Here is a 1,153,433-nt window from a genome sequence, read left to right as displayed (position 1 = left end):
GTATAAAAAAAATAGGTAACTTTACTAAAAAAGCAAAAATTAAAAATACAAATAAATAAAATGAATAATCTTGAATTAAATTCTCTACAGAAAAAATATAATTTAAATTGTTAAATTCATAAAATAAATAAATAATTCTTAATAATAAAGGTGAAGAAGCCAATAAAGTGTTAAATAATAAATGAATACCTGCTTGAACCCGATCCAATTGACTACCTCATCCTAAAATTGAACAAAAAGTAGGAATTAAACTACATTCAAAAAAAAGATAGAACAAAAATAAATTATTTACAGTAAATGTCAAAAATAAAAATAAAATTAAAAAAAATATTAATCAAATAAAATAATTCAAATAAATTTTCAATTCATACATAAAATACCTTGATATAATTATTAATGCTCCAATTCATAAAGTTGATAAAACTGACCCAAAAGATAAATTATCACATCCCAAAAAAATATTTATACTCTTAAATTCAAATCTATAATTTCCAGAAAATATAAAAAGAAATCTTAAAAAAAAACAAATTAACCTGAAAAAATCAAAAATTATTCTTAGAAACTATAATTAAAAATAATAAATAAAAATTGAACTTTATCATTAAAAAAATTTTAAAACTTGAAAATAATCATTACCATGTAATCGAATTATATAAATCAAAATAGATAAACCCATAACCCCCTCACAAACCCTGAAAATTCAAAAAATTATAATAAAATACATCTCTCATATATACATATTTAAAAATAAAATTAATATTGAATATAATATCAAAATGATAAATTATATATATATATATATATATATATATATATATATATTATATACAGGGTGTCCCTAAATTGCCTCTCACGGACTAGCCAGCATGATACCTCGTTAAAATCCAACCGAGAATTTCTTTACCGGAAGCTCGTCCGACGCATAGTTTTTGAATTATAAGCGATAGCGTTAGGCCAATCAGAGCGCACCATTTCATCTGGATTTGCCGCCACGGAAATTGCTGTTTTGTTCGCCTGGGTGAATTATTATTATTCGGTTACAAAGTAAATATCGGCACCTCCCCTCACTCGCTGTTGTACCCCTACTCGAGCGCTGACCTCGGTATTGTTGCCGCGGCACACGCTGCCGGCCGCACATCCACGGACGCACCATCGTGTGTGTGAAACAAGCGAATGCCCAGCTACGCAATACTACGAAACACACATCTACGAGTGAAAATAAAAATAAATCTCGAAATAAATCAGCGGATTTAAGATTTTATGTTATAAAATACTCCGAATCATCGTACCGTGATAACGGAGGTACGTGAATATCACTGTCAACGAATTGACGCGCTCGTCACATCTTCCATAATTACTCACCCAATCAAGCTGGCTCAAAATCGTCAAAATAATGTTGAATTGAATTATTTAATTTAGTTTCACAGAAAAATCGGAAAAAAATTGACGAAATTTTTAGGTATTGACGTGAATTGGGGTAAGTTATCGAGAATTCTCGCGAAAAAAACTAATTCAATCGAATTGAATGAATTAATTTGAACTAACAGAAGAAACAAAAAGGAATTAATTGAAATTATTCAGATATTCACTAGAATCAAAGTGTATTACCGAGAATTGATGGTAAAAGTACTGCATTGATTGAATTGAAAGAATTCACTTGAATAAAGTTGAATTTAGTTGAATTAATCTAAATTAACAGAATTGTGTTGAATCAAATGAATTATTCTGATTTGTTTCAACCTGCGGAATTAATGTGGCAAACAAATGTTAAGTTATTTCCCCCTCGACTTATACCTTGCCTGAGCTTATTCGTGGATTGTTGACTGTCGATAAAAGATCTTATGAAATCACCGTATCGATACGAACGACAAATCAGCTAAACTTCGGGTGACGATTGATTTCTTATTTAGATGCAATGATTAAGTTTGCGAGGATTCGTCGTTACGTACGTATAGCAGGTATTCCGTATACCCACCAAATTACAGACTCCACGAGCTTGACCATTTTACATTTCATCAGTTAAATTGTTGTGACAATCGTCACATGAAAGAAAGGCTGATTTTCATTCAATAATTTATCAGCCCAATTCAACTGTCCTTTGTTAATTTTTCAAGCTACTTCGTGAACGTGAACTTTCGTATCGTAAGAAAAACTCATACAAACTCAGTGATGTGAAATTATTATTTCAACGATTTTGTATAGTATTTATCTGTTTTTCGTCTTTCGTTTTTTCTCACGGTGGTTTTATCAAATCTAAATAATTTTATCGTAATCACGATAGAATATCGTTGGTCCGGCCCTTGATTAGCCGAGGCTCCGGGGTATAAATAATGCCATAAAATAAGGCACCGACTCGTTAGATTGGTCCGCATCAGTCGAGTAGTCCAGTCGGAACCTACATGACTTCATTCGACAAGGAACTAAGACTCGGCAATTTTTTGACTGGTTAACTAGATCTGTAAGTTTGCCCTACAAAATGATTCCAAATATGCCGACAATTTTTTCTAGATATTTCAAAATTCCGTAATTCAGCGTGGTTTTTTTTTTTTTTTTTGCTCATTTTAGAGAAAAACGGTTCCCACACGGTTGTCCATCGTATTGCCCTCAAATTAGACTTATACGAAAATCACAAATCATTGTTAGTTTACTTGTGAATTGCCGCTAGGCACAGACATCGATCATGTTGTTTAATTGCTGTCATAAATTCAGTGAATTTTCAATGCCATATCCTGAAACTCATCCGACGTGTAGAACAATCTTTTCATGATATTCTAGTTCTGATTCGATGTTTTAATGTAGGTAGCAACGAGAAAATAATAATGGTATTATGAGCGTTTGTTCTTTACAATCTAGTTTGTTATTGCAAATTTGTTGAACGCATTTTTTTTTAATTCCAGCTTATTTTTTATTCCAGAACGTAACGCAGTACGCAAATTATTACGTGTGAGTGCACGTTCAAACCACGCGTTCGACTTTACCCTTATCTTGCGGTCATGCCAATAAAATACTGAAAAATGACAGTTACCAATTTTTTTTACCACTGACACACCATTGCGAAAAAACTAAAAAAATTACGGAAAATCACATCACAGCAAATATTTATACCGTAAAAAAAAGAAACTGATGCCTATCTAAAATCCACCGGAAACCGGCGATCTGAATGTTCAAAAATTTTTAGAAGATGGAATTTCTTAAAGGAAAATCCAAATAAAATTCTCGATATGTACACATGGCTGGTGGGTCTGTGTTTTTATTCCAAATATTCTGAGTAGCAATATCGGAGTCATCGTGAAAAAACTGAAAATCACGTTTTATGCGCTAACTTCAAGCTAAATGGAGCTAGCAGGGTAAAATTTCGTATGGGTCAGTCACTTACCACACTGAGAGAAATTTTTAGCTCCGATTACCGCTCAGTTTTCAACTATTTTCATTTTTTACCACAATCGAAAAATATTATAGTTTTGGGTAGAAAATGAAAATTACTTTTCTAGCTGTTACCAGAAAGTTTAGTATCCGTTACTATTCTTTTTCATTGCGATCACTGTTACTACATTTTCTTGTAACTGTTGTCAAAATTTAATGCTTTGTGCAACAATAAATTGACTCTAAAGCCTTGTTCAACTAAAAAAGTACAGTAAACCGAAGAAATTCATTTTGCGTTGCGATTACCAAAAAAAGGATCGACAATAGCGCAAAAGGATTACGTGTACCTCGTTCTTCGTAATTCCAACAATATTCAAACAGTTTTTTTTTTAACGATACCTGTTTCACTGATTTCATCTAGTTACTATAACAAATTACATTTTTGTCAGTGCACCACAAATTCGCAGAATTCGTTTCGAGAGAGGGCACTTTCGCATGCTTAATCAACTATGCCGTTCACAATACATTACCCACGCGAAAGTGTGGCCGAATAAAAAGTTTGTTAGTCTTAACAGAATATTTCAGCATTTTTTTTTTTTTTTCTTAATTTGCAATCAAATTTTCATAACTCTTCACTCTTCTTAACTTGGTTGGAAGAACGCAAAAGCATTTTTCGAGTCCATTAAATTATGTAGTATTGTATAAAATTCGGTAGGCATTTGTTATACTGTATTTGGAATTCACTGAACATACTGCTGAATTTACCTGACAAGTTTACAAAGGAATTCGATTACAGTCCGTTAAAATAAAAAATCTCTAGTGGCAAAAGTAATCGGTATTTATCTCTATTAATTTCACTGTACAATTTAGAAGAAAATACTGTACGTGGCCCGTCCGTGAAATGTTTTTGACTCGTACGATGATTTCAATACGAACTAAAGGTGCGAGCCGTTTAACTCGTTCTGGCGCGTACGGAAATCTTCGTTCTAGCCCTAAAAACACCTACTTTACGGGCATGCCTCTAAAAGTACTATTGAAGGTAAGATCGTCGGCTACCTGGCTCCACTGGTCGCCGATAAATGACAATAGACTGAAGCTGTAAAAACAATTGCCATACACGAAACATCGGGATTCGTAAGAGTCATCCTCGGGTAAAAGAGAAGCTTGATTCTGTGTCAGAGTCACATAATGATTATTTTTTAGGTGTTGAATTCTCGTCCACCGATGACGTGATGTATAAAAAACGGACTATTGCTTCTCTCCGAAACAGCTACTATTGTGTTATTGTAGTTCGAGAACCGAGAAAAAAATTTAAAAAAAACCCTATTACCGTTTTACAAATTCTATCTTTGAAGCAAATTAAGATATCATCAAACCCTCAGATGTTTATTTTTCATGTGCGTCATGAAATCAAGAGCCCTGGGAAATAATGATCGGCCACGGTGTTTCGATTTTTCACCGAAAAGATCATTTTCGTGGTCGTACCGAGCTGTGCTTTTTCATACATAATTTCGCATGAAAAAAGGGTGCCGCAGTAAAAGCGAACAAAAAAAATTAAAAATTTCGAAATATCTGCTGGATGACTTACAATTAATTTTTTATTTTCATTAAAAATATCGTCAAAGTAGTACCCCACAGTCGGAAAGAGAAACATCGCGAAATTTTTGGCAGATTATTAATAATTCATTCACTTAACACGTATTTTTCATTGGACAACGCGTTAGGAATTTATATTAGATAACCCACCAAAACCTTCATAACATTTTTTTCAACTGTAGAGTACGTCTTTGATGATAAATTATGAATGGGAAAAGAAACGTAACTCGATGTGACAATCAAACACGATATTCGATGAACAAATCTCATTTTTCTCCCACTCCTAATCACGAAAAAACGCTGTACCTTAATTCTGGAAACGTAAGTTCTATTAAGTTCGATGAATCGATGATATCACAGTTACGAAATGAAAAATATCGGATGGCACTCTCGTTCATCTTCCTTACTGATGATGACCAATCCGTGTTTGCAAAATTATTTTGTGGCTCTGAAAAGTGCCGTTTTGTATTTGGCTCTAAAAAGTGCCGATTTTGATGACTCCTCACCGGTGCAGAAATTGTTCAAAATGTCCCCCGTTTTCTCGGAGGCAAAGCCTACAACGTTGGACCAGCTGGCCAATTGCTGCGCGAACGATTTCCGGCGTCACCGTCGCCGTTGCCTCAACGATTTTTACCTCCAGGGCTTCCAAAGAATTCGGTGGATCCTTATAGACGAATTCCTTGATCAGACCCCAAAGGCAATAATCTAGAGGATTCAGATCGGGTGATCTCGGTGGCCAAGCGATGGGACCCCCACGGCCTATCCACCTATCCGGAAATCGTTCGTTCAGAAATTGACGAGTCCGGGCACTGAAATTTGCCGGAGCACCGTCATGTTGAAACAACATTTCCGCTCGCCGTTCAAGCGGACGGTCTTCGAGAAGATCTGGAATCCGATCTTCCAAAAACTGTCGATAGGTTTCACCGTCTAGTCTTGCGGGTAAAACGCAGAGACCGATCTGTAACAAGAATTACCCTCTAGTAAATCGTTGCATAATAAATCCATAATGCTCGTCGAATCATTGATTAATTTTGACTAATATTTAATATGAATCATACATATGTCATGATTTTACTGATTTACCGAGGTTGTTTGTCTCAACATCAGTAAAACGGATCTTCACTGAATTTTTTAAAATCAAGCCAACGAGACGATAGAAATTTATAATATCTGTATTCGAGCATTATCGAGTAAGCTTACCAACTCGTCGTCGATCATGCCACCCCACACGTTCAGGCTCCAACGAACCTGGTTTCTCCACTCCCGAATATCGTGCGGGTTTTCTTCGGCCCAATTGTGAATGTTATGGCAGTTAAATACTTCATCCCGATCAAAATTTGACTCGTCCGTAAATAAAATATTAAATACGAATAACGGGTCCGCTTCGGTTTGTTCCAAAACCCATGTGCAAAACATCCGTCTCGCGGCACGGTCGGGCCCGTGCAAGGCTTGCACCTTCTGCGTATGGTAAGGACGCAAATCGTTTGATCTTAATACTCGATGGACGGTCGAGTTATCCGTTTGGTACTCCGCTGCCAAACCACGTGTACTTTTATCGGGCGTCCTTGCCACATCCTCCAGAATTCGTTCTTCAAACTGTACCGTCCGTCTTGATCTCGGACGTCCTGCGTTTGATCGGTTGGGGACAAAGGTGCCAGTTTCTAATAAACTCCTTTCCAATCGCCTGAAAGTTTTCGCATCCGGATGTCGTCTTACTGGATATCGAACTGCGTACTCACGAGCTGCTGCCCCCGCGACGTTGTTGCACGCTCCCATCGTCAGTACCATATCATACATTTCACGATTAGAATACTCGATTGTTTAATAAAGAAGTTATTGGCTCTGAAAAGTGCCGGTTTTCAAGAGTTTATTGTTACTTGTATACGCGAGCGAGGCTAATTTAATATGACCCAATTTCGCAGTTGGAAGCGCGTTGTTTATAACAACTGACTTCCGAGTTACTATGCAGTCGCATGAGATTTTCTACACAAAGGGTGTGAAATAAATACGAGTTCGATAAAATACGAAATACTTTGAACTTATTTCAGCGGTATTAAATGACATATTTCTTGAAATCATCAATCGATGATCTAAATAATCAGTAAATACTGATCATTTGAATTCTTGTTAAATCATGTTCCTGCTAGATTTTTGTCTGTTCAAAAAGTTACACTCAATAAATTATTCCTAAATAATCTAGGTTTGTTCAGTCTCTCTTCTCTTACCAGTTTAGCAAGCGAATGATGTACCAGCAAATCAGGAAACTAAACGGGTCTGCTAGTATTTCGTATTTTATCGAACTCGTATTTATTTCACACCCTTTGTGTAGAAAATCTCATGCGACTGCATAGTAACTCGGAAGTCAGTTGTTATAAACAACGCGCTTCAACTGCGAAATTGGGTCATATTAAATTAGCCTCGCTCGCGTATACAAGTAACAATAAACTCTTGAAAACCGGCACTTTTCAGAGCCAATAACTTCTTTATTAAACAATCGAGTATTCTAATCGTGAAATGTATGATATGGTACTGACGATGGGAGCGTGCAACAACGTCGCGGGGGCAGCAGCTCGTGAGTACGCAGTTCGATATCCAGTAAGACGACATCCGGATGCGAAAACTTTCAGGCGATTGGAAAGGAGTTTATTAGAAACTGGCACCTTTGTCCCCAACCGATCAAACGCAGGACGTCCGAGATCAAGACGGACGGTACAGTTTGAAGAACGAATTCTGGAGGATGTGGCAAGGACGCCCGATAAAAGTACACGTGGTTTGGCAGCGGAGTACCAAACGGATAACTCGACCGTCCATCGAGTATTAAGATCAAACGATTTGCGTCCTTACCATACGCAGAAGGTGCAAGCCTTGCACGGGCCCGACCGTGCCGCGAGACGGATGTTTTGCACATGGGTTTTGGAACAAACCGAAGCGGACCCGTTATTCGTATTTAATATTTTATTTACGGACGAGTCAAATTTTGATCGGGATGAAGTATTTAACTGCCATAACATTCACAATTGGGCCGAAGAAAACCCGCACGATATTCGGGAGTGGAGAAACCAGGTTCGTTGGAGCCTGAACGTGTGGGGTGGCATGATCGACGACGAGTTGGTAAGCTTACTCGATAATGCTCGAATACAGATATTATAAATTTCTATCGTCTCGTTGGCTTGATTTTAAAAAATTCAGTGAAGATCCGTTTTACTGATGTTGAGACAAACAACCTCGGTAAATCAGTAAAATCATGACATATGTATGATTCATATTAAATATTAGTCAAAATTAATCAATGATTCGACGAGCATTATGGATTTATTATGCAACGATTTACTAGAGGGTAATTCTTGTTACAGATCGGTCTCTGCGTTTTACCCGCAAGACTAGACGGTGAAACCTATCGACAGTTTTTGGAAGATCGGATTCCAGATCTTCTCGAAGACCGTCCGCTTGAACGGCGAGCGGAAATGTTGTTTCAACATGACGGTGCTCCGGCAGATTTCAGTGCCCGGACTCGTCAATTTCTGAACGAACGATTTCCGGATAGGTGGATAGGCCGTGGGGGTCCCATCGCTTGGCCACCGAGATCACCCGATCTGAATCCTCTAGGTTATTGCCTTTGGGGTCTGATCAAGGAATTCGTCTATAAGGATCCACCGAATTCTTTGGAAGCCCTGGAGGTAAAAATCGTTGAGGCAACGGCGACGGTGACGCCGGAAATCGTTCGCGCAGCAATTGGCCAGCTGGTCCAACGTTGTAGGCTTTGCCTCCGAGAAAACGGGGGACATTTTGAACAATTTCTGCACCGGTGAGGAGTCATCAAAATCGGCACTTTTTAGAGCCAAATACAAAACGGCACTTTTCAGAGCCACAAAATAATTTTGCAAACACGGATTGGTCATCATCAGTAAGGAAGATGAACGAGAGTGCCATCCGATATTTTTCATTTCGTAACTGTGATATCATCGATTCATCGAACTTAATAGAACTTACGTTTCCAGAATTAAGGTACAGCGTTTTTTCGTGATTAGGAGTGGGAGAAAAATGAGATTTGTTCATCGAATATCGTGTTTGATTGTCACATCGAGTTACGTTTCTTTTCCCATTCATAATTTATCATCAAAGACGTACTCTACAGTTGAAAAAAATGTTATGAAGGTTTTGGTGGGTTATCTAATATAAATTCCGAACGCGTTGTCCAATGAAAAATACGTGTTAAGTGAATGAATTATTAATAATCTGCCAAAAATTTCGCGATGTTTCTCTTTCCGACTGTGGGGTACTACTTTGACGATATTTTTAATGAAAATAAAAAATTAATTGTAAGTCATCCAGCAGATATTTCGAAATTTTTAATTTTTTTTGTTCGCTTTTACTGCGGCACCCTTTTTTCATGCGAAATTATGTATGAAAAAGCACAGCTCGGTACGACCACGAAAATGATCTTTTCGGTGAAAAATCGAAACACCGTGGCCGATCATTATTTCCCAGGGCTCTTGATTTCATGACGCACATGAAAAATAAACATCTGAGGGTTTGATGATATCTTAATTTGCTTCAAAGATAGAATTTGTAAAACGGTAATAGGGTTTTTTTTAAATTTTTTTCTCGGTTCTCGAACTACAATAACACAATAGTAGCTGTTTCGGAGAGAAGCAATAGTCCGTTTTTTATACATCACGTCATCGGTGGACGAGAATTCAACACCTAAAAAATAATCATTATGTGACTCTGACACAGAATCAAGCTTCTCTTTTACCTGAGGATGACTCTTACGAATCCCGATGTTTCGTGTATGGCAATTGTTTTTACAGCTTCAGTCTATTGTCATTTATCGGCGACCAGTGGAGCCAGGTAGCCGACGATCTTACCTTCAATAGTACTTTTAGAGGCATGCCCGTAAAGTAGGTGTTTTTAGGGCTAGAACGAAGATTTCCGTACGCGCCAGAACGAGTTAAACGGCTCGCACCTTTAGTTCGTATTGAAATCATCGTACGAGTCAAAAACATTTCACGGACGGGCCACGTACAGTATTTTCTTCTAAATTGTACAGTGAAATTAATAGAGATAAATACCGATTACTTTTGCCACTAGAGATTTTTTATTTTAACGGACTGTAATCGAATTCCTTTGTAAACTTGTCAGGTAAATTCAGCAGTATGTTCAGTGAATTCCAAATACAGTATAACAAATGCCTACCGAATTTTATACAATACTACATAATTTAATGGACTCGAAAAATGCTTTTGCGTTCTTCCAACCAAGTTAAGAAGAGTGAAGAGTTATGAAAATTTGATTGCAAATTAAGAAAAAAAAAAAAAAATGCTGAAATATTCTGTTAAGACTAACAAACTTTTTATTCGGCCACACTTTCGCGTGGGTAATGTATTGTGAACGGCATAGTTGATTAAGCATGCGAAAGTGCCCTCTCTCGAAACGAATTCTGCGAATTTGTGGTGCACTGACAAAAATGTAATTTGTTATAGTAACTAGATGAAATCAGTGAAACAGGTATCGTTAAAAAAAAAACTGTTTGAATATTGTTGGAATTACGAAGAACGAGGTACACGTAATCCTTTTGCGCTATTGTCGATCCTTTTTTTGGTAATCGCAACGCAAAATGAATTTCTTCGGTTTACTGTACTTTTTTAGTTGAACAAGGCTTTAGAGTCAATTTATTGTTGCACAAAGCATTAAATTTTGACAACAGTTACAAGAAAATGTAGTAACAGTGATCGCAATGAAAAAGAATAGTAACGGATACTAAACTTTCTGGTAACAGCTAGAAAAGTAATTTTCATTTTCTACCCAAAACTATAATATTTTTCGATTGTGGTAAAAAATGAAAATAGTTGAAAACTGAGCGGTAATCGGAGCTAAAAATTTCTCTCAGTGTGGTAAGTGACTGACCCATACGAAATTTTACCCTGCTAGCTCCATTTAGCTTGAAGTTAGCGCATAAAACGTGATTTTCAGTTTTTTCACGATGACTCCGATATTGCTACTCAGAATATTTGGAATAAAAACACAGACCCACCAGCCATGTGTACATATCGAGAATTTTATTTGGATTTTCCTTTAAGAAATTCCATCTTCTAAAAATTTTTGAACATTCAGATCGCCGGTTTCCGGTGGATTTTAGATAGGCATCAGTTTCTTTTTTTTACGGTATAAATATTTGCTGTGATGTGATTTTCCGTAATTTTTTTAGTTTTTTCGCAATGGTGTGTCAGTGGTAAAAAAAATTGGTAACTGTCATTTTTCAGTATTTTATTGGCATGACCGCAAGATAAGGGTAAAGTCGAACGCGTGGTTTGAACGTGCACTCACACGTAATAATTTGCGTACTGCGTTACGTTCTGGAATAAAAAATAAGCTGGAATTAAAAAAAAATGCGTTCAACAAATTTGCAATAACAAACTAGATTGTAAAGAACAAACGCTCATAATACCATTATTATTTTCTCGTTGCTACCTACATTAAAACATCGAATCAGAACTAGAATATCATGAAAAGATTGTTCTACACGTCGGATGAGTTTCAGGATATGGCATTGAAAATTCACTGAATTTATGACAGCAATTAAACAACATGATCGATGTCTGTGCCTAGCGGCAATTCACAAGTAAACTAACAATGATTTGTGATTTTCGTATAAGTCTAATTTGAGGGCAATACGATGGACAACCGTGTGGGAACCGTTTTTCTCTAAAATGAGCAAAAAAAAAAAAAAAAACCACGCTGAATTACGGAATTTTGAAATATCTAGAAAAAATTGTCGGCATATTTGGAATCATTTTGTAGGGCAAACTTACAGATCTAGTTAACCAGTCAAAAAATTGCCGAGTCTTAGTTCCTTGTCGAATGAAGTCATGTAGGTTCCGACTGGACTACTCGACTGATGCGGACCAATCTAACGAGTCGGTGCCTTATTTTATGGCATTATTTATACCCCGGAGCCTCGGCTAATCAAGGGCCGGACCAACGATATTCTATCGTGATTACGATAAAATTATTTAGATTTGATAAAACCACCGTGAGAAAAAACGAAAGACGAAAAACAGATAAATACTATACAAAATCGTTGAAATAATAATTTCACATCACTGAGTTTGTATGAGTTTTTCTTACGATACGAAAGTTCACGTTCACGAAGTAGCTTGAAAAATTAACAAAGGACAGTTGAATTGGGCTGATAAATTATTGAATGAAAATCAGCCTTTCTTTCATGTGACGATTGTCACAACAATTTAACTGATGAAATGTAAAATGGTCAAGCTCGTGGAGTCTGTAATTTGGTGGGTATACGGAATACCTGCTATACGTACGTAACGACGAATCCTCGCAAACTTAATCATTGCATCTAAATAAGAAATCAATCGTCACCCGAAGTTTAGCTGATTTGTCGTTCGTATCGATACGGTGATTTCATAAGATCTTTTATCGACAGTCAACAATCCACGAATAAGCTCAGGCAAGGTATAAGTCGAGGGGGAAATAACTTAACATTTGTTTGCCACATTAATTCCGCAGGTTGAAACAAATCAGAATAATTCATTTGATTCAACACAATTCTGTTAATTTAGATTAATTCAACTAAATTCAACTTTATTCAAGTGAATTCTTTCAATTCAATCAATGCAGTACTTTTACCATCAATTCTCGGTAATACACTTTGATTCTAGTGAATATCTGAATAATTTCAATTAATTCCTTTTTGTTTCTTCTGTTAGTTCAAATTAATTCATTCAATTCGATTGAATTAGTTTTTTTCGCGAGAATTCTCGATAACTTACCCCAATTCACGTCAATACCTAAAAATTTCGTCAATTTTTTTCCGATTTTTCTGTGAAACTAAATTAAATAATTCAATTCAACATTATTTTGACGATTTTGAGCCAGCTTGATTGGGTGAGTAATTATGGAAGATGTGACGAGCGCGTCAATTCGTTGACAGTGATATTCACGTACCTCCGTTATCACGGTACGATGATTCGGAGTATTTTATAACATAAAATCTTAAATCCGCTGATTTATTTCGAGATTTATTTTTATTTTCACTCGTAGATGTGTGTTTCGTAGTATTGCGTAGCTGGGCATTCGCTTGTTTCACACACACGATGGTGCGTCCGTGGATGTGCGGCCGGCAGCGTGTGCCGCGGCAACAATACCGAGGTCAGCGCTCGAGTAGGGGTACAACAGCGAGTGAGGGGAGGTGCCGATATTTACTTTGTAACCGAATAATAATAATTCACCCAGGCGAACAAAACAGCAATTTCCGTGGCGGCAAATCCAGATGAAATGGTGCGCTCTGATTGGCCTAACGCTATCGCTTATAATTCAAAAACTATGCGTCGGACGAGCTTCCGGTAAAGAAATTCTCGGTTGGATTTTAACGAGGTATCATGCTGGCTAGTCCGTGAGAGGCAATTTAGGGACACCCTGTATATAATATATATATATATATATATATATATATATAATTTATCATTTTGATATTATATTCAATATTAATTTTATTTTTAAATATGTATATATGAGAGATGTATTTTATTATAATTTTTTGAATTTTTAGGGTTTGTGAGGGGGTTATGGGTTTATCTATTTTGATTTATATAATTCGATTACATGGTAATGATTATTTTCAAGTTTTAAAATTTTTTTAATGATAAAGTTCAATTTTTATTTATTATTTTTAATTATAGTTTCTAAGAATAATTTTTGATTTTTTCAGGTTAATTTGTTTTTTTTTAAGATTTCTTTTTATATTTTCTGGAAATTATAGATTTGAATTTAAGAGTATAAATATTTTTTTGGGATGTGATAATTTATCTTTTGGGTCAGTTTTATCAACTTTATGAATTGGAGCATTAATAATTATATCAAGGTATTTTATGTATGAATTGAAAATTTATTTGAATTATTTTATTTGATTAATATTTTTTTTAATTTTATTTTTATTTTTGACATTTACTGTAAATAATTTATTTTTGTTCTATCTTTTTTTTGAATGTAGTTTAATTCCTACTTTTTGTTCAATTTTAGGATGAGGTAGTCAATTGGATCGGGTTCAAGCAGGTATTCATTTATTATTTAACACTTTATTGGCTTCTTCACCTTTATTATTAAGAATTATTTATTTATTTTATGAATTTAACAATTTAAATTATATTTTTTCTGTAGAGAATTTAATTCAAGATTATTCATTTTATTTATTTGTATTTTTAATTTTTGCTTTTTTAGTAAAGTTACCTATTTTTTTTATACATTTATGGTTGCCTAAAGCTCATGTAGAAGCTCCTGTTTGTGGTTCAATGATTTTAGCTGCTATTATATTAAAGTTAGGGGGGTATGGTTTATTGCGAGTTTATTTATATTTAATTAATATGGGGATTTTTTTAAATGTTTATTTAATTGTTTTGAGAATGATAGAAGGAATTTATATTAGTTTGATTAGAATATTTAGAGTTGATTTGAAATCCTTAATTGCTTATTCTTCAATTGCTCATATAATAATAATATTATCTGGCTTATTAACTTTGATAAGATGAGGAATTTATGGTTCTCATTTATTATTGATATCTGATGGTTGATGTTCTTCAGGTTTATTTTGTTTAGTGAATATTATTTATGAGCGTTTGAGAAGTCGAAGATTATTTATTAATGAAGGTTTAATGAATTATATGCCTAGAATATGTTTATGATGATTTTTATTATGTTCTTCAAATATAGCAGCTCCTCCTTCTTCGAATTTAAGCAAATAATTGAAAAATATATAGGATTTTTGTAATAATTATATTTATTTTTAATGAAATTAATTAATGTAGAAAATTTTTTTTTTTTAATTTCTCTTTTTTTGAAAGTGAATTAAAAATTATACATTAATATAATTGAATCTAAATGGAGGTAACTAAGTTGAACAATTTAATGAAATGAGAAAATAAATAATTTAAATAAATCATTTTTCTTAAATTGAAGAATAATTAATTTTTGAAAATTAAAGATATGAAATTAAATGAATAATCATTTATCTATCTGTATGTTTTCTTGAAACCTTAAAATAAGTTCTATTCCATTGTATGAATGTTCCAAACTACAATTCATGAAGTGAATTGAATGGCATTTTCTTAATGAATAATATTTTCATTTTAATTAATATGTGAGCAAATAATTAAAAAATATATAGGATTTGTTAAATAATCACATTTATTTTTAATGAATTTGATTATTGTTAATGAAATTTTTTTTTTGGAATTTCTCTGTTTTTAAAAGTAAATTAAAAATTATAATATATATATATATATATATATAAATATGTATATATATATATATATACTGTGACGTGGCGTTTCAGAGTCGCCCGTCACAAGGGCACACAACCGCTATTATTTTTAGTTTACGCGTCCTCAGCAGGGTACTCCAACCGAGCTCGATACAAAATAGGCAATAACTACTTTTAACTAATTCTTTTTTGTAAATTCTTTATTTCGCGCTTCGGCGCAAGCTAACAAGGTACTTGGACGACAACGATCCCGATCAACAAGGGACCACTAGCTACCGTTTGCAGCTCTCGACGGCTTCGCCTACTGACGGTCTCATCAGACTACACTGGCTACCTTGGTGCACCTTTATATACACCTGGGGTAGCATCCACCCGAACCTTCCGTATCGCCTCGACTACCGGTGAACAGGAAGATAAAAATCCTCCCGGCGGTCGAGGGCACCGTTTCTCGAAGAGGAACCAGCTGCCAGCTCTATCGGATGCCGTAAGGATGGCGTGAAGGGCAGACCGTAGCCTGCCATCCTCCGACTTACCGGCCTGGCGCCGGACCGACCCCAAACCACTACGTTCAGGTTGATAAAGCCATCATTCTGAGGATCGACGCTGCCTTCCTATCGGTAGGGACTAATTGTGTGGGTCGTGGTTCACGGTTTGGCCAACCGTCTGACTGCAGGACCTCAGGTACAGGCAGCTAGCTACTGCCTGTACAAAAGCCGGTGGAGGTGAACAATGAGGCGTCACTCTCCACCCGGTAACTTTGGCCGAGAGGCACCCTGTGTATGCCTCTGCCAAAGAAGTCCCCGATGATAGGCAGCCTGGACCGTAAGCCGAAGCAGCTACTAAATCGTACTAGTTGGTGTCAACGACGACATCGCGAGCAGCACATTACACCACATCTAGCGGTATTTTTGGAAAACGTATGACCACGCAGTAACCAATATTCGCTACAGGGGGATGGCCTATTTGCGGTGGGGGTCAACCAACCAATCAAAGAAGAAGAATCACCTCACGACACCGCGAGATCGGTGAGCCGAACTACGACCTGCTATTCTACGCTTGACCTGCTGAGAGACAGCTTTGCTTTCCGCATCATTCTCCCGATTTAAGCTACCGATACCTTTCCTTATACCGCTATCGTTCTATCGTTTATTCTACCGAAAATTTATCCTATAAACTCTTTTCATTCTTTTTCCCTTCCTTCTCAGTTTTGCTAGTATTACGTATAATTTAAATGAGAGTCAGTTTGTATGCCTGAAGTCAACCGCCAAGGTAAGGCTTCTGCCTTTGAATAGTATCATTACGAAGTTGCTCATAATTTCTATTCTTTCTTGTGGTATTTATCGACTTTGTGTGAATCATGGTCCACGACTTAAAGTTGCAGTAAGCCGCCGTGTGACTGCATGATTTCAGTAATTTGTTATTTTCGTATCCGAGCGACCTCGTAACTGCCAAATAATTATTTCTCTGTGTTTATGATTTTTCTGATTATTTGTGAATCTCTATTAGCCTGCTTCTGCACTTTCTATCGTATTTTGAGCCCTATTGGCTTCATATTTTATTACATACTCTTTTTGTAATAGTAGTGTGCTTTATATTTTATTTCTGTTATCGCTTATTATAATTTTATTTATTTTTGTGCCTATTGTATCATATATCGAGTTCCTTGGAGTACAAGCGAGCGTAGAATCATCCCTAGATATTACCGCACTTCTTCTTTATTGCTATTGGCAATTTCATATTATTTTTGCGTGTTATTTATTTCTCTGTATTTTGTTAAATTAAGTTCTGTGAATCATTCTTTTGTATTGCGGTGTATTTTAGTGTATTTCTTTATTTTGTAAACACTCCGAAATTCTCACTCTCTCATAACTTTGTATTTTGGTATTCTCTCAAGAGTTATGTTTAGGAATTCATCATTTAATTCCTCAAGTACGTAATAATTATAAATTATCGAATCTACCGTTTATGAATAATTCTACCGAAGGCTATCTAGTCGATCGTTTGCCGACGTGGTAAATTTTTACTGAATGTCAATCTCTCATACTGGTTATAATTTATGGTAAAATTGTCGTATCATCTACCGAACTATCGTTACGTTGTTTTCTACCGATCGCAGTAAAGTTCTCTTGTTCTAATTGACAGAATAATAATTCTCGTAGCGTCATTTGCAACTTGGGTAAGATCACGTCGCCCAGTGACGTGTAGTTTTAAGTCAACTCTTGCATTATATCACATCTCCCGACCTACGTCCATTTTTCTCTGTTAACTACCGTCTCTCGTTTTAAAGCTACCGTTTACTGCTATTCTACCGAACTTTTTGTGAACAACGATTATTTATTTTATTAACTACCGCTGTCAATACCATCTTATTTGCCTGTCTCACTCATGTAACCTTCTCGACAATATATGATCGATTGACCTGTTCATTTTCCCTTTCGACTGGAGTTTATTCTTTATTTTGTTATTTTCTTTAATTCTGGAATCACTGTTAGCTGCCTTGAATTCCGCCACTCTACCGGGATGTACGCGATCGTACCTGTCCCTAGCCAGCCATACAACGGGTTCTCTATTTATCTCTTTTGTACGGTTTTGTGTTAATTTTATTGATTTGCATTATTGTTTGAAAATCGACGCTAACGCGTCTGGCGCCCAACGTAATTATTTTGTTATAGTTTGATATTGCGGATGAGTAGAGAATCGCGCCAAAGTGTCAAAGGTAAGTCCTCATCCGAGGGTAACAGAATTTAGCGTTACAATATATATATATATATATATATATATATATATATATATATATTAGGGTGCTTTTTTTTTGGACTATATTTTTCTTTTTTCGGTCCCATCGTGAAATTTTGTTGGAAATACAACAAAAAAAATTCCCTGAAAGATTGAGCCCTCAATAATAATATTAAGTGCTCGCCCAAGGCATGTAAAGATTTCCCGCTTAAAATGCACGTAAACTTCAATTTTTTTCTTTAAAACATCTACAGTTCAGAGGCATTCTATGGTGTAGTCTAGGACGTCAGCAGGTTTTCTTCGGAGTGAAATGCTCTACAAAAGTGCTCATTGCGGTGAAGTCGTACGGGCCACCCAAACCCAATTTTTTCATGAAATTCTTGTCTTTTTGCCCGTATCTTGTGAATAACAGGAGCTACAAAAAAACTATTCAACAAATTTGTAGGAAATTTTGGTAGAGCATTTCATTCCGAAGAAAACCTACTGACGTCCTAGACTACACCATAGAATGCCTCTGAACTGTAGATGTTTTGAAGAAAAAAATTGAAGTTTACGTGCATTTTAAGCGGGAAATCTTTACATGCCTTGGGCGAGCACTTAATATTAATATTAAGGGCTCAATCTTTCAGGGAATTTTTTTTGTTGTATTTCTAACAAAATTTCACGATGGGACCGAAAGAAAAAAAATGGTCCAAAAAAAAGCACCCTTATATATATATATATATATATATATATATATATATATATATATATATATATATATATATATATATATATATATATATATATATACATATATATACATATATATATAAATATATACATACATATTATATATATTATATATGTATATTATACATATATATATTGTAACGTGGCAGTTCGGTTAGGCCTGCCCGTTACAAGAGACTCCCTGAACCCTGGGCGAGATCCAGGAATAAGGGTCTAGAAAATCGAGTCGCGAAATAATCTCAGAGAGCGCCAGAACTGGAGTCACGCACCCGAGCTTCGACAGGGACGAAATAGAGCATTGCGAACAAGATATTTCAGGTTTTTGTTTTTTTTTATTTTTTTTTGAGTGCACCGGCTACCCTCCAGTGACCAACTCCGACACCGAACATCTTCCGAGGCAAGGCGAAATCACGACGATCTCGCGGGAAGGATACCGAGGCTGCGGAGGGGGAGGCAACGCAGATCCCTGCAGCGCGGGAATCCAAGGCGGACGCGATTCCCGCTGGCGGCCGGCGCGCCGCAGCCTCCCCGCTCACCCCGCTTACGCCCAACCAAGGCAACCGCGAGGCACCAGCGAGCGACGAGGGAGCACCACCCCGCCCAACCCCAAGACTACGTAGAGCTGCGCGGGAGACGACATCGCGATCTAGCCTTAAGTTCTGCGCCGCGTAGAGACGACAGGTGCGCGGCAAGTTGCGCAATCCCCAAAATCGATGACCGATCGATTGTTGCGCATTCTTAGGGTGATGACGTCACGAAAAATTCGCGCGATGAGATCGGCGTTGCGACCATCCTAGATCACTCGAGTTCTGGCGGTTCACGAGAGCGAGTGAACGGAGCGATTGTGCGTTTGTTTTGTTATTTTGAGTTTTGAGTGATTGCGAGGAAAATGAGCCAACACGAGGGAGTTGGTCCCTTTGTCAATTGGATGTGGAGCGGTAAGCGTTGCTAACATTCTCGCGATCGAATTTCGAGGGTAAATTGAGTACAGGCTGATCAGATAAAGGATCGCCGTTTGGTAGTTTGCGTGTCGAAAAGTACTCGAAATTCGTTTGCCGATTCTTTTGCTTGGTGACCGTAGCCTGAGTTGCGCGTAAGAGAGTAACGTTAACTTCGGGGAATCCAGAAAATCGAGTCGAGCCACGGGTCGAGCCGAGACGTTATTGTCTCGAGCTTGAGTGTGACCGAAGTCCGTTACACGGGGTCAATTCACGTCATCCGGCACATCTTCGATTATCGTACAGGTCGCGAGCAATCACGGGGAGCATTCGAATTCGCGACTGCGGCCCGCCGTCGCCGAGGAAGTGAAGCTCGGGTGCGTGCTGATAAGCGTATGCGTTTTTAGAGGAGGATCGCGGGTGTCGCGACGAGCCTCGCATCACTTTAGTTATTTAATATTCTTTTTAGTTATTTAATATTCTTTTTTTTTCTTCTTCTCTTTTTTTTTTGTTTGCATTATCAGTTAGTATTAAGTTGGCGACCAGCGCCATTGTGTAGAGGACGTTCGCGGGCAGCGCATCGCGTCCGATTTTGTTTTTGGTTTTTAGGAAGTAGGATATTGTTAAGACGGCGACTAGCGCACGTAGGCCGTAGAGGTCTCCTAGATTTATTCACTTTTTTTTGTTGTTATTATTTTTCTATTTTTATTTTTATTTGGAGTATTTCTACCTTTCTTATTTAGTTTAGATAATAGTAACATTGTGTTTGGAATCGCGAAAGACGACTTGCGTGGTCGTATTATCATTCTTTTTTTTTCTTTATTATTTTTCTTTCTTTTTATTTTGTACTATCGCTGATGAAAAATATACCATCGGAATTTTATAGTAATTTGGCCACAGCACGTGTTGGCTTACTGGTTGCAATTCTCTCTACCCGAAAATCACCCCTCCCCTCTCCGCGGTACTGAGCTACCGAGCACATGGTCGCGGTATATCGTATGACCGATTTCGAGGCGTGTTGACCACGCCAGGCGCCCAACAAATTTCGCGATATCGTTTTAGATCCAGGGTACATCGTGGACGCCAAATTATTGTGCACGCGGTAAGTTCCCGGTTATTTGCTCCGAGTAACCGAGGTGCAGAAAAATCCACGTCACAATATATATATATATATATATATATATATATATATATATATTGTGACGTGGTATTTCGTACCCCGTGACTTTGTTTAATTATCGCTTTCCCGTAGGTGCAGATATCGCTAAAAATAACGAAAGCACGTCTGAGGCCAATACTCCAAAAATGAACGACTAATTATCTTTAAGTTGAATTCTCTTTACTAAGCTAATTGTATGCTATTTTCTAATTCTGTAATGCTCTTCGAGAACCATCCGCGAGACCTTCGCGCCAAGATACCAGGACACTGCCTGACAGGGGTCCCGTACCAGCTCAACATCAACACCACCGACGACAGACGAACGAATACCGCTGAAACCACTCCCGATGGATGCCTATCTAGTTGTCGAACAGGGTCGTGCGTGATGCACAAACAGCACCTCCAACTATTTGAGACTTATCGGCCAGGAGCCGAACCACGAACGAATGCTTCTACCGCTCGGATGCATCGTCAGGCGGCGTACAGGGCTGTGCGTCAAAAACACAACAAAGCCTCCCGTCGACGATACTTATCAGCCTGGAGCTGAACCGACCCTAACATCTACTAAGTCGTTGACTATTCAATAGAAGACGGTTTTCTCGTCACGAACCGTCTTATCGAAGGACTGTGGCGTGGAATAGGCTAATGATATGCTGACCACGTGGATCTGGTGGATCTAGTGTGGGGATCCGGGTTGAGGGCCATCACCACCAGATCGTTCCGGCATGAGGGCTTCGATGAGCGAGGGCCGGGATGCAGCGCCGACGAAATAGCTACAACGGGGAGTACCAGTAAAGCAAGGAGTGAGTTACAGTCTGTCGCAAGTCCAGGAGACCGGTGACGTAACATTGCCGCACACCTCAATATCGCAATACCTGAGCAGTACGACCCCCCCCCCCCCCCCCCCTCTCACCAACGATACCGCATAGCTGAAGGAAAACATCTCTAACCACCTTCCGACGTCCCGATACCTCGATACCTGTCGTCGAGGGAGAAGAAAAACAAGCGGCGAGGGATTATCGCCGCCTATCCGCGGACCAGGCCACGCGACCTGCTGGTCCAATTAAAATACCGCCAATTTTAGGAAGAATCACGTGACAGCAGCTTGACGAAAATCAGGATCGTCGCTCATCTCGTCACTCTACGTTCAGTTCCTGAATCGCAACGACGTGTTATTGTCATATTTAGTGCCATTACTGCTATCACTGTATTTAATTTCTCGCAATTGTACCGCATTCTCTCGCACCTGTTATATCTTCTTTTACGTAAGTGAGGTTCCTTTTCTATTTTGTGAAGCCACGAGATTACTTGCAATATATCGTACCTTTACCTTTACCTCTTTCTCTCTTTACCTTGCAGTTGGTCTGCTTGAGCCAATTGGGCTCGTATCTTTTCTATTTATCTTGCAGTTGGTCTGCTTGAGCCACCTGGGCTCGTACCTTATTCTCTCTTATCTCTTATCTTGTCCCTTTTTCTGTCTTATTGCAAGTAACTTCGCGACTGGTTGATTATTACTTACGCATTGTAGTGACTATCGCTTTATCTTATTATCTTTCTCTTCTAGAATATTTGAATGTCTAATATCGCTGTCTAGCAGCGCGTTCCGTTGAAGAATCAATTTTTATCTTAGCTACTGAGCATTGCTATTTTGTTATATTTTCTCTGATTAGTTTCTATCTGTCTCTTTACCTATTATCGTTGATTATCGTATCTTAGTGAGAGTACCGCGGGAGCGATCTTATATCGCTGCGCGGTCCCGCTCGTCGTTCGTTTGACATTGGAGTATTGTGCCGTATCGCATAACATCTTTTTCACTATTTTCTTCGCTAATATCGCTGATCGTAGTTGTCCGTAGTCTATTTGGTTTGCCGTACGTTGCATATTAATTATCTTGAATATGGTTTGTCTTATCTTGAATTTCCTTTTATCGTACCGAATATTATCTCTCTTTCTCTCGCACTTACCGCAAACTATAGACTACGTATTATCTGTTATTCTCTATATTTTATGATAATTTTCTATTTGACCTGTCGCTTGCATTTACCTTGTAATTCATAATTCCCTGTCTGCCTATTTCTGATCATTCTGGTAATGTGATAACTATTATAATTGTTGTATTTCGCATGTGTTTATAATCGCTTCTCCTATTTTATGATTTATTTGCTTACCGCCTAATTTAAGTACAGTATATCTTTTCTGTTCTGCCTATCTATCTTAAAACCGTGTTACTCATTACCTTTAATACCGCGAGCTTGCGCATATTTCCCGCTTATTCGGAAAACGTTCCGTTAATTGTCAACTCTCTCGCTTAACCTTTCTCTGGCTGTAACTATTGTTAATTATCGCATTCATCGTACTCGTATCGCAAAATCTTTCGCTACTTGCTTGTCAGTAAACTTATCGCTTCTTGTTTAATATATTTGATATTATTCCTGCTTCACCTGTTTCTTATTTTATCTATTGGATTCGACTCCGCCCCTCTACCATTATCTTGTCTCTCTGAGCGAACTGTGCAAAACCGTCGTAGAACCTGACCACACCATTACCTATTACCTCTACCTTTACCTTTGTCTTTCTCTCTAATTATCTAATTTTGACGCATGTGCGTCTGGCGCCCAACAATCGTATCTTTCTCCCTTAGTATCTCTCTCTATCTACTTATTCAGGTTAGTGACTGCGCCGTAGGGTAACCAATTATCGTTCTATCGTTTTACCCTCAACTGTATGAAAAATATTGGTTACAGTATATATATATATATATAATATGTATTGTAACGTGGCACTTTTGATGCCCGTTACAAGGGGCTCCTTGAACCCTGGGCCGAACCAAAAATTTAGGAATTTCCGAAATTGCGTCGCGAAGTTTTTGAAAAAGAGCGCCAGGACTGGAGTCACGCATCCGAAACTACGAGAGGGGACACTTCAGCGACCAGCGTAAGATATTTCAGTTTTTTTTGTTTTTTTATTTTTGGAGCTACAACGGCATCAGGCAAGAAGTCGATACCGAATTCGAGGAAATTGCGAAGTGGCGGACTAGCAACAATTGCGAAGGAAGGATGTCGAGGCTGCGGAGGGGGGGCCGACGCAGATCCGCGCATCGCGGGAATCCAAGGTGGACGCGATTCCCGCTGGCGGCCGGCGCGCCGCAGCCTCTTCCCCTTTACCCCGCCAACAATTGACCGGCGGACTTGCGACGGACCGACTAGCGACGAGGGAGCACCACGCTCACCGCCAAGACGTCATGGAGCTGCGCGGAGGACGAGATTGCGAGCTAGCTTTAAGTTCCGCGCAGCGATGCGATCGAAGGTGCGCGTCGAGTTGCGCGATCGACGAAATCGATGACGTATCGATTATTGCGTATTCTTGGGGGTATGACGTCACGTGTGGGATGGCGTATCGAGATCCGTGTTGCGGCAGGTGGTAGGTTTTTGAAACCACTCTAGTTCTGGCGGTCGTGATTAGTAGTCACGTTTTGGGGGAGTTTCGCGAAGCAATGGAGTCACCCAAAAATCGCAAGGGGAATGGAAAGGGGGTTGCAAGGATGTAGAAGGTAAGCGCTGCTTCTATCCCCGCGAGTGAATTTCGAGCATAATTGCGAAAAGGCTTGCCGAGTAACGGATAGCCGTTTTGGATTTGCGTTGTAGAGAAGTACTCGAAATTCTTTTGCCGATTCTTTTGCTTGATGACCGTAGCCTGAGTACGCGGGTTAGAGTAAAGTAAATTTTGAGTTTCTGAAAAAGTTGAGTAGAGTCACGGGTTTTAGTCGAATCTTTCTCGTTAGTGAAACCAAGTATAGCTGAATTTCGCCGTACCGGGTCGAGCCGCGTTATCGTTTTTTTTTTGTGTCACCTCTCGAGTAGGTCGGGAAGTACCGAATTGGAGTGCTCGGATTAGCGGGTAACGTTTTGGGGGATTTTGAAAAGAATTAAGTTCGGATGCGTTGCGATTGCGTATAGTTTAGGTTACGTTTAGTTGCGCCTGCATTGAGTTCTGTACCCGTTAGTTAAGATAATGTAGATTGAGTTGCGTTACTCTGAACTTGTGTTTAGTTGAAGTTAAATGTAGTGGTGTTTGCGCTCAGTTAAGTTTACGTTTAGTTAAGATAGTGTTTAGTCGAGGTTAGGTGATGTATAGTCGAAATTGCCGTTGCGTTGAGCAGCAGTTGAGACGAGAAGTTTGAGCATTGAGTTTTAGTTGCGTTTAAAATATAGTAGCGTTTACGGATTCGTTTAGATTTAGGACAGCTCGCGGTAGCGTCGAAGCTCCGAGTCGGGTGAGATCTCAAGTGAGATTGAGGACGCCGTCTGTTCGGTAGCCCGACGGCGCACCGTCGAATAATTAGTTTTAGTTTCGTTTCGAGCAATAATCGCCATGGAGATCAAATGGCGAATTTGCAAATTGAGAATTGCGTATCAGGATTTTGCGATCGTTGAGTGACGTTTTAGTTAGGGAGCCGCGAGCTCATTAGAGTAAGAAATAGAGTAGGTTACGTGTAATTTTCTGTTTAATTTTAGACTCGCGATGAGCGATTTTTGGATTATATTTTTTTTGTTTTGTATCACCGCTATTGTGAAATATAAGATTTTATTTTACTTTTGTCAAATAGCGTGTGTATTTCGAGTGTCTCTCTCTCTCTCCAAAAATTACCCCTCCCCTCTCCGCGGTACTGAGCTATCGAGCATATGCCCGAGGAATAGCGTATCAATGATTTCGAGGCGTATTAATCACGCCAGGCGCCCAACAAAAACTTTGCGATATTGTTTTAGATCCAGGGTACATCGTGGACGCCAAATTATTGTGCACGCGGTAGGTTCTCGGTCATTTTCTCTGAGTGACCGAGGAGCGGGAAAAATCCACGTCACAGTATATATATCAATTTCAAAAAAAAGAAAAAAAATTTCTATCATTCATCTCCAAAATTAATATTTTAATGAACTATTTTTTGAAATTTAATATTAAATATAAGTTTTAATAGTTTATTAAAAATATTGATTTTGTAAATCAGAGAAAAATTTTTTTTTTAAAACTGATTAATATAAATTCATTCAAATTAAGTCATTATAAAAATTTTCATACTATTTATGTTAATCAACACTATAATAATATATTCAACAAAAACTCCATTTACAATAGGATTAATCTTACTCATCCAAACATCTTTAATCTCTGTAACATCAGGAATGTTAAATATAAGATTTTGATACTCCTATATAATTTTTTTAAGTTTTTTAGGAAGATTATTAATTATTTTTATTTATGTATCAAGATTAATCTCAAATGTGAAATTTCTTTTCAACAAATGAATAAATATAAATATTATCATAATTGTTTTAATATTTATATTGATAATTAATTATAATAAAATAAATTTTTTATTTGAAGATACAATAAAATTCCCTTATATTGAACTAAATAAAAGAATATTAATTAAAATATCATTAAATAAATTATTTAATCAACCAAATTTCATTATTTCATTTACAATAATAAACTATTTATTTATTACACTAATTATTGTTGTAAAAATTTCTAACATCAGTTTAGGACCTTTACGAAAAACTTTCCAATGTTACCTTTACGTTTAAAAAATAGTTTATTAAAAATTATAAATAGATCTTTAGTAGATTTACCAACACCATCGAATATTAATTCAATATGAAATTTTTGTTCATTGGTAGGATTATGTTTAGTAACCCAACTAATTACAGGTATTTTTTCAGCTATACATTATACACCTAATATTCAAATAGCATTTGATAGAATTATTCATATTTACCCAGATATTAATAATGGTTGAATAATCAAAAATTTACATGCAAATGGTGCTTCTATATTTTTCATCTGTATAGACTGTATATATTTACATATCGGACGAGGAATATTTTTTGGATCATTCAACTTTAAACCAACTTGAATGACAGGAACAATAATGTTATTATTAACTATAGTAGCTGCATTTTTAGGATACGTCTCACCTTGAGGGCAAATATCTTTTTGAGGAGCCACTGTAATCACAAACCTCCTTTCACCTATCCCGTATTTAGGAGAATTCTTAGTACAATGATTATGAGGAGGATTTTCTATTAATAACGCTACACTAACACGATTTTTTACTCTTCATTTCATTATTCCTTTTATTATTATTATAATAACAATTATTCATTTAATATTTCTCCATTATACAGGATCAAGAAATTCTTTAGGAACTAATAGTGATATTGACAAAATACCATTTCAACCATACTTTTTATTAAAAGACATTGTAGGATTTATTTTAATATACTTTATTTTAATTTACATTATTTTAATAAATCCCAATATATTAGGAGACCCAGACAATTTTGCCCCTGCTAATCTTATAATTACCCCACCTCATATTAAACCTGAATGATATTTTTTATTTGCATATGCAATCCTACGATCTATCCCTAATAAATTAGGAGGAGTAATTCTTCTTTTAATATCTATTTTAGTCTTATTAATTATATCTTTTTATAAGATAATAAATTTTAAAGGATTAAATTTTTATCCATTCAGACAATTTCTATTTTGAATATTTATTAGAATTGTATCAATACTAACACGAATTGGAATAAGACCTGTAGAAAATCCATTTATTATTTTTGGACAAATTTTAACATTAGTATACTTCTTTTATTTTTTAATATATCCTATATTAACAAAAATATAAGACTATTTATAAAATTAAATTAACCCTACAAATCAATGAACTTGAATAAGTTTATGTCTTGAAAACACAATATAAAAGTTTTAAATCTTTTATTGATTTAAACTCAAATAATTAAATTTTTAATATAATTTTTGATAAAAAACTATAAAATATAAATTTTGAACCCATAAATAAAATTAAATAATTTAATGAAACAGGTAAAATTTTTTTTCAAGCCATTATCATTAATTTATCATAACGTAAACGAGGCAAAGTTTCTCGAATTAAAATAAATAAAAATCTAATAAAAATCATTATTAAATAAAAAATAAAACTATATAAATCGCCTCCTAAAAACATTAAAACAAGTAATATACTTATAAATAAAACTCTTGAATATTTAGATGAAAAAATTAATGAAAATCCTACACCTCTGTACTCAATATTAAACCCAGAAACCAACTCTGATTCCCCCTCAGAAAAATCAAAAGGTGTTCGATTTGTTTCAGCTAAACAAATAACGAATCAAACAAAATTTAAAGGAAAAGTTAAAAAAATAAATCGAATAAATTCCTAATATAAACTAAATAAATTTATTGAATAACCTTCAATTAAAAATAAAATTGATAAAATTACTATAACTAAACTAACTTTATAAGAAATTGTCTGAGCTACAGTACGTAATATGCCTAAAAAAGAATACTTGGAATTTAAAGATCATGCAGAAATCATAACAGGATAAATTCCAATACCTAAACAACATAAAAAAAACACCAAACTTAAATCAAATGAATAAAAATTAGTAACATAAGGTATTGTTATTCAACAAATCAATATTAATATTAATATAATTAAAGGAGATAAAAAATAAGGAAAAAAATTTGATATTAAAGGAACAGAAAACTCTTTAGAAAATAACTTAATAGCATCAGAAAATGGCTGTAAAATACCTACAATTCTAACTTTATTAGGCCCTTTACGAATCTGAATTAAACCTAAGACTTTACGCTCTAAAAGAGTTAAAAAAGCCACTCTAACTAATACCATAATAAGTAAAATTAATCTTCTTAAAAAAAGTATTATCAATTCATCGATATAAATTACTAATTGTATAATAAAATATACATAAATGAATTCTAAATTTATTACATTAATCTGCCAAAATAGTTAACAAATTTAATAGAATTCATTTTAAATAAAATTATAATAATTTAAAATTATGGTCCTCTCGTACTAAAAATTTTTAATAAAATCAAGGATTGAAACCAACCTGGTTTAAACCGGTTTGAACTCAGATCATGTGAAATTTTAAAGGTCGAACAGACCTAAATTTTTAAGCTTCTACACCCAAAATAAATTTTAATCCAACATCGAGGTCGCAATTTTTTATGTCAATAAGAACTTTAAAAAAAGTAACGCTGTTATCCCTAAGGTAATTTAATCTAATAATCTAAAATATAGTATCAAAAATTCATTAATTAATGTAACACAAAATGAAAAGTTTATTAAATTTAATTATCACCCCAACAAAATAATTATATTTATTTCATGAAAATAAATTAATTAATAAAATAAATATAATTATAAAACTCTATAGGGTCTTCTCGTCCTCCAATAAAATTTAATCTTTTTAACTCAAAAATTAAATTCAATAACTAATAATTATAAGACAGCCTTAATCTCGTAAAATCATTCATTCCAGTCCTAAGTTAAAGAACAAATTATTATGCTACCTTTGCACAGTTAGAATACTGCGGCTATTTAAAATTTTCACTGAGCAAATTAGACCTTTTATATTTTATCAAAAAGACATGTTTTTGTTAAACAGGCGAATAAAATTTTTGCCGAATTCCTTATGATTAAGTCTCATATAAATTTATATTTATAAATCATATAATATTTACTAATTTAATCATTATTTAAATTAAATAATTATTAATTAAATTATTTTGATAAAAAAAATTAAATTAAAACTAAAATTCATAAATAATATGTGTATATATATATATATATATATATATATATATATATATATATATATATATATATATATATATATATATATATATATATATATATAATTTTATAAAATTATTACAATTTTCAAATTAAAACTAATTCTAAGCCTAAAATATAATTATATAATTTAAAATCAATTATAAAATTTAGAATTAAAGCAAATCCCTTAAAACTTTTATATCAAAATAATTATTAAACATCAAAAATAATTTAAAATTAAATAGATCTTTTCAATTCGAGAAAAATATTAATTTATATTATTTTTTCAATTAACCCTGATACACAAGGTACAATAAATAAAATATACTTTTTTAAAAATTTTATTTTTCAAAACATTTCAAATTTCCATCAATATACAATTAAACTGTAATTTAAATTGTTTTTTCTTTTAACAATACTGAAATTATAAATTTAATTAAAATATTAATTTGTATAAAACGTTTAACCGCTACTGCTAGCACAATTTTTGTGTCTAAACTATTTATATTATTCATAATTCTAAATTTCTTCGATTATTAAAATTAAATGCTGCAAAAAAATATTTTCAATCGATTAAAAAAATTCATGCAAAAAAAATAATAAAACTTATATAAAAACCAAAATCAAACTTCAATAAAAAATAAATAAGAATTATAATATATATATACATATTATTTAGTGTCATAAGCACAAAGATTTTTGAAATCTTTAGAAATAGTTTAATTCTATTATTAATAAAATGAGATTTAAAAACAAATTTTTATTTGAAACTTTGTAGGTTATTAGTTTAATTAACTTAAATTCTTGATTTTATAGTGAAATATATGTAACATTAAATGGCAAATTTGAAATTATAAAAATTATTAAAATTATTGCAAACTAATTATCAAAATATAATGAAATAAAATAAATTATTATTATAATAAAAACATTGAATAAAATAATCATAAAAAAATGAAAATTAAATATGAAATTATTAAAATTTAATTGAAATATCAATTTTAAATATAATATAGTAGGTAAAATTAAATTTATATAATAAAATAAAACAATTAATGTAAAAATAATAAATATCAAACATTCAATAAAAAATTTATCATTTACTATTGAAATGAAAACAAAAAACTTTGGGATAAACCCAAATATAGGTGGAATACCAGCTATTGATATAAATATTATTATAACTAAAAACTATATAAAATACCTTATATTATTAAACTTATAAACTTGATTCAAATAATTTATAATAAAACAAATAAAAAAAATACAAATTATTAAATTATTTAAAGAATAAATTATTAAATAAATTACTAAAATATAAAAATCAATTAATATTGACATAAACATCCAAGATATATGATTAATAGGAGAGTGAATTGTAATCAATTGTAATGATGTTTGACTTAATCCTAACAATGAACCTATAAATCCAGATAAAATTATTGATATACAAATAATTAATTTATTATTAATATTAATTAAAATGAATAACGGAGCAATTTTTTGAATAGTTAAAATGAAAAAAAAATTCACTTATCTAATATTATTAATAATCTTTACCAATCAACAATGATATGGACTAGCCCCTAACTTTAAAATCAATCTAATTTGTAATAAAATCATAAAAAAATTTATATTCATGAAAATTAAATTTATTTTCATTATTAAAATTCTTATAAATAAAAGAGAAGAAGCCCCAACTTAAATAATATAATATAACATTAAAGAATTAAAAAATTTGGATAATTTATTACTACTATTAATAAACGAATAAATGACAATAAATTCACTTCCATTCCTATTCAAGCATCAATTCATAATGAAGAATTGATAGTAATTTAAATACCGAAAATTAATATTAAATAAAAATATTAATTCAAACTAACTAATTGCATGAATTTTGAAAAAAAAATTGAATTTATCATTAAAAATTATAATAATTTATATCAACTATAAAAGTAATTATCATATTACATAATTCATTCTATCAGAATAACCCTTTTTTCAGGCATTTTATATAAAAAGAAAAAAATTAAAATCTTTATCTATGAGATATGAACACATTAGCTTCATTAGCTTATCTTTTTATATAATATAAATTATTAAATTATACATTATTATATTATAGATTAATATAATTAAATAAAAATACGTTCATTTATATATATATATATATATATATATGTATTTTACATAAATATAATTGAATATAAATGGAGGTAATTAAGTTATAAAATTTAATAAAATGAGAAAATAATGAATTTGAATAAATTATTCTTCTTGAATTGAGGAATAATGATTTTTGAAAATTAAAAATATGTAATTAAATAAATAGTCATTTATCTATCTGTATGTTTTCTTTAAACCTCATAATAAGTTCTAATCCATTGTATTAATGTTCCAAATTACAATTCATTAAGTAAATTGAATGGCATTTTCTGAATGAATGATATTTTTATTCATATAATATATATAATAATATATATATATATATATATGTTATACATCAATATAATTAAATATAAATACATTTATTTATATATATTATACATTATAATAATTGAATATAAATGGAGGTAATTAGGTTAAATAATTTAATGAAATAACAAAATAATTAATTTAAATAAATTATTTTTCCTCAATAGAAGAATAATCAATTTTTAAAAATTCAAAATATGAAATTAAATAAATAATCATTGATCTATCTGTATGTTTTCTTTAAACCTTATAATAAGTTCTAATCCATTGTGTAAATGTTCCAAATTACAATTCATAAAGTAAATTAAATGGCATTTTCTTAATGAATAATATTTTTATTTTAATTAATGTGTGAGCAAATAATTAGAAGAGATATAGGATTTTTTTAATGATTATATTCATTTTCAATGAATTTAATCAATGTGAAAAAAATTTTTTTTTCAAATTATCTCTTTTTTCAAAAGTAAATTGAAAATTATAATATATATATATATGTATATATATTATACATTAATATAATTAAATATAAATCTAGGTAATTGAGTTAAATAATTTAATAAAAAAAGAAAATAATCAATTTAAATGAATTATTTTTCCTCAATTGAAGAATAATTAATTTTTAAAAATTAAAAATATGAAATTAAATGAATAATTATTTATCTATCTGTATGTCTACTTTAAGGGAGCTTTCCAGTGTGGAGTTTTCAAAGAATCGATTTTTTTTTTTTTTGCTTTATCGAATAGTATACACTCTTCCGAATATTCCCTAGAATTTTCATGCCGAAATTCAGATTATTTCGGTTACTGTACAGCATTTCTTGGAAGAAGGCAACGGAGCGCTACAGCTGCCGCGTCGGCCGTCTGCCTGTGCGACCGTTATTTCTATTGTCTCGTTCCTACCTGCACGTACATGAACTTGGCTCGCCAATTGTCGAAAATGTGAATTCGGAATATTGCATAATTTGCCGTTAATTAACCGTAAATTAGTCGCTCGACTTATTTCTTTGTCGCACTCAATTTTCAAAAAAAAAGCGGATGGCGTGCTAAATTCTTGAAAATCAATCAATCACTGTGTGTGGCAACTAGCCCCAAAGCACGTATTCTGCGGCAAGCAGATAGTAGAAATCGCTACGCAGTGTGCTGTGTGCACCTTTAACGAAGGTTACGACCCAATTTTGAAAATTTTGGAGACGATGGGATGCACGATAGGGCTGAGCGCCGCAGATTTCGCCGCTAAGTACAAGAATGCGCGCATCACCCAAGCAAACCGCCAGGCGTCCCTGGATAGCAAAGAGGCGAGGACAGCTCGTCAGACTGAACAATCCATTGAGCACGATCTTTTCGAAGAAGCAGAAGGGATATTGTATGGACCTGGCATCGCTGATTGACCGTAAGTAAACGATTTACTTATAATTCCCTCACTTGAAACTTTGAACGCGTTTTTCTCGAAACAGCATTTTTCAAAACGGTGTCCAACTTGGAGGGCAGAGTTTTAAAGCTATCGAGTTGAATTTTTTACACAATATTCTTGACGTCATTGTTTATCGTGCTATGGAAGCTTTTTTTTTTTCGACATCTTCCTATTTTTTTGTAAAAAAAACTGCCAAAAAAAATGCTAAAATCGATACTTTTTGTTCAAACCGGCGTCATTTTTGCAAAAAAAAAAAAAAAAAAAAATAAAGAAAAAAGCCTCCATAGCACGAAAGCCAATTATATACCGATCAATAATCTTTTTGTGTTTTTTGTTTCAGATCAAAATTGTGACCCCCAACGTGGACACCACATCCAAGTGCATTTTCTGCAACAATTGTTTCATCATTTTTATAGATATTAATTAATGAATAAATCGATCTTTAAAAATTGTTTCGTATTTTTCAATACCCAATTAATATACAAAAAAAAACCAGACCGATTAGATTATTTTTTCTTGAAAAAAAAAATCGCGAAAAACAGTGATTTTTCGGGCTGTCACACTGGAAAGCTCCCTTAAACCTTATAATAAGTTCTAATCCATTGTATAAATGTTCCAAATTACAATTCATAAAGTAAATCAAACGGCTTTCTCTTAATGAATAACATTTTCATTCCAATAATATGTGGGCAAGTAATTAAAAAATATATAGGGTTTTTTGAATAATATTTATTTTTAATGAATTTAATTGATGTGAATGTTACGTCCTTCAGACTTCCTATTCCTTTCCCACGCTCTTAGTTACCTTACGCTCTGTAGTCAACTCTTATCGTTCGCGAGTCAGCAGGTTCTCCTGTAACTCGCGGCTAGCTTGCCTGCTACATCCGGCAAAGCCAGGCAGATCCATCCCAGCACTCAAGCAAGACACCTATCCCTCTAAACCAAGACCAAACCTTTTTTCCCTTGACCGACTCCGTTGCATTGACCACTAATAAACCACCATATACTTTAAATCGTTCACCTTCCCTTAATACCGATCCCTTTCTATTCCATTCACTTTCTGCATTGGGAGTAGTAGCACGCGAGTGCATAGTCGACGTGAACGGACCCTACAATAGCCAAATAACACCTTGGCTGGGCGTGGAGTAAGCTCCGATTACCGCTCATCGGAGCCTACGCAATCTACCCCGTAACATTTTGGTGGCAGTGGTTTTGCCCGTCGACCTACTCGTCAGTGCAGTGCTGCATGTTTTCTACGAAAGTGTTCAGTGCTCAAAATTTCTAACGCCGTACCAATCAGTGATAGCCGTGTTACGAACGAACTCTGGGCCACAAAGTACTGTGACAGGCACGCAGAACCTATTCAACTCGCCACGGACACAGGCTCTGCAAAGAGTCCCTAATTTCAATAACTCCGTCACATCTTGGTACTATTGAAATTCATCGATTAATACGACGTCGAATAACTGTGTAGCGAGTGGAAATTTTGTGCGATAGCCAAGTTAAGCCGCACACCGCATCTAAACACATCACCTTTCGAACCGACAAATATCGAATGGACCCTTCCCGCTCATTCGGACTCCTGCAACCCTGTTAAGAAGAGAATCTGGACCCGGAAGTGGCATCGCCCTAAGACCTGGATTACCACACTTATTTATCAACACGCCACGGAGTACCTCATCTATACCCTCCTCGTGCCGACGCATGACGTGTATCGCCTCTTCAACTTTCACCTGCGTCCAGCTGCCTACAACCATGCTGTTCTCTGTTTTTGCGTTCACCTTCGCCCTGTACGTCTATTCTAAGTCTTAGTGCTAAGTTGATATTTTTATTCCTATACTTGCAATACCCTGCTTAAATCGACATGGCACCAATTAACGAAACCGGTTCAAATTTTTGGTCAGTAAAAGATGTCTTGCCGACAATCCCCCCTTTTGACGGCCACAACATGCCCTTTGACTCATTTGTAGAACGATTACGTCACGTAGAGACTCTTATGAAAGCTTCGGATAAAATGACCTTCGCCAAATTTGTGCAATCAAAGGTTACAGGCCCCGCTTCCCAATATTTAAAAGGCATTAACTGTAATGACGTCGAGGACCTCATGACTGCCCTTAGCCGAGCATACCGCCCGGATATCCCCATACGCCAGTTATCTGCTCAATTAGATAGAATTACACAACAACCATATGAGCGCATTATAGATTACTCGTGCAGAATAAGAGCAATATCAAAAGAAATAAGCACAGCGATCATAGCCAAACACCCACCAGACTTAGCAACGCTTCGACTGAACGATCTAAAGAAGGATACCTCTAGATCGTTTATTAGAGGGCTTCGGCTAGAATTGGAGTGGAGAATCGCTACTATAAGACCATTACCAATCTTCGAAACTGCCGTCAGTATCGCCGAAGGTGAAGAAGCCGAGCTAATTAACCGTCAGATATAATTCTCTGCACATTATTTTACCCCCTCTACACCCATGTGTCTGCCGTTACCCCCCCATACTGCTCCTCCGTCTCAGGTGCCCACCGTGGCCTTCTCTATCCCCCCCCTGATGTCATTGCCCACACGTGGTTACGTTTATCAACCAGCGCCTCGTACCGAACCCGGAACCTACGCCCAAGCGCTCCATCCGAATACCAGTTCTGCTGACCACGTTAATGCTCTGCCCAGCACTTGTCAATTTTGTAACCACCAGGGTCACTCCATGACGGAATGTCACCGTTTGCAAAGTAAAAGATATTGTACTAAATGTCGCAGAATGGGCCACTTCCACGATGAATGCAACAGGACCAACAGAAATCAAGAACTATACTGCGACAATTGTAATCGCAGAGGCCACACAGTAGTCCGATGTAGATCCTATTCGCGTAATAACCAAGGCAATGCAGGCTCAAATAAACATTTAAACGGGAACATCGCCCGCGGGAAGAACGCGCCCGCGAGCAATGCAAACAACTAGCGTTCCGATCTTCAAGTCATGTCCTCATAACAGCTTCAGCTGACCCTCCACTAATTTCGATCGACACCCCCGAGCTAATAAAAATATCTACATTTATTATTGACACCGGTGCAGACGTCAACTTGGTCAAAGAAAGTTCCGTTAGGCCACTCGTACGACGAACAACCGACGAACGTTTGATGTTGACTGGTATAACCGACAAAAAGACGCAAACTATCGCAAAAACGGAAATACGTTTTAATAATAAATCCCATACCTTTCACTTGGTCCCTGACTCGTTTCCGATTCCGCACGACGGCATCTTAGGCCAGCCCTTCTTACGAAAAGAGAAAGCAACTATTTCTTCCAACTCGAACTCGGTGATGCTTGGATCCTCATTGCCAATCCACTTTGATAAATTCGATGAACCCTCGTCCGCGCCCGAAAAAACGCGCGTAATTACAATACAGGCCCGTACCGTGAAAGCCATCCCACTAATAGTTGCAAACCCAGACACTAAAGTAGGTTACCTTAAACGCATCGATTTAGGCAACAATGTTCTATGTGGTGAAGCGTTAGTTGAAAACCAGAACGGCATCGCTTACTCGTACGCGTTCAATTGTAACGAATCTGCCGTAGAGATAAGACCCCCAACAGTAACCCTAGACGAGTTCGACGAGCCACTGAGTACAGTCATGCCCAACGCTACGCCTACTGCATCGAGTAACCACCACAGCGATGCCCGCGCCAAAACCCTCGTTTCGCATCCAGGCCCTCTCCTCAGCAACTCATTAATTCTTTCTGCCGCCAAGCGTACATCGCGACCGACTGATAATCCCCCCTCTTGCCCCATCCAGTCCACTGACCTCGCGCAACTGCAATCCGATCCTCCTATCCCTGACGACAGTACACCCTGTCCCGGTGCCGCAACAGTGCTCTTGACTGACAGTAGGTCAGAAAGATTGGACGTCCTAAAGAGCAGCTTACATCTTGATCATTTGAATGAGACCGAAAAACAATCTATATTTAACCTCGTAACAGAATTTAACCATCTCTTTTATCTCCCAGGTGATAAATTAGGCCACACCAATTTATCTCATCACACTATCCCCACGACGGACAATACGCCTATTCATACCAAACAATACCGTTTTCCCAAAATTTACAAAGACGAAATTGAATCCCAAGTTGAGAAACTACTCAAACAAAATCTTATTAAACATTCCTCATCTCCGTATAATTCCCCGGTGTGGATCGTTCCAAAAAAACCGGATAGTGACGGCAATAAACGATGGCGTATGGTAATCGACTACAGAAAACTTAACGAAAAAACAGTCGGCGACGCCTACCCCATTCACGATATCACGGAAATCCTTGACCAGCTTGGCTCAGCTGAATACTTTTCCACATTCGACCTTGCTTCCGGATTCCACCAAATTCCCATGCATCCGAATCATCAGCACGTTGCATAAATTTCGTTTATAACATACACAATATCTATCATATATACCACCACATTTATAAGATGTCATTTAGAATTTTTTTTCATTCAAATGTAAACTAACCCACTTAAACGTGCACTAACATCTAGGCGCTATATTTTAAGACTCTTCTTTGTAATATTCTGTAAGTGATTCAGTACGATAAGATGTCATTTATAAATTATTATTTTTTTTTAATCAAATGTACACTAACCCACTTGAACGCGCACTAACATCTAGGCGCCAGATTTTAAGACCTTTCTTCGTAATATTCTGTAAGTGAGTCACTACGTTTCATGGCATTCCGCTTCCTTCCGAAGATCCTATTTCGTACTCTTACCGAATGTTCTTCCCCAAGGGGGGGCGTGTTACGTCCTCCAGACTTCATATTCCCTTCCCACGCTCTTAGTTACTTTACGCTCTGTAGTCTACCCTTATCGTTCGCGAGTCAGCAGGTTCTCCTGTAACTCGCGGCTAGCTTGCCTGCTACATCCGGCAAAACTAGGCAGATCCATCCCAGCGCTCAAGCAAGACAACTATCTCTCTAAACCAAGACCAAACCTTTTTTCCCTTGACCGACTCCGTTGCATTGACCACTAATAAACCACCATATACTTTAAATCGTTCACCTTCCCTTAATACCGATCCCTTTCTATTCCACTCACTTTCTGCATTGGGAGTTGTAGCACGCGAGTGCATAGTCGACGTGAACGGACCCTACAATGGCCAAATAACACCTTGGCTGGGCGTGGAGTGAGCTCCGATTACCGCTCATCGGAGCCTACGCAATCTACCCCGTAACAATTTGCTTACATATTATTTAAAATCAAAATATTATTCATTGAAAAAATGCTATCCAATGTCCTATATGGATTGTAATTTAGAAAATTCACACAATGGATTAGAACTTATTGAAACGTCTCAAGAAAACATACAGACAGATGAATAATCAGTTATTCTAGTTCACATTTTTATCTTTGAAAAACAAATCATTTGTTAATTTGAGAAATATGATTTATCAAAAATTCATTATTTTTTATATCATCAAAGTATTCAATTCAATTGCCACCATTCATATTGAATTATCTTAATGTAAAATTTGTATACACATATAGTTGATTAAATAATAGAAAATGATGAATAAATTTATTATTTATATTTCATCTATATATATATTATAATTTTCAATTCAATTTCAAAGAAAGGAAAATTTCATAGAATAAAAAAATTCTCGAATTAATCAAATTTTTTGAAAATAAATACATAAAAGAATAAAATCCTACATATTTTTCGATTACTCGCTTACATATTAATTAAGATAAAACTATCATTCATTAAAAAAATGCCATACAATGTCCTTTATGGATTGCAATTCGGAACATTTATACAATGGATTGGAACTTATTGAAACGTCTAAAGAAAATATACAGACAGATGAATAATCAGTTATTTTATCCGATATTTTGAATTTTCAAAATCTGATTATTTTTTAATTCAGGTAATATGATTTATTTTAATTATTTCTTTTTATATCATTAAATCATTCAATTTGTTCGCCTACATTTCTAATCGATAATATTATTGTATAATTTGTGTATACATAATTGATTAAATAAATTGAATGATAAATAAATTCATCATTCACATTTTATTTATATAGTGTTACAAAGGGTGAAATCACCCCTTTGCCCCTCTTTAATGATCTAGTAGTCAGCATAGATAAAAGACGTTTATAAACCTCTTATGTCTTTAAAAAAGAATAAGGTTGCTGCGCCAACCGATATTATTGTAAAAACAGTCTTGTTTCAGACTTTAAACAAGAAACACGTATATTGCATTAAAAGCATTTATCACGATATTTTTGTTCACGCCTTTGATTCGATAATAAGTAAACTCGCGGATCCATATTTTATTAACGTAACGCCTAAATCGTTACAATTGGTGTCAGAAGCGGGATCTTGAGTTCTTATTAATTGAATCAACTCAGTGCGCGAACTTTAAATATGAGTAGCAGTCGTTTGACGCGCTCACGAAGAAGAGAAAGTAGCGGAGAAGAACCTTTTGTTATGGAGAATCCGCGGGTCCCTGAAACAATTTCATCGCCTTCAGTGGACCCTCTTCCAATTCCTTCAACAATCTCTCAAATTGATCTGCTGAAGATCATGTCTCAACAGCAAGAGGCTGCTGAGCGCCAACAACAGCAACTTCTTCAGCTGCTTCTTGATCAACAAGAGCAGCGAAAAAGAGAACAAGAACAACAGTTGGAACAGCGAAAAAGAGAACAAGAACAACAGCTGGAACAGCGCAGGCTTGATAGAGAGGCACAAGAACGATCCGAAACTAGTCTACACGAACTGTTCCGGACGACTGTGGCAGCTCTTCAGGCTGTTCATCAGGTGAATGGCTCAGGAGAACCGGCTGTCACCCCACGAGGTTCCAGAGTTGTTACGCCACTTCCCTCTCCTGTTCCTTCTCCTGTTCCCGTTCCCACTGTTCGACAGATTCAACATCCAGGTCGATTCCAGGATGTTCCTGAATCAAGGTCTGTGCCTTTTATTAGGAGAGTAGATGAATCTCCAATTAGTAGAATGAGAGTAAATAATGAGGCTGGTTTTTCCGAGTCTTTGACTCAAGTTCGGCCTCAATGTTCTCATTTTAATCAATTAAATAATTCGAGATTTCCTGAGGTTGCTTCTCAGATTAATGAGAAACCTCTTTATCCTTTAAAACCGCCAATTTTTGACGGAAAAGTTCCATGGGCAGATTACGAACGCCAGTTTAATACAATTGCTAAACATAATCAGTGGGACTTCGCCATGAGGGCCCACAGTCTTGCCTCCTGTCTTCGAACGCCGGCTTTGAACGTTTTAACGGCGTTGTCTGAGGAAGAAATCTCTGATTATGAAAAACTTAGTTCTGCATTAAAGTTGAGGTACGGAAATGACCACTTAACAAAACTGTACACAGCACAATTACAGACGAGAAGACAAGGACGAGACGAAGACCTTGCGTCTCTTAGTCAGGACATTGAACGGCTTTCTCGTATAGCTTTGCCGGATCACGAGCCGTCTCGTAACTTATTGGCAACGCAAGCTTTTTTGAATGCGATTAATGATCCGGAAATTAAAATGGCCGTTGGAACGTCGGGCCTCACTTCTCTGCGGGAGGCAACCGCCAAAGCCCTCGAGGTGGAGGCAATGAGAAAGCAATATTTTGGGTTAAGCAAACTTCGTCGGATTGAGGTGTCTGGAAACACCTCAGGAAGACAGAGTTTTGAATACTCGGAGGAGCCAAAACCTCAAAATTATAAAAATAGAAATAACGGTAACAATTTTAAATCAAGAAATCGAGGTTCTTTTCAAAACCGTCGAAACGAGCGTATAAATAAAAACGTGGTCGTGACAAGTCAAACTAGCTTGACTTGTATATTTTGTAAAAAAACAGGCCACGACGCCAATCATTGTTTTCTAATTAAAAAAATTAGTGGAAAACCGATGCAAGGCTCGAATCCAAATTCTTATAATTGGCGTAAGAAAAATATAGAAAAAGGGGAAGCAGATCCTCAATCGAGTTCTTCAACAGGAACTCACTCGAAAAACTAGTTTCAGATGATTTGTCAGGGCGAAAATCATCGCAGATTGTTAATAGTGAAAGCCCTCTTAGAGAACAGTTTTTAATTAGAAGTCTACGACAGTCTGGTCTTTACGCGCGCGGTACTGTGAATGGCGTCGATTGTCTGTGGGTAATAGACACGGGCGCAGAAGTAACCGTAGTTCGATCGGATCTCTTTAAATCCGATGACCGGATTGTTCCCTCTTTTTCTCTGCGAACAGCCATTGGAGAGACGACCCCGGTTTTGAGACAGGCTACTGTCCAAATTAACCTTTTTGGGTGTATCGACTCTCCACATAAGGTTTTTATAGCAGATATAGAGGATGAAGGTATTTTGGGAATAGACTTTCTTACAGCTCATAACTGTGTTATCTCGACTAAGAGAAATTCACTAGCTTCAAACAATCGCGAAATAACTCTTTGTACAAATAGGAATGGAATTTATTGGACTCCTCCTAGAATTCGAGAAATAGAACTGTCGGAAGATGATTTGCAACAACATTTTCCTCTTCATTTACGGAGCCTTGTTGAGAAATCTTCGATCTCGTTAAATTTAGCTCAGGAAGAATCGTTTAAATCTCTTTTACTAGAATTTAAAGATTCTTTTGCGAAAGATAGTAGTGATAAGGGCCGATGTACTTCTGTCAAGCACAAGATCGACGTCGGAGAGAGTTCGCCAATTAAACAAGCTCCTCGAAGACTCGCTCTCAACGCCCGAGAAGAGGTGAAGAAGCTGGTCGAAGACATGTTAAAGAACGATGTTATTGAACCATCGTCTAGTCCCTGGGCCTCACCAATCGTCCTTGTTAACAAAAAGGACGGATCCAAACGATTTTGTATCGATTACAGGAAGCTGAACGATATAACGAAGAAAGATTCTTACCCTCTACCCAGAATCGACGAGACACTCGACCTGATAGCTGGTGCAACTTGGTTCAGCACCATAGATCTTCAGAGCGGATACTGGCAGGTCGAAATGGATCCTCTAGATAAAGAAAAAACAGCTTCTGTTACGGGTTTAGGAGGATTATGGCAGTTCAAGGTTATGCCGTTTGGTTTGAGTAATGCCCCGGCTACCTTTGAACGGATGATGGAGGCTGTTCTCCATAGGCTCACGGGCAAAATATGCCTCGTTTATTTAGACGATATAATCGTTTTTGGCAAGAACTTTGAAGAAGAAGTTCAAAATCTCAGACAAGTTTTCGCTAGGCTGAAGCAAGCAGGTCTGAAAATGAGCCCGAAAAAATGCCATCTGTTCCAGAAAGAAGTAGGCTTCCTCGGACATATCGTTTCAGCACAAGGTGTGAAGACCGACCCATCCAAAATAGAGAAGGTTTCTTCTTGGCCGACACCTAAGAATAAAGAACAAATTCAAAGCTTTTTAGGCCTTTGTACATATTACAGAAGATTTGTAAAAGGTTTCGCTAGTATAGCTAAACCTCTCCATCATTTGACCGGAATCAAGATTCCTTTTGACTGGACCCCGGAATGCGAAGAGGCTTTTAAGAAATTAAAAGAAAATCTTATTTCTTCGCCGATTTTAGCTCATCCAGAGGTCGAAATTCCTTTTATTTTAGATACGGATGCATCTCTTTCAGGAATAGGCGGGGTTCTGTCACAAATTCAGGGAGGTCAGGAGAGAGTGATAAGCTATTTCAGCAGAGTTTTGAGTAAAACCGAGAGGAATTATTGTGTCACTCGTAGAGAGCTTTTAGCTGTTGTTAAGACCGTAGTACATTTTCACCATTATTTGTACGGCAGGAAATTTTTGATACGTACAGATCATGCTTCTCTCAGGTGGCTACTTTCGTTTAAATCTCCCGAAGGTCAGGTAGCTAGATGGTTAGAAAGGCTCGGTCAGTACGATTTTGATATTCGTCATCGAGCAGGAATTCATCATGGAAACGCCGATGCTCTCTCTCGAAGACCCTGCGAGGAAATGCCAGAGTGTAAACAGTGTGCACGATTAGAGAAAAATCGTGACCCCTCTGTTATAATACGGAAGATTTCTTTCAAAAATAACCAGGAGGAATGGAGAAAATCGCAACAAGAGGACGATACTTTGAATCAAGTGAAGTCTTGGAAAGAAGCAGAAACTCGCCCGGACTGGCAGGATATATCTTTAGCCGAGCCAGATTTGAAAATTTATTGGGCTCAATGGGACTCTATTCTTTTAATTGATGGAATTTCATACCGAAAATAGGAATCTGCAGACTTGAAAGAAATCAGGTGGCAACTTTTGGTTCCCAGGTCACGAGTTCCAGAGATTCTTGCTCTTTATCATGATTCTCCTGCAGGCGGACACTTCGCTTCGAATAAAACTCTGGGCAGAATTCGCAACTTCTACTTTTGGCCCCGTTGCCGGATGGACGTTGAAGATTGGTGTCGACGATGTCGAATCTGCACGGCAAAGAAAGGACCTCGAGCGAAGGGACAAAGCTCTCTTCAGATTTACAACGTGGGAGCTCCATTTGAAAGGATAGCAATGGATATTCTCGGACCTCTTCCGATAACCCATTCTGGAAATAAATATGCTTTGGTTATTGCTGATTATTTTACTAAGTGGCCTGAAGTGGTTCCTCTCGCTGATCAACAAGCCTCTACTGTAGCGCAGGCATTCGTTAAAGAATTTATTTGTAGACACGGAGTTCCTCTAGAACTTCATACTGATCAAGGCCGAAATTTTGAGTCAACCTTAATGAAAGAGGTTACTCAGATTTTAGGGGTTAGAAAAACTCGTACAACTCCTTTGCATCCGCAGTCTGACGGCATGATAGAGCGTCTGAATCGGACTTTGCTACAATATTTGTCGTCCTTCGTAGAACAGAATCAGAGAGACTGGGACTCCTGGATCCCTTTCTTCCTCTTATCTTACAGATCTGCGATTCACGAGACGACGAAACAGACGCCAGCCCTCATGCTTACTGGAAGAAATCTTCGACTTCCGTCAGATTTAGAGAAAGGCCCTGTTCCTGTGCAAAGACAGCATCAAACAGATTATGCCTTTTCATTACAACAACGTTTAGAAGAAATTCATCACTTTGCTAGGAATAGAATTTCTATGGCTTCAGATAAATTGAAAACTCGTTATGATATTCGAGCCAGAGATTTAAAATTTAATCCTGGAGATTCTGTTCGGCTCTTTCAACCTCGAAGACAGAAAGGACGATGTCCAAAGCTACAAAGAAATTGGGAAGGCCCTTACTTAGTGGTTAACCGGATAAATGATGTTGTTTATAGAATCCGAAGATCTCCTCATTCGCGTCAGAAAGTGGTTCACTTGGATCGTCTTGCTCCTTTTGAAGAGGATCAACCTGGAACAGTCTCTCCAAGACCAGGGACATCCTTCGAGGTTAGATCTTCAAACGAACACCCTTGACGACTGTGATCGACTTGACCTTCTTTACAGTCGGTCATCGATTGGGAGAAGAATTTACCTTTCGGAATTCGTTTGAGTAAAACTCGACCGCTTACGATTATTATAGAAGGAAATATCGGATGCGGAAAAACAACTTTCACTAAGAGGTTTTTAGCAGATCGCCAGGTCTGTACACTTTTAGAACCTCTTGAAGAATATCGAAATGTAGCTGGAATTAATCTTTCAGATTTGATGTATCAGAACCCAGATCGTTATTGCTATTATTTTCAGCATTTCGCTCAAATGGTTATGTTAGATAGACATCTGCAGACGACTTCATTGCCTGTAAAGGTGATGGAAAGATCGATATTCAGTAGCAATTGTTTTGTAGAAGCTCGTCGAAGATTAGGTAATTTTCGCGACTTCGAATCTCATTTATTGACAAAAAATTTTGATCTTCTCATTCGCTCGTCTGAGCTCAGAGTAGATTTGATTGTTTATTTGCGAGTTTCCCCAGAAACTTCTTTTGCTCGTGTTAGTTCCCGTTCTCGTGAGGAAGAATCGAGTATTTCTTTAGAGCTACTCAGAACTATTCATGAGGTTCATGAAGATTGGCTAGTAAAACAAACCTTTTCTTCTTTATCGGCTCCTGTTTTGGTTATCAATGCAGAATCCACAGCCGACCAAGTTTATTCTAGTTTTTGTTTTGCAATGACACACGGACAAGGCTAGAGAAATTTCTCGTTTGAAGAAGGGATTTATTCAATAGGAAATTTTATTCAAATTTCAACAAACAATATAATTAAAAAAGAAAATAACGAGAAACGTTTTTGATTTTTTTAATCTCCTCTTTCATTTTTTCGCATTCATTGCACCCACTCGTCTCTTTTTTTGCGATGAATAGACTTCGGCCACAGATCCAGCATTTAGCCTTTTCCTCGTGGAATGTGAGGTGGAAGGAAATTATATATTCCAGTAATTTGGATTCTGAGCTGTTTTTAAAAAAAAAAATATTTTTATGTTTATAATTTATTTGTGTTATTCGATATGATGAACTTACTGGAGGATGAAGCAAGTTTCGCAAGAATAATCCGTTCTGTCTTTTTCTTGATAGCCTTCTAGCTTGCCGCATGACATCTCTTTCCATTTTAAATCAAGAAAATCACAGATTTCTTTTTCTGAGAGATTTTCGATATTACTTGGGAGACATTTACGCGATAATGCTCCCGCATTTAGGGAAATATGCTCTTTCGAATTAGGGTTCATGATATGACTTCAATGACTACTTTTCTGATAATGATTTGTTATTTCTGGGTTGCTAATCAATTTGAAATTTGTTTTCTTCGGTTGTTTCTTTCTAGAAACTTCTTCTTCAGAATCGAGTTTGGTGTCGGATAGGCTTTGGTTTAAGGAATAATGTGAAAAGAGCCACGATTATTTTTCGAGGTCAATGAGCGATTGCTTGATTTTCACATTTTATTAACCTTAAGTGTCAGTTTTTGTGAGCACTTTTTCAGGTTATTTGACACAGCCCTTTCCTTCCAATCTTCCCCGATTCCTGAGGATGACTGGTGGTTTTATTTTGAAGAAGGACACAGAAATAATTCAGATAAGATCGTTTCTTTTCTTTTGAATACATATTCAATTTATTTTATTGAAGTATTCTCCCAAATTCACTTGGTGAATTTGAATTGTTATACCATCACTCACATTTGTCCTTCCAAAACTCTAGGGTAAACTATTTCTAAAGAAGTCACCCCACGATTTCCTTATTTTATATGAAGAGAAGTCTGTTTTCGTCTTATTTGGACCTGGAATTGTCGGTTCCCGTTTCGGTGTTTTCATCCGAACCTGTTTCGGACGGATCCTTCATGAAGAAAATCGAATTTCTTCCCGACGTCAATCTGGGCCGTTGCGGAAAACTTTGTATTCATGAAGCCACATAACACTTAATAACACTAACCTTTATAAAACATGGCACATAAATTTTTGAAATTATTTAACGCTCAACTATCTGCTCAAGGTTTTCTGTGGTTTACCTTGAGACTGTGGGCAAATGCCAGATAGTAAAAAAGGGAGTTCTTAAATTTTTAGAGCCACAGCTCCAACTCACCTTTGAGCACTGACTACTAGAATACTTTTATAATTGTTTTATCTTTCCCGAGTCGGGACGACTCTTTTCCTCGGGGGGGAGTAGTGTTACAAAGGGTGAAATCACCCCTTTGCCCCTCTTTAATGATCTAGTAGTCAGCATAGATAAAAGACGTTTATAAACCTCTTATGTCTTTAAAAAAGAATAAGGTTGCTGCGCCAACCGATATTATTGTAAAAACAGTCTTGTTTCAGACTTTAAACAAGAAACACGTATATTGCATTAAAAGCATTTATCACGATATTTTTGTTCACGCCTTTGATTCGATAATAAGTAAACTCGCGGATCCATATTTTATCAACGTAACGCCTAAATCGTTACAATATATTATGATTTTCAATTCACTTGTGAAAGGAGGGAAATTGAATATAATAATTAGAAGAATTCTTTGTATTTTTCAATTATTCGCTCACATATGAATTCGAATAAAAATAGTATTAATTGAAAAAATGCCATTCAATGTCCCTTATGGGTTGTAATTTGGAACATTAGTACAATGGATTAGAACTTATTGAAAAGTCTGAAGAAAACTTACGGATAGATATGTGATTAGTTATTTAATTTTATATTTTCAATTTTTCAAAATTAATTATTCTTGAATTCAAGAAAAATGATCTATTGAAATGAATTATTTTTAATATAATTGAATTATTTGATTTAATTGCCCCCATTTATATTTAATTATATCAGTGGGTAATTTATATATATATATACAAAATTGTTGAATAAAAAAAATGAGAAAATTAATTTATCATTTATATTTTATCTATATATATTATAATTTTTAATTCACTTTTGAAAAAAAAAGAATTTCTAAAAAAAAAAAAAATTTCTCACACTAATCAAATTAATTAGAAATAAATATGATTATTGGAAAATTTCGATATATTTGTTGATTACTCGCTCACATTTTAATTGAAATAGAAATGTTATCCATTGAAAAAATGCCATTTAATGTCCTTTATGGATTGCAATTTGGAACATTCATACAATGGATTAAAACTTGTTGAAAAGTGTAAAGAAAACATACAGACAGATAAATGATAAGTTATTTAATTTCATATTTTTAAATTTCGAAAACCTATTATTTTTTAATTTAAGAAATATGATTCATTTGGATTATTTTATTTTGTATCATTGAATTATTAAATTCATCCGCTTACATTTATAATCAATTATATTCATTTATAATTTGTGAATATATATGATTGATTGAGTGAATGAAATGATAGATAAATTTATCATTTATACTATATTTGTATATATTATAATTTTCAATTAACTTTTAGAAAAAAAAGAATTGAAAAAAAAATTATCACATTAATGAAATTTTTTGAAAATGAATATCATCACTAGAAAAATTTTATATATTTTTCAATTTTTCGCTCACATATTAATTATAATGAAGATAGTATCCAATCGAAAAATGCCATTTAATGTACTTTATGGATCGTGATTTCGAACATTTCCACATTGGATTATAACTTATTGAAAAGTTTGATGAAAACATACGGATGGATGAATGATCAGTTATACAATTTCATATTTTTAATTGTTGAAAATGAATTATTCTTCAATTCCAGAAAAAAGATTATTTCGGATTAATTATTTTCATTATCATCAAATTATTCAATTCAATTGCCCCTATTTATATTCAATTATGATAATGTATAATTTGTAAATATATATTATTAATTAAATGGAAAAAATGATGAATAAATTTATTATATCTATTTTATTTGAATATATTATAATTTTCAATTTACTTCTAAAAAAAGAAAAATTTTAATCGAAATATATCTTTACAATAATTGAATTTTTTAGAGAAAAATATAATTATGAAAAGAATCCTATATATTTATTGATTATTTGTTACATATTAATTGAAATGAAAATATAATTCTTGAAAAAAATGCTATTTGATGTAATTCATGGATTGTACTTTGAAACATTCATACAATGAATCACAACTGATTAAAAAGTTCAAAGAGAACACACAGATAGATATATGATTAGTTATCTGATTTCGGATTTTTAATTTTTGAGAATTAATTATTCATGAATACAAGAAAAATGATTAATCCAGATTAATTATTTTATATACCATCACATTATTCAATTCAATTGCCTTCATTTATATTCAATTACAACAATGTATAATTTGTATACATATATATATATATAATTAATTGGAAGAAAAAAAAATGATAAATAAATTTATTATGTATATTTCATTTATGTATATTATAATTTTTAATTTTCTTTCGAAAAATAAATTTTGGAAAAAAAACATTGAGCATTAATTAAATTTTCAAAAACAAATATCATTGTTAAGAAAATTCTATATATTTTTCAATTGTTTGCTCCACATATTAAGCAAAATAAAAGTAACATTCATTAAAAAAATGCCATCCAATGTCGCATATAGATTGTAATTTGGAACAATTATGCAATGGATTAGAACCGATTGAAATGTTCAAAGAAAACTCAGTGATGGATATGTAATTAAATATTTAATTTCATATTTTTGATTTTTCAAAGCTAATTATTCTTCAATTTCGGGAAAATTAATTATTGAAGTAAATTATTTTTCATATCATTAAATTATTTAATTCAGTTTCCTCGATTCATATTCAATTATATCAATGTATCATACGTATAAATATATAATTAATTTAATAAAAAAATGACAAATCAATTTATCATTTATATTACATTCATATATATGATATATTTGAATTTACCTCCAAAAAAATGAAAATGTTGAAAACAAAATTTTCACAGTAATTAAATTTCTCACAAATGACTATAATTGTTAAGAAATTCCGTCACATTTTTTCATTATTCGCTCACACATTAATTATAATAATAATATAATTCAATCAAAAAATGCCATTTGATGTACTTTATGGATTATAATTTGGAACATTTATACAATGGGTTGTAACTTATTGAAAAGTTTGAAGAAAACATAAAGATAGATACAAGATTAGTTATTTAATTTTATAGTTTCAATTTTCGAAAATTAATTATTCTTTAATTCAAGGAAAATAATTGATTCAAATCGATTATTTTTTATATCATCAAATTATTTAATTTACTTGCCTCCATTTATATTCAATTATAATAATGTATAATCCGTATATATATAATTAATTAAATGAAAAAAATGATAAATAAATTTATTATTTATATTTTATTCATATATATTATAATTTTCAATCTTTTTTTGGAGGAGGAAGAATCTTTCTGGAAAAAAATTCTCACAACAATTAAAATTTTTAGAGAAAAATATAATTATTAGAAAAATCCTGTGTTTTTCGATTATTCGTTCACATATAAATTGAAATAAAAATATAATTCATTAAAAAAATTCCATTTGATGTACTTTATGGATTGTAATTTGGAACATTCATACAATGGACTTATTGAAAAGTTCAAAGGAGACATACAGATAGATGAATGATTAGTTATTTAATTTTACAATTTACATTTTTCAAAGTAATTAATTTTTAATTTAAGAAAAATGAATTATGTAGGTCAATTATTTTCCATAACATTGAATTATTTAATTCAGTTGCCTCCATTTATATCGAATTGTATTAATGTATCATTTGTATATTTATATATAATTAATTTAATAAAAAAAAATCATTAATCAATTGATTATTTGTATTTTTTCTATATATATAATAATTTTTAGTTTACTTCTAAAATGAGGAAAATGTTAAAATAAAAATTTTCAGTTTACTCGAATTTCTCACAAATAACTATAATTATTAAAAAAATCCTATATATTTTTTCATCATTCGCTCACACATCAATTATGATAAAAATATTATTTAATCAGAAAATGCCAAATAATGTACTTTAGTGATTGTAATTGGTAACATTCATACAACGTATTATAACTTATTGAAATGTTCAACGAAAACATACAGATAGGTGAATGATTAGTCATTTAATTTCATATTTTCAAGTATTGGAAATTGATTATTCATCAATTCAAGAAAAATGATTAATTTGAATTTATTATTTTTTGTATCATCAAATTATTAAATTTAATTGCCTCCATTTATATTCTATTCTAATAATCTATAATTCGTTTCTATATATAATTAATTGAATAAAACAAATAATCGATAAATTTATTATTCATAGTTTACTTATATATATATTGTAATGTTGAATTCAGTTTCGAAAAAAAAAAAATTTTTCTGAAAAAAATTCTTGCAACAAATAAATTTTTCAGAGTTAATATAGTTATCAAAAAAATTCTATGTAGTTTTTGATTATTTGATCACATATCAATTGAAATGAAAAAATGATTCATTAAAAAAATGCCATTTGATGTACTTCATGGATTGGAGTTTGGAACATTTATACAATGCATTGGAACTTATCGAAAAGTCTGAAGAAAACGTACAGATAGATAAATGATTAGTCACTTAATTTCATATTTTTAATTTCGAAAAACGAATAATTTTTTAATTTGAGAAATATGATTTATTTGAATTTATAATTTTTTATATCGTTAAATTATTCAATTTAATTTCCACCATTCATATTGAATCATCTTAATGTAAAGTTTGTATATATATATAATTGATTAAATGAAAGAAAATGATAAATAAATTCATCATTCAGATTCTATTTATATATATTCTAATTTCCAATTCAATTTCATAAAAAGGAAAATTTCATAACATGAAAAAATTCTCAAATTTATAAATTTTTTTGAAAATAAATGCAAATATGAAAAAAATCTTATATATATTTTGATTAGTTGCTTACATATTAATTAAAATGAAAATATTATTCATTGAAAAAATGCTATCCAATGTCCTTTATGGACTGTAATTTGAAACATTCACACAATGGATTGGAACTTTTTGAAACGTCTCAAGAAAACACACAGACAGATGAATAATCAGTTAATCTAGTTCATATTTTTAATTTTGAAAAACAAATTATTTGTGAATTTGAGAAATATAATTCATTCAAATTCATTATTTTTTATATCATTGAATTATTCAATTTAATTACCACCATTCATATTGAATTATCTTAATGCAAAGTTTGTATATATATATAATTGATTATATAAAAGAAAATGATAAATAAATTTTTCATTTACATTCTATTCATATATATTTTAATTTTCAATTTGATTTAAAAAAAAGGAAAATTTCATAATATAAAAAAATTCTCAAATTAATAAATTTTTTTGAAAATAAATACAAATATGAAAAAAATCTTGAATATTTTTTGATTATTTGTGTACATATTATTTAAAATGAAACTATTATTCATTGAAAAATTGCTATCCAATGTCCTTTATGGATTGTAATTTGGAACATTCGTACAATGGATTGGAACTTATTGAAACGACTCAAGAAAACACACAGACAGATGAATAATCAGTTATTCTAGTTCATGTTTTTAATTTTGAAAAACAAATCATTTGTTAATTTGAGAAATATGATTTATTAAAAATTCATTATTTTTTATATCATCAAAGTATTCAATTCAATTGCCACCATTCAGATTGAATTATCTTAATGCAACATTTGTATATATATATAATTGATTAAATAAAAGAAAATGATAAACAAATTTGTTTTTTATATTTTATTTATATATATTATAATTTTCAATTCAATTTCAAAAAAAGGAAAATTTCATAAAATAAAAAAATTCTCAAATTCATTAAATTTTTTGAAAATAAACACATTCATGAATAAAATTCCATATATTTTTTGATGACTCGTTTACGTATTAATTAGGATAAAAATATTATTCATTGAAAAAATGCAATCCAATGTCCTTTATGGATTGCAATTCGGAACATTTATACAATGGATCAGAACGTATTGAAACGTCTAAAGGAAACACACAGACAGATGAATAATCAGTTATTCTATCCGATAATTTTAATTTTCAAAATCTGATTATTTTTTAATTTAGGAAATATGATTCATTTTAATTATTTCTTTTTATATCATTGAATCATTAAATTTATTCGCATACATTTCTAATCGACAATATTATTGTATAATTTGTATATATGTAATTGATCAAATAAATTGAATGATAAATAAATTCATTATTCATATTTTATTCATATGTATTATGATTTCCAATTCACTTTTAAAAGGAGGGAAATTAAAGAAGAAAAAAACTTTCACATGAATTAAATTTTTTGAAAATGAATACAATAATTAGAAGAGTTCTTTGTATTTTTCAATTATTCGCTCACATATGAATTTGAATAAAAATAGTATTTATTGAAAAAATGCCATTCAATGTCCCTTATGGATTGTAATTTGGAACATTTGTACAATGGATTAGAACTTATTGAAAAGTCTGTAGAAAACTTACGGATAGATATATGATTAGTTATTTAATTTCATATGTTCAATTTTTCAAAATTAATTATTCTTGAATTCAAGAAAAATGATTTATTGAAATGAATTCTTCTGATTATCACTGATTTATTTGATTCAATTGCCCCCATTTGTATTTAATTATATCAGTGGATAATTCATATATATACAAAATTGTTGAAAGAAAAAAATGGTTAAATAAATTTATCATTCATATTGTTCATATATGCGAAGATCATGAGAAATATACAAATGTACAATGCGTGTGAACGTATAGATGTCACTTATACATGGGTAATAAACGACTGTAAGCGAACGATAGAGGTAGTCTGTCGAGTGAGTCAAAACTGACCGGGTCGTCTTGGATTAGACGGGACTCAGTAACTGAGTTTATTGTATTGAGCACGTGTATATTTATTCCACGCACCTATTGTATTACAACGTTTTATTTTGTACCTTTATCTTTACTTGATTACTCTGTAATACACGTTAATTGTTACAACGAACAGTTTATCCGTTCCTACTCTCACCAAACACCAGTATTAAATATCACATATTTTATCCATATATATTATAATTTTTAATTCACTTTTGAAAAAAAAAAGAATTTCAAAAAAAAAAAAAAATTTTTCACACTAATCAAATTTTTTAGAAATAAATATCATTATTGGAAAATTTCTATATATTTGTTGATTACTCGCTCACATAATGATTGAAATAGAAATGTTATCCATTAAAAAAATGCCATTCAATGTCCTTTATGGATTGTAATTTGGAACATTTATACAATGGATTAGAACTTGTTGAAAAGTGTGAAGAAAACATACAGACAGATAAATGATTAGTTATTCAATTTCATATTTTTCAATTTCGAAAACCTATCATTTTTTAATTTAAGAAATATGATAGTAGTATAGGGGCACTTTGGGGCGTCACAACAAACCCCCCTCGCACCCCTCTCCGGCGCCAGCCCCTCGCCAAGGAGTGACTTTGGGGCGCCTTCCCCTTCCCCCGCCGCCCCTCGCCACGGAGCGAATTTTGGGACGCCATCCCCTTCCCCAGCCGCCCCTCGCCACGGAGCGAATTCTGGGACGCCATCCCCTTCCCCCGCCGCCCCTCGCCGAGGAGCGAATTTTGGGACGCCATCCCCTTCCCCCGCCGCCCCTCGCCGAGGAGTGACTTTGGGACGCCATCCTCTTCCCCCGCTGCCCCTCGCCGCGGAGCGAATTTTGGGATGCCATCCCCTTCCCCCGCCGCCCCTCGCCACGGAACGAATTTTGGGGCCCCTTCCCCCTTCCCCCGCAGCCCCTCGTCTAGGAGGTATTTTATTCTAGAAGCTTCTCCGGACGACCACCCCTTTCCCGCAACCCCTTACCAAGGAGCGGTTTTTCCGCCTCGAAGTTCCGCGGCTCGTCAGCCCTTCGCCCGCGACCCCCTCGCCACGTGGTGAATATCGTGTAACGACCCCTTACCCCGGGTACCGTTGACCGCGAATCAGATTCCGGACTCTACGGGATGGCCTCTGGGCCTGTGCACCCTGACCATGGGACGATCCCCTTACCCTGGGGCCCCTGGCCGTGCGGCCGATTCTGGGGCCACCTACCCATCTGGCTCCGCTACCTCCGTTCACGAAGCGAACTCTGCGACTTGGACGTTTGGGGTTACAGGTCCTCCACCCTGGCTCTCGTTCTTTCTCCATCCCTGCTCTCTGTGTCGGGTGCTCGTGTCACTGACCTTACCCAGCCGTCAGTGTTTATCCTAAGGTTTACGTGCGCTTGGAAAATATAGACCTGGTCACTCTCTCTCTCTCTTTCTTAATGCAAGACTATAGGCATACTTAGATGTACGAGGATCAGGGTGGGTGGGTGAGGAAACAGAACTCAATGGTGGATTGCGTAGAAAAATCAAATCCCATCCTCGCAGGTTTATTCGGTTAACACAGGTGCAAATACGTACATGGTTATTACTATTTGTTTGCTTGTTGTTGGAACAGGATGTTTTTATTTGTTATAGTTACAGCGCCCCACATCACCACTGTACTTATAATAATTATGGCAATCACGAGTATAGACAGTACCACCCATGGATAAGGCTGTTCTTCGGGCACGTACAATGGTTCATCTACAGCATCTGCGTTCGCTTGGCGGGGTGTAGCCGTGTTGATCCGAGTCTCTTCGCACGAAAAAATTCTCAGGGTAACACATACGTCTGATATTTCCTCTTGATTAATTTCGAGTTGTACGGTGCCTTTGGTCTTCATTGCGAAATAGCGGACAGGAGGTTATCCCGATGCTTAATGATGGTAGTGTCGAAATAGTTTGTTCAGAGGCTGGCTAAGGCTTTGTCCTCAGTTTCGATGGCCTGCTTGATTTCAGCAGCGAGGTATGATGGAAACAGCCGGGTAATTTCAAGGAGAACAATACTGAGGTAATTCTCGGCAAAGGCAGGATTCGCTGACGACGCGATGTCTTCTAGGACAGCGCCGTATTCCTTCTCCGCTATTTGCCTGATGCGATGAAGACTCGGTTCCTTGAGCTGCGTCAGATTCACTTTCTCGGCTATGTATGCGACGTATGATTTCTTGCACTCGTTTACCGAATGGGCTAAACGCTGAAGCCTTCGTAGCCGTTCGTCGACACACACAAATATAACTTTAAGTCCGTTGAATGTGGATTTCTGCATTACAATGGTGGGTTGATACACTTTCTGGCATTTGGCGGGTGACTGAAAGTTCTCATCCTGGGTGGCCGTGTCTGGGCAGTCTGATTCCTTATCTTCTGATTCGGTGACTTCGGATTCCGTAGGTATTTCAAATCTGACGGCTCGCTCACCGTGTGCTGTTGACAATTCGACGTTGCAGCCACCAAGCTCAATCCGATTAAAATACCATTGGGCATCGGTGTATCCTTCTATGTCAAGGTATTCGGAGATATTGTCCAACTCATCTGCGAGTCGCGACTAGGCCGCTGGTGTCAGACGCACGCCTCCGGAGAAGTCGTTGACGAGTTTGATGACCGGTTCAAACTGATCGTCGAGCCGTAGACCGAGACCGATGACTATTTTCTTAGTAAAAGAATTATTTAGACTATACGTTGTCGACAATAGCAGATTTTTCTCAGTCTTTTTCAAAGCCTTCGTAAATGTTTTATACATTTTATTCACGTTGCCCATTGGTGCAGAAGATTTGGATGTAGCCATAGTTCACGTGAGGATTCTTCCGTAGTTGTCGCAAGACTGACGCTCTTCTGTATCTCACTTGAATATAGAGGGTGTAACCCCCACTCTACAAAACGGCGTTTGCAGCGTGACTAAAAAGAATTAACGAAATTCTAATGCCTCGTATGATTCAGGCGTTCCTTACCAGACTATATCAAGCTTACGCCGTTGATTATATTTCGTTTCCACGATGGGGAGTAAGACAAATGTAAATATATCGCCAGAAAACCCAACGATCTCGATAGGCCTGTATCAAACTTGCATCAGGTTTACAGCTCGAATTCGGTGCTATGGTCGGTGCAAACAGTTGCAGTCTATCGAGGTATGTATACGTAGATATTGCAAGAGAAGAAAATAATGGGAAGGGTTACGGGCGTATACAGCATGGTTCATGTTATACACGTAATATTTGGGACTTGTGACGGCTCGTAGGCTGGCCCGCGCTTTTCCGACGTACAGCCTTAGGGTATGTTGTTTGTTATGGCTTAGTGGTCGACGAGGAAATACAAAGGGGCCTCACCGGCTGTATCATTTCGTTGTCGCAAGATGAGTCTACAATCTCCGTAGGTCTGCATTAGGGTTATATCTCGTTTCCGTTTCTGAGGCTGGTGCAAACAGTTGCAGTCTATCAAGGGATGTATATGTAATCATTGTAACAGAAAAGATGATGAGAAGAGTTGTGGTTGTGTACAGCATGGACCGTATTATACCCGTAATGCTTGGGCCTTGCGCCGGACGGTAGCCTCGTCCCCGCTTTTCCAACGTACAGCCATAGGATATGTTGTTTGTTATGCCTTAGTGGTCGTCGCGGGAATACGAAGGGGGCCTCACCGGGTGTATCATTTCGTATTCGCAAGATGAGTCTACAATCTCCGTAGGCCTGCATTAGGTTTATATCTCGTTTCCGTTTCTGAGGCTGGTGCAAACAGTTGCAGTCTATCGAGGGACGTATACGTAATCATTGTAACAGAAGAAAGATGATGGGAAGAGCTGTGGGTGTATACAGCATGGACCGTGTTATACTTGCAATGTTTGGGCCTTGCGTCGGACGGTAGGCTGGTCCCGGCTTTTCCAACGTACGCTCTTACGGTATGTTGATTGTTATGCCTCAGTGGACGAAGGAATACAAAAGGGGGTCTCATCGGCTGTATCATTTTGATGTCTCAAGATGAGTCTACAATCTCCATAGGTCCAGTATGCATTAGGTTTATAACTCGTTTCCTATTCTGAGGGTGGTACAAACAGTTGCAGTTTATCGATGGCGGTATACATAGACGTCGCATGAGAAGAGTATTAACATTATTCTCAAATACACTTGTTTCTATCCGTTACCAACCGTCGAATCAGCTCCACGATTTGAGGTAGGAATTGCGAGTGAATCCATCGGATCGTTTTCTATTTTATCTCTAAATTTCATATGTCTGGATGAATACCCGTTCTCCCGTTAATCAAAGTAGACTTTAGGGCATGCAAGTTTTTCAACAGGATAAATGACGTCAGCTGTACAACTTTGTTTAATTATGAGAAAACCATGATTATCGCTGTCAATAGATTTGTTTTGCCATATGTAGCAGGCAGCCTCCGCGTTGGGTCCGGATGGCTTTGGTTTATTTTCACCCTGGCTGTAGGTGTCTTACCGCGAACCGCCGCGGAAGGTTTACGCTAGTGGACCATAGTAAAATTTCGTATACTTAGCTCAAGAAGCGGCGTGGCAACGTATTGTAATAGCATTTGGCCTAAACAAAACCCAACCTGTTGAACTTATAAATAGTTGTGGGCCCGGAGATCTTCTCAGTTAGAAAATCGCAGTGTTGGCGAAAACAACGATTCTGTTTCAATTATTGCCATATTTTTAAAATCTTTAAAATAATGCAATCAATTAACGATCTCCGTTACGCGGTGGTGAAGGCAGCTAGCCAGGCTAGGAGGGCTAACGCGTGTGCCCTGTTTTCCGTCGGGAGCTGTTGTTCCGCATGTCACATGCGGAATTGCTTCGGCATTTGCGAGAGCTTCTGGCGGTCTGCGGGGCACGGGCCCTGGCGCACCTCCACAGCACCAGTGCGTTGCGGGGTTACGAGTGCCTCAGTGTAGCCGCGAGTGTAATTCGTCAGTGGGGTGCCACCCGCTTCGCCGTTGTTCGGGCGCTGATGGCTGAGTACAACGAGCGAAATGGTAAGTTGTTATTTGTGTTGTGCGCAGTGTACGTTTGTGTGGAGTTTGAATTACCGGATCTTCAGAGTGGGGTAAAAAGATGAAAGAAAATATGTAATATGGAAAAATTTAGATCAAGTTTTCCAACCGTTAGAATTCCGCGCGATGCTGGAGGACTCCGCGGAGAATGAGGCGGCTCTATGCGATATCGTCGTCGACGTCGCCGATGAGACGATTGCGTCGCAAGGAGTAGCACTGAGGAGGCCCACCGAGGAGCCGGTTTCTACCGCTCGTGACGGTAAGTCCGGATGATTGTCCGTACGCTGTGACTAGCAGGGAGTTGTCGCGTATAAATACGTTGTGCGCGAGTGGTATATCAAAATTTCCTTGTGTTAGAATTCATGATGGATGATACCAGCGAGAACGAGGCAGCTCTTCTCGAGGGCTGTGTTGCCTGCGAGGAGTTGGCGATTGCGGGAGAGACAGGGGTGAATGAGACGATGGTGAACGATAGGACCGCCGAGGAGTCGATTTCTGTCGGAGCTCGTGACGGTAAGTCCAGATGATTTGTCTGTACGATATGCCGTATATCATGGAGTACCCGTGTGTAAATACATTGTGCGTGAGCGGTGTTCCAAGAGTTCTAGAATTCTTCTTTCACGCGTGTACTGAAGGTTATTGTGTCCGTTGCAGAAATCGATTCATCACAGGCGTCAACCTTAGTGTTGTCACGTCCAGGTCCGTCAGGAGTGTTGGAAATTCAAGGTATATAGGAAAAGTTTGAAAACAAAAAATGCAGACTAGGTATTTTGATATGAACTCACGAGCAATTTCTTCTCTGGTGGGGGCGGGTAATTAGATCCGGTCGATGCTCATGAGCCGGCGGTAGCAGAAGAAGAAGGAGACAATTATTCCATATCCCCAATGGATGAGGCGATAATATTCTCATGGCCGGGGACACCCGAGAGTGGAATATTCACTCAGATGAGTTATACTCCGCCGGCGATGGACGAGGATATTTTTTAGGGGAGCTAATCACGCGGGTACTCTAGGGTGTGCGTTTCTAGTAAATCCGCGAAATTCAACTATACTTGCGAATTAACGACGCTTTACCATGGGGTTTAGTCTTATTTTTGTTTTATATGTACAACAGGGGGTCTTATGCAAACTGTTGGACCGTTTCGCGTGAACGAGGGCGCCAGTACCTCGGGCATACAGATCGGCGGGGGTAGGGCCCGGAGGGCTCCGAATTACGATTCTGACGTGACATTAGAGTCAGACGATGACGATGCCGATGACGATGACGAGACACAGACAGCTTCCGACGTGACGTTTGAATTCGACGACGATGCTGACGACGACGAGACAGAGGGTGCATACTCTGGAAACATGGGGAGAGAATCGGGGCTGGAGAGTGAAGCCGCGAGCGAGAAGGAGTCAAATCAGGCACCCGATGACGGGGCTGATTCACTGGGTAACCGTTTCACGGTTATCGGTGAATCAACGAAATTCATTCGTAAATTCGCGGTCACAGGGCGTGAGTTGCGAATGAAGATCGCGGCCCCTGAATCGGGTGTTAATCTAGTGAAGTGGCTGGAGGACGCGTTCAGAGACCTGCATGCTTATGCCGTAGCAACGTGTCGGAGTAGCGACTACATAGGTTTCACTTTTAGCGCGGAGAGTTTTAATCATGGTCCTGCGTGGTTATCGTTCCGGCCGGTGAGGGATTCGCGGTACAGTGACGTCTGGAAGTTAGTTTTCAGCGTAGCCCAGAGCGCATCAGAGTTTGGCGTCGACAGCGTCTTCACCGTGACGGTACACAGTGTTGGAGTACCGGAGGGTCGCGGAAAGCCGAAGCCGATCACGCACGCGGGGGTACTCAAAAAATCCGTCGTGCAGATTGTCAACAGTGACGGGTTGTGTTTACCTCGTGCCCTCGTTGTAGCCAAGGCTAACGCCGAGAGAGGTCCGAACCGCAGTGGCGCTCTGCACGAGCATTACGAGATGGTGAGATTCGCTAGGTCCAGTTTCCAGCGTGCAGAAGCGCGTAATTTTGTTGCGAACGCTGGTGTCGAGATTCCGCCAACATGGTGCACAGTGCATGAAATCGCACAGTTCCAGAACTATCTGGCACGCGAAGGATTCCTCATCACAGTGTACGAGTTGGGGAGGCTAGGTACCGGCGAAGCGGCATTTCACGACGGTACTGCCGTGGTGAGAGCAAACGGAACAGGCGATGTCAGGCACCGATTGAATCTGCTGTATTATCCCGAAGAACAGCATTATTGCCCAATTGTAAATTTAACCGCGGTGGCAGCAGGGGCCTTTTTCTGTCAACCCTGCAATAGGAAATTTAACAACGGGTACGAACACCGATGTTCCGTAAAGTGCCCACAGTGCCTCGCATCGCCACCGTGCAACAGCCAGTCTCGCGAAATCGAGTGTCCCGATTGCAGACGCGTGTTCCGCGGTAACGCTTGTCTGGAGTACCACCGCAGGATCGGCTCCTTCAGTCCGCGTCGTTCCGTTTGTGCAACGCTGCGTATATGCGGGAATTGCGAGCGATTCGTAAATCTTTCGCGGAGGGCACACATTTGTGAAACTCGTTTTTGCGCAACGTGCCGCTGCAACAGACCGTACAATCACTACTGCTTCATGACGCCGCTGAAAGACGCGACAAGACCGAAACGTTACATCTTCATTTTTTATGATTTCGAAACGCAGCAATGCGAGACGGTAGACGGTGACGCGACGACAAACATACATGTGCCGAACTTGTGCGTAGCGCAACAAGTGTGTACGCAATGTATCCACGATCCCGATATATCGAACGGCTGTTCCGCTTGCGGGCTCGTACGTGAGTTCGTTTTCAGGAGGGAACCGGTGAAGGAGTTGGTAGACTTTGCTACTCGGCCCGTTCAGGACTTTGCCCGCATCGTATGCATTGCGCACAATGCAAAAGGTTTTGACGCGCAATTCATACTGCGGCATATGGTTGAGCGGGATGGAAACCCGCCGCAGGTCATCCTAAGCGGCAGTAAGATCATTATGCTCGAAACGGGTCACACCCGATTTCTGGATTCCTTAGCATATATGCCTATGGCATTATCGGCGCTACCGAAGGCTTTTGGACTACCGACTACTTCCGTGAAAGGTGTATTTCCCCACCTTTTCAATACCCCTGAAAACGTGGGTTACGTGGGACCGCTCTCCGCAGCGAAGTTTTACTCTCCGGATACCATGAGTAGCGATGCGCGAACAGAGTTTTACTCATGGTACAACGAGGCTGTAGCGAACGACCATCTGTTCGACTTTGACGCGGAATTGTTGTCGTACTGTCGGTCGGACGTGGATATTCTGCGACGTGCGTGCGTAGCATTTAGGGACATATTTCTGGAGTGCGGCAGAGTGTGTCGCTTTACCGAGAGCACGACAATTGCCTCGGCTTGTTCGGTGCTGTTCCGTAAAAATTTTTCACAACCGGAGCGAATAGGTATCCTGCCACCGGGCGGCTATCGTCTTGCCGATGCCCAGTCTCGTAAGCCTCTGGAGTGGTTGGTCGAGAAAGAGCGCGAGCTAAGTATTGACATCAGGCATGCCGGAAACGGACGCGAGTTTCGGATTCCGGAGACGGGTCGCAAGGTGGACGGATACCATGTCGCGGGCGACGGTACGCGACACGTCTACGAGTTTCACGGTTGTTTCTGGCACGGCTGTCGTAAATGTTTACGAATCAACCGCGATAGGCGTAGCGTCAACGGCGAGACGTTGGATAGGCGTTACGAGGAAACTCATGCAAAGATCAGCCGTATGCGCGAATTGGGTTACCGCGTGACGGAACAGTGGGAATGCGAGTTTGATCGGAGCTTGAGGGAGAACGAGGAGATGAGGGAGTACGTGGCAACACACCCGCTGATCGCTGGCACTGCCACGAGCGAAGCACTCAATCCGCGTGATGCGTTCTACGGCGGTCGAACGGGGAACGCTTCCCGATACTACGAGGTGAAAACAGATGCAACGGGCAACGCGTACGAGGAAATACGATACGTCGATGTTTGCTCGTTGTATCCGTTCATCTGTAAGAATGGAAGGTTCCCTGTTGGCCACCCGACGGTCTACGTTGGAGAGGAGTGTAAGCTCTTGACAGGGTCAAGCGGTTGCGACATCACGCGAGTTGAGGGCCTCATCAAGGGCCGAGTTTTACCGCCTCGCAATTTTTATCACCCTGTTTTGCCGGTGCGCATGCATGACAAACTCATGTTTGCCTTGTGTCGCTCATGTTGTCAGAGTTTGAACCAGGACGAGTGTAGACATGATGACGAGGCTGCGCGAGAATTCGAGGGCGTGTGGGTGTCGATCGAATTAAAAAAAGCCGTGGAAATGGGATACAAGATCAGGAGCATAAGGGAGATCTGGTCGTATACGGTGACATCGTTTGACCCGACTACTCGTCAAGGTGGGCATTTCGCCGGCTATATCGACACCTTCCTCAAGATTAAGCAAGAGGCAAGCGGCTGGCCTGCTGAATGCGAGGATGAGCCAGCTCGAATGCGCTACCCTGATGAGTATGAGCGGGTCGAGGGTATACGGCTAGATCGCGACCGTATTGCTAAGAATCCCGGCATGCGATCAGTTTCCAAATTATGCTTAAATTCGTTTTGGGGCAAGTTCGGGCAACGCGAGAATCTGGTAAAAACAGAGGTTATAAAGTCGCGTCAGCAGCTGCTCGAGCTTTTGACCAACCCTGAAGTCGAGGTGTCCGGTTTGCTGCTCGTGAACGACGAAGTGTTGTACGTGCGTTGGTCGCACGCGCAACACAGCGTTGAACCATCAGCGCTGGCAAACGTCGTGATTGCCTCGTACACCACTGCCCAGGCTCGGCTGCAGCTCTTCTCGTTCCTTGAGAAGCTCGATCGGCGCGTGCTCTATTACGACACCGATTCAGTAATTTATACCCGAAACCTCCGAAGGCCAAACGAGTATGAACCTCCAACGGGTAACTTTCTTGGCGACCTGACGGACGAGTTGGCGTCTTACGGCCGTGGGAGTTTTATACGCGCTTTCGTCTCGGGCGGGCCAAATTCTATGCTTTCATCATTAAACGTCCGAATGGTGAAGAGGTGGAAATGTGCAAGGTGAAAGGCATATCACTGAATCACGCAACGAGCTCGAAAATCAACTTCGAGGCCATCAAGCGGATGGCGGTAGAAGCCGCTGCACCCATTCCCTTGGAGTTTCGCGCCATTCGCCGAACGGAACTGCACGCAGTCGTGACGCGCTCCGAGCACAAAACGTGTAAACCGGTGTACGTGAAAAGGCGTTGTTGCGTCACGAGTTTTGATACGCTGCCCTACGGTTATCGCACTGGATGATGACGAAGATCCCAGACTCCGAGCAGTTGCACACCACAGCTTCCGTCTTTTCACCCTGCGGTAGTACAGACACCCGGACGGCAAGCCACGCGCGCGTTTGAGCGACAGATATATAGACAGACAAACAAATAGACGGACAGACAGAGGACACCGAAGGGATTCTTACCTCAACCGCCTGTTATTTCAACCGGCGGGACGCCAGGCCAACCCATCAGATACTCTCTTGTATGTGTCCCGCCAAACTGTATAAAGGTTGGTACCACGCTTAAACCCTACGCATGAAAAATTGTGAAAAAATCTCGCATTGCTCGTAAAAATTCATCTCGTAAACCGCGGCGGGGCGCGCTGTTTTCAAGCTGATATCACTGCATTGCATTGAACACCTTGGAGGGTAACGTACCACTGTCCAGAATTCAGAAAAATCGTCTGGCACGTCATAAACAGACATTACGGGGGTTGGCCAGCAACCGGGGTACCTGGAAGTCCAAAAAACGTTTTCTTGTTCAACGTGGGAACGGATTTCTCACCCTCTTGCTTGCTCCGTTGCTCGGGACTTTAGGTTCCAGCCTCTTCTCCAAGTAGCAAAATGGAACGCACAAAGAAGATGGTTTTAATTCCTATGGAGAGTATGGAGAGATTCCAACAACGCGTCAGCGAGGGTACAGCCACTACGCTTTCACCTGGAAATACAACTACCACACGCACCGATCCCGCTTCAAGACTCGACAACGAGATGAAGGACATCTTGAACAAACCGTCGAAAGACGACGCAGAAAAATGGAAACTCTATCAGCAGGTACTTCAACGATATTTATTTTTTGCAAACGACGCACGCAAACCCATGAAATTAGACGTTCTCGAGGAAAAGGAGAAGGAGGAAGAGGAGGAGGAGGAAGAAGAAGAAGACGGAAACACAGCCGAAGAATCAATGATATCTCCCACCGTAGCTGCGAGTCCTGGCAACGTTCAAGCGCGCGCAAAGAAAATCGCGTCAGCGGTATGTATCGTACCAAGGAAGTATCGCGCAAAGGCCGAAATGCTGATGCGCGAACTCGGCAGCGTACCGGAACGATTTTCTTGGGATGCAGCAGGAACCGTCTCGTTAGACGGCGTTACAGTTCCCGGCGCAAACATCGTCGACCTGGTCAATCATGCCATGCGATCTAGGAAGACTTTTACTCCTACAGGGGCTGGTCAGTTTGCACGGTTTCTTCAGACGATCAACGTACCCCGAGAATACGTGGGGAACGATACGCTTTGGAAAGACATACGCACATTCGACGCTCCGGGTCTACCGACGGTAACATCGCAACAACTATCGACACACACCAGTAGTTCCCCGACGAAGCGACGAAGTTCCGCAAACGTTACACCCGTAACCAGCCGTTTTCACGACGCAGGATACGCTCTACGCAAACGCGCCACCGGAGCAAAATCCGGTTGGAAAACACCTCGGCTGAAGAAAAATGACGACTCTTCTTGAAGAAACGTATTACAATCCCTCGCAAACTGCCGGTTACGCGGGAGCACGAATTCTGGAAGATGTTGCACGCGAAAACAACTCTCGCGATTCGGTGAGAAAATGGCTGGCAGCTCAGGATGCCTACACCTTACACAAGCCCGTGCACAGGAAATTTCCGAGAGCAAGGTACAACGTTTCCAACATAGACGACGTATGGGAAGCTGACCTGGCTGACCTGAGTTCCATGAAGAGCCGCAACAACGGTTTTCGCTATCTCCTGGTGGTCATCGATGTATTGAGCAAGTACGCATGGGTGGTCCCGCTGAAACGAAAGACAGCCGCAACCGTTGCTGAAGGTTTCGAGCAAGTGTTACACACTACGCCGCGCAGACCCGACCTACTGCAAACGGACAAAGGTAAAGAATTTGTCGGGAGTACTTTTCAGAAGATACTTCGCGACAATGAAATACGATATCGTGTTACTCGTAATCCCGACGTGAAAGCAGCTATCGTGGAGCGATTTAATCGTCCACTCAAAGAACGCCTGTGGCGTTACTTCACGCATAAAAAGACGCAACGCTACGTCGATGTTTTGCCACAAATCGTGCAAGCCTACAACAATACAGTTCACTCGAGCATCGGCATGGCGCCGTCGGAAGTGACGCTTCGCAATGCTGCTACAGCACGTGCCCATATGGAAAAGCGTTATCCTCCGCGTCCAAATGGCAAACCGAGATTCCATAAGAATGATTTTGTACGAATTAGTAAAACCAAGGGAACATTTGAAAAAGGCTACGCGGCAAACTGGAGCGAAGAATTATTCAAGATCCGACGAGTGCTTGCACGTTCACCGATAGTGTACGTCTTGGAAGATCTCAACGGCAAAGTAATCGACGGCTTGTTCTACGACCCTGAACTTCAGCGTGTGGAGGGGGAAACACGGGGATGATAAAATAGCGTGTTATTGCAGTATGTCTCGCAGTCGTTGAGTGTTCACCGTTCGACTCGTGCATCAAAGAAAATGTCACGGGATCAGTTTTACCTAACTTTACCGAGCAACAGCTCGATGCAGTTTTTTCCGGAGAATCGGACGTGCTGTTACATTACCCAGTTACCGCGTCAGATTCAACTAACGGGAGACTGGGAAGTCGGGCTGGCCGAAATTCATTATCCACTCACGTTCAAACACCCTCGGGGATATGCGCCAGTGAAGAATGAAACGATACCCTGTGTCACGCATTACAATACTCCTGGGGAAGGTGCAGTTGAGGTATCAGATTGCAAGCTATCCGAAACCAACAAATCATCAAGGATCCCCGGCTGCCAGATGTTTATTTATTGCGATCTGGTGGAGCCACATATCGTTGGAGATGTTTACGCCCCGCTGTTACGAGTCATTCAAACATGCGGCAAAGACAATATCTTACAAGGCGAATCAGAGATGAAAACACTATCGCCACTGTACTACGTACCACTGATGCTCACGAACTTTCAAACCATCGAGATCGATATAAGAGATCAATTCGGTAGTCCAGCACCATTCACGAGCGGGACACTGACGGTAACGCTGCATTTTAGACGCGTTCAGTAATTGACTGGAATCACAGGAGTCGCTCAGCAAAAGAGAGAGGGAAAACATACCAGGTACGACATGGCTCATTATATACAACATTACGAAAATCAGCTCGGCGGTGGAGGCATTGAGACGGTTTACCGAGGAGCACCGCATCAACGCGTGCACGGAATCGGCAGCTTCTTGGGAGGCCTGTTTCGTCGAATACTACCTCTGCTGTCCAGTGGTGCTCGCGCGGTCGGAAGAGAAGCACTACGTGCAGGGATGAACGTCATGACAGACGTAAGAAACGACACTCCGTTCAAACAGGCAGTCAAGAGTCGATTCATAGAATCAGGACACAAATTGAAAAGAGCTGCTGAAGAAAAAATTGATAAACTCATGAAGGGTAGCGGTTATAAAAGCCGAGCCGGCGGATTAGCGCGTCAGTCAAACATTGCCCGGGTCAACAGACTTGTCGGCGCGCACCGAGCAGCTGGTACTACGAGAAAAATTAGACGAAGGTCGAAAAAGAAAACATCGGCCAAGATACCCAAGCGTGCCGGAACCGTCAAGAAAACTAAGTGGAAAAAGTGTTGTAAAAAACGGGACCTTACAGACATATTCGGACCCCGGTAAGCCCACGCGCCGCTCGTCTTCAATCTAAACATCAACAATGGCCTTCCTGCACGCGCACTCGGGTGAGTGTATGAAGTCGGAACTGGATTTGTTTTCTCTACCACCAACGCAGACGTCTATTGAGGCTGGTCAATGGGTACACTACAAGCCCGTATCATCTCTAACCGACGATTCCCCGATTGAATTTGTTGTACCTGGAAACGGTGATGAGTACATCGATTTGGCACACACTATGCTTAGCGTACGAGTGAAGCTACAACCGTCTGCTCCTACCCCACCGGCAGGCGAAAGCAACGCGGCTACTCCGCATGCCACTCCGGTAAACAATCTGCTTCACTCGATGTTCAATCAAGTCGATATATTCTTCAATCAAAAACTAGTCTCACCAGCCAATAACTCTTACGCCTATCGAGCATATATAGAGACTCTACTGAATTACGCACCCCCCGCCAAAAAATCCCATCATTCTTCGGCTCTATGGTACGACAGCGAAGATGGAGTATCGGATGTATACGACGCCGACGCCGTCGGTGCTGACCGAGGTTTCATCGAACGCAAACAGATCATGAGCAATGCACGTACCGTTGATTTGATTGGAGATCTGCACTGTGACGTATTTAATCAAGACAAATTTTTAATCAACGGTGTGGAACTGCGTCTTCGACTTGTGAGATCAAGAGACAGTTTTAGCATCATGGAAGCCGAAAATCGCCACAAGCTGCACATACTGGAAACTTCGCTGCTCGTTCGCCGAATGAAGATCAGCCCTGGAATCTTGCTGGCGCACGCACGGACGCTAGCCAAAGGTACGGCAAAATATCCCGTAACCAGAGTCAAGGTGAAGTCTTTCACCATACACACAGGAGTACAGGCAGAAACACTGGACAATGTCATACTCGGACAACTACCGAAACGAGTGATAATCGGTTTTGTCAGCAATAAAGCCTTCAACGGCGACAGACAGCGCAATCCGTTTAATTTTCAAAACTACTCTTTGAATTTCCTGTCGTTGTACGTCAACGGGGTGCAAGTCCCATTGAAGCCGCTACAGATGAGTTTTGGCAGAGACGATCTCTACGTGGACGCTTATCACACCCTCTTCTCCGGTACGGGGATTCATTTTCTGAACGAAGGAAACGGTATCGGCCGGCAGCAGTTCGCTAAAGGAAATTGTCTATTGGCTTTCGACCTAACCCCCGATCTCTCAGCCAACTGTACATCGCACTGGTCGCTCATCAAACATGGAACTCTCAGGGTCGTAGTGCGGTTCGACGATGCTCTCAAAGAAACTGTGAATTGCCTAGTGTACGCTGAATTTGATAATCTTATTGAAGTTGATGCTGCACGTCAGTTCATTACAGATTTTTCGGGCTAAGAAAGAGAGGGAGATCACGCCCCTCCTATCACGACCGCTTCTATGACATACCAGGTGGTGATTTCCGTTAGAGAGAACACTGTGACTACACCACGCCAACGTCTTCAAGGGGAGCAACAGACCGGCTGGAGACACCCGATAAACAAAAATTGAGACGGGGATTGTAACACAAGGCTGTATATAAACACCCGTAACTACGGTGCCGAGCCAGTCAGCATTCAAACTACGTCACTGCAGGTTCACTCTACCAGCTCTCTATTCATTCGACTACATTCTTTCAAGTTCAAGTATGGATTACGTGATAGATATTCAAGGATTTCGAAATATCTATGGTAAATTTATACCGAAAGAGGTGGCAGTCGTCACCATCGATCACCGCTACTCGGCGCATTGGTTAATAGAACCGCCATATCCCTTCACGGATCTGCCGCTCAAAGAACGTGGCGTAAACAATTACGTAACCTGCTACCTTCATGGCATCGAGTGGTTTGAAGGTGATATCTCGCTGGTTCAATTAGACGTTAACTTCCGAGAAATCGCACGTAACGCTCATCGAATCTTTGCCCGTGGACACGATAAATGTAAATATATTGAAAGTAGTACCGCGCGTCAAGTATCCAACTTGGAGGACATCGATTGCCCGGCGTTCGACAAACTGGAACGGTCTTCGGTATGGTGCTTCTTCCACGGCGTTAAGAAGGAGGAATTTTTCAAATGTGCGATGAACAACGCACTCAAGCTGAAGAAATGGATCAACAATAACGATATTCTAACTAAATACGATTATACAGAAGCATTGTCAGCCAGTAAGCCCAAAATCACCGGAGAGGAGAGTTCGACTAGTAATCAGCCACTGCAGGTACCGAAGAGAAATTTCACGCTACAACCAGTAATACCAGAGTCAGTTGCTTCACTGAAAATCTCTTCGGATCCGTCTGCGCCTACGTCAGACGGCGAAGTTACCGTTCCCTACGAAATACTTACTACTGCGATTGACTCACATACCTCCTCACAATCTTCTACGAGTGGTATGATTATCTCTGATAACGAGGGCGAAGAAGAAGAAGAAGAAGAAGAAGAAGGAGAAGAAGACGAGGTACAAAATGGACTGTCTACAGATATGGAGCGCGATGCCGGCGATTCCGAACGGGAAGACCGGGGTTTTTGCAGCGGATCAGATACCCCTCATCTGGACACGCCCGACAGCCTTTGTGTCAAACACGGATGATCACACACGCCCCGGTAGCTACTGGGTGGCATTTTTCGTCAGTTTCTCCGGACACGGTACATACTTCGACAGCTTCGGATTACCACCATTCGTCCCTCACCATAAGCGGACTTTACGAAGAAATTGCAGACGATACAACTGGAACGACAGACAACTTCAAAGCCTCACTTCTGATGTATGTGGACAATTTTGTATTATGTTTATGCACTTTATGGCTGCTGGTTTTTCTCTGCGGGATTTTCTCAATATATTTACTCCTGACCTCGAAAGAAACGATCGTATCGCAGAATTATTCCACAACCGAATAGCCCATGTCACAAAACGCAAAACTAACACCATTAATTCAAATCACATTTATCCTATAAGTTGTCTTCAATGTTGTACCTCTGAGAATTGTAATGTTGCTGATTATAAGGCTGGTAAATAAAAAACCTTGATAACATATCTTGTGTAATTATAAGAACATTGTAATTATCACTTAGTCGTTATCTGTAATAACCATGTATGTATTTGCACCTGTGTTAACCGAATAAACCTGCGAGGATGAGATTTGATTTTTCTATGCAATCCACAATTGACTTCTGTTTCCTCACCCACCCACCGTGATCCTCGTACATCTAAGTATGCCTATAGTCTTGCATTCTATATTTTCCAAGCGCACGTAAACCTTAGGATAAACACTGACGGCTGGGTAAGGTCAGTGACACGAGCACCCGACACAGAGAGCAGGGATGGAGAAAGAACAAGAGCCGGGGTGGAGGACCTGTAACCCCAAACGTCCAAGTCGCAGAGTTCGCTTCGTGAACGGAGGTAGCGGGACCAGATGGGTAGATGGCCCCAGAATCGGCCGCACAGCACCAGGGTAAGGGAAAGGAGATCGTCCCGTGGTCAGGGTGCACAGGCCCAGAGGCCATCCCGTAGAGTCCGGAATCTGATTCGCGGTCAACGGTACCCGGGGTAAGGGGTCGTTACACGATATTCACCACGTGGCGAGGGGGTCGCGGGCGAAGGGCTGACGAGCCGCGGAACTTCGAGGCGGAAAAACCGCTCCTTGGTAAGGGGTTGCGGGAAAGGGGTGGTCGTCCGGAGAAGCTTCTAGAATAAAATACCTCCTAGACAAGGGGCTGCGGGGGAAGGGGCCCCAAAATTCGTTTCGTGGCGAGGGGCGGCGGGGGAAGGGGATGGCATCCCAAAATTCGCTCCGCGGCGAGGGGCAGCGGGGGAAGAGGATGGCGTCCCAAAGTCACTCCTCGGCGAGGGGCGGCGGGGGAAGGGGATGGCGTCCCAAAATTCGCTCCTCGGCGAGGGGCGGCGGGGGAAGGGAATGGCGTCCCAGAATTCGCTCCGTGGCAAGGGGCGGCTGGGGAAGGGGATGGCGTCCCAAAATTCGCTCCGTGGCGAGGGGCGGCGGGGGAAGGGGATGGCGTCCCAAAGTCACTTCTAGGCGAGGGGCGGCGGGGGAAGGGGATGGCGTCCCAAAGTCACTCCTCGGCGAGGGGCGGCGGGGGAAGGGGATGGCGTCCCAAAGTCACTCCTCGGCGAGGGGCGGCGGGGGAAGGGGATGGCGTCCCAAAGTCACTCCTAGGCGAGGGGCTGGCGCCGGAGAGGGGTGCGAGGGGGGTTTGTTGTGACGCCCCAAAGTTCCCCTATACTACTTATGATTCGTTTGGATTATTTTTTTCATATCATTAAATTATTTAATTCAGTTGCCTCCATTCATATTCAATTATATTAATCTATAATTTGTGAATATATATGATTGATTGAGTGAATGAAATGATAAATTTATCATTTATACTATATTTGTATATATTATATTTTTTAATTTACTTTTAGAAAAAAAAGAATTAAAAAAAAATTTTCACATGAATGAAATTTTTTGAAAATGAATATAATCATTAGAAGAATTCTACATATTTTTCAATTTTCGCTCGCATATTAATTATAATAAAGATGGTATCCAATCGAAAAATGCCATTTAATGTACTTTATGGATACCATTTGGAACATTTCCACAATGGATTATAAGTTAGTGAAAAGTTTGATGAAAACATACAGATAGATGAATGATGAGTTATTCAATTTCATATTTTTAATTGTTGAAAATGTATTATTCTTCAATTCAATAAAAAAGATTAATTCGGATTAATTATTTTCAATATCATCAAATTATTCAATTTTATTGCCCCCGTTTATATTCAATTATGATAATGTATAATTTGTAGATATATATTATTATTCAAATGGAAAAAATGATGAATAAATTTATTATATGTATTTCATTTAAATATATTATAATTTTCAATTCACTTTTGAAGAAAGAAGAATTTTCATCGAAAAATATCTTCACAATAATTGAAATTTTTCGAGAAAAATATAATTATGAAAAGAATCCTATATATTTTTTGATTATTTGTTCACATATTAATGAAAATGAAAACATAATTCATTAAAAAAATGCCATTTGATGTACTTCATGGATTGTACTTTGAAACATTCATACGATGGGTCACAACTTATTAAAAAGTTCAAAGAAAATACACAAAAAGATATATGATTAGTTATTTGATTTCAGATTTTTAATTTTTGAGAATCAATTATTCTTGAATACAAGAAAAATGGTAAACCCCGATTAATTATTTTTTATACCATCATATTATTCAATTCAATTGCCTTCATTTTTATATTCAATCACAATAATGTATGATTTGTATATATACATATATAATTAATTGAAAGAAAAAAAAAATTAAAAATAAATTTATTATGTATATTATAATTTTTAATTTACTTTTGAAAAAAAAATTTCGGAAAAAAAACAATAACCATTAATTAAATTTTCAAAAATAAATATCATTTTCAAAAAAATTCTATATATTTTTCAATTGTTTGCTCACATATTAATCAGAATAAAAGTAATATTTATTAAAAAAATGCCATTCAATGTCGCTTATGGATTGCAATTTGAAACAATTATGCAATGGATTAGAACTTATTGGAATGTTTGAAGAAAACACAGAGATAGATATATAATTAAATATCTTATTTCATATTTTTGATTTTTCAAAGCTAATTATTCTTTAAATTTAGAAAAATTAATTATTGAGGTAAATTATTTTTCATATCATTAAATTATTTAATTCAGTTGCCTCCATTCATATTCAATTATATTAATGTATCATTCGTATAAATATATAATTTATTCAATAATATAATGACAAATAAATTTATTATGTATATCACATTCATATATATTATATATTTGAATTTACCCCCAAAAAAAGGAAAATGTTGAAAAAAAAATTTTCACAGTAATTAAATTTCTCAAAAATGATTGTAATTTTTTAAAAAATCCGTCGCATTTTTTCATTATTCGCTCACACATTAATTATGATAATAATATAATTCAATCAAAAAATGCCATTACGTGTACTTTATGGATTATAATTAGGAACATTTATACAATAGATTGTAACTTATTAAAAAGTTTGAAGAAAACATACAGATAGATATATGATTAGTTATTTGATTTCATATTTTCAATTTTTGAACATGAATTATATCAATGTAACATCTGTTTATATACATAATTGATTAAAATAAAAAAATGATGAATAAATTTATGATTCATATTCTATTCAAACATTTCAAAATTTTCGGTTTACTTCTGAAAAAAAAAATGTTGAATAAAATTTTTACAATAATCAAATTTCTCAGAAATAACTGTACTTATTAAAAAAATCCTTTACATTTTTTTCATTTTTCGCACACATTAATGATAATGGAAATATTATTCCCTCAAAAAATGCCATTCGATGTACTTTATGGATTGTAATTCGGAACATTTATACTATGGATTGGAACTTATCAGGAAGTTTTAAGGAAACACACAGATCGATAAAAAATTAATCATTTGATTTCATATTTTTAATACTCGAAAATTAATCACCCATGAATTTAGAAAAACGGGATCGACTTCCGGGCGACACGCATTACCTCGTGCGCATCTTTGACCGTGCTTGTCACATGTCCTCACGGCCTGAAATCGACTGCCGGACGCCCTGCATTGCCTCCTCCTCCACTCTGACGCTGCTCGTGTCAAGTCCCCACTGCCACGGATCGACTCTGGGACGACGCGCATTGCCTTTTGCTCGACTTTGACCGTGATAGACTCATGTCCTCGCGGCCTGTGATCGACTGCCAGACGCCCCACATTGGGTCCCGCTCGACTCTCATCGTGCTCGTGTCAAGTCGAAGCCATCGCTAATCGATTGTGGAACGACGCGCATTGCCTTTTGCTTGAACTCGACCGTGCTTGTGTCAATTACCCTCAGCCACGGATCGATTTGGGGACGACGCGCATTGCCTCTTGCTCAATCTCAACCGTGCTCGTGTCAAGTACCCTATGCAACGGATCGACTTAGAGACGCCGCGCATTGCCTTTTACTCGACTTTGACCGTGTTTGACGCGTGGCCCCACGGTTGCTGATCGATTGCCGGACGCCCCTCATTGCATCCTGCTCGACTCTCATCGTGCTTGCGTCGAGTCGACGCCGTCACTGATCACCTCCGGTACGACGCGCATTGCCTTTTGCTCGACCTCGACCGTTCTCGTGTCATGTACCCTCTTTCACCGATCGCCTCCGGGACGACGCGCATTGCCTTTCGCTCGACCTCGAACGTGCTCGTGTCAATTCCCCTCTGCCACTGGTCATATCTGGGACGACGCGCATTGTTTCTTACTCGATCTCAACCGTGCTCGTGTCAAATACCCTTTGCAACGGATCGACTTAGAGACGACGCGCATTGCCTTTTGCACGACTTTGACCGTGATAGACTCATGTCCTCATGGCCTGTGATCGACTGCCGGACGCCCGGCATTGTGTCCTGCCTGACTCTCTTCGTGCTCGTGTCAAGTCGACTCTGGAACGACGCGCATTGCCTTTTGCTCGACCTCGTCCGTTCTTGTGTCATGTACCCTCTTCCACCGATCGACTCAGGGACGACGCGCATTGCATTTTGCTCGACCTCGACCGTGCTCGTGTCAATTCCCCTCTGTCACGGATCGTATCAGGGACGACGCGCATTGCCTTTTGCTCGACTTTGAACGGACTTGACACGTGTCCCCACGGCCTCTGATCGACTGCGGGACGCCCATCATTGCCGTCTGCTCAACTCTGACGCTGCTCGTGTCGAGTCCCCACTGCCACAGATCGACTCTGGGACGACGCGTATTGCCTTTTGCACGAATTTGACCGTAATAGACCCATGTCCTCGCGGCCTGTGATCGACTGTCGGACGCAATGCGGGGCGTCCCCGCGCATTTTTATATAATTATTCAAATAATCATTTTCGCATTTTATTAAATTGTTTAACTTATTTACCTCCATTCATATTCAATTATATTAATGTATAATATATATGTATATAGATAAATGTATTTATATTTAATGATATTAATGTATGATATATATTGTAACGTGGCATTTTTGATGCCCGTTACAAGGGGCTCTTTGCACCCTGGGCGAAACCAAAATTTAGGAATTTCGGAAATTGAGTCGCGAAGTTTTTGCAAAAGAGCGCCAGGACTAGAGTCGCGCATCCGAAACTACAAGAGGGGACACCTTAGCGAATAGCGTAAGATATTTCAGGTTTGTTTTGTTTTTTTTTATTTTTCGAGCTACAACGGCATCAGGCAAGAAGTCGACACCGAATTCGAGGAAATTGCGAAGTGACGAACTAGTGACAATTGCGAAGGAAGGATGTCGAGGCTGCGGAGGGGGAGCCGACGCAAATCCCCGCATCGCGGGAATCCAAGGTGGATGCGATTCTCGCTGGCGGCCGGCGCGCCGCAGCCTCTCCCCTTCGCCCCGCCAACAATTGATCGGCGAACTTGCGACGGACCGACTAGCGACGAGGGAGCACCACGCTCACCGCCAAGACGTCATGGAGCTGCGCGGAGGACGAGATTGCGATCTAGCTTTAAGTTCTGCGCAGCGATGCTATCGAAGGTGCGCGTCGAGTTGCGCGATCGACAAAATCGATGATGGATCGATTATTGCGTATTCTTGTGGGTATGACGTCACGTGTGGGATGGCGTATCGAGATCCGTGTTGCGGCAGGTAGTAGGTTTTTGAAACCACTCCAGTTCTGGCGGTCGTGACAAGTAGTCGCGTTTTGGGGAGTTTCGCGAAGTAATGGAGTCACCCAAAAATCGCGAGGGGAATGAAAAAGGAGTTGCAAGGATGTAGAAGGTAAGCGCTGCTTCTATCCCCGCGATTGAATTTCGAGCATGATTACGAAAAGGCTTGCCGAGTACCGGATAGCCGTTTTGGATTTGCGTTGTAGAGAGGTACTCGAAATTCTTTTGCCGATTCTTTTGCTTGATGACCGTAGCCTGAGAACACGTGTTAGAGTAGAGTAAATTTTGAGTTCCTGAGAAAGTTGAGTAGAGTCACGGGTATTAGTTGAGTCTTTCTCGTGAGTGAAATCAAGTATAGTCGAATTTCGCTGTACCGGGTCGAGCCGCGTTATCGGGTTTTTTAAGTGTCACCTCTCGAGTAGGTCGGGAAGTGCCGAATTGGAGTGCTCGGATTAGCGGGCAACGTTTCGGAGGATTTTGAAAAGATTTGATTTCGGATGCGTTGCGATTGTGTATAGTTTAGGTTACGTTTAGTTGCGCCTGCATTGAGTTCCGTACCCGTTAGTTAAGATAATGTAGATTGAGTTGCGTTACCTTGAGCTTGAGTTTAGTTGAAGTTAAATGTAGTGGTCCTTGCGCTTAGTTAAGTTGCCGTTTAGTTAAGATAGTTTTTGGTCGAGTTGAGGTGATGTATAGTCGAAATTGCCGTTGCGTTGAGCAGCAGTTGAGACGAGAAGTTTGAGCATTGAGTTTTGCTTGCGTTTAAAATACAGTAACGTTTGCGGATTCATTTAGATTTAGGGCAGCTCGCGGTAGCGTCGAAGCTCCGAGTCGGATGAGATCTCGGGTGAGATTGAGGACGCCGTCTGTTCGGTAGCCCGACGGCGCACCGTCGAATAATTAGTTTTCGTTTCGTTTCGAGCAATAATCGCCATGGAGAACAAATAGCGAATTTGCAAATAAAGAATTGCGTATGAGGATTTTGTGATCTTTGAGTGTCGTTTTAGTTTGGGAGCCGCGAGCTCATTAGAGTAAGAAATAGAGTAGGTTACGTGTAATTTTCTGTTTAATTTTAGACTCGCGATGAGCGACTTTTGGATTATCTTTTTTTTTTTGTTTGTATTACCGCTATTGGGAAATATGAGATATTATTTTACTTCTGTTAAGTAGCGTGTGTATTTCGAGTGTCTCTCTCTTTCCAAAAATTACCCCTCCCCTCTCCGCGGTACTGAGCTATCGAGCATATGCCCGAGGAATAGCGCATTAATGATTTCGAGGCGTGTTAATCACGCCAGGCGCCCAACAAAAACTTTGCGATATTGTTTTAGATCCAGGGTACATCGTGGACGCCAAATTATTGTGCACGCGGTAAGTTCTCGGTCATTTCCTCCGAGTGACCGAGGAACGGGAAAAATCCACGTCACAATATATATATATATATGAATAAATGTATTTATATTTGATTATAATAATGTATAATATATACAGGGTGTCCCTAAATTGCCTCCCACGGACTAGCCAGCATAATACCTCGTTAAAATCCAACCGAGAATTTCTTTTCCGGAAGCTCGTCCGACGCATAGTTTTTGAATTATAAGCGATGGCGCTAGGCCAATCAGAGTGCACCATTTCATCTAGATTTGCCGCCACGGAAATTGCTGTTTTTTTCGTCTGGGTGAATTATTATTATTCGCATACGAATTAAATATCGTCACCTCCCCTTTCTCGCTGCTGTATCCCTTATTCTTGAGGATGCGCTTCTGTTTACACACACAAGTGTGCGCCCATGGATGTGCGGCCGGCAGCGTGTGCCGCGGCAACAATACCGAGGTCAGCGCTCGAGAAGGGGTACAACAGCGAGTGAGGGGAGGTGCTGATATTTACTTTGTAACCGAATAATAATAATTCACCCAGACGAACAAAACAGCAATTTCCGTGGCGGCAAATCTAGATGAAATGGTGCACTCTGATTGGCCTAGCGCTATCGCTCATAATTCAAAAACTATGCGTCGGACGAGCTTCCGGAAAAGAAATTCTCGGTTGGATTTGAACAAGGTATCATGCTGGCTAGTCCGTGGGAGGCAATTTAGGGACACCCTGTATATATATATATATTATAATTTTTCATCTACTTTTAAAAAAAGAGAAATTTTTGACGAAAAATTTTTTTTTACATTTATTAAATTCATTAAAAACAAATAAAATTATTGAAAAAATCCTATATATTTTTCAGTCATTTGCTCACATAATAATTAAAATAAAAATATTATTCATTAAGAAAATGCCATTTAATTTACTTCATGAATTGTAATTTGGAACATTTATACAATGGATTAGAACTTCTTATAAGGTTTAAAGAAGACATACAGATAGATAAATGATTATTCATTTGATTTTATATTTTCAATTTTCAAATATTAATTATTCTTCAATTTAAGAAAAATAATTTATTCAAATTAATTATTTTCTTATTTTATTAAATTGTTAAACTTAATTAGCTCCATTTATATTCAATTATATTGATGTATAATATATTAATGTATAATATATAATATATATATATATATATACATATATATACCGGGACAATCTCTTGAAACTATACATATAATGCGCATGCGCGAGTTTTATCGGCTGCTCGGACAGGCTGGCGACTCCGAGTTTCAGCTGTCAAACTCTGCTTCTGGCGGTGATGTAGTTCATACGAATTTTTGAGGTCAGAATCTCAAACAGTCGAGGTAGTGACTCGGAAAGTTGATGCTAATGCTCTTTGAAAATTGGCTTTATTCGACTGAAATGAGAAATCTGTTTAAATGTTGGGTGCTTGGAAGAAACGCAGCAGGTAGGTGGGAACATTTTATTTGATCACTTTTATTATTTCGTACATTAGCAATAACAATGAAGTTTTTTTCTATCAACAGGTGATACGGCCAAAATAATTACATCTCTAATATTTACTGTTATCTGCCTATTCAATTTATCACACGTACAAAGATCATCGCCACTTTCCAGTAACTAAGCAACTTTCTCACTCTCTTGTGATTTCAGGTGGTAATATTGAATTTTATCACTTTTGAAAATGAGACATTAAGCCGAGCGTTCAAGAAATTTAAATATCTCACTATCTGTAACAGAATGGTGAATCTTTTTTTTTCTCGAAAATAGTTCAACAAAATTTACAAATAGTCGATAGTCAATGTATTTTTTCCGATCAGTAAATTATTGCTACTACTATTAAAAATTTTCTAATGATTATCAGAGTTCATTTCGCAAATTTTCAATGATGTTCGATCAAATTAATGACGGGAACCTAATACTCAAATTGAAAATTCAAGTAATATTAGATTTATTAAAATGATTTCTGTATTTCATGTTAGTGCGGTTTGCAACAAAGAAAATCTAATCGGAAGCGTAGAAACCAGGAACGTAGATCACATCCTATGACACAAGTTGAAAATCAACTTTCTCAAAATGCGCCTTAACGTCACAATTAGCTTCAAGGACAATCATGTTTTAGAGTAATGTCAGAAAATTATTACGAGGATATTGACTTATCGGATTCAAGATTGTGTCCCTTATTCCATCAGAATGAATTAATGTCTAATTTTTAAGGAAGTTCATGAAGAATTTTTTTCAAATAATGTAATCCGATACAATATCTTGTTCATAGTCCTCCGAACATCATCTTCTAACAAGGATATTTGGAAAGAGTCCCTTTGTTGCAGAAACCATTATAAAATTCTTGGTTTTCAATTCGTGCTACTGAATAACTTCTACGTTTCAGGTTCCGTTTCCAATCTTAAAATAAGATTTTTTTTGCTCCAGACAATGCTAACATGAAATGCAGAAATAATTGCGGTAAATTGAGATTCACAAGCTTCCAGTCTTAGCGTAGGACCCTATAAAGAGTGTAAAATTGAATTTGGTTTAAAGTTATCGTGCAACTAGCTAGCCTGATGACACCGTCAACTAAGAATGAATTTAAATACATTTTTAACCGAAGTCATTTAACAATTCTGGATTTAGATTGATTCAGTTTGCTTGGAAAAATTCAACCCTAGAATCTAATTGAGGACTTGAAAAACTATTTATCTGAATTGAATGCCAAAGAGAGTAAAAGTAAGCTTCAAAATAAGATACCAAATTAAATGGTATAAAGTTTGAAAAACAATGCTTGTCAATAATAATGCTTGAATTGCAATGGTGCACAGAATGAATCCTCGGTAGAATGAATTGGCAGCAACGGTTAAGTAACAAACTCATCGCTATTGGCTCGATCAAAGCAAAATGATGGGATATTCAGCCATTATGATCTGTAGTATATCCCGCTCTTCAATTTTGCCTCAACTGATGTTAAGAAGGTGGCGATGGCCTGATGAAATTCACTCTGGCACCTGATGTCTGGCGGAACAACCAGGTTCGATGGTCATAATGATTGCACCGCTTGAGAAACCAGGATCCTTGCCACCTAAACGTTTTGACCATCAGGTAAGGCATAATTTTCCTCGTGTTAATCAAAGTTCAAACTTTGAGCATGCTGAAAAAAAAACTAATTTTATCATTGAATCCATGTTAAAATATTTTAATAGTCAAAGATCACGTGATTAGAAATGTACCTACATGCTTCCATGCCTGACAAATTTAGTCCCGCTTTGACAATGAATTATTCCGTATTTGGAAATATTAGAAGCTATTATTATCAGACAGGATCTTTTGGTGTTTTTTGATACAACTAATTTCCAATAAAATGCACAAAACATAAATCGTTAATGAGACGCATTTTTAATTTTATGTAAATGAAGAATCTGTTCACAATAAACTTTGTTTTTACTTACCTACCTCTGTTTGTCCAGACTCCCACTTGTTAATGACATTTCACATTGAATTTCAAATTTCTTCTTTCAATAAATAACACCCAATTTCTGTATCATTCGATATTTGCTTTTCCGTTAAATTCTTTATTGCGTAGGTTGGATATCTTCCGAGATCGACCGCGGTATTGCTGAACGATACTGTTCTTCTTAAACAATTCACGTTACGTAAAAATAAACAACAGCATAACCTCAATGCATGGCTTTACGCGCGAGAGATTTAAAGCTTTAGTTTCATTTTGTGTACGTTGGCGCTCTGCTCAGCAAACGAAAACATCGCCACAGAGCGATTTCACCGACCAATGAGATTGAATTATTTGGCGCATACACATTGTACGTATAGTTTCAAGAGATTGTCCCGGTATATGTCGCATCGCCGTCAAGGACGAAGTCTGGACGACGCACTCGACCTTCTTATGACATTTATGGAGGGTCATAAGTCGAACATCGAGTGATCAGATGTCGTCAGGATGCTTAAGAAATACTTAGCCTATTGGGGGTGCGTGGTGCAGGTACCACGAGTGTGTTGTATCGCGTAGAGGCCTGGGTCATAAAGAATAAAGAAGGACGAAGAGGTCTCAGGCTTTTGGGGAATGCATTCTGGGCACTCTCGCTCGAGTCATCGAGTCAGAAAGAACATAATTTGAAAAGGCTGTGCGCAATACACTCCGCTAGCACCACCATCGAGAAATCTCTTTATAACGATTATTCTGCATCTTTTAATCTTTGTATCAAATCATTTAATAAATTCTGTACGCTGTGTCACTGCGGCCGTCAGTGAGATATTTATTGTGTCTTGAGAGCACACTCTTGCTGTCTCTATTTTATTTTTAACACACGTTATTTGTGTGTTTCTGACATATATATATTATAATTTTTAATTTACTTTAGAAAGAAAGAGAAATTTAGAAAAAAAAAATTTTTTTTCACAATAATTGAATTCATTAAAAATGAATATAATTATAAGAAAAATCCTATATATCTTATAATCACATATTAATGGAAATAAAAATATTACTTATTAGGAAAATGCCATTTGATTTACTTTATGAATTGTAATTTGGAACATTTATACAATGGATTAGAACTTATTATAAGGTTTAAATAAAACATACAGATAGATGAATAATTATTTATTTAATTTCATATTTTCAATTTTTGAACATTAATTATTCTTCAATTTGAGAAAAATAATTTATTTAAATTAATTATGTTCTTACTTTATTAAATCATTCAACTTAATTACCTCCATTTATATTTAATCATCTTAATGTATAATATATATACAGGGTGTCCCTAAATTGAGGGACACGGACCAGCCAGCGTGATACCTGACTGAAATGAAACCGAGAATTTCTTCACCGGAAGGTGGTCCGACGCATAGTTTTTGAATTATAAGCGATAGCGTTAAGCCAATCAGAGTGCACCATTTCATCTGGATTTGCCGCCACGGAAATTGCTGTTTTGTTCGTCTGGGTGAATTATTATTATTCGGTTACAAAGTAAATATCGGCACCTCCCCTCACTCGCTGTTGTACCCCTTCTCGAGCGCTGACCTCGGTATTGTTGCCGCGGCACACGCTGCCGGCCGCACACCCACGGACGCACACTCGTGTGTGTGAAAATAAGCGAATGCCCAGCTACACAATACTACGAAACACACATACACGAGTGAAAATAAAAATAAATCTCGAAATAAATCAGCGGATTTAAGATTTAATGTTATAAAACACTTCCAATTATCGATGTATGCATAAAACTAGAGATTTTAGATGATTGATATGCCGTTAGGGTTCATAATTAGTCATTCAATCAATCTGAATTATGCTTTCCGAACATTTTCTGTGTCTTTGCAGCATAACTTTTCCACTAGTTTGAAATTCATCATTGACATACGATTCTTCAATAATGCGAGGAAACAACAACTCGCTGAATTGACGTGTCAATAGGTTTGTAAATCAATTACAATTCACCTGAGTTAACACAAAATAACTGAACAAATGAGAATTCACTGAATCACTAAAAATGATAACTGAAATCATGAGAATTATTTGAGATATAACTGAATTAGGAAGAGTTGTGATAAGTCAAGTTACTTTGAAAAACATTAGATTCGTGCCAAAATTTTATGTTCAGAGAGAAAAATAATTAAATTCAAATAAAAAAGTAATTTTAAATCAAGAAGAAGGAAATTTCCAAATACCTGAATTCAAATGAAGCAATTTGAATTTAATAAATCTATCCGAATTTGAGGAAAAATAATAATCATTATTTGGACCAGAAAACTGAAGTCGAATAACATGAATAAATTCAATTAATTCAACTCAAAAAAATATGGTGTCATTCAAATTCCCAGTTATTTCCTCGTCGATTCAATGTGGGTCTGGAGTGGCAAGTAACGTTCAAATTGTTGAGATCAATGCTAGTGATGGCCACTTATCTGAGAATCGATGTATCGATTAATCGATTTCAACAAAATAATCGGACACGGCTCGATTGAATTGGTAAAAATTAATCGATTTGGTAAATTTCTGCGTGTAGTCTTGATATCAGAAGAGATATTTTGATAATTCATAGTCTTATTCAAAATATTTTGGTCCGAATAATAATTATTATTTTTCCTCAAATTCGGATAGATTTATTAAATTCAAATTGCTTCATTTGAATTCAGGTATTTGGAAATTTTCTTCTTCTTGATTTAAAATTACTTTTTTATTTGAATTTAATTATTTTTCTCTCTGAACATAAAATTTTGGCACGAATCTAATGTTTTTCAAAGTAACTTGACTTATCACAACTCTTCCTAATTCAGTTATATCTCAAATAATTCTCATGATTTCAGTTATCATTTTTAGTGATTCAGTGAATTCTCATTTGTTCAGTTATTTTGTGTTAACTCAGGTGAATTGTAATTGATTTACAAACCTATTGACACGTCAATTCAGCGAGTTGTTGTTTCCTCGCATTATTGAAGAATCGTATGTCAATGATGAATTTCAAACTAGTGGAAAAGTTATGCTGCAAAGACACAGAAAATGTTCGGAAAGCATAATTCAGATTGATTGAATGACTAATTATGAACCCTAACGGCATATCAATCATCTAAAATCTCTAGTTTTATGCATACATCGATAATTGGAAGTGTTTTATAACATTAAATCTTAAATCCGCTGATTTATTTCGAGATTTATTTTTATTTTCACTCGTGTATGTGTGTTTCGTAGTATTGTGTAGCTGGGCATTCGCTTATTTTCACACACACGAGTGTGCGTCCGTGGGTGTGCGGCCGGCAGCGTGTGCCGCGGCAACAATACCGAGGTCAGCGCTCGAGAAGGGGTACAACAGCGAGTGAGGGGAGGTGCCGATATTTACTTTGTAACCGAATAATAATAATTCACCCAGACGAACAAAACAGCAATTTCCGTGGCGGCAAATCCAGATGAAATGGTGCACTCTGATTGGCTTAACGCTATCGCTTATAATTCAAAAACTATGCGTCGGACGACCTTCCGGTAAAGAAATTCTCGGTTGCATTTCAGTCAGGTATCACGCTGGCTGGTCCGTGTCCCTCAATTTAGGGACACCCTGTATATAAATAAATGTATTTATATTAATTAAATTATTGTATAATATATTATTGTATAATATATTGATGTATAATATATGTATAATATATATATATACATATATACATATATATATATATATATACATATATGTATTATAATTTTGATTTTACTTTTAAAAAAAGAGAAATTTGAAGAAACAAAATTTTTTTTTACAATAATTGAATTCATTAAAACTGAATATAATTATCAAAAAAATCCGGACTTCCGTTTCCGTTTTGAATGTGAGTGACAGGTGTGCAAAAAAGTGCGAGAGAAAAGGCGAGAATTCAGCAGGATAGCAAAGGTGAGGAGAAAAGGAAATAGGGCAGAGAAGGAGCGGGGAAGACATAGACGGGAGGTCGGGTGAAGGGAATAGGGAGGCAGGAATAGAAGGGAAGGGCGGGTGAAAAAAAAAAGAAGGGGGGGAGTTTTTGAGGTTAGGCAAAAAGAGCCGGCAGACGGCAACGATTCAGATGAGATAGGAATAGGCAGTGACACCTAGGGAGTAAGAAGGGGGATAGAGTAGACAGGTAGGCGGCGGATAGATAAGGTAGGGAGCGGTGAAGGAGAGAAAGAATATGAGTAACGCGGGTGGCCAAAAAGAAGGGGCGAACAGGGAAGAGGAGGAGAAAAAGAAAGGTAGGCCGGGGGCAGTAGCAGCGTTAGGGAGGGATAGGAGGCATAGCCTGGGATCGACGGCGACGGTGCTAGACTTATGGAAGAGAAAGCGGGAGGAGGAAGGGAAAAAAGGGGAGGAGGAGGTAGACGAGTTGCAGGAAAGAGAAAGAGTATTTGGGAAAAGCAGGAAAGTGCAATGATCGCCGGAGGGTAAGACAGGGGCGGAAGGGAAGGCGGAGAGAGGGGGTATACAAGATATCTTAAGGTTGATTAGGGAAGAGCTAAAGATAGGTCTAGAGGAGGTTAAAGGGCAGGGAAGGGGGATCAGGGAAGAAATGGAAAAGATTAAAGGCGAAATGACTAGAAGGGAAGAGCAGTGGGAAGTAGAGAGGGGGAGATGAAGGAAATGATAAGGGATCTAGGTAAAAGACTAGAAGAGGTAGAAGAGCGCAGAGGGGGGGAGATGGAAAGGGTAAAGGAGAGGCTGATAGAATTAGAAAAGAAGAGTGCAGAAGGAGGGGGAGAAAGGCAGGTACAGGGGAATGCGGAAGTGGCGCAGGTAACAATAGATAGATTAAACGAGATGGAGTGGGCCATAGAGAGGAAAGAAAGGGATGAAAGAAGGGGAAATATAGTAGTGAGAGGAGCGAGACTTGAGAAGGGAAGAGAAAAGGAAGAGTTGAAAAAGACTTTGCAGCTGATAGGGGTAGAGGTCGAGGTGAAGGATATGTGGGAGGTAGGCGCGAAAAAGGGGGGAGAAAAGGGGATATGGATAGCAAGACTAGGAAATAGGGAGCAAAAGAGGCAGGTAATGGGAAGAAAAAGCCTCCTTAAAGGGAGGGAGGAGAGAATAGACGAGGATCTCACCTGGGCAGAGAGAAGAATGAAATGGAAGTTGAGGGCGGTAGCAGCAATTGAGGAGCGAAGGGAAAACAGAGTGAGAATAGGGTATGCAAAGATTTGGATAGAAGGGAAAATGTGAAAGTGGGATGAGATAGGAGAGGTGCTTAGGGACGGTACAGGGAGAGCGAGGGAAGAGGGGCAAAGGGAGGGGAGGGGAAAATTAGGGGAAAGCGATAGGGAAAGGTCAGCAAGCGAGGAAAGACAAGAGGGAAGTATAGAAGCACAGGAAAGGGTACGTAGGGAAAGGCAGTCGGGGGAATGGGTAGTGAGGGGGGGGGGGGGGGACAGAGGCAGGTGGGGAGGGAGATAAGGAGGAGAGAGAGGGGAGTAGGCGAGACAAAAAGGGAGGGGTGGAAAGTAGCTTTTTGGAATGTGGCGGGGCTCGCGAGAAAGGATGAAGATTTCTGGAGGGGGCCAGGGGAGTGGGATGTAATATTTCTAATGGAGCCATGGATAGAAAAGAAGGGATGGGAAAGGATTAGAAATAAGTTACCAGTAGGGTATAAATGGGAAGTGCAGTATGCGGTTCGAAAAAATAGGAAGGAAAGAGCAATAGGCGGAATGTTGTCAGGGGTGAAAAGGGAGAAAGTGAGTGGGGAGAGAGGGAGGGAAGAGGTAAAAGAGGGCATGATAGCAAGGAATATAAGTGTAGGGGGGGAAAAATGGGTAGTAGTAGGAATATACGTGAATAGGGACCTAAAAGATAAGATAGGGGAATTGAAGGAGCGGGAAGAAAAGATAGAGGGAGGGGTAAAAGTGCTAGTTGGGGGTCATTTTAATGCCAGGACAGGGCAGGAGGGGGGAGGATGCTGGGGTGAAGGAGAGGAGGAAAGTAGGAGTAGGAAATCAAAGGACAGGAAAATAAACTCGGAAGGTAGGCAGCTGGTGCAATTTTTAGAGGAGACAGGATGGGCAATAATGAACAGCAACATGGAGGGGGATGAGGAGGGGGAATTTACGTATGTAGGAGGGGCAGGGGTGACAGTCATAGACTACGCTATAGGAGACATCGAGGTAAGGGATAATGTCAAAAGGATAGAGATTGGGGATAGGGTTGACTCGGATCATCAGCCGGTAATAGTGTGGTTGAGGGGGGCAGTGGCTAGGACAAGGAAGGGAAAAAGAGTAGGGGGAACTAGTAGAGGAGACTGGACGGAGTAGGGTAGGATGAGGTTTAGAACAGAAGTCAAATGAGAGGGGATAGGAGAAGTGGATGTAGGTAAAGAGATAGAGAAAAGAATAAGGGAGTTTAGACCAGCCTTGGATGTAGGAGGAAGGGGGAGGGAAGCGAAAAAAGGATGGTGGGATGAGGAATGTAGGCGAAAAAAAGCGGAAGTTTGGCAGAGTCTAAGGAAATGGAAAAAGGGGGAGGGGGAAGGGGACGCGTATAGAAAGAGAAGAAGGGAATATAATAGGCTATGCGAGGAGAGAAAAAAGAAAGAAAATGAGGGATTCATAAAAGAAGCAGCGAAAGCAAGGACAGAAAGCAAGGTATGGGAGATAGTTAATAGGGAAAGAAAGAAGTGGAAGAGGGTGAATGAAGAAATAGGAGATCAGGAGTGGAGGGAGTATTCCATGGGATTATTAGGCGGGGTTGAAAGCAAGGTAACAGAAGGCGGGGAGTCGGTAACTAGGAAGGGGGACGGGGAAGGGGAGCTGCAGAGAGAAGAGATTAAAAAGGTGATAGGAAAGCTGAGGGATGGAAAGGCACCAGGGGGGGATGGAATAGTTAGCGAGGTATGGAGGTATGGGGGGGAAGAAATGGAGCAGAGGATATGGAAAACATGTAACAGAGTTTGGGTGGGGGAGGGCTGGCCAGAGGATTGGAGGGAGGGATTGATAGCGCCGATAGTTAAGAAGGGGGAGGGGAAAAGGGTAGAAGAGTATAGGGGGGTGACTTTGATGCCAACTCTATATAAGGTGTATGGGATGGCATTAGCGGATAGGTTAGAAAGAGAGGTAGAAGAAAAGGGCTTGATACCGCAAAACCAAACGGGTTTCAGAAAAGGCATGGGCACCATTGACAATATATATGTACTTGTTTATTTAATCAATAGGCAGGTGGGAAAGGATAAGGGAAAGATGGTGACGTTTTTTGTGGACCTGAAAGCTGCTTTTGATTCAGTGAACAGGAAGGTGCTGTGGGAGACTATGGAAAGGAGAGGGGTGAGGGAAGGGCTAAGGGTAAGGATAGAGGAAATTTACAAGGAAACAAAGAGTCGGGTAAGGAGCGGGGGAAAGCTAGGAGAGGCGTTTTGGACAGCGAGGGGGGTAAGGCAGGGATGTCCGCTCAGTCCGCATGTGTTCAACCTGCTGCTGGCAGACTCAGAAGAGGAAATGGGGAGAGGGAGAAGGGTTGGGGGGGTAGAGTTAGCCGGCGGCAGGGTATGCACGTTAGCTTATGAGGATGATACAGTGTTACTAGCGGAAAGTGAAGAGGAAATGGAGGTAATGATTAGGAAGTTAGAAAGGTATATGGATAGGAAAAGGCTGACGGTAAATGTAGGGAAATCAAAGATTATGAGATTTAGGAAAGGAGGCGGTAGAAGAAAAAACATAGATTGGAGATGGAAAGGGAAAAGGATAGAGGAGGTGAAAAAGTTCAGCTATTTAGGGTATAGAGTAAAGTGCAATGGGGGACAGGAAGCACAGGTGAAAGAGAGAGTACGGAAGGCAGGGGTAGTAATGAGGCAGGTATGGGGAATAGAAAAAAGAAGGTTTGGTAGGGATTGGGAAAAAAGGATTTGGTTATTTGACAGGCTAGTATGGACGGTAAAAGAGTATGCATCGGAGATATGGGGGTGGAGCGAGTGGAGGGCGGTCGAGGCGGTACAGGATAGACTTTTGAGATGAACATTAGGAGTGGATGGGAGAACACCGGGATATCTAGTAAGGGAGGAACTACAGAGGGAGAAACTAAGGATTAGTGCAGGGAGAAGGGCATGGAATTTTGAAAGGAAGCTAGAGAGAGGGGAGGGTAGCGAGTTAGCTAGGAGATGCTGGGAAGAGATAAGGGACAAGGCAGGAGCTGGGAGGCAGGGATCGAGGTGGAAAAGGAAAAGGGAAAGTTTCTTTGCGGAAAGGGGAGCAGAGAGCAGAGAGGTAGTCGCGAGAAGGGAGAGAAGCGAGATGGAGTTTAGGGAAATAGAGGAGAGAGAGAGGGAAGAACAGAGAAAAGAGAGGTGGGAGAAAATAAGGGAATCGAGGTACAACAGATGGTACAGGCTAGTGAAAAGAGAAGGCATACCAGGATATCTGGGCAAGGGATGGGGAGAAATCAGGTGGATAAGGGTGGCAAGATTTAGATTAGGAAGCGAGATGAAGGTGGCAAGGTACTGGGAAGAAGAGGAAAAGAGAAGGTGTAGGGTGTGCGGGGGGGAGGAGGAAACTTGGGAGCACGTATGAAAAAGGTGCGTAGGCTGGGATAGAAGGGAGGAAAGTTGGCAGGAGGTGGTGAGGGAGATGTTAGGTGAGGAGGGGGGGGGGGGGGGAAGAAGTCTGGATGAGAGAATTGGAAAGGATTAGGGATGTACAAGAGAATGAAAGAGTGAGAGATGAATGGGAAATGGAAGTCAATTAGGATAAGGACGAATTAGGGAATAGAATAAGGTAAAATAGGATAAGGTTAAGTAAAGATAAGGATAAAAAGTAAGAAAAGGATAAGAGGGAAAGTAAGGGAATGGCAAGGCAGTGGCACAGGACACAGGCAATTAGAAATTAAGTAAGGATAAGGTAGGAAGTAAGAATTAGGCTAAGAATAGGTTAAGAAAACATGTAAAAAAATATTGTAAAGGAAGAGGAAAAGGGAAGTCCTTGTAACCCCAAGGGGAACAATAAATATTACATACATATTGAAAAAATCCTATACATTTTTCAATTATTTGCTCACACATTAATTAAAATAAAAACATCATTCATTAAGAAAATGCCATTTAATTCACTTTATGAATTGTAATTTGGAACATTTATATAATGGATTAGAACTTATAGGGGTTAAAGAAAACATACAGATAGATCAATGATTACTCATTTAATTTCATATTTTGAATTTTTAAAAATTGATTATTCTTCTGTTACGGGGTAGATTGCGTAGGCTCCGATGAGCGGTAATCGGAGCTTACTCCACGCCCAGCCAAGGTGTTATTTGGCTATTGTAGGGTCCGTTCACGTCGACTATGCACTCGCGTGCTACTACTCCCAATGCAGGAAGGAAATGGAATAGAAAGGGATCGGTATTAAGGGAAGGTAAACGATTTAAAGTATATGATTGTTTATTAGTGGTCAATGCAACGGAGTCGGTCAAGGGAAAAAGGGTATGGTCTTGGTTTAGAGGGATAGGTGTCTTGCTTGAGTGCTGGGATGGATCTGCCTGCTTCTGCCGGATGTAGCAGGCGAGCTAGCCGCGAGTTACAGGAGAACCTGCTGACTCGCGAACGATAAGGGTAGACTACAGAGCGTAAGGTAACTAAGAGCGTGGGAAAGGAATATGAAGTCTGGAGGACGTAACACTTCTATTGAGGAAAAATAATTTATTTAAATTGATTATTTTGTTATCTTATTAAATTTTTCAACCTAATTACCTCCATTTATATTCAATTATATTAATGTGTATTATATATATATATGTATATTGCAATGCTAAATTCTGTTACCCTCGGATAAGGACCTACCGTTGACACTTTGGCGCGATTCTCTACTTATCCGCAATATCAAACTATAACAAAATAATTACGTTGGGCGCCAGACGCGTTAGCGTCGATTTTCAAACAATAATGCAAATCAATAAAATTAACACAAAACCGTACAAAAGAAATAAATAGAGAACCCGTTGTATGGCTGGCTAGGCACAGGTACGATCGCGTACATCCCGGTTGGGTGGCGGAATTCAAGCCAGCTAACAGTAATTCCAGAATTAAAGAAAATAACAAAATAAAGAATAAACTCCAGTCAAAAGGGAAAATGAACAGGTCAATCAATCATATATTGTCGAGAAGGTTACATGAGTGAGACAGGCAAATGAGATGGTATCGACAGCGGTACCTAATAAAATAAATAATCGTTGTTTACAAAAAGTTCGGTAGAATAGCAGTAAACGGTAGCTTTAGAACGAGAGACAGTAGTTGACAGAGAAAAATGCACGTAGGTCGAGAGATGCGATATAATGCAAGCGTTGACTCAAAACTACACGTCACTGGGCGACGTGATCTTACCCAAGTTGCAAATGACGCTACGAAAATTATTATTCTGTCAATTAGAACGAGAGGACTTTACTGCGATCGGTATAAAACAACGTAACGATAGTTCGGTAGATGATACGACAAATTTACCATAAATTATAACCAGTGTGAGAGATTGACATTCAGTAACAATTTACCAATTCGGCAAACGATCGACTAGGTAGCCTTCGGTAGAATTATTCGAGAACGGTAGATTCGATAATTTATAATCATTACATACTTGAGGAATTAAATAGTGAATTCCTAAACATAACTTTTGAGAGAATACCAAAATACAAAATTATGAGAGAGTGAGAATTTCGGAGAGTTTACAAAATAGAGGAATATACTAAAATACACCGCAATACAGAAGAATGATTCACAGAACTTAATTTAACAAAATAAAGAGGAATAAATAACACCCAAAAATGATATGAAATTGCCAATAGCAATAAAGAAAAAGTACGGTAATATCTAGGGTTGATTCTACGCTCGCTTGTACTCCAAGGAACTCGATATATGATACAATAGGCACAAAAATAAATAAAAATATAATAAGCGATAACAGAAATAAAATATAAAGCACACTACTATTAAAAAAAGAGTATGGAATGAAATATGAAGCCAATAGGGCTCAAAATACGATAGAAAGTGCAGAAGCAGGCTAATAGAGATTCACAAATAAGCAGAAAAATCATAAATACAGAGAAATAATTATTTGGCAGCTACGAGGTCGCTCCGATACGAAAATGATAAATTACTGAAATCATGCAGTCACACGGCGGCTCACTGCAACTTTAAGTCGTGGACCATGATTCACACAAAGTCGATAAATACCATAAGAAAGAATAGAGATTATGAGCAACTTCGTAACGATACTATTCAAAGGCAGAAGCCTTACCTTGGCGGTTGACTTCAGGCACACAAACTGACTCTAATTTGAATTATACGCCATATTAACAAAACTGAGAAGGAAGGGAAAAAGAATGAAAAGAGTTTAGAAGGATAAAGTTTTCGGTAGGATGAACGATAGAACGATAGCGGTAGAAGGAAAAGGTATCAGTAGCTTAAATCGGGAGAATAATCGGCAGGATGCGAAAGCAAAGCTGTCTCCCAGCAGGTCAAGCGTGGAATAGCAGGTCGAAGTTCTGCTCGCCGATCTCGCGGTTGTCGTGAGGTGATTCTTCTTCTTTGATTGGTGGGTTGACCCCCACCGCAAATAGGCCATCCCCCTGTGGCGAATATCGGTTACTGCGTGGTCTTACGTTTTCCAAAATTACCGCTAGATGTGGTGTAATGTGCTGCCCGCGATTTCGTCGTTGACACCAACTCGTACGATTTTGTAGCCGCTTCGGTTTACGGTCCAGGCTGCCTATCATCGGGGACTTCTTTGGCAGAGGCATACACAGGGTGCCTCTCGGCCAAAGTTACCGGATGGAGAGTGACGCCTCATTGTTCACCTCCACCGGCTTTTGTACAGGCAGTAGCTAGCTGCCTGTACCTGAGGTCGTGCAGTCAGACGTTTGGCCAAACCGTGGACCACGACCCACACAATTAGTCCCTGCCGATAGGAAGGCAGCGTCGATCCTCAGAATGATGGCTTTATCAACCTGGACGTAGTGGTTTGGGGTCGGTCCGGCACCAGGCCGGTAAGTCGGAGGATGGCAGGCTACGGTCTGCCCTTCACGCTATCCTTACGGCATCCGATAGAGCTGGCAGCTGGTTCCTCTTCGAGAAACGGTGCCCTCGGCCGCCGGGAGGATTTTTATCTCCCTGTTCACCGGCAGTCGAGGCGATACGGAAGGTTCGGGTGGATGCTACCCCAGGTGTATATAAAGGTGCACCAAGGTAGCCAGTGTAGTCTGATGAGACCGTCAGTAGGCGAAGTCGTCGAGAGCTGCAAACGGTAGCTAGTGGTCCCTTGTTGATCGGGATCGTTGTCGTCCAAGTACCTTGTTAGCTTGCGCCGAAGCGCGAAATAAAGAATTTACAAAAAAGAATAAGTTAAAAGTAGTTATTGCCTATTTTGTATCGAGTGTGGTTGGAGTACCCTGCTGAGGACGCGTAAACTAAAAATAATAGCGGTTGTGTGCCCTTGTGACGGGCGACTCTGAAACGCCACGTTACAATATATATACATATATATATGTATGAATAAATGTATTTATATTAACTATATTAATGTATAATATATGTATATATATATATATATATATATATATATTATAATTTTCAATTTACTTTAAAAAAAAAAAAAATTTTTGATAAAAAATTTGTTTTTCATATTACGGGGTAGATTGCGTTGGCTCCGATGAGCGGTAATCGGAGCTTACTCCACGCCCAGCTAAGGTGTTATTTGGCTATTGTAGGGTCCGTTTACGTCGACTATGCACTCGCGTGCTACTACTCCCAATGCAGGAAGGGAATGGGATAGAAAGGGATCGTTATTAAGAGAAGGTAAACGATTTAAAGTATATGATTGTTTATGAGTGGTCAATGCAACGGAGTCGGTCAAGGGAAAAGAGTATGGTCTTGGTTTAGAGGGATAGGTGTCTTGCTTGAGTGCTGGGATGGATCTGCCTGGTTTTGCCTGATGTAGCAGGCAAGCTAGCCGCGAGTTACAGGAGAACCTGCTGACTCGCGAACGATAAGAGTAGACTACAGAGCGTAAGGTAACTAAGAGCGTGGGGAAGGAATAGGAAGTCTGGAGGACGTAACACGCCCCCCCTTAGGGAAGAACAGTCGGTGAGGGTACGCAATAGGATGTTCGGAAGGAAGCGGAATGCCATGAAACGTAGTGACTCACTTACAGAATATTACAAAGGAAGGTCTTAAAATCTAGCGCCTAGATATTAGTGCGCGTTCAAGTGGGTAAGTATACATTTGAATAAAAAAAAAATTTATAAATGACATTATATCGTACTGAATCACTTACAGAATATTATAAAGAGGAGTCTTAAAATACAGCGCCTAGATGTTACTGCGCATTTAAGTGGGTTAGTATACATTTGAATGAGATTTTCCAAATGACATCTTATAAATGTAGTGGTATATATGATAGATTTGCATATATGATAGATATTTTGTATATTATAAACGAAACTTATGCAACGTGCTGATGATTATATTACAGCTGCAGATTATTACGGGGAGAGTAAGGCAATGAAAGAATATGATTGCTAATAGCGGAGGGCTTAGCGCCAGACTTCGAGTGATTCGGAGCTCTTGTTAAGGGTCTGCTCGGGGAGCAATTTACGCGGCCTAGATATTCTTAGTTCCGTCATTTCAATTTGAGATTGGGTCCGGAGTAGCGACGAAGAGCGAGGAGGCAGGTCATCGGGAAATGGTATTATTTCTAGGTGCGGGTGGTGGATGGCATGGCGCATAGGAATTTGGGGTTTTGTACGACGCGGGTGAGGGATATGTCGTGTCCTTCCCAATTTGCAGCAAGAGCACAGCCTTGAGATTTTGCTAAATAACGAGATTTTGTAGCAGAAGAAAGCTACTGAGAGGGACGCGAGGCCGATGCCGCTCTAACCAAGGCTGGTAGTGAAGCGCTGCATGTTATTTCGCGTGCGATAATGTGTGCTTAGGTCAGCTGAGCGTTCCAGTATATCATTCAGGGAAACGCTGGTGACTGCAAGATCGTGGGGGTTAATATGCGATGGTTCGCGAACGGGTGGGATGGCAACAAGGGATAAGTCGGTGGAAATATTAAAATCAAGACTGAGGGATACTTGACTTAGATCCAAGGTAACTTTGGGGACGTAGGAGAGGGTCTTGATAGATTGTGAGCGTTTCGAAGTTTTGAGAGTGACTTCAGAAGTACTAGCCGTACACAGGTCGTCTAGGGTGATAATGCCTGAACCTGAAAGTGTGACACGAGAGGTCTTGTCATTTGGGCAGAGAGTATGAAGAGTCTCAGGAGTGGAAGATGAGAAAATCCAAGAATTAGATGTTGATAATTCCGTCCAGTAGGTTCCATCGAATGCGGTCAATCTGATATCACATTGTTTTGGAATTTTTCTAGACGGGTTCAGAAAAAGGTCTACCTCGCAGAGTTTGTGAGTCGACGGTCGGAAAAGCGGTTGTGTAAACTTACATATGAATTTTCCTAAGGATAAAATGCATTCACTGAATTTGGATTCCGAGATTTGAAAGTACGACGCTCGGTTAAGTGCTATAGCTATGTAGTCGCTGCCAGGTTGAATGTAAGCAAATTTGTTATCTGCAGAGTCGTATGTCTGTCTAACGGGGACGGGAAGCAGTCGGTACAGGTCAAAAGCCTCGGAGTTGAGCAACGGAATAGATATCACATAAAGCAGTCTGGGTTCGTAATACGCTATGTCGATTTTAGAGATTCGAATCAGTTCTTCAGCGTAATTTGGATCCATTGGAATAGGAAACTCTATTGGTGGTCTGAGTGACTGGATAAGTTTAAGACTGGAAATAATTTGTTCTGATGATAGAATTTTAGGGTGGACGATACCTTTTTGAGCGAAGAGGATAGCGTTTACTGAGCTGGACAGGTCAAGTTCGTATTCGTTCATGTGTCGCTCCAGGTCAATTAGTCGGTTAAGTAAAGTCGTTCTGAAGGTATTCTTGGCGATTAAGGCTTTTGAAATAGCTGCATCAGTCGAGAGGGCCGTGAGTAATTTATGTTGTTCGCGGTCGTGGCTTATCATGCTATTGATTTCTTTCCCGTAGACGCCCAACGTTGACTGTACAATATTTGTCTGTTTGTTAAGCAGGGATGCTAAGTGTTTACTGTCGTTGTACAAGTTGTCAATTTGTTGGTTGAAATATTCTCCGTCTTTTACGTCTAGGGTGCCGAATAAGGATTTTGATACGCTACCAATGAAATTAATCGCGCCTCGTGTTCCGCGATGGTGGGCTAATTTAGCAAGTTCGGAGTGAGTGGATTCGCCTGTGCGATGGCCAACTAAATATTCCATTCGGTTTTGGTATAGTTTCATGGTTTTTTTTGTATCAGCCAATATTTGAATATGGTCGCCCGTGTAACAGTAGTTTTTGGCGACAGAGCATTTACCTTCTATTATGGTCAAGAATTCTGGTGTTTGGTCAAGTCGGTCGAATAAATATTGGAGGTCTACGTAGTTCAGCAAAGTCCATTCTTTGTTATATGTACGTAGGTCTTGCAATTGTTCGAAGAAGATTCCCGGGTTCTGATTCAGTTGTTTAATCGCGACGTTAGTCGAATCGTCTGTCTTGCTGTCGAGATCACTGCACCTGCAACGACATGCAAGAGTATGAGACGTAATGTAACGCGATCGCAGGCAATTTGGTAGCATATGGCTGTTGATTTTTTTTTTTTAAATTTTAATTGCTTTCTTCTTGTGCCAATTTCAATGTATTGAAATGAACGATTTTACTTTTTCGGGGGTAATCCAAATTTCAGCGTTGATATTGTTAATTATACGCTTAACCGTATACACTCCTTCATAATGGTCGTCGAATTAGGATGGGGTTTCATTTAGTAGATAGACCTTTTGGCCTGCTTCGAAAGTTTGGCTGTTGACGTTACGGTCGTGATACGTGTTGGAACAATGCTTTGCTTGTTGTAGGTTGGACGCGGCGTGTTTTCGTATGCTGGATAGATTAGCGATTAAATCTAGAAGGAAGGAATCGTAGGAACGAGTATACGCGCTGGCAGGGTTCGCGTCTGTTGGGAGTCTGGCTTGAGAGCCAAAAATTAGTTGATGGGGGGTGAAGTTAGTACCTTCGTGCTTTGCGGTGTTGTAACAAAAAATTGCAAAGCGGATGTAATCGTCGCAGTCTTTACCAGCATCCGTGTAGTGTTTGATGTGCTCAGTGAGAACAAGGTGACTGCGTTCTAGAGATCCGTTCGACTGTGGGCGGTAATCTGTGGTTCGTATTTGCTTAATTTTGGAAAGTTTACAAAGTTGTTTGATGACTGTGCTCATAAAATTCTGTCCTTGGTCTGTAAGTAGTGCTCGAGGAGCACCATAACGTGTGATGTATTCTTTTGCGAATGCTGCGCCTATAGTTTTGGCGGTGGCATCAGGTAAAGGGATGGCGTCCAGGAATTTCGTCATATTGCATTGTATCGTCAAGAGATATTTGTTGTTCGATTTAGTGAGGGGTAGAGGTCCAACAATATCTAATGCCACTTTGTCGAATGCATCGGCGGGCGTGTCCGTTATCATCATTGGCAATTTGGTTTTTACTCTGACCAATTTTTTTCTTTGGCAACTCTCGCAAGTTCTTATGGAATCTTGGATTTGTTCTTTCATACGGAGCCAAAAATACTTTTGTCTAATGCGGTTATATATTTTAGTGACACCTTGATGACCGCCGACTGACGATTCGTGGCATTCTCTGATTATTTCTTTTCGTAAACATTCGTCTGGGATGACAGTCGTGTTTCGACAAAGGATGATTTGAATTCCGAAGTCTGCGAAAATATAGGATAGAAGTTTTTGGATAACGCGAGGATTGAGAGCGTCTAAACTGTCATCGGTTATCGGGAGGGCAAGAGACTTTAGGTTTGAATCGACTAAAGCCGTTTTCAGTTTGGACAATAGCTTGAAGATATCGTATAGGTTGCTTTTATCCGAGCTTTTTGTTTTCAATACTAGGGTGAAAATACGTCGACTATTGTGCTTAGATTCAATGATATCAAATTTTCGCGGACGAGGCTTCATTACTATCTTTGGGTCAACGATATTCTCGCCGGCAAGTTGGGCTGGTATACCCTTGATCCAAGCGCAGTCTGTCGATATGAAGTGCGCATAGTTGGTTTTGAGCATCAAAAGTCCATCATTGGTATCTTTGACATTGTCCGATACTGGTATGTCGTCCAAGTTGTCAATAAAATATGCGAAACCGTAAGGGTCATTAATTTGATCATCGTTAGTGTTGAGAGCACTGTCATGGTTATGGTCAGTAATTTCCATATTATTCCATAGTATTCAGCGTCCGTGAGCAAGTCGGAACTGTCGTCATGATCAGCGGCGGGCGGAAGGGGCGAGGGGGGAGGGGAACAGGAGTGTAAGGAAGGGTTCGTCGGCCTGGAAGTAGCGGGGGGGTATCTCCTAGCGGGACGCGGAGGCCCGACAAGGGGGGGGCATGATGACGTCAGTGGGTGGGGGTGGAGGTGGAATCGGACGAGGTGCTGCAGGTTTAGTCGGACGTTCCGATTCCTTTCGGAGATGGCGGCGGGGGGGTAATCCAGATGTGTAAGGGACAGGGTCGGGGAGGTTAGTATAAACGGGTGGGGGTGTAATGCAGGGGCGCGCGGTGGCAGGAAGCGGAGGGTCGAGGCGGCAAACGGTGATTCTTATTTTCGAATTTTTAAAAACGTAATGGATCATTCTGCGTACCGCGCTCCATTCTAATTTGTCGAGTCCGCAACCTATCAATGGTATCGAGACGGATGTTACGCCATCTTCTTGCAAGATTTTCCTAAAGTTGACCAAGGTATCAAAAACAACGTGGGGCAAAGGTTTGTCACTGTATTTGGACTTTGTAACTAGGTTATAGATTTTCCGGTTTCCATGTACCACAGAAATAACGTCAGTCACAGTCGGGTCGAATTCTCTAAGTTGATCGCGGCTTATGAATTTACGTTCTGTCAGTTCTGAAGCGATTCCTTTTGACATTTGGCAGTCGGCCGATTTGCAATGAGCCAAGTTATCCTTTTGTTGCAAAAGGTCAGCTTTTATTTCTTTGATACGTCTATTACGCATGATAGGAAAAGTTTCGCTTTCTATGAGGAAATCGCTATAAGAAGGGCCCGGTAAATCGGTGGCTGGACAAAAGTCATCGGTTCCTAATTTAGTTTCTGGGGTCTGTAAGTCATCCGAGCTAAGGGAAGAATCTGAAAAATAGCTCAGGTATGGTCTTTCATGAGGCCCAGGATTTGTTGAGGAATTTGTTTCGCGATGGCGTTTAGGTTGGCGATGTACTGGGATCGGTGCCGGGGTAACGATGGGGGGTTTGAGCAACGGAGTTTCTTTATCGCTGAACTCATCGTCGGAGAGATCAGAGGAATCAGAGGAATCAGAGGAGTATATCATCTTACAGGGTTGTGAGATTTTAGGGTGTTTCAGCGGAGCTGGGTTGGTGGACTCGTCTGTGGTCTGTCCAGGGCGTCTGGGGTACTAATGAGTCTTTTTAGTGCGTTTTTTTGGTTTATCGCTAGAGGTTTCAGTCGTTGGACGGGGGCGTTTTGCATCTATGGGAAGAATTTGAGCGGTGTCGGGCGGTGCGTTCCTGGACAGAGCATCAGCGTTGGTATTAGATTTTCCGGACTTGTGTTTCGTATCGAAGTCGTACTCTGCCAGTTCTAAGCTCCATCGTAATGAACGGGAATTAGGCTTCTTGACGCTTTTTACCCATTTGAGTGGCTCGTGGTCTGTTATTAAAGTGAACTTCTGACCATAGATGTGGGGCGGAAGTGATTCATACTCCAGTAGGCGGCTAAGAATTCTTTATCAGGTACCGAGTAGTTTAATTCAGCGGGCTTGAGGGCTCGGAATGCGTATGCTACCGGTAGGTCGGCATCGTCTTCATCTTGACTGAGAACTGCACCTATCGCGAATTTTGACGCGTCTGTAGTGAGCGTGAATGGTTTGTTGAAGTCCGGGTGTTGTAGAATTGGTTCTTTGCATAAACAATCGCGTAAGGTTTCAAAGGCAGACTGGTGTTCGGACGTCCAGATACAAAGGGTATCCTTCTTCGTTAAATTGTTGAGGCATTTAGCAATTTTTCCAAAATTTGGAACTAATCTTCGGTAATAACACAAAAGGCCAAGGAACTGTCTAACATTTTTGGGACTTTTGGGGACAGGATACTCTTTTACATCTATCAATTCACCAGGGTCAGGTTTTACTCCTGACTCAGTTATGAGGTGTCCGAGGTAAACGACTTCCTTGGGCGTGAATTCGCACTTGTCTAGCTGTAGAGTTAAACCAGCAGCGGTTAGTCGCTTCATTAATTTCCGAAATTTAATTTTATGTTCTTGCAAGTTTCGAGCGTAAATAACTATGTCATCTAAAAATACGAACATCTCGTTACCTTGTAGGCCTAGAAGGACTTGGTCCATGAGCCTTTGAAACGTGGCGGGTGCGTTCTTTAGTCCGAAGGGCATACGAGAGAATTCATAATGGCCTCTAGGTGTCGAAAATGCAGTTTTCGTGCTGTGATCCGGATGCATGGGAATTTGGTGGAACCCGGAAGCAAGGTCGAATGTGGAAAAGTATTCAGCTGAGCCAAGCTGGTCAAGGATTTCCGTGATATCGGGCATGGGGTTTGCGTCGCCGACTGTTTTTTCGTTAAGTTTTCTGTAGTCGATTACCATACGCCATCGTTTATTGCCGTCGCTATCCGGTTTTTTTGGGACGATCCACACCGGGGAATTATACGGAGATGAGGAATGTTTAATAAGATTTTGTTCGAGTAGTTTATCAACTTGGGATTCGATTTCGGCTTTGTGAATTTTGGGAAAACGGTATTGTTTGGTATGAATCGGCGTTTTGTCCGTCGTGGGGATAGTGTGATGAGATAAATTGGTGTGGCCTAATTTATCACCTGGGAGATAAAAGAGATGGTTAAATTCTGTTACGAGGTTAAATATAGATTGTTTTTCGGTCTCATTTAAATGATCAAGATGTACGCTGCTCTTCAGAACGTCCAATCTTTCTGACCTACTGTCAGTCAAGAGCACTGTTGCGGCACCGGGACAGGGTGTACTGTCGTCAGGGATAGGAGGATCGGATTGCAGTTACGCGAGGTCAGTGGACTGGATGGGGCAAGAGGGGGGATTATTAGTCGGTCGCGATGTACGCTTGGCGGCAGGAAGAATTAATGAGTTGCTGAGGAGAGGGCCTGGGTGCGAAACGAGGGTTTTGGCGCGGGCATCGCTGTGGTGGTTACTTGATGCAGTATGCGTAACGTTGGGCATGACTGTACTCAGTGGCTCGTCGAACTCGTCTAGCGTTACTGTTGGGGGTCTTATCTCTACGGCAGATTCGTTACAATTGAACGCGTACGAGTAAGCGATGCCGTCCTGGTTTTCAACTAACGCTTCACCACATAGAACATTGTTGCCTAAATCGATGCGTTTAAGGTAACCTACTTTAGTGTCTGGGTTTGCAACTATTAGTGGGATGGCTTTCACGGTACGGGCCTGTATTGTAATTACGCGCGTTTTTTCGGGCGCGGACGAGGGTTCATCGAATTTATCAAAGTGGATTGGCAATGAGGATCCAAGCATCACCGAGTTCGAGTTGAAAGAAATAGTTGCTTTCTTTTTTCGTAAGAAGGGCTGGCCTAAGATGCCGTCGTGCGGAATCGGAAACGAGTCAGGGACCAAGTGAAAGGTATGGGATTTATTATTAAAACGTATTTCCGTTTTTGCGATAGTTTGCGTCTTTTTGTCGGTTATACCAGTCAACGTCAAACGTTCGTCGGTTGTTCGTCGTACGAGGGGCCTAACGGAACTTTCTTTGACCAAGTTGACGTCTGCACCGGTGTCAATAATAAATGTAGATATTTTTATTAGCTCGGGGGTGTCGATCGAAATTAGTGGAGGGTCAGCTGAAGCTGTTATGAGGATATGACTTGAAGATCGGAACGCTAGTTGTTTGCATTGCTCGCGGGCGCGTTCTCCCCGCGGGCGATGTTCCCGTTTAAATGTTTATTTGAGCCTGTATTGCCTTGGTTATTACGCGGATAGGATCTACATCGGTCTACTGTGTGGCCTCTGCTATTACAATTGTCGCAGTATAGTTCTTGATTTCTGTTGGTCCTGTTGCATTCATCGTGGAAGTGGCCCATTCTGCGACATTTAGTACAATATCTTTTACTTTGCAAACGGTGACATTCCGTCATGGAGTGACCCTGGTGGTTACAAAATTGACAAGTGCTGGGCAGAGCATTAACGTCGTCAGCAGAACTGATGTTCGGATGGAGCGCTTGGGCGTAGGTTCCGGGTTCGGTACGAGGCGCTGGTTGATAAACGTAACCACGTGTGGGCAATGACATCAGGGGGGGGATAGAGGAGGCCACGGTGGGCACCTGAGACGGAGGAGCAGTATGGGGGGGTAACGGCAGACACATGGGTGTAGAGGGGGTAAAATAATGTGCAGAGAATTATATCTGACGGTTAATTAGCTCGGCTTCTTCACCTTCGGCGATGCTGACGGCAGTTTCGAAGATTGGTAATGGTCTTATAGTAGCGATTCTCCACTCCAATTCTGGCCGAAGCCCTCTAATAAACGATCTAGAGGTATCCTTCTTTAGATTGTTCAGTCGAAGCGTTGCTAAGTCTGGTGGGTGTTTGGCTATGATCGCTGTGCTTATTTCTTTTGATATTGCTCTTATTCTGCACGAGTAATCTATAATGCGCTCATATGGTTGTTGTGTAATTCTATCTAATTGAGCAGATAACTGGCGTATGGGGATATCCGGGCGGTATGCTCGGCTAAGGGCAGTCATGAGGTCCTCGACGTCATTACAGTTAATGCCTTTTAAATATTGGGAAGCGGGGCCTGTAACCTTTGATTGCGCAAATTTGGCGAAGGTCATTTTATCCGAAGCTTTCATAAGAGTCTCTACGTGACGTAATCGTTCTACAAATGAGTCAAAGGGCATGTTGTGGCCGTCAAAAGGGGGGATTGTCGGCAAGACATCTTTTACTGACCAAAAGTTTGAACCGGTTTCGTTAATTGGTGCCATGTCGATTTAAGCAGGGTATTGCAAGTATAGGAATAAAAATATTAACTTAGCACTAAGACTTAGAATAGACGTACAGGGCGAAGGTGAACGCAAAAACAGAGAACAGCATGGTTGTAGGGAGCTGGACGCAGGTGAAACTTGAAGAGGCGATACCCGTCATGCGTTGGCACGAGGAGGGTATAGATGAGGTACTCCGTGGCGTGTTGATAAATGAGTGTGGTAATCCAGGTCTTAGGGCGATGCCACTTTCGGGTCCAGATTCTCTTCTTAACAGGGTTGCAGGAGTCCGAATGAGCGGGAAGGGTCCATTCGATATTTGTCGGTTCGAAAAGTGATGTGTTCAGATGCAGTGTGCGGCTTAACTTGGCTATCGCACTAAATTTTCACTCGCTACACAGTTATTCGACGTCGTATCAATCGATGAATTTCAATAGTACCAAGATGTGACGGAGTTATTGAAATTAGGGACTCTTTGCAGAGCCTGTGTCCGTGGCGAGTTGAATAGGTTCTGCGTGCCTGTCACAGTACTTTGTGGCCCAGAGTTCGTTCGTAACACGGCTATCACTGATTGGTACGGCGTTAGAAATTTTGAGCACTGAACACTTCCGTAGAAAACATGCAGCACTGCACTGACAAGTAGGTCAACGGGCAAAACCACTGCCATCAAAATGTTACGGGGTAGATTGCGTAGGCTCCGATGAGCGGTAATCGGAGCTTACTTCACGCCCAGCCAAGGTGTTATTTGGCTATTGTAGGGTCCGTTCACGTCGACTATGCACTCGTGTGCTACTACTCCCAATGCAGGAAGGGAATGGAATAGAAAGGGATCGGTATTAAGGGAAGGTAAACGATTTAAAGTGTATGATTGTTTATTAGTGGTCAATGCAACGGAGTCGGTCAAGGGAAAAAGGGTATGGTCTTGGTTTAGAGGGATAGCTGTCTTGCTTGAGTGCTGGGATGGATCTGCCTGGTTTCGCCGGATGTAGCAGGCAAGCTAGCCGTGAGTAACAGGACAACCTGCTGACTCGCGAACGATGAGGGTAGACCTCAGAGCGTAAGGTAACTAAGAGCGTGAGAAAGGAATATGAAGTCTGGAGGACGTAACAAAATAATCAAAAAACATATAAGATTTTTATCATATTTGTATTTATTTTCAAAAAAATTTATTAATTTGAGAATTTTCATATATTATAAATCTTTCCTTTTTCTGAAATTAAATTGAAAATTATAATATATATGAATAGAATGTAAATGATAAATTGATTTATCATTTTCCTTCATTTAATCAATTATATATATATACAAACTTTACATTAAGATAATTCAATACGAATGGTGGCAATTAAATTGAATAATTTAATGATATAAAAAATAATGAATTTAAATGAATCATATTTCTCAAATTAACAAATAATTTGTTTCTCAAAATTAAAAATATGAACTAGAATAACTGATTATTCATCTGTCTGTGTGTTTTCTTCAGACGTTTTAATGAGTTCTAATCCATTGTATAAATGTTTCAAACTACAATCCATGAAGTACATCAAATGGCATTTTTTTAATGGATAATGTTTTCATTTCGATTGATATGTGATCAAATAATCAAAAACGACATAGAATTTTTTGAATAACTATGTTACCTCTGAAAAATTTATTTGTTGTGAGAATTTTATTTTAGAAAAATTTTTTTTCATTCTAAAATGAATTCAAAATTATAATATATATAAGTAAAATATGAATAATAGATTTATTCGTCATTTGTTCTATTCAATTAATTATATATATAAACGAATTATAGATCATAACAATTGAATATAAATGGAGGCAATTGAATTCAGTAATTCGATGATATGAAAAATGATGAATTTAAATTATTCATTTTTCTAGAATTAGTAAATAATCAATTTCCAAAAATTGAAAATATGAAATTGAATAACTCATCATTCACCTATCTGTATGTTTTCGTTAAACATTTTAATAAGTTATAAAACGTAGTATTAATATTACAAATTACAATCCATAAAGTACATTAATTGGCATTTTTCAATCAAATAATATTTTCATCATAATTATTGTGTGAGTGAATAATGAAAAAACATATGGGATTTTTTTAATAATTATAGTTATTTGTGAGAAACTTGATCAATCTGAAAATTTTTTCTTCCACATTTTCTTTATTTCAGAAGTCAACTGAAAATAATGATATATATATAAAATAAATATAAATAAAAAATTTATTAACAATTTGTTTTATATAATTGATTATGTATATATACAAATGATACGTTAATATAATTCAATACAAATGAAGGCAACTGAATCAAATTATTCAATGTTATGGAAAATAATTAACCTACATAATTCATTTCTCCTAAATCAAAAATCAATTACTTTGAAAAATGTAAATTGCGAAATTAAATAACTAATCATTTATCTATCTGTATGTCTCCTTTGAACTTTCCAACAAGTCCATTGTATGAATGTTCCAAATCACAATCCATAAAGTACATCAAATGGAATTTTTTTAATGAATTATATTTTTATTTCAATTAACATGTGAACGAATAATCGAAAAACACATAGGATTTTTCTAATAATTATATTTTTTTCTAAAAATTTCAATTGTTGTAAGAATTTTTTACCTGAAAAATTCTTCCTTCTCCAAAAAAGAATCGAAAATTATAATATATATGAATGAAATATAAATAATAACTTTATGTATCATTTTTTTCATTTAATTATTTATATATATACGGATTATACATTATTATGATTGAATATAAATGAAGGCAAGTGAATTAAATAATTTGATGATATAAAAAATAATCAATTTGAATCAATTTTTTTCCTTGAATTAAAGAATAATTAATTTTCGAAAATTAAAAATATAAAATTAAATAACTAATCTTGTATCTATCTGTACGTTTTCTTCAAACTTTTCAATAAGTTACAACCCATTGTATAAATGTTCCAAATTATAATCCATAAAGTACATTAAATGGCATTTTTTGATTGAATGATATTATCATTATAATTAATGTGTGAGCGAATAATGAAAAAATGTGACGGAATTTCTCAACAATTATAGTCATTTTTGAGAAATTTAATTACTGTGAAAATTTTGTTTTCAACATTTTAATTTTTTTGGATGTAAATTCAAATATATAATATATATGAATATAATAAAATGATAAGTTTATTTTTTATTTTTTTATTAAATTAATTATATATTTATACGCATGATACATTTATATAATTGAATATAAATGAAGGCAACTGAATTAAATAATTCGATGATATGAAAAATAATTTACTTCAATAATTAATTTTCCCGAAATTGAAGAATAATTAGCTTTGAAAAATCAAAAATATGAAATTAAATATTTAATTACATATCCATCACTGTGTTTTCTTTAAACATTCCAATCGGTTCTAATCCATTGCATAATTGTTCCAAATTACAATCTACAAGTGACATTGGATGGCATTTTTTTAACGAATGTTACTTCTATTTTGCTTAATATGTGGAGCACACAATTGAAAAATATATAGAATATTTTTAACCATGATATTTGTTTTTGAAAATTTAATTAATGCTCAATGTTTTTTTTCCAAAATTTTTTTTTCAAAAGTAAATTAAAAATTATAACACACATAAATTATATATACATAATAAATTTATTCATAATTTTTTTTTTCCAATTAATTATATATATACACAAAATTATACATTGTTGTAATTGAATATAAATGAAGGCAGTTGAATTAAATAATATGATGGTATATAAAATAATTAATCTGGATTAATCATTTTTCTTGTATTCATGAATAATTAATTCTCAAAAATTAAAAATCCGAAATCAGATAACTAATCATATATCTATCTGTGTGTTCTCTTTGAACTTTTTACTCAGTTGTGATTCATTGTATGAGTGTTTCAAAGTACAATCCATGAAGTACATCAAATGGCATTTTTTTGATGAATTATATTTTCATTTCAATTAATATGCAACAAATAATCAAAAAATATATAGGATTCTTTTCATAATTATATTTTTCTCTAAAAAATTTAATTATTGTAAAAATATTTTTCGATGAAAATTCTTCTTTTTTTAAAATTGAATTGAAAATTATAATATATTCAAATAAAATAGATATAATAAATTTATTCATCATGTTTTCCATTTAATTAATAACATATTGTTACATAGGGTGAAATCACCCCTTTTGCCCCCTCTTTAATGATCTAGTAGTCGGCATAGATAAAAGACGTTTATAAACCTCTTATGTCTTTAAAAAGAATAAGGCTGCTGCGCCAACCAACATTATTGTAAAAACAGTCTTGTTTCAGACTTTAAACTAGAAACACGTATCTTGCATTAGAAGCATTTTTCACGATATATATTGTTCACGCTCTTGATTTCTTTTGATTCGATAATAAGTAAACTCACGGATCCATATTTTATTAACGTAACGCCCAAAACGTTACAATATTATGGAATCGGCGTTCAAGATTTTATCGGAAAAATCGTCGCCGGCAGAAATTGCAAAATGGATTCGACTCGGAACCCAAAATATCAGGCTTTTGAATAAAATCTTACGCAACAACGCCTCAACGATCGGGGAGAAGACAAGAATGTTGACTACAATTGGAATTCTGAAATCGTTGACAGTCAAATTTCAACAATTGCAGAAAGTGGGTGACGGATTACGAAGCCGACGAAGAAGCGATCCAGTACGGTGGAAAGATTTGGAATCAGCTTTCGAGAGGAGAATTCGAACTGGATCCATCGTCAATTTGAAGCATAAAGATGTGGAGAGATTTCTAGAAGACGCAAAGGTACTAGCTGTGACGAGACTGAAAAACGCTCTGAAGAAAGACAGGAGCTTGAAAGCCAACGTTATCCTGGCTTGTAAATTTGAACTCAGAAAAGTTGATCGCACGGTGGAAGAGATCAAATTTTTTAATACGAGAAATGAAATCATCCTCCAGACAACGGATATCAGCGAATGGTTCATCGAAAACGCGACGGAGCGTTTGTTGAAAAAGGTGGAAGATTTTCAAGAGAGAGACTCTGGTTGGTCGCTGACCGGAATAATCAATTTGACTGTGAATATCAACAAGTATGTGCCACTACGAGGCGGTGTCTTCACATACACCCCGTTACCTAAGCATATCAGTGATAAGAAGGCTGTAGTAAACATCAGAAACGACGACTCTTACTGCTTTCTTTGGTCGGTCACCGCAGCTCTGTTCCCAGCCGACAACAACCATCCTAACGCGACCAGCTCGTACCCACATTTCAGCTCAGTGCTACGGTATGATGGTATAACGTTTCCTATGTCTCTAGACAAAAACACCATTTCATAATTTGAGAAGCTTAACGACCTTTCAATTAACATTTACGGTATAGACCAAGGTGATCGGAAAAAAAGTGAAATAGTACCGATTCACCTGAGTCAGAATGAGTCTGATGAACCTACAATTCATCTTCCGGCGATAGAAACTGAAACCACTGACGATGCACGATGATGATGATGATGATATGGTAAATTATGAAAAAAATTGAATCTTTCATTTTGCTTGTATTCGAAATCTGTCTCGATTAACAAGTTCTCAAATTTCCAAGCATAAACGTCAAACTTGGTTGGGCGATAGGTGTCTGTCTCATTTTAATTTCGAAAGATGTTAGTTGAAGCACCGAGCTGATTGCATGAATTTAAACATAACCAAAGTTATTCTACCTACAAATGAGGAAAAAATACTGAAATTCAAAAATTTCAAGGACAAAGAAACCGTTCCATTCTGCATCTACGCGGATCTCGAATGTTTACTGCAACCCACACATGAAAGTTTTGGGGAAAATGGAATAATTTATCAGAAGCATCTTCCGTGTAGTATAGCTTACTATCTACATTGCGCGTTTGACGATTCGGTTTCAAAATTCAAAATTAATCGTGGAGAGACTTGCGTTCAATGGTTTGTGAACGAGTTAGCGGAATTGGCACATTCGTTGGAAGTTTATTTCAAGACTGTTGTACCGATGGAACCACTAAATTTCAATCAAATCAACGAATTTTATTCAACGACAGTGTGTCACATTTGTGAAAAACCGTTTACTCTCGCAGACGTGAAACATCGTGATCACTGCCATTTCACGGGAAAGTACCGTGGTGCTGCTCACCAAGGTTGCAATCTAAATTACCAAAATTCGCACATTATCCCAGTGATATTCCACAATCTGTCGGGTTACGATTCACATTTCCTGATCAAAGCACTGGCTACATCGTTCGAGGGCACAACTGAGCTTCTACCCGTGAACAAAGAAAAGTACATTTCATTTACAAAATACGTCGAGGGGACAGATATAAAGTTTAGATTCGTAGATTCGTACCGTTTCATGCCCAGTAGTCTTGAGAAATTAGCAACGTATCTCGGTGATGATCAGAAATCAATCACACGAAAATTTTATCATAGCTCAGATAAATTTCAGTTATTGACCAGAAAAGGAGTGTTCCCGTACGAATACATAGACAGTTGGGAGAAGCTCGAGGACACACGGTTACCATCCAAACAACAATTTTACTCAAAATTAAATGATCGGGATATATCAGACGACGACTATGCATATGCATGTAAAGTTTGGCAAACTTTTAACGTTCAAACCTTGGGAGAGTATTCGGACTTGTATTTACAGACGGACGTGTTTTTACTGGCCCACGTTTTTCAAAATTTTCGACAGAGGTGTTGGACGACGTACAAACTGGACCCGTTACATTACTACACAGCGCCCGGTCTGTCGTTTGATGCAATGTTAAAATGTATAGGCATCGAACTCGAGCTTCTCACCGACATAGACATGGTTATGTTTATCGAAAAGGGTATTCGTGGTGGTGTGTCACAGTGTTCGAACAGATACGCAAAGGCCAACAATAGATATGTGGGAGAGGAATTCGATCCTGAGGTCGAAGAATCTTATCTCATGTACTTTGACGTTAATAATTTGTACGGTGCTGCTATGAGCTTTGCTCTGCCATACAGTTCCTTCGAATGGTTATCAGACTTCGGACAATGCGACGTTCTTACCATCTCGGACGACGCGGAGTTTGGTTACATACTGGAGGTTGATTTGGAATATCCTGAGGAACTGCATGAAATTCATAAGGATTTACCACTGTGTCCGGAGCACTACATACCTCCGATCTCGAATAGTAAGCAACCGAAATTGACACCCACGCTATTTTCCAAGAAAAACTACGTTGTTCACTACCACGTTTTTAAACAATGCTTACAATTAGGCTTAAAATTACTCAAAATTCATAGAGTTCTCAAATTCAGGCAAACCCGGTGGCTGAAAAAATATATAGATTTAAATACCGATTTGCGAAAAAAATCTGACAACGAATTTGAGAAAAATTTTTACAAGCTAATGAACAACGCAGTTTTTGGCAAAACTATGGAAAATGTTAGGAAGTATAGAGATGTCAGGCTGATCACGAAATGGGATGGAAGATACGGTGCTAGAGCTACCATAGCCGAACCCAATTTTCACAGCTGCACCGTTTTCGACAAAGATATAATTATCGTTGAAATGAGTAAGACGAAAGTCAAGTTGAATAAACCATTGTACGCAGGTTTCTCCATCATGGATCTGGCTAAAACATGTATCTACGATTTTCATTACAATTACATTAAGCAGAAATTCGGCAACCGAGCAAAATTAATGTACACGGATACCGACAGTTTGATTTACAATTTTACCGTCCCCGAGATATACGAACACATTAAGGAGGACTTGCACAAATTCGATACTTCTGATTATCCGCTCGACAACGTTTACGGAATACCTCGAGCAAACAAAAAAGTTCTCGGCTTGATGAAAGACGGGAATAACGGGAAAATCATGCTCGAATTTGTAGGATTAAGAGCTAAGTTGTATGCATTCCGAGTCTTGGGAGATGAAAAAGACAGCAAACGTGCCAAAGGTGTTAGAGGATCAGCGTTGAGAAAAATAACCTTCAACGATTATTTGGACTGTGCGTTGAAACGTGAAACCCTATCCTCAAATCAACATTTGACATTGAGTCGAAAGCACGAGGTATACACCGTAGAACAGCAGAAAGTAGCACTGAGCTGGAATGACGACAAGCGGATCGTGTTTCAACATACAACCGACACGCTTCCGTGGAGCTACAAGCCTACACCTTAGCTTTGTAATTTATAACTGTACCATGTCTGTCTATTGTCTAAAAAAAAGACGCATACTTGTTGTGTGTCGGATATAAAATAAAGAGGGACATACGTTTTTACAAAAAATTCATTCATTCGTTTATCCAACTGTTGTGTGTATTGTCAAAACCTAACTATTTAACGTATATTTTTCTTCCGCGCTTCTTTAGCACCTTCTCCACCAGATAGATATCCGGATGCTTAAGCTTGAGGAGCTCTTGTTCGTAGAAACCACCAGCGATGGGTTGATCTCGGTAGTCTTTGAGCTTGTACGTCACAGGATGAGTATTTTCCACTCGACTTATCGTGAATATTTCAGTCGTCCAATTGGGAGTGTAACCTTTCTCGAAGACATTTTTGAATTTGCTGATTCGAACTTTGTCGCCGGATTTGAATTTTGCCGATACGGTAGGTATCGCTCAAAGCCCTCCGTACGCCTGACGTAATAACAGCCTCTCGTTTGCAACGGTGACATCCGACGGTTTCATTCTTATGGTTCGGTGTTTGACGTTGTTGTAAGCCGAAACCAAATCGGATAAGATATCGAGCCGCTTGTAGATTCCTTGCATGCTGAACCGTGTCCACATTTTACCTTTTAGCGTGCGATTGAAACGTTCACAGATCGAAGCCTTCAAATTACTGTACGTGGAGTAAAGTTTGATTCCGTAGCGTGTCATAAGCGATTCGAATTTCGAATTGTAAAATTCCGTTCCTCTGTCGACGTGTAAATTTTTCGGTACCCGTCCTTGGACAAGCACAGATTCCATTGCCTTCGTAACATCATCTCCAGACTTGCTCTTTATCGGTATAGCCCACGCATACTTTGAAAAAATATCAATGACTGTGAGCATGTACTTGTAACCTTTGTTTTGTCCAGCGAACGACGTCATATCAACAAGATCCGCCTGCCAGGTCTCGTCGATGCCGCGCACGTCTACACGTCGACGCGGGTAATTCCGGCGTGCAGGCTTATGCAGTTCCGTCACCAGTGCTTGCTTTTTCTCGTTTGTATTCCAACGCTATTAGTCTGGTGTCCAATTTGGAAATGATTTCCGCGTTTCGAATCGACAAGTCTCTGTCTGTTTTAAAGTCTGTGTAGAAGGTATCCAAGGCTTTCTTCGCGGTGATCTCCAAAGCTTTGATCATTTGATCGAGGTTGTCGATTTGTTTTTGCAGCACGCTGAATTTTCGTCTCAAGGTTTTTATAGTTACAGCATTGTTCGGCTGTGCGGGATCTGCGACGTTGCACAGTCTCTTGTTCCGTATATCGTAATGCCCGTCCGCTGTTATTTGAAACCCGACACCCGGAGGACCGCGAGTGCTCGCGGTCGTGTTTTTATTCAGCTGACGTCCAAACACGTCGACGCTCATCTCGGTAATGAATGCAAAAATGACGGGAGCTGCTTAATAAATGATTCCTGCTTCGCGTAGCTCTTCGATAATGGAGATTATTTCGTTATTGTGACTCGGATTTCCCGCTGCCTGAGATGCCAGGAGTAAACGAAGACGCTCCACCAACTCGTTTGGATCATCCCAGAAGACGTATTCCGTTTCAACACCTTGTCGAGTGATCATAGCTTGCGGAAATAGACCTTTACCTTTTCGGCGAGGTGATGGGGAATAATCCATCAATTCGGCAATGATATTTCTAAATTTGTAACTGTTATAACAGAAGAACCGTCGGGCTTCTTTTTGAACAAAAGTTCCAGCAAACCCTTCGTTTTCGGGTAACGCGTGTCGCCAATACGAACGTAGTCACTCTCAAGAGATATCAACGAATCACCGATCTGTAGTCAGTTTGAGAGGTTGCGTACACCGTACACGTTGTCCAATTCGCCTTTTGTCTTCGCATCTCTCATCAGTGCAAAATACTCGTCCTCGACCGTTGTTACTACGACTGTTTCATCCCCCGCCGAAGCAAAGGAATCGTCCATTTCCGAGACAGTTTCATTTTTCGTTTCATTTTTCATCTCCTTTATTTCTTCTTTAATTTCTTCCATCTCTTGTTTGACAGGTTTGGTATCTTTCGTAACATTCACCAGTTCTTGCAACGGAGTCACTACTGGTTTGAAAACGTCACTCAATTTCTGAGTCTTAGATTCCCTGCCCGACTTGAGCAATCTGTGTGTTCGACGGATCGCAGCACTTGCTTGAGCGATCTGATGTAGGACATCTTTTTGCTTGGAAATCTCAGAGCTCTGCATGTTGACGCAAATGAGTCTGCAACGCTACTGCGTCTCTCGCTCGAAAACGGTAGATTTTATTCCTTTTCCAGGCTAACAAAAGAATCGAATCCCCTCCCGTATCGTCCTACGTTGAGCTCACTGTCTTTGTCGATCACCAGAAACCCGTACTTCTCACCGTTCCAGCATGCAGAACACACACTTTTAAACTTTGTGTAAGATATATCGGTGTTCACATGGTCGTTGTATACGTGTCTCAGGTTCATATCGTCTTGTTTGAATAACACGAGTAAGTTTACGTTGTCGCGCACGAGATGTTTGGGAATACGCGCGTACGTCTGACAGAGATAGAAACAGTCAACGTCGTGATGTCTACCCATGCAAAAGTAGGCTCTAATATTGTCCTGCTTCTCGCACGCTACATCGTCAAATATGATTATTGAGTTGGGCCGTGCTTCTTCCGGTGGAATCACTTGCTCACGCTCGGTAAACGCAAAATACTCCGTACTCTCAACATGGTCCAGCAATTGCTTCAACAATTGGTATTTAGGTTGGTTGAGAGATTTCGAGTAGATGTAGATATTTTCAAATCTGAGTCCATTGGGATGGGTTATAAGTGTGAGCAACGCATCAGTTTTACCACAATTCGACGGTCCACAGAATATCGCACGTACACTGTTCGAGAGTAATTCACCGTGCCGTTTATGCTTTTCGACATTTTGCTCCGAAAGTTTGTCAAAATTCATCACGGGAAGCTTGGTAGGTTGTTTTGCAAACCGCATCTCGGACATGACTGATCGGATTTGCTATAAATACCCCGTTTTAAAGCACTTTTCTTCAGTCAACGCACGAACATGATCGCGTACAGAGGTAAACGAAGCAGCAGCAGGCGGCAACATCGTGGCAAGGGTCTGGTGAATAGAATCATCAACAAACTTCCGATCGAGTTGCATTTTCCCGGTTACCAATACTGCGGTCCTGGTACGAAGTTGACGAAAAGACTCGCGAAAGGCGATTCCGGTATCAATCCTCTCGATGCAGTGTGTAAGGAACATGATATAGCGTATTCGAAAAATCGTGAGAACCTTGAAGTTCGAAACGAGGCTGATAGGGTGTTGGCTGAGAAAGCTTGGAAACGGGTTCTCGCAAAGGACGCAAATTTGGGTGAGAAGGCAGCCGCTTGGGCAGTAGCTAATACAATGAAAGTAAAATCAAAACTCGGAATGGGAATGCGAAAGTCAAAAAATGTGGCCTTGAGAAAAATTGTAAATGCTGCAAAACGTTCTATGGTTCCAAGCAACGATGCAAAAGTAGCTATCGAATCTGCGCTGAAGGGAGCTGAGAACGCCGTTAAAAAAGCGGGTGGTAAATGTAAAGTGTGAACACCTCGCGTCCTACCGGTACCTTCGAAAGTCGGTGGTTTTCTACCGTTTCTGATTCCTATTTTTGCCGGTCCCAGCGCTACGGGTGCGTTGGCCGGTGGTGCGGCAGGTATAGCAAAAGCTATGAACGATGCGAGCGCGGCTAAACGAGAATTGGAGGAAAGCAAACGACACAACAAAACTATGGAAGCTATCGCGTTGGGCAAAGGGCTTCATATAAAACCGTACAAAACAGGTCTTGGTCTCCATCTTTAAAAATACTAGATGCGATGCTACCACGTCGAGCGTTGACTGATTGGGACTTGTTGAAATATGCAAAAATCTTGAGGGTTCTGCATTTCCGCGGTGTTTTCATGCGAAACGAAATGCCCAAAAACGGTCCACGAAAAATCGAGTCAGCTATAATCAACCTTGACGACAAAGACGGTCCGGGAACACACTGGGTTGCGTACAAGAAACGTGACAATAATATCGATTACTTTGACAGTTTCGGCAACCTTCAACTACCCTCGGACCTCATAAAATACCTCTGCGTTGGTAGCGTCAAATACAATCATGAGAGCTACCAGGATTATGATACATTTGAATGCGGACACTTGTGTCTGAAATTTCTAAGTGGTGAGCTATATAAACATGGTGCGTGATTCGTCAAAGTCAGTCTACCACTCGCAGTCATGGATGATTCGTTAACGTTAACGATTTCGGGAACCTCTTCGATACTCGAGGCACAATATTTCCCACCGATCGAACTTGCTCGTGATACAAGTTATGCTCTTGGCTTGGTAGAATTGTTAACCTTTAATTCGATTCCCAACGTTGATGTCGGTCACAATAAAATTTACGTAGCTGACAAAGTGATCACCATACCTACCGGCAGCTACGAGATCGAGGACATAGAGAAGTATCTTCAAAACGTGCTAAGAAATACAGATATCAGGCTCGCCATTAAACCCAACAATAATACATTACGCAGCGAAATCACATGCAACCACACGATTAACTTTGAGCCGAATGATTCCATTGCTCAACTTTTGGGATTTACATCACGTGTATTGGAGGTTGATAAAACTCACGAATCGGACGTGCCTGTAACTATACTCAAGGTCAACGCGTTGCGAGTAGAGTGTAGCATTACAACGGGCGTTTACGTCAGAGGAGGAATTCAAAATCACGATCAATGCAGTGGAATGGCTAATACCGTATTTGAAACTCGCGGATCAGAAAAAAGTTGACCTACTAAATTTCATTCAGAGAGATCCGCCTGTTTCGATGAGCTTCCGCAGTTGGGAATTGTACGAATATCCCTTACTTCCCACAACATCGAAATACATTTGGACTGTGAAAACTTCCACTCAGCTTGAAAAACCTCGGTACGTCATTTTGAGTTTCCAAACAAGTAGAAAGAACAAGACCGGCAAGAACGCAAGTCATTTCGATCATTGCAATATCACGGACGTCAAGCTATTTTTAAACTCTCAATCTTATCCGTACGGTAACCTGAACCTCAACATGAGTCGTAATCTCTACGCGCTCCTGTACGAGATGTACGCAAACTTCCAAGCTACCTACTACGACAAGAACCCCGAGCCGTTGCTGACAAAGAGTGAATTCCTTCGAGACGTCCCCTTATTCGTTATCGACTGTTCGAAACAAAACGAATCTTTGAAGTACGGACCTGTCGACATCCGTCTTGAATTTGAAGCTAAAGCCAACTTTTCCGCTGAAACATCGGCGTACTGCTTGATCGTTCACGATCGTATTGTCGAATACAACCCGCTCAGTAGTGGGGTGAAAAAGTTGGTATAAAAGCTCACCCGTTCCCACCATCTCGCACAGTTTCAAAGATGGAGCTTATCGTTGACATACAAGGCTTTCGTAGACCTTTCAACAACACCTTCACATTAAAAGAATTGGCTATAATTTCAATCTACTCGGAAGCATCTCCGTCAGTGTTTTTCTTCAAGCCACCTCACAAATGGAATTTACTGGACGTCAAATACAAAAGCCAAAATTCTTGGTTAGAACGCGATTTTCACGGCTTACGTTGGAGCTGTGGAACCATACCTTTTGAGGAAGTTGAGCGGACCATTCGAGACAGGCTGTGCAAAGCTTAAACCGTGTACGTAAAAGGAGAAGAAAAACGAGATTGGTTGCTCAAAATCGTTCCGAAAATTCAAATCATCGATATGTTGGACTTTGACTGCCCGTCGCTTGAAACCCTGCAAAAAACTTCAGCTCTGAGATGCGACCTTCACACAATACCCAACGCAATCTGTGCAGCACGAAACGTTTGCATACTACAGAATTGGCTACAAAATCATCGTACTGTCCGGATGGCGAGGCTGTACGATTTGTGTTACTGCGCAGAAGCGTCTACAAGAACGGTCCCGCATTCCTGGCAAATATATCACCCTGGTCATGATACTGTTGAATAGAATTATTGTACTATTTTTGTGAAGTAATTGTCAACCGTACTCTAAAAATTGTACTCAATAAAACTGTTTTTTCAAAGAATATTCATGAAATAATTTTATACCTTCACCTTAGCTCTTAAGAGAAAGAATTTTTTTCAATACGAAGCTTATGTAAGATTCGACCTCGCTCTCCATCCTTGACCGAGCTGTACTCAAACCGAGTTATGTTTTGCATTCCTAGAGCGATAGTAACCCAACACCGCAGATCCTTGGCTCTGTATTGCGGCTATCGGCCGACCTTGAACTCCGGTCTGAACCCGTCCAAATACTCATCGTAGAGTTCACATTACATGACGCAGCTCGAAACCCACTATCGTTGCTTAGTGGTGTTCGGAGTAGCATTTTCTTAGATTTTGAGACTTAATTCTAGATACAATTACAAGGTACGTAGGATTAAAGGTATACAAGATGGATAAATGAAAAAATTTTCATAATTTAAATCTTTTTCATTGAACGTAAGACTTACACAGAACATTGGATATTTGAATATTATACGTATACAAATTCAAGTTGACCGTACGGTCCGCCAAGATAACGTAGATGCAGCCGTATCTCCTTACTGGCTGTCGTCACCTTCTGGAACAAATCTTCATTTTCGTGGAGGGCTTTGTTCAGTCGGTTGGGCAGAAAAATCGTGAAAGCGTCATCCAAGTCCAGAACGATTTTGTCTCCAAATTTCGTTTTTACCCGACGTACGCCACTGACCCGGTATTCGAAGTAGACTTCGAGGTTCGAGAGCTTTTTCAACGGCAGAAATGTCTCCAGACGAGCGACTTCGTTCAATTTTGAAAAGTCCATTGTCGTTACGGTCCAGTTGTAGGTGCTCGAAATCTCTTGTGAGTTGATTGAGGTCGGATCTGATTTTCAGCAGATGTTTTACTTCTCCAATATTCTTGAGGAGCAGTTCTAGTCGTTTCTTCAACTGACGTTGTTCCAGAGCACTTCTCAATTGCAAGAACAGCTTCAGACTGGCGATGAAGTTTTCACTTTTCGCTTATATAACGTTCCCCCACCACATAATTTGATGGAGGGTAAGGAATGTCACGGGGCTGATATCAAAGTTTGTGTATGCGCGCGCACCTTTTGGCATTCCAAGAGCGATAGTAACCTGACACCGCAGATCCATGGCTTTGAATGTACCGCGACTATCGGTCGACCTTGGATATCAAACCGACATCCGAGTAAGTGAAAAACAATTTTCGGAACCATTAATTTTGGAATGTCACGTGGTTGATAAGGTGGGAAAGGAATGTGAGGTGGTTGATATCAAACCGACATTCGAATAAGTGAAACACGATTCTCGGAACCATTAATTTTGGAATGTCACGTGGTTGATAAGGTGGTCAGACAAAACAATGCGTTCGACAAGTTTCGACTTGACGGCGAGTGGCATGCGGTCAAAGGATTCCGGTGCGACGTTGAATTTGAGACAAACAATTCTCGGAACTATTAATTTTGGAATGTCACGTGGTTGATAAGGTGGGAAAGGAATGTGAGGTGGTTGACGTTACACGTCAGCAGTCCTACCGTGGGAAAGGAATTCGGAGTGGTTCATGTTACACATCAGCAGTCCTATCGTGGGAGAAGAATGCGGGACGGTAAAAAAGTTCTCGCCCCTGCTGCGCCCTCTACCGTTGGCAGGCGAGCACTACAGACCTTCGGTCGGTAAGATTGTCGGTAAAACAGCACGATTTTGACCGCCGATCGATACAACTGTCGGTAAGGTTGCACGGGGTCGGTAAGATTGTTGCTAAAACAGCACGATTTTGACCCTCGATCGATACAACTGTCAGTAAGGTTGCACGTTCTTGACCTCAAGCCGGTACGGCAGACTGTGACGTCATCGCGGAAAAGGGTTTGAGTCTGGGCTGCGCGGAGCGGCTCGGTCGGTAAGTGTCGGTAACAGGAATCTGCGTGTAGAACCCGCCTTGCTGTACTACTACCGTATTGGCCAGCTCAGGTTTGGTTCCCCGTCTACACTGCCATGTTGGATTGCGAACCAATTCATTTCAAACCGAACGTCAACCCTTTGCGCTCTCTCGATAGACAACCGCACCCGATCTGGAGGAGATTTACCCTGGTTGCAGGACGGCTGTCCGGGAAGCGCTGAAGAGGAGAAGCGTGCCGGAGGAAGCACTTTCTATTATGCTCTCCTCGTTGTCGGATTCATCACTCAGACAATATGACAGCTGTCTAAAAAAGTGGTGGTCATTTTGCCATGGAGAGGGCATAGATCCGTACAAATGTGACACATCACAAATAATAAGATTTTTGTCTGCCGAATTTGAGAAGGGCGCTTCTTATGGCACACTGAACAGCTGCCGATCCGCGATTGCGCTGTTGCGGGGGCCCAAGTTGGGAGAAGACGCCAGAGTACGGAGAATTTTACCCTCAAGCTGGTTACATTGTTGGCACTAGTCACAGCGCAGCGTATGCAGACACTCGCGTCAATCGATTTTCTGAATATAGAAAAATCAACGGGGTTGATCGAAATTAAAATTCCGGCGCGGTTAAAGACGTATTTGATGCTTACAGCACTCGTCATGCATCGACTTCGTCCGCGAAAAAGAGTGGCGTCAATATAGACGCTATTAGAAAAGCCGCCAGCTAGACAGAACGTTCGGGGACCCTCGCTAGGTTCTACGACCGTCGTGTTGTAGGGAGTAAAGGCATGTTTGCGAAAGCGATTTATGATAGAAGCATTGTACAACACGTTTGAAAAATAAATATATAAGGATATCGAATTTCTGAGTCATGGAATATCTGCCGTAACGAACTTTAAATAACTACATTCTGATCATGAGGAAAAGGCGCAAAATACAATTATAGGATCAAACGAACTTACCTGTAAGTGAAGTTCGATCTTAATTGCATGAAGCGCCTCTTCCGAAGAGATCAGTCCCACCCAACAAGTTTTCCCTTTTTTTCTAATTATATATTAGAAACCCTGAGGGTTACGGCAGCACTTTGAATAAATGAGTTGCGTACCGGAATATACATGGAATAGGACCGGACCAAAAAACTTGAACTATAAAGATTGTGGCGACATCGGTGCATAGTAGGGGCACTACATTCTGATCTTGAGGAAGAGACGCAAAATACAATTAAGATTGAACTTCACTTAGAGGTAAGTTCGTTTGATCCTATAATAAGCACCGTATTCAAAGCGAATGAAATTAGATGTCAATTGAACAAGCAGTACTGTTGAATCTACAAATTCGTAATTTCAATTTAACTAGTCACAAATGTAACATTAACTCCACATAAAATCTATTATTACGGACTTACGTTTATTCAGAGTCAATATAACATGAAAAACTATGTCGATTTGACTGGTAAAATTCGTAGTTATAACACAATTTTAAATTCAATTAAAAAAAAAAAATAGATTTTTCAGCTTACAAATCTCCATGCAAAAGGAAAGTTTTGGAAATGGGTTTCTGGTGTTGTATTTAATGACAGAGGTTTAAGCAGAGTATTTATATTTCATTTATTATTCAGATTCTAAGTGAGAGTTGCTGGAGAACTGACCAATTGAACGGTTGAATTGAGTGCGTCGAGCTCTGGTAGTTTTTAGCCGTTTGTACCTATATCTTATTTTTCGCAAACAAAGATAAGCCTCTCGTAAAAGGTCCTAACGCCTTTTCGTTCTTCCAGCCATACACACTAGTCATGACGTAATACAAAATATATTCTTACTTTACAAGATTATTTATGCTCATATTCCAACAGAAAGTAATGGTAATAACAAAATGGATGAGTTCACAGGAATACTGCATTTATTGAATATCAAATGTGGAAGACAGTTATCTGTGTAACGTATAATGTGCAAATGAATACTTTCCAAATAAGAATTTAATTGCATAGGAAATTTGTTGATCACAAAATAAAATGCTCCAATTTTATGAAAAAAGCGTGTGTAAGCTTCGGGATTGGGAGATCGTTCTGTGAGGAACTCCTTTGGAACAATTTCGTTTTCAAATAATAATTTTAGCGTTTGTAATATTGGTATGTATGAAAATGTGCATGTCACTGGTACTTGTTTGTATCTTCTAACAGTCGAGTCATAGACTTGGTCAATTATTATCCCGTGAGACTTTTTAACCGGTTCCAACATACAATTCTCTTCAAATGTTTACAAATCTCTGAATTATTAGGTGTCGCAAAGTCGCATTTGAAACAGGAAATAAACATTTTCCGACGGAGCCTATACAACACTAGCCTTCAAATGTAAAAATGTGGCTGAAAATCGATCGAAAATATCAAATACTGAAATATACTACGGTGCATGTTACACTAGTTTCATGTCTCTGGCTTATTATATAATTTACGATTAGACGAACTTACCTGAGTGAAGTTCAATCGTGATTGTATGAGCGCCTCTTCCGAAGAGATCAGACTATATAGTACCCCCACTTCACCCCAGTGTCGCCACAATTTTAAAGAAAGAAGACGAAAAACAGCCTCTTTTTCCCCTATGGGGCCTTCCGAACGCACCAAAGGAGGCGCGGTCGGTGATCCTCATTCTTGAAAGACTTTCTTCAGTAACCGTAGCTTGAAAATTTTGGGTATTTCGCACAAGAAAAAAGAGAGGGAGGGACTGATCTCTTCGGAAGAGGCGCTCATACAATCAAGATTGAACTTCACTTAGGTAAGTTTGTTCAATCGTAAATTGTATTTCGCGCCTCTTCCTTCAGAGATCAGACTATGTAGTTGTTTAGAGCATGCTACGGCTGAAATAAAAACTATCACAAGTATAGGTATTGGTAAGTATTTATTTAATTCTTCTTTTTTGAAGAAAGTATTGAATAAATGAACAAAACGCAAGAAAATAATGGTTCGATATAACTTATTAGTCGTATATTTTTAACAGACGCTAATAAGTGAACTTAATGCCTAGCATCAAGAATGCCCTCCGTAAAATGCATTTCATCCGATGCAATTTCCCGGTCGTAGATTCGACCAAAGGTCGCGGAATCTTTCGTCCAACCGGCGGTTTTTCTAATCAAATCTGTTTACACCCGCTCGTTTGGCTGCTGACGTAGCAGCATGACGTCTGCTATATGCGGTGAAAATGTTTACGAACCAACTGTCTCGCATGCGATTTACATAGGCTATCGCCGTTGTATTGTCGATTTGAAGCAGTATACAACATCGTGTCTTGTTGTTTACAAAACATTTTAGACCAAAAAAGGCAGCTAATAATTCAAGATGATTGATGTGAAATTTTCAATCCTCGACGCTCCAATGACCATTTGCTCGGTAACCCTTACAAGCAGCCCACCAGCCTGTACGAGAAGCGTCAGTAAAAATCTCATAATCTAAAGAAGGTTCTTTAAAAGGAGCGTTGGCTGTAGCTATGTTAGAAATCCACCATTGAAAATCTTCTTTCAATCTACTTGAAATCTTCATAACCGCGTCATAATTATTCCCATTAGTTTCAAGTGCGAACAATCTTTCTTTTTCAAATCGCCTCATGTATATCATCCCATATTTTAAGGCTGAACAACGAGAGCCGAGTGTACCGACGAAGGACGTCAATTCTCTAATCGAGCATTTCGACATTTTACTGAATTTTTGTATTAATTCAAGAGAGCTCAGAGTCTTAACTTCCCGCAACTTCTCTTTATTGATTACGAAACCCATATCCTCCACAGCGCCCAAAGTCGCTTGGAAGTTGGACGCGCAATTTTCATACGATTTACCCGAAACTAAAATGTCATCTAAGTAGAAAACAGATATAAGTCCCTGTTTTCTCAAGAATATTGCCACCGGTTTAAGTAACTTCGTAAATGTATACGGAGCAGCGCTCAAACCAAAAGGTAAACAAGTAAATTCATAGGATTCTCCTTGAAAAAGAAATCGTAAAAATTTTTGGTGTGTCTGATCTATGAATACGTGATAATACGCATCTTTAATATCAATTTTTGTCATAAAATCGTTTCGACCGATTAAAGACTTCACGACTCGCCAACCCTCTATTTTAAAATGTTCCAAGACAACAAACTCATTAAGGTAGTAGTCTGATAACTTAAGCCGATTTTCATATCTTTTTTGGAGGGCGTTTTTTTGTAGGAAAATGTAAATGAATCGTTTCGGATATTTAGGATGTTTTTATTTACATATTAAACATAGAAAAAAAAATTGTTTTGAAAAAATTTAATAGGTCATTATTATTATTCTTGATCGAAGTTGGCACCTCGAAAAAAAAGCGAGTGGGTGGCCCCGGTGATTTTGGCTCTTCATGTTATCTGAAATCAAAAATTCTTGATAATTCTTGATCTACAAACAAGTCATTCTTATCGGAACTACCGAAAAATTTTTTCACCCCTAACTTTTTATTTCACAACCCCTTCTTTGCTAAAATAAAAGGACTTTTTTTCTCAAAGTCCGCCATTTTGTTATTTAACCATGAAATTTAACTTAAGTTAGAATTTTTGATTTCAGATAACACCAAGAGACAAAATCACCGAGGCCACCCACGCGCTTTTTTTTTCGAAGTGCCAACTTCGATCAATAATAATAATAATAATAATAATAATAATTAACTATTAGATTAAAAAAAAAAATTTTTCTATCTTCAATATGTGAATAAAAACATCCCAAATATCCGAAACGATATATTTTTATTTTCCTACAAAAAGACGCCCTCCAAAAAAGACATGAAAATCGGCCTAAGTTACCCGACTACTACCTTAAGCTTTTTAAGGTTTAGAATAAACCTCTGAGAGCCATTAGGTTTGGGGATCAAGAAAATATTTGATGAATATTTATCAGGAAGCTCTGAAACCTTTTAGATCGCCCCCTTCTTAATCAATTTTTCTATCTCAAACCGATTAGAAATTATTTCACTGTTTGACCAAACTGATCTCTCGGAAAACGTGCATTGTATCGGAACCGAGGAAAAAGGAATTCTAAAACCCTTAATCCAATCGCGAATCATAGGATTTGTTGTCAAATTAGACCAAGGACGAAGAAACAATCGCAATCGACCTGCAATCTTACCTGCATTATTTAACGGCGCCTGTATGGCTGCTGCTGCTTCCGAGGATACGACGTTCTTGGCTTTGAGATCGGATTGTTGGTTGTTCTTCTCTTCGGCCCGCTCGGTGTCTGTGGGTTTCTCGTAAACATCGACTGACGTTGCGCCGGCGGGCCCTTCTGGTTTTTTGGATTATTTGGTCTCAGAGTTTTGCTCAACGGTTTGAGATCTTTTGAGGTTCGTTCAAGAGTCCTTGCCGTTTTAATCTTTGCCTCCAAATCTGCGCCAAATAAGAAGCCGTCAACTGCTGAACTCTTCAGAACCTCCTTCAAGGAAGAGTCTAAGTTTGCGAGGACTAAATTTTTGCGAATCTCCGATTCTTCTCTCTGAAGAAAGAAGAGTCTTCCCTTGTCATTCAAAATCTCGAGTAATTCAAGCTTCAGTGAGCTGTCGGTTTTTAAAATAATCGAAATCGCCTTCCCCGTAGCAGCGAGACAAGAAGCAATACGTTCTTGCTTTTCAGCAATGCGTTTGTCTCTTGTTTTTACATTTTCTTGAACCGCTGATACAATCTTAGGATTCAACTTCGAGGCCGTAATAAAAACCCAGTTTTCAGAAATTTTGTGTTTTTCCACCAACTTTTTATCCTCCTCCTTTGGGAGACCCTGTTTGAAAATTTCAGTCCAGCGAATTACGACGTCTTTGTGCAAAGCACCGGCCTTTTGCTTGTCCGCTTCCAAACGGGGACCAATTACACTCAAAATTTCTTTACAATTTCAATCTCATGCTCAGGTTGTTGCTGAGTTTCGGAGACTGAAGCGCTCTTCGGAACGTTGTTGCTTGACACGCATGGAGAGATAAATTCCAGAATTGTTGGCTCCGACGACGCAGCTGGTTCCTCTCCTCTCTTGCCAGGTACAATATCATCACTAACCTGAAGAGTTTCGACTTGACGTTCAACTCTTCTCGACTCTTGTGATGAGTATCTTGAACGACTTATCGAATGATGCGAGCGATCTGAAGCATAGTTCAGACGACTACCTGAACGATGCGAAACGACATAACGAAGAGAAGGAGGGCTGCCGGATCGACGAGACCGACTGGCTGACCGGTTACGATCTACAGGGCATTGGACTCTGTCATCGTATCCTCGTCTCTGCTCACTAAGACCTCGTCGACTATGACGATCTCGAGAAAAATCTCGATGTTCGCTAGAGACTGATCTTTGCCCTGGAAAGCAGGACAGTCGCGATACAAACAAAAATGTCCTATTTCCATCAAATGAAAATTTGTTATTCTTGGAGTCAAACTCCCAGAAAAAAGGAACAAAATGAACTTCAATCCTTTGTCAAACAAAGGCGTGTATCTTGGTCAAACCAAAAACACGGTGTCCAGCAATCAAATCGCTGGCACAACTAACCATTAGACGTGTTAAAGAGCGATGTCAATACTTATAATTAGTATACGCCTATACGGTCTACAACTTGAGCCTTCAGATACAAACATATGTAACTTACAAACTAAAATATCAAATTATCCAAATTATTGAGACCCTCCTATTCTTATAATACCTATATACTTTACTACGAACGATTTTACGTCATTTCGGTTCCTCATTGATTTCAGTTGCATTCTCCACATTCGAGCTGTTGTTTGATAGAACAAATTTCCGTGTGTGTATCGATAACTTTTGGTGTTATTTTACATTCAATGCTATAAAAATAATGATGAATGTACAACCAAGAACTGGACAGGTTGCTATCACATTGCGTATTAGAAGCAAAGCTTGCTTTGAAAAGGGAATCAGTCGCAGCAATGATCATCAGTAGCTCGGAGTAAAATACAGAGTTTGTCGACTGCGAGGAAATACTTATGAATTGCCGATTTATTTGGATCAACAGAAATTAACTTCGGTTGCTTGGTCTTTTCTTCATTGCTCAGCTGTAATGGAGTTCCAGCCTGAAACCATATGTCATAAAAATTTTGATACGTACATTGCAAACAAATTTTTAAATTAGGTGTCGGACTGTAGTATTGATGAAACTTCCCTTTTTGAAAATTACAGACTTCTCGATGTATTTTGCTAATTTCTTTCTCGCCGTTTTGTTTTTACCTCGTGATACTGGGGGTAGTAGTTATGTTAAGGCAAGGAGTGAATTGGTTAATCGATCCCTACCGGGGGATTCTCTTACTTTTTGATAACTTATTCATTACCGCAATACTAGTTCAGCGTAATCGTCTTGTGGCGTAGCATTGGTCAAATCTGCATCAGCCATATCGTAACTTACCTATATTTCACACCATCAAGGTCTACCTTACATCAAAATTTTTTACTTTTTTATTACTTTTTGAGGGATATCAACCAAACATAAGGAATAATCACTCATGAGTGAGTAAACAGCTCTTCTTCAACATTCTATGAATAAATCATCTTTCAGGCTAAATACTGACCGAAATTGATTGCATTCGACGTCTGTTCGCACCTGCAGGCATACAGTTATGTGCCCTGAAGCATTTCCAGACATTAGGGGTGCAGTGGGTTGTGGTAATAAAATGAGTCACCCCAAAAACGTCCGCTCCCACCCAAATCCGTTGTATCGCAGACTATTTCACTTAGCCAATATTTTTATATTCCGCATAAAGTGGGTCGATTTGACTCTAGGTTTTTTTTCTACGGCTGTCCTTACTGCATTGGCAGGATCTAGGATGGGGGCCAAGTGCCTACGCATAGAGTAGAAGTGGGGGAACATTTGGGCGTCGCACTACGGCTGAATAGATTCCCCCGTTTTGCGATACAATCAATTGGAAAAAGGGCGGGGGAGGGGGGGTCAAAATGTACCCCGCGTGCAGCTGAAGGATTAAGACATTCAGTAGAAACACCCGCATGTGCACAAGGGGCAAGGAAAACTGCAGAAAACCTTGCCCAGGTGTAGCTGGACCGAGTTCAAACCTCAGCTCGCTGATATGAACGTTGTGCCCTGTTTTAAATTTTTGCAAGCTGTGCTTAGGTTCTGCTTGACCGGCTAGAGGCTTTAACTCAGGTCCTCCCGCTCCGCAGTCTCGCATGCTATACGCTTCACTAGTACAGTAGGTTACTACGTTTAGATTTTCATCCGTAATTACATTGTAGAACAACAAATAGATTCTACCAAATATGCTCGATAAATAATCGTCATAGAAAAAAAAATTAACCAATGAACAAGTGAAGAAAACTCATGTCATTGAATATTCCATATGCCGCTGAAATAAGTGAGTAACAGCTGGCAGGCAATACGTGTAAAAAGCTTTGAGGAGGTGAGCAAATGATAAAACATGGTAGGATTATTCACGGAATTCACCTGAATAATTGGTGAATACTTAGTCGTTTGTTCACAGCTTGGTAGTTTTGTGCGTAGCTTACTTGTCCCCTATCACCTGCTATTTTCAGCGTCATATATTATATATTAGGTGACATTAGAAAAATTAAAAGAAAACAGCTAGTTTCTCACAATTCATTCCTCAATTCCGCTGATTTGTCTGAAATTAGTTTCGCTCCTCCGGACTTCCGTTTCCGTTTTGAATGTGAGTGGCAGGTGTGCGAAAGAGTGCGAGTGAAAAGGCGAGAATTTAGCAGGAAAGCAAAGGTGAGGAGAAAAGGAAATAGGGCAGAGAAGGAGCGGGGAAGACATAGACGGGAGGTCGGGTGAAGGGAATAGGGAGGCAGGAATAGAAGGGAAGGGCAGGTGAAAAAGAAAGAAGGGGGAGAGTTTTGAGGTTAGGCAGAAAGAGCCGGCGGACGGCAACGATTCGGATAAGATAAGAAAAGGCGGTGACATCTAGGAAGTAAGAAGGGGGATAGAGTAGAGACAGATAGACGGCGGATAGATAAGGTAGGGAGCGGTGAAGGAGAGAAAGAATATGAGTAACGCGGGTGGCCAAAAAGAAGGGGCGAACAGGGAAGAGGAGGAGAAAAAGAAAGGTAGGCCGGGGGCAGTAGCAGCGTTAGGGAGGGATAGGAGGCATAGCCTGGGATCGACGGCGACGGTGCTAGACTTATGGAAGAGAAAGCGGGAGGAGAAAGGGGAAAAAAGGGAGGAGGATGTAGACGAGATGCAGGAAAGAGAAAGAGTATTTGGGAAAAGCAGGAAAGTGCACCGGTCGCCGGAGGGTCAGACAGGGAAGGAAAGGAAGGCAGAGGAAGGGGGTATACAGGATATGATAAGGTTGATTAGGGCAGAACTAAAGATAGGTCTAGAGGAGGTCAAAGGGCAGGGAAGGGGGATCAGGGAAGAAATGGGAAAGATTAAAGGCGAAATGACTAGAAAGGAAGAGCAGTGGAAAGTAGAGAGGGGGGAGATGAAGGAAATGATAAGGGATCTAGGTAAGAGACTAGAAGAGGTAGAAGAGCGGAGAGGGGGGGGGATGGAAAGGGTAAAGGAGAGGCTGATAGAATTAGAAAATAAGAGTGCAAAAGGAGGGGGGGAAAGGCAAGTACAGGGGAATGCGGAAGTGGCGCAGGTAACAATAGATAGATTAAAAGAGATGGAGTGGGCCATAGAGAGGAAAGAAGGGGAAATATAGTAGTGAGAGGAGCGAGACTAGAGAAGGGAAGAGAAAAGGAAGGGTTGAAAAAGATTTTGCAGCTGATAGGGGTAGAGGTCGAGGTGAAGGATATGTGGGAGGTAGGCGCGAAAAAGGGGGGAGAAAAGGGGATATGGATTGCAGGACTAGGAAATGGGGAGCAAAAGAGGCAGGTAATGGGAAGAAAGAGCCTCCTCAAAGGAAGGGAGGAGAGAATAGACGAGGATCTCACCTGGGCAGAGAGGAAAATGAAATGGAAGTTGAAGGAGATAGCAGCTATTGAGGAGAGAAGGGGAAACAGAGTAAGAATAGGGTATGCACAGATTTGGATAGAAGGGAAAATGTAAAAGTGGGATGTGATAGGAGAGGTGCTTAGGGACGGTACAGGGAGAGCAAGCGAAGAGGGGCAAAGGGAGGGGAGGGGAAAAGTAGGGGAAAGCGATAGGGAAAGGTCAGCAAGCGATGAAAGACAAGAGGGAAGTATAGAAGCACAGGGAAGGGTACGTAGGGAAAGGCAGTCGGGGGAATGGGCAGTGAGGGGGGGGGGGGGGGGGGGGGGGACAGAGGCAGGTGGGGAGGGAGATAAGGAAGAGAGAGAGGGGAGTAGGCGAGACAAAAAGGGAGGGGTGGAAAGTAGCTTTTTGGAATGTGGCGGGGCTCGCGAAAAAGGATTAAGATTTCTGAAGGGGGCTAGGGAAGTGGGATGTAATATTTCTAATGGAGACATGGATAGAAAAGAAGGGGTGGGAAAGGATTAGAAATGAGTTGCCAGTAGGGTATAAATGGGAAGTGCAGTATGCGGTTCGAAAAAATAGGAAGGGAAGAGCAATAGGCGGAATGCTGTCAGGGGTAAGAAGGGAGATAGTAAGTGGGGAGGGAGGGAGGGAAGAGATAAACGAGGGCATGATAGCAAGGAAAATAAGTGTAGGGGGCGAAAAATGGGTAGTAGTAAGAATATACGTAAATGGGGACCTAAAAGAGAAGATAGGGGAATTGAAGGAGCGGGCAGAAGAGATAGAGGGAGGGGTAAAAGTGCTAGTGGGAGTGATTTTAATGCCAGGACAGGGCAGGAGGGGGGAGGACCCTGGGGAAAAGGAGAGGAGGAGAGTAGGAGTAGGAAATCAAAGGACAGGAAAATAAACTCGGAAAGTACGCAGCTGGTGCAATTTTTAGATGAGACAGGATGGGCAATAATGAACGGGAACATAGAGGGGGATGAGGAGGGGGAATTTACGTATGTGGGAGGGGCAGGGGTGACAGTAATAGACTACGCTATAGGAGACATCGAGGTAAGGGATAATGTCAAAAGGATAGAGATTGGGGATAGGGTTGACTCGGATCATCAGCCGGTAATAGTGTGGTTGAGGGGGGCAGTGGCTAGGACAAGGAAGGGAAAAAGAGTAGGGGGAAATAGTAGAGGAGACTGGATGGAGGAGGGTAGGATGAGGTTTAGAACAGAAGTCCAATGGGAGGGGATAGGAGAAGTGGATGTAGGTAAAGAGATAGAGAAAAGAATAAGGGAGTTTAGACGAGCTTTAGATGTAGGAGGGAGGGGGAGGGAAGCGAAAAAGGGATGGTGGGATGAGGAATGTAGGCGAAAAAAAGCGGAAGTTAGGCAGAGTCTAAGGAAATGGAGAAAGGGGGAGGGGGAAGGGGACGCGTATAGAAAGGAAAGAAGGGAATATAATAGGCTATGCGAGGAGAGGAAAAAGAAAGAAAATGAGGGATTCATAAAAGATGCAGCGGAAGCAAGGACAGAAAGCAAGGTATGGGAGATAGTTAACAGGGAAAGAAAGAAGTGGAAGAGGGTGAATGAAGAAATAGGAGATCAGGAGTGGAGGGAGTATTTCATGGGATTATTAGGCGGGGTTAAAAGCAAGGTAACAGAAGGCGGGGAGTCGGTAACTAGGAAGGGGGACGGGGAAGGGGAGCTGCAGAGGGAAGAGATTAAAAAGGTGATAGGAAAGCTGAGGGATGGAAATGCACCAAGGGGGGATGGAATAGTTAGCGAGGTATGGAGGTATGGGGGGGGAAGAAATGGAGCAGTGGATATGGAAAACATGTAACAGAGTTTGGGTGGGAGAGGGCTGGCCAGAGGATTGGAGGGAGGGATTGATAGCGCCGATAGTTAAGAAGGGGGAGGGGAAAAGGGTAGAAGAGTATAGGGGGGTGACTTTGATGCCAACTCTATATAAGGTGTATGCGATGGCATTAGCGGATAGGTTAGGAAGAGAGGTAGAAGAAAAGGGCTTGATACCGCAAAACCAAACGGGTTTCAGAAAAGGCATGGGGACAATTGACAATATATACGTACTCAATTATTTAATCAATAGGCAGGTGGGAAAGGATAAGAGAAAGATGGTGGCGTTTTTTGTGGACCTGAAAGCGGCTTTCGATTCAGTGAACAGGAAGGTGCTGTGGGAGACTATGGAAAGGAGAGGGGTGAGGGAAGGGCTAAGGGTAAGGATAGAGGAAATTTACAAGGAAACAAAGAGTCGAGTAAGGAGCGGAAGAAAGGTAGGAGAGGCGTTTTGGACAGCGAGGGGGGTAAGGCAGGGATGTCCGCTCAGTCCGCATGTGTTCAACCTGCTGCTGGTGGACTTAGAAGAGGAAATGGGGAGAGAGAGAAGGGTTGGGGGGGGTGGAGTTAGCCGGTGGCAGGGTATGCACGTTAGCTTATGTGGATGATATAGTGTTACTAGCGGAAAGTGACGAGGAAATGGAGGTAATGATTAGGAAGTTAGAAAGGTGTATGGATAGGAAAACGCTGACGGTAAATGTAGGGAAATCAAAGATGATGATATTTAGGAAAGGAGGCGGTAGAAGGAAAAACATAGATTGGAGATGGAAAGGGAAAAGGATAGAGGAGGTGAAAGAGTTCAGCTATCTAGGGTATAGAGTGAAGTGCAATGGGGGACAGGAAGCACAGGTGAAAGAGAGAGTACGGAAGGCAGGGGTAGTAATGAGGCAGGTATGGGGAATAGGAAAAAGAAGGTTTGGGAGGGATTGGGAAAAAAGGATTTGGTTATTTGACAGGCTAGTATGGACGGTAATAGAGCATGCATCGGAGATATGGGGGTGGAGGGAGTGGAGGGCGGTCAAGGCGGTACAGGATAGATTTCTGAGATGGACATTAGGAGTGGATGGGGGAACACCGGGATATCTAGTAAGGGAGGAACTACAGAGGGAGAAGCTAAGGATTAGGGCAGGGAGAAGGGCATGGAATTTTGAAAGGAAGCTGGAGAGAGGGGAGGGTAGCGAGTTAGCTAGGAGATGCTGGGAAGAGATAAGGGACAAGAAAGAAGCTGGGAGGCAGGGATCGAGGTGGGAAAGAGAAAGGGAAAGTTTCTTTGCGGAAAGGGGAGCAGAGAGTAGAGAGGTAGTCGCGAGAAGGGAGAGGGGCGAGATGGAGTTAAGGGAAATAGAGGAGAGAGAGGTGGGAGAAAATAAGGGAATCGAGGTACAACAGATGGTACAGGCTAGTGAAAGGAGAAGGGATACCAGGGTATCTGGGAAAGGGATGGGGAGAAAGCAGGTGGATAAGGGTGGCAAGATTTAGATTAGGAAGCGAGATTAAGGAGGCAAGGTACTGGGAAGAAGAGGAAAAGAGATGGTGTAGGGTGTGCGGGGGGGAGGAGGAAACATGGGAGCACGTATGGGAAAGGTGCGTAGGCTGGGATAGAAGGGAGGAAAGCTGGCAGGAGGTGGTGAGGGAGATGTTAGGTGAGGAGGGGGTGGGAGAAGTCTGGATGAGAGAATTGGAAAGGATCAGGGATGTACAAGAGAACGGAAGAGTAAGAGATGAATGGGAAATGGAAGTCGATTAGGGTAAGGACGATTTAGGGAATAGAATAAGGTAAAATAGGATGAGGTTAAGGATAGGATAGGATAAGGATAAAAAAAAAAATAAAAATAAGAAAAGGATAAGAGGGAAAGTAAGGGAATGGCAAGGCAATGGCACAGGGCACAGGCAATTAGAAATTAGGTAAGGATAAGGTAGGAAGTAAGAATAGGGTAAGAATAGGTTAAGAAAACATGTAAAAAATATTGTAAAGGAAGAGGAAAAGGGAAATCCTTGTAACCCCAAGGGGAACAATAAATATTACATACATACATACATAGTTTCGCTCCTCCATTGCAGCCTTATCACAGCTTGATTCTGCACATTTTTCAATCATAAGCCCAATCTCTCACTCGTGTCTTCTAAACAGCTTATGTGGAAGAATTGGCAGATCTAAACAAGCGAAAGTTTATTTATCTGCGAACATCCTACTCCAGCGTGATAAACTCCTGGAAAGAAATACGTAGAAATTCATTATTACAACTGCCTTGCGTCGGATTAATGGAATACAGAGATACGTTGTTTTCAATTTCGAAAAAGAGACACGCAGATTTTGAAGTTCAAGAAAGTGACACGTCGGTTTTGAGCTTCGAAAACGTGACACCTCGGGCTTGAAGTGAAAAACAGGACAACTGGCTTTAAAAGTTGAGAAAAGGGAACTCGTCGTTTTGATATTCAAAAACAGGACGCGTCGTAGATTTTTCTAATAAATTCATTTTTTATTTCGTATAATATTTTCTTTGTTTGCTGAATTGTTTTTTAAAGTGAGAAATTTTTGTTTTTTAAAAATCACATTTCAGCTATACTATCATATCTCTTTATCTAATAAAAAAGTTTCAAACAAATGAACAGGTAGAAAAAGATTACGATAACAATAGTAAAAAATGACTATAATAACAATAATATAAAAAAAATTATAATAACAATAGTATACGCATGAAGTTGGCGATGGGGTGAGATCCCGAAAACAAAAAGAAAAAGCATCTAGCAAACCCTTTGACAGCTGTCATCGGCTGTTATTGACAGTCTTTGATAAATATCTTTATAGGTGTCTGCTTCTGACGCACAAAAAATGAACATGCAAACGAAAATTATCAAGATGATTCCCGACGGGGAGTGTCTTTTTCGCGCGTTGGCGTATTGTGTATACGGCACTCAAGATCGACACGCAGAGGTGAGACTGAGTATCGTTTCAAATATGATGGATAATTGGTCTACATTTGCGGGTTTTATTACAGGTAATAAATCAAACGGTGCTGTGATTAGGTCACCTGGTGATTACAAATCACATATGAATAAAAATGGAATATACGGGGGAGAAGCAGAATTAGCTGCAGCTGCGGACATTTTTAAGATATGTTTAATCGTGTATCACGAAGAACAAATTCATCCACACCGGATCGGATCACAAAATGAAACACAATTCTTGCTACTCTTCACCGGCGACGGAGACAGTAGACACTTTGATGTCTTGCAGAACCAAAATAAAATTCAGATAGTGAGTAATGAGTATGAAAAGTAACAATCAAATAATAGTAAATCTAAAAATATCACCAAACAGTCAAAAGGACAGCCAGGATTTACGATGACAACGGAGAAAGGAGGAGTTTCAAGCAGCAGACAAGGCGATGAAGATGGTGGATGGTCGAAAGTATCACAAAAGAAAGAGGAAAATAAAATTGTAAGTGCAAAGAACCAAATAAGCCATAGAATAATGTCCATCAAATATTCGTAAAATCCAGGCAAGAGGACAACCAGGATCTATGTTAACCACAAGAGAAAGAGGTGTTTTGCGGAGTGAACAGCAACGCAAATATAGAGAAAAATATAATATGAAGAAGGTGATTTTGGAGAATAACAGGCAAAGCGGTAGCAAAAATAATTCAGCAAGTCAGGGAGATAGATCGATATCAATAGAGAAGAAACACCAATTTTCAACCGACGAATGGAAGCTTAGATTGATGAAAAAAAAAAAGTAAGCACAGAAGGAATTGAAGTGGACAGTAAGTGCATACCTGTCATCAAATCAACATGAAGGAATTCGCCTGTCTACTAGACAATGCGTAAGGAAATAGTTAGGCGCGAAGCGCCGAACAACGAGGCGCGCAAAGCGCGCAGGGGCGAAGCCCCTAGTGTAATAAAAGATTTTGAATTGCGGAAATAACCTCACACATATTTTCATCATTCACACAATAATAGTGATAATAGTTAAACATTCTATCTCAAAATTGCCCTATACCAATTTTTCCACAGTACCACTAATCGGATTATATTTAACAATGCGGTCATGCAAGATCATGCAGTAGGCAGAAGTGTGTCGGGGGAACGCAATGCTAGAATCAAATTCCAATCGAATGTCCACAGGTCCAGTTTTCAATGTTTCGTTCTGCTTGGAGCAATTGATGGCGATGAGGGGGGTTCGGTTTATAAATTCACGGATCGATAGCAAAGGCTCAGCTTCTTTTTTGTAGCAGGTCATTTAAAACCGAACATACGTATCATAGAGAATGGCGTATTGATTATTGTATATATCAAGATTCATATTTCCGTAGCGATAGCACTATGAGTTGAGGAAGAGTTTTACATCTCTGATCCGACAATGATCAAATACGCTGGCATTTCTCAGCGGCTCGTTTCTCCTTGCAGTTTGAAATCCTAGAACGACATATCTCGGCTTCTCAAGCTGCATCGATGTCTTAACTGACCATATATGCCGCGCTGTTGATTGGAGCATCGGATACAGGTACGTTTCCCAAGAACGAAAACTCGTGAAAATGGCCGGATCCTTGGCGATGTAGTTGAGTAGCTGGATTTTCGGTTTATCTGCCAGTTTGATGTAGGGCAACAACCACTCGATTTTATTTAGGGTGATTTCAGAGTTTTCCATGATCGAGGCCTGAATCACAGCATTCAAATCAGTGTTGGAACGGGTGAGAATTAACTAATTTTTAGCATCACCAACAACTCGGTAACAATCCTCGGCGAAGCCTAGCACATAATTGAACGGTAAAACAACATCGAAAGGCCCTAGGGGTGTACACATAGTGAATTTGCCCTTGAAAGATATAAGCACGATACTGAGAGGATTCTTAGGTACTAATAAGATAATAAGATCCTGAAAGTTTCAGATCTTTAACCCAATTGGTTATTGGAAAAAGCAAAATGTATGAAAATCGGAAAAAATGAATATTCTCAGGAATGCGACAATCGATTGATTCGAATTTTTGATATGTTTTGGGGGCTGATGATAGCTTTGAGGAAAAAAAATATAAACGATATCGGTTAATAAGAACCTCAAAAATAATGGCACTTTTGTTTTAATTTTAATTTTTCATTATGATGCGATTCTGGTACAATTACGAAACCATTTTTTTCGAATTCCTCATCCATTTTACTACGAGTATACGAACTTTTAAGATCTTAAAAAAAGGTACGCCATGTTACAAAAAAATAAAAATCATTTTTTATGCAAATATTTACTTTATTTATGTATTTTAAGCTTGAATCTTTATTTTCCTCGCTAACATAAGTATGTTCATAAATATTAAATAATTATATTGAAGACATTTAGAAAAAAAGAACTTTTGTTGTAATATTCAATGATAAATATAATCAACTCTGATTTAATTCGCGATGATATTTGAAAATATTTTTAAAATTGCCGCTATAAGTCGTGGCATATGATACGTTACCAACTCAGTCCTCTTACGTCAAAAATGAACGGTGTGACCGACGCGCCCACTTGCATATTTGGCCGCATACGTAATAGCTGATAGATGTGTTGTTTATGTACAGAGAAATAGTGTGTTTATGTTTTATTCATTAAGCTATTGAAATGTCTTTAAATAAAACAGTTAACGATAAGTGTTGCATTTGCTCAAAACTATTAAAGAAAGTTCCTGGAACTCCTAAAATCCTATCAATAGAACAAGACATTGATGAGTTTTCTACAGTATTTCATATTGACTTTTTCACTGGTGATATTGCTTGTGGCAAATGTCGTTTTGTTTTGTATAAAAAAAAAAAAATTGATACGGGTGCAAATGGCTCTGTGGATGAATCTGAATTTATTGTTAGTGAAATGTTATAACGAACGGAGTCTGGTTTATCATATATGACATTGTCTCAGTCAAGTTCAGATGATCCTTCTTTCAGAGCTAACATCACTTCTACCGATAACGGTACAGAGTATATTGAGGTTTCTATCAAAAGAACTATTTCAACCCATGGATACTGTTGTCTTTGCAATAATACTATTTATTTAACCATCATTCCTCAAAAAGCCCAAATGCAGTCATGGAGTTAGTGTCAAAGTATTGTGAGCAAGTCATCCAATCTTTTGAAAAAGACGTTTTACCTTCGCGCTTTGGTTTAAAGGCAGTATCCAGAAATAATCTTATTCAAAATCATACATCTACAGTTGCTAAAAAACTTCATGACGATCTGAATGACAAACTCATTTCGATTTGTGATGGAACCTATGCTCGTCATGAGAAAAGTTCTAATAATGAGTATCAGAGAAAGTCATATTCTGGTCAAAAAAAAGTACCACTGTGTAAACCATTTACGATTTGCACAACTGATGGATACATAGTTGATATGTTGGGACCGTATTATGCTAACCAAAATGATGCTACTATAATGCGGGATATTATAGATAATCCTGATGGCATATGTCATTTATTGAAACCTGGCGATGCATTTGTGGTTGATCGTGAATTCCGTGATGTTAAAGAATACTTAGAAAGTGAAAATTATAAAGTATTAATGCCAGCACTTAAGGGAAAACGAAATCAATTAACAACAGCTGAGTCCATCGCTTCAAGATATGTTACTAAAATTCGTTGGCCCGTAGAAGCAACTCATGGGATGTTAGAACAAAAATATCATTTACTCGATCAAAGAATTGACAACAAAATGCTTCCCAGAATTGGAAGTTTTTTCAAAATTGCCTCATTTCTACATAATACGTACAGTAAGCGTCTTACTTCCGACTCAGAGTTTTTGGATGAAGTCGTTGAGACAATGAAATCACAAAATAATGAAGAAAATACGTTAGCTAACCAAGTTCAACAAAATGGCTGGCAACGTAAAAAACTGCCGTTTCAAACGATTTCATCTGAAGTTCTAGAAGATTTTCCAGAAATGACTGAAAGAGATCTGCGAATTTTTTTTACCGGTTCCTACCAATTGAAGCAGGCTGTGTCGTATTTATCAGAAATGCTTGATGAAACAGGTAATCTTACTATTCAATACGTAAAAGACCAGTCAAACATACTCAAAGCTCAAGTTCAATCCCGTCATATCAATAAGAAGGTTTATAGATGTTTTATTGAGTATAAAAAAAATGCTATTGGTCCCAAAAGTATATTGAGGCATAGTTGTGAGTGTGCAAATGGTCTTAGAACAATTGGATGTTGCTCTCACGTTGCTGCTATTGTTTATTATTTGTCACACGGAAGATATTTGACAAAAATTCTGAGGCCTGCTGAAACACTAAGCAAATTATATGATACAGACAATGTTTCACCTGTGATTAGAGATGATAGTAATGAAGACTGATAAAATAAGATATAACATTTTTTTTTATATATTACAGATATATCTTTCAAACATTTATTGTTATTTATTTATGATTTACGAACTAAATTCTGTTTCTTATGTTATAAGTGTGAAATGTTTATCATATTTTCGTTTATGTTCATTCATATTTTATGATTTAATTCTTCATTTGGAAATGACAATTTCAAATGAGTTACAAAAATATATGTTAGCGAGGAAAATAAAGATTCAAGCTTAAAATACATAAATAAAGTAAATATTTGCATAAAAAATGATTTTTATTTTTTTGTAATACGGCGTACCTCTTTTTAAGATCTTAGAAGTTCGTATACTCGTAGAAAAATGGATGAGGAATTCGAAAAAAATGGTTTCGTAATTGTACCAGAATCGCATCATAATGAAAAATTAAAATTAAAACAAAAGTGCCATTATTTTTGAGGTTCTTATTAACCGATATAGTTTATATTTTTTTTCCTCAAAGCTACCATCAGCCCCCAAAACATATCAAAAATTCAAATCAATCGATTCTCGCATTCCTGAGCATATTCATTTTTTCCGATTTTCATACATTTTGCTTTTTCCAATAACCAATTGGGTTAGAGATCTGAAACTTTCAGGATCTTATTATCTTATTAGTACCTAAGAATCCTCTCAGTATCGTGCTTATATCTTTCAAGGGCAAATTCACTATGTGTATACCCCTAGGGCCTTTCCAGCGGCATCGGTTGGTTCCTTATTCCCACTCAACCATCCGGTATTCTCCAGACTGTATTGTTGGCCTGAAGTCAAGGATACGTAACCCTTCATAGTGCTGGTGATGCCATAATTTTTATTCCGATCAATCTCTACACCGTTCAACTCATAGCGAACTTCCTCAAACAAATGACAAACGGCCATATTGACCGATTTCGTAATCGTCACCGCAGCCACACCATCATCCTTTGTGATTTTTCCATTAATATGTAGAGAGCTTTTACCGGGCAGTAGACACAAGTCTTGATGTTGGACAACAATATGGATTTCATCGTTGTTCTCGAAGGTGGATGATGCAAACGGCTGATGAGCATGAATCTCAGAGTGCGCAATCGAATCGTCGAGTACCACAGGTTTCTGTATTCTTATTATTTCTTTCATGGTAACACACATGCGGAATAGAGCGAACACGAATTATTATTTTCTAAAATTTCTACGTAATCGAAGACCCAGGCTCTGGAGAAACCGAACGTTCAGAGGTGTCAGTCTCGTGGGCGGTGTGAACGTTGTCAGAGGTGTCGGGCGACTGATGATTTGTGCCCATGACGTCTGACTTTTATAACTCTTACCCAACTTTCTCGTCTCAAACACGATCCCCATTATTTCAGTATCTTCACGTGTAAACGCACAGTAATCGTTTCACCGCGAAAATTAATCAGCTCGTCGTCTTGATCAACTATTCTCAGCTGTGAATGCTGTATCGACAGTACGGCGATTGGCAGGTAAATGATGCTGACAGGCACTTCGACAATCTTATATCCTGATGGACCAGTTGGGAAAAATTCATAAATCGTGTGAGCTCGACGCTCGTTTATGTACGCCCCAATGGTTATGTTACACTCAACGTGTAAAGTATTAACCTTCAGTATAGCCACTGGTAATTCAGATTTATGAGTAACGTCTCGTGCTAGCTCAACCGCCTTAAATTCCAATAATCTGCCGATCGAATCTTTGGGTTTGAAGTCTACCACATGATTGCACGTGACTTCACTGTTCAGCTCGTTGTCGTTAGCTCTCAGACTGACGGTGATGTCGGAGAGTAGCTCCTTACGCAGAAATTTTTCAATATTCTCAATTTCACAGCTTCGCGTGGGTATTGTGATTCTCTCTCTGCTGTTGTCCGCCCGTTTTAGGTAAAATTTATCACACGCCTCATAAATATTGGGTATGGAATTGAATGTAAGGAACTCGACGAGTCCGAGAACATAGTTTTTCTCCGGTGATAACTTGATTAGGGGGAAATATTGAGCCTCCAGCACGGAGGATGTGCCTGACAGTGTTAACGTCGACGATTCCGACATGACTGATGCTTGCTCCTGCGGCACTTGTCTTTTCTTAACTGTTCGCTGAGAAATTTAAGGCATAAGTGCCCGCAAATCACAGTATCATATTTCTGATACCTGTTATGATTTTATTTAACGCTACCAACGCCGAGATATCTCATCAGGTCTTTAGGGGGTTTCAAATCACCGAAACTATCGAAATAGGCAACATGACCACCATTTTTCTTGTACGCAACCCAATGTGTCCCTGAGCTGTTTTTATCGTCAAGATTAATAATTGCGAATTCTCGCATTTTTGCTCCCGATTAAGCCATTCCGCATGAAAACACCGCGAAAATGAGAAATCTTCATATTTTCAGCATATTTGCGTAAATCCATGTTGGTGAGAGCTCAGTATGGTAGCTTCATCAGTTTTTTGCCGGACAAAAGTACATGCCTATTCCGCTGCGGTGGGGTGGCAGGTATAATCCCTTGCCCAAAGCAATCGCCTCCATTCTTGCATTGCGCCGTTTGGTCTTGTTCAACCGATGTTTGTTGACAGCTTAAGCTATACCCGCAGCACCACCCGCAGAGCCCCAGTAGCGCTCAGACCGACCAGAATTGGAATAAGGAACGGCAGGAAGTCGCCAATTTTATCAGGGACAGGTATAACGCGAGGCATACGAGCATTCTTCCCAGTCCCACGCGCAGCCGCACGGTTACCCGCCAACGCTGATTCGACGGCTTTATAACCCGGTCGCATGGCGACCTTTGCTGCTGTGATGATGTATTTAAGATTCACCGTTCTCTATTGCTGTTTACTCTTCCCACCTGTTCTAGATTTCTTCTTCGCAGCCACTCCAAGGTTCGACCGCTTCGCAGCTGAGCCCATTCCGAGTTGAGATTTAGCTTTCATGGTGTTGTTGATTCCCCAGGCTACCGTCTTTTGACCCACACTAGCGTCCTTGGCCAAGACGCGATTAGAAGCCTTCTCAGCGAGCGCTTTGTCAGCAAGATTTCTCGCTGCGATATCGCGATTCTTCGCGTATGCAATGTCGTGGTCTTTGCACGCAGCATCCAGCGGATTGATCCCCAAATTGCCACGAGTCAACCTCTTGGTTAATTTTGTTCCAGGTCCGCTGTACTGATACCTCGGTACGTGAAATTCAACTGAGAGATGATTGATGATTTCATTCAACAAACCACCACCGCGTTTCTTCCGTGTGCACGTCCTCATAGTCGGGCAACAACTAACGTGACTTGTATCAAAGGGGGAATTCATATACCGTCATTTTAGTTCTCGTTGTCATGCTAAGGAAGCATCATGAGATTTCAAGATCAGCCCGATAAACTATCTATCGTGAATTTCGATAAAATAGTTCGACGCGGAAACGGAAAGATAGAAAAACGATATGGAAAATTGCTAACAAATACCGTGAGAGCAATTTTTTTGTGGGCCATCGAATTGTGGTGAAACTAGCGCTCTTCTCTCACTCATCACGCACGGCAATGAATTGCGATTCGAAAATGTCTACGTCTATTCAAAATCTCTCATCCAGCCAAAGTATCAATTTTTGCAAAAGTTACTAGAACCCGTGCAGGGTGTGGGTTATTTCCCGTTTCATGAGAACGACGAGGTTGTAAAACCGGAAGATGCTCACCCGAACCCTGTTATGATTTCCGACGATGTGGCCTGTGAAAAGCAAGGTGATATCAGGGCATACTTCAGCATGGGCAGTATTGGGCAGGCATCGCGATATCGATGGCTTTTATCCACGTCAAACGTATGCGCGCATTCCAAAACACCTAGTGCGTGTCAACGCAAACTTATTGGTGCTATTTTAACACGATGATATGAATCTGAAACATATCTTCAACGATCATGTGAACACAGACATGACGAATCAGCAATTTAAAGACTCGTGCTCGGCATGCTGGAATGATGACAAATACAGTTTTATCGTAATTGACAAGGATAGCGAAATCAATAGGGGACGATATAGGAAGGGGTTTGACTGCTTCATAAGCCTGAACTAACGTGAACTTGCACAGTTTTATTGCAACAATCGGCCCGGCAACATGGAGAGTGCCAAGATTCGTAAACATAGCGATACACTGAGTCAAATATCGAAAGCTTGCGATATCATACGTCGGAAGCACAAGATGCTCAAGTTGGACAAGGACACGACCGAACAGGTTGTGGGAGAGGTATTAATTAATAACGCCTTCAATAACGCCGTTGCAAGAATTGGTGGATACCTCAAAGCTGCAGGAGCAGCAGCAGCATATTAAACAAGGATTTGAAACGGAACTACCGGATGATACAATGAAAAAAGAAGAAGAAAAAAATGGCGAGAGTACCGGGGATGATGATGATAAGGAGGATGAGGATATGGACAATGGGAATTTCATGGATGCAAATGACAAAACACTGAAGTTTGGTGAAATTTCTACTACAAGTACGCCGGTGAAGAAAACAACGGATTTCATGGCGCTGTATTTGAAAATGTTCAGCACAAGCGAAAAGACGGATCTGGATACCACATACGGTGTTCGAAAGTTGACGATCGGTATGATGATTGGTGATACGCCGATCAATTTCATTGATAATCTGGTCAATGTGGGAGATAAAATTTATAAGAGAACACCAGGATTACTTGAATTATTGTTTAAAAAATCACCCGATGCATCGGTTGTAAATGACGCGGACAAGAATAATTACATGAAAATTGTAACGACGACAAATGCGCATTGAAAACTTCACAAAGCCGATGTATGCCTTCGAGATGATTTAAAAAGCGCGAAGGATAGAAATTTCATTGCAAAACACGTCAGCTCGCCGAAGAAATCGGGTAAAGGCTTACCCGACTATGAGATTGCGCGAAAGGCCGGCCGAGATGTTGATTACGTCTACTGGGATGATCCGAATGAAATTGTAGATCGTCTCCGGCTGCTTATGGCGTCACAGGCTGCAGGCAATACCAGCCATTCCAGCGAAATTGTCTCCATTATGGAGGAGTTGCGCGAGGCTGGAATCGTTTATTAGCGGCGGATGAACATAGAATCACCATTTGTTCAGCAACCGTCCAGTGATGAGTATAGACATATTTGGACGACACTCGGCGCGTGGTGGGGGTAAAAAATGTATTCGGGGGCCTTCGGATGTTGGATTCAAAACCACCGCCGATAATCAACACGATGTAGACAGCAAACGATTGTGTAATATAGCCGATCCGCAGATGGAAAACGATGCCGTTTCTATGAGAGTACTTAACCACAGTGTACAACGAGCGAATGATGGGCTCCAGAACGACATCGAGGAGGGAATTCATATAATTGAGATGAAGATTGCAAATAATGCCGGAGAAATTCACGCGGTTATAAGATCCATGCTTGAAAGTATCAACAGTTCAAGGAGCGATTTGAATTTGTTGCGGAAAACCGTTGAAGGCATGGCGTAGTTGATAATTGAACTAAATGAAAAAGTCCCAACCATTCCAACGTAATTGTCGCCATCGTTGAAGAGTTGCGCAAGGCTAATATCGTTCGTTAGTGACGTGTAAAAATAAAATCATCATTTGTCCAATGACCGTCCAGTGATGACCAGAGACATATTCGGGCGACACTCGAAGCGTGATGCGAGTAAAAAATTTATTCGAGGGCCTTCGGATGTTGGATTCAAAACCACCGCCGATAATCAACACGATGTAGACAGCAAACGATTGTGTAATATAGCCGATCCGCTGATGGAAAACAATGCCGTTTCTATGAGAGTACTTAACCACAGTGTACAACGAGCGAATGATGGGCTCCAGAACGACATCGAGGAGGGAATTCATATAATTAAGATGAAGATTGCAAATAATGCCGGAGAAATTCACGCGGTTATAAGATCCATGCTTGAAAGTATCAACAGTTCAAGGAGCGATTTGAATTTGTTGCGGAAAACCGTTGAAGGCATGGCATAGTTGATAATTGAACTAAATGAAAAAGTCCCAACCATTCCAACGTAATTGTCGCCATCGTTGAAGAGTTGCGCAAGGCTAATATCGTTCGTTAGTGACGTGTAAAAATAAAATCATCGTTTGTCCAATGACCGTCCAGTGATGACCAGAGACATATTCGGGCGACACTCGAAGCGTGATGCGAGTAAAAAATTTATTCGAGGGCCTTCGGGTGTTGGATTCAAAACCAGCAACGACAATCAGTATGATTTGGATGTTAAACGATTGTGTAACATAGCTGATCCGCAGCATTCCACCGATGCTGTTTCCTCAAAAGTTCTCAATACTGCTTTACAGTCTATGGCTGTGGATATTGTGGATACTTTTCAATCGAATTTTGAGAGTTTCGCGCATAATCACAACGAGGAGTTAAAACAGCTAAGCATAAATAACAAAATTGTAGAAAACGCGTTAAGTCGCATCAAACATATTGGGGATAGAGCAACACCGGTGCTGGAACGAGCCAGCGAGGAATTAGTATCGATCGAGGAACCAGAGTGGATGAGCGCCAATTCGAAAAATTGAGAAGTGAAGAGTGGGAACAATGAAGACTGTAATAGCTGCTGAACTTCACATACAGGCTCGACGCAACTATCCGCGCCGATTCGTAGATGTACGCGGATTGGATAAGACCTAGCAAGCTGATCTCGTCGATATGATCGCATACAGCTCGCACAACAAGCGATCAAAATACCTACTGACAATCATCGCCATATTTTCAAAGTACACGTGGGCGGTGCCGATCAAGTCCAAGAGTGGGAAAGATGATACTGCTTGTTTCGTGGAGCGCGTCCTCTTTAGTGAAAACGAGGCTGCGTATTTTTTAATTTGGTCACGATTTCCAAATCTAGAAAACAAGGATCTAGGGGATAGGAATTGATGAAATAAACTTCATTCTATGTTTTATTATGGCTCAGAGAGGAAAATCTTTAAGGTATAGATCTCAGAGAAAAAACCCCTCGCAAATGTTGATTTGACAATGTGTATAGAATATTCATCATATCAGATACCGGGACAATCTCTTGAAACTATACATATAATGCGCATGCGCGAGTTTTATCGGCTTCTCGGGCAGGCTGGCCACTCCGAGTTTCAGCTGTCAAACTCTGTTTCTGGCAGCGTTGCAGTTCATACGAATTTTTGAGGTTAGAATCTCAAACAGTCGAGGTAGTGACTCGGAAAGTTGATGCTGATGCTCTTTGAAACTTGGCTTTATTCGACTGAAATGAGAAATCTGTTTAAATGTTGGGTGCTTGGAAGAAACGCAGCAGGTAGGTGGGAACATTTTATTTGATCACTTTTATTATTTCGTACATCAGAAATAACAATGAAGTTTTTTCTATCAACAGGTGATACGGCCAAAATAATTACATCTCCAATATTCACTGTTATCTGCCTATTCAATTTATCACACGTACAACGATCATCGCCACTTTCAAGCAACTAAGGAACTTTTTCACTCTCTTGTAATTTCAGGTGGTAATATTGAATTTTATCACTTTTGAAAATGAGACATTAAACCGAGCGTTCAAGAAATTTAAATATCTTACTATCTGTAACAGAATGGTAAATCTTTTTTTTTCTCGAAATTAGTTCAACAAAATTCACAAATAGTCGATAGTCAATGTATTTTTTCCGATCAATAAATTATTGCTACTACTATTAAAAATTTTCTAATAATTATCAGAGTTCATTTCGCAAATTTTCGATGATGTTTGATTGAATAAATAAAAGGAACCCGATACTCAAATTGAAAATTCAAGTCGTATTAGATTTATTAAAGCGATTTCTGTATTTCATGTTAGTGCGGTTCAAAACAAAAAAAATCTAATCGAAAGCGTAGAACTCAGGAACGTGAATCACATCCTGTGATGCAAGTTGAAAATCAAAATTCTGAAAATGCGCCTCAATGTCACAATTAGCTTCAAGGACAATCATGTATTAGAGTAATGTCTGAACATTATTACGAGGATCTTGACTTATCGGATTCAAGATTGTGTCCCTTGTTCCATCAAAATTAATAAATATCTAATTCTTAACAAAGTTGATAAAGATTTTTTTCCAAATAATGTAATCCAATACAATATCTTGTTCATAGTCCTCCGAACATCACCTTCTAACAAGAATATTTGGAAAGAGTCCCTTTGTTGCAGAAACCACTATAAAATTCTCGGTTTACAATTCGTGCTACTGAATAACTCTGTGTTTCAGGTTCCATTTTCAATCTCGAAATGGGATTTTTTTTGCTCCCGATGATGCTAACATGAAATTCAGAAATAATTGCGGTACATGGAGATTCACAAGCTTTCAGTCTTAGCGTAGGACCGTATAAAAAGTGTAAAATTGAATTTGGTTTCAAGTTATCGTGCAACTAGCTAGCCAGATGACACAGTCAACTAAGATTAAATTTGAAGATATTTTTAACCGAACTTATTTAACAGTTCGAGATTTAGATTGATTCAGTTTGCCTAGCAAAATTAAACCCTACAATCTAATTGATGACTTGAAAAACTATTTATCTGAATTCAATGCCAAAGAGAGTAGTATAGCAAGGAGAGTTCTGTGTAGAAACACCTTCTTTACCGACCGAGCCGACCAGTCCGCCTATACATTCTCCCCAGACTCAAGCCCTTTTCCGCTCCGCGCAGCCCAGACGCAAGCCCTTGAAAGTTACTCCCACTCTCACAAGATCAAATGTGCTCTGCCGACCGTTCGTCGGTAAGAAAATCTCCCAAATGACCATGATCGTCGGTAAAAACACCTCCAAATGACCATGATTGTCGGTAAGAATGGTAAAAAATCCTCCAAATGACCATGATCGTCGGTGAAAAATGCCTGAAATTGTCGTGGTGTTACCCCCTGTAGGATAAGTTGTATTCTTTGTTGGTAAAGAAAATCATCTTCACCGAGCGGGATCGATAACTGCATGACCGAGCGCACTCCGTGAATCCACAGGCGTTCGAGCGGTCCCCGTAGATGCTTGAACGTACGACCGGGAATCCTGGCGTGTATCGGGTTTCGAGAGTTTCCAGAAGGTTCGGGAAGATTCTCACGGCATTGAACGAATCTTAGACAAACAATGCGTTCGGTAAGTTTCGACTTGACGGCGAGCGGCCTGCGGACAACGGATTGCAGTGCGACGTTGAGTTCGTGAGCCCTGTGAAGAAGCCGCCTGTGTGTGTGTGTGTGTGAGTCACGTCGGTGTTCACCCATAAAAGGGACCATGTCAGCGTAGAGCGATTATTCTAGAGCAAGCTTCGCAACTCTATCTTTGTCAAGTGTGTGATCGAAAGAAGAAGAAACATGGATTCCGAAAAGTGTTGGAAATTAATACAAATCATGGAAACGGCGTTCAAGATTTTATTTGAAAAATCGTCACCGGCAGAGATTGCAAAATGGATTCGACTCGGAACCCAAAATATCAGGCTTTTGAATCAAATCTTACGCAACAACGCCTCAACGATCGGGGAGAAGACAAGAATTTTGACAACAATTGGAATTCTGAAATCGTTGGCAGTCAAATTTCAACAATTTCAAAAAGTGGGTGACGGATTACGACGCCGACGAAGAAGCGATCGAGTACGGTGGGAGGATTTGGAGACAGCTTTCGAGAGTCGAATTCGAAAGGGAGCCATTATCAATCTGCGGCATAAAGATTTGAACAGGTTTTTGGAAGATGCGAAACACCTCGTCGTTGCAAGACTGAAGCAAATGCTACGAAAAGTGGGAAGTTTAAAAGCAAACTGTGTCTTGTGTTGTAAATTCAATATAACGAAAAACGCTGAACTTGTTGAGGAAATGAAATATTTTAACACCAGAAACCAGATCATCCTCCAGCCAGCTGACATACACGGGTGGTTCGAAGAGAACGTGAAGCAAAAAGTGTTGGCCAAGGTGGAAGATTTTTAAGAGAGAGACTCTGGTTGGTCGCTGACCGAAATAATCAATTTGACTGTGAATATCAACAAGTACGTGCCACTGCGAGGCGGTGTGTTCACATACACACCACTACCGAAAGATATTCAAGATAAGAAGGCTGTCGTCAACATCCGCAACAGAGACGCATATTGCTTCCTCTGGTCGGTCACCGCAGCCCTCTTTCCAGCCAACAACAAAAATCCCAATGAAATTACTTCGTATCCACATTTCAGCTCAGTGCTACAATACGACGGTTTGCATTTTCCAATGACTTTAGACCAGATTCGAAAATTTGAGAAACTTAACAAACTCTCAATTAACGTTTATGGTATAGATAGTGCGGAAAAACAAAAGCGCAGTGAAATTGTACCCATTTATTTAAGCCGAAACAAGTTTGATAAACCTACAATTCATCTTTTAGTAATAGAGTCTGAAAACGACGATGACGATGATAGTATGGAAAATATTGAAAAGAATGTAACACATCATTTTGCATGGATTCGAAATTTATCGCGGTTGACAAGTTCCCAAATTTCTAAACGTAATGGTCGTACTTGGTTGTGCGATAGGTGTCTATCACACTTCCAATCTGAAAGGCGTTTGTTCAAGCACAATGTAGATTGCATGAATTTAAACAAACCAAAGTTATTCCACCTACAGAGGCGGAAAAAATTCTAAAATTTAAAAATTTCAAGCACAAAGAAACCGTTCCGTTCTGCGTTTGCGCAGATCTAGAATGTTTACTGCAACCGACACATGAAAGTTTTGGGGAAAATAGAACAATTTATCAGAAGCATCTCCCGTATAGTATAGCTTACTATCTGCATTGTGCGTTTGACGATTCGCTTTCAAAATTCAAAATTAATCGCGGAGAGACTTGCGTTCAATGGTTTGTGAACGAGTTAGCGGAATTGGCACATTAGTTAGAGGGATACTACAAGACTGTTGTACCGATGGAACCACTAAATTTCAATCAAATCAACGAATTTCACTGAATAACAGTGTGTCATATTTGTGAAAAACCGTTTACACTCGCAGACGTGAAACATCGTGATCACTGCCATTTCACGGGAAAGTACCGTGGTGCTGCTCACCGAGGTTGCAATCTAAATTACCAAAATTCGCACATTATCCCAGTGATATTCGACAATCTGTCGGGGTACGATTCACATTTTCTGATCAAAGCACTGGCTTTGGGAGAGTATTCGGACTCGTATTTACAGACGGACGTGTTTTTACTAACCGACGTTTTTCAAAACTTTCGACAGAGCTGTTGGACAACGTACAAACTGGACCCGTTACATTACTACACAGCGCCCGGTCTGTCGTTTGATGCAATGTTAAAATGTACAGGCATCGAACTCGAGCTTCTCACCGACATAGACATGGTTATGTTTATCGAAAAGGGTATTCGTGGTGGTGTGTCACAGTGTTCGAACAGATACGCAAAGGCCAACAATAGATATGTGGGAGAGGAATTCGATCCTGAGGTCGAAGAATCTTATCTCATGTACTTTGACGTTAATAATTTGTACGGTGCTGCTATGAGCTTTGCTCTGCCATACAGTTCCTTCGAATGGTTATCAGACTACGGACAATGCGACGTTCTTACCATCTCGGACAATGCGGAGTTTGGTTACATACTGGAGGTGGATTTGGAATATCCTGAGGAACTGCATGAAATTCATAAGGATGTACCACTGTGTCCGGAGCACTACATACCTCCGATCTCGAATAGTAAGCAACCGAAATTGACGCCCACGCTACTTTCCAAGAAGAACTACGTTGTTCATTATAGCGTTTTGAAACAATGCTTACAATTAGGCTTAAAATTACTCAAAATTCACAGAGCTCTTAAATTCAGACAAACCCCGTGGCTCAAAAAATACATAGATTTGAATACCGATTTGCGCAAAAAATCTCAGAACGACTTCGAGAAAAATTTTTACAAACTGATGAACAATGCAGTTTTTGGCAAAACAATGGAAAATGTTAGGAAGTGTAGAGATGTCAGACTGATCACGAAATGGGATGGAAGATACGGTGCTAGAGCTACCATAGCCAAACCCAATTTTCACAGCCGCACCGTTTTCGGCAAAGATATAATCATCGTTGAAATGAGTAAGACGAAAGTCAAGTCGAATCAACCATTGTACGCAGGTTTCTCCATCATGGATCTGGCTAAAACATATATCTACGATTTTCATTACAATTACATTAAGCAGAAATTCGGCAACCGAGCAAAATTAATGTACACGGATACCGACAGTTTGATTTACAATTTTACCGTCCCCGACATATACGAACACATGAAGGAGGACTTGCACAAATTCGATACGTCTGATTATCCGCTTGACAACGTTTACGGAATACCTCGAGCAAACAAAAAAGTTCTCGGCTTGATGAAAGATGAGAATAATGGAAAAATAATGCTGGAATTTGTAGGATTAAGAGCTAAACTGCACGCATTCCGAGTCTTGGGAGATGAGAAAGACAATAAACGTGCCAAAGGTGTCAAAGGATCAGCGTTGAGAAAAATAACTTTGAACGATTATTTGGAATGTGTTTTGAACCGTGAAAATCTATCCTCAAATCAGCATTTGATATTGAGTCGAAAGCACGAGGTATACACCGTAGAACAGCAGAAAGTAGCACTGAGCTGGAATGACGACAAGCGGATCGTGTTTCAAAATACAACCGACACGCTTCCGTGGGGCTACAAGCCTACACCTCAGCTTTTTAATTTATAACTGTACCATGATGTATAAAATATTATTATGTAGGATAGTGAATAAGAACGCTCCGAAATATAAGAAATTGTACAACGATGCATATGTCTGTCGATTTTCTAAAAAATAAAGACGCATACTTGTTGTGTGTCGGATATAAAATAAAGAGGGACGTACGTTTTTACAAAAAAAAATTCATTTATTAAAATGTGACATACCCGATTCGTTCATCCAACTGTTGTGTGTATTGTCAAAACCTGACCATTCAACGTATATTTTTTTTCCGCGCTTTTTGAGCACCTTCTCCACCAGATAGATATCCGGATGCTTAACCTTGAGGAGCTCTTGTTCGTAGAAACCACCAGCGATGGGTTGATCTCGGTAGTCTTTGACGTCATTTTTTTTTCTTACATGAATTTCATTATCTCTACAGAGCCGGGAGAGCAATAAAACTCAGAAATTTAGGGATGGCGGGTCATACGAAGGGAGGACCCAGTCGTCTCTGACGTCATTTTTTCACTCCGATATGCGCAGAACGCAGTGCGCATTGTTTCCAAATTCTTGCGATCTATCGGCTTATATATATATATATATATAAGCTCAACGCATCCGATGCAGACTCGTCAGTCTTACATGATACTTGCAAGTCAAAAAAGTTATACAAAGTTCAGCTAATATCTACGTCAAAGTCATGGCAGTCAAAGCGTAATATACGGAACAAGAGACTGTGCAATGTCGCAGATCCCGCAGAGCCGAACAATGCTGTAACTTTAAAAATCTTGAGACGAAAATTCAACGTGCTGCAAAAACAAATCGACAACCTCGATCAAATGATCAAAGCTTTAGAGCTCATCACGGAGAAAGCCTTGGATACCTTTCACACAGACTTTGAAACAGGCAGAGACCTGTCGATTCTAAACGCTGATAACATTTCTCAATTGGACACCCGACTAAGAGCGTTGGAATATAAACGAGGAAAAGCAAGCACTGGTGACGGAACTGCATAAGCCTGCACGCCGGAATTACCCGCGTCGACGTGTAGACGTGCGCGGCATCGACGAGACCTGGCAGGCGGATCTTGTTGATATGACGTCATACGCTGGACAAAACAAAGGCTACAAGTACATGCTCACAGTCATTGATATTTTTTCAAAGTATGCGTGGGCTGTACCGATGAAGAGCAAGTCTGGAGATGATGTTATGAAGGCAATGGAATCTGTGCTTGTTCAAGGACGGGTGCCGAAAAATTTACACGTCGACAGAGGAACGGAATTTCACAACTCGAAAGGGCATAGCCGGATAAGCAGGTCGAATCGGCCCCCGCTGAATTTTTTGTCGGTACTTCAGGGATCAATTTAGACCCAAATGAAAATAATTCAGTGAAAATTTCAGCTATTAATCTTAAACGGTTTCCGAGTAATTGAAAAAAAACCTATTTTTTAGTATTTATTTTTTTTTTAATAGTAAAATTGAAAATTTTTTTTTGCTGATTTTTTTTCAAATACTTACGAGCAAAAGCTGTGAAAATTTTTTTTTTTTATGATTTCTAGACTAATAGACGATTTTTAAACTAAAACACAAAATTACAATTATTTTTTTTTATGCCTATTTTAAAACATGCAATCACCAAATTTGGACAGAATACGTCTTTTATACCCCTCTGTACTCAGGAATTTTTTCAATTTTTTTGGTTTGGTGCAACGTCATGAAAAAAATTAAAAACCAATTTTTTGTTAATTATTTATATTTCAACTGCTTAGAACACTACTTACAACTAATTATAAAATGTATTTATTCATAAAAATATTCATCAAAAACGTAAGTGGTCATCAAAACATTTGTTAATATTTTCGTCAATCTTCATCACTGTCTTCATTAATAACTACACAGCGCCCGGTATTATTGAAAATGCGACTTAAAATCTCTGCTGGTCTTACAATTCTCGATAAATATCTAGCATGTTATAGGTAATTAATAATAGCTGCTACATGCGAACAACAACCAACTGTACGCCGACTGTTGACACAATCACAGCAATATCAAGAAATTCCGTTAACTCCATTTTTGCCACGATGATACTTAATGAAGCAGCGATATGTTTTTGCATTAATATGCCGAGATCTTACTTGAAATCTAAGTATGGTTTCAGCCGATCTTACGTACTGAAGGCTTATATTATTATCTTCATCCATCATCTCAGCTAAGTATGACACTGCTTGAGAAAGCTGGTATGATCCTTTTAAGTCGCATTTTCAATAATACCGGGCGCTGTGTAGTTATTAATGAAGACAGTGATGAAAATTGACGAAAATATTAACAAATATTTTGATGACCACTTACGTTTTTGATGAATATTTTTATGAATAAATACATTTTATAATTAGTTGTAAGTAGTGTTCTAAGCAGTTGAAATATAAATAATTGACAAAAAATTGGTTTTTAATTTTTTTCATGACGTTGCACCAAACCAAAAAAATTGAAAAAAATTTCTGAGTACAGAGGGGTATGAAAGACGTGTTCTGTCCAAATTTGGTGATTGCATGTTTTGAAATAGGCATAAAAAAAAATGATTGTAATTTTGTTTTTCAGTTTAAAAATCGGCTATTAGTCTAGAAATAATAAAAAGAAATTTTTTTCACAGCTTTTACTCGTAAGTATTTAAAAAAAAATCAGCAAAAAAAAATTTTCAATTTTACTATTAAAAAAAAAAAAATACTAAAAAATAGGTTTTTTTTCAATTACTCGGAAACCGTTTAAGATTAATAGCTGAAATTTTCACTGAATTATTTTCATTTGGGTCCAAATTGATCCCTTAAGTACCGACAAAAAATTCAGCGGGGGCAGATTCGACCTGCTTATCCGGCTATGCCCTTTGAATCGCTTGTGACACGTTACGGAATCAAACTTTACTCCACGTACAGTAATTTGAAGGCTTCGATCTGTGAACGTTTCAGTCGCACGCTGAACAGTAAAATGTGGACACGGTTCAGCATGCAAGGAAGCTACAAGTGGCTCGATATCTTATCCGATTTGGTTTCGGCTTACAACAACACCAGACACCGAACCATAAGAATGAAACCGTCGGATGTCACCGTTGCAAACGAGAGGCTGTTGTTACGTCAGGCGTACGGAGGGCTTCGAGCGATACCTAACATATCGGCAAAATTCAAATCTGGCGACAAAGTTCGAATCAGCAAATTCAAAAATGTCTTCGAGAAAGGTTACACTCCCAATTGGACGACTGAAATATTCACGATAAGTCAAGTGGAAAATACTCATCCTGTGACGTACAAGCTCAAAGACTACCGAGATCAACCCATCGCTGGTGGTTTCTACGAACAAGAGCTCCTCAAGGTTAAGCATCCGGATATCTATCTGGTGGAGAAGGTGCTCAAAAAGCGCGGAAAAAAAATATACGTTGAATGGTCAGGTTTTGACAATACACACAACAGTTGGATGAACGAATCGGGTATGTCACATTTTAATAAATGAATTTTTTTTTGTAAAAACGTACGTCCCTCTTTATTTTATATCCGACACACAACAAGTATGCGTCTTTATTTTTTAGAAAATCGACAGACATATGCATCGTTGTACAATTTCTTATATTTCGGAGCGTTCTTATTCACTATCCTACATAATAATATTTTATACATCATGGTACAGTTATAAATTAAAAAGCTGAGGTGTAGGCTTGTAGCCCCACGGAAGCGTGTCGGTTGTATTTTGAAACACGATCCGCTTGTCGTCATTCCAGCTCAGTGCTACTTTCTGCTGTTCTACGGTGTATACCTCGTGCTTTCGACTCAATATCAAATGCTGATTTGAGGATAGATTTTCACGGTTCAAAACACATTCCAAATAATCGTTCAAAGTTATTTTTCTCAACGCTGATCCTTTGACACCTTTGGCACGTTTATTGTCTTTCTCATCTCCCAAGACTCGGAATGCGTGCAGTTTAGCTCTTAATCCTACAAATTCCAGCATTATTTTTCCATTATTCTCATCTTTCATCAAGCCGAGAACTTTTTTGTTTGCTCGAGGTATTCCGTAAACGTTGTCAAGCGGATAATCAGACGTATCGAATTTGTGCAAGTCCTCCTTCATGTGTTCGTATATGTCGGGGACGGTAAAATTGTAAATCAAACTGTCGGTATCCGTGTACATTAATTTTGCTCGGTTGCCGAATTTCTGCTTAATGTAATTGTAATGAAAATCGTAGATATATGTTTTAGCCAGATCCATGATGGAGAAACCTGCGTACAATGGTTGATTCGACTTGACTTTCGTCTTACTCATTTCAACGATGATTATATCTTTGCCGAAAACGGTGCGGCTGTGAAAATTGGGTTTGGCTATGGTAGCTCTAGCACCGTATCTTCCATCCCATTTCGTGATCAGTCTGACATCTCTACACTTCCTAACATTTTCCATTGTTTTGCCAAAAACTGCATTGTTCATCAGTTTGTAAAAATTTTTCTCGAAGTCGTTCTGAGATTTTTTGCGCAAATCGGTATTCAAATCTATGTATTTTTTGAGCCACGGGGTTTGTCTGAATTTAAGAGCTCTGTGAATTTTGAGTAATTTTAAGCCTAATTGTAAGCATTGTTTCAAAACGCTATAATGAACAACGTAGTTCTTCTTGGAAAGTAGCGTGGGCGTCAATTTCGGTTGCTTACTATTCGAGATCGGAGGTATGTAGTGCTCCGGACACAGTGGTACATCCTTATGAATTTCATGCAGTTCCTCAGGATATTCCAAATCCACCTCCAGTATGTAACCAAACTCCGCATTGTCCGAGATGGTAAGAACGTCGCATTGTCCGTAGTCTGATAACCATTCGAAGGAACTGTATGGCAGAGCAAAGCTCATAGCAGCACCGTACAAATTATTAACGTCAAAGTACATGAGATAAGATTCTTCGACCTCAGGATCGAATTCCTCTCCCACATATCTATTGTTGGCCTTTGCGTATCTGTTCGAACACTGTGACACACCACCACGAATACCCTTTTCGATAAACATAACCATGTCTATGTCGGTGAGAAGCTCGAGTTCGATGCCTGTACATTTTAACATTGCATCAAACGACAGACCGGGCGCTGTGTAGTAATGTAACGGGTCCAGTTTGTACGTTGTCCAACAGCTCTGTCGAAAGTTTTGAAAAACGTCGGTTAGTAAAAACACGTCCGTCTGTAAATACGAGTCCGAATACTCTCCCAAAGCCAGTGCTTTGATCAGAAAATGTGAATCGTACCCCGACAGATTGTCGAATATCACTGGGATAATGTGCGAATTTTGGTAATTTAGATTGCAACCTCGGTGAGCAGCACCACGGTACTTTCCCGTGAAATGGCAGTGATCACGATGTTTCACGTCTGCGAGTGTAAACGGTTTTTCACAAATATGACACACTGTTATTCAGTGAAATTCGTTGATTTGATTGAAATTTAGTGGTTCCATCGGTACAACAGTCTTGTAGTATCCCTCTAACTAATGTGCCAATTCCGCTAACTCGTTCACAAACCATTGAACGCAAGTCTCTCCGCGATTAATTTTGAATTTTGAAAGCGAATCGTCAAACGCACAATGCAGATAGTAAGCTATACTATACGGGAGATGCTTCTGATAAATTGTTCTATTTTCCCCAAAACTTTCATGTGTCGGTTGCAGTAAACATTCTAGATCTGCGCAAACGCAGAACGGAACGGTTTCTTTGTGCTTGAAATTTTTAAATTTTAGAATTTTTTCCGCCTCTGTAGGTGGAATAACTTTGGTTTGTTTAAATTCATGCAATCTACATTGTGCTTGAACAAACGCCTTTCAGATTGGAAGTGTGATAGACACCTATCGCACAACCAAGTACGACCATTACGTTTAGAAATTTGGGAACTTGTCAACCGCGATAAATTTCGAATCCATGCAAAATGATGTGTTACATTCTTTTCAATATTTTCCATACTATCATCGTCATCGTCGTTTTCAGACTCTATTACTAAAAGATGAATTGTAGGTTTATCAAACTTGTTTCGGCTTAAATAAATGGGTACAATTTCACTGCGCTTTTGTTTTTCCGCACTATCTATACCATAAACGTTAATTGAGAGTTTGTTAAGTTTCTCAAATTTTCGAATCTGGTCTAAAGTCATTGGAAAATGCAAACCGTCGTATTGTAGCACTGAGCTGAAATGTGGATACGAAGTAATTTCATTGGGATTTTTGTTGTTGGCTGGAAAGAGGGCTGCGGTGACCGACCAGAGGAAGCAATACGCGTCTCTGTTGCGGATGTTGACGACAGCCTTCTTATCTTGAATATCTTTCGGTAGTGGTGTGTATGTGAACACACCGCCTCGCAGTGGCACGTACTTGTTGATATTCACAGTCAAATTGATTATTTCGGTCAGCGACCAACCAGAGTCTCTCTCTTAAAAATCTTCCACCTTGGCCAACACTTTTTGCTTCACGTTCTCTTCGAACCACCCGTGTATGTCAGCTGGCTGGAGGATGATCTGGTTTCTGGTGTTAAAATATTTCATTTCCTCAACAAGTTCAGCGTTTTTCGTTATATTGAATTTACAACACAAGACACAGTTTGCTTTTAAACTTCCCACTTTTCGTAGCATTTGCTTCAGTCTTGCAACGACGAGGTGTTTCGCATCTTCCAAAAACCTGTTCAAATCTTTATGCCGCAGATTGATAATGGCTCCCTTTCGAATTCGACTCTCGAAAGCTGTCTCCAAATCCTCCCACCGTACTCGATCGCTTCTTCGTCGGCGTCGTAATCCGTCACCCACTTTTTGAAATTGTTGAAATTTGACTGCCAACGATTTCAGAATTCCAATTGTTGTCAAAATTCTTGTCTTCTCCCCGATCGTTGAGGCGTTGTTGCGTAAGATTTGATTCAAAAGCCTGATATTTTGGGTTCCGAGTCGAATCCATTTTGCAATCTCTGCCGGTGACGATTTTTCAAATAAAATCTTGAACGCCGTTTCCATGATTTGTATTAATTTCCAACACTTTTCGGAATCCATGTTTCTTCTTCTTTCGATCACACACTTGACAAAGATAGAGTTGCGAAGCTTGCTCTAGAATAATCGCTCTACGCTGACATGGTCCCTTTTATGGGTGAACACCGACGTGACTCACACACACACACACACAGGCGGCTTCTTCACAGGGCTCACGAACTCAACGTCGCACTGCAATCCGTTGTCCGCAGGCCGCTCGCCGTCAAGTCGAAACTTACCGAACGCATTGTTTGTCTAAGATTCGTTCAATGCCGTGAGAATCTTCCCGAACCTTCTGGAAACTCTCGAAACCCGATACACGCCAGGATTCCCGGTCGTACGTTCAAGCATCTACGGGGACCGCTCGAACGCCTGTGGATTCACGGAGTGCGCTCGGTCATGCAGTTATCGATCCCGCTCGGTGAAGATGATTTTCTTTACCAACAAAGAATACAACTTATCCTACAGGGGGTAACACCACGACAATTTCAGGCATTTTTCACCGACGATCATGGTCATTTGGAGGATTTTTTACCATTCTTACCGACAATCATGGTCATTTGGAGGTGTTTTTACCGACGATCATGGTCATTTGGGAGATTTTCTTACCGACGAACGGTCGGCAGAGCACATTTGATCTTGTGAGAGTGGGAGTAACTTTCAAGGGCTTGCGTCTGGGCTGCGCGGAGCGGAAAAGGGCTTGAGTCTGAGGAGAATGTATAGGGGGACTGGTCGGCTCGGTCGGTAAAGAAGGTGTTTTTACGCAGAACTCCTCTTGCTATACTACTGAAGAGAGTAAAAGTAAGCTCTGAAATAAGATACCAAATCAAATGGTATAATGTTTAAAAACAATGCAGGTTAATAATAATGCCTAAATTACAATGGTGCACAGAATGATTCCTCGGTAGAATGAATTGGCAGCAACGGTTAAGTAACAAACTTATCGCTATTGGCTCGATCAAAGTGAAATGATGGGATATTCAGCCATTATGATCTGTAGTATATCCCCCTCTTTAATTTTGCCTCAACTGATGTTAAGAACGTGGCGATGGCCTGATAAAATTTACTCTGGCACCTGATGTCTGACGAAACAACCAGGTTCGATGGTTCTAATGATTGCACCGCTCGAGAAACCAGGATTCTTGCCACCTAAACGTTTTGACCACAAGGTAAGGCATAATTTTCCTCGTGTTAATCAAAGTTCAAACTTCGAGCCTGCTGAAAAAAAAGGAATTTTATCATTGAATCCATGTTAAAATATTGTCATTGTCAAAGATCACGTAATTGGAAATTTACTTACATGCTTCCATGCCTGGCAAATTTATTCCCGCTTTGACAATGAATTATTTTGTACCTGAAAATATTAGAAGCTATTATTATCAAACAGGATCTTTCGGTATTCTTGAAGGCAAAAAAAAAGGCAGCACTTTTTGAAAGGCAATGGCCAGACGAGGGGTGATCAGAAGAGTGGAGATTGGCCTGCCAGTGTTATCGGACGATTGTCTTGTAAGTTATTGTTTTTTTTTCCTAATTTTTCATTAGAAGCATGATTTACACTGTAATATTAACTGTTGTTCTTCTTCTCTTTTTATTCTTGGATATCTGTTGAACCCTCTTTGTTAACGGAACATTGATTGTTGTACAATGGAGCTGCAAAAACTTTGTCAACTAATCGATGATGTCGGCGAGGGTTTTTGTGAGTATTGCGTCGGGTACGTTTTCTGTTAATTGCTACTCTTTATCCTCCTCAGCTTCGTGTTTAAGATGAATAATTTCTTTATTTCTTGTTACTCATTTCTTTTATTTATTTCATGTTCATCGGCACTAATTACTGACTTCTGGAGCACTGCACTGTAACGAATCTACCCTGGAAATACCTTCTACTGAGTCTCAACCATTCATTTATTTTTAATTTTATGTAAATGAAGAATCATTGTTTTTACATTGTTTTTACTTACCTACCTCTGTTTGTCCAGACTCCCACTTAATAATGACATTTCACGTTGAATTTCAGATTTCTTCTTTCAATAAATAACACCCAATTTCTGTATCATTTGATATTTGCTTTTCCGTTAAATTCTTTATTGCGTCGGTTGAATATCTTGCGAAATCAACCACGGTATTGCGGAATGATACTATTCTTCTTAGACAATTCACGCTACGTAAAAATAAACAGCAGCATATTCCTAATTCACGGCTTTACGCGCGAGAGAATTACAGCTTTTGTTTTATTCTGTGTACGTTGGCGCCTTGCTCAGCAGAAGAAAACATCACCGCGGCGCGATTTTACCGATCAATGAGATTAAATTATTTGGCGCATGCGCGTTATATGTATAGTTTCAAGAGATTGTCCCGGTATATTTCGCACAATGAATTATTTCGGGAGTGAAATCTACGATGAGGAGACATTCTTGTATGTGGTTGTATTGATTGTTGGTTTCGTTTGAAACATCCGAATTAAATCTATATTTATATATAATTGCGCTGGGCGTCTTGACTGTTTCGTGCAGTGTAATTGTGGTAAATTAAGTCGCTGGCGACTTCGTATAAGCATTGCGCTTGTGGTCGGGTATCACCGCTTGATTCGGTGTACCTGTAGGATTACCTTGTGTGAATCCAAGTATGTACACGCTGTCGGTAGATTACTTGCATCAAGCATTGCGCTTGCTGATTGGTACAACCGGGCTGCGCCGGTGTGCCTGGCGGGACGTACCGCGCTAGTGTTAGTGTACTTACGAAGTTATTCCGGCTCCCTTGAATGCAACAATCAGGAAGGATTTGAAGATATAAGACACCACAAAATCCAAGTATCGATCGAATTGCAATCAAACCCTTCAGATTTATCCTTCTCTCCGGAAACGCACACAGAACAGAAAAAGGCAAAAGGAGTGAACAACAAACCCCGAGTCGCTCGAGTACTTGACTGACGCGGCCCTGGCCCGCGCTATCTCCTCCACCTTCATGCTCATCTGAATAAAACACATGCAAAGACAAGACAGAGAGAGTCGGCCGCGCGACGCATGTGTTCGTATACACGCGTGAGCGACCGTTCGTGCCTGGAGACCTCTGACTATTTGTTCAACCGAACACTGCTGCCATGGAATCTGTACTGACCCAGAGCCGTATACTTACACATCTACACGTTGATCAAGGCGAAGAATTTTACAACAGCAAATTCAAAGCCCTCGTGAAGCATCACAATATCAACATGTATTCAACATTTAGCAACTTCAAGGCGTCGATATGCGAACGTTATAATCGAACATTGAAAAATAAAATGTGGAAGCGGTTCACTCTCCAAGGATCGTACGAGTGGATTAATATTGTGGATGATTTAATTAAGTCCTACAGCAACACCAGACATCACACGGTTCGAATGAAACCGGTGAATGTTAGCACGGAGAATGAAAAATAGCTGTATCGTAGCGTGTACAAGCCTCGGCAAATCAAACGAAGTGATCGGGCGCGGAAATTCAGTGTAGGCGAGCGAGTTCGAATCAGCAAATACAGGAATGTATTCGAAAAATGCTTTACACCTAATTGGACGACTAAAATATTCACCGTGAGTGAGATGAAAAATACCAAGCCACCGACGTACAAACTTACCGATTATCATGATCATCTCATCGAGGAAGGCTTCTACAAGGAGGAGTTCGGCAAAGTAAAATATCTTGACGGCCACCTTGTGGAGGAAGTATTACGCAAACGGGGAAATCTGTTCTGTGTGTAGTGGTTGGGTTTTGATAGTTCGCACAATAGTTAGATAAATAAAACAGACATGTAACATAATTTGTATGTATTTTCCGAATTACAATAAAAGATTTTGAATATACAAACATTTCCAAATTTTATCTCCTTGCATGCACATATGCCATACTCGGTACTATAAAAATAATAATAATAATAATAATAATGACGATAAAAATAATAATGATGATAATAATAATAATAATCTGCAATTTTTTTATACGATTATTACGCATTTTATTTTTCGAAAACCTTTTTTTCATTCTCAGAAAACTTGTTTTCATTGTTACGTCCAGCATACCACTTCTCTCTATTTTTCCTACTCGCTAACTCTCCCACAGTTCTTACATTATTCTCACGGTCTCTGTCCTGTCCTCTTATCTCTACGTAGTCTCACGCTATTCACTATAACGCTTACTCATCAAATTCTATTCCGTGCTTCTAGCATTGTCACACCTTTTCCGCACTCCTACGTTTCAAGTCTTGAGCGACAATCCTATTCTAACTCTCGACAACTCCACATCTAGACTTCTCATACATCTTTCGCACCACACAATTCATTCCTACCGGTATCTTAAGTTTTACGCAATAAACTGTAACGTGGCATTTTTACTGCGCGTTCCACACGGCTCCCCGAACTCTCGACGGACCACAGACTTAGGGAGCACGCGGAGCAGACCGCGGCTCATTTCAAAAAAAAGCGCCAGGACAACAGTCACGCATCCGAGACTCTAAGAGGGGACTATCGCCGGTTTAGCGAATAAGACTTTTCAGGATTTTTGTTTATTTTTTTTTGGGTGGCGTGTGAATGCGGCTTCAGACAGGGGATCGGCAGCAAATCCGAACGACGTTACTGGATGGCAATCGCGGCGGATCGCGACGAAAGGAGGGCCTCGCACGAGGCTACGGAGAGAGCGTCAACGGAGAGCTCTGCCGCGAGGGAATCCAAGGCGGACGAGATTCCCGTTGGTGGCTGGCGAGCCGTAGCCCCCCCCCCCCCTCCGTCGCCCAACTGACGACAGGTGCCCTCGCGAAGTCATCACCACGCCACTGCCAAGCTACGGGGTACCCGAGACTGGCCAGCCAATCGACACCCCGCGACAGCGGAATTCAACGATAGCGATACGCTAGATTGTAAGAATTGCGTAACGAGACCGCCAATTCGATCGGGAAAATTTTGACTATGGATGGCGCCTATGTTCGGGGCATGTTCGAATTGCGGCTCCGATTTGCAGGACTCGTCACTTGAGTCCTGGCGACAGTTCGCGACTGTTGAGTAGAGCAAAAATTAAAAAAAAAAAAGAAATAGAGACTTGTGTGTGACATGGCAGAAACTGGAGTAGGAGAGTTCCTCGGGTGGCTGCGGAGCGGTAAGCGCTTATAATTCTTTGCGGGCATATTTCGAGCGCAAGTTAAATTGGCACACTGATAAACGGTCGGCCCACGTAATCTTAGAGTTAGAGTAGCGCTCGAAATCTGTTTGCCGATCTCCTTGAGGATGACCGTAGCCTGAGTTTTCGCGATAACGCATAGAGTCAAGAGGATCCCGGTAAAGTCTCGCGTCGAGTCACGGTTTCAAGTGGGAAACAATTTCGGAGTGAAATTGAGTGTGGCCAAATTCCGCTGCACAGGGTCTCGTCGAGTCTGCGCACGTAAAAAGGGTGGTGAACTTTGGGGAAATAGGGACTACGACTGGAGCTCGGATGCGTCATGATACGCTATACACTCGCACGATCAAAAAAGCTTCCTAGAGTGATTAATTTGGTCGCGATTAGCGCGTCGAGTCACGTCTTTTTGATTTAGTTTACGAATGCTTGTGCATCAGTAAGGTGGCGACTAGCGCCCGTAGAAATAAGATATTAGCTAGATTCAATCACGATTGCGATTAGCGCGTCGAGTATGATCTAGATCACGTTTTTGTTTAGCGGTGTATAATTAAGTGACGAGTAGCGTCGTAGTCGAGGACGATCGCGGGCAGCGCATCGAGTCCGATTTTGGTTTTTGGTTTTTTTTTGCGAATCAGGGTATTATTAAGACGGCGACTAGCGCACGTAGGCCGTAGAGGTCTCCTAGATTTCTTCACCTTTGTTTTTTTTTTGTTTTTTTATTTGTTTTGTCTTTCCCTTTCTTATTTCTTTTGGATTAAATTAAAAATTGTATTTGGGATCGCGAAGGACGACTTGCGCAGTCGTATTATTATTATTATTGTTTTTATTTTTTTTTTTGTAATATCGCTGACAAGAAATATATCATTGGAATTTTATAGTGATTTGGCCACATCACGCGTAGGCTTAATTGTGTTGCATTTCTCTCTACCCCAAAAATTACCCCTCCCCTCTCTGCTGTACTGAGCTACCGAGCATATGGTCGCGGTATATCGTATTACCGATTTCGAGGCGTGTTGACCACGCCAGGCGCCCAACAAATTTCGCGGTCTTATTGCAGGTTCAGGGGACATCGTGGACGCCAAATTATTGTTCACGCGGTAAGTTCCCGGTCATTTTTTCCGAGTAACCGAGGTGCGGAAAAATCCACGTCACAAAACATATAATCGATATATCAAACATACTCAAGTTTATTCAATCCTCTTCCTGATTTCCGGTTGACCTGGAACGTTAAAGCGAAGCCAACCAGATTACTCCTACCGCTCAGGAGTGAACTCTACTCATGGACGTTATATTGGTGGGCGGCGGCCTTCGCTTTACGGAAATCCAGTGACACAATTTTACGTGTGTGCTACGCATTAAGTGCCATCTGATAGACCGGTTCCAAAGTGTGCAAGCTCAGCGATGTTAATACAAAAGTAATACCACTGTGTGATAGTATTGAAGACACTCGGAAAGCCATATTCTACGTTTAACGCAATCAACGTTCTCTCATTCACACGAACGTCACAGACAAATCCGTATCTCCAAATCGATATTGCTGAAAAACTATCTCTTGCTGCTACTACGACGACATCTTCATTCTTCACGACTTCTAGTACAACACAACGCACACCGACGTCATCACCGCCTACAGACACGAAATCGCTGGACCAACATCCTCACGGAAGAATGCAACATTTTCTTTCATTCCTTCTCTTCATCTTCACTTTGTAAGTCGACAAATCCTAGATTAAAATTTACAACATGGCTACCGAAAGCACTGTGCCGCACTTGCCGCTTAAAGATGCATTGGCTCTGATTCCCACGTTCAATGGCACTAATATGCCCGTATCCGAATTCATAACTAAAGTAGAATGCGCAAAACAAGCTATCTTAGCCAGAGAACAGAATTCATTCTCCACACTTATTCGCACGAAAATAGAAGGCGACACGAGTAAATATATAGAGTCAGATAATCCGGATACTCTTCGAGATTTGCTAGACTGCCTAGAACAGGCCTACGCGTCTAAACAACGCCTCCCAGATATTCAGCTAGACCTCTCACAATCGGCACAGAGGCGAAACGAGAGTGTTCTAGATTACGCTGCTAGAATAAAACATCTCTTAAGACAAGCGTGCGAATCAATAGATGCCTCAGAATCTATCAGTGATGCTCAAGTGCTAAAGAAAAATATCAAATAGACCGCAAAACTAAGATTTATCAAAGGATTACTGGACGAATTAAAATAAGAGTAGCTCATGAGAATCCACAAACCCTACAAATGGCTATAGACACGGCCACCAAGACTGAAAAACTGTTATCAGATAGACTTAAACTAGCCTCATACCGTGATACTAACTACGAAACACAAAACCATATGAAATGTAGTATATGTAGATTAACCGATCACATCGATAAATATTGTCCTGAACAACCTTTCGTATTAGTAGTGTGTAGATACTGCAAGAAGGCAGGTCATAGTATAGAAGAGTGCAGAACGAGGCAGCGCAACAACACAACTTGCTCGCAGTGTGGTCGCAAAGGCCACTCAAACGATAAGTGCCGCTCAAATCGGTCCCAATATCCCCAGAATCCAAAAATCCACCAAAATTCAAGAGTTTTCCAAAATAACACTAATCGTCAACAACAGAACAATCCCAATACCCAATATCGAGCAAGAGACCCGACAAACCAACCTTTAGACCAAATGCGAAATGACAGCCAACGCTCACAACAGTATGACACACCAAATTCTTCACGATCAAACTTTAGGGTTGATTACGTAACACAAGACTACTCGAACGAGAATTGCGATGCAGGCGTCCACCCGGAAGTTTCATACGAAGCAAAGCAACATCGCGAATATTCAGGCAACGCGAGCCATTTAAACGAGTTCAGGGACGGCCGCGCGGAGGCATCGACCTCCCTCAAACCGGACAAGCGTCCAAACCAAACGTCAGCTCCGTACAAATAGAATCTGGCCCTCCACAGATTCTAACACAATGCCCGTAGTCTTTCAATGGGTACGTGACACTAATAATAGAGACTAGGGCTAGTATTAATTTGTTAAAAATCGATAAAATCGACCCAAGAGTCCACGTCACAAAGACGGACATTAGGCAGATTTCAGGGATAACGGAAAAATCCATCAGAACAATAGGAAGTCTCTACATCGAATCAGCTAATACACGCAACAAATTTCATCTTGTCAATAACTCCTTCCCTGTCATCGAAGACGGTATACTGAGTGCAGACTTTTTGCGTTCGGAAAAGGCGGTTATCTGTTTCAAAAACAACTACCTTATCTCTCGCGAAACCGGCGTTATTCCCTTTAACAGGCATAGAACCAACACAAAAACACCACCGCGTATCCTTATAACATCTGTCACACAAACACCGAAGGTTCGAATAACCACCGGTGAACTCACACGACAACCCAGCACATTTATAGTTGACACCGGTGCTGATGTAAACATAATTAAACTCGGAGCAATACATCCGCATGTTCCGTGTAAATTACTCGAAGGTCAGATCCACGTTACCAGTGCTATACATGAGCCAATAAAAGTAACAGAAACAACTAGCATTCGAATCGGTGACAACCTTCGTATATTCCATATAGTCGAAGATCTGTTTCCGATACAAGAAGACGGAATCTTAGGATCGATATTTTTACGGAACGAAAATGCAACGATATCTTTCGATACAGAAAAAGTAATACCAAACAATACTACCAAACCATTCAAACTTCTAAGCGAAGACTACATATTGATACCACCACGAACGGCTCAGGTGATTGCGCTAAAAATTTCGAATCCCTCGGTAAAAACGGGATTCATAGAACAGTTGGAAGTCGGCGCTAACATATTCCTGGGACAGGCCCTGGTTACCAACCAACAAGGGTTTGCTTACGTTTATGCAATAAATTCCAACGAATCAGCTGTGGAAATAAGAAGACCAGTCGTAACACTAGAAGAAGTCGATGAACTCGCGAGCACCGCCACGCTCAGTGCAAAAACACACCTAACGCAAACAAGTACCGCAAGTAGCGGACAGGTCTTACTAGCACAGGTCTTACGTGAAAAAAAAAACGAATCGAGAATCGCGTTCTTCCTACATCCACAAATTACGATTCGAGACGCCTTGAGATTCTAAAAGAAAACGTACGATTGGACCATCTGAACGACGAAGAAAAACAATTAATCGTTAATCTTGCTATCGAATTCAACCATTTATCTCCTCTCAGGTGACACCCTGAGACATACAAACTTAGTCTGCCATACGATCCCTACTACCAGTGACGCACCAATTCATACCAAACAATCAGACACCCAAGAGTACACAAAGACGAAATACAAAAACAAGTGACCAAACTCCTTGATCAGAACATTATCACACATTCTTCATCTGCTTACAATTCTCCGGTCTGGATCATGCCCAAAAAATCAGATGCTAGCGGCGAAAAGAAGTGGCGAATGGTCATTGACTTCCCGAAACTGAACGAAAAAACCATTGGCGACGCTTACCCGCTACCAAATATCGTCGATATCCTAGATCAGATAGGCTCCGCAAAATGTTTCTCAACGTTTGACCTGGCTTCCGGGTTTCACCAAATTCCAATGCATCCCGATCACAGCACAAAGACCGCTTTTTCGACTTCTCACGGCCGTTTCGAGTATACTAGAATGCCATTTGGCTTGAAAAATGTCCCATCCACCTTTCAACGTCTAATAGATCAGGTTCTATCGGGATTACAGGGTACTGATATGTTTGTCTGTTTGGATGACATAGTCATTAACTCTTGATCCTTGAAGGAGAACGAAACCAAATTTCGAAAACTCATAAACAGATTGTCTGATGCAGGACTAACCCTCCAGCCAGATAAATGTAAATTTCTGCGTGAAGAAGTAGCACACCAAGGTCACATTATCACTCAAAATGGATTGAAACCTAATCCGGAGAAGACATGAGCAATTAAAAACTACCCACTTCTCAAGAATCCTAAACAGATTGAACAATTTTTAGGCTTGATAGGCTACTACCGAAGATTCATTCCTAACCATTCAAAAATTGCTAGACCTATCAATAATTTGCTAAAGAAGAATAGCCCTTTTCTGTGGACAGCAGAACATCAATTTGCGTCCGAAAAACTACGCGATAGTCTGTGTCGAGAATCGATACTGCAGTATCCAGACTTCGAAAAACCCTTCGTCCTAACAACCGACACTTCAAAGTATGCGATATGAGCAATACTTAGTCAAGACAAAGATGGCGAGGATTTACCAATCGCGTATGCATCTAGGGTGTTACAAAAGGCCGAAATCAATTACTCGGTGTCCGAAAAAGAATTCTTAGCAGTCGTTTATGCCGTCAAACATTTTCGTCCTTACCTTTACGGTAGAACCTTCACCCTGGTAACAGACCACGAACCACTAAAGTGGATCAAAAACGTACGGGATCCGACTTCTCGTTTAATGCGCCGGAGACTGAAGTTGGAAGAATATTCGTACGTCACAAAACATAAAAATGGAATAGCGTACTCTAACGCAGACGGGCTTTCCAGAAATCCACCTATCGACTCTCTCCGAATTCTACCTATTACCTCAAAACGGCTACGACCCGATGCAGAATGCTCATCTGCTGACGCCCATAAGCGCGCCAAAGTAGCTCACCAAAACCCAACACGTGCTCGAGAACCAGATACGCTATCTTCGTCTACCAGCGCTCACAAACTCACCAAAATAGCTCACCAACACCCAACACGTGCTCGCGAACCGGATACGCTATTTTCATCTACCGGCGCTCACAAGCGAATAAAACATGTAGACGAGCACCCAATACGAGCGCATGGATCTGCACATGAATCCACCAGCCCTTCCCCACGAAGACGAAACAAAGCATTACAAGACACTTCGACTTCTACTGTTACCTTTGACTCAAGTGTCAGTATGACTGACAATAGCAGTGCAACGGAGGCACCTATCGTAGTCGATAAAACGATCAAGCGAACTACGGAACGAGTTCAACCACTCACCTCATCTAAATCAAACCAAAACTCCGGTAAGCCCCAGGGTCTTAGTGTTGAAATACGTGAAGAACAGTCCGTCACACTGACTAAGCTGACACCCGAAGCAACTACCAGTGAGGGACGAAATTACGCCCCTCGATTCACGGAATTCGTAACAGATCTTAACCACCTACCATTAACGCATAGTAAATTTATTCAAGAGATACGCGCCAATCTCCTCGACAGACAAGATAACCTAGCCTACTGCGTCTCGGCAGACTGCAAGACATCACGAGGAGTCGCGGGACAACTAATTAATAGGAAAATAATCACCCGAGATCAACTACGACAACTAGGCCCTGAAGTAACGAACGTATTGACACTGCCACGTGGTAACCGCCTCATTTACAATCTAGTAACCAAAAAATACCACTACCAGAAACCAACTGAAGAAATGCTGTTCAACGCCCTAGTAAATCTAAAGAATTGCTTAGAACAAGACAAAGTCAAATCGCTCTCGATTCCAAGACTAGGCTGCGGCTCAGATAAATTGGACTAGAACCTTGTTAATCAGATGATCCATTACATATTTAAAGACTCCGACATAATGATCACCATTTGTAATTATCAATACCCGACCTATGACTCGACATCTTCTGAATCTGAAGCAGAAGCATCAACACCCAGAATCCCTGCTTCCCCTTCAACTCGTCGGCCAATGCGTCAGACCGGCACTAGGTCAGCTCCAAGACATGCTCCGGTTTCCACTCCCTTGCGCTACCCAACTGATATCTCGGAGAGTGACTCCGTGACACATGATCCGGAGTCAGCTGTTAAAGACACGGATAGCGAGGCCTCCATTGTACCTACGGCAACGCTACCACCTTTAGGCTCACAACGTCGCGACAATCCCGAAGAGCGAAAACCGGACCGCCCCCATATTGACAATGACAACTTTTGTTGCTTAGATTACTTCATACAAAATCAAAATGACATATTACCAACACCCAACGTAACCGAAACTAATGATGGACTCCTCATGTTGTGCGACAATTACGCTCATTTCGTATCAGCTAATTGTGGTTGGACAGAAGGACCAGAAAAAAAGTTGATAGACGGAAATCTGATAAGCATGGAATCCTTTCAAAACCAGAATCCAGAAATATCCGACGTAATTAAAACTCGGTTGAAAAACAACAAATACATTTTTACCCTCGTAGTGAAACCACGTCAATCAGACCCGAGCAGACTTGACGACATTTTCTACACGATAATTAACTTGAGGATCATCTTGTCCGGACTAGACGTTCGGTCCATATCATTCCCGATGTCAGGACCAGGAGTTGATGATATTCTACGATCTATCTTCAAAAAACTCATTCATCACATTTTTGCGGATTCAGACATTCGAGTAACACTTTGTAGAAATACTACAATTATACCAGAAGAACGATTACGCGAAGACATGATCAAAGAGTACCACGAGTTGCTGATCGGAGGACACCTAGGCGTTACAAAAATTTTCAATAAAATAAGAGAAAAATATTTTTGGCCAAATATGAAAAAGCAAATTCAAAATATCATCAGATCTTGCGGCAGTTGCCAGAGGACAAAACTAGTCAGGATCAAAACAAAATTACCCATGGCAATCACTGACACGCCCGCAGAGGCCTTTGACAAAGTAGCCTCAGATTTACTTGGTCCACTCCCTGTTACGAAATCGAACAACCGCTACCTTTTGACAATCCAGTGCCATCTGACCTAGTTCTTAGACGCCATTCCAATTCCCGATGCTACGGCAAAGACGATAGGGACAGTATTTGCTAAAGAATACATCACGCGCTATTGATGTCCGCGAACTAAACTCACTGACCAGGGACGAAAATTCATGAGTACCGCTTTCAAAAAAATATGCAGGCTCTTCAAGATCAGACATCCACGAACAACCGCCTATAGACCGCAATCAAACGGCTCATTAGAAAGAAGTCACCTTTTAATTACCGAATACATCAAACATTACACTAACGAAGGTAAAGATTGGGATAAATTCATACGTTTCGCCATTTTCTGCTATAATACAGCAAAACACGACAGTACACATTATTCACCTCACCAGCTGATCTTCGGCTCGGAAGCTAAACTACCGACAGATGCGATACTAAGCAACACATCCACGCATACATACGATACATTCCTCCTCGATCTAATAGCGAATCTCACAGACATCCGTAAACGCGCCACGTTGAACCTGAAACAAGCTAAACAGAAAAGTAAAGAACACTACGACAGAACGATTAACCCACAACGATTTGAAGTAGGACAAACTGTCTACCTATTAAACGAAACAAGGTCAAAATTCCAAGATCATTATAAAGGCCCGTATGTAATCAAACAAATAATAGATGACGTTAACGCCGAAATATACCTCACCCTAAACAAAACTAAAATAGTTCATCTCAATAAACTGAAAATCGCACATGCATAATAAAATCCCACATTAACCCCTTCAATAGCAAACACAGTACAACCAACAAACAGGGTATGACAATCCAATCGAGCTAAATATTATCCACCCACCTACTTCTTCTGTCCTACCCATTCCCAACGAAGTAGAAACCCATGATGCAGTTCCTTACACAACACGTCCGCTTCCTTTAAACCCACCAGTACTTAAAACCTTACGGAAACCTTATCACAAATAGGCAACTACTATATTGCTACCAAGATCTGCTGTTGCGCTACCAAACAGACGTAAGTAAAATATATGCTTGTGTACACTACTGCATTAAAATGATTGTAATGCCGATCTTATACCCTTATTTTACAATTAGTCCAAAATATATCTACACTCATAACCGATATCATTGTACGAATAGGTCAAACTCGACATATCAAAAAAAAAAAAAAATAGTTTTCCTTAAGACCTAGCGAATCAAAAAAAAAAAAAAATCATTGTTGTTTAATCTTAAGTGTACTAACCCGGTTCCACGCGCATTAACCCTAGGCGCCTAGCTTCAAACGACATCATGTAACCATAGTATTATAACTATATGCCTCACGCTCATACGCAATCCAGAATGTAAACCATACTATCTTAAACATAAACTTAGTATTACAAACACTTATCCTCAAATATCGAACTAATGTTGCTAAACGTATCAATCAATATTCAATCTACATTCATACTGCGACTACATACTTGTAAACACACATTAATTATCATTTTCATACAGACGGACAACATATTATATTCAGAGTATAAATACCATACACTACCTATAATAAGAAAAATTGTCAAACTAATTTCAAGCACATACTTAGAAATCATGTTTCACTACTGTATATGACATTTCCACCTTCTTGCTTTCTATATTCGGGAGCATATCTACCGCTATGCTCCCTCTGACGGGGGGGGGGGGGGGGTGGTGTGTTACGTCGAGCATACCACTTCTCTCTGTTTTCGCCACTCGCTAACTCTCCCACAGTTCTTACATTAATCTCATGGTCTCTGTCCTGTCCTCTTATCTCTACGTAGTCTCACGCTATTCACTATCGCGCTTACTCATACAATTCCATTTCATACTTCTAGCATTGTCACACTTTTTCTGCACCCGTAGATTTCACGTCTCGACGGATACTCCTATTCTGACTCTCAACAACTCCACATCCAGACTTCTTATATATCTTTTCGTAACACACAATTCATTCCTACCGGTGTCTCAAGTTCTACGCAATAAACATATAACCGACATATCAACATACTCAAGTTTATTCAATCCTCATCCTGATTTCCGCTTGACCTGAAACGTAAAAGCGAAGCCGAACAGGTTACTCCTTCCGCTCAGGAGTGAACTCTTCTCACGGACGTAACACCATTTTCTGAAAACTTTTTGCATTTTCTGAAAACTTTTTTTTATTCTTTGAAATATTTTCTCGTGGTAAACGAATAGGAATGAATAATTTCTCAATACATTGATAATGAATGAATGAATAATTGTTAAGTATACGAATTCACATGTTCAAATCCAGTCAATATTGTTTCCGCCTGATGGTGGATCGCCCGAGGTGTGAAACGCAAATATTCACAATAATTCTACGTCTACAGTTTTATCCTATAGCTATTGGAGGGCTGGGACAAACCCCAAAGGTAAGGTGTCGGTCTGTCCAGGTATCAATTGCCGCTTGTCATCCTGCCAACTCAGAGCCCATTTTTTTCGTACGATCGTGCTTACTTCATGTTTTTTACTTCGTATTGAACACTGGGGGAGGGTCAACTCTTGCCAAGCAATTAGACAGTGCTGATAATCATCAAACGTGATGCTATTCATCGATGAATTTTTTACACCCTTGGCACGCTTACTCACTTTTTTCCCAGTCTCGCCCATCGTAGTGAATATGTACAGCTTTTCCATTCTTTATCAGCCCTAGTCGTTTCTTGTTTTCAAGCGAAATGCCATACACATTGTCGCGCGGATAGTCTGAGGTATCAAACATAGTATCCACATCACGTTTGATGATATCGTAGATGTTCGATACGTTAAATTGATAAATAAGGCTGTCTGTGTCGGTGTACAACAATTTGACCTCGCTGTTCGAAAATTCGGATTTGACATAATTATAGTGAAAATCGTAAAGAATAATTTTTGACTGATCTAGAATCGATGCACCGACGTAAATAGGTTTAGCGAAGTGAACTTTGACACGATTCATTTTAATAATGACCATATCAGCGCCAAATACGGTGCAGCTGTGAAAGTTTGCCCGGGCAATAAGCGCTCTCGCACCACCTTTTCCCCCCATTTTGTGACCAATTTTACATCTTTATGATTTCGCACATTCTCCATAGTCTTGCCGAACACCGCGTTATTCATAAGTTTGTGAAAGTTTTTCTCGAATTTGTTCCTAGACCGCTTGCGCATGTCCGTGTTGAGCTTGATGTAAGGCTCGAGCCATGGAGATTGTGCAAACTTTAAAACTCTGTGCACTTTCGTTACTTTCAATCCTAAACTAAAACACTGGTTCAAATTTTTATAGTGCAATATATACTTTGTTTTGACGTGAAGGGTGGTCGCGAGTTTGGCATTTTTACCACCTGGAGGAGTAAAAAGTTCGGGGCAAAGAGGTAAGTCTTTGTGATCCTCGTGGAGTTCCACAGGATAGTCCAAATCTTCCTCCAGAAAGTAACCGATCGGCAAATCGTCCGGATGGTTTGTCATATCAATGTGCTGACACTCCCACTCGAACGAGCCGATTGGTAAATGCACGCTCATAGCTGCACCGTACAGGTTATTCACGTCAAAATACGTGAGATACGATTCCGCTTTATTTGGATCAAAATCTTTTCCCATGAATCTATTATTGGCTCGAACGTGTCGATTAGAACATTAAGCTACGCCGCCTCGAATGGTTCTTTCAATGAATAAAATTATTTCAGGGTTGTCTAAAGGTTTCAAATTTACATTGGTATGCTTGAGCATCGCGTCAAAAGTAAGTCCCGGTGCAGAGTAGTAGTGCAACGGATCTAAATCGTATGCTTTGAAGCAGCTAGTACGGAAATTTTTGAAAATATCGGCAAGCAAAAGAACATCGGTCTTTAAATATAAATCTGAATAGTCCCCCAATAACTCTGAATGGAATTCCCCCCAAACAGTTCTTGTGTGCTCGTAATCAGCGTCCCTAATATTTGAATTGGTGAGATGAGAGTAGAAATGCGTCTTTGCAGGTAATCGCGTTTCATTGAGTTTTCTCCAACAATCGACGTATTCGTAGGGAAAAACGCCTTTGCGGGTCATCAAACTGAACTGAGTCGGGTTATTATAAAATCTACGTGTTATGGGCTTGTCTGCATCATTTAAATATTTCGATAGTTTGTCGATGCTTGTTTGGAAGAGAACGCGAATTCTGGTGAAGAGTGATCGTGAGGAAAATTGAGGATGGAAAAGATGAAGAGGCCGGAAATAAATCGAAGAGTCCGCACACAGAAATTAACAAAGAAATATAATCGAGATTTATTCTCCCGTGGTTTCGGATTAATTTTGAATATATAAAATTGGGTAACTGAGGTCCCGCGAACGATGGCGGAGCCTTTCGCGCACCGCGTTTTTTTTTGTCCGGAAGAGCTTAACGAATATTTATAAACTGAAGAGACCGAAAAACGAAACAATATCGCGGAACGAATCGCGGGCGTAAATCGCAAGAGTTCGTTGATTTAATTTGACGAAGTGAGCCAGGGATGTTTTAGTAAAAGAAAACTGTTGGAAAAGTGAAGAGCACGAGTTGAACGTATCGAGGCTTTTTGAAGAATACAGGTCGAAGAAGATGGCGGCGGAGCCTTATGTCGAAAAGTCAAAAAAAGGGGGGGGGGGGTTGTTCGGCGACGGCCAGTATGTGCCGCCATCTCGAGTGAACGCCGAACGCTAAGAAGAATCCTGAACAATGCTGCTAGCCATAAATCGAAACGAATCGATGAATCTCAAGTGCATCATCGTCCCATCAACGCATTTCGTGAAGGATATATATTTTTCCTCATTATTGGGTAACAGGGTAATTTCACCTGGAAAAGTTGACGCGAGGAATTTCATTGAAAAGTGAGAATCGTAACCGGACAAGTTGTGAAAGACTATTGAAATTGTGTACGTCTCTCTGAAATTTAAATCACACCGATTATGAGCAGGACCACGATATTTACCCGTGTTACGCCCCGACGTACTGCCTTAGCGATACTTTTTAAAATTCCATCTCATTTCATTTCTTTGATTACTTATTATGCGTATATATCATTTCATCAAATCTCATATTCGAATAACAGCGAGTTCCACCCCTCCTGGCGAAAGTCACGTAGAGACCGACAACGATCCCCAGTATAAGGTTCAACTTTCGTTTATTTAGCTGGTACCAAGAACTGAAATAAGGAACTGCTGAGCTAGCATCAGTAGCGCTCAGCCTGGAAGTATCCCTCTTTTTGAATTAAAATTATAATCAACAACTAGGATAAACCACTATCTTTAGAACTATCAAATTTAAATAGATCACTCATTGGAATGTATGAATGAATGTGTGAAAATTGCATGCGAATATCTTTTGTTCATATTTTTAAGGTGTTACCGAGGAGATTGAGAATCGTCGGAACACCGTTGGAGAGCGTGAGGTGACGCTGACCATGTGGACTTGGGCGCCAGAAGGTCGCCTCGCTCCTCATTGGCTAATTACCGTTGTGACCAACTACAATTGCAGCCTCTTGGACCCTCGGGCCCAAGAAGCAGCGTCTTTCGTCTTTCAAGTCGCGAAGTGCGTGGACGTCAACCCGTATTAGCCCTTCTCGAGCAAGAGTAGCGTTTGGAAAATCTTAATTGTGACCGGCCTAAGGTCTCGCGCTAATTCGTTAAATTCGAGCTTCAGTTAATCTGTTAATTGCAAAAGACTCACTATCTTCTACATTTCCATCTTTTCTGTTCTTTACTAAATCTCGTCATTTCGCGAACAGACATTTTTATGCAGTTCCATTTTCCTTAATTAAATCCAAGTTCGGCCCTGATTCAAACCGAATCAGGTAATCTTAAGTAATAATAATAATAATTACACTATCATTTTCAATAAATAAATCGTTCCAATTAATTTCATCATACATTAAAATCAGAAAACAGACACTTTCAATTATAACTCTCGGTAACAAGATATCATTCTAAATTTACAAAGACTTAGTGACCAACGTTCTGCATCACTCGATTCATCAACTATTCCAAATTTGAGGTGAGGCCCCTGGTCCAACATTCTACCGACGCAGACCGACACGATCCGACGGCTCTCAATCTCGCCGACCGATTCACCCAAAAGCTAAGTCAATCCGAGTGTAAATCTTCTAAATTAGACGAATTCTTGTTCACCTTGATAATCAAAACTACCTCAGTAAATTCACAAAAACCAAGCATAGAATTGGTGGCTAGCTTCACTACCCCCAATTAAATTCCACTTATTGTTTCCAAGAATTCACAAATAAGACTAAACGATTAAATATATATATATTAAATATATATATATATATATATATATATATATATATATATATTATTAAACGATTTAAGATAATCTAAAAAGAGAGATACAATACAATACAATATTCACGACCAGCTAGTTATAACCATCGTTCAGGGTAGATGTTCCTGGTACCAAATAATATTATCTTCTAGAATAGTATAACACGCGATTTTTATTCAATTTGAAAACTTTATAAATTGTTATTTTTGGCTTATATATATATTTTTATCACCATCGATTGTTACCAGATATTTCGATAACTAAATTGAACCAGAATATACTACATCTTTTACCAGTTAAATCTATTTAAACATTTATTTTGAGCGACCTTCTTCCCATTTTTTTTATTATAAAATAGCCTCAACCATTTAAACAAACCTCACAGACCTGTACAGGTCTATAGCAACACGATCCTACAAATTACCGGCTTATCGGAAGGTAAGTCTTTCTCTTAGTTTTAATTATTATTCATTGTCGTTACGTGGGAGCTAGATTATTGAATTAATCATTAACTACCACCGCTCAGTTCCACCCTCACTCCCACGTAACACCCGTGAAGTGACAGTGGTCGTGACACTTTTTCTCCTCAGGGGTGAACGGCTTTTCGCAAATATAACAATTCTTGGCGCGCATGAGTCGATCGTGTTGCACTTGGGTTAGAGACTCCATCTGAATTATGTTTTTCACGCGTGACTACCTCGAGCGATGAATCTTTCAGCTGCTGAATGAACCAATCTATGCAATCAACGCCGCGTTTACTGTGGAACTTTGATAAAGTCTCATTGTACACGCAATGTACATAGTACGCTACACTGTGCGGGATATGCTTTTGAAATTCACGTGTTTTACGGATTGAAACGTGATTTTGGAATTGATGAACCGATAAAGACTCTGATATACATTCGAGACCGGCGTGAACGACAAACGGGACGGTACCCTTGTTCTGAAAATTTGGAAATGCTAAATCTTTCGACTCGGGAAATTTCATGCGTACTTCATTTAGCATAATACAATCTTGCCGATGATTGTCGTAGGCATGTTCCACACTAAAGTGACTCAAACATCTGTCGCATAAAAACGTTTTGTGTTCATGATCAGACAATTGCTTGCTCACCAATCGTGAAAGATCTTCAATCCAAGCAAAGTGGAATCTTGGTGTTAACTCGCGAGCCATATCATTTTCTGGATTACTCTCAACCATCAGAAGATGAATCGTGTCAGAGTTCGCGGTACTCAAATGATCGCTCAAATAAATTGACACGGTGACGCTGTTTTTCGGTTTTGCATGATCTGAAAAAGTTTGAGATTCTATCCCGTATACATTGATTCGCGAATTATTCAATCTCTCAAGCTTTTTCACATCATGTAAAGTAGCGGGGAATTTGATACCTGTCCAGTCCAACTCTGAGATTTAGCGGCGATAACGGCGACTCCTGTTGGTGTTGGTGTTGATTGGGTGGCGGGCTGCAGTGATGGACCAGAGAAGACATCATTCATCTTTATTTTTCACGTTTACCATCACCCTTCTTCGCTGAATGTACCTTGGGCAGCTCAACGATTGTCGAAAGCCCCGCAGAGAGAAGCAGGTACCGATTGATATTGTAACGTGGCAGTTTTACTCCGCGTTCCACACGGCTCCCCGAACTCTGGACGGACCACCGACTTAGGGAACACGCGAAGTAGACCGCGGCTGATTTCGAAAAAGAGCGCCAGGACAATAGTCACGCATCCGAGACTCTAAGAGGGGACTATCGCCGGTTTAGCGAATAAGACTTTTCAGGATTTTTGTTTATTTTTTTTTTGGGTGGCGAGTAAATGCGGCTTCGGACAGGGGATCGGCAGCAAATTCGAACGATGTTACTGGATGGCAATCGCGGCGGATCGCGACGAAAGGAGGGCCTCGCACGAGGCTACGGAGAGAGCGTCAACGGAGAGCTCTGCCGCGAGGGAATCCAAGGCGGACGAGATTCCCGTTGGTGGCCGGCGAGCCGTAGCCCCCCCCCCCCCCCCTCCGTCGCCCAACTGACGACAGGTGCCCTCGCGAAGTCATCACCCCGCCACTGTCAAGCTACGGGGTACACGAGACTGGTCAGCCAATCAACACCCCGCGACAGCGGAATCCAACGATAGCGATACGCTAGATTGTAAGAATTGCGTAACGAGAACCCCAATGCGAGCGGGAAAATTTTGACTAGGGATGACGCCTATGTTCGGGGCATGTTCGAATTGCGGCTCCGATTTGCAGGACCCGGCACTTGAGTCCTGGCGACAGTTGAGATAGTTGCGTGGCGAGGAAATTTAAATTAAAAAGAAAAAAAAGCAAAGATATTGTGTGATTGTTATGGCGGAGACGGACGTAGGAGGATTTTTGGTGTGGCTGAGAAGCGGTAAGCGCTTATAATTCTTTGCGGGCATATTTCGAGCGCAAGTTAAATTGGCACACCGATAAACGGTCGGCCCACGCAATTTTAGAGTTAGAGTAGCGCTCGAAATCTGTTTGCCGACCTCCTTGAGGATGACTGTAGCCTGAGTTTTCGCGATAACGCGTAGAGTCACGGTTTCGCGTGGGGAACAATTTCGGAGTGAAATTGAGTGTGGCCAAATTCCGCTGCACAGGGTCTTGTCGAGTCTGCGTACGTAAAAAGGGTGGTGAACTTAGAGGGAATAGAGACTTCGACTTGAGCTCGGATGCGTCATAATACGCTATACACTCGCGCGATTAGAAAACCTTTCTAGAGCGATTAATTTGGTCGCGATTAGCGCGTCGAGGCACGTCCTTTTTGATTTAGTTTATGGATTATTGTGCATCAGCAAAGTGGCGACTAGCGCCCGTAGAAATAAGATACCAGCTAGATTTAATCAGAACTGCGATTAGCGCGTCGAGTACGATTTAGATTACGTTTTTGTTTAGCAGTTTATAATTAAGTGACGATTAGCGTCGTAGTTGAGGCCGATCGCGGGCAGGGCGTCGAGTCCGATTTTGTTTTTGGTTTTTGCGAGTTAAGGTATTGTTAAGACGGCGACTAGCGCAAGAAGGCCGTAGAGGTCTCCTAGATTTATTCATATTTTTTTCTTTTTTAATTTTTTTTTATTTTGTTTGTTTCTCCCTTTCTTATTTCTTTTGGATTAAATTCAACCCGTTGTACTTGGAATCGCGAAGGACGACTTGCGCAGTCGTATGATTATTTTTATTTTCAATTTTTTTTGGAACATCGCTAACGAGAAATATATTATTGGAATTTTATAGTGATTTGGCCAAACCACGCATTGGCTTACTTGTGTTACATCTCTCTTTACCCAAAATTTACCCCTCCCCTCTCCGCGGTACTGAGCTATCGAGTATATGGTCGCGATATTTCGCATTACCGATTTCGAGGCGTGTTTATCACGCCAGGCGCCCAACAAATCTCGCGGTATTGTTTTAGGTCCAGGGTACATCGTGGACGCCGATTTATTGTGTACGAGGTAAGTTCTCGGTCATTTTCTCCGAGTGATCAAGGTGCAGAAAAATCCACGTCACAATATTTACGGCAGTATTGAGGATCTCGATCATGCTCCACTCAGAATCGAGTTGCTCAAAATCCTCAACCTTTACAAGTAGATCGGCCCTTGCGTGTGTAAACCAACCGTTGATATCGCTCGAAGGAAGGATCGCGATGTTGGAAATGTTGAAGCTTTTAACTTCTTCCGCAATCGCCTCGTGCTTTATGTTTTCAAATTTGCACGATATTGTGAGATTAACCTTCACATTACCTTCCTCGCGCAGTACTAGCCTCAATGGCTCAACGATGGTCCGTTGCGCGTCGTCGAAAAAGGCTTGAAAATTCTTATGCCCGAGATTCGTTACAACTCCCGTTCGGATCCGGTTGACGAAAGCACTATCGACTTCGTTCCACTGCACGCTCGCACGGCTGCCGATGTTAGCATCTATCACCACGGTGTGCAACTGCTGCTGCCGCTGCTACTGTTGCTGTCTCAGCTGTTGCCGAATCTTTGCTATCCAGGATTGTACGAGCGTGATTGTATGCTGAATTTGCAGTTCCGTACCCATGCTCGTTTTCGGACGCTTGGAAACATCACGCAGCAGTTGGAGACTTTCCATTCTAACGTCAATCCAGTACTGGAAGATGTCGTCATTCTCCTGCTCGGGATGCAGCTTGCCCAACAAATCGTGCGCGTTCTCCATCGCTTTGACGATCTATGAGTATGTTTCAGCGGCCATGACTTCAACGTTGATATATGCAGAACTTTGATGAACTTTTGACTTGCACGTATCGTCTAAGACTGATGAGACTGCATTGGATGAGTTGAGTCAATATATGCAGATAGATCGCAAGAATTTTGGGGAGTGGTAGTGAGAGGTCCAAGCTTGGTACCCGCCCTCGTCATCCGGCCCATCAACACAAAAGAATGTATTCAAAGTATGTTGAAAATCTTATTTTCGCCCCGAGGGCAAACACTGCTGCAGTCGTTGAATGTTTTCCACCGCACAATCATACGTCGGGACGTACCTAATCCCTCGTTGATCTGATGAGACTGGATCCAATCGGCTTCGCGTTCATCGTCATCTGGTTCGATATCCGAAAAGATTGCGATCGCCTCATTTTCCCATTTTTGAAAAGTCAGGATTAACGTTTCGTCCTGAAAATGTATCCTGTGTAGTCTCCGCGGTTGCACACGAGCTCGCCGGACACACTCAATGAGCCACCGAAGATTGAATCTAGTTTTTTAGGAACAATTCACAAAGGAGAGTTATACGGTGATACTGATGGTTTGATCACGTTATTTTCTTGTATTTCTTGTACTTGTCGCGCTATTTCCTCTTTATACATAGGAGGAAGCCTATACTGCTGAGTGTGAATCAGCCCATTATCTGTGGTAACTATCTGGTGTTCGATCGCGTTTGTCATGCCTTATAGTTCTTTCAGAATATAAAATGTATCAGAAAAATATGTTTTACTGTTCTTGTAATGCTTTCCCCATCTGTCAAATGAGGATGGTCTAACGTCGAAAGTTTAATTACAGTTTCGAATCTATCTTAAACGTTACATGCTGATATATTCATGGCATCTTATATCAAAATTTCATTAGTTGGCTGTAATGATATTGCATCGCGTGCATCCCATAATTCGAACATGGGTATCATGATTTCTTTGTCCTGGTCAGTCATATTGACTGTCCTTATAACTGCTTGACCATTAATACTTTCAACTAGCGCGTTCCCCTCATACTCGTATACGCCTTTACAGCCTGTCACGAGGGGAATGTGTCCCTCTCTTAGCCCTCTATCTTTGATTTTTATTGGAAAAGCCATGCTAGTTTTCTTGGAAATCACTATCGTTTCACTATCGGTGGAGTATATTATTTTATCTAGGACTTCTAGACATTGTTCTGCATAGTCTCGTGTGGAATGATATTGAGTGGAAAAACTGGAACCTAAGATACCGTCACATTCTACTGTGAAATCATTTTCGACTACATGAAAATCTGTTTCAAGTCCAAAAACTTCTAGTTTAATTGTTCCAAGACTATGTTGGGGAACTATTCTGATTCCGATAATGGCTAACTATTTTTTCAAATTAACTTTGCATGGGTTTTTGAGATTGATCACTTTGATTACGTTCGCTTCTGCACCTGTATCAATCATAATTGGTACAAATTGCTCAATATCCTTGGATTTCAACATTACCATAGGTATTTCGACTGTTAAGTGGAGAAAGATTGATTGTTTGTTTCCCTGGATTCCGTTTCCAGAGTATTTTCCCGCGTTTCTCGTGAGCTGCTCCTTGCTCCCGAAGGTCCTGCTCCGTTTGCCTGATTCGTTTTTCGACTTGAGTAGTATAACAAGGGGAGTTCTGGATACAGATTCCAGTTACCGACACTTACCGACATTCTCCCCAGACTCAAAGCCTTTTCCGGTATGACGTCACAGTCTGTCGTACTGACTTGTGGTCGAAACCGTGCAACCTTACCTACTGTTGTATCGGTCGACGGTAAAAATCGTACTGCTTTACCAACAATTCTTATCGGTCGAAGGTCAAAATCGTACTGTTTCACCGACAATCTTACCGACCGGTGGTGAAAGTCTTTATGTACTGCTCGTCTGCCAACCGTACAGGGTGCAGCGGGGGCGACAACTTTTTCACCGTCCCGCATTTTTTTCCCACAATAGGACTGCTGATGTGTAACATTTACCACTCCAAATTTCTTTCCCACGGTAGGACTGCTGATGTGTAACATTAACCACTCCAAATTTCTTTCTCATGGTAGGACTGCTGATGTGTAACATCAAACACCCCCACATTCTTTTCCCACGTTATGAACCACGTGACATTCCAAAATTATTAGTCTTGAGAATTGTTTTTAATCCACTCGAATATCGCTGATGTGTAACATCAACCACCTCACATTCCTTTCCCACGTTATCAACCACGCGACATTTCAAAATTGATGGTTCTGAGAATTGTTTTTCACTTACTCGGATGTCGATTTAATATCAACCACGTGACATTTTTTTGGCTTGTAACTGTCATGTAAACTCAACGATGAATTTTACATGGGTTGGGTCAAGACCAGAATGCAAGGTCGACAGATGGCCGCAGTACATTCAGAGCCATGGATCTGCGGTGTTGGGTTACTATCGCTCTAAGAATGCTGAAAGGTGCGCGCGCATACACAAACATACGTATTTGATATCAACCACATGACATTCCTTACCCCCCACCAAATTGCAAATTATCTGGTGGGGGAACGTTATATAAGTCAAAAGTGAAAACTTTATCGTCAGTCTAAAGCTGTTCTTCTTCTTGCAAATGAGAAATGCTTTAGAACAACAACGTGAATTAGAGAAACAACAAGAACTGCTCATCAAGAATATTGAAGAAGTAAAACATCTGCTGAAAATCAGATCTGTCCTCAATCAACTCTAAATAGATTTTAAGCACATACAACTCGACAGTAACGATCATGGACTTTTCAAATTTGAACAAAGTCGCTCGCCTAGAGACACTTCTGCCCTCGAAAAAGCTTTCGGACCTCGAAGTATACTTCGAATACCCAGTCAGTGGCGTTCGTCGAGTTAAAACGAAATTTGGTGATAAAATCGTTCTGGACTCAAAAGACTCTTTCACGACTTTTCTGCCAAACCGACTGACCAAGGCCCTCCAAGAAGATGAAGATTTGTTCCAGAAAGTGACGACAGCCAGTAAGAAGATACGGTTGCATCTACGCTATCTTGGCGGACCGCACGGTCAACTTGAATTCGTATACGTATAATCTGAGTATCACATTCGAATATCCAGTGTCCTTTGAAAGTCTTACGTTCAATAAACAAGGAAAAAAAGATTGAAATTATGAATATTTTTTCATTTATCGCCTAACCATCTTGTATACCTCGAATCCTACGTACGTTTTGTACCTTGTGATTGTATCTAGGATTGAGTCTTAAAATCTAAGAAAATGCTACTTCGGACAACACTAAGCAACGATGGAGGGATTCGAGCTGCGTTTACGTCTTGTGACTGTAATGTGAACTCTACGTTGAATTTTGGATGGGTTCAGTCAAGACCAGAGTGCAAGGTCGACCGATAGCCACGGTAGTATACATTCGAAGCCAAGGATCTGCGGTGTTGGGTGACTATCGCTCTAGGAATGCAAAACATAACTCGGTTTGAGTACAGCTCGATCAAGGATGGAGAGCAAGGTTGAATCCTCCATAAGCTTTGTATTGAAAAAAATTAGCTCTCAAGAGCTAAGGTGAAGGTAAAGGTCTGAAATTATTTCATAAATATTCTTCAAAAAACAGTTTTATTGTGTACAATTCTTAAGGTACAGTTGACAATTACTTCACAGCGTGAGTACAATAACTCTATTCAACAGTATCATAACCAGAATGATATATTCGCCAGGAATGCGGAGCCGTTCTTGTGGACGCTGCTGCGCAGTAACACAAATCGTACACCATAGCCATCCGAACAGTATGATGATTTTGTAGCCAATTTTGAAGTACCAAAACGTTTTGCGCTGCACAGATTGCGTTGGGTATTGCATGAACATCGCATCTTAGAGACACAGCTGAAGTTTTTTGCAAGGTTTGAAGCGACGGACAGTCAAAGTCCAGCATATCGATGATTTGAACTTTCGGGACAATTTTAGGCAAACAATCTCGTTTTTCTTCTTCTTTTACGTACACGATTTCAGCTTTGCACAGCCTGTCTTCAATGGTCCACTCAACTTCCTCAAACGATATGGTTCCACAGCTCCAAAGTCAACCGTGAAAATCGCGTTCTAACCAAGAATTTTGGCTTTTGTATTTGACGTCCAGACAATCCCATTCGTGAAGTGGCTTCAAGAAAAACATTGATGGAGATGTTTCCGACTGGATTGAAATTATAGCCTATATTTTCAATTTGAAGGTATTGTCGAAAGGTCTACGAAAGCCTTGTATGTCAACGATGAGCTACATCTCCGAACTGCGCGAGACGGTGGGAACGGGTCAGCTTTTATACCAACTTTTTGACTCCACCACTAAGCAGGTTGTATTCGACAATACGATCGTGAACGATCAAGCAGTACCCCGATGTTTCAGCGGAAATATTGACTTGAGCTTCAAATTCAAGACGGATGTCGACAGGTCCGTACTTCAAAGATTCGTTTTGTTTTGAACAGTCGATAACAAATGAGGGGACGTTTCGAAGGAATTCACTCTTTATCAGCAAAGGCTCGCGGTTCTTGTCGTAGTAGGTGGCTTGAAAGTTTGCGTATATCTCGTACAAGAGCGCGTACAGATAACGAATCATGTTGAGGTTCAGGTTACCGTACGGATAAGATTGAGAGTTTGAAAATAGCTTGACGTCCGTGATATTGCAATGATCGAAATGACTTGCGTTCTTGCCGGACTTGTTTTTCCTACTTGTTTTGATCTCATGTTTAGCGTTGACAACGATCTTGCGGTAGTCTTCAGCGAAACTCAATATCATGCTGATCGGTATCAGTACGTCGAAATTACCCTCGGCATAAGTTGATTTTTTCTTCTCTTCTACATCATGCCATCCAGCGTTCTTTATAAGCCAAGTCCGACCAGGGTGCTGGGAAGCGTAATCCTTCATGCGACTTGTTAAGCCAACGTTCTTGCTTCTATCAATCTCAACTGCATCAATTTCGTAGCAAATATCTTCAAAAATATGACAGATCGCGTTGTTTACGGGCTGTGTGTTCACAGTAGCTGTACCATCAGGTTTGAGGAGTCGTCCATGGACATGTACCGAACTTTTGCCGGGTGATATGCATGAATCCTGATACTCAACAGTGATTCGAATTTCATCGCTGTTGTTAAAAGTTGACGAAGCGTAAGGTTTGTGAGCGTGAATCTCGTAATGCGCAACGGATTCGTCAAAGACGACTGGTGTCTGAACGTTCAAAATTTCTTCCTCCATAGTACGTAGCAGATGATAAAACAGCAAAATCGGATTTTTAGTTGTCGAAAATTCCTCTTCCAAAAGTGGTCAGTTTCAGATCCAAAGCTATCAGGAACCCCACGTTTCAAGGTGTTCACGGTTCTAGAATCGATCCATCACTGACTTGATCCGGGCATGCCGATTTACTGATATACCTACTCTTTGGGAGTCTGTTATATACAATTCCCATCGTTTATTGCGATATGATATGTAGTCTCACAGTAATAACTTCCCCACGAGAATGAACCAGGTCTCCGTCTTGATCCACTAACCGGAGCTGAATGTGATCTATGGTCCTGACGGAGATAAGAGGGTGAATGACGTGCGACGGTAGTGCCACGATCTTATATCCTGGTGGGATGATCTGGAAAAACTCGTGAATAGTGTGTACTTTGTGTCTATTGACGTAGGTGCCCGTTGTAATGCTACACTCGTCTCGCAATGCGTTGACCTTGAGTTTAGTTACAGGCACGTTTGATTCGAGAGTTTCATCAACCTCCAATACACGTGGTGTGAATCCCAAAAGTTGAGCGATAGAATCATTCGGCTCAAAGTTAATCGTGTGGCTGCATGCGAGTTCGCTGCGGAATGTATTATTGTTGGGTTTATGGCGAGCCTGATATCTGTGATTCTTGGCACGTTTTGAAGTTACTTCTCTGTGTCCTTGTACTTGTAGCTGCCGGTAGGTATGGTGATGGCTTCGTCAGCTACGTAAATTTTATTGTTACCAACATCCACGTTGGGAATCGAATTGAAGGCTAATAATTCTACCAAGCCAAAAGCTTAACTTCTATTACGAGCAAGTTCGATCGGTGGAAAATATTGTGCCTCGAGAATCGAAGAGGTTCTCAACAACGTTATCGTGAACGAATCATCCATGACTGCGAGTGGTAGACTGACATTGATGAATCATGCTCCATGTTTATATAGCTCACTAGGTAGAAAATTTTAGACACAAGTGTACGCATTCAAATGTATCATAATCCTGGTACCTTTCATGATTGTAATTAACACTACCAACGCCGAGGTATTTTATGAGGTCTGAGGGTGGGTGAAGGATGCCTAAACTGTCAAAGTAATCGATATTATTGTCGCGTTTCTTATATGCAACCCAGTGTGTTCGCGGACCGTTTTTGTCGTCAAGATTGATTATAGCTGACTCGTTTTTTCGTGGACAGTTTCCGGGCATTTAGTTTCGCATGAAAACACCGCGGAAATGCGGAACCTCAAAGATTTTCGCATATTTCAACAAGTCTTGATCAGTCAACGATCGCCGTGGTAGCATCGCATCTAGTGTACTGAAAGATAGAGATCAAGACCTGTTTTGTACGGTTTTATATGAAGCCCTTTGCCCAACGCACTAGCTTCTATAGTTTTGTTGTGTCGTTTGCTCTCCCCCAGTTCTCGTCCAGCAGAACTTGCATCGTTCACAGCTTTTGCTATACCTGCCGCACCACCGGCTAACGCGACTGTAGCACTAAGTCCAGCGAAAATAGGAATCAGAAACGGTATAAAACCACCGACTTTTAAAGGTACTGGTAGGACGCAAGGTGTTCGCACTTTACATTCACCACCTTCTTTTTTAACGGCGTTCTCAGCTCCCTTCAGCGCAGATTCGATAGGTACTTTTGCATCGTTGCTTGGAACCATAGAACATTCTGCAGCATTTATAATTTTTCTCAAGGTCGCATTTTTTGATTTTTGAATTCCCGTTCTGAATTTTGATTTCACTTTCATTGTATCAGCTATTGCCCGAGCGGCTGCCTTCTCACCCAAATTTGCGACGTTTGCGAGAACCCGTTTCCAAACTTGCTCAGCCAACACCCTGTCAGCCTCGCTTGTAACTTCAAGATGTTCACGATTCTGCTGGTGAGCAATGTCGTGGTCTTGACAAGCTGCATCGAGAAGATTGATTACCGGATCACCACGCGCGAGTTTTTGTTAATTTTGTACCAGGCTCACAGTACTGATAACCAGGTACATGCAATTCGACTCGAAGGCTGTTGATGATTTTATTTACCAGACTCTGCCACGATGTTGCCGCCTGCTGCTTCGTTTACCTCTGTACGCGATTATGTTCGTCTGTTGACTAAAGAAAAGTGCTTCAAAACGGGATAATTATAGCAAATCCGATCAGTCATGTCCGAGATGCGGTTTGAGAAACAACCTACTAAGCTTACCCTGATGAATTTCGACAAACTTCCAGAGCGAAATGGCAAATGGCACAAACGGCACGGTGAATTACTCCCGAGTGGTGTACGTGCAATATTTTGTGGATCGTCAAATTGTGGTAAAACTAATGCGTTGCTCACACTTATAACCCATCCCAACGGACTCATATTGGAAAATATCCACATCTACTCGAAATCTCTCAACCAACCTGAATACCAATTGTTGAAGCAATAGTTGGACTATGTTGAGAATACGGAGTATTGTGCGTTTACCAAGCGTGAGCAAGTGTTTACACCTGAAGATGCACGGCCCCACTCAATAATCATATTTGACGATGTAGCGTGCGGAAAGCAGGACAATATTAGAGCCCCACTTCTGCATGGGTAGACATTACGTCGTTGACCGTTTCTATCTCTGTCAGACGTACGCGCGTATTCCCAAACATCTCGTGCGCGACAACGTAAACTTACTGGGGTTATTCAAACAAGACGATATGAGACACTTATACAACGACCATGTGAACATCGACATGTCTTACACAGAGTTTAGAAGTGTGTGCTCTGCATGCTGGAACGGTGAGAAGTACGGATGTCTGGTGATCGACAAAGACAGTGAGCTCAACGAAGGACGATACAGGAGGGGATTCGATTTTTTTGTTAGCATGGAAAAGAATTAAATCCAACGTTTTCGAGCAAGAGACGCAGTAGCGTTGCAGACTCAGTTGCGTTAACATGCAGAGCTCTAAAATTTCTAAGCTAAGAAATGTCCGACATCAGATCGCTCAAGCAAGTGCTGCGATCCGTCGAAAACACAGATTGCTCAAGTCAGGTAAGGAATCCACGACCCAGAAATTGAGTGACGTTTTCAAACCAGTAGTGACTCCGTTGCCAAAACTGGTTAATGTCACAAAAGATACTAAACCTGTAAGACAAGATGTGTAAGAAATTAAAGAAGATATGAAGCAGATGAAAAATGAAACGAAAAATGAAACGGTCTCGGAAATGGACGATTCCTTTGCTTTGGCATAAGATAAAACAATCGTAGAAACATCTGTCGAGAAAATCGAGGGTGAGTATTTTGCACTGATGAGAGATGCGAAGACAAAAGGTGAATTGGACAACGTGTACGGTGTACGCAACCTCTCAAACGGACTACTGGTTGGTGATCCGTTGATATCTTTTGAGGGTGACTACATTTGTATTGGCGATACGCTTTACCCGCAAACGAAGGGTTTGCTGGAACTTTTGTCCAAAAAGAAGCCTGACGGTACTTCCGTAAGCGCCTGAGATAGGGAAAATTTTAAAAACATAATCCTCGCAGCAAACGCGCATAAACAGTATTACTCATCCGATGGGGCTGTTCGAAACAATAACAGTTACAAATTCGAAAATGTCATTGCCGAATTGATGGATTATTTCCCATCACCTCGCCGAAAGAGTGAAGGTCTACTTCCGCAAGCTATGATCATTCGACAAGGTGTTGAAACGGAATACGTTTTCTGGGATGATCCAAACGAGTTGGTGAAGCGTCTTCGTTTACTCTTGGCATCTCAGGCAGCGGGAAATCCGAGTCACAATAAAGGAATAATCTCCATTATCGAAAAGCTGGGCGCAGCAGGAATCATTCATTGAGCAGCTCCCATCGTTTTTGCATTCATTGCCGAGATGAGCGTCGACGTGTTTGGACAGCTTGTGGATGCAAATACGGCCGCGAGCACTCGCGGTCCTCCGGGTGTCGGATTTCAAATAACAGCGGACGAGCATTACAATATGCGGAACAAGAGACTGTGTAATGTCACAGATCCCGCAGAGCCGAGCAATGCTGTAACTTTAAAAATCTTGAGACGAAAATTGAACGTGCTGCAAAAACAAATCGACAACCTCGATCAAATGATCGAAGCTTTAGAGCTCACCACGGAGAAAGCCTTGGATACCTTTTACACAGACTTTGAAACAGGCAGAGACCTGTCGATTCTAAACGCTGATAACATTTCTCAATTGGACACTTGACTAAGAGCGTTGGAATATGAACGAGGAAAAGCAAGCACTGGTGACGGAACTGCATAAGCCTGCACACCGGAATCACCCGCGTCGACGTGTAGACGTGGGCGGCATCGACGAAACCTGGCAGGCGGATCTTGTTGATATGACGTCATACGCTGGACAAAACACAGGCTACAAGAACATGCTCACAGTCATTGATATTTTTCTAAAGTATGCGTGGGCTGTACCGATGAAGAGCAAGTCTGAAAATGATGTTACGATGACAATGGAATCTGTGCTTGTTGAAGGACGGATGCCGAAAAATTCACACGTCGACAGAGGAACGGAGTTTTACAACTTGAAATTTGAATTGCTTATGACACGTTACGGAATTAAACTTTACTCCACGTACAGTAATTTAAAGGCTTCGACCTGTGAACGTTTTAATCGCACGCTCACGGCGTACGGAGGGCTTCAAGCGATACCTACTATTTCGGCAAAATGAAAATCCGGCGACAAAGTTTGAATCAGTAAATTCAAAAATGTCTTCGAGAAAGGTTACACTCCCAATTGGACGACTGAAATATTCACAATAAGTCGAGTGGAAAATACTCATCCTGTGACGTACAGACTCAAAGCCTACCGAGATCAACCTATCGCTGGTGGTTTCTACGAAGAAGAGCTCCTCAAGGTTCAACATCCGGATATCTATCTGGTGAAGAAGGTGCTCAAGAAGCGTGCCAGAAAAATGTACGTTAAATGGTTAGGTTTTGACAATACACACAACAGTTGGATCAACGAATCGGACATGTAACATTGAATAAATGAATTTTTTGTAAAAACGTATGTGCCTCTTCATTTTATATCCGACACATCACAGGTATGCATCTTTATTTTTTATAAAATCGACAGACACATGTATAGTTATACAATTTCTTACATTTCGAAGCGTTCTCATTCACCATCCCACATAATAATATTTTCCTATTATCCTGCGCAAATTTCGATTTTGCGCATGCATTTGCGTTCGCAAACAACCACTTCTCCACTCGTTGACAAGAGCGTGCGGAAATGCAACTGAGCGAACGGGGATGTAGCTGATCGTGCGGGAATGTGGTGAGCGTGCGGGAATGTATAAGAGTATACGAGCGATTCCAAGGTGTATACGCGCGCGCCATCTCTGCGGCACTCTCTTTGCATTAACACGTGCCAGCGATACTTTGACGTTTGTTGTCCGTATTAAGAAAACGGCAAAATATAAAACACAGAACGCACGTTTTAAAGATGTAAACAAACCGGCGCTCAGCTCTCAGCTCAGCGCGCCGGTTTGTTTACATCTTTGTCGTCTGAAATGGACCTGTTAAAACGGGCGTACTGTGTTTTGTATTCTGCCGTTTTCTTAATACGGACAACGAACGTCAAAGTATCAGTCGCTTTGCATCAGCTCTTTAAAAAGAACAAGTAAAGTGAGAGTGAATAACTATGATTGATGTACAAAGTGATACGGATAGCAAGGCACCAAAAACCATTAGAAATGTATCTATAACCACATCAGAGTCATCAAAAAATATACCGTTTCATTTTGTGAATTGTGACGTTACGATAAATTCTAATAAGAAATGAAAATAATAGATAAATCACATTTTTCTTAATTTAATAAACTTATAACAGTTCTATAATTTGTTTTTTTGGGCTTCGCCCCCCGAATCACCCCGTCCCAGCGCCCCAACGCCTCCGTTCTATAAGTTTAAATTGTTCAAAATAATTGTAGTGGTCGAACTTTGTGCAACTCAATAGAAAAAATAGTATACGATTTCTCAATGCTGATTCTCTAACACCTTTGGCACGTTTATAGTCTTTTTTATCTCCCAAGACTCGGAATGCGTACAATTTTGCTCTGAATCCTACAAATTCCAACATGATTTTCCCGTTATTTTCGTCTTTCATCAAGCCGAGAACTTTTTTGTTCGCTCGAGGAATTTCATGAGCGTTGTCAAACGGATAATCAGACGTGTCGAATTTATGCAAGTCCTCCTTTATCTGTTCGTATAAGTCGGGGACGGTAAAATTGTAAATCAAACTGTCGGTATCCGTACACATAAATTTTGCTCGGTTGCCAAATTTCTGCTGAATATAATTATAATGAAAATCATAAATATATGTTTTAGACAGATCCAGGATAGAGAAACCTGCATACAATGGTTTCTTCAACTTGACTTTCGTCTTACTCATTTCGACGATAATCATCTCTTTGTCGAAAACGGTGCAGCTGTGAAAATTAGGCTTAGCTATGGTAGATCTAGCACCGTATCTTTCATCCCATTTTGTAATCAGCCTGACATCTCTATACCTCCTAACATTTTCCATTGTTTTGCCGAAAACTGCGTTGTTCATCAGTTTATAAAAATTTTTCTCGAATTCGTTGTGAGATTTTTTCCGCAAATCGGTATTCTAATCTATGTATTTTTTGAGCTACGGGGTTTGCCTGAATTTGGGAACTCTGTGAATTTTGAGTAATTTCAAGCCTAATTGTAAGCATCGTTTCAAAACGCTATAGTAAACAACGTAGTTTTTCTTGGAAAGTAGCGTGGGCGTCAATTTCGGTTGTTCATTGTTCGAGATCGGAGGTACATAGTGCTCTGGACACAGTGGTAAATTTTTATGAATTTCATGCAGTTCCTCAAGATATTCCAAATCCACCTCCAGCATGTAACTAAACTCCGCATCGTCCGAGATGGTAAGAACGTCGCATTGTCTGAAGTCTGATACCCATTCGAAGGAACTGTATGGCAAAGCAAAGCTCATAGCAGCACCGTACAAATTATTAACGTCAAAGTACATGAGATAAGATTCTTCGACCTCAGGATCGAATTCCTTTCCCATATATCTATTGTTGGCCTTTGCGTATCTATTCGAACACTGTGACACACCACCTCGAATACCCTTTTTGATAAACATAACCATGCCTATGTCGGTGAGAAGCTCGAGCTCGATGCCTGTACATTTTAACATTGCATCAAACGACAGACCGGGCGCTGTGTAGTAATTTAATGGGTCCAGTTTGTACGTCGTCTAACAATTCTATCGAAAATTCTGGAAAACGTCAGCCAGTGAAAACACATCTGTCTGTAAATACAACTCCGAATACTCTCCCAAAGTTTAAACGTTAAAAGTTCGCCATACGTCGCACGCGTGTGCGCAATCCTCGTCTGATATATTCTGGTCATCCAATTTTGAGTAAAACTGTTTTATGGCTGATAAATGTTTCTCCTTGAGCTTCTCCCAACTGTCTATGTATTCGTACGGGAAGACACCTTTCCTAGTCAATAACCGAAATTTGTTCAAGCTACTGCAGAATTTACGTGTGATTGTTTTTTGACAATCGTCCAGATACAATGATAATTTATCGAGGCTGCTAGGCATGAAACGGTACGAATCGATAAAACGGAACATTACATCCATTTCCTTAACGGATTTAGTGAAGGAAATGTACTTTTCTTTATTAACTGGTAATAGTTTAACAGTACCTTCGGATGACATCGCCAGGGCTTTGATCAGAAAATGCGAATCGTAACCTGACAGATTGAGGAATGTCGCTGGGATAGTGCGCGAATTTTGGTGATTTAGATTACAGCTGCGGTGAGCAGCACCACGGTACTTTCCCGTGAAATGACAGTGATCCCGATGTTTCACGTCCGTGGGTGTAAACGGTTTTTCACAAATTTGACAGACCGCAGATAAATCAAATTCGTTGATCTGATTGAAATTTAGTGGTTCCATCGGTACAACAGTCTTGTAGTATCCCTCTAACGAATGTGCAAATTACTTTAACTCATTCACAAATCATTGGATGCAAGTTTCTCTGCGATTAATTTCGAATTTTGGAAGTGAATCGTCAAACGCACAATGCAGATAGTCAGCTTTGCTATACGGAAGATGCTTCTGATAAATTGTTCTATATTTCCCAAAACTTTCATGTGTGGGCTGCAGTAATTATTCTAAATCCGCGTAAACGCAGAACGGAACGGTTTCTTTGTGTTGAACAATTTTTAAATTTGAGAATCTTGTCCTCTTTTGCTGGTAAGATGAATTTAGTTTCATTCAAATTCATGCAATCTACATTGTGCTTGAACAAACACCTTTCAGATTAAAAGTGAGTCAAACATCTATCACATAATCATGTACCACATTCATGTTCAGAAATTTGAGAACGTGTCAGCCGCGATAAATTCCGAATCCATGTAAAATGACGTATTGAACTCTTTTCAATATTTTTCATACCATCATCATCATTATCATCGTCGTTTTCAGACTCTATCACTAAAAGATGGATTGTAGACTTATCAGACCCTTTTCGGCTTAAATAAATAGGTACAATTTCACTGCGCTTTTGTTCTTCCGCACTATCTATACCATAAACGTTAATTGAAAGTTTGTTAAGTTTCTCAAACTTTTAAATCTGGTCTAAAGACATTGGGAAATGCAAGCCGTCGTGTTGTACCACTGAGCTGAAATGTGGATATAAATTGATTTCGCTCGGATCGTTGTTCGCTGGACAGAGGGCTGCGGTGACCGACCATAGAAAGCAATATGAGTCGCTGTTACGGATGTTGACGACACCCTTCTTATCTTGAATATCTTTGGGTAGTGATGTGTATGTGAATATACCGCCTTGCAGTGGCACGTACTTGTTGATATTCACAGTCAAATTGATTATTTCAGTTAGCGACCAGCCGGAATCGTTTTCCCGGAAATCTTCCACCTTTTTCAACAAACGGTCCGTCGCATTTTCGATGAAATATTCGTTGATATTCGTCGTCTGGAGGATGATTTCATTTCTCGTATAAAAAATTTGATCTCTTCCACCGTGTGATCATCTTATGTAATTTCAAATTTACAAGCCAGGATAACGTTGGCTTTCGAGCTCCCGTATTTCTTCAAAACAATTTTTAGTCTCGTCACAGCTAGTACTTTTATGTCTTCTAGAAATCTCTCCACACCTTTATACTTCAAATTGACGATGGATCCAGTTCGAATTCCCTCCTCAAAAGCGGATTCCAAATCTTCCCAGTGAACTCGATCGCTTCTTCCAACTTTCCGCGTATCTCCACCCGTTTTCTGAAGACGTTTGAACTTTTCCGCGAGCGCTTTCACGAGTCCGATCGTTGTGATAATTCTCATCTTTTCTCCAATCGATGAAGCCTTCCGCAAAATTTTGTTCAGAAGCCGAATATTTCGACTTTCAAATTTCATACGTTTCTGAATATCTGCTGTTGATGATGATTTGTCCAAGATTTTGTACGCCGATTCCATATTATCGATCAATCTCAAACACTTCGCGGATTCCATCTTGAGCTTTTTCCTTACGTATACTTCACAAGTTGTGACTTAATGATTGTTCGCAGTGATGAGCGTCCTTTTTATAGGGCAGCTGTACGTATGTTTGTGTATGCGCGCGCACCTTTCAGCATTCTTAGAGCGATAGTAACCCAAAACCGCAGATCCGCAGGAAAAGGGTTTGAGTCCGGGGAGAATGTCGGTAAGTGTCAGTAACAGGAATCTGTATCTAGAACCCCCTCGTTATACTACTGACTCTCGTAATATTTTCGTTTCCTGCACTTATTTAGGATGAGTCCCACTTTTCTGCAATAATTAGAAATGGCAACATACATGGGGCTAGTTCACCTCCTCAACTTGATTTGCGAGAAAAACGCGAAAACCCATATGTATTTTTTTTTCGCTCTTTAAAGTGCAATTGAATCCATCGAGCTAAGTGCGATGAACGATTTTATGAATCTTGCCCCCTATAACTCTTTTCCTATGAAACCCTCCGATATGAAACCAGTTGCATTTTTTATCGTTTATCATCAAGGTAATTATCCATTCGGGTGCATTCGATTACCTTAAGTGAAAATAGGTGAAACTTGTAAGGTACCCCGCGGAGGTCTCAACTTTGAAGGATAATTTCACCTTGTAGAAACGTTTTTCCGCCGATAAAAAGAAATACGTGTCTCTTAGATTTTTATGTAGACTAACATATATAAATTTCATCAAAATCTAAAGATGTCAGCGGAAAGACTTTCCTTGTTAGCATGGAATGCCCCATATTCTTCGACACATAACTTTGAGTGAAAACTTGTATGAAATGTAAAGTACTCTGTTTTACGTAATCTGTTTTTCTGACTATCCTGAATAATAACACATTCTTTCTATATCTTAGACACTGAAAGCTTAGACTGAAGCAGAATTGGTGCGGGAGATCCATACAACATTTTAATATGTGTATTGTGACGGGACGCCCGGCTGGCGTACCGACACCTGGGGTTCGGCGCGTGCTCCCTAATATTGTGCTTGGTAAACCCAAGCCCAAACCTCACTGTCCACTCGATAACCCCACCACATACCGGGAACCCAATCAAATCGCACGATTTACCGTACCCCTTCTTTAGGGGACGCGACCAATCTCTATCCCCGAAAACGGCGTAACCAGACAGTGAGTGTATAAAAGACGAGCGCAAATGTGGATGTAGCTATCTATCACCTATTGAGCAACCGCCCGGATAGATCTACGTACTCTTCTACGCGAAGACCCATCCGTGATTATACTCACGGAACTTCCCATATCTACGAGGAGCCGGATACCAAGGACCCACGATCAGGAGACGTGGAGTACCCATTCAATGAATCCTCAACACCACTTCCCATCACAGGAGGGTATTCAGCGTACTAATATTTTCATTTGTTTTCAATAAAAAACTCCTTAGGTACTAGGGAGCCGTGTCTGCGTGAAGGACAGCATCGCGTCTGACCTCACAGCTCAGATACGGTGATCGTCTCACAATCTCCTGACCGATAGGTAGGACACCTGAACCCGTAGAGAGTCACGGTCATTGCGACTGAATGTCTTAATACAGGTGGAGGTACGTTTGCGTAGAATTCCCTTTCCTTTGACTACCACGCTAGTAATATTCAGTCTTGCTTTACGCAAACTGAACTACTATCAAAGTCCTTCTGACTACTATGCTATCAGACAAGTAATATTCTGTTTCAGTACTATCTAAACGAATAATTATTAATATTGAAATCAACTGTCAGCGACGATTCCTCATTCCTGTCTCTTATCCCGTCTCACGGGAACAAAACATTCACGTATAATTGCAATATTTCCTTTCCGGAAATAAATATTTCGCATCACGAGTCAACCTCTCAGAGCGATTGATCTGTGCGTGCTTCACACACGCAGACTAAGTTTGACCCTCAACCGTTTACACGGCCTATGATGATGGGTTTATTCCACTCGTGCCTTTGCACATGAGAGTGAGGAAACAATTTCTGAGCCTATCTCGAAAACCAAGTTGAAGTGGTCAAACAGTTCAAGCTTTTCCAGGAGTTGATCACACGATCGACAAGTAATCATTCTCCACCTTCCTTCCGGGTCCAGAGACCGAATCCTGCAGCTCTATCCCAGAGACAGGAGACTCTTAAAAATAATATATCATTCGAGCTTGCGCTAAATATCACACATCACGTATGAAGTTTTGACGAACTAAAGCCCGCGAACAAACTCGAAACGTTTCAGTATATATGATTTACTGATTTTATGCCTTGTTGTAGATATTGAGACACATGCCCATTTATTTATCTAAAATAAAAGCATATTTTGTCAGACCCAAAGCGGATTTGCCGGATTCAAATCCGCGATTATCTGACCTCTATTATTTATAACAAAGGAACCCAATCTGAGTGTCATGGTCCTCCAGCTGAGGAATATCTGCACCCCGGTACAAATTACACAGTTGCTTTCATCAAATTGGCTTACTTCCTAACGGGTGTATTGGCGAAATTTTTAACCAAGGTGCGAGCCCGGCCAATTGAATATTCTTTCGTTACTCACAATCTTTGCAGCAGTTAACCCTTTATAAAGAGTTTGATGTGATTAGGTTGATCACAGTTGGTCCTTCTGGACGGGTATCTGGCTCTTGACAGGCAACGTAGGGTCAATGACAATAGATTTTTGTCATTTACAAATAAAATAAACTATTTAACAACACACCTAATTTTATTAAACGTAATGTTCTACACTATCGGCTCACTCCAGACATACTTTTACAAGAATTAATACAATAAAATAAATGGTTATCACTACAAGGAATTAGTATTTTTAGAATATAATATGGTGCTTATCGAATGGCGAGTGAATCGCAGCAACCTCGTAGTAATGATATGTCCCCCGCGTGTCGACGTTTCATCATTTATATACCCCGATTTCGTGTTGTGCAACGGGAAGTCCTAATCGTCAGTGACCGTCGATACCCAAAAGGTCATAGCGCTTAGTTCCGCTGACCTACCGCTTTTCAAGGACTCTTGACCGATAGAAGAGTTGGGGATAACACGACCAGGGCGTGCAATTTCTTATTACGGCTGATGGTGATATGGGTTTTTTTTTGGGTAGAAGTTCTGAGGCTGGAAACGACTGGACAATTTGTATCGCCTTGATACAAGTAGAGTGAGATAATGTGACGGGGCGTGAGCCTCACACTAAAGAATGTGGGGGAAATGAGGATGAGGGAGACGAGAGACGGGGTCGTGAACGAGAGAGAGTCTCGAGGGTGGAGGAGGGGGGGTGGGGGGGGGGGGGTAAAACTTTGTGAATGTATTCTATCGTATGCAAGCTCAAGTCCAAGGTAACAAAGATCTGATCCCGCGTGGCGACCAGTCACGCCCTGGTCGATTAGCGTTCCATTTTTAAACCTAATTATATCTCAATCTATCGGGGAGAGTGTGTGTGAGGGTACGTGAGTGTAGAAAACAGTACGATTAGGGAAGCAGAGGGTTGACTGGATCTGTAGATCGGCTTTTGGGAGGCGGCGTCTGATCATTTCCTGGTTTGTGGGGGGCACTCGGAGTTGCGTCGTCGTCCTACGTCACAGTTCTCCTGGGGTCCGTGATCTCTCTCTCTCTCTTTCTCTCGCTATCTCGGTAGGGGTCGTCCGTGCTCCCGCGTCACCAGTACTAGACAGCCCGCCCGCCTGGTTGAGCCGCGTGGGTTCTGGTTGTTTCGCGGGAGCTCGGCTCTGCTCGGCCCCTCTTGGCGGGTTTGGAGCTTATTGTGACGTGCATTTGGTAGTGCAACGTCACAATAAGTTACTTTTTACTAGCAAACACCGCTCTACCTAAGAGCGAGAGACGAAAGTTACTTGTCAGTTGTATGGGAGTTTCATAATAGTTTTCAATCTCTGTATTGATTTATCAATTCTATCGCCTGGTAGAAATAATAAGAATTAAATAAGTTTTCGCTTATAATTGATTTCGATACCATTTCTTCTTCAAAAAAGTGTAATTTTTACTGATGAAATCGAAGTTTGATTTCTAGTCAATTCGACATTCGTCGAATTCGCATATTCATGTACGCAAATAATTTCCGACGCAATCGGTTCATGATTTTATACAATTAATTGTATACGTTGCGATGCTTATGAGCATTGTTGCAAAAGATTCAAGAATTTTTATACTGCAGTGAGCATCGTCTATACAGGTTTCTACTATTGAACCTGATCAGAAGATGCGCGCTGCGTCACCTAGTGGTGTGCAGAAGTACCTTGGTACTGTGACGCCCCGACGTACCGCCTTGGCGTACCTTTTTCAAAATTCCATTCCATTTCATTTCTTTGATTTCTTGAATGCACAGATATTATTTCATCAAAATCTCATATTCTAATAACGGCGAGTTCCACCTCTCCCGGCAAAAGTCACGTTGAGACCAACAATGATCCCTAGTATAAGGTTCGACTTTCTTCTATTTTACTGGTACCAAGAACGGAGATAAGGGACTGCTGAATTAGCATCAGTAGCACTCAGTCTGGAAATATCCCTCTTTTTAAGTTAAAACTATAACCAATAACTAGGATAAACCACTACCTTTGGAACCACCAAATTAAAATAGATTACTTATTAGGATGTATGAATGAATGTGTGAACATTGCATGTGAATGTCTCTAGTTCATATTTTTAATGTGTTACCGATGAGATTGAGAATCGTCCGAACACCGTCGAAGAGCATGAAGTAACGCTGACTATGTGGATTTGGGCACCAGGAGGTCGCCCACGCACCTCATTGGCTAATTACCGTTGTAACTTGGACCCTCGGGCCCGAGAAGCCGCGTCTTTCGTCTGTCAAGTCGCGAGGTGCGTGGACGTCAACCCTTATTAGCCCTTCTTGAGGAATAGTAGCGTTCCGAAAATCTTAGTTGTGACCGGCCTAAAGTCTCGCGCTAATTCGTCAAATTCGAGCATTCAGTTATTCTGTTAGCTGCAAAAGACTCACTATCTTCTACGTTTCCATCTTTTCTGTGCTTTACTAAATCTCATCATTTCGAGAATAGACATTTTTATGCCATTCCACTTTCCGTAATTAAATTGAGTTCGGCCCTAATTCAACCGAATCAGGTAATTTTAAGTGCTAATAATAATAACTACACTAGCGTTTTTAATAAATAATCTTTGGAATCATCTTCAACATATATCAAAATCAGCAAATTGATACTTTCAACTATAGCTTTTGATAGTAAGATATCATTCTAAATCCACAAAGACTAAGTGCCCGACGTTCAACATCGTTCGATTCATCAACTCTTCCGAACTTGAGGTCAGGCCCTGGTCCAGAATTCTACTAACGCAGACCGACACGATCCGACGGCTCTCAATCTCGTCGACCGATTCACCTTAATATAAATCAATCCGAGTGTTAATCTTTGAAATTGAACGAATTCTTGTTTCACCTTTATAATCAAAATTCACTTGAGTAATATTCATTTGAAAGCAATTCTAGAATTGGTGGCTAGATTCACTACCCCTAATTAAATCATACTTATTGTTTCCAAGATTTAACTGTCACGTGCGGAGCGGTCTCGCACGTGACGACTTAACCCTCTAGGTATTTGTAGAGGTTTATTCTTATTATTTTGGTGGGTCGGGAGGTGATCGTCCTCTACAGGGCGATCCCGGGAATAGGGTTGGAGGATTTAATGATTTTAATGAAATAGAATGTTTACTATGGGATCAAGTTTTAATAAATCAAATGCAACTGAAAATAGCAAGCGAAAGCAGCGGGTGAAATATCTGAGACGAGGAAGCTCACATAAATGTTCTTAACCTAGTTGTTCTCGTTCATACATCTACTCACTCTTTTGGTGGTTTTTACTCCAAATTCTCTCTCAATTATCACTATTCTTATTACTACACAGCTCGATTGAGTTCGTGGCTCGAGGTTCAACACTTATTACTACTTCAAGGACTAACGCCGCGACGCGAGATGCTTTGGAATACCGCTTGTAGAATTAGAGGGAGTCCCGCTCTAATCGTCGGTGATTCTAAGTCTGATACTCTTCACACAACAGCTTTGAAGGAGCCGGGTTCCGTAGATATCGTTTTTAGTTGTCTCTAACGGGACTGACTTCGCTCGCTCGTCCGACACCCCTTGGAACGTCGGGCGGCGAGCGAGGTTTTCGCTGAATTCACAATTCGAGGTTTTCGCTAAATTCACAATTTTGGAACAAAGGCTCGCCTCGCGACAGTCATCCTTGAACCACGTGATCTCGCGACCGCCTCATCCCGGTGTTGATTACATCCGGGATCTGGCGGCTGCGGAGACGCTGACGTTGCTGCCCGTCAACTACGCCGTTGCGCTTTGGTTATGCCACGAACTGTTTTGTAAGAAATATTTTATATGGATTAACTAATATATTTAAGCTATGCTTCCTCGTCTCTAAAGCGATATTAATAATTGACATGATTATGATTATTTGGTGTAAATATGCGGCGCTCGTGACATAACCAACAAGGATTAACATCAGGATATACATATAATTGATTTGAGATAATCTAAAAAGAGAGATACAATATCGAATAATCACGACCAGTTAGTTATAACCATCGTTCAGAGTAGATGTTCTTGGTACCAAATAATAATATCCTTTAGAATAGAATAACAGATAATTTGCCAAAACCCGCAAACGGTCAAATTTAGTGATTCTGCAGCTTCTCTGCATTTGAATATAAATTCGTCCGGGGGCGTGGATCGTTATATAAACTCAAACGCTTTATAAATTGTTATTTTCGGCTTTTATGTCATTATCACCATTCATTGTTATCAGACATTTCAATCACCAAATCATTCAGAATATACTTCATCTTTCACCAGTTAAATCATATTAAACCATTCATTTTGAACGACCATTTTCCCATTTTCATTATTATAAAATTGCCTTAACAATTTAAACAAACCTCACAGACCTGCACAGAACTATAGCAACACAATCCTACAAATTAGCGGCTTATCGAAAGGTAGGTCTTTTCTTAGTTTTCATATTTATTTATTGTCGTTACGTGGGAGCTTGATTATTCAATTAATCATTAACTACCCAGTATTAGTAGTACAGAGCAGTACACTCTCACCCCCACGTAACAGTACTAAACTCCACATTACCACGGCGGAAGGGATCGGAGTTTCAAGCGACTTTATAAACACCTTAACGTGATATTTTTAAATGCTAACAGTGTTAGATGAGATACTCGCACAAAACTTGGATACTTTATAAAATGGAGACCCTGCATCAGAAACGATAGGTCAAAGCGCTACGTTGGTTTTGTGTATCCTAGGTAAAAAGTACATCCTAGGTGGTAAAGAGTTATATGATTTAAGAGAATTTCCCATGGCGTTAGAAATGTATCCCTTTTTCACCATTCGATTCACTACATCATTGGTTTTTTTTCACTGTTGTTCGTTAAGTCTTTGCATTCAATATAGGTAAGGTTGGCGTTTGAAATGTTGTTGGATTTTTGTACATATTCAGTTTTATCAGTGACCGTGGCATTGCCTTTATTAGCCCTAGTTACCAGCAGATCCGGACTTGATTTGAGAAACACCTAGCATTGTTTAAATTGTCGGTTATCTATGTTGGACGACGAAGAGTTATTTTGTGAATATTGTAAGGAATTGGAGATATATGTAGCAACTTTAGAACGACTTTTATATTCGTTATTGTTTGTCAAGCCAAATATAACTGATTCGACTAAACGAATAATGTAATTTATCGGTAATTCATTATCAGATATCTCTAAATTCAAAAGTGTACGTCGAAATTGATTTAATGATTTCTTAAACGATTCTACATTGCGAAGGTGAGCGATGTTGGTAAAATTAAAATTCATCAACGAACGGAAAAGGTTCTTTTGTTTGCGTTTCAATAGAAATATGTATTTCATACCTTCCAGTTTATGTCCTGTTTTCGAATCCTGTTGGTGTTGATCGCAGGAAACGAGCAAGGTGGATGGCGTTGTCCATTATGTAGCGCTGGCATGCTGGAATTGACGCCTAGTGTTGTTTCCGAGGTCTTACAGTAGATCCATTGTATTAGTGACCCGCTTATTATAACCAATATTGTGTTTCGTCGGGTTGTGTTCTTTTATCTTTGGATGTATCGTCTCTCTACACTAACATTCCTATCGACTTAGCTTTAAATTCAATTAACGATAAATGGACTGATATCGCGAGGCACACCTAAATCCCAAAAAATTAATTCATTTAATCCATCGAAATTTGCTTGAATTCTAATTACTTTCTTCTCGATAAAAAATTCTTTAAACAGATTTTTGAAGTTCCGATAGGCTCACCAATCAGTCCGGCAGTGGCCAACATGTTCATGGAAACTCTAGAACAGACAGTCCTGAATTCTCTTAACTTTGAATTCCCTTTTTGTAAAAGATACGTCGATGACATTATCACATGTGTATACAAAAATAAAATCACAGAATTTCTTTTAGCTTTAACAACTTTCACCCAATATTAAATTGCACTCATAAAATGAAAAATTATAATAAAATCATTTTTTTGGACACATATGAAATTAATGACAAGGGACGTAGTATCGCAGACAGGTACCTTAAGGACACCTGGTCTGGCAGGTATAACAATTTCAATTCACACCATCCTTTACAATTTGAAAACGCATAGCCATTGGTTTTTTTGTGACAGGTGTATCGCTTTATCGAATCCCAAATTTAGAATAAGAAATCCGAAATTAGTCGAAGACACGCTCGTTCAGAATGAATATCCAACAAACCTAATTTTGGACGTCCAATCTAAACGAGTGAATAAATATTATAACAACATTGATTGGAATAATGAGAATAGTAACAATAACAACAATAGAGGTTTGATTCCTTTTGTCAATGACTTAATATAAAACATGAAGCGTACTCTTGCAAAATATAACATAGACGTAGCTTATCGTCTCTCACACAACTAATAGGATTTTCAGCACACTAAAATCCAAAACTTCAACTTCTGATCAGATTGACACAATTTATATACTTAATTGCTACGACTGTTTCAAATGCTACGTTGGATAGATATCTCAATACTTAAAAAAGAGAATCACTAATCATAAATATGACATCAAATAACGTGATCCAGAAAAGTCTACTATAGCTTTCTATGCACTCAATGAAGGCCATAGTTTTAATTTTGATGAAATTCAGTTTATAGATAAAGAGGATAACTGGCACAAGCGTCATCTAAAAAAAAGATACGGATTTCTAAAAGCAACACAGTAAACGATCTCATTGACATTCAGAACCTTGGCCACTTGTACTCAAATATTCTTCGATTTAGATTTCAATCAGTTTTAAATTTTCGCGCCATATAACCCAATCAGTTGCAGATCTATAATCATTACCACCGTACTCAAACATCAAACATAGGCCAGCCATATTGATTTTGTAGAATTTAAGCCAATCGCTCTCAAAATCTTGAACAATGAACACCTAAGCACGAAGGACAGGCAAAAAAAAACTGTAAGTTTTCTCTGTAATTCACATCTCCATGTTTATAATGGTACTTGCCATGTACTTTCCATTCAATCTTTCCATTACAATTAAAATTTTCTGTAATTTATACATAGCTTAGTATACAAGATATCGAGTCACACATGTGCTTCACTTAAAAGTAATACGTTACTGCATGTGACTCATACACTATCTAATCACGTAGTTGTCTCTCTTGTAAATATTTGATAACCACACATGCCTCAACAAATTTTATCCTGAAGATGACAGGCAGAGCCTTGTCGAAACGTTAGAAAAAAGTTAAAAAAAATTTTTGAGTTTATTACTAACCTTTCCCGACGAACCACAACATTTGTTTATCATTAAGCTCCCCTTCATCGGCGATTTCGCGTTGAAATCTCCATCGATGATTATAAATGGATTGTCAAATCTGTTCCTGAAAGTAACTAAAAGATCGATTATGTCATTGAAGACCATTTTTGTCCAACCTGCAACGGAAGTATGCCTTTCCGTGCATGCAAGTGCGCGCAAAGTGGCTTTTTCCCGACCGGTGACAAATAAGCGGGTGCAAAAACATATTTTTGCGCCCGCTTCGACGAATGTCGGAGTCAAAATGACATAGTATACCGCGCGATCAAATACGAACTAGCACCGCCACGCGTCGGATTCTTTGTGCACTTAAGGGGCTATTAAAGAAGCGCTGTACACCTCGAAAACGCGGAGAGGCAAAATTCTGACACCGCTGAAGCGATCGCAACGAAACGTGGCCAACTGATAACTTATTTTGGCAAAAAGTGGAACGATTTTTTATTTCTTCGAAATTTTGAAAAATAAATTACTGATGGGTTACCACTCACACAAATTGAGAAAATTTTCACAATTGCATTGAATGGATCGAACTATTTGGTATGATGCCACTCAGCGCTGATGTAACACACATTTTGAACCCAGTTCCGTAGGATTTGATGGTGAAATGAGAAAATGGTACTTGATCTGGTTTGCGATTACGAAAAGCACTGACGTCTCATTTTTTGTGATATTTTTTACAAACGTTACACGCCGGAATCATGCTCCTACATCCTCTATCGCAGATACAGGGTTGCGGCGCTGGTGATATCTTTCGCTGCTGGACGATATTGCTCGTGCTACCACAAACAAATCACGTGGCAACTCTGTGAACTACACCTACGACTAGAAAGTTTCGAGCAATGATTGTTGCTGTGTCACGTTCTGTAGCTCATACCGATTGCCTGTAGTTTTTTAAAACTTTGGAAAGACCCAAACTAAACGAGAATCATAATTGATATGAAAAGAAGTCATTTGCGTTGCTTTTGTTCATTCCATAAAAACGGGAAAAGAAATAATAAGAATAATTACTCGCAGGTCTCAAAACGGCATAACCTTGCCACACTGACAACCTGAAATATGAATGTGCACAGGAGGTACCGATTCAATTTTGGGATATAAATTCCGACCAGCTTATGTTTCTACTCGTTTTATTTGTGAATTTAAACTTTTCTGAAATTGACTCGAACAAATGAGGGTGAATCCTAGTCCATCCTGTCCGTCTCAGCTGACTGCTAGCAGAAGGAAAGTATAACCTGATCCAGCTGACAATGCGGCAGATTTAAATATAATCAGGATAAATAAAATTTACATTGGGGTTGAAATTCCGACAAGCCTGTAATTTCTATTTTATTAATTAAACGATTTTCACTTTTTCAAAAACGATAATTTATTCGACCAATCGACGGTGAATCGCAGTCCATTCAGCTGGTCTCAATTGACAGATAGCAGAACGTATAATCTAACCCGGCTAACAGCTAGCAAAACATAAAAATTACGTCGCGGGCGGCATAACCTGACCTCTCCGACTCAACCTCAGATTTGAATATGAGTGGGACGAATAAAATTGTCTTTGACATCGAAATAACGCCAAGCTCGTTATTAATACTCGTTTCATTTATTGCCTCTGATTTTTCAAAAAAAGAAGAATTTGGTCTGAATAATCGGTGGTAGATTAAAAGAAAGTAAGAGCTGGTTTGGAGCACGCAAGGTATAAGAAATGGAGTTTGTGGGCCAACGAGAAGGGGGAACTCAGTGAGTCCCGGTTGCCTTTGTTTAACACGCGTTATTAAATAAAGGCAACATTGACACACTAGTACTTTTCTCTTCTTCCATTTCGATATTACACTTTCGGCTGATTCTTACCATAGAAATATTAAGATAGAGGCGGCGTGGCAGCACTCATAAGCGTCTAGGAAATAAAAGGAGATGACAAGTCCCACAGCCGTGTCTGTCCCTGTCGCGCTGTTGTCATTAAAGAGAGACAAAAACGGGCTGTCTGATCTTTCTTCCTTCTCGATTCAGCGGACGTTTCCACTTACAGAAGGACCTACCTATGCCTTGCCGCCGATATTTTCATATCTTTTTGGTTCTTACATCTGTACGAAGGCATCACTCACGGCACTCTATTTAGTCCTAATTGGTCAGATGAATTTCATGCCAATCTAAGCACTATCGGGACTTCGAATTTTTCGGAAAAGATCATTTACAGATACTGTATATGCTCTAAGATTTCAGTGCAGAATTTACCTATTAATTCTTCCCTAGGCTATGAATCGTTCGGAAATTAACGTAAATTACATGATATCAATATTGAAATCTGCGTGATATGTTGCCAATGCCATGTACAAACATACGTGTGATCCTCATTTTCAATTTAGTGATGCATTCTCATACTTTGACTATTTTGTATTGATTCGACCCCCCTGTTATGATCCAAACCACTCAGCTGTTATCTCATCATTATTTTTATACTATGTGTGTCCCGATATTTTTAATGTAAAATCTGTTGTTCTTTCAGATCCTGCGAGAAAAACAATACCATTTCGTTTATGAAAACCCAAGTTGACCTTCACTGCAGCTCGGCCCGCATACCTACAAAAAATATAACTGCACCGTATTCTTCCCCCCTCGATATCAAAAAGTTTCTCTTCGGTCTTTTCCCATATTTTGTTCAGTTTCGAAGATATTAGCCTGGGGCGATTTAAAATCACCCTATTTACTCCCGCAACAATTGCCACGACTGCTACCGCACCTCACCTTTAATATTTCGTCAAATGTGAAATGTTATGACTAATCATATTTTATTACGATCGTGTCATTTCACGTCAATAAATTTTTGATTTTTTCATCTCGACCTAAATATTTTTTTACTCGTCGTGAAAAGCCGATTGGTCAGACTGTTATCATGTTGAGTTACACGACTATGATAGCACCGCAACTCAGAAGTTCCAGCGGCATCAGTTCGCGGCTCGCGGAGCAAGTAGCAATACTGGTAGAGTTCTACTTGTAGATTCTTCTTACCGACACTTATCGACATCCTTCCCAGACGCAAACCCTTCTCCGCGATGACGTCACAATCTGCCATTCCGACTTGAAGTCAAAAACGCGCAACCTTACCGACAATTGCATCGGTCGACGATCAGAATCGCACTGCTTTGCCGACAATTCTTATCGGTCAAAGGTCGAAATCGTGCTGCTTTACCAACAATCTTACCAACCGAAGTTCAAAGTCTCTATGTTGTGCTGGCCTGCCAACGGTAGAGGGTGCAGCGAGGGGCATTAACGTTTTTACCGACCTGGATGTCAGTTACCGTCCAGCATTCTTTTCCTACGATGGAACTGTTGATGTATAACATCAACCACCTCAAATTCTTTTCCAACGGTAGGACTGCTGATGTGTAACATTAACCACCTCACATTCTTTTCCTACGTTATGAACCACGCCACATTCCAAAATTATTGATTCTGACAGTTGCTTTTTACCCACTCGGATGACGCTGATGTGTAACATAAACCACCGCAAATTCTTTTTACACCGTTGGACTGCCGATGTGTAACAGCAACCACCTCACATTCTTTTTTCACGTTACCAACCACGCGACATTCCAAAATTATTGGTTCTGAGAATTGTATTTTACCAACTTGGATGTCGATACATTATCATCCACGTGACATTCTTTCTGGCTTGTAACTGTAATGCGAACTCTACGATGAATTTTAAACGGGTTCAGTCACGGCCAGAGTGCAAGGTCGACCGGTAGCTGCGGTAGCACGTTGAAAATAAATATTGAGTATTAGTTGGGTGGACATGCCACCAGAGCGCGCGTCTCACTTGAGACACGGAAGAATGACTGATGGATGAAACTCTACTGTGATTACGTGACACACGCTGATTTTGATGTACGTGTGTACGCTCTAGTCTTAATCTTTATTTTGTACTCCATGCCCCCTTCCGGTTCTTTTTGTTACACGCGTAAGCGTCTATATTTCATTGTTGAGCGAATAATCCGCTGTAATATTCGTCATCACAAATGTTAATTTGAATAAAACCAGTCATAGCAATGAAGTATAAATTCAGAGCTATGAATCTGCGGTGTTGGGTTACTATCGCTCTAGGAATGCAGAACATAACTCGGTTTGAGTACAGCTCGATCAAGGATCGAGAGCAAGGTTGAATCTTACATGAGCTTTGTATTGAAAAAACAATTCCCTCTTGACAGCTAGGGTATCGGTGTGAAATTATTTCATAAATATCCTTCAAAAAACAGTTTTATTGAGTACAATTTTCAGGGTACAGTTGGAAATCACTTCACAACGATAGTATAGCAATTTTATTCGACAGTATCGTAACCAGGATGATATATTTGCCAGGAATGCGGGACCCTTCTTGTAGATGCTTCTACGCAGTAACACAAATCGTACACCTTCGCTATCCGAACCGTATGACAATTTTGTAGCCACTTCTGAAGTAACAAAACGTTTTATGCTGGACAGATTGCGTTGGATATTGTATGGACGTCATACCTCAGAGACACAGCTGAAGTTTTTTGTAAGGTTCAAAGCGACAGACAGCCGAAGTCTAGCAAATCGATTATTTGAACTTCGGGGACAATTTTAGGTCGTTTTTCTTCTGCTTTTACGTACACCGTTTCAGCTTTGCACAGTCAGTCTTTAAGGGTGCATTTAACTTTCTCAAACGGTATATCTCCACATCTTCAAGGTAAACCGTGAAAATCGCGTTCCGAACTAGAATTTTCACTTTTCTATTTGATGACCAGACAATTCTATTCGCAAGGTGGCTTGAAGAAAAACATTGATGGAGATGCTTCCCAGTAGATGAGGATTATAGCCAATTCTTTCAATGTGAAGGTATTGTTGTAAGGTCTACGAAGGCCTTGTATGTCAACGATAAGCACGATCTTTAAATTGTGCAAGATGGTGGGATCAGATCAGCTTTTATACCAACTTTTTCCCCTCACTACTGAGTGGGTTGTATTCGACAATAGTATCGTGGACAATCAAGCAATACGCCGATGTTCCAGTGGGAAAGTTGGCTTTAGCTTCAAATTCAAGACGGGCATCGACAGGTCCGTACTTCAATGATTCGTTTTGTTTTGAACAATCGAAAACAAACAAGCGGACATCTCGAAGGAACTCACTCTTTGTCAGCAACGGCTCGGGGTTCTTGTCGTGGTAGGTAGCTTGGAAGTTTGCGTACATCTCGTACAGGAGCGCATACAGATTGTGACTCATGTTGAGGTTCAGGTTACCGTATGGATGAGATTGAGAGTTTGAAAATAGCTTGACGTCCGTGATATTGCAATGATGGAAATGACAGGCGTTCTTGCCCGTCTTGTTCTTTCGACTTCTTTGGCAACCCAAAATAACGTATCGAGGTTTCTTATACTGAGTGAAAGTTTTTACAGTCTAAACATATTTCGATGCTGTGAGAAGTGAGGGATATTCGTATAATTCCCAACTGCGGAAGCTCATCGAAATAAGCGGATCTCTCTGAATGAAATTTAGTAGGTCAACTTTTTTTTTATCAGCAAGTTTCAAATACGGTATGAGCCACTCAACTAGATTGAACATGATTTTGAATACCTCCTCTTGAGTCTGTATGATTGCGTTGATGTCAGTTTTTGATCTCGTCCAGATTAACTCATGTTTAGCGTTGACAATGATCTTGTAGTAGTCTTCAGCGAAACCCAATATCATGCTGAGCGGTATCAATAAGTCGAAATTACCCTAGGCATCAGATAATTTATTCTTCTCTTCTACATCAAGCCATCCAGCGTTCTCCATCAGCCAAGTCTGACCAGGGTGCAGGGAAGCGTAACCCTTCATGAGCCGTGTCAAGCCAACGTTCTTGCTATCAATCTCAACCGCAATAATTTCATAGCAAATATCTTCAAACAAATGACAAATGGCGTTGTTTACGAGCTGTGTGTTCGCAGTAGCCGTACCATCAGGTTTGAGGCGTCGTCCATGGATATGAACCGAACTTTTGTTGAGTAATATCCACAAATCCTGATGCTGAACGGTGATTCGAATTTCATCGCTGTTGAAAGTTGGCGAGGCGTAAGGTTTGTAAGCGTGAATTTCGTAATGCGCAACCGATTCGTCGAAGACGACTGGTGTTTGAATGTTCGACAATTCTGCCTCCATAGTACGTAGCAGATGATGAAACACCAAAATCGGATTTTTAGTTGTCACAAATTCCTCTTCCAAAAGGTATGAGTTTCACACCCAGAGATATCAGGAACTCCACGTTTCGAGGTGTTAACGGTTCGAGAATCGATCGATGACTGACTTGATCGAGAAATTGCCGATTCACTGATATACCCACTCTTTGACAGTCTGTTATATACAATTTTCATCGTTTATTGCGATTTGGTATGTAGTCTCACAGTAATAACTTCTTCACGAAAATTAATAAGGTTTCCGTCTTGATCCACTAACCGGAGCTGAACGTGATCTATGATTCTGACGGTGATCGGAAGATAAATGACGTGCGACGGTACTTCCACGATCTTATATCCTGGTGGGACAGTCGAGAAAAACTCGTGAATAGTGTGTACTTCATGTCCAGTGACGTAGGCGCCCTTTGTGATTCTGCGCTCAAGTCGCAACGCGTTGACCTTGAGTATAGTTATAGGCACGTCTGATTCGTGAGTTTTATCAACTTCCAATACACGTGACGTGAATCCCAAAAGTTGAGCAACGGAATCACTCGGATCAAAGTTATTCGCGTGGTTGCATGTGATTTCGCTGCGTGATGTGTCATTGTTGGGTTCGATGCTGAGCCTCATATCTGTATTTCTAAGCACGTTTTGAAGATACTTCTCTATGTCTTCGATCTCGCAGCTGCCGGTAGGTATGATGATGACTTTATCAGCTACGTCAATTTCATCGTGATCAACATCAACACTGGGAATCGAATTGAAGGTTAACAATTCTACGAAGCCAATCGCATATCTTCTTTTACGATCAAGTCCGATCGGTAGGGAGTATTGTGCCTTAAGAATCGAAGAGGTTCCCGAAATTGTTAACGTTGGTGAATTATCCATAGCTGCGAGTGATCGACTGGTTTTGTTGAATCATACACTATTTCCATATAACTCACCACTCAGAAATTTCAGACACACGTGTCCGCATTCCAATGCTGGTACCTTGCAATCCTGGTACCTTTCATGATTGTATCTAACACCACCACGCCGAGGTATGTTATGAGCTCTGAGGGTGATTAAAGGAGCCATATCAAGCTGGAACCGCTGCTCTATTAACTTGGAACCCGCCGATGACCAAATGAGATCAAAATTTGCTCAACATATTGTGCTCGTTTTGTGCTGTTTTGTACCGCAAAAAAAAAGTTTTGTCCTATTAGTATTCTCAAAATATGCAAGAAATTAGGAGCGGGTTCCAACTTAATGTTAAGTTAGAACCCGCAAGGTTGGAAGACACTCAACATTATGTACTTGTTTTGTGCTATTTTGTGCCACCCAAATAACGTTTTGTACCCTCGTCATTACCGAGATATATGCCTCCGACGAGGTATGCAAACGGCCCAACGAGTTCGGGTGGTACGGAACTTGAAGCATTCGTTTTGTGCTATTTTGTGCCACCCAAATGACGTTTTGTACCCTCGTCATTAACGAGATATATGCCTCCGACGAGGTATGCAAACGGCCCAACGAGTTCGGGTGGTACGGAACTTGAGGCATTTGTTTTGTGCTACTTTGTGCCTCCCAAATAACGTTTTGTACCCTCGTCATTACCGAGATATATGCCTCCGACGAGGTATGCAAACGGCCCAACGAGTTCGGTTGGTACGGAACTTGAGGCATTCGTTTTGTTCTACTTTGTGCCACCCAAATAACGCTTTGTATCCTCGTCATTAGCGAGACATATGATGTAATTACTTCACGCCAATGCATAAACGGAGCCCGCAGACCTGTATGAATTGTTTCATTTTTCTTCGGGTATGTGTCGCAAAGATCAAGCTTTGTGCTAAAAAAGGCGGAAAAAGACGAAAAGAGGCGAGATGTCAACCCCCAGAATCGAACTGTCACAACTCAGAAAGACCTCGTTTCTTCAAAACTGCTATAAATATATCCACCATCAAATGAAACCGACCAATGAATACCGCAGATTGATCATGACAATGTCTGTTGATGGTAACAGTATAATGATGAATGTTGCCAACCATATTTTGTTCACTCGATAAATCTGAGTTTAGGCCTCTACACCGACGGCAAGGTAATGGTTATCGTAGAGGTTTTTTTTTGTTTTTACTTAATTTTTTTTTTGTTTTTTTTTTGTTTTTTTTTTGCAATTTAAAATTTTTTTTTATTTTTTTTATGTATTTTTTCAATTTGTTTTTCATCATTTTTTTATTATTATTTTCTCTGATAATTTTTTATTATTGTTTTTTTTCTAATCTGTTTTTCAATCTTTTTTCTTATTTATTTTAATTATAATTTTTTTTTTTAAGTTCCGAATTTTCCCAAAATTATATTCATTTTTTTTTACGGTATCGTAATTTTTTTAAGATATTTTTTTTTTCTTGCAACAAAAATGTACTTTCAGTTTGTGTCCTTTAGAAAATATTTTTTTAGTATTCTATATGTAATATAATGTGGAAGGTGATACGTACTTTACCTGATCAATTCAGTCGGTACATGTATATGTATGTATAATGTTGAATACGAGGTCGAATACTGATAATATTAATATAGTTGAAATAATAATAATATTAAAATACAGTGAATCTGTTACCTTTTATGGTGTTGAGTTTTTTGCAGTTCGATTTCTCTCGAACTCTTACATCTATTACTTTATGCTCACCATCGGGTCTGTGTGCATTTTTCATGTTATTGTTTGTACGTTGTCGCATTTATTTCGGTACGTTGTATTGTGCATAACGTATTTATTGACTCATAAACATTGTTCAAGGCCTCGTGTGGTGTGAAGATTTTACGTGTCTTGGATGTGTCCTCACACTCGTATTCATCAGATTTTTAGTTCAATCACTTTAGGCATTCCTTCAGTGTTGAATTTAAATCTCCATTTTTTTTTCACTGTCTCGTTTCGCTTTTGATATAACAGCTCAGTGTAGATTTTAGCTCCTCATATGGTGTAGACGATTGCATGACAAAGGACGTCTGCATTTTGATTACAAGAAGATTTTTTAGTCTCCAGGTCGTTGTATCTTTCCCAAGTACCGTCATGACGTCTGCAAAGGGCGATGTAATGCCCGACAGCCCCGAGAGGCATAGAAGCCTCATCTTCGTTTTGATGGCCTGGTAGAAACTGTATCACACCTCTCAAAAAGAATAACGTGCTTTGAATTTCTATGTGATGCGGTATGCTAGACAATTGCAGCACGCCTTCTACAAGTAGATGTTTTTTCTTTGGATCGGACGTTAAAATCTTTACAAACAAATGTTTGCCGTTAATGACAGTTTTACTTGTTCGGAAACCATCACAGACTGACCTATTTTCGGTGCCCCTCAAACCGCAGCTGGTACATCTATCAGCGATCTGTTCCGATATTAATCTCTGAAGTTCATCGATGGATCCATCCTTGGCAGAGACTGTGATGATAGGTCTTTCGTACACTCTAACCGCATTGGGACATTTTGTGTCAGAGCACTGGTTTGTTTCCTTGGCGCTAGAATGACCTTTCATTACATGTTACAACAATTTTGACACTGGCATATCGCACTTCATTTGCATCAGTCCACTTGGTAGCCTAACGGAACGACAAAGCGGGAATAGTATTTCCGCTCGAAGCTTGTATGTAGTAGCAGATATACCTTTTTGTACGATATCAGCGGCAAGTTTTCCAATGGCATCGTTCGATGCGCTATCGACGTATTTTTTGTACGGATCACTGTCACAATACGCGGTACAAAAGATCTGTGTGGATGAATCGAATGAACATATATTTGATAACAGAGTTTTCTTCCCGCCCCGCATAACTGGCTGCAGAGTACGGTCGTGGCCAATTTTCAAAATTCCAATTGGAACAACGGGTTTAACTTGAGAGAGATCGACGTGAAGCCATTCAGAATTCGGCTCGAGATACGATTTACGCTTCCGCTTTGTCTTTTCTTCGCCTAAATTGCGCCAGTTTTCAATTTCGGACATCTCTAATCTACGATCAACTAACGGGTCTAGCTTGTTTCGAATGAGTTTTGACGCTACAACCGTACCGTTTACGAGAGGAGAGATTTCAACCGATTTATCACACGGAGGAAAATCGTCTGTATTATCGAACTCATCATTGGACTTAAGCGTTGAAGTTGCATCTATTTCGATGTCGGAATTTGTATATTCCTCATTGCTAATAGAATCTTCTTCAACATCTGTGCCATATCGTGGTGCGTCGTCCTCTTCCTGCACGAAATTTGCTGCAGCAAGTTTCATGGAGCCTTCGATTGATTTGATATGATGAAGCATGAAATCATCAACGCGTTAGGGCAGAGTCATATGTTGGAAAACTCTGTTTTTGATATCGTTGAAATTCGATTCTACCGAAGCGCTGGAGGCCGTTGGGTTTCCGTAATCATAATAGGGTACCATAATGGCAGTAAATACGGGAATCAAATGTGCTACTTGCAAAATATCGTCAACAAGTTTGGGTAATGCTTGTTGGTTCCCCCTTGTCCCAGTGTCACTTTTACTCTTAACATTTCTGACGATTTCCTGTACCCGAGCGGTGAATGGATTCCCCGCGCACATTCCAATGTCCGAGATATCACAGATTTGAGTTTCTTCTTCTTTAAAATTCTCATTATCTGCCGAATTAATCCCACCTATCCTTTTAAGAAGGGCATTCTTGCTAACTTCGCAAGGTGTGGGCAGACCTGTGTTTTCGTCATCTCCCTCGGTAGCATTGCAAGCAACAGTAATAATATCTGACAATATTCTAAAAAGGTCATTAACGTCTTCCGATTGTATAACTTGACCCAAACTTCTTAAGTAAAATTGTCGGGTTCGTCGAAGCTGCCCACGCAAACTTGACCACATTGTCATCATTTTAACAACGTGAGCTACATCATTTCTAAGAAAACACGCTGGTAGATTAGGAGCCATACAATCCTCGCGACGAAGGATTTTAGCACATTCGTGTAAATAAGCATTCAGCGATGGAAATGTTGTGAACGCTTGAATACAAGCTGACATCAAAGCTTTAGACATGTCGACTACGATCTCACGAGGTGTCGGAACCCCGTCACGTTGCCACATAGACAACCAGTGCCGGATAGATTCTGTATCATGTCGCTCTGAGAGCATGGAACACACGGGGTAAATTTTGCGCGATGTGGCGTCTCGCACGACGGCACTGTATAAAAAAATATTTCCGGACTTTGTGCCATCAGGTCTTACAAGCCTCTTAACCACTCCACCAGTCGCATCGATCATTAGCCTATGAATTGGAGTGGTTTTACAATAATTGCGGTATACATGCAATTGCGCTGTACTGTGGTACTGTACGTAAAATTTATCATACGCGACATCTCAGATAACTCCCTGATATGGTGCAATGTACATTGCTTTGGCTATCGCTATTATCGGATCAGCATGCAAGCGCGATTTCTTCAAAGCTTGACATTTAGCGACTCTGAGTATGTTGGTCGAAGGTAAGTGACTTGGTACCGGGTCTCCAAATGTCATAAGATCATTCGCGAGTTGCTTCTGCAATGCACTCGCTGCCACATTCTCGCACGTCATTTTCTTCACCGCTGTCTTCCTTGCGGCACCAGCTAATTTCCTTTTTAAGTTCGCGGGATGGGCTCTTGTGAATACTCTTTTATAAGTACATTTCATGAGGACTTTGTCGTTTGAGTTGGGCTTGTGATCCACGTATGCTACGAATTTCGCTTTGCAAAAAGTACAAGTACCATTTATCGACAAGTATTTACTTTTCGAGGATTTATTTGCCTTGCCCCCTTTGAAGCTAATCTTGCACGGCAATTTCAATTGTTTCCAAAGTCGGTTGGTTACAATATGCGTCCACTTCCGACGTTTTAAGACACTGTATTTTCGGAAACCATTCCTGCGATTGTCTCTATAAGTGACTACTTCGGGAGCAATACCTTTCCACGCCTTTGACGAAAATTTGATGGTGAATTTTCTTTCTTGGTAATCTTTAGATGTTGTTTGCGGGTCGTGTTGCTCCTTTAAACTTTCACTGTAAGGTGCATCTGACGATGAGCTAGTATCTCTTGAAGTACTTATGGTAGTGTTAGGCATATTCGTGCTCGCATCAGTAGTATTCGCTGTATTATTCAACGATACATCTTCTTCTTCTTCTTCTATCACCGTTGTAGGCAACTTATTGAGCTTAAAATATTCTCGCAAGCCGTATCGGTCCTCCTTCACGATGGTATAGCAGTAAACAGGAGAAACGTTTTTTGTTTTCATTCCTTCGCTCAATCGCTTCCATACTTCAGAACTCTTTCCTGCTACACTACCGTTGCCTAAATATACCGCATCGATTTCGTTAGCGAGTAAAGAACGAAACTCGTCATCAGGAAATGTGCGCGGCTTCGGCATAGTTTCACCATAGATATAAGGTAGTTCACAATACTTAGTGCGAATATGCCTAGAAATCTATGGAATTTCTGCAGACTTGATCGTACGAAAAAGGTTTCGTTTTGTTTATCCGAATACGAATATACCACAGAACAATACGCGGGACTTAGATATGGCAATGTAGGTAAAGGATGGTATATCGTAACAATGAAGGTAGGGAAGGTGGTAAATATGTACGGTATATGCAGAAAGTAAAAGAAACCTGTATCATGTATGGAATTGTCATCAGCTGAGGGAGTGACGAGGTAGGGAAGGAAAATCTGGATAGATGAGCTGCAAAAAGAACGAAATCCGGTTATGAGTCTGGAAATGGAAGTGAAGAAAATAATCGAGGGTGATTTCAATAAAGAGCCGTGCGCATATAGATTTTGGTTCGAAATGAAAGGGAGAAAAGTTTAAAAATCCGTTTTCATTCTAGAAAGCATAAGGTAGAACGTAAGGAAGAAAAGATGATATATGTATATAACCGAAATAAAAAATACGCCTCGTATAAAAACAAACTTTGTATTCAATATATATTTCAATGTATTATAATTACTGATAGTAAAAATACGCCAGCGTATACTACAGAAACCAAAACTTTTGTAAGTATAATAAGAATAAAGCTAGTATAGCAATCAAAACTTTTGTGAGTTTAATAAGAATAAATATTTGTATTGTTTTCACTTATATATGTATATGATTATATAGTTATACATATACATATACGCGTAGATCCGTCTCGTGAAACTGTAATCTGTTTTTTCTGAGAACCCTGTGGGCTATCAAACCCGAAAGCATTGCACAAAAAGATCGCTGCGTATTGGACACAGAGATACTCGTGACAGCAAATATCATTCCCCGAATATCTCTACTGCTCGGGCTACGACACCTTACGAAGAGAAACGTGCGGACGAACTGACTCACACGTATGCGCAGTGGGGCGCCTCCGCCAAGCAGCTAGATACGAACTAATAATACTCGACTACAACCGTAGCGCCACGCGTGGTCAGCAAAGGCGATAAAGTCGAGAGAGAGAGAGAGAGAGAGAGAAGATCAGCTGTTACAATGTATGTACGTGTTACGTCGCGTTTTTAAGCGAATGTTCGAAGTAAATACAGTAGTAATTGCTTTCATATATTTGATATGGTTACCTACAACAATTTTTTGAAGTATAAGCTTGAATAATTATATCGCTTCGAATATACGCTAGCCCTAATAATAAGGTTTGAAGATACGAATAATATTCTTTGGAGAATAATAGAGTTCTTTTCTCTGAAAAAACTGCTACAGTTTCTAAAATTTTATTGCTTTTCGAGTGGTTACAGGAATGTTCTGGAGGCCATGTGTTAGAAAACTGCACGGAGAAAAAGGCATACCCCTACGGTCGAACGCCTAGCCCAGCAGCCTTTATCTACAAAATAATATAAACACCTTCGACTTCGAAATATTCAAAGCGCCAAGAAATACTATCTATCCTAAAAATATCTACAGGAAATGATTAAAAACATACTTTTTCGAATTAAATGATTATTGAACTACCCAAATAAGGGAGGGATTATGACATATAAATAATGCATATTACTAACAATTGAGAATTTGCCAATTTCCGAACGACAATAGACATAAATCATTCATTTAATCAACATTTCGATGAATAAAACGATCATTTAACAAGAATATTTAATTCAAAGATACATTTTATTCAATTTCAGTAACTTATATGTGGGACATTCCACGTCAACTTTGCACTCCATGTACCTCACCCCTTCGATTTTGATCATTTTTTAGTATGACGTTGTTACAGACCAAAAACGGTCTTAGAATTATTTTCAGATTTTTCCAACCACCAGTGAAATTGAAAAAAAATCGAAAAACCTATTTCGAAAATGCCATTTTCAAAAATCTGAAAAAATTCACACCAATTCTACGACTTGAAACATGATTTTTGAGCACCACACGATAATGGGATCTCTATATTTACTATTTTTTTCGCACTTTTTTAGTTTTTTCATGTCGGAATTGGAATTTGTATTTTTGTGATCGGTTATAATTTTTATTCTTATATGCATATTTATTTATAATAATTTTCTCAAATATTGAAGAAATTGCAAAAAAGTAAAAAAATTAAATTAAAATGAAAAAAAACGTCTACGATATTTATGAGTTATGAGTCAATAAATACGTTATACACGATACAACGTACCGAAATAAATGCGACAACGTACAAACAATAACATGAAAAATGCACACAGACCCGATGGTGAGCATAAAGTAATAGATGTAAGAGTTCGAGAGAAATCGAACTGCAAAAAACTCAACACCATAAAAGGTAACAGATTCACTGTATTTTAATATTATTATTATTTCAACTATATTAATATTATCAGTATTCGACCTCGTATTCAACATTATACATACATATACATGTACCGACTGAATTGATCAGGTAAAGTACGTATCACCTTCCACATTATATTACATATAGAATACTAAAAAAATATTTTCTAAAGGACACAAACTGAAAGTACATTTTTGTTGCAAGAAAAAAAAAATATCTTAAAAAAATTACGATACCGTAAAAAAAAATGAATATAATTTTGGGAAAATTCGGAACTTAAAAAAAAAAATTATAATTAAAATAAATAAGAAAAAAGATTGAAAAACAGATTAGAAAAAAAACAATAATAAAAAATTATCAGAGAAAATAATAATAAAAAAATGATGAAAAACAAATTGAAAAAATACATAAAAAAAATAAAAAAAAATTTTAAATTGCAAAAAAAAAACAAAAAAAAAACAAAAAAAAAATTAAGTAAAAACAAAAAAAAACCTCTACGATAACCATTACCTTGCCGTCGGTGTAGAGGCCTAAACTCAGATTTATCGAGTGAACAAAATATGGTTGGCAACATTCATCATTATACTGTTACCATCAACAGACATTGTCATGATCAATCTGCGGTATTCATTGGTCGGTTTCATTTGATGGTGGATATATTTATAGCAGTTTTGAAGAAACGAGGTCTTTCTGAGTTGTGACAGTTCGATTCTGGGGGTTGACATCTCGCCTCTTTTCGTCTTTTTCCGCCTTTTTTAGCACAAAGCTTGATCTTTGCGACACATACCCGAAGAAAAATGAAACAATTCATACAGGTCTGCGGGCTCCGTTTATGCATTGGCGTGAAGTAATTACATCATATGTCTCGCTAATGACGAGGATACAAAGCGTTATTTGGGTGGCACAAAGTAGAACAAAACGAATGCCTCAAGTTCCGTACCAACCGAACTCGTTGGGCCGTTTGCATACCTCGTCGGAGGCATATATCTCGGTAATGACGAGGGTACAAAACGTTATTTGGGAGGCACAAAGTAGCACAAAACAAATGCCTCAAGTTCCGTACCACCCGAACTCGTTGGGCCGTTTGCATACCTCGTCGGAGGCATATATCTCGTTAATGACGAGGGTACAAAACGTCATTTGGGTGGCACAAAATAGCACAAAACGAATGCTTCAAGTTCCGTACCACCCGAACTCGTTGGGCCGTTTGCATACCTCGTCGGAGGCATATATCTCGGTAATGACGAGGGTACAAAACGTTATTTGGGTGGCACAAAATAGCACAAAACAAGTACATAATGTTGAGTGTCTTCCAACCTTGCGGGTTCTAACTTAACATTAAGTTGGAACCCGCTCCTAATTTCTTGCATATTTTGAGAATACTAATAGGACAAAACTTTTTTTTTGCGGTACAAAACAGCACAAAACGAGCACAATATGTTGAGCAAATTTTGATCTCATTTGGTCATCGGCGGGTTCCAAGTTAATAGAGCATGGAACCGCCACATTCGAAAATCGAAAAATCTCCTATGAAATAATTGAAAGCTAATTGGAAGCTGAGTAAATGCTCTATTTTTGAATTAAATGCTCCCCGTTTTTCAAAAGAAACCTGTGGCGGTGCCAGCTCGACATAAACCTGGAACCGCCACATCGAAAAAAACGGCAAACACGTAAAATTTCGGAGAACTGTGAGGGTCATAATTAAAGGCTAATTAAAGGCTCTTGGAGTTCCTCATCTCTGAATTATTTGCTCGGCGTTTTTCAAAAAACACCTGTGGCGGTGCCAGCTCGATATAAGCCAGACGTGAAAAAAAACGGGAAAGAGGTTAAGGGATCGTCTCAGTGTGAAATTTTCAAAAAATTGTTTTTTTTTTTTTTTGCATTATCGTATAGTATACACTGTTCTAAACATTCTCTCAAATTTTTAAATCGAAATTCAAATTATTACGGTCGCTACAGCGTTTCTTGTAGAAAGGGAACGGGTTTTCTACCTGCGCGAGTACTAAGGTGCTTAGGTTCTATAACCTTGCAGACTAAACTGTCCAGGCATTTCAGTTCGTTTTTGACATCCACCACGGATAGACGTACGAGAGAAACCGCCAAGAAAAAAATCGAGACCTGGCATCGCCGATTGATCGTAAGTAAACGATTTATATAAACTTTTCCAACTTCAATCTTTGAACGCGTTTTTCTCAGAATGGTGTTTTTCAAAACGGTTTCCACTCTCAAAGAAAGAGTTTTGAAGATATCTAGTTCCAATTTCGGGAGAACATTTTAAACGTCATTCTTTATCGCGCTATGGAAGCTTTTTTTTTTTTTTTTGAAAACTTCCTATTTTTTTTTACGAAAAACTGTCGAAAAAAAGGGCCACATTCGACACTTTTTGTTCAAACCGCCGCCATTTTGTCAAATTAGAAAAAAAAAAAAAAAACCCTCCATAGCGCGATAGCGACTTTCCTACAGATCAATAATCTTTTTGAAATTTTTTTTTCAGATCAAAATTGCGGCCGTCATCGTGGAAACCGTGCAGCACCTTTTTTTTTCACGTGAAATTACAACAATTTATACAACAATGATGCACTCAATAAATAAACTTAAAAAAAATCATTTTGTATTCTTCATAAACGTATTTATTTATGAAAAAAAAACCGGACCGATTAGTTTATGTGAACATTAAAAAAAAAATTCGCGAAAATCAGTGATTTTTCGGAGTGTCACACTGAGACGATCCCTTAAATTTCAAAGAAGTGTGACGGTCATAATTGAAGACTAATTAAAGGCTCCCGGAATATCACTTGCTCGAGTTAATTGCTTCACCCCCGAGGCGTGGAAGCCACCTCAAAACTCGATAGCTCGTTGAGTGTGTCCGGAGAGCTCGTGTGCAACCGCACAGACTACACAAGATATATTTTCAGGACAAAACATCAATCCGTACTTTTCAAAAATGGCAAAACGAAGTGATTGCAATATTATCGGACATCGAACCAGATGACGATGAACGCGAAGCCGATTTGATCGAGTGTCGTCACATTGACGAGGAGTAAGAAAGAAACCGAACCGTACACATCTAATGTTATCCACACAATCGAAGACACATCATTTCGGTGGCTTCTAGAAGTTTTTCAAGGATTCTGTGTTGGAGGAATATGGCTGTAAAAGTTTGAATTTCAGGTCAGAAAGATAGTCTTGCATCTTCAGCTCTCATGATGAGAACTTCAAACAAAGCAGAATTCAAACAGCGAATCGATCTGTTCTTAAAAAATATTCACGACTTGAAAACCGTTATTAACCAGAAGTCAGAATTCAAAAAAGTGACAAAAAAGTTCGCTAATCTAAATTTATTAAGAAACACATAACTATTAAACATTAAAAAAAAAAAATGGATTTCGCAAAACTCAACAAAGTTGCAAGCATGAACGAATTTCTGCGACGAAGAAATTGACGGAGCTGGAAATTTTTCAAAATCTACAAAGTCACCAACATTCGACAAGTCCAAACGAGGTTTGGGCAGCGTGTCGTCACAGACCTGAACAACGAATTCAGCGTATTCTTACCGGCGCGGATTGTGCGACTGCTGAACGAGGACGAGACCCAATATCAGAAATGCGTGCAAACGATGGAGGAGGAGCGGTTGCTCTTGCAGTATCTGGACGGTCAGTACGGTCAAATTGAATTCAAAGATGCGTCGACTCTCGCCTAATTTGTACACTGCACTTGGACAACGTGTGCAGCGTCTCCAATTATTCTACGTTGCACAACCTTTAAGAAAATTGTATACATTCTTTAACAAGGCTTAGTATTTTATACCTTTTAATAGTACGACGTTCAATATTGTATAAAAAAATATCAAAAAAAAATATATGTATTTGTCACTCAGCGCTAAACCATCCTGCCCACCTTAAACCCAACAAATTGTTGGTAACAGCAATTCGAATCGACTTTTACAATCTAAGAAAGTGCTATTTTGAACACCGATGAGCAAAGACGAAGGTTTTATAAGCTACGTTTTGAACCTCATAACTGTAACGTGAACTGTACGATGAGATTTCAGCGGACTCAGTCAAGGATAGAGTGCAAGGTCGACCAACATCTGAGTAAGCGTACCTTCAAAGCCGCAAGTCCTACGGAGTTGGGTTACTATCGCTCTACAATGCAAAACATGATGACGTTGGTGTACAGATTAGTCCAGAATGAGATGAAAGGTTGATACGCAGTTGAGATTTCGTTTGTCAAGTTTTTATTAATTTTATAAAAAAACTATTAAATATAATATATAGATTTATATGGTTTCTCAACAAAATTTTGCGAAAGGTTTCAACGATTGGAGAAAAGACGAGAATTATCACAACGATCCGACTCTTGAAAGTGCAGAAAAATTCAAACTTCTTCAGAAAACGGATGGAGGTACGCGGTCGACGAAAATAATACCGGGAGTCGTCAAGTTTCGACTTGACGTTGAGCGGCCTGCGGTCAAAGGATTTCGGTGCGACGTCAAATTCTGGAAGTTTCTGAAATTCTGAATTATAAACGGTGGGTATTGATGATAAAAAAAAAATATATATTTTATTGGAAAAACTTAAATTAGTGAGTACGAGAGAGAATCAAAATACGATTTCGTTCAAGAATCTGTTCTATGCGACGTTGAATTCTGGAAGTTTCTGAAATAAAGTCTTCACTGATAGCATAGAGGTTGTGAATCAAAAACTGGTCGTGAAACAATGACTATAAGATCTGGTATTTATTTATTTAAGGAAATTGAACATCGGTTTCGTGCAGCCAGATATCCCCTGACTCGTCATAACTTTAATATATCAAAGTGGCGTTAAAGGTAAAAAAGGTTTCAACACCATGAACCACGATGTCCAGTCGTGAAACAAGGTTGACAAGCTCCGTTATTTGTCCATCGTCGGGCCGTCTCTCGCTGTTGTGATGAATAGATATCCGGCGTATATTTGGTAAATCCGGTTCCGGAAACACCACATCGTGTGGCGACGGCTCCGGACTTGGCGGCAAGTTGAATACGTTGGGTACCATGGTCTGGGGAAAAACAAATTTGAATTTAAAAGACGAGTACGTTGAAACATGACGTTCATCAAAAAAGTAAAAGGGTATATTCAAAAAATTTGAAGATGTTTCTGTAGTTGAAAAATGTTAAGGTGAGAAACGAATTCGAAAGCTATCAACCTGAGTTCGGAGTTTGTAAGTAGTTGTAAATGTTTTTCAAATCTCCTGAAGTTTCCTGAATAGTTCGAAATATATCTAATATTTTCGAACAAAAGAAGTAAAGGAGTGTGATAAATTGAATAAATTTACGTCAGGTAGCAATTGGTGTAAGGACTTACCGTTTTCTCTTTTATTCGGAGGCACAATGAATATCACCGGAGTTTGACTGCCAATTTTCTCTTCTATTCAGAAACACAATGAATATCACTGGAGTTTGACTGTTAATTTTCTCTTCCATTCGGAGACACAATGAATATTACCGGAGTTTGACTGCCAATTTTCTCTTATATTCGGAAACACAATGAATATCACCGGAGTTTGACTGCCAATTTTCTCTTTCATTCGGAGGCACAATGAATATCACCGGAGTTTGATTGTGAATGAGCTGGTCCAGGACTTGCAGTCTTATATAGTGAACCCTTGTGTTTATATTTTGCAAACGTGAAAATGCGATATCGTAGGGTGGTCCCCATGTTCACCGAATGTCGTTATCTCGATTCATGTGATTGTTCTGGTGCATACCGCTCCACGCAAACGGCCAGCCTCGCACGTTGGGCAAATCATCATCATCAACAGCAGAAATTCAAAAATGGATAATAGTCGGAAGTCAAAATACTCGGCTTCTCAACAAAATTTTCCGTATGGTCGTACTTGGTTATATGATAGATGTTGGACTCACTTACAGATCAGAACTCACATACTATCCTGGTGATGTTCCATAATCTGTCAGGTTACAAATCGCATTTTCTGATTAAAGCATTGGAACCTAAATTCACGGTCAAATTACTTACCAAGCAAAACTACGTTATTCATTATCGCGTTTTAAAACAATGTTTAGAGTTGGGTTTAAGATTAGTCAAAATTCATCGAGTTCTTAAGTTCAGAAAAACAGCGTGGTTTGAAAAATACATAGATTCAGATACAAATTTGAGAAAAAAAACAAACATTGAATTCGAGAAAATTTTTTATAAATCAATGAACAACGCTGTTTTTTGGTAAGACAATGGAGAACGTTCGGAAATACAGAGATGTTAGATTGATTACGGAATGGGGTGGAAGGTACGGTGCTAGAGATACTATAGCCAAACCAAATTTCCACAGCTGTACAATCTTCAATGAAAATATGATAATAGTTGAAACGCGTGAAAACGAGAGTCAAACTGAACAAACCAATGTACGGAGGCTTCTTCATTTTAGATCTTTTAAAATCCTTTATGCACAATTTCCATTATAATTTCGTTGAAACGAAATTTGGACATTAGGTAAAATTAATGTATACCGACATGGATAGTTTAATATACCACTTCACCGCCCCCGATATTTACGAATTTTGACCTAGAGACATAGGAAACTTTATACCATCATACCATAGGACTAGGTTGAAATGTGGGTACGAGCTGGTCGCGTTGGGGTAGTTGTTGTCGGCTGGGAACGGAGCTGCATTGACCGACCAAAGAAAGCAATATGAGTCGCTGTTACGAATGTTGACGACATCCTTCTTATCACGAATATCCTTAGGGAATGGTATGTATGTGAACACACCTCCTGGTACTAGTACGTACTTGTTAATATTCACAATCAAATTCATTATTTCAATTAACGGTCAGCCAGAGTCATTTTCTTGGAAATTTACTACTTTAGTCAACACGTCTGGTATTTTGAGTTCCAAATCGAAACCACTTTTGAATTTCTGTCGGTGAAGATTTCTCAGATAAAATTTTAAGCGCCGTGTTCATGATTCTTATCAATTTTCAAGCACTTTTCAGAATCCTTGTTTGTTTCTTCTTCTTTCAATCGCACATACTTGTCAAAGCTATAGTTGCAAGACTTGCTTCAGAAGGACCGCTCTAGGCTGGCACGGTCCCTTTTGTGGGCAAGCAACAACAGCCTGACTCACGCATTGTCGAAAATTCGCGGACAACCGTATGCGATATTCTTTGATGAAAATTTCTAGATATTTCACGAACGAAAGTGCAGCGCGTAAGATGGTGAGACAGTTCTTGAAGAAGAATTTTCACACGTCTCACATACGAGGAACTGTGGTAGTGAGCTAATCGCAAGAAACTCGAGTGGATAGCGTTCTCCAAGAGCGTTAGGGGGGATGGTTTACTTTGCCTATGGTGTTGAGTTCAAGTGGACTAAACATAGGAAGATGCTTATCGAAAAGTGGTGCCCAGAAAAAATCAGTTGCTCTAGATCCAGCGAGGAGTGCAGGTGGGTGACAAAAATCAGTGCAGTTGAAAAGTTCTTTTTCATACAACTTATAGATTATACTTTCATGGTTCAAACAATTGTCTAACTTGTCTGTGTGTTTTCCGTTTTTTTATTAGCAGAACACCAATTTTACGTACCAACTTTACGTACCAACTCTAAAACACAGAAACATCGTAATGGCGTAACAATTGGACAAAAGTAAGATTGTTTATTTTTTGAAAAAACTATATATGTATATATCAGATCATTTAGCTCAGAAAATAATTTTTTTTCAGCTTGCATGGCTCGTTTGTTCGATAACACCGCCAGCAATTTTTGACATCGTACGGATTGCTGGATCGGTTGTTCCGCTACGGATCCGCTGGGCGGATCGTGAACGCGACATCCGAAATCGGTTCTATACCACCACTGTCTGCCGTAGGGTCTTGTATTCGAGGGGGTCACAGGGTGTGTATTGCGTGAACTGTGCGCGGGAGGAGGGATAAGAGTCTCGATGAGAGAGCACCGTTTCCGAAACACGAAAAAATACCGTTCTCTTGCATCGAGAATCTACGGTCCTGCGTGCGATGTCGTCGTGTCCAAGAAAAGCTGCAAACGCATCGATGTGGCCTCTGCAAACATCTTCTGGAATTGTACTGTCAGAAGGAAAAGATAGTCTACTACCCAGAAGATGTCTTACGCAACTCGCATACATGAGAGCGTGTAAATATGCAATTTGTAAATTTTCATAATTCTAGGTTTCCTAAATTTATTAGAAAGTATTTTAAATATGTTTTTTTTTTATTTCGGATCTCTTTAATGCTCAACCAACGGCAGACAGTGGTGGTCTATTACCCAGACGATATCTTACGTAACTCGCATTCATGACAACATCTAAAAATGCAATTTGTCAATTTTCATAATTATAGGTTTCTTAACTTTTTCAGACATTACATTCAATATGTGTTTTCTTTGGCAGAGACCTGTCGATTCGAAACGCTAAATTCATTTCTAAATTGGACACCAGACTAAGAGCGTTGGAATATGAACGAGGAAAAGCAAACACTGGTGACGGAACTACATAAGCCTGCATCCCGGAATTACCCGACCTAGCAGGCGGACCTTGTTGTTATGATGTCATACGCTGGACAAAACAAAGGCTACAAGTACGTGCTCCAGTCATTGATATCTTTTCAAAGTACGCGTGGGCTATACCGATAAAGAGCAATTCTGGAGATGAACCCAACGGCAGACAGTGGTGTTCTATTACCCAGAAGATATTTTACGTACCTCGCATCCATGAGAGCATGTAAATATGCAATATGTAAATTTTCGTAGTTCTAGGTTTTCTGATTTTTTTTAGAAAATACATTAAATATGTGTTTTCTTTGTTTCAGATCTCTTTAATGATCAACCAACGACAGACAGTTTAATAGTGGTAGTATTAGTAGTAGTGTATCATATGGTAATATACGAATAATTTCACAGTAGTGGAATCAATAGGGTTTTTGAAAAAAAATTCCACCATCGAACGCGTGTCGCTGCGTGATACTTCAACAGTAAGCGTAAAAAGTTTAGAAAATTCTTGGTGAAAAACTTGAAGTCTTTGATTTGATGGATTTCGATTGTCCATCGTTGCAGAAATTGAACAAAATGTCAGAAATCAATTCGAACTGTGCGCATCATGCTATATTACATCCAAAAGCGCTGTTCAGATAGCCGATATCTTAACAAAAATCTTTGTCTAGTACGATTTTTAAACAATTACGAATATACGAATAATTTCACAGTAGTGGAATGAACAGGGTTTTTTGGAAGAAAATTTCATCGTCGAACGCGTGTCGTTGCGTGATGCTACAACAGTTGACGTTGCAAGTTTAGAAAATTCTGAGTGAAAAAGTTGAAGTCGTTGATTTGATGGATTTCGATTGTCCATCGTTGCAGAAATTGAACAAAATGTCAGATAGTAATTTAAAATGTGCGCATCGTGCTATTTTACATCCAAAAGCGCTGAACAGATGGCCAATATCTTTAAACGATTGCGAGGGAAAGTATTTGAGGAGGAGTGTTAAGATTAATTACTTTAAAAACGATTCAGGTAATTTAGGTTTAAGGATTTATAAAACGTGTCGTTAGGTTTTGACAATACACACAACAGTTGGATAAACGAATCGGACTTTTAACCCTTCGTACCAGGTGTCTTTCGTATGACAGTCGTGATCCTTGTGATGAGAGAAAATCTCACGCTATTGCGCAAGCGCCAAGAGCGAAATTTAGAATTTGCGCAGGCGCGAAGTGCGAAATTTTAAATTTGATAAACTAATGTGAAGTTATAATTCTAGTATATTTCATTGTAGTATTTTGTTTTTCTTAATAAAAAATGATTATTTCTAATGTTACTAAATAAAAAACTATATCATTCCGGGTTAGAAAATGAGAATCACAAAATTTGTTATTCATGCAATAAATTTATTGTATTCAAACAAATTGATAGTAACATACTTTCAAAACACTAGTGATGATTAATTTGGAAGCATTCGCCGTAAGTTAGTTTTTTAATAAATAAATAATTTATTTATTCAAAATAATAATTATTAATGTTTATTAGTTTAAAATTACGCTGAATATTATCAATAATAAATAAATAAATTTTAGTCAGAAGATAAACACAATGTTTCAAACATTGTAACGTTTTAAGTATCAAGCAATATATTTTTAAAATTAACCATAGCTCTTCAGTAAAAATGACGAAGTTTATGTAATATCACATTTCCATTTACGTACTTAGTTCTAAGTCATCTTTAGAAAAAAAAAATTCCGATGACATAAACAAACAAATAATTTGTTAAAGAAAATTGCGCTCCATAAATAGAAATTGAGTTGACGTACAAGTTTTTCTTTATAAATTGAAATTAAATTATAATTTTTTATCTATAACTGTAATAATATCAGGTTTAAAGTCATATAATTAAAATTTAATTCCAACAGTTTGTCAGAAAATAACCACAATGTTTTAAACATTGTGACATTTCAAGTACTTAGCAATATTCTGTGGTAATTACGTATAATTTTTTGGTGAAAGTGACCAGATTTAAACAATATTGCATTTTTACCTAAAATATAAATTATAAGTCATCCTTGGAAATCAGATTTGAATCACAATCGGTACAATATCTCACTGTATGTTGATTGCAAAGTGGTGTATTGCAAGATGAGCAACTTTTAGTTGTGTAACTGTTAGCTCTGCGTGGACAATAACAGCACAAACGACGACTGGAGTCATGAGTTGGTTTTTCAGGTTTAATATTACCAATTTTTAAAATCAGCAATCGTAATTCTAACTTTAAATTAGGCAACTGACTACGAAGGATCAACTATGGTTCCACTAGTTGAAAAAATAGCTGTCGTAAATAGTTTCCTCGAACAATTTTCTCACCCACATTTTCTTCGTAAATAATTCGTGAGTTAATCCCGGCAATATTCAAAATTGCGTAAAATACAACCATTGGCCATCGACGCGTGTCACGAGCAACGTCGTAATCTCCTTGAAGCTGATCAACAACATCTACGCCAGCTTTTGTCTTATTATAAAAGGTGATTATCTCCGGCTTCATTTTTTCTCCAGTACTCTTGTCAATACCAGCAGAATTATGCATAGTGGAATACATCAAAACATTTTTTGATTTTTTCGGAATGTACGAAACTAATACGCTACTGTCTGTAAATACAAATTTACTGCTACAAATACTTCGATTTTTAATTTCTAACAATTCCCGTGGGAGTTCACGCTTGTTGCGTCGAATCGTTCCAACTATAGTTGTTTTGTTTTTCAACAAATAATTAGCCAGAGGTACAGAGGTAAAGTAATTATTACATGTGATATTTCTTCCGGTATTAAGTACAGGAGCAGTTAGTCTTTTGACAACATCAATTGCTGAGTTAGATCTTACATATGGACCTGGTGGCTGTTGCCGCAATAAATTTCCATAATGTACGTGTAAAATCGTTTAGAGTCAGCCATGGAATAAATTTTTATTCCATATCGTGCAGGCTTATTCGCGATATATTGGCGAAATTTACAACTACCACGGAAAGCTTGAAGCATTTCATCAATGGTCAAATAAGCATCTGAAGTATAATTTTGCTGGCAACGCTTGATGAAACTATCCGAGAATTCTCTAATTGGTGCTAAATTGTCCAACTTTTTGCGTAGCTCGCGGTCATTAATATCATCAAATTTTAATGCTGATAACAAGTTACAGAATCGAGACCTAGACATTACAGCACGATAACAATCAGGAGCTGTCCCATCAGTAGACTAAAGCTCTTTCAAATTAACACGAGAATCCTTGTGAACACCAAGCATATATAACAATCCGATCATAGCATTAATTTCTACACAAGACGTTGGTTGAATATCAACTTTCTTTTTCTTCGACAAGCGCAATTTTTCCAAAAAAATGTTGGTATAAACAACAATTTGTTCGATAGTTTCAGCCGGTAAAAGTGAATCCCAACAATCTTTTGGTGTTTTTGCATTTTTTGCTAGTTTTGTAGGCCCAGATAAACCAGTAACAATATTTTGTCGTTGAGTCCGAATCTTTGAATTGGGTGAATCACGAAACCACCTAGTACTTTTATCTTTGCCGAGAACATATTCAGTATTGACAGCTTGATTTTTTGCCGAGTAATTGTTGTTGTCATCTGTATCACTGTCATTATCGGAGTCTGCTGCTGATTGTTCTGTATCTGAATTATGCTCACTATGTTCTGAGCCATCATCAGACATAATATCCAGATCGGAAAGACTTTCCTCCTCGGTTAGTTCATCGTTGGATAATCGACTCATGTTTCTTAACCCTGTACCTGTCGATACAAAAAAATTAATTTTTTTAATTTAATGCATGAACTGTATCAATAAATATGAGTACAGAAAATACAAAAATTTTTTATTTGATTTCGATAAAAAGCGAAAACAACTTAATGAATTATGTTTTTATATTCCTATAATTGCAGTATTCAATATTTTTTGTACAATAGAGTATTTAAAAATTCTTATTATTCATAAAAAATCATAAACATATCTTTGTAGGTTACATATGGTTACATGTTTACAAAATAATTCATTCAGATGAAAAAATAAATTTAAAAATTTACTTACTTATTTAATACTTAAAGAAGATATTGGTATTCAAAATCAATTTATAATAATACTTAGTTATCACATTTTTTTAATTTCAAAATAATAAAACAATAACTACAACAGCATAGAAAATACGGAGTGACATGGAATATTTATATATCTATATATAATTTCAAATATGGCCACTGGAAACTACGGAAATAACTGGAGTATAACGAAGCCATCCGAATCGAGGTTTTTCTTATCAACGACTTGACTGAAGTGATGAGAGAAATTCTCACAGCTGTCAATAAATATTTTTTTTTGCTTTATACTTTTGAGTTTTTAAAAAAGTTTTATTGACTATCATGTAAAGCATAAAATTCAGTAAAGGTACAAAAATTTTCAAATGGTCATTCCATTTGAAATTATAGAGAAAAAAAAGTTTTAAAATGAGCGTGAGAGATTCTCTCTACGTGACGGGTACAAAGGGTTAACATTAAATAAATGAATTTTTGTAGAAAACGTATATGCCTCTTTATTTTATACCCGATACATCACAAGTATGCATCTTCATTTTTTAGACAATCAACAGACATATGCATCGTTGTACAATTTTTTGTATTTCTGAGCGTTCTTATACACTATCCTATATGATAATATTTTATACATCATAGTACAGTTATAAATTACAAAGCTGAGGTGCAGGCTTGTAGCCCCACGGAAGCGTGTCGGTTGTGTTTTGAAACACGATCCGCTTGTCGTCATTCCAGCTTAGTGCCACTTTCTGATGTTCTACGGTGTATACCTCGTGCTTTCGACTCAATATCAAATGCTGATTTGTAGACAAATTTTCACGGTTCAAAACACATTCCAAATAATCGTTAGAAGTTATTTTTCTCAACGCTGATCCTCTTACACTTTTGGCACGTTTGTTGTCTTCCTCATCCCCCAAGAATCGGAATGCGTACATTTTTGCTCTGAATGCTACAAATTCCAACATGATTAACCCGTTATTCTCGTCTCTCATCAAGCCGAGAACGTTTTTGTTCGCTCGAGGCATTCCATAAGCGTTGTTAGGCGAATAATCAGACGTATCGAATTTATGCAAGTCCTCCTTCATATGTTCGTACATGTCGGGGACGGTGAAGTTGTAAATCAAACTGTCGGTATTCGTATACATGAATTATGTTCGGTCGACAAATTTCCGTTCAATATATTTGTAATGAAAATCGTAGATATATGTTTTAGACAGATCCAGGATGGAGAAACCTGCATACAATAGTTTATTCAACTTGACTTTCGTCTTACACATTTCGAGGATAATTATCTCTTTGTCGAAAACGATGCAGCTGTGAAAATTAGGTTTGGGTATTGTAGCTCTAGCACCGTATCTTCTATCCCATTTCGTGATCAGCCTGACACCGCTGTACTTCCTAACATTTTCCATTGTGTCGCCAAAAAACTGCGTTGTTCATCAGTTTGTAAAAATTTTTCTCGAATTCGTTGTGAGATTTTTTCCGCAAATCGGTATTCTAATCCATGTATTTTTTGAGCTACGGGGTTTGCCTGAATTTGAGAACTCTGTGAATTTTGAGTAATTTTAAGCCTAATTGTAAGCATTGTTCCAAAAAATAGCTATAGTGAACAACGTAGTTTTTCTTGAAAAGTAACTTGGTCGTCAATTTCGGCTGTTTATTGTTCGAAATCGGAGGTACACAGTGCTCCGGACACAATGATAAATCTTTACGAGTTTTATGCAGTTCCGCAGGATATTCCAAATCTACCTCCAGCATGTAACTCAACTCCGTAACGTCCGAGATGGTAGGAACGTCGCACTCTCTGAAACCTGACACCCATTCAAAGGAATTACACGGCTGAGCAATAGGGGTGTGCGAATATCGTTCGAATCGAATCGAATCGAATATTACTATTCGAATAACTCGAATTTTCGAATTATTCGAAATTCGACGAATAATTCGAAAAATTTCGAATAAATTTCAGATAGTGGAAATCAGTATTCGGGATTTTGGAGTTTCATGAAACGACCAACAATTAACGCACGAGAAAAAAATTTAGAGACTTTGCGTAATGAAATATTGCAGGAAATGGTGGTGTATCTAAACTGTGGTTTGATAAATCCTCAGCAAGATCCACTTATTTGGTGGCGACAAGAAAAAAATGAATATCCCCGATTATCACTTACGGCAAGAGGATATTTAGGAGTACCTTGTACTTCTGCTGAAAGTGAAAGATTATTTTCCACTGCTGGTGATATTGTATCTGATAAACGAACTTCATTATCACCAGATTCAGTATCGTATTTATTATTTTTGAACAAAAATTTGTAGCAACTTTTCATACTAATTGTTCTATTTGTGTAATTATATTTAATAGTTTAAATAAAATGTATATTAATTGTTAATTTCTTATTTGAATATTGAACATAACAAACTCCGAATTCAAAATATTCGAAAATTTGCTAATTATATAATAATTCGCGAATAATTCGGAAAAAATTCGAATTATTCGAATTATTCGGGAACTTTCGAATAATTCGAATTTTCGAATTGTTCGATTCGAGTTTCGAATCGAATATAAATATTCGATTCGGAACGAATAATTCGTAAGTTCGAATTATTCGCACACCCCTACTGAGCAAAGCTCATAGCCGCACCGTACAAATTATTAACGTCAAAGTATATGACATAAGATTCTTCGACTTGTGGATCGAATGCCTCCCCCATGTAACTGTTGTTAGCCTTTTCGTATCTGCTCGAGCACTGTGCATACCACCTTGAATACCTTTTTCGATAAACATAATCATTAGGGGTGTGCGAATATCGTTCGAATCGAATCGAATCGAATATGACTATTCGATTCGAAATTCGAATCGAATAACTCGAATTTTTCGAATTATTCGAAACTTTTCGAATTATTCGAAATTTTTCGGGAACTTTCGAATAATTCGAATTTTCGAATTATTCGATTCGAGTTTCGAATCGAATATTAATATTCGATTCGGAACGAATAATTCGTAAGTTCGAATTATTCGCACACCCCTAGTGGCGACAAGAAAAAAATAAATATCCCCGATTATCACTTATGGCGAGAAGATATTTAGGAGTACCTTGTACTTCTGCTGAAAGTGAAAGATTATTTTCCACTGCTGGTGATATTGTATCTGATAAACGAACTTCATTATCACCAGATTCAGTATCGTATTTATTATTTTTGAACAAAAATTTGTAGCAAATTTTCATACTAATTGTTCTATTTGTGTGATTATGTTTAATGGTTTAAATAAAATGTATATTAATTGTTAATTTCTTATTTGAATATTGAACATAACAAACTCCGAATTCAAAATATTCGAAAATTTGCTAATTATATAATAATTCGCGAATAATTCGGAAAAAATTCGAATTATTCGAAATTTTTCGAATTATTCGGGAACTTTCGAATAATTCGAATTTTCGAATTATTCGATTCGAGTTTCGAATCGAATATTAATATTCGATTCGGAACGAATAATTCGTAAGTTCGAATTATTCGCACACCCCTAATAATCATATCAATGTCGGTGGGAAGCTCGAGCTCGATCCCTGTACAATTTAACATCGCATCGAACGACAGACCGAATGTTGTGTATTAATATAACGGGTCCGGTTTATTTCAATTTGCCGCCAAGTCCGGAGCCGTCGCCACACGATGTGGTGTTTCCGGAACCGGATTTACCAAATATACGCCGGATATCTATTCATCACAACAGCGAGAGACGGCCCGACGATGGACAAATAACGGAGCTTGTCAACCTTGTTTCACGACTGGACATCGTGGTTCATGGTGTTGAAACCTTTTTTACCTTTAACGCCACTTTGATATATTAAAGTTATGACGAGTCAGGGGATATCTGGCTGCACGAAACCGATGTTCAATTTCCTTAAATAAATAAATACCAGATCTTATAGTCATTGTTTCACGACCAGTTTTTGATTCACAACCTCTATGCTATCAGTGAAGACTTTATTTCAGAAACTTCCAGAATTCAACGTCGCATAGAACAGATTCTTGAACGAAATCGTATTTTGATTCTCTCTCGTACTCACTAATTTAAGTTTTTCCAATAAAATATATATTTTTTTTTTATCATCAATACCCACCGTTTATAATTCAGAATTTCAGAAACTTCCAGAATTTGACGTCGCACCGAAATCCTTTGACCGCAGGCCGCTCAACGTCAAGTCGAAACTTGACGACTCCCGGTATTATTTTCGTCGACCGCGTACCTCCATCCGTTTTCTGAAGAAGTTTGAATTTTTCTGCACTTTCAAGAGTCGGATCGTTGTGATAATTCTCGTCTTTTCTCCAATCGTTGAAACCTTTCGCAAAATTTTGTTGAGAAACCATATAAATCTATATATTATATTTAATAGTTTTTTTATAAAATTAATAAAAACTTGACAAACGAAATCTCAACTGCGTATCAACCTTTCATCTCATTCTGGACTAATCTGTACACCAACGTCATCATGTTTTGCATTGTAGAGCGATAGTAACCCAACTCCGTAGGACTTGCGGCTTTGAAGGTACGCTTACTCAGATGTTGGTCGACCTTGCACTCTATCCTTGACTGAGTCCGCTGAAATCTCATCGTACAGTTCACGTTACAGTTATGAGGTTCAAAACGTAGCTTATAAAACCTTCGTCTTTGCTCATCGGTGTTCAAAATAGCACTTTCTTAGATTGTAAAAGTCGATTCGAATTGCTGTTACCAACAATTTGTTGGGTTTAAGGTGGGCAGGATGGTTTAGCGCTGAGTGACAAATACATATATTTTTTTTTGATATTTTTTTATACAATATTGAACGTCGTACTATTAAAAGGTATAAAATACTAAGCCTTGTTAAAGAATGTATACAATTTTCTTAAAGGTTGTGCAACGTAGAATAATTGGAGACGCTGCACACGTTGTCCAAGTGCAGTGTACAAATTAGGCGAGAGTCGACGCATCTTTGAATTCAATTTGACCGTACTGACCGTCCAGATACTGCAAGAGCAACCGCTCCTCCTCCATCGTTTGCACGCATTTCTGATATTGGGTCTCGTCCTCGTTCAGCAGTCGCACAATCCGCGCCGGTAAGAATACGCTGAATTCGTTGTTCAGGTCTGTGACGACACGCTGCCCAAACCTCGTTTGGACTTGTCGAATGTTGGTGACTTTGTAGATTTTGAAAAATTTCCAGCTCCGTCAATTTCTTCGTCGCAGAAATTCGTTCATGCTTGCAACTTTGTTGAGTTTTGCGAAATCCATTTTTTTTTTTTAATGTTTAATAGTTATGTGTTTCTTAATAAATTTAGATTAGCGAACTTTTTTGTCACTTTTTTGAATTCTGACTTCTGGTTAATAACGGTTTTCAAGTCGTGAATATTTTTTAAGAACAGATCGATTCGCTGTTTGAATTCTGCTTTGTTTGAAGTTCTCATCATGAGAGCTGAAGATGCAAGACTATCTTTCTGACCTGAAATTCAAACTTTTACAGCCATATTCCTCCAACACAGAATCCTTGAAAAACTTCTAGAAGCCACCGAAATGATGTGTCTTCGATTGTGTGGATAACATTAGATGTGTACGGTTCGGTTTCTTTCTTACTCCTCGTCAATGTGACGACACTCGATCAAATCGGCTTCGCGTTCATCGTCATCTGGTTCGATGTCCGATAATATTGCAATCACTTCGTTTTGCCATTTTTGAAAAGTACGGATTGATGTTTCGTCCTAAAAATATATCTTGTGTAGTCTGTGCGGTTGCACACGAGCTTTCCGGACACACTCAACGAGCTATCGAAGATCTTGTAGCGAAAACCCTGACATCGCGTTGCTAAATCCAATAATTATTTCTTCGCCGGTGAATTTGTTATCACGTATTATTACGATTCTGAGGCTTTCGTCTGATAAGAATAGTAGTCTGACTGATGTACAAGTTTGATGTACTAACCCATTTCATACAGACGGTGGACCTGGTTAGATGTTACAGATTTACGTTTGTGTATGCGCGCGCACCTTTTAGCATTTGTATAGCGATAGTAACTCAACAGCGCAGATTCTTGTCTCTGAATGTACCGCAGCTATCGGTCGACCTTGCACTCTGGCCTTGACTGATCCGTTAAAAATTCATCGTAGAGTTCACATGACAGTTACAAGCCAAGAAGAATGTCACGTGGTTGATATCAAACCGGCATCAGAGTAAGTAAAAAACAATTCTTAGAACCATTAATTTTGGAATGTCACGTGATTGATAACGTGAGAAAGGAATGTGAGGTGGTTGATGTTACACATCAGCGATATCCGAGTGGATAAAAAACAATTCTCAGAACTATCAATTTCGGAATGTCTTGTGGTTGATAACGTGGGAAAGGAATGTGGGGTGGTTGATGTTACACATTATAAATCCTACCGTGGGAAAGGAATTTGAAGTGGGTAATGTTACACATTAGCAGTGCTATTGTGGGAAGAGAATGCGCGACGGTAAAAAAGTTCTCGCCCCCGCTGCACCCTTTACCGTTGGCAGACGAGCACTACATAAAGACTTTGACCTACGGTCGGTAAGACTGTCCGTAAAACAGCACGATTTTGACCTCCGACATATAAGAATTGTTGGTAAAACAGTGAGATTTTTACCGTCGACCGGTACAAGTGTTGGTAAGGTCGCACCTTTTTAACCTCAAGTCGGTAAGGCAGAGCACGTTTCATCTCACGAGATTAGGGGTAACCTTCAAGGGTTTGCGTCTGGGATGCGATAGGCGGCTTGGTCGGTAAAGAAGGTGTTTCTATCGATAACTCCCCTCGTACATCTACTTTCATCACCCTCCTTCTATTCCGCCGTTCTATCATTACGTATAAATAGAATAGAACTTAGTGCCGCGTGCCTGAAGACACCAGCTAAGGCAAGGGTTCTGCCTTTGTATTGTGTCGTTACGGAGTTACTCACAATTTCTAATTTTTTTTTGTACGGTATTCATATTTCTTGGTTGCATCGTGTGATGGCATTACTGCCTGAATCATGGTTCACGGCTTACAGTTGCATTAAGCCGTCGTGTGACTGCATGGTTTCAATAATCAGGTCATTCCGTGTCCAAGCGACCTCATCACTACCGAATAATCAATTTTTTCGTATTCGTGAATTACTTTGCTCATTTGTAATTCTCTATCAGTCTGCTTTCGTAATTTCCACCGTATCTTGAGCCATATTGGCCTTATCTTCCTTTTCTCAATTTTCTCTAATATCAGTGCTTAAAATATCTTATTTCTTGTATTGAATATTATATTCCATTCATATTGTGCCTGTTGTATCGTAAACCGATTTCCTCGTAGTATAATCGACCGTAGAATTAGCCGCTCAATACTACCGAACCTGTCCTATCGCTATTGGCAATTTTATATTATTTTTGCTTATTATTATTTTCTTTTTATCTTTCCACATTACCGTATTTCTGTGTTAATTTAAGTTCTGCGTATTATTCCTGATTTCATTATATTGTGGTGTATTTAGTATATTCCGTTACTTTGCAAACTCTGATTTTCTCACTCTTTTGTAATTTTGTATTTCTCGAAAGCTATATTGTAAGATCTCTGTGTAATTTTTCGAATCTCTGAATATTGTGGATTATTATTTCTCTCGTCTAAACTGCCGATTTTGAAAATTATCAACAAATGTCAATCTTTCATACTATATCGTCGTTTATTTATGGAGATGATGATAGTTTATGCACTGTGTCACGAAATAAGGACGAGATGTCTTGCAGAAATTACCGTTTATTGATACAACAATTGAAGATGCACAGTGGCCGAGTTAATGCAATTCGCACAGTTCCACAATTCGGAACGATCTGCTCATGCTTTTTTCGCTAGAAGCTCACCTTTCCGGTAAACAGCCACATACACTCGTGCACACTCACACACGCTTGAGGATTATTATAGCGCGTGAGACAGATACAACGCGCGATGTGCGAACACACTGCCCACCTTGCACACACGTGCAACAATAACTCTTCTACCATTGAGATAAAGTTTCAACATAAACCAGTTTTGCTTCGGACACAACAGAAAGAGTTCATTGTAATCATATGATAATTTCATTCTTAACATCTAGGCTGAAAGAAGGGCAATAAATATATCTATTTTTTTTTTTTTACATATACCCATCGGAATCGCGCCCTTTCGGTTCAACAAGATTTTTATTAATATGCGCATTGCTCAAGTCATTCGAGTGAGTTAGAGCAGGTCAGGAAAGAGTGGTAAACCCCCTCAGCCTACTGATCTGTTGGTGAGTAAATCAGCTCATGTACAGGTCTGGTAAACGTTTTCGATTCAGTTTTAACTGTATCTACTTTCACTAGCCCTGATCTGCTGGCATGGACCGATTCGACCCTACTCAGCGGCCAATACTTTGGGAGGGTTGATTCCTCCTTCAGGATAACAATATCACCCATTTTTAGGTTCCTCCGAGAAAAATGCCACTTGTTTGTTTGCATTAATTGGTGGAGCACTTCCTTTTTCCATGTAGCCCAGAAGCTATTTCTCATGGCTACAATTAACAACCACCTATTTGTATGGGTTTTATTGATGTCAGAGTTATCCGAAGGTGGTGGTAGCGTTCTCAAGGGACGTCCGACCAGAAAGTGACTCGGTGTCAATGGTACCGGATCACGGCTGTCAACGCTGATTGTGCACAAGGAGCGTGAATTTAAACATCCCTATATCTGTGCTGCGAGAGTTGAAAGTTCCTCATAGGCGAGAGCCGATTGACCCACCTCCCTTTCAAAATGGTGCTCAAAGGATTTTACGGCCACTTCCCAAATGCCACCAAAATGTGGGCCATATGGAGGGGAGAATGACCATGAAATGCCAAGATTGCCTATAAATTCCCTAATTTTAGTGAATTGAGGAGAGGATTCTGAAAAAATTTCTTCAATCTCCCTTTTAGCTCTATAAAACGTAAGTCCATTGTCACTGTAGATTGCGCGGGGAAAATTACGTCTGTTATGAAACCTGTCAAACGCAGCGAGAAAGGTTTCAGCGTGCATATCGGAAACTATCTTCACATGGATGGCTGTTGTAACCAGACATATGAAAATGCTGATGTACCCTTTGCTGGCTGATACTCCTCTCCTTTTTGAAGGGGTAACTTTGATTGGTCCTACGTAGTCCAAGCCTGTGGTGGCAAATGGATATTCGAAGTTCAAGCGATCTGATGGAAGGGGTGCCATTAGCTGTGACAAGCAGTGACCTGAATATCAAAGGCATTTGTAAAGAACAGATTCAACTTCCCTCTTCCCACAGAGAATTTGATACTTACGACTAATAGCCGATAAGATGAGTTGTGGTCCACCGTGTAAATACATTAGGTGATAATCTCTAACCAACATCTTTGAAACATTACTATATCTGTCCAAGATTATTGGGAATTTTCCATCATAAGTAAGAAATGAACAACCCTCTAGCCTATTGTTCACTCTAAGGATACCTTGCGTGTCTAAAAACGGATTCAGGCAAGCTATTTTGCTTTTCTTTGGTATCGAGGTATTGTTCTTTGAATTTTCGATTTCTTTTAAGAAGAAGAAAGATTGTTCCACTCGGTTTATCTTATCATGATCAAGTTTCAATTCCTCAGCGGATAGTGGACGTAACATCTCATTGGATTTGCTTAACCTTTTATATAAAATCCACCGCCTAGCCGTAGCTATAACCCTCACCAATCTACTAAAGCTTTGGAAGACCTCCAACCATCCCTTTGTAAGCTCTTTGTGAGCATTTAGAATAATTGACATAATACACGAGCAGTTACTAGAAGAGGGTTTAGACGCACAAGAAACGCATAACGAGGAACTGGAATCTGTGGAGGACGATTATCACGCGGCACTAAGCTAATGGCGTAAATTAATTCAAAAGGCAGATGAGGGTCAGACAGCAGTCGCGAATTCAAATTCTAGTCACTCTGTCACGCCAGATTCTAGTTCACCCCAGGTCACGGGAACGGTGCCGCATCATAGGCTAGTAGTGTATATATGACAGTTCTGGACCACACAATGGCGCGCTTCCCCCTAGCTCCCCGCTAGCTCCCGCATGGCTTCCCCCTACCCCCCCCCCCCAAATCCGCGGCGTTACCCCCCCTTCCCTGCCCCCTAAATCCGCGGCGCTACCCCCCCTCCCCCTCCCCACGTTGATAATTTTTGCGGTTTGCCGCAAGATGGCTATTTTCATAGGATTTGACACACACACACACGTTCACACACACACACATAGAATAATTCCTGTCCAGACTTGTTTGGCGCCGGAAAGCCGCATATAAATCGGATAGGGTGAAAACCCGCTCGATCTATTGAAAAAGTTCCAGGAAATGAACCCTGAAGTGAGGTTTAAAATGGCGTTTTGAATGCTTTTAACAATTTTTTTATTTCACATCAGTTACATTTAGTTTTCTGATTTTATTCTAAATTATCTTATTCTAAATTTTAACGAGTAAAATTATACATATTATTTTCAATATCCATATTGATTGAACATATTATTATTCCAAAATTGACTTATACGAATTTTTTTACAGTACCACTAATCGGATTGTATTCAACAATGCGGTCATGCAAGATCATGCAGTAGGCAGAAGTGTGTGGGGGGAACGCGATGCTAGAGTCAAATTCGAATCGAATGTCGACAGGTCCAGTTTTTAATGTTTCGTTCTGCTTGGAGCAATCAATGGCGATAAGGGGGGCGCGGTTTATAAATTCACGCTTCGATAGCAAAGGCTCAGCTTCTTTGTTGTAGTAGGCCATTTGAAACCGAACATACATGTCATAGAAAATGGCGTATTGATTATTGGATATATCAAGATTTATATTTCCGTAGGGATAGCACTGTGAGTTGAGGAAGAGTTTTACACCTCTGATCCGACAATGATCAAATACGCTGACATTTCTAAGCGGCTCGTTTCTCCTTGCAGTTCGAAATCCTAGAACGACATATCTCGGCTTCTCAAGCTGCGTCGATGTCTTGACTGACCATATATGCCACGTTGTTGATGGGAGCATCGGATAGACGTACGTTTCTCAAGAACGAGAACTCATGGATATGGCTGGATCCTTGGCGATGTAGTTGAGTAGCTAGATTTTCGGTTTATCTGCCAGTTTGATGTAGGGCAACAACCACTCGATTTTATTCAGAGTGATTTTAAAGTTTTTCGTCGCCGAGGTCTGAATCACGGCATTCAAATCAGTGTTGAAACGTGTGAGAATTAACTGATGTTCAGCATTGACGATGACTCGACGATAATCTTCGGCGAAGCCTAGCACATAATTTAACGGTAAAAAAACATCAAAATTTCCAGCGGCATCGGTTAGTTCCTTATCCCCACTCAACCATCCGGTATTTTCCAGACTATATTGCTGGCCTAGACTCCAGGATACGTAACCCTTCATAGTGCTGGTGATGTTAACATTTTTATTCCGATCAATCTCTACACCGTTCAACTCATAGCGAACTTCCTCAAACAAATGACAGACGGCCATATTGATCAATTTTGTAACCGTCACCGCAGCCACACCATCATGTTCTGTGATTTTTCCATGAATGTGTAGAGCTTTTACTGGGCAGTAGACACAAGTCTTGATGTTCAACAACAATATGGATTTAATCGTTGTTCTGGAAAGTGGACGATGCAAACGGCTAATGAATCTCAGAGTGCGCGATCGATTCGTCGAATACCACAGGTTTCTGTATTCTTATCATTTCTTCCATGGTAACACACACAGGATGCAGCGAATACGAATTCTTATTTTCCAAAATTTTCACGTAATCGAAGACCCAGGCTCTAGAGAAACCGAACGTTCAGATATGTCAGTCTCGTAGGCGGTGTAAACGTTGTCAGAGGTGTCGGGCAACTGATGATTTTTGACCATGACGTTTGACTTTTATATTTTTTGCTTAATTTTCTCGTTTCAAACACGATTCCCATTATTTGAGTGATTTCATTTGTGAACGCATAGTAATCGTTTCGCCGCGAAAATTAATCAGCTCGTCATCGTGATTGACTATTCTCAGCTGTAAATGATGTATCGACTGTACGGCGATTGGCAGGCAAATGACGCTGGTAGGCACTTCGACAATCTTATATCCCGATGAAACGGTTGGGAAAAATTCGTGAATCGTGTGAGCTCGATGCTCGTTTATGTACGCCCCTGTGGTTATGCTACACTCAACGCGTAAAGTATTGACCTTCAGTATGGCTACGGGTAATTCAGATTTATGAGTGACGTTTCGTGATAGCTTAACCGCCTCAAGTCCCAATAATCGGCCGATGGAATCTTTGGGCTTGAAGTCGACCAGATGATTGCACGTGACTTTTCTGTTCAGCTCGTTGTCGTTAGCTTCCAGACTGAGGGTGATGTCGGAGGGCAGCTCCTTACGCAGAAAATTTTCAATCCTCAAATTTCCTCAATTTCATAGCTTCCCGTGGGTATCGTGATGCTCTCTCTGCTGTTGTTCACTCGTTTCAGGTAAAATTTATTACACGTCTGGTGAATATTGGGAATAGAATTACATGTCAGGAACGCGACGAGACCGAGAACATAGTTCCTCTCCGGTGATAACTCGATTGGGGGGAAATATTGAGTTTCCAGCACGGAGGATGTGCCTGACGGTGTTAACGTCGACGATTCCGACATGACTAATGCTTGCTCATGTAACACTTGTCTTTTGATAGTTGTTCGCTGGGAAATTTAAGACACAAGTCGCCGCAAATCACAGTATCTTATTCCTGATACCTCTTGTAATTGTATTCAACGCTACCAACACCTAGATACCTCATCAAGTCTTGCGGCGGTTTCAAATCACCAAAACCATCGAAATACACAACATGGTCACCATTTTTCTTGTATGCAACCCAATGTGTCCCTGGACCGTTTTCATCGTCAAGGTTAATGATCCGCAAGGATTCCAGCATTTTTAGTCCTGATTTCGGCAGATCATTCCGCATGAAAACACCACGAAAATGTGAAATTTTCATATTTTCAGCATGGTTGCATGAATCAATGTTGGTGAGAGCTCGGTGTGGAAACTTTATCAGTTTTTTGCCGGACGTAAGTACAGGCCCATTCCGCTGCGGTAGGGTCGCAGGTATAATCCCTTGCCCAAAGCAATCGCCTCTATTGTTGCATTGTGCCGTTTGGTTTCGTTCAACCGATGTTTGTTGACACTAGCTTCGTTGACAGCTTTAGCTATACCCGCAGCACCACCCGCAAGGGCCCAGTAGCGCTTGGGCCGGCGAGAATTAGAATGAGAAACGGCAGGATGCCGCCAATTTTATGAGGCACAGGTATGACGCGAGGCGTACGAACATTCTTCCCAGTCCCACGCGCGGCCGCACGTGCACCCGCCATCGCCGACTCAACGGCTTCATAACCCGGTCGCATGTCGATCTTTGCTGCTGTGATGATGGATTTAAGATTCACAGTTCTCTTCCGCTGTTTACTCTTCCCGCCAGTTCAAGATTTCTTCTTCGCAGCCGCTTCAAGTTTCGACCACTTCGCAGCTAAGCCCATTCCGAGTTTAGATTCAGCTTCCATGGTGTTTGTGACTCCCCAGGCTACAGCCTCTTTACCCACACTAGCGTCCTTGGCCAAGACGTGATTCCACGCCTTTTCAGCGAACGCTTTGTCGGCAAGATTTCTCGCGGCGATATCGCGATTCTTCACATATGCAATGTCGTGGTCTTTACACGCGGCATTTAGCGGATTGATCCCCAAATCTCCACGCGCCAACCTCATGGCCATTGTTTGCCGTTTCGCGAGAACGATGAGGTTTTAAAACCGGAAGATGCTCGCCCCAACTCTGTTATGATTTTTGACGATGTGGCCTGTGAAGAGCAGGATAATATCAGAGCATACTTCACCATGGGCAGGCATCGCGATATCGATAGCTTTCATCTAAGTCAAACGTATTAGCGCATTCCAAAACACCTAGTGCGTGACAATGCAAGCTTATTGGTGCTATTTCGGCAGGATGATATGAATCTGAAACATATCTACAACGATCATGTGGACACGGACATGACGTATCAGCAATTTGAAGACTTGTGCTCGGCATGATGGAATGATGACAATAACAGTTTGACCGTAATTGCCAAGGATAGCGAGATCAATGGCAGGCGATGTAAGACAGGGGTTTGACTGCTTTATAAGCATAAACTAACATAAACTTGCACAGTTTCGTTGCAACAATCGAGCCTGCAACATGGAGAATGCAAAGATTCGTAAACATAGCGATACATTGAGTGGAATATCGAAAGTATCCGATGTCATACGGCGGAAGCATAAGATGCTCAAGCTGGACAAGGACACGGCCGAACAGGTTATTGGAGAGGTATTCAAGCATTTAGTAACACCGTTGCAAGAATTGGTTGATACCTCAAGACAACAGCAGCAGCATATTAAACATGAAATTGAAACGGAACTACCGGATGTGATAATGAAAAAAGCAGAAGAAAAAGATGACGAGAGTACCGAGGATGATGATGATGATGAAGATGAGGAGGATGAGGATATGGATGAGGGGAATTTCATAGATGCAAATAATAAAACACTGAAGTTTGGTGAAATTTCTACCACAAGTACGCCGGTAAAGAAAACAACGGATTCCACGGCGCAATATTTAAAAATGTTCAGCACAAGCAAAAAGAGGGATTTGGATGCCGCATACGGTGTTCGAAAGTTGACAAACGGTATGATGATTTGTGATATGCCAATCAATTCCACTGATAATCTGGTCAATTTGGGGGATGAAAGTTATAAGAGAATACCTAAATTACTCGAATAACTGTTTGAAAAATCATCCAAAGCATCGATTGTAAATGATGCGGATAAGAATAATTATATAAAAATTGTAACGGTGACAAATGCGTATCGAAAACGTTATCAGGCCGATGGAAGCCTTCAAGATGATTGAGGAAGCACAAAGTATAGAAATTTCATTGCACAACACGTCGGCTCGCCGAAAAAATCAGGTGAAGGCTTACCTGACTTTAAGATTGCGCTAAAGAAGGGGCAAGATGTTGATTACGTCTACGGGGATGATCCAAATGAAATTGTAGATTTCCTCTGACTGCTTATGGCGTCACAGGCTGCAGGCAATACCAACCATTCCAACGAAATAGTTTTCATTATTGGCGAGATGCGCGAGGCCGGAATCGTTTATTAGCGACGTGTCAACATGAAATCATCATTTGTTCAGCGACCGTCCAGTGATGAGCATAGACATATTCGGACGACACGCGGAGCGTGGTGGTGGTAAGAAATTTATTCGAGGGCCTACGGGTGTCGGATTCAAAACCACCAACGACAATCAGTACGATATAGACAACTAACGATAGCGTAATATCGCTGATCCGCAGATGGAAGTCGATGCCGTTTCCCTAAAAGTTCTCAATACTGCTTTACGATCTATGGCTGTGGATATTGTGGATGCTTTCCAATCAAATTTTGAGGGTTTCGGGGATAATCACAACAAGGAGTTTAAACAGCTATGCATAAATAACAAAATCATAGAAAACGCGTTAAGTCGCATCAAACATATTGGGGAGCAGGCAACACCGACGCTAGGACAGACCAGCAGGGAATCAGTATCGATTGAGGAACCAGAGTGGTCGGACGACAATTTGAAAAATTGAAAGGTGAAGAGTTATGAACAATGAAGACTGCAATAGCTGCCGAAACTCACAGACAGGCTCGACGCAACTATCCGCGTCGATTCATAGATGTACGCGGACTGGATGAGACCTGGCAAGCTGATCTCGTCGATATGACTGCATACAGATTGTGCAACAAAGGATACAAATACCTACCAACAATCATCGATATATTTTCCAAGTACGCGTGGATGGTACCGATGAAGTCCTAGAGAGGGAAGAATGTTACTGCTGCAATGGAATCTGTACTGATCCGGAGCCGTATACCTACACATCTGCACATTGATCAAGGCAAATAATTTCACAACAGCGAATTCTTAACCCTTGTGATGCATCACAACATCAACATGTATTCAACATTCAGCAGCTTGAAGGCGTCGATATGCAAACGTTTCAATCAAACATTGACAAATAAAATGTGGACGCGGTTTACTCTCCAAGGATCCTACGAGTGGATCAATATTTTGATTGATTCAATGAAGACCTACAACAACACCAAACATCGCACGATTCAGATGAAACCGGTGAATGTTAGCACGGAGAATAACAAACAGCTATATCATAGCATGCACAAGCTTTGGCAAATCAAACGGAGTGATCTAGAGCGGACATTCAGTGTAGGCGATCGAGTTTGAATTAGCAAGTACAAGAATGGATTCAAAAAGGCTACACACCCAATTAGAGGACAAAAATATTCACCGTGAGTAGGGTAAAAAATACCAATCCACCCAACTAGGAACTTACCGATTATCAAGATCATCCCGTCGAGGGGGGTTACTACGAGGAAGAGCTCAGCAAAGTGAAATATCCCGACGGCTACCTTGTGGAGAAAGTATGATGCAAACGGGGGAATCTGTTCTATGTGGGGTGGTTGGGTTTTGATAATTCGCACAATAGTAGGATAGATAAGACAGACATGTAACATCATTTTCATGTATTTTCCGAATTACGATAGAAGATTTCAAATATACAAATATTACCACATTTTTTTTCCTTTGTACGCACATGTGCCATACTCTGTACTATAAAAATAATAATCATGATAATGATGATAATAGTTATGATGATAATAATAATAATAATAAGAACAGCAACAATGATAATAATAATAATAACAATAACAATAACGATAACGATAACAATAATAATAATAATGATAATAATAATAATTGGCGACTGGAACCACTCCGGAATCCTCTCGGAAGAGGGCAACCGTTGCGGAACCGGTCGTTGACTGGCAGACAGTGACAAGGACGAGAAAGGAAAGAAAGAAACAGAAGACGCGGACGGACGGGACGAACGCGACGACGGACACGACGGCCGGGGCTGAGGGGCGCAGAGCGGCTCCCAAATATTAGGGGACGGCGGTGCTCGTCAAACCCGGGAACGACACGACGGACTCCGACATCGTAAGGAAGATACGGATTACGGTCGAACGTGTGAAGAGTCACGTTAAAGTGACGACTCTCAGGAAGACGAAGAATGGTCTGTGTCTTCTGAAGATAAAGACAGACGCCAACGGACGAGACGACTTCCGACGCGTCCTGCAGGACGCAGTCGGCGACGTAGGCAACGTCAGGACCGGGACTTCCAGGGTGCAACTGGAGATCATGGATCTTGACTGCGTCACGACCAGAAACGACGCGATACAGGCACTGCGACGAGAGACGGGACGAGACGCGAACTTTGGGGTCCATATCTTGGCCCGTACCGGGCGAAGCAGTTTATGGCGGTATGCGACCTAGAGTCGCAGGAAGCCAGAGCGCTACTCGGCCGGGGACGGATCGGGATTGGATGGTGGGGTGCCGCGTCCGACCACAACTGACGGTGACGAAATGCCACAAGTGCCTGGGATACGGGCACACGAAGGCGAAATGTAAAAATACAGACCGGACGAAGTGCTGCAGGAAATGTGGCGAGACAGAACATTACGCCATGGACTGTAAGAACAGACCGGCCTGCCCACTGTGCGCCGAGGCGGGCCACGGCGATGCGGCGCATCTCCCGGGCTCCGGGAGGTGCGCGATGTACCGGGTTGCGCTGGGGGAGTGCAAGAAGTGGGCCGGAAGACGGACAGGATAGTTCAGGGCAACCTGAACCGCAGTAGGACAGCAGACATGCTACTACCATAGATAGCAGATGAACACGACGCCGACATTCTGATCCTGTGCGAGCCGTACAGGGTGCGACAAACGCAGGATTGGATTACGAACGAGACCAAGACAGCGGCTATCTGAGTAAGGGGCGCTGACCGAGCCCGGATAACCGCTCGTGGCGTCGGGGAAGACTACGTCTGGGCTAGGGTGGGCACCATCACTCACGTCAGCGTCTACCTGACCCCAAACTGCGCAGCAGCGGAGTTCCGGGCGACGGTTACGCTCCCCGAGGACGGACTCAGGGACCTGCCCGGGGACCTCTTGGTCGTGGGGGACCTAAACGCGAGGGCGGTCGAGTGGGGCATGACGGTAACGAACAGACGCGGACGGCTGCTGCTGAAGATGGCCGCAAGGCTGGACCTAGTGGTGGCAAACACAGAAGACGTACCGACGTACAGACGGCCGGGATTTGGAGACTCCATCCCGGACGTAACGATGACGACGGACAGAACTCTGCTACGGATGGGGCGGTGGCGGGTGCTCGAGGGCTACACGGTCAGCGATCATCAGTACACCGCCTTCGAAGTGGCAGGAGAGACAAGGACGACACGGACGAGGACCCAGCACCCCCTGCGGTGGACCGTAGACAAACTCGACTTACCGAAGTTCTCGGCGGAGCTGGCGGCAACGCCGGCCCCAATTACCGCCGTCCTCCCAGAGCTGACTGGCCGGCGAAGGGCGGAAAGACTAGCAGACGAGACGGCCAAACTGACGACGCGGCTGTACAACAGCACAATGCCAAAACGACAGTATGGACGTAACAGACCACCACAATACTGGTGAAAACACGAGATAGCCGAGCTGCGGAAGAGTTGCCTGGCAAAACGACGACGGGTTACGAGGGCTGGAGGAAGACCCGAGAGGGAAACCCTTCAGGCCGAGTACAAGACTGAACGGAAACGACTGACGTACGCCATCAGAGACAGCAAGACGCGATACTGGAAGAAGCTCTGCGAGGAGGTGGATCGCGACCCCTGGGGTGCCGGTTATGAAATTGTGACCGGAAGGCTGGGGGCCCGGATCCCGCCAGAACTCAAGGATGCTAAAACCGAACGACGGATCGTCGACGGACTGTTCCCGACGCACCCGACGCGTACGGACGCGACGAGCGACGACGAGACGGCGGTGCTCCCCGTCTTTACCCCCGAGGAGCTCGTCGGAGCGACCAAAGCGATGAAGAGGGGTAAGGCGCCAGGACCGGACAGGGTATCGGCGGAGGTTCTTCGGCTGATGGCGAGCCTGAGGCTGGAGATACTTCTCGACCTCTACAACACGTGCCTCACGACAGGGACATTCAGCGACCGGTGGAAGGTGGCAAAGTTGGTTCTTTTCCCAAAGGGTAAGGATGACCCCAGCACGCCGTCGGCCTACCGGCCGCTGAGCTTACTGGACACGACAGGGAAACTGTACGAACAGCTTCTGCGACCACAACTTACGGACGCGATACAGGACGGCGGAGGCCTCTCGGACCAGCAGTTCGGCTTTCAGAGGGGTCGATCAACGATTGGAGCGATCCAAGAGGTGGTTGACTCCTTCCGGTCGACAGACGGACATTGCCACGCTATGCGACCCGTCGCGCTGCTGGTGACACTTTGTGACGTTGCACCTAGAGTGCAAGTCACAACAAACCCCAAACCCGCGGGGAAGAGCCGAACGGGTGAGCCCTGTCCCGTCGGGAAAGACCCGAACATCATCGAAGCCCCCCGACGCTCGGCAGAGCCGAGCGCGAGATCCAGTACGAGCCCGGCCGTAGCAGCAGCCACACCAGCGTAAACCAAAACCTAAGAGCGAAAGTGAGAGAGGGAGAGAGAAAGAAAGAGAGAGGGTCACCGACACACACACACACACACACACCGACCACCCAGCTATCCTCCACTGCACCACGAGACCTCCACACACACACGTCGACGTCACCAGGTTAGCCTGCCTTCTATCGCCGATCTGCTCCTCCCCTCGCAATACCAACCCTGTCTACCACACACTCCCCGTCACTCTACACCACCCTCCCCCCGCCATATCAACCCTTCCGACTCCACATTCCCCGTCACCTCCCACACTCCTCCCCCCCCCCTGCGCGCGTATCTATAAGTTAGTATTAAGCAACGCTAAGGGCTGAGGCGTGATCAGCCATCGCTTACGTCTACAACCCTTTTGTACCTTCCTTAGTTTAAGTCGACTCAGTCCCCCGATCGCTGCACCTGTACACCCCGTCACAAATATACACATCAAGTTTTACCGATTACCTCCGCCCCGTCTCTAATGGTCTTCCCCACCCATATTATTCGTGCGGACTCAAAACCCGTCACAAATTGGCGCCCAACGTAAATTACCCACATTTTTACCCCAAATCCAAACAATTAAGAGACAAAACACAGGAATAAACGCTAACAAAATACACATAGACTCACGAAACAAAACTACACAGTCACGAAAATTCAAATAACGACAGTTGAACACACACACTACCAAACACGATACACACAATGGCAGACCAAGGACACAGTGAACCGCAAGGCCTAGCGCGCGAACACATGGACATACACACACCCGAACGCAACCAAAACAACTCGACACAGAGCGGGCCGCGCGCGACACGAGATCAACAAACGCCGACCCAACCGCAGGAAATAAATAGACGAGGCACGATAAATTCACCAAACACAATAAATAGAATCGATGCAGCTATCATAGAGAATACACACAATTTACACAGTACACAAATTCAACACCAAGAAAGCCCAGAACCAACAAATCACACACAAACATACAATACAATCCCAACACCTACACACACGCAAACTAACACGGTAACAACCAATCAAACGAACCGACACTTCACAGGAACAGACACATTTTTAGCCACCAACACACGTAACACACGACTTATACAAAACCTAATAGACCTCGGAGCATCACCAAGCGACAGAAACGTATACGAAGATCCACACATATACAGCACACAGTCAATACATCCCACAAACACAAACCACACATCAAACCGAAACAGTACATACTGGAATCAGCCAGCAATGGCAATGAAAACAATACAAACATGGAACATAAAATACTCAGGAGACACAAACGAAGACATAGACGAATTTTTACAAAATCTCCGCGACTACCAAACGGGTTATGAAATACACGATACACAATTAATCAACAACCTCAGCCCGATACTCGAAGGTGACGCAAAAAACTGGTACAGATTAAATAGAGGCAAATGGCGAACACTGGAAGAATTCGAGAGAGATATTACACACGCATTTCAAGACATACAACATAGGGACAGACTAGAACAAAAAATCAGAAACTACGTACAAGGACCAACACAAAAAATCACACAATTCCTAATACAATTTAGAACACTACTATCACAACTAAAACCACCATACCACCCACGAACACAATTAGACCTGGCATACAGAAACATGAAAATAGAATACAAGGCATACATAAAACCATACGATTTCGCGAACTTCGACCAACTGGAAATAGCCGCAAAAGAATGGGAAGCAAATATCGAATGGGAAAACACGAGACAAACAATATTAAACAACTACACACAACCGCGAGAAACCTACACACACCAAACACACCACACACAATACATCCCATTAAAGTACACACAAACACAACCCCGCCCAGCAATACTCCCAACACCAAATATACCACCGACACTCACATACAACATACGACGAAACCAAACAAACCAAAACACACAACAGACTCGATACCCCGCAATCACGTATAACTCACCACACTACACTCAGCAACAAACACAAACGAACCCAAACACAGGCACAACACCACGCAGATGCTTTAACTGCAACCAACCCGGACACTTCAGATGGCAATGCACACAAAATACAGAACCAGGGAAACGAGTAAGGGTTGACCCAGCAAGGGTGGAGGGCAACCCCACAAACAGCACAAACACACCCGAAACAGTAGCACCTACGACAGACAACAACATAACGGAAAGTAGATTCCACATCAGAATCGAAATACACGGTCACGAATTTAACGCACTAATAGACACAGGCGCAACACACTCATACCTAGGCGCAGAAGTAATACAAATACTACACAACACAGACACACAAATAAACAACACACCCGACAGAACAGCTACAATGGGAAACGGAACACAGGTGACGATAGAAGGAGCAGTAACACTCCCAATACGCCTCGGCAACATAACAAAAGAAATTAAGTTCGGATTAATATCAAACTTAGGCTCGCAATGTATCATAGGTAACAGCGACTTAATAAGATTTGGAATATTAATAAATTATGGAAAAAACACATGGTCACTGATAGACGAGCCACAGACACACTACCACATGCAAACTAGACCACAAGAACTACCAACACCACTCAAAGAATACACACAAATACATCAAACACGAGAATCACGACACCAATCAACACAAACACACACAAAACAAGCAAAAGCAGCAGAAAAATTAGAAGCAACGAAACAACAAACAAACCCGAAAACAACAGAAAGACATGAAAACACAAAAAAAAAAAAACAACCATAAAACAAAAACCACTAACACCAACACTACCCAACACAAAGACACCACCGGAAAACACCCCCCAAAAAGACAACCCACAGAACACACAAATCACAAATCAAAAAATCATACCCACAAACGCACAAACAACAGACGACACACAAACCGACAAAGAAACCGAACCACAGATATGCGCAGGAATACAAGAACTCACACAATCACAACACACACAACTACAGACGACAATACAGCAGAAAATCTCAACACTACCAGGCCAACTCGGGCTAACACACCTAATTAAACACAAAATAGACACACAAGGACACGCACCCATAAAACAAAGATACTATATGGTATCACCAAAAATTAGAGAAGCCATCCACACAGAAATACACAAAATGCTGAGAGAAGACGTGATAGAACCATCAGAAAGCGAATGGTCGAGCCCAATTGTCATGATAAGAAAACCAAATAACACATATCGCTTCTGTCTAGACTTTAGGAAGGTTAACTCAGTATGAAAAAAAGACGCATACCCACTACCATACATGACAGCAATATTAGACAAACTACGGACAGCACAGTACATATCAAAAATCGACTTAAGCCAAGCATACTTCCAAATACCACTCGACAAAGACAGCAAACACATAACAGCCTTTACAGTCCCGGGAATGGGCTTATTTCAATTTAAAAGAATGCCATACGGACTGACAGGCGCACCAGCGACATTCCAAAGACTACTAGACAGACTCATAGGCCCAGAATGCGAACCATATGCATTCGCATACCTAGACGACATCATAATAGTAACACAAACATTCGACGAACACTTACAAAGACTAGAGCAAATACTAAAAAGAATTACAGACGCAGGACTGACAATAAACCCAGAGAAGTGCGAGTTCGGATGCGCACAAGTAAAATATCTCGGATACATAGTAGACAGACACGGACTACACATAGACCCCGACAAAACACAACCCATAGAAAACTACCCAAGCCCAAAAACAATAAAACAATTACGGAGACTAATTGGCATGGCATCATGGTACAGACGCTTCATACCTAACTTCGCACACATTACAGAACCACTAACACGACTACTGAAAAAAGACCAGAAATGGCACTGGGGGGAAGAACAAGAAAACGCAATGAACACAATCAAACACGCACTCACATCACCACCCACACTCGCATGCCCAGACTACACACAAACATTCACACTACAAACAGACGCTAGCGGAACAGGGATAGGTGCCGTACTAACACAATCTCTCGATGACGAAGAGCATGTCATAGCCTACGCTAGCCGTGCGCCAAGCGAGGCAGAACGTCAATACTCAACAACTGAGAGAGAGTGTTTGGCGGTACTCTGGTCCATCAAAAAATTCAGACCTTACGTGGAAGGTTACCACTTCAAAGTCATTACAGATCACCACGCACTAAAGTGGCTTAGGCAATTAAAAAACCCCACAGGCCGACTTGCACGATGGGCACTAGAACTATTAGAATACGACTTTGACATTACACACAGAAAAGGTACAATGCACGACGTGCCAGACGCACTTTCAAGACGACACGAAGACGAAGAACACATAGACACAATAGTAGACACGACAGACAAGTGGTACACATACAAAAAAACACAAGTACAAACACGCCCAGAGAAAAACGAGTCGTGGCGAATCAGAAACAATCAACTATACTTCCACCGCCCGAACCCCCTACACTCAAACCTCCTACCAGACACAAACCCATGGAAACTAGTCATACCCAAAGACAAAATAACACACATACTACACGAAAACCACGACGTAACACAAGCAGGACACTTAGGGATCGAAAAAACATACCAACGAGTAGCAAAAACATATTATTGGCCAGGGATGTACAGAGACACAGTAAACTACATAAAAAAATGTGACACATGCCAAAGAACAAAAACAATACAAGCGCGACCAGCAGGACTAATGGGCATGAGAATTATTGAAGAACCATGGACAGTAGTAGCCTCCGACATCATGGGCCCACTCCCACGATCAAAAAAGGGAAACCAATACATCATAGTGTTCGAAGACCTATACACTAAATGGGTGGAAATCATACCAACACGCAAAGCAAACGCCAAAACAGTAGAACAGACATTCCACTCACACGTAATATCACGATGGGGTACACCACGCATACTACTGACAGACAACGGCACACCATACATAAACAAACTCATACGCGAACTAACACAAAAATTCAACATAAGACACGCAACAATCCCCCCATACCACGCACAAGCCAACCCCGTAGAGCGAGTCAACAGAACCGCTAAAACAATGATCCAAGCCTACGCAAACAACGACCACACAGAATGGGACATACACTTACAAGACTTACAATTCGCAATCAACACATGTACACACACATCAACTAAACACACACCAGCCTTTTTAAACCTAGGAAGGGAATTAAATCCCACACAATGTCTAAGAAATCAGTTAGAGAACCACGACGAAGTAGAATTACAAGACACAGACAGATGGACAGACCACTTAAGACGACTACAAATACTTAGAGACGAAGTACAGAGGCACTTGATAGAAGCAAACGAAAAACAAGCACACTACTACAACCTACGAAGACGAGACATTCAATTCAAGGAAGGAGACAGGGTACTAAAAAAGAACCACGCACTCTCATCCGGACCAGAACGAACGACAGCTAAGTTAAATAAAAAATTCATAGGCCCATACATAATCACTAGAAAAATCTCACCCACAATATACGAATTAACAACAGAGAGCGGTAGAAATATAGGAAAATGTCACATAGAAGACCTAAAATTATATACATAATCAAATAACACACCCCGAAAATAAACTAACATGTGTATTCACTCCACAGAAACACAACATGGAAAATAAACAACAAAGAATACCGGCCCTAATGACACTACGACTGACGAGACCGACGACAATAACAACAAACACAGAGAGAACACCACTACTACAAACACCAGGACAGGCCCCACACCCACACAGATACGGACGCGACGGCACACACCGGACAGAGACCCGACGAACTCTACTACCGACACCCACTACACACACACAGGTAACAAAGACCGCCACTACAGTAACACACACAACAACCACTGCACCCACAACCGCACAGAGACACTCACAAACAAACACAACGATGACCACACACACAATTACACCCTCCGGACCAAGGCAATGCCCGAAGTGCAACGGGCTGGTCCGGGGCACCAAATACACAGAACACATACAAACATGCACACAAACTAACACAGACACACCACACCCACCACAAACTATCAAACACCCACCAACAGTTATCCACACCATACGAACCACGGCCACACACACGACTGCACACCCACCCACCAAGAAACAAACACCCCATACAACCACACGCCCCACACCCACACCAACACCACGGTACACACCACCCCCCACACCGACCCCCCAATGGACACACACCAGATTCGCGAGACCACCACAGAAGACAGAGGACAGGATCTTACAGACATTCGCTAACATGGACAGACACACAGAATCGACACAGACAAAACAAACATGCAAACAATACACAGGACCACCCCCCGAGATAATAGCCATAATCGCAAGTTTAGTACCAGCAAGCACCCTACACGACGAATTACGAGCACATAAAGAAAGATACATGACTATACGAGCACACGAACGCACAGACACTGACGAAACAGAAGCCAGCACCTCAACACACCAACCACACACCACACATCAAACAGCACCACACAAAACACAACCCCACAACACACCAGACACCGACAGCGACACAGATTCCACCACCTCCACCGCAGAGACAGTCATACACATCGAAACCACACACACAGGCACACTACAAACACAAACGACGGACAACGACACAGACAGTAACACCGACACCACCTTACTCACGGACACAGTCGAACATACACAAACACCCCAACTAGCCACACACACCACACGGGACTCAAAACGATACAAAAAACGAAAATCAATACGGAAACAGAAAAAAGAACAAAACAGGAAACACTAGACAAACTGACAACACCAAACCGACGGACGAACAACGACAGACGGAGGCCAAAGAAACAGAACACAACCCAAAAAGAGAGAAGAGAAGGGAGAAGAAACCACGAGCCACGAGGTACAAAGAACAACGCAAAAACTCACCAAGACCCACACCGACGAGAGCCACCGTACCAAAACCAAAAATTCGAGTACAAAATAATATAAGAATAGAATAAGTGTATATAAGAAAAAAAAAGAAAAAAAAAAAAAAAAGAGAGACTAAGTAGAATAAGTAGATATAAGACGACCCACAACTCACACCAAACACACACCCCGCAAATACAACCCAACCTCCATCCCTTAACCCCGACAGATCGGAGCAGACAACACAAAAACAACAAAAATAACAAAAGGAGAATACACAGACGAAAGGACCACAAAATCCGTCACCGAAACCGGCTCACCCTATAGGCCTCGCCCCGCGTGGGGAGGGGGGAGTTGTGACGTTGCACCTAGAGTGCAAGTCACAACAAACCCCAAACCCGCGGGGAAGAGCCGAACGGGTGAGCCCTGTCCCGTCGGGAAAGACCCGAACATCATCGAAGCCCCCCGACGCTCGGCAGAGCCGAGCGCGAGATCCAGTACGAGCCCGGCCGTAGCAGCAGCCACACCAGCGTAAACCAAAACCTAAGAGCGAAAGTGAGAGAGGGAGAGAGAAAGAAAGAGAGAGGGTCACCGACACACACACACACACACACACCGACCACCCAGCTATCCTCCACTGCACCACGAGACCTCCACACACACACGTCGACGTCACCAGGTTAGCCTGCCTTCTATCGCCGATCTGCTCCTCCCCTCGCAATACCAACCCTGTCTACCACACACTCCCCGTCACTCTACACCACCCTCCCCCCGCCATATCAACCCTTCCGACTCCACATTCCCCGTCACCTCCCACACTCCTCCCCCCCCCCTGCGCGCGTATCTATAAGTTAGTATTAAGCAACGCTAAGGGCTGAGGCGTGATCAGCCATCGCTTACGTCTACAACCCTTTTGTACCTTCCTTAGTTTAAGTCGACTCAGTCCCCCGATCGCTGCACCTGTACACCCCGTCACAAATATACACATCAAGTTTTACCGATTACCTCCGCCCCGTCTCTAATGGTCTTCCCCACCCATATTATTCGTGCGGACTCAAAACCCGTCACAACTTGACGTTAAGAACGCCTTCAACTCGGCCAGGTGGGTGGATATCCTAGGGTCGCTGAGAGGCGACTTCGGGGTCCCGCCTTACTTGCTCCGAGTTGTTGAAGACTAGCTTCGGAACAGACGACTGACGTACGAAACGACCGAAGGCCAAGTGACGCGACGAATTACCGCGGGGGTCGCTCAAGGTTCCATACTAGGACCCGACTTTTGGAACGGGATGTACGACGGCCTGCTCAGACTGGAGCTCCCACTCGGCGTTCGCCTGGTCGCTTACGCTGACGACGTGGCGGCAGTGATAGTCGAGCGAACTCCAGATCTGGCACAATACGCACTGAACCAGACGATGAGACGAGTCGGACGGTGGATGACTGACCACGCACTGCAACTCGCGACGGAAAAGACAGAACTGGTGCTTCTCACCAGAAGACGAATACCGATCACTTCACGCAGGACGGTCAGGACGGACGAGATCGAGACCAGAGCGGAAGTCAAGTACCTGGGGGTGACCCTGGATACGAAGATGACCTCCTGGCCTCACGTAGGACGAACGGCTCAGAAGACGGTTGAAAGGATAGCATCCCTAAGCCGCCTGATGGCAAACACAAACGGACCGAGACCGGCGAAACGGAGACTTTAGATGTCGACGGTGAACTCGATCCTCCTCTACGGTGCGGAGATCTAGGCAGACTTCCTGAAGACTGAGAAGTACTGTCACGCAATGACGACGGTACAGAGACGAAGCGCGGCGAGGATCGCTTATTCCTATCGGATGGTCTCAGCACAGGCCGTTCTGGTGGTGGCAGGCGTGATTTCCATAGATCTCCTCGCGTTTCAATGCAAGAGGGTCGATGGAAGAGACGCGGACGTGACCCGACGGAACGCGGCAACGACGGAAAGAGACGCGACGATACAGACGTGGCAGGAACGGTGGACGAAAGACACGACGGGAAACTGGACGAGACGACTTATTAAGGACCTGAGACCGTGAATTCAGAGGGGTCTTGGGGATGTGAATTTTCATGTCACCCAGCTTCTGACGGGCCACGGTTACTTTAGACGGTACTTACACAACTTAAACCGAGTACGGACGCCCAACTGTACGTCTACGGACACGAACGAGACGACGCAAAACACACGTTTTTCGGATGTGACCGCTGGACAGAACTGAGACAGAGACTAAAGACAGTCGTGGGAGGCATCACTCCCGACAACATTGTCGGGGTGGTGCTCCATAGTACAGAAAGGTACACAGAGACAATCCTACGACGTAAGACCGAGGACGGTTGCCTGACGTCACGGAGCAAACGGACTGCCTGCACGGGACTGACGGACGGACAGACTGACGAGACACACCGACAGAGCTCCCAGCTAGAAGTAATATCACCATAGTCCCTGGCTGGGGGCGTTGCACAGGAGGTGGCGGTTTAGTGAGTAGGCCACCGTGGAGTCCCACATCCGCGCTAGCCCGTATGAATGGCGTGAATACGTAACTTCGATTCCACAACTCCTCGGAAAAGAAAAAATAAAAAATAATAATAATAATAATAATAATGATAATAATAATAATAATAATAGCAACAACAACGACAACGACAACGACAACGACAACGACAACGATAATGATAATGAAAATGATAATAATGAAAATAATAATAATTCGCAATTTTTCCATGAGTTTATTGCACATTTCATTATTTGGAAAACTTTTTTCTATTTTCAGGAAACTTTATTTCGTTTTCAGAAAACTTTTTTTCATTTTCTCAGAACTTTTTTCCGTGTTGATCATGTTACGGGGTAGAATGCGTAGGCTCCGATGAGCGGTAATCGGAGCTTACTCCACGCCCCGCCAAGGCGTTATTTAGCTATTATACGGTCCGTTCACGTCGACTATGCACTCGCGTGCTACTACTCCTAATGCAGAAAGTGAAAGGAATAAAAAGGGATCGGTATTAAGGGAAGGTAAACTATTTAAGGTATATGATTGTTTATTAGTAGTCAATGCAACGGAGTCGGTCGAGGGAAAAGGGTATGGTCTTGGTTTAGAGGGATAGGTGTCTTGCTTCAGCGCTAGGATGGATCTGACTGGTTTTGCGGGATGTAGGAGGCAAGCTGGCCGCGAGTTACAGGAGAATCTGCTGACTCGAGAACGATAACAGTAGACTACAGAGCGTAAGGTCACTAAGAGCGTGGGAAAGGAATATGAAGTCTGGAGGACGTAACAATCAAGTGGGAAAAAAGTTTTCGGAAAACTTATTCCAATTTTTTGAAAACTTTTTTTGGTTCTCTGAAAACGTTTTCTCATTTTTTGAAAACTTTTCTTGTGGTAAACGAATAAATATGAATAATTTCTCGATATATTAATAATAAATAAATAATTGTTAGTATTAGGTCCTATCATAAGTCGGTGGTCACTTTTATTTTTCAACAAATCTTTTATTTTTTATCTAATAATAGGGGAGCCACTGTAGCACTGCTTGAGTAACCTCGTGTTTATTTATGTTGTGAATAAAATAAAAGTTTTAAAAACAAGTAAAAATCCTACTAGTGCCGAACTGCTTTTTATTGAATTGTAACGCAGCAAAAAGTGTCTTAAACACAAAAGTACAAAAGTTCGCTTCAAATTAACTAGAATTTTAAATAAAGTCCGAGAGGCCAACTCTTTAAGGTTAGGTTTCCAATCAGCGCATATAAATAGACTCTAATATAAACTATCTGCTTTTAAATTTTAACCTGCAAATTAGTGTGATCGAGATTCAGGCTCCTCAACTAATCCAGATAAATAAATGCCAGTCCCGGGTTGGTCCTCGTGCGGCTAGGCGGTAGTCTTTAACCTACAAATATGGTAAACAGCCCCTCGAAACCAGACGGTGTTGTTCACAATCCCACCAACTCACCTGCCAGCTCCAAGAAACCCGGGGCTCCAATCAAAGCATTCACTTTTACTCGAGAAAGAGCCGCCTCACTTGGTGACATTAAAGATTATCTGAACAGGAAAAGGACCATTGATGATAGAGACCCCGACGACTCACCATCCGATTCAGAAGAAACAACACAAGCTGCCAAAAAGATGTTTAACCAAGCTTCCAACTCCGCTTCTCTTGTGTCAAATCCTGACGCGATGATGTCCGATTTGAGCAACACTGGTGAAGCTCACCCCATCTCAGCCCTTCTAGGGAGGCTAACAGACCAAATTGCGCAGATGCAGTCACAGGCTAACAACAATACTGAAGCTCTCAAAGAGCAGATCAAGAACAGTCAGCGCGGAAATCAAAATGCTATCCAAGCCATCAGAGACGACTTCCTGAAGAGTGAAAAAGCATTGTTGGGCCGGATTGATAACATCTCAAAAAGGCAAGACAAACTCGAAAAGGAGCTTGAAGCACTCAAGTCCGGGAACATCTCGCTGTCCACCACAAATCCTTTCTCAGAAGCTGAAGTCAATAAGGCCAGACTCCAAAAGCTGGAGGACTTGGTTAGCCAACAAGAAAAAGCTACAAAGCGACTCAATATTATAGCCAAGAATCACAACTGGCGTGAACCTAACCTCATACACCAGATGAATGAATTCATGGAGCAAAAATTCAGCTTATCTAATGCAGTTATTGATGTTATACCAATGCGTCAAGACAGAAAAGTCTTAAAAATCAAACTCAGCAATGAGAAAGCCAAAGACACAGTAATGAATGCCTAGCGTACGGTTCTAAAGGACTCGACCCTGTCACTAAACAATGAATACACTAAGAGAGAACTTTACTGCCTGAAGAAGATTGAAGAAACCGCAGCCGACATGAGAAAAGATGGCAAAAACCCGAAGGTAAAAGGTACCAGGTTGGAAATGAATAATGAAATGTTCGTTTGGGACTTTTGGGAAGACCAGCTCAAATCGTCGATGAACCGCTCCCTAAACAGCCAAAACAGTTCCATTCCCACTCCTTCACCATCCACAGATACAAAAAACTGCTAATCTTATCGTGGAATGCAAGAGGCATGCAGAATTTGTTCGGACACACATTCTCTCCGCGTCCTGATATAATCTGTCTATGCGAGACCTGGGCAACAACAGCTTTCACCCTTCCAGCAAGCCTCCAAGATTATACACTTCATATAGCTCCTGCCATTAAAGAAAAAAGCTTAGGACATGCCAGCGGCGGCATTGCTATTATTGCCAGAAAATCTCTAAACATCACCATCCTGGATTCGTCAGACAGCTGGCTCATAGCAAAGGCCTCTTTCAGTCCTACCAGTATCATCATTGGGAGTATCTATTTTCGCCCTCAACGCGACATAGTATCTTCCTTGGAATTATTACAACTCGCGATTGATGAGATCACACAATCACATGAGCATCACGCATGCTTCCTCACGGGCGACTTCAATGCACACGTTGGTCCTTTGGGCCAAATCTCCGAGGAGATCATTCTTGGAACCAACCTGACCGAGCAGAGAATCTCCAATGATCTGAGAACAGACACAAAGGGCCGCTTACTAACTAACTTTATGCTTGATAACTCTTTTATACTCCTGAATGGAAGGTCGCCCAGCGACTCACCTGGCAAATTCACCTACTTTGGCAATGGACTCAGTACTATTGATTTTGTTTGGGCCAACATCCAAAGCATGCCACTGATCAACGACATGGAGGTTTTACATGCCGAAAACCCCTCCGATCACTTTCCCCTACTTCTGACGATACTTAATCCCCACTGCACGGCCTCAGCCGAGCACGGCACAGCTACAAAAAAAGTTGTCAAAACTACCTATCACTGGTTGCCGGCAAGTCGCTCGGACTTCAAACTTCAAATGCTACAATCAGCCAAAATTGCTGTGGATTTCAATAACACCCCGATAGACGCTGTTAACGAAAATTTATATAATGCCATCATCGAAAGTGCCCAACATGCAGGTATGTCTAAGAAATCATCCTCCAAGAGTTACTACAGAGAGTCACAGGAGTGGTTTGATGAAGAATGCAAATACAAAAAACACGAGCTAAGAAACCTATTTGCGCGATTCAAACAAGCAAGCTTCAAGGACCCAGAAAAGTCAGCTTACATTAGTGCCAAAAAGAATTTCAAAGCGTTGGTCGAAAGCAAAAAGCGTCAGTCGCACAAGAGAGCACTGGAAACCTTGGCAAACATCAAAAACTCTGCCGACTTCTCGGCTACCATCAAGAAGCATAGAAAGAAGCATAATTCCAATGCTACTCCTATAGACATAGAAACCTGGAACTCTTTCTATGAACTGGTAACTCCGCCGAAGGAACCGGACGGAACACTATTCTACGGGGTGCTAGACCCATCACTGGACCTAGAATTTACTATCGAGGAATTAAATTCGATATTAAAATACTCTAAATCAAACAAAGCAGCTGGTCCCGACAAGGTCAAAAGCGAGTTCTACAAATCGCTGCCATCTAACTGGAAATATTACACGCTCTGTCTATTTAATAAAATATTAGACAATGAAACTATACCTAGCAACTGGTTCTCTACTTCGATAACGATGCTTCATGAAAAAGGCGACCGTGGCGACCCCTCAAACTACAGAGGTATCGCACTCGTCAACCATATTACCAAGGTTTTCCCATACATGCTAAACAAACGACTGGAAAAATGGGCATGTGACACTGGAGCCATCCCTGAGTCGCAAGCTGGCTTCCAAGCCAAAAAAGGCTGCACAGATAATCTGTTTAACTTATTCTCGGCAATAAACTTCCGATTGCGTCAACCTACGGCCAAACTCTACATTCTGTTTGTGGATTTCAGGAGAGCCTTCGACTCCGTCAATCATAAGCTCCTTTGGTTAAAGCTACACAAACTGGGTGTTAGTGCAAAACTGGTCAGACTGCTTCGCAAAATGTACAGCTCTGCAACCTTCAAAATTCAAACCAACGGCAGAACAACAAAGAACTTCAACGTCGCAGAGGGTGTCCTGCAGGGCGAAATATTGAGCCCGCTATTGTTTATCCTATTTATTGCCGACCTCGAGGATTTCTTCAGAGACAACGGAAGCATCGGTATCAATATTGATGGTAAATGCGATATACTGTCTTTGCTATACGCGGATGATCTCGCGTTACTCGCTCATTCCAAGTCCGATCTCCAGAAGAAGCTAAATCTGCTCACGCAATACTGTCAATCAAACAAACTAGCAGTCAACGTTGGCAAAACCAAAATAATTCACTGCCGCTGCGCTGGTCGTCTACCAAGAGACCTGAACTTCCGCTTTGGTGATCAAAAAATCGAAATCACCGACAATTATGAGTATCTGGGCCTAACTGTCTCGGCCAGTGGATTCAGCCGCCCCACTGCAATCAATGCCATCAACAAGGCTCGTTCAGCTCTCAGCTCAGTCACCGGAATCATCTTCTCAACCAAAACCGACTCTGTGCCGTGCATTATGAAACTCTTTGACAGCATCGTTCAAGCTACTCTCCTATATGCCTCACCCACATGGGCACTATCGAACCTTGATCTCATAGAGAAGATTCAATGTGAGTTCTTCAAACGAGTTTTCGGCCTGCTAAAGACCACTGCCGGTGCTCTCTCAAGAGTGGAACTAGGACGACCTAGACTAGCGTACTTCGTACTGAAGGCAACCTGGGACTGGATCTGCAAGATTCTGGCAATGGATGATAAGCGGCTACCAAAGATCTGCCTTAAACGTATGAGCAGTCTCTCCCAGGCTGCACAATCCAAGGCTAAATTCAACTGGCTTTGTCATTTTCTCGAGATCATCAAAAAATACTATCCAGATATAGTACCACGTCTCGAAAATTTGGACTTACCCACATGGTGCTCTTACAGGGATACGTTCCTACGCAGATACCAGAATCAAACCTGGTGGGAAGATATGCGGCTGGCCAGTAATGCCCATTACCGACAAACACCTTACACAAATGATAATCCAAGAGGCTGCTGCAAATATCTCTCCAAAAGGATGAAGCTCAACGCCACCAGACTGTTTATGCAACTAAGACTTGCCAGCAAATTTTACTTTGCATTTAAAATCTCTGGATGCTGCTATGAACTGCACTACCACTCAAAATACCCAAGCTGCAATACCAAGGAAAATGACACCATCGAATACTTCATGACTGACTGCCCAGTCCTGGCTCATCTCCGTCAGCAGTACCTGATTATTACTGGTTCTGCACCTCCTGCAATCCACGATGTTCTGAAAAAACCTGATATGCAAACTATAAAAGCTCTCAGCCTGTTCATACCTCAGGCTTGTCGTCTGAGAGCATTTATTTTAAACGAATAAATTGTCGCGTACTCTTCAGTATCACTTCGCATTCTGTCGATAACAAAAGTATATTTGTTTTGCCGTTATCTTGATTGTAATAGTCTCGTTTATTACTTTATTCCTTTATTTTGTTTTATTCTATTTTGCTCTGTTTTTTAAGAATTATAATTAAATGTATCAATTAATTGTATAAGTGCCCCCTGGGCTATGGATTAAGTAATTGTCCTAGAAGCTCAATAAATTAAACTTAAACTTAAACTTTATTTAATAATAAATGATATTCTTGTTCAATAATTAGTAGTCCCCTCCGCTATCAATAACACGCTGCCAGACTGACGGGAGGTCATTGACCCCATTAAATGTTCCATCTTCATTAAGGCTGGTAACTGCGGTGTTAATGGCGGAATCCAATTCTGGTTTGTTGCCATATCGATAGCCAGACAACTGACGCTTCAAATGGCCAAAGCAGTTGAAATCGCACGGATTCATATCAGGTGATTATGGTGGATGCGGCAACTCAATCCAACTCCTGTCTTCGATCAACTCCTGAACTACGTAGGCTTTGTGGGGTCTAGCGTTGTCATGCAGTAGAACTGGTGCTCTGATGTTGCGATGTATCGCCCATTTTGGGATATATTCCTCTAAAAACGATTTATAGCGCTCGGCTGTCATTGTGATATTTTCCTCATAAGTTTTCCAAAACGCCACGCCATGAACATCCATGCCTACTATCGGCAAGACCTTTCTCTCGTGCAACTCTGCGCGTGGTATGGGCTCGGCTGATGTGCCTGGTCCAACCCAGGAGCGTGTTTGATGTCTTTGAAGGAGGGTGAAAAATTCGACCCAAATTTCGTCCAGGCAAATGAATCTTCTTAAGTCATCTTTGCGATGACTAAGCCACGACAAGTTCATATGTGCAATATTAACTCGCTTCTCCTTCTGGGAAGGCGACGACGAATGAGGAACATTTTCGCCGAGCTTGGACACCAGACATAAATCGTCTCTTAATATTCTTCCTACCGATGCGAAAGGTATGTTCAGTTGTGCGGAGATGTCATTAATGCTCACTCTACTGGGGCATTGCAACAGTTCCTGAATTCGTTCTTGCCTTTCTTGTCTGGAAGGCGATCTCGGTCGACCCGACCTGGGTGCATCCTCAGTATTTGTCCGTCCTTGAACGATTTCATCCAATTAATCACTGCACTTTTCTTGAGCGCGTTCTTGCCTACTGCTTTTTGCAAAAGATTTCCCGATAGTCCAGTTGAATAATTCAGTAGAGTACAAATTTTCAAAAATGCGCGTTGTTCTTGCACAGTTATAGACTTTCTCAATTCTGCCATTGTCAAAACGGCGCGTAAAAACAAATTGCGTATGTTTTCTGAAATTTAAACGTCAACACTACATAACAATAACTTAACCTCAAACTTATCACAAACAGGTGAACAACTGTGAAAAAATAAAAGTGACCACCGAATTATAATAAGACCTAATATATGAATTCACATTTTCTAATTCAGTCAATAACTAGAATAATTCTACGTCTACAGTTTTATCCTATAGTTATTAGGGGGCTGGGACAAATCCCCAACGTAAGGTGTTGGTCTGTCCAGGTACAATTGCCGCTGGTCATCTTGCCAACTCAGAGCCCATTTTTTTTGTACGATCGTGCTTACTTCATGTTTTTTACTTCGTATTCAACACGAGGGGAGGGTCAACTCTTGGTAAGCTATCTGACAGCGCTTATATTCATCAAACGTGATGCTATTTATCGAAGAATTTTTTACACCCTTGGCACGCTTACTCACTTTTGCCCCATCTCGCCCATCGTAGTAAATGTGTACAGCTTTGCTCGCAGTCTCACAAACTTTGTCATAATTTCAACATTATTTTCATTCTTCATTAGCCCTAGTCATTTCTATTTTATGAGCAGAATGCCATACACATTGTCGGGCGGATGGTCAGAGGTATCAAACATTATATCCACATGACGTTTGATGATATCGTAGATGTTTGATACGTTAAATTGATCAATAAGGCTGTCTGTGTCGGTATACAACAATTTGACCTCGCTGTTCGAAAAGTTGGATTTCACATAATTATAGTGAAATTCCTAAAGAATGATTTTTGACAGATATAAAATTGATGCGCTGACGTAAATAGGTTTGGCGAAGTGAACTTTGACTCAATTCATTCCAATGATGACCATATCAGCGCCAAATACGGTGCAGCTGCGAACGTTTGATCGAGCCATAAGCGCTCTCGCACCACCTTTTCCCCCCATTTTGTGACCAATTCTACATCTTTATGATTTCGCACATTTTCCATAGTCTTGCCAAATACCACGTTATTCATGAGTTAGTAAAAGTTTTTCTCACAAGGGGAACGCCAAGGTTGGGAAATGAAGTTTGGGGTGGGGCGGTGCGTGGTTGCAGTACTACCCCATAGTGTTACAATGCCCAAGCCATAGGGCTAGATGGCCAGTCATTTACGAGAAAAACGCTCCAAAAGTTTCGCTCCTACCGTATGTACCCGAAAGTATTAACTAGTAACCAAGCGGCCCGGTGGCCGAGGTGGTAGCTGGCAAGCGTAGCACGCCGAAGGTATCGTGTTCAAACCTTCCGTTCCTGATTTATTTTTTTTTATTTTTTTCTTCAAATTATTGTTCATTTGACTTATCGATAAGTTAATTTATCATAATCATAATTATATAATTATTATTTCCAAAAAAAATTCTTGCTACGTGCTTTCAACGTATCCATTTGCTTTTCTTTATTGAAAAATAACTATACAATGAAGTTTAAATTGAAAACAGGTTTCTTTAAGAATATTCATTATATAATTATGATTTTAATAAATTAACTTATTGATAAGTCAAATGGACAATAATTTGAAGAAAAAATTTATAAAAAAAAAAATAAATAAATCAAGAACGGAGGGTTCGTACACGGAACCTTCGGCGTGCTACGCTTGCCAGCTACCACCTCGGTCACCGGGCCGCTTGGTTAACAGCGAATACTTTCGGGTACATACGATAGCAACGAAACTTTTGAAGCGTTTTTCTCATAAATGGCTGGCCATCTAGCCCTACGGCTTGGGCATTGTAACACTATGGGGTAGTACTGCAACCACGCACCGCCCCACCCCAAACTTCATTAACCAACCTTGGCGTTCCCCTGATCAAATTCGTTCCTACCCTACAAACGAAATTCAACAGAGATCTGGCTGTCAGACTGTGTACGGCTTTTGAGGCTGAATCCTATTCCTCGCAGACAACCTTTTATGTACGATCCGTGTCGTACCGGTCTTACCGCCGTGAACGGTTCTGTTCGGAGTTTCTCTGCAACATTTTTCATTTTTGGCTTCTGTCGGACTGTGTTCGAAATACGCCAGGAATTTCTTTTGGCCGTGGTCGTGTCGGATTCTATTCGCGAAAGTCACGCATCGGGATCGTGTACCGCGAATCCTGTCGGACCGTATACGGAATTAAGGCAGGAATTTTACTAGCGCGGGATCGTCTCGGATTCTGTTCGGTAAGATGACGCATCCGGATCGTCCTGGTCGTGAACCGCGATACCTGTCGGATCGTGTACGTAATTTGCCAGCGAATTATTAACCGCGGGATCGTGTCGGATTCTGTTCGGTATAATGACGCATCCGGATCGTGTGCCGGCCATTCCTGTCGGATCGTTTACGGGATACGGCGGTATACTTACCTGGTCGTATCCCATCAGGTTCTCTCTGATACGTTACCGTCCCGCAGTCGGATTGTATCCGGTGCGAATCTGGAAATGGGGTGAGATATGGTACCCAAGTAGGTTATAATATTGCGGGTATACATAATATTTAATCAAATTACAGATTCTTCTAATGTCGATATAGCTGCACAATAATCTTTGCACATATCAGTCTTAATGACAACAGTACTATATCAGTATAATTATTGCAAACACCGAAGGTCCGTAATATTACGACTCAAAATAGCTTATTACAGTATGATCACATATACGAAGTCACGTATATATCTAACAAAACACCATAAACCTCACTCCGAACCGTTACAAAGAAATGTGAAATATTTATCTTTCAACACTTAGGTAAAAATATTGATATATGAAACGTCATATGAGGTTAATTTGTACGGATATTAATACTGAACGTAATTATAAAGTTCTGATTAGAAGTACAATAACATAATATATTTCTCCAATATCATTATCAGCTGTTTTTCGATGACCATATGATTTGCAACATTTCACATTAAACTAAAAGTATCGCCGTACATCCGTGTGAAAAAAATCCGACACAATCTGTCGGATCTCTGTCGGATACGACATTTTGTTGCGGATCTGTGTCGTATTGTGTCGTATCCGACAGAGATCCGACAGATTGTGTCGGATTTTTTTTACTCTATGCAGGCATTTCAAACAACAAACAACTTGAAGTTACGAATAATGAAATAAACTATGCTGAACTTCAATTATTGAACGCGTATTAAAATTATCACTTGAAAAAGTCTCAAACACGCACATTGTTTATAATCTTCGGCGACACTTTCACGTATTTTCTGTACCGATGCGTCCAACATTGTTCTGAATAACGCCACAACGCCTGTAACGGCACGCTCGACCGCCTTTGTACCATCCTTGTTGACTGATCATCGTCGGCTATCTTGTGATGTACCCACGCCGCGCGTACCCGAAAACGGATCCTAATTTATCTTGGCAATCCTTGTGAAATTGCTGATATACTTTATCGTATTGCGCGCATACACCTCTTAGCTTGTTAACAATCCGAACCGTTTTCTTTTATGTTCGATCACAAATCACACCAAAACGAAGATAATAACTGCTGCGTTTCCCACGCGCTATACCACGCCACGCCGCACCGTACAAATCTCGATAATAAGCCTTTGCAACGGCCGGCGTGCTGCCAGCATGACAAATACACCGTAAATAATCCACCCGCACCTGTTAAAAGAGCGATTGATCAAGTTTTTCTACAAACACTCGCAATTTTCTGCAAAATCACCGCTATACCGGGACAATCTCTTGAAACTATACATATAACGCGCATGCGCCAAATAATTTAATCTGATTGGTCAGTGATATCGCGCCGCGGTGATGTTTTCATCTGCTGAGCAAGGCGCCAACGTACACAAAATGTAAGAAAAGCTGTAATTTTCTCGCGCGTGAAGCCGCGGATTGAGGTTATGCTGCTGTTTATTTTTACGTAGCGTGAATTGTCTAAGAAGAATAGTATCGTTCAGCAATACCGTGGTTGATTTCGGAGGATATTCAACCGACGCAATAAAGAATTTAACGGAAAAGCAAATATCAAATGATACAGAAATTGGGTGTTATTTATTGAAAGAAGAAATCTGAAATTCAACGTGAAATGTCATTAACAAGTGGGAGTCTGGACAAACAGAAGTAGGTAAGTAAAAACAATGTTTATTGTGAACAGATTCTTTATTTACATAAAATTAAAAATAAATGAATGGTTGAGACCCAGTATACGGTATTTCCAGAGTAGATTCGTTACGGTGCAGTGCTCCAGAAGTCAGTAATTAGTGCCGATGAACATGAAATAAATAAAAGAAATTAGTAACAAGGAATAAAGCAATTATTCATCTTAAACACGAAGCTTAGGAGGACAAAGAGTAGCAATTAACAGAAAACGTACCCGACGCAATACTCACAAAAACCCTCGCCGACATCATTGATTAGTTGACAAAGTTTTTACAGCTCCATTGTACAATAATCAATGTTCCGCTAACAAAGAGGGTTCACCAGATATCCAAGAATAAAAAGAGAAAAAGAACAACAGTTAATATTACAGTGTGAATCATGCTATTAATGAAAAATTGAGAAACAAAACAATAACTTACAAGACAATCGTCCGATAACACTGGGAGACCAATCTTCACTCTTCTGATCACCCCTCGTCTGGCCATTGGTTGCCTTTCAAAAAGTGCTGCCTTTTTTTTTGCCTGCAAAAATACCGAAAGATCCTGTTTGATAATAATAGCTTCTAATATTCTCAGGTACGAAATAATTCATTGTCAAAGCGGGACTAAATTTGTCAGGCATGGAAGCATGTAAGTAAATTTCCAATTACGTGATCTTTGACAATGACAATATTTTAACATGGATTCAACGACAAAATTCGTTTTTTTTTAAGCAGGCTCGAAGTTTAAACTTTAATTAACACGAGGAAAATTATGCCTTACCTGATGGTCAAAACGTTTAGGTGACAAGGATCCTGGTTTCTCGAGCGGTGCAATCATTAGGACCATCGAACCTGGTTGTTTCGTCAGATATCAGGTGCCAGAGTGAATTTTATCAGGCCATCGCCACCTTCTTAACATCAGTTGAGGCAAAATTGAAGAGCGGGATATACTACAGATCATAATGGCTGAATACCCCATCATTTTACTTTGTTCGAGCCAATAGCAATAAGTTTGTTACTTAACCGTTGCTGCCAATCCATTCTACCAAGGAATCATTCTGTGCACCATTGTAATTTAAGCATTATTATTGACCAGCATTGTTTTTCAAACTTTATGCCATTTGATTTGGTATCTTATTTTGAAACTTACTTTCACTCTCTTTGGCATTGAATTCAGATAAATAGTTTTGAAAGTCCTCAATTAGATTGTAGGGTTGAATTTTGCTAGGCAAACTGAATCAATCTAAATCTAGGACTGTTGAATAAGTTCAGTTGAAAATGTCTTTGAATTTAATCTTTGTTGACGGTGTCATCTGGCTAGCTAGTTGCACGATAACTTGAAACCAAATTCAATTTTACACTCTTTCTAGGGTCCTACGCTAAGACTGAAAGCTTGTGAATCTCCATGTACCGCAATTATTTCTGCATTTCATGTTAGCATTTTCTGGAGCAAAATAAATCCCATTTTTAGATTGAAAATGGAACCTGAAACACAGAGTTATTCAATAGCACGAATTGAAAACCAAGAATTTTATAATGATTCCGGCAACAAAGGGACTCTTTCCAAATATCCTTGTTAGAAGGTGATATTCGGAGGACTATGAACAAGATATTGTATCGGATTACATTATTTGGAAAAAAATCTTCATAAGCTTTGTTAAAAATTAGATATTCATTTATTTTGATGGACCAAGGGACACAATCTTTACATTACTTTAAAATTGACATTACTCTAAAACATGATTGTCCTTGAAGCTGATTGTGACATTGAGGCGCATTTTGAGAAACTTGATTTTCAACTTGTGTCACAGGATGTGATTTACTTTTCTGAGTTCTACGCTTTCGATTAGATTTTCTTTGTTTCGAACCGCACTGACATGAAATACAGAAATCATTTTAATAAATCTAATATTACTTGAATTTTCAATTTGAGTATTAGGTTCCCTTCAGTTATTTAATCAAACATCATCGAAAATTTGCGAAATAAATTCTGATAATTATTCGGAAATTTTAAATAGTAGTAGCAATAATTTGTTAATCGGAAAAAATACATTGACTATCGACTATTCGTAAATTTTGTTGAACTATTTTAAAGAAAAAAAAGATTCACAGTTCCGTTACAGATGGTGAGATACTTAAATTTCTTGAACGCTCGGTTTAATGTCTCATTTTCGAAAGTGATAAAATTCAATATTACCGCCTGAAATCACAAAAGAGTGAGAAAGTTGCTTAGTTGCTTCAAAGTGGCGATGATCTTTGTACGTCTGACAAATTGAATGGGCAGATAACAGTGAATACAGAGATGTAATTAATTCAGCCGTATCACCTGTTGATAGATAAAACTTCCATTGTTATTTCTAATGTACGAAATAATAAAAATGATTAAATAAAGTGTTCGCACCTACCTGCTGCCTTTCTTCCAAGCACCCAACATTTAAACAGATTTCTCATTTTAGTCGAATAAAGCCAATTTTCAAAGAGCATTAGCATTAACTTTCCGAGTCACTACCTCGACTGTTTAAGATTCTAACCTCAAAAATTCGTATGTACTGCAACGCCGCCAGAAACAGAGTTTGACAGCTGAAACTCGGAGTGGTCAACCTGCCCGAGCAGCCGATAAAACTCGCGCATGCGCATTATATGTATAGTTTCAAGAGATTGTCCCGGTATGTAACCGGCCACTGCCGCCGACGCATGACGCGAAGTATGTCTAGATGCAGCCGCTCGTGTTTCGATCGCCACGCCTCAAACGGGCTACTTGCGTACCGTGGCCAGAGAGCCTGCAGCGCGTATGTACCGCTCCCGGTAAGGGCACAAAATGGCGGTTGAGCGGTACGTCGGCGTGTCCATACAGCGTAAACACAGCAAAGTGGAAGTGAAAATTCGTACGGACGGTTACAATTGATTCGAAGGAGGCAGCTGCTGACGAAGGCATTCACACAGACGATTCCAGCGTGTTCCAGCGTTTACGTTTGGTATTGGCGACAAGAGTGTGTGCGGTGTCGTTATTATATATACATATATTGACTGTTGTTTATTGTTTCTTAAAACATTATTATATACCACTTTGTTTTTGTGCATAGACATATGTAGATTTAATTAATAACACCGATACTTGTTGTGACAAGCCTTGTGTAGCGATAATAAACGTATGATCTGATTTGTTTGATTATGATGTGCGTTAATAAACCTCCTATTCCCTTAATCCACCTTGCACCCACCCGACACGTTCCGACAGACTCGATGATTCGGACATTGAAAATTGTAGTCGTCAATGCGTGGAGACTGAAACCAGACACGTTCCGACAGACTCGATCATTTGGACTTTGAAAATTTTCGAGCGTCGAGCCGCGTGCCGACTTCGTTTACGACAGGTCCGACTAAGATCCGTACACGATCTTCTGTCCTTGTCTGGCGTATTCCGCACAGCATCGGAAATTGTGTCTAAAATGTATCAATTCAGACACTGATCCGACACATCTCTGTCGGAAAACGTCAGCAGGGTGGACCGCTTGCGCATGTCTGTATTGAGCGTGATCTGAAGCTTGAGCCATGAAGATTGTGCAAAATTTAAAACTCTGTGCGCTTTCGTTACTTTTAATCCTAAACTCGAACACTGTTTCAAATTTTTATAGTGCAATATATACTTTGTTTTGGAGTGGAGGGTGCTTGCGAATTTGGCGTTTTTACTACCTGGAGGAGTAAAATGCTCGGGACAAAGAGGCAAGTCTTTGTGATCCTCGTGGAGTTCTATAGGGTAGTCCAAATTTACCTCCAGAAAGTAAGCGATCGGTGAATCGTCCGGATGGTTTGTTATATTGTTACAAAGGGTGAAATCACCCGTTTTGTCCCCTTTTAAATGATCTAGTAGTCATCATAGATAGAAGACGTTTATAAACCTCTTATGTCTTTAAAAAGAATAAGGTTGCTGCGTCAACCGATATTATTGTAAAAACAGTCAGTCTCTAGACTTTAAAAAGAGAGCTTGTGTCCAAATACATCTATTTTCTTTCTTAATATTCCTTGTTCGTGAGACTTCTTTGGCTCGGCGTTCGCTTAAATCGCACAGAGAACTCTTTGATTCTCTTAGATCTTTCGTAATTTCCCCCCGTTTTAACATTGGTGTCAGAAGTGGGATCTCTTCTGTGCCATTTGAGTGAATTTTGAGTGTAAAGAAGTATTTAAAATAATGCAACAAACTCCTACGTCGAGAGCATCACGCGCGGAGCGACGAGCTGCCGAACGCGTTTCGTCGTGCCAGCGTTCTTCTGAACCAGCGTTTCCGCCCATTTCTCGTCGTTCGGAAGCTGAGGTTCAGCCCCAGCTAGCTCTCTTGGCGGAGCTAATCCAGGGAAACCAAGATTTGCTGATGCGTCAGATTCAGCAGCAAGAACAACATCAACAACAGCAACAACAACATCAACAACAGCAACAACAACATCAACAACTGCTACAACAGCAGCAACAGGAACAGCAGAATCTTCTGCACGAACTCCTCTTGCAACAGCGTCAACAACAAGAAATCGTGTCTCAGGCGTTGATCGGGATCCTGCAAGGTGTGCAGAAGCTTCAGGAGCGGCCGCTGGAATTCCCGATACGCCCAGTCCCATCTCCAGGTGGAAGGACTTCTCTTCCTTCAGTCCCGGTTCCGGCAAGGAGAACCTCCATTCATTCAATTCCGGATCAATCAAGGTCTGACGCTATTTATGGGGGAGGCGAAATTCCCCCTGTTGCTAAAAATTTTCCACCTGTTCATGTCTCGCGACAAGCTCAGGTTAGCTCTTTTCCGCGATGCCACGATGTTCCGTCACGTGATATTTCGGAAGTAGTTGAGCCTCCTGTCGCGTCGTCTCATCCTAGCGTGGATATTTAGTCGGAGTTCCTGGCCTTTTTAAAATCACGCGGAACTGTCAATGTTCTCCCTCCGCAGACTCAGAGCTCGTTCGGACTCAATCAGGTTTCTGTACCTCCCGCGAGTATTGTAGAGTTGCCCTCGAAACAGACGAATTTGAAGCCCGGTTCGTATGACGGTTCGTCTGCTTGGAGTCTATACGAACGTCAGTTTAACATGATTAGTAAGGTTAATGGTTGGAATCCGTCCCAGAAAGCAGCTAATTTGACAGCGTCTTTGTCTGGTCCGGCTTTGGTAGTTCTTGGATCGCTTTCAGATTCGGATTCTGAAAATTTTGACAGCATTTGTGCGGCTCTTAAACTCCGGTTTGGCGAAGAACATCTTTCCAAACTTTATTTTACTCAGTTCGAAAATAGACGTCAAGGGCCCAAGGAAGATTTAGCCTCTTTCGGAAATGACATTGAACGTCTCGCTCGACATTCTCTTACTGATTGTGCAGAAAAAGCTAGAGATCAGATAGCTCGAGCGAAATTCATTAATGCGATTCGGAATCCGGAGCTTCGGTATCATCTGAGGCTCGCAGCTCCAACTTCTCTACATAAAGCTATTATTAAGGCCTTAGAATTAGAAGCCATAAACGAGGCGGATTTAGGTTCGCGTCAACTTCACCGATTGAGCCAAGTTGAACCTTCAGAAAATTCTTCGTCCCGTCCTTCAGTCAATCAGCCTAGCTCAGATTCTCTTCCAGGAAGGAAAAATAGTGGTTTCTCTCGTTACAATAGATCAAACTCCAATCGGCCTGTCTCAGAGTGCCAGTTTTGCGGCGTAAGAGGACATATCGCAAAGAATTGTTTTAAACTCGACCGTCAGTTGAAGACTGCGGAAGATTCGTGGCGCAAAAATGCCTCCAAGAGGGCTCCCTCTAATCCGGTTTGGTCAGCGCAACCTTCTGTTCCTCAGAATTCGGGAAACTAGCTACCGATGTTTCGAAAGGGCGGATATCATCGGTTTCTTCCAAGTTCCTTAGCCCTATTGCTTCACAGTTCGTGCATAGAGGCCTGCGTCGTACCGGCCTATATGCTAAAGGTTCCGTTAACGGACTAAGTTGTTTGTGGGTGATAGATACTGGAGCCGAAATTTCCGTTGTTCGTCCAGATATGATTTCGTCTCTTGCTTCAATTAATCCTTCTGCGTCTATTCGCACTGCTACCGGAGCAATTACCCCTGTCGTAGGTAAGATGGTCGTGCAGGTAACAGTAGCGGATTGTGTTCAATCCCCACATGAAGTTCTAGTAGCTGATATAGAAGATGAAGGCATTTTAGGCGTAGATTTTCTTTCCGCTCACAACTGCGTCATTTCTACCGGCGATTCGACTCTCTGTTCTGGTTATCGTAAAATCAACCTCGAAACGTCTAGGTTTATTAACTCTTCTGAACAGAAAGAAACCCTCTCGTCTTTGCGCGTTTTAGAACATGTTTCAGACTCTTTAGTCGTTCCTTCTTATCTCACGGAACTCTTTACTAGGTCTTCTAAAGATTAAGATACCGCTCAGACTAACAGTCTCGTTTGCCTTTTTAACGATTTTAAAGAGACTTTTGCTAAAGACTCTGCCGACATCGGGAGATGTACCATAGCTAAGCATTCGATAGATGTAGGGAATAACGCTCCGATTAAACAGGCAGCTAGACGGCTTCCTTTAAACGGTCGCAGGGAAGTTGAAAAATTAGTAGAGGATATGAGAACAGCAGATGTTATTGAGCCGTCTTCTAGTCCGTGGGCTTCTCCCATCGTCTTGGTCAATAAAAAAGATGGTTCCAAGAGGTTTTGTATAGATTATAGGAAGTTGAACGAGATCACCAAGAAAGATGCATATCCGCTTCCTCAGATAGGAGATACCCTTGATTTAATTTCTGGTGCTCGTTGGTTCTCTACGATTGATTTACAGAGTGGTTATTGGCAAGTTGAAATGAATCCGTTAGACAAAGCGAAAACAGCTTTTGTTACAGGTTTAGGTGGACTTTGGCAATTTAAAGTTATGCCTTTTGGCCTTTGTAATGCACCAGCTACCTTCGAAAGGGCGATGGAATTCGCCCTTCAAGGTCTGACTAGCAAGATTTGTTTAGTTTATCTCGATGACATCGTTGTGTTTGGTAAGACTTTTGATGAGGAATTGGAAAATCTTAAGCAGGTTTTTAGTCGTTTATTCCAAGCTGGTCTAAAAATGAGTCCCAAAAAATGTCATTTTTTCAAAAAGGAAGTATCTTTTCTCGGACACGTCGTTTCAGCGGAAGGTGTTAAGACAGATCCTTCTGAAATAGAAAAGGTTTTGAATTGGCCTCGTCCCGATTCAAAAGCAAAGGTTCAAAGTTTCTTAGGACTTTGTACTTATTACAGACGTTTCGTTAAGGGCTTTGCTTCTATAGCGAGACCTCTCCATGCTCTTACAGGAATTAAAGTTGTTTTCGATTGGACTCCCGAATGCGAAGGAGCCTTTGTTCTCCTTAAAAAATTATTAACTTCGTCACCGATATTAGCTTATCCCATCACCGATTCTCAATTCATCGTAGATTCTGACGCTTCTCTCTGTGGTATAGGTGGGGTTTTGTCTCAAATTCAGGATACTCAAGAGCGCGTTATTAGTTATTTCAGTCGAGTCTTGTCTAAACCAGAACGCAATTATTGTGTTACCCGTAGGGAATTATTAGCGATGGTAAAATCTATTTGCCATGTCCATCATTATCTTTATGGAAGGAAATTTTTGATTCGGACAGACAATGCTTCCTTAACTTGGCTTCTTTCGTTCAAAGCACCTGAAGGCCAAGTAGCTCCATAGTTGGAGAGGTTAAGTCAATATGACTTCGAAATTAAACACCGTCCCGGAGTTCTGCATGGTAATGCTGATGCACTTTCTCGTCGTCCGTGCGGGGACGATTGCAAACAGTGCTCTCGTTTAAATAAACAGCTAGATCCCTCGCTTAACGTTCGTCAAATTTCTCTCGTTGAAAATAAAGAAGACTGGATCATCGCCCAGGGAAAAGATTCAGATCTCCTCCTGGTTCGGAATTGGAAATCCACAGGAGTTAGGCCTCAGTGGGAAGAAATATCTTCTATGAGTCAGTCTTTGAAAATTTACTGGGCGCAGTGAGACTCCTTGTTTCTCCTCGATCAATTGCTTTATAGGAAATGGGAATCACCTGACTCCAGGTCGGTACGTTGGCAGCTTCTGGTTCCTAGAGAATAGATAACTGAGATTTCATCAAGCTTTCATGATTCACCTGTTGGTGGCCATTTCGCTTCTAATAAGACTTTAGGTAGGATCAGAGAAAGGTATTTTTGGGCTCACTGCCGAGCTGACGTTGAAAATTGGTGCAGAACTTGCACGGTTTGTTTAGCCAAGAAGGGACCTCGTGAAAAAGGGAAGAGCTCTCTTCAAATATATAACGTAGGAGCTCCATTTGAAAGAGTGGCAATGGATATCCTAGGCCCTCTTCCTCTTTCTAGGTCAGGAAATCGGTATGCCCTGGTGATAGCAGATTATTTTACAAAGTGGTTAAAAGCAGTCCCAATTTCGAATCAAGAAGCTAGCACCGTTGCTCGAGCTTTCATTCGAGAATTTGTCTGTCGTTACGGAGCTCCTCTTGAATTACACACAGATCAGGGTCGAAATTTTGAGTCGAATTTGATGAAGGAGTTCCTTCAAATTTTAGGGATTAGAAAAACTCGTACTACCGCTTTGCATCCGCAGTCTAATGGAATGGTAGAAAGATTGAATAGGACGCTTCTTCGTTATCTTTCTTCTCTCGTTGATCAGGATCAGAAAGATTTGGATGAGTGGATTCCCTTATTTCTTTTATCGTATCGCTCTGCAATTCACGATACTACCGGTTTTTCTCCAGCTATGATGTTGACGGGTCGGGATCTTCGACTTCCGTCAGATTTAGAAAAGGGCGTCAATCCTTCCGTGACTTTGTCCCAGGTGTATTTTAATTCCGTTTTCCGTCAAAAATTGGACGAGGTTCATGAATTTGCTAGGGAAAGAATTCGTATGGTCTCCGATAAGACTAAGGATCGTTATGATATTAGAGCTAGAAATTTACAATTTGAGAAGGGAGATTCCGTTTGGTTATTTCAACCTCGGCGGCAACAAGGGCGTTGTCCCAAACTCCAAAGTAATTGGGAAGGTCCTTATTTTATTGTTGACCGGATTAACGACGTTGTTTTTAGAATTAGACGTTCCCCTCGTTCGAAATCTAAAGTCGTTCATCTGGATCGTTTAGTTCCTTATCAGTCAAGAGCATCGTTTCAGTAGCTCTCTGAAGGTTAGAAAGTTCGTTGACAGGTCGGGATCTTCGACTTCCGTCGATTCGAGAAATTTTGATACATCGATTTCTTTGGCTTGAAGAGTGTTTCGGTTCCGCGCTTGAATGAAGTAGTGAGCGATTGGTCGATCCACTCTTATTTTTCTAACCCATATGTCAGTTTCTTTGAGTTTTTATAGATTTATTCCCGACGAATCTGTCGTCTTTGGCTGTTCTCGATGTTACCTCCAGCTGTACTGTTTGTCCGGTCTTAGCCTGGGTTCGCCGGATATTCGGATAAGATCGTTCCTTTTCTTTTGACTACATATTTAATTTATTTTATTCGTGTATTCTCCCAAATTCACTTGGTGAATTTGAATTGTTATACCACCACTCACATTTGTCCTCCAAACTCTAGGGTGTGCTGTTTTTTGAAGAAGTTTTGAATTCAGTCACCCGTTCCTTTTTCCTGTTTCCTGTGCCGGTTCTCGGAGGGAATCAACCTTTCCGTTGTCTAGGACTCAGAGTTTTCCCAGTTATGGTTTCCCGCCTCGTTGTACGAAGAGGAATGAATTTTCTTTTCGGCGACGATCCGGATGATTTTGATGTCTTCAAATTCATGAAGAACTCACCAACTCACCTTCGAGCACTGACTGCTAGATCACATTTTTTGTAATTGTTTATCTTTTCCGAGTCGGGTCGACCCTTTTTCTCGAGGGGGAGTAATGTTACAAAGAATGAAATCACCCGTTTTGTCCCCTCTTAAATGATCTAGTAGTCATCATAGATAAAAGACGTTTATAAACCTCTTATGTCTTTAAAAAGAATAAGTTTGCTGCGTCAACCGATATTATTGTAAAAACAGTCAGTCTCTAGACTTTAAAAAGAGAGCTTGTGTCCAAATACATCTATTTTCTTTCTTAATATTCCTTGTTCGTGAGACTTCTTTGGCTCGGCGTTCGCTTAAATCGCACAGAGAACTCTTTGATTCTCTTAGATCTTTCGTAATTTCCCCCCGTTGTAACAATATTAACGTGCTGATACTCCCACTCGGAAGAGCCGACCGGTGAATGCACGCTCATAGCTGCACCCTACAGGTTATCACGTCAAAATACGTGAGATACGATTCCGCTTTGTTTGGATCAAAATCTTTTTCCATGAATCTGTTATTGGCCCAAGCGTGTCAGTCAGAACATTGTGCTATGCCGCCTCGAATGGTTCTTTCAATAAATAACACCATTTCAGGGTTGTCTGAAAGTTACAAATTGACATTGGTATGCTTGAGCATGGCGTCAAAAGCAAATCCCGGTGCAGTGTAGTAGTGCAACAGATCTAAATCGTATGTTCTGAATATAAATCTGATTAGCTCCCCAATGACTCTCAATGAGATTCCCCCTGAACATTTCTAGCGTGATAGTAATCGGTGTCTGAAATATTTGCATCGCAGAGGTGCGAGTAGAAATGCTTCTTTGCAGGTAATCGCGTTTCATCGAGTTTCCCCCAACAATCGACGTATTCATAGGGAAAACCGCCTTTGCGGGTCATTAAACTAAACTGAGTCGGATTATTATAAAATTTAAGTGTTATGTGCTTGTCGGAATGTTTCAAATATTTGGGAAGTTTATCGATGCTGTTAGCCATAAATCGAAACGAATCGATGAATCTCAAGTGCATCATTGTCCCATCGACGCGTTTCGTAAAGGATATATATTTTTCCTTATACCGGGACAATCTCTTGAAACTATACATATAATGCGCATGCGCGAGTTTTATCGGCTGCTCGGGCAGGCTGGCCACTCTGAGTTTCAGCTGTCAAACCCTGTTTCTGGCGGCGTTGTAGGTCATACGAATTTTTGAGGTTAGAATCTTAAACAGTCGAGGTAGTGACTCGGAAAGTTGATGCTAATGCTCTTTGAAAATTGGCTTTATTCGACTAGAATGAGAAATCTGTTTAAATGTTGGGTGCTTGGAAGAAACGCAGCAGGTAGGTGCGAACACTTTATTTAATCATTTTTATTATTTCGTACATTAGAAATAACAATGGAATTTTTATCTATCAACAGGTGATATGGCCAAAATAATTACATCTCTGATATTCACTGTTATCTGCCCATTCAATTTGTCAGACGTACAAAGATCATCGCCACTTTCAAGCAACTAAGCAACTTTCTCACTCTTTTGTGATTTCAGGCGGTAATATTGAATTTTATCACTTTCGAAAATGAGACATTAAACCGAGCGTTCAAGAAATTTAAATATCTCACCATCTGTAACGGAACTGTGAATCTTTTTTTTCTTGAAAATAGTTCAACAAAATTTACGAATAGTCGATAGTCAATGTATTTTTTCCGATTAACAAATTATTGCTACTACTATTTAAAATTTCCGAATGATTCTCAGAATTTATTTCGCAAATTTTCAATCATGTTCGATTAGATAAATGAAGGGAACCTAATACTCAAATTGAAAATTCAAGTAATATTAGATTTATTAAAATGATTTCTGTATTTCATGTCAGTGCGGTTCGAAACAAAGAAAATCTAATCGAAAGCGTAGAACTCAGAAGAGTAAATCACATCCTGTGACACAAGTTGAAAATCAAGTTTCTCAAAATGCGCCTCAATGTCACAATCAGCTTCAAGGACAATCATGTTTTAGAGTAATGTCAATTTTAAAGTAATGTAAAGATTGTGTCCCTTGGTCCATCAAAATGAATGAATATCTAATTTTTAACAAAGCTTATGAAGATTTTTTTCCAAATAATGTAATCCGATACAATATCTTGTTCATAGTCCTCCGAATATCACCTTCTAACAAGGATATTTGGAAAGAGTCCCTTTGTTGCCGGAACCATTATAAAATTCTTGGTTTTCAATTCGTGCTATTGAATAACTCTGTGTTTCAGGTTCCATTTTCAATCTAAAAATGGGATTTATTTTGCTCCAGAAAATGCTAACATGAAATGCAGAAATAATTGCGGTACATGGAGATTCACAAGCTTTCAGTCTTAGCGTAGGACCCTAGAAAGAGTGTAAAATTGAATTTGGTTTCAAGTTATCGTGCAACTAGCTAGCCAGATGACACCGTCAACAAAGATTAAATTCAAAGACATTTTCAACTGAACTTATTCAACAGTCCTAGATTTAGATTGATTCAGTTTGCCTAGCAAAATTCAACCCTACAATCTAATTGAGGACTTTCAAAACTATTTATCTGAATTCAATGCCAAAGAGAGTAAAAGTAAGCTTCAAAATAAGATACCAAATCAAATGGTATAAAGTTTGAAAATCAATGCTGGTCAATAATAATGCTTAAATTACAATGGTGCACAGAATGAATCCTCGGTAGAATGAATTGGCAGCAACGGTTAAGTAACAAACTTATCGCTATCGGCTCGATCAAAGTGAAATGATGGGATATTCAGCCATTATCATCTGTAGTATATCCCGCTCTTCAATTTTGCCTCAACTGATGTTAAGAAGGTGGCGATGGCCTGATAAAATTCACTCTGGCACCTGATGTCTGACGAAACAACCAGGTTCGATGGTTCTAATGATTGCACCGCTCGAGAAACTAGGATCCTTGACACCTAAACGTTTTGACTATCAGGTAAGGCATAATTTTCCTCGTGGTAATTAAAGTTTTAACTTCGAGCCTGCTGAAAAAAAAACGAATTTCATCATTGAATCCATGTTAAAATATTGTCATTGTCAAAGATCACGTAATTGGAAATTTACTTACATGCTTCCATGCCTGACAAATTTAGTCCCGCTTTGACAATGAATTATTTCGTACCTGAAAATATTAGAAGCTATTATTATCAAACAGGATCTTTCGGTATTTTTGAAGGCAAAAAAAAGGCAGCACTTTTTGAAAGGCAACCAATGGCCAGACGAGGGTTGATCAGAAGAGTGGAGATTGATCCCCCAGTGTTATCGCACAATTGTCTTGTAAGTTATTGTTTTGTTTCCTAATTTTTCATTAATAGCATGATTTACACTGTAATATTAACTGTTGTACTTTTTCTCTTTTTATTCTTGGATATCTGGTGAACCCTCTTTGTTAACGGAACATTGATTGCTGTACAATGGAGCTGCAAAAACTTTGTCAACTAATCAATGATGTCGGCGAGGGTTGTTGTGAGTATTGCGTCAGGTACGTTTTCTGTTAATTGCTACTCTTTGTCCTCCCAAGCTTCGTGTTTAAGATGAATAATTTCTTTATTCCTTGTTACTCATTTTTTTTATTTATTTCATGTTCATCGGCACTAGTTACTGACCTCTGGAGCACTGCACCGTAACGAATCTACTCTGGAAATACCTTCTACTGGGTCTCAACCATTCATTGATTTTTAATTTTATGTAAATAAAGAATCTGTTCACAATAAACACTGTTTTTACTTACCTACTTCTGTTTGTCCAGACTCCCACTTGTTAATGACATTTCACGTTGAATTTCAGATTTCTTCTTTCAATAAATAACACCCAATTTCTGTATCATTTGATATTTGCTTTTCCGTTAAATTCTTTATTGCGTCTCTGAATATCTTCCGAAATCAACAACGGTATTGCTGAACGATACTATTCTTCTTAGACAATTCACGCTACGTAAAAATAAACAGCAGCATAACCTCAATCCACGGCTTTACGCGCGAGAGAACTACAGCTTTTGTTTCATTCTGTGTACGTTGGCGCCTTGCTCAGCAGATGAAAACATCACCGCGGCGCGATTTCACCGACCAATGAGATTAAATTATTTGGCGCATGCGCGTTATATGTATAGTTTCAAGAGATTGTCCCGGTATGTATATGGGTAGCAGGGTAATTTCACCGGGAAAAGTTGACGCGAGGAATTTTCTTAAAAAGTGAGAATCGTAAACGGACAAATTGTGGAAAACTATTGGAATTGTATGCGTCTCTCTGAAATTCAAATTACACCGGTTATGAGCAGGACCACGATATTTACCCGTGAAGTGACAGTGGTCGTGAAACTTTTTCTCCTCAGGGGTAAACGGCTTTTCGCAAATATAGCAATTCGTCGCGCGCATGTGACGATCGCGTTGCACTTGGGTAAGAGACTCCATCGGAATTATGTTTTTGACGCGTGACTTCACTTTAATCGATGAATCTTCGAGCTGCCGCATGAACCAATCGATGCAATCGAAGCCGCGGTTACTGTGGAACTCCGATAAAGTCTCATCGTACGAGCAATGTACATAGTACGCTACACTGTGCGGGATATGCTTTTGAAATTCGCGTGTTTTACGGGTTGAAACGTGATTTTGGAATTGATCATCCGGTACAAACTCTAACATACATTCGAGCTCGGCGTAAACGACAAACGGGACGGTACCTTTGTATTGAAAATTTGGAAATGCTAAATCTTTAGACTCGGAAAATTGCATGCGCACTTTATCTAGCATAATGCAATCTTGTCCATGATTGTCGCAGGCATGTTTCACGGTAAAATAACACAAACATCTGTCACATAAAAACGTTTTGTCTACATGTTCAGACAATTGCTTGTTCACCAATCGTGAAAGATCTTTAATCCAAGCATAGTGGAATCTTGATGTTAACTCGTAAACCATATCATTTTCTGGATTACTCTCAACCATCAGAAGATGAATCGTGTCGATGTACGCGGTACTCAAATGATCGCTCAAATAAATTGGCACGATAACGCTTTTATTCGGTTTTGCATGATGTGAAAAAGTTTCGGATTCTATCCCGTTTACATTGATTCGCAAATTATTTAATCTCTCAAGCTTTTTTACATCATGTAGAGTAGCAGGGAATTTGATACCTGTACAGTCCAACTCGGAAATAAAGCGACGATAATGGCGAGTCCTATTGGTGTTGGTGTTGACCGGGTGAAGGGCTGCCGTGACGCATCAGAGAAGGCATTTTACTTCGTCGTTTTTCACGTTCACCACCGCTCTCCTCCACTGGATATCCTTGCGCAACTCAACGAACGTCGAAAGCCTCGCAGCGAGAGGCTGGTACCGGTTGATCTTTACGGCAGTATTGAGGATCTCGATCATGCTTCACCCAGAATCGCGTTGTTCAAAATCCTCAACCTTCACAAACAGATCGGCCCTTGTGTGTGTAAACCAACGGTCTATATCGCTCGAGGGGAGCATCGCGATTTTGGCGGTGTTGAAGCTTTTAACTTCTTCCGCAATCCCCTCGTGCTTCATGTTTTCAAATATGCATGATAATGTGAAATTAATCTTCACATTTCCCTCCTCGTGCAGTACCAGCCTCAATCACCTAACGATGATCCGCTGCGCGTCATCTAAAAAGGCTTCCAAATTCTTGTGCCCGAGATTTGTGACAACTCCCGTTCGGATCCGGTTGGCGAAAACACCATCGACGTTGTCCCACTGTACGCTCATAGGACTGCCGATATTAGCACCCATCACAACGGCGTGCTGCTGCTGCTGCTGCTGCTGTCGCTGTCGCAGTTGTTGCCGAATCTTTGGTATCAGGGATTGTACGAGCGTGATTGTATGCTGAATTCGTGGTTTCGCACGTATGCTCGTTCTCGGGCGCTTGGAAATATCACGCGGCAATTGGAGATTTCCCATTCCAACGCCAATCCAGTGCTCGAAGATGTTGTCATTCTCATGCTCGGGATGCAGCTCGCCCAACAAATCGTGCGCGTTCTGCATCGTTTCGATGAGATTTGGGTATGTTTGAGCGGCCATGACTTCAACGTTGATACAAGCAGAACTTTGTATAACTTTTGACTTGCACGTATTGTGTAAGACTGATGAGTCTGCATCGGATGCGCTGAGTTAATGTACATCGATAGATCGCAAGAATTTTGGGGCGTGGTAGTGAGAGGTCCAAACTTTGTACCTCTCTCGCCATCCGCCAATTAACACAAAAGAATGTATTCGAAGGATGTGGAAAATATTATTTTCGCACCATGCGCAAACTATTAGCGTGAAAGTTGTCCGATCATAAATAACATCCCCAGCCTATCTAATTGCGGTGTCGCCATCCGGTCAACTAACGCAAAAGAATGTATTCGAAGTATGTGGAAAATATTAATTTCGCCCTGAGGGCAAACAAGTAGCGTTAAAGTTCGAGAATGACGGTAAAGAAATCAAAATGGCTGCTCATCCGATTAAGCCGAAATCAAAATAGCTGCTCGTCTGATGGCAGACTCGGGCGAAAATACTAGTAACGTCATGCATTTTAACAGCCGCTAACGATATCATGGGCAAGGCTTACCATCGTGGGGATAACATACCGACTGTCGGTAAGGTGGAGAGGAAGGAGGAAGTTGACACGCCGCAATTTTTTCTGATTGAGAACCGGCGTATTTATTCTACTCTCCCCATTACAAATAACTTCTTTTTTTATCTGTAATGGATTACTTATCAATTGCGGATTACTTTTTTAAATTTGTAATAATGCACTTATCTATTACACATTGCTTCTGTGATTTGTTATGGAGAACTTATCCAATACGCATTGTTCAAAGTAATGGGTCAGTAGTAAAGCAATGGGGGTTCTGAGTACAAACACCATCCTTACCGACCGAGCCGCTCCGCGCACCCCAGACACAAACCCTTGAAGAGTACCCCCTCTCTCGTCAGATGGAACGTGCTCTGTCGTACCGACCTTAGGTTGAAAACGTGAAACCTTACCGATAGATGTGTTGGTCGACGGTGGAAGGTCGCACTGCCTTACCGACCATTTTTATCGGTCAAGGGTCAAAATCGTGCTGTTTCACCGACCGAAGGTCAGAGTTTCTATGTAGTGCTCGCCTGCCAACGGTAAAGGGCGCAGCGGAGGGCGTGTACTTTTGCACCGACCTGGATGTCGGTTACCCGTCACGCATTCTTTTCCCACGATGGGACTGCTGATGTGTACAATTAACCACTTCAAATTCCTTTTCCACGGTAGGACTGCTAATGTGTAACATCAATCACCCCCACATTCCTTTCCCACATTATCAACCACGTGACATTCCAAAATTATTAGTCTTGAGAATTGTTTTTAATTCACTCGGGTATCGCTGATGTGTAACATCAACCACCTCACATTCCTTTCCCACGTTATCAACCACGCGACATTCCAAAATTAATGGTTCTGAGAATTATTTTTCACTTACTCGGATGCCGGTTTGATATCAACTACGTGACATTCTTTTTGGCTTGTAACTGACACGTGAACTCAACGGGGAATTTTGAACGTGTTCAGTCAAGACCAGAGTGCAAGGTCGACCGATAGCTGCCGTACATTCAGAGCCATGGATCTGCGGTGTTGAGTTACCATCGCTCTAGAAATGCAAAACATAACTCGGTTTGAGTACAACTCGGTCGAACATGGAGAGCATGGTTGAATCTTACATAGGCTTTGGATTGAAAAAAATTCTCTCTTAAGAGCTAAGGTGAAGGTGAAGGTGCAAAATTATTTCATGAATATTTTTTAAAGCTCAGTTTCATTCAATTACTTTGCAACGATAGTACAATAATTCTATTCAACAGTATCATAACCAGGATGATATATTCGCCAGGAATGCGGGACCGTTCTTGTAGACGCTTCTGCGCAGTAGCACAAATCGTACACCCTCGCCATCCGAACAGTATGATGATTTTGTAGCCAATTTTGACGTATCAAAACGTTTTGTGCTGCACAGATTGCGTTGGGTATCGTAAGCACGTCCCATCTTAGAGACACAGCTGAAGTTTTTTGCCGGGTTTGAAGCGACGGACAGTCAAAGTCCAGCATATCAATGATTTAAATTTTCGGGACAATTTTAGGCAACCAATCTCGTTTTTCTTCTCCTTTTACGTACACGGTTTCAGCTTTGCACAGCCTGTCTTCAATGGTCCACTAAACTTGTTCAAACGGTATGGTTCCACAGCTCCAAGGTCAACCGTGAAAATCGCGTTCCAACCAAGAATTTTGGCTGCTGTATTTGACGTCCAGTAAATCCCATTCGTAAGGTGGCTTGAAGAAAAACATTGATGAAGATGCTTCCGAGTAGATTGAAATTATAGTCAATTCTTTCAATGTGAAGGTATTGTTAGAAGGTCTACGAAAGCCTTGTATGCCAACGATAAGCTCGATCTTTGAACTGTGCGAGATGGTGAAAACAGGTCAGCTTTTATACCAACTTTTTCACTTCACCACTCAGCGGGTTGTATTCGACAATACGACCGTGAACAATTAAGCAGTACGCCAATGTTTCAGCGGGCAAGTAGGCCTTAGCTTCAAATTCGAAACGGATGTCGACAGGTCTGTACTTCAAAGATTTGTTCTGTTTTGAACAGTCGATAACGAATAAGGGGACGTCTCGAAGGAATTCACTCCTTGTCAGCAACGGCTCGGGGTTCTTGTCGTAATAGGTAGCTCAGAAGTTTGCGTACATCTCGTACAGGAGCGCGTACAGATTACGACTCATGTTGAGGTTCAGGTTACCGTACGGATAAGATAAGGAGTTTAAAAATAGCTTAACATCCGTGATATTTCAATGATTGAAATGACTTGCGTTCTTGCCGGTCTTGTTCTTTCTACTTGTTTGGAAACCCAAAATGACGTACCGAGGTTTTTCAATCTGAGTGGGAGTTTTCACAGTCCAAACGTGTTAAGATGTTGTGGGAAGTAAGGGATATTCGTACAATTCCCAACTGCGGAAGCTCGTCGGAATAGGCAGATCTCTCTGAATAAGATTTAGTCGGTCAACTTTTTTCTGATCTACGAGTTTCAAATACGGTATTAGCCTTTCCACTGCATTGATCGTGATTTTGAATTCCTCCTCTTGAGTCTGCATGATTGTGTTGACGTCAGTTTTTGATCCCGTCAATGTTAACTCATGTTTAGCGTTGACAACGATCTTGCGGTAGTCTTCAGCGAAACCCAATATCATGCTAAGCGGTATCACTACGTCAAAATTACCCTCGGCATCGGTTAATTTTTTCTTCTCGTCTACATCAAGCCATCCAGCGTTCTCAATCAGCTAAGTCTTACCAGGGTGCAGGGAAGCGTAACCCTTCATGAGACTTGTCAAGCCAACGTTCTTGCTTCTATCACTCTTAACTGCATTAATTTCGTTGCAAATATCTTCAAACAAATGACAAATCGCGTTGTTTACGAGCTGTGTATTCACAGTAGCTGTGCCATCAGGTTTCACAAGTCGTCCATGGATATGTACCGAACTTTTGCTGGGTAATATGCATAAATCCTGGACCTAGACGGTGATTTGAATTTCATCGCTGTTGTTGAAAGTTGATGAGGCGTGAGGTTTGTGAGCGTGAATCTCGTAATGCGCAACGGATTCGTCAAAGACGACTGGTGTTTGAATGTTTAAGATTTCTTTCTCCATGGTACGTAGCAGATGATAGAACAGGAAAATCGGATTTTTAGCTGTCGGAAATTCCTCTTCCGAAAGCGGTCAGTTTCAGAGCCAGACCAATCAGAAACTCCACGTTTCAAGGGGTTAACGGTTCAAGAATTGATCGAAGACTGACTTGATCGGGGCATGCCGACTCACTGATATACCTACTCTTTGGGAGTCTGTTATAAACAATTCCCATCGTTTATCGAGATTTGATATGTAGTCTCACAGTCATAACTTCCCCACGAGAATGAACCAGGTCTCCGTCTTGATCCACTAACCAGAGCTGAATGTGATTTATGGTCCTGACGGAGATCAAAAGGTAAATGACGTGCGACGGTAATGCCACGATCTTATATCCTGGTGGGACAATCAGGAAAAACTCGTAAATAGTGTGTACTTTGTGTCTATTGACGTAGGCGCCCGTTGTAATGCTACACTCGACTCGAAATGCGTTGACCTTGAGTTTAGTTACAGGCACGTTTAATTCGTGAGTTTCATCAACCTCCAATCCACGTGGTGTGAATCCCAAAAGTTGAGCGATGGAATCATTCGGCTCAAAGTTAATCGTGTGGGTGCATGCGAGTTCGCTGCGTAATGTATTATTGTTGGGTTTGATGGCGAGCCTGATATTTGTAATTCTTAGCACGTTTTAAAGTTACTTCTCTATGTCCTTGTACTTATAGCTGCCGGTAGGTATGGTGATGGCTTCATCAGCTACGTAAATTTTATTGTTACCAACATTAACGTTGGAAATCGAATTGAAGGCTAACAATTCTACCCAGCCAAGAGCATAACTTTTATCACGAGCAAGTTCGATCAGTGGGAAAAATTGTGCCTCGAGAATTAAAGAGGTTCCCGAAATCGTCAACGTTAACGAATCATTTATGACTGCAAGTGGTGGACTGACTTTGATGAATCACGCTCATGTTTATATAGCTCATCACTTAGAAATATCAGACACAAGTGTCCGCACTCAAATGTATCATAATCCTGGTACCTTTCATGATTGTATTTAACACTACCAACGCCGAAGTATTTCATGAGGTCTGAGGGTGGTTGAAGGTTGTCGAAACTGTCTTAGTAATGGATATTATTCTCGCGTTTCTTGTATGCAACCCAGTGTGTTCCCGGACCATCCTTGTCGTCAAGGTTGATTATAGCTGACTCGTTTTTTCGTGGACCCTTTTTGGGGCATTCCGTTTCGCATGAAAACACCGCGGGAATGTGGAAACTTGAAGTTTTTTGCATATTTCAGCAAGTCCCGATCAGTCAACGCTCGATGTGGTAGCATCGCGTCTAGTTTTTTGAAAGGTGGAGACCAAGATCTGTTTTGAACGGTTTCATATGAAGCCCTTTGCCCAACGCGACAGCTTCCATAGTTTTGTTGTCTCGTTTGCTCTCTTTTAGTTCTCATTCAGCAGCACTTGCATAGTTCACAGCTTCTGCGTAACCTGCCGCCTTACCGGCTAACGCGCCTGTAGCACCAAATCCAGCGGAAATAGGAATCAGAAACGGTAAAAAACCACCGACTTTCAAAAGTATCGGTAGGACGCGAGGTATTCGCACTATACATTTACCACCCGCTTTTTGAACGGCGTTTTCAGCTTCCTTCAGCGCAGATTCGATGGCTACTTTTGCATCGTTGCTTGGAACCATAGAACGTTTTGCAGCCTTTATAATTTTCCTCAAGGTCACATTTTTTGATTTTCGATTTCCTATTCCTAGTTTTGATTTCACTTCCATTGTATCAGCTATTGCCCAAGCGGCTGCCTTCTCACCCAAATTTGCGTCCTTTGCCAGAACCCGTTTTCAATCTTTGTCAGCCAACACCCTATCAGCCTTGCTTTTAACTTAAAGATTTTCACGATTCTCCGAGTAAGCAATGTCGTGGTCCTTGAAAGCTGCGTCAAGAAGATCTATTTCCGGATCAGCCCGCGCGAGTATCTTGTTTAATTTTGTACCAGACCCACAGAATTGATGACCAGGTACATGCGATTCAACTAGAAGGCTGTTGATGATTTTATTCACTAGACCCTTGGCACGATGTTGCCGCCTGCTGCTACGTTTACCTCTGTACCAATGATATTCGTGCGTTGACTGAAGAATAGTGCTTCCATTCCAGAATATTCTGTGGACCGTCAAATTGTGGTAAAACTAATGTGTTGCTAACACTCATAACTTATCCCAACGGATTCAGATTTGAAAACATCTACATCTACTCGAAATCTCTCAACCATCCTGAATACCAATTGTTGAAGTAATTGTTGGATTATGTTGAGAATAGAGACATTGCGTCCACCAAGCGTAAGCAAGTAATTACACCGGAAGAAGCAAGGCCCAACTCAATAATCATATTTGACGATGTAGCGTGCGAGAAGCGGGACAACACTGGAGCCTACTTTTGCATGAGTAGACATCACGACGTTGACTGTTTCTATCTCTGTCAAACGTACGCGCGTATTCTCGAACATCTCGTGCGCGACAACGTAAACTCACTCGTGTTATTCAAACAAGACGATATGAACCTGAGACACGTACACAACGACCATGTAGAGACCGTTATGTCTGACACAGAGTTTAAAAGTGTGTGCTCTGCATGCTGGAACAGTGACAAGTACGGGTTTCTGGTGATCCAAAAGACAGTGAGCTCAACGGAGGATGATACGGGAGGGGATTCGATTCTCTTGTTAGCTTGGAAGAGAAATAAAATCTAACGTTCTCGAGCGAGAGACGCAGTAGCTTAGCTAACTCAGTTGCGTCAACATACAGAGCTCTGAAATTTCCAAGCAAAACCATGTCTTACATCAGATCGCTCAAGCAAGCTGCTGCGATCCGTCGAAAACACAGATTGCTCAAGTCAGGCAAGGAATCTACGACTCAGAAATTGAGTGACGTTTTCAAACCAGTAGTGACTCCGCTGCAAGAACTGGTAAATGTTACAAAAGATACTAAACCTGTAAAACAAAAGGTGGAAAAAATTAAAGAAGAAATAGAGTAGATGAAAAATGAAACAAAAAATGAAACTGTCTCGGAAATGGACGATTCCTTTGCTTCGGCTGGAGATGAAACTATTATATATCAATGGTGTAACGTAAGGGTATAAATGATTACTCACAACACAGCGGGATGATATTGACCGTATGGATTTATTATGTATAAAGATACGGCTATGCAACGAGCATGCCGGAGTACATATGTGCTTGTCGGAGCCATGCACACAACTGACTCGCTCTCTGAACGTGAGAGTAGAGGCGCTACGGTATCACACATACATATGCAACTAGGAATGTATATCAATACATTACAACTTTCCCTCTTGTTTAATAAGAAGCCTCGGAGAGCGTCGTGGCATTGGTTTTATTAATTGATCTGAGTGTCGTTTATGCATCTCACCCGAGTCTGCTTGTACGGTATAGGTTTGCGGCGCAGTTTGCTTAACTATTTTACCATGAACTCTCTTCTCGTCTCTTACCCCGTGCGCATCCATATAAACATTATCGCCAACCTCGAGTATAACATTGCGATTACCGGCTCTCGCTAATATTTGACGCCTTTGTTGGCATTCCACATAATCAGATGCACTTGGCTTTAAGGTATCGCATTTGTTTCTTATCTCGCGGTTGTACATTATACTCGCCGGGCTTCTACCTGTAGTTATGTGTGGGTAATTTCTGTAATCAAATAAGAATAGATTTGTGGCATATTCTACACTCTTACCCCCTTTTACTATTTTTTTTACCTTATCTTTGAAGGTTTGTATAAAGTTTTCTGCCGCACCGTTTGTGGCTGGGTGGTACGGAGGCGAAAAGGAGTGTCGAACATTATTTAGTTTTAAAAATGTTAAGAATTCTAGACTTCTGAATGGAGGCCCTCCGTCTGTTACAACGTGCATAGGCAATCCAAATCTAACAAAAAGATTTTGAATTCTTTTATGACTCTTTTCGCATCCGTATTGTTTTTACAATTTATTATTTCTGGCCATTTGCTACTCGCATCTATTACAATCAAATACGTATCATTTCCAAATTTGGCAAAGTCACAGTGTATTCGTCCCCACACTTTGGTAGGCCACGGCCAAGGTGTGAGTGGCATTTTATTTGGTGCTTTACGTTCGATTAAACACGTTTTACAATTATTTGCAATATTCTCTGTTTCGGCATCTATACCTGGCCAGTACACATACGAGCGGGCAAACATTTTCATTTTCACCATTCCAAAATGTGTGGCGTGAAGCTCGTTTAAGATAGTAGAACGCATTGACTCAGGAATGCACGCGCGTATTCCCCAAAACAGACAACCCTTTTCTACTGTAAGTTCAAATCTAATTTTATAATATTGTTTTTCTCTATCCAATAAGTCATCAAAATAAGGCCATTCTCTTGTTACATATCGTATTACATTTTTTAGAACCTCATCTTTTTTGCTTTCAGATTCTAGCATCTTGCTATCAAAAGCTGTTGCTGAATCTTCAAAAAAGTTTATATACAGTGGATCTTGATTACACATAATTGAAATATCTATAGGGTCCTCAATCGGTAGACGCGATAGCGCATCTGCATTTGCATTATTTTCAGACTTTACGTGCTCAATTCGATACTTAAATCCGGAAAGGAAATACGCGTACCTTTGTAATCTATTGTCTGCCGTTTGAGGTAATCCCTTCCTAGGCCCTAATATTAGCTCTAAAGGTTTATTGTCAGTGCGGAGAGTTATCACTCTGCCAAATATAAATTGGTAGAATTTTTTAAAACCGAAGACAATAGCCATCGCTTCTTTGTCAATTATGTTACGTTTTAGTTCCTTGATTGCAATTCTTTTAGAAGCGTAAGCTATTGGCCTTTCTGACTTATCTTTATAACGGTGCGATAAAATCGCGGATAACCCATAGTCTGACGCGTCGCATGCTAATATTATCTCTTCAGATGGGTCATAGTGTGCTAAAAAACTTTGTGCACTTAATTCAGTTTTTAGCCATATGAATGCATTTTCACATGCATCATCCCATTCTAGCTTTTTCTTACTCAGTAAGTCATACAAGGGAGCTAATTTTGTCGATCTATTCTCTAAGAATCGAGCGTAAAAATTTACAAGACCTAAAAAGGAAACTAGTTGCTTATCATTTTTAGGGCGCGGGGCTTCAACCATTGCTTTTACTTTTGAATCGGATTTGTGTAATCCATCTTTGTCTATTGTAAAACCCAAAACCTCTATTTTATTTTTTAAAATGTTACATTTGAATTTATTTAATCGTAAGTTACAATCGTCTAATCTTTCACATGTTTTTAAAAGACTATCATCATGCTCTTCTCTATTTTTGCCTGATATGTAAATATTATCTAGGTAAGCGATAACCCCTTTTATACCGCGTAGAATTTCGTCCATTTTGCGTTGCACATCTGCTGGTGCTTGTGAGACCCCCTCTGGTATTTTTGTATATCTAAATAACCCTTTATGTGTTGTAATAGTTAATAATTCCGCGGAGCTAGCATCTACAGGAAATTGCATGTACTGATGTTTCATATCAAGTTCCGAGTAAAATTTGCCACCTTGCAATTCTGCAAAAATTTCATCTATGGTATGCAGCGGATATTTATCAATTACTATGTGAGGGTTTAGTGTAAGTTCAAAGTCACCGCATATACGGATAACATCTCTCGATTTTGGTACCGGAACAATTGGTGTAGCCCACTCTGAAAATTCTACTGGAACAATATGTCCTAAACTTTCTAGTCTTTTCAATTCAATTTCAATAAGATGTTTTAAGGCATATGCTACGTGCCTACATTTTAGCGCAATAGGTTTTGTGTTTTCTTTTATGTGAATCTTTATAAAACTTTTGTTATATACACCCGGCGTGTCGCTAAATAATCTTTCAAATTTTGTTGTTATATAATCATACAAGTTATCTATTTTATATAATTGGCATTTGTCTGAAGTTGGTAAAGTAAGAGGCCACACTCCAAATTCTTTTAGCCACAATCGACCTATTAATGCCGGTCCCGGCCCAGGTAAAACAAAACAATTTAAAGTTTTCTCTACGTTATTAAATACTATTTTTACATCGATTAATTCGCCTAGTGGCTTTTGTGGTTGACCGCAATACGCTTTCAATTCACTTGTTGTATTATGTAATTTCAAGTTTGAAAAATATTGATCATAAATTCTTTTTGAAATAACAGTAGCGTAAGTGCCCGAATCAACTTCAAAATAAACATTGATGCCGTTTACATTTAATAATATAAACATAGGAGTTGCTTCAACATTTTGTTTACTTGTATGTTTATACAATGCATTACTCTCATTACTCTTAACCTTAGCACAATTGTAAGCGTCATTTACAATATTTGTTTTACAATCTACTATAGTTTCATATTCGTTATATTCAGTAAGATTCAATTTGAAAAAATCATATTCGCTTGACTCTTCGACTCGTTCATCATTTTCCGATTGCAGTAAGTTAACATTTGTATTTGTCGGAAATTTATTTCCCGTAAAACTACATACTTGGGCTAAATGCCCTTTTACATTACACTGATGGCACACCAAATCACGATATCTGCACTCCTCACGCGTGTGATTTCCCTTGCCGCAACAAGAGCACTTCACTACACTTGTTTTCTGCGTTGATCGTTGATTTCTGTGTTGTTGCTGCTGTCTTCCGTTGTAGTTATTTTTATATCCTTGGTTTCTTCCTTGATAACTGCTGCCTCGATGCTGCTGCCATGGTTGTCTAGCACCGCGTAATGCAAATACATCTGCTTTTGCATTTCTTGTATCTAATGCATTTTCTGAAGATGCGGCGTCTTTTTCTGCTGACTCTCGAGTGGTAGCAATTTCACATGCTATTTTAAATGTCAGAGATTTTTCTTCAAACAGTTTCACTCGGGTATTTCTATCTTTTATTCCGCAAACAAACTGGTCCTTCAGTGCATCATCCAGGTTACTAAAATTGCAATATAGCGATAGTTTTTTTAGGCGCGCTACGAAATCAGCAATAGTTTCGTTTTCTTTTTGACTGGCTTTGTGAAAAGTGCAGCGCTCCATTGTCTCTGATGGTTTTGGTTTAAGGTGGTCAGATATGAGTTTTATATTTTCGGCGAACGAAGTATCTTTTATTTTCTTTGGAGCCGCGAGCTGTTTCAATAGTGCGTGTGCGTCGTCGCTTAAATGCGTAACCAAGTTTGCTATTTTAATCGACTCGTCCGTGATCTTTTTTGCGGTGAAAAAGAAATCTAATTTATCTTCAAACAGCTCCCAATCGTCGTCTAAGTTAAATTGAAAATGTGGATCGCCCATATCGCTATCTTTGTCTGAATCGACGTTGCTAGTGTCGTCGCTGCTGGACTTATCGTTTGCTACCTTTTCTTGTGTAGGTAACGTAGTTTTCTTAATTGGTTTTTTTGATTCCGACCCGTCTACTTGCGTTTGTGAGCTCGCTGCTTGCTCTGATGTTTCTTTCTTTTCACTTTTTTTTATTTCTGATCTAAGTAATTCACGCAACGTGTTATAATTTTCACCCTCTTCAAATGCTACACCTCTGTTTTGTAATTCTTGTATTATCTCTCCTTTGTTTAGATTTTGTATCCAGCCTGTTTTATTCGACATTAATTTGCAACGTTGCTCCTTTGAATTTAATGAATGTAATTTTATGAACTATTAGCCCCTTCCGACTAAATATAGTGACCGATTTATTTTCTTTTTTTTAGAACAATTTTCACTGCGTAATACGCCTTTCCGTATTACGCTTAACTGCAAATCTTCAATTGCTTCCCGAACACGTGTTTGCCACTAACCTCAAAATAGTTTTTGAGCGCGTGGTAAAGGTTTATCTGTAATAGTACGCGGGATTCTTTTTCTCGTCGCCAGTTATTATATATCAATGGTGTAACGTAAGGGTATAAATGATTACTCACAACACAGCGGGATGATATTTAACGTATGGATTTATTATGTATAAAGATACGGCTATGCAACGAGCATGCCGGAGTACATATGTGCTTGTCGGAGCCATGCACACAACTGACTCGCTCTCTGAACGTGAGAGTAGAGGCGCTACGGTATCACACATACATATGCAACTAGGAATGTATATCAATACATTACAGAAACAATCGTAGAAACACCGGTCGAGAAAATCGAGGATGAGTATTTTGCACTGATGGGAGATGCGAAGACGAAAGGTGAATTGGACACCGTGAACAGTGTACGCAACCTCCTAAACGGACTAATGTGATGTGAGGTGATTCGTTGATATCTTTTGAGAGTGACTACATTTGTATTGGCGATACGCTTCACCCGAAAACGAAGAGTTTGCTGGAACTTTTGTTCAAACAGAAGCCTGACGGTTCTTCTGTAAGCGCCGCAGATCAGGAAAATTTTAAAAACGTAATCCTGGCAATGAACGCGCCTAAAAAGTATTACTCATCCGATGGGGCTGTTTGAAACGATAACAGTTACAAATTCAAAAATGTCATTGCCGAATTGATGGATTATTCCCCATCGGCTCGCCGAAAGGGTAAAGGTCTACTTCCTCAAGCTATGATCTCTCGACAAGGTGTTGAAACGGAATATGTTTTCCGGGATGATCCAAACGAGTTAGTGGAGCGTCTCTGTTTACTCCTGGCATCTCAGGCAGCGGGAAATCTGAGTCACAATACCGAAATAATCTCCATTATCGAAGAGCTACGCGAAGCAGGAATCGTTCACTCAGCAGCTTCCATCGTTTTTGCATTCATCACCGAGATTAGCGTCGACGTCTTTGGAGGTCATCTAGATAAAAACACGGCCGCGAGCACTCGCGGTGTCGGATTTCAAATGACAGCGGACGGGCATTACGATGTACGGAAAAAAAGACTGTGCAATGTCGCAGATCGCACAGAGCCGAACAATGCTGTAACTTTGAAAATCTCAAGACGGAAATTCAAGGTGCTCCAAAAACAAACCGACAACCTCGATCAAATGATCAAAGCTTCAGAACTCAGCACGGAAAAAGCCTCAGATACCTTTTACACAGACTTTGAAGCAGGCAGAGACCTGTCGATTCAAAACGCTGATAACATTTCTCAATGGGACACCCGACTAGGAGCGTTGAAATATAAATGAGGAAAAGCAAGCACTGGTGACGGTACTGCATGAGCCTGCACGCCAAAATTACCCGCGTCGACGTGTAAACGTGCGCGGCGTCGACGAGACCTGGCAGGCGGATCTTGTTGATATGACGTCGTACGCTGGACAAAACAAAGGCTACAAGTACGTGCTCACAGTCATTGACATTTCTTCAAAGTATGCGTGGGCTCTACTGATAAAGAGCAAGTCCAGAGATGATGTTACGAAGGCAATGGAATCTGTGCTTGTTGTGGGACGGGTGACGAAAAAATTTATATGTCGACAGAGGAACGGAATTTGACAACTTGGAATTTGAATCGTTCATGATACGTTACGGAATGAAACTTTGCTCCACGTACAGTAATTTGAAGGCTTCGATCTGTGAACGTTCCAGTCGCCCGCTGAAAGGTAAAATGTGGACACGGTTTAGCATGCAAGAAAGCTACGAGTGGCTCGATATCTTATCTGATTTGGTTTCCGCTTACAACAACGCCAAACACCGAACCATAAGAATGAAACCGTCGGATGTCACCGTTGCAAACGAGAGGCTGTTATCACGTTAGGCGTACGGAGGGCTTCGAACAATACCCACCATATCGGCAAAATTCAGATTCGGCGACAAAGTTCGAATCAGCAAATTCAAAAATGTCTTCGAGAAAGGTTACACTCCCAATTGGACGACTGGGATATTCACAATGAGTCGAGTGGAAAATACTCATCCTGTGACGTACAAGCTCAAAGACTACCGAGATCAACCTATCGCTGGTGGTTTTTACGAATAAGAGCTCCTCAAGGTCAAACATCCGGATATTTATCTGGTGAAGAAGGTGCTCAAGAAGTGTGGAAGAAAAACATACGTCAAATGGTTAGGTTTTGACAATACACACAACAGTTGGATAAACGAATCGGACATGTAACATTGAATAAATGAATTTTTGGTAAAAACCTATGTGCCTCTTCATTTTATATCCGACACATCACAAGTATGCATCTTTATTTTCTATACAATCGACAGACATATGCATCGTCGTACAATTTTCTATATTTCGGAGCGTTCTCATTCACTATCCTATATAATAATATTTCATACATCATGGTACAGTTATAAATTACAAAGCTCAGGTTAAGGCTTGTAGCCCCACGGAAGCGTGTCGGTTGTGTTCTGAAACACGATCCGCTTGTCGTCATTCCAGCTCAGTGCCACTTTCCGCTGTTCTACAGTGTATACTAGACTAGGCCAAAAAAATTGCCTTTTTTTGTTTCGAAAAACATATTGAGAATATCATTCAGTACGGCGAAAAAAAAAATTTCATGAAATCGTAAGTCCTGAATATTAACTTTAAGAGGTCTCTCATCGCTATTTTTGATTTTTAGTAATCATTTGATGTTTTACGTCAGAACTGTCGAAATATTGGAGGGAAAAAATTTATATTCACTTTTCCCTTTATAAAATTAAATTCCCTACAAAAAAGGTCGGATTATAGATTTTTGTCAGACAAGCGGTTTCCGAGTAATTAAGCTTAATGAATTGATATAATTTCTCGATTAATTCTCGATTAATTCTGGATTAATTCTGACGTAAAACATCAAATTATTACTAAAAATCAAAAATAGCGATGACAGACCTCTTAAAGTTAATATTGAGGGCTTAAAATTTCATGAAATTTTTTTTTTGCCATACTGAATGATATTCTCAATATATTTTTCAAAAAAAAAATAGTCGATTTTTTTGGCCCAGTCTAGTGTATACCTTGTGCTTTCGACCTAATATCAAATTCTGATTTGTAGACAAATTTTCACGGTTCAAAACACATTCCAAATAATCGTTGAAAGTTATTTTTCTCGACGCTGATCCTTTGACAATTTCAGCACGTCTATTGTCTTTCTCCCAAGACTCGGAATGCGTACAATTTAGCTCTTAATCCTACAAATTCCAGCATTAGTTTTCCGTTATTCTCATATTTCATCAAGCCGAGAACTTTTTTGTTTGCTAGAGGCAATCGATAAACGTTGTCAAGCCGATAATCAGACGTATCGAATTTATGCAAGTCCTCCGTCATATGGTCGTATATGTCGGGGACGGTCAAATTGTAAATCAAACTGTCGGTATCCCTATATTAATTTTGCTCGGTTACCAAATTTCTGCCTAATATAATTATAATGAAAATCGTAAATATATGTTTTAGCCAGATCGATGATGGACAAACCTGCATACGATGGTTTATTTAACTTGACTTTCGTCTTACTTATTTCGACGATAATTATATCTTCGTCGAAAATGGTGCAGCTGTGAAAATTGGGTTCGGCTATGGTAGCTCCAGCACCGTATCTTCCATCCCATTTCGTGATCAGCCTGACATTTCTATACTTCCTAACATTTTGCATTGTTTTGCCAAAAACTGCGTTGTTCATCAGTTTGTAAGAGTTTTTTCTCGAATTCGATGTGAGATTTTTTACGCAAATCCGTGTTCAAATCTATGTATTTTTTGAGCCACGAGGTCTGTCTGAATTTGAGAACTCTGTGAATTTAGAGTACTTTTAAGCCTAATTGTAAGCGTTTTTTCAAAACGCTATAGTGAACAACGTAGTTTTTCTTGGAAAGTAGCGTGGGCGTCAATTTCGGATGCTTACTATTCGAGATCGGAGGTATGTAGTGCTCCGGACACAGTGGTAAATCCTTATGAATTTCATGCAGATCCTCAGGATATTCCAAATCCACCTCCAGTATGTAACCAAACTCCGCATCGTCCGACGACCTCAAGATCGAATTTCTCTTCCATGTACCTGTTGTTAGCCTTTGCGTATCTGTTCGAGCACTGTGACACACCACCACTAATACATTTTTGGATAAACATAACCATATCTATGTTGTTGAGAAGCTCGAGCTCGATGTCGGTACACTTTAACATCGCATCAAACGACAGACCGCGCGCGGTGTAATAATGTAACGGGTCCAGGTTGTACGTTGTCAAACAGCTTTGTTTAAAGTTTTGAAAAACGTCGGCTAGTAAAAATACGTCCGTCTGTAAATACAAGTCTAAATACTCTCCCAAAGTTTGAACGTTATGAGTGTGCCAAACTTTACATGCATATGCATAGTCGTCGTCTGATATGTCCCGATCATTTATTTTTTAGTATAATTGTTGATTGGATGGTAGCCGTCTGTCCTCGAGCTTCTTCCAACTGTCTATGTATTCGTACGGGAACACTTCTTTTGTAGTCAATAACTGAAATTTATCTGAACTGCGATAAAATTCTGGTGTGATTGATTTCTGATCATCACGGAGATACGTTGCTAATTTCTCAAGACTACTGGGCATGAAACGGTACGAATCTACGAATCTGAACTTTACATCTGTCCCCTTGACATATTTTGTAAAAGAAATGTACTATTCTTTGTTTACGGGTAGAAGCTCAATTGTGCCCTCGAACGATGTAGCCAGTGCTTTGATCAGAAAATGTGAATCGTAACCCGACAGATTGTGGAATATCACTGAGATAGTGTCCGAATTTTGGTAATTTAGATTGCAACCATGACGAGCAGCACCACGGTACTTTCCTGTGAAATAGCAGTGATCACGATGTTTCACGTCTGTGGGTGTATACAGTTTTTCACAAATGTGACACACTGTTGATGAATGAAATTCGTTGATTTAATTGAAATTGAGCGGTTCCATCAGTACAACAGTTTTGAAATAAACTTCTAACGAATGTGTCAATTCCGCTAACTCATTCACAAACCATTAAATGCAAGTCTCCCCACGATTACTTTTGAATTTTAAAAGCGAATCATCAAACGCACAATGTAGATAGTAAGCTATACTATACGGAAGATGCTTCTGATGAATTGTTCGTGTACCCATCTTTCTGAGCGTAGGTTCCAGTGAACATTCGAGATCCGCGTAAATGCAGAATCGAACGGTTTTTTTGTGCACGAAATTTTCGAATTTCAGTCTTTTTTTTTTCATCTGTAGGTGAAATAACTTTGGTTTTGTTTGAATTCATGCAATCTACATTGTGCCTCGTCAAACACTTCTCAGAATGAAAGTGAGTCAAAAATCTATCACATAACCAAGTACGACATTTATGCTCAGAAATTTGAGATCTTGTTAATCGAGACAGATTTCGAACACAAGTAAAATGAAGGATTTTATTTTTTTCATAATTTTCCATATCAACATCATCATCGTCATCGTCAGTGATTTCAGTTTCTATCGCTAAAAGATGAATTACAGGTTTGTCGGACTTGTTTTGACTCAAATAAATGGGTACGATTTCACTGCGCTTTTGTTTTCCCGTACTATCTATACCATAAATGTTGATTGAAAGTTTGTTGAGTTTCTCAAATTTTGGAATCTGGTACAAAGACATTGGAAAAGGCAAACCTTTGTATTGTAGCACCGAGCTGAAGTACGGATATGAAGTAATTTTACTGGGATTGTTGTTGTCGGCTGGGAACAGAACTGCGGTGACCGACCAAAGAAACCAATACGAGTCGCTGTTACGGATGTTAACGACAGCCTTTTTGTCTTGAATATATTTGGGTAGTGGTGTGTATGTAAAGACACTGCCTCGTAGTGGCACGTACTTGTTAATGTTGACGGTAAGATTTATAATTTCAAGTAACGACCAGCCGGAATCCTTTTCCTGGAAATCTTCCACCTTTTTCAACAAACGCTCCGTCGCGTTTTCGATGAACTATTGGTTGATATCCGTTGTCTGGAGGATGATTTCATCTCTCGTATTGAAAAATTTGATCTCTTTCACCGTGCTAGCATCTTTTCTAACTTCAAATATACAAGCCAAGATAATGTTGGCTTTCAAGCTCCTATTTTTCTTCAAAGCGTTTTTTAGTCTTGTCACAACTAGTACCTTTGCGTCTTCTAGAAATCTCACCACATCTTTATGCTTCAAATTGACGATGGATCCAGTTCGAATTCTCCCCTCGAAAGCTGGTTCCAAATCTTTCCAGTGAACTCGATCGCTTCTTCTTACTTTTCGAGTACCTCCACCCGTTTTCTGAAGATCTTCGAATTTTTCCGCGAGCGTTTCCAAGAGTCCGATTGTTGTAATGATTCTCATCTTTTGTCCAATCGATGAAGCCTTTTGCAAAATTTTCTACCGAAGCTGAATATTTTGACTTCCAAATTTTATCCATTTCTGGATCTCTGCTGTTGATGATGATTTGTCCCAGATTTTGTACGCCGATTTCATAATATCGATCAATCTCATACACTTCACGGATTTCATCTAGAGCTTTTTCCTTACGTATACTTGACAAGTTAAGACTTAATGATCGTTTGCAGTGATGAGCGTCCTTCTTATAGGGCGGCTGTACATATGTTTGTGTATGCACGCGCACCTCTTAGCATTCTTAGAGTGATAGTGACACGACACCGCAGATCCATGGCTCCGAATGTACCGCGGCTATTTGCCGACCTTGCACTCTGGTCTTGACTCAACTCGTTCAAAATTCTTCGTTGAGTTTACATGACAGCTACAAGCCAAAAAGAATGTCACGTGGTTGATATCAAACCGGCATCCGAGTAAGTGAAAAACAATTCTCAGAACCATTAATTTTGGAATGTCGCGTGGTTGATAACGTGGGAAAGGAATGTGGGGTGGTTAATGTTACACATCAGCGATATCCGAGTGGTTGAAAAACAATTCTTGGAACTATTAATTTTGAAATGTCACGTGGTTGATAACGTGGGAAAAGAATGTGGGGTAGATTGATGTTACACATCAGCAGTCCTACCGTGGAAAACGATTTTGAAGTGGTTAATGTTATACATCAACAGTCCTATCGTGGGAAAAGAATACGGGACGGGTAACCGACATCCAGGTCGGTAAAAAAGTTCACGCCCTCCGCTGCGCCCTCTACCGTTGGCAGGCGAGCGCCACATAGAGACTCCGACCTTCGGTTGGTAAAACAGCATGATTTTGACCGTTGACCGATAAAAATTGTCGGTAATGCAGTGCGATTTTTCACCGTCGACCGATACAACTGTTCGTAAGGTTGCACATTATTGACCTCAAGTCGGTACGGCCGCGCACGTTTGATCTGACGAGAGTGGGGATAACCTTGGAGGGTTTGCGTCTGGGGTGCGCGGAGCGGCTCGGCCGGTAAAGAAGGTGTTTGTCCTCAGAACCCCCATTGCTATACTACCTGGGTAATGCATTAAGTTGACATTACTATTTTCACAACTGTGATCATCTGTTAAAAAGACAACTATATTTCAGGCATCTGAAAATAACTTTGCGACCTATTGCCACAATTTTCGATACAGTGTTTCACCCAACCCTGAATGCAAATAAGATTGGCACTATAGTATTGCCTGATGCAAGATCACGCAGTACAATCTGCAGTCTGGTATGAGCTGGTGTCGGGGAGCATGCCGCTCTTTTTTTATCAATGTGGGGTCCTGATTAGCCATTAGCTTTTCGAAAAGTTTCCGGCTGAACTGCAGGTAATTATCATACTTGTGATCCCATAATTCTATCTCTCAAACTAGCTTATCGCCTGGACCCTGGCGTAAACGGCTTTCTGTGGTAAATATTGGGCGTGCCCAAAATCTGCTTGATTGTTTCGTTTCTACAGAATCCAACAATTCATACGCAGTTTCTAATTTTGTAAATTCATACTTTAATACGTAGTCTCTCTGTGTAAGGGCTGTCTCACTTTTTTTTGACTTCAGTCACAATACGGATATAAGAATTAACATCGTTTCAGTATGCATTATTTTCACGTAGGACATACACGAACGCTTCAACAAGAATATCAGTAGCTGCCAATCGGGTGTTCATTTATAGTAGATTCCTCGATATCATGTCAAACTGAACACACACAAGCACACCCACAAACCAATACTATTGTATTAGCTGGTTCCGTGGAAGAAGTAATGCAAGCCCGCAGTGTACATGGAGCTATTCGTCTGGAAGGTCTCCGATTGGCTCTCCAGAAATCTGTAGATCATCACCTCTTATCCCCTCATCCCCTCCCTCCTCCTGTCCCTTTTTTAGAAACGGACCCTGGTTTACTTAGAGCATCCGGTAGTAAGAGAGGCGAGCCCATCCCCCCAAGTTACCCCGTACCAACTAAGCTGATCATGCCGGAATTACCATTATACCTTTACTTGTAATGTCTACGTATACCATCCCTTGATGAAATACACCTGTTTTCACCGCCCCATGGAAAGGGAAACAAGATATAAATAATAGCCCAGGCTTGTACAAACTGGTAAAGATTCATCCCCCACCCTCGAACATTCTAAGAAAAGTTTGGCGTCTTTGGAGTATGGCTAATGTAAGACTGAATCCAAAACTCCCCTTGAATATCTACTGTGACTACAGTTAAGTCGGGAATGAAGGTGATTATTCCCTCGCGTGATTACTGCCCCCACTTCGCTGATGTAGTAAATCTGCCTCCGGGAATAATCTTCGACTATATTTTCTTGTTGCATAATGTACTATTTTTTTACGACTCAACTGTTAACTGGCTACTTTATTGGCTAGAAAAGTGGTTATCCCATTGGCGTGACAAAAGTATAAGAGCGAATCACAAAAAGTGAAATCATCAGTTTCACCCCCCTTTTCTGATCTATTAGTCATCGGAGATAAAAGACGCTTTAGAACTTTTACATCTTACCAAATGAATAAGGTTTCTGCATCAACTCATATTATATGAAAACAGACTTGTTTCGGACCTTGACCTTCAGAGGGCCGTCCTAGTTCTTTTAGGAGTCAGCAGATAACTTGGAAACTCCACCGGACGTGTTAACTATTTATATACATAAATCATACCTTTAAAAAATATAGAATTTCAAGGGAAAAATGCCGACGCTCTGAAGGCCAAACTGTAAATACGCATTGCTCATTGAGGCATTTTCCGTCATCTTTCAATTTTACTGCCTGTTTATTCACTTGATTAGTCATTTTATTTACATATCAAAAGTAACTAAAACGGTCTGGATCATAATAGCTGGGTCATTTAGATCGGAATGCTGATATGCATACATTAACTCACATGCAAGATTTTTATACATTATAGATGTAAGCTCGAGGCTTCACGTATTGTATTTATTTCAACATTCAACTCACTACAATGTATAGTCACAATTTTATGCTTAGGCAACGTAATTCTATTGTATTATTATTAGTAATAAACATTTCATTATACAGTTGGTGCTTTCAATAGGTCCGCTCCAAATAGGGCCGCTTTTCCTAATCCGTCTGTGAACGTTACCCCCACTACACTCACTCTAGACTTGTCAAAATGCTGGTTGAATAACAAACTCGACGTTCTTACAATGAAAGTTGCGCGTAGAGAGGGTAACGCACAGAGCATGAATATCTTCCCTTACAATCCTAAGAGCGGCCCTACTGAGAGCGCCGACTGTATTATAATTCAAACTGTAATATCGATGATAACTTTTCAATATTTTGTAACGTACAATTATTATTATAATTCTTCAGTAATTGTACGGTAGCTTAATATCAACTGTGACTAGCACCAAATGGGTTTTTCTCTATGTATATTAATATTTTTCATCGCACTAATATTTGCTTGGCGGCAACGAATTTCGTAAACGGTATTAAAGATAAAAACTTGTTATCACTCGATTTTTGATTATGCATGCTACAATAATCGATGGACGTGATGAACGATCCTTGATGAATGTTAACAATAGAATATATAACAATTAACAATCTGACTTCATATGTACGCTAGTATATATGATGCGTACATGTGATATGTGTGTATAGCAATTGACTTAATAATAGAAATCAATGTTGTACTATTCAGTAAATAGGAAACACCACTATTAAGTCGTATTTATTATTACAGATGAGTTTATTGTCTTTAGTATTAGTGTCTCATATTTTTCCACGTAAATGTATAGATACCATTTGTATAAATCGATTAGCTTGTTGCTGGTATATTCGAAAATTTGATCATAATATTGTACGTATATGTATTACCTGATTAGCCCCTGGTGATTTCAATTCGATTAATTGAGTTTTACGAAAATGAATTTAATTTTATTTTATCAGGTTTATCTTTTCACAGTTTTGAAGAAACTGATTTCATTTTTTGGGTGAAGTTCCGAAAAGCCTTTACCATTTAATTTGAAATTTCGAATACCTATGTATTTTGAATCGCGGATCACGAATGCGGTAGTGAAAATACCCGCAAATTTTTATTTCAAGGTCAAAACTCACAAATCCTGATTTTTAAAAAGTTTTTCTATATTATTTTGATAAGCGTTGATCTTAGACAAAAATTTTTCTATTAAAGTTGTAGCATATAAAAAAATTCATCTTTTATACTCTGTACAGACTTTTTTTCTAAAACTACTCTGTTCCGAGAAAAATGGGAAAATGCTTCAATACGTACACTTTGCCAAAACTTCATTAGTTCTGATATTATATAGGTCCGGACGTTACGGTTTCGATAAAAAAATGGGAGATTGGGAATTTTTCAAGTTAGTTCACTTTAATTGGGGAGCAGGACTTTTCGCAAGGCTGCTTCGGCGCGAACCTCTTCAGCTCAGAGATAATTCGTCGCCGACCCAGCAGAATATTTTTCTACAAAATGAATTTTCTTGGAACATTTTCTTACAGTATGGTTTTGGAAGAGGCTGGAGCAAGAAAAAGAAGAGGCGGTGGGAGGGGTAAAAGAGCTCGCTTAGAAGTTATGATTTTTCAAAAATTCCACCATGCGGATGGTGACTATTGCAGCCCAAAGGTTAGAATAGGGGCATAATCGAAACCAGAATACATCATCCTGCTCAAAAAAACTCGGAAGACGACTGTTGTAGCTCAAAGGTTAGAATAAATTCGGCCATCGTATGAGAGGGGCATAACCAGAACCACAACGCACGATTAAAAAAAAAAAAAAATTGAAAAAAAAATACCTGAACTTTAAGGACCAAACTTCAACCTTCCTGCGGTAATGTGTGTAAGTAGACAATATCGCAACTAATGAAATTTTGACAAAACTTGCTTGGTGGAGCATTATTCCATTTTTCGCGAAAAAAATTATTTTAGAGAAAAACTGTATGAAACATAAAAGATGAGTCGTTTCATAGACTATAACTTTTGTGAAAAACATTTTCCTCCAAGATCAGCACTTATCAAAATAAAATAGAAAAACTTTTAACACATCAGTTTTCATGAGTTTTGAGGTCAAAAATCAAATTTATGGATATTTTCACTATTACATTTGTGATCAGCGAGTGAAAATATATATACATACGAAATTTCAAATTATTCAGCGGTAGGGGATTTTCGGAACTTCATCCGATTTTTGTTTCATATGATTCAAAACCATGCAATTCAACATGAACCCCAAAAAATAGGAGAAATACAAGAAAAAATTACATACTAAACTTATGGGGTTTTGAGAGCAAAAGATGATGCTGATATAGGTCGACTTGCGGGGTGTTCCATTTTCAAGATTTTTAAGTAACGCCAGACTTGAGATATGGAACCCGTATTTCGTACATAAAAAAGCTTATGGTGAATTCGAAAGAGATTTCAGAGTGGTGTTAACATTTTTTCTCATGATTTTCTTTGTTACATTCTTATTTTCGTTTTTTTCTTTCTTACCCAAACTTCCGCATTTATTTGTTGCCCCGCAACCCTCGCTAAAAAGTTTTGATTCAAATTCATGATATAAACCAAAATTATAAAGAATATTATATCGGTTTAAGCTCGCTAATTCCGTTTCTCTTTTCAGTAAGGGTAAGGAAAATTCGAAACGTTTAGAAGCTATAGTGAGATAAAAATGAATCTGAAGAGAATAATTGAAAATGTTTTTTTTTTTCACTTCTCTGAATTTTTCTTTTGTCTCGCTATCAGCTGCTCAGATCTAAAATGTGTGTTCCGTATCGAAAATCAAGCTCACAAAATCTTGAACATGATACAATCCACCAGTCTATCTATTTCAACATCATTTCTCACTCATTAAACCCTACAGGGTTTGTATAACACTATTTCTTGTATCTCTTTGAGTTCTGAAATGTTCGCCTACAACAATTAAAACCGACCACCCTGTATTTGAAACTGGTTTGAAATATATTTCGATAGCACAGCGCTGCCTTTTCGTTAAGTACATAAATTAATTCTAGTACATTTCTTACAACAACTTTCTGACAAATATTCAGTAATCTTTTAATACATGAATGCTTCAACCTATTTTATCGAAATACATATATGTATACTTTACCTATACATATGTGGCATTATTGATTTAAATGACACCATGTGTGGATATGAAATTGATATGGACCACACCTCTAATTTTCGCCCAGCAATCCTATATTAAAGAAATGTATTCATCTGCTCTGCTGATATGTTATTTTAGGCCATGAGATGTTATAATTTGAATAATATTAGCCCCGTAAGTCGATCGCCCTTTGAGTGAATAGTATAAACGGTGGTCAATTTTGTCGGCCCAAGGCGAATATTTCAGCAACGGAACGAGATACTAGTAAAAGTTTCATACACAACTGGAGGGTTTTTTTCGAGAAGAAAAGATGATCAAATGGGTCGACTTGTGGATTTTGCCAGTTTGAGATGTTGAATACACATACATAAAAGAAATGATACGTATTAAGAAGAACGACACTGTCAATAACGAAATGGATATTCAATATCTGAGTCAGTTATACACTGACATCATCTAGACGACTCGAAAATTCCGCGCGTAACAGATCAAGATTGCGTCCAAAACAAACTCAACACTCGCTTGACCATTACATCAATATGTTTGAATACAATCTCAATTATCACAAATTTAAAATTGCATTGTAACTTAAAAAATTTGCTTCATTTTAGACCATTTGCATATTTTTTAACAAACTGATTTTTCTAGAACAGAATTTTTTTTATGATACTTTTTGGTAACATGTGATTCTATATCCTACATGTAGACCCTTGGATTAATTCAGACACATTCAAGGCCGTTGGCTGATATGCGAAACAAACCCGAACGGTGGCCTGGAACGTGTTAAAATCAAAGAGTTTCTACGAAAGTATTGTGCGAGAAAGAAGCTTAGCTGTAAAGAATTTAACTTTTGAGGCACCAAAACACAGTTTTACTTGCACAATGGAGAAATCTCAAGGCAATACAACGCACTTTACGTGAAATGTGTGTATATCGGATTGTAAATCTGTCACCTAAGCACCGTTGGATTATACTCGAGAAATATAGGAGAAGCAGTGGGCCATGGTGGCTCACGTTCTCCTGCATGTCTCGAATTTTACGCATATGCACATGCAGTGAAATTACCATTTATAATCATCTCAGTACAGATCAATGTATTTTGTTTCACATTCAAAAACCCTGATTATAACCTCTTATTACGTGTGTACTAAGTAAGAACATATGCATCACGTATTAGTTCATTCGGTTATATAATAAGTGAACAAACATATTATCAGGTTTTATTGGACAAAAAATATGCGAGCGATACGCTATACTTCTAATCAGCACATAATAAATCTACCTATTGACTACCTAATGTTTTATGAGCCTTCATCGTATTTGCGAATAACTGTGTATACTTCATGTATGGACTCATACCAAGGATGGAATCGACACTAGTTCTCTCCGTAAGGACATGTGTAATATTTATAGGGGACACCGGATCAAGGCCCGGCACTCAAGTACAGAATGCATATTTATATTACGTTAACATATGTTATATACACATTTCACATGAATAACATGCGGGCAATTGCATTCTCTGGCATTCAGGTTCCATGAATACTGCTATAAAGGTGCTATAAAAGTAATACGCATTCACTTTGAATGAAACTTAAAAATTATATACCATCGAAACTTCAACGGTTGGATGGATAACAGAATAATATCGAGTAGTTAATATTGTCAAAACGTGTTTGATTCATTGTGAATATTTATTATTATGTAAGTTCTTGAGATTTAATTGAGAGAGGATATTCCTTGTATAATAAATAATATTAATGAGAAGTGATTTCAAAATCAAGAACCTTATTTCAAACCACCTTTATATGTAATAGGTATACGTATTGGACACTTCAAAAAACGCCAACCAGTTTCCGACCTTTTGGTAGCTGGTGATTGTTTCCCCAGGGCTATTGATTTTTTCACATATATGAGAACTAAATATGGGAAAAATTACACATGTGTTCGATCATATCTTCATTCACTCGAAAGATAGAATTTTCAGAATGGTTGGAGATTTTTTTTCAATTCTTGGACATCATAGATGGTTCTGTGCGATCGCAAATAAAAGCCAACAAAAATATGAACCCTCTAGGACCGGTATTTCCCATAGCTAGAAAGGGTACCGTATCTGCCCCTTAAACGGAACATTCAATCAAATTACGAAAAAGTATCACAGTAGAGTAGAGAAGGGGCGGGGGTCGAAACTTCGAAAGATCAAAAACCGACCAGTCGAAGACTTGAAATTTTCCAGATCCGAATTTCAAAACAAATAAGGTTCAGCGTACCGAAGTTGGGATTTTCGATAAGTTACCCAGTAGAATAATAGTTTTCCCGAAAGTTCATTTAATCGAACGCTCTCCTATCTGAAAAAGTATTTTCAGAACAGTCGGCATTCCCATAAGACCAAATCATAGAATGTGGAGATACAAAAGGTGAAAGTTGTGAAATAAAAAATTTAGAACGGCTAATACTTCGAACAGCCGCAAAACCGAAAAAATTAGTTGTCGACAATCAAAGTTCAGATGGAGCAAAATTAAAATCCGCAAAACGCCGGAGGGCTAGAAAGTCGAAAAGCCGCTATACGGTTGTCATATTTATGTAGACTTATGCTAGATGGCGCTAGACACGCGCCATCGGATGCGTGTGGTGCTGCGAAGAATATCTGTGTTTCTAACATGATCAACAAATCTTGATCCATTAGAGTGTATATGAGTATGCGAGGGATTAGCGCGCGATCGGATGTCAAATAAGGATTATACGCAGTGTTCCATGGAATTAGTATCCGCAGTTTTGTATTTGGTAATAAACAGTAAGTGTTTAACAAATATTTAAATTCTCTTTATATCAAATATAACACATTTCGGTAAAATTGAGGCTTACATTCTTTCGAACAACAGAAATAATTATCTTCTGAAAGATTCTTTACGACTGGCCAGAATTTGTCTTATACTTTTTTCCAGGGTACGTGTTGATTACGAATTATAATAACTTAAAAAACAAGCGCCTTTCCAGACCATAGAACTTGACACAGTCATCATTACTTGCAGAACCAAACCTTGAAAAAAACCCACAATAATTCATTAGTATTTTCTAGCACAGGAACTTCAATGTAAAATTCGATTGTAAAATCAGAATGGGTGATGGATGGGAGACTGGCCGGTATTTCTTGGACTACCCTATACGCATATATCTTACTTATCAAATTATTGTCTTGTTTATTTTTTATTATATTAGCATATTATAGAGATAAATTCAGTTGCGGCATTTTGTAAGCCACTTGTGAGCGTACGAAAAGTGCAGTGCAACATCAATATTATTGTCTCGTTGACCATATGTGGCCGATTTCACATGATATATTCTAAATTTATGAAACTTTCTCACGCAGCTGTCAGCCCAATTTTTTCCATTCATGTCCGTCGATCTTTAGTGACACTTGAGTATAACCTATCAATATCTTGTGCAGATTATCCACAAGAGTTCGAGAGCACATTTGTGACGTGTACCGTCGATATCACAGTGATAACTTATATTTACATGCTTATTTGTTTTGAGATATACTATTTGACTCAAAATTGTTCAAACAGGAACTGATTGAAAATTTTGTTTGTATCAATTTTTTTTACTCCATTAAGAAAGAATTCATTTTGTGCTAAAAATTCACTCTTAAGTAAAATTTTTTTAACACATTGATATGCAGTTTCCCGCAAAGTAAAATATTCGTTGTCCAACGATATTTCCTTTTTTTGGAATTGCCAGTGTGACTTACTCAGGGTAGGTTAGTCGCTCGAATTAATTATTACAATGGATTCGATTGCGACCAGGTAGCTTGAAAGATAAAGGTGCAGAAAGTGGTACTGTTGTAACAATAAGTGGGTAGAATCCCTAAACACTTCGCTGACTATTAATATATAGATGATGAAAATATTCGTGTTTCTGTTCCCAGTGGAAATTCATGGTACTTATGATTCATCCAACGCAAGTATGTTTTACGGGTCTTCCTTTGCGGGCATTCCGTACGTAAAGTAATCATATCTGCGACTGTGCAAAAAAGATTCCAAATAGTACAGAAAAGAGTATGTTCACGTCCTAGTACTAAAAAGTGTTCTCGTGATAAAAAATGGGTGAGGCCGTCGCGGGGCATCGTGCAGAAGGAACTTGTCAGGCGTTTTTACATTGAATTCATTTTAACTGTAATGTATGGTTGAATGGAATATATTCATAGATGTTACTGCTTAATATATAGTCGTGTATTACGTTACCATAGCCCCTCTATAGGCGGATCGCATAATAAGTCTGCTATAAGAATAATACAGAAATACCGCGTGGTGATATAAAATATAGGTACAAGCAGCCCGTGTTCTGGTGCAAATTTGTACGATTGCGAATTCTTACATAAATCGAAACATTTCCTATTATATCGTACAAACTATTAAATGTACATAGATTTTATGAAGAATTCTTCATTTTCTTTCGAATCGCAGTGTCTTCTAGATTTTTTATGTAAGAAAAAGTTTTTGTGAAAATTGATAAGTTTTTATTAAAATTTATGCATATTCACAATTTCATAAAAAAAATAATTTTTCGTAAAAAATGTTACAAAATATCCCAATTTCTATAAAAATTCGTAAAAAATCGTATAAATTATTTGCACCAGGGTCATGGCTACGATCGCACGGAGGGATTTGTAGTATGAGTATTTTTTTATTGCGTATGAAAAATTGACGTCAAAAATAAGAATATAAGGATAATCGAGTCACTGTTATAATCCTTCCTACAATAATTTGATATCATAATATTTTTCTATGCATTATCCCTATATTTATGAGCAAGAATTGGTATAGTACGTTTAGAAACAGTACTATCTGTTGTTAGGGATTTAAAAGTGTTAAAAAGTGATAACAATAAATCAGAAGTTATGTGAAAATAATTCCGAATATAACTATTCAAAGTAACAGAATTCGTAAGCAATATACTAAACCTTGGTATTCTTTATAAAACAAGTGCAACGGAATGATTAACACTTACACTCTCTGCTACTGGGGTCAAGAGAAATTTTAAAACTTCATACAAAAAACGTTCAAATATTTCCGAGCTGTTCCAAATTTAGCCGAAGGACTAGACCGCCCTTACATCGTGGATGCGCGTATTCATGTTTTGAAGACATTTGTGGTAGTTGGCTAACCGAATTTATTCCCAATTATTTTGATGAAAAAAGTTTAAGTATTAATGGATTACGAAAGTATGTGATTTGAAAGCAAATACCCCTACGATAACACGTGTAGTTTTTGAGTTTAGGAACGTCACATCAAATACCGGCTTTTTGAAATGTAAAGCAAATTCTAAAGATTGTGATATCGAATGTTGAAAGTATTATTGGTTTTTAAATATGGAAAAGTACATCGTCCTTTTAATAATTTATATGTATGTAGAAAATGTTCGACGATCTGGTCGGTGACTTCAAACCTGAGGCCCAGGTAAGCCTCATTACAGCGTTTTACAGTTTGAACGTATAGTAAGTCGCAAATATCGTCGATTGGAAGAAGTAAACTTTAATATTAAGATTACAACCTTTTCGGTAGGGATTAAGAATAAAGTGTATTTAATGACTTAGCGTTCTACCAAAAATGTTATAGTATAGGATTGTGTACTTCAAAGCTTAGATTCGGGGAAAACAATGAATCTGAGTAAACAACCACGGCTTTTTCCGAAGTTGTCTCAGTCCCCACTAAAACTTAGTGAGTTACAAAATTGAAAATCATGTTGAAAATACTTAGTCCAGTACTTTTGTATTTTGAAATTCATCGTTTCAAATACTGTGATTATCAGATAGGATAAATAATTTCCGACATTTGAAATTTGAAGAGGGGGCGTCGGTGAAATGTTTTAGAAAATTCAATTTTCTACATTTTGTTTTTTCATTTACAAAAAAAAAAGGTGTTTTTCCATAAATTTCACTATCATGAACAGTGAACACACTAGGTCGTACAAAATATACGATACTCAGAGTTTTAATTTTTTTGACATTTTTTTTTCGGAAACAGCTTGAAAGCAGTGAGAAGAGAAAATCGGCCTACTCCGGGTCCGAGCTTAAAAGTTTTGATACTTGACGCAGGATGTTTCAGAATTTGTTCAAATTTTTAATTTTGGACGGTCGATAAAATCGTTTCTCAAAATTATAGAAAATTCAAATCATGTAGTAAAAAAAAAAAAAACAGTACCTTTTAAAGTGTGAACAATCATAGAAAAAATCGCGCGCCAAATCTGAGAGATCAAGGGTAACACCCAGGTCAAATTGGCGTGGAATGCCCTATATTGTAACGGGTGCGGTTTATCTTGGGCCACAGTATATGTGATAAACCCGTTATTAGTTTATTTTTCGGCAAATTTAATAGATTTATAAGGAACCCCCTCCGATGGGTAAAAGCTGGATCAGCTTATCAGACCCAAAAACCCTTGATATTCGAACTATGCGGACTTAGGTATCGCCAAAGCCGCCTAGGAATGTGAACAAGCACCTCCCCCGTTGCTCCCTCTGGAAAGAAAAGGGCTTCTTTGGCCGTTGCTTTCAGCTAGAGACAAGTGAGACAGGCGTATGTCACCTAGTCGAAGATACGGGTTTCCCAGTACTCCTAATTGCGAACTCGGAGTAAACAGAGTCGCCTGCCTATATTTTGTTATGGGTTATTGACCCAAAACACCGCTAACCTTTCAGACCAGGGAAATCCTTGGCTGACTGTTGATTTTGTTTCCCTCCCTTTTTCAAGATAAAGTTATATATTCGAGGAATGCGTTGACAGTGAGACAGACGAGTGCATGTTTAACTATAACATAAGTTTAATAGTGATTAATCCAAGTACAAAGGTGTTTGTCTAAAGATAAATTATAGGTTTTACAAAATATAACCGCGGCGAACTAAAATAAAAAAATAAAATCAAAGAAATAATAAATCTAACAGAATTAGTCGGTTCTGCTCCTAAATCTCCCTACAGCTCAAACGTTAAATACGCGGCTCTACTCAATATTTCCTCTAGAGGTCCCGGGCTATCGTGGTATCTAATTTTGATACTCTTCGCTATAATTTGGAATAAGCTCTATGCTTAAATTTCTTTTCTAAACCTCGTGAACCTAAATTCGATAACGCTCTCTAGATGAGAAACGCCTCGTTACAAACTGACGCAGCTCGGCGCTGTGCCGGACAACTAGTCTAATAACTTTGACGCAGTTCGGCGCTTTGCCGGACAACTGGTAACCGCTCTTCGTGGTGCGCCCGTTTTATACTCTTCCGGAGCTGTTGTTGGATGATCCTGTCGACGTCATTTCCCTATTTGTGTGTCCCGTTATGGCTCGTCGTCCTGGTATGCGTTAGTCAGCGTCCGTCGTCTTTATTTATCATTTTGGATGCTAGCAGATCACGGTCGCTATTGATGGTCGTCTTGATCAGCTGTCTGTGTCAGTTGTTGACATGTTATGCGTATGTCACGGGCACCGTTGATATTGATGCGATTTTGAACAGCTGTCCGTATTGTATTCTATTTGTATTCTATGATTGTTCTCACTTTAAAAGGTACTGTTTTTTTTTTGTATATATATGAGGTATTCCACACCATTTCACCTAATCGGTGAAGGTCACCGACGCCGATCTTGGTGTAAATTTTTTTCTCAATTCGTCTATCGAAAAAAAAGAACACGTGTTCGGCCGTTTTTCTATTAGTCCACCTGTGTCGATTTTATGAATTTTCCGATTTTTCAACTTTTTCGAAACAGACTTATTTCAACTGGCTCTATCTTCAAGAGCTTTCATTCTTTTCAAAAAATGATGCAAGTATAAAATGTGTCAATAAGTCCGAGCTTTCTGAAAAAAATTTTTGAAGATTTTTCCAACCACACAATTCTAAAATTTTTTGTATTGCGACACCTTCGATTTTCCTGAAACTTTTTACTTGCATTCGACCAGTTACAATCAAGTTTTCCTCCAAAGGGAATTATGGACTTCCGATTCGTTCGGGAGTTACACCATCATGCGTATCGAAAAATCAAAAAAATAACGGATATCAATCTTAGTGTTTTTTAATGATTCTTGAATCCCTCAAGAATCCATTGAGGGATTCTTGTGAAATTCAATCTCAATCATCCTTGTCCCCTAATCTATTTGTGTAAATAAATTCAGCTCGATAGCTTCAAATTTACGTAACTTTTAGAGCGATTAACTCGATTTTTCGAAATTTTGTAAAATCTAAACACCTCAAGGGATTCCTGTCAAATTAAATACCAATCGACCACGTACGCTACCCAATTTGTGCGAAAAAAATTATAACCATAGGTTGAAATTTACAGAAGTAAGAGAGCGTACAACCATTTTTGTTACATAAACACAGACACACACAGGCACTCATAGTAGATTGGTTATGAGAGTTCTAGATCCAAACATGGCGGCGTGCCCCCCATGCCCCCATGCCCCCCCCCCCTGCCCCACTGCCCCCCCCCCATTTTCGATGGCCATTTTGATTTTTTTGATGACGGCCATTTTGATTTTTTTGATGGCGGCCATTTTGATTTTTTGGATGGCGGTCATTTTGATTTTTTGATGGCGGCCATTTTGATTCATTGGATAGCGGCCATTTTGATTTATTTGATGGCGGCCATCTTGATTTTTTGGTTGGCGGCCATTTTGATTTTTTTATGACGACCATTTTGATTTTTTGATGGCGGCCATTTTGACGGCGGCCATGATTTTTTGATGGCGGCCATTTTGATGTTCATCGTCCGACAGTTTGATAATATGACTTTCGCTATGACGTCACCAGTATAATCGACCGATTTTACCGTCTGACGGTGGCCATTTTGAATTTTGCTCAGTCGGATGGGCGGCCATTTTGATTTTTATCGTCGGACAGTTTGATAACGTGATTTATTTCTTGGTCGGACGAATAGCCATTTTGATTTTTCGCCGTTACCCGTAAACTTTCGCTCCAATAGTTTGCCCCAGGCGAAAAATAATATTTTCCACGTACTTCGAATACATTCTTTTGCGTTAATCGACCGGATGGTGGCATCGCGATTAGATTTCGCGCTAATAGTTTGCCCCAGGCGAAAAATAATATTTTCCACGTACTTCGAATACATTCTTTTACGTTAATCGACCGGATGGTGGCATCGCAATTAGATAGACAGGGAATGCCGATGACGATCCGTAAACTTTCACGCTAATAGTTTACCCCCAGAGCGAAAATTTTACACTCGAAAAATATTAATAGAATTTATTGTAGTTATATATATATATTTCGAATTACAGTTGCACTTAATTTTAAGTAAAGCTGGGGATGTTCGCCACAATTAGATAGGTCGGGAAATGTTGATGGCGATTCGTAAACTTTCACGCTAATAGTTTTACTCCCCAGAGCGAAAAATAGTATTTTTCATGTACTTCGAATACACTCTTTTGTGTTAATTGACCGGATGGTGATGTCGCAATTAGATAGGCCGAGAATGTTCACTACAATTAGATAGGTCGGGGAATGTTGACGACAATCCGTAAACTTTCACTCGCGCTAATAGTTTGCTTTGACTATCACTCTCCCAAATTCTTACCATACCCAAGTGCAACACGATTGTCATATGCGCGCAAAGAATTGCCACATTTGCGAAAAGCCGTTTACCCCTGAGGAGAAAAAGTGCCACGACCACTGTCACTTCACGGGTAAATATCGTGCTCCTGCTCATAATCGGTGTAATTTGAATTTCAGAGAGACGCACACAATTCCAATAGTTTTCCACAATTTGTCCGGTTACGATTCTCACTTGTAATAAAATCCCTCGCGTCAACTTTTCCCCGTGAAATTACCCTTCTATAATTCTTGTGAGACGAAAGCGCTAAAATCATCATGATACGTAATAACCAGTTTACCGGCGAAGAAATAATTATAGGATTCAGCGACGCGACTTCGGAGTTTTCGCTCCAAGATCTTCGGCGACTCGTTGAATGTGTCCGGAGAGCTCGTGCGCAACCGCGCAGGCAGCACGGGGTATATGTTCAGGACATAACATTAATCCGGCATTTTCAAAAATGGGGGAAATGAGGTGATCGCGATCTTTTCGGACATCGAACCAGATGACGATGAACGCGAAGCCAATTGGATCGAGCGTCGTCAGATCAGCGAGGAATAAGATACGTCCCGACGTATGATTGTGCGCCGGAAAACGTTCAACGACTGCAGCAGTGTTCGCCCTCAGAGCGAAAATAATATTTTCACCATACTTCGAATACATTCTTTTGTGCTAATCGACCGGGTGGCGACACCGCAATTAGATAGGCTGGGAATGTTGATGATGATCCCTAAACTTTTACGCTAATAGTTTACCTCCTTATTTCCCACTCGATGGGGTATATAAAACGTGGGCCTATTCCGATGATGACGCTGGTCTCATCGTCTCTTCGCGTCGTGAACTGCTGTTACTAGTGAAAAACAAGAAACCGATTGAAACGCGATGGATCTAACAAAAGTTAGCCACGTCGGCCGTCTGGAGAATCCGCCAACCAAGAAGATGTCGGAACTTGAAATTGGAGCGGCGTACAACATCACAGACTTACGGCTGGTCAAAACGAAATTTGGGGTATGTGTTCTGGCGACGATCGATGAAGATTACAACGTCTTCTTGCCACCGAGAATCGCAAGGGTCCTGCAAGAAGATTCAAATCAGCTGGCTGAAATGTGCAACATGGCTGGGCAAAATCGCCTGCAAATGAAATATCTTGGTGGGGAATTCAACAAGCTCGAATTTCCATGCGGTTATGTGCCATAAATAAACTATGCGATCACCAACCACCCACCTCTGCAAAAATTCATCCGCGAGGGGATGAAAGCAGGCGTGCTGGAGATCGAACTTTCGCCAACCGAATCCGAACGGGAATTGTAACGAATCTCGGAAATATCAACCGGTACCAGCCTCTCGCTGCGGGGTTTTCGACATTCGTTGAGCTGTCCAAGGATATTCAGCGGAAGAGGGCGGTGGTGAACGTGAAAAACAACGATGAAAGATGCCTTCTCTGGTCCATCACTGCAGCCCGCCACCCGGCCAACACCCCCACCGATAGAACTAACCATTATCGCCGCTTTATCTCCGAGTTGAACTGTACAGGCATCAAATTCCCTGCCACTCTACATGATGTGAAAAAGCTTGAGATTCCATATTGATACCTGGACAGACCGAGACCCTACCTTGGGGGTTTGTCCCAGCCCCTTGATAGCTATAGGATAAAACTGTAGACGTTTAATTATTGCGAATATTCACGCTTGACGCCTCGGGCGATCCGCCATCATGCGGAAACGATTTAGACTGGATTTGACAATGTGAATTCATATACTCAACATTTATTTATTTATTTGTTCATTTATTTATTTATCTATTCATTTATTTATTTATTTATTCATTATCAATATATTGAGAAATTATTCATTTTTATTCGTTCACCACGTGAAAAGTTTTCTGAAAATGAAAAAAAGTTTTCAGAAAACGAAAAAAAGTTTTCAGAAAATGAAAAAAACTTTTCCGAAAACTTTTTTCCCATTTGATTAACACGTAAAAAAAGTTTTCAGGAAATGAAAATAAGTTTTCTGAAAACGAAAAAAAGTTTTCTGAAAATGAAAATAAGTTTTCTGAAAATGAAAAAAAGTTTTCTGAAAATGAAAAAAAATGTGTAATAATCGTATGGAAAAATTGCAGATTATTATTATTATTATTATTATTATCATGGCATCGAGTACGGCACATGTGCATGCAAAGGAGATAAGTGTGGAAATATTTGTATATTCAAATCTTTTATTGTAATTCGGAAAATACATACAAATTATGTTACATGGCTGTTTTATTTATCCTGCTATTGTGCGAACTATCAAAACCCAACCACTTCACATAGATCCGATTCCCCCGTTTGCGTAATACTTTCTCCACAAGATAGCGGTCGGGGTATTTTACTTTGCCGAGCTCCTCCTCGTAGAAGCCCCCCTCGATGGGATGATCTTGATAATCGATAAGTTTGTACGTCGGCGGATTGGTATCTTTCACCTCACTCGCGGTGAATATTTCATTCGTCCAATTGGGCGTGAAGCCTTTTTCGAATACATTCTTGTACTTGCTGATTCAAACTCGATCGCCCGCACTGAAGGTACCAGGATGTCCCTAATTTGGGGGACACGGACCAGCCGGCGTGATACGCGACTCAAATCCAGCCGAGAATTTCTTTGCCGCAAGCTCGTCCGACGCATAATTTTTTAATTATAAGCGATAGCGTTAGGCCAATCAGAGTGCATCATTTCATCTGGATTTGCCGCCACGGAAATTGCTGTTTTGTTTGCTGGGTGAATTTGTGCCGCCTCGGCCCGGCCTTACCACACCAGCGCCAGGAGGCGACACCATCCAGGCGCCAACTCGACGGCGCAAGCAGCAACTGGTGCCCCGCGCGGATTTCACGGACACATCACTCCCGGGCTAACCTCGTGCCTACCAGCATCGCCTAGTTGATGCCCTCTATCAATAACAAAATCCATAATAATCTGAAACTCACTCGTGTGCACCGCCACAGTTGTGGAGTGCACACACTTGTAAATATTGTAAATATTGTAAAATACACAACCCAATTAACTATAATCCTGTGTGTTAAGTTGTTTCGTTACCTAACTCTCGGAAAGCGTAGCGCGTGTCCACGGCGTGTGACGACCTCGAACATAGCGCGGTTTAGCATCATAAACTCTACAAATTATTATTATTCGTTCACGAATTAAATATCGGCACCTCCCCTCTCTCCCTGTTGTACCCCTTCTCGAGCGCTGACCCCGGTATTGTTGCCGCGGCACACGCTGCCGGCCGCACACACACGGACGCACATTAATGTGTGTGAAACATAAGCGAATGCCCAGCTATACAATACTACGAAACACACATCTACGAGTGAAAATAAAAATAAATCCCCAAATAAATTAGCGGATTTTAGATTCAATGTTATAAAACACTTCCAATCATCGATGTATGCATCAAACTAGAGATTTTAGATGATTGATATGCCGTTAGGGTTCATAATGAGTCATTCAATCAATCTGAATTATGGTTTCCGAACATTTTTTGTATCTTTGCAACATAATTTTTCCACTAGTTTGAAATTCATCAAGACGAGCGTGGTAGATGTGCGCTACGAGCCGTCAGGCGAGTTGCGACAATCACATGAGTCTTCATACGAATGCCCCATAAACCTTACGCTCATGTCGCAAAGGCAGAGTTTTGAGGACTGTGGGTGAGTGAATTTTGCGGATTTTTTGTGTGACGATAGTCTTTTAGACAGAAAATGAGGTCCTTCAACCTTGCGCGAGATGCTATAATGAGTCCTTCACAGCTGTGGGCATATGAAATTGTTTTGAACGGCAGTCTGATTGAAAATGACGTGTACGTTACGTCGACAAACCCTCAGAGGCATATCTCAAATAATTCTCTTGATTTTGGTTATCATTTTTAGTGATTCAGTGAATTTTCATTTATTCAGTTATTTTGTGTTAACTCAGGTGAATCGTAATTGATTTACAAACCTATTGACATGCCAATTCAGCGAGTTATTTTTCCCTCGCATTATTGAAAAATCGGATGACAATGATGAATTTCAAACTAGTGGAAAAATTATGTTGCAAAGACACAAAAAATGTTCGGAAACCATAATTCAGATTGATTGAATGACTAATTATGAACCCTAACGGCATATCAATCATCTAAAATCTCTAGTTTGATGCATACATCGATGATTGGAAGTGTTTTATAACATTCAATCTTAAATCCGCTGATTTATTTAGGGATTTATTTTTATTTTCACTCGTAGATGTGTGTTTCGTAGTATTCTGTAGCTGGGCATTCGCTTATGTTTCACACACATGAGTGTGCGTCCGTGTGTGTGCGGCCGGCAGCGTGTGCCGCGGCAACAATACCGGGGTCAGCGCTCGAGAAGGGGTACAACAGGGAGAGAGGGGAGGTGCCGATATTTAATTCGTGAACGAATAATAATAATTCACCCAGACGAACAAATCAGCAATTTCCGTGGCGGCAAATCCAGATGAAATGATGCACTCTGATTGGCCTAACGCTATCGCTTATAATTAAAAAATTATGCGTCGGACGAGCTTGCGGCAAAGAAATTCTCGGCTGGATTTGAGTCGCGTATCACGCCGGCTGGTCCGTGTCCCCCAAATTAGGGACATCCTGGTACCTTCAGTGCGGGCGATCGAGTTTGAATCAGCAAGTACAAGAATGTATTCGAAAAAGGCTTCACGCCCAATTGGACGAATGAAATATTCACCGCGAGTGAGGTGAAAGATACCAATCCGCCGACGTACAAACTTATCGATTATCAAGATCATCCCATCGAGGGGGGCTTCTACGAGGAGGAGCTCGGCAAAGTAAAATACCCCGACCGCTATCTTGTGGAGAAAGTATTACGCAAACGGGGGAATCGGATCTATGTGAAGTGGTTGGGTTTTGATAGTTCGCACAATAGCAGGATAAATAAAACAGCCATGTAACATAATTTGTATGTATTTTCCGAATTACAATAAAAGATTTGAATATACAAATATTTCCACACTTATCTCCTTTGCATGCACATGTGCCGTACTCGATGCCATGATAATAATAATAATAATAATAATAATCTGCAATTTTTCCATACGATTATTACACATTTTTTTTCATTTTCAGAAAACTTTTTTTCATTTTCAGAAAACTTATTTTCATTTTCAGAAAACTTTTTTTCGTTTTCAGAAAACTTATTTTCATTTCCTGAAAACTTTTTTTACGTGTTAATCAAATGGGAAAAAAGTTTTCGGAAAAGTTTTTTTCATTTTCTGAAAACTTTTTTTCGTTTTCTGAAAACTTTTTTTCATTTTCAGAAAACTTTTCACGTGGTGAACGAATAAAAATGAATAATTTCTCAATATATTGATAATGAATAAATAAATAAATAAATGAATAGATAAATAAATAAATGAACAAATAAATAAATAAATGTTGAGTATATGAATTCACATTGTCAAATCCAGTCTAAATCGTTTCCGCATGATGGCGGATCGCCCGAGGCGTCAAGCGTGAATATTCGCAATAATTAAACGTCTACAGTTTTATCCTATAGCTATCAAGGGGCTGGGACAAACCCCCAAGGTAGGGTCTCGGTCTGTCCAGGTATCAATATGGAATCTCAAGCTTTTTCACATCATGTAGAGTGGCAGGGAATTTGATGCCTGTACAGTTCAACTCGGAGATAAAGCGGCGATAATGGTTAGTTCTATCGGTGGGGGTGTTGGCCGGGTGGCGGGCTGCAGTGATGGACCAGAGAAGGCATCTTTCATCGTTGTTTTTCACGTTCACCACCGCCCTCTTCCGCTGAATATCCTTGGACAGCTCAACGAATGTCGAAAACCCCGCAGCGAGAGGCTGGTACCGGTTGATATTTCCGAGATTCGTTACAATTCCCGTTCGGATTCGGTTGGCGAAAGTTCGATCTCCAGCACGCCTGCTTTCATCCCCTCGCGGATGAATTTTTGCAGAGGTGGGTGGTTGGTGATCGCATAGTTTATTTATGGCACATAACCGCATGGAAATTCGAGCTTGTTGAATTCCCCACCAAGATATTTCATTTGCAGGCGATTTTGCCCAGCCATGTTGCACATTTCAGCCAGCTGATTTGAATCTTCTTGCAGGACCCTTGCGATTCTCGGTGGCAAGAAGACGTTGTAATCTTCATCGATCGTCGCCAGAACACATACCCCAAATTTCGTTTTGACCAGCCGTAAGTCTGTGATGTTGTACGCCGCTCCAATTTCAAGTTCCGACATCTTCTTGGTTGGCGGATTCTCCAGACGGCCGACGTGGCTAACTTTTGTTAGATCCATCGCGTTTCAATCGGTTTCTTGTTTTTCACTAGTAACAGCAGTTCACGACGCGAAGAGACGATGAGACCAGCGTCATCATCGGAATAGGCCCACGTTTTATATACCCCATCGAGTGGGAAATAAGGAGGTAAACTATTAGCGTAAAAGTTTAGGGATCATCATCAACATTCCCAGCCTATCTAATTGCGGTGTCGCCACCCGGTCGATTAGCACAAAAGAATGTATTCGAAGTATGGTGAAAATATTATTTTCGCTCTGAGGGCGAACACTGCTGCAGTCGTTGAACGTTTTCCGGCGCACAATCATACGTCGGGACGTATCTTATTCCTCGCTGATCTGACGACGCTCGATCCAATTGGCTTCGCGTTCATCGTCATCTGGTTCGATGTCCGAAAAGATCGCGATCACCTCATTTCCCCCATTTTTGAAAATGCCGGATTAATGTTATGTCCTGAACATATACCCCGTGCTGCCTGCGCGGTTGCGCACGAGCTCTCCGGACACATTCAACGAGTCGCCGAAGATCTTGGAGCGAAAACTCCGAAGTCGCGTCGCTGAATCCTATAATTATTTCTTCGCCGGTAAACTGGTTATTACGTATCATGATGATTTTAGCGCTTTCGTCTCACAAGAATTATAGAAGGGTAATTTCACGGGGAAAAGTTGACGCGAGGGATTTTATTACAAGTGAGAATCGTAACCGGACAAATTGTGGAAAACTATTGGAATTGTGTGCGTCTCTCTGAAATTCAAATTACACCGATTATGAGCAGGAGCACGATATTTACCCGTGAAGTGACAGTGGTCGTGGCACTTTTTCTCCTCAGGGGTAAACGGCTTTTCGCAAATGTGGCAATTCTTTGCGCGCATATGACAATCGTGTTGCACTTGGGTATGGTAAGAATTTGGGAGAGTGATAGTCAAAGCAAACTATTAGCGCGAGTGAAAGTTTACGGATTGTCGTCAACATTCCCCGACCTATCTAATTGTAGTGAACATTCTCGGCCTATCTAATTGCGACATCACCATCCGGTCAATTAACACAAAAGAGTGTATTCGAAGTACATGAAAAATACTATTTTTCGCTCTGGGGAGTAAAACTATTAGCGTGAAAGTTTACGAATCGCCATCAACATTTCCCGACCTATCTAATTGTGGCGAACATCCCCAGCTTTACTTAAAATTAAGTGCAACTGTAATTCGAAATATATATATATAACTACAATAAATTCTATTAATATTTTTCGAGTGTAAAATTTTCGCTCTGGGGGTAAACTATTAGCGTGAAAGTTTACGGATCGTCATCGGCATTCCCTGTCTATCTAATTGCGATGCCACCATCCGGTCGATTAACGTAAAAGAATGTATTCGAAGTACGTGGAAAATATTATTTTTCGCCTGGGGCAAACTATTAGCGCGAAATCTAATCGCGATGCCACCATCCGGTCGATTAACGCAAAAGAATGTATTCGAAGTACGTGGAAAATATTATTTTTCGCCTGGGGCAAACTATTGGAGCGAAAGTTTACGGGTAACGGCGAAAAATCAAAATGGCTATTCGTCCGACCAAGAAATAAATCACGTTATCAAACTGTCCGACGATAAAAATCAAAATGGCCGCCCATCCGACTGAGCAAAATTCAAAATGGCCACCGTCAGACGGTAAAATCGGTCGATTATACTGGTGACGTCATAGCGAAAGTCATATTATCAAACTGTCGGACGATGAACATCAAAATGGCCGCCATCAAAAAATCATGGCCGCCGTCAAAATGGCCGCCATCAAAAAATCAAAATGGTCGTCATAAAAAAATCAAAATGGCCGCCAACCAAAAAATCAAGATGGCCGCCATCAAATAAATCAAAATGGCCGCTATCCAATGAATCAAAATGGCCGCCATCAAAAAATCAAAATGACCGCCATCCAAAAAATCAAAATGGCCGCCATCAAAAAAATCAAAATGGCCGTCATCAAAAAAATCAAAATGGCCATCGAAAATGGGGGGGGGCAGTGGGGCAGGGGGGGGGGGGGGGGGCATGGGGGCATGGGGGGCACGCCGCCATGTTTGGATCTAGAACTCTCATAACCAATCTACTACTCATACTCACGGAAATTTAAAAAAAATGCGTTTTTTCGACGTTTGAAGACATTTTGAACAGATTGACATGAAAATCTCAAAAAAAAAAAATTTTACGGAAGCAAAGCTTCCTTTATGAGAAAGCGAAACAAAAAAAAAAAAACAGCTATATTCAGAAATTTTCTACCTGAAAATATATTTAGCATAGAAAAGAAAAATTGTGATCTCATTTTTATTTATATTGTTTGCGATATTCCGAAAAGTTTTTATTTTTCAGCAAACATGTATTTCTATAACATGAAAGGGCATAGCCGGATAAGCAGGTCGAATCGGCCTCCGCTGAATTTTTTGTCGGTACTTCAGGGATAAATTTAGACCCAAATGAAAATAATTCAGTGAAAATTTCAGCTATTAATCTTAAACGGTTTCCGAGTAATTGAAAAAAAACCTATTTTTTAGTATTTATTTTTTTTTTAATAGTAAAACTAAAAATTTTTTTTTGCTGATTTTTTTTTTGAATACTTACAAGTAAAAGCTGTGAAAATTTTTTTTTATGATTTCTAGACTCATAGCCGATTTTTAAACTAATAAACAAAATTACAATTATTTTTTTTTATGCCTATTTTAAAACATGCAATTACCAAATTTGGACAGAATACGTCTTTTATACCCCTCTGTACTCGGGAATTTTTTCAATTTTTTTGGTTTGGTGCAACGTCATGAAAAAAATTAAAAACCAATTTTTTGTTAATTATTTATATTTCAACTGCTTAGAACACTACTTACAACTAATTATAAAATGTATTTATTCATAAAAATATTCATTAAAAACGTAAGTGGTCATCAAAACATTTGTTAATATTTTCGTCAATCTTCATCACTGTCTTCATTAATAACTACACAGCGCCCGGTATTATTGAAAATGCGACTTAAAATCTCTGCTGGTCTTACAATTCTCGATAAATATCTAGCATGTTATAGGTAATAAATAATAGCTGCCACATGCGAACAACAACCAACTGTACGCCGACTGTTGGCACAATCACAGCAATATCGAGAAATTCCGTAAACTCCATTTTCGCCACGATGATACTTAATGAAGCAGCGATATGTTTTTGCATTAATATGCCGAGATCTTACTTGAAATCTAAGTATGTTTTCAGCCGATCTTACGTACTGAAGGCTTATATTATTATCTTCATCCATCATCTCAGCTAAGTATGACACTGCTTGAGAAAGCTGGTATGATCCTTTTAAGTCGCATTTTCAATAATACCGGGCGCTGTGTAGTTATTAATGAAGACAGTGATGAAGATTGACGAAAATATTAACAAATATTTTGATGACCACTTACGTTTTTGATGAATATTTTTATGAATAAATACATTTTATAATTAGTTGTAAGTAGTGTTCTAAGCAGTTGAAATATAAAATAATTAACAAAAAATTGGTTTTTAATTTTTTTCATGACGTTGCACCAAACCAAAACAATCGAAAAAATTTCTGAGTACAGAGGGGTATAAAAGACGTATTCTGTCCAAATTTGGTGATTGCATGTTTTAAAATAGGCATAAAAAAAAATAATTGTAATTTTGTTTTTTAGTTTAAAAATCGGCTATTAGTCTAGAAATCATAAAAAAAAATTTTTTTCACAGCTTTTACTCGTAAGTATCTAAAAAAAAATCAGCAAAAAAAAATTTTTAATTTTACTATTAAAAAAAAAAAAGTACTAAAAAATAGGTTTTTTTTCAATTACTCGGAAACCGTTTAAGATTAATAGCTGAAATTTTCACTGAATTATTTTCATTTGGGTCCAAATTGATCTCTGAAGTACCGACAAAAAATTCAGCGGGGGCCGATTCGACCTGCTTATCCGGCTATGCCCTTTGTCTGATCGAAGTTAAGATTGATTTCCGTAAGATATTTCCAATTTTTCCGCACTCATGACGGTGTAACTCCCGAACGGATCGGAAGTCCATAATTTCCTTTGGAGGAAAACTTGATTGTAACTGGTCGAATGCAAGTAAAAAGTTTCAGGAAAATCGAAGGTATCGCAAATCAAAAAATTTAGATTTTTTTTTTTCGAAAAAATTTCAGAATTGTGTGGTTGGAAAAATTTTCAAAAATTTTTTTCAGTAAGCTCGGACTTATTGACACATTTTATACTTGTATCATTTTTTGAAAAGAATGAAAGCTCTTGAAGATAGAACCAGTTGAAAAAAGTCTGTTTCGAAAAAGTTGAAAAATCGGAAAATTCATAAAATCGACACAGGTGGCCTAATCGAAAAACGGCCGAACACGTGCTATTTTTTTTCCGATAGACGAATTGAGAAAAAAATTGATACCAAGATCGGCGTCGGTGACCTTCACCAATTAGGTAAAATGGTGTGGAATACCTCATATATATATATATGGGTACGTCCAATACTTTTCGACCGCAGCCTGCGGGCTTGGGTCAGCGATTCCGCTGCTGATTTTTTTTAAGAAAGTAGGTTATAAAAAATACGACTTTCCAAATTTGAGCTTAATGAAAGAAAATCTTGTGGCTATAGAAATTTTTGAAGTTTTTAATAATTCAATTTTTTAGTTTTGTTGACGATTTTTTCATGGGAGCTCTGTCGGACTTAGAAACTTAAATCAGAATTTTCAAATTGTTCAAGTTTCCCACATAATATTTCGCATTTCGTGGTATATATATATATATGGATATATTGTGATGTGGCATTTTTATGCGCGTTCCAAACGGCTCCCCAGACCCTAGGCGGAACCCAAAATTAGGGATTTCGGGATTGCAATCGCTAATAATTTCGAAAAAGAGCACCAGGACGAGGGTCACGCATCTGAAACTCTGAGAGGGGACACTTTACACGCTGGCATATAAGACTTTTCAGGATTTTTGTTTATTTATTTTTTTCTTTGTTTCGACAAAATGCAACACCACACACGGTATCGAGAGCAGATTCAACAACGTTATCGGACCACAGTCGCGGAGTTCACACGAGGCTAAGGAGAGAGCGCCAACGTAGAGCTCTGCCGCGAGGGAAACCAAGGCGGACGAGATTTCCGTGGTTGGTCAGTGAGCCGTAGTCGCCCCTCAACACGGTGACATCGTGTAGCCTCGCGAGCCGACACCACGCCACTGCCAAACGATGGAACTCCGGAAAACCAGACAGCCAATCAGCGTTCCACGACAGCGGAAGTCAACGATAGCTACAAGTTAGGCTACAAGACTTTCGTGAAACGAAAACCAATTAGATCGGGAGAACTTTTCATGATTGATAGCGCCTATGTTCGAAGCATGTTCGGTTCTCAACTCCGATTGGCGAGGCCCCTCACTTGAGTCCTGGCGACAGTGCGAGCTAACCGCGTCAAGATATAAAAGAAAAAAAAAAAGTAGAGAACAATTTTTGTGTGAGTGCATGCACACCATTATGCATAATGGCGGAAACCGGCGTATGCAGTTTTCTGGTGTGGCTGCGAAGCGATAAGCACTATTAATTCTTCGCGAAGATATTTCAAGAACGATTTAGGTTGGCACACCGATCAACGGTTAGCTAGTTTATAATTGAGTTAGTAGAGCACTCGAAATTTGTTTGCCGATCTTGTTTGATGGCCGTAGCCTAAGTTCTCGCGATAACGCGTAGAGTGAATTTTGTTCATGTAAAGTCTAGAATAGAGTCACGGTTTTGAGTTGAGTCATTTTTGTTTTCAAATTGAGTGCAGCCAAATTCCGTTGCATGAGATCTCGTCGAGTTTACGTATGCGAAATGTCACCTCTCGTGTAAGTCGCGTATCGTCGTGCGTGACCGCTCGGTTTAGCGGCGCGACTTGTTAACTTTGGGTAATCGCGGATACGGATCAACAAGCAAATGCGTTGCGATAAGCGTCATCAGATTAACGTTAAGAAAAGTGTAATGACAGATAATAATTAGAGTTGCGATTAGCGCTGTAGTGGAATTGAGGAGGATGGCGGTTAGCGCATCAAGCCATAGGTTGCTTTGTATTTCTGCCCTCTAGCTTATTGTTAAATTTGGCGATTAGCGCTGTATTTAGTAGAGGACAATTGCAGTTAGCACGTCGAGTAAGATTTTGTTTTTAGTTTTTGTCCTATCGTTTATCATTAAGTATGCTACTAGCGCAAGTAGGCTTAAGGTTTCTTATATAGTTGGTTTTTCTCAGTTCTGTTTGTTTGATTTTGCATCGCGAAAAGCGAATTTTGAATTATTCTTTTTTTTATTTTTTATTATCGCTGTCGTAAAATATATTGTTTTATTTTATTTTTGTTAAATAGCGTGTTGTTGTCGAGTGTCTCTCTTCCCGAAAATTATTCCTCCCTTCTCCGCAGTACAGAGCTACCGAGTAGATTCCCGAGGTCTAGCGCAATAACGATTTCGGGGCCTATTAATCACGTCAGGCGCCCAACAGAATCTCGCGATATCTTTTGCAAGATTTAATTTTTTTCAGCCTACATCGTGGGCCGCCAAATTATTGTGTACGCGATAAGTTCTCGGTCATTTCTCCGAGTGGCCGAGGTACAATAAAAATCCACGTCACAATATACATATACATGTAATACTTACATACACTGTAATTCTTTTAATGTAAGATTCTAATATTCTTATGAGTTATTCTGAAAAGATATATGAACTCGGCATTTTCGTAGTCACTATGCGAATTTTCGTAACAATACCTCGATTATCCTGAAATTCCTATATCTTACGTCGATTTTGCATAAGCAATACAACAAATATTCATACTTAAAATTCTCTCCATGCCTAAATATTGTGGAATTATGAAAGAAGTCTTGACCACGAAATTAAATTCTGAAGAAAATTTTGGATATGCAGATTATGAATAAAACGCAGCTATTCTTTCCAACGTTTCGGCCGCAGGTACAGGCCCTCCTCAGAGAAGAATTTGTTTCAAAACAAATAGAGAGAATATTTTTTCTTCACTCAAGCATGCAAAATCCTCGTTTGCCCACCGTTTACAGGCGTACAATATGGCCGATTGCCGCACTGTGCGCGAAGACGGTGCGCAACATCCTTTAACCAGTGCGCAAAATAAATTCACCAGTAAGCAAAATGTTACCACCGGTTTGCAAAATACTTTGCGCACTGCTGTAATTACTAAGCGGTTTGGTTTGCGGACTGCTGTCATTGTGAGTATACCGAGTTATACAGGTTAGATCAGCCGTTGTGAGTAATTTACGAATGAATTTCACAGATCTCGGATTGTGCATTACATTCATAAAGAAAAATAGTGTTCGATACGCGAGGCCAAACTCGTAGTGCGCAAAACGCTCGTTTGACCTCATGTGTCGAAATATACTATTCCCATCAAGTTCATGTTAAAATAACCAGCATATAATCCAGAGACATGTCTTGAAGAAAGAAAATAACCAAACTAACCGTATATGGCAACGTGTGTGGTTCTCTCGAAGCCTTTGGCTTATAAAGGCACCACGTTATTTTGAATGTCTACCTTCTGACTCATATCCGAAAGAATTAATTAAGTATAAGGACTTCCTGTAATGAGTAAAAAGAAAGATCAATCAATCAAGAAGACACGGAGTTTCCCCAGTGCTTGCTTCTATTTCATGGACTCGGGTATGCTCCATAGTCGCATTTCTCCTATGGTTGCAAAAAATCGTAACTGATGTTCCTCTTCAATTTGCGTACTACAATCTAAAACTACCAACCAGGGCCTTAACCGTGACTGCCTGTTAGACTTAAGATCACCAGGGATCGTTCCCGGATATGGCTCATTGTCAGTGTTGTACAACTACTCCAGGTCTCACTCTTGCCGATAACGTGCGTCTGATTTATTTTACTTCGAATCAGCTCCGAATCGACGAACTGTTTTTCGTTACAACACCGACAGCAGTTGCCTACGAGTAACGGTGAGATCCTCGGGACATTTCTGACAGTCGCAATTGGTATTGCGTCAGCTGTTTAATCAGGCGGTAATTGTCAGCCAATACAATTCTAACGACGTGACGCACGCGCATAAGGTGCGCACTTTCCTCATGGACACACGGTACAAGGTCATCTGTAGACCATACATAATCACTTCCCAGCGTCGAATACCAAGTAAAACAGATTATCACAAAGGTGCACGTAGCACACGTACAGAGGAAAATAAAGATTGGAGTTTATTACTTATTTCAACCAAACCCTATAAGCAGAGCTAAAACAATTTGTGAACAAATAATAAGCATCAGCCAAATGCAGGAGAAACCTGAGTGGCTGGAGAAACCTTGAACATTTTTTCCATGAAAATTTCTTGTTATAAACGGAAGAAAAAAATGGAAGCAAATCAAGAAAAAAGTATTCAGTAGAAATTTTTGTACCACGACGGAGAACCGAGTTATAGCAAAAACACGATGATCTCCTTTTTCAAGATGGCGACGAAAACATATCGGAAATCCTGGCAAAAAAATTCGGGATTTTTTCTTTTCTAAGCCCCTCCGATACAATGTGTAAAAATTACCCCGTTCGATTTACTTGCGCTTTCAGATGCATATAATGACTGGACCAGCAAATGGGCTCAACGTGCGACCCGCGTAAGATACCACTATATTTACCGGTAGCATCCATAAATGTATTCTTCTGAAATCTACATTCCACTCAAAATGAATTCAATGTGAGAACGTCTAAGAATTTACTTTTGACCAGTATCCTGCGATGGCTACACCCGTTTTTTCCGAATTACTCAATACAAAACTAATTTGTTATTGGATGTGTAATCAAATTAAATATGTATTTAAAATGTCATAATATTGTGCACAGATTCGCAACATTCCATGAATATGTGTGAATTTTAACGTCAAAAGCGAAAGTTGACGGCTGTCTCGAAACAACGTTATTATTAGTAGACAGCATTTTTATTTTTAGGTTCATTTAGCACCGACACTTACGGAGGTGGGGTTTGACCGAATTAACGCCACCATTATCGTCTGGCACAATCTGTGTAACTCTAGTGGCAGATTACACGGGTAGCCCAAAATTCGTCAAAATCCACCTCTGTAGATCTACCTCAATAACATTTTGAAAAATCACTTCTATATTCAGCATTCACATGCTAAAACCACCGTACAAAGTGACGATGGTTAAGACATAATGAAGACGGTGCTCAATAAAGGATTAATAACTTGGTGACAGAGAAGTATACTTTGAACGTGATTTATGGATATAACAATATAATGATTACTGTCATACTGATAAAAACTGTTCGACTAGTTCGACTACTGTGTGATTTCATTAAAATAATAAGTAAGTATCTAACTCTACGATAGTAATCCTTCATTAATTTTGAGTGTTTTACTAGGAATCTGTAATGAATTTTAATCAACTAGTTTGATATTGTAGTTTTCATGAAAAGACATGGTTTCTATTGCTAGAGTACCACTGAATACAGCAAATATGTGGAGATATCATGTGATCAACGTTCTTTGATTCACTTCACAGATAATCTTAACACATTTTTCTGTAGGTGCGTGAATCTTAATTCGAATATTCAAGTAACTATTAGAATAGTGGACACCCCCGTTCAACCGAATTGAGGTGAAAGATCGAGTAGAATGAGTGATAATTGCAATTACGAGTTAATATAACAGATACAGTACATGCAGTACGTTTACAACTGATAATCATGCACTTCATATTTTGTCGTATTTACATCGATAAATAATTTGTTTCGATTCATGCACTATATAGATATTCTACTAATACTCAATGTGATAATGACGTTAATGAGACAATAGCATGAAAATGATTATATGTATGAAAACACATCGCGTGATCTATTTTATCATGAAATCTGTAAAATACCCTACCACATCAGTGAAGGTCATCTGTATAATTAAAATGGTACCTCCAAATGGAGATGGTTGCTGTTAAAAGTTGAGCACAATCACGATGACAACTCAATCACACCGAGAATGTCTACTGAAGAATTCATGAAACTTCGTTTTTTGTTGAGTTTCTATTTTAAACATTCAATACAAAGATTCTTGAAAGACGATAGTAAAATTATGCTAAACTTGTAAGAAACGCCAAAAGAGTGATCCTATCTGAGAACAAAAGTAGGTAGAATTTTTTTCAAGCAACTTTGGAAATCTGTTTGATATTTCAGTTTTAATCTAAACTCAGATTATTTTTAGATTTCCACGAAAAACTGGTCAAATGAACTCAAAAAGATTAGAAAAGAATTCCAAATTCGATTGTGGACAGTTTTGTCATACGTTTAACTAATTGAATAATTCCCAACATGTTTTTACCGGAATCCTCCGAAACGTTTTCAAGGATTTGAAAAAGTATTAGAATTTTTTTCAAAAACTTTACAGGATTTAATTTTATTTCTATTCGTCTTATTAATGAATTTTTCCACGTATGATACTGGAAATTGAAACGTAACAAAACTTTTCCCTTTCACATATCTGTATCACCCGTATTATCCGGATCGTGTATATCGTCTAGACACATCTCTGCCTCTCTCTCTCTTTCTCTCTTTCACCCCGATCTTCTCCATCTTCCCCTCTCAAGATATTGATTTCAGTCACTTGGTAGGCACGAGTAGTCTGTACGAGAGCAGTTCTCCCAGAACTTATGTAAGATCATCATCATCATCGTGTGAGCCTCCTGTCGGGCAGCAAAGACCTTCACTTCCGTCACTCCGAATGCAGAAAAGCAGCGTCTCTGATGCAGTGACTTCATGGGGTACGATTCCGTGAAATTCTTTCAAATCTGCGGCAGGAAACCAGGCCTTCTCATTGTCGTCTATTATCAGGATACCAAAGTATCTGCGGAGAGTGAAGATTTGTTCAAATTAGTTTGGTTCTTTATTTCAGACAGGGAGTACAACACATTCGTTGAAAGATGAAAAATGAAATGTAGGTAAAATTCAAGTATAAGAAGTAAAAGTAAAATTTATTAAAAACAAAAATTTAGGTATTCCAGGATTCCTTCTGAGTTAACGGTACGAACGGCGTTTCGCCGGCAGCTAGGTAATTGCCCACACGGAAAACTTCAAGATAAGAAACACATACCGATTGTGTTACGTGTCAAGTACGTATGGAGCTACATATATAAATATGAACTACATATAAATTATCCCAGGATAATTACGTCAATCGAATATAAAAGATAAACGTTGCAGTTACACATTTAAATAGTATATTATAGAGCTCTCGTTCAGATATTTCAGAAGAGGTAAATTATACTAAGACAAGGTCTTGCAAGGTATCGTATTTTGACGACTAGGGATTACGTAGTTGAAATGTAGAACATAAGTGCTGAACGGGATGAGTCTCGAAACATAGCATCAGCAATGTACACATGCCTGCAGTGATACTAGGACTCCTAATGTTTTGGACACGTGGATTACATTGGCAATTTGATGCCGGCAATACACTCTTGGTGAGAGCTCTCGTCGAATGTCTGCGAGATATAAGTTGTTCGCCGATCTTCGGTATCTGATGTTTGATTACGGAAGCAGGAACCTCCGTACCTTCTTTCTGCAAGAGAGTCGTTGCCCAAGAATTGCTTCTTCTGAATATATTCGAAATTGGTCAAGACACACACCACGTGTCCCACTCTATTTGTCAACTGTCACCCGCTTTCGCTGTGCTCATTTGACGGGTATATTCGAATTATTACATTATTAAATAAAATCCCACCAGTTATTTCAAATGAGAATACTCATTTCAGAAAAGCAATACCAGCCATGATACGCCTCACAATCACTTTGAGGTATTCAGCTATTGGTGACGGTTATGAAAGTCTCCACCACGTATTTAAAGTTTTCAGTGAAATAATTTCAAAAATTGTACTTGAAGTCTGTGTGGCATTGAATGAAGCTTTAAAGGGTGAAATAAAGGTTTAAAAAAATCATTTGTACATTTAAGTAGTGTAATGTCCGTTTCTTTTTTTTGTTCATTTAAAATCAATAATTTGAAAATGCATATAAAATAGATACAACTTTACTTTCACGGTTTATCGTTTTCTGAAAAGGCCATTACAAATGCTTCATTTACCAAATCTCTTCTCTCGTATTGTCTTTCATTATGAAGTATATTTAGACTTTCAAGTTATACGTAGTGTCGATATGCATTTATATTATAAACGCTTTCTCCGTGTGGTACTTACAATGAGTACAATGACACTGAATATGATGATAAACTATATGGAGGTCTGTTGAAGTTTGACTTGTTTGATGATAGAATATAACAAGATGTACGTGGATTCAGGTGTTCAATTGTTGATACATTGGTAATAGCAGTTGTAGAATTATTGAAACGCATTCTTCTAATAAATATCCTGTTGATTTCATACATAAATACTCCACGTACGTATCCTGGTAACGTTTTTGATTTTTACTTCAACATTGTGCCAAACAAGTCACACTCATCTTCTCTATCAACTGTCCTTTCACTTCTAGCATTATTAAGCAAATTAAATGCCTCCTTCAGTTGAACACCAGCTTGTTGTAGCTCACAAGGAACATCCGCGAAGTGTCCACCTCCGATTTTGATGAAACTTGGTAGGAATGTTAAGTATGCTAAAATAAAAGAACTACTAGAAAAATTAATTTCAGCCGATATAAAAAAATACATATCTTTTATTTTAGCGTACTTAACATTCCTACCAAGTTTTATCAAAATCGGAGGCAGACACTTCGCGGATGTTCTTTGTCAGTGCGCTGGGAACGTTGTACAATTCAACATACCAGAGTCATACTCAAAGTTGAGTGCTACGATGGAAAAGAATCCGACTACCAAATTTCAACTGCAAGCAATTTTCTTAATTATGAAATTACAGTCAGATTACAATTTATTTGCATACTTTATATGTTTTTACTAGAAAATGTTATGCACTACGTAATATTACACTAGCGCATAACAGCCGTGCTTCTTCGGAAACGTAATGCAGATTTTTTTTTTGATTTTCTAGATACCGTACCTTGATCTTCAAGACTGCTGTGCCAAGTATATACTGAACATAATTGAGATCTGCAGCTTATTTGCTTGATGGCTTTAACGCAGCCTCGAAGATCGATGGGCACAGAATCAATCCAGCCAGGGCTCCAAGAAAGCACTGAGTTGAAAATGTACAAAATTGTACTAAGCGAATACTACAAGCCAACTTTGAGGGAGTCTAGAATGTGTACGGTAACAGCTCAAAAATGGTGTCATGTGGAAATATTACAACCCTTAAGGTGATACTCTGCAGTATGGAAATGCGACGAAGATGATATGGAGTGAATGTACACATCTTAGTAACCATACTGGATGATAGGTAGACATAGCTCAACATACCACATAACTTGCACATGATTTTTTGTATCTCATTTTCTCAAATTACAACCGATACGAGATATTGGGAAGCAATTTTCGAAATAATCGTTTTTTATTTTACAGGAACTCTGACGTTGAAGGTTGATTGCTGCGTCGGGTACGCGCTTGATTTTGAGAGGGCCATCAGCTTGACAATACAAGAAGCAACGCATGTGGCATTGTTCAGTATAATTATTAAACTGATCCTTAAAAAAGTCATTTTTTTATTTGAACCGGCTCAGAACCTCCTAGATAGGTTAAAAAGAAATTAGAAAAAATTTGTCAGAAATTTTAACATTCTATTTCAACTAAAACGGGTGCCTGTGAGCATATATGCATTTTGAGTTTCGAATTTGGATAGGAACCGCTAATAATCACTAATGATGAAAAATCTATGTGAAAAATGAACTATTACATCAGCTATTTGAACACTATTTCCATTGTAACGGGGAAATGAGGAAAAAATCATAGCTTTGTACGTTGACACTCCTGAAACAATTCAAACCATGGCAGAAAAATGCTTGGAATATTGAAGATAAAAATGTTAAATTACATGGCTGGGATGGACGAAATAAATGTTCAACACACTTCGTTTATTTATCATGCAGAGTATTCATTTTATTTATTACGTATTAAACTTATGATGATGAAGATTTGCACGGATTTGCTTCCGCTTTTGTTTGCCTTACTCTCTTGTCTTTCCCCGTTTTTCTCCTTTCCCTTCTCTGTCCTTTTACACACCTTATTTTATGAAATGGCGCTGTGTACGCATGCTCCCCACCGATACATATTTCTCTCTTCTCCCAGGGAGCTATTGTACCGTAGCATACAAAATTACTCACATTTCCACAAAAAAAAGATGAAACATTTATAATTTAATCACAAATCAATCAGTCATCATTCCCAATTCGCACTCATCATTCATTGCTTGAAGTTGGCGATCAATCATCGTCATCGAGTGTTTTTGTTGATCTCCAATATTCGAAGAATTTTCCAATTTTTTTTTCATTTTGTAGCCAATCTTCAGATCTTTTCCAAATAAGCTTTCTAAGGACCACTCTAATGATATATGATATTTGTGTTGAACTGTTTTTGAAAACATTTTTTGCAAATTTTTGTAACCAACAGTAAGTGAAATAAAAAAATTGACAAGTAATTATCCTGTATACTTCTATAGTAACATAAATGCGTACTTCTGTTCTATTTCGACATATTGATGGATCTATTTGGTAATCCTATTCTTTTTAAAGCCCAGTGTAAGGCTACGTTATTATGTCGAATAATGATGAAATGACATATCTCAGTGTATGCAATTATTACCATGAATCATCAACAAGTTTGTTGTAATACAGAAATAAAAGCAAAAAAACTATACATCGTTACAACAGAATCAGTCTTTGATACCCAAGAATTAATGTTCTCCCTCATGGAAAAAAACCCCAACTTGAATGTAAATTCGTACCCCTAACTCATAGATGATGCTAATTTCCGATAAGACAAACGTTAGGGGTACGAATTCACAACCAAGTTGGGGATTTTTCCGTGAGGGCTGCACATGTTCTCGTCAAAGAAAATTTCAGAAATATGGGACCCGGAAGGCACCATAAATGATTTTGCATATGTCTATGCTCCTGACCGCGGAAATTCCTACGTTGATCACTAATCAACTCTGCCGTTGACTACAAAGATGGCGGGCACGATGGTTCGCTCTTAACAAGTCTTCTGAAAAACGGTAATAACGTCTGATTACGTGTTCTGATTCACATCAAAATCAATAGGCTTCAAGATTTTAATGGCTTTCACTATTTTCAAATTCAAAGTTCAATATGCATAGCAGTTTAAGGGGTTAGGTGGGTTTCAAAAGCTCAAAATAGGTACATTTTTATGAATTTTTTTTTACTCAATCAACAGAATATTTCATTCCATCAATTTAACACATAAAAGATACATATTTTATAAATAGTTTGTGAAATTTTCATTGAAAAATATTGAAAATTAAGGCGTGGACACGTCGTCTGCTATGACCCCTCAAAAAAAAGTTCTCTCGGCGTAGTCAGGATAACTCATGACAGATTCATCTGAAATGCAAAAACTAAAAATTTTCTGTTAGTAGATGTTTAAAACTCGTACTTGGACGAAGGAAAAAAAAAAAAAACAAAAATTACATTTTTGGCGGCGTTGAAAACAAAAAACCCTTATTTTGAGTAAGATTTGCACCCTTCATGGCCTTGAAAAATTACTTGGAATAGAAAAAAAAAAAATTCCTTCGTTCAAGTACGAGATAATGTTATTTTGAAGAAGTGTGCAAAATTTGAAAGAGATCGGTTCGTAAGTTTTCGAGAAATCGTGACTACCGATTTCAAAAATGTAGTTTCGAGAAAAACGCGATTGAAGATTCACATTCAAATAACATGTAAATAATCGTACTTACACCGTATAATGATGCAAACCTACGTTTTTTCCACGTGCCATCACCTGACACGGTAACATCTGTCGTATCTTCAACATTATTTTCATCACACGTTAATTTTTTTTCTTGATTTGCAGCAGACAACAAAATTGATTCGGCAACAGTTATGACGCACTCATGTATTTTATCAACATAAAAATTGTACGTTGATGCATTCAAGAATGAGGAACTTATATCCATCAAACCACAGAATTTTTTACATCCGGCAAGTCCTAAGCCTAGTATTCGCATCACAAAAATAAACGAACAATAGCTAAGCAGCTGCCTCGATATATCTGCCTCCATATACCTGCGTCACGCCCGGTTATAGCCTGATGGGTGAAACATCCAAAGGCTATATCTCGTAGAATATGACTCGGATCGTTTTGAAATTTTAAAGGAATATTCTCAACATATTCAATTATAAGATGAGCAAAAAAAAAAAAATTCGATTTTTTGAAATTTTGAAACCCACCTAACCCCTTAATACATAATGAGGTCCCAAGCAGCGTTCTGTGCCTCAAGATTTCAACAATTTTTTTCGTTTAAGTGCATGTTCGGATTTACTTTCAAATCAATAGGGGGCGAGACTTCAATGGCAGTGACTTCTTGTTTAAATTTGAACTCAATCCGTGTAGCCGTTCGTCACTTATTGAGGTCCCAAGCCTAGGGGCGGAGAAGAAGAAGAAGATTTTTCGTTGAGAATATGTAAATTTGAACAACTGGTGAATTTGAAAAATTAACGACGGAGCCAGGAATCGAACCTGGAATCTAGCGATGCTTTACCGGAGACTTACTCCACTAGACCACCTAGCCGCCCTGACTCTGTTGTCTTTAATTTCTCTCATAACCAGTGAGTTCAAATTTGTTTTCATGTGCCCGATTTGTATGAGTAAGAATTTCTTCTCTGCATGCACGATGTAAGGAGACTGTAGTGTGTAGATGTTTATGTTTACCCCTTTCAATCCTTTGCTTCCGATGAGAAGCCCGTAAGACAGCAATGCCGTCTATTAAATGAGATGCAGGTGTGCAAATCATTAATCTACGAGAGAATTTTTGTTGTAACAACAAACCAACAAAAATTCTCTCGTAGATTAATGATTTGCACACCCGCATCTCATTTAATAGACGGCATTGCTGTCTTACGGGCTTCTCATCGGAAGCAAAGGATTAAAAGGGGTAAACATAAACATCTACACACTACAGTCTCCTTACATCGTGCATGCAGAGAAGAAATTCTTACTCAAGAAGATTTTTCATTTTACATCAACTTTGACTGTTAATTCGCTGCAGCGAACCTTGATACACTAAAATCACTGGTAAGCAAAGATAACGAGTCGATTGTGGAATCTTCTTAAACGTTGAACTAACTCTTGTAGCGAACGACTTTTGTGATATTATATCATTTTGCAATATTTAGTTGAAACTTTCTCCACCAACTCATTTCTATGGTTATTTATAATTAATGAGAAAGAAATAAACTATGCGGAAGTAATCGTTCAGCATCAGAGCTGGGCAAAGTACCAGAAAGTACTTCAAGTCAAAGTACAAAGTACTGTGAGTACTTGAAGTACTCTCGTATTACAAGTAACAAGTACCCTAAATACTTGAAGTACCGAGTATTTGAAGTACAATGTACTGGAAGAACCGTGTAATTGAAGTACCGAGTACTTGAAGTACCATGTACTTGAAATAGTCAAGTATCAAGTTTCAAATACTTTTCAAGTTCAAATTTGATTTCTTACGCACTCTTTAAACTTTTGATTTTGATTCGAGTACTATTTGCATAAAAATATATTTTCAGATTGTATGATTTACTCAGGTTAGGTAGATTAGAACAAAAATATTTAAACGAAGAATTGGAAATAATTTAAAAATAGCATTGTCGATTGTAACTAAGATTTATTGATCTGAAAATTTCAAAAATAAGAAATACAATACACTGATTGTTAAAAACTACTTCAACTTCGTGTTCGTCTTCGAAAAACTTTTCAACAGCACGAGTCTTTCGAAGTTCTTGTCCGACAGAGCCTGTCGTTTCGGAGTATTCGTGATACTTGCGAATGAAAACAATCTTTCCACTGGAGCTGAAGATGTGAGCGGAGTATTATACCGAAAGAACATTTTTTTTACAATGGGGTAATCGTTTAACATCACGAATTTTGATCTCTCGTCCTCCAAGTATTTCAACAGCTCACATTGGACGTTATCTGTGATCGGTAATTCGTCGTCGCCACTGCTTCGACTACCCGATTCGTGTTGCAAAACTCAGTTGTTCGAAAGTTTTAGGAACGAAGAAATTGAACCTGAGTTGTATTCGTCGGGAGAGTCGGTGATCATCACGTCTCTGAACGTGTTTAAGCTACGCATAAACATTTCTCTCATTTTAGTAAGAGGAAAATTAAATTTATACGCGTTTTTGACTGTGTGAAACCACTTCAATTTGAAAGCAGTATGAGATATTGGCGCTAGAATTGCATCAGTGGCCGTGTCGTCAAACGAAAAAATTGATCCAAACCCTTCGTCAAAGCTCGTTGGACAAGTATTTGCCAGAAATCGATTGCATCTTGAGCTGCTTCCGCAGAGTTTCTCAAAGCTTACGTTTGAGCGTTAGTAGAGTCGATAGAAGGATTCCATGATAAACTATTTTCGCCTTGTAGTATGTCCAAAGCTTGGACGATCGGTTTCATGACAAGGCTTCCATGTACGCAATTTCGTTTGGGGTGAGAGACTCTCCCAATCCTAACAGCTCGAATAATAATGGTAACTCTGACTTAGAATTCAAAATTTGCGTCAAAGAATCATAGAACGAGTTCCATCGAGTTACCGTTGGGTAACTGAATGTATGATGGACAGTGGCAACGATGATCTCCGCAGATTTTGGTAATGCGGCTTTATGCCAGAGCTTCGAGCATTTCGCGACTACCCTTAAGTGACGACTGCATAATCGATCGTTAGACCTTAGCGCACTCATATAATCGCTCGTTGCGACCAAATTAAGAGTATGCGAACTGCATCTCAGATGCTGTGGCAAATATCGCGTGATATTCACAGAATCTATTTCGGATAAATCCGATTCTTCCGCGTCCGAATTAGATGAATCATTATGCTCATTTTCAAGTGGGCCATCATGCTCGTGAGATTTTTTATATATCGTGAAATTTGCTTGGATACCGAATTCCTTGAACGCTTTTACAAAGTTCCTAGCGTTATCGGTAATCGTTGCTACGATCTTTGAATTACTCAATCCATACTGTGAATGAATATCGCATAATATTTCAGCGATACGATCGTACGTATGAGGTCCATTGAATCGCCTACAAACTAGCGGAAATGATTGACGGGAGTAATTATCGTCAATAAAGTGGCATGTTACGCCTATAAAGCTTCTACCTTTTGCAGACCAAATATTCGCGGTCGTACAGACGTAACTGGGTTTGTCAAGAAGCTGTTTTGTTACTTCGAATCGTTGCTTGTCCATTTCAGCTATTCGTCACGTGATGGTGCGCCTACTTACAAGGTTGACGTGGAAACCTTCGAAAAGTTCTCTGAATCTCGGTTGATCGATGATTGATAACGGTGACATTGTTTCGATTATAAATTTTGGTCGATTTTCGAAAGCGTTTTGAGCCTCAACGTGGGTCTGTGTTTTTTTCCGCTGCTTTTTAGTTGACTCCTTCTCGCATTATGTGAACTTTGCCTCCCTCTTTAAGCTCCTTTTTTTCCTTTTTGTATGAAGAGTATTTGCCGTAGACGTCGGGAGCACACGTTTTAAGTGCTTTAATAGATTTGTCGTCACCGATAAAGATCCTACAAGCACTTTCCTGTAAGGACACGCCTGGCAGATTACCTTTATGTGCTCGGTATCGCAGACTTTTTAGCAGATTTTGAAGAACGTTCCGTCGAACATTGCGCTACTGTTAATCTTTTCTTGTATATCTCTCGTGGCATATAGATCGGTAGCAGACATAGATGGCTCTGTCTGAGTGTCTTTTTCGGGTGTTGAGTCGCACCGATCCCGATTGACACATGATCGAGTTTTATTACGTGACGCAGACTCTGCTGATATGCCTGTACTTGTCGAAGGCCTGGAAGATTCTTCGGTACTTATAATTTCTGCAATGGATCTCATATTGCTCCGTGATTGTGCTTTCAGTCAATCTTTCGATCGTCGAGTTGGGACAATTTCGCCTCCAAAATCACTCGAATACGCTTGAGTTGGAATCAACAATCCTGCTCTTTCGGTTCGTAACGTGAGCGATTTGTGAAAGTGGCTCTCCTAGAATTTTTAATCGGACTATTTAATTTTTGAAGCTTCATACCTATCGTAAGGTCTTACTTTCTCACAATTATATTTTCAAAAAGACCGAGTCAAGTTAATTTTAAGACAAGAAAGGACGGTCTTGGTAATTTTGTAACAACAAATAGGTGTTCAACACGAATTTAATGCAGATATATGATACGTAAAAGATTACGGAGTTTACAATTTTGGTCCAAGAACATTTTTCCATATTTAATTATTTTTTATAGCTTACGTGGAGAATAAGGGCTCTGAGATGAGTCTGCCGATGCTATAGTTGGTAAACCGGAATCACGAGTGGATACTCTGAAATTTTGAGATGGAGCGTCGTTTTCTTTGTCAGGATATATCTCGTCATTTCCGTGGCAGAAAGTTCCTCTATGATAAGATACAAAATACCAACGTCATTAATTAACTTTGTTGCACGCTTCGAATGAATAATATAAAAAAAAAAAATTATTCGATGGAAAGCTATATAGATGGGGAATAGCAACGAAAAACCAGGAAAAATACAGAAAAAAAAGTAGTAAATATTGAAAATTTTTTTTGAAAAAATCACCTAAAATCCAAACAAGCTTAGAAAAAAAATTTGGAATAATTTGTACTTTTTTCAAGCTTGTTAAGAGTTATCGAGCGCACGTAACCAACTCCGAATTGAGGCGCGTCCTCCGTGCGGCGCAAATTTTTAATAAATTTATAGTAAAATCATTTTGTTAGTCGGTGAAAATGTTAGCGTCAGTCACCTACGATTTTTGATAACTTACTGTGCTACAAAAACAAATTTGACACGGTGAATTGGATCAAAGAGTATTCTGACTAGTCAAACTAATCTATTTTATATATTTAATCGTGCATTATGAGCGTATTTTCGACGAAATTTGGCCAGTTTTGACCATTGGGCACTTCCGATTTCATATAATTTTTTCCAAGTTCTAACTCCATTTTTTTGAAGTTTTATAACCTGTATTTGTAATTTTCTCTCAGAAAATTTTGCTATTTACTCGTGCATTTTGACTAGGCACCGGCCCGTTTCCCCCGGATGTCTAGTTTGCCCCACTCTTCCCTATTCAATAGTATTCTGTTAACTTACCTGGAGACCGTGAATGTTCGTGAGAATCTGTCAGTGATGCACTTAGCAGAGAGGAATGAAGCGAAGACATACTGAAATTTTCAGATGGATCCTCTTCTTCGTTATTTGGATGTCGGGCGTGATTTTCTTGATGCGGAACATTTCGTCGATCGGGAACAGACACAGACCCGATCTCCTCAGTTTTTTTCTTATTCTTTAAACGTAGCGTCAAAATCCTTTTCTTCGGCTTTTTAGCCCCTGGACTTCCAATATTCTCCGTCAAAAGGAACTCGGGCTTTTGAGGTTAATCCAGTACGTAAAAGGAGCGATGTATTGACCACGGTCTTATATACACGTCTTTAAACAACGATGACGGGGGTTTGGACAACTGTCGACAACACAGCACCGCCTTAGATACGAAGCGTATTTTCCCCCACCACTGGAATTCGCCTTTGTTTCCAGACCTGTATATGTTGTAACGTGGCATTTTTGATGCCCGTTACAAGAGGCTCCTTGAACCCTGGGCGGAACCAAAAATTTAGGAATTTCCGAAATTGAGTCGCGAAGTTTTTGGAAAAGAGCGCCAGGACTAGAGTCACGCATCCGAAACTACGAGAGGGGACACTTTAGCGACCAGCGTAAGATATTTCAGTTTTTTTTGTTTTTTTTATTTTTCGAGCTACAACGGCATCAGGCAAGAAGTCGACACCGAATTCGAAGAAATGGCGAAATGGCGGACTAGCAACAATTGCGAAGGAAGGATGTCGAGGCTGCGGAGGGGGAGCCGACGCAGATCCCCGCATCGCGGGAATCCAAGGTGGACGCGATTCCCGCTGGCGGCCGGCGCGCCGCAGCCTCTTCCCCTTCACCCCGCCAACAATTGACCAGCGAACTTGCGACGGACCGACTAGCGACGAGGGAGCATCACGCTCACCGCCAAGACGTCATGGAGCTGCGCGGAGGACGAGATTGCGAGCTAGCTTCAAGTTCTGCGCAGCGATGCGATCGAAGGTGCGCGTCGAGTTGCGCGATCGACGAAATCGATGACGGATCGATTATTGCGTATTCTTGTGGGTGTGACGTCACGTGTGGGATGGCGTATCGAGATCAGTGTTGCGGCAGGTAGTAGGTTTTTGAAACCACTCTAGTTCTGGCGGTCGTGACTAGTAGTCACGTTTTGGGGGAGTTTCGCGAAACAATGGAGTCGGCCAAAAATCGCGAGGGGAATGGAAAGGGGGTTGCAAGGATGTAGAAGGTAAGCGCTGCTTCTATCCCCGCGATTGAATTTCGAGCATAATTGTGAAAAGGCTTGCCGAGTAACGGATAGCCGTTTTGGATTTGCGTTGTAGAAAAGTACTCAAAATTCTTTTGCCGATTCTCTTGCTTGATGACCGTAGCCTGAGTCCGCGAGTTAGAGTAAAGTAAATTTTGAGTTTCTGAAAAAGTTGAGTAGCGTCACGGGTTTTAGTTGAATCTTTCTCGTTAGTGAAATCAAGTATAGCCGAATTTTGCTGTATCGGGTCGAGCCGCGTTATCGTATTCTTTTTGTGTCACCTCTCGAGTAGGTCGAGAAGCACCGAATTGGAGTGCTCGGATTAGCGGGTAACGTTTTGGGGAATTTTGAAAAGAATTAAGTTCGAATGCGTTGCGATTGCGTATAGTTTAGATTACGTTTAGTTGCGCCTGCATGGAGTTCCGTACCCGTTAGTTAAGATAATGTAGGTTGCGTTGAGTTACTTTGAACTTGTGTTTAGTTGAAGTTGAATGTAGTGGTGTTTGCGTTGAGTTAAGTTTACGTCTAGTTAAGATAGTGTTTAGTCGAGGTTAGGCGATGTATAGTCGAAACTGCCGTTGCGTTGCGCAGCAGTTAAGACGAGAAGTTTGAGCATGGTGTTTTAAGTTGCGAGACCTGACGGCGCACCGTCGAATAATTAGTTTAAGTTTCGTTTCGAGCAATCATCGCCATGGAGAACAAATGTCGAATTTGCGAATTGAGAATTGCGTATGAGGATGTTGCGATCGTCGAGTGGGGTTTTGAGAATTGCGTATGAGGATGTTGCGATCGTCGAGTGACGTTTCGAGAATTGCGTATGAGGATGTTTGTGATCGTCGAGTGACGTTTTAGTAAGGGAGCCGCGAGCTCATTAGAGTAAGAAATAGAGTAGGTTACGTGTAATTTTCTATTTAGTTTTAGACTTGCGATGAGCGATTTTTGAATTATATTTTTCTTTTGTTTCGTATCACCGCTATTATGAAATATAAGATTTTCTTTTACTTTTGTTAAATAGCGTGTGTATTTCGAGTGTCTCTCTCTCTCTCCAAAAATTACCCCTCCCCTCTCCGCGGTACTGAGCTATCGAGCATATGCCCGAGGAATAGCGTATCAATGATTTCGAGGCGTGTTAATCACGCCAGGCGCCCGACAAAAACTTTGCGATATTGTTTTAGATCCAGGGTACATCGTGGACGCCGATTTATTGTGTACGAGGTCAGTTCTCGGTCATTTTTCTCCGAGTGATCAAGGTGCAGAAAAATCCACGTCACAAATTGGCGCCCGACGTGGGGCGCCAATTTGTGACGTGGATTTTTCCCACTCTTCGGTCACTCGGAGAAAATGACCGAGAACTTACTGCGTGCACAATAATTTGGCGTCCACGATGTACCCTGGATCTAAAACAATATCGCAAAGTTTTTGTTGGGCGCCTGGCGTGATTAACACGCCTCGAAATCATTAATACGCTATTCCTCGGGCATATGCTCGATAGCTCAGTACCGCGGAGAGGGGAGGGGTAATTTTTGGAGAGAGAGAGAGACACTCGAAATACACACGCTATTTAACAAAAGTAGAAGAAAATCTTATATTTCATAATAGCGGTGATACAAAACAAAAGAAAAATATAATTCAAAAATCGCTCATCGCGAGTCTAAAACTAAATAGAAAATTACACGTAACCTACTCTATTTCTTACTCTAATGAGCTCGCGGCTTCCTAACTAAAACGTCACTCGACGATCACAAACATCCTCATACGCAATTCTCAAAACGTCACTCGACGATCGCAACATCCTCATACGCAATTCTCAATTCGCAAATTCGCCATTTGTTCTCCATGGCGATGATTGTTGGAAACGAAACTAAAACTAATTATTCGACGGTGCGCCGTCAGGTCTCGCAACTTAAAACACCATGCTCAAACTTCTCGTCTCAACTGCTGCGCAACGCAACGGCAGTTTCGACTATACATCGCCTAACCTCGACTAAACACTATCTTAACTAGACGTAAACTTAACTAAACGCAAACACCACTACATTCAACTTCAACTAAACACAAGTTCAAAGTAACTCAACGCAACCTACATTATCTTAACTAACGGGTACGGAACTCCATGCAGGCGCAACTAAACGTAATCTAAACTATACGCAATCGCAACGCATCCGAACTTAATTCTTTTCAAAATTCCCTAAAACGTTACCCGCTAATCCGAGCACTCCAATTCGGTGCTTCTCGACCTACTTGAGAGGTGACACAAAAAGAAAACGATAACGCGGCTCGACCCGATACAGCGAAATTCGGCTATACTTGATTTCACTAACGAGAAAGATTCAACTAAAACCCGTGACGCTACTCAACTTTTTCAGAAACTCAAAATTTCCTTTACTCTAACTCGCGGACTCAGGCTACGGTCATCAAGCAAGAGAATCGGCAAAAGAATTTCGAGTACTTTTCTACAACGCAAATCCAAAACGGCTATCCGTTACTCGGCAAGCCTTTTCACAATTATGCTCGAAATTCAATCGCGGGGATAGAAGCAGCGCTTACCTTCTACATCCTTGCAACCCCCTTTCCATTCCCTTTGCGATTTTTGGGCGACTCCATTGCTTTGCGAAACTCCCCCAAAAACGCGACTACTAATCACGACCGCCAGAACTATAGTGGTTTCAAAAACCTACCACCTGCCGCAACACGGATCTCGATACGCTATCCCATACGTGACGTCATACCCCCAAGAATACGCAATAATCGATCCATCATCGATTTCGTCGATCGCGCAACTCGACGCGCACCTTCGATCGCATCGCTGCGCAGAACTTGAAGCTAGCTCGCAATCTCGTCCTCCGCGCAGCTCCATGACGTCTTGGCGGTGAGCGTGGTGCTCCCTCGTCGCTAGTCGGTCCGTCGCAAGTTCGCCGGTCAATTGTTGGCGGGGTGAAGGGGAAGAGGCTGCCGCGCGCCGGCCGCCAGCGGGAATCGCGTCCACCTTGGATTCCCGCGATGCGGGGATCTGCGTCGGCTCCCCCTCCGCAGCCTCGACATCCTTCCGTCGCAATTGTTGCTAGTCCGCCATTTCGCCATTTCTTCGAATTCGGTGTCGACTTCTTGCCTGATGCCGTTGTAGCTCGAAAAATAAAAAAAACAAAAAAAACTGAAATATCTTACGCTGGTCGCTAAAGTGTCCCCTCTCGTAGTTTCGGATGCGTGACTCTACTCCTGGCGCTCTTTTCCAAAAACTTCGCGGCTCAATTTCGGAAATTCCTAAATTTTTGGTTCCGCCCAGGGTTCAAGGAGCCTCTTGTAACGGGCATCAAAAATGCCACGTTACAATGTATACGGACCGTGTAGGTGGGTGGAATCTAGCAAATTCGACGCGAGCGTTTGCGGTGGACAAATTGTAAGTTTCTGTGCCGTCAATTTTCCATATGCGCGTGTATGCGCGCGCATTGTTCTAAAAGTTGGTGTTGGAACTGAAACCACATATTTCAATAGAGTTTTTGTTTTATCATCTTTATTATTTCAAATTTAAAAATGAAATAAATAGTTCAAATAGATCATTTTCACATACCTTTCATAATCTGATATATGTTTGACATAAATATAACATTATAAATAAATGTACGATTATTTTTTATTTGTCTGATATGCAATGACACGAATCGAGGCACAAATTGTTCTGCTATTGCCCACGAGCGGCGCTAGTAGAACATCTGCACGGTCCCTATATGAGACCCGCGAACACGGCCTCGAATTATTCGCTGCGCAGTAGTGCGTTGCGCACGGTAATAGCGACTAGTAGCGACGCCTAGGTGACGATCACACACGGGTCCATCCCCACGCCACGAGTTGAGTCTCCTGTCTCTAGTCTTCTTGGGCATCATACATGCACTCGTTATCAAAACGTATTGGAAAGTTCTTCATACTTAGTACTTGAAAAAGTACTTGAAGTACAAGAAAGTACTTGAAATTTTAAGTACAGGTACTTGAAGTACATATCACGTACTTGAAAATTCAATTACAAGTAGTTAAAGTACAAGCCAAATACTTGCAAATTTAAGTACAATACTTGAAGTACTTTCGAAGTACTTCAAGTATGTCACAAATACCAGGTACTTGAAGTACTGCCCACCTCTGTTTAGAATCAATGACTAGTTTTGGTAGTACATTCTCCAGAGTAAGAATGTTATTTGGACTCCTCTATATTACCCTTTCAGCAGTCTTGCAAATTATGACGACGTCATCACTGGGATTAAGTAAGCCACCTCTATTTTTCCCTTTCAGAAGCAGCGAAGATGCATTGTCCGATTCTAATGCTTGTAGACATAATGGGCATTCAATTGTTCTTTTTAAGCTTTGACTATTGCACCAGCGATGTAACTAACTACTTGGCTGCAATACTCATTCCAAACCCACCCATTAGAGGCCTCGTAATCATGGTCGGAGGCAATTGCATCCAATAATGTATCGTCACCTTCGTCCTGTGTTGAACTTACTTGTAGCAAGTCTGTCGCATCTTGCAATGAACAATTTGCCTCTTGAGGAACAATGCAGTTTACGTGCAAGCACAATTTCATGTAGGCGGATCTGAATTGTCGACAACTTGGATCGTTATTGAAACCTCCCATTTTCCTGCAGCAAGAGAAAATGTTTCGTGGCTGTCTTGTGACAATTTGTATGTCAGCAAGTATGACATTAATTGATTGTCAAATGTATAATGTGCCAGTTTTAAGACGCTTTTCATTCCCACCATGAATCCCTAGAATCCGGTTCTTCTGTGACTTTTGAAACAGAAACTTCTTCACCTCTGAATTATTTTCAGCCCATTAATGTATTTAATAAATTAATCCACCTTTGATTTAAAATTATTCATATTTTCTGCAGTGATGCATTCTTCGGACCGGTTTTTTCCAAATTTTCTTCTAGAGTTCAAAAGAGCGAAGATATCATGCATTGTCCTACAGAAGTTGGCTGTAGAATCAGCGCCCTGGAACTTCGAAATCTTCTTCAAGGAACTTCAGTGCATCAGCTGCTCTCGTACTCAAAACTTTGATGGCTGATTTAACTTTTGTCTAAGCTTTTTCGCACAATGTAATCCTTGTTAATCTTGATATTTCACAAGTTCGACAGTATAATTCTAATCTACTCGGCCACCACCATCATCGATTGTAACGAAATCAGCAAAGGTCGTTCTCACTGATTCCCCATATGACAAACATCAAGTACAGCAAATATTGGCTTTCCAGTAGCAGGATGCTCGAAAAAGCTACTTTCCTCGTTATTCCGGATGTTGCATCCAAGTTGATCCACTGTTGAAATATTGGTAGATGCTCCACTGAATATGACGGAGCATATATCACTAATTCCGTACTCGTGTAGAAAGAGTAAAATTTGTTTGGCAATATTAGCTCTCTCTTGATTTGATAAACAATGGATGGAATAATGAGCTATCGGGGTTTTAAAATGTCCGTTGAGAGCGACCAGCATGAAGACCAACGCATAATTCGCTTCTACAGCATGATGACAGTCATCACCAGTGGTTCCTAGATCGACTAGCCCATGAAATTTTTTGCCATTCCACTTATTGTCAGTAAGTCTTTTTGTAGACATTCCATCCACTTGCATTCCGAATTGTAATTTCTTGCCATTCGAGAGGTTTTCTTGAACTATTTTTCTCAAATTATCTGAAATTAGTGTGTTTATACCTGGAAAAAAGTCTACGATTCAAACACATTTTCGGACTGTTTGTCGGTAAGGTGAGGCTTTCAGGAAAGTTCTTCTGACATACCCATATTTCGGCGTTGAATAATATAATGAACTGCTCGCATATCCTTGTAATGCAGGAAAATAAACGTTCGTATTTTTCTCCGACAGCAGGTTTTTGTATATTTCATTCAAAGCTGAACTCATTGAAGTCTAAAGAGATAAAATAAATGAAAATGAAATACATAAGATATGAATTGGATTTTTTATTTTGTTTCCACTTTTGTTAAGTATCATTTCAACTGACAATGATTGCAATTGTAATAATATTCAATCATGTAATTTTTGAATCGTTCAGTCCTGTGTTTATTATCTACCGTAAACAATTTTGAGTATAATTTATAGTATACTATGATGCGAGTATGGTAAAACTTTTTCTTATGAGTGTGAGTCTGGAGCACGAGTCGAAGGCGAGTGATCTAATCATAAAACATCAGAAAAAGTTTTTCCGTCGAGCATTGTACAAAATTTTATTTTGCGAGGTGTGAAAATAGGGATTGTGTGCGCGTTTCGCGTACGTAAAACGTTCATTATTGTACCAAGCGACATAAGATATATTACATTTATAATTGAAACCATCTTAAATATTTCGCAGTTCAATCATACGAATTTTTATATGTGTATACGGGGCATCGATCCCACACCGAAAAAAAATATATTTTAATATATATTTCAGAATATAATTATAAAAATATATCTGAAAATATATGTAAAACACATAAAAATATATAAAAAATATAACAGAATTTGCCCAAAAATATATGCCAGAAATATATGTGTGAATATATTTCGAAATATATGCGAAAATATATATCGAATTCATACGCAACAATATATATGTTCCCATATATGTATTCATATATGCAGAAATATATGCAGGCATGTAAACTAAAATATATGGTCAAATATATGCAAAGTTCACTTCGATGTGCGTGCAAAAATATATTGAAATATATTTAAGAATATATACAGAAATAAAGGGAGAAAAGGACCTTGACATGAACTGGATTAACAAATTATAGGTAGGTTTATATTTTTGTGTATTTGATTGCAATGTACGTTTTCAAGATATTTCGTATAATTTAATTATATTTAGTTTATTCTAAATGTTTTTTCGAAAATCATTTCTTAATTTTTGTCTCAAGTTTAAAATTATAAAAATTTATCAATACCGGTTATATTGGTGATTATAAAAAAGTATGTAAGTATTAATTAGTATTAAGTAAAAGTTAAACAAGCAAGTGTAAAATAAAAAACTCAAAAGCATTTCAAATTTCATCTTGTTCTTCGACTTATTTTTCCTCTCTCTCTTTCTGATTTGCGTCTGCTGCTTTTGCCTATAAAAATGAATAAATAAAATAAAATACATAAAAAAATGTGTTTTAGCGAGTAACAATAGAGGAGACTCGAGATCTGGTTTGGTACAGGTCGTCACAATAAAAACACTGCGCGCACTAAATTTAGCAAAAAAAAATTATAACGAGATTTATTGGACACACTATATACAGTTAGCGAATTACCCGATATATACAATGCCAAGAGCAACACGTGGTAGCGAATGCACCCAAGATCACAATTAGTTTAATAATTGCTTTAAAGCGAATTCTCACACAGTAATTGTTGTTATCAGTAGCTAAAGAATTAGAAGAATTAGCGGCAAGAAAAAGAACACGAGGTGAACTAGAGGTAGCCGAAAGTAATAATGGCGGAAACCGTTAGAAATCGAGTCTTCTTCCCTGTGAGGAAGACTAAGCATGTCCCATAGCTAAGAGCCAATAAGAAAATTCGTAGCGAGTGACGTCAGAGAATAGCGAAATGCGCAAGTGTCAGTGAATTTGAACTAGAAATTCATTGATTGGCTATCGATTGTCGGGTGATCTATGCTCTGCTTAGTGCTGCCTTCTTGCTGCGGGTAAGCCGAACTTCGCCTCGCCCGGGCAATTTGGGTGTTGACTGAACAAAATGAATACAGCATTCGTGTATCTTAAAATTTTTGGTGATAGCAATTATAGAATAGTAATTTATTTAAACTTACGTTTTTCAGCTTATGGTCTCTCCTCAATGCAGTTAATTTGTTATTTATTGCAGAACCAAATTTAGAATCGTTAAATGTACTCTTGAAACGGCTTTTAACAGTGTCTGTAATACAATTTTCAATTCAAATATTAGTATGGCTTACTAAACAAATAGCTATAATTATTTTATATTTACCTTTAATCGCAGCAATTATATTTTGATCCAGTGCACTGTACACGACATTGTCATCATCAGGTTTTTTTATTTTTGACTTACCACCTTTGTAATTACTACGCAACAGCGTTGTCATATCAAATGTAGCCGTAACAAGAGCAATACCCATAGACGTGAACGTGGATTTGGATTTAATAGCACTCCATTGCTCTCCAGTTATGAAAATTTTACTACCTTTCTGTCCAAGTTCTTTCTAAAAAATGAAATCAATATTTAATGCTAGAGAAAGTATAAAATTTGCGGATGTGAATAATTAAAAATTAACATACAAAATCAGGATTAGAATTCTCATCTTTTTGACTGCTATCTGACGCACAGGGTTTTGAGATTGATTTTGGTTTGTTTTCGTAGAGAATTTTTATTGCATTCAGTACTAAAACATACAAACATTGAGATGAATTTATATTCATGTATGAAATATTAACAATCTTTATGGAACAATACCTTCTCTTAACTGCCCTGCTGTCACATATTGATTTGGTGAGCATGGAGTTGATGGACAATCATTTTGGTAGCTTGTTTTTACACCATCAATATTGCTAAGGTTCTTATTTTGGGAAACCGAAGTTGAACTTCCAGTGGTGTTACTTGATTCACTTGCAACGTTCTTTTCTTTATCTTCAGCTTGAACGACTTCAGAAACAATAGTGATATCTGTTTCTTCAACGGGCTGAAAATTCATTTACTATCATTATCATCCATTGAATGCCATAAGATTGAATCTCTAAAATCCTTAAATAATTCGAGTAATTAATGCAATCATACTTCGTCTTTTTCCAAATCAATTTCGCTAAAATTAATTTTTTTGGCTGCCGTAGCTTCTGAATCCTGAGAATAAAAATAAAAATTATTAGTTTTATAAATGATTTATTTAAATTTAGTATTTTTTAAAATTTTAGTTATTTCGAGAAGAAGTTTACCAACTATACCTCATCCTCATCAGCTTTACGTTTTAGGTTCCCAGTCAAATCATCAGTCTCATTCTCGTTATCATCATTAGTTAAAACTTTCCTTGGGGATGTTATTCCATCAAGAGCATTAATTTTTTTTTCTAGTACAGCAATTGAATCTAAATTGAGAAAAAAAGTCGATATTAACCCTTTCGGCCCGATCGGTGACTGTAGTCACCCAACGCCCGACGCTCGCTCTGTCCGAGCGGTGACTATAGTCACCCAACGCCCGACGCTCGCTCTGTACGAGCGGTGACTATAGTCACCCAACGCCTGACGCTCGCTCTGTACGAGCGGTGACCGTGGTAACCCTACATTTGACGCTAGTTATGTACGAACGGTGACCATGGTAACCCAACATTATGTTATAATTTTTTAAGCATTTTTTTTACGAGCGACTGCACTCGCTCTGCGTAAGATAGCGTGGTATTGTGCGTCTGACGGGCGCTTGCAGTTGTTCCGCAAGTACGGACGCCTGCCGCGACTGCTGGGTCAGCGGGGACGGCGCGACGTAAAATGCGTCCGTACCGAAAGGGTTAATACTATTTATATGTTGTAAAACTTAAAATATGTTTACGGATCCTTTATGTCACTTTAACAGAGAACCCATTGGCAATATTTTTATAATTATTACATGAAACATTAATAATAACAAAGTACAACTAAACTCAATAATAATTTCATTGTGTAAAAATAATTAAAATTATTACCAGATACCGCAATAATCATTGCGTTAAATGTTGTCCATCCACCCAGTGGTCTTTTTTTAGTATCACGCTACTCGACTACATAAATTTTGGTTGGATCTGCCTCTAAGTCTTGGTGATATTTTTCGTCATCAAACTTTCTAATCCACTTGACATCAATTCCAACTGTATATTTCTTGTCGTCAGGACCATCTACCTACTTCAGCAGCGCAAAGAGTTTTTTTGCCATCCTGTTGACATGTGTATGTATTAATATAATATACACGCTATTGTTTTAGGTTAATTTCGGTTTTTTTTTAATTTTCGAATGTACCCAGGATTTTAATCAGCATTAATTTTGGTGTGCTTTGGTTTTTTATAATACTACATTTCTTTGTTTTAAACCAATCTATGTAAAAGCAAAACACCAGTAACTTACATTTTTTATTCAGATTATTATTTTTTCATAACATTCATTTTGCCGTAATTTGTTGTGGCCGAGAAAAATAATGATTTTAAAAAATAATAATTACTTACTTTTTTATTCTACGATGCAATCAACATTTTGTAATAACGTTTTAGATTCTTAATACTGTCAAAAGCTTCCAGTAATTTAAAGTGCTTGCCGTGTCGTTGTAAATGATTCTCAAACGCATCTAGTTCACCAAGTCACAGTGCTGCCAACTCCACTTTTTATACTTTTTGGCGGGATGGTAATAAATATTATTAAAAATACTTCAACTTAAATAATACACATATAATGTAAAATATTTTATAAAATCCAACTGAAAAATATTTATCTTATTGTTTTTATTTCACATACTTTTTATCTAATTATACGAGTTCACGGCTGCTCTGCTGCTCTAATGGTAACTGTTACCGATTGAAATATTCCACTAGTTGACATTGAAAACAATTTGGTTAGTTTACGTAGACCAAGAGCTACTTTCAATTATTTTATTATGCTAACATCAGATATGGATAATTCATCAAAAAACCGTAAACGAGGTCCAAATAAAAAATATCTAAATCACGGCTGTACTGAGAAAATTCCCAAACGGACATTGAATTACTGGAAGAGAAAACAATATGCTGCTCAATGTTCTACGACGTAAGCTTTTTCAATTCATGATATATTTATACCAAATTAAATTCATCATATCTTTCACATTTTAGAACTGCGATGTCAAATACAAACTCACGTTCTGATCACGACTCTTCATCCGAGGTATGCCAATATAATAAATTATATTTCAATTGAAATCTTCTATTACTTGCACATTTTCATTACTTGTTTTTCGTAATCATATAATTAGATCGATGAAGGTGATGATAATGTTATTCTACCCGATGAATTGGAGAATGCAGAATTATTTGAGGAAATATCTGTAACTGATACAGTTAGTGAAATTGAATTGGACTCAAATCAACCATCTCCTGCAACGTTTGTTCGTCTTTTCAAGAATTTTACAATGACAGAGAGAATAATAATTTTTGAAATATTTTATTACATTATTTATTATTTTCATAAAAATTATAATTAATTTCAGGAAAATAACTCCTATCAGTCTGATGAGGAAGACGTTGCTTTCTCCAGCTGTGATGAATCAAGTGAATGCTCAATGGAATGCCATATGGACGACAAAAGTAGTGTGTCTTCTGATGACTTTGTTAATGAGAGAACTGAATTTAGTCGGGCTTATGTCAATCCACTATGCGATCAATTTTTCGGAGTATCCTCTGCAGAATATGATGAGCAGGACGAGAATCCATCTACAGAAGATGAAGAAGTGGTTGATAAATTTCCAGAAGAAGTGATAATTAGATCATTACTGGTAATTTCTTATAAAGTAAGGTTTAATGTTTCAAATGAAGCGGCTGAAAATATTATAAAACTAACTGAAGCAATGAGTGGTGAGTCTTTTGGGTTTGCAACGCTGTATCATTTAAAACAAATAATCAATAATTATTCAATCCCAATTGATATTCACCACTTCTGTCCAAGCTGTTCTGCATACCTTGGAAAAGAAGTAAATACGAGGAAATCTAGGAACAATCACGATAATGCAGAATAAATATTCACATGTCCAAAATGTGGCGAAAATGTCAATGTGAACGACAACCACCGATCTGGACATATATTCTTGTATTTGCCGTTAACTCACCAGCTGACAGATTTTTTTGAACGCTTCCATGATGCTTTAATGGACGAAAATTCTCGAAAGAAAGAAATTTCTTATGCAATTGAGGACATTCATGACGGGGAACTGTATAAAGCTTCGATTCCCGAAGAAAATTTTGAAACTACCATCATTCTTAATTTCAGTGTAGATGGAGCTCCACTATTCAAAAGCTCTAATACTCCTATAACACCTATAGTTTGCACAATTAATGAATTAGAAATTAAATCTCGTAAAAAATACTTTTTTCTTTGTAGCTTGTATATAGGATCGAAAAAACCAGATATGAATGAGTATATTAGGCCATTTGTTTCTGAAGCAACAGCTTTAAATAATAATGGTTTCGAATATATCTTTAATGGAAAGAAGTACCAAAGAAAATGTCGAATATTAATGGGAATATGTGATTCAGTGGAGCGCCCAGAACTTCGAAGTTCTTCATTGTTTCGTGCTTCATATGGATGCGGTCCTTGTGAACGTCCTGGAAAAATGAAAAAAAAAAGGCAACGGGCATGTTCGAGTTTACACAATCGATGATGACGGTAATGCTTTTGGTGAGAGTCTTAGATCTCATGATGAAACGTTACAACATGCAGAAACGGAGTCAAAAGGCATCAAAAAACGTTCTAATTTATGTGATATTCCAAATTTTGATATCATTAAAAACTTAGACGTTGATTGGATGCACTGTATTGCGCTTGGACTGTGCCGACAATTTGCTAAATTATGGTTTGACACCAGTAATCATGACAAAGACTTTTATTTTAACCAATTTATAACAGAAATTGATAATTATTGACTATCTTTAAAACCGTCGAAATTTATTTCCAGAACACCAAGAAAAATGTCTGACAGATCGCATTAGAAGGCACACGAGTGGGTTGCATGGCTTCTTTATTATAGTTTGCCTATAATTAACTCATTATATTCACGAAAATATGCAGACCATTGGAGCTTAATAGTTGATGCTGTGTCCATCTTGTTAAAATCATCAATATTAGAAGTTGACGTTGACTATGCTCGACAGTGTACATTTAAATTTGTAAAAGACACGGAAATATTGTACGGAAGTGAGCATATATCGTTCAACTTACACTTGCTTACACATTTGCCCGAAAGTGTATTAAATTGAGGCCCGCTTTGGACTCACAGCGCCTTCATTTATAAAGATTATTACCAGCTGTTACTGAAATTTGTAAAAAGTTCAAACGCCGCAAATCTCCAAATCTTAGAATGTTTTCGAACCAAACTAGCTTTTGAAAAACTTCTTGCATTATTTAAACATAAATTATCTTCAGATCAATTGGAATACATAGATAATACTCTCAATTCCAAAAAAATATCAAAACCATCTTTAATAATTGGTAATGCACACTTTTTAGGAAGAGGTGTTACGAAATATGATTTACCAGCAGCATATCATTTGGCTTTACAACGGATACATGTCGAGGCCGATGAAAACTGTGCAAAAACAATGTTTAGTCGTGTTATTATCAACAGCGAAGTTTTTCACAGTATTAAATATACAAGAGTGACAAAGAGAAATAGCTACACAGTCATACTAACCGATAGTCAAATTTTCGAGGTCCTGGCTTATGTAGTATTAGAAGTGAATAAAATTTTAAAATGTTATGCAATAGGACAATATTACGAAAAATGCTCATCGAAAATAATTCCCAGCAGGAGATTAAATCATTTGATTTTAATGAAGAAGTCAACAACGGGTCTAACAGCAATCGACCTGGTGATGATTAAGGAAAAAATTACAGTAATTAAAATACCAAACAAGGAATTATATGTCGGATGTATACACCCCAATCGGTACGAATTGCTATCTTAAATACGATGAAAAACTGGATGGTAGAAAAAATATAAATAATATTAATAAGTTCAGAGGTAATGTCCAATAACTTGTAAACTTATAAATATTTATTAGAGATGGATGTTAGCACTAATGATTTTAATATAAATAATCAACGCCGTAAAAAAAACATCAGAAGTTGCGATTGATTCAATGTTATTTTTTCAACGTTACATATTGAAGTCAAGAAAAACAATGAAAGAAACAATAAATAATATTATAAACAAACATGTAAGATTGAAAAAAAATTGCCTAATCCAAAGTGAGATCAAACAATGAGAGACAAAATTAATTTTCCGGATTAGTAAAATATTTCAGTCGGTAACAGTTACCATTAGAGCAGCAGAGCAGCCGTGAACTCGTATAATTAGATAAAAAGTATGTGAAATAAAAACAATAAGATAAATATTTTTCAGTTGGATTTTATAAAATATTTTACATTATATGTGTATTATTTAAGTTGAAGTATTTTTAATAATATTTATTACCATCCCGCCAAAAAGTATAAAAAGTGGAGTTGGCAGCACTGTGACTTGGTGAACTAGATGCGTTTGAGAATCATTTACAACGACACGGCAAGCACTTTAAATTACTGGAAGCTTTTGACAGTATTAAGAATCTAAAACGTTATTACAAAATGTTGATTGCATCGTAGAATAAAAAAGTAAGTAATTATTATTTTTTAAAATCATTATTTTTCTCGGCCACAACAAATTACGGCAAAATGAATGTTATGAAAAAATAATAATCTGAATAAAAAATGTAAGTTACTGGTGTTTTGCTTTTACATAGATTGGTTTAAAACAAAGAAATGTAGTATTATAAAAAACCAAAGCACACCAAAATTAATGCTGATTAAAATCCTGGGTACATTCGAAAATTAAAAAAAAACCGAAATTAACCTAAAACAATAGCGTGTATATTATATTAATACATACACATGTCAACAGGATGGCAAAAAAACTCTTTGCGCTGCTGAAGTAGGTAGATGGTCCTGACGACAAGAAATATACAGTTGGAATTGATGTCAAGTGGATTAGAAAGTTTGATGACGAAAAATATCACCAAGACTTAGAGGCAGATCCAACCAAAATTTATGTAGTCGAGTAGCGTGATACTAAAAAAAGACCACTGGGTGGATGGACAACATTTAACGCAATGATTATTGCGGTATCTGGTAATAATTTTAATTATTTTTACACAATGAAATTATTATTGAGTTTAGTTGTACTTTGTTATTATTAATGTTTCATGTAATAATTATAAAAATATTGCCAATGGGTTCTCTGTTAAAGTGACATAAAGGATCCGTAAACATATTTTAAGTTTTACAACATATAAATAGTATTAACCCTTTCGGTACGGACGCATTTTACGTCGCGCCGTCCCCGCTGACCCAGCAGTCGCGGCAGGCGTCCGTACTTGCGGAACAACTGCAAGCGCCCGTCAGACGCACAATACCACGCTATCTTACGCAGAGCGAGTGCAGTCGCTCGTAAAAAAAATGCTTAAAAAATTATAACATAATGTTGGGTTACCATGGTCACCGTTCGTACATAACTAGCGTCAAATGTAGGGTTACCACGGTCACCGCTCGTACAGAGCGAGCGTCAGGCGTTGGGTGACTATAGTCACCGCTCGTACAGAGCGAGCGTCGGGCGTTGGGTGACTATAGTCACCGCTCGGACAGAGCGAGCGTCGGGCGTTGGGTGACTACAGTCACCGATCGGGCCGAAAGGGTTAATATCGACTTTTTTTCTCAATTTAGATTCAATTGCTGTACTAGAAAAAAAAATTAATGCTCTTGATGGAATAACATCCCCAAGGAAAGTTTTAACTAATGATGATAACGAGAATGAGACTGATGATTTGACTGGGAACCTAAAACGTAAAGCTGATGAGGATGAGGTATAGTTGGTAAACTTCTTCTCGAAATAACTAAAATTTTAAAAAATACTAAATTTAAATAAATCATTTATAAAACTAATAATTTTTATTTTTATTCTCAGGATTCAGAAGCTACGGCAGCCAAAAAAATTAATTTTAGCGAAATTGATTTGGAAAAAGACGAAGTATGATTGCATTAATTACTCGAATTATTTAAGGATTTTAGAGATTCAATCTTATGGCATTCAATGGATGATAATGATAGTAAATGAATTTTCAGCCCGTTGAAGAAACAGATATCACTATTGTTTCTGAAGTCGTTCAAGCTGAAGATAAAGAAAAGAACGTTGCAAGTGAATCAAGTAACACCACTGGAAGTTCAACTTCGGTTTCCCAAAATAAGAACCTTAGCAATATTGATGGTGTAAAAACAAGCTACCAAAATGATTGTCCATCAACTCCATGCTCACCAAATCAATATGTGACAGCAGGGCAGTTAAGAGAAGGTATTGTTCCATAAAGATTGTTAATATTTCATACATGAATATAAATTCATCTCAATGTTTGTATGTTTTAGTACTGAATGCAATAAAAATTCTCTACGAAAACAAACCAAAATCAATCTCAAAACCCTGTGCGTCAGATAGCAGTCAAAAAGATGAGAATTCTAATCCTGATTTTGTATGTTAATTTTTAATTATTCACATCCGCAAATTTTATACTTTCTCTAGCATTAAATATTGATTTCATTTTTTAGAAAGAACTTGGACAGAAAGGTAGTAAAATTTTCATAACTGGAGAGCAATGGAGTGCTATTAAATCCAAATCCACGTTCACGTCTATGGGTATTGCTCTTGTTACGGCTACATTTGATATGACAACGCTGTTGCGTAGTAATTACAAAGGTGGTAAGTCAAAAATAAAAAAACCTGATGATGACAATGTCGTGTACAGTGCACTGGATCAAAATATAATTGCTGCGATTAAAGGTAAATATAAAATAATTATAGCTATTTGTTTAGTAAGCCATACTAATATTTGAATTGAAAATTGTATTACAGACACTGTTAAAAGCCGTTTCAAGAGTACATTTAACGATTCTAAATTTGGTTCTGCAATAAATAACAAATTAACTGCATTGAGGAGAGACCATAAGCTGAAAAACGTAAGTTTAAATAAATTACTATTCTATAATTGCTATCACCAAAAATTTTAAGATACACGAATGCTGTATTCATTTTGTTCAGTCAACACCCAAATTGCCCGGGCGAGGCGAAGTTCGGCTTACCCGCAGCAAGAAGGCAGCACTAAGCAGAGCATAGATCACCCGACAATCGATAGCCAATCAATGAATTTCTAGTTCAAATTCACTGACACTTGCGCATTTCGCTATTCTCTGACGTCACTCGCTACGAATTTTCTTATTGGCTCTTAGCTATGGGACATGCTTAGTCTTCCTCACAGGGAAGAAGACTCGATTTCTAACGGTTTCCGCCATTATTACTTTCGGCTACCTCTAGTTCACCTCGTGTTCTTTTTCTTGCCGCTAATTCTTCTAATTCTTTAGCTACTGATAACAACAATTACTGTGTGAGAATTCGCTTTAAAGCAATTATTAAACTAATTGTGATCTTGGGTGCATTCGCTACCACGTGTTGCTCTTGGCATTGTATATATCGGGTAATTCGCTAACTGTATATAGTGTGTCCAATAAATCTCGTTATAATTTTTTTTTGCTAAATTTAGTGCGCGCAGTGTTTTTATTGTGACGACCTGTACCAAACCAGATCTCGAGTCTCCTCTATTGTTACTCGCTAAAACACATTTTTTTATGTATTTTATTTTATTTATTCATTTTTATAGGCAAAAGCAGCAGACGCAAATCAGAAAGAGAGAGAGGAAAAATAAGTCGAAGAACAAGATGAAATTTGAAATGCTTTTGAGTTTTTTATTTTACACTTGCTTGTTTAACTTTTACTTAATACTAATTAATACTTACATACTTTTTTATAATCACCAATATAACCGGTATTGATAAATTTTTATAATTTTAAACTTGAGACAAAAATTAAGAAATGATTTTCGAAAAAACATTTAGAATAAACTAAATATAATTAAATTATACGAAATATCTTGAAAACGTACATTGCAATCAAATACACAAAAATATAAACCTACCTATAATTTGTTAATCCAGTTCATGTCAAGGTCCTTTTCTCCCTTTATTTCTGTATATATTCTTAAATATATTTCAATATATTTTTGCACGCACATCGAAGTGAACTTTGCATATATTTGACCATATATTTTAGTTTACATGCCTGCATATATTTCTGCATATATGAATACATATATGGGAACATATATATTGTTGCGTATGAATTCGATATATATTTTCGCATATATTTCGAAATATATTCACACATATATTTCTGGCATATATTTTTGGGCAAATTCTGTTATATTTTTTATATATTTTTATGTGTTTTACATATATTTTCAGATATATTTTTATAATTATATTCTGAAATATATATTAAAATATATTTTTTTTCGGTGTGGGATCTCAATGGTACGTTTTTCATCAGATTTGATGATTTACTGGTTGAAGTACAGTAGAACGTCGATTATCCGAACGTCGGTCAACCGAACGACCGCTTAAAGAATAGGGTATCAGAATAATCCAAAAAAGTACTGTAGGTTGATGTTAGTAGTAACTGAAATTATATTCACACTATGTACAAGATATTACCGGTAATTACAGAGTAATGCGTAGATACAAAAGCAAGCCTACCTGAATCAACTACAAGTACGCTTTTAGTAATAATAATTAATTTGCACACTCAAATATTCCTGTGTTACAATTATCACTTTTAATAATCAGCTAAAGCTGTGAGTGTGTTCACTGTATATCAGCGTGCTTTCTACCAGCTCGCGCAGTGGCAACTACTCTCGTGTTCAACGGCTGCTCGTCTCGAGCCGCTCCCCATTGCTCGGCACGACATCTAACCGTCGTGTATAAGTTTGAGTCGTCTCACACTTGCATATCTCTCTATCTAATAAAAAAGTTTCAAACAAATGAACGTAGAAAAAGATTATAATAACAATAGTAAAAAAAGACTATAATAACAATAGTATACGCATGAAGTTGGCGGTGGGGTGAGATCCCGAAAACAAAACAAAAAGCATCTAGCAAACCCTTTGACAGCTGTCATCGACTGTTTATGACAGTCTTTGACAAATATCTTTATAGGTATCTGTTTCTGACGCGCAAAAAAAGAACATGCAAACGAAAATTATCAAGGTAATTCTCGACGGGAATTGTCTTTTTCGCGCGTTGGCGTATCGTGTATACGGCACTCAAGATCGACACGCAGAGGTGAGACTGAGTATCGTTTCAAATATAGTAGATAATTGGTCTACATTTGCGGGTTTTATTACAGGTAATGAGTCAAACGGTGCTGTGATTAGGTCACCTGGTGATTACAAATCACATATAAATAATAATGGAATATACGGGGGAGAAGCAGAATTAGTTGCAGCTGCGGACATTTTTAAGATATGTTTAATCGTGTATCGCGAAGAACAAATTCATCCACACTGGATCGGATCACAAAATGAAACACAATTCTCGCTACTCTTCACCGGCGACGGTGACAGTGGACACTTTGATGTCTTGCAGAACCAAAATAAAATTCAGATAGTGAGTAAAAAGTATGAAAAGTAACAATCAAATAATAGTAAATCTAAATACTTCACCAAACAGTCAAAAGGATAGCCAGGATTTACGATGAAAATGGAGAAAGGAGGAGTTTCAAGCAGCAGACAAGGCGATGAAGATGGTGGAAGGTCGGAAGTATCACAAAAGAAAGAGGAAAATAAAATTGTAAGTGCGAAGAACCAAATAAGCCATAGAATAATATCCATCAAATATTCGTATAACCAGGTAAGAGGACGACCAGGATCGATGTTGACCACAAGAGAAAGAGGTGTTTTGCGGAATGAACAGCAACGCAAATATAGAGAGAAAAAAAATATAAAGAAGGTGATTTTGGAGAATAACCGGCAGAGCGGTAGTAAAAATAATTTAACGAAGGGTGTCGAAGAATTAGAAGAATCGATTGCGATTATTGATTTGGAAAATAAATCAAGAGGACGACCAACCAATGTGATGGACATAGAAGAGCGGAAAATTAGACGACGAGAACAACAGCGAAAATATAGGGAAGCGAACAAAAAATATCATACTGGCTTTTCAACCAACGAACAGAAAGGAGGAGTTTCAACCAGCAGACAAGGCGATGGAGACGAGGTGATTTTGGAGAATAACGGGCAGAGCGGTAGCAAAAATAATTCAGCAAGTCAAGGAGATAGATCCATATCAATAGAGAAGGAACACCAATTTTCAATCAACGAATGGAAGCTTAGATTGATGAAAAAAAGAAAAGTAAGCACAGAAGGAATTGAAGTGGACAGCAAGTGCAGACCTGTCATCAAATCAACATGACGGAATTCGCCTGTCTACTAGACAATGCGTAAGGAAATAGTGAGGCGCGTAGCGCCGAGATGGGGTTGGCGCGCGAAGCGCGCAGGGGCGAAGCCCCTAGTATATAATATATTTCAGTTATAAGCGTGACTCTTATAACTCAAAAGGGTTGCGGAAATAATAATTCCTGAGTCTCAACGACTTGGGTTGATGTAGAAACGATACTAAAACATTATATTAACACCGATCACAAATAATTACGTAAATAATAACAAAAATAATTATAACACTTATAGTCACCTAAATCAACAACAATGTCGGTTTTGACGATCGGGAACGCAGGCTTAGTTGATAGTAATGACAAAGAATAATTTGTAATAAACAATATATTTTACGGAGCATTCACTATGACGCTAGTGGATGTCCCGAGCGCCTGTCAATCACTCGCCTCTCTCCCGAGGCGATGGCTCCGCGGTGTTCACTCTTAGTTATCCTTTCCGTAACCCGTTCAGCGTGTTTATTGTTTTTCATGGATAAGTTTGGGTGAACAGGCCACAAACTTACACATATATATACATATATCCGTATTGCTTTGGTTACCACACTTTCATTGAATATCAAAAGGAATTACAGTGGACTCCCGGTAATCCGACAAACGTTTTGCAGGGCAGTGTCGAACTATCGAATTTGTCGGATTATAGAGTACTACCTAAGACTCCCTATAGTCCGGATTTTTTTTCAAAAAGAGTACCTTGTAATCCAACAAATTACAGATCCAATGATAAGATTCTATATGTTATACCCTGAAGTACAAATCATACTTCATTATGTATGTCGAATTTAGTAAATTAAACAACACAATAGAGAGCTTACGTTTTATTATAAAATTAACGTCATTAATGCTATAAAACTTATAAAAAATAATAACTTTACATTAGGATATAATTGTGTACAAACAAATGTACATATTTACTAATATGATCAAAAACTATGAATAAAAATCATAATATGAATCAATCAATTTATGAAGCATGAAAATATTCATCAATTTATTTGTTCAACATTGTTGAAGCGCGAGACCAAAGCTCTGTCCCTCAGTCTTCTCAAAAGTAAATGTTCGTTGTAGGATGCACCATTCTCTTCAGCCCATTGCAAACCCAGCTCAAAGGCGTTAATTGCATATTGTGCTGTCACTTGCGGAATAGTTGCAATTACGTCATCGTCATCTTCCTGATTTAATGTTGTAGAGCTAGAAATCTCTTTTATAATCTCTTTCATAATCCAGGCACCAGATTTTCAAATCTTCCGTACTTATCTGTGTTTCAGCAGCAACTTGCTCTATTACTTCCGAAGTTACACTGATTTATGGATCGTTGCTAGGAATGGTGACTATATCTGGCCAAAACTTTTTCCAAAACGATGTAATAGTTGATGGAGGTAATGCATTCCACGATTCACAAAGAGCAAAAACCAAGTCTTTCATATTAAGTTCTTTTAACGTTTTTTCTATTGGCTGGTCTTTTGATACGGCTCTCGTACGTAGGTTTTTTTATAATCTTGCTTGACAAACTGAATGATATGCTGATCCATTGGTTGAATCAGTGCAGTGCAGTTTGGCGGAAGAAACATCGCAGTGATGCATTTATCCTCAGTTGTCAGTTCCTCTTCAGACGGATGACCAGGAGCGTTATCGAGAAGCAATAACGCTTTTTGAGGAAAATTATAATCTTTCAACCATTTTCTAACTTCTGGTATGAAGCATTCATCAAACCACTTTTTGAAAAGGTCTTTTGTCATTCACGCACTTTTTTGTCCATAATAGTGTACAGGTAAATCAATGTTTTTGAATGCACGTGGTTTATTAGATTTTCCAACGACCACCATCTTTAGCGAGTGTGCACCCGCAGCGTTAGCACATGGTCATATGGTTACACGTTCTTTACTTACTTCTCGTCGAGGTACGAATTTTGCGTTATAGGCAACGAACATTTTGTTAGGTATCACACGCCAAAAAACCCTGATTCGTCTGCATTGTACACCTGTGACAGGTTAAGGTTTACATCCTTCACCTTTTGCAAAAATCTTAATTTACATGGCTCTATGCAGGTCGCATCATTAGAAAGTTTCCCTCCTGTAATAGTCATTAAACGTATGCCATGACGACTTTTGAAACGTTTTAACCATCTCTTGCTAGCCACAAAATCATCTTTTTTTATTATTTCCTTATAAAAAAACTTAGCTTTCATGGCCAACATGGGTCGCGAAATGGGCGCATGCCTATTTCTTTCCTGAAGAAACCTCATGTACAAAGCTTCTTCCACTTCTGGATGTTCAGCTTTCTTGAGTGTCTGTCTCTTGCCTGGCCCACAGTCAGTAGTTGACACGAAGTTCTTTATCTTCTCGTGATTTTTTTTAATATTATAATTTGTAGATCGGCCGATGCCGTATTCACTTGCTAAACTACTGAAAGATTCATTATGATCTAAGCGGTCAAAAATATCACATTTTTCTTCAATTGTCAGTGTTTTGTGCTTTCGCTTCTGGGCTTGTGACGACATTACTAGGTACGTATACGTAATACACAATGAATAAACAGTAAATAATAAACGCACGCTAGGCAACACCGCTATCACATGTAGTCAAATTCAAACTAAGCAATCAGAATCAAAACAATACCTACGCGTCGAGTACAATAGTTGTGGCGCGTACAAGTTGCAACCTGTTCAATCATGTCGGATTACAGGGGGTGTCGGATTAGACAGGGGCCGGATTACCGGGGGTCCACTGTATATACATACACAGAGGTGGAATTAAAAAGAACGAATAATTAAGTTTCCATGGCCAAAAAGTTTTCCATGAAACCTCAGATCCAAAAAGTGCGTCACGTCGTCATGTAGATAATGACATGTTGTTAACCTTCACGTCATATCCATCATCATCGATCATTAGTTAAAAGAAAAAAATTCACCAGTATCGGAGGATGTTTCACATTTATTTGGCCGGATTTTTGGGTGACATCATTTTTTATTTTTTTTTAACGTTGGAACAATTTATTTAAATGTTCAATGTAACTGACTGAATACATCGTGACGTCAGCACGAATGACGGAGAGAGGAGAGCCTAGAATAGAAACAAATAGAATCTTATCGGCAGTGCTCTGAGGTGGAGACAAGTTATCCTGCAATCAGCACCACTTACCTTGCCGTGGTTGCAATTAGTACCGAAGGGGCTAAGAAGGAAATGGTAGCGCGAAATTAGGATTTAGAATAGGGAACACTTTTGCACGTAGTATAAAATTATTACTAAAAGAAGGGTAATTGAATAGATGATTCAATTAGACTAGTATGTAGTTGATGTCTTATACATAATCTGTTTGCCGCTAATTTCGCTAAATCTCGGGTGTTGAGCTCGATGTTTTCATGTAAGAAATACATCTTTTTCATTTTTTGGAAACCTGTGCCACCACAGATGTTACGTCGGAACAATTTAAAACACAGCACTTTGCTTTTCTAGGCATATTTACTTACAAATGCTTCAAAAAATTTTTTATATCAGAGCTATTAGAGCGAACGCTTTCAATCAACAAGTAGTTGTGAAATGTAACAAAATGTAAGATTGCGGCAGCGTCGCTAATTTACTGCAAATTGGCCGCGAGTGAAGAGTTGAAAGGTGTGCCCGTTAATAAAAGCAGTATTAAACAGGGAACGCGTCAGCCTATGGCAGATTCGAGGCTGTGAAGCAGTCAAGCCACCGACGCCGCACGGCACAGTCGTACACCGCTTTTAGGCAGTGCCGGATTAAGACAGCGTGGGGCCCGTAGCAAATTCCATTAAGGGGCCCTTGAATGAACTGTGAACTGAATGAAGTGAACTTTTCTGGATTTAATGTGGGCAAATTCAGAGATTACACTATTGATATCGATTTCTCTGAACAAAGCAGTTTCTATATTCATCAAGCTGAGGTGATTTAGACGTTCTTGGCCCATCGTGTTTCTCAACTAATTTTTCATACGCTTTACCGTTGAGAAAGAACGTTCACCACTGCAGTTGGTGATCATGAGAGACAAGTAAATGCGCAAGGCAATTTCTACATTTGGGAAACACGATTGAAAAGAATTATTCATTAAAAGATTATAGAATCGCAGTTCCAGAGCCTCGTCCTTTTTGCGGTCAATAGCCACATCTATTTTGAGCAGCTCAGCGAACTGCACTAATTCATCGCCTGGGTTATCCTCCAAATCATTTGCGTAAGCACTGACGATAACTGAAGATTTTTTAAAAATCTCCTCTGTTGTAAGAAATTGTAACTGACGAAATACTCAAAAAGCACTAGTCACTTTATGGTATACTTTGATACGCTTAGCTAAAGCAGACAGTACGTTATCAATAATGACAACGAACACCTGAATTTCAAAACGTTGTCCAGGTGTTTGATTTTCAACAAATTCGTCAAGTCAAATTCGACGCTTCATAAAGGAAGTAACCTATTGTTACAAAGGGTGAAATCACCCGTTTTGTCCCCTTTTAAATGATCTAGTAGTCATCATAGATTAAAGACGTTTATAAACCTCTTATGTCTTTAAAAAGAATAAGGTTGCTGCGTCAACCGACATTATTGTAAAAACAGTCAGTCTCTAGACTTTAAAAAGAAAGCTTGTCTCCAAATACATCTATTTTCTTTCTTAAATATTCCTTGTTCGTGAGACTTCTTTGGCTCGGCGTTCGCTTAAATCGCACAGAGAACTCTTTGATTCTCTTAGACCTTTCTTAATCCCCCCCCCCCCCCCCCGTTGTTACATTGGTGTCAAAAGCGGGATCTCTTCTGTGCCATTTGAGTGGATTTTGAGTGTGAAGAAGTATACAAAACAATAGTGCAACGAACTCCTATGTCGAGAGCATCACGCGCGGAGCGACGAGCTGCCGGACGCGTTTCGTCGTGCCAGCGTTCTCCTGAACCGGCGTTTCCTCCCGTTTCTCGTTGTTCGGAAGCTGAGGTTCAGCCCCAGCCCCAACTAGCTCTCTTGGCAGAGCTCATCCAGGGAAACCAAGATTTAGTGATGCGTCAGATTCAGCAGCAAGAACAACATCAACAACAGCAACAACAACATCGACAACAGCAACAACAACATCAACAACTGCTACAACAGCAGCAACAAGAACAGCAGAATCTTCTGCACGAACTCCTCTTGCAACAGCGTCAACAACAAGCAATCGTGTCCCAGGCGTTGATCGGGATCCTGCAAGGTGTGCAGAAGCTTCAGGAGCGGCCGCAGGAATTCCCGATACGCCCAGTTCCATCCCCAGGTAGAAGGACTTCTCTTCCTTCAGTCCCGGTCCCGGCAAGGAGGACCTCCATTCATTCAATTCCGGATCAATCAAGGTCTGACGCTATTTATGGGGGAGGCGAAATTCCCCCTGTTGCTAAAAATTTTCCACCTGTTCATGTCTCGCGACAAGCTCAGGTTAGCTCTTTTCCGCGATGCCACGATGTTCCGTCACGTGATATTTCGGAAGTAGTTGAGCCTTCTGTCACGTCATCGCATCCTAGCGTAGATATTCAGTCAGAGTTCCTGGCCTTTTTAAAATCACGCGGAACTGTCAATGTTCTCCCTCCGCAAACTCAGAGCTCGTTCGGACTCAATCAGGTTTCTGTACCTCCCGCGAGTATTGTAGAGTTGCCCTCGAAACAATCGAATTTGAAGCCCGGTTCGTATGACGGTTCATCTGCTTGGAGTCTATACGAACGTCAGTTTAACATGATTAGTAAGGTTAATGGTTGGAATCCGTCCCAGAAAGCAGGTAATTTGACAGCGTCTTTGTCTGGTCCAGCTTTGGTAGTTCTTGGATCGCTTTCAGATTCGGATTCTGAAAATTTTGACAGCATTTGTGCGGCTCTTAAACTCCGGTTTGGCGAAGAACATCTTTCCAAACTTTATTTTACTCAGTTTGAAAATAGACGTCAAGGGCCCAAGGAAGATTTAGCCTTTCTCGGAAATGACATCGAACGTCTCGCTCGACATTCCCTTACTGATTGTGCAGAAAAGGCTAGAGATCAGATAGCTCGGGCGAAATTCATTAATGCGATTCGGAATCCGGAGCTTCGGTATCATCTAAGGCTCGCAGCTCCAACTTCTCTACATGAAGCAATTATTAAAGGCTTAGAATTAGAAGCCATAAACGAGGCGGATTTAGGTTCGCGTCAACTTCATCGATTGAACCAAGCTGAACCTTCAGAAAATTCTTCGTCCCGTCCTTCAGTCAATCAGCCTAGCTCAGATTCTCTTCCAAGAAGGAAAAATAGTGGTGTCTCTCGTTACAATAGATCAAACTCCAATCGGCCTGTCTCAGAGTGTCAGTTTTGCGGCGTAAGAGGACATATCGCGAAGAATTGTTTTAAACTCGACCGTCAGTTGAAGACTGCGGAAGATTCGTGGCGCAAAAATGTCTCCAAGAGGGCTCCCTCTAATCCGGTTTGGGCAGCACAACCTTCTGTTCCTCAGAATTCGGGAAACTAGCTACCGATGTTTCGAAAGGGCGGATATCATCGGTTTCTTCCAAGTTCCTTAGCCCTATTGCTTCACAGTTCGTGGTTAGAGGCCTGCGTCGTACCGGCCTATATGCTAAAGGTTCCGTTAACGGACTAAGTTGTTTGTGGGTGATAGATACTGGAGCCGAAATTTCCGTTGTTCGTCCAGATATGATTTCGTCTCTTGCTTCAATTAATCCTTCTGCGTCTATTCGCACTGCTACCGGAGCAATTACCCCTGTCGTAGGTAAGATGGTCGTGCAGGTAACAGTAGCGGATTGTGTTCAATCCCCACATGAAGTTCTAGTAGCTGATATAGAAGATGAAGGCATTTTAGGCGTAGATTTTCTTTCCGCTCACAACTGCGTCATTTCTACCGGCGATTCGACTCTCTGTTCTGGTTACCGTAAAATCAACCTCGAAACGTCTAGATTTATTAACTCTTCTGAACAGAAAGAAACCCTCTCGTCTTTGCGCGTTTAAGAACATGTTTCAGACTCTTTAGTCGTTCCTTCTTATCTCACCGAATTCTTTACTAGGTCTTCTAAAGATGTAGATATCGCTCAGACTAATAGTCTCGTTTGTCTTTTTAACGATTTTAAAGAGACTTTTGCTAAAGACTCTGCCTACATCGGGAGATGTACCATAGCTAAGCATTCGATAGATGTAGGGAATAACGCTCCGATTAAACAGGCAGCTAGACGGCTTCCTTTAAACGGTCGCAGGGAAGTTGAAAAATTAGTAGAGGATATGAGAACAGCAGATGTTATTGAGCCGTCTTCTAGTCCGTGGGCTTCTCCCATTGTCTTGGTCAATAAAAAAGATGGTTCTAAGAGGTTTTGTATAGATTATAGGAAGTTGAACGAGATCACCAAGAAAGATGCATATCCGCTTCGTCAGATAGGAGATACCCTTGATTTAATTTCTGGTGCCCGTTGGTTCTCTACGATTGATTTACAGAGTGGTTATTGGCAAGTTGAAATGAATCCGTTAGACAAAGCGAAAACAGCTTTTGTCACAGGTTTAGGTGGACCTTGGCAATTTAAAGTTATGCCTTTTGGCCTTTGTAATGCACCAGCTACCTTCGAAAGAGCGATGGAATTCGCCCTTCAAGGTCTGACTGGCAAGATTTGTTTAGTTTATGTCGATGACATCATTGTGTTTGGTAAGACTTTTGATGAGGAATTGGAAAATCTTAAGCAGGTTTTTAGTCGTTTATTCCAAGCTGGTCTAAAAATGAGTCCTAAAAAATGTCATTTTTTCAAACAGGAAGTAACTTTTCTCGGACACGTCGTTTCAGCGGAAGGTGTTGAGACAGATCCTTCTAAAATAGAAAAGGTCTTGATTTGGCCTCGTCCCGATTCAAAAGCAAAGGTTCAAAGTTTCTTAGGACTTTGTACTTATTACAGACGTTTCGTTAAGGGCTTTGCCTCTATAGCGAGACCCCTCCATGCTCTTACAGGAATTAAAGTTGTTTTTGATTGGACTTCTGAATGCGAAGGAGCCTTTGTTCTCCCCAAAAAATTATTAACTTCGTCACCGATATTAGCTTATCCCATCTCCGATTCTCAATTCATCGTAGATTCTGACGCTTCTCTCTGTGGTATAGGTGGGGTTTTGTCTTAAATTTAGGATAATCAAGAGCGCGTTATTAGTTATTTCAGTTGGGTCTTGTCTAAACCGGAACGCAATTATTGTGTTACCCGTAGGGAATTATTAGCGATGGTAAAATCTATTTGCCATGTCCATCATTATCTTTATGGAAGGAAATTTTTGATTCGGACAGACAATGCTTCCTTAACTTGGCTTCTTTCGTTCAAAGCACCTGAAGGCCAAGTAGCTCCATGGTTGGAGAGGTTAAGTCAATATGACTTCGAAATTAAACACCGTCCCGGAGTTCTGCATGGTAATGCTGATGCACTTTCTCGTCGTCCGTGCGGGGACGATTGCAAACAGTGCTCTCGTTTAAATAAACAGCTAGATCCCTCGCTTAACGTTCGTCAAATTTCTCACGTTGAAAATAAAGAAGACTGGATCATCGCCCAGGGAAAAGATTCAGATCTCCTCCTTGTTCGGAATTGGAAATCCACAGGAGTTAGGCCTTAGTGGGAAGAAATATCTTCTATGAGTCAGTCTTTGAAAATTCACTGGGCGCAGTGGGACTCCTTGTTTCTCCTCGATCAGTTGCTTTATAGGAAATGGGAATTACCTGACTCCAGGTCGGTTCGTTGGCAGCTTCTGGTTCCTAGAGAAAAGATAGCTGAGATTTTGTCAAGCTTTCATGATTCACCTATCGGTGGCCATTTCGCTTCTAATAAGACTTTAGGTAGGATCAGAGAAAGGTATTTTTGGGCTCACTGCCGAGCTGATGTTGAAAATTGGTGCAGAACTTGCACGGTTTGTTTAGCCAAGAAGGGACCTCGTGAAAAAGGGAAGAGCTCTCTTCAAATATATAACGTAGGAGCTCCATTTGAAAGAGTCGCAATGGATATCCTAGGCCCTCTTTCTCTTTCTAGGTCAGGAAATCGGTATGCCCTGGTGATAGCAGATTATTTTACAAAGTGGTTAGAAGTAGTCCCAATTCCGAATCAAGAAGCTAGCACCGTTGCTCGAACTTTCATTCGAGAATTCGTCTGTCGTTACGGAGCTCCTCTTGAATTACACACAGATCAGGGTCGAAATTTTCAGTCGAATTTGATGAAGGAGTTCCTTCAAATTTTAGGGATTAGAAAAACTCGTACTACCGCTTTGCATTCGCAGTCTAATAGAATGGTAGAAAGATTGAATAGGACGCTTCTTCGTTATCTTTCTTCTTTCGTTGATCAGGATCAGAAAGATTGGGATGAGTGGATTCCCTTATTTCTTTTATCGCATCGCTCTGCAATTCACGATACTACCGGTTTTTCTCCAGCTATGATGTTGACGGGTCGGGATCTTCGACTTCCGTCAGATTTAGAAAAGGGCGTCAATCCTTCCGTGACTTTGTCCCAGGTGTATTTTAATTCCGTTTTCCGTCAAAAATTGGACGAGCTTCATGAATTTGCTAGGGAAAGAATTCGTATGGTCTCTGATAAGACTAAGGATCGTTATGATATTAGAGCTAGAAATTTAAAATTTGAGAAGAGAGATTCCGTTTGGTTATTTCAACCTCGTCGGCAACAAGGGCGTTGTCCTAAACTCCAAAGTAATTGGGAAGGTCCTTATTTTATTGTTGACCGGATTAACGACGTTGTTTTTAGAATTAGACGTTCCCCTCGTTCGAAATCTAAAGTTGTTCATCTGGATCGCTTAGCTCCTTATTAGTCAAGAGCATCGTTTCAGTAGCTCTCTGAAGGTTAGAAAGTTCGTTGACAGGTTAAGGTTAGTTCGATGTTATTCGATTCGAGAAATTTTGATACATCGATTTTGTAACAGATCCGTTTGTTACTATAAAATAAATACTTAGGAACTTATCTTTCTTTCTTTATTTGTCGTAGTACAGTGTTGAGTCGGCCCCGGGTTCCTTTATACTTGATACTTCCCTTACAGGGTTCGTCGCTTTTATGGTAAACGTAAAATATGCTCGTTCGAAGGGATACACGACGATATACATGAAATCAGACAATGTTGCGTTACCAAACTTATACGTGTTATTCCTGGACCGGCGGGTGACCGACTGACTCTTACCACGGCTCTCTACTAAGCCGTCACAATTTCTTTGGCTTGAAGAGTGTTTCGGTTCTGCGCTTGAATGAAGTAGTGAGCGTTTGGTCGATCCTCTCTTATTTTTCTAACCCATATGTCAGTTTCTTTGAGTTTTTTATAGATTTTCCCCGACGAATCTGCCGTCTTTGGCTGTTCCCGATGTTACCTCCAGCTGTACTGTTTGTCCGGTCTTAGCCTGGGTTCTCCGGATATTCAGATAAGATCGTTCCTTTTCTTTTGAATACATATTTACTTTATTTCATTCGTGTATTCTCCCAAATTCACTTAGTGAATTTGAATTGTTTTACCACCACTCACGTTTGTCCTCCAAACTCTAGGGTGTGCTGTTTTTGAAGAAGTCTTGGATCCAGTCACCCATTCCTTTTTCCTGTTTCCTGTGCCGGTTCTCAGAGGGAATCAGCCTTTACGTTGTTTAGGACTCAGAGTTTTCCCAGTTATGGTTTCGGCTGCCCAGAACGGCTGTCTCTTCGGCTGCAGTATCACTAGAAGACGTGGCTACATCAGAAGCAATTATAGTACAACTATTATGGGGACCCGGTGGCCTATCGGCCTAAAATTTAAGCTATTTAAAAAAAAAAATATTCTACATGAAGGTAATGACTAATGCTTTCAAATTTTCTTCACACTTATTTTATTACTTATCAACTACACAAAAATTAAAATTAAGACAAAGAAATTTTTTTTTTCAATTAGAAAAATGGCGCTCTCTCTCCAAGAAAATGGACCTGACTGGTGGGTGGTGATCTATCTCTCCCTCTGATCTGAAATGAACAAAAATGACGGATTTCTAATTAGTATAAGTATAGTTATCGCAGGAACTAGAATGAAAAACGGAAATTTGACAAAATGGCGCGTAGTTAAAAGTACGAGTCTGAAAACGACCCGTTTTTTTCAATGTTTTGTTAATAAAAAAAAAAAAAATATTTCACGGAAACTATTTCTTTTAGTTCTAACGAAATCCAGTACTGTACAGAATAACATATTAAAATTTCAGACAAATCGGTCGAGTAGTCGTTGTTTTTTGCCCCCCACCAGACGAAAAAAAGGAGTTTCGAGATAAACGCGTTTGAAGTTTCAAGTAAGTATATTCTCAAGAAATTGGATTGAAACATGCACTTACAATCAATCGGCGATCCCAGCACCATAAAAAACTCTCTGTCTTCTCAAAATCTTCACTTTCTTTACTCTTGGATTTTTTACGAGCAGTTTTTGCCTCTTTGGAGTCACTTGTGCTTTGACGATCAACCTTGTAGATTCGTCGCTCGTCACGATCTTGGGCTAGTTGATCGGCGTATGAACCGATTTTAATACCCATTACGCCCATAATCTTCAAAATAGCTCTAAAACCTTCGTTAAATGTACAAGCAGCACAATATGCAGCGATGTCCACAATTTTTTTTTCAGAAAATTGATGCTGCGGTGCAAGTTGCCAGACGCAAGAGTTGAAACTCTGATTGTTATTTTGAGTATTATTGCCGAGACATCTTTTTAACAGACTTTCATCCGTTAAACCCTCGTAAACTGCCTGCAAAATGGCTTAAGCCATCATCCAGAGCAGGTGAACGCTCATAGGTGTCCAAAGTACCCGTAGCTTCACTTTTACGCCGCTTACACCAAGAGTCAGGACCTATTGGACAATAGGAGTGTTGCGGAATTTCATTTGTCGAAATGTTGTGATAATACCTCGCCAAAATTTCGTTCTTCATATCTTCTATAGAATCACGGGGTCGACGAATTGCTAAACCGTGAAATATAGAAAGTTCCTTTGATAATTTATTGGGTAATTTTGTTGTTTTGACAGTATCTTTTCCTACAGATTTTTTTCTAGTTTTCTTAGGTTCTTCATCTTCACCAGTGTTCTCATCTTTACCAGTTGCTTTCGATATTTCTGATATCGCTTTTTTCAACTGTTCATATTCTTTTTTAGCTTCGAGTCCACGTTTATATACAAGTTTTTTAACATGTAAAACAGACTTTTTTTTCGAACAATAAAATCATCACCGTAGGGCTTTACTTCCAATGAAGATTTGAATTTCGTGGTGTCGCCATCTCCAATATAATTAGCATACTTGACTCTATATCATTTTTCGGACCTTTCAAATATTTCTATTATATCGTCGACTTCCATTTTTTCTGAACTTCCCTCATGATTAACATCACAATCATTTTTATGTTCTTCATACCACAGCGCATATTCATCGGTTTTTGTTTTTCCGACCCAGCTCGAACATCCTTGACAAATTTTGCTTTTAACAGCAACGTCCAGAACTTTATTAGTATATTTTCCAATAATTGACACTAACCCGAGAAGAGAAGAAAAACCACGTTTCGTCCATGAACCATCGCCAGATATACAAAGTTCATTAGCTGGATGTCCTTGCTCTTCATTCATTTCCATTTCTTCTGAGACAGCTTTTTTAAAACCAATTTTGGTAACTGTCTCTGCAGCAATTTTAATGTTATTTACTATACTACAATAAGTGATGTTACAGAGACCGTGTCCTAAATCCATCAACCCGCAAAAATTGTTAATCCCTTGAAAACCAACTCCAAGCATCCTCATGACAAAAACAAGTCTGCGCTTGATTTCAAATGCCTTGTCTATAAAAGGAGAAGACGGAATTAAGCTTTCTTTGCACTGACATTGGACAGAAAGCGTACACCCTAAACCACGTTGAGAATTTTTACTAAAATTAACATCACCATTGCAGTCTTTACACTTCACTAACTGCTGTAATATTGGAAAAACAGTGGTGAATTGAATGATACAATGATTCATACTTGGATTCATATTATATTCTAATTCCTCACTGTTTTTGATTTTTCCATCCGAAATACTTGTGTATCCAGTACTATTTTTACTCGTGTAACGATTACCTTGAAAAGATCTTTTTTTGCACTTTTGACCATGTCTTCTACTACTGTTTCGGCTCAGCTTACGATCCATATTTTTCAATAAAATGATTACACTCGATGTTACTATTGCTGAGGAACACGTTAAACTAACCAATATAACTCTTCAAACTAAAATATTTCTCCTTCAATTTATACATTAGTCTGAGTCAGATACACGAACCCGAGCAGCTGCAACTAAAGAACAATACAATAGAGCCCGACCCACCGATTCTTCTACCTACCTGACTTTATAATGGGCTGTAAATCCAGAAACACTCGGAATTTCGTCACCAAATTTTAACAGTATATTTTTAAGATACTATACTTTCAAAATATAGAAAAAAAAAGAATCGATTTTTCGAAAATTCTAGACCACCGGGTCCCCTTATATGTACAATGAGATGCAACCTCTGTATTTTCTGCGTCAATTTCTGTAGATTTAGCAACATGACTCTGAAAATTAAAAAACTTGGACAGTTTACTTGTTTTCGAAAGAACAGCTTCGTCCTTTTTTTTCTTTTCATCTTTTGCTTTACACTTAGCACTTCCGGACGCGTAGTAGGCTATTGATTATGTCTCAAAAACAGGGCAATAAGGAACTAAGACGTTCACGGGGTACTAGAGGGATATAATGCGAAAAAAAGCCAGGTTCAAATGGCCACATCTCAGTCAGTTTTAATTCAAAAAAATATTTCAGCCAAGCATTTTGAAGGAAATTTAATCTGCTTTTTTTAATCTGCAGCAATGCCTATACCTATCTTAGCCCAAATAAAAGATACAGGCGGAAAAGCAAAAAAACTCAAAAAATCGAAATTTCGGCTTGTTTTTCAAGTTTGTTTCGGCTGTTTTGGCATGGAAATTTTTTTTTTAATATTTGAAAAAACTAATCCGATAGAAAATTTAATTTTGTGCAAAAAGTTTTATATACAATGTATCAAAATTTCACATTGTTTACGAGATATATTGAAAAAACCAAAAGGGGTGCCTTTTCACCCCTATCATCAATTTCCACCCTTTAATTTAATAGTGCTCTGCGGTTTTTTCTTCTTTTATAACCCATTGAACAATTCCTGCAATAAAAACCCGTAAACGTCTTAGTTCCTTTCTATATGACATAATCAATAGCCTATGGTGCCGACCCGTATCTCTAGGACTGCTGCTCATGTTACTGCTACGGTTAGGCGAATTTTGTCTCAGCTTTAGCAAAATTTCTGTTGATGGAATTATTTTTCACTCTAAATATTAATTATAGATTGGAATTATGAACGATAATGGTATACGGTATACTATTATCATGTATACTGTATACCTGATAAACATTATTCATAAATTACTATTTGTAAGATTATGTTTCCTTAACGGTGCACTCGCTGTGTTGTTCAATTATTAACACCCCAACAAAATTTCTGTAACAAAAGCAATGCAACGGATGAATAAAATGTTAATTTGATTTAATAAAAGTAGTAAAGCAATGGGGGTTCTACTTACATATTCCTGTTACCGACACTTACTGACATTCTCCCCAGACTCAAACCCTTTACCGCGATGACGTCACAGTCTGCCGTACCGTCTTGAGGTCAAAACCGTGCAACTTTACCGAAAGTTGTATCGGTCGATGGTTAAAATCGCACTCCGTTACCAACAATTCTTATCGGTCGAAGGTAAATATCGTGCTGTTTTACCGACAATCTTACCGACCGAAGGTCAAAGTCTTTATGTACTGCTCGCCTGCCAACGGTAGAGGGTGTAGCGGGGGCGAGAATTTTTTGACCGCCCCGCATTCTTTTCCCACGATAGGGCTGCTGATGTGTAACATTAACCACTCCAAATTCCTTTCCCACGGTAGGACTGCTGATGTGTAACATCAACAACCCCCACATTCTTTTCCCACGTGATCAACCACGTGACATTCCAAAATTAATATTTCCGAGAATTGTTTTTTATCCACTCGGATATCGCTGATGTGTAACATCAACCACCTCACATTCGTTTCCCACGCTATCAACCATGCGACATTCCAAAATTAATGGTTCTGAGAATTGTTTTTCACTGACTCGGATGCTGGTTTGATATCCACCACGTGACATTCTTTTCGGCTTGTAACTGTCATGTGAACTCAACGGGGAATTTTGAACAGGTTCAGTCAAGATCAGAGTGCAAGGTCGACCGATGGCCGCGGTAAATTCAGAGCCATGGATCAGCGGTGTTAGGTGACTATCGCAGTAAGAATGCTGAAAGGTGTGCGCGCTTACACAAACATACGTACAGCTGCCCTATAAGAAGGACGCTCATCACTGCAAACGATTATTAAGTCTCAACTTGTCAAGTATGCGTGAGGGAAAAGCTCAAGATAGAATCGGCGAAGTGTTTGAGATTTATCGATATTATGGAAACGGCGTACAAAATCTTGGATAAATCATCATCAACAGCAGAGATTCAGAAATAGATGAAATTTGGAAGTCAAAATATTCGGCTTTTGAACAATATTTTGCGAAAGGCTTTATCGATTGGAAAAAAGATGAGAATTGTCACAACGATCGGACTCTTGAAAGAGCACGCAAAAAAATTCAAACGTCTTCAGAAAACGGGTGGAGGTACGCGGAAAGTAAAAAGAAGCGATCGAGTTCACTGGGAAGATTTGGAATCAGCTTTCGAGGGGAGAATTCGAACTGGATCCATCGTCAATTTGAAGCATAAAGATGAAGAGAGATTTCTGAAAGACGCAAAGGTACTAGCTGTGACGAGACTGAAAAATGCTCTGACGATAGACAGGAGCTTGAAAGCCAACGTTATCCTGGCTTGTAAATTTGAAGTTAGAAAAGATGATCACACGGTGGAACAGATCAAATTTTTTAATACGAGAAATGGAATCATCCTCCAGACAACGGATATCAACTAATGGTTCATCGAAAACGCGACGAAGCGTTTGTTGAAAAAGGTGGAAGATTTCCAGGAAAAGGATTCAGGCTGGTCGCTGACTGATATAATCAATTTGACTGTCAATATCAACAAGTACGTGCCACGACGAGGCGGTGTGTTCACATACACCCCGTTACCTAAGCATATCGGTGACAAGAAGGCTGTGGTAAACATCAAAAACAACGGCTCTTACTGCTTTCAATGGTCGGTCAGCGCAGCTCTGTTCCCAGCCGACAACAACAATCCTAACGCGACCAGCTCGTACCCGCATTTCAGCTCAGTGCTACGGTATGATGGTATAAAGTTTCCTGTGTCTCTAGACAAAAACACCATTTCAAAATTTGAGAAGCTTGACGGTCTTTCAATTAACGTTTAGGGTATAGACCAAGGTGATCAGAAAAAAAGTAAAATATTACCGATTCACCTGAGTCATAATAAGTCTGATAAACCTGTAATTCATCCTTTGGCGATAGAAACTGAAATCACTGACGATGACAATGATGATGTTGGTACGGAAAATTATGAAAAAAATAGAATCTTTCATTTTACTTGTGTTCGGAATATGTCTCGATTAACAAGATCTCAAATTTCTGAGCATAAATGTCGTACTTGGTTATGTGATAGATGTTTGACTCATTTTCATTCTGAAGAGTGTTTGACAAAGCACTATGTAGATTGCATAAATATAAACAAAACCAAAGTTATTCTAGCTACAGATAAGGAAAAAATACTGAAATTTAAAAATTTCAAGCACGAAGAAACGGTTCCGTTCTGCATTTACGCGAATCTCGAATGCTTACTGAAACCTACGCTCAAAAAATGGGTACAAGAACAATTTATCAAAAGCATCTTCTGTATAGTATAGATTACTATCTACATTGTGCGTTGGACAATTCGCTTTCAAAATTCAAAACTGATCGTGGAGAGACTTGCAATCGATGGTTTGTGAATGAGTTCGCGGAATTGACACATTGGTTGGAAGTTTATTACAAAACTGTTGTACCGATGGAACCGCGTAATTTCAATAAAATCAACGAATTTCATTCATCAACAGTGTGTCACATTTGTGAAAAACCGTTTACACTCACGGACGTGAAACATCGTGATCACTGCCAATTCACAGGGAAGTACCGTGGTGCTGCTCATCGTGGTTGCAATCTAAATTACCAAAATTCGCACACTATTCCAGTGATATTCCACAATCTGTCCGGTTACGATTCACATTTTCTGATTAAAGCACTGGCTACATCGTTCGAGGGCACAATTGAGCTTCTACCCGTGAACAAAGAAAAGTCCATTTCTTTTACAAAATATGTTAAGGGGACAGATGTGAAGTGTAGAGTCGTAGATTCGTACCGTTTCATGCCCAGTAGTCTTGAGAAAGTAGCAATGTATCTCAGTGATGTTCAGAAATCAATCACACGAATATTTTATCGTAGCCCAGATAAATTTCAGTTATTGACCAGAAAAGGAGTGTTCCCGTACAAATACTTGGACAGTTGGGAGAAGCTCGAGGACAGACGGCTACAATCCGAACAAGAATTTCACTTAAAATTGAATGATCGGGATATATCAGACGACGACTATGCACATGCTTGTGAAGTCTGGCAAACTATTGACGTTCAAACTTTGGGAGAGTATTCGGACTTGTATTTACAGACGGACGTGTTTTAAGTAGCGGACGTTTTTCCAAACTTTCGACAGAGCTGTTGGACAACGTACAACCTGGACCCGTTACATTATTACACCGCGCCCAGTCTGTCGTATGATGCAATGTTGAGGTGTACCGACATCGAGCTCCAGCTTCTCACCGACATAGATACGGTTATGTTTATCGAAGAAGGTATTCGTGGTGGTGTGTAAAAGTGCTCGAACAGATACGCAAAGGCTAGCAACAGGTACATGGAAAAGGAATTCGGTCCTGAGGTCGAAGAATCTTATCTCATGTACTTTGACGTTAATAATTTGTACGGTGCTGCTATGAGCTTTGCTCTGCCATACAGTTCCTTCGAATGGTTATCAGACTTCGGACAATGCGACGTTCTTAACATCTCGGACGATGCGGGGTTTTGTTACATACTGAAGGTGGATTTGGAATATCCTAAGCAACTGCATGAAATTCATAAGGATTCACCACTGTGTCCGGAGCACTATATACCTCCGATCTCGAATATTGAGCAACCGTAATTCAAGCCCACGCTACTTTTCAAGAAAACCTACGTTGTTCACTATAGCGTTTTGAAACAATGCTTAAAATTAGGCTGAAAATAACTCAAAATTCACAATGTTCTCAAATTCAGACAAACCGCGTGGCTCAAAAAATACATAGATTTGAATACTGATTTGCGCAAAAAATCTCACAACAAATTCGAGGAAAATTTTTACAAAATGATGAACAACGCAGTTTTTGGCAAAGCTATGAAAAATGTTAGAAAGTATAGAGTTGTCAGGCTGATCACGAAATGAGATGAAAGATACGGTGCTAGAGCTACCATAGCCAAACCTAATTTTCACAGCTGCACCGTTTTCGACAGAGATACAATTATCGTCGGAATTAGTGAGATGAAAGTCAAGTTGAATAAACCATTGTATGCAGGTTTTTCCATCATGGATCTGGCTGAAACATATATCTACGATTTTCATTATAATTATATTATGCAGAAATTTGGCAACCGAGCAAAATTAATGTTTACGGATACCGACAGTTTGATTCACAATTTCACCGTGCCCGACATATACGAACATATGAAGGAGGACTTGCATAAATTCGATCCGTCTGATTATCCGCTTGACAACGTTTATGGAATGCCTCCAGCGAACAAAAAAGTTCTCGGCTTGACGAAAGATGAGAATAACGGAAAAATACTGGTGGGATTTGTAGGATCAAGAGCTTAATTGTACGCATTGCGAGTCTTAGGACATGAGAAAAACAATAGACGTGCTAAAGGTGTCAAAGGATCAGCGTTGAGAAAAATAACTTTCAACGATTATTTGGAATGTGTTTTGAACTCTGAAAATTTGTCTACAAATCAGCATATGATATTGAGTCGGAAGCACGCGGTATACACCTTAGAACAGCAGAAAGTGGGACTGAGCTGCAATGACGACAAGCGGATCGTATTTCGAACACAACCAACACGCTTCCGTCGGGCTACAAGCTTGCACCTTAGCTTTGTGATTTATAACTGTACCATGATGTATGAAATATTATTATGTAGGATAGTGGATGAGAACGTTTTGAAATATGAAAAATTGTACAACGATGCAAATCTCTGTCGATTGTACAAAAAATGAAGATGCATACTCGGTATGTGTCGGGTATAAAATAAAGTAGTACATACGTTTGTACAAAAAATTCATTCATTCGAATGTTACATGTCCGATTCGTTTATCCAACTGTTGTGTGTATTGTCAAAACCTAACTATTCAACGTATATTTTTCCCCCACGCTTCTTGAGCACCTTCTCTACCAGATAAATATCCGGATGTTTGACCTTGAGGAGCTCTTGTTCGTAAAAACCACCAGCGATAGGTTGATCTTGGTAGTCTTTGAGCTTGCACGTCACAGGATGAGTATTTTCCACTCGACTCATCGTGAATACATCAGTCGTCCAATTGGGAGTGTAACCTTTCTCGGAGACATTTTTGAATTTGCCGATTCGGACTTTGTCGCCGGATCTAAATTTTGCCGATATGGTAGGTATCGCTCAAAGCGCTCCGTACGCCTGATGTAATAACAGCCTTTCGTTTGCAACGGTGACATCCGACGGTTTTATTCCTATGGTTCGGTGTTTGACGTTGTTGTAAGCCTAAACCTAATCAGACAAGATATCGAGCCACTTGAAGCTTCCTTGCATGTTGAACCGTTTCCACATTTCACGTTTCAGCGTGCGATAGATACGTTCACAGATCGAAGCCTTCAAATTACTGTACTTGGAGTAAAGTTTGATTCCGTAACGTGTCATAAGCGATTCAAATTTCGAGTTGTGAAATTCCGTTACTTTGTCGACGTGTAGATTTTTCGGCACCCGTCCTTGAACTAGAACAGATTCCATTGCCTTCGTAACATCATCTCCAGACTTGCTTTCTATCGGTACAGCCCACGCATACTTTGAAAAAATATCAAAGACTGTGAGCATGTACTTGTAGCCTGTGTTTTGTGCAGCGTACGACGTCATATCAGCAAGATTCGCCTGCCAGGTCTTGTCGATGTCGCGCACGTTTACACGTCGACGCGGGTGATTCCGGCGTGCAGGCTTATAGCAGTTCCGTGAGCAGTGTTTGCTTCTCCTCGTTCATATTCCAACGCTTTCAGTCGGGTGTCCAATTGAGAAATGTGATCAGCGTTTCGAATCGACAGGTCTCTGCCTGTTTTAAAGTCTGTGTAAAAGGTATCCAAGGCTTTCTCCGTGGTGTGCTCCTAGGCTTTGATCATTTGATCGAGGTTGTCGATTTTTTTTTGCAGCACGTTCAATTTTCGTCTCAAGATTTTCAAAGTTACAGCATTGTTCGGCTCTGCGGGATCTGCGACATTGCACAGTCTCTTGTTCCGTATATCGTAACGCCCGTCCGCTGTTATTTGAAATCCGACACCCGGAGGACCACGAGTGCTTGCGGCCGTGTTTGCATCCAGATGCGGGTCCGAACACGTCGACGCTCATCTGGGTAATAAATGCAAAAATGACGGGAGCTGCTTAATAAATGATTCCTGCTTCGCGTAGCTCTTCGATAATGGAGATTATTTCGTCATTGTGACTCGGATTTCCCGCTGCCTGAAATGCCAGGAGTAAACGAAGACGCTCCACTAACTCGTTTGGATCATCCCAGAAGACGTATTCCGTTTCAACACCTTGTCGAGTGATCATAGCTTGCGGAAGTAGACCTTTACCCTTTCGGCGAGGTGATGGAAAATAATCCATTAATTCTGCAACGACATTTCTAAATTTGTAACTGTTATCGTTTCGAACAGCCTCATCGGATAAATAATATTTCTCATGCGCGTTCGTTGCAAGGATTATGTTTTTTAAATTTTTCCGATCTTCGGCGCTCACAGAAGAACCGTCAGGCTTCTTTTTCCACAAAAGTTCCAGCAAACCCTTCGTTTTCGGGTAACGCGTGTCGCCAATACGAACGTAGTCACTCTCAAAAGATATCAACGAATCACCAATCATTAGTCCGTTTGAGAGGTTGCGCACACCGTACACGTTGTCCAATTCGCCTTTTGTCTTCGCATCTCTCATTAGTGCAAAATACTCGTCCTCGATTTTCTCGAACGGTGTTTCTACGATTGTTTCATTCCCCGCCGAAGCAAAGGAATCGTCCATTTCCGAGACAGTTTTATTTTTCGTTTCATTTTTCATCTGCTTTATTTCTTCTTCAATTTCTTCCACCTCTTGTTTGACAGGTTTGGTATCTTTTGTAACATTCACCAGTTCTTGCAACGGAGTCACTACTGGTTTGAAAACGTCACTCAATTTCTGAGTCGTAGATTTCCTGCCCGACTTGAGCAATCTGTGTTTTCGACGGATCGCAGCACTTGCTTGAGCGATCTGATGTAGGACATCTTTTTGCTTGGAAATTTCAGAGCTCTGCATGTTAACGCAACTGAGTCTGCAACGCTACTGCGTCTCTCGCTCGAAAACGCTAGATTTTATTGCTTTTTCAGGCTAACAAAAGAATCAAATCTCCTCCTGTATCGTCCTTTGTTGAGCTCACTGTCTTTGTCGATCACCGGAAACCCGTATTTGTCACCGTTCCAGCATGCCGCACACAAATCTTCAAACTCTGTGTAAGACATATCGGTGTTCACATGGTCGTTGTATACGTGTCTCAGGTTCATATCGTTTTGTTTGAATAACACGAGTAAGTTTACGTTGTCGCGCACAAGACGTTTGAGGATACGCACGTATGTCTGACAGAGATAGAAACACTTAACGTCGTGATGTTCACCCATGCAAAAGTAGGTTCGAATATTGTCCTGCTTCTCGCACGCTACATCGTCAAATATGATTATTGAGTTAGGCCGTGCTTCTTACGGTGTAATCACTTGCTTACGCTCGATAAACGCAAAATTGCTTTCAACAATTGCTTAAACAATTGGTATTCAGGTTGATTCCTGAGATTCTGAGTAGATATGGATACTTTCAAATCTAAGTCCGTTGGAATGGGTTATAAGTGTGAGAGACGCATTAGTTTTACCACAATTTGACGGTTCACAGAATATTGCACGTACACTATTCGGGAGTAATTCACCGTGCCGTTTGTGCCTTTTGACATTTTGCTCCCAAAGCTTGTCAAAATTCATTACGGAAAGCTTAGTAGGTTGTTTCTCAAACAGCATCCCGGACATGACTGATCGAATCTGCTATAAATATCCCGTTTTGAAGCACTTTTCGTTGGTCAACGCTCAAACATGATCGCGTACAGAGGTGATCGAAGGAGCAGGCGGCAACATCGTAGCAAGGGTTTGGTGAATAAAATCATCAACAGCTTTCGAGTCGAACTGCATGTACCTGGTTATCAGTACTGTGGGCCTGGTACAAAATTGACGAAGAGACTCGCGCGAGGTCATCCGGGAATCAATCTTCTCGACGCAGCTTGCAAGGACTACGACATTGCTTACTCGCAGAATCGTGAAAATCTTCAAGTTAAAAACGAGGCCGATAGGGTGTCGGCTGAGAAAGCTTGGTAACGGGTTCTCGCGACGGACGCAAATTTAGGTGAAAAAGAAGCGGCTTGGGCAATAACTAATACAATGACAGTAAAATCAAAACTCGCAATGGGAATTCAAAAATAAAAAAATGCGATCTTGAGAAAAACTATAAATGCTGCAAAACGTTCTATGGTTCCAAGCAACGATGCAAAAGTAGCTATCAAATCTGCGCTGAAGGGAGCTGAGAACGCCATTAAAAAAGCGGGCGGAAAATGTGAAGTGCGAACACCTCGCGTCCTACCGGTACCTTCAAAAGTCGTTGGTTTTCTACCGTTTCTGATTCCTATTTTCGCTGGACTCAGTGGTACAGGCGCGTGAGCCGGTGGTGCGGCAGGTACAGCAAAAGCTGTGAACGATGCAAGTGCTGCTAGACGAAAACTGGAGGAGAGCAAACGACACAACAAAACTATGGAAGCTATCGCTTTGGGCTAAGGGCTTCATATAAAACCGTACAAAACAGGTCTTGGTCTCCATCTTCCAAAAAACTAGATGCGATGCTACAAAGTCAAGCGTTGACTGATTGGGACTTGTTGAAATATGCAAAAGACTTGAAGGTTCCGCATTTTCGCGGTGTTTTCATGCGAAACGAAATGCCCGAAAACGGTCCACGAGAAAACGAGTCAGCTATGATTAACTTTGACGACAAAGACGGTCCGAGAACACACTGGGTTGCATACAAAAAACGCGACATTAATATCGATTTGACAGTTTCGGCAACCTTCAACCACCCTCGGATCTCATCAAATACCTCGGCGTTGGTAGTGTCAAATACAATCATGAAAGGTACCAGGATTATGATACATTTAAGTGCGGACACTTGTGTCTGATATTTCTAAGTGGAAAACTATAAACATGGTGCATGATTCATCAAAGTCAGTCTACCACTCGCAGTAATAGATGATTCGTCGACGTTTACGATTTCGGGAACTTCTTCGCTTCTCGAGGCACAATATTCCTCACTGATCAAACTTGCTCGTGATAAAAGTTATGCCCTTGGCTTGGTAAAATTGTCGACCTTTAATTCGATTCCCAACGTTGATGTTGGTCACAGTAAAATTTTACGTAGCTGATAAGGTGATCACCATACCTACCGGCAGCTACGAGATCGAGGACATAGAGAAGTGTCCTCAAAACGTGCTAAGAAATGAAGATATCAGGCCCGCATCAAACCCAACAATAACACATTACGCAGCGAAATCACATGCAACCACACGATTAACTTTGAGCCGAATGATACCATTGCTCAACTTTTGGGATTCACACCACGTGTATCGGAGGTTGATAAAACTCACGAACCACACGTGCCCGTAACTATACTCAAGGTCAACGCGTTGCGAGTCAAGTGCAGCATTATAACGGGCGCCTACGTCAATGGACACAAAGTACACACTATTCACGAGTTTTTCCCGACTGTCCCACCAGGATATAAGATCCTGGCACTACCGTCGCACGTCATTTATCTTCCGATCACCGTCAGGACCATAGATCACGTTCAGCTCCGGTTAGTGTATTGAGACGGAGACCTGGTTAATTTTCGTGGAGAAGTTATTACTGTGAGACTACATATCATAGTGCAATAAACGATAGGAATTGTGTATAACAGACTGTCAAAGAGTAGGTATATCAGTAAGTCGGCATGCCCCGGTCAAGTCAGTCATCGATCGATTCTAGAACCGTAAACACCTCAAAAAGTGGAGTTCCTGATAGTTCTGGGTCTGAAACTGACCACTTTTGGAAGAGGAATTTCCGACAGATAAAAGTGCGATTTTGCTTTTTTATCATCTGCTACATACCACGGAGGAAGAAATTTTAAACATTCAAACACCAGTCGTCTTAGACGAATCCGTTGCGTATTACGAGATTCACGCTCACAAACCTTACTCCTCGTCAACTTTCAACAACAGCGATGAAATTCAAATCACCGTCCAGGTCCAGGATTTATGCATATTACCCAGCAAAAGTTCGGTACATATCCACGGACGACTTCTCAAACCTGATGGTACGGCTATTGTGAACACACAGCTCGTAAACAACGCGATCTGTCATTTGTTTGAAGATATTCGCAACGAAATCAATGCAGTTGAGATTGATGGAAGCAAGAACGTTGGCTTGACAAGTCTCATGAAGGGTTACGCTTCCCTGCACCCTGGTAAGACTGAACTGATTGAGAACGCTGGATGGCCTGATGTAGAAGAGAAAAAAAAATTAACCGATGCCGAGGGTGATTTTGACGTACTGATACCGCTCAGCATGATATTGGGTTTCGCTGAAGACTACCGCAAGATCGTTGTCAACGCCAAACATGAATTAATATTGACGGGATCAAAAACTGACATCAACGCAATCGTGCAGACTCATAAGGAGGAATCCGAAATCACGATTAATGCAGTGGAATGGTTGATACCTTATTCAAAACTCGCGGATCAGAAAAAAGGTGACGTACTAAATTTCATTCAGAGATATCCGCCTATTTCGATGAGCTTTCGCAGTTGGGAATTGTACGAATACCCCTTACTTCCCACAACATCGAAACACGTTTGGACTGTAAAAACTCTCACTTAGATTGAAAAACCTCGGTACGTCATTTTGGGTTTCCAAACAAGTAGAAAGAACAAGACCGGCAAGAACGCAAGTCATTTCAATCATTGAAATATCACGGATGTTAAGCTATTTTTAAACTCCTTATCTTATCCGTACGGTAACCTGAACCTCAACATGAGTCGTAATCTGTACGCGCTCCTGTACGAGATGTACGCAAACTTCTGAGCTACCTATTACGACAAGAACCCCGAGCCGTTGCTGACAAGGAGTGAATTCCTTCGAGACGTCCCCTTATTCGTTATCGACTGTTCAAAACAGAACAAATCTTTGAAGTACAGACCTGTCGACATCCGTTTCGAATTTGAAGCTAAGGCCTACTTGCCCGCTGAAACATTGGCGTACTGCTTGATTGTTCACGGTCGTATTGTCGAATACAACCCGCTGAGTGGTGAAGTGAAAAAGTTGGTATAAAAGCTGACCTGTTTTCACCATCTCGCAGAGTTCAATGATCGAGCTTATCGTTGACATACAAGGCTTTCGTAGACCTTTCAACAATACCTTCACATCGAAAGAATTGGCTATAATTTCAGTCGACTCGGAAGCATCTCCATCAATGTTTTTCTATAAGCCACCTTACGAGTAGGATTGTCTAAAGGTCAAATACGGAAGCTAAAATTCTTGGTCAGCACGCGATTTTCACGGTTGACCTTGGAGCTGTGGAACTGTACCGATTGAGGAAGTTGAGTGGACCATTGAAGACAGGCTGTGCAAAGCTGAAACCGTGTACGTAAAAGGAGAAGAAAAACAAGATTGAGTGCTTAAAATTGTCTCGACAGTTCGAATTATCGGTACGCTTGATTTTGACTGTCCGTCGCCTCAAACCTCGCAAAAAACTTCAGCTGTTTCTCGGAAATGCGACGTTCATAAAATACCCAACGAAATCTGTGCAGCACAAAACGTTTTGATACTTTAAAATTGGCTACAAAATCATCATACTGTTCGGATGGCGAGGGTGTACTATTTGTGTTACTGCGCAGAAGCGTCTACAAGAACGGTCCCGCATTCCTGGCGAATATATCATCCTGGTTATGATACTGTTGAATAGAATTATTGTACTGTCGTTGTGAAGTAATTGTCAACTGTAACCCAAAAATTGTACTGAATAAAACTGTTTTTCAAAGAATATTTATGAAATAGTTTTACACCTTCACCTTCACCCTAGCTCCTGAGAGAGAATTTTTTTCAATACAAAGCTTATGTAAGATTCAACCTTGCTCTCCATCCTTGATTGAGCTGTACTCAAACCGAGTTATGTTTTACATTTCTAGAGCGATAGTAACCCAACACCGTACATCCTTGGCCCTGAATGTATACTACTGCAGCTATCGGTCGATTTTGCACTCTGGTCTTGACTAAACCCGTCCAAAATTCATTTTAGAGTAAACATTACAATTACAAGCCAAAAAAATGTCACGTGGTTGATATCAAACCGGCATCCGAGTAAGTAAAAAACAATTTTCAGAGCCATTAATTTTCGAATGTCGCATGGTTGATAACGTGGGAAAAGAATGTGGGGGTTGTTGATGTTACACATCAGCAGTCCTCTCGTGGGAAAGGAATTTGGAGTGGTTAATGTTACACATCAGCAGTCCTATCGTGGGAAAAGAATGTGGGACGGTAAAAAACTTCTCGCCCCCGCTGCACCCTCTACCGTTGGCAGACCAGCACTACATAAAGACTTTAACCTTCGGTCGGTAAGATTGTCGGTGAGATAGCCTGATTTTGACCTTTGACCGATAAGAATTGTTGGTAAAGCAGTACGATATTTACCGTGGACCGATACAACGGTCGGTAAGGTTGCACGGTTTTGACCTCAAGTCGTTACGGCAGACTGTCACGTCTACGCGGTAAAGGGTTTGAGTCTGGGGACAATGTCGGTAAGTGTCAGTAACAGGAATTTGTAAGTAGAACCCCCATTGCTATACTACTGATAAATGACAATCGTATCTGTGAAGCAGATGCTTTGATTAATTCAAATTTGAATTTGAATATGTTGTTACGTCCGTGAGTAGAGATTACTCCTGAACGGAAGGAGTAACCTAGTTGGCTTCGCTTTGACGTTTTCGGTCAACCGGAAATCTGGATGAGGATTAAATAAACTTGAGTATGTTTGATATTTCGATTATATGTTTATTGCGTAGAACTTGACATACCGGTAGGAATGAATTGTGTGGTACGAAAGATATATAAGAAGTCTAGATGTGGAGTTGTCGAGAGTTAAAATAGGAGTGTCCCTCGAGACGTGAAACGTATGGGTGCAGAAAAGGTGTGACAATGCTAGGAGTAGGGAATGGAATGTGATGAGTAAGTGCGATAGTGAATAGCGTGAGACTACGTAGAGATAAGAGGACAGGACAGAGACCATGAGATTATTGTAAGAACTGTGAGAGAGTCAGCGAGTAGGAAAAATAGAGAGAAGTGGTATGCTGGACGGAACACCCCCCCCCCCCCCCCCGCCAGAGGGATCATAGCGGTAGATATGGTCCTGAACATGGAAAGCAAGAAGGAGGAAATGTCATGTATAGTAGTGAAAGATGATTTCAAAGTATGTGCTTAAAATTAGTTTTACAATTTTTCTTATTATAGGTAGTGTATGGTATTTATAATCTGAATATAATATGTTATCGGTATACATGAAAATGATAATTGGTGTGTGTTTACAAGTATGTAGTCGCAGTATGAATGTAGATTGAATATTGATTGATGCGTTTAGCAACATTAGTTGGATATTTGAAGATGAGTGTTTGTAATAGTAAGTTTATGTTTGAGATAGTATGGTTCATATTCTGGATCGCGTATGAGCGTAAGGCATATAGTTATAGTACTATGGTTACGTAATGTTGTTCAAAGCTAGGCGCCTAAGATTAATGCGCGTGGAAGCGGGTTAGTACACTTAAGATTAATCAACAATGATTTCTTTCATTTGCTCGGCCCTATGTAAAACTATTTTTTTTTTTTTTCTCTTCAGATACAGAGTTTGACCTATTCGTACAGTGATATCGGTTATGAGTGTAGATATATTTCGGACTAATTTTAAACTAAGGGTATAAGATCGTCATTACAATCATTTTAATGAAGTAGTGTACACAAGCATATATTATACTTATGTCTGTTTGGCAGCGCAACAGCAGATCTTGGTAGCAATATAGTAGTTGCCTATTTGTAACAAGGTTTTCGTCATGTTTTAAGTACTGGTGGGTTCGAAGGAAGCGGAGGTGGTGTGTAAGGAACTGCATCATGGGTTTCTACTTCGTTGGGAATGGGTAGGACAGAAGAAGTAGGTGGGTGGATAATATTTAGCTCGATTGGATTGTCATACCCTGTTTGTCTGGCTCTAAATGTCTGGTTCGTTTTTTTAGCTTTACAATGTGTGCACAGAGTAATGACTTTGCCGAGGCATGAGTGACGGTAAAATGAGTATAGGATTGCGAGAGATAGTAAGTCTACACCGCTGTAAGTAAGAGCGTGTTTGATGTGAAACATATAGCGCTGTGTGCGGTGGTGTGTGCTGATATCAGTAGCTTTTTTTACGATATCATTCAGCGATATTTCGATATTGGCCAAGGCATTTACATTTATGTGCGAGATTTCGCGCAGTGGGGGGATTGCAATTAAGGATAAATTTGTGGTTTCATTTAAATTGAGGTTTTGGTATATCCGGTCCAGATCGAGGGTAAAGTTCGGGATGTATGAGTGGGTTTTAGATGAGGTCGAATACCTAGTTGTGGAGAGTGTTACCTCTCCTGTGTGACCGGTGCACTTGTTATTTAGTCGTGATATTCCGGCTCCAGAAATGGCGATTCCGGAGGTGTGGTCGTTCGGACATAATACGTGTACGGTTTCTGGTTTTGCTGACGAAAATATCCAAGCGTTGGTGACGGAAAGTTCCGTCCAATATGTGCCTTCGAAAGATGTTGGTCCAACGTCGCAATTTTTTGTTACTGATTGTAAGGAGTGGAGAAACAAGTCGACTTCGCATGGCTTGTGGATTCCGCTGTGGAATAGCGGTTGACTTTGCAAATGTATCTGTTTTGCGTTAGAATACATTTGTTGATTTTCGGTTCGGATAGCTGGAAGTATGACGCTCTATTTAGTGTTATTGCTATATAGTCAGCACTGGGTTGAATGTATGCGAAATTGTTGGAAATCGTGTCGTAGGATTGCCTAACTGGTATGGGTAGCAAGTGGTATAAATTGAAAGTATCTCTATTTAATAAGGGTATTGAGATGACGTTAATCAATCGCGGCTCAAAATATGCGATTTTTACTTTCGATATTGGGACTAACTCTTCAGCGTATGCGGCGTCTATGGGAACGGGAAATTCTAGAAGAGGTTTCAGCAATTGAATGTGTTGGATGCTCGAAATCATTTGTTTTGGAGATAAAATTTTTAAATGTATTATTCCTTAATGTGCAAAGAGGATAGCGTCAATTAGGTTGTTAAGATCAAGTTCGTAATTATTCATGTATCTGTCTAGGTCAATGAGGTGTCTAATAAGTGAGATTGCAGTCTTGCTTGTGGACATGAATCTTCCCGAGATAATCACTTGGTTGCTTAGGGTTGCTAATAAGCGGTCTTGTAATTCGTTGTGGAATGCAACGTTATCTAGTTCGTTACGATATGCGCCCAGTGTCGATTGCACTGTATTTGTTTGTTTGTTTAGCAGGATTGCTAGATGGTTTGTATCGTTGTGCAGATTATCTGTCTGTTGATTCAAATATTCACCGTCTTCTACATCTAGTGTTCCAAAAAGTGATTTGGAGAGGCTTTCCACAAAGTTTAAGGCTCCTCTTTTGTCGCGTTGCGTTGCTAACTTGGACAGCTCCCGGTGCGCTTTGTTAACTGTGCGATGACCAATTAATGATTTTATTTGCTTCTGGTATTCTTTGATTATACTTATTCTGTTGGCTAACAATTCTATGTGGTCACTCGTATTGCATCTATTTGCTAAGGTAGTACATTTTTTGCGTATTTTGTTCAGATAGTCTGTAATTTTTAATAACTGGGATAACATGTTACTAAAATCCACATATTTGTTTAGCGTCCATTCTTCATTGAATGTCCGTAGATTGTTTATTTGTTCAAAGTGGATGCCGGGATTAACGTCAAGTTGTTGTATTGTGTACGGTATTTCATCGTGGTCGGTGATTTCCGCACTGGCCCTGTAATGATATACGTATTCTACTGATTTTGCAAAAGCTTGATTACTAAGCAAATCGCGTCTTGTTATTGTCGGTTGTACTGTGTTTGCTATTGAAGGGGTTAATGTGGGATTTTACTATGTATGTGCGATTTTCAGTTTATTGAGATAAACTATTTTAGTTTTGTTTAGCGTAAGGTATATTTCGGCGTAAACGTCATCTATTATTCGTTTGATTACATATGGACCTTTATAATGATCTTGGAATTTCGACCTTGTTTCGTTCAATAGGTGGACAGTTTGTCCTACTTCAAATCGTTGTGGGTAAATCGATCTGTCGTAGTGTTCTGTACTTTTCTGTTTAGCTTGTTTCAGGTTCAACGCGGCGCGTTTACGGATGTCTGTGAGATTCGCTATTAGATCGAGGAGGAATGTATCGTATGTATGCGTGGACGTGTTGCTTAGTATCGCATCTGTCGGTAATTTAGCTTCCGAGCCGAAGATCAGCTGGTGAGGTGAATAATGTGTACTGTCGTGTTTCGCTGTATTCTAGTAGAAAATGGCGAAACGTATGAATTCATCCCAATCTTCACCTGCGTTGGTGTAATGTTTGATGTATTCTGTAATTACAAAGTGACTTCTTTCCAATGAGCCGTTTGATTGCGGTCTATAGGCGGTTGTTCGTAGATGTCTGATCTTGAAGAGCCTGCATATTTTTTTGAAAGCGGTGCTCATGAAGTTTCGTCTCTGGTGAGTGAGTATAGTTCGCGGAGATCCATAGCCCGTGATGTATTCTTTAACGAATACTGTCCCTATCGTATTTGCCGTGGCATCGGGAATTGGAATGGCGTCTAAAAACTTGGTAAGATTGCACTGGATCGTCAAAGGGTAGCGGTTATTCGATTTCGTAACAGGAAGTGGACCAAGTAAATCCAGAGCTACTTTGTCAAAGGCCTCTGCGGGCGTGTCAGTGATTGCCATGGGTAATTTTGTTTTGATCCTGACTAGTTTTTTCCTCTGGCAACTGCCACAAGATCTAATGATATTTTAAATTTGCTTTTTCATAATTGGCCAATGATATTTTCCTCTTATTTTATTGAAAAATTTTGTAACGCCTTGATGTCCTCCGATCAGCGACTCGTGGGACTCTTTGATCATGTCTTCGCGTAATCGATCGTCTGGTATAATTGTAGTATTTCTACAAAGTGTTACTCGAATGTCTGAATCCGCAAAAATATGATAAATGAGTTTTTTGAGGATAGATCGTAGAATATCATCTGCTCCTAGTCCTGACATGGGGAATGATATGAACCGAATGTCTGGTCTGGACAAGATAATCCTCAAGTTAACTAACGTGTAGAAAATGTCGTCAAGTCTGCCCGGGTCTGATTGACGTGGTTTCACTACGAGGGTAAAATATATTTGTTGTCTTTCAACCGAGTTTTAATTACGTCGGATATTTCTGGATTCTGGTTTTGAAAGGTTTCCATGCTCATCAGATTTCCGTCTATCAACTGTTTTTCTAGTCCTTTTGTCCAACGACAATTAGCTGATACGAAATGCGCCCAATTGTGGCACAACATGAGGAGTCCATCATTAGTTTCGATTACGATGGGTGTTGGTAATATGTCATTTTGATTTTGTATGAAGTAATCCAAGCAACAAAAGTCGTCATTGTCAATATCGGAGCGGTCCGGTTTTCGCTCTTCGGGATTGTCGCGACGTTGTGAGCATGAAGGTGGTAGCGTTGCCGTAGGTACAACGGAGGCATCACTATCCGTGTCTTCAACAGCTGACTCCTGATCATGTGTCACGGAGTCACTCTCAGAGATATCAGTTGGGTAGCGCGAGGGAGTGGAAACCGGAGCATGTCTTGGAGCTGACCTAGTGCCGGTCCGACGCGTCGGCCGACGAGTTCAAGGGAGAGCAGGGATTCTGGGTGTTGATGGGTCTGCTTCAGATTCAGAAGATGTCGAGTCATGAGTCGGGTTTCGATAATTACAAATTGTGATCGTTATGTTGGAGTCTTTAAATATGTAATGGATCATCCGATTAAAAAGATTCAGTCTAACTTATCTAAGCCGCAGCCTAGTCTTGGATTCGAGAGCGATTTGACTTTGTCTTGTTCTAAGCAATTCTTTAGATTTACTAGAGCGTTGAACAGTGTTTCTACAGTTGGTTTCTGTTAGTAGTATTTTTTGGTTACTAGATTGTAAATGAGGCGGTTACCATGTGGCAGTGTCAATATGTTCGTTACTTCAGGGTTTAGTTGTTGTAGTTGATCTCGGGTGATTATTTTCCTATTGATTAGTTGTCCCGCGACTCCTCGTGATGTCTTGCAGTCTGCCGAGATACAGTAGGCTAGGTTATCTTGTCTGTCGAGGAAATTGGCGCGTATCTCTTGAATAAATTTACTATGCGTTAATGGTAGGTGGTTGAGATCTGTTACGAATTCCGTGAATCGAGGGGCGTAATTTCGTCCTTTACTGGTAGTGGCTTCGGGTGTCGGCTTATTCAGTGTGTCGTACTGTTCTTGACGTATTTTACTACTACGACCCTGGGGCTTACCGGAGTTCTAGTTTGATTTAGATGAGATGAGCGGTTGAACTCGTTCCGTAGTTTGCTTGATCGTTTTATCGACTACGATCAGTGCCTCCGTTGCGCTGCTATTGTCAATTATACTGGCACTTGAGTCAGAGGTAACAGTAGGAGTCGAAGTGTCTTGTAATGCTTTGTTTCGTCTTCGTGGGGAAGGGCTGATGGATTCGTGTGCAGATCCACACGCTCGTATTGGGTGCTGGTCTACATGTTTCATTCGCTTGTGAGCGCCGGTAGATGAAGATGGCGTATCCGGTTTGCGAGTACGTGTTGCGTGATGGTAAGCAATTTTGGTGAGTTTGTAAGCGCTGGTAGACGGAGATGGCGTATCTGGTTCGCGAGCACGTGTTGGGTGTTGGTGAGCTACTTTGGCGGGCTTGTGGGCATCAGTGGATAAGCATTCTGTATAGGGTCGTGGCCGTTTTGAAGTAATAGGTAGAATTCGGAAAGAGTCGACGGGTGGTTTTCTGGAAAGCGCGTCTGCGTTGGAGTTCGCTATTCCGTTTTCATGTTTTGTGACGTACGAATATTCTTCCAACTTCAGTCTCCAGTGCATTAAACGAGAAGATGGGTCTCGTACGTTTTTGATCCACTTTAGTGGTTCGTGGTCTGTTACCAGAGTGAAGGTTTTACCGTAAAGGTAAGGACGAAAATATTTGACGGCATAAACGACTGCTCAGAATTCTTCTTCGGACACCGAGTAATTGATTTCGGCCTTTTGTAACACCCTCGATGCATACGCGATTGGTAAATCCTCGCCACCTTTGTCTTGACTAAGTGTTGCTCCTATTGCATACTTTGAAGCATCGGTTGTTAGGACAAAGGGTTTTTCGAAGTCTGGATACTGCAGTATCGGTTCTCGACGCAGACTATCGCGTAGAGTTTCGAACGCAAGTTGATGTTCTGCTGTCCATAGGAAAGGGCTATTCTTCTTTAGCAAATTATGAATAGGTCTAGCAATTTTTGGAAGGTTAGGAATGAATCTTTGGTAGTAGCCTATCATGCCTGAGAATTGTTTAATCTGTTTAGGATTCTTGGAAACTTGGTAGTTTTTTATTGCTGATATCTTCTCCGGATTAGGTTTCACTCCACTTTTAGTGACGATGTGACCTAGGTATGCTACTTCTTTGCGGAGAAATTCACATCTATCTGGCTGCAGGGTTAGTCCCACATCAGACAATCTCTTTATGAGTTTCCGAAATTTGGTTTCGTGCTCCTCCAAGGATCGGGAGTGAATGACTATGTCATTCAAATGGACAAACATATCTGTACCCTCTAATCCTGATAAAACCTGATCTATCAGACGTTGAAAGGTGGATGGGGCATTTTTTAAGTCAAATGGCATTCCAGTATACTCAAAACGGCCGTAAGGAGTCGAAAAAGCGGTATTTGTGCTGTGATCGGGATGCATTGGAATTTGGTGAAACCCGGAAGCCAGGTCAAACGTTGAGAAACATTTTGCGGAGCCTATCTGATCTAGGATATCGACGATATTTGGTAGCGGGTAAGCGTCGCCAATGGTTTTTTCGTTCAGTTTCCGGAAGTCAATGACCATTCGCCACTTTCTTTCGCCGCTAGCATCTGATTTTTTGGGGATGATCCAGACCAGAGAATTGTAAGGAGATGAAGAATGTGTGATAATGTTCTGATCAAGGAGTTTGGTCACTTGTTTTTGTATTTCGTCTTTGTGTACTCTTGGGTGTCTGTATTGTTCGGTATAAATTGGTGCGTCATTGGAAGTAGAGATCGTATGGCTGACTAGGTTTATATGTCTCAGGGTGTCACCTGGGAGGAAAAATAAATGGTTGAATTCGATAGCAAGATTAACTATCAATTGTTTTTCTTCGTCGTTCAAATGGTCGAATCGTAAGTTTTCTTTCGAAATGTCAAGGCGTCTTGAATCGTAATTTGTGGATGTGGGAAGAACGCGATTCCCGATTCGTTTTTTTTTTCACGTAAGACCTGTGCTAGTAAGACCTGTCCGCTGCTTGCAGTACTTGTATGCGTTAGGTGTGTTTTTGCACTGATCGTGGCGGTGCTCGCGAGTTCATCGACTTTTTCTAGTGTTACGATTGGTCTTCTTATTTCCACAGCTCATTCGTTAGAATTTATTGCATACACGTAAGCTAACCCTTGTTGGTTGGTAACCAGGGCCTGTCCCAGGAATATGTTAGCGCCGACTTCCAACTGTTCTATGAATCCCGTTTTTACCGAGGGATTCGAAATTTTTAGCGCAATCACCTGAGCCGTTCGTGGTGGTATCAATATGTAGTCTTCGTTTAGGAGTTTGAATGGTTTGCTAGTATTGTTCCGTATTATTTTTCCAGTATCGTAAGATATCGTTGCATTTTCGTTCCGTAAAAATATCGATCCTAAGATTCCGTCTTCTTGTATTGGGAACAGATCGTCGACTATATGGAATATATGAAGGTTGTCACCGATTCGAATGCTAGTTGTTCCTAATACTGTAATTGGCTCATGTATAGCACTGGTAACGTGAATCTGACCTTCGAGTAATTTACACGGAACATGCGGATGTATTGCTCCGAGATTAATTATGTTTACATCAGCACTGGTGTCAACTATAAATATGCTGGGTTGTCGTGTGAGTTCACCGGTGGTTATTCGAACCTTCGGTGTTTGTGTGACATATGTTATGAGGATACGCGGTGGTGTTTTTGTGTTGGTTCTATGTCTGTTAAAGGGAATAACGCCGATTTCGCGAGAGATAAGGTAGTTGTTTTGAAACACATAGTCGCGTTTCACGAACGTAAATAGTCTGAACTTAGTATACCGTCTTCGATGATAGGGAATGAGTTATAGACAAGATGTAATTCGTGGCGTGTATTAGCTAACTCGATGTAGAGACTTCCTATTGTTCTGATGGATTCTTCCGTTATCCCTGAAATCTGCCTAATGTCTGTCTTTGTGACGTGGACTCTTGGATCGATTTCATCGATTTTTAACGAACTAATATTAGCGCCAGTATCTATTATTAGTGTCACGTACCCATTCAAAGACTGCGGGCATTGTGTTCGAATTCGTGGAGGTCCAGATTCTATTTGTACGGAGCTGACGTTTGGTCTGGACGCTGCTCCGGTTTGAGGAAGGTCGATGCGTCCGCGCGGCCGTCCCTGAACTCGTTTAAATGGCTCGCGTTGCCTGAATATTCACAATGTTGCTCCGCTTCGCATGAAACATCCGGGAGGACACCTGCATCGCAATTCTCCTTCGAATAATCTTGTGTTACGTAATTAACCCTAAAGTTCGATTGTGAAGGATTTGGTGTGTTATATTGTTGTGAGCGTTGACTTTCATTTCGCGTCTGGTCTAAAGGTTGGTTTGTCGGGTCTCTTGCTCGATATTGGGTGTTGGGATTGTTCTGTGTTTGACGATTGGTGTTATTTTGGAAAACTCTTGAATCTTGGTGGATTTTTGGATTCTGGGGATATTGGGACTGATTTGAGCGGCACTTATTGTTTGAGTGGCCTTTGCGACCACACTGCGTGTTGTTGTTGTTGCGCTGACTCGTTCTGCACTCTTCTATACTATGACCTGCCTTCTTGCAGTATCTACTCGCTACTAATACGAAAGGTTGTTCAGGACAATATTTATCGATGTGATGGGTTAATTTACATATACTACATTTTATATGGTTTTGTGTTTCGTAGTTAGTATCACGGTATGAGGCTTGTTTAAGTCTATCTGATATAATAGTTTTTCAGTCTTGGTGGCCGTGTCTATAGCCATTTGTAGGGTTTGTGGATTCTCATGAGCCACTCTTATTTCTTATTCGTCCAGTAATCCTTTGATAAATCTTAGTCTTGCGGTCTATTTGATATTTTTCTTTAGCACTTGAGCATCACTGATAGATTCTGAGGCATCTATTGATTCGCACGCTTGTCTTAAGAGATGTTTTATTCTAGCAGCGTAATCTAGAACACTCTCGTTTCGCCTCTGTGCCGATTGTGAGAGGTCTAGCTGAATATCTGGGAGGCGTTGTTTAGACGCGTAGGCCTGTTCTAGGCAGTCTAGCAAATTTCGAAGAGTATCCGGATTATCTGACTTTATATATTTACTCGTGTCGCCTTCTATTTTCGTGCGAATAAGTGTGGAGAATGAATTCTGTTCTCTGGCTAAGATAGCTTGTTTTGCGCATTCTACTTTAGTTATGAATTCGGATACGGGTATATTAGTGCCATTGAATGTGGGAATCAGAGCCAATGCATCTTCAAGATGCAGGTGCGGAAAAGTGCTTTCGGTAGCCATGTTGTAAATTTTAATCTAGGATTTGTCGACTTACAAAGTGAAGATGAAGAGAAGGAATGGAAGAAAATGTTGCATTCTTCCCTGAGGATGTTGGTCCAGCGATTTCGTGTCTGTAGGCGGTGATGACGTCGGTGTGCATTGTGTTGTACTAGAAGCCGTGAAGAATGAAGATGTCGTTGTAGTAGCAGCAGGAGATAGTTTTCCAGCAATATCGATTCGCAGCTACGGATTTGTAACATTCGTCTGAATCAGAGATCGTTGATTGCGTTAAACGTAGAATATGGCTTTCAGAGTGTCTTCAACACCATCACACAGTGGTATTACGTTTGTATTAACATCACTGAGCTTGCACACTTCGGAACCGGTCTATCAGATGGCACTTCATGCGTAGCACACACGTAAAATTGTATCACTGGATTTCCGGAAAGCGAAGGCCACCGCTGCCATCAATATTACGTCCGTGAGTAGAGTTTACTTCTAAGCGGAAGAAATAACCTGGTTGGCTTCGCTTTTACGTTTCAGGTCAACCGGAAATCAGGATGAGGATTGAATAAACTTGAGCATGTTGATATGTCGATTATATGTTTATTGCGTAGAACTTGAGATACCGGTAGGAATGAATTGTGTGGTACGAAAAGATATATAAGAAGTCTAGATGTGGGGTTGTCGAGAGTCAGAATAGGAGTGTCCCTTGAGACGTGAAACGTACGGGTGCAGAAAAGGTGTGGCAATGCTAGGAGTAGGGAATGGAATTTGATGAGTAAGCGCGATAGTGAATAGCGTGAGACTACGTAGAGATAAGAGGACAGGACAGAGACCATGAGATTAATGTAAGAACTGTGGGAGAGTTAGCGAGTAGCAAGAATAGAGACAAGTGGTATGCTGGACGTAACAATGTCAAACTGAACCTAGGAAAGTTCTTACCTTGGCCATAGTTATTTTCGTTTTTTTTTCATTCACTACATAAAACACTCTTTCATTTTCTAGTATTTGAAGAGGATTCTAATTGGTCGGGTTGTTACGACTAGCTCGGTGACAACATTGGGGAATTCCCTTTGAGCGGTCCTCTATTCCTGTCAGTCAGCTTCGGTACTTTATTTAGGGACGCGTTGACAAAACAATGAGCTTCGGAGCAGAAAACGAGGGATCAGACGGTCATACAGTACACAATGTAGTACGGAGGCTGACTGTCAGGCTAGGCGTCGCAATGTCAAATCTCAGCTTCTATTGAGTACAGCCGTTGGCGCATCACTCCGTACGCAAACTCGTATCTAGTTAGAATAGTGTATACATATCAATGAATGCAACACACAATTCGTGGTGTGGCAGCGCTCGCTTTTAGTAATGTGTTAATTTCAAAATATTTAGTTATTTCCTTTTAAAAAAAATAGAACATCAGTGACTTGTCATTTCTTTAAATATGTTTTTTTTACGCTCAGACAGGCGTAGGTGCACGGGGCCCTCCAATGCGCGGCACTGCTCTGAGGCCAGCGATTTGAGCCAAGTTTCATGCAGCATTGTCACAGATGGATCGAATTTCACGTGTTATCGACTTTACGAAGGCGCATGGCGCCTTTCGGTTCTTGGCGTTTTGAGCCGGCCGTATTTCAGGTTGATTGGGAAAAGCTATTTATATTTCTGTTTATATAGGCAAAGACGTCATTTGAATTTCCGTTTAGACAGGAGCCTTTTATATTCCCGCATGTTGGAGACATTTTAGCTTAGTATGTTTCCGGTAATCACGATGCATTGAGCCACCCGTTATTTCTGCTTTGCAAATCATACTGCACTGGTGACCTCACGGGCAGGGGCGAGTTCTCACCATTACAAAAACCGAGGCCCACAATTTCCATTTTGCGCGCTTCACAGTGAGGTGAGATATAAGCCAATCTTTTATCAGCCACACGCCATTCGAGGTGCAACCGAGCTGAAATCCCAAGCTCTTTGTTTCGGCAAAGTACCAAATAGTTAAATGTGTGTCTCGCGACACTCAAAATCGTCCTCACGCATAGACGCACACTCGCGTGCAATGTTTACTTGTCGTCTCTGCCTGAAATCTCGCCGCTTGCCCGTATCGCGACTCAAGACCTATCAGCTGTATCTTATGTATTGTCTACTGTCTCGAAATCATGTATGTGTGTAATCTATGTGTTCTCTCGCTCTGTAAATCTTCACTCTCTGTAACGTTCTCTTGCGATACGGTCTGTATCGCCACATCGAAACCAATAAAAGTTTCGTTTATCGGTAATCGTTATCTCTCTCCATCTCAACATCATTTTCGTTTCATTTACACTCGTCCTCATCACTAATTCGCGGATCCCACGTCGATGATCCATATCTTTTTTGCCTTCTCTCTAAACACTCTTGTACTAAGCCATTTGTATCTGGTGTGGTGTCCTGAATCAGTCACAGACACCACTCGCAGTAGTAAGGCAGGTGCACTCAGCAATACGAAAACGTGCTACGCTGAATAAGGAATTGCCAGCTTATTTATTATATCACTTTACGCCAAGTAAAAGGCACCATTTCGTTTACATGATACTAATCGTATCGTTTTCACAAACACGGTATTCATCGAATACAAGGCACTGTATCATAAACCCATCACCAACGACTGGCACTGCATTCATCCCCAAAGGTAACAGAGGTTGTATGCCAAGCACCTTACCAAATCCACCAACTCGAGTTGCAACATCGAACCCTGGTCAACTCCTGAGCATTCGCAAGACTGTACAACTCCAGACCAAACAAACACCGTGTCCCATCCGGCGGAACATCGATGGTCACAAGTGAATACGATTTTGTGTGATTGGGAACTATAAGCGGAAAGAAACTTGCACGTAACGTTGAGGAATTGGACGTCGATGTGAAAAACAGTGACATTTTTTGCGTCAGCTCGAAACAACTTTCGAACACAACTCTCAGTAATTCGATGCATTGTCAACCTGGTGCTTACGATGATTGTACCAGATGACATTTCTTTTACCAAAATATAATGCAACTTCTTTCCGTGGGTGTAAATTGCTAAAACCATTGTAATAATTTACATTATTTTCAGTTTTTTTATAGGCTACCCTGTGTGTCCTCGCTCTGTCAATACTGTCTAACGAGGGGACGCTCAGGGAGGTTCATCGAGTTATGGGTAGTGACGTCGCGTGGTTATAGTGTTGGTAGGTACTAATTCAACCCCTAAAGCATAGGTGCCAACTCGGCCCCGTTCTCGAGAAATCGCGGGTTGAAGTTTTCGAGACTATTTATTAGTCGTAACGCGCAGCCACTGAAATAACGGATCAAGCAGCCGAGCGGTTAGAGTTCGAGACTGTCGTCCGGGCGTCTCTTGTTCAAATCTCTCGGTCGACTTTTTTCTTAAATTTCTGATTTAGTATTACTTCTAATTCTTTTACTATTATTGTAATTAAAAAATGACTACAGTAATTTTTTATTATAATATAATTAAATTTATATAATATAATAAATTTATATTATATAATATAAATATAATTATAATTATAATAAAAAAATTAATCTAGAAATTTTTTAATTGGAATAATACTAATAGAATTAAAAGCAATATTAAATTAGAAATTCGGAGACCTACACTATAACCACGCGAAGTCACTACCCATAACTCGATAAACCTCACTCAGCGTCCCCTCGTAAATCCATTATATCGCTTTAGTTGACGAGAATTTTTCTTGGATAATTACTACTCATGAAAATACTTCTAACATCTAATATTTTGATCATTCTACCAAACTTTCCGAGGTCGTGGTGTGTAGTTATCCTATGCAGAAGATCCATTGATTTTTTGATTTTTGTGTTTTCATTTCCGTCAGACTTCAAGAACAGTCGCCATTCTTTCTTGTACGGGGCTAAATGAAGGTCCCTTCCACGTCCGCCTAATGCTATAGTCTCCATTGTCTGATAATGATGTTCACTTCCTCTTCATGTTCCAGCTGCGCTCTATGCATCGTTGGCCGCTTCAGCATGTCAGCCACTGCACCAACCAACACACCAGCAACTGACAGTTCGGCAAATATAACAATTATTAAAGGCAAGAAGCCATCATTTTTAGTAACATTCAACACACTCAGACACGTTTTCTTAAATTTTTCCTCATTGTCTGTTTGGCTGCTTAAAGTGCTATGCTTATTACACTACCTTTATCATTTGGTTTCAACTTTTTCACAGCCTTGTCAGCTGATTTGATAGGTACTCGTGCCCAAGGTTTTGGAATACCCATATCAAGTTTAACTTGAGCACGCATCGTTTTGTTAACAGTCCAACTTGCAACACGTTCTGCCTACTTTGCGTCCTTGTCACGGCTGCGTTTTGAAGCCTCCTGAGCGAACCTTTTATCAGCTGCGTGTCGAATATTCAGATCATAAGTTTTAGAATAGGCAATGTCGTGTTCTCTGTACGCCGTTTCTAATAAATTTACACCAGTTTGACCATTGACCCGAAATTGCTGCAAACGTGTGCCAAAACCACAAAACTAATATCCCAGCAGATGTAATTCTATCGGTAAATCGTTGATCACTGACTTCAACAGACCTCGTCACTTGGGCATTGTATACGCGTACACCACTTCATCAAAAGTACTGATACATTTTCAACAAAGAACTGATTTTATACTAGTACATATTTTGTTAAATCACAAAGGAGAATGTTGTAGAAGGAACATGAATTTTTTGCAACATTCCTCCAATTCACCAAAAAAAATTGAGACCACGACGTGCAATAGAGTGAAAATTCAAACGACATGGTAAATTGTAACCGCGATCGATCAGATGAACATATAATTTGTGGACTATCGAATTGTGGAAAAACTAACCTAGTCACCAGTTTTTTAATCGATTCTGAAGTATTGCGTTTTCAAAATGTATACATTGTAACGCGAGGTTGATTTTTTTTATTGTTATCGAGGGTTATAAAATAGTGTACTCGGTTACCCTACGGCGCAGTTACTAACCTGAATAATTAGACATAGAGAGATAATAATAGAGAAAGATATGATTGTTGGGCGCCAGACGCACATGCGTCAGAAAATAGATAATTAGAGAAAAAGGTATAGATAAAGGTAAGGTCAGGTTCTACGACGGTTTTGCACAGCTTGCTCAGTATAGACAAGATAATGGTAGAGGGGAGGGGTTGAATCCAATAGATAAAATAAGAAACAGGTGAAGCAGAAATAGTATCAAATATATTGGTTGAGAAGCGATAAAGTTTAATAACAAGTAAACAGCTGAGGAGATTTAGATACAATTAGGATAGGTGCGATAATTAATTTACAGCCAGAGAAAAGTTAAGCGAGAAATTTAACAAATAACAGAACGTTTTCAGAATAAACGAGAAATATGCGTAGGCTCGCGATACTACGATTCGAGGTAATAATTAATACGGTTTTATAATAAATATGCAGAACAGAAAAGATATGCGGTGCTCAAATTAAGCATTGATCAAACAAACCATAAAATGTGAGAAGCGATTATAAGGAACATGCGAAATACAAGAAATGTAATAGTTATCACATTACCAGAATTATCAGAAATATACAGAGGGAGGGAATTATGAATTACGAGGTAAATTCAAGGAAACAGGTCAAGTAGAGAATTATTATAAGATATAGAGAATAACAGATAATACGTAGTCTTTAGTTTGCGGTAAGTGCGAGAAGAAAGAGCGATAATGTTCGGTACGGTAAAAGGTAATTTCGGGATTAGGACCAATAATATTCAAGAGAATTAATATGCCACGTACGACAAACCAAAGAGACCACGGACAACTACAATCAGCGATATTAGCGAAGAAAATAACGAAAAAGATGTTATGCGATACGGCGCAATACTCCAATGTCAAATGAACGACGAGCGGGACCCCGCAGCGATGTAAGATCGCTCACGCGGTACACTCACTAAGATAAATCAATCAAAGGTAATAGGTAAAGAGACAGTTATGAATTAATCAAAGAAAGTATAGCGAAACAGTAATGCTCAATAACTAAGATAAGAATTGATCATTCAACAGAACACGCTGCTATACAGCGATATTAGACATTTAGGTACTCTAGAAGAGAGAGATAACAAAATAAAGCAATAGTCACTAACAATGCGTAAGTAAGAGTCAACCAGTCGCGAAGTTACTTGCAATAAGAAATAGAAAGGGACAAGATAAGAAATGGTAGAGAATAAGATACGAGCCCAGGTGGCTCATGCAGACCAACTGCAAAATAAAGAGAAAGAGAGAGATAAAGATACGATACATTGAAAGTAATCTCGTGGCTTCACAAAATAGAAAAGAAACCTCACTTACGTGAAAAAAAAGATAGAGAAGGCACCGAAGATGCGGTCACAAAAGCGAGAAACTGATTGTACGATACGAGAGATACAAGAGATAGTAATAGCGGTACGATATAGGGATAGCACGTCTTCTTAGAGTGAAAACTGAACGTAGAGTGTCGAGACGAGCGATGATCCTGATTTTCGTCGTGCTGCTGTCACGAGATTCTTCCTCGAATTTGCGTTATTCTAATTGGACCAGCAGGTCGCGTAGGTCTGGTCTACGGGTACGCGGCGATAATCCCTCGCCGCTTGTTTTTCTTCTTCCTCGACGACAGGTATCGAGGTATCGGGACGTCGAAAGGTGGTCGGAGATGTTTACCCTCAGCCGTGCTGCATCGTTGGTGAGAGGGGAGGTTGTACTGCTCATGTGTTGCGATATTGAGGTGTGCGATAATATTACGTCACCGATCTCTTGGACTTGCGACCGACTGTACTTCACTTCTTGCTTTACTGGTACTCCCCGTTGTAGCTATTTTGTTGGCGCTGCATCCCGGCCCTCGCTCATTAAAGTCCTCATGCCGGAACGATCTGGTGGTGATGGCCCTCGACCCGGATCCCCACACTGTATCCACTAGATCCACGTGGTCAGCATAGTCTAGCCTATTCCACGCCACAGCCCTTCGATAGGACGGTTCATTAAGAGAAAACCGCCCTCTATTTGATAGACAACGACTTAGTAGGTGTCATGGTCGGTTCAGCTCCAGACTGATAAGTATCGTCGACGGGAGGCTTTGTTGTATTTTTGACGCACAGCCCTGTACGCTGTCTGGCGATGCATCCGAGCGGTAGAAGCATTAATTCGTGGTTCGGCTCCTGGCCGATAAGTCTTAAATAGTTGGAGGTACTGTTTGTGCATCACGCACGACCCTGTTTAACAACTCAGATAGGCATCCATCGGGAGTGGTTTCAGCGGTATTCGTTCGTCTGTAGTCGGTGGTGGTTGGTGTTAAGCTGGTACGTGACCCCTGTCAGACAGTGTCCTGGTATCTCGAAGCGAAAGTCTCGTAGATGGTTCTCGTAGCGCGTTACAAAATTAGAAAATAGAATAAAATTTGCTTAATAGAGAGAATTTTATTCAAAGATAACTAGTCGTTTACTTTTGGAGTATTGGCCTCAGACGTGCTTCCGTTATTTTTAGCGATATTTGTACGTAGGGAAGTGCGATAATTAAACAATGTGACGGGGTACGAAATACCACGTCAAAACATATATTTAAAGTCCCTAGCACAGCCAAAGTATGAGTAGGTATTTGCGTGTGTCTTACAATTAGTTTACATACTCAAATAATTATGATGTAATTCCGGTCAACCGGGCCTAAACCTCGCTCAAGTTTTATTTTCGATGACATTGCGTATCGTAAGCAGTATGCAACAATGCGAATTTCATAATTTTACTCAAACAAGACGGTAAAAACGTGTAACACATATTCGATAATCACGTTAAAACTGATATGACGTTCTGACAATTTCAACAGATGTGCTGAGTCTATTGACATTTTCAGTATGGTTTTGTAACCATTGATAAAGACAGTCCTATGAATTATGGTCGCTGTCGTAAAGGTTTTGATAAGTGCATCGCATTATAAAAAATTATGTAAACTTCTTGAAGCAACCAGTAACAGTGTCCTACCTGAATCTGTAACGACAACATCAACAATATGGTGAAAACCTCAAAATCTGGTAAGGATATGAAACGTAAGATGGTTGACACAGGTGTTGCCGTCAGAAAGAAATACCAAGCTCTAAAATCCGATCCTGTCATGGTTGCTGATGCTGGAAAGAACTTTAAAACCGAATGTTGAACCACTGAATTCAATTGCGAAGGTATCTGAGAGTATATGTAGAACTAATCTTGACCTCGTGGTTTGAATTTTGTAGAAGGATCTTGGATATGTGAATCTTGTATTAACAAAAAATATATGATGTCAACGTTCCGACTCTCGGATTAAAGTCATCCTCAGGACGAATCATTAGTACATCTATTAAAAAAACAAATTTGTACAAATATCTTGCTGATGGTGGCAAGAATATGTGATAGAAAAACTAACCTTGGCTTTCAATTCAGGCTCATTCATAATACGTAGAGTGGCCTCACATTAAAAACATAGAAACAGAGTAACGAGATGGACATGCCCATCACGTGCTAAAAAACAGAATTAGAACGGACCTTAATACTACACATACTGAAAATATGGATATCGAGTAAGAGAAACTAACCTTATATTGCAGAATCAATTAATAGACAAAGTGGAAAAATTTGAATCTATAAAACAGTGCCTTATTATATCAGTTGTCTCTTCTTCCCTATTTTCCATCGCTCCATTGAAGTTATTGTTAACTAAAACGGCGAAACAAATAAGATTAAAAATTCGGAGCACACAAGTTCTGTGTCCAAAGGTCGTTACGGAAGGAGAGTTGGAGAGATACGAGTAAATCGAAACACATTTCTTGTAGAGAATGTTGCGTGAGGGTGTGAGTGTACTGGCGGTGGTAGTTAATGATGAATGAATAATCAAAGATGCTTCCACGTAACGACAATGAATAAAAATTAAAACTAAGAAAGACCTACCTCTCGATAAGCCGGTAATTTGTAGGATCGTGTTACTATCGACCTGTACAGGTCTGTGAGGTTTGTTCAAATTGTTGACGCTAATTTATAATAATGAAAATGGGAAAAGGTTGTCGTTCAAAATAAGTGGTTTGAAATGATTTAACTGGTGAAAGATAAGGTATATTCTCTAACGATTTGGTGATTGAAATATCTGGTAACAATCAATGATGATAATGACATAAAAGGCCGAAAGTAACAATTTATCAAGTGTTTGAGTTTATACAACAATCCACGCCGACGGCCGAATTTATATTCGAATGCAGAGAAGCTGCAGAATCACTAAATTTGACCGTTTGCGTGTTTGAGCAAATCGTATGTTATTCTATTCTACGTGATATTATTATTTGATACCAAGAATATCTATCCTGAACGATGGTTATAGCTAGCTGGTCGTGATTATTCGATATTTTATCTCTCTTTTCAGATTATCTTAGATTAATCATAAAGTGGGGGCCGAGCGGATGACTGAAGAATAACTCTCTGAATTCCCAAGGGAATTGTATATAGCTGGACACCAATTTTTGTTGCTGTTATATCATATTGTACTTAAATCTTGGAAACAATACCTTTGATCTAATTGGGGGTAGTGAAGCTAGCCACCAGCACTAATCTTACTTTTGAATGGACACTATAATAGTAAATTTTGATTGGAAAGGTGAAAACAAGAATTCGTTCAACATTGGAGATTAGCACTCGGATTGACTTATTTTTAAATGTGTAGTTCGGCGAGATTAAGAGCCTCACCTTGAGATCGGAAGGGTTGATGGATGATATTGAAAACCCGGTTCATCACCCTCTCGGGCGCTGACCTCGGTATAGTTGCCGCGGCACACGCTGCCGGCCGCACATCCATGGGCGCACACTTGTGTGTGTAAACAGAAGCGCATCCTCAAGCATAAAGGGTACAGCAGCGAGAGAGGGGAGGTGCCGATATTTAATTCGTGAACGAATAATAATAATTCACCCAGACGAACAAATCAGCAATTTCCGTGGCGGCAAATCTAAACGAAATGGTGCACTCTGATTGGCCTAGCGTTATCGCTTATGATTCAAGAACTATGCATCGGACGAGCTTCCGGAAAAGAAATTCTCGGTTGGATTTTAACGAGGTATCATGCTGGTTAGTCCGTGGGAGGCAATTTAGAGACACCCTGTATAGAAGATAGGAGATAGTGAGGCTTTTCAAAGCACAAGATAATATGAATTCTCGAGTTGACGGATTAGCAAGAGACTCTAGGCCGGTCACAACTCAGATTTTCCGAACGCTATTATTACTCAAGAAGGGCTAATACGGGTTGACGTCCAGGTACCTCGCGACTTGACAGATGAAAGACGTGGCTGCTTGGGCCTGAGGGTCCAAAAAGCTGCAATTGTATGAAGTTACAACGTTAATTAGCCAATGAGGTGCAAGGGCGACCTCCCGGTGCCCAAATCCACACGGTCAGCGTTACTTCACTCTCTTCGACGATGTTCCGACGATTCTTAATCTCGACGGTGACATATTAAAAATATGAATATGAGATATTTACGTACAACGTTCACTTATTCATCCATACATCTTAACAGGTAATCTATTTTAATTTAGTTCACAATGGATGAATAGTTTATGCTAAATATTAATGATAATTCTTTCTTAAAAAGAGAGGTATTATTAGGCTAAGCTTCTCTGTTACTAGCTCAGCAGTCTCTTATCTCAGTTCTAGGTACCAGTTATAAGAAACAAATTTGAACCTTATACTAGGGATCATTGTTGGTCTCTACGTGACTTTTGCCAGGAGGGGTGGACTCGCCGTTATTAGAATATGAGATTTTGATAAAATAAAATCTGTGCATTGAAGAAATTGAAGAAATGAAATGAAATGGAATTTTGAAAAAGGTACGCCAAGTCCGTATTTCGGGGTGTTACAAGAGTGAATACAGATAAGAAGGAAAAAAGGAAATAGAGACATAGATAAAATGTGAGACAAGGTAAACCAGTCTGTAACATAACAACGAATTCATATTAGTGATTAATTTGATGTAGGTTTCACTTAGGTTTTTCTATATTTTACCCAATATTGACTGAATTAGTATGAGTAGCAATATTGCACATTTCTAAAATTGAACGATTATAATAAAGAGGTTCTTTATGTACCCGGGCAGCACACTTGCTTCGTTTACGTGGCTGCTGGATTACAATGAAAAAATCAATGATATATGTGGTCAGGTACATAACTGACATGTCGTAGATGCCCTTTCAGGTACGTTGACGTTAGTGTAACGTAACCGCTACGTGAAAATTTTATGTTAACTTCACAGAACAGATGTTACGTAACATTTGGGTCTCAAAGCATTCGTCTTTGTGTTGTCCAAAGAATTGATATATCTGTGTCATAATGATGGATACATAAATAAAATATATCGCCGTTAACATCACAGATATGTGTCAAGGGATCCATTCTAGTGTGTTTCAAAGTATTCGTATTCTCGTTACATAATTATTTTTATGTAAGAATTATAGACTATTGCTAACGTACTTCATACATTCGAGCGGTTCGTTTTTTGTGTGTTCCAAGAAATTGATACCCTCATCAAATAATTATGTTTCCGTGAGAAAAATTTGCAATCTAATTTATACATGTATATATACAAGAAAACAGATATTAGTCATTCGAACGAACTCTAAAAATTTTTTTTGATAGGTACTTACAGCCATCAAACCCAATTGAAAAAGGAATTATCAATTTTATTTGCATCACCCGCTCAGGCCCCGCGACGTTGAGGGTTCCCGGCCGCGTGGCGCCGGTTGCTGTGCTTAGTGGGGGTATCGCGTCAGTTAGTTAGGATCGCGCACTCGAATAGGTAGGACGTGTTGTGACGGTTTTTTTTCTGTTCGTGCGTTGTGATTGCATCATCTTTTTCCTTCCGCGTAGCTTCAAGGTTCGCGCGTGTCTAGGTTTGGTTTGTGGGGACGCGATCCATTCTCCGGTGATTGGAGGTGCCCGTTCCCGGGGCGAGCGTCGCCGCGGCGAATGATCTGTTGCCCAAACATCTCAGCGTTGGATCCTCGAGACGTCGACGGCGCTCGACACGCTCACGGCGAAGGGGGAGTTGCGGACATGATTCTTCTACCACGGAAAATCCGCGAGTCCCTGAAATAGTATCTGAACCTTCACTGGACCCTCTTCCAGTACCTTCGACGATCTCTCTTACTCAGATTGATCTGCTAAGAATCATGAATCAACAACAAGAAGCCGCCGAACGTCACCAACAACACCTGGTTCAACTGCTTCAAGATCAGCAAAAACAGCGAGGAAGAAAACTTACCATTCAACAGGAACAGCGAGAAAGAGAACTTATCATTTAACAGGAATGTCGAGAAAGAGAACTTGCCAATCAACAGGAACGGCGGAGACTAGATAGAGAGGCTTAGGAACGTTCGGAGACCAAGTTCACATGACTTGTTCCGGACGACTGTTGCGGCTCTTCAGTCTGTACATCAGACGAGAGGCTCTGGAGAACCGACCGTCACTGCTCGAGTTTCCGAAGCTGCTACTCCACTTCCTTCTCCTGTGACTTCTCCTGCTGTTCAGGAAATCTAATATCCAGGACGTTCCCAAGATGTTCACAACACAAGGTCTATTCCTTTTATTAGGAAAGTAGACAATTCCTTCATTTGTAGAACAAGGGTAGAACACGAGGTTGGCTTTTCCGAGCCTCCGTCTCACGTCCAGCCATATTATTCTCGTTTGAGTCAATTAAATAATGCAAGAATTCCTGGGGTTTCTTCTCAAATATTCGAGAAACCTTTTAGTTCTCTAAAACCACCTGTTTTTGATAGAAAAATTCCATGGGCTGAGTAAGACTGAGAAAGACGATTCAATACTATTGCAAAGCATAATTAGTGGGACTTCGCCATGAAAGCCCACTGCCTTGCCTCTTGTCTTCGAACTCCTGCTTTGAAGGTTTGACAGCATTGTCAGAGGATGATATATTCGATTATGATAAACTTAGCTCCGCGCTTAAATTGAGATACGGAAATAACCATCTGACGAGACTGTATACAGCTCAATTACAGATTAGGAGACAAGGACGATACGAGGACCTCGCGTCACTTAGCCGAGACATTGAACGGCTTTCTCAAGTAGCTTTACCAGATTACGAACCATCCCGTAATCTATTAGCGACTTAGGCTTATCTTAATGCAATTAGTGATCCAGAAATTAAAATTGCTGTTGGAACATTCGGGTCTAACTTCCTTGCGAAAGGCAACGGCCAAAGCTCTCGAGGTGGTGGCCATGCGAAAGCAATATTTCGGGTCAGGCAAACTTCGTCAGATTGAGATGACTAAAGAAACCTCAGAAGGACGAGATCAAGGACGCTGAGGAAAGACTAAGCCACAAAATCCAAGAAATGAAAATAATAATCATAATTATGATCGGGAAAATCGTGGTTCTCTTCATAATCAGAGTATCAAACGCAAAATTGAAAGCGCAGTTACGACAGATCAAACTATCTTGTTTGTTTTGTAACAAAATTAGACACGATGCCAATCATTGCTTTTTACTCAAAAAAAATAGTAGAGAAATGATGTAAAACTCGAATTGAAATTACCAAAATTGGCGAAGAAGAGAGATAGAAATTAGGGACGGTAATCCTCCATCTAGCTCTTCAGCTGAAACTGGTACAAAAAATTAGTTTTGGGTGATTTGCCAGGTCGGAAATCATCGGAAATTGTCATAAGTGAAAGCCCTCTCAATGAACAGTTTTTAATGAGAAGTCCAAGACAGTCTGGTCTTTACGCACGCGGTACCATGAATGGTGTCGATTGTCTCTGGGTAATGGACACCGGCGCGGAAGTGACCGTGGTTCGATCGGATCTCTTTAAATCCGATGATCAGATTGTTTCCTCTGTATCCCTGCGAACAGCCACTGGGGAGACGACCCCAGTTTCAAAACAGGTTACTGTCCAAATTAATCTTTTTGTATGTACCGACTCTCCACATAAGGTTTTTATAGCAGATATAGAGGATGAAGGTATTCTGGGAATAGACTATCTTACAGCTCATAACTGTGTTATCTTGACTGGGAGAAATTCACTAGCTTTAACTAATCGCGAAATAACTCTCTGTACGAATAGGAATGTAATTTATTGGACTCCTCCTAGAATTCGAGGAATAGAACTTCCTGAAGACGATTTTCAACACCACTTTCCTTTACATTTACAGAGACTTGTTGAAAAATCTTCGATTTCGTTAGAACCAGCTCAGATAAAATCATTTAGATCTCTTTTGCTGGAGTTTACAGATTCTTTTGCCAAAAATAGTGGAGATGAGGGCCGATGTACTTCCGTCAAGCACAAGATCGACGTTGGAGAGAATTCCCCGATAAAACAGGCTCCTCGGAGACTCGCTCTCAACGCCCGGGAAGAGGTGAAGAAGCTCGTGGAAGACATGCTAGCGGATGACGTAATCGAACCATCGTCTAGCACCTGGGCCTCACAAATCGTCCTTGTTAACAAGAAAGACGGATCCAAACGTTTTTGTATCGATTACAGGAAGCTAAATCATATAACAAACAAAGATTCTCACCCTCTATCCAGAATAGACGAGACACTTGACCTGACAGCTGGAGCAACTTGGTTGAGCACCATAGATCTACAGAGTGGATACTGGCAGGTCGAAATGGACCCTCTAGATGAAGAAAAAACAGCTTTTGTCACGGGTTTAGGAGGATTATGGCAGTTCAAGGTTATGCCGCTTGGTTTAAGTAATGCCCCGGCTACCTTTGAACGAATGATGGAGGCCGTTCTCAATGGACTCACTAGCAAAATATGCCTCCTCAATTCAGACGATATAATCGTCTTTGGCAAAAACTTTGAGGAGAAAGTTCATAATCTTAAACGAGTTTTTACCAGGCTGAAGCAAGCAGGTTTAAAAATTAGCCCGAAAAAATGCCATTTATTTCAAAGAGAAGTAGGCATCCTCGGACACATCGTCTCAGCTCAAGGTGTGAAGACGGACCCGTCTTAAATCGAGAAGGTTTCTTCGTGGCCGACACCTAAGGATAAAGCGCAGGTACGAAACTTTTTAGGTCTATGTACATATTACACAAGATTTGTGAAAGGTTTCGCTAGCATAGCAAAACCTCTCCACCACTTAACCGAAATCAAAATTCCTTTTGACTGGACCCCGGAATGCGAAGAAGCTTTTAAGAAATTGAAAAATAATCTCATTTCTTCGCCGATTTTAGCCTATCCAGAGGTCAAACTTCCTTTTATTTTGTATACAGATGCCTCTCTTTCAGGAATAGATACGGTTCAGTCACACATTCAGTCAGGTCAGGGAGAGTGATTGGTTATTTCAGTAGAGTTCTGAGTAGAACCGAAAGAAATTACTGTGTCACTCGTAGAGAACTATTAGCTGTTGCAAGGTTCTTGGTTCATTTTCATCATCATCTGTACGGTAGGAGATTTTTGATAAGAACAGATCATGCTTCCCTTAGTTGGTTACTTTCGTTTATATCTCCTGAAGGTCAGGTAGCTAGATGGATAGAGAGGCTCGGACAGTACGATTTTGATATTCGTCATCGAGCAGGAATTCATCACGAAAACGTCGATGCTCTCTCCCGAAGACCTAGTGAAGAAATGTCAGAATGTAGACAATGTGCACGTCTGGACAAGAACCGAAACCTCTTCCTTTATTAGGGAAGGTTTCCCTTAAAAAAGACCTGGAAAAATGCAGAAAATCTCAACAAGAAGACAACACTCCTACTCCAATTAGATCTTGGAAGGAAACAGAGACCCGCCTGGACTGGCAAGATATATCTTCAGCTGAGCCAGACTTAAAATTTTATTGGGACTCTATCCTTTTGATTGATGGAATCTTATACCGTCAATGGGAATCTGCAGACTTGAAGAAAATCAGGTGGCAACTTTTGGTTCGTAGGACTCGAGTTCCAGAGATTCTTGCTCTTCACCATGATTCTCCAACAAGCAGACACTTCGTCTCGAACAAAACTCTAGGCGGGATACGCAACTTCTACTTTTGGCCGCGTTGCCGGACAGACGTTAAAGATTGGTCTCGAAGATATCGAATCTGCACGGCAAAGAAAGGGCCTCGAGCTGAAGGACATTCAAATTTACAACATGGGAGCTCTTTTCGAGAGAATAGCAATGGACATCCTCGGACCTCTCCCTACAACCTATTCTGGAGATAAATATGCTTGAGTCATTGCCGATTATTTCATCAAGAGGCCCAAAGTGGCCCCACTTGCCAATCAAGAAGCCTCTACTGTAGCTCAAGTGTTTGTTGGAGAGTTTATCTGTAGACACAGAGTTCCTCTAGAACTGCATACCTATCAGGGCCGAAATTTTAAGTCAACCTGAGTGAAAAAGATTATCCAGATTTTGGTAGTTAGAAAGACTCGTACATCTCCTTTGCATCCTCAATCTGACGGCATGATAGAGCGTCTGAATCGAACCTTACTACAATATTTGTCGTCCTTCGTAAAGCAGAATCAAAGAGACTGGAGTAGTATAACAAGGCCGGTTCTGGATAAAAACACCTTCTTTACCGACCAAGCCGCCAATCCGCCTACACGTGCATCCCAGATGCAAACCCTAGAAGGTCACCCCCACTCTAGTCAGGTCAAATGTGCTCTGCCGACCACTCGTCGGTAAGAAAATCTCCCAAATGAACATGATCGTCGGTAAACAATCCTCCGAATGACCATGATTGTCGGTAAAAAATCCTCCAAATGATCATGATCGTCGGTAAAAAATGCCTAAAATTGCCGTAGTGTTACCCCTTGTGGGATAAATTGTGCTCTTTGTCGGTGAAGAAAATCATGCTCATAGAGCGGGATCGATAACTGCATTACCAAGCGCACTCCGTGAATCCTCAGGCGTTCGAGCGGACCCCGTGAATCCTCGAACGTTCAACCGAGAATCCTGGCATGTGTCAGGTTTTGAGAGCTTCCAGAGGGTTCGAGAAGATTCTCACGGCCTTGAACGAATCTAGACTAACAAACAATTCGTCCGACGTGTTTCGATTCGACGGTGAGCGGCATGCGGTCAAAGGATTTCGGTGCAACGTTGAATTCTGAGAGACCCACTCTGGCCTTGAACGACTTTTAGACAAACAATTCTGGGAATCATCCGACGAAAACAATACTCGGAATCGTCCGACGAGTTTCGACTTGACGGCAAGCGGCCTGCCGACAACGGATTGCGGTGCGACGTTGAATTCTGGAAGGTTCTAAAATAAACTGTTAAATAGCAGGACAGAGGTTTTGAATTAACGGTTGATATTGACGATGAAAAATATTTTATTGAGAAGAACAACTTAAGATTACTGTTTCACATGAAATTTATAATACTGATATATGAGTGTGATCACATGTTTCTTACTCAACGGTATCGTACCCATGCTTTACGCAATGAGAATGAATAACTGTTCGAGTGGATACCGATTGTCTTTTGTGTTTGAGTGAAAAATTTTGTAGTCACAATACGTTTTGAGCTGCACAGTTTGGAGGCAGTATAGGATGATGCGTACAGTTTGAATTCGTGTCTGACATTTTATTGAATTTCTGCAATGACGGACAATCCAAATCCATCAAATCAACGACTTCAACTTTTTCACCCAGAAGTTTCTGCAGCCAACTTTTCTTCTCCAAACCTTTCACGTAAACTGTTGTAGCATTACGCAGCGACATACATTTAATAGTGAAGTCGAGCTTCTCGAAAGGTAAATCACCACCTTCCCAGGATAGTCCATGATAATTCCGTGACGGCCACAAATTTTCGCCTTTGAATGGAGCGAGTAAATAATTCCAATCGCACGGAGGTTCGAAAAATTGAGGGTTTGGTATCTTCGTCGAGTGACGCAACTGCCAACTCTTTGGGTATAAAATCGGGACCGGGTCTTCTGAAGGCTTGTACGTCGACTATAAACTCTATCGTGAAAAATACCGAATCGATTGTCACAACGTTCAAGGTTTTTATACCAATTTCCTCATCCCACCTCTCAGCGGGTTATATTCAATTATACGATCATGTAGAATCAAGCAGTAGGCAGATGTATCAGTAGGAAAGTTATTTTTAGCCTCAAATTCGATATGAATATCGACCGGTCCAGATTTCAGAGCCTCGTTTTGTTTCGAACAGTCAATGAAAATCAAATGTTCGTACCGTAGAATTTCACTCTTCGTCAACAGAGGCTCAGGTTCTTTGCCGTAATAGGTGGCTTGAAAGTTTGCGTACGTCTCGTACAGTAATGCAATGCTATTGTGACTCATGTCCAAGTTCAGGTTACCGTACGGATAATACTCGGAATTCAAGAAGAGCTTGACGTCAGTAATGTTGCAGTGATCAAGATGACTGGCATTTTTGCCGGCTTTGTTTTTTCGATTCATTTGGAAACCGAGCATGACAAATCGCGGTTTTTCCGAATGGGTCGACGTTTTCACAGTTCAAACGTGTTTCGTTGTTGCCGGTAGCAAAGGATATTCGTACACCTCCCAACTGCGGAAGCTCATGGGGACTGGTGTATCTTTCTCAATGAATTTCAACAGTGCGATTTTTCGTTGATCCGAGAGCTTCACATAGGGTACTAACCATGCCCCCTGATCGATAACGATTCTCAAGTCTTCGTCTTGATTTTGAACGATGGCATTTGAATCACTTTGTGATCTTGTAAGAATCAGCTCGTGTTTCGTGCCAACGATGACCTTGCGATAGTCTTCAGCAAAGCCCGATATCATGCTCAAGGGAATAACTACGTCAAAGTTGCCATCGGCATCAGTCAATTTTTTCGTTTCCTGAACATCGAGCCATCCAGCATTTTCCATAAGCCAACTTTGACCAGGATTGAGCGAAGCGTAACCTTTCAGCAGGCTGGTCAGACCAACGTTGTTACATTGAACAATCTCTACAGCGTTTAGTTCGGACCGTACATCTTCGGACAAATAGCAAATGGCGTTATTGACTAAAGTTGTAATCGCTGCTGCAGTGCTGTCCGATTTGAGCAATTCTCCAGAGATATGCAGCGAACACTTGCTCGGTAATACGCATAAACGGTGATTCGAATCTCATCGCTGTTGTTGAAAAATGACGATGCGTACAGTTTGTGTGCGTGTATTTCTTGGTGGGCGATTGATTCGTCAAAGACGACAGGTGTTTGAATGCTCAAGATTTTCTCCTTCATGGTACTTAGCATACAACGAAACAGCAGAATCGCAGTTTTATTTGTCGAAAATTTCTTTTCCAAAAGGTGTCAGCTTTATACCCAAAGCTAACAGGAATTCCACGTTTTGACGTGTTAGCGGTTCGGGAATCAATCGATGACTGACTTTCTCGGGACATGCCGACTTACTGATATACCTACTCTCTGACAGTCTGTTATATACAACACCCATCTTTTATTGCGATTTGATGTGTAGTCTCACAGTTATAACTTCTCCGCGAAAATTAACCAGATCTCCGTCTTAATCGACTAACCGAAGCTGTACGTGATCTATGGTCTTGACGGTGATCGGAAGGTAAATGAAGTGCGACGGCACTTCCACGATCTCATATCCCAGTGCAAAGATAGGGAAAAATTCGTGAATAGTATGCACTTCATGTCCATTGACGTAGGCGCCCGTTGTAATGCTGCATTCGACTCGCAACGTGTTGACCTTCAGAATAGTTACAGGCATGTCCGAATAGTGAGTTTGGTGAGTTGCCAATACGTGCGGTGTGATTCCGAGAAGCTGACCAATAGAATCGTCAGGTTCTAAATTTACGATATGGTTACATTTGATTTCACTGCATAACGTATTATTGTTAGGCTTTATGCTGATGTTAATGTTGGTATTTTTTAACGCGTCTTGAACATACTTTTCAATATCCCTAATTTCGTAGCTGCCAGTGAATATAGTGACTACCTTATGGGCTACGTATATTTTATTATGACCGACATCAACGTTGGGAATGGAATTGAAGGTTAACAGTTCAACGAGACCGAGAACATAATTTTTGTTCAGAGCAAGTTCGATCGGAGGAAAATATTGCGCTCCGAGAGTAAAAGACGTTCCTGATATCGTTAATGTAAACGAATCATCCATGACTGCAAGTGCTCGACTGACGTTATTAAATCACGTGTCATGTTTAAATAGCTCATCGCTTAGAAATTTCAGACACAAATGTCCGCAATCGAATGTACCGTAATCCTGATACCTTTTGTCGTTGTACTTGACGCTACCAACACCAAGATATTTCACGAGGTCTAACGGAGGTTGAAGATGACCGAAATTGTCGAAGTAAACTACATCTCTGCCGCGTTTCTTATATGCAACCCAGTGTGTCCCAGGGCCATCTTTATCATCGAGATTGACTGCAGCTGTTTCGTTTTTACGCGGTCTGGTTTTGGGCATTTCGTTGCGCATGAAGACACCTCGGAAGTATGGAATGTTCATGATTTTTGCATACTTCGGCAAATCCCAGTTGGTCAACGCTCGGTGTGCTAGCTTCACATTCATTTTTTTGAAAGCTGAAGACCGGAACCCCTTTTATAAGGTTTGAGATAGAGACCTTTACCTAAGGCGATCGCTTCCATCGTTTTGTTATGCCGTTTGCTTCCCTCTAATTCTCGTTTAGCCGCGCTTGCATCGTTTACAGCCTTTGCTATACCCGCAGCACCTCCCGCTAACGCAATTGTAGCGCTGAGACCGGCAAAAATATGTATGAGAAAAGGTAGAAATCCGCCAACTTTTGAGGGTACCGGTAGAACGCGTGGTGATCGCACATTATGTTTACCACCCTCTTTTTCCACAGCTTCTTGAGCACCTTTGAGTGCAGACTTGATGCTCGTTTTCGCGTCGTAGCTCCGAATCATAGACTGTTCCGCAGCTCGTATGATTTTGTTCAAGGAAACTTTCTTTGGTTATCGACACCCTATGCCTGACTTGGTTTTCACCTTTATCGTGTTAGTTACAGCCCAAGCGGCTGCCTTCTCACCCAAATTTGCGTCCTTTGCGAGAACCCGTTTCCAGGCTTTTTTGGCTAATATTTCATCCGCAATACTTCTAGCTTCAAGGTTCTTACGATTTTTCGAGTACGCTATATCGTGTTTTTTACACGCTGCATCGAGAGGCTCAATACCGGAATCGCCTCTCGCGAGTCTTTTCATCAAGAACATGCAACTCGATCGGGAGTTTGTTGATAATACTATTTACCAAACCTTTCCCACTTGATCGCTTTCTTGAGAATCGCTCACGATCGCGGGTGTGCACAATCATGTCCGCTCTGCGACTGAGAGAAAGTTGTAATAAACGATGCATTTACGTAAAATCCAGCCAGTTACGTTTGAGATGAGGTTCCAGACACAATCGACCAAGGTGCCCGTGATGAATTTTGACAAATATACGCGGCAGAGTACAAAACGGAAAGAACGTCATAGCGAATTGTTGACTGTGACAAAACCAACGCATTATTTGCGCTTATAACACATCCGAACTTTAAGGTTTGAGGTTCGAAAACCTGTACGTTTACTCAAAATCTCTCAATCGACCAAAATGCAAGTTTCTGAATCAAGTGCTCGAAAATGTCGACGATGTTGGGTATTACCCTTTTAACGAGCATGAGCACGTCATTGCACCGAACGAGGCGCAACATTACTCGATCATAATATTCGATGACGTAGCGTGCGAGAAGCAGGTTAACATACGCGCGTACTTTTGTATGGGTAGACATCACGATGCAGTATGTTTTCATCTTTGTCAGACGTACGCTCGAATCCCTGAGCATCTCGTGCGCGACAATACCAACTTGCTGGTCCTATTCAAACAAAACGAGATGAATCTGAGACATGTGTACAACGATCATGTAAACACCGATATGTCCTACGTAGAATTTGAAGACATGGGTGCGGCATGCTGGAACGGTCACAAATATGAGTTCGTAGTGATCGACAAGGATAGAGAGCTCGGTAATCGTGGGTGTAGGAGGGAATTTGGAAATTTTATAAACATGACAATAGCATAAAATACATGATCTTCGAAAGCAACGAAACAGTAGCTTCCCAGAACTAGTCATGTCAACATGCAGGAAATTCGTGTGGTAAAAGAAGTCTTGCATCGTATCGCTCAAGCGAGTGATGCGATTCGTTGTAAGCACAGAATCCTCAAGACGGGAAAAGAGTCGCTGCAGGAAACAATGAAGGATGTCTTTGAACCTGTGGTAACCCCGCTGCAGGAATTAATCAATGTTTCTCGAGGCACGAAACTTGTCAAGGAAGAGTTGAAAGAAGAACTCAAGACTGAAACGAAGGATGAGCCGAAGAACAAAATGGAAGCAGAATATTCTTCTGCAACTGCAGAGGAAGAGGATCAAACTGCCACGGAATCGTCGGTGAAATCAGAAAATGAATATCTTGAGATGCTCAACGATAAACAAAGACAGCACGAGTTGGAAGCCGTGTACGGGGTACGGAGTCGTTCTACTGCCGGGCTGATGGTTGGTGACTCACCGATAAGCTTCGAGCGCAGTTCCGTTCGCGTAGACGGTACGCTCTGTCGAAAAACTCAGGGACTGCTGGAGCTGCTGTTTAAAAAGATGCCCAACAGCGCTCACGTTACCCGCAACGACAAGGAGAATTACAGAAATATCCTCCTTGCAACAAATTCTCACAGAAAGTACTGTAGCGCCACCGAGCCTATCCGGAACGCTCAAAGCGCCAAATTCAAGCATTTCATTGCTGAGCAGCTCAATATTTCTACGTCGGGCGAAGGGGTATCACTATCGTCACGGATGTCGAAGCGTACGGGCAAAGGTGTTATGCTACCTCAGGCTTGGGTTACTCGACAAGGTGTGAAAACAGATCATATTTTTTGGGACGACGCAAACGAGCTGGTGGAACGTCTCCGTTTGCTTATGGCATCTCAAGAGGCCGGGAATACAAGTCACAACAATGAAATCATGTCGATTCTCGAAGAATCACGGTAAGCCGGAATGATTTATTAGCCAATTCTCGTCGACTCTGCAATCATTGACGAGATAAGCGTCGACGTATTTGGATGTCAGCTGAATAAAAACACAGCTGCGAGCACTCGCGGTCCTCTGGGTGTCGGGTTTCAAATAACAGCGGATGGACATTACGATATACGGAACAAGAGACTGTGCAATGTCACAGATCCCGCAGAGCCCAACAATGCTGTAACTTTAAAAATCTTGAGAAGAAAATTCAACGTGCTGCAAAAAAAAATCGACAACCTTGATTAAATGATCAAGTCTTTGGAGCTCACCACGGAGAAAGCCTTGGATACCTTTTACAAAGACTTTGAAACAGGCAGAGACCTATCGATTCGAAACGCAGAAATCATTTTCAAATTGGACACTAGACTCAGAGCGTTGGAATATGAAGGAGGACAAGCAAGCACTGGTGACGGAATTGCATGAGCCTGCACGCCGGAATTACCCGCTTCGACGTGTGGACGTGCGCGGCATCGACGAGACCTGGCAGGCGGATCTTATTGATATGACGTCGTACGCTGGATGAAACAAAGGATACAAGTGCATGCTCACAGTCATTGATATTTTTTCAAAGTATGCGTGGGCTATACCGATAAAGAGCAAGTCTGAAGATGATGTTACGAAGGCAATGAAATCTGTGCTTGTCCAAGGACGGGTACAGGGTCACAACTCGAAATTTGAATCGCTTATGACACGTTACGGAATCAAACTTCACTCCACGTACATTAATTTAAAGGCTTCGATGTCTGAACGTTTCAATCGGACGCTGAAAGGTAAAATGTGGACACGGTTCAGCATCCAAGGAAGCTACAAGTAGCTCGACATCTTATCTGATTTGGTTTTGGACAACAACACCAAACACCGAACCATGAGAATGAACCCGTCGGATGTCACCGTTGCAAACGAAAGGCGGTTATGATGTTAAGCGTACGGGGGGCTTCGAGCGATACCTACCACATCGGCAAAATTCAAATCCGTAGACAATGTTAGATTCAGCAAATTCAAAAATATCTTCGAGAAAGGTCACACCCCCAATTGGACGACTGAAATATTCACGATAAGTAGAGTGAAAAATACTCATCCTCTGACGTACAAGCTCAAAGAGTACCGAGATCAACCTATCGCTGGTGGTTTCTACGAACATGAGCTCCTCAAAGTTATACATACGGATATCTATCTGATGGAGATGGTGCTTAAGAAGCGTGGAAGAAGAATGTATGTTGAATGGTGAGGTTTTCACAATACACACAACAGTTGGATAAATGAATCGGACATGTAACATTTGAATAAATGAATTTTTCGTAAAAACGTGTGTGTCTCTTTATTTTATACACGACACGTGACAAGTATGCATCTTTATTTTTTAGACAATCGACAGACATATGCATCGTTGTACAACTTTTGATATTTCGGAGCGTTTTTATTCACCATCCTACATAATAATATTTTATACATCATGGTACAGTTATAAATTGAGTCCTACATGGATTACGTTATGGTAATTACAAAGCTGAAGTGCAAGCTTGTCACCCCACGGAAGCGTGTCGGTTGTGTTTTGAAACACGATCCACTTGTCGTCATTCCAGCTCAGTGCCTTTTTCTGCTGTTTTACAGTGTATACCTCGTGCTTTCGACTTGATATCAAATGCCGATTTGTGGACAAATGTTTACGTTTCAACGCACATTCCAAATAATCGTTGAAAGTTATTTTTCTCAACGCTGATCCTCTTACACCTTTGGCACGTTTGTTCTCTTCCTCATCTTCCAAGACTTGGAATGCGTACAATTTAGCTCTCATTCCTACAAATTATAGCATTATTTTTCGGTTGTTCTCATCTTTCATCAAGCCGAGAACATTTTTGTTCGCTAAAGGCATTCCATAAACGTTGTCAAGCGGATAATCAGACGGATCGAATTTATGCAAGTCCTCCTTCATATGTTCATATATGTCGGGGACGGTAAAGTTGTAAATCAAACTGGCGGTATCCGTATACATTAATTTTGCTCGGTTGCCAAATTTCTGCTCAATATAATTATGATGAAAATCACAGATATATGTTTCAGACAGATCCAGGATGGAGAAACCTGCATACAATGGTTTATTCAACTTGACTTTCGTCTTACTCATTTTGACGACAATCATCTCTTTGTCGAAAACGGTGCAGCTGTGAAAATTAGGCTTGGCTATGGTAGCTCCAGCTACATACCGTCTATCCCATTCGGTAATCAATCGAACATCTCTGTACTTTCGTGGGTTTTCCATTGTTTCGCCAAAAACTGCGTTGTTCATCAGTTTGTAAAAATCTTTCTCGAATTCGTTGTGAGATTTTGTTCGCAAATAGGTATCCAAATCTATATATTTTAAGAGTCATGGGGTTTGCCTGAATTTAAGAACTCCGTGAATTTTGAGTAATTTTAAGCCTAATTGTGAGCATTGTTTCAAAACACTGTAGTAAACAACGTAGTTCTTCTTGGAAAATAGCGTGGGTGTCAATTTTGACTGTTGATTATCCAAAATCGGAGGTACATAGTGCTCCGAACACAATGGTAAATCTTTACGAGTTTTATGCAGTTCCGCAGGATATTTCAAATACCTCCAGCATGTAACAAAACTCCGCATCGTCCGAGATGGTATGAACGTCGCTTTGTCTAAAGTCTGATACCCATTCGAAGAAACTGTATGGCAGAGCAAAGCTCATAGCAGCACCGTACAAATTATTAACGTCATAGTACATGAGATAAGATTCTTCGACCTCAGGATGGAATTCCTCTCCCATATATCTATTAATGGCCTTTGCGTATCTGTTCGACAATGTGACACACCACCTCGAAAACCTTTTTCGATGAAGATAATCATGTCTATGTCGGTGAGAAGCTCGAGTTAGATGCTTGAACATTTTAACATTGCATCAAACGACCGACCGAGCGCTGTGTAGTAATGTAATGGGTCCAGTATGTACGTCGTCCAACAATTCTGTCGAAAATTTTGAAAAACGTCAGCCAGTAAAAACACGTCCGTCTGTAAATACAATTTCGAATACTCTCCCAAAGATTAAACGTTAAAAGTTTGCCATACGTTGCACGCGTGTGCGTAATCGTCGTCTGATATATTCCGGTCATTCAATTTTGAATAAAACTGTCCTTTGGCTGGTAAATGTTTCTCCTCGAGCTTCTCCCAACTGTCTATGTATTCGTACGAAAAGACACCTTTCCTAGTCAATAACCGAAATTTGTTTAAGTCACTGCAGAATTTACGTCTTATTGTTGTTTGACAATCGTCCAGATACGATGATAATTTATCGAGGCTGCTAGGCATGAAACGGTACGAATCTTTGAAACGGAACGTTACATCCGTTCCCTTAACGAATTTTGTGAAGGAAATGTACTTTTCTTCATTAACAGGTAATAGTTCAACAGTACCTTCGAATGACGTTGCCAGGGCTTTGATCAGAAAATGCAAATCGTAACCCGACATATTGTGGAATATCACTGGGATAGTGTGCGAATTTTGGTAATTTAGATTACAGCTGCGGTGAGCAGCACCACGGTACTTTCCCGTAAAATGACAGTGATGCCGATGCTTTACGTCTGTGGGCGTAAACGGTTTCCCACAAATATGACAAACTGCCGATAAATCAAATTCGTTGATCTGATTGAAATTAAGTGGTTCCATCGGTACAACAGTCTTGTAGTATCCCTCTCACAAATGTGCCAATTCCTTTAACTCATTCACAAACCATTGGATGCAAGTATCTCCGCGATTAATTTCGAATTTTGAAAGCGAATCGTCAAACGCACAATGCAGATAGTAAGCCACACTATGCGGAAGATGCTTTTGATAAAATGTTCTATTTTTCCCAAAACTTTCATGTGTGGGCTGCAGTAAACATTCTAGATCAGCGTAAACGCAGAACGGAACGGTTTTTTTGTGTTGAAAATTTAAAAATTTTAGAATCTTGTCCTTTTCTGCGGGTGAGATAACTTTGGTTTTCTTCAAATTCATGCAATCAACTCAGTGCTCCAACAAACATCTTTCGAAATCAAAATGAGACAGACACCTATCACACAACCACGTCTGATATGAGCGTTTGGAAATTTGGGAACTTGTAAATCTCGACAAATTTCGAATCCATGCAAAATGATGTGTTACTTTCTTTTCAATATTTTCCATACCATCGTCGTCATCGTCGTTTTCAGACTCTATTACTAAAAGATGGATCTTAGGTTTATCAGACTTGTTTCGGCTTAAATAAATGGGCACAATTTCACTGCGCTTTTGATTTTACGTACTATCTATCCCATAAACGTTAATTGAAAGTTTGTTAAGTTCCTTAGATTTTGGAATCTGGTCTGAAGTCATTGGAAAATGCAAACCGTTGTATTGTAGCACTCAGCTGAAATGTGGATATAAAGTGATTTCGGTAGGATTGTTGTTTGCTGGAAAGAAGGCTGCGGTGACCGAACATATAAAGCAATATGAGTCGCTGTCACGGATGTGACGACAGCTTTCTTATCTTGACTATCCTTGGGTAGTGGTGAGTATGTGAACACACCGCCTCGCAGTGGCACGTACTTGTTGATATTCACAGTCAAATTGATTATTTCAGTTAGCGACCAACCAGAGTCTCTCTCTCGAAAATCTCCCACCTTGGCCAACACTTTTTGCTCCACGTTCTCTTTGAACCACCCGTGTATTTCAGCTGGCTGGAGGATGATGTGGTTTCTGGTGTTAGAATATTTCATTTTTTCAACGAGTTCAGCGTTTTTCGTGATATTGAATTTACAACACAAGACACAGTTTGCTTTTGAACATCCGACTTTTCGTAGCATTTCCTTTAGTCTTGCATCGACGAGGTGTTTCGCATCTTCCAAAAACCTGTTCAAATATTCATGCCGCAGATTGATAATGGCTCCCGTTCGAATTCGGCTCTCGAAAGTTGTCTTCAAATCTTCCCATCGTACTCGATCGCTTCTTCGTCGGCTTTGTAATCCGTCACTCACTTTTCAAAATTGTTAAAATTTGACCGTCAACGATTTCAGAATTTCAATTGTAGTCAAAATTCCTGTCTTCTCCCCGATCGTTAAGGCGTTGTTGCGTAAGATTTTATTCAAAAGCTTGGTATTTTGGGTTCCGAATCGAATTCATCTTGCAATCTCCGCTGGTGACGATTTCTCAGATAAAATCTTGAACGCCGTTTCCATGATTTGTATTGATTTCCAACACTTTTCAGAATTCATGTTTTTTCTTCTTCCGGTCACGCACTTGACAAAGATAGAGTTGCGAAGCTTGCTCTAGAATGACCGCTCTACGCTGACACGGTCCCTTTTATGGGTGAACACCGACGTGACTCACGAAGTGCCGAAAATCCGTGAACAACCGTATGCAATATTCTTCAGCGAAAAAAATTTGATGATATCACTCGAACGAACCTGCAGCGCGTGGAAGATGGCAAGGCAGTTCTTGGAACTTGGCGAAGAAGTTTTGCACGCCTCATGCACGAAAGAGAGCTGTGAGAGTGAACTAATCGCTCGAGTTATACATGGAACTGTGATAGGCTTAGTAGATATCGTCCACCAAGAGCGTTACGGGGATGTTTTACTTTGCCCCACGGTGTCAGTTTTACGATTTCGAGATCTACGCACTAGTGCAGTAGGACAGAGTGAGAAGGATATATCCTGCAAACGTAACCGACAAGTGTCAACCACTTTATGATTTGGTATCAGTTCAATCGTGAACCGAAAACATATGAAGAAGCTGTATAAAGAGTGGGGTGTTACGTCCGTCTGATGAATTTATTATCAGTCGAGCTTGCGGACTGTCAAGGTGGGCCATTGAAATCAGTGCACTCATACAGCTTTTTTTTTTACCTTGAGTGTACAACAACAATTTTTCGATTTTACTTGAGTGAATCGAAATAATTTCACTTGTGTGCGTTTTTTTCAGATTATTTTTAATAAAAAAAATGTAGTACGTAAACATTTTACAACATGTGCGGGTTCCTATAGAGTGGATATTCGAAATACCTGACGATTTTCTGGTACAATCAGTAAGGTTGGCAATGAGCGTGCACATGGCGAACGGTGACCGTAATGACGAAAACAACCCTCGAAATGACGTTATCGTTTACCAGGTGGGTGTGGCAGCCCGCCTGGTACGTGATGAAGAGTGGGATTGTTTGTTTCAAGAAATGTAAGAAAATTTTTTATTTAATTTCACAACTTTTAGAACAAATTTATTTTCTTTTTGTTTCTTTCTAACAACGAAAACCTTGAACCTTTTGTGATACATACATGTCTTAGGTTTTGAAAATATCATTTCACAATTTTTGGAACAACTTCGTTAAATACTTTTGTGTGCGTGAATGATACATCATATCCTAAATATCTAAAATTATTATATGTTTCAGAGAGCTGTAGACGACAGTATGCAACGTAGTAGTAGTAGTAGTATATCTAGTAAATGTACAGCAAAAAAAAAAAAATAAAAGCTTTGTGGAAATATTTATACAATTTTCTTGAACGTTATGAAACGTAGAATACTTCGAAACTTCTTGGAAAGTTTTTTTTTTGTTAAGTTTTTGAAATTGGTTCTTGATCACGTTCAGTTGTCGCACGCTCCATGCTGGTAAGAAGAAGACGCTGCCTACGTTGTTCAGGTACGGTCTGCAAATTAGGCGAGAGTCGACGCATCTTTGAATTCAATTTCACCGTACTGGCCGCCCAGATACTGCAAAAGCAACCGCTCCGCCTCCATCGTCTGCACCAATTTCTGGTATTGGCTCTGGTCCTCGTTCAGCAGTCGCACAATCCGTGCCGGTAAGAATACGCTGAATTCGTCGTTCAGATCTGTGACGACACGCTGTCCAAACCTCATTTGGATTCGTCTAATGTTGGTGACTGTAGATTTCGAAAATTTCCAGCTCCGTCAATTTCTTCGTCGGTAGAAATTCATTCATGCTTACAACTTCGTTCAGTTTTGCGAAATCCATTTTTTTTTTTTAATGTTCAATAGTTATGTGGTTCTTGATGAATTTAGATTTGCTAACTTTTTTGTCACTTTGTTGAGTTCTGACTTCTGGTTAACAACGTTTTTCAAGTCGTGAATATTTTTCAAGATCCGATCGATTTGCTGTTTTAGTTCGGCTTCATTTGGAGTTCTCCTCATTGGAGCTGAAGATGCAAGACTGTCTTCCTGACCTGAAATTCAGCCTCTTATAGCCGTATTCCTCCCACTAGGCACACAGAATCCTTAAAACACTTCTAGAAGCTACCGAAATGATGTGTCTGCGATTGTACGTTAGGACCTTTCAGAATTCGACGTTGCACCGCAATCCATTGTCCGCAGGCCGCTCACTGCCGAGTCGAAACTCGTCGGACGATTCCGAGTATTGTTTTCGTCAGACGATTCCGAAAATCTTTCAGGGTCAAAGAAACTCTTTCTCACGGTCCCGGACCGCTCGCCATCAAGTCGAAACTTGTCGAACGCATTGTTTGTCAGCCTGCATTCGTTCAGGGTCGAAGCAGCCGCATACAAATTTCCGAACCCTCCGGAATTCGACGTCGCACCGCAATCCGTTGTCGGCAGACCGCTCGCCGTCAAGTCGAAACTCGTCGGAAGATTCCGAGTATTGTTTTCGTCGGACTATTCCGAGAATTGTTTGTCTAAAGTTCGTTCAAGGCCAGAGCAGGTCTGTCAGAATTCAACGTCGCACCGAAATCCTTTGACCGCATGCCGCTCATCGTCGAGTCAAAACACGTCGGACGATTCCGAGTATTGTTTTCGTCGGACGATTCTGAGAATTGTTCGTCTCAAATTCGTTCAAGGTCAGAGCAGGTCTTTCAGAATTCAACGTCACACCGAAGTCCTTTGACCGCATGCCGCTCACCGTCGAGTCGAAGCACGTCGGACGAATTGTTTGTTAGTCTAGATTCGTTCAAGGCCGTGAGAATCTTCTCGAACCTTCTGGAAGCTCTCAAAACCTAACGCATGCCAGGATTCTCGGTCGAAACGTTCGATCATGGTCATTTCGACGATTTTTACCGACAATCATGGTCATTCGGAGGATTTTTTACCGACGATCATCGTCATTTGGGAGATTTTCTTACCGACGAGCGGTCGGCAGAGCACATTTTATCTCACGAGCGTGGGGGTAACCTTCTAGGGTTTGCGTCTGGGATGCACGTATAGGCGGATTGGTCGGCTTGGTCGGTAAAGAAAGTGTTTCTATCCAGAACCGGCCTTGTTATACTACTGACTGGGACTCCTGGATCCCCTTTTTCCTCTTATCCTACAGGTCTACGATTCGTGGACGACAAAACAGACGCCAGCCATCATGCTTACAGGAAGAAATCCTCGACGTCAGTCAGATTTGGGAAAAGGCCCTGTGTTTAGAGAGATGGCAAAAGGATATGGATCATCGACGTGGGATCCGCGAATTAGCGATGAGAACGAGTGTAAATGAAACGAAGATGATGTTGAGATGGAGAGAGATGATGATTAATAGTAACTGAGAATTTTACTGATTCTGATGCGGCGATACAAACCGTATCGCAAGAGAACGTTAAAGAGAGTGATGATTTACAGAGCGAGAGAACACATGGATTACACACATACATGATTTCGAGACAGTAGACAATACATGAGATACAGCTGATAGGTTCTGAGTCGCGCACGGGCAAGCGGTGAGATTTGACGCAGAGACGACAAGTTAACATTGCACGCGAGTGTGCGTACATGCGTGAGGACGATTTTGAGTGCCGCGAGATACACATTTAACTAAACCGATACTTTGCCGAAACAGCCTGTTCCTGTGCAAAAATAGCACCAAACAGATTATGCCTCTCTTTTACAACGACGATTAGAAGAAATTCATCGTTTTGCTAGAAATAAAATTTCTATGGTTTCGGATGAATTAAAAACTCGTTACTATCATCGAGCCAGGGATTTAAAGTTTAATCCCGGAGATTCTGTCTGACTCTTTCAACCTCGAAGACAGAAAGGACGATGTCCGAAACTACAAAGAAATTAGGAAAGCCCTTACTTTAACTGGTTAACTGGATCAATGATGTCGTTTACAGGATCCGAAAAAACCTTTACTCCAAGGCAAAAGTAGTACACCTGGATCGACATGCTTCATTTGAAGAAGATCAACCAGAGACTGATTCTCCATGACTTGGAACGTCCTTCGAGGTTACATCTGCAGAAGTACACTCTCGTCAACCATGATCGACTCAACCTGCTTTACAGTCAGTCATTGATTGGAAGAAGAATCTTCGTTTAGGAATTCGATTAAATGAAATTGGACCACTTACAATTACTATTGAACGAAATATCGGTTGCGGAAAATCAACTTTTACTAAGATGTTTTCAGTCGACCACCAGGTCTGTTCACTTTTAGAATCTCTTGAAGAATATCGAGACGTCGCTGGTAATAATCTCTCAGATTCAATGTATTAGTACCCTGATCGGTATTGCTATCATTCTCAGCATTACGCTCGAATGGTTATATTTGACAGGCATCTTCAGACAATTTCGTTACCTATAAAGGTAATCGATATTTAATGGCAATTGTTTCATAGAAGCTCGCCGAAGATTGGGAAATTTTCGCGACTTCGAATCTCATTTATCGATGGAAAATATCTCTCTTCTCATTGGCTTGTCTGAGTTCAGAGTAGATTCAATTGTTTATTTGTGAGTTTCCCAAGAAACTTGTTTCGCTCGGGTCTGTTCCCGTTCTCGCGAGGAAAAATCGAGCGTTTCTTAAGAGTTAATCAGAACTATTCATGAAGTTCATGAAGATTGGTTAATAAAACAAACCTTTTCTTCTTTGTGGGCGCCTGTTTTAGTTATCACTGCAGAATCCACAGTTGATCAAGTTTTTAAAGATTTTTGTTTTTCCTTGTCGTGCGGAGATTAACCTTATACTGGACAAAAAAAAAAGTGTGTGTCAGCTCCGACGCACTACTGGAGTTTACTCCTTACGAACGCTAATTATGATATCTATCGAATAGAAAAAGAGGGTAAATGAACGCATCTTCCAAAATGATAAGAGAAAACATATATCTGTAATTATTCGGATTATTTATATTACTTCAAAACTTTCCAAATTTTGAGTGCATATTCGTCATAAGTGACCGTCAAAAACCCCTGAGTACCAATTTTCGTACCCGTCAAACGACTTTTTACATTTTTAGTCCGCCATATTGGATCCGCCATCATGAATTTCTAACTTTTGAGTGCGGATTCGTAATGAGTGACCCCGAAAACCCCCGAGTACCAACTTTCGCTTTCATCAAACGAGTTTTTGCACGTTTTGTCCGCCATATTGAATCCGCCATCTTGAATTTTCAAATTTTGAGTGCAGATTCGTAATCAGCGACCCCAAAAACCCTCGAGTACAAAATTCGAGTCGATAGTATGTAAGGAAAAATGTTTGCCGCTAAGGGTTAATATAAGTAATGAAAATAATATGTAAATATAAAATATACAGGGTGTCCCTAAATTGCCTCCCACGGACTAGCCAGCATGATACCTCGTTAAAATCCACCCGAGAATTTCTTTTCCGGAAGCTCGTCCGACGCATAGTTTTTGAATTATAAGCGATAGCGCTAGGCCAATCAGAGTGCACCATTTCATCTAGATTTGCCGCCACGGAAATTGCTGTTTTGTTCGTCTAGGTGAATTATTATTATTTGTTTACGAATTAAATATCGGCACCTCCCCTCTCTCGCTGCTGTACCCCTTCTCGGGCGCTGACCTCGGTATTGTTGCCGCGGCACACGCTGCCGGCCGCACATCCATGGGCGCACACTTGTGTGTGTAAACAGAAGCGCATCCTCAAGAATAAGGGATACAGCAGCGAGAGAGGGGAGGTGCCGATATTCAATTCGTAAACGAATAATAATAATTCACCTAGACGAACAAAACAGCAATTTCCGTGGCGGCAAATCTAGATGAAATGGTGCACTCTGATTGGCCTAGCGCCATCGCTTATAATTCAAAAACTATGCGTCGGACGAGCTTCCGGAAAAGAAATTCTCGGCTGGATTTTAACGAGGTATTATGCTGGCTAGTCCGTGGGAGGCAATTTAGGGACACCCTGTATTGAATCAATCAATCAAAAATAATAAAAACACTAAATAAAAGGTCTAGTTGTTCGTATTTGAAATGTATATCATTCATAAATGTAAACGATAAGCTTACCAATTAACCGCATCCATCTGTTTTTCGGATTCTTCTTCATTATCATCTAAATCAATAGCTTCCATGTTTTCAAATATCTTGACGTAATAACGTCACGTCTTATAAATTCATACGCAGGCACACAACACACACGTACAATCATACGCACACATTCAGCTCTCAGACCAGAAGTAGTGAACTATACAGTGAGACTACGAAGCACCGCACAAAGAGGAGACCCCGAGTATAGGATACGCTGTGTGATGTATTCCATCTCATTCTTTTGCACGTTCAATATATATGTTTGTCTCTTTCTATAACGCCTCAAGTTTTCGTGTTACACTTGATTTTACTCCTCATATAATTTCCGTACCGGGCCCTATAACTCAAATCGTTTCTTAAGGAGTAAACTCCAAAAAGTGTAGGTTAATATTCTTCATTGGAACATCATAAACACAGAAACATAAGATAATATAAAAGGTATGTTTCAAAAATTTTCTCTGCAATAATTTTGAAGGCTGTCTTTACTTCCTCGCATTCCTTCTATTCTTCGGTGGTTCGTGTTGTAAATAAGGGTTTCTTGCTTTCGCGGCAGACTGGTCCTTCTACCGCGAAGGTTGAATGTGTTTTTTTTTCATGTTGAAAAAAATTTTCCATGTTCGCGCTGAAACATATGAGACACAGAGAATTTATATTAATCTTATATAAAAGAACTCGAATAAAGAGAAAAGAGAGTTAAGTTAAGAATTCTTACAAATAGAATTCAATTACAAAAAAAGAGAATTTTTAATTTTCAAATAAAGAACTTACCGGGTAATCCAACAATTGATACATAATTGTCCCATTTTATGCTTTTGTCGTATGTTCTCTCCACGGCCACATTTTAGATTTTTCTATTGTTCTTCAAAATGATGTTTAAACTCTTGCTTAAGTCATTTGTTTGGTTTTCTCCCACGAACATTTTGAGATCAGTACTCCCGCATTTATTAAATCAAGCGCGGAGGGTGTTTTTACAATAGACATCTTTTCAAACGTAGAGCTATCTTCGATGAAATTCGTCTTGCAATGATTTGTTATTTTTTAGTTGCTAAATAACTCGAAATTTGTTTCCTTTCTTTGTTTCCTTCCAGAAGTTTTCTTCTTCTAAATCGGATTTTGTGTCGGATAGGCTTTGGTTTCTTTTATGATGTGAATAGAGCCACGATTATTTTTCGATGTCGATGAGCGATTGCTTGAATTTTTACAATTTACTAACCTCAAGTGTCATTTTTGTGAGCACTTTTTCAGGTTGTTTGACACACAGCCTTTTCCTTCCGACCTTTCCCGATTCCTGAGGATGACTGGTGGCCTTGTTTTGAAGACTTACATGGAAATGATTCAGATAAGACCGTTTCTTTTCTCTCTTAAACGAATATTTAATCCATCTTATTCATGCTTTTCCCAAATTCGCTTAGCGAATTTGGATTGATCTGCCACCACTCACATTTGTCCTCCCAAACTCTAGGGTGTGCTGTTCCTGGAAGAAGTCTTAGATCCAATCACCCATTCTTTTTCCTGTTTCCTGTGCCAATTCTCACAAGAAATCAGCCTTTACCTTGCCTGATTCCAGAAATTTCCCGGTTACGGTTTCCCGCTTCAACGTACTTGTCCGTGTCTGTTTCTACCGGTCCATCTTCCCTAAAGAGGAATGGATTTCCATTCCGACGTCGATCCGGATGATCTTTGATTTCTTCAAATTCATGACGATATATAACACTAACAATATTTACCTTTATAAAACAAGGTGCGCAAATTTTTCAAAATTCAATTTAATGTTCAACTCTCTGTTCAAGGTTTTCCGTGTTTTACCTTGAGACTGTGGGCAAATTCTAAATAGTAAAAAGAGAATCGTTAAATTTTTAGAACCACAGCTCCAACTCACCTTTGAGCACTAACTGCTAGATCACTTCTACAATTGCTTTATCTTTCCTGAGTCGGCACGACTCTTTTCCTCGGTGGTGGGAAGAATGGGGGGAGTAGTGTTTCGAAGGGTGAAATCACCCGTCTTGCCCCTTTTAACGATCTAGTAGTCATCGTACATAAAAGAAGTTTATAAACCTCTCATGTCTTTAAAAAGAATAAGGTTGCTGCGTCAACCAACATTATTGTAAAACAGTCTTGTTTCAGACTTTAAGCTGCCATTAAAGCTTTTTCGCATTTTATTTGCGCCTTTAATTTGTCTCATTAAATAAGCTCACAAATCCTTATTAATTTTTGCAACGTCATAGAACGTTACAATATATATTATCAAGGTCCGTTCTAATTTTGTTTTTTAGGACGCGATCGACATCTCTATTTCTTTTCTCTTTTTCGATGTTTTTAGTGTAGGGCCACTCTTCGTATTATGGATAAGCCTAAATTGAAATCTGCCAATATTATTTTTTCTATCACACATTCTTGCCATCATCAGCAAGATATTGAAACGTTTTTTTTTTTTTTTTTTTAATAGATATATTAAAGATTTGTACTGAGCCGAATGTAACAGGTACGGTTTATCTTGGGGCCGGAGCCTATGAGATAAACCCATTATTTTGTGTTCTTTTTTAAATTCTGATGAAACAATAGATTTATAAGGAACCCCCTCTGATGGGTAAGAGCTGGATCAGCTTATCAGACCCAATAACCCAGGGTAGTCGAATTGTACGGACTTAGGTATCACCAAAGCCGCTTGGATATGTACTTGATGACTCCAACCGAGAGTCAAAACTTTGACATCATATATTTGTTGTTAATACAAAACCTATACGAGTAATATTATTCTTGGATATCAAGGTAGTGAACAAAAAAACACTTTTTTTGTGTTAACCTTTCAGCCCGGATGGGGGCCCTCCTCAGAACAATTTATTTCAGAACATCTGTCACGAACGAAAATTTTAGAATAATTCACAACTTAGTTATAACCAAATTAAATGTAAAAGGTTTAGGTTATGAGCAGGAATGTTTGTGCTAATACAAATGAGAGGAATTACCTGATGATGAACTGACGCTTTCAAATGACGAAGAGAAGGAACCAACTAGTTTGTGGTGAATGCGTGTTAGAATAGCCGAGTAAAACACAAATGTTCATTTTTGACAAACACGACGACAGCGATACAAAACTCCCAAGCATTCATCCTGGTTGTTAATTGAATAAAAACACACAACGACCGTTTGAGGTTTTGAGTCTGGAGCACTTTTAAACGTGTGGAACGTCCGGAGTGTAGTGGGAAAAAACCGATATCAGTCATAATCAGAGCAAGCACAGAGTCAAAGGGTTAAATAGAAATCAGAAATTGTTAAGAAGGTGAAATCGAGAGCAAGCTCAACCGGTAATAGATAGTTACGATGGGTGTATCACAGAGGTGTAAATAGTACTCAGATGTTCAATATCTTGTCTTCGATTGACAGAATTGGGATGTGCAACAATATTGCACATTTCTAACAATAACCTATTCTAGTACAATGGTTCAACGTCTATAATGCTGGCTTGAGAATAATTGAATGAATGATCAAATTCGATGGCATGCCTAGTCAGTGCAGTATAAACATCCTCAAAAAAAAAAAATTTTTTTTTTACACACAACACCTAAAATTATGATCGGCTTTCAATGCTCACAAGGCTTCTCACATCAACAAGCTAGCTGATCTTATTAAGAACAAAAAAAGACCTTCTTCTAATCCAATTGACTCGACCTTTGAAAATTAGATTGTGAACCTCAGTAATACGGAAATTCCTATCAATGTTGCTGACGTTCTAAAAATGGGACCCAAATATGGCATTCCTTTTGAGCCCTATCGCATTCCAACCATCAAACTTATCTCTGATTTTGAATCCAAGATCTCCTTTATTTCCTCTGACCGCCGCAATATGGCTTGGCTAGATTTTACAAACGCCTTGAAAAAGTTTAATAACACCCCTTCTCTTATTCACGTTGACAGGAATATCCTTGACAAGATCAAAGAAACTAAGATCTTTCATAAACATAACCAGGATAAACTTTTCTTAAAGGCAGACAAGGGCAATGCGACTGTTATGAACAATCAAACGTATGAGGAAGAAATGTTACATCAACTCTCCAACAACAACACCTAAAAAGTTGTTAGATTTGACCTTACTTGTACCCTGCAACAGGAAGTTAAAAAATTGAGGATGAATTGGTCTAAAAGTAAACTCATTTCTGACCAACTTAGACGGCAAATTTCAAAAACTGATTGTTTACCACCTAGAGCCTACAGGCTGCCTAAAATTCATAAGCCGGATACACCGGTAAGAATTATAGTTTCTTTCACTGACAGTCCTACCATCAATCTCGCTCGCTTCCTTAGTAAATGGATTGGTGACAACCTTGTCCCTCCTCTGTCACGAGTCAGAGACAGTTTTGCTCTGGTTAAAGCTATCATGAACTTTCGCCTCCCACCTGATCATGTGTTGGTTTCGCTGGATGTTGTGTCATTGTTCACCGATGTTCCACAAGATCTAGCAATCAACGCGGTGAAGCAGCAATTTTTAAATTTAATCAGAACAACTATGCTCAAACTTATGGTTTACCGATGGGCTCGCCTCTCTCTCCAATTTTGTCGGATTTGGTTTTGGATAATCTTGAACAATATTGTCTTAACCAACTGGACTTCAAGCCTCCTTTCTATTTCAGATATATAGATGACATAATCACAGCGGTCCCTTCTGATAAAGTTGACGAAATTCTATCTGTCTTCAACTAATTCCATCCGAGATTACAATTCACCTCTGAAATAGAGTGTAATTATTGAATTAGCTTTTTGGATGTTCTGATCATTAATGATAACCAGCTCATCCAAACTGACTGGTACCATAAGGTTACCTGGTCACAAAGGTACTTCAATTTTCATTCTCACCATCCCCTATCTTACAAAATTGGAACGATTTATTTTTTGGTTGATAGAGCGATTCGACATTCAAGTATGGAATTTCATAACAAAAATATATCCTTGATTCATCAGGTTCTACGTGAAAACGACTATCCAACTCGTCTGCTCAACAAACATATACAGGTTAAATACGATTCCATTTCGTCATCGATCAGTTCTGACAACAACAATGATGCATCTGGTGCACAAGTTAATCAAAAAAATGTTGTTTTCATCCCATACATTGCGGGTTTGTTTGAGTCACTCAACAGAATATTCTCTAAGTATAAAATCCAATTTGTGGGAAAAAGTGTACATGATCTATCCTCCATGTTTGACTCTGGTAAGGATCCTTTACCCCCGTGTATGCGTTCTTGTGTAGTCTATAAAACTCCCTGCAACCAATGCAACATGTCCTACATGGGTCAAACAAGTAAGCAACTACACACCAGGATAACTGAATATAAACGCAATATCCATGAACACGAGGATGTTTATACTGCACTGACTAGGCATGCCATCGAATTTGATCATTCATTCAATTATTCTCAAGCCAGCATTATAGACGTTGAACCATTGTATTAGAATAGGTTATTGTTAGAAATGTGCAATATTGTTGCACAACCCAATTCTGTCAATCGAAGACAAGATATTGAACATCTGAGTACTATTTACACCTCTGTGATACACCCATCGTAACTATCTATTACCGGTTGAGCTTGCTCTCGATTTCACCTTCTTAACAATTTCTGATTTCTATTTAACCCTTTGACTCTGTGCTTGCTCTGATTATGACTGATATCGGTTTTTTCCCACTACACTCCGGACGTTCCACACGTTTAAAAGTGCTCCAGACTCAAAACCTCAAACGGTCGTTGTGTGTTTTTATTCAATTAACAACCAGGATGAATGCTTGGGAGTTTTGTATCGCTGTCGTCGTGTTTGTCAAAAATGAACATTTGTGTTTTACTCGGCTATTCTAACACGCATTGACCACAAACTAGTTGGTTCCTTCTCTTCGTCATTTGAAAGTGTCAGTTCATCATTAGGTAATTCCTCTCATTTGTATTAGCACAAACATTCCTGCTCATAACCTAAACCTTTTACATTTAATTTGGTTATAACTAAGTTGTGAATTATTCTAAAATTTTCGTTCGTGACAGATGTTCTGAAATAAATTGTTCTGAGAAGGGCCCCTATCCGGGCTGAAACGTTAACAAAAAAAAAGCGTTTTTTTGTTCACGACCTTGATATCCAAGAATAATATTACTCAACAATTCACCAAGGTCAAGAAAACTTGTCTTTACAAAACCTATATATCCAAGATCTTTCTACAAAAAATCTGAGAGTAAAGTAAGCGTTGAACCTGCAAAAATGTATGCCAAGACTGATGAATTAACACACAGGTGGTCAAAATATGACTTGGAATTATGACATAAGCACTAAATCGTCAAAATTCTACGTATCTTATACTGAAATCATGTCAATCGTTGTTTTAAAAAATTAATTATCGTAGAAAACTGTGGGAATCTACATCGCATATATTTGACGTTCAACCATCTAGTGGAAGCAGTGAAAATGATGATTATGAAAGCGAAACAAACATGATGGATGACTAGCTTATGCGCGTTTTATCTAAAATTTTTTACGCATTATGGTGGGCCTTATTTTTCCGATGTTCGATTTTCAATTATGCAACCCCCTCATTTGTTTCTAAATGAAAATCAAAAATTTTGAGCGCAATACGAATGTCCTAACTTGATTTTCACTATCGCTGTACCGGGTAAAGTTTTCTATTTAAAATACATGTGATTATCATCTCCTACTGTTATTATTTTACTAAAACATTTAATCTTTGACGAAAAAAAGCAATTATTCAATTGATGGGGATCGATAGTACTTTCAAGGAAAAAAAAATGAAAAATTTACTGCCCATTCTATAGCATTTTTACCCTACATGTATGAATATTTATTTTTTGTTTTATTTGAAAATAGTAGGGAAAAAGCAAGATATCAGTTATATCTGACGTTTTGTACGTATTCAGGTTACCTATAAATATAACATGAACAATTATAGGTTCTAACTAATTGTAAGTCATCAAAAAGATATTTAGGTAACAATCATCAGCTTTTAATTGAAAAAAAAGAAATACATTCAAATAAGCATGGTGAAGATTCCTTAGAATAAGATCTATATATTTTATTTTTTTCGCCTCGAAAGTACTATCGATACCCGTCAATACTGTATAAAATAATTTTTTTCGTCAAAGATTAAACGTTTCAATAAAATAATAACATTAAAAGATAAAAATCACTTGTATTTTAAATGGAAAACTTTGCATGAAAATTGGGCTCAAAATTTTTGTTACATTATTTTGAAAAAGCTTAGAGGGCAGCACAATTGAAATTCGAACATCAAGCAAGTAATAACCACCTTAAGGGAGCTTTCCAGTGTGACAGCCCGAAAAATCGCTGTTTTTCGCGATTTTTTTTTTTAAAGAAAAAATAATCTAATCGGTCTGGTTTTTTTTTTGTATATTAATTGGGTATTGAAGAATACTAAACAATTTTTTAAAGATCGATTTATTCATTAATTAATATCTATAAAAATGATGAAACAATTGTTGTAGAAAATGCACTTGGATGTGGTGTCCACGTTGGGGGTCACAATTTTGATCTGAAACAAAAAACACAAAAAGATTATTGATCGGTATATAATTGGCTTTCGTGCTATGGAGGCTTTTTTCTTTTTTTTTTTTTTTTTTTGCAAAAATGGCGCCGGTTTGAACAAAAAGTATCGATTTTAGCATTTTTTTTGGCAGTTTTTTTTACAAAAAAATAGGAAGATGTCAAAAAAAAAAAAAAAAGCTTCCATAGCACGATAAACAATGACGTTAAGAATATTGTGTAAAAAATTCAACTCGATAGCTTTAAAACTCTGCCCTCCAAGTTGGACACCGTTTTGAAAAATGCTGTTTCGAGAAAAACGCGTTCAAAGTTTCAAGTGAGGAAATTTTAGGTAAATCGTTTACTTACGGTCAATCAGCGATGGCAGGTCCGTACAATATCCCTTCTGCTTCTTCGAAAAATCGTGCTCAATGGATTGTTCAGTCCGACGAGCTGTCCTCGCCTCTTTGCTATCCAGGGACGCCTGGCGGTTTGCTTGGATGATGCGCGCATTCTTGTACTTAGCGGCGAAATCTGCGGCGCTCGGCCCTATCGTGCATCCCATCGTCTTCAAAATTTTTAAAATTGGGTCGTAACCTTCATTGAAGGTGCACACAGCACACTGCGTAGCGATTTCTACTATCTGCTTGCCGCAGAATACGTGCTTTGGGGCTAGTTGCCACACACAGTGATTGATTGATTTTCAAGAATTTAGCACGCCATCCGCTTTTTTTTTTGAAAATTGAGTGCGACAAAAAAATAAGTCGCGCGACTAATTTACGGCTAATTAACGGCAAATTATGCAATAGTCCGAATTCACATTTTCGACAATTGGCGAGCCAAGTTCATGTACGTGCAGGTAGGAACGAGACAATAGAAATAACAGTCGCACGGGCAGACGGCCGACGCGGCAGCTGTAGCGCTCCGTTGCCTTCTTCCAAAAAATGCTGTACAGTAACCGAAATAATCTGAATTTCGGCATGAAAATTTCAGGGAATATTCGGAAGAGTGTATACTATTCGATAAAGCAAAAAAAAAAAAAAATCGATTTTTTGAAAATTTCACACTGGAAAGCACCCTTAATACTTATCATCGACTTGAATTCCTCAGGTCAGCGCTCGTTGAAATGATGAAATAGCCTAAGCCTTTGAAAAATATGGAACGAGTATTCGAAACTAATTTCGATACTTTACCCAAGAATTATACGTACCTATAGACTGTGTATCTGATATACCGTAAGATTACGTAGATGCGCACCATGAGGTCTCCTAATTATAGACAATTCAGGATACACGAACTCTGAGTAAAACTACGAGTTTCAGATGTTGAGATCAAAGCCGCTACATCGCGGCTGATGTCACTTCAGTGAAACTTGGAGTTACTCAGAGTGGACTTCTACCCTTAGTTGCCTATAATTAGCTGCCCTTGTGGTGCGCATCCCACGTTATCTCGTGGCATACGTAGAATAACCAAATTGTTAAAAAGAACTCATTTGTGACTCGTGTTGTTTTCAGCTTACCTGCACAGGGCAACACCAGGTATCCACAATACTGAGGCTGAGATGAGGAATGCGATTAATAACAACGCCCATAATGGCCACTCGTGAATTTCGGTAATACCCTTGCTGGCTATCCAAGCGGGATAACCGCTTCCGTCGACGGCAATCTCTACGAACGATGCCACCAGAATGCTCAACATTGCTAAGGGGCTGAGATACTTCCAGCAGATAAGCCAGTATAGACCTGGACGATTGCCCGTCATAAGTTCAATGTCGTCAGCAAATCTGCGGGTAAGAAAATGTCAATCATGGCATCACCAAAATCGATTGATTACATTTGTATAGTGATTATCGTAAGTATTTGGGATGCCCTCATATTTCACCTTTTCAAACCGTAGACATATGAAACGCCAATACATTCAAAAAATGCAATGATCAGGAGAGGAAAATTTCCGCTAAAGTTGTCGAAGAGGACGAATACATAACTGCCCGCACCGTGAGCAAAGCCCATTGAAATAATGCAACAGGCCAGACAGATCACTCCTGAAAACAGAAAAAATTACCCATTATACGTGCATTATTCTTGAATGGAATCAACAATAGATCATGGATTGGGTTTCACTTAGACATTTTTGATCTTGCCAACACTTTCTGTTTGTTGAGAAAAACAATTGATCGCTCCTAAAAATGGCGTCAACTGAACTTCAGAACACCAAGTATTTTGATAGATTATCTACGAAAGTCACAAAATCTCGTGATTTCCTAATAATACACTGTGATCCGCAAACCAATCGCCGCTCTCCGGAGATTGTGCAGGCAACAAGGATGCACACAGACAAGTTCCAACAAGAGATTAGGTACACAAAAAGACAGATCACGTCATTAGGTACTCGATAAAACTAAAATTAAAGATAGCTATTGGGCGCCAGGTACAACGTACCACGGTAATACAAAATAATACGAGACCCAGATAAAAAATAAAACGTTAGAGAAAAAAAGACATTACGTGAAGGACCTGTAAACTCGCAACTTGGTATTGGTGGAGGAAAATGTAGACCGGAAAAGGAAAATCAACCACCCTCTTATGACAGATTATATTTTATTGAAAGTTCCATCTCCGCATACTTGTCGACTGCGACAACGCTCTTCTGATCATGGGCCCTTTTCAGCTCTCGAAGATCCTCGTCCTCGTAGATGTCGACTGGCAAGACTGCAGTAAACTTAAAGGGACCTTTGGCCTTCATCACCAATCTCCCGCTTTTCTTCGTTGCTACTAGCATAGCTACCACCATGACTACTTCCACCACGGTGTAGTATGACGGATTGAATAAGCGAGCATCCAACTTGGCCTGCTGTTCCTGTTCTGCGTCGGTATTACGTTGCGCCTTCCTACGTAACTCTTTCAAATTCCCGTGATCCATGGACCTACATGAACCAGGCACGCGAGTTTGGAAAAAAAAATTTCGAAAACTGATATTGGTTGTACTTCGTTTGTACTCCTTTGTAACATTTTTGTCTCGTTTGTACCTCGACTTGAAAAGAAATATAGTATTTTCAAAAAATGACCTGCACCCTACTTTTGAAAATTTGTTTTTTTTTCCAACGGGAGCTGCTTCAGAATAGTTTATACCCGTTTGTACCACCTTTCTTCACGTTTGTACCTCGACGCAAAAAAGAGAGATTGTCGATTTTTAGAAAAGCCAACTTGTTTGTTCTCAAAGATAATCGGATTCTGCTGACGGGGATCACTTCAGAATCGTCTATACCCGTTTGTAACATCTTTCTTTTAGTTTGTACTTCGACACGAAAAAAGATATAAGTGATTTTTAGAGTTTTTTGAAAACCCAACTTCATTTTTTCGTAGATAGATGTATGAACAATGTTTGAACAACCGCCTGTAAAAAAAAAAAAATTTTGTAACTTCACCCGGATCAAATTACGTTAATACAAAAAAAAATTTCAAATCATTGCTGAAAATATCGATAAAAGACTTTTCATTCGTTTACTCGCAAATATAGGTGTAGCGGTAAATGCACTACGAAAAATCGAAGAATCAATTTTTATGCAACATACAATGAGCAAAAGATCGCAATTTGCCTCACCTGGCTTCGATATCCCTGTCACAAGTTATTCCTCATTCGGAAAATTTGGAAAGGGCCTAGCCGGGGTTGCATATGGAGAATGTGCACTTGAACCTATGTAGATTTGCTACACGCCACATTTTAGAGTAACCTCAGAAGCCTGGTTCGCCAAAATGTAAAACCTCTATCTTCATTACTATGCTGGAAACTCAAAATAACGTGGATTTCGGTTTTTTCGCGACTCCTACGCCATTTTTACTTCGAAAAATATGAAAAACATTTGAGATTTAGCGATTATCGATATACATACTCGACATTTTTTTCGTATTCTTCCGTGCTAAACTCGAGCTGTTGTTACGTCCTCCAGACTTCATATTCCTCTCCCACACTCTTACAAGGAAACGTTTTTAGGCGTCCCCCTCCGATTTCGATGAAACTCTGGTATGTTAGAGAGGGACAAAATCGATGACACACGTATTTTTTTTTATCGGCCCAAACTCATTTTGAAGGGGTGAAACACCCCTCCAAAGTTGACCACCTCCCAAGATGATTTTTCTGTTTTGCATACAAGGAGGGGATTTTGATGACTAATAATGATAGTAATAAATACCTTGTCAAAAGTGATGAAAAACACACTTCGAATATTCTCAAGAACTCTTTATTTTGGGGGTTAACTTGTACATACAAAGTTCATTTTTTACATTAGAAACTAGATGTTCATCAGAGCTCAATGAATTCAACAGCACTGCGAAAAGCATTCAAGGATACAGAATACGTGCTTTCGATTTTTTCCCGAAAATTGAATTCTTATCGACTTTTTTCCCAATATTGCGGATTATGTCTAGTATTTAGCCATGAATCATTGAATAACATTGTTTGAGGCTCGCATTCATTCTGGCATCGCTCTCTTATCATTTTACTGTTTTATCATTTTTTTCAAGAAACGTAAATATTTTTCATTTCAAGCAGACTGTCAACTACTTGAAAATTCGATGTGTGTCATATGTAAACAAGTCATATCTCTACTTGAATTATTCTATGGCACAGATATTTTTTTTAACGATTACGCGTATCTTTCGGATATTTTCAATATGAAAAGTCGTGAGACCGTTCAGTGCTCGTTAATACGTTATTAACAGAACTTCGAGCAGTTATTGAATTTCTTCTCACGTTTACAATGTAAGTGTATCCAATAAACGTTATTAAACTTCTGTGGGCAGCATTTGAAGTAATGAATATACCCGAGTCCCCGTTAACAAATGATCAACGTGAAATAGTATCAAACTTCGAAAATATTTTATTACAAAGCATGACAGAATATAATAGTGTGGAAATGATTGAGGAAAATTCTCTTGACTTTGAAGAGCCCTACAAAAATCTTGAAACGTTCGCAGTGGAAGATGCAGATTTTCAGGTACCTTCCGAAGGGCCTGAAGATAACTGTTCCGGAGATGACGTACCTTTAAATTTCGATTATAAAAGAAGAGCTTTTGAATATTGGAGAAGTGCAAAGACGAAAAAAAATTGCTCAATTGATACGGGTCGTCATACAGATAAAAAAGTCAAATCAGTACGACAATTGCGTCGTTGGGCACACCAAATCAACCAGGGAAGGACATAGATGGAAAAATTGGCTCGCATATCAGAGTATACATTGCAGAATATGAAAAATGCCATTGACGCAGGCTTGATTGTTCATGATACGGATCTGCGAAGATGGGCTTTACAGGCCCAAGAACTTATCAGTCATAAGGATTTTCGATTTAAAGCATCGCCAACGTGGTTACTTCACTTTAAGAAGATCCATCGCATTACTAGCAGAAAAATCAATAAATTTGTCATGCGAAAATCAGTGGAAAATAGTGAATATTTACACAAGAGTGCTGAAAAATTTTTGAAAACAGTTGAACCTTACATTTTCGAAAATGGATTACAAAATATATATAATTCTGATTAGAGTGGTTTCCAAATAGAGATCCATTCTGGACGAACGTTAACGGAAGAAGGAACTGAACAAGTGTCGTGCATAGTACGATCAGTAACTTCAACAACGCACAGTTATACTATACAGCCTACAATTTCAGCGGACGGAAAATTATTATCTCCTTCATTTATTGTTTTGAAATAACCATCCGGAAAGTTCGGACCTAAAGTTGAACAACATTTATTCAGACGCCAAATGTTTTTATCACAGCTTCCAAATCAGGAAAACTTACTTCAGGTATAATAATTCTTGTTTCGCGCTGCATATATTCAAACGGTTTTAATCACAATGATTCATAACAGAGCATTTCAAGATGTGGTTAGAAGAAGTGTTTATCCCAAAAGTGGGACCGAAGAGTCTACCTCTAATTGATTCTTGGAGTGGGCACTGTTTTAGAGTTGTGCAAGAGACAACACCCCCAGACAAAAAGTTGACGACTTTATTGATACCGAAAGGAACCACTGGAAAAATTCAACCTCTCGATGTTTTCGGGTTCCGCATATGGAAAAAGTATATTCGTCATTTTTCAGACACCCTAGTTCTTCTTGATTATGATTTGAATTTAGATTCAAGGAATAATACTAGAAAATTACAGTCTTTAATTCCCAATCATGTGTCATCTCCGCGATATCATAATTTGCTTCGTTATGCGTGGCATAAAAGCGAGTTCATTGCAAAGAAACTTGATGAATTTGATAACCCCGTCATTTTGCATTTGGACAGTCATCTCATCCGAATTGTGAAATTGAAGGTTGCACGAATGTCGTAGTAATCAGATGTTCTTGGTGTAAAAAATCACTTTGCCTACAGCATTTTTGTGATAAATATCATTATTGTACCGACTATCATCCATAAAGCGATTTATAGATAAACTTGGAACTTGTTTTTGTTTAAAGGGTGTGGCCACGGTAGAGGAAGTAGAATCATGTGCATATTCAACAATTTCATATCATATAAAAACGTAATTTATTTACAAAACTATTTACAGGTGTATTTAGTGTATCAATCAAAGTAACAAAAAAAATTTCTTCAATAATTTTTTCAATGCAAAATGGCTAATAATCACTACTTGTTTTTTGTTTATCTTTTTCCCAGCCTTTACCCCTCAAATATCTGTGCCATAGAATTAATTCAAGTAGAGATATGACTTGTTTACATATGACACACATCGAATTTTCGAGTAGTTGATAGTGTGCTTGAAATGAAAAATATTTACGTTTCCTGAAAAAAAATGATGAAACAGTGAAATGATAAGAAAGCGATGCCAGAATGATTGCGAGCCTCAAACAATGTTATTCAATGATTCACGGCTAAATACTAAACATAATCCGCTATATTGGGAAAAAAGTCGATAAGAATTCAGTTTTCGAGAAAAAATCGAAAGCATGTATTCTGTATTCTTGCATGCTCTTCACAGTGCTGTGGGATTCATTGAGCTCTGATGAACAACCTGTTTCTAATTTAAAAAATGAACTTTGCATATACAAGTTAACCCCTAAAATAAAGAGTTCTTGAGAATATTCGAATTGTGTTTTTCATCACTTTTGACAAGGTATTTATTACTATCATTATTAGTTATCAAAATCCCCTCCTTGTATGCAAGACAGAAAAATCATCTTTGGAGGTGGTCAACTTTGGAGGGGTGTTTTACCCCTTTAAAATGAGTTCGGGCCGATAAAAAAAAATACGCGTGTCATCGATTTTGACCCTCTACAACATATCAGAGTTTAATCGAAATCGGAGGGGGACACCTGAAAACGTTTTCTTGTCAGTATTCCGGTGTTCTTGCGTTGGCTCTTCACGAATGGTCCTAAGGTTAGTGTACCAGTTATTGACCCTGTTCCAATCATTGACCTATTTTGGTTGTATCTGGTTGATCCTTAGTTCCAAGATTACAAGAAAATAAATTTGTAGTGTCTAACCTTCTAGCAATTGGTTTTAGTCATCGAGAAATTCACAATTTGTGCTGTAAATTTATTATTTTGTAAAATCAAAGGGTCAATAATTGGGTTTGAAGTTGTGAATAACTAGTACACTTACCTTACATGAAATAAATGTATGGTATGAAACGGTGGTGCAACCTTCTCTATTGGGTGCACGAAGCCTATTTTTTCCGATGCGGATTTATAGTATAAACAATTTAGACACACTTTTGCGTATTTGAAAATAGACCTATACATGCCCTTAAACCAGTAGTTCTCTCTGATTTTTTTCAGGATATTATCTAACGCAAATTGATCCTGATGTTCGTGACACAGTTTTACGACATTGAAACACGAGGCTTGCGGCACCAACTCTCTAGTATTCTTCTCTTATTCTCTCCTTCAGTACGTCTAAAAACTACACCGCCCGTGAGGTCGAATTTCTTAAACTATCGTTTCATATCTGACTGTACTTGCCCAACTTCAAGTATTTTCCGCGTGACTTCCCTATCGGGGTCTTTTGCATTTGTACTACTTTGATTCATTCATCCTCAGTAACGTCTATCGACAGATAGACGACAGGATATCGTCTCAAGCAGTCTACATGCGCGGCTTGAGACCTTGGCCTATATACGATGTCAAATCCGTAGTCTTGCATATACACTCACCATCTGACAATTTGGAACTGGATATCCCTTTTGATGGAGATCACCCGCATTGCAATACAGTCAGTGACCACTGTGATGTGGATCCCTAGTGGGTGGATTCAGTACAGCTTATGCGCCTTGATCACCGCCAGGGCTTCTAGATCAAATTAATGGTAGTTTGTTTCCTCTACCGTGTTTTGTACAACTGTGATACGCAATGACCCGTTTTTCGTCCTCTTTTTTTCGTATAAGCATTGCACGTAGTCTTATCGAACTAATATCAATATGTACTTCTGTGTGAAGCGTAGGGTCGACAATTGCTAAGATTGGTCTTCTTGTAAGAACCTGTTTTAACTCATGCATAACGTTCGACTGTTTTGGGCTCCAAATCCATCATACGAGTACATCTTTCCACAACAAATCTGTTGATGGCACAACCAGTCGGGCGAAATTCCTAATGAATTTCCTAAAAAAACTTGCAAGCCTTAAGAACGATCTTACACCTGTTATCTCAGTCAGTTCTACTGCCTTTATCACTGTTGCAGTTTTATATGCTCCTGGTCGCACCTACTCTGCTGATATTTTCCTGTCTAGATAATATAATTGATCGTTGTTTGGAGGAATGTACATTTCTTAGGGTTGAGCGTGAAATTGTATTTCTTCAGAGCTTCCAAGACTAACTTGAGATTCTGAAGTGCTTCGCCAGTATTGAAATTTCATCAACGTAAACTAAAGCGATGGTAAATCGCAGATCACCCAGACGCATATTTATGGCCTTTTGAAATACAGCGAGTGACTGTCGCGTATTATATCATAGGCCTCTAACTTTTCAACGATCTCTTTGATTTTCTTTCGTTATTTATGAGATAACTAGGGGGTCCGTAGTGTTTTGGTTCATCAACCAATAGCCTTATTTTCATTTTTACCGTTGACGATAAGTAGCACTGTTTCCGTTTATTGTCCACTTACACCACACGTACTTGATAGTATATCCCAATTTCGATCTATGAGAGACTATATTTTATTCAAAGTTAATTACACATGTTTTATTATTATCAATGAGAAAAAATAGCAGATTTGGCAGTTTCAATGCGCTTCACGTCTTCCTTCTAGGATAGTCTACTTTCAAGCCCGCGTCCTAAGGCCTGGCAAGGGTATCCTCTTTTGCTTGTGTTCGCTGACACGTCACTCTGGGCATTCACAGCAGTTGAGAATGACCACATGGCCCTTGACATCTTGGAGATGAGGTCTAGAGACATTGGGAAATAGCAGGTAAAATCTCCTTACACTCCTCTGATTGCCAAATTATGTACAATAGAATATTCAATATAGCTTTAGGAATAGCGGCGACGGCAACCCTCTTCTGGATGAGACTCCGCAAGCTCATGAACTGGTTACCGCACCGTCAGCGGCCTCTATCACTCAACTTCATCATCCAAAAACAACAAAAGGCTGCCACCGTTCACGAACTGCAGCTTTTGGAAGCAGCTGAACAGCAGCGCGAGGCGGCCGAATGTCAACACCAAGAGCTTTTCCAACTGTTAAAGGTACAAAAATCGGATGCGTGACCTGCTGTAGGCCACGTTGATTGTTCTACAAGCCGATAGAAGAAGGGATGAATGTGTGAACGAACCTCGAACCCCGTATTCCTCTCCTGGTTCCTCTCCCGCTGTTCAGATAGTACACGATCCAGGTCACGCTCAAGATAATTCAAGGTCTATTCTTTTGATTATGAAAGTGGATAATTAACCTATTTGTAGAGCTAGAATTAGAGAAGAGGTTGTCGGTACGGGCAGTATTCAGTGCTGCCATCATGTCAATTTTCTATATCTAGCCATACGATGGCTTTCAATGAAATCGCATAATTTGTCTACGAGGCCATGCGGCGGAAATTGATGCATTTAATCTAGGTAAATTTGCCTTTCGGTTTTCAAAGAATACACCCCACGTCGAATACGTCCCAGCAAGTGGGATTCCATTTTTGAACTGAGTCTGGGAGCTGAAATGCACTTTTTTTCTCAAAAACATTATCCTTCACTATTCGAAACCAGCTTTCTATGGTAGCATTAACGTCGACGCGCATTGTACCGCAGCGAATGGTAGCGAACCGCACTGAAGGGCAGCGAGCTTATCAAATTGTGCGCGCACTTTGCCGCGCCGAACAGCGGCGATCCCCGCTTAAGAGGCCAGAAACCATGCCAGATTGTATAATATAGGGACGACGCGCGAAAAAATTTCAACTCCGCTATTTCAACAGGCCGTAGCCGGATTAGTATGTGAAAACGACCTTAAAAGGGATTCGACCGGGGCTTGCACTGACATTTCTGTCACGGAAAAAAAATTTTACCTATGTTAAAAACTCGTAATTCAGATCTTACGTAAAAAAATCTCTTCCGTGTTCCTAAAACTAATTCAAAAACCGTCGAATATGAGCAAAAGTTTCTGCACGGGTAGCTTTCGATCATGACGCTGCGAAAACGGCTAATCATTGCCCAAAAATGTATGTGACTGTTACGTGGGGGTGAGAGTGTACTGAGCGGTGGTAGTTGATGATCAATGAATAATCAAAAATGCTCCCACGTAACGACAATGAATAAGAATTAAAACTAAGAAAGACTCACCTTTCGATAAGCCGGTAATTTGTAGGATCGTGTTGCTATAGTCCTGTACAGGTCTGTGAGGTTTGTTCAAATGATTGAGGCTAAGTTATAATAGAAATAATGGGAAAATGTCGTCCTTCAAAATAAATGGTTTGAAATGATTTAGCTGGTAAAAGACAAGATAGATTCTGTAACAATTTGGTAATTGAAATGTTGGTAACAATGAATGATGATAATGTCGTAGTGGCCGAAAGTAAAAATTTATAAAGTGTTTGAATTTATACTACAATTCACGCCGACGGACGAATCTATATTTAAATGCAGAGAAGCTGCGGAATCACTAAATTTGACCGTTTGCGTGTTTGAGCAAATTGTGTGTTATTCTATTCTAGGTGATATTATTATTTGATACGAAGAACGTCTACTCTGAACGATGGTGATAACTAGCTGGTCGTGATTATTGTATCTCTCTTTTTAGATTAATGCGTTTGATGTAATTGTGGGTAGTGAAGCTAGCCGCCAACTCTAGTCTTACTTTTGAATGGGTATTACAGTAGTTTTGATCAAAAAGGCGAAAACAAGAATTCGTTAAATGTCGAAGATTAGCAATCTCATTGACTCATCTTCAGATGTGTAGTTCGAGCGAGATTGAGAGCCGTCGGATCGTGTCGGTCTGCGTCAGTAGAATTCTGGACCAGGGCCTCACCTCAAGTTCGGAAGAGTTGATGAATCAACTAATGTTGAACGTCGGGCACTGAATCTTTATGGATTTAGAATGATACCTTGCTATCAAAAGCTATGGTTGAAAGTGTCAATTTGTTGACTTTGATATATGTTAAAAGTGATTCCAAAGATTATTTATTTAAAATGATAATGTAGTTATTATTATTAGCACTTAAAATTACCTGATTCGGTTGAATCAGGGCCGAACTCAATTTAATTACGAAAAACGGAATGGCATAAAAATGTATATTCTCGAAATCATATGATTTAGTAAAGCACAGAAAAGATGGAAACGTAAAAGATAGTGAGTCTTTAGCACATAACAGAATAACTGAATGCGCCAATTTGACGAATTAGCGCGAGACTTTAGGCCGGTCACAACTAAGATTTTCCGAACGCTACTATTGCTCAAGAAGGGCTAATACGGGTTGACTTCCACGGACTTCGCGACTCAACAGACGAAAGACGCGGCTTCTTGGACCTGAAGGTCCAAGGAGCTGCAGTTGTAATAAGTTACAACGGTAATTAGCCAATGAGGTGCGAGGGCGACCTCCCGGTGCCCGAATCTACACGGTCAGCGTTACTTCACGCTCTTCGACGGTGTTCCGACGATTCTCAATCTCGTCGGTGACATACTAAAAATATGAACAAGAGATATTTACGTACAACGTTCACATATTCATCCATACATCTTAATAGGTAATCTATTTTAATTTAGTTCACAATGGATGAATAGTTTATGCTGAATGTTAATGATAATTTTGGCTCAAAAAGAGAGGTATTATTAGGCTGAGCTCCGCTGTTACTAGCTCAGCAGTCTCCTATGTTAGTTCTTGGTACCAGCTATAAGAAAAAAATTTGAACCTTATACTGGGGATCATTGTTGGTCTCTACGTGACTTTTGCCAGGAGGGGTGGAACTCGCCGTTATTAGAATATGAGATTTTGATAAAATAATATCTGTGCAATGAAGAAATTAAAGAAATAAAATGAAATGGAATTTTGAAAAAGGTACGCCAAGGTGGTACGTCGGGGCGTAACATGACTAAATTTGTACAGCACGAAAACATAGTGAGAATATCGAAATATGCTGCGTATTGAAGCCGGGTAGTACACGCACAAATTGTCGCAGCGGTTCGGCGCGGTTCGCTGCTATTTGCTGCCGTTCGTTGCGGTTTAATGCGCGCACTTTCATAAGAAACCATGTCTAGATAAAAATTCGCTGCCGTTCGCTGCGGTGCAGTGCGCGTCGAACTTTACTGTTTCTATACAGACCGAACTTGCTAATAACAACGGCTGACCAGAGAGCATAGTAGAGTTGAATAAACTCTATTGAATGAACTATAAATTCATAGTAGTAATATTCGTTTTCATAAATATACCCCTTATCATCATTCACGTTAGCGTCGTTTTTTTACCGTATCGTATATATTTTTGAAGGAAGAATAAAATGGGGATGTGTGTTGCGAACCGCGAGATTCTTTGATGTCAGAAAGAATTTCATCTTTGTCGCAACCAGGATCAGGATTTTCGTCAAGATTTTTGTCAAAATTAATGAATTCTGTTGAACTTGCTATGATATCGGTCATTGCGTTGGATTTTTTGTCGATACCAAATACCAGAACGGCTAGTCGAAAAATATCTCCCGCACTTTTAATATCACAACAATGGATCAATTTGGCAATCAGCTTCAAAGCTACGAAGTGCTGATTGTTTCGTGTCAGCAAAGTCTTAACCTTCTTCATCACTGTACGCAAAAGGTGTGAAGAGCATATGTGGACTATTGTCAGATAGGGACTTGTATCGCAGTTGCTGTTTACCCATTCGTACATAATATCCAGATAGCGGAACAGTGGAATAACGTTGAATGCTATGATTGCGGATTGAATCAGTGCAAGGCTGAACTTGGTTTCGATTTTGTGGATGACGATGTTGCGATCAGTCACTACTTTCATTGCGTGAATTAGAAGCGACAGAAAACGCGTAATATATGGTACGTTGTGGGCGCTAGAAATGAACTCCGCTACAGGTAATGTACCACTATCGTCATTGCTTGGTATCACTAGCGCGTAGTAGTACACCGTCTTCGATGTGTCAAATGGTCATGCCACAATGTAGCCCGTTGCGTTCAAGTTACAGAATACCTGCTTTTTTATCGACAATAAGTACTTAAGTTGTTGTTCGGTGAAAAGACCAACATGTAAGGAATGAATTGAATGTGCCTGTATATAACCTTTGCAATGATTTCTAAGCCATAATGCTTTGAATTGTATGATCAATTTCCTCAAATGCTCGGTCACATCCGGGTCTAGATCACCCTCAACATCATTCGCGCTTGAAATTTTTTGCATAGTTACCAGACTAGGTGTATCGTTCAAATTTCCTGCTACCAACACATCTTCCCCGGCCTCAGACAGCATACTATACATTAAGCAGCTTGGCGTCTGGCTTCTTAATTCGTTCGCTATTTTCTTCCTTCGTTCTGATCTAATAAAGCGACGATATCTTTCTTTGCCATCGTGAAATATATCTTTGCTCTTGTATACGTGAACTTCGATCTGGGTAAATTGTTGTAAAATCACAGACATCGCTTCAAATATAAATGACGTAAAAGAACTGTTTTCACATTAAGTAACAGCATTAAAGGATGGCAGTCGTCGATTTGAGGTATGACATTTGTGCCACTGAATCGCTAAAACACGGTGGGGGTATTGCTGCTTGAAATATTCGTTTAAGGCATCAGACCATTCGCGGTTAAGACGAATCTCACCAGTCCAAAAATTTTCCCAGAACTCGCGTGGAATGATCATACTTCCATCGCAAATTTTTCCCGTTACAGTTTTGGCAACAGGGTCGATAGCGTTCTCCTTGACGGCGACCATAGCATCGTGCGACGCTCGCGAGGAAATCTCTTGCGATAAGGAATCAGTTGAAGATTGATCGAAATCATAATCAATATCGTTCCCGTTCATATCATCATTTGAGAGATTCTCAGATGAATATTCACGGTTGAAATGAACTACGTTTCCGATCGGTGAAGCAATCTCATTGTTCCCGTTAGATTCGTTATTACAAGTATTCTCAATTGACAATAGACGTTCGTTTTTAAATTCAGTAATATCAGCCATGATAACATCATCGTCGATACCTGGACGTACAGGCTCCTGAAGTACACTTGGTAACATTTCAGACTTCACGGTTCTCGTGAAATTATATGATAGCGTATATTTTACCTTGTCAAAAAAAAATCGACAGACAGCCAAGGTTGTCCCTGGTCTGCAGGATGGGCGTTGTGTTTGGGTCATCAACCCAAGATGAGAAGTAGGAAGGCGACTCTGTTTACTTCGAGTTCGTAGTCAGAAGGGAGCACCGGGAAACCCGTGTCTTCAAACGGGTGACATACATCTCACTCTCTTGTCTCCGATCAGTAGCAAAAGCGACACAGCTTTTGTCTTACGTAAGGGAGCATAAGGAGGAGGTGCTTGTTCATAATCCAAGGCAGCTTTGGTATCGCCCAAGTCCGTATAGCTAATTGATTCAGGGTGTTTTTGGGTCGGAAAAACCGACCTTCCTTATGCCCATCAGAGGGGGTCCTTTATATTATCGATATTCACCTTAATTTCAGGGGTTGAGACAAAAGAACTTCACAAAAACGAGGTTTTCTCATAGGTAAAAACCTCAAGAAAACCGCACACGTTACAACCTAGTGGATACCGCACTACTTTTGGCCGCGTTGACGGAGTGACGAGGAAGACTAGTGTTGGAGACGTCAAGCTTGCGTAGCGAAAAAAGGCCGTCTAAGCAAAGTACGCAGTTCCATACAAGTTTACAATGTTGGAGATCCTTTCGAGAGGGTAGCGATGGACATCCTCAAACCTCTTCTGGCAAACTAATGAGGACAAAGGTATGCCTTGGTGGTCGCCGACTATTTTACTAAGTGGCTCGAGGTGATTCCCTTCACCAACCAAGAGGCTTTGACTAACTCAAACGATCGTAAAAGAGTTTTTCTACCAGTACGGAGTACCTTCGCAACTGGATACCGATAGGAGCCAAAATTTCGAATCGAGCTCAATGAAAGAGGTTGCCCGGATCTCAGTGGGTAAGAAGATTCGAACGACACCTCTTTATCTTCAATTCGACGGTATGGTTGAGCGCCTTAACAGAACTCTGCATTAGAGTTTGTCATTCTTCGTAGACAGAAACCAAAGAAACTGAGACGACTGGATTTCCCTTTTCTTTTTGAGTTATAGGGCCGCAATACCCAAGAGGACGAAGCTTATGCCCACTGCCATGCTCACTGGATAGAATCTTTGGCTTCAGTCAGATTTCAAGAAAGACCCTCCTTTGACACAAATTAGGTTGCAAACAGATTACGCCGACCTTTTACAACAACGCCTGAAGAAATTCATATATTTTCAAGACATAAGATTTCCTCAGCTTCACACATTCGAAGCTCGCTATGATTCAAGAGCCAGAAATTCAACTCTTAATCCGGGAGATTCTGTTTGGTCGATTCAACCATGAAGGCAGAGAGGGCGATATCCGAAACTGGAAAGTAACTGAGAGGGCGCTTATTTGGTAATAACCTGGGTCAATGATGTCTTGTATAGGATCTGGAGGACTACTCACTCGCGCCAGAAGTTCGTTAACCTTGATCGACTGGCTTCGTTTGAAGATAAAGAAAATGTAGAGGTAGCTCTCAAAAACCTAACGCATATTTTCAAGTGAGATCGGTTCTGCTGTCAACTTCAGAGGAAATTAACCCCCCCTACAGTTGTCAGCGATTGGAAACGTAACCTCCCTTATGGAATCTGCCCTGGTGAATCGAGACCTCTGACGATTATCATTAAAGGAAACATCAGCTGTGGCAAGACGACTTTCACCTAACGATTATTGGCTGATAACCGAGATTGTACGTTGTTAGAAAATCTCGAGGAGTATTGAAACGTCGCTGGCGTTAACCGTTTAGATTTGATGCACAAGGATCCGGATCGTTTGTGTTTCCAGTTCCAGCACCATATTCAAATGGTTATGCTCGATAGACATCTTCAGATGACCTCCTAACCCGTCAAAGTATTAGAGAGATCTATTTTCGGTAGCGATTGTTTCATTGAGACACATCACAGAATAGGAAATTTCCGCAACTTTGGATCTCAATTGCTTAGGAAAAATTCCGCTCTTCTCATTCAAACATTTGAGCTTAGAGTAGACTTAATTGTCTACTTGCATGGTTTTCCCAAAACCTCTTTCGCTTGGGTATGTACCCACTCTTGTGAGGAAGAATGTGGAGTTACCATGAAACTGCTTGGAGCTATTCATGATGTTCATGAAGATTGGCTGGTTAGCCATGTCTTTTTCCTCACCTGCTTCCGTTTTGGTTATTGATATCGAATCTACGGCCAACTGAGTTTATTCGGATTTTTGTCATACCATGACGCAACGAGCTCAACCTTCATTGGATTACGCTGAACAAATTGAACTTAATTGAATGACGAGAAACACGATTTAGGCAATTTTCATATTGATGCAAGCACAAAGAATGTCGAGAAAATAAAATAGCTAGAATCCAAATAAGAAACACAGTTGTTCTGCAATTCACTTCAGCGAGTGTTTAACTTTGACACAGTCGTCGCAGAGTTCTGTTTGACGGCGGGCCACTCGAGACTTTTTGCATAAGCGGCAGTTGTATCTGGTTAGTGCACATAAAATGTACATTTTGGCGTCGCTAGATGAGCCAAAAGAGAAATAGTTCTGAGTGACTTTTTTTTGCACCACGTCTTCAGTCAAAGAAGAGGAGTTGAACTTATTGAATTATGAAGCACGGTACATAAAGATATGGCTTGCCTTTATCTACGATTTTGGAAACTTTAGTACATTGAATGAGAGCCCGTTCAATTCATTGAACATTAAACAACGTTTCAAACGCCGGTTGGGGCATATGTTGTGCTTTCTCCCAATTAAAGCGCGTTGCCAAAATAACCGCTTCCAAGAAGGAATGCTCGACCGCCAGATCAGCCATACTCGTTGAGGGAACTCTTTAAAATGACTTGTTTTTTTTTTAGTTGTTATGCGGTTCCGTTTTGATTTTGTTTCTCACTTCGAGATTGCTTCTTTCTAAAATCTTCTCGCCTTGGGACGAATTTTGAGGCGCATAAGCTTCGATTTTGAATAACTTAAACGGAGGCGCGATTATTTTTTGAGCTAACGAAAGATGAATTGATTTTCTTTTTTTTCTACTCCATCTGTCAGTTTTCGCAAGTTTTCCAGATTATCGTGTTGTCAGAACTCCGTCTTTTTCTTTCCTGTACCGACGATGTCTGCTGGTCCCCGATTTTGGCCAAGACCCGGATATGCTTCCGATGAGATCGTTTCTTTTCTTTTTTTCTAATACAAGCATCCAGATCTGAAGACTTAGGAATTAGACCATCACCATTCACATTTGTCCTCCCAAAATCTACAGTGTACTAGTCCTAGAAGAAGTCCTGCGTCCATTCCACCTTATCTTCACCTGCTCCCAAGGATTTTGTTGCTCCTGGAGGAAATGCCCCGACCAAACTATCTCTGTCCTCTCTCTCAGGTTGATCTCTTAAGACAACCGCTGCCGAGCGGCCGCTCTATATTCTGTGATTTTCAAGCAGTTTTTGAGTAATGAGCTCTTCTCAAGTTGTCCTATACTATTCCCAAGAAGACTCTCTTTATTTGAACTTTTGTGCAACCGCGTCTATATCGCAGTTTGTGTTTTATCCCAGAGCTAGTACTCGAGCCACAGCTGGAGGTTGACGATTGCGCTCAAACTTTCGAGGCAGACCTGAAATGGCTGTCCCCGTCGGCTGTTTGTGTTACGTTTACCTAAATCTAAATGTATGTGCTCAGTTGTATCTGTGGCATATTCGGCAGTGTTGAGAGCATACGTGATACCAAATCGGTACGTCCGCTGCTTGACACAGACTTTAGACCTTTAAACTGTCGTGTAATTGATTATGTCGGCCGCAACTGCTCGGCCGCGTGTGTGTCTCAGCTGCTCCAAGGCGATCGCTCAAGAAGCCGTGCGCTGTGCTGATTGTTTGATATACATCCGGGCTGCAAAAACCGTACAGTCTGCTGTGCTGCACCCAAATTGAGGTAGGTGGCACCGGATACAACGCTTGACTACCTACCTGCCACCGGTCAAGCGACTCCGTGCGGGGCTCACGCGTCCACCTCTGGCAACTCCATCTCGTTCGGTAGTCATCTTCATGGAGAACTCCTGGATTTGATAGATCCGGTGCCTACTCCGGCTGCGGCTGCGCCAATCTGGTCTGAGGCCCCGGGAACGATTGTGGAGTTGTACAGGCTCGTAAGTGCGCGCTTTGACGGACTTAGTGCGTAGATAGGTGACCTGCTGGTGCTGCAAAAGCAGCTCGATTCCAACTCCGCAAGAATCGGTCAGCTAGAGTAGAAAAATCAAACACTCCGCAATGATATCACTGCGATGCAACAGGCTCAGGCCAGCGGTCAGGCTGAATTTCATCGCGCTTTATCACTAGTACATGGAGCCGAACTCAACATCTCGGGTGTGTCGTGTGACTCTGAGTAGGCCCAGTGTGCCGTTATTGGGCGAATACAGATGGTGATCAACACTACTATTGTCGATAGTGATATCATGTCAATTCGCTTTCTCATCGCTTTGGCCAGGCTTCATAAAGACACCCCGTTACCACTGGTGGTCAAACTGCGTTCGTCGCAACTACGGACGCGTGTGCTCACTGCCAAGAAAACTAAGGAGCGCCTTCGCACCACCGATCGAGCTTAGCCGCTGGTTGGCTCTGTTCACACCATTGTTATGAATGAAGCGTTTCCCTCTAGACTTCACAAGCTTCTAGTCGCGGCAAAAGCTGAGGCGAGGGCCAATGGGCTCTCTCTCTCTCTCTCTCTCTCTCTTTCTCTCTCTCTCTGCTGACTCCTGGCTTGATCTCTGTATTGTTAAGAACCGTGACCTCGTATTGGCGCACTCGCAGTCCCCGATAACGTTAATTCCGGGGAATAATTTGATTGCAGTTAGGTACTCTCCGCACTTACATGCCGCTAAGGCCCAGACAAACCCTCAAGGCTCGCTGTTACAAAGAGTTCTCGCCTGAAAACCTTATCTCGGAGCTGGATACGCGCGATTGGGCTACCTTTGCGGACGATGTGCCTGTGTACGGCTAGCTCCGATACCTCATCGGCAACATTGTGGCAGGATTAAACAACTGCTGTTCGTACCGCACTACGACCAAGGGCAGTTGGAGGCCTCCTTAGATTGAGGTGAGCCTGCAGCAGCTGCTGCGTGAGCGCGATAATCTTCACAGGACCCTTGGGCGCACCAAAACGGAGGTCGATCTTCAATGCTACCAAGATGCTAGGAATACTCTTTACAAAGAAATGTCGACTGCCGCTCATCTTACTACCTTAAGCATTTCTCGGGCATCGCCGGGTCACGATGGAGAGAGCTACGCCACCCGGGCTTTGCTCCAACACCTCAAAATGCGCCTGTAGACCTCTCTGTCAAAAAACTTGACCTGGACTTTGCTATGGTGTTGTGCTGCCAAAACTTTCCGTTCTGATAAATGAGCGTCAGTACAGTTAGTACATTTGTTCAAACGACTTGAACGTTCAGAGCCAATAAAAGCGCTGCATATCAAGGCTCTAAGGAGCTGCAGATAAACGCTCTCTCTCACATTCATTCTTGTCCGCAGCCTTTCTCACTCTAGCCTATGGAACGTTTTTCATTGCGTCTGGCAGTTTTTTATCACCACTCGAACGGTCTGGCTTTTTGGAATTATTATCAAAAAATTTTACTCAACACGCTATTAAAATTTTAGCGTGCATCAAAAATTTTCTTTTCATATTGTGAAAATACTCATTGGGGTAGTCTGGTTCCACGTCACCCCACTCTTGGGTGAATATATTACGTTTACTTATTGGTCATAAATTATAATTTTTATAATTTCATTTTGAATGAATAATATTTTTTAAGACACATTCTTTACCTAACTCTCACCTTGCGCAGTACCTGGTCCACCTACTACAGCCAGCCAGACTGGCCATACCCTATACAACTATCATAGGCGGTACTATTACGCACTATTACTAGTTGTATCAAATCTGTAGTCAAAATTTGTCACCAGCTCTTCAACCATTGCCATATTCTTTGAGTCCGTGCCTCCTCCGAAGTATTATGACAGACTCTTCTACTTCACTGATGTATTGCTGACTGCACTGATCGAAGCCTTTCAGTACTTCCGATCTATCGGATGCTCCTCCGGCGATTTTTCCGTTAATACTGTGTCTTTTCAATAGATCCCTCACTACCGCCGTTTAACTCCCGGCAGTCTAAGTTTCAACAGAGTTACAGCAAACGGACAGCCCTACTCAAAGTTGTGGAAGATGTGCGTCACGGTACAGACCAGCGCAAACTCACAGTGCTCGTACTTTTCGACTTTAGCAAGGCCTTCGATACGGTGCCTCATCCATCCTTCCCTACTCCGTAAGCTTGTAACACTTGGCTTCTCTCAGCATTCCCTACGATGGAAAGCCAGCTATTTTGTAGGCCGCGAGCAGGCTATAGTAGCTAGCCATAGTGAGAGATCCTCGTGGGCACCGCTTGGGCTTGGCGTTCCGCAAGGCTCCGTACTAAGACCCATACTGTTTCCGCTTTTCATCCACCATCTGGGCACTCAACTTCGTCACTCTGAGTATTTGGCTTATGTGGACGATTTCCAAATTTACTGTCAATGTACTCCTGCCGAATTATCTAATACTCTAATGAACCTCCAAAGAGATGTAGAAACGATCTCCAACTGGACCGAGGTCTGTTCTCTTCGACTGAATGTAGGCAAAACGAAAGCGGTAATTTTAGGCAGCAATGCGTTTATCACGCGACTCGACCTCGACGCGGTGCCCAGGCTAAAGCTCAACTGACTGTGAGCCCATTCTTCATGCTCAGACAGTGCGCATTCTGGGATTGATTCTAAACTATAAACTCACTTGGTCTGAGTGGGTGTCGTCGATTTCGAAGCGCATGCACGCCGTTCTTCGTCAGCTGTCAGCCTCTCGCGGACTCTCATCTAAGTGGCTACGTAAGATACTCATTACTGCTCTAGCATTTCCCATCTTTGACTATTGTTGCATGGGTTACATCGATATCGTCGGCGTATTAGATACTAAGTTATCGCAGTCCTTAAATTCCTGCGTGCGCTTCGTCTGTGAGATCCGCAGGGATGTGCACATCTCGCCTTTTCGGCGCGAGCTAGGCTGGCTAACTATTCGCGATCGACGACTCTATTTCCTGGGCACACTTATTTTTCCGGTGCTGCGTACTAACCGGCCGCTATATCTGCGCGAGCTGCTAGCCTGTAGAGTGCGGGTCACGCCCGATAGTGAGAGGATTGATAGGTGGGACGTTCTTGTACCGCGCTTCCACACGGAGAGCTACAGGCGCTTATTTGCAGTCTCGGGCACCTACTCGTTGAATTTTCTTCCAGCACGAGTCAGGGAGGCTTTGACTGCCAATGCTCTTGGGATTCAGCTGCGGCGCTACTAGCTAGAGACGGAGGAGCAGCGCGTTTAAGCCCCCTTTCTCGTATATCCTGTTGCCATATCACGTATTTTCTAACCTTTATTCTGTCGCAGTTTTATTTTTATATTTATCTGTTATTGTTACTTTTATTATTTTTTCTATCTTTATCGTTATTTTTATTCTTATTTAATTTTTATTGTATTTTATAATTTTATATTACATTCATATTTATCAATTGATTTTATTTTCATTTATTTACTAATACACTATGAATTTGTTTTTCTGTTTCTTATTGTTAATCTTGCTCTGTACCTCTTACTTCGATTGCCCAACATTGCCATGGCCATGATAAAGTCTATTTATCTGTTGCGTCTTGTACTTCAGAAGGCCTGTTGAAGTCTGCTGTTCCTGACTTCCCCGGTACAGGGTCCATTCTGCTGCCTACTTACCTGAAGCGCCCTCAACGGTATCACTCCAACTCTCGTTCTATAGATTTTTTTCCCGGCGTATTTCCTGTTCCGTCAATAGATACACGAAGAGAACACAATGCAAAACATCTTTTACACGAATATAGTCTGAGAGCCAGTGGACGGCTACCTGCATGTATTTGACCAAACCTGGGATTTTGTACAGTGAGGCCCCTATACCTACCATATATGAGATGGGGGTTCACTAAGCCACAACTGGTGGACGCGGCGCGCGCTCAGGTAAGACAGGTATCGATTTTTGGTGAATTTTAAATGCATTTGACCACGTCTGCCGTTTTGATATTTGAAAATATATTATTATTATTATCTAAAAATAACAATGGCAGACCATTACCACGCGTTTAGCATAGTGGCAGACAGTTTTGAAAATGCTGAAAAAAATTTAATTTTGAAATTAATTGACCAAATCTGCCATTGATATATTTTGTTTATTAGGGTCTTAAAAACTTATATTCATCACGGCAGACGGCTTCATGGCGTACACACTTTAGCAGACAACAAAACCTTAGCTACTATCCGGTCATATGTATATACATATATGTATTAAGTTACCTATTTCACATCAATATGATTTACTTTATCATGCATCCATATTAATTTAAAATTTAATTTTGTAAACTATGTGCTAAAAGTGATGAGTTTGACGATAAGAAAGCAAATATATTTCGGAAGAATCTCAAATATTAGGGTATATTGCAGATAACAAATAATCATTCAAATATTTATTTAGTTTTCTTCTTTTTATTTATTAAGGACAAAATTTGAAAAAATGAATAAAAAAATATGAATCTTGCATGCTTTACAAAACATTTATTTTTTCCGACTAATTTCAATCTTCATTCACCGTCATCGGAGTCAAGTCTGTCGTGGTGTGACTCGTCTTCATCATCCGTAGAATTGGAATGTGTAAAAATTAAACATTGATTATAAAATAAAAATAATTGGAAAAGTGATCCGAACATATTCGATAAAAAATTGATTATTATAAACTTACCAGGGACTTCGGTGATTAAGTTACTCACAGAAGTTGGCAGCTGATCACCATCAAAACATTTGAATACAAATTTGTCGTCCTGCTCAATCCAACCATACTCTAATGGGTCCAATGTGGTAGGTTGCTTCTTATAAGCATTTCTCCAAACACTTGAAATGTAATGAGCTCTTAGAAGTTGCTGGTAAAGCTCACTCTTACACGGTGGTAGTGAGCTTGCATCAAAATTCAGTATTTTGTTAGTGAAATTTTCATAGACTAAAAGCTTCTGACGTGAATGAAAATTTCACTAAAAAATACTGAATTTTGATGCAAGCTCAATACCACCGTGTAAGAGTGAGCTTTACCAGCAACTTCTAAGAGCTCATTACATTTCAAGTGTTTGGAGAAATGCTTATAAGAAGCAACCTACCACATTGGACCCATTAGAGTATGGTTGGATTGAGCAGGACGACAAATTTGTATTCAAATGTTTTGATGGTGATCAGCCGCCAACTTCTGTGAGTAACTTGATCACCGAAGTCCCTGGTAAGTTTATAATAATCAATTTTTTATCGAATATGTTCGGATCACTTTTCCAATTATTTTTATTTTATAATCAATGTTTAATTTTTACACATTCCAATTCTACGGATGATGAAGACGAGTCACACCACGACAGACTTGACTCCGATGACGGTGAATGAAGATTGAAATTAGTCGGAAAAAATAAATGTTTTGTAAAGCATGCAAGATTCATATTTTTTTATTCATTTTTTCAAATTTTGTCCTTAATAAATAAAAAGAAGAAAACTAAATAAATATTTGAATGATTATTTGTTATCTGCAATATACCCTAATATTTGAGATTCTTCCGAAATATATTTGCTTTCTTATCGTCAAACTCATCACTTTTAGCACATAGTTTACAAAATTAAATTTTAAATTAATATGGATGCATGATAAAGTAAATCATATTGATGTGAAATAGGTAACTTAATACATATATGTATATACATATGACCGGATAGTAGCTAAGGTTTTGTTGTCTGCTAAAGTGTGTACGCCATGAAGCCGTCTGCCGTGATGAATATAAGTTTTTAAGACCCTAATAAACAAAATATATCAATGGCAGATTTGGTCAATTAATTTCAAAATTTAATTTTTTTCAGCATTTTCAAAACTGTCTGCCACTATGCTAAACGCGTGGTAATGGTCTGCCATTGTTATTTTTAGATAATAATAATAATATATTTTCAAATATCAAAACGGCAGACGTGGTCAAATGCATTTAAAATTCACCAAAAATCGATACCTGTCTTACCTGAGCGCGCGCCGCGTCCACCAGTTGTGGCTTAGTGAACCCCCATCTCATATATGGTAGGTATAGGGGCCTCACTGTACAAAATCCCAGGTTTGGTCAAATACATGCAGGTAGCCGTCCACTGGCTCTTAGACTAATACGTTTATAAACAATTTTCATTACGGATATTTACACGAAGAATTTCACCCGACCATTTTCGTCACCCTTACTTTTGTGAAAACCCTAAATTTTGGAATTGTATTTAAAATGCTCGGCTATCCGTTCAAGGTTTTCTATGGTTTATATTGAGATTATGAGCAGCTCGCTCGCACTTACCCCAAAATCTTGTCCAGTTAACGTCGCCAGCCACTACGTGGCGCTGGCAGTATTCCGCGCTACTGCCGGTACGGCTATCGCGGCCTAACCCCACTCCCCCAAGTGACCAAAACTTTAACAGAGAATTTATTGTTTGAACATGAAGCAATTATCATTAAAATCTCAGCTCAGATAATATATTCCGTGATAAATAATCCGAGCGTACAACACGTTGCGACGATTGCGTTAGACGGTGTTTTTTTTTTCGTGGGCTGGCTTCGGTCGGTGCGGGGTATTGTGGCGCGAGAGGGGGGGAGCGCGGAATACTGCTAGCACCACGCAGTACGAACTTGATGGGGAGATCATAAGCGGACTCAGCTCCCTATATGAAATACATAGGAGCGCCAGGGGGCTGATTATGAGCGAATGCCAGATAGTAGAGAACAAGATGATCTTTGAATTTTTAGAAGCATAGCTCCGACTCACCTTCGAGCACTGACAGCTATATCACTCACGCAATTTTTCACACTTACCCGAGTAGGGACGACTCTTCTCCTCGGGGAGGAGTAATGTTACAACAGGTGAAATCACCCGTTTTGCCCCCTTTTTAACGATGTGGTAGTTACCATCGATAAAAAATATGTAAGCCCTCACGGACAAAAAATCCCAAATTGGGTGTAAATTCGGACCCCTAACTTTTTTATTATAGGAAATTAGCATTATCTATGAGTTGGGGTTACGAATTTATACCCAAGTGGTGTTTTTTTCCGTGAGGGAGGGCTCTCACATGTTATGAAACGAACGAAAGTTGCCGCGTCAACCAACATTATTGTAAAAAACAGTCCTGTTTCGAACTATAAACTGTAAGCACGCATTTTTCCATGAAAGCATTTCTCCAAAAGTTTTATTTAGCTGCGTGATAATTCGCTGAATAAACTCATGAACCTCATTATTTATTCTGTGACGCCCAGTCCGTTACAATATATTACATCTTCTCTTCATTCAAATGTTACTCTCAGCTATTTTAGCTTTTGCATGAAATTGAGCAAGATTACGCGATGGTATATTTTGTATACTACTTGTCTTTTCGCTTGCTTGAACATTGTCAACTTTTTCGCGTATAGCAACTTGATCAACGTGCTGTTTATCTGTAACATCAGAAAGCCTTTCAATGAAATACATGACAGGTGCGATTCTTTTCTTTATTTTATTTTCCGATCAGGGTGCAGCATTTTAAATTTTTCGCCCGTACTGATTCTCCATCTTTGAATTCAGACATTCTCTTCCCCTTTTATTTGGAATTTGACTCTCTTGTTTGTCTGACACTTTCTGTTTGTCCTCCGAAGTAATAATGTGAATTGAGTTCTTTCTCTAATATTAATTTTGCAAGCGTTTCTACTACTGTGTCAAAGCTTTGATTACCTTGAGAACTTTTGCAGTACTTCGCAAGGTGGCCTTCTTCTTCCCACAATAAACAAGTTTTTCATCCGAGAAGTGTATCTAATATTCGGTTGTATCATACGGAATTTTTATATTATTCGGAATTTTTTCAACGTCTATGAGTTGCGCATAACTTCGTCGTCTGTAGCTTAGAATATACGTGTATCCTGGTGTGTTTATCCCTGCTTCAATGGAATTCATTTGTCATACGGGAACGATGTTCATTTTTTTCAGTTCTGTTTCTATTGTAGAATGAGGTATTACGAGACACTTATTTGATATAAAAATTCTTTTAGCTTCGGATACAAGTGTGCATATTATTAAAATAACTTCACCAACTTCAATTTGAGTACTTGCGTCGGTGAGTTTATTAGCGAGCTCATTGCCGGCTGGATAAAAACAAATTCTGCTGTGTGAAATTTGAGTGACATAAAGAATGTTAGCCGGACTTATCAAGCTGCCCAAAAAAACAACAGCGTATTCTTGAGCAGTTTAACCGTCGATAGCGTCTACAATTACAGCTTCTTGTTTTGTCAGAAAAGCACATTGAATGACTTTTCTTGAAAAAAAACCGTTTTGGTTATTGTTCAGTTGGGATGTCATTTCGATCTAGTGGTGTTCGGACGTCTCGTGTTCAGCGAATTGCATAAAAAAGGATAATTTTTTATATATATCTACTATGATAGCAGTCCACCGACTGTTGAACGGGAGCAGCTTTCGGGCGCGACACTACTGGCATAGCCGTGGCAAACGAGGCGCTGGTTGTCTATCGACCGATATCTTTGTTGTTTACCTTTTATCTTACACTCCCATGTAATATTCTCTGAATATATGTTGTTTAGAAAAGTAAAAATGAATATGCATTTATTAGATATAACAATTGTATCAGAATTGGTGGAGATTCACTAGCGCACTGAAACAGTCACTTTATATTTCACTTTATTCGCCTTTCACAAGTACGACTAAAATAAACTACGAATCAGTAAGTTTTACGTACTCGTGTGTACAAACATCACGAGAATTTTTAGTGCCGCAAAGATTTTGATAGAAAATGTCTGATTTTTTTTTGTGAAAGGTTCCAAACAGATAAAAGCAGAGCTTTCGGCAGAGTCTTTAAAGAAATTTACATAGAGTCACGGAGATTTTTGAAGAAATTTTCAGATTTTCGTAGAGAATTTTCTTGACCAGGATTTGTTTGTCACTAAACAACTATGTGAAGCAGTGTGCTTGGCTTGTATTGAAAATCTGGGAATATGAAGGGCTGAGCCTTAATGAGCAGTTAACAGTAATTGCTAGATTTGTGGCAAATCTGTTGTAATTTGCTGGATCTGGTGAACACGACTGTCGAGCGATAATATTCCAAGCTGCTTTTCAATTCACTCATAGTCATATACTCTTTTGAAAGAACGGTATATTCTCTGTTTTGCCCGATGAGACGAACTCAAACCGCTTTTTGAAACTTACTAATTTTGTGACATTATTCATATATGATCGATCGTAACAAAACCATGATTTTACACATTGAAATCGTGAACTACTTTAGGACTACTACATTATGTGGAGAAGCATTCGGCCAAATATCCTTGGTAAAGATCAGAACCCGCAAGTCGTTACTCATGTGAGTAGTATAGGGAGGCCGGTTCTGAGTACAAACCACCTTCTTTATCGACCGAGCCGCTCCGCGCAGCCCACCGAGGCGCTCCGTGCAGCCCAGACTCAAACCCTTTTCCGCTCAGCGTAGCCCAGACTCAAACCCTTTTTCGCGATGACGTCACAGTCTGCCGTACCGAACGTCAAAACCGTGCAACCTTACCGACAGTTGTATCGGTTGTAACGAACCATGTTGATCGCGTGGATCAACATCGAGTGTCACGCATCGATTTCTCGAAATAAGTCCGTCGAATCGATATTTCGACCCGCCAATCCCCACCCTCTCAATTTATTAGCGAGATCGACAGGTGAGACCGGAGCTCTGCCTCTTTCGTTCCGAGGTCGTCAACCGAGCAGGGTCTAATCAACAGCGTGTTCGTGGGTCATCCGTGAGGTCCCAACTCGTCCTGGCCAGGCAAATACAGAGACCCGAATCTCCTTCTAGTTCAAGGGCAAGGAACGTGACGAGATCGCCCAATTCGCCGATCAGCAGACCTCGGAACAAGGGAAAGAGCCAACGTGGGAAAGGCCGCCGATATCAGATAAGCACTCCTCATTCTTGTATGAACGAAATGGTTCCTGAGTGTTTGAATGCGAACGGGAAGGGTCATCTATCTCATGTATAAAAATCTTTAGTGTGTGAAGGAGTGTGTATGACGTTAGGGAATGCATGCGTGAATGGTTTATGTACAAAAAACAAGATATTTGTTCCTCATTCCAAAATAAATATATAAAACTTATAATTTTGTTGAATGCATGCGTGAATGGTTTATGTACAAAAAGTGTGTGACGCGAGGGAATGTATGCGTGAATGGTTTATGTACAAAGAACAAGATATTTGTTCCTCATTCCAAAATCAATATATAAAACTTATAATTTTGTTGAATGTATGTGTGAATGGTTTATGTACAAAAAACAAGATATTTGTTCCTCATTCCAAAATAAATATATAAAACTTATACGGTCGAAGGTCAAAATCCCGCGATGATGACACAGTCTGCCGTACCGAAGGTCTGTAGTGCTCGCCTGCCAACGGTAGAGGGCGCAACGAGGGGCGAGAACTTTTTTACCGTCCGCATTCTTCTCCCACGATAGAACTGCTGATGTGTAACATTAACCACTCCGAATTCCTTTCCCACGGTAGGACTGCTGATGTGTAACATCAACCACCTCACATTCCTTTCCCACGTTATCAACCACGCGACATTCCAAAATTAATGGTTCCGAGAATTGTTTTTCACTTACTCGGATGTCGGTTTGATATCCAAGGTCGACCGATAGTCGCGGTACATTCAAAGCCATGGATCTGCGGTGTTGGGTTACTATCGCTCTTGGAATGCTAAAAGGTGCGCGCGCATACACAAACATACGTATTTGATATCAGCCCCGTGACATTCCTTACCCTCCATCAAATTTCAAATTATGTGGTGGGGGAACGTTATATGAGCGAAAAGTGAAAACTTCATCGCCAGTCTGAAGCTGTTCTTCTTGCAAATGAGAAGTGCTCTGGAACAACAACGTGAATTGAAGAAACGACTAGAACTGCTCCTCAAGAATATTGGAGAAGTAAAACATCTGCTGAAAATCAGATCTGACCTCAATCAACTCACAAGAGATTTCGAGCACCTACAACTGGACCGTAACGATCATGGAGTTTTCAAAATTGAACGAAGTCGCTCGCCTGGAGACATTTCTGCCGTTGAAAAAGCTCTCGGACCTCGAAGTCTACTTCGAATACCGGGTCGGTGGCGTTCGTTCGGGTTAAAACGAAATTTGAAGACAAAATCGTTCTGGACTTGGATGACACTTTCACGATTTTTCTGCCCAACCGACTGACCAAGGCCCTCCACGAAAATAAAGATCTGTTCCAGAAGGTGACGACAGCCAGTAAGGAGATACGGTTGCATCTACGCTATCTTGGCGGACCGTACGGTCAACTTGAATTTGTATACGTATATTCTGAGTATCGCATTCAAATATCCAACGTTCTGTGTGAGTCTTACGTTCAATAAACAAAAAAAAAGATTGAAATTATGAATATTTTTTCATTTATCCATCTTGTATACCTTTAATCCTACGTACGTTTTGTACCTTGTAATTGTATCTAGAATTAAGTCTCAAAATCTAAGAAAATGCTACTCCGAACACCACTAAGCAACGACGGAGGGTTTCGAGCTGCGTCATGTAATGTGAACTCTACGAAGAGTATTTGGACGGGTTCAGACAAGACCAGAGTGCAAAGTCGGCCGATAGCTGCGGTACATTCAGAGCCAAGGATCTGCGGTGTTGGGTTACTATCGCTCTAGGAATGCAAAACATAACTCGGTTTGAGTGAGGAAGGTCGAATCTTACATAAGCTTCGTATTGAAAAAAAATTCTCTCTTAAGAGCTGAGGTAAAGGTATAAAATTATTTCATGAATATTCAAAAAAAAAAACAGTTTTATTGATTATAATTTTCAGAGTACGGTTGACAATTACTTCACAAAAATAGTACAACAATTCTATTCAACAGTATCATGACCAGGGTGATATATTCGCCAGGAATGCGGGACCGTTCTTGTAGACGCTTCTGCGCAGTAACACAAATCGTATACCCTCGCCATCCGGACAGTACGATGATTTTGTAGCCAATTCTGAAGTATGCAAATGTTTTGTGCCGCACAAATTGCATTGGGTATTGTGTGAAGGTCGCATCTTAGAGACACAGCTGAAGTTTCTTGCAAGGTTTGGAGCGACGGGCAGTCAAAGTCCAGCATATCGATGATTTGAACTTTCGGAACGATTTTGAGCAACCAATCTCGTTTTTCTTCTCCTTTTACGTGCACGGTTTGAGCTTTGTACAGCCTGTCTTGAATGGTCCACTCAACTTCCTCAAAAGGTATGGTTCCACAGCTCCCAGGTAAGCCGTGAAAATCGCGTTCTAACCAAGAATTTTGGCTTTTGTACTTGACGTCCAGTAAATTCCATTTGTAAGGTGGCTTGAAGAAAATCACTGATGGAGATGCTTCCGAGTAGATTGAAATTATAGTCAATTCTTTTAATGTGAAGTTATTGTTAAAAGGTCTACGAAAGCCTTGTATGTCAACGATAAGCTCCATCTTTGAACTGTGCGAGATGGTGGGAACGGGTCAGCTTTTATACCAACTTCTTCACCCCACCACTGAGCGGGTTGTATTCGACAATACGATCGTAAACAATTAAGCAGTACGCCGATGTTTCAGCGGGAAAGTTGGCTTTAGCTTCAAATTCAAGACGGATGTCGACAGGTCCGTACTTCAAAGATTCGTTTTGTGTTGAACAGTCGATAACGAATAAGGGTACGTCTCGAAGAAATTCACTTTTTGTCAGCTACGGCTCAGGGTTCTTGTCGTAGTAGGTAGCTTGGAAGTTTGCGTACATCTCGTACAGGAGCGCGTACAGATTACGACTCATGTTGAGGTTCAGGTTACCGTACGGATAAGATTGAGAGTTTAAAAATAGCTTGACGTGCGTGATATTGCAATGATCGAAATGACTTGCGTTCTTGTCGGTCTTGTTCTTTCTACTTGTTTGGAAACTCAAAATGACGTACCGAGGTTTTTCAAGCTGAGTGGAAGTTTTCACAGTCCAAACGTGTTTCGATGTTGTGGGAAGTAAGGGATATTCGTACAATTCCCAACTGCGGAAGCTCATCGAAATGGGCGGATCTCTCTGAATGAAATTTAGTAGGTCAACTTTTTTCTGATCCGTGAGTTTAAAATACGGTATTAGCCATTCCACTGCATTGATCGTGATTTTGAATTCCTCCTCCTGAGTCTGCATGATTGCGTTGACGTCAGTTTTTGATCTCGTCAAAATTAACTCATGTTTAGCGTTGACAACGATCTTGCGGTAGTCTTCAGCGAAACCTAATATCATGCTGAGCGGTATCGGTACGTCAAAGTTACCATCGGCATCGGTTAATTTTTTTTTCTCTTCTACATCGAGCCATCCAGCGTTCTCCATCAGCCAAGTCTGACCAGGGTGCGGGGAAGCGTAACCCTTCATGAGACTTGTCAAGCCAACGTTCTTGCTTCCATCAACCTCAACTGCGTTAAATTCGTAGCGAATTTCTTCAAACAGATCACAGATGGCGTTGTTTACGAGCTGTGTGTTCATAGTAGCTGTACCATCAGGTTTGAGGAGTCGTCCGTGGATATGTACTGAACTTTTGCTGGGTAATATGCATAAATCCTGATGCTGAACGTTAATTCGAATTTCATCGCTGTTGTTGAAAGTTGACGAGGCGTAAGGTTTGTGAGCGTGAATCTCGTGATGCGCAACGGATTCGTCAAAGACGACTGGTGTTTGAATGCTCAAGATTTCCTCCTCTGTGGTACGTAGCAGATGATGAAAAAGCAAAATCGGATTCTTATTTGTCAGAAATTCCTCTTCCAAAAGGTGTCAGTTTCAGACCCAGAGCTATCAGGAACTCCACGTTTCGAGGTGTTAGCGGTTCGGGAATTGATCGACGACTGACTTGATCGGGGCATGTCGACTTACTGATATACCCACTCTTTGGCAGTCTGTTATATACAATTCCCATCGTTTATTGCGATTTGATGTGTAGTCTTACAGTAATAACTTCTCCACGAAAATTAACCAGGTCTCCGTCTTGATTCACTAACCGGAGCTGAACGTGATCTATGGTCTTGACGGTGATCGGAAGGTAAACGACGTGCGACGGTACTTCCACGATCTTATATCCTGGTGAGACGGTCGGGAAAAACTCGTGAATAGTGTGTACTTTGTGTCCATTGACGTAGGCGCCCGTTGTAATGCTACACTCGACTCGCAACGCGTTGACCTTGAGTATAGTTACAGGCACGTCTGATTCGTGAGTTTTATCAACCTCCAATACACGTGGTGTAAATCCCAAAAGTTGAGCAATGGAATCATTCGGCTCAATGTTAATCGTGTGGTTGCATGTGATTTCGCTGCGTAATGTATTATTGTTGGGTTTGATGGCGAGCCTGATATCTGTATTTCTCAGCACGTTTTGAAGATACTTCTCTATGTCCTCGATCTCGTAGCTGCCGGTAGGTATGGTGATCACTTTGTCAGCTACGTAAATTTCATTGTGACCGACATCAACGTTGGGAATCGAATTGAAGGTTAACAATTCTACCAAGCCAAGAGCATAATTTTTATCACGAGCAAGTTCGATCGGTGGGAAATATTGTGCCTCGAGTATCGAAGAGGTTTCCGAAATCGTTAACGTTAACGAATCATCCATGACTGCGAGTGGTAGACTGACTTTGACGAATCACGTACAATGTTTACATAGCTCACCACTTAGAAATTTCAGACACAAGTGTCCGCATTCGCATGTATCATAATCCTGGTACCTCTCATGATTGTATTTGACGCTACCAACGCCGAGGTATTTTATGAGGTCTGAGGGTGGTTAAAGGTGGCCGAAACTGTCAAAGTAATCGATATTATTGTCGCGTTTCTTGTATGCAACCCAGTGTGTTCCCGGACCGTCTTTGTCGTCAAGGTTGATTATAGCTGACTCGTTTTTTCGTGGGCCGTTTTCGGGCATTTCGTTTCGCACGAAAACACCGCGGAAATGCGGAACCCTGAAGATTTTTGCATATTTCAACAAGTCCCAATCAGTCAAGGCTCGACGTGGTAGCATCGCATCTAGTTTTCTGAAAGATGGAGACCAAGACCTGTTTTGTACGGTTTCATATGAAGCCCTTTGCCCAACGCGATAGCTTCCATAGTTTTGTTGCGTCGTTTGCTTTCCTCCAATTCTCGTTTAGCCGCGCTCGCATCGTTCGCAGCTTTTGGTATACCTGCCGCACCACCGGCTAACGCACCCGCAGCGTTGATACCGGCAAAAATAAGAATCAGAAACGGTAGATAACCACCGACTTCCGAAGGTACTGGTAGGACGCGAGGTGTTCGCACTTTACATTGACCACCCGCTTTTTTAACGTTGTTCTCAGCTCCCTTCAGCGCAGATTCGATAGCTACTCCTGCATCGTTGCTTGGAACCATAGAACGTTTTGCAGCATTTACAATTTTTCTCAAGGTCACATTTTTTGACTTTCGAATTCCCATTTCGAGTTTTGATTTTACTTTCATTGTATTAGCTATTGCCCAAGCGGCTGCCTTTTCACCTATATTTGCGTCCTTTGCGAGAACCCGTTTCCAAGCTTTCTCAGCCAACACCCTATCAGCCTCGTTTCTAACTTCAAGGTTCTCACGATTTTTCGAATACGCTATATCGTGTTCCTTACACACTCCATCGAGAGGATTGATACCGGAATCGCTTCTCGCGAGTCTTTTTGTCAACTTGGTGCCAGGACCGCAGTGCTGGTAACCGGGAACATGCAACTCGATCGGAAGTTTGTTGATGATTTTATTCACCAGACCCTTGCCACGATGTTGCCGCCTGCTGCTGCTTCGTTTACCTCTGTACGCTATTATGTTCGTGCGTTGACTGAAGAAAAGTGCTTTAAAACGGGGTATTCATTGCAAATCCGATCAGTCATGTCCGAGATGCGGTTTGAAAAACAACCTACCAAGCTGCCCGTGATGAATTATGACAAACTTTCGGAGCAAAATGTCAAAAGGCACAAACGGCACGGTGAATTACTCCCGAATAGTGTACGTGCAATATTCTGTGGACCGTCGAATTGTGGTAAAACTAATGCGTTGCTCACACTTATAACCCATCCCAATGGACTCAGATTTGAAAATATTTACATCTACTCGAAATCTCTCAACCAACCTAAATACCAATTGTTGAAACAATTGTTGGACCATGTTGAGAATACGGAGTATTTTGCGTTTACCTAGCGTGAGCAAGTGATTCCACCGAAAGAAGCACGGCCCAACCCAATAATCATATTTGACGATGTAGCGTGCGAGAAGCAGGACAATATTAGAGCCTACTTTTGCATGAGTAGACATCACGACGTTGACTGTTTCTATCTCTGTCAGACGTACGCGCATATTCCCAAACATCTCGTGCGCGACAACGTAAACTTACTCGTGTTATTCAAACAAAACGATATGAACCTGAGACACGTATACAACGACCATGTGAACACCGATATGTCTTACACAGAGTTTGAAGATTTGTGTGCGGCATGCTGGAACGGTGACAAATACGGGTTTCCGGTGATCGACAAAGACAGTGAGCTCAACAAAGGACGATACAGGAGGAGATTTGATTCTTTTGTTAGCCTGAAAAAGCAATAAAATCTAGCGTTTTCGAGCGAGAGACGCAGTAGCGTTGCAGACTCAGTTGCGTTAACATGCAGAGCTCTGAAATTTCCAAGCAAAAAGATGTCCTACATCAGATCGCTCAAGCAAGTGCTGCGATCCGTCGAAAACACAGATTGCTCAAGTCGGGCAGGAAATCTACGACTCAGAAATTGAGTGACGTTTTCAAACCAGTAGTGACTCCGTTGCAAGAACTGGTGAATGTTACAAAAGATACCAAACCTGTCAAACAAGAGGTGGAAGAAATTGAAGAAGAAATAAAGCAGATGAAAAATGAAACGAAAAATAAAACTGTCTCGGAAATGGACGATTCCTTTGCTTCGGCGGGGAATGAAACAATCGTAGAAACACCGTTCGAGAAAATCGAGGACGAGTATTTTGCACTAATGAGAGATGCGAAGACAAAAGGCGAATTGGACAACGTGTACGGTGTGCGCAACCTCTCAAACGGACTAATGATTGGTGATTCGTTGATATCTTTTGAGAGTGACTACGTTCGTATTGGCGACACGCGTTACCCGAAAACGAAGGGTTTGCTGGAACTTTTGTGGAAAAAGAAGCCTGACGGTTCTTCTGTGAGCGCCGAAGATCGGAAAAATTTAAAAAACATAATCCTTGCAACGAACGCGCATGAGAAATATTATTTATCCGATGAGGCTGTTCGAAACGATAACAGTTACAAATTTAGAAATGTCGTTGCAGAATTAATGGATTATTTTCCATCACCTCGCCGAAAGGGTAAAGGTCTACTTCCGCAAGCTATGATCACTCGACAAGGTGTTGAAACGGAATACGTCTTCTGGGATGATCCAAACGAGTTAGTGGAGCGTCTTCGTTTGCTCCTGGCATCTCAGGCAGCAAAAAATCCGAGTCACAATAACGAAATAATCTCCATTATCGAAGAGCTACGCAAAGCAGGAATCATTTATTAAGCAGCTCCCGTCATTTTTGCATTCATTACCGAGATGAGCGTCGATGTGTTTGGACGTCAGCTGAATAAAAACACGACCACGAGCACTCGCGGTCCTCCGGGTGTCGGGTTTCAAATGACAGCGGATGGGCATGACCATATACGGAACAAGAGACTGTGCAACGTCGCAGATCCCGCAGAGCCGAACAATGCTGTAACTTTAAAAACCTTGAGACGAAAATTCAACGTGCTGCAAAAACAAATCGACAACCTCGATCAAATGATCAAAGCTTCGGAGATCACCACAAAGAAAGCCTTGGATACCTTCTACACAGACTTTAAAACAGACGGAGACTTGTCGATTCGAAACGCGGAAATCATTTCCAAATTGGACACCAAACTAATAGCGTTTGAATATGAACGAGAAAAAGGAAGCACTGGTGACGGAACTGCAAAAGCCTGCACACCGAAATCACCCGCGTCGACGTGTAGACGTGCGCGGCATCGACGAGACCTGGCAGGCGGATCTTGTTGATATGACGTCGTACGCTGGACAAAACAAAGGTGACAAGTATATGCTCACAGTCATTGATATCTTTTCAAGGTATGCGTGGGCTATACCGATAAAGAGCAAGTCTGGAGATGATGTTACGAAGGCAATGAAATCTGTGCTTGTCCAAGGACGGGTACCGAAAAATTTACACTTTGACAGAGGAACGGAATTTTACAACTCGAAATTCGAATCGCTTATGACACGCTACGGAATCAAACTTCACTCCACGTACAGTAATTTGAAGGCTCCGATCTGTGAACGTTTCAATCGCACGCTGAAAGGTGAAATGTGGACACGGTTCAGCACGCAAGGAAGCTACAAGTGGCTCGATATCTTATCCGATTTGGTTTCGGCTTACAACAACACCAAACACCGAACCATAAGAATGGAACCGTTGGATGTCACCGTTGCAAACGAGAGGCTGTTATTACGTCAGGCGTACGGAGGGCTTCGAGCGATACCTACCGTATCGGCAAAATTCAAATCTGGCGACAAAGTTCAAATCAGCAAATTCAAAAATGTCTTCGAGAAAGGTTACACTTCCAATTGGACGACTGAAATATTCACGATAAGTCGAGTGGAAAATACTCATCCTGTGACGTACAAGCTCAAAGACTACGGAGATCAACCCATTGCTGGTGGTTTCTACGAACAACAGCTCCTTAAGGTTAAACATCCGGATGTCTATCTGGTGGAGAAGGTGCTCAAGAAGCGTGGAAGGAGAATATACGTTAAATGGTTAGGTTTTGACAATACACGCAACAGTTGGATAAACGAATCGGATACGTAACATTTGAATAAATGAATTCTTTGTTAAAACGTATGTCCCTCTTTATTTCATATCCGACACACAACAAGTATGCGTCTTTATTTTTTAGACAATCGACAGACATGGTACAGTTATAAATTACAAAGCTATGGTGTAGGCTTGTAGCCCCACGGAAGCGTGTCGGTTGTATTTTGAAACACGATCCGCTTGTCGTCATTCCAGCTCTGTGCTACTTTCTGCTGTTCTACGGTGTATACCTCGTGCTTTCGACTCAATATCAAATGCTGATTTAGGGATAGATTTTCACGGTTCAAAACACATTCCAAATTATCGTTGAAAGTTATTTTTCTCAACGCTGATCCTTTGACACCTTTGGCACGTTTATTGTCTCTCTCATCTCCCAAGACTCGGAATGCGTACAACTTAGCTCTTAATCCTACAAATTCCAGCATTACTTTTCCATTGTTCTCATCTTTCATCAAGCCGAGAACTTTTTTGTTTGCTCGAGGTATTCCGTAAACGTTGTCAAGCGGATAATCAGACGTAACGAATTTGTGCAAGTCCTCCTTCACGTGTTCGTATATGTCCGGGACGGTAAAATTGTAAATCAAACTGTCGGTATCCGTGTACATTAATTTTGCTCGGTTGCCGAATTTCTGCTCAATGTAATTGTAATGAAATTCGTAGATATATGTTTTAGCCAGATCCATGATGGAGAAACCTGCATACAATGGTTGATTTAACTTGACTTTCGTCTTACTCATTTCAACGACAATTATATCTTTGCCGAAAACGGTGCAGCTGTGAAAATTGGGTTTGGCTATGGTAGCTCTAGCACCGTATCTTCCATCCCATTTCGTGATCAGCCTGACATCTCTATACTTCCTAACATTTTCCATTGTTTTGCCAAAAACTGCGTTGTTCATCAGTTTGTAAAAATTTTTCTCGAATTCGTTCTGAGATTTTTTGCGCATATCGGTATTCAAATCTATGTATTTTTTGAGCCACGGGATTTGTCTGAATTTGAGAACTCTGTGTATTTTGAGTAATTTTGAGCTTAATTGTTAGCCTTGTTTCAAAACCCTAGAGTGAACAACGTCGTTTTTCTTGGAAAGTAGCGTGGGCGTCAATTTCGGTTTCTTACTATTCGAGATCGGAGGTATGTAGTGCTCCGGACACAGTGGTAAATCCTTATGAATTTCATGCAGTTCCTCAGGATATTCCAAATCCACCTCCAGTATGTAACCAAACTCCGCATCGTCTGAGATGGTAAGAACGTCGCATTGTCCGAAGTCTGATGACCATTTGAAGGAACTGTATGGCAAAGCAAAGCTCATAGCAGCACCGTACAAATTATTAACGTCAAAGTACATGAGATAAGATTCTTCGACCTCAGGATCGAATTCCTCTCCCATATATCTATTGTTGGCCTTTGCGTATTTATTCGAACACTGTGACTCACCACCTCGAATACCCTTTTCGATAAACATAACCATGTCTATGTCGGTGAGAAGCTCGAGTTCGATGCCTGTACATTTTAACATTGCATCAAACGACAGACCGGGCGCTGTGTAGTAATGTAACGGGTCCAGTTTGTACGTCGTCCAACAGCTCTGTCGAAAGTTTTGAAAAACGTCGGCTAGTGAAAAATCGTCCGTCTGTAAATACAAGTCCAAATACTCTCCCAAAGTTCGAACGTTAAAAGTTTGCCAAACTTTACATGCATGTGCATAGTCGTCGTCTGATATATCCCGATCGTCTAATTTTGAGTAAAATTGTTGTTTGGATGGTAGCCGTATGTCCTCGAGCTTCTCCCAACTGTCTATGTATTCGTACGGGAACACTCCTTTTCTGGTCAATAACTGAAATCTATTTGAGCTACGATAACATTTTCGTGTGATTGATTTCTAATCATCACCGAGATACGTTGCTAATTTCTCAAGACTACTGGGCATGAAACGGTACGAATCTACGAATCTGAACTTTATATCCGTTCCCTTAACGAATTTTGTAAAAGAAATGTACTTTTCTTTGTTTACGGGGAGAAGCTCAATTCTGCCCTCAAACGATATAGCCAGTGCTTTGATCAGAAAATGTGAATCGTAACCCGACAGATTATGGAATATCACTGAGATAGCGTACGAATTTTGGCAATTTAGATTGCAACCTCGGTGAGCAGCACCACGGTACTTTCCCGTGAAATGGCAGTGAACACGATGTTTCACATCTGCGAGTGTAAACGGTTTTTCACAAATGTGACACACTGTTGCTGAGTGAAATTCGTTGATTTGATTGAAATTTAGTGGTTCCATCGGTACAACAGTCTTGTAGTATTCCTCTAACGAATGTGCCTATTCCGCTAACTCTTTCACAAACCATTGAACGCAAGTCTCTCCACGATTAATTCAGAATTTTGAAAGTGAATCGTCAAACGCGCAATGCAGATAGTAAGCTATACTATACGGAAGATGCTTCTGATAAATTGTTCTATTTTCCCCAAAACTTTCATGTGTGGGTTGTAGTAAACATTTGAGATCCGCGTAAATGCAGAATGGAACGGTTTCTTTGTGCTTGAAATTTTTGAATTTGAGTATTTTTTCCTCATCTGTAGGTAGAATAACTTTGGTTTTGTTTTAATTCATGCAATCAACTCGGTGCTTCGACAAACATCTTTCGAAATTAAAATGAGACAGACACCTATCGCACAACCACGTCTGATGTGAGCGTTTGGAAATTCGAGAACTCGTTAATCGAGACAGATTTCGAATCCATGCAAAATGATGTGTCACATTGTTTTCAACATTTTCCATACTATCATCGTCATCGTCGTTTTCAGACTCTATTACTAAAAGATGGATTGTAGGCTTATCAGACTTGTTTCGACTCAAATAAATGAGTACGATTTCACTACGCTTTCATTTTTACGCACTATCTATACCATACACGTTAATTGAGAGTTTGTTAAGTTTCTCAAATTTTGGAATCTGGTCTCAAGACATTGAAAAATGCAAACCGTCGTATTTTAGCACTGAGCTGAAATGCGGATATGAAGTAATTTTACTGGGATTGTAGTTGTCGGCTGGGAACAGAGCTGCGGTGACCGACCAGAGGAAGCAATACGCGTCTCTGTTGCGGATGTTGACGACAGGCTTCTTATCTTGAATATCTTTGGGTAGTGGTGTGTATGTGAACACACCGCCTCGTAGTGGTACGTACTTCTTGATATTTACAGTCAAATTGATTATTTCAGTCAGCGACCAGCCTGAATCCTTTTCCTGGAAATCTTTTACCTTTTTCAACAAACGCTCCGTCGCGTTCTCGATGAACCATTCGTTGATATCCGTTGTCTGGAGGATGATTTCATTTCTCGTATTAAAAAATTTGATCTCTTCCAACGTGCGATCATCTTTTCTAAGTTCAAATTTACAAGCCAGGATAACGTTGGCTTTCAAGCTCCTGTCTTTCTTTAGAGCTTTTTTCAGTCTCGTCACAGCTAGTACCTTTGCGTCTTCTAGAAATCTCTCCACATCTTTATGCTTCAAATTGGCGATGAATCCAGTTCGAATTCTCCGCTCGAAAGGTGATTCCAAATCTTCCCACCGTACTCGATCGCTTCTTCGTCGGCTTTGTAATCCGTCACCCACTTTTTGCAATTGTTGAAATTTGACTGCCAACGATTTCAGAATTCTGATTGTGGTCAAAATTTTTGTCTTCTTCCCGATCGTTGATGCGTTGTTGCGTAAGATTTTGTTCAAAAGCCTGATATTTTGGGTTCCGAATCGAATCCATTTTGCAATCTCTGCCGGTGACGATTTATCAGATAAAATCTCGAACGCCGATTCCATAATATCGATTAATCTCAAACACTTCGCGGATTCCATTTTGAGCTTCTCCCTTACGTATACTTGACAGGTTGTGACTTAATGATCGTTTGCTGTGATGAGCGTCCTTTTTATAGGGCAGCTGTGCGTATGCGCGCGCACCTTATGGCATTCCCAGGGTGATAGTAACCCTACACCGCAGATCCATGGCTTTGAATGTACCGCGACTATCGGTCGACCTTGGATATCAAACCGACATCCGAGTAAATGAAAAACAATTCTCGGAATCGTCCGACGAGTTTTGACGGTGAGCGGCATGCGGTCAAAGGATTTCAGACAGAACAATGCGTTCGACAAGTTTCGACTTGACGGCGAGCGGCATGCGGTCAAAGAATTTCAGACAAAACAATGCGTTCGACAAGTTCCGACTTGACAGTGAGCGGCATGTGGTCAAAGGATTTCGGTGCGACGTTGAATTTAGAACAAACAATTCTCGGAACTATTAATTTTGGAATGTCACTTGGTTGATAACGTGGGAAAGGAATGTGGGGTGGTTGATATTACACATCAGCAGTCCTACCGTGGGAAAGGAATTCGGAGTGGTTAATGTTACACATCAGCAGTCATATCGTGGGAAAAGAATGCGGACGGTAAAAAAGTTCTCGCCCGTCGTTGCGCCCTCTAACGTCGGTAGGCGAGCACTACAGACCTTCGGTACGGCAGACTGTGACTTCATCGCGGGATTTTGACCTTCGACCGATACAACTGTCGGTAAGGTTGCACGGTTTTGACCTTCGGTACGGCAGACTCTGACGTCATCGCGAAAAAGGGTTTGAGTCTGGGCTACGCGGAGCGGAAAAAGGTTTGAGTCTGGGCTGCGCGGAGCGTCTCGGTGGGCTGCGCGGAGCGGCTCGGTCGGTAAAGAAGGTGGTTAATACTCAGAACCGGCCTATACTACTCATGTGGTATTAAGTGCCTCCGAATCGGCTTTCCGGTGCATGATTGTGTGTGTGTTTCGCCGCGATAGGAAGAGCGAATGCATGCTCTATTTATACTTCCATCAGAATCTGATGATACCAGCAAGGATTAGGAAACAGGGAAGGTAAGATATTGTTTATTGACTTGCGCCTATTAGGTTCGCTCGTATTAGTGCATTTAGGCCATATTGGATATGGCGACGTGCAATGTATAATAGAAAGTTAATTGACTTCGTTTCAGGTCGTCAATACAAGTAGCGAGTATAGTATTAACGCAAATATACATGATCAAGTGAGTCTATGTTATTAGAATGCACGATCTCAAAATGGAACACACTTTCCAATACGTAATTTGGAAAATAAACATATTGATATACAATATTTCAATTACTCGAATTATACTGAAAAATAATATGCACAAAATACATGAGAACGAATTATAGAGGGAAAAAAACAATAGCTCGAATCGTGCTATCAGTTTCATCGTGTAAAGTCAATCCTTCTGAAATGGCATGCAGAAAAAACAACTCAGAGAAGGAAACATCATTTGTAAGTTCTCAGCTAATGAAATCATATACTGAACTTCGGAAAAAAGTGTGTATTCCTGCGTGCGCGCAAGTGTATGTCGAAAGCTTTTCAGAAGCCTTCCATCAGAATATTGCGAATACTTTAAATGGGTTTAATGTGCCCAATGCGCTCGATATCGTTACATTACACAGCTGCAAACGTGCAATCATCTCTTTTACCGGCCGTCAATATGTTCGTTTCTGTGCATGCATATTCTCAGCCTTATTGCAATATTTCGCGCTGATGTCACCGAGGTGTAAGACCGTTCTGTTGGCGCGAAATTACCAAGGAGATTTAGGACGCTCTTTTCGCGTAAAAAAAATTGATATTTTGAAGATTCTGCTGTTACTCCTTTCAAAAATGTTAGAAAATTTAAAAATGCATAATTATATTTGATAAAAAATAACTGAATATTTTACGAGAATTCCATGAATACATGAAGAGTACAGAATTAAATTCCATGGGATCTCACGGACTTTGTCAGGCTCAAAAAAAATCTTAGAACCCTGCGGAATGTTGTATGATTCAAGAAAACTCAAACACTCATGTATACCGGACTTACAGATCAAAATCCTCAAAAAGTCTGTCACAACCTTGTACAATTTTAATAACTTCTTTTAAAAATTTTTGTGTGAATTTTATGTTGCCTTAGTGTCTCTTGATTCTGACGGGAGTGACATTATTGTCTCGGTCATAGTGAAAACTTCATACACCATAATACTATTGTGTAACGTTAATCATTTTCAATTATTCTTTTAATTTTTGAAACCCGTTTATGTGCGGTTGTTTTGGATGGTTAGTCAAAGCATAGAGAGTTTGCTCATCCTATCAAAAATCGAAGAATTCAACTATAATTCGCTTGTTATGTAGATAATCAATACATACATAGATTGATTTGCTATTGGTGTACTGGTACTTACCGGTCAGAATTTCTTTTCGCAAGTTTGGAAATATCTTCATATCCACTATGCTGGTGACAACACCTTCTAGGGTTCCAAACTGGGAATCGATACCTAAGGTAAAGAGCATCAGAAAGAACAACACGGACCAGAACTGAGCTCCAGGAAACTGGTTTATCGCTTCGGTGAAGATGATGAATGCCAATCCGGTTCCTGATGCAGACTGTTCCCGAGAAGTCGAACAAAAATTATTATGTAAGATATTCATTTATATCTATGAGTTGAATTTATTAACTTATTTTTTTCTAAATGTTTTCGTGTATACGCACATTATCCAACTCCTTCTCTAAATCACACACAGGTAATTCGGGCATTATGATGTTATCAAGAGATCCGTGTCCGCTCGGAACATTAATAAATGCCCCAGGTGGTGGGATATTATTGACGTCAACTTGGTTCCCAAAAATACCGACCAGAGTAGCGTTTCTGTCAACTAAGCATTGTTCGTAGACCATCGTGGCCTTAAAACCTGAGGAATTACATTCAGTTTATTGTTCGATAAAACAAACGAGGCAAATCTTCTGACAAACATATGATCTCCTTAATACTATCAGTGCAACTTTAATAGAATCTACTAAAAAGTGACGAAAAAAAGCCATTAATGTTCTTCAGATTGATTGATAACAGCATTACAGACTCTAAATTGCTGTGTAAATCGTAGTCAAAGATATTATTATCATAAAATAGCAAAAAATTTAATTCAGAGTTCATGAAACTATTCGGAAATGTTGGGGTTTGAAGACAAAAAAATCATTCTGTTCAACTTTGGCAAATTTACCTATAATTGAGAAAACTACGATGCCGGCAAACATGGAGGTAAAACAGTTAGTGAGGCTGACCGTTATTGCATCACGGTAACAGTTGTTGTTTACTGGATTGTACGAGGAAAAAGCGATGAGTCCACCGAATGCTAAGCCCAGGGAAAAAAATATTTGGGTCCCCGCCTCCAACCAGACAACCGGATCGGTAAGCGTCCACCACTGAAAATAATTCAATTGTGTTAAAGTGATTCAAAATATTCATCAATCTTGCTTACCTTGGGCGTGAAGAGGTGACGTAACCCATCTGACATTCCTGGTAATGTTACTCCACGAAAGAAGAATATTATCAGGACCATGTAGGGGAAAGTTGCTGTTACATAGACTACCTAAAGATGAGAGAATCGGGATGTCAATAAACTTGCAATGTCAAAAGGACATTTTTGTCACGAATATATCAGTTTTTAGAATGAGTGATACTCATAAAGTAATTATTAATTTTATTTCGCGCTTCTTCCTCGAGATCACAGTTGTACTACCCCCACTTGCCCCAGTGTCACCACAAAGTTTAAAGATAGGAAACAAAACATTTCCTGCTACGATCGTCTTCCTGCGCGACATACGCACGCCTATCTTCATTCTTTCGCTTTGTGTCAATGTCTTAACACATAAAAAATAAGATTATTATTCTTCTTGTTTAAAATTTTCAAACAAGGCATATTCAGTCGTTGGCGAGATGGAGGAGGAAAAAATTCAACGGAAAATTCATCATTTGGAGAGGAAATTAGAACGAAAAAAGAGAAAGCTTCGTAAGTAGCGGGGTAACTCTACTTCTTCTGTCCACAAAAAAAAAAAAAAAATATCACGTTGTGTTATTTGAGTCTTTTTTAAAGACCAATTACCGTGTACTGAAGTAATGCAGTTCGTTGTGTCTACGATTTTTTTGTTTGGCACAGTGCTTTCGGCTCTTACCGAAATGCATGCCTTTGTTTGACAAAGGATAGTACGCAGCGGCGAGTTTGGGTTTGACCCTCATGGCTGGGGCGGTAATTTTATCATAAACCCCATTTGATGGCGGAACTGATTGTGGAATGAGACAAATATTGCACACGTACCATTGAATTTTAGGTCTCAGAGCTTCGTCGATCGGACGACCAGAATATAGTTCACCGATAAACTGCCGATCGAGGCATTCAAGGCATTATTCGATGAGAAGATATCGTTCGCCTAGAAGATCTAGTTCAAGGTATTCCAAGCATCGGTCGCTGCGAAGATCTCATTCTTCGAGAAGATCTCGTTCGAGGTTTTCGAGACATCGCTCGCCAAAGAGATCGCGGTCACAATTGTCAAGACGCCATTTATTGAGTAGATCGACGAGTAGTTCAAGCCGCGGTTCGTCGAAAGAATCCTCGTCTAACCGATGGCCGATTATTGATCAAAGAATCGACAATCAGGTTCTGCCTCAATATAACGATGACGCCTCTGCGGCCGGTAATGCCACCGTCGGTAACGTAACTTTGCAAGTTACCAGGACTACAGAAGTGTCGCCTCCGATTATGCCTCCTGCGATCATTACGCCTGATCGTTAGGTGGACCTTGAACCTGATGTCTTGGAAGTCATAGGCACACGGCTCGAAACGGTCAAGAAATTCCAACTTGCCATTCATAAGGATGTAGTACTTCGTTGGGCAGAAATTCTCAGGAACGGATTTCATACTGAGAAAGTCAAGAATCTTTTACAGAAACATCCGGTTCCGGAAAATTGCGCTTTTATTTCCGTCCCAAAATTAGATGCATGAATCATCGCTGCCGTACAGGAATCACCGATAAAACGAGACAAGTGCATTGTCGAAAAACAAGAGCGCATAGCAGCCTGTCTAGGGGCTTTGGGAAAAAGCATTTCGGGTGTCATGAAGATGGAAGAAACTCAAAAAATCGAGTTACTCGAAAATCTGAGCGATATGGGTAGGCTTCTAGCTTCAGTCCATCGAGAAGAGTCGTTGGTTCGAAAGAGTTTGGTTTTGGCGAATCTTAACGCAGCTTTGAAGCAAACGTTATCGAACACGACGATCGATTAATGGCTGTTTGGCGAAGATTTGGAAAATATAATTAAAACAGCATAAAATCTCGAACGAGCTTCAAAGGATCTCAAGCCACCGAGCAAACAGCCTCAACAACGATATACAAAAAACTTGGGAGGCCCGGCCCGTCAGTCGTCATTCAGGAATCGGCCAACGGCGTCGGGCGAGAATCGACGAACATTGTCGAACACTTCGGGCCCAAAGAAACAGTCGTTTCGCAGGGAGAATCATGGCTACAAGAGACGTTAATAAACTCACCGATAAATGCAGGTAAACCAGCCGGTAGGCTGAGATTTTTCGATAGTGCTCGGTCAAAAGTAACCCACGATTCTGTTGTACGGAAGTAGGCTAAGGGATATGAGATCCCTTTTATATCAAAACCGTGGCAGAAAAGTTTTTCGAACGAGACACTGTGGTCTTCTCAAGAGCAGACGTTAATCAAAGGACAAATTGATAAGCTGCTTTCTGAAGGAGCGATCGATATTTGCTCCCCCTTGGGAGACAAATTTTTATCAAAATTTGTTTTGGTTTCTAAACCAAATGGGACGTCTAGATTGATACTTAACTTCAAAAAACTTAACGAAGTTATCGAGGCGGAGCATTTTAAGAACGAAGATTGGAAAGTAGCAAGACAATTAACTGGTCCCGATGATTTTATTGCCACTATGGACCTAAAAGATGCGTACTATCTAGTCCCTATAGCGAAGAGCAATAGGACATATTTACGTTTTTTTGTATAAGGGAGGAATCTACGAATTCACTTGTTTACCCTTCGGCTTGAACGTGGCTCGTACGTTTTTACAAAAATTTTGAAACCGGTCGCGGCGTACTTGAGAAAACGGAGGTTCCGTTCCGTTTTCTATCTAAATGACATGTTCATTATCGGAAGCTCTTATGAAGAATGCGCAAGGAATGTTCAAAGAACGCGAGCAATCTTAGAACAGCTGGGATTTGTTATAAACGAACAAAAAAGTTCTAAGGCACCAACTCAGCGCTGCAAATTTCTAGGTTTGGTTTTTGATTCGAGAAAGATGATGATTGAATTGCCAGAGGACAAGTTCAACATACCGTCAAGCTTTTGAATCGATTCAGTAATATCGCAAGTTGCACAATAGGAGAATTTGGAGTTTTTGTTGGTATTCTAGTTTCTCGTTGTCCAGCTTTAAAATACGGGATGATATATGTACGTAGTTTCGAGAAAGAACGAACTCATGCGTTAGAAGCCAGCATGGACAATTTTAACGCAACGATGAGTTTTCTAGGTAAATTTGAGGAAGAATTTAGGTGGTGGAAAACGCATATCCTCTCCGCTAGCGCGCCAATAAACGAACCGGTTTACCGTCTTGAAATCCTTACGGATGCGTCGCGCTCAGGCTGTGGGGTTTTTTGTGAAGGATGCCGTAGTAATGGTGTCTGGAATGTCAAAGATCTTTAATTGCACATTAACGTTCTAGAATTGATGGCGGTATTCTTCGGTCTAAAATGTTTCGCAAAGGATAAACAGCGCTATGATATTTTACTTCGGATTGATAATACAACGGTAATATCCTACATTAATAAAATGAGAGACAGTCGTTTCGAGAGATTGAGCTTATTGGCCAGAGAAATCTCGCAGTGGTGCGAACAGAGTGACATTTGGATCTCAACGGCATACATTCGTTGTAGCGAAAACATCGAGGCTGATCCAGGCGATTACAGCCTGAAACGGAATTCGAGCTCTTCGATGGCGCTTTCGGAAAGATTATTCAGATCTTTGGTTCTCCGCAGATTAATTTTATTTGCTTCCTATTTGCTTCCAAAGCAAATAGGAAATGTAAACCTTACGTATCGTGGCAACGCGATCCCCAATCATTTGCTATAGACGCCTTTACCTTTCAATTAAATAATGGTTTTTTTATGCATTTCCTCCATTCTCGATTATCGTCAGAGTCTTACGGAAAATCAAACGCGCTGATTCGAGTGGCATAGTTTTCGTTCCCTACTGGGCAGCACAGCTGTGGCTTGCGTTGTTTTTGTCTTTAATTGATACGGAACCTATCGTTTTCCGTCGAGATATTAACTCGTTAGGCTCTTCCAGCAGGGAACCACATGTCATGTGGCATCAACTTACCCTGTTTGCCGCGAAGTTATCAGAGAGGCCTACGCGCAGAGGAAAGTTCCGGTGGAATCGCTGAATATCTTGATCGCCTGTCTATCGGAGGCTACGCTTCGTCAGTACGACAGTGGCCTCAAAAAGTGGTGGAACTTCTGCATTCGAAAAATTGTTGATCCATTTACTGGTTCGACAAATGACGTTTGAACGTTTCTCACTCAGGAGTTCAAGCGTAAAGCCTCTTATAGCTCGCTTCACTGCTCCAGATCTGCGGTATCACTGATTTCAGGACCAGAGTTTGGACAGGACCAAAAAATTAATCGATTTTTTAAGGGAGTTTATGAATTGAGACCAATAACACCGAGATACGACTCGACGTGGGACCCAAAGACCGTTTTAAACTACTTGTCTCAGTGTTATCCAAATGAAGAAACTACTTTGGAACGTCTCTCTAATAAGTTGGGCCCGTTACTAGCCTTAGCTACTGGGCATCGCATGCGAACGCTATCCGTGATAGATATTCGGAACTTTTATCAAGTAAACAGGCTTTTGTTAGAGATTAAGATCCCTGATGGAATCAAGACTTCCGGCCCTAAGAAAAAATAGGTTTTTTTTGAAGTTATACTTCTTTAGGCGCGTTGTGAAAAACTGATGAGAGTGAAATTTCAAGATGCGCGCGCATCACTGTAACACAAAATTAACAGGATGAAGTTGCCCACTCAACCGAATTCATTAAGTCTCGAAAAAAAGCTAAATATTTATCCACATGGTTTTAGTTTTTACAGTCACAACACGTGTTTTATTTTCATACAAGTGCGAATTATATAATAAAATATATTCAGTAGTGATTCAAATTGAATATTTGGATTAATATTATTTACTATTTGTGAATATTAGTGAAAAAATTGTGCTAAAATACTTTTTCAAGTGCTCCAATATAATTGAGGTTAGTTATCCGTATATATTATTTATTGATATAAATCAAAATATCATTATTTAATATAATTAATACTAAATATTATTAAATTATCAATGTTGAATATTTATTATTGGTTTTTTAATATTTATAAAATAAAGAAATAAATTTAATAGAACATTTGATAAAAAGTTCGTGACAAAAATTTAATAGATTATTTAAATATAATTTAAGACATCCGTTATTTGTTTTATTGTTTTTTATTACATACTTCTTTTCTTTATCATAGTGTGACAGAAGATTTTGACATGTTGTGTATTTTTTAATGATACCAAAGAAGTTGAACTTCTCACGCGCGTACATAAGTACACGCACCCATTTTTTAATTTTTCGGTTACCCGTTTTTAGCCACGATAAATCTATATGTGCGTCAACAGCTTTAATGTTCTATATAGAAAGAACTAGAGAGATTCGCGGGTCAACTGTGAAGTTGTTAATTTCGTTTGGAAAACCATATAGAGCAGTCTCGGCACAAACTTTTAGCCGATGGATTAAGTCCGTAATGTCTGAGAATGGGATCAATGTCGATATATTTTCGGCTTACAGCACGCGTCACGCGGAAACATCGGCGGCTAAACGATATAGCGTCAATATCGATATTATAAGAAAAACAGCCGGATGGACTAAGGACTCCGAAACATTCGCGCGTTTTTATGATCGGCATGTAGTCGCGGAAGCAGTTTTCGATATCGCCTGACTTAAGTATAGGTCATTACAATAGGCTGTTATGTATTGTAATCAATTTTTTTGAGGGTTCATTGACTCTGAGATTGATTACCCTACGGCACAGTTACTAACCTGAATAATTAGATATTGATAATAAGAGAGAAAGATATGATTGTTGGGCGCCAGACGCACATGCGTCAGAAGATAGATAATTAGAGAAAAAGATATAGATGAAGATCAGGTTCTACGACGGTTTTGCACAGCTTTCTCAGTATAGACAAGATAAGGGTAGAGGGGAGGGGTTGAATACAATAGATAGAATAGGAAACAGGTGAAGCAGAAATAGTATCAAATATATTGGCCAAGAAGCGATAAAACTTAATAACAAGCAAACAACTAACGAGATTGAGATACAATTGAGATAGGTGAGATAATTAATTTACAGTCAGAAAAAAGTTAAGCGAGAGATTTAACAAGTAACAGAATGTTTTCAGAATAAACGAGAGATATGCGTAGGCTCGCGATACTATGATTCGAGATAATAATTAACACGGTTTTATAATGAATAGGCAGAACAGAGTAACATATACGGTACTTGGATTGAGCATTGATCAAGCAAGCCATAAAATATGAGAAGCGATTATAAGAAACATGCGGAATACAAAAATTGTAATAGTTATCACATTACCAGAATTATCAGAGATATAACAGAGGCAGGGAATTATTAATTACGAGGTAAATTCAAAGAAACAGGTCGAGTAAAGAATTATCATAAAATATAGAAACAGACAGATAATACGTAGTCTCTAGTTTGCGGTAAGTGCGAGAAGAGACATAATATTTGGTACGGTAAAAGATAATTTCGGGATGAAGACAAATAATACTCAAGAGAATTAATACGCAACATACGACAAACCAAAGAGACTACGGACGACTACGATCAGCGGTGTTGGCGGAGAAAATAATAAAAAAGATGTTATTCGATACGGCGCAATACTCCAAAGTCGAAAGAACGACGAGCGAAACCGCGCGGCGATGTAAGATCGCTCACGCAGTACACTCACTAAGATCAATTGATCAAAGATAATAGGTAGAGAAACAGTTATGAATGAATCAGAAAAAGTATAACGAAATAGTAATGCTCAATAGCTAAAGGAGGAATTGATAACTTAACAGAACACGCTGCTACACAGCGATATTAGATATTTAGGTATTCTAGAAGAGAGAGATAATAAAATAAAGCAATACACTAACAATGCGTAAGTGAGAGTCAACCAGTCGCGAAGTTACTTGCGATAAGAAATAGAAAGTGATAAGATAAAAAATAGTAGAGAATAAGGTACGAGCCCAGGTGGCTCACGCAGACCAACTGCAAGAGAGAAAGAGAGATAAAGATACGATATATTGCAAGTAATTTCGTGGCTTCACAAAATAGAAAAGGAACCTCACTTACGTGAAAAAGAGATATGACAGCTACAGAAGATGCGATAACGGTACGATAAACTTTGTTAACGGTAACAAGAACACGTCTGTTGTTAGAGAAAACTGAACGTAGAGTGTCGAGACGAGTGGTGATCTTGATTTTCGTCGTGCTGCTGTCACGTGAATCTTCCTCAAATTTGCGTTATCCTAATTGGGCCAGCAGGTCGCGTGGGTCTGGTCTACAGGTAGGCGGCGATAATCTCTCGCCGCTTGTTTTTCTTCTTCCTCGCTGACAGGTATCGAGGTATCGGGACGTGGGAAGGTGGTCGGAGATGTTTTCCTTCAGCTGTGCTGTGTCGTTGGTGAGAGGGGAGGTCGTACCGCTCATGTGTTGCGATATTGAGGTGTGCGATAATATTGCGTCACCGATCTCTTGGACTTGCGACCGATGGTACTTCACTCCTTGCGTTACTGGTACTTCCCGTTGTAGCTATTTTGTTGGCGCTGCATCCCGGCCCTCGCTCATCGGAGCCCTCATGCCGGAACGATCTGGTGGTGATGGCCCTCGACCCGGATCCCCACGCTATTTTCACCAGATCCACGTGTTCAGCATAGTCTAGCCTATTCCACGCCACAGCCCTTCGATAGGACGGTTGATTAAGAGAAAACCATCCTCTATTTGATAGATAACGACTTAGTAGATGTTAGGGTCGGTTCAGCTCCAGGCTGATAAGTATCGTCGACGGGAGGCTTTGTTGTGTTTTTGACGCACAGCCCTGTACGCCGTCTGGCGATGCATCTGAGCGGTAGAAGCATTGATTCGTGGTTCGGCTCCTGGCCGATAAGTCTTAAATAGTTGGAGGTACTGTTTGTGCATCACGCACGACCCTGTTCACAACTTAGATAGGCATCCATCGGGAGTGGTTTCAGCGGTATTCGTTTATCTGTAGTCGGTGGTGGTCGGTGTTGAGCTGGTACGTGACCCCTGTCAGGCAGTGTCCTGGTATCTTGAAGCGGAAGTCTCGTAGATGGTTCTCATGGAGCGTTACAAAATTAGAAAATAGAATAGAATTAGCTTAATAAAGAGAATTACTTAAAGATAACTAGTCGTTCGTTTTGGAGTATTGGCCTCAGACGTGCTTTCGTTATTTTTAGCGATATTCCGTACGCAGGGAAGTGCGATAATTAAGCCATGTGACGGGGTACGAAATACCACGTCACAGTATATTACTGGTTAAACGTTGCTACTTAGTTAGCTTATTTCTTTCCCGTTTATTACAATTATTGTATTTTCGACATTTCAATAAAGTTCATCAAGATTGTCGGAAAACTTGTGCCGTAACAAACTTCAAAGAACTACAATTGTGATCTCGAGAAAGAGGCGCGAAATACAATTAATAATTGTGGACGTTGCCTAATCCCGGCGGAACTGCTGCTTGCAGACGTTCACGCGATGCAAGTTTTCTCTGTCATTTATAAAGATATCGAACTTCCATTAGAATAATTTTGAAGGCGAAGGAGCAATCTGTGTCGTATATTTTTTTGAAATTCAAATTTTCTTTTCAGAGTCATAGAAAACAGCACTGAAATTGAGCACATTCCCCTTGTGATAAATCAAGAACGAATTTTTTTTCACTACTCTACGGAATACACGACACAGATACATCCTTTACCTTTAATTTAGGACTAGGAGCAATAAAATCGAACTTAAGAGTTGCGAGAAAACTTGCACGAGCTGAAGCATGAAACAGCGGATTTTCGCCGCGAAAAGCGATTGCTTGCTAGCGCCATCTCTGGCTTAAGCCGCCCGTCGTACGAATTAACGGCCGTAGCAGCAGTCTGCATTTAAGGGATCGTCTCAGTGTGACCCTCCGAAAAATCACTGATTTTTGCGATTTTTTTTTTTGATGTTGTAATAAACTGATCGGTCTGGTTTCATTTTCATAAACAAATACGGATACGGAAGGATTTTTGTTACGTTCATTTATTTAGTATATGATAATCAAATAAATTGTTCAAATGACAACTTGAAAAAAAAGGTCCTGTACGGTGTCCACGATTGCGGCCGCAATTTTGATCTGAAACAAAAATTTCAAGAAGATTATTCATCTGTAGGAAAGCCGCTGTCGCACTATGGAGGTTTTTTTTGCAATTTGACAAAATGGTGGCGGTTTGAACAAAAAGTATCGCATTTGGCCCTTATTTTCAAACAGTTTTCCGTAGAAAAAAATTGGAAGATTTCAAACAAAAAAAAAGCTCCCATAGCGCGATAGAGAATGACGTTAAGAATGTTCTCTCTAAATTGGAAATAGATATCTCCAAAACTTTTCCTTTCAGAGTGCACATCGTTTTGAAAAACACCATTCCGAGAAAAACGCGTGTAAATATTGAAGTTAGAAAATTTTAGATAAATCGTTTACTTACGATCAATCGGGGGCATCGGCGGTCTTGATTTTTTTCTTGGAGGTTTCACTCGTATGTCTATCCGTGGTGGATGTCAAGAACGAACTGAAATGCTTGGACAGTTTATTCTGCAAGGTTATAGAACCAAGCACCTTATTACACGCACAGATAGAAAAACCGTTCCCTTTCTACAAGAAACGCTGTAGCGGCCGTGATAATTTGAATTTCGGTTTAGAAACTAGAGAAAATGTTAAGAACAGTGTATACTATACGATAATGCAAAAAAAAAACGATTTTTCGAAAATTTCACACTGAGACGATCCCTTAACATGTGCAAACTCGTCATTCAAACCGCGAGCCGTGAGCGTTATTCAGTGTGTTCTTCGTGAATAAATATTAGTGAAGTATCTGAAACTCCTTAATAAGTGTTCATCAGTCATTCGGTATGACAAACAAGGAAATGTTTTCAGGCATCCCCCTCCGATTTTGATGAAACTCTGGTATGTTATAGAGGGTCAAAATCGATGACATACATATTTTTTTTTAACGACCAAAACTCATTTTAAAGGGGTGAAACACCCCTCCAAAATTGACCACCACCAAAGATGATTTTTCTGTTTTGCATACAAGGAGGGGATTTTGATAACTAATAATGATAGTAATAAATACCTTGTCAAAAGTGATGAAAAACACAATTCGAATATTCTCAAGAACTCTTTATTTTAGGGGTTAACTTGTATATACAAAGTTCATTTTCTACATTAGAAACAAGATGTTCATCAGAGCTCAATAAATCCAACAGCACTGTAAAGAGCATGCAAGAATACAGAATACGTGCTTTCGATTTTTTCCCAAAAACTGAATTCTTATCGATTTTTTTCCCAATATTGCGGATTATGTCTAGTATTCGGCCATGAATCATTGAATAACATTGTTTGAGGCTCGCATTCATTCTGGCATCGCTCTCTTATCATTTTACTGTTATATCATTTTTTTTCAAGAAACGTTGATATTTTTCATTTCAAGCAGACTATCGACTGCTCGAAAATTCGATGTGTGTCATATGTAAACAAGTCATATCTCTACTTGAATTAATTCTATGGCACAAATATTTGAGGGGTAAGGGCTGGGAAAACGATCAACAAAAAACAAGTAGTGATCATTAATTATTTTGCGTTGAAAAAATAAATAAAGAAATTTTTTTTGTTACTTTGATTCATACACTAAATACACCTGTAAATAGTATTGTAAATAAATTACGTTTTTATATAATACAAAATTGTTGAATATGTACACGATTCTACTTCCTCTACCGTGGCCACACCCTTTAAACAAAAACAAGTTCCAAGTTTATCTATAAATCGCTTTATGGATGATACTCGGTACAATAATGATATTTATCACAAAAATGCTGTAGGCAAAGTGATTTTTTACACCAAGTGCAACCTTCGATTTCACAATTCGAATGAGATGACTGTCCAAATGCAAAATTGACGGGGTTATCAAATTCATCAAGTTTCTTTGCAATGAACCCGCTTTTATGCCACGCATAATGAAACAAATTATGATATCGCGGAGATGACAGTTGGTTGTGAACTAAAGACTGTAATTTTCTAGTATTATTCCTTGAATCTAAATTCAAATCATAATCAAGAAGAACTAGGGTGTCTGAAAAATGACGAATATGCTTTTTCCATATGCGGAACCCGAAAATATCGAGAGGTTGAATTTTTCCAGTGGTTCCTTTCGGTATCAATAAAGTCGTCAACTTTTTGTCTGGGGGTGTTGTCTCTTGCACAACTCTAAAACAGTGCCCACTCCAAGAATCAATTAGAAGTAGACTCTTCGGTCCCACTTTTGGGATAAACACTTCTTCTAACCACATCTTGAAATGCTCTGTTATGAATCATTGTGATTAAAACCGTTTGAATACATGCAGCACGAAACAAGAATTATTATACCTGAAGTAAGTTTTCCTGATTTGGAAGCTGTGATAAAAACATTTGGCGTCTGAATAAATGTTGTTCAACTATAGGTCCGAACTTTCCGGATGGTTATTTCAAAACAATAAATGAAGGAGATAATAATTTTCCGTCCGCTGAAATTGTAGGCTGTATAGTATAATTGTGCGTTGTTGAAGTTACTGATCGTACTATGCACGACACTTGTTCAGTTCCTTCTTCCGTTAACGTTCGTCCAGAATGGATCTCTATTTGGAAACCACTCTAATCAGAATTATATATATTTTGTAATCCATATTCGGAAATATAAGGTTCAACTCTTTTCAAAAATTTTTCAGCAATCGTGTGTAAATATTCACTATTTTCCACTGATTTTCACGTGACGAATTTATTGATTTTTCTGCTAGTAATGCGATGGATCTTCTTAAAGTGAAGTAACCACGTTGGCGATGCTTTAAATCAAAAATCCTTATGACTGATAAGTCCTTGGGCCTGTAAAGCCCATCTTCGCAGATCCGTATCATGAACAATCAAGCCTGCGTCAATGGCATTTTTCATATTCTGCAATGTATACTCTGATATGCGAGCCAATTTTTCCATCTATGTCCTTCCCTGGTTAATTTGGTGTGCCCAACGACGCAATTGTCGTACTGATTTGACTTTTTTATCTCTATGACGACCCGTATCAATTGAGCGATTTTTTTTCGTCTTTGCACTTCTCCAATATTCAACAGCTCTTCTTTTATAATCGAAACTTCAAGGTTCGTCATCTTCGGAACAGCTATCTTCAGGCCCTTCGGAAGGCACCTGAAAATCTGCATCTTCCACTGCGAACGTTTCAAGATTTTTGTAGGGCTCTTCAAAGTCAAGAGAATTTTCCTCAATCATTTCCACACTATTATATTCTGTCATGCTTTGTAATAAAATATTTACGAAGTTTGATACTATTTCACGTTGATCATTTGTTAACGGGGACTCGGGTATATTCATTACTTCAAATGCTGCCCACAGAAGTTTAATAACGTTTATTGGATACACTTACATTGTAAACGTGAGAAGAAATTCAATAACTGCTCGAAGTTCTGTTAATAACGTATTAACGAGCACTGAACGGTCTCACGACTTTTCATATTGAAAATATCCGAAAGATACTCGTAATCGTTAAAAAAAATATCTGTGCCATAGAATAATTCAAGTAGAGATATGACTTGTTTACATATGACACACATCGAATTTTCGAGTAGTTGACAGTCTGCTTGAAATGAAAAATATTTAAGTTTCTTGAAAAAAATAATAGAACAGTAAAATGATGAGAGAGCGATGCCAGAATGAATGCGAGCCTCAAACAATGTTATTCAATGATTCATGGCTAAATACTAGACATAATTGAGCCTATGGGTCAAATAACGACTTAAGTCGACTTAAGTCACTTTTTCAAAGAAGCTGATCTCGGTGTTCTGTATAATCTTCGCTATAAACCCTGTGAATCTTGGATGTTTTCGTCAACTTTTAATGCTGTAGTAACCATAACAAGCGGTGCGCGCACCGCCATTGAGTTAGCCGGCAGTAGCAGCGAAGCGAAGTAGGCTAATCCACGCGCCTCCGCTAAACAGACGCACGTGTTTATCTGCCTGTCTGTTAGATTTCGTGTAAAGCTGCAATATTTTCTGCGCGAAATAATGAACGAATCTACAACAACTACAACAGCATCGACTAGCCCTACTGCTACAGTTACGGGGAAAAAGAGAAAAATTCGACAAGATAGATGGGAACAAAATAGAAAGAAGCTTAAGCGTAACAGTGGTAAAAGTTACGCTTCTCAAAGTGGGAATAAAATACCTCGAAAAAAATTCAGGCACACTACCGACTGCTGCAAGAAAAACTGTTCGTCTTCTTTCGATTATAAACGTCAGCGTGAAATTTCCAAGACTTTCTGGGCAATGGCTGAGAAACCGAGTCAGGACACTTCTTTAATCAGTTGTATACAACGTGAAGAAATCAAATACGTCAAAACCGTAACAAAACGGAAGAACAGATCTTGGTCTTGGAAATATTCTTTCAAAGTAGATGGCCAGGATAAAACTGTCTGTAAAGGATTTTTTCTGTCTCTTCTCCAAATAACTGAATCCAGAATGAAAACGGTGCTCCGATTTTGTAAATCAGGTAAATGTTTATATTATTTTCTTTCTAAATAAATCAATATTTACGAATGCTTGACTCGTTTATTGGCGTCTTATAACAAAACAAGTCAGGTCTGGATTAAAATATGAAAATACTGATTGTTTCAGGTACGACAGTTGCTACAGAAAAAAGGGGTAAGCAACCCAACCCTGCCAAAATTTCGAACGTGGTATGGAGTTTAGTGAAGGAGCATTGGTCGACTTTCCCGAACAAAAAATCGCATTATGGAAGCTCCAAAACTGAAAGAAAGTACTTCGAGAATCCAGACTTAAACGTAAAAAAAATGTTTCACGCATTCCAAGAATATTACTTTGATAAAACAGGGAAGCAGCTCTCACTAAAGTACCCAACGTACCATAGATATTTTCGGGAAAATAGTGATTACTCGTTTAGGCAACGTAAAACAGACGTCTGTGATTTTTGCACCGAATGTAAAATCAAACTATCGGCAAATTCATCAGATCCGTGTAAGGAATCGTTCCGTCTACATGAAGTAAAAGTTGCGGAATACAAGGTTTTGCGGCAACAGTGCACAAAGAATATTAACGATGATACTCTAACTGTTGAGTTCGACTACGCACAAAATCTTCCGCTTCCAAAACTGAACGTTAGCGCACAATTTTACAAGCGATTATTGTGGCTGTATGTTTTCAACACACACTGTTTTAATGACGGTGACAGCAAATTTTTTTGCTTCTTAGAATGTGATGGTGGCAAGAACGGTAACTCTGTGTGTAGTTTTTTGAACGATTTTCTGGTAAAAAAATTGACTGAAAATCCAGAATTAAAAAAAGTAGTTCTTTTGTCTGACTCCTGTGGGGGGCAAAATAAAAACAAGACTCTCGTACGATATTGTGCTTGGTTGTCGGTCAAAATGGAAGTTGAAATAAATCACATCTTTCCGGTGCGAGGTCATTCATACTGCCAATGCGATAGAAATTTCGGTGTTTACGGAACTGTTTTAAAAAAAGTAGAGACCGTCGAAAATCCTATCGAGTATCTCGAAATAATGAGGACCGTAAGGCACAAACCAAAAGCTTTCGAAGCAGAGATGAGTGCCCACTTATTAAAAGAATGGGATAAAACTTTGGATTCATTTTTTCTAAAGGTTCCAAAAGCTAAGGGAAAGAAATTCACGATCCAAAAGTATGTGAAGTTATCATACAAGCCAACAGGCACCATGTCCGTTTACGCGGACTATAATGGCGCTCCGCAAAATTTCAACCTGTTCAAATTAAACGCTTTTGTAAGTAAAGATACCGAACTAGCATTAGCAAACCCGGCTCCTGTTGGAATTAAGACAGCTAAAAAAAATGACGTGCTATCTTTAATGCCTTTTGTAAAACCGGTTAATAGGGAATGGTATAAAAATGTGCTGCGGGGTACCTGCAACGACAATGATTCGGCTGAAACAGACGAAATGGACTCTGATTGAACCTGATACATGCCGTTTTTTAAATGTCAATTCCTAGTTTAGCTTTTTTTATATGTGTTCACCGCGACCATGAAACACCCATTACAGTAGAAACTGGTTTGACTATTATCGTCATTATATTATTTTAATCCAAAAACGTGTTTGTACAGATTAAAAGTCGTTCTACAAAAAAACGACTTAAGTCTTACTCCGAATTTCCGTGATAGCACTGTATTGGACAATATTTAATAATTGTTATTACGTTTGTATATCATTTTTGGGTACCCCACCTATGTAAAAAAATAAAAGTTCCTTGTAAAATGCCTTGTCAAAATTGAAATATCGACTGTTGAATCTTTACTTGCCTTTTTTATGCCAAAACTTAAGTCGACTTAAGCCGTTATTTGACCCATAGGCTCAATTCGCAATATTGGGAAAAAAGTCGATAAGAATTCAGTTTTCGGGAAAAAATCGAAAGCACGTATTCTGTATTCTTGAATGCTTTTCGCAGTGCTGTTGAATTCATTGAGCTCTGATGAACATCTTGTTTCTAATGTAAAAAATGAACTTTGTATGTACAAGTTAACCCCTAAAATAAAGAGTTCTTGAGAATATTCGAAGTGTGTTTTTCATCACTTTTGACAAGGTATTTATTACTATCATTATGAGTTATCAAAATCCCCTCTTTGTATGCCAAACAGAAAAATCATCTTCGGAGGTGGTCAACTATGGAGGGGTGTTTCACCCCTTTGAAATGAGTTTTGGCCGATAAAAAGAATACGTATGTCATCGATTTTGACCCTCTATAACATACCAGAGTTTCATCGAAATCGGAGGGGGACACCTGAAAACGTTTCCTTGTAAGATAAGGAAAGTGTAAGGGAAAAGTGAGAAAACGGACCTGGGATGGGAATATTTGGCGGCTTATCAGAGGGAGAGGTTGGGATGAACAGAATGACAATAAGTTGGCTTACATAGACATGATTGTTTTCATTTTCAGACCGACCAACTAACATGCACGTTTGAATAATTCAGAACACCGTATTTTCGTAACAATCTCTTCGAATTATTATTTACCGTCCTTTTCTTAATGTGTATTTTGTTAACCTATTTTTCCAAAAATCATTTTCCATTTTTCGTTCACTCACGATTACAAACTTACCGATGACTTATACCGCACACTGATCTACCTAACTGACTATTTGATTGTGATATTTGACATCCACTAGCCTAGGTCAATGCATGATACACTAATAAATAGAAAACATGACGTGCTATCGAAGACATTGTTGCAGCGTGAAGTTTCAAAGCCAGCCTCGTCCGGTACGCTACATACACGTTTCGAAATGAGCCAATCATTCAGCTCCATGAAACTTGAGACGTGAGTCCAGCACTGATTCAGCTCTATCAATTTTGTGGATTGGAAAAATAAAAATCAGTGAGCTATCGCTGTCCTTTTCGAACAGACGTGATAATGTTTTATTCTGCAATAGCAATATATTCCCGCCTGAAATATGGTAAATTTGAATCGCAAGTGGTGGACGAAAAAAAATTAATTATTCTTATCTATACTCCAATTACGAGAGAAAATTAAACATCTTCTATTGAGGAATATTACTATCATATGCCCCGCGATTACCTAAAAAATGGGTTTTAAGAGGTTAAAATAACCTACATTTTTCGACCATTTCTGAAGAAAAATTTGTAAATAGAAGTCAAACATTTATCTGAAACGACACCCACCAGGGGGTCAGGACTCAAATCAGACCGGCTCCAACATTTTGTACATACTTGTTAATCGGTTACATAATATATGGTCAATGTAGAATTAATGTGAGCCAAATAATCAACGAGGAATTGGTCGCGGAAGACACGCCAACCAAATACACGATGACAGATAATGTTATCAGTAGTATTACAAGGAGAGTTCTGCGTGGAAACACCTTCTTTACCGACCAAGCCGACCAATCCGCCTATACGTGCATCCCAGACGCAAACCCTTGAAGGTCACCCCCACTTTCGTAAGATAAAATGTGCTCTGCCGACCGCTCGTCGGTAAGAAAATCTCCCAAATGACCATGATCTTCGGTAAAAAATCCTCCAAATGACCATGATTGTCGTTAAAAAATCCTCCAAATGACCATAGTCGTCGGTATAAAATGCCTGAAATTGCCATGGTGTCACCCCTTGTGGGATGAATTGTGCTCTTTGTCAGTAAAGAAAATCATGTCATCGAGCGGAATCGATAACTGCATTACCGAGCGCACTCCGTGGATCCTCAAACGTTTGACCGAGAATCCTGGCATGCGTCAGGTTTTGAGAGCTTCCAGAAGGTTCGAGAAGATTCTCACGGCCTTGAACGAATCTAGACTGACAAACAATTCGTCCGACGTGTTTCGACTTGACGGTGAGCGGCATGCGGTCAAAGGATTTCGGTGCAACGTTGAATTCTGAGAGACCCACTCTGGCCTTGAACGAATTTTAGACAAACAATTCTCGGAATCGTCCGACGAAAACAATACTCGGAATCGTCCGACGAGTTTCGACTTGACGGTGAGCGGCCTGCGGACAACGGATTGCGGTGCGACGTCGAATTCTGGAAGGTTCTAACGTACAATCGAAGACACATCATTTCGGTAGCTTCTAGAAGTTTTTCAAGGATTCTGTGTGCCTAGTGGGAGGAATACGGCTATAAGAGGCTGAATTTCATGTCAGGAAGACAGTCTTGCATTTTTAGCTCTATTAAGGAGAACTCCAAATAAAGCCTAACTAAAACAGCGAATCGATCTATTCTTAAAAAATATTCACGACTTGAAATCCTTTATTAACCAGAAGTCAGAACTCAATATAGTGACAAAAACGTTAGCAAATCTAAATCTATCAAGAAACACGTAACTGCTGAACATTAAAAAAAAAATGGATTTCACAAAACTGAACAAAGTTGCAAGCATGAACGAATTTCTACCGACGAAGAAATTGACGGAGCTGGAAATTTTCGAAATCTACAAAGTCACCAACATTAGACGAGTCCAAACGAGGTTTCGACAGCGTGGCGTCACAGATCTGAACGACGAATTCAGCGTATTTTTACCGGCACGAATTGTGCGTCTGCTGAACGAGGACGAGACCCAATACCAGAAATTGGTGCAGACGATGGAGAAGGAGCGGTTGCTCTTGCAGTATGTGGGCGGCCAGTACGGTCAAATTCAATTCAAAGATGCGTCGACTCTCGCTTAATTTATACACCGTACCTGAACTACGTGTGCAGCGTCTCTTTCTTACCAGCATGGAGCGTGCGACTACTAAACGTGATCAAGAACCAATTTCAAAAACTTAACAAACAAAAACTTTCGAAGAAGTTTCCAAGTATTCTACGTTTCATAACGTTTAAGAAAATTGTATGAACATTTCCACAAAGGTTTTATTTTTTTATTTGCTGTACATCAACTAGATATACTACTACTACTACTACTACGTTGCATGCTGTCGTTTGCAGCTCTCTGAAACATACAATAATTTTTGAAATTTGAGATATGATGTATCACTCACGCACACAAAAGTATTTATCGAAGTTGTTCCAAAAGTTGTGAAATGATGAAAATATGTAAATTTGACAAACTGGTGAATTTGAAAAATTAACGACGGAGCCAGGAATCGAACCTGGTATCTAGAGATGCTTTACCGGAGACTTACTCCACTAGACCACCTAGCCGCCCTGACTCTGTTGTCGTTAATTTCTCTCATCACCAGTGAATTCAAATTTGTTTTCCTGGGCCCGATTTATGTATGAGTAAGAATTTCTCCTCTGCATGCACGATGTAAGGAGACTGTAGTGTGTAGATGTTATGTTTACCCTTTTTGAATCCTTCGCTTCCGATGAGAAGCCCGTAAGACGGCAATGCCGTCTAATAAATGAGATGGTGGTGTGCAAATCATTAATCTACGAGAGAATTTCGTTGAAAATATGTAAATTTGACAACCTGGTGAATTTGAAAAATTATCGACGGACGGATTTGTCAAATTTACATATTTTCAACAAAATTCTCTCGTAGATTAATGATTTGCACATCAGCATCTTATTTATTAGACGGCATTGCCGTCTTACGGGCTTCTCATCGGAAGCAAAGGATTCAAAAAGGGTAAACATAACATCTACACACTACAGTCTCCTTACATCGTGCATGCAGAGAAGAAATTTGTACTCGTTGTGAAATGATATTCAAGAAACGTAAGACATGTATATATCACAAAAGTTTCAAGGTTTTCGTTGTTAAAAAGAAAAAAAAGGAAAATAAATTTGTTCTAAAAGTTGTGAAATTAAATAAAAATTTTTCTTACATTTTTTGAAACAGACAATCCTCCTCTTCATCACGTACCAGGCGGGCCGCCACACCCGCCTGGTGAACGATAACGTCATTTCAAGGGTTGTTATCGTCATTACGGTCACCGTTCGCCATGTGCACGCTCATTGCCAACCTTACTGATTGTACCAGAAAATCGTCAGGTATGTCGAATATCCACTCTATAGAAACCCGCACATGATGTAAAATGTTTACGTAATACATTTTTTTTTTTTGAAAATAATCTGAAAAAAACGCACACAAGTGAAATTATTTCAATTCACTCAAGTAAAATCAAAAAAATTGTTGTTGTACACTCAAGGTAAAAAAAAAAAGCTGTATGAGTGCACTGATTTCAATGGCCCACCTTGACAGTCTGCAAGCTCAACTGTTAATGAATTCATCAGACGAACGTAACACCCCACTCTTCATACAGCTTCTTCATATGTTTTCGGTTCACGATTGAACTGATACCAAATCATAAAGTGGTTGACACTTGTCGGTTACGTTTGCAGGATATATCCTTCTCACTCTGTCCTACTGCACTAGTGCGTAGACCTCGGAATCGTAAAAATGACACTGTGGGGCAAAGTAAAACATCCCCGTAACGCTCTCGGTGAACGATATCTACTAAGCCTATTACAGTTCCATGTATAACTCGAGCGATGAGTTCACTCTCACAGCTCTCTCTCGTGCATGAGGCGGGCGAAACTTGTTCGCCAAGTTCCAAGAACTGCCTTGCCATCTTCCACGCGCTGCAGGTTCATTCGAATATCATCAAATTTTTTTCGCTGAAGAATTTTACATACGGTTGTTCACGGATTTTCGGCAATGTGTGAGTCACGTCGGTGTTCACCCATAAAAGGGACCGTGTCAGCGTAGAGCGGTCATTCTAGAGCAAGCTTCGCAACTCTATCTTTGTCAAGTGCGTGACCGGAAGAAGAAGAAACATGGATTCTGAAAAGTGTTGGAAATCAATACAAATCATGGAAACGGCGTTCAAGATTTTATCTGAGAAATCGTCACCGGCGGAGATTGCAAAATGGATTCGATTCGGAACCTAAAATACCAAGCTTTTGAATAAAATCTTACGCAACAACGCCTTAACGATCGGGGAGAAGACAAGAATTTTGACTACAATTGGAATTCAGAAATCGTTGACGGTCAGATTTCAACAATTTTGAAAAGTGGGTGACGGATTACAAAGCCGACGAAGAGGCGATCGAGTACGGTGGGAAGATTTGGAGACAGCTTTCGAGAGCCGAATTCGAACGGGAGCCATTATCAATGTGTGGCATAAAGATTTGAACAGGCTTTTGGAAGATGCGAAACACCTCGTCGTTGCAAGACTGAAGAAAATGCTACGAAAAGTGGGAAGTTTAAAAGCAAACTGGGTCTTGTGTTGTAAATTCAATATAACGAGAAACGCTGAACTTGTTGAAGAAATGAAATATTTTAACACCAGAAACCAGATCATCCTCCAGCCAGCTGACATCCCCGGGTGGTTCGAAGAGAATGTAAAGCAAAAAGTGTTGGCCAAGGTGGAAGATTTTCGGGAGAGAAACTCTGTTTGGTCACTGACTGAGATGATCAATTTGACTGTGAATATCAAGAAGTACGTGCCACTGCGAGGCGGTGTGTTCACATACACACCACTACCCAAAGGTATTCAAGATAAGAAGGGTGTTGTCAACATCCGTAACAGCGATTCCTATTGCTTTCTATGGTCGGTCACTGCAGCCCTCTTTCCAGCCAACAACAATCCCAGCGAAATCACTACATATCCACATTTCAGCTCAGTGCTACAATACGACGGTTTGCATTTTCCAATGTCTTTAGACCAGATTCCAAAATTTGAGAAACTTGACAAACTTTCAATTCACGTTTATTGGTATAGATAGTACGGGAAAACAAAAGCGTAGTAAAATTGTACCCATTCATTTAAGTCGAAACAAGTCTGATGGACCTACAATCCATGTCTTAGTAATAGAGTTTGGAAACGAAAATGACGATGATGGTATGGAAAATATTGAAAAGAATGTAACACATCATTTTGCATGGATTCGGAATTTATCGCGGTTGACAAGTTCCTAAATTTCTGAATGTAATGGTCGTACGTGGTTGTGCGATTGGTGTCTATCATACTTTCAGTCTGAAAGGTGTTTGTTCAAGCACAATGTAGATTGCATGAATTTGAATAAAACCAAAGTTATCTTATCAGTAGAAGAGGACAAGATTCCTAAATTGGAAAATTTTCAACACTAAGAAACCGTTCCGTTTTGCGTTTACGCCGATCTAGAATGTTTACTGCAGCCCACACATGAAAGTTTTGGGAAATATAGAACAATTTATCAGAAGCATCTTCCGCATAGTGCAGCTTACTATCTGCATTGTGCGTTTGACGATTCGCTTCCAAAATTCAAAATTAATCGCGGAGAAACTTGCATCCAATGGTTTGTGAATGAGTTAAAGGAATTGGCACATTCGTTAGAGGGATACTACAAGACTGTTGTACCGATGGAACCACTAAATTTCAATCAGATCAACGAATTTGATTGATCGGCAGTTTGTCTTATTTGTGAAAAACCGTTTACGCCCACAGACGTGAAACATCGGGATCACTGTCATTTCACGGGAAAGTACCGTGGCGCTGCTTACCGCAGCTGTAATCTAAATTACCAAAATTCGCACACTATCCCAGTGATATTCCACAATATGTCGGGTTACGATTCGCATTTTCTGATCAAAGCCCTAGCAACGTCATTCGAAGGTACTGTTGAACCATTACCTGTTAATGAAGAACAGGACATTTTCTTCACAAAATTCGTTAAGGGATTGTATGTAATGTTCCGTTTCATAGATTCGTACCGTTTTATGCCTAGCAGCCTCGATAAATTATCATCGTATCTGGACGATTGTCAAAAAACAATGAGACGTAAATTCTGCAGTAGCTTGAACAAATTTCGGTTATTGTCTAGGAAAGGTTGTGACTGGTTTTGAGTCCGCACTAATACTGTGAAAGGGGGGGAACAATTAGAGACGGGGCGAGAAAGTCGGGGCCGATAAAATAGGTGAAACTTGGTGTGTATATTTGTAAAGGGGGGGGTACATGTGTTGCGATCGGGGGGGTGAGTCGACTCAAACTACGAAAGGTACAAAAGGGTTGTAGACTTTAACGGGGGCTGATCAGCCCTTAGCGTCACTTAATCCTAACTTATAGATACGCGCGCGGAGGGGGGGGGGGGGGTAGGGTGACGGGGAGTGTGAGGTAGGAAGGGTCAATATTGCGGGGGGGGGGGGGGGGGGTGGTGTAGTGTGACTAACCTGGTGTCGTCGGCCTGTGCGGGTAATGGTGTACGTGTAACTGTGTGAGTGTCGGTGTCTCTCTCGTTTTCTTGCTCTCTCGCTCTCTCTCTCTCTCTCTCTCTCTCTCTCTCTCTCTCTCTCTCTCTCTCTCTCTCTCTCGCCCTCTTCGCTTCTCGGGGATTCCTTTCCTTTTTACTTGTTGCTGCTTCGCAGGCCGTGGTCGTACTGCTCGCTGGCGCTCGGCTCAGCCGAGCGTCGGTGGGCTTCGGTTACCTTCGGGTGTTTCCCGATGGGACGGGACTCACCCGTTCGGCTCTTCCCCGCGGGTTTGGGGTTTGTTGTGACTTGCACTCTAGGTGCAACGTCGCAAGGTGTCTTCCCGTACAAATACATAGACAGTTGGGAAAAGCTCGAGGTGAAACATTCACCAGCTAAAGAACAGTTTTATTCAAAATTGAATGACTGGAATTTGTCAGACGACGATTACGCACACGCGTGTCACGAATGGCAAATTTTAACGTTCAAACTTTGGGAGAGTATTTGGACTTGTATTTACAGACGGACGTGTTTTCACTGGCTGACGATTTTCAAAATTCTTGACAGAATTGTTGGACGACGTACAAACTAAACCCATTACATTATTACACAGCGCCCGGTCTGTCGTTTGATGCAATGTTAAAATGTATAGGCATCAAACTCGAGCTTGTCACCGACATAGACATGGTTATGTTCATCAAAAAGGGTATTCGAGGTGGTGTATCACAGTGTTCGAACAGATACGCAAAGGCCAACAATAAATATGTGAGAGAGGAATTCGATCCTGGGGTCGAAGAATCTTATCTCATCTACTTTGACGTTAAGAATTTGTACGGTGCTGCTATGAGCTTTGCCCTGCCATACAGTTCCTTTGAATAGGTATCAGACTTCAGACAATGCGACGTTTTTACTATCTCGGACGATGTGGAGTTTGGTTACATGCTGGAGGTAGATTTGGAATATCCAGCGGAACTGCATGAAATTCATAAAGATTTACCATTGTGTCCGAAGCACTTATGTACCTCCGATTTCGAACGATAAACAGCCAAAATTAACGCCCACGCTATTTTCGGTGGAAAACTACGTTGTTCACTATACCGTTTGGAAACAATGCTAACAATGAGGTATAAGGTTGGTTAAAATTCACAGAGTTCTCAAACTCAGACAAACCCTGTGGCTCGAAAAATACATAGATTTGAATACCAATTCGCGGAAAAAATCTCACAACGAATTCGAGAAAAATTTTTACAAACTGATAAACAACGCAATTTTTGGCAAAACAATGGAAAATGTGGGGAAGTATAGAGATGTCAGGCTGATCGCAAAATGGAATGAAAAATAGGCTGCTAGAGCCACCATAGCCAAGCCTAATTTTCACAGCTGCACCGTTTTCGACAGAAAGATGATTATCGCCGAAATGACTAAGACGAAAGTCAAGTTAAGTAAACCATTGTATGCAGGTTTCTCCAACCTGGATCTGTCTGAGACATATATCTGTGATTTTCATTATTTTATATTGAACAGAAATTTTGCAACCGAGCAAAATTAATGTATACGGATACCGACAGTTTGATTTACAACTTTACCGTCTCTGACATATACGAACATATGAAGGAGGACTTGCATGAATTCGATACGTCTGATTATCTTGTTGACAACGCTTATGGAATGCCTCAAGCGAACAAAAAAGTTCTCGGCTTGATGAAGGACAAGAATAACGGAAAAATAATGTTGAAATTTGTAGGATTAAGAGCAAAAGTGTACGCATTCCGAGTCTTCAGAGACGAGAAAGTCAATGAACGTGCCAAAGGTGTGAGAGGAACAGCGTTTAGAAAAATAACTTCCAACGATTATTTGGAATGTGCGTTGAGACGTGAAAACTTGCCCACAAATCAGCATTTGATATTAAGTCGAAAGCACGAGGTATACACCGTAGAACAGCAGCAAGTGGCTCTGAGCTGGAATAACGACAAGCGGATCGTGTTTCAAAACACAACCGACACGCTTCCGTGGAGTTACACGCCTGCACCTTAGCTTTATAATTATCGTATAGTAATCTATGTAGGACTCAATTCATAACCGCACCATGATGTATGAAATATCATTATGTAGGATGGTAAATAAGAACGCTCCGAAATATAAAAAATTGTACAACGATGCATATGTCTGTCGATTGTCCAAAAAATAAAGACGCATACTTGTTATGTGTCGGGTATAAAATGAAGAGGCACATACGTTTTTTACAAAAAAAATCATTTATTCAAATGTTACATGTCCGATTCGTTTATCCAACTTTTTTGGTCACTGTCAAAACCTAACCATTTAACATATATTTTTCTTTCACGCTTCTTAAGCACCTTCTCTACTAGATAGATATCCGGATGTTTAACCTTGAGGAGCTCTTGTTCGTAGAAACCATCAGCGATGGGTTGATCTCGGTAGTCTTTGAGCTTGTACGTCACAGGATGAGTATTTTCCACTCGACTTATCGTGAATATTTGAGTCGTATAATTGAAAGTGCAACCTTCCTCGAAGACATTTTTGAATTTGCTGATTCGAACTTTGTCGACAGATTCGAATTTTGCCGATATCGTAGGTATCGGTTGAAGCCCTCCGTACGCCTGACGTAATAACAGCCTTTCGTTCGCAACAGTGACATCAGACGGTTTTATTCCTATAGTTCGGGGTTTGGCGTTGTTGTAAGCCGAAACCAAATCAGATTAGATGTCGAGCTACTTGTAACTTTCTTGCATGCTGAACCGTGTCCACATTTTACCTTTCAGCGTCCGATTAAAACGTTCACAGATCGAAGCCTTCAAATAACTGTACGTGGAGTAAAGTTTGATTCCGTAGCGTAGCATAAGCGATTCGAATTTCGAGTTGTAAAATTCCGTTCCTCTGTCAGCGTGTAAATTTTCCGGCACCCGTCCTTGGACAAGCACAGATTCCATTGCCTTCGTAACATTATCTCCAGACTCGCTCTTCATCGGTATACCCCACGCATACTCTGAAAAGATTTCAAAAACCGTAAGCATGTACTTGTAGCCTTTGTTTTGTCCAGCGTACGACGTCATATCAGCAAGATCCGCCTGCCAGGTCTCGTCGATGCCGCGCACGTCTACACGTCGACGCAGGTAATTCCGGCGTGCAGGCTTATGCAGTTCCGTCACCAGTGCTTGCTTCTTCTCGTTCGTATTCCAACGCTCTTAGTCTGATGCCTAATTTGGAAGTGATTTCTGCGTTTCGAATCGACAAGTCTCCACAGTAGTACAGCAAGGCTGGTTCTGGATACAAACACCTTCTTTACCGACCGAGCCGCTCCGCGCAGCCCAGACTCAAACCCTTTTCTGCGATGACGTCACAGTCTGCCGTACCAAAGGTCGAAACCGTGCAACCTTACCGACAGTTGTATCGATCAAGGGTCAAAATCATGCTGTTTTACCGACAATCTTACCGACCCCGTGCAACCTTACCGACAGTTGTATCGATCGAGGGTCAAAATCGTGCTGTTTTACCGACAATCCTACCGACCGAAGGTCTGTAGTGCTCGCCTGCCAACGGTAGAGGGCGCAGCAGGGGCGAGAACTTTTTTACCGTCCCGCATTCTTTTCACACGATAGGACTGCTGATGTGTAACACGAACCACTCCGAATTCCTTTCCCACAGTAGGACTGCTGACGTGTAACGTCAACCACCTCACGTTCCTTTCCCACCTTATCAATCACGTGACATTCCAAAATTAATGGTTCCGAGAATTGTTTGTCTCAAATTCAACGTCGCACCCAACCCCTTTGACCACATGCCGCTCGCCGTCAAGTCGAAGCTTGTCGAACGCATTGTTTTGTCTAACCACCTTATCAACCACGTGACATTCCAAAATTAATAGTTACGAGAATTAGTCGCGGTACAGAGCCAAGGATCTGCGGTGTTGGGTTACTATCGCTCTAGGAATGCAAAACATAACTCGGTTTGAGTACAGCTCGGTCAAGGATGGAGAGCAAGGTCGAATCTTACATAAGCTTCTGAAAAAAATTCTCTCCTAAGAGCTTAGGTGAAGGTATAAAATTATTTCATGAATATTCTTTGAAAAAACAGTTTTATTGAGTACAATTTTTAGAGTACGGTTGACAATTACTTCACAAAAAATAGTACAATAATTCAATTCAACAGTGTCATGACCAGGGTGATATATTCGCCAGGTATGCGGGACCGTTCTTGTAGACGCTTCTGCGCAGTAACACAAATCGTCCAGCCTCGCCATCCGGACAGTAGGATGATTTTGTAGCCAATTCTGAAGTATGCAAACGTTTCGTGCTGCACAGATTGCGTTGGGTATTAAGTGAAGGTCGCATCCCAGAGACACAGCTGAAGTTTTTTGCAGGGTTTCAAGCGACGGGCAGTCAAAGTCCAACATATCGATGATTTGAACTTTCGGAACGATTTTGAGCAACCAATCTCGTTTTTCTTCTCCTTTTACGTACACGCTTTGAGCTTTGCACAGCCTGTCTTGAATGGTCCGCTCAACTTCCTCAAAAGGTATGGTTCCACAGCTCCAACGTAAGCCGTGAAAATCGCGTTCTAGCCAAGAATTTTGGCATTTGTATATGACGTCCAGTGAATTCCATTTGTAAGGTGGCTTGAAGAAAAACACTGATGGAAATGCTTCCGAGTTGATTGAAATTATAGCCAATTCTTTTAATGTAAAGGTGTTGTTGAAAGGTCTACGAAAGCCTTGTAGGTCAACGATGAGCTCCATCTTTGAACTGTGCGAGATGGTGGGAACGGGTCAGCTTTTATACCAACTTTTTCACCCCACCACTGAGCGGGTTGTATTCGACAATACGATCGTGAACGATCAAGCAGTACGCCGATGTTTCAGCGGGAAGGTTGGCTTTAGCTTCAAATTCAAGACGGATGTCGACAGGTCCGTACTTCAAAGATTCGTTTTGTTTCGAACAGTCGATAACGAATAAGGGGACGTCTCGAAGGAATTCACTCTTTGTCAGCAACGGCTCGGGGTTCTTGTCGTAGTAGGTAGCTTGGAAGTTTGCGTACATCTCGTACAGGAGCGCGTAGAGATTACGACTCATGTTGAGGTTCAGGTTACCGTACGGATAAGATTGAGAGTTTAAAAATAGCTTGACGTCCGTGATATTGCAATCATCGAAATGACTTGCGTTCTTGCCGGTCTTGTTCTTTCTACTTGTTTGGAAACTCAAAATGACGTACCGAGGTTTTTCAAGCTGAGTGGAAGTTTTCACAGTCCAAACGTGTTTCGATGTTGTGGGAAGTAAGGGATATTCGTACAATTCCCAGCTGCGGAAGCTCATCGAAACAGGCGGATCTCTCTGAATGAAATTTAGTAGGTCAACTTTTTTCTGATCCGCGAGTTTCAAATACGGTATTAGCTATTCCACTGCATTGATCGTGATTTTGAATTCCTCCTCCTGAGTCTGCATGATTGCGTTGACGTCAGTTTTTGATCTCGTCAAAATTAACTCATGTTTAGCGTTGACAACGATCTTGCGGTAGTCTTCGGCGAAACCCAATATCATGCTGAGCGGTATCAGTACGTCAAAGTTACCATCGGCATCGGTTAATTTTTTCTTCTCTCCCACATCGAGCCATCCAGCGTTCTCCATCAGCCAAGTCTGACCAGGGTGCAGGGAAGCGTAACCCTTCATGAGACTTGTCAAGCCAACTTTCTTGCTTCTATCAACCTCAACTGCGTCAATTTCGGAGCGAATTTTTTCAAACAGATGACAGATGGCGTTGTTTACGAGCTGTGTGTTTACAGTAGCTGTACCATCAGGTTTGAGGAGTCGTCCGTGGATATATTACCGAACTTTTGCTGGGTACTATGCATAAATCCTGATGCTGAACGGTGATTCGAATTTCATCGCTGTTGTTGAAAGTCGACGAGGCGTAAGGTTTGTGAGCGTGAATCTCGTAATGCGCAACGGATTCGTCAAAGACGACTGGTGTTTGAATGCTCAAGATTTCCTCCTCCATGGTACGTAGCAGATGATAAAAAAGCAAAATCGGATTTTTATTTGTCGGAAATTCCTCTTGCAAAAGGTGTCAGTTTTAGACCCAGAGCTATCAGGAACTCCACGTTTTAAGGTGTTAGCGGTTCGGGAATCGATCGACGACTGACTTGATCCGGGCATGTCGACTTACTGATATACCTACTCTCTGACAGTCTGTTATATACAATTCCCATCGTTTATTGCGATTTGATGTGTAGTCTCACAGTAATAACTTCTCCACGAAAATTAACCAGGTCTCCGTCTTGATCCACTAACCGGAGCTGAACGTGATCTATGGTCTTGACGGTGATCGCAAGGTGAATGACGGGCGACGGTACTTCCACGATCTTATATCCTAGTGGGACGGTCGGGAAAAACTCGTGAATAGTGTGTACTTTGTGTCCATTGACGTAGGCGCCAGTTGTAATGCTACACTCGACTCGCAACGCGTTGACCTTGAGTATAGTTACAGGCACGTCCGGTTCGTTAGTTTTATTAACCTCCAATACACGAGGTGTAAATCCCAAAAGTTGAGCAATGGAATCATTCGGCTCAAAGTTAATCGTGTGGTTGCATGTGATTTCGCTGCGTAATGTATTATTGTTGGGTTTGATGGCGAGCCTGATATCTGTATTTTTTAGCACGTTTTGAAGATACTTCTCTATGTCCTCGATCTCGTAGCTGCCGGTAAGTATGGTGATCACTTTGTCCGCTACGTAAATTTTATTGTGACCGACATCAACGTTGGGAATCGAATTAAAGGTTAACAATTCTACCAAGCCAAGAGCATAACTTTTATCACGAGCAAGTTCGATCGGTGGGAAATATTGTGCCTCGAGTATCGAAGAGGTTCCCGAAATCGTTAACGTTAACGAATCATCCATGACTGCGAGTGGTAGACTGACTTTGACGAATCACGCACCATGTTTATATAGCTCACCACTTAGAAATTTCAGACACAAGTGTCCGCATTCGAATGTATCATAATCCTGGTACCTCTCATGATTGTATTTGACGCTACCAACGCCGAGGTATTTTATGAGGTCCAAGGGTGGTTGAAGGTTGCCGAAACTGTTAAAGTAATCAATATTATTGTCGCGTTTCTTGTACGCAACCCAGTGTGTTCCCGGACCGTCTTTGTCGTCAAGGTTGATTATAGCTGACTCGTTTTTTCGTGGACCGTTTTCGGGCATTTCGTTTTGCATGAAAACACCGCGGAAATGCGGAACACTCAAATTTTTGCATATTTCAACAAGTCCAAATCAGTCAACGCTCAACGTGGTACCGTCGCATCTAGTTTTTTGAAAGATGGAGACCAAGACCTGTTTTGTACGGTTTCATATGAAGCCCTTTGCCCAACGCGATAGCTTCCATAATTTTGTTGTGTCGTTTGCTTTCCTCCAATTCTCGTTTAGCCGCGCTCGCATCGTTCACAGCTTTTGCTATACCTGCCGCACCACCGGCTAACGCACCCGCAGCGCTGAGACCGGCAAAAATAGGAATCAGAAACGGTAGAAAACCACTGACTTTCGAAGGTACCGGTAGGACGCGAGGTGTTCGCACTTTACATTTACCACCCGCTTTTTTCACGGCGTTCTCAGCTCCCTTCAGCGCAGATTCGATAGCTACTTTCGCATCGTTGTTCGGAACCATAGAACGTTTTGCAGCATTTACAATTTTTCTCAAGGTCACATTTTTTGACTTTCGCATTCCCATTCCGAGTTTTGATTTCACTTTCATTGTATTAACTACTGCCCAAGCGGCTGCCTTCTCACCCAAATTTGCGTCCTTTGCGAGAACCCGTTTCCAAGCTTTCTCAGCCAACACCCTACCAGCCTCGTTTCTAACCTCAAGGTTCTCACGATTTTTCGAATACGCTATATCGTGTTCCTCACACGCTGCATCGAGGGGATTGATACCGGAATCGCCTGTCGCGAGTCTTTTCGTCAACTCCGTACCAGGACCGTAGTATTGGTAACCGGGAACGTGCAACTCGATCGGAAGTTTGTTGATGATTCTATTCACCAGACCCTTGCCACGATGTTGACGCCTGCTGCTGCTTCGTTCACCTCTGAACGCGATTATGTTTGTGCGTTGACTGAGGAAAAGTGCTTTAAAACGGGGTATTTATAGCAAATCCGATCAGTTATGTTCGAGATGCGGTTTGAGAAACAACCTACCAAGCTTCCCGTGATGAATTTTGACAAACGTCCGGAGCAAAATGTCGAAAAGCACGAACGGCACGGTGAATTACTTCCGAACAGTGTACGTGCGATATTTTATGGACCGTCGAATTGTAGTAAAACTAATGCGTTGCTCACACTTATAACCCATCCCAACGGACTCAGATTTAAAAATATCTACATCTACTCGAAATCTCTCAACCAACCTAAATACCGGTTGTTGAAGCAATTGCTGGACCATGATGAGAATACGGAGTATTCTGCGTTTACCGAGCGTGAGCAAGTGATTCCACCGGAAGAAGCACGGCCCAACTCAATAATCATATTTGACGATGTAGCGTTTGAGAAGCAGGACAATATTAGAGCCTACTTTTGCATGGGTAGACATCACGACGTTGACTGTTTCTATCTCTCTCAGACGTACGCGCGTATTCCCAAACATCTCGTGCGCGACAACGTGAACTTACTCGTGTTATTCAAACAAGACGATATGAACCTGGGACACGTATACAACGACCATGTGAACACCGATATGTCTTACACAGAGTTTAAAAGTGAGTGCTCTGCATGCTGGAACGGTGAGAAGTACGGGTTTCTGGTGATCGACAAAGACAGTGAGCTCAACGGAGGACGATACAGGAGGGGATTTGATTCTTTTGTTAGCCTGGAAAAGGGATAAAATTTACCGTTTTCGAGCGAGAGACGCAGAAGCGTCGCAGACTCAGTTGCGCCAACATGCAGATCTCTGAAATTCCCAAGCAAAAAGATGTCCTACATCAGATTGCTCAAGCAAGTGCTGCGATCCGTCGAAAAAACAGATTGCTCAAGTCGGGCAGGGAATCTACGACTCAGAAATTGAGTGACGTTTTCAAACCGGTAGTGACTCCGTTGCAAGAACTGGTGAATGTTACGAAAGATACCAAACCTGTCAAACAAAAGGTGGAAGAAATTAAAGAAGAAATAAAGGAGATGAAAAATGAACCGAAAAATGAAACTTTCTCGAAAATGGACGATTCCTTTGCTTCGGCGGGGGATGAAACAGTCGTAGAAACACCGGTCGAGGACGAGTATTTTACACTGATGAGAGATGCGAAGACAAAAGGCGAATTGGACAACGTGTACGGTGTACGCAACCTCTCAAACGAACTAATGATCGGTGATTCGTTAATATCTTTCGAGAGTGACTACGTTCGTATTGGCGACACGCGTTACCCGAAAACGAAGGGTTTGCTGGAACTTTTGTTCAAAAAGAAGCCCGACGGTTCTTCTGTGAGCGCCGGAGATCGGGAAAATTTTGAAAACATAATCCTTGCAACGAACGCGCATAAGAAGTATTACTCATCCGACGGGGCTGTTCGAAACGATAACAGTTACAAATTTAGAAATGTCATTGCCGAATTAATGAATTATTCTCCGTCACCTCGCCGAAAGGGTAAAGGTCTACTTCCGCAAGCTATGATCACTCGACTAGGTGTTGAAACGGAATACGTCTTCTGGGATGGTCCAAACGAGTTGGTGGAGCGTCTTCGTTTACTCCTGGCATCCCAGGCAGCGGGAAATCCGAGTCACAATAACGAAATAATCTCCATTATCGAAGAGCTACGCGAAGCAGGAATCATTTATTAAGCAGCTCCCGTCATTTTTGCATTCATTACCGAGATGAGCGTCGACGTGTTTGGACGTCAGCTGAATAAAAACACGACCGCGAGCACTCGCGGTCCTCCGGGTGTCGGGTTTCAAATAACAGCGGACGGGCATTACGATATACGGAACCAGAGACTGTGCAACGTCGCAGATCCTGCAGCGCCGAACAATGCTGTAACTTTAAAAACCTTGAGACGAAAATTCAGCGTGCTGCAAAAACAAATCGACAACCTCGATCAAATGATCAAAGCTTTAGAGATCACCGCAAGGAAAGCCTTGGATACCTTCAACACAGACTTTAAAACAGACAGAGACTTGTCGATTCGAAACGCGGAAATCATTTCCAAATTGGACACCAGACTAATAGCGTTGGAATATGAACGAGGAAAAGCAAGCACTGGTGACGGAACTGCATAAGCCTGCACACCGGAATTACCCGCGTCGACGTGTAGACGTGCGCGGCATCGACGAGACCTGGCAGGCGGATCTTGTTGATATGACGTCGTACGCTGGACAAAACAAAGGCTACAAGTACATGCTCACAGTCATTGATATCTTTTTAAAGTATGCGTGGGCTGTACCGATAAAGAGCAAGTCTGGAGATGATGTTACGAACGCAATGGAATCTGTGCTTGTCCAAGGACGGGTACCGAAAAATTTAAAAGAAAAATAAAAAAAGGAACGGAATTTTACAACTCGAAATTCGAATCGCTTATGACACGCTACGGAATCAAACTTTACTCCACGTACAGTAATTTGAAGGCTTCGATCTGTGAACGTATCAATCGCACGCTGAAAGGTAAAATGTGGACACGGTTCAGCATGCAAGGAAGCTACAAGTGACTCGATATCTGATCCGATTTGGTTTCGGCTTACAACAACACCAAACACCGAACCATAAGAATGAACCCGTCGGATGTCACCGTTGCAAACGAGAGGCTGTTATTACGACAGGCGTACGGAGGGCTTCGAGCGATACCTACCGTATCCGCAAAATCCAAATTCGGCGACAAAGTATGAATCAGCAAATTCAAAAACGTCTTCGAGAAAGGTTACACTCCCAATTGGACGACTGAAATATTCACGATAAGTCGAGTGGAAAATACTCATCCTGTGACGTACAAGCTCAAAGACTACCGAGATCAACCCATCGCTGGTGGTTTCTACGAACAAGAGCTTCTCAAGGTTAAGCATCTGGATATCTATCTGGTGGAGAAGGTGCTCAAGAAGCGTGGAAGAAAAATATACGTTAAATGGTTAGGTTTTGACAATACACACAACAGTCGGATAAACGAATAAATGAATTTTTTGTAAAAACGTATATCCCTCTTTATTTTATATCCGATACACAACAAGTATGCGTCTTTTTCTTTAGACAATCGACAGACTTGGTACAGTTATAAATTACAAAGCTTAGGCTTGTAGCCCCACGGAAGCGTATCGGTTGTATGTTGAAACATGATCCGCTTGTCGTCATTCCAGCTCAGTGCTACTTTCTGCTGTTCTACGGTGTATACCTCGTGCTTTCGACTCATTGTCAAATGCTGATTTGAGGATAGATTTTCACGTTTCAACGCACAGTCCAAATGATCGTTAAAGGTTATTTTCCTCAACGCTGATCCTCTAACACCTTTGGCACGTTTGTTGTCTTTTTCATCTCCCAAGACTCGGAATGCGTACAAGTTAGCTCCTAATCCTACAAATTCAAGCATGATTTTTCCGTTATTCTCGTCTTTCATCAAGCCGAGAACTTTTTTGTTTGCTCGAGGTATTCCGTAAACGTCGTCGAGCGGATAATCAGAAGTATCGAATTTGTGCAAGTCCTCCTTAATGTGTTCGTATATGTCGGGGACGGTAAAATTGTGAATCAAACTGTCGGTATCCGTGTACATTAAGTTTGCTCGGTTGCCGAATTTCTGCTCAATGTAATTGTAATGAGAATCGTAGATATATGTTTTAGCCAGATCCATGATGGAGAAACCTGCGTACAATGGTTTATTCAACTTGACTTTCGTCTTACACATTTCAACGATAATTATATCTTTAACGAAAACGGTGCAGCTGTGAAAATTGAGTCTGGCTATGGTAGCTCTAGCACCGTATCTTTCATCCCATTCCGTGATCAGCCTGACATCTCTCTTCTTCCTAACATTTTCCATAGTTTTGCCAAAAACTGCGTTGTTCATTAGCTTGTAAAAATTTTTCTTAAATTAGTTGTCAGATTTTTTTGGCAAGTCGGTATTTGAATCTATATATTTTTACAGCCACGGTGTTTGCCTGAATTTGAGAACTCTATGAATTTTAAGTAATTTTAAGCCTAATTGTAAGCATTGTTTCAAATCGCGGTAGTGAAAAACGTAGTTTTTCTTGGAAAATAGCGTTGGCGTCAATTTCGGTTGCTTACTATTCGAGATCGGAGGTATGTAGTGCTCCGGACACAGTGGTAAATCCTTATGAATTTCATGCAGTTCCTCAGGATATTCCAAATCAACCTCCAGTATGTAACCAAACTCCGCGTCGTCCAAGATTGTAAGAACGTCGCATTGTCCGAAGTCTGATAACCATTCGAAGGAACTGTATGGCAGAGCAAAGCTCATAGCAGCACCGTACAAATTATTAACGTCAAAGTACATGAGATAAGATTCTTCGACCTCAGGATCGAATTCCTCTCCCACACATCTATTGTTGGCCTTTGCGTATCTGTTCGAACACTGTGACACACCACCACGAATACCCTTTTCGATAGACATTACCATGTCTATGTTGGTGAGAAGCTCGAGTTCGATGTCTGTACATTTTAACATTGCGTCAAACGACAGACCCGGCGCTGTGTAGTAATGTAACGGGTCCAGTTTGTACGTCGTCCAACAGCTCTGTCGAAAGTTTTGAAAAACGTCGGCCAGTAAAAACACGTCTGTCTGTAAATACAAGTCCGAATACTCTCCCAAAGTTTGAACGTTAAAAGTTTGCCAAACTTTACATGCATGTGCATAGTCGTCGTCTGATATATCCCGATTATTCAATTTTGAGTAAAATTGTTGTTTGGATGGTAACCGTGTGTCCTCGAGCTTCTCCCAACTGTCTATGTATTCGTACGGGAACACTTCTTTTCTGGTCAATAACTGAAATTTATCTGAGCTATGATAAAATTTTCGTGTGATTGATTTCTGATCATCACCGAGATACGTTGCTAATTTCTCAAGACTACTGGGCATGAAGCGGTACGAATCTACGAATCTAAACTTTATATCTGTCCCCTCGACGTATTTTGCAAATGAAATGTACTTTTCTTTGTTCACGGGTAGAAGCTCAGTTGTGCCCTCGAACGATGTAGCCAGTGCTTTGATCAGGAAATGTGAATCGTAACCCGACAGATTGTGGAATATCACTGGGATAATGTGCGAATTTTGGTAATTTAGATTGCAACCTTGGTGAGCAGCACCACGGTACTTTCCCGTGAAATGGCAGTGATCACGATGTTTCACGTCTGCGAGTGTAAACGGTTTTTCACAAATGTGACACACTGTCGTTGAATAAAATTCGTTGATTTGATTGAAATTTAGTGGTTCCATCGGTACAACAGTCTTGAAATAAACTTCCAAGGAATGTGCCAATTCCGCTAACTCGTTCACAAACCATTGAACGCAAGTCTCTCCACGATTAATTTTGAATCTTGAAAGCGAATCGTCAAACGCGCAATGCAGATAGTAAGCTATACTATACGGAAGATGCTTCTGATAAATTATTCTATTTTTCCCAAAACTTTCATGTGTGGGTTGCAGTAAACATTCGAGATCCGCGTAAACGCGGAATGGAACGGTTTCTTTGTGCTTCAAATTTTTGAATTTCAGTATTTTTTCCTCATCTGTAGGTAGAATTACTTTGGTTTTGTTTAAATTCATGCAATCAGCTCGGTGCTTCAACAAACATCTTTCGAAATTACAATGAGACAGACACCTATCGCACAACCAAGTTTGACGTTTATGCTTGGAAATTTGAGAACTTGTCAACCGCGATAAATTCCGAATACAAGTAAAATAAAAGATTCTATTTTTTTCATAATTTACCATATCATCATTATCATCATCGTCATCGTCAGTGGTTTCAGTTTCGATCGCCAAAAGATGAATTACAGGTTTGTCAGACTCATTCTGACTCGGGTGAATCCGTACTATTTTACTTTTTTTCCGATCACCTTGGTCTATACCATAAACGTTAATTGAATGACCGTCAAGCTTCTCAAATTTTGAAATGGTGTTTTTGTCTAGAGACATAGGAAACGTTATACCATCATACCGTAGCACTGAGCTGAAATGTGGATACGAAGTAGTTTTACTGGGATTGTTGTCGGCTGGGAACAGAGCTGCGGTGACCGACCAGAGGAAGCAATACGAGTCGCTGTTACGGATGTTGACGACAGCCTTCTTATCTTGAATATCTTTGGGTAGTGGTGTGTATGTGAAGACACTGCCTCGTAGTGGCACGTACTTGTTGATATTCACAGTCAAATTGATTATTTCGGTCAGCGACCAGCCCGAATCCTTTTCCTGGAAATCTTACACCTTTTTCAACAAACGCTCCGTCGCGTTTTCGATGAACCATTCGTTGATATCCGTTGTCCGGAGGATGATTTCATTTCTCGTATTAAAAAATTTCATCTCTTCCACCGTGCGATCAACTTTTCTGAGTTCAAATTTACAAGACAGGATAACGTTGGCTTTCAAGCTTCTGTCTTTCTTCAGAGCGTTTTTCAGTCTCGTCACAGCTAGTACCTTTGCGTCTTCTAGAAATCTCTCCACATCTTCATGCTTCAAATTGACGATGGATCCAGTTCGAATTCTCCTCTCGAAAGCTGATTCCAAATCTTCTCAACGTACTCGATCGCTTCTTCGCCGGCTTCGTAATCCGTCACCCACTTTCTGCAATTGTTGAAATTTGACTGTCAACGATTTCAGAATTCCGATTGTAGTCAAAATTCTTGTCTTCTCCCCGATCGTCGAGGCGTTGTTGCGTAAGATTTTGTTCAAAAGCCTGATATTTTGGGTTCCGTGTCGAATCCATTTTGCAATTTCTGCCGACGACGATTTTTCCGATAAAATCTTGAACGCCGATTCCATAATATCGATCAATCTCAAACACTTCGCGGATTCCATCTTGAGCTCTTTCCTCACGTATGCTTGACAGGTTGTGACGTAATGATCGTTTGCAGTGATGAGCCTCCTTTTCATAGGGCAGCTGTACGGATGCGCGCGCACCTTTTGGCATTCAAAGAGCGATAGTAACCCGACACTGCAGATCCATGGCTCTGTACCGCGACGATCGGTCGACCTTGGATATCGAACCGACATCCGAGTAAGTGAAAAACAATTCTCGGAACCATTAATTTTGGAATGTCACGTGGTTGATAAGGTGGGAAAGGAATGTGAGGTGGTTGACGTTACACGTCAGCAGTCCTACCGTGGGAAAGGAATTCGGAGTGGTTCGTGTTACACATCAGCAGTCCTATCGTGGGAGAAGAATGCGGGACGGTAAAAAAGTTCTCGCTTCCGCTGCGCCCTCTACCGTTGGCAGGCGAGCACTACAGACCTTCGGTCGGTAAGATTGTCGGTAAAACAGCACGATTTTGACCCTCGATCGATACAACTGTCGGTAAGGTTGCACGGGGTCGATAAGATTGTCGGTAAAACAGCATGATTTTGACCCTCGATCGATACAACTGTCGGTAAGGTTGCACGGTTTCGACCTTCGGTACGGCAGACTGTGACGTCAATGCGGAAAAGGGTTTGAGTCTGGGCTGCGCGGAGCGGCTCGGTCGGTAAAGAAGGTGTTTGTATCCAGAACCCGCCTTGCTGTACTACTCTCCACCTGTTTCAAAGCCTGTGTAGAAGGTATCCGAGGCTTTTTCCATGGTGATCTCCAAAGCTTTGATCATTTGATCAAGGTTGTCGATTTGTTTTTGCAGCACATCGAATTTTTGTCCTTAGGTTTTCAAAGTTACAGCATTGTTCGGCTTTACGGGATCGGCGACATTGCACAGTCTCTTGTTCCGTATATCGTAATGCCCATCCGTTGTTATGTGAAACCCGACACCCGGAGGACCGCGAGTGCTCGCAGCTGTGTTTTTATCCAGCTGACGTCCAAACTCGTCGACGCTTATCTCGTAAATGATCGCAGAGTCGACGAGAATTGGCTAATAATTGATTCCGGCTTCCCGCAATTTTTCCAAAACTGACATAATTTCATTGTTATGTCTTGTATTCCCAGCCGCTTGAGATGCCATAAGCAAACGAAGACGTTCCACCAGCTCGTTAGCGTCGTCCCAGAAAACATAATCTGTTTCAACACCTTGTCGAGTAACCCAAGCCTGAGGTAGCAGAATACCCTTGCCTGTACGCTTCGACATCTGTGACGATGGTAATAAGCATTTGCCTGACGTAGGCCTTTCGGATAGGCTTGGTGGCGCTATAGTACTTTTTGTGAGCATTTGTTGCGAGGAGGATATTTCTGTAATTCTCCTTGTCGTCGCGGGTAACGTGAGCGCTGTTGGGCATCTTTTTGTACAGCAGCACCAGCAGTCCCTGAGTTTTCGGATAGAGCGTGCCGCCTTTGCGAACGGAATTGCGCTTAAAGCTCATCGTTGAGTCACCAACCATCAGTCCGGCAGTAGAAAGACTCCCTACCCCGTACACGGTATCCAACTCGTGCTGTCTTCGTTTATCGTTGAGCATCTCAAGATATTCATTTTCTGATCTCACCGACGATTTCGTGACAGTTTGATCCTCTTCCTCTGCAGTTGCAAAAGAATCTTCTGTTTCCATTTCGTTCTTCGGCTCATCCTTCGTTTCAGTTTCAAGTTCTTTCTTCACCTCTTCGTTGACAAGTTTCGTGCCTCGAGAAACATTGATTAATTCCTGCAGCGGGGTTACCACAGGTTTGAAGACATTCTTCATTGTTTCCTGCAGCGACTATTTTCCCGTCTTGAGGATTCTGTGCTTACGACGAATCGCATTACTCGCTTGAGCGATACGATGTAAGACTTTTTTTTTCTTACGAATTTTCTGCATGTTGACACAACTAGTTCTGGAAAGCTACTGTTTCGTTGCCTTTGAAGATCGTGTATTTTATTCTTCTGTCATGTTTATAAAATTTTCAAATCCCCCCCTATACCGGCAATTACCGAGCTCTCTATCCTTGTTGATCACTACGAACCCATATTTGTGACCGTTCCAGCATGCCGCACACAATTCTTCAAATTCTACGTACGACATATCGGTGTTGACATGATCGTTGTACACAGGTCTCAGATTCATCTCGTCTGGTTTGAATAGGACCAGCCAGTTGGTATTGTCGCGCACGAGATGCTCAGGGATTCGAGCGTACGTCTGACAAAATAAGAACAGTCTACATCATGATGTCTACCCATACAAAAGTATGCGCGTATGTTAACCTGCATCTCGCACGCTACGTCATCGAATATTACTGTAGTATAATTATAATAATAGGTTTGATGCTATTAATTTTACTAAAGAAGGATTTGCAGTGTGACGGCAGGTTTGAATTTTACAGAAGTATTTCTTTATTATGGCAAAGTGACGAGTACATCTTTCCAGCAGTCCCGATGGTCTTAGACTGACTTTTTTGGCTCTTAGGTGGATGCAGGGCCTCTTGGCCTTTTTCACCCCCACCCTCATACCCTAACTTATACTTTAGTGACCGAGACTCACCAACTAGCCACGTTTCCTCATCTGGCAACAGCATGTTGGACAGCCTTTGTCACAACACAATCCTTAAATTCACGACACTTAAAAACATACACAGTCTTATCTTTACTCCTACATTCGGCTATCCTGCAGTGACATCTGCCCTCAGATGTCGTCGATGAACTCCAACTCGTCGTCGCTATTATTTTCTTCAGGTTCCATGGCCCAACACTTCATGTGGTCGGCAGAAGTGGATGTATTCTGCGGTCCTTCGTGCTCTCCGACTTTCTCCACCACATAACGATCGTTCCTCAGGACCTGGGTTATGCGATATGGGCCTAAGAATTTACCCTTTAGCTTTAATCCTGGACCAAATTGGGTTCGCTGGATAGCTACCAAGTCCCCAATTTGATAACTTCTTGCTGCTTTCCGGTTCTTGTTGAATCCTCGGCGATTTTCCTCTTGAGCCTTCGCAATTTGTTGTTCTGCTTCTCGACGTAATTCTTCACGGTCTTCCACAAACTGAGTGGTCCATTCTTCTTCTAATAGTTCAGGTAAACGCCAGTCATCTTTGAGTCTTATATTGACACCGAACATCAGCTGACTCGGTGTTTTACCTGTACCGCGACTCGGGGTAGCATTCATGTAATGTTGTACTGTGTCGACATGTCGATACCATTTTTCAGGTGTCGGAGACGTCAGCTTTGTCAACAAAGGTATAATAGTTCGATTAATTCTCTCAACTTGACCGTTTCCTCGTGGCACTCCAGTTACTATCAATGAGTGTTGGATTCCTTCTTCTTCACAATATCGCTTGAAATCATTGAATGTAAACGCCGTTCCTCTGTCTGAAATAATTCTTCTTGGATTCCCAAAAATAGCTGATTGGCTTCGAAGTCGGTTAAGTACATCCGCTGTATCAGTCGACTTCGTTGGATATTACCACACAAATTTTGTAAATGCATCTACTACAATCAAAATGTGTTTGTAGTTTTTACCTGTATTCGTCATCGGACCCACGTGGTCTATGTGGTAGGGATCCATAGGGACGTCAACTTTGCCAATGGGATTTAACAGTCCCTCTTGCTTACCGTGTTCTTTCTCAGCTAAGATACAAGGAACACAACTTTCGACTACCTGCTCAACTTTTGGCCTCATCCCTTCAAACCAGAAGTCCTTTTTGAGAATTTCTTCTGTCTTATTTACACCAAAATGTCCCTTTTCATGCACTCGTCTTATCGCTTGATATTGCATACTTTTCGGCACCACAATTAACAATTGATTGTTTACATCTTCATAAACTAACTTATTGCGCACAACATACCCGTTCGTATCATCACACTCTTGATTACTCAATACAATTTTTAAATCATCATCCTTCTCTTGCGCACTTCTCACACGCGCCAAAATTCCATCATCATTCTCGCGTACAATTAAAACGGTCGGTAATGGATTTCTACTTAAGGCATCCACATGAATCATACTTTTACCAGGCCTATGTTGAATGTCGTAATTGAAATGTTCCAATAGTAAAGCCCATCTGGCTACTCGTAAACACAACTTTTCCTTTTTCATTGTGGCCGTAAAGGCCTGACAATCCGTGATAATCTTAAAAGGTATAGCCCATAAATAAACCCTAAATTTTTCCAAGGCCTTTACTATTGCCAACACTTCAAGTTCGTAACTACAATATTTAGACTCGGCCTCGGTAGTTTTACCGCTCGCATAATATACTGGATGGAATTTCCCATCGTTACAATCCTTTAGCATCAGAATCATGCCATACCCTAAGCGTGACGCATCAGTGTGCAACTCCGTCTCAGCCCCTGTTCTATTTAAATTCAAAACAGGCCCGCATGCTAATGCGGCCTTTAATGCGTTGAATGCTTCTATTTCTCTTGCACCAAAGTGAAACGGAATGTCCTTCTTTAACAAATCAGTCAGGGGTCTAGCAATAAAGGAGTACCTGGGTATGAATTTTCTAAAGTACCCTGTTAAACCCAAAAAACTCTGTACTTTCTTAATCGTATTTGCAACCGGAAAATTGTTTGCAGCTAAAGTTTTATGCTCTGAGGGTCTTACTGTACCTCCGGATACAATGTGCCCCAGAAACTCAACTGTAGTCTTTACAAACTGGCATTTTGACCATTTGATTTTCAACCCATGTTTAGCTGCAACTTCAAAAACTATCTTCATTCTTTCTAAAGCCTCTTCCAAGGTCTTCGCAATGATAATTAAGTCGTCTAGGTAAACGACCAATATTCCCGCACGTATTAAATCTCTAAAAATAGCATTTATGTATTGTTGAAAATATGTAGGAGAGAGAGACATTCCAAATGGAAGTACTCGAAACTCATTTGCCCATCGGGCGTTACAAAAGCTGTGAATTTTTGACATTTTTCCGCGACCTCGACATGAAAAAATCCATTCTCTAAATCAGCAATCGTAAAACATATCCCTCCTGCTAGCCTATCTATTTGAACTTCAATCAACGGCAAAGGCGAAAGCGGTCTCAAAATAAGTTTATTTAATTTTCTGTAATCTACGCAAAGACGGGCTGATCCGTCTTTTTTCCTTACCAAAACAATCGGATTCGCATACTCTGAATTTGAAGGACGGATGATGCCTTCCTCCAACCACATGTTTATAATATCGTCAACTTCCCGACGTTCAGACGGAGACAGTCTTCGCGGTCTAGAAGCAACCGGCTCATCAGATTTTAAAACTATCCTGGCTTTTATTCCAACATCTTCTGTTTTAACTGGCTTATAATTTGTTATAATATTACGAATCTCTTCCCGATAACGTTCGTCCGTCGTATGAGATGAATCTACATCGTCAGCTTTACTAATAACATTAATCCGGTGAATATAAGATTCGTCAGATTCATTTAATTCAACATGATCGTCTTTTTTGATCTTTAGAAATGTAACGTCACCGTGACGGACTCGGAGTTCAACTTGGTCTAGAAAATCAGTACCCAGGAGGATAGGATGTTTTAACATAGTATCAGGTACAACATGATAATTAACAGTATAGACATCATTCTCTACAGTCATGTTAGCAGCAAACTCACCCAAAGTTACATTCATTCCAGACGCCAGGCCTTCATAACATACCTGTGTTTCTTGAAGGGTCGGTGCCCCCAACCTCTCGTACTCACTCTTACAAATAAGCGTCAAATCGCTACCTGTGTCAACTAAAGCTAAGGTCTTACAGTCATTAACAGAAACAATCTTCTGATATTTTTCTTTCTTGGGTCTTGAAATGACGTAGACATCCTTGGGCTTATCTTTATCTGGACACTCTGCAGCAATATGCCCAAACCCATTGCACTTAAAACACTTCTTGCCCCTTTGCGCATCAGGACACGCGGAACTCATATGTTTATCACTTCCACAATTAAAACAACGTTTCACTGCTACTGTGTTCGTTTTCGCGTCACCGTTCTTCCTTTTATTTCTATCATCGGGTGTTCAGTGCCTGAGCGTCGTTTTGTGCCCGTGTCATTGCGATCTCTGTGAGAGTCGCGCTCGAACGACTCGTCTCCGCAGGGATGCCAAATCTCGCGTAGATGAGGAGGCGAGCGCGCATCACGCATTTTTTAAAACAGTCGAGTTAAGTCGTCCGTCTAGTGACGATCGTGAGTGACGCCGTGCGTTCTCTCGTACCACAACCAAAAGACGAAAGGCCCAAATATACTCTCGTATACGTTCGCTCTACGGAGTGAGGTAGATGAGTACGGCCCGAGTGTCTCTCATTCTACACGGGACCGAGTGCCCATACACGCATACCAAGGGTCTTGCACCCTTCCATCATACAACGAGCCCGAGCGCTCTTGGTGTACTACCAACACCAATCATACTCTCATACACGTTCGCTCCTCGGAGTAAGGCAAAATGCAAATCATACGAAATTCGATCGAATCGAATAAAACAAAAATCGCAATACGAAACGCACTCGAGATCGCGGTGGCATGAGCCAAACGGGCTGTAACCGGCACATACACATTCATATACACAATCGACACATGCTTTTATACGTTTACAAATACACGTTCATACTTCGTGGGTTTTTATGCCGCAAGGCTTTTCCCACAAGAGCCAATAAACATTCATAATTCGATGGCTCAAACGCGAGAGTTTTTTTATTCAAGAAACCTCAACCTCTATCCTTCATACTAATAAAAAAGGTTCTATTCAAAACCACGAGGCAACTTCGCCTATGAAGAAGCTTCGACTATACATCGGGTTTTCCAGATTTATCGTTCCGTTCCGTTGTTTTTGGCTTCGTTTTCGTGGCTTCATGCTTCATACTCTCGTATTGGCTGAATCGATTTTTCAATTCCTTAATTGTTTGAGCTCCATACAAAATAGATTTGTTTACCGCTTCATCCAGTATACCCTCAATGATGTACTTAATAACTACACTTACTTCAAGGTTAACTTAAGCAGCGATCTCAAGCATCTTGTAGGCGTAAGTCTGTAATGTTTCATCTGGTTTTTTCTTTCGTTTCACAAGTTCTCGATGCACTTGTGAACTATCAACGGTTTTCTCGAACTCTTCCTTCAGTGCCTTCTTCAGCTTCGCCCATGTTTTACAGCAGCCCTCATACTCCACGAACAATTCCGCGGAACCGTCTAGAAGTCGTTTGGCGTACGCGACCTTTTGAACGTCGTTCCATTCACACAGCTCGGCCATCTCCTCGAACTTTTGGAGCCATCGTCGTACATCAGTATGGTCGTCCCCACTGAACTTCTTTAATGCACCCTCAACGTCCTTGAACGTCAAAAGCACGCGTTGCCGGTTAGCTCGAGGCCGGCCGATAAGCGGTGTTCCTTGAGCACCTTCTTCGTCGTTGGTTTCCTGAACCTGGGGTCGGTTCTGGGGATTGTTCCCTTCGGGATCAACCACTTCTTCTTCATCTTCTTCGTCGTCGTCGTCGTCGTCGTCGTTTGCTTCTTCCTCTTCTCGAACTCGTTCCCGTTCAACCAAAAGTGCCGCTCGCAGACGTTCGAGTAGCTCATGCTTACGACCAACGGTTCGCAGGTGCCGTTGTCTGAGCTCCGCTTTGAGCTCAGGGACCCTCATTCGCGCGAGCTGATCCTCGCCCAGCTCCATCGCGTTAACACCCCGCGCAACATTGTCAATAACTTCGTCAGCCATTGTCTCCACGCAACTCACTTAACTATTTGAACAGAAACAACACTCCAAGTCTTTAATTAAATGTCACTTACCGTTCGTCTTACGTCGTGGCTTATTGAACTTTTGTAAAATAATTGCCGTACTGCAATCCCGGTTGAGCCCCCAAATGAAGTATAATTATAAGAATAGGTTTGATGCTATTAATTTTACTAAAGAAGGATTTGCAGTGTGACGGCAGGTTTGAATTTTACAGAAGTATTTCTTTATTATGGCAAAGTGACAAGTACATCTTTCGTGCAGTCCCGATGGTCTTGGACTGACTTTTTTGGCTCTTAGGTAGATGCAGGGCCTCTTGGCCTTTTTCACCCCCACCCTCATACCCTTACTTATCCTTTAGTGACCAAGACTCACCAACTAGCCACGTTTCCTTATCTGGCAACAGCATGTTGGATAGCCTTTGTCACAACACAATCCTTAAATTTACGACACTTAAAAACACACACAGTCTTATCTTTACTCCTACATTACGATCGAGTTAGGTTGCGTCTCGTTCGGTACAATGACGTGCTCATGCTCGTTAAAAGGGTAATATCCAACACCGTCGACATTTTCAAGCACTTGGTTCAGAAACTTGCATTTTGGTCGATTGAGAGATTTTGAGTAAACGTACAGGTTTTCGAACCTCGAACCGTTCAGATGTGTTATAAGCGCAAATAATGCGTTGGTTTTGCCACAGTTAGATGGTCCGCAGAATACCGCACGTACACTACTCGGCAACAATTCGCCATGACGTTCTTTCCGTTTTGTACTCTGCCGCGTAAATTTGTCAAAATTCATCACGGGCAGCTTGTTCGATTCTGTCTCGAACCTCATCTCGAACGTAACTGGCTGAATTTTCCGTGAATGCATCGTTTATTACAACTTTCTCTCAGTCGCAGAGCGGACATGATTGTGCACACACGCGATCGTGAGCGATTCTCAAGAAAGCGATCAAGTGGGAAAGGTTTGGTAAATAGTATTATCAACAAACTCCCGATCGAGTTGCATGTTCCCGGTTACCAATACTGCGGTCCTGGTACGAAGTTGATGAAAAGACTCACGAGAGGCGATTCCGGTATTGAGCCTCTCGATGCAGCGTGTAAAAAACCCGATATAGCGTACTCGAAAAATCGTAAGAACCTTGAAGCTAGAAGCATTGCGGATGAAATATTAGCCAAAAAAGCCTGGAAACGGGTTCTCGCAAAGGACGCAAATTTGGGTGAGAAGGCAGCCGCTTGGGCTGTAGCTAACACGATAAAGATGAAAACCAAGTCAGGCATAGGGTGTCGATAACCAAAGAACGTTTCCTTGAACAAAATCATACGTGCTGCGGAACAGTCTATGATTCGGAGCTACGAAGCGAAAACGAGCATTAAGTCTGCACTCAAAGGTGCTCAAGAAGCTGTGGAAAAAGAGGGTGGTAAACATAATGTGCGATCACCGCGCGTTCTACCGGTACCCTCAAAAGTTGGCGGATTTCTACCTTTTCTCATACATATTTTTGCCGGTCTCAGCGCTACGGTTGCGTTAGCGGGAGGTGCTGCGGGTATAGCAAAGGCTGTAAACGATGCAAGCGCGGCTAAACGAGAATTAGAGGGAAGCAAACGGCATAACAAAACGATGGAAGCGATCGCCTTAGGTAAAGGTCTCTATCTCAAACCTTATAAAAGGGGTTCCGGTCTTCAGCTTTCAAAAAAATAAATGTGAAGCTAGCACGCCGAGCGTTGACCAACTGGGATTTGCCTAAGTATGCAAAAATCATGAACATTCCATACTTCCGAGGTGTCTTCATGCGCAACGAAATGCCCAAAAGCAGACCGCGTAAAAACGAAACAGCTGCAGTCAATCTCGATGATAAAGATGGCCCTGGGACACACTGGGTTGCATATAAGAAACGCGGCAGAGATATAGTTTACTTCGACAATTTCGGTCATCTTCAACCTCCGTTAGACCTCGTGAAATATCTTGGTGTTGGTAGCATCAAGTACAACGACAAAAGGTATCAGGATTACGGTACATTCGATTGCGGACATTTGTGTCTGAAATTTCTAAGCGATGAGCTATTTAAAGATGACACGTGATTTAATAACGTCAGTCGAGCACTCGCGGTCATGGATGATTCGTTTACATTAACGATATCGGGAACGTCTTCTATTCTCGGAGCGCAATATTTTCCTCCGATCGAACTTGCTCTGAACAAAAATTATGTTCTCGGTCTCGTTGAACTGTTAACCTTCAATTCCATTCCCAACGTTGATGTCGGTCATAATAAAATATACGTAGCCCATAAGGTAGTCACTATATTCACTGGCAGCTACGAAATTAGGGATATTGAAAAGTATGTTCAAGACGCGTTAAAAAATACCAACATTAACATCAGCATAAAGCCTAACAATAATACGTTATGCAGTGAAATCAAATGTAACCATATCGTAAATTTAGAACCTGACGATTCTATTGGTCAGCTTCTCGGAATCACACCGCACGTATTGGCAACTCACCAAACTCACTATTCGGACATGCCTGTAACTATTCTGAAGGTCAACACGTTGCGAGTCGAATGCAGCATTACAACGGGCGCCTACGTCAATGGACATGAAGTGCATACTATTCACGAATTTTTCCCTATCTTTGCACTGGGATATGAGTTCGTGGAAGTGCCGTCGCACGTCATTTACCTTCCGATCACCGTCAAGACCATAGATCACGTACAGCTTCGGTTAGTCGATCAAGACGGAGATCTGGTTAATTTTCGCGGAGAAGTTATAACTGTGAGACTACACATCAAATCGCAATAAAAGATGGGTGTTGTATATAACAGACTGTCAAAGAGTAGGTATATCAGTAAGTCGGCATGTCCCGATAAAGTCAGTCATCGATTGATTCCCGAACCGCTAACACGTCGAAACGTGGAATTCCTGTTAGCTTTGAGTATAAAGCTGACACCTTTTGGAAAAGAAATTTCCGACAAATAAAACTGCGATTCTGCTGTTTCGTTATATGCTAAGTACCATGAAGGAGAAAATCTTGAGCATTCAAACACCTGTCGTTTTTGACGAATCAATCGCCCACCAAGAAATACACGAACACAAACTGTACGCATCGTCAACTTTCAACAAAAGCGATGAGATTCAAATCACCGTTCAGCATCAGGATTTATGCGTATTACCGAGCAAGATTTCGCTGCATATCTCGGGAGAATTGCTCAAATTGGACGGCACCGCAGTAGCGATCACAACTTTAGTCAATAACGCCATTTGCTATTTGTCCGAAGATGTACGGTACGAACTTAACGCTGTAGAGAATGATCAATGTAACGAGGTTGGTCCGACCAGCCTGCTGAAAGGTTTCGCTTCGCTCAATCCTGGTCAAAGTTGGGTTATGGAAAATGCTGGATGGCTCGATGTTCAGGAAACGAAAAAATTGATCAATGCCGATGGCAACTTTGACGTAGTTATTCCCTTGAGCATGATATTGCGCTTCTCTGAAGACTATCGCAAGATCATCGTTAACGCGAAACACGAGCCGATTCTTACAAGATCAAAAAGTGATTCATATGCCATCGTTCAAAATCAAGACGAAGACTTGAAAATCGTGATCGATCAGGTGGAATGGTTAGTACCCTATGTGAAGCTCTCGGACCAACGAAAAATCGCACTGTTGAATTTCATTGAGAAAGATACACCAGTCTCCATGAGCTTCCGCATTTGGGATTTGTACGAATATCCTTTGCTACAGGCAACAACGAAACACGTTAGAACTGTGAAAACGTCAACCCATTTGGAAAAACCGCGGTTTGTCATGCTCGGTTTTCAAACGAATCGAAAAAACACAGCCGGCAAAAATGCCAGTCATCTCCATCACTGTAACATAACTGACGTCAAGCTCTTCTCGAATTCCGAGTAGTATAGGAAGGGGGGTTCTACACGCAGATTCCTGTCAACGACACTTACCGACCAAGCCGACCAGTCCGTCTAAACATTCTCCCCAGACTCAAACCCTGTTCCGCTCCGCGCAGCCCAGACTCAAACCCTTTTTCGCGATGACGTCACAGTCTGCCGTACCGAAGGTCTGTAGTGCTCGCCTGCCAACGGTAGAGGGCGCAGCGGGGGCGAGAACTTTTTTACCGTCCCGCATTCTTCTCCCACGATAGGACTGCTGATGTGTAACATGAACCACTCCGAATTCCTTTCCCACGGTAGGACTGCTGATGTGTAACATCAACCACCTCACATTCCTTTCCCACGTTATCAACCACGTGACATTCCAAAATTAATGGTTCCGAGAATTGTTTTTCACTTACTCGGATGTCGGTTTGATACCCAAGGTCGACCGATAGTCGCGGTACATTCAAGGCCATAGATCTGCGGTGTCGGGTTACTATCGCTCTTAGAATGCCAAAAGGTGCGCGCGCATACACAAACATACGTAATTGATATCAGCCCCGTAACATTCCTTACCCTCCATCAAATTTCAAATTATGTGGTGGGGGAACGTTATATAAGCGAAAAGTGAAAACTTCATCGCCAGTCTGGAGCTGTTCTTCTTGCAAATGAGAAGTGCTCTGGAACAACAACGTGAATTGAAGAAACGACTAGAACTGCTCCTCAAGAATATTGGAGAAGTGAAACATCTGCTGAAAATCAGATCTGACCTCAATCAACTCACAAGAGATTTCGAGCACCTACAACTGGACCGTAACGATCATGGAGTTTTCAAAATTGAACGAAGTCGCTCGCCTGGAGACATTTCTGCCGTTGAAAAAGCTCTCGGACCTCGAAGTCTACTTCGAATACCGGGTCAGTGGCGTTCGTTCGGGTTAAAACGAAATTTGAAGACAAAATCGTTCTGGACTTGTATGACACTTTCACGATTTTTCCGCCCAACCGACTGACCAAGGCCCTCCACGAATATAAAGATCTGTTCCAAAAGGTGACGACAGCCAGTAAGGAGATACGGTTGCATCTACGCTATCTTGGCGGACCGTACGGTCAACTTGAATTTGTATACGTATATTCTGAGTATCGCATTCAAATATCCAACGTTCTGTGTAAGTCTTACGTTCAATAAACCAAAAAAAAAAAGATTTAAATTATGAATATTTTTTCATTTATCCATCTTGTATACCTTTGATCCTACGTAGTTTTTATACCTTGTAATTGTATCTAGAATCAAGTCTCATAATCTAAGAAAATGCTACTCCGAACACCACTAAGCAACGACGGAGGGTTTCGAGCTGCGTTATGTAATGTGAACTCTACGATGAGTATTTGGACGGGTTCAGACCAGAGTGCAAGGTCGGCCGATAGCCGCGGTACATTCAGAGCCAAGGATCCGCGGTGTTGGGTGACTATCGCTCTAGGAATGCAAAACATAACTCGGTTTGAGTACAGCTCGGTCAAGGATGGAAAGCAAGGTCGAATCTTACATAAGCTTCGTATAGAAAAAAATTCTCTCTTAAGAGCTAAGGTAAAGGTATAAAATTATTTCATGAATATTCTTTAAAAAAACAGTTTTATTGAGTACAATTTTTAGAGTACGGTTGACAATTACTTCACAAAAATAGTACAATAATTCTATTCAACAGTATCATGACCAGGGTGATATATTCGCCAGGAATGCGGGACCGTTCTTGTAGACGCTTCTGCGCAGTAACACAAATCGTACAGCCTCGCCATCCGGACAGTACGATGATTTTGTAGCCAATTCTGAAGTATGCAAACGTTTCGTGCTGCACAGATTGCGTTGGGTATTGTGTGAAGGTCGCATCTCCGAGACACAGCTGAAGTTTTTTGCAGTGTTCCAAGCGACGGGCAGTCGAAGTCCAGCATATCGATGATTTGAACTTTTGGAACGATTTTGAGCAACCAATCTCGTTTTTCTTCTCCTTTTACGTACACGGTTCGAGCTTTGCACAGCCTGTCTTGAATGGTCCGCTCATCTTCCTCAAAAGGTATGATTCCACAGCTCCAACGTAAGCCGTGAAAATCGCGTTCTAACCAAGAATTTTGGCTTTTGTATTTGACGCCCAGTAAATTCCATTTGTAAGGTGGCTTGAAGAAAAACACTGATGGAGATGCTTCCGAGTAGATTGAAATTATAGCCAATTCTTTTGATGTGAAGGTGTTGTTGAAAGGTCTACGAAAGCCTTGTGGGTCAACGATGAGCTCCATCTTTGAACTGTGCGAGATGGTGGGTACGGGCTAGCTTTTATACCAACTTTTCCACCCCACCACTGAGCGGGTTGTATTCGACAATACGATCGTGAACGATCAAGCAGTACGCCGATGTTTCAGCGGAAAAGTTGGCTTTAGCTTCAAATTCAAGGAGGATGTCGACAGGTCCGTACGATGAAGATTCGTTTTGTTTTGGACAGTCGATAACGAATAAGGAGACGTCTCGAAGGAATTCACTCTTTGTCAGCAACGGCTCGGGGTTCTTGTCGTAGTAGGTAGCTTGGAAGTTTGCGTACATCTCGTACAGGAGCGCGTAGAGATTACGACTCATGTTGAGGTTCAGGTTACCGTACGGATAAGATTGAGAGTTTAAAAATAGCTTGACGTCCGTGATATTGCAATGATCGGAATGACTTGCGTTCTTGTCGGTCTTGTTCTTTCTACTAGTTTGGAAACTCAAAATGAAGTACCAAGGTTTTTCAAGCTGAGTGGGAGTTTTCACAGTCCAAACGTGTTTCGATGTTGTGGGAAGTAAGGGATATTCGTACAATTCCCAACTGCGGAAGCTCATCGGAATAGGCGGATCTCTCTGAATGAAATTTAGTAGGTCAACTTTTTTCTGATCCGCGAGTTTCAAATACGGTATTAGCCATTCCACTGCATTGATCGTGATTCTGAATTCCTCCTCCTGAGTCTGCATGATTGCGTTGACGTCAGTTTTTGATCTTGTCAAAATTAACTCATGTTTAGCGTTGACAACGATCTTGCGGTAGTCTTCAGCAAAACCCAATATCATGCTGAGCGGTATCGGTACGTCAAAGTTACCATCGGCATCGGTTTATTTTTTTTTCTCTTCTACATCGAGCCATCCAGCGTTCTCCATCAGCCAAGTCTGACCAGGGTGCAGGGAAGCGTAACCCTTCATGAGACTTGTCAAGCCAACGTTCTTGCTTCCATCAACCTCAACTGCGTTAAATTCGTAGCGCATTTCTTCAAACAGATGACAGATGGCGTTGTTTACGAGCTGCGTGCTTATAGTGGCTGTACCATCAGGTTTGAGGAGTCGTCCGTGGATATGTACAGAACTTTTGCTGGGTAATATGCATAAATCCTGATGCTGAACGGTAATTCGAATTTCATCGCTGTTGTTGACAGTTGACGAGGCGTAAGGTTTGTGAGCGTGAATCTCGTGATGCGCAACGGATTCGTCAAAGACGACTGGTGTTTGAATGCTCAAGATTTCCTCCTCTATGGTACGTAGCAGATGATGAAAAAGCAAAATCGGATTCTTATTTGTCGGAAATTCCTCTTCCAAAAGGTGTCAGTTTCAGAACCAGAGCTATCAGAAACTCCACGTTTCGAGGTGTTAGCGGTTCGGGTATCGAACGACGACTGACTTGATCGGGGCATGTCGACTTACTGATATACCCACTCTTTGGCAGTCTGTTATATACAATTCCCACCGTTTATTGCGATTTGATGTGTAGTCTCACAGTAATAACTTCTCCACGAAAATTGACCAGGTCTCCGTCTTGATCCACTAACCGGAGCTGAACGTGATCTATGGTCTTGACGGTGATCGGAAGGTAAATAACGTGCGACGGTACTTCCACGATCTTATATCCTGGTGGGACGGTCGGGAAAAACTCGTGAATAGTGTGTACTTTGTGTCCATTATCGTAGGCACCCGTTGTAATGCTACACTCGACTCCCAACGCGTTGACCTTGAGTATAGTTACAGGCACGTCTGATTCGTGAGTTTTATCAACCTCCAATACACGTGGTGTAAATCCCAAAAGTTGAGCGATGGAATCATTCGGCTCAATGTTAATCGTGTGGTTGCATGTGATTTCGCTGCATAATGTATTATTGTTGCGTTTGATGGCGAGCCTGATATCTGTATTTCTTAGCACGTTTTGAAGATACTTTTCTATGTCCTCGATCTTGTAGCTGCCGGTAGGTATAGTGATCACTTTGTCAGCTACGTAAATTTTATTGTGACCGACATCAACGTTGGGAATCGAATTAAAGGTTAACAATTCTACCAAGCCAAGAGCATAATTTTTATCACGAGCAAGTTCGATCGGTGCGAAATATTGTGCCTCGAGTATCGAAGAGGTTCCCGAAATCGTTAACGTTAACGAATCATCCATGACTGCGAGTGGTAGACTAACTTTGACGAATCACGCACCATGTTTATATAGCTCACCACTTGGAAATTTCAGACACAAGTGTCCGCATTCAAATGTATCATGATCCTGGTACCTCTCATGATTGTATTTGACGCTACCAACGCCGAGGTATTTTATGAGGTCTGAGGGTGGTTGAAGGTTGCCGAAACTGTCAAAGTGAACGATTTTATTGTCGCGTTTCTTGTATGCAACCTAGTGTGTTCCCGGACCGTCTTTGTCGTCAAGGTTGATTATAGCTGACTCGTTTTTTCGTGGGCCGTTTTCGGGCATTTCGTTTCGCATGAAAACACCGCGGAAATGCGGAACCTTCAAGATTTTTGCATATTTCAACAAGTCCCAATCAGTCAACGCTCGACGTGGTAGCATCGCATCTAGTTTTCTGAAAGATGGAGACCAAGACCTGTTTTGTACGGATTCATATGAAGCCCTTTGCCCAACGCGATAGCTTCCATAGTTTTGTTGTGTCGTTTGCTTCCCTCCAATTCTCGTTTAGCCGCGCTCGCATCGTTCGCAGCTTTTGGTATACCTGCCGCACCACCGGCTCACGCACCCGCAGCGCTGAGACCGGCAAAAATAGGAATCAGAAACGGTAGAAAACCACTGACTTCCGAAGGTACCGGTAGGACGCGAGGTGTTCGCACTTTACATCGACCACCCGCTTTTTTGACGGCGTTCTCAGCTCCCTTCAGCGCAGATTCGATAGCTACTCCTGCATCGTTGCTTGGAACCATAGAACGTTTTGCAGCATTTACAATTTTTCTCAAGGTCACATTTTTTGACTTTCGAATTCCCATTCCGAGTTTTGATTTTACTTTCATTGTATTAGCTATTGCCCAAGCGGCTGCCTTTTCACCTAAATTTGCGTCTTTTGCGAGAACCCGTTTCCAAGCTTTCTCAGCCAACACCCTATCAGCCTCGTTTCTAACTTCAAGGTTCTCACGATTTTTCGAATACGCTATATCGTGTTCCTTACACGCTGCATCAAGAGGATTGATACCGGAATCGCCTCTCGCGAGTCTTTTCGTCAACTTAGTGCCAGGAGCGCAGTGCTGGTAACCGGGAACATGCAACTCGATCGGAAGTTTGTTGATGATATTATTCACCAGACCCTTGCCACGATGTTGCCGCCTGCTGCTGCTTCGTTTACCTCTGTATGCGATCATGTTCGTGCGTTGACTGAAGAAAAGTGCTTTAAAACGGGGTATTCATAGCTAATCCGATCAGTCATGTCCGAGATGCGGTTTGAAAAACAACCTACCAAGCTTTCCGTGATGATTTATGACAAACTTTCGGAGCAAAATGTCAAAAGGCACAAACAACACGGTGAATCACTCCCGAACAGTGTACGTGCAATATTCTGTGGACCGTCGAATTGTGGTAAAACTAATGCGTTGCTCTCACTTATAACCCATCCCAATGGACTCAGATTTGAAAATATTTACATCTACTCGAAATCTCTCAACCAACCTAAATACCAATTGCTGAAACAATTGTTGGACCATGTTGAGAATACGGAGTATTTTGCGTTTACCGAGCGTGAGCAAGTGATTTCACCGGAAGAAGCACGGCCCAACTCAATAATCATATTTGACGATGTAGCGTGCGAGAAGCAGGACAATATTAGAGCCTACTTTTGCATGGGTAGACATCACGTCGTTGACTGTTTCTATCTCTGTCAGACGTACGCGCGTATTCCCAAACATCTCGTGCGCGACAACGTAAACTTACTCGTGTTATTCAAACAAGACGATATGAACCTGAGACACGTATACAACGACCATGTGAACACCGATATGTCTTACACAGAGTTTGACGACTTGTGTGCGGCATGCTGAAACGGTGACAAATACGGGTTTCCGGTGATCGACAAAGACAGTGAGCTCAACGAAGGACGATACAGGAGGAGATTCGATTCTTTTGTTAGCCTGAAAAAGAAATAAAATCTATCGTTTTCGAGCGAGAGACGCAGTAGCGTTGCAGACTCAGTTGCGTTAACATGCAGAGCTCTGAGATTTCCAAGCAAAAAGATGTCTCACATCAGATCGCTCAAGCAAGTGCTGCGATCCGTCGGAAACACAGATTGCTCAAGTCGGGCAGGGAATCTACGACTCAGAAATTGAGTGACGTTTTCAAACCAGTAGTGACTCCGTTGCAAGAACTAGTGAATGTTACAAAAGATACCAAACGTGTCAAACAAGAGGTGGAAGAAATTAAAGAAGAAATAAAGCAGATGAAAAATGAAACGAAAAATGAAACGAAAAATGAAACTGTCTCGGAAATGGACGATTCCTTTGCTTCGGCAGGGGATGAAACAATCTTAGAGACACCGGTCGAGAAAATCGAGGACGAGTATTTTGCACTAATGAGAGATGCGAAGACAAAAGGCGAATTGGACAACGTGTACGGTGTGCGCAACCTCTTAAACGGACTAATGATTGGTGATTCGTTGATATCTTTTGAAAGTGACTACGTTATTATTAGCGACACGCGTTACCCGAAAACGAAGGGTTTGCTGGAACTTTTGTTCAAAAAGAAGCCTGACGGTTCTTCTGTGAGCGCCGGAGATCGGGAAAATTTTAAAAACATAATCCTTGCAACGAACGCGCATGAGAAGTATTACTCATCCAATGGGACTGTTCGAAACGATAACAGTTACAAATTTAGAAATGTCATCGCCGAATTAATGGATTATTCCCCATCACCTCGCCGTAAGGGTAAAGGTCTACTTCCGCAAGCTATGATCACTCGACAAGGTGTTGAAACGGAATACGTCTTCTGGGATGATCCAAACGAGTTGGTGGAGCGTCTTCGTTCACTCCTAGCATCTCAGGCAGCGGGAAATCCGAGTCACAATAACGAAATAATCTCCATTATCGAAGAGCTACGCGAAGCAGGAATCATTTATTAAGCAGCTCCCGTCATTTTTGCATTCATTACCGAGATAAGCGTCGACGTGTTTGGACGTCAGCTAAATAAAAACACGACCGCGAGCACTCGCGGTCCTCCGGGTGTCGGGTTTCAAATAACAGCGGACGGGCATTACGATATACGGAACAAGAGACTGTGCAACGTCGCAGATCCCGCAGCGCCGAACAATGCTGTAACTTTAAAAACCTTGAGACGAAAATTCAGCGTGCTGCAAAAACAAATCGACAACCTCGATCAAAAGATCAAAGCTTTGGAGATCACCGCAAAGAAAGCCTTGGATACCTTCTACACAGACTTTAAAACAGACAGAGACTTGTCGATTCGAAACGCGGAAATCATTTCCAAATTGGACACCAGACTAATAGCGTTGGAATATGAACGAGAAAAAGCAAGCACTGGTGACGGAACTGCATAAGCCTGCACGCCGGAATTACCCGCGCCGACGTGTAGACGTGCGCGGCATCGACGAGACCTGGCAGGCGGATCTTGTTGATATGACGTCGTACGCTGGACAAAACAAAGGTGACAAGTACATGCTCACAGTCATTCATATCTTTTCAAAGTATGCGTGGGCTATACCGATGAAGAGCAAGTCTGGAGATGATGTTACGAACGCAATGGAATCTGTGCTTGTCCAAGGACGGGTACCGAAAAATTTAAAAGAAAAATAAAAAAAGGAACGGAATTTTACAACTCGAAATTCGAATCGCTTATGACACGCTACGGAATCAAACTTTACTCCACGTACAGTAATTTGAAGGCTTCGATCTGTGAACGTTTCAGTCGCACGCTGAAAGGTACAATGTGGACACGGTTCAGCATGCAAGGAAGCTACAAGTGGCTCGATATCTTATCCGATTCGGTTTCGGCTTACAACAACGTCAAACACTGAACCATAAGAACGAAACCGTCGGATGTCACCGTTGCAAACGAGAGGCTTTTATTACGTTAGGCGTACGGAGGGCTTCGAGCGATACCTACCGTATTGGCAAAGTTCAAATCCTGCGACAAAGTTCGAATCAGCAAATTCAAAAATGTCTCCGAGAAAAGTTACACTCAAAATTGGACGACTGAAATATTTACGATAAGTCGAGTGGAAAATACTCATCCTGTGACGTACAAGCTCAAAGACTACCGAGCTCAACCCATCGCTGGTGGTTTCTACGAACAAGAGCTCCTCAAGGTTAAGCATACGGATATCTATCTGGTGGAGAAGGTGCTCAAGAAGCGTGGACGAAAAATATACGTTAAATGGTTAAGTTTTGACAATACACACAACAGTTGGATAAACGAATCGGACATGTAACTTTTGAATAAATGAATTTTTTGTAAAAACGTATGTCCCTTTTTATTTTATATCCGACACACAACAAGTATGCGTCTTTATTTTTTTTAGACAATCGACAGACATGGTACAGTTATAAATTACAAAGCTAAGGTGCAGGCTTGTAGCCCCACGGAAGCGTGTCGGTTGTATTTTGTAACACGATCCGCTTGTCGTCATTCCAGCTCAGTGCTACTTTCTGCTGTTCTACGGTGTATACCTCGTGCTTTCGACTCAATATCAAATGCTGATTTGAGGATAGATTTTCACGGTTCAAAACACATTACAAATAACCGTTGAAAGTTATTTTTCTCAACGCTGATGCTTTGACACCTTTGGCACGCTTGTCGTCTTTTTCATCTCCCAAGACGCGGAATGCGTACAATTTAGCTCTTAATCCTACAAATTCGAGCATGATTTTCCCGTTGTTCTCGTCTTTTATCAAGCCGAGAACTTTGTTGTTTGCTCGAGGTATTCCGTATACGTTGTCGAGCGGATAATCAGAAGTATCGAATTTGTGCAAGTCCTCCTTAATGTGTTCGTATATGTCGGGGACGGTAAAATTGTAAATCAAACTGTCGGTATCCGTGTACATTAATTCTGCTCGGTTGCCGAATTTCTGCTTAATGTAATTGTAATGAAAATCGTAGATGCATGTTTTAGCCAGATCCATGATGGAGAAACCTGCGTACAATGGTTTATTTAACTTGACTCTTGTCTCACTCATTTCAACGATAATTATATCTTTGTCGAAAACGGTGCAGCTGTGAAAATTGGTTTTGGCTATGGTAGCTCTAGCACCGTATCTTCCATCCCATTTCGTGATCAGTCTGACATCTCTATACTTCCTAACATTTTCCATTGTTTTGCCAAAAACTGCGTTGTTCATTAGCTTGTAAAAATTTTTCTCAAATTCGTTGTCAGATTTTTTTCGCAAATCGGTATTTAAATCTATACATTTTTTGAGCCACCGGGTTTGCTTGAATTTGAGATCTCGATGAATTTTGAGTAATTTTAAGCCTAATTGTAAGCATTGTTTCAACACGCGGTAGCGAACAACGTAGTTTTTCTTGGAAAATAGCGTGGGCGTCAATTTCGGTTGCTTAGTATTCGAGATCGGAAGTATGTAATGCTCCGGACACAGTGGTAAATCCTTATGAATTTCGTGCAGTTTCTCAGGATATTTCAAATCAACCTCCAGTATGTCACCAAACTCCGCATCGTCCGAGATGGTAAGAACGTCGCATTGTCCGAAGTCTGATAACCATTCGAAGGAACTGTATGGCAGAGCAAAGCTCATAGCAGCACCGTACAAATTATTAACGTCAAAGTACATGAGATAAGATTCTTCGACCTCAGGATCGAATTCCTCTCCCATATATCTATTGTTGGCCTTTGCGTATCTGTTCGAACACTGTGACACACCAACACGAATACCCTTTTCGATAAACATAACCATGTCTATGTCGGTGAGAAGCTCGAGTTCGATGCCTGTACATTTTAACATTGCATCAAACGACAGACCGGGCGCTGTGTAGTAATGTAACGGGTCCAGTTTGTACGTCGTCCAACAGCTCTGTCGAAAATTTTGAAAAACGTCGGCCAGTAAAAACACGTCCGTCTGTAAATACAAGTCCGAATACTCTCCCAAAGTTTGAACGTTAAAAATTTGCCAAACTTTACATGCATGTGCATAGTCGTTGTCTGATATATCCTGATTATTCAATTTTGAGTAAAATTGTTGTTTGGATGGTAACCGTGTGTCCTCGAGCTTCTCCCAACTGTCTATATATTTGTACGGGAACACTCCTTTTCTGGTCAATAACTGAAATTTATCAGAGCTACGATAAAATTTTCGTGTGATTGGTTTCTGATCATCACCGAGATACGTTGCTAATTTCTCAAGACTACTGGGCATGAAGCGGTACGAATCTACGAATCTAAACTTTATATCTGTCCCCTCGACGTATTTTGTAAATGAAATGTACTTTTCTTTGTTTACGGGTAGAAGCTCAGTTGTGCCCTCGAACGATGTAGCCAGTGCTTTGATCAGGAAATGTGAATCGTAACCCGACAGATTGTGGAATATCACTGGGATACTGTGCGAATTTTGGTAATTCAGATTGCAACTTAGGTGAGCAGCACCACGGTACTTTCCCGTGAAATGGCAGTGATCACGATGTTTCACGTCTGCGAGTGTAAACAGTTTTTCACAAATGTGACACACTGTTGTTGAGTGAAATTCGTTGATTTGATTGAAATTGAGCGGTTCCATCGGTACAACAGTTTTGAAATAAACTTCTAACGAATGTGCCAATTCCGCTAACTCGTTCACAAATCATTGAACGCAAGTCTCTCCGCGATTAATCTTGAAATTTAAAAGCGAATCGTCAAACGCACAATGTAGATAGTAAGCTATACTATACGGAAGATGCTTCTGATAAATTGTTCTTGTACCCATCTTTTTGAGCGTAGGTTCCAGTAAACATTCGAGATCCGCGTAAATACAGAATGGAACGGTTTCTTTGTGCTTGAGATTTTTGAATTTGAGTATTTTTTCCTCATCTGTAGGTAGAATAACTTTGGTTTCGTTTAAATACATGCAATCAGCTCGGTGCTTCAACAAACATCTTCCGAAATTAAAATGAGACAGACACCTATCGCACAACCAAGTATGACATTGATGCTTGGAAATTTGAGATCTTGTCAACCGAGATAGATTTCGAATCCTCGCAAAATGAAAGATTCTAGTCTACTCATAATTTTCCATATCTACATCGTCATTGTCGTTTTCAGACTCTATTACTAAAAGATAGACTGTAGGTTTATCAGACATGTTTCGGCTTAAATAAATGGGTACAATTTCACTGCGCTTTTTTTCTTCCGCACTATCCATACGATGAACGTTAATTGAAAGGCCGTTAAGCTTCTCAAATTTTGAAATGGTGTTTTTGTCTAGAGACATAGGAAAATTCATACCATCATACCGTAGCACTGAGCTGAAATGTGGGTACGAGCTGGTCGCGTTAGGATGGTTGTTGTCGGCTGGGAACAGAGCTGCGGTGACCGACCAGAGGAAGCAATACGAGTCGCTGTTACGGATGTTGACGACAGCCTTCTTATCACTGATATGCTTAGGTAACGAGGTGTATGTGAAGACACCGCCTCGTAGTGGTCCGTACTTGTTGATATTCACAGTCAAATTGATTATTTCAGTCAGCGACCAGCCTGAATCCTTTTCCTGGAAATCTTCCACCTTTTTCAACAAACGCTCCGTCGCGTTTTCGATGAACCATTCGTTGATATCCGTTGTCTGGAGGATGATTTTATTTCTCGTATTAAAAAATTTGATCTCTTCCACCGTGCGATCAACTTTTCTAAGTTGAAATTTACAAGCCAGGATAACGTTGGCTTTCAAGCTCCTGTCTTTCTTCAGAGCGTTTTTCAGCCTCGTCACAGCTAGTACCTTTGCGTATTCTAGAAATCTCTTAACATCTTTATGCTTCAAGTTGACGATGGATCCAGTTCGAATTCTACTCTCGAAAGCTGATTTCAAATCTTCCCACCGTACTCGATCGCTTCTTCGTCGGCTTCGTAATCCGTCACCCACTTTCTGCAATTGTTGAAATTTGACTGTCAACGATTTCAGAATTCCAATTGTAGTCAAAATTCTTGTCTTCTTCCCGATCGTTGAGGCGTTGTTGCGTAAGATTCTATTCAAAAGCCTGATATTCTGGGTTCCGAGTCGAATCTATTTTGCAATCTCTGCCGGTGACGATTTCTCCGATAAAATCTTGAACGCCGATTCCATAACATCGATTAATCTCAATCACTTCGCGGATTCCATCTTGAGCTTTTTCCTCACGTATACTTGACAGCTTGTGACGTAATGATCGTTTGCTGTGATGAGCGTCTTTTTTATAGGGCAGCTGTACGGATGCGCGCGCACCTTTTGGCATTCCAAGAGCGATAGTAACCCGACACCGCAGATCCATGGCTTTGAATGTACCGCGACTATCGGTCGACCTTGGATATCAAACCGACATCCGAGTAAGTGAAAAACAATTCTCGGAACCATTAATTTCGGAATGTCACGTGGTTGATAACGTGGGAAAGGAATGTGAGGTGGTTGATGTTACACATCAGCAGTCCTACCGTGGGAAAGGAATCCGGAGTGGTTCATGTTACACATCAGCAGTCCTATCGTCGGAGAAGAATGCGGGACGGTAAAAAAGTTCTCGCCCCCGCTGCGCCCTCTACCGTTGGCAGGCGAGCACTACAGACCTTCGGTCGGTAAGATTGTCGGTAAAAGAGCACGATTTTGACCCTCGATCGATACAACTGTCGGTAAGGTTGTACGGCTTTGACCTTCGGTACGGCAGACTGTGACGTCATCGCGAAAAAGGGTTTGAGTCTGGGCTGCGCGGAGCGGAAAAGGGTTTGAGTCTGGGGAGAATGTATAGACGGACTGGTCGGCTTGGTCGGTGAGTGTCGGTAACAGGAATCTGCGTGTAGAACCCCCCTTCCTATATCACTATTCCGAGTATTATCCGTACGATAACCTGAACTTGGACATGAGTCACAATCGCTTTGCATGACTGTACGACATGTACGCAAACTTTCAAGCCACCTATTACGGCAAAGAACCTGAGCCTCTGTTGACGAAGAGCGAATTTCTACAGTACGAACTTTTGATTTTCATTGACTGTTCGAAACAAAACGAGGCTCTGAAATCTAGACCGGTCGATATTCGTATCGAATTTGAGGCTAAAAATAACTTTCCTACTGGTACATCTGCCTACTGCTTGATTTCACATAATCGTTTAATTGAATATAACCCGCTGAGTGGTGGTGTGAGGAAATTGGTATAAAAACCTTGAACTTTGTGACAATTCATTTGGTATTTTTCACGATAGAGTTCATAGTCGACGTACAAGCATTCAGAAGACCCGGTCCCGATTTTTCACCCAAAGAGTTGGCAGTTGTGTCACTCGACGAAGATACCAACCCGTTAATTTTTCTCTTCGAACCTCCGTACGATTGGAATTATTCACTCTCTCCATTCAAAAGCGAAAATTTGTGGCTGTCACGGAATTATCATGGACTTTCCTGGGAATGTGGTGATTTGCCTTTCGAGAAGCTCGACTTCACCACTGAATGTATATCGCTGCGTAATGCTACAACAGTTCACGTAGAAGGTTTGGAGAAGAAAAGTTGGCTGCAGAAAATTCTGGGTCAAAAAGTTGAAGTCGTTGATTTGGTGGATTTAGGTTGTCCGTCATTGCAGAAATTCAATAAAATGACAGACGCGATTTCAAACTGTACGCATCGTGCTATATTGCGTCCAAACTGTGCACCTCAAAACATATTGTTACTGCGAAATTGTTCACTCAAACACAAAAGACAATCGGTATCTACTCGAACAGTTATTCATTCTCATTGCGTAAAGAATGGGTACGATACCGTTGAGTAAGAAACATGTAATTACACTTATATATCAGTATTATGAATTTCATGTAAAACTGTAATCTGGAGTTTTTTTTTACCAATAAAATATTTTGCATCGTCAATATCAACCGTTAATTCAGAACCTCTGTCCTGGTGGTTAAGAGTCTATTCCAGAACCTTCCAGAATTCAACGTCGCACCGCATTTCGTTGTCCGCAGGCCGCTCACCGTCAAGTCGAAACTCGTCGGACGATTCCGAGTATTGTTTTCGTCGGACGATTGCGAGAATCTTTCAGGGTCAAAGAAGCTCTTTCTCACGGTCCCGGACCGCTCGTCGTCAAGTCAAAACTTGTCGAACGCATTTTTTGTCAGCCTGCATTCGTTCAGGGTCGAAGCAGACGCATACAAATTTCAGAACCTTCCGGAATTCGACGTCGCACCGCAATCCGTCGTCGGCAGACCACTCGCCGTCAAGTCGAAACTCGTCGGACGATTCCGAGTATTGTTTTCGTCGGACGATTCCGAGAATTGTTTGTCTCAAATTCGTTCAAGGCCAGAGCGGGTCTTTCACAATTCAACGTCGCACCGAAATCTTTTTACCACATACCGCTTACCGTCGAGTCGAATCACGTCGGACGAATTGTTAGTCGGTTTAGATTCGTTCAAGGCCGTGAGAATCTCCTCGAATCATCTGGAAGCTCTCAAAACCTTACACATGCCAGGATTCTCGGTCAAACGTTTGAGGATCCACGGGGTCCGCTCGAACGCCCGAGGATTCACGCAGTGCGCTCGGTAATGCAGTTATCGATCCCGCTCGATGACATGATTTTCTTGACCGACAAAGAGCACAATTTATCTCACAAGGGGTAACACCACGGCAATTTCAGGCATTTTTCACCGACAATTATGATCATTTGGAGGATTTTTCACCGACAATCATGGTCATTAGGAGGATTTTTTCCGACGATCATGGGCATTTGGGAGATTTTCTCACCGACGAACGGTCGGCAGAGCACATTTTATCTCACGAGAGTAGGGGTAACTTTCAAGGGTCTGCGTCTGGGATGCACGTATGGGCGGATTGGTCGGCTTGGTCGATAAAGAAGGTGTCTCTATCCAGAACTCTCCTTGTTATACTACTGTTCTCGAGTTTAACGAGGTCAGATCTCCAATAGAATTCGTCGAAGTCAATCTGTTTTGCTCGGAGGTAACACCCAACTCTCCGATTTCTACAACGGCAGACAATAAGGACACGACAGTTGTAGGTACAAGCATAATTGGAAGTGTTTTGCACACAACCGACAGTAATGTGGTGGAAGACCATGAGTTTCAATTTAAAAGAATAGTGAATCAATCCTAAGTCAAATCAAATCCCCCATTCGCGTTGGCCGGCAAAAGGATAGTGGATATAAATCACTTCCTGAGCAGTATCAAAAAATTAGCTTTTCATTCACCTTATGATTGTACGTTTGCTAACATGGAACCTATATCCGAAAGCCGGACAGGAATTATTTCAACGATCACCTTCAAATGTAAATCTTGTAATAAGATCGAATCAATAGCCTCAGAAGACCAAAAATCAGATTCGTCATCTTCAAACTCAGCCATAGTATCAGGAATTGGATCCACAGGTGGTGATTTTTCTCAATTCAAAGAAATTAGCGCTGCTATGGATATTCTTTGCATGACTAAGAAAACATGGAATAAATTTTATAAAATTGTCAGTGATGCCTATCATGATTTTGCTCGGGAAGAGATGATCAAGGTTGGAAACGAAGAGGCGAGGTTGGCTCGTGAGGCAGGTGACGTTGACGAAGACGAGTACCCTTGCGTAGCAGTTGTTGCGGACGGATCTTTGGTCAAACGATCATACCGTCAAAAATATGATTCTCTTTTGGGTGTAGCAGCAATTGTAGGGTAGAGGAGGAAAAAAGTTTTGTTTATCTGGGTTCGAAACAAGTATTGTTCCATTTGTAATGGGTTGAAACAAGATGAGTCAAAATCAGTCGTGGATCATAAGTGCGCCAAAAACTGGGGGGGGGGGTTATAGTACCGCGATGGAATCTGACGTAATAGTAGAGGGATTCAAATGTAGCTTAGAAATGCAGGGCCTAAAATATATCAAATTGATAGGAGATGAAGATAGAGCGTTTACCGGAAACTTATCGATGCAATGCCGTATGGACAGGAGGCACTAGTCGTGAAAATTGGATGCCGCAACCATGTGCTCCGAAACTATGTTACTTGACTGCGAGATCTATGTGTCAACCGTAAGATCGGTACAGCAATTCTGCAAGATTTTTTGCTTAAATGCTTGAAACGCCTACTTTATGCAGTAACTTCTGCTATTCGTCATCGAAAAGCAGAAATTCGTTAGCCGCGATACGTTCGGGTGGAGGAATCGCGTAAAGATATAAAAAACGGTCCGAATCATGGTTTCGGGGACCATCGGTTGTGTAAAGACCGTGGTTATTTCTGCGACGGTAATCCAAAGCCAGGTGAAACAAACCATGTGCAGGATATGAATGCGATTGGTATCTTCCAAGAGATCCTTTTGGCAATGAATCGACTCACTGAGCATGTCTCTAGCCTGATATGGGACGTTGACAACAACGTGGCCGAGTTGTACAACGCACATTTTTCTAAGGCTATAGGAGGCAAGCGTGTCAATTTTATCCTTCGAGGATCACATCAAGCAAGATGCGAATCTGCCATAGTGAGGATGAATGTCGGTGGACAGTTCCATGCGTTAGTCAGACAGCAATTAGGGATGGGTGGGCAGGGAAAATTCACCATCAAGTATTGTATAAATAAATCGTGATCTCGTCACTGTCGAAAACCGGCTTTCAAATCGAAATCAAAATCTTTTGTCGCCCAGTCCGCTGACACCGACTACGGCGCGGACGCTGCATGTCCGTCACAACCAGACATGTCCGAAGAGAAATTGGCTGCCGCTAAGAAGGATTTCGTGCAAGACTTGTATTCGGTGGATACACTAGTAATCGAACGGCAAACTAGAGGGCAAAGCACGTCTGACGAATGGTACGATGAGCGTAGAAAGCGGTTGACTGCCTTGATATTTGGTGAAATTTGTAAACGACAGCCACAAACATCTTGCGCCAACTTAGTTGAACGAATTCGCTATACCGATTTCCATGGTAACGCGAGTACAAGGTGGGTATCGGAAAGGAGCCTTCGGCGATCAGTCAGTTTGCTCCGGAATATGGAGTTACGGTGGAATCCAGTGGTCTAGTGATAGACAAGGAGTTACCGTTTCTCGCGGCCTCACCTGATGGATTGGTGGACGAGGACGCCATTATCGAGGTGAAATGCCCCGCTTCTGCCAGAGAGCTGACTCTAATGGAGGGCGTAGAGTAAAAAAAAAAAAAAATTTATGTCCATTACGAATAGTGAAGTCAAGTTGATAACGGCACACAATTATTTTTATCAGGTGCAGGGTCTTCTCCACAGTACGAAAAGGAAGTGGTGCTATTCCGTAGTTTGAACGCCGGAAGGACTGATCTTTGACAAAATTATTCACGACGACAATTTTTGGAAATTGAAAATGGTGTTACGTCCGTGAGTGGAGTTTACTCCTGAGCGGTAGGAGTAACTGGTTGGCTTCGCTTTTACGTTCCAGGTCAACCGGAAATCAGGATGAGGATTGAATAAACTTTAGTATGTTTGATATATCGATTATATGTTTATTGCGTAGAAGTTGAGATACCGGTAGGAATGAATTGTGCTGTGCGAAAGATATATAAGAAGTCCAGATGTGGAGTTGTCGAGAGTTAGAATAGGACTGTCGCTAGAGACTTCAAACGTACGGGTGCAAAAAGGGTGTGAAGATGCTAAAGGTAGGGAATAGAATTTGACGGGTAAGCGCGATAGTGAATAGTGTGAGACTACGTAGAGATAAGAGGACAGGACAGAGCCATGAGATTCATGTAAGAACTGTGGGAGAGTTAGCGAGTAGGAAAAATAAAGAAAAGTGGTATGCTGGACGTAACAATGGAAAATGAATTAGCGGACTTTTCTCATTTCGGCTTTTTGCCAGAAATAGTAGACTCCAGACGCGCTCGACAACTTCCGATTGCGACCCTCTTGAAATAATTGAAGCTTGAAATTCTGCAGTCCAATCAAAAAACTCAACGTCTCATGTTTCCACCCGTAAGAAAAAGAAAACTACAACTGACAGTACTAACGAGTAACTATACAGACATTCTTACATATTTGTATATTTTTCTTTCCATTTATAACTATTTTACAATAATGTCTCACACAGAAAACTATTACTAATTCAAGAATATTTCATTTCTCAGATCAAGAGTACGCTGTTTTTTTAATAAAAATATCACATATTCTTGAATGGATAATACTCAGCACTTGATTCAAGAATATTTTAATTCTTGATTCAAGGATTGTTTTCTTTGTGTGTAGACCATTTTTTTATTTTTTGTATTACTAGGGGCTTCGCCCCTGCGCGCTTCGCGCGGCAACCCCATCTCGACGCTACGCGCCTCACTATTTCCTTACGCATTGTCTAGTAGACAGGCAAATTCCTTCATGTTGATTTGATGACAGGTCTGCAACTGTTGATCGGTTGTTTTCGATCAACCCGACATTGCTAGTGGCTTCCTATGCCGGTCTGCTCAGATTATTTTCGTAAACGAATCCACTCACATGTACAAAACTCCCGATGCCACGCAACCCCAATTGCATTCGGGAACTTATTTTGCTATAGTTATTATTTTCAGATTTTTTTACGTATATCTACGTTGTGACGTGGTATTTCGTACTCCGTCACTTTGTTTAACTATCGCACTCCCCTAGGTACAAATATCGCTAAAAATAACAAAAGCACGTCTGAGGCCAATACTCCAAAAATGAACGACTACTTATCTTTAAGTTGAATTCTCTTTACTCAGCTAATTGTGTGCTATTTTCTGATTCTGTAATGATCTACGAGAACCATCTACGAGACCTTCGCGTCAAGATACCAGGACACTATCTGACAGGGGTCACGTACCAGCTCAACATCGACCACCACCGACTAAAGACGAACGAATACTGCTGAAACCACTCCCGATGGATGCCTTTCCAGTTGTGGAACAGGGTCGTGCGTGATGCACAAGCAGTACCTCCGACTATTTAAGACTGATCGGCCAGGAGCCGAACCACGAATGAATGCTTCTACTGCTCGGATGCATCGTTAGGCGGCGTACAGGGCTGTGCGTCAAAAACACAACAAAGCCTCCCGTCGACGATACTTATCAGCCTGAAGCTGGACCGACCCTAACATCTACTAAGTCGTTGTCTATCAAATAGAGGACGGTTTTCTCTTCACGAACCGTCCTATCAAAGGACTGCGGCGTGGAATAGGCTAAGGATATGCTGACCACGTGGATCTGGTGGATATAGTGTGGGGATCCGGGTTGACGGCCATCACCACCAGATCGTTCCGGCATGAGGGCTTCAATGAGCGAGGGCCGGGATGCAGCGCCGACGAAATAGCTACAACAGGGAGTACCAGTAAAGCGAGGAGTGAGACACAGTCGGTCGCAAGTCCAGGAGACCGGTGACGTAATATTGCCACACACCTCAATATCGCAATACGTGAGCAGTACGACCTCCCCTCTCACCAACGATACCGCACAGCTGAGGGAAAACATCTCCGACCACCTTCCGACGTCCCGATACCTCGATACCTGTCGTCGAGGGAGAAGAAAAACAAGCGGCGAGGGATTATCGCCGCCTATCCGTAGACCAGACCTACGCGACCTGCTGGTCCAATTAGAATACCGCAAATTTAAGGAAGAATCACGTGACAGCAGCTCGACGAAAATCAGGATCATCGCTCATCTCGTCACTCTACGTTTAGTTTTTGATTAATCACGACGTGCTATCGCCATATTTAGTGTCATTACCGCTACCTGCAAATCTAGTTCTCGCTATCGTACCGCATTCTCTAGTACATGTTATATCTTCTTTTACGTAAGTGAGGTTCCTTTTCTATTTTGTGAAGCGACGAAAATACTTGCAATATATCTTATCTTTATCTCTCTCTCTTTATCTCTATCTTGCAGTTGGTCTGCTTGAGCCACCTGGGCTCGTACCTTATTCTCTATCATCTCTTATCTTGTCCCTTTCTCTTTCTTATTGCAAGTAACTTCGCGACTGGTTGACTATTACTTACGCATTGTTAGTGACTATCGCTTTATTTTATTATGTTTCGCTTCTAGAATATCTGAATGTCTTATATCGCTGTATAGCAGCGTGTTCTCTTAAACGATCAATTCTTATCTTCATTATTGAGCAGTACTATTTTGCTATACTTTCTCTGATTAATTCGTATCTGTTTCTGTACCTATTACCTTTGATTGATTTATCTTAGTGAGTGTACCGCGTGAGCGATCTTACATCACCGCGCGGTCCCGCTCGTCGTTCACTTGACATTGGAGTATTGCGCCGTATCGCCTCACATCTTTTTCATTATTTTCTTCGCTAATATCGCTGATCGTAGCTGTCCGTAGTCTCTTTGGTTTGTCGTATGTTGCATATTAATTCCCTTGAATATCATCTGCCTTATCTTAAATTATCTTTTATCGTACCAAATATTATCTCTCTTTCTCTCGCACTTACCGCAAACTAGAGACTACGTATTATCTGTTATTCTCAATATCTTCTAGTAATTCTCTACTTGGCCTGTTTCCTTGAACTTACCTCTTAATTAATAATTCCCTGCCTCTGTTATATCGCTGATAATTCTGGTAATGTGATAACTATTAGAATTTCTGTATCTCGCATGTTTCTTGTTATCGCTTTTCATATTTTATGATTTATTCGATCAATGCTTAGTTTAAGTACCGTATATCTTTTTCTGTTCTGTTTATTCATTATAATACCGTGTTAATCATTACCTCGAATCATAGTATCGCGAGCCGACGCATATGTCCCGCTTATTCGGAAAACGTTCCGTTATTTGTTAAATCTCTCGCTTACTTTATCTCTGGCTGTAAATATTGTTAATTATCGCATTTATCGTAATTGTATCTCAATCTCTGCAGTTGTTTGCTTGTTATTAAAATTTATCGCTTCTTAATCAATATATTCGATACTATTTCTGCTTCACCTGTTTCTTATTTTATCTATTGGATTCGACTCCGCCCCTCTACCATTATCTTGTCTATGCTGAGCAAGCTGTGCAAAACCGTCGTAGAACCTGACCTTACCTTTACCTATTACCTTTACCTTTACCTTTACCTTTACCTTTACCTTTACCTTTACCTTTACCTTTACCTTTATCTTTTTCTCTAATTACCTATTCTCTTTGACGCACGTGCGTCTGGCGCCCAACAATCATATCTTTCTCTTTTCTTATCTCTCTATATCTAATTATTAAGGTTAGTGACTGCGCCGTAGGGTAACCAATTATCTCATTTCTTCGTTTTACCCTCAAACACCAAAAATTGGTTACAACGTATAGAGATATAGAGTCTACTGCGTCTGGTTTATAAGTACAAATAATTGAGATCAATCCTTTGTTTTTTCAAATAAATTTATTTGACATTTTTCACTTTAAATTTAGTTCGAAGTTGACCTCTTTCGTTTTTGGGACTTCGGGATGTTTTTGCTGTGGAATGATGAATTTTTTATCATTTTCTTTACATTTCCTTGTATAATTTCATTTACGATACGTAGACGGACCACTCTTCGTCTTCCGTCTCAAGCAACAGCTCCTCCTCTGCTGCAGATCATCTAATCCGTCATCTTGTTTTGGTAAAATAGGCATTAAATTATTTGCTTAGGAATTCATACGTGTTTGACTGTATTTTCAAATGTCAATATTTTTTTCTTTTTTTGACAAATGATTGTATATAAGTAATTATTTTTCCATTTTTTATGGGTAGATGTAGAATTCACTGGTAATGATTCTTAAAAAGCGTCCGGCTCTTTGGTTTGCCGAGTTGAATTTGGATTTACATACTATCATATTATATCGATGTGCTTCACCTGGTATTTTCTCGCCCGACCGCTGCAAAACCTCGTCGCTGTCCTGTTTCAAGAATGTTCATTAATTTTATCATACTGCTTACTTTGCTATTTATTCATTCATATTTCCAATGATATACTTACTTTGTTCGGCATGTTTGATTTAATTTATCTCTTTACATTACAAAATATCACCAAACTGGGCAGTGCTCACCTATTCTTATTTTTTTGCTTCTTTTTATTAGCTACGGTGTTTCATTTGAACTGTCAAATGTCGGAATATAATTATTTGTAATTAATTTTGTTGTTGCATGTATAGGTATAATAGATATGTACTTATGTATTTCTTTTATTTATCTAGTAATTTAATATGGTATGAATATCGTAGAAATATTTGCAATTTTACATCAACAAATTTTACTTTTATCATTTTTTTATTTCTGATAATTTACATTTTTTTCTCACCTTCAACTCACAATCAGTCAATACATCCTTATATCTTCTTTCTAATCTTACTACTTGTTTCCTAATTTCGTAGGCTAACTTTTATTTTCTCACAAGTTTCTATTTTATTGCATGCGTTTCGGCTTGTTCAGCAAATGACCGACACGTGTGAATTTACATATGAATAATCACAAAATAAGAAAATATTTAGTGGAAGTGATTTATGTATTTAAACATCCAATTACAAATCGCGATTGTGTAAATTTCCATACGTTATGCTTTATTTCCTCTTTATCGTTTTATGCTGCTACCTATTTTTGCATCTTCTTGCTCCTCTTGGCTTTTCTTTCTCTTTTCTCTGTTGTCCATTTTTTCAGTGATTTTTATATTCTTGCTGGTTTTCCTTTCATTGCTGATTCTGTATTCCTTTCATTTGTATTCTCTCCTCCTTTTTCTTCCACTTTCGCTTCTTTTCTCCTTTATACAGGACGTTTTTTCCTTCTTCGTATGTGGTCCCGGTGGAGTCAGTAGAGGGGGTCAACCCCTCGGCCTCTCGAACTCCTATCACCTCCTGTGCATTTTTCTTTTAAGTACATCCATGTTTATTTGTTCGTTTGTGGCCTTGATGTACATACATTATGCAGTATTTATTCGATAATTTCCTTGTACACAATGTTCTTTATTGCATTTTCATTTTTTTTCAGTTGAATTTTTATACCTTTCTTCGACCTGCATCGTGACAATGCAACGTAGAGTTGACCATGTCCAAAGATTGGTCGGTCAATGAATATTCCCACGTGGTCAAAACTTTGTCCTTCTGATTCATTTATAGTCATTGCAAATGCCAACCTGACAGGAAACTGCCGCCTTTGGAGGATAAATGGCATATCTGTGTCTCCCCGCGTATCTAATTTAATTCTTGGTATTTCTACTATTTGCCCTTTTCGCTCTCCGATTAGAAGTTCACCAATCAAAATTCTAGAGTGAATTTCTCTTACAACTAACCGTGTTCCATTGCATAAACCATCTGATATTGATAAATTTCGCAATGACATCACAATTGCTCCGACTTTCAGCTGTAGATTGTGTGGTGGTAAACCTGATGGCGTTAATCCATCTAAATACTCTATCGGATATCAAAGAGTAGCTTCTTCGTCAAGTGCTGCATCCGCAGTATCAATTCCTTGTAATGTTGCATAATCTATGCTTCTTGATTCGAATATATTGCCATCCATTCTGCGTAGTATCTCTGTATTTAAGTGATTAAATTCGACATTCAATGGAGCTAAGATGACTCTGTTTGTTGATTCATCAAGTGGCAAATTTCTTGGATACAAATCGTCTATTAAATTGTTGCTTTGTATTTCTTTCTCTGGTACAAACAACTCCACTTCTCCACTACCTATATTAAGTAACCACTCTGAAAACTTTGCGGCATCCTCCTTTGCTCGCATATTTTTTTCAAGCTTAATTTTTCGATTATACTCCAAAGTGTAGAGTATTTGATTGTTTCCTCTATTATTTGTTGTTTACCTCCTCGTCTCACAATGGGTAAAACTTGTCTGAAGTCTCCACCTAGTATTATAGTGTTTCCACCAAACGGTGATGCGTCTTCCATTATATCTTTTAACGTTCCGTCAATCAATTCTAAAGCATTTTTCAGTATCATCGAACATTCATCCCATATAAATACATCTATACTTTAAATTTTTTTCTTCATCGTTGCATTTGTAAAAATAAGTATTGAAACAGCTTCGTCGAATATTTTGAAAGCTTCGTCATTTGTCGCAGTTGAACCCATATCCACTGCGGCATCTCTAAATGTATTCCATTCTTTCCCGTTTACAGTACGGAAATCTATAAAACTCCTTGCATTTGTCGCATGTCGAAGGATTAGTTTGATACCCTTCTCAAACGTTGCGTATTGCTGCCCGGGTAGGTGTACAGGTAAGCGTGTGACTGTATGACTTCGTCCATGCATTGGCAGTTCTAGTATACGCCAAGCTGCTTCCATCGGTCCTACGTAACGCGAATCTACCTAATCCTGTATTTCGTTGATTATTGGCTGACCATCACTCTCGCTGTTTGAATCAGTTATCTGTACTCTTGCACGATCATTTCCCTTGTGGATGTACTTGAAGACATACTTAATAGCCATTGTTGACGCACAATATTCTACGTTCTTGTGACAGTCGTACTTTGCAAGTAGGTATGGATTGTGAGGCACAACCATGCTGTTGTCTACTTGGATATTTCTTCCTTCCACGCGGTCGCGGTAATAGTTTATGCCTGTATTTTTTCGTCTGCGATACTTTGGAAAACCGCCACCGTTTATATCAGTGTTTTCCACTAAGTCTTTCGGAAATTTCTTTGAGCATGACTTCGTTACCGAATTCCAGCATGGTATTTTGGATGTGTGAGGGCCGTGTAGCATGTGTGATGTGACAGATTGATACAGTTGTTGACGTATTTGTTTGTCTGGTATTTCTGCATATATAAAACTGTCAATTGCTTCTGGAGTCAAAAGTTTGTCATTGTTATTTAAGATAAATAGTATGTGAGCATGCGGTAAGCCTCTCTTCTGAAATTCAACTATGTATACGTATCCTTCAATCTTTCCAAATACTGAACCACTTTCGATTTCCTTTAGTGCCTGTTGTAGCCGCATGTTGAATATTCGACAAGCTATTGTTGGAATGTCGTTTGCAGTGGTACCTGTAGGAAAATCTTTTAATACCGTACATATTTCGGCCACTTAGGATTACATGTCATTGTGATGAATCAATCCGGTCGTCCAACTTTCCTTGTTATTGCCATTGCATCTTGGTACTGCTGTTGCATATGTCGCATGCTGCCGGAAAATAATGATGGTAAAATCATTTGGTTCCCAAGTCTTGTTCGATCCGACGTATTCGCTTCACTATTTTATATGTGATCAGTCATTCCCTTGTAACATTCTACACGCAGTTGCTTCTGATTATTTCTTAAGGGGTTAGGTGGGTTTCAAAAGCTCAAAATAGGTACATTTTTATGAATTTTTTTTACTTAATCAACAGAATATTTCATTCCATCAATTTAACACATAAAAAATACATATTTTATAAGTAGTTTGTGAAATTTTCATTGAAAAATATTGAAAATTAAGGCGTGGACACGTCGTCTGCTATGACCCCACAAAAAAAAGTTCTCTCGGCGTAGTCAGGATAACTCATGACAGATTCATCTGAAATGCAAAAACCAAAAATTTTCTGTTAGTAGATGTTTAAAACTCGTACTTGGACGAAGGAAAAAAAAAAAAAATTTTTGGCAGCGTTGAAAACAAAAAACCCTTATTTTGAGTAAAATTTGCACCCTTCATGGCCTTGAAAAATAACTTGGAATAGAAAAAAAAAAAAATTCCTTCGTTCAAGTACGAGATAATGTTATTTTGAAGAAGTGTGCAAAATTTGAAAGAGATCGGTTCATAAGTTTTCGAGAAATCGTGACTACCGATTTCAAAAATGTAGTTTCGAGAAAAACGCGATTGAAGATGTACATTCAAATAACATGTAAATAATCGTACTTACACCGTATAATGATGCAAACCCACGTTTTTTCCACGTGCCATCACCTGACACGGTAACATCTGTCGTATCTTCAACATTATTTTCATCACACGTTAATTTTTTATCTTGATTTGCAGCAGACAACAAAATTGATTCGGCAACAGTTATGACGCACTCATGTATTTTATCAACATAAAAATTGTACGTTGATGCATTCAAGAATGAGGAACTTATATCCATCAAACCACAGAATTTTTTACATCCGGCAAGTCCTAAGCCTAGTATTCGCATCACAAAAATAAACGAACAATAGTTAAGCAGCTGCCTCGATATATCTGCCTCCATATACCTGCGTCACGCTCGGTTATAGCCTGATGGGTGAAACATCCAAAGGCTATATCTCTTAGAATATGACTCGGATCGTTTCAAAATTTTGAAGGAATATTCTCAACATATTCAATTATAAGATAAGCAAAAAAAAAAAAATTCGATTTTTTGAAATTTTGAAACCCACCTAACCCCTTAAAAACAATAAACGCTGCGATTCGATTGTGAGATATGCGTGAATCACATAGTGTTGTGTCAATCGTCCGCTCCGCAACAACTGATTCTGTGCTTCACCTCAACGAAAGGCCAATCGATGCCCATAGTATTGAACTCGTTGTCTCTTGCTGTCCACTTCAATTCCTTCTGTGCTTACTTTTATTTTTTTCATCAATCTAAGCGTCCATTCGGGGGTTGAAAATTGGTGTTCCTTCTCTATTGATCTTTCTCCTTGACTTGCTGAATTATTTTTACTACCGCACTACCCGTTATTCTCCAAAATCACCTTCTTTATATTATTTTTTTCTCTATATTTGTGTTGCTGTTCACTCCGCAAAACACCTCTTTCTCTTGTGGTTAACATAGATCCTGGTCGTCCTCTTGCCTGGTTATAGGAATATTTGTTTATTATTATTCTCTGGCTTATTTGGTTATTCGCACTTACAATTTTATTTTTCTTTTTCTTTTGTGATACGTCCGACCATCCACCGTCTCCATCGCCTTGTCTGCTGGTTGAGACTCCTCCTTTCTTTTCGTTGGTTGAAAAGCCAGTATGATATTTTTTGTTCAATTCCCTATATTTTCGCTGCTGTTCTCGTCTTCTAATTTTTCGCTCTTCTATGTCCATCACATTGGTTGGTCGTCCTCTTGATTTATTTTCCAAATCAATAATCACAATCGATTCTTCTAATTCTTCGACACCCTTCGTTGAATTATTTTTACTACCGCTCTGCCGGTTATTCTCCAAAATCACCTTCTTTATATTATTTTTTTCCCTATATTTGTGTTGCTGTTCATTCCGCAAAACACCCCTTTCTCTTGTGGTCAACATCAATCCTGGTCGTCCTCTTACCTGGTTATACGTGTCACGAGCGCCGCACATTTACCCAAAACTGTAATATATTACCGATCATAACAATTATCATTTTTCATTATTATTATCTTTAGAGACAGGGTAGCATAGTTTTAGTTAGTCCATATAAAATATTTTATTATGATCAGTTCGTGGTATAGCCAAGCGCAACGGCGTAGTTGGACAGCCAGCAACGTCAGCGTCTTCGCGCCCGCCAGATCCCGGGTGTAATCAACACCGGGATGAGGCGAGCGCGAAATCACGCGCTTCGAGGATGACCGTTGCGAGGCGAGCCTTTGTTCGAAACTGCAAAGTCAGCGAAAAACTCGCTCGCCGCCCGACGTTCCAAGGGGTGTCGGACGAGCGAGCGAAGACAGTCCCGTTAGAGACAGGATCAAACCAACATCAACGGAATCAGGCTCCTTCAGAGCTGTCGAGTATAGAGTTATAAGTCTTGGGTTTCCGACGATTAGAGAGAGCATTTCTTTAAATCTACACGCGGTCGTCCAAGCATCTCGGGTCGCGGCATCAGTCTGTGAAGTTAGAATTAAGCGCAATACGCAAAGCCACGAACTTAATCCAGCCGAGTAGCACGTTAGTGAGTGAGTGAAGGTGTAAACTTCGGCACCTTCGAGGCCGAAGCAGAATCCGCGAGAGAGAGTGCGAAAGAGCGAGAACGTGAGTAGCATAAGAACGTACTGTAAGCTTCCTTGTCTATAACCTTGCTGCTTCTAGTTGTTTCATTAAACATTTCTACTTGCTTCCATTCAAAATATTGGTACAACATAATTGAAATCCTCCAAACCATTTTCCACGGAATGCCCTGTAGAGGACGTTCACCTCCGAATCCACCAAAAATTAAATATAAACCTCTGAGAGATCAAGAGGGTTGAAGTCGTCGCGTGCGAGACCGCTCCGCACGTGACAGACTAAACTGGTGTCAGAAGTGGGATAGAGGTGATTTTCCTTGGGAATTGGAATCGAGGATTCAATTTTTGTGAAATTTAAAACCAAAAATTTTTTCGAATTTTTCTTATCTTTAACAAAAGAGGGAGTCGAACTATACGTAATAGAATCGATTATCCTCTCGATATCCTTCCCTACCCCCGGACTTACCAGCATGCCAAATCACGCTTAGGCCAGAGACGCCGCCGATGTGACGGCCGACCTGGTCGCCAGTGTCTCCACTATGGTGGAAAATTTGACTATTCAAAATAATTTCGCGAACATTCCCGAATTTGACGGGAAGAATATGCCGTTACGGGATTTTTTGCAAGACATCCAAAACGCGTCCATGTTCGTGCCAGCCGCGGCAGAACCGCAGTACCTCGGCGCAGTAATATCGCGATTACGCGGGGACGCGCGAAACTGCATCCACGGCGAGAAAATCGAGAGCATGGCCGGGTTAGTGAAACTGTTGAAGAATCGGCTCGCCCGCGGACACACCTACGATTACTATACAGAGGCGCTGATGACGGTCCGGATGAAACGCGATCAAACCATCGGGCAATTTTGCGACAAAATCCGAATTTTGCTAAGCGGGGGAAGAAGCGCGTACAAGTCATATTTTGGCGTCGATCCGCCAGAATTGAACCGGGACCCGCTACATCGAATTGCGCTAGGTTCATTCATAAAAGGGTTGCCTACCCATATCGGAGCCGCGGTAGATTTGCGAGAGCCGGAAAGTCTCGAAGTAACCTTCCAAATCGCCGAAAGGCTAGCGCTTCGGAGCAGTCAATGGAAAGGAATTGAGTCGAACCAGGAGGAAATGGCGCGTGTTCTTTACGCTCGCTATAACTCCCGAACTCCGTCGCCGACGGCTCGGGAAGGTAGACCGATGTCTACTTATCGAAGCCAGTCACCACAACCGGCTACCGGATTTTTTTCTAAACCCGCGCAAACGTCTGATAACCGCGAGACTGCTACGGGAGGGTCATATACTAGTCCGTTAACACCTTGCGGATATACACATTGCTGCAAACAAACCAGGTGTTGCCCGTGCTGCCCGTTAATGCAACGGTCATCTCAGGGACGTTCCCCGCAAAGGGAGCCTTTAAACTGCCCTGGGGCTCGCCGGGCAAATTCCCCTGCGGGCCCGAGCGGAGTGAGCGAATCGAGTCGACCCCGAGAACACCAACAGTCAGTGAGGTTCCTGGAGAACGATGTCTCGTTCTCTGGATCCCCACCGACCAGGAGAGCCCAGTAGTCGAACTAAGTGCTCCCGAACTTCGTAACAAGAAGGGAAAATTCTTTCTTGACACGGGTTCATCAGCCAGCTTAATTAAACCAAATGCCCTCGATCCAGACTTAATTGTAAACACTGACGATAAAATATGGGTAACAGGATTAGAGGAATCGGATATTCCGACACTCGGCTCAGTTGTCCTCCACATCTCTGAAAAACCAGCTAAGTTTTATGTGTTACGAAACCTGCCGCCGAGAAGCGACGCGCTAATCGGTAAACCTTATTTTTTTGCGGAAAAAGCCGAAATTTCGTTTCACCATAATACTGTAACGATTTAGGCGTTACGTTAATAAAATATGGATCCGCGAGTTTACTTATTATCGAATCAAAGGCGTGAACAAAAATATCGTGATAAATGCTTTTAATGCAATATACGTGTTTCTTGTTTAAAGTCTGAAACAAGACTGTTTTTACAATAATATCGGTTGGCGCAGCAACCTTATTCTTTTTAAAGACATAAGAGGTTTATAAACGTCTTTTATCTATGCCGACTACTAGATCATTAAAGAGGGGACAAAAGGGGTGATTTCACCCTTTGTAACACTACTCCCCCCCGAGGAAAAGAGTCGTCCCGACTCGGGAAAGTTAAAACAATTATAAGGGTGATCCAGTAGTCAGTGCTCAAAGGTGAGTTGGAGCTGTGGCTCTAAAAATTTAAGAACTCCCTTTTTTACTATCTGGCATTTGCCCACAGTCTCAAGGTAAACCACAGAAAACCTTGAGCAGATAGTTGAGCGTTAAATAATCTCAAAAATTTATGTGCCGTGTTTTATAAAGGTTAGTGTTATTAAGTGTTATGTGGCTTCATGAATACAAAGTTTTCCGCAACGGCCCAGATTGACGTCGGGAAGAAATTCGATTTTCTTCATGAAGGATCCCTTCGAAACAGGTTCGGATGAAAACACCGAAACGGGAACCGACAATTCCAGGTCCAAATAAGACGAAAACAGACTTCTCTTCATATAAAATAAGGAAATCGTGGGGTGACTTCTTTAGAAATAGTTCACCCTAGAGTTTTGGAAGGACAAATGTGAGTGATGGTAAAACAATTCAAATTCACTAAGTGAATTTGAGAGAATACTTCAATAAAATAAATTGAATATGTATTCAAAAGAAAAGAAACGATCTTATCTGAATTATTTCTGCGTCCTTCTTCAAAATAAAACCACCAGTCATCCTCAGGAATCGGGAAAGATTGGAAGGAGAAGGCTGTGTCAAATCACCTGAAAAAGTGCTCACAAAAACTGACACTTAAGGTTAATAAAATGTGAAAATCAAGCAATCGCTCATCGACCTCGAAAAATAATCGTGGCTCATTTCACATTATTCCTTAAACCAAAGCCTATCCGACACAAAACTCGATTCCAGAGAAGAAGTTTCTAGAAAGAAACAACCGAAGAAAACAAATTTCAAATTGATTAGCAACCCAGAAATAACAACCCATTATCAAGCTTCCGTAGTAAGAAGAACCATGTCAAAAATTCATAATTTAATAAACGCGGGAATATTAGCCCAAACCTTTGACTTTATTAGTTTAAAAAACTTGTCAGAAGAAGAATTAGAAAACGTATTCCAGAACTCATGGAAAAAGTTTTCTTGTGGGTTTTTCGATTTTCGCATCGAAGAAGGGAAAATTGGTCTTCTGTGCACGTCATGCTGTACCCGCAGGTAAATGGAAAAACAAACACAAGAAACAACCCCTTATTTAAATAGAAATTTAAATTGAATTTTTTTTTTTTTTTTTTTTTTTTTTTTTTTATTATTGTGAAAATTCCAGTCCTGAACATCCGCGAGGTGAAGTTGACCTACACGTAACCTTTCTGAAGGACAATACGACCTGCAACGTTTGCAAAGATAGTCTCATTTTCATTGCAAAACCGACGGAAGGCTGCTCCGAATGTGAAGCCGTAAAAATTGAATTAAAAACAATTATTAAAACCGCATACCACTTTCAAATTATTTAGTTTTTCTGTTCTGTTCAAATATTCAAAAAAATTCTGTTCAAACTGTTCAAATATTCTTGAAAATGTAAATAAAATAAAATTAAATTGAAAGGTTTAACTTTATCCGTGTGTCATTGCAAAACAGAAGCTAGAATAAACTTGATCGGCTGCAGATTCTGCATTGATAACCAAAACAGGAGCCGATAAAGAAGAAAAGGTTTGTTTTACTAGCCAATCTTCATGAACCTCATGGATAGTTCTGAGTAGCTCTAAAGAAATACTCGATTCTTCCTCACGAGAACGGGAACTGACTCGAGCGAAAGAAGTTTCTGGGGAAACTCGCAAATAAACAATCAAATCTACTCTGAGCTCAGGCGAGCGAATGAGAAGATCAAAATTTTTTGTCAATAAATGAGATTCGAAGTCGCGAAAATTACCTAACCTTCGACGAGCTTCTACAAAACAATTGCTACTGAATATCGATCTTTCCATCACCTTTACAGGCAATGAAGTCGTCTGCAGATGTCTATCTAACATAACCATTTGAGCGAAATGTTGAAAATAATAGCAATAACGATCTGGGTTCTGATACATCAAATCTAAAAGATTAATTCCGGCTACATTTCGATATTCTTCAAGAGGTTCTAAAAGTGTACAGACCTGGCGATCTGCTAAAAACCTCTTAGTGAAAGTTGTTTTTCCGCATCCGATATTTCCTTCAATAATAATCGTAAGCGGTCGAGTTTTACTCAAACGAATTCCGAAAGGTAAATTCTTCTCCCAATCGATGACCGACTCGAAGGATGTCCCTGGTCGTGGAGAAATTGTTCCAGGTTGATCCTCTTCAAAAGGAGCAAGACGATCAAAGTGAACCACTTTCTGACGCGAATGAGGAGATCTTCGGATTCTTGATTCAGGAACATCCTGGAATCGACCTGGATGTTGAACCTCCTGAACAGTAGGAACGGGAACAGGAGAGGGAACAGGAGAGGGAAGCGGAGTAACAACTCTGGAACCCTGCGGTGTTACAGCTGGTCCTCCAGTGCCGCTCATCTGATGAACGGACTGAAGAGCCACCACAGTCGTCCGGAGCAGTTCATGAAGACTAGTCTCGGAACGCTCTCGAGCCTCCCCTTCTCGCTTCCGTTGTTCTTGTTGTTCTTGAAGCAGCTGGATTAGTTGTTGTTGATGTTGAGTAGCTGCTTCTTGTTGTTGTCTTGCCGCTTCTTGTTGTTGTGTTAAGATATTTAACAGATCAAGTTGCGAAATTGACGAAGGAATTGGAAGAGGGTCCACTGAAGGTGATGGAATTGTTTCAGGGACCCGCGGATTCTCCGTAACGAAAGGTTCTTCTCCGCTTCTTTCTCTTCGTCGTGAGCGCGTCAAACGACTGCTACTCATAATTAAAGTTCGTGCACTGAATTGACTCAATTAATAAGAACTCAAGATCCCGCTTCTGACACCAATTGTAACGATTTAGGCGTTACGTTAATAAAATATGGATCCGCGAGTTTACTTATTATCGAATCAAAGGCGTGAACAAAAATATCGTGATAAATGCTTTTAATGCAATATACGTGTTTCTTGTTTAAAGTCTGAAACAAGACTGTTTTTACAATAATATCGGTTGGCGCAGCAACCTTATTCTTTTTAAAGACATAAGAGGTTTATAAACGTCTTTTATCTATGCCGACTACTAGATCATTAAAGAGGGGACAAAAGGGGTGATTTCACCCTTTGTAACAATACTTTAGTTACCTCAAGCGATCCCATCCGACCTAAGCCTTTCATAGGTCTACCTCTTTCCGACGCAGAACCCACAAAGCGCGTGTTAGCGGCGAAAATCGCTTCGGAGAAACGAAGTTATAAACTGCGCGCGCGTACGAGTGAGCAAATAAGCATCCCTTTAAAGAACGCGAATCTAAAGGAGGGATACTTACCGCGAATCGAAACTCAACCGGGTGTGTTTATCGGAGAAAGTATCGTTGCTCCTACGGGAGGATCGTGCTATGTCTTAGCAATAAACACGCTATTCGACGACATCGAATTAGAAATCGAGCCTCAGGAACTCGAAGATTTCGAGCACTATCGGGAGAACGGCTATTGGAGCGGCGAAAGCTCCGACGGTAGCGGTGTAGAAACTACTCCGCCGACGGATCGAGTAGATGCCATAATTAAATCATTGCGGTTAGATATGCTCAACGAGGTAGAGCGCGCACATGTTATAAGTCTCATCGAGGAATACCCTCACATGTATAAGCTACCAGGCGATAGATTGCGATGCACGGATCAAGTTCGCCATCGGATCCCGACGGTGGACGAGCTCCCGGTAAACGCAAAACAATACAGATTTCCTGTAGTATATCGGTCGGAACTGGAGCGGCAAGTTGAGAAAAAGCTAAGCGAGGGAATAATTGTTCATTCACGCTCCCCGTATAACTCGCCGGTCTGGATAGTTCCCAAAAAACCCGACTCTCAAGGGAATTCGCGGATGCGCATGGTCATCGATTTCCGTAAATTGAACGAGAAGACGATTTCCGACGCGTACCCCCTCCCGAATATGATAGAAATACTCGAACAGCTGGGAAAAGCCACGTACTTTTCGACATTCGATCTAGCGAGCGGCTTCCAGCAGATCCCGATGGATCGGAGAGACGGTCCAAAGACGGCGTTTTCCACAATAAACGGGCACTACGAGTACGCTTGCATGCCCGAAGGTCTTAAAAACGCGCCTGCCACCTTTCAGCGCCTGATGGATCGGGTGCTGATCGGGTTGCAAGGGACAGAACTGTTCGTATATCTCGACGATATTGTAGTATTTGCGGAAACTCTCGAAGAGCATAAGACTAAAATCCGGCGTCTCATGCAACGTCTCGAGGAAGCTAATCTCGTCCTCGAACCGGATAAATGTGAGTTCTTGCGTAGCGAAGTCGCGTATCTCGGGCATATCGTTAGCCGCGACGGGTTGCGAATGGACCCGAAGAAGTTAGAGGCAGTGCGTAAATTCCCGCACCCAAGGACGCAGAAAAACGTGCGGCAATTTCTGGGACTCGCCGGTTATTACCGTCGGTTTATTCCGGATTTCGCAGCCATATCCAAGCCCTTATCAGACTTACTCAAAAAGGGAAAATCATTCGTATGGGAGCGAGAGCAGAAACACAGCTTTCGCAGGCTTCGCAAGGCCTTCTGTCAAGAACCGATCTTACAATATCCCGATCCATCTAAACAATTTATTTTGACGACCGACGCCTCGGAATTTGCACTCGGAGCAGTATTGTCGCAAATTCACGATGGCCACGATCTACCGGTCGCGTACCACTCTAGAATCTTCACTCACGCCGAAAGGAACTACGGAACTACGGAAAAAGAGTGTCTGGCCATAATCGATTCAATTGAACATTTTTCCACGTATCTCTATGGAAGAAAATTTAAGCTCGTAAGCGACCACGAGCCTCTCAAATGGATGCGTTCTACGCTCGATCCAGGCAAGAGGCTCAACAGATGGAAAATTAGGTTGTGTAAATACGATTACGAATTTCAACATAAGCCAGGGCGTGAAAATCTAAATGCCGATGCACTCTCCCGTAATCCTGTAGACCTAGAGAAATTCTCGTCTACAAGTGATTCGGAAGTAGAGACGAATGTCCCTCAGAAGGCTCAGATCTTGCCTTTATCTTCGAAACCTTCCGGTAACAGACACGACACCTGAGACATCAGCTGGCCCGTCCAAGGCCGAAGCATCAGTCATAGCGGCGCGCACACGTTCGCGCCTACGCAGCGTGTCCACGGTCCCCACAGTACACGAAATAAGAGAGGGGAGCTCGGAGAGCTCAGGCCCGGTGGCGACACGAACGCGCGGGAAGGTCGTTACAAGACCCGCCAGGCGCCCACCTCCCGCCGATGCGAAACCCTCCGGATCTGAACCCGAGAGCTCAGGGCCACCCATACAGCGCTTACACCGCAGTATGTTGCCCGCACAGTTACTTCCTCCGAAAAGACCGAAGTCTCCACCCCCCGTAGAGGTCAAGCCCCTCGGAGGTCCCCAAGAGACAGTGTTTTCATCGGAAACCGCAAGCGCGACGTCTGACCAGAGGCCTGCCACTATCACGGTCCCGCTCACCGCACCCAGCAACGATTCAGATGGAAGCACGGAGGAATCGGAAGCAGATAATACAAAGACGGTTACGGCAACTCTTGAAGATTCAATTAACAAATTCAACGAATCATTAAGGCGTTTGGAAGAGCGGCATCACACCAATTCCTCCCGTGACCCCAAAAAAGGGCCTGATAAAGCAGATTTTGACTGGCCTGATCATCTGTCGGAGGGGGATGAGGTAGAAGAGGAGGCCCAGATGATTCTCCAAGAACAAGACCCTTTCGATGACATCGCCGGAGATGCCGAGCTTGCCAGCCGCTTGAAAGCATTAGAAGATAGGTTCAAGTCACCATCGGACCAGGAATTAGTACGGCGGCTGAGTGCGAGGGAGAAGATATCATCACGCACGGAAGAAGAAGGAACGGAGGCGGACGACGAAAACGACGAGCAACCAGCTGAGAGAGATAGCATGCCGCGAGAAAACGCGAGAGTGAGACCCGAGACAAGTATGGCCGCGGGACTCGAGCGCGAACCCGACACCTCGCAGCCCGCTCGGACCTCTCTACTGCCCGCTCCCCGCCTCACGGTGAGATGGTCATTGCCCAGCAACGATGCGGCCCCGGCTGCAAAGTCTACACCATACCGAGCACGTGCGCTACCACGTGCTACACCTTCCGAAAAGTCCACCGGTAATAAAAGCAAATTCATATCTTTCTCTGATGACCCCATCATAATAGGATCGAAAGACACGAATTCGTCTCCGATCATGTCGTCCTCACTGAACTTGTCCAGTGAAGAGGAACCTGACCAAGAAAAACCTATAGCAAAAACAAGTACGATAATTAGCTCGCGAGAATGTCTAACGTACAAACCAGATAATTTAGTCCACTTCATCTCTGCGGATGGGGAACTATCAACCTCGGTGGGAAAACTATTCGCTGACCTAGGTAGATTAGATGGACAAACAATTAAAGACCGGGATTTATCGATCGGACAAATAGCGGTGACCCCGTATGGGTCCAATAAAATTTATAGTATTGTTATTAAAAAACGGTACTACGCCGAAACAAACACCGAGCACATATACAAGGGACTCGAGAATCTTAAATTCGCCCTTCAACAAGCGGCCGTGAAGTCGGTTCGTATTTCACGCTCGGGCGACTATACGGACGAACTACCGCGCTCAAAACTGCTCGATTGGTTAAACAAGATACTCGGTAAAACAAACATAGTCACCACGATATGCTACGGTACCATTCGACGACCACCGGATGAACAACACCCGCAAATAATTGAGGAATTTCATGCGAGTCTTGTCGGAGGCCATCGAGGGGTAACCAAGACCTATCGTAAAATCCGTGAACGTTTTTATTGGCCCTCGCTGAGAAACGAAGTGCAAAATTATATTCGTCGCTGCAAAGGCTGTCAGGAACGTAAATTGGTTCGAGCGAAGACGCGCGAGCCGATGCTCATTACTCATACGCCGGCCGACGTTTTTGATAAGGTGTCACTCGATACGGTGGGTCCGTTGCCGACAACACCACATGGCAATAAACACATACTAACCATGCAAGACCACCTATCGAAATATTGTTTAGCAGAACCGATACCCGATTTAAAAGCGACTACGATCGCCGAAGCTATGGCGAGGCGATTAATTGCGCAATTCGGAGCTCCCCGCGCGATCCTTACTGATCGCGGAGCAGCCTTTACCGGAAATTTACTACGCGAAATATCCAAAATCTTTCACATGAATCATATAACGACTTCCGGCTATCGACCACAGACGAACGGAGCGCTCGAACGAAGTCACATACTGTTAGCGGAATACATAAAGCAGTATGCAGGTACGTACGACGATTGGGACCGTTTGTTGCCTTACGCGGAATTACCATATAACACTAGCGTGCACGAGGCGACGAATTTCACCCCTTACGAAATCGTGTACGGGAGGCTGCCTCGGCTACCGAGTCAGTTTCCCGTGGACGAAAAACTATCCACGTATAATTCGTATATTATCGAGCTAATAAAACGCCTCTCCGAAATACGCGAAATAGCCGGTGAAAATCAAAATCGCGCGAAGGAAACGACCAAAAAATACTACGACAAGAAAGTCCGTCCTTTCCCAGGTAAATTGAGCGACCTTGCCTATATCCTTAAGGAACCTCGTAAGGGTAAGTTCGACTCCCAATATTATGGCCCATATAAAATTGTCCAAATAACTGACCATAGTAATATAATACTGGAGGCAGAAAATGGAAAAAGGATAAGGAAGCATGCCGACAAGGTAAAACTGGCAGTGGTATAAGCCGCTAGCCAGATTGCTGAAATTGTACCATAAAAAAATATATCGGAATGTACAGCGGAGCTACGCAGTAATTGCCGTAAGCGAAGCAAACATGTGTATGAGGGTGCGCAAGTATGAGTGTGAGAGAACAAGAGTGTGGGAGTGAGAAAGCGAGACGCGTGAACAACCAGTGTAGGAGTACGAGCCACCGTCCACCAATTCAACGATGTTCTGCGTGTGGGTGCTTCTAGCTTCGACGGCCCTGGCCGCCGAAGAGCTTCGCAGCAACAACACGTATCACATAACACCCATGGAAGATCGGCCACCGGTACAAGTACCAGCGCCAGTACGAGAGCTACCACCGGCAAGAGCAACAGCGCCCGAACCAGCACCGGCTGAGGCGGCGGTTTCGACCGTTTCGCCGAAGCTGGTGGTGACAGCGCTACCTCCGAGGGCGAAGGCGACGACGGCAGCGATGACCAAGGCGGTGGAAAAGCTGAGGAGCGGCACCTGTCCAACCTGCGGAAAGAGCGGAGACAACGAGCATTGGGAGGAATGCTATCTGAAGCGTTTCCTCTCCCAACGGAGATCGGCAAACTCGACCTGCACACTCTGCGGCGAGAGTGTCGGAAACAGGCCGGGCTTACACGCGGGCCACTGCGTGGAAGCTTTCGGTCGCCTCCTTGTCGAGAAGAAAGCCTCCGCCGCACAAGCAGCTCCGAAGGCCACCCAAGAGGAAAGACCAGCGCCAAGGACCAACGCGCCAGTGCAGGCGACGACGTCACGGCGCCATACCCCCGCAACCAAGGAAAAGGCAATACAAACCGGGCGGGACACCAAGGAAAAGGGAATCCAAACCGACCACCTGGTCATCTTGGGGGGAGAAGAGGCTCCCTTCTTGATAGACTACAGGAGGTTGACCAGGGCGATGGTTCCCGCCGTCCGTACGCGGATCCTGGGTCGCTGGATCGCCCTGGAAAGGGAGATAGAGCAACTCCTGGGACCCGCAGAGGAAGAAGAACCGGCAGAGGGTAATCTCATCCAGTGGGAGGAACCACAAGGCGAGATTCCACCTGCAACGCCAGGATCTCCGGCGAACCTCGCGGACGTCCTGGAGGACGAACCGGAGGTCGTCGAGGACCTCATCCAGTGGGAGACTCCACCCGCAACCCTCCAGGCCGAGCCAGCACAGACGGAAGGAGACAAGGACACCAAGGCCGTCTGAGGACGCCCGAGGACGCCCGAGGACGCCGAGGACCAAGCTCACGAGGGCAACGCAGCTGGCGAGACGCAAGGACGACCGAGCGACGAGCCAGCAGTGTGGTGACGAGTGAGTGACAAAACCAAAAAGTGTTGTGTGTGTGTGTGTGCGGGTCATGAAAGAGCGTATGTGCAACACACAAGCAATGTAAATACCGAATGTATGAAATATGCGGTTAGCGGTGAGCCAACCCTCCAGTGTCCGTGTCACCGTCGGCCCGGCGCACCGAGTCGATGAGGGCATCGCACCTAAGGGGGGAGGGATGTCACGAGCGCCGCACATTTACCCAAAACTGTAATATATCACCGATCATAACAATTATCATTTTTCATTATTATTATCTTTAGAGACAGGGAAGCATAGTTTTAGTTAGTCCATATAAAATATTTTATTATAATCAGTTCGTGGTATAGCCAAGCGCAACGGCGTAGTTGGACAGCCAGCAACGTCAGCGTCTTCGCGCCCGCCAGAACCCGGGTGTAATCAACACCGGGATGAGGCGAGCACGAAATCACGCGCTTCGAGGATGACCGTTGCGAGGCGAGCCTTTGTTCGAAATTGCAAAGTCAGCGAAAAACTCGCTCGCCGCCCGACGTTCCAAGGGGTGTCGGACGAGCGAGCGAAGACAGTCCCGTTAGAGACAGGATCAAACCAACATCAACGGAATCAGGCTCCTTCAGAGCTGTCGAGTATAGAGTTATAAGTCTTGGGTCTCCGACGATTAGAGAGAGCATTTCTTTAAATCTACACGCGGTCGTCCAAGCATCTCGCGTCGCGGCATCAGTCTGTGAAGTTAGAATTAAGCGCAATACGCAAAGCCACGAACTTAATCCAGCCGAGTAGCACGTAAGTGAGTGAGTGAAGGTGTAAACTTCGGCACCTTCGAGGCCGAAGCAGAATCCGCGAGAGAGAGTGCGAAAGAGCGAGAACGTGAGTAGCATAAGAACGTACTGTAAGCTTCCTTGTCTATAACCTTGCTGCTTCTAGTTGTTTCATTAAACATTTCTACTTGCTTCCATTCAAAATATTGGTACAATATAATTGAAATCCTCCAAACCATTTTCCACGGAACGCCCTGTAGAGGACGTTCACCTCCGAATCCACCAAAAATTGAATATAAACCTCTGAGAGATCAAGAGGGTTGAAGTCGTCGTGTGCGAGACCGCTCCGCACGTGACATACGAATAATTGATGGATATTATTCTATGGCTTATTTGGTTCTTCGCACTCACAATTTTATTTTCCTCTATCTTTTGTGATACTTCCGACCATCCACCATCTTCAGCGCCTTGTCTGCTGCTTGAAACTCTTCCTATCTCCATTGTCATCGTAAATCCTGTCTGTCCTTTCGACTGTTTGGTGATATATTTAGATTTACTATTATTTGATTGTTACTATTCATACTTATTACTCACTATCTGAATTTTATTTTGGTTCTGCAAGACATCAAAGTGTCCACTGTCTCCGTCGCCGGTAAAGAGTAGCAAGAATTGTGTTTCATTTTGTGATTCGATCCGATGTTGATGAATTTGTTCTTCGCGATACACGATTAAACATATCTTAAAAATGTCCGCAGCTGCAGCTAATTCTGCTTCTCCCCCGTATATTCCATTTTTATTCATATGTGATTTGTAATCACCAGGTGACCTAATCACAGCACCGTTTGACTCATTACCTGTAATAAAACCCGCAAATGTAGACCAATTATCCACTATATTTGAAACGATACTCAGTCTCACCTCTGCGTGTCGATCTTGAGTGCCGTATATACAATACGCCAACGCGCGAAAAAGACAATTCCCGTCGGGAATCATCTTGATAATTTTCGTTCGCATGTTCATTTTTCGCGCGCCAGAAACAGATACCTATAAAGATATTCGTCAAAGACTGTCATAAACAGCCGATGACAGGTGTCAAAGGAAGTTTTGTTTGCTAGATGATTTTTGTTTTGTTTTCGGGATCTCACCCCACCGCTAACTTCATGCGTATACAATTGTTGTTATTATAATCTTTTTTATACTATTGTTATTATAGTCTTTTTTTACTATTGTTATTATAATATTTTTCTACCTGTTCATTTGTTTGAAACTTTTTTATTAGATAGAGAGACAAATCAACCCTCGCATGTACATCCTGCTTGTTAAATTTTTCGTTTTTCAGTCAAAGCCCGTTCGAAATTTTGCACGGATACAACGTGTTTTTACATTATGGTTTCAAGTTCAGAAATGAATGAATTTCTGAATTATGATCTTTCGTATTCGTTTGCTGAATGTTTGCATGTTTCATTCCATAATATTCATTGGAACAGTTTATTTTAAAGATTCGTTTTATTTCCATAATAATTATTTGTGATACTAAAGTAACGTCATAACGGAAAGCGAAAAGTATGGTATTCCACGCGATCGAATGTTTATATTTTATTTATTGACGCGCCATTACTTTTTATCATGTTTTGTACCATAGATTTTGCTGATTTTTCAATACGCCTTATCTATCAATCTCTAATATACTCTGCATATCTAACTCAATTTCTTTGATTTACTAATTTTCTTTCAATATCTATTGATGTATGTAACACTTTTAATTTTTCCTGGCATGGCTGGGAGGTTGAGATGGGATAGGATGGGTCGCTTCATCGCAGTAACCTCCACGTGGTGAGACCTAGGTAATTGATGACAATGTATTTACTCATAGGGATGCGCGATTCCAGATCGATTCACTCAAGAATCGATGTCTTGGGTCGAGAAAATAGATCTTCTGTATTGATACTTTACTAATCGATTTTTTCTAGAATCGATTCCAAGTCTGCAAGGATCGGATGAGGTTCTTAAATCTTCAATTAAATAAAGTTTTGAAAGATCATTTTGGCGTTCTGTATTTTATCGATGATATAGGTTTGAGAATACAAAAGAATCGACCAATTTTTAGCGCTGAATAAATCTAATATTACCACCCATAAAAAAATCTTCCCACCCAAAGTGCTGGGTTTGTGTAATATGTATATGAGAAATATCGCTGTGATAAACAAATATGACCCAAAGCAAACTATTGTTGAATATAAAAACTGTTGAATAAGTACTACATTTGTGTGACACGATTTTGAATCTCCAATTTAGCTACCGGTTTCCAGTTAAACTATAAAGTGAAAATAACGATCAATCTTCTGAAGATCAATCTTTTGTATCCAATTTTTCGGACGAAGCGATTTTTCCAAAATGAATTCGAATCGATTCTGAGAATCGATCGTTTGCTTTAGATCACCCATCCCTAGTATTTAGTCATGAATTAGCTAACTGCTGTTTCGGGTAATTTCTCTTGTAATATTTTTCACTTTACTGCAACGAGTTATGCAATAGATCTTTTGAAAACACGGATATTATTCAATGATTTCTGTAACTTATTATTATTTGCACAAGCAATAAATATTTGAAATAATATGTATACGTGCCAACCTCTCCTTGGATGAACGTATCCTAATCTTGTCAACCACGCGAAACTCATACGGACTTCCAGTTATATTCCTCGCATGTCAGAACTACCAAACGTTCAAGTGGCCTGGTCCCAACGGAGTGCAGAGTGGGGGGCCATAGCACGTGACGGGCATAGACTCAAGTCCCGCCCACTCTTTCCCTTGGCCCCCGGCTTAAGGTAGTAGTCCGGTGTGGCGACCGAAATTTAGACGTTTTTTCATGATTTTTTTTTACAAAGTAAATAAAATGCTATCGTTTTAAAATTTTTACATGTTTTTATTGGTGTTTTGAAGTATATAAAAAAATTTTTTTAAAGTTAATTTTACATCAATTTGTTTAAAATTTTTGACGTCAATATGGAGTCCTCAAAGAAAAGATGAGTTGGTTCGGGGAAACACACAGCCTTCCAAAGTCATCTGAAATAAAAAATTCAAAGAGATTATTATTCTGTAGACTTCATTCTAGGTCCCGAACCTAAAATATACATAAAAATAAAAAAACAGAAACAAAATGGCGGACTTGTGAAAAAAGTTCTCAAAATCTAATTTTTTTTCTTCATAAATTGTTTAAATAAAATAGTTTATAATTAAAAAATTAAATGTTTTAAAGGTTCGGCATCTAGATATGTGTGTCCAGAATAACGGGTTAAATTTTTAGCTAAATCGGTAGAATAGTTTTGAGTCAATGATTCCCCGAACTTTCGAAAACATGGTTTTGAGAAAAACGCTTTTAAAGTTTTGACAACAGATTTTTTTCAATAAAATTACACTTACATTAATCAGCTATGCCTGGTGCATAGAGCAGTCCTTCCGTTTCCTCAAAGTTGTCATTTTCAGCAGCTTTTAGAGCTCTACGTAAAGTTCTGGTTTCTTTGGAGTTGGCTTCTGCAGTTTTCTCTGCCCTCAAAATCCGTGCATCGTCAACATCGTCAGCGTAGTCTCCAGCTGTTTGTCCTAATGTAACGCCCATTGTCTCCATAATTTTGAGTACAGGTAGAAAACCCTCATTAAAGATGCAAGCGGCGGTATAGGTAGCAATTTCCAGAACGTTTTTCCCAGTAAAAGTATGCTTCGGAGCAAAATTCCATACACAGTGATTAAAACTTTCGTTGTTATTTTGCGTGTTCCCGCACAAGCATCTTTTCAATAAATCGTCGGACGCCAAAGTCTCGTACACAGGTTTTATCAGATTTGTAACTTGTTCGTCAAACGTTACTGGGTGCTCATAAGTGCTCTCTTGATTTTCCGCTTTGAGCTGTTGATACTTGCACCAAGAATCTGAGCAGTAAGAGTGCTGAGGGTTTTCGTCTGTTGATGTCATGTGGTAGAATGTAGCCCACACGGCTTTCTTCATTTCTTCGAGAGAATGACAGTTTCTGGTGATTGCCAAACCGTAGTACATAGACATTTTTAACATAATCTTGTTAGTTAATTGCAACGGTTTAGGTTGTGGTGGCTTAGCGCTGGTCGACGAGTCTCTCTTTATCCTACGCTTTTTCGGAGCACTTTCCTCGGTACTCTTCACTTTTACGGCCATCTTCGTGTTCTTAGCTGCATCCAATTGTTTTTTCACTTTTGCGTACTCGGTAAGAGTTTTTTTTACACCTTGAAGTGCTCGGTACATTCTTTTCTTCACATGCAATACGCATTCTTGCTTCTCAACTTCTGGGTCGCCACCGTAAGGTTTATCGTCTATCAAATTTTTATGGGTTTTACTGTCTCCATCTCCAATGTACCTCACATACTTAACATCATAACGCTGCAGAGAACGCTTGAACATTTCCGAAATCCCGTTGACCTCCATTTTACCACTACTGCCCTCGTGGTTTGCTGTGCATTCATCTTTGTGATCATCGTATAAACTCTCGGCTTCGATAGGATCTTTCGTTGCTAAATACTGGCATTATACGTAATTTTTTGGCATTATACGTAAATTTTTGGCATTATACGTATACCTGGGTATACCTGGGTTATACCGGGGGTATACCTGGGTATACGTATTGTATACCGGACAATAAAAGAGGTGACGGTCAGAGCAGCTGCTGCTGGCGTGTCACAGCTTTCATACACACTACGGCGCGCTCTCTTATTTTAGCTATAACTTTAAGAATAATTGAAATTTATGTCTGAAATTTTTACAGCATATTTTTAAGATGTTTTTCTTCCGAAAAATGTAAAAAAAAAAAAATCGATTTTTTGAACCCGTCACACCGGGTTACTACCTTAAGTTGTGCGGGAAGCCAAAGTTCACTCGCGAGCTCGGTAGGCAACGTCCTTAAACGAACTTACCTAAGTGAAGTTCAATCATAATTGTATGAGTGCCTTTTCCGAAGAGATCAGTCCCTCCCTCCTCTTTTATCTTGGAAAGATACCCGATTCGCAGTTACGGCAACACTGAAGAATGAAGATAGGCGCGCGTTTGTCGCGCAGGAAGATGATCGTAGTAGGAAATCTTTTGTTTCCTAGCTTTAAACTTTGTGATGACACTGGGGCAAGTGGGGGTACTACAACTGTGATCTCCTCGGAAGAGGCGCTCATAAAATCATGATTGAACTTTACTTATGTAAGTTCGTTTAACCAATAAATATAAAAGGTAACAGAGTCTATTGTGCTGTTCTTTATTGTGTAACGTGGCATTTTTGATGCCTGTTACATACGCCTCCGTGAACCCTAGGCGGAACCAAAGGTAGGGGTTTCTCGATATCGAGTAGCAAAGTATTGAAAAAAGAGCGCCAGAACTGGAGTCTCGCATCTGATATTCTGAGAAGGGACACTGTAGCGAGTAGCGAATAAGATATTTCATGCTCCTTGTTTTGATTTGCGATTTTTAACGGCATTAGATGGGAAGTCAGCATCGAATTCGAGGAAATTGCGGAATGGCCAAATAGCGACAATCTCGACGGAAGGATGGAGATGCTGCGGAGGGGGAGCCAAAAAATATTTCTTCATCGCGGGAATCCAAGGCGGACGCGATTCCCGCTGTTGGTTGGAGCGCCGCAGCCTCCCCCGCTCACCCTGTTAACATAGAGCTACGTGGAGGACGAAATTGCGATCTAGCGTTAAGCATCGATTTGCGCAAACAACGAGATTGATGACAGATCAATTGTTGCGTATTCTTGCGGGTATAACGTCACATAGAAAGTAGCGTACCGAGATCATTGTAGACAGGTCGTTGATTTTGGAACTCTAGTTTTGGCGATCGTGCAAGATGGTCGCGGAATCATAAAGTTTCGATAGCGAGTTCGCTTTTTGGAGTCTTGAAAATGGCATCACCGAATATCACGAAGGGGGTAGAGAATTTGTTGCGTGGATGTGGAACGGTAAGCGCTGCTGATAATCTTGCGATCGAATTTCGAGAGGAATTGAATCGAAACTTGCCGGATAACGGATAGCCATTTTGGATTTGCGTTGTTGGAAAGGACTCGAAATTCGTTTGCCGATTCTTTTTCTTGGTGACTGCGACTGCTGGTGAATTGCGTATTTTTCGTATGAAATTTACGTACAGCCCTAATTTCGCTGTACAGAGTCGAGTCGCAGTATCGTGTTTTTGACTGTCACCTCTCATATAGGTTGGGATTTGCCGAAAATGGAATGTTCGAATTGGCAAATAGCGTCTTTGAGGACTTTGAGAAAGTTTCAACTTTGGATGCATTGTGATTACGTTTAGTTGAGATTGCGTTTGTGATCTTTTATTAAGTAATGATTAAGGATGGCGTTTTCGTTGTGTCTGTTTAGGTAGAGATTGCGATCCAAAGTTTGTGTTATTAAGTTTCGGTCGCATCTGAATTACAATTGAGGAATTTGTTTCGTTGAGTTTTGCGTAATATTGAGCTCTGTAGATTTTGTTTAGTTGATCTAATTGTAAGTTAAGATTAGGATTACTTTAAGGTACTTTGAATTGGGTTATCGAGCAATTAATTATAGTTACGTTAAGTTTCAGTTACGATTTAGTTTATGTTGTGTCGAGTTGCGTATCGTTTAAATGTTATTTAAGTTGAGTTGAGTACAATTGAAATTGTATTGAATATAATTGCGGTTTCGTGATGTCGAGGCGAGTGTAGGATAATATTTGGGACAGCTTAGGTTGGGTTGCGTTTAGGTTGTGTATAGAATCAGGTGATTTTGAGATTGAGCTAGTTGAAATATTTTGCAACTAGAAAGAAAAAAAATCACCGTCGGTGCTCTTCCATCCGTACGCCGCATGCGTGCCTTGATAATTGAAAATTCGTCTTAGTGCCAATAGGAGAGCACCGAAGTATATTTTCTGCTTTCTAGTTGCACAATATTTCAACTTAATCAATTTCAAAAACCCGTATTAAATAAAACTAAAGGAGAGTGTTATTTTATTTGTTTTTTCTACTTTCATTTGTAAGTGGGAAAAAGAGAGTAATAGCGTTGTCTTATCTCTTTGTTACCGTGTACACAGGTGTACCTACAAGTAGTTTGCCATAAATCAAAGAAATCATTTATGGACAAAACGTTATAGTTATCGCAAATCTACTAATACTCATTTGATCGTACGTACACGTAGATTCAAGGGATGAAACTTGATCGTAAACAAATAATATTGCTCTAAATTTCTACACACATCCAGCATCGCTAGCTGTAAGTCTATTACTATACACATCTCTTACGATTTCTTCCTCCTTTCGCCTTTTCCTCTTTCTGATACTTTCTTTCATTCTCTCTCTACATTCTTGCCTCCTTTACTACTAATTTCCACTTACTTTGCAAGTGTTTCTAATATTATAGTTGCCATATTGGATCCGCCATTTTGAAACATTCGAAATCTGAAGACAGATTTATAATATGTGCCCGAAAAACTTCTGAGTATCAAATTTCAGGCCGTTTCGTCATCTTTATAGACAGTTTTGTTCAAGTTTTATCACATAGCAAAATACACTTCATCGTGGTAACCTCAAAAAAAAAAAGAAAGTCAAGTTATTGCAACTTTTTGTAGTTGCAATTTATCTAATTTGATAGCTGACACTTTTATCTATAACCTTCCAAAGGTGAGTGTATGGAACTCTGTGGAAGTTTTTACTTTTCGAACAAAGAAATTGAATTTTCATCTGGTATCGCAGAGCGTATACAAGCAATAGGACTGTATGAAGAAAAGAACAAGTATTTTTGAGGTCCTTGTAGCCAACCCAGCGGTAAGAAAATCTACAACCAAAAAGTTTTTTCCACTTTTGGCAAGAGTTCTGGGATCCGGCCCCACTGTGGGTGGTAAGAACACGTATTGCGAATTTCGTTCTAATAAGTTTTAAGTTTGTAGCGTTGTATATTCCACCAAATCCAGGTGGGAAATCATCGTCAGCTGGCTTTCCAAAGGACTGACGAGGTTGATTTCACCGAATTCACTTTACTTTCTACACTGGTCACTTACAATGCCACCAACCGAGCTTATTCTCACCACTCCCTCAAAGCCAACATTTCCGTATTTTAGGACATCCCTACATTTCAGACTGATGCCATCCATCATCGGCACTACCTCAAAGGCTGTATGTCCAGAAAATTCTGCTTTTCTACGAATCCAACATCTTACATCAACTGATTTATAGATAATACCACTTCCTACACCATAATTGCCTACCAAATAAGACTCGACAGAAATTTTATGGGAAAAGTGGAGGAAAAAACAACTGAAAAAATACAGCTATGTTAGGTAAAAAACATCTATCTAAAGTATTCGATTATTATTTTGAAACGTGATATTTCCACCCACTTCCTAAACCACCATCCAATAAAAGTGTAGCTGTTTTGCGGTGAACATTGGAAATTAAGCAGACCCGATCGATTGACGCTGATGAAATGGAACAAAGATTGATCAATAAAGGTGGCACCACCTATGGTAATCCCACCACTGAGATCTCTACTTATCCGAAAGAAAAAAGTCTCATCATCGAACTCAGCCGACAGCAAAAAACTGATGATAAGTCTTCTCATCAGTAAAAACTGACGGTAAATATAAACAATGGGACTCCCTATGGATAGAAATTCTACTTGTCAGAAAGCAAAAATCTCGCAATCGAACATCTTATCGGTCAAAATCGACCGTCAACAGGGGTGATTTCTCACCCCTCGTCGGTAACCTACCAACTGTCGGTAAAGTTGGTATCGTAACCGGTTCGACCGGTGTGCTGCCATATTGATTTAGAACTGTCGTATCTCGCCTACTGGTGTTCTACTTGCCACGAGTGCTGATTCACTCTGCAAGTTGTGACTTTCACAATTTTTCGAATTTCTTTACAGAAAAGGTCCTGAAAGGTTCTTGAAAGATGAGGCTATTCGAAAATACGAAAAAAAAATTGATTTTCTCAGGAGTTATGAGTGCATATATCCTTTTGTTACTCACAGGGATTCTTGAAGCAATGGTCTTTATGTGAATTTCCAATTAGAAGTATATTTTGGGTGGCAAAGGTTAGCGTGTCTTAAGATTTTCGTAAGAAAAGAAAGAAAAAATCCTTCAATTACTGAACACGAGATTCATATATCAATATCGAAGCTCCGTGAATTCCAGCAACTGCATTATTTGATATAATTCAAATTCAATATGACTTCAACGTACGTGGACTGATGGTAAGTGACTTGAAACAATTTCTAAAGTTTTAGTATCAAAATTGAAAATAGTCATGTTACATTTCTCATAAGTACAACTGTAAATGGTAGTTTCACTGCAATTTGATATACCTATGTTTACCAGAATATCAAACTTTTTTTCTTGCGGTTGGATTACAACAAATTTGAATGTTCCTCTTAATTTTTTATAGACTAATAGATCATGGGAACCGTTAAATTAAGATATAACTCAAATCCACTGACATCAATCAATCTTACTACCAACTCACCTTTCCAGATGATGCGATGCCCTTGATCATACACATGTAGACTAGAATCCAGGCAACCACAAGTGCTAGTGCTATTTTCCAGTTGAAAACTTCTGGCGAATTTATATCCTCCGATATCATCAGCGTGGTACGGTACCAAAAATACTGCGTTGGCCCACTCATCTAAACAATATAGAAATTGCTACATAGTACATAGTACATAGTTTTTAATGCGGTGACATTAAACTAGTGGTATGTTTACAATGGTGTTATGAAACTCTCCGTTTGACTGTTTTCCAATATTGTAGCAAAAGTGATATTATTCAAACACTGAGGCCTGTAAAAGAATTTTACAACACATTCGGTCTTACAAAGGTTTGCAACATTTTATTGTATTGTGGAAACACTTATTCAAGGGAAGAGGAGAGATATTCATTTTTTTGGGTTACAAAAACTGATTTTCGTTTACAGAATATATTTCATGCTCTCAAGAATACGTGTTACAGTTTTCAACTTTAAATTCGTGGAACTAATATAATCATAGGGCAAGAACCAACTCAGGGCTTATAGGTGTAGGGTAAGTTAGGGTAATATGAACATGTAGGACATGTTGGCAGTCCTAGGGATTCATATTTTTTATGGAAACAAAATAGGTAACATTGCCCCAGACTTTCGTGTTAGAAAATATTTGTTGTGTTCCTGGGCTGCCGTCTGTGTCAAGAGCTTAAGGACGCCAAGAAACATGAGTGTGCATTCTTGATGGGAAATTTGATAACTAGTTCTACTGAACTTTATTTATGAGTGCTGTCCATTGATGACTTATAGATATATAATTACATCATTTTACTCCGGTGGTCATCGGGTAATTATTGACATGAAATAATTCTTTTGGATCATATATCGGTTAGGTTTAATCTATAATATTCTATTCCATATTTTCGAATACAAGTTGCGAAAGTTTTCAACACTATATGACAAAAGTGTGTTCGTCAACGACTTAAGTAACTCCTACGCGTTTCCTAACCCTTTAATGTATCATTTGAATGCTTTGAGAAGAGCAAAAATTCATCGTCGTAACGTCAGTATTTTCCCAGTGAATAGGATATGAGAGTTCTGAGACATAAAATGGCTGCGTACCGAACAGGTCGCCCTGATTCCTGCCATACCGACGGTCGGTATGTTACCCGTTAGGGGGTTGGCTTAACCTACGATAGTGTTACTGACGGGAACGTTATCATATATGGCGCCACCTGTGTTCTACTCGATTTAACTGACAGACTGTTTAATAATGAGATTTATGTGTTATCAGATAAGCATCCATTTTAAATTTTTTGTAGTCGGATAAGCAGACATTTTAAATTCTTACCGTTAGATGGCAGATAATTTACCGAAGAAATTATTACCGATAAGAGCAATAACATTGTTGGCGCCACCAGTCGCTGTTTTACCAATCGGGTCTGTTGTGCGCCCAATATCCACCGCAAGGTGATGTTACCTCCGGCCTTATCGACAGCTGGTGTGACTAGGCAGAAGTGTTGCCGTAGATTTGTCACATGTGGCGCCCCCCAACCTTTTATCGATCAATCGATGTTATATCGATCGACTCTGCATTGTTTCAAATGCTTGCCGTGTTACGTCGGTGAATGTGGTTGGAATTTTTTTATTTTTAATTAGAATTACTCCTGAGCGATAGAAGAAACCTGGTTTGGCTTCACTTTTATGTACTAAGACAATTGGAATTGGGATTGAGGATTGAATAACGTTGAGTTTATTAGTGATGTCAAGTATATATTAATTGCAAGAAGTCGAGATAGAGGTAAGAATGAAGTGTGTTGTACGAAACTATTTGGGAGCTTTAGCTCTGAGGTTCTTGAGAGTTAGAATACGAATGAATCTCGAGACAAAAAACGTACGGATGCAGGAGAAATGTGAAGATGCTGAAGGAAGGGAATAGAATTAGATGAGCAAGCGCGATAGTGAATGGAGTGAGACTAGATAGAGATAAGACGACAGGACAGAGACCACGATATTTATATGAGAACTGTGGGAGAGTAAGCGGGTATGAAAAATAGAGAGAGCTGGTATGCTGGACGTAACTGCGGCAAGATGGCTATTTTTTTCATGTGGTGGGTGAAGTAGAACGTTTCAAAAAATAACGGTTGGATGTTTGGAGTAAATGTTTTTTTATTTATGAGCAATTACATTCTGTTTTCAGCTTGTAGGCAATGATAAAGATAGATCATCTTATTTCAAATTGAACAAAACATCTTACATATATTTTCTTTATTTACGTGATAATAATTAAACATCTTATTCCAAAATTGACCGTGCCACTGAATGGGCTGTACTCGACAATAAGATCGTGCAAGATCATTCAACAGACTGCTGTATTTGCAAGAAATTCCACGCTTGCTTCAAATTTTAATCGAATATGCAACGGTCCGGTTTTCAACGATTCATTCTATTTCGAGCAATCGATAACGATGAGAAGAGCTTGATTTATAAATTCACGCTTCGATAGCAAAGGTTCAGCTCCTTTGCTATAGGAGGCCATTTGAAACCGGATATACATATCATAGAGAATGGCGTACCGATTATTGGATATATGAAAATTCGAATTGCTGTAGGAATAACACTGCGGGTTGAGGAAGAGTTCTACATCTCTGATTCGGCAATGATCAAATTCACTGGCATTTTTTTGTGGACCATTTCTCCTTGCAGTTTGAAATCCCACAACAACATATCTCGTATTCTCCAGCTGTGTCAATGTCTTGACCGCTCATACATGTCGCGTCGTTGACGGGAGCATCGGATATACGTACGTTTTCCAAGAACAAAAACTCATAGATATAGCCGGATCCTTGGCAATGTAGTTAAGTAGCTGGATTTACAGTTTATTGGCCAGTTTGATATAAGGCAGCAACCGGCAATCGGTATTCTCCATACTATATTGCTGGCCCGGACTCAAGGATGAGAAACCCTTTATAACGCTGGTGATACTAACATTTTTATACCTATCAATCTCCACACTGTACAACTCGTAGCTAACTTCCTCAAATAAATTACAAACAGCCATACTGATCGATTTTGTAGTCACCAATGCAGTCACATCATCATCCATTGTAATTTTTCCATGAATGTGCAGAGAGCTTTTACCAGGCAGTAGGCACAAGTCTTGATGTTGAAGAACAAGACGGATTTCATCGTTGTCCTGGAAGGTAGACGATGCAAACAGCTGATGAGCATGAGTCTCAGAGTGTGCGATCGATTCGTCGGATGCCACCGGTTTCTGTATCGTTATTATTTCTTCCATGGTGACACGCACCAGATGTAGCGAACACGAATTCTTATTTTCCAAAATTTCCACGTAATCGAAGACCTGGGCTCTCGAGAAACCGAATGCTCAGAGGTGTCAGTTTCGTAGGCGGTGTGAAACGTTGTCAGAGGTGTCGGGCGACTGATGATTTTTGACCATGACGTTTCAGTTTTATAAGTTTTGCCCGACATTTTTGTATCAAGGTCGTTGCCTAGCTGGAAAGCGCGGGCTACTCCGCTTCCCGTGTTAACCGTGGCGAGAGAGAGAGAGTAAAGAAGCAAGTGAAACGGAGCAGCCGAGCTGTCGCCGGAGTGGGGCGGGTGACACGGGCTAGCCTCTTCCGCCCCTCACGGGCATTCGGTTTCAAATATTTTCAAACAGCCCAGTGTGTTGCGCTCGGCACGACGCAGCACCTGATGAATAATAGAAAAAAAATAGACTCCTTTCAGATTCCACTTGAAAAATTTACTAGTAATGCAGAATTCAATAAGGAACCCGAAATTAATTTTTTATAATTCAAAAACTTGTCATTAATGAGGTAAAAATCGTCAAAGATTTGAATTGTTTATAAAAATTAGGATTTTCAATAATGTTCAACATTACATTTTTTTTATGAAAGCTTATTCGTTCACCTTCCGAACGCACTGTAAATGATGTCTTCACGTCGAATAGAACCGGATATATGCGCGCTCCTTTTACATCAACATTGAATGATTGTCTTGTAACTTTCGAAAACAAACATAATTCGGACGAATACCAAAATGCGTATTGATTCTTTTTACCTTTATTTCACGTGAAAAAAAGTATGAAAAGTTTGACAAAATACGAGGTCATTTTTTGATTGACGTGACGTAGAATTCCCCGTACGTATGTTGATATAGATATACATTCTTAATATTTCAACGAAAATTATATTCACCGGCGTCCGTATTTCTACACAATGCGATCACGTCACTGGTAATAGTCTAATAGCCGGTATTCATAGTCAGGTTCGATTTGCAGGACTGTCTTGAGTCAGCTCAAAGCATAGCTTGATCGGCAGAGAGCTGCTCCTAATACAGTCTCGAAAATAATACGTAACTATGAATACCGGCCACACGGGGTCACAGGTCATTTTAAATTGAAAATTGCAACGAATAGCTGTTAGCAAATTCATGATATAACAACGAAAATGTCATCAATCTCCCAGGTCCCAGCACGTGGTGGTCGCTATCAAACAGAGATCCACCTAACCCGTCCCTACCTCCCAACCATGATCGGGTTTGCACCAAACAAATACAGAATGATAAAAAATAATATAAAATGATAAAAGTGAAATAGAACTCGTCGAAACTTGATAAACATAATCACGAAATCTGTATGAGAAGGATTTCATAGAAATTAAATTGAAACAGTATAAGTGAAACATGACAGTAATCTTGATAGAGAAAATTAATGTCATAACAAGGCATCGAGCATTGTATACATTATATGGCTAAATAAATTCTACAGAAAGCGCAAACTATAGAAAGTGGTACGTCACGAGTGCAGGTCACAGATAGTAATGAAAAAATAGGCTATAGAATATTTACATAAAATATAGGTATACACGCAGTTTGCTCAGACTGCAGAAAGTATTCCTGGAATGAATAATCAGATATATAATTATAACGATATGACTAGCAAATTCTTGGCATAGTAATACACAAAACTAACTAAACATAAATCACAGAAGTATTGCACGTAAGCTATATACTGTAACCATTTAAAACGATTTTTCGCGAGGGTTAAACGAAGAAATGAGATAATTGGTTACCCTACGGCGCAGTCACTAACCTGAATAATTAGATATAGTGAGATGAGAAAAGGGAAAGATATGATTGTTGGGCGCCAGACGCACATGCGTCAGAAAATAGATAATTAGAGAAAAAGATAAAGGTGAAGGTAAAGGTAATAGGTAAAGGTAAGGTCAGGTTCTACGACGGTTTTGCACAGGTTGCTCAGTATAGACAAGATGATGGTAGAGGGAAGGGGTTGAATCCAATAGATAAAATAAGAAACAGGTGAAGCAGAAATATTATCGAATATATTGATTAAGAAGCGATAAATTTTGATAACAAGCAAATAACTAAAGAGATTGAGATACTATTAAGACAAATGCGATAATTAACAATATTTACAGCCAGAGAAAAGTTGAGCGAGAGATTTAACAAATAACAGAGCAGTTTCAGAATAAGCGGGAAATATGCGTCGGCTCGCGATACTATGATTTGAGGTAATGATTAACACGGTATTATAATGAATAGGCCGAACAGAAAAAGGTATACGGTACTTAAATTAAGCATTGATCACGTCAACCATAAAATATGAAAAGCGATTATAAGAACCACGCGGAATACAGAAATTGTAATAGTTATCACATTACCAGAATTGTCAGAAATGTAACAGAGACAGGGAATTACGAATTACGAGGTAAATTCAAGGAAACAGGTCAAGTAGAAAATTATTATAAAATATGGATACAAACAGATAATACGTAGTCTCTAGTTTGCGGTAAGTGCGAGAAAAAAGAACGGTAATATTCGGTACGATAAAAGATAACTTCGGGATTAAGACAAATAGTATTCAAGAGAATTAATATGCGACATGCGACAAACCAAAGAGACTACAGACAACTACGATCAGCGATATTAGCGAAGAAAATAATGAAAAAGATGTTATGCGATACGGCACAATACTCCAATGTCAAATGAACGACGAGCGGGACCCCGCGGCGATGTAACATTGCTCACGCGGTACACTCACTAAGATAAATCAATCAAAGGTAATAGGTAAAGAGACAGTTATGAAATAATCAAAGAAAGTATAGCGAAACAGTAATGCTCAATAACTAAGATAAGAATTGATCATTTAACAGAACACGCTGCTATACAGCGATATTAGACATTTAGATATTCTAGAAGAGAACGATAAAAAAATAACGCGATAGTCAATAACATTGCGTAAGTAATAGTTAACCAGTCGCGAAGTTACTTGCTATAAGAAACAGAAAGGGACAAGATAAGAGATAATAGAGAATAAGGTAGGAGCCCAGGTGGCTCACGCAGAACAACTGCAAGATAAAGAGAAAGAGAGAGATAAAGATACGATATATTGCAAGTAATCTCGTGGCTTCACAAAATAGAAAAGGAACCTCACTTTCGTAAAAAGAAGATAGAGACGGCACCGAAGATGCGGTAACAAAAGCGAGAAACTGAATCTACGATATAAGAGATACAAAAGATACAAGAGATAGTAATAGCGGTACGATATAGCGATAGCACGTCTTCTTAGAGTGAAAGCTGAACGTGGAGTGTCGAGACGAGCGATGATCCTGATTTTCACCGTGCTGCTGTCACGTGATTTTTCCCCAAATTTGCGATATTCTAATTGGACTAGCAGGTCGCGTAGGTCTGGTCTACGGATAGGCGGCGATAATCCCTCGCCGCTTGTTTTTCTTCTCCCTCGACGACAGGTATCGAGGTATCGGGACGTCGGAAGGTGGTCAGAGATGTTTTTCCTCAGCTGTGCGGTATCGTTGGTGAGAGGGGAGGTCGTACCGCTCATGTGTTGCGATATTGAGGTGTGCGACAATATTCCGTCACCGATATCTTGGACTTACGACCGACTGTACCCCACTCCTTGCTTTACTGGTACTCCCCGTTGTAGCTATTTCGTCGACGCCGCATCCCGGCCCTCGGTCATTGAAGCCGTCATGCCGGAACGATCTGGTGGTGATGGCCCTCAACCCGGATCTCCACACTATATCCACCAGATCCACGTGGTCAGCATAGTCTAGCCTATTCCACGCCGCAGTCCTTCGATAGGGCGGTTCGTGAAGAGAAAACCGTCCTCTATTTGATAGACAACGACTTAGTAGGTGTCATGGTCGGTTCAGCTCCAGGCTGATACGTATCGTCGACGGGAGGCTTTGTTGTGTGTTTGACGCACAGCCCTGTACGCCGTCTGGCGATGCATCCGAGCGGTAGAAGCATTAATTCGCGGTTCGGCTCCCGGCCGATAAGTCTCAAATAGTTGTAGGTACTGTTTGTGCATCACGCACGACCCTGTTCGACAACTAGATAGGCATCTATCGGGAGTGGTTTCAGCGGTATTAGTTCGTCTGTAGTCGGTGGTGGTCGGTGTCAAGCTGGTACGTGACTCCTGTCAGACAGTGTCCTGGTGTCTCGAAGCGGAGGTCTCGTAGATGGTTCTCGTAGAGCGTTACAGAATTAGAAAATAGAATAAAATTAGCTTAATAGAGAGAATTCAACTTAAAGATAATTAGTCGTTCATTTTTGGAGTATTGGCCTCAGACGTGCTTTTGTTATTTTCAGCGATATTCGTACCTAGGGAAGTGCGATAGTTAAACAAAGTGACGGGGTATGAAATACCACGTCACAATACATACAAAGCTATTGTATTTATGTACATATGTACATATATTCATATTACAGTTTTTTGTCGTCTGTCGGTCGTGAATTTACTGTTTCTTATGCGCGGCCTTCTGGGCTTCGATAATATGAGCGTGTTCGCGGATTGAGAGTTGTCGGGCGCGTCTAGAATCTACGATCTCGGGCAACAAACAAAAGTGAAAGAAATCTGCTAACTTGTTCTCTATTTTTTCGGTCCAAAATTCATCGTCACGTTTTATTTTATCAAAAATCAATCCCTTCGGCGTCCAAACTATAAAATAGCACCATTTCTTATTCGTAATGTGTAGAAGACCTTGGACCTGATACATGTAATTATGAGAAAGCTCTAACTTGGCTTTTCCACCGATTATTTTTGTCTAAAATATTTATTCTGTATCCCAAAAATCTATTGAGCGAGCGTAGCAAGCGAGCAAAATTTTCAAATGTTCAAGCGAAATCCCGCAAAAAGTACTGATATCCCCAAAAAGCACCTCTGGTGCAAAAACCTTTCGCCAATTATATTAATGTGACAGCCACCCACAAAACAGCCACCTACAAAACTGTCATCAAGTCAGATACTACTCCCAAGTATAAGTTATTTAGAAACTAATGATTACAAAAAAAAAACCTGAAATGAAAATTTTACTGAGAGAAAAAAAATTTTTACTGATAAAAAAAAAATTGGAGGTAGTGGTACTTAGCGGGCCTTTTTAAAACGAGCACAAGAAAATACAAGTCGAGCTATACAAATGTTATGATGGCAATATAAACATGGGCCTGCCAAGTACCGCGTGCTCCAATTTTTTTTTTTTCAACAAATTTTTTTTTTTTTTTTTCTTCAATTTCAAATTTGATTTCGATTTTTTTTTGTCGTCATTAGTTATAGTATATTAAAATCATCATTAGTATATTTAGTATATTTAAACCAGCAATTTACATCGTATACATACTTGACTTAAGACTAATAGTCCCAAGGACAATAATATATACCCTGCAGAGACATTTGGCATGTCTGTGCGCAGGACTGGCGAAAGTAGATAAAGAAAAAAATTACAAAATAGTTATTTAAGATATAACTAAGAAGGTTTATCAATAATAATAATAATAATATAATAAAATATAATGCGAATATAAAATAAAATGATCATTTTTGTTGTAGTTTTTCGGTGCTTGAGTAGTTTCTTTGTGATATTTGGTAGCTTTTTATTTGCCTCTTTATATTTTTTCTACTACATTCTAATATTTTCAGCTCATGCGTGAGTCCGTTATAGCTCTTTATTCCCTGAATCACATGATTTTTAAAGCCTATGGTTTTGGAGGTCTTTGGTATAGCAATGGTTTTGTTTCTAGTATTGCTCCCCGATTGGGTGTATTTGGTTTTCAAGTCGTCATAATGATATAGCAGTGACTCCAATGTGTAAGTCTCGCGGATGTTTAGAGGTTCCGTCAAATCAGCATTATTTCGTGCAATTATCTTCCATAGTCTGTGCTGGACCCTCTCAAGAGAGTCCATTACATTTCCGTATGCTCCACCCCATGCTATTATACCGTAGTGAGCTACACTTCCAAAAAGTTCATGGTACATCATTACCAGAATTTTTTTTATGAGCGAAATGCGATAGTCTCCAGAAAACGTAGAGCAAATATCTGGTTTTTTTAATAATGTGCTCTATTTGAAAATTCCACCTGAGATGACTATCAAAGATAACCCCTAAGTACTTTGTACTCTGTACTCTCCTTATTTCCATACCGTTAATGGTAATTGTGAACTCTGTCGGAATGCTGACTTGATAAGCCCCAAAAGGGATGAACACAGTTTTTTCTACATTTCAAGTTAATTTGTTATGTTTGAGCCAGTCTCCAATTTTATCTAAATAATTCACCATTTTGAGTCTTGCTTGCTCCCAAGTTGAGTCGGTGCTAATTATCGAAGTATCATCAGCAAAAGAAACAATACATCCTTGTGGCAATTCATCGAAAATATCATTTATGTATATAACAAAAAGCAGTGGCCCTAAAATTGAACCTTGCGGCACTCCCATTTCAACCTTTGTTTCTTTGCTTTTGGTGCTATTTAAATTTACAACCTGCGTTCTATCTGTCAGATAGCTTTTGATAATGTCTAATGCCTTTCTCCTAATACCGTATCTGTATAATTTCCTAAACAAAATTTCAAAGTTTACGGTGTCGAAAGCCTTTGCCAAATCCAGGAAAGTGACAATGGTGGCATTCGTTTTGTCTATATTTTGTTAGAGTGTATTAGTGACGAAAGCCAGCGCATCTTTTGTGCCCTTGCCTTGTCTAAAACCGTATTGCATGCTAGCGATCAATTCATTTTCCTTGATGAAGTTGGAAAGTCTTTTGTGCAACAACTTTTCGAAAACCTTGGCAATATTAGACAGAAGTGAGATTGGTCTATAGTTTTGCACAAGATGTTTATCCCCAGCCTTATGTATGGGGATGATTTCAGCTTTTTTGAGTGCTTTCGGCCAGACAGAATGCAGGATACACAAGTTAAAAATGTGCTCCAGCGGTTGGCTTATGAACCAGGATATGTGTTGCAAAACAGTAATTTTTATGCAATCTACGCCCCCTGCCTTAGGCTTCAGGGCATGGATGGTGTTGAAAATTTCTCCACAACTTGTGGGTTTTATATAAGCTGTTTTCGAGTTGTATTTAGGCATTCTGATCTGATTTTCTGGTGCTACTATTTTTTTTGCAAGGGATGTTCCCACCGTACTGAAAAAATTGTTGAAACTATTTGCCATTTCTTTTTCTGACCCTACTTTTACCCCATTTACATTCAAAAAATCAAAATTATTCTTTCGTTTCTTACTACCATTTATTTTTGCATTGATGAATTTCCATAGTTTTTTATTGTCCCCCAATTTAGCGTACAGCTCTTGGTTGTCGTGAGAGTTCTTAGCAGTTTGTATAATTTTTTTCAACCTTTTTTCATAATTTGTATATTGCAATTTCAAATCTATATTCTCTGGTTCGTCTTTCCATAATTTATATAGTTTCATTTTGTTTTGAGTAGATTGTATTATTGCTGGAGTGATCCAACTTATTCTAGGTTTTAGTTTATTTCTCTTTTTTTTGAAACTAGATTCTCGAATGACTGTTTGAATTAACGAAATCAAATGGTAAGTAGCCGTATTTGGATCAGGGATGTTCATTATTTCACGCCAATCTGTCTTTTCACAAGTGAGCTTCAACTTTTTATAGTTAATATATTCGGTTTCCCTGCTTTCTTCCTGAACTTCCTCGTTCCCGAGTTGCAAGAGCAGAGGATAGTGGTCTGGGTATGGGGTAGTTAGTTTTAGAGATCTCATGAACGTCTTTTCGGTTTTGACGAAAATATTATCAATACATGACCCCTTATTTGGATCACAGCTACTGGGCTTTGTTATTTTGTTGAAGCATGGCGTATACCCATTTTCTAAATAATTGTTCAGGTAATTTTCTGTGTCTATGTCATCCAATTTTAGAATGTCAATATTAAAATCACCTAGGATTATGTGATTTTTATTTTTTGCATGCATTTTTGAAAATTGTTTCATTACATTAACAAAAAAACTTTTGTCACAGTCGTGACATCTATATATACCCGATACCTTGAGCTTTCTTTTGTTCACTACTATTGTAGTTGTTATTATTTTTAAATTTCCAAACACTTCTACCATACTTTCCTGCTGTAGCTCTGTTTTTACGTACATAACCACTCCATCTGAATTGTTTATCAGACCATAGTTATAGTACAAGTTATACCCTTTCAGGTTATTACTATCAACATGTGGTAAATTCCAAGACTCCGTGCAAACTATTATATCAGGCTTGGTCTTGACACTCTCAACAAAAGTCTCTAATAGTTCTAAATTGCATTTCAAGCTTCTTATGTTCAATAATAAAAATATGATGTTATTTTTATTTCTAAGGCATTTGTTGAGTGTGTATAAATCAGGAATTTCTTCTTCTAATGTTGTGCCTGTGTATTCTTCACCATTCGTTTCATCTTCTGTTGTGTGATAGTCCCCGCCGGGGACAAAATTTCCTTCTGCTACGCTACTTTTGATATTTACGTTGCCCGCGCCTTCTGGTGACGTATCACTGCTAGTGAAGCTGCTCGGCTCGCCCTCTTGTGTTTGTCTGGTCCTATGTTGTCAATATATCTCGGAATATCGGGTTTAGTTGGGTAATCTGTGGTTCCAATATACTTCGAGATCTTATATCTCAAATATTCGCATTTACTGGTGTCTGTCGCCATGTGGTTGACGTCACAATGTTTTGAGTATTTAGAGTTCCCGTAAACACAGTTCGTACACTTCACAGTTTCCTGGTCACATGCGCTAAATGTATGGTTTCCTGCACATTTCAAGCAAACTTCAAGTTCGCATTTTCTCCAGCTATGTCCGTACCTTCCGCCTTTTATGCACGGTTTCATGTTGAGATCATCATAAGCCCTACAGCACTGGTGTCCCACATAGATCTTATAATTGTTCTTCCTGATGAGAGTGTAGATTTCAGCCGTAACCTCAATTATTGCCGTTTTCTGTGTGTTTTTTGTTTTGTATGTGTCCAGAACAGTGAATTTTGTTTCAAGCGTACTAAAATTCCTCTCGTTGATGTCAAATTCTAGATCTTCCTTGTTCATGCAATTTTCGATACCCACCAGTTTCATTCTTGGGTTTTTTAGCTTGTCTTGTTCAATTTCGAAGTTTGTTCCAATTTTTTCTATCAAAATATCTTGCATTTCTTGTGTATGCTTTTTAAATTGGCATTTAATAATGGTAGTGCCGTCTTTTTTATTGAAAACTCGTTTCACTGGTAAGGCTGTTTCTTCACAAATAGTTTGAACAACTGTGTCGTAGGTTTGTCCATTCTTGTCTGATTGTATGGCTTTTATTATGATGTCAGGTACTTGTTGATTTATACTTGTTTTTTCAGTGAGTATGCTTGCGTATGATTTTCCTGCTTTTTCTGTGTTTATTTCTTTCAATTCTTTCAGGAGTTTGCATTTTTCCTGTAACTCACAGTTCAACTGTTTCAGGAGAGCATTTTCATTTTTGAGAGCATATATCACGCCCTCGTCTTCTCCGAGGAGAGTTTTGTCTTGCTTGCTAGTCTCACCTTTTGAAAGGTCACTGGAGATGTTTTCAAGCATTTCATCCTGTAGTTTCTTTTTCTCATGTAGTTTTACTTGCGCGATAATTGTTTTTGCATTTTCATTCAATGTTTTCTCACTCACTTCTGAGGTTAGATTCACATGTGCATGTTTCGAGCAGATTATTAAAAACTTCCCGACATGTCTTGTTTTTTCATCGTATTCAGAAATGTGATATGCATCTTCACAAATCACACAGATCACGATTTGATTTTTAACGCGTGGGTGGCAAATTAAATAATCCGATTTATCAGGCGGTTTCTTACTTTGATGCGCCATGAGCGCCATGTTGTTTATCCAGTTTATAAATAAATTATACTTGGCAGTAGTATCTGATTTGATGACAGTTTTGTAGGTGGCTGTTTTATAGGTAATGTATGCACACTGTAAAAAATTTGGTGTGAAAATCAACACCATTTTAACACCACGCGTAGTCCCGAAAAGTCCACTCCGTTGGTGTGCATGCTTGGTGTTGTGAGATTATACAAATAAACAAATATATATTTAATTCTGGGAATCTTGCTTCACGAGTCCGACGTCCGATTTTCCTTTTTTACAACAATTAAATAATAGAATATCGGTTCACTAGCCGTACAATCCCTATGGGGCGAAATTACAATGGTCTGAGCAACTTATCTTCTCTAGATGCCTCGTCGATCGTTGGCTCTTTCCTTTAACTCCGGGGACTCTCGGATGGTGATTTGGTGAAGAATTAATTTGTGGAATTTTCCGGTGTTCAACGCGATCGGGATGGGCCGCCGGTATCCACTCCACGTTACCCTCCCTTCCTCCTTCTCCAGTTATTATAAATTGGCACGCGACTGATCTCTTCAATGTCCCCGGAGAGAAAGAGAAAGAGATCCCGTGGTCCCCGAAAATCTTACCCCTTTCGCTGGCCGAGCGAATACCGCGAACTTATCGGCTATTAACGCTACTCGGCGCCGCGTCACCGATCTCCTCTAATTTAACATCTAAGTGGCCTAATAAGGCCGCGAATATTTGAACTTTGCATCGGCACTTACAGTGTTAACGGCCGGTGTTAAAAGTTTGGTGTTCCGAAGTAACACCGATTGCAGTAACACCCGAAACCTGACACCTTCAGAATAACACCAGAGTATTGACGCCCAGACAATTATGACACCATAAAAATCAGCACCAAGGAATTTGAACCCTGCGAAATAACAACATCGAAATGGACACCATAAGAATCCGCACCGCTGAATAAGCACCTTGCGAATGAACACCAGCGGATTAACACCCTGGCAATAACACCAAAAAACTGAGACCCAGTTGATAACACCAGAAAATTGACATCCGCCATATAGCACTATAGAACTTACACCCTAAGAACAACTCCAAAAAATTGACACCATGGTAATAACACCAGAGAATTGGCAAACCGACTATTTTTTCTTATATAAATATAGGTATATGCATATATGACACATGAGATAGGGTTTAAAAATAAAATACAGTGATTCATAAGATAATCCAAGTCAATATATGTATAATTTCTGTTATGTAGGTAAACACCATACATGTGCTTTCAAATATATACATATATGAATTTATTTTTGCTTATACATATATATATAAATAAGGTTCATGTGATTATATATATATATTAGGCTGATTCAAAAAAAACGGCTAATTTTTTTTTTCAAAATCCTCACATAAAAACTTCCGAGAAGGTGTAAAAAGACGCCTGTAAAAAGCGGAGCCCTTTATATTATTATTAAGAGGTCGCGCATCGGGAATTTCTATTTCCCGTTTAAATAACACAGGAATAAATTTTTTTAAATTTTGCAATTTCGTATTTGTGCAACGGCTCATTGAATTAGCGGACCAAAGCACATTTTTGTAGGAAATTTTACGCTCTACAAAAAAAGTCCTTACAAAGTTTTCGATAGTCACACTCCTTCAAAGGTTATTCGAGGTCAAAGTTGAACTTACAAAAAAATTCAATGTTTTCTTTTTTTCGATGACACTATGAATCTTTTCTCATTATTTTGTTATCACATCTCTACATACTAGGTTCGATTCCTGGCTCCGTTGTTAATTTTTCAACTCACCTGAAAATTTCTAAATTGTACTCTTCTTTATATATATATATATATATATATATATATATATATTGTAACGTGGCGTTTCAGAATCGCCCGTCACAAGGGCACACAACCGCTATTATTTTTAACTTACGCGTCCTCAGCAGGGTACTCCAAACGAACTCGATACAAAATAGGCAATATCTACTTTTAACTAATTCTTTTCTGTAAATTCTTTATTTCGCGCTTCGGCGCAAGCTAACAAGGTACTTGGACGACTACGATCCCGATCAACAAGGGACCACTATCTACCGTTTGCAGCTCTCGACGACTTCGCCTACTGACGGTCTCACCAGACTACACTGGCTACCTTGGTGCACCTTTATATACACCTGGGGTAGCATCCATCCGAACCTTCCGTATCGCCTCCACTGCCGGTGAACAGGGAGATAAAAATCCTCCCGGCGGCCGGGGGCATCGTTCTTCAAAGAGGAACTAGCCGCCTCCCTATCGACGAGGACCGATTGTGTGGGTCGTGGTCCACGGTTTGGCCAACCGTCTGACTGCACGGCCTCAGGTACAGGCAGCTACCTACTGCCTGTACAAAAGCCGGTGGAGGTGAACAATGAGGCGTCACTCTCCACCCGCTAACTTTGACCGAGAGGCACCCTGTGCGTGCCTCTGCCAAAGAAGTCCCCGAGGATAGGCAGCCTGGACTGCAAACTGGAGCGACTATGAAACCGTACGAGTTGGTGTCAACGACGAAATCGCGAGCAGCACATTGCACAACATTTGGCGGTAATTTTTGGAAAACGTACGACCACGCAGTAACCGATATTCGCCACAGGGGGATGGCCTATTTGCGGTGGGGGTCAAGCGACCAATCAAAGAAGAAGAATCACCTCACGACAACCGCGAGATCGGCGAGCTGAACTACGAACTGCTATTCTACGCTCGACCTGTTGAGGAACAGCTTCAATTTTCCAATTGCTCTCCCGACCTCTCTACCGTTTTAAGCTACCGTTCTACCGTCTATCCTATTGCTATCGTTCTACCGTCTATCCTACCGAGTACCTTTATCTTTCTAAATTCTTTTTCTTCTCTTTTCCTTTCCTTCCCAGTTTTGTTATTCTATAGTATAATTTAAATTAGAATCAGTTTGTGTGCCTGAGATCGACCGTTAAGGTAAGGCTTCTGCCTTTGAATTGTACTGTTACGAAGTTGCTCACAATTTCTATTCTTTCTCGTAATATTTATCGATTTTGCGTGAATCATGGTCCACGGTTAAAGTTGCTGTAAGCCGCCGTGTGGCTGCATGATTCCGGTCATTAATATTATATTTATTGTTTCTTGATTGCATCGTGTGATGCCATTTTGTGTGAATCATGGTCCACGACTTCCGTGTGACTTCATGATTTCAGTAATTCATTATTTTCGTATCTGAGCGACCTCGTAACTGCCAAATAATTATCTCTTGTATCTATGACTTTTCTAATTATTTGTGAATCTCTATTATTTTGCTTCCGTATTTTCTATCGTATTTTGAGCCCTATTGGCTTCATATTTTATTCCATACTCTTCTTGTAATAGTAGTGTGTTTTATATTTTATTTCCGTTATTGCTTATTATATTTTTATTTATTTTTGTGCCTATTGTATCGTAAATCGAGTTCCTTGGAGTACAAGCGAGCGTAGAATCACCCTTATAGATTACCGCATTTTTCCTTATTATTATTGACAATTTTATACTATCTCTGCCTGTTATTTATTTGCCTGTATTTTGTTAAATTAAGTTCTGTGACTTATTCTTTTGTATTGCGGTGTATTTTTGTATATTTCTCTATTTGGTAAATCCTCCGAAATTCTCTCACTCTCATAACTTTGTATTTTGGTATTCTCTCAAAGGTTATGTTTAGGAATTCACTATTTAATTCCTCAATTATGTAATGATTATAAGTTATCGAATCTACCGTATGAATAACTCTACCGAAGGCTACCGAGTCGATCGTTTGCCAACTTAGTAAATTGTTACTAACTGTCAATCTCTCATCTTGGTTATGATTTATGGTAAATTTGTCGTACCTCTACCGAACTACCGTTTCGTTGTTTTCTACCGATCGCAGTAAAATTCTCTCGTTCTAATTAATAGAATAATAATTTTCGTAGTGTCATTTGCAACTTGGGTAAGATCACGTCGCCCAGTGACGTGTAGTTTTAAGTCAACTCTTGCATTATATCGCATCTCTCGGCCTACGTCTATTTTTCTCTGTTAACTACCGTCTCTCGTGTTAAAGCTACCGTTTACTGCTATTCTACCGATAATTTTCTATGAACAACGACAATTTATTTTATTAACTACCGCTATCGATACCATCTCATTTGCCTGTCTCACCTATGTAACCTTTTCGACAATACATGATCGATTGACTTATTCATTTTCCTTTTAACTGGAGTTCATTCTTTATTTTTGTCATTCTCTTCAGTTCTGGAATTACTGCTAGCTGCCTTGAACTCCGCCACTCTACCGGGATGTACGCGATCGTACCTGTGCCTAGCCAGCCATACAACGGGTTCTCTATTTATCCCTTTTGCACGGTCTTGTGTTAATTTTATTGATTTATATTATTCTTTGAGAATCGACGCTACGCGTCTGGCGCCCAACTTAATTATTTTGTTGTAGTTTAATATTGCGGATAAGTAGAGAATCGCGCCAAAGTGTCAACGGTAAGTCCTCATCCGAAAGTAACAACATTTAGCGTTACAAATTAGCGCTCGACGAGGGACAGAAAAGACTTACTGTTACAATATATATATATATATATATATATATATATATATATATATATATATATTGTATTACAATATATATATATATATATATATATATATATATATATATTGTAACCAATATTTTCATAAGTTTGAGGGTAATAACGATATAACGATAATTGGTTACCCTACGGCGCAGTCCCTAACCTAAATAATTAGATAGAGAGAGATACTAAGGGAGAAAGATACGATTGTTGGGCGCCAGACGCACATGCGTCAAAAATAGATAATTAAAGAAAAAGACAAAGGTGAAGGTAAAGGTTATAGATAAAGGTAAGGTCAGGTCCTACGACGGTTTTGCACAGTTCGCTCAGAGAGACAAGATAATGGTAGAGGGGCGGAGTCGAATCCAATAGATAAAATAAGAAACAGGTGAAGCAGGAATAATATCAAATATATTAAACAAGAAGCGATAAGTTTACTGACAAGCAAGTAGCTGAAGAGTTTGCGATACAAGTACGATAAATGCGATAATTAACAATAGTTACAGCCAGAGAAAGGTTAAGCGAGAGAGTTAACAATTAACGGAACGTTTTCCGAATAAGCGGGAAATATGCGCAAGCTCGCGATACTAAAAGGTAATGATTAACACGGTTTTACGATAGATAGGCAGAACAGAAAAAGGTATACTGTACTTAAATTAAGCGGTAAGCAAATAAATCATAAAATCAGAGAAGCAATTATAAACACATGCGAAATACAATAATTGTAATAGTTATCACATTACCAGAATACTCAGAAATAGGCAGACAGGGAATTATGAGTTACAAGGTAGATTCAAGCGACAGGCCAAATAGAAAATTATTATAAAATATAGAGAATAAAAGATAATACGTAGTCTATAGTTTGCGGTAAGTGCGAGAGAAAGATAGGTAATATTCGGTACGATAAAAGGCAATTCAAGATAAGGCAAACAATATTCAAGGTAATTAATATGCAACGTACGGCAAACCCAATAGACTACGGACAACTACGATCAGCGATATTAGCGAAGAAAATAGTGAAAAAGATGTTATGCGATACGGCACAATACTCCAATGTCAAATGAACGACGAGCGGGACCGCGCAGCGATATAAGACCACTCCCGCGGTACTCTCACTAAGATACGATAATCAACGATAATAGGTGAAGAGACAGATAGAAACTAATCAGAGAAAATATAACAAAATAGCAATGCTCAATAGCTAAGATAAAAATTGATCCTTTAACGGAACGCGCTGCTAGACAGCGATATTAGACATTCAAATATTCTAAAAGAGAGAGATAATAAGATAAAGCGATAGTCACTACAATGCGTAAGTAATAATCAACCAGTCGCGAAGTTACTTGCAATAAGACAGAGAAAGGGACAAGATAAGAGATAATAAGGTACGAGCCCAGGTGGCTCAAGCAGACCAACTGCAAGGTAAAGAGAAAAGATACGAGCCCAATTGGCTCAAGCAGACCAACTGCAAGGTAAAGAGAGAAAGAGATAAAGGTAAAGGTACGATATATTGCAAGTAATCTCGTGGCTTCACAAAATAGAAAAGGAACCTCACTTACGTAAAAGAAGATCTAACAGGTGCGAGAGAAAGCGATGCGATAGCGGTAATCAAAGCGATAATGGGAACACTGGTACAATTAACAAAGCTGAAGGTCGGATTAATAAAGGCGCTATTACGAAACTGGAAATCGAGTTACAAAAGGCACGTCTGCTATGATTGGTAACTGAACGTAGAGTGACGAGATGAGCGATGATCCTGATTTTCGTCGAGCTGCTGTCACGTGATTCTTCCCAAAATTTGCGGTATTTTAATTGGACCAACAGGTCGCGTGGCCTGGTCCACGGATAGGCGGCGATAATCCCTCGCCGCTTGTTTTTCTTCTCCCTCGACGACAGGTATCGAGGTATCGGGACGTCGGAAGGTGGTCAGAGATGTTTTCCTTCAGCTGTGCGGTATCGTTGGTGAGAGGGGGGGGGGGTCGTACTGCTCGTGTGTTGCGATAATGAGGTGTGCGGCAATGTTACGTCACCGGTCCTTTGGACTTGCGACCGACTGTAACTCACTCCTTGCTTTACTGGTACTCCCCGTTGTAGCTATTTCGTCGGCGCTGCATCCCGGCCCTCGCTCATCGGAGCCCTTATGCCGGAACGATCTGGTGGTGATGGCCCTCAACCCGGATCCCCACACTAGATCCACCAGATCCACGTGGTCAGCATATCATTAGCCTATTCCACGCCGCAGTCCTTCGATAAGACGGTCCGTGAAGAGAAAACCGTCTTCTATTGGATAGTCAACGACTTAGTAGATGTTAGGGTCGGTTCAGCTCCAGGCTGATAAGTATCGTCGACGGGAGGCTTCGTTGTGTTTTTGACGCACAGCCCTGTACGCCGCCTGATGATGCATCCGAGCGGTAGAAGCATTCGTTCGTGGTTCGGCTCCTGGCCGATAAGTCTCAAATAGTTGGAGGTGCTGTTGTGCATCACGCACGACCCTTTTCGACAACTAGATAGGCATCCATCGGGAGTGGTTTCAGCGGTATTCGTTCGTCTGTAGTCGGTGGTGTTGATGTTGAGCTGGTACGTGATCCCTGTCAGGCAGTGTCCTGGTATCTTGACGTGAAGGTCTCGCGGATGGTTCTCGAAGAGCATTACAGAATTAGAAAATAGCATACAATTAGCTTAGTAAAGAGAAATCAACTTAAAGATAATTAGTCGTTCATTTTTGGAGTATTGGCCTCAGACGTGCTTTCGTTATTTTTAGCGATATCTGTACCTAGGAGAATGCGATAATTAAACACAGTGACGGGGTACGAAATACCACGTCACAATATATATATATATATATATATATATATATATATATATATATATATATATATATATATATATATATAATCACATAAACCTTAGAATAATCTTACATATTATATATTTGATATCAAAAGTACAAAACTTTTACTACAAAGAAAAGACTTAACGTTACAATATATATATATATATATATATATATATATATATAATCACATAAACCTTAGAATAATCTTACATATTATATATTTGATATCAAAAGTACAAAACTTATTTTCTCTTTGACAACAAATTGGCTAAATAATAATTAATCATTATTGTTTGTACTTTACGTTCTGCGGGATAGGAGCTTTTCAATACCGTATGCATTTATGTGAACATATGAATTGAGTGACATAAAAAGGCGTAAAAACTAATAGTACAATATATAGATTATAATTATGATAATGATGAAAATAGTAGCATATAGGTACGTTTAAAAAATGTGACATTTCGGCACTACGAACGTAGTAGTTTTGTGATAACTTTGATGAGATTCATAGGCATACTTATGACCCAACAGATTGAGATCGATTAAACTATAGGTCTTTATAATTTTGGGTTCGACTACAAAAGCATGGTACTCGTCACTAAAATATTTTGTTTTACATTTGGTACAAATAATGAATGGTACATTGCGATGTACAAAGATATGAGTGATGACCTGAAATACGGGTAGATCCGTCTGTTCATGAATATGGGTTGCAACTGAAAATCCGACTTTATAAAGAAATCCAGAAACTACTTTTTTCACCACGAATATTCTATCGGATGGATTAAATTGAAAATCGCTCCTCGCTAACAAAAATTCAGATATAAAATTGTCATACCTATCAAATTTGCCTCCGCCTGTGCCAATAAAATTTCTTTCTTTTGTGTCTTAGGACAGGAATTGCGGAGGAAGATCAACTGTCCTTGCGCACTTTCCTCATTGTGAGGGTACACATTTTTGGGGATTGAACGTTTTCTTTCTGCTCAATTTTAACTTCTTTACTTGGCACCTGACGACGTCTATTGAGGGTGCGCAGTCTCCCGGAGATGTAACCTGACCGGCCTTCAGAATCATAGAATATTTCCTGAAATTTAAATCAGTAAATGCTAGATAGTTTTATTAACACATAAACAATTCGCTACTGTACATGATCCTGTAAAAAATATCGGGCTAAAGTTTTACTTATATATAGATAAAATATGTTAATTCAAAATTTTTTTCATAGCCAATGCCGACTAGAATGTGGCAGTATTTTATTCCAATTTAATAATTTATTTCCAATAAATTCACCAAATGGAGATAGGTTAGTGTACACCGAGCGTTTTGGTAATTCAGTACGCGGAATGAAATGATAATGCTTGGTTGGTACTCAATTATACAAGTCAGCACCAAATGGTTTAAAATAACACCATATAGAGTTGAAAGAACCCTAGATACTATTCAAGGAACACCAAATAGTGTTAGATGAACAGAAAATAGCATTTAACGATTTATTGGAAAATATTATTTATCAACACTTACCTGCAATAATAAAATCATTCCATTCCAAGGGCTTGCCATTGGGAGTGAGCACTTTTATTCATTTAGTCTCCCCGTTGTATCGTCCCTATCGCAACTGGAAAGATGTCCCGGTAACAATATCACCACTATCCGGTGCATCCTGCACATTTGCTGCTTGCTGCGCACTAATAATCAATACATTTTCCATTTCAGGGCCATCCATATTAAGCAAAGTCACGGTAAAAATATTAACAAAATCTGTTTCCGACATAATTAGAACCATACACGAGGCAGACAACACGTTTTACCTGAAATGCTACGCGACTGCTTGTAAGCGCGCGTGGAAGAAACTGAGCTTTTTTGACTGCGGGCTAAGGACTTGCGGCATGTTCAAACTTGTACGCGTAAGAGCTTTCGACATCAGATTGACACCATCGGTGTCAATTCAACATTAGATCGGTGTCAATGCAACACTGTGTCGGTGTACACGTAATTCTGTGACAGACTTGGATTTTGAGGTTGACACCATCCCCGTCAAACCAACACATTGTAAACAATCGACGGTGTGAATTTCTATAAAACTTCTATAGACTGCATTTCGGTTTGGAAGCAGCACTATTTGGTGCTTTTTAACTTCCCGTTTCTCCGTTTTCGGAGAAAAAAGGAAATCATTGTAATCACCCCGAAAATGAAAAGTAAAGTGTTCACTAAATCTTGACGTTTCAAGATCTAGAGAATCATCTCCGACCGCTTTCGGATGGACGACTGTGTGTGTGTATGTGTGTATGTATATATTGTATATACGTATGTGATCAATTTTTTTGTCCGACGATACCTCAAAAACGAGGCACTGCATTTCAATGATTTTGGTCTCAATCAACGCGGCTTTTCAAAACTTAGAACTGATTAGATTTTTGCTTTGATCGGTTCGGTACTTTTTGAATTATTCGAACAACAAATCTCCGAAAAATAAAATAAAAATATCTTGAGAATGGATCAACGGATTTGAATGAAAATTGGTACCATGAGATTTCTGGGGTCGTTGATCACGAATATGGGATCAGATTTGCAAAATCTAGAATGGCGAATCCAATATGGTGGAATAAAATCTGAAAATATTCGGATTTTGGTAGAAATTAGTAGTCGGAGGTTTTTTAGGTCACCGATAACAAATCCGAAGTCAGAATTCCCAAATTTATAATGGTGGATCCATTATAGTGGTTCAAAATAAAAGAAAATCATATTATCTTCATGCAATATGGTATCCAAGGTCTTTCGACACATCAATCACGAATCTGAATTTGTAGTTCAAAATTCGAATTGGATATTAATATTTTTTTATTCCGTCAAATTGGAACCTGCATTGTGATAACGGGAAGATCAAGGGCTGGCCCACGGTCAGCCTAAAGCCGCTTGTTAAACACACGCAACTCGTCATTTTCGACACCATATAGTGATAAATTTTGAATTAACGAATAAATGTTGCCCATATAATATATACTAATTTATACATACATGCGTATAATCTGATATAATCTTATTGGATCAAATCCGAATTGTAATTTGTTTGTTTTTATTTAATTTTATCGTGTTAGGGCGGACTATTTTTTTCCCGAGTAATCTCGCGCACAGTGAGATATAATCACTGAATATAATTCTCAAGTTATGTACGAAGATTTCCGACATCTAGACAGTGAATATACCTCATACTACAGACGAGGCTCATTGTGACTATGGGAATTTTTATTTTGAAGATATACTAACTTCTGAGGAGGGTAAATGAACACCTTGATTATTCAAATTGCACCGAAAGGTGTCTGTTTGAGTAAGAAACTGCAGATGGTGTTGATTCACGTAAGATGACATCATTTTTAATCCCAACAAAATTGCCGGAGTATTTCATAAACTTTATTGGTGTTATTCGTGACACTGAAATTCCCAGCCAATAACACCGATCTTGTTTACTAACTTCTTAAGAGGCTGAATCAACACCTTAGTCATTCAAATTGCACCTTAAAGTGTCAGTATGAGTTAAACACTGCAGATGGTGTTGATTTAGTTAAGATAACACCATTTTTAATTACAACAACATCGCCGGAGTCTTTCATACACTTTATTGGTGTTGTTTGTGACACCGATATTCCTAAACAACAACTCCGAGCTTGTTTACACCGCAAATTTTTTACAGTGCATGTATGATTACCCCAGAATTACGTCAAGTTTATTTCTAAGAAAAAAACGCGCGTATTTGAGTGGCCTAATACGTACGCGCCGTATTTACTTTGTATGGAAAATTTTGCCAGATACCTTGTAATTTGACCTTGGATACTTAGGTAGTCACAATAAGTGATAAGAATATTCCTTATGATCGACAAAGTGTAAACACTAATGTAAATTGCCGAATAGTGATTTCGATCATTTAACCTGAACACGTAACAAATTCATGATATATTTTAGCGACTAATACAAACCGGGCTAGTACCACACGTCACAATGCATTCTAGTTTATATTTTCGTATGTATAAAAAAATTGAGAATGAATTTATAGTGCTATTATGAACAGCAATATCGGCTTTTGAAAGTACCTTCTTACAATCAGATTAAAGCCCTGCGATTGTTCGTACTCAAGTAGTTGAATTTCGAAGTCGGTAAGAATGCGACATCAATCATATAAATAATTCGATTTACCTCATTTTTTCCTAAAATTTAACCAAAATCTTTATACCGGGTCGTTTCTTCTACTTCAAAGATAGGTTCCTTCTCTTCTTAGCCATCGCGGGAATAAATACTGACTCGAAATAATAAAAAACGCGGTAGAAAAACAAGCAAAAATAAAAGCGCGGAACACTATCCATGTGCCGAGCGACGACGATTCGAACGAGGGGAATTGTAGTGGGGGGTTTGAGTCCACTCTCTTCGCCTGTAAGTCGCATGGTCGCCGGGCAACGCGGTCGTGGCGCTAGCAGGCGCCTGCTTTTTGCGCGAGAAATTTGCTGTTTTATGCTTCGTGATATTCCTTCTCATTTCTTCATTTTTGAAGATAATCAGGTTCTTAGGGAATCATTTTGAAGATGAAGAATAGATCTGTGTCGCCTGTTTTGCCGAATTTCAAAAGAAAATTCACTGTCCGCTGTGTCTCACTTCAAACATCACGTACTTTCAAGTACGTGTTTTGCAAATCTGAAAGTGAAATCGAAAATTCAGCAAAACAGGCGACACAGATCTATTCTTCATCTTCATAATGACCCCCTAAGAACCTAATTATCTTCAAAAATGAGGAAATGAGAAGAAAAATCCTGAGTCTCTGTTCGTGCGCGCTCTTCGAGGCATAGGCAACGCCCGTAAGCACGATACCCATTATTTGACAGATTTTACATGTAAACGCGAAGTTATCATTTCTCCGCGAAAATTAATCAACTCCCCGTCCTGATTGACTATTCTGAGCTGTATATGGTATATTGACTGTACGGCGATTGATGGGTAATCGATGTTGGCAAGCACTTCAACAATATCATATCCTGATGGAACGGTAGGGAAAAATTCACAAATCGTGGGAGCTCGACGCTCGTTCACGTATGCCCCTGTGGTTATGTTGTACTCATTACGTAAAGTATTAACCTTCAGTATGGCCACCGGTAATTCTGATTTATGAGTAACGTCTCGTGCTAGCTCAATCGCTTTAAATCCAAATAATCGACTAATGGAATGCTTGGGTTTAAAGTCTACTACTTGATTGAATGCGATTTCACTGTTCAGCTCGTTGTTGTTGGCTCTCAGACTGAGGGTGATGTCGGAGGGTAAAGCTCCTTATGCAGAAAACTTTTAATATCTTCAATTTCATAGCTTCCCGTGGGTAACGTGATGACTTCTCTACTATTGCCTGCTCCATCCAGGTAAAGTTTATTACGCTTCTCTTCAATATTGGGTATTAAATTGAATGTCAGGAACTCAAAAAGTCCAAGAACATAGTTTTTCTCTGGTGATAACTCGATTGGACGAAAATCCTGAGCCTCCAGCACGGAGGATGTGCCCGGCAGTGTCAATGTCAACGATTCCGACATAACTAATGCTTGCTCATGTGGCACTCATCTTTTTACAGCTGTCCGCTAAGAAATTTGAGGCACAAGTGGTCACGAATCACAGTATCATATACCTCATAACTACCATGATTGTATTTTACGCTACCAACACCAAGATACTTCATCAAATCCTTAGACGGTTGCAAATTGCCGAAACTATCGGAATGTAAAACATGATTGCCATTTTTCTAGTACGCAACCCAATGTGTCCCCGGACTGTTTTTATCATCTAGATTATTGATTGCAGATTCTCGAATTTTCGGTCCTGATTTCGGTAGACTATTCCGCATGAGAACCCCGTAAAAATATCAAATTTTTATATTTCTAGCATATTTGCGTATATCAATGTCGGTGAGAGCTTGGCGTGGTAGCTTTGTTAGTTTTTTGCGGATAGTAAAATACAGACCGATGCCACTGTGGTAAAGATTCATGTATAATTTCTTGCCTAACATAATCGCCTCCATTGTTGTTTTGTGCCGTTTGGTTTGGTACAAGTGATGTTTGATGGCGCTAGCCTCGTTGACCTTTTATGATCGGGTATAGACCCGCAGCGCCACCCGCTAGAGCCCCAATAGGGCTCAGACCGGCCAGAATTGGAATGAGGAGTGGTAGGATGCCGCTAATTTTATCGGGCGCATACATAACGCGAGGCACACGAATATTCTTCCCAGCCCCACGCGCGGCCACACGGGCTCCCGCCAACGCCGACTCGACAGCTTCGTGACCTGATTGCACGTCGACTTTTGTAGCTCCTATGATGGATTTAAGATTCACTGTCCTCTTCCGCTGTTTAGGCTTCCTACCCGTTGTAGATTTCTTCATTGCAACCGCTCCAAGTTTTGACTGCTTCACAACTAAACTCATTCCGAGTTTAGTGTGGTAACCGAAGCGACAGGGATATATGTTTATATATGTGTACATCGGCGACTACACTATGTGCGTGTACTATAACATGGGTGTGTGATTCAGAGAAGAGTAGTATACATTGGCCTGTCGATAGAAGCGGATCGAGCAGCTCAAGTCAATAAAAGCTATTGTTACAAAGGGTGAAATCACCCGTTTTGCCCCTTCTTTAATGATCTAGTAGTCATCATAGATAAAAGACGTTTATAAACCTCTTATGTCTTTCAAAAGAATAAGGTTGCTGCGTCAACCAACATTATTGTAAAAACACTCTTGTTTCAGACTTCAAACGAGGAACACATATTACGCAATTGAAGCATTTTCACAACATTTTATTCACACTCTTGATTTTTGACTTGATAATTAAACTCGTGGATCCATATTTATTTCCGTAACGTCAAAAAACATTACATTGGTGTCAGAAGTAGGATCTTGAGTTTCTTTTCAATCGAGTCAATTCAGTGCGCGAACTTTAATTATGAGCAATAGTCGTATGACGCGCTCACGTCGAAGGGAAAGTGGCGGAGAAGAACCTTTCATTATGGAGAATCCGCGGGTCCCTGAGACAATCTCATCACCTTCGGTAGACCCTCTTCCAATTCCTTCGACGGCCTCTCAGATTGATCTGCTGAAGATCATGTCCCAACAACAAGAAGCTGCTGAGCGTCATCAACAGCAACTTCTTCAGCTGCTTCTTGATCAACAAGAGCAGCGAAAGCAAGAAATCGTCATCCAACAAGAACAGCGAAAAAGAGAACAGGAACAACGAGAAAGGGAACTTGCCTCTCAGTTGGAGCAGCGAAAAAGAGAACAAGAACAAAGAAAAAGGGAAATTGCCTCTCAGTTGGAACAGCGGAGGCTTGATGGAGAAGCTCAAGAACGATCCGAGACCAGTCTTCATGAACTGTTCCGGACGACTGTGGCAGCTCTTCAGGCTGTCCATCAGGTGAACGGCTCAGGAGAACCGGCCGTCACCCCTCGAGGTTCCAGAGTCGTTACTCCGCTTCCCTCTCCAGTTCCCTTTCCTGTTTCCGTTCCCGCTGTTCGGGAGGTCCAACATCCAGGACGGTTCCAGGATGTACGGGACTCAAGGTCTGTGCCTTTTATTAGGGGAATAGATGAATCCCCAATTTGTAGAACAACAGTTGAAAATGAGGTTGGCTTTTCCGAGCCTCTGCCTCAGGTTCAACCTCGTTATTCCCACTTAAGTCAATTAAATAATACAAGATTTCCTGGGGTTGCTTCTCAAATTAACGAGAAACCCTTTTATCCTTTAAAACCGCCGATTTAGGTGGAAAGATTCCATGGGCAGATTATGAACGTGAATTTGATACAATTGCATAGCATAATCAGTGGGACTCCGCCATGAGGGCCCACAGCCTTGCCTCTTGTCTTCGAACGCCGGCTTTGAATGTTTTAACGGCATTATCTGAAGAAGAAATTTCCGATTATGAAAAACTTAGCTCCGCGCTTAAATTGAGAAACGGAAATGATCATTTGACAAAATTATACACAGCTCAATTACAGACTAGAAGACAAGGACGAGATGAAGATCTAGCGTCACTTAGCCAAGATATTGAACGGCTTTCTCGTGTAGCTTTGCCAGACCACGAGCCGTCTCGTAATTCATTAGCAACACAAGCTTTCTTAAACGCAATCAGTGATCCAGAAATTAAAATGGCCGTTGGGACATTGGGTCTCACTTCTCTGCAGGAGGCAACGGCCAAAGCCCTTGAGGTAGAGGCAATGAGGAAACAATATTTCGGGTTGAGCAGGCTTCGTCAGATTGAGGTGTTCAAAAACACCTCAGAAAGACAAAGTTGTGAACAATCGGAGGAGTCAAAGCCTCAAAATTATAGAAATAAAAATAACAATAGTAATTTTGAACCAAGAAATCGAGGTTCTTTTCAAAACTAGAAAAACAAGCGTGTAATTAACAACGCGGACATGACAAGTCAAACCGGCTTGACTTGTATATTTTGTAAAAAAACAGGCCATGACGCCAATCATTGGTTTCTGATTAAAAAAATTAGTGGAGAACCGATACAGAGTTCGAATCCGAACTCTTTTAACTGGCGTAAGAAAAATATAGAAATAGGGGAAGCAAATCCTCAGTCGTTCTGCAACAGGATCTCGCCCAAAAAACTAATTTCAGATGATTTGTCGAAGCGAAAATCATCGCAGATTGTTAGGTGTGAAAACCCTCTTAGAGAACAGTTTTTAATTAAAAGTCTACAAAAGTCTGGTCTTTACGCGCGCGGTACTGTAAATGGCGTCAATTATCTATGGGTAATAGACACCGGCGCGGAAGTAACCGTAGTTCGATCGGATCTCTTTAAATCCGATGAGCAGATTGTTCCCTCTTTGTCTCTGCGAACAGCCACTGGAGAAACGACCCCGGTTTTGAGACAGGTTACTGTCCAAATTAACCTTTTTGGGTGCATCGACTCTCCACATAAGGTTTTTATAGCAGATATAGAGGATGAAGGTATTTTGGGAATAGACTTTCTTACAGCTCATAACTGTGTTATCTCGACCAAGAGAAATTCACTAGCTTCAAACAATCGCGAAATAACTCTTTGTACAAATAGAAATGAGATTTATTGGACTCCTCCTAGAATTCGGGAAATAGAACTTTCGGAGGATGATTTTCAACAACATTTCCCTTCACATTTACAGAGCCTTGTTGAGAAATCTTCGATTTCGTTAAATTCAGCTCAGGTAGAATCGTTTAAATCTCTTTTGCTAGAATTTATAGATTCTTTCGCCAAAGATAGTGGTGGAAAGGGTCAATGTACTTCTGTCAAGCACAAGATCGACGTCGGAGAGAGTTCACCAATAAAACAAGCTCCTCGGAGACTCGCTCTCAACGCCCGAGAAGAGGTGAAGAAGCTTGTAGAAGACATGTTAATGAACGATGTGATTGAACCATCGTCTAGTCCCTAGGCTTCACCAATCGTCTTTGTTAACAAAAAGGACGGATCCAAACGATTTTGTATCGATTACAGGAAGCTGAACGATATAACGAAGAAAGATTCTTACCCTCTACCCAGAATCGACGAAACACTTGACCTGATAGCTGGTGCAACTTGGTTCAGCACCATAGATCTTCAGAGCGGATACTGGCAGGTCGAAATGGATCCTCTAGATAGAGAAAAAACAGCTTTTGTTACGGGTTTAGGAGGATTGTGGCAGTTCAAGGTTATGCCGTTTGGTTTGAGTAATGCCCCGGCTACCTTTGATCGAATGATGGAGGCTGTTCTCCATGGGCTCACTAGCAAAATATGTCTCGTCTATTTAGACGATATAATCGTTTTTGGCAAAAAACTTTGAAGAGGAAGTTCAAAATCTCAGACAAGTCTTCGCTAGGCTGAAGCAGGCAGGTCTAAAAATGAGTCCGAAAAAATGCCATTTGTTCCAGAGAGAAGTAGGCTTCCTCGGACATATTGTCTCAGCACAAGGTGTGAAGACCGACCCGTCCAAAATCGAGAAGGTTTCTTCTTGGCCGACACCTAAGAACAAAGAACAAATTCAAAACTTTCTAGGCCTTTGTACGTATTACAGAAGATTTGTAAAAGGTTTCGCTAGTATAGCTAAACCTCTCCATCACTTGACCGGAATCAAGATTCCTTTTGACTGGACCGCGGAATGCGAAGAGGCTTTCAAGAAATTAAAAGAAAATCTTATTTCTTCGCCGATTTTAGCTCATCCAGAGGTCGAACTTCCTTTTATTTTGGATACGGATGCCTCTCTTTCAGGAATAGGCGGGGTTCTGTCACAAATTCAGAGAGGTCAGGAGAGAGTGATAAGCTATTTCAGCAGAGTTTTGAGTAAAGTTGAGAGGAATTATTGTGTCACTCGTAGAGAGCTTTTAGCTGTTGTTAAGACCGTAGTACATTTTCACCATTATCTGTACGGCGAGAGATTTTTGATACGTATAGATCATGCTTCTCTCAGGTGGCTACTTTCGTTTAAATCTCCCGAAGGTCAGGTAGCTAGATGTATAGAAAGGTTCGGTCAGTACGATTTTGACATTCGTCATCGAGCAGGAATTCATCATGGGAACGCCGATGCTCTCTCTCGGAGACCCTTCGAGGAAATGCCAGAGTGTAAACAGTGTGCCCGATTAGAGAAAAACCGTGACCCCTCTCTTATAATACGGAAGATTTCTTTCGAAAATAACCAGGAGGAATGGAGAAAATCGGAACAAGAGGACGACACTTTGAATCAAGTGAAGTCTTGGAAAGAAGCAGAAACTCGCCCGGACTGGCAGGATATATCTTTAGCCGAGCCAGATTTGAAAATTTATTGGGCTCAATGGGACTCTATCCGTTTAATTGACGGAATTTTATACCGAAAATGGGAATCTGCAGAATTGAGAGAAATCAGGTGGCAACTTTTGGTTCCCAGGAAACGAGTTCCGGAGATTCTTGCTCTTTATCATGATTCTCCTGCAGGCGGACACTTCGCTTCGAATAAAACTCTGGGCAGAATTCGCAACTTCTACTTTTGGCCCCGTTGCCGGATGGACGTTGAAGATTGGTGTCGAAGATGTCGAATCTGCACGGCAAAGAAAGGACCTCGAGCGAAAGGACAAAGCTCTCTTCAAATTTACAACGTGGGAGCTCCATTTGAAAGGATAGCAATGGATATTCTTGGACCTCTCCCGATAACCCATTCTGGAAATAAATATGCTTTGGTTATTGCTGATTATTTTACTAAGTAGCCTGAAGTGGTCCCTCTCGCTGATCAAGAAGCCTCTACTGTAGCACAGGCATACGTTAAAGAGTTTATTTGTAGACACGGAGTTCCTCTAGAACTTCATACTGATCAAGGCCGAAATTTTGAGTCAACCTTAATGAAAGAGGTTACTCAGATTTTAGGGGTTAGGAAAACTCGTACAACTCCTTTGCATCCGCAATCTGACGGCATGATAGAGCGTCTGAATCGAACCTTGCTACAATATTTGTCGTCCTTTGTAGAGCAGAATCAGAGAGACTGGGACTCCTGGATCCCTTTCTTCCTCTTATCTGACAGATCTGCGATCCATGAGACGACGAAGCAGACGCCAGCCCTCATGCTTACTGGAAGAATCTTCGACTTCCATCAGATTTAGAGAAAGGTCCTGTTCCTGTGCAAAGACAGCATCAAACAGATTATGCCTTATTATTGCAACAACGTTTAGAAGAAATTCATTACTTTGCTAGGAGTAGAATTTCTATGGCATCAGATAAATTAAAAACTCGTTATGATATTCGAGCCAGAGATTTAAAATTTAATCCTGGAGATTCTGTTTGGCTTTTTCAACCTCGAAGACAAAAAGGACGATGTCCAAAGCTACAAAGACATTGGGAAGGCCCTTACTTAGTGGTTAACCGGATAAATGATGTTGTTTATAGAATCCGAAGATCTCTTCATTCGCGTCAGAAAGTGGTTCACTTGGATCGTCTCGCTCCATTTGAAGAAGATCAACCTGGAACAGTCTCTTCAAGACCAGGAACATTCTTCGAGGTTAGACCTTCAAACGAACACCCTTGACGACTGTGATCGACTTGACCTTCTTTACAGTCGGTCATCGATTGGGAGAAGAATTTTCCTTTTGGAATTCATTTGAGTAAAACTCGACCGCTTACGATTATTATTGAAGGAAATAGCGGATGCCGAAAAACAGCTTTCACCAAGAGGTTTTTAGCAGATCGCCAGGTCTGTACACTTTTGGAACTTCTTGAGAAATATCGAGATGTAGCGGGAATTAACCTCTTAGATTTGATGTATCAGGACCCAGATCGTTATTGCTATTATTTTCAGCATTTCGCTCAAATGGTTATGTTAGAAAGACATCTTCAGACAACTTTATTGCCTGTCAAGGTGATGGAAAGATCGATATTTAGTAGCAATTGTTCTGTAGAAGCTCGTCGAAGGTTAGGTAATTTTCGCGACTTCGAATCTCATTTATTGATGAAGAATTTCGATCTTCTCATTCGCTCGTCTAAGCTCAGAGTAGATTTGATTGCTTATTTGCGAGTTTCCCCAGAAACTTCTTTTGCTCGAGTTAGTTCCCGTTCTCGTGAGGAGGAATCGAACATTTCTTCAGAGCTTCTCAGAACTATTCATGAGGTTCATGAAGATTGGCTAGTAAAACAAACCTTTTCTTATTCATCGGCTCCTGTCTTAGTCATAAATGCAGAAGCTACAGCCGATCAAGTTTTTGAAGATTTTTGTACTTCTATGACGTGCGGGGGTTAATTCAGACTTGAATAATGAAGAAGTATTCTTAATTAAAAGAAAGACGAAACGCAAAGTTTAATTTTCTTTATTAGAACATGAAAAAAAAAAGGAACGAATGGTGAAAACGGGAGGTGACATATAAAAAGAGTCAAGTTTTAAAAATTTGCTTTGCTATAATTTTAAGGGCAGACTTAACTTCCTCACAATCTTTGCAACCTTCGGTAGATCTTGTGACAAATAATTTCTTCTTGCATTCACGGCAGGCTTTGCTTGCTCCCGCGAAGGTCGAATGTGTTTTTTTATGTTCAAGGAAGTTCTTCATGTCTGCGATGAAATAAATCAAACACGGAAGTAGTATAGGGGCACTTTGGGGCGTCATAACAAACCCCCCTCGCACCCCGCTCCGGCGCCAGCCACTCGCCTAGGAGTAACTTTGGGACGCCATCCCCTCCCCCCGCCGCCCCTCGCCTTGGAGCGAATTCTGGGACGCTATCCCCTTCCCCCGCCGCCCCACGCCATGGAGCGAATTCTGGGACGCCATCCCCTTCCCCAGCCGCCCCTCGCCACGGAGCGAATTTTGGGACGCTATCCCTTTCCCCCGCCACCCCTAGCCAAGGAGCGAATTTTGGGGCCCCTTCCCCATCGGCCGCAGCCCCTCGTCTAGGGGGTATTTTATTCGACAAGCTTCTCCGAACGACCACCTCTTTCCCGCAACCACTTACCAAGGAGCGGTTTTTCCGCCTCGAAGCTCCGCGGCTCGTCAGCCCTTCGCCCGCGACCCCCTCGCCAAGTGGTAAAAATCGTGTGACGACTCCTTACCCCGGGTACCGTTGACCGCGAATCAGATTCCGGACTCTACGGGATGGCCTCTGGGCCTGTGCACCCTGACCATGGGACGATCTCCTTCCCCTCACCCTGGTGCCCCTAGCCGTGCGGCCGACTCTGGGGCCACCTACACATCTGGCCCCGCTACCTCCGTTCACGAAGCGAACTCTTTGACTTGGACGTTTGGGGTAACAGGTCTTCCACCCAGGCTCTCGTTCGTTCTCCATCCCTGCTCTCTGTGTCGGGTGCTCGTGTCACTGACCTTACCCAGCCGCCAGTGTTTATCCTAAGGTTTACGTGTGATTGGAAAATATAGACCTGGTCACTCTCTCTCTTTCTTATTGCAAGACTATAGGCATACTTAGATGTACGAGGATCGGGGCGGGTGGGTGAGGAAACAGAACTCAATGGTGGATTGCGTAGAAAAATCAAATCTCATCCTCGCAGGTTTATTCGGTAGTAGGGTATATATGACAGTTCTAGACCAAGCCATACGTCATAGGGTATACATGACAGTTCTAGACCAAGCCATACGTCACCATGTGACGTTACCGGCTGAGGTGCCCACGGCGGCCATTTTGAAAATAGCGGTCATTTCGACGGCGGCCAGTTTGATGGCGGCCATTTTGATTTTTTCGATGGCGGCAATTTCGATTTTGTGATGGCGGCCATTTTAGCGGCGGCCATGATTTTTTTGATGGCGGCAATTTTGATTTTGTGATGGCAGCCATTTTGACGGCGGCCATATTTGATTTTTTGATAATGGCCATTTTGATTTTTGCTCAGTCAGACGAGTGGCCATTCACACAGCGGCCATTTTGATCTCTGCTCAGCCGGATGAGCAGCCATTTTGATTTTTTATCGTCCGACAGTTTGATAATATGATTTTCGCTATGATGTCACCAGTATAATTGACCGATTTTACCGTCTGACGGTGGCCATTTTGATTTTTGCTCAGTCGGATGGGCGGCCATTTTGATTTTTAACGGCAGACAGTTTGATAATGTGATTTATTTCTTGGTCGGACGAATAGCCATTTTGATTTTTCGCCGTTACCCGTGAACTTTCGCGCCAATAGTTTGCCCCAGGCAAAAAATAATATTTTCCACGTACTTCGAATACATTCTTGTGCGTTAATCGACCGGCTGGCGACATCGCAATTAGATAGGCCGAGAATGTTCACTACAATTAGATAGGTCGGGGAATGTTGACGACAATCCGTAAACTTTCACTCGCGCTAATAGTTTGTTTTGACTATCACTCTCCCAAATTCTCACCTTACCCAAGTGCAACACGATTGTCATATGCGCGCAAAGAATTGCCACATTTGCGAAAAGTCGTTTACCCCTGAGGAGAAAAAGTGCCACGACCACTGTAACTTCACGGGTAAATATCGTGCTCCTGCTCATAATCGGTGTAATTTGAATTTCAGAGAGACGCACACAATTCCAATAGTTTTCCACAATTTGTCCGGTTACGATTCTCACTTTTAATAAAATCCCCCGCGTCAACTTTTCCCTATGAAATTACCCTTCTATAATTCTTGTGAGACGAAAGCGCTAAAATCATCATGATACGTAATAACCAGTTTACCGGCGAAAAAATAATTATAGGATTCAGCGACGCGACTTCGGAGTTTTCGCTCCAAGATCTTCGGCGACTCGTTGAATGTGTCCGGAGAGCTCGTGCGCAACCGCGCAGACAGCACAGGGTATATGTTCAGGACATAACATTAATCCTGCATTTTCAAAAATGGGGGAAATGAGGTGATCGCGATCTTTTCGGGCATCGAACCAGATGACGATGAACGCGAAGCCAATTGGATCGAGCGTCGTCAGATCAGCGAGAAATAAGATACGTCCCGACGTATGATTGTGCGCCGGAAAACGTTCAACGACTGCAGCAGTGTTCGCCCTCAGAGCGAAAATAATATTTTCACCATACTTCGGATACATTCTTTTGTGCTAATCGACCGGGCGGCGATACCGCAATTAGATAGGCTGGGAATGTTCATGATGATCCGTAAACTTTTACGCTAATAGTTTACCTCCAGGCTTATTTCCCACTCGATGGGGTATATAAAACGTGGGCCTATTCCGATGATGACGCTGGTCTCATCGTCTCTTCGCGTCATGAACTGCTCTTACTAGTGAAAAACAAGAAACCGATTGAAACGCGATGGATCTAACAAAAGTTAACCACGTCGGCCGTCTGGAGAATCCGCCAACCAAGAAGATGTCGGAACTTGAAATTGGAGCGGCGTACAACATCACGGACTTACGGCTGGTCAAAACGAAATTTGAGGTACGTGTTCTGGCGACGATCGATGAGGATTACAACGTCTTCTTACCACCGAGAATCGCAAAGGCCCTGCAAGAAGATTCAAATCAGCTGGCTGAAATGTGCAACATGGCTGGGCAAAATCGCCTGCGAATGAAATATCTCGGTGGAGAATTCAACAAGCTCGAATTTTCATGCAGTTATGTGCCATAAATAAACTATGCGATCCCCAACCACCACCTCTACAAAAATTCATCCGCGAGGGGATGAAAGCAGGCGTGCTGGAGATCGAACTTTCACCAACCGGATCCGAACGGGAGTTGTAACGAATCTCGGAAATATCAACCGGTACCAGCCACTCGCTGCGGGCTTTCGACATTCGTTGAGCTGCCCAAGGACATTCAGCGGAAGAGGGCGGTGGTGAACGTGAAAAACAAAGATGAAAGATGCCTTCTCTGGCCCATCACTGCAGCCCGCCACCCGGCCAACACCCTCACCGATATAACTAACCATTATCGCCGCTTTATCTCCGAGTTGGACTGTACAGGCATCAAATTCCCCGCCACTCTACATGATGTGAAAAAGCTTGAGATTCCATATTGATACCTGGACAGACCAACACCCTACCTTGGGGGTTTGTCCCAGCCCCCTGGTAGCTATAGGATAAAACTGTACACGTTCAATTATTGTGAATATTTACGCTTGACGCCTCGGGCGATCCGCCATCATGCGGAAACGATTTAGACTGGATTTGAAAATGTAAATTCATATACTTGACATTTATTTATTTATTTATTTATTTATTCATTTATTTATTTATTTATTTATTCATTTATTTATTTATTTATTCATTTATTTATTTATTCATTTATTATCAATATATTGAGAAATTATTCATTTTTATTCGTTCACCACGTGAAAAGTTTTCAGAAAACGAAAAAAAGTTTTTAGAAAATGAAAAAAAGTTTTCAGAAAACGATAAAAAGTCTTCAGAAAATGAAAAAAAGTTTTCCGAAAACTTTTCTCCCATTTGATTAACACGTAAAAAAAGTTTTCAGGAAATGAAGATAAGTTTTCTGAAAACGAAAAAAAGTTTTCTGAAAATGAAAATAAGTTTTCTGAAAATGAAACAAAGTTTTCTGAAAATGAAAAAAAAAATGTGTAATAATCGTATGGAAAAATTGCAGATTATTATTATTATTATTAATATTTTCATGGTATCGAGTACGGCACATGTGCATGCAAAGAAGATAAGTGTGGAAATATTTGTATATTCAAATTTTTTATTGTAATTCGGAAAATACATACAAATTATGTTACATGGCTGTTTTATTTATCCAGCTATTGTGCGAACTATCAAAACCCAACCACTTCACATAGACCCGATTCTTCCGTTTGCATAATACTTTCTCCACAAGATAGGCGTCGGAGTATTTTACTTTGCCGAGCTCCTCCTCGTAGAAGCCCCCCTCGATGGGATGATCTTGATAATTGGTAAGTTTGTACGTCGGCGGATTGGTATTGTTACAAAGGGTGAAATCACGTCGACACACGTCAACGCAGGTAATTCCGGCGTGCAGGCTTATGCAGTTCCGTCACCAGTGCTTGCTTCTCCTCCTTCATATTACAACGCTCTTAGTCTGATGCCTAATTTGGAAATGATTTCTGCGTTTCGAATCGACAAGTCTCCACAGTAGTACAGCAAGGCGGGTTCTGGATACAAACACCTTCTTTACCGACCGAGCCGCTCCGCGCAGCCCAGACTCAAACCCTTTTCTGCGATGACGTCACAGTCTGCCGTACCAAAGGTCGAAACCGTGCAACCTTACCGACAGTTGTATCGATCGAGGGTCAAAATCGTGCTGTTTTACCGACAATCTTACCGACCGAAAGTCTGTAGTGCTCGCCTGTCCCACGATAGGACTGCTGATGTGTAACATGAACCACTCCAAATTCCTTTCCCACGGTAGGACTGCTGACGTGTAACGTCAACCACCTCACGTTCCTTTCCCACCTTATCAACCACGTGACATTCCAAAATTAATGGTTCCGAGAATTGTTTGTCTCAACGTCGCACCGAAATCCTTTGACCGCATACCGCTCGCCGTCGAAACTTGTCGAACGCATTGTTTTGTCTAACCACCTTATCAACCACGTGACATTCCAAAATTGATGGTTCCAAGAATTGTTTTTCACTTACTCGGATTTCGGTTTGATATCCAAGGTCGACCGATAGTCGCGGTACAGAGCCTGCGGTGTCGGGTTACTATCGCTCTTGGAATGCCAAAAGGTGCGCGCGCATACGTACAGCTGCCCTATAAAAAGGACGCTCATCACTGCAAACGATCATTACGTCACAAGCTGTCAAGCATACGTGAGGAAAGAGCTCAAGATGGAATCCGCCAAGTGTTTGAGATTGATCGATATTATGGAATCGGCGTTCAAGATTTTATCGGAAAAATCGTCGCCGGCAGAAATTGCAAAATGGATTCGACTCGGAACCCAAAATATCAGGCTTTTGAATAGAATCTTACGCAACAACGCCTCAACGATCGAGGAGAAGACAAGAATTTTGACTACAATCGGAATTCTAAAATCGTTGACAGTCAAATTTCAACAATTGCAGAAAGTGGGTGACGGATTACGAAGCCGGCGAAGAAGCGATCGAGTACGGTGGGAAGATTTGGAATCAGCTTTCGAGAGGAGAATTCGAACTGGATCCAGCTTCAATTTGGAGCATAAAGATGTGGAGAGATTTCTAGAAGACGCAAAGGTACTAGCTGTGACGAGACTGAAGAACGCTCTGAGGAAAGACAGGAGCTTAAAAGCCAACGTTATCCTGGCTTGTAAATTTGAACTTGGAAAAGTTGATCGCACGGTGGAAGAGATCAAATTTTTTAATACGAGAAATGAAATCATCCTCCAGACAACGAATATTAACGAATGGTTCATCGAAAACGCGACGGAGCGTTTGTTGAAAAAAGTGGAAGATTTCCAGGAAAAGGATTCGGGCTGGTCGCTGACCGAAATAATCAATTTGACTGTGAATATCAACAAGTACGTGCCACTACGAGGCGGTGTCTTTATATACACACCACTACCCAAAGATATTCAAGATAAGAAGGCTGTCGTCAACATGTGTAACAGCGACTCGTATTGCTTCCTCTGGTCGGTCACCGCAGCTCTGTTCCCAGCCGACAACAATCCCAGTAAAATCACTTCTTATCCACATTTCAGCTCAGTGCTACGGTATGATGGTATAACGTTTCCTATGTCTCTAGACAAAAACACCATTTCAAAATTTGAGAAGCTTAACGGCCTTTCAATTAACATTTACGGTATAGACCAAGGTGATCGGAAAAAAAGTGAAATAGTACCGATTCACCTGAGTCAGAATGAGTCTGATAAACCTGTAATTCATCTTTTGGCGATAGAAACTGAAACCACTGACGATAATGATGATGATATGGTAAATTATGAAAAAAATAGAATTCTTTTATTTTGCATGGATTCGAAATTTATCGCGGTTGACAAGATCTCAAATTTCCAAGCATGAATGTCAAACTTGGTTGTGTGATAGGTGTCTGTCTCATTTCAATTTCGAAAGATGTTTGTTGAAGCACCGAGCTGATTGCATGAATTTCAACAAAACCAAAGTTATTCTACCAACAGATGAGGGAAAAATACTCAAATTCAAAAATTTCAAGCACAAAGAATCCGTTCCATTCTGCATTTACGCGGATCTCGAATGTTTACTGCAACCCATACATGAAAGTTTTGGGGGAAATAGAACAATTTATCAGAAGCATCTTCCGTATAGTATAGCTTACTATCTGCATTGCGCGTTTGACAATTCGCTTTCAAAATTCAAAATTAATCGTGGAGAAACTTGCATCCAATGGTTTGTGAACGAGTTAAAGGAATTGGCACTTTCGTTAGAGGGATATTACAAGACTGTTGTAGCGATGGAACCACTAAATTTCAATCAGATCAACGAATTTGATTTGTCGGCGGTCTGTCATATTTGTGAAAAACCGTTTACGCTCACAGACGTGAAACATCGGGATCACTGTCATTTCACAGGAAAGTACCGTGGTGCTGCTCACCGCAGCTGTAATCTAAATTACCAAAATTCGCACACCATCCGAGTGATATTCCACAATCTTTCGGGTTACGATTCGCATTTTCTGATCAAAGCCCTGGGTACGTCATTCGAAGGTACTGTTAAACTATTACCTGTCAACAAAGAAAAGTACATTTCCTTCACTAAATACGTTAAGGGAACGGATGTAACGTTCCGTTTCATAGATTCGTACCGTTTCATGCCTAGCAGCCTCGATGAATTATCATCGTATCTGGACGACTGCCGAAAAACAATAACACGTAAATTCTGCAGTAGCTTGAACAAATTTCGGTTATTGACTAGGAAAGGTGTCTTCCCGTACGAATACATAGACAGTTGGGAGAAGCTCGAGGAGAAACATTTACCAGCCAAAGAACAGTTTTATTCAAAATTGAACGACCGAGATATATCAGACGACGATTACGCGCATGCGTGCGACGTATAGCAAACTTTTAACGTCCAAACTTTGGGAGAGTATTCGGACTTGTATTCACAGACGGACGTGTTTTTACTGGCTGACGTTTTTCAAAATTTTCGACAGAATTGTTGGACGACGTACAAACTGGACATGTTACATTACTACACAGCGCCCGGTCTGTCGTTTGATGCAATGTTGAAATGTACAGGCATCGAACTCGAGCTTCTCACCGACATAGACATGGTTATGTTTATCGAAAAAGGTATTCGTGGTGGTGTATCACAGTGTTCGAACAGATATGCAAAGGCCAACAACAGGTACATGGGAGAGAAATTCGATCCTGAGATCGAAGAATCTTATCTCATGTACTTTGACGTTGATAATTTGTACGGTGCAGCTATGAGCTTTGCTCTGCCATACAGTTCCTTCGAATGGGTATCAGACTTCAGACAATGCGACGTTCTTACCATCTCGGACGATGCAGAGTTCGGTTACGTGCTGGAGGTAGATTTGGAATATCCTGCGGAACTGCATGAAACTCATAAGGATTTACCATTGTGTCCGGAGCACTATGTACCTCCGATTTCGACCAATAAACAGCCAAAATTGACGCCCACGCTATCTTCCAAGAAAAACTACGTTGTTCACTACCGCGTTTTAAAACAATGTTTACAATTAGGTTTAAAATTACTCAAAATTCACAGAGTTCTCAAATTCGAGCAAACTCCGTGGCTGAAAAAATATATAGATTTAAATACCGATTTGCGAAAAAAATCTGACAACGAATTTGAGAAAAATTTTTACAAGCTAATGAACAACGCAGTTTTTGGCAAAACTATGGAAAACGTGCGAAAGTACAGAGATGTTCGATCGATCACCGAATGGGATGGACGGTACGGTGCGAGAGCTACCATAGCCAAGCCTAATTTTCACAGCTGTACCGTTTTCGACAAAGAGATGGTTATCGTCAAAATGTATAAGACGAAAGTCAAATTGAATAAACCAGTGTATGCAGGTTTCTCTATCATGGATCTGACTAAAACATACATCTACGATTTTCATTACAATTACATTAAACAGAAATTCGGCAACCAAGCAAAATTAATGTACACAGATACCGATAGCTCGATTCACAATTCTACCGTCCCCGACATATACGAACACATGAAGGAGGACTTGCACAAATTTGACACGTCGGATTATCCTCTTGACAACGCTTATGGAATGCCTCGAGCAAATAAAAAAGTTCTCGGTTTGATGAAAGACGAGAATAACGGGAAAATAATGTTGGAATTTGTAGGATTACGAGCTAAATTGTACGCATTCCGAGTCTTGGGAGATGAGAAAGACAGTAAACATGCCAAAGGAGTCAAGGGATCAGCGTTAACAAAAATAACCTTTAACGATTATTTGGAATGTGTTCTGAACCGTGAAAATTTGTTTACAAATCAGCATTTGATCATGAGTCGAAAGCACAAGGTATACACTGTAGAACAGCAGAAAGTAGCACTGAGCTGGAATGAAGACAAGCGGATCGTGTTTCAAAATACAACCGACACGCTTCCGTGGGGCTACAAGCCTACACCTTAGCTTTATAACTGTACCATGTCTGTCGATTGTCTAAAAAAAGACGCATACTTGTTGTGTATCGGATATAAAATAAAGAGGGACATACGTTTTCACAAAAAATTCATTTATCAAAATGTTACATGTCCGATTCGTTTATCCAACTGTTGTGTGTATTGTCAAAACCTAACCATTTAAAATATATTTTTCTTCCACGCTTCTTGAGCACCTTCTTCACCAGATAGATATCCGGATGCCTAACCTTGAGGAGCTCTTGTTCGTAGAAACCACCAGCGATGGGTTGATCTCGGTAGTCTTAGAGCTAGTACGTCACAGGATGAGTATTTTCCACTCGACTTATCGTGAATATTTCAGTCGTCCAATTGGGAGTGTAACCTTTCTCGAAGACATTTTTGAATTTGCTGATTCGAACTTTGTCGCCGGATTTGAACTTTGCCGATACGGTAGGTATCGCTCGAAGCCCTCCGTATGCCTGACGTGATAACAGCCTCTCGTTTGCAACGGTGACATCTGACGGTTTCGTTCTTATGGTTCGGTGTTTGACGTTGTTGTAAGCCGAAACCAAATCGGATAAGATATCGAGCCACTTGTAGCTTCCTTGCATGCTGAACCGTGTCCACATTTTACCTTTCAGCGTGCGATTGAAACGTTCACAGATCGAAGCCTTCAAATTACTGTACGTAGAGTAAAGTTTGATTCTGTAGCGTGTCATAAGCGATTCGAATTTCGAGTTATAAAATTCCGTTCCTCTGTCGACGTGTAAATTTTTCGGTACCCGTCCTTGGACAAGCACAGATTCCATTGCCTTCGTAACATCATCTCCAGACTTGCTCTTTATCGGTACAGCCCACGCATACTTTGAAAAGATATCAATGACTGTAAGCATGTACTTGTAGCCTTTGTTTTGTCTAGCGTACGACGTCATATCAACAAGATCCGCCTGCCAGGTCTCGTCGATGCCGCGCACGTCTACACGTCGACGCGGGTAATTCCGGCGTGCAGGCTTATGCAGTTCCGACACCAGTGCTCGCTTTTCCTCGTTCATATTCCAACGCTATTAGTCTGGTGTCCAATTTGGAAATGATTTCCGCGTTTCGAATCGACAAGTCTCTGCCTGTTTTAAAGTCTGTGTAGAAGGTATCCAAGGCTTTCTCGGTGGTGATCTCCAAAGCTTTGATCATTTGATCGAGGTTGTCGATTCATTTTTGCAGCACGCTGAATTTTCGTCTCAAGGTTTTCAAAGTTACAGCATTGTTCGGCTCTGCGGGATCTGCGACGTTGCACAGTCTCTTGTTCCGTATATCGTAATGCCCGTCCGCTGTTATTTGAAACCCGACACCCGAAGGACCGCGAGTGCTCGCGGTCGTGTTTTTATTCAGCTGACGTCCAAACACGTCGATGCTCATCTCGGTGATAAATGCAAAAATGACGGGAGCTGCCTAATAAATGATTCCTGCTTCGCGTAGCTCTTCGATAATGGAGATTATTTCGTTATTGTGACTCGGATTTCCCGCTGCCTGAGATGCCAGGAGTAAACGAAGACGCTCCACCAACTCGTTTAGATTATCCCAGAAGACGTATTCCGTTTCAACACCTTGTCGAGTGATCATAGCTTACGGAAGTAGACCTTTACCCTTTCGGCGAGGTGATGGGAAATAATCCATTAATTCGGCAATGACATTTCTAAATTCGTAACTGTTATCGTTTCGAACAGTCCCATCGGATGAGTAATACTTCTTATACGCGTTCGTTGCAAGGATTATGTTTTTTAAATTTTTCCGATCTCCGGCGCTCACAGAAGAACCGTCGGGCTTCTTTTTGAACAAAAGTTCCAGCAAACCTTTCGTTTTCGGGTGACGCGTGTCGCCAATACGAACGTAGTCACTCTCAAAAGATATCAACGAATCACCGATCATCAGTCCGTTTGAGAGGTTGCGAACACCGTACACGTTGTCCAATTCGCCTTTTGTCTCCGCATGTCTCATCAGTGCAAAATACTCGTCCTCGACCGGTGTTTCTACGACTGTTTCATCCCCCGCCGAAGCAAAGGAATCGTCCATTTCCGAGACGGTTTCATTTTTCGTTTCATTTTTCATCTCCTTTATTTCTTCTTTAATTTCTTCCACCTCTTGTTTGACAGGTTTGGTGTCTTTTGTAACATTCACCAGTTCTTGCAACGGAGTCACTACTGGTTTGAAAACGTCACTCAATTTCTGAGTCGTAGATTCCCTGCCCGACTTGAGCAATTTGTGTTTTCGACGGATCGCAGCACTTGCTTGAGCGATCTGATGTAGGACATCTTTTTGCTCGGAAATCTCAGAGCTCTGCATGTTGACGTAACTGAGTCTGCAGCACTACTGCGTCTCTCGCTCGAAAACGCTAGATTCTATTCCTTTTCCAGGCTAACAAAAGAATCGAATCCCCTCCTGTATCGTCCTTCGTTAAGCTCACTGTCTTTGTCGATCACCAGAAACCCGTACTTCTCACCGTTCCAGCATGCAGAGCACACACTTTTAAACTCTGTGTAAGACATATCGGTGTTCACATGGTCGTTGTATACGTGTCTCAGGTTCATATCGTCTTGTTTGAATAACACGAGTAAGTTTACGTTGTCGCGCACGTGATGTTTGGGAATACGCGCGTACGTCTGACAGAGATAGAAACAGTCAACGTCGTGATGTCTACCCATGCAAAAGTAGGCTCTAATATTGTCCTGCTTCTCGCACGCTACATCGTCAAATATGATTATTGAGTTGGGCCGTGCTTCTTCCGGTGGAATCACTTGCTCACGCTCGGTAAACGCAAAATACTCCGTATTCTCAACATGGTCCAGCAATTGCTTCAACAATCGGTATTTAGGTTGGTTGAGAGATTTCAAGTAGATGTAGATATTCTCAAATCTGAGTCTGTTGAGATGGGTTATACGTGTGAGCAACGCATTAGTTTTACCACAATTCGACGGTCCACAGAATATCGCACGTACACTGTTCGGGAGTAATTCACCGTGCCGTATGTGCTTTTCGACATTTTACTCCGAAAGTTTGTCAAAATTCATCACGGGAAGCTTGGTAGGTTGTTTCTCAAACCGCATCTCGGACATGACTGATCGGATTTGCTATAAATACCCCGTTTTAACGCACTTTTCTACAGTCAACGCACGAACATGATCGCGTACAGAGGTAAACGAAGCAGCAGCAGGTGGCAACATCGTGGCAAGGGTCTGGTGAATAGAATCGTCAACAAACTTCCGATCGAGTTGCATGTTCCCGGTTACCAATACTGCGGTCCCGGTACGAAGTTGACGAAAAGACTAGCGAGAGGCGATTCCGGTATCAACCCTCTCGATGCAGCGTGTAAGGAACACGATATAGCGTATTCGAACAATCGTGAGAACCTTGAGGTTAGAAACGAGGCTGACAGGGTGTTGGCTGAGAAAGCTTGGAAACGGGTTCTCGCAAAGGACGCAAATTTGGGTGAGAAGGCAGCCGCTTGGGCAGTACCTAATACAATGAAAGTAAAATCAAAACTCGGAATGGGAATGCGAAAGTCAAAAAAAATGTGACCTTGACAAAAATTGTAAATGCTGCAAAACGTTCTATGGTTCCAAGCAACGATGCAAAAGTAGCTATCGAATCTGCGCTGAAGGGAGCTGAGAACGCCGTTAAAAAAGCGGGTGGTAAATGTGAAGTGCGAACACCTCGCGTCCTACCGGTACCTTCGAAAGTCAGTGGTTTTCTACCGTTTCTGATTCCTATTTTTGCCGGTCTCAGCGATACGGGTGCGTTAGCCGGTGGTGCGGTCGGTATAGCAAAAGCTGTGAACGATGCGAGCGCGGCTAAACGAGAATTGGAGGAAAGCAAACGACACAACAAAACTATGGAAGCTATCGCGTTGGGCAAAGGGCTTCACATGAAACCGTACGAAACAGGTCTTGGTCTCCATCTTTCAAAAAACTAGATGCGATGCTACCACGTCGAGCGTTGACTGATTGTGACTTGTTGAAATATGCAAAAATCTTGAGGGTTCCGCATTTCCGCGGTGTTTTCATGCGAAACGAAATGCCCGAAAACGGTCTACGAAAAAACGAGTCAGCTATAATCAACCTTGACGACAAAGACGGTCCGGGAACACACTGGGTTGCGTACAAGAAACGCGACAATGATATTGATTACTTAGACAGTTTCGGCAACCTTCAACCACCCTTAGACCTCATAAAATACCTCGGCGTTGGTAGCGTCAAATACAATCATGAGAGGTACCAGGATTACGATACATTTGAATGCGGACACTTGTGTCTGAAATTTCTAAGTGGCGAGCTATATAAACATGATGCGTGATTCGTCAAAGTCAGTCTACCACTCGCAGTCATGGATGATTCGTTAACGTTAACGATTTCGGGAACCTCTTGGATACTCGAGGCACAATATTTCCCACCGATCGAACTTGCTCGTGATGAAAGTTATGCTCTTGGCTTGGTAGAATTGTTAACCTTTAATTCGATTCCCAACGTTGATGTCGGTCACAATAAAATTTACGTAGCTGACAAAGTGATCACCATACCTACCGGCAGCTACGAGATCGAGGACATAGAGAAGTATCTTCAAAACGTGCTGAGAAATACAGATATCAGGCTCGCCATCAAACCCAACAATAATACATTACGCAGCGAAATCACATGCAACCACACGATTAACTTTGAGCCGAATGATTCCATTGCTCAACTTTTGGGATTTACACCACGTGTATTGGAGGTTGACAAAACTCACGAATCGGACGTGCCTGTAACTATACTCAAGGTCAACGCGTTGCGAGTCGAGTATAGCATCACAACGGGCGCCTACGTCAACGGACACAAAGTACACACTATTCACGAGTTTTTTCCGACCGTCCCACGATGATATAAGATCGTGGAAGTACCGTCGCACGTCATTTACCTTCCGATCACCGTCAAGACCATAGATCACGTTCAGCTCTGGTTAGTGGATCAAGACGGAGACCTGGTTAATTTCCGTGGAGAAGTTATTACTGTGAGACTAAACATCAAATCGCAATAAACGATGGGCATTGTATATAACAGACTGTCAAAGAGTAGGTATATCAGTAAGTCGACATGCCCCGATCAAGTCAGTCGTCGTTCGATTCCCGAAACGCTAACACCTCGGAACGTGGGGTTCCTGATAGCTCTGGGTCTGAAACTGACACCTTTTGGAAGAGGAATTTCCGACAAATAAAAATCTGATTTTGCTTTTTTATCATCTGCTACGTGCCATGGAGGAGGAAATCTTGAGCATTCAAACACCAGTCGTCTTTGACGAATCCGTTGCGCATTACGAGATTCACGCTCACAAACCTTACGCCTTGTCAACTTTCAACAACAGCGATGAAATTCGAATCACCGTTCAGCATCAGGATTTATGCATATTACCCAGCAAAAGTTCGGTACATATCCACGGACGACTCCTTAAACCTGATGGTACAGCTACTGTGAACACACAGCTCGTAAACAACGCCATCTGTCATCTGTTTGAAGAAATTCGCTACGAAATTAACGCAGTTGAGGTTGATAGAAGCAAGAACGTCGGCTTGACAAGTCTCATGAAGGGTTACGCTTCCCTGCACCCTGGTCAGACTTGGCTGATGGAGAATGCTGGATGGCTCGACGTAGAAGAGAAGAAAAAATTAACCGATGCCGATGGTCACTTTGACGTACTGATACCGCTCAGCATGATATTGGGTTTCGCTGAAGACTACCGCAAGATCGTTGTCAACGCTAAACATGAGTTAATTTTGACGAGATCAAAAACTGACGTCAACGCAATCATGCAGACTCTGAAGGAGGAATTCAAAATCACGATCAATGCAGTGGAATGGCTAATACCGTATTTGAAACTCGCGGATCAGAAAAAAGTTGACCTACTAAATATCATTCAGAGAGATCCGCCTGTTTCGATGAGCTTTTGCAGTTGGGAATTGTACGAATATCCCTTACTTCCCACAACATCGAAACACGTTTGGACTGTGAAAACTTCCACTCAGCTTGAAAAACCTCAGTACGTCATTTTGAGTTTCCAAACAAGTAGAAAGAACAAGACCGGCAAGAACGTAAGTCATTTCGATCATTGCAATATCACGGACGTCAAGCTATTCTTAAACTCGCAATCTTATCCGTACGGTAACCTGAACCTCAACATGAGTCGTAATCTCTACGCGCTCCTGTACGAGATGTACGCAAACTTTCAAGCTACCTACTACGACAAGAACCCCGAGCCGTTGCTCACAAAGAGTAAATTCCTTCGAGACGTCCCCTTCTTCGTTATTGACTGTTCAAAACAAAACGAATCTCTAAAGTACGGACCCGTCGACATCCGTCTTGAATTTGAAACTGAAGCCATCTTTCCCGCTGAAACAATGGCGTACTGCTTGATCGTTCACGATCGTATTGTCGAATACAACCCGCTCAGTGGTGGGGTGAAAAAGTTGGTATAAAAACTGACCCGTTTCCACCATCTCGCACAGTTCAAAGATGGAGCTCATCGTTGACATACAAGGCTTTCGTAGACCTCTCAACAACACCTTCACATTAAAAGAATTGGCTGTAATTTCAATCTACTCGGAAGCATCTCCATCAGTGCTCTTCTTCAAGCCACCTTACAAATGGAATTTACTGGACGTCAAATGTCAAAGCCAAAATTCTTGGTTAGAACGCGATTTTCACGGCTTACGTTGGAGCTGTGGAACCATACCTTTTGAGGAAGTTGAGCGGACCATTCAAGACAGGCTGTGCAAAGCTCAAACCGTGTACGTAAAATGAGAAGAAAAACGAGATTGGTTGCTCAAAATCGTTCCGAAAGTTCAAATCATCGATATGTTGGACTTTGACTGCCCGTCGCTTGAAACCCTGCAAAAAACTTCAGCTCTGAGATGCGACCTTTACACAATACCCAACGCAATCTGTGCATCACGAAACGTTTGCATACTCCAGAATTGGCTACAAAATCATCGTACTGTCCGGATGGCGAGGCTGTACGATTTGTGTTACTGCGCAGAAGCGTCTACAAGAACGGTCCCGCATTTCTGGCGAATATATCACCCTGGTCATGACACTGTTGAATAGAATTATTGTACTATTTTTTGTGAAGTAATTGTCAACCATACTCTAAAAATTGTACTCAATAAAACTTTCGAAGAATATTCACGAAATAATTTTATACCTTCACCTTAGCTCTTAAGAGAGAGAATTTCTTTCAGAAGCTTATGTAAGATTCGACCTTGCTCTCCATCCTTGACCGAGCTGTACTCAAACCGAGTTTTGCATTCCTAGAGCGATAGTAACCCAACACCGCAGGCTCTGACCGCAGCTATCGGCCGACCTTGCACTCCGGTCTGAACCCGTCCAAATACTCATCGTAGAGTTCACATGACGCAGCTCGAAACCCTGCGTCGTTGCTTAGTGATGTTCGGACATTTTCTTAGATTTTGAGACTTAATTCTAGATACAAAACGTACGTAGGATTAAAGGTATACAATGAAAAAATTTTCATAATTTCAATCTTTTTGTTTATTGAACGTAAGACTTACACAGAACATTGTTTGAATATTATACGTATACAAATTCAAGTTGACTGCAGGGTCCGCCAAGATAGCGTATATGCAACCGTATCTCCTTACTGGCTGCCGTCACCTTCTGGAACAAATCTTCATTTTCGTGGAGGGCTTTGTTCAGTCGGTTGGGTAGAAAAATCGCGAAAGCGTCATCTAAGTCCAGAACGATTTTGTCTCCAAATTTCGTTTTGACTCGACGAACACCGCTGACTCTGTATTCGAAGTAGGCTTCAAGATTCGAAACTTTTTTCAACGGCAGAAACGTCTCCAGCCGCGCGATTTCCTTCAGTTTTGAGAAGTCCATTGTCGTTACGGTCCAGTTGTAGGTGCTCGAAATCTCTTGTCAGTTGATTGAGGTCGGATCTGATTTTCGGGAGATGTTTTACTTCTCCGATATTCTTGAGGAGCAGTTCTAATCGTTTCTTCAACTCACGTTGTTTCAGAGCACTTCTCATTCGCAAGAAGAACAGCTTCAGACTGACAATGAAGTTTTCACTTTTCGTTTATATAACGTTCCCCCACCACATAATTTGATGGCGGGTAAGGAATGTCACGGGACTGATATCAAATACGTATGCGCGCGCACCTGACAAGTTTCGACTTGACGGTGAGCGGCACGCGGTCAAAGGATTCCGGTGCGACGTTGGGACAAACAATTCTCGGAACTATTAATTTTGGAATGTCACGGGGCTGATCAGGTGGGAAAGGGATGTGAGGTGGTTGATAAGGTGGTTAGACAAAACAATGCGTTCGACAAGTTTCGACGGCGAGCGGTATGCGGTCAAAGGATTTCGGTGCGACGTTGAGACAAACAATTCTCGGAACCATTAATTTTGGAATGTCACGTGGTTGATAAGGTGGGAAAGGAACGTGAGGTGGTTGACGTTACACGTCAGCAGTCCTACCGTGGGAAAGGAATTTGGAGTGGTTCATGTTACACATCAGCAGTCCTATCGTGGGACAGGCGAGCACTACAGACCTTCGGTCGGTAAGATTGTCGGTAAAACAGCACGATTTTGACCTTCGATCGATACAACTGTCGGTAAAATTGTAGGTGAAACAGCACGATTTTGACCCTCGATGGATACAACTGTCGGTAAGGTTGCACGGTTTCGACCTTCGGTACGGCAGACTGTGACGTCATCGCGGAAAAGGGTTTGAGTCTGGGCTGCGCGGAGCGGAGAAGGGTTTGAGTCTGGGGAGAATGTATAGGCGGACTGGTCGGCTTGGTGGGCTGCGCAGAGCGGCTCGGTCGGTAAGTGTCGGTAACAGGAATCTGCGTGTAGAACCCCTCTTGCTTATCTACTGAGGTGAAAGATACTGTAACGTTTTGGGCGTTACGTTAATAAAATATGGATCCGCGAGTTTACTTAATAAGTCGAAGAAATCAAGAGCGTGAATAACAAGCCAAAATCAAAGGCGAAATTAAAATGTTGTGAAAAGCTTTTAATGCTTAATACGTGTTTCATGTTCAAAGTCTGAAACAAGACTGTTTTTACAATAATATCGGTTGGCGCAGCAACCTTATTCTTTCTAAAGACATAAGAGGTTTATAAACGTCTTATATCTATGCTGACTACTAGATCATTAAAGAGGGGGCAAAACGGGTGAATTCACCCTTTGTAACAATACTAATCCGCCGACGTACAAACTTACCGATTATCAAGATCATCCCATCGAGGGGGGCTTCTACGAGGAGGAGCTCGGCAAAGTAAAATACTCCGACGGCTATCTTGTGGAGAAAGTATTATGCAAACGGGGGAATCGGGTCTATGTGAAGTGGTTGGGTTTTGATAGTTCGCACAATAGCTGGATAAATAAAACAGCCATGTAACATAATTTGTATGTATTTTCCGAATTACAATAAAAAATTTGAATATACAAATATTTCCACACTTATCTTCTTTGCATGCACATGTGCCGTACTCGATACCATGAAAATATTAATAATAATAATAATAATCTGCAATTTTTCCATACGATTATTACACATTTTTTTTTTCATTTTCAGAAAACTTTGTTTCATTTTCAGAAAACTTATTTTCATTTTCAGAAAACTTTTTTTCGTTTTCAGAAAACTTATCTTCATTTCCTGAAAACTTTTTTTACGTGTTAATCAAATGGGAGAAAAGTTTTCGGAAAACTTTTTTTCATTTTCTGAAGACTTTTTATCGTTTTCTGAAAACTTTTTTTCATTTTCTAAAAACTTTTTTTCGTTTTCTGAAAACTTTTCACGTGGTGAACGAATAAAAATGAATAATTTCTCAATATATTGATAATAAATGAATAAATAAATAAATGAATAAATAAATAAATAAATGAATAAATAAATAAATAAATAAATGAATAAATAAATAAATAAATAAATAAATGTCAAGTATATGAATTTACATTTTCAAATCCAGTCTAAATCGTTTCCGCATGATGGCGGATCGCCCGAGGCGTCAAGCGTAAATATTCACAATAATTGAACGTGTACAGTTTTATCCTATAGCTACCAGGGGGCTGGGACAAACCCCCAAGGTAGGGTGTTGGTCTGTCCAGGTATCAATATGGAATCTCAAGCTTTTTCACATCATGTAGAGTGGCGGGGAATTTGATGCCTGTACAGTCCAACTCGGAGATAAAGCGGCGATAATGGTTAGTTATATCGGTGAGGGTGTTGGCCGGGTGGCGGGCTGCAGTGATGGGCCAGAGAAGGCATCTTTCATCTTTGTTTTTCACGTTCACCACCGCCCTCTTCCGCTGAATGTCCTTGGGCAGCTCAACGAATGTCGAAAGCCCGCAGCGAGTGGCTGGTACCGGTTGATATTTCCGAGATTCGTTACAACTCCCGTTCGGATCCGGTTGGTGAAAGTTCGATCTCCAGCACGCCTGCTTTCATCCCCTCGCGGATGAATTTTTGTAGAGGTGGTGGTTGGGGATCGCATAGTTTATTTATGGCACATAACTGCATGAAAATTCGAGCTTGTTGAATTCTCCACCGAGATATTTCATTCGCAGGCGATTTTGCCCAGCCATGTTGCACATTTCAGCCAGCTGATTTGAATCTTCTTGCAGGGCCTTTGCGATTCTCGGTGGTAAGAAGACGTTGTAATCCTCATCGATCGTCGCCAGAACACGTACCTCAAATTTCGTTTTGACCAGCCGTAAGTCCGTGATGTTGTACGCCGCTCCAATTTCAAGTTCCGACATCTTCTTGGTTGGCGGATTCTCCAGACGGCCGACGTGGTTAACTTTTGTTAGATCCATCGCGTTTCAATCGGTTTCTTGTTTTTCACTAGTAAGAGCAGTTCATGACGCGAAGAGACGATGAGACCAGCGTCATCATCGGAATAGGCCCACGTTTTATATACCCCATCGAGTGGGAAATAAGCCTGGAGGTAAACTATTAGCGTAAAAGTTTACGGATCATCATGAACATTCCCAGCCTATCTAATTGCGGTATCGCCGCCCGGTCGTTTAGCACAAAAGAATGTATCCGAAGTATGGTGAAAATATTATTTTCGCTCTGAGGGCGAACACTGCTGCAGTCGTTGAACGTTTTCCGGCGCACAATCATACGTCGGGACGTATCTTATTTCTCGCTGATCTGACGACGCTCGATCCAATTGGCTTCGCGTTCATCGTCATCTGGTTCGATGCCCGAAAAGATCGCGATCACCTCATTTCCCCCATTTTTGAAAATGCAGGATTAATGTTATGTCCTGAACATATACCCTGTGCTGTCTGCGCGGTTGCGCACGAGCTCTCCGGACACATTCAACGAGTCGCCGAAGATCTTGGAGCGAAAACTCCGAAGTCGCGTCGCTGAATCCTATAATTATTTCTTCGCCGGTAAACTGGTTATTACGTATCATGATGATTTTAGCGCTTTCGTCTCACAAGAATTATAGAAGGGTAATTTCATAGGGAAAAGTTGACGCGGGGGATTTTATTAAAAGTGAGAATCGTAACCGGACAAATTGTGGAAAACTATTGGAATTGTGTGCGTCTCTCTGAAATTCAAATTACACCGATTATGAGCAGGAGCACGATATTTACCCGTGAAGTTACAGTGGTCGTGGCACTTTTTCTCCTCAGGGGTAAACGACTTTTCGCAAATGTGGCAATTCTTTGCGCGCATATGACAATCGTGTTGCACTTGGGTAAGGTGAGAATTTGGGAGAGTGATAGTCAAAGCAAACTATTAGCGCGAGTGAAAGTTTACGGATTGTCGTCAACATTCCCCGACCTATCTAATTGTAGTGAACATTCTCGGCCTATCTAATTGCGATGTCGCCAGCCGGTCGATTAACGCACAAGAATGTATTCGAAGTACGTGGAAAATATTATTTTTTGCCTGGGGCAAACTATTGGCGCGAAAGTTCACGGGTAACGGCGAAAAATCAAAATGGCTATTCGTCCGACCAAGAAATAAATCACATTATCAAACTGTCTGCCGTTAAAAATCAAAATGGCCGCCCATCCGACTGAGCAAAAATCAAAATGGCCACCGTCAGACGGTAAAATCGGTCAATTATACTGGTGACATCATAGCGAAAATCATATCATCAAACTGTCGGACGATAAAAAATCAAAATGGCTGCTCATCCGGCTGAGCAGAGATCAAAATGGCCGCTGTGTGAATGGCCACTCGTCTGACTGAGCAAAAATCAAAATGGCCATTATCAAAAAATCAAATATGGCCGCCGTCAAAATGGCTGCCATCACAAAATCAAAATTGCCGCCATCAAAAAAATCATGGCCGCCGCTAAAATGGCCGCCATCACAAAATCGAAATTGCCGCCATCGAAAAAATCAAAATGGCCGCCGTCGAAATGACCGCTATTTTCAAAATGGCCGCCGTGGGCACCTCAGCCGGTAACGTCACATGGTGACGTATGGCTTGGTCTAGAACTGTCATGTATACCCTATGACGTATGGCTTGGTCTAGAACTGTCATATATACCCTACTTTCGGTTAACACAGGTGCAAATACATACATGGTTATTACCATTTGTTTGCTTATTGTTGGAGCGGGATGTTTTTATTTGTTAAAGTTACAGCGCCCCACATCACCACTATACTTATAATAATCATAGCAATGACGAGTATAGACAGTACCACCCATGGATAAGGCTGTTCTTCGGGCACGTACAATGGTTCATCTACAGCATCTGCGTTCGCTTGGCGGGGTGCAGCCGTGTTGATCCAAGTCTCTTTACACGAAAAAATTCTCAGGGTAACAAATACGTTGTCTGATATTTCCTCTTGATTAATTTCGAGTGGTACGGTGCCCTTGGTCTTCATTGCGAAATAGCGGACAGGAGGTTATCCTGATGCCTAATGATGGTAGTGTCGAAATAGTTTGTTCAGAGACTGGCTAAGGCTTTGTCCTCAGTTTCGATGGCCTGCTTAATTTCAGCAGCGAGGTATGATGGAAACAGCGGCGTAATTTCAAGGAGAACAATACTGAGGTAATTCTCGGCAAAGGTAGGATTCCCTGACGACGCGATGTGTTCTAGGACAGCGCCGTATTCCTTCTCCGCTATTTACCTGATGCGATGAAGACTCGGTTCCTTGAACTGCGTCAGATTCACTTTCTCGGCTATGTATGGGACGTATGATTTCTTGCACTCGTTCACTGAATGGGCTGAACGCTAAAGCCCTCGTAGCCGTTCGTCGACACACACAAATATAGATTTAAGTCCGTTGAATGTGGATTTCTGCATTACAATGGTGGGTTGATACACTTTCTGGCGTTTGGCGGGTGACTGAAAGTTCTCATCCTGGGTGGCCGTGTCTGGGCAGTCTGATTCCTTATCTTCTGATTCGGTGACTTCGGATTCCGTAGGTATTTCGAATCTGACGGCTCGCTCACCATGTGCTGTTGACAATTCGACGTTGCAGCCACCAAGCTCAATCCGATTAAAATACCATTGGGCATCGGTGTATCCTTCTATGTCAAGGTATGCGGAGATATTGTCCAACTCATCTGCGAGTCGCGACCAGGCCGCTGGTGTCAGATGCACGCCTCCGGAGGAGTTGTTGACGAGTTTGATGACCGGTTCAAACTGATCGTCGAGCCGTAGACCGAGACCGATGACTATTTTCTTAGTAAAAGAATTATTCAGACTATACGTTGTCGACAAAAGCAGATTTTTCTCAGTCTTTTTCAAAGCCTTCGTAAATGTTTTATATTTTATTCACGTTGCCCATTGGTGCAGAAGATTTGAATGTAGCCATAGTTCACGTGATGATTCTTCCGTAGTTGTCGCAAGACTGACGCTCTTTTGTATCTCACTTGAATATAGAGGGTGTAACCCCCACTCTACAAAACGGCGTTTGCAGCGTGACTAAAAAGAAGTAACGAAATTCTAATGCCTCGTATGATTCAGGCGTTCCTTACCAGACTATATCAAGCTTCCGCCGTTGATTATATTTCGTTTCCACGATGGGGAGTAAGACAGATGTAAATATGTCGCCAGAAAACCCAACGATCTCGATAGGCCTGTATCAAACTTGTATTAGGTTCACAGCTTGAATTCGGTGCTATGGTCGGTGCAAACAGTTGCAGTCTATCGAGGTGTGTATACGTAGACATTGCAAGAGAAGAAAATAATGGGAAGGGTTACGGGTGTAGACAGCATGGTTTATGTTATACACGTAATGTTTGGGACTTGTGACGGCTCGTAGGCTGGCCCGCGCTTTTCCGACGTACAGCCTTAGGGTGTGTTGTTTGTTATGGCTTTGTGGTCGACGAGGAAATACAAAGGGGCCTCACCGGGTGTATCATTTCGTTGTCGCAAAATGAGTCTACAATCTCCGTAGGTCTGCATTAGGTTTATATCTCGTTTCTGTTTCTGTGGCTGGTGCAAACAGATTCAGTCTATCAAGGGATGTATATGTAATCATTGTAACAGAAAAGATGATGAGAAGAGTTGTGGGTGCGTACAGCATGGACCGTATTATACCCGTAATGTTTGGGCCTTGCGCCGGACGGTAGCTTGGTCCCCGCTTTTCCAACCTACAGCCTCAGGATATGTTGTTTGTTATGCCTTAGTGGTCGTCCCGGGAATACGAAGGGGGCCTCACCGGGTGTATCATTCCGTATTCGCAAGATGAGTCTACAAGCTCCGTAGGTCTGCATTAGGTTTATATCTAGTTTCCGTTCCCTAGGGTAGTGCAAACAGTTGCAGTCTATAGAGGGACGTAAACGTAATCATTGTAACAGAAGAAAGATGATGGGAAGAGCTGTGGGTGTATACAGCATGGACCGTGTTATACTTGCAATGTTTGGGCCTTACGTCGGACGGTAGGCTGGTCCCCGCTTTTCCAACGTACACTCTTACGGTATGTTGATTGTTATGCCTCAGTGGACAAAGGAATACAAAAGGGGGTCTCATCGGCTGTATCATTTTGATGTCGCAAGATGAGTCTACAATCTCCATAGGTCCAGTATGCATTAGGTTTATAACTCGTTTCCCATTCTGAGGGTGGTACAAACGGTTGCAGTTCATCGATGGCGATATACATAGATGTCGCATGAGAAGAGTATTAACATTATTCTCAAATACACTTGTTTCTGACCGTCACCAACCGCTGAATCAGCTCCACGATTTGAGGCAGGAATCGCGAGTGAATCCATCGGATCGTTTTCTATTTTATCTCTAGATTTCATGTGTCTCGACGAATACCCGTTCGCCCGTTAATCAAAGTAGGCTTTAGGGTATGCAAGTTTTCAACAGGATAAATGACGTCAGCTGTACAACTTTGTTTAATTATGAGAAAACCATGATTATCGCTGTCAATAGATATGTTTTGCCATATGTAGCAGGCAGTCTCGACGTTAGGTCCGGGTGGCTTTGGTTTATTTTCAGCCAGGCTGCGGGTGTCTCACCGCGAACCGCCGCGGAAGGTTTACGCTAGCGGACCATAGTAAAATTTCGTATACTTAGCTCAAGAAGCGGAGTGGTAACGTATTGTAATAGCATTTGGCCTATACAAAACCCAACCTGTTGAACTTATAAATAGTTGTGGGCCCGGAGATCTTCTCAGTTAGAAAATCGCGGTGTTGCTGAAAACAACGATTCTGTCTCAATTATTGCCATATTTTCAAAATAATGCAATCGATTAACGATCTTCGTTACGCGGTGGTGAAGGCAGCTAGCCAGGCTAGGAGGGCTAACGCGAGTCTTGTGCGTGTGTGCCCTGTTTTCCGTCGGGAGTTGTTGTTCCGTATATCACATGCGGAATTGCTTCGGCATTTGCGACAGCTTCTGGCGCTCTGCGGGGCACGGGCCCTGGCGCACCTCCACAGCACCGGTGCGTTACGGGGTTACGAGTGCCTTAGTGCAGCTACGAGTGTGATTCGCCAGCGGGGTGCCACCCGCTTCGCCGTTTTTCGGGCGCTGATGGCTGAGTACAACGAGTGAACCGGTAAGTTGTTATTTGTGTTGTGCGCAGTGTACGTTTGTGTGGAGTTTGAATTACCGGATCTTCAGAATGGGGTAAAAAGATGAAAGAAAATATGTAATATGAAAAAATTTAGATCAAGTTTTCCAACCGTCAGAATTCCGCGCGATGCTGGAGGACTCCGCGGAGAATGAGGCGGCTCTTTGCGATATCGTCGTCGACGTCGCCGATGGGGCGATTGCGTCGCAAGGAGTAGCGCTGGGGAGGCCCGCCGAGGAGCCGGTTTCTTCCGCTCATGACGGTAAGTCCGGATGATTGTCCGTACGCTGTGCCGTGGCAGGGAGTTGTCGCGTATAAATACGTTGTGCGCGAATGGTATATCAAAATTTCCTTGTGTTAGAATTCATGATGGATGATACCAGCGAGAACGATGCAGCTCTTCTTGAGGGCTGTGTTGCCTGCGAGGAGTTGGCGCTTGCGGAACAGACAGGGGTAAATGAGACGATGGTGAACGATGGGACCGCCGAGGAGCCGATTTCTGTCGGAGCTCGTGACGGTAAGTCCAGATGATTTGTCTGTACGATATGCCGTATATCATGGAGTACCCGTGTGTAAATACGTTGTGCGTGAGCGGTGTTGCAAGAGTTCTAGAAATCTTCTTCCACGCGTGTACTGAAGGTCATTGTGTCCGTTGCAGAAATCGATTCATCACAGGCGTCGACCTTAGTGTTGTCACGTCCAGGTCCGTCAGGGGTGTTGCAAATTCAAGGTATATAGGAAAAGTTTAAAAACAAAAATGCAGACCAGGTATTCTGATATGAACTCACGAGCAATTTCTTCTCTGGTGGGGCGGGTAATTAGATACGGTCGATGCTCATGAGCCGGCGGTAGCAGAAGAAGGAGACAATTATTCTATATCCCCAATGGATGAGGCGATAATATTCTCGTGGCCGCAGACGCCCGAGAGTGAAATATTCACTCAGACGAGATATACACCGCCGGCGATGGACGAGGATATTTTTTAGGGGAACTAATCACGCGGGTACTCTGGGGTGTGCGTTTCTAGTAGAACCGCGAAATTCAACTATACTTGCGGATTGACGACGCTTTACCATGGAGTTTAGTCTTATTTTTGTTTTATATGTGCAACAGGGGGCTTTGTGCAAACTGTTGAACCGTTTTGCGTGAACGAGGGCGCCAGTACCTCGGGCATACAGATCGGCGGGGGTAGGGCCCGGAGGGCTCCCAGTTACGATTCTGACGTGACATTAGAGTCAGACGATGACGATGCCGATGACGATGACGAGACACAGACAGCTTCCGACGTGACGTTTGAATTCAACGACGATGCTGACGACGACGAGACAGAGGGTGCATACTCTGGAAACATGGGCAGAGAATCGGAGCTGGAGAGTGAAGCTGCGAGCGAGAAGGAGTCAAGTCAGGCACCCGATGACGGGGCTGATTCACTGGGTAACCCTTTCACGGTTATCGGTGAATCAACGAAATTCATCCGTAAATTCGCGGTCACAGGGCGTGAGTTGCGAATGAAGATTGCGGCCCCTGAATCGGGTGTTAATCTAGTGAAGCGGCTGGAGAACGCGTTCAGAGATCTGCATGCGTATGCCGTAGCAACGTGTCGGAGTAGCGACTACATAGGTTTCACGTTTAGCGCGGAGAGTTTTGATCATGGTCCTGCGTGGTTATCGTTCCGGCCGGTGAGGGATTCGCGGTACAGTGACCTCTGAAAGTTAGTCTTCAGTGTAGCCCGGAGCGCATCAGAGTTTGGCGTCGACAGCGTCTTCACCGTGACGGTACGCAGTGTTGGAGTACCGGAGGGTCGCGTAAGCCGAAGCCGATCACGCACGTGGGGGTACTTAAAAAATCCGTCGTGCAGATTGTCAACAGTGACGGGATGTGTTTACCTCGTGCCCTTTTTGTTGCCGAGGCTCACGCCGAGAGAGGCCCGAACCGCAGTGGCGCTCTGAACGAGCATGACGAGATGGTGAGATTCGCTAGGTCCAGTTTCCAGCGTGCAGAAGCGCGTAATCTTGTTGCGAACGCCGGTGTCGAGATTCCGCCAACGGGGTGCACAGTGCATGAAATCGCACAGTTCCAGAATTATCTGGCACGCGAGGGATTCCTCATCATAGTGTACGAGTTTGGGAGGCTAGGTACCGGCGAAGCGGCATTTTGCGACGGTACTGCCGTGGTGAGGGCAAACGGAACAGGCGATGTCAGGCACCGATCGAATCTGCTGTATAATCCCGAAGAACAGCATTATTGCCCAATTGTAAATTTAACCGCGGCGGCAGCAGGGGCCTTTTTCTGTAAACCCTGCAATAGGAAATTTAACAACGGGTACGGACACCGATGTTCCGTAAAGTGCCCACAGTGCCTCGCATCGCCACCGTGCAACAGCGAGTCTCGCGAAATCGAGTGTCCCGATTGCAGACGCGTGTTCCGCGGTAACGGTTGTCTGGAGTACCACCGCAGGATCGGCTCCTTTAGTCCACGTCGCTCCGTTTGTGCAACGCTGCGTATATGCCGGAATTGCGAGCGATTCGTAAATTTTTCGCGAAGGGCACACATTTGTGAAACTCGTTTTTGCGTCACGTGCCGCTGCAACAGACCGTACAATCACTACTGCTTCATGACGCCGCTGAAAGACGCGACAAAACCGAAACGTTACATCTTCATTTTTTATGATTTCGGAACGCAGCAATGCGAGACGGTAGACGGTGACGCGACGACAAACATACATGTGCCGAACTTGTGCGTGGCGCAACAAGTGTGTACGCAATGTATCCACGATCCCGATACATCGAACGGCTGTTCCGCTTGCGGGCTCGTACGTTAGTTCGTTTTCAGGAAAGAACCGGTGAAGGAGTTGGTAGACTTTGCTACTCAGCCCGTTCAGGACTTTGCCCGCATCGTATGCATTACGCACAGTGCAAAAGGTTTTGACGCGCAATTCATACTGCGGCATAGGGTTGAGCGGGATGCAAACCCGCCGCAGGTCATCCTAAGCGGCAGTAAGATCATTATGCTCGAACGGGTCACACCCGATTTCTGGATTCCTTAGCATATATGCCTATGGCATTATCGGCGCTACCGAAGGCTTTTGGACTACCGGCTACTTCCGTGAAAGGTGTATTCCCCCACCTTTTCAATACCCCTGAAAACGTGGGTTACGTGGGACCGCTTCCCGCAGCGAAGTTTTACTCTCCGGATACCATGAGTAGCGATGCGCGAGCGGAGTTTTACTTATGGTACAACGAGGCTGTAGCGAACGACCATCTGTTTGACTTTGACGCGGAATTGTTGTCGTACTGTCGGTTGGACGTGGATATTCTGCGACGTGCGTGCGTAGCATTCAGGGACATATTTCTGGAGTGCGGCAGAGTGTGTCCCTTTACCGAGAGCACGACAATTGCCTCGACTTGTTCGGTGCTGTTCCGTAAAAATTTTTTACAACCGGAGCGAATAGGTATCCTGCCACCGGGCGGCTGTCGTCTTGCCGATGCCCAGTCTCGTAAGGCTCTGGAGTGGTTGGTCGTGAAAGAACGAGAGCTGGGTATTGATATCAGGCATGCCGGAAACGGACGTGAGTTTCGGATTCCGGAGACGGGTCGCAAGGTGGACGGATACCATGTCGCGGGCGACGGTACGCGACACGTCTACGAGTTTCACGGTTGTTTCTGGCACGGCTGTCGTGAATGTTTACGAATCAACCGCGATAGGCGTAGCGTCAACGGTGAGACGTTGGATAGGCGTTACGAGGAAACTCGTGCAAAGATCAGCCGTATGCGCGAATTGGGTTACCACGTGATGGAACAGTGGGAATGCGAGTTTGATCGGAGCTTGAGGGAGAACGAGGAGATGAGGGAGTACGTGGCAACACACCCGCTGATCGCTGGCACTGCTACGAGTGAAGCACTCAATCCGCGTGATGCGTTCTACGGCGGTCGAACGGGGAACGCTTCCTGATACTACGAGGTGAAAACACATGCAACGGGCGACGCGTACGAGGAAATACGATACGTCGATGTTTGCTTGTTGTATCCGTTCATCTGTAAGAATGGAAGGTTCCCTGTTGGACACCCGACGGTCTACGTTGGAGAGGAGTGTAAGCTCTTGACACGGTCAAGTGGTTGCGACATCACGCGAGTTGAGGGGCTCATCAAGTGTCGAGTTTTACCGCCTCGCAATCTTCATTACCCTGTTTTGCCGGTGCGCATGCATGGCAAACTCATGGTTGCCTCGTGCCGCTCATGTTGTCAGAGTTTAAACCAGGACGAGTGTAGACATGATGACGAGGCTGCGCGAAAATTCGAGGGCACGTGGTTGTCGATCGAATTAAAAAAAGCCGTGGAAATGGGATACAAGATCAGGAGCATACGCGAGATCTGGTCGTATACGGTGACATCGTTTTACCGGACTACTCGTCAAGGTGGGCATTTCGCCGGCTATATCGACACCTTTGTCAAGATTAAGCAAGAGGCGAGCGGCTGGCCTGCTGAATGCGAGGACGAGCCGGCTCGAATGCGCTACCTTGATGAGTATGAGCGGGTCGAGGGTATACGGCTAGATCGCGACCGTATTGCTAAGAATCCCGGTATGCGATCAGTTTCCAAATCATGCTTAAATTCGTTTCGTGGCAAGTTCGGGCAACGCGAGAATCTGGTAAAAACAGAGGTTATAAAAACGCGTCAGCAGCTGCTCGAGCTTTTGACCAACCCTGAAGTCGAGGTGTCCGGTTTGCTGCCCGTGAACGACGAAGTGTTGTACGTGCGTTGGTCGCACGCGCAACACAGCGTTGAACCGTCAGCGCTGGCAAACGTCGCGGTTGCCTTGTACACCACTGCCCAGGCTCGACTGAAGCTCTTCTCGTTCCTTGTGGAGCTCGATCGGAGCGTGCTCTATTACGACACCGATTCAGTAATTTATACCCGAAACCTCCGAAGGCCAAACGAGTATGAACCTCCCACGGGTAACTTTCTTGGCGACCTGACGGACGAGTTGGCGTCTTACGGCCGTGGGAGTTTTATACGCGCTTTCGTCTCGGGCGGGCCAAAATTCTATGCTTTCATCATTACACGTCCGAATGGTGAAGAGGTGGAAATTTTCAAGGTGAAAGGCATATCACTGAATCACGCAACGAGCTCGAAAATCAACTTCGAGGCCATCAAGCGGATGATGGTAGAAGCCGCTGCACCCATTCCCTTGGAGTATCGCGCCATTCGTCGAACGGAACTGCACGCAATCGTGACGCGCTCCGAGCACAAAACGTGTAAACCGGTGTACGTGAAAAGGCGTTGTTGCGTCACGAGTTTCGATACGCTGACCTACGCTTATCGCACTGGATGATGACGATCCCGGACTCCGAGCAGTTGCACACCACAGCTTCCGTCTTCTCACCCTGCGGTAGTACAGACACCCGGACGGCAAGCCACGCGCGCGTTTGAGCGACAGATAGATAGACAGACAAACAAATAGACGAATAGACAGAGGACACCGAAGGGATTCTTACCCCAATCGTCTGTTGTTTCAACCGGCGAGACGCCAGGCCAACCCATCAGATACTCTCTTGTATGCGTCCCACCAAACTGTATAAAGGTTAGTACCACGCTTAAACCCTACGCATGAAAAATTGTGAAAAAATCTCGCATTGCTCGTAAAAATTCATCTCGTAAACCGCGGCGGGGCGCGCTGTTTTCAAGCTGATATCACTGCGCGCACGCGTACGAAGAAGCTCATGGCGTACGCGCCTCACGCGAAATGAGCTCGATCGTGACCACGCCGATGAGCTCGTACCTGCGCGGTTACGCTTCCGCGTGCGCTTGAATAAGCTCATGGTCAGCGCACGAAGGGAGTGCCGCCGCCGCCGCGAGCAGGCTAGCGTAGTAAAAAAACGTATTTTCAATTGTTTCAATTTTTTATAGATCCCGCATCATCCCCGGATTCTTCTTCTTCTTCTTCTTCTTCTTCTTCTTCTTCTTCTTCTTCTTGTTCGATGACAGACACACGTTGGAAACATCCGTTTTCGGCCATTGTAGCCGGGCCATCAGGATGCGGTAAATCAAATTTCGTCAAGAACTTTCTGCGTCATAGAACGTCAATGTGCGACACAAAATTTAGTCGTGTGATATGGTACTTTGACGAATGGCAGCCGTTGTACGACGGGGACAAGAGTATAGAGTACCGCGAGGGGTTACCGCAACACGCCGATTACGAGGGTGACAAAAAACCGAAACTTTTGGTAATCGACGATCTGATGCGAGAGGCTTCAAACAATGTTGTCGTTGATCTTTTTACCAAGGTCTGTCATCATAAGAACCTCAGCGTTTTCTACATAACACAAAATCTCTTTCACAAGAGCAACGGTCAACGAGATATTTCCCTCAACGCAAACTACATAGTCTTCTTCAAAAATCCACGGGATCGTGCCCAAATTCAACATCTTGCCAGACAGGTGTATCCCGAAGATCCGAGGTTTCTTCAAGAGGCCTATCACGACGCTACCGCAGCGTCACACGGATATCTGCTTTTCGACCTGAAGCAATCCACTCCGGAGAATTGCCGTTTCCGATCAAACATCTTCCCTTCGGACGATAATCGCCATGTCTACGTTCCGCGAAAATATATAAAGGTCACCAATGCGCACCGGGTTCCAGTCGTTCAGCTGCGATGCCTCGAATACGCCGTACCGCGTCCGGTCGCAGAGCTCGTGCCGATTTCACCAAAGCAAACGCAGTAGCGCTGGACGCTCTGCAGAAATTAAACCCGTCGCAGAGATCGGCATTGCTACGCACGGCCGACAGTTCGCTGGTGAAGTGTGCATTGGACACCTTGGAGGGTAACGTAGCACTGTCCAGAATTCAGAAAAATCGTCTGGCACGTCATAAACAGACATTACGGCGGTTGGCCAGTAATCGGGGTACCTGGAAGTCCAAAAAACGTTTTCTTGTTCAACGTGGGAACGGATTTCTCACCCTCTTGCTCGCTCCGTTGCTCGGGACTTTAGCTTCCAGCCTCTCCTCCAAGTAGCAAAATGGAACGTACAAAGAAGATGGTTTTAATTCCAATGGAGAGTATGGAGAGATTTCAACAACGCGTCAGCGAGGGTATAGCCACTACGCTTTCACTTGGAAATACAACTACCACACGCACCGATCCCGCTTCAAGACTCGACAACGAGATGAAGGACATGTTGAACAAACCGTCGAAAGACGACGCAGAAAAATGGAACCTCTATCAGCAAGTATTTCAACGATATTTGTTTTTTGCAAACGACGCACGCAAACCCATGAAATTAGACGTTCTCGAGAAAAAGGAGAAGGAGGAAGAGGAGGGGGAGGAAGAAGAAGACGGAAACACAGCCGAAGAATCAATGATATCTCCCACCGTAGCTGCGAGTCCTGGCAACGTTCAAGCGCGCGCAAAGAAAGTCGCGTCAGCGGTACCAAGGAAGTATCGTGCAAAGGCCGAAATGCTGATGCGCGAACTTGGCAGCGTACCGGAACGATTTTCTTGGGATGCCGCAGGAACCGTCTCGTTAGACGGCATTACAGTTCCCGGCGCAAACATCGTCGACCTGGTCAATCATGCCATGCGATCTAGGAAGACTTTTACTCCTACAGGGGCTGGTCAGTTTGCACGGTTTCTTCAGACGATCAACGTACCCCGAGAATACGTGGGGAACGATACGCTTGGGAAAGACATACGCACATTCGACGCTCCGGGTCTACCGACGGTAACATCGCAACAACTATTGACACCCACCAATAGCTCCCCGACGAAGCGACGAAGCTCCGCAAACGTTACACCCGTAACCAGCCGTTCTCACGACGCAGGATACGCTCTACGCAAACGCGCCACCGGAGCAAAATCCGGTTGGAAAACACTTCGGCTGAAGAAGAATGACGACTCTTCTTGAAGAAACGTATTACAATCCCTCGCATATTGCCGGTTACGCGGGAGCACGAATTCTGGAAGATGTTGCACGCGAAAACAACTCTCGCGATTCGGTGAGAAAATGGCTGGCAGCTCAGGATGCCTACACCTTACACAAGCCCGTGCACAGGAAATTTCCTAGAGCAAGGTACAACGTTTCCAACATGGACGACGTATGGGAAGCTGACCTGGCTGACCTGAGTTCCATGAAGAGCCGCAACAACGGTTTTCGCTATCTCCTGGTGGTCATCGATGTATTGAGCAAGTACGCATGGGTGGTCCCGCTGAAACGAAAGACAGCCGCAACCGTTGCTGAAGGTTTCGAGCAAGTGTTACACACTACGCCGCGCAGACCCGACCTACTGCAAATGGACAAAGGTAAAGAATTTGTCGGGAGTGCTTTTCAGAAGATACTTCGCGACAATGAAATACGATATCGTGTTACTCGTAATCCCGACGTGAAAGCAGCTATCGTGGAGCGATTCAACCGTTCACTCAAAGAACGCCTGTGGCGTTACTTCACGCATGAAAAGACGCAACGCTACGTCGATGTTTTGCCACAAATCGTGCAAGCCTACAACAATACAGTTCACTCGAGCATCGGCATGGCGCCGTCGGAAGTGACGCTTCGCAATGCTGCTACAGCACGTGCCCACATGGAAAAGCGTTATCCTCCGCGTCCAAATGGCAAACCGAGATTCCATAAGAATGATTTTGTACGAATTAGTGAAACCAAGGGAACATTTGAAAAAGGCTACGCGGCAAACTGGAGCGAAGAATTATTCAAGATCCGACGAGTGCTCGCACGTTCACCGATAGTGTACGTCTTGGAAGATCTTAACGGCGAGGTAATCGACGGCTTGTTCTACGACCCTGAACTTCAGCGTGTGGAGGGGGAAACACGGGGATGATAAAATAGCGTGTTATTGCAGCATGTCTCGCAGTGGTTGAGTGTTCACGGTTCGACTCGTGCATCAAAGAAAATGTCCTGGGATCAGTTTTACCTAACTTTACCGAGCAACAGCTCGATGCAGTTTTTTCCGGATAATCGGACGTGCTGTTACATTACCCAGTTACCGCGTCAGATTCAACTAACGGGAGACTGGGAAGTCGGGCTGGCCGAAATTCATTATCCACTCACGTTCAAACACCCTCGGGGATATGCGCCAGTGAAGAATGAAACGATACCCTGTGTCACGCATTACAATACTCTTGGGGAAGGTGCAGTTGAGGTATCAGATTGCAAGGTGTCCGAAACCAACAAATCATCAAGGATCCCCGGCTGCTAGATGTTCATTTATTGCGATCTGGTGGAGCCACGTATCATTGGAGATGTTTACGCCCCGCTGTCACGAGTCATTCAAACATGCGGCAAAGACAATATCTTACAAGGCGAATCAGAGATGAAAACACTATCGCCACTGTACTACGTACCACTGATGCTTACGAACTTTCAAACCATCGAGATCGATATAAGAGATCAATTCGGTAGCCCAGCACCATTCACGAGCGGGACACTGACGGTAACGCTGCATTTCAGACGCGTTCAGTAATTGACTGGAATCACAGGAGTCGCTCAGCAAAAGAGAGGGAAAACATACCAGGAACTACATGGCTCATTATATACAACATTACGAAAATCAGCTCGGCGGTGGAGGCATTGAGACGGTTTACCGAGGAGCACCGCATCAACGCGGGCACGGAATCGGCAGCTTCTTGGGAGGCCTGTTTTGTCGAATACTACCTCTGCTGTCCAGTGGTGCTCTCGCGGTCGGAAGAGAAGCACTACGTGCAGGGATGAACGCCATGACAGACGTAAGATACGACACTCCGTTCAAACAGGCAGTCAAGAGTCGTTTCATAGAATCAGGACACAAATTGAAAAGAGCTGCTGATGAAAAAATTGATAAACTCATGATGGGCAGCGGTTATAAAAGCCGAGCCGGTGGATTAGCGCGTCAGTCAAACATTGCCCGCGTCAACAGACTTGTCGGCGCGCACCGAGCAGCTGGTACTACGAGAAAAATTAGACGAAGGTCGAAAAAGAAAACATTGGCCAAGATACCCAAGCGTGCCGGAACCGTCAAGAAAACTAAGCGGAAAAAGTATTGTAAAAAACGGGACCTTACAGACGTATTTGGACCCCGGCAAGCCCACGCGCCGCTCGTCTTCAATCTAAACATCAACAATGGCCTTTCTGCACGCGCACTCGGGTGATTGTATGAAGTCGGAACTGGATTTGTTTTCTCTACCACCAACGCAGACGTCTATTGAGGCTGGTCAATGTGTACACCACAAGCCCGTATCATCTCTAACCGACGATTACCCGATTGAATTTGTTGTACCTGGAAACGGTGATGAGTACATCGATTTGGCACACACTATGCTTAGCGTACGAGTGAAGCAACAACCGTCTGCTCCTACCCCACCGGCAGGCGAAGGCAACGCTACTACTCCGCATGCCGCTCCGGTAAACAATCTGCTTCACTCGATGTTCAATCAAGTCGATATATTCTTCAATCAAAAACTAGTCTCACCAGCCAACAACTCTTACGCCTATCGAGTATATATAGAGACTCTACTGAATTACGAATCGCCCGCCAAAAAATCCCATCTTTCTTCGGCTCTATGGTACGACAGCGAGGATGGAGTATCGGATGTATACGACGCCGACGCCGTCGGTGCTGACTGAGGTTTCATCGAACGCAAACGGATCATGAGCAATGCACGTACCGTTGATCTGATTGGACATCTGCACTGTGACGTATTTAATCAAGACAAATTTTCAATCAACGGTGTGGAACTGCGTCTCTGACTTGTGAGATCAAGAGACAGTTTTTGCATCATGAAAGCCGAAAATCGCCACAAGCTGCACATACTGGAAACTTCACTGCTCGTTCGCAGAATAAAGATCAGCCCTGGAATCTTGCTGGCGCACGCACGGAAGCTAGCCAAAGGTACGGCAAAATATCCCGTAACCAGAGTCGAGGTGAAATCTTTCACCATACACGCAGGAGTAAAGGCAGAAACACTGGACAATGTCATACTCGGATAACTACCGAAACGAGTGATAATCGGTCTTGTCAGCAAGAGAGCCTTCAATGGCGACAGACAGCGCAGTCCGTTTAATTTTCAAAACTACTCTTTTGATTTCCTGTCGTTGTACGTCGAAGGGGTGCAAGTCCCAACGAAGCCGCTACAGATGAGTTTCGGTAAAGACGATCTCTCCGTGGACGCTTATAACACCCTCTTCTCCGATACGGGGATTCATTTCCTGAACAAAGGAAACAGTATCGACCGGCAGCAGTTCGCTGAAGGAAATTGTCTATTGGCTTTTGACCTAACCCCTGATCTCTCGGCCATTTGTACATCGCACTGGTCGCTCATCAAACATGGAACTCTCAGGGTCGAAGTGCGGTTCGACGATGCTCTCAAAGAAACTATGAATTGCCTAGTGTACGCTGAATTTGATAATCTTATTGAAGTTGATGCTGCACGTCAGGTCATTACAGATTTTTCGGGCTAAGAAAGAGAGGGAGATCACGCCCCTCCTATCACGACCGCTTCTATGACATACCAGGTGGTGATTTCCGTTAGAGAGAGAGAGATTTAGATTTATTTTGATTTCATGCCGTGGCCTCTAGGAGCGAATGGGCAAGTTGAACAGAGACAGAGAAAAATAATAGAATAAAATAATAGTATAACATAAACAGGAAGAGTAACAGCAAACTTATAATACTACATAGATAAAAATAGGAAAAGAAACTAGAGAGGTACATTTGTGTGATTTATCAGGGGCAATTTAACAACATAACAAAAAACAAAAAAAAACACTTATGATTACGATAATGAGTAGGGATGAGCGGGGATATGAAATGATGATGTGTAATCTGTAGTTGCAAGCCTCAAAGACCGACGTACGTCGGGATGTTAAAGAAATAGCAATCGAGAGTGGCATCAGGAATAGAAGAGATGGGGCCGCAATCCAATCCAACGAGGGTACATTTAGATGGCTTCGACGTCAGTCAGGTGCGATGCGAGAGTAGTTGAAGATCAGCCTCAGATTTTATTAGGATGTGATCAGAGGACGTATCCCGCTTGACGTATACCAATCCATTTTGAGTCCAGATGAAGCGGTAGCCTCTCTCCTTGGCATAGGCTCTCACCTTTCCTAGAAATTTGGAAAGAGTAGGGGGCAGATGCTCGTTGATGAAGATAGGAGTCTGGAGCTGATCGTGCGGCAAGCCAAGCTGATTTGCATAAATGGGGCCTTTAGCTCTTTTGGCGGCAAGTAGGCGATTCCGACATTGGACGGATCTGAGTTTGCAGAGAATCAATCGGGGCTTGTTGGAATCCAATGTGCTTTTGATGCGCCCAATCTCCAGAACATCGGTAGGCGGCACGTCAACAGAGAGTTGGGTTGTAAGGGCGCCAAATGTAGCCAAGAGGTCCTCGCCTTCTAGCTCGGGAACTGCAGAGATAATTAAGTCGCTGTTTAAAGAGTTTCGCTCCAGAGACGCCAGCCTGTCCGTCAGATTTATGTTGCATAATTTTAGCTCGGTATTTGATGTCACAAGGCGGGTGATCTCAGCCGCCTGTGATTTACTGGTATCCTCGAGGTTGTCGATACGAGTACTAAGAAGTGCATTTTTGTTGGTGAGATCCTCTATTTTTGCCGTGAGGCTGCTGAACATCTCAGTTGTGGATTTTGAGAGCTGATCAAACTTGGATGTCAAAGATTCCAATTTAGCTGGCAGCAAGGTCAGACCATCGATTTTAACCAAGAGCTCTGCGGACTCTCGAGCACGGGAATGCGAATTTTCCTCTAAACCTTTCACTTTAGTAGAAAGTTCACCAACCTTATCAGGCAAGGTTACCAATTTGTCAAGTTTCGCATTGATAGCTAACGACTGCTTCGAAGAGGCTTCAATAGCTGCAAGGAGCGTTTCGAGCAAAGGCGAACCTGTGGGAGGAACTAGAAGCGGTGCAGGTGTGCCAACCCCAGGCAGAGGAGTAACAGTTCCAGCGGTATCGACGTAGAAGGGAGCAGCCGGTGTTGAGTGTGTGGCAGCAGCTTGGGCCGTGCAAAACTTGCATCTTGCAGCCGGTCTACCATTGGCCTTTGTAACTTTCGTCGCTTGGGCGCAACTAGAATGGAAATAATCAAGGCATTTGTAGCAACATATAGGTGATTTGACATCCTTTTCGCATCCTTTGCATAATCTCGTTGCTGGCTGTGCAGAAGTCTCGGTATTGTCGTCGGACATGATAAGGCTGATGTGTATAGAGTGGAGAGAGTCAGGTGGATTTACACGTGACGACGTGAAGAACGGGTTAGAAAGAAAGTAAATAATTACGCTATGTCGATAATAGAGTGTGTTAATCCTTAGAGATCAAAGATCACAATAGCACAGACACAACCACGCACTGACACACTACGTTTGCACATGTACACCAGCTAGAATTTGAAAATTGTAAAAGTCGGCAATAAATGCAATGTATGCACACTAGAACTGGACACTGACAATATTGAAGGGAACGGAGGCGATTTCACTACAACTTGTCCATAGGTGAATAACAGAAAATTTGATTGAAAGGTGACAGAGAGAGTTAGACTGAGGAAGCAAAATTCACGTGACAGTTGACGTTGACAGTTCCCCAGAGAGAGAGAGAGAGAGAGAGAGAGAGGGAGGGAGGGAGGGAGGGAGGGAGGGAGGGATGGAGGGAGGGAGGAAGGGAGGGAGGGAGGGAGGGAGGGAGGGAGGGAGGGAGGGAGAGAGAGAGAGAGAGAGAGAGAGAGAGAGAGAGAGAGAGAGAGAGAGAGAGAGAGAGAGAGAGATAGAGAGATAGATTTGTTTATTTGTCCATGACAATGTTGGACAAGAACAGGACTACCTGCATTCACAGTGAAAACATGCAGGTAGACTAGACAAAGACAGAGTGTGAACAGAAAAGATACAGAGATAGTTACAGAATTAGATGTGGAAAGAAAAAGATACAGAGTGCTTAAATCTAGGAAACCTAATCTAACTTAAGCTACAGGAGGACGAGACGAGGAAACCAGAACCAGCTATGCCAGGGACGGTGAAGATGTCAGGCGAGATAAGGTTGGGGGGGGGGACTACGTCCTGTCAAATTCCGTATCGAACAGATACTGTCGAAGGCGGGAGCGGAAAACGGTGACTGAGGAAGACTCACGCAGTTCCTGAAGGAGAGACTCCCAGAAGAGGATACCGGAAACCGCGAAGGACCTGCGGTAGGTCTCGGTGACGAAACGAGGGACAATGTGGCTACCCCTCACGAGCCTGCTGGATCCAGGTGCGCTGGCAGGGCGAGCGACAAAGAGGGCACGCAAATAGTCTGGCGCGCCGGTGTGTAGGACGCCAAAGAGCAGGCTACCAAGAAAGTAGAGTCTGCGATCACGCACAGAGAGCCAACCAAGAGCGCGACGGTGAGGAGTGATGTGCTCATCTCTAGCAGCCCCGCAAACAAAGCGGGTACAACAGTTGAGTAGACGTTGCAGGCGGGTGTTAAGTACGCCAGGAATATCATTAAAGACTACTGAGCAGTAATCCAGGAGCGGGAAGATCAGGGCCGTTACGAGGTAGTTGCGCAGGGAGAAAGTGAGCAGTTTACGAGAGGCAGAAAGCTGGCGGAGAGCGAAGTGGACTCGCCCAGACACAGCATCAACGTGGGGGGTCCAGGAGAGCGAGCTGTCGAAAATTAGCCCCAAGTTCCGCACGGTGCGAGAGAAGGGGACAGGAACTCAATTGACTACCACTGGCGGAAGAGGCGTAGCATTAAGTCTAGTGACAAACGAGGAGCTACCGAGAATGATGGCCTGGGTCTTGGAGGCGTTGAGAGAGAGGGAGTTAGCACGAGACCACTCCTGGACCGCTGCAACGTCGAGATTTAAGTGCGCAATGGCCTCCGGAACCTCAGCTGCAGGGCACTGAAGGTAAACTTGTAAATCGTCGGCGTATAACAGGTGTTCGGTGTGACGAAGAGCGTGTGCGATGTCGTTGATGAAAGCAACGAAGAGCAGTGGACCCAGAACGGAGCCCCGGGGGACTCCTTGATCAAGTGATGCCCAGGAGGAAAGTTCCCCAGAAGGGCCAACCACTGCCTGCGAGCGGCCTCGGAGGTAACTAGATGTCCAGGTAAAGGCGTGCTGTGAGAAGCCGAGCGCCAGGAGCTTGGCGAGAAGCAAGGCGTGAGGGATGGAGTCGAACGCCTTACTGAAATCGAAAAGTACGACGATAGTGACCAGGCGGTCGTTGACGCCGCGAAGAGAGAGAGAGAGAGAGAGATAGAGAGAGAGAGAGAGAGAGAGAGAGAGAGAACGCTGTGACTACACCACCCGATAAACAAAAATTGAGACGGGGATTCTAACACAAGGCTGTATATAAACACCCGTAACTACGGTGCCGAGCCAGTCAGTATTCAAACTACGTCACTGCAGGTTTGCTCTTCCAGCTCTCTATTCATTCGACTACATTCTTTCAAGTTCAAGTACGGATTACGTGATAGATATTCAAGGATTTCGAAATATCTGTGGTAAATTTATACCGAAAGAGGTGGCAGTCGTCACCATCGATCACCGCTACTCGGCACATTGGTGAGTACAACCGCCATATCCCTTCACGGATCTGCCGCTCAAAGAACGTGGCGTGAACAATTACGTAACCTGCTACCATCATGGCATCGAGTGGTTTGAAGGTGATATCTCGCTGGTTCGATTAGACGTTAACCTCCGAGAAATCGCACGTAATGCTCAACGAATCTTTGCCCGTGGACACGATAAATGTAAATATATAGAAAGTTGTACCGCGCGTCAAGTATTCAACTTGGAGGACATCAATTGCCCGGCGTTCGATAAACTGGAACGGTCTTTGGTATGGTGCTTATTCCACGGAGTTAAAAAGGAGGAATTTTTCAAATGTGCGATGAACAACGCACTCAAACTGAAGAAATAGATCAACAATAGCAATATTCTAACTGAATACGATTATACAGAAGCATTGTTAGCCAGTAAGCCCAAAATCACCGGAGAGGAGAGTTCGACTAGTAATCAGCCACTGCAGGTACCAAAAAGAAATTTCACGCTACAAGCAGTAATACCAGAGTCAGCCGCTTCACTCAAAATCTCTCCTGATCCATCTGCGCCTACGTCGGACGGCGAAGTTACCGTTCCCTACGACATACTTACTACTGCGATTGACTCACATACCTCCTCACAATCTTCTACGAGTGGTATGATTATCTCCGATAACGAGGGCGAAGAAGAAGAAGACGGAGAAGAAGACGAGGTACAAAATGGACAGTCTACAGATATGGAGCGCGATGCCGGCGATTCCGAACGGGAAGACCGGGGTTTCTGCAGCGGATCAGATACCCCTCATCTGGACACGCCCGACAGCCTTTGTGTCAAACACGGATGATCACACACGCTCCGGTAGCCACTGGGTGGCATTTTTCGTCAGTTCCTTGGGACACGGTACATACTTCGACGGCTTCGGATTACCACCATTCGTCCCTCACCATAAGCGGACTTTACGAAGAAATTGCAGACGATACGACTGGAACGACAGACAGCTTCAAAGCCTCACTTCTGATGTATGTGGACAATTTTGTATTATGTTTATGCACTTTACGGCTGCTGGTTTTTCTCTGGGGGAGTTTCTCAATATATTTACTCCTGACCTCGAAAGAAACGATCGTATCGCAGAATTATTCCACAACCGAATAGCCCATGTCACAAAACGCAAAACTAACACCATCATTTTAAGTCACATTTATCCTATAAGTTGTCTTCAATGTTGTACCTCTAAGAATTGTAATGTTGCTGATTATATGGCTGGTAAATAAGAAACCTTGATAACATATCTTGTGTAATTATAAGAACATTGTAATTATCATTTATTCGTTATCTGTAATAACCATGTATATATTTGCATCTGTGTTAACCGAATGAACCTGCGAGGATGAGATTTGATTTTTCTACGCAATCCACCATTGAGTTCTGTTTCCTCACCCACCCGCCCTGATCCTCGTACATCTAAGTATGCCTATAGTCTTGCATTAAGAAAGAGAGTGCGTGACCAGGTCTATATTTTCCAAGCACACGTAAACCTTAGGATAAAAACTGACGGTTGGGTAAGGTCAGTGACACGAGCACCCGACACAGAGAGCAGGGATGGAGAAAGAACGAGAGCCGGGGTGGAAGACCTAACCCCAAACGTCCAAGTCACAGAGTTCGCTTCGTGAACGGAGGTAGCGGGGCCAGATAGGTAGGTGGCCCCAGAATCGGCCGCACGGCCAGGTGCACCAGGGTAAGGGGCAGGAGATCGTCCCATGGTCAGGGTGCACAGGCCCAGAGGCCATCCCGTAGAGTCCAGAATCTGATTCGCGGTCAACGGTACCCGGGGTAAGGGGTCGTCACACGATATTCACTACGTGGCGAGGGGGTCGCGGGCGAAGGGCTGACGAGCCGCGGAGCTTCGAGGCGGAAAAACCGCTCCTTGGTAAGGGGTTGCGGGAAAGGGGTGGTCGTCCGGAGAAGCTTGTCGAATAAAATACCTCCTAGACGAGGGGCTGCGGGGGAAAGGGGAGGGGCCCCAAAATTCGCTCCTTGGCGAGGGCAGCGGGGGAAGGGGATGGCGTCCCAAAATTCGCTCCACGGCGAGGGGCGGCGGGGGAAGGGAATGGCGTCCCAAAGTCGCTCCGCGGTGAGGGGCGATGGGGGAAGGGGATGGCGTCCCAAAGTCGCTCCTGGGCGAGGGGCGGCGGGGGAAGGGGAAGGCGCCCCAAAGTCACTCCTCGGGGAGGGGCTGGCGCCGGAGAGGGTTGCGAGGGGGGTTTGTTGTGACGCCCCAAAGTGCCCCTATACTACTCACGGGGAACTCATATATTTTTAACTAAAAATTCGCGTGAGAACTTACCGAGTAACCCAACAGTTGAAGCACACTAGCCCCATTTTGTGCTTCTCTCGGATGGTCTCACCTCGATCACATTCTAGAGTTCTTCATTGGTTTTCGAAATGAATTTTAAATTCTTGCTGCGTCATGCTTTCGACATTCTCCCACGAATAGTTTGAGGTAATTATACCCGCATAATTGAAGGCAGAAGCGGAGGGTGTTTTTATAATTTACATTTTTTTCAACTGATTAGGACGAAGGGTTTTCTTATAATGATTTGTTATTTCTGAGTTTCTAATCAATTTGAAATTTGTTTTCTTCGATTGTTTCTTTCCAGAAACTTCTTCTTTTGAATCGGATTTTGTGTCGGATAGGCTTTGGTTTCTTTTAGAAATGTGAATAGAGCCACGATTATTTTTCGAGGTCGATGAGCGATTGCTTGATTTTCACATTTCATTAACCTTAAGTGTCAGTTTTTGTGAGTACTTTTCAAGTTACTTGACACAGCCTTTTCCCATCCAATCTTTACCCGATTTCTGAAGATGACTGGTGGACTTGTTTTGAAGAAGGACGCAGAAATGATTCAGATAAGATCGTTTCTTTTCTTTTGAATACATATTTAATTTATTTTGTTCGTGTATTCTCCCAAATTCACTTAGTGAATTTGAATTGTTATACCATCACTCACATTTGTCCTTCCAAGACTCTAGGGTGAGCTGTTTCTTAAGAAGATTAGGATCAATCACCCATCTATTTCCTTATTTCCTATGAAAAGGAGTCTGGTTTTATTCCGTTTGGTCCTGGAATTTTTCGGTTCCCGCCTCGATGTTTTCACCCGAACCTGTTTCGTTTGGGCAATCCTTCAAGAAGAGGATTTCTTTCGACATCGATCTAGACCAATGCTGATAACTCCGAATTCATGAAGCCACACAACACTCAATAACACTAACCTTTATAAAACGAGGCACATAAATTTTTGAAATTATTTAACGCTCAACTATCTGCTCAAGGTTTTTTGTGGTTTACCTTGAGACTGTGGGCAAATGCCAGATAGTAAAAAAGGGAGTCTTTAAATTTTTAGAGCCACAGTTCCAACTCACCGTTGAGCACTGACTGCTAGATCACTTATATAATTGTTTTATCTTGCCCGAGTCGGGACGACTCTTTTCCTCGGGGGGGAGTAGTGTTACAAAGGGTGAAATCACCCGTTTTGCCCCCTCTTTAATGATCTAGTAGTCATCATAGATAAAAGACGTTTATAAACCTCTTATGTCTTTCAAAAGAATAAGGTTGCTGCGTCAACCAACATTATTGTAAAAACAGTCTTGTTTCAGACTTTAAACGAGAAACACATATTTCGCAATCAAAGCATTTTCACAACATTTTATTCACGCTCTTGATTTTTGACTTGATAATTAAACTCGCGGATCCATATTTATTTCCGTAACGTCAAAGAACGTTACAATATATTTAGTTATATTCAATCTCCATTTTATTTATATCTTATTTATATTCCCTTTAGATTTTATTGATCTTTTATTTATTCTTCACTCACGTTTTATTTACATATTATTTATATTTCATTTTTATTTTATTTACATATTCATTCAATGGAGAGTCAATGTCATCGTTCTCGTCATATTGTTTTGTAAGCATGTCCATCGAATTCACCTATTTTTTTCTTTTATTCTAACAAAAAAAAAAAAACAATTATTTACAAAGTACAAGAATGTATTCGAAAAGACTATACACCCATTTGGACGACGGAAATATTCATCGTGAGTGGGGTGAAAAATATCAATCCACGTACGTACAAACTTACCGATCATCAAGATCATCTCATGGAAGGAGACTTCTACGACGAGGAACTCGGTAAAGTAAAATATCCCGACGGCTACCTTGTGGAGAAAGCATTACGCAAACGAGGCAATCACCTCTATGTGAACTGGTTGGGGTTTGATAGTTCACACAATACAGACATGTAACATAATTTGTATGTATTTTCAGAATTACAATAAAAGATGTAATTATAGAAATATTTCCGATGACTTCAGGTTCTGGTGACGTTGTTTACAATAGGTAGATGAACCAGTGCAATTTTGTTTTTAATTTTTAGAGGTTCGGGTTAAAAAATCAGGGGAGTATTCGTGAATAGGTGAGTATTAAAGTGGAATAAATAAAAGAGGAGGTAGTAATAGAATTAAATTGTATTTTTGGGATATAAGGTAGAGGTGGTAGTTAGGTGGTTAGGTTGCGGCACGGTAGTGAGGGGCGGAGAGGTAAAGGGGGCAGGTAAGAGAACGACGGTAGTGCCAGGGGGCGAGTGCAAGTAACAATGGCGTTGAGCAGATTGATAAAGTGGTAATGGCGGTGGGACAGGTAGGTTGTAAGTGGTAATAGTAGAGTATGTCGTATGGTGAAGAGGTAGATCAGGTGAGAAAATTTAAATTGCACGGTCTAGGGATAGTTAGAGCGGCTATCACATGTGATATAAGTAAAGCGGCGGCAAGAGGTAAGAGGAAGGAGAGAGAGGTAGAGGGGGAACTGAAAATAGCGGGAGACCTTAAAGAAAAAGAGGTTTTTAAAAGAAGTAAGATTGTGGTGAGGTCGCCAGAGGAAGAGGAGAAAATGGAAGGAATTTTGAGGAAGCTAGAGGAGATAGATGGTAGGATAAAAGAGGAATGCGGAAAGGTAGGAAATAGGGTGGACATACTAATGTTATAGTTGAAGGAGTGAAAATGAAAACGGGGATAAGGTGGGAAAATGAAATTGAAAGGTTTTAGGTAAAAATTGAAGTTGTAGGGGGTACAAAAAGTATGAGAAACATATGAACGGTAGATAGAGAATAGTCTAAGAGCCAGTGGACGGCTACCTGCATGTATTTGACCAAACCTGGGATTTTGTACAGTGAGGCCCCTATACCTACCATATATGAGATGGGGGTTCACTAAGCCCCAACTGGTGGACGCGGCGCGCGCTCAGGTAAGACCGGTATCGATTTTTGGTGAATTTTAAATGCATTTGACCACGTCTGCCGTTTTGATATTTGAAAATATATTATTATTATTATCTAAAAATAACAATGGCAGACCATTACCACGCGTTTAGCATAGTGGCAGACAGTTTTGAAAATGCTGAAAAAAATAAATTTAGAAATTAATTGACCAAATCTGCCATTGATATATTTTGTTTATTAGGGTCTTAAAAACTTATATTCATCACGGCAGACGGCTTCATGGCGTACACACTTCAGCAGACAACAAAATCTTAGCTACTATCCGGTCATATGTATACACATATATGTATTAAGTTACCTGTTTCACATCAATATGATTTACTTTATCATGAATCCATATTAATTTAAAATTTAATTTTGTAAACTATGTACTAAAAGTGATGAGTTTGACGATAAGAAAGCAAATATATTTCGGAAGAATCTCAAATATTAGGGTATATTGCAGAGAACAAATAATCATTCAAATACTTATTTAGTTTTCTTCTTTTTATTTATTTAAGACAAAATTTGAAAAAATGAATAAAGAAATATGAATCGTGCATGCTTTACAAAACATTTATTTTTTCCGACTAATTTCAATCTTCATTCACCGTCATCGGAGTCAAGTCTGTCGTGGTGTGACTCGTCTTCATCATCCGTAGAATTGGAATGTGTAAAAATTAAACATTGATTATAAAATAAAAATAATTGGAAAAGTGATTCGAACATATTCGATAAAAAATTGATTATTATGAACTTACCAGGGACTTCGGTGATTAAGTTACTCACAGAAGTTGGCAGCTGATCACCATCAAACCATTTGAATACAAATTTGTCGTCCTGCTCAATCCAACCATACTCTAATGGGTCCAATGTGGTAGGTTGCTTCTTATAAGCATTTCTCCAAACACTTGAAATATAATGAGCTCTTAGAAGTTGCTGGTAAAGCTCACTCTTACACGGTGGTATTGAGCTTGCATCAAAATTCAGTATTTTTTTAGTGAAATTTTCATTCACGTCAGAAGCTTTATAATTGTTGACGAAAAGTTGGTACCTTCCATCATCAACGTCAATAGATTTTTTCGCATTATAGAGCTGGCAGATAAACTTCTGAATACTATTAAATACCTCTATTAACTGGTCGCCTGTCAAATTTTCTTCACCGAGAGTAGCGAATGCTTGTTGAAATTCAATATTTTTTTTTAGCAAGGTAAAAGGTCTTTACTTCCCTTTATTAAAGAAAGCTGGATTAAAATCGCATCCTGCGAACGCATGGAAGCCGATTAAGCTTTTGGCTAACAATTCACCAAGCTCTTTATAAATTTTTGTAACGTCAATGTATCGTTCGTTATTTCCTGTTCCATTGAGCATCCAAATATTGGAATCTGAATTCTTTAATTGTGTCATATTGCCAATCATTATAATTAAAATATCAGTATCAGAGGCTCTAATAACAATGTTAGACGGCTCTGCGATATTGAAAGCATGATAAATTATCTTGGTATCAGCTTCTTCATGTGAAGTACAACATAAATTTTCAACAACACTTGATTGGATCTTGTCATTAACAACTTGATACGATTGACAATTTCGGAAATTTAAAAATACCTGTCGGTTGCCTAAAAATGATTTCATTTCCTCAGTCGACCAATGTTTTGTAAAAAAATCAACCAAAGCTTCCTTAAATTTAGTATTCTTTAATTCTTTTGCAAAATCTGATGGTCGCTTCTGTTCAGGCCCCGAAATTATGTAATCAATCAATGATGCTTCATGCCGTAGACATCTTTCACTATCCTTTATTGATGGAAAAAAATATTGGTCAAAAATTACGTCAATTCTTCGAATGGAATATTTTAACACCATTTGCAGAAATTTCTTCGAAATACCTCTGAATGTTTGGGGAACTTCTTTCATAGAATGAAGAACAAAAAATCCATCAATTAACAATACATCGGTATTACGTGGTGGTTCTTGATCAATATTTGGTTCAAGGCATTTTACAAGTACAGATTTGTCAGTTTTATAGAAACCACCATCTAGATGACATAAAGCAAGAGGTACAGGAGATATTGGATACGCTAAAATTTTTAGAACATCAATTTGATGGTCCATCGAAATTCCCAACAAACGTCCGAATAAATCTCGTTGTAACTTAATCTCTTGCTCCTTACCACCTATTTTCACAGATTTTTTCTTTACCAGTAGACTTGAAAAGTTGTGTATCGATGTTTTTTTGATGGCTTTTTCAAATCTTCTCGAATCAGATGCACATTCCGATATAAAAGTTGTCCGTAGCTCTTCCCCATTTTTTTGGCTGTTTAAGAGAAAATCTTCTACTTCAGATGATGCAGCTTTCCCGGAACCTATGTTAAACAACTGATCAGGTGATAAATCTAAGCTGAAGGGATTCACATACTGATCAAACGAGTCGATAAACTTTTCAAGTTGTTGACAACTTTTCTTAATATTATGTGGCTGTAACTCTGCTGAAATATCTTGCTTCTTGGTAATTCCTAACTCATCCAATACGTGTGTAATTATACTTGAGTGGATGTCGTGGCTTCTCGCCCACCGTTGACGAGCTGAAATCAAGTGAGTCAGATTTGTGATTCCGGTAAGTGTTCTCGCAGCATCTGCATTAATAGTCTGCTCTAATGTAAGATCAATAGGCTGCCTTGAAAATGGCTTATCGGTACGCTTGATTCCGAAAAATCCTTTTTGGAAGTCTTGCTCTAATCCAGGATGAGTAGTGGCAACTTTCATTAAATCGCAATGATATCGGACAGTCCATTTTGCATAATTCTGATGGTTACATACAAGAAATAAATTTGTTATTTTTGGTAAAATGTCAATATACAATTGAAAGTCACCAACACGAATGCTCCTACTCAGTTGTAAATAGTAATAAACAAGCTTGATGTAAATCACATAAAATTGAGCTGTTTTACCATGTTCACCATTTAATGTTTGTTGCTCGTGAATAGCGTAATCATTACAGAGCTCCTTCAAGCTTTCATTGTGAATAAAAAAGAAAGGTGACTGACAACTCTGTAATCGTTCAATTTCTTCAGTGATTTCTTCAGAAATTTGAATATTTTTGGTTGTTAGAAAAGATCTAAAATGCATTATTTGTAGACCTAAAGCCATCATTGGATGTAATCGTTTACAGCGATTGAAATGTTTGCCCTCAATGAAACTTGAAATGGATCCACTAGCAAGCATTTCGCTTTCAACCATGATGGTTGATAAACCACAATCATCAACAAATTTTCCGATCGCCTTGAAGTATGACATCATTATGTGAAAGGCACCCAAGTGTATGAATAGTTTTTGGAAGGTGGTACCTTCTGTAGCTTGAATTTGGAGCGCAATCTTTGCGATAGCTAAATCGTAAGTTACTTGCATGTACTCTTGATTTAGTTCTTGCAAGGCTGTCATGCATTGCTGCATAGTTGCCAAAACTACAGCATTGCTTGTTGGTGAGTGATTTATCGGAGTCAAATACGAAATCAATTGTCGTGGAGTATCATCTGTCATAATTTTACTGTTAAAACCAGTCTACATAGGGGTATTTAATGATCCTACAGCATGACTTAGCATCCAAATATTATCAATCCGATCGTAAAGACTCTTATGCACGATTATATTAACCTCTTCCTCACTTTCAGGTTGAATAGTACAAGTTTTTTTGAGTTTTTTAGCACACTGTGGAAACTCAAAATCAATCTCCTCAAAAGATTGTCTTCTACGTTTATCATGTTGATTAGCTTAAGTTCCTTCTTCATCTTCTTCTTCTAAATCGTCGTCTTCGAGGTTGGGGTGAATATTTTGATACATTATTCCCACTGTATCATGGAGAGTGTCTTTTCCAGTCTTGGTATCAACAAATCGGTCATAATTGTCAAATGCCATACCTGCTACAAGATTTTCATTTGTATTAATTACCTCTGGGCATATACCGGTACGTGAGACTGATGAAAACGTTGTTTCTGTTTCTAGCTCCTCGACAGCGCTGTAACTTATACAATGACCATAACGATTTATTATATCGATAACCTTACGACTGCTTGTAATACTTTTTAATGTCATGCCTAAGCAGATGTGTTTAGAGGTTTTAATGTTACCGTTGTGAGTCATATATATGATGTCCTGTGACAGAGAATTTACGTGACGTTGAAAACTGTCGCAATTTCGCCGTTTACGACGGTAACCGCCAAGAATTGATGAAAAAAATTCGGAAATCAGGGGTGGTGTTGAACATTTACCTTTTATTAGCCACTGACTAGTTAAATACTGAGGTAATTTTTTTCTTTTTATACCTTTAATTTCCGCTCGTAAAATGGCAGCAGCTTCCTGCAAAATATCTTGATCTTTCAAATGGGCAAACAATAAATCATCAATAGTTGAAATGCCTTTTGGGGCAACAACTTTTCTTTTGTTCGATATAAAAATTTGAATTTTATCATTAAATTTCTTGTGAATCTTTTCTTCTAAATAGTGTGTGCTAAATATTGATGTTGCGTCAGAGCCATCACTTAAATCTTTAAACATTTGAAGATATTCCTTATGTAAGTAACTCAGAAAGTAACAGCGTCCTCGATTTATGACATTATCTTCAATTAAATAACATATTTCTTTATAAACAGTTTCATGTATTTCTCGGGAGATGTGCCATGAAGTACGAACAGGACTTTTTACGAGTAATCTTTTTTGAATCCTAAAAATTTGACGGCAATTATCATGATAATATACTTCACGAGAGGCAACACTTTGTATTTTAGTCAAAGCTTCACTGTAAATTTCAGTATCTGGCTTAAAGTTTGATAAAATGCTCTTTGCAAATTGATCCTTATCTGAAGTGTGTAATGGCTCATTCTTACACCGATATTGTTTCTTTTTTTTATTACAAAAAAAAAAACACAAATTTACGCTTGGTGGAGCTACAGTATCAGCAATCTGAGTAGTTGATGATTCTGCTGAATCTTCAGGTGGTCTTTCCTCCAACGGCTGTTCTACTTCAGCGTCAATTTCTCTCTCTACTTCTGTCTCAGGAAGATTCACATCTTGTACCAGGGAATCTTGTACAATTGTATCATCAATTATTGAGGTACCAGCTGATGTAGATGGTTGTTCAATTGCAGACAAAGACGTACTGGACTGTGATGGTACTTTTCCTTTACCATCTATCGAGTAAAATTGTCTCTTCAATGCTGTAAATGCCTTGTAACAACTACTATGATATGCTAAATCATAATTTTCGTCCGGTAAAATAACATCTTTATATTTCAATTTATGAATTTTCCTTAACCTCAAAATCTTCTGACATTTTGACATACTTTCTTCTGAGAATATCAGTAATTTCTCATTTTTCACCTTATTACAAAAAACGCACTTCAGTTCTTCTTTTTCACTCGACATAATGTCAGATATATTTAATAAATAATAGATAAAACAAAATAAAGCAACACTATGTATTTTATTTAATTCACGAAACACGAGGCATCTGTATGAACGTTCACAAATATACTGAAAACATCTGGCAAAAAACCGTTAGGGTGGGGATATAACTGAAGGACCTCTCAGGTATAAAACCCGATTTATTTGAATGCTAGTAAGTATAAAAGAAAATATTATAGGCTAGAATGAGTACAATAGTAATCCATAGAGGAAAAAAGAAAGATAGCTATAAACAGTCTATGCATACATCTGACCGGATAGTAGCTAAGATTCTGTTGTCTGCTGAAGTGTGTACGCCATGAAGCCGTCTGCCGTGATGAATATAAGTTTTTAAGACCCTAATAAACAAAATATATCAATGGCAGAATTGGTCAATTAATTTCAAAATTTAATTTTTTTCAGCATTTTCAAAACTGTCTGCCACTATGCTAAACGCGTGGTAATGGTCTGCCATTGTTATTTTTAGATGATAATAATAATATATTTTCAAATATCAAAACGGCAGACGTGGTCAAATGCATTTAAAATTAACCAAAAATCGATACCTGTCTTACCTGAGCGCGCGCCGCGTCCACCAGTTGGGGCTTAGTGAACCCTCATCTCATATATGGTAGGTATAGGGGCCTTACTGTACAAAATCCCAGGTTTGGTCAAATACATGCAGGTAGCCGTCCACTGGCTCTTAGACTAGAAGGGAGAGAGATGGTTTGAATAGAGTTGGAGGGACTAGAGAAGAAAAGAGAGCTGATGTTGGCGGAAATAGGTTCAGAGGGGAAAAGGTAAGAATTGAGGACGACCTGACGAGAGAGGAAAGGAGAATTAAGAAAGTAATTGTGGAGGAGGCAATGAAAGAGAGAGGAAAGGGGAGTAGGGTGGAGGTAGGTTATATGATGATGTACGCGGATGAGAAAGTGAGGTTTTGGGATGAGGCAGAAGGAGATTGGAGAGTATAGCAGGGAAACGAATAAGGGGGCAGGGCAGAAGAAGAAAAAGGGGACGGGGAGGCATAGGAAAGAAAGAAATGAAGGTGATTATGAAAGTGAGGGAAAATATAGGATAGGTTTTTGGAATGTGGCGGGGTTGAGAAACAAGGAAAAAGACTTCTGGGAAGGGTTGAAAGATTGGGATGTTGCAATATTAGTGGAGACATGGGTCGATAAGAAGAAATGGAAGGAGATAAGAGAGAGTTGAAAAAGAAGTTTCAAATGGGATATACAGGAAGCGATTATACCAAAAGGAAGGGCAAGGGCAAAGGGAGGTATAGTACTAGGGGTGAAGGAGGATATTGGAGTAGGCAAAAAAGGAAAGTGGGATATTGACGGATGGGTTGAAAGAGAAGTTGAACTAGGGAAAGAATAGTGGTAGGTAGTAGGGGTATATGTGAATGAGGATTTGGAAAGAAAAAAGGAGTTAATGGGAGGATGGATGGAGGAAGTTGATAAAGATAGAAAAGTGATAAGAGGGGGAGATTTTAATGTTAGGACAGGGACAGAAGGAGGGATAGAATATAATAAACAGGACGAAGGGGGTAGAAAGTCGAACGATGAAGTAGTGAATAAGGGAGATAAAGAGTTATGTGAATTCATCAATGAAAGAGGGTGGGCAATAGCAAAGGGATGTGTGAGGGGGAATGGAGAAGGGGAATGGACATTTGTAGGAGGAAGGAGATGTTCAGTTAAAGATCTAGTATTAATTTATGAAAGAATAAAAGAAAGTATAGTGGAGTTGAGAGTGGAGGAAAGGATTGAATCGGATCATATGCCAGTTGTAGTTAGGGTAGAAGTCGGGGGTGTAAAAGTTGGAAAAGCAAGGCCGAAAGATGGAGGGGGAGGGGGGGGGTGTAGGAAGAGGAGTGTTGACGAAGAAGGGGGCACAGAAATGTGAGGAGGAATTTAGAAAGGGGGTTAGAGAAGAGGGTTGTGTAGAGGTGGAGTGGGAAAGTCTAAAAGAGAGGGTGAGAAAGGCTGTTGGGAAAACGGAAACGGTGAGAGTCAGGAGCAAACAAGTATCGGGATGGTGGTATGAAGAGTGTAGGGAAGGAGAAAGAAATCTGAGGAAGTCCTTGCAGAAAAGATATGGAAAAATAGACAGGGAGGTGTACTGTGAGGAAAAGAGGAAATATAGTAGACTGTGTAAAGGAAAAAAGAAAAAGGAAAGAGAAAAATGGGAAACTTGGGTAGGAAGTCTAAGGACAGAAGGACAAATCTGGGGGTTGGTAAACGAAGAAAGAAAGAAAAGAAAGGGGATAAATAAGAACATAAGGATGGAGGAATGGAATTTACATTTTTGAGAAGTTTTGGGAGGGGTGAAAAAAGAAGTAGAGAAGGTAATAGTGGAGAGGAGAAATCAGCGGGAGAGGAGGAGCGGGATATTACTTTACGGGAGGTCGAAGAAATCGTAAAAGAGTAGAAAGATAATAAAGCGATGGAGGAGGATGAGACCATAATGAGGCTTGACAGTATGGGGGTGCAAAAATGACAATGAAGTCATGAGGAGTGTGCCAGAGGGTATTGTGAGGAGAAGAGCGGCCAGAGGACTGGAAAGAAGGGGTGGTGGTACCAATAGTGAAAAAGGGGGAAGGGAAAAGTTTAGAAGAATATAGAGGAGTTACGTTAACACAGACGGCGTATCAAATATATGTGAGAGTACTGGAAAGTTGAAATGTCACGTCCGCCGTCTAAACACATACATATGAATATATCATTATTTTATTAAAAATTACTTTTAATGTTGACGAGGAAGCATAAACTTAAATTCTGGGAATTATTCTCAAACCATTATTAAATTCACTAAACATAACTTTCTTATATTTCTGTTCGTGGCACAATAGAAGCGCAGCGGCGCACTTGACCGTTGCAACGTCAGCGTTTCCGGGCTTGCCGGATCCCCGGTGTAATCAACACCGGAATAAGGCGAGCACGAGATCACGCGCTTCGAGGATGAACATCGCGAGGTGAGCCGTTGTTTTGAATTTGCAACGTTAACAAAAACCTTGCTCGCTCTCCGACGCTCCAAGGGGTGTCGAACGGGCGAGCAAAGTCAGTCCCGTTAGAGATAGAGTCAAACCAACGTCAACGGAACCAGGCTCCTTCAGAAGCTATCGCGTAAAGAGTATATCATATCAGTCTTTGAGCGTCACCGACGATTAGACAGAGAATTCCTCTAATTCTATACGCGGTGTCCGAAGCGTCTCGCGTCGCGACGTTAGCCTTCCAAAGCAAAACTCGTTAGATACGTGTAGAGTTAATCGTATGTGAGTGCAATCGTGTGTGCGAGCCATTCGGGTTTCTAGCGAAACCACCGAAGAGTGAGTAGTCGAATGAGTGTGAACACCTAGGTTGAGAACATTTTGTAACGCTGCTTCCTCGTCCCGCATTTTCTCTTGTTATCTTCGCTTCACCTGAACTTCATTAAAGCTTGCATTCCATAAATATTTCTAACAACATTAATAATAAGTCCTCCCACTCAATTCCCAGGATCCCCCTGTACAGGACGATCACCTGCTAATCCACAGAAAAAAATAAATATGAACCTCTACGCTTCCCGTAGAAGGTTAAGTATTCGCGTGCGAGAGCGCTCCGCACGTGACAAAAGGAAGAGGTTGAGAGTAAAAAGTTGTAAACCGTAAAGTCATGGGGGTTTAGAGCAAGAAGGGGAACGATAGATAACATATATATATTGATACAAAGGGTGAAATTACCCCTTTGCCCCTCTTTAATGATCTAGTAGTCAGCATAGATAAAAGACGTTTATAAACCTCTTATGTCTTTAAAAAGAATAAGGTTGCTGCGCCAACCGATATTATTGTAAAAACAGTCTTGTTTCAGACTTTAAACAAGAAACACGTATATTGCATTAAAAGCATTTGTCACGATATTTTTGTTCACGCCTTTGATTTGATAATAAGTAAACTCGCGGATGCATATTTTATTAACGTAACGCCTAAAACGTTACATTGGTGTCAGAAGCGGGATCTTGAGTTCTTATTAATTGAGTCAATTCAGTGCGGGAACTTTAATTATGAGTAGCAGTCGTTTGACGCGCTCACGTCGAAGAGAAAGTAGCGGAGAAGAACCTTTCGTTATGGAGAATCCGCGGGTCCCTGAAACGATTCCATCACCTTCAGTGGACCCTCTTTCAAGTCCTTCGACAATCTCTCAAATTGATCTGTTGAAGATCTTAACACAACAACAAGAAGCGGCAAGACAACAACAAGAAGCTGCTACTCAACATCAACAACAACTAATCCAGCTGCTTCAAGAACAACAAGAACATCGGAGGCGAGAAGCGGAGGCTCGAGAGCGTTCAGAAGCTAATCTTCAGGACCTTCTTCGGACGACTGGAGAGGCTCGAGAGCGTTCAAAAAATAATCTTCAAGACCTTCTTCGGACGACTGTGGCAGCTCTTCAGTCCGTTCATCAAATGAGTGGCACTGGAGAACCGGCTGTAACACCACAGGGTTCTAGAGTCGCTACTCCTGTTCCTTCTCCTGTTCCCTCGCCTGTTCCTGTTCCCGTTGTTCAAGAGATTCAACATCCAGGTCGATTCCAGGATGTTCCTGAATCAAGGTCTGTGCCTTTTATTAGGAGAGTAGATGAATCTCCAATTAGTAGAATGAGAGTAAATAATGAGGCTGGTTTTTCCGAGTCTTTGACACAAGTTCGGCCTCAATGTTCTCATTTTAATCAATTAAATAATTCGAGATTTCCTGAGGTTGCTTCTCAGATTAATGAGAAACCTCTTTATCCTTTAAAACCGCCAATTTTTGACGGAAAAATTCCATGGGCAGACTATGAACGCCAGTTTAATACAATTGCTAAACATAATCAGTGGGACTCCGCCATGAGGGCCCACAGTCTTGCCTCCTTTCTTCGAACGCCGGCTTTGAATGTTTTAACGGCGTTGTCTGAGGAAGAAATTTCTGATTATGGAAAACTTAGTTCTGCATTAAAGTTGAGGTACGGAAATGACCACTTAACGAAACTATACACGGCACAATTACAGACAAGAAGACAAGGACGAGACGAAGACCTCGCGTCTCTTAGTCAAGATATCGAACGGCTTTCTCGTGTAGCTTTGCCGGATCTCGAGCCGTCTCGTAACTTATTAGCAACGCAAGCTTTTTTGAATGCGATTAATGATCCGGAAATTAAAATGGCCGTTGGAACGTCGGGCCTCACTTCTCTGCGGGAGGCGACCGCCAAAGCCCTCGAGGTGGAGGCAATGAGAAAGCAATATTTTGGGTTAAGCAAACTTCGTCGGATTGAGGTGTCTGAAAACACCTCAGGAAGACAGAGTTTTGAATACTCGGAGGAGCCAAAACCTCAAAATTATAAAAATAGAAATAACGGTAACAATTTTAAATCAAGAAATCGAGGTTCTTTTCAAAACCGTCGAAACGAGCGTATAAATAAAAACGTGGTCGTGACAAGTCAAACTAGCTTGACTTGTATATTTTGTAAAAAAACAGGCCAAGACGCCAATCATTGTTTTCTAATTAAAAAAATTAGTGGAAAACCGATGCAAGGCTCGAATCCAAATTCTTATAATTGGCGTAAGAAAAATATAGAAAAAGGGGAAGCAGATCCTCAATCGAGTTCTTCAACAGGTACTCACTCAAAAAACTAGTTTCAGATGATTTGTCAGGGCGAAAATCATCGCAGATTGTTAATAGTGAAAGCCCTCTTAGAGAACAGTTTTTAATTAGAAGTCTACGACAGTCTGGTCTTTACGCGCGCGGTACTGTGAATGGCGTCGATTGTCTGTGGGTAATAGACACGGGCGCAGAAGTAACCGTAGTTCGATCGGATCTCTTTAAATCCGATGACCGGACTGTTCCCTCTTTTTCTCTGCGAACAGCCACTGGAGAGACAACCCCGGTTTTGAGACAGGCTACTGTCCAAATTAACCTTTTTGGGTGTATCGACTCTCCACATAAGGTTTTTATAGCAGATATAGAGGATGAAGGTATTTTGGGATTAGACTTTCTTACAGCTCATAACTGTGTTATCTCGACTAAGAGAAATTCACTAGCTTCAAACAATCGCGAAATAACTCTTTGTACAAATAGGAATGGAATTTATTGGACTCCTCCTAGAATTCGAGAAATAGAACTGTCGGAAGATGATTTGCAACAACATTTTCCTCTTCATTTACGGAGCCTTGTTAAGAAATCTTCGATTTCGTTAAATTTAGCTCAGGAAGAATCGTTTAAATCTCTTTTACTAGAATTTAAAGATTCTTTTGCAAAAGATAGTAGTGATAAGGGCCGATATACTTCTGTCAAGCACAAGATCGATGTCGGAGAGAGTTCGCCAATTAAACAAGCTCCTCGAAGACTTGCTCTCAACGCCCGAGAAAAGGTGAAGAAGCTGGTGGAAGACATGTTAAAGAACGATGTTATTGAACCATCGTCTAGTCCCTGGGCCTCACCAATCGTCCTTGTTAACAAAAAGGACGGATCCAAACGATTTTGTATCGATTACAGGAAGCTGAACGATATAACGAAGAAAGATTCTTACCCTCTACCCAGAATCGACGAGACACTCGACCTGATAGCTGGTGCAACTTGGTTCAGCACCATAGATCTTCAGAGCGGATACTGGCAGGTCGAAATGGATCCTCTAGATAAAGAAAAAACAGCTTTTGTTACGGGTTTAGGAGGATTATGGCAGTTCAAGGTTATGCCGTTTGGTTTGAGTAATGCCCCGGCTACCTTTGAACGAATGATGGAGGCTGTTCTCCATGGGCTCACTGGCAAAATATGTCTCGTTTATTTAGACGATATAATCGTTTTTGGCAAGAACTTTGAAGAAGAAGTTCTAAATCTCAGACAAGTTTTCGCTAGGCTGAAGCAAGCAGGTCTGAAAATGAGTCCGAAAAAATGCCATCTGTTCCAAAAAGAAGTAGGCTTCCTTGGACATATCGTTTCAGCACAAGGTGTGAAGACCGACCCATCCAAAATAGAGAAGGTTTCTTCTTGGCCGACACCTAAGAATAAAGAACAAGTTCAAAGCTTTTTAGGCCTTTGTACGTATTACAGAAGATTTGTAAAAGGTTTCGCTAGTATAGCTAAACCTCTCCATCATTTGACCGGAATCAAGATTCATTTTGACTGGACCCCGAAATGCGAAGAGGCTTTCAAGAAATTAAAAGAAAATCTTATTTCTTCGCCGATTTTAGCTTATCCAGAGGTCGAAATTCCTTTTATTTTAGATACGGATGCATCTCTTTCAGGAATAGGCGGGGTTCTGTCACAAATTCAGGGAGGTCAAGAGAGAGTGATAAGCTATTTCAGCAGAGTTTTGAGTAAAACCGAGAGGAATTATTGTGTCACTCGTAGAGAGCTTTTAGCTGTTGTTAAGACCGTAGTACATTTTCACCATTATTTGTACGGCAGGAAATTTTTGATACGTACAGATCATGCTTCTCTCAGGTGGCTACTTTCGTTTAAATCTCCCGAAGGTCAGGTAGCTAGATGGTTAGAAAGGCTCGGTCAGTACGATTTTGATATTCGTCATCGAGCAGGAATTCATCATGGAAACGCCGATGCTCTCTCTCGAAGACCCTGCGAGGAAATGCCAGAGTGTAAACAGTGTGCACGATTAGAGAAAAATCGTGACCCCTCTCTTGTAATACGGAAGATTTCTTTCAAAAATAACCAGGAGGAATGGAGAAAATCGCAACAAGAGGACGACACTTTGAATCAAGTGAAGTCTTGGAAAGAAGCAGAAACTCGCCCGGACTGGCAGGATATATCTTTAGCCGAGCCAGATTTGAAAATTTATTGGGCTCAATGGGACTCTATTCTTTTAATTGATGGAATTTTATACCGAAAATGGGAATCTGCAGACTTGAAAGAAATCAGGTGGCAACTTTTGGTTCCCAGGTCACGAGTTCCAGAGATTCTTGCTCTTTATCATGATTCTCCTGCAGGCGGACACTTCGCTTCGAATAAAACTCTGGGCAGAATTCGCAACTTCTACTTTTGGCCCCGTTGCCGGATGGACGTTGAAGATTGGTGTCGAAGATGTCGAATCTGCACGGCAAAGAAAGGACCTCGAGCGAAGGGACAAAGCTCTCTTCAAATTTACAACGTGGGAGCTCCATTTGAAAGGATAGCAATGGATATTCTTGGACCTCTCCCGATAACCCATTCTGGAAATAAATATGCTTTGGTTATTGCTGATTATTTTACTAAGTGTCCAGAAGTGGTTCCTCTCGCTGATCAAGAAGCCTCTACTGTAGCGCAGGCATTCGTTAAAGAATTTATTTGTAGACACGGAGTTCCTCTAGAACTTCATACTGATCAAGGCCGAAATTTTGAGTCAACCTTAATGAAAGAGGTTACTCAGATTTTAGGGGTTAGAAAAACTCGTACAACTCCTTTGCATCCGCAGTCTGACGGCATGATAGAGCGTCTGAATCGGACTTTGCTACAATATTTGTCGTCCTTCGTAGAACAGAATCAGAGAGACTGGGACTCCTGGATCCTTTTCTTCCTCTTATCTTACAGATCTGCGATTCACGAGACGACGAAACAGACGCCAGCCCTCATGCTTACTGGAAGAAATCTTCGACTTCCGTCAGATTTAGAGAAAGGCCCTGTTCCTGTGCAAAGACAGCATCAAACAGATTATGCCTTTTTATTACAACAACGTTTAGAAGAAATTCATCACTTTGCTAGGAATAGAATTTCTATGGCTTCAGATAAATCAAAAACTCGTTATGATATTCGAGCCAGAGATTTAAAATTTAATCCTGGAGATTCTGTTTGGCTTTTTCAACCACGAAGACAGAAAGGACGATGTCCAAAGCTACAAAGAAATTGGGAAGGCCCTCACTTAGTGGTTAACCGGATAAATGATGTTGTTCATAGAATCCGAAGATCTCCTCATTCGCGTCAGAAAGTGGTTCACTTGGATCGTCTTGCTCCTTTTGAAGAGGATCAACCTGGAACAATCTCTCCAACACCAGGGACGTCCTTCGAGGTTAGATCTTCAAACGAACACCCTTGACGACTGTGATCGACTTGACCTTCTTTACAGTCGGTCATCGATTGGGAGAAGAATTTACCTTTCGGAATTCGTTTGAGTAAAACTCGACCGCTTACGATTATTATAGAAGGAAATATCGGATGCGGAAAAACAACTTTCACTAAGAGGTTTTTAGCAGATCGCCAGGTCTGTACACTTTTAGAACCTCTTGAAGAATATCGAAATATAGCTGGAATTAATCTTTTAGATTTGATGTATCAAGACCCAGATCGTTATTGCTATTATTTTCAGCATTTCGCTCAAATGGTTATGTTAGATAGACATCTGCAGACGACTTCATTGCCTGTAAAGGTGATGGAAAGATCGATATTCAGTAGTAATTGTTTTGTAGAAGCTCGTCGAAGGTTAGGTAATTTTCGCGACTTCGAATCTCATTTATTGACAAAAAATTTTGATCTTCCCATTCGCTCGTCTGAGCTCAGAGTAGATTTGATTGTTTATTTGCGAGTTTCCCCAGAAACTTCTTTTGCTCGTGTTAGTTCCCGTTCTCGTGAGGAAGAATCGAGTATTTCTTTAGAGCTACTCAGAACTATTCATGAGGTTCATGAAGATTGGTTAGTAAAACAAACCTTTTCTTCTTTATCGGCTCCTGTTTTGGTTATCAATGCAGAATCCACAGCCGACCAAGTTTATTCTAATTTTTGTCTTGCAATGATACACGGACAAAGTTAAACCTTTGAATTTAATATTGGAAAAATTTTATTCTTAAAAAATTTGGTTAAAAAAAAAAAAAAAAACTACATTAAACTATATTAGTGGGAAAAGGCGAGTTGTATTTAAAATCTTCTTAATTTTTTCTTTGACATTTTCGCATCCCTCGCACCCTTCCGTTTTCTTTACTATATCGAATAGACTCTGTTTACAAGAGTGACAAAGCACTTTTTCTTTCAAAAAGGTCAAATGAAGAGAGACCTCTTGAAGAAGAAATTCGGGTCTAGAACTAAAAAGAAATGATTGAAACAAAAAAAATTATTTCCTTATAATTTATTTGTGTTATTCGATATGATGTACTCACTGTGACTCAAAGCAGCTTAGGCAAAGCAAGCCGCTTCTTCCTTTCACGGAAACGGCATTCAGCTGGCCGCAAGACATCTCCCTCCAAAGAGAGTTAAAATAGTTAGACTTTTCCATTTCGCTAAGTTCGTCCGAATTTTCGAGAGAGAATACTTTTAGCAGCATAGCTGCATTCGTCGAAGTATGTTCTTTTGCATCCATGTCTTGTCTGTCTTTAACGACTACTTTTCTTATAATGATTTGTTATTTCTGCTTTGCTAATCAATTTGAAATTTGTTTTCTTCGATTGTTTCTTTCTAGAAACTTCTTCTCTGGAATCGAGTTTTGTGTCGGATAGGCTTTGGTTTAAGGAATAATGTGAAATGAGCCACGATTATTTTTCGAGGTCGATGAGCGATTGCTTGATTTTCACATTTTATTAACCTTAAGTGTCAGTTTTTGTGAGCACTTTTTCAGGTTATTTGACACAGCCCTTTCCTTCCAATCTTCCCCGATTCCTGAGGATGACTGGTGGTTTTATTTTGAAGAAGGACGCAGAAATAATCCAGATAAGATCGTTTCTTTTCTTTTGAATACATATTCAATTTATTTTATTCAAGTATTCTCCCAAATTCACTTAGTGAATTTGAATTGTTATACCATCACTCACCTTTGTCCTTCCAAAACTCTAGGGTGAACTATTTCTAAAGAAGTCACCCCACGATTTCCTTATTTTATATGAAGAGAAGTCTGTTTTCGTCTTGTTTGGACCTGGAATTGTCGGTTCCCGTTTCGGTGTTTTCATCCGAACCTGTTTCGGAGGGATTCTTCATGAAGAAAATCGAATTTCTTCCCGACGTCAATCTGGGCCGTTGCGGAAAACTTTGTATTCATGAAGCCACATAACACTTAATAACACTAACCTTTATAAAACATGGCACATAAATTTTTGAGATTATTTAACGCTCAACTATCTGCTCAAGGTTTTCTGTGGTTTACCTTGAGACTGTGGGCAAATGCCAGATAGTAAAAAAGGGAGTTCTTAAATTTTTAGAGCCACAGCTCCAACTCACCTTTGAGCACTGACTACTAGAATACTTTTATATTTGTTTTATCTTTCCCGAGTCGGGACGACTCTTTTCCTTAGGGGGGAGTAGTGTTACAAAGGGTGAAATTACCCCTTTGCCCCTCTTTAATGATCTAGTAGTCAGCATAGATAAAAGACGTTTATAAACCTCTTATGTCTTTAAAAAGAATAAGGTTGCTGCGCCAACCGATATTATTGTAAAAACAGTCTTGTTTCAGACTTTAAACAAGAAACACGTATATTGCATTAAAAGCATTTATCACGATATTTTTGTTCACGCCTTTGATTTGATAATAAGTAAACTCGCGGATCCATATTTTATTAACGTAACGCCTAAAACGTTACAATATGCTAAATCATCTGATAAATAGGGAAATTGCTAAAAATAAAGGGAGAATGATCATAATGTATGTGGATTTCAAGGCGGCTTTTGACTCGGTCGACCGCGGGAAGTTATTGAACGACATGTGGAAGAGAGGGGTGAGGGAAGAATTGGTAAAAAGATGCGAGGAGGTGCTAAAAGAAACGTGGGGAAGGGTCAGAGTGGGGAAAGAGGTAGGGAAAAAACTTTGGACGGAAAAGGGAGTAAGGCAGGGCTGCCCACTGAGTCCATTGTTATTCGTACTGTTTCTAGTGAACTTGGAGGAAGGACTAGAAAAAGGTAGGTGGGGTGGAGTAGATTTATCCTGGCGGAAGAAAGTATATACATTGTCGTACGCAGATGACGTGGCGTTGTTGGCAAAGTATGAGGATATGAAAGGTAAGTTTAGGACGTTGGAAAGGTATGTTAGTAGGAAAGAGTTGGAGGTTAATACGGGGAAAACGAAAATAATGAGGTGTAGGATGGGAGGAGGGAGAAAAAGGAAAGTATTTTGGAATTGGCAGGGTAGGGAAATCGAAGAGGTGGGCAAGTATAACTACCTAAGGTATGTGATGGAACCAAATGGGGATCAGGGTGAGCACGTTCAGGAAAGGGCTAGGAAAGGAGCAAAAGTGATTGGGCAGGTATGAGGAATAGCAAAAAGAATATTTGGGAAGGACTGTGGTAGAAGTATATTGTTGTTTAACACGTTGGTATGGTCTGTGATTAGTTATGGAGTTGAAATTTGGGGGTTAAAATGAAGAAAAGAAGTAGAGGATATGCAGGAAAAATACTTAAGATGGGTTCTTGGAGTATCCAGGAGGGTGGCAGGGTACATGGTTAGGGAGGAATTACAAAAAGATATGTTGAAAGGATGAGCAAGAATGAGAGCATAGGGTTATGAAAAGAGGTTAGAGGAAGGAAAAGGCGGGGAGTTAGCATGGAGATGCAGGATGGAAATGAGGAAAAGTGTGAGAGCGGGGAGCGGATTAACGGGGTGAGAAGCAGAGAGAAGAGTGATGGTGGTGGTGGTGGTGGTGGTGGTGGTGATAGATAGTGCTAGTGATAATGATAATGATGCTGATAATGATGATGATAATGTAATGTAATTTATTGAAAAAGCCGTAGGACTTAATCCTCCAACGGCCGAAAGCAAATACAAATATACAGAGTGTACACAATATTTTGCAATTAAAAAGAATACAATGCAAAATAATAATAATAATAATGCAAACAAAATCCAATTGCACTTGATCAACACAACGCACAACACATGCTTAAAGTTCAGCATGCTCAATAGCCAGTAAGTAGTCATAGCAACTTGTTTTAAATATTTCTATTGATTCAGCTGCTGTTATCGATGGTGGCAAAGAATTCCAAAAGGAAGTGCCAATAACCAAGAAGGAGTGCTCAAGGATTGAGGTCCGTGGAATCAGCGCAATAAGTGTGTCAGTTCGGTTATTGTGCCTATGCCTTGCGATTTTGTGGTTTGTCCCAATTCGATCCTTCAAGAGAGCATATTTATTTAAGACCAGCATCCCATAATAAATGCAACCCATCAAGTAAAGCCGACGATTAAATGGCGAAAGCCACCCAACATCAAGCCACGGTCCATTGATGTGTTTTCCAAGCGGCTTTCGCAACACAAAACGCACACAGTTATTCAGAGTAACCTTCAACTTCTTCTCAAGACTTTGATTTACGTTGGTAAGAGCCACCGCACAGTAATCGAAAATAGGGAGCACCAAGTTAGTTACTAACTGACGCTTTAACGTAACATTCAAGTCATCAACCGACTGATGAAGGCGGTATAGCACTCTCGACACTGAGTTACAAGTCTTACCAACCTGATTAACCCACTATATATATATATAGATAGTCTCTGGACAATCAGTCGACCCGAAGATGAGTTACATTCAAGTGACGACTCTGAAGAATACCAAAGACGGACTGTGTCTTCTGAAGATCAAGACGGACGCAGACGGTCGAGCCGATTTTCGACGCGTACTACAGGATACAGTCAGCGACGCGAGCAACCTCAGGGCCGGAACTTGCCGAGGGATCTCGTGGTCGCGGGGGACTTCAACGCGAGTGCTGTCAAGTGGGGTATAACAAAGACGAACAGACGCAGATGGCTGCTGCTAGAAATGGCCGCCAAGCTTGATCTAGTGGTGGCGAACACAGGAAACGTACCGACGTATAGACGACTGGGATTTGGAGATTCCATCCCTGACGTAACGATGACGTCGGACAGAATACTGCCACGGGCGGGGCGGTGGCGGGTGTTTGAGGGCTACACGACCATCGACCACCAGTATATCACTTTTGAAGTGGCAGGAGAGACAACGACGAGACGAATAAGGATCCAGCACCTCCCGTGGAAGAACACGGACAAATTGGACGTATGAAAGTTCTCGGAGGAACTGGCGGTGGTGCCGACCCCGATTATGGACGTTCCCCCGGAGTTGACCGGTCGGCGAAGGGTGAAAAGACTGGCAGACGAGACGGCCAAACTGACGGTGCGGCTACGAGACAGCACAATGCCAAAACGATAGTACGATGAAACAGACTGCCACAGTACTGGTGGACGGGCGAAATAGCCGAGCTGCGAAAGAGTTGCCTGGCCAAATGGAGACGGGTGACAAGGGCTGGCGGGAGACCCGGAAGGGAAACCAACCAGACCGACTACAAGACAGAACGAAAGCGACTGACGAACGCTATGAAGGATAGCAAAGCGCGCTGCTGGAACAAGCTCTGCATGGAGGAGAATCGGAACCCCTGGGGTGCAGATTACAAGATTGTGACCGGCGGGCTTGGGGCCCAGATCCCGCCGGAGCTCAAAGATGCTGAAACCGCACGACGGATCGTTGACGGACTGTTCCCGATACACCCGACGCGCATGGACGCGACAAACGACGACGAGACAGCGGCGACCCCCCCCCTCTTCCGCGAAGGAGCTCTTCAGAGAGGCCAAGGCTATGCGGACGGGTACGATGCCAGGGCGCGATGGGCTACTGCTAACTGGACACGATAGGAAAACTGTACGAACAGCTAGCGCGATCACGACTCACAGACGTAATACAGAACGGGGAAGGCCTCTGGGACCAGCAGTTTGGCTTCCGGAGGGGTTGATCAGCGATTGGAGCGATCCAAGAGGTCGTAGACTACTTCCGGGCAACAGACAGATATTGCCACGCTGCACGACCCACCGTGCTGTTGGTGACACTCGACGTGACGAACGCCTTCAACTCGGTCAGGTGGGGACATCTTCGAGGCGCTGAGAAGCGACTTCGGGGTTCCACCGTACCTGCTCTGGGTGATCGAGGACTACCTTTGAAACAAACGACTGACGTACAAGACGATCAAAGGTCAAGTGACGTGGTAGTTCACCGCGAGGGTCGCCCAGGGATCCATACTTAGACCCGACTTCTGGAACGGGAGCTACGATAGCCTGCTGAGACTAGAGCTCCCGATCGGCGTTCGCCTAGTCGCTCACGCTGACGACGTGGCGGCGGTGATAGCCGAGCGCACTTCAGAACTGGCGTAGTAGGAACTCAACCAGAAGATGAGACGAGTCGGACGGTCGATGACTGACCATGGACTGCAACTCGCGACGGAAAAGACAGAACTGTTGCTTCTCACCAGAAAATGGATACCGACTAGGCTACTCATGACAGTCGGGACACATAAAATCGAGACCAGAGGGAAAATCAAGTATCTGGGCGTGAACCTAGATACAACGATGACCTTCTGGCCTTACATACCAAGGACAGCCCGGAAGTCGGCCGAAATGATAGCATCCTTAAGCCGTTAGATATCAAATACGGAGGGATCGAGACCGGAAAAACGCAGACTACTGATGTGAGCAACGTACTCGATTCTGCTCTACGGCGTGGAGATCTGGGCAGTGTCACATCCTCGATGTCTTCTGCCCCTACCCACTAGTTTTATTTTTTATTACCTTTAAATTTATCATTGAATACATTTATATTTTATATTTTTTATTTTTTATTTTGCGTCTCCGTATGCATTGCATGCATACGGCTCTCTTCATCACCTTTTTACTACTTCGGGAAATGAACACCCCAAGCTATCAACAACCTTACTGTTTAGATAATTCTTCGGGACAATCCTTACCCAAACAGACTCGTATATACAAACTCCCTAAGAGGGATCAAATGACCTGAACACGTGCAACGGATAGATCCGTATGGGTCTATCTGAAGTGTCTGGGCAGTATTGGCCCGAAGATAGAATGAGGATATCTTTATTATATACAAAACACAGCACGGAAATTCCTACCCGCACGTGTGGAAAAGGCGGGATAGTTCATGATAAATTCTCATGCTAGACCGTACCCGATGGGCGGGGGTAGTCTTGACAAATGAAAAAACTCAAAATTCTCTCAGGACCTCCTGATTGGTCCAGCATCCCTCCAGGATACTGGTAACCAATCAGGAAGTAGTTTAGACAAAACCACGCGAATCTTTCAAAAGAGGACAGTCGTCAGTAGTCGTCAGTAGTCGTCAGAGGGTCCTCATTCAGTCTTTAACAAGAAATCTTTCTATCAGTTTCTATTACCAAAAAATCCAATCACGTCAGGCGCTAAGCGAATTCCGTGTTATTTTACTTAAATGTAAACTTTCTTTTACCATTATACATAACTAAAACCAATTTAACCGACTTCAGAGACCTAAATTGAATAAACGTACAGTTGTGTTTTAAAACCCATATCATGAGTAAACCAGTCAATTACCTTTAATGCATTCATTCAATTAATCCATCTAGTATAATTATTTATCCTTTCTTTTGAAACCCCACAAGTAAAATTACACAATTGACAAGCTAATAAAAGCTAAGTAATCAGTCAATTAATACCGTATCCAGTCCTCGCCGAGCACGCAGAGCCGCCCCACAAAGCTCGAATCAACAGTTAACAACAAAAGGTAAGTGACCATTTTTATATCAAAGCCAGTTTAATTAAGAGGGAAAACTGTGTCAAAATTCCAATAATTTATATCCGAAAAAATTAGTCTGAAATAAGCGTTATACTTATGGAGTGATTTGGTCATCAGCCAACCCAGCCCATAACAGCAGATTCCCTGAAGACAGAAATACTGCCACGCCGTAATGACAGTACAAAGACGGAGTGCGTTAGAGATCGTCTACTCCTACCAGACGTTCTCAGCGCAGGCTGCTCTGGCGGTGGCGAGCGTGATTCTCATAGATCTCCTTGCCTTCGAACGCAAGAGGATCTATAGCAGGAACCCGGACACGACATGATGAGATGCGACAACGACAGAAAGAGACAGGGCGATACAGACGTAGCAACAACGCTGGACGGAAGAAACGACAAAAAATTGGACAAGACGACTGATCAAGGACCTGAGTCCGTGAATCCAACGGAACTTTGGGGACGTGAATTTTTACGTCACCGAACTTCTAACGGGTCACGGTTACTTTAGACGCTACCTCTACAGCATGAACCAAGTACGGACGCCGGACTCTAAGTACTGCGGACACGGACGGGACGACGCGGAACACACGTTCTTTGAATTCAGGCGCTGGACAGTACTTAGAAAGAGATTGGAGACGACCGTGAAAGCATCTCGCCCGATGACATCGTCGAGGTGATGCCCCACGGAACAGAGCGGTAGCAGTTCGTTGCCACCTACACAGAGACAATTTTACGACGAATAAAACGCTGACGGCTGCCTGATATGACGTAACTGACGGACGGTCGAAACAGAACGGACAGACAGAACGACGAGACGTGTTGGGACAGGGCCCCCAGCTAGAAGTAATATTAAAATAGTTCCTGGCTGGGGGTGGTTGCACAGGAGGTGGCGGTTTGTTGGGTAGGCCAATCGCCCACATGAACGCCAGCCCGGATGATTGGCACGAATCTGTTATTTGAATTCCGCAACTCTTCGATTAAAAAAAAAAACGATCACAAAATGATAACAATGACAATAATAATACACAATTTTTCCATACGATTAATGGACGTTTTATTTTCTGAAAATGTTTTTTTGTTTCTGGAAAACTTTTTTTACGTGTTAATCAAATGAGGAAATGAAATTAAAAAACTTTTTTCCCTTTTCTGAAACCTTTTTTTCACTTTTTGAAAGCTTTCTTTCACTTTCTGTAAACTTTCTGACAACTTGTTTCCGTAAACGGATAAAAATGAATGATAATTGTTAAATACAATAATAATGAATAAATAATTTATAAATATATTAATAATAATTATATAATTGTTACATATAGGAATTTTCCAATACATGGTATTTACATTTAGAACTTCGATCCGTCCAATATCGTATTGATGAAAAAACGTCTGTGCATGATCGTCCGAGGTGCCAAACGCAAATATTTACAACAGTTTCATATCTACAGTTCTATCTTATTGCTAGTTTATTGAGGGTGGCGGCAAACCCCCAAGCTACGGTGTCGGTCTACCCAGGTATCAATTGTGGCTTGTCATCTTGGTAACTTAGAGCCATTTTTTTCTGTACGATAGTACTAACTTGGTGTTTTTTACTACGTTTCAGTCCTTTTGGTCGGAACAACTTTTTGTAAGCCAACAAACAGCGCTTATAATCGTAAAACGTGATTGTGTTCAACGTTGAAATTTTGACACCATTGGGACGTTTGCTCATTTTGATGTCACTGACGTGTTTTTTTTCGTCCTCACTCATGGTGGTAAATGTGTACAGTTTCGCTCGTAACCCAATGAACTGGGTCATCATTTTTCCGTTGTTCTCATCCTACGTCAGGACCAGACATTTCTTGTTTTTGAGGGGAATACCGTACACATTGTCGGGAGAGTAGTTAGAAGTGTCTAACATTGCGTTCACATCACGTTTGACGATATCATAGATATTAGGTACATTGGATTGGTGAATAAGGCTGTCGGTGTCGGTATACATCAATTTGGCCTGTTTGTTCGGAAAGTTAGTTTTAACATAATTATAATGAAATTCGTACAGAATAATTTTGGAGAGATATAGGATTGCGGCGCCAATGTATATAGGCTTAGCAAAGTAAACTTTGACCCCATTCATTTCTATGATAACCATAACTGTGTCAAATACGGTGCAGCTGTGAAAGTTTGCTCGGGTAATAACACTTCTCGCGCCACCTCTTCCATTCCATTTTGTAACCAATTTAACATCTTTGTGATTTCGCACATTCTCCATAGTCTTCTCAAACACCGCTTTATTCATGAGTTCATAAAAGTTTTACTCAAACTCATTCCTAGACTGCTTGCGCATATCAGTGTTAAGAGTGCTGTAAGGCTTGAGTCATGGAGAATGTGCAAATCTTAAAACTCTATGCACTTTTGATAATTTCAATTCTGAACTTAAACACTGCTTCAAAATTCTATAGTGTAATATATCTTTTGTTTTCGGGTGGAGGGTGGCAACGAGTTCAGCGCTTTTACCACCCAGAGGTGTGAAATGCTCAGGACAAAGGGGTGAATCTTGATGACCCTCATGAAGTTCTATGGAATAGTCTAAATCCACCTCCAGGATGTAACCGATCGGTGAATCGTCCGGGTGAGTTGTTATATCGATGGGATTATGCTCGCACTCGAACGAACCGATCGGAAAACGTGCGCTCATAGCCGCACCGTTGTAGATTGTTGACGTCAAAATATATGAGATATGATTTCACGTCACTCGGATAAAACCTATCCCCATAAATCTGTTATTGTCCCGAGCGTTGTTATTATAACGTTGTACTACACCGCATCAAATGCTTCTTTCAAAAGATAAGATCATTTCTTGGTCGTCTAAAAGTTGTAAAATTACTCTCGTGTGTTTAAGCATCGCGTCAAAAGCAAGTCCCGATGCTGTTTAGTAGCACAACGGATCTAAATCAAATGTTTTGAAGCAGCTGGCTCGGAAATTTTGGGAAATATCGGCAAGCAAAAGAACATGCATCTTTAAATATAAATGAGAATAGTCCCCCGATGACTCCGAATAAAATTCCCCCCAAACATTTTCAGCATGCTCATAATCGGCGTCTGAAATATTTGCATCGCAGAAGCGTGAGTTGAAATGCTTTTTTGCAGGTAATTACGATTCATCGAGTTTCCCCCACCAATCGACGTATTGTTAGCGAAAAACGCGTTTACGACTCATCAAACTGAACTGTGTAGAATTACTATGAAACTGACTCCCTATGGGTTTATCTGCATCATCCAAATAAGACGAAAGTTTATCGATACTGCTAGCCATAAATCTAAACGAATCGATAAATCTCGAGCGCATCATCGTTCCATCAACTCGTTTCGTGACGGATATTATTTTTACTTATTTATGAGTAGCAGTGTAATTTCACCAGAAAAAGTTGACGCAAGGGATTTTATTGAAAAGTGTGAATCGTTATCAAACAAATTTTGAAAAACTATATGTATTGTATGCGTCTCTCTGAAATTTAAATTATAGTACACCGATTATGAGCAGGACCGCAATATTTACCCGTGAAGTGACAGTGATCGTGACACTTTTTCTCCTCAGGCGTAAACTGTGTTACGTCCGGCGTACGACCTCTCTCCATTTTTTCTACTCGCTAACTCTATCACAGTTCTTATAGAAATATCATGGTCTCTGTCCAGTCTTCTTATCTCTACCTAGTCTCACGCTATTCACTATCGCGCTTACTCATCTAATCCCATTCCCTTCCTCAAGCATCTTTACATCTTTTCTGCACCCGTACGTTGGTCGTCTCTAGATTCATTCGTATCCTAACTCTGGAGAACCTCAGAGCTAAAGCTCTTGAATAGCTTCGTGCAACACACTTCAATCTTACCCCTATCTCGACTTCTGGCAATAAATATATACTTGATATTACCAATAAATTCAACGTTACTCAATCCTCAATCCAAACTGCGGTTGTCTCTTAGTACGTGAAAGCAAAGTCAAACCAGATTATTCCTACCACTCGGGAATAAACCACATTCACTGACGTAACATTGGTGGCAGCGGTGATCTTAGCTTTCCAGAAATCCAGTGATACAATTTTACGTGTGTGCTACGCATAAAGTGCCATCTCATAGACCGGTTCCAAATCGTACAAGCTCAGTGATGTTAATACAAAAGTAATACGACTGTGTGATAGTGTTGAGGATACTCTGAAAGTTATATTCTACGTCTAGCGCAATCAACGATCTCTGATTCACACGAACGTCATAAACAAATCCGTATCTGCAAATCGATATTTCTGCAAAACTATTTCCTGCTGCTACTACGAGGACATCTTCATTCTTCACGACTTCTAGTACAACACAACGCACATCGACGTCATCACCGCCTACAGACACGAAATCGCTGTACCAACATCTTCACGGAAGAATACAATATCTTCTTTTATTTCTCCTCTTCATCTTCACTTTGTAAGTCGACAACACCTAGGTTAAAATTTACAACATGACTATCGAAAGCACTTTTCCGCGCCTGCCTTTTAAAGATTCATTGGCTCTGATTCCCACGTTTAAGGGCACTAATATGCCCGTATCGAAGTTCATAATTAGAGTAGAATCCGCAAAATAAGCTGTCTTAGCCAGAGAACTGAATATATGCTCCACACTCATTCGCACGAAAATCGAAGGCGACGCGAGTAAATATCTAGAGTCAGATAACTCGGATTCTCTTCGAGATTTGCTAGACTGCCTAAAACAGACCTACGCATCTAAACAACACCTTCCAGATATCCAGCTAGACCTTGCACAATCGGGACAGAAGCGAAACAAGAGTATTTTAGATTACGGTGCTAGAATAAAACATCTGTTAAGACAAGCGTGCAAATAAATAAAAGCCTCAAAGTCTATGAGTGATGCTTAAGTGCTAAAGAAAAATATCAAAGGTACCGCAAGACTAAGATTTATACAAGGCTGGCTCCGTCGTTAATTTTTCGAATTTACCAGTTTTTCAAATTTATATCTTCAACAATGAAAAGACCTCGTGATTAATGTTAATATTGATAATGCATATCCGCATTTCAATTATTAGACGGTCATTGACTGTCTTACGGGCCTCGCATCAGAAGCGTAAGATTCCAAAATGTAAACACACTTACAGACATTCTTACAGTTGTGCTCGAAGAAGAAGAACACTTTATATTCACACATACAACAACACAAGAAAACAAATTTGATCTTACTGGTGATGAGAGGAATTAACGACATCAGAGTCAGGGCGGCTAGGTGGTCTAGTGGAGTAAGGCTCCGGTAAAGCATCGCTAGATACCAGGTTCGATTCCTGGCTCCGTCGTTAATTTTTCGAATTTACTAGTTTTTCAAATTTATATCTTCAACGATAAGCATATGGCCGCTGATGTCGTCGACGAAGCTGCTTTTTTAAAAAGGTTCCACGGCGAGTGAAAATTTGTCACCTTCGTCGATGAGCAGTTGCTTCAGAACACGACCAGCTGAATATGGATCTGGAAGCGTGCTGTACGTGACTGTAGTAAGCTGATAAGCTTAAGTCTGAGATCATCATCAGTCGCGAAAATGCTTTAATAGTCCCAGTCGTCTGAGTAAACTTAAATTTGGCAGAACATTTTGGTGATGATACCTTTTCAAAATTCTGTTTTACTGAAAATAGTAATGTGAGATCTTTCGTTAGCCGCTTGAGCGACTTTTATCGCATGATACATTATTTCATTCTCATATTCATATAACAACCATTTTCACCCCGTCCAGCAAAAGTCACGTACAAACCGACAACATTCTCCAGTACCGGGTTTTATAAACGATTAGATTAACCGCTACTAAAAGCTGAGCTAAGAAATGCTGAGTCAGGTATAAACAGCTCCACCTGAAAGGCCCTCAAGAATAATCCAAATTTTTCATCAAGAATTATTACAAACCGCCCATACTATAAGCATTTCAAATAGGTTACTTAATAAGCAGTATGGACGGAAGTATGAAAATAACAATAAGGTATCGTTTGCTTTATTCTAGTTAAACAATTACTGAGACTGAAAACCCTCAGAACACCAAATCATGCTTCAGCGTAGGACTCGACCTAGATCTTCGTCAAAGGGTCCCACTCACATTTCATTGGCTCATTACAACGCCCATTTATAGAACTTAGTTGCAGTTGCAGGCTTCTGGATCCTTTGACCCAAGAAGCCACGTCTTTCGTCTGTCGAATCACGGGGTGCGTGGACGGGGATGTGAGTTAGTCCTTTTGAGTAGAATAACTGTGAGAAATCTTAGTTGTGACCGGTCTGAAGTCTCAAGGTTTCTCGTTAACATCAAGCGTTTCGATTTGAACTGTCGATTGAAAAAATTCACTATCGCTTGATTTTCAATTTCACCGTTCTTCACTATTTCTTGTCGTTCCATGAAAAAACACTGTAAGATTCTTCAAGTTTATTACGGAAGATTAAGCCTTGGTCAACAGAATCGCTTAATGAAGACGATTTTTCTTGACCTGGGTGAATTGTTGAGCAATATTATTCTTGGATATCAAGGTCGTGAACAAAAAAACCTCTTTTTTTTTGTATTAAAGTTTCAGCCCGGAAGGGGGCCCTCCTCAGAACAATTTATTTCAGAACATCTGTCACAAACGAAAATTTTAAAATAATGTACAACTTCGTTATAATTAGATTAAATGTGAGAGGTTTGGGTAATAAGCAGAGATGTTTGTGCTAATATGAATAAAAGGAATTACCTGATGATAAACGGACACTTTCGAGTAACGAAGAAAAGGAACCAACTAGTATGTGGTGAATGCGTGTTAGAATAACCGAGTAAAACACGAATGTTCATTTTTAAAAAAAACTACGACAGCGATACGAAACTCCCAAGCATTCATCCTGGTTGTTAATTGAATGAAAACACACAACGACCGTTTTAGGTTTTGAGTCTGAAGCATTTTTGAACGTGTGGAGCGTCCAGTGTGTAGTGGGGAAAAACCGATATCAGTCATTATCAGAGCAAGCACAGAGTCAACGGGTTCAATAGAAATCAGAAAATGTTAAGACGGTAAAATAGAGAGCAAGCTCACTCGGTAATAGATAGTTACGATCGGTGTATCACAGAGGTGTAAATAGTACTCAGATGTTTAATATCTTGTCTTCGATTAACAGAATTGGGATGTGCAACAATATTGCACATTTCTAACAATAACCTATTCTAATACAATGGTTCAACGTCTTTAATGCTGGCTCGACAATAATTGAATGAATGATCAAATTCGATGGCATGTCTAGTCAGTGCAGTATAAACATCCTGACGTTCATGGATATTGCGTTTATGTTCAGTTATCCTGGTGCCCAGTTGCCTACTTGTTTGGCCTATGTAGGACATGTTGCATTGGTTGCCGGGAATTTCATAGACTACACAAGAACGCATACACGGGGGTACAAGGTCCTTACCAGAGTCAAACATAGAGGATAGATCATGTGCACTTTTTCCCACAAATTGGATTTTATACTCAGAGAATATGCTGTTGAGTGACTGAAACAAACCCGCAACGTATGGGATAGTGACAAAATTTTTTTGAATAACTTGTGCACCAGATGCATCATTGTTGTTGTTAGAACTGATCGATGACAAAATGGAATCGTATTTAACCTGTATATGTTTGTTGAGCGAACAAATTGAATAGTCGTTCTTACGTAGTACCTGATGAATCAAGGACATATTTTTGTGACGAAATTCCCTACTTGAAAGTCGAATCGCTCTATCAACCAAACAATAAATCGTTCCAATTTTGTAAAATCGGGGATGGTGAGAATGAAAATTGAAGTACCTTTGTGACCAGGTAACCTTATGGAACCAGTCACTTTTGATGAGCTGGTTACCACTGACGATTGGAACATCCGAAAAGCTAATTCAATGATTACACTCTATTTCAGAGGTGAATTTTAATCTCGGATGGAATTGGTTGAGGACAGATAGCATTTCGTCAACTTTATCAGAAGGGACCGCTGTGATTATGTCATCTACATATCTGAAATAGAAAGGAGGCTTGAAGTCCGGTTTTTTAAGACAATAATGTTCGAGTTCATCCAAAACCATATCCGACAAAATTGGAGAGAGAGGCGAGCCCATCGGTAAACTATAAGTTTGAGCATAGTTGTTCCGATTAAATTTAGAAATGGCAGCCTTAAAACAGATGTGTAATGCTTTTATGAGTTCATTGAGTGGGACAGAAATCTTGTCCACCAACTGATGCCAACGCTGCTTCACCACGTTGATTGCTGGATCTTGTGGAACATTGGTGAACAATGGCACAACATCCAGCGAAACCAACACATGATCAGGTGGGAGACGAAAGTTCATGATAGCTTTAACTAGAGCAAAACTGTCTCTGACACGTGACAGAGGAGGGACAAGGTTGTTACCAATCCATTTACTAAGGAAGCGAGCTAGATTGATGGTAGGACTGTCAGTGAAAGAAGCTATAATTCTTACCAGTGTATCCCGTTTATGAATTTCAGGCAGCCCGTAGGCTCCAGGTGGAAACCAATCAGTTTTAGAAATTTGCCGTCTGAGTTGGTCAGAAATAAGTTTACTTTTGGACCAATCCATTGCTAATTTTTTAACTTCCCGTTGCAGGGTACAAGTAAGATCATATCTAACAACTCTGTAGGTGTTGTTGTTAGAGAGTTGATGCAACATTTTTTCCTCATACATTTGATTGTTCATAACAACAGTCGTGTTGCCCTTGTCTGCCTTCAAGAAAAGTAAATCCTGGTTATGTTTATGAAAGATTTTAGTTTCTTTGATCTTGTCAAGGATATTCTTGTCAACGTGAATGAGAAAAGAGGTGTTGATGAACTTTTTTAAGGCGTTTGTAAAATCTAGCCGAGCCATATTGCGGGGGTCAGAGGGAATAAAAGAGATTTTGGATTCAAAATCAGAGATAAGTTTGTTGGTTGGAATGCGATGGGACTCAGAAGGAATGCCATACTTGGGTCCCATTTATAGCACATCAGCAACATTGATAGGAATTTCCGTATTACTACGGTTCACAATCCAATTTTCAAAGGTCGAGTCGATTAGATTAGAAGTAGGTCTTTTTTTGTTCTCAATAATATTAGCTAGCTTGTTAATGTGAGAAGGCTTGTGAGCATTGAAAACCGATTCCAATTTTTAGTGTCGTGTGTCAAAAACACACCCTCGACAGGTAATTCTACGGGAAGTTAAAAAATTAACAATGGATTGGTCCAAAAGTAAACTTATTTCTGACCAACTTAAACGGCAAATTTCAAAAACTGATTGTTTTCCACCTGGAGCCTACGGGCTACCTGAAATTCATAAGCGGGATACACTGGTAAGAATTATAGCTTCTTTCACTGACAGTCCTACCATCACTCTAGCTCGCTTCCTTAGTAAATGGATTGGTAACAACCTTTTCCTTCCTCTGTCACGTGTCAGAGACAGTTTTGCTCTAGTTAAAGCTATCACGAACTTTCGTCTCCCACCTGATCATGTGTTGGTTTCGCTGGATGTTGTGTCATTGTTCACCGATGTTCCACAAGATCTAGCAATCAACGCGGTGAAGCAGCGTTGGCATCAGTTGGTGGACAAGATTTCTGTCCCACTCAATGAACTCATAAAAGCATTACACATCTGTTTTAAGGCTGCCATTTTTAAATTTAATCGGAACAACTATGCTCAAACTTATAGTTTACCGATGGGCTCGCCTCTCTCTCCAATTTTGTCGGATATGGTTTTGGATGAACTCGAACATTATTGTCTTAAAAAACCGGACTTCAAGCCTCCTTTCTATTTCAGATATGTAGATGACATAATCACAGCGGTCCCTTCTGATAAAGTTGACGAAATGCTATCTGTCCTCAACCAATTCCATCCGAGATTAAAATTCACCTCTGAAATAGAGTGTAATCATTGAATTAGCTTTTCGGATGTTCCAATCGTCAGTGGTAACCAGCTCATCAAAAGTGACTGGTTCCATAAGGTTACCTGGTCACAAAGGTACTTCAATTTTCATTCTCACCATCCCCGATTTTACAAAATTGGAACGATTTATTGTTTGGTTGATAGAGCGATTCGACTTTCAAGTAGGGAATTTCGTCACAAAAATATGTCCTTGATTCATCAGGTACTACGTAAGAACGACTATTCAATTTGTTCGCTCAACAAACATATACAGGTTAAATACGATTCCATTTTGTCATCGATCAGTTCTAACAACAACAATGATGCATCTGGTGCACAAGTTATTCAAAAAAATTTTGTCACTATCCCATACGTTGCGGGTTTGTTTCAGTCACTCAACAGCATATTCTCTGAGTATAAAATCCAATTTGTGGGAAAAAGTGCACATGATCTATCCTCTATGTTTGACTCTGGTAAGGACCTTGTACCCCCGTGTATGCGTTCTTGTGTAGTCTATGAAATTCCCGGCAACCAATGCAACATGTCCTACATAGGCCAAACAAGTAGGCAACTGGGCACCAGGATAACTGAACATAAACGCAATATCCATGAACGTCAGGATGTTTATACTGCACTGACTAGACATGCCATCGAATTTGATCATTCATTCAATTATTGTCGAGCCAGCATTAAAGACGTTGAACCATTGTATTAGAATAGGTTATTGTTAGAAATGTGCAATATTGTTGCACATCCCAATTCTGTTAATCGAAGACAAGATATTAAACATCTGAGTACTATTTACACCTCTGTGATACACCGATCGTAACTATCTATTACCGAGTGAGCTTGCTCTCTATTTTACCGTCTTAACATTTTCTGATTTCTATTGAACCCGTTGACTCTGTGCTTGCTCTGATAATGACTGATATCGGTTTTTCCCCACTACACACTGGACGCTCCACACGTTCAAAAGTGCTCCAGACTCAAAACCTAAAACGGTCGTTGTGTGTTTTTATTCAATTAACAACCAGGATGAATGCTTGGGAGTTTCGTATCGCTGTCGTAGTTTTTTTTTAAAAATGAACATTCGTGTTTTACTCGGTTATTCTAACACGCATTCACCACATACTAGTTGGTTCCTTTTCTTCGTTATTTGAAAGTGTCAGTTCATCATCAGGTAATTCCTCTTATTCATATTAGCACAAACATCTCTGCTTATTACCCAAACCTCTCACATATAATCTAATTATAACGAAGTTGTACATTATTTTAAAATTTTCGTTTGTGACAGATGTTCTGAAATAAATTGTTCTGAGGAGGGCTCCCATCCGGGCTGAAACGTTAACACAAAAAAAAGTGTGTTTTTGTTCACGACCTTGATATTCAAGAATAATATCACTCAACAGAATCGCATTATATTAAGTTCCAATAATAACAATCAATTATTTTACCATTCACAATTGATAAGAATTCAATCATTTTAATACTATAATTGAATCATAAGCGAACTAAATGAACATTTTTGAACAATAAATTTTCGACACATTTGCACAAATGCCAAATTCATAAAGTGGCTCATTACCATCGGCTCGAGATCAACAACCCTTTTGATACTGAGGTGAAGATCTGATCCCGATACAACTCATCACTGATCGATTACATTTGACGAGTCTTAGTCTCGATGATCCACACATCTAAAGCTAAGGTTATTCGAGTAATCTTCTTCAATAGTGGCGAATCATTGTTTTCATCATTCTTTGAACATGAGGTCGTAACCTTCTCTTGTCGCCAATAAAGACAAAACATATTATCACGTGAGCACTTTAATGTAGAATTCGTGGCTAATTGGAAGTAATATCCTTCGAGATACTTCGAGAAAAAGTCTCTTGTTTTTAGCTCGACCCATCAATTTTCCTCATTTCAATTATTTGTTCATTTCTTTGCAAAATTCACAAGTCTATTCGTGCAAGTATATGCATGGGATTTTGGTGCTTCATCCGCTAACGTAAAAAACAGATAATTCTGGATATCTCGGTTCCTACGGTAGGTAGCTGTAAAGGTAAAAGCTGAAGTCAAAAAATGAGCCATTAATTCATGCTTGCGAATGTTTATTGTCAATTGTACCGCTCTCTTTATTTTATCAATAAAGTGTTCGAATAAAACTTGTGGAGTATTAAATTCAGATCAATTAGTTTTCCGCATGATTTTACGATACTAAAATTACACGAGATAGAAAGCTGATTTCTATGAACTGATGATAATTTATACACGTTTTGGCTTTCTTGTCGATGGGCCAGGCTTATTGATGTCATCTATGTCGTCTTCATTGATATCGCAACTTGCTCAGTCAACATCTTCCTCTGTTTCTGAATCGTCAGTCGAAGCTCCGTTGCACTCAATCAAAAGCGATTTCGATTTATTGCAGTCATCTTTCTCTGCGATAATTGTTTGCAACTGCACGATGCTTGTGAATAGTTCTCCACTGTGATGTTCACATATTACGGAGCATTCAAGTCCAGCTTTACGACAACCACAGGATGTTCTATGTTCACTTTTGAATTTACAACGTATTGATTCCAGTAGATTCTCGACCACGCGTTGTCCCGAACGAGATATGTCACGCCTGCTCATTGTCTCGAATGAGAAAATTAGAATCCATCTTTCACCTCAAGCAAGAAATGTCAGGACTGCACGCAGTCCCGATCGAGGAAAGTCAAACAAAAGTCAAAAGTCACGGCTCGATACTTTTTGAAGCTCGGAGAACGTTGTTGGGTTCGATTTTGAAGTATTGTTACAAAGGGTGAAATCACCCGTTTTGCCCCCTCTTTAATGATCTAGTAGTCAGCATAGATAAAAGACGTTTATAAACCTCTTATGTCTTTCAAAAGAAGAAGGTTGCTGCGTCAACCAACATTATTGTAAAAACAGTCTTGTTTCAGACTTTAAACGAGAAACACATATGTTGCATTGAAGCATTTTCACAACATTTTATTCACGCTCTTGATTTCTTTTGACTTGATAATTAAATTCGCGGATCCATATTTATTTTCCGTAACGTCAAAGTACGTTACATTGGTGTCAGAAGTGGGATCTAGAGTTTCTTTTCAATTAACACTTTGCCGTCCGCACGATTCGTAAATATTTATTCGCCTGGCGCCGGCAGCGCTTATTCGGATCACTTGACTTGTCGCCGGCCGTTCTTGACATTATCGGGAGATTATAAATTGTTAAGTTTTACTAATCTCTTTGATAACTTGTGTAACATATTGTTAACGAAACAAAACACCAGCAGAAAGCTAAAGACACTAAAGTGTTGTCACAGACCCCGAGCGATACTGTGCTCATAACACCACTGTGGTGTCGCCGGTTGTTGGCCGGTAATTTGCGCACGTCACCACTGTGGTGTCGCCGGACGGCAAAGTGTTTAGTCAATTCAGTGCGTGAAATAAACTATGAGCAACAGTCGTTTGACGCGCTTACGTCGAAGGGAAAGTGGCGGAGAAGAACCTTGCATTATGGAGAATCCGCGGGTCCCTGAAACGATTCCATCACCTTCAGTGGACCCTCATCCAATTCCTTCGATAGTCTCTCAAATTGATCTGCTGAAGATTATGTCTCAACAACAAGAGGCCGCTGAGCGTCAACAACAGCAACTTCTTCAGCTGCTTCTTGATCAACAAGAGCAGCGAAAAAGAGAACAAGAACAGCGAGAAAGGGAAATTGCCTCTCAGTTGGAGCAGCGCAGGCCTGATAGAGAAGCTCAAGAACGATCCGAGACCAGTCTGCATGAACTGTTCCGGACGACTGTGGCAGCTCTTCAGGCTGTTCATCAGGTGAATGGCTCAGGAGAACCGGCTGTCACCTCACGAGGTTCCAGAGTCGTTACTCGGCTTCCCTCTCCTGTTCCCTCTCCTGTTCCCTCTTCTGTTCCCGTTCCCGCTGTTCGACAGGTCCAACATCCAGGACCGTTCCAGGATGTACGAGACTCAAGGTCTGTGCCTTTTATTAGGGGAATGGATGAATCCCCAATTGGTAGAGTAACAGTTAATAATGAGGTTGGCTTTTCCGAGCCTTTGCCTCACGTTCCATCTCGTTATTCCCATTTAAGCCAATTAAATAATACAAGATTTCCTGGGGTTACTTCTCAAATTAACGAGAAACCTTTTTATCCTTAAAAACCGCCAATTTTTGATGGAAAGATTCCATGGGCAGATTATAAACGCCAGTTTAAGACGATTGCAAAACATAACCAGTGGGACTCCGCCATGAGGGCCCACAGTCTTGCCTCTTGTCTTCGAACGCCGGCTTTGAATGTTTTAAGGGCATTGTCTGAGGAAGAAATTTCCGACTATGAAAAACTTAGCTCCGCGCTTAAATTAAGATACGGAAATGACCACTTGACAAAACTGTACACAGCTCAATTACAGACTAGAAGACAAGGACGAGACGAAGACCTCGCGTCTCTTAGTCAAGATATTGAACGGCTTTCTCGTGTAGCTTTGCCAGATCACGAGCCATCTCGTAATTTATTAGCGATACAAGCTTTCTTAAATGCAATCAATGATCCAGAAATTAAAATGGCCGTTGGGACATCGGGTCTCACTTCTCTGCGGGAGGCAACGGCCAAAGCCCTTGAGGTGGAGGCAATGAGGAAACAATATTTTGGGTTGAACCGGTTTCGACGGATTGAGGTGTCCAAAAGCACCTCAGAAAGACGAGGTTTTGAACACTCGGAAGAGTCAAAGCCTCAAAATTACACAAATAAAAATAATAACAAGTATTATAATCGTGAAAATCGTGGTTCTCTTCAGAATCAGAGTAACAAACACGAAATTAGAGGCGAAGTTACGACAGATCAAAATATAGTAACTTGTTTATTTTGTCATAAAATAGGACATGATGCCAATCATTGCTTTTTACTTAAAAAGAATAGTAGAGAAATGATACAAAACTCGCATTCAGATTCCTATAATTGGCGAAGAAGAGATATAGAGGTTGGGGAAGAAAATCCTGAATCCTCAAACTAACTCTTCTTCTGAGACTGGTTTGAGGAACTAGTTTCAGACGTTTTTATATACAATCATCATTGGAGTTAACCTCTTTCTTTGAATTATTTTGGTTATGCGTGACAGGCATTCCCAACCTATTTTATTGCCTGTCAGGGAAATGAAGCTCGTCGAAGGTCAGGTAATTTTCGCGACTTCGAATCTCATTTATTGATGAAAAATTTCGATCTTCTCATTCGCTCGTCTGAGCTCAGAGTAGATTTGATTGTTTATTTGCGAGTTTCCCCAGAAACTTCTTTTGCTCGAGTTAGTTCCCGTTCTCGTGAGGAAGCATCGAGTATTTCTTTAGAGCTACTCAGAACTATTCATGAGGTTCATGAGGATTGGCTAGTAAATCAAACCTTTTCTTCTTTATCGGCTCCTGTTTTGGTTATAAATGCAGAAGCTACGGCCGATCAAGTTTATAAAGATTTTTGTACTTCCTTGACATGGGGAAGTTAACCTATACTTGCTTTATTAAGGCTTTAAGAAGTTGTTTGTTTTGAAATGATCTTTTGTTTTCCTAAGAGTTTTGTTTTCTTCTGGAAACTTCTTCTTCGGAATTGAGTTTTGTGTTGGATAGGCTTTGGTTTATTAATGTGAAAAGAGCCACGATTATTTTTCGAGGTCGATGAGCGATTGCTTGATTTTCACATTTTATTAACCTTAAGTGTCAGTGTTTGTAAGCACTTTTCAGGTTATTTGCCGAACAGCTTTTACTTTCCGACCTTTCCCAATTCCTAAGGATGACTGGTGGCCTTCATTTTGAAGAATGACACGAAATAAATGAGATAAGATCGTTTCTTTTCTTTCAAATAAATATTCAATTTATTTTATTCGTGTATTCTCTCAGATTCACTTAGTGAATTTGAATTGTTATACCACCACTCACATTTGTCCTCCAAACTCTAGGGTGTGCTATTTCTGAAGAAAAAACCCATTCCTTTTTTCTGTTTCCTGTGCCGGTTCTCAGAGGGAATCAGCCTTTACGTTGCCTAGGACCCAGAGTTCTTCCAGTTATGGTTTCCCGCCTCGTCGTACTCATCTGTGTTTGATTCACTGGGCTATTTTCCCTGAAGAGGAATGAATTTTCTTTTCGACGACGATCCGGATGATTTTGATGTCTTTAAATTCATGAAGATACACAACACTCAATAACAATAACCTTTGTAAAAACAAGGCACATAAATTTTTGAAGTTATTTAACGCTCAACTATCTGCTCAAGGTTTTCTGTGGTTTACCTTGAGACTGTGGGCAAATGCCAGATAGTAAAAAAGGGAGTCCTTAAATTTTCAGAGCCACAGCTCCAACTCACCTTTGAGCACTGACTGCTAGATCACTTTCATAATTGTTTTATCTTTCCCGAGTCGGGACGACTCTTTTCCTCGGGGGGGAGTAGTCTTACAAAGGGTGAAATCACCCGTTTTGCCCCCTCTTTAATGATCTAGTAGTCAGCATAGATAAAAGACGTTTATAAACCTCTTATGTCTTTCAAAAGAATAATGTTGCTGCATCAACCAACATTATTGTAAAAACAGTCTTGTTTCAGACTTTAAACGAGAAACACATATCTTGCATTAAAGCATTTTCACAACATTTTATTCACGCTCTTGATTTTTGACTTGATAATTCAACTCGCGGATCCATATTTATTTTCCGTAACGTCAAAGTACGTTACACTATCAAGAACCAGTACTAGATGTCGTGTTATCATTTTTAAAATCCAACAGGTTTAACTTGATGCTTCAGATTACGTGTAAAGGCTGTAAATCTATAATGATGAATATGTATCTATAAATCAACTTTCTCTTTTTTCTCATTGATACTTTCATCGTTTCTACGGTTCCGCTTTATAGCCAGAAAGTTTTTTCATTATTGATTTATAGCCCAACTGCCATTGTATTGTTGACGTCATTCTTACGATATTTCTACAGTGAAATTACTGGATTATATTACACTAGCAGTATACGGCAGTATTGGGACAAGCGTATTATTTTGTATTATTCTTTTATAGTATTCTTAACTAATCACCTTCCGGAGTGAAAATGGTGTATATATGATTATATATGTAAACACGTGCAATCATATGCAACTATATACCATAATGTATCGTTAAATATAACACTATGTATAACCATATACAACTTCATATGAGTATACATATATTATTATACATTATCGTATATGATAAGATATGTTTTCATATGTAATTTTGTATAAACTATTTTTACCCAGGACGTGCTTCACTATTCCACATTTACAACATAATATACAAATGTCGATGTATGTAGAACTGTAGGTAAAAAAAAGAAGTTTATTATAAACATTTTTCAATAAAAATACGGGTTCAAATTTATTTGGGAAAGTATAGTTTATTAAATGAACAAGTATAAAGAAAGGAAAACAAATTAAAAGGACATAACTTTAATTTAAGTGACGAATAAGTCATTGCAAGGACTTAGATGGCTAGAAACAAGAAGTGAAAGACCTAGTCTTACTCATGATCCAAACGTATGTAACCCAAATATTTGTAGCTACAAACACTCATCACGATATGCAATACTAATGATGTCACTGACACTTGACAATAGCTGTTTAAATGGCGAAATTTGATAACGTCGCGCGTCGTTTGAAATTCATTAGGATTTGATTATGTCATATTTGAAAAACGAAATCACTTATTGCCGAAAATATGTAAACTGATTATCACAGTTATTCATGTAACAATTATTAGTAGAAATATATAATGTGCTTTTTAAAACTATCTTATGACCGACTTCCAGAATCTAGGGAGTATAATAATATAATATTTGTGAATCCATGTGGTCGCATCTAGATACAATCATAACGCGCAAGTTTTTGCAGCGTTTCTCCCTACATTTCTATGGATGTCGATTCGTATTAACCACTGGAAAATTCAACCTGAGCACATTTCAAGTTTTGCAATTTCCTAGTTTTTTACGGGAATGTTTCTATGCAAGTGCAACTGCTTTGTCGGCTTCTATGTTGGGATTCTTCACAGTTATAATGAACAAAGACAACTTTGACGATTTCTATCTTAGATAATACTTGAATCATTTCAATATCGTACATGATATACATCAGTGTTAAGAATTAAGTCCTCTAAAACCTGCATTGTGTGGCAAGGTAGAATTTATTCATCTCTTTATAGAGCTAAATTAATACAACCTAGCTTGGTCAAAATTCAAATTCTCCCGCCGAGTGCCACCTCAGATGGAAGCACATGTACTTGAGGTAGTAACACACCAGCTGCGGTCACGAGGTGGCTGAGCGTTTACATATTTATTCATACGTTGCAACTAGTACTGAGGGTATGGTGAAGTTCTCCATTCTATATCGCGCATAAGCACCACCATAAAGATAATTTTACATAGCTTAGTGAACGTGGGTAAGTTGAAGGAGAGAGTTGAGCAAGAATAAGTGATTCAATAATAAAGGTATTGTTCTTTATAATGAACACCCTTATTTTGTCAAACCTCTCCAACTTCCACCCAGAATTTCGCTCTCCTCGATAGCCAGAATACATCGACACCGAATGGCATGACCCTGTACTAAAACAAAGCCGTGAGCTAGGTCAGTAAAATTATTTTTCTGGCACTCAATAAACGATCATTTTTCAGTAAACAATTGGATTGAATACGATGAGATTAACGACACACATTTGGCTGGATTGCGGGTTCAGCTCATAGCTGTGGCGAATCTTGACGATCCGTGTTACGATTGAAACTATTTATTGGTAAAATTGAAAGGGGCAATACAATTGACAATCAACATTTGTAAGCGTGAATTGTAGGCATTTTTTCGTTATAACCTGCTTCCCCTTACAGCTATGAAAAAATGCCTTTCGTAAAAGTTGTAGGTAAGATTTTCCCCTGAAAAACTAAAAGAGAAAAACGAAAACCCATCTAGTTGGAGCCGAAATATCAAAGATTACCTGTTTCTCAAAGTAGCGGACGAAGCACAAGATAAGTTTGTTGAATTTCGGTAGATTTGGGCATCACTTCTGACTTTCTATTTGTCCTAAAAAAATGTACAATTTAATTCGTTTCGTAGATGTCAGCTACTTGTCGAACTAATTTTACTGCACTTCTGAAATTATAATTCATTCGGATTACACAATTATTATAATTGCAATTAAACTTTACTCAAGGTAAGTTCGTTTTATGGTTAGACTATATTCAGTGATAGTGAAACGAGATACAATATTCTATCGATTCAATATAAAACATGAAGATATTCTTTTTTGGGTAGGGAGAACGAAACATTCGTACACTTACGCATAGTAAAGCTTCCAAAAAAAAAAAAAAAACAAGTTAGCAAATATAGCCGTATCGACACATGGTATTGTAAAATAAAAAATTGTACATCGGTGATGAGCTTCTTGAATGAGCAGAAGATTTGGGTAAGGTTTACTAGAGGAATTACATAATTCTCACAATCTGTTTCTAAACAAACTATGATGGTCATCGTATTTGTTTATTATTTGGCTTGATAGCCAATAGGTCTATCCAAATTGAATGTCGTACAGAAACAAAGAAATCTTTTTTTAAATATCTATTATCAAGAGGGTGAAGGCTTGTGAGTACGGGCAAACAAATAATTGCTTGCGATAGGTCACATAAAATTAAACCGACCGTACATTTGAAGTTTTTTTTCTATCTTGTATAATTCACAGAACACATGGAAAAGATTGATAACTCCCTCATGTTTGGAAGATATTTGAATCCATTATAAGATATTCATATATTTCAAGCAGCTCTACAGATTACAACAAATTAAAGAATAACCCATGTTTCATAGCATCAGAAAGGTAACCTTCCTTGTCAATTAAGTTTTTGAACCCTCACCCTCTGAACTATAAATTTTGTATCATAAAAACCAACTCATTCGTAGAGGCATTTCTGAATTATAAAATCTAATCGGAGGAACGCCTTTACGCATAATTGATTAAGTGCTCAAACGTGCAAATATATTCGTTATCTAACTCACCAAGCATTCAGGTTCTGAAGCGTAGGATCCGTTCTGGAAATATTTGTTCGGACACTCCGACCAGGGAAGTTCCGATTGGAAGCTCTGTACGGAGAGATTAGAGACCACATGTCAGAATCAAAGTGTGTGGAAAAGTTTGTATGAATGAGTGTTCAATTTTTGTCACGTTTTAGCCAGACTTCGGACCTATCTGAGACCGTAATATCTTGAAAATTATTCACAGAACATCCTAGAAAAAAGGAAGTAAACAAAAAAAAAAGAACTAAAAAAGATACAGATTAAGGCGGGCTTGAATTTGTTGCTCACCAGGCAGTGATTTCAACCTCAATAATACGAATATAAGGTTTTCGATGAACGGAAGTGAAAATAAAATATTTACACTTACATTGCGTAAATTATTAAAAACATCAGGTTAACCGTAAAGTGAAGAGTATGTATTATACGGTGTGATTACCTATACATGACAAACCACACGTTTATTTCAGGTATAGCCATATTGTCGACTTAAAGTGGAAAGCAACCCTCCGTATAATGTTTCAATACTTTCAGTCAATTGAATAGGAGAAACTGAAATTGGAGGTGACATCTGAGAATATGTTATCATAACGTTTCTTGAGTATATTACGCAGTTTACCCCGCAATTCAATCGTAATAATTGTGCCTCATTCTTGTTAATGTTGAGCTTACTAATATTTCAAAATTCTCATTTCATCTGTCTAGACTAATTTGCAGATATTCAACAAAGAATTGTAAATAATTTTTCGTTGTTTAGTTTTGACTACAATTTGTTCGTAACATTTTGCAATTATTATCATTCGCAGTTCGTAACCCGACCGTTTAAATATTTTTACCGGTATTCATCACTCCTTTCCTCTTTTTTCAGGAGCCTCCATTCAAAAGATTTTCTTCTCTGTAAACTCGTATCCACATTTAGCCACTGAATGTGCAAGCGACCACTTGAAAGTTTTTATTAGGTTTTATGAGTTTCAATGGGAACTTCAGAAATCTTGGATATATTGTGTCGTTGGCTTTCATTCTGACCTACAAAGCCCAGACTTATACACAAGAACCATAATACTTAAACCATTCTTAGTCCCTCCCCCGACCCAATACATTTACGTAGAACTCCTACTCTTAAACTTGACCTACCCTGATATTTTAAACAAACTGCCCACTTTCTTTACGTAAACGATAACCACAAGTTACCAATCACCCTGTTTTTGCTAGAAAACCATTTACACTTTCACCGTCGTGAACAATAAAAACTTTACACCTTAACTTGATAAACACATACCTTAACAAACATTATCTTAATCTGAACAATCAATTTGAAAATTTTTTTAGCTTGAAAATTTCACTTTGACCTGAGCACTTTTTCACGTCTATTTAAGTGCATTGTAATGTAACATTTTTAATGCTAATTACAAACGGCTCTCCGAACCCTAGGCGGAACCCAAATCAGAGGTTTGCAATAAGAGCTGTCAATAAAGTGGAACAAAACCGCAAAGACAAGAGTCAAACCTCAGTGCAGGGACACTTCACGGACTGACAAATAAGATATTACAAAGTCTTTGTTTAGTTTTGAACATTTTAATCGCTGACGAATTTAGGGCAATCACATGATGAGTAACCTGGTGACATTGTTGGGGGAAAATCGATGGACATATGGCAACTACAGAAAGCGGCGAGCACCAACATGGTTACGGAGTAAGCGCCAACGTAAAGCTCTGCAGTGAGGAACCAAGGCGGATTCCCGCTGTTGGCCAGCGAGCCGAAGCCTCCCCGCAAAACACTAGCACTTTACTGCATCCCAAAGTTGTACCATGCCACGGACGAATTAGGGAGCACCAACAACACCAATAGACAATCAGCGTTCTGCGACAGCCGACATCAACGTTACGATAAGCTTCTAGATGCGGTTATCCTGCTTTCTTTTCAAACGTAAGACTGAATTATGTAGTTTTTTGAGTGTCAATAATAGTTTATGCTTTGGATGTAAGATTAACTATAATCACCACAGATTTAGTTGTATTAAGGTTTCTGCGGCAAGAGATTTTTGTGAACGCAATCCAAATATGTATCATCGTGCTCAAGGCTGGTCAAGAAACACGACTGTTGTCAGGGACCACTTTAAGTGTAACGGTAAAATTCTTTTGCTTTTGAACAACCGATCAACGAATAAGATTGTTGAATTTGATAGAACTTGAACTTTAGAAATCTGGGTCGATTCTTCAGCAAGTCTCCTGATACGAAGCAGTAGGAGAGAGTCGGATAGCTCCGAACAGCGGGTACCCCCGACCACCAACTAGTTCAGTTATCTTATGGTAGATGAAAATGCTGCAGATCAGTAAATTGGTGCTCTATCATGTGCTGAGCAGCCTCCTAACTGCCGAGAACTGTCTTAATAGTGATCACGTTCGTAATTTTTGTGCTCATTGTCAAATCACACCACGTCGAAGATAATTTCCACGATTGGCTGGTGAAGAGAAGAGGTCAGCAGAATTAAGGTTTTGTATTATTAAAAGGTAGGTTATGATGTCTCAAAAACGAGAGTACAACTTTACGTTGAATAAGTAGGTGATTGTTTTATTGTCGAATATTTCCATAAACAGTAAAAATCGAGTAGCTTGCATCACTATTGTCGGGTCGTACGAATCAGAGAAAAAGAAGCAGCTAAAATATATGCTATTTTACGGAGTTCTTCAAAAGATGGGCTGTAAAAAACCAAAAGAGGAGAAGAGGCCAATGCGTATGAGTGCACATTTTACCAGAACTCGAAAGGGAATTAGTGAGTCACGTGAAGGATCTGGATAAACTTAGCCCTACAACTAGTGGAGAGTCTTGAAAGTTAGGTTTGGATTCGGGGAACTTGAATATTTAACGCTGGCGAGGCAGGGGTCACGTGCGTTCATACGAATATTTAAGTGATATTGGCCAAGGGAAAACGGCAAGTTGGAAAATTAACATTTGAAGAAAGAGTTCGCAATGTAACGGTAATCTTCTGTATGAGTGTCATCGGAAATTTCGTCCCTCCTCTCTTCTTCTCTTCTCGCAATAGGACGATTCAACGACTTATGATGAACATCCCAGATTGAAGTGTAGGGATCGTTCGGTCTAAAGTCTGGATGGATAGGAATATTTTTCTTCATTGGCTCGAGAACGTTATGGAACGTGTGCATCCTACAAAACAAGACCCTGTGATACTGGTAGTAGATGGCCATTGCAGTCACAAAGTCACTTATTTCGTACGCATGAAAGCATCATGTACGCATGCTAAGTTTTCCATCTCATACAACCCATAAACTGCAGCCAGTTCATCGAACTGTGATAAAACCATTCAGTGTTGCATATACGCGAATGCCTGTGCTTTGTAGATTGGAAAGAATCATGGATTGAAAAGTTCCAACTATGACATCGCAGAGCTCGTAAATATAGCTTATTCAAAATTTTGTTGATTAGATTTAGTAATCTGGGGATTTCAAGCAACAGTTATACACCCATTTGACCTAAAATTTTCCCTGACACTATTTTTGCAACTTCTGCAGTCACTGAAATACCACAGTCTGCTGATTCGAACAACGCTTGTAATTCAGAAGCACCCGTCTCTACAGATACTGCTCTCGCTAATGTTACTAATGGACCAACAGTGCGATGCTTCGAGAAATAGTCGGCATGATATTCAAGAAATCGCACCTCTACCAGATAGTGGTCAACATAAATTGTTAAGACGTGAGAGATGAAGTGAAAAAAGTGCGATCCTAACATTAGACTTTTATAATATCGAGTTGGTAAATAAATATCGGAATAAAATCATCTAAAATATTTTAAAAAAGCCGCCAAGTACCGTAATCATATTATAATGAAAAACTTTTCGTTAATCTTTCCTGTAAAATCAGTAAAAATGCCGGGCACAACCTTCATTAGTATAATATGGCTGTTTCTGGATATAAATCTTCTACATTACTGACACACGGTAACGGACACATAGACACGGTCTTTCATTTACGATACAAGAACCTACAACTACTGCCCGCACACCTAAGGATTCCCAAAATGGCATTTAATAACTTAAAATTGATTCATCTAAGTCAGGTTCCAAATTTAAACATTACTAGCCAGAATTGCAAATAGTACATTACGATGTGCGGGGTGACCTACGTGCGCACGAGTATCATATACTATTTTTCCTATTAAGTTGCGCAAAGTTCGACCACTACAATTATTTCGAATAGTTGAAACGTATAGAACGGTGGCGTTGGGGCGCCGCGACGGGGGGGTTCGGAGGGGCGAAGCCCCCCCGCCCAAAAAAAAAACAAATTATACAACTATTATAAATTTATTAAATTAAGAAAAATCTGATTTACTTATTATTTTCAATTATTATTAATATTTATCGTAATGTGACAATTTACAAAATGAAATGGTATATTTTTTAATGACTCTGATGCATTTGATATCAAAGTATCTCTCGCACGTGTTAATGCGAAGAGAGTGCTGCAGAGATGGCGCGCGCGTATATACCTTGGAATCGCTCGTATACTCTTATACTGTGACGTTGCACCTAGAGTGCAAGTCACAACAAACCCCAAACCCGCGGGGAAGAGCCGAACGGGTGAGTCCCGTCCCGTCGGGAAACACCCGAAGTTAACCGAAGCCCACCGACGCTCGGCTGAGCCGAGCGTCAACCAGCAGTACGACAGCACCTTACCCCTGCAGGATAGACGTGACTAGAGAAAGAACGAGGAAGAGAGAGAGAGAACGAGAGAGAAAGAGATAGAGAACGACAAGGCCGAGGAGACCAGGAACACAGACACCACACTCGACACCGTTACACATACACGCCGACGACACCAGGTTAGCCTGCAATCTACCGCCAATCTGCATCTCCCCCCCCCCGCAATACCTACCCTTTCTACCTCACACTCCCCGTCACCCTACACCACCTACCCCCGCAATACCAACCCTTTCTACCTCACACTCCCCGTCACCCTACACCACCTCCCCCCGCAATACCGACCCTTTCTACCTCACACTCCCCGTCACCCTACACCCCCCCCCCCTCCCCCCCCCCCCCGCGCGCGTACCAGTAAGTTAGAATTAAGTCACGCTAAGGGCTGAGGCGTGATCAGCCACCGTTATTGTCTACAACCCCACTGTAATAATCTTTTGTAGTTTTAAGTCGACTCCCCCCCCGATCGCAACTCATGTACGCTCCCCACACAAATACAGACACAAAGTTTTACCTACTCGATCAGTCTCGACTTCCTCACCCCGTCTCTAATTGTTCCTCCCTTCCACCTAATTAGTGCGGACTCAAAACCCGTCACAATACATTCCCGCACGCTCAGCTACATCCCCGTTCGCTCGGTTGCATTCCCGCACGCTCTTGTCAACGTGTGGAAAAGTGGTACTTTGCGAACGCAAATGCATGCGCAAAATCGAACTTTCGCATGATAATAGGAAAACTTAATAACCTAATTTAGACACAAAACAGCAGACTCACACAATATAAGAAATATAGTCGTACAAAATAGCTAGTTAACCTCAGTGACGTCAATACTCCGAATAAGGTAGCGGACATCTTACAATTAAGACCAAAGTTTGGTTTTCCTTATGAAAACAAAAAACAATTCCGGTTAATAGACTGGTTGCACATCTAGAATCAAATAGCTTGTGCTATCCTCTAGAAAATAGAAATCAAGCGCACCCAGAAGTTATCAATGGAATTAACAATTTTTAAAATAAACAGGATATGGACGTCCGAAAATCAATAAAGAAGATTTCCCAATGCGCATAATAGTGTCCTTCATTAACACTCCTACGTACGATCTTGCTAGATTATTATATTCATGGATTTCTAATAATATTACACCACCTCTCTTACGTACTAATGACAGCTTCAGTTTCGTAGAAGCTATTAAAAATTTAAGGTTACCAAACAACTATGTTTTAATTTCACTAGATGTCATTTCACTCTTCACTAACATTGCTCATGAATTGGTGTTAGCGGTCATAGATAAACGATGGCTTCACTTACAACTACATGTGCCAATATCATTAACTGAATTGACGTAAGCTCTGAAAATTTGTTTCAAAGCGGCTTTATTCAAATTTAATGACACGAGCTCCGCACAGTGTTTTGGTTTACCAATGAGTTCTTCGCTCTCACCTGTACTTTCCGATATCGTCATAGACGATCTAAAACAAAATTGTTAAACCAGCTTGATTTCGATCGTCCATTCTAATATTAATACGTTGATGACATCTTTACAGCAGTTCCTCTAAGTAAAGTTGAGTCAACCCGAGTTGCTTTTAACAAGTTCCACCACAGATTAAAATTTACCACTGAAGTAGCTTCTGAAGGAAAAAAAAACTTCCTTGATATTCTTGTTATCAAGTATAACTTTGATTAGAAAACGGATTCGTACCACAAAAAGACATGGTCGCAACGCTATCTAAACTTTCAATTCTATTAACTTAAGTCTTATAAAATAGGAACTTGTGACGGCTTAGTAGAGAGCCGTGGTAAGAGTCAGTCGGTCAACCCGCGTTCCAGGGATAAGACGTGTAAGCTTGGTGACGCAACATAGTCCGATTTAATGTATATCTTCGTTTATCCCTCCAAACAAGTATATTTTACGTTTATGATTAAAGCGATGAACCCTGTGAGGGAAGCATAAAGTATAAAGGAACCCGGGGCCGACTCAACAACGTAAAACGCCAAAGAAAAAAAGAAAGATAAGTTCCTGAGTATTTATTTTCTGAATTATAATTGGAATTAATCATGATGTAAAATGATAGTGCGTAATAGGATAGGAATGTTACAAACTATAGGTAATCTAGTTGAACGAGCCATCAGACTATCCATTACTGAGTTTTACCGTAAAAATCTTGAACTCATACACCAAATATTACTGCCGAATGACTACCAATTCTTGCTCATAAAGCACATAAAGCTCAAATATAATTAAATCATAAATAGTGGTCACAATAGTAACTGTATAACTAACGTTTTTGATAATCGTGAACAATTTGTTAATTTGCCATACATAGCAGGATTATTTGAGCCACTAAATCGAATATTCAGAAAATATAATGTCCAATTTGTACGCACGAACAATAATAATTTAAGCTTTCTATTTGCAAGAAACTTTCAGACTAGTCCTTTGCTTCGCGGCGCGAACTTCGTGGTAGTCTTAGACAACTCAAATTATTTCTGATCAGTAAATGTTCGGTGATTTCTAGAAAATTGAACGCATAATTTTCATATAATCAGTGGTGCAGCAGATAAGAATTTTAACATGGATAAAAAAAGTTTGAGCAGTGCGGCAAAAAGAAAAAGAAAGAGATTCAGAAAAACTTTCAAAGATAAATTTATCGAAGACACTGAAATTGACGACGTTTTTCGCAAGCAAAAGTGCGGTTACGTCGGATGATATGTTAAGTGTGTCGCCTACGCCATCGGTAGCAGATGGAACGATAACAAGTACGATTACAATGTTTTCGATATTACCGAAATATAGCGAATTGAAAACGATGGCAAGCCCTGACGCTCTTACTTGTGACGAGGCTACCATAAGTCTCGGAAGTTTAGTTCTTTAAGAACATTCAAGTGAAACAGCTCATTATCCGGCAGCAATCACAGGGGATATGAGAAGATTTGTTCTCGATGACGGTTCTTGCAGACCGAGAGGTCCGTTTCCAAAGAATGAAAAAAACCGTTCTTTTTCGAATTCATATTACACTACGGTGAACAAATCAGGTCTTAAAATGGAACGGTCTTGGCTGTGCTATTCTCCAAAGTTAGATAAGGTTTACTGTGAACCTTGTTGGTTATTTTCGCGAACGCCTAACAAATCGAAATGGACGCAGGGAACGGATGTTGGCAGAATTGACCGCAGAAAATCAAAGGTCATGAAGAAAACTCGTCACACACGGAAGCTTGTTACGCCAAAGAAATTTGCCTGTCGAACAAAAGTCTCGATCAAAATCTACAAGACCAGATCAGGAAAGAACACAGCTTCTGGCGTAAAGTTTTGCAGCGTATCATAAAAATAACCCTGAAACTAGCCAAGAATGCAGTGGCGTTCAGGGGACATTGCGAAAATCTCAACGAAACGTATAATGGGAACTTCCTATCTGACGTCAAATTATTGGTAGAATACGATGATACTTTACGTCAGGTACTTAGTTTGCCAGCTATATCGACAAAATATCTCAGTCCTCAAATTTAGAAGGAAGTAATACAGTGTTTCATCTGAAACGAGAAATACTCGAAGAAATAAAAGCAGCTCCGTTTTTCTCAATTATCGCGGGCACGACTCAAGATATTTCGAAAACAGATCATCTCAGCATCCCTTTCCGTTACGTGAGTATATTGACTGATGAAAAGCCGAGAAAACTCGAAATCAAAGCAACGTTTCTAGAATTTATTCATTTGAGTGGTCAATCTGTTGCTGACAATACGTCCACTGCCTGCAATATATTAAACAAAAATGGCTTGGGTCTCACGAAGTGTCGAGGACAAAGATACGATGGCGCGAGCGTAATCAGCGGTGCCTATTTCGGGGTACAGGCTCATATACAGAAAATTGAATCAAAGGCGTCATACGTCCACTGTGCTGCTCACAACCTTAACTTGGTAGTGAATGATGCAGTTAACGGCATCGAAAAGATAGCGAAACACTTCGCAGTGCTCCAAAGTATCTACGTATTTTTTGGACACATCATCAATCGTTGGGATCTGCTGTCTTAGTTCACAGGTGAATCGGTCGTCACTCTCAAAACACTCAACCCAACGCGATGGTCTGGCCGTTTACAGTCATTGATAGATATAAAACAAAGCTACTCGGATGTTTTGAAGGCGCTGAACAGAATCAATTTAGAGAGTAACAAGGATTAAAAATCGGAAGCTGCAAGAATAAAACACAATATGGAGAACTTTGAGTTCGTTGTGATTACGGTGCTTCTAGAAAAGACTCTCTCAGTAATTTATGCTGCATCCATGCAATTGCAACGCAAAGATTTGGACATTGGTTAAGCAACGGCATAGATCGAGGCTTCTCACTGTACAGCAAAAGAGCTCCGAAACCAATTCGAAAGGACAATAGCCGAAGCGGAATTAATCGCTCAGAAATGGGGCACTGTAACAGAGTTCAAAAATTTGAGAACTCGTATTCATCGAAAGTTTCATCACGAGCTCGCGGAGGATTACTAGTTTGCCGATGCCAAAGCGAGTTTTAGGGTAAACGTTTTTTACAGAGTGCTTGATATCATCACCAGTCAGCTTAAAAACAGATTCAAGGGATTGAAAAAAGTAGCCGAACTGTTTTCGTTCCTAACACCCACGAGATTGCTTTCCGCGACCGATGAAGAAACGAAAACAAATGCTCTGAAGGTGCAAGCAGAATATCCGACCGACTTATCGGATGCATTGCCACTTCAGCTTCTACTTTGTATTAAAACATTACGACTGGAAATTGAGAAGATAAACACTATCAGAGAATTGGCCCAACTTGTAATCATTAAATTCTACGATATGAGTTCCAGTTTCTCTGAAGTCTACTCCTTGTTGCTTCTCTTCTTGACGATTCCTGTCACCGTTGCATCTGCGGAACGCTCGTTTTCAAAACTCAAGATAATAAAGAAGTATCTTCGAAATTCTATGGGACAAGAGCGCCTATTGCATTTAGCATTACTGAGCATTGAGGCAGAAAGAGCAGAAAAGATGGATGTCTCGAAATTCGTTGATGACTTCGCGAGCGCTAAATCTCGAAAGAAAACCTTATGAAAAGTGCCACGCAATTTTATACTATGTATTGACGTGTTTGTATTCAATATCAACTTAATGTTTTTTTTTTACCACAGGCTCTATATTGTTTTAAGTATAAACTGTAATTCAAGATTAAAGATTAATTGCAGTTTTAGTTTTGATTCGTTTATGATGAAATCCAGCTTTCAGATGTCTACTACCGATTTGCTGTCCGAAAGTCGACGATCGACGATTGTTTCCATAGGCAAGGGGGGGGAGGGGGTCCCATCAATTTGTTTTACATTGGGGCCCGTAAAGTCTAGTTACGCCACTGCTGGTGGTATGAGCAGAGAAGTATAAAGATGCGACTATTCCAACATCTCGCTACCATCTATGGAAAACCTATTGGACATCTACTCCGCCAATACAGCACTACAAAAACACATCTTGTCACACTGAAAAATCAAAGGATTTTCTTACTTTGATGTCGTGTTCAAAATCAAGCTTAACTCTCACGCGCCGTTACAGAAACCCAAACACTCGTAGATTCTTTCAATCACACTCTTTGTGCACACACACTCAAGTTCGCTCAACTCTTTCAAGTCAGTCACACTTTGGCTCTCAGCCTATACACACTAGAGTGTTTCAAAAAAAGACGAATTTTTTTTTTTCTTATGGTGTCCAAAAATTGATAGTATATCTAAAAACAAAAATTTTGGCGCCAATATGAGCTCTTAATATCAATAAGAAGGTTTGCCTCTATCTAATTCTTTATTTTCCATTTAAATAACACGGGAAATTTTTTTTTTTCATTTTTGAATTTTTATTACTTTGGAACGGTTCATTGTAACAACAATCTGAAAAAAGAGATTTGTAGAAAATTTCACGCTCTACAAAAAACGTCTGAAGATCAAAGTTCCTCAGATCAACCGTTTCAAAGATATCAGCGATCAAAAATAACACTAATCAAAAATTTCAAATATTTTCCAATAAAAGTACAAAAAAATATCATATGCCGTATTTATATTATTTTTTATGTAAAATTACTCTAATTCGGTTAACCTGCGGCTGTAAACTTTTTCTTTTGCTAATTACTTTAATACTTAATTCACAAAAAGCACAAATACATAAATATAAAGGTTAAAAATGTCACATAAATGATTTTTGGTCATTTTGATCATGCGTGAGGACGATTTTGATTGTCGCGAGACACGCATTCAACTATTCGATACTTTGCCGAAACAACCTCATTCGTCAAATGAAAACTGAGTTGTCAATTTAACCAATGTGTTGTGACGATATTACACGATTTTAAAAGTTCCGGTGAAACTTTGCGTCACACAGCCACCTATATTTGGGTGTCAGGCGGGAGAAACAACTGAGAATGTGAACACTTCACGAGAAGACACCAAGCCGACAGATCTGTAATTTCCCGTAGAAATCACCTAATCATTGTGAGGAACCATACGGGAGAAATAAAAACGTCTTTTCGTTATAGCTATAAGTATGTATTTCAGTGGTCGAGGCGATTCATTAACGCTCGGCGCTTTCGCAATACACAAGACTCGAGACCCAAGGTCCGACTAACTAAATCTCGTTCGCACATCCCACTTCGCACATCGCACATCGACACACTCATAAATGCTACTTCATCGTGTCGCTCACGTGACGCCTTGTGGCTATCACACATTGTTAATATCATTTCATTAAGTTTAACACATCGTCATCACTATTAGATCTTCTTATTGTATAACAACGAGTGTTTGAAATAAAGAGAAAACGAAGTCACCCAGTCGACGTCATCATAAATTTTAAAACCCTTCGCATCACTGAGTTAGCACGTACACGACATTAAAAAATGTGGTTGTCCTCGTCTTAAAATTTTAAATAACACCTGGTTGATCATACCACGGAGCTGCTGCTAAAAATAAAATAAAGGGCTGAGTGATTTTTAATTTATTTACGATTTTTAAACTATTCTCGTTATTATCAAAGACAATTTTACATTCGGACGCGTGTTAATTCCTGCAATCTACTAAATTTTAATTATGATTATGTGATACTTGATTAACTATAACAATATTCCACGGCGTATTTTACCTTATTTATGATTGTGTGCATGAATGTATGAATGTGTAATTTTAATGGTAATTACATACATGATTCAATGCGCATATATCTTATAATGTGGCGTTTTAGATCCGCCGTCACAAGGGCAAACGATTTGAAGGAAATCTCCAGAAAACGCATCCCTGGCGGGGTTCTCCAACCAAACTCGATACAAAATAAGCAATAACTACTATTAACTAATTCTTTGAATAAGAAGTTTCTTTTCTTCAAGCACTGTGTATATGGAGGGCTGTAATGTGTAGGTGTTGTGTTTACCCTTTTGAATCCTTGCTTCCGATGAGAAGCCACGTAAGACAAGCAAAGCCGTCTAATGAATGATATGGGGATGTGCAAATCATTTTTGTTACGAGAAGAATATTAGACTGGCTCCGTCGTTAATTTTTCGAAATCACCAATTTTTCCGAATTCACATTCTTTCAACATTAACTAATTCTTTCTTTGTAAATTCTGCATTTCGCGCTCCGGCGCAAGCTAACAAGGTACACAGACGACGACGATACCGATCACCGAGGGATCAACAGCTATCGATAACTACCGTTTCCAGCTCTTGATGACTTCGTCTACCAACGGTCCGATAAGACTACACTGGCTACCTTAGTGTGCTTCTGAAACACCTGGGCTAGGCTCCATCCGAACCTCCCGTATCACCTCGATTGCCGCCGTACAGGGACATAAAAGTCCTCCCTACAGCCGAGGGACCAACTTCTTAAGAAGAAAACAGCTACCCGCTTTCCCGGATGCCGTCGGGATGGCATACAGGGCGGACCATAACCTGCCATCTTCCGACTTACCGGCCTGGTGCCGGACCGACCCCTAAAGTACTACATCTAGTTTGGTGAAGCCCTCGTTTTGAGGATCGACGCAGTCTTCCCATCAGTAAGGACTATAATCATGTGAGTCATGATCCTCGGCATACAGTTGCATTCAGCCGTCGCGTCGTGTGACTGCATGGTTTCAGTAAATTAATACATTCCGTGTCTGAGCGACCTCGTAACTGCTGAATAAGTAATTCGTTCGTATTTGTGAATTTCTCTGATTATCTGTAAATTTCTATTAGTCTGCTTCTGTAAAATTCTACTGTAGGTATCTTGAGCTATTTTGCTTTGCTTTGTTTTTAATTTTCTGTGTTAGTGCTTATGATATTTTATTCCTTGTATCGCCTAAATCGAGTTCCTTGGAGTATATCCGAATGAAGTTAGAATAGAAGTGTTTATAATTACATATCTCAAACGATTCAAACAGAAAAACCGAATATCAATAATACTTTTGCTTTGATTTTATGATTTAACTGGAGCCACAAAAAAATTACCTCAAGTTACAAAAAAAAAAAAGAAACTAAGCCTATAATATCTGCGAAATCTCCAAGTTTCATTGAAATAAATTTCAGTGGTACATGTGATAAACAGATAAGTGGATTAGAAAATTGTCAAAATGAAGTACCTATTCACCAATTTTCACTTCTACAGGAGCAAGAAGTTACTCGTGATCTTAATTTCTCAGCTTGCAGCCTGCCGCAACGAAGAAAGTTGCATTGATCGAGTCATTGTAACAGTAATCAGTGGATTAAAATGAGAAATTCAAGATATCACTAAAGAGTTACGTGAACTCAAAGGGATAATTCAGAAATCCGCTCTTGCACAAAACACTTTCGGTGCAAACCTCCAAAGTTTCGCTTCGGAATTCTTTACCCTTTGCTTTTCTAACACACAAGCTTTGCTCAAGATTTGTATTTTGTGACTTCAGAATTTTCATTTTAATTCCTAACCGCATTAAAATTAACTTTTCCGCAGTACTTTGAATTTTTTTTTTCAAAACATATGCGTGCTATATAAATGTCATTTAAAAAGTTTCATTTCGCACATAATTTTATTATTTTCATACTGATTTTATGTACATATTATGTATAAGTTATGTACTTAGTAGTAAGTATTTTGATCTGACCATTTTTTTTTATTTCGTAGGTAAGGTATTGCTGCAGGTACTTACACTTCTCGCAAAAATTAAGGGAACAATAAAATTTTCGAAATTTTTTGGTGATTTTCAACAGGCTGTATTTCAGTGAAAAATGGTCGTACAAGAAATTTAAAAAAAACAAAGCTTTTGAAGCTTGAAGACTCTAGTTTTTGAATTTTTTGGTTAAAAATTTTTCGAAGCACTATTAACCATGCAATCCTTGGATAAAGCACGAAAAAAAAATTTTCAAAATTTTTTACATATTTTTTTTCGCTCTACGGGCATGGAAAAATTTTTCCGAGCTAAACCAATGCATAGGTCGCATAGCCTGTTTGAATGCCAAAGGATCCTTTTTCACTCAACTGCCGACATCTCTGGAACTACTGGTCGCACAGCGAGCCGAAGGGCAGTTTCTTTTTCTGCAGAAAATTTCCTACAAAAATTTGTCAAGGTTGATGTCAAAAAAAATTTTTTTCCACCTGTAGCGTTAACGTGAAAAAAGAGCAAAAAAATGCCATTTTGCCTTTTTTTGGATAATCGACTGTATCTTCGTCAATATTGGGGGGAAAGCTTAGGTTAGAAGAAAATTTTACAGCCTAATGTACCCCAAAGATCCCCCTAAATCGGTAGATCGATCGGTTTAGCGGTTTTCCTGGACCGATTGATTGAAATTTTGAAAAAATCAAGGGAACAAGGTTTTTGTTTCTTAAGGGACCTTGTTCTCTTAATTTTGAAAAAATCAAGGGAACAAGGTTTTTGTTTCTTAAGGGACCTTGTTCTCTTAATTTTTTCAAAATTTCAATCAATCGGTCCAGGAAAACCGCTGAACCGATCGATCTACCGATTTAGGGGGACCTTTGGGGTACATTAGGCTGTAAAATTTTCTTCTAACCTAAGCTTTCCCCCCAATATTGACGACGATACAGTCGATTATCCAAAAAAAGGCAAAATGGCATTTTTTTTGCTCTTTTTTCACGTTAACGCTACAGGTGGAAAAAAATTTTTTTTGACATCAACCTTGACAGATTTTTGTAGGAAATTTTCTGCAGAAAAAGAAACTGCCCTTCGGCTCGCTGTGCGACCAGTAGCTCCAGAGATGTCGGCAGTTGAGTGAAAAAGGATCCTTTGGCATTCAAACAGGCTATGCGACCTATGCATTGGTTTAGCTCGGAAAAATTTTTCCATGCCCGTAGAGCGAAAAAAAATATGTAAAAAATTTTGAAAATTTTTTTTTCGTGCTTTATCCAAGGATTGCATGGTTAATAGTGCTTCGAAAAATTTTTAACCAAAAAATTCAAAAACTAGAGTCTTCAAGCTTCAAAAGCTTTGTTTTTTTTTAATTTCTTGTACGACCATTTTTCACTGAAATACAGCCTGTTGAAAATCACCAAAAAATTTCGAAAATTTTATTGTTCCCTTAATTTTTGCGAGAAGTGTATTTGAATGTACATTGTCAATTTGGTGATTTCTAAGTTGCAAACTGAATTTTTGTTGGTAGTTTCTACTGCAATGTACTTAGCGCAAGGTTTCTGCACCAGAGGTGCTTTTCGGGGATCTTGCTACTCTTCGTAGACATTGATAACTTCAAAATACGGAGAATCATTTTAGAACCAAATCATGGTTATTCCAAGATGACTTTATCGTAGCATTCCGTTTGTTCGCAGGCACTATAACTAAACGTGGGTTTTACAACAATACTAACTATGCGTCTGGCCTCATCAAAAGCTCCGTAATGGATTAAACGAGTTTGAACAAATGCAATAATTAAGACAAATTTGTATATTTTTACTTAATTTCGATAATAAAACAGATTTAAACAACAACTTTATCTTCTTTCATTATGTTTCGGCAAGGTAGCGACGTATAAGTTGAAACAAAAGTATCTCGCAATCACATACGTACTCACACTCGCGTGCAATGTTTACTTGTCCGTCCCTACTTCAAATCTACCCGCTTGCCCGTGTCGCGACTCAAAATAAATCTGCTTTGTATCTATGTCCTATTCTCTATATCGTTGCAAAATCATATCTGTATATCATCTAAGTGTATTCTCGCCTGTAAATCGTCGGTTATCGTTCTCTTCTCTCGCTATACACATCGCATCACCTGTGTATCTTTCTCAAACAAAAAATCTTTACTGAGCATCAATTATTATAAGCATCCCGCTTCGTCGCTATAGTCATCTATGAATAATTTGCGGATCCCACATCAACGATTCAGTATCTATTGTCATCTCTCCAAATATATTATGTTATACGATTTGAATCAGTGCCCAAAAAATTTTTTTACCGCTGTGGCTGGACTTACGTTGTTTATATTGTATTATCAAGATAGTTCTTTTGAAGAAATTTATAAATTTGTACTTGAATCATATTGCTTTATGTTATTTTGCTTCTGTGTCTCTTGATAAATGAATTGTTCTCATACGAACGACCGAAACGAAAATGATGCTACAAGCTACAAGCAAAAGCATCTGCACCAGAATTAATATTTTCCAGTGAATTAAAAAAGTGTTTGAGTGGTATTGAAACTAACGTTGACAATGCATTTGAATTGCATTTTCTGATCTGATATCTTATTCTCCAGACTTGAATGTAATTAATCTAGGAGCTTCTTCGCAAGACAGTTTTGGCTGAGTATTCGATCTTTTAGATGAACTAGACTTCATAGAACAAATTTGACTAACTCACAGAAAACGACTGCTCTGGCCTGATACCGATGGAACCGTTATCAGATATTTAAAAATGCTAGAGCTTTCGGAACACTAGTATCACATAATGATGTATTTAATATCGCACTATGAAGCTACCTAATTGCTACATTTACGAGTAACATCCGCGAAGCATCCGCCGCCGATTTTGATGAAACTTGGTAGGAGTGTTAAGTACGCTAAAATAAGAGATACGTATTTTTTTGTATTGGCTGAAGTTAATTTTAAGGGGGTATATCCCTCTGAAATGATATTTTTTATAATTCCCATGTACAATAGGGCCTAATTAGTCCAGTCAAATTATCGCTCAAAATGGGTTAAATAAATATTAAATTATGTAATTTGGGGATTGTTGGGATCGATAGGGGGGTGCATTCTGAGCATGAATTTTAATATCCGGGGTTTTCCGAAGGTCAGCTGGACCCATCTCGCTAAAAACGCGTTTAACCCTAGAACGGTATCGCTATTTTGTTTTACCTATTCCGGGATCGCGGGGTGAAAAAACACCCCAATTTTCGAGGGCCCGTATCTCGGACCCAGTACGACTTTGAGGGTTCCATGAGGGCTCGTTATTTCGTCTTTTGATCAAGAATCAACAGAAATAAATAGTTTTGGCCAACAGTTTGAAGGGTCCGGGAAAATCGACCAAGAAGGACAAAAAAGTGAAAAGCCGTTTCTTTTTGCCGCGAGATTTAAACCGGTCTGGAGTGATTTTTCACCCCGCGTCCCCGTTCTACTGTTAATTCGATATCTCGAGAACGGTTAGTGTTAAGCAAAAAATTGTAGAGACCTTTTCTCTTCTAAATTAAATTTACTAACTTTTTTAAACGGAACTTTTTTTTAACATGAATATTTTTCAAATTATTACCTCCGAAAGACAAAAATTTTCCTTTTTTTCTCCCTATTTTTCATTTTTCGCCATTTCCTCCCCAACCGTTCACTTTTATGAAATTTTTGTAATCATCAAAGTTGTAGATCTTTCAATTACGAACAACTTTTGTCTGAAACTTTTCTCTCTACTACCTTCTCTAATCGCTTCGGAGTTATACCTTACTTTACCGAGCGAAATCCGCGTCAAAAAAACTAACCTATTGAATCTATGGTCTTAAAAGGAACTATTGACTGAGAAAAAAATTCTCTCCTTTGGAAAAATTTTTAGCTCAATTTTGCAAGGTGTCGCTGGCAAATAGAAATTTCTCATTAAAATAACACGCTAAAAAAAAATTTTCTCATCAAAAATGCTCCAACTTTTGAACCGTTTGAGATAAAAAAAATTTCAAAGCATATTCTTGTAGGGTGTTAAATTAAAAAAAAAAAAAATACCCCTGAGATGATTTTCTAGACTCGAAAATTTGCATACTTATGGGCGGTGAAAGTCGAAGAAAACCAGAAATATGCTGTTTCAGGGCTCTACGATTGAAAATATCCATACTAAATGAAAAAACTTGAACTAAAATGAACTAAGGTATGTGAAAGATGTTGTTTATAAACTATATTCGTCAAAGGAGTAGAGTTTTAACTCATTCATTTATTTGTTATTGCACTTTAATATTGTTTTTAATTGTTGATAAAACTTTGTTTGTTACAATTAGAATATTTATAGCGATGTAGTTGCACTACTTGCAAAATAAATTGTTTTTGTGCTTCATTTTTAGTTGAAGTTCGATTATAATTTTGTATTAACGCTATACTGCATATTTCCGCTTTTGTTCGAATACGAATTTGGAGTCTAAAAAATCAACTCCAGAGTCTTTTTTTATAGAATTTAATGCCCTGCAAGCAGATGCTTGGAAATTTTTTTTAATTTAAACGGTTCAATAGTTACGGCATTTTTGATGAAAATTTTTTTTCGTGTTTTATTTAAGTGGGAAATTTCAAATGGCCAGCGACACCTTTTACAATTGAGCTAGAAAATTTTTCAAACTGGAGAATTTTCTTCTCAGTAAATGGGTCCTTTTTAGGCCGATTCGATTGGTTAATTTTTTTGGCTTACCCTAATGCGTAGGTATTTGAAAGCTGATCCGATCACCATATACGATTGTAAAATCTCTCGCCAATATTAAATACTATTTTCCAATTAACACTCTCATTACCTAGTTAGATTTCACGACCATGTCTAACGAAGGGTCAGGCAGTGAAATACATTCGCCACACGATATACATATCTGATTACGTTGTTACCAATATGGTAATAATAATAAACTGGAGTAGTTATATTCCGTATATTTAACGCATTTCTCTAAACTAACGTCAATGAGGTTCAACACTTCATTAAAACTACAGCGCGAGAAAGCTGTCGAATTTTCCACATTCACGTTTACGAATCCGAATATTTTTGCCACCGCTTCCTGAATACATTCCCCTAATATGAGATGCAATCAAACTACTATTTGAATTGCACGAAAAAGAACCAGGCTACCGCAGAAGGTTCTGCAGGTTTTATTTTATTACGTGTGTCAGCATAGTATCCGTTCGAGTCGTTCATATGAGAACTATCAATAATTCACATTTTAATACTCTCTAATCTTACGTCTTGTTACAAACACATGGCATGTTAATTTGTGACTGATAAAATTAAAATGTATCCCACGAAGCATGCTGTTCTGTATCAATCGAATTTTCTCGCATATCAAGCCAAAACTAATCGCCAGGCGGTCGGACTGATTGGTAGAACAGCTTTCAGATGATTATCTGACAGGCATCTGTTCTCTCAGGTAAAATTTATATCATCAAATTTTTACATGTACGATTTAGAGCACGTTCGAATGCTTTCTTATTTATTACCCCGACTACTTCCACAGCTGTGCTCTTATAACTCTAAAGGTAAAGGCATCAGTGTCCAAGAAAGTAAAGCCATATTCAGTGCAATTCTTACGCCGCAATATTATTATAGATAAAAAAAATCGATGCAAATGATGTTCACCGATTTATTTCTGTCATTGAAATCATTTCAACACTGGCTCTGATATTCTGTCTGTCCATTCATTCTCATCATGTGCCATGCAGCTGATAGATTGTTTACAAACTTTAATCGTATACCGCACTACCAGATTACGTTATTATCGAGCAAGCGCGAGCGCTCTACACACGCTCTCCTGGGCTGTCATCATAAGCTTCTAAGAGCTTTTTTTAACCTAATTTGTCATATATCTAGTCTTAAGGTTTGAAAGTCGACGAAAAGTCTTGATTGAACTAACGATTTCGACGATACTGAAAATATTAAAATTGGTACATTTTGACTCTCCGTGCATCGATCGTATTGATATAGAGCTTCAACGAAAGCTCTTGAAATCTATAAACTTATGGAACTTGTCCAATTTCATCAAGAGAGGGGAGAAATATGTGATAATATTTTCGTCGAGTACTTAAGAAGGCTTTTCTTCGCGGTAAAAGATAGCACTTTGGCTAGCGCGCGTACACCATTTCAATGAAGTTGGCGTGATCAGTGAACGCCAATTGATTTCTTCGAGCTAAGCTTGGTGAATATATTTTCCTGCACCCATATTATAAAGAACTTTCTAGTTAACTTTGATTTTTGAAATCCAACTTTTGCTGTGATGAAATCTCCATCTTCTAATAGGGCTCACAAATGTTATCACATTTTATGAATTTTATCAGATTTTAGAAAATGGGTGCAGTGCACGGAGGGAAAGTATTATTTGAGTCAAGTAATATTCTTTTGATTCAACTAAATGCTACATCAAATCTGGCTAGCACAATTGTTACTTAATTCAACAAAACACTTATGTCGTGCAAAATATTTATGATAACTTAATATATAATTTAATCAAGCCTTTGAATGATCATGCTGACTACAAATTCATTTTTGATAACACGGCATGAGTTCCTATGAATAATGTGAATTTTGTATCGAGAAAATGTGTGATTGGAATGACTACAAATCTAATCGAACGCACCTTAACCGTTTCGTTATGAAAATATGACATCGTTGTATCAGAATAAATGGAGCTTGTTTTAATTCATGTTTTTTTCGTCGACAGTTCAATGGTTGAAACAAGTGATTAAATTTGTTGTAAATAAAATCTTTTGCAATCACTGAATATTAGAGTTGTTCAAGCGCACAAAACGTATTATTCGAATGATATCATCATTTATAATTTTGCTAACTCAAAATTTTTTCGAATTTACTCGGTATTTGATGGATTTAACCCGAAAATTTACTGTTGTACGTGTAGAAGTATAAATTGAACACATGGCAATAGTTTTTGTTCATTTGTAGCCACTATTGATTTCGACGAATCGAATCTTGGTAACATGCTTTTTTCGATTGTAATACGTTACAAATTTATTTTACGTTATCTGTGTCTAATTTCCTAATCGACTACTTGGTTTTACAACTATCTTTGAATGTGCATATGAAGGGTAAGAATTCTCGACCTCGTAGATAATATATTAGTGAGTCTTGGTGAGCGGTCATAGAAAAGTATAACGTATATTTTCGTTAACGTTTCGGCCCGGATATGGGCCCTCCTCAGAACGATTAATTTTTTTATTCAACTGTCAAGAACAAAAATTTTTTCCAGTAAGGCATAAATTACTATAGATGTTATACTATTGAAAGTTATTTTCTATTGTAGGTTAGTGAGAACGTATCATATATCTGTTATGATTAAAAAGTAATAGAACTTAAAAAGTAATTCAATTTTATGAGAAAGAGGATTAAGACAACGGTCAGAATCATAAAATACTATTTGGAGAGCGAAGGTTCTTCAAATAGGATGACGGTGAACGTTGTAGATTTCTCAAATTGTTAAAAGTGTGGGTGTAAAAGATATGAAAGTTAGTAATTAAAAAAACTATGTATATTCACAATGTATGAGTCAAAATATTAAAAAGGTTTAAATAAAGGGTTAATGATAGTTAAAATAGTTTAAACGATGTCGAGACAAAGGTAATGGTATCGTTATGACCCTGTTCTCCATGTCTAAACAATTTTGTTAAACCGTTTGAGTCAACTGGTAAACGACGACTGTTGGGAGAATCAAATATGACCAGAGTGAAGGTGAACAAGTATAAACATTTGTAAAAACATGTAACGTGGGGACTTCAAAATTATATACTTAGTTAAGATTAAACAAAGTGTGATATGTGGGCGGTCATCAGCAGTTTGTAAATATTGCTAAGATGTTCAACATCTTCTCTAAGATTAACAGAATTTGGATGTCCTACAATATTGCACATTTCTAGTAGTAACCGTTTATAATAATTGGGTTCTTCACAAAGGATGTTTGCATTGTCATAGTTGAAAGAATGTTCTTTTTTGATCACATGTTTGGTTAGAGCAGTATGTCGATCCTCATTATCTTTGAATCTACTTCCGTGGCGAAAAAGTTCACCACCTAGTTGAACCAATGAGCCGTTTAAAGTACTAGTATACTGATGTTTACGATGGATGTATTCTCTACTTGTTTCAAAGCATGTCGTGTTTCTTTTATCTCATAAACAAATCAACCAAAAAAAATCTATTTTGCTGGTTCAAGAATTCTTTTCCCTCCGTGCAATCTCGAAGAAACATTATTTCGGACATATATAATTTAAAAAAATTGGAAAAAGTCAGAGCTTCGTTTTTTGACCAGTAATGTCACAAACATGAAACTGTAATAAATCGGAATTTTTAATTTCTGATCTTGATCGACACTTTGTAAGATCTCTTGATACACGTTTATAAATCTGTAATGCATTGTAACATTGTAGCTCACCAATATCGTCTGTATCGAAAAATTTCGCGCTATTGTCTAAGATAACGGAAATTCGGATTACGTAAGTCGTGCAGGTTTGGACGGTAGACTATCTAAAAAGAGCATTTCTCGGTTCGGATAATAGAGCTACAATAATCGAGGTTCTACTGTATTGCTACTTCTTGTACGAAGTTTGTTGTCCTTTCTTGTTCGGGTTACGTTAACAGAATCTCTTTGAGTTCTGGTTAAATGGCGTGCGCTGCTCCTCCCCTCCGCCCTCCCTCGCTAGTGGCTTTCAAGATCTGGTGGTGGGGCCCTCACGTTTTTCAACAATTCAGGAGTAGACGGAGTCATTGACTTTCAGGCCTGGCAATAGAGCATTTTTTCATGCCAAAGATACTAGTGAAATTCCGACTACGCCATCACACGAAAGGCAGTTTGTAGTTGTATTTTATTATTTTTCCTACTCGCAACTATGGTCACTAAAATTTTCATTGACATTTATACGCAAAAAATCACGTTTTTCTTTCAAGTTTTTTGGTTATAAAATCAAAACCAATGAAGCAATCTTGGTTATTTCGACAGATGAGCTGTAAAGAATCAAAATGCGAAGCAAATGAGCTTTGTAGAACCCAAACAAACAAAAAAATCTTCTCAAAAATTCAGAACTCCGTTATTTTTAAAGTCTTAGCGCAGGCCCTTCGAATAAAAGTAGTGATTGATGTTTTTTATTTGCGTATAACACAGGTGCTTTCGGATGAATAGTTTTTGCACAGTTGCGATTTGAATTTTTGAATTCACTATCTTTCAGAGTGTCTTGTTGGGTCACGAATAGTCGGATTTCAATTTTTCGAAAATATTTTTAAAGAAGAAATGAAACAAGTCAAAACATATATCCTTATTTAGTGCCGAAATGCTGTGGAATAGATAAAAAATGATCCTGAAGATGACTGAAAACGGTCGAGCGCGGGAAAACAGTGAAGTAGTGGGGGAACATACGCCAGGCGTGGGGAGACGCATATATGTATAGTAATAGAGCGCATGACGCATTATTAATCAATCTTTCAACTCGATTATTTTAGCAACCAATAGAGCACGCAGTCTGAATTTTGCTAGCATTTTTATCACAAAATTACTTATCTTCTGCTCTATTACTTGGCCGATTCGTTGTTTCTTTGAGCTCCTTGTACAAACACTCTAAGGATTATTGCTCTCTTTAGTGTGCTCTCTAAGTTTTTCTCAAATGATCACTCCTCAATGGCATTAAGAGTCTCTTCCAGTGTCGAATTCAGTTTTGCTGATATTATCAGTCAGCTTGTAAGAGTTTCGTTTTGTGGAGGTCGACTCACAAGGAAGGTATCCCAGGTTGATCTCACCTCCAGGAAGTTGGCACCGCACTTTTAAGTGACACAAATTTTGAAGGTTGTTCCAGGTTGTTCTAGATTTTTTCTACATTGTTCGAAAACAGCATAGAGCTGAGAATAAAACTTTCAGAGAAAATCTGAAAAAACCGATTTTTGAGTTGGCACCGCACTTTTAAGGTATCGCGATTCTGGCGGTTGTTCAAGGTTTGTTCTATACTGTTCCAAAATATCGCGTTAAAAAAAAATTAATTCTCACAAATTTCACAAAAAATAGTAGTTGATCTAGCACCACATTTTCGAGCTATCGCTATTGTAATGGTTCTTCTGAGTTGTTCCAAGTTTTTTTTACGTGGTTCCAAAATATTGCTTTCGAAAAAACATTATTTCTCAGAAATTTGGAGGAAATTGATAACTTCATTCAATTTTGTATGAGGAAAAATGTTTATTACATTCGCATTCGCGACGCCAATATATTATTGTGAGAATGTAGGTTGTGCTGAGTCATGTTAGCATCCTAGTACAACGTGCTGCCAATCAAAAGAACTTATGCTCTCGAATTTAAATATTGAACTGACATTTTTAAGGATTTCGTACGCGAAAAAATGTTCACCACCTTCTCATACGAGACTGCAATGTTTATATCGTTGAGTCCATAATTATCTCAATTAAAGTTTCAATTCAACGAAATATTCTTTTTCGTTAACATTCCATTGTACTAGAATGCTGGCGCAACCTTACACAACATTCATTTTTTAGGTTAAACATTGCAGCCGCGAGTGCAACGGTAATACACATTTTTCCTTGTACCAAAACCATGGTTAACTGTATTAAATCTTTTAATTTGAAGAAATAGTTTATTAATTTGCGTTAAATTTTACTAGGATGCTATCACAACTCAGCACAACCCTTATTTTTGCGATACAAAATTGCAGTCTCGGATGCAAAGATGATGAACATTTTTTTCTTCACAAAATCTATGATGTAAATTCAATATTTTAATTTAAAGGAATAATTTTTTTTATCGGTCGTACCTTGTAATAGGATAAAAGCACAACTCAGCACAACCTTCATTTTTGTGATAAAAAAATTGAAGTCGCAAATGAGAAGACAATGAATATTTTTTTCCTTACGAAATGCATGATAAAGTCAATTCAGTATTCAAATTTGAAAGAATAATTGTTTTTTATTGCTAGTGCATTGTACTAAGATGCTAACATGACTCAGCACAACCTTCATTTTCACAATAATTTTTGCAATAATACATTGGCGTCGCGAATGCGAATGTAATAAACATTTTTCCACGTACAAAATTGAATGAAATTATCAATTTCCTCAAAATTTCTGAAAAATAATGTTTTTTCGAAAGCAATATTTTGGAACCATGTGAAACCAACTTAGAACAACTCAGAAGAATCGTTACAATAGCGATAGCTCGAAAATGTGGTGCTAGCTCAACAATTATTTTTTGCGAAATTTCTGAGAAATAATTTTTTTTCGAACGCGATATTTTGGAACAACATAGAACAAGCCTAGAACAACCCAGAACAACCGCCGGAATCGAGATAACTTAAAAGTGCGGTGCCAGCTCTAAAATTATTTTTAGCGAAATTTGTAAGAAATAATTTTTTTTCGAACGCGATATTTCGGAACAATATAGAACAAATCTAGAACAACCCAGAACAACCGCTGGAATTGCGATACCTTAAAAGTGCGGTGCCAACTCAAAAATCGGTTTTTTCGGATTTTCTCTAAAAATTTTATTCTCAGCCCTATGCTGTTTTGGAACAATGTAGAACAAACCCAGAGAAACCTGGAACAACCTTCAAAATTTGTGTAACTTAAAAGTGCGGTACCAACTTCCTGGAGGTGTCGATCTCTCCGATTTGATTTTTTTTGTAATATGTATTAGTAGACTAAAAACTAATCAACACGTATTTTTTTACATTTCCCATTAAATGCTTTAACCCTAATAGGTCACTGGGAGTGAATTACACCCCAAATATTTTTCACACTCCTCGTAGAGTCTCTTAGACGTGCAAATGGGCGTCGTGGCGCCATTCTTCACAAAGATCTTTTATGGACATTTTTGGCACTTTCTTTAACTTTTCAGGTGTTTAACAATATTTAAACAATTAACTTTCGTTATAAAAAACTTAGAGAGCTTGTCCCGCGATCCTTAAACATTACCTAGATAATTCTTTCAGATTTTTAGAACTCACGTTTGAAGCAAAATATCTTTGAGATGAATTTCACCCCGTATGATTGTTATGCGATTTTACTAAGGTGTGACCTACTATGTTTGAAGGGGGTGATACCACCCTCCAAAGCAAGGCATGTCAACGGCCGATTTGGCGGTTTTTTTACATCTATAAAATTACATTTTACATTTCCCATTATGAGAAAACTTTTCCAGTTGGATTAGTTAAAAAATATCATGTTATTGTGGGTGAAATTGTGAAATCGCCCCTTAACATGCCTTACTCTGGAGAATGGTTTCACTCCCTTGAAGTGCATATTGATAAATAAAAAAAAAAAATTGTAACCTATTACAAAAAAAAATAAAATCGGAGAGATCGACCTGGAACACCTTCCTTGTAAGATACGTCACATATCGCTCAGATTTGTTGTCGCTGAGGGCATGTCTATTGGAGTGCCTTTCAAGATGGTTAATAACATCGAACTTAGGGCTGCTAGGTATACTGCAAATTTACGTTGTTTCCCTGCGATTCGATTGTCTCTAGTGGCAATTGGACCTCATAAGGAAACCTTATCTACTGGGTTCAGTTTTGAGGGTTTTAATAAGGCCGTTCAGAATCTCTGACAGCTTGGATAGGGGCTTGTCCTTCTGTCCGCTATTATGTGAGGATTATTGAATGGTAATATTTTCCACGGGTAGTCTACCGAGATTATCTTGTAATGGACCTTCTACGACTATAGTTTCCGTGACCTTATCATGCGGTTCTTTTTCTTCTGATGGGTCATGCTATGGAGTCTCTTCACGATCATCATATAGTCGCTGCGAAGATCAATCGGATCCAAGGTTTCTCTTCAAAGAGTCTCCCTCCGAAAAGCTTGATCTGCTAGATCTTGATCGAGGGTCATTATCTGCAACCAAGTAGTGTACCCAGCTTTGAATATATGCCTTTGTCTACGAGTACTTCACTGCATTCATCAAATGGGTCGAGGATTTTGCCCTTACGGCCAAATGATTACAGTGGCCACTAGTGACTTGCACTACACTGGTTTGCGTGCAGCGTTAGAAGACTCTTTTCTCCCGAAAGCTTTTCCACGTTCTATATTTACTTGAGTGAGTACAGAAAATCGTTTCTTGTATACTCAGGTCGTTTATTTACTGCTGACTACACAAGGGCGCTTTATTACGAACGTGTTCAATCTGCTTTTTTGACGCTTGGCCATGATGCGATTACTACGAAAAGTGTGAGGTTACACATACGTTTTTGGGAACAGTTAGCTCAAAAAATTCTTGCTAGATCTCATCCAGGATTGTTTTATTTCAAAGTACATACATTGAGGTATAGTTACAAATTTTTCGATGAATACATATATCAACTGGGAACGCAGCTGTCGTGGCCGCCGTAAAACATGTCTTTTGCTGGCACGATTTGCGGTGCTCAGGATTGCATAAAGCCGCTTGATCTGAAACACAATTTCACAAAGATTCTCAGAATGTGATCTGTGAAGCACTTTGCATCGTAGGATTTTTTCAGAATTTTTTTGTTTTTTTGACAAGCTTACACCTGATCGGATTTTAAATTCACTTTTCAACCCGAATTCCCGACGTTTCTGGCTTCATGGAATAAAAAAAAAAACAAAAAAAAAAAAAATCGAGTAAGAAGAAATTCTACGTTGCAAAGTGTAAAACCTAACCAACAATATTGTGTTACATTCGGCGTACCGCCACACATCGTCCCCATTTATTGCATCTATTTGCTAACTCTCACATTTCTTATAGTACCACAGTAGTTTTTTTCATGTCCTCTTATCTTCATCTAGCATCACGCTACTTGTTATCGCCCTAACTCAGCTAATTCCATTTTTCTCGGCTCTGGATTTTCGCACCCTTCCTGCACTTAAACGCTTTATCTCAAACGCACTCGTATTCCTACTTTCATTTACTGCGCTTCAAACGTCTCGCTAGTCAAACTCCTGATCGTTTATCCATTTTCAATTGTAAACAATAAACCATTCAATATACTAAAGGGGTCTAGAAAACCGGTAATTAAACATTTTTTTTTTTAATTTTAATTAACCTCAAAGTATAACCAACCATTTGAGCCATGGCTCCTATTGAAATTCGCAAAATTGTCAAAGTTAGAGGTATTTTTCGCTTAGAAGGTTGAGCCGCTGCGAGCAGTATATTACGCCGTTTGACTAGTGGTCTCGACCCGCATGACTTGGAACATGCACCTGTCCTATTGTTTATTTTTGTATGCATTTATTCTTTACTCTGGGTTACTTGATGTGATTAACCTTGAAACTAAAGTCATTGATTTATATTTTAAGAGCATCGGTTTGTATTCGGTAAGCAACATGCAACCACATATCACTACTTGTAAACTATAATTTCGCATACAAAACGGAAAAAAAGAACTATCCAAGCTTGTGTGCGTAAAAAGGGGACAAAGTCTCGAAGGAGTAGATGGAAAAGTATAAGAAGAAGAAATCGCGGGCTGAATCGATTGATAATGGAATAGGAAAAGGCGACTACTAGTCGTACAGCAAAGAAACTGAAAGCTGGCCACAACATCAATGTACCGGTTAGGGCTAATTTTGGGTACCAGATTAAAAACTTCATCACTGTTTTTTTGTCAATGAGTAACGTTGTGAAGGGTAATAGATACAACGGTGATACAATCTTCATTGAATGATTACATTGGACGCGGTTTCAAATTAGTGATTTCTTGTAACTCTGTAACTGTATACTGAGTCGTCTCATTGTTGACAAGGCGTATTATATAAACAGAAGAACTGTATTCGCATTCTGATTATCGGGTATTAGTCGAAAAGGATTAGGAAAATTTTGTGGCGTCATGGATTTAGTAAACGCCGTGTATCACTTGTTTTACAGTAAGAAAAAGAAAAGAAAAGAGTATATAATATCGTGTGTCTAATGGTTTAAGGGCGTACGCACTATTATACGACCTTTTACTACGCGTAAGGGTGAGAATTTTCTCCCCTTTGTATCCACGCGAAAAACATAAGGATACATTCAAAAATGCTTCGATTAAGAAATGGATCAATCAACGGTGAAATATCGTACTGTTAGTTATGCCCTTTTATAACGATCTTAACCCTAGGATCATAGACTTCTGTGCGAAACAAATCATCTACACAGACGTTTCACGCACCTCAGAACTTCAAATTAATGCCGCTAACGGACTGTTGGTCGTAACAGGGTTTTGTTTTTTTTCCTTTCGAAAGCTAAAGGACTGAAATATAGAATAGTATATGCGAGAAAAACCTCATTTGAATTTTTAATCGTGAAAAATTCGATTGAATAAAGTAAGAAAAATATTTTTAGCAGGCTGTAAGAATTATCTGGGGTTAGGAGTACCCATTTCCAGGGTCCTAAGGTTAATTATAAGTGATCACGTTCACTAATGATGCAAGGTTGCATGTGCTCACATAGGGGGAAGTCGGCTAAGTTGTACTGTCAGGTCGTACCACTTCAATATCTCGAAAACCGTGGCAAATAACTGCCATCTCGTGACTCAAACTTGCGACGGCGAACGCCGATCCGAAAGAAGAGCGCGTGGTACAACGTCTCGTGAAGGTACGTTCAATTGTTTATTTCACTGGTACTTGATATAGTTTTCGGGAGTCAGCTGTAAGGCCACTACGCTGATAAGAAACCAAATAAAACATTGTATCATTTACAGTATGCAAGTGAGTTCTCTTCGGTTATTTTGACGCGTTCACATTCAGGTTATGATCGCTATATGTGAAATAAGGAAAGTTTAAAGAAAACACTGCGTCGTCGGGCAACTTCTAGCATTTTTAGTCGGGTAAATCGTACCGAGGCATACTTGGGAGTGTGCCCTGATATGATTTACCCGACTCAATATTACCTTGCTAAAGCTTTGTAAAACGATTCATTCGTTGGAAAGGTGTGCTCTATTGAACATTTTGATTTTTTCCTTTGCAGTGAACTTTTCAAAATGTCTGGAAAAAGAAAGTATCAAATCGAAGACACGATTGAGTATTGCACTTGTAAAGACTAGTATCATAAATCCTGTGCTGGATGTAAGCTGGATCAAATAAATATTCATCCTTTACCTACAAATAGAGACTGACGCAACAAAAAGTTTCATCAAAAAGTAACTAGAGAAAAGTTCAAATTCGAAATAAGCTAGCTATATTTACAGATGAAGTGATTTTAAATACTTCATATGAACAATATCAATTGAAATTATCCTACATATGCTACGTTAAGTAAAGAAAAGTTCAAATTAGAAATAAGTCAACTACTTAACATGAACAAGACCTATTGAGTGAAACTATTTTACGTGTGCTACTTACTGTCAATATTATTACAAATACAAATTTATTTTAGATATAAGTTTAATTTATCGTTACGTAACTACGTTAAAAACATTCAAAAAGTGCAATATCGAGCATTGTTAACCTAATCTTAGATACACGATATGAATAATAATAAAATGTTATGAAGCTTTAATATGTTATGTGAAAAACTACGACATCGTAGATTTAACTTGAAATGGATTATGATTCATATTTTCTTGAATTTTAGGGTAGTAAGATTTACCTTACCGATGGTACGACTTTCCCTACCAGCTAGCTAAGTTGTACGGTTTGCAGAGATTCAAAAAAAAAAAACTTTTTAGTCTCCTTTACTTTACTTTTAATTTGAAACTACTGTAATTCTTCTAGTTATTCCTAAAGAAATGTAGAGTATGACAAATATTGGTTCGGCATCATTTGAGAGATGTGAAAAATTTTTAAAATCGGAAAGACCACAGTAGTACGCCTTGGCAAACTAGGCGGGAACAACAAATAGGGGAACTATGACCTTATATCGTTACGTCTGAAATGATTTTTTGTGAAAACTAAATTTTCAAACATTCTTGCCGAAATCGACAGAAGTTTACGTTTCAGAGCTTTTCTAGCGTTTGCAAAAAAAATATTAGCCGATACGACTTTATCCAGTTACGTTTGATATGATTTTTTGAGAAAATATGCAATATAGAAAATTTTACACGAAGTCAATAAATTTTCATGTTTCAAAGGTTTTTTCGGGATTTTCAATGAAAAAAATTTATTAAACACGAAATAGGCGGATGTGACCTTTTCCCATTTATAAATGACTAATTTTAGTGTAGATATGTGTTTTGAGTGCTTTTTTAGCAAATGCCAGGAAGGGAAAAAATTATACGCCCTTTTACCACTAAATTCGCCAACTTGCCACATGCGTCCTTGTAGTTATTATTGAAAATGGGAAAAGGTCTAATTTTCACCATATCTACTGACGGAACTTGCCGCCAACGAGGTTACTCCTCGCCTTATGGCACATCAACGATTATTGGATAATACTTAGGTAAAGTGATAGATTTAATAATTGAATCCTTTTACTGTAAAGCTCGTGAGTATTAAAGTGAGGACCTTGGTACAGTTGAATACGAGTCGTCGGAAGAAGATCACAAAGAAAAATGTTCCACCAATCATGAAGGGATCGCTGGAAATATGAAACTCGATTGTATGGTGGAAATATTTTTGACGTCGATACAGAAGTATAATGTCCGTTACGCGAATTACATCAAAGGTAAAGATTCAAGGACTTATAAAGGAATTATAGATACGAATCCATAAAAAGAACAAGCGATAAAAAAATGGAATGTTGGTGAAGTGCAAACAAGAATGGGCACACGACTTCGTAACGTCAAAAAGGCGAATAAAGATCTTGGCGTAGAAAAAAGCTAATCAACTAGCTAACGGTATATTATGTTCTAGATATTGAAACGTTTTCTCATTCCAAAGATGAATTGGAGAAAGCCGTTTAGGCAACATTCAACCACAAGAGCTCAGCCGATGGAAACCAACAACGTGAAAATTGTCTTCGGAAAGAAGACTCGTGGTGGACTTGGCAAACATCAAGAACAATCGGCGGTTTGGATGAATATATTCACAAGAATGCATCTCAATTCGTTCGAGATACTATTCCACTTATTCGTGAGGACCTTATAGTTCATGAATTGTTCAATAGTTCATGAAAGCGGTGTGAAGACGGCTTCGGGCAAAATAGTAACGAAAGCGACAACTCCGTCATTGGGTCAATACCTTCAAAAACAAGTTTCAGCAGTGAGGATGTCATCGAAATTGCTAGTCATATTCCTGCCAGCACTTCCAGCGATGGCTGTAAGAGCATCCAGTTGATGATGAACACCATGAATCTACAAATCGGAGATCGCTGCTACAGTTTATGCATGAAAATCAACCAGGAGTGTTGCGTTGCAGCAGGCGTCACAGTTTAAAAAAGAAGCCCTGATGATGCTCAGTCAGCTGCCGGAGGGGTCATGTATGGGCCAAGAATCGCTGATGAAAGATAAAACACAACACCGCACAGTCACTCGAATAATCGCGCATATTTACTTCCTTCAGCAATTATTTCAAAACTATCTTTTTCAACCTAGTTGCAAGTAGATCTCGAAAACTTTTAATCCGATTGACTTTAAATTTCGATACAATATCTACAATGTAACGTACGACTTTTGTGTAGACCCGATTAGTTTTTTTTAAATTTATGTCAGAATTAATGTCTAATTCATCCGCAGGATATGGAAAAAATACCCTTATTTGTTTTACTTCAAACCGTATCTTTGAAAACGTTTGTATCCTTCACAATATGCCCCTTTCTGTACTGTAGTGTGTGTTGTGTGTAGGCGCATATCGTTCTACTATTTTTGTGTTCTTTCCCACAAATGTCACCATGTGTGTCGTAGTCGTCATATTTCAACACCTTATGTTTTTTTCCTTGAATTTTTGTTAAAAAATGAGATTTTCTCGTCTTTGGCACACCATACTTCGACTGATAGAAGAAAAGAAAATCAGCACCTACATTTGAACGAACCTATTCACGAATCAGCTAATTTTTTTTAGATGCAACATGACATTACGACAAAGAAATTCAATCATCCCTAACGAATATGACAATCGTGTGAAAAATTTGGAGGAAATCGGTGAACCGTTTTCCGAATATTTTGAGTAGCGTTCTTGAAAAGCATATTTTGAAATAATCGCCTTTACAGTTTGGCAACGAAATAACGCGAGGCAATTCGGTCACTCGTCCGTTTCTCAATGAAGCGCCCGTAACTTTCACAATTTTGCGAACACTTGGATAAAATTTATACACGATATTCTTCATACTCCAAAAAAGTCACAACAGTTACATAATATGTAATATTATGCATTCGAAAACTTTGTTTTTCACTTTACCGTTAACCTGCAATTCCAGGACCATACATTAGACCTTCAACAGCGGTGGCACCATCCTCAGCAGCGCGATCCGTGACTGCCTTCGCTGAATCTTCTCTTCATGGGTTGCGTTGTGAGTATTTAATTTTGACGTTTAATGCATCCATAACTTGTAGATATGATTTTTTCCCAGAGTTGAAAGACCATGTCTCGATGTTTGCGGTTATGTTTGTAATATTTGAATCGCTGTGGGTAGTTTTGAGTGCTACCTGCCAAATCACGTCATTAAAACTCTCATTTGAATCTTGTGTGTATCTTTCAACGTAGCGTTGTAATGAATTTTCAAATCCTAGTTCTCTGAAAAATGGTTGTATAGTTTTGGCAACATGCGGATGAAGAGCGGGTTTATGCTGGTAGCTGTTGCCAAGTACACTATGAATCGCTTTCTGGAAGAAAATGATTGTGATATGGCTTTTGGCCGATTGATTTCATGTGAGAAGAGGTGACCATAATCGCTTTCTTCATCTTTCCTACAGAATCACCATACGTCTTTTCGCGAGACCATAATAATTCTCGAGTTTGTCAATAAGGTTGATTCACCTGTTTCTCCAAGTCCTTTCGTATTTCTCTTACAATTTATAAGTCTCATGACCATTCTACTCTGGACGTGATCACACGTTCATAAGTTCACATACTCTTTCTCGGCGATTTTTGTATCTCCATATGCCCTATCAACTATGCCCTTATAAGTTCGAGACTCTTTAATACCTATATAGTTAGTACATTATACTCCGCATTTTTCTATCGATCGTCCAAATATTTCACATATTGCTTCAACCACCACCTTGCCAGAAGAACCCTCGTAGTTTATAGCACATTTATCTTTGTAATGTTTGCTCAGTCCTTATACTCAGCAGTATTTTACCAAATTTCGATAGACTTGAAAACATTTCCACTTGATATTTATATCAAGTACCTAGCCAATTTAATGTCTAATGACACTACATACAAGGGATTCTCCGTCAACTCGGCCACTTTTTTTTCGACCACCTCAGATCTGCCCCATAATTGGTTACATCAAAGTACTACTGAAACGTACTCTATGTGAATTTTTTCAGGTTTTTTAATTCATTATTTGAGAAATTGCCGTTTTTTTTTCAAATGAATATATCTCGGAAACTTAAAGTAACTGAAAAAAAATGACTCTACATAAAAGTTGTAGTTTGTTGTAAACATTCGAAAGAAATTTTTGAACAAATTTTTACGTTCCGGTAACGCTGATTTTTTACCAAAAAAGGAAAAGATTATTTTTTTTTTATTCAAAAAGGACCCCCTTTTTTTGCTGAAACAATTACAGAGTCTTTCAATATGTGTGACAATATCGCCAAACAATCGCCAGAGTAGCACGGATCCAGGTTCTAGGGTAAAAAAAAATGGAGCCACACAAATTCGGTCGAGGTTCCGGTATAAAAAAATTAATTTATGTGGCTTCATTTTTTTCCCCCTAGAACCTCAATCCGTGCCACTTTCGCGATTTTTTGGCGATATTGTCATACATATTGGAAGACTCTGTGATTTTTTCAGCAAAAAAAAGGGTCCTTTTGAATGAAAAAAATGATATCTTCCTTTTTTGGTGAAAAATCAGCGTTACCGGAACGTAAAAATTTTTTCGAAAATTCCTCTCGAAAGCTAACAAAAAACTACAACTTTTATGAAGAGTCATTTTTTTTCAGTTACTTCAAGTTACCGAGATATATTCATTCGAACAAATGTCACGTGCGGAGTGGTCTCGCACGCGATGACTTAACCCTCTAGGTAACCGTAGAGGTTTATATTTAATTTTTCCGTGGGTAAGTTGGCGATCGCCCTCTACAGGACGATCCTTGTGAAATGGATTAGAGGATTTCAATACATTTAGTATGTTGCAGTGCTTTCCCCACAGATATGTCGCGTATGCGGCTGACAATACAGGCGAATCTGTGGAAAAGAGTTTCCTTGTGTCACCGTACGTAATATTTTCCAATCCGTTTGAATGGGCTGTCCATGGAATGGTTCGCACTATGCTCTGTGACGCTATCATTGCAGCTGTTATCTTGGAGGCAGTTTCCAATTTTGTCGTCCGACCTTCATAGTTCATTTTATCCTCCGACGTGTACACAGCGATTCCACCTAAGCAGTGGTACGTATTGTAGCCATCCAAAGTTCCAACGTTGTGATCAGTATGATCAAAGGCATGCTGCACACAAACATCATCTTCGACGACGAATTTCGGTGGATCCATAATGACTGACGCCTCGTACTGTTGTAGTTGATAATATGACACGCAGAAGCCTAATTTATGTAGGACATCGATTATCAACTTTGATCCGCATTTTTAATGAATGTAAATTCCGATTGCCAGGAAAAACCGGGACGTCGGACGAGAATTACTATACAATGGGCTATTGCACTTTGTTGTACGTAATATCGCTCTTCATTGTCATCTACATTTTCCAGTGAATTCGGTGCCAGAATTTGATCAATATGTGTACGAAGAAGTGGAGGAATATCTCGTTGCACTGAATGGAGAAATTTACCAGCTGGTGTATAAGAATCGTTCTCATAATAGTGATTCTTAATATCTTTTCGTACGACCTCAGCTGCAACGTTTACAATTGCCTCTTGCTGTTTTTTATTAAGGGAATCTGGATTACGATACCAGTCACCACATAGCTTGGTCATACTGAAGCATTTGTATAAAATCAAAATTTCGCGGCCTCGCTGCTGCAAAACGTGGATGTCTTCTCCAAAAAGTTCCATCAAATTCCGATACAAAAGTCTTCTTGACACACATGTGCTGCCCGTAAGATGAAGTAATTCAGCTGCTGTGAATTTTCCTTTTCGTGAATCATTTATGTGCTTGGCAATGAGTGGAAATGCCGAATCTATTTCTGCCGCTCTTGAAAGAGTAGCTGACTTATCGGATCGGATTTTCACAAATTTTTGCATGCATGTCAGGTGGTATCGCGCACTCACTTCAAGTAAAGATTCGACATCTCTCAATCTATGTATCACATCGGTGGCTGTTTGATCGTTTCGCTGTGTAGCAATGTCGAGGAGCTTTTCCTTCATATGGTCGACCCGCACTAAGTAGCCATGCTTATGACGCCAATCCCAAGGCCGACCGCATAGGAAGCAGTTGAGGCGGAAATCGAATTCATTATGCGTAGGCGCAGATTCAGAAACTGTCGACGATGTTCCCGGTGTTTCAGCAGAAGATGTTGATGGAAAACGTTATTTTGCGGCTTTTGCAACCAAATACCGTTTGCGGCACCGGCTATGTACGACAAGCGCATCACTATCGCTCCAAACTTTCAATTTCGAATCACCAAGTTCTTTGCGTTTTGCAATGAATGATCGGAGCCCCTTTTTTCGTACATTATCGGTATACGATGTATCAGCCTCCAGTACTTCATCGCATATAGTGCATACCGTGTTCGGATCCATGAATTACTTTTTTCCGATGGTCACCTTACAGAAATTCGTCTAAATAAATATGAATTTAATATTCTTATACGTCCTTTATAATACAAACATCATAGTATTATAATGAAATAAAATAGCAATAACATACTGTACTCACACTTATTGCATAACTTGTTTCTTTCGGAAATCTATTGCTCAGTATTTTAATCTTTCTGCGTGACGCACCTACCAAATTAATCTTAGAAAGAAAGTTTTTTTTTAATCATGTAAGGTTTCGTATTGCTATCTTAAATGTTAGTGTCAATGTAGACATTTCCCAATACAACAAAGAGAAGGAAATAAAAAGTTACAGAAGGACGGCGGCGCATACGCAAAGGTACACGTGTGCCTCTAATCATGTTAAGAGATATATAAAGTGAATATATAATACAGTTATAGTTCGGGAGCCAGCGACAGTTTAGATTTAGTCATTCCAAAAAACGTTTTTGAAAGTGAAGGGTTTTAGTAAATATTCATATACTCACTTTGTACATTAAAAGTGTATGAATAAAAAACACTTTACTATGGAAATCGTCTGTGATACGAAAACTGCATAGACGCGCTGTATTTGGTGATGAAAAAAAATATGGATATCTGAAACCACAAAAGACGAAATTTGATAAAGTAATAATCAACTTAATAAGTTAACGAAAAAAATATTTAGCTTTGTATTTACTGGGGGGAAAGTGTCCACCTGATGCAGTAAACGATGCAACGCGCTCGCGCGCTTGACGATGCGCTGCATCTTTGACTGCATCATCTGGACACTTTTCCCCGACAAAAATAAAATTGCATGTTTTTTTCGTTCAACTTATTAAGTTAACTATTACTTGACTCAATTTCAGCTTTTGTGGTATCAGTTTACTCAGCGCATATTTTTCACTTGTTTACCTGCAAAGCATAATCACCCACTGAACAGTCACCTGAATACGTTTTTCTGTTTGTTTGCAACATAATAAACATGTCAACATTTTCAGCCCTTGGTCATCAAGAACTGTCGCTGGCTCCCGCACTAACACGACGACAGCTAACCCAACGTAACTTAAGAAAATTTAGAAAAGAATCGATATTGATAAGATAATAAATTATAGAAGGACTTACGTCAGATACATGAAGGAATTGGAAAATATATCGTTGTAATATTCAACTAAACTTGTAATATTTCAGTAAACTTTTAATATTTCTAAGTAAACTTGTAATATTTCACTTTATGCACTCAAAGCGACGTACGTTTGCTCTTTGCTCTGTGGACGCCCGCACTAAAATGAATGCGGCGTCTATTCAACGGTTTTGGTTTTTTAAAATTTTTTTATAGTATACCAAATACTATATATATATATATATATATATATATATATATATATATATATATTAAAACGTTTCGAGTTTATTTATGCGCCGAATATTGCGAGAATTTCATACGTAATATGAAAAGCAACGCGGTGGTTTTGCACAAACTCGAATATGGTATTAGTTTTAAGAATTTCCTGTCTCGTAAGTAGAACGGCAGGATTCGGTCTCTGGACTCGGAAGGAAGGTGGAAAATAGTTACTTGTTAATTCTTTGATGAGCTCCTGGAAAAGGTTGCTAGAGTTTGACCATTTCAAATTGGTTTTCGAGATAGCCTCAGAAGTTGTTTCATCACTCTAATATGCAATGGCACGAGTGGAATAAACCCATCATCACAAGCCGTATGAACGGTTGAGGGTCAAACTTGTTCTGTGCTTGTGAAGCAAGACACGGAATAATCGCAATGAGCGATTTACTCGTGAGGCGAGAAATTTGTTTTCCAATTTGAAATCTTTGAATAATGATTAAATGTGATATCTCCAAGAAGTATGACAGGAAAGAATGTCGTGAATTTACTTTTCCTATAATGTGAAGAAATATTGTTGAAAGGTAAGAAGGAATTGGTTTCTCTTATTTGGTTTGATAATGATTCGTTTCGCAAACGGCAAGACAGAATATTATTTACGTAATAGCGTGGTGGTCAGAAGGACGGTGTTTGACAATAGAAAATCGTCGTTGACGAGTTATTATTCGGTATTGATAATGATCTGTTCTGCGGACGGCAAGACAGAATATTATTTATGTGATAGCGTGTTGGTCAGAAGGACGGTGTTTGATGATAGAAGATCGTCGTTGACGAGTTATTATTCGGTATTGACAATGATTTGTTTTGCAGACGGCAAGACAGAATATTGTTTATGTTATAGCGAGGTGGTCAGAAGGACGGGAATTCTACGCAATTATACCGTCGCCCATATCAAGTCATCCTGTCGCAATACAGGAGACTCTTTATAGGTTCAGGGGCCCTACCTATGGGTCAGAGGATTCTGCGACGATCACCGTATCTGAGTTTTTACTTCAGTCGCAATGCTCAGCTTAGTTCAGATACGGCTCCCTAGTACCTGAGGACTTTTATTAAAAAGAAACGAAATTCGTGAAATACGTTGAATACCCTCCTTCGATTGAGAGTGGTGTTCGAGGGTTCTTGCAGTGACGAGTACACGTCTCGTGATCGTGAGTTGTGTTGACTGCTGGTTCCTCGTTGAGATGTCGTGCTCCGCTAAGCGAATGTGCGGATGTGTCCCGAGTCGGACGAATAACTGATCTACTCTTGTGTATGATATACGATAGATGATAGATAGATGTCGAGCCACATTTGTGCTCGATGTTTATACCTACTTGTCGTCTAGTTTCGCAGATTTTGGGAATGGTGATTGGCCATGTCCCTTGAAGAGGGAGCACGGTAAATCGCGTGATTTGGTTGGTTTATTGGTACGTAGTGGGATTACCGAGTGTGTAGTAGCGAGATTTGGGCTTGTCACCGCCAAGCACAATATTTGGGGGCACGGGTTGACCCTCCGGTGCCGGTTCGCTGGTGAGGCGTCTCGTCACAATATATATATATATATGTATTATATGTAATTAAATTTAATAAATTTTAAAGAAATGAGATTGAGAATAGAGGGCAGTAGAATATTTATTTAAAAATCCGATTCCAGATTTTAAACGTCACGCTTCTTTTAACCCCCAAACTCAACCGTTTAATCAATCTATCGATCGTTGTCACGTCAACCAAGTCTTCGTTCGTCCACTGTCTTCTCATAGATTGAACTATACGAACAACGTTACACTACCCCCCACCACTTTAAGTTGCCGCCCCGGCATCTATCTAAAGAAAAACCGGGATGTAATTGTCATGGTCCATCCAAGTTTCAAACCCGACCTCGTTACACTGTCCTGGCATTCGCCCAAGTCCCGAGGGAAAACCATGACTAAAAAACCTGGGAAAGACAGTGTATACATTTCAAAAGCTGGTTAAAGTATAACGAATTCCTACTCTAAAATGTACAGTCTATGTCTCAAGTCAATACTTAAATATTTCATACAATACAAAAACATGAAAATTCTTCAGTGTTCTCTTCTTTTTCTCTTTTCAAAGTGATGTAGCATCGCTCTTCATCCAAGAATCGTCTTTGTCGGTTTAATAAATAAAAATGAAGATAATCCTTCATTGGCAGGGATCAGGAAAGGAAGGGGGTCTTTCAAGGCACACAGATAACCTGAAAACTAAACAAAATTATTAAAAAAAAAAAAAAAAACAACAAAAAAAATTTCCATTTTATTTTTGGTTCAACGCAAATAACCATATCAAAACGAGAATCAGCCAACCCGAAGTAATCTGACATCAATGCCCTCAAGAAAAGATATTTTTTTCTTTCATTTTTTTTTTTTGGCTCTTTTCCGGGACTTAGAATATTCCTTCAATTAGAATTAATTATAATAAAATAAGTTTTTTACTTTTTTTTTTTTTTTTTGATTAAAGGAATAGACTACCCTCATTTCCAAGACAGCCACCTTCAAGCAATTACCAAACTCTTATCAAGCCTGATAAGCTAAATGGCATCCACACCCAGATTCTCCGGAAATCCTTTCAGAACGCTTATTCTACACCTCCCCAGTGTATTCCGAATTAGCGTTCAAGATTCATCTAGCCGAGCAATCTTCCATCACTTTCCGGCATCAATGCTCACTGAACTGGCACCATAATATTTCTTTCTTTTCAAATTAAAAAATTTAAAATTATTCCTCACATCGAGCCAACCGATCGAAATGAACGATCTTAAATTTCCCTTGTGAACCTTTCGGAATACGAAAGACGACATTGTTTATTTTTGTTCTCACAAAGAATTGCCCTTCCCAGTTCCGTTGTAATTTCGGGCATTTCCCTTTAATTTTACGGGGACAATGAAGCCAAACTTTTTGTCCAGAAGAAAAGGAAATCATGTATGATTTCAAATCAAATCTTGCTTTGGCTTTGTCACTTTTCAAATTTAAATTATTTCGAACCTTCTCATGTACCGAATTCATTTGATTTTCAAGCTGAACGATGAACTCAGGAATATTGTGAGTCTCGTCGGTCGATGGAGAATTTCCAAGAAAAAGATTTAGAGGAAGTTTGAGTTCTCTTTCCAACATCATCATCGCTGGAGAGAATTCAGTTTTTTGGTGTTTAGATGAACGATATGCCAAAAGGAAAACAGGGATCCATAGATCCCAATCCTTTTGGTTATCCGAAACAAATTTCGACAAATATTGAAGGATAGTTCTGTTCAAACGATCAACTAAACTATTCGATTGCGGATGTAAAGGAGTTGTTCTGGTCTTTTTGATACCTAAGAGTTTTAATGTTTCTTGAAAACTTCAGATTTGAAATTTCCACCCTGGTCCGAATTTATTTCCAGAGGAACACCAAAACGAGAAATAACGTGACTGATGAGAGCTTCTGCGACCGTAGTGGCTTGAAAGTTGGGTAGAGAAATCGCTTCAGGCTATTTGGTAAAATAAACCACGGCGACGAGAAGATATTTGTTTCCATTGGTTGATTTAGGAAGAGGTCCAAGGATATCTATAGCAATTCGTTCGAAAGGGCAACCAACATTGAAAGTTCGGAACTCACCTTTGGTTTTAGTTGAAGGTCCTTTTTTGGCGAAACAAATTGTACATTTCCTGCACCAATCTTCTACGTCTGGTTCGCAAGAAGCCCAATAAAACTGTAGGCGAATCTTCGCTGAAGTTTTATTCATACCAAAATGTCCACCCTAAGGAGAATTATGAGCCTCATGAAGAATTCTTGAAATTGACTTCTTAGGGACCAATAATTGCCAGACCATTGTAGAAAAATTCGGTGACTCCCAACGTCTGAACAATAGTTCATTCTTCAACTCGAGAGAGCCCCAATGGAAAATGTTAGAACATATACATTGTAACGTGGCATTTTTACTGCGCGTTCCACACGGCTCCTCGAACTCTAGACGGACCATAAACTTAGGGAGCCCGCGGAGCAGACCGCGGCTCATTTCGGAAAAGAGCGCCAGGACAACAGTCACGCATCTGAGACTCTAAGAGGGGACCATCGTCGGTCTAGCGAATAAGACTTTTCAGGATTTTTGTTTATTTTTTTTTTGGGTGGCGAGTAAATGCGGCCTCAGACAGGGGATCGGCAGCAAATTCGAACGACGTTACTGGATGGCAATCGCGGCGGATCGCGACGAACGGAGGGCCTCACACGAGGCTACGGAGAGAGCGTCAACGGAGAGCTCTGCCGTGAGGGAATCCAAGGCGGACGAGATTCCCGTTGGTGGCCGGCGAGCCGTAGCCCCCCCTCCGTCGCCCAACTGACGACAGGTATCCTCGCGAAGTCGTCACCACGCCACTGCCAAGCTACGGGGTACCAGAGACTGGCAGGCCAATCAACACCCCGCGACAGCGGAATTCAACGATAGCGAACGCTAGACTGTAAGAATTTCGTAACGAGAACCCCAATTAGATCGGGGGAATTTTGACTACGGATAGCGCCTATGTTCGGGGCATGTTAGAATTGCGTCTCCGATTTGCAGGACTCGTCATTTGAGTCCTGGCGACGTCGCGTAGTGGGTGGTCGTGGATCGAGCTTAGTGAGAAAAAAAAAAAGAAAAAAATTGCGTGCCATGGCTGCAACGGGAGTCGAGGAATTCCTCGGGTGGCTACGAAGTGGTAAGCGCTTGTAATTCTTTGCGGGCATATTTCGAGCGCAAGTTAGATTGGCACACTGATACACGGTCGGCCCACTTAATCTTGGAGTTAGAGTAGCGCTCGAAATCTGTTTGCCGATCTCCTTGATGATGACCGTAGCCTGAGTTTTCGCGATAACGCGTAGAGTCAAGTGGATCCCTGTAAAGTCTCGCGTAGAGTCACGGTTTCGAGTGGGGAACAATTTCGGTTCGAAATTGAGTGCGGCCAAATTCCGCTGCACGGGGTCTCGTCGAGTCTGCGTACGTAAAAAGGGTCCCCTCTCGGGGGGGTCGCGTGTTACTGTGCATAGATGCTCGGTTCAGCGGGAAGGGTTGCGAACTTTGTGGAAATAGTGACTACGACTGGAGCTCGGATGCGTCATAATACGCTACAGACCCGCACGATCAGAAAAGCTTCCTAGAGTTATTAATTCGGTCGCGATTAGCGTGTCGAGTCACTTCTTTTTGGTTTGGTTTACGAATTCTTGTGCATCAGTAAGGTGGCGACTAGCGCCCGTAGAAATAAGACATCACCGAGATTTAATCACGATTGCGATTAGCGCGTCGATTATGATCTAGATCATGTTTTTGTTTAGCGGTTTATAATTAAGTGACGATTAGCGTCGTAGTCGAGGACGATCGCGGGCAGCGCATCGAGTCCAAATCTTGTTTTTGGTTTTTGCGAGTTAGGGTATTATTAAGACGGCGACTAGCGCACGTAGGCCGTAGAGGTCTCCTAGATTTATTCACCTTTTTTTTTATTATTTGGTTTGTTTCTCCCTTCCTTATTTCTTTTGGATTAAATTTAAGCATTTGTATTTGGAATCGCGAAGGACGACTTTCGCAGTAGTATTATTATTTTTACTTTTATTTTTTTTTGTATTATCGCTGACGAGAAATATATTATTGGAATTTTATAGTGATTTGGCCAAACCACGCGTTGACTTACTTGTGTTGCATATCTCTCTACCCAAAAATTACCCCTCCCCTCTCTGCGGTACTGCGCTATCGAGTATATGGTCGCGGTATTTCGCATTACCGATTTCGAGGCGTGTTAATGACGCCAGGCGCCCAACAAATTTCGCGATATTGTTTTAGGTCCAGGGTACATCGTGGACGACGATTTATTGTGCACGAGGTAAGTTCTCGGTCATTTTCTCCGAGTGACCGAAGAGCGGGAAAAATCCACGTCACAATATATATATATATATATATGTATGTATTAGCGCGACGGAAATGCATGCCAGCCCGAGTCCGGTTGCGTGCGCACCCCGTACCATCTTTCAGATGTGTCTTCCGCCCACGCTTTTGTACCTTAAGCACGTTGTATGCGAAATCCGAGCAAAAAGTTTGTGACGTCGTCTTTTATAAGAAATAGTGAATGCAATATTTTTTTATTGAAAATTGAATTGAGACGCCGTTAGAATTGCGAAATATTCACGATAAGAATAGTAAAAAATAAATTTTTGGTCCGAAGAGCGAAAAAAATAGTCGAAATCGTTCATGTTTTTGGCATCAAGAACGATATATATCGCCGCGTCTGTACCCACTACAGCTGTAGAGCCCTGTCACGGATAGGGAACGCGGGGGACAATACTAACGCACGACACGAAAATTCGGTCGTGGCAGCGTCGCATGAACCTAACCTATAGGCCACCCGAGCTTGAAACGAGTGACGAGTGATTTACCAATAGTGTTGAATTTTCGAAAGTTGTTGTCGGACGAATAAAAACAAATGAAAAATGGAAAGAACCCGCTATAAAGGCCGATTTGTGCGAAAAAAAAGCTGGATCGGAATTTGAAAGCCAGTTCGGAACAGCTGACTGCTCGGGATTATTCTCCTCATGCAATCTTCACGAACTTTCCCTACTTTTGGAATTAATTACGAGATAACGACGTGGTGGAAAAATATTAAAAAATTCTAATGGATCCAAAATTTATTGAATAAGATGATACTAGTTTTTCAAGCATTTCTATTGACCCGTTTTCCAATTACATATGCAAACATGAATTTTGTCAGGTATTTTGCAGATTTTCCCATAAGCCCTGTGTTAATTTTCGGATTTTCAAATTCGATTTATTCTCAAACGACGTGGTCAATCGTATTGAAATTTGGCAAGAAATTTGGAAATATTACAATTAAAACTCGAGCAAAATTTCAACAAAATCTGTCGAAAAGGGTGTTTTGCATACAACGTCCTTAAGGACATTAAAATAAAGTAATCCAAAGGAATCGTGAAATCCCCGTGTTTGTTTAAACAACATCCTTGTGAAACCGTGTGTCGGTAAGCGAACGGACCCGGCGCGGGCAATTTTACATACAGTCTTATGCAAAACGAGCACAGCCTTATGCACAGCGCAAATACCCGCGCCGTCGCTCCGCGCAGCCAACTCGGCCGGCCAGCCTCTCTCCATGGTCCGCGCCGGCCGCGAGAGAACACTATCAGCCAGTCAATCCACCGGCACCACAACACCCCCGGCTCCAGCCGCACTTCACCTCAACAATGAAAGACAATCGCAAACGAACCAAAAAAAACAGTCCTTTTCAGGATTCTCTTTCTCTTCTCCTTCTTCCTATACCCCTTTCTCTCTTCCCGGCCCCTTTCCCAAACCTCTCTTTCTCTCTTTCTCTCTCTCTTTTCATTTTCTCCCCTTTCGTCCCTCTCCACCGTCACCATCCCCCCCTTCTCACCACCCCCTCTCCGGGCACACGCGCCCGAAGTCCGTGCGAGCAAATCAGGAAATCCCCCCACCCCCTATCCTGTCCTAGATACCACCCACGCCAGCCATCTAAGTTATTCGCAACTGTCACAAGCTTATAACAAAATATTCCTATCAAACCAGCCATGAAACGGGCAATAAATGCCACAATTAGACACTGCGTGTCAACCGGCAGGTATCTTCAGCACGAGCAATGCCCCACTGGACCAAATTCACGGTGCTTCTGCAACAGAAGTGTGGGAGAAGAGCCGGAAAATCATGAAAAAATGTGTCTAAAGCTCAACCCGAGAGTAGTGCACAAGCTGAAGCCTATACGAACGCCTGATGACCAATGATCTACTAGCCTGGTGTGCCCGAGGTGCGACACAGAATGCTAACGAAAGCTTGCACTCCCTGATCTGGCGGAAATTCCCGAAAGAGATATTCATCTTCAAAAAGAGAATAGAATTAGCAAAAGGAACCGCAGCTGCTGAATTGAACATGGGAACGCTCCATGTTCAAAAGGCAGAGACGTCAGTGAGGTCTGAGAAGGTGGCTGATGATGCAAAAATGATAAGCCAGAAACGAGATGCTAGACAAAAGCGTAAAGCTGAATGGAATGGAATGACGAAGTCCAAGAAAGCCAGACGAACAGTGAATATTAAAAAAACCGCTGAGGAGAAGACTGAAACAGAAGCAGAAGGGATAACGTATGACGGTTTCTTCACAGGACTAATTTGCAATCAATCAGCTGCAAAGTTAAATTCAAGTGCGTTATTGTATAGTAGACTGGAGTTGAGGCTAGATAAATATTAGTTGATCGTTTTCATTTGCTCAATATATTCTTGACATATTTGTCTAGCCTTAAAAATCATTCTACAATAAAATAATTGGATTTTACGCTGCCTTCACGTCTCGGATCGAGTTTATTGAGAATTGAATGATTCTGGAGGAAGAAGCGAAGTAAGAAGAGAGTTGACCTCAAGACAGACACGCAAAAGCCGATTTGATAGAAACTGGCACCCAGGAATGGAATTGAAGATCAATAAAAACAGCAATAGGCACTGACGAGCTACACATGATTTATCAATATTATTATTAACGTTCTCAGATGAATCTTGAACTAAATTCAAATATATGCAATTAAAAAAAAATTTAACAAATTGTTACATCAGGCGTACAGCCACACGCCTCCCCCATCTCTTTACTCTCCCACATACCTTATAGTAACTTTACGGTTTCTTTCCAGACCTCCTATTTCCATTCTGGCTCACGCCACTTGCTTTTGACCCAAGTCTGCCAATTCTGTTCCACACTGTTCGGATATCTTCACCTTTCGTCTACTCTTGCTTTTTACGTCGGATTCATTCTTATTCTAATGTTCGACACGATCAATTCAATTCCAACACCCAACAACCTCACGTATAACCTTTCTTACTGACACTGGGAACAACACACGTCGTTTGGACTATTCCACAAATTCTCCAACCAAATATATAGCTGACATCCCGAACATACCGACGGTTATTCAACCCTCATCCCAACTCCCGGTTGTGCTAGAACGTAAAAGCGAAGTCGAACCAGTTTATTCCTTACCGCTCGTAGATAATTGATGTCCATGGAATTAACAAAACCATGATTTTTTTTCCTTTTAACCCAATTTTGTATGGTCTAAATCAACCTTCAAGTCAACCAAGTCAAAGTGTTTTATCTCTACAGTAAATAACTCATTCTGTTCACACGTCATATTTACTTCTGAGAAGGTCATGAAACTGAGTTCATTTAATCGCATTTACCTCAGAACTATATTTTCAGGTATTCCAAAAATTCTTTGCGCATTAGGTTTCATCCAATCATTTTACCCTTTGGCAGATATATTCTTAGACATTCTTATCTTGAAATTGGTACAGTGAATTTCAGCTACGGTGAATATCCTCACGGAAAAAAAACCCCAACTTGGGCGTAAATTCGTACCCCTAACTTTTTTCTTATGGGAAATTAGTATTATCTATGAGTTGGGAATACGAATTTACATCCAAGTTGGGGTATTGTCCGTGAGGGTATAACTCCTTTCCCAGCGTACAATACACGAACATTTGTAGCAAAAAAACATGTTTTTGAACAATTGAGGTAATAGTTTCAATGCCTTAGAAAATACTAATCAAAAATTTCCTGCAACAATTCTTAGTCTATGGCATTGAATGTTTCCAAAAGCACTTTCAACCATCTACGATGAAACCTAATGCGCAAGGAACGTTTGGAAGAAATCTTAGAAGAAAAATGCATAACTTTGGAGCTACTTCACTTATTAAATTGAATTTTGGATCAGATTCTAGTTTTAGGCTTGCAAATAAATGGTCAAAATTTCAATGCAATTGATCCAAAAAAACTGGACTGTTTTTCCACCGAAATCTCTCTCTAATACGGTAATTTCTATCTGAAAGGAGGTTTTATGCAACATAATATAACATAGTTGAGAAAACTGACAAAGATAAACTTAAAATTATCTTAAACTGATGTGAAGAACAATGACGGCGCCTTGATCGATTTTTCGAATAATATCAAGTATGACTGAATCTTTCGTATGAGGTTCAATGAAATCTCTGACTAACTATTAGATGTTGTGGAATCTAGTTTGTGGAAAATATTGTAAAGATCTTGCCTGTATACATGTTGACGGCAAGGATGCTTTGGAATCGGACAAACAATATAACACAGCCAATAAGATCCGTTTGTTTGAACTGGGGCAGCCTTATTACTCGGTTAGTTGAGCATAAAGGGAATTGCAAATTATTGCCCTTGCAATTGCTTACTTAACATATTGCACTCCGACCGCCACATAAATTACAATACTACGAAAATACTGTACAGGTTATCTACCTATATGGGATCACTAATTATAGATATGGGTAATATTGTGAGCCGTGATAAATCTTGTATTGACGTAGAGACTTTTAACAATTATCATATGAGTATTATAACAAATCATTAATATTGAGTTAAAATCTGTTCTCAATCTATCATCTTTTTGATCTTTGAAATAGTAACGGACACATATTACTGTCTGCTTGATCTTCCCTAATTGTAACAATCCTACCATTCAACCTGAGAAACGTTACAAATAACATATCCTCAAGTTTTGGTGTGAGTCTTATTTATCGCATTCTATTGACTCAAAATGTATAGTAAAAATTGAACTCTGAAATATTCACTTCATTTCAGGTCAACAACATGGCCATACCCTCAGGTCAGCGCGCAGTTTTTTATATCGCTCAATTTTCACTATCAACCTTACGGTGTACCTGAATTTTTCAATCACTTATATATAATTTCGATGTAACTTTTTTGGTTGTTCCAGCTGCCTTTCAGTAAAAATTGCAAACTTTTACCATCAATGTGTGAATGAGTTTCCGTTGTACAGCGAATTCCATCCTACTCTGATCGGCTCATATCACAGGGTTTTATTTTTATTTTTATTTCCCTATCATGTTCTATAATTCAATTCAGAGATGAAAGAGCCCAACATTAGCCCTGACCTGGACCAATACGTTAAAAAAATTAAACACCCAACTTTTTTTTCAAGTAACTACATAGACATATATCACAATGGTCAAGAAAATTTAGGTTCAAGAATGGAAGTGTATTAATTGATATACATCAATGATAAACATTGATATTCTATGTGAATGTTCAATGTGTAGAATTGAGAATCTTTGCATTACCTGTGCTAAATAAAACAGACACCAGGCAATGATAGTATTGTAGTAAAGTGCGACGTTGAACGAAACCACCGCACTGCTTACACCGATACCAGCCAAGTATGGAGATACCTAAAACACCCAGTTATCACTTAAAATTGTTGAAAAAATCAAAAAGTAAATTGTAACGTCATTCAAATTTGCAACTGTATACGACTAAGGAAATAGGCAATACAAAGAACTGTAGCATAAATCATATATTTGAAGTATCTTGTATGATTATTCACGAAATAGTGTGGCTTTCTTGTGCAATTAAATTTGATTTGTTTACACATCCCCTAGCGATGAGATCAAAGAATCCATAATAGGCACTTATTGAATTTTGTTTTTCTAGCACATATTCACCTGAAATTTCATCAGCTTAGAAATTGTATCGCAAATTTTGTTTATGATCTATAAATTAACAAAATCGGGAGGCGGAAATATGACCCGAAAAAATACCACCAGAAAAAATATCCGCTGGATCAAATAACTCCCGGAAAAAATATACCACTGGGAGTTCGGTCTCCAGATGACACGGGTATAATCGAAAGCACATCACACCATCCTGCACGGAAAACTCGGAAGGTGACTGTCGCAGCCTGAAGGTGAGAATAAGTTCGGCCTGCTTTCTGGGCAACAACTACCGAGTTTTGCGGTTTCACATCGTTCTTCAAATATTAATAACTATATTTTTTTCCGGTAGACATTTTCCAAAGAATATAACTATTCTTTCAAAAAAGAATATAGAATAAATGAATTTCGTCGGAGATGGTCAGTGATTGAATATTTATTTATTACTATGTTTCTGCTGGACACAGCCGGCCATCTTCAGGCTACAGAATTATAAAAAAGGAAAAAGAAAAATAGTAGTGTATAACTTCTCTCTGAACCTGGGCTTGTTTATCAGAAACCGAAATAAGGTGGTCCTATTCTTAATATTACATTATATGTTGTATCACAGGGTTGTAAACAACTGTAAGAAAAATTATAAAATTAATAGCTAAGCTCGTTGATTAATTGAATGTGGATCGAGATCGAGCAAATGTGTTTGTAAATTTGAAGTTGCAGAGAATGATTACGGTAGGCGAAGTATTAAGATACCAACATAAATTCCAGGTGTTGAACAATTTTTTCTCGAAGCTTTGTTAAAACATTGATACATTTGGATTGACAGTACTTACAAAAATTTGCGACAACCTTTGGACTAGATGTTCTTAAATCGCCATTATGTGAGGAAGTGTCTTCTTTTTCGGAAGTGCGATTTTAATCGGGTATCGAGAGTATAGATCTTGGCTTTGTGATTGGATAAGAAGAGGTGTTGTGACGATTGTCCGATGTATATTTGTGGGCAATCGTTACAGTTTATTTTGTATACGGCATTAATTTGATCCACATTTGGAGTTTTTGTTTTAAGTTTTGAGAAAATGGCGAATTAAGAACATCTAGTCCAAAGGTTATCGCAAATTTTTGTAATGTAATCTCAATCCAAACGAATCAATGTTTTACCAAACCTTTGAGAAAAAATTGTTCAACACCTGGAATTTATGTTGGTATCTTAATACTTCGCCTACCGTAATCATTCTCTGCAACTTCAAATTTACAAACACATTTGCTCGATCTCGATCCACATTCAATTAATCAACGAGCTTAGCTATTAATTTTATATTTTTTTTTTTATAGTTATTTACAACCTTGTGATACAACTTAAAATATAATATTAAGAACAGGACCACCGTATTTCGGTTTCTGACAAACAAGCCCAGTATAAGGGAGAAATTATACACTAATATTTTTCTTTTTTTTTATTTTGTAGCCTGAATATAGCCATCCGTGCCCGGCAGAAACGTAGTATTAAATAAATATTCAACCACCGACAATCTCCGACGAAATTCATTTATTCAATCAACACACCATGGTCATAAAATCCAAATCAAAAAAGAATATATTTCATTGCGAAGAATATGGAATATGCAGCTTATTTAGCTATATAAACTAGAAAAATAAAACAGATAATTATGCTCTCTATATATAAACTATGAAAACAAATAAAAAAATTATGTTCTCAGCATGTCACGAGTGCCGAGCCGCACGCTTAATAAGTTCGCAATTTTCTTTGAACACGGCAGAATGCAGGGGTATTTTTTCCGAGGAATATTTTTTCCGGGGGTACTTTTTCGATGAGTATTTCTTCCATGGTTTTTTTTCCAAGAGTATTTCATCCGGGATCCAGCAAAATCTTGTACATGAATCTTTTCAGGACTGTCAATTTATGATTAAAGAAGTGTTATGAAATCCAAAACTCAATATCGGCTGATACTATTTCACGTAGATTATGAGCCCTCAATTTACTGATAATAATTTGTAATATGATAACAATTTACTGTCTTTACGTTAAATGATTACCGATCAGCCTTGACAGTAGAAAAACATAAATAGAAAATCGTGCAGGATACGTGATACGAAAAAGTCGATTAACCTGATTCCAAACTCCAATGGCTCCTTTCCGCAGACGCTGCCCGATCGCCAGCTCTAGATAGAATATCGGAATGCCCTCAATCGCGAGCATCACAAAGTAGGGGATCAGAAAGGCCCCTGTATCAGAAACATCAGTTTTACAATATTTTAAATGCGACATCAGCACGATAATATTGAATAGTACAAAAAATTTTTGAGTGAAAACAATTTCTTTGAATGGCTATGAATAACTGTCTAAAAAAGTCTAAAGAGAAGAAGATCGTCATAATTTTTTTTTAAAAATGGACGAAATCACTGTTACGAACTCCGGCTAAGAACTGTTTAGTCGAATCCACTGGGAACTTGTTATTTAAAAAATATGGAATTTTTATGAAAATAAATTTATTTAAAAAAAGAATTTTCGCACCAGGTGTTTTTTTTTTCACAGTTCCTTTTTTTTCTTTTAAACAGTTGACTCTCTTGCTAAAACACGTTGCTGGTCGATGAGAACAGTCTTTTCGATACTTTAAAAATCAGCAAAAGAAATTTATGATATTTTTTAACTATAGAAAACTCCCTCAAATTCTGTGAAATGTCTTTCCAGTTATTCAAATTCTGAGGTTAATTCATGCTCGGCATCCGAATTTTAAAGAGAGCTTATCATTAAACTTTCCGAGAAAATTTTCCATCAGATAGGTCTCGCTTCCAATCACACAAATTACTTGATCTTGTCACATCAAATTCGCACCTCCTCCATTTTTTTGGGCAAGATATGGAAACCGCCAAACATTTCCAAGCCCCACAGCGTAGCCGACGGTTGCAAGTAAAAACGTGAGTTTGCTGTCCCAATTTTCTCGCTCATCTTCCCCAGCTTCCGGTCGGAAAATGGCTTTAACTTCAGTGCTGCCCAGCTTACTGCCCCCACCTTCGTCACTCAACTTGTTCTGGAAATGGTATGAGATAAACATGAAGACCATAAATAGTCTTTGAAACCTAGTGACCGATTGTCTTACCTTTGTGTTTGGGCTGGAGTCGTCAAAGCCCGCGTTTGTAGCCCCATAACTCATGGCGGAGCTGCTCTTTTGATTCTCGACGACAAGTCGGCTTCGCATCTCCTTCATCTCCAACCTGTCTACGCTCTTCTGCGGCTTCAGATCGCGTGAACTCTGTCGACACACGAGGTGAGCCGTGTTTGCCATCTTGGAGTTGTGTCTTGTTTGACGCGTTCCAATTTCGTTTGCGCTTCGTTTCCACCGAGTGCGTGAGACTCGTTAGGATATCAAACCATGGATCAGCAAGTACTTGCAGACTCTAGAAGATACAAATACCTAAGAGATTATTACGGTCCAGAAAAAAGTGAGCACTTCTTTTTTAACTCTCATTGAAACGGTAACTATTTTTCTAGCCGGATTTGGCCTTACAAGAATTACCAATAACAATTTTAGCACATTCGTATCCCGAACCTTTTAAAATCTAATATTATTTCTCTTACTCTGAAACAATATTTCAAATTCCCTTAACTCGTAAGCTTTATGCTTCAACCTTTTCACTGTGTGGCGAAGATGAGATTTTTATGCAACCAGTGTGTGAAACTAATTGTAAGTAATTGTATTTGATTTGTTGCTTCCGTGATAGAGGTTTTCGAGATCATTAAGCCTAAACACGGCATCAGCAATGCAAAATTCGAAATGGTCGTTCCAAATTTTGGCAGAGGGGATTTTAAAAAATGTGGGATCGGTACCAAAATTAATATTTTACAGTTTGTAGAAGTCGCTGAGCACAAAGTATGAATTTGCGATTCTAGATATTATATTTGGTTTCGGTAGCTTCAGAAATTTACAGAGAAACATTCGACAAGATTCGACAATTTTCCAAAAGTTTTACCTGCTGTTGATTTCGTTGTTGTGAATTTAGAATTTCAGATCTTGTTCTTCCAATTTTTTTCACGCATGCCTTTCGAAAGTTTGGAGATGCAAAATGAATGCCACAGCCGCAAGGAGGACGTAAACAATCAATTTTTAGTGATTGCTCAATTCGATTAAAGGTCTTTTTTCAACGGTTTTGGCTGTTTTTGTATTATGAAAATGATTTCTCCTCTAAAAAGTTGAAATTGAAGTGAACCCAAATTTCTACATGTCTTCCATATCCCGGCTTACTCGTAAAAACTTAATTGTGTCAAGAAATCGTTAAGCGAAGAGCAGAATACAAAATTGTGTCAAGTTTGACCTTTTTTTGTACTTTTCCGATCTTTTTAAAAAATTCTCACAACTTTTGGTTTCAACGGATTTAATTTATTCTAGTCTAGATTTGTTCATTAAGCCTATGGAAATCGTGTAAAAATTCTTCAAGGAATATGGGGTATTATATCGGCTTTCCACCAGTACCTCAAAGAATATGTTCATTTGCTGCTGAAATTTCATCAATTCTGGCATCAGTCACTAAATTCACTTCCATCGTAAAATGTCTATGCTTATTAAATAATGCAATTTTTTTTGGGAAACATTCGTCTCATGAGATATAGGTACAATCAGCAGAAACTGTCTTATCGGAGAAAAAGGATAACTCAGATGATGTAAATAAAGATTTGAATTAATGGAAATGTCAAAAGAATCATAAAATATCATCTCTTTCGTGAATTCTTTATTCCAAATAATTAATAACTATTTTGTGAATTCAGTGAATAGTTCTTTAGAATATAAGTTTTATCGGCCACATTGGATGTGAGTCAGTTTTATAATGTTTATAAACAAAACTAAATTGCACTACGTTATCTCGTCCTCTGAGATCATCTTGTAGTAACGCCAGTTGCTTCATAATACTACAGCAAATTTAAAGAAACGAAATTTGCGCCCTCGATGGCAACAGCTCCGTCATTCCTCCATGTAGTTCATTACGTTTTGCTCTGCGAACGTAACCACACGCTTTATTCCTTCGTTCGTCTTTTTAATCCCGCTGGGATGTCCGACGATCCGATGAATCACGGAACCTCGTCGACGCCGATTCGGCCGACCGAGAAGATGCTTATAGAAGCGTTAAAGTGTTTACAAAGTGAAGTTTCGGAGCTGAAGCGGTAGCGTTCGGGGTACGGACAAGGTTATCTCCGTCAACGTCGAGGAGATTCAGGTTCCAGAAGCCCCTCGAGGTGCTCGGACTCTTGCTCGGGTAGTAATTGCCCCCGCCAGGACAGCTCACGTTTCCGTTCCCCATCAGAGACGCCGCTCATATTCTCGTTAGCGAGCTCGCCATGGACGACACCATCGCCATTTTCGCTCGTCTCGAATCCGCTTGCGCTCATGCAGAGAGTCTTATACCGAGCATTGCGATTCCCGTTCGAGGAACTCGCCCCACTCGAAAAGTTGAGTTCGAGACAGTTTACCAAATGATGGTGTTGATCGTCACTCGAGAGGTACGACACCTCATTGGGTAAAGTCGAGGCTCACGTCTCGCCTGAAATTCTGAAGCTAAAATCTCGTGTATAGTTATCTACAAGCCAATTAGATTTGTTACATATTCTGTTTTCTTATATGATATTCAGAATCCCGAATTGCCGTTAATTGGTGATCAGAGGCCTCTACAGACCGACTGCTCGGCCAGCCCGAAAAAGGATCCACAAATGGAAGATCTATCGAATGAGATAGCGAGTAGATTCATTGGTCAAACTCACAATCAGACGGACAGTGCACCGGGCTCGGACCTGTTCACTCCTCTGTCAGAAGCCTGGGCCAACGTTATTAGGGTCGATATTCCAAAAGATCAAAAACAGGCTGTGTTAGCGAAATTCTCCACTCCAAAGAATTTTCAACTCTCTCGGGCTCCGCCGATAAATACATGTAAGGAAATACAATCGGTACTTCTATCGTCAAAGGCTGGGATTATCATCAAGGCAGATAGTTAGGTGGAATAGAAGAACCCATTGCATCCACAGCTATCACTGTTGTCAAGATTACTCTTTCGCCATAGGTAACACTGCTTAGTTGTTTGAACCCTTCGAAGCAACAACCTTTGTTGGACCGTGTACTGTAGAAATTTCTGTTCCGTCTAAGTTGATAATTCGATCAGCAGTGAACGATTCTCGAGTGTAGACTGTATTGAATTTCTCAAAAAAGACACCAACATTGTGTTTGTTGAAGCAAAAAGAACATGACATGCTCGTGGCCAGCGATTTTCTTAAACAGAGTTTATTCTTTTAAATAAAATTATATTACCACGATTTTCCTGCGGGTTCAGTGACATCCCATGTCTTTGCATATTTATGTCTTATGTCATCCCATGTCTTAGCCTTCGCAAACTCGTAAGCTAGTTTTTTTACCTCCTCCACTGTTAATCCGAAATTTTTTTTGCCGCGTAGTCGATGTAATCCCCAAGGGTCTTCTCTTCTTCTGCCGAAAACACTTTATTTGTACTAATTGATCTGTTGTAGTACACGAATTCCTTGGTGCCTGATTTTTTATGCTGTGCTAGCAGCCACGATAGCGCCAACCTTGGGACATTCCTGATTTCTGCAACCAATCTAATACTATATCCCTGATTTAGAACTAAATCCATAGCAGATATATAAGATTTTTTTGGAGACTATAGCCCACTTTTATTTTGTCCTTTTCTTCTTACCATCTGAAAAAGCAAAATAAATCAAAGATATTAGGGCCATTCGTGTATTCATAACACAATTCAGGTTTTCTCAAGTTACAATACAAAAGTTGTTCCAAGGTACAAGCATAGTGCTCAAATACTGTAACGATAGTATACGACTTGTTGGTTAGTTTCTAAGAAAGCCTTATACATGGATATTATTCATAATAAACTGGATTACAAATTGTGATAAGCAGGTGGACTAAAAAACTAAAGTTAATGAGTGTGTTTGAAAAACCTTAGTTACATGTTTTCTTTTCTTGTGATTGGACTAGTAACTTTCTGTATGAATGGATTTACGCTGTCGAATTGACTTTCGCCTACAATGAGCGAATGAGCACCTAAGAGTATAATTCTGCAAGGGAGCAGATAATCTGTCAGTCGCTATTCCCAGAATTGTGACGTCACCGAACGACTGCTGAACGCTCCATGATACGACCAACCACTTCTTATAAAAGCGCCACCGCGGAGAGGCGCTCACTTCTAGTCTGACCACCGCCGAGTTTGTTCAGCATCGAGAGTTACAAGACCCCATATTTTGGTTGAATCACAGATTGACACTGATGTGAGTACCCTCTGTTACTTTATCGCAACGAGTTCGTGCATTGTTTTTTCTAGCCGACCTGGTTTGGGTACTGTCGTCAAGGCACCTCGTCCGTGCAATCTTCCTGAGATCATTTCCTGCACCTAGTTCGTGCACTCATCCAAGGCACCTAGTTCGTGCAACCTTCCTGAGATCATTTCCTGCACCTAGTTCGTGCACTCATCCAAGGCACCTAGTTCGTGCAACCTTCTTGAGATCCTTTCCTGCACCTAGTTCGTGCACTCATACAAGGCACCTAGTTCATGCAACCTTCTTGAGATCATTTCATGTGTACTATTTCCTTGAAGTCTGGATATTGTCTACTTACATTCGAAAATAACCAACTTGTGTCCACATCTCTAGACGAACCCCCTCAAACAACAACGAACTAACACTGTTTCTTTACTTTTCAGATTCTTCCAATACCGACCTACTCACGCTACGTTATAACACCACTCTTACTCTTCCAATTGCATGAATTGTATTATCGTATGTCAGTTATTATAATTCTCTTGACAATATATCTTTTATTCTCACAGACTGAGGTTTGGCCACAGACCCGAACCATCCGAGTCAACCTCTTATTTCAAACAGACTGTAATTTGAAAGAAAAGATAGTAGTTATCATTTACTCGGCCTCTCAATTTTCAAACTTACCTTGATTCATGGCTAACGAAATTACTCATTTTGGGTAAACTGTAGGAGGTGACATTTCTCGGACATTATGAGAAGTACCCTAAGGTTTTTCCGAATTCTTAACTACATAACGAAACTAAAATGCTCTCCCAAGTGCCAAGGTACAAGAGCTTCCCTTACACCTCTTCTAGTAATTTTGTTCGACGTATTCATTTCCATCAAAAATCACGAACATTGCCATGTGGCAACTGTTCTATCAATCTCATCATTCTTACAAAATAATCTCATGATTATGTCACCTGGGCACCGATATGAGACGTTCAGTGAATAAATTTATAATAATTAGCCATTTATATTTTCGTATTCGTAGCAGGTATATGCCCACAGTGGAACAAGATTTTCCACGCAATCCGGTAAATGCAATAATTGATGAACATCAATCGAATTGAATTTCATATCATATAGTACTGGAAATTCTGTGACAAATTTATGTAATAAGTAGCGAGCAACTGCGATCATATGGGGTGTTATTATATTGAATTTAAGAATCGAAAATGCTATTACTATAATAAGACGTTGTGTTTAAAATAATTTTGTTGAAGTACACCATGCAAAATGGGAATGGAATAGTAAAAGAACCACATTTTTATCTCTAAAGCTTTCAATTGGACTAAATCGAATACAGTAGGCGGCATACGGTGCACAAATTTGGCAGGCGTAATTGTTTTTAATATTTCATAGACAATATTGATGAGAGGATATAACGAAAATGGATATGGACAGTAGTTACAATTAACGTCAAATATCTAAGACAGTAATTTTTTATCAACACCACCAACACAACGCATTCGATCGACAGCCATGCATTTCATAAAATCCGGCATTATTATTGAAAGAGTGCTGAGGCCTTTTACACCCATTGCTGGTCCATAGGTAATGTGTCTGTATATATTAAGGCGTCTTGCCATGTTCTCAACAATTTTTCATTGTCACACACAATGTATGCATGTACAATACCACTTGATGGTAATGCAACGTTATTGCCTTTGCACAAACAAATCGGCCAGCCATAATTGCGGTTGAATTGTACAAAATTCAAACATTCGCATTTAGCAGGTAAATTGCAAGTCCCCATTGGCATGATAACTTTTACATTTAATGTGACATTCTCTCTAGCCATATGTATTTTAATACTGGAAGCAATTCTTTGAAAATGAATAAAAAGTGTGCTGAAATAGATTCATAATCGGCTTAATTTCTATCACCGTACCACATCCCAGCAAGTAAAGTATTTTCTCTAACTTTTTTTCCGTGAATGCTAGTTCATTGATACGTAATTATAACTGATAAATGCTCATTTTCAATGATTTGAACACGGGTACACTGATCTGCGAGAAACCCGTTATTCATCCATGCTTTACATACAATTCCGTCATACAGATCAGATAAGCTACTCGCTTGCTGTGCTGGACTTCAAAATTGATGTTGCAAGCAATTGCAAGATTCGTCTCACTTATACATCTGCTTTAATTGATTGAGAAAGGTAGTTCGACAAAAAATGAATTTTTTCTGAGGATAAGACGGACAGACATTCTCAGCATTTTTTAGTTCACGTACAAAAATAGCACAGTAATAATTTATTTATTTATTTATTATTTAACTGGTTTACAGGCATAAGATCGGCCTTTAAAGTGTTTATACTTTGAATAATGCTTCTCAACCGTCACCTCGCCGAGAGAAAAATATTGTCGAAATTTTATAAGGTATTTTTTCAAGTCCTCATTTAAGCAAGAGAGATTGATAGCCGCAATCATATCTGTGACTCAATATGATATTGTCAAAATAAACAACATGCTATCGGTAACTGTTATTGGAGCTGCTTGATATAACGGTTGATTATCTTCATTTACCCTATCGATACCTGCTTCGTTATCTTTTTCGCATTTTTCACTATCTTCATCGTTAATTTCTTCATCACTACTTTCATCGTTACTATGTTTTTCATCTTTTGAAGAACTGGAATTATGACTTCTGTTTTAATTCCAATCTTGAATATTCGCAATCGGGTCTACCTCACTGTCTTCATCTTCACCAAGATGTACTTACACCCCTTCCGCTACATTTCCTGTGTAACAAGAAATTAGATGTCAAGATTTTTCGCAGAAAAACTGAGAATGACATTGAAGAATGATTGCTTCAATCAAAGTTGAAAATAATTCTTTATTGGCTTACTGATGTTCATATCTGTCATGTACTCCCACATTGATGTGATGTTGGACATTTTGCTCGAGTCTTCTATGCTCGTTTTTTTTTCGGTGATATTCATTCAGTATGTGCCTATACATTCAAAAAAATTTGATAATGAAGTACCAAGAACCTATCCATTGTCATTCAATGCAAATATCCTGATTGTTCAGTTTTATTTACCTGAAAAAGTCGCAATCAAAAATACTTACCCGTTCCGGGTATGCGTAAAGGTCTCACATGTGGTTCTACATTTGTTTGGAAACTCCTAAATCTGTCAATTTTTCTCCTTTTACTAATTTCGTCCAAGAAATGTTTCGACGTTTTTATTTGCAATTCACCTGGATCGAATGTTATATTGACAAAGAGATGTTATGAAATTTGTATTTCTTGAAGTTTTCTCTAAGTTCTGCACATACCATAATAATACACAGCTTACGCTACGTTACGTTAAACACAGACGGCTTGTGTCAACAGCATGTCTCAAGTAACTATCTGAGTTAATTAATAACGTTTCGCGTTATTTTATGACAATTGATATATTATTGTTTTTTTTTTTTCTTGCACAGGCATAAAAAAGTCACTTTTTGACGCCCGTTTTTGATCCGTAAAGTGCGATCCGTAATATAGCTATGATAATTTCGGAACTGTTTTATAAAGTCTTTAGGCGGCAGTTTCTAGGCGCTGTTTACAGTTTATAAAGTATAAAGATACTTTATACGACAGTTCCGACTCCTGTTGCGCGGGTCGACGCTCGAATCTCAATTTGCATTCAAGTTATTTTTCATGCTGTGCCGGAAAATAGTGTCGTATGGGACGCACCTGTAAATTTTTTACGGCTTGAGTAATGAAATTATTATCCTTGCCCTAAAAACACCTACTTAACTGGCAGCCACCAAAAGTACTATTGTTCGCGAAATTATTTTTCTGGGTCTGACTTATTCAATTTACAACTAACGATATTTTTGGAGTATTGAGATATCAAATAGTTACGTAGTATACCAAAGAACCGCCAGTTGGACACTTTTAATATGGCTGCCTCCGTCATAATACATTTGCATGGAGCCTAGAGTAAAGGAGCCCGAACGCTGTATTGCGGACTTGGGCTATGAAAGCAGTGAAAATTTTTACTGAAATACTCGCCGGCGTTGCTGTACCCAAGACAGGATGACAGAGACGGAATGAGAAAAGACAGAGAAGAGAATATTCATATTCGTAGCGCAGTTATACGTAAACAGATGAGAAAAACAGTAAATTGTTCGTTTGTCGATTAATTCTGTCATCATGCATTTGTTAACTAGATAATATTTTTGGGAATAATTCAAAGTCGAGTTGACCTACACCCTATAAATATTTATTAATAAACATTATTTTCCTATTATCGTGCGCAAGGTTCGATTTTGCGCATGCATTTGCGTTCACAAAGTACCACTTTCCACACGTTGACAGAAGCGTGCGGGAATGCAACTGAGCGAACGGGGATGTAGCTGAGCGAGCGGGAACGCGGTGAGCGTGCGGGAATGTATAAGAGTATACGAGCGATTCCAAGGTATATACGCGCGCGCCATCTCTGCGGCACTCTCTTCGCATCAACATGTGCGAGCGCGATACTTTGACGTTCGTTGTCCGTATTAAGAAAACGGCAGAATACAAAACACAGAACGCACGTTTTAAAGATGTAAACAAACCGGCGCTCAGCTCTCAGCTCAGCGCGCCGGTTTGTTTACATCTTTGTCGTCTGGAATGAACCTGTCAAAACGTGCGTTCTGTGTTTTGTATTCTACCGTTTTCTTAATACGGACAACGAACGTCAAAGTATCAGTCACTTTGCATCAGCTCTTCAGAAAGAACAAGTAAAGTGGGAGGGAATAACTATGAATAATATACAAAGTGATACGGATAGCGAGACACCAAAAACCATTAAAAATGTTATAGATATAACCACATCAGTGTCATTAAAAAATATACCGTTTCATTTTGTAAATTGTAACGTTACGATAAATATTAATAATAATTGAAAATAATAAATAAATCAGATTTTTCTTAAATTAATAAATTTATAACAGTTCTATAATTTGTTTTTTTGGGGCGGGGGGGGCTTCGCCCCAGCGACCCCCCCTGTCCCAGCGCCCCAACGCCACCGTTCTATACGTTCCAATTATTCAAAATAATTGTAGTGGTCGAACTTTGCGCAACTTAATAGGAAAAATAGTATACGATACTCGCTTCGCTCTTGCGGGAACGACCTACTTTGCGCACTCGTATCGTAATGTACTATTTTATACAATACGGGTCAAATCCAAACGAATTAAAAACAACAAAAAAAAGTGCGAATATTTATTATTTAGTGCATAATAGGAATGTGCTTTTTCACACAGATTAACATTATTAATAGTATACGATACTCGCTTCGCTCTTGCGGGAACGACCTACTTTGCGCACTCGTATCGTAATGTACTATTTTATACAATACGGGTCAAATCCAAACGAATTAAAAACAACAAAAAAAAGTGCGAATATTTATTATTTACTGCACAATAGGAATGTGTTTTTTCGTACAGATAGGAAACATAAACATTTCAAACAACCAAACAAACATTTTTTAACAATAAATAATATGATTAATGCGATAAACTGCGGAACTGTGAAAATAAATCGATTTTTAACTGCACAATAGGAATGTGTTTTTTCGTACAGATAGGAAACATAAACATTTCAAACAACCAAACAAACATTTTTTAACAATAAATAATATGATTAATGCGATAAACTGCCGAACTGTGAAAATAAATCGATTTTTACCTATCGAAGTTCATCCGAGAGCGAAATTTTCATCGCAGCCTTCGACAATTAACTCATTATCATAAATTGTCCAGCTCCGGATGGCCCGACGAACTCAATTGTTCTTCAAGCCGACGCGATGAAACTGATGTTTCCTCGGTGAATAATTTATATGGAGCATTCCACCCGAATTCAACCAGGCTCCGACCCTCACCGTTTTCGATTCGACTCAAAATTAGACACTGTCCAAGGACTTCGCTCCGACGTTGTTGCATATTTTACAGACAGCAAAAATTTTATTGTAATTATTATGAAGATACAGGTAAAAACAAAGCGGGTCAAAATTTTATATACGCCAAGTCATGGAACAAACATATTTTTTCGATCATCAAAAATTGGTATGCAATAACCTAATATTTCGTAAACAAATTATATGCGTTGACTCAATTAACAAAGAGAAAAAATTGTGACCGGAGATTTACCTTTGGTACCTTGAAGACAGACAGCTGCCATCGTCCTAAGCGCTCGCAGTTTATTCTGCTGGCATCTCACTCAGTTCGGCAGCCTGGGTAAAAACAATATTTCCCCATTGTGCACTCCGGTACCAGAAATAAACTGAAAATGAAATTTGTGATTACACATGACAATATACGAATTTTAACCTCACTTTCATGTTCGTTTTATTCAATCCGTAAATTACAATTTAATAAAGTATTGAAAATAGCATATGTATTTAAAAAATGCCATTCTCTCACCTGCTTAGATATAATGTGGGGCAATCACTCACTACACCTTACGACGCTGATTTTTATCACAATAAAAAAATCTTTGAAAAACTTGTTTATACGTGCGAAGACGAAAAGCCAAGAATGACGTGTAAATCACGGTCGTATATACGCAAACCCGTCCCCTATCTTAGCAGCACTAGCGCTTCCCGTGGCTGCATTTCAAACCCAAATTTTTACCACTTTAAGGGTCCACGTTTATAATACTTTCCGGTACACTTGTATCCGCCATGTAAACAATCGGTGCAAGCATCGATCACAATATCAGTGTCAGTAATATTCTCGAATTGCTGGACTTCAAATTAAAAGTTACGTAATGGGTCGTGGAAAAAAGTACGTGCCCTGGTGTGGTGGGTAGCCTGTGCGCATAAAGACATTAATTGGACTGTCTTTCCTGAATCACAACGAGAGATTAAGGCAGTTCCTGTTCTGCGCTAAAAACATAGCAAAACAGGCAAATATATAAAAGTTAATGCAAAAATATTCGCAATCAGCAGTAAGTCTAGTTAAAACACTACATATATATCTTCCAAGTAGTAGGTTGTATGCCTTGCGTGAGTTGTTCAGAGTGATCTGGATTTCGTTGATGCTGTTGCCCGCGTCCCTCCTGGGGCGCCTTACACTCTTGATGTGATGGTTGGTGGCGTGCCCTCCGCTACGCCGTTGTCAATGTTGGTGTCGGAGGCTAGGCATAATGAGCAGGGTTGCTGTTCCGGGCCTCCTCCTTGCCATTGTTCGGAATTGCTGCCTGCTGACGTTACGGGTAGAATGGATTACCCATTTTGGCGCCCTGCAGCTTGTCCAGGCACTCAATAGAGCCATCCATCTCCGTCCCCATCTCCATGCTGTCTCCGTAGCTGTTGTCTTCCCCGTCCGCCCTTTCTGATGGTCGAGCAACCATCAGTTCGAATGTACGATATCCTGCCTCGGTCTCCCACTGTCGCTGTCTCCCTTTCCTGTTTTTCCTCGGCTTCGTCCCCCCACCGTTGGCGCTGCTACTTCTGCGCTGTAGTTTTTGAGGCTTTGCTTCTTTTTCGCGGTGACTGCGGCCTCACTTCCGGCAGTAGTGTTTGCTGCGGTTGTGGTTATTGTTGTAGCTGTTGTTGTTGTCGTTGTTGTTGGTGTTGGTGCTGCTGCTGCTGCTGCTGATGTCGTTGTTGCATGTTTTTGAGGCTTTCAACGAGGGCTTTCTTCGTTTTTGACGTAACCCTGACTATGGCCGCTTTCTCTTCCCAAGGGTATTTGTACATCGAGACAACATGTACCGGGTCCTCAATTTCCGATCTTCCCGTTGCCACCCCAACTGCTGCTACTAGTTCCTATCCGGTGGCCACGGCATCCAGTCTCCTTATTTTTAATGTTTCCGTGTCCGATAGTTTTACCACTTTGGCGTCGCACCCCCATGGCTACTTGTAGTTTCCTAGCCCAGGTGTCGGCATCCTCCAGTCTACCGACTTGGAGGAACATCGCCCCGGCCCTGGTTTTGCGTATTTCAAAAACGCCGCTCACAGGCGCGTTCGTCGAGACATCTTGGGCGCTTGCTACCATCTCGGTGTACTGCCTTTCCGGGTGGCTGACAAGGACCGCGTGCGCGCACCTCCTCTTGTGCCACCTGTTGATTTGGTTCGGAATTCGCATTCATGGCTCCTGGTCCGATAGCATTGATGTCCTCTTGTTTTCCGGTGCTTTTTCCATCTTTGCCGTTTCATTTTGCTCCCTCGTTTCCACCCGTTGCGTCCAAGCTTCTCTTGTAGGGGGGGGGGGGGAAGATTCCGGGCACCGATTCAGCTACACAGTGGCGCAGTGAGTGTGCTCCTTCTCGCTTCTTCGAGTATTCTGGTCTCGTTCGTCTGATTGCCTTTGTCTGCCATAATTGGCCTACGATTTTTGTCTGAGCTGACAATTTTGTGCCGCTGTATCTGCACCTGCGCGCCCCGCTCGAATATAGGAGGCTGTGCGCTGCAGTTCTAGCCATGCCTGTCCTGCGCTGTTGCGTGCACGTCGGGCGTTATTCTGTTCAGTGGTAGGTCCGTTGCTGGCGGCTGTTTGCCCCGCCTCCTTCTTCCCTTCCACCTCCTGGCATTCTTCTGCGTCCATTTGCCTCACCCCGCTTTGGGCACAGCTTATCTATGTGTTCCGGAGTACTGTGTAGGTAGCACGCCTGTTCGCCGTCCTTCAGCTGGCAGTCCACCATACGATGCTCCCTGGAATCGCAGCGGAAATACTCGCTGACGTCCACGAACTCCCGTGTTTGGCGCCTGGCCCGGCCAATCTGCATCGTGCCGTCCCCCACGCACGCTGCTGCTGCACGCGTTGGCATTTTGGCACATATTGTTGGCGTCCCTGGTCTGACCTGTATCTTGAACACTATTTTTATACTGCGTGTTTCCGCGTATTTACTAAGCGCTTCGATGACCTCCTCGTCCGTCCTTGGGTAGTGCAGGCCCCTTATGTGTATTTTCTTCATCCTTGGAACTGGCACCTCTGCATTCCTTTCGCATGCTGCCATGGTCTGCCGCACCAGTTACCCCGCCTATTCTTCCGTACGGATCATGGCAATGACATCCTCTGAGGCGGCAGCCTTGCTATGCCCGTTTGGTCGAGCTTTTCTGCTAGTATGGTCCCTCTGAGTGCAGCAAGGGTTTCCGCGAATCGTTCACCCTTCTTGGCTCTGATACGCACAGCTCTGCGCCCGCCGATTGTTGCCAGCTGCCCCTCTGTGGGAACCTAAACTTACCTAGTCTAACTTAACCTAACGCATATTAACAGCAATGTAGTGGAGCAAGACGACGTGTGGATGACGTGTTAGCAGGGGCAAGATGGCGGGGCAAAATGGTGCAACAGGATGATGGGATGGTGTTGGGACGAAATATTAGGGGAATATATCGTTTCAAAATAATAGTGAGATACCTTGGATACATTATTAATAACCGTAAATAATTAATTAAGTGGGCTAGAAATGCTGATGATCCATAAACTTTTCCGCAAATTGTTTACCTCATATATGTATATTTTCATTCAGAGAAAGCACTACATATATAAGTCATGACAGCGAAGGGTGGGGGAATACGATTAGGATAACTTGAATAAACATAGTGTTTAGAAATAACGGCAAGATATTTCAAATATAAAACGTGAATGTACAATGGTAAGAATTTATTCTGGGGGAGGGTGTGGTTGGTATATAAATCGCGATCTTATATACCGTACAACTCATGACTTTATTTTTCTATCTACAAACGTAAGATTGGTTTCCAAACGAACCCCAGGCCTTACTTGATCATAGAACCGATCCTATGCAGACAAACAGACTTTCTCATGTATGGTTTTCTTCTTTTATTTATAAGGAAGATGATGGCGTACGAGAAATCTAATTTCATTTACATTTAGTAACTGAAGAACTAATTTGAAGACTGAAAACCGCATAGCGATATCGGCGCTGAGCGTAGATCAAAGTTCATGTAGGGCGGTTCGGACCCCAGTCATGAGTTCTGGGGTTACACAAGCCATACTATTCTCATAGGCTTTTTGTCGGGAACTTCCATATCCCTCGTGTGTAAAATTTGTGAAATTTTTATCGAACATGATCGATCTCGACAAAATGAACCTCGTTAGTCACGTGGAGACTCTACCAAGCAGGCGGATGGCAGATCTGGAAGTTGGGGAGCAGTATAACGAGTAAGACGCATCAACACTAAGTACGGCTCGAGTATTCTGCCTGCGCTTAACAAACAATTCAAAATCTTCCTACTACCAAAAATTGTAACTTATATAGAACGAGAGGTGGATCAATTCGGCGAAATCCGTAAGATGATACCTGCAGATGTATTAGGCCTGAAATATCTTGGGGTTGAATATAATAAATTAGAATTCTTGTGCAACAGCTGTGCAACGTCGGCCAACGCTTAAAGATATCTCCAGAATAGTATGTTTCTTTTGGGATATGTTGAGCATTAGTCGGTGTCGCTAATGGATTTGAAATTTGTATCCCCCCCACCCACTCTCCCCACTTTTGATTGAAATTCAACTTGCAATATGGAGATAATCATAGACATTCAGAGTTTCGTCAGCTCCGACGATAAATTTATACCCAAGAAACTTTGTGCCATAAACATACACACATCAAGTTTGGCGCGCATCCTCTTCAAACCACCGTAAGATTGGGCAGACCTACCGGTCGAATAAAACGCTACTAACGCTTGACTAACACAAGTCATTTTTATGGAATACCATGTAATTGTGGAATCGAACCTTATGTTAAGGCGCAGAAGGTTGTAAAAAACGTTGGTAAATTCAATAAATGCATTCTACGTATACGTTAAAGGGTACGAGAAGAAATGGAGGCTTGGGAAGATCAGTGACCATGCAAAACCAATAATAAACATGAAAGATTTGCACATCCCTCCCCATTAGTGAAGAAACTGCAATATAAGGAAGTGGCGGGTTGTCGCGACGATTATCACGAATACGTTTGCATAGGATACAACTGTGCTTTCAAAAATGTTCAGCGGTGGTCTGTGAACGAGTGCACTGGGCCTCTCGCGAAATTGTTCTGGCTATACAACGAATTGGGCGGTTTAAAGAAAATGAGGGCTGGAAATATTGCCAATTTACCGAAAGGAATTCATCCTTACGTTCGCATCAAACTCTATTAGTGAGATGTGGGATAAACTGTCTGAGAATACGCAAATGGAGGGTTACATCGCCAGCTACCGTACATGTCTCCAACATTCTGATTCAACTGTTGCCGACAGAGATACATTCGAAGGTTTAATTCCCTAGTTAAAGACTGTCTATAATGTAGTTAAAACCCAAAATATGTATTGTAACGTCGCGTTTTTGATACCCGTTACAAGGGGCTCCTTGAACCCTGGGCGGAACCAAAATTTAGGAATTTCCGAAATTGAGTCGCGAAGTTTTTGCAAAAGAGCGCCAGGACTAGAGTCACGCATCCGAAACTACGAGAGGGGACACCTTAGCGAATAGCGTAAGGTATTTCAGGTTTTTTTTTTTTGTTTTGTTTTTTTTATTTTTCGAGCTACAACGGCATCAGGCAAGAAGTCGACACCGAATTCGAGGAAATTGCGAAGTGGCGGACTAGCGACAATTTCGAAGGAAGGATGTCGAGGCTGCGGAGGGGGAGCCGACGCAGATCCCCGCATCGCGGGAATCCAAGGCGAACGCGATTCCCGCTGGCGGCCGGCGCGCCGCAACCTCTCCCCCTTCACCCCGCCAACAATTGACCAGCGAACTTGCGACGGACCGACTAGAGACGAGGGAGCACCACGCTCACCGCCAAGACGTCATGGAGCTGCGCGGAGGACGAGATTGCGACCTAGCTTTAAGTTCTGCGCAGCGATGCCATTAAAGGTGCGCGTCGAGTTGCGCGATCGACGAAATCGATGACGGATCGATTATTGCGTATTCTTGTGTGTATGACGTCACGTGTGGGATGGCGTATTGAGATCCGTGTTGCGGCAGGTAGTAGGTTTTTGAAACCACTCTAGTTCTGGCGGTCGTGATAAGTAGTCACGTTTTAGGGAGTTTCGCGAAGTAATGGAGTCGCCCAAAAATTGCGAGGGGAATGGTAAGGGGGTTGCAAGGATGTAGAAGGTAAGCGCTGCTTCTATCCCCGCGATTGAATTTCGAGCATAATTGCGAAAAGGCTTGCCGAGTACCGGATAGTCGTTTTGGATTTGCGTTGTAGAGAAGTACTCGAAATTCTTTTGCCGATTCTTTTGCTTGATGACCGTAGCCTGAGTACGCGTGTTGGAGTAGAGTAAATTTTGAGTTCCTGAGAAAGTTGAGTAGAGTCACGGGTTTTAGTTGAGTCTTTTTCGTTAGTGAAATCAATTATAGCCGAATTTTGCTGTACCGGGTCGAGCCGCGTTATCGTTTTTTTTTTTAAGTGTCACCTCTCGAGTAGGTCGGGAAGTGCCGAATTGGAGTGCTCGGATTAGCGGGTAACGTTTTGGAGGATTTTGAAAAGATTTGATTTCGGATGCGTTGCTATTGCGTATAGTTTAGGTTACGCTTAGTTGCGCCTGCATTGAGTTCCGTACCCGTTAGTTAAGATAATGTAGATTGAGTTGCGTTACCTTGTGCTTGTGTTTAGTTAAAGTTAAATGTAGTGGTGCTTGCGCTTAGTTAAGTTGTCGTTTAGTTAAAATAGTGTTCAGTCGAGTTGAGGTGATGTATAGTCGAAATTGCCGTTGCGTTGAGCAGCAGTTGAGACGAGAAGTTTGAGCATTGAGTTTTGTTGCGTTTAAAATATAGTAACGTTTACGGATTCGTTTAGATTTAGGGCAGCTCGCGGTACCGTCGAGACTCCGAGTCGGGTGAGATCTCGAGTGAGATTGAGGACGCCGTCTGTTCGGTAGCCCGACGGCGCACCGTCGAATAATTAGTTTTAGTTTCGTTTCGAGCAATATCCGCCATGGAGAACAAATAGCGAATTTGCAAATTGAGAATTGCGTATGAGGATTTTGTGATCGTTGAGTGACGTTTTAGTTAGGGAGCCGCGAGCTCATTAGAGTAAGAAATAGAGTAGGTTACGTGTAATTTTCTGTTTAAATTTAGGCTCGCGATGAGCGATTTTTGGATTACATTTTTTGTTTTGTATCACCGCTATTGAGAAATATAAGATTTTATTTTACTTTTGTTAAATAGCGTGTTTATTTCGAGTGTCTCTCTCCCTCTCTCTCTCTCTCTCCAAAAATTACCCCTCCCCTCCCGCGGTACTGAGCTATCGAGCATATGCCCGAGGAATAGCGCATTAATGATTTCGTTAATCACGCCAGGCGCCCAACACAACTACGCGATATTGTTTTAGATCCAGGGTACATCGTGGACGCCAAATTATTGTGCACGCGGTAAGTTCTCGGTCATTTTCTCCGAGTGACCGAGGAGCGGGAAAAATCCATGTCACAGTATATATTACGTGTAGAAAGAAATACTGACGGAATTTCATATAATTACACTGTAACGGGTGCGGTTTATCTTGGGCCACAGTATATGTGATAAACCCGTTGTTAGTGTATTTTTCGGAAAATTTAATAGATTTATAAGGAACCCCCTCCAATGGGTAAAAGCTGGATCAGCTTATAAGACCCAAAAACCCTTGATATTCGAACTATACGGACTTTGGTATCGCCAAAACTGCCTAGGAATATGAACAAGCACCTCCGCCGTTGCTCCCTCTGGAAAGACAAGGGCTTCTTTGGCCGTTGCTTTCAGCTAGAGACAAGTGAGAGAGGCGTATGACACCTGTTCGGAGATACGGGTTAACCAGTACTCCCTTCTAATTGCGAATTCGGAATAAACAGAGTCGCCTGCCTATATTTTGTTATGGGTTATTGACCCAAAACACCGCTAATCTTTCAGACCAGGGAAATCCTTGGCTGACTGTTGATTTTATTTCCCTCCCTTTTTCAAGATAAAGTTATATATTCGAGGAATGCGTTGACAGCGATACAAACGAGTGCATGTTTAACTATAACATAAGTTTAATAGCGATTAATCCAAGTACAAAGGTCTTTATCTGAAGATAAATTATAGGTTTTACAAAATATAACCGTGGAGAAATAAAATAAAAAAATAGAATTGAAGAAATAATAAATTCAACAGAATTCGTTGGTTCTGCTCCTAAATCTCCCTACAGCTCAAACATTAAATACGCGGCTCTACTCAATATTTCCTCTAGAGGTCCCGGGCTATCGTGGACTCTAATTTTGATACTCTTCGCTATGATTTGGAATAAGCTCTATGCTTGAATTTCCTTTCTCAACCTCGTGAAACTAAATTCGATAACGCTCTCTAGATGAGAAACGCCTCATTACAAACTGACGCAGCTCGGCGCTGTGCCAGACAACTGGTAACCGCTCTTCGTGGTGCGCCAATTTTATACTCTTCCGGAGCTGTTGTTGGATGATCCTGTCGACGTCATTTCCCTATTTGTGTGTCCCGTTGTGGGTCGTCGTCCTGATATGCGTTGGTCAGCGTCCATCGTCCGTGTTTATTATTTTGGATGCTAGCAGGTCACGGTCGCTATCGATGGTGGTCTTGATCAGCTGTCTGTGTCACTTGTTGACATGTTTTGCGTATGTAACGGTCACCGTTGGTATTGGTGTGATTTTCAACAGCTGTCCGTTAAAATACATATATTTATATTTACATTGCAAATATAAATAGTTTTAAGTAATGTTAACTATAAATGTAATCCTTTTATATATTTGTATAAATGAATCTAAAATATCTACAAAGGTATATATAGTTGAAGATAGCATCTGCAAAAATGAAAAAAATAAAATAGACATAAATCACACTTTATTGATTGTTAAAGTAGTATTATTTCATTGTATTGTTATACTACACACCATTCAAACTTCTCACTTTAACTCCAAATTTCACATTAATAGCCACATACAAACGTCACATGTGTGCACATGTCGACAAGCTTCACACGCAGTCAAAATATGTGCTATCGCGATGAACTTTAAAATATGTAAATATATTCAAAGGCACACGAGAACAAACAATTTTCGAAATACAGGTGATGAGAGAAATTAATGACATGTAGTCGGAGCGGCTAGGTGGTTAAGTGGAGTAAGTCTCCAGTAAAGCATCTTTAGATACCAGGTTCGATTCCTGGCTCCGTCGTTAATTTTTCAACTCACCTGAAATTTCGAAATTGGTCTCTTCAATTATAACTCCAAAGTAGAATTTTCAAAATGTTTTAAAAGTTTTCAGAAGTTTTTGTGCAACATTTTTGACGCAAAACCATTCGATAATTATTTGATATCGTGTTTACAATACAAATATATGTTGTTGGAAAAATGAGTGATTTCATCCTTTGTAACATTACCCTCCTTCAGGAAAAGAGTTATCCTGAATCACACAAATTAAAATAACTGTTGTGACGTGGTATTTCGTACCCCGTCACTTTGTTTAATTATCGCATTTCCCTAGGTGCAGATATCGCTAAAAATAACGAAAGCACGTCTGAGGCCAATACTCCAAAAATGAACGACTAATTATCTTTAAGTTGAATTCTCTTTACTAAGCTAATTGTATGCTATTTTCTAATTCTGTAATGCTCTACGAGAACCACCCGCGAGACCTTCGCGTCAAGATACCAGGACACTGCCTGACAGGGGTCACGTACCAGCTCAACATCGACCACCACCGACTACAGACGAACGAATACCGCTGAAACCACTCCCGATGGATGCCTATCTAGTTGTCGAACAGGGTCGTGCGTGATGCACAAACAGCACCTCCAACTATTTGAGACTTATCGGCCAGGAGCCGAACCACGAACGAATGCTTCTACCGCTCGGATGCATCGTCAGGCGGCGTACAGGGCTGTGCGTCAAAAACACAACAAAGCCTTCCGTCGACGATACTTATCAGCCTGGAGCTGAACCGACCCTAACATCTACTAAGTCGTTGACTATCCAATAGAAGACGGTTTTCTCTTCACGAACCGTCTTATCGAAGGACTGCGGCATGGAATAGGCTAATGCTATGCTGACCACGTGGATCTGGTGGATCTAGTGTGGGGATCCGGGTTGAGGGCCATCACCACCAGATCGTTCCGGCATGAGGGCTTCGATGAGCGAGGGCCGGGATGCAGCGCCGACGAAATAGCTACAACGGGGAGTACCAGTAAAGCAAGGAGTGAGTTACAGTCTGTCGCAAGTCCAGGAGACCGGTGACGTAACATTGCCGCACACCTCAATATCGCAAGACATGAGCAGTACGACCCCCCCCCCCCCCCCCCCCTCTCACCAACGATACCGCATAGCTGCAGGAAAACATCTCTAACCACCTTCCGACGTCCCGATACCTCGATACCTGTCGTCAAGGGAAAAGAAAAACAAGCGGCGAGGGATTATCGCCGCCTATCCGTGGACCAGGCCACGCGACCTGCTGGTCCAATTAAAATACCGCAAATTTGAGGAAGAATCACGTGACAGCAGCTCGACGAAAATCAGGATCATCGCTCATCTCCTCACTCTACGTTCAGTTCCTGAATCGCAACGACGTGCTATCGTCATATTTAGTGCCATTACTGCTATCGCCGTACTTAGTTCTCGCTATTATACCGCATTTGCTGGTACCTGCTATATCTTCTTTTACGTAAGTGTGGTTTCTTTTCTATTTTGTGAAGCCACGAGATTACTTGCAATATATCGTACCTTTACCTTTATCTCTTTCTCTCTTTACCTTGCAGTTGGTCTGCTTGAGCCAATTGGGCTCGTATCTTTTCTCTTTATCTTGCAGTTGGTTTGCTTGAGCCACCTGGGCTCGTACCTTATTCTCTCTTATCTCTTATCTTGTCCCTTTCTCTGTCTTATTGCAAGTAACATCGCGACTGGTTCACTATTACTTATGCATTGTAGTGACTATCGCTTTATCTTATTATCTTTCTCTTCTAGAATATTTGAATGTCTAATATCGCTGTCTAGCAGCGCGTTCCGTTGAAGGATCAATTTTTATCTTAGCTACTGAGCATTGCTATTTTGTTATATTTTCTCTGATTAGTTTCTATCTGTCTCTTTACCTATTATCGTTGATTATCATATCTTAGTGAGTGTACCGCGGGAGCGATCTTATATCGCTGCGCGGTCCCGCTCGTCGTTCATTTGACATTGGAGTATTGTGCCGTATCGCATAACATCTTTTTCACTATTTTCTTCGCTAATATCGCTGATCGTAGTTGTCCGTAGTCTATTTGGTTTGCCGTACGTTGCATATTAATTATCTTGAATATTGTTTGTCTTATCTTGAATTGCCTTTTATCGTACCGAATATTATCTCTCTTTCTCTCGCACTTACCGCAAACTATAGATTACGTATTATCTGTTATTCTCTATATTTTATGATAATTTTCTATTTGACCTGTCGCTTGAATTTACCTTGTAATTCATAATTCCCTGTCTGCTTATTTCTGATCATTCTGGTAATGTGATAACTATTACAATTGTTGTATTTCGCATGTGTTTGTAATCGCTTTTCCTATTTTATTATTTATTTGCTTACCGCTTAATTCAAGTACAGTTCATCTTTTCTGTTCTGCCTATCTATCTTAAAACCGTGTTAATCATTACCTTTAGTACCGCGAGCTTGCGCATATTTCCCGCTTATTCGGAAAACGTTCCGTTATTTGTTAACTCTCTCGCTTAACCTTTCTCTGGCTGTAAATATTGTTAATTAACGCATTTATCGTAATTGTATCGCAACCTCTTCAGCTACTTGCTTGTCATTAAACTTATCGCTTCTTGTTTAATATATTTGATATTATTCCTGCTTCACCTGTTTCTTATTTTATCTATTGGATTCGACTCCGCCCCTCTACCATTATCTTGTCTCTCTGAGCGAACTGTGCAAAACCGTCGTAGAACCTGACCTTACCTTTATCTCTCACCTTTACCTTTACCTTTGTCTTTTTCTCTAATTATCTATTTTTGACGCATGTGCGTCTGGCGCCCAACAACCGTATCTTTCTCCCTTAGTATCTCTCTCTATCTAATTAGTTAGGTTAGTGACTGCGCCGTAGGGTAACCAATTATCGTTATATCGTATTACCCTCAAAAAAATTGGTTACACTGTATAGGTGATCCAGTAGTCAGTACTCGAAGCTGAGTCGGAGCAATGGCACTAAAAATTTCAAGACTCTCTTTTCTTCCATCTGGCATTTGTTCACAGGTTCAAGATAAACCATAGAAAACCTTGAGCAGATAGCTAAGCTCTCTAACAAAACCTCTGAATTCAGCGTGCTGTGTTTTCACAAAGTAAGTGTTCAAAATGTGCTTCAGTGAATTTTCGTTGTGTGAATTTTCGTAAGATCGTCAACGCCGAAGAACAGCCCCACGAAGAAAAGCCCAAGAATTCGTCCGTCAAAGGGTTGGAATGGGATAGTTGTGACCGAAGGTTCTGATCTCGTCGGGATCACCTGGAGATTGGAAACGGAAACATCGCATTCGACAGAAGTAGAAAAATCCGGCATGGCTGAAGGTAGTAATACCAGAAGATAGTGGCAACAGGAAAATGTACTATACCCGGTATTTGGTCCAAAAGCAGCACACCCTAGATTTCGGAGGACGAATGTGAGTGTTCGTGGATCAGTCTGAATTTGAAGAAATTAGAAATTAAAGTTCTCAGAATAAAACTGAAACGATCTTAGCTCAATTAGGGTGTTACGTCCGTGAGTAGAGTTTACTCCTGAGCAGTAGGAGTAAACTGGTTGGCTTCGCTTTCACGTTCTAGGTCAACCGGAAATCAGAATGAGGATTGAATAAACTGATGTATGTTTGATAAATCGATTATATGTTTATTGCATAGAAGTTGAGATACGGGTAGGAATAAATTGTGCTGTGCGAAAGATATATAAGAAGTCCAGATGTGGAGTTGTCGAGAGTTAGAATAGGAGTGTTGCTAGAGACTTGAAACGTACGGGTGCAGAAAAAGTTTGAAGATGCTGAAGGTAGAGAATAAAATTTGATGAGTGAGCGCGATAGTGAATAGCGTGAGACTACGTAGAGATGAGAGGACAGGACAGAGACAATGAGATTCATGTAAGAACTGTGGGAGAGTTAGCGAGTAGGAAAAATAAAGAGAAGTGGTATGCTAGACGCAACACCCCCCCCCCCCCCCCCCCATCAGAAGGAGCATAGCGGTAGATATGGTCCTGAATATAGAAAGCAAGAAGGTGGAAATGTCATATACAATAATGAAACATGATTTCAAAGTATGTGCTTAAAATTAGTTTGACAATTTTACTTATAACAGGTAGTGTATGGTATTTATAATCTGAATATAATATGTGTCGGTATATATGAAAATGATAATTGGTGTGTAAATACAAGTATGTAGCCACAGTATGAATGTAGTTTGAATATTAATTAATGCGGTTATCAACATTAGTTGGATATTTGATGATGAGTGTTTGTAATAATAAGTTTATGTTTGAGATAGTATGGTTCATATTCTGGATTGCGTACGAGCCTGAGGCATATAGTTATAATAATATGGTTACATAATGTTGTTTGAAGCTGGGCGCCTAGGGTTAATGCGCATGGAAGCGGGTTAGTATACTTGAGATTAATCAACAATGTTTTCTTTAATTTGCCGGTCGTAAGTTTTTTTTTTATGAGATATAGAGTTTGACCTATTCGTACAATGATATCGGTTATGAGTGTAGGTATATTTTGGGCTAATTGTAAACTAAGGGTATGAGATCGTAATTACAATAATGAAAATGCGATAATGTACACAAGCATATATTTTACTTACATCTGTTTGGTAGCGCAACAGCAGATCTTGGTAGCAATATGGTAGTTGCCTATTTTTAATAAGGTTTTCGTAAGGTTTTAAGTACTGGTCGATTTAAAGGAAGTGAAGGAATTACAATTAAGGATGAATTTGTGGTTTCATTGTGGTCGGTTTTTTCTACACCGGCCCTGTAATGATATACATATTTTACTGAGTTTGCTATTAGAGGGGTTGATGTGGGATTTTACTACAGTATATGCCATTTTCAGTTTATTGAGATGGACTATTTTAGTTTAGCTTAGCGTAAGGTATATTTCGGCGTTGACGTCATCTATTATGCGTTTAATTACATACGGGCCTTTATAATGATCTTGGAATTTTGACCTTGTTTCGTTCAATAGGTAGACAGTTTGTCCTACTTCAAACCGTTGTGGGTTAATCGTTCTGTCGTAGTGTTCTTTACTTTTCTGTTAAGCTTGTTTCAGATTCAACGTGGCGCGTTCACGGATGTCTGTGAGATTCGCTATTAGATCGAGGAGGAATGTATCGTATGTATGCGTGGATGTGTTGCTTAGTATCGCATTTGTCGGTATTTTAGCTTCCGAGCCGAAGATCAGCTGGTGAGGTGAATAATGTGTACTGTCGTGTTTCGCTGTATTATAGCAGAAAATGGCGAAACGTATGAATTCATCCCAAGCTTTACCTGCGTTGGTGTAATGTTTGATGTATTCGGTAATTACAAGGTAACTTCTTTCTAATGAGCCGTTTGATTGCGGTCTGTAGGCGGTTGTTCGTAGTAGTATAATTTTAACAAGCCTGCATATTTTTTTGAAAGCGGTACTCATGAAGTTTCGTCCCTGGTAAGTGAGTATAGTTCGCGGAGATCCATAGCGCGTGATGTATTCTTCAGCTAATACTGTCCCTATCGTCTTTGCCGTAGCATCGGGAATTGGAATGGCGTCTAAGAACTTGGTCAGATTGCACTGGATCTTCAAAAGATAGCGGTTATTCGATTTCGTAACAGGGAGTGGACCAACTGAATCTAGGGCTACTTTGTCAAAGGCCTTTGCGGGCGTGTCAGTGATTGCTATGGGTAATTTTGTTTTGATCCTGACTAGTTTTTTCCTCTGGCAACTGCCGCAAGATCTGATGATATTTTGAATTTGCTTTTTCATATTTGGCCAAAAATATTTTTCTCTTATTTTATTGAAAATTTTTGTCACGCCCTGATGTCCTTCGATCAGTGACTCGTGGTACTCTTTGATCATGTCTTCTCGTGATCGTTCGTCTGGTATAATTGCAGTATTTCTACAAAGTGTTACTCGAATGTCTGCATCCGCATAAATGTGATGAATGAGCTTTTTGAAGAAAGATCGTAGAATATCACCTACTCCCGGTCCTGACATAGGGAAAGATATTAATCAAATATTTAGTTCGGTCAAGATAATTCTCAAGTCAACTAATGTGTAGAAAATGTTGTCAAGTTTGCTCGGGTCTGATTGTCGTGATTCCACTGCAAGGGTAATGTATTTGTCGTTTTTCAACTTGGTTTCAATTACATCAGATTTTGCTGGATTCTGATTTTCAAGGGATTCCATGTATATCAGATTTTCGTGTATCAACTGTTTTTCTAGTCCTTCTGCCCAACGACAAGCAGCTGATACGAAATGAGCGTAATTGTGGCACAACATGAGAAGTCCGTCATTAGTTTCGGTTGCGTTAGGTGTTGGTAATATGTCATTTTCATTTTGTATGAAGTAATCTGAGCAACGAAAGTTATCATTGTCAATATGGGGGCGGTCCGGATTTCGCTCTTCGGGTTTGTCGTGACGTTGTGAGCGTCCAGGTGGTAGCGTTGCCATAGGTACAATGCAGGCATTGCTATCCGCGTCTTCAACAGCTGACTCCGGATCATGTGTCACGGAGTCACTCTCCGAGATATTAGTTGGGTAGCGCGAGGGAGCAGAAACCGGAGCATGTCTTGGAGCTGACCTAGTGCCGGTCCGACGCGTCGGCCGACGAGTTAGAGGGCGAGAAGGGATTCTGGGTATCGATGCTTCTGCTTCAGATTCAGAAGATGTCGAGTCATAAGTCGGGTTCTAATAATTACAAATGGTGATCGTTATGTCGGAGTCTTTGAATATGTAATGGATCATCTGATTATCAAGGTTCCAGTCCAATTTATCTAAGCCGCAGCCTAGTCTTGGAATCGAGAGCGATTTGACTTTGTCTTGTTCTAAGCAATTCTTTAGGTTAACTAGGGCGTTGAACAGTATTTCTTTAGTTGGTTTTTGGTGGTTGTACTCTTTGATTACCAGATTGTAAATAAGGGGGTTACCATGCGACAGCGTCAATACGTTCGTTACTTCAGGGTCTAGCTGTTGTAGTTGATCTCGGGTGATTATTTTCCTATTGATTAGTTGTCCCGCGACTCCTTGTGATGTCTTGCAGTCTGCCGAGATGCAGTGGGCTAGGTTATCTTGTCTATCGAGGAGATTGGCGCGTATTTCTTGAATAAATTTAGTATGCGTTTATTATAAATTGTATGTAGTAATAGTATGCAATATATATAAATTTAGTATGGTAGGTGGTTAAGATCTGTTACGAATTCCGTGAATCGAGGGGCGTAATTTCGTCCGTTACTGGTAGTGACTTCGGGTGTCGGCTGATTCAATGTGTCGGACTGTTCTTCACGTATTTTAATACTACGACCCTGGGGCTTACCGGAGTTTTGGTTTGATTTAGATGAGGTGAGGGGTTGAACTCGTTCCGTAGTTTGCTTGATCGTTTGATCGACTACGATAGGTGCCTCCGTTGCGCTGCTATTGTCAGTCATACTGGCACTTGAGTCAGAGGTAACAGTAGAAGTCGAAGTGTCTTGTAATGCTTTGCTTCGTCTTCGTGGGGGAGAGCTGGTGGATTCGTGTGCAGATCCTCACGCTCGTATTGGGTGCTGGTCTACATGTTTTATTCGCTTGTGAGCGCCAGTAAATGAAGATAGCGTATCCGGTTCGCGAGCACGTGTTGGGTGTTGATGAGCTATTTTGGTGAGTTTGTAAACGTTGGTAGACGAAGATAGCGTATCTGGTTTGTGAACACGTGTTGGTTGATGAGCTACTTTGGCGCGCTTGTGGGCGTCAGTAGATGAGCATTCTGTATCGAGTCGTGGCCGTTTTCAGCCTATAGGTAGAATTCGGAAAGAGTCGACAGGTGGATTTCTGAAAAGCGCGTCTGCGTTGGAGTTCGCTATTTCTCTTTTATGTCTTGTGACGTACAAATATTCTTCCAACTTTAGTCTCTAGTGCATTAAACGAGAAGTCGGGTCTCGTACGTTTTTGATCCACTTTAGTGGTTCGTGGTCTGTTACCAGGGTGAAGGTTCTACCGTAAAGGTAAGGGCGAAAATGTTTGACGGCATAAGCGACTGCTAAGAATTCTTTTACGGACACCGAGTAATTGATTTCAGCCTTTTGTAACACTCTCGATGCATACGCGACTGGTAAATCTTCGCCACCTTTGTCTTGACTGATTATTGCTCCTATTGCATACTTTGAAGCGCCGGTTGTTAGGACAAAGGGTTTTTCGCAGTCGGGATACTGCAGTATCGGTTTCCGACACAAACTATCGCGTGGAGTTTCAAATGCAAATTGATGTTCTGCTGTCCATAGGAAAGGGCTATTCTTTTTTAGCAAGTTATTAATAGGTCTAGCAATTTTTGAAAGGTTAGGAATGAATCTTCGGTAGGAGCCTATCAAACCTAAAAATTGTTCAATCTGTTTAGGATTCTTCGGATCTGCGTAGTTTTTTTTCGCTGATATCTTTTCCGGATTAGGTTTTAATCCATTTTGAGTGATTATGTGACCTAGGTATGCTACTTCTTCACGAAGAAATTCACATTTATCTGGCTGCAGGGTTAGTCCCGCATCAGACAATCTCTTCATGAGTTTCCGAAATTTGGTTTCGTGCTCCTCCAAGGATCGGGAGTAAATGACTATGTCATCCAAATAGACAAACATATCTGTACCCTGTAATTCCGATAGAACCTGATCCATTAGACGTTGAAAGGTGGATGGGGCATTTTTTGAGCCAAATGGTATTCTAGTATACTCAAAACGGCCGTGAGGAGTCGAAAAAGCGGTCTTTGCGCTGTGATCGGGATGCATTAGAATTTAGTGGAACCTGGAAGCCAGTTCGAACGTTGAGAAATATTTTGCGGAGCCTATCTGATCTAGGATATCGACGATATTTGGTAGCGGGTAAGCGTCGCCAATGGTTTTTTCGTTCAGTTTCCAAAAGTCAATAACCATTCGCCACTTTTTTTCGCCGCTAGCATCTGATTTCTTGGGGATGATCCAGACCGGAGAATGGTAAGGAGATGAAGAATGTGTGATAATGTTTTGATCAGGGAGTTTGGTCACTTGTTTTTGTATTTCATCTTTTTGTAATCTTGGGTTTCTGTATTGTTTGGTATGAACTGGTGCGTCTTTGGTTGTAGGGATCGTATGGCTGAGTACGTTTGTATGTCTCAGGGTGTCACCTAGAAGGAAAAATAAATGGTTGAATTCGATAGCAACATTAACTATTAATTGTTTTTTTTCGTCGTTCAAATGGTTCAATCGTGAGTATTCTTTCGAAATGTCGAGGCGTCTCGAATCGTAAGTTGGGGATGTCGGAAAAATGCGATTCTCGATCCTTTTTTTTCCATGTAAGACCTGTGCTAGTAAGACCTGTCCGCTCCTTGCAGTACTTGTATGCGTTAGGTGTGTTTTTGCACTGAGCGTGGAGGTGCTCGCGAGTTCATCGACTTTTTCTAGTGTTACGACTGGTCCTCTAATTTTCACAGCTGATACGTTGGAATTTATCGCATAAACGTAAGCGAACCCTTGTTGGTTGGTAACCGGGGCCTGTCCCAGGAATATGTTAGCGCCTACTTCTAACTGATCTATGAATCCCGTTTTTACCGAGGGATTCGAAATTTTTAGTGCAATCACCTGAGCCGTTCGTGGTGGTATCAATATGTAGTCTTCGTTTAGGAGTTTGAATGATTTGCTGGTAATGTTCGGTATTATTTTTCCTGTATCGAAAGATATCGTTGCATTTTTGTTCCGTAAGAATATCGATCCTAAGATTCCGTCTTCTTGTATCGGGAACAGATCGTCGACTTTATGGAATATATGAAGGTTGTCTCCGATCCGAATGCTAGTTGTCCCTAATACTTGTATTGGCTCATGTATAGCACTGGTAACGTGGTTCTGACCTTCGAGTAATTTACACGGAACATGCGGATGTACTGCTTTGAGTTTAATTATGTTTACATCAGCACTGGTGTCAACTATGAATGTGCTGGGTTGTCGTGTGAGTTCACCGGTGGTTATTCGAACCTTCGGTGTTTGTGTGACAGATGTTATGAGGATACGCGGTGGTGTTTTTGTGTTGGTTCTATGCCTGTTGAAGGGAGTAACGCCGGTTTCGCGAGCGGTAAGATAGTTGTTTTTAAAACAGATAGTCGCCTTTTCCGAACGTAAAAAGTCTAAACTCAGCATACCGTCTTCGATGATAGGGAAGGAGTTATCGACAAGGTGGAATTCGTGGCGTGTATTAGCCAACTCGATGTAGAGACTTCCTATTGTTCTGATGGATTCTTCCGTTATCCCTGAAATCTGCCTAATATCTGTCTTTGTGACGTGAACTCTTGGGTCGATTTTATCGATTTTTAACAAACTAATATTAGCGCCAGTATCTATTATTAGTGTCACGTACCCATTCAAAGACTGCTGGCATTGTGTTCGAATTCGTGAAGGGTCAGATTCTATTTGTACGGAGCTGACGTTTGGTTTGGACGCTGCCGCGCTGCTCTGGTTTGAGGGAGGTCGATGCGTCTGCACGGCCGTCCCTGAACTCGTTCAAATGGATCACGTTGCCTGAATATTTGCGATGTTGCTCCGCTTCGCATGAAACTTCCGGATGGACGCTTGCGTCGCAATTCTCGTTCAAGTAGTCTTGTGTTACGTAATTAACCCTGAAGTTCGATTGTGAAGGGTTTGGTGTGTTATCCTGTTGTGAGCGTTGACTATCATTTCGCGTCTGGTCTAAAAGTTGGTTTGGCGGGTCTCTAGCTCGATATTGGGTGTTGGGATTGTTCTGTTGTTGACGATTAGTGTTATTTTGGAAAACTCTTGAATCTTGGTGGATTTTCGGATTCCGGGGATATTGGGACGGATTTGAGCGGCACTTATCGTTTTAGTGGCCTTTGCGACCACACTGCGTGCAAGTTGTGTTGTTGCGCAGCCTCGTTCTGCACTCTTCCATACTATGACCTGCCTTCTTGCAGTATCTACACACTACTAATACGGAAGGTTATTCAGGACAATATTTATCGATGTGATCGGTCAATTTACATGTACTACATTTTATATGATTTTGTTTTTCCCAGTTAGTATCGCGGTATGAGGCTAGTTTAAGTCTATCTGATAATAGTTTTTTAGTCTTAGTGGCCGTGTCTATAGCCATTCGTAGGGTTTGTGGATTCTCATGAGCTACTCTCATTTCTAATTCGTCTAGTGACCCTTTCATAAATCTGAGTCTTGCGGTCTCTTTGATATTTTTATTTAGCACCTGAGCATCACTAATACATTCTGAGGTATTTATTGATTCGCACGCTTGTTTTAACAGATGTTTTATTCTAGCACCGTAATCTAGAACACTCTCGTTTCGCCTCTGTGCCGATTGTGCGAGGTCTAGCTGGATATCTAGGAGGTGTTGTTTAGATGCGTAGGCCTGTTTTAGGCACTCTAGCAAATCTCGATGAGAATCCGGATTATCCGACTCTACAGATTTACTCGCGTCGACTTGGATTTCCGTGCGAATGAGTGTGGAGAATAAATTCAGTTCTCTGGCTAAGACAGCTTGTTTTGCGCATTTTACTTTAGTTATGAATTCGGATACGGGCATATTAATGCCCTTAAACGTGGGAATCAGAGCCAATGAATCTTTAAAAGGCAGGTGCGGAAAAGTGCTTTCGATAGTCATGTTGTAAATTTTAACCTAGGATTTGTCGACTTACAAAGTGAAGATGAAGAGAAGGAATGGAAGAAAATGTTGCATTCTTCCGTGAGGATGTTGGTCTAGCGATTTCGTGTCTGTAGGCGGTGATGACGTCGGTGTGCGTTGTGTTGTACTAAAAGTCGTGAAGAATGAAGATGTCGTTGTAGTAGCAGCAGAAGATAGTTTTTCAGCGATATCGATTTGGAGATACGGATTTGTTTGTGACGTTCGTGTGAATCAGAGATCGTTGATTGCGTTCAATGTAGAATATGACTCTTTCAGAGTGTCTTCAACACTATTACACAGTGGTATTACTTTTGTATTAACATCACTGAGCTTGCACACTTTGGAATCGGTCTATCAGATGGCACTTAATGCGTAGCACACACGTAAAATTGTGTCACTGGATTCCCGGAAAGCGAAAGCCACCGCCCACCAATATAACGTCCGTGAGTAGAGTTTACTCCTGAGCGGTAGGAGTAATCTGGTTGGCTTCGCTTTTACGTTTCAGGTCAACCGGAAATCAGGATGGGGATTGAATAAACTTGAGTATGTTTGATATATCGATTATTTGTTTATTGCGTAGAACTTAAGATACCGGTAGGAATGAATTGTGTGGTGCGAAAGATGTATAAGAAGTCTACATGTGGAGTTGTCGAGAGTTAGAATAGGATTGTCGCTCAAGACTTGAAACGTACGAGTGCAGAAAAGGTGTGACAATGCTAGAAGCACGGAATGGAATTTGATGAGTAAGCGCGATAGTGAATAGCGTGAGACTACGTAGAGATAAAAGGACAGGACAGAGATCATGAGATATGTAAGAACTGTGGTAGAGTTAGCGAGTAGGAAAAATAAAGAGAAGTGGTATGCTGCACGTAACAACATCTAAATATCTAGAGAAGTACGCAGGATTTTGTACAAATGTCGATTTTTTCAAAATTGACACGCATTTGAACTTGATACCTTAATTTTATTCGAAAAATTTCGTATAAAATTGCTCAGAAAATGAGAAGTTTTCAATCAATCAAGAAAAACCTTACGTACTTCTGTGTAAAATGCAATTTCAAAGATTGTGTCAAAATTTGAAGTCAATCGGATAAAAATTGTGGCCATGATTTTGCATGCAGTTTTAAAAAGTGCTGTTTTGAGATAAACGCGTTCGAAGTTTCGAGTAGTATGAGAACGAGAAAACGAATGTTTGTCGACTAGCGTCTTTCTCAAATGCTTAGCTGTGCCTAGCTGACTGAAACAGACGTTCGACAGGTCTAAACTTGTCTAAACCAGTCAGGAAACAAATGATTTCAATAACATCTGTCGTAAACCTGCTCTAGTCCCCTGAAGTACCTTCCCTCTAGATCGCTGTGGACCAGGCGGCTTTATACTAAAATTCGAAAACCGACTACTGAGACATTTTTCCTGGACATATTCTTTTGGGACGTCAATTTTGAGGTCCCAGGGAACCAGTAAAAAAAAGAAATGATTTTTCCTAAATTTTAGAGTGGCCTAACCGATTAAGCCGACTTTCCCTTTTTTATCGATTTTTTTGTTATTTATATCTGACGAAGTTTTTCTACATCTAAATGTTGTCGTCTCAAAGCTTCTATTTCGAGAGCTACGATTATTACTTTTCGTAATGTTCAAACTCTGGACGTACTAACAGCATGTCTAATTTCGGGATTACTTATTCCTTCAAAAAACGCTCCTACTGCAAAAAATCTTTCCGACCTTCTACGCCTGTTCGGTCGAACGAATAGTCAGAGGTGTCCAGGTACGAACGGTCGCTCATGCGTGTATACGAACACATGCGTCACACGGCCGACTCTCCCTGTTTTTCTTTGCATGTGTTTTATTTAGACGAGCATGAAGGTGGAGGAGATAGCGCTGGCCAGGGCCGCGTCAGTCAAGTACTCGAGCGACTCGGGGTTAGTCGTTCATTCCTTTTGCCTTTTTCTGTTCTGGGTGCGTTTCCGGAGAGATGGGAAAATCTCAAGGGTTTGACTGCAATTCGATTGATACTTGGATTTTGTGGTGTCTTGTATCTTCAAATCCTTCCTGATTGCTGCATGCAAGGGAGCCGGAATAACTTCGTAAGTACACTAACACAAGCGCGGTACGTCCCGCCAGGCACACTGGTGCAGCCCGGTTGTACCAATGAGCAAGTGCAATGCTTGACGCAAGTAATCTACCGATTGCTTGTACATACTTGGATTTACACAAGGTAACCCTTCAGGTACACCGAATCAAGCGGTGATACCTGACCACAAGCGCAATGCCTATACGAAGTCGCCAGTGACTCTATTTACCACGATTACACTGCACGAAACAGTCAAGACGCCCAGCGCAATTATATAAATATAGATTCAATTCGGATGTTTCAAACGAAACCAACAATCAATACAACCACATATATAAAAGGTCTGCTAATCGTAGATTTCACCTCCGAAATAATTTATTGTGCGAAATATAATTGATATGATAAATATCCTATACACATTGTAAATTCAACATTTGCGAGGGGTTTTTTCTCTGAAGTTCATACCTCAAGGATTTTCCTCTCTGAGCCATAATAAAACATGGAACTGATGGCTTAAAATGTGTGTTTATTTCATTTATTCCTATCCCCTAGATCCTTGTTTTCTAGAGTTGGAAATCGTGACCAAATTAGAAAATACGCGGCCTCGTTTTTAATAAAGAGGACGCGCTCCACGAAACAACGCCAGGAATTGCTATTTTAGGAAACAAGCCGTGTCTTCGTTGCGATTCTGTCGTCTATTTTGAAGTTGAGTCGAATGAAATTTTTTGAGGTGTTCGCTTTCGTAACGAAGCTTAAGAGCAGAGCGCAATTTTTTATAATTTGATACTTCTGTTCCAGATAACGTAGATAAAACGGTTAGAGTCAGATCTCGCAGACTAGCTACCAGATTCACTGCTGTTGTACCAGAATCCCAAAAGTTATGGTCTGCAACCGCGAGAAACTATCTTTCAAAATCGGACCGAGAAACCTTGCTGACAATAGTAGGGGGCTTTGTTGGTGCAGAAAGCTCAGCTGTCAGTACAGAAGGGACTTTTTTGTTGTGATTTACATAATTTTCCAAGCTTCAACCGGAATGGCTCAAAAAACACTCTTCTAGATTCAAGTTAATCCGAGCGTGAATCAACTTTGGAATCCCATCTCCCAAGTACTTGTCGAAACACGTCGATCCGCGTGCAATGTCTTCTTGTTGCGTTCCGCATCGCACATCCGGTGCGGTCGCTATCAACTACTGGACGAGAGAGCGGTACTGAAAAAGTGACTTTCTCTCGTGACCTGGTCTAGTTGAGGAGGATACTTCGGTACCCCTAGAAAAATACACGAACCTCGAATTATCTTGACCGGGATTTGGGTCTTGCACCGTTCGGACAGCGGGTAAGGAAACAGGGAAGGGTTGCGGGTTTGAAGTTTGTTCCCAGATTCATCCCCCTTCTATGGACATTTAGAACAGTCGGTGTGGCCTGTAGCAGATCGTGCACCCGATATTCCGAGCGTGAGTATGCCTCAAGGATCGACTGCTGCTCTTCGCGTTATTCCCGTTGCTTCCGATCACGCTGTTCGCGCAGTTTTTGTTGTTCCCGATATCATTGTTTGCGCAGTTCTCGTTGTTGGAGTTCTTGCGCTTGTAACAGCTGGAAAAGCTGCTGCTGGTGTTGATTCGTTGCTTTTTGCTGACTCTCACCCGCCTTGCGGTGCCGGACAGCTACCTCCAAAAGCTGCTGCTGGTTAAGACCTGCAGTCTCATGTTTTGGATGATCATGAGTAGATCAAGTTGAGCGATAGCAGTAGCACTGGGTGCTGAAGTCGGTTCAGGAGTTTGGAGGGCTTATTCGAAAAGAGGGTTGTCTCCGCAGGAGCTTTCTCGGAGACGAGAACGAGTATTCCTTGTGGAATTTATGTTAAAAAACGCGCATTGAGTTGATTCACTTGTGAAAAGCTCAAACAAAGTCACGCTTCTGACGCCAAATAAATAATTGGGTTCGTAAGCTTATCAAAAGAATTATCAGGCAGCAAAATTAAATGTTTGAAGAAAAATGCGTTAATAGTGAAATGCACGCTTACAGTTTAAAGTCGGTAACAAGACTGTTTTTATAATAATTATGGTTGACGCAGCAACCTCATTCATGTTATGATATAAAAACTCTTGAACTTCTTTTATCTATGCCGACTATTAGATCATTAGAAAAGGAAAAGAAACGGGTGATTTCACCCTGTGTAACAATATGTATTATGACGCGAATTTTTTCTGTAACGCAGCCCCCCGAAGAAGTGACAAAGAACTTACCATGTGCACAATAATTTGTCAAGGCTCTGTCGGGCGCTTGGGGTGGCCAACACGCCTCGAAATCTTTACCTTCGCCAAAACTTGACCAATATACTCGACAGCTCAGTACCGCGGAAATACAGGGAATGGATTTCAGAGACAGAGAGAGACAATCGACAACAACACGCTATTAAAAAAAAAATAGAATAAAATAATATATTTTGTAATAACGGCGAGACAAAAAAAAAAAATTCAAAATTCTCTTTTCGCGACCCAAAATCAAATAACAACGCCTTATCAAAACTGACGTTGTTCTTATCCTATCGAGCTTTTATCTCGCTAACGAAAATATAAGCTCGATACTTCAAAAATCTCAAATACGCAATTCTCACATCTAAACCTGAACGTACTCAAAAACACAGCAATAATTGTTACGAAACCGAAACTATCCTAGTTCTCGACAGCATGCCGACCCGACTACCGAACAGACGGCGTCCTCAATATCACTCAACTCGGAATTTCTATGAAATTGTCCTCGCGAAATTATTGATATGAGTCTTTCATATCCTTCTTATGATCGGCCGGGTCCGGTTAAATGTCCTGGTTAAAGTTAATATCATGTACTGAATTATATTCGTAAACGTAAACACATAAACGTAAACACACATGCACGTAAAGTCCTAAAATGTGCCCCTAGCGACGAAAGCTGTAACTTCCATATATACACGGCACACGAACCAAACACAAATTCGAATACAGGTGATGAGAGACGTTAATAACATTGTAGTCAGGACGGCTAGGTGGTCTGGTAGAGTAAGGCTCCGGCTAAGCATCCCTAGATACCGGGTTCGATTCCTGGCTCCATCATTGATTTTTCAAGTCACCTTATATATTTGGATTTGCAATTTCTACCAACTCGGAATGTTGCTACACTGACACAACGAAGCTCGAATCGTATTCATGATTTGATCAGAAATCACAAACGCTAACTTAATCAAACGCAATCGAAACGCATCCGAACTCAAATCTTTCTCAAAATCCTAAAGGATTCTATTTGCTAATTACAACACTTCATTTCTCCAATTCGCGACCTTCGTGAAAGGCAACACTAAAAACCCAATACCGCGACTTCACCGTGTACAGTGAAATTCGGGCCGTACGTAAATTTGAAACGAAAAAAAAAACAATTCGGATGCGTGACTCTACTCAAAATTCTCAACATAGCAAAATTTACTTAACTCCATAACGCGATACGCGGGCTGCGGTCGCTAACAAGGAAACGTTTTCAGGTGTCCCCCTCCGATTTCGATGAAACTCTGCTATGTTATAGAGGGTCAAAATCGATGACATACGTATTTTTTTTTATCGGCCCAAACTCATTTTGAAGGGGTGAAACACCCCTCCAAAGTTGACCACCTCCCAAGATGATTTATCTGTTTTGCATACAAGGAGGGAATTTCGATAACTAATAATGATAGTGATAAATACCTTGTCAAAAGTGATGAAAAACACACTTCGAATATTCTTTTTATTTTAGGGGTTAACTCGTATATACAAAGTTCATTTTTTACAATAGAAACATGATGTTCATCAGAGCTCAATGAATCCAACAGCATTGTGAAGAGCACGCAAGAATACAGAATACGTGCTTTCGATTTTTTCCCAACAACTGAATTCTTATCGACTTTTTTCCCAATATTGCGGATTATGTCTAGTATTTAGCCATGAATCATTGAATAACATTGTTTGAGGCTCGCATTCATTCTGGCATCGCTCTCTTATCATTTTACTGTTTTATCATTTTTTTCAAGAAACGTAAATATTTTTCATTTTAAGCAGACTATTAACTACTCGAAAATTCGATGTGGGTCATATGTAAACAAGTCATATCTCTATTTGAATGATTTCTATGGGACAGATATTTTTTTAACGATTACGCGTATCTTTCGGATATCTTCAATATGAAAAGTCGTGAAACGGTTCAGTGCTTGTTAATACGTGAATAACAAAACTTTGAGCAGTTATTGAATTTCTTCTCACGTTTACAATGAAAGTGAATCCAATAAACGTTATTAAACTTCTGTGGGCAGCATTTGAAGTAATGAATACACCCAAGTCCCCGTTAACAAATGAGGAACGTGAAATAGTATCGAACTTTAAAAACATTTTATTACAAAGCGTGACAGAATATAATAGTGTGGAAATGATTGAGGAAAATTCTCTTGACTTTGAAGAGCTCTACAAAAATCTTGAAACGTTCGCAGTGGAAGATGCAGATTTTCAGGTGCCTTCCGAAGGGCCTGAAGATAGCTGTTCCGAAGATGACGAACCTTTAAGTTTCGATTATGAAAGAAGAGCTGTTGAATATTGGAGAAGTGCAAAGACGAAAGAAAATCGCTCAATTGATACGGTTCGTCATAGATATAAAAAAGTTAAATCAGTACGACAATTGCGTCGTTGTGCACACCAAATCAACCAGGGAGGGACATACATGGAAAAATTGGCTCGCATATCAGAGTGCACATTGCAGAATATGAAAAATGCCATTGACGTAGGCTTGATTGTTCATGATACGGATCTGCGAAGATGGGCTTTACAGGCCTAAGGACTTATCAGTCATAAGGATTTTTGATTTAAAGCATCGCCAACGTGGTTACTTCACTTTAAGAAGATCCATCGCATTACTAGCAGAAAAATCAATAAATTCGTCACGCGAAAATCAGTGGATAATAGTGAATATTTACACAAGAGTGCTGAAGAATTTTTGAAAAGAGTTGAACCTTATATTTCCGAATACGGAATACAAAATATATATAATTCTGATCAGAGTGGTTTCCAAATAGAGATTCATTCTGGACGAACGTTAACGGAAGAAGGAACTAAACAAGTGTCGTGCATAGTACAACCAGTAACTTCAACAACGCACAGTTATACTATACAGCCTACAATTTCAGCGGACGGAAAATTATTGTCTCCTTCATTCATTGTTTTAAAAGAACCATCCGGAACGTTCGGACCTATAGTTGAACAACATTTATTCATACCGCCAAATGTTTTCATCACAGCTTTCAAATCAGGAAAACTTATCTCTTCTTGTTTCGCGCTGCATATATTCGAACGGTATTAATCACAATGATTCATTACAGAGCATCTCAAGATGTGGTTAGAAAAAGTGTTTATCCCAAAAGTGGGACCGAAGAGTCTACTTCTAATTGATTCTTGGAGTGGGCATTGTTCTAGAGTTGTGCAAAGAGACAACACCCCCAGACAAAAAGTTGACGACTTTATTGATACCGAAAGGAACCACTAGAAAAATTGAACCTCTCGACGTTTTCGGCTTCCGTATATGGAAAAATTATATTCGTCATTTTTCAGACACCGTAATTCTTTTTGATTATGATTTAAATTTACATTTAAGGAATAATACAATAAAATTGCAATCTTTAGTTCACAACCAACTGTCATCTCCGCGATATCACAATTTGTTTCGTTATGCGTGGCATAAAAGCTGGTTTATTGCAAAGAAACCTGATGAATTTGATAACCCCGTCGATTTTGCATTTGGACAGTCATCTCATCCGAATTGTGAAATCGAAGGTTGCACGAATGTCGCAGTAATCAGATGGTCTTGGTGTAAAAAATCACTTTGCCTACAGCATTGTTTTGATGAATATCATTATCGTACCGACTATCATCCATAAAGCGATTTATAGATAAACTTGGAACTTGTTTTTGTTTAAAGGGTGTGGCCACGGTAGAGGAAGTAGAATCATGTGCATATTCAACAATTTTGTATTATATAAAAAGCTAATTTATTTACAAACCTATTTACAGGTGTATTTAGTGTATGAATCAAAGTAACAAAAAAAAATTTCCTTATTCATTTTTCCAATGCAAAATGGCTAATAATCACTACTTGTTTTTTGTTTATCTTTTTCACAGCCCTTACGCCTCAAATATCTGTGCCATAGAATTAGTTCAAGTAATGATATGACTTTTTTACATTTGACACACATCGAATTTTCCAGTAGTTGATAGTCTGCTTGAAATGAAAAATATTTACGTTTCTTGAAAAAAATAATAAAACAGTAAAATGATAAGAGAGCGATGCCAGAATGAATGCGAGCCTCAGACAATGTTATTCATCGATTCATGGCTAAATACTAGACATAATCCGCAATATTGGGAAAAAAGTCGATAAGAATTCAGTTTTCGGGAAAAAATCGAAAGCACGTATGCTGTATTCTTGCATGCTCTTCACAGTGCTGTTGGATTCATTGGGCTCTGATGAACATTTTGTTTCTAATGTAAAAATCAACTTTGTATATACAAGTTAACCCCTAAAATAAAGAGTTCTTGAGAATATTCGAAGTGTGTTTTCCATCACTTTTGACAAGGTATTTATTACTATCATCATTTGTTATCAAAATCCCCTCCTTGTATGCAAAACAGAAAAATCATCTTGGGAGGTGGTCAACTTTGGAGGGGTGTTTCACCCCTTCAAAATGAGTTTGGGCCGATGAAAAAAACGTATATAATCGATTTTGACCCTCTATAACATAGCAGAGTTTCATCGAAATCGGAGGGGGACACCTGAAAACGTTTCCTTGTAAGAAAAAGAATCGGCAAAAGAATTTCGAGCACATGTTCGACAACGCAAATCAACATGGCTTTCAGCTACTGGGCAAGCCTTTACTGTATCAATCTTGAAATTTAATCGCAAGAATATCAGCAGCTCTTAACGTCCCGCATCTACCGTACGAAAGCGCCAACCCCTTCACAATTTTTCAAGGCCCCATAGGCCCTAGGGGTATAAGTATGGTTAATCCGCCCCGGAAGATATTCAAACGACACTTAGAAGGATTCACAGGTACTAATAAAATAATAAGATCCTGAAAGTTTCAGATCCTTAACTCAACTGGTTTTTCAGAAAAATTAAGATACGCAAAAAAACAGAAAAATTAAGATAAGCAAAAAAATAGAAAAAAATCTTTTTTCTCAGGATTGACTGAACCGATTCATCTGAATTTTTAATATGTCTTGTATACTGATAATAGCTGCTAGAAAAAAAATTAAAAACCTTATAGCTTGACAAGATCCTTAAAAAAAATTGTTTTGTTTGTAATTACAAATTTTAACGATGATACAATTTTGGCACAGTTATGAAACTATTACTTTTTCAAACCTTATCCATTTACCTACAACACTATGATATTTCAAAATTTTTGAAAATGGTATGCCATAGTAGAAAAAAATAAAAACCACTTCTCGGCCAAAATAATGAATTTATTTTTATGTGTTGAGCTTTCACTTTGTTATTTTAACGCCTATTCATAGAATTAATTATTTCATACTCAAAACAATATTAATTATTTCTTTGCCAAAGTCAAAAATCACAACAGTTAAATATTAATAATCAGTAAGTAATTTTAACAAATATTTCTAGGAACAACTTTTCATTATAAATTTCGATTATTTATATATTTTTATCAACCTGAAATATGAATATAATTAACAATTATCAATGTTGAGTTATTCAAGCGTCAGTGTCTCTTATTGTTGATAGCAAGTTCCGCAACTCAATTACGTTTTCCATTGCAAGTCCGTCAAGACATGAAGTTTCTCATCTGACACATGATAATTGTCAATTTTGTCTAGTAATGTAGAATCACATCCAACAGCGAAGTTTTTCATCATATTATTTGTCTCTGAAGATAAAATTGTTGTCCAATTAGAATAAAATTTTATTCTCAATAAAAATGTTTATTTATTGCATAACTCCAACAGCATCGATTTCCATCTTTAATGTAAACTCGCCGTTTAATGAATGATTGCATGCGAGCGTATTAAGGAATCATTGTTGAATCATCAGTACCATGACAAAGATAACAGCACTTAGGAGTTGAAATAGTTCTTTTGATTGGCACTTCAATATACTTTGCACTGTTGTCTGTAGATGTGACGTTCGCTCTCAAAGACGGATCATCCAAACTTGATTGAGATAATGTTATCTGTGACAAGATGGACTCTGTTTTTTCGAATATTTCACTAACAGCAGATTTTGATTTATCTACAAAACACTGTCCACTCGCAACAGAATCAATTTTCCTTTTTTTATACAACTTCAATCGACAATTACCACAGACAATATCTCCAGTGGAAAAATCAAAATGAAACGTGATAGAAAACTCATAAATGTCTTGATCTGTTAATAAGCGTGTAGGAGTGCCAGAAGCTATTTTTTAACAATTCAGAGCAAATGCAACTGTTTGCTAGTTGTTGCTAGCTTTTTTGACCGAGCCGCTTGGAAGGTGTGATCACTCTGAAGTCAAGGATGAGATTTGAAGTTGTTTATAATACACCTTATTTATTCATTTAATTTACAGATGTACAAGTTATTTCATGCAACATTTTTCATTTACTTTCTTAGATTGAGACATCTTATTGCATTGACGTTTCAAAATTTTTGAAAAGTTGAATTTCTTGCAAACATTTCTCAGTAATAACTCAAAATCGATAATTGTTAATTATATCTATGTTACAAGTTAGTAAAAATATATAAATAATCGAATTTTATTATTGATAGTAGTTCCTAGAAATATTTGTTAAAATTATTTACTGATTATTGATATTTATCGGTTGTAATTTTTGACTTTGGTAAAAAAATTACTGTTATTGTTTTGAGTATGAAATAATTAATTCTATGAATAGGCGTTAAAATAACAAAGTTAAAGCTCAAAACATATAAATAAATTCATCATATTGGCCGAGAAGTGGTTTTTATTTTTTTCTACTATGGCATAACATTTTTAAAAATTTTGAAATATCATGGTGTTGTAGGTGAATGGATAAGGTTCGAAAAAATAATAGTTCCATAATTGTACCAAAATTGTATCATGGTTAAAACTTCAAATTAAAAACAGAACAATTTTTTTTTTTAAGGATCTTATCAAGCTATACAGATTTTAATTTTATTTCTTGAGGCCAAAAACACTCGGCTTTCCCAACAAATTTTTCGCCCGTAAGCGGCCTACCACCACTACGCAAATTTTGGTAGATTTTCCAGACCTGTATGTAAGACCATGATTACCACCGAACTCAGTAACAACCGTCTGGTTCTAGCCTAGACTCGTCCCGATAACGGTATCGATCGTTATCGCATAGATTGAAAGTACTCATAGATATATGCTAGCAACATACTTATATCTACGTAAGCCTTAAACTCACGGGTCCGGCCTTCCGCTAATATCAAGCCTCACCTACCTACTGAACTTGTAGTACGTCCGATTGACTAATCTGTATATTCTTCATACCGTCCCACTATATATTATTACCGACCATCCGCCGTTTTTTGACTATTTACAATCGTATAACCCGTATAGTTCTCATACAGTTTGTTTATATATATGAGCAAGTCCCTCAATTCTAGTCGTCGTATCCGGCTTCACCCCCTTAGATCTTCTCGCAATTTTTTGATCTTAAATTCCTGTGTTACGTCCGTGCCGGTAATCGTGACTGCGCCCTCCCCGCACCACTATTTACTGACGTGCAATTACCATAACAGCGTCATACACAGTGTTTTGAAATGGCTTTGTGATGGTATGGCTATGTATACATGGACTGTATGGCTGATGGTGTGAGTGACATCGTGGATGACGAATGGAGGGAAAAAATGTCGTTGAACGAATGTGTCGAACGTCAATGTCTTTATTTCACTAAATAGTCACAGATGAGGTTACAGATGTTTGATGCGGGATTGAGTGATTTAATGTTGTATGAGTTGCACAAATGATGAGAAGCCCAGTACGATGATATGAATGCGTGCTGCGGCTGAGTATGAGTTGCCACTGAGGAAAACCGTTATGCTCGTGGTGTGGCTTGCGTACACGAGATGAGAATGAGTGGTGGTGCTCGTTGCTCGTGCAATAATTGCTACAATTAATGCTACAACGATGTGAGTGGTTCCTACACTGAATTCATGATTGTTGCATTATTAATGAGTGCACAAATAGGAATAATGCCAAATGCCCATGCCAAACACACGAGGCCCGGCTCGCGCTTCCCAGCGAGTCCCGGGAGGTGCTGCCCTCGCGCAAGTCCTTGAAGAGCAAAGCCGTCGCGCGGCAATCAACGACGATTCGATCAATTTTGAACAAAAAGTCATACCATAAGTTCTCAGATCTACATCGATCCACACAGTTGTCATCATAAGTGTACAACACTACTAAGTAGTATATATAACATGTATATTCACATTTGAACTGCATATTTTTTTAAACACTTGACTTTACACAGGATGCGTAATCTCAGATTCGGATAAGTAAACTTTTGCAGCAGATTCTAGTCAATAAGACAAAAAGGTAATCCTGAATTCTGAAAAGTGCAGAGCGTGAGACAAGAAGTTCGTTATCATTTCTTAACATCCTCTATTCCTCTGACACGAATAGACAAAACGTCCTGTCGGCACTAACCGATTGGCCCTCACAGACCAATCGTCTTGTGCTGACTTACCTAAGAGCCTAGCTCATCAATGAAGAGCTCCTTCTCAAACTCCTCCTGCTTCCATCTGTTCAGAAATTTTAAGAACCAGAGAGCAGAATACAATTTAACTTTGAAGAGTAAAGAACGTAAATTAACATCCAATAATCACCTACCAAATTAGAATAATAAACCAAGTAAACTAAATCAAACTCTTAGATTCGTCAATACCGGACTCAAGTATTGCTATTTGAACCGTAATTAAACAACCTTACGAGCGAATAAGGCATTGTTGAAACCTAACGCTGAGAATCGATCAAGAAGAACTTGTTATTTGTTAATTAATGCCGTTTTTAAATTAAAGTGTTTGTGTGAAGAGAATTATTTCAATTACGCATAATGATAGTTATCACAGCCCAAAATAAGCAGAGAGCTATACCAGAAACCTGAACGAATCGAATACTAGAGTTCGCACACATTGAAATGGAAAGGTTTGGGAACATAAATTTAATCAGAATCAAGCAGGAAATATAAGATCGTTCGCTGACGTTCTTCCCAAAAACAGCATCCCAAATTTTTTCAGATTTTTTCCACTTTTGTTTTAGGAATTAGTGTACAGAGTATTCTATAGAGTTTTTCAATTCTTGTTTTTCTTACGGGGTGGATGATAGTGATCACGATGAGCGACTGTCGATGACCACATCCACACCCAGCCGTGATGTTATGACGGCCTATTTCGGGTTTGTAACCCGTTGACTACTCGCACGTACGAAGAATCAGAGGAAATGAGAGGAAGTTGTATTGAGGAGATGAATGTTTGCGTGTACAATAGATTGATTCTCAGAGCCATGGAGAGTGCAACGAGAGGACAGCAAAAAGGCAAAGGCAAAATTCTGCTGACGTGTTATGGGAACTGAGACAGTGAGGTGATAAAAAGTGGATAAGGGGTATAAGATTGTTGTAGAAGTGTAGGAAGAGAATTTAAAGTCTGGAGAACGTAACGTTTTATTAATTTTTTTTCACAATAAAATTTTTTTTTTTTAAATAATTTTTTCGTGTGAAAAATGCTCAACTTTGCGAAATTTTTTTTTTTCGTTTATACTTGCGAAAAACTCTGAATATTAAGCTCAAAGTCTGAAAAGCTGTTTTTTTGCCATTGTTATGTTTTGGGAAGAACGTCGTGAGAAGTCTTTAGTAGTACAGCAAGAGGGGTTCTGGATACAAACTCCTTCTTTACCGACCGAGCCGCTCCGCGCAGCCCAGACTCAAACCCTTTTCCGCGATGACGTCACAGTCTGCCGTATCGAAGGTCAAAACCGTGCAACCTTACCGACAGTTCGAGGGTCAAAATCATGCTGTTTTACCGACAATCTTACCGACCCCGTGCAACCTTAGCGACAGTTGTATCGATCGAGAGTCAAAATCGTGCTGTTTTACCGACAATCTTACCGACCGAAGGTCTGTAGTGCTCGCCTGCCAACGGTAGAGGGCGCAGCGGGGGCGAGAACTTTTTTACCGTTCCGCATTCTTCTCCCACGATAGGACTGCTGATGTGTAACATGAACCACTCCGAATTCCTTTCCCACGGTAGGACTGCTGACGTGTAACGTCAACCACCTCACATTCCTTTCCCACCTTATCAACCACGTGACATTCCAAAATTAATGGTTTCGAGAATTGTTTGTCTCAAATTCAACGTCGCATCGAAATCCTTTGACCGCATGCCGCTCGCCGTCAAGTCGAAACTTGTCGAACGCATTGTTTTGTCTAACCACCTTATCAACCACGTGACATTCCAAAATTAATGGTTCCGAGAATCGTGTTTCACTTATTCGGATGTCGGTTTGATATCAACCACCTCACATTCCTTTCCCACCTTATCAACCACGTGACATTCCAAAATTAATGGTTCCGAGAATTGGTTTTCACTTACTCGGATGTCGGTTCGATATCCAAGGTCGACCGATCGTCGCGGTACAGAGCCATGGATCTGCGGTGTCGGGTTACTATCGCTCTTGGAATGCCAAAAGGTGCGCGAGCATCCGTACAGCTGCCCTATAAAAAGGACGCTCATCACTGCAAACGATCATTACGTCACAACCTGTCAAGCATACGTGAGGAAAGAGCTCAAGATGGAATCCGCGAAGTGTTTGAGATTGATCGATATTATGGAATCGGCGTTCAAGATTTTATCGGAAAAATCGTCGCCGGCAGAAATTGCAAAATCGATTCGACTCGGAACCCAAAATATCAGGCTTTTGAATAAAATCTTACGCAACAACGCCTCAACGATCGGGGAGAAGACAAGAATTTTGACTACAATTGGAATTCTGAAATCGTCGACAGTCAAATTTCAACAATTGCAGAAAGTGGGTGACGGATTACGAAGCCGACGAAGAAGCGATCGAGTACGGTGGGAAGATTTGGAATCAGCTTTCGAGAGGAGAATTCGAACTGGATCCATCGTCAATTTGAAGCATAAAGATGTGGAGAGATTTCTAGAAGACGCAAAGGTACTAGCTGTGACGAGACTGAAAAATGCTCTGAAGAAAGACAGGAGCTTGAAAGCCAACGTTATCCTGGCTTGTAAATTTGAACTTGGAAAAGTTGATCGCACGGTGGAAGAGATCAAATTTTTTAATACGAGAAATGAAATCATCCTCCAGACAACGGATATCAACGAATGGTTCATCGAAAACGCGACGGAGCGTTTGTTGAAAAAAGTGGGAGATTTTCAGAAAAAGGAATTCGGGCTGGTCGCTGACCAAAATAATCAATTTGACTGTGAATATCAACAAGTACGTGCCACTACGAGGCGGTGTCTTCACGTACACACCACTACCCAAAGATATTCAAGATAAGAAGGCTGTCGTCAACATCTGTAACAGCGACTCGTATTGCTTCCTCTGGTCGGTCACCGCAGCTCTGTTCCCAGCCGACAACAATCCCAGTAAAATTACTTCGTATCCACATTTCAGCTCAGTGCTACGGTATGATGGTATAACGTTTCCTATGTCTCTAGACAAAAACACCATTTCAAAATTTGAGAAGCTTAACGGCCTTTCAATTAACATTTACGGTATAGACCAAGGTGATCGGAAAAAAAGTGAAATAGTACCGTTTCACCTGAGTCAGAATGAGTCTGATAAACCTGGGATTCATCTTTTGGCGATCGAAACTGAAACCACTGACGATGATGATGATGATATGGTAAATTATGAAAAAAATAGAATCTTTCATTTTGCATGGATTCGAAATTTATTATAATTTATTATAAATAATTCGAAAGATGTTTGTTGAAGCACCGAGCTGATTGCATGAATTTAAACAAAACCAAAGTTATTCTACCTACAGATGAGGGAAAAATACTCAAATTCAAAAATTTCAAGCTCAAAGAAACCGTTCCATTCTGCATTTACGCGGATCTCGAATGTTTACTGCAACCCACACATGAAAGTTTTGGGGAAAATAGAACAATTTATCAGAAGCATCTTCCGTATAGTATAGCTTACTATCTGCATTGCGCGTTTGACGATTCGCTTTCAAAATGCAAAATTAATCGTGGAGAAACTTGCATCCAATGGTTTGTGAACGAGTTAAAGGAATTGGCACTTTCGTTAGAGGGATATTACAAGACTGTTGTACCGATGGAACCACTAAATTTCAATCAGATCAACGAATTTGATTTGTCGGCGGTCTGTCATATTTGTGAAAAACCGTTTACGCTCACAGACGTGAAACATCGGGATCACTGTCATTTCACAGGAAAGTACCGTGGTGCTGCTCACCGCAGCTGTAATCTAAATTACCAAAATTCGCACACCATCCCAGTGATATTCCACAATCTTTCGGGTTACGATTCGCATTTTCTGATCAAAGCCCTGGGTACGTCATTCGAAGGTACTGTTAAACTATTACCTATCGACAGAAAAAAGTACATCTCCTTCACTAAATTCGTTAAGGGAACGGATGTAGCGTTCCGTTTCATAGATTCGTACCGTTTCATGTCTAGCAGCCTCGATAAATTATCATCGTATCTGGACGATTGCCGAAAAACAATAACACGTAAATTCTGCAGTAGCTTGAACAAATTTCGGTTATTGACTAGGAAAGGTGTCTTCCCGTACGAATACATAGACAGTTGGGAGAAGCTCGAGGAGAAACATTGACCAGCCAAAGAACAGTTTTATTCAAAATTGAACGACCGGAATATATCAGACGACGATTACGCGCATGCGTGCGACGTATGGCAAACTTTGAACGTCCAAACTTTGGGAGAGTATTCGGACTTGTATTTACAGACGGACGTGTTTTTACTGGCTGACGTTTTTCAAAATTTTCGACAGAATTGTTGGACGACGTACAAACTGGACCCGTTACATTACTACAAAGCGCCCGGTCTGTCGTTTGATGCACGAACCTTCTTCGACGAACCTTTCATTTTCAGTTTGATGCAATGTTAAAATGTACAGGCATCGAACTCGAGCTTCTCACCGACATAGACATGGTTATGTTTATCGAGAAAGGTATTCGTGGTGGTGTATCACAGTGTTCGAACAGATATGCAAAGGCCAACAACAGGTACATGGGAGAGAAATTCGATCCTGAGATCGAAGAATCTTATCTCATGTACTTTGACGTTAATAATTTGTACGGTGCAGCTATGAGCTTTGCTCTGCCATACAGTTCCTTCGAATGGGTATCAGACTTCAGACAATGCGACGTTCTTACCATCTCGGACGATGCAGAGTTTGGTTACGTGCTGGAGGTAGATTTGGAATATCCTGCGGAACTGCATGAAACTCATAAGGATTTACCATTGTGTCCGGAGCACTATGTACCTCCGATTTCGACCAATAAACAGCAAAAATTGACGCCCACGCTATTTTCCAAGAAAAACTACGTTGTTCACTACCGCGTTTTGAAACAATGCTTACAATTAGGTTTAAAATTACTCAAAATTCATAGAGTTCTCAAATTCAAGCAAACTCCGTGGCTGAAAAAATATATAGATTTAAATACCGATTTGCGAAAAAAATCTGACAACGAATTTGAGAAAAATTTTTACAAGCTAATGAACAACGCAGTTTTTGGCAAAACTATGGAAAACGTGCGAAAATACAGAGATGTTCGATTGATCACCGAATGGGATGGACGGTACGGTGCGAGAGCTACCATAGCCAAGCCTAATTTTCACAGCTGCACCGTTTTCGACAAAGAGATGGTTATCGTCGAAATGAATAAGACGAAAGTCAAATTGATAAAACCATTGTATGCAGGTTTCTCCATCATGAATCTGGCTAAAACATACATCTATGATTTTCATTACAATTACATTAAGCAGAAATTCGGCAACCGAGCAAAATTAACGTACACAGATACCGACAGTTTGATTTGCAATTTTACCGTCCCCGACATATACGAACACATGAAGGAGGACTTGCACAAATTTGACACGTCGGATTATCCTCTTGACAACGTTTATGGAATGCCTCTAGCGAACAAAAAAGTTCTCGGCTTGATAAAAGACGAGAACAACGGCAAAATCATGCTCGAATTTGTAGGGTTACGAGCTGAGTTGTACGCATTCCAAATCTTGGGAGATGAGACAGACAATAAACGTGCCAAAGGAGTCAAAGGATCAGCGTTAAAAAAAATAACCTTTAACGATTATTTGGAATGTGTTCTGAGCCGTGAGAATTTGCCTACAAATCAGCATTTGATCATGAGTCGAAAGCACGAGGTATACACCGTAGAACAGCAGAAAGTAGCACTGAGCTGGAATGACGACAAGCGGATCGTGTTTCAAAATACAACCGACACGCTTCCGTGGGGCTACAAGCCTACACCTTCGCTTTATAACTGTACCATGTCTGTCGATTGTCTAAAAAAAGACGCATACTTGTTGTGTATCGGATATAAAATAAAGAGGGACATACGTTTTTACAAAAAATTCATTTATCAAAATGTTACATGTCCGATTCGTTTATCCAACTGTTGTGTGTATTGTCAAAACCTAACCATTTAAAATATATTTTTCTTCCACGCTTCTTGAGCACCTTCTTCACCAGATAGATATCCGGATGCTTAACCTTGAGGAGCTCTTGTTCGTAGAAACCACCAGCGATGGGTTGATCTCGGTAGTCTTAGAGCTAGTACGTCACAGGATGAGTATTTTCCACTCGACTTATCGTGAATATTTCAGTCGTCCAATTGGGAGTGTAACCTTTCTCGAAGACATTTTTGAATTTGCTGATTCGAACTTTGTCGCCGGATTTGAACTTTGCCGATACGGTAGGTATCGCTCGAAGCCCTCCGTACGCCTGACGTGATAACAGCCTCTCGTTTGCAACGGTGACATCCGACGGTTTCGTTCTTATGGTTCGGTGTTTGACGTTGTTGTAAGCCGAAACCAAATCGGATAAGATATCGAGCCACTTGTAGCTTCCTTGCATGCTGAACCGTGTCCACATTTTACCTTTCAGCGTGCGATTGAAACGTTCACAGATCGAAGCCTTCAAATTACTGTACGTAGAGTAAAGTTTGATTCCGTAGCGTGTCATAAGCGATTCGAAATTCGAGTTGTAAAATTCCGTTCCTCTGTCGACGTGTAAATTTTTCGGCACCCGTCCTTCGACAAGCACAGATTCCATTGCCTTCGTAACATCATCTCCAGACTTGCTCTTTATCGGTACAGCCCACGCATACTTTAAAAAGATATCAATGACTGTGAGCATGTACTTGTAGCCTTTGTTTTGTCCAGCGTACGACGTCATATCAACAAGATCCGCCTGCCAGGTCTCGTCGATGCCGCGCACGTCTACACGTCGACGCGGGTAATTCCGGTGTGCAGGCTTATGCAGTTCCGTCACCAGTGCTTGCTTTTCCTCGTTCATATTCCAACGCTATTAGTCTGGTGTCTAATTTGGAAATGATTTCCGCGTTTCGAATCGACAAGTCTCTGCCTATTTTAAAGTCTGTGTAGAAGGTATCCAAGGCTTTCTCCGTGGTGATCTCCAAAGCTTTGATCATTTGATCGAGGTTGTCGATTTGTTTTTGCAGCACGTTGAATTTTTGTCTCAAGGTTTTTAAAGTTACGGCATTGTTCGGCTCTGCGGGATCTGCGACGTTGCACAGTCTCTTGTTCCGTATATCGTAATGCTCGTCCACTGTTATTTGAAACCCGACACCCGGAGGACCGCGAGTGCTCGCGGTCGTGTTTTTATTCAGCTGACGTCCAAACACGTCGACGCTCATCTCGGTAATGAATGCAAAAATGACGGGAGCTGCTTAATAAATGATTCCTGCTTCGCGTAGCTCTTCGATAATGGAGATTATTTCGTTATTATGACTCGGTTTTCCCGCTGCCTGAGATGCCAGGAGTAACGAAGACGCTCCACCAACTCGTTCGAAACATCCCAGAAGACGTATTCCGTTTCAACACCTTGTCGAGTGATCATAGCTTGCGGAAGTAGACCTTTACCCTTTCAGCGAGGTGATGGAGAATAATCCATTAATTCGGCAATGACATTTCTAAATTTGTAACTGTTATCGTTTCGAACAGCCCCGTCGGATGAGTAATACTTCTTATGCGCATTCGTTGCGAGGATTATGTTTTTAAAATTTTCCCGATCTCCGGCGCTCACAGAAGAACCGTCGGGCTTCTTTTTGGACAAAAGTTCCAGCAAACCCTTCGTTTTCGGGTAACGCGTGTCGCCAATACAAACGTAGTCACTCTCAAAAGATATCAACGAATCACCGATCATCAGTCCGTTTGAGAGGTTGCGTACACCGTACACGTTGTCCAATTCGCCTTTTGTCTTCACGTCTCTCATCAGTGCAAATTACTCGTCCTCGACCGGTGTTTCTACGACTGTTTCATCCCCCGCCGAAGCAAAGGAATCGTCCATTTCCGAGACAGTTTCATTTTTCGTTTCATTTTTCATCTCCTTTATTTCTTCTTCAATTTCTTCCACCTCTTGTTTGACAGGTTTGGTATTTTTTGTAACATTCACCAGTTCTTGCAACGGAGTCACTACTGGTTTGAAAACGTCACTCAATTTCTGAGTCGTAGATTCCCTGCCCGACTTGAGCAATCTGTGTTTTAGACGGATCGCAGCACTTGCTTAAGCGATCTGATGTAGGACATCTTTTTGCTTGGAAATCTCAGAGCTCTGCATGTTGATGAAACTGAGTCTGCAGCGCTACTGCGTCTCTCGCTCAAAAACGCTAGATTTTATTCCTTTTCCAGGCTAACAAAAGAATCGAATCCCCTCCTGTATCGTCCTTCGTTGAGCTCACTGTCTTTGTCGATCACCAGAAACCCGTACTTCTCACCGTTCCAGCATGCAGAGCACACACTTTTAAACTCTGTGTAAGACATATCGATGTTCACATGGTCGTTGTATTCGTGTCTCAGGTTCATATCGTCTTGTTTGAATAACACGAGTAAGTTTACGTTGTCGCGCACGAGATGTTTGGGAATACGTGCGTACGTCTGACAGAGATAGACACAGTCAACGTCGTGATGTCTACCCATGCAAAAGTAGGCTCTAATATTGTCCTGCTTCTCGCACGCTACATCGTCAAATATGATTATTGAGTCGGGCCGTGCTTCTTCCGGTGGAATCACTTGCTTACGCTCGGTAAACGCAAAATACTCCGTACTCTCAACACGGTCCAGCAATTGCTTCAACAATCGGTATTTAGGTTGGTTGAGAGATTTCGAGTAGATGTAGATATTTTCAAATCTGAGTCCGTTGGGATGGGTTATAAGTGTGAGCAACGCATTAGTTTTACCACAATTCGACGGTCCACAGAATATCGCACGTACACTGTTCGGGAGTAATTCACCGTGCCGTTTGTGCTTTTCGACATTTTGCACCGAAAGTTTGTCAAAATTCATCACGGGAAGCTTGGTAGGTTGTTTCTCAAACCGCATCTCGGACATGACTGATTAGATTTGCTATAAATACCCCGTTTTGAAGCACTTTTCTTCAGTCAACGCACGAACATGATCGCGTACAGAGGTAAACGAAGCAGCAGCAGGCGGCAACATAGTGGCAAGGGTCTGGTGAATAAAATCATCAACAAACTTCCGATCGAGTTGCATGTTCCCGGTTACCAGTACTGCGGTCCTGGCACCAAGTTGACGAAAAGACTCGCGAGAGGTGATTCCGGTATCAGCCCTCTCGATGCAGCGTGTAAGGAACACGATATAGCGTATTCGAAAAATCGTGAGAACCTTGAGGTCAGAAACGAGGCTGATAGGGTGTTGGCTGAGAAAGCTTGGAAACGGGTTCTCGCAAAGGACGCAAATTTGGGTGAGAAGGCAGCCGCTTGGGCAGTAGCTAATACAATGGAAGTAAAATCAAAACTCGGAATGGGAATGCGAAAGTCAAAAAATGTGACCTTGAGAAAAATTGTAAATGCTGCAAAACGTTCTATGGTTCCAAGCAACGTTGCAAAAGTAGCTATCGAATCTGCGCTAAAGGGAGCTGAGAACGCCGTTAAAAAAGCGGGTGGTATATGTAAAGTGCGAACACCTCGCGTCCTACCGGTACCTTCGAAAGTCGGTGGTCTTCTACCGTTTCTGATTCCCATTTTTGCCGGTCTCAGCGCTACGGGTGCGTTAGCCGGTGGTGCGGCAGGTATAGCAAAAGCTGTGAACGATGCGAGCGCGGCTAAACGAGAATTGGAGGAAAGCAAACGACACAACAAAACTATGGAAGCTATCGCGTTGGGCAAAGGGCTTCATATGAAACCGTACAAAACAGGTCTTGGTCTCCATCTTTCAAAAAACTAGATGCGACGCTACCACGTCGAGCGTTGACTGATTGGGACTTGTTGAAATATGCAAAAATCTTGAGAGTTCCGCATTTCCGCGGTGTTTTCATGCGAAACGAAATGCCCGAAAACGGTCCACGAAAAAACGAGTCAGCTATAATCAACCTTGACGACAAAGACGGCCCGGGAACACACTGGGTTGCGTACATGAAACGCGACAATAATATCGATTACTTTGACAGTTTCGGCAACCTTCAACCACCCTCGGACCTCATAAAATACCTCGGCGTTGGTAGCGTCAAATACAATCATGAGAGGTACCAGGATTACGATACATTTGAATGCGGACACTTGTGTCTGGAATTTCTAATTGGAGAGCTATATAAACATGGTGCGTGATTCGTCAAAGTCAGTCTACCACTCGCAGTCATGGATGATTCGTTAACGTCAACGATTTCGGGAACCTCTTCGATACTCGAGGCACAATATTTCCCACCGATCGAACTTGCTCGTGATAAAAGTTATGCTCTTGGCTTGGTAGAATTGTTAACCTTTAATTCGATTTCCAACGTTGATGTCGGTCACAATAAAATTTACGTAGCTGACAAAGTGATCACCATACCTACCGGCAGCTACGAGATCGACGACATAGAGAAGTATCTTCAAAACGTGCTAAGAAATACAGATATCAGGCTCGCCATCAAACCCCACAATAAGACGTTACGCAGCGAAATCACATGCAACCACACGATTAACTTTGAGCCGAATGATTCTATTGCTCAACTTTTGGGATTTACACCACGTGTATTGGAGGTTGACAAAACTCACGAATCGGACGTGCCTGTAACTATACTCAAGGTCAACGCGTTGCGAGTCGAGTGTAGCATTACAACGGGCGCCTACGTCAACGGACACAAAGTACACACTATTCACGAGTTTTTCCCGACCGCCCCAGCAGGATATAAGATCGTGGAAGTACCGTCGCACGTCATTTACCTTCCGATCACCGTCAAGACCATAGATCACGTTCAGTTTCGGTTAGTGGATCAAGACGGAGACCTGGTTAATTTTCGTGGAGAATTTATTACTGTGAGACTACACATCAAATCGCAATAAACGATGTGAATTGTATATAACAGACTGTCAAAGAGTAGGTATATCAGTAAGTCGACATGCCCCGATCAAGTCAGTCGTCGTTCGATTCCCGAACCGCTAACACCTCGAAACGTGGAGTTCCTGATAGCTCTGGGTCTGAAACTGACACCTTTTGGAAGAGGAATTTCCGACAAATAATAATCCGATTTTGCTTTTTTATCATCTGCTACGTGCCATGGAGGAGGAAATCCTGAGCATTCAAACACCAGTCGTCTTTGACGAATCCGTTGCGCATTACGAGATTCACGCTCACAAACCTTACGCCTCGTCAACTTTCAACAACAGCGATGAAATTCAAATCACCGTTCAGCATCAGGATTTATGCATATTACCCAGCAAAAGTTCGGTACATATCCACGGACGACTCCTCAAACCTGATGGTACAGCTACTGTGAACACACAGCTCGTAAACAACGCCATCTGTCATCTGTTTGAAGAAATTCGCTACGAAATTAACGCAGTTGGGGTTGATAGAAGCAAGAACGTTGGCTTGACAAGTCTCATGAAGGGTTACGCTTCCCTGCAGCCTGGTCAGACTTGGCTGATGGAGAACGCTGGATGGCTCGATGTAGGAGAGAAGAAAAAATTAACCGATGCCGATGGTAACTTTGACGTACTGATACCGCTCAGCATGATATCGGGTTTCGCCGAAGACTACCGCAAGATCGTTGTCAACGCTAAACATGAGTTAATTTTGACGAGATCAAAAACTGACGTCAACGCAATCATGCAGACTCAAGAGGAGGAATTCAAAATCACGATCAATGCAGTGGAATGGCTAATACCGTATCTGAAACTCGCGGATCAGAAAAAAGTTGATCTACTAAATTTCATTCAGAGAGATCCGCCTGTTTCGATGAGCTTCCGCAGTTGGGAATTGTACGAATATCCCTCACTTCCCACAACATCGGAACACGTTTGGACTGTGAAAACTTCCACTCAGCTTGAAAAACCTCGGTACGTCATTTTGAGTTTCCAAACAAGTAGAAAGAACAAGACCGGCAAGAACGCAAGTCATTCCGATCATTACGATATCACGGACGTCAAGCTATTCTTAAACTCTCAATCTTATCCGTACGGTAACCTGAACCTCAACATGAGTCGTAATCTCTACGCGCTCCTGTACGAGATGTACGCAAACTTCCAAGCTACCTACTACGACAAGAACCCCGAGCCGTTGCTGACAAAGAGTGAATTCCTTCGAGACGTCCCCTTATTCGTTATCGACTGTTCGAAACAAAACGAATCTCTGAAGTACGGACCTGTCGACATCCGTCTTGAATTTGAAGCTCAAGCCAACTTTCCCGCTGAAACATCGGCGTACTGCTTGATCGTTCACGATCGTATTGTCGAATACAACCCGCTCAGTGGTGGGGTGAAAAAGTTGGTATAAAAGCTGACCCGTTTCCACCATCTCTCACAGTTCAAAGATGGAGCTCATCGTTGACATACAAGGCTTTCGTAGACCTCTCAACAACACCTTCACATTAAAAGAATTGGCTGTAATTTCAATCTACTCGGAAGCATCTCCATCAGTGTTTTTCTTCAAACCACCTTACAAATGGAATTTAATGGACGTCAAATACAAAAGCCAAAATTCTTGGCTAAAACGCGATTTTCACGGCTTACGTTGGAGCTGTGGAACCATACCTTTTGAGGAAGTTGAGCGGACCATTCAAGACAGGCTGTGTAAAGCTCAAACCGTGTACGTAAAAGGAGAAGAAAAACGAGATTGTTTGCTCAAAATCGTTCCGAAAGTTCAAATCATCGATATGTTGGACTTTGACTGCCCGTCGCTTGGAACCCTGCAAAAAACTTCAGCTCTAAGATGCGACCTTCACACAATACCCAACGCAATCTGTGCAGCACGAAACGTTTGCATACTTCAGAATTGGCTACAAAATCATCGTACGGTCCAGATGGCGAGGCTGTACGATTTGTGTTACTGCGCAGAAGCGTCTACAAGAACGGTCCCGCATTCCTGGCGAATATATCACCCTGGTCATGACACTGTTGAATAGAATTATTGTACTATTTTTTGTGAAGTAATTGTCAACCGTACTCTAAAAATTGTACTCAATAAAACTGTTTTTTTTAAAGAATTTTCATGAAATAATTTTATACCTTCACCTTAGCTCTTAAGAGAGAATTTTTTTTCAGAAGCTTATGTAAGATTCGACCTTGCTCTCCATCCTTGACCGAGCTGTACTCAAACCGAGTTTTGCATTTCTAGAGCGATAGTAACCCAACACCGCAGGCTCTGTACCGCGGCTATCGGCCAACCTTGCACTCCGGTCTGAACCCGTCCAAATACTCATCGTAGAGTTCACATGACGCAGCTCGAAACCCTTCGTCGTTGCTTAGTGGTGTTCGGACATTTTCTTAGATTTTGAGACTTAATTCTAGATACAAAACGTACGTAGGATTAAAGGTATACAATGAAAACATATTCATAATTTCAATCTTTTTGTTTATTAAACGTAAGACTTACACAGAACATTGTTTGAATATTATACGTATACAAATTCAAGTTGACCGTAGGGTCCGCCAAGATAGCGTATATGCAACCGTATCTCCTTACTGGCTGCCGTCACCTTCTGGAACAAATCTTCCTTTCCGTGGAGGGCTTTGTTCAGTCGGTTGGGCAGAAAAATCGTGAAAGCGTCATCTAAGTCCAGAACGATTTTGTCTCCAAATTTCGTTTTGACTCGACGAACACCGCTGACTCTGTATTCGAAGTAGGCTTCAAGATCCGAAACTTTTTTCAACGGCAGGAACGTCTCCAGCCGCGCGATTTCGTTCAGTTTTGAGAAGTCTATTGTCGTTACTCTCCAGTTGTAGGTGCTCGAAATCTCTTGTAAGTTGATTGAGGCCGGATCTGATTTTCAATAGACGTTTTACTTCTCCAATATTCTTGAGGAGCAGTTCTAATCGTTTCTTCAACTCACGTTGTTCCAGAGCACTTCTCATTTGCAAGAACAGCTTCAGACTGGCGATGAAGTTTTCACTTTTCGTTTATATAACGTTCCCCCACCACATAATTTGGTGGAGGGTAAGGAATGTCACGGGGCTGATATCAAAGTTTGTGTATGCGCGCGCACTTTTTGGCATTCCAAGAGCGATAGTAACCCGACACCGCAGATCTATGGCTCTGTACCGCGACTAAATCTCGGAACCATTAATTTTGGAATGTCACGTGGTTGATAAGGTGGTTAGACAAAACAAAGCGTTCGACAAGTTTCGACTTGACGGCGAGCGGCATGCGGTCAAAGGATTTCGGTGCGACGTTGAATTTGAGACAAACAATTCTCGGAACCATTAATTTTGGAATGTCACGTGGTTGATAAGTTGGGAAAGGAATGTGAGGTGGTTGACGTTACACGTCAGCAGTCCTACCGTGGGAAAGGAATTCGAAGTGGTTCATGTTACACATCAGCAGTTCTATCGTGGGAGAAGAATGCGGAACGGTAAAAAAGTTCTCGCCCCCGCTGCGCCCTCTACCGTTGGCAGGCGAGCACTGCAGACCTTCGGTCGGTCAGATTGTCGGTAAAACAGCACGATTTTGACTCTCGATCGATACAACTGTCGGTAAGGTTGCACGGGGTTGGTAAGATTGTCGGTAAAACAGCATGATTTTGACCCTCGAACTGTCGGTAAGGTTGCACGGTTTTGACCTTCGGTACGGCAGACTGTGACGTCAGCGCGGAAAAGGGTTTGAGTCTGGGCTGCGCGGAGCGGCTCGGTCGGTAAAGAAGGTGTTTGTATCCAGAACCCCCCTTGCTGTACTACTGTCTTTGATTTACTGCGTGATTTTCGGCTCAAGTTGGCACAAACCTTATGATGTTCAGATTCACGAGCTTCGATGATCTGCTCGTACATATTTCTCATTCAACTTGCCTCAATCTGAAATTATGTTGTGGGTCGTACCAACTATCACTATGCATTATTGAAATAACTATTTGTACACAACACTTTAATTCAAATACACATTTTGTTCTGATTGATTTGGAGATTTGATTTCACAATGATGTTCTTTACTTATTTACAATTAGTTATACTAAAATTCGGAGGTTTTCAATATAGTGTTCAGTGATTTAGAATGATCTGTTCTTGACCTCGAAGAGTTCTGAATTGTCTGGAGTCTGGTTTGGTTCTTTGTGATCCGGATCTTGAATTAGTTCCTAATGGTCTGAAGTCATAATTTGTTCTGCGTTCTTTGATGTTCAATTTAATTTGTATTTTCTGGCGTCTAAAGATAATTCTATGTTGCATCAGTTTCATTTCAAGGATGGAAGTTTTGGAAAGACTTCTGATTTGTCTTAAGCTAGGTCAGTGCAAGACGATCGGGCTTGGAAAGGCGAATCGGTGCAGTGCTGACAAGATACTTGCAACAATGCTTTTCTGAGTTCTGAGAATGATACCTTACGAACAGTTTATCTTTTCTTTTCTTACATTTCTTGCTTTCGGTCAGTGAGGTTTATGAACCTGAGTTGTGAATTTCGATTGTAGACCCTGCGGTCTGTATGTGTAAGTGCAAATTGAAAATGTAAAGATGAAAAATGATAATATATATATATATATATATATATATATATATATATATATATTGTAACGTGGCAGTTCGGTTAGGCCTGCCCGTTACAAGAGACTCCCTGAACCCTGGGCGAGATCCAGGAATAAGGGTCTAGAAAATCGAGTCGCGGAATAATTTCAGAGAGCGCCAGAACTGGAGTCACGCACCCGAGCTTCGACAGGGACGAAATAGAGCATTGCGACCCAGATATTTCAGGCTTTTGTTTTTAATTTTTTTTTCGAGTGCCCCGGCTACCCTCCAGTGACCAACTACAACACCGAACATCTTTCGAGGCAAGGCGAAACCACGACGATCTCGCGGGAAGGACACCGAGGCTGCGGAGGGGGGGGCAACGCAGATCCCTGCAGCGAGGGAATCCAAGGCGGACGCGATTCCCGCTGGCGGCCGGCGCGCCGCAGCCTCCCCGCTCACCCCGCTTACGCCCAACCAAGGCAACCGCGGGGTACCTGCTAGCGACGAGGGAGCACCACCCCGCCCAACCCCAGGACTACGTAGAGCTGCGCGGGAGACGACATCGCGATCTAGCCTTAAGTTCTGCGCCGCGTAGAGACGACAGGTGCGCGGCAAGTTGCGCAATCCCCAAAATCGATGACCGATCGATTGTTGCGCATTCTTAGGGTGATGACGTCACGAAAAATTCGCGCGATGAGATCGGCGTTGCGACCATCCTAGATCACTCGAGTTCTGGCGACGAACTAAGACAGTAGTCACGTGGCGAAGTTGCGTTAGGTCAGGCTTTTCTTTGGGTTTGCGTTATTGTACAGAAGTGGTGATCGCGAGGAATGATGAACAGCCATCGTCACGAGGGAGTTGGACCCTTCGTCGCGTGGATGTGGAGCGGTAAGCGTTGTTAACATTCTCGCGATCGAATTTCGAGGGTAATTGAGTCAAGGCTGATCCGAAAAAGGGTAGCCGTTTTCTTTTGTTAGTTTGCGTGTCGAAAAGTACTCGAAATTCGTTTGCCGATTCTTTTGCTTGGTGACCGTAGCCTGAGTTGCGCGTAAGAGAGTAACGATAACTTCGGGGAATCCAGAAAATCGAGTCGAGCCACGGGTTGAGCCGAGACGTTATTGTCTCGAGCTTGAGTGTGACCGAAGTCCGTTACACGGGGTCATTTCACGTCATCCGACACATCTTCGATTATCGTATAGGTCGCGAGCAATCACGGGGAGCATTCGAATTCGCGACTGCGTCCCGCCGTCGCCGAGGAAGTGAAGCTCGGGTGCGTGCTGATAAGAGTAGGCGTTTTTAGAGGAGGATCGCGGGTGTCGCGACGAGCCTCGCATCACTTTAGTTATTTAATATTCTTTTTAGTTATGTAATATTTTTTTTTCTTTCTTCTTTTTTTTTGTTTGCATTATCAGTTAGTATTAAGTTGGCGATCAGCGCCATTTTGTAAAGGACGTTCGCGGGCAGCGCATCGAGTCCGATTGTGTTTTTGGTTTTTGCGAGTCGAGGTTATTATTAAGACGGCGACTAGCGCACGTAGGCCGTAGAGGTCTCCTCGATTTATTCATATATTTTTTTTTATTTTGTTGTTTCTTCCTTGCTTATTTCTTTTGGATAAAATTTAAACCATTGTATTTGAAATCGCGAAGGACGACCTGCGCAGTCGTATGATTGTTTTTATTTTTTTATTTTTATTTTTATTTTTTTTGTAATATCGCTGTCGAGAAATATATTATTGGAATTTTATAGTGAATTAGCCAAGCCACGCGTTGGCTGAATTGTGTTACATCTCTCTCTACCCAAAATTTACCCCTCCCCTCTCCGCGGTACTGAGCTATCGAGTATATGGTCGCGGTATCTCGCATTACCGATTTCGAGGCGTGTTAATCACGCCAGGCGCCCAACAACAACTTTGCGACATTGTTTCAGATCGAGGATACCTCGCCGGACGCCAAATTATTGTGCACGCGGTAAGTTCCCGGTTATTTGCTCCGAGTAACCGAGGTGCAGAAAAATCCACGTCACAATATATATATATACATATATACTGCATAGCGTTATGCGGATGTAAACTTGGTTGCGAGATAACGGACGGTATATTGCATGCAAATTGTTGATGCAAAACCATTGTACACTAAGATCGTAACGGAATCGCGATCAATATGGATCTTAAGTCTATAGTATGTGCATGTGAGCTCTCTTAGATAGATAGATAGATAGATAGTTCATTGCTCATAGAGAGGACACTAGGTCTCTCATAGCAAGAGGGGTACAACTGGTATACTTTTTCGTATGGTTATTTATATTACATGATTTAACAAATTTATTCATTTAACGAAAAGGCTCGAAGTGCGAGGGCATTTTTCACGTATTTGAAAATTATGAGCGTTCTTACATCTTGCGAACTTAGCAGTGATTGTAGCGCTAGGTTTCACTCGCCGTCGAGGAGTAATTGTCCGAGATAGTACGACCTGAACACGCTGTACAGAGGGCGATCGCAGATAAAATGAATCAGGGTTTCTTCCTTTCGCATGTTACAGTTCATACATATTTGGTGCGGGTCTAACTTTCCGGCGCATCTCTCGTACGCGATCCTAGAATTGTACTGGTTTGCCAGGCGCAGTTGGGCGATAATTCTTTTTGCCGGTAGGCTTAACTTTAAAGTCAAGTATTTCGCAGGTGCAAGCTCAAGATTCTTCGGGATTTTCAGCTGACACGCATTAGATTCAAGCGCTCTTGGAAGGTCCGCCCCTCTCAGAATTTCTCCGTATCTCTGGAAGACCTCGGTAGGTCTGTTCGCCTAGGCTTGTGGGTCACGCGTTCCCCACAAGTCTAGACAGTTCGTTTCACTTGAGAAGTCCCTGAATTGGGAGGCCCAATTCAGTTCGTACGGTCCGTTTACACGTTCGGCCAGGCTTATCAGTCTTAACATACATAACTTTGGCAAGATATTTTCTGGCATTTCGAGTATTTTCATAAACCAATTCCATATCCTAATCATTGCACAGTACGCTATTTGCATCGTACCCATCTCCAACCTCAGTGCCTAGTTCGGGGTGTTACTCGGTAGGTACAGTAAATATTTGAAAAACCCTGTTTGCGCTTTCTCGATTTGATCTAGATATCTTAGATCCCAAACTGGCACCCCGTGCAATAGAGTAGAAGAGATCAAACTGTCGTACAAGTGTTTAAACGATTTCCAGTAGTAACTTTTTGCTCTTGCTAGTATTGCGAGAGCCGCTACGGATGAAATTTTTGCTTTGTTTATGGCATTCACTGCTCCGAGTTGTCCGAGCGACGAGCTCGATAGCGAGATTCGCTCGAGAGCGGGTAGTTGTACGTAGTTACAGTCTCGATGTTCTTATCCATATGTCGCGTATACTTAGGATCTAATGCCTTCGGATGGCCCCCATTTTTAAATATTATTATACTGGTTTTAATCGAGTTTACCGTGAGCCCGTTTTCTGCGCAATACTCTCCTAGCACCCTGAGCTTTTTCGCTAAGTCTGTCTGACTCTGGGCTAGTATAACCGTATCGTCGGTATACAGCAGCATCACGATATCGTGGATTCCGTCGATGTTGAGTCCCTCTAGACCCCTTTGTCTGAAGAAATCCTCGAAGTCGGCTATGTATAGAAGGAATACTAGAGGAATGAGAGACTCACCTTAGAGGACTCCTTCCGTAACTGCAAATTCGTTTGAAAAAGCATTTCGACTCCTCACTTGTATTGTTGCTTGGTCGTAAAGAGATTTGATTATTTTTGTCATCTTAGTGCTAATTCCGAGTCTGTACAGTTTCGCCCATAGTTTCTCTTGCGGTATCGAATCAAAGGCTCTCTTGAAATCCACAAAAATCGCGTAGACCTCTCTTTTTCCCAGTCGCAGTTGTAGCTGGATCGCTAAAATTAGTATGAACATGCACTCCGTGCAACCGCGGCCCTTCCTAAAGCCCATCTGCACTTCCGGAAGAAGTCCTCTCGTCTCTACCTACGTATTGTTCTAATCTTTCTTTCAGTATCTGTGTGAAAATCTTTGTTACATTGTTTACCAGTGCTATTCCGCGATAATTTGACGGGTCGTCTTTGTCCCTCTTCTTGAAAATCATTGTGAGCAATACCTTTGCCCACCTGCTTGGGACACTCTCTAGCTCTAAAACAAGATTACAGAGTTTCAAGAGGTACAGGCGTTCGTTAATCGGCAGTAACTTATAGAATTCATTGATAATTTGGTCCGGCCCAGCCACTTTTCCATTCATGCACTTTTCAAGCGTCTTTTGCGATTCCGGTAACGTAATTTGCTCATCTAACATTTGGATGTAAATACCTTCAGGTTCAGAGAGTAAAGGGGTCGCGTCCGTTGCTCTGGGAGTGTATAAGTTTTCGTAAAATTCATTCCATCTGTCAACCGGGAGAGTCGCTTTGTTTTTATTGTTCACTTTAAATTTTCTAACAGCCTTTCAAAAATCTTGAGGTCGTTTGAGGCCTGCAAAGCTTTCTCTAATGGTGTCGTTATATATTTTTTTTTTCTCGCGACTGATGCTCTAAATTTTTTCTTCGCTTCTACATATATGAGCCTTTTTTGTGCATTTGCGTGGTCTCGGACACAGTCTGCTGTGGCCTTACTCAACAGTGATTTGGTATCTTTACACTCGTCCTCGAACCAGGGCTTTCTGAAGGGCCTCAAAAACGGGTCCCTCGTGCTACCAACACTTTGTGCCATTCCCGCAAACTGAGCAGATTGTTTCATGCTTTGTACTAAATTTTCGTATACTTGCTCCGCCGTTTCTGCCAGCGTGATTTCCGGTAATAAATTTGCTCGACTCATTTAGCTTTGGTATAGCTACAATAGCTCACTTGCCCATATTAATCTTGTCCCCCTGTTAGTGTCTCCAAGTTTACTGCCATAATTTTCCTCTATCTCAGCCCCAATTGCGCATCACTGAAAGGTGGTCCAATAGGCCTGCTTCTGTTTCTATCTCAAAATCTTCAATTTCGCTAAGGCTGGATGCCTTTACAAAGACCAGGTCTATCACACTTCTTCCATTTTTACAGTAATAGGTAGGTCTCGCCGGGCGGTCACCCGGCGATCTGCCGTTTACTAGGACATATCCGTTAGTCTGCATAAATTCTGAGAGCGGCGGGCTCCTCGCATTCACTGTTTCATCACAATTTCTCAGCGTACCATAGAAACAGGCGTTAACAAAAATCTCCCCAGGGAGTGCGTCAGACTCACCCACTCTCGCTTTAAACTCACCTCCGATAATGACTGTCCCATCGCCCACCTTTTCCTCCACTTCCCCAACCGCGATTTGGAATAGTTTCCAAGATATGCTTAAACTCGAGCCCAAGGCGAAAGTATATAACTCTAACGGTGAGCACAGTTTCTCTCACTACCGTCCACACAAACAGCCACCACGGACTCATGTCGATGACCTCGGTTTGCATTGTTTTCCTCACCAGCACTGCTAGCCCACCCCTAGTGCACGTTCCAAAAAATTATGCCGCTGTCCCTGGACCTTCTGTGCAGTTTTTTGAAACTTGCGTTGAAGTTGAGGCGCTCGTGTTGGTTGCAGGATCCTCAGTTTCGCGGTTTGGTTTTTTTAGGCCTTTTTTCTTCTTATTCCAATGGTACACTGCTCCATCAATGATGAGCTTCTGATAGCTAATCTTGACGGTGTGCCCTTCAGATCTTCGCTGCTTGCTGAGATCTCTCAAATCCTTTGCGACTTGTCTCTCTTTGAACGTCAGGTCATGGTCGATGAAAACTTCTCTGCCCTTCAGCTTTTTCTTCTGAGTAAAAATTCCTTGTTTTATGTCCCAGCAATCTAATTTGATTCTAATCATATTCTTATTATTCCTGTTTGAGATTATTCTGGGTTTGAGCACTTTGTTTTGCACGTTGAACTCTTTCTGGAAGAACGAATCTACTTCCCCTTTAATATTATCCCGCTGAAATTCTTATCCTATAAGAATGACGTTATTCTTCCTCGTGTCTTTTGCTAGGGCTTCGATTTGACTGAGCAGCCTGCTGGATCTTTCCACTGCCCCTGTGCTTTTTTGAGCTTTTTCAGAGTCGCTCAATCTCTTTTCATTTCTTGTATCTCTCCGTCAAAGCCGCCACTTTTTCTGCGTATTTTTTTTCAATTGCCATGATCTGGTTTTGCAGCTTTTGAATTTCCTGAGTCGTTTCTTCTTTGCACATTCGCAGTTTTCGTTTGAGATCTTCGAAATTGCTTTCGTGCTTCTCGGCGACCGTGGCCAGCTGAGCGGTCATGCTGTTGTATTGCTGCTTATTTTCCTCTCTCATATTGTTGCATTGCTGTTTATTTTCGTCTCGCATATTGTTGAATTCAGCAAGAAGCTTTTCTATGATATCTGGATTTTCTGCTTTACCAGTGTGTTGTGTAGAAGGGTCGCACTCTGCAGCTGAGGGTACTGTTCCTTCTGGTTGGGCAGCTGCGAAAATTTTCTTTGACGGCGTGTCGTTGGGGCTGGTGTCTGGCTCGATCTCTTCTCTTACTTCTCTTTTTTAATATAAATAATTATTATTTTTCCTTAAATTCGGATAGATTTATTAAATTCAAATTGCTTCATTTGAATTCAGGTATTTGGAAATTTTCTTCTTCTTGATTTAAAATCACTTTTTTATTTGAATTTAATTATTTTTCTCTCTAAACATAAAATTTTCGCACGAATCTAAAGTTATTCAAAGTAACTTGACTTATCACAACTCTTCCTAATTCAGTTATATCTCAAATAATTCTCATGATTTCAGTTATCATTTTTAGTGATTCAGTGAATTCTCATTTATTCAGTTATTTTGTGTTAACTCAGGTGAATTGTAATTGATTTACAAACCTATTGACACGTCAATTCAGCGAGTTGTTGTTTCCTCGCATTATTGAAGAATCGTATGTCAATGATGAATTTCAAACTAGTGGAAAAAATATGTTGCAAAGACACAGAAAATGTTCGGAAAGCATAATTCAGATTGATTGAATGACTAATTATGAACCCTAACGGCATATCAACCGTCTAAAATCTCTAGTTTTATGCATACATCGATGATTGGAAGTGTTTTATAACATTAGATCTTAAATCGGCTGATTTATTTCGAGATTTATTTTTATTTTCACTCGTAGATGTGTGTTTGGTAGTATTGTGTAGCTGGGCATTCGCTTATTTTCACACACACAAGTGTGCGTCCGTGGGTGTGCGGCCGGCAGCGTGTGCCGCGGCAACAATACCGAGGTCAGCGCTCGAGAAGGGGTACAACAGCGAGAGAGGGGAGGTGCCGATATTTACTTTGTAACCGAATAATAATAATTCACCCAGACGAACAAAACAGCAATTTCCGTGGCGGCAAATCCAGATGAAATGGTGCAATCTGATTGGCTTAACGCTATCGCTTATAATTCAAAAACTATGCGTCGGATGACCTTCCGGTGAAGAAATTCTCGGTTGCATTACAGTCAGGTATCACGCTGGCTGGTCCGTGTCCCTCAATTTAGGGACACCCTGTATTTATAATCATTGTGCGCGCATTAACTTATACGTATGTACACTGCAACTGTCGGTATTATGCACATGAGTCCCCCAGAAGAGATGTAGTGCGCTACTATCGATATAAGAAAGATTGGAGATATGCGGCAATGAATGTGTTACAAGAGTCGCTGGATCTGGGTATAAATAAAAGGGGGAGGCTGATATTTCAATTAATGATTAAGGATTGTTCTTGTTTGTTGAAAGGATAAAAGGTGTTTTTCTGAGGCAATACACATTTGTAAGCAGTGTCGGTAGGTCAGTTATAGACTGAGTTTGGGGTAATATTCTAGCTTTTGATATGATTTTAGATTTCCAAGTTTCACATACTATTACGGGCAGTGATCATTTCCCGATGATTTTTATATAAAAAGTAATTAACAAACAAAAACTTCCTATAGATATTAACTGGAGATCTCATAGGAACAAGTCTTTTTGCGATATAATTAAGCTTTTGCCAATTCTAAACATGCAAGCCCTGAGCATTGACAAGTTATGCGACCTGTGAGAAATAATATCAGAGAAGCCGCTCAACGCTCAGGAATGGCCAGTGGCTGTAATTGATAAAAGTATAAACCATAGGCCGATAAGGATTGCAATATAGAGAAGCTTGAAGTACGTAAGTTGCTCAAAGTGTGTGAGAAAAATCATTTCCAAAATCCGTCCTAACATTACTACTCAGAATCGAAAAAATTTTGTCGAGAAAAAGTGAAAAAATCAAAGGATGTCTTCAAAAATAAGATCATCTTGAACATTTTAAATGCAAGGAACTGCAAACATTTGTGGTCTGCAATAAATCAAACAAGAAAAAAATACAGTAGAAGCTTAACTATGATGAAACGTGATTCCTGGCCTGATTTCTATTAAAATTATTATGATGATGTCTTTGGTGGGTTCACATAGACGCGGTGACACGGTGCGCGGTCGAGCGGAGTACCAAGGTGGTGCATTCAGAAAACAACACGTAACATAACCTAACTTGAATGGAAGTGTCTAAGCATGCCACAGCGGAAAACGTGCTCCGAAATATAAACGAGTAATAAGAATGGTATAGACATTATTAATTTTTTAATTTTTTTCAATTTTTTTGCCGTCGAGATGCTGTCGCATCTGTAAATCATGAATTCAGATTACGAATATCAACGACAATTGTACGTGTACAGTACTGTACAGCTGCGAACGACGAAAAAAACTGCTTATATTATATTACTTAAACCTTCGTGCGAGAAAAAGAACACGCCGGAATAATACTAGGAACTAGTGGGTCCGGGATATATTTCTACCTGAAACCCGCAAAAATCGAGGAGCAGATTAGGGGCCATACTTAAATTACGTAACAAACGTAAGGGAGGGGAGGGGTCAGACTCGATTGTTACACTTTGTTACGATACGGGGGAGGGGGTCTTTTGATGCTTGTACGTAATTTTTTGAATTGAATGTAAAATTTTTTGATAATTGATAAAAAAATTCAAACTGAATTCCCACGCCAGATTCTGTTATAGCCAATCCTTTAACATTTTGAAACTAGTGCGCTGCTGTTTACAGATTGTAAAGTGTGGAAGATCTGAATGCTGCACAGAGTTTAGGAGTAATTTGAAGTCATTACTTCCTGACGGACATTTGCCACCCCCATATCCCTTGAAAATGACTGATTCAGGTCTGACGATACCACCACCTAATGATAAAACAGAGTTTAAGTTTGCTCCTCTTCTCTTACGTTTGTCATTGAATATGAAGCCAGAATCATCACAATTTTCAATTCTGCCCTATGATTTTTACTGCCCTTCTATTCAGGCTGATCTTGCAAGTAGAATATGTCAGTTTTGTGGATTTTATACTTCATCAAAAAAAGGTGCTCTAAAACATCGAAAAAATGTCCATCCCCGTGGAGCGCCGCTTGAAACTTCGAGAATTAGACCACAACGCGTCATTGCTCGTAGAGGCAAAGAACTACTTTGTCAATTGGAATCACCATTCACTGAAGAAACAGAATGGATTGACATAGAAAGTGTTGATAACGATTGTATCCTACTCGAAAATGACTCAGTACTGGACAGTAAGGATTGTATACCAATAGTTAAAAACGTTGGAGACTGGCTTAACACTCCATGGACCGATGACATTATGTAGTTAAAACTAACTGCTAAAGTCAAATTGCAAATAATATCATGAGTGATAGTAGACTCATCAGTTTCTTACCAAATATTACGTTCAAGTTTTCTAAAAAAAATTTTATAGAAAGATTTATTTTTTATGCGAAATTTTAATAAAATATATTTTAAGTAGAAATAATATAATGCAATAGTTTATAAGAAAAGAATATTAGAAGTTTTTTATCTTAAATTAATAATATAATTGAATAATTAATAATTAATTAATAATTAATAATTAATTAATAATTAATAAATAAAAGAATAATGAAAAATACAAATGATTTTAATAAAATTTTATGCTATTTCGTTATTTGATTCCGAAAAATTACGTACAATTTGGGACGGGGGGAGGGGGGGTTGACATTTTGTTATGATCTGATACACAGGGGGGGTAGGGGTTGAAAAGTTCTTCAAATTCCGTTACGTAATTCAAGTACGGCCCCTTAGCTGATTCTGGAAATGAGGTTGAAAGATACAGAAAAGTACACAAATTACTTGAGAATGCAACCAGAACAGTTTGATACTCTCCTTCAGTTAGTGAGTCCCCGCATAACAAAATCTCATGTGGTTCGAGAACCTATTACAGCTTCGACCAGGTTGGCCCTGAATCTCAGGTATTTTATCGCTGTTATTCAATAACTTACTATCATTTCTAGTATCAAGAGCCCTTATTACTTCATTAATACTTTCTAGCATTTACGCTCATTGTAATGTTATATCCCAATTTTCAGATATTTAGCTTCCGGCGATAGCATGGTTTCCTTGAGTTATGCTTTCCGTATAGGAAAATCAACAGTCACAGGAATAATATCCGACACTTGTGAGGTTTTATGGACAACTTTGAAAGATAAAGTGTTGTTTCAACCATCTGCACATAATTGGCTAAATATAGCAGAACAATTCAAAGATACATGGAATTTCCCAAAGTGTATTGGGGCCATAGATGGAAAACACGTTAACATTGAGGTAAGACGAAACAATCATCATAGACTCAATACCACTCATTTATATTGATCTCGCATCTTCCATAATTGTTGCAGGCTAGACCAAATTCGGGGTCCACCTATTACAACTATAAAGGCAGTCACAGCCTAATGCTCATGGCAATGTGTGATGCTATTTATTGGTTCACCCTTGTTGACATAGGGGCTCAGGGTAGACAGAGTGATGGTGGAGTTTTTCGAAAATCGAATATAGGAAAAGCCTTTAAAAACGAGCTACTCTCATTATTTCTACCCACACTTTCATCAGTTAGGGAAGCATTGCCTTACGTCACGGTAGCAGATGAAGTTTTTTCATTGACAACATATATGTTGTGACAATATCCTAGGGCTAGTTTGACCCCTGAACGGCGGATATTCAATTACCGACTGAGCAGAGCACGAAGAGTAATTGAGAACGTATTTGGTATTATGGTTGCAGGGTGGAAAATATTTCAGAGGCCTATACTTGCTTCAACTGAAACTATAGAGGGAATAATAAAAGCATCTGTCTGTCTCCACAATTGGTTAAAGAAGGATGAAGATTCCACACCTGCCATGAAAAGAACATATTGTCCACCTGTTTTCGCAGATAGCACATCGTCAACTGGTCACATCAATGATGGTCAATGGCGGGCTGAAGTCCCATGTGCTATGGGAATAGCTAAACTCCGTTGAACAGGAAGCAACAGGTACAGCCAAAATGCAAGTATAGTGCGAGAGACATTTACTGATTTCTTCAACAATGAAGGTGCTGTTGAGTGGCAGTAGGCTCTAGCACAAAACAATGATTTTCAAGGATACTTGTATCAGGGAGGATTGAGGTATGCTCAATGACGACATTTGAGATCTGATAATGTCGGAATTTGGTTAATCGATGAAATGCAAAAAATTCTTTCGTTCGCAAAAAAAGTTTGAAAGCAATCACCTGTAAATGAACAGATACGTTTAATTTTAATTGTGTATTAGCCCCAACTCTACAAATTGTATATTCAAATTATTGCTAATTATTGCCTAAAATTATATTATCAGGAAAATTTTTTGAATTTTTGGTGGATAGTAGTACACCTAAAACTCAGTAAAAATATAGCCGACTGTATCGGCCAGGTTTTCCGGAGTTTCCCTATGCCCTCGTGCAAATTCAAGAAGGAAGGAATTGGAAAAAAAGGCAGGCGAGGAGATTGTCAAAAGGGGTAGTACCCCGTATACAAGGTGGAACAAATATTTGAAAAAAAAAATTATATAATGTATCGATCGAATTGTAATGAATAGTCTTTTATATTTGTGAGTTTGTAATAAAATTTGTAAATTTATAGTACATTCAAAATAAAACATTTGTATTTATTTAATAATATGTGGGTTTTCCAAATACTCATTTTGTGCCATATTCCCAACGAAATAGCACTTGCAGCATTTCTATTTCGGCTTGTGCCCGATCACAAGAATTCAGTCTTTTCAAACTAGCTGCCAATCTTGAGCAGAATGCATCTACTTCGTTGACTGCTGGTGGTGTACGAGGGCCTGTAGATGGTCGTGGCATTTGTATCGGCTGCCGAATTGCTTCCAACAAGGCCTTTTCAATATTGGACAACTTATTGCTTCTTCCTACACAAAAACACAGTACACATGTCTCATTACATAGTACATATACTCATTGAATAGTAATTAAAGTTGATTCTGTACTTCTTTTATTTCGTAATCCATCATTTGAACAAGATTGATCAACACTGCTAGTACTGGGGCTGCTCGGTGGGAGATCCAAGACATCATACTCATCATTCTGGTCATTCTAGTTATCTGCGCTTTGCGAAGATGATGCAGAAAAGTTCAAGTTCGATGTTGTCCTGAGAATGTGTAACATATTTTATATTGAATTCTGTACGCAATGTACAAAGCAACTGATACTAACTGTCTATTTTCTAGCGAGTCATCCAAGAACTGCATCAGGGCATAATTTTTATACTTTGGTGGATTTTTCTTCTGAGAAGCTGACCCACTGGGTACATATTTATGGATCTTTTTCTTGGTTTTTATATATTTGTCACGTTCATTTTTCCACTTCTTTGGTAATTCTTTCAAGGGGATCCGACCTATATTATGGTGATATAGAGTATTTTTTCTTCACATGTGCACACAATACATATTACCTCTAGGGCTATCGAATATTTTCTGCCAACAACCATCACGCTTTAAACGACTTCGCTGATCAATTTCTAGACGGTGGTCGTACAATGGTGGATACTTTTGCACTTCAGCAATCAGCAGCTCATCGAAGCCGATTTGTGGAATAGATCCAGCTTCTTCGTTACACGTTTCAACTGAAAGGAATATCATTGTGTATATTAACGTATACTTGAAACTATTGTCTGATGTTCAAATGTAACTGAACTAATTTTACCTGAGAACAATACTCCGTTCTCGTCAACACGAACATCGTCCATTTGCCCAAGAAAACACCTATGAAACTCTGTTTCGTCTGCTTCCACTCGGTCGGAGCAAAACTTACAAGTCATATACTCCTGCAATCATATAACATTTATGTATGTACATATTATTCTATGACCAATTTTTATATGTAGCTGTACGGACAAACAACAGGTGTAACAACAGATGAAAACAACTTTTTAACGAAATTCATTGAGTTAATTTCGTATATATGAGGCATTATATGAATATATCGCGAAAAAACTATTGAATATTATAAATTCTTATTATTTCAAATATTAAGAAGTATTATTTTTGAAATCTTGTACTTACCATAGTCCCTTTGCTTATTACTTTAATTTAATCAGATATAATCACAAACAAAGCAACCGGCACAGGATAACTCCGCCTAACCACACCTAACCAAACCACACCTAACCAATAAAAAGAGGTAGAAAGAGAGGTCCGATTCCCACTCCGCCGAACCACTGGCTCCGCTCCACTGAAAATATAAATAGACTTTATTTATGGCGGAGCGACCGCGACAACGCGCGGAGCAGATTTCAAGCATTTTGATTAGTTACGCTCGACCGCGCAGTGCACCACCGCGTTTATGTGAACCCGGCATTAGAGTTAGAATATAATTACGATTATTTTACGATACGAGAAGTTCTGGAGCGTGAATCACCGATCGCAATAATGGAGGTAAGCGAACCTTTGAGTGGAAGTAAGTGCAAGAGCGGTAAAGCGCCCGGAAAAAATAGTATTACTAACGACTTCCTTGAAAATTTGCCTAAAAATTGGAGGCTTTTAACAAACGTCTTGTTTAATAAAATACTCGAGCAAGAGTATACGCCCGCGATATGGTCAAATATTACTGTGAAAATTCTATACAAAAACAAAGGCGATAGATCTGAGCCCTCGAGTTACATGCCGATAGCGGTGATCGACTGTTTAGCCAAAGTTTTCCCAGGCATACTGAATAGGAGAATAAATAACTGGTGCGAATCAAATTCACTTTTACCTGAAAGTGCTACGCGGGTTTTTGGAAAACCAGATAATATCTGGTCAATATTTTCACCCCCAAATCAATAGTTCAGTTAAACATCCGGAAACCTAAGGAAAAAGTGTATTAGTAATACGTCTGTTCACAGACTTTCATCTTTCGTTACTCGCGCTTGCTTGCTCGACGACTTTCATCACGCGTCCGAGCCCCTTCCTATATAACGCAGCGTGACCGTCTTGGAGCCTGTGTTTCTCAATTTGTGCGCCAAAGACCGGAGCGCTGCAATCTCCGTGGCCGGTGTGCAACAAAGAGAGGAATATAGGGCAGCCGTCTTTTACTCCGTGCGCTTGCGTGCTAGGCTTGCAGATTTGTATTTTTGATGAGTTATTTATTCTAGTTACCGCGCATGCGTACTAAGTAGGCCTCTCCCTCACTAGCGCTAGCGGCGAAAATTCACAACATCGGCTTCATTTTCGAGCACGGTTTTACAGCCGGAGTGCCCAGACCTGTGTAAACGACCGTGCTCTGTATCTAAGACTAGGTAAACTCACTGCATATATCGGCCATCTTTACTGTCAGCTAAGATATTGCAACTAAAGTTTGGCAACGTGGTGGTCAAAAGTGAATCGACGGTTTAACTCGCACAATGAGCACTGTGCCGCTTTTTCACAATCTTGTTGAATATAAATATGCTTTTATTATGCATTAAATAAATAGTTATTAATTACAAGTATATCTAACGATAGTAAACATTTCAAACAGAGAATTGGTAAAGTTTGAAGTCACAATGACCCATATAGTTATGTATATTACGATTTTTGTTTCAAAAGCGACGTCACGCGCACAGCGCGAGTAACGAAAGATGGAGGCGCCGTTCGTTTCAGTTAGCCATTCTAGGCTATGGCACAAGCTACAGACGTTGAGTATCAGTTCAATCAGTCCGCGAATATGAAGATCAAAGAGGGGATGGGAAACCTCTGAGTCGGTGAAAATCACTTAAGACATTTTGCAAGGCGAAACTCTTTCAACCATTTTGTTTTTTGACTCACTACTGATTTGGAAGGATTTTTGGTAAAAAGGGGAATAAGGGGAATCTCAGTCATGCATTTAAAGGAAATCTTATCGATAGAATATTATTATGCGCATGATATTGTGATCTTTGCCGATTCTCATATCTATATGAAAAAATCATTTCCAGCCTCTATGAATATTGCCAGATCAACAAACTAAAAACGAATGCAGAAAAAACCAAGGTGTATTATTCCAAGAAGGTGGATATCAACATGAAAAGAAGTACGCCGCGGTTTACTTTGGAGATCAAGAAATTCAGTATGACAAGAATTATGGATATCCAGGGGTTAAAGTGTTTCACAATCAGTGACTAGATTATGAATTGACTTCGAAGCAAATAACAAGAATAAGCTGGAGCATTAAGTGTTGCCGCAAACTCGTGCCGTGGTGGAGGAAAGGTTCAGTAAAAGAAGTGACACTTATAAAACAGTTCACGATGTCTTTATAATTGAAGAACACTTTGATTGTTACTTGTTCTGCAACTCGATACAACGAAAGGAACAAGAGAAAAAAGAAACTCTGCTTACAACTTTACAGTCACACATGCGAGGCGATACTGGCAAGAGAGAGGAAACGCTGGTTCCAATCCTCATGGCTCAGTGGTTGCGTGCGCAACCCGAGCTGTGGACAGAGAGTTCTCCGTCCCTGAGCGCGAAAGTCAAACGTCAACTGTAAGTATAGCAGCCGTGAACCTAATACACGGTTTAAAATTAGACTCCTGGAACGTGTACGAAAGCTTATTTGAGTCATTAGTACAGTAAATTCTGACTTATGGTACTTCGATATAGAGGCTAAATTACCTAGAAGACTTACAATTAGAAAAGGTACAGCTGCTTATGACAGGAAATTAAAACTCTTCCTCGGCGTCAAAAGTCGAATTGACTCCTCGAAAACTCAATCAACCCTCGAACCCTGATAATCGACACTCACCCTGTAGGTAGAAAATTAGTAAAAACATAATCGTCATCTGTATTGTCAACGTATAAATTGGACCAAGTATTACGCTCTACGAGGAAAGACTCGCACTGTATTTGACCGCAAAATAAGCACCCCTACCTGCACTTATTGTAGCAGATCGGCAGCAAAGCGAAGACGCTAGATCGGCGCAAACTAGCTGCGCATAATAAAGACACTTACAGCACTGAAACTTTGCTAAAACGTTGCAGCAACGTAACTTTGTAATATTGGCAATGTTGCGATTATATTGCGCAATGTTGCCACAACTTTCCTGCAATGTTGTAGCAATGTCTCTATGTCCGCGTTTATTGCATAATATCTGCAATGTTTCTGTAATATTCCCAAAATTCCTGCAATTTTGCGAAATTCCTACAATATTGCAAAATTCCTGCGCTATAATATTGCGATTTTTGTAATTCATACGTCACTTTCAAAAAAATTATACAATCTGGATAGAAACTTATTTATTTTGACTTAGAAAATATTTTTCGTATTGTTTTATATGTACAGGTATTCGCAGCGATTAATATATACAGGCAGATAACAATGTGCTTGAAAATATTCAACGATACGTATATGTATATATATACATACATATATATATATATATATACATATATATAGTATCACAAATCTCGTTTAATAATTCCATTTTAAAATGTATTTAGTGAATGGAAGGATATTTCATTTGAAATTAAACTCTCGATGGGTCCACCGTATCAAGCGTCAAGCGTTATCAGCAAGCTATGAGTATAGCTGAATGATGGTATCTTAGCAACAGAAAAATGGTTTGTTTATAACAACGCTTGGACGAAATCGACAGTTACGGGTTAGCTAGAGAGCATACCAGACGTGTCGGGATCGTCACGCTAAATATGAATAATCGACGCCCAAATGAACACTTCACATCCTCTCCGCCTTTCCGAGGCTTTACGCCGACATATATATATGTCAAGGATAATGAAATGAATAAAGAGGAGGATTATCACCGCTTTCTTCTATTCGGTCTCCAGAGAAACTACGGCAAAGATCAATAACAGAATAAACATTGAGCATTTTGGATCTTGTTATAAACGTTGAATTTCAAAAGCTTTGTTCAATGAGTTAAGTTCCGTTTTTATCTTGTAAAAGAATAAAAAGGTGGTTCATCATGCGTCCCATACGCAAAACACAAAGTTCGCGAGTGTTATCTGGCCATTCTCCGACATCAGAAGTGGGATACCGAAGGGACGCGGAACCATCCATTTCAGAATTACCGTCCGGGACTCCTCAACGCAATTCTGATACTTCGGAAGATCGTTGGCAAATTTTGTTTGAGAATCAAAATAAAAATATGATGGAGTTAATTCGAAAAATGCAAAGTCCAATTGCTGATTCTCATCATGAAGTTACTTTTCCGCTATTCAATCCGGATGAGCAAAATATCAATGCACAAGCTTGGTGCTCGACAGCTAGCTTGTGTATGCAAGAACAGGAACTTCAAGGGAGCAAGTTAGTAAATGCGTTGAGTAAAGCTATGAAAGGATCAGCTGCATTTTGGTTTCCTCAAATCAGCTTTAACGGAATGACTTGGGAACAATTTAAAAACATTTTTCTCGCGCGATATGAAATTATTGAAACTCCCGCGGCGACGTTACTTTCGTTATATTCTGGACAGCCAAATGAAGATGAAAATATCGCTGCATATTCAAGTCGAGTTTTAAGTGTTCTTATTCCACGACTACAACTGATGAATTCCGAAGAAATTGCTATTTCGATTGTTCTTTCTCATGTGGCTCAGTTGGATCCACGTTTAAAACGTTTGGCTCTTACTACGGAAATAAGTTCTCGAACGAAGTTACAACAAGAACTTATGGCAGTTGATTACCGAAAAAGAGCTTTTCCTTTTTCTCAAGCCAGAGAGGGCTCATCGTTCGATTCCAAACGACTGAGAACTTATGTATCCTCATTAAAATGCTTTCACTGTGGAAAATTTGGACACAAAATATCGGAGTGTCGAAGTCGTTCATTGAGCACTATCCCGGACAACTTTGGAAATCTTTCAAAGAAAATACCCTCCACCGCTGTGAAATCTTCTGTGACGTGCTTCAAATGTGGAGAAGTTGGACATGTTTCTACAAGCTGCAAGAAGTCTTCTGGATCTGGACAAAATACCCTTGCTCAAGGTCAAATGGAGCGTCGTGTTAATTCGTGTTCTATTCAACCGACTTTTGGCGAGTTACTACATTCCGGTGAGAAGTTTTCATTTTGTTTTGATTCCGGTGCTGAATGCTCTCTGATTAAAGAAAGCATTGCTAAAAAATTTTCAGGAAAACGTCAGAACTTTGTAGTCATTCTTTCCGGTATCGGTCCTTCCAGTATTCAAAGTGTCATTCAAATCTTGGCACAAGTGACTATAAATGATCATTGCCTGGAAATTTTAGTTCATGTGATTCATGATGATTTTCTTAGTACTGAAATTCTTGTTGGAAGAGAAATATTATCTCTTGGTTACTCAATAGAAATGACAGTTGACAGTTTAGTTCTAAAAAGAATTCCGAGGGTTAATGTTTGTGAAGTAGACTATCATTCATTTAATTTTGACGAAATAAAAACAGACGGTTCTGAACTTGACAAACGTCTCTTGGTTGATGTTTTAAACAAATTTCGTTCAACTTTCGTCATAGGAACACCTAAATCTAGAGTAACGACCGGACAACTTGAAATTCGTTTGCTAGATCCTAACCGAACCGTGCAAAGACGACCTTATCGTCTTTCGACTGTTGAACGTCAAATAGTGCGAGATAAAATCAAGGAATTACAAGAGGAGAATGTCATCAGGCCCAGTTGTTCTCCTTTTGCTAGTCCCATTATTTTAGTTAAAAAAAAAGATGGTTCTGATCGAATGTGTGTTGATTATCGAGAGCTTAACAATAATACGGTGGCTGATAAATATCCGTTACCGCTTATTGCTGATCAGATAGATAGACTAGGAGGTGCTCATTATTTTACATCTCTTGATATGGCTAGCGGTTTTCACCAAATTCCTATTCACCCAGATTCTATTGAACGGACTGCTTTTGTTACTCCTGACGGGCAGTACGAATATTTAGCAATGCCTTTTGGTTTGAAAAATGCACCTTCTGTTTTTCAGCGAGCAATTAACAAAGCTTTGGGAGATCTAGTGAATACGTCTATTATTTGTTATATGGATGATATTCTCATCCCATCAGAAACAATTATTGAGGGTATTCGAAAATTAGAAATTGTTTGAGGGGCTTTGACTAAAGCTGGATTTTCAGTCAATCTAAAGAAATGTTCATTTTTGAAAACGAAAATAGAATTTCTTGGTTATCAAGTTTCGGTAGGAGAAATTCGACCAAATCCTCGCAAAGTTATCGCGTTGACTGCACTCCCACCTCCTCAAACTGTTACTCAACTTAGACAATTTATTGGACTTGCCTCGTATTTTCGGCAATTCATAAAAGGGTTTTCTAAACTTGTTTGTCCTTTGTATAAACTTACTAATGGAAAGGGTAGGATTGATTGGGAACCTGAATTTGAGGAAATTCGAACAAAAATTGTTTCTCACCTGACGAGTTCTCCTCTTTTAATGATTTTTGATCCAAATTTTACTATAGTGTTACGGGGTAGATTGCGTAGGCTCCGATGAGCGGTAATCGGAGCTTACTCCACGCCCAGCCAAGGTGTTATTTGGCTATTGTAGGGTCCGTTCACGTCGACTATGCACTCGCGTGCTACTACTCCCAATGCAGGAAGGGAATGGAATAGAAAGGGATCGGTATTAAGGGAAGGTAAACGATTTAAAGTATATGATTGTTTATTCGTGGTCAATGCAACGGAGTCGGTCAAGGGAAAAAGGGTACGGTCTTGATTTAGAGGGATAGGTGTCTTGCTTGAGTGCTGGGATGGATCTGCCTGCTTCTGCCGGATGTAGCAGGCAAGCTAGCCGCGAGTTACAGGAGAACCTGCCGACTCGCGAACGATAAGGGTAGATTACAGAGCGTAAGGTAACTGAGAGCGTGGGAAAGGAATATGAAGTCTGGAGGACGTAACAATAGAATTACATACAGATACTAGCTCAGTTGGTTACGGTGCAATTTTCATCCAAAAAGTTGGTGGAAAGGCCCATGTTGTAGCTTATTTTAGCAAAAGAACTATAGAAATAGAGTCGCGATATCATTCGTATGAATTGGAAACACTTGCTGTTGTGAATGCTATCAGGCATTTTCGGCATTATTTACATGGTCGAAAATTCACAGTAGTTACAGATTGTAATTCTCTCAAGGCATCTCGTGCGAAACTTGACTTATCCCCAAGAGTTTATAGATGGTGGGCATTTTTACAGTCATTCGACTTTGATATTGTTTATCGAGAAGGAAAAAATCTATCACATGCAGATTTCTTTTCTCGAAATCCTTTACCTGAGAATGACAAACTGAATATTGAAACTGTTGAGCAAAAACGTATAAATTTTTCAAAAATTTCTCACGGTTGGTTACAAGCGGAGCAGCAGAAGGATGCCGAAATTCGTGATCTTATTTCTAAATTAGAAAACGATGAGCTTGACTCAAATGTTTCTAATACATACGAACTTAGTAGCAATACAAGGGGGGTTCTGGATAGAAACACCTTCTTTACCGACCAAGCCGACCAGTCCGCCTGTTATCGACGGCAGCCATTTTTTTTTTGATGGCGGCCATTTTGATTTTTCCGATGGGCGGGCAATTTTGACGATGGCCATTTTGACGGCAGCCATTTTTGATGGCGGCCATGACTTTTTCGATGGCGGCAATTTTGACGATGGCCATTTTGACGGCGGCCATTTTTGGCAATTTTGACGATGGCCATTTTGACGGTGGCCATTTTTGATGGCGGTCATGATTTTTTTCGATGGCGGCAATTTTGACGGCGGCCATTTTTGATGGCGGTCATGATTTTTTCGATGGCGGCCATTTTGACGGCGGCCTTTTTTTTTTTTTTGATATATAACCAATAGTTTGCCTCAGGCGAAAAATAATATTTTCCACGTACTTCGAATACATTCTTTTACGTTAATGGACCGGATGGTGACATCGCGATTAGATAGACAGGGAATGCCGATGACGATCCGTAAACTTTCACGCTAATAGTACGTACTTCGAATACATTCTTTTACGTTAATGGACCGGATGGTGACATCGCGATTAGATAGACACAAAAAAATAATATTTTCCACGTGCTTCGAATACATTCTTTTACGTTAATGGACCGGATGGTGACATCGCGATTAGATAGACACAAAAAAAATAATATTTTCCACGTACTTCGAATACATTCTTTTACGTTAATGGACCGGATGGTGACATCGCGATTAGATAGACACAAAAAAATAATATTTTCCACGTACTTCGAATACATTCTTTTACGTTAATGGACCGGATGGTGACATCGCGATTAGATAGACACAAAAAAAAACAATATTTTCCACGTACTTCGAATACATTCTTTTACGTTAATGGACCGGATGGCGCCATCGCAATTAGATTTCGCGCTAATAGTTTGCCTCAGACGAAAAAAATAATATTTTCCACGTACTTCGAATACATTCTTTTACGTTAAACGACCGGATGGTGACATCGCAATTAGCATAAAAGAGACCGGGTCAGCGTAGAGCGGTCATTCTAGAGGAAGCTTCACAACTCTATCTTTGTCAAGTGTGTGCGTGGTCGAAAGAAGAAGAAACATGGATTCCGAAAAGTGTTTGAAATTAATACAAATTATGGAAACGGCGTTCAAGATTTTATCTGAAAAATCGTCACCGGCAGAAATTGCAAAATGGATTCGATTCGGAACCCAAAATACCAGGCTTTTGAATAAAATCTTACGCAACAACGCCTCAACGATCGGGGAGAAGACAAGAATTTTGACTACAATTGGAATTCTGAAATCGTTGACAGTCAAATTTCAACAATTTCAAAAAGTGGGTGACGGATTACGAAGCCGACGAAGAAGCGATCGAGTACGGTGGGAAGATTTGGAGACAGCTTTCGAGAGTCGAATTCGAACGGGAGCCATTATCAATCTGCGGCATAAAGATTTGAACAGGTTTTTGGAAGATGCGAAACACCTCGTCGTTGCAAGACTGAAGAAAATGCTACGAAAAGTGGGAAGTTTAAAGGCAAACTGTGTCTTGTGTTGTAAATTCAATGTAACGAAAAACGCTGAACATGTTGAGGAAATGAAATATTTTAACACCAGAAACCAAATCATCCTCCAGCCAGCTGACATACACGGGTGGTTCGAAGAGAACGTAAAGCAAAAAGTGTTGGCCAAGGTGGAAGATTTTCAAGAGAGAGACTCTGGTTGGTCGCTGACCGAAATAATCAATTTGACTGTAAATATCAACAAGTACGTGCCACTGCGAGGCGGTGTGTTCACATACACACCACTACCCAAAGATATTCAAGATAAGAAGGCTGTCGTCAACATCCGCAACGGAGACGCGTATTGCTTTCTCTGGTCGGTCACCGCAGCCCTCTTTCCAGCCAACAACAATCCCAGCGAAATCACTTCGTATCCGCATTTCAGCTCAGTGCTACAATACGGAGGTTTGCATTTTCCAATGTCTTTAGACCAGATTCCAAAATTTGAGAAACTTAACAAACTCTCAATTAACGTTTACGGTATAGATAGTGCGGAAAAACAAAAGCGTAGTGAAATTGTACCCATTTATTTGAGTCGAAACAAGTCTGATAAGCCTACAATCCATCTTTTAGTAATAGAGTCTGAAAACGACGACGACGACGATGATAGTATGGAAAATATTGAAAAGAATGTAACACATCATTTTGCATGGATTCGGAATTTATCGCGGTTGACAAGTTCCCAAATTTCTAAACATAAATGTCGTACATGGTTGTGCGATAGGTGTCTATCACACTTCCAATCTGAAAGGTGTTTGATCAAGCACAATGTAGATTGCATGAATTTGAATAAAACCAAAGTTATCTTGCCAACAGAAGAGGACAAGATTCTCAAATTTAAAAATTTCAAGCACAAAGAAACCGTTCCGTTCTGCGTTTACGCAGATCTAGAATGTTTACTGCAGCCCACACATGAAAGTTTTGGGGAAAATAGAACAATTTATCAGAAGCATCTTCCGTATAGTATAGCTTACTATCTGCATTGCGCGTTTGACGATTCGCTTTCAGAATTCAAAATTAATCGCGGAGAAACTTGCATCCAATGGTTTGTAAACGAGTTAAAGGAATTGGCACTTTCGTTAGAGGGATATTACAAGACTGTTGTACCGATGGAACCACTAAATTTCAATCAGATCAACGAATTTGATTTGTCGGCGGTCTGTCATATTTGTGAAAAACCGTTTACGCCCACAGACGTGAAACATCGGGATCACTGTCATTTCACGGGAAAGTACCGTGGTGCTGCTCACCGCAGCTGTAATCTAAATTACCAAAATTCGCACACCATCCCAGTGATATTCCACAATCTTTCGGGTTACGATGCGCATTTTCTGATCAAAGCTCTGGGTAAGTCATTCGAAGGTACTGTTCAACTATTACCTGTCAACAAAGAAAAGTACATTTCCTTCACTAAATTCGTTAAGGGAACGGATGTAACGTTCCGTTTCATAGATTCATACCGTTTCATGCCTAGCAGTCTCGATAAATTATCATCGTATCTGGACGATTGCCGAAAAACAATAACACGTAAATTCTACAGTAGCTTGAACAAATTTCGGTTATTGACTAGGAAAGGTGTCTTCCCGTACGAATACATAGACAGTTGGGAGAAGCTCGAGGAGAAACATTTACCAGCCAAAGAACAGTTTTATTCAAAATTAAACGACCGGAATATATCAGACGACGATTACGCACACGCGTGCGACGTATGGCAAACTTTTAACGTCCAAACTTTGGGAGAGTATTCGGACTTGTATTTACAGACGGACGTGTTTTTACTGGCTGACGTTTTTCAAAATTTTCGACAGAATTGTTGGACGACGTACAAACTGGACCCGTTACATTACTACACAGCGCCCGGTCTGTCGTTTGATGCAATGTTAAAATGTACAGGCATCGAACTCGAGCTTCTCACCGACATAGACATGGTTATGTTTATCGAAAAAGGTATTCGTGGTGGTGTATCACAGTGTTCGAACAGATATGCAAAGGCCAACAACAGGTACATGGGAGAGGAATTCGATCCTGAGATCGAAGAATCTTATCTCATGTACTTTGACGTTAATAATTTGTACGGTGCTGCTATGAGCTTTGCTCTGCCATACAGTTCCTTCGAATGGGTATCAGACTTCAGACAATGCGACGTTCTTACCATCTCGGACGATGCAGAGTTTGGTTACGTGCTGGAGGTAGATTTGGAATATCCTGCGGAACTGCATGAAACTCATAAGGATTTACCATTGTGTCCGGAGCACTATGTACCTCCGATTTCGACCAATAAACAGCCAAAATTGACGCCCACGCTATTTTCCAAGAAAAACTACGTTGTTCACTACAGCGTTTTGAAACAATGCTTACAATTAGGCTTAAAATTACTTCAAATTCACAGAGTTCTCAAATTCAGGCAAACCCCGTGGCTCAAAAAATATATAGATTTGAATACCGATTTGCGAAAAAAATCCGACAACGAATTTGAGAAAAATTTTTACAAGCTAATGAACAACGCAGTTTTTGGTAAAACTATGGAAAACGTGCGAAAGTACAGAGATGTTCGATTGATCACCGAATGGGATGGACGGTACGGTGCGAGAGCTACCATAGCCAAGCCTAATTTTCACAGCTGCACCGTTTTCGACAAAGAGATGGTTATCGTCGAAATGAATAAGACGAAAGTCAAATTGAATAAACCATTGTATGCAGGTTTTTCCATTCTGGATCTATCTAAAACATACATCTATGATTTTCATTACAATTACATTAAGCAGAAATTTGGCAACCGAGCAAAATTAATGTACACGGATACCGACAGTTTGATTTACAATTTTACCGTTCCCGACATATACGAACACATGAAGGAGGACTTGCACAAATTCGACACGTCGGATTATCCTCTTGACAACGTTTACGGAATACCTCGAGCAAACAAAAAAGTTCTCGGCTTGATGAAAGACGAGAATAACGGGAAAATCATGTCGGAATTTGTAGGCTTACGAGCTAAATTGTACGCATTCCGAGTCTTGGGAGATGAAAAAGACAACAAACGTGCCAAAGGTGTTAGAGGATCAGCGTTAAGAAAAATAACCTTCAACGATTATTTGGACTGTGCGTTGAAACGTGAAAATCTATCCTCAAATCAGCATTTGATCATGAGTCGAAAGCATGAGGTATATACCGTAGAACAGCAGAAAGTAGCACTGAGCTGGAATGACGACAAGCGGATCGTGTTTCAAAACACGACCGATACGCTTCCGTGGGGTTACAAGCCTGCACCGTAGCTTTATAAATTACCGTAATCTGTGTAAGACTTAATTTATAACTGTACCATGATGTATTATTATGTAGAGCTTAATTTTTTCAACTGTACCATGATGTATAAAATAGTATTATTATGCAGGATGGTTAATAAGAACGCTCCGAAGTATAAAAAAAAATTTGTACAACGATGCATATGTCTGTTGATTGTCTAAAAAAAAAAACAAAGATGTATACTTGTCATGTGTCGGGTATGAAATAAAGAGACACATACCTTTTTTACAAAAAAAATTTATTTATTCAAAAGTTACATGTCCGATTCGTTTATCCAACTGTTGTGTGTATTGTCAAAACCTAACCATTTAACGTATATTTTTCTTCCACGCTTCTTGAGCACCTTCTCCACCAGATAGATATCCGGATGCTTAACCTTGAGGAGCTCTTGTTCGTAGAAACCACCAGCGATGGGTTGATCTCGGTAGTCTTTGAGCTTGTACGTCACAGGATGAGTATTTTCCACTCGGCTTATCGTGAATATTTCAGTCGTCCAATTGGGAGTGTAACCTTTCTCGAAGACATTTTTGAATTTGCTGATTCGAACTTTGTCGCCAGATTTGAATTTTGCCGATATGGTAGGTATCGCTCGAAGCCCTCCGTACGCCTGACGTAATAACAACCTCTCGTTTGCAACGGTGACATCCGACGGTTTCATTCTTATGGTTCGGTGTTTGGTGTTGTTGTAAGCCGAAACCAAATCAGATAAGATATCGAGCCACTTGAAGCTTCCTTGCATGCTGAACCGTTTCCACATTTTACCTTTCAGCGTGCGATTGAAACGTTCACAGATCGAAGCCTTCAAATTACTGTACGTGGAGTAAAGTTTGATTCCGTAGCGTATCATAAGCGATTCGAATTTCGAGTTGTAAAATTCCGTTCCTCTGTCGACGTGTAAATTTTTCGGCACCCGTCCTTCGACAAGCACAGATTCCATTGCCTTCGTAACATCATCTCCAGACTTGCTCTTTATCGGTACAGTCCACGCATACTTTGAAAAGATATCAATGACTGTGAGCATGTACTTGTAACCTTTGTTTTGTCCAGCGTACGACGTCATATCAACAAGATCCGCCTGCCAGGTCTCGTCGATGCCGCGCACGTCTACACGTCGACGTGGGTAATTCCGGCGTGCAGGTTTATGCAGTTCCGTCACCAGTGCTTGCTTTTTCTTGTTCATATTCCAACGCTATTAGTCTGGTGTCCAATTTGGAAATGATTTCCGCGTTTCGAGTCGACAAGTCTCTGTCTGTTTTAAGGTCTGTGTAGAAGGCATCCAAGGCTTTCTCCGTGGCGATCTCCAAAGTTTTGGTCATTTGATCGAGGTTGTCGATTTGTTTTTGCAGCACGTTGAATTTTCATCTCAAGATTTTTAAAGTTACAGCACTGTTCGGTGCTGTGGGTTCTGCGACGTTGCACAGTCTCCTGTTCCGTATATCGTAATGCCCATCCGCTGTTATTTGAAACCCGACACCCGGAGGGCCGCGAGTGCTCGCAGCTGTGTTTTTATTCAGCTGACGTCCAAACACGTCGATGCTCATCTCGTAAATGATTGCAGAGTCGACGAGAATTGGCTAATAAATGATTCCGGCTTCCCGCAATTCTTCCAGAATCGACATAATTTCATTGTTGTGACTTGTATTCCCAGCTGCTTGAGATGCCAGGAGTAAACGAAGACGTTCCACCAGCTCGTTAGCGTCATCCCAGAAAATATAATCTGTTTTAACACCTTGTCGAGTAACCCAAGCCTGAGGTAGCAGAACACCTTTGCCCGTACGCTTCGACATCTGTGACGATGGTGATACGTCTTTGCCTGACGTAGAAATATTCAGCAGCTCAGCAATTAAATGTTTGAATTTGACGCTCTGAGCGTTTCGGATAGGCTCGGTGGCGCTATAGTACTTTCTGTGAGCATTTGTTGCGAGAAGGATATTTCTATAATTCTCCCTGTCGTTGAGGCTAACGTGAGCGCTGTTGGGCATCTTTTTAAACAGCAACTCCAGCAGTCCTTGAGTTTTCGGATAGAGCGTGTTGCCTATGCGAACGGAATCGCGCTCGAAACTTATCGGTGAATCACCAACCATCAGCCCGACAGTAGAAAGACTTCGTACCCCGTACACGGTATCCAACTCCTGCTGTCTTTGTTTATCGTTGAGCATCTCAAGATATTCATCCTCTGATCTCACCGTCGATTCCGTGACGGTTTGATTCTCTTCCTCCGCAGTTGCAAAAGAATCTTCCATTTCGTTCTTCGGCTCATCCTTCGTTTCAGTTTTGAGTTCTTCCTTCACCTCTTCCTTGACAAGTTTCGTACCTCGAGAAACATTGACTAATGCCTGCAGCGGGGTTACCACAGGTTTGAAGACATCCTTCATTGTTTCCTGCAGCGACTCTTTTCCCGTCTTGAGGATTCTGTGCTTACGGCGAATCGCATTACTCGCTTGAGCGATACGATGCAAGACTTCTTTTTCCTTACGAATTTCCTGCATGTTGACACACCTAGTTCTGGAAAGCTACTGTTCCGTCGTCTTCGAAGATCGTGTATTTTATTCTTTTGTCATGTTTATGAAATTGTCAAAACCTCTCCTATACCGACCATTACCGAGCTCTCTATCCTTGTCGATCACTACGAAACCATATTTGTCACCGTTCCAGCACGCCGCACACAAGTCTTTAAACTCTACGTACGACATATCGGTGTTTACATGATCGTTGTACACGTGTCTCAGATTCATCTCGTCTTGTTTGAATAAGACCAGCAAGTTGGTGTTGTCGCGCACGAGATGCTTAGGGATTCGAGCGTACGTCTGACAAAGATAGAAACAGTCTACGTCGTGATGTCTACCCATACAAAAGTACGCGCGTATGTTATCCTGCTTCTCGCACGCTACGTCATCGAATATCATGATCGAGTTAGGTCGCGTCTCGTTCGGTGCAATGACGTGCTCATGCTCGTTAAAGGGGTAATACTCAACACCGTCGACATTTTCGAGCACTTGACTCAGAAACTTGTATTTCGGCTGATTGAGAGATTTTGAGTAAACGTACAGGTTTTCGAACCTCAAGCCGTTCGGATGCGTTATAAGCGCAAATAATGCGTTGGTTTTGCCGCAGTTGGATGGTCCGCAGAATACCGCACGTACACTACTCGGCAACAATTCGCCATTACGTTTTTTCCGTTTTGTACTCTGCTGTGTAAATTTGTCAAAATTCATCACGGGCAGCTTGGCCGATTGTGTCTCGAACCTCATCTCAAACGTGACTGACTGGATTTTTCCATAAATGCATCGTTTATAACAACTTTCTCTCAGTCGCGGAGCGGACATGATTGTGCACACACGTGATCGTAAGCGATCGTCAAAAAAGCGATCAAGTGGGAAAGGTTTGGTAAATAGCATTATCAACAAACTTCCGATCGAGTTGCATGTTCCCGGTTACCAGTACTGCGGTCCTGGCACCAAGTTGTCGAAAAGACTCGCGAGAGGCGATTCCGGTATCAATCCTCTCGATGCAGCGTGTAAGGAACACGATATAGCGTATTCGAAAAATCGTGAGAACCTTGAAGCTAGAAGCGTTGCGGATAAAATATTAGCTGAAAAAGCTTGGAAACGAGTTCTCGCAACGGACGCAAATTTGGGTGAGAAGGCAGCCGCTTGGGCTGTAGCTAACACGATGAAGGTGAAAACAAAGTTAGGCATGGGGTGTCGAAAACCTAAGAACGTTTTCTTGAACAAAATCATACGAGCGGCAAAACAGTCTATGATTCCAAGCTATGACGCGAAAACGAGCATCAAGTCCGCACTCAAAGGTGCTCGAGAAGCTGTGAAAAAAGAAGGTGGTAAACATAAAGTTCGATCACCGCGCGTTCTACCGGTACCCTCAAAAGTTGGCGGATTTCTACCTTTTCTCATACCTATTTTTGCCAGTCTCAGCGCTACGGGTGCGTTAGCGGGAGGTGCTGCGGGTATAGCAAAGGCTGTAAACGATGCGAGCGCGGCTAAACGAGAATTGGAGGAAAGCAAACGGCATAACAAAACGATGGAAGCGATCGCCTTAGGTAAAGGTCTCCATCTCAAACCTTACAAAAAGGGTCTTAGTCTTCATCTTTCAAAAAACTAAATGTCAAGCTACCACGCCGAGCGTTGACCAATTGGGATTTGCTGAAGTATGCAAAAATCATGAAAATTCCATACTTCCGAGGTGTCTTTATGCGCAACGAAATGCCCAAAACCGGGCCGCGTAAAAACGAAACAGCTGTAGTCAATCTCGACAATAAAGATGGTCCTGGGACACACTGGGTTGCGTATAAGAAACGCGGCAGCGATGTAGTTTACTTCGACAGTTTCGGTCATCTTCAACCGCCGTTAGACCTCGTGAAATATCTCGGTGTTGGTAGCGTTAAGTACAACGACGAAAGGTATCAAGATTACGGTACATTCGATTGCGGACACTTGTGTCTGAAATTTCTAAGCGATAAGCTATATAAACATGACACGTAATTTAATAACGTCAGTCGAGCACTCGCAGTCATGGATGATTCGTTTACATTAACGATATCGGGAACGTCGTCGATTCTCGAAGCGCAATATTTTCCTCCGATCGAACTTGCTCTGAACAAAAATTATGTTCTCGGTCTCGTTGAACTGTTAACCTTCAATTCCATTCCCAACGTCGATGTCGGTCGCAATAAAATTTACGTAGCCGACAAGGTAGTCACTATATCCACTGGCAGCTACGAAATTGAGGATATTGAAAAGTATGTTCAAGACGCGTTAAAAAATACCGACATTGAAATCAGTATAAAGCCTAACAATAATACGTTACGCAGCGAAATCAAATGTAACCATATCGTAGATTTGGAACCTGAGGATTCTATTGGTCAGCTTCTCGGATTTACACCGCGCGTATTGGCAGCTAATCAAACTCACCATTCGGATATGCCTGTAACTATTCTCAAGGTCAACGCGTTGCAAGTCGAATGCAGCATTACAACGGGTGCCTACGTCAATGGACATAAAGTGCATACTATTCACGAATTTTTCCCTATCGTTCCACCGGGATATAAGATCGTGGAAGTACCGTCGCACGTCATTTACCTTCCGATCACCGTCAAGACCATAGATAACGTGCAGCTTCGGTTAGTCGATCAAGACGGAGATCTGGTTAATTTTCGCGGAGAAGTTATAACTGTGAGACTGCACATCAAATCGCAATAAAAGATGGGTATTGTATATAACAGATTGACCAAAAAGAGTTATATCAGTAAGTCAGCATGTCCCGATCAAGTCAGTCATCGATCGATTCCCGAACCGCTAACACGTCGAAACGTGGAGTTCCTGATAGCTCTGGGTCTAAAGCTGACACCTTTTGGAAAAGGAATTTCCGACAAATAAAACTGCGATTCTGCTGTTTCGTTGTATGCTCCGTACCACGGAGGAGGAAATATTGAGCATTCAAACACCTGTCGTCTTTGACGAATCAATCGCACACCAAGAAATACACGCACACAAACCGTACGCATCGTCAACTTTCAACAACAGCGATGAGATTCGAATCACCGTTCAGCATCAGGATTTATGTGTATTACCGAGCAAGAGTTCGCTGCATATCTCTGGAAAATTGCTCAAATCGGACGGCACCGCAGCAGCGATCACAACTTTGGTCAATAACGCCATCTGCCATTTGTTCGAAGATGTACGGTACGAACTCAACGCCGTAGAGATTGATAAATGTAAAAACGTTGGTCTGACCAGCCTGCTGAAAGGTTTCGCTTCGCTCAACCCTGGTCAAAGTTGGCTTATGGAAAATGCTGGATGGCTCGATGTTCAGGAAACGAAAAAATTAACTGATGCCGATGGTAACTTTGACGTAGTTATTCCCTTGAGCATGATATTGGGCTTCGCTGAAGACTATCGCAAGATCGTCGTTAACGCGAAACACGAGCTGATTCTTACAAGATCAAAAAGTGATTTGAATGCCATCGTTCAAAATCAAGACGAAGACTTTAGAATCGTGATCGATCAGGTGGAATGGTTAGTACCCTACGTGAAGCTCTCGGATCAACGAAAAATCGCACTGTTGAATTTCATTGAGAAAGATACACCAGTCTCCATGAGCTTCCGCAGTTGGGAGTTGTACGAATATCCTTTGCTACCGGCAACCACGAAACACGTTTGGACTGTGAAAACGTCCACCCATTTGGAAAAACCGCGATTTGTCATGCTCGGTTTTCAAACGAATCGAAAAAACAAAGCCGGCAAAAATGCCAGTCATCTTGATCACTGTAACATTACTGACGTCAAGCTCTTCTTGAATTCCGAGTATTATCCGTACGGTAACCTGAACTTGGACATGAGTCACAATCGCTTTGCATTACTGTACGAGATGTACGCAAACTTTCAAGCCACCTATTACGGCAAAGAACCCGAGCCTCTGTTGACGAAGAGCGAATTTCTACAGTACGAACCTTTGATTCTCATCGACTGTTCGAAACAAAACAAGGCTCTGAAATCTGGACCGGTAGATATTCGTATCGAATTTGAGGCGAAGAATAACTTTCCTACCGGTACATCTGCCTACTGCTTGATTTTACATGATCGTATAATTGAATATAACCCGCTGAGTGGTGGGGTGAGAAAATTGGTATAAAAACCTTGAACGTTGTGACAATCGATTCAGTATTTTTTTTTTCACGATGGAGTTCATAGTCGACGTACAAGGATTCAGAAGACAGGGTTCCGGTTTTACACCAAAAGAGTTGGCAGTTGTGTCACTCGACGAAGAGGCCAACCCGTCAATTTTTCTCTTCGAACCTCCGTACGATTGGAATTGTTTACGTGCTCCGTTCAAAAGCGACAATTTGTGGCTGTCACGGAATTATCATGGACTATCCTGGGAAGGTGGTGATTTACCTTTCGAGAAGCTCGACTTCATCATCGAATGTACGCTGCTGCGTAAGGCTTCAACAGTTTACGTAAAAGGTTTGGAGAAGAAAAGTTGGCTGCAGAAACTTCTGGGTGAAAAAGTTGAAGTCGTTGAAATGATGGACTTGAGTTGTCCGTCGTTGCAGAAGTTGAATGAAATGTCGGCCACGAATTTAAACTGTACGCATCACGCTATATTACGTCCAAACTGTGCAGCCCAAAACGTATTGTTACTGCGAAATTTTTTACTCAAACACAAAAGACAATCGGTATCTCCTCGAACAGTTATTCATTCTCATTGTCTAACGCATGGATACGATACCGTTGAGTAAGAACACTCATACATTAGCATTACGAATTTCATGTAAAACTGTAATCTTGAGCTGTTTTTTTCAATAAAATATTTTGCATCGTCAATAACAACCGTTTATTCAGAACCTCTGTCCCGCTAGTTAAGAGTTTATTTCAGAACCTTCCAGAATTCAACGCCGAGACTCATCAGTCTTACACGGCACATGCAAGTCAAAAGTTCATCAAAGTTCTACAGATATCAGCGTTAAAGTCATGGCTGCTGAAACATACTTAAATATCGTCAAAACGATGGAGAACGCACGGGATCGAAATCGCAATCGCTGCTTTTCTCTGTTTCAGATCATTAGTGAACTAAAAGGGTGAAGAGAGCAAAAAAAAAAAAATGTATACGCATTTTTTTTGTTTATTCAATAAAACATTTCATTTTTTTGTTTATTCAATAAAACATTTCATTTTATTTTTTTACATCGATCAATGTTAATTATTGTAATTAGTTCTTCTATACATATATATATATATGGAACAGTGGTGTAAGGAGACGCTGTACACGTTGTCCTGGTACGGTGTACAAGTTAGACGACAGCCGACGCATCTTTGAACTCGATTTGCCCATACTGGCCGCCCAGATATTGCAAGAGCAGCCGCTCCTCCTCCGTCGCCTGCACCAATTTCTGGTACTGAGTCTCGTCCTCGTTGAGCATTCGCGCAACCCGTGCCGGTAAGAAGATGCTGAATTCGTCGTTCAGATCTGTGACGACACGCTTTCCAAACCTCGTTTGAACTCGTCGAATATTGGTGACGTTGTATATTTTGAAAATTTCCAGCTCGGTCAATTTCTTCGTCGGTAGAAAATCGGCCATGCTTGCCACTTTGTTCAATTTTGTGAAATCCATTTTTTTAATGTTCACCAGTTACGTGTTTTTGATAAATTTAAATTAGCAAACTTTTTTGTCACTGTGCTTAGTTCTGACTTCTGATTCACAATTGTTTTCAAGTCGTGAATATTTTTTAGGAACAGATCGATTCGCTGTTTTAGTTCTGCTTTACTTGGAGTTCTCTTCATGAGAGCTGAAGGTACAAGACTGTCTTTCGAGCCTGAATTTCAGTCTTTTATACCCGTATTCCTTGAGAAACTTCTAGAATCTGGAATTCTATTAATGTTTTTTTCGAATGTGAAATTTCCGCTCTGCCTATCTAATCGCGATGTCACCATCCGGTCCATTAACGTAAAAGAATGTATTCGAAGTACGTGGAAAATATTGTTTTTTTTTTTTTTGTGTCTATCTAATCGCGATGTCACCATCCGGTCCATTAACGTAAAAGAATGTATTCGAAGCACGTGGAAAATATTATTTTTTTGTGTCTATCTAATCGCGATGTCACCATCCGGTCCATTAACGTAAAAGAATGTATTCGAAGTACGTACTATTAGCGTGAAAGTTTACGGATCGTCATCGGCATTCCCTGTCTATCTAATCGCGATGTCACCATCCGGTCCATTAACGTAAAAGAATGTATTCGAAGTACGTGGAAAATATTATTTTTCGCCTGAGGCAAACTATTGGTTATATATCAAAAAAAAAAAAAAGGCCGCCGTCAAAATGGCCGCCATCGAAAAAATCATGACCGCCATCAAAAATGGCCGCCGTCAAAATTGCCGCCATCGAAAAAAATCATGACCGCCATCAAAAATGGCCACCGTCAAAATGGCCATCGTCAAAATTGCCAAAAATGGCCGCCGTCAAAATGGCCATCGTCAAAATTGCCGCCATCGAAAAAATCATGGCCGCCATCAAAAATGGCTGCCGTCAAAATGGCCATCGTCAAAATTGCCCGCCCATCGGAAAAATCAAAATGGCCGCCATCAAAAAAAAAAAAATGGCTGCCGTCGATAACAGGCGGACTGGTCGGCTTGGTCGGTAAAGAAGGTGTTTCTATCCAGAACCCCCCTTGTATTGCTACTGAACTTAAGTCTGGAATTTTGTTTAGAAAAATACAGCGAAATAATGACACTCGTATTTTACCAATAATCCCTAAAGCTTTTCAGTGGTCCATAATAAATCATGTTTATGAATTGATTATTCATTTGGGATGGCATAAAACTTTAGAGAAGGCTTACCAACATTATTGGTTTTCTAATATGTCCAAATATGTCCGAAAATTTGTCGAAAATTGCATTACTTGCCGAATTTCCAAATCTACTTCTGGTAAAATTCAAGCTGAATTACATCCAATCCCAAAGAGTATTCCTTGGCATACTCTTCATATTGATGTTACTGGAAAGCTTAGTGGCAAAAGTAATATTAAAGAATAGTTTTTGTGTTTATTGATGCCTTTACTAAGTTTGTTTTTCTTTACCATACTCTTTCTATTGATGCTGTAAGTGCTATAAAAGCTTTAAAATCAATCGTCACATTATTTGGAGCACCGGTTCGTGTGATTGCTGATTAGGGGAGATGTTTTGCAAACAAAAATTTTCGTGATTTTTGTGCTTCCCATTGCATTAATCTTCATTTGATTGCTACTGGTACTAGTCGAGGCAATGGTCAAGTCGAACGTGTTATGAGTACACGTAAAAATATGCTCACTTCTGTTGAGGTTGATAATAATAGATCTTGGCAGGATTCTCTTGGAGATATTCAACTGGCACTGAATTGTTCCGTCAGTAGTGCGACTAAAGCTACTCCTCTGGAATTGATGATTGGTCGCGTAGCCAGACCGTTGAATCTGTTACCGATTACTGATTGTGAAAAAGAAATTGACTTATCGGAAATCAGAGAGCGAGCAGCCAATATGATTGAGATTAACTCGCAAATTGAAAAATCGCGATTTGATGTCCGCAAGGCAAAATTTTTAAAATCTTCTGTTGGGGATTATGTTTTAATTGAAAATCACGAAAGAAATCAAACAAAATTGAATTCAAAATTTAAAGGGCCATTTCGTGTTATTGAAGTGTTAGACGGAGATCGGTACATTTTAAAATCTCTAAATTGTAATCGAACGTACAAATACGCTCATGACCGTCTTCGAGCAATGCCTGACTGTTCTGTACCTTCAGAATTGGATATTGATTTTGATAAATCTTCTGAAGAGTCATTCAGTATTCAAGGTATTAAATTACAAATTTAATGTGTTATTTTTGGATTAATAACCTGTGACATCCTTGTTGGCGCACCTGTTATAAGAAATTCATCAGAATATTGGAGTAGGAAATGATTGTCATTCCCTTTGGTTTGAGCTTGATCCTAGTGCACACATTCATTACGCTTATTAGTTGCAAGTCAAAAAAAAAAACCTTACTCATTTCGGTGAGCGGAGATGGCGCAATGTAACGGCTAATGGTGTGGTGCTGTCGCATGAGGCGACTGTGTGTGGAAATGTTGATGCATGGACGGCTTGACGTTGTCATACGGTCACATATGTGAAGCCCAATTGATAATTGGCAATGTGTGTGGAAATTACATGTTTGGATAAAAATATAAGTCTCATGAGAGGAATGTAGAGAGAAAAGTCTTTTGAGAAGATTATAGTTCTTGCTCTTGTGGAAAGAAGATGATTTCTATGAAATGGGGTGTTGTCAACAGTTTGTCACCGGACTTGTTATTTAGTACGGAATTTGTTATGACTTATGGATTTGTTAAAGCACATCGTGATTTTTGGAATGGTAATATGATCAGGTTGGCCGAACGGTCTAAATATCTTTCAATTTTTGTATCACAGCACACGAGGACGTGTGATTGTCAGGATTAGCCGTGTCAAGGATAATGAAATGAATAACGAGGAGGATTATCACCGCTTTCTTCTATTTGGTCTCCAGAGAAACTACGGCAAAGATCAATAACAGAATAAACATTGAGCATTTTGGATCTTGTTATAAACGTTGAATTTCAAAAGCTTTGTTCAATAAGTTAAGTTCCGTTTTTATCTTGTAAAAGAATTTTGTAAAACACTTTTGTAGAGCATTTCATTCCGAAGAAAACCTACCGACGTCCTAGACTACACCATAGAATGCCTCTGAACTGTAGATGTTTTGAAGAAAAAAATTAAAGTTTATGTGTATTTTAAGCGGGAAATCTTTACATGCTTTGGGCGAGCACTTCATATTAATATTAAGGGGTCAATCTTTCAGGGAATTTTTTTTGTTGTATTTCCAACAAAATTTCACGATGGGACCGAAAAAAACAAATAGTCCAAAAAAAGCACCCAAATATATATATATATATATATATATATATATATATATATGTCAAGGATAATGAAATGAATAACGAGGAGGATTATCACCGCTTTCTTCTATTCGGTCTCCAGAGAAACTACGGAAAAGATCAATAACAGTTTCAAACATTGAACATTTTGAATCTTGTGATTAACGTAGAATTTTGAAAAAGCTTTGTTCAATAAGTTAAGTTTCGTTTTATCTTGTGAAAGAATAAAAAGGTGGTTCAACATGCGTCCCACACGCAAGACACAAAGTTCACGAGTGATACCTGGCCATTCTCCGACATATATGTGTGTGTGTGCGTGTGTGTGTGTGTGTGGGTGTGTGTGTGTGTGTGTGTGTGTGTGTGTGTGTGTGTGTGTGTGTGTGTGTGTGTGTGTGTGTGTGTGTGTGTGTGTGTGTGTGTGTGTGTGTGTGTGTGTGTGTGTGTGTGTGTGTGTGTGTGTGTGTGTTGTAACGTAGCATTTTTACTGCGCGTTCCACACGACTCCCCGAACTCTAGACGGACCATAAACTAAGGGAGCACGCGGAGCAGACCGCGGCTCATTTCGAAAAAGAGCGCCAGGACAACAGTCACGCATCCGAGACTCTAAGAGGGGACCATCGCCGGTGTAGCGAATAAGACTTTTCAGGATTTTTGTTTATTTTTTTTTTGGGTGGCGAGTAAATGCGGCTTCAGACAGGGGATCGGCAGCAAATCCGAACGACGTTACTGGATGGCAATCGCGGCGGATCGCGACGAAAGGAGGGCCTCGCACGAGGCTACGGAGAGAGCGTCAACGGAGAGCTCTGCCGCGAGGGAATCCAAGGCGGACGAGATTCCCGTTGGTGGCCGGCGAGCGGTAGCCCCCCCCTCCGTCACCCAACTGACGACAGGTACCCTCGCGAAGTCGTCACCACGCCACTGCCAAGCTACGGGGTACCCGAGACTGGCCAGCCAATCAACACCCCGCGACAGCGGAATTCAACGATAGCGATACGCTAGATTGTAAGAATTGCGTAACGAGACCCCCAATTCGATCGGGAAAATTTTGACTATGGATGGCGCCTATGTTCGGGGCATGTTCGAATTGCGGCTCCGATTTGCAGGACTCGTCACTTAAGTCCTGGCGACATTTCGCGACAGTCGAGTAGGATAGAAATTTACAAAGAAAAAAAAAACCTCTTTGAAGTGTGTGTGCCATGGCCGAAACCAGAGTTGGCGAGTTCTTGGTGTGGTTGCGAAGCGGTAAGCGCTATTAATTCTTTGCGAACGCATTTCGAGTGCAAGTGGATCGGCGCACCGGCACCCGGTTGGCCTAGCCCTTGTTGAGTTAGAGTAGTACTCGAAATTCGTTTGCCGATCTCCTTGATGATGACCGTAGCCTGAGTTTTCGCGATAACGCGTAGAGTCAAGTGGATCCCTGTAAAGTCTCGCGTAGAGTCACGGTTTCGAGTGGGGAACAATTTCGGTTCGAAATTGAGTGCGGCCAAATTCCGCTGCACGGGGTCTCGTCGAGTCTGCGTACGTAAAAAGGGTCACCTCTCGGGGGGGGTCGCATGTTACCGTGCGTAGATGCTTGGTTTGGCGGGAAGGGTTGTGAACTTTGGGGAAATAGGGACTACGACTGGAGCTCGGATGCGTCATAATACGCTACACACTCGCACGATCAGAAAAGCTTCCTAGAGTTATTAATTCGGTCGCGATTAGCGCGTAGAGTCACGTCTTTTTGATTTAGTTTACGAATTCTTGTGCATCAGTAAGGTGGCGACTAGCGCCCGTAGAAATAAGATATCAGCTAGATTTAATCACGATTGCGATTAGCGCGTCGAGTATGATCTAGATCACGTTTTTGTTTAGCGGTTTATAATTAAGTGACGAGTAGCGTCGTAGTCGAGGACGATCGCGGGCAGCGCATAGAGTCCGATTTTGTTTTTGGTTTTTGCGAGTTAGGGTATTATTAAGACGGCGACTAGCGCACGTAGGCCGTAAAGGTCTCCTAGATTTATTCACCCTTTTTTTTATTGTTTGGTTTGTTTCTCCCTTTCTTATTTCTTTTCGATTAAATTTGAACCTTTGTATTTGGAATCGCGAAGGACGACTTGCGCAGTCGTGTTATTATTTTTATTTTTATTTTTTTTTGTAATATCGCTGACAAGAAATATATTATTGGAATTTTATAGTGATTTGGCCACACCACGCGTTGGCTTACTTGTGTTGCATTTCTCTCTACCCAAAAATTATCCCTCCCCTCTCCGCGGTACTGAGCTATCGAGTATATGTTCACGGTATTTCGCATTACCGTTTTCGAGGCGTGATAATCACGCCAGGCGCCCAAACAAATTTCGCGACATTGTTTTAGGTCCAGGGTACATCGTGGACGCCGATTTATTGTGCACGAGGTAAGTTCTCGGTCATTTTCTCCGAGTGACCGAAGAGCGGGAAAAATCCACGTCACAATATATATATATATATATAATTCCTAAGAAAAGAGAAAAATAGTATAAAAATATGTATTAAAAATTAAAAATTAAAAAATATATATTATATAGAACTAAAAAAATAAAAGAAAAATAGTTTAAAACATTTCTCTTTTCTTAGGAACTCACATTGGAATAAATTTTCATGAAACTTATAAATTAAATCGAAATTTTTCGAATTATTCATCAAAAACTGTTAAAATTAGTATGCATTGAAGTTTGTCGATGAATATCTTTTAAACGCTTAACTTAATCGACAAATCATAAGACACCATTTTTGTAGAGCAGTTAATTTCCTACAAAACTAGTTGTGCAATTCATCAAAATTTTTTGTAAGCGAGTTAAAAAATTTATAAGCAAAACATAAATTTCTCTTAAAATAATCAAACTTTAAGCTTTGATATCTTTTAAACGGTAAGGTTTACGAAAAAATTGTACAGACCTTTTTTGTAGAGCGTTCGATTTCCTACAAGAATATGAGGAGAGATATTTTTTAACGAACAGTTGTCCAAGAGATATGAATTTTTGTTTCTAATACTCAGGAAAAAATGCAAAATTGTAAAGCGGAGGACCTTGTTATCAAAATTAAGAGCTCATATTTGGTGAGAATTCTTTAGAGGTATCTAGCAACCGATTTTCAGAGTATAAAGTAAAAAAAAATACTCATTTTTTTTGGCCCACCCTAATATATATATATATATATATATATTGTTACAAAGGGTGAAATCACCCGTTTTGTCCCCTTTTAAATGATCTAGTAGTCATCATAGATAAAAGACGTTTATAAACCTCTTATGTCTTTAAAAAGAATAAGGTTGCTGCGTCAACCGATATTATTGTAAAAACAGTCAGTCTCTAGACTTCAAAAAGAGAGCTTGTGTCCAAATACATCTATTTTTCTTTCTTAATATTCCTTGTTCGTGAGACTTCTTTGGCTCGGCGTTCGCTTAAATCGCACAGAGAACTCTTTGATTCTCTTAGATCTTTCGTAATTTCCCCCCGTTGTAACATTGGTGTCAGAAGCGGGATCTCTTCTGTGCCATTTGAGTGGATTTTGAGTGTAAAGAAGTATAAAAAAAAATGTAAAGATCTCCTCTGACGAGAGCATCACGCGCGGAGCGACGAGCTGCCGGACGCGTTTCATCGTGTCAGCGTTCTCCTGAACCGGCGTTTCCTCCCGTTTCTCGTCGTTCGGAAGCTGAGGTTCAGCCCCAGCCCCAGCTAGCTCTCTTGGCAGAGCTCATCCAGGGAAACCAAGATTTGCTGATGCGTCAGATTCAGCAGCAAGAACAACATCAACAACAGCAACAACAACATCAACAACAGCAACAACAACATCAACAACTGCTACAACAGCAGCTACAAGAACAGCAGAATCTTCTGCACGAACTCCTCTCGCAACAGCGTCAACAACAAGAAATCGTGTCTCAGGCGTTGATCGGGATCCTGCAAGGTGTGCAGAAGCTTCAGGAGCGGTCGCAGGAATTCCCGATACGCCCAGTTCCATCCCCAGGTAGAAGGACTTCTCTTCCTTCAGTTCCGGTCCCAGCACGGAGGACCTCCATTCATTCAATTCCGGATCAATCAAGGTCTGACGCTATTTATGGGGGAGGCGAAATTCCCCCTGTTGCTAAAAATTTTCCACCTGTTCATGTCTCGCGACAAGCTCAGGCTAGCTCTTTTCCGCGATGCCACGATGTTCCGTCACGTGATATTTCGGAAGTAGTTGAGCCTCCTGTCACGTCGTCTCATCCTAGCGTAGATATTCAGGCAGAGTTCTTGGCCTTTTTAAAATCACGCGGAACTGTCAATGTTCTCCCTCCGCAAACTCAGAGCTCGTTCGGACTCAATCAGGTTTCTGTACCTCCCGCGAGTGTTGTAGAGTTGCCCTCGAAACAATCGAATTTGAAGCCCGGTTCGTATGACGGTTCGTCTGCTTGGAGTCTATACGAACGTCAGTTTAACATGATTAGTAAGGTTAATGGTTGGAATCCGTCCCAGAAAGCAGCTAATTTGACAGCGTCTTTGTCTGGTCCGGCTTTGGTAGTTCTTGGATCGCTTTCAGATTCGGATTCTGAAAATTTCGACAGCATTTGTGCGGCTCTTAAACTCCGGTTTGGCGAAGAACATCTTTCCAAACTTTATTTTACTCAGTTCGAAAATAGACGTCAAGGGCCCAAGGAAGATTTAGCCTCTCTCGGAAATGACATCGAACGTCTCGCTCGACATTCTCTTACTGATTGTGCAGAAAAAGCTAGAGATCAGATAGCTCGGGCGAAATTCATTAATGCGATTCGGAATCCGGAGCTTCGGTATCATCTGAGGCTCGCAGCTCCAACTTCTCTACATGAAGCAATTATTAAGGGCTTAGAATTAGAAGCCATAAACGAGGCAGATTTAGGTTCGCGTCAACTTCATCGATTGAGCCAAGCTGAACCTTCAGAAAATTCTTCGTCCCGTCCTTCAATCAATCAGCCTAGCTCAGATTCTCTTCCAGGAAGGAAAAATAGTGGTTTCTCTCGTTACAATAGATCAAACTCCAATCGACCTGTCTCAGAGTGCCAGTTTTGCGACGTAAGAGGACATATCGCGAAGAATTGTGTTAAACTCAACCGTCAGTTGAAGACTGCGGAAGATTCGTGGCGCAAAAATGTCTCCAAGAGGGCTACCTCTAATCCGGTTTGGTCAGCGCAACCTTCTGTTCCTCAGAATTCGGGAAACTAGCTACCGATGTTTCGAAAGGGCGGATATCATCGGTTTCTTCCAAGTTCCTTAGCCCTATTGCTTCACAGTTCGTAGTTAGAGGCCTGCGTCGTACCGGCCTATATGCTAAAGGTTCCGTTAAAGGACTAAGTTGTTTGTGGGTGATAGATACTGGAGCCGAAATTTCCGTTGTTCGTCCTGATATGATTTCGTCTCTTGCTTCAATTATTCCTTCTGTGTCTATTCGCACTGCTACCGGAGCAACTACCCCTGTAGTAGGTAAGATGGTCGTGCAGGTAACAGTAGCAGATTGTGTTCAATCCCCACATGAAGTTCTAGTAGCTGACATAGAAGATGAAGGCATTTTAGGCGTAGATTTTCTTTCCGCTCACAACTGCGTCATTTCTACCGGCGATTCGACTCTCTGTTCTGGTTATCGTAAAATCAACCTCGAAACGTCTAGGTTTATTAACTCTTCTGAACAGAAAGAAACCCTCTCGTCTTTGCGCGTTTTAGAACATGTTTCAGACTCTTCAGTCGTTCCTTCTTATCTCACGGAACTCTTTACTAGGTCTTCTAAAGATTTAGATATCGCTCAGACTAACAGTCTCGTTTGCCTTTTTAACGATTTTAAAGAGACTTTTGCTAAAGACTCTGCCGACATCGGAAGATGTACCATAGCTAAGCATTCGATAGATGTAGGGAATAACGCTCCGATTAAACAGGCAGCTAGACGGCTTCCTTTAAATGGTCGCAGGGAAGTTGAAAAATTAGTAGAGGATATGAGAACAGCAGATGTTATTGAGCCGTCTTCTAGTCCGTGGGCTTCTCCCATTGTCTTGGTCAATAAAAAAGATGGTTCCAAGAGGTTTTGTATAGATTATAGGAAGTTGAACGAGATCACCAAGAAAGATGCATATCCGCTTCCTCAGATAGGAGATACCCTTGATTTAATTTCTGGTGCTCGTTGGTTCTCTACGATTGATTTACAGAGTGGTTATTGGCAAGTTGAAATGAATCCGTTAGACAAAGCGAAAACAGCTTTTGTCACAGGGTTAGGTGGACTTTGGCAATTTAAAGTTATGCCTTTTGGCCTTTGTAATGCACCAGCTACCTTCGAAAGAGCGATGGAATTCACCCTTCAAGGTCTGACTGGCAAGATTTGTTTAGTTTATCTCGATGACATCATTGTGTTTGGTAAGACTTTTGATGAGGAATTGGAAAATCTTAAGCAGGTTTTTAGTCGTTTATTCCAAGCTGGTCTAAAAATGAGTCCCAAAAAATGTCATTTTTTCAAAAAGGAAGTATCTTTTCTCGGACACGTCGTTTCAGCGGAAGGTGTTAAGACAGATCCTCCTAAAATAGAAAAGGTTTTGAATTGGCCTCGTCCCGATTCAAAAGCAAAGGTTCAAAGTTTCTTAGGACTTTGTACTTATTACAGACGTTTCGTTAAGGGCTTTGCTTCTATAGCGAGACCTCTCAATGCTCTTACAGGAATTAAAGTTGTTTTCGATTGGACTCCCGAATGCGAAGGAGCCTTTGTTCTCCTTAAAAAATTATTAACTTCGTCACCGATATTAGCTTATCCCATCACCGATTCTCAATTCATCGTAGATTCTGACGCTTCTCTCTGTGGTATAGGTGGGGTTTTGTCTCAAATTCAGGATAACCAAGAGCGCGTTATTAGTTATTTCAGTCGAGTCTTGTCTAAACCAGAACGCAATTATTGTGTTACCCGTAGGGAATTATTAGCGATGGTAAAATCTATTTGCCATTTCCATCATTATCTTTATGGAAGGAAATTTTTGATTCGGACAGACAATGCTTCCTTAACTTGGCTTCTTTCGTTCAAATCACCTGAAGGCCAAGTAGCGCGATGGTTGGAGAGGTTAGGTCAATATGACTTCGAAATTAAACACCGTCCCGGAGTTCTGCATGGTAATGCTGATGCACTTTCTCGTCGTCCGTGCGGGGACGATTGCAAACAGTGCTCTCGTTTAAATAAACAGCTAGATCCCTCGCTTAACGTTCGTCAAATTTCTCTCGTTGAAAATAAAGAAGACTGGATCATCGCCCAGGGAAAAGATTCAGATCTCCTCCTGGTTCGGAATTGGAAATCCACAGGAGTTAGGCCTCAGTGGGAAGAAATATCTTCTATGAGTCAGTCTTTGAAAATTTACTGGGCGCAGTGGGACTCCTTGTTTCTCCTCGATCAGTTGCTTTATAGGAAATGGGAATCACCTGACTCCAGGTCGGTACGTTGGCAGCTTCTGGTTCCTAGAGAAAAGATAACTGAGATTTTATCAAGCTTTCATGATTCACCTGTTGGTGGCCATTTCGCTTCTAATAAGACTTTAGGTAGGATCAGAGAAAGGTATTTTTGGGCTCACTGCCGAGCTGACGTTGAAAATTAGTGCAGAACTTGCACGGTTTGTTTAGCCAAGAAGGGACCTCGTGAAAAAGGGAAGAGCTCTCTTCAAATATATAACGTAGGAGCTCCATTTGAAAGAGTCGCAATGGATATCCTAGGCCCTCTTTCTCTTTCTAGGTCAGGAAATCGGTATGCCCTGGTGATAGCAGATTATTTTACAAAGTGGTTAGAAGTAGTCCCAATTCCGAATCAAGAAGCTAGCACCGTTGCTCGAGCTTTCATTCGAGAATTTGTCTGTCGTTACGGAGCTCCTCTTGAATTACACACAGATCAGGGTCGAAATTTTGAGTCGAATTTGATGAAGGAGTTCCTTCAAATTTTAGGGATTAGAAAAACTCGTACTACCGCTTTGCATCCGCAGTCTAATGGAATGGTAGAAAGATTGAATAGGACGCTTCTTCGTTATCTTTCTTCTTTCGTTGATCAGGATCAGAAAGATTGGGATGAGTGGATTCCCTACATATATATATATGTATATATATCAAGGATAATGAAATAAATAACGAGGACGATTATCACCGCTTTCTTCTATTCGGTCTCCAGAGAAACTACGGCAAAAATCAATAACCGAATAAACATTGAACATTTTGGATTTTGTTATAAACGTTGAATTTTAAAAGTTTTGTTCAATAAGTTAAGTTCCGTTTCATCTTGTAAAAGAATAAAAAGGTGGTTCAACATGCGTCCCACATGCAAGACACGAAGTTCGCGAGTGACATCTGGCCATTCTTCGACATATATATATATATATATATATATTGTAACAACGGGGAAAAATACGAAAGGACCAAGAGAATCAAAGGGTTCGCTGTGCGATTTAAGCGAACGCGGAGTTAAAGAAGTCTCACAAAACGAGGAATACTAGAAAGAAAGAGGATGTATTTTGTCAAGAAGTTCTCTTTGTAAAGTCTAGAAACTGACTGTTTTCTACAATAATATTTGTTGACCAGCAACCCTATTCATTTCAAGACATATGAAAGCTTTCAGTTTAAGACGACTACTAGATCATTAGAAAGACGATAACATGTGATTGATGATTTCACCCTTTATAACATCACCCCCCCTCGAGGAAAGAGTCGTCCCGACTCGTATAAAATGAAACAATTGCAAAGCGTTCTAGTAGCAAGTGCTCGTAGATGGGCTATGGCACTAGTTTTAAAACATCTGGCATTTGTTAATGATCCCAAGGGAAACCATAGAAACCGTTGAGCAGATGCCCGAGCACTAAATTCAAAGCCCCAAAAATCATTGTGTTCAGTGTTTTCACAAAGGTGAGTGTAAAGGGTGTGTTGGTGAGTTCTTCATGAGATTCCTTGGCCGAAGACGGAACATTGGAACTCCTTGAGGAAGGAACTCGGGAACAGATCGCGTCAGGAATGTTCCGGAAGGGCAGGAGACAGGAGAGATCCCAGAGGAAGAGATTTTCTGGCGTTCAAGGTTCCTGCGGAAATAAGGACAAGGATAGGTGAACCGGCAGGGGTTTCCTCCGGACACAGCACACCTTAGAGTTGAGAGGACAAAAGTGAGAGGAACCGGATGATTCCCAATTCGCTAAGCGAATTTGGGGGAAAAAAAAGCAATTGATTGGAATTATTACTCATTCAATGGAAAGAAAAGGAACGATCTTATCTGAGTATCCAGAAAATCCAGGCTAGACCGGACAAATAACACAGCTGGAGGTATCATCGGGAACAGGTACAGGTTTCGACGGCGAAAATCTATAAAAGCTCAAAGAAACTGACATATTGGTTAGAAAAATAAGAGAGCTTTAACTAATTGCTCTCGACTTCATTGAAGTGCAGAACCGAAGCACTCTTCAAGCCAAAGAAATCGATGTAACAAAATTTCCCGTATCGAACAACATCGAACTAACCTTAACCTGCCAACGAACTTTCTAACGTTCACAGAGCTACAAAAACGTCGCCCTTGACTGATAAGGAGCTTAGCGATCCAGATGAACGACTTTGGATTTGGTACGAGGGGAACGTCTAATTCTGAAAACAACATCGTTAATTCGATCAACAATAAAATAAGGACCTTCCCAATTACTCTGGAGTTTGGGGCAACGCCCTTGTTGTCGACGAGGTTGAAATAATCAAACGGAATCTCTTATCTCAAATTTTCAATTTCTAGCTCTGATGTCATAAGGATCCTTAGTCTTATTAGAGGCCATACGAATTCTTTCCTTAGCAAATTCATGAACCTCGTCCAATTTTTGACGGAAAACGGAATTATAAAGCACCTGGGACGAAGCCACGGAAGGGTTGACGTCCTTTTCTCAATCTGACGGAAGTCGAAGATCCCGACCTGTCAACATCATAGCTGGAGAAAAACCGGTAGTGTCGTGAATTGCAGAACGATACGATAAAAGAAATAAGGGAATCCACTCATCCCAATCTTTCTGATCCTGATCAACGAAAGAAGAAAGATAACGAAGAAGCGTCCTATTCAATCTTTCTACCATTCCATTAGACTGAGGATGCAGAGCGGTGGTACGAGTTTTTCTAATCCCTAAAATTTGAAGGAACTCCTTCATCAAATTCGACTCAAAATTTTGACCCTGATCTGTGTGTAATTCAAGAGGAGCTCCGTAACGACAGACGAATTCTCGAATGAAAGTTCGAGCAACGGTGCTAGCTTCTTGATTCGGAATTGGGACTGCTTCTAACCACTTTGTAAAATAATCTGCTATCACCAGGACATACCAATTTCCAGACCTAGAAAGAGAAAGCGGGCCTAGGATATCCATTGCGACTCTTTCAAATGGAGCTCCTACGTTACAGATTTGGAGAGAACTCTTTCCTTTTTCACGAGGTCTCTTCTTGGCTAAACAAACCGTGCAGGTTCTGCACCAATTTTCAACGTCAGCTCGGCAGTGAGCCCAAAAATACCTTTCCCTGATTCTACCTGCAATGTATTCTATTGCCTTGAGGGTGTGGGATTCAGGAGCAAGTGGGTTAACAACACGAACGGGTATTTGATGTAAGAGCAACTCTTTATTTCACACGTCTACTCTGGCCCTCTCATCCAGACGCACTGGCTCTCGCTATACATTTATCGCCCGCGCTCACACTCATACTTTCGCATTTGCTCATACTCATGCACCCGTGCTCGCTCCTTCTCGCCACACACATACACCACACTATCTAAAGTCTTATTAGAAGCGAAATGGCCACCGACAGGTGAATCATGAAAGCTTGACAAAATCTCGGCTATCTTTTCTCTAGAAACCAGAAGCTGCTAACGTACCGACCAGGAGTCAGGTGATTCCCATTTCCTATGAAGCAACTGATCTAGGAGAAACAAGGAGTCCCACTGCGCCCAGTATATTTTCGAAGACTGACTCATAGAAGACACTTCTTCCCACTGAGGCCTACCTCCTGTGAATTTTCAATTCCGAACTGGGAGATCTGAATCTTTCTCCTGGGCGATGATCCAATTTTCTTCATCGTCAACGAGAGAAATTTGTAGAGCGTTAAGCGAGGGATTTTGCTGTTTATTCAAACGAGAGCACTGTTTTCAATCGTCCCCGCACGGACGACGAGTAAGTGTATCAGCATTACCACGCAAAACTCCGGGACGGTGCTTATTTTCAAAGTCATATTAACCTAACCTTTCCATCCATCGAGCTACTTGGCCTTCAGATGATTTGAACGGAAGAAGCCAAGTTAAGGAAGCATTGTCTTTCCGAATCACAAATTTCCTTCCATAAAGGTAATGATGCAAATGGCAAATAGATTTTACCATCGCTAATAATTCCCTACGGGTAACAGAATAATTGTGTTCCCGTTTAGACAAGACCCGACTGAAATAACTAATAAGGCGCTCTTGGTCATGCTGAATTTGAGACAAAACCCCACCTATACCACAGAGAGAAGCGTCAGTATCTACGATGAATTGAGAATCGGTGATGCGATAAGCTAATATCAACGACGAAGTTGATAATTTTTTAAGGAAAACAAAGGCTCCTTCGCATTCGGAAGTCCAATCAAAAACAACTTTAATTCCTGTAAGAGCATGGCGGGGTCTCGCTATAGAAGCAAAGCCCTCAACGAAACGTCTGTAATAAGTACAAAGTCCTAAGAACCTGTGAACCTCTTCTTTTGAATCGGGACGAAGCCAATTCGAGACCTTTTCTATTTTAGAAGGATCTGTCTTAACACCTTCCGCTGAACCAGTGTAACAGCGGGGGAAAATACGAACGGACTAAGAGAATCAAAGGGTTCTCTGTGCGAATTGAGCGAACGCCGAGCCAAAGAAGTCTCACAAAACGCGGAATATTAGAAAAAAACAGAATGTATTTTGTCAAGAAGTTCTCTTTTCAAAGTCTAGAGAATGACTGTTTTTTACAATAATATTTGTTGACGAGCAACCTTATTCATTTTAAGACATATGAAAGCTTTCAGTTTAAGATGACTACTAGATCATTAGAAAGACGATAACACGGGTGATTGATGATTTGACCCTTTATAACAATATATATACATATATATATCGGAGAGAGAAGAATGGTCGGGTTTTTCCCTGAGAGTGGGAATTTCCAAGACCCTAGTTTAAACATTTATAACCGTAATAAGTAGTTAATTTAAACATAAGGGTAGTCGTTTATGACATTCGCTGATTGGGTTCGGGGTGACACATTTGGTCACCGAACGTAGCCACGGTCGCGGGATAGGTACCGTTATCTACCCGTAGAGGTGAAGAGGGAATAGAGGAGCGGGCTGATGAGCCCGGTGAAGCTTTTTGGAATAAGAAGGTGCGAAAGAAGAGGCAGTTCTGATTGAGAGGCAGTCGAGTAAAGACACATCGAGTATCCTGTCGACCGTGGATTCGTTACCGAACTTTCCATAACTCATAAGGGATAGATTGAGTGCCAGCTATCGTTTTAAGAAACATTGAATTAAGAAAGCTTAGTATTGTAATATTGAAGTTGTACATTGATTATACGCATCATTTGTAATTCCTTTCATTAAATTTGAATTCCCTTTCGGCAAATGCAAAGAGTTCTGACGGCACGTCTGCTACTCCGACATATATATATATATATATGGGTAAGTCCAATACTTTTCGACCGCAGCCTGCGGGCTTGGGTCAGCGATTCGGCGGCTGATTTTTTTCAAGAAAGTAGGTTATAAAAAAGACGATTCCTCAAATTTTAGCTTAATATAAGAAAATCTGGTTGCTGTAGAAATTTTTGAAGTTTTTAATATGTCAATTTTTTAGTTATTTTCACGATTTTTTCATGGGAACTTTATGGGACTTAAAGACTCGAATGGAACGGCATTCTCCTTCTCTGACCTTGTATTTTTAAGAAAAAAATTGTTTTTTACTCCAAAGCAAAATGCAGTTCAATTAGGACCCTTTTCATGAACTACTATTTTAGCAAAATTTCGCATAACTTTGAAACGCTGCCGAGTCAAGAATTTTCCCAGTAGACGGCCAATCGACGGCCCAAATTTTTCATCTAGGTATACTTTATCACTACCTACACGAATTACTATTAATGACTACGTTCCTTCCTATACACGGCCTCGCAAACCCAACTGATTTCTGAAAAATCGCTGTTTTCAGATAGCTGTAACTTTTTTCTGTCAACTCGAAATGGCTTGAAATTTTCAGGGAAAATACCAACGGTGAAAATTTCCAGCTAGGAGTCAAAGTTGTTAACGAGCTGTGAATTTTCAAAATGTTCAAGTTTCCCACATAATATTTCATATTTCATGGCATTATCAACGACTTCTTGAATTGCGCGTGGATAATTTACACTTGTCGATTATTGTCCTAAATAAAAAAAAAAAACATGAAGAGCTTGCAAAACTACATACTGAAGTAATGTTATAAAAATATGGCTTACATCCCTATAATTTGTATCGCCTTAAAAAAAAACTCATTGACTGCGAGAATAGGATATTTATAGTAGTATAAAATATTTTTATTTATCATTCATATTGTGGTAATTTATTTGAAATTGAATATTTGTTTCTTTGTGTCCCTTGAAGTCATACTCAATACTTGTTATATAGTTGATAATGCCATGAAATACGAAATATTATGTGGGAAACTTGAACATTTTAAAAATTCACAGCTCGTTAACAACTTCGACTCCTAGCTGGAAATATTTAGCGTTGTTTGGGGATAGAATGAAGTATATTCCCTGAAAATTTCAAGCGATTTCGAGTTGATAGAAAAAAGTTACAGCTATCTGAAAACAGCGATTTTTCAGAAATCAGTTGGGTTTGCAAGGCCGTATATAAAAAGGAACGTGGTCATCAACAGTAATTCGTGTAGGTAGTGATAAAGTGTATGTAGATGAAAAATTTGAGCCGTCGATTGGCCGTCTACTTGGAAAATTCTTGATTCGGCAGCGTTTCAAACTTATGCGAAATTTTGCTAAAATAGTAGTTCATGAAAAGGGTCCTAATTAAACTGGATTTTGCTTTGGAGTAAGAAACTATTTTTTTCTTCAAAATACAAGGTCAGAGAAGGAGAATGCCATTTGATTCGAGTCTCTAAGTCTGACAGAGCTCCCATGAAAAAATCGTGAAAAAAACTAAAAATTGAATTATTAAAAACTTCAAAAATTTCTATAGCCACAAGATTTTCTCATGTTAAGCTCAAATTGTAAAATCGTATTTTTTTATAACCTACTTTATTGAAAAAAATCAGCAGCGGAATCGCTGACACAAGCCCGCAGGCTGCGGTCGAAAAGTATTGGACTGTATACATATACATTTGCGCATAATTTCTTGGCCTTATATGTATATGTATGCGCAGTTGTGTTTATTATAATATAATTATATAATATTGTCTACATATAAAAATTAATTATATATATCATATTGCAAAGTTATATTGCAGAAACATTGCGATAACATTCCGTTTGCAATACTGCAAAAGTGACAATGCAGGAACATTGCGTAACATTCCGTTGGCAATGCTGCAAATGTTACATTGCCAAGATTTAGCAACAACATTGCGATGCAACATTGCTGCAATCTTGCGTTCTGTCTGGGTTGTGAGTAGTCCTCGAGGAGTCTCGGCCGTATAAGGTCGGATTTTGTCAAATTTAAATAATGTCGTACATAACTGTTTTGTGTAATAGTTACTTCAACCGTCTGTCGTCGATTTAACTAAGTTCGCCAATTAAGAAGGATAACTTGATCCAGTATATCGTCAAGTAGTGAGTAAATAAATTTATATATCTTCGCCTATACGCTTTTCTATTGTCTTGCAATTACTTTTGGTCCTTCACGTATCCTCCTTGTGTTGTCTCTTCTATTTTAATAATTGAGCTAGTCGAATTCCTTATTTAATTATTCATTCATTAATGGTCAATTTATAAAAGGAAATTTTGGTATTGGTTCCTCAAACCAATTGGCGCCCAACGAATTTACAGAATTAATTAACTAATCGGCCTAGAGCCCTGTCAGCCGACGGACCGCGGCCGCGGCAGGTGGTGTGTATTTTTATTTAATATTCGTCAAATTGTCTTTGTCAAAAAGTACGCCGTCTCATGCTGTACTATAAGAGATTGCTGGGCGTGGCACTGAGCTCGCCAAGCTACGCGGTAAGGAGGAAGGTTGGTGCATCTTATATCTGTGTAATAATCTTTAAGCTGATTTTAAAGTACATAATTAAAGTACTAAAGTTGAGTGAGGACCGATACCCCAGAATATGTTTTGTAAAACTTTGGCTGCCAAGCAAAGCAGAATACATCAACTTGAAGATTAAGACTAAGCATAATTGTATGCTGCAAGTCAAGGATTTATATTCCAGACCAAATAATTAGAAGTGTGGGAGAACCTAAATAGAGAACACTTTACTAACATCAAAGAGGAACTATTGGAAGATTTTATTAAATATGTGTGTTGTTTGTACGAGGAAAAACGAATAGAGTCCTCTTCTATAATCTTTTATCCTTTGCTGAATTTATGGAGGAAAGGGCAATTGTATTTAAACTGTAAGATTCCATTGAATGTAATAAGAAGAATGGCTCAATTGAGGCTATGTAAATAGAATAAATTGCAGGATAATAACAGAAGTAAGAAAACAAGTATCAATGAAAATTCATATTTCGTTTACTGCAGCCAGAAAAATGATTTGCCTCATGTACGAATAGAGTATGAATTTTTCAAATAAAAAAGAGAAAAGTTGGACGTACCTGAGGCCTAAATTGTAACATGAAGATGGGAAATAATATAAGATCTAACCCTGCGTACATTGAAGACCTTTGCACACTTCACCAGAAGGCTGCTAGAGAGTTATGACTCATATTGCTATATCTGAAAATATGCCAGTTATACGTATAAAGTTACGTGGTAAGCGCAATAATTCATAGTGTCATAATTTTTGTATTTTTATACATTGGGCGAAAAAGCTTTAGAATAAGAGAACCTATATAGAGCAATGGAAATCTGCATTGCAACATTCGCATATAACAATGAAACAAATAAATTACTACTACTACTACTAGTACCCAAAGGTTGAAATAAGTTTGGCCTTTCTGTGACAAGGACATAACTGAAACCACAACACACCATCACTTGCGAAAATGCGGAAGGTGACTGCGCAGCCTAAAGGTTAGAATAAGTCCAGCGTTCGTATGACAGGGGCATTGTATCATGCCAAAACGTTTTCACGTTAAAAGAGTCGTCGCGCCCAAACGTTTCTGCACTGAAACATCCCCGCACCAGAACACTTCCATGCCGAAACGTTTCCGTACCAAAACGTCCCCGCACCAAAGCGCCTCGCGTCAACATGTCCACGCCAATATTGCCGCGCTAAAATGTCCTGCACCGAAAGGTAGTGCACACTGAGACCCCCTTACGTCTCACATCCGTCCTTTGTCGCTTTTCACCACTCAGAACACTCGAACGTCCTTTTACTAACTGCTCGAATGGAAGAGGATCAGTTCTACAGAAACGAGGCCTTCAGGGATATGGTTCTACAGAATATGTTCTGCAGACTCGTTTGTACAGAAATATTTTCGTACGGAATATTTTTTTACAGAAGGGAATTGGAAATTCACATCAGGAATAACCTGCGTGAATTATTCTACGGGGCAGATGTCTTACAGAATATATTTCTATGAAAAGGAATTCAAGATTTGTATGAGGTTAAGTTGCTAACATTATTTTAACGATGATTATTTGATAACGAGAAATATCGTTACTTTGCAACTTCAGGATTGTCTGACATTCGGCTACTCAATTATAACAAAGAATGCATGTTCATTAGGGTGTCCTTTATTTAGAGTGTAGAATCATTTTTTCTGATCGCCCCTCCCCTAATCAACTTCAAATAATTCAAAACTAATGGCCTCATTTTTCCAGACTGTTACGTCGACTCGAACATGTGCCACCGACAGGATAGATTTCCCCATTTAAAATGCATGTGTTTCGAACAGATTCTCAGTACATATTTTATTGTAAGAGTAATAATGTTCGCAAAAATCTATCACTGCAAGGTTTGAGTAGGCACTGGTCCTATATCTGAAAAAAAATTCACATCGTCATACTAGGCAATGTAGATCAATTGCACTTCCTTTAAATTGAAAAAAAAATTAGATTCCTGTTGTGTAATTCATCTAGATTGCCTGGTGAGGTGATGTGAATTTTTTCTCAGATAGTAGCATTACTGCTCACTAAAACCTTGAAGTTACGGATTGTTTTGAACGTTATTACTTTTACAATAAAATACATACGGATAACGTGTCCAAAACATGTGTATTTTAAATGGGGAAATCCGTCCAGTCGGTGGTACGTGTTCGAGTTGAAGTGAGAATCTGAAAAAAATTGGACAATTGTTTTTGAATTTTTTGAAGTTGATTTGGGAGCGGGGGGGGGGGGGGGTGGAAAAAATTCGTCAACACCCTAAATAAGGGACAACCTAATGTTCATATCTTGTAAAGCCAACTCCTTGAAAGTCGTTCTAAAATTGTACAACGATTTACTCCATAATGTTCCGTTACGTTAACGTTACTAACTTCAGCATGGTAGATTCGTTCAGATATATTCCTACATGAATTATTCTATAAAAGAATTATTGTACAGAATATTTTTCTAGTGAATGTTTTTCTACAGAAAACTTTGCTACAGAAATTTTTTCAGAGGATAGTTTTCTAGTTTTACACATCCAATACAATACCCATTCGACACAACACACACATGAATTCGACAAAAATAATTTTAATTAAATTACAATAAACTAAATTGAATTAAATTAAGTTTAACCAAAATAAACGAAATTCACAATTATATATATATATATATATATATGTCAGATATACAGAGTTTAACACAATTTATTTAATTGTAAACCGCAAAGGCACGGAACAACACAACTTTATTCAAATCGTTTGAAAATTATTCTGAAAGAGGTAACCAAGTTAAACAAGAACAAAACAAATTCAACCAAAACAAGTTCCATCAACGTCATACAACCGGTGATCAAAATATAACAAAGACACAATATCGTGATGTGACATATATATATATATATATATATATATATATATATATATATATATATATATATATATATGTCGGAGAAGAATAAAGAGGATGCATCATCAAGTGAATTCGAAACTTGAACTTTGAATGAGTCCGCCGTATCAAGCGTCAAGCGTTATTCAACATGCTTTGAATATAGAACAAACAAATGGATTGTTTGAAACAACGCTTGGATGAAATCGACAGTCACGGAAAAGCAAGCGAATTGACCGGACGTGTTAGAATCCTCGCGCTTTTCACAATGAGCAATCCACGAAATGGAAATCCTACATCCTCTCCGCCTTTCCGAGGCTTCACCCCGACATCAGAAGTGGGATCAGAATCTGCTTCTCACCGATTAGAATCTGCTTTTCACTGATCAGAATCTGCTTCTCACCGACCACAATCTGCTTCTTGCCGACCAGAATCTGCTTCTCACCGAGAAGAGAGACGTGACGACGAAAGATGGCAAATGCTTTTGCTACAGCAGCAAAATAATTTCATGCAGATTATTCAGGCAATGACGAAACCTTCTCAGACGAAAATCGAGTTACCTGAATTTGACCCAGAAAAGTTGAGCGATACTCGAGCTTGGATTCGTACGGCAGACATGTGTATGTCAGAACATCCGCTGAAAGGAGCGTCGCTCATGAACGCCTTGAGCCGTGCGATGAAAGGAGAGGCATTATCCTGGCTGACCCAAAACGTATTTGTCGGAATAAATTGGAATGAATTTAAAGAAATATTTTCTCTACGATTTGAATGTCCGGAAACCCTCGCTGCTTGCTTAATGAATCTCAATCAAGGAAGGCCAAAGAAAGGAGAATGTATCGCCGCTTATTTAACCACTATGATAACTTCGTTGATGAACCGATGGAAGAATCTCTCTATGGAACAGATCGCTGTGTCCTTTGTTCTCAGTCACCACGACTTCAACGCCTTGCTTTCACGGAAGAAATTGAGACACGGAATAAATTACAAAAAGAATTGAAGGCCGTATATTACTTGAAGAGGAAAAACTCGGAACTTCACACTGAACAACGTCAGACCAAAGCAAAACGATTTGAAGAAAAATCGTCTACCAGTCATCTGAAGTGTTTCACCTGTGGAAAGATAGGGCATAAATCATCTGTCTGCTATCAAAGAAAAGAGAAAAATGCAGCATCAAATGTGTAGCAGAGAGAAGCATCTACAAGCAGTGACCCGAGGAAGCCTATAACCTGTTTTAAGTGCAAGGAATCTAGGCATTATTCTTCGCAAAGTCCTAGAATGAATAAGAAGCCATCGTCAGGACGCTTCAACGGATCCAATATTGAACGACGTGTGGATATTTGTGAAGCGAATTCGCCTTCTGGTATTTTGAGGCATGCAGGTGAGCAGTTTTCATTTAATTTTGATTCTGGAGCCGAATGTTCTTAAATAAAAGAATCAGTGTCGTCAAGGTTCTCCGGGAAAAGACTCGATAATATCGTCACTATGACTGGAATTGGACGTGTCCATAGTACTTTGCAAATTCTTACCAAAGTAAACATTGACGACATTGCCCTAGAAATTCTTTTTCATATTCTTTTTCATAAAAATCAAACAAAATTATACGCAAAATACAAAGGCCTGTATAAAAATATTGACGTGTTGGAGGGCAACAGATATCTTTTGAAAGCTTTGAATTCCAATCGTACAGTTGAATATGCACATGACCGGATGTGAAAAATTCTTTTGGGTAACATTCCGAAAGACTTGGAAATAAATAAAGAAAATTTTGAATAATGAAACATTTAAAATGAGTATATATTTGAAGTGTAAACTAAATACATGATTACTTTTGGAAAATTGTTTACATGGAAGTTTGTAGCCGTAGCTCGGTCGAAATCGGAATTTCTTGAATGAAACCGTGAGTATGCGGTGGGCAGCTTCATGTAAAAGTCGTGTCAGAAAAATCACTCAAGTGATTAGACATTGACCACTTAAGGAAAGCGGTTAAGAACATTAGTCACTCAAGGGAAGTGATAGAAATGTTGGTCACTCGAGGGAAGTGAAGGAGATGTAAAAATGTATTTAGCCTTCAAAATTAGCCACATCTTACGAAATTAATTGCTTTGTCAGTAAATGTGGGATTGCAACTGAAATTTGAGATTTCTGTTCAATATAAATGATTAAAGTGAAATTGAATTCATTTAAAACGAACTTTTACTGCTGGAGAATTAAATTTCTTGCAGATCACTTCACATGGGGACATGTGATTTGTCAGAATGGCCGTGTCGGAGAAGAATAAAGAGGATGCATCATCAAGTGAATTCGAAACTTGAACTTTGAATGAGTCCGCCGTATCAAGCGTCAAGCGTTATTCAACATGCTTTGAATATAGAACAAACAAATGGTTTGTTTATAACAACGCTTGGATGAAATCGACAGTCACGGAAAAGCAAGCGAATTGACCGGACGTGTTGGAATTATCGCGCTTTTTACAATGAGCAATCCACGAAATGGAAATCCTAAATTCTCTCCGCCTTTCCGAGGCTTCACCCCGACATATATTGTAACGTGGCGTTTCAGAGTCGCCCGTCACAAGGGCACACAACCGCTATTATTCCTAGTTTACGCGTCCTCAGCAGGGTACTCCAACCGAACTCGATACAAAATAGGCAATAACTACTTTTAACTAATTCTTTTTTGTAAATTCTTTATTTCGCGCTTCGGCGCAAGCTAATAAGGTACTTGGACGACAACGATCCCGACCAACGACGGACCACTAGCTACCGTTTCCAGCTCTCGACGACTTCGCCTACCGACGGTCTCATCAGACTATACTGGCTACCTTGGTGCTCCTTTATACACACCTGGGGTAGCATCCACCCGAACCTTCCGTATCGCCTCGACTGCTGGTGAACAGGGAGATAAAAATCCTCCCGGCGGCCGAGGGCACCGTTTCTCGAAGAGGAACCAGCCGCCAGCTCTATCGGATGCCGTAAGGATGGCGTGAAGGGCATACCGTAGCCTGCCATCCTCCGACTTACCGGCCTGGTGCCGGACCGATCCCAAACCACTACGTTCAGGTTGATAAAGCCATCGTTCCGAGGATCGACGCTGCCTTCCTATCGGCAAGGACTAATTGTGTGGGTCGTGGTCCACGGTTTGGCCAACCGTCTGACTGCACGACCTCAGGTACAGGCAGCTAGCTACTGTCTGTGCAAAAAGCCGGTGGAGGTGAACAATGAGGCGTCACTCTCCACCCGGTAACTTTGGCCGAGAGGCACCCTGTGTATGCCTCTGTCAAAGAAGTCCCCGATGATGGGCAGCCTGGACCGTAAACCGAAGCAGCTACAAAATCGTACGAGTTGGTGTCAACGACGAAATCGCGAGCAGCACATTACGACACATTCAGCGGTAATTTTGGAAAACGTATGACCACGCCGTAACCAATATTCGCCACAGGGGGATGGCCTATTTGCGGTGGGGGTCAGCCAACCAATCAAAGAAGAAGAATCACCTAACGACAACCGCGAGATCGGCGAGCCGAACTACGATCTCCTTCTATTCTACGCCTGACCTGCTGAGCGACAGCTTTGTTTTCCGCATCCTCCCGATTATTCTCTCGATTTAAGCTACCGATCCTTCTTCCTCTCATTCTACCGTTCTTGTATCTACCGTTTTTCCATACTCTCTATCGTTGCACTATCGTTAACTTCTTCCTGTAAATTCAAGTCCTTTCCTTCCTTTCTACTTTCGTTTTATTATTCTAAGTTTGATTTAAATTAGAGTCAGTTTGTGTGCCTGAAGTCACCAGCCAAGGTAAGGCTTCTGCCTTTGAATTGTATCGTTACGAAGTTGCTCATAATTTCTATTCTTTCTTATGGTATTTATCGACTTTGTGTGAATCATGGTCCACGGCTTAAAGTTGCAGTAAGCCGCCGTGTGGCTGCATGATTTCAGTAATTTATTATTTTCGTATCTGAGCGACCTCGTAACTGCCTAATAATTATTTCTCTTGTATTTATGATTTTTCTGATTATTTGTGAGTTACTATTAGCTTGCTTCTGTACTTTCTATCGTATTTTGAGCCCTATTGGCTTTACATTTCGTTTCATACTCTTTTTGTAATAGTAGTGTGCTTCATATTTTATTTCTGTTATTGCTTATTATATTTTTATTTATTTTTGTGCCTATTGTATCATATATCGAGTTCCTTGGAGTACAACCGAGCGTAGAATCAGCTCCTAGGTATTACCGCACCTTTTCTTTATTGCTATTGGCAATTTTATATTATTTTTGCCTGTTATTTATTTCTCTGTATTTTGTTAAATTAAGTTCTGTGAATTATTCTTTTGTACTGCGGTGTATTTTAGTGTATTTCTTTATTTTGTAAACTGTCCGAAATTCTCACTCTCTCATAATTTTGTGTTTTGTATTCTCTCAAAAGTTATGTTTAGGAATTCATTATTTAATTCCTCAAGTCCGTAATAATTGTAAATTATCGAATCTACCGTTTATGAATAATTCTACCGTAGGCTATCTAGTCGATCGTTTGCCGACTTTGTAAATTGTTAATGAATGTCAATCTCTCGTACTGGTTATAATTTATGGTAAATTCGTCGTATTATCTACCGAAGTATCGTTACGTTGTTTTCTACCGATCGCAGTAAAGTTCTCTCGTTTCTAATTAACAGAATAATAATTTTCGTAGCGTCATTTGCAACTTGGGTAAGATCACGTCGCCCAGTGACGTGTAGTTTTAAGTAAATCCTTGCATTATATCGCATCTCCCGACCTACGTTCATTTTTCTCTGTTAACTACCGTCTCGCGTTTTAAAGCTACCGTTTACTGCTATTCTACCGAAATTTTTGTGAACAACGATTGTTTATTTTATTAACTACCGCTGTCGATACCATCTTATTTGCCTGTCTTAATCATGTAACCTTCTCGACAATATATGATCGATTGACCTGTTCATTTTCCTTTTGACTGGAGTTTATTCTTTATTTTGTTATTTTCTTTAATTCTGGAATTACTGTTAGCTGCCTTGAATACCGCCACTCTACCGGGATGTACGCGAACGTACCTGAGCCTAGCCAGCCATACAACGGGTTCTCTATTTATCTTTTTTGTACGGTTTTGTGTTATTTTTATTGATTTGTATTATTGTTTGAAAATCGACGCTAACGCGTCTGGCGCCCAACATAATTGATTTTGTTATAGTTTGATATTGTGAATAAGTAGAGAATCGCGCCCAAGTGTCAACGGTAAGTCCTCATCCGAGGGTCACAGAATTTAGCGTTACAATATATATATATATATATATATATTTTATATATTAGGGTGTTTCAAAATAACATTTTTTTGGATTTTCATGGGGGCGCAGGGATTAATTGTTATTTTGTACCAAGAAAAAGAGATTCTCAAAAGGGGAGTGCTGTAACTCAAGTGGCAGGGTATCCTAAATCGTTTCTTGTAATATTGTTTTATATAATATATATATGATTTTGACGATTCGATGATTGCTTTGAATGTGTGTTGCATTTAATATAATCTGTAAAAAAATAAAATAGAAAAATGTTCTGTAGAAAAATGTTATGTGAACGAATATTCAGCAGAAAAGTATTCTACAGAAAAATGCTCTGTAGAAAAATATCCTTTCAATAAAAATTCTATCGAACAGTTCTCCTGTAGAACTGATTTCTGTAGAATCGAATCGTATTTGCTCGAATAATTTAGTCGGGATTTACATTTGAGGCTCAGAAAATTTAACACCACGATTTTCATCGTCTATTTGTCAAGGGGTATTAATAGTCTGAATCTGAATCTTCGACCCCATTTTGCTTGGTCTTCTGCCGCCATTTTGAATTTGAGGCTGCATTTGTTCTTAGTGAATAACTCGTTTCATACGAACTTTACAAAAAAAATTGTAATCATTAAACTTGACGGAAATTCAGTTCTCCACAAGGTGGGTTTATTTCATTTTCCGTTTAAAGTTAGGGAAAAAAAGAGTTGTTCATCGAAAACAAATACACCCTTAGATTCGAAATGGCAGGTAAAGCACAAGCAAAATATGGTAAAAAAACTGGACCTAGACTATTCATTACACCCTTCCCCCCTCCACCAAATCAAAAAAATTGTGGTATTTAATTTTTACACTGTCAAGTGTAATTTTTTGTCCATCCTAACTGAGCTTTAAGGAAAGTTCACTTGTGTTCGGATTGTTCCAAACGTGGGCATTGTTACACACATAGACATATCAGATTAACATAGCAGTTTAGTTTAAATTGGGCACAAATGCAGGTGATCAATTCTTATCGGAACTTTATATAACACTCATGTGTGTACGGTGTGTGCGCGTACATGTGCCAACGATATCTGAAGAACGAATGAACTAAGTGGAATGATTTTGAATCAAATTGATGGAGCCATGCGTCACTTAGAAATGATTAGACTTCAGGTCTGATCTATATAGCAGTTTTTGAGTTATTACAATGAATATATTAAAAGATTGTTCACAATGTTGATATCCTTGAGACAGATTAATGGATTTTTACGATTCTTGCTTTCAATTGACGCAGCTCTTCTTAGCTTCAGACGATATCAATTTCGGATTTTATCGATCCAACAGTTCTCGAGTTACTCGAATAAAAACATTAAAATAGAAAAAAGCATGATGATACCTCGTTGAAGGGTCATCCGATTTTTACGATTATGGGCTTACTTGACGCGATTCATGTCAGCTTAGAACAGATTGAATCTTATATTTCATCAAAATAGTGCTTTTCGAATTATTAACACTTGTGATGACTCGCATAGTTAAGAATAATATATTTTTGATTGCAATTTCGAATCGTATTCACGCGAGAAGTTCTTAGGTTGGCCCTTGAAGGTCAGCTAAACTACTTACTTGTCATCTTTTTTCGCGTTCTTCGCACATCTCTGTCATGTTTCGAGTAGATATTTATGTCTGTCCATATGTGGAGATTTGGATTATTCACTCTCTTTACTGTTGTAAAATTGTGACAATTGATTCGAAATGTGCCAGACTTTAATGACCAACCATGCTGACAACATACGCCGATGATTCAACTTTCCGAAAACCCCCATTACGTAGAAACAACTCGGTTGATTCGATTTTACTATGTATCCCGTGCAAAACAATTAAATTATTTTCATGAATTTGGTAATTTTGATCCAAACACGCTCACACGATTCTCAATTCAACTTGTACTCAAGTTTAACTTTTTTCTCATGCTTCCTAATAGTTCAAAATGAAAAGTGCAATTGTTTGATGTTATGGAATACTGGATTTTTAAGTGACTCACGGAAAAGAACATTCATCGGAGAGCCCCTATCCGGGCCGAAACGTTAACGAAAATATACGTTTTACATTCAATGACCGCTCACCAAGATTTACCAATACATTATCTACGAGGTAGAGAATTTTAATCCTCCATATTTCAATTGGATTACTTCTGGGAATATGGGCTATATTCACAACATCGAGCTCTCACATGGGAAAGCGACAGCTGACTACCTACGTCGGTGGATCCACACAGCTGAAAAAATGTCGAAGATGAAGAATCATAGGATCTTCATACTTCAATGTAAGAAACAAGGAATAATGCCCAAACACTTTAGTTTCTCAAGGACAATCTCTCACAATATTAATTTTAATCTGTCAAATTCCAAAACCAAAGCTGAACAATTAATTAATTTTCAACTCTCCGTACTCAACCTTGAAATTAATGATGTGCATACCTATATTATCAAATCCGAAAAGACTCCTACTAAATTAACAGAACAAATCCATCAAAAACTGGGTAGTTCTTCTGGAAAAAAGTTTTTTGATACCCAATATCGGACGTTAAATACTAAGTTCAACTTACTCAAAAACCGTAACATTAGAAAATTCACCATGTTGTTGGCTCAAAAAGAACCTCCCAACAATCACAATGATTTACTTTCAAAAGAAAAAAAAAAACTGTTTAGTAAATCTAACCGACACTAATATTCCTGATGATGTTGCTGAAGTTGTACAACTCAGTCCTAAATTTGGACGTCCATACAATAATCACGATCTTCCTGTTTTCAATCTCATCTCTATCTTTGAAGCGAAAATAACGAGTTTCCCTGTTGATTCAAGAAATTAAGCAAGATCAGAATTCACCAAAAGTTTTCAGCTTTCCGAAGAACCCCAGAAATAACAACAATAAGTTTGTCCCTAACAAAAAATTCGTGATACCATGACTTTTAAAAAAAATAACCCGAACATTATGTTTTTGTTGAACGTCAGTGGCTATGCACAGAGAGACTTACAATAAAAAAATGCGACAACATCTTTCGGACACTTACACCTATAGAATTGCAAGATATGACCTCTGCAACACTCTACAGTCTAGGGTAAACAAACTCACTTCTGGTTGGTTCAATTCTAAATTAATAAACAAAAGTATACACAGACGTATCACTACATATAACAGTGTACCACCACGTGCACATGGCCTCCCTAAAATTCACAAAGAAGGAATTGCAGTACGAATCATAGTCTTCTTTGTTAATAGCCCGACTTATGCCTTATCTAAATTAATTAATTCATGGTTCACCACAAATATCACTCCTCCTGCTTCCAGAGTCAAAGACAGTTCTACATTGGTAAACAAAATAAGTAAATTCATTATTCCAGACAATTACATTTTAATATCACTAGACGTAATATCGTTATTCACCAATGTACCTATAGACCTCGCTGTGCTGGCTGTAAAGAACCGATGGGCCTTTCTAGATAAAAAGATTCTAATCCCACTTACTGAAATTGTTAAAGCCTTAAACATCTGTTTTGATTCGGGAATCTTCAAATTTAATACGGACACATACGGACAAGAGTTCGGGTTGCCTATGGGGTCCTCACTCTCTCCAATCTTGTCAGACTTTGTAATGGAACACCTTGAGTTGTCATGCATCAGAAAACTTGATTTTGATTTACCCTTCTATTTAAGATATGTTGACGATATTTTAACTGCTGTCCCAAAAGAAAAAATGGACTTCATATTGAACATCTTCAACCAATATCATTCCCGATTACAATTCACCATTCAAATACAAGTTAATAACGGTATCAATTTCCTGGATTTATTGCTGATACACAACAACTCTAACATAAAATCAGATTAGTTCCACAAAAAAACATGGTCTCAAAGATACCTGAATTTTAATTCCAACCACCCGATGTCTTACAAGATAGGTACCATCTTTAATCTTGTTGATTGAGCCATCAAATTATATAGTACCGAATTCCATGAAAAAAATCTGTCACTTACATACAATATTTTAAGATGGAATGATTATCCACATGGCCTTTTGTACAAACATATAAAAAAGAGACGCATCCATATCAATAACCTAATCGACAACAATATTAACTCTGCTTCCGCAGATGACAACAACAGACCAACCACTACATTTATCCCCATCCCATATGTATCTGGTCTCTTTGAGTCGTTGAATAAGTTATTTACCAAATGCAATGTCAAGTTTGTAGGAAAAAACTCAAAAGATTTACAATTTGTTTTCGATTCGGGAAAGGATGGGATCCCTATGGGCAAACGATCCAACGTTGTTTATAAGATGCCTTGCAATGATTGCAATCAAGTTTATATTGGACAAACCGGCCGCCATCTAGATACTAGACTCAAATAACATCAACGTAATGTACAAGATAATGAAAATCGACATACTGCATTAACTAAACATGTGATCAACAAAGAACCTTATTTCAACTATGATAATGCAAACATCCTTTGTGAAGAGCCCAATTATTATAAACGTTTACTTTTAGAAATGTACAATATTGTAGGGCATCCAAATTCCGTTATCCTTAGACAAGATATCGAACAACTTAACAATATTTACAAACCGCTAATTACCGCCCACATACCACACTTTGTTTAACCTTAAATATAAGTTGTACATAATTTTGATGTCCCTACATTGCTTGTTTTTACATTTGTTCATACTTGTTCGCCTTCACTCTGGGTCAAATTTCATTCTCCCAGCAGTTGCCGCTTACCAGTTGGTTCAAACGGTTTAGTGAAATTGTTTAGACATGGAGAATAGGGAGATAATGACACCATTACTGTAGTGTCAACATCGTTTCAACTATTTCAAATATCCTAAACCCTTTCTTCAACCTTTTCAATCTTTTGACTTATGCATTGTGAATATATTTAGTTATTTTATTTATTAACTTTTAATTCTTATACACCTACACTTTTTAACATTTGGAGAAGACGCCATTGTCTATTGCCAACCGATTTGAAGAACCATCGCTCTCCAATATGTATTTTATAATTGTGACCAGTGTCTTAATCCTCTTTCTCATACAAGGTAAATTACTCCTTAAGTTCAGTATACTTTTTTAATCATAACTGATATACGATATGTTCGCTCTAATCTACAATAGATAATAACTTTCAATAGTATTATATCCATAGAAGTTTATGTCTTACTGAGAAAATTTCTGTTCTTGACAGTCAAATAAAAAATTGATCGTTCTGAGGAGGGCCCCTATCCGGGCCGAAACGTTAATGAAAATATACGTTTTACATTCAATGACCGCTCACCAAGATTTACCAATACATTGATCGGTAGTGCTTCAGATCGATAGAAAAATAAATAGTTTTGTTGATTTACTTAACACTCTTCTCTTCTTCATCACAATACACTTGGAAATGGAAAATAAATAGAATCTCATCTTCGACACCACACTTCTAAAAAATGTGAAAAAATAACCGGCCAAAATGCTATTTCTGTTTGAAAACATTGTGAAAATCACTTACTAGATCATTCACGTATAATCCGATACAACTGTTTCTTTTGAAAATGCTTTAAAATTATCTATCTGATCTATCGGAAGAATACTGTTTTAAACTAAAAATTTGAGATTTCACAACATGGGTATTTTGTCGTTACCATCTACAGTAACTTCTTAAAAATCTATAACTTATTTTTGAAAACTGATTCGATTATAGTAAAATATACTTGATAATATGTTCTTCTACACGAAAACGTAAGAATATGACAAAAACGATGAAAAAAATTTTCTTCTTAATCGTATTACACGTACAAGTATGAAATAAAAATGATTACTTGTTCAGCACTGACCTTAAAAAATGAATGAAATAATGCACGATGACGCGTACTGCTGAGCGTTCGGTAGGCAGTTTGCTACTCTGGCGCCATCCAACTGACTACAACGTTTCGAAAGGGGAATAAGGATGAAATGAGAGAAGGAAGGACTTTGCTGACGACGGAATCAATAGTGGGCGCCGGCGCCCCGACGTGAACACGACAAGGGCTTTTGAATTGCTCAATGAACATCATTTTACACAGCTACGCACAATAAACCACGGATAGTTTTTGTAATACGCTGTGTCTTACGCAGGTCATTTCTGATTTTATTATCTTTCTCAATCTTCAGTTTCAGCTTCACAGCTTTTGAACTTTTCCCATTCCATTACTTTCCTTTATCTCGTTGTATTGTCATTAGAAGGAAATTCCGGTGCATATTGACAACATTGAACATATCTGCGAAAAGATGCAACGTAACGCATTGTTCCTTCCGATTCAAATGATTTATAAGTCATGAGATTTAACAGAACCATCAAAATTATCCGATTGCGAAATAATGACTTTTCCGTGCGTTACGTGGGGGTGAGAGTGTACTGAGCAATGGTAGTGAATGATTAATGAATAATCAAAGATGCTCTCACGTAACGACAATGAATAAAAATTAAAACTAAGAAAGACCTACCTCTCGATAAGCCGGTAATTAGTAGGATCGTGTTGCTATAGTCCTGTACAGGTCTGTGAGGTTTGTTCAGATTGTTGAGGGTAATTTATAATAATAAAAATAGGAAAAGGTTGTCGTTCAAAATAAATGGTTTGAAATAATTTAACTGGTAAAAGATAAGGTATATTCTGTTTCGATTTAGTTAAAAATGTTAGTTATTAAAATGTCTGGTAACAATCAATGATGATAATGACATAAAAGCCGAAAGTAACAATTTATAAAGTGTTTGAGTTTATACAAATCGTATGTTATTCTATTCTAAATGATATTATTATTTGGTACCAAGAACATCTATCCTAAACGATGGTTATAACTAACTGGTCGTGATTATTCGATATTGGATCTATCTTTTTAGATTATTTTAAATTAATTATAAAGTGGGGGCGGAGCTGATGACCGGAGAAAAACTCTCTAAATTCTCAAGGGAATTTTCTATAGCTGGAAACCAATTCTTGTTGCTGTTATATCAAGTTGTGCTTAAATCTTGGAAACCATACGTTTGATCTAACTGGGGGTAGTGAAGCTAGCCATCAGCTCTAATCTTACTTTTGAATGGATACTATAATAGTAAATTTTGATCAGAAAGGTGAAAACAAGAATTCGTTCAATGTTAAAGATTAGCACTCGGATTGACTTATCTTTAGACGTGTAGTTCGGCGAGATTAAGAGCCGTCAGATCGTGTCGTCAGTGGTATTTCTGGAGCAGGGCCTCACCTCGAGATCGGAAGGGTTGATGAATCCGAACCACGTTGAACGTCGGCCACTTAGTCTTTGTGTATTTGGAATGATACTCTACTATCGGAAGCAATGGTTTGAGAATGTCAATTTGATTCACTCGCGGTTCTGATATACGTTGAAAATGATTCTAACGATTATTAATTGAAAATGATAATCTAGCTGGTTATTATTATGAGCACTTAATATTATCTAATTCGTTTTGAATCAGGACCGAACTCAATTTAATTAGGGAAAATGAAATGGAATAAAAATGTCTATTCGTGAAATAATAAGATTTAGTAAAGCACAGTAAAGATGGAAACGTAGAAGATAGTGAGTCTTTCGCAGCTAACAGAATAACTGAATGCTCGAATTTGACGAATTAGCGCGAGATTTTAGGCCGGTCACAACTAAGATTTTCGGAACGCTATTATTACTCAAGAAAGGCTAATACGGGTTGACGTCCACGCACCTCGCGACTTGACAGACGAAAGACCCGGCTTCTTGGGCCTGAGGGTCCAAGGAGCTGCAGTTGTAATAAGTTACAACGGTAATTAGCCAATGAGGTGCGAAGGCGACCTCCCGATGCCCAAATCCATACGGTCAGTGTTACTTCACGCTCTTCGACGATGTTCCGACGATTCTCAATCTCGTCCGTGACATATTAAAAATACGAACAAGAGATATTTACGTACAACGTTCACACATTCATCCATACATCTTAATATGTAATCTATTTTAATTCAGTTCACAACGCATGAATAGTTTATGTTAAATATTAATGATGATTTTGCCTTAAAAAGAGAGGTATTATTAGGCTAAGCTCCGCTGTTACTAGCTCAGCAGTCTCTTATCTCATTTCTTGGTACCAGTTATAAGAAACAAATTTGAACCTTATACTAGGGATCATTGTTGGTCTCTACGTGACTTTTGCCAGGTGGGGTGGAACTCGCCGTTCTTAGAATATGAGATTTTGATGAAATAATATCTGTGCATTGAAGAAATTAAAGAAATGAAATTAAATGGAATTTTGAAAAAGGTACGCCAAGGCGGTACGTCGGGGCGTCGCACATGAGTACGTTTCACTTATTTTGACTTGTACAGACGCTTCATTTGCTCTCAATCGAAAACGAAAAAATCGAAAGTCTATACGTTACAATTAATTCGATCACTAGTATCAAACTGACTTGAAGCATTACATGACAGTTATTATTATTAAATAAATAAAATTAAAAAAAAATTGCATTTCAATGTTTGTGTATTTACAAAAAATAGCCGCTGCGAAGCAAATAAACGGTAGAGTTCAGCGCATATGTTATATATGATCGTATATGGAAAACATATATTGTAATGGGTTCGTCCAGCCGGGGCCCAACAGGATTTATAATCCGGGAGCCAGTAAACTTTTTTGGAACTTATTTTCGCACGCCCAACGTATTGTAACGTTCTAAGACGTAGCAAAAATTAATAAGGATTCGTGAGCTTATTCGAGACAAATTAAAGGCGTAAATAAAAATATTGTGAAAAAGCTTTAATGGCACGGAACATGTTTCTAGTTTAAAGTCTGAAACAAGACTGTTTTTTACAATAATGTTGGTTGACGCAGCAACCTTATTCTTTTCAAAGATATAAGAGGTTTATAAACTTCTTTCATCTATGATGACTACAAGATCATTAAAAGGGGGTAAGACGGGGGATTTCACCCTTTGTAACAATATATATGAGCGAAACTGCCAATCGAATAACTATTTTCCGATGCGGGTTGTTGGTAACATATTATCACATTGTATTTCTGTGTAACAGACGAAAATAACCTTGAATGATCAAGAGCTTATATGGATTGTAAAAAAATCCATTAATTTTCAATTTTTAAATATGCATAAAAATAAAAATTCTAAATAATTGAATTTCCGCATTTTTATTGATTTTCGCCGTATTTACAGAGAACCCAACTTCAATTTGACATATGTTCAGTGAAATTTTCTCAGCTTTCGGAAAAAAATATTGAAAAAAATGTCAATCCATGCGCAATAGCATAAAAACAGCTTTTCACATTTGAAACTCAATTTTGAGAGCTTTATGCAAGTTCGAGAAAAAAATCAATATTGTTTTCGAAAAGCTGAGAAAATTTCCGAAAAACAATCATTCTTAACAATATTTTTATTTTCCTATAAAATACCGAAAAGTTGAATGAAGAAAAAAAAAAAATTAAATGTGATGAAATGTACCGTATAATTGCAGCCGAAATAATGGAGGAAAAAATCTAAAAAAAAAATTGTACATGTCAATTATCGAGGACTACATCCCGGCATTATTTCAAAAAGTTCCATGAATGGGTTATCCAAAACGTCGTCTCGATTTGGCGGTTTCGCTCATACACAAAAAAAAAAAACATTAGTCGTTCGAACGAACTCTAAAAAATTTTTTTTTATGCTCAAACTTTTGAAGAGCTACTTTTTTGACAAGTACTTACAGCCATCAAACTCAATCGAAAAATGAATTATCGATTTTATTTTCATCACCCTAATATATCTCTCTATATTATAAAGATATCTCGCCGCCGTGTTAGGAATTCAGTGTATATGCCCTCAGATCTTGACAGATTCAGTCTCCAACCAATGTATATGCCTTCAGATCTTGACAGATTTAACCTCGAACCCCACATATATACGCCCTCATCCCTTCACAGATTCCCTTCACCCTCCTTCCCTACCTGTCCCGTCGCAGCCATTTCATTCACTGCCCACCCTCCCCTTATTTAACCCTTCACTCTTTGATCTTCGAGCTCCAACTTTCGACCTTCTACCTTCGATTTTTGACTTTCGAGTTTCAATCTTCGACCTTCGACTTTTGACCTTCGACTTTCGACCTTCGACCTTTGCAACGCATATGGCTATATGGCTATGAAGATTTAACCTTTTATTCCAAGTATATACATTGTACCTGTGAAGACTTAACTCGCCACCCTACGAATATGCCCTTCTAGCTATGAAGATTCAACCCTTTACCTTACGTATATATCTGCGATGATTGAACCCTTTATCCTCTATGTAGTATACCGCAACACCTATGAAGACATGACCTTGAACCTTCTCTATATACAGCCATCTAGGAATCAGGGATTCAACACGCCATCCTTTATACATATACATCCCCATACCTACAAAAATTTGACCATTTACCACCTTTCCTCTCCCCTCCCATCCAAACCCAAAAATGGGGGATGGCGCGCGAAATGCGCAGGGGGGTGAATCCCCTTAGTACTGTGACGTGGATTTTTCTGCACCTCGATCACTCGGAGAAAATGACCGAGAACTTACCTTGTACACAATAAATCGGCGTCCACGATGTACCCTGGACCTAAAACAATACCGCGAGATTTGTTGGGCGCCTGGCGTGATAAACACGCCTCGAAATCGGTATTGCGAAATATCGCGACCATATACTCGATAGCTCAGTACCGCGGAGAGGGGAGGGGTAAATTTTGGGTAGAGAGAGATGTAACACAAGTAAGCCAATGCGTGGTTTGGCCAAATCACTATAAAATTCCAATAATATATTTCTCGTTAGCGATGTTACAAAAAAAAATTAAAAATAAAAATAATCATACGACTGCGCAAGTCGTCCTTCGCGATTCCAAGTACAACGGGTTAAGTTTAATCCAAAAGAAATAAGAAAGGGAGAAACAAACAAAATAAAAAAAATTAAAAAAAATGAATAAATCTACGAGACCTCTACGGCCTTCTTGCGCTAGTCGCCGTCTTAACAATACCTTAACTCGCAAAAACCAAAAACAAAATCGGACTCGACGCGCTGCCCGCGATCGGCCTCAACTACGACGCTAATCGTCACTTAATTATAAACTGCTAGACAAAAACGTAATCTAGATCGTACTCAACGCGCTAATCGCAGTTCTGATTAAGTCTAGCTGGTATCTTATTTCTACGGGCGCTAGTCGCCACTTTGCTGATGCACAATAATTCATAAACTAAATCAAAAAGGACGTGCCTCGACGCGCTAATCGCGACCAAATTAATCGCTCTAGAAAGCTTTTCTAATCGCGCGAGTGTATAGCGTATTATGACGCATCCGAGCTCAAGTCGAAGCCTCTATTCCCTCTAAGTTCACCACCCTTTTTACGTACGCAGACTCGACGAGACCCTGTGCAGCGGAATTTGGCCACACTCAATTTCACTCCGAAATTGTTCCCCACGCGAAACCGTGACTCTACGCGTTATCGCGAAAACTCAGGCTACGGTCATCCTCAAGGAGATCGGCAAACAGATTTCGAGCGCTACTCTAACTCTAAAATTGCGTGGGCCGACCGTTTATCGGTGTGCCAATTTAACTTGCGCTCGAAATATGCCCGCAAAGAATTATAAGCGCTTACCGCTCCTCAGCCACACCAGAAATCCTCCTACGTCCGTCTCCGCCATAACAATCACACAATATCTTTGCTTTTTTTTCTTTTTAATTTAAATTTCCTCGCCACGCAACTATCTCGAACTGTCGCCAGGACTCAAGTGCCGGGTCCTGCAAATCGGAGCCGCAATTCGAACATGCCCCGAACATAGGCGTCATCCCTAGTCAAAATTTTCCCGCTCGCATTGGGGTTCTCGTTACGCAATTCTTACAATCTAGCGTATCGCTATCGTTGGATTCCGCTGTCGCGGGGTGTTGATTGGCTGACCAGTCTCGTGTACCCCGTAGCTTGACAGTGGCGGGGTGATGACTTCGAGAGGGCACCTGTCGTCAATTGGGCGACGGAGGGGGGGGGGGGGGGCTACGGCTCGCCGGCCATCAACGGGAATCTCGTCCGCCTTGGATTCCCTCGCGGCAGAGCTCTCCGTTGACGCTCTCTCCGTAGCCTCGTGCGAGGCCCTCCTTTCGTTGCGATCCGCCGCGATTGCCATCCAGTAACATCGTTCGAATTTGCTGCCGATCCCCTGTCCGAAGCCGCATTTACTCGCCACCCAAAAAAAAATAAACAAAAATCCTGAAAAGTCTTATTCGCTAAACCGGCGATGGTCCCCTCTTAGAGTCTCGGATGCGTGACTATTGTCCTGGCGCTCTTTTTCGAAATGAGCCGCGGTCTACTTCGCGTGCTCCCTAAGTCGGTGGTCCGTCTAGAGTTCGGGGAGCCGTGTGGAACGCGCAGTAAAACTGCCACGTTACAGTACATATATCATATATTGCATCGGATAGCTGGTCGAGGTCACCTCCGATATCAACTATGGCCATACATACGACAGATCACAAGAATAACAAACGGTGACCGACGCCTCGCTGACACATACCAACTCGACGATCCACCGACAACGTTATAGATAAGGAAGAGACGACGACGATGTAGCATGATAGGCAATCACGACGAGTATAAATAGGTGAACCGCGCGCGGTGAGCATCGTCAGCAGTTGACCGCAGCGTTACCAACCGTACCATAATTATCGTAGATGTAGCATAATTCTGGTGTACGTACAATGTAGCATAACGCTTGTACAATGTAATGCAAATCTACGATGATTTTCGTCAGAAAAAAATTAAAATAACACGTGCAAATTTTAAAAAACTGTATGGTATAAGAGGAAAAAGAAAGAGAGAGAGTAAACGTTCATTTTACATGGAATTGTAGCGATACTAGCGAGAAACAAGGTGATGATAAGGTAATATTGTCGGAGATCTGTTCAAGCGGGACCGTGGTCCCGGTTCCTTACTTGTGGCACTTGCACCTAGAGGGCGATAGCCAAGATGGTACCTATCACGCCATCTGGAGGAGTACATACCTCTCTCAATACTACCTTAGTAATAACAGACAGTCCTTTAGCCTGTAACGTAAATATACTTTATACCAGTAATAAAAATGGATTCCGACGAGTCAGCGCATGAAAATAATACTCCAAATACTCCGCCAAATAAAAACATCCGGTTCAACACTCATAAAGTACAAAAATTCCGAGAAGCATGGACACAAGATACAGATTTTAAGGGTTGGTTGGAGCGAGACCTGGAAAACAATTTGAAAGCCAAATGCCGCTCATGTTGTACGAATTTTACCGCTGACTTGACGGTGATTCGCAAGCACGCTAAATCACAGTCTCATGTGGCAAAATCAAAAGCTGTTACCAATTAACAATCAATTGGCAGCTTTATAAATCGAGCGCAAAACGTTGATCGTTTTGCCAGTACTTCGGTTAAACGAGCCGAAATAAAAATGTCAGCACTTATGGTTGACCATAACATTCCATTCAGAGTTATGAATCATTTGACGGATGTTATAAAAGATTGCTTCCCGGACTCAAAAATACTTCAAGATGTACAGCTAAAATCAACCAAAACTTAGGCAATAATAAAGAACGTAATTGGTGAATCTCAAAAAACGTATCTTATGAAAAAGTTGAGGTTTACAAAATTCAGTATCCCTGTAGATGAGTCTACCTACGTTACTGCTACAAAGTCACTATGCATTGTGGTTAGGTGAGTATACTATTTATAATCTCGTTGAAATTGATGACCTTAAGAAAGGCATGTACTGTAAGCGATATAAGACCTGCTGCGAGGTAAACATCACGGAACCGGATCGAAGTCACAGATGATACCGATAAGGGGGCGGGGACAGAGCTTACTTGGCTAATCGCGAACAGCCGAAAAGGTAGTAGAGCAAAGGCCTCAGAACCATACGGATATGACATGCTCCGGCAGAAGGATTATCACTAGTGAACGACAGTGTCTGGATATCAGTGTCAAGATGTCTTATATGTCGCTCGAAAGAAAATAAAATATTCAGTTGTGCCCTAAAAACGATTAATTATCTCAACAATACCAACAAATGCATTTTTTTCATTTTTGTTTTCGAATGACCCAAACAACCCAAACGTTTTAAAAAAAAATCATTTGTAATTTTGAGATTCTATGATGAAAATGAAGGACAAATTGTTAGCCGTTTTTGGAACTTCGCCAAGTTTTTGAAGAAAAAAGTAATGACGAGTCAGCGACTGCCGAACATTTATTCAAATGTATCAAAGATTCTTTCGAAAAATATGATGTACCGTTCGAGAATGTGATTGGCTTCGGATATGACGGATGCGGTACAATGATGGGTGCCAATAATTCCGTAACAAATAGATTCCATACTGCCTGTCCCGGAATATTAATTTTCAAATGTATTTTCCATTAACTACATTTGTGCGCAAGTGAAGCTTGCAAGGTACTGCCCAGGATGTGCGAGGATGTAGCACGAAACGTGTATAATTTTTTCAAACCCACCGCGAAGCGTCAATTTGAACTTCGAAAATTTCAGTTTTCTGACTTTAAACATCCATAAAATACTCTATCCATCGCGAACGCGATGGCTTTCGCTGGAAGCTGTCGTTTTGCGCCTCTTGGAGCAGTGGGTAGCATTGCGACTCTGCTTTATCGACAAACGGTGTTCCGAGAGACTGCACGCAATTGAGCATATTCTTGATTCTCTCAGTAATCCACTCATCAAACTTTTCTATTGGTTTCTTGAATACATTCTGCCTAAATTCACGCGTTTAAATCAACATTTTCAATCTGAAAAATGTGTCATCGCGACAACGTCTGAAATGATCAGCCAAACGCACTCAGATCTATTGGAAATGTACATGCATAGAGACTACGTAAATTGCACACCAATTTCTGAAGTTAACTCAGAAAATGCTGAGATATTTGTACCTCTGGACCAAATATATTTGGGGGTAGAAGTCGCTAATTTTTTGCAACGAGATGAGATACGAGATAATAAGAATCTAAAAATAGATTTTCTAAAGGAGTGGAGTCAATTTTTGATGTCTAGCTGTCAGCAGATCAAGAAAAGATTCGACTTTACTGACTCGACGTTACAGAAAATCAAGGTCTTTAAACCGTCCCTGGCGAGTGGTGTGTATATGCCGGTTCTAACTCAAAGATGGCGGCGTTCCCCCCTAGCTCCCCTCTAGCTCCCCCCTAGCTCCACCCCTCGACTCACGCCCCCCCCCCCCCCCCGGTCATTTTCGGTCGCTGTTTTCATAGGATTTGACACACACACACGCATACACACACACACACAAAATAATTAGTGTCGAGACTTGTTTGGCGCAGGAAAGCCGCACATAAATCGGATAGGGTAAAACCCGCTAGATCTATTGAAAAAATTCCAGGAAATGACCCCTGAAGAAAGGTTTAAAACGACGTTTTGAATGCTTTTAACAATTTTTTTATTCAACATCAATTATATTTAGTTTTCTTATTCTATTCTAAATTATCTTATTCTAAATTTTAACGAGTAAAATTATACATATTATTTTCAATATCCATATTAATTAAACATATTATTATTCCAAAATTCACTTATACCAATTTTTTAACAGTACCACTGATCGGATTATATTCAACAATGCGATCATGCAAGATCACGCAGTAGGCAGAAGTGTGTGGTGGGAACGTAATGCTACAGTCAAATTCTAATCGAATGTCCACAGGTCCAGTTTTCAATGTTTCGTTCTGCTTGGAGCAATCGATGACGATAAGGGGAGCTTGGGTTTTATAAATTCACGCCTCGATAGCAAAGGCTCAGCTTCTTTGTTATAATAGCTCATTTGAAACCGAACATACATATCATAGAGAATGGCGGGGGGTGTGCAGGCTCGGACTTGTTCGCTATAAAAAGTCGTAAAACCCAAAACTGTGTGTACACATACCATCCGGTGAAGAGCGGGCAAGATAAGATTTTTTCTCACACCACACACTGTTCGCCACCCGCTTTTCGTTGACCGATTTTTCCCACCACATGGCCCACGCTGCTTAACGACTCATAAAACTCAAAAACTACATTAGGCGGCGGTGGGTTCGTGGAGAGGGGGAGGGGGTGAAAACCTGTTCCAACACGCTTTTAGGCAAGATGCAGCTGCGAAACTGGGTGACTTTAAACTGGCAGATAAACCGCAAAAATTTAAGGATGGTGGGGGCGGGGACTGCGGACCCCAGCCGTCTTTGGCGTCACTTTTTACATGAATTTCATCATCTCTGCAGAGCCGGGAGAGCAATAAAACCCAAAAATTTAGGGATGGCGGGTCGGATAAAGGGTGGGCCCAGTCGTCTCTGACGTCATTTTTCCCTCCGAGATGCGCAGAACGCAGTGCGCACCGCATCTCTGACGTCATTTTACCCTCCGATATGCGCAGAACGCAGTGCGCATCGTTCCCAAATTCTTGCGATCTATCGGCCTATATACATATAAGCTCAACGCATCCGATGCAGACTCGTCAGTCTTACACGATACGAGCAAGTCAAAAAAGTTATACAAAGTTCAGCTTATATCAACGTCAAAGTCATGGCAGTCGAAGCGTATATGGGACTTGCGGAGCAGATGGAGAGGACGTACAATTTGCTGAGAGAGTAACCACCCGGAGAAGAGAATTACGCTGTCATCAATCATTGGATTGATATTGGAATTGCGAATATCCAAGTTCTGCGCGATATTTCCATGCAACGAGGAACAACCGTTGGTACGAAAATACGGATCCAACATACGATCACACTCCTGCAATCTTGGGTGACGAAGATCAAGCAGTTGCAGCAGCGCCCAGTGGTAATGGGTGGAAATATCGGTACTCCTGCGGGTGTACAATGGGACGACGTGGATAGCGCTTTTGCCAGCCGAATCAGAACGGGGGTTGTCACAAATCTCCGTCATAAAAATTTGGACGCCTTTCTGGACGATGTGCAGCGCGTCGTCGCCGAGAAGTTGGAGCTGATACTGCGCGAGGAGGGAAATGTGAAGGTTAACCTCATATTATCGTGCAAATTTGAAAATGCCAAGCACGAAGAGATCTCCACCGAAGTTAAGAGTTTCAACACCTCCAACGTGGCGATTCTCCTCCCATCAAGCGATATAAATGGTTGGTTTATACGTGCACGGGGTGATCTGCAGTCAAAGGTGGAAGATTTCGAGCAACGCGATTCCGGCTGGAGTATGATTGAGATCCTTAACCTCGCTGTAAATATCAATCGCTACCAGCCTCTCGCCGCGGAGGCTTCAACATTCGTCGAGCTGCCCCAAGACATTCAACGGAAGAAGGCTGTGGTGAACGTGAGGAACGAGGACGAAAGATGCCTTCTATGGTCCGTCATAGCAGCCCTCCACCCGGTCAAGATCAACGCCGATAGGACTAGCCGTTATCATCGATATATTTCCGAGTTGAACTGTACAGGTATCAAATTCCCTGCTACTCTACATGATGTGAAAAAGCTTGAGAGATTGAATAATTTGCGCATCAATGAAGAATTGACCGCCGAAAATTTATTGGAAAGGTGTATTGGCAGCAATACGCAGAACAACAACGAAAGTTTCAACGCTTGTGTGTGGCACCTTGCGCCGAAACATATGTTTGCCGGCAGAAAAATCGTGGATATTGCCACCTATCTTTCCGCGTGTATATTCAACGAGGGCTTTGCATCGCTATTAAAAATAATAGAGACCATGGGCATAACAATTGGGCCACAAGCGGAGCAACTCGCGCGAAACCGAGACGAGCGGCGAGTATCGAGCGCCAACTGTAGGAGCACCGACAACTCCAAAGAAGCTCGAACAGCTCGAAAAAATGAAAGAAGTGACGAAATCGAGGGATACAAACGTTCCGAAGGGATCCTCTATGGTGCCGGAATCGCGGATTAACTGTAAGTATTCAAAATTTGCTCAATTTTTGAAAATATCTGTACCTCAAACTTTAAACTCATTTATCTCGAAACGACTTTTTTCGGCACGGCGGGGGTGAAAATAAAAAAACTATTCAACCGAATGACTTGAAATTTGGATATGTTATTCACAACATGTATGGCTATCGTCGGAACTAGAATTATAATTTTATTTAAATAATTTCCTATTGTTTACACTAAAAAACTAGTGAAAGAAAAACCGATTTTACAAACTTTTTTTTTCAACGCCCGCCATTTTGTCAATTTTCAATTTTTTCGATTTGTTCTAGTTCCGACCATAACTGCACTCTTTCTGATTAAGAATGTCTTTGAATTTTTTGTTTCAGATGAGTAGAAGTCTCGAAATCACCTCCGCAGTCCGGATCCGATTTTTCGAGAGGGTCATCTTTAGCGGCATTTTTATAATAATAAATATTGTTTTCGATAGAAAAAAAAAATTTTTTTGTATGATTAATGAACGTAGTAATAAGCTCGAAAAGTTAGAACATCGTTTTTTTTATTTTTAATAGCAAAAAAAAAAAATCGTGAAAATAGGTGTCATTTTCGTGCGCTAGACCACCGGGTCCCCTTCATGTCCCATTTTCAAAAGTGATAAAATTTAATATTACCGCCTGAAATCACAAGCGAGTTAGAAAGTCGCTTAGTTGCTTGAAAATGGCGATGATCTTTGGTAGTATAGCAATAAAGGTTCTGAGTACAAACACCTTCTTTACTGACTAAGCTGCTCCGCGCACACTAGACGCAAACCCTTGAAGGTTACACCCACTCTCGTCAGATAAAACGTGCTCTGCCGTACCGACTTGGGGTCAAAAACGTGCAACCTTACCGACATATGTATCGGTCGACGATGAAAAATCGCACTGCCTTACCGACAATTCTTATCGATCGGGGGTCAAAATCGTGCTGTTTTACCGACCGAAGGTCAAAGTCTTTGTGTAGTGGTCGTCTGCTAACGGTAGAGGGTGCAGCGGGGCCGAGAACTTTTTTACCGTCCCGCATTCTTTTCCCACGATAGAACTGCTGATGTGTAACATTAACCACTTCAAATTCCTTTCCCACGGTAGGACTGCTGATGTGTAACATCAACCACCCCCACATTCTTTTCCCACATTATCGACCACGTGACATTCCATAATTATTAGTTGCGAGAATTGTTTTTTATCCACTCGGATATCGCTAATGTGTAACATCGACCACCTTACATTCCTTTCCCACGTTATCAACCACGCGACATTCCAAAATTAATGGTTCTGAAAATTGTTTTTCACTTATTCGGTTGCCGGTTTGATATCAACCACGTGACATTCTTTAAGGCTTGTAACTATCATGTGAACTCAACGATGAATTTTGAACGGGTTCAGTCAGGACTAGAGTGCAAGGTCGGCCGATGGCCGCGGTACGGTCAGAGACATGGATCTGCGGTGTTGGGTTACTATCGCTCTAAGAATGCTAAAAAGTGCACGCGCATACACCAACATACGTACAGCTGCCCTATCAAAAGGACGCTCATCACTGCAAACGATCATTAAGCCACAACTTGTCAAGTATACGTGAGGAAAAAGCTCAAGATGGAATCCGCGAAGTGTTTGAGATTGATCGATATTATGGAATCGGCGTACAAAATCTTGGACAAATCATCATCAACAGCAGAGATTCCGAAATAGGTAAAATTTGGAAGTCAAAATATTCGGCTTCTGAACAAAATTTTTCGAAAAGCATTATCGATTGGAGAAAAGATGAGAATTATCACAACGATCGGACTCTTGAAAGCGCTCGCGGAAAAATTCAAACGTCTTCAGAAAACAGGTGGAGGTACACGGAAAGTAAGAAGAAGCGTTCGAGTTCACTGGGAAGATTTGGAATCAGCTTTCAAGGGGAGAATTCGAACTGGATCTATCGTCAATTTAAAGCATAAAGATATGGAGAGATTTCCAGAAGACGCAAAGGTACTAGCTGTGACAAGACTAAAAAACGCTCTGAAGAAAGACAGGAGCTTGAAAGCCAACGTCAACCTGGCTTGTAAATTTTAAGTTAGAAAAGATGATCACACGGTGAAAGGGATCAAATTTTTCAATACGAGAAATAAAATCATCCTCCAGACAACAGATATCAACGAATGGTTCATCGAAAACGCGACGGAGCGTTTGTTGAAAACGGTAGAAGATTTCCAGAAAAGGATTCAGGCTGGTCGTTACTTGAAATTATAAATCTTACCGTCAACATTAAGGGAGCTTTCCAGTGTGACAGCCCGAAAAATCGCTGTTTTTCGCGATTTTTTTTTTTAACGAAAAAAGAATCTAATCGGTCTGGTTTTTTTTTTTTTGTATATTAATTGGGTGTTGAAGAATACTAAACAATTTTTTAAAGATCGATTTATTTATCAATTAATATCTATAAAAATGATGAAACAATTGTTGCAGAAAATGCACTTGGATGTGGTGTCCACGTTGGGGGTCACAATTTTGATCTGAAACAAAAAACACAAAAAGATTATTGATCGGTATATAATTGGCTTTCGTGCTATGGAGGCTTTTTTCTTTTTTTTTCTTTTTGCAAAAATGGCGCCGGTTTGAACAAAAAGTATCGATTTTAGCGTTTTTTTTGGCAGTTTTTTTTACAAAAAAATAGGAAGATGTCAAAAAAAAAAAAAAGCTTCCATAGCACGATAAACAATGACGTTAAGAATATTGTGTAAAAAATTCAACTCGATAGCTTTAAAACTCTGCCCTCCAAGTTGGACACCGTTTTGAAAAATGCTGTTTCGAGAAAAACGCGTTCAAAGTTTCAAGTGAGGAAATTTTAGGTAAATCGTTTACTTACGGTCAATCAGCGATGCCAGGTCCGTACAATATCCCTTCTGCTTCTTCGAAAAGATCGTGCTCAATGGATTGTTCAGTCCGACGAGCTGTCCTCGCCTCTTTGCTATCCAGGGACGCCCGGCGGTTTGCTTGGATGATGCGCGCATTCTTGTACTTAGCGGCGAAATGTGCGGCGCTCGGCCCTATCGTGCATCCCATCGTCTCCAAAATTTTTAAAATTGGGTCGTAACCTTCATTGAAGGTGCACACAGCACACTGCGTAGCGATTTCTACTATCTGCTTGCCGCAGAATACGTGCTTTAGGGCTAGTTGCCACACGCAGTGATTGATTGATTTTCAAGAATTTAGCACGCCATCCGCTTTTTTTTTGAAAATTGAGTGCGACAAAAAAATAAGTCGCGCGACTAATTTACGGCTAATTAACGGCAAATTATGCAATAGTGCGAATTCACATTTTCGACAATTGGCGAGCCAAGTTCATGTACGTGCAGGTAGGAACGAGACAATAGAAATAACAGTCGCACGGGCAGACGGCCGACGCGGCAGCTGTAGCGCTCCGTTGCCTTCTTCCAAAAAATGCTGTACAGTAACCGAAATAATCTGAATTTCGGCATGAAAATTTCAGGGAATATTCGGAAGAGTGTATACTATTCGATAAAGCAAAAAAAAAAAAATCGATTTTTTGAAAATTTCACACTGGAAAGCTCCCTTAACAAGTACGTGCCACTGCGAGGTGGTGTCTTCACATACACATCACTACCCAAAGATATTCAAGATAAGAAGGCTGTCGTCAACATCCGTAACAGCGACACGTATTGCTTTCTTTGGTCGGTCACCGCAGCTCTGTTCCCAGCCGACAACAAAAATCCCAGTAAAGTTACTTCATATCCGTATTTCAGCTCAGTGATACAATACGAAGGTTTGCATTTCCCAATGTCTTTATACCAGATTCCAAAATTTGAGGAACTCGACAAACTTTCAATGAACGGTTATGGTATAGATAGTACGGAAGAACAAAAGCGCAGTGAAATCGTACCCATTTATTTGAGCCGAAACAAGTCTGACATACTTGTTTCATCTTTTAGCGATAGAAACTGAAATCACTGACGATGACGATGATGATGTTGATATAGAAAATTATGAAAAAAATAGAATTTTTTATTTTACTTGTATTCGAAATATGTCTCGATGAATAAGATCTCAAATTTCTGAGCATAAATGTCGTACTTAGTTATGTGATGGATGTTTGACTTACTTCCATTCTGAAAAGTGTTTGACAAAGCGGCATGTAGATTGCATGAATTTAAACAAAACCAAAGTTATTCTACATACACACGAGAAAAAAAATACTAAAATTTAAAAATTTCAAGCACAAAGAAACCGTTCCATTCTGCATTCACGCGGATCTCGAATGTTTACTGAAACCAACGCTCAAAAAGATGGGAACAACAACAATTTATCAGAAGCATCTTCGGTATAATATGGCTTACTATCTACATTGTGCGTTCGACTATTCGCTTTCAAAATTCAAAATGAATCGTGAAGAGATTTGCATTCAAGGGTTTGTGAATGAGTTAGCGGAATCGGCACATTCGTTAGAAGTTTATTTCAAAATTGTTGTACCGATGAAACCGCTCAATTTCAATCAAATCAACGAATTTCATTCAACAACAGTGTGTCACATTTTTGAAAAACCGTTGACACTCACAGACGTGAAACATCGTGATCACTGCCATTCCACAGGAAAGTATCGTGGTGCTGCTCATCGAGGTTGCAATCTAAATGACCAAAATTCGCACACTATCCCAGTAATATTCCACAATCTGTCGGGCTACGATTCACATTTTCTGATCAAAGCACTGGCTACATCGTTCGTAGGCACAATTGAGCTTCTACCCGTAAACAAGAAGAGAATACATTTCTTTTACGAAATATGGTCAAGGGGACAGATGTAAAGTTTAGATTCGTAGATTCGTACCGTTTTATGCCCAGTAGTCTTGGGAAATTAGCAACGTATCTCGGTGATGATCAAAAATCAGTCACACGAATATATTATCGTAGCTCAGATGAATTTCAGTTTTTGACCAGAAAAGGAGTGTTCCCGTACGAATACATAGACAGTTGGGAAAAGCTCGAGGACAGATGACTACCATCCAAACAACAATTTTACTCAAAATTAAATGATCGGGATATATCAGACGACGACTATGCACATGCATGTAGTGTTTGGCAAACTTTTAACCTTCAAACTTTGGGAGAGTATTCGAACTTGTATTTACAGACGGACGTCTTTTCAATAGCCGACGTTTTTCAAAACTTTCAACAGAGCTGTTGGACGACGTACAACCTGGGTCCTTTACATTATTACACCGCGCCGGGTCTGTCGTTTGATGCGATGTTAAAGTGTACCGACATCGAGCTCGAGCTTCTCACCGACATAGATATGGTTATGTTTATCGAAAAACGTATTCGAGGTGGCGTGTCACAGTGCTCGAACAGATACGCAAAGGCCAACAACAGGTACATGGGAGAGGCATCCAATCCCGAGGTCGAAGAATCTTATCTCATGTACTGACACGTTAGTAATTATTACGGTCCTGCTATTAGCTTTGCTCTGCCATACAGTTCCTTCGAAAGGGTATCAGACTTCGGACAATGCGACGTTCTTACGATCTTGGACGATGCGGAGTTTGGTCACATGCCGGAGGTGGATTTGGAATATCCTGAGGAACTGCATGAAATTCATAAGGATTTACCACTGTGTCCGGAGCACTATATAACTCCGATCTCGAACAATGAAGAACCGAAATTGACGCTCACGCTAGTTTCCAAGAAAAACTGCGTTGTTTACTATAGCGTTTTGATACAATGCTCACAATTAGGCTTTAAATTACTCAAAATTCACAGAATTCTCAAATTCAGACGAACCCCATGTCTCAAAAAAAACATAGATTTGAATACCCATTCGCGGGAAAAATCTCACAACGAATTCGAGAAAAATTTTCACAAACTGATAAACAATGCTGTTTTTGACAAAATAATAGAAAATGTTAGGAAGTATAGAGATGTCAGGCTGATCACGAAATGAGATGGAAGATACGGTGCTAGAGCTACTATAGCCAAACTTAATTTTCACAGCTGCACCGTTTTCGCCTAGAAGATGATTATCGTCGAAATGAGTGAGACGAAAGTCAAATTGAATAAACCATTGTATGCAGGTTTCTCCATCATGGATCTGGCTAAAACACATATCTACGATTTTCATTATAATTATATTGAGCAGAAATTTGGCAACGGAGCAAAATTAATGTATACGGATACCGACAGTTTCATTTACAACTCTACCTTCCCCGACATGAACGAACATATGAAGGAGGACTTGCATAAATTCGATACGTCTGATTATCCGCTTAACAACGTTTGTGGAATGCCTCTAGCAAACAAAAAAGTTCTCGGCTTGATGAAAGATGAGAATAACGGAAAAATAATGCTGGAATTTGTAGGATTAAGAGCTAAATTTGACGCATTCCGAGTCTTGGGAGATGAGAAAGACAACAAACGTGCCAAAGGTGTCAAAGGATTAGCGTTGAGGAAAATTACTTTCAACGATTATTTGGAATGTGTTTTGAACCGTGAAAATTTGTCTACAAATCAGCATTTGATATTGAGTCGAAAGCACGAGGTATACACCGTAGAACAGCAGAAAGTGGTACTGAGCTGGGATGACGACAAGCGGATCTTGTTTCAAAACGCAACCGACTCGCGTCCGTGGGGCTACACGCATGCACCTTAGCTTTGTAATTTATAACTTGTGACGTGGTATTTCGTACCCCGTCACTTTGTTTAATTATCGCATTCCCCTAGGTGCAGATATCGCTAAAAATAACGAAAGCACGTCTGAGGCCAATACTCCAAAAATGAACGACCAATTATCTTGTAACGTGGCGTTTCAGAATCGCCCGTCACAAGGGCACACAACCGCTATTATTTTTAATTTACGCGTCCTCAGCAGGGTACTCCAAACGAACTCGACACAAAATAGGCAATATTTACTTTTAACTAATTCTTTTCTGTAAATTCTTTATTTCGCGCTTCGGCGCAAGCTAACAAGGAACTTGGACGACTACGATCCCGATCAACAAGGGACCACTATCTACCGTTTGCAGCTCTCGACGACTTCGCCTACTGACGGTCTCACCAGACTACACTGGCTACCTTGGTGCACCTTTATATACACCTGGGGTAGCAGCCATCCGAACCTTCCGTATCGCCTCGACTGCCGGTGAACAGGGAGATAAAAATCCTCCCGGCGGCCGGGGGCATCGTTCTTCAAAGAGGAACTAGCCGCCTCCCTATCGACGAGGACCGATTGTGTGGGTCGTGGTCCACGGTTTGGCCAACCGTCTGACTGCACGACCTCAGGTACAGGCAGCTAGCTACTGCCTGTACAAAAGCCGGTGGAGGTGAACAATGAGGCGTCACTCTCCACCCGCTAACTTTGACCGAGAGGCACCCTGTGCGTGCCTCTGTCAAAGAAGTCCCCGAGGATAGGCAGCCTGGACTGCAAACTGGAGCGACTATGAAACCGTACGAGTTGGTGTCAACGACGAAATCGCGAGCAGCACATTGCACAACATTTGGCGGTAATTTTTGGAAAACGTACGACCACGCAGTAACCGATATTCGCCACAGGGGGATGGCCTATTTGCGGTGGGGGTCAAGCGACCAATCAAAGAAGAAGAATCACCTCACGACAACCGCGAGATCGGCGAGCTGAACTACGACCTGCTATTCTACGCTCGACCTGTTGAGGAACAGCTTCGTTTTCGATTATTCTCCCGACCATTACTACCGATTTAAGCTACCGACCTCTTTTCCTTCTTTTGCTACCGACCTATCGTTTATTCTACCGCTATCGTTCTACCCTTCTAAACTCTTTGCATCCTTTTTCCTTTCCTTATCAGTTTTGCTTTTGTGAAGTATAATTTAAATTAGACTCAGTTTGTGTGCCTGAGATCGACCGTTAAGGTAAGGCTTTTGCCTTTGAATTGTACTGTTACGAAGTTGCTCACAACTTCCATTCTTTCTCGTAATATTTATCGATTTTGCGTGAATCATGGTCCACGGTTAAAGTTGCTGTAAGCCGCCGTGTGGCTGCATGATTCCGGTCATTAATATTATATTTATTGTTTCTTGATTGCATCGTGTGATGCCATTTTGTGTGAATCATGGTCCACGACTTCCGTGTGACTGCATGATTTCAGTAATTCATTATTTTCGTATCTGAGCGACCTCGTAGCTGCCAAATAATTATCTCTTGTATTTATGACTTTTCTGATTATTTGTAAATCTCTATTATCTTGCTTCTGTAGTCTCTATCGTATTTTGAGCCCTATTGGCTTCATATTTTATTCCATACTCTCTTTGTCATAGTAGTGTGCTTTATATTTTATTTCCGTTATTGCTTATTATATTTTTATTTATTTTTGTGCCTATTGTATCGTATATCGAGTTCTATGGAGTACAAGCGAGCGTAGAATCACCCTTAGATATTACCGCATTTTTCTTTGTTACTATTGACCATTTTATATTATTTTTGCCTGTTATTTATTTCCCCGTATTTTGTTAAATTAAGTTCTGTAAACTATTCTTTTGTATTGCGGTGTATTATAGTATATTTCTCTATTTTGTAAATTCTCCGAAATTCTCTCACTCTCATAACTTTATATTTTGGTATTCTCTCAAAAGTTATTTTTAGGAATTCACTATTTAATTCCTCAATTATGTAATGGTTATAAATTATCGAATCTACCGTATGAATAACTCTACCGAAGGCTACCTAGTCGATCGTTTGCCAACTTAGTAAATTGTTACTAACTGTCAATCTCTCATCTTGGTTATGATTTATGGTAAATTTGTCGTACCTCTACCGAACTACCGTTTCGTTGTTTTCTACCGATCGCAGTAAAATTCTCTCGTTCTAATTAACAGAATAATAATTTTCGTAGTGTCATTTGCAACTTGGGTAAGATCACGTCGCCCAGTGACGTGTAGTTGTAAGTCAACTCTTGCATTATATCGCTTCTCTCGGCCTACGTCTATTTTTCTCTGTTAACTACCGTCTCTCGTGTTAAAGCTACCGTTTACTGCTATTCTACCGATAATTTTTTATGAACAACGACAATTTATTTTATTAACTACCGCTATCGATATCATTTCATTTGCCTGTCTCACCTATGTAACCTTTTCGACAATACATGATCGATTGACTTATTCATTTTCCTTTTAACTGGAGTTTATTCTTTATTTTTGTCATTTTCTTCAATTCTGGAATTACTGCTAGCTGCCTTGAACTCCGCCACTCTACCGGGATGTACGCGATCGTACCTGTGCCTAGCCAGCCATACAACGGGTTCTCTATTTATCCCTTTTGCACGGTCTTGTGTTAATTTTATTGATTTATATTATTTTTTTTGAGAATCGACGCTACGCGTCTGGCGCCCAACTTAATTATTTTGTTGTAGTTTAATATTGCGGATAAGTAGAGAATCGCGCCAAAGTGTCAACGGTAAGTCCTCATCCGAAAGTAACAACATTTAGCGTTACAAATTAGCGCTCGACGAGGGACAGAAAAGACTTAACGTTACAATCTTTAAGTTGAATTCTCTTTACTAAGCTAATTGTATGCTATTTTCTAATTCTGTAACGCTCTACGAGAACCATATGCAAGACCTTCGCGTCAAGATACCAGGACACTGCCTGACAGGGGTCACGTACCAGCTCAACATCGACCACCACCGACTACAGATGAACGAATACCGCTAAAACCACTCCCGATGGATGCCTATCTAGTTGTCGAACAGGGTCGTGCGTGATGCACAAACAGTACCTCTGACTATTTAAGACTTATCGGCCAGGAGCCGAACCACGAATGAATGCTTCTACCGCTCGGATGCATCGTTAGGCTGCGTACAGGGCTGTGCGTCAAAAACACAACAAAGCCTTCCGTCGACGATACTTATCAGCCTGGAGCTGAACCGACCCCAACATCTACTAAGTCGTTGTCTATCAAATAGAGGACAGTTTTCTCTTCACGAACCGTCCTATCGAAGGACTGCGGCGTGAAATAGGCTAATGATATGCTGACCACGTGGATCTGGTGGATCTAGTGTGGGGATCCGGGTTGAGGGCCATCGCCACCAGATTGTTCCGGCATAAGGGCTTCAATGAGCGAGGGCCGGGATGCAGCGCCGACGAAATAGCTACAACGGGGAGTACCAGTAAAGCAAGGAGTGAGTTACAGTCGGTCGCAAGTCCGAAGGACCGGTGACGTACTATTGCCGCACACCTCAATATCGCAATACATGAGCAGTACGACCCCCCCTCTCACCAACGATACCGCACAGCTGAAGGAAAACATCTCTGACCACCTTCCGACGTCCCGATACCTCGATACCTGTCGTCGAGGGAGAAGAAAAACAAGCGGCGAGGGATTATCGCCGCCTACCCGTAGACCAGACCTACGCGACCTGCTGGTCCAATTAGAATACCGCAAATTTGAGGAAGAATCACGTGACAGCAGCTCGACGAAAATCAGGATCATCGCTCATCTCGTCACTCTACGTTCAGTTTTTGACTAACCAAGACGTGCTATCGTAATATTCAGTGCCATTATCGCTATCTATCGACTTAGTTCTCGCTACTGTACCGCATTCGCTAGTACCTGCTATATCTTCTTTTACGTGAGTGAGGTTCCTTTTCTATTTTGTGAAGCCACGAGATTACTTGCAATATATCGTACCTTTGCCTTTATCTCTTTCTCTCTTTATCTTGCAATTGGTCTGCTTGAGCCACCTGGGCTCGTACCTTATTCTCTCTTATCTCTTATCTTGTCCCTTTCTCTGTCTTATTGCAAGTAACATCGCGACTGGTTCACTATTACTTATGCATTGTAGTGACTATCGCTTTATTTTATTATCTTTCTCTTCTAGAATATTTGAATGTCTAATATCGCTGTCTAGCAGCGCGTTCCGTTGAAGGATCAATTTTTATCTTAGCTACTGAGCATTGCTATTTTGTTATATTTTCTCTGATTAGTTTCTATCTGTCTCTTTACCTATTATCGTTGATTATCGTATCTTAGTGAGTGTACCGCGGGAGCGATCTCATATCGCTGCGCGGTCCCGCTCGTCGTTCATTTGACATTGGAGTATTGTGCCGTATCGCATAACATCTTTTTCACTATTTTCTTCGCTAATATCGCTGATCGTAGTTGTCCGTAGTCTATTTGGTTTGCCGTACGTTGCATATTAATTATCTTGAATATTGTTTGCCTTATCTTGAATTACCTTTTATCGTACCGAATATTATCTCTCTTTCTCTCGCACTTACCGCAAACTAGAGACTACGTATTATCTGTCAGTACCTATATTTTATGATAATTTTCTACTTGACCTGTTGCTTGAATTTACCTTGTAATTCATAATTCCCTGTCTGCCTATTTCTGATCATTCTGGTAATGTGATAACTATTACAATTGTTGTATTTCGCATGTGTTTATAATCGCTTCTCATATTTTATGGTTTATTTGCTTAATGCTTAATTTAAGTACAGTATATCTTTTTCTGTTTTGCCTATTCATCATAAAACCGTGTTAATCATTACCTTTAATCATAGTATCGCGAGCTTGCGCATATTTCCCGCTTATTCGGAAAACGTTCCGTTAATTGTTAAATCTCTCGCCTAACTCTTCTCTGGCTGTAAATATTGTTAATTACCGCATTTATCGTAGTTGTATCTCAATCTCTTCAGTTACTTGCTTGTCATTAAACTTATCGCTTCTCACTTAATATATTTGATACTATTCCTGCTTCACCTGTTTCTTATTTTATCTATTGGATTCGACCCCGCCCCTCCACCATTATCTTGTCTATCTGAGCAAACTGTGCAAAACCGTCGTAGAACCTGACCTTACCTTTATCTATTACCTTTACCTTCACCTTCATCTTTCTCTCTAATTATCTAATTTTGACGCATGTGCGTTTGGCGCCCAACAATCGTATCTTTCTCTCTTATTACCTCTCTCTCTATCTAATTATTTAGGTTAGTGACTGCGCCGTAGGGTAACCAATTATCTCGTTTCTATCGTTTTACCCTCAACTAACAAAAATTGGTTACAAACTGTACCATGCTGTATAGAATATTATTATGTAGGATAGTGAATAGGAACGCGCCGAAATATAAAAAACTGTACAACGATGAATATGTCTGTCGATTGTAGAAAATATAAAGATGCATACTTGTGATGTGTCGGATATAAAATAAAGAGGCGCATACGTTTTTACAGAAAATTTATTTATTCAAATGTTACATGTCTGATTCGTTTATTCAACTGTTGTGTGTATTGTCAAAACCTAACCATGTAACGTATATTTCTCTTCCACGCTTCTTGAGCACCTTCTCCACCAGATAGATATCCGGATGTTCAACCTTGAGGAGCTCTTGTTTGTAGAATCCACCAGCGATGGGTCGATCTCGGTAGTCTTTGAGCTTGTACGTCACAGGATGAGTATTTTCCACTTGACTTATCGTGAATATCTCAGTCGTCCAATTGGGAGTGTAATTTTTGAATTTGCTGATTCGAACTTTGTCGCCGGATTTGAATTTTGCCGACATGGTAGGTATCGCTCAAACCCCTCTGTACGCCTGACGTGATAACAGCCTCTCGTTTGCAACGGTGACATCCGACGGTTTCATTCTTACAGTTCGGTGTTTGGCGTTGTTGTATGCTGAAACCAAATCAGATGAGATGTAGAGCCACTTGTAGCTTCCTTGCATGCTGAACCGTTTCGACATTTTACCTTTCAGCATGCGATTGAAACATTCACAGATCGAAGCCTCCAAATTACTGTAACAGGGGTAAAGTTTGATTCCGTAGCGTGTCATAAGCGATTAAAATTCCGAGTTGTGAAATTCCGTTCCTCCGTCGCCGTGTCAATTTTCCGGAACCCGTCCTTGGACAAGCACAGATTTAATTGCCTTCGTAGCATCATCTCCAAACTTGCTCCTTATCGGTAAAGCCCACCTATGCTTTGAAAAAATATCAATAACTGTGAGCATGTACTTGTAGCCTTTGTTTTGTCCAGCGTACGACGTCATATCAGCAAGATCCGCTTGCCAGGTCCAGTGCTGGACAAAATTGTGATAAAAAATTAACAATTACAAATCACTAAGGATAATTTTTAATGACATCGAATTCCATTAAAATTATTTTCAGTAATAATAATTGAATCGGAGTTCAGTGAAATTACTTTTGATAATTGTAATTGACTCAGAGTCCATCGAAATTATTTCCAGTAATTGTAATTGAATTGGATTTCATTAAAATTACATTGCGTAATTTGAATATAATCAAAGTTTCTCAAAATTACTTTCAGTGATTGGAATTTAATCAGAAATCATTTCAATTATCTTCAGTGGTTGTAATTAAATCAGACATTATTAAAATCCTTTTGAGTAATTGTAAACTACATGATGTGGTCCAATCGAATTTTTTTTTGCTTGAGAGAATTCCAGCATCGAAATCAATATCTCGTTTTTTTTCGTGAAATCGAAGCCTCGAGGATTGAGTTGAGGAAGGGAAAAAAATTGAGTCGTGTTCAATATAATAATAGATATGTATTATAATAATACTTGAAACACACAAAAAACATATGGTTATATGTAGTAAGATAATCGTCTGGTTATTATAGTTTTCTCAATACAGCTAAAATATTTGTTTGTTTGCTACCGACAGTACTCGTCGTTTGAAATTAATATCAGAGAGTCGGTTGTATTTAGGGAGATCCATCATGGTCGCAAAACTAAATAAACGTTCGACTGAAGCAGAAGATGGCAGCGGAGTGTTGTACCGAATCAACACTTTCTTTACCAGCGGATAGCTATCCAATAATATCAAATCTGTAGAACGCTCCTTAGTAAACTGAATAATTTGTACCTCTGGATCTTCGTTACGAAATACCACGCTGGATCTCCCGAACGTAACACTCGTTGGCCCAAAATCGAAAAAGTCGGAATGTTCCTCAACTTCCGGATGAAGCGAAATAACGTCAGCTTCAAGCTCACGTTGAGCCGCGTTAATCACGACGGTACGGATCTTTTCTTGAATATTGTTTGCAAAAAAACCTAACCAATGAGCCTTGAACCGTGGGTGACTTATAGAAGTTATAGTAGCGTACTCGCCTTCTTTTTCGATTCGAAAGAAGTTCGAAAATCTAGTCTCTAAACCGACGATTAGAGCTTGTATGACAGGCAAGTACTAGTGCATTTGGGGTTTTTCCGTTAGGATCTTCAATTTCCTTGTCGTTGTAATCAGAGTTGGCAAAACATATCCGTAGTAGCCAAATTCTTCGCCCTGCAATTTGTCTATAGCTTCTGCTATTGGACGAAGACATTCTACATAGTTTTCTATGTATTTGAAATCGCTGTCTCTCAATGGATATTATGCGTATACCTATCATCGTGCTAGCATCTGGAAGTTTATCTTTGAGCGCGATTGATTGTAAAAAAGAATCGTACAAAGAATTCTATCGTACCACAACAGGCCTCAGTAATGCAACTTCCAGTGCTTCTTTCAGAATCTCGTAGTTTTTTGGGGAACGCGTGATTCGCCATAGCTCTGTGCATCTATCCATCACTTCACTGTGAGATGCAGATAACTGTTCGCTACATTTGATGCCTTTCAGTGCATCTTGCGTTGCTGTCAAATTGAGCGTGTGACTCGCGCAGCAAAAATGCTTAGGCAACTCGAAATTCTGGGAATCGTCATCAGGCATATTTTCGTATGCTGCTGTATCTTCCGCAATCGTTGTGTACTCCAAATCAGATGCCGAATTTTCATCTTCATTCGTACTGCCACCCGCATTTCCAGATGTGAGACCCGCTATATTGAGCGATTGTTAACATTCGATTTCGTTTGTGATAAACTTGTGGTATACAATTTTTGAAAATAGTTTTAGGTGTAAGTATTCTTTACCGTAAAAAAAATCGTCCGGCATATTCACGCCGAACACCCTGAAAGCTTTAATGAAGTTTGATCCATTATCCGTCACCACCGCCACTACTTTTTCCGGATTCAATTTGAAAGTCGAATGAATTTCTATCAACAAAGCAGCTATGCGATCGTAGGAATGTGTGCCCGAAAAACGTCGACAGGCTATTGCAGCTGACTTTCTCTGTAAATTTCCTTGATCAATCTGTAATTCAAAATCATATCGTTTAAATATTGCACCTTTGCCTGAAATACTTGGGATTATTTATTTATTTCTGTTTTTTTTTTTTTCATTGTGATGAGTACAAATGATTTAGTTTAAACCTCATTCATGAACACGATTTTTTTTTCAATGTGTTTCAAGATTAGATCTCTCTGGAGCGCGAAAAATCGAAGCATTCTTTGGGAATCGTCATGATTTCTCCTCATTTCTCATTCTTCGTCATTATTTTTTACGCTTGAGAATAGTAAATCTCTAAGTAAATCTTATCTTACGTACCCACCCAGTGTACTGTAACACCCATGAACCGCCGACAATTATTACTCCACACATCTGCAGTTGTGCAGACCACGGTTGCTCTCTCGTCAATATGTCTTTTAATTTGTGTCATTCGATTATCAAAATTTTCCACGATTTTTCTACTGAGAGAACGTCTTGAAAGATGCTTCAAAGGTTCACCATTTTTTTACATAGCGAAATCTGAAATAATAACAAAAGTGCTGCATGTCTAACTTATTCCAAAAATTATGGAAAAAATATTGTGTTAAATTTCAATGGTTTATTTGTTACATTATCATCGAATATTTTTCGAAATGATGCCATGTCTACTGTTCTCAATGGCGCCATATTTCGAGAACATAGTTCGTTACATTTTCTTCGAACTTTGCCTGTGAAAATTTACAAGCTGAACGCTTGCTTGGCTCTTCTTCAGCAAGCTTCGCCCGCTTTTCGCTACAGCACGTTTTATATCCCGCGTACTTATCGTCATGAGCTCGCTGTAACACGAATAATGAAAAATATTTGAATAATAACGAAATTTATAAAATTCGAAACATCTATTGAGATTATTATATTATTAAAATAATTAAACTCGTCAATTCGTTTATTACTATTTCATCCATTACTATACGATATTACAATTAATGAATCAAAATAATGAAAAAACCAATAGTGAAGACCCTTATATATTCTACGAGATTTTTTTCAATTCTCTTCGATGTATTTTATGATTCACGAAATATTGATACTATTTTAACTACTCTGAACGGATTTTTTGACGATTGATAAATACTAAATACTATGATTACATACTTTCAAATGAGTTGTATAATTCGACAAGACCTTCAGCGTGCCCCGCATTTTCTTATCACTTTTACACAACTGACATTTGGCTAAAATGGTACCGTCTATTCTTGATTCTTCCGGTATCACAACGAAAAACTTTCCATCCAATTAAGGATGTCGCTGGCATTGACGTTTTAACCTGATTGCTTGTGTGTCATCGTTATGGTCATTATCTGCATCCTCATGTTCAATGGAACGATCGATACGATCATTACTGTGATCTTGGTTAGTAATTCTTCCTTGCGAAGATGATACTTCATTTTCTCCCGAATCTTCACAGTCCATAACGTCTGAGAAAGTAATGGAATAATTGAGAATATTGACAAAATAACATTTGTACTATCTATGAAATCTCTGACTCAACCAGCATCGAAGTACGGGGAAAAAAATATGTCGCTTGTTAGCATATGTATGATAAATATGAAACTTGGTAAAATATAATTGCAAACAAACAATGAAAAATATTATAATAGAGAAAGAACATACCTGCAGAAGTACACGTTACAATAACGTCTATTCATCTATACACCGTAAAAAATATGGGAAACAAATCGAGATGGCGCTGAAATTTCTCTCACTGGTGGTCAAACAGAGGTATTCGTATTAACACAGAAAAACGAAACAATGCATTCAGTATCGATCACCGGATGTAACTTTATCGGAATGTTGTTTCGTGAGCTGTATCGGGGATAACAATACACCAATATATTTCGATCGCTATGAACTTGGGACGAGAAGTGCATTTGCCGCGAGCAAGACTACCGCGGTAAGCTCTGTCAATGTTCGTGGTCAATATTCGCGACCAGTTGAGAAGGTTACGGTGGGGATAGGTAAAGAGTGATGAGACGCGCGACAAAGGAGGGCAAGCGTCTCAAGCATCACCGGACTTTGTTTCACCTCAGTTTTTGACGTGAACAAAGCATGTTTATTTTTATTTTGTATAATATTGAGACAAAGCGGTTCCGATGAGCGTTTTCGAAAAATAATGTGATGTTGTAGAAACTACACACTTTCAGTCCTACACACTTTCAGAACTTGATATTTTTGTGGCTCAATATTCGTAATTGTACCTATTGAAAACGATGTCTTATGGAATATAATTTCTATATTTATTTGAAAATTGTACTCCAAAAAAAATAAATTATGCTCAAAAAAGATTTTCAAATATTCAAATATTGACATTATAAAACTTTTGAAGAATTGTTATTTTTTGGAGCACAGATATTTTGGTTCATTTTCTACAGTTGACATCGCTCTTGTCTTTATGACAATAAGTGCTCAAAAAAATTGGAATTGAAGTTCAATATTTTATTGTTGTCCTCGATAGTTGTATTTTTGAAATATGCATAATTTTTTTTTCTCTAACGTTATTCCTGCGAAATAACAACAAATAGACAAATAAATTTACTCCGTTTTTGGAGTATTCAAATGGTGTGATCGGAACGAGTCTTTTACAGTCAATATGTGAATGGGCTATGGTTACCAAAGTTTTTTGGGTAGCTGATCGAGGATTTCACATTACTTTGAAAAATTAGTTTGTTTCAATAATTTGCTTGACCAGTCAATGTGAATATGAAAGCTCCATGAAGTTCCCGACGTTTTCGGAATTTGAAATTATGTTGAGAATTCGACATTACGTTTCCAAAGGTAATTTGTTTAAATAAATTATGAAAAACAACTGAAATTTAAAAAAAACATAATCATTTCCAGTAATTGTAATGGATAACAGAAAAATCACAATTGTTCCAAGTAATTGTAAGTAGTAGCAAAAAAATTACAATTTTTTCAAGTAATTTTAATTAACAACAAAAAATTTACAATTATTTCGAGTAATTGTAGTTGATAATCATAAAATTACAATTGTTTATACGAACTGTAATTGGTAAATCAAAATTTATAATTATTTCCCGCAATAGTAACTAGTTACTAAATATTTCAGTTATTCACAGTAATTGTAATTTACGGGTAATGAAATGACGAAAGTAATTTCTGCTGCCCAATTCTGGCCAGGTCTCGTCGATGCCGCGCACGTCTACACGTCGACGCGGGCAATTCCGGTGTGCAAGCTTATGCAGTTCCGTCACCAGTGCTTGCTTTTCCTCGTTCATATTCCAACGCTCTTAGTCGGGTGTCTAATTGAGAAATGTAATCAACATTTCGAATCGACAGGTCTCCGTCTGTTTTGAAGTCTGTGTAAAATGTATCCAAGGCTTTCTCCGTGGTGAGCTCCAAAGCTTCGATCATTTGATCGAGGTTGTCGATTTGTTTTTGCAGCACGTTGAATTTTTATCTCAAGATTTTCAAAGTTACAGCATTGTTCGGCTCTGCGGGATCGGCGACATTGCACAGTCTTTTTTCCGTACATCGTAATGCCCGTTCGCTGTTATTTGAAATCAGACATCTGGAGGACCGCGAGTGCTCGCGGCCGTGTTTTCATCCAGATGCCGTCCAAACACGTCAACGCTCATCTCGGTAATGAATGCAAAAACGATGGGAGCTGCTTAATAAATGATTCCTGCTTTGCGTAGCTCTTTGACAATGGAGATTATTCCGTCATTCTGACTCGGATTTCCCGCTGTCTGAGATGCCAGGAGTAAACGAAGACGCTTCACTAACTCGTTCGGATCATGTCAGAAAATGTATTCTGTTTTAACACCTTGTCGAGTGATCATAGCTTGCGGAAGAAGACCTTTACCCTTCCGGCGAGGTGATGGGGAATAATCCATCAATTCGGCAAGACATTTTTGAATCTGTAATTGTTATCGTTTCGTACAGCCCTATCGGATGAGTAATACTTCTTATGCGCGTTCGTTGCGAGGATTATGTTTTTGAAATTTTCCCGATCTCCGGCGCTCACAGAAGAACCGTCAAGCTTTATTTTGAACAAAAGTTCCAGCAAACCCTTCGTTTCCGGGTAAAGCGTATCGCCAATACGAATGTAGTCACTCTTGAAAGATATCAACGAATCACGAATCATTAGTCCGTTTGAGAGGTGGCGTACACCCTACACTTTGTCCAATTCACCTTTTGTCTTTGCATCTCTCATCGGTGCAAAATACTCATCCTCGATTTTCTCGACCGGTGTTTCTACGATTGTTTCATCTCCTGTTGAAGCAAAGGCATCGTCCATTTCCGAGACAGTTTCATTTTCCGTTTCATTTTTCATCTGCATCGTATCTTCTTTAATTTCTTTTACCTCTTGTTTCACAGGTTCAGTATCTTTTGTAACATTAACCAGTTTTGGCAACGGAGTCACTACTGGTTTAAAAACGTCACTCAATTTCTGAGTCGTAGATTCCTTGACCGACTTGAGCAATCTGTGTTTCCGAAGGATCGCAGCACTTGCTTCAGCGATCTGATGTAGGACATTTTTTAGCTTGGAAATTTTAGCGCTCTGCATGTTGACGCAACTGAGTCTGCAACGCTACTGCGTCTCTCGCTCGGAAACGTTAGATTCTATTTCTTTTCCAGGCTGACAGAAGGATCAAATCCCCTCCTGTATCTTCCTTCGTTGAGCTCACTGTCTCTGTCGATCACTAGAAACCCGTACTCCTCACCGTTCCAGCATGCAGAGCACACACTTTTAAACTCTGTGTAAGACATACCGGTGTTTCCATGGTCGTTGTATACGTGTCGCAGGTTCATATCGTCTTGTTTAAATAACACGAGTAAGTTTACGTTGTCGCGCACGAGATGTTTCGGAATACGCGCGTACGTCTGACAGAAATAGAAGCAGTCAACGTCGTGATGTCTACCCATGCAAAAGTAGGCTCTAATATTGTCCTGCTTCTCGTACGCTACATTGTCAAATATGATTTTTGAATTGGGCTGTGCTTCTTCGGGTGTAATCACTTGCTTATGCTCGGTAAACGCAAAATACTCCGTATACTCAACGTGATTCAACAATTGCTTCTACAATTGGTATTAAGGTTAGTTGAGAGATTTCGAGTAGATGTAGATATTTTCAAATCTGAGTCCGTTGGGATGGGTTATCAGTGTGAACAACGCATTAGTTTCACCACAATTCGACGGTTCACAGAATATTGCACGTACACTATTCGGAAGTAATTCACCGTGCCGTTTGTGCCTTTTGACATTTTTCTTCGAAAGTTTGTCAAAATTCATCACGGGAAGCTCAGTAAGTTGTTTCTCAAACCGCATCTCGGACATGACTGATCGGATTTGCTATAAATACCCCGTTTTGAAGCACTTTTCTTCAGTCAACGCACGAACATGATTGTGTACAGAGGTGAACGAAGCAGCAGGCGACAACATCGTGGCAAGGGTCTGGTGAATAAAATCATGAACAGCCTTCCAATCGAATTGCATGCACGTGGTTATCAGTACTGTGTGCCTAGTACAAAACTAACAAAGAGACTCGCGTGGGGTGATCTGGGAATCAATTTCTTGACGCAGCTTGCAAGGACCATGACATTGCTCACTTGCAGAATCGTGAAAATCTTGAAGTTAGAAACGAGGCTGATAGGGTGTTTGCTGAGAAAGCTTGGAAACGGGCTCTCGCAAAGGACGCAAATTTGGTTGAGAAGGCAGCCGCTTGGGCGATAGCTAATACAATGGAAATCAAATCAAAACTCGGAATGGGAATTCGAAAGTGAAAAATTGAGACATTAAAAAAAATAACAAATGCTGCAAAACATTCTATGGTTCCAAGCAACGATGCAAAAGTAGCTATCGAATCTGCGCTGAAGGGTGCTGAGAACGCCGTTAAAATGCGGGTGGTAGATGTTAAGAGCGAACACCTCGCGTCCTACCAGTACCTTCAAAAGTCAGTGGTTTTATACCGTTTCTGATTCCCATTCTCGCTGTACTTGGTGCTACAGGCGCGTTAGCCAGTGGTGCGGCAGGTATAGCGAAAGCTGTGAACGATGCAAGTGCTGCTGAACGAGAACTGGGAGAGAGCAATCGACACAACAAAACTATGGAAGCCATCGCGTTGGGCAAAGGGCTTCATATGAAGCCGTACAAAACAGGTCTTGGTCTTCATCTTTCGAAAAACTAAATGCGATGCTACCACGTCGAGCGTTGACTGATTGGGACCTGTTGAAATATGCAAAAATCTTCAAGGTTCCGCATTTCCGTGGTGTTTTGATGTGAAACGAAATGACCGAAAACGGTCCACGAAAAAACGAGTCAGCTATAATCAACCTTGACGACAAAGACGGTCCGGGAACACACCGGGTTGCACACAAGAAACGTGACAATAATATCGAATACTTTGAAAATGTCGGCAATCTTCAACCACCCTCAGACCTCGTAAAATACCTCGGCGTTTGTCGTGTTAAATGCAATCATGAAAGCTACCAGGATTATGATATTGTAATAACGGGGGAAATTAAGAAAGGTCTAGGAGAATCAAAGAGTTCTCTGTGCGATTTAAGCGAACGCCGAGCCAAAGAAGTCTCACGAACAAGGAATATTTTAGAAAGAAAATAGATGTATTTGGATACGGAGTTCTCCTTTTAAAGTCTAGAAACTGACTGTTTTTACAATAATGTCGGTTGACGCAGCAACCTTATTCTTTTTTAAAGACATAAGAGGTTTATAAACGTCTTTCATCTATGATGACTACTAGATCATTTAAAAGGGGACAAAACGGGTGATTTCACCCTTTCTAACAATATATTTGAATCCGGACACTTGTGTCTGGAATTTCTAAGTCGTAAGCTATATAAACATGGTGCGTGATTCATCAAAGTCAGTCTACCCTCGCAGTCATGGATGATTCGTTGACGTTAACGATTTCGGGAACCTTTCCGATTCTCGAGGCACAATATTTCCCATCGATCGAACTTGCTCGTGATAAAAGTTATGCTTTCGGCTCGGGGGAATTGTTAACTTTTGATTCGATTTCAAATGTTGATGTTGGTCACAATGAAATTTACGTAGCTGATAGAGAGATCGTTATACCTACCAGCAACTACAAGATCGGGGACATAGAGAAGTATCTTCCAAACGTGCTAAGAAATACAGATATCAGGCTCGCCATCAAACCTAACAATGATACATTACGCAGCGAAATCACATGCAACCACACGATTAACTTTGATTCGAATGATTCCATTGTTCAACTTTTGGGATTTACACCACGTGTATTTGAGTTTGATAAAACTCACGAATCAGACGTGCCTGTAACTATACCCAAGGTCGATGCGTTGCGAGTCGAGTGCAGCATTACAACGGGCGCCTACGTCAATGGACACAAAGTACACACTATTCACAAGTTTTATCCCGACTGTCCCAGCAGGATATGAGATCGTGGAAGTACCATCGCACGTCATTCACTTTCCGATCACCGTCAGGACCGTAGGTCACGTTCAGCTCCGGTTAGTGGATCAAGACGGAGACCTGGTTAATTTTCGTGGAGAAGCTATGACCGTGAGACTACATACCAAATTGCAATAAACAATGGGAATTGTATATAATAGACTGTCAAAAAGTAGGTATATAAGTAAGTATGCATGCCCTAATCAAGTCAGTCATCGATCGATTCTCGAACCGTTAACACCTTGAAACGTGAGGTTCCTGATTGCTCTGGCTGAAACTGACCACTTTTGGAAGAGGAATTTCCGACAACTAATAATCCGATTTTGCTGTTTTGTCATCTGCTACGTATCACGGAGGAAGAAATCTTGAACATTCAAACACCAGTCGTCTCTGACGAATCCGTTGCGCATTACGAGATTCTCGCTCACAAACCTTACGCCTTGTCAACTTTCAACAACAGCGATGAAATTCGAATCACCGTTCAGCATCAGGATTTATGCATATCACCCAGCAAAAGTGTGGTGCATATCCATGGACGACTCCTTAAACCTGATGGTACAGCTACTGTGAACACACAGCTTGTAAACAACGCGATCTGTCATCTGTTTAAAGAAAATCGCTACGAAATTGATGCAGTTGAGATTGATAGAAGCAAGAACTTTGGCTTGAGAAATCTCATGAAGGGTTACGCTTCCCTGCACCCTGGTCAGACTTGGCTGATGGAGAACGCTGGATGGCTTGACGAAGAAGAGAAGAAAAAATTAACCGATGCCAAGAGTAATTTTGACGTACTGATACCGCTCAGCATGATATTAGGTTTTGCTGTAGGCTACTGCAAGATCGTTGTCAACGCTAAACATGAGTTAATTTTGACGAGATTAAAAACGGACGTTAACGCAATCATGCAGACTCAAGAGGAGGAATTCGAAATCACGATCAATGCAGTAGAATGGCTAATACGGTATTTGAAACTCGCGGATCAGAAAAGAGTTGACCCACTAAATTTCATTCAGAGAGATCCGCCTATTTTGATGAGCTTCCGCAGTTGCAAATTGTACGAATATCCCTTACTTTCCACAACATCGAAACACGTTTGGACTGTGAAAACTTCCACCCAGCTTGAAAAACCTCGGTTCGTCATTTTGGGTTTCCAAACAAGTAGAAAGAACAAGACCGGCAAGAACGCAAGTCATTTCGATCATTGCAATATCACGGACGTCAAGCTATTTTTAAACTCTCAATCTTATCCGTACGGTAACCTGAACCTCAACATGAGTCGTAATCTGTACGCGCTCCTGTACGAGATGTACGCAAACTTCCAAGCTACCTACTACGACAACAACCCCCAGCCGTTGCTGATAAAGAGTGAATTCCTTCGAGACGTCTCCTTATTCGTTATCGACTGTTCAAAACAAAACGAATCTTCATCGTACGGACCTGTCGACATCCTTCTTGAATTTGAAGCTAAAGCCAACTTTCCCACTGACACATCGGTGTACTGCTTGATTGTTCACGATCGTATTGTCGAATACAACTCGCTCAGTGGTGTGCTCAAAAAGTTGGTATAAAAGCTGACCCGTTCCCACTATCTCGCACGGTTCAAAGATGGAGCTCATTGTTGACATACAAGGCTTTTGTGGACCTTCCAACAATACCTTCACATTGAAAGAATTGGCTTCAATTTCAATCTACTCGGAAGCATCTCCATCAATGTTTTTCTTCAAGCCACCTTACGAATGGCATCGTCTGGAGGTCAAATACAAAAGCCAAAATTCTTGGTCAGAACGCGATTTTCACGGTTCACCTTGGAGCTGTGGAACCATACCGTTTGAGCAAGTTGAGTGGACCATTGAAGACAGGCTGTGCAAACCTGAAACCGTGTACGTAGAAGGAGAAGAAAAACGAGATTGGTTGCTTAAAATTGTCCCGAAAGTTCCAATCATCGATATGCTGGACTTTGACTGTCCGTCGCTTCACACCTTGCAAAAAACCTCAGCTGTGTCTCTGAGATGGGACGTGCATACGATACACAACGCAATCTGTGCAGCACAAAACGTTTTGATACTTCAAAATCGGCTACAAAATCATTATACTGTTCGGATGGCGAGGGTGTACGATTTGTGTTACTGCGCAGAAGCGTCTACAAGAACGGTCCCGCATTTCGGCCGAATATATAATCCTGGTTATGATACTGTTGAATGGAATTATTGTACTATTGTTGTGAAATAATCGTCAACTGTACTTTAAAAATCGTACTCAATGAAACTGTTTTTCAAAGAATATTCATGAAATAATTTTGCACCTTTACCTTCACCTTAGCTCTTAAGAGAGAATTTCTTTCAATCCAAAGCTTATTTAAGATTCAACCATGCTCTCCATTCTTGACCGAGCTGTACTCAAATCGAGTTATGTTTCTCATTCCTAGAGCGATAGTAACCCAACACCGCAGATTCATGGCTCTAAATGTACCGCAGCTATCGGTCGACCTTGCACTCTGGTCTTGACTGAACCCGTTCAAAATTCCCCGTTGAGTTCACATGATAGTTACAAGCCAAAAAGAATGCCACGTGGTTGATATCAAACCGGCATTTGATTAAGTGAAAAATAAATCTCAGAATCATCGATTTTGGAATGTCGCGTGGTTGATAATGTGGGAAAAGAATGTGGGGGTGGTTGATGTTACACATCAGCAGTTCCACCGTGGGAAAGGAATTTGAGGTGGTTAATGTTACACATCAGCAGTCCTATCGTGGGAAAAGAATGCGGGACGGTAAAAAAGTTCTTGCCCCCGCTACACCCTCTACCGCAGGCAGACGAGCACTACATAAAGACTCTGACCTTGGGTCGGTAAAAGAGCACGATTTTGACCCTCGACCGATAAGAATTGTCAGTAAGGCTGTGCGATTTTCCACCGTCAACCAATACAATTGTCCGTGAAGTTGCACGCGTCTGACTTCAAGTCGGTACGGCGGAGCACGTTTTATCTGACGAGAGTGGGGGCAACCTTCAAGGGTTTGCGTCTGGGGTGCGCGGAGCGGTTTGGTCGGTAAAAAAGGTGTTTGTACTCAGAACCCCCATTGCTATATCACTATCTTTGTACGTGTGATAAATTGAATAGCAGATAACAGTAAATATCAGATATGTAATTGTTTTGGCCGTATGACCTGTAGACAGAAAAAAATTTCATTGTTATTTCTAATGTACAAGATAATAAAAGTGATGAAATAAAGTGTTCCCACCTACCTGCTGCGTTTCTTCCAATCACCCAACATATAAACAGATTTCTCATTTCAGTCTAATAAAGCCAGTTTTCAAAGAGCATGAGCATCAACTTTCCGAGTCACTATATCGACTGTTTGAGATTCTAACCTCAAAAATTCGTATGAACTACGTCGACGCCAGAAACAGAGTTTGACAGCTGAAACTCGGAGTGGCCTGCCTGCCTTTGCAGCCGATAAAACTCACGCATGCGCATTGTATGTATAGTTTCAAGAGATTGTCCCGGTATGTTTCCAATGATTTCTTCATTTATTCCTGGATTATAATTTTTCGGAGTCTCCCAGCGATTTAATGACTCAGCAGTTGGCAAGCATTTGAGAAAAGTTGATCTGACCATTTTATACGCAGCTGCAGAATGATAACGTAGTCCTCTTGCAAAAGATTTCAATTTTTCGGGAGAAGGACTAGTGGATTTATTATTTTTCATTCGAGAAATAAGTTGCTTTACTATCTCAGGCAAGCCCTAATAACAAAAAAAAAAAAAATGTCAATGAACATCTGCGTAGCAGAATGAACATATTTTCGATAAAAATGCTTATTTTGACTACCAAAGATTTATTGAATAACAAACTTTGTAGACATATATGTCGGCGCAAGAAGCCGGCAGCCTGTCGTACCACTTTTGTTTCGATTTAGACCACACGAGTATTGTTATTAAGTTTCGATCTTTGTAATATAGCAGGGGTGGGTAAGGGACCCAACTTTGATCCTAAAGTTTACCTTGGGGAAGTCGAGAGTCGAGAGAGCAGTGATAGTCAGAGGCTCGAGCGTGAAGGACCGAGAGCGTCTCGAAATCCCCACACACCTACCCGCTGCTACAGTAGTGTTACTTTTTTTGAAGAATGAAAGAAGAGAAAAAATCTGAAATTATGAGTGACTCTCCCAATCACCTCTATCCCCCATTAATAACTCCGACATATATAATATAAATAAGTTTTTTATAAATACATTTAGTAATTGTGATGTATACCGACTTAATATGTTATAAAATGTGATGTATATTGACATATTTATGCAAATGTCTGTATGAATCCACAATAAATTGACTTATCATTAATAAATGTTTTTTGCGTTTCTCATTAGTTTAAAATATAGTCAATTTCTTTAACAATGAAGTCGACATAAGTATTTCTTATATACTTCAGTTAATGTAATAAAAAATTCATTCACCACGCTCACTACCAAAGACAAAAAATTCCACCATAAACATTCTAAATAAAATATACAATTGCAATCTCTACTTCCACTTACGTTTTCAAGTATCTTACCTCGAATTTGAGTTAACGAATTTGACTTAATATCGAATGGTGTAAACCATAGTGTAAACCCATTGTAAACCATCGAATTTCAACTTATACGTCATTGTCCAAATAATATTGTGTTATTAAATTGATATATACATCATTATTTCATTGGAAATAAAATTAATCACGCCATTATTTTGTCTACTGATAAATTAATCGGTGTTGACATATATCATCAGTTGAAATTGAAAAATTAATTCATGAAAATGTCAGATTGAAGGTAATTAATAATTAAAGTAAAAGATTAAAAACCTCTGAATATGCTGCTGCATGTTGATCCTCTTTTGCTTTTAAAGCTTTCATAACATATTTTAAGCTGTTGATTATTATTCCTCTTCTATTGCATTTTTTCTTGAAAGATTCATGTTCTTTCTTGTTCTTTGTTGTAAAACTTATGAAATCATCCTAAGCCTTGTCAGATCTGAAATCTTTTTTTGTGAGAATCTTTTTTACTGGTTTATCTTTCCAACTGAACTTATCCATTGACATTTTTTCTGCGTCATCTATACCTTTAACAACTGTTGCTGGAAATGAAAAAATTTACAAATAAGTACAATTGACTACAATTGTTGAAAATTATTTTTGAAAATATAAATTGTATTAATTTGCAACTTTTTTACAATGCTATAGCTACCTTTTTTTACAGTAGTTGTGATCTTTTCTGATAAATTCTCTCGATGGCAGCATACCATTATCTTTTTTGATGACGGCACTGGTATTTGCACTTCATATTTTTGAATATTTGTTAAACAAGCTTTTTTAGCTGGGTGAACTTCTGGTGAATTATTATTATTCACACACTTCCTGTAAATACAGATAAAAATTTTAGTTTTTTCTATAAAACGTACTTATTTTAAACAACAAAAATTTACAATCGGATATTAATTATAAATATAAAAAATATTAAAATCTAAAATAAAATTATTTATTACAGTTACCTTTTCAAGTTACTTTCCAAGCTGCAGTCGTCATCAGGCGTACTGTTATTCATGGATGTGTCTTCAGTCAGATTAGTTATTAATCGAATTTCTTTCACTGGCTGGATATCAGAATAATCATCCCTACGATAATCACTCATGCGTTTTCTAAAATTGAATACAATTTTTCAATTTTAAATAATTACAAACAAATTAAAATATTACTGAATAATCACCTTTCAAAAGAATAACTATGCTGTAAATGTTCCCCAACTTTATTTTTAAGATTCGTTATGTCACCAAAAACTTTTCTATGCAAATGTAGACTAGGGACAGCTGTAGGCAACAGCCTTCTAATATCACTTGAATAATTGTTATTTGGATGGTAAGAAGTGCCATCGAAATGGTCACTACACACTCGGGCATTTAGTGAAATTTTTGAAATTCCTATGATAGTCTTCGATTTCTCTGTTTTATCAGAATTTTTTGGAAAGCTGCAAAATAAAATTCAAATTTCACTGAATAAAGAAATGAAAATTTTGTACGAACTTGCATTGTAATGGTGTAACACTGCATTAACATAACCTCTCGTTTAGTTACGTTATGTTATAATAACACATCTATACTAATCGAACAATAAGTCAAATATTATATATTAAATATTAACAATAACAAATGAAATATTCAACTTACGAATGAAAGCTGCAGGTTCGCTCCCCAAAAACATATTGTTTTTTGCATACCACACAATATTTCGACATTATATCTCGAAATTATATGTCTACATATTATATTTAAACATTTATCACAATTGCAGCACGTCACTTTTTCCTAAATTATATTTCATAAATATATTTTGCAAGTTTGCGACTAGTATTTTACTCGAGAGCTAAAATCAAAGGCTAAAAGTACGTTATGTATTTGCATGGATACATCAACTAACAGCACAGCTGATCGAGCAAACTGTGACTTTGAATTGTGCGAACGCGCTATACAATACGCTATGTTAAACAAAGACGGATATCTAAAGGTGCTCTAGTTATCTCTTTCTTTCTCATTACGGGCGAACGGACACTTCCACTTACAGGCCAGCCTATGGCTTGTCTGCTCAATCTATAATACCTCTATGGTCCTGCAAGGTTTTGTTATTCAGAATTTCACCTTGCATAAAAAATCGACAGGCAGACAAGGTTGTCCCTGGTCTGCGGGATCGGCGTTGTGTTTGAGTCATCAACTGTTAGAAACGTAGAGAAGAAAAAAAAAAAATTTTTTTGATAGTTTTTGATTTTGTTTATTTACTCCGCAATTATCGCGTTTCTAAATAAAATTTTTGCTACGGTGAAAACGCGAAGATGCGGCTGTTCTCGGGCTGATCTCGATCGCTCGGTTAGAATGATTCAAGTTTAAGTTGGAAGAAAATTTAATGTTTAATTTCTTATTGTCGTCATTAATTTATTTTCGTCACCGATAAATCAAGGATTGGCCGCTTTAGGCGCTATTATCATGCTCGTTGTATTTCAATACAAGGGTGCAGGGAAGGGTAGAGATCTAGTAAGCTGGTTTGGATAATTATGTTTATGTTACGATAAGTTTAATTGGTTACGATGAAAGATTATTATGTTAAGTTTGTAAGTTGAAACGTAACACGATAGAATTCGAAATATCACAGGCGACAACTTTATTACGAGCAAGCATTAATGTTACAATATCGCATAGAATAGTGATTGGAAACTATATCAGCATCTGATGTATATGTTAATTTACGAAAATTAAAATAATGGCAATTGTTGAGACGAAAGGGCGACATGTCTGATTGCGCAAGAGCCAGTAGAATCAAGTTCTGGCCCCGAGAATGACGGATAGTCATTTCCAAATTAGTGGATTCGAGCGACCGAAAAGGTTGCGCGTCTCTCTCGCGGTTCGACGCTCGCCCACGAACGTGCTCGAACACATGATATGTGTCATCGAGTACGTAACGCCAATTCATCTTTGGGGAGTTTCTCCCTGAAGGCTATAGACCTCCCGGAAAATTCGTTTTTCTCAAGCCCATGCAGGTCACCCTAAACGGCACGAGGAGGTCGCAAGACCGATCTGGGGCCGATGGCGGGCGAGCATAGGAGCGAGCGAGAGAGAAAACTTTGAAAAGCGACCGCCGAGAGCGCGTCGGGCCCTACCAGCAGGCCTTCTAGGCCAGCGGCGCGGTGGTGGGGAAAAAATAGCGAGACGCGTGAGGGGCGCGGCTAGTCTTATCACTTCGGCTCTGATCACCAACCAGGCAGGTCGCCCTTCGGCCGTAAAACTTTGTACGGCGCTAATAAATTAAACCGAACAACGATCCTCGGCTACTTCCCGCTCACCTCAACCTTAACATCAACCCAAAACTAAAAGTAGGAAGGCGACTCGGTTTACTCCGAGTTCGCAGTCAGAAGGGAGCACCCGGAAACCCGTGTCTCCAAACGGATAACATACATCTCACTCTCTTGTCTTTGATCGGTAGCAACAGAAACACAGCTCTCGTCTTACGTGAGGGAGCATGAGAAGAAGGTGCTTGTTCATGAACCAAGGCGGCTTTGAAATCACCTAAGTCGGTACAACTAATTGATTCAGGATGGTTTTCGGGTCGAAAGACCGATCCTTCCTCTTGCCCATCAGAGGAGGTCTTTTATATTATCCATATTTACCTTAATTTCAAGGGTTAAGGCAAAAGAATTACACAATAACGGGGTTTTTTCATAGGTGCAAGTCTCAAGGAAAACCCACACGTTACAACTAATGTGATATTACGGGTTAAATTGTGAGATTCTTATGAACGCCTGTTCGCGCTCGAATCTTGCGGGCCCGCTCAGGCCCCAGGACGTTGAGGGTTTCCGGCCACGTGACGGCGCTTGCTGTGCTTAGTGGAGGTATATGTATAGCATGCGCTAGTTAGGATCAAGCGCTCGAATAATTAGGACGTGTTGCGAAGCTTTTATTTCTATTCATGCGTTGCGATTGCATCATCTTTTTCCGCGTTCGTTCGTTTGCGTTGATTTTCTTCCGTTCCGCGTAGTTTCAATGTTCGCGCGTGTCCAGGTTTGGTTTGTGGGGACGCGGTTCATCTTGCGGTGATCGGAGATACACGTTCCTGGCGAGAGCGGCGACGCGGCGACAGATCTGTTGCCCAACCATCTCAGCGTTGGATCCTCGAGACGTCGGGACCGCTGTTTGCACGGCTGTGGGATATCTTGGATGCTTCCCGTTACCCCGCGTCCACGTAATCGTCGGAAGTCGCGGCGTTTTATTTATTTAAATCCGTACTTGGTAAGTTAGTTGAATATTATTGAATGATCATTTAATTTAGTTGAGAAAGAACGCACCTTCGAATTTATTGCCCTGTATTCTGTCACTTTGATCTGTGTTGAATAAATATTTGACTTGCTTCGGCTTTACCCTCTGTCTCGTGAGGGAAATTATGCCGAAGCAGGCATTCTTTTTTTCTCTCGTAAAATAAAGGTTTTATTCATTCACCATCTCACTCACTCATCCCATTCGGATTAGCGTTAGAAGAGAACTCTTCATAAGTAATTAAACACTCCAAGAACCATATTAAGTAGCGTGTACTTATTTCTCGCTGTAACACTTTGAATTTTGATATGCTATTACCTGTATATTAAGCAAAATGCGTGTAACGGCAATATATACCCGTTTCCCTATTGTTACTTTTATGACACTGAATGTTGAATTTCTATAAATGATTAAACGAACTTACCTGTAAGGGAAGTTCTATCATAATTGTATGTAGCGCCTCTTCCGAAGAGATCATCGTGTAGTACCCTACTTCATGGCAGTATCATCACATATTTAAAGCCAACTATAAACTTTTTCGTCCAAACTGTTGGCTGTGTTGTCCTGGAAACTCATTTCTTGAAAGAATTTTGCCGAAATATGTTGGGTATATCTCTATGTATAGAGATGGGTTCTTTTATGGGTGGAACTGATCTTTTCGGAAAAGGCGCTACATACAATCATGATAGAACTTCACTTACAGGTAAGTTCGTTTAATCGGTTAATTGTATTTCGCGCCTCTTCGTCAAGATCATCGTGTAGATGTTTGAAGATCATTTCGGCAACAATTATCGCTACTATTTGCTTCATCCAATATATTGATTGCTTATTACATCACTCATCATAATCATATAGGCTGTCAACTTGGAAGATCAGGGAAAAACTCAATTATCTAATATGGCCATAGCAAAGGCATCTTTATCGTTATCAACAGGCAATTCATAAAACCTGGCAAATGTTTGAGAGTGAGCACTCCATCCTGCAACCTTCCTTATGTTATCTATGTCAACACCCTTGTTTTTTGCAGCTGATGTCGAAGCATGGCACGTGCTATGGGCTGAAAAAATCTGAGTGTCAACACTGCTCTGAGATTGCATATTTTTCACGCAGTGGCTTAAAGTTTGAGAAGTCACGGCCTTGTGTGGCCTTTTAATAGCGATAAAAAGTGACTGTATATTTTCGAGAAGATCTCTCGTTCGTTTTATACATGCTTCTAATGTTGTGGCTGCGCAAATACTTATATTGCTTTTATAAATCGGTATGTTTAATAAAGGTTGTCTCCTGTTGACCCGTGACGTCTTGATCTTGTCCGATATATTAATCTGAATAGAATATTCTAGTCTCACGATATTTGGTAACTTCATCAGTGAGAGTGTTTGCATATGTTGTCCGGTTACAAGAGCAAGTAAAGTCACGCGCTTCATTGACAGCGTTTTTGGGGGAATATCTTCGTTCAGTATTAGAGTAGCCGCATGGTCCAGGACCAGCTTTGGGTCCCACGTATGATCATATTTTGGCCAAGAAGGGCGTGATTCAGACACTCCCTTGAAAAGCCTTTTGACCTTATGATCTTGACCTATCTTTGGACCAACGACTAGCGATATTGCAAAACGCAACCAACTCAACGAACCGTAAGAAGCTGCTTTTTCATACTCCTTAGTGAGTAGTAACAGTACATTCTCAATTGAGCCATTGAACGGACTTAATTCCATTTTGATGCAAAAATTACACCACTTCTTCAATGCGGTATTATAATGCTTGAGTGATGATTCACGAAGCGATGCAATCATTAGCTCGATAGATTCTCTTGGAACCTTGTTGATTTCGAAGGACTTCCGGATAAAATTCCGGCTACTAGGGTATTGTTTCTCCAGAGAGGATGAGGTTCCTTGTTTGAAGAAGCCAATAGTCCCCTATTTGGTTTGAAAATAATCGGATCGGTAATGAGGACAGCTTGAAACAGTGGATACCAGGCTTGTGTGGGCCACTAAGGAACTACAAGAATACCCGTCGAATTTTTGTCTCTTATTTTTGGTAAAACTCGTGGAATAACTACGAACGGCGGGAAGGCAAAAAAAAGAAAACTGTTCCAAGATATAATAAACGCATCCACGGCTATACTACCCGGATGGCAAATCCACGACAGATACTTTTTGCACTTTGTATTAACACGAGTAACAAGAAGGTCAACGTCGGGGGCCCCGAAAGAACGCACAATTTTGCTAAATGCGACATTTGACAGCGCATATTCAGTTGCCGTCTCCAATCTGCGCGATTCAAAATCCGCTTGGGTGTTTTCTTTTGTGCTAATAAACGACGCAAAAATCCAAATATTTCTCTCTTCACAATATTCCCATATCGCTCTAGCCAACCTATTGAGTTCTTCAAAACGGACTCCGCCCATTCTACTGATGTAGGAAATGGCTGTTGTATTATAGTAGTATATATACGAGAGTTCTAACTCAAAGATGGCGGCGCTTCCCCCTAGTTGCCCCCTAGCTCCCCCCTCGCTCCCCCGTAATCCCGCGGCGTTACCCCCCTAGCTCCCCTCTAAATCCGCAGCGCTACCCGCCTCGTTCCTCCCTGAACCCGCGGCGCTAACCGCTCGCTCCCCCACTCCCTTCGATCATTGTCGCGGTTTGCCGCAAGATGGCTATTTTCATGGGATTTGACACACACACACACACACACACGGAATAATTCCTGTCAAGACTTGTTTGGCGTCGGAGAATTGCGCATAAATCGGATGGGGTAAAAACCCGCTAGATCTATTGAAAAAATTCCAGGAAATGGTCCCTGAAGGAAGGTTCAAAATGGAGTTTGAATGATTTTAATAATTTTTTCATCCAACATCAATTACATTTAGTTTCTTATTCTATTCTAAATTAACTTATTCTGAATTCAACAAGTGAAATTATGCATATTATTTTCAATATCCATATTAATTTAACATATTATCATTCAACAATTGACTTATACTAATTTTTCAACCGTGCCACTAATCGAACTGTACTCAACGACTCGATCGTGCAAGATCATGCAATAGGCTGCGGTGTTTGCGGGAAATTCCACGCTCGCGTCAAATTCCAATCGAATATCCACCGGTCCGGTTTTCAACGATTCATTCTGTTTCGAGCAATAACGATGAGGGGAGCTTGGTTTATAAATTTACGCTTCGATAACAAAGGTTCGGCCTCTTTGTTGTAGTAGACCGTTTGTAATTGAACATACATGTTGTAGAGAATGGCGTACTGATTATTGGATATATCGAGATTCCAATTTCCATGGGGATAACAGTGCGAGTTGAGAAAGAGTTTTACATCTCTGATTCGACAATAATCAAATTCACTGGCATTTTTCTGGGGATCGTTTCTTCTTGCAGTTTGGAATCCCAGAACGACATATCTTGGCTTCTCCAACTGCGTCGATGTCTTGAGCGCCCACACATGTCGCGTCCCTAACGGGAGTGTCGGATACACGCACGTTTCCCAAGACCGAAAACTCATGGATTCGGCCGGATCCTTGGCAATGTAGTTAAGTAGCTGGATTTTCGGTTTATCGGCCAGTTTGATGTGGGGTAGCAACCATTCGATTTTATTTAGGGTAATTTTAAAGTTTTCCGTGGGCGAAGTCTGAATCACCGCATTCAAATCAGCGTTTAAACGTGTGAGAATCGAATCGTGTTTGCCATTCACTATGACTCGACAATAATCTTCGGCGAAGCTCAGGATATAATTCAACGGTAGAACAACGTCGAAATTTCCAGAAGCATCAGGTAGTTCGGCATCATCGCTCAACCAACCGGTATTCTCCAGACTACATTGTTGACCCGAACTCAGGGATTAGTGCCCCTTCATAACGCTGGTGATACCAACATTTTTATTCTGTTCAATCTCCACACTGTTTCACTCGTAGCGAATGTCTTCAAACAAACGACAAACAGTCATATTGATCAATTTCGTAGTCGTCACCGCATTCACACCGTAGTCCTTTGTAATTTTTCCTTGAATGTGGAGAAAGCTCTCACAGGGCGTTAGACACAAGTCTTGACGTCGAACAACAATATGGATTTCATCGTTGTTCTGGAAAGTGGATGATGCAAACGGTTGATGCGCATGAATCTCAGAGTGCGCAATCGATTCGTCAAATACCACAGAGTAGTATCGATACGAGAGTTCTAACCCAGAAAATGGCGGCCTACCAATTGCCGCCACCCTCCCAAACTTACCGGCAGTCGATATGTTACCGCCACGATGATAAGCCTAACCCATGATGTTGAAAGCTGTTAACATGCATGACGTCACAAGTATTTTCGCTCGATTTTGACGTCTGACGAGCAGCCATTATGATAGCAGCGATTTTGATTTTTGCTCAGTCGGATGAGAAGCTATTTCGATTTTTCATCGTCAGACAGTTTGATAGTGAGATTATTTGCTTAGTCGGATGAGCAGCCATTTTGATTTTTTCACCGTCATCCGTAAACTTTTACGCGAATAGCTTAACTCCAGGCTTATTTTCCATTCGATGGGGAATGAGCAGCCATTTTGATTTTTGCACCGGCATCCGTAAACTTTCAAGGTAATAGTTTACCCCAGGGTGAAAATAATATTTTCGTCATACTTCGAATGAACTCTTTATGTGTTAATTGACTGGATCGCGACACCGCAATCAGATAGGCTGGGAATGTTGCTGATGATCCGTAATCTTTTACGCTAATAGTTTACCTCCAGGCTTATTTTCCATTCGATGTGATGAGTGGTGTATAAAACGTGAGCCTATTCCGATGATCATTCAGTTTTCATAGCCTCTTCACGTCGTGAACTACTCTTACTTGTAAAAAACCGAGAAACTGATTGAAACGCGAAGGGTCTAACAGAAGTTAACCACGTCGGCCGTCTGGAGAATCCACCAGCCAATAAGTTGTGGGAATTTGAAACTGGAGAGGTGTACAACATCACCGGGTTACGACTGGTCGAAACGGAATTTGTGGTACGTCTTCTAACGATGATCGATGGGGAATACAACGTCTTCTGACCACCGAGAATCGCAGGAGTTCCGCAAGAAGATTCCAATCAGCTGGCTGTAATGTGCAACATGGCCGGGAAAAATCGTCTGCAAATGAAAAACCTTGGTGGGGAATTCAATAAATTTGAATTCTCATGCAGTCATGTGCCATAAATAAACTATGCGATCCCTTCCGCCGCTTCGACAAGAATTCAGCGGCGAGGGGATAAAAGCAGGTGTACTGGAGATCGAATAGCCAGTCTCTTCTACCCGCGGTCTGTCAGTAAAATCGATCGCAACATACCCACTCCTCAACGTGGCAATGATCTTAGAGGTGCAATGTTTTATTGGCCATAGCATGAAGTTTGTACCCAAGGAAGTCGCAGTCATCAGCGTAAACGGCCAGGGTCTGGATTACATCATTTTCAGGCCGCCCTACGATTTGATAAGCTTACCAGTTGAATGTAAAGCTACTGATGTCTGATTGACGCACAATCACCACGGAATATCATGGAATGATGGCAACAAATCTCACGAGGATGTGCCGAAGATTGTACGAAAAATGGTGGGAAATGCGTGCTACGTGTCCGTGAAAGAAGTCAAGAAGAACACATGATTGACAGAGATTCTCAACGGTACGCGGAAAGTTATTATTATCGAAGATTTGCACATCACACCCCCTGCACTAGAAAAATTGAGGCATATAGAAGCGGCATCCTGGCGTAACTCGAATAGTATAAGACGGCCGGTTCTGCGTAGAAACACCTTCTTTACCGACCAAGCAAAAATCCGCCTGTACATGCATCCCAGACGCAAACCCTTGAAGGTTACCCCTACTCTCGTAAGACAAAATGTGCTCTGCCGACCGCTCGTAGGTGAGAAAATCTCCCAAATGACCATGATCGTCGGTGAAAAATCCTCCAGATGACCATGATTGTTGGTAAGAAATCCTCCAAATGACCATGATCGTCGGTGAAAAATGCCTGAAATTTTCGTAGTATTACCCCTTGTGGGATCAATTGTGCTCTTTGTCGGTAACGAAAATCATGTCATCGAGTGGGATCGATAACTGCATTACCGAGCGCACTCCGTGAATCCGCAGGCGTTCGAGCGGACCCCGTGGATCCTCGAACGTTCGACGGAGAATCCTGGCATGTGTCAGGTTTTGAGAGCTTCCAGGAGGTTCGAAAAGATTCTCACGGCCTCAAACGAATCTAGACTGACAAACAATTCGACCGACGTGTTCCGACTCGACGGTAAGCAGCATACGGTCAAAGGATTTCAGTGCGAGGTTGAATTCTGAAAGACACGCTCTGGCCTTGAACGAAATTTAGACAAACATTTCTCGGAATCGTCCGACGAAAACAATACTCGGAATCGTCCCACGAGTGTCGACTTGACGGCGAGCGGCCTGCCGACAACGGATTGCGGCGCGACGTCGAATTCTGGAAGGTTCGGAAATTTGTATGCGGCTGCTTCGACCCTGAACGAATGTAGGCTGACAAACAATGCGTTCGACAAGTTTCGACTTGACGGTGAGCGGTCCGGGACCGTGAGAAAAAGCTTCTTTGACCCTGAAACATTCTCGGAATTGTCCGACGAAAACAATACTCGGAATCATCCGACGAGTTACGACTTGACGGTGAGCGGCCTGCGGACAACGGATTGCGGTGCGACGTTGAGTTCGTGAGCCCTGTGAAGAAGCCCCCTCGATGGGTGAGTCATGTCGGTGTTCACCCATAAAAGGGACTGTATCAGCGTGGAGCGGTCATTCAAGAGCAAGCTTTGCAACTCTATCTTTGTCAAGTGCATGATCGAAAGAAGAACAAACATGGATTCGGAGAAGTGTTTGAAATTATTACAAATCATGGAAACGGCGTTCAAAATTTTATCCGAAAAATTGTCACTGGCAGAGATTTCAAAATGGATTCGATTCGGAACCCAGAATACCAGGCTTTCGAATAAACTCTTACGCAACAACGCCTCATCGATCGGGGAGAAGACAAGAATTTTGACTACAATTGTAATTCTGAAATCGTTGACAGTCAAATTTCAACAGTTTCAAAAAGTGTGTGACGGATTACGAAGCCGACGAAGAAGCGATCGAGTACGGTGGGACGATTTGGAGACAGCTTTCGGAAACCGAATTCAAACGGGAGCCATCATCAATCTGCGGCATGAAGATTTGAACATGGTTTTGGAAGATGCGAAACACCTCGTCGTTGCAAGACTGAAGAAAAAGCTGCGAAAAGTGGGAAGTTTAAAAGCATACTGTGTCTTGTGTTGTAAATTCAATATTACGGAAAACGCTGAACTTGTTGAAGAAATGAAATATTTTAACACCAGAAACCAGATCATCCTCCAGCCGGCTGACAAACACGGGTGGTTCGAAGAGAACGTAAAGCAAAAACTGTTGGCCAAGGTGGAAGATTTTCAAGAGAGAAACTCTGGTTGGTCACTAACTGAAATAATCAATTTGACTGCGAATATTAAGAAGTACGTGCCACTGCGAGGCGGTGTGTTCACATACAGACCACCACCCAAAGATATTCACGATAAGAAGGCTGTCGTCAACATCCGTAACAGCGACTCATATTGCTTTCTATGGTCAGTCACCGCAGCCCTCTTTACGACCAACAACAAAATTCCCAATGAAATGACTTCACATCCACATTTCAGCTCAGTGCTACAATACGACGGTTTGCATTTTCCAATGTCTTTAGACCAGATTCCAAAATTTGAGAAACTTACCAAACTTTTAATTAACGTTTATGGTATAGATAGGAGGAAGAAACAAAAGCGCAGTGAAATTGTACCCATTTATCTAAGCCGAAACAAGTCTGATAAACCTACAATCCATCTTTTAGTAATAGAGTCTGAAAACGACGATGACGATGATGATATGGAAAATATTGAAAAGAATGTAACACATCATTTTGCATGGATTCGAAATTTGTCAAGATTGATAAGTTCCCAAATTTCCAAACGCTTACATCAGACGTGGTTGTGCGATTGGTGTCTGTCTCATTTGAATTTCGATAGATGTTTGTTGAATCACCGAGTTAATTGCATGAATTCGAACAAAACCAAAGTCATCTCACCAGCGGAGAGGACAAGATTTTCAAATATAAATATTTTCAACACAAAGAAACCGTTCCGTTCTGCGTTCATGCAGATTTAGAATGTTTACCGCAGCCCACACATGAAAGTTTTGGGGAAAATAGAACAATTCATCAGGAGCATATTCCGTCTGGTAAAGCTTACTATCTGCAGTGTGCGTTTGACGATTCGCTCTCAAAATTCAAAATTAATCGCCGAGAAACTTGCATCCAATGGTTTGTGAATGAGTTAAAGGAATTTGCACATTCGTTAGAGGGAAACCACAAAACTGTTGTACCGATGAAACCACTAAATTTCAATCGGATCAACGAATTTGATTTATCGGCGGTCTGTCATATTTGTGGAAAACCGTTTACATCCACAGACGTGAAACATCGGGATCACTGTCATTTCGTGGGAAAGTACCGTGGTGCTGCTTACCGCAGCTGTAATCTAAATTACCAAAATTCGCACACCATCCCAGTGATATTCCACAATCTGTCGGGTTACGATTCGCATTCTCCGATCAAAGCCCTGGCAACGTCATTCGAAGGTACTGTTAAACTATTACCTGTTAATAAAGAAAAGTACATTAATGACAACAGAGTCGGGGCGGCTAGGTGGTCTAGTGGAGTAAGTCTCCGGTGAAGCATCGCTAGATACCAGGTTCGATTCCTGGCTCCGTCGTTAATTTTTCAAATTCAGCAGTTGTTCAAATTTACATATTTTCAACAAAATTCTCTCGTAGATTAATGATTTGCACACCCGCATCTCATTTATTAGACGGCATTGCCGTCTTACGGGCTTCTCATCGGAAGCAAAGGATTGAAAGGGTAAACATAACATCTACACACTACAGTCTCCTTACATCAAGTATGCAAAGAAGAAATTCTTACTCATACAAATCGGGCACATGAAAACAAATTTGAACTCACTGGACATGAGAGAAATTAATGACAAGAGAGTCAGGGCGGCTAGGTGGTCTAGTGGAGTAAGTCTCCGGTAAAGCATCGCTAGATACCAGGTTCGATTCATGGCTGCGTCGTTAATTTTTCAAATTCACCAGTTGTTCAAATTTACATATTTTCAAAAGTACATTTCCTTCACTAAATTCGTTGAGGGAATGAATGTAACGTTTCGTTTCATAGATTCGTACCGTTTCGTGCCCAGCAGCCTCGATAAATTATCATCGTATCTGGACGATTGCTTGAACAAATTTCGGTTATCGACTAAAAAACGTGTCTTCCCGTTCGAATACATAAACAGTTGGGAGAAGCTCGAGGAGAAACATTTACCAGTCGAAAAACAGTTTTATTCAAAATTGAATGACCGGAATATGTCAGACGACGATTACGCACACACGTGCAACGTATGGCAAACCTTCAACGTTCAAACTTTGGGAGAGTATTTGGACTTGTATTTACAGACGGACGTGTTTTCACTGGCTGACGATTTTCAAAATTCCCGACAGAATTGTTGGACAACGTACAAACTGGACCCGTTACATTACTACACAGCGCCCGGTCTGTCGTTTGATGCAATGTTAAAATGTACAGGCATCGAACTTGAGCTTCTCACCGACATAGACATGGTTATGTTTATCGGAAAGGGTATTCGAGGTGGTGTGTCACAGCATTCGAACAGATACGCAAAGGCCAACAATAGATATATGGGAAAGGAATTCGGTCCTGAGGTCGAAGAATCTCATCTCATGTACTTTGACGTTAAGAATTTGTACGGTGCGGCTATGAGCTTTGCTCTGCCATACAGTTCCTTTGAATGGGTATCAGACTTCGGACAATGCGACGTTCTTACCATCTCGGACAATGCGGAGTTTAGTTACATGCTGGAGGTAGATTTGGAATATCCTGCGGAACTGCATGAAACTCATGAAGATTTAACATTGTGTCCAGAGCACTATGTACCTCCGATTTCGAATAATAAACAGCCAAATTAATGTCATGGCTATTTTTAAAAAAAAACTACGTTGTTTACTACAGCGTTTCGAAGCAATGCTTACAATTAGGCTTGAAATTACTCAAAATTCACAGAGTTCTCAAATTCGGGGAAACCTCGTGGCTCAGAGAATATATAGATTTGAATACCGATTTGCGGAGAAAAATTTCACAACGAATAAGAGAAAAATTTTGACAAACTGATGAACAACGCAGTTCTTGGCAAAACAATGGAAAACGTACGAAAGAACAGAGATGTTCGATTGATCACCGGATGGGATGGACGGTACGGTGCTAGAGCTATTGTAGCCAAGCCTAATTTTCACAGCTGCACCATTTTCGACAAAGAGATGATTATCGTCGAAATGAGTAAGACGAAAGTCAAGTTGAATAAAACATTGTATGCAGGTTTCTCCATCCTAGATCAATCTAAAACATATATCTATGATTTTCATTGTAATTATATTAAGCAGAAATTTGGCAACCGAGTAAAATTAATGTATACGGATACCGACAGTTTGATTTACAACTTTACCTTCCCTGACATATACAAACAAATAGAGGAGGACTTGCATGAATTTGATACGTCTGATTATCCGCTTGACAACGCTTATGGAATGCTTCGAGTGAACAAAAAAGTTCTCGGCTTAATAAAAGACGAGATTAACGGGAAAATAATGTTGGAATTTGTAGAATTGTGAGCAGAAGTGTACGCATTCCGAGTCTTGGGGAATGAAAAAGACAATAAAAGTGCCAAAGTTAATAGAGGATCAGCGTTGAGAAAAATAACTTCCAACGATTATCTGGAATGTGCGTTGAAACGTGAAAATTTGTCCACAAATCAGCATTTGATATTGAGTCGAAAGCACGAGGTATACACTGTAGAACAACAGAAAATGGCACTGAGCTGGAATGACGACAAGCGGATCGTGTTTTGAAACAGAACCGACACGCTCCCGTGGGGTTACAAGCCTGCACCTGAGCTTTGTACTAACCGTATCGTAATCTATGTAGCACTTGATTTATAACTGTACCATGATGTATAAAATATCATTATGTAGGATGGTGAATAAGATCGCTTCGAAATATAAAACATTATATATAATCGACATATGTCTGTCGATTGTCTCAAAAATAAAGATGCATACTTGTTATGGGTCGGGTATAAAATAAAGAGACACATGAGTTTTCTACAAGAAAATTATCCAACTGTTGTGTGTATTGTCGAAACCTAATCATTTGACATATATTTTTGGTTCACGCTTCTTGAGCATCTTCTCCACCAGATAGATATCCGGATGTTTGACCTTGAGGAGCTCTTGTTTGTAGAAACCACCAGCGATGGGTCGATCTCGGTAGTTTTTGAGCTAGTACGTTACAGGATGAGTATCTTCCACTCGACTTATCGTGAATATTTGAGTCGTCCAATTGGGAATGTAACCTTCCTCGAAGACATTTTTGAATTTGCTGATTCGAACTTGGTCGCCGGATTTGAATTTTGCCGATATGGTAGATATCGCTCGAAGCCCTCCGTACGCCTGACGTAATAGCAGTCTTTCGTCTGCGACGGTGACATCCGACGGTTTCATTCTTATGGTTCGATGTTTGGCGTTGTTGTAAGCCGAAACCAAATCAGATAAGATGTCGAGCCACTTGTAGCTTGCTCGCATGCTGAACCGTGTCCACATTTCACCTTCCAGCGTCCGATTGAAACGTTCACAGATCGAAGCCTTCAAATTACTGTACGTGGAGTAAAGTTTGATTTCGTAACGTGTCATAAGCGATTCAAATTTCGAGTTGTAAAATTCCGTTCATCTGTCGACGCGTAAATTTTTCGATACCCGTCCTTGGACAAGCACAGATTCCATTGCCTTCGTAACATGGTCTCCAGACTTGCTCTTTATTGGTATAGCCCACGCATACTTTGAAAAAGTATCAATGACTGTGAGCACGTACTTGTAGCGTTTGTTTTGTCCAGCGTACGACGTCATTTCAACAAGATCCGCCTGCCAGGTCTCGTCGATGCCGCGCACGTCTACACGTCGTCACCAGTGCTTGCTTTTTCTCATTCATATTTCAACGCTCTTAGTCTAGTGTCCAATTTGAAAATGATTTCTGCGTTTCGAATCGACAGGTCTCTGCCTGTTTCAAAGTCTGTAGAAGGTATCCAAGGCTTTCTCCGTGGTGATCTCCAAAGCTTTGATCATTTCATCGAGGTTGTTGATTTTTTTTTGTAGCACGTTGAATTTCTGTCTTAAGGTTTTTGAAGCTACAGCATTGTTCGGCTCTGCATGATCTGCGACATTGGACAGTCTCTTGTTCCGTTTATCGCAATGCCCGTCCGCTGTTATTTGAAACCCGACACCCGGAGGACCGCGAGTGCTCGCAGCTGTGTTTTTATTCAGCTGGCGTTCAACCACGTCGACGCTCATCTCGTAAGTGACTGCAGAGTCGAGGAGAATTGACTGATGAATGATTCCGGCTTCCCGTAATTCTCCGAGAATCGACATGATTTCATTGTTGTGACTTGTATTCCCAGCCGCTTGAGATGCCATAAGCAAACGAAGACGTTCCACCAGCTCGTTAGCGTCGTCCCGGAAAATATAATCTGTTTCAACACCTTCTCGAGTAACCCAAGCCTGAGGTAGCAGAACAACTTTGCCCGTACGCTTCGGCATCTGTGACGATGGTGATACGCCTTTGCCTGACGTAGAAATATTGAGCAGCTCAGTAATTAAATGCTTGAATTTGGCGCTCTGAGCGTTTTGGATAGGCTCGGTGGCGCTATAGTACTTACTGTAAGCATATGTTGGGAGAAGGATATTTCTGTAATTCTCCTTGTCGTTTCGGGTAACGTGAGCGCTGTTGGGCATCTTTCTAAACAGCAGGTCCAGCAGTCCCTGAGTTATCGGATAGAGCGTGCCGCCTATACGAACGGAATCGCGCTCGAAGCTTACCGGTGACTCACCAACCATCGGCCCGGCAGTAGAAAGACTCCGTACCCCGTACACGGTATCCAAATCCAGCTGTCCTTCTTTATCGTTGAGCATCTCAAGATATTCATTTTCTGATCTTATCGACGATTCCGTGACAGTTTGATCCTCTTCCTCTGCGGTTGCAAAAGAATCTTCTGCTTCCAGTTCGTTCTTCGGTTAATCCTTCGTTTCAGTTTTGAGTTCTTCCTTCACCTCTTCCTTGACAAGTTTCTTGCCTCGAGAAACATTGATTAATTCCTGCAGCGGGGTTACCACAGGTTTGAAGACATCCTTCATTATTTCCTGCAGCGACTCTTTTCCCGTCTTGAGGATTCTCTGCTTACGACGAATCACATTACTCTCTTGAGCGATACGATGCAAGACTTCTTTTTCCTCACGAATTCCCTGCATGTTGACACAACTAGTTCTGGAGAGCTACTGTTCCGTCGCCTTCGAAGATCGTGTATTTTGTTCTTTTGTCATGTTTATAAAATTGTCAAATCCCCTCCCATACCGACCATTACCGAGCTCTCTATCCTTGTCGATTACTACGAACCCATATTTGTCACCGTTCCACCATGCCGCACACAAGTCTTAAAACTCTACGTACGACATATCGGTGTTTGCATGATCTTTGTACACATGTCTCAGATTCATCTCGTCTTGTCTGGATAAGACCAGCAAGTTGGTGTGGTCGCGCACGAAATGCTTAGGGATTCGAGCGTATGTCTGACAAAGATAGAAACAGTCTACATCGTGATGTCTACCCATACATAAGTTCGCGCGTGAGTTATCCTGCTTCTCGCACGCTACGTCATCGAATATCATGATCGAGTAGGGTGCATCTTGTTCGGTGCAATGACGTGCTCATGCTCGTTAAAAGGGTAATACCCAACACCGTCGACATTTTCGAGCACTTGACTCAGAAACTTGTACTACGGTTGATTGAGAGATTTTGAGTAAACGTACAGGTTTTCGAACCTCAAGCCGTTCGGATGCGTCATAAGCGCAAATAATGCATTGGTTTTGCCACAGTTGGATAGTTCGCAAAATACCGCACGTACACTACGCGGCAATAATTCGACATGACGTTTTTTCCGTTTTGTACTGTACTGCGTAAATTTGTCAAAATTCATCACGGGCAGCTTGATCGATTGTGTCTCGAACCTCATTTCGAACGTGACTGCCTGGATTTTCTATAAATGCATCGTTTATAACAACTTTCTCTCGCAGAGCGGACATGATTGTGCACACACGTGATCGTAAGCGATCGCCAAAAAAGCGATCGTGTGCGAAAGATTTGCTAAGTAGCATTATCAACAAACTTCCGATTGAGTTGCATGTTTCCGGTTACCAATGCTGCGGTCCTGGTACGAAGTTGAAGGAAAGACTCGCGAGAGGCGATTTCGGTATCAATCCTCTCGATGCAGCGTGTAAGGAACACGATATAGCGTATTCGAAAAATCGTGAGAACATTGAAGCTCGAAGCGTAGCGGATGAAGTATAAGCTGCAAAAGCCTGGAAACGGGTTCTCGCAAACGACGCAAATTTAGGTGGGGAGGCAACCGCTTGGGCTGTAGCTAACACGATGAAGGTGAAAACAAAGTTGGGCATGGGGTGTCGAAAACCAAAGAACGTCTCCTTGAACAAAATCATACGAGCGGCAGAACAGTCTATGATTCGGAGCTACGACGCGAAAACGAGCATGAAGTCTGCACTCAAAGGTGCTCGAGAAGCTGTGAAAAAAGAAGGTGATAAACCTAATGTGCGATCACCGCGCGTTCTACCGGTACCCTCAAAAGTTGGCGGATTTCTATCTTCTCTCATACTTATTTTTGCCGGTCTCAGCGCTACGGGTGCGTAAGCGGGAGGTGCTGCGGGTACAGTAAAGGCTATAAACGATGCGAGCGCGGCTAAACGAGAATTGGAGGCAAGCAAACGGCATAACAAAACAATGGAAGCGATCGCCTGAGGTGAAGGTCTCCATCTCAAACCTTGAAAAAAGGGTTTCGGTCATAATGTTTGAAAAAACTAAATGTGAAGCTACCATGCCGAGCGTTGAGCAACTGGGATTTGACGAAGTATGCAAAAATCATGAAAATTCCGTACTTCCGAGGAGTCTTTATGCGCAACGAAATGCCCAAAACCGGACCGCGTAAAAACGAGACAGCTGTAGTCAATCTCGACGATTAAGATGGCCCTGGGACAAACTGGCATGTATATAAGAAACGCGGCAGCGATGTAGTTTACTTCGACAGTTTCGGTCATCTTCAACCTCCGTTGGACCTCGTGAAATATCATGGTGTTGGTAGCGTTGAGTACAACGACGAAAGGTATCAGGATTACGGTACGTTGGATTGCGGACACTTGTGTCTGAAATTTCTAAGCAATGAGCTGTATAAACATGACACGTAATGTAATAACGTCGGTCGAGCACTTGCAGTCATGGATGATTCGTTTACCTTAACAATATCGGGAACGTCTTCGATTCTCAAAGCGCAATATTTTCCTCCGATCGAACTTGCTCTGAACAAAAATTATGGTGTCGGTCTCGTTGAACTGTCAACCTTCAATTTCATTCCGAACATTGATGTCGGTCACAATAAAATATACGTAGCCGATGAGGTAGTCAATATATCCACTTGCAGCTACGAAATTGAGGATATTGAAGAGTATGTTCAAGACGCGTTAAAAAATACCAACATTGAAATCAGCACGAAGCCTAACAATGATACGTTATGCAGCGAAATTGAGGCTAAGAATAACTTTCCTACCTGTACATCTGCCTACTGCTTGATTTTACGTGATCATATAATTGAATATAAGCCGCTGAGTGGTGGGGTGAGAAAATTGGTATAAAAACCTTGAACGTTGTGACAATAGATTCAGTATTTTCCACAATGGAATTCATAGTCAACGTACAAGGATTCAGAAGACCGGGTCCCGGTATTACACCAAAAGGTTTGACAGTCGTGTCTCTCGACGAAGATACCAACCCGTCAATTTTTCTCTTCGAACCTCCGTACGATTGGAATTATTTACTCGCTCCATTCAAAAGCGAAAATTTGTGGCTGTCACGGCAATATCATGGACTATCCTGGGAAGGTGGTGATTTACCTTTTGAGAAGCTCGACTTCACCATCGAATGTTTGTCGCTGCGTGATGCTTCAACAACTTACGTGAAAGTTTTGGAGAAGAAAAGTTAGCCGCAGAAAATTCTGGGTGAAAAAGTTGAAGTCGTTGATTTGATGGATTTGGGTTGTCCGTCGTTGCAGAAGTTTAATAAAATGTCAGACACGAATTCAAACTGTACGCATCATGCTATATTGCGTCCAAACTGTGCAGCTCAAAACGTATTGTTACTGCGAAATTTTTTACTTCAACACAGAAGACAATCGGTATGTACTCCAACAGTTATTCATTTTCATTGCGTAAAGCATGGGTACGATACCGTTGAGTAAGAAACATGTGATTAAACTCATAAATCAGCATTATGAATTTCATGTAAAACTGTAATCTCAATTTGTTTTTTCCAATAAAATATATTACGTCGTCAATATCAACCGTTAATTCAGAACCTCTGTCCCGCTAGTTGAGAGTTTATTTCAGAAACTTCCAGAATTCAACGTCGCCTCGCTATTTGTTGTCCGCAGGCCGCTCACCGTCAACCCGAAACTCGTCTGACGATTCCGAGAATCTTTCAGGGTCAAAGAAGCTCTTTCTCACGGTCGCGGACCGCTCGCCGTCAAGTCGGAACTTGTCGAACGCATTGTCTGTCAGCCTACATTTGTTCGGGGTCGAAGCAGCCGCATACAAATTTCAAAACCTTCCAGAATTCGACGTCGCACCGCAATCCCCTGTCCGTAGGCCGCTCACCGTCAAGTCGAAACTCGTCGGACGATTCCAAGTGTTGTTTTCGTCAGACGATTCCGAGAATCTTTCAGGGTCAAAGAAGCTCTTTATCATGGTCCTGGACCCCTCGCCGTCTACTCGAAACTTGTCGAACGCATTGTTTGTCAGCCTACATTCGTTCAGGGTCGAAGCAACCTATCACAAATTTTAGAGCCTTCCAGAATTCGATGTCGAACCGCAATCCGTTGTCAGCAGGCCGCTCGCCGTCAAGTCAAAACTCGTCGGACGATTCCGAGTATTGTTTTCGTCGGACGATTCCGAGAATCTTTCAGGGTCAAAGAAGCTCTTTATCATGGTCCTGGACCCCTCGCCGTCTACTCGAAACTTGTCGAACGCATTGTTTGTCAGCCTACATTCGTTCAGGGTCGAAGCAACCTATCACAAATTTTAGAGCCTTCCAGAATTCGATGTCGAACCGCAATCCGTTGTCAGCAGGCCGCTCGCCGTCAAGTCAAAACTCGTCGGACGATTCCGAGTATTGTTTTCGTCGGACGATTCCGAGAATTGTTCAGGGTCGAGGCGGCTTCTTCACACGGCTAACGAACTCAACGTCGCACCTCAATCCGTCGTCCGCATGCCGCTCACCGTCGAGTCGAAACACGTCGGATGAATTGTTTGTCAGTTTAGATTCGTTCAAGGTTGTGAGAATCTTCTCGAACCTTCAGGAAGCTCTCAAAACCTGACACATGACAGGATTCTCGGTCGAACGTTCAAGGATCCACGGGTTCCGCTCGAACGTCTGAGGATTCACGGAGTGCGCTCGGTAATGCAGTAATCGATCCCGCTCGATGAGCATGGTTTTCTTCACCGACAAAGAGCACAATTTATCCCACAAGGGGTAATACTACAGCAACTTCAGGCATTTTTTACCGACGATTATGGTCATTCAGAGGATTTCTCACCGACAATCATGGTCATTTGGAGGATTTTTTACCAACGATCATGGTCATTTGGGAGATTTTCCCACCGCCGTACGGTCGGCAGAGCACATTTTATCTTACGAGAGTAGGGGTAACCTTCAAGGGTTCGCGTGCGGGATGCACGTATAGGCGAATTGGTCGGCTCGGTCGGTAAAGAAGGTATTTCTACGAAGAACCGGCCTTGTTATAATACTGACTTGAACCATGGATACTTTCCATCGGAAAACCTACAGCAGGCAGCAGCGCAAGGCTCGATTTGGTATGATGAAAGCCTTGAATACATCCCGGCATCCAACTGCGCCTTTGAAAATGTGCAACGACTGAAGAGTTGGTATTTGAAGGAGTGTACCAGCTACCTTGAGAAATCCTTACGGCTGTACAAAGAATTGGGTGGTTTAAGGGCGATGATGTCCGAGGACATCGCTTTTCTACCAAGAGAATTCATCTACGCGTTCGCATCAAACGGCATTGATGATGTGTGGGATAAACTGTTTGAAAATATGAAAATGGATGACAAGATCGCCAGTTGCCGCAGATGCCTCCTACATTATACACCGGGACCCGATCTCGATATAGTGGACGTGTCATATCCTATAGTTGAAGACTGTCTGGAATGCAACCGTCTGCTCAGAAAATGTTCGCAATATGCCTAAAAATATCAGAAGAATTCATTACAATTATATTATAGTTTACGCATAGAATTGAAATGGAATATTCGATAAAATTATTTACTACTCTAGGAAATAGAATTCATTACAATATATATCCCAGCTTATACATAGCATATATCTTTATGAATTTTATCTGTTCTTTTCATACGAATTTATCTGGTGGGAAAATATGAAAATGTTATAAATTTTATTTGTTGTAAAAAACACAATTAATAATTGTAAATCTTTTTCTTTAATAAGATCCACAGTATCACACACATTCTAAAACGTACTCACAGAAGTAGAAACTGATTAAAGTCTTCGGGTTTGTGTTAATTGACCGGATGGCGACACCGCAATTAGATAGGCCGGAGATGTTGTTGATGATCCGTAAAATTTTACGCTAATAGTTTTTCACCTCCAGGGCGAGAATAATATTCTCCACATACTTCGAATACATTATTTTGTGTTAATTGACTGGATGACGAGGTGCGCGCGCATACACAAACGTAAATCTGTAACATCTCACCAGGTCCACCGTCTAGCCTGTATAAAATAGGTGAGCACATGAAACTTGTACATTAGTCAGACTACTATTCTTGTAAGACGGAAGCCTTGAAATCACGATGATACGGAATAACGAATTTACAGGCAACGAAATAATCATCCGATTTAGCAACGCGACGTCAGAGTTTTCGCTACAAGATCTTCGGTGGCTCGTTAAGTGTGTCCGGAGCGCTCGTGTGCAACAGCACAGACCACACAAGATATATTTTTAGGACAAAACGTTAATCCTGAGTCTTCAAAAATGGCAAAACGAAATAATTGCAATATTATCGGACCACAAACCAGATGATTGTTGAACGCAAAGCCGATTTTATCGAGTGTCGTCAGATTAACGAGGAGTAAGAAAGAAACCGAACCGTACACATCTGATGTTACCCAAACAATCGAAGACACATCATTTCGGTAGCTTCTGGAAGTTTTTCAAGGATTCTGTGTGGGAGGAATACGGCTGTAAAAGTCTGAATTTCAGCTTAGAAGGATGGTCTTGCATCTTCAGCTTTCATGCGGAGAACTTCAAACAAAGCAAAGTTAAAACAGCGAATCGATCTGTTCTTAAAAAATATTTACGACTTGAAGACCGTTATGAACCAGAAATCGGAACTCAACAAAGTGACAAAAAAAACTTTCACGCTAATAGTTTACCCCTAGGACGAAAATAATATTTTCTACATACTTCGAATACATTCTTTTGCGTTAATCGACCGGATTGCGACATCGCAATTAGATAGGCTGGGGATGTTGTTGATGATCCGTAAACTTTCACGCTAATAGTTCGCCCCCAGGGCGAAAATAATATTTTTCACATACTTCGAATACATTCTTTTGTGTTAATCGACCGGATTGCGACACCGCAATTAGATAAGCTGGGGATGTTGTTGATGATCCGTAAACTTTCACGCTAATAGTTTACCCCCAGGGCAAAAATAATATTGATCATCATCACTCCTTTCGATATCTAAGATTATTGCGACAACCCCGACTTCCCATCGCCCAAAAATTAGTTCTATAGATATGTTATAATTAAGGTCATTCAGGATGTATAGGCTGTTCGGTCTCTCTCGGGCCGACCGTACGTCCTCAATGGGGTCCAAACTTCCTTCTGCGAGAACTCCGACACCCCGTCCGAAAACCCGATGATTGATTCCTTGTCCTTCCCCCACTCCTTCTCCTCTTCCATTTCTGCGGGGAATTGGTTGGGGCTATTTTCGGTCATTTCTTTTTCTCTTTTTTCGCATAGCATGAGAATTCTGAAAATCATTTGTATTATTATCGTGAATCCAAAGATCAAGTGAGGTAAACTCCGATAATTTGAGAACACTCACAAATAGGCAGGTGCCTTCTCAAGCCTGCCAACTGTTATGTTTCGATGGTTTCTTGTTGTCAATTCCTGATTCGCAACCTTCACCTTACCCATTTATGCTTTCGGGAACACTGCTCAATAGTACCGAACTAAGCAAATAATTTCTGAATGACGTACAAATTTTTCAACCGCCAACCGATATTATATGGAACATCGGTAACTGGTCACGCCCACCAGCAGATCATACCTGAGCAGTTGTAATATGTGAAATCAACTGAGCATGATTATCGCTAGTAGATCTAACAACATATTAGGGAATCAGTTTAATTATGGTATCAAGTGTTATTGACTGCCGATTTAAACTAATTATAGGTAAAAATAAAGAATAAAAATTCATTCTGTATGATTTATGTATGTATTTTATTGTCTTACAAATCAACCCTGTGTACCCAACTATTGTGCGAACTATCAAATGCCAGTCATTTCACGTAAAGTTGATTTTTCCCGTTTGCGTAATACTTTCTTTGAATATACAAATATTCCCGCATAAACTCTTTTTCGTTTTAAAAAAACTTTTTTTCATTTTCTGAAAACTTTTTTTGTGGTGAACGAATAAATATGAATAATTTCACGATATATTGATAATATATAATTGTTAGCATGTGAATTCACATTTTCGAATCCAGTCAATATCGTATTGTTGATGAAACATTTCCGCCTGATGGTGGATCGTCCGAGGCATCAAACGCATATATTTACAACAATTCTACGTCTACAGTTTTATCGTATAGCTATTTGGGACTGCGACAAACCCCTTAGGTAGGGTGTCGGTACTATGAAAATTATATTATTGATAATAATAATAATAATAATAATAATGATGATAATAATGATGATGATGATGATGATGATGATGATGATGATGATGATGATGATGATGGCGATGGCGATGGCGATGGTGATGGCGATATCGATGGCGATGGCGATGACGATGACGATGACGATGAAGATGACGATGACGATGACGATGACGATGACGATGATCGTGATAGTGATAATGATGATAATGATAATGATAATAACAATAATAATAATTACCGCGGGTGGGGGGGGGGGGGGTTAAATCCCTCGTTCGGGACGTGACGACCCCGCGTACATCGTGTAAGTCAAGGGGGACTGAAGTTGGCACATGCCCAACGGATGGCCCCCCGAGGCGGCCTCAGGAGGCGGATTGGGCGTAAAAACCTGGTTTGCTCGGGGGGTGACGACCCCGGGGTTTTCTAGTAAGTCGGAGGGGACGGAAGTCGGCACAAGCCCGACGGAAAGCCCCCGAGGCGACCTCAGGGGACGTGCTATGTTCCGGCGCGGTACGGGGAGTCGCGCCGCCGAGGGACCCGTAGCACGTAGGAACGTTTATGGAGATGCACAAGGGTAACAACGTTATACCTCAGGTGGTAGCCCAAGCACAGGTGAAATCCACCCTGGGTTCCGATCGGGTGAAAGCCCCGGTGGCCCATGGCAGCGGCATGGATTCTGAGGGCCGCAAATTGTGCAAAGACCAGGCGACAAAGACGGCAGCAAAGACAGCGGACACGAAAACTGAAACAGCGGACAGGACGACACTGGGACACCAACGACGAGACAGGATGGACAGCGTGTCGAGCACGGGCAGCGGAGCGAGTTGCGCTTCCGCTGTATCCACGATCGGCACGAAGACACGAATCACGGACGATATGGACCTGACGGACGTATTGTTACTGATTCACAGTACGGCGACAAGGATGGCCGAGGCAGCGGCCATCCAGAAAAACATGAATATGTCCGTCAAATGAGGCATGAAGACCATCCTCGAGGCTGCCGACGTTGCGCTTAACAGGCGCGCTAAAGCAGCCACAAAGGACCACAAGACGGACAACAAGACGACGGAGACGGACGTTGAGACTGAACAACAGACACAAAACACTCCGCGGACGAAACGGAAACTGGAAGCGACTGGAACCACTCCGGAATCCTCTCAGAAGAGGGCAACGGTTGCGGAACCGGTCGCTGACTGGCAGACAGTGACGAGGGCAAGAAAGGAAAAAAAGAAACGGAAGACGCGGACGGACGGGACGAACGCGACAAGGGACACGACGGCCGAGGCTAAGGGGCACAGAGCGGCTCCCTAACATTGGGGGACGGCGGTGCTTGTCAAACCCGGGAACGACACGACGTACTCCGACATCGTCAGGAAGATACGGACCACGGTCGACCCTGCGAAGAGTCACGTTAAAGTGACGACTCTCAGGAAGACGAAGAATGGTCTGCGTCTTCTGAAGATAAAGACAGACGCCAACGGACGAGACGACTTCCGACGCTTCCTGCGGGCCGCAGTCGGCGACGCATGCAACGTCAGGACCGGGACCTCCAGCGTTCAACTTGAGATCATGGATCTTGACTGTGTAACGACCAGGAACGACGTGATACAGGCACTGCGACGAAAGACGGGACGAGACGCGGACTTTGGGGTCCACATCTTCGGCCCGAACCAGGCGGAGCTGTTTATGGCCGTATGCGATCTAGAGTCGCAGAAAGCCAGAGCGCTGCTCGGCCGGGGACGGATCGGGATTGGATGGGTAGCTTGCCGCGTCCGACCACGACTGACGGTGACGAAATGCCACAAGTGCCTGGGATACGGGCATACGAAGGCAAAATGTAAGAATACAGACCGGACGAAGTGCTGCAGGAAATATGGCGAGACAGGACATTACGCCACGGACTGTAAGAACAGACCGGCCTGCCCACTGTGCGCCGAGGCGGGACACGGCGATGCGGCGCATCTCGCGGGCTCCGGGAGGTGCGCGGTGTACCGGGTTGCGCTGGAGGAGTGCAAGAAGCAGGCCGGAAGACGGACAGGATAGTTCAGGGCGACCTGAACCGCAGTAGGACAGCAGACATGCTACTACCACAGATAGCAGACGAACACGACGCCGACATTCTAATCCTCTCCGAGCCGTACAGGGTACGACAAACGCAGGATTGAATCACGAACGAGACCAAGACAGCGGCTATCTGGGTGAGGGGCGCTGCCCGAGCCCGGATAACCGCTCGGGGCGTCGGGGAAGACTACGTCTGGGCTGGGGTGGGCGCTGTCACTTACGTCAGCGTCTACCTGACCCCAAATTGCGCTGCGGCGGAGTTCCGGGCGAAGGTTGCGCTCTTCGAGGACGGACTCAGGGACCTGCCCGGGGATCTCGTGGTCGCGGGGGACCTCAACGCGAGGGCGGTCGAGTGGGGCATGACGGCAACGAACAGACGCGGACGGCTGCTGCTGGAGATGGCCGCAAGGCTGGACCTAGTAGTGGCAAACACAGTAGACGAACCAACGTACAGACGGCCGGGATTTGGAGATTCCATCCCGGACGTAACGATGACGACGGACAGAACTCTGCCACGGATAGGGCGGTGGCGGGTGCTCGAGGGCTACACAGCCAGCGATCATCAGTACATCGCCTTCGAAGTGGCAGGAGAGACAAGGACGACACGGACGAGGACCCGGCACCCCCCGCGGTGGAACGTAGACAAACTCGACATACTGAAGTTCTCGGCGGAGCTGGCGGCAGCGCCGGCCCCAACTACCGACGTCCCCCTAGAGCTGACTGGCCGGCAAAGGGCGGAAAGACTAGCGGACGAGACGGCCAAACTGACGACGCGGCTGTGCGACAGCACAATGCTAAAACGACGGTACGGACGTAACAGACCGCCACACTACTGGTGGACGGACGAGATAGCCGAGCTGCGGAAGAGTTGCCTGGCAAAACGACGACGGGTTACGAGGGCTGGAGGATGACGCGAGAGGGAAACCCTTCAGGCCGAGTACATGACTGAACGGAAACGACTGACGTACGCCATCAGAGACAGCAAGACGCGATGCTGGAAGAAGCTCTGCAAGGAGGTGGACCGCGACCCCTGGGGTGCCGGTCACAAGATTGTGACCGGTAGGCTGGGGGCCCGGATCCCGCCAGAACTCAAGGATGCTGAAACCGCACGACGGATCGTCGACGGACTGTTCCCGACGCACCCGACGCGTACGGACGCGACAAACGACGACGAGACGGCGGCGCCCCCCATCCTCACCGCCGAGGAGCTCGTCGGAGCGACCAAAGCAATGAAGAGAGGTAAGGCGCCAGGACCGGACGGGGTACCGGCAGTGGTTCTTCGGCTGATGGCGAGCCTGAGGCCGGAGATACTTCTCGACCTCTACAACACGTACCTGACGACAAGGACATTCAGCGACTGGTGGAAGGTGGCGAGGTTGGTCCTTATCCCAAAGGGTAGGGGTGACCTCAGCACGCCGCTGAGCTGACTGGACACGACAGGGAAACTGTACGAACAGCTTCTGCGACCACGACTTACGGACGCGATACAGGACGGCGGAGGCCTCTCTGACCAGCAGTTCGGCTTCCGGAGGGGTCGATCAACGATTGGAGCGATCCAAGAGGTGGTTGACTCCTTCCGATCGACAAACAGACATTGCCACGCTGCGCGACCCGTCGCACTGCTAGTGATACTTGACGTTAAGAACGCCTTCAACTCGGCCAGGTGGGTGGATATCCTAGGGTCGCTGAGAGGCGACTTCGGGGTCCCGGCTTACTTGCTCCTGGTTGTTGAAGACTACCTTCGGAACAGACGACTGACGTACGAAACGATCGAAGATCAAGTGACGCGACAGATCACCGCGGGGGTCGCTCAAGGTTCCATACTAGGACCTGACTTTTGGAACGGAATGTATGACAGCCTGCTCAGACTGGAGCTCCCACTCGGCGTTCACCTGGTCGCTTACGCTGACGACTCGGCGGCAGTGATAGTCGAGCGAACTCCAGATCTGGCACAATACGCACTGAATCAGACAATGAGACGAGTCGGACGGTGGATGACTGACCACGGACTGTAACTCGCGATGGAAAAGACAGAACTGGTGCTCCTTACCAGGAGACGAATACCGACCACATTACGTATGACGGTCGGGACGGACGAGATCGAGACTAGAGGGGAAGTCAAGTACCTGGGTGTGACCCTGGATACGAAGATGACCTTCTGGCCTCACATACGACGAACGGCTCAGAAGGCGGCGGAAAGGATAGCATCCCTAAGCCGCCTGATGGCGAACACAAACGGACCGAGACCAGGGAAACGGAGACTTTTGATGTTGACGGTGAACTCGATCCTCCTCTACGGTGCGGAGATCTGGGCAGTCCTTCTGAAGACTGAGAAGTACTGTCACGCAATGACGACGGTACAGAGACGAAGCGCGTTGAGGATAGCTTGTTCCCATCGGACGGTCTCAGCACAGGCTGTTCTGGTGGTGGCAGGCGTGATTCCCATAGACCTTCTCGCGTTCGAGCGCAAGAGTGTATACCGAAGAGACGCGGACGTGACCCGACGGAACGCGGCAACGACGGAAAGAGACGCGACGATACAGACGTGGCAGGAACGGTGGACGGAAGAAACAACGGGAAACTGGACGAGACGACTTATTAAGGACCTGAGACCGTGGATCCAGAGGGGGTTTGGGGATGTGAATTTTTACGTCACCCAGCTTCTGACGGGCCACGGTTATTTTAGACGGTACTTACACACCTTGAACCGAGTACGGACGCCCAACTGTACGTACTGCGGACACGAACGAGACGACGCGGAACACACGTTCTTCGAATGTGACCGCTGGACAGAACTAAGACATAGACTGGAGACGGTCGTGGGAGGCATCACTCCCGACAACATTGTCGGGGTGATGCTCCATAGTACAGAAAGGTGGCAACTTGTGACCACCTACACAGAGACAATCCTACGACGTAAGAACGCGGACGGCTGCCTGACGTAACGCAACTGACGGACTGCCTGCACAGGACGGACGGACGGACAGACTGACGAGACACACACCGACAGAGCTCCCAGCTGGAAGTATCATCACCATAGTCTCTTGCTGAGAGCGTTGCACAGGAGGTGGCGGTTTAGTGGGTAGGCCACCCTGGAGTCCCACATCCGCGCTAGCCCGTATGACTGGCGCGAATCCGTAACTTGGATTCCGCAACTCCTCGGAAAAAAAAAAAAAAAAAAAAAAATAATAATAATATTAATAACAATAATTATCGGAAATTTTTCTATACAATTATTGAACGTTTTGTTTTTTGAAAAACTTTTTTTCGTTCTCAGAAAACTTTTTCTTGTTTTCTGAAAACTTTTCTCCATTTTCTTGTTACGGGGTAGAATGCGTAGGCTCCGATGAGCGTTAATCGGAGCTTACTTCACGCCCAGCCAAGGTGTCATTCGGCTATTATAGGGTCCGTTCACGTCGACTATGCACACGCGTGCTACTACTCCCAACGCAGGAAGTGAATGGAATATGAAAGGATCGTTATTAAGGAAAGGTAAACGATTTAAAGTATATGATCGTTTATTAGCAGTCAATGCAATGGAGTCGGTCGAGGGATTAAGGTATGGTCTTGGTTCAGAGGGATAGGTGTCTTGCTTAAGCGCTGGGATGGATCTGCTTAAGTTAGCGGGATGTAGAAGGCAAGCTAGCCGCGAGTTACGGAAGAATCTGCTGACTCGCGGACGACAAGAGTAGACCACAGAGCGTGAGGTAACTAAGAGTGTGGGAAAGGAATAAGAAGTCTGGAGGACGTAACATGCCCCCCCTTGGGGGAGAACATTCGGTGAGGGTACGGAATAGGATGTTCAGAAGGAAGTGCAATGCCATGAAACGTACTGACTCACTTACAGAATATTACAAAGGAGAGCCTTAAAATATAGCGCCTAGATGTTAGTGCGCGTTTAAGTGGGTTAGTATACATTTGAACAAAGTTTCTCTAAATGACATTTTATAATTGTGGTGGTATATATGATAGATATTGTGTATATTATGAACGAAACTTATGCAACATACTGATAATTATATTACGGCTGCAGATTGTTACAGGCAGAATAGGGCAATGAAAGAATATGATTGCTGATAGTAGAGGGCTTAGCGCCGGACTTCGAGTGGTTCGGAGCTATCGTTGAGGCTTTGCTCGGGGAGCAATTCACGCGGTTTAGGTATGCCTAGTTCCGTCATTTCAATTTCCGATTGGGTCCGGAGCAGCGACGAAGAGCAAGGAGGCAGGTCATCGGGAAATGGTATTATTTCTAGGTGCGGGTGGTGGATGGCATGGCGCGTAGGAATTTGGGGTTTTGTACGGCGCAGGTGAGGGATATGTTTAAGACTGGAAATAATTTGTTCAGGTGATAGAATTTTAGGGTGGACGATACCTTTTTGGGCGAAGGGGATAGCGTCTACTAAGCTGAACAGGTCAAGTTCGTATTCGTTCAAGCGTCGGTTCAGGTCAATTAGTCGGTCAAGTGTGCCAATTTCAATTTATTGAAATGGACGATTTCAGTTTTTCGGGGGGTAATCCAAATTCCAGCGTTAATATTGTCAATTATACGTTCAATCGTATACACTCCTTTACAGTGGTCGTCGAATTTGGATCGGGTTTCATTTAGTAGATAGACCTTTTGACCTGCTTCGAAATTTTGGCTGTTGACATTACGGTCGTAATACGTCTTGGAACGATGCTTTGCTTGTTGTAGGTTGGACGCGGCGTGTTTTCGTACGCTGGATAGATTAGCGATTAAGTCTAGAAGGAAGGAATCGTAGGAACGAGTATACGCGCTGGCAGGATTCGCATCTGTTGGGAGTCTGGCTTGAGAGCCAAAAATTAGTTGGTGGGGGGTGAATTTAGTACCTTCGCGCTTCGCGGTGTTATAAGAAAAATTGCAAAGCGGATGTAATCGTCCCAGTCTTTACCAGCATCCGTGTAGTGTTCAGTGAGAACAAGGTGACTGCGTTCTAGCGATCTGTTAGACTGTGGGCGTTGAGCTGTGGTTCGTATTTGCTTAATTGTGAAAAGTTTACAAAGTTGTTTCATGACTGTGCTCATAAAATTCTGTCCTTGGTCTGTAAGTATTGCTCGAGGAGCACCGTAACGTGTAATGTATTCTTTTGCGAATGCTGCGCCTATAGTTTTGGCGGTGGCATCAGGTAAAGGGATTGCGTCCAGGAATTTTGTCAAATTGCATTGTATCGTCAAGAGATATTTGTTGTTCGATTTAGTAAGGGGTAGAGGTCCAACAATATCTAATGCCACTTTGTCGAATGCATCGGCAGGCGTGCCCGTTATCATCATTGGCAATTTGGTTTTTACTCTGACCAATTTTTTCCTTTGGCAACTCTCGCAAGTTCTTATGGATTCTTGGATTTGTTCCTTCATACGGAGCCAAAAATACTCTTGTCTAATGCGGTTATATATTTTAGTGACACCTTGATGACCGCCGACTAACGATTCGTGGCATTCTCTGATTATTTCTCTTCGTAAACATTCGTCTGGGATGACAGTCGTGTTTCGACAAAGCATGATTTGAATTTCTAGGTCTGTAAAAATATGGGATAGAAGTTTTTGGAAAACTCGGGGATCGAGAGCGTCTAAACTCTCATCGGTTATCGGGAGGCCAAGAGACTTTAGGTTTCAATCGGCTAAAGCCGTTTTTAGTTTGGACAATAGCTTGAAGATATCGTATAGGTTGCTTTTATCTGAGCTTTTTGTTTTCAATACTAGGGTAAAGATACGTCGACTGTTGTGCTTAGATTCAATGATATCAAATTTTCGCGGACGAGGCTTCATTACTATTCTTGGTTCAACGATATTCTCGTCGGCAAGTTGGGCTGGTATACCCTTAATCCAAGCCCAGTCTGTCGATATGAAGTGCGCATAGTTGGTTTTGAGCATCAAAAGTCCATCATTGGTATCTTTGACATTGTCTGATACTGGTATGTCGTCCAAGTTGTCAATAAAATATGCGAAACCGTGGGGGTCATTATTTGATCATCGTTAGTGTTGAGAGCACTGTCATGGTTATGGTCAGTAATTTCCGTATGCGAGTCGAATTGTTGAGTGCACGTATAGTATTCGGTGTCTGTGAGCAAGTCTAAACTGTCGTCGTTATCACCGGTAGGCGGGAGAGGTGATGGGAGAGGAGAAAAAAAGTGTAAGGAAGGGTTCGTCGGCCTGGAAGTAGCGAGGGGGGTATCTCCTAGCGCGACGTGGCGGCCCGACAGGGGGGGGGGGGGGGCATAATGACGTTAGTGGATGGGGACGGAGATGGAATCGGACGAGGCGCTGCAGGTTTAGTTGGACGTTCCGATTTCTTTCGCAGATGGCGGTGGGGGGTGGTAATCCCGATGTGAAAGGGACAGGGTCAGGGGGGTTAGTATAAACGGGTGGGGGTGTAATGCAGGGTTGCGCAGTGGCAGGATTCGGAGGGCCGAGGCGGCAAACGGTGATACTTATTTTCGAATTTTTAAAAACATAATGGATCATTCTGCGTACCGCGCTCCATTCTAATTTGTCAAGTCCGCAACCTATCAATGGTATCGAGATGGATGTTACGCCATCTTCTTGCAAGGTTTTCCTAAAGTTAACCAAGGTGTCAAAAATAACGTAGGGCAAAGGTTTGTCACTGTATTTGGGCTTTGTAACTAGGTCATAGATTTTTCGGTTTCCATGTACCACAGAAATGACGTCAGTCACAGTCGGGTCGAATTCTCTAAGTTGTTCGCGGTTTATGAATTTCCGTTCTGTCAGTTCTGAAGCGATTCCTTTTGATATTTGGCAGTCAACCGATATGCAATGAGCCAAGTAATCCTTTTGCTGTAAAAGGTCAACTTTTATTTCTTTGATACGTCTATTACGCATGAGAGGAAAAGTTTCGCTTTCTATGAGGAAATCGCTAGAAGCAGAGCCCGGTAAATCGGTGGCTGGACATAAGTCATCAGTTCCTGATTCAGTTTCTGGGGCCTGTAAGTCATCCAAGCTAAGGAAAGAATCTGAAAAATAGCTTAGGTATGGCCTTTTATAAGGTTCAGGATTTGTCGAAGAATTTATTTCGATGTGGTGTTTAGGTTGGCGATGTACTGGGATCGGTGCCGGGACCAAGAAGGGGGGTTTGAGGGGCAACGGGGTTTCTTTATCGCTGAACTCATCGTCGGAGAGATCAGAGAAATCAGAGGAATCAGAGGAGTATATCATCTTACAGAGTTGTGAGATTTTAGTGTGTTTCAGCGGAGCTAGGTTGGTGGACTCGTCTGTGGTCTGTCGAGGGCGTCTGGGGTACTGATGAGTCTTCTTAGTGCGTTTTTTTGGTTTATCGCTAGAGGCTTCAGTCGCTGGACGGGGGCGTTTTTGCATCTATAGGAAGAATTTGAGTGTTGTCGGGCGGTGCGTTCCTGGACAGAGCATCAGCGTTGGTATTAGATTTTCCGGACTTGTGTTTCGTATCGAAGTCGTATTCTGCCAGTTCTAAACTCCATCGTCATAAACGGGAATTAGGCTTCTTGACGCTTTTTACCCATTTGAGTGGCTCGCGGTCTGTTATTCAAGTGAACTTCTGACCATAGATGTAGGGGCGGAAGTGATTCATACTTCAGTAGGCGGCTAAGAATTCTTTATCAGGTACCGAGTAGTTTAATTCAGCGGGCTTGAGGGCTCGGGATGCGTATGCTACCGGTAGGTCGGCACCGTCTTTATCTTGGCTGCGAACTGCACCTGTTCGGTCGAACGAATAGTCAGAGGTCTCCAGGCACGAACTGTCGCTCACGCACGTATACGAACACATGCGTCACGCGGCCGACTCTCTCTGTTTTGTCTTTGCATGTGATTTATTTAGACGAGATAAAGCTGGAGGAGATAGCGCGGGCCAGGGCCGCGTTAGTCAAGTACTCGAGCGACTCGGGGTTAGTCGTTCATTTCTTTTGCCTTTTTCTGTTCTGCGTGCGTTTCCGGAGAGATGGATAGTAGTGTATATATGACAGTTCTAAATCAAAGATGGCGGCGCTCCCCCCTAGTTCATCCTTTGTGATTTTTCCATGAATGTGTAGAGAGCTTTTACTGGGCAGTAGACACAAGTCTTAATGTTGAACAACAATATGGATTTCATCGTTGTTCTGGAAGGTGGATGATGCAAACGGTTGATGAGCATGAATCTCAGAGTGAGCGATCGATTCGTCGAATACCACAGGTTTGTGTATTCTTATTATTTCTTCCATGGTAACACACACAGGATGCAGCGAACACGAATTTTTATTTTCCAGAATTTCCACGTAATCGAAGACCTAGGCTCTGGACAAACCGAACGTTTAGAGGTGTCAGTCTCGTAGGCGGTGTAAACGTTGTCAGAGGTGTCGGGCGACTGATGATTTTTGGCCATGACGTTTGACTTTTATAACTTTTGCCCAACTTTCTCGTCTCAAACACGATTCCCATTATTTGAGTGATTTCACGTGTAAACGTACAGTAATCGTTCCGCCGCGAAAATTAATCAGCTCGTCGTCTTGATCGACTATTCTCAGCTGTAAATGATGTATCGACTGTACGGCGATTGGCAGGTAAATGACGTTGGTAGGCACTTCGACAATCTTATATCCGGATGGAACGGTTGGGAAAAATTCGTGAATCGTGTGAACTCGACGCCCGTTTATGTACGCCCCTGTGGTTTGCTACACTCAACGCGTAAAGTATTAACCTTCAGTGTTTAGATCGTTTGACAAGAGTTCTTCTCTAACTTCAATCGGGATGGGATGGGTGAGTGAGAGGGTGAATAAATAAATAACATGATTTCGCGGGAAAGATAAGACGCTTGCTTCGGCATAAAAACCCTCACGGTGCAGAGGGAAAAGCCGAAGCAAGACAAGTATTTATTAACTGCAAATCAGATCATCATAAAATAGGATAATACAGTCGCTGGTGCGTTCCTTGTCAACTAGATTGAATGATCATTCAATAATCTTAAGCCAACTTATCTAAGTCTCCATGAGAAACCGTGCTTCGCAACTTCCACGCACTCGTGGAAGCAGGGAATGGGGAGCGTCATGGTGGCCCAATGCCGTGCAAACAGCGGTCCCGACGTCTCGGGAACCAACGCTGAAGTGCAATGACGCTCGCCCGGGAGACGGGCACCCCCGGCCCAACCGGAGGGTGAACCACGTCTCCCCCGACCGTGTTAAACGGATAAATCTTAAAACTACGCGAGACGAAATAATCGACGCGCGTGTCTAAGGAAAACCTAACACGTCCTACCTATTCGAGCGCTCGAGACTAACTAACTTGCGCTGCGCCCTCACCGGCCAAGCGAACGTACGTAATTGCCGATTCGAGTATCGGCCCACGAATTTTTGGCGTGGACAATAAGTACGTTATTTGAATTACTATAACGTTGAATTACTTGTCATGTGGAATAAGAAAGTAAATCTACTGTTGTGACTCTTTAGTCACCTTATACGTGGTAAATAGGTACAACATACGAAAATAACGAAACTAAAGTATTTGCTGTGATAAATTTACAAACTAATATAATAATAGTAAAGTTGCGCGAACATCCCGCCCGCCTTCGTCCAACAGACGAATCCTCACGCCTCCGGCATTGCCCTGCGCCCCTTGTCGCTATCTTCGAGGTGCAGCGGGCATAGACGAGAGATGTGCCGCCGTAGAGTGGTAGTTGCTGTTTCAATCGTGACCACCCTCACAAGGCCATCCGGGCCCGGGTGGAGTTCGATTATTCTCCCTAGCGGCCACTTCGACGGGGGATAATTGTCATCCCGGACCAAGCCAAGTCTCCCAATACAGAAGTTTTCGCGGGTCTCTCTCCACTTTCCTCGTTCTTGCAAGTGGAGTAGATACCCGGAGGACCAACGTCTCCAGAACTGATTTCGAATGCGCTGTAGCAACTGAAATCGGTTCAAGCGATTCTGAGGTTCGTCCGAGAGATTATCCTCGGGGAGTAAGGCCGACGTGCTTCCCCCAAGGAAGTGGAAAGGTGTCAATGCATGGAGATCCTCAGGATCGGAGCTTAGCGCACTCAGTGGCCATGAGTTGAGACAGGCCTCAATTTCGACAAGAACCGTCGACAACTCTTCGAAGGTGAGAGTATGATCGCCCATGACCCGTTTCAAATGGTGTTTTACCGACTTGACCCCTGCTTCCCATAACCCTCCGTAATGGGGAGCATTCGGGGGTATAAAACTCCAATCAGTGTCATCGTTCGCGAGGAGAGCCGCCGCCCTCTGATGGAATTCGGAGGCTCGTTGGAACATAGCCTTGAGCTCACTATCTGCTCCATGAAAATTAGTAGCGTTGTCGCTGTAAAGTCGTTGACAGACACCACGCCTACCCACAAATCGACGATACGCACAAATAAACGACGCGGTAGTCAGATCGCTCACAAGTTCAAGGTGAATGGCTCGCGTAGAAAAACAGACGAAGACCGCTACGTAGCCTTTGTAAGACTTGTGCCCGCGCCCTTTCGTGGTACGGACCTGGACCGGATCCGCGTAATCGAGACCGGCTATCGAAAAGGGTCGTCGTCCGGACTGTACTCGGTCACCAGGCAGGTCGCCCATTAGTTGGTGAACAAATTGTGGCTTAACCCGTTGACAGGTCACACACCGCCGGATCGCCGATTTGACTAATCTTTTCATGCCCAAAATCCAAACCTGTTGTATCAAGATACTCGTGGTCAGAGTGGGTCCCCCATGCAAGCAGAGGCGGTGAGCGAACTGCACGAATAACGCGCTGAGTACAGAGCGCCGTGCTAAAATTGGGGGGTGTTTATGGTCGAAAGTGAGACTAGCCTGGAAAGGCGGCCTCCCACCCGCACGACATCAACCTTGTCCAGAAATGGATTTAATTTCTTAATTCCGCTGCTATTCGGCAAGCCCTTTCCCGATTTCAATAGTTCGATTTCTGGGGCAAAGCTGGTTGCTTGCGACAAGCGAATGACCACCAATCGCGACTCTGCCAGCTCGACGGATGAGAGAAAGGAGGGAAACGGTTCAGAACCGTCTCGTCGTCTGCGGAGATTAAGCAAGGGGCGTCTGCAGAAGGCTACTACCCGAATAAGGCGAGTCAAGCTCGAGAATTGTGTGAGAATCCGCGGTTCGTCCGGCCGGATCCTCACGTGGAGGGTTTGCGGATTCGCTGTTGGTTGTGGCCATTGTTCCGGTGTATCAGAGAGCCAGTGGGGATCGCGCCACCAATTGTTATTCCGCGCTAACTCTGCCGGGTCTGAGCCCTGAGTAGCCAAATCTACTGGATTTTCTTTCGTTGGGACGTGAGCCCATGTGGCGGATGGGAGTTCGGTCTGAATAAGCGATACTCGGTTGGCGACGAAGGTTTACCAGTGGCATGGGTGATTTCGAAGCCACTGAAGAACTATTTGACTATCAGACCATGCGTAGACCGGGAGTGAGCTGAGAAATTCGAGCTTCCTAACATGGCAAAGAAGTTTAACGAGAAGTGCAGCACCACACAATTCTAAGTTCGGGATACTGACCGTTTTGACGGGAACCACTTTGCTCTTCGCGGCGAGCAGCGAAACACTGAACCGACCATTTCCCTCGTTAATTCGTAAATATGCTACGGCTGCGTATGCGCGAGAAGACGCATCGGAAAAGCCATGAATCTGGTAGGAACGGGAAGATGCGACCCCCAACCAACGATGGATGGATAGAGGTGGCAACTGTGTCAACGACGTGCAATAAGTATGCCATCGCTCGCGCAATTCGGCGGGGAGAGGCGAGTCCCAATCGCACTTCTGAATCCACAAATCCTGCATTAAGACCTTCGCCGTCACAGTGATTGGAGCTAGCCACCCGAGTGGGTCAAACAAACGCGCGATATTCGAAAGGATGGAACGTTTCGTTGCAGCAGTGGACATCTCTTCCACGTCCGCTGCAAGGAACTTAAAATCATCCTGCGATGGGATCCAATGATCCCGAGGGTTTTGACCAACGCGTCGCCGTCGATTTCTTTCGGTGAGTTCTGTCGTGCCTGAGGTGACAGAAGATCGGAATGATTGGCGGGCCATTTGTCGAGCTCGAGACCACCCAATCTTAACAATTCTATAAGTTCGAGTCTTTTCTGAACCGCGGTAGAAAGGTCTTCCGCCCCTGCGAAGGTGTCGTCAACATACGTCTCTGCTTTGAGACATTCAGCTCCGAGGGGGAGGTTAACCCCTTCATCAACAACCAACTGCGAAAGCGTGCGGATGGCCAGATATGGAGCACAAGTTGTCCCGTACGTGACAGTATGTAAACGGTAATCAACAGGACTGGCATCAGCGGTCGGGGCCCACACAATTCTCTGCAAATCCTGGTCTTCGCGCTTGACCAGGACTTGCCGGAACATTTTCACAATGTCCGCGGTAAACGCAAAACGGTATTTTCGCCAATTTAAGAGGATCAATGACAGATCGCTCTGGAGGGAGGGCCCTGACCACAAAAAGTTATTCAGACAGTGCCCTTCGCGAGTTTTCCGAGAGGCATCAAACACAACGCGAAGTTTCCATTTGTCGCCCGAAGCCTGAATCACTGCGTGATGTGGAAGGTACCACGCGTCCTCGCACCGTATTTCTGAGGCCGGGACTCGAGTCATATGTCCCAGGCGTTCGTAGTCCCTCATGAAGCTACCGTATGCCTCAGCCAATCGAGCGTCTCGCGAAAATCGACGTTGCATACTAGAAAGAGATTTGAGCGCCATTGACCTAGTCTCCTTAGCAACCCTAGCGCGGTCTGGTTTCACAGGAAGCCGGACTTCGTACCGACCTCGTGAGTCGCGATTGTGAGTCTCCTTAAATAAATGCTCAGCGATCTCGTCCTCGGGCCTCAGCCCACTCGAATTCGGAGCAATATCTTCGAGATACCAAAAGCGTTGCAGGGTCTGCTCCAAATCCGGTTCAACCGAGCAGTGAAGTGCCTGTGTTGGCGACGAAGAGAGAGTTCTGTCCGCCCGCCGTTTGTCGGACCCCACCATACCGGAAATCACCCAACCGAAAGCCGTACTTTGAGCGACAAGTTGTGAGGTAGGGAACCGTTTCAAGCCGGGACGGAGCAACTGGCCATAAACATCAGCGCCCAAAATCAGGTCTACATTTTGGGAAACCGAAAAGTCCGGATCCGCCAGCGCGAGACCCTCAAATTGTTGCAAATCTAGATCACCAAATCTATCGGATGGGACACGTGAGGTGAGCTTTGGGAGGACGAGCGCGTCTGTTTCAAATTCGAATTTAGGATTGCCGCAGGACCGCAGCACCAGCTGCGTCCTCGCGGTCGCAGTTCCTGTCTCAGCGGAAGCAAGTCCCGACAGTGTTACGGAAGCGCGTCTCCTTGATAACCCCAACAACTACACTATGGATTCCGAAGCAAATGACGACTCCGAGCCCTGATCGAGAAGTGCTCGCGCGTAGGTGCTGCTTCCGTTCGGACCCATTACCTGCACTCGCGCCGTGGCGAGCAGAACTCTTCGCCCGACAACCGAATAACACGCCGCATGCAAGTTTACGACAGGGGGGGGGGGGGGGTGCCGAAGGTCCACCTCCTTCTGGGCCTCGAGAACCTCCCGAACTTCCGCTCGACCCTTGATATTTTCCTCGAGCGCAGCGATGCAAGATCGTGTGATGTCGTCCTTGACAAACCGCGCATATTCCGCTTGACGGACAATCTCTCGCCTGATGTGGTTTCAGGCAAATGGAACAAAGCCGTAAGTGTCTAATACTAGCGAACCGCTCAGAAGGAGCCTTCGCCTAAAACTTGAAACACTTTAAGATGGGGTGAGCACCAGAGCAGAGCGGGCATTTGTACGGCGTTGGATTCGGTGATCGAGGAGAACTAGCGTGGAAAACCTTACGGGGTTGGGGTCCCGCAGAAGGTGTTGAAGCCGACCTCTACTCCGTTCGGAACTCGAGCGCGATCATATTCAAGGCCTAAGTTCTCCGTTCCAAAAACTTTATCAAGTCCGTGAATTTCGGGAGTGAACCAAGAGAGCTGGTACCCTTCGAAAGGTCACCCTGGCTCAGCTCCGCTTTCCACAACCTTCGCGACTCCGAATCTAAGCGTTCAGAGAGCACGAAGACAAGCCAGACGTCCCAATGCTCCACTGGTAATCTTAAATTTGCTAACGCACGAACTATTCGCTGAGCTTCATCGACGAAGGAACGGAGCTCGGAAGCGGACTCGTTTTTCAAATGCGGGAACCGCATGAACGAAGCCAAATGTTTATTTATTATCAATCGAGGGTTGTGATATCGAGTCTTTAACGCCTGCCATGTGCTGATGTAATTCGCACTGGTCGTAGTGACGTCCTTTATTAGGTCCGCGGCACTACCGGTCAAGCAAAGCTTCAAATACTGCAGCTTGGTTGCGTCAGATAGAGAAGCTACGTCATGCACCAAAGTAGTGAAAAGGTCGCAAAAACTTGTCCAATCCTCATATTTTCCCGAAAAGGTTGGGAGAGGAATGCGAGGGAGTTTTGCGACACCTGTTCCGGTAGTTCCAGAGGTGCTTGCCTCCGCGGGTCCAGTGACGGCCTCTATTTCCACCTTTTCCGCGGAAGTCAGAAGCGCCAAAAACTCGTCAAGGGCGTTCTCATATACACCCTGAATTCGCCCGAACCAATCATCGGTGACGTACGGGTCGGCATCCGCGTTTTCTAGAACGATGATCTCAGCGTGAGCCTTACGAACCTCTGTCCAAATTTCATTTAGAGCGTCAAGTCGCGATTTAATGACTCGTTTCGTAAGCGTATCTCGCGGTTTGCTTAATAACCTCTGCCGCAAGCCTTCTATTTCGCCTTCACGAGCCCGCTGCAATGCAGTAAGCTTCTGTAAGGCTACTGGAGCCATGTCGCGATGAAGTTTGATTGAAAACTACACTTCTCGCAAAAATTAAGGGAACAACGAAATTTTCGAAATTTTTTGGTGATTTTCAACAGGCCGTATTTCAGTGAAAAATGGTCGTACAAGAAATAAAAAAACAAAGCTTCTGAAGCTTGAAGACTCTAGTTTTTGAATTTTTTGTCAAAATTTTTCGAAGCACTATTAGCCATGCAATCCTTGAATAAAATTCAAAATTTTTTACATTTTTTTTTTCGCTCTACGGGCATGGAAAAATGTTTTTCCAAATTTTGACAAAATTAAGAGAACAAGGTTCCTTAAGAAACAAAAACCTTGTTCCCTTGATTTTTTCAAAATTTCAATCAATCGGTCCAGGAAAACCGCTGAACCGATCGATCTACCGATTTGGAAGGACCTTTGGGGTACATTAGGCTGTGAAATTTTCTTCTAACCTAAGCTTTTCCCCCAATATTGACGAAGATACAGTCGATTATCCAAGAAAAGGCAAAATGGCATTTTTTTGCTCTTTTTTCACGTTAACGCTACAGGTGGAAAAAAATTTTTTTTGACATCAACCTTGACAGATTTTTGTAGGAAATTTTTTGCAGAGAAAGAAACTGCCCTTCGGCTCGCTGTGCGACCAGTAGTTCCAGAGATATCGGCAGATGAGTTAAAAAGGATCCTTTGGCATTCAAAATTCGATATCTCGAAGACAAATTGTCGTATCGAGGTTTAAAAAAAAGCATCTTGAAGCTGAATGAATAGGCTATGCGACCTATGCATTGGTTTAGCTCGGAAAAATTTTTCCATGCCCGTGGAGCGAAAAAGAAAATGTAAAAAAGTTTGAAAATTTTTTTCTTCGTGCTTTATCCAAGGATTGCATGGCTAATAGTGCTTCGAAAAATTTTGACAAAAAATTCAAAAACTAGAGTCTTCAAGCTTCAGTAGCTTTGTTTTTTTATTTCTTGTACAACCATTTTTCACTGAAATACAGCCTGCTGAAAATCACCAAAAAATTTCGAAAATTTCGTTGTTCCCTTAATTTTGGCGAAAAGTGTATTATAACTCGAAAGGTCCAAACAAACGTGTATCACAGTCGAAGAACCAAACGCAACTGAGCGAGGAAAGCAAAGGTAATAGGCATACACGATGACAATACGACCACGTATTACAATACATCGCCTGTTAGAGAGTGTCGCGCAAAGGCCTTGTGCCACGCTAATCCTTAATCCCTAAGCCTCGTCTCGGCTTACACACGTACAGGATATACACAAGACGCACCAGCCAATACCAGATGACAAATTAATACGAACTTGACGAACAAGAAAAACCCAATCACTCACTCCTCACCCGGGGCACCATGTTTAGATCGTTTGACCAGAGTTCTTCTCTAACTTCAATCGGGATGGGATGAGTGAGTGAGAGGGTGAATAAATAAATAACACGATTTCGCGGTGAAGACAAGACGCTTGCTTCGGCATAAAAACCCTCACGGTGCAGAGGGAAAAGCCGAAGCAAGACAAGTGTTTATTAACTGCAAATCAGATCATCATAAAACAGGATAATACAGTCGCTGGTGCGTTCCTCGTCAACTAGATTGAATGATCATTCAATAATCTTAAGCTAACTTATCTAAGTCTCCATGAGAAACCGTGCTCCGCAACTTGCACGCACTCGTGGAAGCAGGGAATGGGGAGCGTCATGGTGGCCCAATGCCGTGCAAACATTCAGTATGGCTACGGGTAATTCAGATTTATGAGTAACGTTTTGTGATAGCTCAACCGCCTTAAATCCCAATAATCGGTCGATCGAATCTTTTGGCTTAAAGTCTACCACATGATTGCATGTGACTTCACTGTTAAGCTCGTTGTTGTTAGCTGTCAGACTAAGGGTGATGTCGGAGGGTAGCTCCTTATGCATACAATTTTCAATATCCTCAATTTCATAGCATCCCGTGGGTATCGCGATGCTCTCTCTGCTGTTGTCCGCTTGTTTCATGTAAAATTTATTACACCTCTCACGAATATTGGGTATTGAATTGAATGTCAGGAACTCGACGAGTCCGAGAACATAGTTCTTCTCTGGTGATAACTCGATTGGGGGGAAATATTGAGCCTCCAGCACGGAGGATGTGCCTGACAGTGTTAACGTCAACGATTCCGGCATGACTAATGCTTGCTCATGTAACACCTGTCTTTTTATAGTTGTTCGCTGAGAAATTTGAGACACAAGTGGCCGCAAATCACAGTATCATATTCTTGATACCTCTTATGATTGTATTCAACGCTACCAACACCGAGATACCTCATCAAGTCCTCAGGCGGTTTCATATCACCGAAACTATCGAAATACACAACATGGTCACCATTTTTCTTGTACGCAACCCAATGTGTCCCTGGACCGTTCTTATCATCAAGATTATTAATAGCGGATTTTCGCATTATTGGTCCTGATTTCGGCAGATCATTCCGAATGAAAACACCTCGAAAATGTGAAACTTTCATATTTTTAGCAGAGTTGCGTAAATCAATGTTGGTGAAAGCTCGGTGTAGCAGCTTTACTAGTTTTTTGCCGGACGTGAGTACAAGCCCATTCCGCTGCGGTAGGGTCGCAGGTATAATCCCTTACCCATAGCAATCGCCTTTATTATTGCATTGTGTCGTTTGGCCTCGTTCAACTGATGTTTGTTGACACTAGCTTCGTTGACAGCTTTAGCTATACCCGCAGCACCACCCGCAAGAGCCCCATTCGCGCTTAGACCGGCCAGAATTGGAATGAGAAACGGCAGGATGCTGCCAATTTTATCAGGCACAGGTATAACGCGAGGCATAAGAATGATCTTCCCAGTCCCACGCGCAGCCGCACGAGCACCCGCCAACGCCGACTCGACGGCTTCATAACCCGGTCGCATGGCGACCTATGCTGCTGTGATGATGGATTCAAGATTCACAGTTCTCTTCCGCTGTTTACTCTTCCCGCCAGTTCCAGATTTCTTCTTCGCAGCCACTCCCAGTTTCGAACGCTTTGCAGCTTAGCCCATTCCGAGTTTAGATTTAGCTTTCATGGTGTTGGTGACTCCCCAGGCTACAGCCTTTTCGCCCACACTAGCGTCCTTGGCCAAGACACGATTCCACGCCTTCTCAGCGAGCGCTTTGTCGGCAGGATTTCTCGCTGCGATATCGCGATTCTTTGCGTATGCAATGTCGTGGTCTTTACACGCGGCATCCAGCGGATTGATCCCCAAATCTCCACGAGCCAACCTCTTGGCCAATTCCGTTCCAGGTCCGCAGCACTGATACCCTGGCACATGCAATTCAACTGGGAGATGATTGATGATTTTATTCAACAAACCACCACCACGTTTCTTCCGTGTGCACATCCTCATAGTCGGGCAACAACTAACGTGACTTCTATAAAAGGCGGAATTTATATACCGTCATCTCAGTTTTCGTTGTCATGCTAACAAAGCATCATGAGATTTTAAGATCAGCTCGATAAACTACCTATCGCAAATTTCGATAAAATGGTTCGACGTGGTCAGAGGAAGGTAGAAAAACGACATGGAAAATTGCTGCCAAATACCATGAGAGCAATTTTTTGCAGGCCATCCAATTGCGGTAAAACTAACGCTGTCCTCGCACTCATCACCCACGGCAATGGATTGCGATTCGAAAATGTCTATGTCTATTCGAAATCTCTCATCCAACCAAAGTATCAATTTTTGCAAAAGTTACTAGAACCTGTGCAGGGAGTGGGTTATTTCCCGTTTCGCGAGAACGATGAGGTTGTAAAACCGGAAGATGCTCGCCCCAACTCTGTTATGATTTTCAACGATGTGGCTTGTGAAAAGCAGGATAATATCAGAGCATACTTCAGCATGGGCAGGCATTGCGATATCGATAGCTTTTATCTAAGTCAAACGTACGCGCGCATTCCAAAACACCTAGTGCGTGACAATGCAAACTTATTGGTGCTATTTCGGCAGGATGATATGAATCTGAAACATATCTACAACGATCATGTGAAGACGGACATGACGTATCAGCAATTTAAAGACTTGTGCTCGGCAAGCTGAAATGATGAGATTAATGATTTACCGTAATTGACAAGGATAGCAAAATCAAACGGGGGCGATATAGGAACGGGTTTGACTGCTTTATAAGCATAAACTCACATAAACTTGCACAGTTTCGTTGCAACAATCGAGCCTGCAACATGGAGAGTGCCAAGATTCGTAAGCATAGCGATACATTGAGTGAAATATCAAAAGCATCCGATGTCATACGGCGGAAGCATAAGATGCTTAAGTTGGACAAGAACACGACCGAACAGGTTATGGAGAGGCATTCAAGCCGTTAATAACGCCGTTGCGAGAATTGGTGGATACTTTAAAGCTGCAGCAGCAGCATATTAGACGCGAAACGAAAACGGAACTACCGGATGTGACAATGAAAAAAGAAGAAGAAAAAGATGACAAGAGTGCCGGGGATGATGATGATGATGATGAGGAGGATGAGAATATGGATGAGGGGAATTTCATGGATGCAAATGATAACACATTGAAGTTTGGTGAAATTTCTACTACAAGTACACCGGTGAAGAAAACAACGGATTCCACAGCACAATATTTGAAAATGTTGAGCTCAAGTAAGAAGAAGGATTTGGATACTACATACGGTGTTCGAAAGTTGACAAGCGGTATAATGATTGGCGATACACCGATCAATTTCACTGATAATCTGGTCAATGTGGGGAATAAAAGTTATGAGAGAACACCTGGATTATTCGAATTACTGTTTAAAAAATCACCCGATGCATCGGTTGTAAATGACGCGGACAAGAATAATTATATACAAATTGTAACGACGACAAATGCGCATCGAAAACGTTACCAAGCCGATGGAAGCCTTCGAGATGATTTGAAAAGTGCAAAGTATAGAAATTTCATTGCACAACGCGTTAGCTCGCCGAAAAAATCAGGTAAAGGCTTACCCGACTATAAGATTGCGCGAAAGGAGGGGCAAGATATCGATTACGTCTACTAGGATGATCCAAATGAAATTGAAGATCGTCTTCGGCTGCTTATGGCGTCACAGGCTGCAGGCAATACCAGCCATTCCAACGAAATAGTCTCCATTATTGCGGAGCTGCGCGAGGCTGGAATCGTTTATTAGCGGCGTGTAAACATAAAATCATCACTTGTGCAGTGACTGTCCGGTGATGAGCATGGACATATTCGGGCGACACTCGGAGCGTGGTGGAGGTGAAGAATTTATTCGAGGGCCTCCGGGTGTTGGATTCAAAACCACCAACGACAATCGGTATGATTTGGACGGTAAACTATTGTGTGACATAGCTGATCCGCAGCACTCCACCGACGCTGTTTCCTTGAAAGTTCTCGATACTGCTTTACAGTCTATGGCTTTGGATATTGTGGATACTTTTCAATCAAATTATGAGAGTTTCGCGCATAATCACAACGAGGAGTTGAAACAGCAACGCATAAATAACAAAATCATTGAAAATACGTTGAATCGCATCACACATTTTGGGGAGCAGGCAACACCGAAGTTGGGACAAACCAGCAGGGAATTAGTATCGATTGAGGAACCAGAGTGGTTGGACAGCAATTCGAAAAATTGATAGGTGAAGAGTTGGGAACAATAAAGACTGCGATAGCTGCCGAACTTCACAGACAGGCTCGACGCAACTATCCGCGCCGATTCGTAGATGTACGCGGACTGGATAAGACCTGGCAAGCTGATCTCGTCGATATGACCGCATACAGCTCGTGCAACAAGGGATACAAGTACCCACTAACAATCATCGATATATTTTCCAAGTACGCGTGGGCGGTGCCGATAAAGTCCAAGAGTGGAAAAGATGTTGCTGCTGCCATGAAATCTGTACTGATCCAGAGTCATATACCTACACATCTACACATTGATCAAGGCAAAGAATTTTACAACAGCGAATCGAAAGCCCCCGTGAAGCATCACAATATCAACATGTATTCGACATATAGCAACTTAAATGCGTCGATATGCAAACGTTTTAATCGAACGTTGAAGATTAAAATGTGGAAGCGGTTTACTCTCCAAGGACCGTACGAGTGGATTAATATTTCGGATGATTCAATGAAGTCCTACAACAACACCAAACATCGCACGATTCGAATGAAACCGGTGGATGTTAGAACGGAGAATGAAAAACAGCTGTATCGTAGCGTGTACAAGCCTCGGCAAATCAAACGAAGTGATCGAGCGCGAAAATTCAGTGTAGGCAATCGAGTTCGAATCAGCAAGTACAAGAATGTATTTGAAAAAGGCTATACACCCAATTGGACGACTGAAATATTCACCGTGAATAAGGTGAAAAAATACAAATCCACCGACGTACAAACTTACCGATCATCAAGATCATCCCATCGAGGGGGCTTCTACGAGGAAGAGCTCGCCAAAGTGAAATATCCCGACGGCTACCTTGTGGAGAAAGTATTACGCAAACGGGGGAATCTGTTCTATGTGAAGTGGTTGGGTTTTGATAGTTCGCACAATAGTTGGATAAATAAAACAGACACGTAACATAATTTGTATGTATTTTCCGAATCACAATCAAAGATTTTGAATTTACAAATATTTTGACATTTTATCTCCTTTGTACGCACATGTGCAATACTCTGTACTATGAAAATAATAATCATAATAATAATAATAATCATGATGATGATGATGATGGTGATGGTGACGGTGACGGTGACGGTGACGGTGACGGTGACGGTGACGGTGACGGTGACGGTGACGGTGACGGTGACGGTGACGGTGACGGTGACGGTGACGGTGACGATGACGATGATAATGATAATGATAATAATAATAATAATGTATAACAATAATAAAAACTAATTCAAATAAAACTAAAATTAATAATAAAAACTTGTTGCCACCTACACAGAGACAATCCTACGACGTAAGAACGCGGACGGCTGCCTGACGTAACGCAACTGACGGACTGCCGGCACGGGACGGACGGACGGACAGACTGACGAGACACACACCGACAGAGCTCCCAGCTAGAAGTAATATCACCATAGTTCCTGGCTGGGAGCGTTGCACAGGAGGTGGCGGTTTAGTGGGTAGGCCACCCTGGAGTCCCACATCCGCGCTAGCCCGTATGACTTGCGCGAATCCGTAACTTGGATTCCGCAACTCCTCGAAAAAAAAAAAAAAAAAAAAAAATAATAATAATAATAATAATAATAATGGATGCACAAGGTAAACAACGAATTACCTCAGGTGGTAGCCCCAGCACAGGGGAAATCCACCCTGGGTTCCGATCGGGTGAAAGCCCCTGTGGCCCATGGCAGCGGCACGGATTCTGAGGGCCGCAAATTGTGCAAGGACTAGGTGACAAAGACGGTAACAAAGACAGCGGACAGGACGATACTGGGACACCAACGACGAGACAGGACGGACAGCGTGTCGAGCACGGGCAGCGGAGCGAGTTGCGCTTCCGCTGTATCCGGGATCGGCACGAAGACACGAATTACGGACGATATGGACCTGACGGACCTATTGTCACTGATCCACAGTACGGCGACAAGGATGGCCGAGGCAGCGGCCATCCAAAAAAACATGAGTATGTCCGTCAAACTGGGCATAAAGACCATTCTCGAGGCTGCCGACGTTGCGCTTAACAGGCGCGCTAAAGCAGCCCCGAAAGACCACAAGACGGACAACGAGACGACGGAGACGGACGTTGAGACTGACCAACGGACACAAAACACTCCGCGGACAAAACGGAAACGGGAGGCGACTGGAACCACTCCGGAATCCTCTCAAAAGAGGGCAACGGTTGTGAAACCGGTCGCTGACTGGCAGACAGTCACAAGGAAAAACAAGGAAAAAAAGAAACGGAAGACGCGGACGGACGAGACGAACGCGACAACGGACACGACAGCCGGGGCTGAGGGGCGCAGAGCGGCTCCCAAACATTGGGGGACGGCGGTGCTCGTCAAACCCGGGAACGACACGACGTACTCCGACATCGTAAGGAAGATACGGACCACGGTCGATCCTGCGAAGAGTCACGTTAAAGTGACGACTCTCAGGAAGACGATGAATGGTCTGTGTCTCCTGAAGATAAAGACAGACGCCAACGGACGAGACGACTTCCGACGCGTCCTGCAGGACGCGGTCGGCGACGCAGGCAACGTCAGGACCGGGACCTCCAGGGTTCAACTGGAGATCATGGATCTTGACTGTGTCACGACCAGACACGACGTTATACAGGCACTGCGACGAGAGACGGGACGAGACGCGGACTTTGGGGTCCATATCTTCGGTCCGAACCGGGCGGAACAGTTCATGGCCGTATGCGACCTAGAGTCGCAAGAAGCCAGAGCGCTGCTCGACCGAGGACGGATCGGGATTGGATGGGTAGCTTGCCGCGTCCGACCACGACTGACGGTGACGAAATGCCACAAGTGCCTGGGATACGGGCACACGAAGGCAAAATGCAAAAATACAGACCGGACGAAGTGCTGCAGGAAATGTGGCGAGACAGGACATTACGCCTCGGACTGCAAAAACAGACCGGCCTGCCCACTGTGCGCCGAGGCGGGACACGGCGATGCGGCGCATGTCGCGGGCTCCGGGAGGTGCGCGGTGTACCGGGTTGCGCTGGAGGAGTGCAAGAAGCAGGCCGGAAGACGAACAGGATAGTTCAGGGCAACCTGAACCGTAGTAGGACAGCAGACATGCTACTACCACAGATAGCAGACGAACACGACGCCGACATTCTGATCCTGTGCGAGCCGTACAGGGTGCGACAAACACGGGATTGGATTACGAACGAGACCAAGACAGCAGCTATCTGGGTGAGGGGCGCTGCCCGAGCCCGGATAACCGTTCGTGGCGTCGGGGACGACTACGTCTGGGCTAGGGTGGGCGCTGTCACTTACGTCAGCGTCTACCTGACCCCAAACTGCGCTGCGGCGGAATTCCGGGCGAAGGTTGCGCTCCTCGAGGACGGACTCAGGGACCTGCCCGGGGACCTCGTGGTCGCGGGGGACCTCAACGCGAGGGCGGTCGAGTGGGGCATGACGGAAACGAACAGACGCGGACGGCTGCTGCTGGAGATGGCCGCAAGGCTGGACCTAGCAGTGGCGAACACGGGAGACGTACCAACGTACAGACGGCCGGGATTTGGAGACTCTATCCCGGACGTAACGATGACGACGGACAGAACTCTGCCACGGATAGGGCGGTGGCGGGTGCTCGAGGGCTACACGGCCAGCGATCATCAGTACATCGCCTTCGAAGTGGCACGAGAGACAAGGACGACACGGACGAGGACACGGCACCCCCCGCGGTGGAACGTAGACAAACTCGACGTACTGAAGTTCTCGGCGAAGCTGGCGGCAGCGCCGGCCCCAACTACCGACGTCCCCCCAGAGCTGACTGGCCGGCAAAGGGCGGAAAGACTAGCGGACGAGACGGCCAAACTGACGACGCGGCTGTGCGACAGCACAATGCCAAAACGACGGTACGGACGTAACAGACCACCACAATACTGGTGGACGGACGAGATAGCCGAGCTGCGGAAGAGTTGCCTGACAAAACGACGACGGGTTACAAGGGCTGGAGGAAGACCCGAGAGGGAAACCCTCCAGGCCGAGTACAAGACTGAACGGAAACGACTGACGTACGCCATCAGAGACAGCAAGACGCGATGCTGGAAGAAGCACTGCGAGGAGGTGGACCGCGACCCCTGGGGTGCCGGTTACAAGATTGTGACCGGTAGGCTGGGGGCCCGGATCCCGCCAGAACTCAAGGATGCTGAAACCGCACGACGGATCGTCGACGGACTGTTCCCGACGCACCCGACGCGTACGGACGCGACAGACGACGACGAGACGGCGGCGCCCCCCGTCTTCACCGCCGAGGAGCTCGTCGGAGCGACCAAAGCGATGAAGAGGGGTAAGGCGCCAGGACCGGACGGGGTACCGGCGGAGGTTCTTCGGCTGATGGCGAGCCTGAGGCCGGAGATACTTCTCGACCTCTACAACACGTGCCTTACGACAGGGACATTCAGCGACCGGTGGAAGGTGGCGAGGTTGGTCCTTATCCCAAAGGGTAAGGGTGACCCCAGCACGCCGTCGGCCTACCGGCCGCTGAGCTTACTGGACACGACAGGGAAACTGTACGAACAGCTTCTGCGACCACGACTTACGGACGCGATACGGGACGGCGGAGGCCTCTCTGACCAGCAGTTCGGCTTTCGGAGGGGTCGATCAACGATTGGAGCGATCCAAGAGGTGGTTGACTCCTTCCGGTCGACAGACAGACATTGCCACGCTGTGCGACCCGTCGCGCTGCTGGTGACACTTGACGTTAAGAACGCCTTCAACTCGGCCAGGTGGGTGGATATCCTAGGGTCGCTGAGAGGCGACTTCGGGGTCCCGCTTTACTTGCTCCGAGTTGTTGAAGACTACCTTCGGAACAGACGACCGACGTACGAAACGACCGAAGGCCAAGTGACGCGACGGATCACCGCGGGGGTTGCCCAACGTTCCATACTAGGATCTGACTTTTGGAACGGGATGTATGACAGCCTGCTCAGACTGGAGCTCCCACTCAGCGTTCACCTGGTCGCTTACGCTGACGACGTGGCGGCAGTGATAGTCGAGCGAACTCCAGATCTGGCACAATACGCACCAAACCAGACAAAGAGACGAGTCGGACGGTGGATGACTGACCACGGACTGCAACTCGCGACGGAAAAGACAGAACTGGTGCTTCTCACTAGGAGACGAATACCGACCACATTACGCATGACGGTCGGGATGGACGAGATCGAGACCAGAGGGGAAGTCAAGTACCTGGGGGTGACCCTGGATACGAAGATGACCTTCTGGCCTCACATACGACGAACGGCTCAGAAGGCGGCTTAAAGGATAGCATCTCTGAGCCGCCTGATGGCAAACACAAACGGACCGAGACCGGGGAAACGGAGACTTTTGATGTCGACGGTGAACTCGATCCTCCTCTATGGTGCGGAGATCTGGGCAGACTCCCTGAAGACTGAGAAGTACTGTCACGTAATGACGACGGTACAGAGACGAAGCGCGTTGAGGATCGCTTGTTCCTATCGGACGGTCTCAGCACAGGCCGTTCTGGTGGTGGCAGACGTGATTCCCATAGACCTTCTCGCGTCCGAGCGCAAGAGGGTCTACGGAAGAGACGCGGACGTGACCCGACGGGACGCGGCAACGACGGAAAGAGACGCGACGATATAGAAGTGGCAGCAACGGTGGACGGAAGAAACGACGGGAAACTGGACGAGACGACTCATTAGGGACCTGAGACCGTGGATCCAGAGGTGGTTTGGGGATGTAAATTTTTACGTCACCCAGTTTCTGACGGGCCACGGTTATTTTAGACGGTACCTACACAACTTGAACCGAGTACGGACGCCCAACTGTACGTACTGCGGACACGAACGAGACGACGCGGAACACACGTTCTTCGAATGTGACCGCTGGACAGAACTAAGACATAGACTGGAGACGGTCGTGGGGGGCATCACTCCCGACAACATTGTCGGGGTGATGCTCCATAGTACAGAAAGGTGGCAACTTGTTGAGAGACAATCCTACGACGTGAGAACGCGGACGGCTGCCTGACGTAACGCAACTGACGGACAGCCTGCACGGGACGGACGGACGGACAGACTGACGAGACACACACCGACAGAGTTCCCAGCTAGAAGTAATATCACCATAGTCCCTGGCTGGGAGCGTTGCACAGGAGGTGGCGGTTTAGTGGGTAGGCCACCCTGGAGTCCCACATCCGCGCTAGCCCGTATGACTGGCGCGAATCCGTAACTTGGATTCCGCAACTCCTCGGAAAAAAAAAGATAATAATAATAATAATAATAATAGTAATAATGAGAATTATAATGATAATATGCAATTTTGCCATACGATTATTACACATTTTATTTTTTGGAAAACTTTTTTTTATTTTCAGAAAACTTTTTTTCACTTTCGGAAAACTTTTTTTCGTTTTCAGAAAACTTTTTTAACTTTCTGAAAACTTTTCTCGTGGTAAACGAATATATATGAATAATTGCTCGATATACTAACAATAAGAAATAAATAATTGTTAAGTATATGAATTCACATTTTTAAATCCAATAAATATCGTATTGATGGTGGAACGTTTCCGCCCGATGGTGAGTCGTCCGAGGCGTCAAACATCAAATATTTACATCAATTCTACGTCTACAGTTTTATCATATAGCTATTGGGGGGCTGGGACAACCCCCCAAGGAACGCTGTCGGTCTGTCCAGGTATCAATTGCCGCTTGTCATCCTGCCAACTCAGAGCCAATTTTTTTTGTACGATAGTGCTAACTTCGTGTTTTTTGCTGCGTATTAAACACTGTGGAGGAGTCGACTCTTGGTAAGCCGTCAGACAGCGCTCATAATCATCAAACGTGATGCTATTTATCGATGAATTTCTTACACTCTTGGCGCGCTTACTCACTTTTACGCCACTGTTATATTTTTCCCCATCCTCACACATCGTAGTAAACGTGTACAGCTTTGCTTGCAGTCCCATAAACTTTGTCATAACTTTTCCCCATCCTCACCCATCGTAGTAAACGTGTACAGCTTTGCTCGCAGTCCCACAAACTCTGTCATAATTTTACCATTATTTTCATCCTTCATATTAGCCCCAGTTGTTTTTTGTTTTTAGGGGAATACCATTCACATTGTCGGGCGTATAGTCAGAGGTATGAAACATTGTATCTACATCACGTTTGATGATGTCGTAGATATTAGGCACATTCAATTGATAAATAAGGCTGTCCGTGTCGGTATACATCAATTTAGCTTGTTTATTCGAAAAGGTGGTTTTAATATAATTATAGTGGAAATCGTAGAGGAAGATTTTTGACAGACCTAGAATTGATGCACCGACGTAAATAGGTTTGGCGAAGTGAACTTTGACACGATTCATTTCAATGATAACCATATCAGTGTCAAATACGGTGCAGCTGTGAAAGTTTGCTCGGGCAATAAGCGTCCTCGCACCCCCTCTTCCCTCCCATTTTGTGACCAATTTGACATCTTTATGATTTCGCACATTCTCCACAGTCTCGCTGAACACAGCGTTATTCATGAGTTCGTAAAAGTTTTTCTCAAATTCATTCCTAGACCGCTTTCGCATGTCTGTGTTGAGAATTATGTAATGCTCGAGCCATGGAGATTGTGCAAACTTTAAAACTCTGTGCACTTTCGTTAATTTCAATCCTAAACTCAAACACTGCTTCAAATTTCTATGGTGAAATATATACTTTGTTTTGGGGTGAAGGGTGGTCGCGAGTTTGGCATTTTCACTATCTGGACGAGCAAAACGTTCGGGGCAAAGAGGTGAGTCTTTGTGATCATCGTGGAGTTCCACAGGATAGTCCAAATCTACCTCCAGAAAGTAACCGATCGGCGAATCGTCCGGATGGTTCGTTATATCGATGTTCTGATACTCCCACTGGAACGAACCGATTGGCAAATGCACGCCCATAGCTGCACCGTACAGATTATTCACGTCAAAATACGTGAGATACGATTCCGCTTTGTTTGGATCATAATCCGTTTCCATGAATCTATTATTGGCCGAAGCGTGTCGATTAGAACTTTGTGCTATGCCGCCTCGAATGGCTCTTTCAATAAACAACAACATTTCAGGGTTGTCTGAAAGTTGCAAATTTACATTAGTATGCTTGAGCATCGCGTCAAAAGCAAGTCCCGGTGCAGTGTAGTGGTGCAACGGATCCAAATCGTATGTTTTGAAGTAGCTAGCGCGGAAATTCTCGAAAATATCGGCAAGCAAAAGAACATCGGTCTTTAAATATAAATCTGAATAGTCCCCCAATGACTCTGAATGAAATTCCCTCCAAACAGTTTTCGCGTGCTCGTAATCGGCGTCCCTAATATTTGAATTGGTGAGATGAGAGTAGAAATGCGTCTTTGCAGGTAATCGCGTTTCATCGAGTTTCCTCAAACAATCGACGTATTCATAGGGAAAAACGCCTTTGCGGGTCATCAAACTGAACTGAGTCGGGTTATTATAAAATTTACGTGTTATGCGTTTATCGGTATCGGTCAAATATGTGGAAAGTTTATCGCTGCTGCTAGCCATAAATCGGAACGAATCGATGAATCTCAAGTGCATCATTGTTTCATCGACGCGTTTCGTGAAGGATATATATTTTTCCTCATTTATGGGTATCAGTGTAATCTTACCGGGGAAAGTTGACGCGAGGGATTTTATTAAAAAGTGAGAATCGTAACCGGACAAATTGTGGAAAACTATCGGAATTGTGTGCGACTCTCCGAAATTCAAATTACACCTATTATGAGCAGGACCACGATATTTACCCGTGAAGTGACAGTGATCGTAACACTTTTTCTCCTCAGGGGTAAACGGTTTTTCGCAAATATAACAATTCTTTGCGCGTATTTGATGATCGCGTTGCACTTGGGTAAGAGCCTTCAGCGGAATTATGTTTTTGATGCGTGACTCGACTTGAATTGATAAATCCATAAGCTGTTTCATAAACCCATCTATGCAATCGACACCGCGTTTACCGTGGAACTCCGATGCTGTCTCATCGTACGCGCAATGTCCGTAGTACCCCACACTGTGCGGGACATGCTTTTGAATTTCACGAGTCTTACGAGTTTCAAATTCATCTACAGGTTCGGGGATTAATATACATTCGAGATCGGCGTGTACGACAAACGTAACGTTGCCTTTGTTTTGAAAATTGGAAAATACTAAATCTTTACACTTGGGAAATTTCATGCGTACTTTATTTAGCGTAATACAATCTTGTCGATGATTGTCGTGGGCATGTTTCATGGTAAAGTGGCACAAACAATTGTCACATAAGAACAGTCGACCATCATGATCAGACAATTGTTTGCTCACCAATCGGGAAAGATCTTTAATCCAAGCAAAGTGGAATCTCGGTGCAAACTCACCAGTCATATCGTCTTTCGGATTACTCTCAACTATTAGAAGATGGATCGTGTCAATGTTTACGCTATGGAAATTTTTACTCAAATAAATTGGCACGATGACGCTTTTATTTGATTTTGCATGATGCAAAAGAGTTTGAGATTCTATACCATATACATTGATGCGCAAATTATTTAATCTCTCAAGATTTTTCACATCATGTAGAGTAGCAGGGAATTTGATACCTGTACAGTCCAACTCGGAAATATAGCGACGATAGTTGTGAGTCCCATCGGTGTTGATCTTGAACGGGTGGAGGGCTGCTATGACGGACCAGAGAAGACATCTTTCGTCCTCGTTTCTCACGTTCACCACCGCTCTCTTCCGTCGAATGTCTTGGGGCAGCTCGATGAATGTTGAAGCCCCCGCGGCGAGAGGCTGGTGGCGATTGATATTTACAGCGATGTTGAGGATCTCAATCATACTCCAGCCGGAATCACGTAGCTCGAAATCTTCCACCTTTGATAGCAGATCACCCCGTGCAAGTGTAAACCAACCATTCATATCGCTCGATGGGAGAAGAATCGCCACGTTGGAGGTGTTGAAACTCTTAACTTCGGTGGAGATCTCTTCGTGCTTTACATTTTCCGATTTGCACGATGATATAAGGTTAACCTTCGCATTTCCCTCCTCGCGCAGTACCAGCTCCAACTTCTTGGTGACGTCGCGTTGCACATCGTCCAGAAAGGCATTTAAATTTTTATGACGGAGATTTGTGATAACCCCCGTTCTGATTTGGCTGGCAAAAGCACTATCCACGTCGTCCCACTGTACACCCGCAGGAGTGGAGATATTTCCATCCGTCACCACTAGGCACTGCGCAACTGCCTGATCTTTGTCACCCGAGATTGCCGGAGTGCGATCATATGTTGGATCCGTATTTTCGTACCAACGGTTGTTCCTCGTTGCATGGAAATATCGCGCAGAACTTGGATATTTGCAATTCCAATATCAGTCCAGTGACTGATGACAGCGTCATTATCTTCTCCGGGTGGTTGCTCTTTCAGCAAATTGTACATCTCCTCCATCTACTCTGCAAATCACATATAAGCTTCGACAGTCATGACTTTAACGGTTATAGGCAACAATTGTATGTCAGAGAAATGAAAATTATAGGCTTTTGACTTGCACGTATCGTGTAAGACTGATGAGTCCGCATCGGATGCGTTGAGCTCATATATAGACCGATAGATCGCAAGAATTTGGGAACGGTGCGCACTGCATAAGCTCACCGCCCACTCCATATACGTCGGTGATTTCAAAACTCCCTAGATGGCGAGTATTTTCGTATTTTCGTTCATCGATAATATCTATCGATAGTACTGATCGATAGTTGTTGTATATGTGATTTCATACGCAGCCGCACTTGAAAACTTGAACACAACCGTCTTGTGTATTACTGCCCGATATGGTTGTAGGGTGACTGTGTAGTGTGCGCAGCATCAATATTCACCCGTCCGTGAGATGACAGCTTGATTGTGTGTGTAATGAAGACCGTTTTGTAGGGAAGAGCTCTAAAAGTGAGGTTAGGAAAAACCCATTGAGTAATCTCCGCTTATTCACTTTGTAGACATCCCACTGATGTTAATGGAATTGTCAAAGTGGAAAGCAATCTTTGAGCGTGCTCTTCCTGAAAAACAACACGCCTGGGGGCACGATGCGGCAGAGAAAGTCGAAAAACCGTAAGATCGATAATGACAATAAACCTTCAATACTCACAAAGAGAAAGAGATTTAGATTTAAATTTATTTGATGTTATGCCGTGGCCTGCAAGAGCCAATGGGCAAGTTCAACAAATGCGTAACAGGATTTGTAACAGAGAATAATACAGTATCTTAGTAGTATAACTAGAAGTAGACATAACATAAACAGGAAGAGCAACAGCAAACTTATAATACTAAATAGATCAGATATAATAGTGGAAAAGAAAATAGAGAGGTACATATGTGAGATTGATCAAGGGCAATGTAACAAAATAACAAAATAACACCTATATTCACAATAATGGGGTAGGGAATAGACTTAACCCAAAAGGGAATGAACGAACTTAGCAATCAGAGCCTCGGCGATTGTGCTAGATTGACGGCTGCTAACTCCAATGCAAAAAGCCGATCGACGAGTTTAGCCTTGAAGACCGCCAGAGAGGAGGATTGCCGGAGTGATAGGGGTAGACTGTGCCAGAAATAAATAGCCGACAGGAGAAATGAATTTCGGTAGCAAGTCGTGCGATGAGCGGGGATATGGAATAATGGTGGGTAATCTGTAATTGCAAGCCTCAAAGAGCGACGTACGTCGGGATCTGATTCGAAAAAGAATTTCGTAAAAAAGTCGGTATAGACGTCAATAGAAGCTGATACAGAAAAGTGCCTAAAAAGTACAGGCGACGATTTGCTACCGACAGTCATTTTAACCGAAGACGGTAAGGTGTAATATGAGTGTCCCTGCGACAGTTGTAGATAAATCGGATGCCACAGTTTACGAGCCTCATTAGTTTAAGATTTTGATGATCAGTAAGGTCGCAATAGACGAGGCTACAGTAATCAAGATGAGGGAGAACTAGAGCATGCACGAACAGTGATTTGACTTCCGGTGATAAAATATTTCTATGTTGTTTTAATTTATGCAGGGTCCCGTGGACTCTGCGAGAGATCTGAGCTACGTGAGCGTTCCAAGATAGATCGGCAGAAATAAACACGCCAAGATTTCGAACTGAGCTAACGTATGGGATACACTGTCCATTTATAATGACTCGTGGAAGATTGTCGTGACATAGTTGGGTAAGATAGGATGAGCTACCAAGGATAATGGCCTTGGTTTTCTCAACATTGAGCTTCAAGCCGTTCTCGGTCGCCCAATCCGACACCGCTCCTGCATCGATACTAACCCGGCCGAGAGCCGAAGCAATGTCGGTTGGGGGGGTATGCAGATATATCTGGAGATCGTCGACAAATACAATATGCATCGTGTGGGTTAGTACATGGCCAATATCGTTGATGAAGATAAGAAAGAGAATCGGACCCAGTACCGAGCCCTGAGGAACTCCTGAATAGTTTGTTAAGAAACTAGAATGTGTGCCGAAGAAAGTTTGGACGGCCTGGGATCGGTTTGAAAGGTAAGAGTGGAACCACCTGACTGCATCAGCAGTCAGCCCGTAACGAATGAGCTTAGCCAGTAGTAAGCGATGATTTATACTATCGAACGCCTTCGAGAAATCGAAAAGGACTAAAATAGTAACGCATCTATTATCAATCGCTTCTCTCGCATCGTCCAGTAACTTGAGCAGGGCCGACTGGGTACTGTAGAATTTACGAAAACCCGATTGATACGGATCTAGTATGGCATTCTGCTCGAGGTAGGGCATAAGTTGACTGCTACTAGCTTCTCAAAGACTTTCGAAAGATGGGCTAGATTGGCCACAGGTCGAGTATCTGATTCGTAGGCAGGTGATTCACATTTTTTCAACGGGACGACATAAGCCCATTTCCAGATCTCAGGAAATGAACTATGACGAAGGGAGCAATTGAAGAGGTTTGCCAGGAGAGGTGCGATCACGTTTAGATGGTCCCGGAGGTGTAGTAACTGGATATCGTCAGGACTCTGACCGAGCGATTTAGTAAGACAGGATGAGAGTAGGCGCACGACTTCGGACTCAAGGACAGGTAAAAACGAAAACTGAGATTGAACCAAAGGTAAATCGTCTTCCAGCAGCTGATCTTACTCATGGGTTGAACAGGGAGGATGGGCATTTGTGATGGAAGTATAAATAACATTTAGTTGGTCAGCCCCGAAGTGATGTAAGGGGGAGGTCAGCGGACACTTTGCTACAATAAGCCCAAGGCGGCCAAGTTAGCGCCAGACGCTCGATACATTGGGGAGATTCGATAAGCGATCATTAAAAGTTGGTAATTTGTTTGAGGACGATTCTTTCGCAGATTTTAGACAGATCGGGGAGGGTTAACCTTTAATAACGGTCTAATGAAGACACGCTTCCAGAGCGATGGGAAGTGACTGAGTCTCAAGCAATTATTAAATAGCGTGGCAAGATGAACTGAGATGAGCGGGAGGGCCTTATGGATTGAGTGGAGTGATAAGCCATCGGGACCGGTAGCGTAGGACAGGGAAGTGGTGGTAGAAATGAGTGATGATACGCTCTCTGGTGAGACAATCGAAAATTCGAAGGACGGCTGGACAGAGGGTCGATCAGTAATAGCCACAATAAATTCATGGCGAAGACAAGCTCTGGAAGAGTTCGAGACATTTGCAAAGAGGGTGTTTAGTTCATTTGGAGAGAAAAAGTTTAGAGGAGAGGACTGAGTGGATTTCGTGAGACCCATATCAGCAAGTTGCTTCCATATTTTAGCCACATCAGTTAAGCTTGTGAGTTTGCGCATATGATCACTATTTTTGGCTTCACGTGAGTCGATAGTGAGATCGTTCCTGAAGTTTCTGTACAACAGAAGCCCTAGGAAGCTGCCAGAACGTTTGGCCTGCTTGTAAAGAGAATTGCGTTTACTGATACGTGACTTTAAACAATCCGTAAGCCACGGTGCGTGCTGTCTGTGAACTTGAAAAGACTGAAAAGGTGCATGCACCTCCAGAGCAGATTTGACCACATCCCGAATAGAGCTCGCGAAATTTTCGATATCCTCGGGAGAAGTGCAATTTATGTGTTGAATGAGACAGTTATTATTTTGAAAATTACGCGAGATCGATTCGAGAAAGGCAGCATCATTAAAACGCTTATAATTACGGCGTGTAATACTGCGATCAATTACCGGCATGGTATCAAATTTATAGACTAGTTCGATCACATCGTGACCAGCAATAAAAGGCGCGTCAGATTTGACGAAGAGGAGTACTTTATTAGGATCATTCACAATAAAAACATCGAGCCAGGTATCCTAAGTCAAAGTGTGATAGGTAGCCAGAGAATCAACGATAAAGAGAGATTGAGCGGAGACTACGTCACGCAGAGACGTGGCTTCGAAGCTGTTGCTGAGGAGGTTACAATTTAGATCGCCGCCAATAATAATATTTTTATATGCAAAGGAAAAACGCGTAAGCACTGTGTAATGTATGTAAACTTCACCCTAAGTGAAGGTATGACCAGGATATGAGATCAGTTCTCATCAGACCTTCGACTAGTGTACATCACTCATCTTTGTATAAAATGAAATAAATATAGGGTGTTATTATCATATAAGACTGTCTATCCTTCTCTGACAAATACCACCGTGGCGACGAGGTAAATCGGTTCGCGTGGAAAATACGTGGCAGATAGGACATGTGAATAAGTGATTCAAATGTCAGGTCAAGACTCTAAAAATCATTCATGGATATACACACTGCGTAAAGCGCAAATTATCGAAGAACTCGAGAAAAGAAACGAACTTGTTCATGACTTGTTAAGCTTGGATATTTTGAGAAAAAAAGCAGAAAATTCTGGAACCGCCTCGACGAGCACAGAAACAGAAAAAAAGATGATCCTGAGAGAAACGAACTCGAAACGGACATTATAGTGATTAAAAAACAAAAAAAAAAAAAATGGAATTTAACTCCAAAATAGACTTTGATCTGGAGAAAGACGACTGGGAACAATTTGTCGAGCGAATGGACTTTTACTTTTTGGCAAACGATGTGAAAGACGAACGGAAACAAAGAGCCATATTCATGACAAAAGTGAACGCGAAAACGTACGCATTGATTCGAAAAATATGTGCTCCGAAAAAACCAAAGGAATTGGCTTTGTCCGAAATAATTAAAAAAGTGACGGAATATATTAAACCAAAAGTGAATGTTACAGTTTTACGTGCACAATTCCGAAGGAGAGTGCAAGAAAAAAGTGAAACAATAGCGCAATATGAAGCCTCATTACAGGAATTGGCAGTGGACTGTAAATTTACGGACCTAAAAGATTCAATTGAAGACCAATTTTTGAGTGCTATAAATGACCCTAAAATCCGTGAAGTGCTTTTCAAGTTAGAAGATTCAACATTGGAAACGGCTTTGAAAACCGCGTTGGCTTGTGAAGAGGCAAAAGTAGCAGCAAATACAGTCAAAATCGTTACCGAAAACTCCGAAAATACACAAGATCTACTACAAATAAAAGATCACCGGCAGCGAGGTAATTCACGAAGGAATTTCGGATATAATAGGACAAAAGAACCTGCGAGGCAACATCAACATACCTCGCGGAACGAACCTCAAAAGAACAGCTCAGGTGGAAATAGAGTAAACAAGGGCTGTAGATGTTGCGGGAAGCCAGGGCACGCGAAAGACAGATGTTGGCATAGAAATAAGAATTGTCAGAATTGCGGAATAAAAGGACGCGTTCAGAATGTATGCAAGAAAACTCGCCAAGCACCTTCAAAGAATCTACAGGATAATCAGGAAGAATCGCCCGACGACGAAAATGAGAATTGGTTTGCAAATATTGCAAATATTAAAAATTGATTTCAAATTAATTCTTTTAATGCATTCAAAGAAAAGATAGATCCTTAATATTTAAATGTTAAGGTCAATAATAAAATTTTGATAATGGAAATAGACGGGGGTGCTAGTATTTCAGTTATTAGTCAAAAAGATTACTAGATAATTTTTCATACATGTAAAATTGAACCTTCGAACTTAAAAATTAATTATTATGATAGAATAAAAACACGTCCTCTTGGAATGTTGAAAAATATAAAAATTGAATTCGGAAAAATAGTAACGACTGGGAATCTATACGTTATGAACGGAAAAGGGGAACCACTTCTTGGCCGTGATTGGTTGTCAAAATTAGGTCTTTGGCCATTGGCATACAACAAAAGGTAGAGAACAAGATTCTGGAAAAACCTTTGAATTCTATTGAAAAAAACGAGTTAGGAACAATCAGAGAACAAATTTTTGAAGAACATGCAAGTTTATTTTCTCCAGGTCTGGATACCTTTACTTAAGGTAAAATGAAAATTGAATTAAAAGAAAATGTAAAACCAATTTATATGAAACCAAGAAGTGTGCTCTTCGCGCTAAAAGAGAAAATAGCACATGAAATTGAAAGATTAGTGAAAGAAAACGTATTGAAACCGGTCGAAGTAAGCGAATGGGGAACACCTATCGTTCCCGGAACGAAGCCCGATGGAAGTGTTCGCATTTGCGGAGACTACAAAGTCACAGTTAACCCTTTAATAATAATTGATAGACATCCCTTGCCTCGCGTCGAGCAGCACTTGATCGCCTAAGCCCAAGGTGGTAACATTTTTTCGAAAATTGATCTAAGGGAAGCTTCTGCACAAGTAGAATTGAAGGAAGAAAGCAAGGACTTTCTAACGATTAATACACACAAAGGGTTACTTCGACCAAACAAACTTTTTTATGGGATAGCTTCAGCACCGGGATTTTTCCAGGAAAAAATGGAACAAATATTTTCAAAAATGAAAAATGTGTACGTTTTTATCGACGATATATATATATGTAAGTTTGTGGCCTGTTTACCCAAACTTATCCATGAAAAACAACAAACACGCTGAACGGGTTACGGAAAGGATAACCAAGAGTGACCATCGCGGAGTCATCGCCTCGGGAGAGAGGGGAGTGATTGACAGGCGCTCGAGACATCCACTAGCATCATAGTGAATGCTCTGTAAAATATATTGTAAATTATTCTTTTTCATCACTGTTAACTAAACCTACATTCCCGATCGTCAAAACCGACATTGTTGTTGATTTAGGTGACTATAAGTGTTATAATTATTTTTGTTATTATTTATGTAATTATTTGTGATTGGTGTTAATATAATGTTTTAGTATCGTTTCTACATCAACCCAAGTCGTTGAGACTCAGGAATTATTATTATTTCCGCAACCCTTTTAAGTTATAAGAGTCACGCTTATAACTTAAAAATCAACAACAAGATGGAGAAGGTCAAGGTCAAATTCCAGTTCGCCGCTGAAGCCTGGGATGCCAAGACGACCGTCATCAAGGTTAAATCCATCCAAGTATTGGAACAGGAACAAATTTTTTCTTTCGAACAAAAAGATCAACCAATTTCGAACCATGCTGAGCTGGCCAAATTACCAGTGGTCAAAGGAATTATCAAAAGTCTGGATAAAAGAGGGAAGCAGAGAAAAACTATCGTCTCACTGGACGCGCATCTGCAAAGGTTATACTTCGATGAGGAGGGTAATGTAGTGTTCAACGATTATTACCTGGAGGAAATAGAAACCCCCCAACCCACTCCAAACTCATCCAGTTTAACAGTTCCGGCACGTGAAACCCCGATCCAATTGATTTCGAAGGGCATTTTATTGGAAAAATTTTCAAACAGAAATCAGAACGCAAAATCATGGCTCACTTTGTGCTTGAATGTGAAAGATTTAAAGTGGAAGAAAATCAATTCCCCGAGGTTCTGAAACTAGTTTTAGAAGGACCAGCCATAGACTGGTTTACATCAATTTTTAAAACTTATGGTATGACGAAACCTTGGAGCTTTTGGGAAAGTTCCTTTCTTGAAACATTCGGGGAAAAATCGTGGTCAGAGGTCGAATACGCTTACTCTTTTCGTTGGATAAGTGGACCATATTTAGATTTTGCATTAAAAAAGAGAAACCTATTAATAGATGCAGATCCAGAATTAGGCGTCAGTTCACAAATAAATTTTAACGTTATTGCCCTGCCAAAATTTGTTCAATCACACCTTCATAAACGTGAATTGAAAACAATATAAAATTCAATGTCTAGTCTGAGTCAACTTCAACCAATATCAAACAATAACAGCTCACGTATAGAAGTAAATAAGCAAAATCGAAAGTTCGATCCATGTCGTATTTGCGAGAAAGCCGGTTATAAGAATAGATTCCATCCAGAGGAAATTTGCAGAAATGCAAGATCAGCGATTATATATAAAAGCTAAAAATGTGCCTGAAATGGTAAGCTTAATTGATGAAGTTTTCGCAAAAATAAAAGAATGTGGATTAAAAATGAGAAAAGACAAATGCGAATTGCTAAACGATTGTATTCGTTATCTAGGCTTTGAAATTGACAAAAATGGGACTAGAACCATCGCAGAAAGAGTTGAGGCAATAGAGAAAATGTGGCGCCCCAGTCGGTCCCGCCAAGTAACACTCCTCCGGCCCCCCTGTCGAGTGCGTCCCGACGGAAACCAAGGAAGCAGCCTCTGATGCCGCGCTCGGATGAGTGAGCGCCGCCATGCTCGAGTGAGCGCCGCCATGTTCGAGAGAGAACGCTGATGGCCGCGAACGAAGAGAGACACGCTTCACGCCACAGCTCTAGCGACCACGCTAACACACTCGAGCAGTGATCATTGTAAAATAAGAGTTATACGAGACCAAGTTGTTCTTTCGTTTAGATAAAAGTTCATTATTACTTTCATAATAAAACGGAGTGTGTGTGAAGTTGAGTACCCGTCCCTCACACTAACTCCTTTAAAAATACCAGAGCTGAGAAATCTCAAAGAGTTACAATCCTTTTTAGGAAACATTAATTATTACAGTAAATTTATTCAAAATCGTCCAGAAAAATTCGCACCATTATATGAATGCCTAAAAACGGACAATTTCAAATGGACACCGGAATGTAAAATAGCTTTCGAAAACGCAAAAAAAGAGCTAAAGGCTAGAAATTTATTTATAAATTACGACCCAGAAAAACCCTTGATCTTAACTTGTGATGCATCGGACAACGGCATTTCCGCGGTTTTATCCCATCAAACCAAAGATGGTGAACGCCCAATTGCTTACGCAGCCAAAGCACTGAGCAAGTCAGAGAAAAATTATGCTATTATAGGCAAGGAAGCGGAGGCAATTATTTTTGGTGTCACAAGGTTTTATGACTATATCTACGGGAGAGAATTCACCTTAAAAACGGATAACGAGCCTCTCGTGCGTATCTTTGGTCCAAAAAAGGGCTTTCCAATAATGGCAGCGCGAAGACTGCAACGATATGCAGAATTTTTAAGTGCATTTAAATATAACATTAAATATGTTAAATCTGCAGAAAACTGTGCAGATGGTCTCTCTCGGCTGTTAAAAATTGAAAAAGTTAAAGACAAAAACGAATGTACATATTTAAACTACGTTTTAGAGGGAACGAATAAATGTTTAGACTGGAAACTGGTAGCAAATGAAACCCGCAAGGACAAAACACTCGCTCAAGTGTTGAGATTTATAAAAAACGGCTGGCCAGATACAAAAATTCCCGAAGAATTGAAACCTTATGCCCACCGAAAAAACGAACTTGCAATAGAACAAGACTGCATCTTGTGGGGTTATAGAGTTGTAATTCCCACGAAATTAATAAATCAAATATTAGCAGAATTGCATAAAACCCATCTAGGCTTAGTAAAAATAAAAGCAGTTGCCAGATCGTTTTTTTGGTGGCCAGGGATCGATGGTAATATAGAGAGCCTTGCGAGAGCCTGTAACGAATGTGCAAGAGAGAGAGACGATCCGCCAGCAAGCTTATTAAATCCTTGGAAATGGCCGAGCGAAACTTGGGAGAGGATCCATTCTGACCTAGTAGGGCCAATCGACGGTCACAATTTTTTGGTCCTAATCGATGCTTGAACCAAGTGGCCAGAAATATTCGAGCTGAAAAAAACAAATTGCGAAAATGCAATTAAAATTTTTCGACAAGTATTCGCAAGGTTTGGGTTACCAAAAATTTTGGTAACAGACAATGGCACGCAATATACAGGCACAGAATTCAAAACATTTACAAAAAGATTAGGGGTAAAGCATATTTTTTCGCCTGTAAAGCACCCGCAAACTAACGGGGCGGCTAAGAACCTAGTACGAACATTTAAAAAGAGTTACAAAAAATTAATAAGACGAGGAATTTCAATCCAAAAAGCGATAGATATTTTTTTGTTTGATTGTAGAGCATCGAAGCATTGCACTACAGGAGAAACTCTTGCAAAATTAATGTTCGGAAAAGAACTGCGAACACGATTCACATTGTTGCTTCCGAGCACGGAGCAGAGGGTGAAAAATAATCAAGAATGTCAAATTTCAAATAAAAAAGGGAAGAGAAAGACAGTTGTAACAGGAATATAGGATAATCGTATCTAACTCAACGTCAGAGTCGAAATCCCTAATTATAAGGTATCCGCGCTTAATAAATAGCTTCCAAGTCACTTAAAGTCATTTAAATATTACGCGCCGTTACGCCATATTGACTCGAGACGAATAGGGTACAGACATTGAAATTCAGACTAGCGCGCAGGCGTCAAATTGTCGAGCGAATTATCGATCCAAGCCACGTGCGGCAGGAGCAGAGACACTTCTATGTCAGCTTCAGTGAGTAGCGTTCGCGTGATTTGAATCTTGTGTCAACCCCGTGCCTATTATACGATTTTGTGATTCGACTTTTGTGTCGACCTTTGTACGTGACAATTACATAGTTTGACTCTTGTGTCAACCTTTTTGTCAATACAGTATATTTTGTGACTCGACTATTGTGTTAATTCCGTACAGTTTGACTCTTGTGTCAACTAGTGCGTACTATTTTCTTGTAATTTGACTGTGGAATCAATTCCACCGTAATTGCGAGAGTCGGATTTCAACAACAATTTGTAAATACAAATAAACTTGTGTATTCTGACCAATTCTTTCTTCTATGTTCTTGGAAATTTGGATTCTCCCTTCCTCGGGTCCCCAAATGCACTCCCCTGCGAAAAGAGTCTATAAATAAAACTATTATTGTTATTTGTTAGCCAACTGAGCTTAGCCGTTATTTCGTTTTCGTTAATTTTGATAATTAACTGGCGCCCAACATAATATAATAAAATTGTCTGAGCCTCGACAGCACTTGACCCAGGCCGCGTCGAGTAGAAGCAATTGAAAATAAAATATAGTTCAGTATAAATTGTCAATGATCTTGATAAATTATTAAACAAATGGAAGGGAGTGACTTGCTTCTATCTCAATGGCGCCCAACGTGGGGCTAGTTTGGGAAAATTAAGTTAAAATTGTATACAAATTAAAATTGTTAAAGTGTTCTTTGTCCAAACTTTTGAATCGTAGAGCGTTGGAAATTGAGACCCGGCATAGCAACAATATAATAATATGCCGAGACACACGGCTTACAAGGGAACGCACGACGTTCGGATCACGGATTTTCTTCAAACTTTGTACAGTTTTCGTACTCCATTAGAACAACATAATGTGCAAGTAGCAAGGCGTACAACTTCGGCGTTTTCGAGAAAATCGCAAGGGAAATCTTACGTAATTCAATATGTACCGGTGCGTAGCGACACTGACAACAAGGCGGCGGCGGCCGAGCGGTGAGCGTTCAATATCCGTGGTTGCTGGATCGAGTCCCGCTCGTGTTTTTTTTTTTTTTTATTTTTTTTTTCCTCCTATAACACTGGTCATATTCTTTTTCATATACATTACAATTTAAAGGTAGTGTAATGAAAAAATACGTGTATTTGCATGAACCGTTATCGAATTTCCAATGTTATATAGTCAAACATCGATAAATAAAGGTGTAAATAATTTTATTCAATAAAACAATGAGTCACAATATGTCAGTGTAAGGTTGTGCTTTCGACGTTACAATTTGCAGGATGATATTTTTCATACAGACACGGAAAACGTAAATTAAAACGGCATCTGCTACATTGAATGAATGTGTCATGCAAATATTGCGCAACGATTATATGTGTATTTATATGTTTATTCAAACAGAGAATTGAGTGATAATTGATAACAACAAATGGTAAGAGGAAGCGTTAACGTTATATTATATTTAATTAGACGTGCGTTACGCCTGGAAGCAGTATTGAGACTGCTCACACGGCCTCTCGCCGGGCTCGGCGACAGTGCATATGAAGTGCATAATCGCGTAATTTGAGCACTGCTGCCGATAAGAAAGCCAAGCGCATAAGGCGGGCTACGCTGCATGATAAATTTTGTACTCATCTAAATGATCCCCGGCATCTTCCTACGAGAGGATATAAAACTGTAACATTTCATTAGAAATGTTCCAGCTCCATCACATCCCCCGACGAAGACAAAGGCGCGTCTCTGCGGCTTCTGATTTCTCGTAGGATTCTTTCGTTACGTTTAGCCTGTGTCTCAATCCTGCGTTTTAATTTCCTTCGTTCTACTACTTCCAAAGCGGAGGGATTCCTTTGGCAACAATATCCGGTGAACGCCGAAATATAGGTGGGTATATCAAATTTCCACAGCAAGAGTAGAATAGACAAGACGGATATCGTTCCAGAAACGGCAGCTATTGATGGGATCCCTATACCTTTGAAGTTAGCCCATGTATTGTTGACCCAAAGGGTCGCTTCGTTATTCGCGAGGACACTCTCAAGGTCTAAACTGGCTTGTCCTTGATCCTTGAGGGTATCCAAGTTAATCACGTGATGCAATACAATTTCCCAGCCTGTTACAAATTTGTTTAGCGGGGAAATGGTATCTGCATGTATTTCTGTTAATTGAGAAGTCATATGTTCTACGATTAATTTGACTCGCGTTTTCAAAGTTTGAAGTTCGCAGCTCTGATTCGTGGTTATCAGGGATGGCTTGGTGATTTGAATAATAAAAGTCTGCATTGAAGCGCATGTTATGGTTACCTCAATTGGCTTCGAAGGTAAGATTATTTGCGATCCCTGCGTTCTTATGTAAGCAATATCTGTGACGAGAAAACGACTCGGAGTGCATCCTCGTGGTATGGGATCAGTTATTTTCTCACAAAGTTCAATAGTATCGTTGCGATGTCCCACATCGCGGTAATCACCAATGAAATACTCGGTTATCTGTTTCAGTTGAGAAAATGTGACTTCTCTTATAAAATTCTTACGTACTAATTTCAAAGCATATGTTGGGTTAAGCGTTACATAAGTGTGATTTATTCTTACGGGTACCGGGGTATTCTGAATTATTACCCAAGGTTCCTTTTTTAAGTAAGGCACTGTGAGTATATAGATAAGTTTGCCTTTATCTGTGGTTATAGTTAAATCACTTATTTTAATAAACTTCTCGTAATTTTCCTCCTTAATAGGTATTAGTGTCTTTTTGTCATTGGCATCGAAAGCTTGAAGAGCTGTCATAAGCTCCTTTGGAGTAAGAAGGGTGTTATCGATGATACCATGCCTTCCTAATTGCACGGCAGTCATTACCAGGTCGATTAGTCGTTGCAGTTCCTTAATCTATAATATAAAAATGAATCGCAAAATGTGTTGGTAAGCGCATAACTCAACAACGCCTGGACCAATTTGGCCAATTCTTTTTTTTAAATGTTCGTTGAAGTTCAAGGATGGTTTTTACGGCGAGAAAAATTTGAATAATTGCCGGAAAAACCGTAAAAACAGCCCTTTTGTTTTTCTCATACAAACGTTTTCTAACCAAAACGTTGAGTCAATTTGAGCTCTATTGCTATTGTATAAAGTTCATATCAAATTACAAGCACTCACTGTTGTTTAAGCAATGTAGGTGTGTTTCTAACGTCAAAGAGTCAATTTCCACTTTATTACCGCTATACAAAGTTGAAATTCAATCATATCAATACAGTGTGCGTGTGTGCGTTGGAGCACAGAATACATCGTTGGAGGATTTAATGCCGCGTTCGGAAACTCAACAAAAGTGATATCGCGGACCCGACCAAATTGAATACTCACAAAATAGAAAAAAAAACTGTCGATGTCGATTTGCCGGTGTACAAGTGTTGTTTTCTTGGATTTTCTGTTACTTATTCTACTGAGTTTGCTTTTGTCAACTGATACTGTCTGATACACGAAACAAATTCGTATATCGTGTTTTGTGCAGAGTGTTTAGTTACCTATGATCACTAATTATTGCATGTGACACAATAATTTATATTTGATATGCCTCCTATAAGACGAAGCAATTTAGGTAGAAGAACCCGAAATGCTACAAACCAAGCTAATTACCGATCTAATCATACTGCACAAGAACGTGACGACCGAAATGAACGTGAAAGAATTCGGATATCACAAACGCGTGAAGCGCAAGCGCGACATTCAACTAATAATCGCGCAAGTTTGAATCGAGCTGCTTTCAATTACGATGTGTCAATTGACTACAGTAACTACCAATGTGTTGTTATTGGTTCTATGAACTCTGTTTGCTCACATTGTAAGGCATTGAAATACAAAAACGAAGCCAATGGATTGTGTTGCGCAAATGGTTAAGTGAAATTGATACCATTGGATCCACCACCAGAGCCATTGAACTCATTGGTTTCAGGAATAGGAACAGATTCCATACATTTTTTGACAAATATCCAACAATATAACAATTGCTTTCAAATGACTTCATTTGGGGCAACAAATGTAGTTCGGGAAAATTTTATGCCAACTTTCAAGGTATGTATTATAGCAGTTATTCATAATTATTTTAGCGAACAATATTTTCTGTCACCTAAGTTAAGATGTGTCACTAATCTTCAATTTCTTAACCATAAGATCATAATCATCACTTAGTCATCATATTATTTGGTGAATCAGTTTTAGTGACACTTTTATTATTTTGAAACCCAATATAATTATTTGATGATAGATATTAGTTACAACAAAATATTACATATTGAGGTACCTAAGCATATGAAATATTGTTTAGTGATTCAAATTAGGAGACAGATCTAATTTTTAAGAGCAAATATTATTTAAATTTGATCATTGACAATCCATAAATTTATACCCCACATTGCTTATTTATTTTATTTTATAATGTTTGGTACAAACATAATATTTTTTTTTAACTTACAGATACAAGGCCAAATATATCACAGAGCAGGTTCACTATTACCAGTGTCAGATAGCAACTACAAATTCCTGCAAATTTATTTTATGGGCAATTCACCACAAGAAATTGATCTGCGTTGTGCACATAACAATTTAGTGAAGAGGTCTATTGTAGAACAATTACAAACTTTATTTCATGAACACAATCAATTGATTATATTGTTTAAAACTGTACTGGATCTGATGCCATCTGATAATCACAAAATTGTAATCAGAGCTGATAAAACACCTGCGGGTCAACATGCAAGACGTTTTAATGCACCAACTATTGATGAAGTTGCTATCGTTGTAGTTGGAGAAAACTTGGAATCCCCTGATATTGTTTTACATCGTCGGAATGATCAATTACAACGTATAAAGGAAACACACCGCTCATATGATGCACTGCAATATCCCATTATATTTTGGCAAGGTGAAGATGGCTATGATTTCTCAATAAAAATGATAAATCCCATTACAGGTAATTAAAATATTAGTTTAGCTATGGCGATAATATCTACGTCACTATACAGCGTGTCCCTCCGACTTTGACCCAGCGGGAAACTATGGCCTTTAAAAATCAATCTGAACAACTCTCTCAAAATAACAATAGTTGAAATATGAACTTTAAAAGAATATTTTTCATACTAAGTTGATCAGGTGACTGAAATTTTTGTCTGAACACATGAATTTTCAAAAGCTTATTTCGACGATGATTACTTTGGGAAAGTTGTTCAGAAGGATTTTTAAGGCCATGTTTTCCCGCTGGGTCAAAGTCGGAGGGACACGCTGTTTAATGAATTTTAATTTTATATTTCAATGTTATTAAAACAAAATCTATTTACAGGTTCTGAAACCAACAAAAAAATCAGTTCAATGAACTATTATTCATACCGCTTAATGATCCGGGAAAATGAAGACAATAACATATTGAAATGTCGGCGATTATATCACAAATATGTTGTTGACATGTATGTTAAAATTGAAACGGAGAGATTAACATTCATCAGGTTGAATCAGACCAAACTTCGATCTGAAGAGTATATTCACCTTCGAGATGCGATTAATACTGATGGAAATGCACAGAATGTTGGTCGGATGACTATTCTTCCAGCAACATACATCGGAAGCCCTCGACATATGCACGAATATGCTCAAGATGCCATGTCGTATGTTCGTCATTATGGTACAGCAGATTTGTTCATCACATTTACATGTAATCCGTACTGGATAGAAATCAAGCAGGAGTTATTTCCTGGGCAATCACCCATTGATCGTCATGATATTACAGCCAGAGTCTTTAGACAAAAGTTGAAATCTTTAATGGATTTAATCGTAAAACATTATGTGTTTGGTGAGACACGCTGCTGGATGTATTCTGTGGAGTGGCAAAAACGAGGATTGCCACATGCACACATTTTGATTTGGTTGGTTGAAAAGATCAGGCCAAGTGAAGTTAATGCAGTGATATCAGCTGAAATCCCTAATGTACAAGTAGATCCTGGATTGCATGAGGTAGTTATCAAAAACATGATACATGGTCCCTGTGGAACTCTTAATCAAAATTCACCGTGTATGATGGATAGTAAATGTTCAAAACGATATCCACGTACATTAATATCGGAAACAATTACTGGTAATGACGGTTATCCACTGTATTGTCGCCGATCGACAGCAGACAATGGAAGATCAACAATTGTCAAATTAAATCAACAAGATATTGAAATAGATAATCGTTGGATTGTTCCATATTCACCCATTTTATCAAAGACCTTCAAAGCACACATCAACGTTGACTCTTGCCATTCAGTGAAATCTATTAAATACATTTGCAAATATGTAACCAAAGGGAGTGATACGGCTGTGATTGGAATTGGTGCAGAGAATTCCAATGATGAAATTACCCAATACCAAATGGGCCGCTATGTTAGTAGTAATGAAGCAGTTTGGCGAATATTTTCTTCTCCTATTCATGAGAAACACCCTTCTGTTGTTCACTTAGCTGTGCATTTAGAAAATGGACAAAGAGTGTATTTTACAGCACAGAATGCAGTACAAAGAGCTGCTCAGCCACCATCTACTACATTAACCAGTTTTTTTGAGACATGCCAAAACGATGATTTTGCACAAACATTGCTATATTCTGAAATGCCAAAATATTATACTTGGAATCAATCCTCAAGGAGATTTATACGACGGAAACAAGGAAAACCACTTCCAGGATACCCAGATGTGTATTCCACCGATGCGATTGGTCGAATTTATTCAGTACATCCAAGCAATGATGAATGTTTTTATTTACGACTGCTATTAGTCAATGTACGTGGCCCAACATCATTCCAACATTTACGAACTGTTAATGGTGCATTGTGTGGATCTTACAGAGAAGCCTGTCAACGTTTGCAATTGCTAGAGAATGACGCTCATTGGGATCAAACTCTCAATGATGCTGTAATATCATCACACGCTCATCAAATACGAACATTGTTTTCTATAATCATATATACATGCTTCCCATCAAACCCAATTGATTTGTGGATCAAGTACAAAGATTATATGTGTGATGATATTTTGTATCAAATACGGAATAGAATGGGGAATCCAAATATACAAATCAGTGAAGAAATTTACAACGAAGCATTGATTTCAATTGAGGACATGTGCTTGATGATGTCAAACAAACTATTAATTCAATTAGGCCTGGCCGCGCCCAATCGTCCAATGCATGATGCTTTTAACCAAGAATTGCATCGAGAAAAACTGTATGATCTCAATACTTTGAAAGAATTAATTCAAATAAATCTTCCACTGTTGAATGAACAACAGAAGTATGTATTTGATACTCTTATGAAAGTAACAAATGATGAAACTGGAGGAATTTACTTCTTAGATGCACCTGGTGGTACAGGAAAAACTTTTTTGATTTCATTAATATTAGCAACAATTCGCTCACAAAATAAAATTGCACTTGCACTCGCTTTGTCGGGAATCGCAGCAACTTTGCTTGAAGGTGGTCGAACAGCCCATTCAGCACTAAAATTGCCATTAAATATGCAAAGCAATGAAACTCCAACCTGCAACATTTCGAAGAACTCTGCAATGGCAAAGATTTTACAGCAATGTAAATTGATTGTTTAGGATGAATGCACGATGGCACATAAAAAATCTTTGGAGGCTTTAGACAGAACCTTAAAAGATCTACGAAGCAATCATAACCGATTTGGTGGTGCAATGATTTTATTAGCAGGAGATTTTCGTCAAACATTGCCAGTGATTCCACGATCAACGCCAGCTGATGAACTCAATGCATGTCTAAAGTCCTCCAATTTGTGGAAACATGTCAAAGTACTTCATTTAAGCAAGAATATGCGTGTCGAGTTGCAAAATGACCAATTTGAAAACATATTCTCTAAACAACTCATTGACATTGGTAATGGCAAATTTCCTATAGACATGTTGACTAGCTGCATTAACTTTCCTCAAAGTTTTTGTCAGTTGACTCGATCAAAAGATGAACTTATTCAGAAGGTGTATCCAGGTGTTTCTCAAAATTACAGAAACCATGATTGGTTGAGCGAAGGAGCTATATTGGCTGCAAAAAACATAGATGTAAATGAATTAAATTCAAAAATTCAAGAACAAATTACAGGCGAGTCGAGGACATATAAATCAGTTGATTCGGCTACTAATCAAGATGATGTAGTCAACTATCCACCGGAATTCTTAAACTCGCTGGATTTGCCAGGATTGCCACCTCACAATCTTCAAGTAAAGGTTGGATCGGTAGTTATAATGTTGCGAAATATCAACCAACCGCGTCTTTGCAACGGCACACGGTTAGCGATAAAAAAATTACTAAACAATGTGATAGAAGCAACTATACTGAAAGGAAAGTATAAAGGAGAAGATGTTCTCATACCGCGCATCCCAATGATTCCGACTGATATGCCATTTGAGTTTGAACGACTACAGTTTCCAGTGCGGCTTGCTTTTGCTATGACCATAAACAAGTCCCAGGGGCAATCATTAAGTGTTTGTGATATTAATTTGGAAAACCCATGTTTCTCACATGGTCAATTGTATGTTGCCTGTTCCCGTGTTGGAAAACCATCGGATTTGTTTGTCTATGCGCCAGGTAATCAAACAAAAAACATCGTATATCACAAAGCACTACAATAAAAATAAAACTGATTTTTGTTAATAATTATGATTCACATGATTAACAATAAAGCGATTACTTACTTTTAAATGCATATATATATTTTATTTAATTATTTTTTATTCACAACGCCCTATCACCAGGGTGGACGGTTCTGTTCAGGAGAATTTTTTGCCCAGACTATAAAATAGGTAGGATCAAAAAACTGCCACATTACAAATCTTCTTGACAGGACGAACTCTGTCGGGTCCGCTAGTTTCAAATAAACTTAGAGTTATAGCTTCCATGTATTCCTCATAAGCAAGCGTTTCGTTACCTTTTATTTTTAATGATTCTAATTGTCCCCATACAGTTTCCGAAGAGTGTTTAAGTTTGAGCTGATTTGTATTCAAGATATTAATTTGGACTTGATTTATGTGCAAGGACTTGGTTACAACAAGATTTAGAGTGTCCGTTACATTTTTTAGTGAGGCTAGATTCCCATTAATTATTTCCAAATCATCCGCGTCAGCAGTTCCATAGATTGATTTTTGGATTGTTCCTGAAAAGTTAAACATTCCTCTTTTCGGTCTGATGTTTGGCGTGAGATAAGATTTCCTTAGGGGATACATTTCATTTGCCAGGCCCGTCAGAAGAACATGTTTTCCAAATACCGCCTCAGCTTCGCGCGAGGCTTCGTAAGTAACGTCGCTCGACGCGAGGGCTTTCGGAGTACTTGTTTTGGTTCCGTGGGATTGAGATTCCCTTAATTTAGAGGGGCGGCGCGTCATTTGAAGAATAGGCGCACCCAAGTCTAAAATGACTTCCAAAATATTCTTGTGTGACGAGGCGCGGGCAAATTCTAAATCTAAAGCGTCCAGGACGGACTGGGCGAGGGATCGCTGACCAGGGTTCCAATGGTCCAGATAGGTATCCCGTATCGTCTGGAGGCCTCCGAGTTTGTCGTGAATGTCGAGTAATGGTTTGGTGAACCCACTTGCGTCAATGGATTGGAATATCTTCCATCTTTCCTGGTACATGTATACTTTGCCCACTTCCTCCTGGAGTAGAGTTCCATTGATAACTGAGACATCGAAGTAGGCTAGGGACAGACTGCTACACCTATAACAAAAGAAACTAAGACTCTATTCCGTGGAGATCCAATCGTTACCCTGAACCCGTTTCAGTTTAATTCTAGGGATTGGATCGTTTTCCCTTGGTCCGGTCTCGTATTCGTAGTACGGTTTGGTATTATTCAGATGGGTCTTCCAATAAGACGCTGTGGAATCATCCGCGGTTTTCTTGTAAGTGATATTTCCTTTTTGTTCGTTGATCTCGACGACGACGAATGGTCCATTCCCAATCCTTTCCAAGGCGTTCTGTCGCGTATGGTTCTTGATCATTACTTTATCTCCCACTTGATATAAAGAAGTTTGTCGTCGTGTTCCTTGGTCCACTTGTTTTTGGTTTTTCTCTCTGAACTTGGTAAGCCAGACCAGAGCTTTCTCGAACCGTTCCTCCCATTTTCGTATCCACAACATTTTCTTACTAATCACGGTTTCCAATCGATTTTCGCGGAAACCGTCAGGATTGTTGGCTTCGTGACAGAACATGAGGTTGTGTGGCGTTTCACCTGTTGATTGATGAACGAAAGTGTTATAGGCACGTGCCATTTCTATTAAAACCTTGTCCCAAGTGTGTATTCTCTCTTTGCAGGCAGTTCAAATATAGTCTTTCAAGACACTATGCATTCGTTCTATAGAGCGGTTTGACTGCGGGTGATATGCAGTTGTGGTGATATGTTTGATATTATAGTGTTCGAGAAAGGAATCGGTCAGCTCGTTACAAAACTCCTTTCCCATGTCCGTCAAGATTACTTTGGGGCACCCGAAATTACGTATCCAGTACTCTGATAGAGCCTTCATAACTTCTGTCGCGGTTTTGTTCGTAAGTGGGGCACATTTAATGAATTTAGTTATTGAATCCTGCATCGTGAGGATATATCGGTGTTTATTCCAGGATTCGACCAGAGATTCGACGATATCTATTGAAATTTGATCGTTAGGTTTTTCAGCAAAGGTTTCGAAAAGAATAGCGGGTGATTTCATTTGTATCCTTTCCTTCTTATACATCTGACACGTGGGGCATGCCTGGATAAAGGAATTGATATCATTCTCCATACGTGACCATACGGCCGTTTCTTTTACTCGGTCAATTGTTTTTGCTAGGCTAAAGTGTCCATTGATGTCGTTGTGAGCGCTGGCCATGATTTCTTTCTGTTGCTGTTTGTTAGGCACATCCTTTCCTGTCAAGCAAAATGATGTGTCTGCACCTGAGTTCTGACGTATCCTTTTGAGATCTTCGATGATCGAATTGGTTTCTTCTTTGGTGGTTTTCTTAGGGTCAATCCAGAAGTGTATCTTTTCGTACCTTTTCGGATGAATGTAGTTTCTGAGTTTCTCACGTCTATCAGTCTGATTCTTTGGTATAATCAGGGTGTTGTCAGAGGCATCCTTTTCTTCTAGGGTAAACTTCACCCATTTGCCGTCTCCCCCTTTTCGATTTCGGTTGGGAACGAGTTTGATGTGAGATTTTGTTCTGCCTGTTGTGAGTGACAATCTCTCGATGTCAATGTGGCGTGCGGCAATATGGTGGACCCACTTGGGATTCCTATCAATGGGTGTGATTTCGTATAGTCCCTTTTCCAATTCGGTGAGTTTTCCGAAGATGTCTTCCTTTGTGCGAAAGACTCTAGATAACTCATCCGCTACTACGTTACTTTTTCCCGAAACATGTTCTATCAGGAATGAGTATTCCTCCAATCTTAGTCTCCAACGCAGCAGGCGTTGACTGGGGTCTACGCAATTTTTCAGCCATACTAGTGCACGATGATCGGTGCGGATGATGAAGGGTTTATCTGGTCTATTGAGCCAATATACTCCTAGTCTCTTGACGGCCCATACAACAGCAAGCATCTCCTTCTCCGTCGTGCTGTAATTCCTTTCCGCATCATTCAGGGTTCGAGATAAGAAATATATGGGGTGGCCGTTTTGAGATAGTACCGCTCCAATTCCATCGTTTGACGCGTCGGTGGTTACGACGTATTGTTTAGCTGGGTCTGATCTCACAAGTATCGGTGGTGTGACCAACTTTTCTTTCAGGGTTTCGAAGGCTTCTTGGCAGGCTGCTGACCAATCCCATGGGGTGTCCTTTCTTGTTAACCTGGTTAATGGTTTCGCTAAAATTGAATAGTTTGGTATGAACTTTCGGTAATACCCCGTCAAACCAAGGAAGGATCGAATCGTCTTAACGTTGACTGGAACGGGTAATTGTTGTATCGCTCTGGTCTTTTCCGGATCTGGTTTGCTTCCTTCGTCAGTAATGACATATCCGAGGTATCTCACTTCAGTTTTCATGAAGGCGCACTTCTCTGGCTGGAGTTTCAGGTTACATTGTCTTAAACGCTGAAATACGGTTCTTACATTTCGATGGTGTTCTTCCTCCGTTTCACCAAAAATTATTACGTCATCAATGTAGACGCAACAGATCTTCTGATTCAATCCTCTCAGCGCATCGTTCATCATGCGTTGGAAGGTCGCAGGAGCGTTCTGTAATCCGAAAGGCATTCGTTGGTATTCGAAATGCCCGTCGGGGGTTGAGAAGGCAGTATATTTCTTGGAGTCAGCAGCCATGTTGATCTGGTGGAAACCTGCGGCCATGTCAACAGTAGTGAAGAACTTGGCCCTTTCCATGTGATCGAGTAAATCCTCGATTATTGGTATCGGATAAGAATCCCGAACGGTAAGTTCATTAATCTTCCTGAAATCGATTACAATTCTATACTTGGGCTTTCCGTCCGGGCCCGGTTTTTTAGGTACAACCCAAACTGGCGGGTTGTATGGCGACTCGGATTCCGTTATTATTCCTTGTTTCAACATTTTCTCTACTCCCTCTTTTACAACCTGCTGGTGCAGCTGTGGAGCACGGAAACTTTTCACATTTACAATGCGTTGAGGATCTGACAACACGATGCGATGTTCAGTCATTGAAGTTCCATTGACCATGTCTTCCTCCTGTGAGGCAAAGATATCGCTGAAATCCTGAAGAATATTCTAAATTTCTTTCTGGTACTCCTCCGGTAGGTGTTTCAAGTCGACAGTATGTTGGAGCGCCTGCTCTCTTTCATCACGTGGTTGTTGCCATACACCTGGGGTTGACATACTTTTTACTCGGTGGACTTGGACGTTCTCCAGTTCGAGCTCGATATCTTCGTCTTCAGCGGTGGTGATGATTCCATAAGCCGTACCATGATTGTTCGTGTGTACAATCTGCACCGGGATATTTTCCATAGGCATTCCGTCTCTATAGACCATGCGTAACATGAGATCGAGATTCTTTTTGTCGGTATCGATGGCAATTTTGTTTACCGAATTTGGTTTAAATAGAATTTTTCGTTCGCTACTAAGGTGGTGTATCTTATTCTTCAGGGTGAGCGTCGAGGCATTCAACTGAAAATCTTGCCTCCTCATAAACGGGTTTCCCATGATTCCATCTTCTTCGTCAGGCAGATAATCGTCTGGTATAATGACGAATTCGTCCTTTAGCCCCATGTGAGTTAGTACAGCAATTTCATTCGCGGAATTCAGCGCTTTGCCAGTCTTGAAGGAAATTTTGCGTTTGATAATTGGACAAATTTGTTTATCCGATGAATAAATAACCTTCTGTTTCATGAGGTTTATTGATGCACCTGTATCGACCATAAGGGCTACTCCTTGCTTTGTTTCTCCAAATTTCATTACAGCACACTGTAATAACCCCTGTGAAACTGAACATACACGGGCTCCTGTTGGCACTCGTCCTCTAGTTCGTCCTCCTGACCCTCTATTTCCTCTTCCTCTGACTGGAGTTCCTCTGACGTGCAATTGACTTGGTCGTTGGGCGGTTTGTCTTTGAGGCTAGCGTTTTGAAAATTTGCGTCTCGCTTATTGCCGTTAGTATTACGGCGTTGGTCGTTCTGTGGTCGGCGCGGAGCGTAGCACTTCCGGCTGTAGTGTCCTCTGGTTCCGCAATTATGACATACTGCTTGTTGTTCATGGGCGGTCCGATGTGTGTTACAGGTGTGGCATTCACATCTCTGGAGTTCTTTATCTTCATCTTGTTCCGCTTCATCGTGGTGGTGGACAGACGCTGGTGGTCGAGTAGTTGACCTTGGCGAGTTCGTCGAGGTTCTTTGTTGTACCTGGAATCTTCGCGTATCTGATGCGCTGCCTGGCCCGTAAATTTAGGACTTGTTTCAAAACGTGGGTATCGAGGCTGTGTCGTTACTGTTCATCAGCTGTTGTTGATGCATTCGGAAATTCAATTCCTCGCCTTCGGCTTCTTTCGCGGCCTTCTGGGCTTCTAGTAACTTGAAGTACTGGCGGTTTTTGACTTGATAGAATATCCTCGGATTGAGTCCGTACAGATAGTACTGGCACACTCTATTTTCGAGGTCTTGAAGATTAGGATCAATGTTCGCTCGTAGTTGTTGATTCGAGAAGGCAGCTACGAGATCTTGGTAGATCTGATTGAATTTGAGATTGTAGGCGTCCACAGTGTCGCCCTTTTGGCCTGTTCTGCCAAGCTCCATTTCCAATGTGGTGGCACTTTTCTCGACAATGACGGCTGGTCTTATGACTTCGAGTAAAGTTGGGATTGTGCGAGGTCTCCTCTGGTTGATGGTCTTCTGAAGAGCTCCTCCTGTCTTCAAGCTGATTACCATGCTCAAAAACGGGAAACCTTGGGTTGGCATAACTACCATATCGGCGGCTTTTACTTGCATGATCCAAGCGTGTACGTCTTTGCCTGCTTTTCCTTCCAGTCTGCAATCAATCATCTTGATGGCTTGAAACGCGGGTAGGAAATCTTGGATCGCGTAGGGCTCGTCCGCTGGGCGATTTGGTTCTCCGGGGTATCTTCCGGCAGCATCGGGGCGTAGGCTGACATCATTCAAGTAAGCTTCCGTTCGTGCATACGGGCCTGGGTCTCTTGGATTCCGAGGGGGAAGCACGTCTCGGGGTGGCGTAGTTGCCGGTAGTTGAATTCTTGTTAGGTTTCTTCGCGCGAGTTCCTCAATGTTCCTCATTATCTCTAGCTGTTGGCGTAAAGCTTCGGGATCACTCAGCAACTGGGACATACTGAACGTCACAGTGTCCGGACGACGATGTGGTAAAGTAGCAGACATTTCCAAGGCTCTTCGAAGTTCATCCTCTACTCGCTGTTCTAGACGACGACGCGGGACGTTGTTACGGGTATTGCTACCAGTACCTCGTGGAACTTCGTAATCCGTCGGACCATTAGGCCTGTGGACTAGGCCTTGGTGTTAGGCGTACGTTCGGCATCCGTGATAAACGTCGGCTTTCCTCGAGAACGCGTTGCAGTGTCGAATCCATATCCGACAAGATATCATGGTTTATGTTGGCTCGCGCGGTGAAAAATCAGTCGTTTTCTAATGAGCGATTTTGGTGAAGGATCGGTATTGGCATCGCATTTATACCTAGATGGTCTGAGTCTGAATTGGCTGGGGAGCCCACCTCATTGATGCGCGGTGTCGGTGGCAGCAATCGGTTTTGAGCGAGCCCGTATAATGCCGAGTAACGTGGTGGGTTTGTTACGGTTGAGGGAGCTATCTGAGTAGGACCTTCCACCTCTGATTCAACGAGACGCGCGGTATCTAGTTGAATTTACGGTATCGCTCCGGTACGGTTTCCGGGCGGTCTCAAAATATTAGAAACATTCGGATCATCGCTAGTTGTTAAGCGATAATAGTTATTGATTGCTTCTCGATTGGTATTACTATTTGTAAGAGCTTCCTCTTGACGGTTTTCTTCGGTTAATTGGTTATTCGTTTGTTGCATTTCCTGAAACATTTAGTCGGTGACGCTTTCAAGCGTGTCTTCGGCACGCGGAACTGTTTCAGAGTTTCGATTTATTTCTACATTATTGCGACGAATGAAGTCGTGTTCACGGCGTTCTTGATTTCTCAATTGAATAAAACGGGTAACCTCTTCTATAGGCAAATCTTCGCGGTGAGCAAGTTGACGCGCAGTTAACCTCTCTCCGTTTAATTGCTCTAGACCAAGACGGTATCTGCCCATTGCCGTTAAATCATTACGTTCGGTGGCTTCTTGTAGCCTATTCATAAGCTGAGTCATTTGGTTCGTCAAATCCCAAAATCTTTCTTCAAACCGGGATTCAGAAGTGACGGATTGTCCATCTTCTGCAGTCTCAACAATAGTGGGAGGTACTGCCGATCTCCGGTCATTGTTTTCGTTCACGTCCATTGTGAATTTATTTTCAAATTTACCTTGAGTCAAGCTTTGACTTTACTTATTTGAATGATTCAAGTTTGACCATCAAATTCTCAGTTTCGATCACGATTTGTCCTTCGATAAGTTTATGGTGACTCGAGTAAGTAACAAAATGCTTGTACTTACGCTAGGAGTAGCCAAATTGAGGTGTGAAGCATCACACTCGAAGATCGTGGTAGCCGTCGGTACGAGGCTTCGATGTCCTGGAGTCTCTGACAGGCACCGGGGGCAAGAATATAAGAGCGGTTCGAGTCTGAGTGTCCTTATTCTCACTTCACTTCACTTAGACGGTTTAAATGCGAAGTTTATTGTATCTAAGGAGTGCAGAATTTTATACTTGCTTCCTTTCCAATAAATACACAAGTTCACTATGGGAATCGTCCAGTGTAGAATCAGGCGGTCTACACTCAGTCCCTGGTTATCAAGCGGTCTACACGCAGTCCTTGATTGTCTACGCAAGGCGGCCTTTCACTCTATCCCTTACTAGGTACAATTCGTAATAATTACTTATCAACGCGTAGCCGAAGGTTCGCGCGTGAATTTATTGGGCTTATGCACTCACTTCCAAAGTTCGTCACTATGATCCGGCCGTTTGATACGCGCGCCGCGTTTGTTGGTTTAAACCGGATCCTGGCAGGATCGCCAAATTTGTCATGCAAATATTGCGCAACGATTATATATGTATTTATATGTTTATTCAAACAGAGAATTGAATGATAATTGATAACAACAAATGGTAAGGGGAAGCGTTAACGTTATATTATATTAAATTAGACGTGCGTTACGCCTGGAAGCAGCATTGAGACTGCTCACACGGCCTCTCGCCGGGCTCGGCGACAGTGCATATGAAGTGCATAATCGCGTAATTTGAGCACTGCTGCCGATAAGAAAGCCAAGCGCATAAGGCGGGCTACGCTGCATGATAAATTTTGCACTCATCTAAATGATCCCCGGCATGTTCCTACGAGAGGATATAAACTGTTACATTTCATAAGAAATGTTCCAGCTCCATCACAGCTACTTCATTAAGCGAAACTCAGGCTACGGTCACCAAGCAGATGTATCGGCTAAAGAATCTCGAGTACTGTCGTTAACGCCAATCCTCAATGACTATCCGTTCCTCGGCAAGCCTTTATTAAGTATCTCTCGAAATTTTCTCGCAAGAAGGTTAGCAGCGCTTAACGCTCCACATCCAGGACACGAATTCGCCACGTGATCCTTGGCGGCCATTCTCTCTCGCAATGACTAACTTCTGCGCAAAACACTCGCCACCCGAATCTATATCGCAACACTACTACTCTGATTAGTCGCCAGAACTCGAGAGATCTTCGATGGCCGATCGGCCGCAACGCCGATCTCGTCACGCTGATCCTCCGTGACGTCATCCCCCTAAGAATGCGCAAAAATCGATCTGTCATCGATTTTGGGGATTGCGCAACTTGCCGCGCACCCGTCGTCGCTACGCGGCGCAGAACTTAAGGTAGTACCGTGATAAATCACTTTTCTTACAATATCTTTCAATTTTCGAATACACATAATTTGACACTTCAGTGTCCTTTACACGTAGGAATTTTTTTTAATAGTCCTTGCGGTACTAAATTTTGCAATATTAGCGATCAAAAGTCGTACAATTTACATGTATTCCCTATCCCGACCGTAGTTAGAGTGAGCATTTTATTTAATAACAGCCATACTTTTCTTAGAATTTTTTTTAAAAACTCAGAATTATTAATTGAGGATATAACAAGTAATTTTTTTCAAAAAAAACATAAACAAGCCGTATTCATTTTTTTGTAAATAATTCTTAAAGTTTGTTGCTTTTAATGATTTTCAAACTTTCTCTCATAACCTGACCCGTGAGAAATAGTGACTTGGCAACGTTGCCCTACGCGGGAAGTTTAAAATGCCATGAAGGCCCAACGAATTGAAATAAATGTCAGAACTTTGCGGATATAGGTTACGGTACAGAAAAAATTGAAATTGTTAATATTTTTAATAATGAAGTGGATAAATCATAAATAACTACACGACAAATATATTAATTATTTATTTACTTAAAATTACAGTTTTCGACAAAGTCTTTAACAAAGGCATTTATTTATAACTTTAGAAAAATATTAAATGCTACTAATATTTTACTTTTTTTTAGAAACTCTTTCTTTCTTACAAATATTTTTATTTGGTTTATTAATCACTAGGTTTGGCACGTTTTCATTTCTTAAAAATTTTAAAACATTTTCTATAATATCTTTTTTTCTGGTTATCCTTACTTTATTATCAATTTTTGCAGTAAACAATCGTACCACGCCGTCATCACCTTCTTGCTTAAAAATTTCTTTTAAATAATCAACTGAAATGTCATTTACAGCTAATTTTTTACACATGTTCAAGGAAATAATATCTTTTAACTCGCATAATACTTTTAAATTGACTTTTGTTTTCTTTGCATTTGATAATTCTTGCAAGTAAACTTGACATTTCTAAGACATTTGTAAGAAGCGAACAACTTTTTTTTTACGTCGAGTATTTCGACTAAATTCTGTAAAATTAAAACATCATAAGCAGCATTGTGAAATGATTGCGGCTCATCATCTGAATTACTTAAAAAATCTTGACTGAGACTCTCTAATTTAAGGGGGGGGGGGTACACCATGCAAGCAAAAAAAAATACTGCAACTTTGCGATTTTTTTTTGAAAAAACGGATTTATTTATGAACATGCGGTCTTGAATACATTAATATATAAGTCTTTGAGAACTTTAAAAAATTTTTTTTTTGTCGAAAAATTTCAAAATGGCGTCGTGACAGTTGGATCCCCAAAGCCGCTCGGAAAAATGGGGTGCGAGATTTGGTGGAGTCGTGGATAGTCCTAGAACACACAAATTACAAAAAATTAGTTGTATATTATGTTTTCTTGTCCACTACGTACCACTTTTTTGATATCTAGTCTCAAAAATTTTTTTTGACCGTTTGAAGACGCAAAAACGTGGTCGAAAAATTGAAAAAAAAAAAATCGTCACTTAAACAATCATAAAAAATTTTTGAGACTAGATATCAAAAAAGTGGTACGTAGTGGACAAGAAAACATAATATACAACTAATTTTTTGTAATTTGTGTGTTCTAGGACTATCCACGACTCCACCAAATCTCGCACCCCATTTTTCCGAGCGGCTTTGGGGATCCAACTGTCACGACGCCATTTTGAAATTTTTCGACAATAAAAAAATTTTTTAAAGTTCTCAAAGACTTATATATTAATGTATTCAAGACCGCATGTTCATAAATAAATCCGTTTTTTTCAAAAAAAAATCGCAAAGTTGCAGTATTTTTTTTTGCTTGCATGGTGTACCCCCCCCTTAAATTTACCAGGACCTTTTCTATCACTTAATACTGATCGAAACGTTGTTAAAGTATCCCCAAAACCTATAATTAAATCTAGAATACTCGAAGCATTTACATTACTTATTGCACGTAAAAGGCGAGGAACATCAAACCGGGCATTATGCGCTACTAACAAACATTTCTTTCTACCCTTAGACAATTTTTTTAAAGATTGCCTGAAAGATTCTAATGCATCAGAAATCTTTAGAGTTTGTACCTTCTTCTTATCATGAAATAAATTTTTCCCATGATCATGGTGAAGTTTAGTAACGGCACTCGCTGACGCGAAGATGTTAGTTTTGGTGTGAATGTAAACATTAAAAACTTCTGTGTCACAGATAGCAGCTATTTGTAGAATATGAGCATCAGCTGCAAATCCAGTAGTTTCAATGTCGAAGTAAACGACAATTGTTTCATGTTCATCAATAATGTTACTCTTTTTGCTATCACGAACATAATCATTTAATCTATTAATCCCGCAATTACTTTCATAAGTAATACCCTCACTTTTTTCATTATTTTTCCTCAAAAGCTCTCTCTTTCTCTTCAATTCTAATCGACGTATTTTTTTACCCTTTGTCTGGTTAAATATCGTTATCTTCTCTCGGTGTACATCCATTTGACGAACGTATTTAACCGTTTGAAGTCCATTAGGAAGATTTAACTTTTTTTGAATATTCAAAACACTCTTATCACCATCATTTTTAACACAAAAAGCAGATGCAACTCTGATATCACAAGCAGCACTTGTGCTCAAACATTTGTTTTTATGAGCTTTATGAGCTACAACATTATTAAAACTCTCATTGCCTTGGCTTGAAGCCACTACAGAGAATTTATGTGAGTTAGCGGCATATACTTCAAATAAGTTAACTAATGCACCGTATAAAGTTTCATCTGATAGATTGAGTGTATGCTTTTTATTAGGATTGCACCAATTACCGCAATTTTCGTGTCTACTGAATAAGTGATCAGGTATTTGCTTCAAATTTAAAGCCAACTGTTCAGATTTCCCCTTATTTTGAGACACAGCATATGAGAAGCATTTTTTAATGTGAGGAGAAACACCCTGTCTAGCCAATTCTTTATAACTCGATTGCATTTTCCACAATGCTGTCCCAAAATTCTTGGTCAAGTGATTTTTATCACATAATTTATGAAATTCTTGAGTTGGATTGTATGCTCGTACAGCAGCAATCATAGAACTGTCTTCGTCTCCTATGATGGCTCGTATTTGAAGACCAGCTTCCTTTAAGATGCTGCTGTGATTGACAAGTTCAACTCCTGCCGCAGGCTCCATCACTTTAGCACTACCGTAAAAATTTAATCGACAGTCATGGTCTTCTTTTTTACGACCCATATCGCATTTCCGGCATTTTCGATTTTTCGTCGTGTAATCCAAAATGTTTCCCGATAAAAATCCAATAATTGTACTACAACCGTTCAAGCTGTCATAGCTACGTCCATTACCACGTTTTGTCCAACCCATATCAAATGATACTATTATATTTATTATTTCACCTAAAGCATTATCAATATAAATAATGATTATTCTGTGAATAGATGTTGAGGATGTCAAGTTGAGGAAAAATATCTTTGGCGATTTCCGGAGGCCTTAAATTGGAAGAAAAAATTTCATTTAATTTCTAATCATGTTTTTATTTTTATTTTATTTATTTATTCAATTCAATATCAAATGTACAACATACAACAAAAATTTTTCTGTAAAGTACATAATTTCGAAGTGGGCGATTTACAATTATATACTATTTACCTAAAGCTATGACAGCAATACTCAATTTCTCTTTTGTGACAGTAAAACAAGAAAATCACAAGTCATATTTCAAGTTGAGGGGGTCCTCTAGTTTCTCGGGTCGAAAAAATCGATTTTTTTTTTTTTTCATAAATCACATCTACAACATGTGTAGAAAATGTGTGCCAAAGGATTTTTCGATATTCGAAGTGGTTCACAAGTTACAGCCCTGGAACGGAGCAGGAGCGCGCGCCGGGCTGCTCCGAAAGCCGAGCGGCGCTGACCATTGTATTGATATCCCTAAATCTAACTGCTACCTGAACCTTTTGTGAATTAGGCCCGAGTAAAGGGGAGCCGAGACCATTGACAGACGCTTTCGAATATTGACTAAGACGCCGTGAAGTTTTAGTTCAGTTTTGCTGTGGCAGTTGCGAAGCGTACTATATTTTCTCTTGCGAGTCGCACGTAGCTGATTTTTTGAAAATAATTTTCAAAATGTTCAAGAAAGGAAGTAGAGACGCCCCGGCTCGTTACGATCGACCTAAAAAGCGAAAATTCGCAGGCAACCGACACACTTTTGAACAAGACAAGTCGTTTACATCGGCGTCAGCGACGAAACTTCGTCAAAATAAAAATTTTGAAGTGAGCGTTGAACAGACTGTTTTGTATTGTATTTTGAATTTTGTGAGTGTATTTTCAACCATTTCTTCGGCTGTTATTTGTAAAGAGTGCAAAAGTACGGTGACTTTCCATCAACGTGATATACGAGGATTGGGCTTTAAAATTTCTATGGCGTGCAAGTGTGAGAAAGAAAAGAAATAGATTCATGCCCAAAAATCTGGACTTTTGCTCCGAAGCACCTCCATTCTGGGCCAAAAGTGGTTGAAATCGCCACGTTTCTCGCTGTCATAATCTTCGACGAAGGATTCGAAGCTATCCTGAAGACCTTGGAAACCATGGGAGTGAAAATCGGCCCACAAGTTAAAGGATATGTTCAACAGCGTGATAGCTCTCGGATCGACCGTTCAGAAAGGCGCACGAGCGATGTTGTAAAACAGGCCCGAATCGCGAAAAGAGAAGACAGAGCAGCTCTGCGTGACTTCGAAGAAGAAGAGGAAGGCCTATTGTATGGTCCAGGCATAGCAGATTGACGGTGAGATGGAATTTTTAGTATAAATCACATGCGCGAACTTTCAAACGCGTTTTTCTCGAAACACCATTTTTCGAAACGGTAACCACGATATTTCAGAAACTATTGCACCGATCTTGTTCAAATTTATACAGCATGTTTAATATGTTATAAGCCAGCGATTGAACTAGAATTATCATGATTGCTTCGATAGTTTTTTTCGTACGAGCGAAAAACTTAAGAAAAAATGAGTAAAAAATAGAATGTAATTTTCAAAAGTGTATAAAAATGTCAATTTTTGTAATTTAAAATTCACTCTAGTTCAATCGCTAGTCTTGAATATGAAGATTAAAATGCCGTTTGGTTTTTTGATTTCAGATAAGCAGAACAGCCGCAATCTTGGTTACCGTCAAGCACCTCTTCTACTTGATGTCTTCCTGTCGGCCACTATAGCTGCTATTCTATTATATATTTTGACTTTAAAAAATTTGTAAAGCTCATTTAAATGTTGATAAAGATTATGCAAAAACAATGAGATTGATTATTTCGATGCTTTGCCCGTAAAAAATTGTTGAAAAAGCCATAAAAAAACAGCCGAGAAACTAGAGGACCCCCTTAAGATTTAATTTGCCGTATATTATACATTTGATGATAATATAATAATTATAAATCATCCAATAATGCACAATTTTTTAAATATATGATAGAAATTCCACAAAAATATTTAAAATTTTCAGCCATGATTAGGTCACAATTCAATTAATTACAATGCAATAATATTTTGCTATCAGAAAACCTTGGAGTAAAAATGTGATTTATAATCATTATTTTATCAGCATCAGCTCTTTCAATATTTTAAATAAATCGAAATAAATGCTTACAATGTATCGCATAATTTCTTTACATTTTTAACGACCAATTCTTTTTCTTCTGATGCAGCTCGCTTACAACTGTCCTTTGCTTCTGATTCAATAGCTTTGCCAACTATAACCTCATATCTTTTATATAGTTGATTTCTAATTTGAGGTAAATTTGCACAAGCTAGAATCTTATTTAAACTGGTGTTTCCTACACCTGAATGGATAGCTCCTGAAACATATCATTAATTAATACATTATATAACAAACTAAGTACATTTATATATGTATTTTTTAATTAAACTATAACACTGTATTAATATAATAGATATTAATAAATTGATAATAATTAGGTGTCAAATTAATTATATTGATTGAAATATGATATTTATGACTTACCAAGTACCACGGATGAATTAATATCAGAGACTGTCTTGGTTTTTACTCCACTGTTGACCTTATTAAGCTTTGCACATTTATCACACTTTATTTTAAATTTTGAATGCAGACCTTCTGTTTTGAACTCATAAAGCTTCTCCAAATCCAAAAGACTTCTGCAGCTTGTGCATTTCAGATTTGTTGCAATTACTTTCCACGTAACTATCCCATTCTCGTCAGGAATTTTATCTCCGTCCTTTCCGTCAAGTGCAATTTCAACTTTTGGTTTTTTAGCATTAGACATACCTGCTAATGCATTATTAATTTTATCAGCAGTCCTTTTTTTGACAAATCTGCCGTTTTTTAATCGCGAAGTCATTGTGTATTATTTTCAGTCTCCAATTATGACTAACCTCAAATTGATTTCATAACAATACATTTCTCTACAACACATGCTTGAGGGGCAAGAGATACTGAGTTAGAATGCAGCGTTGCCAAGTCAGACAAAAGACGCAATGGGAAAATTTTTATACTTCTGCGCATATGAGAGGAGGCCCAAAGGTGTACTGTATCTCAACTACTTTTTACTTTAGTTATAATGTTTTATACAGGGGATATTTCTCTGGAAGTTGAGGACTGCTGCTATCACGGTACTACCTTAAGGCTAGATCGCGATGGTTAGGCGGGGTGGTGCTCCCTCGTCGCTAGCTGGTCTCTCGCGGTTGTCTCGGTTGGGCGTCGGCGGGGTGAGCGGGGAGGCTGCGGCGCGCCGGCCGCCAGCGGGAATCGCGTCCGCCTTGGATTCCCGCGTTGCAGGGATCTGCGTTGTCTCCCCCTCCGAAGCCTCGGTATCCTTCCCGCGAGATCTCCGCGGTTTCGCCTTGCCTCGAAATATCCTCGGCGTCGGAGTTGGTCACGGGCTGGTAGCCGGTGTACTCGAAAAAAAAGTAAAAAAAAAACAAAAGCCTGTAATATCTTGTTCGTTATGCGCTATTTCGTCCCTGTCGAAGCCCGGGTGCGTGACTTCAGTTCTGGCGCTCTCTAGGATTATTTCGCGACTCGATTTTCGAAACCCTGATTCCTGGATCCCGCCCAGGGTTCGGGAAGTCTCTTGTAACGGGCAGGCCTAACCGAAATGCCACGTTACAATATATATATATATATATATATGAATGTATTGTTGGAGGCAGCATCTGTTAAAAGAAATAAAAATACTTATTAATCACAGTTTATCGATGACATAATTAGCATTATTCCATAGCTTTGTCATACGGTGCACCATAACCCTGAAGTTAAATCCCCAAATAGTTCAAAGAAAGGAATATTCCATTAATAGGTACAAATTTTCTATTATTTTATTCATCATGTGGGTGGGGATGGGTGAACTTTTCAAATAATAGCGGTTGGATGCTTTGAATGGATGTTTTTTATTTATCAACAATAACATTCTTTTTTTAGCTTATACATAATAATGGTGATAGATCAGCATATAACCTTACACACACATTTTCATTATTTGCACAATAATAGTAATGATCAAACATACTACCTCAAAATTGACTTATACCAATTTTTTCACAGTACCACTAATCGGATTATATTCAACAATGCGATCATGCAAGATCATGCAGTAGGCAGAAGTGTGTGGGGAGAACGCAATGCTAGAGTCAAATTCCAATCCAATATCCACCGGTCCAGTTTGAAACAAACCATCTGGACGATTCGCCGATCGGTTACTTTCTCGAGGTAGATTTGGACTATCCTGCAGAACTCCACGAGGATCACAAAGACTTACCTCTTTGCCCCGAGCATTTTACTCCTCCAGGTAGTAAAAACGCCAAACTCGCGACCACTTTTCACCCGGAAACAAAGTATATATTGCACTATAGAAATTTGGAGCAGTGTTTGAGTTTAGGATTGAAAGTAATGAAAGTGCACAGAGTTTTGAAGTTTGTACAATCTCCATGGCTCGAGCCTTACATCACTCTCAACACGGACATGAGTAAGTGTTTAGAGAGAAGGCAAAAAGATATGGATCATCGACGTGGGATCCGCGAATTAATGATGAGAACGAGTGTGAATGAAACGAAAGTGAAGTTGAGATGGAGAGAGATAATGAATACCGATAAACGAGAATTTTATTGGTTTCGATGAGGCGATACAAACCGTATCGCAAAAGAACGTTACAGAGAGTGATGATTTTACAGAGCGAGAGAACACATAGATTATGGGCGAGGATGGGGAAAAAGTGAGTAAGCGTGCCAAGGGTGTAAAAAATTCTTCGATATATAGCATCACGTTTGATAATTATAAGCGCTGTCTGATGGCGTACCACATACATGATTTCGAGATAGTAGACAATACATAAGATACAGCTGATGGGTTTTGAGTCGCGACACGGGCAAGAGGCGAGATTTGACGCAGAGACGGCAAGTAAATATTGCACGCGAGTGTGCGTACATGTGCGAGGACGATTTTGAGACACACATTTAAATATTCGATACCTTGCCGAAACAGTAAGCGGTCCAGGAATGAATTTGAGAAAAACTTTTACAAACTCATGAATAACGCGGTATTTGGCAAGACTATGGAGAATGTGTGAAATCATAAAAATGTAAAATTAGTTACAAAATGCGAGGGAAGAGGTGGTGCGAGAGCGCTTATTGCCCGGGCAAACTTTCACAGCTGCACCGTATTTGGCACTGATATGGCCATCATTGAAACGAATCGTGCCAAAGTTCACTTCGCTAAACGTATTTACGTCGGTGCAGCGATTCTAGATCTGTCAAAAATCATTCTTTACGATTTCCACTATAATTATGTGAAATCCAACTTTTCGAACAGCGAGGTCAAATTGTTGTATACCGACACAGACAACCTTATTTATCAATTTAACGTATCGAACATCTACGATATCATCAAACGTGATGTGGATACAGTGTTTGATACCTCTGACTATCCGCCCGACAATGTGTATGGCATTCCGCTTAAAAACAAGAAACGACTAGGGCTAATGAAGAATGAAAATAATGGTAAAATTATAACAGAGTTTGTAGGACTGCGAGCAAAGCTGTACACATTTACTACGATGGGCGAGGATGGGGAAAAAGTGAGTAAGCGTGCCAAGGGTGTAAAAAATTCTTCGATATATAGCATCACGTTTGATAATTATAAGCGCTGTCTGATGGCGTACCAAGAGTTGACCCTCCCCCAGTGTTTGATACGAAGTAAGAAACATGAAGTAAGCACGATCGTACAAAAAAAATTGGCTCTGAGTTGGCAGGATGACAAGCGGCAATTGATACCTGGACAGACCGACACCCTACCTTGGGGGTTTGTCCCAGCCCCCCAATAGCTATAGGATAAAACTGTAGACGTAGAATTATTATGAATATTTACGTTTGACGCCTCCCGGTGATCCGCCATCATGCGGAAACGATTTTCACTGCATTTGAAAATGTGAATTCATATACTTGACATTTATTTATTCATTTATTTATTTATTATCAATGTATTGAGAAATTATTCATTTTTATTCGTTTACCTCGAGAGAAGTTTCCGGAAAACGAATAAAAGTTTTCAGAAAAATGAAATAAAGTTTTCCAAAAACTTTGTTCCCATTTGATTGACACGTAAAAAAAGTTTTCAGAAAATGTAAATAAGTTTTCTGAGAACGAAAAAAAGTTTTCTGAAAATGAAAAAAATTTTTCCAAAAAATGAAATGTGTAATAATCGTATGAGAAAATTGCAGATTATTATTATTATTATTATTATTTTCATGGTACCGAGTATGGCACATGTGCATAGAAAAGGAGATAAGTGTATAAATATTTGTATATTCAAATCTTTTATTGTAATTCGAAAAATACATACAAATTATGTTACATGTCTGTTTTATTTATCCAGCTATTGTGCGAACTATCAAAACCCAACCATTTCACATAGACCTGATTCTCCCATTTTCGTAATACCTTCTCCACAAGATAGCCGTCGGGGTATTTTAATTTACCGAGCGCCTCCTCCTAGAAGCCCCCCTCGATGGGGTGATCTTGATAATCGGTAAGTTTGTACGTCGGTGGATTGGTATTTTTCACCTCATTCACGGTGAATATTTCAGTCGTCCAATTGGGTGTATAGCCTTTTTCAAATACATTCTTGTACTTGCTGATTCGAACTCGATTGCCTACACTGAATTTTCGCGCGCGATCACTTCGTTTGATTTGCCGAGGCTTGTACACGCTACGATACAGCTGTTTTTTATTCTCCGTTCTAACATCCACCAGTTTCATTCGAATCGTCCGATGTTTGGTGTTGTTGTAGGACTTCATTAAATGATCCAAAATATCAATCCACTCGTACGATCCTTGGAGAGTAAACCGCTTCCACATTTTATTCTTCAATGTTCGATTAAAACGTTCGCATATCGACGCCTTTGAGTTGCTCAATGTCGAATACATGTTGATATTGTGATGCTTCACGAGGGCTTTGAATTCGCTGTTGTAAAATTCTTTGCCTCGATCAACGTGTGGATTTGTGGGTATACGGCTCTGGGTCAGTACAGATTTCATGGCAGCAGTAACATCTTTCTCACTCTTGGACTTTATCGGCACCGCCCACGCGTACTGGGAAAATATATCGATGATGGTTAGTAGGTATTTGTATCCCTTGTTGTGCGAGCTGTATGCGGTCATATCGACAAGATTAGCTTGCCAGGTCTCATCCAGTCCGCGTACGTCTACGAATCGGCGCGGATAGTTGCGTCGTACCTGTCTGTGAAGTTCAGCAGCTATCACAGCCTTCATTGTTCCCCACTCTTCACCTTTCAATTTTTCAAATTGGCGCTCAACCACTCTGGTTCCTCAATCGATACTAATTCCCCGCGGGCTTGTTCCAGCACCAGTGTTGCTTGATCCCCAATATGTTTGATGCGACTCAACGTGTTTTCTACGATTTTGTTATTTATGCGTAGCTGTGTCAACTCCTCGTTGTGATTATGCGCGAAACTCTCAAAATTTGAGTGAAAAGTATCCACAATATCCATAGCCATGGACTGTAAAGCATTATTGAGAACTTTTAAGGAAACAGCATCGGTGGAGTGCTGCGTATCAGCTATGTTACATAATCATTTACTATCCAAATCATACTGATTGTCGTTGGTGGTTTTGAATCCAACACCCGGAGGCCCACGAATAAATTTTTTACTCCCACCACGCTCCGAGTGTCGCGCGAATATGTCTATGCTCATCACCAGACGGTCACTGAACCAATAATGATTCTATGTTTACACGCCGCTAATAAACAATTTCAGCCTCGCGCAACTCTTCAACGATGGCAACTATTTCGTTGGAATGGTTGGGACTTTTTCATTTAGTTTAATTATCGACCATGCCATGCCTTTAACGGTTTTCCGCAACAAATTCAAACCGCTCCTTAAACTATCGATACTTTCAAGCATGGGTCTTATTACCTCGTAAATTTCTTCGGTATTATTTGCAATCTTTAACTTAATGACATGAATTACCCCCTCGATATCGTTCTGGAGCCCATCATTCGCTCGCTGTACACTTTGGTTGAGTACTCTCATAGAAACGACATCGTTTTCCATCTGCGAATCGGCGACATTACACAATCGTTTGCTGTCTATATCGTAGTGGTTATCGGCGGTGGTTTTGAATCCAAGACCCGGAGGCCCTCGTATAAATTTTTTACCCCCACCACGCTCCGAGTGCCGTCCAAGTATAGCTATACTCATCACTGGACGGTCACTGAACAAATGATGATTCAATGTTCATCCGCCGCTAATAAACGATTCCAGCCTCGCGCAACTCCTCGATAATGGAGACTATTTCGTTGGAATGGTTGGTATTGCCTGCAGCCTGTGACGCCATAAGCAGCCGGAGACGATCTACAATTTCATTCGGATCATCTCAGTAGACGTAATCAACATCTTGGCCATCCTTTCGCGCAATCTTATAGTCGGGTAAGCCTTTACCCGATTTTTTCGGCGAGCCGACGTGTTTTGCAATGAAATTTCTATACTTCGCGCTTTTTAAATCATGTCGAAGGCTTCCATCGGCTTGGTAACGTTTTCAATGCGCATTTGTCGTTGTTACAATTCTTATGTAATTATTCTTGTCCGCGTCATTTACAACCGATGCATCGGGCGATTTTTTGAACAATAATTCAAGTAATCCTGGTGTTCTCTCATAACTTTTATCTCCCACATTGACTAGATTATCAGTGAAATTGATCGGCGTATCATCAATCATCATACCGTTTGTCAACTTTCGAACACCGTATGTGGTACCCAAATCCCTCTTTTTGCTTGTGCTGAACATTTTGAAATATCGCGCCATGGAATCCGTTGTTTTCTTCACTGGCGTACTTGTAGTGAAAATTTCACCAAACTTCATTGTTTTATCATTTGCATCCATGAAATTCCCATCATCCATATCCTCATCCTCCTCATCACCATCATCATCATCCCCGGTACTCTCGCCATCTTTTTCTTCGTCTTCTTGTTTCATTCCACCATCCGCTAGTTCCGTTTTAATTTCTTCTTTAATATGCTGCTGCTGCAGCTTTGAAGTATCCACCAATTCTTGCAACTGCGTTATTAAGGGTTTGAATACCTCTCCCACAACTTGTTCGGTCGTGTCCTTGTTGAACTCGAGCATCTTGTGCTTCCGACGTGTGACATCGCATGCTTTCGATATTTCACTCAGTGTATCGCTATGGTCACGAATCTTGGCACTCTCCATGTTGCCGGACCGATTGTAGCAACGAAACTGTGCAAGTTTATGTTAGTTTATGCTTATGAAGCAGTCAAACCCTTTCCTATATCGTCCCCCATTGATTTCGCTATCCTTGTCAAATACGGAAAAACTGTATTTGTCATCATTCCAGCATGCCGAGCACACGTCTTTAAATTGCTGATACGTCATATCTGTGTTCACATGATCGTTGTAGATGTGTTTCAGATTTATATCATCCTGTCGAAATAGCCCCAATAAGTTTGCATTGTCACGCACTAGGTGTTTTGGAATGCGCGCATACGTTTGACTTAGATAAAAGCTATCGATATCGCGATGCCTGCCCATGCTGAAGTATGCTTTGAAATTATCTTGCTTTTCACAGGCCACATCGTCAAAAATCACAACAGAGTTCGGGCGAGCATCTTCCGGTTTTACAACCTCGTCGTTCTCACGAAACGGGAACTAACCCACACCCGGCACGGGTTCTAGTAACTTTTGCAAAAATTGATACTTAGGCTGGATGAGAGATTTAGAATAGACGTAGACATTTTCGAATCGCAATCCATTACCGTGCGTGACGAGTGAGAGAAGAGCGTTAGTCTTACCACAATTCGATGGCCCGCAAAAAATTGCTCTCACGGTATTTGGTAGCAATTTTCCATGTCGTTTTTCTATCTTCCCCTTTCCGCGTCGAACCATTTTATCGAAATTTGAGATAGTTAGTTTATCGGGCTGATCTTGAAATCTCATGATGCTTCGTGAGCATGACAATGAGGACTAAAATGACGGTATATAAATTCCCCCTTCTTATACAATAGAAGTCACGTTAGTTGTTGCCCGACTATGAGGACGTGCACACGGAAGAAACGCTGTGGTGGTTCGTTAAATAAAATCATCAATCATCTCCCAGTTAAATTGCACGTACCAGGGTGTCAGTACTGCGGACCTCGAACGAAATTGGCCAAGAAGTTGGCTCGTGGCGATTTGGGGATCAATCCGCTGGATGCTGCGTGCAAAGACCACGACATTGCATACGCAAAGAATCGCGATATTGCAGCGAGAAATCTTGCCGACAAAGCGCTCGCTGAGAAGGCGTGAAATCGCGTCTTGGCCAAGGACGCTAAAGTGGGCGAAAAGGCGGTAGCCTGGAGAGTAACCAAAACCATGAAGGCTTAATCTAAACTCGGAATGGGCTTAGCTAAAAGAATGCTCGTATGTCCCGCGTTATACCTGTGCCTGATAAAATTGGCGGCTTCCTACCGTTTCTCATTCCAATTCTGGCCAGTCTGAGCGCTACTGGAGCTCTTGCGGGTGGTGCTGCGGGTATAGCTAAAGCTGTCAACGAAGCTAGTGCCAACAAACATCGGTTGAACGAGACCAAACGGCACAATACAACAATGGAGGCGATTTCTTTGGGCGAGGGATTATACCTGCGACCCTACCGCAGCGGAATGGGCCTGTACTTACGTCCGGCAAAAAACTGATAAAGCTACCACACCGAGCACTCACCAACACTGATTTACTCAAATAGGCTAAAAATACGAAAATGTCGCATTTTCGCGGTGTTTTCATGTGGGATGATCTGCCCAAATCGGGGGAACAAATTCGAGAATCCGCAATTATTAATCTTGACGATAAAAACGGCCCAGGGACATATTTGGTTGCGTACAAGAAAAATGGTGACCATGTTGTGTATTTCGATAGTTTCGGTGATTTGAAACCGCCTTAGGACCTGATGAGGTATGTCGGTGTTGGTAGCGTTGAATACAATCACAAGAGGTATCAAGAATATATTACTGTGACTTGCGGGCACTTAAGTCTCAAATTTCTCAGCAACCAGTTATAAGAAGACAAGTGCCGCAGGAGCAAGCATCAGTCATGTCGGAATCGTTGACGTTAACACTATCAGGCACATCCTCCGTGCTGGAGGCTCAATATTTCCCCCTAATCGAGTTATCACCGGGAAAAAACTATGTTCTCGGACTCGTCGAGTTCCTCACATTCAATTCTAATATCCAATATCTATGAGACGTGTAATAAATTTTACCTGAAACGGGCGGACAACAGCACAGAGAGCATTACAATACCCACGGAAAGCTATGAAATTGAGGGTATTGAAAAATTTCTGCGAAAGGAGCTACCCTCCGACATCACCCTCAGTCTGAGAGCCAACGACAACGAGCTGAACAGTGAAGTCACGTGCAATCATGTGGTAGATTTCAAGCCCAAAGATTCCATCGGCCGATTATTGGGATTCAAAGCGGTTGAGCTAGCACGAGACGTTACTCATAAATCTTAATTACCAGTGGCTATACTGAAGGTTATTACTTCACGCGTTGAGTGTAATATAACCGCTGGGGCAAACATAAGTCGAGCTCACACGATTCACGAATTTTTCCCAACCGTTCCATCGGTATATAAGATTGTCGAAGTGCCTGCCAGCATCATTTACCTACCAATCGCCGTACTGTCGATACAGCATTTACAACTGAGAATAGTTGATCAAGACGACGAGCTAATTAATTTTCGCGGTGAAACGATTACTGTGCGTTTACACGTGAAAACACTGAAATAATGGGGATCGTGTTCGAGACAAGAAAATTGGGTAAGAGTTATAAAAGTCAGACGTCATGGGCACAAATCATCAGTCGCCCGACACCTCTGACAACGTTTACACCGCCCACGAGACTGACACCGCTGAACGTTCGGTTCCTCCAGAGCCTGGGTCTTCGATTACGTGGAAATTTTGGAAACTAATAATTCGTGTCCGCTGTATCCCGCGTGTGTGTTACCATGGAAAAAATAATAAGAATACAGAAACCTGTGGTATTTGATGAATCAGTAGCGCACTCTGAGATTCATGCTCATCGGCCGTTTGCATCATCCACCTTCCAGAACAAAGATGAAATCCATATTGTTGTCCCACTTCAAGACTTGTGTCTGCTGCCCAGTAAAAGCTCCCTACACATTTATGGAAAAATCACAAAGGATGATGGCGTGACTGCGGTGTCGGTTACGAAATTGATCAATATGGCCGTTTGTCATTTGTTTGAGGAAGTTCGCTATGAGTTGATCGGTGTACAGATTGATCGGAATAAAAATGTTGGCATCACCAGCACTATAAAGGGTTACGTATCCTTGACTTCAGGCCAGCAATATAGTCCGGAGAATACCGGGTGGTTGAGTGAGGATAACGAACCAACCGATGCCGCTGGAAATTTCGATGTTGTTTTACCGTTAAATTATGTGTTAGGCTTCGCCGACGATTATCGTCGAGACATCGTCAATGCTAAATATGAGTTAATTCTCACACGTTCCAACACTGATTTTAATGCCGTGATTCAGGCCTTGGCGACGGAAAACTTTAAAATCACCGTAAATGAAATCGAGTGGTTATTGCCCTGCATCAAACTGGCGGATAAACCGAAAATCCAGCTACTCAACTACATCGCCAAGGATCCAGCCATATCCACAAGTTTTCGTTCTTGGGAAACGTACGTGTATCCGATGCTCCCCTTAACAACGCGGCATATATGGTCAGTCAAGACATAGACGCAGCTTGAGAAGCCAAGATATGTCGTTCTAGGATTTCAAACTGCAAGGAGAAATGAGCCGCTGAAAAATCCTGGCGTATTTGATCATTGTCGGATCAGAGATGTAAAACTCTTCCTCAACTCGCAATGCTATCCCTACGGGAATATGAATCTTGATATTTCCAATAATCAATACGCCATCCTCTATGATATGTATGTTCGGTTTCAAATGATCTACTACAACAAAGAAGCTGAGCCTTTGCTATCGAAGCGTGAATTTATAAACCGAGTCCGCCTTATCGCCATCGATTGCTCCAAGCAGAACGAAACATTGAAAACTGGACCTGTGGACATTCGATTGGAATTTGACTCTAGCATTGCATTCCCCCCACACACTTCTGCCTACTGCATGATCTTGCATGACCGCATTGTTGAATATAATGCGATTAGTGGTACTGTGAAAAAATTGGTATAAGTCAATTTTGAGGTAGTATGTTTGATTATTACTATTATTGTGCGAATAATGTAAATGTGTGTGTAAGGTTATATGCTGATCTATCACCATTATTATGCATCAGCTGAAAAAAAAATGTAATTATTGATAAATGAAAAACAGCTATTCAAAGCATCCAACCGCTATTATTTGAAAAGTTCACCCACCCTCACCCACATGATGAATAAAATAATAGAAAATTTGTACCTATTAATGGAATATTCCTTTCTTTAAACTATTTGGGGATTTAACTTCAGGGTTATGGTGTACCGTATGACAAAGCTATGAAATAATGCTAATTATGTCATCGGTAAACTGTGATTAATAAGTATTTTTATTTCTTTTAACAGATGCTGCCTCCAACAATACATTCATGTATATATATATATATTGTGACGTGGTATTTCGTACCCCGTCACTTTGTTTAACTATTGCACTCCCCTAGGTACAAATATCGCTAAAAATAACGAAAGCACGTCTGAGGCCAATACTCCAAAAATGAACGACTAATTATCTTTAAGTTTAATTCTCTTTACTAAGCTAATTGTATGCTATTTTCTAATTCTGTAACGCTCTACGAGAACCATCTACGAGACCTCCGCTTCGAGATAACAGGACACTGCCTGACAGGGGTCACGTACCAGCTCAACATCGACCACCACCGACTACAGACGAACGAATACCGCTGATACTACTCCCGATGGATGCCTATCTAGTTGTCGAACAGGGTGGTGCGTGATGCACAAACAGTACCTCCGACTATTTAAGACTTATCGGCCAGGAGCCGAACCACGAATGAATGCTTCTACCGCTCGGATGCATCGTCAGGCGGCGTACAGGGCTGTGCGTCAAAAACACAACAAAGCCTCCCGTCGACGATACTTATCAGCCTAGAGCTGAACCGACCCTAACATCTACTAAGTCGTTGTCTATCAAATAGAGGACGGTTTTCTCTTCACAAACCCTCCTATCGAAGGACTGCGGCGTGGAATAGGCTAAGGATATGCTGACCACGTGGATCTGGTGAATGTAGTGTGGGGATCCGGGTTGAGGGCCATCACCACCAGATCGTTCCGGCATGAGGGCTTCAATGAGCGAGGGCCGGGATGCAGCGCCGACGAAATAGCTACAACGGGGAGTACCAGTAAAGCAAGGAGTGAGTTACAGTCGGTCGCAAGTTCAGGAGACCGGTGACGTAATATTGCCGCACACCTCAATATCGCAATACATGAGCAGTACGACCTCCCCTCTCACCAACGATACCGCACAGCTGTAGGAAAACATCTCTGACCACCTTCCGACGTCCCGATACCTCGATACCTGTCGTCGAGGGAGAAGAAAAACAAGCGGCGAGGGATTATCGCCGCCTACCCGTAGACCAGACCTATGCGACCTGCTGGTCCAATTAGAATACCGCAAAATTTGAGGAAGAATCACGTGACAGCAGCTCGACGAAAATCAGGATCATCGCTCATCTCGTCACTCTACGTTCAGTTCCTGAATCGCAACGACGTGCTATCGTCATATTTAGTGCCATTACTGCTATCACCGTATTTAGTTCTCGCTATTATACCGCATTCGCTAGTACCTGCTATATGTTCTTTTACGTAAGCGAGGTTCCTTTTCTATTTTGTGAAGCCACGAAAATACTTGCAATATATATATCTCTCTCTCTTTATCTCTATCTTGCAGTTGGTCTGCTTGAGCCACCTGGGCTCGTACCTTATTCTCTATTATCTCTTATCTTGTCCCTTTCTCTTTCTTATTGTAAGTAACTTTGCGACTGGTTGACTATTACTTACGCATTGTTAGTGACTATCGCTTTATTTTATTATCTTTCGCTTCTAGAATATCTAAATGTCTAATATCGCTGTGTAGCAGCGTGTTCTCTTAAACGATCAATTCTTATCTTCATTATTGAGCAGTACTATTTCGCTATACTTTCTCTGATTAATTCGTATCTGTTTCTGTACCTATTACCTTTGATTGATTTATCTTAGTGAGTGTGCCGCGTAAGCGATCTTACATCGCCGCGCGGTCCCGCTCGTCGTTTACTTGACATTGGAGTATTGCGCCGTATCGCCTAACATCTTTTCCATTATTTTCTTCGCTAATATCGCTGATCGTAGCTGTCCGTAGTCTCTTTGGTTTGTCGTATGTTGCATATTAATTCCCTTGAATATTATTTGCCTTATCTTAAATTTTCTTTTATCGTACCGAATGTTATCTCTCTTTCTCTCGCACTTACCGCAAACTAGAGACTACGTATTATCTGTTATTCTCTATATCTTATAGTAATTCTCTACTCGGCCTGTTTCCTTGAATTCACCTCCTAATGATTAATTCCCTGCCTCTGTTATATCGCTGATAATTCTGGTAATGTGATAACTATTACAATTTCTGTATCTCGCATGTTTCTTATTATCGCTTTTCATATTTTATGATATATTTGATCAATGCTTAATTTGAGTACCGTATATCTTTTCCTGTTCTACCTGGTTATCATAAAACCGTGCTAATCATTACCTCGAATCATAGTATCGCGAGCCTACGCATATTTCCCGCTTGTTCTGAAAACGCTCTGTTATTTGTCAAATCTCTCGCTTAATTTTTCTCTGGCTGTAAATATTGTTAATGACCGCATCTATCTTGATTGTATCTCAATCTCTTCAGCTATTTGCTTGTTATTGAAATTTATCGCTTCTTAATCAATATATTCGATACTATTTCTGCTTCGCCTGTTTCTTGTTTTATCTATTGGATTCGACCCCGCCCCTCTGCCATTATCTTGTCTATGCTGAGCAAGCTGTGCAAAACCGTCGTAGAACCTGACTTCACCTTTACCTATTATCTTTACCTTTACCTTTATCTTTTTCTCTAATTACCTATTCACTTTGACGCACGTGCGTCTGGCGCCCAACAATCACATCTTTCTCTTTTCTTATCTTTCTATATCTAATGATTCAGGTTAGTGACTGCGCCGTAGGGTAACCAATTATCTCATTTCTTCGTTTTACCCTCAACACCCAAAAATTGGTTACAAAATATATATATATATATGTCAAGGATAATGAAATGAATAATGAGGAGGATTATCACCGCTTTCTTCTATTCGGTCTCGAGAGAAACTACGGCAAAGATCAATAACAGAATAAACATTGAGCATTTTGGATCTTGTTATAAACGTTGAATTTTAAAAAGCTTTGTTCAATAAGTTAAGTTCCGTTTTAATCTTGTAAAAGAATAAAAAGGTGGTTCATCATGCGTTCCACACGCATAACACAAAGTTCGCGAGTGTTATCTGGCCATTCTCCGACATCAGAAGTGGGATACCGAAGGGACGCGGAACCATTCATTTCAGAATTACCGTCCGAGACTCCTCAACGCAATTCTTATACTTCGGAAGATCGTTGGCAAATTTTGTTTGAGAATCAAAATAAAAATATGAAGTTAATTCGAAAAATGCAAAGTCCAACTGCTGATTCTCATCATGAAGTTACTTTTCCGCTATTCAATCCGGATGAGCATAATATCAATGCACAAGCTTGGTGCTCGACAGCTAGCTTGTGTATGCAAGAACAGGAACTTCAAGGGAGCAAGTTAGTAAATGCGTTGAGTAAAGCTATGAAAGGATCAGCTGCATCTTGGTTTCCTCAAATCAGCTTTAACGGAATGACTTGGGAACAATTTAAAAACATTTTTCTCGCGCGATATGAAATTATTGAAACTCCCGCGGCGACGTTACTTTCGTTATATTCTGGACAGCCAAATGGAGATGAAAATATCGCTGCATATTCAAGTCGAGTTTTAAGTGTTCTTATTCCACGACTACAACTGATGAATTCCGAAGAAATTGCTGTTTCGATTGTTCTTTCTCATGTGGCTCAGTTGGATCCACGTTTAAAACGTTTGGCTCTTACTACGGAAATAAGTTCTCGAACGAAGTTACAACAAGAACTTATGGCAGTTGATTACCGAAAAAGAGCTTTTCCTTTTTTTCAAGCCAGAGAGGGCTCATCGTTCGATTTCAAACGACTGAGAACTTATGTATCTTCATTAAAATGCTTTCACTGTGTCACGAGCGCCGCACATCTAACCAATTGTAACATTATCATTTTTAACTATCATTTTTATTATTATCATCATAAAGACAAGGAAGCATAGCTTTAGTCGACCATATAAAATGTCTCATAATCAGTTCGTGGTATAGCCAAGGGCAACGGCGTAGCTGGACAGCCAGCAACGTCAGCGTCTTCGCGCCCGCCGGATCCCGGGTGTAATCAACACCGGGATGAGGCGAGCGCGAAATCACGCGCTCTGAGGATGACCGTTGCGAGGCGAGCCTTTGTTTAAAAATTGCAAACTCAGCAAAAAGCTCGCTCGCCGTCCGACGTTCCAAGGGGTGTCGGACGAGCGAGCGAAGCCAGTCCCGTTAGAGACAGCATTAAACCAACATCTACGGAATCAGGCTCCTTCAGAGCTGTCGAGTAAAGAGTTATCAGTCTTGGGTCTCCGACGATCACAGAGAGAATTCCCTGTGAATCTATCCGCGGTAATTCAAGCGTCTCGCGTCGCGACATCAGTCTGTGAAGTTAGAATTAAGCGCTATAAGCAAAGCCACGAACTTGATTAAGCCGTGTAGTACATAAGTGAGTGAGTGAAGGTGCAAGCTTCGGCACCTGAGAGGCCGAAGCCGAATCCAGTCAGTGAGATCACGAAAGAGTGAGAACGTGAGTAGCGTAAGAAATTGTAAGCTTCCTTGTCTTATAATCGCTGCTTCAAGTATTCATTAAATATCTACACTTGCTTCCATTCAAAACATTTGCACGCAATAATTGAAATCCTCCAAACCATTTCCCACGGAACGCCCTGTAGAGGACGTTCACCCCCGAATCCGCCAATAATTAAATAATAAACCTCATTAATAACCAAGAGGGTAAGTCGTCGCGTGCGAGACCGCTCCGCACGTGACAGACTAAACTGGTGTCAGAAGTGGGATTCAAGGAGGTGATTTTCCTTGGGAATTGGAATCGAGGATTCAATTTTTGTGAAATTTAAAATCAAAAATTTTTTCGAATTTTTTTGTTATTTTTAACAAAAGAGGGAGTCGAACTATACGTAATAGAATCGCTTATCCTTTCGATATCCTTCCCTACCCCCGGACTTATCAACATGCCAAATCACGCTCAGGCCAGAGACGCCGCCGATGTGACGGCCGACCTGGTCGCCAGTGTCTCCACTATGGTGGAAAATTTGACTATTCAAAATAATTTCGCGAACATTCCCGAATTTGACGGGACGAATATGCCGTTACGAGATTTTTTGCAAGACATCCAAAACGCGTCCATGTTCGTGCCAGCCGCGGCAGAACCGCAGTACCTCGGCGCAGTAATATCGCGATTACGCGGGGACGCGCGAAACTGTATCTACGGCGAAAAGATCGAGAGCATGGCCGGGTTAGTGAAACTGTTGAAAAATCGGCTCGCCCGCGGACACACCTACGATTACTATACAGAGGCGCTGATGACGGTCCGGATGAAACGCGATCAAACCATCGGGCAATTTTACGACAAAGTCCGAATTTTGCTAAGCGGCGGAAGAAGCGCGTACAAGTCATATTTTGGCGTCGAACCGCCAGAATTGAACCGGGACCCGCTACATCGAATCGCGCTAGGTTCATTCGTAAAAGGGTTGCCTACCCATATCGGAGCCGCGGTAGACTTGCGAGAGCCGGAAAGTCTCGAAGTAGCCTTCCAAATAGCCGAAAGGCTAGCGCTTCGAAGCAGTCAATGGAAAGGAATAGAGTCGAACCAGGAGGAAATGGCGCGTGTTCTCTACGCTCGCTATAACTCCCGAACTCCGTCGCCGACGGCTCGGGAAGGTAGACCGGTGTCTACTTATCGAAGCCAGTCACCACAACCGGCAACCGGGTTTTTCTCTAAACCCACGCAAACGTCTAATAACCGCGAGACTGCTACGGGAGGGCCATATACAAGTCCGTTAACACCTTGCGGATATACACATTGCTGCAAACAAACCAGGTGTTGCCCGTGCTGCCCGTTAATGCAACAGTCATCTCGGGGACGTTCCCCGCAAAGAGAGCCTTTAAACTGCCCCGGGGCTCGCCGGGCAAATTCCCCTGCGGGCCCGAGCGGAGTGAGCGAATCGAGTCGACCCCGAGAACACCAACAGTCAGTGAGGTTCCTGGAGAACGATGTCTCGTACTCTGGACCCCCACCGACCAGGAGAGCCCAGTAGTCGAACTAAGTGCTCCCGAACTTCGTAACAAGAAGGGAAAATTCTTTCTTGACACGGGTTCATCAGCCAGCTTGATTAAATTAAATGCCCTCGATCCAGACGTAATTATAAACACTGACGATAAAATATGGGTAACAGGATTAGAGGAATCGGATATTCCGACACTCGGCTCAGTTGTCCTCCACATCTCTGAAAAACCAGCTAAGTTTTACGTGTTACGAAACCTGCCGCTGAGATGCGACGCGTTAATCGGTAAACCTTACTTTTTCGCGGAAAAAGCCGAAATTTCGTTTCACCATAATACTTTAGTTACCTCGAGCGATCCCATCCGACCTAAGCGTTTCATAGGTCTACCTCCTTCCGACGCAGAACCCACAAGGCGCGTGTTAGCGGTGAAAATCGCTCCGGAGAAACGAAGTTACAAACTGCGCGCGCGTACGAGTGAGCAAATAAGCATCCCTTTAAAGAACGCGAATCTAAAGGAGGGATATTTACCGCGAATCGAAACTCAACCGGGTGTGTTTATCGGAGAAGGTATCGTTGCTCCTACGGGAGGATCGTGCTACGTCTTAGCAATAAACACGCTATTCGACGACGTCGAATTAGAAATCGAGCCTCAGGAACTCGAAGATTTCGAGCACTATCGGGAGAACGGCTATTGGAGCGACGAAAGCTCCGACGGTAGCGGTGTAGAAACTACTCCGCCGACGGATCGAGTAGAAGCTATAGTTAAATCATTGCGATTAGACAGGCTCAATGAGGCAGAGCGCGCACATGTTATAAGTCTCATCGAGGAATACCCTCACATGTATAAGCTACCAGGCGATAGATTGCGATGCACGGATCAAGTTCGCCATCGGATCCCGACGGTGGACGAGCTCCCGGTAAACGCAAAACAATACAGATTTCCTGTAGTATATAGGTCGGAACTAGAGCGGCAAGTTGAGAAAAAGCTAAGCGAGGGAATAATTGTTCATTCACGCTCCCCGTATAACTCGCCGGTCTGGATAGTTCCCAAGAAACCCGACTCTCAAGGGAATCCGCGGATGCGCATGGTCATCGATTTCCGTAAATTGAACGAGAAGACGATTTCCGACGCGTACCCCCTCCCGAATATGATAGAAATACTCGAACAGCTGGGAAAAGCTACGTACTTTTCGACATTCGATCTAGCGAGCGGCTTCCAGCAGATTCCGATGGATCGGAGAGACGGTCCAAAGACGGCGTTTTCCACAATAAACGGGCACTACGAGTACGCTCGGATGCCCGAAGGTCTTAAAAACGCGCCTGCGACCTTTCAGCGCCTGATGGATCGGGTGCTGATTGGGTTGCAAGGGACGGAACTGTTCGTGTATCTCGATGATATCGTAGTATTTGCGGAAACTCTCGAAGAACATAAGACTAAAATCAGGCGTCTCATGCAACGTCTCGAGGAAGCTAATCTCGTCCTCGAACCGGATAAATGCGAGTTCTTGCGTAGCGAAGTCGCGTATCTCGGGCATATCGTTAGCCGCGACGGGTTGCGAATGGACCCGAAGAAGTTAGAGGCAGTGCGTAAATTCCCGCACCCAAGGACGCAGAAAAACGTGCGGCAATTTCTGGGACTCGCCGGTTATTACCGTCGGTTTATTCCAGATTTCGCGGCCATATCCAAGCCCTTATCAGACTTACTCAAAAAGGGAAAATCGTTCGTATGGGAACGAGAGCAGAAACACAGCTTTCGCAGGCTTCGCAAGGCCCTCTGCCGAGAACCGATCTTACAATACCCCGATCTATCTAAACAATTTATTTTAACGACCGATGCCTCGGAATTTGCACTCGGTGCAGTATTGTCGCAAATTCACGATGGCCACGATCTACCGGTTGCGTACCACTCTAGAATCTTTACTAACGCTGAAAAGAACTACGGAACTACGGAACAAGAGTGTCTGGCCATAATCGATTCAATTGAACATTTCTCCACGTATCTCTATGGAAGAAAATTTAAGCTCGTAAGCGACCACGAGCCTCTCAAATGGATGCGTTCAACGCTCGATCCAGGCAAGAGGCTCAACAGATGGAAAATTAGATTGTGTAAATACGATTATGAATTCCAACATAAACCAGGGCGTGAAAATCTAAATGCCGATGCACTCTCCCGTAATCCCGTAGACCTAGAGAAATTCTCGTCTACAAGTGATTCGGAAGTAGAGACGAATGTCCCTCAGAAGGCTCAGATCTTGCCTTTATCTTCGAAACCTTCCGGTAACAGAAAAGACAAGAAACCTGAGACATCAGCTGGCCCGTCCAAGGCCGACGCATCGATCATAGCGGCGCGCACACGCTCGCGCCTACGCAGCGTGCCCACGGTCCCCACTGTACCCGAAACAGGAGAGGGGAGCTCGCAGAGCTCAGGCCCGGTGGCGACACGAACGCGCGGGAAGGTCGTTACAAGACCTGCCAGGCGCCCACCTCCCGCCGATGCGAAACCCTCCGGATCTGAACCCGAGAGCTCAGGGCCACCCATACAGCGCTTACACCGCAGTATGTTGCCCACACAGTTACTTCCTCCGAAAAGACCCAAGTCTCCACCCCCCGTAGAGGTCAAGCCCCTCAGAGGTACCCAAGAGACGGTGTTTTCATCGGAATCCGCAAGCGAGACGGCTGATCAGAGGCCTGCCACTATCACGGTCCCGCTCACCGCCCCCAGCAACGATTCAGATGGAAGCACGGAGGAATCGGAAGCAGATAATTCAAAGACGGTAACAGCAACTCTTGAAGATTCGATTAACAAATTCAACGAATCATTAAGGCGTTTGGAAGAGAGGCATCAAGCCAATTCCTCCCGCGACCCCAAAAAGGGTCCCGATAAAGCAGATTTTGATTGGCCTGATCATCTGTCGGAGGGGGATGAGGTAGAAGAAGAGGCCCAGATGATTCTCCAAGAACAAGACCCTTTCGATGACATCGTCGGAGATGCTGAGCTTGCCAGCCGCTTGAAAGCATTAGAAGACAGGTTCAAGTCACCATCGGACCAGGAACTAGTACGGCGGCTGAGCGCGAGGGAGAAGATAACATCACGCACGGAAGAAGAAGGAACGGAGGCGGACGACGAAAATGACGAGCAACCAGCTGAGAGAGAGAGCACGCCGCGAGAAAACGCGAAAGAGAGACCCGAGACAAGTATGGCCGCGGGACTCGAGCGCGAACCCGACACCACGCAGCCCGCTCGGACCTCTCTACTGCCCGCTCCCCGCCTCACGGTGAGATGGTCATTGCCCAGCAACGATGCGGCCCCGGCTGCAAAGTCTACACCATATCGAGCACGTGCGTTACCACGTGCTTTACCTTCCGAAAAATCTCCCGGTAATAAAAGCAAATTCATAACTTTCTCTGATGACCCCATCATAATAGGATCGAAAGACACGAGTTCGTCCCCGATCACGTCGTCCTCACTGGACTCGTCCAGTGAAGAGGAACGTGACCAGGAAAAACCTATAGCAAAAACAAGTACGATAATTAGCTCGCGAGAATGTCTAACGTACAAACCAGATAATTTAGTCCATTTTATCTCTGCCGATGGAGAATTATCAACCTCAGTGGGAAAATTACTCGCTGACCTAGGTAGGATAAATGGACAGACAATTAAAGACCGGAAATTATCGATCGGACAAATAGCGGTGACTCCGTATGGGTCCAATAAAATTTATAGCATTGCTATTAAAAAACGGTACTATGACGAAACAAACACCGAGCACATATACAAGGGACTCAAGAATCTTAAATTCGCCCTTCAACAAGCGGCCGTGAAGTCGGTTCGTATTTCACGCTCGGGCGACTATACGGACGAACTACCGCGCACAAAACTGCTCGATTGGTTAAACAAGATACTCGGTAAAACAAACATAGTCACCACGATATGCTATGGTACCATTCGACGACCACCGGACGAACAACACCGCAAATAATTAAGGAATTTCATGCGAGCCTTGTCGGAGGCCATCGAGGGGTAACCAAGACCTATCGTAAAATCCGTGAACGTTTTTATTGGCCTTCGCTGAGAAACGAAGTGCAGAACTATATTCGTAGCTGCAAAGGCTGTCAGGAACGTAAATTGGTTCGAGCGAAGACGCGCGAGCCGATGCTCATTACTGATACGCCGGCTGACGTTTTTGATAAGGTGTCACTCGATACGGTGGGTCCGTTGCCGACTACACCACATGGCAATAAGCACATATTAACCATGCAAGACCACTTATCAAAATACTGTTTAGCGGAACCGATACCCGATTTAAAAGCGACTACGATCGCCGAAGCTATGGCGAGGCGATTAATTGCGCAATTCGGAGCTCCCCGTGCGATCCTTACCGATCGCGGAGCAGCCTTTACCGGAAATTTACTACGCGAAATATCCAAAATCTTTCACATAAATCAAATAACGACATCCGGCTATCGACCACAGACGAACGGAGCGCTCGAACGAAGTCACATACTGTTAGCGGAATACATAAAGCAGTATGCAGGTACATACGACGATTGGGACCGTTTGTTGCCATACGCGGAATTATCATATAACACTAGCGTGCACGAGGCGACAAATTTCACCCCTTACGAAATCGTGTACGGGAGGCTGCCTCGGCTACCGAGTCAGTTCCCCGTGGACGAAAAACTATCCACGTATAATTCATATACTATCGAGCTAATAAAACGCCTCTCCGAAATACGCGAAATGGCCGGTGAAAATCAAAATCGCGCGAAGGAAACAACCAAAAAATACTACGACAAGAAAGTCCGTCCTTTCCCAGGTAAAGTGAGCGACCTTGCCTATGTCCTTAAGGAACCTCGTAAGGGTAAGTTCGACTCCCAATATCATGGCCCATATAAAATTGTCCAAATAACTGACCATAGCAATATAATACTAGAAGCAGAAAACGGGAAAAGGATAAGGAAGCATGTCGACAAGGTAAAACTGGCAGTGGTATAAGCCGCTAGCCAGTTTGCTGTAATTGTACCATAAAAATATATATATCGGAATGTACAGCGAAGCTACGCAGTAATTGCCGTAAGCAAAGCAAACACATGTACGAAGGTGTGCAAGTATGAGTGTGAGAGGTACCAGTAAAGCGTGTGTAAACATGTTATCTGCATGTGTTCGCAGAACAAGAGTGCGGGAGTGAGAAAGAGAGACGCGTAAACAACGAGTGTAGGAGTACGAGCCACCGTCACCCAATTCGACGATGTTGTGCGTGTGGATGCTTCTAGCTTCGACGGCCCTGGCCGCCGCCGAGCTTCGCAGCAACAATGCGTATCACATAATGCCCATGGAAGACCAGCCGGGAATTTACTACGAGAGGGTGGCCCCCCTCCGCTTGCAACACGTGGACTGGAGAGTCACCGTGTTCATGGATATAGACGCCTTTATTACGGATTCACCCCCCGCCGAGAGGCAGTTAAACGAAGCATTCAAGGCATGCTGCCAGGTCATGACCAAGGAAGCTTGCCGTGAAACGACAAATTTGGATTATCTTCAAGGACTCATGAAGCGCGCTAAAGAAATGGCGGACAACTTAGAGGCCATTTCTCACCACTCCAGACTCAGCGCGCCGATGAAGCCATTACAAATCAGAACGATGAAGAAACGATCGGTCCCGCTAGGTTTCATCGGGTCGCTCAGCAAATCGTTGTTCGGCACCATGAACGAAGAGGATGCTACGTATATCAATGCGCAGATCGATCGATTGTTTAGTGACCAATCGAACCTAACTCAAATTATCAGCAAGGAAATACATGTAACCCACTCAAAATTCCAGGAGTTGCATCGAGAACATCGGATGGAACTAGACATGGTTGATAAACTGCACGCACGGATTAATCAGCTATCCAACCAGACGAGTTTGATGATGCGCCGGAACATCCTAGCGAACTTCGCGTACAGAGTGGAGGCCAAGATCAAGCAGTATATCCAGACAAGCGAAAAGTACTTGCACGCGATATCGATGGCTAGAGAAGGACGTTACGATCCCAGCATGTTAACAACGACGCAGCTGACTGCCATAACGAAGGAAATACAAACTCGGGCACCCGATTTCGAATTTCCCCTCGCGATCGAGTACTTACGAGGAGAATCGTTGGCCCGCGTAGTCAATACGGACATAGTGTTTCACTCGGGCAGGATCCTAATTGTGGTACATATCCCCCTGCTCGAGCGAACGGCTTATCATCTTTACCGAATGCATGCGTGGCCAGCCTCGCAGCGCGGAACGCTGCTAAACGGATCGGCTCATATTCAGCCGTCGACACCGTATTTAGTTGTGTCGGCAGACCACCGTACATACTTTATGGCGGACTCCGTATACATAAACCAATGCACCAGTGTAGAGCGCCGATACATCTGCTCGATGGAGACCCCTCTCAAGGAGGTATCGACGTCACAGCAATGCGAGGTAGCGATGCTAATAAACCCATCAATTGACGCATACAGGCACTGCGACGTGAGGATACAAACGACGGATGAGCCGTTCTGGAAGCACCTACCCTCCCAGGGTGGATGGCTCTATTCTTTACACGCATCAGAACATATCCACATACTCTGTCCAGCAAGAACGGAAGTCTCAACCACGTTGAAAGGTGCCGGGATACTCCACCTCAGCTCTGACTGTGTTGGACGCACCCGAAGTACCTCCCTCACTGGAATGCGGGTTTACGAGAGTCGTGAACAATACTTTTATGCGCCGGAAATTTCACTGAATATTTCTCTAATTGCCCCCAGCTTCGGAAAACCGTTGGAGGAAAAATTAGAAAACTCAGGTCAAGGCAACATACTGTCGCAATATACCGAGAAGGACTCAGCATGGCGAATGTCACGTGCTGACGAATCCCTGGACGACGTACAACGGCGACTCTCAGAAATCGGCGGCCATCGCCGTGACAAGGAAGAACAGCACATCCTGTTTACGACCGGGTTTGCCCTGGACCTCCTTCTTGGAATAATATTGGTTACTTACATATGGCGAGCCAACATCTACAAAGTGGCTAAATGGATTGGGTTGCCATGCAGACGCCCAAAGCGTAAGGCTCCTGCAACACATTACGAAGATATCGAGCTCGCCCAGACAAAACAGGACCCATGTCGAGACCACGGCGGCGCCGGAAACCCGAGTGCGGCCCCAGAAATCGCCCTACGTACACGGTACGAAGTGAATAAGGAAAGAACAACGGGTCAACCCAAGGGAAGAGGAGGAGAGTCTTCTTGCCCCCTTCCCCGGCAAGAGGCTGAGGTGGCATACTAGGAAAAATACCCTCAAAACATCGAGACTTCTCCCACCACCACGCCAAAGGGAAGGAGAGCCAGAGGGCATAACCATACGCCATTCGATTACCGGAGTTAGACCCGAGCAGTCACAAGTTCACCAGAGGAAGAATACTTAGAAAATCGTGCAGAAAATGTCCGACGCGGCTTACCTGAACACGTTCGAGAGGGCGAAGGCAGCCAAGGAGTGCGCGGTCTGCCGCGAAAACCTAACAAGTTGCCCAACTTGGGTAACATGTTACATAAAATGGGCGGATCAGGGGAACGGGACGGAAATCAACCCCTGTCCACTGTGCAAAACGGATCTACCGGGAGAGGAACGGGTGGCTCACGCAGTCTCGTGCTTATCGAAGTGCGAAATAGCGATCCGGCCACCAGCACGAGCACCAGCGCCGGTACGAGAGCTACCACCGGCAAGACCAACAGTGCCCGAACCAGCACCGGCTGAGGCGGCGGTTTCGACCGTTACGCCGAAGCTGGTGGTGACAGCACCACCTCCAACGGCGAAAGCGACAACGGCGGTAATAAACCAGGCGGTGATGAGTCTGAGGAACGGTACCTGCCCGACCTGCAAAAAGAGCGGAGGAAATCAGCATTGGGAGGAATGTTACCTGGAACGTTTCCTCTCGCGCCGGAGGTCGCCGAGCACGATCTGCACACTCTGCGGAGAGAGTGTAGGAAACAGGCCGGGCCTACACGCAGGCCACTGCGTGGAGGCTTTCGGCCGCCTCCTCAAAGAGGAAAAAGCAGCTCCGAAAACAGCGCCAAGGATCAACGCGCCGGTGCAGGCAACAACATCGCGGCGCCAAACTCCCGCAACGAAAGAAAAGGCGATACAGACCGGACGGGACACGAAGGACAAAGGCATTCAAACGGACCACCTAGTCATTTTGGAGGGAGAGGAAGCTCCCTTCTTAATTGACTATCGGAGGTTGACCAGGGTGATGATTCCAGCCGTCCGGACACGGCTTCTGGGTCGCTGGATCACTCTTGAAAGGGAGATGATGCTGCTCCTGGGACCAGCGAAAGACGAAGAACCGGCAGAGGGGAACCTCATCCAGTGGGAGATGACACCTACGACGCCAGGATCTCCGGCGAATCTCGCGGACGTCCTGCTGGACGAACCGGAGGTCGCCGAAGACCTGATCCAGTGGGAGACTCCACCCACAACGGCCGAGTCAACACAGACGGAAGGAGATGACAACATCAAGGCCGTCTGAGGAGACCTGTGGACGAAGCTCACGAGGGCAACGCAGCTGGCGAGACGCAAGGACGACCGAGCGACGAGCCAGCAGTGTGGTGACGAGTGAGTGATTAAGCCAAACGAAAACAAAAATAAAAGTGTCGTGTGTGTGTGTGTGTGTGTGGGTCATGAAAGAGCATATGCGCAACACACAAACAATGTAAATACTGAATGTATGAAATGTGCGGTCAGCTGTGAGCCAACCCTCCAGTGTCCGTGTCACCGTCGGCCCGGCGCACCGAGTCGATGAGGGCATCGACACCTAAGGGGGGAGGGATGTCACGAGCGCCGCACATCTAACCAATTGTAACATTATCATTTTTAACTATCATTTTTATTATTATCATCATAAAGACAAGGAAGCATAGCTTTAGTCGACCATATAAAATGTCTCATAATCAGTTCGTGGTATAGCCAAGGGCAACGGCGTAGCTGGACAGCCAGCAACGTCAGCGTCTTCGCGCCCGCCGGATCCCGGGTGTAATCAACACCGGGATGAGGCGAGCGCGAAATCACGCGCTCTGAGGATGACCGTTGCGAGGCGAGCCTTTGTTTAAAAATTGCAAACTCAGCAAAAAGCTCGCTCGCCGTCCGACGTTCCAAGGGGTGTCGGACGAGCGAGCGAAGCCAGTCCCGTTAGAGACAGCATTAAACCAACATCTACGGAATCAGGCTCCTTCAGAGCTGTCGAGTAAAGAGTTATCAGTCTTGGGTCTCCGACGATCACAGAGAGAATTCCCTGTGAATCTATCCGCGGTAATTCAAGCGTCTCGCGTCGCGACATCAGTCTGTGAAGTTAGAATTAAGCGCTATAAGCAAAGCCACGAACTTGATTAAGCCGTGTAGTACATAAGTGAGTGAGTGAAGGTGCAAGCTTCGGCACCTGAGAGGCCGAAGCCGAATCCAGTCAGTGAGATCACGAAAGAGTGAGAACGTGAGTAGCGTAAGAAATTGTAAGCTTCCTTGTCTTATAATCGCTGCTTCAAGTATTCATTAAATATCTACACTTGCTTCCATTCAAAACATTTGCACGCAATAATTGAAATCCTCCAAACCATTTCCCACGGAACGCCCTGTAGAGGACGTTCACCCCCGAATCCGCCAATAATTAAATAATAAACCTCATTAATAACCAAGAGGGTAAGTCGTCGCGTGCGAGACCGCTCCGCACGTGACAACTGTGCAAAATTTGGACACAAAATATCGGAGTGTCGAAGTCGTTCATTGAGCACTATCCCGGACAACTTTGGAAATCTTTCAAAGAAAATACCCTCCACCGCTGTGAAATCTTCTGTTACGTGCTTCAAATGTGGAGAAGTTGGACATGTTTCTACAAGCTGCAAGAAGTCTTCTGGATCTGGACAAAATACCCTTGCTCAAGGTCAAATGGAGCGTCGTGTTAATTCGTGTTCTATTCAACCGACTTTTGGCGAGTTACTATATTCCGGTGAGAAGTTTTCATTTTGTTTTGATTCCGGTGCTGAATGCTCTCTGATTAAAGAAAGCATTGCTAAAAAATTTTCAGGAAAACGTCAGAACTTTGTAGTCATTCTTTCCGGTATCGGTCCTTCCAGTATTCAAAGTGTCATTCAAATCTTGGCACAAGTGACTATAAATGATCATTGCCTGGAAATTTTATTTCATGTGATTCATGATGATTTTCTTAGTACTGAAATTCTTGTTGGAAGAGAAATATTATCTCTTGGTTACTCAATAGAAATGACAGTTGACAGTTTAGTTCTAAAAAGAATTCCGAGGGTTAATGTTTGTGAAGTAGACTATCATTCATTCAATTTTGACGAAATGAAAACAGACGTTTCTGAACTTGACAAACGTCTCTTGGTTGATGTTTTAAACAAATTTCGTTCAACTTTCGTCATAGGAACACCTAAATCTAGAGTAACAACCGGACAACTTGAAATTCGTTTGCTAGATCCTAACCGAACCGTGCAAAGACGACCTTATCGTCTTTCGACTGTTGAACGTCAAATAGTGCGAGATAAAATCAAGGAATTACAAGAGGAGAATGTCATCAGACCCAGTTGTTCTCCTTTTGCTAGTCCCATTATTTTAATTAAAAAAAAAGATGGTTCTGATCGAATGTGTGTTGACTATCGGGAGCTTAACAAAAATACGGTGGCTGATAAATATCCGTTTCCGCTTATTGCTGATCAGATAAATAGGGTGCTCATTATTTTACATCTCTTGATATGGCTAGCGGTTTTCACCAAATTCCTATTCACCCAGATTCTATTGAACGGACTGCTTTTGTTACTCCTGACGGGCAGTACGAATATTTAGCAATGCATTTTGGTTTGAAAAATGCACCTTCTGTTTTTCAGCGAGCAATTAACAAAGCTTTGGGAGATCTAGTGAATACGTCTATTATTTGTTATATGGATGATATTCTCATCCCATCAGAAACAATTATTGAGGGTATTCGAAAATTAGAAGTTGTTTTAGGGGCTTTGACTAAAGCTGGATTTTCAGTCAATCTAAAGAAATGTTCATTTTTGAAAACGAAAATAGAATTTCTTGGTTATCAAGTTTCGGCAGGAGAAATTCGACCAAATCCTCGCAAGGTTATCGCGTTGACTGCACTCCCGCCTCCTCAAACTGTTACTCAACTTAGACAATTTATTGGACTTGCCTCGTATTTTCGGCAATTTATAAAAGGGTTTTCTAAACTTGTTTGTCCTTTGTATAAACTTACTAATGGAAAGGGTAGGATTGATTGGAAACCTGAATTTGAGGAAATTCGAACAAAAATTGTTTCTCACCTGACGAGTTCTCCTCTTTTAATGATTTTTGATCCAAATTTTACTATAGAATTACATACAGATGCTAGCTTAGTTGGTTACGGTGCAATTTTCATCCAAAAAGTTGGTGGAAAGGCCCATGTTGTAGCTCATTTTAGCAAAAGAACTACAGAAATAGAGTCGCGATATCATTCGTATGAATTGGAAACACTTGCTGTTGTGAATGCTATTAGGCATTTTCGGCATTATTTACATGGTAGAAAATTTACAGTAGTTACAGATTGTAATTCTCTCAAGGCATCTCGTGCAAAACTTGACTTATTCCCAAGAGTTTATAGATAGTGGGCATTTTTACAGTCATTTGACTTTGATATTGTTTATCGAGAAGGAAAAAATCTATCACATGCAGATTTCTTTTCTCGAAATCCTTTACCTGAGAATGACAAACTGAATGTTGAAACTGTTGAGCAAAAACGTATAAATTTTTCAAAAATTTCTCACGGTTGGTTACAAGCGGAGCAGCAGAAGGATGCCGAAATTCGTGATCTTATTTCTAAATTAGAAAACGATGAGCTTGACTCAAATGTTTCTAATACATACGAACTTAAATCTGGAATTTTGTTCAGAAAAATACAGCGAAATAATGACACTCGTATTTCACCAATAATCCCTAAAGCTCTTCAGTGGTCTATAATAAATCATGTTCATAAATCGATTATTCATTTGGGATGGCATAAAACTTTAGAGAAGGCTTACCAACATTATTGGTTTTCCAATATGTCCAAATATGTCCGAAAATTTGTCGAAAATTGCATTACTTGCCGAATTTCCAAATCTACTTCTGGTAAAATTCAAGCTGAATTACATCCAATCTCAAAGAGTATTCCTTGGCATAATCTTCATATTGATGTTACTGGAAAGCTTAGTGGCAAAAGTAATATTAAAGAATATGTTTTTGTGTTTATTGATACCTTTACTAAGTTTGTTTTTCTTTACCATACTCTTTCTATTGATGCTGTAAGTGCTATAAAAGCTTTAAAATCAATCGTCACATTATTTGGAGCACCGGTTCGTGTGATTGCTGATCAGGGGAGATGTTTTGCAAACAAAAATTTTCGTGATTTTTGTGCTTCCCATTGTATTAATCTTCATTTGATTGCTACTGGTACTAGTCGAGGCAATGGTCAAGTCGAACGTGTTATGAGTACACTTAAAAATATGCTCACTTCTGTTGAGGTTGATAATAATAGATCTTGGCAGGATTCTCTTGGAGATATTCAACTGGCACTGAATTGTTCCGTCAGTAGTGCGACTAAAGCTACTCCTCTGGAATTGATGATTGGTCGCGTAGCCAGACAGTTGAATCTGTTACCGATTACTGATTGTGAAAAAGAAATTGACTTATCGGAAATCAAAGAGCGAGCAGCCAATATGATTGAGATTAACTCGCAAATTGAAAAATCGCGATTTGATGCCCGAAAGGCAAAATTTTTAAAATTTTCTGTTGGGGATTATGTTTTAATTGAAAATCACGAAAGAAATCAAACAAAATTGAATTCAAAATTTAAAGGGCCATTTCGTGTTATTGAAGTGTTAGGCGGAGATCGGTACATTTTAAAATCTCTAAATTGTAATCGAACGTACAAATACGCTCATGACCGTCTTCGAGCAATGCCTGACTGTTCTGTACCTTCAGAATTGGATATTGATTTTGATAAATCTTCTGAAGAGTCATTGAGTATTCAAGGTATTAAATTACAAATTTAATCTGTTATTTTTGGATTAATAACCTGTGACATCCTTGTTGGCGCACCTGTTATAAGAAATTCATCAGAATATTGGAGTAGGAAATGATTGTCATTCCCTTTGGTTTGAGCTTGATCCTTGTGCACACATTCATTACGCTTATTAGTTGCAAGTCAAAAAAAAAAAAACCTTACTCATTTCGGTGAGCGGAGATGGCGCAATGTAACGGCTAATGGTGTGGTGCTGTCGCATGAGGCGACTGTGTGTGGAAATGTTGATCTATGGACGGCTTGACGTTGTCATACGGTCACATATGTGAAGCCCAATTGATAATTGGCAATGTGTGTGGAAATCACATGTTTGGATAAAACTATAAGTCTCATGAGAGGAATGCAAGTCTTTCGAGAAGATTGTAGTTCTTGCTCTTGTGGAAAGAAGATGATTTCTATGAAATGGGGTGTTGTCAACAGTTTGTCACCGGACTTGTTATTTAGTACGGAATTTGTTATAACTTATGGATTTTTTAAAGCACATCGTGATTTTTGGAATGGTAATATGATCAGGTTGGCCGAACGGTCTAAATATCTTTTAATTTTTGTATCACAGCACACGAGGACGTGTGATTGTCAGGATATTCGGTCTCCAGAGAAACTACGGCAAAGATCAATAACAGAATAAACATTGAGCATTTTGGATCTTGTTATAGACGTTGAATTTTAAAAAGCTTTGTTCAATAAGTTAAGTTCCGTTTTTATCTCGTAAAAGAATAAAAAGGTGGTTCATCATGCGTTCCACACGCAAAACACAAAGTTCGCGAGTGTTATCTGGCCATTCTCCGACGTATATATGTCGGCGTAAAGCCTCGGAAAGGCGGAGAGGATATAAGGCGTTCATTTGGGCGTTGACTATTCATATTTTGCGTGACGATCCCGACACGTCTGGTTTGCTCTCTAGCTAACCCACAACTGTCGATTTCGTCCAAGCGTTGTTATAAACAAACCATTTGTCTGTTGCTAAGATTCCATCATCCAGCTATACTCTTAGCTAGCTAATTACGCTTGACGCTCATTTAGTTTAGTTTCATATTCAAAAGAAATATCCTTTTATTCACTTCATACATTATAAAATGGAATTATTTAACGAGATTTGTGATACTCCGACACGGCCATTCTGACCTTTCACACGTCCTCGTGTGATTCATCTACAAAAGAAAAACAAAAACAGAATATCAATAATTATTCGCCTCGGCCACCCTGGCCTTCGATTCAAATTCAAACAGGAAAACTGTGTATTCTGAAGTTAATAACATAGTTCAGGCCATTCAAGTAAGAAACAATCTTTCACTCAATTTCTCATGAAAAACTCAGATCACTTAAACCCATTGATGAGACCTCCCGCACTTAACCAGTAGCAGGGTACACAATACCTCAAATCACTTAAATCCAGTGATGAGACCTCCTGCTCTTAACCAGAAGCAGGGTACACAATACCTCTGTCACTTCCTTCCAGTGACAGATACTCATTCATTATGCCTTAACCTCGGCGCACTCTTACAAAATCAGATTCATACCGCGTACTCTAGAGTTCCATAAATATTACAGATTCAACCCCTTGTTCATGCTTCAAATAAGAAAGGCCTGAACTATATACCTTCATTTGTAAGATTCTAAGACTGTATACACACTTGAAATTTCACCAAATTCGCCTAGCAGGTAATGTTAATCTTGAATGTCAACTTGAATGCTGGTATCGGGCATCTTTCTTAATCGGTCATGAGAGTATTTGTATCTTCTATTCGAATCAAGGGCTGTGAGAACGTATCTGTCTCCGTCAAGCACGTCGACTACTTTGAACGGTCCTTTAAACTTAGGGTCTAGCTTCGTTTGATTGCGTTCTTCATTTTGAAGCAATACAAAATCTCCAATCACGAATTTGTCAACCTTTGCTTTTGTCCGATCGAATCTAGTTTTATCATACTCAGCGTTTTTGTCCATATTTGCTACAGCCAAACTTCGGACCTCGTCTAAGTCAACTCGCGGTTCAATATCATCCGCAAGCATCAATTTTAATGGCCTAGCTACCTTTCCCATTAAAAGTTCAAGTGGACTAGATTTAGTTACTCGATTGACAGTACAGTTCAGAGCTAATTGAACATCAGATAAAGCATCCTGCCAAGATCGTTCTTTACTAGTTTCCGCAGCTGTCAACATATTCTTGAGTGTACTCATTACCCGTTCAACTTGTCCATTTGCACGAGAACTCCCAGTTGCTATCAGATGAAGGTTAATTTTGTGAGATTCACAAAATTCCCGAAAATCTGTACTCGCAAAACGACGTCCTTGATCGGCAATCACCCTAACTGGAGCTCCAAACAAAGATACACAATATGACAAGGCTTTGATACTGCTTACTGTGTCAATGCGAAGTGCGTGACGTAAAATTACAAATTTTGTAAACGCATCAATCATTACAAAAACATACTCTTTCTTGTCGTTTTTACCACTGAGCTTGCCAGTTGCGTCGATATGTATTGTATGCCATGGTATGGCAATCTTCGGTATCGGGTGTAATTCTGCTTGAATTTTTCCTGAATGAGATTTAGTGACTTTACAAGTAACACAATTATCCACAAATTTTCTGGTAAATTTGGACATTTTTTCAAACCAATATAGATCATACAACTTTTCCAATGTTTTCTCCCATCCAAGATGCATCAAGGATTCGTGTGCGGTATTGATGACTGACCATCTAAGAGCTCGAGGTAAAATGGGCAACCACCGTGATCTTCCATTACGTTGAATTCTTCTATACAAAATGCCCGATCGGATCTCCAAGGTTTTACACATTTCCTCGTCCAGTCGGTTCTCATTTAAATCATTTATTAGCTTATAAATTTCAGAGTCCCGCTGCTGCTCAGCAGACAACCAATTTCCAGAAAGATCTGTGGTATAAACTTCCTTTTGCTCGACTTTATTGAAGGTCTTTGGATGAGCTTCAGGCAAAGGATTTCTAGAAAAGAAATCAGCATGACTCATGCGCTTTCCATCTCTATGTACCATGTCAAAATCGAACGCCTGCAAAAAGGCCCACCACCTATGAACTCGTGGTGTGAGATCCAATTTCTTTCGTGATGCTTGTAACGAACTGCAGTCTGTTATCACGGTAAATTTACAGCCATGTAGGTAATGTCTGAAATGTTTCACCGAATTAAGAACTGCGAGCGTCTCCAACTCATAAGAGTGATATTTTGATTCTACAGTCGTGGTGCGTTTGCTAAAATAAGCCACCGCTCGTAGCTTGCCTTCCTTCATCTGCATAAGGATTGCCCCATACCCTATCGAACTTGCGTCCGTGTGTAACTCAGTTGGATTCTCAGGGTTGTATATTGTTAGTACTGGTTCGTTTGTCAAAAAGGTAATGATTTTCTGACGTATAGCCTCGTGCTCAGGTTTCCAATTGAGATTTTTCTTTGTAGAACTTGTTAGAGCAAAAAGTGGCGCCAAAATTTGTGAGAACTTAGGCAGAAATTGACGAAAATAAGACGCCAATCCTATAAATTGACGTAACTGGGATACGGTTTGTGGAGGAGGTAGAGCTACCAGTGCCTCGATCTTCCGAGGATTTGGCCTAACTTCACCTCGACTTACTTCATAGCCAAGATATTCCACCTTCTGTTTCATGAAGGAACACTTTTTGATGTTCAAAGAGAAACCTGCCTTTGTGAGTGTGTTTAAAACGTTCTCCACTCGGTTTAAAGATTCTTCTACATCTTGTGTTCCAACAACAAGAATATCATCCATGTAGACTACCACATACGTATTAGCAAGTTCACCCAGAGCTGTGATCACTGCACGTTGGAAAGCCGCAGGAGCGTTACGAAGACCGAAAGGTAAAGCGAGATACTCAAAATGTCCTTCTGTGGTTATAAATGCTGTCTTTTCTATAGAATCAGGATGTATCGGCAGCTGATGATATCCACTGGCCATGTCCAGGACCGTAAAATAATAACATCTTTGGAGTCTGTTAATTTGATCAGAAATTAAGGGCAACGGAAATCTTTCGGGAACGGTGTTGTCATTCAACTCCCTGTAATCGATGCACATTCTGTCTGAACCATCCTTTTTCTTGACAAGAAGAATAGGACTTGCGAAAGGAGAAGAGCTGGGACGAATCACTTTAGCATTTAAAAGTTCGTTTATTTTGTCACGAACAATTTTTCGTTCTACTTCACTCAACCGGTACGGGCGACGATAAACTGTTTTATTTGGATCTTTGAGGCGGATTTTTACGGGTTCAACATCCGCACGACCTTTTGGAGTACCATTCACAAATTGATTTTTGAATTTGTTCAAAATGGATACTAATTTTGATTTAAATTCCAAAGGAATATCGGTGTCCACACTGTCAAGGTCGAACTCATGAACCGTTACATTACACATATTAACAACACGAGTTTTGGTTAACTTCAATGTGTCAACTGTCATTTGTACAGACAAACCCTGACTTAAAATTTCCGCTCCTATCATAACGTCGTAACGTAAATATCGATCAAGCAGAACATGAAAAAGTATTTCAATAGTAATATCGTCAATGTTTACAGTCGACAAGATTTGCAAAGTGCTATTAACGCTTGATTGCCCAATACCAGTCATAGTAACGACATTATTAAATCTCTTTCCACGAATTTTGCAAGAAATTGACTCCTTGATAAGAGAACATTGAGATCCTGAGTCATAGTAAAATGAAAATCGCTCACCGGCTTGTTGTAAAACTCCAGCAGGTGTGTTAATTTCACACATGTCCACACGACGCTCTATAATTTTGCTATTACCATTTTTCAGTTCTTCCTTCACAGCTTTCTCGTGACAGCGCGAAGCATAATGACTCATCTTCTGACATTTGAAACACTTTATGGAATCTGAAGATCGAACTGGAGAATTTTTCTTCCACAATTCCTTTTGAATACCAATTTGTCTCTCCTTTTCATGATTTTCCTTCCTTGTCCGACACGTTGATGCTCTGTGGCCCATTTTTCCGCATAGAAAACATTTGATTGCAGGAGATGAAGGCGTAAACTTGTATCGTTTGAACTCGGATCCCTCAATTCGTTCATTCAGACTATCCGAAGATGTTCGTTTCAAAAATGACATAGCTTTCAACTCGTTGTGGAGTTGATTTCTTGTGACAATTTCAGTAGTAAAAGCAAGACGTTGAACACGTGATTAAAAACGTGCAATATGCGCCATTGTTGTTGATAATGCTATCTCTTCAGTGGTCAAGTTTTTCCACTGATTCATCAATGAATTCATTAACGATGCAGCATATGACGCTATACACTCACCTTCTTTAGGTTTACTGCCGAATTTTATCAAGAATGCAGCAGAAGTTTCCGGACAATCATACCTTGATACGAACAAATCTTTAAATTCATTCCACGTTATCCCGGCATATGATACCTGCAACAGCCATGCCGAAGCCTGTCCTCTCATGGCTCGACTCAGCACAATCATTAAGGATGCACCTTGCAATGGTTGATCAGCCATACAAATATCCGCGGTTGTTATCCATGATCTCGCGTTCACTTCCAGTTTATCAGGATCAAACTCCGGTAGACACACATTATTATTATTGTTCACTGAAGGAGTTTTCATTACTTGTAATAACGCGAGAAAATTACGATTCTGTTGTTCAAGAAGTAATCGCCACTTTTCTTCGTTATCCTCACTTGCTTCTTGTGGGTTAACAGATCCAGATCCCACTTCTGATGTCGGCGTAAAGCCTCGGAAAGGCGGAGAGAATATAAGGCGTTCATTTGGGCGTTGACTATTCATATTTTGCGTGACGATCCCGACACGTCTGGTTTGCTCTCTAGCTAATCCACAACTGTCGATTTCGTCCAAGCGTTGTTATAAACAAACCATTTGTCTGTTGCTAAGATTCCATCATCCAGCTATACTCTTAGCTAGCTAATTACGCTTGACGCTCATTTAGTTTAGTTTCATATTCAAAAGAAATATCCTTTTATTCACTTCATACATTATAAAATGGAATTATTTAACGAGATTTGTGATACTCCGACATATATATATATGTATTGTGACGTGAATTTTTCCGCTCCTCGGTCACTCGGAGAAGATGACCGAGAACTTACCACGTGCACAATAATTCGGTGTCCACAATGTCCCCTGAACCTGAAATAATACCGCGAAGTTTGTTGGGCGCCTGGCGTGATCAACACGCCTCGAAATCGGTAATACGATACACCGCGCCCATATACTCGGTAGCTCAGTACCGCGGAGGGAGGAGGGGTAATTTTTGGGTAGAGAGAGATACGTCGCACGTACGCCAACAAGTTATTTCACAACGCAATAATAAAATTTGACAATATATTTCCAAATAGCGATAATACAGAAAAAAAATAAAAATAATAACAATACTGCGAAAGTTTGTCCTCGCGATTCCAAACGCAAACGCTTAGCTTAAAAAAAAAGGAACGAGCAAACAAAATAATCAATACAAAAAAATGAAGGGATTCAGAAGACCTCTACGGCCTACGCGCGCTAGTCGCTAGACTAATCGTGACCGCTAATTTACCCACAAAAAAACAACCAAAAACAAAATAGGACCCGACGCGCTGCTCGCGATCGTCCTCTACAGAATGGCGCTAATCGCCAACTTAATACTAACGGATTAGGCAAAAAAAAACCAAACGGAAACGAGGCTCGTCGCGTCACCCGCGACTATCCTCCACCAAAGAATCTTTTTACTAGCGCGCACCCGAGCTCCGCTTTCTCTGCGACGGCGGGACGCGGTCGCGAATTCGAATGCTCCCCGTGAGACTGCTCGCGACCTATACGAGGACTGAGGCTGTATCGGATGAAGTTAAAATGACCCCGTGTAACGGAATTCAGTTACACTCAAACTCGAGGCAATAATGTCTCGGCTCAACCCGTGACTCGACTCGATCTCTTCGATCACCCGAAACTAACGCTACTTCCTTACGCGCAACTCAGGCTACGGTCATCAAGCAGATGTATCGGCTAAAGAATCTCGAGTACAGTCGCTAACGCCAATCCTCACTGGCTATCCGTCCTCGGCAAGCCTTTACTAATTATCTCTCGAGATTCTCTCGCAAGAAGGTTAACAGCACTTACCGCTCCACATCCAAGCGATGAACTCGCCCACTCCCTCGTGATTTTTCCCGGTCATCTCAACTCGCAACCACACTAATCCTCAGAAACCCACGAAACAAACGCAACGATCACAGTGTGCTGGAGCTTCAGCTAACCGCCAGAACTAGAGTGATCTCGGATGGTCGCAACGCCGATCTCGTCCCGCTAATCCTTCATGACGTCATCACCCTAAGAATGCGCAAAAATCGATCGGTCATCGATTTTGGGGATTGCGCAACTTGCCGCGCACCTGTCGTCGCTACGCGGCGCAGAACTTCAGGCTAGATCGCGATGTCGTCTCCCGCGCAGCTCTACGGACTCCTGGGGTTGGGCGGGGTGGTGCTCCCTCGTCGCTAGCTGGTCTCTCGCGGTTGCCTCGGTTGGGCGTAGGCGGGGTGAGCGGGGAGGCTGCGGCGCGCCGGCCGCCAGCGGGAATCGCGTCCGCCTTGGATTCCCGCGCTGCAGGGATCTGGGTTGCCTCCCCCTCCGCAGCCTCGGTATCCTTCCCGCGAGATCACCGCGGTTTCGCCTTGCCTCGAAATTTCTTCGGCGTCGGAGTTGGTCGCTGGATGGTGGCCGGTGTACTCGAAAAAAAAAAATGGAAACAAAAGCCGGCAATATCTCATTCTTACTTCGCTATTTCGTCCCTGTCGAAGCCCGGGTGCGTGACTCCAGTTCTGGCGCTCTCTCTCTGATTATTTCGCGACTCGATTTCCGAACCCTTATCCTGGGATTCCGCCCAGGGTTCATGGAGTACCTTGTAACGGGCAGGCTTAATCGAAATGCCACGTTACAGTATATGTATATATATATATAAATATATATATATATAATAGACCAATGGAAGTTCCTCTTGTATCTTTCGGAGTTGATAAAGAATAAACAAAAGTGCTTCTCTGCAAATAGAGAAACAACAATTAAAGGTTATATCTCTCTCTATTAAAATTACCTTGTCTCTTCCCTGTTTGTTCACGCGAGACTGATCGTTCGGGATACGTCTCCGATACTCCCTCATTATCGGTCACGAAAATAAGGTGACGTAGAGGGGCGCGGCTTATTTAAACTTAGCGACTGTATACTTTCGTTACATATATATATATATATATATATATATATATATAATTTCTATATATATATATATATTTATTTTACATTTATTTGAATAAATTATATTATTTAAAAATTATGTATAACTGTAATTCGAATATATATATAACTACAATAAATTCTATTAATATTTTTTCTACGCATGATATTTACATTTTTTCTGTTTTGTCGAAAAGACAGAACGATTTCGCGAGATACCCTGTGCACTCCTTGACATACCACTTCTTCAAACGCTGAACATTTTCGAAGGCGCAGTTGTATCCCGTTTAAGCGTTTCCATGATAATCACAGCACCAACCCGCCTCTTCCATATGTTTCAGTTTTTCCAGTGATGGTGGTGAAATGTGTAAAACTTCCGTGTTTGTTACTGGTTTTGCCCCATCAAGGATCTTCGTCAGCCACCGTTTCTTCTCCTCACCTTTGACATATACATAGCATGCATATTTAACAGCCTTTGTTACAATTTTCTGCACCTCAGCATAAGGTTCGATTCCCGCGTTCCAGGGTATTCCGTGAAAATTGCGTGTTAGCCAAGCGGTAGTAGCTTTGTGTTTAGCTGGTAGATCCGCCCAAGAGTACGGCCGTTTGAAGAGAATGCGGCTAAAACCCGATGAGTTTATGTTTATGATGCAAAGTTCCTTGGGTGTAAATTTATCGTTCGGGCCAACGAGACTTTCAATGTCCATGATCATCTCCATATTACAAGTTGGAACAGTGCTTTCTCTTACGCTCAAATTGCTCATCTATCACATAAAAATTCAAATTGATTAAAGTTATTCTTGGATATGAAGGTCACAACTCAAAACACTATTTATCGTGTTAACGTTTCGGCCCTGGTGGGGGCCCTCCTCAGAACAATTTTATTTAAAATATCTGTCACGGACAAAAAATAAAATGATATACAAATAGGTTTGACAAAGTAAGACATATTGATGTAACTTTTATGCAAAGGTGTTGAAGAAGTATAAAAGAGAGATTACCTCATATGTGATAACACTTCCAATTAATTGATGCGTGTTGATAATTAAAAATAAATAGAACAGATAGGCAAAAACGAACGAAAACGAAAAACACTACGTCGGCGACACGTAACTCCCACGAATTCATATTTATAGTTTGTTTGTTAAAAGAATTAAAATGCACAGCCGTTATGGTTGAGTCAGAGCACTTAAGAACGGTGGAACGTCTAGTGTGTAGTGGGAAGAGGTCGATCTCATAGTTATCAGAGCAACGCAGAGTCAACGGGTTGACAGAAAAACAAAAAATTTTTTTTGTGTTAAGAAGGTAAAATCGAGAGCAAGCTCAGTCGGTAATGGACAAAATTACGAAGGTCGTATCACAGAGGTGTAAATATTGCTTAGGTGTTCTATGTCTTGTTTACGGTTGACAGAATTAGGATGTGCTACAATATTGCACATTTCCAACAGAAGCCTATTATAATACAAAGGTTCGACATCAATAATACTAGCTTGAGAATAATTAAAAGAGTGGTCGAAATCGATGGCATGTCTCGTCAATGCGGTATAATTATCCTCGTGTTCGTGGATGTTGCGTCTATGTTCGGTTATCCTGGTGTGTAGTTGTCTACTAGTTTGACCTATGTAAGCCTTGTTGCAATGATTACAAGGTATTTTATAAACTACACCCGAGCGATTGACCAGGGGTAAGGGGTCTTTACCCGAATCGAACATCGAGGATATATCATGTGTACATTTGCCCACAAATTGCATTTTGTATTTGGAGAATGTTCTATTAAGAGACTCAAACAGACCCGCTACATAAGGGATGGAAATATAGTTTTTTTGAATGGTCTGTGTAGTAGTTGCATCGAGATTGTTGTTAGGGCTGGTAGATGCCAAGATGGAATCATATTTGAACTTTATATGTTTGTTAAGCAGGCGAGAAGGATAGTCGTTCTTACATAGTACCTGCTGAATCAAGGACAAATTTTTATTGTGAAATTCCATGCTTGAGAGTCGGATCGCTCTGTCAACTAAACAATTGATCGTTCCAATTTTGTATGATTTGGGATGGTGAGAATGATAATTTAAATACCTTTGTGACCAAGTAGCCTTATGGAACCAATCAGTTTTAATGAGCTGATTGTCATTGATAATCAGTACATCTAAAAAGCTGATTTGGCGATTAGACTCTAATTCGGATGTAAATTGTAGTCTCGGATGGAAACTATTAAAAACTGAAAGCATATCGGCGACTTTATGCGAAGGGACAGCTGTAATTATGTCATCTACGTATCTGAAAAAGAATGAAGGCTTGAAGTCTAGTTTATTAAGACAGTGTTGTTCAAGGTCATCCAAAACCAAATCAGACAAAATTGGAGAGAGCGGTGAGCCCATAGGTAAGCCAAACGTTTGGGCATATATGTTATGGTTAAATTTAAATATGGCAGCCTTAAAACATATTTGTAATGCTTTTAAGAGTTCATTACGTGGGACCGGAATTTTGTCCACCAGCTGATGCCAGCGCTGTTTGATGGCGTTGATTGCCAGATCTTGTGGTACATTAGTGAATAAGGATATAACATCCAGTGAAACTAAAATATAATCAGCTGGAAGACGAAGGTCCCTAATAGCATTCACCAACGCAAAACTATCTCTTATCCGTGACAAAGGTGGTATGATGTTATTACCTATCCATTTACTAAGAAAACGAGCCAAATTGATCGTCAGACTATCAGTGAAGGACACAATGATTCGTACCGGTGTATCAGGTTTATGGATTTTCGGTAGTCCATAAGCTCTAGGTGGTAGGCAATCCGGTTTAGCAATTTGACGTCTTAGTTGATTAGAGATGAATTTGCTATTGACCCAATCGGTTGTAAGTTTTTTTACTTCTTGTTGCAAGGTGGAAGTGAGATCATATCTAACCACTTCATAAGAATTATTGTTAGATAGTTGTTGCAACATTTTGGCCTCGTACATTAGTTTGTTCATAACAACAGTCTTGTTTCCCTTATCCGCTTTCAAGAAAAGCAAGTCCTTATTGTTGTTTTGGAAGATCTTGGTTTCTTTGATTTTTTTGTGAAGGACATTCTTATCGGCGTCAAGGGGAGCAGGAGTGTTAATGAACTTTTTAATTGTGTTGGTGAAATCTTGCCGAGCCGTATTGCGAGAATTAGACGGAATGCAGGAGATCTTTGATTCGAAATCCGATATGAGTTTTTTGGTTGGAATGCGGTTATTCTTAAAAGGAATGCCATATTTAGGTCCCATTTTTAATACGTCGATAACATTGTCCGGAATCTCGGTGCTACTGAGGTTTACTAACCAATTTTCAGAGGTCGTGTCAATTGGATTAGAATTGAGTCGTTTTTTGTTGTTGATCAGACTAGCTAGCTTGTTGATATTGGCCGTCTTGTAAGCGTTAAAGGCCGGTTCTAATTTCAAGTGTTGCGTGTCGAAGAATTTTTTTGACACTTCAACCGGTAATTCGATTAAGATGTCATTCTCCAGAGACAACAAAATATTTTGGTATTTAACGATGGTCGCGTGAGCGTCACTAATCTCAAGATTGAGTACCGACCTTTGAAATTTGTATACATTGTGTGTGTAAACAGAACGCGACTTAGACATTTTAAAATTAATACCGTTCGAAATAAGCTTAGGGAGTTTTAGGTGAGTTGGTAGAATCGATCTTTTCTTGCAGTTGAGAAGAAAGATGCGGTGGTTTTTTAGCTTCAACAAGGACTCGGATATGGTGGCCCAACGTCTCAGCTTCCCCGCCAATGTCTTTCCGTATGCAAGAGAGATGTCATGAAAAAACCCCATGGTTCCCACGTTTTATTCCGTTAATATGATGAAGAAGATTTATCTTGACCTTGGAGATTTGTTGATTAAAGTTATTCTTGGATATGAAGGTCACAACTCAAAACACTATTTATCGTGTTAACGTTTCGGCCCTGGTGGGGGCCCTCCTCAGAACAGTCGCCAACGTAGTGTTTTTCGTTTTTGCCTATCTGTTCTATTTATTTTTAATTATCAACACGCATCAATTAATTGGAAGTGTTATCACATATGAGGTAATCTCTCTTTTATACTTCTTCAACACCTTTGCATAAAAGTTACATCAATATGTCTTACTTTGTCAAACCTATTTGTATATCATTTTATTTTTTGTCCGTGACAGATATTTTAAATAAAATTGTTCTGAGGAGGGCCCCCACCAGGGCCGAAACGTTAACACGATAAATAGTGTTTTGAGTTGTGACCTTCATATCCAAGAATAACTTTAATCAACAAATCTCCAAGGTCAAGATAAATCTTCTTCAAAAATTCAAATTTGTTGTATTCGCCCCCTTGATATTTCATTCGTGGAATGCCCTCGATTATCGTCTTCTGCATCCCGTTGAATTGCACCACATCATTTTCCATGAGACTTACGATTCGGGGGGGTAAAAATATTTCGAATTGCTCATTTAGCGCAAGAAGAATACTCGTGCCGTACTTAGTATTTACACGTCTTACCCCCGTCACGCTGTACTCTTCCCCAATCTCCAGGCGACAGATGAGGTTGATTTTATTTAGATCCATCACGTTCGAAGTAGAATTTATAAATTTGACGTACTATGGATACTGAAGTTCACAATGGGAAAACTTTGAGAACAATATAACGTGTTGAATGAGCTCGCGATTTCTATACCAACCAATCACACTTTCCCCCCTAATAAATTCTGTGAAAGTGAAAGTTTACGAATCATCATCAACATCCCCAGCCTATCTAATTGCGGTGTCACCATCCGGTCACTTAACACAAAAGAATATATTCGAAGTATGTGGAAAAGATTATTTTTCGCCATGGAGGTAAACTGTTAGTGTGGAAGTTCTCGGGTAACGGTGAAAAATCAAAATGGTGTGTCGAAAATATTATTTTTCGCCCTGGGGGGTAAGCTATTAGCGTGAAAGTTCACGGATCGTCATCAACATTCCCAGCCTATCTGATTACAATGTCACCATCCGGTCGATTAACACAAAAGAATGTGTTCCAAGTATGTCGAAAATATTATTTTGCGCCTGGGGGCAAACTATTAGCGTGAAAGTTTACGGGTGACGGTGAAAATCAAAATGTCTGCTCATTCGGCCACGCAAAAAATCACATAATCAAACTGTCTGACGAGAAAAAATCAAAATGGTTGCTCATCTGGCTAAATCAAAATGGCTGCTCATCCGGCTGAGCAAAAATCAAAATGGCCGCTATATAGCAAAATAGCTGCTCGTCAGACGGCAAAATCGGTTTTTGGTCTAGCACTCTCGTATCCTATTTACTGTGCAATCGGGTGACGATATTGATATAGGCAGGATCCTCGATTAACAATTTCGTGAGCCGCGACCGAAATAGCCAGGATTTTTTTTATAACATATTGTTTTAAGTTTCAAAATTTCGAATTTTTATATTTGTATGGAAACTTCATGTACTTAGTGAACATCGAGGATGACTTAGATTAAGAGAAAAATGTACATAAATTAAAAAATGTTTGAGGACTATTTACGCAGGGAAAATCGTTTCGTGACTGATGTCATACAGGGCAACGGGGGGCTTTTGTGTCTATTACGTCCCTGACGCGCTCTACTCAGCAATCCACACAGCCAATACAATTCTTAGGAAGAGAGAGCGATTGGCAGCCACCAGGGGGAGTTCACTCAATGCTTTTAGATGGGACCGAATTTTGGCAGGCTGCAGGAGTACACTGTACCAACACAATATTGAAAAATTCGCAGTTACTATATTTCTATAGTTATTTCTTGCTAGAGTATAGTAACATGTCAGCATTACTTAGGATGTTAAGAGCGCCCTCTACCGAGTAATGTGATTGGAAAAAAATTTAAGCGCAGAAGTTTAAATGAAAGAGAATATGATTTTAAAAATTGCAGTTGTAAATAGTTAAATAGCAATAAAAGTCAGCTCCAAAAATAAATAATTTTAAATAAAAATAACAAATCAATAATAAATAGTAAATGACAAATAATAAATAGTAACTAACTAACCGACTCATGTGCGCGGCTTAAGATTTACCTCATTGACATTGATGGACATGTCGTCGCATGGCTGTAAGGTCTCTCTCAAGATTAACGGTCGACAAGATCTTGGTTCGCTACCGGCGAAGAGCAATTTTTTTTTTTTATTCATAATAAAATCAATAGTACAATGAAATTAATTTTTGGAGATTAAAAAAAAACCGAAAATGAAGTTTAAAAATAAAAAAAATATAATTAGGCTCTTAAAGGATCAACGTGATCGTTTGTTTTTATGACTGTAATCTAGCGGGCATTGATTTTTATAACTGAATCATAAATAAGCAAAATATAAATAAATTAGAAATAGGAATAATTGTCAATTGAAAAATCATCAATATATTTCTTACGTACATATATAATATTTATTGCTAATAATATACATTGCAAAGAAATAAATAATAATACAAAATTATAATTTTTTTTTCACAAAAAAGACAGTAAGTAATAAAATACCTAAAAAAAATGAATTGATATGAACATGACACTATGGTCTAAGACTTTTAAAAAAGTCATTAACCAGAATCGATACAAATAAGTCTTAAATTACTTTATTTGATATCTTTCTAATAGACTAAAAAATTTGATCCATCGGTGAGAATGTTCCGTGATTGAAGTAGGTCTCCTGACTTATAAAGATGCTTTTTAATTTTCTGAAAATGAAAAAAAAAGAAATGAATAATATTTCATCGTTGAAAACATATACATTTATAGATATGTAAATCTTCAACTTATCTTTTTTTCCAGTCGCTTCCATCCCGGTGTTAGCCGGGTGTCATGGAATAACGTGAAGATGTAGAACGCCTGATGAATGAAAAATTCCTCGAACATAATTCTGAAATTAAAAAAAAATTACACTAGTCGATTTCTTTTAAATTGAAATTTCTGAATCTAAAACTTTTTTTTTTTTTTTTTTTTTTTTTTTTTTACGTACCAATCAGTTATTTCACTACATTCTGCTCTCGTCGCTGCCTTGTCTGCTTGCATTTTCCGAGTCATTTACATTTTGATATTGTTCTGAAATTATAAATAATTTTGTCAGTCTTTTATAACTCGAAATTTCAGAATGTAAAGTTTTTTTTTCTTTTACGTACCACTTAGCTCTTCCACTTAACTCTGTGGTTTTTGCTGCGTTGGCTGCCTACAGCTCTTCCAGTTCAATTTTCCTATTTATCTTATCACACTCTCGGCGTATTAATAATGTCACAAGCTTTCTTACAATGTTATTATTCACAATTTCCACGGGATGTAAACTACACTGGTTCCAAGTAGTCGAAAAGAAATTTTCCAAAATCGTATTGATGATTCCAACGATATTTGGTTCATGTAATCTAACCGTACAAGATTCGTTGAACACTCTTATAGCAGTGCAAATATTATTTAACAATGATTGACTAATTTTATGCATTCCTGATGAGTCCTCTTCGAAAATAAAAGATTTGCAGACAAGACAACGATTGTTCTTCAAGAATTTGGTCATGCCATCGAGTACTTTGTCTGATATTTTTAAATTATTTGCAGCGTCGTTTGTGTCGTCATCGATTTGTGGACCCATCAAATTTAAATATAATTTCAAATTTTCATCATTGTCTTCGAGTTGAATCCGTGGAGCATCAAAATATTCTACATCCTCTTCTGGGTTCTCCAGGTCTTCGTTTGTGCTGTTTTTGATGATATCATCAGCACATTTTGATGACAGAAGATCCTGAAGTTCAATAATTGCTGGAAGGTTTTCATTTTCACAATTGGCTCCTTGGGGTCGGAATTTAGCGAAGGTTGTTAATAATGTTGTTTTGAATGCACTGGTAAAGTGCGCTGCAGTTAATCTGTGATTGCACCCCTGTAAATTTTTGATTAATACGAACAAATTTTCTAATCTTGCGTAATTAATGGCATATTGACTTTTTTCAAGCCTGCTTTGTTTAAGAGAAAGCTACATAAGCCTCTAGCTGCCTTGACGTTATTTCTCAAAGCAGCTGGTGTTGGAGTATCAATTTTTTTTTCCACGCCGCCTTTAAGTCGGAATTATTGGAAACTCTCCAATGGCTCCGAAATTTTATTCCAATAATCCCAATGATAAGAAGATAATGTAACTGGAGCTCGTGACGTCTGGATCTTCCTATCAATTCCAGTGATCTTGCTTCCGTTAAGTGAATCAAAGAGTTGGTCGAGTTCTTCAATTATTACACCCGTGTTAAAAGCGGTCGGGTATTTATCAGGATTCGATAAACCTATTGCCTTCAGCTTTTGAGCTGTCCTTGAACTTAACACTTGACCTGCTAAATCAACATTCATTTTCGATGTATTCGTTAAATAAATGTGCTCTTCTTTTAAATGACAGTCAGAATCTGTGTGATACATTCGAACAATATCTTTCCAGTATCCCCTAGTACCATTAAATTGAATGATATTGCCTGGATATTGACTCCGATGTTTAGATGGATTTTTTTTGGACCATTCATCAATTGTGCCGCTGAAATTATTCTTGGAAGTCTTCACCAAACGAGAAATATCGAAAAATATGAAGATTCTCAACGGGTGTTCAGGAAGTTTGAAGAAAGTGCCATCCCAACATTCTCCTGTCTCTTGCACTAGTAATTTAAAGGCTGCTTTATTGGTGGATCCTTGGTCACAGATTGTTGCAGTCACTTTAAAACCAGTTTTATTCACTAACGCAATAATTTTTTTAATTGAGGCATACAATACTGGAGTGCTCATTGGCCCCTTCGTGAACTGAAATGACAGAGGTTATCTGCCTTTGAAATTAATAGACTGCAGCAAGAAAACGGTTGCATGATCAGCCAACTCAGGTTTTACAACGCCGTTGCCTTCATCATGGTATCCAAGTAGAGAATCATTTCCTTCTGAAAATGTAATTCTACGCTTGATCGCAGTCTCGTCCAAGACAATAGTGCAGTACAAGTCCTCTTCATCTAAACGGTCCGCAGCTTTTGTCAGTGATTCTAGTACAATATTATTTATACCAGGTTTTAATGCAATCTTCGAAAATGCTCGCTTCAGCGTACTCTCACTTGGAAGTTCCATAAAGTCAAGTAAGTAGCGATAACATTTTGGCGAACGTTTATAAATGCCAGTGGCAAACAACATTTCTTCATGGGTGTAACGTTCACCTCCTTTCTTTCGATTCAGGTTTCGTCCATTTACGTCAGTTAATAATTGTAGTCCGGGGCTATTCTTAACATTGCGCGAATTTGCGACGTTTTTAAGTTCTTGACGTAACATTTCACACTCGTCGATTTTTTGTTGCAGCTGTAATTGCAGTTTTTTCCGGTAAGTTGTCTCTTCAATAAGCGCTCTTGATAATTTTTCAATTTCTGACGTCACAGGTACTTTCTCCAACCCTGCCGTTTCCATAGTTTTCTTTACTGTTGCATACTTTGTCGCAACTAAAACATAATTTGTCTAAATTAGTAAAGAACTTTAAATTATTTACGATTTTCATTTATGTAAACGTACAAAACATTTAACAAATTAAAACAAATAACTGTTGATTGTTCACAACACTTTTTTGCCAACTGTATGCAAAGCTCCGTTTCGCGCCGGAAACGAAACGCGAATTTTCGACTCGGTGCGAAAAAAAAAATTTTGTTCTAGTGGTAAAGGAAGGAGTTGAAAAATAAGGCGCATCCTGATATGCGCGATTTCAACCCCTTCATTTGAGGGTCATTACGGGGTAATCGCCCTGGTATGAGTCTCGAGGAAAAGAAAAATTTTCGACATTAAGAAGAGTTGTACAATGTTTGAAGTACATATCTCCACTTATGTTCAGAAATTCTGATTCCGACCTGAAGGACTCATTCATAACTTATATAGTGTGTTGAAAAGAAAGGTTTGTTGGGAATGATTTTTTTTTATCCGTTTCATTGAAATGCGAGAATTTTTTATAAACTAATGAAGAACTTTCTTCTTTAATAATTTCCATTTTTTATTATGAACACAAAGTTACTTACATGCTAAAACTACAACGTAACTAATCAATAGTTAAGTACATAGTCAAAATCTTACTTAATTATAGCGTAATTAATAATTTGGACATCCAAATCTTTATGAAATTCGGCATTTATGTATAATTTGGTCTAACTTAAGTTATTGAAAGATTCCAAAGTTTTTATCTCGCTTAATAGCCTCAATATTTTTCAATTACAAAAAATATATAATACACTAACGCGTGGCCGGGTCTGCTAGTAATTATTATATTCGTTCAACTTAAAGTTAAATTGTATGTAAATATTTGTACAATTTTATATTTACAAAATGATGAAAAAAAAAAAACGAAATTCAATTATTATGTACAATTTCAACTGCTTCAATCTGCTTAAACAAAATTTTCTAGCTTATTATAATAATTTACTAATAAATCTATTTTAGATAATAATTCATTTAATTGAATCGGTTTTAATAACTTACATATCCGATTTAATGGATTCAGGCGTACATTTATATTTATTACCTCTGTAAATTTGTCATTTTGTACTATCTGTTGAGAATTTTGTGATTTGGAATCCAAAATTCTTTTAACTTTAACATATGATAAATCAGACCCTTTATCGGGTTCATCATTCAAATATGTGTCAAATTTCTTTGACTTTTGCTTATAAATTTCTGAAACATGAAATATTTAATGCATATAACTACACGCAAAATTACCTGCAGAAAACATTACTGCACATGGGTCATTCCACGCCAAATCGGACGGTTTGAAAAATTTTAATTTTTGGTTGTTTGTTCATAACTTCTACGAAAATGGTCCAATTTGCATCTTTCTTTTTTCTGAAAGTCTTGTTTTCTTGTGTACTCCTGAAAAAAAATACAAATACTTTTTTTGAAAAATTTTTTCAACGTCATTTTCAAATTTTAAAATTTTCAAAGTCGTTTTCTGAAAATACTGCATACTACTATTTATTCCTCAACTTTTCAGGTGGTTCCGGTCGTGGATCCTCTATGGCTACTATTTTTTTTCGATTTATCAAATTAAAAAAAAAATTTTTCTTTTCTTTAAAACTTGAAAATGACGTTGAAAAATTTTTCAAAAAGACTATTTGTAATTTTTTTTCAAGAGTACACAAAAAAACAAAAATTTCCAAAAAAAAAGTTGGAAATTGGAAAATTTTCGTAGAAGTTATGAGCAAAAAACCAAAAAAATATAACTTTTGAACCAGTAATAAAAAAAATCTCAAAATTTACGAGAACGTGTTTTTTGATGGAAAGTCAAGAATATAAAAAAATGGAGGAAATCAAAAATTAAAATTGTTCAAACCATTCGATTTGGCGTGGAATGCCCCACATACATTTCACCTTACCACACGTTGAAAATCTCCTATTTAAGACTCGGGGACTCTTATGAAGATTTTCTACACGTGCAGTAAATTGAGCTGCCCGTTAAGTAGCATTTACTGCAGGTTGTTTTTTGTGTACTCAAAAACAAAGCGACAAGCCTAAAGATTGAATAGCAGCGAAGACAGCTGATTTTCATATAAGTTTTCTCAAAAAAAAAAAATTTTGCCTGAGCGCCGTATTACCATTCCGTAAAATTTTGAGGTCGGTGTACAAAGTGTGATTATTTTTATGTATTTTGACCCGCTAAAACCTCATATCGCAGTTACTTTTTGCAAAATCCCGGACCATCAATTGTCTATAACAATTATTAGCTCAAACAATTGTTAAGAAATTAATTTTTTGGGGATCGGATATTTTTTTAAAATATTTTCGGCAATTTAGAGACGAAAGTTACTCGGTTTTCACTATGTTGGGTGATTAATTACAAATTAATGAATTATTTGAGGCTAAATCGAATGTTCGTGGTCGGAAAGAAGAAAATTTAAAGATTACATTAAAATTATAATATCCCGTAATAGGTTGTATTAAATAAACAAAAAAAGTGATCAGAATTATTGCACTTATTACCGCCAAGTCGATCGAGTTACTTTATACGGCGCTTAGACTAATTCGTAAACTTATATGTGCGAAAGTAAGATTAGCACTGTGCAGCCTTCAATTGGAGAAAAATGTTTTAGAAGCAAAAAAAAAGAAATCATAATTTTCATAGATACTGTTTATGAACACGTGCTTACAGTAATTTCTGCTCATGAAAATATACGTATTTAAACAACTTCTGAACAGCTTAAAAAAGACAATTGGTAGGAAATGCATAAACCAAAAAAGCAAAAAAGGTTGAGTAAAAAAAAATGAAAATTACCTGATGGACGGCAACGTTTTTTGTGCAATACAATATCTGTTGATTTCCCACTAGTTTCACTAGATTCCTGCAACAAATAGAAACATTTTAATTTTGCAAAATTTCATCTTCAAGAGAAAGTTGTTATTGATCACAATACTATTCATTCCACAAAAATATGGAATATTTTTTCTAACTTACCGAATCAGAGAAGATCTTTTGTGAATTATCGGTTGCTTTGTTGTTATATTCTCATCTTCAATGGTTCTCATCTCAATCTCAGCAACGCTATCGACAATCGTCGTCTTAGGCTGCCGAAAAGTTATAGCTTGATAACTTGAATCATCCGCAACAGGTTTAATGACGGCTGTAAAAAAAGAGTTTGTGTATTAAAATGTATATAATATTCCAATGAAAAAATTGAATATTCAATATTAAATGAATCTTACCATTCGTTACAATACGAACAGAACTCAGAAACTGTTCCATTTTATCGTCACTAAGAGGAATAATATCATCGCTAAAACGTGTTGGAACTGCTCCAAGATTCAAACATTTGTTTAAACGATAATCTTGGTCAGTGAAATGACAGCTACATAAATATATATTATGTAAATCTTTCAATCCTTTGAACACGTAATCTTCCACTCCTGCGCGGCTAACCCACTCTTTGCAGCTGAAAGACAATAATAATAATATAAAATATTTATGCTAATCAAATTTTTAAACAACTACAACTAATGAACAAGTATTGAATTTTTAAATTAAATTAATTGATACTCACGTTTGCGCATCCTTTCGAAATCGATGCAATTTACACTGGTGCTGAGGCTTTTTGTGCCTACAGCCCTTTACACAACAATTTATCATTTTGTAATTATTTAAAAAAAAAATAAGAACTTATGATAAATATAACCTGTTTAAAAAAAATATATTAATTTTCGTAGAAGAAAAGAGTGAGAAAGAAAAAAGAAAGAAAAAATTACTAATATAAAGTTAGTACAAAAAAAAGTGAATGAATAAAATTTAGTTAAGAGCAGAAAATAACAACAGTTTGAGGTTATAAAATTTCTAAAAAAGAGTAAATTAAAAAAATGCAGTTAAACACGGATATTTAATAGAATAAAAAGATTCTTATAGTGAAAAAAATAAAGAAATTGCTGATCAATAAGTCACAAATCACAAATAATGCTCGAAATCACAAAAAAATTGAAGATAACCAATGTTTACACATGTAATCGCAGTAACATAGGATCCATAGGTCCCAAATTTCTGAAATTTTCTTTGACACAAATATTTGCAGAACATCAATCCTTTGGTATCAAAGACTGATGCAGTTGTAACAATGCATAGTTTTTTTGCTTTTATTCCTGTATTGTGTTCCAGAATTGGAAACTACTTCACATCTAATCAACGCATGTAACAGCTTGTTCAATTCAAAAGAATAAGTCAATAACAAACTTGTTGATGATTCGTAGTAATAATTGCTTACACGGAGATATGTCACTATTCAACATAATAACGTAGCCTTACACTGATCTTCAAAAAGAATAGGATTATCAAATAGATCCATCAATATTTTCAAATGGAACAGAAGTACGCATTCATGTTAGTATCAAAGTATGCAGGATAATAAGTAGAAAGTTTTCGTCTCTTGAGCGTCCGATGTAAGAATGTATGTGGATGAATGTTTACATGTTGGAATCTTACGCTTCCGATGAGAAGCCACGCAAGACGGTCAAAGCCGTCTAATAAATGATATGCGGATGTGCTGTGACGTGGTATTTCGTACCCCGTCACTTTGTTTAATTATCGCATTCCCCTAGGTGCAGATATCGCTAAAAATAACGAAAGCACGTCTGAGGCCAATACTCCAAAAATGAACGACTAATTATCTTTAAGTTGAATTCTCTTTACTAAGCTAATTGTATGCTATTTTCTAATTCTGTAACGCTCTACGAGAACCATCTGCGAGACCTTCGCGTCAAGATACCAGGACACTGACTGACAGGAGTCACGTACCAGCTCAACATCGACCACCACCGACTACAGACGAACGAATACTGCTGAAACCAGTCCCGATGGATGCCTATCTAGTTGTCGAACAGGGTCGTGCGTGATGCACAAATAGTATCTCCGACTATTTAAGACTTATCGGCCAGGAGCCGAACCACGAATGAATGCTTTTACCGCTCGGATGCATCGTTAGGCGGCGTACAGGGCTGTGCGTCAAAAACACAACAAAGCCTCCCGTCGACGATACTTATCAGCCTGGAGCTGAACCGACCCTAACATCTACTAAGTCGTTGACTATCAAATAGAGGACGGTTTTCTCTTCTCGAACCGTCCTATCGAAGGACTGCGGCGTGGAATAGGCTAAGGATATGCTGACCACGTGGATCTGGTGGATCTAGTGTGGGGATCCGGGTTGAGGGCCATCACCACCAGATCGTTCCGGCATGAGGGCTTCAATGAGCGAGGGCCGGGATGCAGCGCCGACGAAATAGCTACAACGGGGAGTACCAGTAAAGCAAGGAGTGAGTTACAGTCGGTCGCAAGTCCAAAGGACCAGTGACGTAATATTGCCGCACACCTCAATATCGCAACACATGAGCAGTACGACCCCCCCCCCCCCTCACACCAACGATACCGCACAGCTGTAGGAAAACATCTCTGACCACCTTCCGACGTCCCGATACCTCAATACCTGTCGTCGAGGGAGAAGAAAAACAAGCGGCGAGGGATTATCGCCGCCTACCCGTAGACCAGACCTACGCGACCTGCTAGTCCAATTAGAATATCGCAAATTTAAGGAAGAATCACGTGACAGCAGCTCGACGAAAATCAGGATCATCGCTCATCTCGTCACTCTACGTTCAGTTCCTGAATCGCAACGACGTGCTATCATCATATTGAGTGCCATTACTGCTATCACCGTATTGAGTTCTCGCTATTATACCGCATTCGCTAGTACCTGCTATATCTTCTTTTACGGAAGTGAGGTTCCTTTTCTATTTTGTGAAGCCACGAGATTACTTGCAATACATCGTACCTTTGCCTTTATCTCTTTCTCTCTTTATCTTGCAGTTTGTCTGCTTGAGCCACCTGGGCTCGTACCTTATTCTCTATTATCTCTTATTTTGTCCCTTTCTCTTTCTTATTGCAAGTAACTTCGCGACTGGTTGACTATTACTTACGCATTGTAGTGACTATTGCTTTATTTTATTGTCTTTCTCTTCTGGAATATTTGAATGTCTAATATCGCTGTCTAGCAGCGCGTTCCGTTAAAGGATCAATTTTTATCTTAGCTACTGAGCATTGCTATTTCGTCATATTTTCTCTGATTAGTTCATATCTGTCTCTTTACCTTTTACCGTTGATTATCGTATCTTAGTGAGTGTACCGCGAGAGCGATCTTACATCGCTGCGCGGTCCCGCTCGTCGTTCACTTGACATTGGAGTATTGTGCCGTATCGCATAACATCTTTTTCATCATTTCCTTCGCTAATATCGCTGATCGTAGCTGTCCGTAGTCTCTTTGGTTTGTCGTATGTTGCATATTAATTCCCTTGAATATTATTTGCCTTATCTTAAATTATCTTTTATCGTACCGAATATTATCTCTCTTTCTCTCGCACTTACCGCAAACTAGAGACTACGTATTATCTGTTAGTACCTATATTTTATAATAATTTTCTACTTGACCTGTTGCTTGAATTTACCTTGTAATTCATAATTCCCTGTCTGCCTATTTCTGATCATTCTGGTAATGTGATAACTATTACAATTGTTGTATTTCGCATGTGTTTATAATCGCTTCTCATATTTTATGGCTTATTTACTTAATGCTTAATTCAAGTACCGTATACCTTTTCTGTTTTGCATATTCATTATAAAACAGTAGTAGTTATTACCTCGAATCATAGTATCGTGAGCTTTCGCATATTTCCCGCTTATTCGGAAAACGTTCCGTTATTTGTTAAATCTCTCGCTTAACTCTTCTCTGGCTGTAAATATTGTTAATTATCGCATTTATAGTAATTGTATCTCAATCTCTTCAGCTGCCTGCTTGTCATTAAACTTACCGCTTCTTACTTAATATATTTGATACTATTCCTGCTTCACCTGTTTCTTATTTTATCTATTGGATTCGACCCCGCCCCTCTACCATTATCTTGTCTATCTGAGCAAACTGTGCAAAACCGTCGTAGAACCTGACCTTACCTTTATCTATTACCTTTACCTTTACCTTTATCTTTTTCTCTAAATATCTATTTTTGACGCATGTGCGTCTGGCGCCCAACAATCGTATCTCTCTCTCTTATTACCTCTCTCTCTATCTAATCATTCAGGTTAGTGACTGCGCCGTAGGGTAACCAATTGTCTCGTTTCTATCGTTTTACCCCCAACAACAAACAAAAATTTGGTTACAGTGCATATCATTAATTACGAGAAGTTCATTGTTGGGAGATATAAATTTGAAAAATTGGAGTAAGGCTCCGGTCAAGCATCTCTAGACGCCAGGTTCGATTCCTGGCTCCGTCGTCAATTTTTCGAAATCACTAATTTTTTAAATTTATATCTTCTATACAGGATAATTACTTGTGAATTTTTCTATTCCACTTACTATTAGTTACAAAAATTTACAAAAAATGTTTGCATAAATAGTTCAAAACAAATATCATATATCATCAGAGTGGTCCTTGAAAGATTATCTGGAAAAGATCTCTAGATTAGCTAAAAAAAAAAATTAGAAAATTCTTCGAATATTGGAGATACACAAAAAATTCGATGATGATGGTCAATCGCCAACTTCAAGTAACGTGCAAATTGTGAATAATGACTGATTGATTTGTGATTAAATTATAAATGATTCATCTTTTTTTTATCTTCAATATTCTAAGAATTTGTCTGCCATGGTTTGAATTGTTTCAAGAGTGTCAGGATACAAAGCTATGATTTTTTCCTCATTTCCCCACCACAATGGAAATACTGTTCAAATAGCTGATGTGAATAGTTCATTTTTGACATAGATTTTTCATCATCAGTGATTATTAGCGGTTCTGGCCCAAATTCGAAACGCAAAATGAATTTATGCTCACAGGCACCCGTTTTAATTGAACTAGAATGCTGAAATCTTGGCCCATTTTTTTTAAATTTCTTTTTAACCAATCTAGGAGGTGCTGAGCCGGTTCAAATACTACAATGACTTTTTTAAGGATCAGTCTAATAATTATACTAAACAATGCTGCATGCGTTGGTTCTTGTATTGTCATGCTGATGGCCCTTTCGAAATCTAGCGTGTACTCAACGCATCAATTAACCTTCAGCGTCAGACGTCTTGTAAAATAAACGACGATTATTTCGAAAATTGGTTTCCAATATCTCGTATGAGTTGTAATTTAAGAAAATGAGATACAGAAACTCAGTTATGTGGTATGTTGAGCTATGTCTACTGTAACGTGGCATTTCGGTTAGGCCTGCCCGTTACAAGGTACTCCCTGAACCTTGGGTGGAATCCGGGAGTAAGGGGTCTCGGAAATCGAGTCGCGAGATAATCATAGAGAGCGCCAGAACTGGAGTCACGCATCCGGGCTTCGACAGGGACGCAATAGCGAATTACGAATAAGATATAGCAGGCTTTTGTTTTTATTTTTTTTTGTGTACACCGACCACAAGCCAGCAACCAACACCGACGCCGAAGATATTTCGAGGCAAGGCGAAATCGCGGAGATCTCGCGGGAAAGATACCGAGGCTGCGGAGGGGGAGACAACGCAGATCCCTGCAGCGCGGGAATCCAAGGCGGAAGCGATTCCCGCTGGCGGCCGGCGCGCCGCAACCTCCCCGCTCACCCCGCCTACACCCGACCGATGCAACCGCGAGGGACCAGCTAGCGACGAGGGAGCACCACCCCGCCCAACCACCAACACCGTTGAGCTGCGCGGAAGACGACATCACGATCTAGCGTTAAGTTCTGCGCCGCGTAGCGACGACAGGTGCGCGTCAGGTTGCGCAATTTCCAAAATCGATGACAGATCGATTGTTGCGCATTCTTAGGATAATGGCGTCACGAAGGACGAGATCGGCGTTACGGCCGATCGACCATGAGAGATCACTCTAGTTCTGGTGACGGATCCGAGAGGTATCGTGGAGTTTGTTAGTTGCGGGTTTTTGAGAGTTGCGAAAAAGAAAAGTTCCGGAATATTGCAAAGACGATGGCCGTTGCGAATCACGAGGGGGTTGGTGACTTCCTCTTCTGGATGTGGAGCGGTAAGCGTTGCTGATATCCTCGCGATCGAATTTCGGGAGTAATTGAGCGAGGGCTTGTCCGAGAAAGGATAGCCGTTTGTAATCTGCGTGTCGAAAAATCCTCGAAATTTGTTCGCCGATTATTTCGTTTGGTGACCGTAGCCTGAATTGCGCGTACTAACTTTGAGCCACGGTTAAGCGACCGGGAAGGTTGGGTAGAATCCCGGGATTAAGTCGCGGCAAACCTACGGTAATTTGAGTGTAACCAAATTCCGTTACACTGGGTCACGTCGAGTCATTACGATAAAGTATAACTTCTCGAGTAGGTCGCGAGTCGTCAAAAGGGTAGCGTTCGAACTCGCGAACCGTGTTCCGATGTCACCGAGGAAGTTAAGCTCGGATGCGTGATAGCAAGATTGTTTTTTTGTGGGAGAGGACGGTCGCGGGCAGCGCGACGAGTCCCCTTTTTCGTTTGGAGTTTCGCATTATTGGTTAATAGTAAAGTGGCCATTAGCGCCCGTAGGCATAAGGAATTTTCTAGATTTGTTACCGATCGCGGTTAGTGCGTCGATTGGGATTTCAGATTAATTTTTGTCGAGTCGTTTATTATTAAGTTGGCGATTAGCGCCGTAGTTGGTAGAGGACGGTCGCGGCTAGCGCGTCGAGTCACCCGTTGTCTTTAGTTTTGAATTATCGTTTAATTTTTTTCAGACCGCAACTAGCGCGAGGAGGCATAGGAGGCCGTTTAAATTTAGTCCCGTTTTCTTTCTTCTTTCCTAGTATGCCATTCTTATTTTCTTTGGTTTGTTACCTCTAAGTAATTGAGTAATAATCGCGAATAGCGAATTACGATTGATTATTTCTATTGCTTGATATTTTGAATCGCGAAGAGCGACTGTTGGATGATCATTTCTCTTGTTCGGTATGTGGAATTGCGAAGAGCGACTTTTGAAGTATTATTTCTTTTGTTTCGTATTATCGGTTTCTGGAAATATATTATTTGAATTTTATATTAACTTGGCAAAATAACGTGTTGGCGTACGTGTTTTGTATCGCTCTTTACCCAAAAATTATCCCTCCTCTCTCCGCGGTACTGAGCCACCGAGTATATGGTCGCGGTATATCGCATTACCGATTTCGAGGCGTGTTGATCACGCCAGGCGCCCAACAAATTTTGCGATATTGTTTTAGGTCCAGGGTACATCGTGAGTAGTATAACAAGGCCGGTTCTGGATAGAAACACCTTCTTTACCGACCAAGCCGACCAATACGCCTATACGTGCATCCCAGACGCAAACCCTTGAAGGTTACCCCCACTCTCGTAAGATAAAATGTGCTCTGCAGACCGCTCGTCGGTAAGAAAATCTCCCAAATGACCATGATCGTCAGTAAAAAATCCTCCGAATGACCATGATTGTCGGTAAAAAATCCTCCAAATGACCATGATCGTCGGTAAAAAATGCCTGAAATTGCCGTGGTGTTACCCCTTGTGGGATGAATTGTGCTCTTTGTCGGTGAAGAAAACCACGCTCATCGAGCGGGATCGATTACTGCATTACCGAGCGCACTCCGTGAATCCTCAGACGTTCGAGCGGACCCCGTGGATCCTTTGACGTTCAACCGAGAATCCTGGCATATGTCAGGTTTTGAGAGCTTCCAGAAGGTTCGAGAAGATTCTCACGGCCCTGAACGAATCTAGATTGACGAACAATTCGTCCGACGTGTTTCGACTCGACGGTGAGCGGCATGCGGTCAAAGGATTTCGGTGCGAGGTTGAATTCTGAAAGACCCGCTCTGGCCTTGAACGAATTTTAGCTAAACAATTCTCGGAATCGTCCGATGAAAACAATACTCGGAATCGTCCGACGTGTTTCGACGCGACGGTGAGCGGCATGCGGTCAAAGGATTTCGGTGCGAGGTTGAATTCTGAAAGACCCGCTCTGGCCTTGAACGAATTTTGGACAAACAATTCTCGGAATCGTCCGATGAAAACAATACTCGGAATCGTCCGACGTGTTTCGACGCGACGGTGAGCGGCATGCGGTCAAAGGATTTCGGTGCGAGGTTGAATTCTGAACGACCTGCTCTGGCCTTGAACGAATTTTAGACAAACAATTCTCGGAATGGTCCGACAAAAACAATACTCGGAATGGTCCGACGAGTTTCGACTTGACGGCAAGCGGCCTGCCGACAACGAATTGCGGTGCGACGTCGAATTCTGGAAGATTATGAAATTTGTATGGGGCTTCTTCAAACGAGGTTTGGACAGCGTGTCATCACAGATCTGAACGACGAATTCAGCGTATTCTTTCCGGCATGGATTGAGCGACTGCTGAACGAAGACGAGACCCAATACCAGAAATTGTTGCAGACGATGGAGGAGGAGCGGTTGCTCTTGCAGTATCTGGGCGGCCAGTATGGTCAAATTGAATTGAAAGATGCGTCGACTCTCGCTTAATTTGTACACCGTACCTGGACAACGTGTGCAGCGTCTCCTTCTTACCAGCATGGAGCGTGCGACTACTAAACGTGATCAAGAACCAATTTCTTAAACTTAACAAAAAAACAAAACTTTCGAAGAAGTTTCCAAGTATTCTACGTTTCATAACGTTTGAGAAAATTGTATAAATATTTTCACAGAGCTTTTAGTTTTTTTTTTTTTTTACTGTACATTAACTAGATATACTACTACTACTACTACTACTATGTTGCATGCTGTTGTTTACAGCTCTCTGAGACATACAATAATTTAGGATATTTGAGATATGATGTATCACTCACGCACACAAGTAGTGTATATACGAGAGTTCTAATCCAAAGATAGTGGCGCTTCCCCCTGGCGCCACCCCCCCCCCCCCCCGCCCCCAAATCCAATTTTTTTTTTACAGTACCACTAATCGGATTATATTCAACAATGCGGTCATGCAAGATCATGCAGTAGGCAGAAGTGTGTGGTGAGAACGTAATGCTGGATTCAAATTCCAATCGAATGTCCACAGGTCCAGTTTTCAATGTTTCGTTCTGCTTGGAGCAATCGATGACGATAAGGGGAGCTTGGTTTATAAATTCACGCTTCGAAAGCCAAGGCTCAGCTTCTTTGTTGTAGTAGGTCATTGAAAATCGAACATACATATCATAGAGAATGGCGTGTTGATTATTGTATGCATCAAGATTCATATTTCCGTAGGGATAGCACTGGGAGTTGAGGATGAGTTTGACATCTCTGATCCGACAATGATCGAATACGCTGGCATTTCTCAGCGGCTCGTTTCTCCTTGCAGTTTGAATTCCTAGAACGACATATCTCGGCTTCTCAAGCTACGTCGGTGTCTTGACTGACCATATATGCCGCGTTGTTGATGGGAGCATCGGATACACGTACGTTTTCCAGGAACGAAAACTCATGGATATGGCCGGATCCTTGGCGATGTAGTTGCGTAGCTGGATTTTGGGTTCATCTGCTAGTTTGATGTAGGGCAACAACCACTCGATCTTATTTAGGGTGATTTTGAAGTTTTCCGTCGCCGAGGCCTGAATCACGGCATTCAAATCAATGTTGGAACGTGTCAGAATTAACTTATGTTCAGCATTAACAACAACTCTGCAATAATCCTCGGCAAAGCCTAGCACATAATTTAACGGTAAAACAACATCGAAATTTCCAGCGGCATCGGTTAGTTCGTTATCCTCACTCAACCATCCGGTATTCTCTAGACTATATTGCTGGCCTGGAGTCAAGGATACGTAACCCTTCATAGTGCTGGTGATGCCAACATTTTTATTCCGATCAATCTCTACACCGTTCAACTCATAGCGAACTTCCTCAAACAAATGACAAACGGCCATATTGATCAATTTCGTACCCGTACTGCAGCCACACCATCATCCTTTGTGATTTTTCCATGAATGTGTAGAGAGCTTTTACCGGGCAGTAGACACAAGTCTTAATGTTGAACAACAATATGAATTTCATCGTTGTTCTGGAAGGTGGATGATGCAAACGGCTGATGAGCATGAATCTCAGAGTGCGCGAACGATTCGTCGAATACCACAGGTTTCTGTATTCTTATTATTTCTTCCACGGTAACACACACAGGATGCAGCGAACACGAATTCTTATTTTCCAAAATTTCCACGTAATTGAAGACCCAGGCTCTGGAGAAACCGAACGTTCAGATGCGTTAGTCTCGTAGGCGGTGTAAACTTTGTCAGAGGTATCGGGCGACTGATGATTTTTGACCATGACGTTTGACTTTTATAACTTTTGCCCAACTTTCTCGTCTCAAACACGATTCGCATTATTTGAGTGATTTCACGTGTAAACGTACTGAAATCGTTTCGCAGCGAAAATTAATCAGCTCGTCGTCTTGATCGACTATTCTCAGCTGTAAATGATGTATCGACTGTACGGCGATTGGTAGGTACATGACGCTGGTAGACACTTCAACAATATTATATACCGATGGAACGGTTGGGAAAAATTCGTGAATCGCGTGAGCTCGATGCTCGTTCATGTACGCCCCTGTGGTTATGCTATACTCAACGCGTAGAGTATTAACCTTCAGTATGGCTACGGGTAATTCAGATTCATGAGTAACGTTTCGTGATAGCTCAACCGCCTTCAATTCCAATAATCGGCCGATGGAATTTTTCGGCTTTAAGTCTACCACATGATTGCACGTGACTTCACTGTTCAGCTCGTTGTTGTTAGCTTTCAGACTGAGGATGATGTCGGAGGGTAGCTCCTTACGCATAAAATGTTTAATATCCTCAATTTCCTAGCTCTCCGTGGGTATCGTGATGCTCTCTCTGCTGTTGTCCACTCGTTTCAGGTAAAATTGATTACTCGTCTCGTGAATATTGGGTATTGAATTAAATGTCTGGAACTCGACGAGACCGAGAACATGGTTCTTCTCCGGTGATTACTCGATTGGGGGGAAAATATTGAGTCTCCAGCACGGAGGATGTGCCTGACAGTGTTAACGTCAACGATTCCGACATGACTAATGCTTGCTCATGTAACACTTGTCTTTTTATAGTTGTTCGCTGAGAAATTTACGACACAAGTGGCCGCAAGTCACAGTATCATATTGCTGATACCTCTTATGATTATATTCAACGCTACCAACATTGAGATACCTCATCAAGTCTTTAGGCGGTTTCAAATCACCAAAACTATCGAAATACACAACATGGTCACCATTTTTCTTGTATGCAACCCAATGTGTCCTAAGACCGTTTTTATCGTCAACATTAATAATTGCGCATTCCAGCATTTTTGGTCCTGATTTTGGCGGATCGTTCCGCATGAAAACACCACGAAAATGTGAAATTTTCATATTTTCAGCAAAGTTGCGTAAATCAATGTTTGTAAGAGTTCGGTGTGGTAGCTTCATTAGTTTTTTGGCGGACGTAAGTACAGGCCCATTCCGCTGCGGTAGGGTCGCAGGTATAATCCCTTGCCCAAAGCAATCGCCTCCATTGTTGTATTGTGCCGTTTGGCTTCATTCAACCGATGTTTGTTGACACCAGCTTCGTTGACAGCTTTAGCTATACCCGCAACACTACCTGCAGAAGCCCCAGTAGCGCTTAGGCCGGCCGGAATTGGAATGAGAAACGGCAGGATGCCACCAATTTTATCAGGCACAGGTATGACGCGAGGCGTACGAACATTCTTCCCAGTCCCACGCGCGGACGCACGTGCACCCGCCAACGCCGACTCGACGGCTTTATAACCCGGTCGCATGGCGATCTTTGCTGCTGTGATGATGGATTCAAGATTCACAGTTCTCTTTCGCTGTTTACCCTTCCCGCCAGTTCTAGATTTTTTCTTCGCAGCCGCTCCAAGTTTCGGCCGCTTTGCAGCTAAGCCCATTTCCTGTTAAGATTCAGCTTTCATGGTGTTGCTAACTCCCCAGGTTACAGCCTTTTCACGCACTTTAGCGTCCTTGGCCAATACGCGATTCCACGCCTTCTCAGCTATCACTTTGTCGGCAAGATTTCTCGCTGCGATATCACGATTCTTTGCGTATGCAATATCGTGGTCTTTACACGCAGCATCCAGCGGATTGATCCCCAAATCTCCACGCGCCAATCTCTTGGCCAATTCCGTTCCACGTCCGCAGTACTGATACCCTGGCACATGCAATTCAACTGGGAGATGATTGATGATTTTATTTAACGAACCACCACCGCGTCTCTTCCGTGTGCACGTCCTCACAGTCGGGCAACGACTAACGTGACTCCTATAAAAGGAGGAATTTATAGACCGTCATCTTACTTCTCGTTTTAATGCTAACGAAGCACCATGAGATTTCAAGATCAGCCCGATAAAATACCTATCGCGAATTTTAATAAAATGGTTCGACGTGGTAAGAGAAAGATAGGAAAACGACATGGAAAATTGCTGCCAAATACCGTGAGAGCAATGTTTTGCGGGCCATCCAATTGCGGTAGAACTAACGCTCTTCTCGCACTATTGACCCACGGCAATGGATTGCGATTCAAAAATGTCTACGTCTATTCAAAATCTCTCACCCAGCCAAAGTATCAATTTTTGCAAAAGTTACTAGAACCCGTGCAGTGAGTGGGTTATATCCCGTTTCGCGAGAACGATGAAGTTGTAAAACCGGAAGATGCTCGCCCCAACTCTGTTATGATTTTCGGCGATGTGGCCTGTGAAGAGCAGGATAATATCAGAGCATATTTTAGCATGGGCAGGCATCACGATATCGATAGCTTTCATCTAAGTCAAACGTATGCGTGCATTTCAAAATACCTAGTGCGCGACGATGCAAACTTATTGGTGCTATTTCGGCAGAATGATATGAATCTGAAACATATCTGCAACGATCATGTGAACACTGACGTATCAGCAATTTAAAGACTTGTGCTCGGCATGCTGGAATGATGACAATTACAGTTTTACCGTAATTGACAAGGATAGCGAAATCAATGAGGGGCGATGTAGGAAGGGGTTTGACTGCTTCATGAGCATAAAGTAACATAAACTTGCACAGTTTCGTTGTAGCAATCGAGCCGGCAACATGGAGAGTGCCAAGATTCGTAAGCATAGCGATACGTTGAGTAAAATATCGAAAGCATCTGATGTCATACGGCGGAAGCATAAGATGCTCAAGTTGGACAAGGACAGGGCCGAACAGGTTATAGGAGAGGTATTTAAGCCTTTAGTAACACCGTTGCAAGAATTGGTTGATACCTCAAGACAGCAGCAGCAGCATATGAAACATGAAATTAAAACGAAACTACCGGATGTGACAATAAAGAAAGAGGAGAAAAAAGATGACGAGAGTACCGGGGATGACGATGATGATGAGGAGGATGAGGATATGGATGATGGGAATTTCATGGATGCAAATGATAAAACACTGAAGTTTGGTGAAATTTCTGCTACAAGTACGCCGGTAAAGAAAACAATGGATTCCACGGCGCAATATTCGAAAATGTTTAGCACAAGTAAAACGATGGATTTGGGTACCACATACGGTGTTCGAAAGTAGACAAACGGTATGATGATTGGTGATACGCCGATCAATTTCATTGATAATCTGGTCAATGTGGAAGACCAAAGTTATAAGAGAACACCAGGATTACTTGAATTATTGTTTAAAAAATCGTCCGATACATCGGTTGGAAATGACGCGGACAAGAATAATTACATAAAAATTGTAACAACGACAAATGCGCATCGAAAACGTTACCAAGCCGATGAAAGCCTTCGAGATGATTTGAAAAGCGCGAAGTATAGAAATTTCATTGCAAAACACGTCGGCTCGCCGAAAAAATCGGGCAAAGGCTTACCCGACTATAAGATCGCGCGAAAGGATGGCCAAGATGTTGATTACGTCTACTGTGATGATCTAAATGAAATTGTGGATCGCCTCTGGCTGCTTATGGCGTCACAGGCTGCAGGCAATACCAACCATTCCAACGAAATAGTTTTCATTATTGAGGAGTTGCGCGAGGCCGGAATCGTTTCTTAGTGACGTGTAAACATAAAATCATCATTTGTTCAGTGACCGTCCAGTGATGAGCATAGACATAATCGGACGACACTCGGAGCGTGGTGGTGGTAAAAAATTCATTCGAGAGCCTCCGGGTGTCGGAATCAAAACCATCAACGACAATCAGTACTGTTGTAATACATAGACAAATTTATATTCTTGATTAATGGCCAGTATGAAGCTTGACGAGCCATCTATTGGCCAGCGATAGCTTTGCGTAGCGAGACGAGCTCGCGCGGGACCGTACGCGCCAAGATTCAATCCAGCTCTCTCTTTTCCTGGACTCCTTGTTAATAGGACATGTCGCACAGTGCTTTATGTAAATAGTCATTATACATTAATAAACTACTTTAATAATAATTCCATAGAACCGCACTTCCTCTTTTATATCCACAATTACGATAAAGACAGCAAACGATTGTGTAATACCGCTGATCCGCAGATGGAAAACGATGCCGTTTCGACGGCAACACGACAATGCTCGACCTCACGTGGCAAAAGTAGTCAAGACGTACCTCGAAACACTGAAATGGGAAATTCTACCTCACCCGCCATACTCTCCAGATGTTGCTCCATCTGATTACCATTTATTTAGGTCGATGGCACACGGCCTGGCGGGCCAGAGCTTCGATTCTTTTGAAAAAGTGAAAGAATGGATCGATTCTTGGATCTTATCAAAGGATGAAAAATTCTTCCGACGCGGGATTCGTTTTCTGCCTGAAAGATGGGCCAAAGTAGTGGAAAGTGACGGACAATACTTTGAAACATAAATAAGATACCATTTTTTTTTTATATAATTTTTAAAATTAAAAAAAAAACGGCGGGAGCAAAGTTGTAGAATACCTACCAACTATCATCGATATATTTTCCAAGTACGCGTGAGCGGTGCCGATAAAGTCCAAGAGTGGAAAAGATGTTACTGCTGCCATGAAATCTGTACTGATCCAGAGCCGTATACCTACACATCTGCACATTGATCGAGGCAAAGAATTTTACAACAGCGAATTCAAAGCCCTCGTGAAGCATCACAATATCAACATGTATTCGACATTGAGCAACTTAAAGGCGTCGATATGCGAACGTTTTAATCGAACATTGAAGAATAAAATGTGGAAGCGGTTTACTCTCCAAGGATCGTACGAGTGGATTGATATTTTGGATCATTTAATGAAGTCCTACAATAACACCAGACATCGCACGATTCGAATGAAACCGGTGGATGTTAGCACGGAGAATAAAAAACAGCTGTATCGTAGCGTGTACAAGCCTCGGCAAATCAAATGAAGTGATCGAGCGGGAAAATTTAGTGTAGGCGATCGAGTTCGAATCAGCAAGTACAAAAATGTATTTGAAAAAGGCTATACACCCACACGGAAGGACACACACACACGTGAGTACACTCTGCACGTCTTCTCCTCTCTCTTCCTCGACCTTTTTCTGCCGCTTTCCGCCCTCGGGCGCTCTTCTTTCAGATTCTCTTGCATGCGCCTTTCCGCAAGCCCGCTTGGCACTTGCAGTTTCTCTGCTACAAGCTTCTCCTGCCTGTCTTTCCTATTTCATCTGGAACTGCCTGTTTGGACATAACCTCTAGCTGTCAACGGTTTTGCTGCTCAAACGTCTCCGGCCTGACCACCTTGACCAATCAGAAGTGCTGCCTTTTTTTACTGCTCTGCTGCCCAGTGACACATCTCTGTTGTGTACCCGAGCCTGATCTCTACCTGCCGCTCCATCTAACGTACGGCTTGTCTACTCTTGACCTTCTCAACAACTGTCGGCAACTTACTGACTGTCTCCCACAAATACATGGCGCCCGCTCGTGTTTGCCGTATGTGCTTCAAAAATGTGGTAAAAGAGACCACCTTTTGCTCGGGCTGCAATTCCCACTATCATCCTGGCTGCTGCCGCAAGAAAATCTTGCAGACCGGTGTTCAGCATTGCTGCCCCGGTGCCACTCTTGAGTGCATACCGCCGGCGCACCGTCCACGTCTAGCTCATCCGAGACGCTCACTGCCTCACAGACTACGGCCGCAGCTCTTGACTCGACTTCTATTGAGGCGATTTTGCGTCACCTTACAGCCTATATGGATCGTCGGTTTGATGCGCTTGAGTCTCGGCTTGACGCCCTACCAGCATTGCAGGCTCAGATTGACGCCAATACCGCCCGCATCCAAGAACTCGAGGCCTAAAATCGCACGCTACAAGAGGCAGTCGAGGACTTGCGTAAGCAGCGCGATACTGATTGCACTGAGCGCCTTTGTGCTTCCGCTCGTCTGTGCGAAGAGGAGGTCATAATTTCTGGCCTTCCCTGTTCCTCAGCTGATGGCATTCGTCCTGCCGCCACCTCACTGGCTGCTGCGCTCGACCTTACCATTGCCAGATCGGACATCTTGGCCTGCCGTTTTCTGATCCCTCTTTCAAAGGCTCGGAAGGACACTCCGTTGCCACTCCTTGTGAGGCTTTCGTCCAGGGATCTCACCCATCGCTTATTGGCTGCCAAGAAGAATAAGGGGATTTTACGTACAACCGACCTACCCGTGGTTCAGCAGGGACGAATTTTCAGTATGAACGTAAATCAGCGCCGGCGCTAGGTATGAGCTAACCGGGCAACCGCCCGGGGCCCTGTTCCCGAGGGGGCCCAAAGACTGAAGAAAATAAGAATTTTTTTCGGAATAAGGTTAACTGCGATAATACATTATCCTGTGTGTGAACATCGAGATGATAGGTGTAAGAAAAAAAATATGAAAAAAAATTATAAAATGAGGTTGAACGATTGGGCCCTTGTAGAAACATTGTACGGCTCACGCTGCTGTACTAGGTTACCGGCGAGCACGGACCGCGCGGGGTGTTGGCTGGACCGACGGCCCCCACCACAATTTGTTCGGCTGCAGCGCATGCGCCAGTTTATAGCTCAAACGTCAAGCTACGTCGTGCGGCGCGGCGTGCCCAGAGACTACTATCAGACCACGCTGCTTGTAATTTGTATGGACTGTGGATTCACTGCTACGCTCTGTCTAGCTGAACCACTGTATTCGCATATTCCATAGGAACTCTTTCAACAACGTGAACATTTCTTGAAAATTTTCTCGCTACCTATTGTTGTTTCTTATTTTTTATTCTCGATGCTCTTTTGAAATTACTAGTAATTTGCAAACTCTCGGATATCGACGAAACATTTATTCAGAAGCTGCCGACGTTCCGGTCAGGCAGCGGCCGATCACGTTTAGGGCACAATCTTTATTATAGGCATTTCTACGGATATTCATATTACTTAACATTAATTAACCGCGTTCAACTTGACTTACATTGCATAAATTACGATTTGATTGAATTTTTCTGAATTTATTTTTGTAATTGTTGGATTGCACAAGTCATAGTCGATAGTCATTATGAACAAGCCCAAAGACTTATCAGGGTCCCAAAAGCGGAAATTAAAAAAAGCTCGATGTGAAGCGGACAAAAAAAGTGCTGTTTTTTTTTCAAGGCAATGTTAAGCGGTTGAGGTCTGATAATGAGGGTGGTGAATGTAGCCAAACCACGGATGATTTAGACCCCGCTTGTCCACCTTCCAAGGACGCCGTAGATTCTGATGGAAATTTGGACGCTCAGTCAGTGAATACCGGAGATATGACGATAGCTACAGATAGAAACAACTTGGCAGAAAAAGTTATAGAAAAAGATTCTACAGTATCAAATATTGATTGGCAAGATCCTGCTAAGTGGCCGAATAACATCAGCGACAGTTCACGCGTAGCATTGGTAAAGCTAGGGCCTACAAAAATAGATCGGAATACAATTTTTCCTTTTGATACAGATCGCCGGCGCTTCACCATAGAAAATTGTTATCGAACCCTGAAGAATGGCGAAAAAATGGAGAGATCCTGGTTAATTTATTAAGAGACTAAGGATTCCGTTTATTGTTTTTGCTGCAAATTGTTTGGCCTCCGCAACATTCCAACCCAATTGCAATCGACCGGATTTAGATCCTGGCGGCACTTGCAAGACAGTTTGAGCTCGCATGAAAAATCCAAAATGCACATTGAATGCATGACAGACTGGAAAGAACTCAAAGTCCGTTTAGATTGTAGAAAAACCATCGATGATGAGAATCAAAATTTAATCCAAAGAGAGGAAACCTATTGGAAACAAGTACTTGAAAGAATCGTTGAAATAATTAAGCATTTAGCTAAGCGGAATATGGCATTTCGAGGTACTGTCGATCGATTATACGAGCCGAATAACGGTAATTTCTTGAGCCAAGTTGAACTGATGGCGAAATTCGATCCTATTTTAAGCGAACATGTACGTCGAGTTCAAAGTGGGGACCTCCAGCGCGTTCACTACTTGGGAAAGGAAACTCAGAACGAATTCATTGACATCCTGGTGTTACGTGGGGGTGAGGGTGAAACTGGGCGGTGGTAGTTGATGATTAATTGAATAATCTAGCTCCCACGTAACGACAATGAATAATAATTAAAACTAAGAGAAAGACTTACCTTCCGGTAAGCCGGTAATTTGTAGGATCGTGTTGCTATAGACCTGTACAGGTCTGTGAGGTTTGTTTAAATAGTTGAGGCTATTTTATAATAAAGAAAATGGGAAGAGGGTCGCTCAAAATAAATGTTTAAAAAGATTTAACTGGTAGAAGATGTAGTATATTCTGGTTCAATTTAGTTATTGAAATATCTGGTAACAATCGATGGTGATAAAAATATATATGAGCCAAAAATAACAATTTATAAAGTTTTCAAATTGAATAAAAATCGCGTGTTATACTATTCTAGAAGATAATATTATTTGGTACCAGGAACATCTACTCTGAACGATGGTTATAACTAGCTGGTCGTGAATATTGTATTGTATTGTATCTCTCTTTTTAGATTATCTTAAATCGTTTAATATAATATATATATATATATATATATATATATATATATATATATATATATATATATATATATATATATATATATATATATATATATATATATATATATATATATATATATATATATATATATATATATATATATATATATATATATATATATATATATATATTTAATATATATATTTAATCGTTTAGTCTTATTTGTTGATTCTTGGAAACAATAAGTGAAATTTAATTGGGGGTAGTGAAGCTAGCCACCAATTCTATGCTTGGTTTTTTTGAATTTACTGAGGTAGTTTTGATTATCAAGGTGAACAAGAATTCGTCTAATTTAGAAGATTTACTCTCGGATTGACTTAGCTTTTGGGTGAATCGGTCGGCGAGATTGAGAGCCGTCGGATCGTGTCGGTCTGCGTCGGTAGAATGTTGGACCAGGGGCCTCACCTCAAATTTGGAATAGTTGATGAATCGAGTGATGTAGAACGTTGGTCACTAAGTCTTTGTAAATTTAGAATATCTTGTTACCGAGAGTTATAATTGAAAGTGTCTGTTTTCTGATTTTAATGTATGATGAAATTAATTGGAACGATTTATTTGTTGAAAATGATAGTGTAATTATTATTTTTATTACTTAAGATTACCTGATTCAGTTTGAATCAGGGCCGAACTTGGATTTAATTAAGGAAAATGGAACTGCATAAAAATGTCTATTCGCGAAATGACGAGATTTAGTAAAGAACAGAAAAGATGGAAATGTAGAAGATAGTGAGTCTTTTGCAATTAACAGATTAATTGAAGCTCGAATTTAACGAATTAGCGCGAGACTTTAGGCCGGTCACAATTGAGATTTTCCAAACGCTACTCTTGCTCGAGAAGGGCTAATACGGGTTGACGTCCACGCACTTCGCGACTTGAAAGACGAAAGACGCGGCTTCTTGGGCCCGAGGGTCCAAGGAGCTGCAGTTGTAATTAGTTACAACGGTAATTAGCCAATGAGGTGCGAGGGCGACCTCCTGGTGCCCAAATCCACATGGTCAGCGTTACTTCTCGCTCTTCGACGGTGTTCCGACGATTCTCAATCTCGTCGGTGACACATTGAAAATATAAACAAAAGATATCTGCATGCAATGTTCACACATTCATTCATACATTCCAATGAGTAATCTATTTTAATTTGACGGTTCTGAAGGTAGTGGTTTATCCTAGTTATTGATTATAATTTTAATTTAAAAAGAGTAATATTTCCAGGCTGAGCGCTACTGATACTAACTCAGCAGTCTCTCATCTCAGTTCTTGGTACCAGATAAATAGAATAAAGTTGAACCTTATACTAGGGATCATCGTTGGTCTCTACGTGACTTTTGCCAGGAGGGGTGGAACTCGCCGTTATTAGAATATGAGATTTTGATGAAATGATATCTGTGCATTGAAGAAATTAAAGCAATGAAATGAAATGGAATTTTGAAAAAAGTTACGCCAAGGCGGTACGTCGGGGCGTAACACTGGGTAATGCAATTTTCAAAGAAATTAGCAGGCGAGCGGTAGCCGCGAAATATTACTCCATAATTTTAGACTGCACCTCCGATATTAGTCATGAAGAACAAATGACTGCCGTTGTTCGATTTGTCACTGTGTCTAAAAACACCGTGGAAATTTGCGAGCATTTCATTGGCTTCGTTGTTGTGGACGATACAACTGGTAAGGGATTGTATGAAACGTTGTTAGATATCTTGAAATCAAACAATCTTGAATTGAATAACTGTCGGGGTCAAGGGTATGACAATGGCAGTAATATGAAAGGTAAAAATAGTGGTGTTCAGGCCAGAATTTTGAAGGATAATAAAAGAGCGTTTTTTGTTTCCTGCAGTTGTCACAACCTCAACCTAGTAGTTTCAGATGCCGGACATTCGTCCGTCACAGCTGAACTATTCTTTGGTGTTCTTCAAAGGCTATTCGCAGTCTTCGCTGCTTCAACCCAGAGGTGGCAAATATTAAAGGAGCACGTTAATATCAGTGTGAAATCATTGCCTGAAACTCGCTGGGAAGGGAAAATAAATGCTGTAAAAGCTGTGAGGTTCCAAATAGCAGAAATCAGAGATGCGTTGCAGGAACTTTGTCGAATGTCGCAAGGTTAAGATGCAAAGCTGAGATCGGAACTGAGAGGCCTATGTTTCGAAATTGAGTCATTGTCTTTTCTGATTGGATTGGTAGTATGGTATGATGTACTGCAAGTGATCAACAGAATCAGTAAAGCTTTACAATGTCCGAAAGTTGATTTGCATACTGCGATGAACATGATTGATGGTGCTCTTCTTCAATTACAAACCTTTCGAGAATCCGGTTTCGAAACTTGCATAGCCACCGCTAAAAAAATGGCTGAGAAGTTAGATATTTCACAAACTTTAACCGAATCACGTACCCCACGAACAAGACGATTCTTTGATTATGAGTCTCAGCACGACGAACGACCTAGCGATCCGATGAAAAGGTTAGAAATTGAATTTTTCAACAAATTATGCGATATAGCGATATCAAGCCTACGCGAACGTTTCGAAATGACCCAAAACGTTTGTGAACCATTTAGTATCATCCGAAACTCGGATAATTTTATGAGATTGGACAGAACCCAAATTTTGACTAAGTCCAAGGCTTTAGAAAATTATCTGACTGGTGAAGACGAGAACAGTGACATTGATGGTTGGGAGCTTGCCGAAGAACTGGAATCTTTAAAAGCTTACTTCGTAGCCGCTGGAATGACCGACTGGAGTGCACTCGTTATGATATCGCACATTATTGATAAAGGTCTGGATGAGATATATCCAAATTTCACTGTGACCTTAAGAATTTTCTTAACATTACTAGTAACCTCCGCGTCGGGTGAAAGGACCTTCTCAAAGCTAAAGCTCATCAAAACTTACCTGCGATCCACTATGTGCCAAGATCGACTGAATGGTTTAGCTGCGATGTCAATTGAGCATGGAATTTGCAACGAGTTGAATTTCAGCGATATTATAGCATCTTTTGCGAACAAAAAATCTCGCAAAGTCCCACTTTAAGACTTCAGTGGTCCAAAAATTTCTGATAAGGGGCCCGATTTTCAAGGCTCGCCCGGGACCAGCCGTGGGCTAGCGCCGGCACTGACGTAAATCAAGCTCTTTCCTCTGAATTTCATAAATTACTTATGTCCACCAAAGCTATTGCGAAATCTCGTGGCTTTAAGAACGTTTGGCACCGTGAGGGCGTCATTCTCCTACGAAGATCTGACGGCTCTCCTATTCACCGCATCTCATCGGCTGCCGCTCTAGCTGCTTTCGAGGCTCGATTCCCCGTGGCTACCTCCATCTCTCGCCTTTTCGGCCGCTGCTAGCTGCGACTGAAACCTGGCTCCACTCGCAGATCTCGGACTCTGTTATCTTGCTACCAGGCTACCACACGGACCGAACTCAGGTCTCTCTTGACGCTTGATGTCGTAAACGTGCACTCCATCAGCATCTCTTCCGGATAAAGGAGACTTACTCCTGATGGCGATTCTCCATTTAGATTTTAGATTTCTCTAGTTCCTGCTTCTCATGTTTCTATGTTTCTACTTTATTCTAATTTTTATTCTATTTGTTTTTTTGTTTTTTTTCTAACATTGTCTTTGCCGTCTTTCACTCTTCCAATTTTTGCATCCTTCCATCTCTATATTTTCTACTCCTGCCTATTTCGTAGTTCTCTGTCTTTGTTCTGTGCTCCTCTTTACACTATACATCAAACTAGGCTAAGTTTTTGGATTTGAGACTCTGAATATAGCTCAACTTTGTATACTTTTCTTGTTATTTCTCAACATTGCCATGGGAAAGATCTCAATAAACCATTAAACCATTAAACCCACTTGGACGACAGAAATATTCACCATGAGCGAGGTGAAAAATACCAATCCACCCACCTACAAGCTTACCGATTATCAAGATCATCCCATCGAGGGGGGCTTCTACGAGGAAGAGCTCACCAAAGTGAAATATGCCGACGACTACCTTGTGGAGAAAGTATTACGCAAACAGGGAAATCTGTTCAATGTGAAGTGGTTGAGTTTTCATAGTTCGCACAATAGTTGGATAAATGAAACAGACATGTAACATAATTTGTATGTATTTTCCGAATTACAATAAATGATTTTGAATATGCAAATATTTCCACATTCTATCTCCTTTGTACGCACATGTGCCATACCCTGTACTACGAAAATAATAATAATAATGATAATAATAATGATAATATGCAATTTTTCCATATGATCATTACACATTTTATTTTTTGGAAACGTTTTTTCGTTTTCTGAAAATTTTTTTACATTTTCTGAAAACTTTTCTCCTAATAAACGAATAAATATAAATGATTGCTTGATATATTAAAAATGAATGAATAAATGATTGTTACGTGTATAAACCGCATTTTGAAACTTCAAATCTATTAAATATCGTCTTGATCGTGAAACGTTTCCGCCCGATGGTGGATCGTCCGAGGCGTCAAACATCAAATATTTACATCAATTCTACGTCTACAGTTTTATCCTACAGCTATTCGGGGGCTGGGACAATCCCCCAAGGTACGGTGTCGGTCTGTCCAGGTATCAATTGCCGCTTGTCATCCTGCCAACTCAGAGCAAATTTTTTCTGTACGATCGTGTTTACTTTGTTTTTTTACTGCGTGTTCAACACTGTGGAAGAGTCAACTCTTGGTAAGCCGTTAGACAGCGCTCATAATCATCAAACGTGATGCTATTAATCGATGAATTTTTCACACCCTTGGCGCGCTTACTCACTTCAACGTCACTGTCATATTTTTCCCCATCCTCACCCATCGTAGTACATGCATACAGCTTTGCTCGCAGTCCCACAAACTATCTCATAATTTTACCATTATTTTCATTCTTCATTAGCCCTAGTTGTTTTTTGTTTTTAAGGGGAATACCATACACATTGTCGGGCAGATAGTCGGAGGTATCAAACATTGTATCTACATCACGTTTGATGATATCATTGATATTAGGTACATTGAATTGATAAATAAGGCCGTCTGTGTCGGTATACATCAATTTAGCTTGTTTATTCGAAAAGTTGGTTTTGATATAATTATAGTGAAAATCGTAGAAAAAGATTTTTGACAGATCTAGAATTGATGCGCCGACGTAAATAGGTTTGACGAAGTAAACTTTGACACGATTCATTTCAATGATAACCATATCATTGCCAAATACGGTGCAGCTGTGAAAACTTACTCCGGCAATAAGCGTTCTCGCACCACCTCTTCCCTCCCATTTTGTGAGCAATTTAAGGGGAGATATACACCTAGAAAATTGAAAAAATCGATTTTTTATTTTTACATTTTCTGAAAGTTTAAGGTCCTTAGAATATTTGGTGAAAATCGCAAATTAATTCTTCGAAAAATAAGGCAGTTATAACCGAGAACTGGAAACGTTAGATTTCTTTTGTGATAGAATTGTACAGTGCTCCCCCCCTAAGAAGGTCGAATTCGTCGTCGGCAACAAGCTTTAGTTGCAATGGGAATTCCGTCGACTGTAGAAGACATACACTATGGGCCTGGTATTGATGATTCCATGTAAGTTTAAAATTTTATGATTTTTTAATTCCTAAAATTTCAAACGTGTTTTTCTCAAAACTACGTTTTTCAATGCGGTACCCAAAATTTCTCAAAAACCAATGTACCGATTGCTTTGAAATTTTTTGTGGTCATTCTATATAATATTACCTAGTATTTGTCATGGGATTTTTTTTTTTCGTTACTTACTCTTCATTTTATAGCCAAAATAATTACACGTTTAAGGCCCGAAAATCGTTACCTATATTCAAATGGCCGCCATTTTGTTAAAAACCAATAATTTTGAAATCGGCTATGACAAGTACTAGATTATAGTATCTTATTTAATAATCTTTTTTTTTTTTTTCAGATGATTTTTGAAGATACGCCAGTGGGTACCGTGTGCGCCGATTTTTTCAAGGACCTCCAAGAATCCTACGATATCCTTGTGTCTTTTTGATATTTGTACATAAAACTAATTTGACATATATTTGAATGTATGTACTTTTAGATAATGAAAACTCTGATCTAAAATGAATGATTACTTTTCTTTGAAACATTTTTAAAATAGAACCTTTTTTTACGGCTTCTAGGTGTATATCTCCCCTTAACATCTTCATGATTTCGCACATTCTCCATAGTCTTGCCGAACACAGCGTTATTCATGAGTTTGTAAAAGTTTTTCTCAATTTCATTCCTAGACTGCTTGCGCATCTCTGTATTGAGCGTGCTGTAAGGATCGAGCCATGGAGATTGTGCAAACTTCAAAACTCTGTGCACTTTCGTTACTTTTAATCCTAAACTTCAACACTGCTTCAAATTTCTATAGTGCAATATAAACTTTGTTTTGGGGTAAAGGGTGGTCGCGAGTTTGGCATTTTCACTACCTGGAGGAGTAAAATGTTCGGGACAAAGAGGTAAGTCTTTGTAATCCTCGTGGAGTTCTACAGGGTAGTCCAAATCTACCTCTAGAAAGTAACCGATCGGCGAATCGTCCGGATGGTTTTTTATATCGATGTGCTGATACTCCCACTCGAACGAACCGATTGGTAAATACTCGCTCGTAGCTGCACCGTACAGATTATTCACGTCAAAATACGTGAGATACTTTTCCACGTTACTAGGATCAAAATCTTTTCCCATAAATCTATTATTGGCCCGAGCGTTTCGATTAGAATATAGTGCTACGCCACCTCGAATGACTCTTTCAATAAATAACACCATTTCAGGGTTGTCTAAAAGTTGCAAATTTACATTAGTATGCTTGAGCATCGCGTCAAAAGCAAGTCCCGGTGCAGTGTAGTAGTGCAACGGATCTAAATTGTCTGTTTTGAAGCAGCTAGCACGGAAATTCTCGAAAATATCGGCAAGCAAAAGAACATCGGTCTTTAAATGTAACTCTGAATAGCCCTCCAATGACTCCAAATGGAATTCCCCCCAAGCAGTTTTTGCGTGCTCGTAATCGGCGTCCCTAATATTTGAATTGGTGAGATGAGAGTAGGAATGCGTCTTTGCAGGTAATCGCGTTTCATTGAGTTTCCTCCAACAATCGACGTATTCATAGGGAAAAACGCCTTTGCGGGTCATCAAACTGAACTGAGGCGGGTTGTTATGAAATTCACGTGTTATGCGTTTATCGGTATCGGTCAAATATGTGGGAAGTTTATCGTTGCTGCTAGCCATAAATCGAAACGAATCGATGAATCTCAAGTGCATCATCGTTTTATCGACGCGTTCCGTGAAGGATATATATTTTTCCTTATTTATGGGTAGCAGTGTAATTTTACAGGGGAAAGTTGACGCGAGGGATTTTATTCAAAAGTGAGAATCGTAACCGGACAAATTGTGGAAAATTATTGGAATTGTGTGCGACTCTCTGAAATTAAAATTACACTGATTATGAGCAGAACCACGATATTTAGCCGTGGAGTGACAGTGATCGTAACACTTTTTCTCCTCAGGGGTAAACGGTTTTTCGCAAATATAACAATTCTTTGCACGCATGTGACGATCGCGTTGCACTTGGGGAAGAGACTTCATCGGAATTATGTTTTTGATGCGTGACTCTACTTGAATTGATAAATCTTTAAGCTGTTGCGTAAACCAATCTACGCAATCGACACCGCGTTTACCGTGGATCTCCGATAAAGTCTCATCGTACGCACAATGTACGTAGTACCCCACACTGTGCGGGATATGCTTTCGAATTTCACAAGTCTTACGAGTTTTAAATTCATCTACAGGTTCGGGGATTAATATACATTCGAGATCGGCGTATACGACAAACGGAACGGTGCCTTTGTTTTAAAAATTGGAAAATACTAAATTTTTACACTTGGGAAATTCCATGCGTACTTTATTTAGCATAATACAATCTTGTCGATGAGTTTCGTAGGCGTGTTTCACGCTAAAGTGGCTGGGTTTCACGACTTTTCATAGCGAACAAGTCCGAGCCTGCACATCCCCAACCATATTAGCGTGGGGTATGCAACGAGAGAAAAATCGGCAAACGAAAAGCTGGTAGTACGCAGTGTTTGGCGTGACAAAAATCTTGTCTTGCCAACCCTTGACCGGATGCTATGTGCACATTCAGTTTTTGGGTTTTCTGAGTCGTTAATCAGCGTGGGATATGTGGTGGGAAAACTTGTTCAACGAAAAGCAGGTAGCGAACAGTGTTTGGTGTGAGAAAAATCTTGTCTTGCCCGCTCTTGACCGGCTGGTATGTGTCCACGCAGTTTTGGGTTTTGCGACTCTTAATAGCGAACAAGTCCGAGCCTGCACATCCCTAACCATATTAGCGTGGGGTATGCAACGAGAAAAAAATCGGCAAACGAAAAGCTGGCGAGCTCTTGAGAAAATTTTCTCCTAGCTTATACTGCCTCCCCCGCATCACTCTTTTGTCTGTATGCCACGTGGTGCATGCTCTACAAATGATTGGCCGGCTGGTTTTTGCTCGGTGGAGGGTGGTTCCGACTCCTTTCAGTATAAATTCGAACAGCGCGGCAGTGGTTTGAAACTTCTCTAGTAATTTTGAAAATCCTTCGTGTGAAAACAAGCGTTTTTCTCCCCTCTCTTGCTGCTGTACCCATTATGCTTGAGGATTCGCTTCTGTTTACACACACAAATGTGCACCCATGGATGTGCGGCCGGCAGCGTGTGCCGCGGTAACAATACCAAGGTCAGCGCCCGAGAAGGGGTACAGCAGCGAGAGAGGGGAGGTGCCGATATTTATTTCGTGAACGAATAATAATAATTCACCCAGACGAACAAAACAGCAATTTCCGTGGCGGAAAATCTAGATGAAATGGTGCACTCTGATTGGCCTAGCGCTATCGCTTATAATTCAAAAACCATGCGTCGGACGAGCTTCCAAAAAAGAAATTCTCGGTTGGATTTTAAGGACGTATCATGCTGACTAGTCCGTGGGAGGCAATTTAGGGACACCCTGTATATGTATATGGTGCTACGCCAATCCTCTTACGATACTGTGTATGTTGAATTGAATTCCGTAATGATTATCACATTTGATTAGTATATTAACAAAGTTTTTCTATTTGTTTCAACTTTTCTGTATTCCCTATTATCATATCCATAAATATTCTGGAAAAATTTTAGAATCATATCGAAAAAATATGAAAGGATGGAAAAGAGGGTCATCAGACTACCCACCCCATTCACCACCACGATCGCTGACATGTAAGCGGGTGTGCAGAAGGGCGGCTCATGATAAGGAGGATGATGAGAATGAATTGACTGATAGTGATGCTGATACGCTAATTATCGACCCCGAGCGATGTATTGACGATAGTGTTGGTGATGATGATCGCGAGTTTGAACATAATTTGGCTGGCGAGCATCACCTAGAATCATCATCATCATCGAGTGATGTGAAGGATGAGGAGGAGGAGGAGGAGGAGGCGGAGGAGGAAGAAGCGGAGGTGGAGGGTGTTTGGAATGGCGGTGATGGTGATGACGAGTGGGTGGAGGTGAATGTACGGGAAGTGGGCATTGAGTTTGATAATGATTTTGACGGTTGCGAAGACGTACGCATCAGATTCGGTTGGCTTCTGGATGAGATTGATCGAATCCATCAAATGCTGGGAGACATCGATAGAGCTGACGATGATGGTTATTATTCGGACAGGGATTGGTGTGTAGCACTACATTAAAATAAAATTCTAGTATCTTCCACACCTTCTCCGTATCACTCATTTTGAATAGGTGGAAACTTTTTTGAATTGGAGATTTATCATGCATATAAATGATGAGTGCAGCAGCAGCATCAACTTTTCTACTTCGGCTTGCTCTTCCTACAGATTTTTCATCGCGAATCAATTTTAGTAAGAAAAAAAAAATGCCATCTCATTCAAGTGATGATGACGATGAGTGGTCGATCGTTGATTGCGGCGAGGATGAGCAGACTGAGGAAGAGATAATTATAGGCTTTTCCGAAGCAACACGCGAGTTCTCGTTGGAGGAACTTCGGGATCTCGTTGAGGACGCGCGAGCTGCTCGAGTGAGGCCAAACAGCCAACATTATATAAATTACGGTGATATATGTATGGAAATAATTGTAGAAAAATGGGCGAATGAAACTATCGTAATAATTATAGATGTCGAAAATGACGATGATGATGATGATGATGATGATGATGATGATGATGATAATGTTAGCGAACAGGATAACGATAATGATTTCATGGATTATTTTGAGGAATAAGCCACGCTAAATTCACAATTGTTGATTATATATTTTTCACAAGTAAAAATTCATAACATTTACATTTTGTACGACGAGAATGGGTGAAAGTTATAAAGATATATATTTGTAATGTATCCTATCTCTAGATTATAATTTTATCGAATAGTATATTTTTTTAATTCTATGTATAAGCTATGATATAATTGAGATTAATTTTATTGAATATTCTACATGTAAAGCAGGATGTAATTGTATATATTATAATAAATTCTATTGTTATTTTGGTAAATATTGTCCGTATTATCTATACACACGATTGCAACCTAGACAGTCTTTAATTAGAGGATTCGGTCTATCCACGATATCGCAATCGGATCCTGGTGTGTAATGTATGCTACATCTGCGGAAACTTGCGATGACGTAGTCCATTTTCATATTCTCTGGTAGTTTATCCCACGCATCATTGATGGAGTTTGATGCGAACGCGCGGATAAATTCTTTTGGTAAAAAAGTCATATCCTCGGACATCATTGCCCTTAAACCGTCCAATTCTTTGTACAGACGGAAGGATTTCTGGAGGGAGCTGGTACACTCCTTCGAATACCAACTCCTTATTCGCTGCACATTTTCAAAGGCGCAATTGTATGCCGGGATGTATAGTCGAAGCTTCTTCATAGGTGAAGTTGCCTCGTAGTTTTGAATAGAACCTTTTTTATCAATGTGAAGGATAGAGGTTGAGGTTTTCTTGAATAAAAAACTCTCGCGTTTGAGCCATCGAATTATGAATGTTTATTGGCTCTTGTGGGAAAGGCCTTGCGGCATAAAAACTCACGACGGATGAACTTGTATTTGTAAACGTATAAAAGCATGTGTCGCACACGTGAATGTGTCGATTGTGTATACGAATGTGTATATGCCGGTTACAGCCCGTTTGGCTTATGCCACCGCGATCTCGAGTGCGTTTCGTACTGCGATTTTTGTTTTATTCGATTCGATCGAATTCCGTATGATTTGCATTTGCCTTACTCGGAGGAGCGAACGTATATGAGAGTATGATTGGTGTTGGTAGTACACCAAGAGCGCTTGGGCTCGTTGTATGATGAAAGGGTGCAAGACCCTTGGTATGTGTGTATGGGCACTCGGTCCCGTGTAGAATGAGAGACACTCGGGCCGTACTCATCTACCTTACTCCGTAGAGCAAACGTATACGAGAGTATATTTGGACCTCTCGTCTATGGTCGTGGTACGAGAGAACGCACGGCGTCACTCACCATCGTCACTAGACGGACGACTTAACTGGACTGTTTTAAAAAATGCGTGATGCGCGCTCGCCTCTTCGTCTACGCGAGATTTGGCATCCCTGCGGAGACGAATCGTTCGAGCGCGGCTCGCACGGAGATCGCAATGACACGGGCACAAAACGACGCTGAGGTACTGAACACCCTCCCCCCGTTGGGAGTGCTAACGAACAAAATTATGCAAACAGTAGTACATGTCATTAGCCTTATTACAATTGATCCTTTTAGAACGATTACCTTAAGTCTAAAGTTGATATTTTATGCATAAAGAGTAAATAATTAATTGGAATATGACTTTGAAGAAACTTGAAGACTTGGCTTACATCTACATAGTATATTGACTGAATCTTGCGTAAGTATGAATCAAAACTCGAATTTGAAAATTAGAAAGAATTAATTGTAAATTTCAACTGAGAAGAGTTTGAAAATTATCGTTTTCGTTGAATTCTCCCGATAATCTCAAGCGCTTATGGGCAAAGCGCAAATCGATCTCGTGTTGCGTTTGTAGAGTCCTCGAGTCGTTTTTACGGTGACCACCCTGACTACGCCATCGTCTCCAGGATGTAGTTCCACCACTCGACCCAGTCGCCACTGCATACATGGTTGGTTCTTGTCAATCAATAGGACTACCGTGTCCAACGCGATATTTTCGGTCGGATTTATCCATTTCTGTCTCTTTTGTAACTCGCTCAAATATTCGAGTTGCCACTGGCGCCAGGATTCTTGTCGTGTCTTAGTGATCAGTTGCCACGAGGATATTCGGTTGTCTGGAACAAGCGAAAGATCATTTTCCGGCAGCATCGTGAGCAGTCTTCCAACAAGAAAGTGCGCGGGGGTTAAAGCAATTGGATCGTTTCGATCTGTGAAAATAGGGCACAATGGGCGCAAATTGAGAATGCCCTCAATCTCGATTGCCAGAGTAGTCAATTCTTCGTACGTAAACAAAAGATCGCACATGACGCGTTTAAGATGGTGTTTCCAAGATTTTACAGCCGCCTCCCAAATACCCCCGAAATGAGGTGAGAGGGGCGGATTGAAATGCCACTCAATTTTTCTGGTCGACGTAAATTCGTACAGTTGAGAACGGAAGTCTTCGGACTCTCTGACAGCGTAAAATTCACGAAGTTGACTGTTCGCGCCGACGAAATTCGTCCCGTTGTCCGAATAGATATGGCCCGGAATGCCCCGACGACTGACGAATCGTGGTAAAGCCACTATGAACGCGTCTGTTGACAGATCGCTTGCGATCTCGATATGAATAGCTTTAGTCGACATGCAAAGAAATACGCAGCCGTAGACTTTAATGCTGCTCCGATTCCGATGTTTCTTTTCTTTTGCGAGTATCGGACCGAAATAATCTACTCCCGTGTGGTAGAACGGCGGTGCACTGTCTACTCTAGATTTTGGTGAGTCGGCCATCTTGTACGTCTCTGGTTTAGCCCGAAACCGGATGCATCGCACGCAACGTTGCACGACTTTACGTATTTGATTTCTGCCGTCTAGTATCCAGAATCTTTGCCGGATACTATATGTAGTATAACGATAATAATAGGTTTGATGCTATTAATTTTACTAAAGAAAGATTTGCAGTGTGACAAAAGGTTTGAATTTTATAGAAGTATTTCTTTATTATGGCAAAGTGACAAGTACATCTTTACAGTAGTGTGACGTTGCACCTAGAGTGCAAGTCACAACAAACCCCAAACCCGCGGGGAAGAGCCGAACGGGTGAGCCCTGTCCCGTCGGGAAAGACCCGAACATCATCGAAGCCCCCCGACGCTCGGCAGAGCCGAGCGCGAGATTCAGTACGAGCACGGCAGTAGCAGCAGCCACACCGGCGTAGACCAAACCTAAGAGCGAAAGAGAGAGAGAGAGAGAGAGAAAGAAAGAGGGAGAGTCACCGACACACACACCGATACACCCAGCTACCCTCCACCACACCTCGAGACACCCACACACACACGCCGACGACACCAGGTTAGCCTGCATTCTACGACCGATCTGCTCCTCCCCTCGCAATACCAACCCTGTCTACCACACACTCCCCGTCACACTACACCACCCTCCCCTCGCCATATCAACCCTTCCGACCTCATATTCCCCGTCACCTCCCACACTCCTCCCCCCCCCCCCCCCCCCCGCGCGCGTATCTGTAAGTTAGTATTAAGTAACGCTAAGGGCTGAGGCGTGATCAGCCACCGCTCAAGTCTACAACCCTTTTGTACCCCTTAGTTTAAGTCGAGCCCTGGTGCAAAAATACACACACTAAGTTTTACCGATTATATCCGCCCCGTCTCTAATTGTCTTCCCCACCCATATTATTCGTGCGGACTCAAAACCCGTCACAAATTGGCGCCCAACGTAAATTACCCACATTTTTACCCCAAATCCAAACAATTAAGAGACAAAACACAGGAATAAACGCTAACAAAATACACATAGACTCACGAAACAAAACTACACAGTCACGAAAATTCAAATAACAACAGTTGAACACACACACTACCAAACACGATACACACAATGGCAGACCAAGGACACAGGGAACCGCAAGGCCTAGCGCGCGAACACATGGACATACACACACCCGAACGCAACCAAAACAACTCGACACAGAGCGGGCCGCGCGCGACACGAGATCAACAAACGCCGACCCAACCGCAGGAAATAAATAGACGAGGCACGATAAATTCACCAAACACAATAAATAGAATCGATGCAGCTATCATAGAGAATACACACAATTTACACAGTACACAAATTCAACACCAAGAAAGCCCAGAACCAACAAATCACACACAAACATACAATACAATCCCCACACCTACACACACGCAAACTAACACGGTAACAACCAATCAAACGAACCGACACTTCACAGGAACAGACACATTTTTAGCCACCAACACACGTAACACACGACTTATACAAAACCTAATAGACCTCGGAGCATCACCAAACGACAGAAACGTATACGAAGATCCACACATATACAGCACACAGTCAATACACCCCACAAACACAAACCACACATCAAACCCAAACAGTACATACTGGAATCAGCCAGCAATGGCAATGAAAACAATACAAACATGGAACATAAAATACTCAGGAGACACAAACGAAGACATAGACGAATTTTTACAAAATCTCCGCGACTACCAAACGGGTTATGAAATACACGATACACAATTAATCAACAACCTCAGCCCGATACTCGAAGGTGACGCAAAAAACTGGTACAGATTAAATAGAGGCAAATGGCGAACACTGGAAGAATTCGAAAGAGACATTACACACGCATTTCAAGACATGCAACTTAGGGACAGGCTGGAACAAAAAATCAGAAACTACGTACAAGGACCAACACAAAAAATCACACAATTCCTAGTACAATTTAGAACACTACTATCACAACTAAAACCACCATACCACCCACAAACACAATTAGACCTGGCATACAGAAACATGAAAATAGAATACAAGGCATACATAAAACCATACGATTTCGCGAACTTCGACCAACTGGAAATGGCCGCAAAAGAATGGGAAGCAAATATCGAATGGGAAAACACGAGACAAACAATATTAAACAACTACACACACCCGCGAGAAACCTACACACACCAAACACACCACACACAATACATCCCATACAAGTACACACAAACACAACCCCGCCCAGCAATACTCCCAACACCAAATATACCACCGGCACTCACATACAACATACGACGAAACCAAACAAACCAAAACACGCAACAGACTCGATACCCCGCAATCACGTATAACTCACCACACTACACTCAGCAACAAACACAAACGAACCCAAACACAGGCACAACACCACGCAGATGCTTTAACTGCAACCAACCCGGACACTTCAGATGGCAATGCACACAAACACAGAACCAGGGAAACGAGTAAGGGTTGACCCAGCAAGGGTGGAGGGCAACCCCAAAAACAACACAAACACACCCGAGACAGTAGCACCTACAACAAATAACAACAGAACGGAAAGTAGGTTTCACATCAGAATCGAAATACACGGTCACGAATTTAACGCACTAATAGACACAGGCGCAACACACTCATACCTAGGCGCAGAAGTAATACAAATACTACACAACACAGACACACATATAAACAACACACCCGACAGAACAGCTACAATGGGAAACGGAACACAGGTGACGATAGAAGGAGCAGTAACACTCCCAATACGCCTCGGCAACATAACAAAAGAAATTAAGTTCGGATTAATATCAAACTTAGGCTCGCAATGTATCATTGGTAACAGCGACTTAATAAGATTTGAAATACTAATAAATTATGGAAAAAACACATGGTCACTGATAGACGACCCACAGACACACTACCACATGCAAACTAGACCACAAGAACTACCAACACCACTCAAAGAATACACACAAATACATCAAACACGAGAAACACGACACCAATCAACACAAACACACACAAAACAAGCAAAAGCAGCAGAAAAATTAGAAGCAACGAAACAACAAACAAACCCGAAAACAACAGAAAGACATGAAAACACAAAAAAAAAAAAACCATAAAACAAAAACCACTAACACCAACACTACCCAGCACAAAGACACCACCGGAAAACACCCCCCCAAAAGACAACCCACAGAACACACAAGTCACAAATAAAAAAATCATACCCACAAACGCGCAAACAACAGACGGCACACAAACCAGCAAAGAAACCGAACCACAGATATGCGCAGGAATACAAGAACTCACACAATCACAACACACACAACTACAGACGACAATACAACAGAAAATCTCAACACTAACAGGCCAACTCGGCCTAACACACCTAATTAAACACAAAATAGACACACAAGGACACGCACCCATAAAACAAAGATACTATATGGTATCACCAAAAATTAGAGAAGCCATCCACACAGAAATACACAAAATGCTGAGAGAAGACGTGATAGAACCATCAGAAAGCGAATGGTCGAGCCCAATTGTCATGATAAGAAAACCAAATAACACATATCGCTTCTGTCTAGACTTTAGGAAGGTTAACTCAGTATCAAAAAAAGACGCATACCCACTACCATACATGACAGCAATATTAGACAAACTACGAACAGCACAGTACATATCAAAAATCGACTTAAGCCAAGCATACTTCCAAATACCACTCGACAAAGACAGCAAACACATAACAGCCTTTACAGTCCCGGGAATGGGCTTATTTCAATTTAAAAGAATGCCATTCGGACTGACAGGCGCACCAGCGACATTCCAAAGACTACTAGACAGACTCATAGGCCCAGAATGCGAACCATATGCATTCGCATACCTAGACGACATAATAATAGTAACACAAACATTCGACGAACACTTACAAAGACTAGAGCAAATACTAAAAAGAATTACAGACGCAGGACTGACAATAAACCCAGAGAAGTGCGAGTTCGGATGCGCACAAGTAAAATATCTCGGATACATAGTAGACAGACACGGACTACACATAGACCCCGACAAAACACAACCCATAGAAAACTACCCAAGCCCAAAAACAATAAAACAATTACGGAGACTAATTGGCATGGCATCATGGTACAGACGCTTCATACCTAACTTCGCACACATTACAGAACCACTAACACGACTACTGAAAAAAGATCAGAAATGGCACTGGGGGGAAGTACAAGAAAACGCAATGAACACAATCAAACACGCACTCACATCACCACCCACACTCGCATGCCCAGACTACACACAAACATTCACACTACAAACAGACGCTAGCGGAACAGGGATAGGTGCCGTACTAACACAATCTCTCGATGACGAAGAGCATGTCATAGCCTACGCTAGCCGTGCGCTAAGCGAGGCAGAACGTAAATACTCAACAACTGAGAGAGAGTGTTTGGCGGTACTCTGGTCCATAAAAAAATTCAGACCCTACGTGGAAGGTTACCATTTTAAAGTCATTACAGATCACCACGCACTGAAGTGGCTTAGACAATTGAAAAACCCCACAGGCCGACTTGCACGATGGGCACTAGAACTATTAGAATACGACTTTGACATTACACACAGAAAAGGTACAATGCACGACGTGCCAGACGCACTTTCAAGACGACACGAAGACGAAGAACACATAGACACAATAGAAGACACGACAGACAAGTGGTACACATACAAAAAAACACAAGTACAAACACGCCCAGAGAAAAACGAGTCGTGGCGAATCAGAAACAATCAACTATACTTCCACCGCCCGAACCCCCTACACTCAAACCTCCTACCAGACACAAACCCATGGAAACTAGTCATACCCAAAGACAAAATAACACACATACTACACGAAAACCACGACGTAACACAAGCAGGACACTTAGGGATCGAAAAAACATACCAACGAGTAGCAAAAAAATATTATTGGCCAGGGATGTACAGAGACACAGTAAACTACATAAAAAAATGTGACACATGCCAAAGAACAAAAACAATACAAGCGCGACCGGCAGGACTAATGGGCATGAGAATTATCGAAGAACCGTGGACAGTAGTAGCCTCCGACATCATGGGCCCACTCCCACGATCAAAAAAAGGAAACCAATACATCATAGTGTTCGAAGACCTATACACTAAATGGGTGGAAATCATACCCACACGCAAAGCAAACGCCAAAACAGTAGAACAGACATTCCACTCACACGTAATATCACGATGGGGTACACCACGCATACTACTGACAGACAACGGCACACCATACATAAACAAACTCATACGCGAACTAACACAAAAATTCAACATAAGACACGCAACAATCCCCCCATACCACGCACAAGCCAACCCCGTAGAGCGAGTCAACAGAACCGCTAAAACAATGATCCAAGCCTACGTAAACAACGACCACACAGAATGGGACATACACTTACAAGACTTACAATTCGCAATCAATACATGTACACACACATCAACTAAACACACACCAGCCTTTTTAAACCTAGGAAGGGAATTAAATCCCACACAATGTCTAAGAAATCAGTTAGAGAACGACAACGAAGTAGAATTACAAGACACAGACAGATGGACAGACCACTTGAGACGACTACAAATACTTAGAGACGAAGTACAGAGGCACTTAATAGAAGCAAACGAAAAACAAGCACACTACTACAACCTACGAAGACGAGACATTCAATTCAAGGAAGGAGACAGAGTACTGAAAAAGAACCATACACTCTCATCCGGACCAGAACGAACGACAGCTAAGTTAAGTAAAAAATTCATAGGCCCATACACAATCACTAGAAAAGTCTCACCCACAATATACGAATTAACAACTGAGAGCAGTAAACATATAGAAAAATGTCACATAGAAGACCTAAAATTATATACATAATCAAATAAGCAACAAAACAACCACGCCCAATAACACGCCCCGAAAATAAACTAACATGTGCATTCACTCCACAGAAACACAACATGGAAAATCAGCAAACAAAAATACCGGCCCTGATGACGCTGCGACTGACGAGACCGACGACAACGACGACACAAACAGAAAAAACACCACTATTACAAACACCAGGACAGGCCCCACACCCACACAAATACGGACGCGACGGCATACACCAGACGGAGACCCGACGAACCCTACTACCGACACCCCCCACATACAGAAAGGTAATACAGACCACCACGACGACAACACACTTAACAACCACTGCACCCACAGCCACACAGAGACACTCACAAACACACACAACGATGACCACACACACAATTACACCCTCCGGACCAAGGCAATGCCCGAAATGCAACGGACTGGTCCGGGGCACCAAATACACAGAACACATACAAACCTGCACACAAACTAACACAGACACACCACACCCACCACAAATTATCACACACCCACCAACAGTTACCCACACCACACGAACCACGGCCACACACACGACTACACACCCACCCACCAAGAAACAAACACCCCATACAACCACACGTCCCACACCCACACCAACACCACGGTACACACCACCCCCCGCACCAACCCCCCAATGGGCACGCACCAGATTCGCGAGACCACCACAGACGACAGAGGACAGGATCTTACAGACACTCGCTAACATAGACAGACACACAGAATCGACACAGACAAAACAAACATGCAAACAACACACAGGACCACACCCCGAGATAATAGCCATAATTGCAAGTTTAGAACCAGCAAGCACCCTAGACGACGAATTACGAGCACAAAAAGAAAGATACATGACCAGACGGGCACACGAACGCACAAACACTGACGAAACAGAAGCCAGCACCTCAACACACCAACCACACACCACACATCAAACAGCACCACACAAAACACAACCCCCCAACACACCAGACAACGACAGCGACACAGATTCTACCACCTCCACCGCAGAGACAGTTATACACATCGAAACCACACACACAAGCACGCTACAAACACAAACGACGGACAACGACACAGACAGTAACACCGACACCACCTCACTCACGGACACAGTCGAACATACACAAACACCCCAACCAGCCACACACACCACACGGGACTCAAAACGATACAAAAAACGAAAATCAATACGGAAACAGAAAAAAGAACAAAACAGGAAACACTAGACAAACTATATACTAACTATACACTAACAACACCAAACCGACGGACGAATAACGACAGACGGAGGCCAAAGAAACAGAACACAACCCAAAAAGAGAGAAGAGAAGGGAGAAGAAACCACGAGCCACGAGGTACAAAGAACACCGCAAAAACTCACCAAGACCCACACCGACGAGAGCCACCGTACCAAAACCGAAAATTCAAGTACAAAATAATATAAGAATAGAACAAGTTTATATAAGAGAAAAAAAAAAACATGATTTTGATTAAGACACACGAGACTAAGTAGAATAAGTAGATATAAGACGACCCACAACCCACACCAAACACACACCCCGCAAATACAACCCAACCTCCATCCCTTAACCCCGACAGATCGGAGCAGACAACACAGAAACAACAAAAATAACAAAAGGAGAATACACAGACGAAAGGACCACAAAATCCGTCACCGAAACCGGCTCACCCTATAGGCCTCGCCCCGCGTGGGGAGGGGGGAGTTGTGACGTTGCACCTAGAGTGCAAGTTACAACAAACCCCAAACCCGCGGGGAAGAGCCGAACGGGTGAGCCCTGTCCCGTCGGGAAAGACCCGAACATCATCGAAGCCCCCCGACGCTCGGCAGAGCCGAGCGCGAGATTCAGTACGAGCACGGCAGTAGCAGCAGCCACACCGGCGTAGACCAAACCTAAGAGCGAAAGAGAGAGAGAGAGAGAGAGAGAGAAAGAAAGAGGGAGAGTCACCGACACACACACCGATACACCCAGCTACCCTCCACCACACCTCGAGACACCCACACACACACGCCGACGACACCAGGTTAGCCTGCATTCTACGACCGATCTGCTCCTCCCCTCGCAATACCAACCCTGTCTACCACACACTCCCCGTCACACTACACCACCCTCCCCTCGCCATATCAACCCTTCCGACCTCATATTCCCCGTCACCTCCCACACTCCTCCCCCCCCCCCCCCCCCCCCCCCCGCGCGCGTATCTGTAAGTTAGTATTAAGTAACGCTAAGGGCTGAGGCGTGATCAGCCACCGCTCAAGTCTACAACCCTTTTGTACCCCTTAGTTTAAGTCGAGCCCTGGTGCAAAAATACACACACTAAGTTTTACCGATTATATCCGCCCCGTCTCTAATTGTCTTCCCCACCCATATTATTCGTGCGGACTCAAAACCCGTCACAGTAGTCCCAATGGTCTTAGACTGACTTTTGCTTAGCTATTAGGTACATGCAGGGCCTGTTGGCCTTTTCTCACCCCGACCCTCATAACCTTACTTATACTTTGAACTCCATACTTCATACCTGGCTCTCTCTCTCGCTCTCATACGACTCGTATCCATCTCAATTATACAATACTTTAGTGACCGAGACTCACCAACTAGCCACGTTTCCTCATCTGGCAACAGCATGTTGGATAGCCTTTGTCACAACATAATCCTTGAATTTACGACACTTAAAAATAAACACAATCTCATCTTTACTTTCAAATATAAACTTAACATAGAGAATATTCTTTACTCCTACATATATAATGTCGATTGGATCCCGGTGTGAAAGAATTTTTCGTGCATGTGACGAATCAAAAGGTCGGTTACGTGATGTCGCGACAGAAGAAGGATCGGATTTCTTTGATCGAGCGAGATATCGGCCTCATTTATACGACCACCGACGCGAATCAAGCCTCTCTCGTCGACTCGCGGATTCAGAGATCTGAGTTTTGCGCATTTCACCCTTTCTTCGGATAAAAGACGATCGATTTCGTCTTGAAAGTGCGCTTGTTGGATTAATCGAATAACGCGATACTCGGCCTCCTCAATTTCCTTGATTGTCAAAGCGCCCTTGACATTATTGTTGGGTGAGAAACGTAAGCAGTACGCGACGACACGAATCAATCGTGTGTATGACGAGAAATTTTTGAAAATTTCTTCCGATTGCGATTGCGAGAACATGCAAAATGATTTTTTAATCCCCGGTAAATCCTTCTGAGGAGTTACCGCGACTTGCGGCCAAACGGATTCGGGCTGAGTTAGCCACGCAGGCCCCCGAAACCGCGAGTCGTTATTTAAAAATTCCCGTGGAAATTGACCTCGCGACAACGCGTCTGCCGGATTCTGATCAGTCCGGATGTGCCGCCACTCCGCGTCTTTACTGACTTCCTGTATCTCTGCGACGCGATGTGCTTCAAACACCTTTAGGACGCTCGGATGTTTGTTTAGCCATTGTAAAACTATTGTCGAGTCTGATCAGAAAATTGTCCTGTACACGCGGAAGCTCGTTACCTCGAGGACTTCGCGATATAAGCGAGCAAGTGTCAAAGCGCCGCAGAGTTCGAGTCGAGGGATGGTTAGATCTTTTAGCGGAGCCACCCGTCCCTTTGAACAGAAAAGTCTTACGCGAATTTCGCCGTCCTGCTCGCAAGAGCGCACGTATATACAAGCTCCGTAACCCGTCTGACTCGCGTCGCAAAATCCGCGAATGTGGATATCGATTGGGTTATTTGTCGAAACGTATCGGTCAATCTTTAAATTGTTGATTAATGACAGTTGTTCCGCGAACGATCGCCACGCGGAATCTAACGCGCTGGGTACGGACTCGTCCCATGTAGTTTTTGCTTTCCAGCATCGTTGCATAATCACTTTCGATGTGAGAATCAACGGACCGAGTAAACCGAGGGGGTCGAAAATTTTCGCGATTTCTGATAAGATATATCGTTTTGTGACCTTCTCGGAGGGCTCGATACGTTTCACCGTATAAAGGAAGTCGTCATTCCGCGCGTTCCATGATATACCGAGTGTTTTGTGCACAGGACTTTCGTCTGTCAGAAATTCGATATCTGCGGTTTTTTTGCTCAAATTATTTAGGGCCTGCGGGTGATTTGACGCCCATTGTCGAATGTCGAATCCGCCACGCTTCAATATTTCGATCACTTCGTCCCGAATTTGTACGATTTCCTCAAAGGTGTTTGCCCCTGATAACAAATCGTCGACGTATCAGTCGCGCGTTAAAACCTCGGCCCCTTAGGATAATCCGCGCTCTCATCGCTTGCAAGTTTTTGTACGGTTCGTATCGCAAGAAACGGAGCCGACGACACGCCGAACGTTACGGTGTTTAGTTCGAATACGCAAATTCTTTCCTGTTGGAGCCAAAAAACTCGTTGGTACCTACGATCGCTGGGGGCGATCCAAATTTGTCGGTACATTTTCGCGATGTCCGCGGTAATCACAAATTTATAACTGCGAAATCGTAAAAGATGCTCGATTAGTTTCAATTGAATAGTCGGGCCGATCATCAGCGTATCGTTAAGCGACACTCCCATGCTTGTTTTGGCGGACGCATCGAAGACAACTCGGGTCTTCGTCGTAGCGCTTGTCGCCTTTATGACCGCGTGGCGTGGGAGATAATAACCGGGTAGTGATTCGTCGCCAACGAGTGACATATGGCCTAGTTCTATGTACTCATTCATAACGCGATGATATTCCGCTTTAAGGACCGGGTCCGCGTTAAGCTTTTTTTGCAAGCCAGCAAATCGTCGCAAAGCCATAGATCGTGAATCACCGAGGTCTCGATCGGCGCTGCGGAACGGCAGACGAACGACGTACCGTCCCGACGGTTCGCGAGTGACGTTTCGAATGAAATGAGTTTCGCAGCTTGTATTTTCTGATAATTTTCTTTGACTAGCGTTTGCATCATCGAGCAACCAGAATTTTTCGATTGTTTCCTTTAATTCGGTCAGTTAGCACGACGTTCGTTTCCCGACCGTGGTGTTTGATTTTCCGCCGGCAACGGCCCAGGCGAGCTGAGTTTTCTGTAAGATGAGATCACAGCCGTCGCGGGACAAATCACATTGTCCGATCGATAATAATGACAACGTTGTTCCTGACCCGATGAGGATGTCGATCCTTCCAGGCAAATGGAATTGCGGATCGGCCAATTTTACATTCCGCGGTAAGTCGATTGATTCGCGAGAAAAGATTTCGTTCGGTACGTTATCAGCTATGTTCGGTATGACCAGAAACGTGAGAGTTTTGTTGAAATTATCGTGTATCGAATAAAATGTACATTCGACCGTGCCTTTAGAAATTGTATTTGCGTCGTCGATCATTCCTACCGCGATCGTGCTCGCGCGTATCGGTAGTTTCAATTCTCTCACAAGATCCTCCGTGATAAAATGCGCTGTCGCACAAGTATCTAATAAAGTGCGACGTTTTAGGTATTGACCGCGTGAGTCTTTGACGCGTATTTGAGCGCTCAGCATTAACTGCGACTGTAACGCCCTTGACGTGAGCTGTGTGTAATCATTTTGCTACATGTAAAATTTAACTTTGTTGTCGACTTAGGTGTATCCGATTGTATCGTTTCTTGGGTCGCGTGGGTGGATGCAGTAGGAGATTCGTTGTGCAAAAGAGTGTGGTGAAACCTGGAGCAGTTTTTGCAATGCGTCGAAGTGCATTTGCCGCGGTGCGAGCGCAGGCAATTTTTGCACAGCGATGAACCCTTGACGAAATTCCACCGTTGATGAACCGTCATTTTTTGAAATTCGCGACACTGGTATGTGGGATGACTCTCCCGTTTGCACACTACGCACTTTGCTGACGTGCCTATCGCTAACGTACGCGCGCCATTTTCTCCGCGTCGAGTCTTGACTCCGCTTCAATCTTTATAATTCGGAAGCGGTCGTTTGTAATTGGTCTCTGTTTTGGAACGCGATACATCTTGTTCGAGCGTACATAAACGAAATGTGGTCTTGAAGACGAATTTGTAAATTTGCTCGAGCGTTGGCAAGGTGTCAAGATTGAGCGTCTCTTCCCACTTGACCTGAATATTGTTGGGTAACGTGCGTTCGATTATCCGGACCACGGTCTTACATACAGGTCTTGTGACTCAACAGAATTCCAATGGTAGAGAGTGGCTCCTCTGTTGAAGAAAAATCCAGATGGAGCTGCGATCGAGGGATGCATCAACATAACCTACAATGTTTGAATAAGCCTTTGACGACTGACGTGCGTGTTCCGTATCGTGTTTCGTTCACAATTTCGAAGTCCAAACTTATTAGCGAGTTGTGAAGAATTTACGTGGATCAAATCGTGAGATAAAGACTATTTGAGACATGACGAAGCCCTGTATCGTACCGCAGTGTAAGACTGGGTCAAGAAGTGTAAAGACAAAACTTTCGGTCTTCAAAGTGCCATCGAATAGTGAAAGACTCAAAAAGTGGCAAAGTGCTATTCCCAAAAAAGTTTTGACTTCTTCGCATTATGTATATGAAAGACATTTCGAAGATCAATGTATTCTGCGAAAGTACATCAAGCATGATGCAGATGGAAAAGTTATCGCAGAGGTGAGTTCTGATTTCTTTCTATCATGTAGAGGAAATGAGTAGAAAAGAGATTAGTAAACTTCACCACTGCTGTCTATGCAATTATGAATGAAGAGAAAATGACATTGCTACATGTTTTGTTCTAATAAACCCTGGTGTGTTTCCTGGTTTTTTTTTTCACTGGTTTTGTACAAGCATCCTCGCCTCAAAGAATCAGCAATCCCGACTATATTTGATGAGGCAATGGATATCGACGCAGTAACGAATTCCAATGATGCACCGTTGGATGTCCTTATAAAAGGTGTGTACAATATATGACGCTTTATTTTTTGTCTATTTTCTATCGGTGTATGTAATTTTGTTATTTCTTCAGAAACAGCGTCGATTCAAAGTTCCAGCTCGGGTAATGAGGAATCGTCGATACATGCAACCGACATCCCAATGAAGAATACACCAGGTAATATATTCATATAATATTTGATACTGTTTACTCGAGTATAAAAGTGGAGCAGGGTTTGGGATGGTTTCTTTCTCCGATCTTTGGCGCTGAACTGTTGCCACGATCGTTGATGAATCGAAGTGTTTTGCTATGCTCCGAATTCATTTAATAAATGCAAAAATATTGTTCTTTTTTCAGAAACAGCATGGACTCATTATTCCAGCAGCACTGATGACATTGGAATACATGCAACCGAGGTCCAAATGATAAATGGACCGAGCAATGCCTTATTTCCATCTAACCAGGTTGTCACAGACATGAAATTGGACATTTCACCAGTCGCCATTAGCCGAAGTAAGTTTTTTGTTGAATCTTCATTGTTTGCAGTACCTTGAAGATTGAAAATAATTATTTTCAAATATATAGAAATTTTGATCTTATATAATAAGATTATAATGTTACGAAGTGGAGTTTGGTCCGTCGTAGCTCCTCTTTCTAATCCTCGGTTGCAGCAGCGACTGTTGATTTGTCGAGAAATATTTCACTCTAATAGAACTTAATTTTATAAGGGCAAAATTATTGTAATTTGAGATTGAATGAACATAATACTAAAAATTAAAACTTAACTAAAATAGAAAGAGTAAAATCTGCTTACCACGGTCCTCGGTAACTTACCTTGTAATGATGTATTCTTACTCTTGATTATCCTATTCGGCTCGCACGTCGCTGCTTCTCGGAGTCATTGGTTCTTTGTAGCCAAGCATTCTCACAATAGTGATGCTGATATTTTTTTTTGCACAATCCGCATTCTTTTTCCACCCGACCAGAAGTAAGCCTTTGCTTAGCACTCCTTGCTTTCAAGCCAAAAAATATTTACGCAGGAATTCTTGGGGATATTGCAGATGCGTCAAGTGCATATCTCGACGACGGTGCTCATTCTATCGCAAGTCTACCAGTGGGGTGCGGGTCAACTATCCTCATGGCCAGATCAGAGTCTTGTATTTCTGTATCCAGAAATCATAAAAAAACGTGGCATCGGATTTCCTATAACGGCCAAGACTGTAACAGTTGACAAGGAGAAAAACGTGCGTTACTTCGTCCATGGGAATCTCGTTGACGGTGATCAAGTAAATCTTCAAGGAAAATTGGACTCTCTGACCGATCTTCCCAATATTTTAATCAAATTCGCAGACTTGAAAATGTGTTGCCGTATAGGAGAAGTAAATTTTAATTTCTTGCCAGCTGAGGAAAGCTTCAAAGATTATACAGATGGATGGCACCACAAAAAATGCTCTTTACTATGGAAAAAACGTAGATGCGAGAATTGTTGCAAGCTCTGGAAACGTGTTCTGCAAAAAGTAAAGAGAACGGAAAGTCTGTATTCCTTTAATCGAATCTCTGGCCTATCAAACCCTGTCGACAACCAAAAACTGAAAATCATTAAAAAAAGAATGAAATGTGAGAGACGCGGAAGAACTCGAGCCAAGTCCCGGCTTTCAATCCTGCAAAATTCTTTCAAAGCTCAACAGCTGGAAATCGCTGCGATTCAAGAAGGATCACTGGAACAAAGATGCTCCAAGTTGTTGGTCCCAGCGGCTCAGAAAATCCGCAAGAAATGCGAAAGGAAGACGGTACTCCGAAGATTGGATCATGCTGTGTATGTTGATGAACATCGGGTCGCCTGCGTATTATGAGTTTTTGAGAAAAAACAATGTGATGCCGCTGCCATCGAAACGAACGATCCGGTCTCATTTTTCATTAATAAGTACAAAATGCGGATTTGACGAACAATTTAGCCATCTCTTGAAAAGGCACTTCGACGAAAAAACTTCCATGCAACGACACGGCGTACTCCTCATAGATGAAATCAATCTAAGGAAATCTGTTGCTGTTTGTTCGAAAAATCTCACGTATGTTGGCTTAACGGACCTCGGCGACGATGGACCACAATCTTCGAACGTGGCGGAACAGGCAACGCATGGCCTCGTTATGATGTTCCAATCATTGGCCGACAAACACACCCAACCGATTGCTGTATTCGCGTCGAAAAATTCAGTTAAAGGCGACGAGTTGACTAAACTCGTAAAGGCGGTTGTTTATTTGGAGAATTGTGGTGCCAAAATTCATGGGGTCATTGCGGATGGAGCTAAAACGAATCAAAAGATGTGGTCGCTATTGGACGTGAGAGGGTCCATCTCGGACACCAAATCTTGGTTCACTCACCCGCTTGACAATGAACGGAAAATATTTGTCTTTTCTGACGGGCCGCATGTCTTCAAAAATATCCGCAACCGTTTATATAACAAGCGTCGTTTGAGGGTAAGTCGGACGACAAGCAAATTATTCTTATATTTGAACGACGTTTGAGTTGATTTCAGTTGATTTAATAAATAATTTACGACACAGTAAACCGATATAATGATACTTCGAACTTTTACAGACCAGTCCGGATAAAAAATTCATTGAGTGGAAATTTTTCGAAACCCTATTTGATGTCGATACGCAGCACGTCGAGAACGCCAGAGCATGTCCAAAGATAACCAAGCGTCACATCCAATTGGATAACACGTCCAAGATGCGTGTCCGTCTAGCGACTCAGGTATTTTGAATCTCTGTTTTTTTTTGTATGAAAATGACTCTGTTATGGCAAAGTATCGCTTCAACGTCAAAATTCGCCGATTCTATTCTACCACACTTATTTTGTTTTTCTTTTTCTATCCTGATGTTTATGACGATACGTTTGCGTGTGCTTCGCCCAGCAACGGAGCTGTCACGATGACCACGTTTAGTCCGAACCTATCTCTCAATCGAGGAACATGTATTAATAAATGAAGCATTATTTTATGTGTCGAGTATTCAGTTATAATTTGTTGCATCATTCCCAAGCATCCCGTCACTTCTCCCTCGCGTCATTCTCGAATTAAGAGTTCGCAGTTTTTCTCTAAACATATTCTGGTCCTTCGAGCCGGATTCGAGAGGGCGCGCGCATTGGAAGGGTCTTGGAAGATTGCATTTTCGGTTCGGTCTCGCATAGAACTTAAAACGGCGGAAAAGGCGCGGTTCTGAAAAGTGAAGTGCATCGTAAGCGCCAAGAACTCAATCCTCCCCGTTTTTTTTTTGGTTCGTTTCGGTTTACGCGTGTCTGTATACTCCAATTAGTGTCTGCCGGAGAAAACCGGGAAAGAGGAAACAGAATCGGACGTTTGAACTATTGAACAGTGCAAAATGTTGTATAAATTAAAACTGTAACGAATATTCTAGTGATAGTTACTTGTGCTACCTCATCGCTGCCGGATTCTTGGCACTGTCAACACTCGAGACTACAGTCAAGGTAACATTCCGCGAAAGAGATTCCAGCAAAAACGATGCCCGTCACGGCGAGTTCACTAATCGCAACACAACACGATTTGTTTGGGTATATAAGTCGAGCTGTCATAAATCTCGAGAAGCTCGAGTCGAAGAAGCGAACACCCATACACTGTCAAACACGAATAGAGGCTCTTGAAAACAATTGGAAAAAATTCCAAACAGCTCACGAACAGCTGACAACGATCGAGCCCGAAAAAAGGGCAGAGCTTCCGTACTTTTCAGATGATCTCTATGCTACATGTGAGGAAGCATTTCTCACTAATAAGGCAGACATGCTCGTGATTATCAAATCGTGGAGAGGCCCGGAGCCCCCTGCTCACGATGGAGCGCCGGGGAATGCCCTTACTTCCCGACAACTACCGCGTATAAATTTACCGAAATTTTCCGGGTCGTGTAATGAATGGACAGAATTTCACGATTTATTCCAAGTAATGGTCGGTCAGAATCAGGACATTTCCAATGTGGAAAAACTGCAGTATTTAAAAATGAGCCTGACAGGAGACGCGTCCTTGCTCTTAAAAAATATTTCCGTCGCTGGGGACAACTTTGGGCGCGCCTGGGAAACTCTTGTTAATCGGTACCAAAATAAACGCGTTCTGATCGACGCCCATCTCGCGATATTATTCTCGACGCGCCGTGTAAATAACGAGTCAGCTGTCGACTTAAAGCAGCTTTTGAACGACACGAAAGACGCTCTCGGGGCGCTTAAATCCCTCGGTAGTCCAATTGAATATTGGGATCATATTCTCGTGTACATGACAGCGCGAAAACTAGACTCCGAGTCACTCAAGGCGTGGAAAATTAACATCGGAGCACAAACAGACCCCGCGTCATTCGATGACCTCGAACAATTCCTGTTCAGCCGTGTTCGTGCTCTGGAAGCCGTCGATCGAGTATCGACCTCTCGTAAGGCGCATTCTAACCCAATCGCCAAAGCCAATCCTCAACGCAGCGCGAAAGTACATCAAACAAATATCAACCGAGCGAACGAGAACGAATCAAAACAGTCCACGGCCGTACCCTCAGGGCTAAATTGTGCCTTATGCACAAAGTCGCATTATATTTCAACGTGTCCCGAGTATCGCAACAAAACACCGGATCAGCGGCGCGAGCTTCTCGTACAGCGAAATCTGTGTTTCAATTGTCTCGGGGCGCACCAATTCAGAAACTGTCGGACAGCAAAGCGGTGTCAAGTGTGCACTGGCCCACATCACACCACGATACATCGTTCGAAAGCCGTGGAGCAACGAGCTCCCGGTTCCAGCGCCACGTCGCCATCGGAAACACCTGAGCCTAGCAAACAAACTAACGGTGCGGCGATCCCGGGTCGCGATGATCAGCCTAGCACCTCCGTTTCAACAAACGTTGCACTTACAAGTACGATCCAATACAAGCCAGTACTGCTTGCAACCGCGCTCGTGAAGGTCACCTCTCGTACCGGGGAAGAACTCATAATTAGAGCGTTACTCGATCACGCATCGGAGGTGTCATTCGTCACAGAATCACTCGCCCAACGCTTAGCATTGCCAAGAATGAATACCTCGCTGCCTATACGCGGAATCGGTGGCAAGCGCACCGTCAATGCGCGCGGACTCGTCAATCTCAATATCCAGTCTCGCGTCAGAACGTTTTCGCTTCCCGTAAATGCATACATACTTGCAAAACTAACGTCTTACGTTCCCCCTTGTCGAGTACTCAAAAATAACTGGCCTCATCTAGAAAATCTAGAACTTGCCGATCCAGACTCGTCCTCAACACGAGCAATTGATCTTCTTCTTGGAGCAGAGGCCTATAGCGTGATTCTCGAGGAAGGATTACGTAAAGTAGATCAACAAAGCCCCATAGCTCAGCAAACCGCCCTTGGCTGGATCCTATCGGGTTCAATTCCGTCACAGGACCCCCCTCAAAACCCTCAAAAAAGGGGGTCGGCATACGGATTTCAATGTTCCGTAGATCATGAACTCCTCAGCCTTCTTCAACGTTTCTGGCTGCAAGAAGAAACAACCTCAAATAGCGAAACTTTACTCTCCGAAGAAGACTCGCAATGCGAGCAGCATTTTGTCGAGACTCACTCTCGTTCACCGGAAGGCCGGTACATCGTACGTATTCCTCTTAAACAACCCCCAGACAATCCTGGGGACTCTCGGAGATCTGCGCTCTTCGCGTTAACGCGTCAAGAAAAACAATTCGAGGCAGATCCGGCAAGAAAAACCGCCTATTCAGACTTTCTCGCGGAGTACGAGAATCTTGGACACATGACTCTAGTGCCTAATCCAGACCAAGCTTCGGGACGCGTTTTTTATCTACCGCATCATGCAGTGGTGCGTGACAACAGTACAACTACGAAAATTCGAGTCGTTTTTAATGGATCTGCCCTTACGACACGCAAAATCTCAATCAACAGCTTACAGTACGCTGGGGCCAAGCTTCAGAATGATCTCGCAGATGTAATCACTCGATGGCGTCGATACGCGTATGTTTTCACAGCAGACATCGAGAAGATGTACCGTCAAATCGGAGTACATCCCGACGACTGGGATCTGCAGCGAATTCTATGGAGAAAAAATCCACAGGATCCTGTATCAACATATCAACTGTGCACGGTAACTTATGGACTTAAAAGCGCCCCGTATCTGGCCTTACGCGTACTCCGACAGCTCGCAGCTGACGAAAAATCCCGATTTTCCCTCGCAGTGAACATCATCGAACGAGAAATCTACGTCGACGACGTTCTATCAGGAGCCGACGACCTTGAAGGAACAACAGAAAAAATTCGCCAAATCAACGAGTGCCTCGCCAGTGGCTGCTTCAACTTACAAAAATGGACCAAAAATTGCGAGGAATTACTCGAAAAGATACCGCAAGAAAAGAGGGACATATCGCAGCTCGTTTCCATTGAAGATAACAATCCAGTGCGAGCGCTCGGGCTCCTATGGCATGCTAATTCCGATTCCTTCAAATTCTCCTCGCCTCGTCAGCAACAACAGTCTCAACCCACTAAACGTAATGTTCTCTCACGAGTTGCTCAGATCTTTGACCCTCTCGGTTGGATCGCCCCAGTTGTCGTTCGTGGAAAAATTTTCATTCAAGAGCTGTGGTCAGCTGGTCTAAATTGGGACGATCCACTTCCCAAAATTCTTGCAACTCGCTGGAGAATCTATGAAGAAGAACTCAAGGATATTGCTCTTATCTCGGTGCCACGTTATTTCGGTAGTCGAGCAAACCTTGCAGCGTCGCAGTCCTTCGAACTGCACGGTTTTTCAGACGCATCACAAAGTGCCTTGAGTGCAGTAGTTTTTCTTCGCCTGCTTACGGAAAGCAACGACATCCGAGTATCACTTGTTGCGGCGAAAACAAGGGTAGCCCCGTTAAAAAAAGTTACAATTCCGCGGCTGGAACTATCTGCAGCCGTGCTGCTAGTTCAGCTCGTCTCGCACCTTCGAAAAGTACTCGAACTCGAAAACGCCACGATTCACCTCTGGACGGATTCCACCGTTGGGCTGGCTTACATCAGTCGAGATCCGTCTCGTTGGACGGAATATGTCCGCAACCGCGTTAATGAAATTCGAGAAATTGACCAATCTCAATGGCACCATGTCTCGGGCAAAGAAAATCCAGCCGATTGCGCGTCAAGAGGCATTAGCCCGCGGCAGTTACAAGAAGACAGCCTCTGGTGGAATGGGCCCGTTTGGTTGTCGCAGCATATATCATCGTGGCCCTCATTGCATCCACCAGTCCATCCAGAGGTCGCCCTTGAGCTCCGCAAATTACACGCACACTTTGTCAACACCGACGATCGCACCATCATATGGGACCTCGTACAACGCTATTCCTGCCTTACAAAGCTCTTACACGTTTCCGCTTGGTGTTTCCGAGCATCTCGAAAATTTCTACAAAGGCAGGACGCCCCCAGCAGAGAGAATCCTCTCACGCCGGCCAAACTTGAGCATGCGCGTCTTTTTTGGGTCAAGGCGACCCAGTCAGCGTATTTTAACGCAGAGATACAACTTCTCTCAGAAGAAAAACAACTTCCGCGATCCAACCGTCTTCTGCGACTGGCCCCGTTTGTCGACTCCAACGGTTTGCTGCGAGTTGGCGGCCGTCTTCACAACTCTCCATGCAACTATGACGAAAAGCACCCATTAATACTACCGCAAGAAGCTTCCCTTACTACACTTGTCATAGACCAAGCTCATCGAAAAACTCTCCATGGGGGTACTCAAGTTACCCTCGTCACACTCCGAAGCCAATACTGGGTAGTTGGAGGCCGCGTACCAGTCCGTAGCTTCATACGACGATGCATTACGTGTATACGGAATCGCGCAATGCTCGGGTATCAACTGATGGGGCAAATACCGCCCTCGCGATTCAGTCAAGTGCGCCCGTTCATCAACTCCCGAGTTGATTACGCCGGTCCGATCTTCTTACGGACATTTCGTGGTCGCGATGCCAGAACGTACAAAGGATACATAGTCGTCTTTGTTTGCATCTCGACTTCCGCAATTCATTTAGAAATGGCTACAGATTACTCCTCAGAGGGATTCATAGCAGCATACAAGAGGTTCACGAGCCGCCGAGGGATTTGCGAAACCTTAACGAGTGACTGCGGGACAAACCTCGTCGGCGCATACGCGGAATTGCGAAGACTCTTCCACGCAACGTCCAAAGAATTCTCTACTATCGCTACCTCTCTAGCAAACGATGGAACTTTATGGAAATTCAACCCCCCTTCTGCCCCTCATTTTGGGGGAAAGTGGGAAGCCGCCGTAAAATCCGTAAAATTTCATCTCAAAAGAGTCATTGGCGACTCACGACTCTCGTACGAAGAGTACGCTACGCTACTCGCACAGATAGGGGGAGTTTTGAACTCTCGCCCGCTTTGTGCACTTTCAGACGACCCATCAGACCTTCATGCGCTCACTCCGGGACATTTTCTGATCGGTTCCGCTCTTAATGCCATCCCGGAACCATCTCTCGGCCATCTTCCAACCTCTCGGTTATCCCGATGGCAGTTGTTGAGACAAATGCTGGAGCATTTCTGGTCCCGTTGGAGTTCGGAATATTTGCAACAGATGCAACTGCGTGCAAAATGGCATTACCGCACGAACGCATTGAAAATTAATTCTCTCGTTCTCATCAAGGACGAGCGATATCCACCAACCAAATGGGCCCTTGGCCGAGTCGTCGAACTGCACCCCGGAAAAGATGGTCTTGTTCGCGTTGTGAGTGTCCGTATTCAGCATTCGACGTATAAACGGCCAATCGTCAAGCTATGCCTTCTACAGAGTCCTGACACTGACAAACCGAAGGACACTCCTGCGGACTAATCGATACTCTGCCTGTTCTACATCATTATCAATCTTCCTCAAGCTTGTTAAGGCGGGCGAAATGTTATGGCAAAGTATCGCTTCAACGTCAAAATTCGCCGATTCTATTCTACCAGACTTATTTTGTTTTTCTTTTTCTATCCTGATGTTTATTACGATACGTTTGCGTGTGGTTCGCCCAGCAACGGAGCTGTCGCGATGACCACGTTTAGTCCGAACCTATCTCTCAATCGAGGAACATGTATTAATAAATGAAGCATTATTTTACGTGTCGAGTATTCAGTTATAATTTGTTGCATCATTCCCAAGCATCCCGTCACTTCTCCCTCGCGTCATTCTCGAATTAAGAGTTCGCAGTTTTTCTCTAAACAGACTCATCTGATTTTTTATTCATTCTGTAATATTCTTTTGTTTCATTATAGATCTTCAGTAATTCTGTGGCTCAAGGATTAGCGTTCTACGCGTCGCAAAAATGTGGAGCACTCGCTGACTGCGAAGAAACAATTGCTTTTTGCAAACGTTTGAATGATACCTTCGATGCCCTGGATCGTAAAACACCAAACGAAGGTCTTACACCTAAGTCTCCAGATTTCAAGGTAACCGAATTATTCTTTTTTTTTATTACTGAAAAACAATTTATTCCATCGTGGTCTAAAAATAGAAACGTTTTTTTTTTACATACCTTATTGCATCTTCGAAGCCCCAGTTCCTGACCTTTCTTTCAGCCCTTGTCTTCGATCCTTACTCCAGTTGTCCTTGGCCAGATGAAACAGGCAAAGAAGAGGCTCCGATTTACCTTCTGGTTCCTATTCCTAAGAGCAATTCGTTGTTAATAAGCAAAGAGAAAAAGTGGCAAAAATTTATCTATAGATTTGTGCGCCTCTTCTCCAGGTGCTCGAAGATACTTTACAGTGGCTGAATGACTGGCAATCAGCTGTTCTTGCTGGAAAACTTAGTCCCGGAGAATTCCTGACGCAAGACACATTGACGGGATTGAGATTGACATTGCGATCAACCATAGACATGTGCGTCTATCTAATCGGCAAGTTCAACTTCCAATATTTGCTGACTGGCAAAGTGAACCAAGATAATCTGGAGGTAAATAAAATTCATAATAGTTATTGAATTAAATACTTGTAATTGAACATTTACAATATTTACAAATTATATAAATTTCAATTTGCAAAAAGATATTTACAATTTTATGAACGTCATGTTATCAAAATTTCTTCTAAGAAATATTTACAACTTATCTGTTTCAGAAATTTTTTGGCACAATTCGACAGGCGGCAGGTTGTAATGATCATCCCAGCTGTCCTACTTTCTTGCAACTGTATAAATTACTGTCCGTCTACAGTGTCATAAAGCCTCCGAAGTACGGTAATTGCACAGTCCAAGAAGAATCGGAGCCAAAAATATTAGTATCGCTGAGTGATTTCAAAAGTTTAAGCGGAGAGGATGGCGAGAAATCGCAGTCGAAAATGGCGAAATGTAGGGAGGAAATTCGTCAAAAATTGGACGCGGCTTTGACTAACGAGTCATGGGAGGCTGATGAGCTCATCGAGTGGAATCCTGATCACGATTATACCCTGTCTCCGGCTATAGACTGTATAATTTATTACGTGACAGGTTCTTTATTTTGATTAAGCTATTTCCAAACAATTTTATCTTTCACTAACTCGACACCGGTAGTTGTAGAATATCCTAACCCTTCTTTTTGTACAGTCTCTCTAGTTAGTTGAATAATTAATATTCCAGCATAAAGAATGTTGGGTGAAAGCAGAAAAAAACTGTTTTCTCGGTGTTGTGCAAATCTAATGACTATTTAATCTTCTTGAATATGTCTCATATTCTTTATCCTGGGAAATAATTGAGAATTACCCGGTTTTCCAGGTTCGCATGCATATTTTCTTACTTCGGGATGACATCGGGTTGCATTTGGATGCTGTCCCATAATTTTATATCGTATATACTTTCAGGATATTTATGCAAGCAGCTGTTGAAACGGTATGGTTCTTGTCACACCTGCCGAGAAGCTGTCGGATCAAATTGTGTCGGTGGATCTACCGTCGCTCAATTTGTCGACATGAAATCTCGAGGCGGCTTGATCCATCCAAATCCAAGATTTTTCCACCTCATCCAGCATGTCGAAACATGTTTTGCAAAGCATGCTTCTACCTCCCATGTTTTCGACTTAACAGTTGAAGAGGTGATGGCGACATATAATTTTTCTTTTCCCTGTCTAAATCACAGCTCTGACATTTTATCCTTCGCCATTGTGTATTATATACGGTTAAGAATGCGACAGTTCATACATCAAGAGAACCTGAAGGTAACAAAAAAGTTTGTTGTTAAAAAAAAATTGTCTAAGCTGACCAACGAATAAAGCCTCATTTCTTTCCAATGTAATTGGTTTTCCTTTTATTTTCCCTGCTCTATGAATATCATTTTTGTCTCGTCCGCTGTATCTCTAGCAACACTATCAATCCACCAAAATGTTCATTCTCAATAACGATGAAAAAATGTTTATACACGAATAAAAAGTTCAAACGTTTAAAACGTAAATAAAAATATGGAAACGATGCATTTATATATTGTTATATAGCCAGGTGGATTTTTTCAAATAGAAAATTTCATGAATTCCATTATAGTTTTTGTTGGAATACATGTAAATTTAAGTCTGGTAGCGACATCTTACTGTATTAAAATGTATTATGTAATAAATGCGCATGCGCGTATATTCCGACACAGCCAGCGAGCGTGTCCCTTTTGGAGTACAAAACGGTATAGCGATAAGAAAGAGAGCAAGCCTGTTGTATATCCTCACGAATCCTTTTGCATCAAGTTTAAGTATATCTTTATTAATAAATACACAATTATAACTAATTGTCTGGCTTTTCATTTATCAGTCCACGATATTATTTACAGTTTTATAATATTCAAATGATAATAAAGGAAAAAGTTAATATTGAAATGATGATAAAGGAAAAAGTAAAAAAAAAAAAATCGTTCAGGATTTGACCCCATCGCGATCAGATTGAATTCCATGCTTTATCACGCTACACCAACAGGTACCTGGAAAATAGGCTTGAAAATTCGTACACACTCATCAGGGCCGCTTGATTTTTAGAGAGATTTTTGAATATCAATTTAATTTTTTTAATTTTAAGTAACATAATACGCATTGATTTTGCATTTTTTGCATTGATTAGTCGCCAGACATTTTTTTTTATCGGCACAATCTAAATTTATAGAAATAATAATATGTAAATAAAATTTATGGGTTAGGATTCCACGCCCATGTGACGCGCGAGCGCGACTATCGTCATCCTTATCGCACCGGGCATCCCTCGATCGCAGCGACGCTAGCGGCTTGACACGTTAAGAGGCCCACGTCGAAACTCAGAGACGCAAGACCTGTATGTAAGACCGTGATCCGGACTAACAAGTGTTTATCTGGTATCACGTCCAATGACGCGAGCATGTTCACGTGTCGGCGCATGTCGTCGATGAGTCGCGCTAGATCTTTATGCGGCGCCCTTTTTACCGCAGGCATCTCGAGGATCGCGTCGAGATGTTTTACGATCAAAATTCGAGTCTTGTCATACGAATCTAGAAGTAACTTCCATGCCGTCCCGTAATTTTCTTCGCTCACGTTATAAATGAGAATTTTGTTCAACGCGTCACCCTCTAGGCAATTTTTTAGATATAAGAATTTTTGTAATTTCGTTATGTCTTCGCGAGAATCGATCATTGTCAGAAATATATTTTTAAACGATAGCCACTTTTCGATGTTGCCGTCGAACCTTGGGAGGTCGGCGACCGGCAATTTAAGTCGACGCGTGCCGTCGATCGGCAGCGACGTTACGTTTGCTACACCGGGATGTTGTGGTGCTGTCGATAATAAATCTGTCTCGATTTTAGTTATGATCGCGTAGAATCGATCCTGCAACTCGTCAAACTCATCGACGTTATCACCGTCTCCGTCGGTTAATAATGCGAGTTCATCGTGTAATTCCTCGTGTGTCCGAAATTGTTCTTTTGCACGATCCGCCCGCATTTTTATGTTCGCGGGTTCAAAATCCGCGTCCTCCGTGAATCGCTTAAGTTTGGTAATGTTCGCCTTTAAAGTCGCACGCTTTTGATTAATAAACTTTACGCGGGCAGCCATTTTACTGAGCTTGTGCGTACAAATATTTATGAGATCTTCGAGAAAAACAGGATACGACGTCTATGCGTTCGATGTCGAAGCTCGACTGATTCTCAAGGGTTGGCTCTAAGCCTCTCCCCGTGCAGCGCGTATCTTTTCGAAAACGCGCGCGAACTCGTCCGTCTTTCACCGTATAAGATCAAGAGACCGAGCGCGGCCCGCGTCAAGTGTAAACAAACCCCCTCGTGCGACGGTTATCTTTCAACGCCTAGATATCGAGACTCTCATAACAAAAAACGAGACCCTTGTTTCATACACGTGATTGTCGGATATATGCATGCTACTTTCTTCACACAAAGCGTGCGTTGGACCGAAATGTGTTTTCGACTACGTCGAACGTTATGAACTATAGAAAGACGTCTAACGCCAAAGAAAGTGTATAATACAATATTAAGAATCGTGTACCGTTTGCATACTTATCTTTTTGTAGATGATGATCGTTTTCCATCGATGGCGAACTGGGGGGTGATGAGTTTGGAGACGATGGCTGACTAGTCGAAGAGTGTTACGATTTATTGAATACGATGCACGTTTGCACCTTTTTCTTCTTGTCCTCTATGTGGGCGTGGGTTCGCATCCCGATTCTGACACCAAATTGTATAGTCGAAGCTTCTTCATAGGTGAAGTTGCCTCGTAGTTTTGAATAGAAACTTTTTTATCAGTGTGAAGGATAGAGGTTGAGGTTTTCTTGAATAAAAAACTCTCGCGTTTGAGCCATCGAATTATGAATGTTTATTGGCTCTTGTGGGAAAAGCCTTGCGGCATAAAAACCCACGACGTATGAACGTGTATTTGTAAACGTATAAAAGCATGTGTCGCACACGTAAATGTGTCGATTGTGTATATGAATGTGTATATGCCGGTTACAGCCCGTTTGGCTCATGCCACCGCGATCTCGAGTGCGTTTCGTACTGCGATTTTTGTTTTATTCGATTCGATCGAATTTCGAATGATTTGCGTTTGCCTTACTCGGAGGAGCGAACGTATATGAGAGTATAATTAGTGTTGGTAGTACACCAAGAGCGCTTGGGCTCGTTGTATGATGAAAGGGTGCAAGACCCTTGGTATGTGTGTATGGGCACTCGGTCCCGTGTAGAATGAGAGACACTCGGGCCGTACTCATCTACCTTACTCCGTAGAGCGAACGTATACGAGAGTATATTTGGGCCTCTCGTCTATGGTCGTGGTACGAGAGAACGCACGGCGTCACTCACGATCGTCACTAGACGGACGACTTAACTGGACTGTTTTAAAAAATGCGTGATGCGCGCTCGCCTCTTCGTCTCCGCGAGATTTGGCATCCCTGCGGAGACGAATCGTTCGAGCAGGGCTCGCACGCAGATCGCAATGACACGGGCACAAAACGACGCTGACGCACTGAACACGGGATGTATTCAGAGTTGTCATCATACCAAATTGAGCCTGGCGCTGCTGCTTGCTGGAGCTTATTCGCTGGGGAGTATCCATGGTTCACGTCATGCCACGGTGCCGCTTCCATATACCTCAATTTTTCCATTGCAGGGGGTATGATATGCAAATTTCCCATATTAATAACCCTCGTACCATCAACGATCTTCGTCAGCTATTCTTTCATCTCCGCCCCTTTGACGTATACGTAACACGCATTTCCAACCATTTTTCTCACAATCTTTTTCACGTCCTCGTGAGATTTGTTGCCCGCATTCCATGATATTCCGTGGTGATTGTGTGTCAACCATACATTGGTAGCTCTACATTCAAGTGGTAAGCTTGCCAAATCATAGGGCGGCTTGAAAATGATGCAATCCAGACCCGACCCGTTCACATTCGTGACTGCGACTTCCTTGGGTACAAACTTCATGTTATGACCGATAAAACATTGCACGTCTAGGATCATCGCCATGTTGAGGATCGGGAATGTGGCGCTGGATTATATACTGACGGATAGTATGTGGAAGACTGACTATTCCATCTCCAGCACACCCGCTTTTATCCCCTCGTGGATGAATTTTGTGGAAGTAGAGGGGGGTCGCATAGTTTATTCAAGGCACATAACTGCATGAAAATTCAAACTTGTTGAATTCTCCACCAAGGTATTTCATTTGCAGACGATTTTCCCTGGCCCCGCTACACATTTCAGTCAGCTGACCGGAATCTTTTTGTAGAACTCTTACGATTCTCGGTGGTAAGAAGACGTTGTATTCTCCATTGATCGTCGCCAGAACACGTACCCCGAATTTTGTTTTGACCAGTCGTAACCCGATGACGTCACACACTCCCCCAATTTCGAGTTCCGACATCTTCTTGGTTGGCAGATTCTCCAGGCGGCTGACGTGGTTAACTTTTGCTAGATCCATCGCGTTCCGAGGTTATTTCACAAGCGAGAACAGTTCACAATGAGAATACGATGAGAACAGAGTGACGATCACGATAGACGTACGCTTTATATACCACCCACCCCCCACTACAATTTTCCATTGGACAAGTCGCGACACGCATATTGTGCGAGGAATTTTTACGGGACTCCCACAGCCCCAGATTGATTTAAGTGCATCACCACCAGCAAAGTTCACTGTCGGCACCATCTTAAAGAGTAATTTCCTGGAATTTTTTCAATAGATCTAGCGGGTTTTCACCCTATCCGATTTATGTGCGGCTTTCCGGCGCCAAACAAGTCTCGACAGGAAGGAATTATTGTGTGTGTGTGTGTGTGTCAAATTCTACGAAAATAGACATCTTGCGGCAAATCGCGAAAATGATCAACGGGCGGCAGAGGCGGGGGGGGGGGGGGGGGGTAGCGCCGCGGATTTAGGGGCGGGGGGGGAGGTAATGCTGTGGATTTGGAGGGGTAGGGGCGAGCTAGGGGGGAGCGCCGCCATCTTTGGATTAGAACTCTCGGTATATACATCACTCACACAAAAGTATTTATCAAATTTGTTCCAAAAGTTGTCAAATGATATTTTAGAAACGTAGGACATGTATGTATCACAAAAGTTTCAAGGTTTTTGTTGTTAAAGAAAGAAAAAAGGAGAATAAACTTGTTCTTAAAGTTGTGAAATTAAATAAAAATTTTTCTTGAAACAGAAAATCCCCCTTTTCATCACGTACCAGGCGGGCCGCCACACCCGCCTGGTAAACGATAACGTCATTTCGAGGGTTGTTATCGTCATTACGGTCACCGTTCGCCATGTGCACGCTCATTGCCAACCTTACTGATTGTACCAGAAAATCGTAAAATATTTCGAATATCCACTCTATAGGCACCCGCACATATTGTAAAATGTTTACGTACTCCATTTTTTTCTTGAAAATAATCTGAGAAAAAAAAACGCACACATGTTAAATTATTTCTATTCACTCAAGTAAAATCGAAAAATTGTTGTTGTACACTTAAGGTAAAAAAAAACTGTATACGTGCACTGATTTCAATCACCCACCTTGACAGTTTGCAAGCTCAACTGTTAATGATTCATCAGACGGACGGAGCACCCCCACTCTTCGTACAGCTTCTTCATATGTTTTAGGTTCACGATTAAACTAATACCAAATCACAAAGTGGTTGACACTTGTCGGTTACGTTTGCAGGATATATCCTTCTCACTCTGTCCTACTGCACTAGTGCGTAGACCTCGAAATCGTGAAACTGACACCGTGGGGCAAAGTAAAACATCCCCGTAACGCTCTCGGTGAACGACATTTACTAAGCCTATCACAGTTCCATGTATAACTCTAGCGATTAGTTCACTCCCACAGCTCTCTCTCGTACATGAGGCGTGCGAAACTTCTTCGCCAAGTTCCAAGAACTGCCTTGCCATCTTCCACGCGCTGCAGGTTCGTTCGAGTAATATCTATAAATTTTTTTCGCTGAAGACTTTTGCATACGGTTGTTCACGAATTTTCGGCAATGTGTGAGTCACGTCGGTGTTTACCCATAAAAGAGACTGTGTCAGCGTAGAGCGATCATTCTAGAGCAAGCTTTGCAACTCTATCTTTGTCAGGTGCATGATCGAAAGAAGAAGAAACATGGATTCCGAAAAGTGTTTGAAATCAATACAAATCATGGAAACGGCGTTCAAGATTTTGTCTGAGAGATCGTCACCGGCAGAAATTGCAAAATGGATTCGATTCGGAACCCGAAATACCAGGCTTTTGGATAAAATCTTACGCAAAAACGCCTTAACGATCGGGGAGAAGACAAGAATTTTGACTACAATTGGAATTCTGAAATCGTTGACAGTCAAATTTCAACAATTTCAAAAAGTGGGTGATGGATTACGAAGACGACGAAGAAGCGATCGAGTACGGTGGGAAGATTTGGAGACAGCTTTCGAGAGCCGAATTCGAACGGGAGCCATTATCAATCTGCGGCATAAAGATTTGAACAGGTTTTTGGAAGATGCGAAACACCTCGTCGTTGTAAGACTGAAGAAAATGCTACGAAAAGTGGGAAGTTTCAAAGCAAACTGTGTCTTGTGTTGTAAATTCAATATAACGAAAAACGCTGAACTTGTTGAAGAAATGAAATATTTTAACACCAGAAACCAGATCATGCTCCAGCCAGCTGACATACACGGGTGGTTCGAAGAGAACGTAAAGCAAAAAATGTTGGCCAAGGTGGAAGATTTTCGGGAGAGAAACTCTGGTTGGTCGCTAACTGAAATAATCAATTTGACTGTGAATATCAACAAGTACGTGCCACTACGAGGCGGTGTTTTCACATACACACCACTATCCAAAGATATTCAAGATAAGAAGGCTGTCGTCAACATTCGTAACAGCGATTCATATTGCTTTCTATGGTGGGTCACCGCAGACCTCTTTCCAGCCAATAACAATCCCAGCGAAATCACTTCATATGCACATTTCAGCTCGGTGCTACAATACGACGGTTTGCATTTTCCAATGTCTTTAGACCAGATTCCAAAATTTTAGAAACTTAACAAACTTTCAATTCACGTTTATGGTATAGATAGTACGGAAAAACAAAAGCGCAGTGAAATTGTACCCATTTATCTGAGCCGAAACAAGTCTGATAAACCTACAATCCATCTTATAGTGATAGAGTCTGAAAACGACGATGACGATGATGGTATGGAAGATATTGAAAAGAATGTAGCACATCATTTTGCATGGATTCGAAATTTGTCGAGATTGACAAGTTCCCAAATTTCCAAGCGCTAACATCAGACGTGGTTGTACGATAGGTGTCTGTCTCATTTTAATTTCGAAAGATGTTTGTTGAAGCACCGAGTTGATTGCATGAATTTGAACAAAACCAAAGTTATCTTACCAGCAGAAGAGGACAAGATTCTCAAATTTAAAAATTTTCAACACAAAGAAACCGTTCCGTTCTGCGTTTACGCAGATCTAGAATGTTTACTGCAGCTCACACATGAAAGTTTTGGGGAAAATAGATCAATTTATCAGAAGCATCTTCCGTATAGTATAGCTTACTATCTGCATCGTGCGTTTGACGATTCGCTTTCAAAATTCAAAATTAATCGCGGAGAAACTTACATCCAATGGTTTGTGAATGAGTTAAAGGAATTGGCACATTCGTTAGAGGGATACTACGAGACTGTTGTACCGATGGAACCACTAAATTTCAATCAGATCAACGAATTTGATTTATCGGCGGTCTGTCATATTTGTGAAAAACCGTTCACGCCCACAGACGTGAAACATCGGGATCACTGTCATTTCACGGGAAAGTACCGTGGTGCTGCTCACCGCAGCTGTAATCTGAATTACCAAAATTCGCACACTATCCCAGTGATATTCCACAATTTGTCGGGTTACGATTCCCATTTTCTGATCAAAGCCCTGGCAACGTCATTCGAAGGTACTGTTAAACAATCACCTGTTGTTAAAGAAAAGTACATTTCCTTCACTAAATTCGTTAAGGGAACGGATGTAACGTTCCGTTTCATAGATTCGTACCGTTTCATGCCTAGCAGCCTCGATAAATTATCATCGTATCTGGACGATTGTCAAAAAACAATAACACGTAAATTCTGCAGTAGCTTGAATAAATTTCGGTTATTAACTAGGAAAGGTGTCTGATCGTACGAATACATAAACAGTTGGGAGAAGCTCGAGGAGAAACATTTGCCAGCCAAAAAACAGTTTTATTCAAAATTGAATGACCGGAATATATCAGACGACGATTACGCACACGCGTGCGACGTATGGCAAACTTTTAACGTTCAAACTTTGGGAGAGTATTCGGACTTGTATTTATAGACGGACGTGTCTTTACTTGCTGACGTTTTTCAAAATTTTGGACTGAATTGTTGGACGACGTACAAACTGGACCCATTACATTTCTACACAGCGCCCAGTCTGTTGTTTGATGCAATGTTAAAATGTTCAGGCATCGAACTCGAGCTTCTTACCGACATAGACATGGTTATGTTTATCGAAAAAGGTATTCGAGGTGGTGTGTCACAGCGTTCGAACAGATACGCAAAGGCCGATAATAGATATATGGGAGAGGAATTCGATCGCGAGGTCGAAGAATCTTATCTCATGTACTTTGACGTTAATAATTTGTACGGTGCTGCTATGAGCTTTGCTTTGCCATACAGTTCCTTCGAATGGGTATCAGACTTCAGACAACGCGACGTTCTTACCATCTCGGACGATGCGGAGTTTGGTTACATGCTGGAGGTAGATTTGGAATATCCTGCAGAACTGCATGAAACTTATTAAGATTTACCATTGTGTCCGGAGTACTTGTACCTCCGATTTCGAACAACAAACAGGCCAAATTGACGCCCACGCTATTTTCCAAGAAAATCTACGTTGTTCACTACAGCGTTTTAGAACAATGCTTACAATTAGGCTTAAAATGACTCAGAATTCACAGAGTTCTCAAATTCAGGCAAAAAAGCCCGTGGCTCAAAAAATATATCGATTCGAATACCGATTTGCGGAAAAAATCTCACAACGAATTCGAGAAAAATTTTTACAAACTGATAAACAACGCAGCTCTTGGCAAAACAATGGAAAACGTGCGAAAGTACAGAGATGATCGATTGATCACTGAATGGGACGGACGGTACGGTGCTAGAGCCACGATAGCCTAACCTAATTTTCACAGCTGCACTGTTTTCGACAAAGAGATGATTATCGTCGAAATGAGTCAGACGACAGTCAAGTTGAATGAACCATTGTATGCAGGTTTCTCAATCCTGGATCTGTCTAAAACATTTATCTATGATTTTCATTATAATTATATTAAGCAGAATTTTGGCAACCGAGTTAAATTAATGTATACGGATACCGACAGTTTGATTTACAACTTTACCGTCCCGGACACATACGAACATATGAAGGAGGACTTGCATAAATTCGATACGTCTGATTATCCGCTTGACAACGCTTATGGAATGCCTCGAGCAAACAAAAAAGTTCTTGGCTTGATGAAAGACAAGAATAACGGGAAAATAATGTTGGAATTTGTAGGATTACGAGCTCAATTGTACGCACTCCGAGTCTTGGGAGATGAGAAAGACAATAAACGTGCCAAAGGTGTTAGAGGATCAGCGTTGAGAAAAATAACTTTCAACGATTATTTGGAATGTGCGTTGAAACGTGAAAATTTGTCCACAAATCAGCATTTGATATTGAGTCGAAAGCACGAGGTATACACCGTAGAACAGCAGAAAGTGGCACTGAGCTGGAATGACGACAAGCGGATCGTGTTTCAAAACACAACCGACACGCTTCCGTGGGGTTACAAGCCTGCACCTTAGCTTTGTAATTACCGTATCGTAATCTATGTAGGACTCAATTTATAACTGTACCATGATGTATAAAATATTATTATGTGGGAATTAATTTTTATAACTGCACCGTGATGTATAAAATATTATTATGTAGGATGGTGAATAAGAACGCTCCGAAGTATAGAAAATTGTACAACGATAGATGTGTCTGTCGATTGTCTAAAAAATAAAGATGCATACTTGTTACGTGTCGGGTATAAAATGGAACAGCACATACGTTTTTAGAAAAAAAATTAATTTATTCAAATGTTACATGTCCGATTTGTTTAGCCAACTGTTGTGTGTATTGTCAAAACCTGACCATTCAACATATATTTTTCATCCACGCTTCTTGAGCACCTTCTTCACCAGATAGATATCCGGATGTTTAACCTTGAAGAGCTCTTGTTCGTAGAAACCACCAGCGATGGGTTGCTCTCGGTAGTCTTTGAGCTTGTACGTCACAGAATAAGTATTTTCGACTCGACTTATCGTTAATATTTCAATCGCCAATTGGGAGTGTAACCTTTCTCGAAGATATTTTTGAATTTGCTGATTCGAACTTTGTCGCCGCATTTGAACTCTGCTGATATGGTAGGTATCGCTCGAAGCCCTCTGTACGCCGGACGTAATAATAGCCTTTCGTTTGCAACGGTTGTTCAGTGCCTACGAGTCTTTTGCGTCCGGGGCCATGGCGATTTTCGGTTGTTAGCTCGTTCGACCAACTCGCGTCAACAGGGATGCCAAATCTCCAATGAGCGCGGAGGCGAGCGTGCAATACACGTCAAAATAGGCAGTAAGACGCGGTCGTCCGTCGCGTCACGACACCAAGGCGGGAGAGTCATGTGCTCTTTCACATGCGACTTCCCAAAAGAAGGGAGATAATTCGATTATCGAAACGATCGGGTGAACAGTCGTATGGTTCCAGATTCTCCGAACGCGGGTGAACAGCCATACGATCCTCGATTCTCCGATCAAAAAATCAAACACAAACCGAGGATTGCAATGGCACGGACCAAACTGGCTTCTTGACAAAGGAAAAAACGTAAACAACATAAAACGTCGTGGGTTTTTATGCCGCAAGGTTTTTCCCATAAGAGCCGATGAACGAAAAAAATCCGATGGCTCAAATCGCGAGTGTACTTTATTTCGAAACCAAAACCTTCAACCTTTATCCCTCGAAAGGAAAAAATCCGAAAAAAATTAAATATACAGAATCACGAGGCGACTTTGAAAATAAAGGAACTTCGACTATACAACGGTGACGTCTGACGGTTTCATTCTGATGATTCGGTGTTTGGCGTTGTTGTAAGCCAAAACCAAATCAGATAAGATGTCGAGCCACTTGTGGCTTCCTTGCATGCTGAACCGTTTCCACATTTTACCTTTCAGCGTCCGATTGAAACGTTCACAGATCGAAGCCTTCAAATTACTGTACGTGGAGTACAGTTTGATCCCGTAACGTGTCATAAGCGATTCAAATTTCGAGTTTTAAAATTCGGTTTCTCTGTCGACGTGTAAGTTTTTTGGTACCCGTCCTTGGACAAGGACAGATTCCATTGCCTTCGTAACATGACCTCCAGACTTGCTCTTTATCGGTATAGCTTACGCATACTTTGAAAAGATATCAATGATTGTGAGCATGTACTTGTAGCCTTTGTTTTGTCCAGCGTACGACGTCATATCAACAAGATCCGCCTGCCAGGTCTCGTCGACGCCACGCACGTCTACACGTCGACGCAGGTAATTCCGGCGTGCAGGCTTATGCAGTTCCGTCACTAGTGCTTGCTTTTTCTCGTTCATATTCCAACGCTCTGAGTCTGGTGTTCAATTTGGAAATGATATCAGCGTTTCGAATCGACAGGTCTCTGCCTGTTTTAAAGTCTGTGTAGAAGGTATCCAAGGCTTTCTCCGCGGTGATCTCCAGAGCTTTGATCATTTGATCAAGGTTGTCAATTTGTTTTTGCAGCACGCTGAATTTTCGTCTTAAGGTTTTTAAAGTTACAGCATTGTTCGACTCTGCGGGATCTGCGACATTGCACAGTCTCTTGTTCCGTATATCGTAATGCCCGTCCGCTGTTATTTGAAACCCGACACCCGGAGGACCGCGAGTGCTCGCAGCTGTGTTTTTATTCAGCTGACGTCCAAACACGTCGACGCTCATCTCGTGAACGATTGCAGAGTCGACGATAATTGGCTAATAAATGATTCCGGCTTCCCGTAATTCTTCCAGAATCGACATGATTACATTGTTGTGACTTGTATTCCCGGCCGCTTGAGATGCCATAAGCAAACGAAGACGTTCCACCTGCTCGTTAGCGTCGTCCCAGAAAATATAATCTGTTTTAACACCTTGTCGAGTAACCCAAGCCGAGGTAGCAGAACACCTTTGCCCGTACGTTTCGACATCTGTGACGATGGTCATACGCCTTTGCCTGGCGTAGAAATATTGAGCAGCTCAGCAATTTAATGCTTGAATTTGGCGCTCTGAGCGTTTCGGATAGGCTCGGTTGCGCTATAGTACTTTCTGGGAGCATTTATTGCGAGAGGGATATTTCTGTAATTCTCCTTGTCGTTGCAGGTAACGTGAGCGCTGTTGGGCATCTTTTTGTACAGCAGCTCCAGCAGTCCCTGAGTTTTCGGATAGAGCGTACCGCCTATGCGAACGGAATCGCGCTTGAAGCTTATCGGTGAGTTACCAACCATCGGCCCAGCGGTAGAAAGACTCCGTACCCCGTACACGGTATCCAACTCGTGCTGTCTTTGTTTATCGTTGAGCATCTCAAGATATTCATCGTCTGATCTCACCGACGATTGCGTGACAGTTTGATCCTCTTCCTCTGCAGTTGCAAAAGAATCTTCTGCTTTCATTTCGTTATTCGGCTCATCCTTCGTTTCAGTTTTGAGTTCTTCCTTCACCTCTTCCTTGACAAGTTTCGTGCCTCGAGAAACATTGACTAATTCCTGCAGCGGGCTTACCACAGGTTTGAAGACATCCTTCATTGTTTTCTGCAGCGACTCTTTTCCCGTATTGAGGATTCTGTGCTTACGACGAATCGCATTACTCGCTTGTGCAATACGGTGCAAGACTTCTGTTTCCTTACGAATTTCCTGCATGTTGACACAACTAGTTCTGGAAAGCCACTGTTTCGTCGCCTTCGAAGATCGTGTATTTTATTCTTTCGTCTTATTTATCAAATTGTCAAATCCCCTCCTGTACCGACCGTTACCCCGCTCTCTATCCTTGTTGATTACAACGAACCCATATTTGTCACCATTCCAGCATGCCGCACACAAGTCTTCACACTCTACGTACGACATATCGGTGTTTACATGATCGTTGTACACATGTCTCAGATTCATCTCGTCTTGTTTGAATAAGACCAGCAAGTTGGTGTTGTCGCGCACGAGATGCTTAGGAATTTGAGCGTACGTCTGACAAAGATAGAAACAGTCTAAATCATGATGTCTACCCATACAAAAATACGCGCATATGTTATCCTGCTTCTCGCACGCTACGTCATCAATTATCATGATCGAGTTAGGTTGCGTCTCGTTCGGTGCAATGACGTGCTCATGCTCGTTAAAAGGGTAATACCCAACACCGTCGACATTTTCGAGCACTTGATTCAGAAACTTGCATTTTGGTCGATTGAGAGATTTTGAGTAAACGTACAGGTTTTCGAACCTCGAACTGTTCGGATGCGTTATAAGCGCAAATAATGCGTTGGTTTTGCCACAGTTAGATGGTCCGCAGAATACCGCACGTACACTACTCGGCAACAATTCGCCATGACGTTCTCTCCGTTTTGTACTCTATCGCGTAAATTTGTCAAAATTCATCACGGGCAGCTTGGTCGATTGTGTCTCGAACCTCATCTCGAACGTAACTGGCTGAATTTTCCGTAAATGCATCGTTTATTACAACTTTCTCTTAGTCGCAGAGCGGACATGATTGTGCACACACGCGATCGTGAGCGATCCTCAAGAAAGCGATCAAGTGGGAAAGGTTTGGTAAATAGTATTATCAACAAACTCCCGATCGAGTTGCATGTTCCCGGTTACCAATACTGCGGTCCTGGTACGAAGTTGATGAAAAGACTCGCGAGAGGCGATTCCGGTATTGAGCCTCTCGATGCAGCGTGTAAAAAACACGATATAGCGTACTCGAAAAATCGTAAGAACCTTGAAGCTAGAAGTATTGCGGATGATATATTAGCCGAAAAAGCCTGGAAACGGGTTCTCGCAAAGGACGCAAATTTGGGTGAGAAGGCAGCCGCTTGGGCTGTAGCTAACACGATAAAGGTGAAAACCAAGTTGGGCATAGGGTGTCGAAAACCAAAGAACGTTTCCTTGAACAAAATCATACGAGCTGCGGAACAGTCTATGATTCGGAGCTACGACGCGAAAACGAGCATCAAGTCTGCACTCAAAGGTGCTCAAGAAGCTGTGGAAAAAGAGGGTGGTAAACATAATGTGCGATCACCGCGCGTTCTACCGGTACCCTCAAAAGTTGGCGTATTTCTACCATTTCTCATACCTATTTTTGCCCGTCTCAGCGCTACGGTTGCGTTAGCGGGACGTGCTGCGGGTATAGCAAAGGCTGTAAACGATGCAAGCGCGGCTAAACGAGAATTATAGGAAAGCAAACGACATAACAAAACGATGGAAGCGATCGCCTTAGGTAAAGGTCTCCATCTCAAACCTTATAAAAAGGGTTGCAGTCGTTATCTTTCAAAAAACTAAATGTGAAGCTATCACGCCGAGCGTTGACCAACTGGGATTTGCTGAAGTATGCAAAAATCATGGAAATTCCATACTTCCGAGGTGTCTTTATGCGCAACGAAATGCCCAAAACCGGACCGCAGAAGGACGAGACAGCTGTAGTCAATCTCGACGATAAAAATGGCTCTGGGACACACTGGGTTACGTGTAAGAAACGCGGCAGCGATGTAGTTTACTTCGACAGTTTCGGACATCTTCAACCTCCGTTAGACCTTGTAAAATATCTCGGTGTGAGTAGCGTTAATTACAACGACGAAAGGTATCAGGATTACGGTACATTCGATTGCGGACACTTGTGTCTAAAATTTCTAAGCAATGAGGTATATAAACATGACACGTAATTTAATAACGTCAGTCGAGCACTGGCAGTCATAGATGATTCGTTTACATTGACGATATCGGGAACGTCGTCGATTCTCGAAGCACAATATTTTTCTCCGATCAAACTTGCTCTGAACAAAAATTATGTTCTCGGTCTCGTTAAACTGTTCACCTTTAATTCCATTCCCAACGTTGATGTCGGTCACAATAAAATATACGTAGCCGATAAGGTAGTCACTATATCCACTGGCAGCTACGAAATTGAGGATATTGAAAAGTATGTTCAAGACGCGTTAAAAAATACCAACATTGAAATCAGCATAAAGCCTAACAATAATACGTTATGCTGTGAAATCAAATGTAACCATATCGTAAATTTGGAATCTGCTGATTCTATTGATCAGCTTCTCGGATTTACACCGCGCGTATTGGCAGCTAACCAAACTCACCATTCGGATATGCCTGTAACTATTCTCAAGGTCAACGCGTTGCGAATCGAATGCAGCATTACAACGGGCGCCTACGTCAATGAACATAAAGTGCATACTATTCATGAAATTTTCCCTATCGTTCCACCTTCGTTTCGTTTTACCTTCCGATTTCCATCAAGACAATAGATCACGTACAGCTTCGGTTAGTCGATCAAGACGGAGATCTGGTTAATTTTCGCGGAGAAGTTATAACTGTGAGACTGCACATCAAATCGCAATAAAAGATGGGTATTGTATATAACAGATTGTCCAAAAAGAGTTATATAAGTCAGTCAGCATGTCCCGATCAAGTCAGTCATCGAATGTTTCCCGAACCGCTAACACGTCGAAACGTGGAGTTCCTGATAGCTTTGGGTCTAAAGCTGACACCTTTTGGTAAAGGAATTTCCGACAAACAAAACTGCGATTCTGCTGTTTCGTTGTATGCTACGTACCATGGAGAAGGAAATCTTGAGCATTTAAACACCTGTCGTCTTTCACGAATCAATCGCCCACCAAGAAATACACGCACACAAACCGTACGCATCGTCAACTTTCAACAACATCGATGAGATTTGAATCACCGTTCAGCATCAGGACTTATGCGTATTACCGAGCAAGAGTTCGCTGCATATCTCTGGAAAATTGCTCAAATCGGACGGCATGCAGCTGCGATCACAACTTTAGTCAATAACGCCATCTGCCATTTGTTCGAAGATGTACGGTACGAACTAAACGCTGTAGAGATTGATAAATGTGAAAACGTTGGTCTGACCAGCCTGCTGGAAGGTTTCGCTGCGCTCAACCCTGGTCAAAGTTGGCTTATGGAAAATCCTAGATGGCTCGATGTTCAGGAAACGAAAAAATTAACTGATGCCGATGGCAACTTTGACGTAGTTATTCCCTTGAGCATGATATTGGGCTTTGCTGAAGACTATCGCAAGATCATCGTTAACGCGAAACACGAGCTGATTCTTACAAGATCAAAAAGTGATTTGAATGCCATCGTTCAAAATCAGGATGAAGACTTTAGAATCGTGATCGATCAGGTGGAATGGTTGGTACCTTATGTGAAGCTCTCGGATAAACGAAAAATCGCACTGTTGAATTTCATTGAGAGAGATACACCTGTCTTCATGAGCTTCCGCAGTTGGGAGTTGTACGAATATCCTTTGCTACTGGCAACCACGAAACACGTTTGGACCCTGAAAACGTCCACCCATTTGGAAAAACCGCGATTTGTCATGCTCGGTTTTCAAACGAATCGAAAAATCAAAGCCGGCAAAAATGCCAGTCATCTTGGTCACTGTAACATTACTGACGTCAAGCTCTCTTCGAATTCCGAGTATTATCCGCACGGTAACCTGAACTTGGACATGAGTCACAATCGCTTTGCATTACTGTACGAGATGTTCGCAAACTTTCAAGCCACCTATTACGGCAAAGAACCTGAGCCTCTGTTAACGAAGAGCGAATTTCTCCAGTACGAACCTCTGATTATCATTGACTGTTCGAAACAATACAAGGCTCTGAAATCTGGACCGGTAGACATTCGTATCAAATTTGAGGCTAATGTTACGCCCCGACGTACCGCCTTGGCGTACCTTTTTCAAAATTCCATTTCATTTCATTTCTTTAATTATTTCATAACAATCTCATATTCTAATAAGGTCACGTACAGTCCTCGGCATCCGCTGACATTGTATCTTATTTGCTGACACCAGGAATTGCGCTATAAAATTACTGACCTAGTAGCAGCGGCGCGCAGCCCGGGAATATCTCTCTTTTTAAGTCAAAATTATCATCAATAATTAGGATAAACCACTACCTTTGGAACCACCAAATTAAAATAGATTGTTTGTTAAGATGTGTGCATGAATGCGTGAGAATTATCTTAAGATATCTTCTGTTAACATCTTGTACGTACGGGTGACGAGATTGAGAATCGTCGGAATACCATCGAATGACGCGAACTAACGCTGACCGTGTAGATTTGGACACCGGGAGGTCGCCCCCGCACTTAATTGGCTAATTACTGTTGCAACTTGTTGCAACTGCAGATTTTTCCCTATTAATACCCTCTGGCCCAAGCAGCCATGTCTTACCTCTGTCAAGTCGCGAAGTGCGTGGACGTAAACCCGGATTAGCCCTCTCGAGCAATAGTAGCGTTCGGAAAATCTTAGTTGTGACCGGCCTAAAGTCTCGCGCTAATTCGTCAAATTCGAGCATTCAGTTACACTATTAGCTGTAAGAGACTCACTTTCTCCTACATTTCCATCTTTTCTGTTCTTTACTAAATCTCATCTTTTCTGTGAATAGACATTTTTATGATATTCCATTTTCCATAATTAAATTGAGTTCGGCCCTGATTCAATCGAATCAGGTAATCTTAAATATAATTCCAAATCTAAAAGACTAAGTGACCGACGTTCAACACCGTTCGATTGATCAACTCTTCCAAACTTGAGGTGAGGCCCCTGGTCCAGCATTCTACCGACGCAGACCGACACGATCCGACGGCTCTCAATCTCGTCGACCGATTCACCTAAAGCTAAGTCAATCCGAGTGTTAATCTTCGAAATTAAACGAACTCTTGTTTCACCTTTATAATCAAAATCTACTTCAGTAATTTTCATTCAAAATCAAGTCTAGAATTGGTGGCTAGCTTCACTACCCCCAATTAAATCGTACTTATTGTTTCCAAGAATTAACGAATAAGACTTAACCAATATATATATATATAATTGATTCAAGATAATCTAAAAAGAGAGATACAATCCAATAATCACGACCAACTAGTTAACCATCGTTCGGAGTAGATGTTCCTGGTACCAAATATTAATATCCTTTAGAATATTATAACACACGATTTGTATGAACTTGAACACTTTATAAATTGTTATTTTCGGCTCATATACAGAAACAGAATATACTTCATCTTTTACCAGTTGAATCATATTAAACATTTATTTTGAACGACCTTCTTCCCACTTTCTTTATTATAAAATTGCCTCAACAATTTAAACAAACCTCACAGACCTGTACAGGACTATAGCAACACGATCCTACAAATTACCGGCTTATCGAAAGGTAGGTCTTCTCTTAGTTTTAATAATTATTCATTGTCGTTACGTGGGAGCTTGATTATTCAGTTAATCATTAACTACCACCGCTCAGTACACCCTCACCCCCACGTAACACTAAAAATAACTTTCCTACTGGTACATCTGCCTCCTGCTTGATTTTACATGACCGTATAATTGAATATAACTTAAATGAATATAACTAAGAAAATTGGTATAAAAACCTTGAACGTTGTGACAATCGATTCAGTATTTTTCACGATGGAGTTCATAGTCGACGTACAAGGATTCAGAAGACCGGGTCCTGGTTTCACACCAATAGAGTTGGGAGTTGTGTCACTCGACGAAGATACCAACCCGTCAATTTTTCTCTTCGAACCTCCTCTCGATTGGAATTATTTACTCGCTCCATTCAAAAGCGAAAATTTGTGTCTGTCACGGAATTATCATGGACGATCCTGGGAAGGTGGTGATTTACCTTTCGAGAAGCTCGACTTCACCATCGAATGTATATCGCTGCGTGATGCTTCAACAGTTTACCTAAAAGGTTTGGAGAAGAAATGTTGACTGCAGAAAATTCTGGGTGAAAAAGTTGAAGTCGTGGATTTGATGGATTTGGGTTGTCCGTCGTTGCAGAAATGGAATAAAATATCAGACACGAATTCAAACTGTACGCATTACGCCATATTACGTCCAAACTGTGCAGCTCAGAACGTATTGTTACTGCGAAATTTTTCACTCAAACACAAAAGACAATCGGTATCTACTCGAACACTGATTCATTCTCATTGCCTAAAGCATGGGTACGATACCGTTGAGTAAAAACGCTCATAAATTAGCATTATGAATTTCATGTAAAACTGTAATCTTAAGTTGTTTTTTTCAATAAAATATTTTGCATCGTCAATATCAACCGTTTATTCAGAACCTCTGTCCCGCTAGTTGAGAGTTTTTTTTCAGGACCTTCCAGAATTCAACATCGTATCGCAATCCGTTGTCCGCAGGCCGCTCACCGTCAAGTCAAAACTCGTTGGATGATTCCGAGTATTGTTTTCGTCGGACGATTCGGAGAATCTTTCAAGGTCAAAGAAGCTCTTTCTCACGGTCCCGGACCGCTTGCCGTCAAGTCGAAACATGTCGAACGCATTGTTCGTCAGCCTACATTCGTTCAGGGTCGAAGCAGCCACATACAAATTTCAGAACCTTCCAGAATTCCACGTCGCACAGCAATCCGTTGTCGGCAAGCCGCTCGCCGTCAAGTCGAAACTCGTCGGACGATTCCGAGAATTATTTGTCTAAAATTCAACGTCGCACCGAAATCCTTTGACCGCATGCCGCTCACCGTCGAGTCGAAACACGTCGGACGAATTGTTTGTCAGTCTAGATTCGTTCAAGGTCGTGAGAATCTTTTCGAACCTTCCGGAAGCTCTCAAAACCTGACACATGCCAGGATTCGCGGTCGAACGTTCGAGGATCCACGAGGTCCGCTCGAACGCCTAAGGATTCACGGAGTGCGCTCAGTATTGCAGTTATCGATTTCGCTCGTGAGCATGATTTTCTTTACCGACAAAGAGCACAATTTATCCCACAAGGGAAAACACCACGGCAATTTCAGGCATCGTTTAGCGATGATCATGGTCATTTAGAGGATTTTTTACCGACAATCATGGTCATTTGGGAGATTTTCTTACCGACGAACGGTCGGCAGAGCACGTTTCATCTTACGAGAGTAGGGGGTAACTCTCAAGGGTTTGCGTCTGGGATGCACGTATAGGCGGAGTGGTCGGCTTGGTCGGTAAAAAAGGTGTTTTTACGCAGAACTCTCCTTGTTATACTACTATCGTGGACGCCAAATTATTGTGCACGCGGTAAGTTCTCGGTCATTTTCTCCGAGTTACCGAGGAGCAAGAAAAATCCACGTCACACTACCTATCATCCAGTATGATCACTAATATCTGTACACTTACTCCATATCATCTTCGTCGCATTTCCTTGCTGCAGAGTATCATCTTCAGGTTCGCAGTATTCACACATCACACTATTGTCGATGTGTTACGGTTCACATTATAGACTCTCTCAATATTGTCTTGCAGTTTTCGCTTCGTACAATTTTGTACATTTTTAACTTAGTGCTTCCTTGGAGCTCTTGCGGAATTCATTTTGTCCCTTTCGATCTTCCAGGCTGTGTTCAAGCCATCAAGCGAATAAACTTCAGATCTCAATCATGTTCAGTATATACCTGGCACAGCAATCTTTTGAAGATGAAGGTACTTCATCTAGAAATTTAAAAACAATCT

General features: G+C 40.8%; 13 protein-coding genes and 4 long non-coding RNA genes across 17 annotated transcripts; 11 read left to right on the top strand and 6 right to left on the bottom strand.

Annotated features, from left to right (window-relative positions):
• The first annotated feature begins 39,947 nt into the window (after window positions 1-39,947).
• Window positions 39,948-40,605, top strand: LOC124175573 (serum response factor homolog A-like). Its single transcript, XM_046555970.1, has 2 exons — window positions 39,948-40,327; window positions 40,590-40,605. The coding sequence occupies exons 1-2, from the start codon at window positions 39,948-39,950 to the stop codon at window positions 40,603-40,605; spliced, it is 396 nt and encodes a 131-aa protein (XP_046411926.1).
• Window positions 40,606-58,482: 17,877 nt separating this feature from the next.
• Window positions 58,483-63,799, top strand: LOC124175572. Its single transcript, XM_046555969.1, has 4 exons — window positions 58,483-58,681; window positions 58,815-58,958; window positions 59,057-59,212; window positions 59,814-63,799. Exons 1-4 carry the CDS (start codon window positions 58,483-58,485, stop codon window positions 63,797-63,799), a joined length of 4,485 nt encoding a protein of 1,494 aa, XP_046411925.1.
• Window positions 63,800-67,722: 3,923 nt separating this feature from the next.
• Window positions 67,723-69,060, top strand: LOC124175571 (uncharacterized protein F54H12.2-like). The gene has a single exon (XM_046555968.1). It carries the CDS (start codon window positions 67,723-67,725, stop codon window positions 69,058-69,060), a length of 1,338 nt encoding a protein of 445 aa, XP_046411924.1.
• A 45,171-nt stretch (window positions 69,061-114,231) lies between these two features.
• LOC124175920 lies at window positions 114,232-132,605 on the top strand. The gene is made up of 3 exons (XR_006869270.1): window positions 114,232-114,243; window positions 121,198-121,202; window positions 131,962-132,605. It is a non-coding gene; the product is annotated as an uncharacterized LOC124175920 (long non-coding RNA).
• Window positions 132,606-269,095: 136,490 nt separating this feature from the next.
• Window positions 269,096-269,937, bottom strand: LOC124175569 (histone-lysine N-methyltransferase SETMAR-like). The gene is made up of 2 exons (XM_046555967.1): window positions 269,706-269,937; window positions 269,096-269,613 (listed from the first exon to the last, which is right to left on the bottom strand). Exons 1-2 carry the CDS (start codon window positions 269,935-269,937, stop codon window positions 269,096-269,098), a joined length of 750 nt encoding a protein of 249 aa, XP_046411923.1.
• A 69,993-nt stretch (window positions 269,938-339,930) lies between these two features.
• On the bottom strand, window positions 339,931-894,774 carry LOC124175102 (sodium-dependent neutral amino acid transporter B(0)AT3). Its single transcript, XM_046555003.1, has 16 exons — window positions 894,688-894,774; window positions 771,821-772,767; window positions 770,541-771,603; window positions 769,170-769,467; window positions 768,905-769,100; window positions 768,179-768,294; window positions 765,685-765,792; window positions 716,643-716,726; window positions 595,366-595,527; window positions 496,430-496,540; window positions 496,172-496,373; window positions 495,663-495,862; window positions 495,355-495,556; window positions 453,304-453,463; window positions 452,942-453,205; window positions 339,931-340,676 (listed from the first exon to the last, which is right to left on the bottom strand). Exons 4-16 carry the CDS (start codon window positions 769,353-769,355, stop codon window positions 340,481-340,483), a joined length of 2,187 nt encoding a protein of 728 aa, XP_046410959.1. The 5' UTR covers window positions 769,356-769,467; window positions 770,541-771,603; window positions 771,821-772,767; window positions 894,688-894,774; the 3' UTR covers window positions 339,931-340,480.
• On the bottom strand, window positions 359,205-361,139 carry LOC124175104. The gene is made up of 4 exons (XR_006869098.1): window positions 361,075-361,139; window positions 360,754-360,979; window positions 360,095-360,502; window positions 359,205-359,396 (listed from the first exon to the last, which is right to left on the bottom strand). It is a non-coding gene; the product is annotated as an uncharacterized LOC124175104 (long non-coding RNA).
• LOC124175103 lies at window positions 367,994-369,915 on the top strand. Its single transcript, XR_006869097.1, has 5 exons — window positions 367,994-368,058; window positions 368,154-368,379; window positions 368,631-368,862; window positions 368,935-369,038; window positions 369,737-369,915. It is a non-coding gene; the product is annotated as an uncharacterized LOC124175103 (long non-coding RNA).
• LOC124175568 (putative nuclease HARBI1) lies at window positions 838,543-839,741 on the top strand. Its single transcript, XM_046555966.1, has 4 exons — window positions 838,543-838,697; window positions 838,815-839,049; window positions 839,124-839,238; window positions 839,506-839,741. The coding sequence occupies exons 1-4, from the start codon at window positions 838,543-838,545 to the stop codon at window positions 839,739-839,741; spliced, it is 741 nt and encodes a 246-aa protein (XP_046411922.1).
• A 92,453-nt stretch (window positions 894,775-987,227) lies between the features above and the next one.
• Window positions 987,228-987,548, top strand: LOC124174794. Its single transcript, XM_046554281.1, has one exon. The coding sequence runs from the start codon at window positions 987,228-987,230 to the stop codon at window positions 987,546-987,548; it is 321 nt and encodes a 106-aa protein (XP_046410237.1).
• Window positions 987,549-1,010,243: 22,695 nt separating this feature from the next.
• LOC124174793 (ATP-dependent DNA helicase PIF1-like) lies at window positions 1,010,244-1,011,272 on the top strand. The gene has a single exon (XM_046554280.1). It carries the CDS (start codon window positions 1,010,244-1,010,246, stop codon window positions 1,011,270-1,011,272), a length of 1,029 nt encoding a protein of 342 aa, XP_046410236.1.
• A 10,095-nt stretch (window positions 1,011,273-1,021,367) lies between these two features.
• On the bottom strand, window positions 1,021,368-1,023,450 carry LOC124174789. Its single transcript, XM_046554276.1, has 2 exons — window positions 1,022,179-1,023,450; window positions 1,021,368-1,021,448 (listed from the first exon to the last, which is right to left on the bottom strand). Exons 1-2 carry the CDS (start codon window positions 1,023,448-1,023,450, stop codon window positions 1,021,368-1,021,370), a joined length of 1,353 nt encoding a protein of 450 aa, XP_046410232.1.
• Window positions 1,023,451-1,025,585: 2,135 nt separating this feature from the next.
• Window positions 1,025,586-1,026,734, bottom strand: LOC124176299. The gene is made up of 2 exons (XM_046557408.1): window positions 1,026,100-1,026,734; window positions 1,025,586-1,025,932 (listed from the first exon to the last, which is right to left on the bottom strand). The coding sequence occupies exons 1-2, from the start codon at window positions 1,026,455-1,026,457 to the stop codon at window positions 1,025,721-1,025,723; spliced, it is 570 nt and encodes a 189-aa protein (XP_046413364.1). The 5' UTR covers window positions 1,026,458-1,026,734; the 3' UTR covers window positions 1,025,586-1,025,720.
• Window positions 1,026,735-1,097,423: 70,689 nt separating this feature from the next.
• LOC124174772 (zinc finger MYM-type protein 1-like) lies at window positions 1,097,424-1,098,875 on the top strand. Its single transcript, XM_046554235.1, has 2 exons — window positions 1,097,424-1,097,949; window positions 1,098,031-1,098,875. The coding sequence occupies exons 1-2, from the start codon at window positions 1,097,424-1,097,426 to the stop codon at window positions 1,098,873-1,098,875; spliced, it is 1,371 nt and encodes a 456-aa protein (XP_046410191.1).
• Window positions 1,098,876-1,107,858: 8,983 nt separating this feature from the next.
• Window positions 1,107,859-1,108,818, bottom strand: LOC124174770. The gene has a single exon (XM_046554233.1). It carries the CDS (start codon window positions 1,108,816-1,108,818, stop codon window positions 1,107,859-1,107,861), a length of 960 nt encoding a protein of 319 aa, XP_046410189.1.
• Window positions 1,108,819-1,114,824: 6,006 nt separating this feature from the next.
• LOC124176300 lies at window positions 1,114,825-1,115,170 on the top strand. Its single transcript, XR_006869345.1, has 2 exons — window positions 1,114,825-1,115,088; window positions 1,115,141-1,115,170. It is a non-coding gene; the product is annotated as an uncharacterized LOC124176300 (long non-coding RNA).
• Window positions 1,115,171-1,115,172: 2 nt separating this feature from the next.
• LOC124174768 (mucin-2-like) lies at window positions 1,115,173-1,116,057 on the top strand. Its single transcript, XM_046554232.1, has one exon. It carries the CDS (start codon window positions 1,115,173-1,115,175, stop codon window positions 1,116,055-1,116,057), a length of 885 nt encoding a protein of 294 aa, XP_046410188.1.
• Window positions 1,116,058-1,153,433: the final 37,376 nt, after the last annotated feature.

Source organism: Neodiprion fabricii, chromosome 2 (assembly GCF_021155785.1).
Source record: "Neodiprion fabricii isolate iyNeoFabr1 chromosome 2, iyNeoFabr1.1, whole genome shotgun sequence".
NCBI lineage: Eukaryota > Metazoa > Arthropoda > Insecta > Hymenoptera > Diprionidae > Neodiprion > Neodiprion fabricii.
Note: the sequence above shows the minus strand (reverse complement) of the source record. Positions and strands in the feature narration are given on the sequence as shown.

What these genes read in the sequence shown, in the direction of transcription:
- LOC124174768 (XM_046554232.1), top strand. Translation starts at nt 1,115,173, where the DNA reads ATGACCACACACACAATTACACCCTCCGGACCAAGGCAATGCCCGAAA.
- LOC124174770 (XM_046554233.1), bottom strand. Translation starts at nt 1,108,818, where the DNA reads ATGGCCGACTCACCAAAATCTAGAGTAGACAGTGCACCGCCGTTCTAC.
- LOC124176299 (XM_046557408.1), bottom strand. Translation starts at nt 1,026,457, where the DNA reads ATGACTTCGCGATTAAAAAACGGCAGATTTGTCAAAAAAAGGACTGCT. An exon ending in TAATTCATCCGTGGTACTTG is followed by an intron (nt 1,025,933 to 1,026,099) that starts GTAAGTCATAAA and finishes GATATGTTTCAG; the next exon opens with GAGCTATCCATTCAGGTGTA.
- LOC124175102 (XM_046555003.1), bottom strand. Translation starts at nt 769,355, where the DNA reads ATGGCAAACACGGCTCACCTCGTGTGTCGACAGAGTTCACGCGATCTG. An exon ending in ACTCCAGCCCAAACACAAAG is followed by an intron (nt 769,101 to 769,169) that starts GTAAGACAATCG and finishes TACCATTTCCAG; the next exon opens with AACAAGTTGAGTGACGAAGG. An exon ending in TAGAGAAGGAGTTGGATAAT is followed by an intron (nt 495,557 to 495,662) that starts GTGCGTATACAC and finishes TCTCGGGAACAG; the next exon opens with TCTGCATCAGGAACCGGATT.
- LOC124174772 (XM_046554235.1), top strand. Translation starts at nt 1,097,424, where the DNA reads ATGACTGCCGTTGTTCGATTTGTCACTGTGTCTAAAAACACCGTGGAA. An exon ending in ACTTTGTCGAATGTCGCAAG is followed by an intron (nt 1,097,950 to 1,098,030) that starts GTTAAGATGCAA and finishes TTGGATTGGTAG; the next exon opens with TATGGTATGATGTACTGCAA.
- LOC124175573 (XM_046555970.1), top strand. Translation starts at nt 39,948, where the DNA reads ATGTCTCAACAGCAAGAGGCTGCTGAGCGCCAACAACAGCAACTTCTT.
- LOC124174789 (XM_046554276.1), bottom strand. Translation starts at nt 1,023,450, where the DNA reads ATGGGTTGGACAAAACGTGGTAATGGACGTAGCTATGACAGCTTGAAC. An exon ending in TATTTCATGATAAGAAGAAG is followed by an intron (nt 1,021,449 to 1,022,178) that starts GTACAAACTCTA and finishes TGTGTGTTCTAG; the next exon opens with GACTATCCACGACTCCACCA.
- LOC124174794 (XM_046554281.1), top strand. Translation starts at nt 987,228, where the DNA reads ATGGCAAACACAAACGGACCGAGACCGGGGAAACGGAGACTTTTGATG.
- LOC124175572 (XM_046555969.1), top strand. Translation starts at nt 58,483, where the DNA reads ATGTCACATGCGGAATTGCTTCGGCATTTGCGAGAGCTTCTGGCGGTC. An exon ending in GGTTTCTACCGCTCGTGACG is followed by an intron (nt 58,959 to 59,056) that starts GTAAGTCCGGAT and finishes TCCTTGTGTTAG; the next exon opens with AATTCATGATGGATGATACC. An exon ending in TTCTGTCGGAGCTCGTGACG is followed by an intron (nt 59,213 to 59,813) that starts GTAAGTCCAGAT and finishes TATGTACAACAG; the next exon opens with GGGGTCTTATGCAAACTGTT.
- LOC124175571 (XM_046555968.1), top strand. Translation starts at nt 67,723, where the DNA reads ATGGCCTTCCTGCACGCGCACTCGGGTGAGTGTATGAAGTCGGAACTG.
- LOC124175569 (XM_046555967.1), bottom strand. Translation starts at nt 269,937, where the DNA reads ATGGCAGAATTGAGAAAGTCTATAACTGTGCAAGAACAACGCGCATTT. An exon ending in TCGCCTTCCAGACAAGAAAG is followed by an intron (nt 269,614 to 269,705) that starts GCAAGAACGAAT and finishes TCGCATCGGTAG; the next exon opens with GAAGAATATTAAGAGACGAT.
- LOC124175568 (XM_046555966.1), top strand. Translation starts at nt 838,543, where the DNA reads ATGAGGTTGAAAGATACAGAAAAGTACACAAATTACTTGAGAATGCAA. An exon ending in AGGTTGGCCCTGAATCTCAG is followed by an intron (nt 838,698 to 838,814) that starts GTATTTTATCGC and finishes CCCAATTTTCAG; the next exon opens with ATATTTAGCTTCCGGCGATA. An exon ending in TGTTGACATAGGGGCTCAGG is followed by an intron (nt 839,239 to 839,505) that starts GTAGACAGAGTG and finishes TTATGGTTGCAG; the next exon opens with GGTGGAAAATATTTCAGAGG.
- LOC124174793 (XM_046554280.1), top strand. Translation starts at nt 1,010,244, where the DNA reads ATGGCACATAAAAAATCTTTGGAGGCTTTAGACAGAACCTTAAAAGAT.